Source organism: Neovison vison, chromosome 14 (genome assembly GCF_020171115.1).
Source record: "Neovison vison isolate M4711 chromosome 14, ASM_NN_V1, whole genome shotgun sequence".
Classification (NCBI taxonomy): Eukaryota; Metazoa; Chordata; class Mammalia; order Carnivora; family Mustelidae; genus Neogale; species Neogale vison.
In genome coordinates, this window is record NC_058104.1 from 28636075 (window position 1) to 29789507 (window position 1153433).

The 1153433-nt window shown below is 45.6% G+C and overlaps 5 protein-coding genes, 1 long non-coding RNA gene and 1 other non-coding gene across 12 annotated transcripts; 1 reads left to right on the forward strand and 6 right to left on the reverse strand.

Moving 5' to 3' along the window:
* The first annotated feature begins 5777 nt into the window (after window positions 1-5777).
* Window positions 5778-548136, forward strand: XYLT1 (xylosyltransferase 1). 2 transcript variants are annotated; one of them, XM_044233187.1, is made up of 12 exons: window positions 5778-5891; window positions 339562-339600; window positions 416447-416957; window positions 469629-469801; window positions 471200-471402; window positions 503786-503866; window positions 518387-518603; window positions 521521-521697; window positions 526252-526514; window positions 531466-531661; window positions 536647-536980; window positions 542201-548136. In XM_044233187.1, the coding sequence occupies exons 1-12, from the start codon at window positions 5871-5873 to the stop codon at window positions 542521-542523; spliced, it is 2538 nt and encodes an 845-aa protein (XP_044089122.1). In that variant the 5' UTR covers window positions 5778-5870; the 3' UTR covers window positions 542524-548136. The 2 variants fall into 2 exon arrangements, with proteins under 2 accessions (XP_044089122.1, XP_044089121.1); XM_044233186.1 differs by lacking the exon at window positions 5778-5891 and adding an exon at window positions 248375-248713.
* Window positions 134894-153897, reverse strand: LOC122895649. 3 transcript variants are annotated; one of them, XR_006382249.1, is made up of 4 exons: window positions 153734-153897; window positions 145714-145899; window positions 143626-143710; window positions 134894-135021 (listed from the first exon to the last, which is right to left on the reverse strand). It is a non-coding gene; the product is annotated as an uncharacterized LOC122895649 (long non-coding RNA). The 3 variants fall into 3 exon arrangements; XR_006382247.1 differs by lacking the exon at window positions 134894-135021 and having other exon boundaries at window positions 143091-143710; XR_006382248.1 differs by lacking the exon at window positions 134894-135021 and having other exon boundaries at window positions 143091-143710; window positions 145710-145899.
* LOC122895648 lies at window positions 531655-938928 on the reverse strand. Of its 2 annotated transcripts, XM_044233189.1 has the most exons (10): window positions 938839-938928; window positions 904600-904683; window positions 750491-750591; window positions 694388-694471; window positions 619076-619166; window positions 548883-548954; window positions 546072-546157; window positions 544290-544412; window positions 542755-542926; window positions 537500-538071 (listed from the first exon to the last, which is right to left on the reverse strand). In XM_044233189.1, exons 5-10 carry the CDS (start codon window positions 619118-619120, stop codon window positions 538015-538017), a joined length of 555 nt encoding a protein of 184 aa, XP_044089124.1. In that variant the 5' UTR covers window positions 619121-619166; window positions 694388-694471; window positions 750491-750591; window positions 904600-904683; window positions 938839-938928; the 3' UTR covers window positions 537500-538014. The 2 variants fall into 2 exon arrangements, with proteins under 2 accessions (XP_044089123.1, XP_044089124.1); XM_044233188.1 differs by lacking the exons at window positions 537500-538071; window positions 750491-750591; window positions 904600-904683; window positions 938839-938928 and adding exons at window positions 531655-533703; window positions 719635-719847.
* Window positions 913751-913896, reverse strand: LOC122896208. Its single transcript, XR_006382377.1, has one exon. It is a non-coding gene; the product is annotated as a U4 spliceosomal RNA (small nuclear RNA).
* A 17889-nt stretch (window positions 938929-956817) lies between the features above and the next one.
* Window positions 956818-964405, reverse strand: RPS15A (ribosomal protein S15a). The gene is made up of 5 exons (XM_044232953.1): window positions 964323-964405; window positions 963137-963274; window positions 962417-962496; window positions 958161-958246; window positions 956818-956951 (listed from the first exon to the last, which is right to left on the reverse strand). Exons 2-5 carry the CDS (start codon window positions 963267-963269, stop codon window positions 956858-956860), a joined length of 393 nt encoding a protein of 130 aa, XP_044088888.1. The 5' UTR covers window positions 963270-963274; window positions 964323-964405; the 3' UTR covers window positions 956818-956857.
* A 6912-nt stretch (window positions 964406-971317) lies between these two features.
* ARL6IP1 (ADP ribosylation factor like GTPase 6 interacting protein 1) lies at window positions 971318-979866 on the reverse strand. The gene is made up of 6 exons (XM_044232934.1): window positions 979699-979866; window positions 977205-977338; window positions 976607-976726; window positions 974100-974217; window positions 973455-973539; window positions 971318-973034 (listed from the first exon to the last, which is right to left on the reverse strand). Exons 1-6 carry the CDS (start codon window positions 979732-979734, stop codon window positions 972916-972918), a joined length of 612 nt encoding a protein of 203 aa, XP_044088869.1. The 5' UTR covers window positions 979735-979866; the 3' UTR covers window positions 971318-972915.
* A 2387-nt stretch (window positions 979867-982253) lies between these two features.
* Window positions 982254-1091024, reverse strand: SMG1 (SMG1 nonsense mediated mRNA decay associated PI3K related kinase). 2 transcript variants are annotated; one of them, XM_044234246.1, is made up of 64 exons: window positions 1090653-1090711; window positions 1062066-1062123; window positions 1058564-1058727; window positions 1057916-1058071; window positions 1055542-1055678; window positions 1054508-1054566; window positions 1053275-1053488; window positions 1050417-1050542; window positions 1049960-1050032; window positions 1048503-1048600; window positions 1045874-1046047; window positions 1043933-1044157; window positions 1042409-1042510; window positions 1040888-1041157; window positions 1039187-1039317; window positions 1038861-1039022; window positions 1038284-1038402; window positions 1037740-1037827; window positions 1037551-1037652; window positions 1036731-1036871; window positions 1035982-1036181; window positions 1035370-1035566; window positions 1035054-1035215; window positions 1034096-1034250; window positions 1030883-1031025; window positions 1030539-1030740; window positions 1027462-1027571; window positions 1026634-1026781; window positions 1026104-1026263; window positions 1024942-1025062; window positions 1021571-1021819; window positions 1020964-1021248; window positions 1019684-1019828; window positions 1019413-1019551; window positions 1017808-1018038; window positions 1017528-1017705; window positions 1016835-1016996; window positions 1016050-1016267; window positions 1015604-1015758; window positions 1013663-1013885; window positions 1011044-1011290; window positions 1010417-1010646; window positions 1008631-1008879; window positions 1008001-1008139; window positions 1007803-1007912; window positions 1007462-1007680; window positions 1006468-1006658; window positions 1005598-1005770; window positions 1005172-1005451; window positions 1004442-1004714; window positions 1003950-1004184; window positions 1003478-1003704; window positions 1000821-1000971; window positions 1000525-1000714; window positions 999883-1000352; window positions 997693-997830; window positions 994212-994364; window positions 992944-993123; window positions 991445-991672; window positions 990565-990776; window positions 990296-990402; window positions 989346-989525; window positions 989156-989262; window positions 982254-986722 (listed from the first exon to the last, which is right to left on the reverse strand). In XM_044234246.1, the coding sequence occupies exons 2-64, from the start codon at window positions 1062077-1062079 to the stop codon at window positions 986645-986647; spliced, it is 10905 nt and encodes a 3634-aa protein (XP_044090181.1). In that variant the 5' UTR covers window positions 1062080-1062123; window positions 1090653-1090711; the 3' UTR covers window positions 982254-986644. The 2 variants fall into 2 exon arrangements, with proteins under 2 accessions (XP_044090181.1, XP_044090180.1); XM_044234245.1 differs by lacking the exon at window positions 1062066-1062123 and having other exon boundaries at window positions 1090653-1091024.
* Between the last annotated feature and the right edge of the window lie 62409 nt (window positions 1091025-1153433).

A 1153433-nucleotide genomic window follows, 5' to 3' on the forward strand; every position in this document is an offset into this window, starting at 1 on the left:
CCTGTGTATCATTTTGTATCATGTAAAGGAGAGAAAGTATGACTTTGTACTAAATGATTAAAAGTATTCTTGAGTATTAAAGAGAAAGAAAAGTTAAAAATAAGGTATCTGATGTTGCTGTTAATATGATGCTGTATCTTTGTTTTCTTCTATGGATGCGGATGTCAGTGTGTGCTTTCGAAAATTAGGATTGGATGCTTAGATACTGACTTCCAGGATGTATTTTAAAATGATATAAATAGCATGTAGACTTTAAATCCAATTATGTGAACATAATTTTTAGAAGCTGCATAGTCTGACAACCCAAGTCTTGGGGGGAGAATGGGCATTTATCCAAATATGCCACAAATAAATACGGAATTTCTGCTTTGGTAAGCTGCAAAGGAGATGCTCTTAGGAAAGAGTAGATGGTAGGGGATTTGACCTGGAGATCAGGCATAGCTTCCACAAGAGGCTGAGGAATGTTTCAAATCTAAATGATAATTCCAAGCTATCACCAGGCAGGGATGGGACAGAGATGACCCAAGAAGGGATCCTGCACCAAATCCTGCCAAAGGGTCTTCCCAACAGAAGACCCTTTGGGGGATTTCTGTTTTCTACCTGATTTTCACTACTATTTGTAGGTCTTTACATTGCTTCTGGCCATCTTATTGAACTTTTTTGGACTTCTGATTATTTTCCAGTTGACTTTACTGTGCTAGAGCTATGGCCATATCGCTTATGACTAGTCCTGATAGCAGTGGTGATTTCAGCCTTTGCGGTGTGTCAGGCCCCATGCCAAGGGCTCTGTCTGTGTCTGCTTATGGAATCCTCACTGTCCTTTATGGGGCGGGTTCACTGCTCTTGGACACAGGAAACCAACGCTCGTACCAGCCAAGTATTTACCAAAATGGTGTTCAGTTGCTGGTAAACAATGCATCTGGGATCCAGACCCAAGTCTAACCCCAGTGTGTGCGTGTGTGTGTGTGTGTGTGCACGTGCATGTGTGCAATCTGGCATTAAGCCAACCTTTTAAAAAATTTTTAACATTTTCAAAATTTATATTTGATTCTGTACCCTTATACTAAAAGTCAAAGCATTCAGGAATCTCTATTTTATTAAATAGGGAATTATATTTTTATCATGGAAAGAATGCTTAACCTGAGAGCTACCTTCTTAACAAATTTCTAAGTATCCAATACCATGCTGTTATCTGTAGGTGCCCTGTGTTCCAGCCGATCTCCAGAACACATTCACCTCGCGAACCTGAAGCTCTAGGAGTTGAACAGCAGCTCGCTGTTCCCTCCTCCCCGCAGCCCCTGGCAGTCCACGTTCTGCTCTCCCTCTTTATGAGCGGGACTCTTTCAGATGCCTCATATGAGTGGAAGCATGCAGTGTTTGGCCTTCTGTGCCTGGCTTATTTCGCTTACCATGTCCTCAACGTTCATGCATGTTGTTGCATGTGGCAGGATTTCCTTTTTTCCTTTTTCTTTTTTTAAGGCTGAATAATATTCTGTTTTATATATATATATACATATATATATATATACCATTTTCTTCATCTATTTATTAGCTGTTGGACATTTAGGTTGTTTCCACATCTTGGCTCTTGTGAATCCTGCTGTAATGACATGAGAGTGCGTAGATCTCTTGGAGATCCTGATTTCGGTTCTTTTGAATAAACACTCAGAAGTTGGATTGCTGGATCATAGGTAGTTCTGCCTGTAATTTTTTTTAAAGATTTTTATTTATTTATTTGATAGAGAGAGATCACAAGTAGGCAGAGAGAGAGGGGGAAGCAGGCTCCCTGCTGAGCAGAGAGCCCGATGTGGGGCTTGATCCCAGGACCCTGAGATCATGACCTGAGCTGAAGGCAGAGGCTTAACCCACTGAGCCACCCAGGCGCCCCCTGCCTGTAATTTTTTTGAGAAACCTCTGTTTTCCACAGTACTTGCACCAATTTACATTCCCAGCAATGTGCACCAGCCTAGGGTTTCTTCGCATCCTGGCCAACACTTGTCTTTTGTCTCTTCGGTAATAGCCATCTAACAAGTGAGATGTGATGACTCATTGTCATTTTGATACATAACCTAATAGTTTGGGTTTTTCACTTGTCTTTTTAAATATCTAAAGCATTGAAAAGCAGAGACCTTTGTTTTTTGTTTTTGTTTTTTAAAACTTATTATTTGGGAGCACCTGGGTGACTCAGTCAGTTAAGGGGCTGCCTTCAGCTTGGGTAGTGGTCCTGGGGTCCTGGGATCAAGCCCCCTCCACCCCGAGTGGGGCTCCCTGCTCAGCGGGGAGCCCACTTCTCCCTGTCTGCTGCTCCCCTCGCTTGTGCCCTCTATCAAGTAAATAAATAAATAAAAATAAAATGTATTATTTATTTATTTTTTTTTAAATTTTTAATTTATTTAAGAGAGAAAGAACATAAGCAGAGGGAGACAGAGAAGCAGGGAGCCCACTGCAGGGGAAGTGATGCTCTGTCGTGGGACCCTAAGATCATGACCTGAGCCAAAGGCAGATGCTTAACTGACTGAGCCACCCAGGCACCCCGGGACCTTTGTTTTGCCCAGGACTTCAGTGGGAGTGTTTCTGGGTCTCGTCGGTGGGTAAAGCATCAGCTGATGAGACGTGAGAGCCGTTCTTTACAAGGTTAGCAAAGTAGTTCTCTATTCCAAGATGAGTCAGTCAGAGACGAATACACAATTTTGTCAAAAACCTTGAGGTGTTTGATTATGGTCTTTCCTCTTTGACCCACTGGGTGTGATGAATTACGTTAATAGAGTTTTGAATATTAAATAACTCCTAATAGTAAATCATCCTTGGTTTCCTGGAGTAAAACCTACTGGGTCATGGTAAATTATCCTTCCCAAGCTCAGCTGAGTTGCCCTTGCTGGTATTTTATTTAGCGTGTTTATATCTATATCAATAAGTAAGATCGGACTGGAGCATCCTCTTTCTTCGGCTGCAGTTATTAGGTCTGAGCAGACTCATGCCAGCCCTTATACCAGCCCCACTAAAGAAATTAGGACACATTTTCTCTTCTTATTTCTTCCTAACCTCACATGGGACTTACTTATTATTAAAATGTTGAAATACTTAACACTTAGAATAACTTGGGCCAAAGTATCTTCCACAGAGGTGATTTTGATATGACTTACTCCAATTTCTACCAAAGTTATACTTGCATTTCTGAGTTATTTTTTTATTGTTTATATTTTCCCGGAAGACCTGTCAATATCATTAAAAATTTCAAATTTTTTTGGTATACAATTATGTGTTTATTTTCCATTGCATTATCTTCTAATTTATTGATTTGGAGTTTTTTAATTCTATTAATTCTCCCTTGTGTTGTGAGGCCAACTAAAGCACGGGTCAGGAGTGAGTCCTGGGGAGGGCGGCAGGATTTTTATCCCACCTCTGCTGCCTGCTCTTCGGTTCATCAGTTCTCCTCAATTTCTTCATTTGTAAAATGAAGATAATAACAGTACCCTCCTTGTATCTTTGTTAATGAAACCACTGTCAGGCACAAAACTAACAGTATTTGCTATTATTCTGTTTTCTCATCTTTTTAAAAATATTTCTGTTGACAAAATAGCATTCAGGTTTATGTATTCACTATACAGGTTATTTGTTTTCTTAAATTATTGAGTTTTTAAAAATCTCCCCTTCATGTCTTTCTTAGACTTTTCTCAGTTTTCACTTGCTGCCTTTGAAAAAAAACTTAATGTGCTTTCCTTCGTTCATTTCTTTTCATCATTTCTTGCTTAATAAAATTTCAGGATAAACTCTTAGACCATCACATTTTTGTATTCTGTTTTCTCAGATAAGTTATTTCTAAATAATCTATAACCAGTGTTTTAATTTTCTCTTTAACCAACATGTTATTTAGGAAGGAGATTTTTAATTTGTAAAGGCTTGGGCCTTTCTAGTTTTTGTTCCTTTATTTAGATTTTTAAAGAGTGTTTTCCATTATATATGCCCAGAAAACTGTGATTTCTTTCTATATTTTGTATACTCTGCTGTGTTTTCTATATATGCTCAGAGAACGTGACCTAAATTACTTTTTGTTTTGAGAACGTGTGACTAAATATTATATAAATTTAGGAAATTGTATTAATTGATCTCTTGAAAGAAGTTTCATCATCATCTTGGCATAATATTTAAAAGTCTGTTCAATCAATATCATATTATTGAGATCCCTTACATCCTTATTTATTTTGGTCCACTTAATCTGTCGAGAACTGTGAGTGTTAAAATCTCCCGGCACCAAAGTGTTTATATCATCTGCCCCTTGCATTGCTAGTAATTTAGCTCTAGGTATTTAACGATTTCAGTAAGTAAACATTTATGACTCTTGGTCTGCCTTGTGCATTGTGTATTTATCAGAGTAAAATAATCTGTTCTATTTTAAGATATTTTACTTGAATCCTATAGTGCCTGACATTCGTTTTGCAGCCCCTGGCTTAACTTTTGTTTGCAGTAGACAGGCACCTCTTTGCTTATTCTTTTGCATTTAACCCAAATAAGTGATTTTATTTTAGGTCTGGCCAATGTAAACAGAATAAGGCTGGATTCAAAGTTTTGACCCAATCTCAGAGTCTCTGACTTTTCTTTAGGGAGCTTAAAAAATTTGCATTTGTTGTCATAACATGTTTGCTTGGGTTTATTTCTCTGATTTGTTTTCTAGTTTCCTCAGTCTTATTAACTGCTCCCCCATCCTCCCCCCACCTTTTTTTTTAAACTGTAAGTGGCATAATAATGAAATAGTTAAAAATGAGTCTGGATCAACCACCAGCTCTCTAATTAGCTGTGGGCATTGTGTCCGGTAACTGAGAGTACAATTTGAGGTTTACAGATTATCTGGAGTGCATCCAGACAAGTGTGGTCCCAGTAAAAGTTGCAGTGTTTTGCTACATGAGGAACAGATGAGGAAATGAGATTGGGGGAAAAGTTGAAGTGGGGATTGCTCTAGAGAGAGAAGACAGAGAAAGCCAGGAGACAGAGACAGAGATTAGAGTGATTTTATAGAACTTCTGGATCAGAATTCTAAACAATATGTAGGTCTCGGGAAGTCAGAGCTATGGAAGAAATTCCAAGATTGGACTTTGTTCCCCCATGAAGTCACGAATTCACAGTCATTAGAGATGTACGAGAAAAAAAACAAAAAACAACTGGACAACATCAGAATGCACTTTAGCTGATGCATATTTTGAGCAGAGGCTGCAACTCGTTCAGATTGTTCAAAACCCTGAAGATCTTTAATTACTTGGAAAATAGTGACAAGATTCTAGTCTCTTTTAACTTTGTAGTCTTTTGAACTTCTTAGATGAGAGTTCTGATTTTGATTCTATAGAATAGCTTTCAAAACAAAGTCCCATGCCCAAAGCCACCCATGTGGATGTGTGGTTTGTATGAAGATTTATCTCTGTACGTATCTACGCAGACAGGGTTCTTAACCCTGGCAAAATATTAGAATTGGCTGGGGTGCTTAAAGAACACCAATGTCTAGTTCTTATTCAGGGTGTTTTGATTTAACCTTTCTGGGTTAGAGCCCAGAGAGTGTTTTGTTTTTTGACACTCTCCTCAGGTGATTCTAATCTGCAACCAAGTTAAGAAACATCGGGCATTGAGAAGGTTACCATGGAGTTCCCATTGGGCAAACATGGCAGTCATTTTTACATTTCAGGCCACAGCCCCCTGTTTTGGTTGGGAATTTCTCACCTCTGTCTTTCTATCCATGCAGCTTTGGGGGTATTGACCCGTGGATCTGGGTCGAACAGGACTCTCAGACTTCAGCCTCACGTTCCCTAGGACTTTGCAGGAGGCTTCCTTGTTTCAGCTGGATTTGAACTTGGAGAAGCTGGGAGCTCCCCTGCATCCTAAGAATGAAGCTTGCGCAGAAAAAGGTAGGGTTGAAAGATGGACAGAAACTGAGCCTTGAGTTCTGTCACACTGTGGTCATTTCACAGATTAGGAAACTGAGGCTAGGTGAGACTTGGTTACTTGTCCCAAATGTCAAGGAGACAGGGTTTAACTCCATGAAGGTCAGATTTCAAAAGGGAAGCAATTTCTGCTATAAGACCCCACCACAACAAGCAAACGTGGCATCTCCTCTAAGTGTGAGAAAGGACAAATGTGGAAACTAGCAGGTCTGAGTTTGAGTCCATCAAGGAGATATTTTGCTCTTTTGACAATGCCTGTGTTTGATGGGATAAACACTCATACTTTTATGTCTCGGGATGATTTAAAGGTTTGTCTGCTTGGTTTTTGCTCACTATCCACAGACAGAGTAATAACTCTTTCAAAAATGCTGATGAGTATCTCTACAATTGTCCTTTCTTGGAGTTTTTCTTTGGGTATATTCTTGCTGGTTCCCCAGATACAAGTGCATAGCAGAGAGTGGGGAAGTTATAGAATGCTCTGGAAAGATAGGGAAGAGAGGACAAGGAAACTCCATGGTGTTTTAGGATGGTGTGTTTTATATTTTTTAGAAGAGCTTCCCTGAGCCATCCTAGCAAAGTCTAAGAAACCCTGGCAGATCTATTTGAGTTGGGGGATCTAGGACATAGGAACAAGGTGTACTAAACCCTTACTGTGTAAGTGACAGGAATGGGATTTGATTTTCAAACACAGGTGCTTTGTTACACTCCACACCTGCAAAGCACTTCTAACTCCATACTGTTCCGCTTTGCTGATAACCAGAGTCATTATGAATTTTAAGATGATGAGAGTTATCTTGAAGGTTATCAAGATTTTCTCTTCGTTGGGTGATGTTTATCAGGCTAACCTTGGAACTGCTCAGAAATGGCAGAGCTGTTTTCTAAGGTGGGAAGCTGTGAGTGTGGCCTGAATATTTCTTAAAAAAGAAGGAGGGGTGTTTGGGTGGCTCAGTTGGTTAAGCAGCCGACTCTTGGTTTCAGCTCAGGTCATGATCTCAGGGGTAGTGGGATCGAGCCCTGAGGTCAGGCTGTGTGCTCAGGATGGAATCTGCTTGTCCCTCTCCCTCTGCTCTCCCCATGCTTCCTCTCTAAATAAGTAAATAAATAAAATCATTTTTTTTTTTAAAAAGGGAGGAAGCAAAACAAAAAAATCAGATTCCAAGGACTTCCCCTTCATTCGGACTCAGAGTATTTAATTCCAACAAAGAATCAGTTGGGAAGGGACATACTCATATTCTGTCCCAGCAAGCGTTTTGGTGGACTGACCTGGTATCCTACAGTGATAGCACCCAACTGTGACGATCCTAAGCATGGCCTTCTTCAGAGCATTTGTGATTAAAAGCCTAAGAAGCAATTGGAAGCAATAACATGGCATACTTTACAAACCAACTTAATTAAACTTGACTAGCCATGGGAAACTCCACTCACCTAGCTGGTCAGTGGGATATCATGGTTAACCAAGGGAGAGGCCAAATTAGGCCCAGACCCGGAGGCTGTCTCAATTCCCAGCAGTGAGACTGCTCACCTTTTCTCATCTAATTGCAGCCATCAGTTTAATCCTTAAAGAATTATGTCCAATTGGTTTCCGTCTGTCTGCATTTGTAAATGTCATTCTGCCCAGCGTGTGTTGTAAAGATTAGCTGTGCTTCATCGTTTTGTTAGCATGAATCAATAATGTGGGTTTCTTGGCTCGCTGAATTTTTAAAGTCATCTGTGAATCAATGTAAGCTATTTGTGCAGCACCCCTTCTAACATGCTAATTTGATATCATTGGATAAAATGCCTCGTTTGGGGAGACAGTTATTGAAAATTTTAAGATTAACTTTAAGGTTAGCTTAACTTAGAGAAAACGTGCTATGTTATGTCCTTTTGCTGATACACATTCATGGATTCCGTTCTGGGACAAGGGGTAAAGTGAAATGATCAAAATTTTGCCCAGAAACATGATCCAAGAAAATGCAAACCAGAGACCCCTCCCAGAAGCTTTGTGATGGGTCCTTAAAAAAATCCACCAGAGGTTCAGAAATGCCTCACTCTTGGAAGTGTAGCAGTAGTGCTGGAAATTACATCCTATGAAGAAAACAAGGGGGGTACAATGCATTTCCTGGAAATTGTACCATAAAAGAGGTCCATCTTTCTTCAAAGTAGGTGGCAGGCAAGCAGTACTTATGTGGTAATCCCATAAGGCTGTTTAATATTTTTTTCCTTTGCAGAAAATTCACAGTTAGTTACATGATGCTTTGATAAAGCCAAACCTATAGAAATGGGTGTTGATACAATGCTGTTATTAATCACTAAAAGATGCCCTATAAAAATATTTGACTTTATTAGTTATAAAAGACAACAGTTTAATTTATCAAATTAGCAAATACTGAAAACCTATTTAAGCTGCTGAGGATGAGGTAATTTACTGCTGGGAGGTGTGTAAATTATTGCAATCTTTCCGAAAAGCTATTTCAAAAAAGTATCTAAAGGTTTAACATCATCTTACACTTTAAACCTAATAAATCCAGTTTTAGTGAATATTCAAATTTATAGGCGAACATCTATGCATAAATATGTGTATCACTGTGTTAATCCAAATAAAAACGGTGGCAGCAACCCAAACATCTAACAAAATGAGTGATTGAAATAATTATAATCTCTCCCTTTGAAAAACTATACCAAATTCATAAAAAGGAGCTCTGCAAAGAATTTGTAATTTCCTAGAGAAATCTTTAAGTATAATATTAGAGGACAAAACCAAGATGTAAAGTCATACATGTGACACCATCTCAGTATGTCAAAAGTACATAGCATTTTGGAAAAGGTGCTTATAAGTTAACGCACTGGGATGTTAAGAGTCATTCATTCTATAAATAGGTGTTTGTCAGGGACTTACTTTTTCAGAAGCTGTTCTAGAACTGGAGATTATAGTGGTACTAGGTAAGTTTCTGCCCTCGTGAAGCTTGCATTTTAGTAGGAGACATAGCAGGAAAAAAAAAATCAAGACACTGTCTGGAAACAGTGAAGAGTTACAAGAGGTAAACTATGGCAGTGCGCTGGAATGGTGTCAGCAATGAGGGACAGGATGGAGGGCTTCAGACCAAACATCATGGAAGCCTCTCGGAGGTGGTAGTTAAGCTGATCTGAAGACAGGGACGGACCAGTGTGATGATCAGGTCAACGAGTGTGCCAGCCAGAGGAAAGAGCAAGTGCAAAGGCAAGGACAGTTGGGGTGTTCTAGAAATACAAAGAAAAACTGCTGGAGATACTGTGTGAAGAGGCACAGTCCAAAGTAAGCAGATCTTGGAGGCTAGAGTAAGGCATTTAAATCTCATTTACATGTAATGGGAAGCCTGGGAGGCCTCTGAGCTAGGGAGTGACCTAATATAATCAACATTTTAAAAACACCCAGATGCCTTTGGAAATATAATGTAGGGGTCAAGAGAGAAAACGGAAGAAGCAGGTAAGTGGCTTTTTCATGTTCCCTTTGATTCAGCAAACCTACTTCTGGTAGTTTATCATCTGGATATAATTGTATATACAAAAATACTACATTAAAAGATTACTGCAGGATTGTTTGTGATAGCAAACCCAGCCGTCAAAGGATAGGTTGATGGAATACGTTCTTTTACAGCCATATAATGGAATACTAAGCAACTATGTAAAGAACAAAGAAGCTCTCTCCAAGTATTCATATGAAAATATTTCTAAAGGTATGGTAAAGTGAGAGGAGAACATGCGCTAACATATAAACGCTAAAATGTGGTTACCTGTGAAAAATAGGGATAGGAATGGGCCAACGAAGACTAAGGGTATATTTTGATATATACCCTTATTTTGATACTCATATTTTGATATAATTTGATGTTCAAACATGTGTCTCATCTATTCAGACAACATTAAGATAGAATGTGGGGATTTCAGCAATCCAGGGGAGGGATAAGGGAGATGCTAAAATAGTGACATTGTAGCCAGGGAGAGGTTGGTAGAATTGGGATATGTTTGGTAGACTCTGTCTATGGAATTTGCCTGGGGGTTTGGTTGTGAGCTGTGAGGGGAAATCAAAGATGGTCCCTAAGATTTTGTTTTGAGAAATGGGGTGGTTGTGATAATTCCTGAATTGAGGAGAACTGGAATAAAAGGTAGTTTTGGAAGGAAAATCAGAAATTCTGATTTTTGAACTTAGGTTTGAGATGATAGAGACGTCCAGGTAGAAATCGGGGAGGCAATTGAATGTTAAGAATCTAGAGGTCAAGCTAGACATTGGATCTGGAGATATAAACTTAGGAGACATCAATATATAGATGGTTTTTAAAGCCACAGAGTTAGATGAGATTGCTTCCTGGCTGAGGAGTGTACCTGGAGAGTGTACTTGCCAGGGCTGAGCCCTGTGACACTTACTATTTCAAGTCAAGTGGAAGAGAAAGATCCAGTAAAGGAGACTGAGAATCCGAGCTCTGGAGTTAGGAGGCAAATTGGTATTTTTGTAGTGACACCACAGTCAAGAGGAAACATTAAGTATTCCAAAGTGATAGTACTTATCTATGTCACATGTTGCTGGGGCAATAAAGCAAGGATTTAGAGAAGTGACCATAAGATCTGTCAGTGTGATGGCCATTCCTGATTTAGGGTAGGGCCGTGATGCGAATGAGTGTTCTGGAAAAGATGTAAGATGGGAGGCAAAGAAGTGGTAAGGGTGACTGAAACCACTCTTTTAAAGAGTGTCCTTAGCTTGTTTGTTTGAAAAGGAACAAAGGGCTGAGGAAATGTCCAGAGAAATGTGATGGTCAAGGGCTTTGGCTTCTTTTTCTGTTAGATGAGGAATATTAGGATATACTGGTATGAGACTGGGAATGGTGCAGTAGAAAAGAAGCTGATCGTGTAGCAAAGGGGATGATAACTCAAGGACTCCAGACACCGAAAAAACATCTCCAGATTGGAGGAGACAGGATCTAGAGCCAAGTGGTTGGGTTGACCTGTGAAGGAACCCAGCTCTTCTCCATTGCCAGTGTGGTTCCCACTGGAGGTTAGGCTAATGGATTGTTATTGCCTCTGTTCTCCTCATCTGAAAAATGGGGAATCTCTGGTACATACCTCATGAGATAAGATAAATAACAATGCCTGCTAAGTGGCATACTTTTGGTAAATAGTAGTCTTTTTTGTTATTTTATTCTGTATGTTTTTCAAATATTCCATATTAAGCACCTACTACAGTAATGTAGAAATGTATTTTAGTGTTCTGTCTTCTATTTCTTGGTCAGTATGAATAATAGAAATGTAAAAGTGACCCAGACACTCTTAGCACGGGGAGACTTTTTCAGCACCAAGGACAGCAAACTAAATAATAATCAGTTCATAAGATTTCAGCATAGGATTGCTTAGGGGCCAGTGACTATTACAAATACATAAAGAGTGGGGGAGGAATAGGAAGGAAGCTTGCCTTAGATGGAGCCCTGCGGGAAATTCCACTTCCCACTTGCAGAGAACAAGGCAGGGCTTTTTCTTTGTGGTGTTTCTGCCATTTGCACATAGTGCTGGCATTGTATGAAGCTCTGCTCCCTATCTCCCGGGAACCCAGTGTGTTTGTGCCTGTTTGGAGAAAAGTGAAGGAGAGCAGGGAAATCAGAATCCGTGTTTCAGAGGCAAGCTTACAGGACACCTGCAATGCTGGGAGAATGGCAGATTACACTGGGATGCAACGTGGGCCTGAGTTCCGAATATGTTGACTTTATCTTTTAATAATGCATTTCATTAGGAACAGGGGCTATTGATATACTTGGCAAATAAAATGCTTTCTTCACAGGCTGCCTCACTCTTCAGTAGTTGCTAAAGCAGAGGGAAAAGAAGCAATGCATGCTGTTTCTCTTATTAAAACTTGCCCATCCATGGCTCTAGGGAAGGGAAGGGAACCAAAATTCACCAGACTCCTGTTTTGAACCAGACTTTTCACATAGCTGAGATCATTTAATCCTCTCAAATATCATTAAGGTAGGCATCAACCCTATTAGTACAAGGGAGAGCTCTCTGAGAAGTTTCGTAACTTACTGGAGGTCACATAGCTCATGAGTAGCTGGTTGACGTCAGGGCTTTCTTTCTGTTTTTACTACCTGTTCCTCTGAACCAGGGTTTCTCAAACTCAATGCTACGGACATTTTGTATGGGGTAATGTGTGTGTGTGTGTGTGTGTGTGTGTGTGTGTGTTGGAGAGGAGACTGCCCACTGTTCTGTGCATTGTAGGATACTTAGCATTATCCCAGGTGCAATAGCCTTCCCCACCACCTCCCCACCCCCTGCTTTTGATAACCAGAAACATCTCCAGAAATTACCAAATGTCTCCTGGGAAGCCACCTTTCCCCAGACTGAGAAGCACTGGTCTACATGATGCTGTCCAGACATTGTTTCTACAGCTCAAAGCCCAGCTGCAGCTTTCTAGATTGTGGGCATAGATCATATTTGTATGTGCTGTGTTCATTTTCTAATACACCCACTCCTTCGGCTGCGCACCGGTATTTTCTGAGTGTCTACTCTAAGCCAGGCACGTTGCTAGGTACTGAGGTAAGAAGATGAATGGATCAAACTTTCCTTCCCTCAGGGCATGCATTCTGATGAACCGTAGCCACTCTGGGAATGCAGTGCCAGCTGCTGTTCAGAGAAGAGACAGTGTAGGGATCAAGTCTTGAAGTAAGAAGAATCTACTAGGTATTCACAGTCCATGGGCTGACTTAAAAGATAACCGTATCTTCTGGGGTTTTGCTTTTGGATTATTCTGAGTTTCTAGTGAATGAAACCTTAGTGACCCAGCTGACAGGATTTGTTTTTAAATATTTTATTTTGATATAACATACATAGAGCAAAGGACACATTTCATATGTGCAAAGCTTGGTGAAATCTTACATACATTCCTACTTGTGTACCCGCCACCATTCAGGGTCAAGATACAGAATATTTCTGTCATTTCAGAAGTTACTTTCTTGCCTCTTAGTCAGTAGAAGCCCCTGCAACAATAAACACTCTACAGTTTCCATCACCATAGATAAGTTTTGCCTGTTCTTGAACTTCATGTAAGTAGAATCATTGCAAGATGTTTTCTTTGGTGTCTGTCTTACTTACCTCATCAACACATGGTGAGATTTAACCATACTGTGGCATTGGGTGGGGTTTCATTCTTTTTTATCACCATATAAAATTCCACAAAGTAAATATTGTTATGGTTTTTTTTTAATCCATTTTCCTACTGATGAACATTTAGGTTGGTGTTCAGTTTTGCCCACTATTAGTAAAGCTGTCACAAACATTGCTGGGTCATAGGGTAGGTTAACGTTTAACCTTAGGAGATACTGCCTGGCTCCCCAGGGAAGAGGTTCCCCAGTCTGCACCCCCACCTAGCAGCTCTTCGGAGCTCTGGTTGCTCTCAGGTCTCTTCAGGCATCAAAGATAGTGTGATATGTAACTAAGGCAGGTGCTTTAACCCTAAGGTTGTGGGCAGCAGGGGATGAGTTGGAGAAAAGGACAACACCACTTTTCTCCCACAGGCTTAACCTCTGTCACAGTCCCCACACTTGGCCCCCTAAGGCTCTGGAAGAGAGACTCAGTGGGTCAGGCCTAGTAGTGGAGAGCTGGCTGAAATGGTTTCTCCAGCCCTGAGCAGCTGGTGAGGAATAGCTGGCCTTATGGAGTTGAAGAGAGAAATCAGAGTGAGAACATCCACCAGTCTGAGTTCTTTCCTGCCTGTGAGAGACCCACATCAGAGGCTGTTATCTCGTGCAGCAGAGACACAAAGAAAGCTCTTCAAGGCACCATGGTGTCAGACAGAGAGCTCTGGGATCCTGTCTCTGCTCTGTTATGGGACCAAGGATACCCAGCCTAAATTCTCTGAGGTCATTTCCAAACTTACAGTACTGCCTTGCCCACCGCCCCCCCCCCCCGCCCCAAGAGGGTTTCTGAGTGACCAAATGATAATTTATACATGAAGAATAATGTATGCCTGAAGAAGTGACTGGTTTTCCAGGGTTGTACTGTGGCCACCCTGCTGTCGGTCCCAGGGATTGGGAGCCAGGGGAAGGCTGCGTGCAGTGGTGGAGAGCATGTGGGGCTAATAGTAGCCTCCTCAGTCACTCAGCACTGGAGGGTCTGGATGACTCACTTCACTTCTCTGGTTCCGGGTGTTCCTGTCTGTGAAATCATGCCTTGGACCTGGTCAGGTCTGGTGGCATTCCACTGGAGCCACTGGGAGAGCGGGAATGTAAATGACCTCAAATCAGTCCTCATTGTTTGCTCGGACCCCGTTCGAGAGAACTATGTTGGCTAATTTTTACTGAGTTCCCGGAACTGTCCTAAGCACTGTATATGCTTCATATTGTATATTTCTCACAACCAACCGCATGAGAAAGACGTCATTGTTTTTCTCATTTTACCGATGAGAAGACTGAGGCACAGAGAAGTTAAATAAAACTTACATGAAGTCCCGTAGTTAGCTAAATAGAGGCAGCGCTTTAGCCGAGGCAGACTGATTCCTGAGCCAAGTCACTAAGGCTCTGACAGGAGACTTGAATGGGTGGCCCCATCATATGGGAACGAAGGAGTCTGGGGAAACAACTAGAAACCTGGTATAGCCCCTTGCCACTTACTAGCCGTGTGCTCTCAAGCCAGTGCTTTCACCTGCTGGGTCTCAGTTTCTTCAGCTTTAAAATGGGTTAAGTATTTTCTGTCTCAAAGGGATAATATATAGGAACAACATGGTGCCCAAGACAACAGTCAATGACTGTTAGTTTCCCTTTCTCTAACACTATGTAAGTCAGGGTGGAAATGAACCATGGCAATTGGAAATGACCTTACCTCCCATCTCTTGCCACAAGAGAATGTTCTTGGGATAAGGCCAAGCTAAGAGCTGAAGTGCAATGTAATAGGACTGAACAGGGAAAAAGGCATGAGTTAAACTAGACTTTTATCTTTTATTAAATTCCCTCCACCCTTTCCACCCTATCATAAAAAAAAAACTGCTTATTTTAGGAAATTGGAAAATATAGAAAAAAATGAAGAAAAGAAGTGTCCATAGTGTTGACACCTGGATACAACCCCTGTTGATATTTTATTGTCTCTCCTTCAAATATGCTCTAAAAAAAAATAGATGAAATCATATTGGGTGTAAAGTTTTGTAATTTGCCTCTCTGACTAAATAATATAACACGAGCATTTTCCTATGATAATGGCAGTCTCTCTGTAATCATCGTTAAATTAAGCTGCGTGATGTTTCATTCTATCATGATTTAGTTACTCCCATACTGTTTCTGAATTTTCCATTATTAGAGAAATACCAAGATGACCGTGATTTCATATATAAAACTTATCCAAGTTTGTAGTCATTTCTTTTAAGGCATAGACATTTTTGGAAGCCCGGGATAAAAATAAAATAACATTTTTTTTAAAAAAGCTCATGATATACATTGCTGAAAGGCTTTCTAGAAATGTTTAACTGAGTTCATGGTTAATGATTTAACCAAGAGAATGATAGTTTTCACTTTACCACTCTAACAATAAGAATTCAGAGATTTTGAATCCTTATTAGTTTGATTGTTAAAATCTTATCCCTTTATTTTAAATTTACAATTCTTTGGGGTGCCTGGATGGCTCAGTCAGTTAAGTGTCCAATAACTGATTTCAGCTCTGATCGTGATCTCAGGGTCCTGGGATGGACCCGCACACTGGGCTCCATGTTCGGTGGGGAGTCTGCTTCAGGATTCTAGCTCTGCCTTACCCTCTGTCCCGGCCCCTGCTCATGCTCTTGCTCTCTAAAATAAATAAATAAATCTTTAAAAAACTAAAATAATTGTACAATTCTTTGACTTAAAATGTTCTTGAATATTCTTATCTTTACATTTTTGATTTTTTGGTTTTTAACCATGTTTTGAATTTTTTATATCTGAGTTTTTAAAATTTTTCATTTTTATTGTGACATAAATCAAAATGATGTGTATGTTTGGTTTAAATCTTCATCATGATAATCCAGTAAAACACTAATTTCTCCACCATTCAGTTTATGAAGTAGAACATTTCTATACCTTAGAGATCTCCTGGTTATTCCTCCTATGAATGTTTCCCTCCTTCTTTCTGAAGTAACCATAATTCTAACATGGGTAGTCCTTATTTCTTTCATTTTCCTTATAGTTTTACCACCAATTATGCCTCTCTAAAAACAAAGCTTGTTTTATATGGTTTTGAACTTTATGTAAATAGAATAATAATGTAGCTATCCTTCTGTGGCTTATTTAACCCCAAAGTGAGATTCATCCATGTTCATGTGTATACTAAAATTCATTTCTTTTCACACTGAATAGTTGTGCATTGTACACATGTAGGTTTCATATTTCTCTAAAGGAACCTGAGTCCTGGTATGTACAGCTTCACCTTTACTTGGTAGTATGTTAGGTTTTAAGTTCATTTTAACATATGTACACTACCCAGATGATTTGGTTCCTAATCATTTGCAGCCTCTCTTTGACAATTAGAAATTATTTTTATTCCAGTATATGAATTTTTTCTTTTGTGACTCTTTCATTGTTTCAATATCTAGAAAGTTCTCTGGCACCCTTAAATGGAATTTCTTTTCATTATGTTCTTCTGTTTTGTCGTTCTTTTCCTTCTCTGTCTTTTGATTATTTAAGTATGCATTTAACCCTTTATACCATCTGAAATTTATTTTGCTTTATAGCAAGAAGTAAACGTGTTTGTTTTTATTAAGTTCCTAACCAGTTGCTTTAAAAAAAATGTTTTGTTTATTTACTGGTCAGGGGGAGAGAGAGAGACAGAGAAAGAGAGAGTACAAGCAGGGGGAGCAGCAGGCAGAGGGAGAAGCAGACTCCCCACAAGGAGCCTGATGTGGGATTCGATCCCAGGACCCTGGGATCATGACCTGAGCTGAAGGCAGATGTTTAACCAACTGAGCCACCCAAGCATTCCTAACCAATTGCTTTTTAAACCATCCTCAGATAACCTCTCTGTGCCAGGTATTTTCTGTTGACTCTCAGCCCACTCCACCCTTGTATGTGCTCTGTTCCACACCGGCATAGCCAGGAGTGGGAAAACTACACTTCCCAGAGTTCTTTGCCAGCTGGTGTTTGTTTCTGCCATTGGGAGGTGATCACATGGATTAACAAATTAAAAAAATGTAAAAGCTATCTTTCTGCATGTGGCAACAGGAACAGCAGAAATGCTGACCCCCAGGCTTTTGATAATACTACCTTTTATGATTTATTTCTCTAGCCCTAGAAGTGGTAGTAGTGTTCTTCCCTAGGCAACACAAGACGTACTGCTCTTGTTCTTCTGGGTTTTCCATGTACCTGTAGTCAGTTTCCTGTAGTAATTCCTTTCTGTTTGATATACCTGAAGTACTTTCAGTTTTCTTTTGTGTATGCTGATAATCTTCCTCTTCCTACTGATTTGCAATGCCAGGTTTATTGTGTATGCACCCGTGTGTTATGGGGGGGCATATGCAGAAGGAAGGAGGGGGAGAGAGGAAACAAGAGAGAATGTGTGTATTTATTTTAGAACTATCTGTTTTGATTCATTGATCTTAGCAATTCGTGCATGTGCATATTTATCATTATAATTATTACAGCTTTAGGATACACTTCAATATCTGACCCCGCAAGTCTTCCCTCATTCTTTTTCCCTGTGGTCTTCACTAGTCTCATCTACTTACCAAACTGGGCTTTTAAGAAAAAAAAAATTTAAAGGACAATCCATTGTGTTCTGCGTACTATAATCTTTCCCCCTGCATCTTGGTGAAGCCGAGAGGATTGCTTAAGAAAAGCTAACATTGCTTCACTGTGGAGAGTCACAGAAACCGTCACACATACAACTGCACACACACACGGTGCCTCTGCTTCCCATCAGCACAGAGGGTGGTTGTGTCCGCGTGCACAGGTGATCAGTTACTGTCCATGCCGAGTGGTTCTTCCCTGCCACATTGAGGTCACCCCACTTGGAGAGGAGGCTGCCGAACTGTCATCTCTAACAATGAAAGGGGATCTTATTTTCTCTGAGTCAGCCTGGCTAACAATACCCAAGGTCAGAAGAGATATTTCCTGAAAGACCTTGCAATTTCTCAATAATCCTATTTGGGCTCATTGGATAAAATGGCTGTGGGAAAATGATGTGATCATTATTTTAAACACCAGGGCAATCATAGCAGAAGACGCCTCTGAAACATACTATCTCCGCTTTGGTAACTACTGAAAGGGAGAAAATTGGACAAGGTGCCTCATGGTTCTCTCTTCCTCTTTCTCTCTTTTGGTAGAGGAGACTCTCATGAGATTCTGAAAACACCCCCGGGATCTCCCCACCACACTCCCCTCATGCTCTTCTGTTAAGCCTGATTTGGTTGAAGACAAAGGCTGTCCCCATTTTAGAAGCCCCAGCCCTGGGGAAGCCTCTGGCACTCTCCCCACACAGTTGGCTTTGTGTCAAAGACCGCTTTGGAACATGAAAGCACTCTCCAAGCCCCTCAGGGGTCAGTGCCCCGGAGAGTGGGGCACAGTGAGTTTGAGGAGCAGTGAAACTATTTTAGAGGGAGCACGGGGACAGTGCCAAGGCTTGCCTGGCAGGGGAAGCCGGTGAAGGGCAATGTGACTTTGCACAGACTTGGAGCAGAGTAGAAATTCACCCCACCTCCCCTCAGCCCCTTGCATACCAACCCCATGAACTTTAGAGTTCAACTTCCTGGGTTTAAATTCTGGCTGCTACGCCTCCAAATAGCCAGGTACTTTCTGTGCCTCAGTTTCCTTTCCAATACAATGCTAAAAGCAATGATGAGAGTGTCAAAGGCTAGGTAGGGTTGGATGAAATCATCTATCTTGGGGTTAGAATAGTGCCTGCATGTAGTCCCCTCTTCCCCTCTCCATTTCCCAGCTGCTTCCCTTCCAGCCTTAACTCATAGGTGGTTGATTGTCTAGGCTTGGGAGCTAGTCCGCCCGGTTCATATTCTCATTCTGCTAATTACTAGTTGTGTGACTCTCAGTGAGTTGTTTAACCTCTCTGAGCCTTACTTTGCTCCTCTGTAATATAGTTTAATACTAGTACCTCCTCATGGAGTCACTCTGAGCATTGAATTAATTAATCCAAATCTAAGTAAACACTTAGACCAGAGGGTCTCAGATGGGGGCAAGTTTGCCTCCCAGGGGACGTTTGGTGATGTCTGCAGACATTCTGGTTGTCACAACTGGGGTACGTGCTATTGGATTATGGGTAGAAGCCAGGGATGCTGGTTCCCCAGTGCACAGGATAGCCAGCCCCTACACACAACGGAGAATTATCCTGCTCCATATGTCAAGAGTGCCAAAGTTGGGAAATCCTAATAGACTGATTCATGGCTGACAGTGAGCACTCAGTAAATGTTGGCTGTTACCATTTGAGCAACAGCTTTGTGCACTTGCACTTGGCCAGGAACTGCATTATATTCTGGAAATATAAAGATGAATTACCTGCTGGCCCTGCCCCCAAGTGGCTCAGTCTGGAGGGAAAGACAGTATGAAGCTTTGGGACTGGAGGGTGAGGCAGGGAGCTTGGTCTCAGAGCAGCTGGGCAAAGGACCCCCCACCTTGTTTCATGGCTCCTCCGCTTGTATAAACAGCCACACTTCGGGTGGGACACCAGGTAAATACATAACTGGGATATGGTTTGGTGGCTACTTGGCAGGACTGTATGGACCCACATGGCAAGGCCCCTATTCGAGGAGGTGGAGACAGGTCTCTAAAAGGAAATGATGGTTGTTGCTACCTCATGAAGGAAAAGTAGGACTTAGGAAGGCAAAGGTGGGGAAAGGAAGGGCAGAGGAGAACTCACATACAAAAGGACAGAGCTATCATGTATTCGGTAAATGTCTACTGAGCATTTCCGTGGGCCAGGCACAGTTCCTGGCCCTGGGAATGCAGCAATGAACCTTAGACAATAATCAGTGCATCGGTGGAGCTTACAGTATAGTGCTGGGGGCAGGATCCAGGTAGCAAACACATAGGTAATGCGTCAGGTGCTGACCAGCACTATAAGCAGCACAAAGAGAGAGTGTTTGCAGTATTAAATCCGAAATTAAGGAAGTCCTCAGTGAAGATATTCCTTGACCTTTGACCTGAAGAAAAAGGAGGAGGGAGCCTCTGGATACCTGTGTCACTAGCAAAGCAGTGGCTCCTGCAAAGGTCCTGAGGCAGGAGTTTTTCTGGCATGTTTTAGGATCAAGAGAAAGATCACTGGGGGTAAGGGGAAGAATTGGATTAAAGTGGGAGCAGCAGTTAGGCCAAGAAAGGCCTTGGACTCGATAGTAAGAATGATGGACTTTCTAGTGAAGGTGAGAGGTTATTCTCTCCGCCGTCAGGGAAATACCCAGATACCTTCCATAAGACACTGACCCTGCCTGAAGCACATGATACTTGCTCAGAATTTTCTGGGTTGCTGTGTCTCTCGAGTCTTGCTCTGATGACCCTAGACAAGTACTGGTACTGTTTGCCTTCAAGATACATTCCGTACATGAAGGCTCTTTTTGCATCCCCTCCTGGTCAAGTTTCATGGTGGCAACCAAGTCTTCGTTTGAGTCCCAGCTCTGTGGCTCCAGGCTCTTCGCTCGGACTCTGTGAGTCTCAGATTATTTTATGAAAGGAATGAGGAGATTGCTCTTCTGTTCTGGCCCCAGAACTGTACGAATGTCTCGGAGTTCTTCATGGAAGGCTGTAGAACAATCACGACCACTGGCAGGGCAGGAGCTGTACCCGACATTGGGCTGAACATTCTACATACGCTTGGTCCCACAAGTGCTCAGCACACCCCTGGGATGCTTGCAGTTACCTCCGCTTTAGCCAGAAGAAAACAGAGGCCCAGAGGGGCTGAATGGTGTGTCTCAATGGCACAGCCTGTGCCAGCGTGTGCCAGCCAGGCCCAGCTCTGCCTGTCTGCCAAGCTCCTCCAGCAGCGAGACTATCAGGATGGCGGAGTGAGGCCGCCACAGCGCGTAGCTCATTGGGGCAGGGGAGCCCCAGCACGCTGCTTTCCCCGGGTCCGCTCTCGCTCCCTGCTCCGTTGATGTACCTGAGGGGCTCTGTAGGCCTGTCTGGGATCACTGGGGTCTTCTCAGCACAGTCACAGCCTGAGCGCCAAGTTGCTGAGTCAGGGCTGAAGTTTCATCAAGAGCTTGCCCAGGAGGCCCTTTGGAGCCGTGGGTCAGAGGCCTCCTTGGGAGGCTGCAGGGGGCAGGCCAGACCCCTGTGGAGGGTTGGGGAGAGCCAGACCTCAGCGCCAGATGCCAGGAGACGCGCAGCCCAAGACAGAAGACGGTGGCTGTCACGTCATGGGCCTCACCCACACCCAGTTGCCTGGCAACCTCCTGTGCCTGGCTGCCAGCTCTGGTGATGCAATGGCAGCAGCGACATCAGAGTAAGCTGATTAAAACTTTTATTTCCTTATTTATTTGCATTTCCCTTTTCTTGTTGTGGTTGTTCCCATAATGCCATTGGGTCCCTAGTGCCCTTCAGCATGGCCCAAGGAGCCCGCTGGAGGAGAGTGCAAACCGGTGGATGACAAGAACCCATGTCCCCTGACGCAGTGGGAAAACCCATGCCTCACATGCCAGCTATGGCGCGGCGGCTAGTTTTGTCCAAATGTGGGTCTCTCTACCTGTCTTAGACACTTAGCTCCCCTCTGAAATTTAAAATGCGCCTGGATTGCCAGCTGAAGCTGGTTTCCATCACTGTGTGTTGGCACTTTCCCCAGTGCCGGCCCCAGTGCCTAGGAACATGCCTGCCATGTAGTAGGTGCTCAGTAAATGACTGAGGGACTGAATGAGTGATAGGTGTATGAAGCAGATCCCAGGGAAAATCCTGAAGCTAACTGACAGCCCCACAGGTGAGTCTAACCTCCCTGAATTATCAGATGGTCATGAAAACCTTAGTTTCACCCACTGGATTTTTTTTTTCCTGTTTTCGTTTTGTCCGTCACATCTCCTAAGCTTTCTGGATGGATTTTAAGTAGCCGTCAAGAGTCCAACTTTAGACATGGAGGATGAGCAGGAGTCAGGAAAAAATATGCTTTTTGACTCCCCACTTCTCCAAGTTCTGCATGCTGACCATTCCCAGACATGCTCTTGTCCTGACTCTCTGGCTGTTTTCTTCTCTGCCTGCCCCTTGTCACACCACTCAGACAACAGAGCTCTTCCCAAGGACCCCAAAAGGGCATAATTACATCATAGGTCATTTATTTTATTTCCAGAGTGTCACCTCTGTGGGGAACGCAGGTGGAGGAGATGTCAAGTCTTGGGTCTTGCTTGTAGGTATATTTATTTTTGCATAAAACAAAGTCGAACGGACATTGGTATAGGTTTAAAACAAAAAATCATTGTCTACTCCAGGCTCATTCGCTAACCCCCTGTGTGACCTTTGGAGGTTCTGAACGTCTGGATCCTTCAGGTGCCTCTTGTAGGATACTGAGAGGAACAGGTGCTCCCTTCCAGCTTTAGATATTTATGGCTTTAGAACTGTGTTTCTCAACCTCTGTCAAAATTTTATTGCTTCCATGCCCCCAAGCCTTTTTAGACACTTGTTTCCTAATTATTTCTCCATGAAATTTTAACACTGGAGATAAAATGTTTATCTGTTTATGTGCTGTATGTGTAGCTGTGCTATACATAAAAAGCGTAAGATTGTCTCGCCTTCCCTCCGAGAGCCCATTTGTACGTCATTGGGGAGGGTATAGTCTCCTTTGAGAAAGCATGTTGTCGAGTAAAGGTCCCTGTCCTTTCCTTTGACTTCTGGATCTCAGTAAAATAAAAAGCCAGACTGTCTTTAAAAGACAACACTCACTTCAGGTCATGATCCCCGGGTTCTGGGATCAAGTTCTACATCAGGCTCTTTGCTCAGTGGGGAGCCTGTTTATCCCTCTGCCTGCTGCTCCCCTTGCATGTGCACTCTCAATCTCTCTCTCTCTGACAAATAAATAAGATCTTAAAAAAAAAAATAAAGAACTGAGTAGAAAAAAAAACAAAAGACAACACTCACTGGTAAAAAAGACTAAACACTAACTTCTTTTTGGAATGAGGTCATGATCACCTTTCTATGGCACCACATCTACGACTCAGCATCTTAACTGACCAGCTCCTAACCTCCTTTATTCTTAGGCCCTCGTCCTCTCCCCAGTCGTGCCCATGCCCTGAGCCTGTGGCATTGCTAGAGACCGTGTCGTGCACCATGCCCTGAGCCTGTGGCATTGCTAGAGACCGGGGGGGGGGGGCGTGACGGTTAATTTTACATGTCAACTGGACTGAATCCTGGCACACCCACATTCTGCTGGGTATCTCTGGATGGTGTTTCTGGATGAGATTAATGTTTGAATTGGTAGACAGCCCTCCCCAGTGTGGGTGAACCTCTTCCCATCTGTTGGACACCTACCTGCACAGAATAAAGGTTTGCTCTCTCTGCTGGGACACTGGACTTCTCTTGCCCTCAGACTGGAACTGTGTTACCAGCTTGTCCAGCCCCCAGCTGCAGGTAAAAGATTGTGGGACTTCTCAGTCTCCATAATCACATGAGCCAATTTCTTATAATAGATCTCTTATATTGGTTCTGTTTTTCTGGAGAACCCTGACTAATCCAAAGAGCTCAGGGAGAGATGAAGACGGAGAGAGCTAGGTCGTACTGGCTTTGTAGGTCACTATCGCAGCAGATTTACATTTTGTCCTTTGCGCATTATCTCCAGTCCCTCTTACTTTTTCTGTACGTAGATCCCCCAGCTTCTGTGTGCTTTGCTGCTAGTGGCTGGCATTCATGGCTTTCTTCAGAGGATCACCTTGGGCTGCTGGAGCCACCTCCGTACTGAGAACTGGGTGGTCTGTGGCAGTGACTGGCTGGTAAGGAGAACAGCCCCTTAGCCTCTTCGCCTTGAGACACAGCAGGCTGAGATGCCATTATGCTCCACCACTCCTGCAGGGCCAGGCTGGGCATAGGGCATAACCTTCCTTATCTCCTTGTCCTTCTCCAGCCTCTTCTCCAGTCTTTTGGAAGCACTTAATCAGTCACATACACTAGAATCCTGGACTCCAGATCTGCTTCTAGAAGGAGCTGGTCAAAAAAGGTCATAGTAGGGTGCCTGGATGGCTCAGTTGGTTAAGCAACTGCCTTCGGCTCAGGTCATGACCAGGTCATGGGATCACCAGAGTCCTGGGATCAAGTCCCGCATTGGGCTCCCAGCTCTGCGGGGAGTCTGCTTCTCCCCCGACCTCTCCCTCTCATGCTTTCCCTCATGCTGTCTCTCAAATAAATAAATAAAATCTTTATAAAAATTTCATAGTAAGGATCAGGACTTCCTCCTAAGAAGAATGGGAAATCTTTCCAAGAGTGAAATGATCAGATTTTAAAACTCTACCTCCTAATTCTAGTCATGACCTAACTGCTTCAGTGTTCCTGGCTGAACTAGGCTTCTGTCTCCCCCTCTCTGGAGCAAGTGGGCAGACCGCTTGAATTTTCCATTCCCCAGAAGTCAATTGAGTTTTTGCCTACTTGGATTTGTATATATTTCTGAATGTATTCTGAATTTGTATGTATTCTGATGGTCTACTCCCAGACCTATATTTAATCCTCTCCATCCATTTAACAAGTACTTACTGACTGTGTATATATATATATAGTACCCTGTGTATATGGCACTACCTCTCTATACATCCAGTCTTTTGATTTCTTAGACCCCTAACTACTTACCGTCAACCAATCCTCCTAATATCTGGGCCACACATAGTTCTTTTCATCTCGTGTGTGACTGTGGTTTTAAGAAAGTTCTAAGCATACTGATAATATGTAAAAGAGAATTTTGACAATAATGAACCTCCCCAGTGTGTCAAGTAGAATGCACACTGTGACTTCCACACATTGTGACTAGTTGTCCTATAGGACAGTGCCAGTGTCATATAATCACCATCGGAAGGAACTTTTCTCTGGACGTCTCTAAAGGCCAGTCCAAGAATAAGCTATGCAGATAGACCATCAGGATGCTCAATTTAGGTTTGTTTTCTTTTACTGTCAAATAAACACCTCTCTCAGAATTGTTCTGATAACTCCATTGTGGGTTTTTGTTGTTTGTTGTCCTTGTCAGTCTTCGAGGGCTTTCTGTGAAATACAATAGTTTACAGCTGTCCCAAGATTTAAAACTCTTCGGCTATGGTGCCTGCATAAATTATAAGTATGTTTTTAGTATTTCATTTTCCTTAAGGTAAATTTACTTAGCACTTGTCTCCATCCTCACCTCCGTGTCCTGAAACGATAGAACTGTGACCCCAATAAATATTTCCTCCTCAAATAGGAGGCCTTTCCTCTTCAACCCTGATTTATCCTGCCGTCTCCCCGCCCCTTGCATAATGACTTGGGGATGTGCCGATTCCATGTAATTATTGTTTCTGTGCTGTAGTGCTGGTAGCTCAGCTTAGGGAAGAGCACAGCATTAGAATGACAAGCCATTCTGACAGGAGTTGACAAATATCTATCAAGGCCACGGGGAGAGTGAAATCGTTTTGACAACTCTATTATTTTTCTTTATCTCTACGTCTTTGGAGGGTAATCTTTCCTTCAGGGAGATCAAACTCTCCCTCCTTCCTTTGCTCCACATGAGAGAATGAGAACCTGGATGGTTTATACGACTCTTTCCAGATATAACTTCTGACAAGTCTGTGAGATACACCCTCTAAGAGAGAAAGATCCGGAGTCACAGCTTTTTTAATTATAAAAAATTGCGTGTACCTACACACAAGATGGCCCCGGTTAGATGGTGACTGCATTTTTCTCCACGAGAAGATTCTTAACTTTCCAGAATTTTCAGCCAAATTACGTGCATAATTTACAGCTGTGGGATATAGATAATGTCTCATGTCCAACTTAAGAATAATGAGTTTATTATTTTGTTGCACACATGCTTTAAATTACACATAGAATTATAATTTGGAAACGAGGCTTCTTTTTTTACTCACATCTCAGGAAACCATTTCCCCCCAATGTGCACATGCCTTTCCCATGTGATTTTCTCTGGTGCGCCTGGAGCCCACTTCTGAGTCATTTCACGGTTTTTCCAAGCATGCCACTCTCACTTCCCTCCAAAGTATTTGAGAGACAGAAGCTTTTGAGTTCGCATATGACACTGTTACTAAAAATTGTATTCTGAGCCACCAGGCCTAATTTACACAGATTTAGGACACCTCTACTTTTATTGTGAAACATAAATACAGAGATATGCATAAAACATGTGAATGGTCCCATGGATAATTACACAGGGAACACTTTTGTCATAGCCATCCAGACGGAGAAATGGCATGTTTCCAGGTGCGCAGAAGATCAAAACTCATTTCTTCTCACCAAAGGTAACACTATCCTAACTTTTGGGATGAGAAAGGCATGAGCAATTTTGGGTTTTTAGTAAATATTTGTCTGCCCATGTCTGTTGACTGCACAGTCCAAGTTCTTAGTCTCTTTTGTTTTAAAGGGGCTTTGCAGGTTTTATCTGTAATGGTAACCAGAGCTTTGCACTAGTGAGGCCATGCTCCCAGGGATAATTACTAAATGGCTGTGAAATTTATCTGCTTTCTTATATACTGATGCTGTCATGGGATGTCTCTAAACACCTAAAGCTAGCATTGATTGAGGTCATGTAAAGAGAGCATGTTTTCTTCCCACAGTCCCTTGTTCTTTAAAGTAATTGACACACATGTCCCATAACTTGAGAAACTTGAAGGGGACGTGTGCGTAAGTTAGCATAAGTTGACTCACACTTTGCTGAAGTTTACTTTTGAGCCAGTGTCTTCCCTTTTCTGCAGGCCTCTATGTAACATCTCTTTTTTATTCAAGTTTTCTAAAATAATAGGAGATTGCAGATACGAAAAATAAAAAAGAATTAAACATGTACCCACATCCTCACCAATACCCAGATGTCACATGTGATGTAATCAATTATAAAAACCAGTAAGAAAAACAACTTTCATATGGTACTTATCCTTGTGATAGTGTGTGTTATTACATCACATGGGTTATTCTGCAACTTAATCCAACCACTGTTTTTGAGATATATCCATATTGTTACATATGGATGTAGTTCCTTCATTTTATTTATTTATTTATTTTTATTAACATATAATGTATTATTTGTTTCAGGGGTGCAGGTCTGTGATTCATCAGCCTTTTTTTTAATTTTTATTTTTTATAAACATATATTTTTATCCCCAGGGTACAGGTCTGTGCATTGCCAGGTTTACACACTTCACAGCACTCACTCACCATAGCACATACCCTCCCCAATGTCCATAACCCCACCCCCCCTTCTTCCCCCTTCTCCCCCCTCCCTCCAGCAACCCTCAGTTTGTTTTGTGATATTAAGAGTCACTTATGGCTTGTCTCCCTCCCAATCCCATCTTGTTTCATTCATTCTTCTCCTACCCCTTTAAGCCCCCATGTTGCATCTCAACTTCCTCATATCAGGGAGATCATATGATAATTGTCTTTCTCTGATTGACTTATTTCGCTAAGCTTGATACCCTCTAGTTCCGTCCACATCGTCGCAAATGGCAAGATTTAATTTCTTTTGATGGCTGCATAGTATTCCATCGTGTATATATACCACATCTTCTTTATGTGATTCATCAATCTTATACAATTCTTAGTGCTCACCACAATGCAGACCCTCCCCAGTGTCCATCACCCAGCCAGCCATCCCTCCCATCCCCCTCCACTCCAGCAACTTTCAGTTTATTTCCCGAGGTTAAGAGTCTCTTATGGTTTCTCTCCCTCTCTGGTTTCATCTTGTTTCATTTTCCCCTCCCTTCCCCTATGATCCTCTGTCTTGTTTCTGAAATTCCTCATATCAGTGAGCTCATATGATAATTGTCCTTCTCAGACTGACTTATTTTGCTTAGCGTGATACCCTCTAGTTCCATCCATGTCATTGCAAATGTTAAGATTTTGGGGGGGGTTATGGTGGCTGCATAGAATTCCATTATATATATACCACATCTTCTTTATCCATTCATCTGTTGATGGATGTCTTGGCTCTTTCCATAGCTTAGCTATTGTGAACATTGCTGCCATAGACATTGGGTGCACTTGCCCCTCTGGATCACTACATTTGTATCTTTAGGGTAAATACTTAGTAATGTAATTGCTGGGTCATAGGGTAACTCTATTTTCAACTTTCTGAGGAACCTCTGTGCTGTTTTCCAGAGTGGCTGCACCGGCTTGCATTCCCACCAACAGTGTAGGAGAGTTCCCCTGTCTCCACATCCTCACCAACATCTGTCGTTTCCTCACTGCTAAGTTTTAGCCATTCTGACTGGTGTGAGGTTGTGTCTCACTGTGATTTTGATTTGTATTTCTCTGATGCCAAGTGATGTGGAGCACTTTTTCATGTGTCTGTTGACCATCTGGATGTCTTCTTTGGAGAAATGTCTGTTCATGTCTTCCGTCCATTTCTTGATTGGATTATTTGTTCTTTGGTTATTGAATTAGTTCTTTCATTTTAAATGCTGTCGAGTAATCCATTGTGGAAATATAATTTACCCATCTGTTTTCCCTTTTGGTGGACGTGTAGGTTAATTTTGTTACAACATTGTATGGATAGAATTTTCAAGCATACGGACAAGTTAAAGAAGGAAGAACCATAGACCCAGATTCTATAACTAATGTTTTGTTACATTTGCTTCATCATTCCTTCCTTCCATCTGCCTGTCTGTCCATCCATCCATCTATCCAACCAATTTTTGTGATGCTTTTAAAACAAAGAGTAGTATTTTACTGTCTAAAATAATGATAGGAATACAACAAAATCGTGGCTCCAAGGGGTTAAGGTTGGGTGGACTAGCACAGGGAGTGTGACTGTAAAGGATGTCACTGGGGAAATCGTTGTGCTGATGAAATGGTTCTCTCCTCTCTGGTGGTGGTTTTGCATATGTACACGTGTAACAAAATGAGATCCAGCTCTGCACAGGCACATGTATCAATATCAACTTCCTGGTTTTGATGTGTTAAAGTTAGGTAAGATGTAACCATGGGAGGAACTGGGTAGTTTGTACGTTGCATCTCTTCATCCTGTCTTTACAATGTTGTGTGCCTCTATAATTATTTGAAGATAAAAAGGGTGTCATAGAAGGAATTAAAGAGTGAATTTGAACCCCCAGGACACTATTGAATCAGAAATGTGATCATGACATGAACAAGTGTAAGAGAAGGGGTCAGCAAGCCAACTGTGGCAAAGCAGAGAACTGGAAAGAAGGTGGCTTCTTGAGGTGCTCACTGAGTCCCCAAATGGAGCAACTCTCCTGGACTTCTTATGGAAGACAACACATTTTTCCCTGTTTAAACCCACTTTACTGGCAACAGTAGACAGTAGCTCTTACTAATGCAAGCATTAAAGAAACCAACTTTACCAGCTTCTTAGGATAGAACTTTTTAAGGTAAAAAATGTTGCATTGAGCAACACTATACATGCATTAGTGCATAGTTGTGAGTTTTCTGAGAGCTATGTCTAGGAAGCAAACTGCTGCGTCACAGAGTATGACCATCCTCACCTTTACTACAGATTTTATTAAAACTAGGAGGCCACCTAATGTAAGCTGCAACAAAATTGCTATAATTTAGACTCTTAAGATGCCCAAAATTGTAAAATGAGTCTGGATTTCAGAAATGTTAAAATGTAGGGGTCGGGTGGGGGCCAGAGGTTGAGAAGAATCTTAGCATTAATGCAATGCAGATACCTCCAAATTCCGTTGCAAAGTGATTGTACAAACTTTCACTCCTACCCTCAATAAAAACATTCAAATTCTCCACATCTCTACCAAACCTTGATCATTTGATGATATGTTTTTTTTTTAATTGCAGTTCCCGAAGCACCTTCTCAGAATGTTTATCAGAGATTGATGTTCCCTTTAGAGTAAATTACTGTAGCCTTTTTTTTTTTTTTTAACTCAGTTTTGTCTTACTGACTCCAGGAGCTCTTTATATATTCTAGTTTTGTTCATTACAAATATTGTCTCATATTCTGGATTGATTTTATAGCTCCTCTTTCTCTTTTTCTTTTTACATTTTTCTAATTCTCTGTCTCGGCACCAAATCCACTCTCTTTTACCTAGTTTGATAACTAGTATTTATGTCCTTCTTACTCAAAACTCTCTTGCCTTTCTTTGTCAGTCTTAGGGTTTGCTAGTCAAATTTTATGGCAGAAAAATCTTTGAAATTTCAATTGATTGCATAGATTAATCCAGAACATTTTCATCCTTATCATAGTGTATTTTCCCACCTGTGAACCTGGTATATCTCTCCCAATGCTCTTCTTTCATAACTTTCCATAAAGTATTATATTTTTTCCCCATAAAGGATTTGGGGATCTTTCATTAGATTTATTTCATAGAATCATATATTTTGTTTGTGACTATGAATAAGACATTAAAAATTACATTTCCTAACTTAATATTGGTGGTGGCCAAATAAACTAGTTTATTTGAGTTTGTATCTCTCTCTCTCTCTCTACATATATAAATAAAATATATATATGTGTGTGTGTGTGTGTGTGTGTGTGTATGTATGTGTGTGTGAGTATATATATATATATATATATATATATATATATATTTAAATCTAATAGTTTGCCTAGACAGTCTCTTGTTTTTCTTGCATAGATAATCTTATCAAATGCAAATGTTTCTTCAAATGTTAAAGATTTTTCCTACTATTCCTAGTTTGCTAACATTTCCTTTTTAAACACATGAGTGAATGAGAAATTTTGCTGAATGTTTCTTCTGCCTCCGTGGAGATAGTCATCATTTTTCTCTTTTAGTAGTAATTTATATTAGGACATTTTCTCATGTTACACCATCCTTACATTCCTGGAACAAACTCTACTTAATTATGGCTCTCTGTTCATTTCTTATGCTAGTAGGTGTTCTTTACCAATATTTTAAGGTTTTTTATATCTAAATCCATCATGAGATTGATTTATAATTTTCCTTGCCTGGTTTTCATATCAAGGGTCATCTTTGTCTTATAAAATTAACTGTCATCTCTGCTCTTTTTTTTGTTGTTCTTTTAAAAATGCTCTGTCAGATGGGGCACCTGGGTAGCATAGTTGGTTGAGCATCTGACTCTTCACTTTGACTCAGGTCATGATCTCGGGGTCGCGAGATCAAGCCCCATGTGGGGCTTCACGCTCAGCACAGAGTCTGCTTGAGATTCTTTCTCCCTCTCCCTCTGCCCTTCCCTACCTTGCTTAAATAAATAAATAAATCTTTTTAAAAAATGCTCTTTAAGAAAAGGATTATAATCAGTCGGGTCATTGTTTTGTTCCCTTCTCATTCTTTTTTTTTTTTTCTGTTTCATTAAGTTCTGCACATGTTAAAAACCATTTCTTTCTACTTTCTTTGAATTTAATGTTTGTTTTCTGATATCTCAAACTACGTTTTTAGTTCATGATCTGATTTTCTTCTTTTGTAATGTATGTATTTAAGGCTATTCATTTTCCTTATGGTACTCCATAAATAGAATCCTGTAAGTGTTGGTACTCATTCACTTACTCATATAACATGCCCTTCCTGTGACTCAATCTTCTATTCTGTGTGTGTACTGTGGTAGTGTTGTGAACATAGCTCTTTGACCTCTTGTAGGTTGCAGTCCTAGGAGGAAAAATAAAATATACACATAAATAAGTCATGTGAGGTGGTCTTTGAATTATTTAGAAGCATATTTTTAAATCCCCAAATATATGGTGAGTTTTTCATGTGGCTCTCAAATTGCTTGGAGGTTTTACTTCTATTTTCCTATGTCTTCTTGGAGGGTGGTGTCAATTCTATTGATGCTTATTTTATAACCAATATATGGTCAATTTTTGTAACTATTTCCTGTGGGCTGGAAGGAAGTCTGTTCTCTAAATTTCACATGTTGGATTGTTGACATTTTGCCATATTCAACTAATTTCTGCTTCTTCTATAACAGATATGAACTTAACTTATGCCCTGACTCTAGGATACTTACAAAGCCTTCACTGCTTTATTCCATTCCCAAGACAGACTAAATGATGTATTGAACCAAGCCGGGAGCGCTTAATGTAGAATACCTGTAGTGCCATGTCTACTCCTTCATTCGTGGACGTTCTTAACCAATCATGGAACTTAATGAAACAGTCCAGACAATCATTAAATAATCAGATTTGGCACATATAATTAAACTTTTTGATAAAAGTGACAGTTTTGGGGGAAGACCTCTTGATCCTTTATCCTGGAAATTTTGGCTTTTTCTCGAAACTTCTTTGTCATTACATCTGGTAGATGTATCAGAAAACCATGGATTCTCTTATGCCAGAATTAGCATTCTAAAAAGTGAATGGCTGCTCTCCCCTCTTTCTATATCAGGCCCATGGGAGACATTACTGATCCATCCTGCCATATTTTCTCATCCAGTCCGAACTCAGCCTCAGAATCTTTCTCACCACAGTCTGCCACACAGTACCACCAATTGATCTGACATGACATGTGATGTGAAACCTTTAATCATCCTTGAATTACTGGGCTCTGTTTTGCATAAATGCTCCCCTTTCATCTGTGTAACTTTCATCCTTGAAATCAATAGCGACCAATTTCCTCCCAAGTAAAAATGGGGATATATTCTTACAGGTATATGAAAAATTTACTCCTCTGCTCCTTAAGTAATATTCTAGAAAAGGATATTAAGTAGCTGTGCTGGAAAGAAACTCTTAGTCATGTACTAGAAGCAACCCAAGATAGCAAAATCTAATTTCCAAGGATGAGGATCAAAAAAGAACAAAATGCAATTCAGCACAGAAAAATATGCATGCTGTCACTTCTCGGTGGCAAGAGTGATAATCTGAAACAGATATTAAAAGGGCATAAGACATCTGGACATCAGAATTGCTGAAACCGAGTGAGGAACATGCCGACTCGCTGGGGCTGAGTAAAAAATCCGTCTCCAGAGCGAAAAGATGAAGGACAAAGATGGGTGTGAAGAAGCATCACATCACAGTTCAAGAACAGGGATCCCTTGGTGAGGCTGGCTGAGCACCAGCTAAGTTAGCCTTTCCATTTTAGGCAATTTCTATATCAGCATATCCTGGATTGGCTTCCAGAACCTCAATAGGTAATGAAGAACAGGGGGACAGATGAAAGGAACATCAGATGAATTTGGGAAGAGGAAACAGAAGTATGCCATATTCATTATGTCCTTGACTAAGTACTTAAGAAGGACCAAAAGACATGATGCACTTGTAGTCCATCAAGCAAGAGTGACGATTAATCATTCAGCGGAAGGGGTCTCACTTGAAAAATAGGAACTGAATTAGAGGAAAACAGTTGATGACCCTGCTAATCTAGAGTATCAAGGGAAGCAGGAAGCAATAAACACAACTTCTTTTCTTAGGACCTTCAAAGTACATCCAGAACAGCTCACTAGTCCAGCCTCAGAATTAGACTGAAGCGTGGGCCCCCTTCTTCTGTCTCTAGTTTCTCCATATTTCATGATATATTTTTGGAAAAAAAATACTTCTAATGATGCCAACTTGCCTCCTTTCAGCACATTAAAAAAGGGAGCGATTGGCTGAGGCTGTCATGATGATGGGAATAATTTTGTCGCTGTGCAATTTGGCTCTTGCTCCAAAGTGAAGCGCACATTTTCCTCCAGTATATTTTAAGCCAGAGACTTCTAAGTAAATGGGAGGTGGCTGATTTTATTTCTGTATGCAGCCAGCCTTCACTGGCACGAGCTCTGATTTGGCCCAATCAATTTTGTATTCATGCTGAGAAGCAAGTTGATCAAGTTCAAGGAACATCTGTATGCATTTATCTGGCTTGGGTGCAAACACGGGAGCTGCTCCCCTGAAAGGTTCCCAGCCTTCCAGTGGTGGGTGCAAGCCTCCTGGACAATGACCTTTACAACCTGGCAGTCTCACTCCATACTTAAACACCCTCATGACTCTTTAACACACCACCTTCTTTGTAATTTATAGAGTTGTTTTTAGGAGTCTAGCTCTGGCAAGTTTGAGAGTTTATTAAGTAAATCTTCATTAGCTGGTTAAATGATCTCCAAAAAGTTATCCAACTGAGTGTGCCGGTGTCGGGTCATCAACCCATATATTAACGTGACATTTCCATAGCCACATCTGTCTTGGTCTTCCCCATCTTTTTATTTCCCCTCTCCTAGCTGTCATAAATTTTGTGTGCCTGCAGCTCTATGGCTCGAAGAGGGTTGTAAACATCTTCTTGTTCAATTACATCAGGATTTTTTTCTCTTTATGTCAGCAATTAAATTTATGAGCAAAAAAAAAAAAAAAAAGTTCACTCTCTAAACCTAAAGAGGCACAGTCAAGTTCAGAGTAAATAAAAACAGAATGCAATCAACTTTCGGTTGTAAAGTATAAACAAGGCAGCGGCATCCAAAAGACCTGGCTTCAAATCCTACCACCACCAACTGGCTGATGGGTTTGCGGGGGAGGGGCGTTCTCCTTACTCCTCGTACTATAGTTACCTACTTTCCAACATGGCGGGCATGATTGCAATTTCATAGAACTTTTGGGAGAATTAACTAAGATGGAGTATGTGAAGTTGGCTCTACAGAAGTGGTCAGTCCCCTTTGTCCTTTGTTTCTCCATTTGTATAGGGGACAAGCCAAGCTGATTGGGTACAGGACCTATGGTGTATAGATCTTTGTTTTTCCGACCTGGAGTATAGCAGGTGCTTAGCAAATATTTAATGGAAAGGATGAGTGATTAAAACAATTAATGAGAGGTATTGGGTTTATTCTTACTCTTGGTTTGGGCAGTTTAGGTCTTCAGATGATGGTGATCTCAGTGGACTGAGGCCTTACTACTTCAAGGGTGATCCTTGGCACAGGAACAAGGGCACTACCCATGGCCCTCCATGGTCCTACTAAGTCAGAATAGGCCTTTAAAATTTTTTAAAACTAATTCATATTTGTTTTTATTGTGTTTTTTGTTTTTAAAAATGCAGATAATAATTGACATGTAATATTACTTTCAAGTGTACAACATAATGGTTTAAGAATTATATATATAGTCCCAATGATCACCATGATAAGTCTAGTTAACATCTACTGCCACACAGAGTTACAGTTCCTTTTTTTTTTTTCTTGTGATTCCTTTTAACAAGATCTCAGGTGACTTGTGTGCACATTAAAATTTGAGCAGCACTGGGTTAGAGCCTTTAATTATGAAGTCAAGAGTATGAGTTGGTTTCCCACATCAGCTCTGCTGACAACAGACCAATTTAACCTTGCATTTGGTCTTGAAGGGATCCTGGTGTGGGAACACAGATGAATCCCGCCAACGAATACTTCCCACTGTGGAACGGAGGAAACAGCCGTGTTCATGATAGGTCACTAGCATTCTAGTTCCCCTTCTTCTGTTGTACGGTCATCTCCTCTTAAGTGGTATACTTGCACCCAAAGCTAATACAAACAAGCCATTGACAGAGCTGGAGACCCCTTCATGCATGGTTCTCTCAGCCACCCATCCGCAGCTGAGGCTTGGCAGATCCAGCCACTAATTGCCAAAGGTCACAGGGTTAGAAACAGATCTGAGACTTGAGCTCTGAGCTGTCTGATTCCAGGGGCCTTTCTCTGAACAGACATGCTTTCCTCCCTCCCAGCCAGTCCTCCACACTGATGCCAGGCATTTCTTGAAGTGCAGGTGGGGAGGGACAAGGTGTGCCAACAGCCTGATGCTTTTATTCTGGGCGCATGAGACTGCAGCAATGTGGCCACTCATGCCCAGCAATGCCTGTGGGAATACAAGAGCCTCCTTCGTGGACCCTCCTCTGCCTGCCTGCCTTGCTTCATCTGCTCATGCCCGCCCTTGCAACTCTGTGCCTCAGCACTTTGCCGGTCTTCCCTGGCTGCCTGGTGCCTCCGGGCACTTGCTCAAGTGCTTTCTCCACCTCAGAGGCCCTTCCGTCCAGCTGCCCGTGCTAACACATGCATCAAGGCATTTAAAAGTCTCTCTCCTGGGACTGTTCTTCACGTCCCCAGGTAGACCTGAATTCTTTCTCCTTGGATCTCTTGATCAAAATAGCTTTCATGTGGTTTAAAAAAAAAAAGTGATTTATTTCTTTTGCTCTGGATTTGTGAACTTGAGCTCCAAGCCCACACAAAAGGTTGTGTAGCACAGATCATGGTCCTGGAGCCAGACCTGCGTGACTTTGGGCAAGGTAATCAGACTTCTTTGTGCTTCTGGTACCCCTTCCAAAGTGAAGATGACAAGAGTCTGTATGTCTTGGGTTTTGTGAGCACTATACGAATTGATAACTGCTTAGAATGGTACCTGGCACATAGTAGGTTTCATGTAAATGTTACAGAAAATTTTGTTTCTGTCTTCACATCCCAGTCACCTACGCTTGCCCATTTGGAAAGGGATTTTCGAATGAATGAGTGAATGCCTCGGGGGCTGCCTCTATGGGCTCTCTCTGTGGCCAGGAAACTCCTACATTAAGTTTGAAAGCTTTAAGAATGGAAAAAGCGTTTGCCGAAAAAAAAAAAGTCTGTCTCCTCGGTATTTCTAATCTCTTCCCACGCATCTTTTCGGGATATAAGAAACTACCTTTCCGTCCTGTCATCCTCTCTCCATGGTTGTTGAAGAATGATGGTATCGGTGCGTTCCTGCCGTCATCCCTCACATTCTCCTAAGTCTGTATAAAAACACGGAATTTGCAGAGATGCTCCCTCACTCGGTCACAGGCAGCCTGAGCGGATGCCCCCCCGTTTGGGCGGAGGGGGGCGCGGAGGGGCCGACTGTGAGGACTCCCGACGCGGTGGGCGGGCTCGCAGGTATCTGCTCAGACAAGCTGCTGCCCTTTACTTCGGTCCCTGCTTCCTCTCTTCCCATTTGGAAGGGAAGAACAGCCTGTCAAAGGGGACCCGAGAGCCTGCTGGCTGCGAGCACTTGAAAGGGCAGGGTTTTTGTTTTTCTTTGCTTTCTTGTGGTTCTCTGAAGAAACACAGAACTATCTTAGTGTTTGGAAAGAGGCGAGAGAGCATGGAGGTTTAATAATTTGGAGGCAGGGGCACCTGGGTGGCTCAGTTGGTTAAGCCACTGCCTTCGGCTCAGGTCGTGATCCCAGGATCTTGGGATCGAGTCCTGCATTGAGCTCCCAGCTCCGTGGGGAGTCTCCTTTTCCCTCTGACTTTCTCTCCTCTCATGCTTTCTCTCTCTCTCTCTCAAATAAATAAATAAATGAAATCTTAAGAAGAGTAGTTTGGAGGCAGACACACCTTGGTTTGAACCCCAGATCTGCCACTTATTAGCTATGCAGTGTTGGCTAAGTGTCAGAACCTTTGCAAGATTCAAGTTTGTTTGTTTTTGTTTTTGTTTTTTTTCCCTAAACTGTAAAATGGTTCCAATTTTTAAACAAACTTCATAAGTTAATTCATCATGCAGAGTACTTAGCACTGTGCCTTACCCATCGTCAGAACTCAGTCCCATTAATTTGCAAGCAAGTATATTATGTACACACACACACACATTTATATACATCTATATACACACACACATAATATAATCCTGTGTACCCTTTGATGACACTTTTTCAATCCCATTTCTCTTTAATCTTTTGCATAGTAAGTGCATAATATATGTTGGAACAAAGAATAGAATGAATGAACTCACGAAAGAAATCATTTCATGTTGCACATAAAACCTGTGTATCAACCAGGATGAGCGAAGTTCCTCTGCAGGAGCGAACAAGCCCCACAGCTCCATAACTTGAGCGGAATCCATCGTGGGTCAGCTGGGACTTCTCCCACCTCCGGGACCTACACAGACGGAGCAGCCACTAGAGTGTGGCCAGCACCATGGTAGGGGAAAGACATGCGTGGGAAATCACATTCTCGGTCTTAAGGTTTCCACTTCCTGTTCCTGCTCACATTTCATTTGGCAAAACGAGTCACATGCCCATACCTGACCTTGAGAGGGTGAGGAAGTGCAAGTCTCTCCATGCCCCAGGGAAGAGCTGGCGGCTTTGGTGGAAAGCACTGCCGGTCAAACCTGTTCTAGTCTCATCCCCAAGAGACTGTGGACCCATTTCTTGTGGTCATGACCAGAGGCTATGCAGATAACTAACTGTATATTACCACCCCATTTATAAGTGCAGGCCTTGTAATATTGCGAAGAGAGTGTGTAAACCATCATGCCCATTATGTGCTCTTCCTAGGGCTGTAGCAGGATAAGTAACGGCGTGGACAGGAAGGATCCTGGCTGCCTCTGCCCGTGCAACAGGGCGCCTATTTACAGCTCAGATCAGACACGAGAATAACTACCTTTTCTCGCCAGACACAGTAACTGAGTTCCCTAGAAGACTATTCATTCTGCAGGAAGGAATCTAATACTAAAGAGAACAGAAGTACAGCAACAGGGCACTTGGGTGAGGGGGATGGGAGTGGGGGGAGAGAGAGAGAGAGACAGAGAGGGCAGGGCGTGGAGGGAGGGAGAGAATGAGCTGTAATACTGCCGCAGAATGGGAGGAAATAGCATCTCCCGTAGAAACAAAGTACTACGAGTAAATTCAGAAGAAGGCTGAGGGCTTTAGAATAAAGGTAAGATGTGACAATTCCAGTATAGCGTAAGACACCGTGGGACTCCGATCACTCATACCAGACCAGGGGAACTCTCTTAGGCACACCGGTGCAGAATTCTTGCCACTTGCTTAGCAGAGAAGGACTGGAGGCTGAGATCATGTTGGAGTGTCTGCTTAATCCATGTCTCCTTTGCAATGTCCACTATTAGACCTTAACTAATGGTTAGCACAGTTTGTCCTGTATGACCTACCCTTATGGTTACAGCCAAATGGACCAGGGTAAGTCCATTTAATCCAAGATGAGTCAGTTCAGTCTTTTTTTTTTTTTTTTTTTTTGAGTCAGTTCAGTCTTAATCTCAGTCAACGAGATTTGTTTTTCAAGATTCTAAAGTAAAAGACAGTGAATATATATAGGTCACTTAGTGTGTAATTTATGTAGTGTTCATTCAGTCATTCAACTCTCTTCTATCAAATGCCCATTTGGGGATACAGGGCCCCCAGAGCCTCACTTCACAGTGTCCCCTCCCATCCCACCTGGCTCTCCTTAGTTCTGTACCCCTCGTTATTTGTTGAGATTGATAGAAGTGTATTTCAACCGACTGGAAGGTTCTCATTCAGTAGTCATGCTCTGCTATTCCTAATTATTCTGCTGTTTTAATAAAGTTAAAATTGGAACATTAAAAAAAATTCTCCAGGTAGGCACCATTCCATAAAGACATCAGATTTGAGACGCTGTCTTCTGATGATTTCAGTGGAGGATATCAGAAGAGGGAAAATCAGGACATCCTGCTCAATCCCTAACTTCTTTACAGAACTCTGCCTTCATTGTTTACGCCCAGAAGTTCTGTATTCGGCGCACATGAAGGAGCTTCTGGGTTTCCATCCCCAGCCCCCGTCCTCCCCTTCCCCCCACCCCTACCCCCCGCCGTCTATCATGAAGCACGGGCAAACACAACTGCTGGCAGATGCTGTGGCCATGTGAGAAACACACAGAGACAAACGCTAAAATTGGGTGTGCAGAAGGCACTAGAGTGAGCCCCTTACGGTGATTGCCAGAAGCTTACACCCCAGATTTTCTGGGGGAGTTCCAACTTAAAATAGCCTGTCTTGCTATCCCCACAGACACTTATTTTTGGCAGATTGTGCGTCCCAATTTTTGGTTTAGGAAACACTGTCACTTTACATATACTCTACACTCAGACGTACTCCGGAAAGGGTCCTAATCCAGCTGGATTAAGGCACCGCTCCCGTTTTAATGATCTCCAAGTTCCTAGAAATAGTCCCTCTGTAGTGACTATTCTACACAACGGTTTTCTAATGATCCTGAAATCGCCACCTGATTAAAACCTTGTTTCCAACCCATGCTGTCAGTTAATCTTACTCACAGCATCTGGAATCACTAGGCAATGCTACATGACATGTCTTTAGGTCTCCTCAGTGCATATAATAGATGACCATTAAAAGATTGATGAGTCAGGGGCACCTGGGTGGCTCAGTCTGTTGAGCGTCTGACTCTTGGTTTGCGGCTCAGGCCGTGATCTCGCAGTCATGGGATAGAGTCCCGCCCGTGTCGGGTTCTGCAGTCAGTGTAGAGTCTGCTTCAGATTCTTTCTCCCTTACCCTCTGCCCCTCCCCTGATCTCACATACTCTCTCTCTCTAAAATAAATAATTAAAATAGAAAAAAAAAAAGATTGATGAGTCAGATGTCAAAGCATTAAACTGAATCTTCGAGTTGATGAGACAGCCCCCACGTACAGACCCTGCTCTCTCCTTCACTTTTCTCAGTTCGAGTGTGGTCATCCTTAGCTCTGGGAGTGTGGTCGACCTTGACTCCTGCTCCCTTTTCTCCTGCATTCTTGACAAAGTTTGTTTGAGATCTCTGTAAGCTTCCTGGTCAATAAACCCTGTTTTGGTAGTCATGGCTCTTTGGGGTTCTGGAAACAATAAAAAGAAGTCAAAAGCTCTTGCAGCAGGAAAGGGAGATTTTTTTCCCCATGGACAGAGAACACATCAGGCAGACAGTCTGGGACCTCTGTTGCTCTGTGTACGATGGGCATTTCTGACCAACACGTTTAGAGATCGTAAGAAGCCCCAGCATAGTGTATACGCATAGTCTTTTCCCAGCAGCGGCCCTTCTCAACATTTCAGCTCCTCTCTACCCACATTATCATCACAGGAAAGAGAGTGGGGAGGCTACTATTAAGGTGGGTAAGTAGAGTCAGGGATGTTCACCTTAAAAGCTCTGTCCTCACTGTCCCATGGAGGTCTTGTATACTTTCGGGTTGGTTCATCAGCCCCCAAAAGACCCAAATGTTAGAGGACGTCATAACGTGTACATCCAGACGATATTAAAAGTATTTCAGTTTTTCATTTAAAATCATTCCAAACAATGGGAGTCCCCAGATGACTTGATTACAGTGTTGCCCAAACCTTGGTCACTCCCATGCCCTCATCATTCAATTTTGATACATCTGCATTCCACAGAAATTAGGACTTAGTCATTAAAATCAAAACAAAACAAAAAGGACTAATTCGCCTTTTTGAATACATTTATTTTGAAAGGAAGTGTTGAGGGACTTCTGGGTGGTGCAGTCATTTAAGCATCCGGCTCTTGGCTTTGGCCCCGCTTGTGGCCCCAGAGTCCTCCTGAGATGGAGCCCCGTCATCGGGCTCTGAGCCCAGCCACGGAGCCTACTTGAGATTCTCTCTCCCTCTTCCTCTGGCCCTCACCCCTCAAATAAATAAATCTCTAAAAAAGATAAATAAAAGGAAATGTCAGATCGCATCCATGTTTTACTTCAATAAAAATTTGCTTACTTTTAAGGAAACTTTATTTTAAGACTCCAAATGTCAAAACAGTATCCGCTGTCATTAATAGAAGGAAAGAGCAAAAATAAATAAAATGATATTCTTATGCTTATCCTAATTGAATAGAATAGTTCTTTAAAAAAATAAAGTTTTCTCTTCTGCCTGTGGATGTCCCAGGGTGATTTTCACCCTGTCCCTCCATCTGCATAAACTACGAGGCATTATATATTTAGCAAACATCTGTGTGGCATTCACTCTGTGCCAAGGCCTGCCTGAACAGCTTTACAAATGTGAGTGTCGTTAATCCTTTTAATAATCTCACAAAGTGGGATGTATAGTTATTATCCCCATTCTACGGATAAGAAAACCGAGACTCAGAACAGTAGGGTGACTTGCCAGAGGGCACACAGCCAGTAGGTGGCAGAGCTAGGATTGAAGCTGGGCTGTTTGGTGGCAGAATCCAGGCTTCTCACACCTGAAGCCCAGATCTTGCTCCAAAAATACCACTTCCCACTGAGAGGAGCCGCGTTCCTTGGAGAAATGGCCAGTTCCTAGTCTAGGGCAGGTGAGCCTGGGTCCTCTCATTGTTCCAGGAGCAAGGAAGTGTCAGAAATGATGCAGATGTGTCAAGGGAGCCCCTGATCCACCTTGACAGGACTTGCAATGTCCCAATTTTGAACAATTTTAGCATGAGAAACAACAGAAGTTGATTGTTATACATTGAATGACTGAAATTTCCTGAGTCCACAGGGACTCTTAAGACAGAGGGAGAGAGGGAAAGAAGGAGGAAGGGATGGAGAGAGAGAAAAAGAAAGAGCTTCTTTAAGAAGAATACCGGCAGATACAGATGGAGTAACAGAATTTCAGGAAAAAATATCATTTTTAAATTTGCCACGTAAGAATCATTTCAGGTGAGAATTAGCAAAGGATGCTCTTGCCTCCAGAAGAAAGGTTACTGGAGACAGAAATTTTGTCCAGTGCCCACAAGTCACCTGCGGCTCTCTTTCTAAAGTAAAGGGGGTAAGGTGTGCCTTCACAATGGGTGTCGTGGTGACCGCCACCTTGTCACACCTCGTGACGTGGTGTGCTCTGAAGCACAGAGCATCGTCGATCAAGGATCCTTGCCAAAAAGGTAAAACTGGAATCTAATTTGAATTAACTAGAATCTAATTTAACCTGAATCTAATTTGAATCCACTAGAATCTAATTTAACCTGAATCTAATGTAGACTCAAATTCCAGTTTACAGAAAGAACAGGGGACAGGGCCACAAATCAAACAACAACATGGGAAAGCCATCAGACAAATCCAGAAGGTAGGATGCTCTCTGAGACAACTCATCCGGAAGCTAAAAACAAAAACAAACAAATAAACAAACAAACAAAAACCACCACCATCATAAAAATCGGCATGTGTTCAGGGAGGGTAGCAGTGCTGATCTTGGTTGAAGGATGTAACAGACAAGCAACAGATACCGTGCATGGACCTTGAGTAGATCGTGGTTTAAATCAGCTTTAAAATGCATTTTGGGGACAGCTGAGGGGATTTGAACTGGGATAGGAGATGTTCTGGAATCTTTGTTCATTTTCTTAGGTGTGAGAACGATGTTGTGATTGTGTAGGGGACTGCCCTGCTCTTAGGGGACTGGACTGGCTGGTGAAGAGTCATGATGTGTGTAACTGAAATGGTTCAGGAAAAGAAGACACACCCCCACATGCAAACAGATAATAGACAGATACGGCGGTAGGTAGCTGGGTAGCTGATAGACCAGTCATCAGGAAATACCAGCTATTGAATCTGGGTGATCTTAGGGCATGACTCTTAGAACTTTACTGAATATTTCAAAGTTTTCCTAATAACAAGTGGGGGGAAATGAAGCCGATCTGAGCTCCCGGTGGCCTCGCCCTGAAGTCAGCCAGAAGGCTGCTCTAGGCTCCTGTCCCCTCTAGTCACCACGGGTCCCACCTCGTGGCCGTCAGGCTGCGAGTCAGGAACCCATTGGAGCACACGGCATTCCCCCAGATGAGGAGCTGTGCTCCCGCCGTGGCGGGTGGTACAATCCCTTCCAGGAGCGATGACAAGTCCCAGCTCTGTCTGCTTCAGTGGGGGGCCCAGAACGTTCCCCATTTCGTAGAAGCGCTCTGGCTTGCTGTGTGGCCCCGAGCACCCCAATTTTGGCTCCACATGTAGAGAGTGGCTGCGGTCACCCTTGCTTCCACCCCACCCCATATCTCCCATCTATGCAGCAGGTTAGAAAGGGGTTCTGAATTGCCTGGATCCTGTGGCATCCTTTTCTGAATTGTCCTCCTTTTTTTCTGAAGCACAGGGACCTGCCGTGACATTCATTTGCAGGTAATATGCTGTATACCTGCCTGATTTCAGAACCGACACAGTACCTACCCTTCGGCAGGTGAGAGGCTCACATGCCGCAGGGCTCCTGGCATTGGAAGTTATGGCCTTGTGTCTGCAGCCTGGATGGCTCTCATGAATCTTTCTAGAAGAACAATTTCTCTGAGATTAGTCTGTGTGCCACCAAGCGTATGCTGTCCCCCTCAGCCGCGCCTCAGGAGCTGGCTGAGCCTGGTCCGCAAGCCTCCAAGGTCTGGAATTTGGAAACGCGCTGCTGGCTCTGTGGAGCTTGATGGTCACAGGCCAGGAGAGACTGAGTTGAACCTGTCACCGGGAGCAACCAGGGAATGACACAGACATTTCATCTGAAGACAGGTGCTTTCGCATTTCCTCTGGCTCCCTCCAGGGCTCCGAGCTTCCTCCTGGGTTGCTCTGGGCATGCCCAACCTTGCCTTCTGTTCAGCATCCTGGAAGTCCTGTGTGAGATCTAACTGCAGTCTGCCATGCTGTAGCTTAAATCTGTTCCTCTGTTTTTTTGTTTTTTTTCTCTGACTCTGGGTTTTGGAAGAATTAAATATTATTCCCTTAAATCTTCCTTTAGGGTGACTAACTCATCCTGATTTGCCTGGGACTTTTCTGGACTGATCACTTAAAGTCACATATACAAGAAACTCCTCAGTCTAGGGAAAGCAGGACATTTGGTCACTCTTCCCTCCCTCCATCTCTCCCTCCCCCCACCCCGTACCCCTGGTTTTCCACCTGTTCTCATTCTTCCCTGTACCGACACCCCGCAGGAGGTGACTGTTAGGGCCAGCAACAGTAGCAAGTATGCATTTATTGAGACAGGTAGGCTACCCTACCCCAGTCAATCCTCAACAACCCTGGCAGGGCGTTTCTGTCCCCTCCACTTACAGATGAGAAAACCCAGACAGGGGCACCTGGGTGATTCAGTGGGTTAGGCCGCTGCCTTCGGCTCAGGTCATGATCTCAGGGTCCTGGGATCGAGTCCCGCATCGGGCTCCCTGCTCAGCAGGAAGCCTGCTTCCCTCTCTCTCTCTCTGCTTGCCTCTCAGTCTACTGTGATCTCTCTCTGTCAAATAAATAAATAAAATCTTAAAAAAAAGAAAGAAAGAAAGAAAGAAAACCCAGACAGACTCAGGCTGTAGAACTTGCCTGAAGTCACACGGCTGGAGAGTGGGGGAGCTGGGCTTCTGATCCGCAGGAGAGGTCTTGACCCCGATTCCCTGTTACCCACCCGACTTCAGACACAAGGCCCCATGGCCTGTGGTTTCCAAGCGGGGACACAGTTGGCAGGACCCAAGGGCCGGACATCAGGGACCTGCAGTGAGAGGTGAACAGGAGCCTGCCCCATGCACTGGACAGAAACTAAAGTCCTGAGGAAAACCCTCTGATTCTGTCCAGAGCCCTTGGGTCCTGGCACCGCTGACCTTTCCCTCCTCTCCTCTCCCTACTCTTCCGTGTGACGCCTCCACCACCCTGAGGCACACTCCGTCCTGCGCCGCCCTCTCCTTTGCTCCCGGCTGAACAGCCTGGCGTTCAACAGGCTGCCTGCCCAGCCCTGCCACGGCCTCCCTCACAGAGCACACGCCCGCGCTGGCTCCGAGCACTAGGCTGAACCGTCCCAGTGACACCTAGACCCTCAGCTCAGTCTCCTACTCTCTCTCTGCCTCAGCTTCCTCCTCTGTAAAATGGGGATGATGCTGAGGATAAGAGTGGCCTAGGTCTGTGATGCTCCAGGGAGAAATAAACAAAAATAAGGTAATAATAATAATAGACGTTGATCTGGCACTCTCTCCGGACCCGGCACTCACTCTCCTGTGCACATTGGGTTTTTGAGTCATTTAGTTCTTGCCAGAGCTCTTAGGAGTAACTCCTATTTCTCCTACTCTGCAGAAGGAATAAAGGACTAGCCCCAGATCTCCTCGCTACTGAGGGGTGGCTCATGGATCCCAAGCCACAAGCTCTGGCTTAAGAGTCAGGGTTCTTCATTGCCACTTTCGATACATACCAGTGCTTTGTAGAGAACACAGGTGGTATGGTGAAGAGAGTTGGTTGGAATGTGGGTTATCACGGAAGACCTCCTAGAGGTGGTGTCCCTGACCTAAGACTTGAGTCATAGTGATCTGGCAGGCAGGGGAGGACCTAGCTGGGCAGATCTCAAGCCCTGATTTAGAATCACCTAAGGGTAGCTTGAAGCAGTACAACGCGCGTGAGCTCTATTCTGAACAATTCAGTCAGAACTACTGTGGGTAAGCCTCGGCCTCCGCCTTTTTTAAAGCATCCCAGGAGAGCCCATGCAGTCAAGACTGAGAACTGCTGATCTGGGCAGGGGACACCATTGCAGGGAGCAAAAACACACCTTTCCCCGGGACACATGCGGCCCCTGGCCTCCTTCTCCTCATGGCCCTGTCCTGATACATGAAGGCAGGGCGGGCGAGAGACATTAAACCCCCAGCGAGGGCAAGGTTGAGAGCAGCTTTTGCTTCCTGAGTTGACGGGAGGCCTGGAGGGGGCTGAATCAATGCGACTGCCCGTCAGGCCCCCGATGACAAATGACATTCTGAACCGGTATCTCCCCAGATACTTCTAAGCTGACCCTTGGAGATAGCTAATAAAAGACCAACCTGTCTTCCAAGATTAACGACTTGGGAGAAAGACACAGGGAGGGGGAGCGGGTGAGCAGGGGCTCTGGAAACCTTTGCTGGCCCCAGAGCTCTCCTTGTGTATGGTGAGGAGCCAAAACAAAGAAGCCGAGGGACAGGCAACAGGGCTGGCTCCATGTGTGTTTGCAACCCGCCCTTCTGCCGGAAACCCATCTTGGCTCCCTTCCCTGCTCCGGATGCCCCTACCCCATGCCCACCGGACTGCCCCCTGGGGTTCCAGCGCCCTCTTTCCGCCTGTGTCCACTCTCCCCTGAGCCGTGGTCTCTGGGCGTCCCCTCAGCCTCTCCGCCCAGATCCTTCTCAGCTCTCCTCTCTGGTTCTATCCCCTAGTCGAGGTTCTCTGGTTTGCTTCTTCTCTCTCAGCCTGACTTTCCCGCCTGTCTTCAGTGAGTGTGTGAATGTTGCTGTGCTCTGCTCTGTCTCTCCATCTCACTCTGCCTCTGTCTTTCCCTAAGCCTTTTCCTTTCGTCTCTGCCTCTGTGCTGTTCTCTGCTCTGGGCCATCTGTCTGTCTTTATGTTTTCCTTGGTTTCTCTGCTAGCTTGATGTCCCGCCTGTCTGTTTCTGTCTCACCCTTGTCTCTCTGTGCCCCTCCCATCTCCCCCCATGTTTGTGTTCACCCCTCCCTGTCCATCTCTGTCTCTGCAGCTTCTCATCCTTGCCCTTCCTGGGGCACTCAGTCTCTAGGAGAAGGACCTCTTCCCACCACGGGCATAATCAGTGGTGGGTGAGCTGGAGAGAGGTAGCCCTCCCCACTCCCACTCTCCCACCGGTGCCCAGGACCCCCTTGCTGCCCAGTGCATGGGGCAGACTCCTCCTCACCTCCCCACTGCCTGCTGCAGTGCCTTCCCACAGGACAACACCCATCAGACCCCTCAGTGCTCAGCCTCGCTTTGCCCAACGAATGTCCGCGAGAGCCTGTGGATGCAACTGAGGAATCCCAAGCCCATTGTGGGCCACGCTTATTACTTATCAATTATAGCTACAGTGTATTAAATGCGTACGGCCTATTGTGCAGTCTGTCTGTGTAACTCATTTCTACAACAATCCTGCAGCGTGAATATCATCCCCATTTTTCATGTACGGAGACTGGGGGGTCAGAGAGGTTAAGACACCTGTGCAAGGTCCCACAGCTAGTGAAAGCCAGAGGTGGAAATAAAGCCAATTCTGGGTGGGCCCGGCTCTTCCCACTGAATCTTGGAGCACTGTGCTGTCCCGTGAGGTAACCCCTAACCACGGGTGCCTGTTTAAATTAATTAAAACGAGGTCAGATTTTAAATCGAGTTTCTCCACAGCATTTGCCGCATTTCCGGTGCCCCGTGGCCCGCTGTGGCTAGTGGCTGCTGTATTGGACAACACAGATATGGCATGTTTTCATCCACACAGAGAGTTCCACCGGCTCGGGCCATCTTAGATAAACACAGAGGAGTTCTCTGCCTTGTTTTTATGGGAGATCAAAAGAAAACCGGATACTGAAGTGACGCCGGGCCTCTCCACGGGTCCCAGGGCTGGCCACATGAGGGGCTGTGTGGAAGAACGTGGACTGCAACAGTAATCCTCTCTCCAGACACCTGCGGGCAGCATCACCCATGCCTCGCAAACCTGCCTTTCCAGCCCTCTTTATGCCGGGATCACCACTGAGGAGCTTTCATTGCAGGGGGAGGGGTGGACGTGTATATTCTCCTAGAAGGCGGTAAAAGCACAATCTTATGCCAGAAATTGAATTTTCTTGTTTCAGCTGGTGTCCAGGGCTTCGAACCCTTCCGAAACACGAGCAGCTTATCTTGTTCTACTCGATCAAAAACATTTCATAATGCCGACTCCTTCTGCAAGGTCACCTTGAAATCTCTTCCCTGCTCAAAGCGTCCTGAATCTTCCTTTCCCTAATAGAAACGTTCTTGAAATCTGAGTAAAATAGACTTGCCCAGCCCTGTTCCCTCTCCAAGAAAATTGGATCCTGCCTTTCTATCACCAGTCGCTAAAAAGAGGGAAATATTTACAGTTTCTTTCAGCTCACCCATCTGGACGGTTCGGATACCCCGGCATCCTCGGGCCCCACCGGCTTACCCCGGAAGCCTTGGCATCCTGCAGATCTCTCCCCAAGCAGCCCTGACCCGCTCTCTCAGGTTGCTCAGGAATGCGCTCCTTCCTACCGCTTTCCTGTACCACTCCGCCACTCTGCTGGGCATGGTCACTCCTGCCATAGACTTCTCCCCTGCTGATTCTGCCCCCAGGTTGGGCACCAGAGGGTCCTCTAGCTCTCATGGCTGTTTTCCTGCCCTCAGGGAAGCTTCCCTCCAGCCCTCCCCGCCAGTTCCCCAGATATGCCCACACATGTCTGTGAAGTCCAGGGGGGCAGCTTAGCTCAGGCACAGCCACAGACCCTCTTCATGTTTCAGACGTGAGGGAAAGGAGGCCCGGGGCGGCGAGGCTGGCCCTCTTTCTGCTCAGCTAGTTCGGGTATTCCGCAGAAAGATACAACCCACAGCTGCTGGGCTTGGCACCAGAGTCCCCTCTCCCCCAGACGTCAGGTTATCTCGGCATCGTGACTGAAAGCATCCTGAGTCTTGGGAGTGAAGCGTGGAAACAGACACTGCTGCCTCCGGAGACGCCCCCCGGCTCTCCCGTCTTCCCGCTGTCCCATTTGGTGGGACTCCTCCCCGCCTCAGACCTTTCCACGTATGCACTTCACCCTGACCATCCGCGATTCCCGCGCACTTCACCTTCCTGCCCGGATTCTCCGGCTGCCGTAAGACTCCTCTCTCTGAGATCTTGAAACCCATCTGCTGTCCGGACCCTCACCGCCTCTTGCTTGACCGTGCCCAGGTACCTCCCGGCACGCAGACTCGGCATCGTGCTTTGGACCCACGATCAGCATTTGCCTGCAGCTCAGAAAGGACCCTCTGCTCCTGACCTGGGCCCAACAGCGTAGAAAGACCAGACCCACCTTCTCCTCACTTCCACCCGTTGGGGAGGATAGCACAGGGAAGGACAAAGGACCCCATTTCCCAAGTTTACTCTGACAGTACATTGCTCACAATCCCAAGAAATTTTTCTTTTCTCTCTCTCTCTCTCTCTTTCTTTCTTTCTTTCTTTTTTTTTATAGTAACCTCTAAATCCCTTTCCAGGCTGGAGGGACTCATGACTTTTTATTTAATATCTACTCTCCCACTCTTTCGGCTCATTGGCTCCAGATGTATTATCTCGCATTTGTCTGCATTACGCTGCCTCTCCCTCCGGCTGCCCGAGTCACCTGCAGTTACCCAGGCCAGCCCCAGCCCAGTCTATCGCTGAGAGTGTGTGCACATGCGTGTGCGTGCCTTGTGCTTGCTTGCCCTCTTCCCGGCAGAGCACGTCCTCTGACCACGGGTGAGGGGTATTGCCCCGAGTCCAGCTCAGTTTGGGGACGTAGAGGGACGGGCCTCGTGTCACAATAACTACACTTCTGCCTCAGTTTTCTGATGTGTAAAATGGGAAGAGTTGCTCCCTCAGGGTTACCGTAAGGACCAAATAAGATGAGTCTGAGGATAGTGTTGGCACGTAACCAGCACTGTAGGAAATCTTGCTCTTGCTACCATTGGGTCAAGAAGTCATGGTGGATGAAGCCCCAAGATTCACAGAATGATAAAGTGATGGCCACCGTGACTAAGAACACTCTTGGCTCTAAGTACTACATGCTGAGTGCTTCATTTTTCAACAAGCAGTTCCCTATTTCCTGCCCTGATTATAAGAACAATGCTTATTGTAGGGAAAGACACATAGAGTTGATGACTAGATAAAACGGAAAAGGACAAGTGCCTAACAGAGTGTGTCTGATTCACAGTGAGAACGTCATGAACAGCCATAAAATGACGGCAAGGCTGCAGGAATGATTGAGTGAAAGTCTATCTATGCCGCCCAGAACAACCGCTCTTAAGATTTTAATGTGTGCGTTTCCAGAAGCTTTTTACTTCACACGTGGTTATAAACTTTTTAAAAATCCTTTTAGGAAAGTGTCATTGTATCGTATGTAACGATTTGTGAATCACGTTTCATTCCCACTTACCAATTAATCATGGTCATATTTCCAGGCTGGGAACCGTAATAGGAAGAATGTACAGTGGTTTCTCCCCCGTTGGCCACAGCCGAGTAGACCAATGGCAAAGAGGGGTTCTTAAACTTACAGGGTTATCAACTGTCTCGTTAAAATGAACATGAAATGGAAGTGTTGGAAACCCCTAATAAGCACATACTGGTAACTGTTGTGTGTTATTGGAATTACAGGACTGATAACACACGCAAAATGTGTATAAAGACCTTTGCGTAACTGCGTGCAGTCCCACTAAATGGAGGTTCTATATTGGGATTAATTCCTATTTGGTGGATACTTAGGTGATGTCAAATGTGCGATCTATTTGAATTACAGTCATTGATGGAAAAGCATGAAAGAATTTTATTTTTCCAATAGTTCCTACTAACTCCACTTTTTCAAATTTTTCCTTTTCTGCAACCCAGCAGGCTTCCTCGAGATCCCTGACCTAGACCAGACAGACACATTGTGTTATTAAGTCTCGTCGTGGTCAGGTGTCGTTATCTTCTCCCACCCCTTCCATCTTGAGCTGGGATTGGAGAGAACAAGGTGGTTCTTGTCCCCTCCACCTGCTGGTCAGTCTGCGTCATGACTGTACCCCAGTGCCTTCGGTTCAGCTCACGAAGTGCTGGAGTCATGGACAGCAAGCAGGGAGACAGAGTCACCCCTTTTATAAATGCCTCCTGTGACCTCTTCTTCCTTGTGTCTCCCTCCTTTGGCTGCAGGGAGAGGAATCTTCGGGGACATGTGGAGGAGAAGGGAGATTCTCTTCCCCAGTACTGCCCCTCTCCCAAAGGTGACCTCATCTCCCTCCCTGTCCTTTTATATTTTTGTCGGGGCATGTGTAGAAGGGATCAGAGCCCTTGTGTGGAAGCAGTGCTTCTAACCTACAGTACGCTGAAGCCCGCTCACCTTAGCTTGGGAGCACCTGTTAGTATGCCTTCCAAGCTCTGTGTAAGGGAGGGCACGTTGGTTAGCAGGGCATCGACCCTGGTGGAAATATTTACATTGAGGAAGCTGGTGTCATCAGACCACCTTCACCCTGACCCGAGGGCCAGCTGCTAGACACTCACCAGCACACCACTACTTCTGACCTGTCCAGCAGTTGGGGGTCACCATACTTAAAACATGGGATGCTTACTACCTTCATCATGTTCTCAGCCTTTAGAGGCCAATTATAGGAACTCGGGAAAGATCACACCATCATAACAAGCATTTCATATAATAAATGATACTTCGATGAGCAGGGGTTTTTTGTTGTTCTTTTGTTTTGGGGTTGTTTTTTTTTTTTTTTTCCTGTTTAACCTGCCCATTTGAGTGATTATTTCCTTTGGCTAAGTTCCTGGAAGTGGAAATGCTGAATCCAAAGGTATGTCTAGTTTAAAGTTTCAGCTGCATACAGTTAGGTTGCCCTTCAGAAAATATGTACCAGTGTACATGCCTGTCACCACAATGCCTGGCACACCGTACCCCTTGCCATAACCAAACACAATTTTAAAATATATTTTTTTATCTTTTAGGCAAAGATGCATTTTGTTTTCATTTGTATTTCTATGATTACTCCCATGTCTGAATAGTTTTATAAAGCATTTATTTATTAACAGCATTTCCTGAATATCCTCTTCTTTCACAAATTTCTAACCAGGCAGGCGAGGACGGGGAACGGGAGAATAGCTCTGTGTCGTACTCCCTCCCCACCACGGCTATTCCCACACCTGCCCTGAGCTCTGCCTGAGCAGAGCACCACGATCCGTGAGTCTTAGCGAGACCTTTTCAGAGGCCATGCTTTAATTAAAACCTTTCTTACATGATACATGATCTATAAAAGCAATTGGGTTAGAATATTGATTTTGCGATGTGGTTACAGAGCGCCCATAGGAAGTCTTACTCCACCATCGGTGGCTTTCCGGTCATGGAATCTGTGAGCTGCTTCGTAAGGATTCTGTACTCGCCGAGACTCCTGTGCCTGGACACACACAAGCGTGCACGCGCACACACACACATACTCGCACGCACACTCACACATACAGCCTTTTCTCCCCTTCACACTCAGTGTTGCTGCCGTGTTCAATTTCCTCCAGCTCCTCAGACAGCTGCCCTCGCTCTTTCCTTGAGAATCCTGCACACACTGTCTCTTCTGCCCGGACCATCTCCTTCTACTCGTCGTCTGGCTAAGTCTCGTGCATCCTTCATGTCTCGGTCTGAGGGTCATTTCCGTCGGACACCCGCCTCGGCTCCCTGGGCTCCCTTTAGGGTCCCTTGTTATGCATGTATTGCTCCCGTTCGGACACGTATCCCCCCCACGTTGAGCCCTTTACCGTGCTTTCATCGGAAGGCTGGCTGGCTGGCTGCCGTGCTCCCTCCTTCCCAGAGCCTAGCAAGAGCACGTGGTCGGTGTGCAAAAGATACTTATTCGCTGAATGAGTAGCTTGGGGAACTGGATTCTCTGATTGACAAAGTGCATGGAGCTAATTAGCGATAAAAGCGGGGCTTGAATATCCAGACTTTGACTCCAGAGCCCACATTCTTTAACCGCTATCCCTGGACTCGTCCCTCACAGACACTTGGGTTTGTTTTTTTTTTTTAAAGATTTTTATTTATTTATTTGACAGACAGAGATTATAAGTAGGCAGAGAGGAAGGCAGAGAGAGAGGAAGGGAAGCAGGCCCCCTGCTGAGCAGAGAGCCCGATGTGGGACTCGATCTCAGGACCCTGAGATCATGACCTGAGCCGAAGGCAGCGGCTTAACCCACTGAGCCACCCAGGCGCCCCCAACACTTGGTTTTTTAAATGCATCCTTTTGACTGTTTATAAATACATGGGAGCTGCACAGATCTATTATGTGCACACACGTGCAGACACACACACACACACACACACACACACACACACACACCAACCAAAGGAAAGGATACTCGTATGACTTTCCAGTTGGGAGTTTCTTCACCCCTCAATCCATTATCTCCCCCACAACCCCAGCTCCCTGAAGAAAGGGATTCTTCATCCTGTTTTCCGTGGTAATAATCTCTTTGCATAACACAGTACCTGGCCTGTAGCAGGCACTCAGATGTATGTGTTAAATGAAGAGATGATGCTGTTCCGCAAACAGTCACTGAACATCTGCACCGCATGGGGCTAGGTGCTAATAGGATTGCAGAGATGAAGAAAAACAGCCCTTGACCTCAAGTATCTTGCTGTCTGATTGGGGAAACTGGCAAATAAATCTTTGCCCTTTTGGATATGCAGACGTCTGGTCTTTTCGTGACCCTGCCTCCTGCCTGTGCACAGACAAAACAAGGGCACACACACACACCCACTCTGCGCATCCTCCCCACACACACCTGCACACCCAGGCCCCCCATCCAAGCTCGAAATAAACAGTTTGAAGCCTTTGCAGTCCAACCCAGTTTGTTTGCTCTGAGTTCAAAGGAGTTTATTAATTTCAGCCCCTTCATGTGGAACTTGCAAGGCCTCCCGTAGGAGATATCCATAGCAACTGTGGTAACCATCTGAAAGGGAAGATGTTAACCTTTTGGAGCCTGCTGCCCACTTCGGATGCCCCCCTTAGCATATTTACAGTGTGTCTCAGAATCTTGGAATTAATGAGGCTCACTGACCCCGAGAAGCAGCCACACTGGGGAGTGGTGGTGTGGGGCTGGGGGCTCCCTCCTTCATGAGCCCAGGACCTGGGCCCCATGCAGGCTACTGCCCCATGACGTAAGCCGGTGCCAGCTGGTGTCAGAAGCCAGGGGTAGAGAGAAGGGCTAGGATGATGTGGGAATTAGCTTCAGCTTTGCCCCCAAGCTGCAGGCTGAACTTTCTGAAATTGCTAAAAGGTCTCACTTTGGGTCCTGCTGCTTCTAATTTGACCTTTTCAGCAAGAGTGAAAAATGCTCAGTGCCTCATCTTTGGATCCAGAATGGATTGTTTCTTCAAGCAGGTCAGCCATTTCCACTCCCTTTCTGGCCTTCGGCACACCACCGCAATTTTCTGATCTCATCCCGGGGCAAGGGATTGATTTGAGAATGCCCATCTTTCCCGTTTGGGAGAGAGGGTATGTTCAAGCGAACAGCCCAGGTTGGGGTGAAAGTGCCTCATTTCCCGCTCTTGGGGAATGCTTGGTAGAGAGGAGAGAGGTTTGTGCGAACCCACGCAGACCTGGATTCAATCCCCAAGTCCATTTACATTTTTGCTATGTATCTCTAAATGAGTTCCTTCCTTTAACCCTCAGTTTCTTCTTCGGAAAAATGAACGTAATGACACATCCCTTATACTTCTGTTGAGAAAATCAGAAGAAATCATGTGTGTACATGGTTTAGCAGTTGTGGTATATAGTAGTTGACGTCCTTCCCTGTCCTGCTCTGTCTGCTACCCTCCACTCTTGTCAAGTACAGAGGCAGATCTATATACAAATATAAATGAACCCAGCCCTTGAGGGGCTGTTCATCTAGCGGACCAGACAGATGAGCAAATAGTCATGAAACAGCAGAGTGAATAGTTAATTTGACATGAGGAAGTCAGGGAAGTCTTCCCAGAAGAGGTGATATTGACCCAGGTCTGAGGGACCAAGCAGACTAGGAGGGGAATCCATTTCCTGTAGAGTAGAAATTCTCAATTGGGGGCTTTGGCAATGTCTGGAGACAGTTTTGGTTGTTACAACTGGTGACAGGTGCTGCTAACCTCTAACTAGCCAGAGATGCTGCTAACAACAGATAATCATTCATCCCCACATATTGGTAGTATCAAGGTTGAGAAACCATGGTGTAGAGTATCGTAATATTCATCATAAGAATTATAATCACTACTGATTACAGAGAACCTACTCTGTGCCAGACATGGCACTAAGGCCATTATTGCATTTACTTCTTATAACCAGCGTATGGGATCACTCTCAGTGACTCCATGTCAAAGCTAAGGAATCTGAGACTCAGGGAGCTTAAGAAACTTGCCAGAGGCCTTCCAGAATCAGAAGTCAGGTTTAAAATTCAGGTCTGCCTAACTCCAAACCTCCACTTTTCTTTTTTTTTTTTTTTTAAACCTCTACCATGCTATCTCAGTTGTCTGTTGTGGAAAGATATGGGCCTTGCCTTGACTGCCCATTGGACATGTGATATATCAAGTAGATTAAACCAGCTAAAGGTCCAGGAAAGAGGGGCCATTTGTGGCCTTTGAAGGTACCACTCGGGCCCTTCCTTTAGGCAAGGAGATAACTCTGGGTCAACCCAATGCCATGGCATTTCCATGAGCGGGGAATAAATAGAATAGGGGCAGCTAGTCTTCCGGCCCTGTCCCTCAGGTCTCCGTGCAGCTCCTGCTAGTGCTGCTGCCGCCACCACTAGGAAATCTACTACTGCTTCAGCCAACAATGCATGAGCACTCATTCAGCTATGTTTTTTAATCACTTGATGCCGTTCAGTTTTCCAGCAACTCAGTGGAATAGGTATGATTGCATGATACCAGCATCTAGTGGGTACAGGTACAAAGAAGCTGCTAACCATTCAACAATACAAGACAACTGCCCACAACACGGAATTTCCGACCCCAAATGGCAGTTCTTGAGAACCATGGTTGAGAACCTTGGACTGTACCTCAACAGCCCCTACTCGGCTCAAAGTGTATTATCTCTTCGGCATGTAGCCGAAGCGATATGTAGCGGGATCGTCACTTTCCAGTTCATGTTGAGCAAATGTTTTTTGAAAGTTTCCTCAGGACAGAAAATTCTTTGCATCATTCCTGGAAGCATAGAAGAGCAGCATGAAAGTTAAAAATTCCTTTTTTGATTAATTTTTGACAATAGGATGACTTTTGTGGCAAAACTATGAGAAAGGCCAGGAACATGAACATTGCAAATCCACCTGTTTATGGCCATGTGAAGGCATTTTGGTTTTTTTTTTAAGATGGTAATTGGGAAGGCTAGCAGTGAGCCCTAGTGAAATATTCATGACCCCCATCTAATTTCTAATTCAATTAAAAGGTGCTAATGTAGTTAACTGTGACAACAATTATTTTTGTTAATGAATATATTTAAATGCTTATCAGTAAAGGTGATAAGGAGTGCCCACAAGACCCAGCTGCAAACTTGAATTTCAAATTGGTTTCAAAGTTTAAAGGTTGTTTTCAGAAAGCTGTGAACCAAATTCTGAATTTACAAAATGGATAATTTCAGAATTAGCTATTCAGTTCTACAGGCAGTCTTCCGTTTTCTTGAGAATTCAAGACAGGATTCCTTTAAAGTGCAAGTTCTTCAATTGCATTTGAAATAGGATTTGATTTATAAAAATTCAAATTATAGTGACTTTGCAAGAACCCAAGGACAAGAAATGGGCCGAATTTCAGTGTTTGTTGCCGAGCAGAAGACAGAGTCTCTCTGCCTGGGATATCACAAGATTGCTCTAGGAATGAGAGGTTGTGTTCTGGGGGTCCCTTTCAAGAGGAATTGCATGGCATCTTGTCCTAAAAATTTAGCTCATCCTGTGGGCTAGAGGCTTGAACAACAGGCAGATGTACCGGAGCTGGTATACCAGATGTCTAGACATAGTCTCATCCTTACACTGGCATTTAAACCATGTACTTGATATTGCCTAGTTTTAAACACAGTCATCAAAATGTGAAATTGCCTATTTTAAATTTTACAGTGTTTACGTGACTTTTAAAAGATGGGTTTCTAGCTTCTGAATGAAAAATGTCTCTTTTCATGTTCTTGATTCTTACTTTCACTGTTCTGTTAGCAACAATAGTAACGATGATGGGTGTGATGCCTTCTTTGTGACCAACAAATCTGCTTTTGATGCTTAATTCCACCACTCACTAGCTGTGTGACTTGGGTCAAAACATTAAACCTGTCTGAACCAGTATTTTCATCAATGAAGGGAAGGTTATAGTACCTTGCATACCTTGAGAGGTTTGTTGGAACGTTTAGAGAGTTGACCCAAGAAGATAAGCACCTAACAACTTAAGTGCCTAGCAGTATCTTGACATGTAAATGTTCACTAAATGATGGTGGTGGTGCTTAGTGATTAGTACGCATAGTGGTTGTTGTGGTTATTGTTAATCCCAACATAATTTAATCTCAAAATCTCTCGGATTTTGATTCCAAAGAGCATGATTTGTTCACATAGAGTATCCCTTCCACTTACAATACATATTATCTCCCCTCAACTAGAGTGAAATCTCTGCACACCTTACAAATCCTAGTACTTCTCATTAGCTTGTGGATCCTTAATAGACATAATTTGAGAATGACCAGTTCTCACCATTGCTTTGAACAAAACTTACTCATTTCCTGGATTTTTACAGTGGTTTATTCTCTTCAAGATAATGCATAAAATAGGACAAAAGATTGTAAGGGTGCATCAAGCATTAGTGCCTTTTATGCTCTTTGGAGAAAGATCCAGGGTCTCTGCGTGAAGACCTCACCCTAACTCTAGACACCTCTTGAGTAATGTCTGAAGTAATTGTTTATAAATCTAACCCTTCTGCCGAATCTAGTCAGGCGCTAGAAATGCTAAGTTCTTGCAAAAGCAAGAGTGGGAGAAAACAGCTAATACATGAGTATTTGACCAGTGATGTTGACTTTGTAAAATGAATCAGCAGAGAACGTCTGGCTCATGCTCCTGGAAATCCCAGGAGTGGCCTAGTCTGGAGCTTTCCTTGGAGCTCTCAGGGAAGGGAGAGTATGTAACATTTAACTGTTTCTGAGAAGGTCTCCAGATAGGAATACTGGCAGTGTGGTTTACAATGCCAAAAGAAGGCTCAAAGACTTGAAGAAGAAATCTGCGGAAGTGACCCACTGAGGGAGAGAATATGGTACCCAGTGACCCACTGAGGGAGAGGAAGAAAGCCATCCAAATCTCAACAGCCCGTGAACCCTGAAAACATTGTGTGAAGTAAGAGAAACCACTCCCAAGGGACCACATATGATATGATTTTGTTCATATGCAAACTCTGAGCAATTTGTTCCGACAAATAGTAGGTTAGTGGTTGGTTCGGGTTGGGCAAGGACAGGGGCACAGGGAGGGTGATAACTGGAGAGTTACAGGGCTTTTTTTGGAGGTGATGAAATGCTCTAAAATTGACCGTGGTGACTGCACGTGACTGTGAAAATACTAAAAACCACTGAGCTGTATACTTCAAATGTGTACATTGTATGGCATGTAAATTATATTTTTGTTTTGAAAAATCTCTACAACCAACATGGACAGTGACCATGACCCTTACTCTCAGTGCCCATCCATTGCTTTTTCAAAGTCTTTGTGGTCTTGCCTTCCTTATCCCACCAATCTTACCAAATTGGTATTATCCACATGGTCCCAAAGTGCCCATAATGATAAATAGCTTGAAAGCTAAAGAGTTTTTTTCAGAGCATGCTGGTTTTTCTGATCACCCTAGTTTAATTTGTTTTTGTATATTTCAGATATGCATTTGAACGTTTAAGGAAATTTATATACCATCACCACCCTAAAACCATCTGTTCCTCATACTTTTAAAACTACTCTGGGAATCATTGGAAATTGGGAGAGGAAATCACTTCAACATTATGTTGAACTTCCCACTCTGTATCCTCAAGGGAGGCACGGAATAACACAGAGACCTTTGGAGCTCATTTCCTGACAAAATTTAGAAGTTACCACCTGTGAGATCTAGGGAAAATTACTTAACCTCTCTGAGTCTGCTATCTCATCTATAGAAAGAAGATAATTATAATACCTCTTGGGTTTGTTGTGTAAGTGAAATAAGATGATGTCTATAAATCACTTTTCCTGACGTGTAGTAGGCACTGTGTGGATCAAAGCTATTTATTATAATTGCTATGGTTACTTTACAGTTGGTTAGAGGGTATATATTTCTGAAGTTTAATCTTTATGACTTCCTTAGGACCTCTACCCTAGGGAATATCCCGGGAATACACACCTTCTGGTAGACTCTTCGTTTCTTGAAAGTGACTACCATTTTGCCTTGACTGAGAATGCACATAAACAAAGGTCTCTGGTAGCCACATGCGGGTGTACTGAAGTGCTGAATTTTCATACTGGCTGTGTCTGCTTAGACTTTGCAGACCTGTTGACCACATGGTAGCCAGAGGTGGTTGTTTCTTCCAAGTGAAAGTCAAAGTTCACTTACTATCTAGATTCTGATCCCTCTGGGATGACTGAGTACACATTTCTGAATGACAACAGCCCACTGGAACTGAAAAGCAACTGCTGCCTTTACGAAGGATGTGCCCCTTCCAGTCCCCCCAGTTGCTACCCTCCTTCTTGACTTCTTTATGTTACCTGTCTGGTATCTGGAGGCACTTGAGTTTATGATCCCCAAACTAAGCCTCTGTTATCCATAGGAATGAACTGCTCATAGTAGTAGAGATATTGATAGGCTTTCTTGGTGTCCCTAGAAAAATCACAGTCGATGAAGCCAAGTGTAGGGATTAAAGTATTTTGTCTAGGAGTACACAGGAATAAGAACCCAGCGAGGATTGGAAACTGGTTCAGAACCCCATTCTAGGGTATATGAGGCTAGGAGGCTAGGAGATGAAGCTCCTTGGATAGAGAAATGTCCTACACACCATCATCCTTTAATGGGCCATGGTTAAATCAAACCCTTAATGTGCCATCATTAAACCCACTAGGGGACGGTGTCAGGGAATCTGCATTTGCTCTTCTCCCTTCTTAGCTGTGTCAAAGGCGGAAGGACCCTACAGCTGCCGCCATTGCTACAGGTCTCATGGCACAGCTCTGAGGCCCTCTCCTTCCCTCTAGTCCAGAAGTAGATCAGCTCACATTTTAAATTCTCTAATAGAAGCACAAATGAGGTTTATGAACCATTAAACTTAGGTCAGTTTTCCAAAGTCTCAAAAAGCATTTTAAAACAATTAATTACTTTGCTTCACTGGAAACAGATTGCAGATCAGTGCAATTAGGCAGATGCTGGAGGTGAAACATTTCAGTAAGATGGACAACGAGCTCCCAGCCCAGAAGCTTATGCGGGGAGGGAGAAGCTGATTCCTCACATGTACCCCCCACTCCAACCTGGCAATATCAGGATCATTTCAAAGCAAGATCTGATTGCATTTTCCGAGCCCCTTTCTTCATACAGTTCTGAAGTATAACCTTGATTTTTCACTGTGCTTAGGGAAAAGGGCAGTTCTGAGTAAATGAGTTTGTAGGTTAAGAGGAAGATGCTCTTAAATTCCTTCAGTTCTGTTGAAAATTTCTTTTAGAAATATGAGTCCACCATTATTTTGCATTTGGAGAGGCTGAGGGAAAAGCTGGTAAGCACAAGGCGCCTGTGCTGAGTCTGGGCTACAGGTGGGCTGAGACACCAACTTTCTCTTAAAATAAATTTCTCAGGACTCTTGGAGTAGAAGGCAATGGCCAGATGCCAGTACATGGGGTGAGTGACTTCCTTTGTTGTCCCAGCTCTGCTGCCACCAATGCTGGAGAGGCTTGGACAAGTCAGTTTCCTCACATGAGCCTCACTCTGTTCGTCAATAAAATGAGTGGATTGAACTGGATCTCAGATTTCCTTTCTAGCCCTGACTTTTCTAGGATTACTTGTAAAACTTATTCTGTAAACACAAGTGGCATAAGAAATCAGGATATTACTCTCAGGTCAAGATGGCTGATTGAGCACATTTTGACAGAAGAAATATAAGACCAAGAAGAAACCAGTGGCGGTGCTAGAAAATGGGGGAATGTTGCAATCAGCAGGGCAAGAATGTTGAGAAATGTGTGGAAGAGATAAAATATATGGCATCAGATTAATAGTGATTCCTTAACAGCCTCAAGGAAACTATAACTGCAAGCAGATCAAAGAGGAGACAACTGTAAAACTGCGTTCTCCCAATAGAACTCTGGAGAAAAATCAAAACCAGAGACAGCAGTCTGGGAGAAGCAGTGGTATCTGGGTAACAGAGACAACAGAACAATTACAGAGATTCCTCCCTCAAGAGGGGTCAGCTGCAGCATTTACTCCCAGGCTTTCTGTGAAGGCCATTATTTATATAAAGTGGAGACTGGAGTTTAGGTGGCTAGAGAGAAATGGGTCACTGCCCTGAGTAACCTTTGCCAAACACAGCTGAGTTGGAGCACCCACAAGCAGAAGTCAGGCTTCCCACCCTTACATCATGAAGGGAAGCCCTCATGGCTGTCCCTCCTCTCCACACAGAGCAGCCATTTCCACCATCTGGGGGACAGTGACTGTCTCACATTGAGACGGAATCCATTTTAGCTGCCAAAATGAATCTGTCCAGACCAGCACTGCACAGAAGAGTCTGTGGTGATAGAAATGTTATAAAAATCTCTGCTGCCCAGTAGCATTCACCTCTAGCTACGTGGTTCTCTTGAGCACTTGAAATGTCACTAGTGCTACTGAGGAATTGAATTTTAATTTCATTTAGTTTTAATTAATTTGAATTGAAACATAAATAGACACCTGTGAGTAGAGGCTATCACTTACGGCTCCTTCAATCACTGCCCTATTGGACAGCACGTTCCCCTACATCCCTGTTTGTAAACAACCACATCACCAAATGTTTGAAGGAACAATATAACATAAAACTGAGCATATGGAGATAAATCCTGGCCAAAGTTAATATGGGAAACAGAAGAAGACTTCAAAAGATGTGAATTAGTACCCTTAGATCTGCAAGCACACATCCTCCATATGCAAACCTGGGGTGCGTTATTCATAAGATTGGTTTAATAATATAAAATAAATCTTAGAAATGAAAATTATTGGTAACATTAAGACCTAAAGAGAAGTTCTGAATGGCAGAATTGAAAATTAAATAAAGGACTGACTTAGCGATCAGAACTATCTAACCAAAGCGGTCTGCCAGCCCACAGAGCAATGACATAAAAATAACAACAGAAAAGTTGACTTATGAACGAGGGGGCCAAGAGACCCAATGTTTATCAAAGAGATTCTAGAAAGAGAGAACAGATATAATGGAGCCAAGGAGCAAGCTAAAGAAAAAAATACAGGGGAAAACATCCAAATAATTGCTGATAGTACAGGTGTAAAATTTTCAATGCAGTTGTTAAAGAGGAGTTAATAAAATAGAAGAGGCATGGCATGAAACCAAATATTTAAAATCCATGCATATCTATAACAAAATATTAATCCTCAACCAAAATTCTACATAATAAGACGTGGAGGGTAGAGAATGGAGAGTAGAAGAAATGAAGGTATGTCATAAGGATTGTCTTTTCAGAGAGGAGGCTGTAGTCTACAGATTGCTTCCTGATATTGCTAAGAAAATAGGATTTCAAACAGAGTTGTGTTTGTAAAAATACCTAAAAATAAAAATAAAAATATAAATATAAAAAAAGGAAAGCAGATTTCTATTTCACTGGAGAAATAAAAGCAAGAAAGAATATTTGCCCAATTAGCTAGAAGCTAGAAAAGGGAGCACTCAACAAAAAACGAAAAGTAAGCAACATAAATTAAGATGACAGAAATAAAGCCAAACATATGGTGATTAAATATAAATATAAATATATTTAATATATAAATATAAATAATTTAATTTCTCCTATTAAATTTCTCCTATTAAAAGACAAACACTGTTAACATTGTTTAAAGGAAACATGTTCCTTAGGAAACCTTCGATAAAATCATTAAAAAAGGTTAAAAATAAAGAGTTATAGAATGCTATAAATACTGAATTAGGTTAGCAGCTATCTTTTCTAAGGAAAGATTTTCTTTGTTTAATGGTTATATGTGTCACTATTTTTTATTCTTGGCCTATCAAAATAATCTCATTCTATGAAATGTCAACCTTAGATCAGTTGCTAAATTGTTTTGAAAATTTCACTGTCTTTACTAAAGACTTTACTGAAAGACTTTTTGCTGCATATGATGTATGTAGTCCATCTGTTTGTCCTGAAAATCTAAATTCAGGGCTTTCTAACTATCTCCTACAAAAATCTGTGTTTACAATAATTCAGTAAACTATTCTAGAGTGACAAAGCTAAAATTTCTTTGTTATCTGATGACCTCATTTCATAGATGAAGACACCCAGATTCAGAAGGATAAAGAGGCTTGCCCCAGGTCACACTACTAGCTTGTAGCAGAGTTGAGGCTGGAGCTAAGTGCAGAACTCTTCTTTTTGTCTCAAGTGATGGAAAACCCGAGTTAATCTCGCCTTAATGCCTGTAAATGAAAAGCTGAGGATCAGAACTAGGTTCAGGTGAGACTTGCTCCAGGTCTTAAAATTATGCCATCGGGGCACCCAACTCTTGATTTCAGCTCAGTTCATGATCTCAGGGTTGTGAGATCAAGCCCCACGTGAGGCTCTGCACTGAGCAAAGATCCTGCTTGAGATTCTTTCTCTCTCATTCCCTCTATCCCTCCCCCATCCCCCCTCTCTCCCTCTCTAAAAATAAATAAATAAATAAAATTATGCCATCAGAATGATAACTCTGTCTGTAAAATGCTTTCTTCTGTATTAGATTCATTCTCAGGTTCCATGTGGTGGCACATGGCTACCAGCATTACCAAGTTTAATTCCAAATTCAAGTCCAGCTTTGAAGAGCCTGGACCTCTGATCTTTTTTTTCTTTTTTTTTTTTTTAAGATTTTATTTTTGTTTGACAGAGATCATAAGTAGGCAGAGAGGCAGGCAGGGTGGGGTGGTGGGGGAGCAGGCTCTCCGCCGAGCAGAGAGCCCAATGCAGGGCTCAATTCCGGGACCCTGAGATCATGACCCAAGCCGAAGGCAGAGGCTTCAACACTCAGAGCCACCCAGGCACCCCTGGACCTCTAATCTTACCCGTCAAAAGTATCTCAATGTCTCTTTGGCTCATGTTGAATCATGTGACTGTCCTTGAACCAGTCACTGGAACCACAGTGCTTGCTCCACCAGCTCCTGCCTGAGCCCCATGTCCATCCCCAGGGCAGGAAGTGGGTCCAACTCCACCCAAAGCACATGGTCTGGGAATCAGGAATGTTCCCTAGAGGATAATTTGGGTACTCAGAATAGGAAAAGTTAAATGTAGGGTGAAGGGCAGGCAAGTTAAGTCTCCTTCCTTCTGATGTAGTAAGTTCACTGCATAATCACTGAAATGTATTCATTCTTCCACTCAAGGAAGTAACTGCTGCTAAACCTAATCATCCTGTTTCAGGGGCAGAAATGAGCAGGCAGGTGAACTTGGCCTCTTTTTTCATTAAAAAAAAAAAAGGCTTTTTTTTGGGGGGGGGGAATGCTGCCTAAAGGGCAATAGTGAAGGATGACAATAGCAAAGCCATTGTTCATTGTTCTGTCATCATCTATTGCAATTTCCAAATCAGCAAAACCAGCAGCTGTCTGGAGTGACAAATCCCTTGATAAATGGAAGCCTTCCCGGTTGCCAAGCACTAACCCTGCTCCAATCAATGATTGTGAAAAATCAATGGAGAATATGGAACCTGAGGTAATAATACTCTCAACTCTATATACTTCTAAAATTGGCTAGAGTATCGAGTTCAGACCGCCGGCAGCCCTATGGATGTTGTTTATGGAATACTTTCAGTCTTGGTGTCCTTCGGGAAGAGACACAGGAAGGGTGGTGACAGGTATTCCAGCCTCTCTTGGACTTGGGATTGTGTTGGAAGACGTCTGTAGTTTGTGACTCCTTAAAACTGGTGGTCTTGTGGAAAAGAACACTTTCCCTCATCACATTCCCTAGAGGATGTGTTCCTCCCTGACTACAACCCTGTGTTTTGTATGAACTTGTAAAGGATAACATCTTGCCTATAGGACATATGGCCCAGGACTGGATAATCACTGTTTCTGCTCTTCCTGGTCATAGTGATCGGTCCCAAGAGGGACCATTCAGAAACCTACCCTTGGACCTTTTCTATGGAAGGCTGGTGGGAAAAATTATCGTATTTCATGGGATTCAAGGCTGTAAATATCTGATCCTGTAGCTGTTGATGAGTACAGTAAGTGGGGTTTAGAAAAGTCATGTGTGAGGAGGGGCACGGGGTATTGGAAGGAAGAATGTCCTCCAGTACTTCTATGAGGCATTTGTGTACACATTTTTAGTTTTTGTCCATAAGGCTTATCAATGGGATCTTCTCTCTGATTCTGACAATAGGTTTATGCTAAGTCCTTGTGGAGTGGAATAGCCAAACCAGATTTTTTCCTTCTTTAGCTAAAGAAGCTGACAGCTGCTCTTTGTTCTGGTGGGGATAGATGGTCAATTCAGAGCAGATGTTTATGCTCTCTCTTTAATATGCAGATATATTCCAAACAAACTCAGATTTGAGCATTATTACGAGGCCATTGGTTTGACTTAGACAGGCTACCTATATATTCCTCTTTGTGTAAAACAAAGGCCACTTTGCATATGGAGACCAGGGGTTTTCTGAGAGAGAGAGGACACTAACATTTCCACAATACTTGCCCATGATTATTTTACTTAGGAAGTTCTCCTAGAGAGGCCTGGAGTAGATCCAGACAAGATTCAGTGGAAGAGAAGAACAATGGGGCTATTAATTAAAGTAACCATAAGCAGAGATTGATGCTAGACCAATGATCTCCTTCAGGCACTGACCAGGAAACACTAGCAGAAGGTGGTTCTGGGGACTCAAGATGATTATATCTTAGAAAAGTTTCTCCTCTAGCATTTTTGGGGTTAACTCATATCAGGAATCAGTTTTGTGTGAGCTGGTGCAAAAGGCCAAAGCATCTAGGGTTCCAATGTATGAGAAGGTTTTAGTGATGTAGTTAGGGCCACGTCCCCACAGACTGCTCTTCATCCACACTACAGGTAGTAAGCAGCTATTTACTCTGAACTAAGCCACTGTTGGGCTTAGTTTACTACTACCAATGACGTTTACTACTTTTAAATTTCTGGTGCTGTTAGTCCACGAAGCTACCCAGGTGGAACTAGTTCCAGCCGGAGGAAGCATATGCCTCCACCAACAAGTAGGGCCTTGAGCCATGATTATCACTTCTTCCTCTTCTGGTTGTTAGGATAAGGGAGGTGGGGGAAGTTGTGTGTGTACATATGTTTGTGTTTTCCTCATTCCACCGCATGCTAAGTGTTCAAGTTGTATTCTGTTATGTAAACCTGGAGGGCTTGGCCAACTTCTGCAATCCATTGAGTATGTCCCATATGGGTCATTAGCTTTCTATTGGAATACAGACAGTAGTGTAATTTGGCACTCGGGGTACTCACTGCTACTGAGTTGTTGGTGGTTTTCAGTTTTTAGAAAATAAATTAAAATAAATATAACTGACATAATATAATATCTCATTGATTCATATTTATACTTCTAGTATTAAGTCAAGACTTCTACTTGACCTCTTTTTACTATATCAATATGTCCTCTCTTCCATTCCTGGCTTTCAAGGGCACAGGGGGTGAAAGAATTAGAATATGTTGTTATTCCTCACTTTATCTAAATTTTAATCTCACAACAGTCTTAGAATAATAACACTAACACCACCTCCATTGTAGCTATTAAACACATCAATATAGTTTTGGTGTATGTTCTTTTCCTGTCCCTCCTTTTTTTTAAAGTTTATTGAAATGAAGCCTCCATGCAGCAAAGATTACCTGTTTTAGGTACACAGATGTATACATTTTGATGTATGAAAGGAAAAAAACCTTTAAAAAGACCCCCCATTCTTAATAAAATTTTGCAGGATATACGTTTCTGAAGCATGTAGCCACTTCCTAATATGCTCCTCCTATGTGTCCTCATCTTGTCTTATTTCTGTCTGTCTCAATAGCTATGTGTTTAATGCTCATTAGTTGTCATTACATCACTGACCTTTAGTTATTTTGGTTGTCGAAAACTCATTCCATAGTAAATTACTCAGGGGGGGCTTGTGGGAATAATATTTCTAGAGTTCTTATGTTTTGATGTTTATCTATGCCCTTTGTACTTAAAAAAAATCAATTGTGCTGCCTATAAAAACCTGTCTTTCTTGAATATCTTAAATATGTGACTCAATTTTCTTCTGACATAAAGGCTGGCTTTCAATGGCTAATAATAATCTAATTTTCTTTCCCTTAAAAGTTGCATGCTCTTTTGTGCTAGTTGCCCAAAGGATTATTTAATGTCTCAGATCATCCTAGAATGTGTCTTTTTTTTTTTTAAAGATTTTATTTATTTATTTGACAGAGACAGATCACAAGCAGGCAGAGAGGCAGGCAGAGAGAGAGGGGAGGAAGCAGGCTCCCTGCTGAGCAGAGAGCCCGACGCGGGACTCGATCCCAGGACCCTGAGATCATGACCTGAGCCGAAGGCAGCGGCTTAACCCACCGAGCCACCCAGGCGTCCCTAGAATGTGTCTTAATATTGATCATTTTGGGGTCAATATTCTCATATACGCATTGTACTCTTTGGAAATCTAGTTTCCAATTGCATTTTTTATTTAAGGAATGTTTTCTTGAAATATAGTTTTTAGTATTTCTTCCTTTCTTCCCCTTTGGTTTTTATCTTCAGAAATTCCTGTTATTTATGTGTTCAATCTCCTTGGCCTATTTTCTTTCCTTTCTTTTTCTTGGCTTATTTTTCCATACTTGCCACTCTCTCAATTCTCTCTCTCTACATTCCTTACCTTGAACCTTATTTTTATTTTTATCTTTTATTTTTTTCAAAGATTTTATTTATTTGATAAAGATCACAAGTAGACAGACAGGCAGGCAGTGGGGGGTGGGAAGCAGGCTCCCCACTGAGCAGAGAGCCGGATGTGGGACTCGATCCCAGAACCCTGAGATCATGACCTGAGCCGAAGGCAGAGGCTTAACCCACTGAGTCACCCAGGTGCCCCTATTTTTATTTTTTAATTATAAAACAAATATAACATAAAATTTAACATTGAAGTCATTTTTGGGTGTACAGTTACATCATGAAGTCCAGTCGCATTATTGTGTAAGTATCCGCCATCACTGTCCATCTCCAGAACATTTGTCATCTTGCAGAGCTGAAACTCTGCATTCATTAAAGAAGAATTTCCATTCCCTACTCTTCTCCCAAGCTCCTGGCAACTACCATTCTACTTTCTTTTATCTGTGAACTGCACTACTCTAAGTACCCCATGTGTGTATTATTGTGCAATATCTCTCCTTTTGTCACTGGCTTATTTCACAGAACGTAATGTCTTCAAGCTTCATTCGTGTTGTAGCGTGTGCCAGAATTTCTTTCCCTTTTAAGGATGACTAATATTTTGTTGTGTGAATATGCCACATTTTTTTTGTATCCCCTTTTTTTTTTAAAGATTTTATTTATTTACTTGACAGACAGAGATCACAAGTAGGCAGAGAGGCAGGCAGAGGGTTGGGGGGGAAACAGGCTCCCCGTTGAGCAGAGAGCCTGATGAGGGGCTTGACCCCAGGACTCTGGGATCATGACCTGAGCCGAAGGCAGAGGCTTTAACCCACTGAGCCACCCAGGTGCCCCTTTTTGTATCCTTTTATCCATTGTTGGACTTCTGGGTGGATTCTACCTTTTGGCTCTGTGAATAATGCTACTATTAACATGGGTGTACAAATACCTATTTGTGTTCTCTGTTTTGTACTGATTTTTGAATTTTCCCAACTGCTCACTACATGTTTCTTTTGTTCTTTCTACTTGCCTATTCTGGGTTCTCTTTTCCTCGAGTCCCTCAGATTCTGCCTCTCTTACTTCTTCGTTCTCACCCAAAGACAAGAGTACCATGCAGGTCTTATGCCTGATTAGTGACCTGTTCCCACTCTCTTGTGTTGGGGACGTGGTTGGTGGGGGTGTCTTGTTCCCTAGATTTGTTGTAAAGTGTTGTCCTTGTGTTTCCAGTCTTTCTAATCAACTTCATTTTCATGTCAGGATCAAAAGAGATTGCAAAACTCAGGGTCCTGTGTTACTATCTTCTGAGAATCTACCATAATTGTTTTTCTTTCCCTTACTTTCTGCTCATTATCATATTTCCAGTGTCCTCAGACATTTATTACAGTGTGCTATTCATTTTTCTTGGAAGTTTATTTGTGGCAATCCCTTGAAGACTTGGAAAAAGCGTGTTCTTTGAAAAAGCATTTTCAGGGGGCACCTGAGTGGCTAAGTGGGTTAATCCTCTGCCTTCAGCTCAGGTCACGATCTCAGGGTCCTGGGATAGAGCCCCGCATCGGGCTCTCTGCTCAGCAGGGAGCCTACCTCCCCCTCTCTCTCTGCCTGCCTCTCTGCCTACTTGTGCTCTCCCTCTCTCTGTCAAATAAGTAAAAAAAATAAAATCTTTAAAAAGAAAAAAAGAAAGAAAAAGAAAAAGCATTTTCAGTTGTTTTAGCAGGACGCCTGGGGACATAACCTACGAATGTATTAAACCAACTCATGGCTTGGAGGTTTTGGAACCCTGTGGGTGGTCCAATTTGGGCTGTAATTCCCGTGATTATTATGGCTTTTTAGAGAAGGTATTTTTCTCCCTGCTGTGCTCAGTACTGAAGAATCTTTCTTGCAGACTCCAGGAGTTGGGGGCCATGTAGGTGCAGTGGTTTTACCTCCTCTGGTTCATCCTTACACAGGTGTTGTAGCTCCTTGGATCCCATATTTGGGAGGGTCTTGCATTTAACTTCCCAGGTGGGGAGGGCCTTGGGCTGTGTGTCCCATGAGATTATGAGAACTGAAGCCTAAGATCATGAGGTTTGGGAAAGGCTTTCAGCACAAAAATAGTTCACTACTGTGTACACCCTTCTAGATCTCTCTCTTCCCTTAGTTTTTAGCCTAATAACTCTTCACCAATAGCATTTTTAGTTGTTTTCAGTGGGAAGGGTGGCCTTCCATTTGATTAGAAATGGAAGCCTCATGTCATTTTTTTAACATGTAAGATTTTATAAAAACATTACCATTGTATGTAGTCATAAGAATCGTTCTTTCTTTCAGCTAGATATTAGGAACCTTGCTAGGTGAGTCTGGGGCATCCAGACCAAGTATTGGAACCCAAGAGTATCAAAGAAGGTTTAAGGAAGCCAGATACAACCCGAGAACCCAGATCAGATCAACACATAGGACAAGTCATGTTGGAACAGCCTTACCTTTTCTCCTACACTGTAGGCATTGGCTACAGAAGACTCACTTCAATTTTGAGATGGCCTAAATGTATTTTTCTTGGTTGATACTGATGGACAAGACATGGGTCCTGGAATCTGACTGCCTAGGTTTGAGTCCTGGATCCACTATTTAGAGTATTATGACCTTGACCATGTAATGTAATCTCTCAAATCCAGTTCCCTCATTTTCAGAGGGGATGAAAACAGTTCATGCCTTATTGTGATGTTCTGAGGGTTGCAGGTGATAAAGTATTTAAAACAGATCCTGGCACATTTGCATGCCCACTGTGAGAATTAACTGTAATCTCAATATCCCCAACATGAAAAGTCTTGTGGCATTTTTTTTCTCCATTTGTTTTCTTCTTGTTGAGCCATCCTCCATCTAGCCCCTCATACTCTCATCCCGAAGGAGACCTCTTTTGTTTACCACAGTTAGTCTTTGATGTAATTAAAATGCCGAGCCAAAGTTTCAGGTATTGAGATGAGAAAACAATTTGAAAACACAAGGACAGAGTTTTCTTAGTGGATGGGAAGGCATGTGATGTGGCAAAAGAAGCCACACTCCAGAGATGAAGTCTTGCTGCATCTTTAAAGATGGCGGTGCTCAAGGGAGAAGAGGACAGTATGGCTGAAGTAAGGGGCAGAGAGGCAAAGCAGATGTGGAAAAGTCCTGTGCATTCGAGAGACTGAGTCACTAATTGATTAACAGTGGTGTCTTTGCGTAATGAAGTCTCATATTTACTGCACTATTGATTGCAAGAATTCTGCAAACATTAAGTTTGAGTGGGCCATAGGGAACTGACCCCTGAGTTTATATCTGGGTTTTCATAGTTCCTGGAGTTTGCTTTTGGCTGCTCTCTATTCTTTTTTACTTCACATGTTTCTTACCATCAAGAGACCCAGTGTGCTTTTGACAGCTTTGCTGTGATGGTTCTGGACAACCACATAAGATTTCTGAATGCCTTTTCCTACAGCCCATTCCAAGCTCATCTCCTGTGAGCTTTCTGAATTTTTTCTCCCTTGCTAATTTGACAAACATATCATTCTACAATGTCATGTGTGATGGATTAATTTATTCTCCATTCTTTTTTTTTAAGATTTTATTTATTTATTTGAAAGAGAGAGAGTGAGAAACAGAGATCATAAGCAGGGGGAAGAGGTAGAGGGAGAAGCAGTCTTCACACAAGCAGGGAGCCCGAAGCGGGACTCAATACTGGGCCCTGGGATCATGACCTGAGCTGAAGGCAGACACTTAACCAACTGAGCCTCCCAAGTGCTCTTATTCTCCATTCTAAGAACACTCTAACGAGGATTTTCTGGAAAGCTGGTCACTTCAATCCCAAGGAAGTTTATTGATTCTGTCCTATATGCCAACAGCAGCCCATGTTGGGGAGAAAGCTGAGAATCAGGATCACCCATTCATTGCCAGTGGTAATATAAAATGGTATAGCTATCCTGGAAAATACAGTTTGCTATAAAACTACATGTGCAACTACCCTATGACCCAACAGTTGCACTTCTGGGCACTGATTCTAGAGAAATGAAAACTTAATTTTACACAAAAACCTGTACACAAATGCTTATAGCACTTTTATTCATAGTGCCCCCAACTGGGAACAACTCAGATGTCTGTCAGTGGGAAAATGTTTCAACAGGCTGTGGTATATCCATATGGTGGAGTACTACTCAGCAGTAAAAAGGAACACATGCAGCATCAGCTGCAGCAACCTAGATGAATTTCCCAAGAGTTATCCTGAATGGAAAAAAAAAAAAAAAAGAAAAAGGAAAAGAATCATCCTCAGAAGGTTACCTCCTGTGTGATTCCATTTATATAACATTCTCGAAGTGACACTCTTACAGGAGTGGGGAACATATCGATGGTGGCCAGGGGTAAGGAGAGCTAAAGGCACAAGGGACAGAAAAGCACAATATGAGGTATCATTTCAGTGATGGGAATATTCTGTATCTTGGCCTTTTTTCTGTTTGGAAAACACACACACACACACACACAAACACTGAGGAACATTAGTTTCCCAGTTGCAGTATTATGCTTTGGTTTTGTAATACTAATTACCATTGGGGGGAACTGGGTAAAGAGCATGTGTGGTTTCTCTATCCCTTTCTTACAACAGCACATGAATCTACAATTATCTAAAAATGCAAGTTCAAAAAAATGCTGACAGACATCAAGTATTCCAAACAGTGATTGACACAAGGCCAGAGCTGTTTAAGCCTTTGCTGTTATCGGTAATGGTGGTCTATTAATGTGTCGGTTCTGCTGGGTTCTAATCCCATAGATGATAGGATGTGGGATGAAGATGAGGAAGTGGTTAGGCGGGCCAGCCACTGTAGGGGCATGTAGAGGAGACCTCTCAAATATCCTTGGACTTCCTTGTCTTGCAGTTAGGAGAGCTTATCCCTTCCACTTGGCACCTTCTTGGCCTCCAGAGGACTTCGCATACCGCTGCCTCCCAGAAGGCCATGAATCTCTTAAGGCTCCCAGGATCTGCTGTTTGAGTCTACAAGGCTCACCCAGCTTTTGGGAAAGAAATCTTTTCTGCAGTTCTTTCCAGATCTCTTTAAGTAGAGTCCAGAGCTCCATTTGCTTCCACCCACACCTGGAATGTCGTGGATAGGGTAGGTCTTGAAGAGAAGGGGAAGGAGGTCTCATTCAGGTTGCCATGCTGAGGACTGTCTTGCCCTTGGAGCTTTACAGGGCCATCATGACCCCTGCTCCCAGCATCCAGCCTGACCCTCTCCCTGGAGAGCTCTCGTGCCTCAGAAATTATTGTGTTTGGCCTACTGGTTCTTGATGAGAGGTGATACCATCTCGATGAGAGGTGGTACATTTGGACATAGTGCTAGGTTTTGGGTTGCCCAAAAGAAAAGCCACCCTGTCTGCCCACAGCAAGCCTGGTATATGGAGGATAGCATCTCCTTCCTCCCTTTCTGTGGCTTGACTGCATAGCGTGTTTCTCTTTAATGTCCATATTAGCTGTGCCACGTTGTGGTATAATTAAAAAACTATAAAGTCTCAGCACCCATGAATGAAATGCACTGTTGACATTAAGTGATCTAATCCAGGTGATCCAGCATGTATTTAATGCTAAGCATCATGGCGGCCAGGCTGAGGGACAAATAGGAACACACTGCACACGTTGCATGATCGTCACATAAAGGAAAGCAATTCTTTTCTTCAAATCGCTCAACCATGTACTCCTAGAGTTAAAAGAACACCAGTTGGGAAGATACTGTAACTCAGCAAAGTCTTCATTCTTACTGGAGGAAGATGTTGCCCTTCCTGGTCCTCACTTGGGTCTGATCACACATTCTTTATACTCATACCAGGGTCAGGAGAAACAGGGGATTCAGCTGCTATTGCTGTAAATTCCTATGCTTATACCTTCCTTAAAAACCAACCTGGAATACAGACTCTGGCTCAGTGTAGCCTGGGCCATCTCCAGAGTTGGCACGATTTTCTTCTGATAGCTAAAGTTGCCACGCACATAGGTCTGTGAGTTTTCTTTATGTTCATCCCCAGGAACTTGGTCTGGAGAGTTTAAACAGATGTGAACTCACCACCATGAGACACTGAAAGGTAGTTTGTCTCTGGAGCTGGAGAGATCTGGGTTCCTTTCTGAGCTCCGTCACTTATCACCTCTCTGAGCTTCCAGGACGTTCACTCTAATATGTGGACATAAATACTTAGGTGGCCAAGTTTGTTTGAAGTTTGAGATCATGTTTATTTAATTTCTATATCTTTGACACGCAGTAGCCACAAGCTCCAATTATTCATCATAATTCAGAGAGAGAGATGACAGGAGCCAAAACTCTGTGATCATTGCTAACTTGTATAACCTTGATGTCCACTGGGATTACTTTGTCCTTTAAAATTCAAATGAAATTGGCTTTACCTCCACCCCACATATGGTGGGAAAGCCAGTGTCCCTTCCCAGCTCTCTAGGACTCTCTGAGTTGTGATACAGATCAGCTCTTAGTCTTCTCTGCTCACTGTCTTTGTGTTTCTCCTTTTGTGGGATTAGGTCAGTTTCAGGGTGACCTCAGTGTCTTGCAAACACTGTCCACAAAGGTTGCAACCCCAGTTTTTTCACTTCTTCCAGGTCCCCTGAGGCAAGGTTATATTTCTCAGATTGTTGGGAAAGCTTTAAGGCAACAGAGGTTTATGTGGCAATCCCTCCAAACCCAAGTTGGAGTATTAGACATCCTTGCTCCTAAAAAATGCCTTTCAACCTCCTGCCACTGGGAACTTATTACTTGTTACAATTCTCTATCTTCCCATCCTCTTACTTAATCCCCTTCTCCCCACTTTATCTCAACATAAGTGTCCTCCTCCTGCCGGCCACCCTCCGAATTTCTGCTAACTAAACAGAGAGCGCTTTTGTCAAGGGAGCCATCTCCTTCCCCATGGATAGTCTTTCTACATGAAAGTAGTCCATCAAGGCATTTTCCTAATCTAACATGGTGAATACCCTAAGAGGGTCTCCAAAGCCAACCGTTGAAATAACATTTTTTATTCTACTACATGAAAAAACTCAGAAGTACAAATGGTCTTAGAACTCTGGGTCAGGGGGCGCCTGGGTGGCTCAGTGGGTTGGGCCACTGCCTTCGGCTCAGGTCATGATCCCAGGGTCCTGGGATCAAGTCCCGCATCGGGCTCTCCACTGAGCGAAGAGCCTGCTTTCCTCTCTCTCTCTCTCTCTGCCTGCCTCTCTGCCTACTTGTGATCTCTCTCTGTCAAATAAATAAATAAAATCTTTAAAAAAAAAAAAGAACTCTGGGTCAGGAATGCCATATAAGGTTTGGCAGGTTGTGCACTGCACAAGATGTCTGGCCAAGAAGGTTAAATAGGGATCAAAATGTAGCCCGTTCCCTCCTCAGGCCGTGTGCCCTTTGATGTTGGGTGCATTCAGAGGAGTACTTTTTCCTAGGTCAGTCACTAACATGGGAATAGATCATTCTGATTTTCTACTGGGGACAGAGAATAGTGGTGGTGGTGATTTCTTCTAATTTATCTTTCCATAAGGGGTACCATTTTTCTCATTCTCATAGAGGTGTATGTATTAGCAGTGGCCTTGTTTGAAGTCAGGACGTTTACAATCATTGGGTAAATCAGAGTCCTGAATTGAAGTAACAGTGTCAGTAACTGAGTGGTAACAGCAGTGGGGCTGTGTCGTTTTGAGGGAAAGACATCTGCGGTTCTCCCCAAGCTGTCACTGGGAGGTATCATTTGCATATTAAACAAATATTTAAAATTAGCCATGCAGCAAACAATCAGAAGCTGCACCACAGACATCATCCCTTCAAAGCAACAGCAGGAATTAAAGTGTACCTCCAGGTGTGCACATCTGGATGGGGGTTGGTATGACTTGAGCTGGGATCAGTTCCTATGACAGGTGAACTTTTCAGGTAAAGAAAATAGAAAAATAAAAATAATAGAATGGTTCCTATAAAAATAACAAAGGTTAATTTTAAAATAAAATACCAACTCCTTTATACTGCTATCCCAGGGGGAGGGGAGCTATTTTGAGGGTTTAATGCGGTAATGTATTTAGAAGTACGTGGCTGCAGGAAGTTCTCGTAATGTTAGCTACAATTGCCATTATTCCTGGGGTGACAGCCAAATATTTATAAACTGATCAGAATGGACAACACCTATAGGTAAACAGCACAGACATTATCTGACCTGGTTTTCTGCATTTGATCAAAATGTAGTATGCAAGTAATAGACCAGTGTTTCACTAGGCTAAGAACTGTGCATGTTTTATTCTGTTTAATCCTGTGAGACCCTCTTGTAGTAGGGAATAGCATTATCCCCATGTTACAGATAAGGAAACTGAGGCATGGGGAAATTGAGTGAGCTTGCCAAAGTCATAACTGCAGCCAGTGGGACTGAAGCCAGAGCTCACAATCTTGGCTCCCACATGATACTGTTTTCCTTCCATCGTGCTTAAGTCACCATGTAAAGATATACCCGTCTTCTTTGATTCAGCCCTTTTGGTGATCTAGGCATTGCACCCAGATAAGTAAATTTTTTAAACCACTTTATGCTTTCCTCTATTTTGCAGTTTTTCCACAGTTGCCCTGCTATTTTTATAATTGGGGAAAAGAGTGATAAATTAAACAAAATTTTAGTTAAATTTAAAGGAGAAAATAAACTGATGCTTCCCACCCAACCGACGGGACTATGGATTTATGTCATTAACTAAAATGCTCTCCTGGGCACATGTCCTGCATATCCATCAGCTTACTCCATGGCATGTTGGTGGGGGGCTTCTATCCCAGTATGATTGAAATTAAATATGCTAGAGGGAAGGGGATGCTGGGAATGTCTTTCTGGGCCGACTGGGTGCTCCAGCTCTCAGGCCTCCGGAGTCTGTGTCCCTTACACTGATCATGTTCAGGATCCCTCCTGTGTGGGCAGAAGAGACAGCGACCCACTCTTGTGATGGGAAACTGCTCTCTGTTCTTTTTCAAACTAGAGCAATGTTGGTTTGTTTACTTTCTTGAGTTTAAGAATGACGTGTGTGGAGGGGGGTACTTGTCGAAAATGTAGGTTCCCCCCCCAAAAAAAATAGGGAGGGAGGAAGGAAGGAAGAAGGAAGGGAACGAAAGAATGGAAGGAAGGGAGGTGTAGATTCCCATACTTTTAAGAAACACCAGCTTATAAGAGTGAGGGTGGTCCCAGGAGTCTTCATGCCTACAAAGCCCCCAGAAGATTTAGCTGTGCGTTCTCCTTCCACTCTGCTTTGGATGGGGTGTGGGTGTGGAGAGGGAGAAACACTTGGTACTTTCTCTCAGCTGGGTCTGGGCTGAGCATTTTGGAAATAATTTTTCATTTACTCCTCACAAGAACCGCCATTGGCACCATTTCATAGATGAGTAAACTGAGACTCAGAGAGTTTAAGCCAGTGGTGGAGCCAGGGTTCTGACCCAGAGCTGCCAGACCCTCTTGTCCAGCATGTTAGTAGTCACTTCTAGATCCAGGTCTACCAGCTGGTCCCATCATGGTCATGAAGGGCTCTTGTTGGAACACATTCCCAGGGGCGCCTGGGTGGCTCCGTCGGTTGAGCGTCCATCTCTTGGTTTCAGTTCAGGTCATGATCTCAGGGTCCTGGGATCAAGCCCTAGGTTGGGCTCCACGCTCAGTGGTAGACTGCTTGAAATTCTCTGCCCATCTGTCTACCACTACCCCCGCACATGCACACATGTGCTCTTCCTCAAATAAATAAATATTTGTTTAAAAACCACATACATATTCCCAGACTTATCCTATAATCACAGCATCAGAATCTGAATGTAGGACCCGGAATCTGAATTAGTAACAAGTACCCCAGGTGGTTTCTGATATGAAGACAAGCTTATACCCTACACTTCTGTCCAAGCAGGACTCTTATTCAGCTGGTGTACAGCGGCCATGGTTACCTACGTTGGTTCAGCACTGGAGCACCTCCATTCTGATTGGTGAATACTTGCTGCCCGCCATCACTGGTGCCTCCGGCACTTCCGGTACCATCCCAGCTGCTCACTACCTAGGACGTCTCACAGTCCAGGAGCAGAGGGCTACTGGCCAGCTTCCTTAGGGTCATCAGGGGTCTGCTGCAGGACTGAAACCATTGTATATTCTGATTTTCAGGTGTTCATGCATAGCCATTATCGGATTTTGAATGCCATCATGAATATGAGTACATTCCCTTGTTTAGATCATCGACCCTGGAAGCCAGGAAAGATGACTGGCTAACATCCATTCCAAATGGGGCCCTAGACATAGTTAATTGCTCATTAAATTTAGTTTTTTTAAATATCATAACTGTATGACTTCTGTTCTTGTATGTGTTGTAAGAGGGAGCCAGTATGGAAGGGGAGATAGGTGCAGGGGTCCCGGAGCTGGTTTCTGGAGGCTGTGCATCACAGTGGGCCTGGGGAGCCTGGAACAGAGCAAGAGCCCCAGACTTCAAGGAACTTGGGAATAGGAGAAAGCAGTGATATCGCTGAAATGGAATATGGGGTGTTTGGCAGACAACAGGTCCTCAAAGAGACATTTGTTCAATGTTAGGTGAGTGAACATAACAAGAGAATTGCAATTGGGCTCATTTTTCACATAATCTAAAGAGAAGAAAGGACCCACGGGTAGAAGTATGTCAGTTTCAATTCCACTGTAGCCGAGGCATGTGAAAAAGACATTAACTTCTCGGGAAGGAACCCATTAAGCCAAATAAACGTCACCGTAGCCAAACATTATTGGCTCCCTGACTTCCACAGATAACTTTAGAGATGGTTATTTCTTTAGTTGAGAAATCACGGCCAGGTATTTTCAATGGAAATGAGTTTTGCAACCTCTAACATGTTTGAGAAAAAGAAATATTTTGAAACACCGTTCCAGTAATAGATAATGCAGAATAATCTCCCAGGTAAATCACCAATGTGGAACAATTTACTTCATAGGAAAGCTGGTTCTCCATGCCACCCCCCGCAACTGTCCTTCCTGGAATGTCTGTTCCCTTCCCCCATGCTACTGTCAGTGCTTTAGAAAGGCAGTAAGAAATTTAGGATAATATACAGTAAATGTGTCTGTAGCAGAAAGCAGCATGTCTGCACTGCAGACACACCCACCAGCTTCCTTGGCACCTGGTCAGGTTCACTGCCCAGGGTGTTACAGGGAAATCTAAGGCTGTCGAACTAATTAACCCCTGATTATGGCAAAACAAGGTTTATAATAGAGAAGAGTGTGCCAAAGCTGCATTTGGGAGACTTAGAGGAAAAATAAAAAGTCAAACTGTAACCAAGCCAGTTCCGTGCATGAGGAATAAATCAGAGCAGAATGGAAACAGACGGCCAGACTATTCCCTGCCCCCTCAGCTATGGGATTTTTAAGTTGAAGTTAGCTTTGAAAATAAATTGTCCAATCGAGCCACTCAGTGCAGATTTCTAACCATCCAGGAGCTTTCTGGTAGGAAAACGAATGCAGTGTCGATTCTTTGCCATGGAGATGATTCCCAAGGCAGCCTCTAGTCCCTACAGAAGAGCAGTGCCAGTGGAGAAGGGTCACTGACATCTCTGCCTCCTGGGTTTCCACTCCCCTCCCCAGTGGAAAACTAATGGGCACAAGCTTTTCTGGCCAGGAAAGCATTCCCTTCCTCACTGCAGAAATGAGCCTGTGCTTTCATGTTCTTTCCACAGCAGTGGGGTGTTGGTGAGGAATGAAGTCATAGGGTGCACCAATGTCTTAGAAATAACGTGAAGAGGCTTTTCAACAAGGAGGCATCCCTAAATGTCCAGAGAAACTGTCAGGGAGCTATTAGCTAAAGATAAAATATGTATACAGTCTTGTCTCAGATCCTCACAAATGCCATGGTTTTCTGTCATAGAATCAATAAAGATTTGGGATTTTGCAGATCTGATCACTCAGCTGGGTGATGCTGGGAATATCTGTTATTTTTTCTGTACCTCGACTATCTCATCTGTGAAATGGGGATGACTATTTCTGACCAAGGATGCTCTAGAGAGCTCACATCAGAAGGAGGTCAAAATGTCCTCAGCTTTGCTTTTCACCTTGTCATCTGCCCCTAGGATAACTTTGAGACTGTGCAGAGCCCGCAAAGTTTAAGTACAAGGCAGTTTGTATGCTTCCAGGCTGTATAAGAAAAGAGCAATCCAAGATACTTCTCTCTCCCACTGGTATTTGATCCAACAAACTGTCCCTCCCCATTCTTCCCCAATTATAAAACAAAAGACTCCATGTATATCAACACATGCACATAAATTCTGAGAAAAAAAGAAAGACAAACTCGTAACACTCAGCAATTGAACATAGTCAGCTGAGATGTTCTGACATTTTTGTCATCATCGTGGTCATCATCCTAAATTTCTTATCATTAACATTGCTTGAAAAGATATTCCTTCGCCTTGCTTGTGGCTGAAGACTGGGGCAGAATTTTCAGAACAAAGAAAAATGATACTCTGATCTTCAGTTACATTTTTCAAAAACTGAGCACAGAACAAACATGTACATATTTTATATTTTCACAATAAATTTTGTAAGAGGAATCACCAGACCAACACAGCACAGTGCTGATAAAAATAGTGATTTTCACACCTGGCTACACATTTGAAACACCTGGGTGACTTAGAAAACAAACAAACAATGTCCAGGCACTCTCCCTACCCAGAGATCCTGATTTAATTGGTCTGGGAAGGGACCAGGCATCTCTGATATCACAGCTCCCAAGTTGATTTTACTATGCAGTTAACATTGAGAACTACTGGCCTAAAATTGTTTCTTTTTGCCTTATTGAAGGTTCTAGTACAAAATAAAGATCAGATGTTATGTTTATTTAGCTGTACATGTCTAACCCTTCCTGACTCCTGTAGCCAATAAAAGCTAACTAGGGTGCTTTAACCCACAAGGAATATTGGGTGTGGTTTCAGATCCAAAGAGCCCAATTAAAGTAGTAAAGGTCATTTAGCTCAGGAAGGCTAATTAGTTATGCATATTAACTGGGCCATGGCTGTATTCTCTGGTGTAAAGAGAAGACAGGAGATGCCTGTTCAAGAAGGAAGAGGTGTAGTTGGCAAGGAAATGTAATCACTCTAAATCATTGTTTGTTTCCTGGTTTAAAAAAAAAAAAAGGACCTAACAAAGCCACCCAACTGGTTAGAAATCTGAATGCAAACTTAGCCACCAACTGGGCTGGCTATGCTTAGCCCCTGGTAAGGGTATCCAAGAATCATCAGAAATGCAAGACAGCTAAGGATCTGTCTGGAACCACTAACACTGCACCTAGTTTATAACTGGCTTGAGTAAAGTTTTGATAGACAAGTCTTGAGTGAGTCTTCCCACTGAGCCATGGCCTATGTGCCTGTGTTCATCAAGGCCTGGGGAAAAGCACCCCATCTCCATTCACCTCCACTAGTCTCTTATATACCTGGTAGCCTCCATGGGCTCTCCCCCATTTTCCTTCTTTAATGTCAAGGACACTATCTAATATTTTGCTTCACTCTTCAAGGTAGATCCTTATGTCCTAAAAAGCAAACAAAATTTATCTTTGGGGCTTGTAGTAGATGTAATCATTGGTCTTAATTATGCCCTCCCCTGGAATAGTATTAGGCACATGATGGGCAGTGTTTCCCTGCCCTCTGCTTTGGGGCCATGTGGGGTGCCTTGGCCAATGGGTGATATGAATGGAAACTTGAAATGTGCTTGTATGAGTAGATTTACTGTCTTGTGCTTTTGTCATAAGATGTTTATCATGATATAAACTTGCCCTGGCTTGCCTGCTGGTCCAAAGAGTATAAGAGACATGTGGTTAATAACCTGAACTCAGCTTGCAGCTTGGAGCAAAGCATAACTGAGATCAGCTGAACCCCAGCTGGCCCACGAATCTGCAGACAAGAAATAAATGCTTATTGTTGTATGAAACTGAGTTTTGGCATTGTTTGTGATGTAACGTTATTGTGGGAATAACTACATAGTAGTGGACCCCTCTCTCTAAGCATAGCCTTCAACCTTGGAACTTTTCTTACTGGGACACATGAAATCATCCTTTGACGCCCTCTCATTGTGCATGTTCTCCATTCTGAATCAGTGTGTTTAACCTGCCCATTCTACTTGCTGCCCGTTCCACATCTTTCTGACTTCTGATCCTTGACTGTGGATGACCTGTCTTGCTCCATTGCAGTTACAGTCTTGGCTGCCTTTCTGATTTTGCCTCCTTCCCTCTTCAAGCATGATGTGCATTGAGTCTTTTTGCTTGCATTGGGTAGGCATCTTCTGAGGATGCTGGGAATCTCCAGCCATTCTCGAAGCCTTAGCAGTGGATCCCTACTTGAACTCACCTATTCTTCTGAGTTAGATCTACATTCATCTCCATTTCCCCTCCATTTTCTGCCAAGCACAGAGTGGGGAAGCAATCTAACTTAGTGGTTAGAGCACAGACTCAAGAACAAATGTGTGTGACCTTCCATAAGCATTTCCATTTCTTTACCTATAAATGCAGGAGGCCACTGCCTACTACCTCCTGGGATGGCAGCGATGATGGAGCCATGGAAAGCACTTAGCACAGAGCCTGGCACATAGCAAGTACTACTTAAGTTTTTGCTATTACTATTACTGTTACCCTTTACCTCCTTCAGACTGCAGCGTTCTACTTCATACTCTCTCAGTGTCCTACTTTGTGATTGGCATGAAACATGTGAATAGTCAGCCAAGAGTTGACTATCTGAGATGCAAGGGGCAGCTTAATGCTTTGGTGCCAGGCTTCTAGAACTGAAGTTATGCAGTACCGCAGTATCCTATACCGAAGTATAGAATTCTGCTAGCAAGTACTCAGAAGCCATAGAATAAATACACTGCAGATTTCTAGAATGTTCTATTTGCTTGACAGTATCGGCACTACTTTTATGTGGCAAAATTATTATTATTATTATTATTATTATTATTATTAGGTATCTTGTTAGCTTCAAGAGAATTTCTCTTAGGGAAATAAATACACATGTTTACCCAAGGGCTTTATTAGCCTTGGGGTAGAAAGTGTGGCCCTTGAGGTAAGGAGCTAAAACAAATATAAAAGTTAAAATATATTTGGTGTAAAGTGATAGAAAAATCAGCTCAAATTGGCCTTAAGTCAAAAGGGGTTTCTTAGTTCTTGTACCTAGAAAGCAGGAAGATCTGGTTTTAGAAAGGGCTTCATCTAGTAGCGCAAATGATTTTATCAAGGACCCAGGTATTGCCTGTCCTCTTTGCTTTCTCTTTTGTGTGGCCTCATCCTCAGGTTGGTAGTTTCTCATTCCCCATCTCTGACCTCTGTCCTTCTGATAATGTAAGGGCAAAAGTCGTTTCCATCTTGCAATAAATACATTGTCCTAAGGAAAGGAGCTTATCTCATCTGTTATCACCTCCTTAAGTCCTGGGATTCCCTCTCTCTCATTGGCCCAAACTGGTCAGTGTGTTCGATTCTGAACCAATCCCTGTGGCCAGGAAGCTGGGACACGCTGATTGGCTTTAGCCCAACATAGCCAGTTTCTTTCTTCCTTCCTTCCTTCCTTTCTTTGTTTGTTTCTTTCTTCCTTTTTTAAAGATTTTACTTATTTATTTGACAGAGAGAGAGAGATCACAAGGAGGCAGAGAGGAAGTCGGGGGTTAGGGGAAAGCAGGCTCCCCCACTGAGTAGAGAGCCTGATGCGGGGCTTGATCCCAGGACCATGAGATCATGACCTGAGCCACAGGCAGAGGCTTTAACCACCTAAGCCACCCAGGTGCCCCACCATTTCTGTAGCTGGATAGTTAATTCTACCCAAGCAGTAGAACTGAGAAGGGACCAGAGGTGCATTCCTCCAGGATGCTGTTCATGGGAGAAAGGGACAAGGATGTTTGGGTGGTAACCCACAAATGTTCAGTACTCCAGCAGATGATTAAATAGCTTTGCAGAAGATTTTAAAAAGCAATTCATTTTGGGGCACCTAGCTGGGCTAAGCCTCAGACTCTTGATTTGGGCTGGGGTCAAGATCTCAGGGTTGTGAGATGGAGGCCTGCCTGGGGCTCCGCCCTGGGCATGGCATCTGCTTGAGTTCTCTCTCTCCTTCTCCCTTTGCCCCTTCCCTGCTCACTCTCCCCCCAACTCAACTCTCTTTCCTTGGGGGGGGGGGGAAGGAAGGGAAAGGGAACAGGAGGCAATTCATTTTGTGCCTGACAGAGAAGTAGGGAGAAAAATAATTACTCATTTTGAGGGGAGAAAGTATTTATATATATGGATGTTTACTGTTTGATGTGTTCAATCAATGTAAGGATATAAACCCCTTGTTAGTGGTAGGCTGCTAAATGTTTAACAGCTAGGTATCTGGGGAGCCATACGTGAGTTTATTATAAACTTTACTGATATAAAGAATGTGTAGCACACAATTTACAATAATAACAAAATACACACTATTCTTTACCATCTAGCCAATTGAGTCTTACAGAATGCTTCCTTGAATTTTGCAGAACTTCTGTATCTATAGCTGATCTCTGGTTGCAATTCAACCTTGATTTGACAAAATCAGTCTATAAATAAATACTTGATTACAAGTGTAGTTCTGACATGAATGTTGGCTGATATTTTCACTTACGTTGTTGAATAAGATGGAAGTGAAATGAGGAAGGCAGGCAAGTCAGAGCTTCATTTGTCAGTGAGGTAATGTTGGCTGATATTTTCACTTACGTTGTTGAATAAGATGGAAGTGAAATGAGGAAGGCAGGCAAGTCAGAGCTTCATTTGTCAGTGAGGTGAGTGACTGTTCTGCTGAACTGGGTAGTAATTTTTGAATACCGAAAAAAAAAATCTTCAGCTTTTCATGCTAGTCACAGATATGACATGCTGGCATTTAATTGGCACTATTAACATGTTTCCCATTATTTTTAAACTCTAGACGACCACCAAAACAGTAAATCAAGCCTTGATTTGTAGCATTTGCCACTTTATGTGGCATAAATACTCCAACCATGGCCAATTTCGTTTTACTGATGTGAAATCACTGAACACAGACTGGGGCAGAGATGGAAAACCAGCCCACTTTATGGTATTTCTACCACCCAAATATAGTAGGCAAATAACTTCCAACAGCACAGATCATAAAATGTAGTGAAAGAGCAAGTAATGTTTTTAGTATTTGTTACCTTTATTAATCATATAGTTTATTTAATGGTGTTTACATAATTTAATATTTAATAATGGCTGAGTTTCGCAACTGGATTGCAAAATTGCTGCAAGTTTCATAGCTGGTTCTTATAGATCTGTGTGGGTCAACACCAGCACATCACTGCCCTTCTTCCAGCATTGCTCCCTCCTCCCCAAATGATCACAGTTACAATGAACCTATGAGAATGGACTCTACTGGGAATCAAGAATGGGTCACTTGACTTGCATCACCTACTAGAGACGAGATCTATGGAGTGTTAGTCCAGAAACAGCTGTGGTGGAAGAAGCAATTTAGGGCCCAGATGAACCTGAGCATGTAAGCACCCACACCCTACCCCACCAGAATTTTCAGAAATCTTGGGAAGTTTATATAAGTCCCCTGGCTAGAGCAAGGGCTGTTCCAGGAAATAGAGTTATATAAATGATTATTATTAAAGTGGAATCCACAATTCTATCATTTTTAGGATGAATGAGAAGATTCCAAATAAATTCCCCAGTGGGAACCACCTAGTCTAGCAGTTCCAGTAGGTTTCATTCTTCTCTGTTATTTGGATACCTAGTGCATTTCTCTTCCCTGAAAACTTGTATTTTTCATGCAGTCTTGACATTTTAATCGGACTCCCCTGCCTGGCTTGTCGTCAGAATCTCCCAGGAGGCACTTGAAAAATAGAACTCCACGATCCCCCCCGCCACGTGTTCAGATTCAGAAGACCGAGGCTTGGGATTCAGAACCTGACTCAGCCACGTGCGGTAGAATAGAAAACCTTCGGGACAGGCCCGGGGTCTAAGTGACACACAGTTCTCCCTCTCATTGTGTGACTTGGCAGGTGACATCTCCTGGGACAGTGTATCTCTCGGGCTCTGACATTCCGGCCGGTGATGGGTGCCATTGCAGGGCAAGGAGCCCTCTCCTGCTCTTCCTCATAGGAAGATCCTTGCCACATTCCCATCAGCCCAGCCCTGTCTGCATGGCCCATTTCCATTTGACAGAGTGAAAGAATCAGCTTCCCCTTTTGCAGTGAAATTTCCTGACTGCAATACACTTACAAAGTTTCTCTCTAACAAGGGTAACTTTTGCTCCCGTCTAATTGGCCTAGACCAGAGGGTTTCTGGAAGTCTGACTTCCTTCCAGATGGAAAAAACTTGGTGTGAACTTTCAAATCAGTTTTTCTAAAAATTATTATTAATCTGCCTTGTGGGATACACCATGCTCTGACTGAATGTGGGAAGAGTAAGGGAGCCCCCAAGTATCTAATTTAACACCTGAAAATTCCCAAGGATGATTATACGATGGGAAGGAGACATATTGAGGATTGTAAGAAAAGGTTTAATAAAAAAATGTAAATGGAAAGGCCATAAAATTCAAATGAGGCTCATTCCCTGGGTTATAACAAGCTCTGTGCTCAGACCTTGTTAATAGCTTTAAAAAAAATAATTTTATTGTAGCTTCTATTTTTTCTGTCAGTGTAATTAGAGCTTAATTAATTCCCCCCTAAAGGGGAAAAGAGGACAAAATAGTATTTGATCTGAGACATGTATAGCGGGCAAAGCAATTAAGATCAGCAAGTTACTTTCTGTTACCTTTCTTTTCCTAGTTGGGTCTTCTGGGAGGCAGATGGCTTTGGACAGAGGCTCCCAGTGTCTCCCTTTAGACCAGAGAATCAGCAATGCCAGGACATGCAAAAGGGCCAAAGGATTTTATTTAGACAGAGATCATTCAATTAAAAACACACACACACACATACACACACAAATATAAAAGCTTGCTGCATCAAATCTCTGGTAATAAGCGTTCGTTAAATGATTATTTTTTTAAAGACTTTATTCATTTTTTTAAGAGTTTATTTATTTATTTGACAGACAGAGATCACAAGTAGGCAGAGAGGCAGGCAGAGAGACAGGGGGAAGCAAGCTCCCCGCTGAGCAGAGAACTTGATACAGGGCTTGATCCCAGGACCCTGGCATCATGACCTGAGCTGAAGGCAGAGGCTTTAACCCAATGGCGCCCCTATTAAATTATTAGTATAAGTACAATATAGTTCAAAGTATCAAAAGCATAGCTCATGGAGGGTACCAGAAGGAATATAGCTGCAGTTAGAACTTGGCCATGGGAACCTGTCCCAGCTCCTGCACTAGAGCTGTGTGACTTTGCAGACCACTCTGAGTATCTTAGCATCTGTCCGTTGAGAAGAGCGATAGTACTAAACTGATAGACTAGCAGTGAGGAGTAAATGCAGTCATGTAACAAAAAACACCAGCTGTAGGAAGTTGCTACCTGACAGTATGATTTCGTGTGTGTGTCTTGGTTTCACGATATGGTTTAGTGGAATTCGTCTTGAGCGGTTCCCAGTATTAGAATTAATTACCTTGAGCTTGCGCGGCAATGACTTATTATACCAGGCCTGTTAATGCTACCTCTGGTGGCCTCATGGGCTCCGGAGCAGCCGTGGGCAGGAGGGGATTGTTCTAGCTAATTAGGGGAGAGGCGGTATGCTCAAGAACCTCGGTCATTCTGCACTCTGGGGTTCTGGGAGCTGCAGTTTAGAAGCCTGACACTTTTGGGACCTGCTGAGTGGCAGAAAGTGTTGCAAGGTTGGGGTGGGGTCCTCAAAGGATGGCAGCTTGCCTCCAGCTGCGTGCCAGGGTCCCCCTGGTGATGGTGAGAAGTAGGCGGAGGGAGGAGCCCGTGCTCCGGTTCCCCACCATGGGCCGAGCCGAAAACCTAGAGCTGGGGCCCTGGTCTGGTTTTTGCGTCGTGGCTTTTGCAAGCTTCTTTCCTCCACCTGCAGTGTTCACCTCCCCTGCTTCGCTGAATTATCCCCTCGTTTTTTCTGGCATATTTCTGCTGGGTGACCAACTCGGATGCCACCTCCTCGCCCCACCCAGCTAATTAAATCCAGACAGTTACAAGCTCTCAACTCACCTGTAGCACTTTCACTAGGTAAGATTCTTCAATTAAGTCTGTAAACTCCATGAGAGGAGGGATTGTTGTGGTGGCGTTTGTTTTTGTTCACCTTCCTCCCCTCCACTCCCAGCTCAATTTAAGATTTTTGTTTTAGTCAGCTTCTGACTTCGGTGGCTGCCCACAGACCTTGGCTTATGGCCACATCACCCCAAAACGCACTTCTTTCATTACATCTCTTTCCTTGACTCTGCACTCCTTCCTCCCTCTTACAAGGGACCTTGGGTCAACCAGGGTAATCCAAAACCACCTTCATCGCCTTAATTATATCTACAGTACCCTTTTGCCAGGTAAAGGTTACATATTCACGGGTTAAGGAGCTTAGGACGTGGACATCTTGGGGGTCTTCACTGTACTTACCACACTCCCTAAAGTGGTCTACAGATTTAATTCAGTCCTTATCACTATCATAGCTGGACTTTCCTTTTTTTTTTTTTCCCACAAAGTAACAAGTTGATCTGAAAACCCATATAACCTAGAATAGCCAAAGCAATCTTATAAAGAACAAAGTAGGACTTAAAGATCTCTCTGTCAAAACTTTCTCCAAAGCTACAGTAATTAAGACAATGTGATCCTGGTATAAGGCTAGACATATAGATCAATGAAACAGGATTGAGAGTCCAGAAATATGCCCTTACATTTGTGGTCCCTTGATTTTTGACAAAGGTGCTAAATTGAATGGACGGAAGAATAGTCTTTCTAACAAATGATGTTAAGCAGCCATATATTCACTAGAGTAAAACTAGATCCCTACTTCACATCAAAAATTAACTCACAATGTCTTATCAAACTAAATGTTAAGAGATAAAAGTATAAAACTCCCAGAAAAAAAAAAGGAACATATCCTTGTAACCCTGTGTTAGGCAAAGCCTACTTTGCTATGATATCAAAACAGAAGTGACAAAGGAAAAAAGAGAAAAAAGCTGACCTTCATCAAAATTCAGAAAATTTGTGCCTTGTAAGACATGAAAAAAAGTTAAAAGGCAACCTACACCATAACAAATAATATTTGCAAATCATGTATCAGATGAGGACCTGGATTCTGGAATATGTAAAGAATGCTTCCAACTCAACAATAAAAAAAAACTCAGTTTAAAAATCAGAAAAAGATGTCAGAGACATTTGTCCAAAGAAGATAAACAAATGGCCAATAGGCCCTGAGTGGATGCTCATCATTAGTCACTAGGAAGAGGCATTGCACACCTACTAAAATGTTTATAATTAAAAAATACAATAACAAGTGTTAGCAAGGAATTAGAGGAATTAGAGCAACTATAATGTATTATTGGCAGGGCTGTAAAATGAGGCAGGCACTTTGGAAACCAGATTGGTAATTTCTCAAAATGTTAAGCATAGTTACCATATGACAGTAAGTGTTCTCCTAGGTCTATATCCAAGAGATTTGAAAACACACATCCATATAAAACGTGTTCATAGGCGTGCTCGGGTGACAATCCCGGGGTCCTGGGATTGGGCCACTCATCATCCTGGGCCTCCCTGCTCAGCAGGGGTCTGCTTTTCCCTCTCCCTTTGCCCCTCCCCTGTTCGTGCTTTCTTGCACGCTCCCCCCAAATAAGTAAATGAAATGTTTTTAAAAATGTGTTCATAAATGTTGATAGCAGATCTACTCACATTAACCCCCAAATTGCAACAATCCAAGTGTGCATCAGCTCATGAAAGGAGAAAGTAAAACATGTATCTATAACTATAATGCCATACAGTTAGAGAAAGAAATAAAGTCAGGACACCGGCTGTACCACGGGTGGACCTTGAAAACATGAGGCTGAGTGGAAGAACCCATCACAACAGCTCCCGTATTTTTTGGTTCCATTTATATGAAATATCCAGAACAAACAAATCCATAGAGATAGAAAGTAGAACTGTGGTCGCCAGGCACCGGGAAGGGTAAGGGGTGTGTGGTGACTGCATAATGGGTCGGGACGTTGTTTCTGGGTTGATGAAAATGTTCTGGAGTTAGGTAGTAGTGATGGTTGGACAACCCTGAGTTTACAAAAATTCAGCAATTCATACACTTTAAAAGGCTGAATTTCATGGTATGTGAATTATATCTCAATAAGGCTGCTATTTAAAAATAAACCATAAAACGTACTCAAACAACAAAAGGAAGAAATGGAAAGGGAAAAATGGATCTAATTAAAAAAAAAAAAAAGTTGATCGACAGGAATCTATGTTAATAATCATATTCAATTTAAAGGGTCTAAACATTTTTATGAAAAGACAAGAAGGTCAGTTTGGATTAAAAAAAAATAATACTAATAAGACCTAACTAGATGCTGGAAATACAAGAAATGCTCTGTAAGTACAAATACTTAAATAGCTTAAATGTTAAAAGATAGGGGGTACCTGCGTGGTTCGGTGGGTTAAAGCCTCTGCCTTCGGCTCAGGTCATGATCTCAGGGTCCTGGGATCAAGCCCCGCATTGGGCTCCCTGCTCAGCAGGGAGCCTGCTTTCCACCCACCCCTCCGCCCCAACCCTCCCGCCTGCCTCTCTGCCTACTTGTGATCTCTGTCAAAAAAATAAATAAAATCTTAAAAAAAAAAAAAAAAAAGTTAGAGACTTCTCTAAAAAAAAAACCAAAAAACATGGAAAGCCAGGAAAAGATATCCTATACTAACACTAGTTTTATCAAAAGTTGGAGCAGTTACATTAGTATCAGATAAAATAGATTTCAGAGCAAAAATAAAAGCTACATTACAATAATAAAGGGGACAATTACTCCAGAGGATGTCTGGGCACCCTGTAACTCTGTAACAGACCTTGGAAGGACATGAAGCAAAAACTCAGAGAAATGCAAAAGAGAAATAAAGAATTCTACAGGGGCACCTGGGTGGCTCAGTGGGTTAAGCCGCTGCCTTCGGCTCAGGTCATGATCTCAGGGTCCTGGAATCGAGTCCCGCATCAGGCTCTCTGCTCAGCTGGGAGCCTGCTTCCCTCTCTCTCTCTCTCTGCCTGCCTCTCTGTCTACTTGTGATCTCTGTCTGTCAAATAAACAAATAAAAATCTTAAAAAAAAAAAAAGAATTCTACAATTATAATTAGAAATTTCCAGCTCCTCGGTGGCAAGTCTGTGAAGTGCCTAAATCCTGATTTCAGCTCAGGTCATGATCTCAGGGTCCTGAGGTGGAGCCCTTCAGAGGGCTCGGTGCTCAGCCTGGAATCTGCTTTAGATTCTCTCTTTCCCTCTGCCCTTCCCCCTGCTCATGCTCTCTCTCTAAAATAAATAAATAAAATCTTTAAAAAAGGGGGGGGGTGCCTGGGTGGCTCAGTGGGTTAAAGCTTATGCCTTCAGCTCAGGTCATGATCTCAGGGTCCTGGAATCGAGCCCCGCATCCGGCTCTCTGCTCAGCAGGAAGCCTGCTTCCTCCTCTTTCTCTGCCTGCCTCTCTGTCTACTTGTGATCTCTGTCTGTCAAATAAATAAATCTTAAAAATCTTTAAAAAAAATAAAATTAAAATAATAAAAATAATTTTTAAAAAAGAAATTTCCAGCTCCTCCTTCAGTAACTGATAGACTGAGGAAGTGGAAAATCAGTGAGGCTACGGAAAGGCTTGAACGCCCAGAGCCAACTACATTGAATTCACACCCACAGAACACTCCACCCAACAACAGCAGAATTACAAGCTCTTTCTGGCTTGCTCTGAATGTCCACACAGAGCACTGAGCATATAGACCCCATTCTGGACCAAAACACAAGTTCCAGCAGAGTTAAAGGATTCAAGTCATCCAAAGTATGTTTTCTGACTGTAACGGAATTCAATTAGAAATGAATCACACATCTCTGGAAAACTCCAAATATTGTGGAAACTTAATAGCATGTTTCTAAGTAAACCACGGGTCCAAGAAGAAATCAGAAGAGGAATTGCAAAGTATTTTGAATGGAGGGAAAATGAAAGCACTCCATATGGCAAGATGTAGAATGTTACGAAAACAGGGATTAGGCATAAGTTTGTAGTATTAAGTGCCTACCTTGGAAACAGGCAAGGTCGGGAGTTAAGGACCTTAGTTTCCACCCTGAAATAGAACACGAGGAGCAAGTTAGACTCCGAGTCAGCAGAAGAAATGCTGTAAGAAACATCAGAGCAGAGACAAATGATACCAAAAACAGAGAAAAGAGAGAAAACCAGTAAAACAAAAAGCCCACTGAGAGCGTCATCAATACCATTGATAAACATCTCACCAGCCTGATTGAGATAAAGAAAAGAAACACAAATAACCAATATCAGGAGTGAAAAAGGTGATCTCATTACAGATTCTATAGATATTTAAAGGAGAATAGGGAAACCAGCGTGAACAGCTCTTTGTAAACTCAGCAGCCCCGTTCCCTCCATGAAAGACACACACTACCACAGCACCTTCACGATAGAACAGATAGCTCAAACAGGGCCATATCAACTAAAATGACATTGTACCTTAAGAATTTCCCGCAAAGAAAACTCCCCATTCAGATGGCTTCCCTGGTAAACTCTCCCACACATTTTAGCAAGAAATAACCCCAATTCTGCACAGACCCTTCCAAAACATTGAAGAGGTAGGAACACTGCCACATTCATTGCAAGGGTCTGAGACCATTCTTATACCTATGCTCATCAAAGAGATTGCAAGAAAAAGAGAACCAGAGTGAGTTCTGGTCACTCCCGTGGCAGTCTGGATGTGAAAATACCGAGGATCCATCTGGATAAAAATTCTACGGGGCAGAGGTTAAGAGAGAGTTTAGTCAGCCAAATTCAGGTTCACAGTGCTGTCTGTGACACAATCAATTGTGTGATCTTGGACAGGTCACTTTACCCCCTCTGACCCTCAGTTTCTTTATCTATAGAATCAAGGTAATCACAGTACGTGTGGCTGAGAATAGAGTAAAGATTAAATGAGGTAATACATTGGCAGTGCCCTCAAACAGTGCCCGGGACATAATAGGCAGTTCAATAACTATTAACTAACAAGATAATATTGCTGTTAAGGTAAAGAAGGCTTAGGCCTTTTGTGGTGTGAATAAATGTTTGCAGGCAGTAGTTGTTTTTTGATCAATGAAGCCATCTCAAAAATTATTGTTTTTCTTTGTGTTTAAAGGAAGAATTAAAATCCTCCATAACTACATAACTTATATTACAACATAACTTATCTGTTAAACGGGAAGCAGTCGCCTCTTTTTTTTCCTGTCTTAGGAAGCAGGAAGATTTTTCTCCTTCAGTATGATGCAAAAATCCCTTTTGGCCTTCTTTTCCTGCTGGCAGAGGACCTGACTTCCCTGTACAGCAGGCACTCAGTTCAAGCTGAGCTAGAATCCAAAGGAGTCTTCTCACCGGAATCGGCTGGTTTCCCCAAACCCCTGTGGTTTACAGCCTTGCTTGAAGGGGCAGGGGGAACCTGTCTGGAAGGGAGCCTTACTGGTCTCTGCTCACAGCCTTGCCCTCCCTATGGCCTGGGGACTAAAAACCAATGGATAGTCCGAAGTGCTTATCCTTGTTTATCTAGGCCTCCTATCCAGTTGCCAAGACACCCAAATGCAAAGGATTCAGAGTTAAAATGCAGACTTTCCCCCCTTTCTTGGTAGGCTAACAGAGATTTACACAAGGAACTGGTTCCGTGAACTTTCTGTATGGTTTGTGCCATCTCCCTCCCATCACCAGCAAATCCTCATCACCTCGTGGAACTGTGTTAGAGAAATCGGCTTAAGTAAGAGCCTCCCACCCCAAATCACAACCCTGGAAAGGACACATCTCCTGTCTATGAACACAAGGCAAAGCATTCAGCCCAGGTGGGGAGTCCACACTCCCAGATGCTTTAAGGACAGGACTCAGAAGTCAATGAAAGGCTATGTCCCCACCCTCCTCCTGTCTCCAGCAGAGGTGTCCTGCTTATTATTTTTACTGCAGGGGTCGGCAACTAAGGCAGGAGGGAGACTTGCTGTGTCTGAGGCGGACAACACCAAGGGAAGTAGCCTGGTTCTCGTTTTTGAAGCTCTGGAAGCACAAAGAGCCTACTGGCTGATTTATGTGCCTGAATAATTGCCCCATATTCTGAAAAAAAGGATTACTCACTCCCTGTCCTGTAGAGAGGACCAACTAAATCTGGAGAGAGAGGCAGACAGAGAGAGGGAGCACATGTGCGCAATCACTTGCATGTTTTCCCATCTTCTTTGGGGCTGAGACAGGGTTTCTTAACTGCATCGCTATTGACATTTGAGCCAGAGAAGTCTTTGTGGGGAAGGGGGGTGTCCTGGAGGGGGTGTCCGGTGCACTGGAGGCTGTTTAGCTCTGTCCTGGGCTTCTACCCGCTAGACTCCAACAGCAGCCCCCTTCCCCAAATGCCTCCAAACATTGCTAAATGTCCCCTGAATGGGGGTCAGGGTACAAATGTCCCCAGGGCTGCAAACTCGCCTGGGGGCTGAAAACTACTGGCTTAAACAGAAACACGGGAGTGAAGATACTTCTCATTAGAGCTACTCTAGCTTTTTCTTAAGAAAAATAGAAGGAAACAAATTTCGTGACTCCACACAGCACATCAGAGGGCTGTGAGAGAGGACAGTGCAATCCTCTTTTTAGGATGGCCGAACTCTGTCCCAGTAGTAAATGCAGCAGCAATTATTTCACTAGAAAAATACCGAGACTTGGCTTTGCAGGGCTCTCTCCTAAGGGCTGTGGTGGAGGACACAGAATGACGGAACCATATTTATGAACATCCAGCCCCCAGTGTAGGATGCCTCGCAGACCCAGCAGAGGTGCCCATAGGAGCACATCAGCTTCTAAGTCGTTCTCTCCCCTCCAGTAATCGTGGCCCCGGAGGGTCAAACGACAATTCCTCATCCCTTAACAAACTAGGGTGGGGCCCTCTGGAGAAACAAACTCTGAGAAAGGAGACAGGGTCCCCTCCTCTCCACAGCAGTCACCAGGAATGTATGGTACAGCCAGTACATGTGAGGGTGACAGATCCACGCCAGGCAAAAGGGAAGGGCAGAGCTATGGTTGACTAAGGAATGGCCTCCCAAAGACGTCCACGTCCACATCCTCGGACCTGCGAATGTGTTCCCTTCCAAGGCACATGGGAGTTTGCCAATGTGGTCAAGGATCCTGAGGCGGAGATCATCCAGGATGACCCTGGGGGGGCTGATGGAATGACAGGGTCTTTGTAAGAGTGAAGCAGGAGGCCCTATAATGGTGGCAGCACAGAGATTTGATGGCAGGGAGAGATTTGAAGAGGCTACTCTGTTGGCTTCCAACGTGGAGGAAGGTGGTCATGAATGAAAAGATGTAGATGATCTCTTGGAAGCTGGGAAGGTCAAGGAAAGAGAGTCTCAATCCAGAAGGAACACAGCCTTTCAGACCCGTTTTGCTCTTCCAACTTCAGATGGGGAAGATAATACATGGTCACAGTTTTGGTTTTTTTTTTTCAATTAATTAACATTTATTACAATCAGAAAACAATCTAATTCAATTAAAATGTTTCCACAAAAGTTATTTAATGACTTTCCAAAAAGAAAGTATATCCGACTAGAGCATTTAGGATGCCAAGGCATGGCGTGTGCTGGGGGAGCAGAAATAGTACCCCGGATGTGGGCAGTGGACTCTTGAGGAAGCCCAGGGCCTATCCTGAGCCCCTTGTCTGGGGAGGGGGAGCACACTTCTGGGCACAGTGACTCCATAATGAGCCAGCAGGCACAGAACCGAGGGACTGCCTACAGCTGCCTTCAGCCTCATCCCCCTGCCTCCTGCAGTCCCTCTGCCCTCTCGGTGACTTGGCCCTGAGCATTAAAGGATCAAGACTGGGAGGAAGTATGGGGCAGGCTTGGAGTCAGGGGCCTGGGACCACGTCTGCCTCTGACATGGTCACAGTTTTAAGCCACTGAATTTGGGACAGTTGGACGTAGCAATCCTATAGAACTCTCCAGGGAATCACAGAGAGCTCAGGGTTAGAGACCAAGCTTCCAGACCAGCTTACCCACCAAGGAGCTGGGGTCCCTATCATCTGAGTCTCATTTGACTTCTCTATAAAATAATCGCTGGGTCTCCCCCGCTCGGACTCTACATTCTGCCATTTCACTGCTCTGAAAGCATTTCACTGACCCTGGGGTGCGCAAGAAAGCAGGGGCTGTGGTGTCAACCTCAGCCCTTGAGGTATGTTTTAAAAAAAGAGAAATCAGATCTTTGTCCCTAGGTTCTAGCCTAGAGCTTTCAAAACCTTTGGAATTTCCTGAGTGAAGGGGTGTCTTTGTTATTCATAGGAAGAGGCCCTTTTGGCCGCACCAGAGTTTATGCTAATGAGGTGACACTTAGGTAGTTTCCAAACATGTGGTAAAAGGCAAAAGGTAAAAGGTCTAAACCTTTTGGTCTTTGGCTAGCCCAGACCCCCTGGAGGAGGGAGAATGGCTGGAGACTGAGTTCATCCCAGTGGCCTGTGACTGAATCCCTCATGTCTGCATAAATGAAGCCTTAGCAGAAACTCTGGACAAGGAGACTGGGAGCTCTCCTGCTGGTGAACATACTGATAGGCAGGGTGGTGCAGACTTTACAGGGACAGAAGCTCCCACACGTGGGACCCTTCCAGATCTCATCACACCTTACAAATCTCTGTATCCGGCTCTTCATTTGTGGCCTTTAGAATAGAATGATCATCACAGGTACAGCACTTCCCGAGTTCTGCGAGTCCCTCTAACTAACCGTCAGACCTGAAGGAGGATCATGGGAACCCCCTGAATGTGTACCTGAGGTGGCCCAGAAGCAGTGTGGGGTGGCCCCTGCTATTTATGGCTGGCATCTGAAGTGAAGGGGGCTTGTGGGACTGAGCACCCTAACGTGTGGAGTTTGACGCGAATTCCAGGTACTTAGTATCGGAATGGAATTGGACTCTTGGACCCCCAGTTGAAGTCAAAGGATCAGTGTTGGAGGGTAGCTTTTGACTGACCGTATGGCCTTAGGGTCTAGTGTTCCTCTGATGAGGGAGTAGACAAGTGGACTTCATGACTTTGGGCAGCGAAAGTCTTTGCTTCCTTAATGATTTCTTTCCCCTAACCCAAAAGTATGTCCAATATTACATATATATATATGTATATGTGTGTGTAAATTTCAGACCATGAATCACTTCCAGATTCTTCTTCCTCTTCCTCCTTCCCCTGAATACCTCTGTGAAAACCTGGAGTCCCACTGAGTAATCAGAAAGCCACTGGCCTAAGTGATCTGAGATCCCCTATTCTCCCAGGCCACGCAGTTCTGCACTCTCAAAGTCTAATAAACAGAGATCTGATTTCCCCGAGGCCCTGGATGCTTCTTCAGAGGCCCCTTCCTCTCTCAAGCAGCTCCCAAGGGGAACTGATGATAGAGCAAGCAGCCTCTTGATTGACTTGGAAGTGAGCCTTACTCCTCCTAAAGTTCTCCCCCCGACCTCGCCCCGGGAACCAAGGTCAAACCTGTGTGGCCCCAGAGCCCAGCTCTTTATTATCAGAAATAAAATAAATTCTGTTCTTCCCTCCTCCCCCACGTAGGGCTGCAGCACGCTCTGGCCCTATCTCTGGTTAATATCAGGTTTATAAGAACAGTTTCTCACTTTTATTCATTTGAGAATTGAATTAGCTTTCACATTTGCCTCTACAGCTTCAAAGAACGTCTCCCAGCCATCATTTACCACACTATTAAATCGAGGAGCATCTTGTCGGTACATCTGATAATTTGATTCTGAGTGATGTTTGTGTTGTTGCTAAGCATTTGAGCCAGCAACAATAACGTTACAAATATATGGCTGGGCCTTTGAACTACCAACTCAAAAGAGATTTCAACAACTGGATGTAGCCCTGGTAATGAAGAGACTAGATTACTTTAAAAGTTATTATGTTTCAATAGGGGGAACTGGATTCAATTTAAAGATACTCCCAGCTCTGGCCAAAGGAACATCTTTAGTTTCGCATGTAAAACTGGGTTAAAAAAAAAAGTCTGATGGTGTAGCTGCAGGAAAATTTTCAAGTCCCAGCATATTAAATAGGATTGTCACTGTGAAGTTCCTTACTTAGTTCAGCCTTGCTGATAAGACTTGCCATGAGTTACAGGATAGAGGATAAGAACACTTGGATTCAGATCCAGAAGGTAGAGGTACAGCTCCCGGCTCTGCTTCCGGCATGAGGCACACACAGGATTATCTGTTCCTCAGTTTCCTCTCCTGTAAAGTCAGGAAAAAAAATAATAATGATTTTAGGGTTGTAGGAGGGATGACTGGAGATCAGAAATTCTCAACCTTGGCACTGTTGACCTTTGGGTCTAGATCATTCTTTGTTGTGGGGGCCTGTCCTGTGTATTGGGGACTGTGTAGTTAAGCACCTGGCCTCTGCCCACCAGGATCCAGAAGCAGGCTTCTTCTACAGTGACAGTCAAAATCATGTCTGGACATTGCCAGATGTCCCAGGGAGCAAAGTCACCCAATTGAGAACCATTGGTTTAGATAATGTTTTCAGAGCTTATAGATGGTGCCTGACACACAGTAAGGGCTCGGCCATTGGTAACTGTTACTAAGATTTGTTTTTAAAAAGTATCTGAGCAGGGCGCCTGGGTGGCTCAGTGGCTTAAGCCTCTGCCTTCGGCTCAGGTCATGATCTCAGGGTCCTGGGATCCAGCCCCACATCCATCGGGCTCTCTGCTCAGCAGTGAGCCTGCTTCCCCGCCCCCCCGCCTGCCTGCCTCTCTGCCTACTTATGATCTGTCTGTCAAATAAATAAATAAAATCTTTAAAAAAAAAATAGTATCTGAGCAGCCTGAATCAGGCTAATTAATCCTGAGCGGAGTGTCCTGTCCTTGGGTCTCTGCTATACTTGCTAGTCCAGGATGTCTGCCTGGCTCAGGAGAAGGACGAAGGAGATGTGAATTCCCTGGCTTCTGTGGGACCTGACAGCCTGAGCTCTCTATCTGCAGGCTCACAATGCAGAAGTCAACGTAGTCACCATTTTGCTCAGAGCAGGCTGTGATTTCTGGGGACAAGCGAGGTTGACTAACACAATGTGCCTTTCATCATCCGTCCATCCGTTTATCCATTTATGTAACTGACTGTTATGGGGTGTCTGTTATATGCCAGGTTCTGTGCTGAGGCTTTGGAATATAATGACTAAGGGCAGGTCTCTGTCTTCTAGAAGTTACAGGGTAGCAGGAAACACAGAGCAGTAAAAGATGATTATAACACAGAACTATGATGGGGAAAAAAGTGAAAATAATTTGGCTCCCTAGCACAGCCCAGAATGTTAGGGGAAGATTCCTTCATGATAGGAAAGTTTTTAACATTTAGGACCTGGTTTTTCTCTCCCCAAACTGGTTGTAAAGATTTATCTCATATATATTTTTTAAATATTTTATTTATTTATTTGACAGAGAGAGCGAGATCACTAGTAGGCAGAGAGGCAGGCAGAGAGAGAGGGGGAAGCAGGCTCCCTGCTGAGCAGAGAGCCCGATACAGGGCTCGATCCCAGGACCCTGAGATCATGACCGGAGCCAAAGATAGAGGCTTAGCCCACTGCGCCACCCAGACGCCCCAGGATTTATCTCATATTTAAACTGTTCACTTTTCAGATAAGAGAACTCAAGAACAAAGGGGAGGGGGGTAACTCTTATTCAAGCAAACACAGTGAATTTGTACCCGAGCTGAGTTCAGGTTTCTTCACACTATAGGTCTCCTTGTAGGAGGCAAGTCGATAAATAGAGTGAACATGGCTGGCAAAATGTTTTATTCCCTAGAGGAAAATCCAGTGATTTCTCAGTGTCTAGTAAGGCATCCTAGTGTGTGTGTGTGTGTGTGTGTGTGCATGTGCGTGCGCGCACACGTGTGGCTATTGAAACACTGGGAACATCTGTGTGGTATCTGTCCATTGCTGGATGTTTCCAAGAGTATAGATTTCTCACAGGAGGAATTGTTGGCGTGATGTGGGCTACAAGCTCCCGCACGCTGCTGAATAGGGCTGATCGCCTCTCTAGCAGAGGCATTGAAGAGTATGAATGAAAGTCTCTTGTGTTTTACAAATGTCTCAGCAGCACGAGGGGGCTACTTTTCTCCTCGCGAAATCCAGAAAATGGCCATGATCAGATAGATAGTGCTCTAATAAATGTTTAATGTTTATACAAATGAATGCATAAATGGTGATGAAAAATAAGTGATTGAACGTTGAGGCAAGAGTGCCCTCCCTGTGCTTAGCCCCAGGAGAAAAGTGTAGAGTTCACTCATGGTTTTGTCTGTCCGGCCTTGCTCTTTTTCTGGAATCTGCTCCTCCACCTACAAATTCTGTTTGGTTTCCTTCTGAGGGACCCCGTTCTCAAACCACCCGGCATCTCCTGTCACTGTTAATCGGTCCCCATGGAGGCATGTGATCCAGGATGGGCCAGTCACGGTACAGTACTCTGTACCAGAAGCAGCTGATTGGCCCAAGAATGGGCACCTGACCCAGGCTGAGACATTGAGTTCATTCAGGGGGATGTTGGGACTAGCACTGAAGAAATGAGCTCAGTTTTCCCTGGAGGACCAACATCATAAGCAGAAAACCCAAGAGTTACCAGAGGCCATGATTTTTTTGCTAGGTAGCCAAAACCCATTTGTAGTGAGAGAGAAGAAGAAGGGAATAAGTAGACAAAGGCTATAGGAGATGGCAAAAGAATCACAAGATGCAGACCCACCTGAATTCCTGTCTTTTCCTCGGCTTGAGTATTCCTTTCCTTCATGAGGTTCCTCCACGTCCTTCTAATTCCATTTATTGTTAAGCCATTTGAGTTGTGTGTCTGCCTCTTGCCACCCGACGAGTGCTGGCTAAACACACGGGCCAGGCATCAAGATAAGTTCATTTCCTTTGCGTGATTTGTCACTTCTGTGGATGATATCAGGCAGGCACACACCACAATACCGTAAATCATCAACACAGGGCCTTTGGGTTGTAATAAAGCAACATTCTCCTTCAGGTGCATCCAATCTGCCTTCATAAGAGTAATAGATCAGAAGTTGTTTCATAACAAAGATGCCGATATTATAGAAGCTCAAGATAGAGAATTTACTGGGGAGAGAATAGTGGACTATTGACTTGCTACAAATGTTCTGGCTCTGTTATTATTCAAATGTTTCTGTTGCCTGGAGTCCTGATTTTTTTTCTCTACCCTATGAACATTTATCCATAGTTCCTAAGCAAGTGGGAAAATCTTTCAAGTATGCCTTCCCTGCCTGTACTATTTTTTTTAATTGCAGCATAGTTAACATACAGAGTTATGTTAGTTTCAAGGGTACAATATAGTGATACAGAAGCTCCATACCTTACTCAGTGCTTATCGAGGTAAGTGGGTTCTTAATCCCTTCACCTATTTTACTCATCCTGCTGCCACCTCCCCTCCATAACCATCTGTTTCTCCTCTGTTTTTAGATTCTCTCTCTCTCTCTTTTTTCTCTTTGTTCATTGGTTTTGTCTCTTCAGTTCCATTTGCAAATGGAAACTGTTCATTCTTTTTTATGGCTGAGTAGTATTCCATCATATACATATGCCATATCTTCTATATCTATTCATCTATCCATGGACACTTGGGCTGCTTCCATCTCTTGGCTATTGTAGATAATGCTGCTGTAAACATAAGGGTGCATGTATGCATTTGAGTTAGTGTTTTCATATCCTTTGGGTAAATACCCAATACAGCAATTCTTGGATCATAGGGTAGCTCTGTTTTTATTATTTTATTTTTTTAATGATTTTATTTATTTACTTGACAGAGAGAGATTGCAAGTAGGCAGAGAGGCAGGCAGAGAGAGAGAGGAGGATGCAGGCTCCCCACAGAGCAGAAAGCCTGATGTAGGACTGGATACCTGAACCCAAGGCAGAGGCTTTAACGCACTGAGCCACCCAGGCGCCCCAGGTATCTCTATTTTTAATTTTTTAAGGAACTTCCCCACGGTCACCCAGAATGGCTGTACCAGTTTGCATTCCTACCAGCAGTGCCTGGGAGTTCCTTTTCCTCCACATCTTCTCCAAGACCTGGTGTTTTTAAAATTTTTGGTTTGAGCCCTTCTGACAGATATGAGGTGGTATCTCCTTGTAGTTTTGATTTGCATTTTTCTGATGGCAAAGGGTGATGAGCATCTTTTCATGTGTCTTTTGGCCATCTGGATGTCTTCTTCAGAGAAATGTCTGTTCATGTCATTTGCCCACTTTTTAATTGGGTTATTTGGAAGTTTTCCTTCCATTTCTATTTTTTGGAACAGTTTCAGGAGAATAGGAATTAGTTCTTCTTTAAATGTTTGGTAGAATTCCCCCGGGAAGCCGTCTGGCCCTGGGCTTTTGTTTGTTTGGAGATTTTTATGACTGTTTCAATCTCCTTACTGGTTATGGGTCTGTTCAGGCTTTCTATTTCTTCCTGGTTCAATTTTGGTAGTTTATATGTTTCTAGGAATGCATCCATTTCTTCCAGATTGTCAAATTTGTTGTCGTAGAGTTGCTCATAGTATGCTCTTAAAATAGTTTGTATTTCTTTGGTGTTAGTTGTGATCTCTCCTCTTTCATTCATGATTTAATTTATTTGGGTCCTTTCTCTTTTCTTTTTGATAAGTCTGGCCAGGGGTTTATCAATTTTATTAATTCTTTCAAAGAACCAGCTCCTAGTTTTGTTGATTTGTTCTATTGTTTTTTTGGTTTCTATTTCATGGATTTCTGCTCTGATCTTTATGATTTCTCTTCTCCTGCTGGGCCTAGGGTTTCTTTCTTGTTCTTTCTCCAGCTCCTTTAGGTGTAGGGTTAGGTTGTGTACCTGAGATCTTTCTTGTTTCTTGAGAAAAGCTTGTACCGCTATATATTTTCCTCTCAGGACTGCCTTTGTTGTGTCCCACAGATTTTGAACCATTGTATTTTCATTATCATTTGTTTCCATGATTTTTTTCAATTCTTCTTTAATTTCCCGGTTGACCCATTCATTCTTTAGAAGGATGCTGTTTAGTCTCCATGTATTTGGGTTCTTTCCAAACTTCCTCTTGTGGTTGAGTTCTAGCTTCAGAGCATTGTGGTCTGAAAATATGCAGGGAATTTTATCACCACTGCTATTCAACATAGTACTAGAAGTCCTAGCCTCAGCAATCAGACAACAAAAGGAAATTAAAGGCATCCAAATCGGCAAAGAAGAAGTCAAATTATCACTCTTCGCAGATGATATGATACTCTATGTGGAAAACCCAAAGACTCCACTCCAAAACTGCTAGAACTTGTACAGGAATTCAGTAAAGTGTCAGGATATAAGATCAATGCACAGAATCAGTTGCATTTCTTTACACCAACAACAAGACAGAAGAAAGAGAAATTAAGGAGTCAATCCCATTTACAATTGCACCCAAAACCACAAGATACCTAGGAATAAACCTAACCAAAGAGGCTAAGAATCTATACTCAGAAAACTATAAAGTACTCATGAAAGAAATTGAGGAAGACACAAAAAAATGGAAAAATGTTCCATGCTCCTGGATTGGAAGAATAAATATTGTGAAAATGTCTATGCTACCTAATTGGGTTATTTGATTTTTTGGGGTGTGGGATTTTAGAAGTTATCTATATCCTTTGGCTACTAACCCTTTTACCATATATATAATTTGTAAATATCTCCTTCCATTCAGTAGGTTGTCTTTTAGTTTTGTTGATTATTTCCTTCACTGTGTAGAAGTTGTTTTTGTTTTTGTTTTTGTTTTTAGATTTATTTATTTATTTGACAGAGAGACAGTGAGAGAGAGCATGAGAGAGGAGAAAGGTCAGAGGGAGGAGCAGACTCCCCATGGAGCTGGGAGCCCGATGCAGGACTCAATCCCGGGACTCTGGGATCGTGACCTGAGCCAAAGGCAGTTGCTTAACCAACGGAGCCACCCGGGCACCCCAGAAGCTTTTTAATTTTGATTTAGTCCCAGTAGCTTATTTTCACTTTTGTTTCCCTTGCCTCAGGAGACATATCTAGAAAGATGTTGCTATGATCAGTGTTGGAGAAATTACTGTCTGTGCCTTCTTCTAAGAGTGTTATGATTTCAGTTTCACATTTACGTCCTTAATCCATTTTGAGTTTATTTTTGTGTATGGTGTAATAAAGTGGTCCAGTTTCATTCTTTTTCATGTGGCTCTCCAGTTTTCCCAACAGCAGGTGTTGAAGATGCTGTCTTATCCCCACTGGATATTTTTTCCTGCTTTGTCCAAGATTAACTGACCGTATAACTGTAGATTTCTTTCTCTTTTTTTTTTTTTAAGATTTTATTCATTTATATGACAGAGAGCTAGAGAGCACAAGTGGGCAGAGCAGTGGGCAGAGGGAGAGGGAGAAGCAGACTCCCTGCTGAGCAGGGAGCCAGATGCGGGGCTCAATCCCAGGATGCTGGGATTATGACCTGTGCCAAAGACAGATGCCCAAGCGTCTGAGCCACACAGGTGCTCCTGTAGATTTATTTCTAAGCTTTCTGTTCTATTCTGTTTGGTCTATGTGTCTATTTTTTGTGCTGGTACCCTAGTGTTTTGATTGCTATAGCTTTGTAATATAATTTGAAGTCTGGAATTGTGATACCTCCAGTTTTGTTTCTTTTTCAAGACTGCTTTGGCTATTCAGGGTCTTTTGTGGTTCTATACATATTTTAGGATTATTTGTTCTTGTTCTGTGAAAAATGCTATTGGTATTTTTATAGGGATTACATTAAGTCTGCAGATTGCTTTGGCGAGTATAGCTGTTCTGATCCGTGAGCATGGAATGTCTCTCCATTTCTTTGTGTTGTCTTCAATTATATTCATTAGTGTTTAGAGTTTTCAGAGTATAGGAGTTCACCTCTTTGGCTAATTTTACTCCTATGTGTGTTATTATTTTTGGCGTAATTGTAAATGGGATTGTTTTCTTAATTTCTCTGTCTGCTACTTCATTATTAGTATATAGAAATGCAGTGGATTTCTATGTATCGATTTTGTGTCCTGTGACTTTACTGAATTCATTGATCAGTTCTAGTAGTTTTTGGTAGGGTCTTTAGGGTTTTCTATGTATAATGTCATGTCATCTGCAAATAGTGAAAGTTTTGCTTCTTCCTTAGTGATTTGGATGCTTTTAATTTCTCTTTGTTGTCTGGCTGCTGTGGCTAGCACTTCCAGTGCTATGCTGAATAAACGTGGTGAGAGTGGACATCCTTGCTTTGTTCCTGACCCGGGGGAAAAAGCTCTCGGTTTTTCCCTATAATGTGTGAAGTTAGCTGTGGGGTTTTCATATAAGGCCTTTATTATGCTGAGGTTTGTTCCCTCTACACCCATTTTGTTGAGGATTTTTTTTATCATGAATGGATGTTGTACTTTGTCAAATACCTTTTCTGTATTTATTGAAGTGATCATATGATTTTTACCCTTTCTCTTACTGATGTGTATTGTGTGTATCAATGTGATGTATCACACTGATGCCTGGACTATTTTGAATTAATGCTACACAGCGGAAATGGCTGTTCACAGTATAATAGTTCATGGCAATAAATAGCTTAAGTTGGTGATTAATCTGCATAGTCTGGGTGACTCCATTCAGAGAGGAAAGAAAATCAGCCTTTATCTACTGCAAACCACTTTTCCAAATGATATCTGTCATCTGATTCTCAGAACCACACAGGGAAGTATCGACCTTACTAATTTGTAGATGAGGAAAATGAAGCTCAGGTTGGTTAAGGAGATTGCACAGCTGGTCCGCTGTAGGACAGGATTTGGAAATTGGGCTGGTCTGCTCCATAGGCCATGTTCTTTCTTTATTGAAATTCTTCAGGGATACAGAGAAACTGTGTTCTGCACTGCCCAGAGCTAAAAAGGAGTCTTGGATTCATTCAAACCCCGCTCTTCTTACTGAAATTTGAACACTTACAGGCAAAGAGGGGTCCAGGCACAGTCTGCAGGATCTATAAGAATGGAAGGCTCTTCTTCCCCTTCCCAACATGGGGACTCTGAGCCAGGAACCCAGAGCTTTTATAAAATAATGGAAGAAAATGTTCAGATACCTCGTGTCCCATAATTCTGGTCACTGGCTTCTTCTCCCCATTCCTGCTAATTTGGCCATTCTTCTCCCCACTCAAATGGGTTCAAAGCCTTGGAAGCATTTTTGCTGACTTTATTTTTCTTTACCCACATTTCTACTTTGCACCCTATAGCAAAAACAAGATCTAAAAACCCCACAAATCTACATGGTGTTGCTACTTTGCTTAGAACCCTCTCACCATGGCTTATCCTGACTCTTAGAATAAAGTCTAAGGTCCTGAGTGGGGTTTACAAGACCTCCATGATTGTCCAGGACTTTTCCTGCCTCAGCTATCCACCTTTCTTCTTTGCTCTTGCCGCTCTGCAACCCAGTTATATTTTTCTAGTTCCCCTCCCTCTCCCTCTCCCACCCCATCCCTTTCACCCTGGAAGTCCTGACAGAAAGGTCTTTCCCTCTGAGAGGTGTTATCGCATCCTCTAGACCAGGTTAGGCACCTGCTCTATGCTCCAGTGGCACCCTGGGCTTCGTGTTTTGTGACATCGTGTTAGTCACTGGTCTTCCCATCTGTCTTCCTGACTAAACTGCAAAGTGATAGGTACGCAGCTCTTAGATTCCCAAAAGCAGCCCTGTACTTATCACCTATAATCACCTGCGCGCTCTTCCCGTAGAGAGTCTTTGGTATTTGCTGTCTCCTGTTTCTCATTATCCCACATTGTGTTCATAGAATTCATTTAGCTCCTGGGTCTCTTCTTTCCAGTTCCTTCTGTGCTGGATGACCCATGTAACTTCTTAAAACAGTGAACTTGAACACCCTTGTTCTGCAGTGTTCATTGGCTTCCTTTTGCTACCCCAAGTCCAACAAAATAATAATCACAGCTCTTCACATATGGTCCCAACTCCAGTTTCCAGCCTTCATAGCCAGTTTTCTATTATAAGGGCCTGTCCATTAGGAGACTTAGATTTTCTTTCTTCCTTTCTTTCTTCTTTCCTTCCTTTGCTTCTCCTCCTTGTACTTCCTCCCTGTTGTCCTCCCTTCCGTCGCCCTCCCTGCCTTCTGTTACCCTCTCACTATCTCCCTTCCTCCTTTACATTCATCCAGCAAAGATTTCAGCAATGGACTCCTACTTCTGTGATGATTAACCCTAGCTGCCCAAGAGATTTAACCTTTTGTGGATGCCTGGACCTCCACCCATCCCTTCAGACTCCTGTTTACTTAGTATGGGGTCCGATCATGCATCATAATTTTTTAAAGCTCCCTGAGTGATTCAGAAGTTTATTTGAAATTGAGAACCACATAATCTACCCTTACTAGACACTGGGTTGTTTTTTTTTTTTCCTCACAGAGTCCACAGTACAGTAGACTGTAGAGCAGAGGTTTTTAATGGGGGAAATTTTGGTCTCCGTCCACCCACACAGGAGACCTTTGGGCAGTCTTAAGATGTTTGTGGTTGTCACAACTCAGGGAGGCAGTGTTCTTGGCCTCCAGTGGGTGGAGGTCAAGGATGCTGCTAAATGTCCTTTAGTGCTTAGGACAGTCCTGTCCCCCACACAAAGCATTATCTTGGCCAAAGTGTCAGTAGCACCAAGGCTGAGAAAACTTCCTTGAAGGAAGACTCACTGATGAAATAATCATACAAGTAAAGTTTTATTTACTAACTGGAATAAGGCAAATAAAGCCAAATATGTGGGGGCAGCGGGTAAGCATCACAGGGAGATCTGAACTAGCTTGGTGAAAGGGTTCTTCCTTCAGTAAAGATCTGAAGGAAAGGTATAAATTAATCAACACGTGAAGGGGTTGGGTTGGCAGGGGACATTTCAGGTGGCCTCCCCAGCATATCTGAGGCTTTGGAAAATTCATATAACTTAGAGAACATCCAATGGGCTGCTTGTGCCAAGAGAGGAAAGTGGATACGAATTTTAATCTAGATCATCAGAGCAATGGGAGACCTGGAAAGGCAAGGGAGGGTGTCATTATCACCAGGTCTGCGTTTGGAAAAAGTCATTCTAGGTGGCAAGTGAAAAATGTTTGGAATGGAGCAAAAGTGGTTGTCCCAGGAGTCTGGGCAAAGCATGACACTGCGGCGGTGGTGGGAAAGATAGATGCAGGAGATATTTTGAGATATGGTTGTTCATCTCTATTTATTCTTATGCTTTCCAGCCTCTAGGTCTTTGATGACACCATTTTCTTTAACTGGAAATACTCTCCCTATCTATTTCAATCCCTAACCATTCTTTCCCTATGTCCCAAGCCAAATGAAAACCAGGGGAAACTTCCTGCTTACGTTAGCCACTATTCCTGCCTTTGAAACCCCAAGGTTCCTATACCTTTGGACCAAGATTTATTTGTGAAGTACACTTTATATACATTGGGTTTATCTTTCTTGCAAAAAGACAAGGTCTTTGATAGCTGAAATCCGTTTTACTTGTCTATATTTCCCACACATTTTTCTAGATATTTAGTCAAGGACTATTTGGTGACAAGAAACAGAATCCTCTCAGACTAACTTAAAACAAGAGTTTCTTGGAAGGGATGCTGGGATAAAGCAGATGTTCCCTCTTATTGCCTGCCCAGCACCCACATACTGGGAACAAAACAGTGTTCCTTTGGGTAGTGTCCCTGTGCTTTCTGTCCCTTCGTCCTCATGGTTTGGGTGGGGCTGATACCTCTTCACCGTGACTTCTAAGGGAGAACTGACTAGTCAGCGTGTGACCTAAACCATCCCTTGAGCATCAGTGCCCCAAATTTTCTAAGCCTACTTGGGGCTCTGGGTCACTGTTTCCACTGTGGTTGAGAGGTCCAAACTTCTGAGAGCGTTTGGTGCGGCCAGCTGGGAAGGGAGCTGACCCAGAGGAAAGCAGACACAGGAGATGAAGAAGGGGAGTCCTGCTGACATGGGGTGTCTGTAGTCATCTGTCCCCAGACTTGACAGCTCTGTCAGTCAGTACGCCCCCTTGGTGCTGTAAGCTTGAGCTGTGTCTCTGGCACTGGCCTCTAAAGGGCCCTGACTAAGACAGTGGGACATCGTGTAGAATCCAAGGACAGGGATCCCAGCCATGTCTCCCAGGGGACCTGGAACTGGGAATCTAAGAAAGCCAGTGCATATCTCTACCTTAGGGCTGTGGCTAGATGCGGGTCACGGGTGTGTCTCTTCTTGGTGTCTTTCTGAGGGTGCATCCCCCCTGCCTTCTTTCTCTCTCTGCATATCGGCTATGCCTTTCCAGGCCAGGCAGGCCTCAGAAGAATTGTGTGGCTCATCAGCCCCAGGCCCATCAGCAACTGCGTAGAGGGCCTGAGCCACATTCTCAGTCACTAAGGTCAGTCTAGACTTAGATTTCACATCCGTCTTGGGCCCAACCTGTGGTCAGGGTCACAACCACAGGCTCATGCTCATTATCTACTCAGCGGGCTCTGTGGAGGCCACACCGGAGGAGTGGGGGTGCGGGGTACAGCCCATAAAGTGATGAACATGCCGGCCTGTGAACATGAGAAGTGCAGATGGAGGTCGTACAGAGGTGCACCAGCAAAAGCACCGAGCCCACTGCTTGGGATGTGAAGTGACCCTTCCAGCGAAGGGAAGGGCTGTGTTATGGTGTTTCCATGATGAGTCCGGGATGAATTCCAGTTATAGCTTCCTTTGGCATTACCGAAGACCCAGCGTTCCTTCCCCGTCTGTGTATGGACACGCGTACCACAAACAGGAACAACCAAGCAGGATTCCCAAACTCGGTGCCGTGACCAGCCTTCCACCTGCATCGCTGGTTTCCGGTGGAGACGTGCAGCCCCCATTCAGCAGGGGTGCTGAGACCTTGTCCTATGTCCGCTTTGAACATTTCCCAGTCGAATAGTCTCACCTGTTACCTTGAAAAGGGAAAAAGATATTATGGGGCTGTCACAGAGCCCCTTATAATAGCAGATTGTCCAAGAATCCCTCATTATAGTCCTCGAGAGCCCAAAGACTCCAGAGTGGGTGTAGAGTCAGGTCTCCGTAAATGTAAGCATCTTCTTTCTGTAGCTTGTAGTCCTGATACTCCCCAGTCCCACGCTGATTGGCAGATCGCTGTGCACGTTGTTGGGATGGGAGCAGGGAAGAGCTGATGCTAGTGTTGTGCCCTCTCCCTGCGTCGAGCTTGGGAATTTTGCCCGCCCTCCCTCCCACCTTCCTCCACAGTCTCTCTGGAGGTCCAGCACGTAGGGGCCGAATTCTTTCTCTCCCAACCTGCTTCAGAGACTGCCAAAGCATCTGGACAGATGCCGAACCGGCGATGAATTGCCGGTCTCTGAAGTCGATACCTGTTCAGACGCTACCCTGAAAGTGAATGATTACTGGCGGCGATGGCTTGCCGAAATGGGCTGATGAATTGGGACCCATACAGTCACAATAAAGATTGTGATGCTGTTAGGAGACCAGATTAGATTTTTCGGGACTGCAATAGGCTGCAATCATCTTGTTATGTCAGCTTGTTTATTGTTTTGGGTCCTGACTTATTTTCTCAGTGCGGGGTGCATACAAAGTAACTGCGGTGAGCACTGAAATTATTTGGGTAGCGGGCTTTCATCCCACGAGTGTCCCCCACTAATTAGTAGAATAGGTCATCCTAAGGGGAGAGTTTACCTGTATTGTTCAGGAGTGCCTTATCCCGGTAGAAATTTCACACCCGCGTAAATTGCTAATGAAAATGTCATTCTCCTGCAGAGTTTACCTGACATACTATTTATCTTGCCACTGCCATTAGAGATAGAATTACTGTCAGATCTACTACAAAAAACAGAATTGATTTTTAATTAGGGTTTCTAGAACTAAAGGTTAAGGATGGTTTAAAGAAGTGAAACTGTGGTTTTCTCCGCCAGTATCCCAGAGATTGCTTCCTTAGTGTGGTCAGAGGCCAGAACGTCAGTCTACACGGACATTGCTTCATGGTTAACCCTTCACACTTCCCGTTTGGAACAGGAATGTGCACAAATTCCTGTCTGCCCCCCCCATCCCTTTTGCCAGCCAGGGGTGTCAGAGTGTCAAAGTAGAACAGATTGCTTTGGTTTGTGTAACAAGGGTTGCTAAAATTGCAATCTTCCCTTCGCAGGCGATTCGGGGAATACTCCGATAACCTCATGCAGGCATTTCATATACAGGCAATTATAGGAAGATAGATTAGAGTGTCCACAAGAATCATAACTTCCCTTCGCCTGATTTATAAGCCTTATCCTTATTTTTTATAATACCATTTATAACATCAACACCATCTAGACAGCTGTCTACAGGAGCTGGTTTCTCCAAACCATATGCTGGTGCCCGGCTGGCACGGGAGACAAGATACTGGAGGCAGGGTCCCTGGGAGAGCTGATCTAAAGGAGCGGTTATATGAGCCTGATCAGGTTCTGGAGTCAGGCCTGGCTGTGTGTCCCAGCTCTGCTGCTCACGTGCTGTGTGCCAGTGGGCAAGTGTCTTAACCTCTGGAGTTTTATTTTCCTCTACTGTAAATACAGGGTAACAGTAGTCCCTACACTGTAGGATTGTGGTCTGCAGTTAACGAGCTGAATCTTATAAATTGATTAATATTGGGGCACCTGGGTGGCTTAGGTGATTAAGCATCTCTTGATTTCAGCTCGGATCATGATCTCAGGGTCCTAGGATCGGCCCCATGTTGGGCTCCATGCTCAGCAGGGAGTCTGCTTCTCTCCCTCTCCTTCTGCTCCCTCCCCATTTGCACACACACGTGCTGTCTCTGTAAAAAATAATTCTTTCAAAAATAAATCAATAAATAGATTAGTATTGTGCCTGATACGTAGTTAGCATTCAATAAATATTAGCTATCATTAGAGATGGAAATAAGACCTAAAACTTTATGGGGGCTATGTAGGAAATCGTTCATTCTGTCAAATGTCTGTTCATTTGTATGATGTCAGTAGATACCCATCCCTCACACTACCTTCAGATATAGTACCAATTATTTTTGCCGTGGTAGGAAAAACTATTTCCACGGCCCTTTCTTCTCTCTTTCTCTCTGTGTTCTCCAGCTCTTTCCCTTTGGCCAGGCTGAGTTCCCACTTGGCCATTACCAGCCTGTCCTTTCTCACCCTGGCGCTCATCACATGAAACCTGGGTCCCTGGTGACCTCTCCCCATGCTTCCTTGTTCTACGAAGACGAGCATGAGAAACTGAATAAGACAAAGAACTCCACTGCCCTTAGCATTATGAGTTGGAAAGCACTGATGCCCTGGGGCAGCAGAAATGCTTTAAGAACCTCCACACTGCCCTTTGGCTTCCTTCCCGTAGGAAGCCATGACTTGCCCCGCCTGAGAAGTTCTTTATGCTTTAAACAAAAGAGATTATTGGAAAGGAAGGACACGAGTGTCTCAAAGTGGTATTTTGGTATGAACGGATGTCTTAAAATAGCATCCTTATGCTTCCCATTGGGGCAGGAAGGACCCGAGGAAAGAGAACATTAAGTCTGGAAAAGCCAAAATGATTGCCGGGCATTATCGTCCCCTGATGGGTAAGAGGGCTCTCTTCGAGAAGTGGATGTGCACTCTGGATGATGGGCTGCTGGGAGAGGAGGGGACCCCGTGATTAAGTGACGGCGGGACCTGCCCCCTCAGAGGACAGTGCCAGTCAGACCCAGCAGGCAGGAGCTTGTTTAGACAGTAGGAAGAGAAGAAGGGGGATGGGTTTGTGTCATTCCTCTCCTACCTCACCTGAGAGCCTAAAGACAGTAACAGGGAGGCCAGCAGTGACCAGAAGATGGCTTCCCTCTGGCACACAGGCCTCTGCCTCTGCATGCCCTCTCCCTGTTTTTAGGTGCATGCATTGAGTCCCCCCATGTCCCAGCTAAAGAGCCTGTGACTCACATGTCTTAATGGCCAATCTAGACGTGACACAGATTCCTGAGGGGATGCAGAAGAGGGGTGTGACATGGGACATCCGATTGTTGGCAACTTCAAAATCCATGGCAGACACATCTGTTCACCAGGTCCCATCTCTGAGGAATTCTTTCTCTCTTGTTATATACATCATGGAGTGGCAAACTTTTTCTTAAATGGCCATATATAGTAAATATTTTAGGCTTTGCAAGCCAAGAGACAAAATCAAAGGTATTACATAGGCACTTATGTAACCACTTAAAATGTAACCATTAAAAACTATAAAAATCATTCATAGCTCAAGGGCCATAAAAAAATAGAGCTGGATTTGGCCTGTAGAGTATAGTTTGCTGACCTCTGTCCCACATAATTCTCAGATTTCTGGCTCACCATTTTGCACTGACCTATCTGAGGTACTTCAGATTCTCAGCTCTGCCCCAGCTTGTATCCTTAAGCCAAACCCACTACCCCAAAACAGTCACCATGCAGGTAATGGACTCTGAACAGTTTACAAGAGCAAACTTGTTTGAAAACAGTCAGGGTGGTAGATTCTCCCTCCATCATATCAAAAAAGATTGGGGATATTGGTGGAAAGGGACCAACATCTCGGAGTTTCTGGCCATGAGTCAGTGGAATTAGGTCGTTTCAAAGTGAAGGTAATGCTTCTTGGTCTGCAGTAAGGGGAACTGGTCCAGTGATTTGTGGAGGAGAATGAGACCCGCTATTGCTATATCCATGCTTATGTCCAGCTCAAATACAAAGTACATATATCCATGGGGTAAGATAAGGCTCCTTAATGCTGGACTTGTTTTTCTTCAGAGGCCTTCCAAGACAAGTCACCCAGCTGCCAAACTGCAGAGCAGTCTGGACTTCTGCAGACATACAGGTCAGGAACAGCTCAATCATGGATTCATTAATTTGTTCAGCAAACATTTATTAGCCACCTACTATCTTCAGGGATTTAAAAAATAAAAAGGAGCAGCCAGTGAATTCTTATGGAGCTCAAGTCCAGGTGGGGTAAGAGTTGCTGAAATGGACAAATAAGCACCCATTTAGATCAGAATAATCTCATGGACACAGAAAGATCCGCCCAGACTCACATGTGAGAGGTGAGAGTATATGGGAGAATACCTCCCCAGACTGGGAAAGGAAAGGCTTCCAGAAAAGGAATGGCTAGTCCAGGTAGTCCAGAAGGCAGAGATGAGGAAAGGTATCCAGGACAAGGGCAAGCCTATAAAAGCACAAGGGAACGCAGTATATATAAGAAGTCAAAATGTCTGAGGGAGAAGGAGTGTTTGGAGTATGTATGTGTGCGTTGGGATGGGGACAGTACTGGAACAGAGTGGCAAAAGATTAGGCTGGAGAAAAAATAAAAAAGGAAGAGAGAAGACCTAAAGGGCCCTCTCTGCCTTACTTAGCGTTTGTCCCTGATGCTTAAAGCAATGAGAAACCACTGGGAGACTTGAACAGATGAGTGCCATATTTGTGTTATTAAAAATAAAAAATGCACAAGTGTGGCTGCCTCGTGGTGACCCAAGACTCATCAGAATGAAGGTCAAATTTCTGAGTGTGCATTTCAAGGTCTTTTGCACCTTGACCTTTGGCTGCCTTTCCAGTCTCCCTTCTTTGTATTCTTTGCCTCCCCTCTGCCAAGCATCTCCAGTGCCAGGCATTCTAGACCATTCACTCCTTCCCTCAACATGTCATTTACTTTGTAGTAGTTATTTATTGCTGTGTGATAAATACTTCCGAACTTAACAGCTTCAAAAACAAACATTTATTGATTGATTTCCAAGTGTCAGGAATCCAGGAGTGCCTTAGCTGGCTCAGGGTCTTTCATGAAATTGTAGTTAAGATTTCAGCTAGGGGTGGGGGTTGGGGGTTGCACCTAGGTGGCTCAGCTGGTTAAACATCTGCCTTTGGCTCTGGTCATGATCCCAGGGTCCTAAGATTGAGCCCCAAGTTGGGCTCCCAGCTCAGTGGGGAGCCTGCTTTTCCCTCTCCCTCTGCCACTCCCCCTGCTTGTGCACATGCTCTTTCCAGCTCTCTCTCTCTCTTTCTGTCAAATAAATAAATAAATAAAATCTTTAAAAGAAAAAAAAAAAGAAAGAAAGATGTCTTCTGGGGCTTCAGTCATCTGAAGGCTTGACTGGGGCTGGAGGAGCCGATTCCAAGATGGCGCACTCCATAGCAGTTGACTAAGATGCTTCAGCATCTTCCTCACAGGAAGCCCCAGTCCTCACTGTGTGCACCTCTCCATAGGGTGCTTTTGTGTTCTTGTGATTTCCCTGAAAGCAAGAAATTCAAGAGAGAAAACAAAGAGGAGCCAAAATGCCTTCTTAGACCAATCTCATACATCCCAATTACATCTGCCATATTCCGTTTACTAGAAGCAAGTCACTGAGTTCTCCTCACACTCAAGAAAATAGGAATTAAGCTCCAGCTTCTTAAAGGAAGAGAATCAAAGATTCAAGTCCACACATAATTTAATGCCAATGCCCTTTTCTTTAAGCCAGTTGATCTCAACTTGGGGATAATTCTGCCCCTTTCCCCCCAGGGGACATTTGTCAATGCCTGGAGACATTTTTGGTGGTTACAAGTGGAAAGGAATGTGCTCCATCTGATGATGAGAAGCCATGGATGGTGGTAAACATCCTGCAATGCTCAGGGCAGTGCCCTTACAACAAAGAATTATTCAGCCTGGATTCTCAATAGTGCTGAGGCTGAGGAATTCTGGCCTAAGCTATTCGTTAGCTGTGTGACTTTGGGCAAATTAAGTATTCTGTGTACGCTTTAGTTTCTTCAGCTCTAAGATAGCAACACAATATATAATCCATCTAAAAAAAAACGAGATTAAGCATATAAAATACTTATATAGTGAGGCCAGGTATGCCTTCTCTGTGCCAGGCCCTGGGTCAAGATACATGGAACTTGTAGGTGAACCAGCCAGGCATGGGGCTGACTTTGTAGCCTTACGTATTTGGAGCTTTAATCATAACATCATTCTTAGTTTTTGTATAGTTTATCATGTGCAAGTCACTGTTCTATTTATCTGTGAAAATCTTGCAGAGAGGAGCAGCTCTCTTTCCTTGTCCAGCCCACCTCAATGCCTAGCAACATGTTTTGCACTGACAAGATACTCCATCAGTGCTCGTGGAATTGAATTCCACCCGCTCACTTCTTGAAACGACTACTTTTTATATGATTTTAAGGTGTCGGGGATTGTAAAATGTATAGTCTTTTTAATAACAGCTTTCCATTTTGTTATAAGGGCTTGGGGAAAAAACACTGTATTAACTGTATTCTTCAATTGTGAGATCCATCCCAATTTGAGAAATGTTAAAATTTGAGAAACAAAACAAATGTGCATCGCAAAATTGAGGAAATATGGTAACAACATTTGTTTGTATCCTAGCGTCCTAATTTTGAGTGGAAGAAGCCCGTGTGTCCGGTCTGCTGTTATTTTTCCTGCGGACATGGTTTTCAGGCCGGCGTATTAGTTTTCTCTTGCTGCTGTAACAGATTACCTCCAGTCATGTGACTTAGCCCATATTTATTATTGTACAGTTCTGGAGGTCAGAAGTCTGAGGGAAATCTCACCAGGCTAAAAAATCAAGGTGTCCATAGGGCTGCTTTCCTGCTGAAGGCTTTGGAAAGGAGTCTGTCTCCTGGCCCTCTCCAGCTTCTAGAGGTTCCTCTCATTCCATGACCGTGGCTCATGGTCCCCATTCTCCATTCAAAGTCAGCAATGGAATATTACGTTCCTCTGTCTGTCTTCTATAATTACATCCCTCTGCCTCCCTCTTTAACTTTTAAGGACCCATGTGATTACAGTGGGCCCATCTGGAGTATCTGAGATAATCCCTCTGCCTTAATGTCCACTGACTAGCAACTTGATTCCATCTGTAACCCTGGTTCCCCTTTATCATGTCACCTAATAGATTCACAAGTCCCAGGGATTAAAACATGGACATCTTTGGGGGGGATGGTTATTTTGCCTACCACGGTCTGTGACACCAGAGGAACCACAAAAATCCCTCTAGACATGTAGAGGTATTCCAGATCACATTTCATAACACAGGGAAGGTTGAATATGACTCACACTATCAAGTTGGCTGGATGGATTCCAGCCACTGCTTCCCAGTGGCAGGATCCAGAGAAAAATTGGATTTCTGTGCTCCTTGCCACTGGGTGAGTGAGATTCAATCCCTTTCTACATTAGCAAACGGAACCTATAAACCTCAATTTGGCTACTCCACTGTTCCAACATAACATTGCTCAGTGTCGTGAAACGTGACTCTTCAAAAATCTATTATGTGACAAGCCGGGTGGTTTATGACACAAATATTGTATTTTGCACACTTCATTTGCAGTTAAATTATTGAACATCTGACAACACAGGCCATGCTCTGTTTCTTAGTGCAAATCCATTAGAAGGCATTTTGTTGTTGTTGTTGCTGCTGTTAAATTAGGGTTCTAACATTTCTAGACGTGAAGAGTGAATTTATTTTACAATGATTAAAAATCATTTTGTAATTAGATTTGAATGAATAGGGAGTTATTGGAAAAGCTAAGCCCAGTGTTCAGCTTCTGAAGGAACAGTTCCAGTGCTCACGTGTCTGTGGTATTTACCATTGTGTCACTTGGCCATTTTGTAAAAGAGGAAATCAAGGCCAAAGGGAAAACAACCAATGAGAGTTGAGACTAGGGAGGTAAATCTCCAGGAGGATTTTAATTTGGAGTCACTTCTTGAAATAGGTCAGACTTTGGATTTTTAAAGCCTGAACTGCCCTGTTCTCCCAGTGATGAGACCATATGTTCTGCTACCATTGGGGTCATAACATCAAAATCTATTAGTGCTGGGCGATTATAGCAAAGGAGATAAATGATGGCGGTGCATTATGTACATTCGGGAGTGGTGGAGACTGTGGAAAATTGGAAAGCACACACCCTCTGTAAATGCATAGCTGCTACTCGGCTCCCATTGATTGTTTTAGGAGAGTATGGGAGACCAGTCTTCCCGAATTGTACAACTTCTCACAAGAAACAGCATCTTTTTTTTCCCCCAAGTTTTTTTTTTTTTTAAAGATTTTATTTATTTATTTGAGAGAGAGAGACAGTGAGAGAGAGCATGAGCAAGGAGAAGGTCAGAGAGCAAAGCAGACTCCCCATGGAGCTGGGAGCCTGATGTGGGACTCCATCCCGGGACTCCAGGATCACGCCCTGAGCCAAAGGCAGTCGTCCAACCAACTGAGCCACCCAGGCGTCCCTTCCCCCAAGTTTTTATTTAAATTCCAGCTAGTTAACATGCAGCACGATATTAGTTTTAAGTGCACAATATAGTGATTCAGCCCTTCCATACATCGCCCAGTGTTCATTATAGCAAGTATACTCTTTAATCGCCATCACCTATTTAACCCATCCCCCCTGCCCACTTATTCTCTGGTAACCATCAGTTTGTTCTCTATAGTTAAGAGTCTTTCTTGGAATGCCTGGGCGGCTCAGTCGGTTAAACGTCTGCCTTTGGCGCCGGTCATGATTCCAGGATCCTGGGATTGAGCCCTGCATCAGGATCCCTGCTCAGTGGGGGGTCTGCTTCTTCCTCTGCTGCTCCTCCTGCTTGAGCGCTCGCTCTCTCTCTCTCTCTCTCTCTGTTAAATAAATAAATAAATAAATAGTCTGTTTCTTAGTGTGTCTCTTTTTTGTCCCCTATGTTCATTTGCTTTGTTTCTTAAATTCCACATGTGGATGAAATCATGTGATATTTGTCTTTCTCTGACTGACTTCTTTCACTGAGTATAATACTCTCTAACTCCATCCACATGGCTGCGAATGCTGTACACTATGTCCTCGTTACCCATTCATCAGTCAGGGGACACTTGGGCTCTTCCCATAATTTGGCTATTGTTGATAACGGTGCTGTAAACCTCCCAGGGCATGTGTCCCTTCAAATCAGTATTTTTGTAAGCTTTGGGTAAATACTTAATGGTGTGATTGTTACATCATAGGGAAGTTGTCTTTTTAACTTTCGGAGGAAACTCCTTATTGTTCTCCAGGGTGGCTGCACCAGCTTGCATTCCCACCAGTAGTGCACAAGGGCTCCCCTTTCTCTGCATCCTTGCCAACACCTGTGGGGGCTTGTGCTGGTGATTGCGTGTCCCTGATGATGAGTGATACTGAATGCCTTTTCGTGTGTCTGTTGGCCATCTGTACATCTTCTTTGGAAAAATGTCTATTCGTGTCTTCTGCCCATTTTTTTAAAAAAGATTTTATTTATTTATTTGACAGGCAGAGATCACAAGTAGGCAGAGAAGCAGGCAGAGAGAGAGGGAAGCAGGCTCCCCATGGAGCAGAGAGCCCTATGTGGGGCTCGATCCCAGGACCCTGAGACCATGACCCGAGGGGAAGGCAGAAGCTTAACCCACTGAGCCACCCAGGCGCCCCTCTTCTGCCCATTTTTAACTAAATTATTTGCTTTTGGGGTGTTGAATTTTATAATTCTATATTATAATTATAATTATAATTATAATTTATAATTCTTTATACATTTTGCATACTAACCTTTTGTCAGGTGTGTCATTTACAAGTATCTTCTCCCATTCTGAAAGTTGCCTTTTAATTTTGTTGATTATTTTCTTTGCTGTGCACAAGCTTTTTATTTAGGGGCACCTCGGTGGCTCAGTCAGTTAAGCCTCTTGTTTTCGGCTCAGGTTGTGATCTCAGGGTCCTGGGATGGAGTCTTACTTTGGGCTTCCTGTTCAGCAGGGAGTCTGCTTCTCCCACTCCCTCTGCCTGTCTCCCCAGCTTGTACGTGTGCTCTTTCTATGAAATAAATAAGTAGAATCTTTTTTTTAAGGTTTTTATTTCGATGAAGTCCCAACAGTTAATTTTTGCTTTTGAAGAAACCAGAACTCTTGATTTTTATGTAACATCTTTAGATTTCAAAATACAGAATTTTAAGACAAAATAAGTTTTTAACTGTTCAAGTCAAACAATACACATGTATAGATCAAATATAGTTCAGAGGACATTTGATTTAAATTTCTAGGTTCCAACATACCAGATAAACTATATGCATATTGTGGCCAATGCTGCAAACTTCGAAGTAAGCGCTGTAATGCAATGAGGTATAGTTCACAGAAAAGACTCTTAAACAGCCTTCTAACAGAAATGTTTTTTTGAACCTTAGTTTGCCTTCTATTAACTGTTAATGACTGTGGGCTAGTTGCTTAACATCTATCTCCATTTTTGTTTCTTCTTCAAATAAAATGTAAGTAATATCTATCACATAAGGTTATCATGAAGGAACGCCTGTGTCATGCATCCGACTCTTGATTTCAGCTCAGGTTATGGTCTCAGGGTGTGAGATCGAGCCCTACATCAGTGTGGAACCTGAGTGAGATTCTCTCTGTCTCCCTTTCCCTCTCTCCCTCCCACTTCTATGTGCTCTCTAGGAAGGACAGGAGGGAAGGAGGAAGGAAGAGAGCTATTATGAAGATTTAGAATTAATTCCTATTTAATTCCAGTAGGTACTGAATGTAAGAAGAGCTTGTATTGTTTCACTGTTGTTGTTACTAATAAGAAAACTAGAACAACTCATGTTTGGAGTTGTGGCGACCTTCCTCAAAGTCGCATAGTCAGTGTGACTCTACGTTGCCTCTTAAGTGTTGCTTCTGGTGAAGGTGTCAGTGACTGTCTCATAACTGGTTTAAAAGTAGGAAAAATAGGGGTACCTAGCTGGCTCAGTCAGAAGACCATGAGACTCTTAATCATGGGGGTGTGGGTTTGAGCCCCAAGTTGGGTATAGAGATTACTTAAATAAATAAAATGTTTTTAAAAATGAACTTATGAGATGCTGGCGAGGATCCAGAGAAAGGGGCACCTTCCTACACTGTTGGTGGGAATGCAAGCTGGTGCAACCACTCTGGAAAACAGCATGGAGGTTCCTCAAAATGTTGAAAATAGAACTGCCCTATGACCCAGCAATTGCACTACTGGGTGTTTACCCTAAAGATACAAACGTAGTGATCTGAAGGGGCACGTGCACCTGAATGTTTATAGCAGCAATGTCCACAATAGCCAAACTATAGAAAGAACCTAGATGTCCATCAACAGATGAATGGATAAAGAAGATGTGATAGATATATATCTATCTATATATATATCTATATCTATATATCTATATATATCTATATATATCTTCACATCTATACACACACACACACACACATATACACATACAATGGAATACTATGCAGCCATCAAAAGAAACGAAATCCTGCCATTTCCGACAATGTAGATGGAACTAGAGGGTATCATGCTTAGCGAAATAAGTCAGTCGGAGAAGGACAACTATCATATGATCTCCCTGATATGAGGAAGTGGAGATGCAACATGGGGGGGGGGTTGGGGGGTAGGAAAAGAATAAATGAAACAAGATGGGATTGGGAGGGAGACAAACCATAAGAGACTCTTAATCTCACAACACAAACTGAGGGTGGCTGGGGCGAAGCGGGGGAGAGAGAGGGTGGTGGGGTTATGGACATTGGGGAAGTTATGTGCTATGGTGAGTGCTGTGAAGTGTGTAAACCTGGCAATTCACAGACCTGCACCCCTGGGGCTAATAATACATTATATGTTTATAAAAAAAATTTTTTTAATTATTTAAAAATTGAACTTATGGAAGAAAAAGTAGGAAAAATAGAAGCCCATGAGTTGGGTGCTTAGATGCCTGAAGCCTGTTTCATTAACACCTGACAGATAAACCACATGAATACAAATAAAGGCCTTGTTCCCTCATTACTTGAGTTTGAGATAAGATTAGAAATGAAATTGTGTCACTTGTAACCCTTCAGTGGCTCCCTGTGATCCTGGGGTAATTAGTGATTATTTAGTATGGCTTTGGAGACCCTCCATGCTCTGGTCTGTCCCTACCGGAAACCCCCTATCTTACACTCTTTGTTCTAGGCCTGCTGCACTCTATGTCCAGGATGCAGCATATCTCCTTTTGTCTCTGGGAGTTATACTTTTATATTCCCTCTGCCTGAAACACTATTAGGAGCTTAGAACTGAGTTAATCACATTCCCTAGCTCATGTCATATCATCATACTTGGTCAATGGATGGCCCTTGTCTTATCTTATTATTCATTTATTTCTTTCTTTATAGACCTGCTTCCCAATATCATGTCCTTCTCTCACGTGTTTGGTATATGTTTGCAAATACTGTAAAATATACAGAGTTATTTTGATGGGGGGGGTTAATTAACATAAATAGCATTGTGTTATAAATCTCATCCTGAGGCTTTCTTCACTCAACCCTGTTTTAAGATCTATCTATATTTCTCTCTGTATGTTTAGCTTGTGGCTTTCTCATGCTGTACGATGGTCTGCAATGTACATAACACATTTCATTCAGTCCCCTAGTGATGGACACCTGCATTGCCATCTTGATATTACAAATAAACCGAGTGATACGGGCTCATCCCTTTATGAATCTACGGGGGCACACCCCTGGGATATATACATAGGTGATAATAGGCTAGCTTTTCCAAATGGTTTTGCCACTTCACACTTCCACCATGAAGAAAGGTGAGTTCCTGGCTCTGCGCTTCCTGGCATTTGCCACCTGTCTAACGTTTTGCTGTTCTGATGGGTAGGTAACATCTCATTGTTTTAATTTGCCTCTGCCTCTAGTTGCTGAAGAGTGTGAGGGTCTCTTCCTATATCCTAGAGCAGCCAGATTTCTCCATAGCTGAATCATCTGTTCATCGGGGTTTGGGGTTGTTGTTGTTGTTGTTTTTTTAACCTTTGGGTTTTCTGTCTTTTCTGCATAACTTACAGGAGCTCTTTATGTCCTCTAAATATTTAACCTGTTCTTCGTTCTTGATGTTGCAAATGCTTCTCAGGGTCTGTGTCATGTCCACCTCCCTCTTCCTGGGCTAGCTGAGTCCAACTCATTCTTCAGGATCACCCTAGACATCCCTTCCTCCATGAGGCATTGCATGAGCTTCCTGAATATTCTGGAGCTTCCTCTGTTATCTGTCTTGTGTTCACTCCTGCAGCCCGCTCTGCTTCCCCTGTCATACTGCTCATCGATCTATCATGATCACCTATTGGAGTCCCAGCTTCCCCAAGGTGAGTTTGAGCTCCCTGAGGCTATGGATCACTTCTTGTTCATTGTGACATCTTCAGCTCCCATTTTAGGGCTTAGAATGAAGGTCCAGGACAAACATTATTGACTCAATGAGAAGTAAACTCATCTATTAAATAGTTCCTACACATCTGATTCGATATTTGAGCAATCTAGGCATTAGACCATCCCAGTGACCCTGCAGTGGAGGATTTGTTATCCCCATTTTACAGATGAGGACACAGAGGTGATGTGCAGTATATGTTATAGGGGAGATGGGTAACTACAAGCATTTGCTGTCCTCAGCACTTGCTGTATATATACAACCCTATAGCTCAAGCTGCCAAATTAGGGTTTTAGAAAATCTTGCCAGAAGCATGATCATTTATCTGCCCTCAGAAATTTCTGTTTTGTTGTTGCTGCACCTGGCTGCAGGACTCTGGTGTGGTCTTCCCTCTCTCCAGCATCATTTCTTCTGCTCTCACCACCTCCCCTCCCTCTGTAAGTCCCAGGAACACCTGATCCCCTTCTAGTTCCTCAGATGCTGTTCCTTCTCTTCAGAGCAGCACTTCTCAGCCCTCCATGCAAATATAAATCAACTGGGGATCTTGTTAAAAAGTTCGGATTTGTGTTTGCTACATCCCAGGCGGAGCTCGAGACTTTGCGTTTCCAGCAAGCTCCCAGGCGATGCTGATGCTGTTGGTCTGAAGACCACACTTGGAGCAGCTAGAATTTAGAATACTCCTTATTCAACCTAATCCTTCCTCCCAACTGTTCATGCTTCGGAGCTCAGCTTAAATTTCACTGCCTTGGGGAATCCATCCCTAATCAGACTAGACTAAGAAATATATCCTCACTGCACTCTGCCGTTGTTTATTGAAGCTCCGACCCCCATCGTATTAATGAGCCACAAGCAGAGTCATGTGATGGCTGTGTCCCTGGCTCAAAGACAAACTCTAGGAAAGAGGGAGCATCCCTCGGGCTCCCCATCATTGTCCTTGTATCTGAGTATGACTTGCCTGTAATAGGATCTCAATAAGTCTGTGTGGATTGAAAGGGCTGAATGGAGATGGATGTTCTAACATTTGATTCGGAGACCCCATGACGATTGGTTTTTAACCTCTTTCAGGCTACAGATCCCTTCAAGAATGTGAGGAAATCTATCCCCAGAAAAAAATCTCTCCCAGAAAATTGGAGCATATTCAGAACATCTTGCCTCAGCCTTGCATTCCATTTCAGCAGGTGAAGAATTGCTTCCCTGTGTAAATGTAATCATCACACATATCTTCTGATGAGTACCAGGTGGCCCCTAGTTCTTCCCTCCATTTTACTTCATTCAGTCTAACATTGGAGGAGCACTGTAGGGACTCCTACCATCAACACAGCCTCTTCACCCCCAAACTCCCTGCACAGGCAGTGGTGAAAAGTTGCAGGGGAGAGGTGGCCTGAGCAAGGCAGAGGTGTGTGTGCTCCTGGAGAAAGGACCCAAGTCTTACCAGATCAACAAGTGAATTATCCCTGACTTAAGTGAGACCCGACATGTTAGAAATCATCTAACCTGGAAATGGCCTTGTTTTTCATCTGGGCTCTGGCCACTGAACCTGATTTTAAAACATCTCAGAGATCTACCTCTCTGATCATTTCCATGCCTCTTTGTCTCCTGGAGATAGAAATGCTTTGCTTGGTGGACCAGCGTGCACTTCAGGGACATCCAGCTCACCAAAGTCTGAAACCGGTGGGTTAAGAGTTAACTTCCCTGCAGCTCAGCTTCCACATCTGTGAAATGGGTCCCATCAAAATATCCTCTGAAGTCTTGGGGCCTATTTTCAATGCTGAAACAATATCTGCCATTATATTGCTCTTGCTTTTAAACAGAAGCTTCCTCACTGTGTCCCACTGTCCCCCACTCCCATAATGGAACCAGCTTAGAGGGGCTTGCTTTGTCCTTTTAGTCTAATTATCTAATCTTTTGGCTCCGTTCTCTCCTCCCAGGCTTCTGGGGATGTAGTACATTATAATCTGTTATCGGCACTGCTATTTATTTGCAGGCAGGGACATTTTATTCTTTTCCAACTTGTACAAACCTGGGCTTGGCTTCCATCCACAGCCAGACCTAGAAATTATAATGCATTACCAGGTAGGTATTCATTTCCTGGTATTATTCTAAAAGACTTCTGGGGCTCAAGAGAGTTTGAGCAGTGAATTTGAGGAAGACACCCTGTAGGTTGCAGTAAAAGCCTGCGTAGGTACTATTTAAGGTGGGGGTGTTTTTGTAAGTCTTTAATAATCTTTCTGAGGTTCAGTTATTTACGATGCTAGCTTCAGGTAGAGAGTAATTTGAATATCACTGTTGTTGAGAGGCGGGTGGAGAAGGTGGCAGTTTGCAAATCACACAAGTCGGTCTTGGCTTTGGTGAATACCACCAAAATGCAGAAATGTAGGTTTGCCCTCTATTCCATGTTATAGTTTCATGGTTTTTTAACATAAAATTACAGAGATAATACATTGCTATCTGTAGGGATGATACTGGGAATACACAGCTGTGATAGACAAGGGATCTAAGCCTGAGGCTGAAGCAAATCTGAAGACCCCCTGGAACCAGAGCACTAACCCTGTACCTGCTGGATGAGGGGGGAGAGCTGGCAGGAGGGGAGATCCTAGGAAAGGGCACAGGAGAGTCAGAATAGTAGTGGACATCCTTTCCCAACTGGTATAGAAATACTTCCGTATTTTAACAACTGCTGTAGCCCAAAGGTTGCCTAAGTGCTGAATATCAGCCATATTGGTTGTAACATTTCCGTGGTAAGAACATAATGATGAAATGATCAATCTCGGGACGCCTGGGTGGCTCAGTTGGTTAAAGGTCTGACTTTTGATTTTGGCTTAGGTCTTGATCTCAGGGTGGTGAGATCAAGCCCAGTGTTGGGCTCCAAGCTCAGTGTGGACTCCGCTTGAGATTCTTTCTCTCTCTCTCTCCCTCCCCCCACTGCCCCTCCCCCTGCTCACACTCTCTTTCTGTCTAAATAAATAAATAAAATCTTTTTAAAAAAGAAAGAAATGACCAGTCTACCCCCTTCAAATCCCACCTTTCCTTCCTCTGTTATATGCCCACCTTCCCTGCACTTTATTTTCTCATTCAAACACTACGGACAAGTATATCCATGGGTGATTTTTTGTTTTTTTTTAATTGCTTCACCTAAAGTGGAATCATACATTAAAAATAATAATAGCTAACAGTTAATTTTTAATTTTTTTTTATTTGACAGAGATCACAAGTAGGCAGAGAGGCAAGCAGAGAGAGAGAGGAGGAAGCAGGCTCCCCGCTGAGCAGAGAGCCCGATGTGGGACTCAATCCCAGGACCCTGAGATCGTGACCTGAGCCGAAGGCAGCGGCTTAACCCACTGAGCCACCCAGGCGCCCCGGTAACAGTTAGTTTTTAAAGTTCACTAGTTACCAGGCATGGTTCTAAGCAGTTTACATGATCAACTCTTCTAATGTCCCTACTAGTTTTCTCAGCCATCAGATGAGGAAACAGGCAAAGCAAAGTTACTTAACTTGCAAGCTTGTAAATGCTGAATCAAATCCAAGTGGCCTGGCTCCAACCTCCACCTTCAGTATCACCAACTAAGCTAAATAAATCTGTTACCTGAACTTTCTGTCAGAGATCTGACTCATTACTTTAAATGACTACATCATATTATCTTGTACAGTTTACCAGGTTTTATTAACCCTTTTTTCTTCTGTAGACATCCAGAATATTCTTCATTCCCTGTCTCCCTCCCTCTTTCTGTCTCTCATTTTTCTTTTCTTTTCCATGTAGGAGGACATTGCAAACAATGCTATAATGTGCATTTGTGTCCTTGTACAAATAAGCCTCTGTACAGCTTTTATTTATGGAATATGCAACCCCCCAAAAGGGGATTGCTGGCCCTAATGGTGAGGATATTTTTTATTTTAATAAATACTGCTAGGATTACATTGTTAAAAACCATATATGCTATTCCAGCCGGCTGTATATGTAATTGCCATTTTCCCACACCCTTACCAGCACCAGTTTATCTGTATTTTTAATCTGGTGCCATAGATGGAAGAGGAAGTGTACCACATGGTTGTCTTAATTGACACTTTCCTTATCTTTAGTGGGGTCAAGCAGTGTTCATATGTTGAATGGCCTCCTGCTCACAAATTACCTGTTCCTATGCATGTGTTTTGCCCAATTCCAAACTTGGTTATCTTCCTTCTGATCTAAGAGCCCTTCAGCTATTCAGAATATTAACCCCTTTGTCAGTCATGTGTATTGCAGAAGTTTCATCCCAGTTTTCATCGTCTCTGTTTTCATGTTGTGTTTGGTTGAAGAGGTTTAAAAAATATTTTTTTAAAGCAGCTTGTCATTTATTGTACAGCTTCTGGACTTCCTGTCTAGCTTCAGGTCTCTCCCACTCCGAGTTTATACATATAGTCTCTTTCCTTCTTATTTCTTTTATACATTTATATATTAAGTCTATTCAGAATTGATTTCTATATCTGATCTAATGTGTGAATCTGTATTTTCCTCCAGATGGAGAGCCAAATATACAGTTCTGTTGATTAAATTAACCACAACCTTCCCTGTGGATCAAGATGGCACAGTCGGGACTGAGTATAGAATCACAGGGCTGAGTGGAACCTCAGAAAGGCAGAGTCCAACCATGACACCTGATCTCTCACTCCTCCGATTGGCCACATGCGTGGCCACATGGCCAAGACTTGGGCCGGGGTCTCCTTGGAAAAATGCCTTTCCCAACTGTCTGCTTCTCTTAAGAAAGTAGGCAGTGTCTAGGGAACTAATAGAAAGGAGGCCACTGCGTCTAGACAGAAGGATACTCCATCTCCTGTCCCCCCAAATGCACAGGATTTGGTCTGGTTCTAGAAGGCTCCAGCCCAGTCGCTGCTGGGGAGAACACCTATGAAATCAAATCAGATTCTGGAGTACACAGCGACCTGGTAGGAAGGGCACTAGCACCCCAAAAGAGTTCATATTCTGCAGTCACTGCTGCTTGAAATGTGCAATGACAGCTCAAAACTTGTGCAGATGAGCTGGCAGTGTCTTTCTGCTTTACCTGGGAACCAATATAAGCAAAAATGTGGGGCAGGTTTCAGCATGCAGATTATCTGTACAAAAGTCTAGCCAAAGGCTAAAGGCATTTGGCATTTGTCAACACAACTAGAAAGCTGGGAAACAGGTTTGGCTGCTTTTTCTTTTCTTTTTCCTTTTTCTTCACTGCCCAGTTTCTCTTCCCTTGCCTTCTTCCTTCTCTCCCTCCCTTCCTGTCTCTCATCTTTTTTCAGAAGATGCGATCCAGGCAAAATCCCTAGAGAGCTCATCTCCAAGGCAGAACCTCAACAGCCCGCTCTGTGTTTGATCAACACTTGAAGTGCCTGCAAATACTCTTTGCTTCTCATTTAAATTTGTATCGATCTCCCAAATGGCAAACAGGCAACCAAAATAAATTATCTAAATAGAGTTAATCAGGAAGGAGCCAGGGCATGAGAGGAATCTGGTGCTGGTGCCACAGATTTTGCTGATGTGGAAAAGCTGCTGGAATGAAATATGTATGCTTTGGACAGGAGAAAATAAACAAAAGCCAGTCCCTGAGAAGTCAGAATTACTGAGAAATGAACCAGGGTCGTCTTGTGCACAATGGTTCTGTGGACGGCAGGACCTGGAGGTGGGAATACACAGATCATTGAAGACTGTCTCCTTCTGAGAACAGGCTGCAGAAATCCTTTATAGGTAAGGAGAGATCTGCTTGTAATAGGCATATGGGTTTTTTTCACATCAAACAATTTCAAGCTAAACAATTCTTGGCACTAGGAAAAAAAGAACAGTGGGGAGCCCAGGTGATGTTTATCTTTTCAGTTTGTGCCTTAGAGCAGATATCTGTAGCTTTTGTCCAATTTTTTTTTTTTTTCTGATTTTGACTTAAGGAATCCTCTCAAGAGAGGTGGACATGCAGTGCAGGATTAGCCAATCAGCTTTCATTCCCCTCCTCAAAGGAGGTGGTTCAGAGGTGGATCTGATATCATCAACATCACTGTTTTGTTTTGACAGCACTGTTTGGGTTTGTTGGTTTACTTAAGTGGTGTAGTTGCCACCCTTAAAACAGTTGGTTTGCTTTATGTAAAATCATGGATTTCTGGCTTCTCTTTAACGAATCTGTTAACTCCGGACTCATAGCCCCACCTGGCAGTAGTCTCCTGGGGTTGCACAGTGGCTCTCCTCTTCAGAAGAGCAGGGGCTTCCAGTTTGCCAAATTCCATACCCAGGCCATCTCCACTTGAGTTTCTGACATGGTCAAAGACAGCAGTTATACCTAATTTCATGTCACATCAAATGTCAAGAATGATGGAGACCTCTGGGGTCCTAAGAAAGGAAGTAAGTTGTCCGAGAGCACACAGCAAGTTGATATCATAAATGGGAAAAGAACCCAGGATATTCTTAGATTAACTTTGCAGAACAGACAATACTCCTTACATTTCCTGCCAGGGAAGAGAGAGATCCCCAGGGATACTTTAGTGATGCAGTCCACTAAAGGTGCTAATGGTGGGAATTTCGGATCCAGTGGGGTGGTAGATATTTTTAGGCAATGGGACTGAGTGTCCTTTCTCAAAATGCTTTTCACATGAGTGCCAACTCCTCTTATGACCAAGGTTGAAGGCTGGATAAATACAGCTTCTCTTCCTGACCATTAAGAAAGCTATGACAGCATCACTTGTTCTTTCTGAATGGGGTGTGATTTATAAGCTTACAGCTGGAAAAAAAGTTCTGTCTGTTTATTTGTCCATTCAACCATTTGTGTGTGTGTTTATCTATCCCATACTCACTGAGCATTCACTAAATGCCATGCTGTGTGCTAACCTACAGAGGCACAGAGATTGGTCCCTGAAGCTGTCAGCTGAGGTACAGGCTGTGATGTGCACGCAAAGGAGGATTGAGTTTGTTGAGGAGGTGCCATGTTGCTAACCTTTCCAAGACAAAGAAGAGTCCATTTTGGGTAGGAGTTAAGAATTAGTAGCGGTGAACTGCCCTTAAGAGCCCAGGTCCCAACACTTTAAAAATTAAATTGAAAAAGAATATGTTTACCACTTTTAAAAACTGGAAGATTTTCAGATAAAAAAATGCAGATTTACAACTTCTCTTTAAAAGTAGTGGATCTGGGGGCGCCTGGGTAGCTCAGTGGGTTAAAGCCGCTGTCTTCGGCTCAGGTCATGATCTCAGAGTCCTGGGATCGAGCCCCGCATCGGGCTTTCTGCTCAGCAGGGAGCCTGCTTCCCTCTCTCTCTGCCTCTCTGCCTACTTGTGATCTCTCTCTGTCAAGTAAATAAATAAAATCTTAAAAAAAAAAATTTAAAAAAAAAGAAAAGTAGTGGATCTGAAAATACTGGGCTCATGTCCCCTCATGGCAACAGTTAGGTATTGCTGCGTTCTGGCTGCTCTTTTTGGAGAGGGCATGCATTCCACTTTGTCCCAAGCCCCACCACTCCCTATTACATTATTCATGGCCCCCAGCATAAAGTTCCATAACCTGGTTGACCTCTCTAGGGATTTGAATTGGTGTTCTCTGATCTAACATCTCAAAGAATGTACAGTGGTCACAGGGAAGGAGGGGAGAAAAATGTGTAGGCAGAGGCACAGAGGTGGAAAACATGTAATATATTCTGGGAATGGCACGTAGCTTCATGTGGAAGGTAGATAATTAAATGGGACAGAGGGTAGGCAGAAATGAAGCTGAGGAAGTAGCCAAGGGACAAATTGCCCATGAAAGGCCCTGTGGGTCATGCAAAAGACTTTACTGAATCCTATAGTCAATAGGAAACCCTTGGATTCTTGGCAGGGGAGTGTTGTGATGACATTTGTGCTTTCAGAAGATTACTGTGCAACCATGGAGTGAATGTAACTGGCAAAGGTAATGAAAGAGGCTGGGGCAACATTTGGGCAGCAATTGTACTGATCCAGGATAGAGATGAGGGTTTCAGTAATCTTCAATTTATGGCCAGCATAGACACTTGGCAAATGATTGTTAATGATTGAGTGATGAATGAGAAAATTTCAAGGGTCTCTTGTTCCTTCTATCAACCAAGAGTCACCATGATGGCTCTCTAGGCTTCCTGCAGCCAGAGTTAGGCACATGTTCACAAACAGGGCACAACTGAGTACTTCCCTGTCTGTAAAATGCTTTTTTGGCAAAGTACATAGGAATTTAGACTTTCTTAGAAGTAATTACACTATAATACCCCAGGTGCCCCCAGAGTGTACTCAGAGAATTAATGGGCCTATCAGTCTCATTTACCTCTTGGGGTCCCAGGGTCTCCTTCCACAAATGAGCATTCTCAGTGCACTGAATGAGACCCTGGAGGACCAGAAAAGTGATTGCTTCTCTCCAAGGTGAGCCAGAGGTGAATAGCATCCCCTGGAGGATGCCTCTGGCCCATTGACTGGGGAACACTGCAGTGACTGAGGCAGAAGGTGCTCCGAATGCAAAGAACATTATTCCAGGCAAACGAGGGAGCCCAGCAATTATTTCCATTCAAAAGTTGGTAATGAATAGGCATGTTATTTATTCATTCATTAAATGTAGGCAAACAAGCAACCAAAGAGGAAGCCGTCTGGCCATTCTTTTAATGAATCTGCCCCATTTCTGAGTGAAATGTAGGCCACGCAGATGAAATGCTGAGCTCTGGAAATATATTACCCACTCAGGAAGCCATCCTTCCAGCCTTAATTAAAGAAAATCAACAGCTCCCGTTTGCAGGGGATGATGATGGAAATCAAACCAAGGAACTGAAATATAGACTTGCCAGCTTGCAAGCTGGGCCGGGCTTGGCTGGGCTTGTAGAAGCCTGGGAACCTCATGAGTTCATTGGAAACATTGTGTCTTGGGTGGCACCAGAAGACTGTGATATCAACAGCAGCCAAGATAAGGCAGGGAGTTAATATTGTTATAGGACACCAAATCTTTTGTGATGAAGCTTTGGTGACTCATTCATTTATTCATTCATTCCCTCAATTTTTTTATTTATCCATCTGCTCATTCATTCATCTACTCAGCACTTATTGAGTACCTACTGTATATTAGGTATTGCACCATGGATATAAAATGCTAAGCAAAAATAAGCAATTTTTCATTCTGTCACTCTTGAATTTTAGTAGCAATGTTTACTAAATGAATAATCACATAAATATGTAATGGTAAATTGCAAAAGAACTCAGAGGGAAAGCTGTAAGGTACTTTGCAAACATGTACCCAGATGCTCTAACTTGTGTGGGGGAATCAAAGGTCGATATCCCTGGGGCATTGACACTTGGGCTGGAATCCCAAAGAGGTCATTGTGTAGCTGGTTGAGGACAAGGAGGAGAAGGTAGAACAATCCAAGTAGGGAAAACAGTATGTGCCCATGAGCCATTATCCAGAAATAGAAGGGAGCACCATTACCAGAGAAAATGTCCCTTAGGTATGGTTTTGACTCACCTTTGTGAGTCCAAGTAATAGGACTCTCTTTAGACAAATTAAGAAATGTTTGTGGGCTATGATAAGGCTTAGTTTGAGTGTGTTGGTTTAGATGTCAAGGAGACTAATGGGAACCCTGATCTCACCCTACTAACTTCTTAAAAGTAGGACTGAGCTTGCCTTGATAGAGGGAACATGACCTCTGGACCTCCTGTCATGTGGGTTGCCTCCACCTTGGCTGAACCCAGTGTTCTAAAGATCTCTCAAGTCTCAGGAAAAGCTCCCATGCTCCTCCTTCCTATGAGTCCACCAACCACCTCCTCCCCATGAGTCCACAACCACCAACCAGTGTGTGGACTCTGGAGAATCGTCATGTGATTACTGCACCTGCTGCTTGTAAGCTCTGTAACCTTGGGCAAGTCACCTCATCTCATTTTGCCTCAGTTTCCTTATCTAAAAATTGTGTGTGATAGTAGTGTCTACCTTAGAGTTGAGGCTATTGTGAGGAGGGAATATATGGAAGGCACAGAACAGACATAAATACTGACATTACTATTACTTAGGTAACTCCCCTCATTTCCATTTCAGACCAAAGGGCAAGAAAGAGGCTTATGTTTAACATCAAAGTAGGTGAATGAACGTGTGTGTGTGTTCCATGTTGTTAGGCACAACTGAGAGGTAAACACTCCTGAGTAGGGTGTAAAAGGTGTGTGACTTGGGTGATTGTCCTTGGCTGTGTCTAATGCAGGGATCCTTGGGGAACTGCAAAGTCAGGGTGGTTGGAGTCCATGAGACTTAGGGCATTTTAGTACGATTCTGCTGATGGCATCTGAGTTAGCAGCTTATGACTGTCAGAAGTAAGAACATGTACTCCTGAAAGATGGTGATGTTCCCCAACTCCATGTCTTCAGCAGCCCCATCCACTTAGCTAGCCATGGTATGCTGAGTTTTGCATTGAGTATAGACTATTCCCCACCTCCATTTTGTACCCAAACTGTTCTTTCTGCTCTGAAAGCCCATTTCTCATGCTTCCTTTCTCATTCACAGCCATCAGGCAAACCATTCATCTTCCAAGACTTGGATTATGCATCTGCTCCCACAGAGTGTCTCTTGGGCTCATCTTCCATACCCTATCCTCATAAAGTCAAACATTTTCTTCTTTATTCCATACTGAGATGTATATATAACTGTCTTGGTATCTGTAATGCTGCATTGCCTTATTAAATTTATAAGTCTGTCTCCCAACTTAGACTCTAGGAACATCCTTACAAAACAGAGAGCCCTGTTATATCCCTTATATGCCCAGGATCCAGCACAATGCTTGGTATGCAGTTGGTACTTAATAAATTTTGGTTGAATTCATGGACAAATGAAAGGACATGTGAAAGTCTATTTTATCCCTTGAGTAGGAATCAATTAAACCACTAGAAATGATGGCTTGGGGGGTGGGTGCTTTCATTTGTGGAATGCTACTCGACAGTTAAAATGAATGGCTCTGATACATGCAACAACTTGAATGGATTGTAAGAAAATTATGCTGAGTCAAAAAAAAAGTGTTACATACTATATGTTTCCATGTATAGAACATTCTTGAAATGGCAAAACTGTAGAGGTGGAGTCCAGATTAGTGGGCAGAGATGAGAGTGTGGGAAAGGGAGGAAGGGAGCAGTGGATATAAAGGGTAGCAGGAGGGGTTCTTATGATAAGACTGTCTAGATCCTGACGGGTGGTGGTCACTAGATCTACTCATGTCGAAAATTACATGAAACTAGATAATACACACACACACAAATGAGTGCATATAAAGCTAGTGAAATATGACAAAGGGTGGTGGGTTGTATCAGTGTCAATTTCCTGGTCATGTTATTGTCCTATAGTTATGCAAGATACTACAATTGGAGAAAACTGAGTGAAGGGCATGAGGGATCTCTTTTGTGTCTTTCTTACACCCGCATGCAAAGCTTTCATTATTTCAAAATAAAAAGGAACATGCATGCACACACTTACAAACACAGTGAGATCCCACTATATAACCACCAGAATGACTAAAATGAAAAAGACTGACAACATCAAGCGCTGGGAAGGGTGTGGAGCAACTGGAACGCACATACGCTGTTGCTGGGAGTGTTGGTTGGTGCAAGCACTTTGAAAAAATAGTTTGGCAATTTCTACCAAGGTTGGAAACATACATACCTTATGACCCAGCATTTCTGTTCTGTCAACAGAAAAACACACATATGAGATGATTTGAAGGAGTACAGCTCATGATAACTCTAAACTGGAAGCTGTCAATTGCACAACAGTACGATAGTTGAGTCCGTTGTGATCGATAACCATTGTCTTAGTCAGTTTGGGCAGCTATAAGAAAATACCATCAATTGGGTGACTTACACAAAAACCATTTATTTCTCACAATTCTGGAGGCTGGGAAGTCCAAGATCAAGATGTCAGTAGGTTTGGTGTCTGGTGAAGGCCCTCTGTCTGGTTTGAAGATGGCTGTTTTCTTACATCTTCACATGGCCTTCCCTTGTTCATGCATGAGGAGAGAGAGAAAGAGAGAGATCTTGTCCCTTCCTTTTCCTCTAAGACATTAATCCCATCATGAAGATCCCACCCTCATTACCTAATCTAACCCTAATTACTTCCCCCAAACCCTACCTCCAGGTACCATCACCCTGAGGATTAGAGCTTCAATTCAGGAAGGTGAGGGGGAGCCCACAAACACTAAATCCACAGCACCTGTGACAGAATACCATACAGCAATTCGAATGAACAGCTTGCAACTACATGTCTCAACTTAAATGAGTTTCAGAACCCTAACGTTGAACAAAAGAAGGCAGTCACAGAAAAGACATGCTGTGTGATCCCATTTATATGAAGTTCAAAGAAGGCAAAAAAATTAGTCAATATGCTGGCTATATTTGGGGGGTAACAGTTGGAGAGGGACGTGAGAGAGAATACTGCAGTTATAGTATTGCTGTTTCTCACTCTGGGTTCTAGCAATGCTGGTGAATTTGAGTTTGTAAAAATTCATCTGATGGTACCCTTAGGATGTGTGTTCATTTAAGTGTATACGTTATTATGCTTGAAGAAAAAAATGTTAAAGGACAAAAACATTTGTTCATTTTGTTCCATAGTCAACATTTATTAGGTGCCCCCTCTGTTCTAGATAACCCTAAGTTCTTAGGACATTCTGATAGATACAGAAGCCACTGTTCTGGGAAACTCAGAGCCTATGAAGAAGCCACTTATTTTCCATTTCTTTATTTTCCTCTTGTAAAGAGTTTTAAGTACCAGATAAGACCAGGAGAAACTTTTCTGTTGGTAGTGGTTGTGATTTTAATTAGTTATCGAAGTAAAAGAACTTGCATAAGAGAGACTTTTCCTTGTCTTTAACAGCAGAGCAATAGAGAGTTGTGGTTTTTTGTTTTTTACTTTTTGGTTTGTTTTTTGTTTTGTTTGTATAAAGTACTTATTGAACTCTAAATCTTGAGTCCCATCATCCCTCAGATAATTCCATTTAAGACTTCCTCAAACTAATTTTCAATCAAAAGAAGAAAAAATAGTGAAAAGTAATTGCTGCAAAAGAAAAAAAAACCCTTATTAGGAATTCTGTTACTACCTTCAGGAACTCAAAAATAAAAATGTTCAAGTGAAGGAATCTTTGCTTTGCTTCACATGGAAATATCTCAGCTGAGAGAAAATTCTACATCTGTGTTTGCAGCCCTCAGGTCTGGGTGAGCAGACCCCCCCGACACAGGACAGATTATACCCTGCCATTTAAATGAAGGACAGTTCGTGGCTTTGGCCCTGATTTGGTGAAAACAGTGTTTCTTGTCATTCTATCCATAATAATCCTATAATTTGCAAAACACAGGAGGCATTAAAGCGTAGATAATATCACCTTGCCATGCCAAAGATGGAAAAGAGAATTAATGAGATCAATAAAGCTACTCTCACCAGAAAAATAGAAACACAGATGGGAAATGGTAGAAGCGTTGGCAAGCCTTAGAGAGAGCCAGGGACCTGCTTATGGCACTGTTTTAGAGCCAGGACTCTTCCTTATATTATGTGAGTGGACTGGCCCCACTGCCACACCTCCAGCAGAGCCCCACCTTGGCAGTGCTCAGATCTCTGGCCAGGATGAGGGATCAATCACGCAGGTCAGCAGGTACCAATGGAATACCACCATATGCTTGGCACCAGGCAAGCATCATGGTGATGCTAAGACATTATGAAATATTGTCCATTTATCAAGGAGTTTATGTTCCACTTTGAAAGAAAGATGCCTTCACCTTTTTTATACTAACATTTAAATAAACATGTATGGGGAGAGACATCTGATCAGTAATGGTAATTAAAAATATGTTCAAATTTGGGGCACCTGGGTGGCTCAGTGGGTTAAAGTCTCTGCCTTTGGCTCAGATCACGATCTCAGGATCCTGGGATCGAGCCCTGCCTGAGGCTCTGCTCAGCAGGGAGCCTGTTTCCCCTTCTCTCTCTGCCTACCTCTCTGCCTACTCGTGTTCTCTGTCTGTTAAATAAATAAATAAAATCTTTTAAAAAATGTGTTCAAATTTATCCATGGCTCTCAAAGAATTGAAGCCACTGGGTTGGGGGAGATGAGAACTGCAACCATGGAAAAAGGAAATAAGCATGTGTCCTAACGCATGCATCAGGTCCTCAAAGCAATCCTTAGAAAGACATACAGTTGCAGCCAATGCACAGATGGGAAAAGTGAGGCCCTGGGGATAATACATTTTCCCCAGTTCCTACAGCAAGTGGTGAAGCCAAATCAGATTGTAATTAATCCAGAGTCTGTGCTTTCTCACTGTGGAATATTACCTGCACAGGGAGTGCCACTGCCAAAGAGGGACAAGCTCATTTAAGAGGCACCTGGATGGACATTTTAATGTGTGTAGTTGCGCATTTATGTTGATATTTATAAGAAAAATGCATAAAACTACTATTAAAAAAGCCCTGATTCCAGGCATTATTGCTCCTGATGAGGTTAAAATGTTTAAATTAAAAATAATGCAATTTTTTAGAGACACATCATGTGGGTGATGAGTATTTAGGAAAATAGCATGAGCAGAAGCATGATAAATGTCTAGAACAAAAGCATGAATCTTTCCTTCAAGAAAGCAATGGTCCCTGTCATGGGGAGACCTGAGGGTGTTTTATAGGGACCTAGTCAGGGATTGAGGAATTTGGAGATTACTAGGACTCATAATTGCCATGTGAGGCAAAGAGGAGGGGTTCTGGCGAGTGGAGAGGAAAGTCAGTGTGATGGGCACGGTGTGGAGTTAGAGTGGGAACACCAGCATAAGAGGAGATGGCACGCCCAGAGGGTCTGGATCAGTATGGAAAATACCAATATCAGTTAGCATCAGTACCAAGAACAGAAGCTCAGGCTTTTCATTACCAAGCTGAGGAGACAAGGAAATACAAATAATTTTTGAGAACTTAAAGCAGGGGGCATTAGAGTGTCATTGGATCAGGAACCACATCACCTGGGACAGCCTGGTGAGTACTCACCTTGTTGAGTGGGGCAGCTGATCCAAAGGGCAAAGGTCAGGGAAGTGAGGCTAGGAAGGAAGGAAGGCGGGAAGGAAGGAAGGAATGGAAAGGAAAGGAAGGGAGGGGAGAGCAAGGAGTAGGAGGAGAATTAATCCGCAGTGGACCTGCTCTGCATGGTCCATACTCACTCTGAGTATTTTTACTCCCTTCTCTGTCCCCATCACTACCTCTGAGATTTGCTTCTGTTGGCACTTCCACCTTCTCTTCTTACTAATTTCTTTTTTGATATTTTAATTTATTGCATTTCATTGGGACCTCTTTCCCTTTAAGGCATTGTAATTAATGGACCAGTCTAATTTCCTTTGAGACAACATTCTTAATTGCCGTAATTCTCACTTATGTCTTTTAGGCATCCCTGTTGGCGCTGATTCATTTTCATTTGCATTCTCAAACTCTTCAATTAGAAATGCACCGTGATCCGGCAGACAGTTTTCCTCCCCTCCGCCACAATGCCGCGTTGTGGTGTGCGCGCACTTCAGGGCCCTGTCTGCCTTTGAATGTCTCATTTATAAATGGAAAATCCTCTCAGCCTTGATGCACTTCAGAATTTTTATGAACTTCTACGAGAGGCTTGAATTGCTATTATTTTTTTCATTTTTGTTGTCTGTATTGTTTCTTTTTGTTTTTTTTAAGTCTGTATTGTTTTTTAGTAACTTCTTTGTGAGGTGACTTAAAGTTGCTCTTGTTTTCCTTTGTTTTTGTTTTTGTTTTTTAACCAGTGCTTATGTATATGGCCTGGGTACCCAACACAGTTTAGGCGCCGTTGGGTGACAAAGAGTTAGTGGTGAGATCCCTTTCTTCTTCCAGAAAAATCGACCCTGGGGTCATACTGTGAACTCATACCCGCTTCCCTCAGCCCATGTCCCCGGAGCCACTGATCCATCCATTCTCTAAGTCTGATGTTTTTAGATTATTACATAAATGGTACCTTTGTATTTTTGACTCCAGTGTTTGGTTATACCTCTTTTCCCATTTATATCTACCTATTTTCAAAGTATCCTTCAGTCCATTTCTATATTATGACATAATATTAACATATAAAGTAATATATTATATTAATATTATTACATCATACTATATTTTCCTTTATTTTGCGCTGTGCCACATATCATGATACCCTTGTCTCTTTTAAGGAATGTACAAAATAGTTAGGGGGAGCAGGATGGAAAAAAATAAAAGATTAAGAGGCAGAGAGACAGCTGTCAAGGTTTCACGGAGGCTCGGCGTCATGGCAGTCCCCCTTCCTCCCTGGCAGTCATACGCAACGAGGAAGAAAAGAGATCCGAACCTAAAGAAAGTACAACTCAGCTGTCTCAACTCTAAACTGTGACCTTGGGCCATTTGTTTCACCTCTCCAAGCCTCAGTTGCCTTGTCTGGAAAGTGGGTAATTATTACCATGCCTCCCTCCTAGGCTGGGTCACAAGGATTGACAGAGTCAGCCTATGCCAGGTGCCCAGAAGCATGCCCGGCTGTCCTTACCATCCTCATCCTCACCCTTGTCTCCTCCTCCACAGAGGTTTGCCCCTCGGAATCCCCATCTGAAACTAGCCCTTCAAAGGTGCCAGCCTGTGGGGAGGGGGTGATCAAGCACAGAAGGGGCACACAGCCTGGTGGGGGTTGGGGGGGGTCCCCCAGTCTGGTCTTCTCCAGCAGCCATCCTGGCTTACCTGCTTCCACAACATCTGATACTCCTCCTCCCGACTTCCTCTTCCCTTCCCGCCCATGCTTGCCTCCAGGGAGTGTCCCATGGAGCTGCTCCTGCTCAGCCCTCCTTCTTTCTTGGCCATACCGGGGGACTTTGGCGTCCCGGCCACTTCCATGCTGGTGAAGTCCAGCGCTCCTTCGTGATAACCTAAGGTAGTTGGCTCTCTTTCGGTTGTGGCCCATCCTATTGTGATTCTGTGATCCAAGCTACTGGACAAGTCTTTTATGCTTTCTACTATATTTTGTAAACACTTATTAAATGGATAGTTATTATCTCCCTACTACTATTGTAATTTTTTCAACTTTTTAATTTGAAATAATTTCTGAACTCACAAAAAGTTGCACAAGGATAAAGGTCCTGCAGACCGTCCCCGCCAGCTCTCTTCAATGGTAACATTTACGAAACCATAGTGCACCACCACAATGAGGAAACTAAGTCTGGTACGATACTATTAATGAAACTACAGACCTTATTTGGATCATGTCCATTTTTACATGCATTCAAGTGTATATGTGTGTGTGTAGATCTGTGGAATTCCATCAAATGAACAGATTCATGGAACTATCCCAATCAGGGTAGAGAACTGCTCCATGCCCACAAAGAAATCCCTTCATGCTACCCCTTCATCGTCCCACGCTCCCAACCATGTTCCCCTGCAGCCACTGATTTTCCCCATCACTATAACTTTGACATTTTACGAATGTTATAGAAATGGCACTCTTGTATTTTTAATTCCAGATTTTGATTATGCCTCCTTTCCCTGTTATGGCTAATATTTCCAAAGTGTCTAGAAACCTACTCTTACATTTTATTTTACTCCCTATCACCTGCCATGCATGATGCCCTTCTCCCATTTAAGGAATGTTTAAAATAGGGGAAACAAGACCCCAAAAATGGACTACAAAGTGAAGAGACAGGGGCACCTGGGTGGCTCAGTGAGTTAAATCGTCTGCCTTCAGCTCAGGTCATGGTCTTGGGGTCCTGGGGTTGAGCCCCACATCAGGCTCTCCGCTCAGTGGGGAGCCTGCTTCCTCCTATCTCAGACCTGCCTCTCTGACTACTTGTACTCTCTATCAAATAAATAAATAAAATCTAAAAAAAAAAAAAAAGCTAAGAGACAGCCATTAAGATTTCTAAACAACAACAACAACAAAATAATGATGATAGTAATAATAGCAGCATTAGTAGCCTTCGTGTATTGGGCCCTTTCCTATGTGCTAGGCAGTGTTGTAAGCATGTAATGAATGTTCTCTCATTTAATTATTACAACACATTCTAAGAGGGAGGCACTATTCCTATCTGACTGGAGCTGTTATTTCATGGCTAAGGGACACCAAGAGACACAGGGAGATATGTAAATTGCCCAACGTCAGTGGAGCCCGGCTGGCAACTCAGAATTTGTGCAGTCTCTCAAGTGCCATCACAAAGAATTCACCTGATTTCCTTTCTCGTGTAGCCGGGACTCACCCACACAGCTTCGGGAAACTGGGAAAATTCACAAACACCTTGAGAGTCATAGATTTGCAGAGCTCTGGAAGCACGGCGAGACCATGATTCAATTTCCTAATTTTACACTGAGAATATTGAGGTCCAGCAGCATTTTGGACTTGGACGGGTTCACTCAGCGAACTAGAGGCCCAGGATTAGAACCTAGGGTATTGGTGCCTTTGATTTTTTTTTTTTAAGAAGTATTCCTTTTCCCAGCTTTACTGACGTATGATCGACAAATACAAATTGTATATATCAAAGTTGTCCCATGCGATGATTTGATACACATTGTGAAACAATCGCTGCAGTCATGCTAATTACCATATCTTGCATCGCCTCCCATGGTTTTATTTGGGTTTGGGGTTCTCTGTGTGTATATGTGAGAACGGTTAAGATATACTCCGTTAGCAACGTCAGGTATACAATACGGAATTGTTCACTGTAGTCCCCGTGCTGTGCATTAGATCTCAAGGACTTACTCATCCGTTGTATCTCCCAACTTTGGGGATTTGAAGACCGTCTTCGAGGTTTGGGGGGCTTGGGTAAAAAGCAAGTTATGGGGCCAGTTACCTTCTTCTACTTTGGTCTTTGTATGAAAGTTTCCGTTACTCTTATTTTCCTTTCTCCAGTGTAACGTGTGTGTGTGTGTGTGTGTGTGTGTGTGTCTGTGTGTCTATGTGTGTGAGTGTGAGATCAGGATAACCCTGTCATTTCACGATTAGTCCCTAATCGAAGTCAGTTCACTTGTTCAGTTCATTCCTGTTGCTTATTTTATTAGGCTTCTTCAGAGAAAAAAACTAACAGAAAATATATATTATATGTATACATATTTTATATATATATATATAAACACACACACATATATATGTATTATATATAAAATATATATTTTCTAACAGAATATATATATTCTGTTATATATATATGAATTTATTTTAAGGAATTAGATCATGCAGTTATGGAGGCTGAGAAGTCCTAATACCTGCAGTTAGTAGACTGGTGATACACACACACACACACACACACACACTTCCGTTGTGTGATAACCACTGAGATTTGGGTGTTGATCTGTCAACACAGCTTGTATTACCTTGACTATTACATGGCATGAGGCCTCATTCATTTTGATCCAGTTCAGCTCAACAACTAACTTGTGAGCCTCTCTGTGCCAGGCACTGGAATGGGACAGCGGAGTTACGACACACCAAGCATGATATTTCCTGCCCTCGATGTAGGGTGTGAGACCCTGCTCTGGCCTCTCACAGTGCCCCTTGCTTTTGTGTGTCGTGACACTTACCAGGGTTTGTTATCATTGTGTAATTAATATCTGTCTACCCTGTGAAAAGTAGGTAACATGTCTTAATCGTATTTCCAGCATCACGGCTGAGACACAGGGAGTTTGGTCAATGTTTCACGAGTAGATGCATCACCTGCTGTCTTCCTGATTTGCCCCCTTAGCCCTGATCATTGGGGAAGGCCCTCCTCCCTGTGCTTTTTACCCTTTGTGGCTTACTGGCTCTTTTCAGTACAACACAGAGTTCTCCCCATAAGCAAGTCAGATTCATTGAATCCAAAGGGAAATTTTATGTCTCACTCAGTGGCCTTCCCACCCCCCCTAATGAGAAAATAAAATATTTGACAATTTTCTCCATTGTCCTCCTACTTTGTGTTGAATTGGACTGCATTTTGCGGTGTTTCTCCTACTCAGAAATGATGAATACCCTTTAAACCGACACACTGTTATTTGCAAATGAACTTAAAGAGGAACAAAATTGCACAAGGCCAAAGTGGGCTCCAGCAGCAGCTTGGAAAAAAACCACATTTTTCAAGGTACCAAGCAAAAGGAATTTATCCAATTTAATTTTCAGGTAGGTCTATAAAATTAATAAGTATTCTGACTGAAAAACATAATTAAACCAACCGTGAATATAAATGAGGACGGGAAGTATCGTGCTATGACTGGAATATCGTTTTGCAACCGAATGGCCCATACCAAGAAAACAAATTATTAACGCAGCCTTCTTTCTCAAGAATATTCGGGGAAACAAGAAAGCTCTCGCTGTTCTGCATAATCATCTTCTTGGGAATGTATGAGCAAAGAACAGCGGGCTCAGCTGGAACCAGCAGTGGTTTCCACAGCGCCGAAGCCACGAGGGAGCCACCTGCCATTTTTCACATCCAGGAGGAGACTGTATGAGTCAGACCAAAGCCCACCTCCCACCCTATGGCAGACGCTGTTAGCAGCAGGTCTCGATTATGTGTGAGGGAGGCAACGTGGAAGCTCCGGAGCAGGAATCATGACTGGTTGAAGCCATTCAGGCCTGTTCTTTGCAGAATATCTGGCTTCCCAGCTCACCTTGCCGCTAAGAGGGCCACATGGCCTGTCCTGGCCAATGAGACACCAGTGGCTATCTGCTTAGAAGCTCCAGAATACATCTCCTCTGTAATCAAAGAAGAAAAAAGCAAAATGATCTTCACTCAGTGGCCTGGCTCTCCCATCTTCATTCTCCCCTACCTGTCCTTGAATGCCGCCATGATGCCTGGAGCTGTGGCAGCCACCTGGCAACCATGAGACAACACACGAGTATCAAAAGGCAATATGTTAGGCTAGAGTCCATCCTGGAATGGATGTGACTCTTCAGTGACATAAGTGAATTGCTGAGCCAACCTTGGTGTCTGCCCCCATCTTCTTGTTAGTGAGATAAGAGTTGTCTGTATTATTTGGGCTACCATTGATTAGAATTCTATTACTTACATTTGGCCAGACGTCATCCTACCTAATAACCTCCTGCAAATTCGCCCCTCTTTAATGTCTCTGGAAACCATCTCCTCCTTATCAACCTCTCTGCCGCTGCCCAGTTCAGACCTGCTCATCTTTCATCTGAACTTTTGTGACAGCTTTTCATCAGTCCCCCTGCCTCCAGGTTCACCCAGTCCATCTCCCACATAGCTGCCCGGGTGGTAATAATGCTCCCCTGGGAGCATTCTTTAGGATCTGTTAGGGTGACGATCAGTCACCACCTCTTTTGAGAATCCATCCCAGTTTTCCAGCAAATCTCATTGTTGCCTTCTCCTTTCTCGTATATAGAACTATTTCCATGTGTATTTCAGAATTCCTTCTTCCCTCCTTCCTTTTGACCTTCCCTCCTTCCTTCCTCATCCTGTGTACCAGAAAGCATTGGGTCTTAGCTCTTCCAGTTATAGCTGTGTATATTTCAATACAGGTCTTGTTTGTCAAGCTATCTTGTGGTCAGACCTGACATCAGAACTTTTGTGTCCTCAGCACGTAGCAGAGGATCTGGCACCTCCCAAGAACTCCACAAATATTCATGGAATAAGTTCAGCCCCTTAGCCACAGGAGATAAAGTGGTGAAAAAGACAGGATGGTCTCTCTACCCTCATGGTCTCCAGACTCAAGGGGGAGACACTCTCCCATCTTCACTCTCCCCTACCTGTCCTTGAATGCCTCCATGATGCCTGGAGCTGTGGCAGCCACCTGGCTCTTTGAGTTATGAGTTATGAAACTCATAAACCAGAAGAAAAAAATTAAGCCTGTCTCCCTTTCTTTCCACACATCTGTCCCAAAAGAAAAGTGTTTGTGGCATTTCCCAATAATTAAGTCAGACAGTTGAGAGGAAATGCAAGAGGTTATTTAATTCTCCTGGATGCTGCTGATCAGCTTCTTTTTTTTTTTTTTTAAGATTTTATTTATTTGACAGAGATCACAAGTAGGTGGAGAGGCAGGCGGAGGGGGGGGGAAGCAGGCTCTCTGCTGAGCAGAGAGCCCAATGCGGGACTCGATCCCAGGCCCCTGAGATTATGACCTGAGCTGAAGACAGAGGCTTTAACCCACTGAGCCACCCAGGTGCCCTGCTGATCAGCTTCTTCTCCAGCCCCCACAAGAGTGGGTCTGCGCAGGAGACCTTCAGCCTCTAGCTGGAGCCTGGCCCCTGTGCTGTGGTGGTTTCGTCCATCCCTGACTCCACCAGAGCTTCCCATTTTCAGGGCTTACTGTATGCCAGACATGTCCTCCGTGGTTTACTCATATCAACACAGCAACTTTGAGGACTGCTGCTGATACCGTCCCCACTGAGATGGAAGGGAAGGGAATAACGTGATAAATATTAGATCATAATGCCACCAATTCAGCATCCACTATCTGCCGGGTACCGTGCTCAGCCCTCAGAATGCAAACGTTCTGTCCTTGTGGAAATTCACAGACCAGCAGAACAGGTCGATAAACACATAACTATCTGGAACTGCTGTGTTCCCAGTATGAATAAAATTGTATGCAAATATTGAGTTAATAAACAATTTTTTTTCCCTAGGCAGTAGGAGAGAGGATTAAATCTAATGCCTAGGAAAGAGCTATGTAAACCCAGAAGCACACACAAACAAAATGAGAAATAGTATTCTTAGCAATTAGAAAGCGCTCCTTACCAACCTGCGCAGATGGGAAAGGGCATGCCTCAGATGTGAAGGGAAGAGGGCCAGCTTAGGTCCACTTTATTGCCAGCTTCCTTGGCTGGTTCACTGGAGGGTTTTGAGGTGGCTCAGAGCAATTCGTGCTCTGAGGATGACGCGAAGTGGTGGCTTGATGCGAAGAATAACAGTGGCTTCCAAGACCTTCCTAATGGAGGCAGATGATTTTATTAGAAGCTATTTCATTCATTCATTTATTCATTCATTCATTCAACAAATACTCAAACAGTATACTCAACAAATACTCAAATACTCAGAGCTCTAGTTCAAGTGCTGATCTGTCTCCAATCTAGGCAGCACCTGTGCTCTCCTCACACGTATATTCCAGTAAGGGAGATGGACCATGACCAAATAAAACAATTTGCTGATGTTTTATAATTAGTTAGTGTGTTTTTGGTGCTGAGTGCTTATGGAAGAAAATAAAGCAGGATAAGGAGGGGAAAAGCTGTCTTGGGGTGAATAGTGGAATTATTACTTTATATTGTGTATCCATTTACGAGGGCTGTGATAACAAAATCCTACAGGCTGGGTGGCTCAAACAGTAGAATTGTGTTTTCTCACAGCTCAGGAGGCTCCAGGTCCAAGGTCAGTACGCTGGCAGGCTTGGTCTCTCCCTAGGCCCCTCTCCTTGGCTTGCAGATGGTGGCCCTCTGGCTGCCTCTTCACAGAAACACCTTCTGTGCTTATGTCCTCTGGTGTCTCTTTTTGTGTCCTCCTCTCCTCTTCTTATAAGGACACTAGGCACATTGGCTTAGGGCCCACCTAACAGCCTCATTTTAACTTTATTCCCTCTTTAAAGACTCCCTCTCCTAACACAGCCACCTTCTCAGGTACTGGGGATACTCTGACATATGGATTTTCACAGGGCACACAATTCAGTGCCTAACAGGTGGTTAGCAGAGACTTCACAGAATATGAAGGAAGTGAGGAATCACGTGGACATCAGGAAAAGCGTTCTGGCCAAATAACAGCAGAGGCAAAGGCCCTGGGGTAGGCTGTTGACCTGGTAAATTTGAAGAATGGGGGGTGGGCCAGAAGCTACTCAAGCTGATTGAGTGATGATGTCAGAGAGGGGATGGAGGTGTAGGACTTTTGTAGTCCTTGGTCGAAATGGGAATTTTATTCTTGGTGAAAGGGAAAGACTTTTGGAGGGTTTTAAACAGAGGAGTAAAACAGATTGCATCATTCCTGGTTTTAAAAGATTACCCTGGAGCAACCTTCAGGGAAGGGAAGGGAAGGGAGGAGAAAGCAGACAGGCTGAGAAGCTCCTGCAGTAATCTGGTGAGAGATGAGGGTGGCCTGAGCTCAGGCGTTAGCCCTGGAGAGGGCAAGAAGCAAGGTGGAGGAGGGGTAGGTTTTAAAAGCAGAGCCAACAGGACTTGCTGGTTGGTTGGTTGTGGAAAGAGAGAGAGGAGACAGGGAGACCCCCAGCTCTTTGGCCCAGATCACCGGAAATACAGAGCCCCATTACCAAGATCAGATGGGTGTGAATGGGAAGACAAAGAGCCCATTTTGACACATTTGGTTTGAGATGCCAGTGAGACACCCCCCCCGCAGAGCTGTCGAGAAAGGCATCACTGTAGAGAGACCCAGATGTGCAGGTGGAACACAGAGAATCGTCAACACATGAGGAAATCTGTTTAAACCCACAGGACTAGAAGAGATGGCAGAGGGAATGAGTATAGGCGAAGAAAAGTTCTAAGGAATTGTCTCCTGAATCGCTGCAGCGTTGAAAGCAGAGGTGTCTAGCTTGGCCTGCTGATTCAGTTCCCGGAGGCCAGGAACTCAGAAGAGAAACAATAAAATGTGACTTCAGGTCCACTAACTCCTAACTGAAATTTGATATGGCCCTCAATCATGAATGAGGGAATAAACCACAGCCACTATCAGCGTAGCCGTGACCGCGTCACCATGAGAAATCACAGCTAGTTATCCTTACAAGGGTTGTAGATATTTCAACATATCATTTACACTTATCACTACTGCAAAATTAGGACGTCTTCAGACCCACCACTGGATTTTTTTTTTTTAGTGAATGTGTTAATAATTAAGACCGTATATTACCATGTCACACATTCATTTTGTTAAATATTTTGATAACTATTTTTTCAAGGTAATTAGTTTCTTTGAAATGCAATATATTCTATGGATTTTTTTTAAATCATTATTTTGAGAAGGTTTCTACAAGTTTCATCTGCCTGCCTGAAGTTCCAAGACCCCTCCAAAAAAAAAAAAAGTTTCAGACCTTTGGTTTTAAAGGTTGAAGGATCAACAAAGGAAGTAGAGATGAGCCAGGCTGTCAGGCTGCTTTACAAACCTGACTCTTTCTCCCTATCTCCAGCCTCTCTTCTTGACGGCCATGTCATTTTGCCTGGCCCTCTGCTCAGTGCAACTTGGATTCTATATGAGCAAGGACCTCTTCCCCAGTGACCCTGTCTTCCAGGCAAGGAACAAGTATTTAAAGAGCTGTTATACTACAAGACATTATTGCATCCTACAAAGGACACTCAATGTCTCTCTGCAGGTTCCCAAGACTATCCCTGCATAGCGTTCAAGTGCAGGGCTTTAGTGCTGGGCAGCAGAGAATTGACAATTGTCATTGTATTGTTTTGCACTTGCTTTCTTGGAGAAGTATTCCGCTCAGAGAGCTCTCTTTAGAGAGCATGTTCTGCGTGCACTGATTCCATCACAGGGGAATGCATCCCTCAAAGAACGCATCATGCCTGGAAAGGCCACTCACAGAGGACAAGTTCCTCTCTCCTAGTAGTGTCCTCTGTTTGCCCCCTCGCTCACTCAAGTCCCTTCCCAGCCCAGGCTGGAGTCAGGCGTAGGGGGAGGGGACTTCCAGTGAGAGCTATTTTGATTGTTCTTTTGCAGATTTTCTATCCAAAAACTCGTGGGTGCCATTTTTCCCAACGCACTTCTGAAAATAGAAGCACCAGAATGTTCCGATCTGCTTTTGGGGCCCTACAGCTTGAGGCCTTCTATCTCACGGATGCTGTTTTTGGATGGAGCAAATGGCTGAATAGATTTTCTTGGCTCACTCCCACGGTCTTGAGGCAGCATTCAGTGGGGTAGAGCATTTCAGAACATTAGCCGTAACCCATGAGGAAACGAGAAGTCAGAAAGCATCATCCTGCTTGTGTTGCTAGGGCAAATCTTCATACCTTATTTCCATAGTTTGCAAAAGAAATATAGAGAACAGTTTACTGCTAAACATGTATTGTTGAAATTAGACATTCTGGACCAGCTCTGTTTTTTTCTCCCATAGTAAAATGGGGGAAGTGATCTCCTCAATGAAAGAACGCATAGACATACCCTCTAATAAGTTATGGAAACTTGATTTCAATCACCTTGGCACGGAAGAGGGCTTTCTAACCATTTGTCCACTCAACAAGCATTTTTAAGGGCCAAGCGCTGTTCTAGGCACAGAGATACAGGTGTTTGTCTTCTCAATGACTTCCCACACAGTTAAATAAACGGGCGTCGGAGCATTTGGAGAAATGTTTGCCAGCCTAAGGCATCAAGAATTCTAAAGGCTGCTTATAGGTTGGTGATGGAGAGTGGGGGCTTGGCCATCAGGCTGGACTTGCCAGGGTTCAAAATGCCAGCTATTGGTCACGTCACTTTGGTCAAGTCACTCAATTCTCTGGGCTTCGGTCACCCATAGGGTTGTTGTAAGAGGCAGGGGAGATCGACACTAGAAAATCCCTTTTCGTCTGTCTCATCCAGTAAGAGACAGTGTTGTATCATCTCTGTATCCTCTTGCTTGGTCCGTCATGCATCTTGGCATGCAGTGTGGTGTGTCAAGAGCTGGGTGTGGGGTGCCCTAGCATCCGGGTAGAGGCCAGAGATCCTGCTAAACATCCTACTGTGCCTGCAACAGCCCCCCGCCCCCCGCCACAAAGAACCACGTGGCCGGAAATGTCCATCATGTTGAATTCTGGCGAACCCTGCTGGAGAACCGGGGCATTATGCTCCTTCTGTATACTCCCCTTCATTCGTGCATGCTTTACACAAGCATTTATTGAGGCCACACTATGTGTCACACACTCTGCCAGGTCTGCTTGGTTACCAAAAGTGTCATAATCCCCGTTCGCATAGAGATTGCATTTTAGGAGACGAGAGAAGGTAATTGCACAAGTAATCACTTAGCAATGACAGTTCAGTCACCAAAGGCTACATGGTGAGGTGAGAGCACAGGGGCAGAAGCTGTCCTGGTTATGGGAGCTTGGGGACACGCTCCGTGGAAATGGCATTTGGGTTGACGCTTGAAGGATCTGGCGAGATTTAACCCATGACCTTGGTGTTCCAGTCATTGTGCTTTGTGCCACCGGGCTCAACTGTTCCCTGGCACCACCATACATGAACGTATAGTGAGATCGGAACAACATGGCAGTGAACATGGATTCCCGAGCCAAACTCCCTGGGTCGTCACCACCTTGGGTGACTTCTCTGTCTCAGTTTCTTCGTCTGTAAAATAGGAATAAAAATAGTGCCTACCTCATAGGTTCTCAGTGAAGATTAAATGAGTCAAATAATGTAATCAAATAATGGGGAACGTCTATACTGTAGATTTACCTAAGTATTAGTGAATATGCAAGTTAATATTGCTATCTGGAATGAAGGAGCAGGTCTTCTCCACTAGAAACTGCCCCTCTCATCTGGGAAATAGTGAGAAAACACTTGGCAAAATGGACTCATCTGTGCAATCCTGTCTTCTCACATTTCCTATGCAGTCCCATCATTTTTGGACTGAACTGGGCCATCTTTCTTGAAAATGACAGCATTTGAGGGACACCTGCGTGGCTTAGTCAGTTAAGCGGTGACTGTTGATTTACTCAGGTCATGATCGCAGGGTCCTGGGACTGAGCCCTGCATCAGGCTCCCTGCTCAACGGAGAGTCAGCTTGTCTCCCTTCCTTCTGCACCTCCCCCTGCTCTCTCGCTCTCTCTCTCTCTCATAAATAAATAAATCTTTTTTAAAAAGAAAGAAAGAAAGAAAATGACAGCATTTGAGAGTGGGAGTCGGACCCATTTTTCTTAGACAAGTGAACAGTCGGGGTGAGGACAGCCGCAGGCATAACATCAAGCAGAGACAAAGATACAAAAGCCAATTGTTCTCATGTGGTGGTATTTTCAGACTTACCTTCATAGTCTGGATTCTTTAAATCCTCTGTAAACTCATCCAAATCCTCCCTTCTGTGGAGCTCCCACTCCATTAAAAAAGGAGTGAAAATGTTATTTTTATAGTTGGCATGGAAATACTCCTTAGAGGATTCTGTCTTTTTTAGAAGAACATCTTGGTAAGAAGCTTTAAGTATGGAAGGACAGTAAAACAAAGAGATGGGTGACCAGGGCCGGACCCCAGAAAGTTTGGTTGGGAGAACTAAGAGAGAGGAGCAGGGAGAAGTTACAGAAAAATATTCAGCCAAAGGGCCAGGAATGCCATTAAAACAAAATAAAACAACCCAGCAATAGGATAGCTAAAGGATTTTTTAGATCACATGTGCCTCAAAATCAATTTCCAAGTTACTTGCTGGATAGAAGTCATCCATCACCTCAAACTTCCATTTGAAACTGTTACACACCCAAATAAATGTCTTTTGTGAATTTTGGGTTCAGAAAATCAAGGCAAGGTTTCTGGCGTCCACATTGCGTTGGCATCCCCAGAGTGAGATTAACAGGAAATTAGAACCAGAGGTCGTGGTAAGACTGTTAGACCCTGGAATCCACAGAAATCTTGGAGCAGAGATAAATTTTCCAGCCGAGTGTGGAATGGAGGGCTTGAGTCAAGTGTAAGCGAACAAGGCAGGGTGTTCTCAGCTGACTTGTGAGTCACGTGACCCTTTCCTTTCTAACATTTCATGCAATGATCTGTGGATCACTGGAGGAAGTAGGTTTATAGACCATTCTTATGATTGTTTGGGAAAGATTAGACATAAAAGACAGTGAAAGTAGACATTAGGCTCTCAAAACAAAACAAACAAAAGCATAAAAATCTCAACCTAAAAAATTATAAAACAGCCTAGCTAAACCTTCCAAAAAAAAAATAAAAAAAGACTTCTTGCTGATGAAACAAAGAAATCAATAGAAAGGTACAAAAGTAATGGCTGTACTCATTTAAGATTCACCTTCCCTTCTAGATTAAAAAGGTGTCTTTAAACTTTGACTTGCTCACCCCGCCAGGCTGAACTTTGGTTTTGAGTGCACGAAAGTGAGTTTTAAAGAACATCCCTTGGAGATGTCTCTTGCTTGACTGATCACCCCGTGATCAACTTTGTGCTTTACAGCCTTCAACATGATTCAGTTCAATCAGCAAATTCTAGAATCAGCAAAATTTCGTAGGAGTAGCACGGATGGTCATTTCTGGCAGAACCGGCTTTTGATTTCTAGTTCTATGTGATGATGAGCAAGCCACCTTAGCCTCTTGGAGCCTCAATATTTCTATCTGTCAAGTGGGCATAATATAACTTACCTTATAGGGTTAGGGGACCATAAAATGAGACCCAGAAAAGAGACACACGTGTGTCTACAGTTGATTCCCATCACGAGCCAAAGTTAAATACCATAAAGTTGCAAGAATACCAATTTAGCGACTAGTGAACTGTGGCTCCTAGAGGAAGCACAGGTTAAGTTCCTATGAGCCCCTGGTCACACCATTTCCATCCAACAGTCAAAGCTTGTCTTATGCGCATTTCTATTTAAAGACACTTTCTTTACTAGTATTGTCGAATTATTGATGTTGAACTCGCTCGGGGAGCAGTACTGGAGCTCCGGCCTGAGAGCCAGTATCCAACACATCTGTGATCTCCAGGAGACACACCACCACCTTCTTGCTCTTTGAAACTCCAACCAGCCCTTCAACGCTATGCTCAGGGACCATTTTAAATGACGAGATGACCAGTGCAAAGTACAAAAATGCAGAAACCTGTAGCACTCAGCAGATTGGGAAAAGGACCCTTGTTAGGGTGAGGATTTCCACAGCGGGAGTCACTAGACCTCTGCTGGGAACACGCACATTGGGCAACTCAGATTGCTTGGAGGCTGTGGCTGACTGCCAGAGTGCTACAGGGACGGAACTGGGGATTACAAGTACATTTTAGGGAGAAGGTGGATTCACAAATACAGAATCTGCAAATCATGAGAATCGATTGAAAAGCTATGAACATATCTCCCATGCCCCGGTCCTTGTAGCGCATAAACAGAGCTCAAAGCCCCTCACTCAGCCCTTATTTGTCTCTTTTGTCCCTGTCTTCATTTCTGGCCCCTGATGAGTTTCCTCTCTTGACTTTTAAGTTTGGGTGTGTATTTTTAGGTTTTTACTGTGTGTTACCTTAGCCTGACTATATGTTTGTAGCAGGAGAGGATGCCATCTGCCTCCACTTAAATTGCTGGAAATCGTGTATGGCTCATTTTCTCCCTCTCTTCCTGTAACTTTTGCCCCCATGGCCATACTGTTCAAACCCCATTGCAATCCCATCCTGTGTTTCTACTGCACATTGACCCTAAGCCTCTTGGGTCTGCCATTTATGGCCATTGCAGCCTGTGTGAGGACAATACTTGTTCCAGGTTTCTCACGACAGGGGCCATGGCTCTAATTTAGATCTTCAGTGTCAGGTCATCAGGTTCTAGAAGGATCATACTCTCTCAGAACTAACCTTCCCCCCCGCCATGATCGTCCCCCATCTCTAGTCCTACTTCTCCCTCCCACTGGGTTGAGTGCTCTGCTGGTGTCCCCCATGGTTTGTGCTGCCAGCTGACCACAGTCAGAGCCATATGGGTCAGCAGAGACATAACCTTGAACCTGAAAGATGAAGGGATCATCAGCACCTCAATCCCTTTCCCCCCTCAAGGGGTCTCAGCCTCCTATGCAACTGTGCCTTCCCCTCCAACCATCAATAACCCTCTAAATGAATTTCCTGTCAATGCCATAACAAATGACCTCACACTTAGTGGCTTCAAACGTACTTATTTCCTTACCCGTCTGGAGGTCAGAAGTCCGAAATGAGTCTTCCAGAGTTCAAGTCCAGGTGTCGGCAGTTCGTTCCTCCTGGAGCCTTGAAGAGAGAATTGTTTCCTTGCCTTCTGTACCTCCTAGAAGCTGTCCTTATCCCTTGGCTCATAGCCCTGCATCATGTGGTCTCTTCCTTTCTCTGCTTTCATCATCATCTTGCCTTGTGCCTCCTTTGACCTCCTTGCCTCCCTTTCGTAAGTACCCCTGTGATGACATTCAGGGGCCACCCAGATAATCCAGGATAATCTCCTCATCTCAAAAGCCTCAACATAATCACAGCTGCAAAGACCCTGCTGCTCTATTTGGGAGCCTCCTGGATCCAGGGATTAGGACTTGGATATCTCACAGGGGGTGTGGAGGGGCATAAATAGGCCCACCACACCCTCTACCTCTTTATAAAGGAGAATGGTAGTGTTGAGGCCATCAGACTAAAGAAGAAACATGTTTACATGCTGTTGTATACACCCTGCCTTCAGAGCGAGTGCTGTGTTCTTGGATCAGACCAAGCACAAGGAAATGGTTCTTGGTGATTCAGAGATCTCTCCACCATTGGACATAGAAGAGGCTGACAGTGTTTAAGTGGCTGTTCCTCACCCTGTACTAGTAATCATTATGATAATGTGTCTTACCTTACCCTGAGTCCTGCTGATAAGAGGGTTCAGAATTCTGACAATGAATGGAACATAACAGTAAATGCAGCATATGCATGACAAGTCTATATAGGCTTTATGTCTTTGGATTATTCTTAGAAGCCTGTTAGCAGACACCATGATTATTCCTGTTTTCTGGATGAGGCACAGCTAAGGAACTGGCTCCAGTGTCCCCAGGTGGTAAGACTCAAATCCAAGATTGGGAGCCAAACATTCAGACTTCCAAGCCCGTCATGCTTCTAACGACTGCAGATCATTCTTTTGGCAGGTTGTGCCTCTAACTTGCTGTGTGACCTTGAGGAAGCCATCTTCCCACTCTGGACATGGGTTATTAAAGTGGAAACAAAGATCCAGATCTGAATTTCTCAACCCTGAGACTTCTGACTTGGGGACCAGATCATTCTTTGTGGTGGAGGGTTGTCCTGTGAAGTGTAGGACCTCTGCCCCCCAGATGCTTCCCCAACCCCTGTCTAGATTGTGATAGTGACAGATGTGTCCAGACATTGCCAAACATCCCTTGTCAGGAGCAGAGTCTCCCCTGGTTGCGAACCACGGGGATGTAACCTAACCCATCAGGACTTACCAACCTGAGAAGGTTCCAGTATCTTTCCCACTAGCTTCAAGTTAGAAAATTGCTTTACATTCAGGACACTCTCTAGGCAGGCAAGAGTTCAGATGCAATGTGCAAGCTAACCAGTCTTATAAATTAGCACAAACATATGTCAGCGGTAATTAATTAAATACCTCTGTCGCATCACTAATGGCACCGGCGGAGGACAGTATTACCATTCAGAGAGCACTGCCATCCGTTTCTCAGTTTCACGTCGCGTTAGGTAGAAGAGTAAACAGTTTGTTTAGGGGTTTAAACAAAAGCTGTTGCTTTTGTCACTTTAAAGGAAAGGAAGAAGTTCCCCCAAAATAACCGTAGAGACTTCTCACCCTCTCCTCCGCATGATCTTCCCAGGGAGCCTGTTTCCAGGCAGTGGACGGAGGGGCGGTCCCCCATGTTGGCGTCTCTCACACCCTCTCCTTGGGAGAGTTGGTTTGCCCCGAGTTCAGGTTTCCCTGTCACATTATCCCATAGGAGCTCTCCAGTCCCGTTGTTGTCCTATTATTTGACATTGTCCTCCACTTAAATCAGTGTTGCTTTTGTTTGTTTCATTTTGGGTGGAGAGAGTGTTTTTTGTTTTTTGTTTTGTTTCGTTGGTGCTGACAGAAGTCGCAAAAAGCACAGACAACTATCTGATCCTATATTCCAACTCTTCCTACCACTTGTGTGCTTCTGGGAAAGCAGCTTAATGTCTCAACCTCCACTCCATCGTCTGGGAAATGAGGATAGGAACACTTATCTCATGGATGGCCATACAGATTAAATTGGGCCATATCTGTTCAGCACCTGGACTGTGCCAGGCAGGTCTGGGTCACTCCCTTCTGCCCAGGTGGTTAGCTTCCAAGCAAGTGAGTGGCTCTGGACTTTTCCTTCAGCCTTGTTGTCACTATTGAAGAGCAGTGTTAATTTACACAAGATGGTCTGAAGCCACACAAAGAGAAGGAAGAATACAATAATCCCCTCCTGAGTAATGAGCATCTGACCACCTACAGTTGCTTTGGGAAGGAAGCACAGCTCCAAAAAGCTGAGTCCTTGCTGGCTTTGAGCAGAAAGATGTGTCCTTCTGGCTTGAGCGCAGAGTAGGAAGCTTTACCACACATACACTCCACACGCATGTGTAGTCAGACTGAAAAATCAGATCCACTGGGCCACGACACTCCTGAATTGGTGGAAAGAACAGAAGCAGTATTCCAAAGGATTAAATTTGAGGAACTTAAGCTTAAGGAACAAGTCTCTGGCCTCTGTTTGCTTAACAATCAGCTCTTTGACAGATGACCCCATCCTCGTTCCCCACATTCTCAACCCCTGTGTCAGTTAGCTTTCACTGTGTTCTGCTGTGTAACAAGCAACCCCCCAAATCAGTGGCTTACAACACATAGGTTTGTTTCACCATCTCCTTATATGATGGTAAGCATAGGTCAACTGCAGCTCTGTTCTACCTGTCTTCTCATTCCCAGATCCAGGTTGAAGGAGCAGGACTGTCAAAGCTCTATGACAGTCATGGGTCAAAGGGAAAGAGGAAGAGAGTTAGCCAATAGAAATGCATCGTCATTTTTTTTTTAAGATTTTATTTATTTATTTGACAGACAGAGATAACAAGCAGACAGAAAGGCAGGCAGAGAGAGAGGGAAGCAGGCTCCCCACTGAGCAGAGAGACTGACGTGGGGCTCAATCCCAGGATCCTGGGATCATGACATGAGCTGAAGGCAGAGGCTTTAACCCACTGAGCCACCCAGGCGCCCCAGAAATGCCTCATCTTAAACATCTGCTAACACATGTGCCACTGGCCAAAGCAAGTTACATGACTTAACCTAATATCAGTGGGTCAGAAAAGTCTAACCCTCTTACAGGAAGAACTGCTGAATATTTGGAAATACACCTCCAAATTGGAGGGAGTGATAAATTATGCTCTGAGCATTTCCAGGTCTTCTCTGATTTTAAACTAATTTTCAATTTTTAGAAGACAGAGTCAAAGGCTTTTTTAAAAAAATTTAATGTATTTTATAAATTCCAGTATAATTAACATACTGTGTTATGTTAGTTTCACATGCACTACGTATGTATTCAACAACTCCATACATTACTCAGTGCTCATCATGATAAGTGCACCCTTAATTCTCCTCACCTGTTTTACCCCTCCCCCCAGCCCCTACCTTCTGGTAACCCCCAGTTTGTTCTCTGGAGTTTGTTTCTTGGTTTGCCTCTTTTTTTCTTTGTTCATTTCTTTTTTCTTAAATTCCACGTATGAGTGAAATCATATGGTACTTGTCTTTCTGTGACTGACTTATTTTACTCAGCATTATCCCTTCTAGTTTCATCCATGTTGTTGCAAATGACTAGATCTCATTCTTCTTTATGGCTGAGTAGTGATCCATTGTATATATATACCACATCTTCATCCATTCGTCTGTGGATGGGCACGGGCTGCTTCTGTAACTCGGCTATTGTAAATCATGCCACAATAAACATAGGAATGCATACATCTTTTTCGAATCAGTGTTTTCATATTCTTTGGGTAATACCCAGTCATGGAAATACTGGATCAGGTAGTAATCCTATTTTTAAGTTTTTGAGGAACCTCCATACTATTTTCCATGGTGGCTGCATGAGTTTACATTCCCACCAACAGTGCATGAGGGTCCCTTTTTCTCCACATCCTCTCTAATGCTTGTTGATTCTTGCATTTTTTATTTTAGTCATTTTGACAGGTGTGAGCTGGTATCTCATTGTGGTTTTGATTTGCATTTCCCTGATGATGAGTGATGTTGAGCATCTTTTTATCTGTCTGTTGGCCATCTATGTGTGTTCTTTGGAGAAATGACCTTTCATGTCTTCTGCCCATTTCTCAATTACATTTTTTTTGTATTGAGTTGCATAAATTCTTTATATATTTTGGATATTAGCCCTTTATCATATATATCATTTGCAAATATATTTTCCTAGTCAGTAGTTTGTCTGTTGATTGTTTCCTTTGCTGTACAGAAGCTTTTTATTTTGCATGGTCCCAGTAGTTTAATTTTGCTTTTGTTTCTCTTGCCAAAGGAGACATATCTAAAAAAAATCTTTTTACCTGCACTTAATGTCAGAGAGATTACTGCCTATGTTTTTTTCTAAGACTTTTTGGTTTCAGGTCTCATGTTTAAGTCCTCAATCCATTTTGAGCTTATTTTTGCATATGGTATAAGAAAGTGGTCCAGTTTCATCCCTTTACATGTAGCTGTGCAATTTTCCCAATGCCATTTGTTGAAGAGACTTTTTCCCATTGCATATTCTTGCCTCTTTCATCATAGATTAATTGATCATATAATTATGGATTCATTTCTGGGTTTTCTATTCTGTTCCACTGACCTGTGTGTTCATTTTTGTGCTAGTACCATACTATTTTGACACATACAGCTTTGTAATAGACTTGAAGTCTGGAATTTTCATGCCTCCAGATTTTTTTTTCAAGATTGCTTTGGCTGTTTTGGGGTCTTTGTGTGTAGTTCCACATACATTTTAGGAGTATTTGTTCTAGTTCCATAAAAAGTGCTGTGGTGAGGTGCCCAGATGGCTTAATTTGTTAAGCATCAGGCTCTTGGTTTCAGCTCAGTTCACGATCTCAGGGTTGGACAGAGTGTGCTAGTACCTCCCTCTCTTCCTCCTCCTCCCCCAGCATTCTCTTTCTCTCTTTCTCTAAAATTAAAAAAACAAAAAACAAAACAGTGTTGTGGTATGTTGATAGAGATTGCATTGAATCTGTAGATTGCCCTGGATAGTATGGACATTTTCACATTTTAAGTTTCTCTTAAATGTCCTTAGGCTCTGTGGACCCCAGCTAGGTTTGTCTAACAGATTTCCAACAGATACTCGTAAATCCCTAAATACATTGCATTAGAGCCCAAATCCATTTGTAAGAATAACAATCCATGGTAAAACATCCCCATTAGGCATTTTCTTGGCTTTTAGGTCCTTTCAGCTGAGAATTGTCACAATTCCTTTCTAAAACTGCTATGGCTATGATAGATCTCCCATTGACAAAAGATGGAAGGACATATACAGAATACAGGATATGCATGCACATTGGGAGGGATGGACTTCTAGGGAGCACAGAAATGCTGTCACCACATGAAAAGTGTGGTGGGTAGCCAAAACTACAAGTGTGTAAGGATCGTCATTCCTTTGAGTGATTTCTGAGGTTTCTTCCATATCTAAGATGTTAGAGGTCTACCTTCAGAAATCACTCCTCCATCCAGACTTCAAACTAATCACAGAATCATGTTCTCAGTACAATCCTTCCCTCACACCATTTACCCTCTCCACCACCTCTTGGAAGGAGGCTGTGACCTGAGCTGAAACCAAGGGTTGGACACTTAACCTACTGAGCCACCCAGGTGCCCCATAACCCTTGTCTTTGCATTCACCAGCACCCACTCCAAATGCCATCACCCGTCTTCCTTGTCTTCTGGTCTCCCACTTTTTCGCAATGAGTGTACCTTAGAAAACTCTACTGTCCTTGGGTGTCTACGTAAGTATTTCGTAATATTCTTGCATCAGCAGTACAAATGCTTACACTGAGCGTGTATGTCCATCAAAGGAGAAAAGCTCCCCCGTCTTCTTTGTTGTCACCAATAGCTATCATGCTGGCTGTTTATTGAGTCCCCTGTGACATGCTAGGCTCCGTGCATAATTTGTATGTCTACTCCTGAGTACAGGGGACCAAACACGATTACCCCAGTTGAAGAGATGAGCAAGTGGAGGCTCAGAAATGTGAAGCAACTTGCCCACGTTCACAGGCACAAATAACTGGCAGAGCAGGAATTCAAGCTCCATTTCGCCTGACCTCAAATCCCCATCTTCCTGCTATGTTCTGCTCCCTTCTACCTTAATACTTCATGGACTAAGCATGATGAAGGGCAGGCCACCCTGGGCCTGAACACCACGCAGTAAGTGGAACTCACACCCACCTTGTTCTTTCTGCACACTTCGCTTCACTCCACAGACTGAAGCCTAGAACGGGAGACACTTACTCCTCTCCAGACGATAAATCATTGGCTTTTTATCTGTCACCGGCTCGATTTCCCAAAGATTTGTTTTCGTCAGTTTAATGAATTATTGGATCACCTGGAAATTGCTCAGAATTAACCTGTGGCTGACATTAATGGATCTGCAACACGAGTGTCGAGCTCCTTCTAACCAGTCCAATCCATCCTTCCGCGAGGGGGCCAGCCACCGGCACCAGGAGATCCGTTTGTTTGAGGCTGCGTCTGCCTGTTTCTGCGGGGCTGGCTGCTGCAGGGTGGCCTCTGAGGAGGTGGCACCAGAGGATCCTGTCAGGAGCCTGGGGACGGCCTGCTGCTTCCACCCCGCCTGGGCAGGCTGGGAGTGGGAATCCGTTCTTTGCGAAGCCTTTGGCAAGGTTTGGGCTCCTGTGTGAGAATCCACTCTACATGAGGCCTCTTAGCCCTAGTTCCAAGTATTTCCCCTAGTTTCAAGTCTATCCCTAGTTCCAAGTTTATCCCTAACCCATGAGGTTCTCTCCACTTCCCTGGTTACCAGCCTTGTCAAACTGTCGCTGCTTGATGCCTGAGTGCCTATGAAGCACATTGCCCATTCCAACCTTTGTCTTCCCATCACCTGCTCTCCAAAGAGGGGCTGGAGTCATCATTTTGCATCAACTAATCAAATCCACCTTGCCTCAGGTTCTCAGGGGCCTCCCACTGTGTTTGGAGTAAGACCCCACGGGAGCCTCCACGACCTGGCCCTGCCTCCCTCCCAGCAGACCAAGTACCTCACTCTGAGCTCTCCCTTGGCCCTAGTCACTTCGGCCTTTGTTCCCCCGACACTACACTCATATTTTGGTCTGTTTTGCTCACAGATGTGTTCCCAGTACCCATGACAGAGCTCGACACACAGCAAGTACCAATTCTGTTGACTTAATTCACGAATCGGTTATTTTCAGGGTCCTAAGATCATGTTAGCGAATGGGGAGACGGAGGGCTGCCAGTGACCCCTGAGTATAACAACCAAGTTCCACTCATAGGAAGTCTCAGCTCCTACCACCTCCCTTCACGCTCTGGGCTTTGAGTTCCACTCTGGATGTCAGTTGCATCTCTGGGCCAGAAATGGGCATACATATTTCCCACAGAGGGTCAGAGAGTGAATATTTGCAGACCATTCAGTCTGTCTCAGTGACTTAGTTCCGCCGTCCTAGTGCAGAAACAGGCACAGACAATATGTAGATGAACAGCCTGCTATGTGCCAGTGCAGCCCACCTTCCTGCGGCACGCTGAATCTGGTCCACTGGCGTGGTTTGGTGCAGCCTACTTAGACTATCTGTTCCTGAGGGGACCTAATCCATGACTGGCCACACTGCTCACTAGGAGTCTGTTGGAGAAGGTCCAATATGATGGAGGCAAAAATTCACCCACAGATGTGGAAATCAAAAAGCGCTCTTCGTAGCCTTCCATTACTGGGACCAGCCTTTCACATCAAGAATATTGGAGTCAAGCCTGCCTTCCCAAGCGGCTCCCCCCACGGACAAGTTGTGCAGCTTTGGACAAGTTACCAAATTGTTTTCAGTCTTTCTCCTGCAAAATGGGATGAACTAATCTTTTAAAGTTCTTTTATTTTTTATTTTTTTAAAGATTTATTTATTTGACAGACAGAGATCACAATTAGGCAGAGAGGCCGGCAGAGAGAGAGAGAGGCGGAAGCAGGCTCCCCGCTGAGCAGAGAGCCCCATGCAGGGCTCCATCCCAGGGTCCTGGGATCATGATCTGAGCCCAAGGCAGAGACTTTAACCCACTGAGCCACCCAGGTGCCCCTTAAAGTTCTTTTAAAGAGCTAAGGAGATAATAAGTGATTTCAGATGAAGCAAGAAACATCGGAGACACACAAACACACAACACGCACACACACACACTCACACATGCAAACACATGCGTGCACATGCATTGCAAAAATGGTTTTGATTGTCACTGTTCAGTTAACAACCTGGCTTTTGTCCTCCTGAGTGATGTTTACAATCTAGAGGCACAGCCGAATTGCCCAGGACAATGGAAGACATTTCTTTTGTGATGCTTTAGGGGAAAAGGAGACCGAAAGATGAGGTAACTGGCAAGGAGAGATTTGGGTGGGGGAAAAAAATAGGTGTTTGAAGGAGATTTTCATCCTGTATGTGGTAGCTGATTATTAAAATCACTTTCCCTTCACCACCCATGGGACTCTGCTTAAACATCCTTTTCTTATTACTGCACTGGGGGTGGGGGTTAGGGGGGTGGACCGGTTCATTTTCAGGAGGGGCTACTCTGCAGAAAAGCTGAACCCTCCTTCTCTTAGGTATGAGCTGAGAACAATGATTCCCTTGCCTGGCACATCCCAGGTGCAGTAAATGGTAGTTAGTTCCATTCTTCTACCTTAATCATTTCATCTTTACAAAAAAAAATCTTGCAATTCAGACTCGGTGCGTATAATCAGTAAGTCTCAAGTACGGGGTGTTTGTTGAAGGAAGAGAGTAAATTCAAAGGAGGCTTTCCTGGTAGAGATCCCTCAAGGATATGTAAGAATGGCTTGCAATTAGCATACTCATTCTTAATATATAAACGGACGCTTCTAAAGCACTGAAGTGTACTCCAAAGCAATGTGATTATCGGTAGTCAAAGTGTATTTTTGTTTTAGACCTTTCCCCTGCACCATTTACATGGCCTATGCGGAAGCTTTCCCAAGAGCAGGAGAGAACAGAGAACAGCCCTTGCCTGAATTATCACAAATTACAAATTAGTAATAGTCCTGGCCCTCCCTGGAAAAGAGAGCTCAGCTTTGAGTCCTGGGAGAGAGAACTCAACCGGGTTCCACTTGTCATTTTTCCACATGTGAGTTGTATGATCTTGAATAAGTCACTTACTGTCTTGTTTCAGGATCCTAATAAATTGAAAAAGATCTGTGCCGTGGATTGGAAAATTTAATATTGTTAACTTGTCAATATACCTAAAGTGATCTATAGATTTTTCCCGGCATTTTCCCACATCTGAGCTATGATTCCGTTCCTGGGTGAAGATGCTGTAAAAAAGTTACTGTTCTTAGTTTTTGTCCTCCCCTAATTCTGGAGATAACGCAAACACACACACACACACACACACACCTTCTTTCTTTTTTTTTCTAGTGCTTTGGTATCATATATAAAAATCTGTTGCTAAATCCAAGATCATGAAGATTTACCCCTGTGATTTCTTCCAAGAGTTTTATAGTTTTAGCTCGTATATGTAAGTCACTGATCTATTTGAGTTAATTTTTTGTCTAACGTGTGAGGTTAGTGCGTCCAACTTCCATTGAGCTTTCATCCAACTTCAAAGAATTGGGTGATTCTTTGCATGTGGAAATCCACTCGTCCCAGCACCAGCTGTCAAGGAGACTGTTCTTTCCCCACTAAATGGACATGCACCCTTGTCAAAAGTCAGTTGGCCATCGATGTATAGGTTTATTTCTGGCCTCTCGATTCTATTCCATTGGTGTACACATCTAGCCTTATACCAGCACCACACTATTTTAATTACTGTTGCTTTGCAGTAAGTTTTGAAACGGCGAAATATGAGTACTCCAACATTGCTTTTTTTCAAGATTGTTTTGGTTACTCAGGGCCCCCTTGCAATTCCATATGAGTCTGAATAATAGCTTGTTCATTTTGGGGGGGGAAAAAGGGCCATTAAGATTCAGTAGGCAACTTAATGTACAGATCACTTCCTGTGTACTGACATCTTACCAGTAGTAAGTCTTCCAGTCCATGAACACAGGATGTTTTGCCATTTGTTTGATCTTTTAAAATTTCTTTCAGTAATATCTTTTAGTTTTCAGCGTGCAGTCCTTTTTACCTCCTTTGTTAAATTTCTTTCTAGGTTAGATGCTATTATAAATGGGATCACTTTCTTAATTTTCCTTCGCAGTTGTTCATTGCAGGGGTACAGATACAACTCGTGTTCATCTTGTCCCCTGAAACTTTGCTTAGTTCATTTATAAGTGCAAGTAACTTTCTTGTAGATTCTTGGTGATTTTTCTGTATATAAGATCATGTTATCTGTGAACAGAGATAAACTTCTTTCTTTTCCAGTTGGGATGCCCTTCTTTTTCTTGTCTGATTGCTTTGGCTTGAACTTCAGTACAATGTTAAATACCAGTGGGGAAAGCAAGCATGCTTGTCTTGTTCCTAGTCTTAGAGGGAAAAGTTCTAGTCTTTCACTATTGAGTATGATCTTACCTGTGACTTTTTCATAAGTGTTCTTTCTCTTACTGTGTTGAGGAGGTTCCCTTTTGTTCCTTGTTATCTGAGATTTATTATCATTAAATGGTGTTGAATTTTTGTCAAATGCTTTACTTTATCACTTGAGGTAATTATATATTTTTCTTTGTTCTATTAATTCCATTGATTAATTTTCTTATGTTGAATCACCCTTACATTCTTGGGATAAATACCACTTGGCCATGGCATAAAAACCTTGTCAATATGTGGTCAGGTTCTATCTATTTGCTAGCATTTGTTGATTTAAAACAATATATATTTTTAAAGATTTTATTTATGTATGTATTTATTTATATATGTATTTATTTATGTATGACACAGAGAGAGAACACACAAGTGGGGGGAGCAGGCAGAGGGGAAAGGATAAGCAGGCTCCCCACTGAGCAGGGAGCCCGATGTGGGGCTCGATCCCAGGACCCTGGGATTATGACTTATCCAAAGGCAGACACTTAACTGACTGAGCCACCCAGCCACCCCTAAAATAATAGTATTAGTAAAAAGCAAATCCTTGAAAATTCTTTTGCAACCATATTGTGATGAACAATATTTCTCTCTCTCTCCTGCTTGTAACTAACTAGTCTTTCTAGTAATAGCACTAGATTTGTGCTTTGATGATATGTTTGCTGTATAGAGGGTAGCTTACTAAGAGAGCTGATCTATTACATCCTTAAATGTGTGTGTGCATGCATGTGTGTGTGTGTGTGTGTGTGTGTACTCAAGGCAGCAGAGCACAGCGGTCGTCTCTGGGCCTAGGCGACAGAAAGATCTGCACGGAACTGCCAGTTCTGTCACATACCATCCTCAGGAACCTGGACGTGTTTTCGCTTCACAGAGCTTTGGCTTCATCACAGGAATATATTTCATCTCTAGCTCTCAGAGCTGTTAAAAAAGAAAAAGGGCAGATGAGGCACTGAATGCAAAACACAGCACAGCACCTAGCATAAAACAGAAAGTCTAAATAAAAAGAGAAACTCACTTATCAGAATTATTTAGATTTAACAAATTGTAAGTCTGGTTTGTGTATTTTTTTTCCCCAGGAAGTTAGTTTTGTTCAGAAAAACTGTTCGGTTAACATGACCCTCTGGTGGCAGCTGTGATTACATCTCCCCAGCCCGATGTACAGTAGAAAGAGTTTTGTAAGGCATCCAGATGTGTCCCCAGTGAAGACTGAGCCAGATGCTGGGTGCAGAGCCCTGGCCCCAGTGATTTTCCTTGTTCAGCCTCACCCAGCCTGGCCCTTCCAGGGTGATCTCCCTCCAGGGCCAAGGGAAGGGTGCAATTCCCCATTCGGCCACCAGGTGGCGGATGACCTTTCCCAGGAAGGAAGCTTAGCAGAGTGGATACCCTGAGCCTGAGGCTATTAGAATTTTTAAAAGCGGGGCGAAGAGGGGGCGGGGCGGGGGGGGGAGGGGGCAAGTATTGGAGCCACAGCCTAAAGCCCTGGCGTAATGACAGCTCAGTAGAAGAGGAATTTCTAATGCTGGGGCTTCCTTTGTTTCTCTGCTTTTTCTCAAGAAATGGTGCTCTTTGTTGCCAGTGGACTCACCTTCCACTCTCCGGTCTGTTGGGATTAAAGTTACATCCAGTTCCAGGAATGGTGCAGCGACCATAAAACTGAATGAAGTAAGCTCAGAGAGTTGCCATGACAGTGGCAGCACTGACGAGAGCTAGTGACGGTAGCTCCCCCAAAGAGTGCTTGTGAGACATAAACGGGAGAACACAGGTCAAGTGTTTGGGGCAGAGTCGGCCCTCAGATAAAAAGGCTTAGGATCAGAAAAAAAAAAAAAAAGCAACAAAAAAAAACCAATGGTTCTGAAAAAGAAAGTTTATTAAAAATACTTTTTAAAAACATTTTTAGTATCAGAATATTAAGGGGGAAAAGTTTACAAAATACTGGTGTAAAAGACGATACTTTTTTTTTTTTTTTTTGAAGTAGCCTCCATGCCCAATGGAGAACTTGAACTCACAGCCCTGAGACTAAGACCTGAGGTCAAGAGTCCAGTGCTCTACCTACTGAGCCACCAGGTGCCCCAGGATATGTGGAGGGATGGGGGAGATGTTTTTATCCTTCCTCTTCCCCTCTGGTGCTTCTCCAAAGAACTTTAAATATGCATTTCATCCCTGGGCATTAGAAGGAGCATTTTCTGGGGAGTGGAGAAGCCTTCAAAGCCCAAAGGAATTTCCTAATGGGATTTCAAATACCCCCATCAGCTATGCCAGATTCTGATGCTTACTCCCAACCCAGGGCTCCCAGAAGAGGCGTTAACTTTAATGTGCCATGAACCCCTTCTGCCATCTGAGGACACCTATGAACTCTTCTTTACAATGATGTTTTGAAATGTACAAAATACACTACATTACATTACAAAAGAAGCCTGTAATTTGATATAAGCTATGATTTCTATAAGTGAAAAGCCACAGACAATACTAATACTGGAGTCATTTTTGTTTCTAGTCATAATTGACTGAAAGGCTCAATTTTAAGCGGAAATTTGTGAAAACTGATAAGCAGACTTTTCCCACCCAATTTACAGACTTCTGAACTCTAGCCACAGATATTTTGGGTCAATGGGCCTCAGGCGAAGAACCTTGCTGGGACAAATTCCTGTTATTCCTACCCCCTCAGGCATGCTGAGTAGTGGGAATTCTGTTATTTCAGGAACAATAGACGTTCCATTGTGCCCCTTGAAATCTAAGTGAATTGATTCAGAACACATAGCTTCTCACCTTTTTTTAATTATGACACTGAGAAAAACTACAAGTGCACCTTATGTTGGGGAAAAAAATCCATGTAATTGGTATTGAATGGAATCAACAGCTAATTTTTTTTTAACACAGCAATTCTACATAGAGCAAATTGGTTTGGATGATCAATGGAAAAGAATACTGTTTTACGGCTTAATGAGAACAATTCTTCCTTTCCTTAAAAAGTTCTCACTCCATGGCTAGATTGACGTGCCTCTAATCAATTGCTTTTCATTTAAAAAACAAGAAACTTTGCTGAAAACTTTTAGTTCTGTGGGTGTTTGTGTGTACACGTGTGTGTGTGATGTACACATGCACGTGCCTTATATCTCAGAGTTGTGAAATTGAGATTAACAACTCTGTACCCAGTAGAGAAAGTCTTTTGAGGTTGTTTCCAGCAAGAAACAGCTAAAGAAGTAGGGGATCAAAGAGGCCAGAGAGGGCAAGAGGGCAAAGGGATTCCTCACTCCTGCCTTGCTCCCCTGAAACAAGTGTTTCCTTATTTATCTTCCTTCATCAGATCAGTTGTGGTGACCTTGAACTATCAGGGATACCACCCTTAGATCATTTATCTCCGATTCAAGGACAAAAAAAAAAAATTAAAAGAGTTGTGGTATGTTCCTATTTTGCTTTTCCCTGCCTGTGATTACCTATTCCTTCTCAAAGCAGAACCCTGAATACAGTTATTTCCCATTGTATCCATAGCACATCCCCAGTGCAAATACTTTTTCTTACAATAATCCCTGTAAAGTAAGTTACTTAATGGTTTAGCTAAGTCAGGGCTCTCAGAACCACCTGATACAAGGTTGGGCTATGGCTATTTCAGTACAAAACCAAGGCAAAGTTTGAGTTGGTTTAAGACAGTCAATCCTAGGGGGAGAAGAGACAAATGAACTACCCTTTGGAGTAAAGAACCCATGCCTTTTCTCATGAAATATCATTCTGTCTGTGTCTTTCAATGTTATCTTCCAGAACAGTCTAAACAGAGCATTGAGAACTTAGTTGAACTTAGACCAGAAATTCAGCATGTTTATGGATGCTTGCCTAATATGTGTCTACACTTGTGTGTCTACATGTTTGTCTCTTATATGTGTTTGAGTCCACGTGTCTGTGTGTGTTTGTGTGTGTGTCAGTGTGTTTTTCGGATGGATATGCCAACACGCACTGTGGGTTGAATGACATGGTACATGTTGCATTTGGCTGGGCTCTGGGATTATGTTTTGTCTGTTGCTTAACAAATGCCACCAAAGAAAAGCTCGTCATTCTTAGTATCTTCAAGAACCCCCAGACACTGAGAAACTCCCCGAGAGGGAAGGCATAATCTCTGAATCCATAAAATTTCTTGGCACTCCATTTAGATGAGCAAAGGTGGGGAAGTTGAGCTAAAATTAAGAGTCTGTCAACAAAAATGTTCTTTTAATATTCTACCAAGCAAAACTATACAACGGAGTTGAATGCAAACTTGGGATGGATTTTTAACATAAACTTAAAATATTTGGTTGAGTGAATGAATATAGTATGGAAAAGTATTGGAGACATAGATGTTAAGGCTGATTGGTGCCAGGCTGGGGAGGGCCTTCAATGCCAGCTCAAGGCGCGTCACCCTGGGGGTGCCATCAGTGGCTTTGGCCAAGGTGTGATCCATGTTGGGCAGGTAGTACTATGCCCAGGGTCCTAGCATTGGCCATAGTCCCTGGGTCTTCCTCATGGACCAGTGTTGGCATATTCTAACAGGTATATATAGTCAGGTTCCTTGTGGAAATGAAACCAAGTCAATTTGAGCCCAGCTTTCCCCGGACTGTCTAACTCCTAGTGCTGCTATGTGCTCATCTTTTTGAATCGCCTAAATGCCCATTCTTATTTACTCTCTTTATTAGTTCATTTAACAAATCTGTATTAAGGGCCTACCACATTACAGGCTTTGTCCTTGGTACTGGGGACTGAGCAGTGAACAGAACCAACCAACAGCCCTTCCTCATGGAGCTTTCAGTCTAGCTGGGGGGAGACAGACAAAGCATACACTAAGCCAGTAAATTATGTACTGTATTAGATAGGTATAAATGCTTAGAAGAAAAACCACGGTGAAGTAGACAGAGGAGTTAGGAAGCCATGGGCCATTTAGAACTTTTAGTAAAGCTGTGGGGGAAGGTGGCACTTAGGGTGAGACTTGAGGACATGAGGAGCAAGCATGTGTCTTGAGAAGGAGAGAAAACAGCATGTTCAAAGGCCCGGAGGTAGCAGCTTATCTGCCACAGTCCAGGGATTCTGAAGAGGCCAGTGTGGCTGGAGTGGAATGAACATAGGGGAGATGAGGTCAGAAAGCGGATGGAGCTCATACTCAAGACATTGATTCTATCTGAATTCTGGAAAGAGTGAGCTGTGGGAGGTCAGGAACAAAGCTAGCATTCTTCCAAACAGCATCTGGACCTGCATCAACCAAATGAAGCCACAGTTGCTGGTATGTTTCAGGAAGAAGCCGGAGCCAGCCGTGACTTGTAATAACACTGGCGAGCTGTGGCAGTGAGCTGGGGTCCCTGTTTCATTTCCAGATGCCCTGGTTGCGATCTCTGTTCTCCCTGGAGGCTCTGAGGCTCGTGTTCCAGTATCTGAAAACCCTTCTCCAGAGAACGGACCAGTCCTCCACCATCTATTGAATCCACCAGGCACTGAGAACCCAGAGGGGGTGACCAGAAATATCCAAATCTCTGTTTTGAGGGAAACTATGAGATCCAGGCTCCCTTTTATCCTACCCTTGTTCTGTCTGCTTTTCAAACACATCTGATTTCAAAGGAAATTGAAGCCACGTGTAAGCGATGAATCACAGACACGGAAACCATCGGGTGGATTTTGCACAATCCATTTAATATTTCAACCCTTCAGAGTCCAATCTTTCTTCCCCTTTCCATTCCTTACTTTTTGTTTTTCCTTCTTCTTCCCCGTCTTCTAAATATCCCCCTTACCTGCAGAGAGAGAAAGGGGCTTGTGTTGTTTTGTTAATTTTTTTTTTTTTTTGGCGGGCACTTTTCCTACAAAGACTGGGGCCCTTCCTCCCTCTTCTCACTGACACCCCCTGGTGGGTCCTGCAGACTCAGCCCTCTGTGTGGCTTCTTACCCCATTGGTCCCCGCTGTTGCCAGGAGGCGGACGTTTCCCTCCGTCTCTCACCCCTCCAGGCTGGCCTCTGCAGGCATGCCCGACAGCAAGCGAAGAGAGTCCTTGTATATCCCTCAAGAAGGAGTTGTAATTTGGCCAAGGGTCTTTTTATCACTGCTCTGCAAATTGCCTCGAAAGGAATGCCACTTAAAGAGAGGTAGCCTGTTAATAAGGCGGCGCGGAACAGGCTAATTCCAGTCACGACTTGCCTGCCATGCTCAACTGCTATTTGAAGAGAAACGCTCTTTGCTTGGGAAGTATATTTGGCACCGTGTGTAACAAACATCAAGAAACCCTGATTCAATCCAGTTTGGCATTACTTGAAAGGAATCCGGCTTGAAAAGATCCCGGAGTAGCTCTGGGTTTGGCCTAACCCCAACCCGAGGCGTGAGAAGGGACAGGCAGCAAAGAGTTGCCCCCACCAAAAATATCGCCCTGAACCATCCCGGTCCCATAGTGATTGTCTCCAATCCTCGGTCTCACGGTGCAAAACATGTTCACGGCACGTTTGCGTGTCCAGTGGAACACTGGCACATCTTTCACATCTTTGTCAGTGAGACATTAAAGCCTCCGTGTACAGCCTTCCGCGGGGTCCCACACGTCAAGGGCATATATTCCGCCTGTAGGGAAGCAGGCATCTGGGGCAGTGAGCGGCGCCCGGGGCTCTGTTCAGCCCATTGGTGCTGTTGCTTCTTGCAGCCACGTGATGTCGGTGTTGAAGACTGATTCCGCACAGTTCCCAAATGCTCCACCTGGTGACCTAAATCCCAATGGGAGCCAGCCATGGAAGTTCCTCGAGGGCCCACAACCCCACAGTCCTCTTCTTTAGGGGTTAGCACAGCCAAGAGCGTTTCGTGCTCACTTGCATAGCTTTTAACACTCTTGCGATCAGCCACTACTCAGCATGGTGTTAAGGTGTCTGGGTGTGTGCGAGCTTCCTCAGCTAACGCCGTACCCAGCATAGACCCTATTGTTGAACTGAGCACTGTAATTAGCCCAGATCTAGAACGCAGCTAGGACCTCCCTCTGTCTTCTCTCTTTTTCTTTTTTTTTTTTTTAGATTTTGTTTATTTATTTGAGAGAGAAAGGGAGGGAGGGTATGAAAGGGGAGAGGGGCAGAGGGAAAAGCAGACACCCCACTTAGCAGGGAGCCCCATGCGGAACTCGATCCCAGAACCTGGGGATCATGACCTGAGCCACAGGCAGTCGCCCAATCAACTGAGCCACTCAGGCGCCCCACCCCTTCTTTTAAATAGTTTTACTTCAAGGGTCTTGCTGCCCTTCTGTGTTCCTTGGCTGTGGCCGGGGCCTCTTGGTCAGCCTCCTAAACTTGGTGAATAACAACCCCATCGACACACACATGCCTAAGTCACAGAAGTACCCCGGGGCCCAACTGAAAATCTCCATGTCCCAGCTTCCCTCGCAGGTACAAGCAGTCAGTGGGGAGGCGCCACTGGGTAGAACTTCTGGGAAATGACTCTCCATCTTTTCCCCTTGTTTCTATCTGGAGGCCAGACTTACAGAGAAAACCCCAAGAAGCTCTCTTGGACCATGAAGTGACCCAGGAGATAAGGATGTTGGAGAGAGAAAAAAAATAGGAAGAATTTGGGTCCCTAATGACAAAGGAGCTGCCTTTGATTGCACTGCCTTTGATTCATCTTTTCGCTGGACTGGCCAAACTTTAATATGCTTGCTCATTATCTGTTAAAATGCAGATTCTGATTTAGTGGGTCTGGGGTGGCCTGAGAGTCTGCAGTTCTCACGTGACCCCTGGTTAAGGGTACCAGGTAAAATACAGAGCACCCAGGTAAGTTTGAACTTGAGAGAAACCACAAATGAATTTTTAGTGTAAGTATGTCCTGAATGGAATTGCATGGAATTGACTTAAGTTAAAAAATTAGTCTAAGTATGATCCAGATCTTCTATACTGAACCAACAGTAAGTTTCCTTTTAGGAGCAGCAAAGATGTGTATTGGCTCTAAGGGTCTTAGAGTTCATGGGGCTGCTGGCTTTCCAGCATCTTTGCGTTTTTCAGTATTGATAGAAAGAAAAGAAACTCAGTCAATCCAAGTTGGGTTTTAAAACAAAAGTCAATGGATAATGTCCATGGGAAGCCCTTGGACTCCAAGAGAGATGTCCAGCAGGTCACCAGGAACAATGACTCAGCGGTTGAGGACAGATGGGTCTCTCTGCCTCTCTCCGTGGGCTTGAGTTTTGTCCTATCTTGGCTCCTGTCTCCTTACTATGAACCAGCATCTCCTTTCTTTTTTTTAATCTGGTGTCTGATACACTTTCAGCTTGCCCATGCTTTTTATCATGACACCAGCCATGATCTTGACTCCCCTGAAGTAGAAGGGCAGTGTGGCATCAAGACTCAAAGCATGGACTCCAGATTCCACGCTGGCACTGCCATTGTTGGTCCAATGGCGGGGGATTCATTGTTCTCTCTGTGCACCAACTTCCTTGTCTATAAAGAAGGGAGACCGTGGTACCCATCTTGTAGGACTGCTGTGGACTTGAAATAGGGTGAACTAGGCAAAGTTCTTCGAACAGGGGCTGACACAAAGTAAGCACTAAATAAATACATGCCAAGTGTTAGCACAGCACAACTTCTGACTTAAATTCCCAGGCTCCCAGGCAACTTAGTTTAGAATCGCCAGAAGAGGAGGGTCTGACCGGCTCAGCTCTGAGGGCTGCTGGTACAGGGGCTGTGAGGATGTCAGTGGTGTCTTTGGGAAAAGAAGATGGGGCATTGGTACTGTGGGAACCCAAGGGGGAAGCACCAGCCTTGCCGTATTCGGAAACAGCATCCTGGAGAAGTGACACTGGTCATCCCACAGAGCACAGAGGCTTCCGGGTGGAAAAGGACAAGAACACCCCAGGCAGGGAGAAGACTTTAAAGCATAAGGAACAGAGAGCTGTGACAGAGCTTGATGCCCTCTCCGGGCTTCATTAGCGGCACCAAAGATATGGGATGAGATGGGGACCAGCAAGCCATGGAGACAGGAGGTCAACAGGCAAGACAAAGAAGTCCTACTGGCAAACTCAGGTGTTTGAACTTCATTCTGTGATATCAGACTAAAGCCAAGAACCTCTCAAGGTCCTTTATGCCCGATCAGCAGTCTGGGAGTTCACTTTGAGAATTTTTCTTAGAAACCTTCTGGTGGGATAACTCAGGACAAGTTGATGTCGCCTCTCTGAGCCTCAGGCTTCTTGTCTGTAGTAGGGGACTAATAATAGTGCCTGCCCCATGGAGTCGTGAGGACTAAGTGAATTATTATATGGCGAGAACTTAGAACAGTGCTTGGCAAATGGTAATTGCCCAGTAAACACGGATTTCTGTTATCCGTATTTCAATGATAGTTTTAAAATTAATGTGGGCATTTTTAGGTCTCTTGGGTGGCCCACTTATAACTGGGCACTGTGATGGAATTACCGTGCGCATGCGTGCGTTAATATTTATGAACTCGCCAGCGCTGATTAGCATGACTTTCACTGTCACGGGTTAATGGGAAAGGAGCAGAGGTGGAACTCATCCTTGTTGCCAGTGAGGTTCGCCTAGTGTCAGAACCTGGTATTCGAACAAAGGTATCCCAACGTGTTCAAACCGAGGGAGGGGCATGGAGCACTGAGCCATCCCGGGGCCAGTGCACAAAGGGGAACCTCCGTGAGAAAGAGCCAACCTACATCATAGCAGGCAACATGGCACCGTCACCGCTCTGCCCCGGGGCCCCTGAGTTTTGGCCAAGCAACCTTATCCCATTAAAGTAATGTTAATTTGAATTTTACTGGTTCTATAGGCTTCCTTACTTTTCTTTTTTAATTGATAAATTTGGCTTCATGATTGGATAAGAGCTGTGAACATATGAAGTTGATGCCGAGTTTTATGTTGGGACATACTTAAGGAACAGGATAGCAAAGATCATGTGAGTCAATATGGGCCACTTGCCTTTTTTTTTTTTTTCAAGATTTTATTTATTTATTTGACAGGCAGAGATCACAAGTAGGCAGAGAGGCAGGCAGAGAGAGAGGAGGAAGCAGGCTCCCCACTGAGCAGAGAGCCCGAGGCAGGGCTCGATCCCAGGACCCTGGGATCATGACCTGAGCCGAAGGCAGAGGCTTTAACCCACTGAGCCACCCAGGCGCCCCTCCACTTGCCATTTTTGTGTTATTATTATCACTTCCATTTGAGAATACTGTGGACAACCAGGAGGGCGTCAGAGGGCTCTGTGTTGGGGAGTGGCGTGATTCTGTGTTTCAGAAAGCTCAGGCATAGGTGCGAGGGTGGGCGGAAGGAAGGGTCAGGGCAAGTTCTGTGGCCCCGGCAGCACGTGTTGCTCTGAGAAACTAACAGCCTTATGGTGACCACCACACATTGTCTGTATGGGATTTATGCCTTTGGGGTTAGGGTTATAGTGGTGGTTTGCCTGGGAGCAGGGCTGGCTTCAGGACTGTGAAGTGCCTACAGTCACCCAAGGGTCCCACGATCAGGACACCACATGTGGCTTAAAGCTCTGCTGTCGCTGTCTTGAAAATGCTTCATAAATCTTTGAGCAATTCCCGTGCTTTCATTTTGCACTGGGTCTTGCAAATTACATGGTTGGTCCTTCTTGGACTGAGGGGTTTTTCAGGACACTAGATGTTCAGTGTTGAAACTGGGACAGGCCCAGGTGAACTGGGGTGGTTGGTCACCTGAACTGGCACGTAAGGCCAGGAAGAAAGCAGGTTCACTTGAAGGGGCATCTGGTGGCTTTATTCCCAAAGCCCAGGCCACTGCAATGAAGGCACCAGGAAGAAGGTTTGCTGAGACCCCAGGTTTGGATAACGAGCACGGCCAGGTTCAGGGTGTCAGCTCAGAGACCCGGGCCAGGCTGTTGCCAGAGGGGCCGCTCGCTGGTGGGTGGCTGGGGGAGGCCAGGGAAGCAGCTGGACCTCATCTGGCTGGAGGAGTGAATGGAATGAGGGAGGAGATGGCGTGGCTCTTTGAAAATTGTGGTGACACAGCAAAGGAAACAGTATGTGGACACATCTCCTGCCAGGCTTGCTTCTTCCAAAGCATGAGACATGCACAGAAATCTCCCACCCACCGTGAGAAGTAAAAGTTGCTGCTTCCTCTGTAATGAGAAACCCCAGCAAGAGAAGAGCCAGGCACCTTCACGGTCAGCTCTCAAACTCAGACCGGCTCTGCAGCCTGCTGCCGCCTAATCCCAGGTAACGGGTAAGGCAAGGAGGAGGAGGAAAAAAATAAATAATCCTTTGGCTTGCCGGGTCCCCTGCTTTGGCCAAAGCAAGACTCGAGGAACCCAGAGAACAGACAGGCCAGGATCATGGGAAGCAGCAAAGGTATAAGAAGCCTCAAGACAAGCATCTCTCTCATTGTGGCCCAAATTCTTTGCCCTTCCCCAGAAGATACTCCTACCCATTCCCTGTGAACTAGAATGAGTCAGTCGTCCTCTGAGATTAGGCCAAGCTGGTCTACAACAAGGATAGGTCACACAATCTACTGGGGTGCTGGCAGAAAACATTAGAATTTCTGTGCCTTTTACATTTTTATCTCATGCTTTTCAGTGGCCCTTTTTGCATGTGCATTGTCATTAGGAGAACATACAGTTCAACATAGAATTGATATATATTTATTTGCATAATGGGGTGCCCATTTGCCCCATTTGCTTTTTTTTTTTTTTTTCTTTTGAAGGAGGTGTCCATGATCATAAGTATTTGGAGACTCTTGGCTCAGGTGTTTTAAGCCTTTGGAGGCAAAAAGAGTCTGTAAATTTCTATTGAGGCTCTTCCCACCACTGAAGAGATCATGTGCCCCAACCATGCAGAGCATCAAATACAGGTGATGAAGAGTCACAGGCATTCAGTGTCCCTGTGGTGTGTCCGGTAGGATGCAGGAGACGGTGGGACGCTTAGAAGGGGCTTAATGCATGTTTTGGAATAAAAGGTGGAGGGTGTGATTTAACCAATGGTTAAGGAGTTATCGGGTAGCCAGAGAATGGAAAGGCATTGTAGGCAATAGAAAGAGTTTGAGCAAAAATATGGAAAGAGTGGTATCCCATTTGTGGTTGTGAGAACTCAGGTGGTAAGAGCGGAGAGAATGTTTGGGACAGCAGGTGACTTGGCCCCCAGTGGGAAGAAGACAAAGAAGGAAAGGTACCTTGTCCTAGAATAGTGCTGGAATGTAGCAAGTGCTCCGTGCATATATTGGGAATGAATGAGGCAAAGGATGCATTAAAGACAATCTTGAGCGCCAGGATAAGGATATGAGATTTAACAGTAAGCCACGAGAAGGTACGATAACAACACTGGTCAACATTTATTATCTTCAGTGGTTTTGAGAATGGCTTGAAGTGCTCAGATCTTCACTTTGGGAAAACGGGCATATATCGTGCGTGCATTGGATAGTGAGGCAGTAAGGTCCAACATGGCATCTGCTTCAGTGGAGCTTTTTTTTTTTTTTTTTTTTTTTCAATTTATTTATTTTCAGAAAAACAGTATTCATTATTTTTTTCACCACACCCAGTGCTCCATGCAAGCTGTGCCCTCTATAATACCCACCACCTGGTACCCCAACCTCCCACCCCCCCGCCACTTCAAACCCCTCAGATTGTTTTTCAGAGTCCATAGTCTCTCATGGTTCATCTCCCCTTCCAATTTACCCAAAAGCACATACCCTCCCCAATGTCCATAACCCTACCCCCCTTCTCCCAACCCCCCTCCCCTCAGCAACCCACAGTTTGTTTTGTGAGATTAAGAGTCACTTATGGTTTGTCTCCCTCCCTATCCCATCTTCAGTGGAGCTTTAATTCTGTTGGTGGAGACAGACATTGAAGGAACATAAATGCACAGAAAAATAAGTAAGTACAGAGCTAGGAAGCAAAAAGCCAGGGTAGCATGAGATTAAATAATGATGATTTGGAATCAGCCAGGCAAAGGGAGAGGAAAAGAGCATTTCTAGAAGAGGGATAAGCCCATGCAAGCACCCTGAATTAAAGAAGGGGTTGGCACACTGGAGAAAGTAAACAAAACGGAACAAAACAACAACAAGACTACTGTGACTGGCGCTCAGGAATCCTGTGGAGAGAGTGGCCCAAGGTGAGCCTGGAAAGAGGCAGGAGCTAGGCCAGGCCAGGAGGGACAGCTCAAGGATATTGATTCTTATCCAAAGAGCAAGAAGGAGCCATTGTAGGGTCTGCATAAAGGAGTGGAGAACTTCTATTTAGTTGTTGTTTTTTTTTTTTAAGATTTTATTTATTTATTTGACAGAGAGAGAGAAAACACAAGCAGGAGAAGTGGCAGGCAGAGGGAACAGGAGAAGCAGGTTCACCGCTGAGCAAGGAGACTGATGTGGGGCTCGATCCCTGGACCCTGAGATCATGACCCGAGCCAAAGGCAGCTGCTTAACCTGAGTGAGCCACCCAGGCACCCCTTCTATTTAAGTATTTTAACAGATGACTTCCAAGTGCACAAGTCTAAATGATTTGTACCTGGATAATAAGCCTACATTTTCCTCCCACCCTCTGCCAGACAGTCATGATGTAGAAGTACATGAGGTGTTTGCTAGTAATAATGCTCTGGGGTGAAAGTATGTTAATGATATCGATCAGTTCTTTGATTATTTGCTGCACTAAAGAAGCAAGCAGTCCAGAGGTAGGTGATTCCAGAGCTCACCCAGCTGCTCAGCTCCATAGCTTCTCTAGGATTCTCTTAGCCTTTTCCTCATGGTCACAGTTTGGCTGCCACAACTCCAAACATCACATCATCCCTGTCAGTACATAAAGCAGAAAGAAAGAAGAAGGCCTTTTCCTATATGTTCCCTCTTTTTAGCTCAGGGAGGGTATATCTCCTGCGAACCTCTAGCAGATTTTCTCTTTATGGAGATTAGCTCACAGGCTGTGCCATAGTGAACCTGGGAAAGTGAGGTATCATCATTTTCTGCTCCTATCTAGAAGGTGATCTCCTCCAGCACAGAAGGGCCTCTGGACCGGCCAACAAGAGTACCTGCTGTGACCGCTTCTTGATGGGGGGGGGTTACTTTTCACTGTCTGTTCTGAGACATTCTGATTCAGTCTATGAAAAGAAGTTCCTCTTTCTTTCACTGAAACAGAAACCAGATCTTGTGGAATATAGGGCAATCTGGACAGCTTGGAAGAAGGTGCTAAAGGCAATGGTCAGTGGTAATCAAGGAAGGAAGGCGGTAAACAAAAGGATTACTCAGCCCAGCATTGGGCCTCTTCCACAGATTGCACAATGGGGGTAATTACCTGCTTGTGGCACAGCTCGCTGTGAGGGAAGGAGCACTGGCTGAGGAGTCAGGAGACAGCTACCCTTGTGCATTCCATCCTCAACCAGCTGGATGACCTTAGGCAAGGCACCACTTGTTTATAAATGAAGGATTTCCCCCCCAGACATATAACATATAAAATAATATAACAAACATCTCCCCAGCCTAGAGCAAACATCACAGGAACCACGGAGACCCTGGGGTTACTCTCCTGCAGTATCATCCCCCTGCCTTTGGCTACAGTTTTTTTAATTTGATGCTGATGATCCCTTGAATTTGAGCATTTCTGCTATATATTTGTGTCCTTAAACAATCCATGGTCATGTTCAGTATATGTCTGAAACTTGGTATAAAATGGTGCTTTACTAACGTATTCTTTGACAGTTTATTTTATCATCCACACATTGTTGTTTCTTCCCTCCATATTATAGGTGATATGTACACCCCTAGTTCATTCGGTGTAAGTGCCTATACTAGTTCCGGTGTAAGTGCCTATACTAGTTTCAGTATTTAAATGTTCCCATTTATTTATCCTTTCTGCCACTGAGAGATTGTTACCATTTGTGTTTGCTGTTCTGACCTGATATTTTGTATACCTTTCCCTGGGCACATGTATGCAGTTTCTCTAAGGTGGGGAACAGAGCGAGCATCCCTTCCTGAGCAAAGCACACAATTTAGAGTCACACCCCGCAGGACTGGGTTCCAGTTCGGCTACATACCAGCTGCATGGCCCTGGGCAATGAGTCCTCTAACCTCCCTCCCCCAGCTCTGCATCTGGTTTAAGGATGTTAATTACATTATATTGAATTGTGTCCATCAAATAAGTGCCTAGCAGAGCCCAGGACAGTAGGTTTGCAGTTGGTGGTTCCCCCTGCCTTTCCCTCTGTTCTTCTTTTGTTTCATTATATATAAAATGGTGATTATATCTCTTAGCTTGCTAACTGCCCAGGATGGAAGGGAATACCTAAGAGGTAGTACTTTGGGAAATTTCTGTCCTTTTTCTTTTTTTTTTTTTTTTAAGATTTTATTTATTTATTTGTGAGAGAGAGCACAAGAGGGGGGGAGGGTCAGAGGGAGAAGCAGACTCCCCGCTGAGCAGGGACCCCCCCCATGTGGAACTTGCTCCCAGGACCCCAGGATCATGACCTGAGTCAAAGGCAGATTCTTAACTGACCGAGCCACCCAGGTGCCCAACTTCTGTCCTTTAAGACAAAAACATTCTAAGATCAGCCAAATCATGCAATTCAGTATAATATGTAAAAGTGCTTCAAAAGTGAAAAACGGGCGCCTGGTGGGTTAAAGCCTCTGCCTTCAGCTCAGGTCATGATCCCAGGGTCCTGGGATCAAGCTCCGCATCGGGCTCTCTGCTCAGCGGGGAGCCTGCTTCCTTCTCTCTCTCTGCCTGCCTCTCTGCCTACTTGTGATGTCTATCAAATAAATAATTAAAATCTTTTTTTAAAAAAAAGGTGAAAAACAGTCCTCATTCATCCATTCATTCATTGGACATTTTTTTTCCAGACTTTTTTTTTTTGAGGTCTCTTGCATAACAGGCATCATCAGGTCATCAAAGATCAGACAGACACAGGCATGTCCGTCTCCACGCAAACTCTCTCTCTCTCTCTATCATTTATATATCTATCACATATATATCACAGAGAAACGTGGTGAACAGTTAACACACAAGTAAGTGCAAAATGTGGTGAGAGGAAGGAAAATAAGAACAAGATGAACACATCATAATCTTAGCACTTCCTGGGTGCCCTGCACTGAAACTGACTTAATTCTCACAATGACCTTATGAAGTCGATACTATTATTGCATGGGTCAGAAACCTGGCGGGAAGCTGATGGCACACGCCAAGGGGAAATTGAGTCCAGTGCGGTGGAGGGTTTATTTACAAGGTGTGGGCTGGGCTACCAGCGGGGGATGGGAAGTACCTGAGGTCAGCCACATCAGGGGACTGTGACCATTAATGGTGCTGAAGGAGCACAATGTAGGGAGTGGGGAGCAGTTCCTAGAAGTTAGGACCCTGAGGTCCTAATCAGGAGATTGAGTAAGGGGGGGTGGAGCCACCGCCCACCAGACAGTGAGCTGGGTGAATAAATAGCCTGATCTCTCATTGACTGAATCCAGCCGGAGGATGTAAGAAAACCTTTGATCAGCCCCATAGAGACTAGAGGAACGTGGAAAAGGAGAGCAAATAGAGAATGTCCACTACCATCGTTTTCCTTATTTGCAAGTGGGGAAGAAAAGGCACAGAGAGTGGGAAGAACCGTTTCCAGATAAAGGACAATCAAATGCAACCTTTTGGTATTGTGTGATCCAGGAAGGCTTCTCTAAGGAGGTGACCCATATGGTGAATCAGAAGCAGCGGAGGAGAGAATGTTCCCGAGAGGATTTGCACGAGTCAAGATCCTAAGTCAGGAAAGTTCCAGGTGTGTCGGAGGATCAGAAGGAAGATCAGATTAGAGCGGCGGCAGTGTTTGAGCAAGGGGGAGAGATGTTCCAAAGAAAGCGTTTATTCTTGGTACAAGCGTCTGCTCCCAAGGAGCTTGGCTAGAAGGTTCCTCAGGGCTTGGCTCTCTCATCGGGATTCACAGAGGGCCTGCTGTGGACACCAGGCTGGCTTCTCCTCATTGGGTCACCCCAGTGGAGTGTGGTGACCTAAGAGTGCCCGCTTCTCAGCTGGAGATTCTTGGCAGGATGCCCAGGCCGGATGGACTGGCTGAGCTTGGCTCCAGGCCGGGAGGACCCTGCAACGCGGCAGTCCATCCGCTGAGTGATGAGCACTGCCTAATGGCGCAGAATGTGTTTAAAATGCAATCCAGGTGCTGGGCCCTATTGTACATGCAGTACCATGAGAGAGGCTCCATCCTTGGCCGAACAGACTCCCATCTCCACAAGGGCACCACTTACAGTGACATTGCACTGAAATTGACTTTGGAGGGAGGTGGCCTCCATGAGTGAGAAAGGAGCAGATGGAAGGGAGGCAGAGGGCACCTCTGCTCTGGGCACCAGGCAATTGCCGTAGGTCTTGGTCACTGCCGTCCTACACCCCTGTTCCCGCAAAGGGCAAGGCGTGTTTTTGGTGGATAACAAAATCTCCTGCCTGTATTTGCAGGCTGGAATCCAAGTGTGGGCATTATATAATTTATGTATTTATTTTAGTAACTTACCCAGGTCTGCACAGGTGTATCTACCCATCCATCTACCCATCTATCCTGCTAGCTCTCATCTCTCTCTCTCTTTCTCTCTCTCTCTACCATTTATATATCTATCACAAACAGTTAAATAGGGCAAACATTTACTTCATTCAGGGAATGCTTAGAAGCACATTAACTTGTTCATCCTCACAAAAACCCTGTGATGTAGGTACTCTAATAATGCCCATTTTAAGATGGTGATGTTGAGGCCCAGAGGGTTTCTGTCACTTGCCCAATGTTATTGCACAGTGAGTAAGTGCGAGAGTGGAGATTTGAACCCAGGATGACTGGCTCCAGAGGAAGGCTAAGAATAGTAGCGACCACCTTCATATCTTCCACCTCAGACCCAAAATCATAGCCACTATACAATCTCTGCTGTTTCTCACTCTCTCCCTGCACACACACATACACATGCACACACATGCACACACATGCACACACACACGTTTTCCTAAACCATTTGAAAGTAAATTGCATATTTCATGATTCTTTACCCCATCAATTCTCCTAGAATTCTGTTTATTTTTCCCCAGCTTTATTGATTTGTAACTGGCGTATAACACTAAGTTTAAGGTGTCCAATGCGATGACTTGATACATGCATATATTGTGAAATATCACAGTAAGCGTGTCCATCACCCAACATCATTAGTTGTGTGTGTGGACGAGAAGAACTTTTAAGATTTACTCTCTTAGCAACTTTAAAGTATGTAATACAATATTACTAACTATAGTCACCTTGCTCTACCTGACATCCCCAGGACTCATTTATTTATAACTGGAATATTGTATCTTTTAACCGCCCCACCTCACCTGCTTTCCCCACCCACCACCTCTGGCCACCACCAATCTCTTCTGTTTCCAGGAGTTTTGTTATTCCAAATTCCACCTGTAGACTTGATCATAGAGTATTTGTCTTTCTCTGCCTGATTCATTCCACTTAGCCCACTTCCCTGAAGAGTCATCCCTATCTTTGTTACAAGTAACAGAATTTCCTTCAGTTTTATGGCCACTATCCCACTGGGTGTACGCGCCCCAGCTTCTCTACCCAGTCATCCATTCATGGACACTCGGGTTGTTTGCAGGTCTTGACTCTTGTGAAGAATGCCCCAGGGAGCATGGGGGTGCAGATACCTCTTTGAGTAGTGATTTCCTTTCCCGTGGTTATTTCCCCAGAAGTGCAGTTGCTGGATCCCACAGTGACTCCATTCTTGTTTTTGTGAGGCCCCTCCATACCGTCTCCCATGCTGGCCGCACCAGCTTGCGCTCCCACCAGCAGCGCACAAGGGTTCCTCTTTCTCTGTCTTCTTGCCGACGCTTGTTATCTCTTGTCTTTTTTATTTTTTAAGATTTTTTTTATTTATTTGATAGAGATCACAAGTAGGCAGAGAGGCAGGCAGAAAGGGAGGAGGAAGCAGGCTCCCCACTGAGCAGAGAGCCCAAGTGCGGGGCTGTATCCCAGGACTCTGGGATCATGACCTGAGCTGAAGGCAGAGACTTTAACCCACTGAGCCACCCAGGTGCCCCGTCTCTTGTCTTTTTTGATAACTGGCATCCTAACCTGTCTAAAGTGATTACTCGTTGTGGTTTTGATTTGCATTTCCCTGATGATGAGCGAAGTTGCGCTGCTTTTCTGGTATCTGTTGGCCATTTGAATACCTTCTTTGGAAAATTGTCTGTTCAGGTCTTTTGCCTATTTTTAATTTGAGTTATTTGGGCTTTTTTTCTTTTCTTTTCCTTTTTTTTTTTTTACACTGTTGAGCTGTATGAGTTTGTGTTCTCAAACCTTGCTAACTACAGATAGCACAGTGTCTTGTGATTTCTTTTTTATTATTATTATTAACATATAATGTATTATTAGCCCCAGGGGTACAGGTCTGTGAATCGTCAGGCTTACACACTTCACAGCACTCACCATAGCATATACCCTCCCCAATGTCCATAACCCAACCACCCTTTCCCTACCCCCCTACCCCCACCTCAGTTTGTTTCATGAGATTAAGAGTCTCTTATGATTTGTCTCCCTCCTGATCCCATCTTGTTTCATTTTTTCCTTCCCTACCTCCCACCCCTCCCCCAACTCTGCCTCTCAAATTCCTCTCATCAGGGAGATCATATGATAATTGTCTTTCTCTGATTGACTTATTTCGCTCAACCTAATACCCTCTAGTTCCATCCACATCGTCGCAAATGGCTCTTATGATTTCTTTTTAGCTGATGGCCAGTTAAGCCCTTGGGGAAAGATGGACCCTGAGGTGGTGGGGGCCCAGCAGAGCTGACTGAGGAGGTCTGGACAAGAGAGTCCCTTGTAAGAGACAAGAAGGAAGCAAAGTCCAATTTTACTGAAGGTGAACCATCTCTAGCTGAGTGATTCTCTACTTCTTACCCGGATTATCGAAACCTGCAATGTATGAAGATAAATTTCCATCCTCCTTCACTTCCCCCACCTGAAAAATTTAGCTCACTCTGCCAGCTCTGCATCACGAGGCCCAGAAACATCAGTCAGTCCTCTCCTTCAGACAGTTCATCTAGAAATTTCTCTGTTGCTGCACAAGGCCACTCAGAGCTGACTCTGTTTCCTTCTCTCAGCATCTTTCCCATTTCATCAGCCATGAGCGGACAATTTTTCAAGTCCCATTCGCTCTTTTGTTTGTTTCTTTTTTCCTGCCTGGAGCCCATCTCCTTGCTCCTGATGGGTGGTCGGAAAGCCAGTCTTCCTGACAGCTGGAGAGACCTAAATAGATCACGGCCCATAATGGGACCCTACGATAAATAGCGGTGTTGCTCTGAGCGATGGTCCCTCTCAGAATGAGTTATAAAGCCGGCTCACATGTTAGTATGACACATTTGTACACTGTAACTTCTCTTCCATGTGTTGTGTTCCGTGGGGACTGTCCTGAGCCCAAGACTGGCATTTTGCAAAGTCCAACAAGAGTTATTCGTGCAGAGTTTTAACAAAAGCTGCTTTTCGAAGTCTGCATGGGGCAGGGGTCTTGGAAGGGGATAACAGTTGTGAGAGCAAGAGTAGCTCCTGTTTATGGAGCTTACTGTAATGCCAGACACTCATAGTTTCCATGTGTGTCTCAGTTAACCTTTGTAGCGGGTCTCTGAGATCTAGGTACTGCAATTATTTCTAGTTTCACAACTGAGAAAATGGAGCTCAGACAGGGGAAGTCCTTTGCCCTAGCCCCAGAGTTTCTGACCCAGTCTGTCTGCGGTGGGACCTGAGAATTTGCATTTCTAACAGGTTTCCAGGTGATGCCGCTTTGCAGGCCAGGGGCCACACTTTGAGAACCACTGAGTTTCTGAGCAGCTGCCCTCGCACCCTGTTTCAGTCGTTCCCCTAGGTGGGCCTTCGCCACAGTTCAGCCGGTAAGTTTCATTACCCGTGTGGACGATCTAGGGCCAGAAGAGGGAAGTGGCGTGCTCAGGAACACACAGGTGCGCCTGGCTTCACAGCCTTTCCTCCATGCACTGACCTGCAGGGACCTTTTTTTTTTTTTTTTTTTTTGAAAAAAAAAAAAAAAGATTTTATTTATTTTTCTGACAGACAGAGATCCCAAGTAGGCAGAGAGGTAGGGAGAGAGGGGAAAACAGGCTTCCCACTGAGCAGAGAACCCAATGCAGGGCTTGATCCCAGGACTCTGGGATCATGACCTGAGCTGAAGACAAAGGCTTTAACCCACTGAGCCACTGAGGTACCCGTGCAGTGACCTTCTGAAGCAGCTTGCCCAACAGAGATTTTAAAAGCAGCATGTCAAGGGACATGAGGATCCGGGGAAGGTCCCTCTCGGCCATCCTGAGATCACTGCAATAAACACAAGTAACACCTCACAGAGTCCCTTACGGTGCCTCTTCCTCTGCCCTGGATATTTTTCCAAACAGCTTGGGAGGACGTTCTCGGACACAGACTTCTGTCTCTCTCTCTCTCTGTGGTCCATGACTCCATGTGCCCCACGCCCAGGAAGGATCAACTCTGTCCCTCCTCGGCACGGCGAATGGCCCTCTGGTGGACCAAAAGAGTTAATGCAGCTTCCACAAAGTTTAGGCGGGAAGCACAGAGCCCTAGAACCCGTGTGTGTGTGGAGAGTCTCACTCCTGGCTGTGCCCTGCGATCCGGGAGGGAGGCGAAAAGGGCTGGCGGTGAGCCCCAGCATCAGAGCTGCTCACGCAGTTGGCGGCGGGGGTGGGGGGGTGGGGGGGGAGTGGGGGTGGGGCGGCACGTAGCATCCCAGACACCCTATAGTGAAAGGGCATTCCAGGTGAATTCTGAGATCAGCCAGGGGAAAGAGCTGCTGGGGCATGAATCAGAAGCCCCCACGGAGAGCTGGTTAAAACACACACTTCAAAGCTTTGTCCCCCAATTCCATTTCAGCGGGTCTGGGGAGGAGCAACAGAATTTGCATTTCTAACAAGATGCTGTGTGAGTTTGATCCCGCCTTCCAGAACCGGACTTGGAGCAAGCACACTCATCCATGCCCCGTGCAGGCAGAGAACCACTCTGAACCACAGAGGAGGGAGTGCTTCACAGCACAAAGCCAGTCACTTGCACACCCTGGCTGAGAGCTCAGGTCAGCTGCCTTTAGCCTGAGCCCTGCTTTGCTGCTGGGCTCGGCCTCTCCCTTCAGCAGGCATTTGTTAAGGACCGAATAAGGACTTGGTGCTCCTCCAGGTGCAGGGGAGTAGAAAGACAGCCAGAGTTCCTGTCTTCCCACACAGGAGTGGAGGGAGGACCTCCAGAGTGGAGGGTCCTGTTGGGTCCAGGGAAAGACACCTAATCCGTGGAGGTGGGATCTGGGAGGATTCCAGGAAGAGGTCATGTCTACAGTGAAAACCAGGAATTGAGTCAAACAAGAGGATACGTTTTTGGGAACATAAAGAATGTTTACTTCAGACAGAGGAAACAGGCTGTGCGAAGGGGGAAAAGAAAGCACTGCAGAGGGTCCTCATCACAAGTAAGCTCTTCTGAGCAACAGCATCTGCCAACCCCTCTCCTGACCCCTGTGCAACATTCACGCATTTCAGACTCTCGGCTGCCTTATGAGGCACGTGCTTCTACTATCCTCATGTTACAGGTGTTGCGTGTGGGGCCCCGCGAGGTCGAATGACTCGCCCAAGGTCACACAGCTCAACTATGCTGGAGCCAGACTTAGAACCTGGCGTACTGGCTTCCAGAGTCCAGAACTTTGACGCCTCTTCGTGCAAATAATAATCCACTGTGTTGGAACATAAAGGAAACGGGGCAGGGCCGTGAGTGTTGCACAGGAGTGGGAGGAAGAGGGGACCAGAAGGCGGGGAACAGTTGTGCAAGTCACCCAACTGCTTTAGACCAATCCCAGCGGCAGTGGGAAGTCCCTGAAGGATTGAGCTGGGAAAGCGACACATTTACATGTTCAGGGGAGGAGTAAAGGTCAGGGAAGAGCCCAGATAAAGGTGAGTCAAGGGAGAGAGAGAAGCCTTTTAAATTCATGATCCTAAAGGGAATCCTGGTTACTTTTGTAGTTCAGGGAAAGGGTGCATTTCTGGGCTTCCTACGAAACCCCACTGTCCAGTGTCTCTCCCCGTCAATGCCTCTCCCATGAGCCTGTGATAAAATTAGAACAAAGTGGGGAAAAAATGGGCTTCCATGCTCCATTTCAGAGGAGTCGTCTCCATGGCTAGCCCCCGAGTATCGTTTAGCTAGCTCGCTAACTAGAAGCTTTAAAATAACAGAATTGTTTAGTAGCCGAAAAATACAGTTATTAGCTATGATTATAGGGGAATCCGGTGAGCCGTGAATGTGCTCTGCCCGTCTTCTCCTAACTGGCAATTTTGGGCTGCCTCCTCTCCCCACATTTCAGAACGGATGGGGGGGACCCAAACCTTGCTTGCAAGCAGCTCTACATTGTTTATTTGTTATTTTTAAACAAATCAAATGGAAATTGATCTGCCTTCTTGGGAACACGGTAGCTGCCAAATGGCCTGGCTCTCCTACAGGTTTTCGTGGCAAACACCATCCGTTAGCCGTGATCGCTTCAATTGTGAATAATCAGGGAACTAATTACAGCCCTTGTGGCATCGCCCTCACCAGCAGGTAACATAATTCACTACTAAGTGGGGTGAAAATGAGCCTCCCGTGCTTTGGAGGAAATAGTTGTTCCAACCCTTGTCTCCTCCAGGTGTGCCTCTAGGAAGCTGGGGTCCATCAGCTTGAAGGAGAACCTCTCCCACCTGTCCACCTGTCCATCCCTCCCTTCTCAGCAAGCATCGATTGAGGATCTGAGTTTCAGACCCTACCCAATGGAGCTCATATCCTGCAGGGCAAGCTAGATGATAATTAAGTGACTAAAGGAGATCAATTTCCATGGTTATAAGGGCTGCAGAGAAATGCAAACATCATGTTACCCTGGAAGGAACACTTCTCTGAAGAGACAGCCTCCATAGCTTCTCAGCCTTTTGGCTAAGATCAAGTGTGAAGAGAGCCTCCAGAGAGGGCTGACTGAGGAGGGTGTGGCCCTGCAAAGATCTAGGGGCAGAAGTTTCCAGCAAATGCGGAGGCCTGACGAAGGAGCGAGCTGGAGGTTCGCAAGGGCAGAAGGTAGAATTGCCGGATGGACTGATGGAGGTCGTTTCTGCTTTGCAGCCATCGCCCTGAGCTTTGATGTATTCTGAGGGCAGCGGGACACCCCAGAGGGCTTCAAGGAAAGTGGAAGGCAGGAGCCATGTGAGACCAGTGGAGAGAAGAGACCAAAAGTGCAGGCAGAGAGACCAGTGAGCACACCTGACTCCTGGCAGCTCTGACCAAGGTACTTAAAGCAGGGCTGGGGAAGAGGGAAGGGTCCCAGGTGTCTGTAATGGAGGGGGAGCCCCTGGCCACTGCATGCTTCAGTGACTCATCCCAGGTGTCTGGATGTGTCACTGCATTTCCTCCGAATACCAGTGGACAGAGCTGCTCTCCTCAAAGCCTATATTTCTTAAGCACCTGCTGTGTGCATGGGTTGGAGTTCTCTTTAAATATTCTGTCTAGGGGCGCCCGGGTGGCTCAGTCAGTTAAATGCCCAACTCTTAGTTTTGGCTCAGGTCATGATCTCAGGGTCATGAAGTCAAGCCCTGCATCGAGCTCCATGCGCAGCGTGGAGTCAGCCTGACATTCTCTGTCTGTCTGTCTGTCTGTCTCTTTCTCTCTCTCAAATAAATAAATCTTCTACAAAATAAATTTTAAAGTGCTCTACTGTGATACCAATACTCAAAAGCAATAGATTTGTCCCATTAGAAAAGCACGGTGATTTCCAGAAAGCCTGCTGTTACAAATATGGAATAATATCTATTGTCCTTGGTGTGGGTTTACTTCTGGGTCGTGAGGAATTCTCGTGAAGAGTTAGATGGACTAACTTCCAGAAAAATGCGTATGCTTGAAAGATCATTCAGACACATACCCCCCCGCCAAAGCCTATCCATGAACACTTTGGGGACCTTTGGAACCCCAGCAGATTCCCTCCTGTCAAGCGACAGGACACTCGCCCACTCTATCCAGAAAATCTTTAAATAATACCACCATTTTCAGCTTAAGTGCCACCCAGGACACCCTCCACCAAAAGTCTTTGTGTGCTATAAGCAATGGAACAGGGCAGTGCTCTCAGAGGTGTGTGTTTTCTCATCCAGAGAAATGGAGAAACTGCCACTGTTGAACTAAATGAGACCATGGGGATAAACGAGTCCCCGGCCAGCAAGGACCTCAGAAGCCTGTCTTAGCCCTGCATAGGGTGGGTTAGAGGTCACAGCTGTGACCCTGGGGAGTATGGCAGCCTGGCTTCAAGAGCCAGCTGCTGGGGTTACAAGTTGTATGAGCTTGGGCAAGGCAGCATGCTTTCTAAGATATCGTTTGTTCTAGAAGGGGGAAGGGTATGGCAGTTTTCTCCTATGTCTGGGGGGCAGATTAAGTGAGATTGTGTCTCTAGTGCTAAGCTCCCCACAGCGGTGGTGGTTATAGGCTAAGTGGGTTGGGCAAGTCAAGACACTGGGGAGCCTTGTAACCACGGTCCTGCCCTTTTAGGCTGGGTTGTCTGGACAATGAAATGGGAGGACATGAATGAAAAACCTCTCGACCACCCTAAAGGCGATATGAAAGTACTGTGACTCCAAGTGTTTGTCGAGACCTGCTTCCAGAGTGCCCCAGCTCGGAAAAGGGAGGTTCTAGGATTTAAAACAAACCAACCAGTAAGTAAACAAACTTTCTTTCTAGTCTGTTGCAACATCCTTTGAGATAATTGGTGACATCCTAAGAAACTGGGGCTGGAAAATTTTCGCCTACGCTCATAAAGCAGGTTGAATAAAACGTTTGTTGGATTCAGCTGAGCAGCTGATGAATCACGGCTTAGATCTGGGCGCGAGCCAGAATGTGGTCACATCTGGATTAACTGGAAATGCCACGGAGGGAAATTCTGATCAATTGACTGTTCTGGTTGTTTGAAGTCTCTCTCTCTTTTTGTTCTTGCCCTTGTATGTAAGAGGTTTTGTTTGTTTGTTTGTTTGTTTGTTTCAGAACTTAAGTCTGCTGTTCTTTGTCAGTAGGAGGGAGGGGGGAGGGGAAATTTTGACCAGTTCCAATCTCCATTGTTGTCACGGTGATGGCCTCTGTCTCCACACAAGGCTGGATGAGGAGAGGGCACACAGTTTGCATATTCAGTGTGAAGACAGAGTGTGAAGACAGACCGATCCCTGAATATGTGTAGGTCCAAAATATAGAATGTTTTGTAGCCATTGAAAACTCATATTTTAAAACAGTGCTTAATGGCCAGGGACGCTATTATGGACTATAGCCCCTGCCCCGCTCCTGCCCTCCCAAAAGAGAATCAAAAGACATGTTGAAATCATAAGTCTCAATATCTTAGAATATGTCCTTCTTTGGAAAAAGGGTCATTGCAGACGTAATTAGTTAAGAGGAGGCCCTCCTGGGATCAGGGGCCCCTAATCCAATCTGACTGACGTCCTTATAAGAAGAAGGCCAGGTGATGACAGAGACACTCAGGGGGGATGTCCTGTGTGGTAAAGTCAGAGATCCGAGCAGCGCAGGGGAGAGGAACGCCCCGGATTGCCAGCCACCACCAGAAGCTGGAAGAGGCAGGGAAGGACTCCCCCACAGATTGCCGAAGGATCGTGGCCCTACAGACCCCTTGACTTTGGACCTGCAGCCTCCAGACTGAGACAGTATATTTCTGTTGTTTTAAGCCACCCAAAGTTTTTGCAACAGCCAGAGGAGATGAACGCAGAAGCTGCTAGATTGATAAGTGGAGAGGCATCTAATAAATCAGGATGCGGAGTATGAACTCACTTGCACGGAAGTCATGATTAGGTCATCGTAAAGGACAGGGAGCATAGGCAATAACTTACGACCAGAGTCCACACCAGGTGCTGGGATGGCCGGTGTACACAGAACAAATAGATTATTAGTATAATAGGGAGAAAGACTATTTTATATGAGAGAAATAATTGCCCCTGGAAATAGGCTCCCCACACATATGCCTTATGCTGACAAACAGCATAGAAGATTGGCCTCCTCAGGTCTCAGCCCTCAGACATCCCCTTTCTCACCCGCATGGGCTCAGACGATGGCTCTGGGCTGAGAGAGGAGTTGAAGAGAGAGGAATTATACTCAGTCCCTTTTATAAAATCAGTAGCTCTCCAGTACCATCAGAATGTCCATATAATGTCTGTCATAACCCTGACCCTGGCAATATTTCCACTGTCCTTTCACACCCATACTGGTCAGCTTGTACCCTACACACACACACACACACACACACACGTGAGTGCACACGTACACATCACTTACACATATCTAGGTGGTAATATTCTGCCTCATTCCTGAAGGAATCTCATATGGCTTCCCACATAAAACCAGGTTGTGCTGTGCCTCAGTGCCTTTGCTCATGCTGTTTTCTTGCCAAGAATGCCCTCCCCATGTGAGTCCCAGACATCTTTAGATCCTCAGCTTAAATGCCAGTTCCTCCAAGAATTCTTCCTTGATGGCTCTGCCTCATTAAGCTCATTAAGTGGGATGGGCAGAGGGAAGCTAGCAATTGTGACTGGGTGTCCTATCCTCAGTCACAGTTGCTAGCTTCCTTCTGTCCACCCCACTGTGCCTGGGCCTAGTACTTTTGCCTCCTATAGCCCATCATCCACAAACCAATCACCGTAATTTAAATCGTATTAGGTCACCCCTGGCTTGGAACCCTTACATGGGTTCCAGTTACTCTAAAATAAAATTCAAATTCCTTGTCATGGCCAATAAAGCCCTGCAGGACTGCTTCGACGACCCCAGCCTCAGCTTATATAGTATATGTACTATAACACGTGCTAAACAATGAAATGGATGGGTGGGTATGAGAGTGAGTAAATGATGGGTAGGTGGATGGATGGACGGATGGACGGATAGACAGACAGATGGGTGGATGATGGATGAAAGGATGGGAAAATGGGTGATGGTTGGATGGAGGGATGGATGGATGGTTGGTTGTCCTCTCTTCCTTTGACGTGAATATAAACTTGCAGGGAGTGCAGCTTGAGTTTTTATTTTTCTCTTCAACTAAACTCCTGAAAACATTCCATAGCAAGAGAAAAGTGTATTTGATTTTTGGTTTTGCCAGTTATTGTCATTCGCAAATGTTTGGTTGCTCTGGGACTCAGATTCCTTGTCTGTGAAAACAGGACGTTAAACCGGAAGATTCAACAAAGTTCACTGGAGGTTCTTCTCAGGCCAGGGGCCTTCAGGCACACCTCTTCTCTCTGTTGTCTACACCAGGGGAAATTCTAGAGAAGCATTAAGCCTGTTTTCAGTTGACTAATGACGTCAGGGTCTCACTTTTCCTCCCAGCTGCCCATCAAGGTGTAAATTCAGGTGAAATTTACCTAACATAAAGTTGACCTTCTTGAGTGTAACGTTCAGTGGCATTTAGCACATTCACAGCATTGTGCGACCTTCACCTTCACCTCCATCTCGTTCCAAAGCACTTTTATCATCCCCGGAGAAAACCACTTTCCCATTAAGCAGCCACTCCCATTTCTCTAACTGGTTAACCACTAATCTGCTTTCTGTTGCTATGGATTTACCTATTCTGGGTATTTCTTGTATTTCATACACTGTGTGACCGCCATGTTTTCAAAGTTTACCCACGATGTAGCTTGTATCAGAACCGTATTCTTTTTATGGCCAAATAATATTCCATTGTGTCTTTATACCTCATTTTGATGAACATTTGAGTCTTTTTCCACCTCTTGAGCTATAGTGGGTGGTGCCACCATGGCTATTTGTTTGAGTATCTGTGTTCAAGCCTTTGGAGAAGATCCCTTCTGGGTCATAGGGTAATTCTGCGTTTAACCTGCCGAAGAACACAACCATTTTCCACAGAGGCTGAACCATTTTATGATTTAGCTGCATTTTTAATGTTGCCTGTTCTAGAAACCAAGCTTTGTTCACAATGGTAGGCTTAGCATCGAATACCACCTGGCTGGTACGTGAGCCCGTTCTTGTTCGATTCTAATGTGAATGAACATGGCAAACTGAGACTCAGGCTTCTACATCTGAGGGAAAATGGTATCTTAGTTGAAAGCTACTGTCCCAGGGGCACCTGGGTTGGCTCAGTGGGTTAAAGCCTCTGCCTTCGGCTCAGGTCATGATTCCAGGGTCTTGGGATCGAGCCCCGCATTGGGCTCTCTGCTCAGTGGGAGGCTGCTTCCCCCTCTTTCTCTCTGCCTGCCTTTCTGCCTACTTGTGATCTCTGTCTGTCAAATAAATAAATAAAATCTTAAAGAAAAAAAAAGAAGAAAGCTACTGTCCCAGCCTTTCCCTCTATCAGTGTCCTTCCAGTCTAACTCCAGGTTAGACAGAATTCTCTCTCAGGACCCTCTGGAAATAGCTTATTTCACTGAAGGAAATCGGGTTTAGAGGGAGATGTTTTGGGAAAACTGTGAGTCTCAGAGGACTCAGGAGAGAAGCTTGGCAGGAAAATCAGAGCATGCCACTGAGGCACGGCCACCATGACCCAGCCCTAGGAGCCCCCACCCAATTCCACCTTCACTGGCCGCCTACCCGGGCAGAGAGAAAGGCTGACCTCAGCCCCAGGGTGAAAGCCACGGCAGTCAGGGATGTCGCCAAGATCATATTCACCCTTGGGATCTTAATCTCCTGTTGGAGGAGAACAGACTCCACGACTCCAGCCCCCGAATTAGAGCCCAAGCTACTAAGTGCTTCGTGACTCTGCCGAGGGAACAGATCACTCAGTCCAATTCTGTTACAACACGTAGTAAATTATATCTGTTGGTAATGGGTCCAGGATGGCAACCTAAGCAAAAACAAAGAGACAGACATTTCACAAGTGGCTGTTTGTTCTGCCTGGCTTTCTCTCTGTGCCTCCTCCCTCCGCTGCCTGCACACGTGTGTGTCCGTGTGGCATGCGTAGACACACATACACCCCCATCCTGGAGCCCCGTGATGCTTTCTTCTTCGGGGAGGCTGGGGAAAATATGGGTATCCAAAAGTCGGACAGCTCTTCCACTAATCAGCTGTGTGACCCCCAGCAGCTTACATTCCCTCTCTGAACCTTTATTTCTTTACTTACAAGCTGGGAATCTCATTAATATTTATGCCAGTCACCATGACTGGCAAGACACATGTTGAAAGCACCCTACAGTTTGTAGAGTGAGTAAGCCTCTCTCCTCCTCCCGGCCGGCCTAGATGTCAGTGGGAGGACAGGCCCAGAGTCTCTGTGTGCTTGAACATTTTCAGAGATCCAGGGCAGCCATGTCCTGGAAAAGTCATATTGAAAATAGGGCCAATTTGGAGGTGTTTGGTGATAATTAAAAATCACAAAGGACAACATGTAACCCGGTAGTCTTTGAAATACCCATTAGCACAAACTGTTAAGGAAAAAGCAGAGAGCCACCACGTAATTCAGCACTCGGTTTCAGACTGACACGCTTTAATCTAGCTTTTAAATTTTTAATTATGTTAATCTAATTTTAGACATTAATGAGATTGTGGCGCACAGTATTTATTTCCATTTCAGGTTGTTTGCTTTTCTTCTCCATCACCCACTCTCTCCCCGGGGCAGGGCGCTAGAGCCGTAGAGCTCCCCGGGAACACTGGGGCCTGCTTCCCAAAGTGCCTCAGACTGGCCACTCGTCTCCCTGCTGAGCGTGTCCACACCCCCTGGTTGCTGGCTACAAATGCAGAATCTCAGGCCCCAGCCCAGACCGGCTGCATCAGAATCTGCACTTTGCAAAGATTCCCCCCCCTCCCCGCCCGGTGATTCTTGAGTGCATTAAAGCAGGAGAAGTACTGCGTGTGAGGGTCCTCCAGACACCGGTGCTGTTTCCATGAGCATGGATGGTCCCTGGACCCAGACTGTGCGGGGGGCTGCAAAGCCGGGGGAAACCCATCTCTTCATTCTGCCAGAGTGTCTGTAGTTAATCTCGTTCTTGTTTCCGTGTGACTTGGGGACGTGAGGGAACACGTTCTCCCAAAAAATCCAAACCCTTCAGTGGAACATCAGTCCTTTGATAACACAGGATCAGTTCTGTCCCCATTAGCAGCAGCAGCTGAAGGGGTCCTGGTAAGAATAAGCCCAGCTCCCCTTTTATTCTCCACTGACCATGTAGCTGGCCCTGTTCTCAGTGCCTTCCAGGTAACAGCTCACATGATCTTACAGCATCCATGGGAAGTCGGTGGCACTATTATCCCATTCCACAGGTGAAGAAACTGAGACTCAAGGTATAAGTGACCTTTCCAAGGTCACAGCTAGTGATCCCAAGAACCTGACCGCAGAGCCTGAACTCTTAGGAGTTATGTGCCTTTGTGATCTTCAACCCAAGTGAGACCCTGATTCTGTTATCCAGCAGATATGTACTGAGCACCTGTGAGGTGCCAGGCCTGTGTGAAGCAGTGGGGATAGGACTGCAAATGGAGACAGAGATGTCCCCCCGGGGGAGCTTACAGTCTTGGGGAAGATGTGGACATTAAGCGGATCATCACATGCACCCGTATGCACACATGAGTATCCTTCCAAAAGGGGAGAGTTAGGGAGAAGAGATACGCGGTGCTCTAAGAGTAAGTGGCAGGGGCGTCTGCTTGTGTGGGTGTCAGGGTAGGCCTTTCCCACAGGATCTCTGAGCTCAAGCCTCATGGAGATAGTAACTGAAAAGGGAGCATAAACGGTCCAGAAACAAAAGCCCACATGTGCAGATCTCCTGTGGAAGAGGTCCCTAGAATGTGTGGAGCATCTGAAAGGAGGTCCAAGGGTAAGGATGCAGGAAACAAAGGGGATGGAGTTATCCAATGACGGGGGGTGAGGGTGGGGAGGCCCAACTAGGAGAGCCAGGGAGTCCCTGGAGGCTTGCCTGTCCGTGTCTCCTTATCCCCACATGGCCCCTCTCAGTGCCCCAGGATGGGCCCCTCTCCCATCTCACCATACCCTTGCCCCTTTGCCCCATGCTCTAAGCTTTCCTGTTCCCTTCTCTTCTTTGAGGACCTGACCCTGCTTTGTGGCCACACAGATTTGCAGCTATGGTCACAAGGACAGAGGTGGTGCATATGACAGGAGCCCAGTTCAACAGGGCTTAAACCTGAGTCATCTAGCTTCAGGCACACCTGGATTCAGGTGCTCTATGATGACCTTGGGAATTCCCTCTCTCCATCTTGGGGTAACTTCATTTCCAGTGGGCTTGTTGGCCTGCTCCAGCTCTGGACCAGTGTATCCCACTGGGTTATTGCCAGCCAAGAAGACCTCTTTTCTGATGATTCTGTGACCTTTCCAAGGAGAAGTCCCAGTGGCCTAACTTGGGTGATGTGCCTGTCCCTGAACCAGTCACTCTAGCCCGGATGAGCTGATACTTTGGTTCACCAACTGAAGGGACCACCCCCAGAGCCCAGGGCTTCTTAAGGCTCCAAAGAAAGAATCCGAATAGTGTACATTTTGGGCATGATGAGCGTGGGGGGACAGGCCTAGAGGGAAGTGAGCCATGCCCTTAGGTGTCCCCTTCAGCACTACATTTACAGCCATCCTCTACTCTGTTCCTAATAGTAGGGGTGACTGAATCACTCTTACAGGAATGTACTCCAATCATAAAATGCCATTGGTTATTTTTAAATTGCTGTATTAAGGTAACACGTGCTGGAAATGTCAGCATGGGAAGGCCAGCATCTTAATACCAACAGGACGGTATTGAGTGCTCTAGTGGGCATAAGTCTTGGCTAAAGCACCTGGAAAACTCAAAGTAACGGTTCCTTGTCTCATTTCCCCAGAGTCATTGTGTTGTGTTCCCTCGCCCTGCACCTTGTTGTTTACGATAATTAATAAGGACATATTTGTTACCTACCAAGGATCGGATTTTGTATCTTGGAGTGGAGGAGTGAAGAAAGAGACAAACAGAAACAGGCAATGACAGAGACAGATATGCATGGAGAGAGCAAGAAACCAAAAATAAAATGAATAGTAGGCTTTCAAAAGAGTTTAGGGGGGCGCCCCAAGAACAATTGGAAAATTCATCAAGCTTCCCCTTGTAAGTGGCTATGGCTTTTGGGCCAAAGGACAGGAAGCACTTTGGCCTGGAACCTTTTGAGGAACTGTGGACATCTCCTGTGTCTGGGAAGGGAAAGAAGAAGGAGCAGAGATGGGGACAGGTGCTCTTCTGGAAGCTTTTCCCTCCCCTCCCCCTGCCCCAGACACCTGCCTGCAGGAGGAAATGCCGTGGCCTGGTCACACGGCATGTGCAAGCAATACATCCACCCCCGTGCTGTTGTTGATAAGACATTTACAAATTTAGTGAGAGAAAAATGTGGTCATTTATACTGCCATGTTGTAAAGTCTGACATTAGTGGAGCTATTGGAGCCCATGAATCACAGAAGGAGGTAAAAACTCAAATGGATATAAATGTCCGTTAATAGGGAGAAAGTTAAATAAATGGCACTTCACATCATAGACTAATATGAAGCCATTATACAAGTGAGATAGACCTCTACAGAGTGCCACGGAAAGAGCTCCAAGAAATGCTAAGAAAAAATTGAAAAAGCAAACTGCAAACAATTCATATAGTATGTTTGCACTCACTGATGCCACAGAAACTGTGCATATAAACGCACAACGTATCCATGCCAAGCAATACCGGTTATTATCTCCTAAGACTAACTGAGCATAGTAGCATGGGATCTCTGTAGTTTCTTTATACACTTATATATTTTCTACTGTTGGACTCTTTCTCGATGAAAAATAATATATATATAAATGACATTATACCTCCCATGTGAGAAATAACAGTGGAAGTTGGTGACTTGGGAAAAGAAAACAAATTACTTAATTTACTCACCTTCGGACTCATTATTCCTATCCCCGCCACCAGCTCAAAAAACCACCGCTGATACTTCATCGGTCTGGCCATCGGTCTGTCTGTGGTTCTCCTGCCAGGCTGGAATACGCTTCCTTCCGTCACTCTCCACCCTTCTGGACAATCCACAAGGGTGTTTTCGTGCACATGCACTGTGTTCAAAAACATGTCGAATCCAGAGGTGGTATTATTACTACAATCACATAATACAGTGTGTCAGTCAGGATACGGAGCAGTAACACATGACCCTTAAATTGAATCGCAGTGTTTTGCTTCAAGTTGTCACCCATTCTGGGGTCCAGGGTTAGTCCCTAGAGCAGCTCCTATGTGGGATGTTGCTGATCTCATGTCAAAGGCGAAATGAGATCAGGGAGAGCCACACAATGGCTCCCAGGCTTTCCTCATAGAAGAGAAGAGTCCCAATCACTTCTGCTCAAATTTTACCAACTTTTAAAACAAGCCCAGTGTGGGGTGCCTGGGTGGTTTGGTGCCTTAAGCTCGGGTCATGATCTCGGGGTCCTGGGATCGAGCCCCGCATCAGGTTCTCAGCTTAGCGGGGAGCCTGCTTCCCCCTCTCTCTCTGCCTCACTGCCTCTCTTCCTACTCCTCATCTCTGTCAAACAAATAAATAAATAAAATCTTAAAAACAAAACAAAACAAAAAAAAAACAAGCCCAATGTCCAAGCTCAATGCCGAAATATCAGGGAGGTATGATCCTCCCGGGTTAGGGGGTTGGATGGAGAGGGAGAAGCAGGTGTTTGAACAATAACACATTTCCTCCTGTGTGATTTTCAAAAACTGGAACCACAACAAATATTTCTGGAGTATCTGGTTCATCCTAGGTACTACTATGCCAAAGGAGGAATATGAAGACAAATAATAATAATAATAACGATGATGATGAAATAGACCCTCCTACACCAGATAGTGTATGAAACACATGAAAAGCAACCATCTGTTTCATCCATATGTCACTGTTACTAGAGATGAGCAGCCTGGAGCCCAGAAATGTCAAGTCACTTGGCCAAGTTCCCCCTAGGAGCTTACAGTCTTCAGGTATCCCAAGAGGTGTGTAGTCTTTAACTATGAAGATTGCTCGTGATGCTATGATTTTCAGGAGTTTATTTATTAACTTAGCAATCGCCCACCACAGGCAAGAACTGAGTGGGTTTTCTGGATGCTTTGGAAAAGGAGACCAAAGGCAGTGCTTAAGAATATCGCTAGGACTTTAATTCCTCCTATCTCCCTCTTAGCTCTATGACCTAGGGGACTTACTCCACCTCTCCGCCTCCAAACGGTCACCTAAACTGAAGGTGATCATGGAGCCTCCCTTTGGGTTGTCTAATCAACAGGATCTGTTGGGTGCCTCCTCCGTGCCAGACCCCGTTCCAGAAATCAGCCATGAGTGAATCATCCCTAGACTTTATTTTCTGGTGGGGGAAGAAAGAAAGGAAACCAACAAATCAATATATAACTTAATGTTAATATAATAAGTGCTACGAAAAAAAAACCTAATAAGGCAGAGAAAGGAGATTGAGTGATGGGGGTGCTATTTTAACTGCAGTGGTCAGCAAAGACCTTACTGATGAAGTGATATTTGAGCCGAGGCCTAAATAAAGTGAGGGACAAACAGGGCACACACGAAGTTCGAAGAACGTGTGCTTCCAACAGAAGAGGCGGCAGATGCAAAGGCCAGGAGGCCGGGCTGTGTTGCATGCATGTGGGGAGCAGGGGAGGCCCACGCAGCATGACTGAAGCAGGTGAGCAAGGAGGACGATGGCAGAAGGGAGGCAGAGAGACCTGTGGACCCAATAAGGACCTCGCAGGCCAGGAAAGGGCTTTCAGTTCTGCTCAGCTGTGAGGGTTAATGGCAAGAACCCACAATGCTGTGCACCATGTCAGGTGCCTAGCAAGAGAAGAATGGATGCCAGCAACTCCTCATTCATTCAGTGACCGAAGATTCATGGAGGGCCTGTTACGTGCTGGATATTGTCCTGCATCCTCGGGACTCGCCAGTACACATCACACGCAAGTCCACTTGGAACACGAGAGCCAGACGATGAAATAAATGAATATAATAAGTAAATAAGTAAGTGATAGAGCACGTTAGAATGTGGTCAGTGGTGCGGATAAGCAACAGGGAGGTGGGGCAGGAGTGGGGTTCTGGGGTGTCAGGCTGCGGTGTAGTAAGTACTATTAATGGGTGAATAGGTCTCATTGGGAACACAGACTTGAAATGGGGGATGGGATTTGGGGAAGCGGACTTCTAGGGGAAGAGCACAGCAAGCAGGGGGAGCAGCGGGAGCAAAGGCGTGGAGAAGAGGCCGTGACTGGCAGGTCTGATGAACAACACGGACTTCAGGGAGCGGGAGCTGGGCGAGCGAGAGGAGAGGAGCAGGGGATGAGGTCACAGGGTGATGGGGACCAGATCACGCAGGGCCTTTGGCTTGGGCTGTGAGTGCCAAAGCACTCACAGGTGTACCAGAGGGTTCTGAGCCCAGAAGAGGCAGGACCCGACAGGGGTTCTAACAGGGTGGCTCCAAGCGATGGGTTGAAAAGAGGCGGGATAGGTGGTGTTTGGAAGCAGGGAGGCCAGTTAGGAAGCTGCTGCAGTCATCCAGGCTGGGGATGTGGCTGGGCGAGTGGCTGGGGCCCAGCTGGCAGCGGCAGAGATACTGAGAAGATAGAGGATTCTGGAGATATTTTAAAGTAGAACCCCTTCGCCAGACCCCTGTCCATCTCTTCCACTCCCAGCCTCTTTGTTATCCCTGGCTGAAATCATCAGAGAGAAGAGGGAGTCCATCAGTGTCCCGTGCCTAAGCTCCGTCATCTCATGTGCCTCCACTCACTGCTTGCTTGGCCAGGCCTCCGTGATGAATGCCAGCTGCTCCTACCTCTGATGGTGTGGAGGCAGTTCCAATAAGCTCAGATGGGCAATCTGAGGCTGGGCATCAGGGAGCAAGGATAAAGGCGCCAGCAGTAGAAAGGGAGAGGCTTTCACGTGAGAAGAATCTCTTCTCCCAGCCTTCTTCTGGTCCTTCCCCAACCCACACCTTCTTAACGTCTTGGAAGACGGTTCTTGCCTGGTGACCTCTTACCATGCAGACATGCATCTTGGGTCTCTCTTTTTAGGAGGAATTAATGGATTCTAATTTTCATATGTTCATTCATTTATTTATTTTGCAAATAATTTCTTAGGGCCGGGCATTCTGATGAGTGGTAAAAATACACAGGAGGCACAATCCGTGAAGCCCCTGACCGCACAGAGCATATAATTGAGTAGGAAAATAATTAAATGAGTCATCCAACCCATAAGCCGAGGCACGTGGTGGTCAAGAGAAGTAGGGGCTGGGGGACAGACTTTGGAGCCAGCTTCCTCCTGGATTATCTCTGGCAAGTTAACCGTTTTCTCATTTTTGAAATGAGGATAATAAGACAGCCTATGCAATGGATTTCTGGATGAATTAAAGGAAATCACGCTCTTATGGAAATATCCAGCCCATTGGAAACATCATGTGGGTGTCAGCTATTACTATAAACATATAACTCAGATTATGATAATTCTATGAAGGAAACATATACAGTATGTATAAGAAGAAGAAGAGAAGGTTGAATATGTAAGTGAATTTAAGGGGCACACTGAAGGAGGACAAGGAGCTCGTTCGTGAGTGTTCAAGGACGGAATGTTCAAGGTGGAGGGAAGGGTACGGGTGAAGACTCTGGTGCCGGGAAGGAGGCTGGCCTTTTGGAGGGTTGCAGAGAGGGTGGGGCAAGGTACAGTGATCAGCAAAGACACTTGGTCCTTTTCTGAATAGACACCAGGAAGCAGAAGACAGGGAACTGACCTGAACTCCCCAATAGCAAGTTTAATGCCCCAGACGATTCTGACATGGATCCTTGTCAGGTGGTCCTTCCAGAGCCTGTTACTGCCAATCCCTGCATCTGTGTGGCCTCTTCTCCTGCTTTGTCTGGGGGCAGATATTTTCTAGGACCTGGACCCATTGCACGCCCCTGTGATCTGAAACCTCCCCCACCCCACAGGGGTCAGCTCCTGCAGCCATGTTTGTGATATGTGACTTTGACCCCACCTTGGACACAGATGACTAGACTAAAGGCCACAAAATGGGCCAGCTGGATCCTCCCCTGGGAATTTACACTTGACTAAGTTGTTTTGACCAGTACTTGAACGGAAAGAACATGAAGAGGAACGGGCGGCCACGCTGAGGTCAGAGAGGCAACAAATCTGCTGTGCAGAGGAGGAAAGTAAACAGATGAGCCAAGAGCCCCAGAGAGGAGGGAGAACACTGTTCCAGAATGAGGAGAGAGAACAGTTTCCTTAGACCCTGATAGGTCAGGTGCTGGTTCTAGACCCTTCAAGCCCAGCCATGTTCTAGTCTTGAATTCTTCCCATCAAGCACGGGCAGATTTGAGTCAGTTTCCTCGGTTTGCATGCCACATCCCTTGAGAAATTCCTTTCTCTCCTTGATCATTCCTTCCGTGAGATGCCCGAGACAGGTGCCAGATCATTGTTGGACTGGCTTGATCTGGTTAGTGGGCAAGGTGGGATCTCATGGTCGCTCTGCAGAGTCTTCCATATCCCTGAGCCTTTTATTTATTTTTTTTTTAAGATTTTATTTATTTATTTGACAGACAGAGATCACAAGCAGGCAGAGAGAGGGAAGAAGCAGGCTCCTGGCCGAGCAGAGAGCCCGATTTGGGGTCCCATCCCAGGACCCTGAGATCATGACCTGAGACTAAGGCAGAGGCTTGAACCCACTGAGCCACCCAGGCGCCCCACACATCCCTGAGCCTTTTAAAGTAGAAAATTCTCCGCAGCTAACAAGTGTGTATTGCAAGAACAAAAAGCCCCCACCTTAACAGCTCAACCCTTTTTGCATAGGTTTATACAAATAGCAATGTTTTTAGATGGTTTATGGTAGAACTTCTGTGCATATGAACATCTAGTTGACTGAAACATTTGAAGAGCCATAGATCATGTAGACGTTATAGGAACAGATCCACAGAGGGCACATAGGGATTTCCTTTGTAAGGATTTTCTCTTCTGGATTAATTTGTTGTCTTATTAATAATAATAGTTAATATTTATCAACTATTGACTATGTTCCAGATCACTGCTTATGAATTTAATTCTCATAGCAATCCTATGAAATAGGTGCCATCACCCCAATTTAGAGATGAAAAGACTGAGGCACAGAAGGTTAAGGAATTTGTCCAAGAGCATCTAGTCAATGACAGACCTGGAGTTAAAACTCAGCTACTGAGTCCCAGAGGCCCAGGCTTGCAACAGTTGCCCTTCATTTGCTCTCAGGCAGTTTCATAATCCACAGAGCTGGCTCTTTGGCTGATCTTTATAGTATTATCATGTTTCCAACACTGACTGTTTTCATCCTCTGAGATGCTCAAAGGGCTCCTTCCCCAGCCCCTCTGCTACTCTCTCCCTCCCCGTCCATCTCAAATATTTGGTAGATGTGACAGATCAGCCAAAAGGCATTATTTGCTTGTGGGACAGTAGAACCACCAGGGAAATAATTCACCCAACGTAATAAAAATAGTAGTTACCATTTATTTAGTACTTAATGTATGCCAGGCTATCCCCTTTGTGGTCACTATTTCATTTAATCCTTAAATCTCCCTCTGAGGAAGTTATAAGTATTCCCCCTTTTTTTCAGATAGTAAAGCTCAGACTTAAAAAGATAATGTGACTTAGCCAGGGTCAGTGAGCCAGCATATGACAGAGCCAGCATTTAAGCCTGTGTTACATGACACACATATACACACACATACAAAGCCTGGACTCTTAACCACCAAGATCCGTGGTCCCGGAATTGGAAGGAAAGGCAAGGTAGAACCCAGCATGGGTCTTGCAACTCAAATCAGTCCCCCTTGTACGGCAAGGACTCATGCATGAATGCTAAAAAGCACTGTCTACCGAAGAAGAGGGAGTCAAAACCAAGATGCTCGTTTGAGGAAGCTTCTGGGGACACTGAGTACACAGTGGTTATTGGTGGGCTCAGCAGTTTTTGTTTCAGTGGGGACTCTGGAAGTGGCATGGTGGTTCCAATGCCATCTCGTCACTGTTGGCCCTAACAGCGTCCTCACCTCCTCACCCACAGGGCACTGTGCAAAGCAGAAAGAGAAGGGCAGGTTTCCCTTCCCAGCCAAGCCAACGGGATGCAGATCAGGAGAGAGATTCCTCCGCAAGCTCCCAGAAATGGTGACCCTGCTGGGTCATGGGTGAACTTAGGTGTAAATTGGGATGATTGCAAATGTGGGTAGGATGGAGCCAGAGAAATATTGTTCTACGATGTGTCCAGGGTGGTTCACCAAGCTTTGTCACCTTACGACCCGTTAAACACAGATTACACACCAGTCAAAAGGACGGCGCTTTACACATCAGAATTTCACCGACCACGTATCAGGGGCCTCACCCTGTGGGGTACGGCGCACACAACAGGAGAAGAGGTAGTACAACTCCAGATCACTGATTGCAAGATGATGCTTTGGGATGAAAGGGACAACAGCGGAGGCAAAGGAACGAGGGATGTTTTCACTGGCCCACAGGTGCCAACACTCAGTGAGCAAAGAACTTTGCTGAATCCACGTATACACAGAAAAACAGAGGCAGAACACAAACAACCAAAGTAGGTTTCATATCCTTCAGGGATGAGAAAACGGGAGTCGCAGAGAGTTGAGTAAGTTCCCGAAGGTCACACGGCTAGGAAGCAATGGTACCGGTTTCCAGTTCCACCCGGATCCTTCTGGCTCCTGAGCCCAAGTCTGTCAATGCCATTGCTATGTTGCTGCTTTCTTCCTCAGAGCGGGCTCAGAGGATTAATGGGAAGTCTCCCTTGGAGGGACTCCACTCTCCCCCAACCAGCTGACAAACATCGGGGCTTGCTGAGAAGTCAGAGCAAAAGTTCAGAGAGATGAGACACCACTGTCTCTCCAGAAGCATTCCACAGCTTTCTGTGGATGAGTGTTCTCTGGTTTTTATTTTTTAACAAAACCATAAATAGTTGATGTGGTAAGGCTGACCAGCTCGCCGGCCTCTCTGTGGTGGGGTCTGCCTCACAGCCTCGTAGGACCAGGAGACATCTTTCAGCTGAAAAGAAAATGTCTTGACCACAGAGCTGCTGACACAGCATTTCGCTCCCTTACACAGACGGAGGAGTCAAGGTGAGCGGACAGGAAGGCCAGAGTCTCAAGCTGGGGATCCTAAGCACGGCTGTATTCCACAGGCTTTGTCCCATCTCAGGACATAGAACGGAAATACTGTGATGTCGACATCAGGCTCTGGTTTGCAAACCAGTTCAGACTGGCATAAACAGAAAGGAACTGTATTAAGAAATATTAGTTGGGGTACCTGGGTGGCTCAGTGGATTGAAGCCTCTGCCTTCGGCTCAGGTCGTGATCCCAGGGTCCTGGGATCGAACCCTGCATCGGGCTCTCCCCTCAGTGGGAAGCCTGCTTCCCTTCCTCTCTCTGCCTGCTTCTCGGCCTACTTGTGATCTCTGTCTGTCAAATAAATAAATAAAATCTTAAAAAGAAAAAAAGAAAAAAGTATTAGTTAGCTCAGGGGATCTCCCGCAGGCGGTGTAGAGCATCAAATGGTGTGGCCCGCCCAAAAAATTGTGTCCGTGTTGTCATCCCCCAAACCCCTGAATGAGACCTTATTTGGAGAAAGGGTCTTCCCAGATGTAATTCAGGATCTTGAGATAAGGAGATCCTTCTGGATTATCCAGGTGGGTCCTAAATCCAATGATAAGTGTCCATATAAGAATGAAGCTGGAGGAGAGCTGACACACTGAGACACTCGCGACACTGGCTCCTGATGGCTTTCCGAAGCCCGGGCCCCTGCTGACCAGAGGCTGGACCGCGGCGGCCACCATCGTGGGCGGTGCCAGCTGGGGGTGGGGGGGTGGGGAACGCTTGCAAGTAGCAATCCGATTGGTGGAAACTAGGTCACGTGCTCTCACTGCCGCTACAGGGAGGCCGGGAGAGGTGGCGTCCACTTCCTGTAGTAGAAGGTGGTGCAGGGCAAGGTGCTCTGCAGGTGCAGGGAAACGTGTCCTCCGTAGGTGGCTCACGGAGCAGACTCGCGTCCAGTTCCCTGATTCCTCCTGCTCAGCGGACAGAGCCGGGGGGGACCCCAGCTCCTGCAAGTAAACAGTCCTAGAACCATCGTGCTGGGTGAGTGGTGCTTGAGCGTCTTACTCCTGGGCGTAATCGGCGGGAGGTCTTGCTCGCCCAGTTTCCAGATTGCAGCAGCTGGGGTTTGGGCGTGTTTTTTATTTTGTTTCTCAGAATTAACTTTTCCTCTCTTGTTGATGCTTGCTTTCTCTGCTGGAGGCTGTTAAAGCAGTTAGGTCACGTTGCAAGAACTGGCCCCACCAGTCCCTCCTGTGTCGCCCTCACCCCCTTTGCTCCAGCCGCACCGATCTCCACTGCTCCTGGAACATTCCAGATTCCCTCTGCTCATTCATTCTCTCCCGCATGGAATTCACTTCCCTTGGACCTGATAAGGTTCACCATCTTACTTGATTCTGCTTCATCTCTTTGCCCAAGTACCATCTCTTTCCAGAAACCTTTCCTGCCCACCCCTTTGAAAAGAGCAGCCCCTTCCCGTCACTCTCCATCCCTTCACCTGGCCTCGTTATTGAAACTTCTTACCACTAGCCAGTACCAGATGCACACTGATTTGCTTAATTTTTCTTTACTGTGCCTCCCCCCACCCCACCTATAAGAAGAGTTCCATAAGGAGAGGCACCTTATGCTTCGTTTAGTGCTGTGTCCTCGTGGCTAGAATTCCTGGCATGTCGGACGTACTCAGTGATATTAGTGGAATGCAGAAATCGTACTGTCATGAACAGTTTAAATATTTGTTCTTTCCCACTAGGATTTAGCCATTTCTAGGAAATGGTTCTATGGTATTATTCGACATCTCCCCTAGAGCCTAGCACAGTGCTGAGCACATAGAGGGCCCCAGGGAATATCTGTGAGAAGGACATACCAAGCACATTCACACATGTAAATCCCAAACACTTGGATATAAAATGCAAGATTTTCAAGGGGGAGTTTTCTCTGAATGGTGTTTCCTAGCTTTAAGTGCCACCCAGCATAATCAGATCTTTCTCTAGCTATATTTGCACACACAGCAGCCCATGTAGTTTTTATGCTCATAGAATCTTATTCTAGTAAGTAGCTAATAAACATCCATCTAACTTGTATGCTTTTAGCAGAAGAGCTCTCTTTTCCCCTAAACAAGAACTGTGGCTGAATGCCAGTCTAGAAAACAGGTGGACAGAGAATGCCTCTGGCCGGCGGCAGTGGGGATGGGGGTGGCTGGGTCCTGCCCACGTGGCCCCTCCCCTTCTTGTAGCATCTCTTCTGTAAGCTCTGGGTCTCTCTGGCAGCTTTGGGAATACCTGTGTTGTTCAGAGCAGAAGTGCCCATGTCTCTTCTTTCCTTCTTCTGCCGTCAATGGAAGCTCTTCCGGTCATTTGTCCGGGACTTGGGTAATCACAGGAGAGCTAACAATCCAGGGCAGAGGAGTGTGAGTAAGACAAATCAAGACAACCCAGATGGAGATCGCCATCCTCACTGTCTCCTTCTGTGGATTTCTTTTGGCTCCGTCTGAGGCTATAATGAGAATTCATTAAACCCACACATACCTATGCACCCCGTGTGCTCTCCACCATTTTACACCAGTAAATACATTCCCAGGTTTACCCTGGGAGATTGGGACAATTACTCCCACCCCCATTTTACAAATGAAGAACAAAGGCTTGGGGAGGTGATCTTATTTATCCAAGGGCACAGGAGACAGAGCCTTAGAAAGTGGGTGTGACTTTCAAACTCGACCTACAGAGGAAGGAGGAAGAGGTGATTTCTTTCACAACTCGTTGGTGGTTTTTCACTGCTTTTGGGAGTGCTAGACCGATAGCCACAGGCTCTAGGCCTCATTGGGTTCCCAGGTGGACTCTGGCAGGTCCCTGGGACGTGGGGGCCCGGCCTCCCGACTTCCCAAGATTGCAGCTCGGCTGATGGCTGATCATGTGAACTGCACTCTGCCCATTGTGGGGGCCTCGGAAGCCTCTCTGCCCGCACGGTGGCCCTTCCCTCCCCTCTCAGTGACGGACAGTGCTGCGGCTCAGCCCGGCAGTGGGCCCTGATCCCCATTTCCAGGCTGTGGCTCTGTGCCAAGCACCGTACTGGGTGCTGGGGACACTCGGCAAGCATACGGCCATGGCCAACCAGGCCAACAGAGGGAGGACTACTTTTCAGCCCCCAGAAACCCCCTGGGCTAGATGCCTTGTGTAGTAGGAGGTGCGGCGCAGACCGGGCCCCTGTGGAGCTGCTCATCAAAATACAGAAAAGTACATGAGTTACAGAATATAGCCTTAGTCTAGTGAAGTTAAGCTCTGGGACATCCCAGGACGGTGGGGATTCACACCAGGTTTGTGGACTATCGTGTTGGAAGCCTTAGTTACACCATATTAAGCCTATAATTAGACTCGGATTAGATGTGATTTCAGACATTTGGCATTTGTCAAAATGCAGTTTTTCCTTTTTTGGGGGGGTGCTGTTGATTGAAGTTTTCCCTGTTTTTTGGGTGCAATGAAGTATAGTAGATGAAATGGGGAAAGGGAAGATTATCATCATTAACAAGATTAATTTTTAAATGTTTGTTGGTTTTTTTAAAGATTTATTTATTTGTTGGTTGGTTTTTTAAAAGATTTATTTATTTGAGGGAGAGAGAGAATGCACATGCACGAGTGGGAGGGGCAGGGAGAGGGAGAGAGAATCCCAGTCAGACTCTGCGCTAAGCACAGAGCCCGGCGCAGGGCTTCATCACAACCTGCGCCCAAACCACGGAGTTGTATACTCGACTGATGACTGACGGCGCCACCCAGGCACCCCTAAATGTTTTTATCATGTTTGGAATTGTTAAATTGGCTTTGCTGAACCAGAATTTCACCCTTAAGACACTATTTGAATGTTGGTTTCAAGAAAGGCTCTTGAAATTGTTTTAAAAAAACAATGTGTAAGTGTAACAGAGGAGGCATAAGAATATATATTAAAGAAAAAAGGAACCGGGTCAGAGAGAGTGAGGAAAATCATTCCAAAAATAATATTTAATTTGATATCATAGATATCATAGATAGATGAGCAAAAGTAAATAATGTGGGTTTTGTGTGTGTGTGTGTTGTGTGTGTGGATGCATGTGTGTATAGACACATGGGTGTATGCATGTGTGCGTTATGTGTGTGTGGATCTGTGTGGGCATGTATGTGTGTGGAGATATATGGGTGTGTGGGGCGTGTGGATGTGTGTGAATGTGTGTAGAAGTGTGGACATGTGTGTGGATGTGTGGGTTTGGGTGAATGGATGTGTGTGTGTGCGTGTGTGTGTGTATAAGAGAAGCAGTAAAGGCAGAGCCTGGAGCCCACGCTGAGGGTAGAACGTGGGGGAAGAGGAAGGCGGATGCCCCAGGTCCTGAGCCAAGTCCAGTGGGACGGGTGACAGGAGCGCAGGAGCCAGCCGTGGAGCGGGGTGGGACGCCGATGAAAGCAGGCAGCCCTCAGTTCGTCTTAGAATGGACTGTGCCAAAGAAAGGCAAATCCAAAGCCAAAGAAAAACTGGGAGGAGTGATATGTATCTTTCCTGAAGAACATGCAGCCGTGCTGGAGTCAGGAGCCACCAGCCAAACTTGCCGAGATCCTCGTCCGCCTTTCTCATTTTCCAGAATCCCGGAAGTCGCTGTGCGGAAAACAAAGCCTGGATTCTAAAGGGCGGGTGAGGGAGGAAGGGTGTCCAGATGATCCCCCTCTCGCCTTTGTTTCAGTGTCCCCGGAGTATCTGAAAATAGACTGGACACTTGTTGCTCTTTAAGAATCAATCTTGACAACCCTCCCGAGCTCTGCAGATGAGCCACCATGCCCTCCCCCTCCTGTTGTCTGCAGGGGCACCCGTGACAGATCATTTTTTTAAAAAAGATTTTATTTATTTGACAGAGAGAGAGATCACAAGCTAGCAGAGAGGCAGGCAGAGAAAGAGAGGGAAGCAGGCTCCCTTCTGAGCAGAGAGCCTGACGCAGGGCTTGATCCCAGGACCCTGAGATCATGACCTGAGCTGAAGGCAGAGGCTTAACCCACTGAGCTACCAAGGCACCCCTGACAGATCAATTTTAATTGTCCTTTTCGGACTTAGTGGAAGAGGGGATAACGTGAACAGTGTTGCTTTCCTAAATTCCGGCCTTCTCTTCCTTGCTGCATAAGACGAGGAAAATATTCGCACAGGGCCCTGGGGGCCACGGGAGACATCTTGGACTTTTCCCTAAAAATAACAGGACATTGTCTGACGGTTTTAAACAGAGGAGCATGATTAGGTTTTTGAGCCAACATCAGAGGATTTCACCTTTCTTGACTCGCCGTGAAGTTCTCCCAAGGGGGGACGCCATCCTGTGCCCGGCCCTTTGCTCCCTGGCGCCGTCTGTCAAGCTCAGCACTGTCCGCGCTGTGGACCAGATCATCCCATCTTGTGGGCACTGGTGCTGGTGTTGTAGTGTCCGTCTGATGCCAGTCACCCCGCCCCCCACTCTGGGTGTGAACCAAAAACGTTTTCGTATCGCCAGGTGTTGTCTGAGAGGAGAGGGCAAAACTGCTGCCCCAGAGAAGCGCTCTGCTCTTTGGTTTCGTGCTCACCTTTCCTTGTCACCATTTCATGGGACTCTCATCTAAGTCACATCCATCCAAGACACACGGAAGCCTCCCTTTCCGTGGGTATTGATATTAGAGCCTTCCACTTAAGGTCCTGTGGATTTCCTTCTTTCGCTGATAAGATGCAAAGCTCTTGCTGACTGCTCAACCGCATTCTGAGAATCTTCTCTGACCCCATCCCATTTGCCTGATTGGCCTCTCCTTAACTCACATGAGCTCACCTTTCTCTTTGTGGGCGTAATTCATTATGTAGTGGTCATATAAAGGCTTGGACAAGGGGGGCATTGGGTCACCGTGACGTGATAAACACTTTTCTGTGTTGGGAGCTCTTAAGGCCTTTTATGATTTACTGGGGATGACTCGAGACCCTTCAATAGTTTGAGGTTTTTTTAAAAAATGACCTTGAACATAAATGATCTCTGGATAACAGGTAAGAGAATTCATATTTCTACAGCTGAAAGCCATCCTGAGTGCTTTTGGAAAGGGGGTCTATTATATTAGCTGGGGAAAAGGAGGTTCAGGCGTTCCCCTGATGGCCTGTCTTATTCATCCATTCATAATGCTCTAAAAAGCACGAAGCTTAGGATTGCATATCTCAGATCCCCATACTTGCTAATTTCTCCCTATCAGAAGAGCAGGTGGCCCGGCTACCACAAAGTACCTAGGAGGGAGCTTGTCGGAATTTGCTTCATTGGAACAGAAATGACAGAATGTCAATTTCCCTCCTAACTGCATGTCATCGTCAGGAATCAAATAAGTAATTACAGAAGGCTAAATTGAATTCATTTCAAACTCAGATGGGCAGCCTGCACTTAGGATGCTCTATCGAGGGGAGACCCCCCCCTTTCTAACTCTACAAAAGCAAGCCCAAGCTGCCTCCTTCCCCCTCAGGGTCAGCCTGGCTGACATTGACACTGGAGGCTTCCCACCTGCCCTTCCTTGTCAGCTCCTGACTTGCATCCCCCGGCTACACCAGACCCAGAGATGTACAGGGTGGCAGCGGCAGGGCTCCGATGCTGGAATTCAAGGCCTCAAGTCAAGGCGATGTAAGACCAGCCCCTTTCAAGCAGCCCCTTCCAGGGACTCTCTAGGGCACCTTCTCCATTGGTCCTGCCAGGGAACTCGGTGGTTCTTTTTTTTTTTCTTTTGAATGTTCCTTACTGGATGGCACATGTTTAAATACGATAATCCATTTTAGCTCATTTAATTCTAAAAATAACTCTGAAAGAGCTATTATGATCATTGTCTCCAGTTTTGTAAAACCTTGCTCAACAGAGAAGGTGCTCACCATACAGTCATGTTCTGCCTTACGTTTCCCTGTCTTTCTTGATATTACTTCTGGGCCATGAGACTCATTCTGGCCAACAGAGCAGGAACGAGGTATCACCTCCGGACCGGGCTTGTTCCGAGGCATCTTCCTTCCCTCTCTTCTTCTCTTGCGGCAAACATAGAGGTCCCATGGGCCAGATGGCGTAGTACCAAGATGGTGGAGGGTAGTGGTAATTACGCTCTTGCTTTCATATTTGGAAGGGTGTTTTTATAAGCCTGATACCTTTTCCAACATTCTTTCTAAGTCCATTTCCAACTTCTGGTTGCAGACTTCCAGTTAACAAAGAACTCACTACCTCATGAGCAGTTTATATGTGGTTAAGTTCTCTCTGCCCTGCCCCTCGTTCTGTCCTGGGGAGCCACACAGGTCAGTTATCCTCATCCAGAAACAGAACCCTTTCTCTGTGTTGGGGCACAGGTATTCTTTCCTCCGAGTGTTCCTTTTCCTAAGCCTCATCTTTCAGACGGTCCCTTTCTCTTGCTTGTTGAGCATTGACTCACCTCTTATACTACAAACGGAAAAGCAGCTGCCCACAGAGGGCAGCCAGTGCCTCAGAACGCAAATCGCTCATGAATGACAGACACTGGTTCTGAGTTCCGTGAAGGAAAGGATTTGTGTCTGTTTGCTTTATTCATGGTTGTATTCTAGAACAGTACCTGGTACATAGTAGGCACTCAGTTAATATTTGCTGAGCCGATGAATGAACCAAGGAGTCCTAGATCCCAGTAATTTTCTTTTCTCTTTCTTTTAAACAGTGTAGAGAAATAAACAGTCAATCGTAAATTCCATACTAAACTCGGGTCTTGGAATCCTTGGGTACAAAACACTATGATAATGTAGCTACAATTTCAATAAAACATGTATCAGATAGGCTTGGGATTATGAGCACCTGAATTTGGCAAAAAAAAAAATATATATATGTATATTTGCAAGATATTGCAAATATGCATGTATATGTAAAATATAAATACACACACACGTACATATATATAATTACAAAAAAATCTTAAATATGGTGGTGAAAGCATGTTTGAGCACCCCACCTCCCATCTCCATGGCTTTAAACTTTGTTTCCATACTAAGGAAACATGGAATTACTCCCGATGCCTCTCTTCTAATTCCCTCCACCAATATGGCTATCCCTAAAGCTTTATTAAGACACACATATTCTGAGGCATGTTTCAATAGTTTGGGTAGTAGCTTCAGGGGTGTGAGCTGTGCACAGTAACAGAAGGCACCTAGCTTTTGACCTTAAAATTGTTACTTACCTCCGGGACCTTGTTTGCTGTGACGTGGCATTTTAATGAGGGTAAATGTTTCTTTTGAAAAGATGGATATGATTCGGCGATAAAAATGAACACTGGCTAATAAAACCACAGCTAAGTGTACCCTTGTATGATGCTGTTGTGTTTAGGTGATAATTCAAATATGTCTGCCTTGTGGGGGGCTCTCCTACTTCTCAGCAGATGAGGCAACATCTGTCATCAGAAAAACACAGTTGAGGAGAGGGTTGTGATCCTGGCTGTGTATCAACCAGTGTGATAAGCCTTTTTATTGTAGATTACCTGAGAATATGAGGACATACGCTTATTCATTTATTGAAAAAACGGTCTTGAATCTTCTGATGTGCCATGCACTGAACGTTTAATTGCTTTCTACAGTAAAGGGAAGAACCATCACTAGCTGGCTAGTTTTTGGGGTGACTGGGTAGGTGAGTGGATGGATAGACAGATGGGTGGATGGATGACTGAATGGATCGGTGAGTGGGTGAATGAACAGCCAGATAGATCAGAAGGATGCCAGAGAGTCTTTCTTTGCATTTCTGGGGTCACACCCAGCCCACCCACCACTTCATCCAGAAAACAGCAGTCCAGTTTTCCTTAGATAATCACTCTCCTTGCTCTCTGTCCATATGGCTTAGTGAATCTAGCCCGATCTCTGACCAGAGGACCATTCTGGCCAAGGAGACCACTGAGATGAGGCTGAACCCACTGGCTCTAATTCTAGAACTGGGGCAGGCCTGACCTAGAGAGAGTCAAGTCTTCACTATTGGACTTGAATTTGGGATGGTATAAGCCCGACTCTGCTTAGTGGGTTGTGGGTACACACAGAGAGAGTGTGCTTAGGAGTGAAGCTGCCAGAAAAGGAAGCAGAGGTTGAGAGAAAGGAAATGTCAAGTACCACGTCAATGACTTAAACATCTGACTTCTACTGCGCCTGATCCGGACACCTGGGCTTTTGAATTCATATGAGATTTTACATCTCCCCTTCTTTTTTTTCATATTTTTTTTCTTTTGGTCTCCTGCAATCAAAAGAGTTCTAAATAACACAGACACATAACCGAGGAGAGGGACCCAGTTATTACACAATGTGCTGGAGAAGATGAAACGTGGAATCAGCCACAGCACCCCGCTCACTGCCTCCTGGAGAAGTGAGCATGGTCTCTGGGCCACATGTGACCTGCCTAAACTCTGAGGTGCACGCCATGATCCAATTTTACATTGAATCCTCTAAAAGCCAACTGCATGGGCCGACTTCTCAAGTATGCCCAAATATTAGCCTTTTTGTGGCCAAAAAGCCATGTCAAATCATTCATTGACAGCCTTCTGTTTATAATCAAGTAAGTAAGCTCAGTTTTGGGAATGTCCCTCTTCCCACCAAGAAACTGAATACAAGTTTCAGTTTGAATTCACTTTGAATGAACCAAAAAGATTGTGCCTGGAATACATGCTTATTTTGCCCAAAGCAGTCCTTTGTGCAAAGGTTTGCTCAGCACTGTTCTTGGCCGAGGATATTCTCCAAGGGTCTTCTCAGCTTTTAAACCCTTTGATTGCATGAAAAGACCTGAGAGAAACTTCTCTTTGCATCATCACGTAATATCCTCGAAGCTCAACACAGCGCTTGGCGCAGAGGACATTCTCAGTTAGTATTTGGCAAATAATTAATGAAAAATCTTTGACCCCTTCCATAATCCCCATCTGCTCACTTAGGGGGACCCCAGCAGAGAAGAATCTTAAGAGCCAGTTAGATCCCAAAGTCATCATATGAAGAAACAATCACAGAAAGCATAATTTCACTTAAAAGTCCCCTTAATTATCTGTACCATGAGGAAGTGGATAGTTTCTCAGTGTGTCCAACACTGTCCATTTTGTCTCTATCTTGAAAAGACCACTATGCCTTGGGCTGAGCCACTGATGACGAGGTTGAGTTGTGTTGTAAAAATCATAGTGAAGAAAACCAGCAGTTTGGCAGCCAGCGTGGGGAGATGCTCGTACTACTGGAGCCAAAAGGACAAAAGGAGGGATCCTAGAGTCCAATTTTCCATCTCCAGCTTTCTCAGGCTCTAAGTAGGATGGAGGTTGAAATAAGCTGTATGTTTCCAAAGATTGTCCCTCTTCTGGCTTGGTCTCCTCCTCTTTCTTCATCCCTCTGTCCCTTTCCACCCCAGCCCCTACCTCGTTCTCCCCACCTCATAGAATATAATTTGAATAAGTACAATGTACTTCTTGGCGTAACTAGGAAGTATTCTTAAACACTCACAGACTAATGGCCATCCCTGGTAAGGGCACCAAAAAGGAGATTTTCCTCGATCTCCCAATGTCCGTATTAACACAGAACATTGTAGGGTTGATAGAAAGTATTCTTTGCAAGCTTTTTCCTCCCATATTTAGTTGATCTTGTGGCAGCAGAAAGATCGGAGGGAAATGCTACAAGCAAGCTCCACATTAGATGCAGAAACCACTATGATTCATTCTTTTTCCATCCAAATAAAATCCATGTCTTTACAGTAAGTGTGATGAATGGAAATGGCATCCTCAGACACTTATATATATCTCGTGGGCTTCCCCCCCTCCCCTTTTCCCTCTCTTCCTCTCTTTTTTTCATGTTTCAGTGCAACAAAGTTTCACTAGGAAGGATTTTATAGAAAATCCATGTCTGGGGATTTATTCAGGTCTTTGTCATAAATTATGGCAACATAGAGCCAGTCTCTTGCTATACAATTCCAAATATTTCAACAAGGTGATTACAGTAAAGTCCACAGCTCTCTCCAGCTGGGGAAGGGCTGGGGAGCCCAGCTGCTCTCCCAGATATGAGGGAGACAAGCACACCACAAAGGCTTCCTTTGATGAGAAGGCAGAGCTGGGTTTTGGAAGGGAAGGCAGTCTTTTTCCCCCAAAGGATACTATGTTGAAACAGAATTATCTTTTTGAAATCCAGATCTGCATCGATGGGCCTTGGAAATGACAGCACACAAGACAAAAGAGTTTCCCGGGATGAAACCTGACCTCACCCCTTGATTCATCTTTGCAGTTAATATAACGACCTTTAAAATCGAATTGCCAAGAATTAGACAAAGTAAAAAAAAAAAAAAATCAAGGAAGAAAGCCCAGCAGAGATCATAAGGGGCGGTTTAAACGGCTGTTAATTGGGAACCCTGTCATCTCGGACCTAAAACATAAACCAAGGAAGTAGATGAGCCACTTTTCTCCACCGTTTCTACATAACAATCAAATGTGAGAATCAAGAATCACTTTGACGAACTGTTTCAGTCTGGGCCAAATCTCTGTGGCCGTCCAGTCCTTGATTCAGTCTCCATGGAGGCCACCAGCCATGGTCAGCAGTGCAGCTGGCCAGCTCCGATCTGCAGAGTGGTGCCCTCCAGCCTCTAGACGATGCTGTTGGTGAAATTCAGCCTTGAGTAGAAAGTTGTGGGTCCTTCCAGTTCAAAGAGCCGAAGTTTTATCTGGATTGCCTTGGTCCTCCCGTCTCATCCCGACTGTCCCCTCCTCCAGAGGTCCTCCTTGGCCACTTTGTCAAAAGAATCTCTCTACACCCCAGTCACCAGTACCACCCCCCATCTTATTTTCATCATGGGTTTTAAAGACCTGTATGCCCTCCTTCGCACCCTCATGCATTTGTATGTCGTCACTCTCCCTCCCTAGATCCTAAGCTCTCAGAACCCGTGTCTGTCACAGGGACCATGGTGGCCACAGTACCTAAGACAGTGGCTGGATCCAGGCAGTTGTGGAGAAAAAAATGTCGATAAGGGAATTGCTATCCTTTCTAATAAAAGCTTTTCCTTGTGTCTTATTTTGTGTAAGCCAAACAAATGAAAATTTGGTATTATAATCTTTTTTTTTTAAAGATTTTATTTATTTATCGGAGAGAGAGAGAGAGAGGGAGAGAGAGCGAGCACAGGCAGACAGAATGGCAGGCAGAGGCAGAGTTTTTTTTTTTGTTTGTTTGACAGAGATCACAAGTAGGCAGAGAGGCAGACAGGGGAAGGGAGCGAAGCAGGCTCCCCACTGAGCAGAGAGCCCAATGTGGGGCTCGATCCCAGGACCCTTGGCTGAAGGCAGAGGTTTAACCCACTGAGCCACCCAGGCGTCCCTGGTATTCTATTCTTAAGTAATCTACAAGATTCTCCCACTTGAAATTCCATCAGCGAATCCCACAGCCAGCTCCGCTCTCTTTCCTTCAGGGCTGCTGCGGGTACAGGTGGAAATAGCCGAGGCACCCCCGGCAGGTCAGGGCTTCTGGAAGCGGATGTTGACTTGGAGTCTAGGGTCTGGGGTGTTAGGAATCTACACCTGGAAGAGGGAGGGGCAAGAAGTGGGTGAGAGTTACAGTAAGAAGTGGAATCACCAGGCAGGCAGGTCTTTACTCAGGAGCGAGTGCCAGGTCACACCAGGGTGACAGGTGGGTCCTTAGTTCATACCCCTGTGTCATTAAGTCACAAGTTGTGTGGGCTGACTTACAGCTGGAGATGACCTTGAAGGAGCTGACAGCTAGAGGTGATTTTCCAGCCACACTCCCTAGAGCCAGGCAGTGAGTCCCCCCCCTCAAAGGGACATGGGGACAGGCCATCTCCCTGCATTCCGAGGTTGCAGATTTCAAGCTGAAACCGGTGCACTTTCAGAAGTCTGGCCACTGGTGTCCACTGAGTTCCTGCCGTCTTCGAAGATGAGCCACAAATAGTCCAATTCCTAAATTAGAAGTCACGTCCTGTAAGTGCTTGCTGACTTGGCAGCAGCAACACTGACATAATTTCACAAATAATGATGTTATCCGAGGCAAAAGTTGCATTAGATCAATTACCACTCTATTTCGGTGCCATCTGAGTAGCTCTCAGTGTTTATTTCAGTTCTCCTATTTTTAAACCAAAGCTCTCCGGCTTCTGAACCACAACCATGAGTAGACCTTCCTTATCCAGTCCTTGATAGCATCTGGCTCACATTTTGAACTAAAGACGGTGATTTGAATACCCTGCCCCCAGTCTCTCATCTCAGTTCCCTTTCTTTGCTTCCTTTAATTGGCGGGAGTAGGGGGCGGTTGTTCAGCTACAAAGAAAGTCCAAAACTTAAGGCTCAAAACAGAAAAGAGAGAATATTGTTATTTGGGGGAGATTGAAAGGGGGATTCACTTCAAGTGTGGCAGGAGAAGGTTTGGGCTGGATTGGAGGATATTTTCCTATTGGGGAAGAATGTTGAACCCTAGTGGGGCTGGACTATCCAGAAAAGTCCATAACCTAGAATGCACAGCCATGTGGCTGGTGTTTCGGGTCGACCTGTGTGGCCCCAAAATTCCTATGTTGAAGTCCTGGTGTCAGTATCTCCGAATGTGACCTTATTCAGAAATAGAGTCATTACAGAGGTTGAAATGTGGTCGTTAGGGCAGCCGCTCATCCTTTAGTGTCTTATAAAAAGGGGAAATTTGGACAGACAGGCAGAGGGAAGAGAGTGCGGAGAGACACAGGGAGGAGAGGCCGTCCCACGAAGGAGAAACCGCAGTCCGCCTCCTGCGTGTCTCCTTTGCTCTCACATGACTGCCACACAGATGTGTGGGGCCTTCCCACACCACCAAGCAATTCTGCAACACCAGCAGGGGGTCCTACAACCCAATTCTGACATTCTCTGCCTAGAGATAGTGTCACACCCCCCACGTTGAGGGCTTGGTCCCACAAGACTGCCTCCTCTCCCCACTTGAGATCCAATCACAAGTAGGAAGTCCCCAGATTACCTACAACTTCTGTCCCACGTGGCCACAAATCAGAGGTTCCCGTGACCTCCCCCCACGTGGGTCCCCTTATTTCCCAGAACAACTCACAGAACGTGGGGCAACACTTCCTTACCTCCAGCAGTTTATTGAAGGGCATGACAAAGGATACGGATGGGCAGTCAGATGGAGAGATACATTGGGAAGGTCTGGGAGGGAGGAGAGGAGCTCCTGTCCCCCTGGAATGGGGGTGTGTCACCCTCTCGGTGCATGGATATGCTCCCCAACCTGGAAGCTCCTAAAACCCATACTCCTGGGAGTCTATGGGAGCTTCCTCAAGTAGGCATGATCTGTTACTAACTCTGTTTCCACCCCTCTCCCCTCTCTGGAGAATCAGGTGGGTAGGGTGGGGGGGGTCACTGAAAATTCCAAGCTTCTCATCATGACTTGGTCTTCCTGGAGACCAGCCCCACCCAGGAGCCCACGAGAGTCACCTCAGTAGAACAAAAGACGCTCCTAGCACTCTTACCACTTGGGGAATTACAAGGATTTGAGGAGCTCTGTGCAAGGAACCAAGGACAGAGACCAATATATACTTGGAGGAACCTGGAAGATCGCAGTCCTGCTGTTTTGCAGCAGACAGGGGAGGAGATGAGAAAAGCCCTTCCCTGTGCCTTTCCTCTCCACTCCCGCGTTGTCTGCCCCTTTTCATTCCCTGCCCACCGGTCTCTCTCAGAATCTGTTAGGCAGTAGATGTGTTGGCTCTGCGATTCAGTGCCCTCGGGTATGAAATGAGCATAATAAAACTGTTGATGTGGAAGGCTGATCGGAGGAATCTGAAGGATCATATGTGCACGTGAGGTGCGGGCACGTAGTAAGTGCTCAGCAAACAGACACCACGACCGCCATTACTGTGTTTGCAAAACCTTTACATTATGCTTAATCATTATCATCCATCGCTGTAATTAGCGAGTAGAAATTGTAATTAACAGGTGAATCATTACTATTTTTGGCAAACCAACATTTTCTTTTAATCTGCCTGTCACTCCTGGGATGTGTCAAGGGTCATGCAAGCCTAAGGTCAAAGCCTAGCTCTGCAATTTATAATGGTGGGCCCTGGTAAGTGCTTAAGGGGTATGTAGGGATGGATGTGAAAGGGGGTCCCAAAACACACTGAAAGATTGAAGGAGGTGGGGTGGGGCAGGGGAAACAGCCATCCTGATGAAGGAGGAGTGGGGTGAGAAAACAAGGCAGGAGACCTTGTAACTGGGTGGGTCTTTTTTTTTTTTTAAGATTTATTTATTTGAGAGAGAGAGAAGGGCATGACCCATGAGATCTTGACCTGAGCCCAAACCAAGAGTCAGACACTCAACTGACTGACCCCCAGGCGCCCCTATGACTGGTTGGTTTTAGAACATCTGGAGAACTTGAGGAAGAGGCAAGAGGAATGATGAGTTTGTTTCCCACGCCCCTGGCCAACCCCCTCCAGTTGGTTAGTATGGAAACTGGAGCCCCTTCATGCTTAGCCCCCAAATCCTATGTCTTGATTATCTCTTTGGAGATAAAGATTGCCAACATCTTCCCGTTCTCCAGGGTCCAGAGAGCATTCCAACTATTGTGATAATAAAAATTTGGGATAGTTTTTGGTTGTTTCTTTTTCTTACCTATGTTGTTGTTTGGAGTCCTACTCTGTGCCAGGACCTTTGTGACGACCCATGTTGGACCTACTTTTTACTCCTTTCATAATTCTATAATGGAGACTGTCCTGTTACCCATCTTGGAAAGATAAGAAAACCCCAGCTTTGGAAGGCAAAATAACTTGCTCGAGGTTCTATAGCTAGTAGCGTCTGTATTAGTTTTCTAGGGCTTCCATACCAAGTACCACAGGCTGGGTGGCTTAAAAAGCAGAGATTTATTTTCTCATCGTTCTGGAAGCTGCACATTCAAGGTGAAAGTGTCAACAGGAATTGTCCCTTCTCACGTTTCTCATCTTGTCTCATAGATGTACGTCTTTTCCCTGGGTCTTTACATGATTTTACCTTCATAATGTCTGAATCCACGTTTCCTCTTAGGAGGGAACCAGTCAGAGTGGGTGAACGCCATGACCCCATTATAAATTAATCATCTCTTTGAAGACCCTAATCCAAATACAGTTACCTTCTGAGATACTGGGGGTTACAATTTGTACACACGACTTTTTGAGGGACACAACTGAGTCCGTAACAATCCCCCCATCTTTGTGCATGTGTCCTCAGGTGGAAAACCCATAACACTGTTAAAACATCACAGTTTCTGGTATTCCACCGGTGGCAGTGAATTATACATAGAGAAGCAATCATTATCAGTTACTCTGACTACACCAGGGAAATAGTCTTAATCATCTTCTCTACCCATTCATCGAGCTATAGACACTTGGGCTGCTTCCATATCCTGCCATTATAAATAATGCTGCTATATACATACGGGTGCATGTATCCCTTTGAATTAGTGTTCTTGTATAATTTGGGTAATACCCAGTAGTGCAATGGCGGGATCATATGGTGGTTCTTTTTTCAACTGTTTGAGGAAGCTCCACCATATTGTCCTCCAGAGTGGCTATATCAGCTCGCATTCCCACCAACAGTGTGGGCGTGTTTTCCTTTCTCCACATCCTCGCCAACACCTGTTGTTTATTGTGTTTTTTATTTTAGCCATTCTGACAGGTGTGAGGTGGTGTCTCATTATAGTTTTGATTTGTATTTTGGTGAGGATGAGTGATAAGGAGCTCTTTTCAGGTGTCTGTTGGCCTTCTGGATGTCTTCTTTCGAGAAATGTTTGTCTTCTCCCATTTTTAAATTGCATTATTTGTTTTTTGGGTGTTGAGTTTTATAGGTTCTTTATATATTTTGGATACTAAACCTTTATCAGTTATGTCATTTGCAAATATCTGCTCCTATTCATTAGGTTGCCTTTCAGTTTTGTTGATTGTCTCCTTCACTGTGCAGAAACTTTATTTTTTAATTTTTAAAATTTATTTATTTATTAGAGAGAGTGCACATACACAGTGGGGAGGGGCAGAGGGAGAGGGAGAGAGAATCCCAAGCAGACTCTACCCACTGAGCATGGAGCCAGACACGGGGCTGATACCACCACCCAGAGATCACAACCTGAGCCAAACCAAGAGTCTGGCGTCCAACCAACTGTACCACCCAGGCACCCCAGACGCTTTTTATTTTGATGATGTACCAATAGTTTATTTTTGCTTTTATTTCCCTTGCCCCAGGAAACATCTAGAAAGAAACTGCTACAGCTGATGTCAAAGAAGTAACCGCGTGTGTTCTCTTCCAGGATTATTATGGTTTCAGGTCTCACATTTAAGTCTTTCATCCATTTTGAGCTTATTTTTGTGTATGGTGTCAGAAATGGGTCCAGTTCCGTTCTTTTGTATGTTGCTGCCCAGTTTTCCCAAAATAATTAGTTGAAGATACGGTCTTTTCTTCATTGGGTATTCTTTCCTGCCTTGTTGAAAATTGATTATATAATCGTGGGTTTATTTCTGGATTTCCTGTTCTGTTCCATTGACCTGTGTGTCTCTTTTTGTGCCAGTACCATACTGCCTGGATGATTACAGCTTTGTAATCTAACTTGAAGTCCAGAATCCAGAAATGATGCCTCTAGCTTTGCTTTTCTTTCTCAAGGTTGCTTTGGCTGCTTGGGGTCTTCTTTGGCTCCATACAAATTTTAGGTTGGTTTGTTCTAGTTCTGTAGAAAATACTGTTGATATTTTAGTAGAGATTGTGTTAAATGTGTTAATTGCTTTGGGCAGTATAGACATTTTAACAATTTCTTCCAGTCCATGAGCATGGAAATTTGTCCCATTTCTTTGTGTCCTCATCATTTTCTTTCTTTTTATTTTTTCCTCTTCAGTTTCTTTCATCAGTGTTTTAGAGTTTTCAGAGTATAGGTCTTTTGCCTCTTTGGTTAGTTTTATTCCTAGATATCTTGTTATATTTGGTGCATTTGCAAATGGAATTGTTTTCTTAATTTCTTTTTCTACTACTTTATTATTGGTGTGTAGAAATGCAACATATTTTTGTTCATTGATTTTGTATCCTCTCACTTTGCTAAGTTTGTTTATAAGTTCTAGTAGTTTTTCAGTGGAGTCTTTAGGATTTTCTTTTTTCTTTTTTTTTAAGATTTTATTTATTTATTTGATGGAGATCACAAGTAGGCAGAGAAGCAGGCAGAGAGAGAGGAGGAAGCAGGCTCCTTGCCAAGCAGAGAGTTCGATGTGGGGCTCGATCCCAGGACCCTGGGATCATGACCCAAGTGGAAGGCAGAGGCTTTAACCCACTGAGCCACCCAGGCACCCCTAGGATTTTTCTATATGTAGTATCATGTCATCTGCAAAGAGTGAAAGTTTTTTGTTTTCCTTAGTGATTTGGATGCCTCTTACTTCTTTTTGTTGTCTGATTGCTGTGACTAGGACTTCCAGTGCTATCCTGAATGAGAGCAGACATCCTTGTCTTGTTCCTGACTTTAAGGGAAAAGAGCTCTGTTTTTCCCCATTAAAGATGATATTAGCTGTGAGTTTTTCATATATGGCCTTTATTATATTGAGGTATGTTCCCTCTAATCCACTTTGTTCAGGGTTTTTATCATGAATGGATATTGTACTTTGTCAAATGGTTTTTCTGTATCTATTGAAATGATCATATGATTCTTATCCTTTATCTTGTTGATGTGATGTACCACATTATGTATATATCAATATATGATTGATTTCATATATTGAACCACCACTGTATTCCAGGAATAAATCCCACTTGATTGTGGTGAATGATTTTTTAATGTATTGTTGGATTTAGTTTGCCAGCATTTTGTTGAGAATGTTTGCATCTGTGTTCATCAGGGATATTGGCCTCTACCTCACCTTTTTAGTGGTGTCTTTATCTGATTTTGGTACCAGAGCCATGCTGGCCTCATAGAATGAATTTGGAAGTTTTCCTTCCTTTTCTATTTTTTGGAATAGTTTAGGAAGAAGAGGTTTAATTCTTCTTTAAATGTTTGGTAGAAATTTCCTGTGAAACCCATCTGGTCCTGGACTTTTGTTTGTTGGGAGGTTTTTTGATTTCTGATTCAGTTTCTTTGCTAGTTACCAGTCTGTTCAAATTTTCTATTTCTTCCTGCTTCAGTTTTTGTAGTTTATAATTTTCTAGGAATTTATCCATTTCTTCAAGGTTGTCCAATTTGTTGGCATATTGTTTTTCATAATATTATCTTATGATTGCTTATATTGCTATGCTATTGTTGTAATTTCTTCTCTCTCATTGGTGATTTTGTTTATATGAGTCCTTTCTTTTTTTTTTCTTGATGAGTCTCAGTAGGAGTTTATTGATTTTTAAAAATATTCTATTTATTTATTTGACAGAGATCACAAGTAGGCAGAGAGGCAGACAGAGAGAGAGAGAGGGAGAAGGAGGCTCCCTGCTGAGCAGAGAGCCCGATGCAGGGCTAGGACCTAGGGTCCCAGGACCCTAGGATCATGACCTGAGCCGAAGGCAGAGGCTTTAACCCACTGAGCCACCCAGGAGCCCCAGGTTTACTGATTTTAAGTTTTTTTGTTTTGTTTTGTTTTTGTTTTTTTTAAAAGAACCACCTTATGGTTTTACTGATCTGTGCTTTGTTTTTCTAGTTTCCGTATCAATTGTTTCTGCTCTGATCTTTATTATTTCCTTCCTTCCGCTGGTCTTAGGTTTTGCTTGTTCTTTTTCTAGCTCCTTTTGGTACAAGATTAGGTTTGAGGTTTTTTGTTTCTTGAGGTCAGCCTGTATTACTATAAACTTTCCTTTTAGAGCTGCTTTTGCTGTATCCCAGAGGTTTGGGACAGTTGTGTTTTCATTTTCATTTGTCTCCATGTACTTTTTTATTTCTTCTTCTATTTCCTGGTTAATCCATTCATTGTTTAATAGCATGTTATGTAACCTTCATATATTTGTGGTCTTTCCTGATTTTTTCTTGTTGACTTTGAGTTCCATAATGTTGTGGTCAGAAAATAGGCATAGTGATTTTAACCTTCTTGAATTTGTTAAGGTTTGTTTTATGGGCTAATATGGGATCTATTCTGGAGAATATTCTGTGTGCACTTGAAAAGAATGTGTATTTTGCTGCTTTAAGATGGAATGTTCTGAATGTATCTGTTAAATCCATCTGTTCTGATGTGTCATTCAAAGCCATTGTTTCCTTGTTGAAGCTCTATTTAGAATGACCTGTCCATTGCTGTAAGTGGGGTGTTAAAGTCCCCTACTATTGGAACACCTGGGTGGCTCTGTCAGTTAAGCGTCTGCCCTTAGCTCAGGTCCCAATCCCAAGGTCCTGCTTCTCCCTCTCCTTCTGCCTGCCACACCACCTGCTTGATCTCTCTCTCTGTCAGATAAATAAATAAATAAAATCTTTAAAAAATAATAAAAAAATAAAGTTGCCTACTATTATTTTGTTGCTATCAATTAGTTCCTTTAGGTTTGTTATTAACTGTCTTATGTATTTGGATGCTGCTATGTTGGGGGCATAAATATGTACAATCATTGTATCTTCCTGTTGTCTTGTCCCCTTTATTATGACATAGTGTCCTTCTTTGTCTATCATTACAGTCCTTGTTTTAAAGTTTACTATGTCTGACATAGATATTGCTCCTCTGGCTTTCTTTTGACAGCTGTTTGCACAATAGATGCCTCTCTATCCTCTCACTTTCAATCTGCAGACATCTTTAGGTCTAAAACGGGTCGCTTGTAGGCAGCACATAGGTGGGTCTTGGTTTTTTCCTTCGCTAAGAGTGGGTCCATTTAAAGAAACAAAAGTAGTGAGCAGATCAAACTAAGAGTGGTTTGCAGAGATGACAGTCTGTAGGAGTTCCTACAGTGACTAAAGCTAGGGAGACCTTCGTCCCTAAGCAGCCACAGGCACTGCTGAAATACAGAGAAGGAATCCGTAAATCCAAACCAGGAAGAAGAACTTCCAGAAGGAATGTCCCAGCTGGGCGTGGTGGGAGCAACCCAGGAGGGTCTGGGAGTGAGACTCTGGATTCTTGAGCTGGCACCACCAAGCTGACCGGCCATCTCCCTTTTGAGAAACAGGTTCCCCCTCGGCCTTTCTGCCCTTTTTAGCATTTGGCTTCAGGAACTCAGTTTTTCTTCTCTCAAGGGCTTGTCAGTTTCAACAGACCCTTTCTTTTTCTTAAACCATCGCGCCAAACAGCTCTGCGATGTGGCCTCTGGTGGTTCATTGCTGCTCACCTTTCCACAGATTCTCCCAGAAGCCCATTGGGAAGGAGCTTGATGAGACAGGTGGGTTCCAACGCCAGCTTCTTGGCTCAGCAGCCAGCAGTCTCCAAAAAGGTTTCACGACCTCCTTGGATCTCCGTCTTCTCATCTGCAAAATGGGACTAACCATAGCCAGCTGTCCCAGTCACGCGGGAAACCACCTCTACAATGAGCTCCTGGCACCAGGTAGGTACTCAATAAACAGTAGCTATTATTAGCTTCCCCCAAGGCAGAGAAATGTAAATGTGTACTTGCCAAGTGTTCTGGGATTCTGGGAGTGTAGCCAAAATCACCCCACCTCAGAGGAAAATTTTTTCCAGCCTTAAGTTTGGGATTCTACTCTATAATATATCCACATTTGTTTTAATATAAAAATAATGCTTTAAATTTTGATCAAGGACAATCAGTGCTCCAGGGAAGTATCCTATTCCCTTCCCTATTCCCTATTCCTATTCCCTTCCCGTCATAAGCCCATCAGTCCCCTGGATATAAACAATCTGAGCTTTGAGAGACGTGTAGGGATTCCCTTTCATGTAATGGTTCTCAACAAAGAGTGATTTTTGCCCACAGGGTACATTTAGGAGTCTGGAGACATTTTTGGTCACAACTTGGGGTTGGGGTGTGAGTGCTACTGGCATCAAGGTGGTGGAGATCGGGGTCTTCTGCACATCCTGAAGGGCACAGAATGGCCCCCCACAACAAAGAAGGGTATAGTCCCAAGTGTCAAGAGCGCAGACGTCCATGCCCCAGAGGTTTCAGAAGGATTGGTTGTTGAAGCAAGACTGGCTGGTTTGCGCCCATTCTCTCCCTGCTCCTACCAATCTGTCCTTCATCCTGTCTCTGTCTTTGAGTATTGTGGCCCTAAGTGTGGAATAGTGGGATGTTGCAATTACTGGCCAACTATTTTAAGAATCTCTGTTTTAAAATGGGTGTTGGGGTGCATTGTAGAAACAGGAAACGTTGATACTGGCCTGTTTTCCACACCTGTTTAGACCAGAGCAGGGAGGAAGCATCCAAATGCTGTCCTGGGCCCACACCAGCCCAGTAGTGCTTTGGAGGGACAGATGGCTCCCTCGAGAGATGACCATAGTGAGCTGAGCCAGACCTCAGCGAAGCCAGGCAGAGGATAGCTCTGGTCTTCCCACCTCTTCTGCCTGCACTCATCCCCCTGTTCTGGGCTCTTCTAACTCCTAGGAGGGTTCATGTTGTCAAGCATCTAGCTAAGATAGTGCCTTCTGTGTTGTCCGGCAAAACAGAACCGATGGGAAGTACATATCTATCTGGAAGGAGATTTATTACAAGGAATTGGCTCCCGTGATTATGGAGACTGGTAAATCCAAATCTGCAGTGTGGGCTAGCTTGCTAGAGACCCGGGAGAGTTCCAGTGCAGTTCTAATCTAAAGACAGTTGCTAGAGAATTCCCTCTTGCTCTGGGAGGCCCAGCTTTTTGTTCTGTTCATGCCATCAACTGATTAGATGAGGCCCACCCACATTTAAGAGGGCAGTCTGTTTACTTCAAGTCCACCAATTCAAATGTTCATCTCATACAAAGCATAAAATGAGGTTGACACATAAAATCAACCATCACACCTTCTGACTAGGGTGATGGGATAAATCACGGGACTCTAACCTTGTCCTGACATAGGATTATCATGTGTGCTCATCCCAAGCCAGTGTTACCCAAATGTTGCTACTGTTGCTGATGGTCTTACTGGTGGTGGTGAAGGGGATGCTAGAAGGGAGAATAGGAGCTCACTTCTTTGGGTCAGCCTAAGGTTTGTTCTCCTGAGCAACATGCTATGTTCTAGAGCACGCATTGGCAAATTTCAGCCTGCTGCCTATTTTTGTGAATAAGGTTTATTGGAGCATAGCTGTTCACTTACAAATTGTCCATATCTGCTTTCATGCTATAATGGCAGCACTGGGTATTGGTACAGGGATGGTATGGCCCATAAATTCTTACTAGCTCACCCTTTACAGAGAAAGTTTCCCAAACCCTTTTTAAAAGCATGGATTCTGGGGGTGCCCAGGTGGCTCAGTTGGTTAAGTGTCTGCCTTCAGCTCAGGTCATGATCTTGGGGTCCTAGGATCAGGCCCCAAGTTGGGCTTCCTGCTCATTGGAGAGTCTGCTTGTCCCGCTCCCTCTGCCCTTTCCCCCATTTGTGCTCTCTCTCTCTCTCTTGCACTTTCTCTTTCAAATAGACAAAATCCTTAAGGAAGAAAAAATAAAACCATGGACTTTGTAACCAGACTGTCTGGTTTCCATTCCCCACTCCTCTACCTACTGGCTGTATGATTTGAGCAAGTTACTTAACCTCTCTGTGCCTCAGCTGCCTCCTTTGTATATTGGGAATGCATCTTCATAAAGGTATACCTTGAAAAGCGCTAGTAACAGGGCCTGTGTCATTAAGTACTCCGTAGTAGTTGGCTGTCAGTGTTATCCTTAGCAGGTGTTTGCTTTCCTGAAGGGATGTCACTTTCAATGGGACCAATTTGGCTCTAGAAGCTATTGGGGATATATATATATATTTTAAAGTGGTGGTCCGCAAGAAGAAGGGGATATTAGGAGAGGATGAGTGGAAGTTTGGCATGCAAAAGGCAGTGTCAGCCTCTCTTCTGTCTTCTGAGACAACTGCAGTGAAATCTGTCGCTCACCAGTGCTTTTAAGGGTGTATGGGTTGGAAGTATGTGTTACTGTGCTGTTTCCGGGGTGGGCACTAGGTGAGAGCAAGAACGGTGGCACAGTTTTGTGTGAGGCACCCCTCCCAGGGACACCTGCATAATTCCCGAGGATCCAAGGAGATACATTTCTAGCAGGGGACTGTGAGACACCACTACAGGCAATACAGAGGAACCGTGGGGAGTCCTGATCCTCACAAGCGCTCACACGGCAAACACCTCTTTTTCCTATTACACCTGGCCTTTGACATAAGAAAGTCACCATCCGTGTGGCCACTGCAGGCCAGAATTACAAGTGGCTGACCATGGGTGAAATGGTGTTGGCAGATACATTTTCTTTAGCCTAAGGAGTGTTTTTTAAAACTGAGCCAGGTTTTAAAAATCTAGGGATTTTGTGTGCACAAGCACACAAAGTGTCAATGTTTCCCTCTCTTGAAACATTAGGAAATGCAACAAGAACCCCCCTTCCCACATGACAGCAGTTGGCTAAAATTGGGCATCCTGTGCACTCCAGGTCACCTGCATTCCCCACTACTCTTTTTTATCCTACACCCTCTCCCTCCCATAACCCATTCCTGGTACCCTCTGGGCCCGCATAAGCATGAATTTGCAAGTTCTATGCTACATGTTTGCTAGAAGTGCCAGTAGAGAGGGAGAAGGTATTTGTTTAAGAGCACAATCTGAAGCTGATGAATTCTTCCTAAATAAAAATCTTCATGACTAAAATAAAGTTCGTGTAGATTCTGGAGTCATAGGAAAGTAAGGCTAAAACAGTCCTTCACTTTACACTTGGGAAAACCAAGATTTAAAGAAATTATTTATCTATTTAGAGGATGAAAGTCAAGTCCTTTAACTCCTGGAGAGAGAGAGAGAGAGAGAGAGTGTGTGTGTGTGTGTGTGTGTGTGTGTTGTGAAAGGGGCTGGAATTATTAAAAAGGAGGTGTTTATTGTTTCCTTCATCTGATGCTTCCCTCTCCTCCTAGAGTAGGGAAATAATCATATCTGATTGGCGAGATTTGGAAGATGGGATCTGATGGTGATTTAGCTCAGTTCTTTGGGCGTGCTTTTGGGGCACTGGCTTTTCCCGCAGCCAAGAGTGTGTTACATGGAGTCAGCGTGCTTGGGTCAGGACTTGGGGATGGCTTTGTGGAGACAGAGAGTGGGTGACCACCTCTCTCTGTGTCCACTCCTGGGGCAAAGCACAGTTCTCTTGCAGCTGGTGGGGTAAGTGTTCTGCTCCCCTGCTGCTCCTCTTTAGCGGATCCTAGGATCCAGACTCGGGCAAACATCAGGGAACCACACTCTGGTCATAGGCCCAAGCCATACCCTCCAGCCCACTATTACCTATAATAAAAGTGTGTTACCTAGCAATTTGTTTCTGAGCCTACTTCTCAACTGGTCATAATGTAAAGGTTAAAAAAGGGGGTATCTCTAAGTAGCACGTGATAGGGACAGTAGCCAGACTTCTGCTCTGTGGGTTCATCCAGAGGCAAGGAACAGGAGCAGCTCAGAGAAGATGACCTTCAGCAGCAAGGTCAGAGTCTGTTTTGGGCAAGTTGGTGTAGACCACATCCCACATCTTAATTCATTGGTGTTTATCAGTGGTTATTACCACAGACAGTTAGTCTTGGGCCAATTATGCCCCTGTGCATGGGGAATTGTAAGCAGTTTACCCAACAGACAGAGGGTATGGCACTCTGTAGGACACATACGATGGTTGACCAGTTGACTGATTGTTCTGCTCTTGTTGGCCTCCATCAAGTTTTTTTTCCACTTTATTTCCACAAAGAGAGGGAGGAAACTGTGAATGGATTGGCAGGCCAGATGAGAGACCAAGATCCCCTGTAATCAATCACTTCCAAAGATTGACCTGTTCCGTTCCCAAGATCATTGGGAATTACTGGATCTGTTTAACATCAGGTTTTAGAGACAGCCACATTCATTCCAGTGCTCAAGCTATCGGGTTCATGGGCTTCAAGATTTCTTGCTGCCTGCCAGTCCTTTGTGTTGAAGACAATATCTTTAAAATGCATCACCTCAAAAATTCACATGAATGAATGTATCTGGGGAAGATGGGACTCTAGTCCAAGCATGAGTTATCTCTTAACTGCCAATGGTAATGCAACCATTGGCTTCATCTAGAATGTTGCCACCGTCTGCATGGAAAATTTTTTTTGCTTACCTTGCTTTTACTCCCTTTCTGCAACCTTAGCCGTTTGGAGAGGTACTCTCTCACTTACACGGACAACCACATATTGTAGCATTCATTTATGTAAAATGTCTGGGAAAGGTAAATCCACAGAGACAAAAGTGGATTCGTGGTTGCCAGGAACTAGAGATGGGAACAGGGATTCACTGTAAATGGGCATGTGGGATCTTACTGGGGTGATGAAAATATTCTAAAAATAGACTGTGGTGATGGTCACACAACTTGGTGAATTTGCTAGAAGTTGTGCAACTATATAGTCAAAATGGCTGAATGTTATTGTCTATAATATATATATCTCAATAAATTGGCTTATTATAAAAAAGGAAGAAAGCAAGTAGACACTGTGACAGTTGTTGATGTCCTGTGCACATCCCCAAGTCCTCTAGTTTCCATGCGGGCTCACTGGCTCCCACCTCCGGTCCTAGAGCTCCTGGCATCAGGGCTTTCTCTGGCCATCAGAGCCCACTCTGCCCACATGTATGGCAGACTGGAAATACGAGGGAATTCATGGCCTTTGTGAGCAGCCCTTGACCACTAACTGCTAGGTGCTGGGTGCACAAATACCCCAGCTGTCTTGCTTTGGGGGCACATTTTACATTTTACATGGGGTTTCCTGGAATTCTCAAAGCAGGATTGAACTCTAACTAGAAAGTTCTAGCCCTCGAAACTCTAGTTCTAGAAACTTCTCATATTGGTAACTTGCTTGAGGGGATACATTTTATAGGTTTCTCTTCCTTCCCTTCCCTGCCTCAACGTCCTACCTCTTCCTTCTGGAGTCTTCTGGGGTCCCCAACCAAATATAGTACTTGTACCTACATCTTTGCCTCAGAGTCTACTTTTAGGGTAGCCCCACTAGAGAGGATATATTAGAAATTAATAAGAACTAATAGCTGAATAAACAATTTAAATTGAAGTTAAGACTTTGGGGTCTGATTGCCTGGGTTAGGGTCTGATCCCCACCTTACTACTGACATGACTCTGCCCAAGTTCCATTACTCATCTTTCAAGTCAGGCTAACCATAGTGTCAGTGTTTTAGGGAGTGTGAGGATCTGATGCAGGAGTGCAGCTGGAGCTCTTTGCAGAGGAATTGGCACATAGTAACTGTGTAATAAGATGTAATTATATGTGATTTTATGGGGTGATGACTGGTCCATCAAACAGTCATGAACATTTGAACCTGAAAAGATAGGGTTGGTTGGATTTCCTGGGGCTTATTCACAGAGTATGCCTTGGTAGCCAAAAGCATAAAGCTTTGGCCTTATTGCTTGGGTGACAATAGTATCAGCCTCTCCAAATGCCACCAGCCTTTCTGGGGTTGGGCAGAAAGTGGAACAGACAACAGCTTGTCTTGTCTTGATGAACATACTGGATCGAATACTTCGCCAAACAGACCCATTTAACTAAAGTAATCATGAAGAATTAGTGGAATTAGTTTTATGATCTTCTGAAAAGAAGTGAACACTGTCGTATTTTATTGGGTTCCATGTTAAGCCTGGATCACTTGTTGGATAGAAGAGTAGTCCTGCTGTGACTCGTGGTAGACTTTGAAAAGTTATTTTCCTGGATGTAGCGTAGGTCCTCATCCATAAGAAGGAAATAGAAATGCTTGCCTCAGAGAGGTATCCTGAAGATTATGCACCTTATTTCATGGGAAGAGAACTATGCAAGGTCTAGCTGATAGCAGATGGTCAATATTCACTCTTTTTTTTTTTTAACTCCTCTGTTATTGCTCCTCCAGTGATGCTAACTTGGATAGAAATTTGGTTCTTTCAACCTGTCAGAAATAGAGCGTGTGTCAGAGCTTAAGTGACCATCATTAAAGAGGCAGAAGTAATCCAGCTGACCTGGCAAATGCATGGCACATGCACCACTATTCCCCCTACTGCAATAACAGCAGACATTACTAATCGATCATTGCTCTTTTCATTTGAGTTTGGATACTATCCCAGAATCTCTTCCAGCAGAGCCCTCTATGCCACCGCTACCAACTGATCAAATTTGGCGTACAAGACGAAAGTTATTTGCCAGCTTCTGGTGTAAGCTTGAAAATAATAGACTTTAGCATGAATTCTGGTGCTCACTAAATACTGAATAAGTGGACACTATGAATAAATGCAGTGAGACTATTCAATACTGGCATCACCTCTGTCTTTACTAGCAATCTTGCTCAGAGATCAAACCCGAATTCTTCAGAGTTCCTCCACCCATAATGTGGCTCTTTCCTTAGTGATGGAAAGTCTTGGAGAATACCTGAAATGCCCGTAATTACTGTTCCAGAGGAACATCCTCAGAAGACCTATATATTGCTATGATCTTCTCTTGGGAGATTATATCTCCTTCTGTTACAGCATTTCTGTCCAGCACTGGCCGCACAGAAACTTCCCAGCAGTCTAAGTTCTCTGAAGAGCTCTTCTGGCGACGAAGGAGAAATCCTTAATTGGTAGAACATAGCCAACTATTTTCTGACCAGGAGGCACATCTCAAAACTGTATGTCAGGAGGGCTGCAACTGGCCTGTAATGCTCAGGCTGATGGCGATCTCCTTAGGAAATTGGTTTTAGCCGTAGGAATGACTGCTCTTTTAAAGCAAAAAGAGCAGCATGTGACATCCAGTCTGCAATTCCAAACAGCCCATGCTATTAGTCACCGCAAGATGGATTCATGGTCCAATTTTTGCTTTTTTCAATTTTAAATGTAAATATATTAATTCTATTTATGCAATTATGAAAATGAAACACATTGATCGTAAATGCAGAAAGTCTGAAAGAAGGAAACAAAATTGCCCATGGGTGCCTGGATGGCTTTGTCGGTTAAGCTGCCGACTCTCAGTTTCAGCTCAGGTCATGATCTCAGGGTTGTGAGATCGAATCCCAAGTGGGACTCCTTGCTGAGCACTGAGTTGGCTTGAGATTCTCTCTATGACCCTACCCCCACTCAAGCACATGCTCTTTCTCTTTCTCTCTCTTCCTCTCTAAGTGAATAAATAAGATCTTTTTAAAAATCATAGATTCACCATTCAAAGATAGTCAATATTAAAATCTGGGAGATTTCCGGGGTGCCTGGGTGCCTCTGTTGGGCATCTGCCTTCAGCTCAGGTCATGATTCCAGGGTCTGGGGATTGAGCCCTTCCTTGGGCTCCCTGCTTACCACCGAGTCTGCTTCTCCCTCTGCCCTTCCCCCTACTCATGCTCTCTCTTTTTCTTTCTTTCTTTCTCAAATAATAAAATCTTAAAAAGAAATCCAGGGTATTTTCATCTTGTCATCTTCAACACATATTTTACCATAATTATTCTTCTACATTACACACAAATATTTTATGTCTTGAAGGTTTTTTTTTTAATTTAACTTTACAACATAGCATTTCCCCATGTTTTTACAAACTCTCCATATACTTTTTTTGAAGATTTTATTTATTTTAGAAAGAGAAGGTGTGTGCAGGGGGAGGGGCAGAGAGAGGCTCAAGCAGACTCCGTGCTGAGTGTGGAGCCTGACACGGGGCTTGATCTCACAACTCTGAGATCACTTCCTGAGCCAAAATCATAGTGAGTTCCCTAACCACCTGAGCCACCCAGGCGCCCCTTTCCATGGATGTTTTCCTTGTTGCATAAACATTCCAATAAACGAGTATGCTATAATTTACTTAACCATTAGCTGATACTGTTCAGAGTTCAGTTGTTTCCAATGTTTTGCTGTTGTAGAGAGGCTATGATGACTACAGCTGCATATAAAGTTTTTTTCTGCATATATGTGTTTCCTTGGGACATTTGATTAGTTTCCAAATCTCTCTTGAGTGTGCAGAGGTATAAAATACATGACACGCTGAAGTATACCCATCTGAGGTGTCGAGCCCATCTAATTTTTACACGTGTATCCATAGTGTACAACTATCCAGATAAGGTATAGAACATTCCCAGCATCCCCGAAGGCACCCACAGGTCCCTTCTCTGGCATGATTTTTAAACAAAAACGTGCACTCTGCAGCCTAGAAAGAAACATATGTCCTTCTTTGCCCTAAAATATTAGTAGTTTCTTTACTGACCCAGAATGCTATTGCTGTGTTCGATTACAGCTGTATATTATTTTATTACCACTATGGAAGGAAGGACCCTCCCAAAGCAAACTGCTCAGAGGTGTTTCCACTATCTCTGAAGATTTCTTTCTTTCTTCTTCTTCTTTTTTTTTTTTTTAAATAATCTCTACACCCATAGTGGGGCTTGAAAACACAACCTCAAGGTCAAGAGCTGCACACTCTACCAACTGAGCCAGCCAGATGCCCCTAGACATCTTTGAGTGGAAGTCGGAGGAGTCCTATTCAAACTCTACAGATAGCCTTTAGTCCTCTTCCATGTGTCCTTGGCACACTGATTAGAAAACTTAAAGATACTGTATGTTTTATCTTTAATTCGATAAAAAAAAAACTTTGGGAAAAGCCAGCAATTTTCTTTGTAGCAATTGTGGAACTTTACATAATTAGTTTGTTAATATCCACTTGCTGTGGATCATAGCCTGAGTGTTGAAATTAAAAAATGTATAAATGCATATTAGTAAAAAACCATAATGAATAAAAATAAATATATGGATTAGACTATTCTCAGAGTCTTTCTGTGCTCTAATCCTGTGTGCCATGACCACCACCATCCTTGTCCTCCCCATCATATTTATTGAGGGCCTACTGTGTGCCAGGGATCACCTAAACTTTTTATATATGGCACTTGATTTAATTCTTGTAATTGACCCCCTTCCCATTTTACAGATAAGGAAACAGGCTGTATGCCATAGAGGGAAAAGTTTTGAGACTGGGATGTGAACTCAAGGTGGCCTGTCTCCAGAGCCTCTGCGAGGGGAATGCACACTCAAAATTATAGGTGATGGCAGTTTACTGATCTCTCCTTCAGATTTCTGACAGTGACCTATTTGACTTGGTGTATGCCAATTCTAGAAAGAAAAAAATACATCTGTACTTTATATCCTTGGTGAGGTAGGATATTGTATGACTTGCACAGTTAAGAAACAAATGTGGGTTCAGTGGCATGAATATTTTTAATGGGTTTTATTGAGATATAACTTACATATTATAAAAGTTCACCTTTTTTGATGTGTTTAGAGTTATGCAACCATTACCATAATCTAACTGAGAACATTTCCACCAGTCACAAAAGAAATTACATACTCATTATCCTTCACTCCCCATATCCCCCTTCTCTCAGCCTCCAGGAACCACTAAGCTGCTTTTTGTCACAATAGACTTGCTTCTTCTGGACATTCCACATAAGTGAAATTATACAGTATGTGGTCTTTTGAGTCTGGCTTCTTTCTAGAGCATGTTGTTGGGACCTATTCATGTGATAGTGGACGTCAGTACTTCCTTCCTCTGTGTTGCTAAACAGGTGTTCATTGTACCATTAATGTTTTCACCACGCTAGACATACTTGTCTCTCATTCCTTCCCAGTTTATAAGATTCAGATTTGTTCAAAACTGACTTCCTCTTTCTCAAGCCAAGCCCTGCTAACCTTTTCCTCCCGTTCTCGTTCTTTCTTGGAGTCACTTTCTCCTTCCTTTCTCTGTCTCCTCTGACATTTTCAGTGTTTTGTTTTATTTATATTCAGGACTCTAACCCTTCTGGAGTTTCCTTGTACATGATAGAAGATAAGAGCTCAACATTATTTTCTTCCAGTGGAAATTTAGTTAAGCCAACAACATATTTTATTTATTTGTTTAAATTATTTTTTAAAATTTTTAAAAATATTTTTATTTATTTATTAGAGAGAGAGAGATCACAAGTAGGCAGGCAGGCAGAGAGAGGGGGAAGCAGGCTCCCTGCTGAGCAGAGAGCCCAATATGGGCTTGATCTCAGGATCCTGGGATCATGACCTGAGCTGAAGGCAGAGGCTTAACCCACTGAGCCACCCAGGTGCCCCGGCAATATATTTTAAATACACCGTCTTACCCTGCTGGATTCAAATATCACCTTTGTTATATACTTAGATCCCTGTAAGAGATCTGAGTGACCTTTTTTTTTTTTCCCTATTTCGAAACTAGCAATACCATATTTGACTTTGTGGTATATTCTCATATAAGTTAAGGCAAACATATCTCTGTCATCTCTTTATTTATTAGCTGTTTCAGGGCATTTCCTTTTCCATTTGTTTAATCCACCCTCCTTTCCCTCCTCTTAGCAGTGAAAACAGACTGCTGATACTCTAATCGATGCTGGGATTTTTTTTTTTTTAAGATTTTATTTGTTTATTTGACAGACAGAGATCACAAGTAGGCAGAGAGGCAGGCAGAGAGAGAGAGAGGGAAGCAGGCTCCTTGCTGAGCAGAGAGTCCGATGCAGTACTCGATCCCCGGACCCCGAGACCTTGACCTGAGCCAAAGGCAGCGGCTTAACCCACTGAGCCACCCAGGCGCCCCGATGCTGGGATTTTTAGTTACTTTTATTCATTTGGAGAAGGCTTGCATTTTATGTCAGTCTTCCCACTCAAGAACCTAGTGTTTATTGTCATCTTTATAGATCTTGTTTTATGAAATTGAGATTTTGAAGATCATTTTAAAAATAGTTTTCTCTGTGTAATTTCTGAATCTTTTCTTCTGAAGTTATTTCATCATTGGTGCTGTTGTGACTGGGATATTTTTTCAGAGTCCTGAGTGCTAAGGGTTATACTAAGGATGGGATATTTTTTCCCTCCAACTTCTCCCCATATCTATTTTATAGTCATTATTATTCATATGTAGAAAAGCTGTTAATATTGTATAATTTTATTGTTTCTAGTCACCTTACAAATGCTCTTCTTGATTCTACAAAGGTTCTTGTTTTGTTCTTTTATTTATTTATTTATTTTTACTAGAGTCCATTAGTTTCCCTTAGTACGCAGATCAAGCCATTAGGGAAAGGAGAGTGGAAGCTCTTCTCTTCCAGATAAGAACTGGTTATTTTATTTTCTCATCTTAATGAATTTTCAGAACTCCTGAAATTATTTAAACATTTTAAACTTTTATCATTGTAAAGCAAATTTTTCTGTATAGTAGCCCTCATTATATTTAGGGGGCTTCTTTCTATTAATGTTTTGGTTGATGACTTGTCAGAAATGACTGCCAAACAGAATCAAAAGGCATCTCAGCTTCTCCTCTAGTATAGTGATGTAATAAATGCATTATGTGGATACTGTCCCTGGTTCACACCAGCCTCGAAGTCCTGGAATAAACTCTTCTTGGTCATAGCACTTTTGATACTAGTAATTTGTTCAAAAGAGTTGTCTTTCTTCATAAGTAAAAGAAACTTAGAGTTTTCTGGTACTGTCTTCATCAGAACTGGTTTTTAAAAGAATTGAAAGACTTCTCATTACTTCCTCTGGAAGACGTCACCTCCCCTGACTCATACATCAGAACCCTCCAGAGGTCCATACCTGACACAACCCAGACCAACTGAACAGGAGTATTTAGGGGTGAGGTTTGGACATCATTAGTTAAACAAAACAAAAACTCATCTGCTAATTCTGTCATTCAGTCAAGTCTGAAAACCGGTGTGTGTGATTTGGAACTCTTTAAGTAACAGAGGAGCGGAGCATCTGGGTGGCTCACTCAGTTCTCTTGATTTCGGCTCAGGTCATGATCTCAGGGTCAAGCCCTGCACTGGGCTCTGCACTGGACATGCAGCCTGCTTAAGATTTGCTCTCTCCCTCTCCCCCTCTGCTTTCTCTTTCTCTCTCTCAAAAAAAAAGGTGGGGGGGAAGCAATCATTTTTTTTTTTACGTAAGGTAAATATAGAACTGAGCACTGAACCTCTCTGACCTGGGGATCTTTTTTAATGTTCAGTCTTTCATTTCTGCGGTAACTGGTGTCTTCAAGTGTGTTAACTTTCCTTGTGTCATTTTAAATATGTTTTCAATACATTGGCCATTTCATTTCGGCTATCAAACTTGTTGCCGTAGAATTGCATATGGTGTTCTCTTCTGCCTTTTCTTCTCTTCTGTAACTTTGGTTAAGCCTTCTTTTTGATAGAGCCGTCTTCTCTAATTTCTTTAATCAGACTTGGTGGAGGATTCTATCAACATAGGGAGTCAGTGTTTGTATATATTACAAAATGATCACAGTGATTAGTCTAGTTAACACCCGTCCCCATTCATAGTGACAAAAAGTGGTCTTCTTATGATAAGAGCTTTTAAGATCTTTTTTTTTTGTAAGCAACTTTCACATATGCAGTACAGTATTATTAACCATAGCCACTGTGCTGTACATCACCTCTCTAGGACTCACTTATTTTATCACCAAAAGTTTGTTCCTTTTGACTCCCTTCTGCCAGTTGGCTATTTTCAAAAATAAGCTTATGAGTTTTTTTCCCTTCTGCTGCTTATGCTTTCTATTCCATTACTTTCAGATTCCATCGTTATTAATTTTTCCATTCAGAATTTGAGTTTATCTTGTTCATATTTTAACCTCCTGGGGTTTGTAACAATTTCCTGTGTTGTTTTGTTAGTCATTCTTTATAATGAAAGCACTGAAGTATATTAATTTTCCTCTGACTACAGCTTTTGTCATATTCTGTAGATTCTATTACAAAGTGTTCTTTTATTTATTGCTTTTAAAACAGATTGGATTTTGTTGTTTGGAATTACGTTTCTCAATTTTTAAGTTATAAAAAAGGTATTTCTAACATTATTAAATTATTATCAGAATTTGGCTCGAGCAAAATCTCTTTTATTTTATTTGTTGAGGCTTTCTTTATGTCCATTGCATATGATAGATTTCATGGATATTAGAAAATATTTTCTGTTAAGGTAAGCTTGTTTCTGTATACATCTATTAAATTGAGTTTGTAGGTTGAACAATGCAATTTCTCTATGCCTTCAGTTATTTTTATTTCTGTTTATCTGCTGACATAGAAAACAAGTATATTGATTTCTTCAAATATATATGTATTTATTTTATCAAGTTCCCATTGTTTTTCTAATAGTTTTTAGTTTTTGTACTCTTTGCTTCGCACCTCTCCAAGTGTTTTTTTTACCATTAAATCATTTATTTCAGCTTTATGACAGTCCTAGGAGGAGGGTAAGATCCTCCCAGAAGTTGGAGGGATGGGAAACAACTTGTCAGGTCTGCAGAGTTAGTACCAACTAGACACAGGATTCCAGCCAGAGTGTTCTGTATTCAGAGGCTTGTCCTCAACCATCACCCTGCATGTGACATCTTCGGCCTTCCCCTCCTGCAAATGGCTCCCTCATTAACATGACTCATGTGGGTTCTCCATCCTTCTGGGATTCCCTTTCTGTAGCTACAGTCAGTGGCTCCCAGGGAAGCACCAGACTCAAGCCCTGATCACCCTTTGCTGAGAGGTTTCTGGATTGTGACTGAGAACGTGAGTCATTCGTTGATCCCACACGATTTAATTGAACACCTACTAGGTGCCAGGTACTTAGTGCTGAGGGTAGAGCAGCAAATGAAACAGACAAAACCTACTCTCGTGGAGCTTGTGATCTAGCGGCATGAGACAGACATAAAACAACAACTGTGATCAATGATACATATACGAAAGGTAACCAGACAATCAGGAAGGCTGTTAAGGGCCACGCATTTTTGTTGGGATGGTTATGCTGGATGGGAGTAGCTCAGGAGCTAAGAGGTATGAGGCTCTTAAGAGCAGCTTCAGAGCATGTGAATTCTGGTGGGCAACAGGGGGCACAAGCCTGATGTAAGAGCAGGTGGGAGAGCCTTGCTGGGAAGGGAACAAAAACATGGAGTGGATGCTAGAGAAGGAAGTGAGGCCAAGGGAGGACTGTTAGTGTTTGTTTTCAGTCAGAGAAATAACAGTAAGTTTAGATCGTGGAGAGAACAATGATGCCAGAGGAGAGAGAGAGGACGAGTTGGTGTGGTCTCGTGGGCATGCGGAGGACGGGGCCTCAGGCAGGAGCCTAGGTGGTTTGTCTGCCTAAAGTTACTGAGCATCCCAGAGCAGGGGAGTGGGGAAATGAAGTCGAGGGAGCTTTGGGCAACTCTCGTGTGCCTGCGTCCTCCTTCCTGAGCCACCTAAGACTCAAGGTCATCCGGCAAGTGAGCAAGGAGAGGGGTGCGAGACACACAGCCTAAGGAGCCAGAGGGCCTCTGGAACAGCAGAAGGCCCACTTGTCAAGCAGCACTGAAGGTCCGCTTGAGGCCCGTGGTTGTAGAGGGAGGTTCTTTCCCTTTGTGGTGGCTGCAGGATGTGATACTCAGGAGCTGTGGCAGCCATGTTTCTGATACAGGGAGGGCATTGGTCCACCATGAGAGAGAATTACTCAAGCATTTGGAGAGAAGCAGAGGCAAGAGATGGAGGACTTGACTGGCATGTTGGGGGTCTCTGGTTCCAGCTCTTCCTAAGGCCTATCTCTATTTTTGACCTTCCCTCAGAGAAATTGTTCAATTTCACCACACACCTTAGCAGACCAGATGGAGAAGTAGAAACCCAGATAGAGTGGCTTCAATCAGTGGGAGGTTCATTCTCAGCTTCGAAAAGAAGTCCAAGGGTAGGCCATAGATGGCTGCTCAGAAAGCATCAGGGACCTACGCTGCTTCTTTTTGGCTCATCATCTCTAGCATTGGCTTCTATCCTCATGGACACAAGATGACTGCTGGAGTTCCAGCTATCCTTCCTACTTCCAGGCAGAAGGGGCACTCATCCCAACTGATTTAGCACCTCCTCCCCAAGGATTTCTTGGAAGCTTCACAATGATGTCTACTGTTCTTTCTTCAATCACCCTCAACTACAAGGAAAGCTGGGAGCCATTGCTTTGTTTGGGCACGTCATCACCCTAAATAAATCAAGATTCTTTATCAAGCAAGAAGGGAACACCGGATGTTTGGTAGGCAACTAGCAGACTCCAGCATACTCGATATGCTTCCAATAAACTGCTTTTCCGCTTAAGTCTTTTTGGAATGGGTTCCTGAAATTTACAACCAAAAGATGCTCAAAAGCTTCTGAAGAATCACAGTAGCTAAAAAATACAGGTTGAGATGGGGTGGAGAACAGAGTCTGTGAGCCAGACAGGAGAAGATGAGTTTGGGGGGACGAGGCTGAATCTACCAAGGCAAAGATAGAGGGGCGAGGTGGGAACCTCTGTAACATGGAGAACCTTTGAGAGGGCTGCGGGGCGAGTTAATAAAATAAAGGGCTATTTGGACAAAAAATATTTGAATGCAGCAGTTGCTCCCAATCTTTTTTTTTTTTTTTTTTTGGTAAGTTGATATCTTTTTAACTTTTCTTTTTATGGACTTTTCTTCTGATCCATTCCCAACTGCCCATCATACTGGCCAACAGCTGAGTTTTTATTAACCAGGGTCTGAGTAAATCCAAAATTATAGAACAACTACTGCCAATTAAAAGCAGCCTTTTTCATTTATCCATCTCGATGGCATGTATGTATGCATTTGAAAAAAATAGATCTGCCATTATTTATTCACTGGAAAGATGATGCTTGGTGCTTGGAAGGAATCAGATGCCTCTGAAAGTCATATTTTGTGGGACAGTGTATGAGACTCTCCAGTGGCATTTCCTCCTTGAGGTCCTCCCGCCCAGCCTGTTTTAACTTGCCCTGTTGTAGTGTCTAGCAGGTGGCTCCTTTTTACTTCCTTCTGAGCACTCCTCTCTCTCTCTGGTGTTACTTGTGTACATACGTACTTACTGGTCTCAGCCCTCATGCCCCCGCACTAGAACGGAAGCTCCATGAGGTCAAGGACCAGCTGTGTCTTATTCATGGTTACCTCCTCAGCAGGAGCACAGTCGTGAACATCGAGGAGGTTCTTAGTAAATATTTGGGGGCCATTATTTGTCAAAGTCTTGAACACAGGGCTTGGCATTGAGTAAATGCCTGTCATTGTTGTCCTCATTGCGGCCTGGGGTCCCAGGGACCATACTGGGCACCACGGACACACACAATAAGTATTTATTTTAAAGATAAAAAATGCCTGCCAAGATTATCTGCTAACTGGACCCGGAGTGGGTCCCTTCTTCAGGCATCACAGCGTCCGAGGGTAGTATAAAGGTGGTAAGGCCTCAGGGGTCCGACGCTGGTACCGGGCAAGGTCACATGATCCGTAGCCAGCATGGTGGTTCCTGATTCCCACCTGTCCTTTCTCTTCATCCTGTGTGTCCCCCTCTACTCTGTCCGCCTCCCAGCCCCACCCTCCCCACAGGCTGCCCTTGCAAATGACTGGGGGTCCCTTCCATGCAGGGCAGTTGCCAGCTCCCCTTAGGACTCCTGCTTTTCCTTGCTGTCTCCAGATCTTTTCTACAGGAAAGTATGCTGGCAGAGGAAAGTAATTTGCTACCTAGAGCTCCCTCTGCTGATCCACGGGGTGGACGAGTCCCTGGAACGGCAGCCTGTGTCAGAACATAGCTGGGTGTCTGGCAGGACAGGGCACCTACCTATGTCTGTGCTTGGATCGGAGGCTGTTTCCTTCTCTTGGGTGGAGTGGGGGGAGGTGGGGTAGAGGTGATGCGTGTCTGTGGCCTCATGCGCTTGGCGGGGGGAGCGCGGGGCTGGGTGTGTGTTTTCCAGCATCCTGGCTCCTCTGACCTCCACCTGCCCAGGAATCATGGTGCTTGCCTGAGAGAACCAGAGGTTCCTAGCAATTGACAGCGTTCTGTGTGTGACCCTCCCACTGACACTGCGAATCAGGGCGCCCATGTTTCTGCCTTCTGTTTGATGCTGAAGTGAAACCTAGGGGGAGGTTTTACATTTTTTAAGAGCAAAGTCAGGGTCAAAACAGAGCCTGCGTAAAAACAGGCTCTAAGAAACCAAAAAGAAACAGACACATTACGATGAAGGCAGGTTGAGATTAAAAAAACAACAACAACAATCCACATATTTGACTACATGTGACTCTTTGGCTGAAGTTTATTTAAATTCAGAAGAAGGCATGTCAGGCTTTACCTCTCTGGAACCTTCTGTCAGGAGTGCTTGAGAGAAGGGGAGAGTCTTTCTCTACAGACCGGCCTGCCGCCACAGCCAGGCCAACCTTCCGTCAGTACTGACACTGGCCGGCGCCAACAGTTAGTATGAAATATATGTCACTTTGTTTCATACCGTACCCTGATCCCATGCCCCACTGCAGCCTTAGGATATAAACATTCTTTCTCTTCACCTTTTACAGATTGGAGAACTGAGGTTCAGTAATGTTAAGCAACTTGCTGAAAATCACACAACTAAAAAGTTGCCAAGATGATGATGCGTTCTGCCAACTTGTAAGCTCCGATACACGAGCAGGTGTTCATTCTATGCCTGAGGTTTACTCCATGTCCTGCACCATGCAGAGTGCCAGAGACAGAAAAGATCCTTGCTCTTGGGCATACTGGGAGTGTTTTATCAAATTGGAGGGCTAGATGTAATGCTGCTTCCTCCAGGCAGCCTTCCCTGACTACCTCTTTTTCCCCCTCTGATACCTTGGGGCATGCATCATTGACACTGCCCTACTGTTATTGACGAAATGAACAATACCTTTTGTGGCGTATTTACTGCGTTCCAGTCTCTATAGAAAAACCCTTTACATGGTTTATCTCATTTAATCCTGGGAAATCTGGGAGGAAGGTCCTCTTATCATCCCCCCATTTTATAGATGAGGAAACCGAGGCATAAGGAACTTAACTGACACGGAAAGCCTCAGATAAAAAGCAGCAGAGCCGGACATCTGTCTGATAGCTCCTTCGGGGTGAAGACTGTTCTTCCCTGATTTCACCCCCCCCCCCAGCTCCGAGCTTCGCCCTGGGCACACCCAAGAGCTCAGAACTCCTTGCTGACTGATCTTCTCTCCCCTCATTTGAAAGTGATGATCAAACAAGATTTGGGGGTGGGGATGTGGAGGGAATCCCACACATCAGTTGGAACTTCCTTAGAGCTTTGGCTTTCAGTTAATGTGAGAGTAGGAGCCGTATTTAAAAAGAAAAAATCCTTAGGGAATCTTCTTCATATCTATTTTTCTCTTGCCCAGCATGGTTCCTGGCGCATAATAGGGTCCAATACATCTGTGTTGAATGACTGAATGAGCTTTAAAAATTCTAAAAGGACTTGCCGCTGTTGCTACAGCCGCTGCCGCTCGCGTACCCGCCCTGTCTTCTGCATCAGGCTCTGTGCGGATGCTTCCTCAGGGCAGGAGGAATAATCTTGGCGACCCCAGGAGCTTGCCTTCCTGCCCTTCTATCTCAGGTGATTTTTCATCCTGAAAACCTCACATAAGCTGTTTATGGCATCCATAACCTGCCCAGAGCTTTTAAACCTCTTTCTCGCATGGCTTTTTATGAGTTGAGATAAACAAACAACTCTCTCTCTCTCTCTCTCCAGGGACTTGGGGGCCTGGATCCTTAACCTTACTCTTTCAGCCAGTGGCCCCCCAAGGGAGCTGAACCAGAGCATGGGCCCCAGAGGACCATGGTTAAACGTGTCATGTGCAGGAAGCAGATAACATCATTGTTGCTTAGAGGAAAAAAAAAATTGCAGCAGAGGCCTTGAAGCAAAAAAATGGGCTGGAGGGCGTGGATGCCAAGAGTCCCCAGGGCAGCCTCTGCTGGGATTGGGAGGCTCTGTTTAGACCCCAAGGAAGGGTTCTGGGGACACGACATGATGAGCTTGGGGACCATCTCATCCAGTCCATCATTTGGCCTTAAAAGAAACCAGAGTCCTTGGAGGGGAGCGCCTTGCCCAAGGTCATGTAGCATCAAAGTGGCCCCATGGACTAGGTACTGGTGCTTGCCTCCCCTGTACATGTTCTTTTCTTCCTATAAGACCCTGATCCCTATAGAACATCCAGGTGGTTACAGGAACACTGGCTGCTCCCCAGAGCCAACGGTGATATATGGAACCTTGGCTAGGCTCGCAGAGAGTAGAGATGGAAAGAAAAGGAATTCAAAGTAATAGTCCTGAGTTGCTGGATCAAACCTCACCTGATGTCTTTACTCTGAAATATTCAGTTATATGAACCGGTAAACTATTTTTAAGACAGTTGGAATAGAGGTTTAGTTCCTTACAACCAATATATTCCCGACTGATAAACAGATGACAGAAAGCCAAAGAAGCCTCTGTTCTTCTGTTTCACTCATGGTTGGGTGGGCTGAGCCCAAACGGACTGCCCCTATGCCCGTTCAGATGTCTGACCAGACTGGAGATACCCTGAATGCTGAGTCTAGTCCGCAGTGTAGAATCCCCACTAGCTGGCAGTTTACACCCTCAGTTCAGGGAAATGGGTTGGCTTGTGATGTGAATCCAGAAAGCATTTTCTAGGTGGTCTCTACCACCTAGCACTCTGTGCATATCTCTGAAGTGACATTGACCTCATGCTCTTCAGTGCCCAACATCTGCATCTGGATCTCCCTTTTGACCCCAAGCTTGTTGAAGGGGCGACTGGGCCTTACTCACCTTTGGGTCCCTGCACGTGGCCCCAGTGTGACACAAGTTTGATGTGTGTGGATTCTTGATGAGTGGGTGAAACCATCTCTTTCCCCTCTCTGCCTCCTTCTCTGCTAGATCCTGTTTATTCCTCCACTTTCTTCTCTTTCAAAATGAGGATGAGGTTTAAAGGCACAGCAGACAAGATGCAAGCTCCCCCCAGTCCCTGATTTACAAGCTGCGGGTTTGATCTGCTACTGTAATCTGCTGTGCTAAGTCCTGTCTGGGACGCCACCTCCTCCCCCCTGCCGTCCACTCTCGGTGTGTTGGGGTGGTTGAGTGAGAGGATGAGGGAGAGAGACTGGAAAGACGGAGTCAGAGTAGGCTGGGGATGAAACTTGAGTCCATTGGGATGGTCACTCTGAACTCTCGTTGACAGAAAGGAAGCTCAAGCCCAGGGAGGAGTCCTCCTGGCTCAAGGTCACTGGGACAGTCCAGCCCAGATGGGAGAGAACTCCACTTTTCAAGGCAAGACCCATTCCCTCAGGAGCTGAACCCTGTACGGAAGGGAAGGCAGGCTTTAGGTTGGATTGGAGGAAAGGCCTAGAGGACGACTCAGGGACCAGACTTTGGACCTTGAAGCCACTAAGGTTGAGAAACTCCACGGAGCCACCCCTTACCAACCAAAGCACTTGCTTGCCAACTGGGTTTGGAGTCTCTTGGCTTGTTCGTCCTTAGGGACCAGAGAAGTGACTCAGGGAAGCACTTAGGACATAGTTGGCTCTAGAGGGTGGGGGGGTGACTCAGGAGTCACTCATAGAGACTCATTCATAGCCTCCTCCCTGCCTCTTCAAGCCAGGGATCCAGGGACCCGCTGCGTAAGACCCTGCGGTGGTTCCGACACTCCTGATAACGTTTCTTACGTCTCCACCTGCCCGGCAGTCTTTGTGCCCGTGGAATACACCTGGGCTGCAAACTCCAGGGCGGGGACCCCGCTCCGCTCAGCTCCTCGTGTTGGCTTCCCACACGGAAGGCAGGATCTCAAGACCCTCAGATCCTCCTGACCTCCCCTTGATTCTGAGCGCGCCCACCCTCACCCAGAGCTCCCCTGCTTTTCTGCCCTCGCCCCTTTTCTCCGCCGTGGAAACCGGTCCCCCTCTCCCCCACCCCACTCCTACTCTTGCCTTGGGGGGGGTGCGTCCTCTCCGCTCGCCCCCACCCCCTTCCTTTCCCTCCTCCTCTTTCCTCCCTCGCTCCGCCCCCAGGCCCCGCCCCTCGCCACCCCGGCCCGCGTTCCGCACCCCCCACCCTACCTCCCCGCAAGCCCCCGGCCAGCCACCACCCCCTCCCCCGGCGGAGGGCTGTAGGGAGGAGAGCCCCGCGGGCCAGGCCCCCGCCCGCCCTGCGCGCCCCCTCCCCGAGCGCGCGCGCCCCGCGGCCCCCTCCGCGGCCTCCTGCTCCCCGCCTCCCCGCCTTCCCCTCCTCCTGGTGACGTCCGGGTCCCTGCCCGTCTGAAAACTCCGCGCCGCGGCGGTGGAGGAGGCGGCGGCGGCGGCGGCGGCGGAGGAGGAGGAGGAGCAGCGGCGAGCCGAGGCGGCGGCGGCGGCGGCGGCGGCCCGAGCGCGAGCCCGAGCGGCAGCCGGCGGCCGCGGGAGCCGCGGGGGAGCGCGGGGGCGGCCCGGAGCGCCCGGGGTCCCCGCGCCCCGCTCGCCCGCCGCGCTCCGAAGATGGTGGCGGCGCCGTGCGCCCGGAGGCTGGCCCGGCGCTCGCACTCGGCGCTGCTCGCGGCGCTCACGGTGCTGCTGCTGCAGACGCTGGTTGTGTGGAATTTCAGCAGCCTCGACTCCGGGGCCGGGGAGCGCCGCGGGGGCGCAGCGGCCGGCGGCGTGGAGCAACCGCCCCCGGCCCCGCGCCGGGAGCGCCGGGACCTGCCAGCCGGGCCGGCTGCAGCCCGAGGCGGCGGCGGCGGAGGACGGGGGGCCCCGGCGCGGGCGCGGGGAGGCGGCCCCGGAGAACCCCGGGCGCAGCAGCCGGCCAGCCGGGGGGCACTGCCCGCGCGGGCGCTGGTAAGATGCCCTTTCGGCTCGCGTCCCAGAGGGAGGGAGGGAGGGTGAGAAGGTGGCAGCCCCGACCCCAAGCTGCCTCCCCCCTCAGCCCTTGAACCCCGGGCATCAGACTGGGACTCCCCAAGCCTGCCGGCTCCCCATCTCTTTCCCTGGAAGCCGGGGCGGGGTCCCTGCCGAGGCTCGGGGGCCGTTTGGGCTGCCCCATCCCGAGTCTTTGGACTGCCCCTTGGGGTCTGGGGAAGTTATCTCCAGAGGAGGCGCTTTGGGGGTTACCGGAGCCTGGCTGGGTTCCTGTTCCCCGTCACTCTTGCTGGGCGCCCCGACTTGCACTAGGCATGTGGGTGTTGGTGCCTCGCTCACTGTCTGAGTGCGTGGATCGTGCCCGGGATCCTCAGCCGCTGTTCATGGGTGGTGCTCACAGCATCTTTCCGGTTTTTGCTGAGCTGGGTGCAGACAACTCAGTGCCCTGCTTGCTTTCTTTTCCTGGTCTGAGACAGGGTCTAAGATCGGTGTCCCAAATCCCCAGCCGGCTGCCTGAATCAGGATTCAGGCTTGGGCGCCTGGTCTTACTTTAGATCTCCTGTCTGCCATGTCTGGCTGTCTGCGACTCCTGTCTCTACCTTCTTCGTCTCTAACCTTGTCCTCTCCTCGTGCCCTCCCTGACTTTCCTCACCAAGCTGTCCAGTGTCAGGGCATGGCCCCTTCTCCTAGATGGCTGTCTCTGGCTCTCTGTCTTGTGCATAGCCCATTAATGTCACCAGCTGTGTGTCTGACCACATCATCACGACTTCGGCTCTTTCTGGGTTTTCTTTGCTTTCCTGGGGTGCGAACAGTCTGAGCTCTGAAACTGGTTTTTCCATAGATCTTCCGGAGCCCCCTGGGTGTCCTCCTATTATGTCCCCAGCTTCTCTAGTGATGTCTTTTACACCTTCTCTGGGTTGCCTTGCTGAGCTCACTGAGCTAGGACACACAGGACAGGAGGTCAGAGTCCCCAACTCTGGGACAGGCTCTCTGCGCCCTGTGGGTGTGCGTGTCTGTCTTCAGGAATAACAATGTGCAGTGTGTCTGTCTTTATCTTCCTTATGCCATTTGCCTACAGGGGTCCTCCTAGCCCCTGGGGGACGTCAGATGTCAGGGGTTAGTTTCAGAATCCTTTGGCACTGAATGCATGTCTGTGTCGTTTGTTGCTCTGGGAGCCCTCACTGAAGATTACCGTCAGACACAGCATGCTGCTTTCTGTTCTGTTAAACTTCTTTGGAATCAGTGGTGACCCTCTTTGCCAGAGTGCTGCTCTTTGTGCCCCAGGAGGTGACGTGATGGCATTTCATGTTGCTGGTTGTCTGCGTGGGTAGCAGGTGGATATCTTTCCCTTGTTTGTGGGGAGGGGAGTGGAGGGAGATTCCTGATAGAGAACCAGAACATTCCCAATGTCCTGTGGCCTTGTAGTTTCAGAGAAGGGTACTCCGAGACACTGCCTTTGAACTCCTGGGCTGAACTGTAATGTGTTTGGGCAGAAATGCGATTTGAGGTTGGTTCTGCATTTGGAGGTGCAGTGCTGGGTGGGGGGGCGGTCAGGACTTACACTGCTGGCCCAGAGTGGGAAAATGTGGGCTGAAGACGGCGGCAAGGGGCTTCCTATATCCTTTGCATCTGGTATTCAGACAGGCACCGGGAGGTGTATTTGGGTGCAAAGACACCTGTTGAAATAAATGGCAAGAGGGAAGGAGGCCTGGATTTCTTCCTGGGTCCTTGACGTTTTGAGTTCTCCATCCGTACCGTCTGTGTGCGCTCACTTCAGTATCCTATTCTCGTGCCTCCCAGCCCAGCCGCAGAGAGGTTTGCAGTTGGGAAGGTAGGTGGGAGCATGTTGTTTCCTTTTTTTTTATTCCTGTTGGCATACCCGTTCCAGCAGCAGAGTGGCACTGCTTTTGAAACTCCGCTTTCATCTGTGGGTTTAATTACTGTCCCCCGTCCTGGGTCTCCCCAGGTTTCAATTTCTTCGCCTTCGCTTACAGGCATCGATTTTTTAAAATTTCATTTATTTATTTTTTTGACTTTCCTCCCTTCTTTGAGGGGGTCTGCCGTGCTGTTGTGAACTGTTCTGTCCCTTGGATTTGTATTTTATTTTATCTGCTTGTCTGTCTCCTCTTTTCCCTGCCCCATTTCTACCCCCATGCCCTGCTAGATCCTAAAATCACAGCGCAGACATGCTGGAGGGATCCGGGGGTCTGTCCTCCTCTAGCCGTGCCCACCCAGCCCCTGCCCTTCCACGGAGCTCAAGGAGACCAGAAGGGGGCAGGCTGTTCCCAAAGTCCAACAACACGCCTGAGTTTGGGTTGCCGGGCTTGGAGAGGACCAGACCTTTTCGAAAGCCACTCAGGCCCTTGCAACACGTGGTCTGTCGGCAGCCCCTACCGGAGCTGCTAGCAGGATGCCTTGGAGGATAGATTCAGGAGTGGGACGTTAAATTAAAAAAAACAAAAACAAAAACAAAAACCCTGTGATTTTCCAGATGGCTCTCTCAAAGAGCCCGGGAGACACATGCTTGGGACATGATGCTTCATCTCTGTGCTCTCTTGAGGCTGGGGTGGGGTGGGGTGGGGCAGGTGCAATTCTTGCAGGCAAAGGGAGTCTGTGGCCCATTGGTGCTGCTGGGAGTGCTGGTGGGTGTGTCCCAAAGAGTGTCCGGCAGGCACTGTGTCCAGAGCGTTTTCTAAGCAAGACCTTGCTGCTTCCTTGTGCTCACCCTCCCAGAGTCTCTTCACTTTTTTTGTCTGGGGAGCGGCGCCCCAGTAGAGGGACCTGATTGTATTTTTGGTGCATTTTAAAGAGCCAAGAAGAAACATGCAGTTTTTGCATGAGGATAGTGACGAGATGGGCATATCTGTCAAAGATTTGCAAGCTCCTGTTTCCCTCTCTGCCTCTTCCAAAGCTCTTAAATATTAGAATTATCAGGTGGCTTAGAGCAGAGTTGTAGCTGAGACACCGAGTCCTTCACTGGGTCTCCTGTAAGCTGTGGCTTTGACTGTCATCTCAGAATTCAAGAAACAGATGGGCTCACTTCTAAAGGGAGGAAACACACTGGGGAGAGTGTCAAAAAGATCACATTCTAGGTTCTGGAGGGATTGGGGACAAATGAAAGAGCTGTGTGTGTTCACATAACGGACGTTTATTTTCTTTCCCTTCGCCTCCTGTGATCCTCTCGGAGTCCCGTTTTTTCCTTGCACCCTTAGATAATTTGCTATCCAGTAAGTTTCATTCAAGGAGGGAAATTCTTCATTGCCCTTCCATGCGCGTGCATCCTTAACGTCGAGTGGGGTTTCTGTATCGTCTGACCGCGTGGAACTGTTGATTTTTTTTGCAGAAGTTCCTCATACTTCACATTACTCAGATAACTCAGGACTTTTTCAGACGTTGGCAGTGACTTTGAAAAATTAGTTCACTGTATCCAGATCACCTCTGGTTCTAATGGCCCGAAAGGTGTGACTTCTCAGAGAGGCCAGAAAGAACAGAGGGTATTTTACTGATGGTTGGATTTTCTTTTTTTCACACTCTCAATGGGGTTTTATTTTGCTTGAGCAATACATTACACTTTGTATACAGAAATATGCATCATTGAACAATATTTATCTTACTGCAAATGTTGCCATCTGCTTAATCATATACTGGAAAATGCTAAATAGAACAGATAAGTAAAAGTAGAAATTATTAGACACATAGGTGTATATATGTAATTGTATATGTGTACTTTGCCTTCCTTCCATCTCGCCACACTCTAGATATTCTCTCTCGTTTATCAATTCTTTTTCTTTTTAATCTTCTCCAAGTTTATGTGACAAAATACTTGGTGTTTTGCAAATAAGAAGCCAAGGCGTTAGTCCCTGTTTGCTGGGGATTGTCCAACTTTGATCTATGGTCTTAATAGGAAGGGAAATTTGGTGTTTGGAATTGAGGCATCTGACATTGCACGTGTGTGTATGTGTATTTCCCCAGAAAACAAAATATCCTTAAGAATATCTCTGCGGGGATGCCTGGGTGGCTCAATCAGTTAAGCGTCTGCCTTCAGCTCAGGTCATGGTCCCAGCGTCCTGGGATCGAGCCCTTCATCAGGCTCCTTGCTCAGCGGGGAGTTTGCTTCTCCTTCTCCCTCTGCCTGCCATTCTGCCTACTTTTTTTTCTCTCTCTCTGTCAAATAAATACAACCTTAAAGAAAAAAAAAGAAGAATATCTCTGTAGCCAGGAGCTGCCCTCTCACGCAGACTGTGTATGATCCGTGGGGCCATAAATTTGTATGCAGAAAGACAAAAATCCATGGTGCCACCATCATCAGACTGCACAGTGTGCCTGGTGTAATGGCTGACCTTCTCTCTGTCTCTTGGTGAACACTGCCCTGAGTCTTATCCCTTAGGAGAATGCTCCCCATTTTCTTTGCATTTCTCCCATTTCTGTGAACCCTGGCCCCCATCTATCAGTACCAAGAAGAAAAGATCTCGGGCAAAACTAAAAGTCAAACATAAACTCAACCCCAGCAAAACCCGAGTTTGAAGGAAAAGGCATGGGAGGAGGAGGAAAAAGTCCTGGGAAATGGGTGCTAGGCCCCAGTTCCCAGGAAAAAGAAGCCGGGCTCTGCTCTTGGCCACCTCCATGACCTTGGGCAAATCCTTCTGCTCTGCTCCTCTGACTATCTGAGCTACCGCCAAGGGTCATGTGAGGATGAGATGTATTAATACATGTGAACTGCTTGGGGCCTGGCACACGAACACGCCGCAGTGTGAGCTGTTGTTCTTGCAAAGAAAATCTTAGTATGTTTGAAAGTAAGCAATTTTTTGCAATTATTCATTTTCCCATGGAAAGTTGGCTTTGAGTGAAAGCCAAGGCAGAAGAGTGAATCCAACACCCGGGAGTGAGCTCGCCTTGGAGCAGGGTGGAGTGTGGTCGAGGGAGGAGCCCTGGTACTTACTGAGTGCCAGCTGTATGCCAAGCCTCCTTTAGATGTTTTGCACACATTATCTTATTAAGATGCTCCCGCACACACACGCAAAAGAAAACAAAACCAAACCAAACGAAAAACCCGGGACAGAAGGAGATTGCTCTCCAACTTACACAGAAGTTAAACTAAGGACGCCTGGCTAGAAATTGTGGTTCTTTTGAGTGCTGGTTGCGCGGCAGGAAAAATGAGGACTTGGCGGCTCTTACCTTCACCGTCTCCGTGAATCTCCCCGACTGTATGGGCTTGGACTGTGGCTGTCCCCCCTCTCACAGCTGCGGAAACAGGCTCAGAGAGGCAAAGCACAGAGTCCGGGGCAGAGGGGAGAGTAGCAGAGCGGGGCACCAAACCGAGGTCCACCTTAGTCCAGTGGACCTATGGGTTTCTGAGTGCCGTGTCTGCGCCGTTCTTTGAAAAACCCCAGATGCAGCCATGTGATTCCTGGAAGTCTTCATCCCACTTCTCTCAGTTCTGACTGCAGATTTCCAAAAATGTGCTCACCCTAGGAAAAGGAGCAGATAGGCCATTTTTGTGGTATCAGACCCCTAAATAATGACACAGCCAGGGAGTAACAGTAACAGTAATGAGTCTCCATGTGGCAGCTCTAACATGCTGGGCACCATTTAAAGCCCCCCTTATGCAGGAGCCCCTTTGTTCCTTCAGTGAATGTGTATTCTCGTCATCCCGGTTCTTACTATAACCAAGCCCCGTCCCGGGTGTTTTACAAGCGAGAACTCATTTAAACCTCACGCGATGGAGGAAACTGAGGCAGAGGGAGGAGCTTAAGCGACTTTCCCAGGGTTCACCTTATAAATGGCGGAGCCAGGATTTGAACCCAGACAATCCAGGCTCTTACCCGCTCTGCTCTTTCGAGGGTCCCTAACCTCAGAACTGCAGAACTCATTTAAGGAGGCGCCTAGGTAGTTGATTCGGTCAGGAAGCCCAGTCCCGAGCACAGGATGTTATGGTCCTGAGCGGAAGGTATCACCTGATGGCGAAATGTGCAGCACACGTATGAGGGTTGAACTTGACCTGCTGTGCTGACGGGAGGAAGGAGTTCTGAATTCAGCTCTCTCCAGCCAGGAGAGGAAGGAAGGAGAGTGCTCTGCAAGGCTCCTGGGCCAGTGGAAACAACCTTTCATTCATCCTCAGTGGGCTTCCTGCTTCTCCGCCAGCTCAGTTAGCTGCTCTGTGGTTCCCTCTGGAGGAGCCCCTGAGGAGCCCGCCAAGAGCCCGGGGAAGGCAGGGATGTATCTAAGAACACACAGGCTGATTGTCTCGTGGGCACTTCCTTCCGCCTGCAACAGAAACTACCCGTTTGCCCGCAGATACTCATCAGGTTGTGTCCCTGTGGTTAGGGTTGCTCCCTCCCCCACCAAAGCAGCATGTTGAAGAGAGGGCGGCAGGGAGGGGGGGACGGTGTCACCTTAACCAGCTCCACACTGTCCTGAGCAGGGAACCTGGCCTTGTCAGTGTCAGGGCCTAGGAGCACAGACCCCCAGCCAGGTGGGGAGCAGGAGGGCATTGCTTGAGTCTCTTCTGAAGAGGATCTGCCCCTCCAGGGCCCTCTGCGGACAGGGAAATGAGTTTGTTCCATCTCTGGCCTGGTTTGTCCCAGCCCAGATGACACTGGCTTATCTGAGTATCTAATCCAGGCTCATGTGCCTGTGGGTGCTAATGACTAGCATTTCTCCTCCCAGCGAATCCTTTCCTGTAATCCTTGGCCCTGAGCAACATTGATTAAGCCCAAAGGAGTCAAGCTCATGGGGCCGAGAGATGGCTACGGCTGTCCCGTACTCACGGGGTGCAGACATTGTAACCATGATGGTAACCGAGGGGAGGGCAAGCAGGATTTCTCTGTATTGGAAGTTTGCCTTCTACCGGATGCCGCGGGAGGGCATGATTTTAGGAAATCTTACAACTGTACGTTAAAGGTGATCTCTGTTTTACTGATGACAAATAATAAAAACTAAGGCAAGAAGTTGCATAAGTGTTGAGCAGCTGAAAGTGGTCAGTTAGGGGATTGAAGGCTGGTGGTGACTCCCCAGACCATGTTCCTAGTCTCTGTCCAATTCAGTAAGTCCCTTGTCCCGCTCTCCCTCCCCCGCATCTGTTCATTCATAAGTGCACATGCGCGTACGTCCATCCGTCTGTCCGTGCATCCATCTACCCATCCATGCGTGCGTCCGTCCGTATGTCCATCCATCCATCTACCCATCCTCCGCTGCAGCAGTGAGGGCGTGCCGGCACCGCTGCTGCCTTCAGGAACAGGACAGATGCGCTCCCTGCCCTCAGGAGAACCAGCCCCGCAGGTGCAGGGTGGGGCTGTGCCGATTTTACAAAGAGGTTCCTTTCACATCCTAGCCCAATTCACTGCCGGTCTCGCTTCACCAGAGTGGCCTCTTGGACACAAGAGGAAGGTGTCCTCTGGACAGATTGGGGGCCAGGAATATATGATTCAGGGGCCTGGAAGTCCTCCGGTCTCCCCTCCCCCCCCCAGACTGCTAGACATGAGGTCTAGACTGCTCCACTCAAGGAGCTCAAGCTCTTCTTACAGCGTAACAGGGAGCCTGGAGATGAGCAGTGAGCTGCCTGAGGATCGCAAGGGGAGCAGAGCCCGGAGGCCGGTCATGTGTTGGGTCGGGGCAGGGTGGGGCAGGCTGGGGTGGAGGTGGGGCGGGGCCAGGGCTGTGACTTCTGGAGTTCACCGCCCAGCTCCACCCTTCATACCTGTGTGACTGGACTCCGATGTGTTACTTCTCTGAGGGACTCAGTATCCTCATCTGATCGCGGGTGCCAGAAAGGCACCAAGCTGGAAGGGCCTGGCAATGAGGCCCAGCTCTGGCCCACGATGGGGGCTCCTGTTTTCCTTCCTGATGCAGCCTCATTATGACAGATGTTTGCAAGAGAGGCCCTCAGGTTCATGGCCGGTGGGTGGGTTTGGTTTGGCCCACACAATAGGTGCAAACAAAAAGGCACTGAACCTTCAGGATTAAGATATGCGGTGCCACGATGGGGATTATGGGCATGCCTCTAAAAAGTCACAAGATCTGACAGCACTGGGCCCCCCATTCTTGCTTTTCAACTGGCCCAGCGGGGGAGGGGCTGTCCCCGAGACCTTCCAGATTCCTGAGCACACCCCCCCTACAAAACACACTCTTGGATCTTTTCTTTCTCCCGTGATACCTAACCGGCCCCTTTGGACTGCTGAATTTGCAGCCTCTGTTTGGACGATCTCTGTGTTCACTGTGATGAGCTAAAAATAAGTGTCTGTGGTCACCTTTCAATTATCCCCGTGTGGTTTATTCACAGCACTTATTTACCTCGACTGCTTCTGCTTCCCCTGGGCACGATGGAGGTTTCCTTCCCTCCCTCGCTGCTGCTGTGTACCCATAAGGTGCAGATTCTCACAAGGAGCAGGCCCTTGTGAGGGCAGTGTCCTCAACAAAACAGACCCATGTGTTCTACGGTTTGGTTAATGGTTTCCCCTTTGGTGGGAACGCAGCGAACATGCTGTTTTGAATTGTCTGCCTCCCACTTCATGGGCTCCCTCCAACCTCCGACCCCAGTAACACAGGTCGGGATGGAGAGAGTTGCCAGAGAGCCGGTCGCGGCAGGTGGAAGGGTGGAACATTGTGGAACACCATGGCTTGGCTTCCAGCACCGTTGGGGACACACACACCATCACTTTCATCTTTTTGTGCCCAGTGGGTGAATATTTTCAAAAACTGTAATACTGTATAGTTCTTTTAAGTATATTAGGGAAAATCTACAAATATGACTGTTCGGTCGGAATGAAAACTTGGGACTCTTATCGCTTAGCCTGTGCATAAAGTGGTATTTAAGGGAGACAAGTTGGTAAAACATAATGAGCATGCCTGAGTAACGGTACCAAGCCCTAATTCTAATCCGAATCCTGGCCCCGGTTTAGATGGCAAATGCCTCCCAGGGGGGGTGCTGGAATGACCAAAGTTTGGGAAACGTTGGGTTCCCCAGTTTGAACATACTCTGCTCCTTTGATCAACAGTGGTGCTATTTTGTTCGATGTTTGAGTGGAGAGGATTTCAGTGAGACGTTAGGAATAACCGTGCTCTGGGTCTGAGTGGGAGTCACGGTTACCCGCCCTCTCTGACCCTCTCAGCTGCTCTCTGCATCACTCCTACAGTGATGGGGCTTCTCCGGCCCGTCTTCTGGGTTTGGGTCTGGACCCTTCATGTGCATCTCTTAGATTCATGCTGAGCGTTTGCTTCACGTTGGCTGTGTCTGCGAGTCCCCCCTGTGTTGCCCCTGGAATTAACCGTGATGAATGAGTACCCGGATGGGCCTGTAATGACTCTGTTAACTTAACCCCGAATCAAGACTCTCATGCTCAGAACCGGGGTAACAAACCGCACTGCAACCTGAACAGCAATTCAAAAGGGCAGTGGAGACAGCTAATCATTTTATAACGAGCAAGGAGACAAGCAATAAAAACAGAGCCCAAGGACAGCATGATAATTTCGCAGAGTCTTAGCACTCAACCGGGCTCACGTTAATAAAATAAACAAATGTTTTTGGTAGTGGAGAGCTAATGTATACATTATTTAAGGATAGTATTAAAATCAGATTAGACGGATCAAGGAATCCAGGGGTTACCTCATTAAGCATCCTCTCTTTGGGGATGTGGGAAAGTTGTTCTCTTTCTGTTTTTCTTCTTTCCTTGTGAAATGGGGCTTTATTAATTAGAAATGTAATGGGAAATCTTTTTTTTTTCCCAGACTAGTGGCTGTTTTCTGTTTATTTTTTAATGTAGGACCATGCTTTGCAGATGTTCTCTTTGAAATAAAAGCCTATTCATTGTCTCTCTTTCTTTCTTTTATCCCCAGCTCAGAAGGGGCAGCTGTTATAAAAGACACAAACAGAGAACCCCATTTGCTTGTCATCAGGCGGTTACAAAGATTCCATTCCTGATGTAAAATACTCTCATTACCTGTTTTTTCCCTTCACCCTATTCAGGAATGGTTTCAGAATTGTTACATCTGATTCCCTCTTGTTTAGGAGACAAGGTGATGACAGTGACCAGGGGAGAGGTGGTGACGCAGAGGTGGGGTTCACAGAAAGCGGCCGGGTTCACAAGTGGGCACGGCCCAGATCAACTCTTCTTTGGTCCATAGTTTCGCTGCTACTTTGGCTTTCTTTTAGGGTGAAAAAAGTCATGTCGAGCCAACAAACTCTCCATCAGAGAGAGAGCAGGCGGTTCGAACCCCCAACCAAAGTGGACATGAGAAAGTACCGCAGGGGCAAAACCTGGCTCCCCGTGGGCCGGGTCTGGGCTGCAGCTGGAGGAATGGCAGCTCCGAGTTTGCATCCTCCTCCTCCTTTTGTTAAAAAACTTTAAATCACTGGCCAACATCCTCACATCTGTGATTTCAAATAAAAAGCTAATTTGGAGTTCGTATTTAAAAATTTGAAATTCTGGGGTTGCCTGGGTGGCTCAGTCAGTTTTAGTATCTGACTTACGATTTCAGCTTAGGTCGTATCAGGGTCGTGAGCTCAAGCCCCAGGTCGGACTCTGTGCTAAGTGTGGAGCTTGCTTGAGATTCTCTCTTTTTCCTTCTCCCTCTGCCCCTTCGAAAGAAAAGAATATGAAACTCTGGTCTTCGTTACCAAAGAAGCACATATTTGGGGGAGGGAAGTAGGGGATGTCCTTCTGCCTAGGGCCCCACTTCCCGGTTCACCCTGGAGCCCGTCCCCCTGGCTTGGTTATTTGTGTGTGAGGATCCGAGTATTCAGCTCTCAAAGGAGGAGGAGGAGGATGGTGAGAGTCCGTGCTATTATGTGTTAAATGCTCGCTGGGCGCCAGGCACTGTGCTCAGCAGCCCCTCCTGGGTTCCCCGGAGGAATCACGGACAGCAGCTTCCGGACTTGATCCCGCTTCACAGACGGGGGACCCTGATCACAGAGCAGCAGAACTGCAGCCTGGGCGTCCGCTACCGTGCGTGCGTGCGTGCGTGCATGCGCATGTGCACGCGTGCGTGCGTGCGTGCGCATGTGCACACGTGCGTGCGTGTGTGCGTCACGGAATGTTTCCCCAGAGCCCTTGCGGCTGGGAATTCTTGCGAATGGCTCTGCGGGAGAGTTGGCACTGCTTGTCCGCCCATTGCATGGATGGAAGCATCAAGACCCAGCAGTGGCTGGAGGCTCACTCCTTGTCAGCCCCGCCAGGGTAAGTGCGAAGCGTGACTGTTTGGCGGAGGTCGGGCCCTGCTGAGCTGGGCATCCGGCCGCGGTGGTAGTCCCGTTCACCGAAGTTCCCGCCGTCCTGGCCGGAGGAGCCGGACAGGGGTGGCGCCCTCCACCCTCCACCGCTAGTCTTGGAGTGGTGAGGGAGCATCTACAGGGTAATATTTTGATATGTTGCTGATTTGTATTAAAATAATAATTACAGCGATAATTGCAAGCGCGGGTTTCAGTGAGACTCAGCTGCCGACTGTAAGAAGAAATAATTAACGGCCTGTTCCCTCAGAATCAAACGGAAGCCAGACCTGGCCTTCCTCCTTTCTGTGGGTCCAGCAGGGGCTTCGCTGCAGGTTGGAGGCCCCTTGGGTTGCCAGATGCTGTTTCTGTTAACGGGATCGATGGCCTATTTCCCTGTGAGGAGGAGCAGGGAGTCAGGTGAATGGTGTGTTTCCCCACAAATGCCCCGGGGAACAGAGGTCGGTGCCATCCCTTGAACCGTGGAATGACCTCCCTCTAGAAGCGAATGTGGTAACACCTAGAAGGGTGGAGACTCAGCTCTGCCCCTAATTAAATACTCTGGTGTCGGCTGATGTCTCGCCATAGTGAGGGACTCTTGGCCAATTTAACAGGACGGCCGTGGTTCTCTTTACATTTCTGTTTCTGAAGCGCATCGAGTGGGCCTGCCTTGACTTTAACAACTCTGGCAGTTTATCTTGGGATAGAACATGAGTACCCTAAAGTTCCCAAACCATAAAATTCAGAGCTCCACTAGTAGCCATGCTCTGTGACCAAGACCCAGGTTCAGAGCGCAGAGCCTGAGAGCTCGCAGCTGGTCCACGCCCTGCCAAGGTCCTTCCCCTCCCCACTTCCAGTTCCCACATCTCCAGAGGCAGCCCTGATGGTGACTTCTGACCCTGTCGGTTACTTTTGCTTCTTTTGAGAAACAGAATCACACAATCTGGGCAACTTGATCCCGGGATTGTTTTGCTTAGCATTATGTGAGATGAGATTATGTCAGATTATATCAGATGTTGGCCAACTGTAGCCCTCGGGCCAGGTCCGGGTTGCCAGTTTCCACGTGGCCTGTGGGTAAAAATGGATTTCACATTTTTAAGTGGTTGGGGGGTTGGAATCAAAATACGAATAACACTTCATGGCATGGGAAAACTATATGAAATCGAAATTTCAGGGACCATAAATAAAACTTTATAGGAGCATAGCCGTGTCCAGTTCAGTTGCATACTGGCCGTGACTTGCTTTTTGCCCTGTAATGGTCGAGTTGAGTAGTCTGGACAATGACCATGTGGCCCACAAAGCCCAAGATCTTTACTCTCTGGCCCTTTACAGAACATTTTGCTGACCCTGTGTCCATATCATGTCACATGTTTGTAATTGTTCATTCACGTGTGCGTGTCATAGTGCATTCTGGAATATAGCACAATTTACATTTGTGTTGTGTTTATGGGGCCTTTGGGAGATTCCCAGTTTGGGGCAGGGCGATGCCGTGAGCATTTTTGTGCAGGTCCTTTGCTAAACAAATAGTTTTGGTAAACTTTTCTGTTAGGTCTATACCTAGGAGAAACTGGTTTAAGTACTTTTTTGGAGGGGGGGCAGTTTTGTTTTGAACAGTTTGATTTTGACAAAGGTATTTTCATTTGGAAGTCTTACTTTTCCTGCCTGGTGGTACTTGCATGTGCTGAAACTCTGGACCCAGGCTTATTGTCCAAAGAAGTAATTAGTTTTGCAAAACAGAGGGTCAGTAGAACCACAGTTCATTGAGGGTGTGCTGTTCTTCCAGCTCGGAACCTTCAAGGATGTTGGGAACTTGCCTGACATTCACTGCTTTGGCTTGCTTTTGGGAATGGTGCCATCATTTCATTTCTTATGCTGAAGCCATATTGTCCAAATGACTCTTATCTTCATGCAGCAAAACAGGTTTGGCAGAATTAGGCGAGTTTTTGTCCATGTCACTCTCTCTGCTTTGATTGACTTCTGTTTATCTCTTCGCTGCTCTGGTTTCTTTGCTGGGAAGCAGACGACTGCAGCTTTACGGCCCCAATCAGATCTCAAGCCTCCAGGAGCATGTGTCATTTCTCATTGAAACACTGTGCTGAGGTGTCCCTTTGGGGACGGCTGATGTTGCACGTAGGCCACGGCCTTGGAGCTGAGACTCCCCCTGAGAAGCTGCCTTCCTGTGCCCATCTCTCCCGCCCTCCCTCCCCTCCACGTCCCCCCCCCCCCGCGCCCCAGTACCGTTGAGCAGCATGCATCCTTCCTCCATTAGCTCCTGCGTGCTCGGCCCTCCACTAGGCACTGCCACACTTCTGTAGGCAAAAGCTTCTCCCAGGGTTGGGAGGAGAGTGACGGGATTCCCTGGGATCTACCCATCTTGCAGGTTTGCTTGGCACTGTCTGAAAAATGACTCAATAGTCTTGTTGGGGCTTGTCGGAAGAGCCCAATTAGCTTCCTTCTCTAGCCGGCCCACTCTCCCCCAGGAATAAAGTCCCACTTGTCTTGTGAGCCCGCTTACTGCTTGTGCCCTGTGCAATGAACCCACTTCAGAAGGTCACCAGAGGAGACTGTCAGCTGCTGGTTTAATACTCCTTTGAGGAGAAAGCTGGACTCCGTGGCAAAGGGGTGAGCGGCATTGAAACCTGGTCTCAGCTGTAATTTAATCTTACATCTGGCTCCATCTCTGGGAGGCTCCGATTTAGTCTTTAAAATGGGGCAGCAGAGCCTCAGTCCCATTGTGGGTATGATTCCTGGCTGTGGAACTCCTACATTGGAGCAACTTAATCCTAAATTCTGGCAGTTCTGGGTCTCCCACCAAGTTCATGGTTTGCTTATCTTCTTCTTCAGAGATGTGTGTGTGTGTGTGTGTGTGTGTGTCCATGTTTATTCTAGGGTATGGCCTTTTCTTTTTAAAAACTGTTGCCTAGATGTGCTAAGGTACCCTAATTAAGCTTCATAATTAACTTGCCTCGAAAGTAATACAATAGATTTCAAAAGTAGAAATATTTCAGGCCTCATTCATAGAATAATAAGATTTATGTAAAATTAGCCTCTCAAAGGCAGAATCACTTAGACATTAAAACAAACAAACCCCTTCTAAATAGCTCATAAATCAGAGAAGAAGCCACACCTAGAATTTCTGATTTTAGGGTTGTCAATGAAAATGAGAATACTTCATATCGAAACCAATGAGATGAGGGTAACATTGGGCCCAGAGGAAAATTTATAGCCCTGAGATCATGACCAGAGCCGAAATACAGAGTCAGGCGCAGAACTGACTGAGCCACCCGGGCGCCCCAAAACACTTAAGCTTTTGACGTTACTCATAAAAAATTAAAATGATTAACACGAGAGTCCAGGTTTTATTTTTTAACTCACTGAGAAGAAACTGAAAGAAAGTAGGAAAGGGCCGTAGATGAAAATAAAAACAGAAGTTGATGAAACATGACGTAACGTAAGCGTGGAGGCGTTGCACCACAAGGTCCTCTAACGACGCGCCAGCACAAGGTGTTAGGTCTGGTTCCTCCTGCGGTTGGAGTCAGTGAACGGGCGGCAGGTTCCTCAGTCCCCGTGGCTGCTCAGTGCTTCTGCGGAGGCTGGTTGAGCGAACGCAGCTGTGGGGAGGCATCCCTGCAGTTTCATGGTATCTTGGCAGGTGGATGGGGTAGTCTCTCTTGAGTCAAAGGAAACCTTGCGTCCTTTTTTCCGCGGACCTTCCTTGTGAATAATAAGGCTATCGGGTCATCTTGTTCTGCAGAATCCTCTGACTCTTCTGCTGGTTCCCAGCGAGCTCTGCCCCCAGATGTGATACCTGCCCGGGGTCTTGTAAAGCCAGTCTTCTTGTCCTGGAATTACCTGCTGGGGGTGGGAGGGGACTGGAGAGTGGTCCCTGGGCAGATGCGCAAAAGCACGGATCTCACTAAGCATGGAGCTGGCTGCTCTCTGGCAGGAAGCGGACGCCAGCCTGGTTAGCTGGGGGTTGACTTCAGTGCCCTCCCAGCAACGGCCATGGGCCATCCCCCAATGGGGATGTGTGCTAGAACCAACATGAGCACGTAGCTGTACAGATTTCCCCGGGGCCTTCAGCCCTACTTACCTATTCATTCAACACGTGTTTCCGAGGGCCTGTCGTGTGGCAGGCACTGTGCTAGGAACATTAAGTAAAAATGGGGTCCCTGCCCACCTTTAGCTCGTGTCTTGGTTGGGGGGACCATGAGTGATGGAGAAGGGGTCATCATGGCAGTCTTTGCCAAGGAAGTGGCATTTAAGATGAGACAACTAGAAGATGGTCAGGCATGGATGGGGGGCAGGGAGAGGGGCACAGAGTGTGACCTCTTCGATCAAGAGCAGCAGCTTCAGCCGGGGAAGAGCCCGGAGCAGCGTCCTCAGTAGCTTCTGGTCACCGTCATGCACTTTCTCACCAAGGTTCCCTGCGGCTCTGTTTGTGGATGCTTTGTCCCCGTTTCCCTAAAACCTAATCACGTGGACTGGCTTCGACATGCTGTGATTTGGAGGCGGAACGCAACAAAGGTGACCGTCGATAGTATGAAACCATTCTGTCTCCGGTGGTCTTTCCAGAGAACCTCCGCTGCAGCGGGCCCTCCACCTCCCAGAGAAAACACACTTAACCATTGCGGGCGGGGGTGCTTTTCCAAGGGCCCCCTGCCCCTCCAGCATGAGGTGCCCTTTCCCTCCCTTTGCCTCTGGATCGGTACGCGTCTCTCCTGGGTCCCATTCTTTGATAGCAGCATCCTTCACCGGCCCCAGCTGGGTGGCCTCGGCACACGGAGATGACTGAGGGAAGGGACTGCTGGCCCCAGGCCCTGGTGGAAGCGGTGTCTACACTGGCTGCGCCATGCTGGGGTCACTTACACGCTTTCCAAAGCAGATCTAGACTTCCAGGAGCCAGGACCGCTGGGCACCAGTCCCTGTTTGTATCTCGCTTTGTGTGGCCTTGGGTGGCCTGTCAGGGCCTCTCTCCCCCCATCTTTAAAACGGACTAAGGGATTTTTAAGGGGCCTCTTATGATCCTCAGTTTTAGGTCTTTTTTGGTCGTTGGTGACCAGGTTACACACACCTTTCCTTCTCCCAGCTGTGACCCACACCACACAGAGGTGGCTTCTGGGAGCCTTCCACACCTTCTCCATGTGCAGGCAGCTGTTCTGGTGTGGTTGTGTGCAGTAAAGGTCCTTATTCCCCCCCGGAGCTCACCCCCTTCTGCTTGATGATAAACTCCAGCCTCTCAGGACCTTATTGACGTTCCCCACCAAACGTCATGGGGGTTGTCTGGCCTGCTGACTCCCAGTGCTGGAACAGCGAGTAGCACATAGTAGTTGCTCAGTTGATGTTTTCATTTCCTTTGGAAATCACATGAGAGACCAGATGATGAGTTGCTCTAAAAGCCAGAGCTAGGGAGCCCTGCTTTAAAATGAGATTTTAAGAGCCAGAGGCCAAGGTTTTCTCTAAAACTGGCTGCATGGTTTCTTCTCAGCTCCCCCACCACACTGACAGCACCTCAGGGTTCGCTGTGTGCTGTTGGTACCTGATCCGGCGGCGTATGGATGAGGACACTGATGATGCGTGGTAATAAGAATAATAATGACAGCAGCGACCACTTACTAATCACTCACCATGTGCCAAGCATTTTCCTTTTAATGCTTCCCTATGCTGTGAGCATTAAGAGGAAGTGGGGCACAGAGAGGGGAAGTAACTCTCCCAGGGTTGCACAGCTGGTAAGGGGCGGGTCTGCGTTCTCCCCAGGCAGGCCATTGCAGAGCACAGGCTCCCAACGGCCCCTTGTTACCTAATACCTAATATGCAGCTGTCCTTAAAGTGATGGCTGGAACAAGGCGGTGGGGGGGGGGGGTCCTCTCTCCCAGCTTCTTCCTGGGGGAGGCCTCAGCAGTCCCAGGAGAGCGTGGATCTGTTCTCCAGGCTCAGATGAGCCCTTCCCCCGTGTGTGAGCAGGGGACACGGCGTATTATCTCTGTGCTGCTTCCCTCCACTTCCCCTCTTGGCTGTGTTTGTCTCAGTTGCAGGGTGTGGGTATGATGGACTACGTAAGTGGGGGGATTCCTTTTTTTTTTTTTAAAGAAATTATTTATTTTAGAGAGAGAGGGAGTGAGCAAGGAGGGGGAGGGGAATGGAAGGGGGGAAAACCTCGAGCAGACTTGGTGCTGAGCGTGGAGCCTGACCCAGGGCTCGATCCCACAACGCTGAGGTCACGACCTGAGCGGAAATGAAGAGTCAGAAGTTCCACTGACTGAGCCTCCCAGGTGTCCCAGTAGGTGGATTCTGAGGCTGGGCCTCCTGAGTTCAGATCTGGGCTCAGCTCTGTCACTTACAAGCTTTGTGAGTTTAGGCAAGTTAGACGAAGTTGCTGTACCTCAGTTTCTTCATGTGTGAAACAAGAGGGTAATGGTGTCTATCTCGGGGTTGTTGGGAAAAATAAGTGAGTGGATACAGGTAGTTCATTTAGCCCAGGCCTTGGGCACATACTAAGCATCGTAAAGTGCTTCCTGGTATTATTACTATTAATCTTTGTAGGGAAAGGAGGAGGAGGAGGAGCTGTAAGGTGGGGCTGTCTGGTTCTCTCTTCCCCCCCTCCCCTCCCTCCCTCTTGGGTAGGGGACAGGATCCTGCTCCTAGTCAGCTGTGAACAGCAATGTGGCCTTGAGTCAGGCACGTGACCTCACGCCCTGCTTTCTCACCTAAAACTAAGGTAGAGATTGTAATAATGATCATAATTGACCTCACTTTTAGCTGCATACTTTTCCTGTTAAGTAAATAGCATTTCTAAAATTCACCCAGGATGAGTTTTACCAATTGGTGTGTACATTTCCTTCATGTTGGCTCACACACCCCATTGGCCCCAGACTTAGGAACTCTGTGATGCCTCTAGCAAGACACGGGATCTTAGAAGTAAGGAGAAAAGCGGCGATGATGTCCGTGATGGAGCCAGCTGGGCACTGAGTGTTTTCACAGGCGCGGTTTTACGTAATCCTGACCACAGCTCTGGGGGAGGGGCAAGTCCTGCTACTCTCCCATTTGCCAGACATGGCAGCCGAGGCTGAGAGAGCAAAGGTGGCTTGCAAGAAATCACGCCTGTTTAACCAGCAGAGCTCGTGCACGGCGCCTCGTGGGTCCAACATTGGAACCTGAGAGGCTTCCTGGGGGGGTGTCAGGTAGCATCTTTTTTCTCCCAGAGATGTGAGAACATATTCCTAAAGACAGCCTCAAGTGTTTTGGAGGGAAAAAAAATGGTGGTCTTAATGGCTCATAAATCCCTGCCAAGTAGCAAACACTCTTGACCATGAACTTGGCAGGGTGACAGCCGTGTCTGGGAGACCCTCACAAGTCCGGCTTTCTAGAGAACACAATGTTTTCAGAGCCCGAAGCATTTTATAAAATAATGTGGGATTCATCCCAGAGCCTGGCAGAGGGTCTGGAATTCTTGAGCCCTGTTTTCCAGTTGGATTAAACTAAGATCAGACATTCTGCCCCAAGAGCCCAAAGTGAGTCACACGGCCCGTGGCCATCGGGACCCTCTCGGGCTCTGAACACCTGGTGGCCTTCCCCTCACCATCTCTCTGCCCAGGGTCAACGTGGCTAGTGGGTAGCAGGCTCTGGGGGTCTTTGGGGAAGGGAGGAAACGAACAGTGGGCTGCCTGACAGCATAGAGCAGGGCTGTTGGGCAGAGTCCAGAAATTATCTTGCTAACAGTGACAGTCTATGAGTTTGTGGGAAGCGAGGTTGTGAATAATTGATTGCTGCTAACTGAGTTGTGGAAACCATTTTCAGAGATTACAATCTACAGGCTTGCCCAAGTAGGGGGTAGGCAAGCGTGAGGACTCCCTTGTCCTTTGAGGCCAGGGGACATTCTGAGGCTCCTTCTTGTCTGCCTTGTGACGTTGGTCGTGGCCCCTGGGCTTGGGGGAGGCCTGGGCTGCCCTGCGCCCTGTGGAGGGGCCTCCTTAGGGGTCACTGGGGCGGCTGGCCTCGGTTCTCATTGGGCTGTTCCCCACTGACAAGTGGTTGAGCCTCCTTTTGAGGCGTCTCAAATTCAGAGCAGCTCCCTGGGTCTTTAGAAGGGTTACGTGGGAATGCAGACTTCGGGGCCCTTCTCACCCCTGACCAGCTGTAGAACCAGGAGCAGGTGTGGAAGGAGCACTGTGTTTTCTGAAGTTAACATTTTGGGGCCTAGGTAGCTCACCTCATTTCTAGCAGAGGCAGTATTGCCTAGTCATTAGAAACCGAGTCCTTGAATCCTGGGATCCCTTAACTGTTTTTATGAGCTCGAACCAGTCAAATTATCTCTTTCTGCCTCAACGTTCTGTCTGTAAAATGGGGATGACAGTGGTCCCTACTTCAAAGGGTTAATATAACCCGTATATAACAATTAAATAAATTTGTTTTTAGGGTTGCCTGGATGGTTCAGCATCTGATTCTCAGTTTTAGCTCAGGTCTTGATCTTGGGGTCATGGGATCAAGCCCCTGCATCAGACTCTGCACTGGGCGTGGAGCCTGCTTGAGATTCTCACTCTCCCTCTGCCTCCCCCCAACTAGTGTGCGCGCTCTCTCTCTCTCTCTCTCTCTAAAAAAAACAAAACAAAAGACCCACGCATTTTTAAACATAAAAAATAAAATGCCCAGATTAAAAAAAAAAAAGCTGCTGCTTCGATCTCCTTCGGTCCCCTTACCAGCCCTGTGGGGGGGGCGGGACGAGAACGGAGGCCCAGATGAGCTGAGACAGACAGAAACGAGATTCCGGGTAGTTGCAGGAGCCACACCGCTGGTTTCAAGAGGGGTCTGCCCACTGTAGTGGGAAGGCCTGGGTCCGTCTCCTGATGCCATCACAGAGCAGCCGTGAAACTCTGCTCAGTGCCCTTGGCCGCTTTGGAGCCCCGGTTCGTCATGTGCCAGATGCAATGATAACATCACTCACGCTCAGCAGTGTGAACGGTGGTGAGCATCCCTTCGTCCATTCAGGACATATTTACTGAGTGCTTCACACCTGCCAGGTACCAAGAGCTAGAAATCTATCTGTGAACAAAACAGTGGCCCCTGCCTTTTGGCATTAACATTCTAGAAGGGGAAGGCCGATAAATACAGGAACAAATGTTCTAGAGCGGGGACCAGCAAACGTTTTCTGGAAAGAGCCAGACAGTGAAGGTACTGGGCTCCTTGGATCATACTGTCCCTGTCGCAACGACTCGCCTCTGTCCCTCGAGTATGAAAGCGGCTGGGCACAGTCTGTAAACAGATGGCCATACCTGTGTTCCAGTAGAACTTTTTACAGAAGCAGGCCGGGGGCCAGAGGTAGTTCATGAGTCCTGGTGTGCTGACCCCTGAGCTAGACAAGAGGAGTAGAACGAGGTCAGTGGTCTAAGAAAGCAAACTCGGCCTGCCAGTGGGTGACTTGGAAATGCAGCTCTAAGGGGTGCCACATGTGGAGAGCCGTGTGTGCGTGAGGACGTGGAGCTGTGCTCTAGCCAGGAGCCGTCTTAGGAGCAGCGGGTTCTGGTGTGGGCGTGAGGCGCCGTAGGAGGACGAGGAGTGGAGGGGAGCTTGGTGCTGTGGCTCAGGGCCCATCCGTGTCCATGCTGCTTTCACCTGGGCACCTTCCTGGACGCCGCGGGGAGACCCCCCTGCCCCAGGCATGAGGCCTGTGACCAGTTTTTGTCTGCATCATGACGCAGACACCCTGGGAGTGGTCCCTACTCACCATTCAGGAGGCCATGGTGGCTACGAACGTGCTGGCCCATGGAACCTTACAAGCCACTGTGGCCTCTGTCTGGAGCAGGGAGAGGTTTTTCTTGGGCCTTCAGGGACCAAAAGTGAGGACTGCTTTCTGTGTTTAAACGTGCAGGGCAGTGCTGACCTTACACCAGAGCTTTTTCTACCTTTGGTTCTCCCTTTTCCCTGTTCCTTGCCCCAGCCTGCCTGTGGCCCCCACTGTGTCCCTGACCCCAGGTTTCTAAACAAACATGGACTCCTTCCCCATATTTCATCCCTGAGGGAATTGGGCCCCTAGCTCAGAGTCTGTTTCCCACAGACCCAGCTGAAGGTTTCTGGTACCTTCTCTTTCTTCTTAGAGCTGTGAGAGGGACTTCTTACCTCTGCTTTGTAGCCAAATCTTGTGGGGAGACTTGAACAGATGGGGAGTTTGTGCTTTTCAGCCTTCTTATTGGGAAGGTGATGGATGAATCTGATGAAAGAAGGGGAAAAGGTACTAGGAACCAGAAGACCAGAGTGGGAAAGGAAGGAAGGCCTTGATCCTTCTTGTGGGTTTTCAGCTTGGTCTGGTGGACAGTATCTGCTTTTAGGCTGCTACACCATGCCTTTATGTGTTAGAGGAAGGTGCCCATCATTCCAGGTGGAGGCATGGGTTGGCCAGAAAACAGTGTTACTGCATAAGAGAGGCGTTCCTTCCTCCGAAGAGAACAGTCCTGGACTATGGAGCATGGCTAGATTTCTCCTTCACTGGCAACTATGTGCAGTGCCCAACCTGCACAACTCTACATGGTAGTCTCCTGTAGGATGTCACCTGTATTTAATAACAGATGGTCACTTTCTTCTCTCACTTCCAAGCCTAACGAGCTTTTCCAGGCTTCTCATATCTGTGGGTACTCACCTACCTAAATTTTCAGTTAGAGGAGTTGGATCAGACTCTCAGACATCCTTCCAGAGGCTGACAGTGTACAAGACATCACCATGAGGTGTGATGCCTCCCAGAGACCCGTCTTCCCACTAGTGTCCAAGCTTCCTAAGTGTCCCCCCTCTTTATCCTGTTAAGAATAAACACCGTTTTCTGTGCTCCCTTCAGCTGCCGAATTGCACCCTAGAGAATGAGTGTTTGTGTTTCCTCCGAAAAGGTTCCAAAGGGAGATGAATAAACAAACTATAAACAGCTGTTGCTCCTCTGGTGACAGGATTCAGACAATAGACCCTTGGAGGCTATTAATCAGCGCCTTTTCGGCAGCAACTTTGCCTCCCGGGGCCACGGAGGAGCCTCCATGCTGGGTGCGACTTCCCGAACAAGCCAGGGGAACCTCCCCGCAGAGTCCTGGGCTGGGCTGGTGGCAGCCTCCACCTCAGCACAGCCCCACACGGCCCTGGTGCACTTTCCAAGCATGTCCACGCAGCTGCTGGGTAGGCTCCCAGCTTTCCTTGCTGGCACCCTCTTGAGAGAGATCCTTGGGTAGGAGCATGGCCTCCAGCTGACTCCCTTTTGTGTGGTCACCTCTTTCCTTGAAAGTGGACAACGTGCGTTCAGGCACCCTTCGTCCAACAACTATTTATTGGGCACCTACTGTGGGCCAGGCACTATGCTAGGTGCTTGGGCCAAGTCAGTGACCAGTATTTCATTCAAAAGGTATTTCTGAAGACCTAGTCCATGCAGGTCATGCAGGTAGAGTTCTAGATTCCTGGGATACCTCTGTGAAAATTTGGAAACAGGTACCCTTCCTTCATCTAGTTATTCCTTCTACTCTTAGTTTTAGAAATATTTCCTGAGCATCTGCCATGTGCCAGATACTGTCCTAGGAATTTGATGTGAAAAGATGAACAAGATGGGCAAGGGGTCCGCATTGTGTTACAGAGGAGGCGAGGCCATCAGTCATAAATGTATAAATAGGATGGGTTCGAGAAGCAGTGGGCACGCTCATGGCAGCAGAAGGGACGTGGGTGCTAGAGGGTGACAGCTGTGGGGTGGGGCCGGCTTGGCTGGGATGATGAGGGAGTCCTCTCGGAGGAGGTGGCACGCCCCACACCTGAACTTGAGGAGGAACCAACTGGGAGACCCTATGGGGAAACCACTTTCTGGGCAGAGAGCACAGCAGGTGCGGAGACTGGGCCAAGTTTGGGATTTCAAGAAGGGACCAAAGGCCTGTGTGCTGGGGTACACAGAGGGAGGGGAGCGTGATCGAGATGTGGGGGAAGGGAAGGGGTGGAGGGCTCAATGGCGTGGAGCTTGGAAACTCGTGCCTGGAATTCACTTTTCATCCAAAATGTATGGGAAAGCCTTGTGGAGTTTAAGGTAGGGAAATGATTGGCATCGAGCTTTTAGAACAATCCCCCATTCTAGACATGATGACAAACACAGTGTGGTTTTCTGGATTGGATCCTAGAACAGCAGAGGTCGTTAGTGGAAAAACTGGTGAAATTCAAAGAAAGCCTTTAGTTTAGTGTTACTGCGAACCGTTTCGCGCTAGTGACGACCTCCTCCTGTGGCCAGATGAGCTACAGGGAGGCAGGGCGTGGATGGTGGAGGAAGCTGGGCCAAGGGCACAGGGCAACTGCCTGGGCCATCTTTGCAACTTTCCTGCAAGTCTGAAATTATTTCAGAACAAAAAGTGTCATTTTCAGTATCCATCTGGGGACTAGGTGTTAAGGGGAGCCCTGAGAGAAGGTGAGACGGAGTCAGGAAGACCAGTTTGGGTCTTTTCTTCTGAGGTCATCCAGCTGAGGGACAGTGGCAGGAAAAAGGCTTTGGAGACGCGGGCCAGGGAGAGGGGGGGTCCTCCTTAGGTAAGGGATGGGTCTGCAGCCTCAGCTCTTGAAGATCTTTCTGCCACTGATTGAAGTCAATCCAATCAGCTCCAATTCAGCTGCTATTTTGTGAGCATCTTCTGGGTGCTAAGTGCCGTCCTGAGGATCAAAGGTATCCTTACCTCTGTTCCCAGCCAAGATGGCCTCTTACTTACACCACTCTTGTGGAAATTACCCCCATCACCTCTGGTAATGACTTGGAGTGAGTGTGTGCACGTGCGTGTGTGTGTGTGTGCGCACGCGCATATCTTGTCCTCCATTTAGGGTGAGCCCTGTGGGATCATGGGGTTAGTTTTGCTTATTACTATATTTTGAATGCCTGTCTTACAGTAGGTGCTCAATAAATATAATATGATTTGTATGTATATTATATAAATGTAATACCATGTATGAATATAGGAAATACATAAAAACTATAAAGCCACAACAATAGTAGGGCTAAATAAGCATTTAAGGAGCGTTTGCCAAGAGCATTTTAAGCCCTTAGTTTGACTTTTAGTCCTTGCAACCCTGTGAGGTAACTACTCTGTTCACCCCCTTTTTATGAGGGGGATTAAGATCTTTGCTCAAGGTCACAAAGCAGAGTCAGGATTCACATCCAGGCAGCCTTGGCTTTGGTGGCCCCAGTCTCTAAATACTGAGCTACTGCCCTCTGTGGAACGGACGCAGAATGAATGGAAAACTTCTAGTATCTTTGCAGATTAAAGCAACACATGTTCATTGAGGAAAAATTTAGAAAACAAAGACAAATGTATGAAGAAGAAAATGCGAATCTCCCATAACACTACTCTTAATTTACTTTTGCAAGAGGGTTAACCCATGAAATCAGTGGGAATGAGGTGGTCTCTTTTTCTTCTCTCGTTGGAGAGACTAAAGATGCAGACAGCTAGAATTGGAATACGTGGGGGACTTGGGAAGAGAGCTGCAAGGGATTATGGGAGGATGCTTCCACTTTTTACCAGCATTCCCTGGGGGAAGCAGGAAGAGAGCTGCAAAGGCTTTTGGGAGGATGCTTCCACTTCTTCCCAGCATCCCCTGGGATGGCTTCTGCACCTTCTATCAAGGCAGGAGAACCCACCGAGTTCACTGAAAATCCAGAGCTGTGACACCTTCAGGATCTAAAAAAGGACCCTTCAGGCCACCTGTCACAGCCAGTGAACCTCCATGTAGTTGAGCCTCCTCAGCTCACACAGCAGTTTGCAAAAGAGAAGGGCCCTGTGTGGTTCTTTGATGCTGATCTGCCAGCAGTTGTCAGCTCAGTATCATCAGCTTGGAAACAGCCTTTTGTGGGGGAGGAGAGTGCATATTAGGTTTCTCCAGAGAAATGGAACCAATAGGATATATAGATACAGATTAACTGTAAGGCGTTTGCTCATGCTGTTATGGAGGCTGAGAAGTCCCCAGATGTGCAGTCAGCAAGCCAGAGACCCAGGAGAGCTGACAGTGTATTTCCAGTCCCAAGTTTGAAAGACTGAGAACCGGGAGATCCGAAGGCTTAACTTCTAATTCAGAGGTCAGTAGTCTCAACAATCAGGAGGAGCTCTTGTTTCAGTTTGAATATGAAGGCAGGAAAAGGCCGCTGTCTCAGTGTGAAGATTGTCAAGTAGGAGGAATTCCCCCTTCCTTGCTGGAGGGTCAGCCTATTTGGTTTAGTCAGACTTCAACTTATTAGACGAAGCCCACCACATTAGGGAGGGCAATGTGCTTTACTTCGTCTACCAATTCAGATGTGAATCTCGTACAGAAACATTCTCAAAGACACACTCAGAAAAATATTTGCCCAAATGTCTGGGCTCCCCATGGCCCAGTTAAATGGATGTACGAAGTTAACCATCACAGGAGCAAGGGGAGGGCAACTATTTTGATACTGAAGCTCTGGCAGCTCATTTTTGAGTCATGTGTGGAGGGTTATTTCAGAGAGCTGGATCTTTATCCTTTTTTTGATCTGACTCTATCTTTATCCTCAGCCATTATCTGCCACTTACTCTTGCTGTGGATTTCCTTAGGGAAGACTTAATCTTATTCATTATCTATTCTTGCCGTTGCTACTTAGAGTACTTGATATTACAAAAAAAAAAAAGGCCTTAGGATTTAAATGGAGGCAAGTGTTTAAGAACTTAAAGCAAGTGTCAAAAATCCAGTGCCCTTAAAGCCAGGCAGGTGGGTAAGTATGTTCTGTAGGACAGGTGTGGGGTGATAGGGAGCAGTGAGGACTGTGGTGAGGAAGAACGAAGGCTCTCCCCTAAGTGGACGGTGGCTCCTTGGCTTTAGTCGCCTGTTGCCTCTGAGAAAATCAGGCCCAGGATTATGTGCTTTTTCAGGTTTTACAAGAATCCAGAAACTTAAATTTTTCACAGTCATCTGGAATATATTTTGGCAACTAATTCAAATTTACTATTTTTTTTTTTTTGTAATACCCTGTGTGAACCAAACAAAACATTACCATGAGTGGGGTTTGACCTTTATGTAACTCGTAGTGAGTTAAATAATGACAGACTAACCTAAGATATTTAACAAAATATCTAACATTTATTTAATGCATACTGTGTGCCTGACCCTGTTCTGGATCTCTAACTCCATTAGCTCATTCAGCCATCAGAACAGAGGCATGTGTGGTGTTACCCCATTTTCCAGATGAGGGCAAAGTGCTCACAGCCACACCATTTGTAAGTGTGGGAACTTGGCTTTTCTCCTCTGCTTTAAATTCCTATGTGACGCGGACTTCTTTGACCCTAGAATGTGGGGCCCACGCCCATTAGGGATGTCCAGTCTGGGTCATCACAAATCACAGAGAGAGTCAAGGAGGAGGTTACACAAGGAAGCGTGTATTTTCTTGGCCAACTATGGGCAGTAGACCGTGCCAAGGACTTCCGAACATAAATGCCTGGCACCTTACATTGATATGATTAGGTGGATCTTATCATCCAGATCCTGCAGTTGAGGAGATTTCCCTGCGGTTACATAGCTAGCAAGGGGCCTGGGGTGGGGTGGGGACTGGCACGCAGGTCCAGTGTCTCTGTGGCCTGTCACGTAGCTAATCTTCCACATTAACTAAAATAAAAGAATAGGTACAAATAACAGATAGAATACAGCTGGGCTGACTACAACTAGATAGGGGTGTGGGTCCTCACTGAGACGCCATTCTGATAGTAACAGTTCATTGCTTACTTGTTGTGTGAGGGAGCACGTGTCCGCAAGGTGACAAAATGGCGGTTGTGTTTCCATGTTGAAAATTGTTCTCAGGGAAGCTTTTGTTCTTTGTCCCTTTATATTAACTGGGTTAGCAGCAATGTCTGTTCATTTCTGTCTTTACAGAATAAGCACAGATTCATCTAATGCCTTCAGATTGTTGACCTAACTTTAGCTCTGGGATCTCCAAATGTCTTCTCACCTATGTTGGTCTTTTTTTTTTTTTTTTAAGGTTTTATTTATTTATTAGAGAGAGAAAGAGCATGAGCATAGGGGAGGGCAGTGGCAGAGGGAGAAGCAGACTCCCCACTGAGCAGGGAGCCCAGCGTGGGGCTCGATCCCATGACCCTGGGATCATGACCTGAGCTGAAGGCAGATACTTAAGGATAGAGCCACCCAGGCGCCCCTCACTTACCTTGGTCTTACTGAACTAAAAGAAGCTTACTATCTATACTTTCGGGCCCATTTTCCTTACAACATGGGATGTGTATTTTTAATAGTATTCAAGTCGATTGAGTGTGGGGCTGTATTAATTCCCTATTGCTGCGTAACAAATGATGCCAGACCTTGATGGCATAAAATAACAGACATGTATCTCATAGTTTCCGTGGGTTAATTCTCTAGGAAGAGCTTAGCTGAGTGTTCCAGCTCGGTGTCCCTCTTGAACTTTATTATCTACATTTTTCTCCATGAGTATGTGTTCCTTTTATCAGAAAAGATAAAAGTTATTAATCCCTTCTGCATTTGATCTAAGGCCGGAGCGGTAGTCTCATCTGAGGGTTCTACAGAGGCGAGAGCCGCTTCCAAGCCCCCTCGCGTGGTTGGTAGCAGGCCTCGGTTTCTCACAGGCTGTTGCTCTGGGGGACTCAGTTCCTTGTCGGCCATTAGCTGGAGGCCTCTTATAGTTCCCTACCACAGGGCCTCTCACAGTGGGGCAGGCAGATTGCCCTAGAGCTAACAATCAAGGAAGTGAGCCCTTGGGGGAAGGGAGCACCTAACATGGGAGTTGGACGTGAAATACCGCCATTCCTGCCACATTCTGCCCATTAGACGTGACTCACTAAATCCAGCCCACCCTGAAGGGGGAAGGATTTGCCCCAGAGGATGCATGGTCCCATCCAAAATGGCTGGCTGCACCAAGCAAAACTAGTACTTCCCCTCCCTGCTGCAAGCACTCTGAAGCGGGATTTGGCGCCGGGAAATGATGCCAGAGTCCGGGAGAGTGAGTTTCACTGTATTTTAGAAACTGGCCAGATTTATGTTCGTGTACCCTCTGAAAGGTCCCCCCACCCCCAAGGACAATTTTCTATAAGTGGTACTTGTAGAGTGAAGGGGGGAATCTGATTGCTTTTTCCTTCTCCTCTTTTTATCTAAATCACTGCTCCATGAAAAGTGGGTTGTCAGCCTCGTTGGACCTGGAGATTTTGATATAATTCAAGGCACCTGGGTGGCTCAGTCGGTTAAGCTCAGGTCATGAGCTCAGGGTCCTGGGATGGAGCCCACATCGAGCTCTCTGCTGGGCAGGGGAGTCTGCTTCTCCCTGTCCATCTGCTCCTCCCCCCTGCTTATACTCTCTCTCTCAAATCAATAAATAAAATCTTAAGAAAAAAGATGTAATTCCTAGTGTTTTCATGTGGACACGAGTGTTTCCATGTGGACAACTAAGCAGTTGTGGGTGACATCGTGTCTGTTGGTTCCATGTGGGACCATTTCCTGGAGTGTCCCCAGTAAACATTTGGTACAGATAAAGATCACTTGTCCCCAAATGTCTTTTTGATTCCAGCTGAGCCAAATGTGATTGGAGGCACAGGATGCTGAGTTTGAAGAGTGCGTTCATGTGGCCACATGTGGGAGTTCCCACCCAGGGGATGCCATTAAAGTGGGAAGGAGGCAGCTTGTACCCGACATGGGCCCAGATGGTCCCAGACTTCTTGCCTTACTATCTGAGATGTCAGGATTTTGGCAAGCATTTCTTTCTTTCTTTCTTGTTTGTTTTTTTTTCTTCCTGCCCATCATCTTCAGTGTTCTTTACAGTAGTGTGTTGCAAATAAGATCAGAGGGATCAGAGGACTAAGAGTACTCAGTCTTGTGCCATGTTCTGAGCCTGGCTGCACTCAGTTTTCCCCTCTGTAAGATAGGACCCACGGCATTGGCCTATCCCCAGAGGGTCTTGTGAGGATACAGCGAGATAATTCAGGTAGGTCATTTAGCACCGCTGCCACCCAGGAGGAGGTACACAGGAGGTGTGTCATTATTCCTTCTGTGTTATAATTGGCTATCTCATTTGGACTGTCTTCCAAACTTTTCTGTGGGGAGCGCACATGTTAGAAAGTGAATGGAATATGTCTTCATTTCCCTGCGTGACCCAAGCAGTTATATATCATGAACCTAGAAATTTTACGAAGAGCAACATGCCGGCGGACGGTGAAACTGGGTGTCTGAGCTGTTACATAATTCTTCAGCGCATCTCATTTAAGTCATCGTGTAGGGAGGCTATGTCTTTGCACTGTGGTCATTTGAATAGATTGCTTTCTGGTTCCCTATCTCGAACTCCCAAGAAACTCCTCGGGGTAAACTTCTGCTTTCCATTTTTATAGAATGACCTTGTTTCCAGCCTGGAGCTTGAAAAGCTGAGTGTGATGGCGGTAGCTTTAAATAAGATGATCAAATTCAATTTAGCAGACACTGACTGATCCCCTACTGTGTGCAGACCACCCACGTTTAGAAGCTGGTGGTGTCAACGTCAGAGCGACAGCAAACTTGCCTGAAAGGGATCTGGGTTGCTAGTGCAGACTCTGGAGCCAAACAGCCTTGGTTTAGTCCCTCCACCTCTTCCCATCTGTGTGAGCTTGGGCAAGTTGCTTCCCCTCTCTGAGCCTGTTTCTTCACTTGGCAGTGGGGACATTAATACATGCCCGCCTTTAGCTGGAGGTAAACAAAGTCGTGTAGATTTCGTGCCTTGTGTGGTACATGAAGATCATGGAGTCGTGCATGACCTCTGTCCCCAGCTGTTCCCAGGCTAGTGGGACAGGAAGGAAATAAAGTCAGTAAGAGAGTCTTTAGAAGACTAAGCCCTGGAGAGAGGGGGCACTGGGTTTTTAGTGTTCCAGATTCTCTTTGGGCCCCCGTGGGTCCTGTTCATGGGGGCCACACTTTCTCAACTGTGTTCCTGAGTGTTGGACACCCCTGCTGTCCTCCAGCCCTGCCTTGGCTCTCGGTGCCCATCCCCAGACTCTAACCTGCTGGGGGCAAGGCCCGCTCGGTTCCCCTCCCCATGGGATGCCAGCCCTGAGAGGGGGGCCTGGCACAGGGCAGAAACTCCATGAATCTGGGCTGACTGAATCAATGAAGTCACCCAGGACTTTTTTTCTCACAAAGAAGAGTTTACCTCCACAAGCTCTGAGGCCAAAATACAGAGGGAACCAAACTCACAGCCACCTTCAGACCGAGCGGGAGCTGGGGATATCCCCTAAGGCCTCTCGTGGTGAGTACTTCTTCATGGACAGCAGCAGCTGCTACCATTCTAAAAACTTGCTTGTGGTCCCTTGGTGGCCCACAGTGACTCAACCTGGCATTGCCAACTTCCGGGAGGACCCTGCCCCAGAAGGCTAGCTTCTCGTGGGTTGCCGAGGTTTACTCCCTGCCAGCCACCCTCCTTGTGATTCTGCTCTTGAGCCAGATTATGTGACATGTTGGTGACCGCAGAACTCTGCGTACGCCTCCAGGACAGGGCCCTAGAGGACAGTGTCCATAGCCCCCCGTTGGTGCCATCTTCTGCAGCCCCTGCCTCGCCTCACCTGTGTCATGTAGCCAAGCCGGCCCCCAGGGCTGCTGACACAGAAGGATCTGAGAGGCGGCACCTTGCTGCCTCCCATGTCAGCTGCCCAGCCTGCCCCACAGGAGAGAGCAGGGGATGAATAACCAGGATGTGCGCCATGAATGGAGGGGCCAGGCAGCCCCGGGGCCCCCATGTGAGGCGAGGCACCGTCCCCCCCATCCTTTCTGTCACACTCCTGACCACACCCATGTTGGAGTTGCTCATTCTGTTGTGTTCGGTGGGGAAGCTGATGGTAAAGGCAGCAGCTGGCTTACCCAGGATTCCTAAAGCGGATCTTTTGTTTCCTCATTTTGTCCTCCAGTTGGCTATTCTTTGTCACTTTTTTCTGCCTCCAGGAAGTACAAGTAATACACTTTCCTTGTTGGAAACTGAAGAGATGACAGAAAAGCAGGGTGCCTGGGTGACGCAGTCAGTTGAGCGACTGGCCCTTGGTTTTACCTCGGATCGCGATCTCAGGGTCCTGGGATTGAGCCCCGCCCTGCTGAGCCCCGAGTCTGCTTGGGACTCTGTCTCCCTCTTCCTCTGCACCCCCCCCCTCCATGTGCACACACTGTCTCTCTCTCTCCTTTCTAAATAACGACATCTTTAAAAAGAAATACAGAGAAGCATTTTATTGTAAACAAAGCTTCCCTGGCTATTGCTAGAAAAAAGAGGAATGGGGAGTGAGGTGGTCCCTGGAAGGGAGTCTCTTAATCCACTGGAGGGTGATGATACCCTGTCACCGATTTCTCTGAAGCTGGGACATGCTACGTTCCGGGCTGTGCCCGAAGGTCTTTTCCTAAAACGTCACTTGACATTGATAATGATGGAGGCAATCTGCAAAGGTTGGTTCCACAGGGACAGGAGAGAGTTTCTAAGCCAGAGCAGGTCATTCTGGGGCTGTCCACTTAAATAAAGCCCTGGCTTAGAAAACCCCAAACACGCTAAAGTGGATACTGTAATGGGATTTATGCAATACTCTGTTAAGGGCAAACCCAGCCCCATAAATACATGTCCAAAATTCAATCTCCAAATGAAATGTTAAAGGCACCAAATGGATTTCTCGAAAGGATCAGAGCTAAGATGTAGTTTGCCTACACTTGATAAGCTTATCCAGCCTTGCCACTAGGAAAGGAGAGGGGAAGAAGAAAGAAAGAAAGAAAAAAAACAGAGCTAAGGATTTTACTGTATTCTCCGGCATCTTAGATATTTTCTTTTTCAATGAAAAGGGAGAAAGAGATTATCAGTCCTCTGGCTGTGAAGTAGTGTTCCTGATCCAAATACCTTCTGGGCTACAATGGGAATAGTATTAAATCACTAGCCGGAGCCCAAATTCCATTCTCTCAGCCCAGGAGTCTCGTCGACAAGATTTCTCCCATATCTGGTTGGCTCAGCTACCTGAGTCTGGCACCCAAATGACCGAGGTCATGGCCGGACTCAGGTGTGGGCCAGCTGGAGGCCAGCTTCCCAGCCCTGGGTTCTGGCTTTGACTTTGAGCCAGCTGCTGCCATCAGGTATGTTTCTGGGTGATGAAGGGATTTAGAGAAGCAAGCTGCAGCAGGGACCAGATCATTCTAGACAGTCCCTCCTGACCCTGCCTTCTTACTCTTAACGATTTTCATATCTAACATCTCCTGCAAGTGACTTGGATAGTCCTGTTTCTCTAAAGGAGATGTTGTGATAGTTCAAAATTTCATAAATTTTTTTTAAAGATTATTTATTTACTTACTTTAGAGACTAGGGGGAGCATGAGCAGGGGAAGGGCAGAGAGAGCATCCTAAGCAGACTCCATGCTGAGTGTGGAGCCTGACTCGAGTCTCAATCACATGACCCCAAGTTCATGACCTGAGCCAAAGTCAAGAGTCAGCTGCTCTCACCACCTGAGCCGTCCAGGTGCCCCTTGTGCAACTTTTTTTTTTTTTTTTTTTTTTTTTGGTATAATTTGGAGGAAAGCCAAAGCTTCATTGCCCGTTAGAGTTTCCGTTTCCTTCCAAGCATCTGAGAGTTGGTTCTGACTTTGGAATGTGACCCCAAAGAGTCACTTTCAGGATGACATCGTGTTTGAAAAAAATACCTGTTGTCTCAGCTGAAGGTTTGAGTTGGCGGGCGTGGGCGTATTTGTTGGAGGATAGTGGATTTGGCTCTCAGTCTGGCAGATTCTCCTTGCCTTTTCTCCAGTACAGCCAGCTGATGGATTAGGCCGTTGCCATCATTGTCCCCAGTCCTGACATCCCTGGGGCCGAGGCCTCTGCAGGTCTGGTTGGCTGGGTTGGGTTGGAATTCACAGCTGTGGGCCTTGGAGGCATCTTCCCAGGCATTGCCCTGCCATGCCCAGATGATGCTGTGACCACAGATGAAGCCCGCCCTAGCTGACGAATCGAGAACCTGGTTGCCGCGTGTATACTTTCATCCTCTGAGGAGTCAGCTGACGTGTTGTCTACAGGGTACTTGCCTGGGCCGGAGACCTTGCTGGAGCCTCATCAAGAGTAAACAACAGGTCTTTGGGTCCGTTGCAGTTATGGCTTGCCTGTGTATTTTGAGATCAAGGGAGGTGAAACATGAAACAGGAGAGGACATAATAGAAACCTTTAATTTTTTAAAAAAACTTTATTGAGGTGGGACATACATGCCATAAAACTCATAGGTGTTTAAGGATGCCGTCCAGTGATTATTAGTAAATTCTCCAAGCTGAGCACCAACCATCGCTATAACCCGGTTTGAAAACATTTGTATCACCCTGGTTAAGAGTCTTTCTGCTCACCTTGCACTCCCAGGCAACTAACTGCTAATCTGCCTTTTGTCCCTATAGGTTTCCCCATTCTGGACATTTCTAGAATGTTGTATCTGGCTTCTTTCACTTAGCATACTGTTTTGGAGGTCTGTCCATGCTGGGGGACACGCTGAATAGTATCCCACTGTATGGATATACCACAGTGGATTTGTTCACTTGTTGCTGGACCCTGGAGCTCTTTCCCCTTTCGACTGTCGTGAATAGGGCTGCTCTCAGCATTCACGTACAAGTCTGCGTGTAGACATGTGTTTCCATTTTTCTTGGGTGGATTCCCAGGAGTGGAATTTCTGGGTCATATGGTGAATTTATATTTAACATTTAAGGAGCTGCCAAATTGTCCTCCAAAGCGGCTGCGTTGTTCCTCACTCCCACCGGCAGTGAGTGAGTGGAGCCATTCAGATTTGGTCTTGCTTGGAAGTGGGTGGCCACCATGTTTATTAGAAACCGCTGTGTGTGAAATCCAAAAATGACTACCTGCCTGTGGGAAACAGGCCCTCACCAGGGCCTTGACCGCGTTCCAGAAAAGCCTCAACCCCCCCATTTGCACATAAGCTTCCCCAGCATAGGTCAGAGCTCCCAGGCCAGAAGCCCTGGTGCCTCTTCGTCCCTCCCTCCCCGCCTCCAGCCTTGCTTGCCACGGTCCCCTGCAGTGGTCTCATTCCAAAGAGGATTCGCTTTTATTAAAAAAAAAAAATGTTCTGTGTCGCACTGTTGCTAATTTAGCAACTTTATTGGACAATGTGATTTACCATCCGTGGCCTGCCTTCGAATGGATTCATTTACCTGCATTGATTGGTCTATGTCACTGTTAACTGCTGCCAGAAAATGCACAGCAGTGCTTAAAAACTGTGTAGCATTTTGCTTTCTGATAATGATGGCTAACTCCATCCTCGATCGCCAATGACATGGTACTCTCCTTTGGAAGATGGACTTAAATCGCAAAACTCTGTTCCTTGGTGATGAGAAAATAAATTACTTTTCTATACCCTGTTCTGCTAAGCACTCCTTAAAAGTCTGGGCACTTTGGCAGGTGTCTTTTCTTTTCTTTTTTGAATATTCTTTCCTTGCTAGTTGAAGTGTGGTCCTTGGGTCAACAGCCTCAGTATCACCTGGGAACATGTTAGAAATGCAGAATTTTGGGGCACCTGGGCATCTCAGTTGGCTAAGTGTCTGCTTTTGGCACACTGAAGTTGGAGAACCCCTGCCCTCAGTCTGAAGTCAGCCAAAATAAGGCTGTTGGACCAGATCGGGCCAGCTCTCTGTTTGTTTGTTTGTTTTTAAAAGTTCTATTAGAACACAGACACATCCATCCATGTACCTATTGTCCATGGCATCTTTGCACTCACACTGTGGGGTTCAGGAGCCTGATAGCGACCTTCTGGCCTGCAGAGCTGAAAATGTTTACTTCCTGAGGTTTTGCATAAAAAGTTTCGCTGACCCCTGCTCTGGGGAAGGTTTTATTTTTCCTTTATTTTTATTGTATTTGCTGCTTACATTTGTTAATGACGAACAATATTATTTACTTATTGTTTTCATTTGTTAAAAAAAACTTGGGCCGCCTGGGTGGCTCAGATGGTTGAGTGTCTGCCTTCAGCTCTGGTCATGATCTCCAAGTCCTGGAATTAAGCCCCATATCGAGCTCCCACCTCAGCAGGGAGTCGGCTTCTCTCTTTCCCTCTGCCTCTCCCCCTGCTTGTGCTCTCTCTTGTCTCTCTGTCTCTCACAAACGAATTCCAAAAAAGAAAGAAAGAAGGAAAGAAAACCTAAAAAACAAACAACTTGTTAGCTTTTTTAAATTTCCCTTTTTCCATTTTCCACTTACTATACACTTTGGGCCATCCTACATTTTCTTTTTACTGAGATGTAATTGACGCAATAACATTATATTCGTTTCTGGCATACGGCATATTTGCTGTATGCAAATATACAAACACATATTTGTGTTTGTATAGACCGCAAAGCGATCACAGTAAATCTTACTAACATCTGTTATTACACATTGTTACAAAAGAAAATTTTTTTTTTCCTGAGGACTTTTAAGATCTACTCTTTTAGCAACTTTTAAATACATGATATGGTATTATATAGTTTTCTTTTGCTTTTTTAAAAAGCAAGTTATGAGTGCCATTCAGCCCCTGAATTTCTTTGCATCTTGCCCTCTTAGAATGACATGACAGAAACGAAATGAAGCTTAGGCTTTGGTTTCTCGGCCACACACTGGAAGGTTCTGAGTCCCTCTGATTTCTCAGCTCCCATCCAGCTGGCGTGAAGAGTGATGTGGGTGAGCTCTGTTTCATGGCAGTTTCTTCTTCGTTACCAGGGGGACTCATAGTTTGTGAAACTGGAAAGCCATATTTGTGATTCCTTTGTAAAGTCTTTGTGTAGACACTCAAAGACTTAACAACAACAACAAAAAATCCCTGTGTCAAATCACCGGGTCTGGTCCAGTGGGGAAAACATAGTCACAGGAGGCAGCCCAGAAAGGGACACAGGCGGGACTGGCTTTGTGAGCATGTGGCCTGGGTCGCATGTTCACGAGGGTGCCAGGTTTGTGTTAATGCTCTGCTCTCACCATCCATCTTGAAATTCTTAACGGCTTTTAAACAAAGCATCTCCTCTACCCCACTTTAGTTTTGCCCTGGGCCAGCCAACTTGTGCGGCCAGCCCGGGAAGCCGGTGACAGGATCAGAAGACCCAAGTGAAGAAGTTTCCTTGGCAAGGTGAGAGCAATGTGCCCGGTATCCCGTCTGCCCGCGGCCGAGCTCACCCGACCCAGTGACTGCACTGCCCACAGGCCCGTTTCCTCTCCCCTTGCTTTATGCCCAGGGAGGAAAGCCGCTTCTAATGATTTATTTCCTCAGTTCAGCATTAGAGACGGAAGTCTGCTCGTGCAGAGGGGGTTCAAAGCGAAGTTCAGATTAGCTCTGGGTAAAGACGGTGTTTGATCCCTCACAACTTGAATGTAATTGCTTTCGGAGGATGTTATGTTGTACTTTTCCCTGCAGAGTCGGCAAGAGATGCCGCTTTTCTAAGAGGGTGTTCCTTAAAGAAATTGGGCTCCCGTCCTGCAGGAGGTTGAGGTCCCTGGGGACTTCTGAGCAGTTGGGGTTTTGAGGCCAGAGGTCACCGGTGGAAGCCTCCGATGGGGCCACTTCCTCCTGATCCCTGTGGGGAGGAATTTCATCCAGTGACCCTGCAGGCAGCTGATTGAGTCTGAAATAGCAGCCTCCCAACCCAGCAGGGACCAGAACAAGGAACATTGCTGTAATTTCTTTCCTCCTCCCCTCTGAACGATTGTTAATCAGGAGGCTTTTGGAAACAAAAAAGTAGAAGGAAAGCAGGAGAAAGGAGACCTACTTTGGCAAAGCCAGTGGAAAGCTACCGCTCCGCCTACAGGTCCCTGAAGCCGCAGGGTGGTCAGTGGGGGGGCTGTGGATGGCTCAGGAGCTCAGACACATGAGTGACCACGCCCCCTCACCCACCAAGAGAGGCTTTCAGCACCTTTCCAGAAACCAAAAGTCTTTTGATGATCCTGGTTCTACCTGTAAATAATTCTGCATCTGTTGTTATGGCTGTGGACATTTATTGAGCATCTACTAAAGTATCGGGTCTGAGGCCATGTCGTGCGTCCCTCCTAATACCCAACCACGTGGCCCAGCTCTGCTTTACATGTAGGTCTGAGGCCTGCCAGGCTTGACTTGGCCAAGAGCACACAGCTGGTAAGGGGCGGGTGACATTTCAGGACTCTGGAGCGTGGACCACGTCCCCTAAGCCGCCCTGTGACTTCACTGTCCCCTTTGCGGCCACTGCAGCCCCCTCCCCAACATCATGAGGAGAGGGGGCTGGGGCATTAACAAAACCCCAGCAGATTTGAACCTCAGCAGTTGTTTCCCAAAGTGTAATTGAGATTTAGGTGGTAGACAGGTGAATATTTTTTAGAAGTGTATTTACTATATTTAAAGGAAATATATGTAACTGGTGTATTAAACCTGTGATTTTTAGAACAAGCTAGCAGTTCCTTTCAAAACATGAACATAGGAAAAGAAACCATGAGTCTTTTAAATAAATATAGTCGTGTGGGTGAGAGGCTTGTATGGCCTGCCGGTTCGGCTTTCTGGAACCATCCGGCCTGAACAGTGGGAACCAGGCTGAATATGCAGTATTAGGGTGGGGAGCAGTACCTGACAACGGGACTTGTTCTTGGTGGGAAAGAAATTGTGAGCAAAGTTGTCAGCATTTTCAGCGTTGTCATCCACATCGACAGCACTGTCACCTCCTCCTGTCCCGTGGAGATGGTCTCATCCCATGGGGCCAAAACTCCAGCAGCTTCACTGACTTTCAGAATAACTCCTATATATTATTAGCAAGAGGCCCTTCCTTCAGCCTGTGGGGTTCCATATCCCCTCTGTCTACCGGTCTGTCTACCGTGGTCTGTAACTGATTGGCCACACTAGCCTTGTCTCTGTCTCTAGACTGGACCAAGCCCAGTCTTGTCTCAGGGCCTTTGCACTTGCTGTTTTTGTTGTTGTTGTTGATGTTGTTGTTCTTCTTCTTATTTTTAGATTTATTTACTTATTTTAGAGAGAGCAAATGTGTGTGTGATGGGGAGGGCAGAGGAAGGGGCAGGGAGAGAATCCCAAGTAGACTCCTCATTCCCCATGTGGGGCTCAGTCCCATGACCCTGAGATCACGACCTAAGCTGAAACTAAGAGTCAGAAGCTCAACTGACTGAGTCACCCAGGCACCCCTGCACATGCAGTTCTTTCTGCCTGGACCTCCTCCCTCCAGGTACCTGCTTGGCCAGTGTCTTCTTCTGGTTCTGGTCTTCACTCCAGCATCTGCCTTGATAGAGGGGTCTTTCCTAAGACCAGGTATTAAGTATCTTAGACCTGAGGACCCTATGGTCTCCAAGGCAGTGCTCGGCTCTGCCAGTGTTGGGCAAAGCCTTCACAGACAACATGGAAATAAATGGGTATGTGACACTTCATTTTTTTTCAGTGACACTTTATTTTACAAACAAAGATGGTCACATGGGTGTCACCCACCAGCTGAGTCTGCCGAGCCCTGCTCTTTCCTGTTACCCTTTTTAAAAATTGTCATAACATGGCTCACGATCTGAAATGATTTCGTGTATTGGTATGTAACTTTGTCTCTTTGTGTCTAGAACGCAAACCTGGTGAAGGCAGGCATGTTCCCCTTCCTTCCTGTTTAGTCCGCATCCGGAGCCCCTCGTATACAGCGTGTGCTCTGTAGTCTGTGTGAAATGCAGGGATTCCTGCATTTCTTTATTTTCACTTCCTCTGCTCCTTGCCTCGTATGGAACATAGGAAACGGAGCTCGTGGTCAGAGACAGGTAACAGTCGTGGAAGCAGGTTGTGGTTGGACATGACCAGTCAAACAAGGTAGAGAAGTCGCACAGCCTAGCAGGGCAAGAACTCGTAGGAAGTCAGAGGGGGCATTTCAGAGGGTGTGGTATCTGAGCTGAGATGGAAGGATGCATCAAGCTCTGTGCTTAAGGCAGAGCCGGGAAGAGCGTTCACACACAGGGAAGGGCCTAGCAAGGGCGTGGCAGCAGGCACCCGTCTAGTTTTGAGTCTGGGGAAGGAAAAACCATCGGGGCTAGAGAATAAAACCAGTCCCAGGTGTCACTGCTGCTCAGACAAACAGCAGCAGGTGTCAGTTGGGAGTCCGGTTGGATGAGTTCATGGGAACAGTGGACAAAGGGCTTTTTCTGGAATACGGACCTGGGCCCTGCATACTTAAACGTGGGCTCTGGTTTCTGTGAGCTCAAAGGTTGTGGCATGAAATTTAAAAGTTCATGGTCCACAGATGGCCTCAGTCTTCTTAAGTTGGCCTATATTTGGAGGCAAACTCTCCGACGTCCTTTGTAATTGGTAGGTCTTGGCTCTCAAAATCTGTAGCCCGTGCTAATGAGCAGTCTTCCCCGGCTCTCACCCTGCTCTCCCGTAGGCATCTAAAACTCATCAGTTGTCAGCAGGGAGTAAAACAATGGAGAAAGGGTAGCATATGGCATGGAAGAGTTGGGAATTGCAAGCCCTGAATAAAATTTTATCGAGGTGGGCCAGCCCTGCTCTTGATGAGGCCCTTAAAGGGAATCTGTGATCTGCAAACCTGAAGACTGTTCTTCCTTGTCACCCTGGTGAGGGGAAAAAGCCCTGACACTTCGAGGACTCTGCCTCCAACTTCTAAGCCTTGGCCAAGCCCTAATGAGGTTGGAACCAAGTTCAAGGGTAGAGGTGGATGATGTCACGAGCCTCGGGGCTTCTGGGACAGGAGGGCCCCAGGAGAGGGAAACAGATATTCATCCAGCACCTACCAGGCGCTGGGGTGCTGAGGGGTGCACACGCCTCGTGGCTTCTACAGCACCCACCAAACATTCTTTCCAGCAATAGTTACTTAATATTTTTCTTTAAATGCACTCAATGTTTACTTGGGCTCAGCTTTCAGCTCTGCTACCCTTAAAAATCATGGTGTTAATGAAGCCTATTTTCTTAAGTACATCAGGGTCAATCTAACTTTTTTTTTTTTTTTTTAATTCTATTCATTCACCTGACAGAGATCACAAGTAGGCAGAGAGGCAGGCAGAGAGAGGAGGAGGAGGCAGGCTCCCTGCTCAGCAGAGAGCTCGATGAGGGGCTCGATCCCGGGACCTTGGGATCATGACCTGAGCCGAAGGCAGAGGCTTTAACCCACTGAGCCACCCAGCCACCCCTCAGTCTGTAATTATTAAAGTTTTTTCCAAAAGGTTTATTCATGAACTGGCCAGAATAACTCACGTGCCATCGTTTCTAGTGCCCTTGCCCTTATCTTCAGTTCTCGTGAGTTTGCTAGGAGGTACTATTATTATCTTCATTTTGTAGGCAAGGAAACAGAGACCCAGAGAAATTTAGCAACTTACCCAAAGTCACACAGCTAAGAACCAGCAGAGGCTGCATTTGAACACAGATCTTTCTGGCTCTGAAGTCCAAGGGATATGCTCCAGCTTCTTGGGGGAAGGAATGGGACAAGGATGTCTAAACATCCCCTGGGTTGGATGGACAGATTGAAAGCTTCTTGGGACAGGTACACATAGTAAAACTGAGGCCAGTTAGGCTTCCTCCCTGGTCTCAGGAGGTGTAAATATGACTTCCGCCACCAATAGCTAGGGTCCCATGGAATTGGGCATCAGACTTGCCAGACTGTGAGGATTGTTCTTAAGGCCCCCCTCCCTGGCGAGAGAGAGCCCTTAGTCATCCCATAAAATAACAGTAATCAATACTGACTCCCATACGAAAACCCGGGCGAGTGAGGTAGATGGCAGGGAGGACCGCCCACACACTGTCCCCACCGCCCAGCACTGAGGGCAGCAGGAGGCCCCTCCTTTGTAGGGGAAGTTCATTAGTATTCAGTCCTCATGGAAGGGCCTCGGAGGAAAAGAATCATCTTAATGGGTTCTGAATGAGCCCAACTGCTGGCTATGGGGGAACGGCCATGGGGAGCAGAATCTTGTGCCCTTGAGATATTTATTGCCCGGACAGCACAGGGCTGAGCTCCGTCGTGAGTTGGGGAATTTCATGGTGCATTAGTGAACAACAGGCCCCTCCCTAGAGTGGTCAGCCCCGTCAGGCAGGGGGCATGGACCGCAGTTGGGGGTGACAGCTTGGGGACAGGAGGAGGAGGGACCAGGTAGAGTTGGCAAACCCAGCGAGATCCCCAGCAGGGGAGAGAAGCATGGTTAGCTCTGGCGTTCACATTTTCCCTTAAAGCCCTAGCTCTTAATCTTAGATCTTAACCCCCAAATCAGGATAACCAAGCTTGGGGTCATTGCTAGTCTCTCTGTGGCCTAGTGGGATGATATAGGCCCCCTCTTAAGAGGAAGACTAGAGAGAGCATCCTGCTGGGGTCAGCGTGCCATCCTGCCCTGGGCAGTACTGGGAGGGCCACTGGCCATAACCCCCACATTGCCGTCCGCAGATGATACGGCCATTACCAGGGCCTCGAATGAGAGCTACCTTATGTTTTAATTAACAAAACAAAACATGTACTATTTTCTATTATTGTAAAGCAAACTATCTGAGAACCTGGTTGCTTGAAACAACCATTTTGTTTTCCACCTGATTTTTGTCCGGGTCAGGGATTTAGGGAGAGCTCGGCAGGGCAGTTTGCTTCTGCTCCGTGTGGCAGCAGCCGGGGCTGGGCAACCCACTTCTAGAATGATTTCTTCATCCATATGTTTGCCGTCTTGCTCCTTCTTGAGCTCCTTCTCTCCCCACTTGGCATCTTGTCTTCCAGAGCCTTCTACCGTGACATGATTCTCTCCCAGCAGGATGGTCTCAGGGTAATGACACTGCTTAAGCGGCCGCTGTCTCTGGGAGGCAGGACGTGGAGGCTTCTGGAAAGTTGGGGGCTCCAGCTAGAACAGACACAACATCACTCCAGCTCAAAACAGTCACAGCCCCCCCCCCCCAATTCTAGGGACTGGAGACCCTAGAAAAGAGAGACTCTACCCTTTGTTGGGATGGGGAGATGGGACATGTGTGGCAAAGAATATATGGGGTACATTTTATAGTTGCAGTCTTCTTGGGAAAATACAGCCTGCTGCTCCTGAATTAGCAAAGATTTTTCTGGAGCTTCACGATGAATTTTCTTTCTTGAGCTCCCCTTTGCCTCCCTTGTAAAGAACAGCAAGAAGCAAGGCACAAGTGTATTTTATTTTTTTAAAGATCAAAATATATGTCCACTTCTTAATTTTCTTTCTTTCTTTCATTTTTTTCCCTAAGATTTTATTTATTTGAGGGAGAGAGAGAGTGTACCCAAGCAGGGGGAGCAGCAGAGGGAGAGGAAGAAGTAGACTCTCCGCTGAGCAGGGAGCCCGATGCATGGATCCCAGGATCCTGGGATCATGATGGGAGCTGAAGGCAGATGCTTAACCAACTGAGCCACCCAGGCACCCCTCCGATTCTTAAATCTTCCGCCAGCTCTTCATGGGATCCTAATATTTGATCTGAAAGGTTACTCTGATAAGGTAAACCAGCTTGCAAAGTGGAGGTAGCCCCAGGGTGAGCACAGCTGTTGGGGAAGAGACATTGTATGCGTATCCATGGTGGTTTCAAGTTCGCTGTAGCAAAAGCAGCTGGCTTGTGTTTGGTGAGGTCCCAAAGACAAGGCCATCTGGCCTGGACCAGCCCACCCCCCACCCTGGTGTTTAAATATGAAGAGGGTTTTACTGAGTCAATCAAGAAAGATTCAGTTACTGAAATGGAGGCAAATTCAGGCAGTAAATTGATGTTTTTGATTGAAATTTGCTTCCAGGCCAAGCCCTTGGGTCATTATTGGACATTCGCCTCCCTTGAAAAATATGGTGTCACAAATAACATGCACACCCATTCAATTGAACATTTGGACCCCAGCTAAAAAAAAAAAAAAAATTCTGAATAATTAGGCAAGCTAACATTTTTTTATTTTGGATGGTGCTAAACTTTGCAAAGAATAATAGAAATAGATGTTGCATATTAATTCTGACTGGAAAGGAGTTACCCCACTCTTCTGAGGTGTCCCCAGGCAGGGACACTGGAGCTAGAAGGTATGGTCTGCAGCCTTGTCACTGCCCCTTATGAGCTATGATCACAGGCAGGTCTCTGTTACTTATGGTGAACCTCATTTTCTTCACCTATAAAATGAAGATGGTTGTACCTATTTAATCCCGGACTGGTCTAAGAGCAAAATGACACAGTACTGTTTTGTCTTTTTTTTTTTTTTTTTGAATCAGGCTTTGTAGGGCGCCTGGGTGGCTCAGTCTTTCAGCGTCTGCCTTTGGCTCAGGTCATGATCCCAGGGTTCCAGGATTGAGCCCCTGCATCGGGCTCCGTGCTCAGGTGCAAGCCTGCTTCTCCCTCTCCCACGCCCTTGTGTTCCCTCTCTCCCTTTGTCTCTCTCTGTCAAATAGATAAATAAAATCTTTAAAACAAATCGCTTTGTGAGTTCAGAAATTCTTTATATATTGAGCCATGAATGTTAATAACTAACAAGGCCAATTTCTCTTGTCTGAGAATTAACATTAGCCATTTAAAAGTTAAATGTGTAGAATCTGTAATTATTTTAAAACACAAAGTTTAAAAAAATTAACTGTGTAACTCTGAAATCTAGAATCTGGGTACAAGCCATAATTTGTGCACTGTGCCTTAGGTATACATAAGCTTAATTTTGGCTGACCTACATAGTACTTTCTGAAATTAAAGGCTTGATCTTACAAAGACAAACAAGGAGACCATTAGACAATGTTTTGCTGCTTTGAATAAACTTCAACCAGTAATTGAGCTCTAGTGTTGAATGGGCTAATAATAGCAACACGTGGATTACTTTCATTCTGATAGACATAGATCCGGTTATTTCTCAACAAGTAGCTCACTGAGGGCCTAGGAGGGGAAGCTCTCTTTGCCTTGGGCTGCCTCGATGGTCTGCAAACACCATTCTCAAGGAATGCTGCTCCCGTCAGCTGGCGATAGGCATCCCAGACCCAAATCAAAGGGAGCTGGCTTATCCTACGGATTTACAGAAGACAAAAAGGAGGTCAATGGATCGGATTTTTTCCTATATTAATTTTTTTTTTCTTTAACTGTCTCTTCTTCTTACATCTTTGGCACCTGAATCTGCTAGACCTTACTGAAATACAGTGAAAGATGATGTCTGCCGTGCAATGTTAAGTACTAAAGGTTATTTCCATTGGAAACATTGCCTGTTTCTTTGGGTCTACAAACAACATGATCACTCCCACATTTAAGGATGACTGTATTATGCTCTGTTACCAGGGATGGGCAGATCTGGCCCACTGTTTGTGTTTATAAATAAAGTTTTATTGGAACACAGCCATACCCATTCATTTACATATTGTCTATGGCAGCTTTCACTCTCTGGCAGAGTTGAGTAGTTGTAACAGAGACCTTATGGCGTGCAAAGCCGAAAATACTTTTTACGTGACCCTTCAGAGAAAAAGTTGTTGGCCTCTGTGCAATAATACCATGGTAAGGGTATGACGACACAAGAGCAAGCTGGCTTTTTAACTTTGAACTTCCTCTGAGGTAGCAAGTTGCTGAGACTACCATCTTGTGGCAAGACTCCATTTGAGCATTCCACTTGCCTTCCCAAATCTGTGGCGAATACAATAGGCTGGAAGAAAATTACTTTTTTAAAACTGTTTTCCTTTTTAAGGGAATATTAGGTTATGGTTAAAAAGAAAAGGGAAGGGGGATTTGAGTTTACATGATCTGGTTCAAATCCCACCTCTACTATTAATTAATTTACACATTCAATTCTTTATTTAATTAACAGGTAGTTTATTACATACCTAGCTGTGGCCGCTGTCTCCAGTACGTACACCTAACCTGGGTCCTACGGGTCTTGGTTTTCTATCACTGCGGAACTAACTAACTGCTCACAAACTTTGAGGCTTAAATAGTTATTGTGACTTAAAGCTCTGTGGGTTGACTGGGCTTAGCTGGATGGTTCTCCCTTGGATTTTTGCGTGTGTTACGGTCAGATATGGGCCGGGGCCTCTGAAGGTGTGGCTGGGAGGGCTGCTGAGCGTGTCTCATTCATACGGCTGGCAGCTGGTGCTGGCTGCTGGCTGGGAGCTCATCTGGAGCTGTCGACTGGAGCGCATGCGGCTTGGGCTTCTTGCAGAATGATGGCGGGGTTCCAAAATGAGGCTTCCCAAGAGCAAATGTTCCACGAGTCCTAGCAGGAGCTTCCTATCACCTGGGCTCCGAGCTCCCAGAACATTATTTCTGCCACATTTTCTTGGTCAGAACAAGTCATGGCGGACAGCCCTGTTTCAAGGGGAGTAAGATCCCACCTCTCCCTAAGGGGAACGTCGAAGAATTTGTGGGCCTCTTGCATCTGACAGATGTGCATACAGTAGGGAGCCAGCAACAATGGCTCTTCTGTTAAACTGCATCTTTTACAAGTTCTGATACGGAAAAAGAAGCTGTGATGATCTGAACTTTTAATTGGGTGGTCTGGTCTGGAGAAGGGCCAGGCAGGGTTTCTTGGCAGATGGACAAGGTGAGATGGGAGGGCTGATTGGATTGAGCCAGGTGGAGAAGGGAGGAGAGAGTCACCCAGGCATACGAAACAACTGGTGCAAATGTCCTGGGGCAGGACCACAAGAAGGCTGCTGTAGCTAGCGGAGAGAGAGGGAGGGGAATGTGGTTAAGGCTTAAGGAGTTAAGGAGTTAAGGCTTACTTGCTGGATGCTGAAGGCCACAATTCCTAATCTCTCCAAACTTCAATTTCCTCACTGACAAAATAGGGTAATATTTACCATGGGAGGCTGTTGTGAGGATAAATCAAGAATAAGTCAGTGATATTTTCTTCTCCCTTGGAAATGGCTATTAACAAATGCAAGATGTTTTGCTCTTCCCTTCCGCTCATGATCTCTATCCTCCAGGGTCAAATCCGAGCCTGAAGCTCACGCCTTTAGAGTTGGAAGCTCTCCGTGACATCCTACCTAAACGGTTTAGTCCCGTAGCTTGTGAAGGGTCCATGTGAACGGAAGTCATTGCCTGGTCATTATGTGATGTTTAAAGTGACCCCAGTAACACACAGGGATACGGCACAAAGGGTAAATTTCTCTGCTGGCCACGTGTTGATCTGCCTGGCTTCTACCCCAGCCCCAGCTTGCCTGCTGTATGTCACGCACGTCTCCATCCTCCTGTCCTTCTCTTAAGGGGCCTTCTGCAATCCGCGTGGCTGTGTGTGGTTGTGTGCCATGCAGGGCCATTGCACGTGGAGGCTGCAGCCGAGGGCTCTGGAAGTCCATCCTGCTCTCCTGCAGAACTCAGACCACGAAATCTGGCTGTGGAAGGATCTGGAGGTGAGGGCTGTTGGCATGCCCCCAGGGGCTGCCGCTCCTCCGGGGCCACTCTCAAAGGCAGCGTCGGCTGATGTGTGTCAGGCCTCTGGCTGCGGGAGCTGCCGGGGATGGGGTTGGGACCCCTGCACTCTAGGGAGTTTCCCCATCTTTCTCAAACACTCCCAGGCACCTTCTCTGCTTTAGTGTTTCGGGTCCCCGTATGAGGCCCCAGGGAAATGGTGGCAGAGGGACCCAGGGCCATTCTAGGGATCTGGGAGTTGTGCTGAGTGAGGGAACTTATTTTTCCCCCAATAATTCTCCAAATGTGTGGGGAGCATCCCTTCTACTAACTGGGTCAGGGAAGGGCCAGTTGTGTATTCCACAGGCACAAGCTTCTGTTTTGCTCTGAATACCATGGTGATTAAGAATTGCCAGCTCAGGTCTTGCTGTCAGGGTCATGAGATCAAGCCACGCGTCCTGGTCTGTGCTGAGCTTGGAGTCTGCTTGGGATTCTGTCTCTACCCCTCCTTCTGCTCTAACCCCCGATTGTGCTTTCTCTGCAAAGGAAAAAAAAAAAAAATCCCCTTCTCTACCCTGGTGGCCCCCAGTAGGGGTGGGAGTGGACCCTGGGCAGTGTCCAAGGACGTTTTTGGCTGTCACGACTAGAGCAGGAGGGCTGCTGCTGGCAGCTGGTGGGTAGAGCCCAGGGATGCTGCTAACCATTCTCTAGTGCACAGGACAGCCCCACGTAAAAGAATGTTCTGGTCCAGAATGTCAGGATTGACAAGGTTGAAAAGCCCCACCCTGCTCCCACCATCTGCTTCCTCCCATGACGGTGTCCCCAGCACACTGACTTTCTGGTAGTTCCCCACATGTGCCAAGTTCTGGATGATTTGAGGGCCCTCGCACCTGCTGCTCCCTCTGCCTGGAATGTTCTTCCTCAAGGAGGCCCCCCAATCTCCAGGTTTCATGTGGGCCTCCCTAGACCCTCTTATCTCTACGTGCAGCCCTCCATTTATCCTGCGATCACCCCTTCATGCCCCTCTTCCCCACTGGCCCGTAAGGTCCATAAAGATTTGGACCATCACTGTGTTGCTGTGTCCTCAGCTCCCAGCCCAGGCCCTGGCGTGTAGTCCAGTCTATGTTTGTTAAAGTCAGGGGACAAGAAATGGGGGAGGTTGACAGTGGGCTCGTCCTCTTTGCTGAGCCTCAGTTTTGTCGTCTGTAAAGTGGGGACGAGGATCATCTGTACCTGCCTGGGAGTTTGGATTCTGGTATTTATACCAAGCACTGTGGGTGCTGCCAGGTGTGTATTGTGAGTGCAGGATAGAAGGCGTAAGCACTGGGATGAGTTTTCGTCTGTGGGGCCTGGTCCGGGTTCCGTGGAAAGCCTAGCTTGACGGGGCAGTGAAGACCGGTAGCACTGACCGTGCCCGGGCACTCATGCTGTTAATGTGATTTCCGTCCTGTCCTCCACCCTCTGTTTCTGGAGCTCCGTTCTACAGCTGAAGGAAGGGCGGTTCAGGATGGGAACAGCTGAGCAGGGCCACGCGAGCATGTGGCCGGTGTGGCGCTCAGGCATGAGCAGGTGGTCTAGCCCCCGTCTTCACCAGGACCCTGAGCTCCCCTTCTGTGACTTGTTTTCCACCTCACTCTGCAGGAGTGTTCGTTTTTCTCCTTTCAGATTGCCTGTGTCAAGGCTTCCTGTGGTTTGCAGTTGGTCGTGCTGGTGAGTCAGGTGGCGTGAGGGAGTGGGGCCGAGCGAGGCAGGACACTCATAAGGAGACCCGCCCACACATCTGCCCCTGTCCTGTGCCCGGGTCTCACCTTGTAAAGGTGACCGAGGGATGACACGGAGAGGCCAGTGCCCTTTAAAGACAAGTTTCATCTTCCGCATGGTTCCCCTAGAAACGAGAAGCAGGGCTTCCCACGGGAGAAAACCGCACGTTCAGGTCAGGAAGCAGAAGGCAGGAGGGCGGGGAATATCTTGGCTGGAGCCTTATTGGGGTTTCCATAGGAAAGGCAAGGCAGGGCAGAGAGAATGGCTTGGGGCTGGCTGGTCTGAATAATGTCGGGGGGCTTTGGCTCTCGGGGTGATCCCTGACCTTCTGGGTGTGTGCCCTGACGTGACTTAGAGCAGGGAGATACTGGCTTACGTGTGAGCTAGATAAGTGGGAGCTGAGGGAGTGAGGTAGAGTCTAGGCATCCGTCGGTTCATTTGTGTATGAAAGGCGTGCCCGTGGCCGACCCTTTGCTGTATGTAAGAAATGGCTAGGCCTGGGAGCCCCCACCCCAGCCCAGGCCTGGATCCTCAAGAATACAGAAAATAAGAAAAGATATATGTTGATAACATTGACCCCGTGATGGCTGGATACCAGGTGAATAAAGACAGAGCCTAAGAGAACACAGTGAGAGCAGCCACCTTGTTTGCTCACATGTGGGCACTCAGCATGATGCTGGGCAGTCCTGGAGGGCGCGGAACCAGCCCAGGGCCCCCAAATTATGGACGTATACATACATATCTTGTATTCTGTATTTTGTCGTCAGAAATGCCACCTGCTTTCTGACTAGAGTGTCGGGCACAGAGAGCCCGTCCGTGGCCGTGTTTCTCTGTGGGCTGTGAGCGGTGAATGCTGTGTGTCGGGCTCCGGGCTAGGCACTGGAGGCATAATGGTGAGCACATAGGTCCGTCCTCTGGCCTCCTGAAGTTTGTAGTTCAGCGGAGGAGATGGAGGTTAATTGTGGAGTGTGCAGGGGGTGGCCTGGACAGGTGTCAGGCACCACAGAAGCCTCCTTGGAGAAGTGGCACCGTAGCTGAGTTGGGGAGGGTATTTTGAGGATCTTTGGGGTGGGCTAGAAGAAGGAAGAAACAACCGCAGGAGGCATTTTTCTCCCATCATGGAAGGACCTGTGAACATCTCCGTGACAAGAGCCAGAACCAACCCCTCCTTTAGGGGTTCACTTCTGGTCTCCTATGAGGTTGGGTTGCTCAGTGAGTGGGTGTCCTTTGCCTCATGGTGTATCTAAGCTTGAGCAATACTGAGTTTTGGGGGGAAGAGCGAGGAGTGTCACTATACCTGTTCACCCCCCGGGGCACACTCAGCCCCTGTCAGTCACTGGAGCCAGCCCCTGAACAGATACAAATACAGTGAATGTGCGCTGGTTTGCAAATCAGGTGTAGGATTGGACAAGTTATATATCCCTTCCTCCTTCTTTCCCAGCAGTAGGACCATCAGGAAAATAACATCGCAGCTGGAGATGTCCCTGTGGAGGTGTCTCTTGGCTGGGAAAGTAAATGTCGTTGGATCCCCTTGGAGCTCCATCAGTTGGGCCACCTTCCAAGATGGCGGATGGTGATCAACCGGGAGAGCCCCAATATGAGAGGAATTCCCATCAGAGTTGGAAGGAACGTTATTTAAATTATCCAGAGCCTCTCTACCTTCTCCCTTCTCTGCTCTGCTCAAGAAATGCTCACCTCGAAGAAAGTCTCCTTCCCCCACTCCAATCCTTGGTATTTAGAAGATTGGAATTTGGTTGTCATGGTATTTAATCTGTTTACATGGATTTTAGTCTGGCCTTTATACCTTGGGCAACATGGTTGAATCCAGGCAAGGTTAAGCCTGGCGTTCTAGAATCTTTGTGGGGGGGCGCAGTGTGGAGTGTGTGCGCGTCTGTGTGCATGGGCCACCTCACATGGATAGGAGTGTTACGCCGCGCACACACCCACACCTCCGTACCTCTCGGGGTGCTAGTCACGTATTTTTTCATGTGAATGAGTCCCTTGGATTTGGGCTGAACTGTAGCCTGGAGAGCCTAAACTCTACCTCATCAGGATATAGACCTTCAACTGCAGATCTGTGGATAACTTGGGGACGGGGGACAGATTCAGGGGCTCAGAGAAGCCATCTTGCACTCACACGCGCCCTTGAAGCCAAGTTGGTGAGATTAAGAGGCCCTGGGCACCTGCCCATTGAAAACAGGATCTCTTGCGGTGAGGGAAGGTCTGGTTTCCCCTGCTTTGTCTCCCAGGAAGTCCGAGTGGCCTTTCTAGACAGAATGGGCCAGTAGAAAGAAAACATCCTTTCCACCTTCCGCTGCCTTGTCCCCTCCTGTTTTGATGGGGGGTGGACTTCATGATTTAACAGCGGGTCTACGTGTGCCCATCACGGTCAGGAAGATGGGCCTCCTGCGCATCGGGGCAGAGGCCGTCAGCACTAGGCTTTTATTCCTGGATGGTGTCTGGAGCCCCGACTATGTTTGGAAGCCAGGCAGGCATTTGGTCGTGCTCACGGGGCAGCGGAAACGGATGTGTCACGGTTGTACTCTTTAACCCAGAGCCGTCAGAGATCAGAGATCTCAAAAGAGTCACCCTCTTGAGCAGTGGCACACACCCTCCACCCCCACAAACTCGGATCCAGCCCAAGGAGTGTCTTTGGCTGCCCTTAGGAGTGATTTTTCTCAATTCAGTGTCACAAGGCCTTGTGGCCCAAAGACTTCTTCAAAAACTAATAAACTTCCTTCCATCGCGCAAAATGACAGGGATGCCTTCCAAGCAATTTCGGTGGCAGGACGTTTTTAGCAGTCCAAGGTGAAGCCGCCAGTTCCTCGGAGAGTGAGACAATATAATTCAATTTGGATATAATATCATTAATTAATTGGGGAGCAAATTGCATTAAAGAGATAGCTCTTGGCTTTCCACGGCACCGTATCAGGAAACTAGCCCCACGCAGGGGATTCTGATGCTGTTATTCCAGTTTTTATTATCAATGTCAACAACAGCAGCGACGGCTACTATTTTTACACACGTTCATGTTTCGGGCGCTGTACTGAACGCTGGGCCTACGGGAGCCGGTGTAAACCTCATAGCCAGGCTGTGCCTTATGTGCTGTTGTGATTTATTCCTACCGTGTAGCTTAGCTAACTGCTGCCAAGTCCTCCAGGCCATGAGGGCTGGGTTGCAGGCCCTACAGGTCACCTGGTCCCATTCGGAGTTCCTTCTGAGTGTGCTGCCTGCAGCTACCACCCTCCCTTACCATGCCCTTCAGATATCAGTGCTGCAGAAACACCGAGTTCGTTCAGTGGTACCCTTTCTCAGCGTGTGACCGTCCCGTCCTGTCTCCTTGCACGAAGAGCTAGGAAGGTTAACTGTGGTTCGAAGTCAAGACCACATACATCGTTGCTAATTTGCCTGTGCATGAGGGGGTTCGAGGGACTGTCAAGATCTGGGGGGTTGGGGGTACCCAAGCTGCGAGACCTTTTGAATTCTTTATTCGAACGTGTATGTTTTATTTTTTTTTAAAGGTTTTATTTATTTATTTGAGAGAGAGAGAGGATAAGAGGGGAGAGGGTCAGAGGGAGCCCAATGCGGGACTCGATCCCAGGGCTCCAGGATCATGACCTGAGCCAAAGGCAGTTGCTTAACAAGTGAGCCACCCAGGCGCCCCTAATGGGTTTGTTTTAATGTTTCCTTTGTCTTCAAGCTGCAGGCCTCTCTCAGATCCCTTTCTTATTTTCTGCTTTCCAGTAAACTTCAAAATAGAATTAAATTGCAAGTTGGAAATGGACCTGTTACTCTTTCTAGCTTCGCAGGGGGAGGCTGGGGCACACTTGGGCAGCTTCCTGCTCTTCTGTTCACTTTTAGAAGATGATTCGAAAGAACATCTTTGTAATTTTCATCTTTTTTTCCCCCTTGACTAAGGCTTTCTCTGGTTTTGATATGTGTCATTATGGGCAGATCCTTTGGCCCAGTTTCTAGAACTCAGTTTGGGTCCTCGGTGCTGTCTAAATCTGGCCTCTGAACTCAGAACAAGCCTCAAAATGTCACATGGGGGCCTCCCAATGTCCCTCCCCCCACAAAATCTAAACTGCTTATCCTTCTAGAAGCTAAAAACATAGCAACCAAGGATGCCATGGTCCCTTCCAGCGTGGTGTGAATAAACTGGAGGAATGTTTCCAGAGTGAGGCTGGAAGTCAGATACGTGGTGAGGACATTTTTCGCTCAACAATTGTGAGCCTCCAGTATGAAACTCAGGACTGAGTGTGAACCCCAAGGAAGTTGAACTTGCTTCTAGAAGAGCAGTGCTGGAGGCTTTGACTCCCAAGACTTCACAGGGCTGTGTAATAAGTTCATACATACTGTTGAGCACTTACAAGTGCTCGTTGCTGGGCCCAGTAGGGGCTTTAAAAACATGCTCCCATTCTTTCCCTACAAAGAAATTGGCATGGTTTCCATCGTACAAGGCAGGGATGGAGGCTCCAAGAGGCCGAGTAGCTTGCTCTGGTTAGCGCAGCCTGCAGGAGCAGAGCCTGGATTCGAACGCAGACCTCTCTGAGTCCCAAGGCCATGCAGCCCGCCAGGCCCTGTACGGGGCCTGTTTGAGCTGGAGCCCTGCAGGCGGGTGGTGAGCAGTCAAAGGAATGAATGAATAAGGCCGAGGGGCTCCAGTCAAAAGAGTGACTTCTGAAAGACTCCGGGACTCTCGCAGGAAGAGACACTCTGTGCTCTATTGTTCGTTTTCCTGTTGCTTCCCCACATGTGGCCCAGGGCCTAGCATGTTATAAGCGCACCAGATAATGTTTTCATGAACACTGAAAGCCTACAGAGAAGAAAAGACCACTTGTTTTGTTTTCTTTTGAATTGACCATTTAGCTGTTCAGCATCTTCCCCTTTGTCCTAAAGGGTCTTGTGGTCCCTTTTGACCACCAGCTTCCAAGTGCTGTCAGATAAAGTTGGAGTGAATGTAGCTTCTCGTCTTCCCCAGGGCCTCCTTCACCCCACATGTCTCCCCATATGCTTTCCAGATGAGCAAATGACTCATCAGCTCCCCGCAGCGTCCTCAAACCTGCTTTTTGTCTTCTCCGCTCTCTTTCCTAGTCTCCTGGGCAGAACTCTTGGCTACAAGTGATGGAAACCAACTCCATCTAGTTCAGCCTCCCAGGGGGGAGTCTGGTGGCTCCCAGAAGCCTAGGAGAGACCTCACTGATGCACCGAGAGGAAATGCGATGTGCTCCAGGTCACACAGCTATTAATTGGGGGAGAGCATGACAGTGAGGCTGGAGCCTGTGTGTGGTATTCACCATCGTGTGTGCCCGAGAAACAGTCACACCGGCACATGGTAGGTGACTAGTAAATCTTTGTCGAGTGAACGAATATGGGAATCGATGAGACCGTTGTCTCCGTTCCCCTTCGCCGCAGTTGGGAGATAGCCGAGACAGGAAGGAGGTATGGAAGGGCGGGTTCCCTGCCTCTTCTGCCAGCTCACCCTCACTGAACCGCAGAGGCCGCCGCAGGTAATGAAGAGCCAGCCTGCCTGCCTTCATCTCAGCTCGAGTATCTCCGTGCGCACCAAGGCCCCGCTGCACACAGATGTTCCCCCAGCTCTAGCACTGGGCCGTCTTGGCTGACCACAGCAAGCCGTGGCCCCAGAGGAAGATGCCAGAAGCAGGGCTTCCTGCCAAGGCTTCTTCACTGCTATCCCCGTGAAGTCCGACTCCCCAGGGCTCCCAGCAGGGGAGAACAAGGGCCGGCTGTCGTGGAGCCCCCGGCTTCGGGTGGGGCGTGTGGTGAATGGAAAGTCAGCCGCTCAGGCCTCGTGGCTTGGCCTCCGTGAGCAGGGGTGTTTCATAAAAGTCACTTTTCAAGGCCCTCTCCCTCCACCGGGCCTTGGCAGCCACACCAGCCCTCAAGAACTGAGTGGGCCTTGTGTCTGTTGGGAAGAGAGATGTAAAAATGAGTTCTGGAACGGACTCAGAGCTGCGACTCCAGGAGAAACAGGGCACCGCGTTGTGCCGCTGCCTGGGTAGAGCCAACAAGCAGCTCATTCATTCCCAGGCCGGAGGCGCCTCCCCTGGTGGCAGTAGCCCCGCGATCTGCACGGCCGCAGTGTGGGTCGTCGTCGGCAGTGTCTGCTGTGGGGAGAGGCGGCTTGGGGGTGTGGGGCAGTTGGTTTAACCAAGCGAACTCTAACTGTGGGTTTTTCTCAGCCAAGTTACCCCTCCAGAAAGCTTTGTGCTTGTACTCGCTCTGTATTCTGAGCGCCTGGCGCCCCCTGGAAGTGTGCGGAGGGGGCCCTCGTATGGAGACGGGGCTGCGTGGGTCGTACATATGTGTGCCATGTTTGTCCACATGTGTAGGCCCACGTATTGTGTGCGTGGACACAACTCTGAATGTGGCTTGTCTGTACTTTGCTGTGTACGTGAGTGTGTTCCTGAGAGAGCTGGGCTGCCTGGATTAAAATCAGGACCCTGTGACCTTGGCAGAGCCTTGACCCTGACAGAGCAAGTCAACCTCAGTTTTCTCGCCTGTATAATGGGGCTGATAATCGTCACCACTTCCCAGGCTAATTAGGAAGGGCACATGAGGCGACTTCTGGCCCCAATAAGTGGTTGATAGATGCCAGCTCTGCTGCCATTATTGTTTCGACTGTGCACACATGCATGCGTGTGTGTGTGTGTGTGTGTGTGCGCGTGCGCACGTGTGCATGCGCGCATGAGCTTCTCTGAGTCTTAACTCCCTATTGTCAGCTTTGACAGTAGTTGTGTCCACTGCTTCTTTTGCTTTGTGAGCGAGAGACCCAGTGCTTTGAGGTCTGAGATGGAAAGTGATAGCACCAGAGACTCTTTTGATCTCGCTGGGGCTGCTCAGCCTGTTCTGTGCCACCGGGGCAGGGGAGGGTCATGTGTCCCTCCCTGTGCCCTGTATACCCCTCTGGTCTCTCACGTTTGCCCCCTCCACTTGAGCTCCTCTGCACACACACACAGTGCACACAGCACACACACACACACACACACGGTCTCTCTGACACCACTGCAGTTTCCCAAGAGGGCCTTAAAAAATTCTCTAGTCTGAACTGCAGACTGTCTTTGTCCTTAATCCACACAGTGGACGCTCCTCCCCCAGTCCCTGGCTCCTAACGGTGAGCCCAACATCTCAGGCTGGGCTTGAGCTCCGGGAGGCCAGGTCTCAATAGAGACCTTGTGCCTGACACACAGACGAGGCTGAGCAATTCCCGAGTGGGCATCTGGGAACGTGGTGATGGCAGAGGGGCGAGAGGAGGGGCTCTGGGGATGAGGCTGAGGTCCAGGTCCTCACTCCGCCACTGACTGTGTGACCTTGGGCATGTCCTTTGCTCTTTGAATGTCCGGCCTCTCATCTGGCAGATGGCCGCAGGTGCGTCCTAGGTTGGATATGTGGGTTCAAGGGGGTTATTCCCGTAAAACCTTCCTAACAACGGCCGGCATGCAGTGTTAGTTGTTGTTGGCTTGTTGGCCTGTTGTCAGTTACCGGTCTGTCTTGTTTATCATATTCATAAATGAGGCCCTTCCTCTTGGAGCTGTGCTGGTGGCCTTCTGCACCAGTCTTGCACACAGTAGGCCCTCATTACGTGTGTTGTGATGTATTTCATCACTCGTTCATCAAAAAATCAGGTATAGTAGAAAAGACAGCCAAATGTATAGAATAAGACAAGCCCGATCCCGGAAGAGCTTAGCGATGGAGCACCTCCCCTTCCACGGAGGTCTGTGCCATCCCAGGGAGGAGACAGCTGCTTCACAGGAAGTGGCATGCACAAGTTTGACTGCGATTTTTTTATGCACACAGTTTCCTTTGTATTTCCCTGTGTTCACCATCTTTTGAAAACTTCACCCATGACCCAGCTTTCCAGCCCAAGACGATTTTCACGCCTTCATCGTCCCTTCCCACTTCCTGCATCCATTGTTTCTCCCTGTCTTTTTCGTATCCACTTAATACCGTTTTGTAAACATCATTAAAGCATTTTTGAGGTCTCTGTAGTAATCATTTGAATTAGTGCATAATTTTCTGGTGAACTGATGTTTTTCAGTAAATGCTACAGTTCCCCTGGTGCCGAATGTTTAGGAACTTTTGTTGGTATCCTAAATAAATAATGTTGTAAATATCTTTGAACCTACAGCTTTTTTTCCCCCTGATTACTTCTGTACTAAATTTTCAAGCTTGACGAAACTGGCTGACAATATTCCACAAATGCCGGGTTCCCCTAAACGTTGTGGGGGTTCGTGGGATCGTAACAACCGTGGCCACTGACCCTTTGCTGAACAGTCCAGCCAGGCAGTCTCCCGAGTGCTTAGCGTGGGTTCTTACATTTTATTCCCTCTGCTTCTTGAGATGGAGATGCTGCTATTCGTGTTTTACAGACGCAGAAACTGAGGCAAAAGAGAAGTTAAATGTCCCGCCCAGGAGCATAGAGAAAGGTGTTAAAGGACGTCACCCATTCCCTGCCTTGTAGAACATTACACGTAATTTCATCACCAAGCTCAAAGTTGGCCTGGCCGGTTCTTGGGAAAAAATCATAACCATGCCCACCATGTAAGCTTAGAAATGCTAAATATGGACCCATAAGTATATCTCTGCATATAAATTTAGGCAGTAATTGGACTTTCGGGAAGTCCATTCTGACTTTTCATGAAGGCTGCACCCGCCCTGCACTACACCACTCTGGAGACCGCCAGGCTGAGTGGGGAGTGGCTTGAGCAGCCGATCAAAGCCCCCTCCCCCTTGCTTCCTTGTGCCTCTTCGTCTGTGATGTTCCCCCACTCCCAAGGGCTTGGTGTCCCCACAGTCTACCTTCCGGTGTTCCCAGCCATTCTCCCAAAGAGCTCGTCCATGCTGAGGTTGAGCTGAAACTGGAGTTCATTCTAGAGAGAGTTGTACTTGGGCCCCAGAATTGGCTCTGAAGAATATATTGTAGGAGAGAGAGGTTGACTAAGAGGGAGGACTGGATTATGGCCTCCCTCTGCTTCTTGCTGTATCCAGAATAAAATCCCAGCTCCTGACCTTGGACCTTCGGTCTCTCGCCACTGTTCAGCGTCACGGCCATCTACCCATTCCCCGCCGTCTCCCTCGAGCCCCACCGGCTTGCACTCTGTTATCCCTAGCTCTGTCCCTCTTGGCACTGGTGGCTCTGCACAAGCCCTGTTCCCCCTGCCAGGGTTAGTTGGCCTCTTCCGAGTCTCAGATCAAGTGCCACGGGCTGTCCTTTGTCTCTTAACTCCACACCTTATTTCTTTGGCTTGTAGCTCTTAGTACAAGCTGGCTGCATAGATAGGATGCTTGCTTGCTTGACTGCGTGTCTCCCCTACTAGACTGCAACTGGAGGGGGGCAGAAGGCAGTCTGTCTGTGTCATTCACCGAGGCATCTAGCCCCTAACGCAGCACCGGCATGGCCCGTGCCCGGTGTCACTCCCGCCCTTCTCCTTCCCACCGATGTGGCCGTAGACAGGGAAGGCTCTGGGAGCCAGGGTGTTTGCAGAGGCCATCTCCTTGTTGCAGAATGCCGGTGAATCCCAGCGAGGACCAGTTAACGCTGTGGCAGCCCCTGGGAAAACTTACCAGCTGGGTCCTTGGTGCTTATATTTAAATTGTACATTGGCTCTGTTTTCTCCTTCTCAGGGACGTATTTGCTTTATCTCTGACAGTGTGTATCTTACTGGGGCTGAGCAAGAGGATGTTGTTGACCTGAGATGTGAGCACATAGTTTCCAAAGAGACTCTGTCAATGGCTTAAAATTAATAAAGGTTTGATGTGGGGTGGGGGAGAGAGCGTAGAAAGGGGGGGTGGGCAGGCAAACTTCTGCCATTTTGCTATGGGGACAATCCAGAGTTTCTTTTGGAGGTAGGTTAAGGGGATGAAAATCTGAATTGGCATATCTATAAACAAGCTATTACTTCGGCTGGGAGATAATTTGTGCAGAAAATGCCATTATTTTCCCCATCGAGGTTCCTGGGAGCGTGTGGCGGGGGCAAGATGCCGGTTGCCGCTCTTGCATATAGATGCCGAGAAGTCACCGAGTGGGAGAATGAACTTCAGGTTAAAGCCTGTTTGTCCTCAAATAAATTGAGTTTTCGGTTTTGCACGGTGTAATGGAAAGGGAGAAGGGCTTCCCCTCCTGCTTCCAGTGCTGGGTGCCTACAGCTGCTCGTGGCCTCCCTCAAATCCCGGAAGCAGCAGCAGTACCTCCGGGGACTCTCGTTCTGCTTAGAAAGTCCCGGGGGACCCAGGTCGCTAGTCCTTATAGGGAGGAGACTCAACAGGAGACTCCCGGCTGCTGGCTCCGTGCTTTCCCGACGCCTGGGAGAGACTGTCTGCTATGGCCGAATTGTGTCCCCACGACTGCCTGCCCAAGTCCAAATCCTCGTACCCTGGAATGTGACCTTATTTAGAAAGAGGGACATTGCCGGTGTCATTAGCACAGGTGAGGTCACGCGGGGGTAGGGCAGGATCCTAATCCAGAATGACCGGGCTCCTTATAAAAAGGGGAAATGTGGACACAGGCACCCATGTCGGGCGCGTGCCATGGGAGGATGAAGGCAAATATTGGAATGAGGCGTTTTACAAACCAAGGAATGCGGGAGACTGCCAGGAAACCACCAGACACCGGGAGAGTGGCGTGCAACAGATGTTCCCCGCCACCCTCAAAAGGGATCAACCCCAGCCGACACCTGGATCGCAGACTCGTAGCTCCCAGAGACTACCAGTGTCCAGGGTGTAAGCCACACTGTGTGTGGAGCTGTGTTGTATGAGGAATGAATCATCCAAGAGCCTCAGTTGACCCCCCCATCCACCACCTACCCTGAATAAAGACCCACTTCATATCCCCTCAAATCTCTCTCTCCACCCCTGTGCCCTGAGGGGGCCCTTCGGTCAACCTGTGATTGCCCTTGGTCCTTGCCAGAAACAGTCTGCCTTGTGTTGTCCTTGTACGGGGACCAGCCTCCGCATGCGACTGCGGACCTCAGAAAGGGAACTCGGGCTCCCTCTGTGACCTTCCTCCAGTAGATACTCAGTCACTTCTTTTTTGGTTTGTCAGTTTGACCTCTGAGACCTGTCCACTTTTGTCCGCATTTTTGCAGAGTTTTTACCTCTAGTCTCATGAGTCCTTTGGTGAACGTCTGCTCTTAAACCTTTATGCATCCTGTGTGAATCCGAGAGCTCCTGTATTCTGTAATAAAGCCTCGTGTATGGGAAAGAGCCCAGCAAACTATAAAGCACTGTAGAAAAGTCATAGTGATGGCTGATTCTTGAATGCCTGAAGACTGCAGGGATCTAGAGACAGAGGCCCTGGTTCCCGGCATTCCATTATCATTTCCCAGCTGGGCATCCTTAAGGAAGTCACTTAACCTCTCTGAACTTCGGTTTTGGTGGCCGTGATTCTGTAAGGTGGCAGTGATTGGCTCATCTGCCTTGTGGGTGGGTAGGGCCCCAGAGGATCTGTGAGAGAGGACATCGCCAGCAAGAGAGCAGAGGCCACGGGATCCATATAAAACAGGAGAAGGATTGGGACGCCTGGGTGGCTCAGTTGGTTGGACGACTGCCTTCGGCTCAGGGCGTGATCCTGGAGTCCCGGGATCGAGTCCCACATCAGGCTCCCAGCTCCATGGGGAGTCTGCTTCGCTCTCTGACCTTCTCCTCGCTCATGCTCTCTCTCACTGTCTCTCTCTCTCAAATAAATAAATAAAAAAATCTTTTAAAAAAAAAGAATACTGTTTAAAAAAAAAAAAAACAGGAGAAGGATGTACGTATGAGGTAGAGAATAGGCACCCCATCCACAGAGGGTTCAGGATGGGGGGTTAACAGGGTCCTAGATATTCAGAATCTTTTTTTTTTTTTTTTAAAGATTTTTATTTTATTTATTTGTCAGAGAGAGAGGGAGAGAGAGTGAGCACAGGCAGACAGAGAGGCAGGCAGAGGCAGAGGGAGAAGCAGGCTCCCTGCCGAGCAAGGAGCCCGATGTGGGACTTGATCCCAGGACACTGGGATCATGACCTGAGCCGAAGGCAGCTGCTTAACCAACTGAGCCACCCAGGCGTCCCGATATTCAGAATCTTTATTGGAAGTCAGAAAGGCAGAGTCTCCGGTGTTTTTAAGCACTTCAAGGGCCATACAAAACAGGTTTATGGACTGTTTCTGGCCCCCTGAGCCACCATTTGGTGGTTTCTGCTATGGAATTTGAAACAGGTAGGGGGTGGTGGCTTCCTTTCTGTTACCCAAACCTGCTGGTCTGAGGATATTCTTCCCGAACTCTGAAAAGCAAGAATCAATACTGGCCAAGGAAAAGTTAGGTTCTTACCTTCTCTGGGAAGCCTTCCCTGACCTCCTTCCCACCCATTTGGATTAGATCAGAGGTTGGCAAACCACCAGATAGTAGATGTTTTAGACGGTGAGGGCTATTCAGTCTCCTTGGCAGCTACTCACATGTGTTTCTGCCATGCCAGAGCAGCTGGAGATAATATGTAAGTGATGGGTGTGGCTGAGTCCCAATAAAACTTTATTTACAAAAACAGGCCAACAGTCAATGTTTGACTATTATAGTTTACTGACCCCCTGAGTTAGATGCCTCTTATATACCATCCTAACATCCAGAACTTAGTCCCTTACAAGTAGTCTACTAATACAACTAAGAATAAAAACATTAATTGAACACCTACTGTGTGCCGGGAGCTATTTCCAAGCCCTCCATTTGTAGTTACTCAGTTCTCACAGTGAGTTTTTCTGGGAGGTTCTGCTCCAGTTCCCATTTCACAGGTAAGGGGATTGGGATTGGGTCTCAGAGAGGTTGAGCAACTGAGCTTTCAGACTGCCGGTAAAGAAAACTCTGCTTCTGCAGCTCACCCAGTGGACTTGGTGTGTCTTTGTCCACTACCCTCCCCCTCCTGCCCCACCCCCTGGCACAGGGATCAGCTCAAAGGAGGTGCTCAGGAATCACTGAGTGAGTGATGTGCAGTTTCAGGCTTTGCAGACCTGTCCAGGAGCAGGATAAAAATACCGATTTGCAGCTGTTTCCAAGTAGACTGTGACAGTTCGTCTGCCACGGGGACATGCCACCAGACTGTTCCTGTTTCTCTTGCACCAGCAATCTGGCAGCCAACCCCCAGGGGGTGGACGCTCTGGTTTGGGCTTCCCTGGTGCCAATATGAACATCTGGCCCTCTTAGTGGCCCTAAAATCTGACAGACCTGTGCCAGCACGGGTCTCAGTGCCCCAGTGCCGTGTGAGCTGTCACAGCCTTCTGCTGCTGAGGGACTCGAGCTGAGTCTCCCATCCAAGCAGCACACAGATGAGAGTGACATGGAGGCCACATTGGGTCTGGGTCTCTCCCACAAGGGTCTCTGAAGGATTCCATGTCAATATGGGAAATCCATTCCTATATGAAGAGCCCCTCAGAGATTTCACTCTATTTAAAGGAGTCTCCGATGGGAGTGCTCTGTCCTATGAATGATCTGGAAGCTTGGAAACTTAGCATCCATTTCCGTGGGGTGACTGTGTCCTTCTGTACTTCTTGACATGTCATAATGAGCAATAATTATGATGGGGATTATACTGGCACCTTGCTGTGTGCCTGGTGTTTTGGGTACATGGTCTCATTTAACCCTTCTGACTCCTCTGTGGGTTAGGTGCTGACCTTTTGCCTGTGTGTAAACTGAGGCACAGAGAAGTTGAAGAGTGTGCTGAAAGGCACACAGCTAGCACATGGCACTGCTCGGACTTGAACTCAGACAGCCCAGCTCTAGGGCTGGGGCTTCTGACCACCCTGCATGCTGGTCCCTTTGTGCCTGGCCTTGTACGCCTCTCCTCATACGGTGTCTTCTGTCTGTGCTCAGACATGGAGGCTCTGGACACACACTCTGGCCAAGGTCATGCCAGAGGTTGGTGAGGATGGAGTTATTGCCTCTTTCTTCCAGAGCGGTTCTCTTGGACACTTTGCCTCCCCACTGAAATGATTTTCTCCCTGGCCTGCTGGGTACCCTGGGCCACGCTGGTGCCCCCAGCATTGTGGCCGCCAGCCACCATGACTGTAAGAGCCCCTGAAATATGCCCAGTGGGATGAGAATCAGAATTTGTAATTTTATTTAATTTTAATTCATTTTAATTTAAAACCGGATATAGTTACTGGAAAGCTTTTAAGTTTTGGAACAAGTTGGGCCTGAGAATTTATTTTTTTCATTTGGTATTTTTATGATCTCTAAATACAGAACATGTATTTCTGGTGAAGACTCAGAGTCTAAATTGAGATGGGCTGTACTGTAAAAAGACACACCACACCCTCCAAATTCACCTGTTCCCTTAACGTCTCAGCCGTGCCTTCTTCCTGTGGTCATTCATTCATTCAACACATGTTTCTTGAGCACCAGCTATGGGCAGATACTGGTGTGCATGCTGAGTACAAGACACGGTGATCAAAGAGACGAAAAGGATATATTGTACATGAAATTAAAGCAGGAAGACTTGGCAGAGAGGAGGGTGGTCACCAGAACGGCTTCTGAGGAGGGGACATTCGACCTGTGACTGGGGTGACCAGAGACGCCATGTGAAAACCTGGAGAAAAAGCATTCCAGGCAGGGAAAAGGCTTTGAGGCATCAGAGAGGATGGAATGATCTAGAGAAGGCCATCAGTCCTAGAGGAAGAGACCAAGTGGGCAGTAAGATGAGCTCCAGAAACAAGCAGAAATAAGATCCTGGAGGGCTTTTTCCATCCAGAGTGAGAAGTTTAGATGTTATACCCAGTGACATGAGAGTGTTTGCAAATTGCTATTTCATGTGTTATTTAGGTGATGATTTCTTCATTTATTATTATTATTATTTTGAACTCATGACCCTGAGACGGAGACCTGAGCTGAGATCAAGAGCCAGACGCTTAACCCATGGAGTCACCCAGGGGCCCCTGGGTTATGATTTTTTAAAGGTCGCCCCGGCTGCTGGGCGGACACAGGAGGGAGCACGGGGAGCACGGAGACGTGGACTAGCATGGCGCGTATCCGGGTCGGAAATGGCTGGTGCTGGATGTGTATCGGTGGCAGGTTCTGTTGGACTTGGCAGTGCATTGAGGGTGGGTCGGCTGTGGGCTGTGAGGAGAGGAGTCCAGAGCGACTCCTGAGTTTCTGGCTTAAGCTGTAGGATGGGTGGTTCTCCCGTTGACTTAGGTACCATCACATTGCTTCCAGGCCAGCGGTATTGTTTTAATTTCCTTCCTCCTGTGTCTGCGAGCGCCTTTTGGCAGCTGACAAGTGTATATATAGCCACGGCCTCATTGGAGACGTCTGTTTTGAGTGGGGAAAGCGGAACTTGTTCTTTCATTCTGGTTCAGGGCCCTATTTTCCTTGTAAATCACCACCCCCCTCCCCCCGCCCCAGTCTGCTCCTGCTGATGGAAGTGACGTTTGGATTAAGAATAGATCTCTTAAACCTAGCGCTGAGTTCCCTGGCGTTTTTCCCTCTGCAGGGAGATGCTAAAGATGCTGGAGAAGTGGGGGGTGAAGTGATTATTTAATTGTGTGCAAATGAGAAGTGGCGAAGACGGCAGACAAAGGGCACGGCCGGAATTCTGTAAGAGCGACACCTGACACGCTGCCTTTTCCTGACTTTAGGCTCCAAGTGAATTTCTACTTGACTAAAAATACCTCAAGAGCTAGGTGGCAGCTTAAAAAGCTGCCGGTAAATTTAAAACAGGCTTGCATGCCACTGATTATAGCGAGGATAAGAAGTTAGCAGAGAATTTTCTGCCACACATTTTACTCCTGGTTGTCCATCCTGTCCCTCTTTGCTTTGATTCTTGGGGGGAGTTGGGATGGTGGAGCATATATCTAGCTTCCCTTTTTTTCTTTTAACTTGCCAATCAGAGGCCAGGGGCCAGGTTGAATGTACTTGAGGTTTAAGATCTGTAAGGTTTGAGGGAAGATGATGTGACAATGTCCTGGGGCTGCATAGAGAGCCAAGTTCATTGTGAATCAGTAACATCATGGGTCTAACTGGCTAAGTAACAATGCACTCCCAGGGCACACATTTACCTGCAACACAGTTCCAGAATGTTCTCCACCTTCCCACTCTAACGGACAGTCATCTAGATTATCCGGAAGTAAATAGTCATTAATGAAAACTTAAAACAGCTAGTATTGAGTTTGCTTTGGGCACTTCACATTATCACATTGAGTCCATACAACAACCTTCCTGAATATTGACAGTGTTGAATTTTACCTCAGCCTTGTGCTGTTAGAAAAGAGCCAAGAAATCCCCCACCCTTTTGTGTTCTGGAAAAACACTTACTACAAAGGACCACCCTTCTCCATGTGACTCAGTTATGATGCACGGATCTCCCCTTGTTTGCCTGCGATGAGGCCAGACACACACCCTCCAGATGACCATTCTTTGCCTCAGAGATGACTCACTGGGATGCTTGTTCCCACTGATCAGTTAGAACAAAAGGCTTGTTAACCAAACCTCGGGGTTACTTCTCTTCCTTCTGTGCTTCAACCCACCCTCCACCTGAGCCAGCAGACAGCCCTTCCCGAGGACAGACTTTCTTCAGGGTGAAACATCCTCTCACCTGTTGGGTCCCCTGACCTTCCTGTCCCACGTCCCCACAGTTCTTGCTGTCTTGTTTACTGCTCCCTGGAAGACAAAGCTCCCAACATTTGAAATGCTTGCATATTCCGAGCCCTGTCCCACTGGTGCAGTCGTCCTGTTCTGCCTTTTGCAAGGATCCTTACAGATCGTCTCCTTACTGAGTCCACTTTTGTTTTCTCTTTGCCCACGCCTGTTTACGATGATCTCTGTTGGGGAAGTCGGGGTCCGTGGATGTGGTCACAGGCAGCATGGGGAGCTCTGCTGTCTCTCAACCCAGATTCTTGGCCAGGGGAGTTAGCTACTTACCATGGCTCTATTTGTGAATTTGGGACTTTGACCTCCATCTGGTCCTCACTGTGCTTATTCTCTAGTTGAAGAAACTCCTGCGAGATCCCGATTTCATGTGCATCTGTGTACCTGTGCTAATAGAACCCTCCAGAGAAGGGAAAGAGTGGGCTCACGCCACAAAAAAACGAGCAGGTGGGGTGTTGCGCTCCCAGCTTGGATGTCAGGGCAGGTCCTCCGCAGGGGGAATGGGTCCCGTGGGATGATAATGTGGTGGCAGGGCTCTCCCTGGGTCTGTGGGCTGTGCCGTGTGGGGACGAGCAAGAGGGATGAGGGGAAGAGCGGCAGGGCGCTCGTGGTCTTGCCCACCAGTCTCCAAACTGCACCTTCTCCTTGGGGCAGTGCGGTGCCAGTGCAGGAGAATGTCATGATGAAAATGATAATAATAATGATCATGCTGATAATAGCCTGCTCCTCCGTGTTTTTATAGCTCCGCTCCCAAGGTGCCCTTCTCCAGAAAGCTGGGAGTGCTTCACAGATGTTACCTAATTAATCACCAGCGCTTCCCTGCCGAGGGAGGTGGGGGTAGCTAATATCCCCATTTTTCAAAGGAGGAAAATGAGGCAGCGAGAAGCCTTCAGGTAGCCTGGAGAGGGCCTGCGACAGCCTTCCTCTCTCTGTTCACCTGTCAGAACCATGGCCCTCCTTTGGGGAGCAGAGTCCCCACGATAGACTGGTTTGTGCTTGGAGATGTTCTGATGGGAGTATCCTTAGCATTAAGGATGTAGGAGAGGAATCTGGGCATCGGCATGTAGGCTAACAATTGGGGGTTGGTTCAGGTCACACCTGGCTGTAGGGACACCCCGAATCCTTGGTAACCTCTTTTTCTGCCCTCACAGAAGTCTCAGGGCATTTGGCATCCTTCTCTGTATCCATTGAACTCTCCAGCTGATCTTTTGTGTCCTCCTTGAAGCAAGAATTCTACCTTTTATGATCTAATCTCGGTGCCAGTTCCCCTATTTGGGCCTGAATTCTTAGCCATCCATTCACTCTGGGGGAGCCCTGTCCCCCTCCCAGCCTCTGACGATTAGATGAAACTGGCCCAGATGGAGGTGCATCTGCTTTAAAGCACTCAACACACACCCAGAATGTTGGGCAGGAATCAGTTTCTTTGAAAAGGGGTCATTTCTCTTGTTGATTCCCATTACAATTTTAAGGAGAATGCACTCACTTTTTAATTTCTGGCTGGGCCTAATCACACTTTGTCCACAAGTTCCTGGCCCCTCCTCCATCAAGCATTTAGTAATCCATAAACAAGGCTTAAGCTGCTATTTAAAGCAACTCTGTTGTTAATCCTTTTGTCAGAGCAAATCCCTCTGGAATGTGAACAACCTCACCCTGTCCCCCGCCCCCCCAGCTCCTCCCTTGCGCTCCCATTGTGTAGACTCGGCTTTTCCAGTTGGATTTCTTGTAGGGTAGGCTCGGCCGGGGATCGGATCCCCGGTCTGAGAGAGCTGCAGGGAGGATGGAATCTTAAGAGAGACTGGTCCGAAGTCCTCATCTAAAAAAGAAGCGAGAATGGGAATGGGGGGGCGGGGGAGGGGCAGGTTGGGGCTTTATACATTTAGGTAGCGGCAAAGCAGAGGCAAAGCCCATGTCTCCAGAAGTTTTTTTAGCTGTTACGTCAATGACCTTTTAAAAAATGGTCATATATGTATTTTAATATGGCAAGTGATACACTGTTTTCCCACAAATATACTAGCGTGAGGTGAGTAGTAATCATCTTGAGCTTGCTTTGTACCCGCCACAATTCTAAGAAGCACTTGCTATGAATCCGCTTTCCATGTTTCAGCTCATTTACCCCTAAAAAATCCCTTCTCCTAGGGAAAGATGTGGAAAGTTAGCTCCCTTCTGAGCAGGGCGGGTAGTGAATGCAGGGGTCACGGCCACATGGGATCAGAGAGCACACACACATGCTCAGAAGTGGACAGTTGCTTCTCAGTTCTGGCCGATGGAAGTGGGGACCCCATGTGGCCAGATTTGCTTTTTCAAGGAAGTCTGGACATCCAGAATTTGAACGACACACAGTCTTCCTGAACCTTAGATACTTGGCAACTAGTTGAAAATGTTGACAATGTGTTGTAGGCTAAACCCCCAAACATATCCAAGAGCCATGCTCAGCTCCTGGGTGACGGGTCATGGGCCTCTTGTCTGTGGACCCCTGACAACCAGACCTGGCCAGCTGAGAGACCAAATAGGAGTAGAGTCTTCCAGAACTTGGTGGGAAGTAAAGGGGAGGGCATTGGCCAATCACCTGTCTGTTTGAGGTTGGTCCTATAATACCAGCTCCTTCACTCTGATCTACTTTTGCTCTATGATGTTGGGTGCAGGGCCGGCCAGTTCTTGAACTCCTCCCTGCACGAGCCTAAGTTATTTGTTCCATGGCTTACTCAAGATTGCAGGTGTTTACTAAGGGCCCTGTCTGAGCCAGCGCCCCATACCAAGTGCCTTCCATACATTCTTAGCTCAAGTGACCCTCATGATAACCCCTGCAGGTAGTCCTAATGCTGTCCCACCTTAGAAATGGGAACCACGGAGCTCTGGGAGGTTAAGACCCTTTGCTTAGGGTCACACAACTAGAACATAGCTGAGTTGGGAAAGTCATCCTGGCCTGTCTCCAGGGCCTGAGACGTTGAAAGATACTCCTGACTTCCTTTTTGACATAAGGCAGTTTTAAATTCACTTCTTAAAACTTAAACGTTCCTTTTGTTTAAGCTGTTCATCTTATTCTTGCCAACAGAGTCAACATTGACTGTGCAGGGATCATACAGGAGGCGCCATCTTTGCTCTGGGAGCACTGGGAGGGCTGAGACTTGGGTCCTGCCCATCACCAGTTGTGAGAAAGATCAGTGCCAAGAAGGAAGTAGTCACAAGGTACTTGTAGTTGGTGATGGTGGCGGTGGCAGGGAGCTAGTCAGCTTGTCTTAGAGAGAGCAGGAAAGGTCTTGAAGGAAAAACCTGAGTCAAGTCGGGAAGGGTGAAGAAGAATTCTCCAGGTGGGCCAGGAAGAGAAGGTATTCCTGCCCAAAGGAATGGCCTGAGCAGAAACAAGGAGCAGCATCTCCTCTGTGTTTGCCTGGAGGGACTGTCATACAGAAGGGTTGTCCCTCCTCCTGGGATCTGCCTGGGTCTTTCTCAGAATCCCTGCCCTGTCTCCTTCCACCAGAACAAAAGTCTCTGCCCCCAGATGGTTGGAAGGGAGCAGACACATCTGAGAGCGGGCAGTGAGATGCTTTTGTCTTGGGACCCAGGATTGTGTAGTGGTTTGGAACTTGTCATCTGGGATCACACCCCCCGATAGGTTCAAATCCTGGCACTGCCAGTGGCTGTGACCTTTAGGAGGTCCCTTTACCTCTCTGAGCCTCAGTTTCCTGAGCTGGGACATAGTCATGAGAGTAACTCCCTTGGGGGTCTCTAGGAGGTAAAGCACCTTGCATGGGTCTTACTCCCCAGTCAGTGTGCGGAGTGGGGACTGTTCTCACTGGGACCTGTGGGTGTCTGTGTCCACACAGCTCTCAGCACGCTGGCCAGATCCCGGTGCCTTCAGAGGCCGTTGCACTGGTTGGGCACTGGAGTGTGGGGCTGCTCAGGCATTTCCCACAGGCCGTGCTGGCTGTGCTCTCTGCTGGCTCGCCACAGGTCCTGGGATGCCAGCATTCCTCCTGGGCCTAACCCTCCCGGCCACGCTCTGCTGACACCATGAGACCATGAGGGCCCTTGGGTGTGCGCTGCCCAGCACTAGCTCTGCTAGACCTGTCTGGCTGTTTCCACCTAAGTGGATGAATATCAAATAGAGTTAGAAACTCAGCCCCACAGGTGCACCAGCCACATCTCACCAGTCAGCAGCCACGTGGCTAGCGGGCAGTGCAGATCCAGAACATTCCTACCATCATAGAAAATTTTGGGGGCAGTCCTGCCGGAGACAGTCTCCAGTCTCAGACCCTCCTGATGTGCACCTTTGCAGGGGCGGTGGGCATGCCTGCGAGGGGGTGAGGGTGCCTGCACAGCCCAGAGGTGCCAGGGTGCCAGGAGCAAGCACGCTCGCTTGCCCCTTCCCGGGGACCCTGCGGCTGAAAGTGGCTCCTTAGAGAGGGTCTGGCACATGTGCTCAGGTGCTCAGCAACAATTGAGGAAGGGGGCTTGGCACAGTGGGTAAGAGCATGAATTCTTTTTATTTTTATTTTTAATTTTTTTTAAAAGATTTTATTTATTTATTTGACAGAGATAACAAATAGGCAGAGAGGCAGGCAGAGAGAGAGAGAGAGGAGGAAGCAGGCTCCCTGCTGAGCAGAGAGCCCGATGTGGGACTCGATCCCAGGACCCTGAGATCATGACCCAAGCCGAAGGCAGTGGCTTAACCCACTGAGCCACCCAGGCGCCCTTCTTCTTATTTTTTTAAAGATCTTACTTATTTGAGAGAGAGAGAGTGAGAGAGAGAGAGAGAGAGAGAGAGAGTGTGTGTGTGTGTGTGTGTATGTGTGTATGTGCAGGGGGAGCAGCAGAGGGAGAAGCCGACTCCCCACCGAGCAGGGAGCCCGATGCAGGGCTCGATCTCAGGACCACGAGATCTTGATCTGAGCCGAAGGCAGACGCTTCACTGTCTGAGCCACCCAGGCGCCCCGAGAGCATGAATTCTGAAATGACCTGGTCCAAATTCTGGGCAGATGGCCCCACTGTGCCTCCATTTCCTCATCTATTCAATGGGAAAAATAACCAGTAACCGCCTTCCTTATAGGCTGACTGTGGGGATGTATGAGAGAAGGTTTGCAGAGAACCTAGCATAGTGCCTGGAAAGTTGCAGGAGCTCAGTAAACGGTAGCTATCCTTGTTATTAGTTGGAGAAATAGATTAATTCCTGGATGTCTTTGGTCTTCCTTCTGTAGTGTTTTGCCTGGATTTACAACATAATTCCATAGACAGAGCTAAAAGGTTAGAAATTTTCTAATCCAACCCTTTTATTTTATTTTAATTTTCATTTATTTTTAGTATTGCCCTTTATTCTCTCTTTCTTAAAGCTGAATGACATTAAATAGTTTTTCTAAACTTGTTTGGTCCAGCCTTACTGGGGAATAGTTGATGAATTGCAGATCCTTAAAATATACAACCTGATGATGTCATCAGCAGGCTTTTGATGGCCCCGCGCACTGCGCCCTCCCTGGGATGACCTCACATTTTCTTGCCCTAAGAGTTTGCGTAGAAGCTGCCCTGACAGACTGTGCTAACCCTCGGGGGTTTCCCGTCTCTCAGCCACCTGTCTGATTTAAAGCTGCCTGTCAGGTGTTGCAGATTGAGGTAGAAATGAGCAGTTTGGGCTGAGTTTGGGAGAAGCTGCTGCCAGATGGGACCTCTTGAGTATTTTCTTCTATATATAGGCTTTATAGGGATTCAACTGAAGTTAGCAGTGTTTATTTTAGGCAGTAATGCCGTGGAGCCAGGGCTGGTGGCTTGGGCTGTTCGCCCAGGGGAGCATTCGACAGTTGGGTTAGACGGACGTCTGCCAGGAAGACCCTCTGGCCCCTGACCATTCTGGGATCAGAAGGTACACTTTGGGCTGCACTAGACTTTGTTTCCGGTGACAATCCTGAGAGGGGGTTGGGAATTGTACCCATTGAACAGATGAAGCAGTTGAGACTCGGTAACTTTGCCTTACGCCTGTGCTTGCAAATTGGTTGTGATCAAACTGAGAGAGAGCAGAGGTTTTTCCGATTGCTTGTTTTGTATCCTTCGTAAAAATTAAGCTCCGTGGAGTGTTTGGCACATGGGAAAAATACTAACAAGAAAGTAGAGGGTAGAGGTGGGCTTGGGTCTGAGATTAGTAGGACATCGGATGAAAGAGCTCGGGCTTGCAGATCAGTTCAGATCCCGGCTCTGTCTCTCACAAGCTCTGTGACACTGGAGCAGTGACGGGCCTGTCGCTTGGCCTCTCTTATTTCCAAGAGAGACCATTATGTTTCCATAATTGTGAAATTATAGAGGTGATTATATTAAATCACCTCTATTATATTAAATAAATGATTATTTTTTTTGTTTAAAAAATGTCTTGGAAAAGTGAGCGGTATGGGAACTACAGTGTCTCTCTCTCTCTGTCTCTGTCTCCCTCTCCTTTAAACACACAGAGCCTCTCCAGCCCTGTGCCTAGTAAATGCTTGTTGATGGCGTTCCTGAGCATCTATAGAGTGTCAGCTGTATGCCCCCACAGGGTTCAAAACCCCTAACATCTGCAGATGCATGTCTGACCAGCTCTAGTCCAACCACGTAGAAGGAAGCCTAGGAGAAAGAGAGCGATGCGAATCTCTCTGTCTGAGCCTCAGTGTTCTGCGTCTGTAATGAGCATAGCTGGATGTGGTCATCTCCGGGTTCTTCCAGCTCTGTGATTCCAGGACTCAGCCCAGGTCAAGAATTCCTTTGGCTTGTGTGACCCCCATTCCTTTGGCTTGTGTGACCCCCCAGCAGGCCGATTCAGATCTGCTGGTCCAGCTTCTACTTCGAGGGGACATGGTCCCAGGGCAAACTGCTGGACTCAAATGCTCAAATCTCATGGGCATCACTTGGTTAAGCTAGAAATAGGAAATAAGTCCTGTGTGGGTCTTAGGGCCTCCCTGAGCATTCTGGTTATCTTGGGAACAGGAAAGGATAGAGTCGTTGCAAAGGAGCACAGCTTCATTCCCACAAAGGCCTTCCTCATTGGGATGTGTGTCAGGGAGAGGTCTTGAGAGGCTTGGAGGAGGGACAGTGGGCCAACCAAGTGGTTTTCAAAGTCCTCTAGAGCAGGCTGGCTGGCTTTGCACACAGGATTCAACCTGGGGCGGGGGTGGGGTAGGGTGGTGACTGGGTGGCTCAGTCGTTAAGCATCTGCCTTCAGCCCAGGTCATGATCACAGGGTCCTAGCATGGAGCCCACCCCTCACCAGGCTCCCTGGTTAGTGGGGAGTCTGCTTCTCCTGCGCCCTCTGCCCCTCCCCCCAGCTCATGTGTGCTCTCTCTCAAATAAAAAAATAAAATCTTTAAAAATAGGATTAAACCTTGGTCCCCACTCCTTAACAAGTGTCTTTTACCTCCCTGAGCCTGTGTTTTCCTTATAACAATACCTGTGGTTGTTGTGGGTAGAGTGACCTAGTTGTCCTAGTTTGGGACATTCACATTTTAGTAATGAACTCCCATGTCCTCAGTGTCAGGGAAGCTGAATGGCGGTCACATTAGTTACGAGATTGAACTAAACCAGAGCACACAGCACATAGTAGGGTCAGTAAATGGGAGCCGACAGGAAGTGGTCTTTATGCTTTACGCGTGTGTGTTGCAGAGCGATGTTTTTGCTATTTATCTCTTTCAACCTACAAATGCCCGTGGCATTTACATAAGCCATAGAACTCAGTGTTGTAAATTGATATTTGTCTAACTGAGATTGATCTTTTTTTGGGGGGTGGGGGTCTTTCTTTTTTTAGACAGAAGATATTTTATGAGACTTTAATATGCTGCAACATATCACTTGAGTTTTTTTCTGTGCCTGTAATGGTAATAAGGATTGAATCATTTGTAAAAGCGTGGTAGGTAGTAGCAACCTATGGCTGAGACAGTGTGGGATATGTTCTCATCCCTAAAAATGGGAAGTAGAAACCACTTGAAACTCATCTTGAAAATTTTCAGTGTGTTGGTCCACTGAGTTGGTTTTCAGAGGTACCTTTGGATCCGATGGTGTAAAGTCATGTAAATATGATCTAGGTTTTAGGACCGAAAGCTGGTTTCTGGAGGAGATGCAGGTCACTCTGTACGGGAAACTCATCTGTGCTTCCCTGCTGCTCTTGGGATAAAAGACAAACTCCTTGGACCCCCAGGGATTCTGTGGCTCAGCCCTTGCACCAGATTGTCCTGTGTCACCTGTGCTCCTCCTCAGCATTCTAGGCTCAGGTTTCTTCTCTTTGTTCCTTAAAAATGATGTGTCCCTTTCTATCTCCAAGCCTTCGTTAATAACGCTATTCCTCCTGCCTAAAATGCTTGTTCACTTTCCCATCTCGGGTGAGTTGATCCTTGCTCTTTCTTTGAAGCCTACTTTAATTTTCCATTCTTGAAAGAACTTTCCTAATTTCCCTGCCATGGTTGAAGTTCCTGTTTGGTGTCCTCCCTACATCCTCCTTTTGGGCAGCATGTGTCACAAATGTAACTAAATCACTGATTTTGTTATCAGTTCAGTGTGTGATGACTGAATTGATCCATCCATATTCTGTCCAGCCTGTCATACCTTACGTGTTTGCTGAAAAGGCAACAGTTATGGAATTTTACATGCTTTATGAGAAGCTCTATTTCAGAGTATTCAAGAGCAGGCAATCTGGAGCCAGATCTCCTGAATTTGGTAAAATTCTGGCTCCAACACTTTGCAATGATGTGACTTTGGACATCTTGGATAACCTCTCTGAGTGCCATAAGATAGAGGCTAATCATAGTCCATGCCTTCAAAGGTTGTTCCAAGGATTGAGTTAACCATGTCAGTGGCTTAGAATAGTGCCTGCAGGTACCGTAGTTGGTGTGGGTGGTTGTTAACATTCATTTTGTTAGTGCAGTAATCACCTTGACAAGAGAGACCCAGCTAGCTTAAGGAAACATGGAAGGAAAGATTGTTAATTATTAGTGCCACATTGCAACTTTGTTTTGTTAGCAAGTTGAGCAGTCATCCAGGAGTTGTTTAAAGCCTCAGTCTCCTCATCTGTGAAATGGGGGCAGAGTTACCTCCTCCACATTCCTATGCCTCAGTATCCATTCACAGGATTGAACAGATGGGGCTGTAGATGGGCCAAGGCCAGGTAGAAGCACACAGCAGGTGCTCAGGGACCCTTACCAGTCCAGGCAGGGTGAGGAGCTGATGAGCAGCTTCACAGATGTTGGAACCGGGGATGCCTGGGCCGTGCCTGCGGTCTGAGGAGTTCGGCTGCAAATCCTTGTTCCCACAATAGCTCTTCAGGGACAGGTCTGCTTCCCTGTGATGTAAAATGAAACAAAAAATAACCCTGAATGGTCCGAAGTGCTGGTTTTATATGGCAGCTAATGAGATCGCAGGACGAGTAATTGGAGAATGCATTGCAAACAGACACAATAAATACAGCTATGATTATATATTAGCAGTCCTCAAATGGCTCATAATGCGGTGTGATTGCATGAGGTCAAGAACATGTTGGGAAACAGATGTTGTTTAGGTATGTTATGGCCACCAGTGATGAGTCCTTATAGCCCACACTTTTTAAAAGAAATACTTATTGGATGGTTATTGTGAACCCGGCGTTATTCTAAGTGCTTTACAAATGTGAATTCAGTAAGTCCTCTTAGCAGGCCTGAGGGGTAGGTGTTATTAGTATTTCACATGGGGAAATTGAGGCACCAAGATGTTAAGTCACTTGCTCAGGATCAAGCATGGTAATCCACCAAGCCCACGTTTGTGCTCAGGTAAACTGACCCAGTGTCCGAGTTCTCCACCTGCTGCTGGGCAGAAGTCACCCGGGAGAATACCAGAACTGGAAATAGGCACTTCCCCTTGAATGGGCCAAGCCAGCTGTCCTTGGTCCTGATATCTGCGGGTCCCTCCATGGATGCAACTTGTCTGCTGGATTCCACAATCCAGTGGGAGTGCTTTAGCCCTCTGATTAATGGAAGCCACACAGCCTCTCCTCTCTCTCTTTGACACTGTGCCTGCCCCCTTCAAACACTCTCCCCGTACCAATTTTCTTTTACTGAGTTGAAATGTGTAAGTAGTTTACCATACCTGCTGAAAAACAGGGTCTTAATTAGCCTTAATTTTTGAAGTCTGCAGCTGTAAACTGTGTTGAAAAGATTGAAAAGATTAGTGCACTAGTAATAAGATAATTGTCCCTGAGAAATGCTGTTAGCATGTAAATACAGTTAGCATGTGAAATCAGAGCAACTGTAACATTTCCCCCCTTTTGGTGTTTAAAGATGTTCCTGCATGAGTAATTACAGCTAAATGCGAAGTGCAGAAATAAAATACTGCCGGCTTTCCCTTTTCTTCTTTCTTGTTTATGTCACAGAAATAAAAGTCTGCTCAGTGGGATCTCTCCCAGAGTGGGCTTCCCCTTTCCACCATGGACATTTGAAATTAGTACCAGGAGTGCAGTGACTCAGAGGGGATTTCCCCAAAAGGAGGGATGTCGAGCAACAGGTTCCACTGCAGCATTTTGGAGGACCTTGTGCAGGAGAGACCACCCCTTCATTCACGGGAATGCCCACAGACGTGTGTGTGCCTATTGGCACAAACACACGACTCTATGTGAGCTAGAGAATGAATAATGGTCCAGGTTCCATACAGCAGAAGCAAATGGAAGAAACCTCTGTCTACCCTTGGACCTAGAAAAGCTGTAATAACCCGGCACTATCACCACGGAGGGGTGTGCCTTATTTCTCTTGAGTCTTGGTGGCTTTGGAGAAATGGGGAGCCTGCTTTCATTTCTTGATGTCGGTATGTGTAATATCTTTGTGGGAGACAGTAGCTCACCAGATACGCTCTCCATCCCCTCCAGAGGAACCTCTCTTCTGCTCTCCCTCCTGTGAGCTGATCCATCCGTGGAGCTCCTCTGCTTCTGCTCGGCCTTTCCGCCCCCAGGGGTCATCTTTGCAGCAGGAACTTGACGTGCAGTTAGGAAAACCCACAACTCCTGAGTTGGCTGGGTTCTGAGCGTTCATCTTCTACATCCCAAGTAACTCCACTTTCAGCTGATTTGGGTTCAGTAAGAATGTAGGAATGTACCGAGGGCTGTCCATGTAGTACGCGCAGGACTTGATTAAATATAAAAACAAAAGAAAATCATACTTGGTCTTGAGAAAGCAGGACCAGTTGTCAAAATAGTATATTGCAGGGAGCGAAGAGGACAGAGCCCCCCCCCAACACCTACTTGTGGGAGTGGGCTCCGCTCCTGACCCAGTGTTCTTGGATGTGTGCTCAACTGTGCTTCTTAAGTCCTATTGTCCTGGGAGTTCGTAACCAACTTTGCTTTACAACCAGCCTACGATCCAGATCCTATATTTCTCTCTAATACCAGGGCCTTCACTGAGAGCGTTGGGGCTTCACAAATCAGAGATGGCAGAGTCCAGGGTCCATGACGGCCTCCAGCCCACCTTAGGAAGGGAAGGATGCCTGGGGGCCAGGCAGACTGCAGGAACATGTCCCTTCCACGGGAGACAGCTGCTCCCCAGATCCAGACCACTGGTGTCTTGTGAAGATGATGGGTTCATGTGGCCAGGTCTCCCGATTTTCCAAGAAATGCCAGGACTTTGCAGTTTTACATGAAACCTCCCGAGTATTAGGTGCTCACATCAGACTGAACGTTTTCCTACTGAAGGCATTGTGCGGGCTAAACAAACACATCGGAGCGGAATACTTCGCCCAGGTGCCGGGTTGGCTCTTTGCTACTGCAAAATAAATCCTTGAAGGGGAGACTCTCAATGCACCTACAAAAGAGAGGCCACTGTAGGGTCATCTGCAAGGTGTCCTACCGTATCTTTAATTTGGTCACCTTGGGACCGCAGACTTGAACTTGCTCTTGTTTCTCTAGTCCCTTCTCGTCCTGCCCTGCCCCCTCTGCAAAGATGTCTCGATGAAGTTCGTGGGAAGGGAGCACTTACTACCCTGAATAGATCCTACAGTTATGCCAAACATGTCATGTGTGTGAGCAATCCCCCCTGCCCAGCATCCTGGTGCAGAAAAGCATAAAAATAAAAGGAGATCTTTGTAGACTTCAGGTCAGCCCAGCAGCACTGGGCACCGTGGTCGTCTCCGGGGTACTGAGTAGTAGCTTGCTTGGGGGGTCTCAGGCTCTTGCCTGACCTTGGCACGGGGTCTGGCAAACTTGGCTTTCTGGGTGTAGAATGGGTCGTTTCAGAAACAAAGCCATTGAGACCGAGTTGAGGAGAGTCCTGTATTCACTGATGAAAGGAGCTCATTGTATGAAATCCGTGTGCCCTGCTGGACCCCCTTCCTCTGGCCTCCTCCTCCTCCTCCCTGTCCCCCAGCTGGGGCTTTGTCTGGAGCCTGCAGGATGCTGTATCCCAGCCTGTGCTTTCTTCCCATTTTCCTGTCTCAGCAGCTCTGAGGTTGCCCTGTACAGAAGGAGAGCCAGGCTCAGAGCCCCCATGCACGTTCTCGGCTCCTGGGGCCAACTCTGTTGTCGTGGGTGATGAGTGCGCTTCCTTCCGGGACAGCAAGGAACAAACAGCCAGTTCACAGGCAGCTGTATGAGTTGGCCATGCAGGAAGCCAGAAAACAGTGGCTCTAACAACCTCTTCCTGTTCTGTGCCCTACACCAAAGCCTCCCTCCCCACAGCCACATCCCCTGCCTGGTCCCACCACCCCAGGGCAAGTCCAGAGTGCTGAAATCCAGGTAGAAGCTTATAAATGAGTAAACCACCATGTTAAACTTACTTATGGATTACTAGAGCTTTTCTCTTTCATCTTTCGAGTTCTGTCATCTAGAACTTTCCTTTTTGGGACTGGAAGTGAGGGTGGGGTCATGTTGACTAAGCCATTCATGGGGTAAAATGGTACCTTCCTTTGGGGGGATCAGTAAACTGCAGTGGTTAAGAAATTGGGGGGGGGCAGGTCACAAGCTCTGGCCAGCCCCAGTGGGTAGGGTGAGGGTCATGGCCAAGGGGAGGTTGTGTACCCACCTTAAGGAAGAACCGGCTATTTGGCTCTGGCTGCAGCCATGCCAACCGGCATGCTCACCTAGCCAGATCTTCTGACACTTTAGGAAGAGCCAGAAATCTGGGTATTATGAAATCACCCAATTTTTGAAGGTAGGCAACTAGTGGGAAAAATAATGTTCAAGTGCTGTGCACCATGTAAGGGAAACCATACCACTCTGGAGTATTTTGGTTACTTTTTTTTAACTTCCATGAGGATAGGAAGAACGTTCAGCAGGCCTGTTTCTTCAGTTTCTGGGAAAGTCTTATTACCTTCCTGGGCCTCTGTTTTCTCCTCAGTAAATTAGCAATGGTGGGTGTCCATAGTCCGGAAACAGGCAAATACATTGTCATCAAGGGCATCTCCCAAAGATAAGAGCATAATATAAAATCATCTGTGTTTCCAGACTCCATGGCCATCCTGTAGTCGCCACCCTATGAGGATGGGGTGAGGATTTATTGAAATAATGAATTGCTAAGTGCGGTGCTTCATAAGGATTTTCATGATAGGTATCTTAATGCCCATCGTCATCATTGCCATCATTGTCATCCACACCATCGTGATCATTGGGAAGCCAAGGAGAAGGCCAAGAGGCAGGAAGGAGGCACTGAGTCTCTCTCCCCTAAAACCTCCTAACTTTGACCTTGACTTTCACTGTAGGAGCCCTCTGCCCCTCTGTTCTCTGCACGTTCGCCTGTCAACCGTCTCTGCCAGTCTCGGAAGGAGGCTCCCCTATTCTGCAACACAGCCTGGAGCTGAGGCCATTGGCTTCTGCAACCATGACAAAACTCTCCCCTTCCCCACCCTGTGCCAAGCATCCTGGGATTGGTTTCCCCTCATGGCTTGAATCAGCAGGTCTGTGTGTGGCCTCTTGGAAGAGCACCAGACCTGAAGCACTGCTGAATCAGTTTTCCCAGAGCTGGGATATGCTGTCCTTTGAACAAAAGATGTCCTGGTTAGAGGCTCTTGTAAGGAGGGAGGGGAAGAAGAGACCATGAAGAAAAGGCAGGATGGAAATGCTTAGAAGTTTATTTTGGCAGAAAGGGATAAACCCAGGATTTGGTACCAAGAACTTTGGATTCTGGAACAGGTTTTGATAAAAACTGCACGTGGCCCTTAGGAAATTCACTCCCATCATCGATATCCTACTCCTCACCAGAAAAGGAAGGGTTTGATTGAGGTCAGGGACAGAAATACGTTTCATCCCTTAGGAGTGGGAATCCATTGGTAATGTCTGCTTGTAGGGCTGTATTAAGACTTTGAGGCCCAAGTACTTGCTTGGTGATCTCCACCTTGGGTACTATGTAGGAAGGTGCTGCTCACCTATCCTGTACCTCTAAGTCTCTTCTTGAGAGATCCTGGGTCTCAAATCTAAACGGTTTCCTCATGGGACAGAAAACCCACCCAGTAGCCCCAGAAACTGTAGAATAAAACCTAGTGTCTTTGGAACCCTGGACAGTGTCTGTAAGACACTTGATAGCATTGGTTCCAGTGGGCCGCCTCCCATCTTGGTGACCACAGCAAGTGGGTGCAAAATTGGTAGGTGCCACGGCCTGTGCCTGGGGAAGAGCTAATTATTGGGCTGAGCTGGAGTTGCGGCTTGTGTTCCCAGCTTCGAGGAAGGCTTATGTCCACACAAAGCCCAGGTGGCCAGCTTCAGAAGGATGTGGAATCCTGGGAGGGATCTACCAGCACCTCTTGCTCAGCGGTGTTGGGTGGAGGCTGTTTTTCTCAGATTTATCTTGGCATGTGGCGTGTCTTGTTTCTGGTCTGAAATGCCTTTGAGCTCTGAAAAAAAGCAGAACACAGCAGAGTGATAGTCACTGCTGTCCAAGAGGAACTGACATTTTTGGCTTGCCTACTGTACACCAGGACTGAGCAGGCTGTGCTCTACCGTCCAAGTTGGTCTTCACATTGTCCATCTGAGTTGGTTATTCTTAGGATTATTGTGATAAGGAATTAGTCTGAAGACCCTCAGCAAGGAGATGGGAAGATCTAGTATGAGGACCATGTGATCAGTTCTCTGCTCCATAAGACTTCCTAGGGTGAGCTACTCCTAGAACCGTGAGCTTCTCCTAGAACTGTGAGCTGCTCCTAAAACCATGAACTCTGGTTTAGTGATTCCAGTTCACAATGTGTTTGTCCTCCTGGAAAGCAGTGTAACTTCATGGTCCAAAAGGGTAGCTATGGGAGTGGGGCTGCCTGGTCTAAATCCTGGCTCTGCTACTGACTGACACATGATTTTGAGCAAGTTACTTTGTTCTCTGAGCCTGTTGTACCATCTATAAAATGGAGCCGTTCACACCTACATTGTTACGAGGTTTGAATGAGCTTGTTCTTACAACCCACTTAGGACACTGTTTTGCATTCATTATGAGAGCCGATGTTAGCTACTCTTCTGATTATTGGTTTTTTTTAAAAAATTTTTTATTAACATATATATGTTTTAATGTATTATTAGCCCCAGGGGTACAGGTCTGTGAATCATCAGGCTTATACACTTCACAGCACTCACAATAGCACATACCCTCCCCAGTGTCCATCATCCAGCCACCTCATCCCTTACCCCTTCACCCCCCAGCAATCTTCAGTTTGTTTTGTGAGATTAATGGTCTTTTATGGTTTGTCTCTCTCCCAATCGCATCTTGTTTCATTTTTTCCTTCCCTACCCTCTAAACCCCCCACGCTGCCTCTCAAATTCCTCATATCAGGGAGATCATATGATAGTTATCTTTCTCTGGTTGACTTATTTCGCTCAGCATAATACCCTCTAGTTCCATCCACGTGGTCACAAATGGCAAGATTTCATTTTTTTGATGGCTGCATAGTATTCCATTGTATATATACCCCACATCTTCTTTTTGCATTCATCTGTTGATGGACATCTACATTGTTTCCATAGTTCGGCTATTGTGGACATTGCTGTTACAAACATTCGGGTGCACATGCCCCTTCGGATCGCTACATTTGTATCTTCAGGGTAAATATCCAGTAGTGCGATTGCTGGGTCATAGGGTAGTTCTGTTTTCAACTTTTTGAGGAACCTCCATGCTCTTTTCCAGAGTGACTGCACAGGCTTGTATTCCCACCTACAGTGTAGGAGGGTTCCCCTTTCTCCACATCCTCATCAACATCTGTCATGTCCTGACTTATTAATTTTAGCCATTCTGACTGGTGTGAGGTGATATCTCACTGTGGTTTTGATTTGTATTTCCCTGATGCTGAGTGATGTGGAGCACTTTTCATGTGTCTGTCGGCCATTTGGATGTCTTCTTTGCTGAAGTGTCTGTTCATGACTTCTGCCCATTTCTTGATTGGATTATTTGTTCTTTGGGTGTTGAGTTTGATAAGTTCTTCATAGATTTTGGATACTGTCCCTTTATCTAATATGTCGTTTGCAAATGTCTTCTCCCATTCTGTCAGTTGTCTTTTGGTTTTGTTGACTGTTTCCTTTGCTGTGCAAAAGTTTTTAATCTTGATGAAGTCCCCATAGTTCATCTTTGCCCTTGCTTCCCTTGCCTTTGGTGAAGTTTCTGGGAAGAAGCTGCTGTGGCTGAGGTCAAAGAGGTTGTGGCCTGTGTTCTCCTCAAGGACTTTAATGGATTCTTGTCTCACATACAGATCTTCATCCATTTGGAGTCTATTTTTGTGTATGGTATAAGAAAATGGTCCATTTTCATTTTTCTGCATGTGGCTGTCCAATTTTACCAGCACCATTTGTTGAAGAGACTGTCTTTTTTCCATTGGACATTCTTTTCTGCTTTGTCAAAGATTAGTTGACCATAGAGTTGAGGGTCTATCTGCCTCTCTATTCTGTTTCATTGATCTGTGTCTGTTTTGGTGCCAGTACCATGCTGTCTTGATGATTACAGCTTTGTAGTAGAGCTTGAAGTCTGGAATTGTGATACCACCAACTTTGGCTTTCTTTTTCAACATTCCTCTGGCTATTCGAGGTCTTTTCTGGTTCCATATAAACTTCAGAATTATTTGTTCCATTTCTTTAAAAAACATTGACCATATTTTGATAGGGATTGCATTAAATGTATAGATTGCTTTAGGTATAATCGACATTTTCACAATATTTGTTCTTCCAATTAATGAGCATGGAACATTTTTCCATTTCTTTGTATTCTCCTCAGTTTCTTTCATGAGTACTTCATGGTTTTCTGAGTACAGATTCTTTGCCTCTTTGGTTAGGTTTATTCCTAGGTATCTTATGGTTTTGGGTGCAATTGTAAATGGGATTGAATCCTTAATTTCTCTTTATTCTGTCTTGTTGTTGGTATATAGAAATGCAACTGATTTCTGTGCATTGATTTTATATCCTGACACTTTACTGAATTCCTATACAAGTTCTAGCAGATTTGGAGTAGAGTCTTTTGGATTTTCCACATAAAGTATCATATCATCTGCAAAGAATGATAGTTTGACTTCTTCTTTGTCAATTTGGATGCCTCTTCTGATTATTGTTGATACTGATCAGCCATGTGATCCTGGGCAAATGGCATTAATCAATGGAGGTGACAGGCTCAGTTGCTTACAGGGACCAGGCAGCAGCCGCTCCGCCAGGAACCTTGCTCTCTCGGAGAAATGCATGTCTCATGTTGCTAAATCTCTCATTTTTAAAAAGAGAAGTGAGAAATCTGGGGTTGTATGTGAAGTACCCTGTTAGGAACTTGGTAACAATTTCAAATCTTCCATCAATGTTACTGGCCCCAAAATACCACCCACCATGAATCCTCCAGAGGCCCCCTACCAGCCACCCCATCTAAACCCTTTAGACCACAAGCTTCTCATCTTTCAGGTAGGTCTATTCAAAACCCAGTAGTTCCAAGAATCGTAATCCTGTGTGCTTTGCAAAGAATCACAGAACCTCTTGAGGCTCACTCAGAACAGAGTGTTATGTACAGTGGCTGAGATTTTTGGTAACCCTTTGTTCTCAGAGATGCACATGGCAGCCTAGAGAAGCAATAAAATCGTTCCCATGTTTCCACGCCCCTGTGGCTTCTTATATCTTCCAAGGCTGTAGGTAATGAACTGACTTCTAAAAGCCCAAACTTTTTCTTGAGGTTCTGTTGCTCAGTTCTGGGAAGTAGGCTAAAAAAGACGTGGCGAGAATGCAGAGTAGTAAAGAGGCCTGCAGATGCTGAAGACTTTGAAAACCAGAGACAGATAATAGAGCGAGGAAACCCCTCCCAACCCCCATTCTGGTTTTAAGGGCCTGACTCTATCTGCTGCCGTATCGATAAAGCGGTGAGCGTGCCCTTGACCTGTCAGTGGGGTTTCTGTTTTCCTCCCAGTCTTACCGATAGATGAGTTGGCATTTTCCAACAAGGTGAGCACTGTGTGATTCTGGCTGACATTCGCATTCCAAATACAGCCTTTCTCAGAGAACAAGGGGACTTCTGTGCTGTCGGCATCCCTCCCTCGTCGACCAATGCCACCCGCCATGCACGTGCCCAGCGGTCATCCCAGGAGCCACCGACAGAGGAGTTAAGCTCATTGTGAAATCCCAGAGGGACAACTCGAGAAAAAGCCCCATTGTTGCAGGCACCTTGATTGCTGTATCTAGACCCTGAGAAGGAGTCGAAAGGAGCCACACATGCCTGGGGAGGGGACTTTGGAAAGAAGAGGGAGCTTGATAGAATTTCTGGGGCAGGAGGGAGACCATCACCATATGCATGGAAGGAAGGGAAGGAGCAGAACATACCTTGTATCCCACTGTGGACTGAATGGTGTGTCCTGCCCCCACCCCACACACCACCAAGTTCACATGTTAAAATCGTGACCCCCAAGGTGATGGTATTAGGAGATGGGTGATGAGCTCTTGACGGCAGAGCTCTCAAGAATGTGACAAGCACCGGGCGCCTGGGTGGCTCAGTGGGTTGGGCCGCTGCCTTCGGCTCAGGTCATGATCTCAGGGTCCTGGGATCGAGTCCCACATCGGGCTCTCTGCTCAGCAGGGAGCCTGCTTCCTCCTCTCTCTCTCTGCCTGCCTCTCTGCCTACTTGTAATCTCTCTCTGTCAAATAAATAAATGAAATCTTTAAAAAAAAAAAAAAAAAAGAATGTGACAAGCACCATTTTAGAAGGGACACTGGAGAGCTCCCTCGCTCATTCTTCTAGGTGAAGGCACAGCAAGGAGAAAGCGGACTGTGAACCAGACACTGAACTTGCCAGCACCTTGGTGTTGGACCTCCTGGACCTTCAGGACTACAAGAGATAAACTTCTTTTGGGTTTAAGCCACCCAGCTGTTCCAGCAGCCCAGACAGTGACACACCATGATAGACATTTCTTGGGGGACGCAGAGTGTGAGCACCAGAGGGGAGAGAGAGGTCCTGTTCCCAGTTTCTCACGGGCTGTGTGTCACCTTGGATGCTTTCCGTCTTGTATTACCCATGCCCAGTACGGGGCTTCTCAAGCTTCAGTATACAGAAGACTCCCCCAAGGCTATTTAATAAGAATGCAGATTCTTTGGCTCCTTGCCCAGAGATTGTGATTTCACTAAGTTCAGGCTTTTGGAAACACCAGGATATTGGTTCGGGTGCCAGTTTCTGGCAACTTCCAAACCTAAGCACCAGTCTTGGCTCCGTCCCTTCTTAGACCTATATTTTTGAGCAGATTCTCCCCCCTGAGTTTGAGTTCATCTGATCTATAAAATGGGGAGCATGATACCTTCCAGAGTTGCAAGAATTTCACATACTTGGTGCTAAATACGCCCAGACAACGAAATAGCTGTATTTCCCCATTTCACTGCTGTCGTATGGGATCGGTGCAGCTGGCATTGACAATAACTGGCCGTTTGGAAAAATTGCGGTTTAGTCGGTTGGGTGCAGAAAGGTATCTTAGCTTTCAAAAGCCTGGAAGAAGAAAACAAAGGGGAGGTGATTTTTGAGTGTGTAATCATACACCAGACGTTTAAAATACCTGGCTTTATCTACCATCAGGGGTGACCCATGATGTCAGTGGTATCCCATTTTCTTTTTTTTTTTTTTTTTAAGATTTTATTTATTTATTCATTTGACAGAGAAAGAGCACAAGCAGGGGGAGTGGCAGGCAGAGGGAGAAGCAGGCTCCCTGGTGAGCAAGGAGCCTGATGTGGGGCTTGATCCCAGGACCCTGAGATCATGATCTGAGCCAAAGGCAGACTCTTAACTCACTGAGCCACCCAGGTGCCCCAGTGATATCCCATTTTCAAAATGTATCTGGGTCTGTGTAACATAGTCCAGATTTCCACCTCTTATTTAGTATCATTATTTATTAGTGCTTTTTTAAACTTGGATAAAAGAGCCCTAGATAGTAAATTCTATGCCTTCTTGTAGTAGCTCTGTTGGAGAATATGGTCCTACCTGTTTACATTGTGTGGATGAGACAAGTAGAGCCCACAGGAGCTAAGAAGTTTGCCCGAGGTCACAGGTCTACCAAGGGTTGTCAATCTGCTAAACTGCCAAACCCCAGCACCTCCGAATATCACTGCGTTTGGGGACAGGGCCTTTACAGAAGGTATGAAGTTCCTATGAGGCCTGGAGGCTTGGTCCTGATCCAGTCTGACTGGTATCCTCATAAGAAAGATTTAGACATCAAGGAGACACCAGAGACACTCAGACGTGGAGAAAGACCATGTGAAGACACAGTGAGAAAGAACGTGGGCTTTTACAAGCCACAGAGAAAGGCCCCAGCACACAATGCTGACACCTTGATCGTGGACTTCTGGCCTCCAGAACTATGGAATAGTACATTTCTGTCCTGTTGGCAACCCATTCTGGGGTATTTTTTGTTATGGCAGCCCAAGTAATACAGAAGTCACGCATGATTTCAACCCAGGATCTGACCCCAAACCTACACTATTTCCCTCTGCATAATCTTTCTAGGCCTCCTACTGGTCCATTAATATGAGTGACAGAATCTATGAGTGACAAAGACAGGGTCTCTGGCTTGGCATTCAAACTCAGCTTCCCCTTGGTGGTCTTCCCTTGGTGATCTACAGCAGGCAGAATGCTGTTGGTGACATCTTGTATCTTTCTATCTCAGAACTCATAAAGAGTTCCTTGCATTTCCCGAGGCACCTGGTGTTTGATGGTGACTGAGAGTAAGGCACAGTCCCCTGATGGGGGAAACTTCTACTTCTGTAGAGCCCATTAGAGGGCTTTCCAGGAGTGGGGGCCATGCCAGCCTTCTGAAGGGTCCTCCTGCGTACATCTATGTGATGGTTGGACCGTCGGGCCTATTGTCCGTCTGCTGACTTGATGGGACCAATGGGGAAGTCTGGCTCTGAAGACTTGAGTCACAGGATTGTCCCCTCCCCTTCAAAGCCATTGCTTACCACCCAACAGCAAACGCTATCGTACAAGATCTTAAAAGCGCAGAAAGAGAACACCCCTTTCAGTGGTTGAGGCAAGGTTCAGGGCTCAGCACCAACCAAGGGAGTAAAAAATATTCAATGCATGCTTGGAATGATAATGGAATTCCTCTTCTCTCTCTTCTCTTTACGAAAGCTTCATTGCCTGTTAAAATGAGGCTTTTGGCCTCGATGGGCTCAAAATTATTTGAGTCTGACTTCCTGATCTCACAAGCAAGACTCATGAGGTGCCAGCAAGTTTCATTTCTCCAGGATCTGTACTGAGACTCCCGCCTATTTAAACAGTTAAGCTTTGGGAATAGGAGTGTACACGGAGCCGCTCTATAAACTCCTTTCTGGCTCCCTCCTGGTGCCCACCAGGCAAAAATGCTAGCAACTGAGTCGGAACTCCGTGAATGGGTGTGGATGGATTTGGTACCATGCTGCAGCGAGGTGGCAGTGTTTTGTTTTCAGTCCCGGCACTTGTGGTAATTTCTATCAACCAAGTCTGCTACCTTTTTTTAGGAAGGATTCTTGTAGTTAAGGTGCTGCTGCTAATTTGCCATGAATGTCCTTCCTTCTAGTAGACACTCCAGATTGCAGGATTACTCTGTCTGGGCTAGACTTGTGCTCTCCAGTAGAGCTACTGTAAAATCGCGGAGCACAGGGATGTCAAGTGCAGGGCCCTGGGGTCCAATGCAGGCTTTAGCACCTTGGATAGGTTACTCAATCTCTCTGGTCCTCAGTTTTCCCATTTCTATAATGAGAATAATGGTAGTATCTACCTCACAGGGTTGTTACAAGGAGTCAAAGGAATGACACATGTGTGAGGTTAAGCCAGTGTCTGGAACATGATAAGAACTTAAGGTTATTAGCCATCCCTTAATCAGCATAGTACGTTACTAGTTATTACGAGTGTTCATGACTGTTGCAAACCTTGGTCAAGTAATAATGCCTGTGGGATAAAGTTGGGAATGGACCGGAAGAATGGAAACTGTCTTTGTCCTAGGGTGAGAGGACTCTGACAAATCATTTCCATTACCGTTGTTGTAATGGCATTTAAAGAAATTTAGAAGGACCGGTACATATGGTGAAGACGAGTATAAGCTAACTCATTTATAGTATAAGATCATAGTGGTCGAGCTTTTCCCCTTGCTTGGCATAATGTCCAGCTCACATGGAGTGTGGTGCTTAGTAGGTTCTAAATCCTAGTTACACACTATAGTTATTCCAGGTTCTTGGGGTTGATGGGCAGGCTGAGGGAGAGTATCTATGCTTTTGTTCCCAAGGCTGGAGGGCTGTAGGTTATGTGGGGTTCTCTCAGGGTCAGTCTTTAGAGTGTATCTGTTACTGCCACAGTACTGGCTGTGTAACAAATCACCTTGAAACTCATTCTGTACGTGCCTGAAGGTGGCTGGTCAAGGCTGGGCTGCGCTGCGCTTCAAGTTGCATGTTGGGTATAGTTCTGTTCCATGTGTGTCCCTTCCTCCTTGGACCAGTGGGCTACCTCGAGCATGTTGTTCTTGTGATGATGACAAAAACGCAAGAGATCCCGCTCAATCCCGCAAGAGTATTTCAAGCTTAGGCTTCTGTCCTTTTTGCTCACCACCCCTTTGGACATAGCAGATCACAGGGGCAAGCCCAAGGTCAAGGGTTGGGGAAGAACCCTCTGCAAAGAAATGCAGAGTCCTCAGACCAGAGGGTGTGGCTATAGGGAGTGGTAAAGAATGCAAGCTACTACATCAGTCGGCCTCGGCCTCGTTCCCTATTTGACTTCCCCATCTGAGTCATTGCAGTAGATGATATGAAAGAGCTTTCCTTGCTTAAAGCAGTTCTGTAGCTCCCAGTACCTGCATTTAGATTCCACAAGCACTCTGTAGCCTCTGAGCATGTTGCAAATTCCCCTTTGGTCTCCAGGAGCCTTTCCCCGACAGACAGGAATTTACTCTACTGTAAACCAAAGAGTCCCAGTTTAGACAGACACGATGGATTAGGTAGACAGCATCATTGACCCGGTTCCACTTCGTTAGCCTTTCCAATTAAGGAGGATGTTGCTGAAAGGGAGACCTCACTGATATATAGTCATACCCAGAATCTTCTGGATGGAGTCTCTGTAGGGAAAGTCTTCTATCCTGAATGTGTACAGAGGGAGAGGGGCAACACTCTGTTGGCAAGTGAGCCCTGAGTGGTAAGGAAGGACCAGGTCACTTGGAATACTTGGTCTTTTTCCTGGCTAGGTCAATACCATGCAAAATACATAGGATTGGACCCCTGACCATGGACCAGTAGGGCTTCTGATCCTGGAATACCAAATAAAGGGTTGGTGCTTTGTCAACACAGTTGACAGTTTTCTGTGGTTTCCCAAGGACCATCTTTCCCATGAAGTTGTTCTTAGGGGTTCAGGATGGCAGTCTCCCCTCTCTACCCCTTCAGGATTCTGAGCAGTGAAGCATAAACCCTAAGCCATAGCCAAACAGGCTGTGAAGTACAGCTTGGTCAGTCGGGGCGGGCACCCAGCTTCCCAGTGCAGTGCTCCACTAGGACCCCGCTTGAGAATGAGGCCAATGTTTGAGTCTGAGAGGAAGCTTCTTATCTTGTGGTGGAATCTGGATGAATCTGAATGGCCAGAGAGACAGATGCACAGATTGACAGGAGCTGAAGACCTCGCAGACCAGAGAGGACGGCCTTGCCTCCCAAAGACAAACATGGGTCCCGTCCAGTACGCTTGCTTGTCACAGAGATTATGGAAGAACAGGGTTAAGTCTCCCTCCCTGCATGGGAGGATGAAGAGGCTGGCGAGAGTGCACTCCATGAAGAATGGCTTAAACAATGAGCCAGCTCATTTGAATGGCACAGTGAAGGTTCTCACCCATAGAGCTCCCATTTCTTCACCCTTATGAAGGAGCTACTACGTTTGAAGAGAGAAGCCTAAAATATTTTCAGGACTTCTCCAAGTTCCTCTCTGGGCCAAGGCCGCAATGTCCAGAGAGTGGGAGGAGGGCTCCACTCCATATCTTCCTGGGTCTGAGGAATATTCTGTAGAATTACATGTTCTGGAGCTGTACCATTAGAGAACTGTTCCATTGGAGAACTACTAGGAGCTAGATTCAGAACCGGCATCGGGGGAGAGGAACCCCTCATCTTGAGCTCAGAATGACTTTGGTGTCATTATAAAGATACTACAGAGGAGTCATCAAGAAAGTGAGTTATCTGTTCACCTAGGATAGGGGTTTAAAATGTTCTAATTTTTCTACACTTCCTTTTTTTTTTTAAATTTAGTAAGAACACAATATGAGATCTACTCTCTTAAGAAAAGTTTATGTGTACAATGCAATGTTGTTAACCACAGCTACAATGTCGCAGAGCTGAACTGTAGAGTTGGTTCATTCTGCATAACTGAAACTTTGCATCTGTTGGGTAGCACATCCCCATTTCCTCTCCCCAAACCTCCGACGGTCACCCTTCTACTCTCTGCTTCCATGAATTTAATGATTCTGGATTCTTCATAGAAGTGGAATCCTGACATTAGCCCTCCCATGTTTGTTGAAGCCATACAAGAACCAAGGTCAGAAAGCAACCCTACATGTCCACGGATGGATGACTGGATCGAGAAGACATGGCAGATGCACAAAATGGAATGTTATTCGGCCTTAAAAAAGAAGAGAATCCTGCCATCTGTGACAACGTGGATGAACCTTGAGGATATTATGCTGAGTGAAAGAAGTCAGGCCACAGAAGGACAAACGCAGCGCGATTCCTACACTTTCTTCTCATTCACGCCATAGGCCAGGGGTTGCTCGTTGCATGGCTTCCTAGAACCCTGTGTTGGAAAGTTGGCTTGCATAAAGCAAAGTTTCCAACCTGAGCTTGCCCTCAGGGCCCAGAAATCATGCCCATTCTCTGTAAGGGGCAGCTTGAGGTTACTTTCCCAGAACCATGAATCCAAGGGGGTTCAGTTCAGAGTGGACATGGTGCTGAGAAAAATAGCCTTAATGTCCTGCGTTTCCTGTTTTCCTTGGAAACCCCTTGCCAAAAACCACTACCTCCTCCCCATCCATCCCTCCCTCCTCTACCCACCCTGCCCCCCACCTAGAGAGTTCATGTTTAATGACCCGCGACATTACCACCAAGCATTTCCAGTCAATTGTCTTTTGTGGGGAGCGGATGAATAGGACTTTTCTCTGGCCTTCTCAATCCTGAAAAGTCTCTTCCCCAGCCCACTGGAATGTGCTAGAAAACAGGAATTAAGCTCTTCTTTTTCTGTCTCTCTTTTCCTTCCCTCATTTTTTCCAAGACCAGACACAAATTGGTGGCCTTGCCCCTAATCGGGACTCTCTAGTCTTTCAGGTTTATTTCTAATCCTCTTACGGATCCATCCGCTCCTTCGTGTAGAGGATATGAACACACTTGGAGATAATGGATGAGCATGCCTTCTTTCCTGTTTCCTTACATCTGGTCATTTTGCATGATCTCCATGCAGGTGTCCCCTTAGCCTCTTAATGAAAACCTTGAGCCTCCTTAAGCATCGGGGTGTGGGAGAAAGTTGGGGGGAGACTGGGGATGGGCCAAGCTCATGAGTCATGGAATGGGGGAGATAGTAAAACATGGAAGAGATCTCGCTTTGTTGGAAAATGATGCTGGCTGGGTTGGTAGGTTCAGTTTTGCCCATCACTTACGTGTGTTTTCTCCTCTCTTCCCACAGGACCCTCATCCAAGTCCACCGATCACCCTGGAGACCCAGGTCAGTACCTTCCCATGGCCTTTGTCACTTACCTCTGTACCAGCTCTCCAGGAGACTTGGGGCACCCTCTTGGCTCTTGACTCAGAGAGACTGGACAGGCACATCAGGCCATCCCCCTGCCTGTTGGGATGTGTGCCCACATACACAGTAGCCGATTTTGTGTGGGCACGCACGCATACGTGTACCCGGGTGTCTGTGTACCCATCTTCTGGCCCTGAAAGGCGACCTAGCCTCTCAGCCACCCTCTTCCCATCTGGAATATTACTGCGAAGGTGGTGCCTGCTTTGCAGGGTTGTGGTGAGAACAGCAGAAACTGGTGTCTGTAAAGTCATCAGTACGGACTCAGGGCTGGTGAGGTAGCTTTTGAACCCAACTGTTGCCTGTCTGACTGAGCTTGAAGGGGAGGCATCTTTGGATCCATTATTCCCTGGGCTCTAAGGGTTGGTCCCACAGTAAAGAGAGAAGACATGATGGAGCCTGTCCAGAGCCCCACAGCTAGCAGCGTTTGAGTGTCTGGGACAGGCAAGCCTGTGTGAACATTTCAAGGCTGAAGGGCAGCTCTGCAGCGGTTTCTGGAATTCTCTAGCAGGGACCACTTGCTGTCTCAGTCTTCAGCCTCCTCCACGGGTCCTTGTCCTCTCACCAGTGTCTCTGCCTCAGTCTCCCCAAGGGGAATGAGCAAACCCACCCTGCTTCTCCTTCCTTGCTCAGAAAGACCCCAACTGGTGGGAAAAGGGGAGTCTTCCACTTTCTCATTCTCTTCTGCAGGCACATTTCATTATGTTAGCTCCAGGGATGACCAGCCAAGAGAGCGGGCAGGAAAGAGCAGTGGGCATGGCTGTGAGGGGGACGCAGGCCCAGATGCGTCCCCCTCTCTGGCCATCCTCTGGTCTGGTCCTATCCCAACCTCTGCCGCCATGTTTCCATAAGGCCATGTTTGCCTTATGGAAATTACACTTGTTCCAAGTCACCTAAAAATAGATTTTCCTTAAATCAATTTACTTAACTGTCATAAGTGGGCTCATCCTCAGCTCGTGGCTCCCAAGCAAGGCTATCTTGGATCTCTGGAGTACGTTTGGTGATGCCTGAAGACAATTTTGGTTCTCTCACCATGAGGTGGGGAACTTACTCCTGGCATCTGGTGGGCGGACCGCAGGGATGGGCCTAACTGTTGCATAGTGCACAGGCCAGCCCCCTGCCCCCTAACAGAGCGTGACCTGGCCTAATATGTCACCAGTGTCAAGATGAGAAACACTATTCCAAGAAATGATACTGGTGAAATTGCAAGCGTGAAATCACATACTAGTTCGATTTTTTTTGTGTGTGTGTGCAACTTTAAAATAAATGTGAAACTAGCAACATGGAAAAGTTTCTTTTGAGTGCCCCCTAAAGTCATCTGCATGCACTCCCAGGGGTGCATCTGCCGCAATTTGGAAAACCCGGCCCGCCCCAGTCTCTTTTGTGGATTGCCAGAGAACTTCCCAGGTGTGCTTTCAAAGGATGGCCCTTCTCCTTATCACAATCAGTCCTTCCCCTGAAGAAAACCTGGCAGATGTAGGAGAGCTCATGGGCACATGGTCTGTGTCCACAATTCTGGAAGCCAGATCTTCTCTCCCAGCGCGGAGCGGTGCACCCCAGATAGTTCTGTTCTTGGCCCTTTGTATCCTTCGCTATGAAAAACATCCAGTCAGCCCTTCAAAACTTCCCCAGGAAAGAACAGTCACATGCCAATGGCTTTGGCCAGCACACTGTGAGGGAGACAGCTCACCCCCACACAAGGACCTCTCTTAGAGTCACACCCCATAGCCCAGGGGGCCCGACCCTTGGTTCATGGCCATGCATGGCACAAGGTGGGCCTCCTGTGTTGGTGCTGGGCTACTGGGGAGATGACTCACATTGTCTCTGCACCTCTCCATCAGCCTCATCTGGCCCTTGGTCTTCGGAGAGCCGTGGGCTGTTGTTGTCTTTGCCGAGTTCTAACTTCCTGTGTGAAAGAGACTTTGGAACCCAACCAAAGTACTAATGTTTTTCTGTAACTGTTGGCACAAGCCCGTGGCCAGATCTCACTCTGTGCGGGGGGCCGTCCATCCTGGGACGCATGATGGGACCCTATTCAGCTGCCTGCAGGCGGGTCAGACAAGAGGGGAATGGATGAGCTGCTGGCAGAAAGTGGTGTCCCACATACCACCCATATGGCAGGAGCAGGACCGCAGCTGTGGCCGAGCTTGGCAAACCCAGCCGTGCCGAGGTAGGTGACAGATGTGTGTGGCCTGGGTCCTCTCCCACTTCTCCCCACTTCACCCCACCTCCCCCGCCAACCCCCTTTGCTCCTAAGAAAGGCGTTAACCGCTCCAGTCCTGGAGCACAAGTGCCACGGGGGGGCTGCCTTTCGTAGCTTACCGTGTGCAGTGTCCGTACATCACGCATCTGTGGCTCAGCCCCCACACGAGTCTCAGGCCACCCTAGGCCCCTTCCCTCTGCACCTGTGTGGGGTCATCGCCCGGCCCTCGGCGGATCTTTGCTTAGGCAGCTGCGAGGAGGTAGGGAAGGTAGACGGCCAGGCTGCTAAGGCCTCCTCTGGAGCTCTTGGGCTGCGACTTCACTGACCTCTGCATCTGTTGGCATCAGCAGGACCCGCTCTGCTTAATGGCCAGATGAATAGAATGAGGCAGCCTGGGAAGGTTTAAATCCCTGGTGTCAGATTTCCCTCAGCAGGCTGCCCCTGGGGTGTACCAAGGCAGCCCTGACTTGCAGTGGTGAATGCTTCCCCGTCTCCAGATGGTGGTTACCCAGGAATCGGGGGCTGTAGAAATGAAAAACCAAGTGTGAAAGGAGTTTGAATGCAGTTAGCGGCATTCCCATGATCCCCCCTTTGTGGCCCCCACCACTGATGTTTCCTGTTTGTCGAGAACTAGCTGATCCCGATGCCTCATTCCATAGGTGTTCTCACGATACCCATTTTCCAGATAAGGAACTTAAGGGTCAGAGAGGTTAAGTAACTTGCCCAGGGTCATCCTGGAAGCTCAGAGCATTGGGGAGTATCAAACTCAGGGTCAGAAGACGCCAGAATCGATCTATCTTCTCAACTTCTTATTCTTTCCTGGGGGGAAAAAAAGAGTTGCCTGGACTAGTAGATTTGAAATAGCTCAGGCAAAGCTGGAAGGAGGGGCTGGGTGCATGCAGCCCAAGGTCTAGATAGACAGATGGATGCTTCGCACAAACGTCCCCAGAGGTGCTTAGATAAATAGGTGGGGAGACAGACGGATGATAGGTGAGCACATACGTAGATAAATAGATACAATGTTTCGCACAGTGAGTAATTCCTTGACAGATAGGTTGCCACAAGGCTTATGGATAAAATGGTTTAAGCAGCCGAGCCTGTAGAAAATTTATTTTAAAACAAAGATGAAACCGCTCCCTGCGCATCAATAGTGTTTTGATAAATTTAAATGCTCATTATTTGATTCTCTCCTTCCCATTGATCCCCAAGATGGTTTATCATTTCTGAATCCACTCCAATTTGGCAAGACCTCTTGTCATTTAATTTTAGCCTCTCTGCCGTATCCCTCCACTGCGCCCCCCCCCCCCACCCCGGACCAGCTTCACTGTCAATTAGTTAATAGCCTCTACTCAAATATGGATACCCTGGGAGTTGTAATGAAGGAACTCTTAGTTAGAGCAAAGATTTGTCAATCTGGGTATTTGTGAACTTGGCTGTGCTTAGAGGGGAGCTGTGCCTTTGTTTACATGGAGATTATCCAGGACCTGAAGGTCAAGGGCATCAGGAGGAAAAGCCCTGATTCCTCCGTGTTCACCGACCACCCGGGTGCTTGAATATGTTGGACCAGCTAACCATGAGTATAAAGGAGGGAGTTAACTATAGTCACTTTCTATAAAGATGATGGTGGGACCATGAGGAGGTGAGTGACGCTCAGGAAGAAAATGAGAAGTAGGTGGAAGGAAATTAATACTTTAGAAATTATGCCTAAGCAGATTCTTTCATCCATTTGCTTACTCCAGTAGTTCTGGGGCCAGGAGGAGGCCAAGCCTTGTGCTATAGATGCTAAAGACACAGCAGTGGACAGGACACAGGGTCCCTTGCCCACGGAGCACCCATTCTGGTTGCAGGAGTCCGTGAATTTCTGAATAATTTCAGGTAGTAATAAGTGACCAGAAATAGGACAGAGAGGTTCGTCAGCAGGGGCAGCTGGGCACTGCGGAGAAGCTTGTTCAGGGAGGGCTCTCTCTGGAGGTGAGATTCAAGCTCAGGAGCCGAGAGCCTGCACTTGAGAAAGCGTTACCAGGACAGACACCGCAGTGCTGGCGTTCAGAACATTTTGCATATTCTGTCTGGATTCCTATAAAGATAATGCCAGTTTTCCTTAGTATCAGACCACCCGCTCCTTCGAGCTCCTTCAGTGCCTTCACATCATGAGAATGTCACAATGGATAGGAATTCCCTTATCAGCCAGGGCAAAGGGAGAAGGCTGGCAGGAGTTGGGAAGGCGGTGGGGGGAGGGGAAGGGTGCTCACATCCCGAGCCTGTGTGTCAGACAGGTCCCTCGCGTCTTGCCAGAGTCAGAGGAACTTTGGAGCTTCTGCTGTGGTGCTGATAATGGGGATTTAGGTGAGAAATCTGGCTAATAGTTATCATTGTCTAGTTAGCTGGCTCCCATTCTGTGGAGCTGAAACCTCAGACGAAACTAGTGGCTCACACCTGCGGGTGTATTCACCAGCCCTAACCAGGGGACATTTGGCAATGTCTTGCAACATTTTTGTTACAACTTGGGGCGGGGCAGTGCCGCGGGCTCTAGTGAGTAGAGGCCAGGGCTGCCGCTAAGCCCCTTCCAAATGCCCCAGAAAGAATTATCTGCCGCCAAATGTCCGTAGTCCTGAGAGTGAGATACCGTGTTTGCCTGCGGACAGCTCATTGTACAAAGATGACCCCAGTCGTGGAATTGTGACGGAGAAAAGTGTATTGTCTTGCTTATGATCAAACGTCCCCCTCTCTGGTTAATATCAGACTTGGCCCGCCTCCGGTCTCCAGCCACGCACATTCATCCCCCAGAGTCCCTGGGTCTGTGTTGACAGTGACCGAGTACGCCACCGAGAAATGGCTCACAGTGCGTGTGAGCATGTGCACAGCGTAGGTAAAAGGGAAAACACCTCTCAGAGATGGTTTCCTGAGAGATTTATGGCTCAACGGTGCAGAGAATGTGCAGTGTTGAGAAAAAGGTGAAAAGGCAGCACTTGGCTCCAGTTCAGCGAGGGACTGGCCAAGGCTCCTGGACCAATGCAGCAGGCTTTGCAAATAACTCGATTTTGAGGCCTGCTTCCTTTTTCTTAGGCAGACCACAGCCTCCTCTGTGCAAACTTCTCTCTCCCGAAGCTCTTTCTCCGACTCCTGGGATGAAAGCAATTGCCGTCGACTCGCCTCTCTTCTAGCTCTGGGCTTCGATTAACCTTTTCCTCCGTGGAGAGCGGTTTTTGGAGTAATCAGGGAGCTTTTGAATGGCTCTTACCTGAGTCTCCAGCCCATTAATTCTTATGGTGCCCAGCATCTGTTGAGAGGACGACGAGACCAAATAGCTTCTCAGCCCATCTGCTTTCCTCCCACTAGTCTCCTTGGGGAGGGGAGAGCAGAACCTCTCTGGGGCGGACAAGGCTGGTTTTGAGACAGGCCAAGTGCCTCTACTAGATCTTTCCCTCTGGCTCTGGCTTGCTGGATTTCTCATCAGCCCTGGTGGGGGTTGGAGCAGGGAGGTGACCAGCTGGACCGCTGCCTGGGCAAAGGCAGAGAGGCTGGACCCAGGCAATGGAAACATTCTCAGGGAGGATTTGCGGTCTTCTGGCCCTGGGTGCCTTTCTACTCTGTGTGACTCAGGGTAAACGATGTGATGCAGCATTCCACAAATAGCCAGCAAGTTCCCCAAAGCCCAGCCACATGTACCGTTGCGAAAAATAGATCGTGTTGAGATCACTGTCCCTCTCATCTTGGTGGGAGCTGGCTTTGCCCAAGATGTTGAAGGTTTGAATTTGGCCCTAGACTTGAGAACACTTAAAATCATGATTCTTGTCAACAATGACTAACATGCACTGAAAGTGTGTTTACTATGAGCAGGGAACTGTACGTTGTACACGTATGTGTAAATCTAGCATTTTTAGGTAACATTCACTTGGAGTATGTGCCGGGCACTCTTCTAAGTAAGCTTTTGGCATGGGTTTGCTCATACAGACTGCGCGAGTGTCCCCTATGGGAAGTGTTAATGTCACTGCCATTTTCCGGACACACTGCAGCACAAAGATGTGGTTAAGATACTTGTCCAGTAGCTAACAGGTGGAACAGCTGGGATTTGAACCAGGCCGTCCAGCCTGCCTCTGTCAGGTCCTGCAACCCCATGAGGCAGGGGCTGATCTTAGCCCATTTTTCAGATGAACCAGCTGGAAGGCCCAGAGACACCAAGTCTCCTTTTAGAAGTAACACAGCAAGTGGTAAGCCCTGAATTAGAAATACCATCTCTTTCATTGCTTTGTTGCTGAGATACAGAGATTAGATCTAAAGAGAAGAGCTAGGTGTGTAGGATTGTAGACCTACAATTACCTAATATACATGTAATGTACAGTGTATACATTATAATGGATATATATCAGATGTAATATATATATCAGAAAAGTGGAATTCTGTAATCTATAGAACTGTAATCTCTATCCAATTTATGTCATTTCTTTTTTTTAAAGACATTTATTTATTTATTTGTCAGAGAGAGAGAGAGAGAGAGTGTACAAATGAGGAGCGGCAGGCAGAGGGAGAAGCAGGCTCCCCACTGAGCAGGGAGTCCATGTGGGACTCAGTCCTAGGACCCTGAGTTCATGACCTGAGCTGAAGGCAGATGCTTAACCCACTGAGCCAGTTACCAGTAGGTACACCTCAAGACTGAGAGGGAGATCACTCACTTGGCAACCCCAGACAGATGGGTCTGGAAATACGTCCCCACGGAGCCAAGTGCTGGTGACGAACTGGAGCTCGGAGCTGTGGCCGGCTTCTCCCTGTAGAGGGAAAGCAGAGTGGCCACACGTGCAGGAACGGACACTCCTGTGTCCCTTCTGGCAGATGCGGCTTCTTATGGAGACCCCCCGCACCCCGACTGCAAGCACCTCACGGAGGCAGAAGCCCACCGGGCAGCCCGCTGAGCAACAAGGCAGTGTCACCAGATTTGCATGGAATTAAAAGCCGAAGGCTCAGGGAGGAGGCAGCGCAGACGTTTGGTATAAATATCAAACAGACCAGCGTTTTTGAAGTTTAGTCTGTCTTCTCCGTGGGGTTTTTGGGCAGCGCAGTGCGAACCAGAGAGCTTAAAAAGAGAAGGTTCCGGTGCTAGAATGTTCAGGCTGGGTTTTGAGGTTCTAGTTATAGAGATAATTCAGTCAGGAAAATCGCTTTTCACATGAAACGACAGCATGACAAAGGTCCAGGTGTACGAGGGACATAAAAATCAACGTTCAGGGCCCAGACTTGCAGAACTGAACGGAAGAGGGCCTCGATGCTGCTTGCTATGGGCCTGTTTCTTCCATACACAGGACTTGGCTAAGAGCTTCTTACACCTGATCCCATCTAATCCTGACAGCAGTGCTTGGGGGAGGGACGCTCGTTCCCCTTCCTTGCAGGTAAAGACCCAGAGGCCCTGAGAGGGTAAATGCTTGGTCCAAGACCATCACGCTCCCGAGGGGTCTAAATGAAGTGTGTTGGGGTTCTTCTGTCCCCCGGCCCCAGGAGATCCACTCTCTACCCTTCTCCTCCTGTCTTTGGGCCTTAACCTTGATGGATTTTATAGATATGGACTTGCCCTTGCCTCAGCTAAGGGGAGGCACTGACAGGAGTCGGGAGGCTGGGAAGACAGTGGGACAGGGGGCATTTTCTGTGCCTTGGCTGTGTCTGCCTGGAGAGCCCAGCCCCTGGAACGGGCTGTCCTACATAGCTCCGTTCTTCTGGATCCGATAACACCGCTCCCCAGGGTGTTGACAGCTCCCCACTGTGGTTAGCCCTGTTCTGTTGTCCTTAGCGTCTCTTTGTAATGTCTACCCCGTTATTCCCTAGGTGAGTAGCATCTCTTTCCTTCTGGAAGCTCCCCCTTGCCGTGAAGCCTGCCTCCAGCCCCTTGCTCACACAGCACTGCCAGGGTGGGCCACCGTTCTTTTCATGTCCTGTTTTGCTACAATAGGAGCTGGGGTCTGTCTTCAAACCAAAGGAAGGCCCCAGAACGGATGCAAGGGCATGGTGAAGCTAGTGCAGCAGAATGCCCCAGTTGTGGGCGTAGGAGTGTTTCTCTGGGCAGGGGATCGTAGCTGTCATTCTGTTGGTGATGACTCCCCACCCCCCACTAAACTGAGACACAAACATTGTCAACACCACTGTGCTAATTACAGCATCGGAGGACCCACATACGGGAGAAGAGAGACTCCAGACAGGACATTTCATAAAGAGTCTCAGCCTTCACTCACACGCTTTCTGTCTGTCTTGGCTCCGAGGTGGGGAAGGGCTCCATTGCCTGGAGAGGGACTCAGTGAGGTCTAGGGTAACGCCAGAGGGGGAAGGGCAGGCCATCCGCTCCTTCCGTTCCTTCAGCTCCTTCCGGCAGCCCCAGAACAGACAGAAGACAGGTTCTTTTGCCAGCAAGTAAGGGCGTTGGCAAACTCTCCTTTGTTCTCTGTCACACCTCCAGGAAATTGAACCATTCTAGCATCTGAAGTGCCACCACCTGTCCTTGGGCCTCTGAGAGCCCAGTGTGTCCTTTAGCAGCGGGAGGGAACAGCGAGCTGCCACCCCCCCACACTCCCTGCCATGCCCCCACTGCCTTCAGTTGCCTTCTTCAACAGCAACGTCTTCCTAATAACGATAAGTCCTTCTCTCATTTTCTTCTGGGAACTGGAGCTCTGATTTTTTTTTCCACTGCAAGGAAGAGGAAAGGAAGAAGCATGGAAAACTAGAGTTTGCTCGGGGCGCATGCCAGATGGGTGGGGCCGAGGACAGTGGGCCGGTTTCACTGTCCCGAGAAGGACCAGCCCAGCCAGCTCAGCTCTAGAGGAGAGAAACTCCAGCTGTAAAAGGGACCTAAAGCAACCCCTTTGCCAGATGCTGACTGCCCCAGTTATAATTTGACTCTTGTTATGGGGGACAGGAAGTGACTTTTTCATTACATGGCCTTAGACCCAAAGTCCTACCCAAGCCTCCTCAGGAATCTCTCCCACCGGCACATGGTTTTCATTTTGGGATTATTTTTTGAAGTGCAGGGAGAAAGATAAGGGGGTCTGGGGGACATTTGAAAAAATGGAAGGTCTCTGGGTCTCTAGAAGCCCTCAAGGAGCATCTGCCTCCTTCCGAGGCTCGAGAGCCCCACATAGCGACCTGCCAGGCGGCCAGGGTCTCCTCAGTCCTGCTCGTTGGTCTCCAGCCTGTTGTTATGTTTGGGTCTCTTCCCCCCAGAGCCACCCCCCTCCTTCCTGACCCACCAGGGTTGCTCCTCCAAAACGCTCCTGACATTTTGGACTGGATTGTTCTTCATGGTGGGGGGCTGGCCTGCGCCCTGTCAGATACTCAGAAGCCTCTCTGGTCTCTACCCATTACCCCTCCCCAGTGGTAAGAACCAAAAACATCTCCGGACATGGCCACCAGGGTCTGCTGGGGGCAAAGTCCAGCCCAGCTGAGACCCACCACTCTCACCAAGTGTGGTACGGGGATCGTGTGAACGTCCGCTCGCTGTCGGAAAGGTCGGGTATCTGGGTGATGTGGGGTCCACTGGTTGGGCACCTCACTGTCCGTGTCCTTGGATTTTAAGTTTTTGCCCTCAGGTAACCTCCTCTGGGCTGGGTTATAAGCAGAAGAGCCCCTGCCCCGCCTCACAGTGCGGATGAGGTAAGATAACAGAGGAGAGCTCAAATGTTTTTCTTTCACTGAAAAGCAGCGGACTCTGAAGCACAAGGTGCGGGGTTGGAGGATGGTTCTCGTTGCATTCTTGGGGGAGACCCCAAGCCCCAGCTCTCACTCACGGCAGTGGGCAGGCTGAATCCTAAGCACAGCCCCAGAAGCCCATCCCCTCAAAGACCACAGGCGTGGGGTTGGCAGATGGGCCGTGGTTTGGCTCTCTCAGGAGGGTGTGGGCTCGCCTGACACCCGGAAATAGTCTGTGGCTTTGGGGCCGACGCCGTCCTGTGCTGTAACCCGGCTGTAGTCAGTCCTGGTCACTGGGCCCTCACTGTGCTGCCTTCAGACAAGCGGCTCCTTACTCTCTCCAGTCCATGAAAGAGTTCTCTGTGCAAAGCGCCCGCCTCCAACAACCACACCGCTGTGTGCCGTCCTGGCTGAGAGGTGTTCCCGCGTTACTCTGTCCTTGGGTGATCCTCCGCCCCCGTTCTCGGAGGACGGCTGTGGCTGGAAACATACTCAGTTTTAATTTCTACTTATTAATCAATTTGAGGGGTGGGGTCTTTTGGGGGGATATAGTTTTCATAGTTATCAATAGTACATTATAGTACTATTTTGTTATGTTACTGATTAATTCATTCACCGAATATTTATTGAATACTTTCTATGTGCCAGACACTGATGTAGGGGCCCGAGATACAGCAGTGAACAAAGTAGACGTCCCTGACCTCATGAGCTCACACTGTAGATAGACTGTAAATGAGGGATGTGTTTTCATATGTTCATATCAGATGGGGACAAGTACTAAGGCAGGAGAGGGCTGGGCCAGACCAAGTCAGTCAAGGAGGGGTGGACCTTTGACTTTGGTGGGACCAAGGAGGGCATGGAGTCAAGGGAACGTTCAGGAAGGGACTTAAAGGACATGAGTGGGTGAGCCCTGCAGACAGCTGGCGGAACAGAGAGCAACCAGTGCAAAGGCCCAGACGCAGGATGTGCTTGGCATTGGTCGTTCATTAGGAGCTGGTGCGGGTAAAGCCGGAGTGAGCAAGGAGTAAAGGGGTGAAGGTGAACCCAGATCACTGGGATCTTACTGAACTTAGAAAGGCAAGTCTTCAGACAGTTTTGAGCAGAGGAGTGATGTGGCCTGACTTTGGACAATGGAATCGGTTTCTGCTGTGCTGAAAGGGCTGTGGAGTTGGTCCAAGGCAAGAACAGGGAGCTGGCCAGAGCCAGCTCCAGGGCAGAGCAATGGTGGTTTGGACTGGAGTTTTAACCGTGGACACTCAGAGAAGTGGTTTGATTCTGGATCCTTCTGAGGGCAGAGCCACGGAACTTACTGTGGCTTAGAAGGCTGTGGAGCCATACAAGCATGCGATCAGAATTTTTTTTTTTTTTTTAAATCATACAATACAGAGAGTATCAAGGGAGAAGTCAAATCTCCCATAGGCTTCTCCCCGGTCTTCAGAGGTAGGAGCCATTAACCTTTTCCTCCTTTGTCTTTCCAGATTTTGCTTTGCATATGAACACATGTGGGGTATGTGCATTGGCAAGGATTTTATTTGTTTGCTTGGACTGGAACCTAATGACACCTATTTTATAACAACTCACGGTTTCTCTCTCCGTATCTTAGACTCATTTCCTATCTACACATACTGCTCGTCCTTACTAGTTGGAACTGCTTTCTGTTTTGTCCAACGCTCGGCGTGGTATCTCGTGTGTAGAACTGTCAGTAAATACTACTTGAGTGAATTCTTTCATCATTTATGTCACTGACTTAGTGTTGATGGGCACGTAGGTTGTTTCTCCTTTTTTTTTTTTTTTAAAAGATTTTATTTATTTATTTGACAGATAGAGATCACAAGTAGGCAGAGAGGCAGGTAGAGAGAGTGAAAGGGAAGCAGGCTCCCCGCTGAGCAGAGAGCCCGATGCGGGACTCGATCCCAGGACCCCGAGATCATGACCCCGAGATCTCCCCGAGATCAATCCACTGAGCCACCCAGGTGCCCTGTGTTAATGCTGCCAGTCTCGTCCACAGATCTGCTCCGCACAGAGTGTGCACGTGTGTAGGGTGAAGGACTGAATATCGGATGGTGACTCAAAGGGTGTGTGCGTTTTACATTTTGACAGGCCTAGCGGAATTGACCTATACAGAGGTTTCTTCAGATCACCTCTCAAAGCGACTTCCTGTTTCCATTCTCAAAAGCAGTGGTAATTATCAGTCTTCATCATCTCTGTCAAGCCGATGGGGTAAAAACATTGTACTGCTGTTTTGATTTGCATTTCAGATAGAAGTGGGTCGGAGTACTTTTCTTTTCTTTTTTTTTTAATTTTATTTGACAGAGATCACAAGTAGGCAGAGAGGCAGGCAGAGAGAGAGGGAGGAGGAAGCAGGCTCCCTGCCGAGCAGAGAGCCTAATGTGGGGCTCGATCCCAGGACCCTGAGATCATGACCTGAGCCGAAGGCAGAGGCTTTAACCCACTGAGCCACCCAGGCGCCCCTTTTCTTTTCTTTTTTTTTTTTTTTTTAAAGCGGTATCTGTTGCTTTTTTCCTGAGCTGCATTTTCCTGGGTGCCGGCGGGTGCCTCCTGGAAGACATGATAAGTAACACTGGCCTAGCCAGCCACTGTGCTAAGTACTCAGCACGTGTTGAGCCGCTCACTTAACGTTCCCAGGAACCCTGCATAAGATGTCCGGTTCATATCCTCACTCTCTGACCATGAAACTGAGGCTCGGAGAGGAGCCGATTCGGTGTCAACCAAGGTCACATATCATGTGGACAGGAAGTGGGGAGCTGGTATTTGGACCTATGCAGAACTCTTAACCACCACGCCTTGCAGATCGGTGGATTTGGTAATGGCCATGACCCTCTTGAAGGGCTCAACCACGCTGATATTTTGAAAACAAAAGCAAAGCATTCTTGGGCTTTGGGAAACAGATGGATTGGACGCTGTGAGACTGTGGTGCCTGGACTTGAGTCCACGGTCTGTGCCATGAGCACTAGAGACAGGGGTCTGTACTAGGTGCCTCCAAGCCAGCCGAGCTCCAGGCACATTCAGCGACATAGCCAAGGCCATACAAGAAGGCGTTGTCACCTTTGTCATACTGAATCACACTGCCTCCTGACCAGGTCCGCAGCTGCATTGCAGAACTGGGCCTGGGTGCCGGTGGGGGAACTGTCAGTAGTTAGAACTGTGCACTGGACCAGACAGATGGACAGAGGGATAAAAGACAGCAGATAAATGGAAGGAAGGAAGGAAGATAGAGGAATAGATGGATAAACATCCCATGTCCGTTCGAATTAAAAAAAAAACCCGTACTTTATACTGACCCCTTCTCCAGGTACTAGGGATTGGATAATGAAGGACCCAGGGCCCTGTGCTCAGGGAACTCACATCTAGAGCACGGCATTTGAATCTTTTCTGTGTCGTGGGCCCCTTCGGTGTCTGAAGAAACCTGTTGCCCCCTTCTCTGAATAATACCTTATTTTTTAAAGTTTTTTTTCCCACCTCCCACCCGCTTTTTTAAAATAACATTTTAAATGCAAAAAAAAAAAAAAAAAGATGCATGGGATTACAAAGGAAAGCAGTTACATCGAAGTACAGCTATCAAAATATATATAAACATAACAAATGTGTGGAGTTAATAATGCATTTGCATCTTTATTAACACATTAAGTAACTAGATTTGGCTGCAGGTCTAATGACTACCGTAATTTTGAAGTAGTGACAAGTATAAATAATATTTTGAGCATCTGCTACCAGAGCGGTGTGATAGGAAAATATCTGTAATTTCCATGGGTGTCAGTCTCGGGTCTCGCAAATCCCCCTACAGTCTGGTGCCTACATCGTAACTGAAGGACATGCCAAATTTCAGTTAGAGTTAGTGCAAGTGATGATGAGAATCAATATGTATAGGGTTAAGACCCTCAGAATTCTCTCCACAGACCGCCCCCCCAAGCCCGGGGACACCCCTGTCCCCAGTGGAGAGACAGATAATGGCAAGGTGATGTGTACTCCCTAGATGAAATAGTGAAAAGGGCCCCCCACATTATACCAGTGATATGTCTCCCTGTCTTTCTCTGTCGACCCCCCACCCCATCATTTGAAGATGAAGGGACTTCCGCTCTTTCTCTCTCGTGGGGCATTCTCGGGTCTGTGATAATGTAGGAGTAAACAGTACAACCCAAAATGATCCTGGAAGGCTTCTTGGACTTCGACCCACTTCTGTCTGCTGTTGCCCAAGCTGTTGCCCACACCACATCCTAAAGGGTGAATGAGAGTTGACCAGGAGAGGCAGGGACGAAGGGATGCACAGAACATTCCCAGAGAAAACAGATGAGGTAGAACGGGTCCCATCAAGAAATCACAAGCATGTGGTATTAATGGAGCACAGCGGGAGGAGCCTCGAACGGCAGCGGACTACTGAGCTAGGCACAGGCCCAGGTAATAGAAGCCATCAGGGAGCTCGAGATTTACCTGGGAGGCAGTGGGGCCCGCCCTGAAGGCTTGCGAGCAGCGGAGCAGCCGCGTACAAAGTCCGAGGTCCGCTTGGCAGCATTAGTCTGCCGCGTTGTGGGGGAAAGGATTGGAAAGGTGAGCCTGGAGGCAGTGGGACATTCAGCCCAGAACTCTAACGAGTCTGAACTGAAGCAGGGACGGGGGGACAGGAGAGGAGAGGACATATTCAAAGGGTCTTTAGCACACAGAACGGACGGGATAGGATTTGGGCAAGTGGGGGCAGGCTACAGAAAAAGCCGGGCTAGGAATGCATGAGTGAAGGACGCGTTGGGTAGAAAGATGGAATGCTCCCTGGGCACGGGAGGCCGGGCGACATCTTGTGAGGTTGTCAGAGGAGCAGGTGGAGTGGAGAGGCCCTCGGGAGCCCCTTGCCCCGTTTTCCCTGCTGGTGTAGGGAGGAGGGGCTTCTTTGGACAGAGACTGTGGAATCTGGCACCCGGGAGCTTGGGTAGAATTGCAAGTTCGGTCTCCCAGGAAGGGATGGAAGCAAAAGGTAGGAGGAATTAAACCCCTTTTTAAAAGAAAAACCTGCACTTTGTGGGGATTTATAAGCCTTTCTGGGTCTGAATAATAAATTTTTTTACTTCTACAGCTGGCGTTACATACGATCTTATAAAATGCCATGATAGCGTCTAATGAATATTGTATTGCAGGATATATGACTTTCTTTTCCAAGGGCTGTTTAAGGCACAGTCTGGCTTGTGTAGGCAAGGAAGCCACATTGCAGTCCATTGAAAGGGGGGGTAGGGGAGGGAGGGAATGCGAGCACAGGTGATCCTCTTCTCTGGGGCTGCTCTTCATTGTCAAGGGTTTTGGAGAGGGGGAGGGCAAGGAGGCTGCCGCCAGGTGGGAGAGGGGGCTGACCTCACACACCTGCAAAAGCCTCCATGTTCGGGGAATGTCAGCTCAGCTGGGTCAGAGATTCCACGGACCCTCCCCTCCCCGAGGAATTCAGCCTGGCTAGACTTGCCTGACCAATTTAGCAGTTGACCTTTTAAGAGGTATGTGTGTCTCTGGGGCTGGGGTTGCCCTGGGAGAGTTCATACACTGTCCAGAGAGGGATGGGCTTCCCCTGCTGTCAGCATCCTCTCTTTTTGGCCTCTGACTGCCCACCTCTTCTCCCCTCCCATCCCCATCACCCTGACCTTGGACATCTGCATTTAGAATTCATCATCATCCAGGAAATAGAGGATTTTTTTTTTCCTCCACCGGAAAAGTGCAATCAGAAACAAGAGGGAGAGGCACTGGGGGCTCGGGTTGTTTTCGGGTTAAGGGGGACTTAGGAGAACACTATTGTTTGAGCCCTTGCCTTTTAAAAATACTTCCAAAGGGGTCATTCCGAATTCCCAACGTGCTCAGTCCACTGCATGTACCTGAAAGTGTTTGTGGTGATTGTCTGTTTCCTCCCTGCCTTCCCTGCTCTGCCCTTTCTCCGAGGGGTGCATCCCATCTGGGGTGACTTCCCCGCCCCAGCCCTGCACAAGTCTTCGCAGCCCGCCAGGCAAAGCTCAGGTGTGTCACATACGAGCCACGGGCACACGAGATCATTTCAAGCAGTGCACGAACAGACTTTGAAGAAATTAACAGCTATGTTTGTTTTCCTAGTTACCTTATATCTATGGCAGATTATATTGTCGGTTTTTTTTTCTTCCAATTTACGGGTAATGTTTCCTTTTTAAATTAGTTCATTAAAGAAAAATACAGATGAGCTGATTTTAAGAGCGTTGGTAAATAAGGAAAACTACAGATGCTCCATGGATAGGGTAAAATTGGAAACATTAGCTAGGTGAATGATTAATTTTTGGGAAGGGTGACTGTTCCTGGCTCACCGGCTTGCTTCTGGAATTCCCACTGGAGCAGGTGGGTTAATGCCTTCATTTCTCTGACCTCCGTTCTGTCATCCTGGTACCTGTCTCCAAGGTCGGTCAGTCCTCCTTCCGGGCAGCAGCAACCATGTTCTACCAGATCCCTTGGTAGTTTGGTTTTTTTTCCCATGTGGGATTTATCGTGCGTGATTTACTACTGCTCCTGCTTGACCCCAAGTGTCTTTGGGTCAGGCCTTTGTGGGCACCATCAAACTCCACCCATTCCTACGTGGTGAGCAGAAAAGAGGCTTTTTTGAAGAAGTACTAACTTTATTTTCTTGCGAGTGAAAAGGTGGAGCGAAAACTTGGGGTATCGCAAGAGATGGGTATGGCTGAGAGAAGCAGGGAGTGGGGTCGGGCCTGCTTTTCTGTGAGGTGTGGGGCCCTGGGGGTGGAGAAGGACCTTGGCAGCCCCACTTCGGATCCTAATAAAGCCTTTGAGCCCGAGATCAGCTTGTGAATTGCCTTGAGCCTATTAGGGGAATATAACTTGGTAAGCAAGCCGTTGTCGACTGGTGAGCGGTTTGTTGGAAATGCCCAGAATCAGCACTCTGAATAGTCACGTCAGACTTCATTCCAAGTCTGTGCTGTCCAGCGTGGAGGCCACCAGCCGGGCGGGCCCCCTGAGCTCTGGAAATGCCACAAGCCCACTGAGCCATGCTCTCTAGGTGTGGGAAATATTGAGGGCAACCCAGATGATGTAAAATAATGCATTGATACTTCTTCATGTTGATTACGTGATGAAATGATAATATTCTGAATTTATTGTGTTAACTAGAATTATTCAAACCTATCTCTCCCATTTGTTGGCACTTTTTTTTTTTTTTTAAACATCGCCTTCAGAACATTTCCAGTCACACATGCAGTTCTCACGATGATAAAGGAAAGTGGGCTGGATCAAAGCTGAACCTGAGAAAAGCTAAGAAAACAGTTTTTCTTTTTAAATTGCGAGTTCCTCCAGCCCTGAGCTCGGAGTCCCCTGGGAGGAAGGAAAAGCCTGAACTGACGGTTCTGGTTAGTTGGGTCCAGCTAATCGAGGTTTTGCCTCTCCCCAGGTATGTGAGCACGGTCTGCTCCCGGGGCGGCTTGCTCCGCCTTCCTCCAGGACGTCCGCCTGGGCTCCACACAGAGGAGAGGTGGAGGCTGCAGACCAGACAGGCGGGAAGGTGACAGTGGGGGTCCTTCTTCCAAGGTGGCCATCAGTGCCGTCTGGGGATGATCTGAGGTTCTGTTCGTGAATCACAGGGTCCACAGTTTCCACCCTTCTGGGCACTGAGCAGCCTTTACCCCACGGGGAGGCCCTTGACAAGGCGAGTTCTCAAGGGGGCTTTGCAGCAGTCCGTTCTGTGGCTGTCCTCACGGCCTGCCTTTCTCGGGAGGCAATGGGGTGTGTGAGGGAGCGATTCCTGGCCTTCACGGGGATGGCCAAACATGCAATCCGGGACAGAGGACATGGACAGCAGCTTATTAGTCATGTATACTCAGCCTGAGGGAGGGCGATGCCACATGCCAGGTGGGGGTCCCAGGCTGGTGCGGAGGGGAGGGGAGTTGCACTTGGAGTGAATATCCAGTACCCGTGGGAAGCAGACTTGGTAGTATCGAGAGGATGAGGTGACCGCTGTGTCCACAGGAGGTTGTGACTGTATTGTTTGAATAATCCCGAGGGCGCACAGAGGACGGAAGGCTCGGGGATAAGCAGGAACTGTGCCTGGTCTCTGACGGGGAGGGTTATTTGGCCAGAGGCCCTTATCCGAGGGAGCACAGTGGGCACGGGAACTGATACGTAGGCTGAGACCCTCCTGGTTTTGCCCAGATGGTGAGGCAGCAGGTAATACTGATTCTAGCCCTGACACCACGGTACGGTGGGACGAGCAGGTGGTGGGGTCGTCCTATCTGCCTTTGAATCTTTGCCGGGCTGCTCGTTAGCAGCTCACCTCCTGAATCCTCAATGTGCCCATCAGTAAAATGGGGATGTGTCCATCTCCCATGTGTGTCTGTGTCCGTCTGTCTGCACATCTGATGCACTGCTATTTCTCTTTTCCAGAAGGATGATTTAATCCCTTCCCCCTTCCCCCCACAACCCTCCTGCCTTCAGACAACAACACATCTACCATCAAACCCAGAGCGGCTTTTAATGAAAAACAGATGTGTCAGTTGAGCCAGCTAAGTTTCCTCAAGCCAAAGGCTACATCTGGCCCTCCATGTACTATTTCCACTGACTGACTGAGTACTTGGTTTTGTATCGCCAGAGGCAGACATTGGCTCATTCTGTTTGGGGGCCAAGGAGCCAGGCTGTTAGTTTATGTAATGCTAAGTGGACACGGCCTCCGCCCTGGTTCACACAGGGGCGTCCGTGTTCCAAGGGCTTTACCTTGGCAGAGTGAAGGCCGCTGCCCGGGGCCAAGGCATGCTGCAGAGCAGGGCAGCCCTTGGAGGCCCTTGGGTGCTGTAGCTTGGGGGCCCCTGTGTCCTCCTCCAGAAGCCACCCGTTGCCTTCTTGGCTCAGAGATGGCCTGGCCTGAGAGGGGAGCCCAGGGCCCCAGGTCTCTGTGGGATCTGGGGACGGGGCGGGAGGGGACTGGCTGGGACCTGGTTGAGCAGGACAGCAGGACATTTGTTCGCTCTTTCTTCCTATATAGACGCTATCTTTGTTCAAAGACGGAACTTCATCCTGGCAGCTCAGGGACAGTTCCGCAGCCTCCTGCGTGCTCATCCGCCATCTGATAGATGCGTTCGCTGCTCCTCCTGGCGGGGAGGTTCTCCATGGAAACCCCAGCCTTGGTTTCCTCATGGGATCTGGAGTCGCCGCTGTGCGGAACATTTCAGGGGACTGAACGGCAGTGGTGCTTAGAGCAGTGTGGGTGGTGATATTCCAGAACCCGGCAAATAGCCAGCAGGATTTCATAATCCCAAGTTTGGATCACCCTGTTCCTCAGCTCCTTCCAGGGGATGAATGGATGGGGTTGGAGACGCTCAGGAACCTTGGGTAGCCCAGCTGTCTATCAGCTTGTTTGCAGTGATCTCTTTTTATATGTGGGAGTGTTTTTTTGGTGTGTTCGTGGATGAACAAACAGTTCTCTAATGAGCATGTGCTCTGTTTAGTTCCTGCCCTCATGGAGCTCCCAAGCCATGTGTGTGTACATACGAATATCTGCATATATGTGTAGTTTTGTGTAGAGCTGTCATTAACAGAGCAATGAGCATATATTGAGTGTTCTGTATGTTGGCCCCTGGGGCCAATACTATTTAAGGCCCATGACCACACTGGCTCATTCAGTAGATACTGCTGGAACGTCAGTTATGTACGAGGCACTGTGCTAAGTGTTCAACATTTTAAGGTAGAACCTTCTAGAGCTTATCCTACCATTAACTCTGTTTTGCAAATGAAGCAACCTAAGCGGGGTGGTCCATTGCCTTCCCTGGGGCCATACATCGTGTCAGTGGCCAACCTGGGACGTGAGCTGAGTAGATTTCTCAGCGGGCAGATTCACGTGTGTCTGTGTTTGTTCAAGTCACAGACCCAGAGCCAGGGCTGGCTGGTTAGAGAGTGTACATCCCCCTCTGGCTCCAATATCTGCTTTCACGAGTTTGTTTCCTTATCAGTAGAGCAGCTGATGATGTCTGTCTCCCCAGCTTGTGGAATATGAGCAGGGGCTGGGTGTGGGGCAATGAGAGAATTGTCGAGAACGGCCATTGTTAACTGAAAGGAACCATATGGGTGCAGAACCAAGAACAGACCCATACAGATGAAAAGAACAATTATTTGAGGGGCAGGGAGGATGTTCTCCTCTGTTTTCTATTTGATACTCATAATAACCCCACAAAGTGTGGGTATTATTATCCCCCATAATCTAAAAGCGGGAAACTGAGTCGCAGATTTGCAGGTGGGTAGAAGAGTTACAGGTTGAGTCCAGGTGTGGGCCCGTCAGAGTCCATGTTCTTCGTTCTAGACCAGGAGGTGGTGAACCATGTCTCATGGGCCAAATTCAGCCCGCGGTCTGTCACTGTAGGTGGGGCTTTATCAGCAGCACAGCCACAGCCATTCATCACAGGTGTCTGTGGCCGCTTTGAGCTACAAGGTCAGAACAGAGACTAAATGGCCTGCAAAACAAAGTTTTTATTAGCTGACCTTTCACTGAAGAAGTTTGCCATTCCCTGTTCTAGACTCTAAAGGCCTACGATAAGAACAATTTTTTTAAATGGGTGCAAAGAAGTGGGACTGTAAGCGAGCACACACATCCTGTGTATGCATATGGACAGCAGATCCTCGGCTATCTGGGGCCTTGGGGAGATAAAGACAGTCCTGATTTTCTTAAGAGTTAAGTCTTACCAGTGAGGATCTTCCTAAATTTTCTCTTCTGTTTCGCTACCTTCTGAAACAGACATGCCAGACATGTATTAAGCTTTCCCTGAAGAAATCTTGCCCGCATTTCAAGCTCGAGGTTTTGGTTTCTGCTAAAAGTGCTTATCACCCCTGAGGGCATTAAGGATGCTCCAGCTTTTGACTCAGTGGGCCTGGAGTCCTTTTTATCTTTCTGTCTGCCTTTTGATCATTTTCTTGGTCCTTGTGTCTCTTGCGCACTGTTAGTTCTCACTGCTTTCGGTGTGGCTGCTGGTGACCATCAGCTGGCTTTGCTTCTTACCTCGACGAATCATCAGACTCGTTGCAGTCGTGCACAGAGTGAGCAGGTTGTGCTCGAGAGTGTGGTCACCTGGGAGTCTCTCCCTTCCGCAGATGTCCTGGAAAGCTGAGCTCTGTGCAAGCAAGGTTTGGGGGTGTGGTTCCCCCCTGCTGCCCACAGGCAGGAAGGTGGACCAGGCTGCCTTCTCCATGATGGTCCTATTTTCCCAGGGCTCCGATGGATAGTGACTGCGGGAAGGGTGAGTTCTGGCCGCAGACGGCGAGCATCGCTGGCTCCTCGAACTTTGCGAAATCCCAGATCTTATCCTTGGGTTCGAGCTTCAATAGCCAGAGCTGATTGTGAGTTACTTTAATCTTGATCGCAGATGTTAGTGGAGGAAAGGTTCACCGAGCTTGGCTCACTGCAGTGGAATTTAAGACTTGGGAAATGCAGACTTGCCTGTGAAATCCAGGCACAACTTTATATTCGGAGACATGTTTTTTTAAAATAGAAACTGATTGTAATCAAGTATGAAAAGGCAATTGTCGTTGGTTTTTAATCACTCGGGCACCAGTATTTTTGTTGACAGGTGTGTTACCTGCCTGGTAAGAATACTTACTGAAATCTACATGCTCGGTCTGCCAGACAATTTAAATCCTATATTGTTTTGGGTGGTGGTGGTTTGCTGTTTTACCTTCTGTTCTCTGAGGGGCCAGCTCCATGGGCGTATGCCCAGGCAGTCACACGCAAGGCTCCTTGCTCAGTAGGGCCCTGCCCTTGGTTGAATGCTCTGTTGTCACTCTTTTGAAATTCTTAATGCTTTCTTCATAAGATGCTCTGCGTTTTCATTTTGCACTGGGCCCCACAACTTACGTAGATGATCTTGGCCCTCATGGGATGGGATCACGGGATGTCAAAGTTGGGAGGAGCTTACAGACCAACCTTTCTAAATTCTTCATTTTAAAGTTGGAGAGACTGAGGCCACAGCAAAGATGGAAGTGACTGTTCCAGGGTCACAGGAGAGTGAATGGCTGATTGAGATAAGTGGGTGACGCCAATCTTCAGATCCCTCATGATCACAGGCTCTCTTTCTTACACAGAGACAGTGCTTCCTGTTCAGTTCATTCTTGCAAATGATGAGTGAATTTAATCATAATCTAAGCAGTTAATACGTAAGAATTTGGATATGCCATTCATCCCCATTTCCCCAGCATGCATGCACACAGAGTAAAGAACCAGTTTTGTCTGTAATATTTTTAAAAACATGGCTATTTAGTATAATGGAATTCTCGGTAGTGGTATAGAAATTGGGATAAAATGCTCAAAAATGCTAGTAATTTTATTGAGTTAAAAATTTGAAAGACACTTTTTTCCCCTGCTTACAAAAGTAGTATGTTCTCATGGTTGGAAGTTTGGAAAGTGACCCAGAAGGAAAAAAAAAAAAAAACACGTTACACTTTTTTGTTTATTTTTTCCAGTCTTTTCCATGCATATGCATTTTGTATATAATTGATCTCAATCTATTCGTGTGAGCCTCTTTATTCCATTTAACTTACATTAGATTAAACCATATGAAATAGCTGTTTTTTTATAGGTGAAAAGGGTTGAATATTGGCAACTTGATATTGTACAACCAAATTGGAAAAGCATTTCCTTAAACTGTAGAGTACTCTTCGTAAACATCATATTTATTGGCTGTATAAAATTCTTCTAACATGAGGTTATGCATAGTTACATAACTTTTTTTTTTTAAGATTTTATTTATTTATTTGACAGAGAGAGAGCACAAGTAGGCAGAGAGGCAGGCAGAGAGAGAGAGGGAAGCAGGCTCCCTGCTGAGCAGAGAGCCCGATGTGGGGCTCGATCCCAGGACCCTGAGATCATGACCTGAGCCAAAGGCAGTGGCTTAACCCACTGAGTCACCCAGACACCCCGCATAGTTACGTAACTTTTATTGGACCATTTGGTGATTATATTTTATATAACATTAATACACTTACTACACATATATATGTAGATATGAATAAGTCATGTTATGATAAAGCATCTTATTTGCCTTCTTAGATGGAAAGTTCTTTTAAAAATTATTGTTACTTATGTTTAAAATTTTGATTTTTTTTTTTTTAAGCTTGAAAAGAGGAAAAATGAGAAAAGTAAAATCATCACCCTGCAATAGCATCTTTGGTGCATTTCTTTCTGGTCTTTACTTTCTACAGTTCCGTACATTTGAAAACATATATTTTTGGGAGGGGGTCCCCAAACAACGTGTGGTGGACATTACATGGAATCTTGTAGGCCTCGTGAAGTGCATTCACAGTGACTCGGGGATCATCTAGAAAGGAGCCCCTCAAAGTGCGGGCCGTGGGTCAGGCGTGGTCCCAAAGCGGTGGTCACTGTCTGCTCTGAGACTGGTCTGGAAGTTGACGGCATCGTTTTAGAAATGTGGGTAATAATTGGACATTGACCCAACAATGTCAGCCTTTTTTTTTTCCTTTGATACTTCGTTTTTTGTTCTGCTTGATTAAACTGCAATGGGGGAATCTCCATGGCTGCATCAGGAAGCGTTGCCATAGAGGCCGCCGGCATTTGGGGCTAAGTTCCCAGCGGGCCAGATGCTCGCGCTCAGATCTTAGGCACGCGTGTGGTGCGGGGCTTTTAGAAAACCTGCGACCGCTCTTGAGCAGCATCTCAGTTTTCCTGTCCCTGTTTGCTGCTTCCACTGAGCATGTCTCTTGTTTTCACTTTCTCTCTTCGGTGCTCTTTCTCCCCCTCCCTTGACCTGTCTTCTGTCTCCCTTCTCCCCACTCCCATCCCTCGGCCGCGGTAGCGGACCATGTCACCGTGCTTGCTAGAATGACGTGGGAAGTGTGTCACCAGGATCTCTGTCTCTGTCTAAAGCGAATACGATTTTGTATCCAACTGTCACGATCCGTCGTCCCGTAGCTTGAGAACGAGGCTTTTTCTTACTTGGTAGGTGTTGGTTGCGTTTTAAGCTGGAAGATGGCTGGCTCCCAGGGACTCTCCGACGTTGTAACACGAAGCATTTCAGAATGTTAGCTCTACTTGGTACCTTCTCTGTCCATCTGCCCATGCCACCTAGCCCTGATGGGGAGTCAGAGGTCTCTCTAGGTCAGCATGGGCACTTCGGGGACACGGGCTGCACCCAGTCTCTTCTTGCAGCGCGATTTCTACGCCCAGTGGCAACAGCCGCACGTCGGTGATGTGTTCTTGCTGGTGAGTGGGAGCGAGTGGCTTCAAGCTCCGCCAGCGGTTCCTGCGGCTCCATCAGCCCCACGTCCCCTGGGCTACACGCACGAGTCCAGCGCTGGGAAGGAGTGGGAAGGAGGTGACGAAAAAACCGGTTTTAGTTAAATAATTTGCTGTTTACGGCTTCTCTGTTTATGAATCAGTTAAAAGCCCTTTTAAGTGAAATTGGATAGACTACAAAGTGTTGGCTTCATGTGTTTTATTTGCAGTTTAATCAGCGTGATCCAGCTGCTGGAGTGGGGAGAGTGGAGCGGGATTTTAATTATCCCTGCTTTGCCCGAGTTAGGAATTCCCAATGGTGCCGTCTGTGCGAAGATGCCAAAAACCGCATTGTTCTTTAATTAGCTGTTGTAATTGTTTTAGTCTAATCTCCGTGATTAGCAGCAGCATTAAATACAGCAGGAAGAAAAGGCCTGTCCTCTACGCGCTGCCCCAGTAAACAGAGCCTTTCTCCCTTCTGGAGAGGGATATCATAGAAAATCAATTAGAACTCAACCAGTGTTGATTGGAAAATGATAAAGAGCAGCCACCATGAAGAAGAGATGGCTCTCGGAGCCAGTTTATGGCCTCTGCTACCAGCTCTCCTGAAGAGCTCTGCAGCCCTGACCCATCACGGAAGCATTTGGACAGCCCCTCTCCCACGCCGAGACGGCTCCGACCCTCTCCAGGGATGGGGAAGTGGACTGGGTTGGCCATCAGCTGCTGTTCGGGCCTCAGGTCCTCTGCTACATGCATTTAGCCCCAGGCTTTGATGGAGTACCCCTTTTGTGCCGGGCTTCATGCCAGGAGCCTGGGGACGCAGTGCTACCCAAGTAGGCACGGTCCCTGTCCTCACCAAGCCTGCAGTCTAGAGGAGGAAACTTTTGTCGATCAAACACTTGCACAAGTAAAGAGTTCACTGGAAACTGTGAAATGCTATGAAGTTAGGGGTGGAGCTGAGAGAAAGGAACCCATCTGGTCAGAGGGGCAAAGATGATGGTCCAGAAAAGTGACTTACACAACCTGAGACCCAGTGGATGAGGAAGACTGAGCTTGACAAAGAGGGCAAAGGCAGCATGTTTAAGGAGGTGGGAACAGCTTGTGCAAAGGTCCTGAGGCAGAGAGGAGTTGGATCCTTCCTTCTGTCATTCTCTTAGAAGCAGCAGAGTGTGGGGGCACCTGGGTGGCTCAGTTGGTTAAGGTCTGCTTTCAGATCAGGTCATGATCCAGGGTCCTGCTTTTCCTTCTCCCCCTGCTCGTGCTTTCTTTCTCTCTCTGTCAAATAAAATCTTAAGAAGAAGAAGAGTGTAGGAATGAACCAGATTCTGTGTACAGCTCCCCAGGTTCAAATCCCATCTTGGCTACTTACCACCTGTGTGATAGTCTCCAAGTGGCTTCATACCAGTCTGCCTCAGGGTTCCCAGGCTGTGACATGAGGATGATGACAATAGTAGTATCTAGATCACAGAATTATTGTGGAGATGAATTAAGCTAAAGGTTAAGCATTCAGACAGGGAAGTGTCTGACATGTGATGAGGCTCAGCAAGCGTGATCTGGGGCAGCCTTGACTTTGGAGTCAAACAAAATGGGCTCAGATTTAAGATTTGCTATGTGTACGCTTGGTGACCTTGGCCTAGTTACCTCACCCTGCCATCTCCGCTCTCTTACGCGTGAGGTGGGGCCAGTATTCTCTAACTCGGAGTTGCCTTGTGTTTACGTAAGGCCTGTCAGTGCTGTTGGAGCCTTTGGTAGGGGATCAGAATAGTAACGAGTGTTGTTATTCACCAAACATCTGCTTGGTACAAGGCTGGAGGTTGATACTCACTAATGACAAGTTCCCTTCGCTTTCTCTTCTTTCTTCCCATTGTCAGCTGTCCCCTGTTGTCCTTCACACGCCCACAGAAAGGATAACACTAGAGCAAAGTTTCCTAGCCTCGGCACTGATGACCTTCTGGGCCAGCTCATTCTTTCCCACAGGGCCTGCCCTATGCGTGGAAGGATGATGAGCAGCGTCCCTGGTCTGTACTCACCGGATACCAGTAGAGCCTTTTTCCCCAAGTCATGATACCCAGATTATCTCTAGATATTGCCACATATGCCCTGGTGGATTGGGGGCAGCTGGACAAAATTGCCCTCAGTTCCTAACCAGTGGTGGTCACTGGTTTTAGTGGGTAGTTTGGGAATGATCCAGCCCAGCGAATTAGAATAAAAATGATAAAGTCTGTTAAAGAGGAGGGTATATAGAAGATAGTTTTGAGGGTTTTTTGAGCCCAAGTTTACAGAAGTTCTCAGTTTCTGTTCCATGTTGGAATCACCAAGGGAGGTTGAAAACGGATGCCTGAGCCCTTGCCAGAGAGGCTGATGGGATCGGTCTGGGAGTCACCCAATAGCAGTGTTATGGGAAAGCTCCCTCAGTGGTGCTCACGGGCCACCAAGGTAGAGAACCGCTGTCTAGGTGAGGAGTCAATGTACCTGTGTGACAGGTAAGGTCCTGAGGTAGACCTTAAGTACATGCCTGCAACAGTGCCAGGGGAGGGGGGGAGTTATTACCACTACTGAACGTCCTTGACTCCCATACAAGGCACAAGCCTGCTTGCTTTCTACATGTTGACCCATTTAATGTGGACAGCAGTTCTTTAAGATAGGTCCTGGTATCCTGAAAACCATTCTAATCACCAGGAAACAGGCATAGAATGGTTAAGAAGCTTTACCCAGATCACACAGCTAACCAGGAACTAGGAATGGAGCTCAGGTCACCCACACCCTATTTCCTTAAGGGACAGAGAGGGGAAAGGACCAGACATGGGCACTGGGAACAGTGGTTGAGGTTCTCAGGAGTGGGCCGGATGGAAGCCCCGATGTTTGCAGACCGGCATGAAGGCCATGCCTTCATCCACTCACTTACCAGACCTTTCCTGAGTGCCTGCTGGGTTCTGGAAATAACAGCCTGACCGAGGCAGAAGTGGTCTCTTAGGAGGCTTACAGTCTTACCGAGAAGAAACAGGCAGGATAAGAGTAAGCATCACTTAATACAGAACTACACCTGTTGATGGGTGGAGATAAGAAAATGACTAAGGAGCTGCTGTCAAATGTAACGGAGTGGGCTGCTTTCTGTAGGGCTGCGGGGGAAGGCTGAGAGGTACAGAAGGAGCCTGCCAATGAAGGAAGGAAGGCTGTTCCAGGCAGAGGGAATAGCACATGCCAGCTCCCTGAGGCACAGATGGTTTAGAGCAATTGAGGACTTGAGGAAGTCCAGTACAAGAGGGATTAGAATGTGGAGTTAGGGGTGGGAAGGGACAAGATGACACAAGCCACTGTCCCATCTAATGGTGGAGGAGACAGGCCCGGAAATGGGGGTGGAGGTCCTTCATATTCCCCAAGGTCGCCCAGCTGGACTGCAGATCCACGCGGTGTGGCCTTGACATGAAGATGTTCCAGAATGATCCCCGTTTCATCCTCTGCCCTTTGGGACAGCCGGCATGTTCCATTGTGGGGTGTGGGAAACAACATATGGGACCCTTCCTGTTGTGCTTCGCAGATCTCAGAGGAAGAGAAAACTCAGGCAAGTGCTCCATTGCACCTTGAACATAGTAGGCATTTAAGTAAGCCTTTGGCCACTACTTTTTAGCTGCCCTTAAGTGCCAGTTGCTGTAATAGGTATTTTTCATGTATTTCTTGATGTGGTATTGAAAGTAGGCCTTTTGCAATAGACGGATGGTCATTATTCCCATTTTACTGATGTGAAGACCAAGGCCTGGAAAGTGAGGATAGCTCTTTGAGGCTCAGCCGGCAAGGGAGTAAGCAGAGCCCCAGGAGGGACCTCTGGCAGCTGACAGCACAGCTCACGCTTTGTCCCCCACTCTGTGATAGTGGTTCATCTCTATGTTGTCCCAAGTGCCTGGAGGTTCCTTCTCTGCATTTGTACAATCAGTCGGTGAACTCCTGGAGCCGGGTTCTGAACTGCAACAGTGCTTTGGATCCACGTAACTGACGCCCACATTGCATGATGATGTGCTTTGCTGAGGCTCCGACTTGATCCTAGCTCTCAGGAAACAAGTCTGTAGCAAGTTGGAGAACCAGGCCAGGATGCCTTACCCTGTGCCTAATGAAGGAGCCAAGGTGATTGTTAGGAAGTGGTTTATAAAACAAGATAAAATCTCAGGCTTGTGGTGAAGGGTACCCCTCCCTCCAGAAGCCACGTGCTGGCATTATCTTTGCAAGTCCAGCTGACTCAGTGTCCTGTGGAGTCACTGAGTCACCGAGTGGTTAGGAACCTAGGCTTTGGAGTGACATGAATCGAAACCAGGTTCCAGCTTCCTGCCCCCTTTTGATTCCTTCCCAAGTCTTGATTCAGCCTCAAATATGTGTGGGCCTGTCTCCAAGTATTGGGTATGTTGGGAATCCAAGGTCTCTGATGTCATGGAGCTTAGCAGAAAGAAACAGACTATAAACACCTAAGCAGACACATAAGTAAGACTTCAAGAAAGTGGAAAGGTGCTGTGGAGAGGATGAAACCGGGAGATAAGATAGATAGCAGCTTGGAGGGCGTGGGTGATACTTGAGCCCCCGCTCTGAGTGATAGGAATAAACCAGATAGATAATCAAGGATGTGGGGAAAAGCACTCAGGCAGAGGAGTAGCATGTGCAAATGTCCTGAGGCAGGAGTGAGCTTGGTCTGGTGGCAGAAACATAGAGATGATTAGGGGTAGAAAGAGCTTACAGAAGTGGGCAATCTCCAGATCACACAGGGCCTCCTAAGGCCATAAGAAGGAACTTGGATTTTATTCTTATTTTAGGAGAACACAGGAGGTTAATGAAGTACTGCCTGTGAATGTCTGTACCATGCCCAGCACATGTGCTGGGTCCCTAATTATTTGCTGTTGATGTCGTTAGTGATTTATGGTTACTTTTTATTTGGGTGTTCATTCCCCAGGCCTCTGCTGTATCCATCATGAATCTCAAAGGTTGCCTTTCCCCTCTAGTCGTAAATGGCCCAAGGAGAAGTTACAGCTCCAAGAACCATGAAGAGATGGCATGAGGCAAACACCTAGAAATCGAATCATATCACAATTCGTTGCTGCCAACAATGAGAGCCCCATTAAGTCAGCCTGAAGTTTAAAAGTCATTTATTTCAGATACCACTTTCTGCAGAAAATGAGCTTTACCCCAAATCCTTCCGCTTTCCAAGCCAGCCACGTGGGGGATAAAATAAATGGCTCGGGAGAAGGGACCCTGACTCAGAAATCTGCATGCAGTGGAGAGACAGGGTATCTGCACCCCCACCCCCGCTCCAGCTGTCATTCCATCTCAGTAAATACCTAATGTCAATAATCTACAGTCCCCCAGGCCCAGATGACATGTGTAAATATATCTTCTCCATGTGGTACCCAAAGACTGAGTCAATAAGCTTAATTTCCTGTGGATTCCACTGTTTGGTTGGCACAGCCTAGAAAATTGATCAGATAAAGGCTGTGTACTTGGGGGAGGATAGTTTGTGTTGCAAGCATGGAACATGGTGGCCGTCAGGCCAACCAGCCTGCCTGCTAAGGAGGTGGGATCTTGCCTCCTCCCTCTTTGCTGTCGTTGCTGGGGCCTGACTCCGACGGCCACTTCCTGACCATCTTCTGATCCTCTTCACAGTCTTGTTGGCTCTGTGGCAAGGCACAAATATCTTGATTGAATCTAATGGGAAAAGTCTTGCAGAGTAAGGTCAGAGGAAGATCTCTGATGTGACTCCCGAGCAACTGGGTCAGGGGCTCTGGCCTTGGAGTTGGACCTGGGATCTGCCAACAGCTTGCCTGACCTCCTTGAGCTTTCATCTCATTTTTTTAAAAAGAGATTTATTTATTTGTCAGAGAGAGAGCATGCACAAACAGGCAGAGAGAGAAGCAGGCTCCCCACTGAGCAAGGAGTCTGTTGTGGGACTTAGTCCCAGGACCCTGGGATCCTGACCTCAGCCGAAGGCAGATGCTCAACCACCCAGGCGCCCCTGAGCTTCCATTTCATAACCTAGCCTTTCTGTGTCAACCTCAGAGGGTCTGCTTACTCACCAGAATTTCTCAAGCGCATGTTAAGTGTCAGGAGGAGATGAAATGGAAGGCCCATCCAGGTCTTCGTGGAATACTGGACGTCCTGGTAGAGAGATGGGCCCAAATCGGCCAACCAAGAAGTCAGCCAGACCACAGTAATGGTCGGCTGTGATGGGGTGTGATGGATGGATAGAAGCAGGAGAGTCTGGAATTGAGGGAGGTCCTGCATGTGATGGGCTGGGGAGAGGGCTCTCCAGGGGCTGTCATTTAAGGTAACATCAAAGGACAAGGGCGAGGGAAGAACAGGCTCTGTAGATACCTCATGTGGCAAGAAATGGGTAGAGGTCACAGGGGCTGGAAGGAGGGGCAGTGGGGAAGGTCCAGAGCTGGCACAGCCTTATAGATGCTGGGAAGCAGGCTGGGTTTGAATTTCATGGCTCGTACCCTAAGTTTTGGGTGGCATTCTGTGCCAGCCTCCAGATCTGCCTCACTGGCTCTCCCTTTGCCCCCAGCAGGCTATTTTCAGCGTAGATGTCAGAAGTATTCTTTTAAATCATGAGTCAGAAGAGGTCACGCCTCTGCTTACAGCCAGCCAGTCACTTCTCATGCCACTTGGAATATAAACCAAAGGCCCAGTCTTGGCCTGGCCTGGCCCCTCATTACCTTCTGCCTGCCTATCACTCAACGTGCCAGGCACATTGTACCAGGACCTAGCTTTTCTTTTTTCTGTGGCAAAGCTTCCAGGTGTCAGATTATGAGCTATATAATATAACGCATCCCTTTTTGCTTTGGCCACCAGGAAGCTCAGAGCCTTATCAGATGTCAGTTGGAATCAATCTGTTAACTGTGGTTTGCAGAATTTCCCCTCCTTCACCATGGTTATTGATTTTCTATATCTAGTTACAGTGGTTTTCTGGCTTCTGTGTCTTTCATTGCAGGGTTTCCTTTTACTGAATGGGAGGGTATAAATTGTGATTTGGTTTCGCATGTTGCCCTCGGTTACTTGTGGGTCCATTTCCTCTCCTGGTATGGGTTCTTTTGGAAAGCAAACATATGGATGTCATTCAAGGAGCAGCAGCTAGAGGGAATGAGTGTGTGTTGGGGGTTGGAACTTCTGGCAATCTGAGGGGACCTGGCAACACATATTCTGGTGTCTAGAATCTAGTGCTTTCTGGGGGGCTCTAAAATGACCTTGACTCAGCCACATGCTACTAGAGTAGGCTGACTGTGCATTTTTCCTCCTCCTCTGTGACACCCAAGGGAGCTAGGTGAGGAATTGGCCTGGGAGGCCTCTAGCCGGAGAGTGGGGAGCTGTCTAGACACCCCAGGATCACAGTTCATTACCTGTGGGCCTGTCATTTGATCACTTTCCCCTGAGAGTCTCCTGACGAAAATCTCAAAGAAGTCCCAGAGCCCCTGAATTGATCTTGGATGAGGGTTGACTTCAGAAGTCAACCTAGCAACTAGGGAGTTGGCCAATTTGGTTTGACCTGCAAAATGTTTTAAAACAGTTGGGTTTCATTGTTTTCCCAGCTGTCCCAGAGTGGATTGGCTTAAAATTAATGACCATGACCCATTGGTGCAGCCTGTCCAGGGCTACATTTTTCGCATCTCTGGGCAAAATACAAGTAAAAGATCTTCTTAAACTCTGCCCCCTTGACCCTACTCCCTCCCATACAGAACTCTGTAGGTTCATAGTTTGAGGTGGGTCCTTCTAGCCAAACCCACTCTTTACAGTCAAGGAACTGAGGTTTGGAGAGGGCCAGAGGTGAGATCACTTACCAGGCAAGGACTGTTACTCCGCATCTAGGCAAAATTGTTCCCAGTGCATAGTGTGTTTTTTCTTTTTTAACCTTTTTTTCCTATGGCTTGATCCCCCTCACCCCCATGAAAGGAAACCTTTTTCCCTAACTACACAAACAGCATTAAAGCAACATTAACACAGTGCCACATTGAAGAAGGAAAGAATTCATCCACAGCCCCACCGATCTGGCCACAGACCCAGCAGTGTGCGTGGATCTGAACAGTCCCTGTCTGCCTGCATAGATCATCTTTACATGTTTGTAAGCACAGAGAACATTCCCTTCCAAGAAGCCCAACAAGCCGTAAAAGTCCACAGCAAAAGGCAGCCTTGTCTGGTAGTTGCTGGCCACAGAGGCAGCAACGGGGGACCCTATCTGTGAGGGAGGCCTTGTGTGGTGGTGTAAGGCCTCGCTGTGTGTCCCTTGTCCCCACTCCCCTCAATGCAGCCCAGCCCAGCAGCCAGGAGCTGAGAGCTTGGCCGAGAGGAAGGTTGAGCGGCCCAGCCTCCTCCCTGCCTTCACAAACAGGCCTCTGTGGGGTTGCCAGGCATCAGGGCAGGAGCCAGGATGTAGAACAGCAGATTTCTGTCTGGTCCTGATGTTGGCAGACAGCCCAGGCCAGCCCTGTGAACATCACCCGACCAGGTACCTGGGGACAGACCCAGCAGACAGGGATGCCTTTGAGCTGGGAGCGGGGCTGCCCTGGGGCTGTCAGTGCGGGGCATCCATGGCCACTCTCCCCTCCCCAAGCTGCTCTGCTCAGCCCCTGCCAGAGGGGCTTTTTCCCAGGGTCCTTTGGGTTGGGCCTCGTTTTGGAGGTGTGGGTCCCCCCTGGGAATCTCCCTGATCCACGAGATCCACAAATACCCGGGTTTGCCAGAGACGCAATAACGAGGAGTGGCTTTGAGCTAGACTTCCAGAATTCTGTCCCCTCCCCCGCCACCCCTTGTGTAAGTTACTCTCCATGTGCTTCAGTTTCCTCGTCTGCAAAATAGGATGACAGGAGGGTGGCTGTCAGAAGTGAGCAGTAACACACACACTCACACACACAAATGCATGCATGGGAAATGTGAAAACCAGATAGTCTGGCTCCAGTTAATAGTCTCCTACGTATGTTAACTGTGTGGCTTTAATATTGCGTCATGGTTACGTAAGATGCTGTCGTCGGAAGCCAGGGTCACTGAACTCTCTGTACCATCTTGACAACTTCCTGTGAGTCTAACAGTATTTCTTTTAAACAGTTGGAAAAGAAAGAGAAGTACGTGGATGTATGTAAGGCCCAGGAGGAGGCTCGAGGCAGGTTGAGCACTGCGGGAGTGAGAGCCATGACCGGTGGGGCGGAGCGGGGCGGGGGGGTCTGTGACCTCCAGGCTCCCTACCTCCCACCCCTTCCCCTGTCTTCATTCTGCCTGGTTTGCTCCCGCGGTGCCCGGTCTGGAGCGCCCCTCTACCCTGCTGTCTGGCGAGATCTTACTCATCTCTCCAGCTCACACCTCACTTCTTAAAATGTTTTTAAAGATTTATTTAATTATTTGAGAGCAAGAGAGAGAGAGAGAGGAAGAGGAGAGGGAGACAAGCAGACTTCCGCTGAGCATGGAACCCATCGTGGGGCTTAATCCCAGGACCCTGACGTCATGCCCTGAGCCGAAACCAAGAACTGGTGCTTACCCACCTCAGCCCCCCAGGTGGCTCAGGGCACCCAGGTGCACCCCTCGCTTCTTTTAGACTCCGAGCTCTGTCTGGACCCCCATAAAAGTTGCAAAGGAGTGGTTATCAAAGCTGGATCTGGGACCGACGACCTCACCTTGCTCCTGAGGGAAGTGCCGCGCCGGCTCTCCTGGCACCCCGCGAACCCTGGGTCAGAAACTGGGGCTGGGGTAGGTGGCGTCTGGAGGTGTGCGGTTCGGCAAACCCTCCGGGTGGTTTTGTTGAGTGCTCTCTAGCCCAGCACGCCGCCCACTTAGACGCATGGCCCGGCATCCCACTCACATCTCACATGCGGATTCTGACTCAGCCCATTGGGAATGGGGGCCTGGGATTCTGCATTTCCCAGCCAGCCCCCCAGATGGTGCTGATGCTGTTGGGCTCTCCTTGAGACTGCAGTCCACATCTTCTTTCCACTGCTCTGGGCAGTAGGAGCTTGGCACTTTGTTGGTGAAACAGTGGGTGGATTTGCCGTGACTGATTATCCGGGAAGGGAGGGCAAGGCGGACCCGTCTTCCCCTAGCTGGAGCTGGAATGGGGAAGCTTACGAAGGCAAAGAAAGAGGCCATCCACCCGTTTCTCCTGGGCAGAGCAGACCCCATACTCTGCCCAGCCCCCTTTTTTATTCCCATGGTGTCTGGAAGTGGAGCCATGGGGCATGACCCCTGAAAGGGACGGTCTGTCTAAACTTGGAACAAGCGTCTCTCTTCCTTCCTCCCACCCTCATTTATTCCGCAAACGTTTACTGAACTGGGTAGGAGCAACAGCACATCAGTGGACGATAGATGCCCCGCCCTCAGGCACTGTCGTCATCTGGTGGGGACAGATGCCAGTCACTGAGGCAGACTGAGTCCAGTGGGATGAATGTCCCAGTGTTCTGAGACTGTTGAGTAGTGGACTTGGCCCAGGAAGGCCAGCAGAATTTCCCTAGACAAGCAGCATGTACACTGACATGAAGAAGTGTAGCCCACAGAAAGATTACTTTGGGAGGAGGAAGCAGCATGTGCAAAGGTCCTGGTCTGAATGGGAACCTGGTAATGACTGGAGAGAATGTTAAGCAGCCAGACTGAGAGTGCAGAGGGGGCAAGTGAAGTGGAGAGAGGGCAAGGGTGGGCAGCAGCCGGGCCTTACAGGCTGCAGTAAGAATTCCATCTTTGTACTAAGAAGAATGAAAAGGTAAGGCTTTGAAGCAAAGGAGTAGCATCTGATTGGCCTTCTCAAAGGATCCCTCTGGCCTCTGGGTGTCAAAGGGATGCAAGATGGGCAAGGTAAGCACAGGGTCTCTGCCTGGTGTCTGCCCAGAAATAGCCTCTCTCCGCTTGTGCATCGCGAGTGAGAGCCAGTGGAGGCAGCCAAGGCAAGCGTCCGAAAGGTCAGCCTTGGTCCCTCGCTTCTCTTCCACTGCCTCCTTCCAATGCATTTGCTGGCTGAGAGCCCACTGTGTGTCAGACATATCTAGACCCATGGTCCTGAACCAGAAACAGGTGTGCCCCACTCAGGGAACACTTGGCAACGGCCAGAGACAGTTTTGGTTGTCACAACTGCGGTACGGAGGGAGGGGTGCTTCAGGCTCAGTGGGTAGGAGCGGGGGCTGCTGCTTACATTCTACAGGGCAGGGAACAGGTCCCACAGTGGAGAATCCTTGGGTCCCTGTGTCTGTGATGCTGACGTTGAGAAACCCTGTTGTAGACCCTTCTGCTTCTCTGAGCTCCCTTTTCTCCATGGAACAGATACCTTTTGGGGACTCTTCATGCTAAGCTCCATTCTGGACATTGCTTTTCCACGAACCTCCATTGGTTGATCCTTTGCCTTCACCTGCCCGGGTTTGCTCTGTATCCTCTGTGATGCCAGACACCGTGCTAACCCTCTTCACATTTTCCCTATCCTCACGACAGAAGAGATAGACGTTATTGTCACTGCAGAAGGTAATGCCTCCCATTTCTGGAGCGTCTGCTGTGTGCCAGGTACTGGGAAGGTTACTGATTTCTACTCCTCAAGACTGCTCTGGCTTACATCAGGTTCTGTAATCCCATTGATCCCAGTGTTGACGCTGATGCTTGAGTAAGAGAAGCGCCTGGTTCACGTGCACATGCCTAGGAAGTCGAAGAGGGAGGGAGGGATTGGGATGAGATCCCCGGTGGGTGAGTGGGAGTGTGGGCCAGCGTCTCAGGACGGAAGCCACCTGTGAGGGTGCCAGAAGAGCATTCTCTGTGCTTTGTCGACTTTGACACACTTCACTGACATTCTGATCTGGAACATTCCTGTGGTGTGTGGGGAGGGACTGTCCCAGGCACAGTAGCATGTCTCTGGCTTCTGCATACTAGCTGCCAGTAGCAGCCCCTCCCCCAGTGACAGCCAAAAATGTCTCTAGAAATTCCAAATGTCTCCTGGAGGGAGGGGCAAAGTGTCCCCTCCCCTCCAAAAAATTGAGAACTGCTGCCCTAAGATAACTCACCCTAGTTTTATGAAAGAGTAAAGCATGCAGCCCAGAGGGAGAAGTCGGTTGCCCCAATGTCAGCATCTAAAACTAGGCTCCGGCCTCTGGTCTCCCAGCCAGCAAAGCACTCAGGACATTGGCCACCATATGGGGAGGTTTGGGCCATGGGATGTGTCCAGACCCATGGACCACTCTCTTCAAGCTGCCATGCTCCTCTGCCCTGTTATGGAGCCTCCAAGCCATCCTGCTCAGCTGGCCCATTGGGGATGCTCAGGAAATGCCAACCTGTTGGCTGATGGACTACATGACACCACCTGTTCCTTGGGGGTCATCAGGAGGGGAAACTGATGGGTGCTTTTGAGCAGGAAGCCTTTCTTCTGATCCCTCTTAAACCCCTTTCTCTTAGAGACTTTCAGGCATCACTCCTCTTGTGGACCAGAGCAGAGCAAGGCTGAACACAGTTAACCCTTCACTGCTCACTCAGCAGAGGCCCTGCTGACCCCTACTGGTCTCCCTCTCCAGGAGCAATTGGCCAATTGAATTCCATTTGTAGACTCTGCCTCCTGGGGCGCAGGGAGGCCCCTGGGCATGGAAGCTGTCCAAGCCCCGATCAATTCCTTCTTTTATTCAGGGCAGAGTTACAAATGGGCCAGAGTCATTGGAAAGATTTTCCACCTCACTGTGCAGAGAGGCCCTTATGAAAGATGTATTGATGGCTCCCCTTGTACCAGGATGTTACTGGCCTTGGAGAGGCAGGAAATAAGTATCTGCCGGCTCTCTTTCTGCCACAAAGACCGTCTTTCAGGTCACATTTCCTCTGTGCCCGAGCACATTTGAGTTAAATCATCTCGCTGCAAAATATAAATAAAATAAAGATGACTCCACAGTGAAAAAGAGAAACACCCCGATGGTGTAGTTTTGACTTCAAGAAAATAGGGCATTAAAACTACAGTCTCCCATAACTAACGGATTCCCAGGCCCTGAGTACTGGCTGGCTTATTTCAAGCACGGTAAGTGAATAACCACCAAGAAGAGCAAACCCTCAGGTTCAAGGCTCAGCTCTGACTCACTGCAGCCCAGTGACCTTGGCTCAGTCCTGTTGCTTCTTTGGACCACAGACCCTTCCGCTGCGTAATGAGGGGAGAGGGCCAGAATGCATGGGTCTAATACTGTTTTAGCTTCACAAATGTAAGAACATTCCAAAGACCTGGAAACTCAAACTTGACATAGAGATACATTTTAGAGGTTAAGAACCAATGTTCTGTCCTACCACAGGACCCTTATCTTCACTAATGGGTTTGGAGATGGTGTGATGGGCTAAATGCTTGCATCTCCACAAGTTCATATGTTGAAGCCCACACCTTCAGTGTGGTGGTACTAGGAGATAGGGCTTGGGCGGGGAAATTAGGGTTAATGAGGGTGTGGCCCCTGATGGACCCTCATAAGAAAAGAAAGAAAGACCAGATCCGCTTTTCTCTCTCCACCATGCGAGCACAGGGCAGGAAGGCAACCAGCCGCAAGCCAGGTAGGGAGTTCTCACCAGAACCGGACCTAGCTGGCCCCCTGTTCTGGGACTGCCAGCCTCCAGAGCTGTGAGCAACCCATGTCGGCTCTGTAAGCCCCCAGTCTCAGGTATATTTGCTCTAGTGGCCCTAACTAAGACAGTTGGGAACTTTCAAAGATGTATACCAAAAGGATTTTTTAAACTTGCTATTCGTATCCAGTTTTTCAGAAGCTGTCTACCATAGAAAGGGAAACATACATGTACAGAAAAATTGCCTCTTACCTGGCGTTTAGGTTTGAAAGTCAGCTGTGTAAGCTGCAAAAATCCTGTGCAGTCTGAATGTTGGTTCTCTCTTGTATATTCTCTCTAGTGCTCTCCTTTTCCCCCTCCCTTAAACACCGGTGCTGTATTTGAATACACAAATGATGTATGTCCACCTGTCTCCGTCGGCACTGGCTGCTGGACAGATTACTGTAGACCGGGTGGCCTATGGACACAGACAGTGGCTGCTCCGAGTTCTGTAGTCTGGTGCCCGCGTGGTCCTCTTTCCTCCCCGTTGCTGATGGCCAGCCTGTTGTGGTGTCCTCACATGCCAGAAGGAGAAGGCACAGACACTGGCTAATTACATTCATGACAGATCCACCCTTGTGACCCGGTCAGCCTCCCCAAACCCCACCTCCTAACATCATCACATCGGGGGTTTGGATTTTAACATGAATTCTGGGGAGGCACAAACATTTGGTCCCTAATACCCCTGCCTCTAATCCCATAATAGAAGCACGCGCTTGCTAAGTTGCCCTGGAAACGATCCCACTTGCGAAGGGAGAGTAGAGAGCTTCCAGCTGTCCCTTAGTTACTCCCAGACTCTCCGGGTCGACTTTATAGTCGCCCCATGTCTGGCGTGGTCGCCTCAGGGCGTAGGAGGAGTGGGACATAACGCAGTTCTCAGCCTGAGAGGAGAGAGTGCCCCATCCCCCACAGCTAGCCTCGGCCAGAGGCCAGAGGAGTGATGGAGAAGTCACGGCCCAGTTAGAAGAAATGAGGGAGCACCCCGTGCCCCGGGGAGGAGGGGGTCAGCACACTGGATTGACTGATTCTCACAGCTGTGGGCTTGAGACCTGGCACTTGGCATCTGGAAATAAAAGTTCTCTGGAGTGTGGGGCCTGTAGGGTCTTAGAGTTATGAGTACGTGATAAGCGTGGTTTCTGTTTTGAGCACTGTGTTGAGCACTGTTAAGAAAGAAGGTATCCTGTACTGCGAGTGAATGTTCTAGGCAACTGTAGCTGACCCTAGGAGTGCCTTCCACTACAGCTGAGTTAACTTGTTTTCATGAGGACGTGTTCTACCGTCCGTGCCTTGTGGAACAGGATCTGAAGGAGAAAAGGCTCTCCGTAGCACCGTCCCCGGTATCCGTGATTGCTGTGTTGTGCTGTGATTTCGTGAGACCCGAAGGAGGTGGGAAGGTAGGCCCTCCTGTCTCCTATCCTGTACGGTTCCTCTCCTGTCTTTCACTCCTACACACACACATTCTAATCTGCTGTCTGCTGGAATCCAGAAGGGCACGGCTTTGGAAATCAGAGTGGGTAGTTCAATCAGTAACTGTAAGTTCACTCTCGGGTTGCAGGCATGAACTTGAACCCAAGTCTGGGAATGACTCGCCTCCTGTCCCAGATATTCAAGCCTCAGGGCATCCTGCCATGGGAACTGGAATGAGTTCTGAGTCAGCACCTCCCTAGCCTACCCCCCTCCTCGTACAAGAAGGATCCCAGGGTCACAGCAGGTTGTTAGTAGCCGCAGTAGGCACTCGGAAGCTATGGTGAGTGTAGCTGGCAACGCACATGTGGGCTTCTAGTCGGGTCCTCTTTGTCACCCAGGAGCTGGTGTCCTTTTTTTTTCTTTTTAATATGGCTTTGTTCTTGGGGAGTTTGCAGGAACCCTGGCAGAGAAATGTCACAGGCACAACCTCATTATCGCATTCGCTTGTCTATGCAAAGTTTTGGGATATATACACAAATAGATTTATTTTTCTTGGATGCTGTACGAACATTCTGCAAAAACAGATACCTTCTCATTTAGCCTTACTTGCCAAGTGCAAAAGCAGGAACCAGGACCGCCTAAACTGGTCCTACAACTTTATTACAATCCATTTGGTTCCCACGATTTTTCGGAGAAAAAAAAAAATCTTACTTGTGGATTTACTAGGTTGTTGACAGGTGACGCTTTTGTACATAGGCTTACAGCAGGTTTATGGCCAAGAAAACGCGTCAGCTCTTTCAAAGGAGTTGAGCTTGAGCCGTAAGCTGAAATAAAGTCACAGTTCCCACTCTCCCCTTCCTTGTCCGAATCCTTGCGCCATGATTTCACCCCCCGCCTGCACTGTGCAAATATGGTGTTTCTGTAATCCGAGGATCACATGGCATTAGGAACAGCTTTGGCGCTGGGAGGGGAAAAAAGACTTGCTGCCAAAGATAGGCATCTTTGCCCCTGACGAGGCCTTCCCCCTGACCAGTGGCCCGTGCTTCCAGATTCTAGGACCTTACTGCCTCACCTGTCTCAATTCCTTGCTCAGAGCTCAGCCTTTCGGGAGGCCTTCCTGGCTACCACTCTCGAGATTGCAAACTACCACTGTTCTCTGTCTGAGCTGATGTTTGTCCTCATAGCTGTTACTACCCACTGACAGTTTATTTATAGTGACTGGGTGACTCCTTTGTTCCAGTGTAGACTCCAAGCGAGCATGACTTGTCTTATTAACTCGCCCCCCACCCTGCCCCGCGCACACACGTATTGCTCACCTATTTTCATAGATCCAGAGTGCCTGCCACATAGTTGGCTGAGAACAGATAGGAATTCACAAATCAGGTGTTCACAGGGGCTGGAAGATAAGTCAGTTTCAGAAATGCAGAAAGAGTGAACAACCACACTCATCTGAGCGTCAAAGAGAACGAAGTAGGGCTACCTGGGTGGCTCAGTGGGTTAAGCCGCTGCCTTCAGCTCAGGTCATGATCTCAGGGTCCTGGGATCGAGTCCCGCATCGGGCTCTCTGCTAGGCAGGGAACCTGCTTCCTCCTCCTTCTCTCTCTCCCTCTCTCTCTCCCTGCTTGACTCTCTGCCTACTTGTGATCTCTGTCTATCAAATAAATAAAATCTTAAAAAAAAAAAAAAGAGAGAGAGAGCGAGAACGAAGTAAAATGGCCCATAAACTGCTGGGATTACTTCAATCAACTAATTCTACCTCCTCCTGAAATCAGAATGGGAAGCTGGAAGTGGTTTGAAGATATGCTGGGGTGATTGCTCTCCCTACTCCCTACTTCCTCTCCCTCCTCATGTTACCGGTTATCAGGAGTGCAAAGAAGTGTTGAAGTGTCTGTGTCTAGGCTTATTTCTAGGAACCTCCCACGTGTTCTGTCATTGGACCCTTCCAGTGGTGTGCTTAGTGTGTCCGTGTAATGGATGAAAAACCGGGGTCTCCGGAGGGTGTCGGAAGTCTTCCTGTCGATGTGAACATTGCAGTTCACTAACAACGTGGAGTTGACAGGCTTCCTGTAAAGGGTCCGATTGTAATTTTGGAGGCATTGTGGACCCTGCGGCCTCTGTCACAACCACTGAGGTCTGCTCTGTTTAGTTCTGCCCCTGTGCACGGAGCTCTGTGCTCTGCACATCGTAGGTCCTGAATGAATGAAGGAAGGAACCAGGGACTCTGTTGCTTTGCCTGCTGAGATCACGACTAAAGCCTCTGCCTTCCCTTTTTCCTCTTCATACCTCCGTTGCCTTATGAGACCTCTCCCTCCTTCCTCTCTCTGCCTCCTCCATCCCCAGCCAGCGGGCCAGCCCTTGCCTTCCCAGCTTCCCTCAAAAGCCCCTCGGGGAGTGGGTGATCTTACTCAGTGAGTTTTGCCAGTGGTGGCTTTTTCTGGAACCTCTTGGAGTTCTATGTGTTTTTATTGGTGCATCTCTTGCCTCCGCTCCCTACTCTAGGAAGGTTGTGTGGCAGCCCACAGAACAAGATGGCATAAATTAAAATGAGGCCACAGGAGGGAAACACGATGGTGGGGCCTTAACTTGGAGTCAGGACTGGTAATAAAACACAGACCACAAAGATCTTGCTCAGGAGAGAGTGCGGAGTTGGGGAGGGAAGTGGGGGCGGAGTCTGGACCCTGGGCTCAGCAGAAGCTCTCAGGTGAGGAGCCTGGCTAGGTTTTAGACCTTTGGCCTAGTTCCATCATTTCTGTGGACCTCAGGCTCCTCATCTGAGACATGGGAGTTGTTATCCCATGCGGGGGGGCTGGACCGGGATAAAGGAACAGCGCTGTGGCATTTAAGCCTGACAGCAGTGTCCCAGGTAGATGTCACCCCCATTTGCCTCCTGCAGCTTGACCAGCATGTTCATCAGCCGCCTCTTTCATTACCACCCTCCTGAGAGAAAAAATGTAAACTCTCCCGCGTGAGAGAAATTAAATATTAAGGGATACAGTGAATCAGGTGGGGTCGCGCTCTGGAGGACCCCAGACATTGTAGTGTCTGAGATTCTTTTCAGCCTCTTCCTCTGAACTAATTTTTGCCCCCCTTGGGGAACACGTCAGCCCGTTGAGAATGCTGGCTTAGGTATATTAACTCTGCTTAAGTGTCCACTGGATGGATAAAGAAACTGAGGTCCATAGAGGCAAAGTGACTTGCCAGAAGTCATGTGGCTAGTGAGGAGTTGCCATCCAGTCTTAGAGGGTCTGGCTCTGGCCTGTGCTTTGAGCTGCTCCTCAGGCTTGCTGTTGTCACTTATCCACGTACCCTGTTGATTATTCCGCCCACCGTGTATAAAGTTGCCTTATTCTTTTTAATTGCTGCATCGTTTTCCATTTGTGTTGATGAGCGGTGCTTAACCAGGCCACCGGGGAAGAAGGCTGGGGTGGATTCCCATCTTCCGCATTTAAAAACCCTGCTGTAACCATCCTCCCTACCCACGGTAGGTGTACTTAAGTGCAAGCAGCCTTGAAGGTTAAATTCCTAGAAATGGAATCACTGTGCACTTGCTAAAAGGTAACATTTTGTTGGGAGTGTGGAAACACCTCCACAGAGCTGAAGCTTCCCCAGATGTCCAAGGTCAATTGCACCACTTTCTTAGCAGCTAAGCTGCTGTTTTGATCCCCAGATTCCACCTGACCTGGTGATTGACTGAGACGTGGGCTCCCCACCCTGCCGCCTTTTATGCACTTGGTTACCCAGTTCTTCTGTCATCTCGTATTTCTGTTCGTGGCTTTGCATAGTTTGTTTTTGAACCTCAGTTCTCATCTCATTAGAAAGCCTGGGCAGCATACTGCCCGGCTGTGCACTTGGACATGGGGCTGGGTTAATAAAGCAGAGGCGTGGCTTCTCCCGGGGCTTGGCACCTAGCAGCTTGGGAGGATGGGGAGGACAATCCTTCCCACGGGGCTGGTCTTTCAAACCTGCCTCGAAGAGCAGGATCTCGTTCTGCAAACTTGCCATGGCCTTCATTTACGAAGGGTACGCTGTCCTTTAGCAGTCAAGGAAATCCAGATGAGCGGTTGTGGTTTGGTTTCTGCGGGGGATGGGGGGCAAATTAAAATCGCTTGTTTTGGCAAAATTGGGTATAATCCCTATAGCTGTGTTGAGGCGAAATCAGCTCCCACGTACTGTACCGTGACCTGTGCTAGAAAACCGTGAAGTGCAAAGGGGGCTGGACACTCATGGAGGGTGCCTGTGGGGTCCCTCTGTGGCAGCATTGCCTGTTATTAAAGCCTGGGGCACTACTCAGATTCTCTGAGTAATTAGACCCAGTGGTATCAAGCGATGGTTTGTTTCCTGAGTTCGGTGAGGAAGGGCAGGTTAAGGGGATGGAGAGGGCTCCAAGGTGGTCTGTGCAAACAGATTCCACCAGCCTACTTTGTCTGGTTATGAAGTCTGGCTCTGGCTTACCACTGCCCCTACTCCCATCCTGCAAGCTGTTTCTTCCAACTCAAGTTTGCTTAGTAAACGTGGCAGCCATGGTGATAATTGCACGTGGCTGGATTCCATCATGGTGGAATGGGGTTACCCTTGCTTTCTGCTTGGAGAGTAGAGGTGCACAGAAATGGTTCTGATGCATTCAGCCATCCGTTTGACTATTTACCCAATTTCTGGTACATAGGAGCTAGGGCTTATGGGTACATAAGGGATGTAACAATGTAGCTTACATTCTAGTTGGAGGATACAGACAATAAGTAAATACATAGTATGCTAGGTACAAGTGACAGGGAAAGAAGAGGGATAGGGAATGCCTGTTGTGGGGGTAGTAGGTGGTTCTTGAAGTGTCTTCAGAGCAGTTGCCTGAGGAGTGAACCATGAAGGTATTTAGGGGGTGATTTTTTTTTCAGGCATAGAGAATAGTAAGTGCAAAGGTCCTGAGGTAGGTCATAGCACTTCCCTTGGGAAGCACTGGTTTAAGATCAGTGTAGAGCAACACTTGAGGTCAGAACTGAGGGATATCCCTTTGAGCCCATTCCCTGTCAGAAAAAGATGAAGTCCAGAGATGGAGGGAGCTAACAGTCCCAGGGTCCTATGGCTGCTGGTAGAACAATTGTTCTGGATTCCTGGCTCCCATTGTCCTATTTAACAAAGGCTTAGAGGGGCCTCACTGTGACTGGGAACCTATACCTCGACCTGGTTCAAGTACCACCTCCCCTAGCCATATGCTAAATAGCTTAAATTACCTCCCTAAACCTTCCCCTCATCTGTGAAAAGGGAACAATGAGAGCACTTGCCTTCAGGCTCTCAGTGAGGAGGAAAGGAGATGCTTGTGGGCTTGGTGTGTGGTGTGTCATAGCTGTGCAGGAAATGTTGGCTCCGGGTCCCAGGCTTTTCGGAGCTGAATGTGAATCCCCTGCTGATTTGTCATCTGCAAATGTGACACCTCTCCTTCCCCCACGTGGCTATCACCTGACCTGCATTTTGCATTGGTTTGGACTTCTCTTTGGGGGCTTTTTTTTTCCCATTGGAGACCTTTGGCAAGTGGGGCATCCAGGGATGTGCTTGGGTGTCCTCGTCTGTAAAAGGGAGTGGTGGTAGCCATCACGGCTGGCTTTCCCGCGTGTTAGGAGGACCCAGCACAGTAGTCAGTACGCATGAGAAGTTGAAGGTGCTCACGGTGCCTGGATGGCTGGGTGGGTTAAAGCCTCTACCTTCAGCTCAGGTCATGATCTCAGGGTCCTGGGATCGAGCCCCGCATTGGGCTCTCTGCTTGGCGGGGAGCCTGCTTCCTCCTCTCTCTCTCTGCCTGCCTCTCTGCCTACTTGTGATCTCTGTCTGTCAAAGAAATAGATGGAATCTTTAAAAAAAAAATGTTGAAGGTGCTCTATTTGTGATGTACTGAAGAGAACATGGAGAAAGGAGGGTCCTATTCCCTGGCCCAAGCACGGGGCTTAGTGCTTCTAAATCTCAGCATTCTCACGTTAAAATGGCATACCCAGTGCCGCCTTGGGTTCTAAGAATCCAGTAAACAAGTCTAACCATTTAGCAGAGTGTACGGTGCACAAGAATCCCTGTCTATGACTTCTACTGTCTTCATGCCTTCCCTCCTCTGCCAGAATGATCTCCCAGGGCACTTCCTGATTATTTGCATTTGATTCCATTCTATAGGGGAAGAAATTGGGACTCAAAGGGCTGAGACCATTTAACACGGCCAGAAAGGGATGGTGCCAGGGTTTGAACCTGCTGGTTTGCCTCCAGCCAGGAGAACCTTCCTCTGTCCTTCCCAATCTCGAATCTCACTCTGGATTCTTAATGCTTTGATAGGACTGATCCATGAGCTGGCAGAGGAAGGCCAGCTCCTCAGTGACTTGTCCTTGTGTGTCTTTGATGGGAGCCGAAGGGTCCAGCCTCGCCCTGGAGAAATCCACCCGGATTCGGCCCCAGCTGACCTCGTCCCTGGTGATCCCTGCTGGCGCTCAAGTCAGATCCACTTCTCAGTTTATTTTTGGAGCCTGGTAGACATCTTGCATGGCTAAATCCTTGTCCCATGGGGCGCTGGCTAATTAGCCTTTGATTATTCACAAACTCAGAGGCAGGAATGGGGGATGAAGTCCTCCTTGATTTAATCACCTACATGAAATACAGGCGAGGCCGTAGGTTTCTAGGAGTAGCTTGGCCAAGACCTGGTGATGAGAAGCAAAGGCAGTCCAGCAGCCACCAGCCCAGCCACCACCCTGTCCCCTGTCTTCACTTGGGGAGAAATGAATGTTGAACTGCTCTCCACTGGGGCCCCAGAGGTTACAGCCCAGTTCCCCATAAACCTGGTTTTTACTGTTGATTGGGGGGGAGGGTTCCCCTCAGGCAGGTTCTGGCCACCTCCTACCATAGCCAGCTTTCCAGGAAGTTCCTTCTGTTGTCACCAGGCCAGAAGACAGTTGGCATCCTTTTAGATTGCACATAAAGTAGGACATTTCAAAACCAGGAGTTCCACTGTGTGCCTTTGGCAGGAAGAAAGGCCTCTTTTCTCCTGTTCTCTATTCTTTTCTCCCTTTTTCCTAACTCTATTAATAGGAAAAAGGGCTCTGAGGAAGATGAAACACTCCTGACTTACCATTTGTGTTCTGGTTCATTCATTCAGCAAATAATCTCAGCTCACTTGGGGCAAAAGCCAAAAAGTCCATACAGTGGCCTAGACTTGTACTAGGTGACATTGTGGGCCGGGTGATTCTTTGTGGGGCTGTCCAGTGCATCAGAGGATGTTGAGCAGTGTGCCTGGCCTCTCCCCATAAATGCCAGCACCCACCCCACCCCCACCATGGTGACAACCAAAAACGTCTCCAGACATGTAAGATTGCCACGAGAGAGAGAACTATTCCCATTGAAAACCACAGTTCTAGAAGGCTTTATATGATCTAGCCCCCATTCCTTCTCTGACTTAACCTCCTGCTTTTCATCTTTGACTTCTTCCATTCCCGCCTCCCTGCTCATCCCCAGGAAGGTGGGCCGCTCTGGGCACGCTCTCACCTCAGGGCCTTTGCACTGCGGGTCCCGCTCCCTGAAATGTTCTTTGTCCCAGATATCCACACTGCGGCTCACTCCTCCCTATCAGGTGTCTGCTCACAATCCCACCCTCTCAATTCACAGCTGACCTTGACTGTCCTTCGAAAGAAGGCACCCGTCCCTCCCAACATCCTAGCCCCCCTTTCTCCTGCTCTCCTCTACCCTATTGTGCACATTCTTTGTGCACATTATTTTTTGTTTGTCTCCCTATATGAGGACAAGAGTTTTCTCTGCATTGTTCACAGATGCCCCCCCCACCCCACCCCAAACCCTTGGATAACACTTCTTTGGGGACATATTTACCCAGTGCCTGCTGTATGCATGTGTCAGGCATTGTCTGGTTACTGGAATATAATGGTGAACATGCCAGATGAGGTTTCTGCCCTGAAGGAGCTCAGAACTGTCGTACTTCAGACCTGACCTGGCTAGACTGGAGGTTGTTTTGTCCCTGGTGCCAAGGGGAAGGAAGCTTGTAAAGGAGACAGGGCACTGCCGCAGGGACGCAGGGACGCAGGGCGGCAGGACGCAGGGCTGGATTTGGGGAGAAGCGCATTTCTTTCCTTCAGGTTAGCCCTGCTCTGTGTCCCCATGTGGCCATGCCCTGTACCCCTCAGGCCCCACTTGGCCCCCGGAAGCCTCAGCCGCCCAGCCTCCCGCTGGCCCTATTGGTACTCAGGCCGCCCCTCGCTCTGAATAAACATATCCCTGCCATCCTCCCTCCAGCGCCAGCGTTTGCCTGCGGCAGGAGAGTGTGCGGACGGCGATGAAAATCGTGTGCAGTTACCCGCACTCTGCTTTCTTTGTACTTTCGAGCAGTAAAACGTCTTTGGATGCATCAGGCCGGCTAGCAAGCCCCTCATTTGTCCCTTGCACGGAGCAGCCTTGAGACAGGCCCCGAGAGACCCTGTCCTCAGACCGGCATCTTCAGCTGCCAGTGACACCCTCCAAGTGGGGCCCAGCAACTAGGTTTTCCAGAAACCTGTCCTTCCTCCCCAATGCTCCCTGCCCCCCCAATCTTTGTTGGTAACGCGTAAAGCCTAGGGCAGAAGCAGATTTCTCAGGCTGAGCTGAGCAGGATGAGCCCCTGCAGGGAGAGCCTGCAGTGATTCCTAGTGGTTGCTCTGCCTTCGGCCTTGAGGCTACAGTTGGGGATTCCTAATCATTGTCGCTTGAACGCTTCATCTCTGTTAATCTCCGCCACTAGGTAGGAGCTCCCTTGGCCCCATTTTGTGGATGAGGATATTGAGGTGCAGAGAGTTAGAGGAAGTAGCTCCAAATCCCGCAGTAGTGGGATCGAAACCCGTTGCTCTCCAAGGCTAGGCTGGGAGCATGGCCCCTGGCGCCCTCTCCCCTCGTGGCCACCTGGATGCACTTCCCCTTGTCCCCAGGGCTGTGCGCCTGCAGCCCCTTTGGGATGGCCTTTCTGAACAGCAAACAGTGATCATGTACGTTGACTCTTAAGAGAGAGATCCCCACACACACACTTGTAATCTTTAAGTAAGAGCCCTCAGGCCTCTGGTTTGGGAGTAAATACATAGCTTTTTGCCTCTGAAGTGTCACATTATTTAATTGGTACAACCATGCTAGGGGAACTACAGTGGCTTTGCTAAGTGGTGGCTGCTTTAGGGAAATGCTTGTAGGTCGGTGAAAGGAAAGACTCAGTACCACTTGTTGGGCATTAAACAGGGTTCTGGTATCATCAACGGTTATTAAATGCAGGGATGGCAGGGTACCTTGTGCTGCTAATTGCCCACCCCTCTGCCCTCCTGTCTTCCTAGGATCTCTGCACATCAGCTCGTGTAGTAGGTAGGCAGTCAGCTTCCAATGGCCCAGCACACAGCTCTGGGAAAAGGCTTCTGCCAAGCCCAGGGCTCTTGAGGAGGGCAGGAGTGAGGGGCTGAAGGACGTTTCTACTCTCTTTGCTGCAGATCTGAATTTTGGCCCCACGATGCTCCCATGTCTTTGGGAACTCAACCCCGTGTAGAGCTCCATTGCACGGAGCCCACAGTATGGCAAGTACCAGAGTCTGGTTCCTGCCCCACCCCTCCGTCACGTGGCCTACTCTGTGCTTGGGGCTGAGATCAACTGTGGGAGCATCCCAGCCTTACCCAGTGGGACTAGGTAGGGCAGAGAGAGAAGCGGAGAAGCATCTCCTTATTCTGACCTGCCTCACTTTGTACAGGAAAGGGTTTCAGAAAAATGATGGCCCCATGGAGATGACATCAACCCAGAGGTGCGTTTTGTCATTTGCATGGGAATCTGACTTTTCTCTGCTTGCTTCCCCATTGCTATTCTGGTGGCACAGCCTCTTACCAAAGTGGTTTTAAACTTCTTCATCGGCAGTCTGTTCAGGTGACGCTGAGTAAGTAAACACTTGATAGGATCAGGGTGGCAGACCAGCCAGCTCCTCTGATTCCAGAAGCCTTTCTGCAGAACCTTGTTGCCGGTCATTTCAGATCGATACAGAGACAGAACAAATATCTGGGACATGGACCACAGCTAATGGTACCAAAAAAGGAGGAATGACCAAGAGTCTTTTTGGCAAAGTGAGGAATCCCATGTGTGACACAAGAGTCGAGTAACTCATTATGTTTCCCTCTTTGCATTGCCTGCCAGGAAGCTCAGAGATCGGTTCTACATCTCACAAGTGCCCAGGACGTATGGTAATTTTCTGGATGTTCACCATGTTCCTGATAGCAAATTGAATTTCATATAGGATCTTTTGTCTTGATGCCCTTCCTTACTGCCCTCTATCTCCTGTGTTTTGTCTCTTTCAGTCATTGGACTGTGGGTGTTGCTTAAGGTTTTTTGTAACGTGGAAGACAGAGGTGAATAACTATGGAGCTACAAAACACAATTTCCAGCTATATCGGTGTTTGTATATGTCTTTTACTCAAGCATCTTCCAGCATAGCACCCCTTTTCAGTGTACCCCAAAAATATGAGGCATATTTTCAGTTTTAAAGCTTTAGGAAAACACAGCTTGATGGGCTCACAGGGTTCCTGCCCTTGGAGTGGGTCAAGACTGTGCAAAATCAAGTTGGGCACGTTCCAGCCCAGCCAAACCCACATCCCTTTGTTGGCCATGGCTTGGAAGGGCAGTACCTGTGATCCCTTCTTGGCTGGGCCACTAGTAGGCTGGTGGGCAGGCTGTTTCCTTTCCCTAGGCCTCAGTTACCACATCTGTATAATGGGAAATGATCATCTCTTGCCTGCCAACCTCAGAGGCCCTGTGGCTTCTCCGATGCTGCTCATCAAATTCAAGTCCTATTTTAAAAACAAGTCATTTTTCAGATGACCTGAGGGCGATGGGAGCTTGGTGGCGGAGCTAAGGGTGTTGACCAGTACCAGGACATTGTTAGCACCTATCCCTGGTCACACCACAAATAGGATCATTCACTATATCAGTGATTTTTGTCTTGATTAAGAGAAGCCTCTGAAGTCAGATGAGGGGGTTGTGAATTTCGGCTCCGTTATTCACTGGTTGTGGACATTTGACCTTGGTCTTAGTTTCTTTGTATAATGGAGATAATTATGTTAAACCTGATTAATATCGCCTCTGGCATGGAGCAGGTGCAGTTCATCCAGGGACGTTGACAGGTGCATGCTTTGTGGCAAGCTTTGGGGGCTCTTCATTTGGTGGATGGGACTTTTGGGGCACCCCAAGTACAGTAGGCATTTCTGGACATGAATCACTGGTGCCTCCATGCAGTCGAGGGACCCTGCTCTATGAGGCATCTCTTTCCACTTTGTTCTTGGCCTTCGTGGTCATGGCGATCCCCAGAAGCCCCGCGCTCAGTGCCAGATGCTGGGACTGGGGCCCGGCCCTTCTTGGAAATGAAATTGAACCATAATGAGAAACAAGATGGACCTTCCTCTGCCTTCCTAGTGTTGGAACTTTAAAACTTAAAATCAGTCCAGATAGACATTTTTATTTTCACTTAGGAGGTTGTTAACCATTATGGAAAGTTTGACACTAGCCCTGACTTACCTTGGATGAAATTTTCAAGACGTGGCTCTCAGCTCCTAAATTGGATGAGTTCCTTTTGCTAAACTCCCAAGTCTTTTTTTTTTTTTCTTTTTTTTCCTTCAGTTGGGGGAAAAAATAACAGAGCTCAGAGTCCACTTTAATTGCCAACAAGGTTCTATATCCTAAGTAGGGCAACAGAGAAGTGGAAAGGGCCAGAAAGAGGTGGAGAAATCGAAATCTATTGTAATACTATTTTGGGGATGAGGTAGATGAGTTTCCTTAACACTGAAAACCTTGGGGATTTCATTTTCCCCAAGCCCAATTTTTATTCTCTGCAAGAAGTCATCATCATGTGCCTTTCCTGCTTCTTAGAGAGAGGTTGTCCCAGAGATGGGGTGTGTGGGGGGTGATGAAACAGCTCTCCGAGTTGCTTCTGCATCACTCTGGATCTTTGGGGGGCGGGGGGCGATGTTACACAGCGAGTCAAATATCTGTAGCTACAGAACCTGAAACTTCAAAAAAAATGTTCTGAACAGGAGTAATTTGCATTCCCAACTGTCACAGTGATGATGTTGGGTCTTGGATTTAGAATACAATCATAACTTTTTAAAGTTCCCATACCTAGGGAACCCAGAGAGCGATCAACCTAACATTGGGAAAACATATCAGTCAAACTGATTTTTGGAAATGACAGAGATTTGCAAAATTAGGGAGTCAAGTCACACACACGCTGGGGAAACAAAGACGGTGGGTTTAGAGTTAGTTGTCACATGTCGTGGAATAGAGTATGAAAATGGCAGAAGATAATTGAGGGGTGTTACATCAAAATCCTAGAGAAAGGGAAGAGTAAGACAACAGGGAAAGGAAGGGCTGGCATAAAGGGTGACGGAGTAGGGACGTGGTCTTGAGCAGGAGATGGCAGTTTGTAGCACACAGGCCAAACCTGGCCCTCTACTTGTTTTTGTAAATAAAGTTTTGTTGGAACACAGCCACGCCCACTTGTTAACATGCAGTTTATGACTGCTCTCACTCTGCACTGGAAGAATTGAACAGTTATGACAAAGACTACATGACCTGCAAAGCCTAAAATATTTATTAGTTGGCCCTTTGTAGAAATAGGTTTTGTTGTTATTCCCTGCTGTGGATTATCATGTATAATCCCTAATAGGGGCGCAGGATCCCTACCTCATCACTTGTCAACTAAGTGACCTTAGATAGTAACTTCATGTTTCTGAGGCTGTTTGTCTGTAAAATCCTCATTGGATCACTAGGGCAATTACACAAAGTAACCCAAAACTTAGCCATATAAAGCAGTAAGCGGTTTTGTTTATTATTGCTTGTAGGCCTTTGGGTCAGTTAGAGGTTCTGTGGTCTCAGCGGTGGCTCCTCTGATCTTGGCTGGCTCTTCTGTGTGGGGCTCCGTTTGCTGTAGCCTGCCGTAGGATCGGCTCACCTGGGATGTGTGGACTCCTCTTGTGTGTTCTCTCATCCCCCAGTAGATGAGCCTGGGCTTGTCCACATGGTGGTAACGTGGTTCTGAGAAAAAGAGAACGCACACGTGCAAGGCTTCTTGAAGCCAAACTTAAACTGAAGCAAGATCATTTCCATCACGTCTCTCGACCAAAGCAAGTTCTTTTTTTTTTTTTTTTTAAAGATTTTGTTTATTTATTTGACAGACAGAGATCGCAGAGAGAGAGGAGGAAGCAGGCTCCCTGCAGAGCAGAGAGCTGGATGTGGGACTCAATCCCAGGACCTTGAGATCATGACCTGAGCCGAAGGCAGAGGCTTTAACCCACTGAGCCACCCAGGCGCCCCCCAAAGCAAGTTCTTAAGTCCTGCCATATTCCAAGTGTGGGGAAACAGACCTCACCTCTCTGGGAGGAGATGCAAAGTCACACTGCCAAGGTCATGGGTACCACAGACCATTGCTTGGTATATCCGGTATATTCAGTCTACTGTACTCAGAATAAACCAGGCTCCAGTAGGAAAGAATCACCCATAATACTGACACACAGGCGGCGCATAAATCCACACCGGTACACGAGCGAGGCTTCTTTTTTCTCTGAGGCTTTTGCTGGCGATTGGTTTATCTTGTGGCCTCCCTGCTCGGGCAGGGCACCATTCTTACGCCAGGGAAGGACAGCTAACCGTTACAGGTCCCCTGTGGAAAGAAGTGTGCTTAATATAGTACATGGCACATATTAAGCTCACCGTTGGTCTTTGTAACTAAGCGGTTGATAAAAGTAAGCTCTTTTTTTATTATTTCCACTCGCAGGCAGAAGGACCTGTCTCTGCATTCCAGACAGACTTGGGGATTGTATCCCTATTTTTTTCGTGAGAGATTGTGTTTCTTTCTTTCCATCTCTCTGTTTCTCCTGTTCCACTCCCTCCCTCCATTCATCTTTCTCTCTGCCCCTTACCCTTCCCTACTTCCTTGTTTGACTTCTCTCTTGGGAACATTTAGCACAGATTCCAGGGTCCGGCACTGTGGGCCTCTAATGCAAAGTGTCATCTGCCTGAAGTCTAGGGCCCTGGGACCGTCCCCAGCAGCAGGCTCTTGGCTGTAGAAGCCTCGAGCAGAATCCTCAGAATGGCTAAATTGCAATCTGACAATGTAGATCAGGAAGGGTCACTGTGCAGAGTGCCTGCCTGACTGAGGTGGGGAGACAGAGCCCCCGCAAGGACTGGACGGTTGTTGTATGGTGGAGAGTTGCCTTCTGTGAGCCCAGACTCTTTCTGAGCTTGTGATGAAGTGGTCACAGTCCCTGGGGATGGAACAGGTCTTTTCTGGAAGCATCTGTTCACAGCCAGCACACTTTACTGGGCTTTTGCCCGCTCAGAAATACTGGATGAGGCATTTTCTGAGCCACCTTGCATGGGGTTAAATCTAGCGTGGGGTTTAAAAGGAGTGAAATGATGGCCTAAGGTATGTGATGGAATATCTGTAGTAATCTAAAACCAGATCTAAGTCAGACCTGGATTGGGATTTCAGTTCTTCCATTTATTAGCTGGGTGTACATTGCTTCTGTGTACAGTTGTCCAGGATGTACACTGCACAAAGGCGTAAGTAGGAGTGAAAATTCAGCTAGCGCTCTAATCATCAAGACAGGCACCTAAACTCTGGATGGCAATTGCCTGGAGTAAGAGACAATTCTTTTTGTAATTCTCACAAAGTGAGCAGTGGCCTGATCTGGGCGACACTGAGAAGGTTTAGCCTCTCTGAACCTCAGTTATCTCACTTACAAAACCAGAGATAAAGAGAGTACCAGAATCGTAAGTTTGTTTATAGCACAAAGTATTTGTAGAATGCTTAGAATAGTGTATATAGTATAAAGGTCCAATAAACAATGATCGCACAATGGCCTGGGCTCATATTCCACCATGCCAATTCCTGGCTGTAAAACCTTGGGCAACTTAAACCTTCTTTGCCTCAGTTTATTCATTTTTTTAAAAAAATTGAGACGGTGGGGCACCTGGGTGGCTCAGTGGGTTAAACCTCTGCCTTCAGCTCAGGTCATGATCTCAGGGTCCTGGGATCGAGCCCCGAATTGGGCTCTCTGCTCAGTGGGGAGTCTGCTTCCCCTCCCCCCACATGCCTCTCTGCCTACTTGTGATCTCTCTCTGTCAAAATCTTAAAAAAAAATTGGGACAACAGTGTTGATCATACCTTCCCATGGAATCATTGTGAGGATCAAATGAGTTAATGCATGTAAGGTGCTGATTGAGTTAGCACATAAGTATTAGCCTTTATCTAAGCCAGTTTTTTTAAGGGGGGGAAGGGCAAAGAGAGGAGAGAGAATCTCAAGCAGGCTCCACACCCAGCATAGAGCTGGATGTGAGACTCAGTCTCAGGACCCTGAAATCATGACCTGAGCTGAAACCAGGAGTCAAACACCTCACCCACCGAGTCTCCCAGGCACCCCTATCTAAGCCAGCTATAGGGCTGGGTTGGCCAAGGATCCACATAGGTGACAAGTCCATCTGGGTGGGAGAATCTGCCATGAAAAAGCCGGTGGATGCCCGAGGGTGGATGGTTGGGGAGGGCAAGGAAGGGCAGTTGTCCCCAAGCTGATGGGCATTTGCACTGCTTGACCAAGATCCCGAAGAGATTCTCTGACTTGATTCATTTTCTCTAACTCCGTATCTGCCATCCTACTTTCTGATGATCTAGCCAGTACCTACCTACCTTCCCACCCACTACCGGCCGCCATCAACCCACTCACCGTCCACCCGTTCAAGGAAGTGTGATGGTGAGGGCATTTGATTTATGGGCTGAAACCATTCTGGCTCCAGTCCCCAGTCCCCCCAGTTGCTAGCTGTGTGACCTTGGGCAAGTTTCTTAGCCATTTTAAACCTCAGGTTCTTCATCTGTAAAATGGGACTAATAAGAGATCTAGGTCATAGGGTGATGATGAGGGTTAGGAGAGATGATGCCAGTTAAGTGTTTCGCACACATGGGGGCATACGTGCTCAGCTCCAGAGATTAGCTGCTGCTGCTGCTGCTGGTGATGGCATAATCCGTCTGTGTGTACACACACACGTGTGCATACACACACACACGTACACACATGCCAGGTTTGGGGCTAGACCCTTGGGGCTTGCAAACCTGAATAAATTCTTCTCCAAAGGGCATGTTTGGGTGGAGGCGATACCCACGCTACCAAGTAAGCCTAGTAGCAGTGTGGAAAGTTCTGTCGTGAACATAGGAGCAGAGCTCTGTAGGAAGAGGGGAGGAGGAACAGAGCGGTGAAACAGGAGGAGGAAAGCAGGAGCCCCGTGAACGCTGCTTGCAGGCGAGCGGCAGCGCAGCCGAGGCAGCGGCAGCAGGTGAACTTGCAGGCGTCCCCATGGAATTTGCAGCCAGGCCTCTGTGCTTCTTCTCGGTTCCAGGCAGGGGCGCACCGCTGCCCATTCAGCAGGTGGGCACCTCCTACTCTGAGCCTGTCGGATGACAGGGTCAGAAAGTACCAGAGCCCCAGATCTGGTGGGAAATGCCAGAGTCATTAATCCTGCCACTGAGTCACCAGAAGATTGCCGCCAGGGACCTCCTGACAGCAGATGAGAAGCAGCTCCCCACCCCCGCCCCTGCCCAGTGTGGGTACCTAGGGCTTCTGGGGCGCTTCCAATTAATAAGCTCTAGCCCGGTACTTGAGACTCATTAGAATTGTGATTTAGGCCCATTTACTGGTGTGAGATCACAATGGGGTGCTGGGTGATTATGGTCACCCAAGCTTGCAGCCAAAGACCATTAAATACGTGCCTATCACTTCCTGTCTCACTTGTGCCTGTCCCCAGCCCATCCTGGGCGTCGCTTCAGCGAGAAGGCGAGAGGCTGGAGCCATGCCAGGGTGGTGGGTTCTGATCATCGTGGCGTGGTGAGGGTTGTCTCCACCCTGTGCCCTGACCCTCCTCTCTCTGCCAGGTCGAGTCACAGCAAGCGTTGAGCACTAGGGCCCCTCCTGTCCCAGCCCCAGGGACCTTTCTGAAACATCACGCTGATCATGACACACTCCTTGCTCAGAAAACCTGCAATGGCTTCCCAGGGCACTTAGAATGAGTGTACCTTTCCTCACCAGGGACAGCAAGGCCGTCCCCATCAGACCCCTGTCTCCCTGTGTGGTCACACCTCAGACCCTATGACACCGCCCACATAGCCCCAGCTCACTTCGGCCTCGTGGCTATTACCGTTCCTCCTGCCTGGTGCTGCTTGCCCCACATCTTGTGTCAGTGCCTTCTTGTCGCTGGGCCACAGCCTGAATGTCACTGCCTAGAGCCGTCTTCCCTGACCCCCATCCGAAAGGCCATCCTCCAACTCTCTCCTGCTTCACGCTTCTCTAAAGGTCTCAGCCCCACATCATGGCGTATTTACAGCTGTGGGGGCTCTGTTTCCACTTTGCCTGGAGAATGCAAGTTCCATGGAGCTCCTTAGTTCGCCGCCTTGCACCTAGAATAATGGGTGTCGTGTAGAAGGTGCTTGAGTATTGGTGAGATGAATGAAGAAGAAAGAGTAGTAACAGACAGAACCGTAATAATGACAACTAGTAATTGTCACCTTTCTCTGAGTGTGGGCTGTGCGCCTGTCACTATGCCAGGAACTTTAGCTACATTTTCTTTTTTGATCTTCACCAAAAGCCTGTTGAGGCAGGTGCTAGTTCTTCCTATCTTATGGAGATAGAAACTGAGGCTTACGGATGCTAGAAGTAACTTGTCCAAGGTCACCCGGCTAGTAAGGTGTAATGCTGTGCTCAGTTCAGGTCTCCTACCTCCTCTGGTGGAACAGTGAAGACCAGGGGTCATTCCCTCTGTGCTCCTGGAGGTGGTGGGGTGGGGGCTGGTTCTTGCTGTCGACAGAATTGCAGCGATATCCTACAGGAAAGTGGGAAGTTGGTGAGACCCTGTCTGAGACTCATAGTTCGTTGTTCTCAAATGGAAATATTGACAGAAAAATTAGTGTCCACCAATAGCAGTTTGAGACCACGTATCCACGGGTGCTGGTATTGGGGCTGGGTGTCTGATGCAAAACACAGGAAGGATCCAGAAACAAGCCAGATAATGACTCCAGAATTTTCTGGCTACGTTTCATCACGAACATGGGCTGTGATTGCTTTGCACAAGTAGCAAAGCATTTTGAGCCATTTGTATATTTTCAAACTGGAGCTGGTTCTTTTTTTTTTCCAAAGGCAAAATTTGAAATTCCACTTAATACTTACTGCTGAATAGCAAGGACACCGATAAGGGCTTTCAAAGGCTCTCGAATGTCAAGAGAGAATCTGGCTGGCACGATAAACCAGGAGAGTGTGTGTGTGTGTGTGTGTGTGCGCGCGCGTGTGCATATGGCCTGGACCACGCTGTACTTGGCATCTTTCTTGACACTCTGCACACTTCTTCTCTGATGCGATGGGACGGCCCAGCCAGTTTCCCTCTGTGTCTTTCTGAGTCACTGTGACCGCCACCGGCCTTTGGAGTTTAAGCTCCTGACAGATATTAAAGAACGATTCACTTATTACAGCTAAACAGAAAAGCATATGGAAAAGGCAAACTGTATTAACATCTGCCGCCTGGGCTCCATCTGCTCCCGTTGGCTTGGCTTTGCCTCCAGACGTTGCCAGCCTGTCAGTTTTCCAGGGCCAGTTCCCTCCTTCCTTCCAAGAGAGGACACTTTGTGCCCGTTCATTCTGATCCACTCAGGCAGGACCGGGCACTTGGGGAGTGTTGGAGAAATGGAGAGAAATGCACGAAACGCGGGGAGTTTGGAGGTGGTGGGCTCTGGAGTTCAAGCTCTGACTCCGCTGCTTCCTGGCTGTGTGGCCTAGGGCAGGTGGCTTAGCCTTTCTGTGCCTCAGTTTCCTTGTCTTGGGAAATGTTGAGATAACAATGGCAGTAACTAACTCTCAGGGTCCGTGGGAGAGTGAAATGTTCAAATGCAGGTAAAATGTGGAAATCCCTGGCAACAGTGGCCGCAGCGAATGTGCAGTAGATACTGATTCTTGCTTTCCTAAATAACATTCCCCACCGCCCCCACCTGGCCTGTGTTACTCATTTGTATTCTCCAGCCTTGCACCTTGAAGTTAAAATGACTCATTGGGCACCATGTACAGCAAGGTTTTCCAGCCTTCTGGAAGTCCCCACACTTACATCCTTGAAGACGCAGCCCCTTCTCCCCCATGCCAGCGACTATACCAAGATGGAAGCTCTCATGGTGTATCATCCCTTGATGGGACAGGGGGACCGGGCCCTTCCCGGAACCGGGCCAGCTGGCCTTGTCCGCCTTTTGCCTGCAGCCTCCTCCTCCCACCTGAGCTGATTTTTGCCTCCAGCTAGCAAGACAAACCAAATGTTGTTATTTTAGTATCTGGTAGCCTGTCGGAAATAATTTCTAAAAATGTTTTCCCCCCTTTCTCCCCGCCTGGCTCCCCGAAGCAGCCACATCTGTGAAGCAATTAGGACAGCCAGCTGGCAGGCCCTGGCCATTGGGGAACGGGTAGCCATGCGCTGGGGTCAGGTGCTGCTTACTGGCTGGGATGTAGAGGGATGGCAAGGGTCTTAGGTAAGTCGGTGTACCTCCTGTGCCTCAGTTTCCCTATCTTTGCAATGGGAATGCTGACAGTGTTCGCCCCCAACGGCTGCCGTGAGGTTTACCAGATTTAGTCCCTGTAAGGTGCCTTGAACAGTTCTGGCGTACAAAGCAGGGAAGTGGAAGGCGAAGTCACATGAGAGCTCGGGGCGTGAAAGCAGCCCTATTGGGAAGGACGGATAAGCATAGCCGGTCCTGGGTCTCCTGACCACCCCTCAGACTAGGAGGATGGGTAGGGGCCTCACTGCCTTTTCTTGCTCTGTAATCCCAGGCATGGCCTGGGATTTCTGGGATCCTAGAGCATCCAGTGATAAGGAACCAGAGGGATGGGCTAGATCTGTGTTTTTCCAGGAGGGCTATGTGGCCTACTGTGGCACCCAAGATGATTTAGGGGCACTCCACAGACATTAAATAACCTTGAACTCCCCAGGGAGAATGTGAGTGCCTCGTCATGCCCCTCAGTCTCTGATTACACCAAGGAGAATGTCTCAGCTTGGTGCTCCTGCATATTTAACTCCTAACCACCCCTCTTCCTTTGTAACACCAGGAGCTGCCCTGGGCTCCTAGCCTTAGGCAGGCAGCTTGATCTAGCTGGGCTGCAATAACATCACGTTTTTTTCTTTGTGTCCAGATTTTAGATCCCACGGCAGTCAACCTTTTCTCACATTATAAGTGTATACATTTAAGTGGTAACCAATTAAAATTAAGTAAATGGCAAAATGGCAGAAGCATTAGAAAGTATTACCCTACCCCAGCATACCCAGTGTGAGGATGATGAACAGGGTCCAGAGGGTTAGTGGCAGAGTCAATACGAGGGGTAGGACCGAAGGCTGTGGCTCCCATGCCTGCCTCCCGTTCCGTTCCTTCCGCCACTGTTCCACTGAGCGCTACGGGCTGGTGATGGGCGGTGCTTCCTTTCCTCTGGTGTCTGGGCCTGGCCGACCTGGTTCGGGTCACATTTCTGGCTACACATTGGAATCACTGGGGCAACTTCGAAAAATCCCAGTTCCCAGGCCCCAGCCCAGAGGACCTCCATGGCTGCAACCAGGCATCAGTATTTTTAAAACCTCCAAGTGATTCAAACAGGCAAGCAGAGTTGAGAACCTGTAGGTCAAAAGCTGCTGCCCATTCTCGGTGCATCAGGTCATCTGAGGAAAGAAGAATCAAGAAAAGCAGAAATAAAGGGGAGAGGAGGAGGGGCGGAAAGGCTAATAAAATACTGTGCCAGACCAGCAAATCTCAAAGGGGATGTTTAGAGCGTGGTGCCATTTTGTCAACCTTATAAACACACAAAGCAATACTATATATTGTCTATGGACACATACATATTTACTAGAGATATAAATGCATGGCTGTGAAGGATAGAAGTGACCTCTGGGTTGTTGAGAAACGGGAGTTGAGCGGTAGGAAGTACGTCAACCATATCTATAAAGTTTTATTTCTTTGAAGAATTGAATCAAGCATGGCAAAATTGTTACCTGGGGGTGTTCTATTATTATTCATTTTCAACATGTTTTGAAATATGTCATAAGTCAGAGGGATCTTAGTTTTTCTATTTGTTTGATAAGCATTGATATTAGGAAGATATTTAGATCCATTTTAGAAAACAATAAAAAAAAAACACCCTAAATTTTACTGCCTGAATTCTTCAGAACAACTTTATAAATGTCGCAGGCCACGGGCAGCTTTTTGATCTCAGAATGATGTGGGACAATGCGATGAGAGGGAGACAAGAGACAGATGGACAGAGGGACAGCAAGAGGACAGAAACCCAGGGGGTGGAGACAAGCTGACCCCTGGGGTCTGAATGAAGCCAAGGTACCCAACAATACACGAGGTTCTGCCCAGCAAAGGTGGGGTGTGATATTCCAAGACTTGCAGGGCCCAATTAGTAACTGTCTAGTAGCCACAGGCACATAGAAATTTGGCCTCAAGTGATGATTAACATATGAAAGGGGAAGTTGAGGAGGCCCAGCCTGACCCTCTTGATCTTCTTAGTCTGTCCTACCAGAACAATCAGTAGCCTGAAGATGGATGGAACTGGACACGCTCATGAAACTGACCCCCTCAGTCTGTTCTCCACAGAGAGTGAGCGAGCCCAAGGTGGATCTAAAATTTCAGGCTTCGATGCCCCTAGAGAAACTGCTAGCCCCCTTTTCTTAGGTCTTGTACTCCTAACCAGAGGCAGCTCAGTGCCAGTCTGTGGCTTGAGGGGGCTGTTATGGGTGGGGAGCAGGTATGAGCTTGAGTTCAGAGTCAGGCACCGTGGTTTAAATCCCCAGTCTCTGTGGTCTTGAGCAAGTGTCTTGACCTCTCTGAGCTTCAGTTTACTCATCTGTCAGAAGGGGTATCCTGTTACTAAGAGGAATACTGTGAACAACTCTGATTTGTGTTCTAGATGCTGCACTAAGTGCTTGGCCAGCCTGGACTGATCTGTTCCTCATACCAGTCCTAAGACTGGCTTATAGATTCTAGCCAGGAGGCCTGCCTGAGGTCACAGAGCATTTAAAAGGCACCAGGACCCAAGTGGTCCACTTCGGTGCTCATGCCCCTGCCCACTGGCCCACAGTGCTTCCTGGTAGGGCAGTTAGGCAGGTCAAGTGTAGGAGAATGCATAGAAAATGCTGGTGCTGGTCCAGCAGCCATGGTGACGGGTGCATCGGGGAGCAGAGGACTGTATAAAACCCTGAACACCTGCTGTCAGCTAGGATTCTCCTGGTCTTGACTTTAGACGTGGGGATGCAACAGGTGAATTTCTGTCCTCTTCCCGAGGCCCAGCCAGGAGGGGAACGTTCAGGTCCATCCTTCCCGCTATCCTGAGTTCGAACACCGCCAAAGTCCCCTTGAGAGTTGAGGCTGGCAAGTTCAGAGCACAAACTTTGGAATCAGACCTGGGCTTAGTCTGAACCGTGTCCTGTCCCACCCATGTGATGCTGGGGGAGTCCCATCACCACCTCTGCCCAGCCTCAGTTTCCTCTTGCATCAAGTGTGGATGATAATATCCCCCACATCAAAGATAAAGGTGAAGGTTCACCAAGAGGAGTAAACAGTAGGCACTCTCCCATGTAGCAGACGTTCAGGATTACAGGCGGTGGGCTGGATCATAAAGCTGGCAAAGTACGCGGGCCTGCATCATCGGGGGGCCTGCCGGGACTCGGATGTCTGCGTTCTGTGGTCTGCGTGGGAGTCCCTGTCTTGCCGACTCACCTCTTAAGTGAGAAATCCTGATGGGATACTGCCTTATGGGAAAAGCTGACCCGCCCTGGGGCAGTGAGGCAGCCAGGAGACCTGATGAGCCCCGGGAGGGCCCCAGAAGCTGAGGATCTCAGAGACATGTCCTGTCCAGAGAGAAAGTTGCCTTCCTTCACAGCCTCGTTAAGGTGAGCCCCGCACACACCCAGAGTTCACAGAAAGAGCCACCTAGTGGCCTGAACAACTGTGGCCCCCCCCCGGGTCTCCCAGGACCACCTGCGGCTGGGTTTGTTTCTTGAGCTGTTTGAGGGTAAAAAGGAACGAGTTCAAGGCAGGGCTGGTCATGCCGGGAGAGGTGCTCCCGCTCAGCCCTTCAGATAAGGAACTTGTCCAGGAGCGAGTCTTCCGCCTGCCTGGGTGGCAGGTGTCACTTCCCAGAACGGGAGGGGCACGAGGAGGCGGAAACAACCCTTTGACCCGTCACCCAGACCCCCGACCCCTCTCGCTCTCTCAGCTCTGGGGCCACACAGCCTGGCTCCTCTACTGGCTGAGATAACCTCTCGGAGCCTCTGGCCTCTCATCTTGTAAATGGGTGCATAAAAACATACAAGCGACGTTCGCCTGGCATCCCCAGCGCCACCGACACTGTCTGTTCTTACCTTTTCGTTGAGCTGGTGAACTGGCTGTCTGCTCACTTTACTAAAAGGGGAATTTCCTGAAGGTAGGCATCTGGCTTAGTCCTTGACCTAGGCCTGCTGCCCAGGGCAGGGCTAGCACCCCCTTGGTACTCAGTTGGTGGGCGTGAATTTGCTCGTGAAATGTCCCCGCAGGTCGAATTCTGGATGGAGTAACAGCTGCCTTGAGTTGACTCTCGGCCTCTGTGCGCTGGAGTGTGCTTCTGCCCTCAGGAGGTCAGCGCGTCTTCTCGTAAGCCCTATGGGGTGTAGATACAATTATATGCATGTCACCTACGAAGGAGCCAAGACTCAGAGAGGTTAACTAACTTTCCCAAGGTCACACAGGTAGTGAGTGGCAGAGCTAGGTTTCCGGTCTGTGAGAGCTTCTCCAGAGTGTGTCCTTGGCCACACACTCCGTTTGTCTGAGTGGCCGTGACTGCCCATTGCCGCCTCCTCACTAGGCAGTTTGGGAAATGCACGTCAGACCCACCACCCCTGAAGAACGTGTCCAGAATGTTCCTTTTGGAATGTTTAGGCAGTACACCCTAAAGTCGGTTGCAATGAGGTTTTCATCTTCCCCCGAAGCTTGATGTCAGGGTCTCGTGAACCGTGTGGCTGAAGAGGGTGCATCCCTTCCCACCAGCCGTGGCGACCCTGAGCCCAGAAGGTAGCAGTCATTCCTCAACAGGATGGACGTCCTGTCCCTTCTTCCCCGTGGCCCTCCAGGAGAGACACCATTGGCCGTGTCATGCCGAGCTCACGAGGAAGCAGGAAGTACGAGTGGGGGCGCCGGCCGTTGGCAGGGCGGGGGACGGCAGAGCCGCAGCCTTCTTTGGGAACGTGGCCAATGAAAACTTGCGCAGGAGCCCCTGTCCCTGGTAGAGGGGGCCCAGGCAAACACATGCTCGTAAAGGAGATTTAGGGGGTGGCAGCAGCATATTCATTTGTACCTCTGCATAGTAAAAATAATTTATTGGCAGCTGCCTGGGGAGCTCAGTTCTGAAATCACGTGGATGGCAGTATTAGGCACCTTTCTCTTTTTCTCTCTCTCCCCACTCCAAGTGGTTCAGGCTTTCAGATGCTGTAAATTAATTGGGTTTGTGTATGTGTGGCTGTTTATATATTTATTTATTTACAGGCGTCTCTCTTTATTTCTATCGCTGGCTCCGTGAGCATTTACGTTTCTTCAGAGACTCCGCAGTAATGAGCTTACAAGTGTGTCATTCATTACGCACTCGTGACGGGGTGCGGGGCTGGGGACAGGGACCCAGCAGATGGAAAGGATGGGTCTGAAAGCTGGATGTCTTTGATCAACAGGAGGCCCATTTGTCTCCTTAAGGGCCCTTTCCTGGAGGACCTCAGTCGGACAGTGTTAAGAGGGTGATGGCCAGAACCCGGAGGCCGGAGAAGTAAAGAAGGGCTGTGGGAGAAGAAAGCCACGATGAAGAGCGGGGCAGGGTTTGGGGTCCAGAGCTGGGGTTCATCTCAAGTAACCGAGACTGAGACCGTGAGGCGGGGACGGACTCTCATCCATGGACCTGAGTTGTTCAAGCCAACCTCTCCCTGCTGACGCTCTCCTGCTTGAGGACTTTCGGCGCTCTTAGGGATCAAGCGCTTTCTTCCAGGGTCTCTGGTGGTGGTGGTGTCACCCCCTAGGGGTCGTCTTGGAAATCGTGGGGCATTCAGAAGGGCTGGTCCTTAATGCCCCTTGCAAGCTGAGGGGTGGGCTTTAATAACCATGTGTGATGTGGGACCTGTTACTTAATGACATCTACGAAATAGTTCTCTGGGACTTTTTCTCCCTAGCTCTACTGAAGTATAATTGGGAAATAAAATTATACTTAACATTGTTAAGGTATTTATCATGATGTTTTGCCAGCAGTCTACTTTGTGAAAGGATGCCCCCACCCCCTGCCCCGTCGAGTTAATTAATACATCGTTTTAAGATTTTATTTATTTATTTGAAAAAGAGAGAGAGATCACAAATAGGCAGAGCAGCAGGCAGAGAGAGGGGGGAAGCAGGCAGAGAGCCTGATGTGGGACTCGATCCCAGGACCCTGAGATCATTACCTGAGCCAAAGGCAGAGGCTTAACTCACTGAGCCACCCAGGAGCCCCCGTTCTGGGATCTTTAAAGACAATCTGTGTTGAGTGTTGAGCACTGTCTTCAGGATAAATGTTAGTGACGATGGTTGTTATTACCAAGATTGTGGTTTCTTGGTATCTCCCGCCCTTGGTTTCTTTGTCTGCCTCATGGATGAGCTCTTTTCTTCTCTAGATTGGGCTGGGAAATTGCTTTCTCTGGGGAAGCCTCCGCTCCTCTCTTTGGAGCCACGTCCTTGATGAGTCCCAAACCATACCACACATCACTTCTCATCATGCACATCATGCACTGAAGTAATGGGTATGCGTGCCCACTTGCGTCTCCCGTGCCTGAACTCCCCCAGCAGCCGGAAGAATGTCTTAATTTACCACCTTGGCCTTGGCCTCTGCCATGCTTGGCAGGAAGAAGGCACCCAATTAAAGTCTGCGGAATGACTAAACTAGCGATTCTCAACACCATCAAACCCAGACCCCTTCCTGCAACACATCTTTTAAAATATTCCTTTTATCTATCCTGAAATGGAATCCATTGCTTGTAACCTACTTATACTCACAGCTCTAAACCAATCAATATATTGTCCTCATAATAACGGAAAGAACATATAAAAGTAACTTATGATAAAGATCACATATATTTCCTTCTGTAAATGATCAGACACACAAAAGCACTAGGCTGGGACCTCTCAGACTTTGAAGCACAAGGGGAATCACCCTGAGGAACTTGTCAAAATGCGCGTTCTCATCCTGTTTGCCCTGGCAGGAGCCTGATTTCTGCATTTCTAACCTGCTGTCAGGGCATGCTGATGTTGCCAGCTGATGGTTTTTTGTTTTGGGTTTGTTTTTTTTTTTTTTGCCAGAGAGAAACAGACCGCACAAGCAGGGGGAGCAGCAGGCAGAGGGAGAAGCAGGCTCCCCGCTGAGCAAGGAGCCCGATGTGGCGCTCAATCCCAGAACCCTGGGATCACGGCCTGAGCCAAAGGCAGATACTTAACCAATGGAGCCATCGAGGTACCCCCGATGGGTCCCCATTGGAGGGGCTAAAAGTCACACACAGAGGTCAGGGGCCTTGTGTTGAATCCTCGAGAATTCATTAATTACAGATGTAGGTGGAGAGCAGGTGTGTGGGTTGGTGATGCCTCTCCACAGCTTGTGTGGATGTGATGATGGGATCCCCTGAAACTGTGGTCTGAATGACATAAAAATTTCCACTTGAATTAAACCGTATTTACTTTCCTCAAATATTCAGTTCCGTTAAAATCACTCCAACGGACTCCGTGTCTTAGGTCCATGTGAGTTAGGTTCTTGGTGCCCATAATTAAAAATGAGCTGCTCACCCACCTGACATCTTAGAGACCTGTCCTGAGGATATAGGACGTTTTTAAATGCTCCGCAGTGTGTGTTCCCCACGCGCTGTTCGGGCTCTGGGGTCCTCCCACCCCCGAACTGCCACGAGCATCCTGCAGTCCTTGGGGCAGCCAGCATCGCGACCACACATTTTCAGGACACCCATGAGGGCAGTCCTGCTTCCATGGAAAACCTGGGGTAAAAGGATTGCTCAGGGGTTCTGAGGTCTTGGAGGCCGGGCTCAGTACCTAGTTATCTGATGATCCTGAGCCCTGGGTTCCGAGCAGTGGCGCCTTACCGGCTCCAGGTCTGCACATGAGTAAGGGGATATGCTCCGGGCTTGGGGGGACCCGTTATGCTCTGTGGAATGGTTGCCCCTTCTTGGTACCAGTGGCCACTACTCCGCCTCAAACAGTCTCACACATGGAAATCCAAGTCCAGCTCTGCCCGCTCCCCTGATGTTTCCCAGAAAGGGTTGAAGTCCAGATTTGTAGATGAAATATCCAGAATTTGAAATGTTGACTGGGATTTAAAACCCAACAGATGAAAAGTCTCTACAGAGCAAACCAAGCATCTCTGCATATGATGGAAACTTGGGGCCCAGGGGTGACCTCTGCCTTAAATGAAGGGATGTGCCAGCCGCTCAGGGATGGTCCATGCTCTGATTGACTACGCCTCTCCTTGCCCAGCAGGGGACCCTAACCCTCCTCCTACTTCCCCCAAGCAGGGCTACTTTCTCCTGACTACCTCTTCCCCCCTTCCTCCTCCCCCTCACAAGCACCATTGCTTGGTTAATCAGGCCCTTCTCTGGCTGTCCATCTTCCTCCTGGCTGAGTTTTGCTGTTCTGACTGCTTTGTCTGGTCACGCAGTGCTGCTGTTCCGTGATGGGGGCAGAGCTCAAGCATGTGAGGCCTGCTAGCGTCGCCCTTTGGAGCTCGTGCCCCCCAGAGCCAGACTTTTCCATAGAGGGTGATTTTGTGTGCGCCCCCCGCCCTGCCCCTGCACCCCGGGGACACTTGGCAATGTCTAGAGACATGTTTTGGTTTTCATGAGGAGTCTTTGTGGCCTTGCATGGGTAGAAGTCATAGATGCTGCCAAATAGCCCGCCATGCAGAGGACACCCCCACAACAGATGTCAGCCTACCCAAGTGTCAGCTGTGTCACCGTGGGGGCCTGTTGTGGAGGTATCCAGAAGGCTTTGTCATTGAAGCAGGATTGGGTTGCTCATCCCCCCGCCCCATCTTCTTTCCTCCTTTGTGTCTCCATCTTTGGGTCCTGGGGGCCTCTGTGTGAAGGGTTGGACTGTTGCAGGAGCAGGCAGGCTGTGTGCAAACGGTATTTCAGAAGGGGCCGACCTCAGGCCTTTTTTTAAAACCAGATAGAAGGCCTCCCCCCCAAAGACCCTTTCTACATGCTGGCCGTTCTGTTTCACCACCAGCGGAGGTGGTCGTCCTTCCTTGAAAGCTCTTCTTCCCTCTCTCTCTGTCCTTGCATCTGACCCACCAGCCTCATTGTCCCTGGAATCCAACCCCATCTCCCACACTCCAGATGACCTTGAGCAAGCCTGGCCTGGCCTCAGTTTGCTCATTTGAAGCAGTCGCCATTTTTTTTTTTTTTTGCAAAGGCCAGATTTCAGCTTGGCAGGCCAGTGCCGTGTTAGAGACTCTACTCCCCAGCGGGTGTGGCCATGTTCCAATAGAGCTTCATTGGGTTGCTGTTGGCAGACCCTAACCTGCGTGTTGAGGCTGTTGGGAGGGCTGGATAAGCCATCGCCAGGGAAGTGCATGGTGGGGTGCCTGGCACATGACCCCATGGCGGCAGGGTCAGCTTACCTTGTTCCCTCCTCTAGCTCCCACTTGCACTTGGACTTGCTTGCCTCCCTTTTCCTCTGGTCCTGTTCCACCATCATTGCTTCCTCCTTCGGCTCTCTGCGCACATCTGTCTCTTACACTGTCCAGCAAGGAAACAGCAGAAGACACAGGTATAGATCTCCCCCTGCCACCACCCACCTGCCCGCAGTCCTGGGGCACTGGGCACGTGTTCCCATCTGAGTGTCCCCATCACATCCACCTGCTGGGGCTGGAAGGAGCTCGTGGGCCAAGCCTGTGTTGGCCTCTGAGTGTGCTTCTGCTGGCCGCCCGAGCTTGGGCCCCGAGGTGAAGGTACTGTGTGTGGAGGGGAGGTCCACAGCATGTGGCTTAGGCTGTGTCAGAACCAGACAAAGCCGCGAGGACCGATTTTAATTGGTCGCATACTGTTGTAGTAGGGGAAGGAGGTAAGTGTGAACCGGATTCCACTTCCAGTGATAGATGACTGCATTTTCAGAGGATGATAAGGGAATAGGGAGGGGTCCATGGGGGCTCCGTGGAGCAAGGGGAGGGAAAAATGGCAGAGAGCAGGAAGAGGGGATTAGTCTGGATGGATTTGGGGTTGCTGACGGGCATGCGTCCGAGTTAGGTTGTAACCTCCCATGGAGGCCAGGACGCAGGAGCACTGTCCTCGAGGGGTGGCTGGAACAAACTAAATTCTTCGTGTAGCACTGAATTTTCTCAGGTAGGCACTATAAGAGGGGGCTGGTATCAGCTTCAGAGTGCGGCCTCAAGCTATCACAGACTGCGTAAGTGTTTGTTCCAGTCTTCATAGGCCAAGCTTGAGGCCTCGTTGAGAAGGGGCTCCCAGGAGCCTGGCTAGAATTTGGTCAAGGGGAAACTTTGTCAGCAGGTCCCTCTCCCTCCCCGAGGACAGTCCCAGGCCCTCAGGGATCTGGGCTCCTGCTGCTGCTTCTTTCCCTATAAAAGTAGTTAACAGCACCCTATTTCCACTTGACCTAGATTTCTATCTTGTGTGTATTTATCGTGTATGTAAGTAAAGTATAAATCCAAAGGCTTGGCCTGTAGCAAAGCACTGGAAGTGAAAAAGGCCTAAACTTTTTATTTTAGAAATGAGAAGGCATTGATGATTACAAGTATGCATTATGCCAAAGTTCTTAAACTTGTTTGTCTCAGGACCCCCAAATACTTTCAAACATTGTGGACTCCCAAGAAGCTTGTGTGTGTGTGTGTGTGTGTGCGTGTGTATAATTTACTATATATTGACATTTAAGTCACCTTTATGTGCATTAATTAAAATAACCATGATCTACGTGGTTACATTTCTACACAAGTCAACAGACCTATGAAAAATATGTATGTTTTCCACAACCAAAACAAACCTTGTGAAAAGAGTCATTGTTTTACATTTTGCAAATCATTGTGATATTCGGCTTAATAGAAGACAGCTGGATTCTCACATTTGCTCCTGCTTTCAATCTGCTGGGATTTCACACCTCATGTGGCCTCTGGAAAATTCCACTGTGAGCTTGTGAGGGAAGGAGAGAAAAAAGGAACAGGACGTCTTTGTCTTTTGATGGAAATCCTGACCCAAAGATCCCCTCCATGAGGTCTCAGGATCCGGCGGGAAGCCCCAAACCACATTTCTAGAACCACCACACTAGACCACCAGTGCAAGCCACAACTCTGTTTTAATAAATTATAGGTAACATTGACTAAGTTCTCGGCATTTTGCTAAATGCGTTACATATATTAACCCTTTTAACTCTCAGAGAAGCCCCCAAGAGGGAGCACTAGTTATTATGTCCATTTTACAGAGAGGGAAACTGAGGGTCACACAATTAGGGGTTGTGCCCAGGGCCACCCACTGAGCAAGTGGCAGAGGCCAGATCTGAGTACGCTGTGTCTTGCTTGGCCTCGCCTCCCTGCCTTTACAAAGGCCTCCTCATCATGTGACAGTGAGGGGCCCACTAAAAATGTCATCGTGCTCCAAGTTACTGAGTGCTGAATATATACCAAGCACCGTGCTAAGTGTTCTCTCGTTAAATAGAATTAAATGTAAGTGTGCTCTGTTCTTGAGTCTCCACCTCGCCATTGCCAACTTAGTCCTCTTACCCCCTATTTAGTAAATGAGAAAGTTGAGGCTCTGAGAGTTTCTCTTTTCCTCTCTCCTGGGGTCCCAGGGCAGAGGCTGGACTCCCAAGTCAGCGCTATCAATCCAGTGCTCTCCTTCCTGACCCCCTCCTTCCTGACCCCCTGCTGTGTTTCCTGTTACCATAACTCAGTTGGCTAAATTGCACCAAGCTTATTATTAAGAGTTCTATTCAAGAAGGGCCTGCCCATGCCCTGCATGGCCCACGGGCTTCAAGTGCTGGCCAGCCCAGCCACGTTTGATGCATGCCAATGAGCCGGGCCAGGGGCCTGGCTTAGGTCTATTTGCATTGGCAGCCTGGGTAATTGCATATTCTAATTGGGTGCAGCCATGCACACTGCCCCTCCATTCCTCCTCTACCCTGGCATTGAGGTCCTTTTGGAAGCAGGTGCGGGCTTCTCCCCCAGTGTCCCTCCCAATGGCCTTGGTCACCCTGGTGACTGGACTGAAGCCTCAGACACTGAGTTCAACAGCAACCACCGCTCATCTGGCTGAGCGTCTCTGTGGCACAAAAGGAAGCCATAAACTGGTCGTGATGAGCCAGCGGGTGGGGACAGCTTGCCTGGCCAGGGTTTCCCTTTGGCATCATCCTTCTTCCTCAGAGCTGCTGAGAGGCCGTGTGGTGTGGGTGGACGTGGCTGCTGGACCCAGACTTCCTGGTTCAAATTTTGCCTCCTCCCCTTCTTAGATCTGGATTCAGATCCTCACATCCCTGAACCTTAGTGCTCCCCTCCAAAACCTGGGGAGAAAAATGGAGCATCTCCTGCATAGGGTCGTCATGAGGATTCCACAGATCAGTATGTGCAGTGGGCTTGGGACGGAACATGGGACATTTAAGCACCGAGCGTGGGTTTTCTAATAGATGCATGTTTCTTCAGCATCCCCCGCCCTGCCATGTGTCCAGAATGTTCTGTGCTTCATCAGTACTTCCTGGGAAGTAGATGCCAGCCTCAAAACACCCAATTAGATGAGGAAGCTAAGGCTCAGAGAGATGAAATGATGTGTCCCGTGTTCAAGAGCTGCTAGAGATAACGAGGAAAAGATGGGTCAGGGAGTAGACGTGACACCCCTGGAAGGGGCCATGTACTCCTCCATCCCCGGTCTCTCAGGGTCCATCAGATTATTTCCCAATGAGCTGGAAGGGCAGAACTTTGTTAGTCAATCATATTGATTAATGCCTAATTCACAGAATGTTTAGTAACACGCATACAGGACCTGTCATTTTACAGACGAGAAAATTGGACAATCTCCAAAACAAGACAGGCACCCGGGTCTTCTCCTTCCCCGTCCAGTCTTCTTTTTACACACACACACACACACACACACACACACACAAATAAGAACAAAGGTTTATCAGTGAGTAGATAGCTTACAAAACACAGCCACCCACCTCCCAACTCTCCAGAACAGGACAAGGAACCCGGGTTCAGTCACGTACCCGGTCACATACCCCGCCTCTCAGAGCCATATTGTGTTTAGCATATTTCTACCTGATTGAAATTGGCTCTAAACGTGCCCAAGGTTGAATGGGAATGGAGGACATTATTGCATTTAATTATTTCTCTAGAATAAAAATGGATCCTAGCAGCAGCTTAGAGGTAAGACAGCAGCAGAGCAATTAGAGTTCAGGAGCTCTCAAGCAAACATTTGAATGTACAATCATTGTAATAAGTACATTAAAATAAAATAAGTCAAAGGGTTGCATTTACATAAATAACTCAAGGTGAGAGTGTCGGATTGGTTAAAAATAAAGGGGACACAGCTAGTCGATTGTAATGAGGAAATAATAACCAGCCTGTCCTTCAGGCAGAGGCCATCAGGGGTGGGATGGTTGAGGCCCAGTGTTAATTGGTAGCAAACCTAATCTGGGTTCTGTGGTTATTATTCTTCCTGCTTTGGGTGGCAGGCACGTTCCGGAAATCTGACATGCACTGACCTCACTAAAATACCGATGAGGTATTTTAGTATCATCATCGTTCCCATTTTCCAGATGGGGTCACTGAGGCATAGGGGGTTTGAAGCACTTCATTTCTAACAGCATGACCTTGGTCATTTAACTTCCCCGTGCCTTCGTTTCCTCCCCTTAATTAGGACTACTACTTGCTGCTTCCCTGCGTGTTTGAGAGGATGAAGGGTACAAGGCATGGAGTAGCAGGTGTGCGAGTGCTGGGGACATGATGGTTATCTTAGATGTATTTGCCTAGAAACCTCCCCACGCTGCTTGTCATAGGAAAGACAGCCTGGATTTGCATTTCTGGCTCTTAATTCTCCAGAGAAAGAAGAGCAGAGACCTATCTACCTTTGGTGTGCAGGTGAAGAATTTCCAGGAAGGTGAAGGATATCTTAGGTCCATCAAGGGATGGATGGCTAAAGAAAATGTGGCAAACAGCAGAATATTATTCAGCCTTGAAAAAGGAAGGAAATCGTGCCATGTGCAAGAGCATGGATGGACCTAGAAGACAGTACGCAAGATGAAATGAGCTAGTCACAGACAAATACCACGTGAACCCACTTACATGAGACAGCTAAAATATTCACACTCAGATAATCTGTAAAACCGTGGTTGTTGGGGGTTGGGGGAAGGGGGAAGTAGGGAATTGCTAATCAAGGGGCATCAAGTCTCAGTGGTACGAGATGAACACGTTGTAGAGATGTTCCGTACGATGTCACACCTGTAGGTAGTAGTATGGAATCATGCACCCAAAAATTTATTGAGAGGGTAGGTCTCATGTTAAATGTCCTTACACAATAAAATAAAATTTAAAAAAGAACAGGGGCCCCTGGGCAGCTCAGTGGGTTAAGCATCAGCCTTTGGCTTAGGTCATGATCTCAAGGTCCTGGGCTTAAGCCCCAAGTCGGACTCCCTGCTCAGTGGAGAGTTGACTTCTCCCTCTCTCTCTGTTCCTCTCCCCTACTCGTGCGTGCTTTCTTAAATCAGTTTAAAAGGAAAGAACAGAATGGGGGCATTGTGAAGGAGAATGCATCAACTCTCTAGGAATCAGAATTGCCTCAGTGAGCCAGGAGGTTCTGGGCCTCTGAAAGATGTCTGGTCCTTGCTGACTGTGCCCCTCACTGACTTTTCTGGAAGCTGTCTAATATCTGTGAACTCTTCATTCCTGAAGACAAATTTTTCCTTTCCCTCTTACACTCAAATCATCTGATTTTCCTTGGCAGCTGTGGAGCGTCTGGGGCCAGGCGGAAGGCCACAGGGCAACACCGAGCTAATCATCCCCATTGTGGAAGCCTCTCTGAGTAGACGACATGTATTAATCAAAAGTTATATTAGAATCGATGGTGGCGCCTGGTCCTGATATCACAAATTAACCAGAGGAATGGGCCACTCTCCGATGGTCAGATTAGCTTCATTGATTGTAGTGTTTCCTGTGTCTGGTTTTGCTTGGACAAGTTCTGCCAGAAAGTGGCAGAGAACGTGAGCTTTTGAAATCGGTGGATTGTGGAGATTTTCTGCACAGGGCCAGATTTGCAGTCCTCTGTTAACAAGGGAAGAGAGCAACCCAAGAATAATACTTGGGCTCTGTCTCATGAGACAGGATGAAGATGACTGTGAGGACAGACTCTTAGTCTCTGCCTTTGTGGGATGGAATTTAAATTCATGTTTTTGGACATCGGTACTCATCCAGCTGATTCTTGGTCAGAAGCCAAGAAACAAAGCAAAACCAAAAAACACCACCCCAAAAATTGGCTCCTGTGTCTGAGGACAGCAAGGAGGAAGAAAGCCAGTCAGGTGGGCTCCTGTTTCACTCAGAGTGAGTCAGACAGTGCTGCAGTAACAGAGATCCCCGTGTGTCAGTGACGGGAAGTGTAAGAGGTTTATTTCTGCCCCTCAAGAATTGATCTCCGCTCTACGCTAGCCTCGCTCAGGGAGACAGGACCTTGAACATCGGGAGTGTGGTTGGAGGCTGTGGAGGAAAGGGGAATATGGCAAATTGTGCCTTGCTTTTGATCACTGCTCTTGGCCACAGCAAGTCGCTTGGCTGTGCCTAATTTGTGGGGCATAGGAAATACAGCCCTATCCTGTTTCTAGCAAAAAAGAACAGAAATATTTGTCAAGAGTTTTGTGGAAAACCGGCTCCCCCCTATCCATTTCCATCTCAACCTAGGCTCCCGTGAGCAAAGAGGGTGACACCCCTCGGACTCCCCCACCTCCAGTAGAGAAGGGGGAGCTAAATGCTCTTCGATTTACCTTTTAGCCAAATAAGAGGCAGTAACAAGTTGAAGAATCAGACAAGTACAAGTTCACTACCTCCCCCAGATGACTTTGGGCAAGTTACCAAACATCCTCGAGCTTTCCCCGCCTCTTTTGTGGCTGGAACAGTAGTAGTCCCTGCAGTACAAGTCATTTCTGAAGCTTCGGTGAGATAGCACTTGCCAGGGCTTAGTTTGGTCCCTGGTACCTGGTGTGCGCTCAAGAATGTTAGAGCGACAAGCCTTGGCTTCTCTTTCTGTTGAAGGGCAGGGAGAATATCTCCTTACGGGGAGATGGTCTGTACCCAGCAAATGATACCTTGGAGTCACTTCGTATATGGTGCCTGGCTGGGGGCCAGTGCTCAGAAAAGGCATCTGAGAAGCTGTTTGGATTCTCAAAGGGCCTCTGGACAGAAAGAAGGGGAAAAGTCAACATCAGGGGGGTTCAGTTGGGTGACAGGAGCAGGAACCGTGCCTCACCGGGGTGATTTCTTGCAAGGTGCGTGGGCAGGTAAGAAAGCCTGGAACCAGATGTCAGAACTGGCAGTTTCCCCTTCACAGACCAGAATATAATGTCAGCCCTGTGTGTCACCAGCCACCGTGCTCTGACCCAATACAGACTCAGCTCTCCCTTCTTAGTATCTCTTTTCTCATCTCTACCCCATTACCTCCTACCTCCTGCTGCCTTGAGCTCTCAGTGCCCTGTGGCCCTACTTACTGTCCCTATTTCTGTGTGACTTCTTGCCACCCGATGGGCCACTGGCCAGGCTTGAGATGGCTCTTAGGAGATGACATGGCTCTTCTAGATCCTTGTAGCTGGGCGGGAGTTGTTGGGAACAGAGCCGGATCTTGTGGTACAAAGCCAGGCGGCGGTGCTCACGGGGACAGAGTGATGGGGGTGGTCAGAGGGCTTCTGTAGCTCCTTGGAAGTGGCGAGTAGAACTAGCTGCCCAGGCCACGGGTGCACGGACACATCCCAGCTTCAGCACCAGCCAGCTGGGCAAGTTGCAAATAGTCCCTCACGTGCAAAACAAGAACGAGAGCCATGTTCAACTTACAGAGTGCCCATGAGGATTTAAGAGTCCATTTTCAGTTCTTAAGGCCTGCACTCTGTAGGGGAACTGGGTGCTTGATGTTTGGGAGATGGAGCAAGGGCAAGAAAGGGGCGGCCAGGTACAGCTTGTTTTCCAAACCGTTACTGGGCCAGATGAGGGCCCTGGGGGCAGGGACAACTGAACCAAACCCAGGGGATAGCAACTTGCTAAATTCCTAATGCTGGAGAGCTGGTGTCTGCATACTTTTTCTGAAAGGGGTAGATAGAAATATTTAGGCAGGCCAGATGGGTAATATTGCCATGCTCGTTCCTGCTATCATAATAGGAAAGCAGCCAGACAGTACATAACCGAACAGGTATGGCAGTTTTTCAATAAAACTTTATTGACAAAAGCAGATGATGCACAGGATTTTGCCCCCGGGGGCCACAGTTGGCTGAGCTGCTAGAGTACGGGCCCTGGGGCATGCCAGCTGCCCTGTGAGCCACTGCCGGGCACCAGCCCTGTCTCCGTGGTTCTGTCCCACCGTCCTCTTCCCTGGGAACTGTTAACAGACACATATAAGAGAACCAAAGGGGAGGTCTTCCCTCAAATTGCTACCCATGGCCATTGTGTTTCTATAGCAACAGGGTAGATTTGTGGAGCCAATTAGCATTCTCTGTAACTTTAGCGGTCCCCTTTGGGGCTAGCTTTGGAGCAGTGGATACACTTTCAGGTTAAGGTGTTTTTAATGGGCTCAAAGCAGCAGCAACATATTTTGGAAATGATATGGGGTATTAGTCGAATGGTACGTTTGCTCTCAGCTCAAAACTGCCAGGCCCTTCCTATGCCTGGGGAAGCTGAGTTGGGGCCCCCTGCCTTCTGGGAAAGATCCATACCATGCATTGTCTCCAGAATGACTCTTGACCTTTCTCTTGCCCTCCAGGGTGACTTAATCAGTTCTGTCCCAGGTACAAACTTCAGGAGTCAGAGGCCAAACACAAGAGTGTCACAAGCTTGCATCCTTCCTGGGATTCATTGTAAAGAACTTAACGCAAAGGGTCCGTTCCCCTCCAAAACAGCTAAGAGGTCTCTTCCTCAGAATTAAGTCTTGCTCAGTCTGATTTCTCTTACGGACATAGAACTGCGAGCATGTCCTAAAGGCAGTAGAATATGATATCCCACCGATATTTTCTTCCCTTATAATTTTATTATGGCATTTCTAGCCCTTAAATGAACCATCACGGAACTCTCTGCTAGAATTTAAACAGGAAACTGCAGCAAAATGTCCATAATCCAAAGGCAGAGACACTCAAAAGAAACTTACTTGAAGGTGTAGTTAGTAACAAAGCATTGAGAATCATAGAGCACTTGAGAGTTTTCAAAGCCTTAGTAGTTTCTGGTTGGAACTGCTTTTAATTTCCAGATGGGGAAATTGAGGTTCAGACAGAAAACTCTACTTTGAAGTTAAGCTTGTAGCAAAGGTATGGCATGAAACCGGGACACAGACCTCCAAAACTCTGTGCTCCGCTCTGCAAGGGCCAAGCTACTTAGCATGACCACCTAGTGATGTTGCTCTTCTGTGTTCCTTCCCATCTTCTCCAGGATGGCTACTTTTCTCACCGTCCAAAAGAGAAAGTGCGGACAGACAGCAACAACGAGAACTCAGTCCCCAAAGACTTTGAGAATGTGGACAACAGCAACTTCGCACCCAGAACTCAGAAGCAAAAGCACCAGCCTGAGTTGGCAAAGAAGGCCCCGAGTAGACAGAAGGAGCTTTTGAAAAGGAAGCTGGAGCAGGAGGAGAAGGGGAAGGGACATTCGTTCCCAGGCAAAGGCACCAACGAGGTGCTGCCTCCTGGGGAGAAAGCCACGGTGAACAGTAGCCGTGCGAAGGATGCCCCAGGACAGCCCCACACCAGGAAAAGCGGGGGCAGCTCCCCTGAGCTGAAGCAAGACCAGCCGCCCAAGTGCGACATCTCGGGCAAAGAGGCCATCTCCGCACTGTCCCGCTCCAAGTCCAAACACTGCCGCCAGGAGATCGGGGAGACCTACTGTCGCCACAAGCTAGGGCTGCTGATGCCCAAGAAGGTGACACGATTCTGCCCCCTGGAAGGTGAGTTCCAGCCCCAGTTCCAATTCTTCCTCCTGCCCAGTCCCATCCGGCTCCCCATTTTCCAAACCCCCGATCAGCACACGAGATTTCTTTCCTTCTGGTACTGTTTGAATTCTGAAGTTGTGTGTGAGAAAACCTTTGCAAAATCACCTGACCTTTTGTTCCAGCTTGAACCAGTTGCCTCGATGGCAGCTGCTAAAATAACAGGAAATCAGGGCTGGTGAGGAATCTGAGGTGATTGTATCAATTCGCATTGGTTCTCTATCTCAGCGGAGTATCAGGATTAAAATTGACACAAATTTGTTGTAATTGAACATGATTTGAAAAGTTTCAGATTGGTTGCGTTGACTTAGGAGGCTCTAAAAAACCACCTTCCTGTTTTTCCTCCAGTGAAAATTCCTTCCTCCCTTCCATTCTTCCTCTCTCCTCCCCACCGTCTGTCTGTCCCCACGTCCTGTCCTGTGCTGGGCCCTCTTCTGTGGGCTGACGGCCAGTGGCGAATGACATTCCCTGCTCTGCGGTGCAGAGAGAGGTCTGAGCTCTAATAGTGGCGTTTGTAAGCTCAGCGGAGGGGCCCTCCGAAGGTGGAGGGGACACTTGCACAGGTGAGGTGTTACTCGTGTATATCTGTGCTGACGGGCCCTTGGCTGGGTCGTGCACCGGCCTTGCTGGTGGGCCTTATGAGGCGGTTACGCGCCAGGCTTTGCACAAGGCACCGTGCCTTCGATCAGCTCAGCCCATCCGCCGCCCTGTGAGGTTGGCTCTGTCTCGTGAGCTTCAGTTTTTTGTTTTTTTGGTTTTGGGTTTTTTTTTTTTCCAGATTTTTAGGATTTGAGTAAGGTAGGGAGCGGCCGTGTAAGTGCTATGGAAGGACACCCAGGAAAGCCCTCACTTGTTTCCCGTCACGAAGGGTACAGACACCTTCAGCTTTTCACTCGCTGTCAGTCCATACTTCTTGAGTTTGTGGCAGTAAATATGTATCAGGACTATACCGTCTTTCAAAAGGAAAGACGTAAAAAGAAAGGGTTTGTTTCTCCCTCGTATTTCAACCCGAGTCCAAGCTGTCCACGCAGTTCACATTTCTATTCTTGATGGGACTTGGCTGATGGAGTAGAGGGATAAATGAATAGAGGAAGAAGTTTCCAGAACCTGGCTTGGCAGAGGAGTATTGGGGGCCTGAGTTGAATGCCCTTCCGTGAAAGTAATATTGGGCACTCATTATATACCAGGGGTCACAGTTCTCCTCCTGCAAAGGTCAGAGAACAAATAAATGAGGCTTTGTGAGCCGTACAGTGTCTACACCGGCCACCCACACCGCCGTTAGAGCAAGAAGGAGTCGTGGACAACACGTACACCATGCACTCGGTTATCTTCCACTAGTTCTCATTTGACTAAAGCAGGCGGTGGATGGGATTTGGCCGGTGGGCCCTACCCCCGCTGGATACCGAACCCATGTAACAGTCAATATAACACAGTTTTCACCTTAGAGCGCATCAAAGCCTCACACCAACCCTAGGAGGTAGGTCTGTTAGCAACCCATTGCATTGATGAGGCCATGGAGGCTGAGAGGTTTAGTACTTGGTCAGAGGGCCATGGCTAGTGGACAGCAGAGCTGATCTATCCCAGGACCTGCCTCCCTACCCATGGCCTTCCCCTCCTCAGGTGACAGAAGGTGTCCCTTGAGTTCCAATCATCAGACCTCAGGGAGGTCCTGCAGCCCCGTACACTGTATTTTTCTGTCCTCTGTATCCTTGCAAGGAGAAGGGAGGAAGGTGATGAAAAATCAAGAGGGCTGGCATCACCCATAGAGGCCAGGGACCCCCATGCTCCGCCTGGTCGTGCTGAAACAACCCCCCCCAACCCCCACCCCGGCGTGGTCATGCAGCGTGAGTTTGCTCGGGCTTTCCCCGTGGACTCACCCACATCCGCCAAGATGGCACACCCTCCCGGGACCTCTGAGCTGGTTAATAAGATTGGCATTTAAGAGCCATTGCACACCCAGCCCGGCACTGCCTTAATTTGCTGCACGACAGCCTCCCCTTTTGCAATAAATTTACTGTGAATAGACTAATTGCAAAATAACCCTAATTGGGTAGTTATCAATGAACAACTTCCCGTGGAACAAAACGGCTTACAATTAATAGCATTTAAGCCATAAACTATTCTTCTGCAGAAAGCTAAGATGTAATTACACCCCATACGGAGATTGTATTCCCTTTCTGGAAACCATGACACCCGGATTTCCCTCCACTTAGGAGGGATTTGAGCTTCAGCCCTGTGGTCCTTTTATTTCCTGCTAAATGAGGAGATGGAGGTGGGAGGGAAGGAGATGTAATATGTGTGTAAATACACGCATTTGCACGCGCTGGCTTTGTCACCATGTCAAACGCCACATCACCCAGACTGCAGCCAGCAGGATGCCGGAAGTTGGATAGAACGGTGGGCAGCCGGAACCTTCCAGAGGGAAGGAACTAGCGTTTGAACGGTGACTTTTGTGAAGGGCTCCTGCTCCCTGCACTCACACCCATCCTTCCCCTCCTCTCACCTTAGTACAGCTCAAGGAAGAAGAAGAGTCTAGAACCCCAGGAACTGGGTTGCTCCCTATAGAGATGTCCACTGCCTTTGTGATTTGCCTACTTCACTCCGCTCCTGGAGAAAACAGCGGGAAGGGTGACCCATTTTTGCAAGGAAAGGAGGGATCTGTGTACCCCCCCCCATGGATAGCCACCAAGAGTGAGGTACATTGAGGGCTCTACCCCCATCCGCTATCAACCCTGGCCTCAGGGTTATTTCTAATCCCACACAGGGCCCTGAGTTCACTGCAGCCACCAGAACATCCCCTGACCTCCCCTCTTCCTCAACCAGGCAGCCCCATCCCCACCACACCCCCCACAATTGCCTGGGCTTCCTGTCCCTTCCTCGGGCTCCTCAGTCACACCTCCTCTGTCACTCCGGCTGGACTGCCTACTGTTTCACGGAGACACAGCCATGTCAGACGGAATGCCAAGGGTGGCTTGGGCTGGAAAAAAGAGGTTTTCTCCAGCCACTGGGTTTTGAATCCTCGTTGTGACTTTACTAGTCGTGTCACTCTAACCTCCCATTGCCTCAACTTCCTCATCTGTGAAATGGACACAGATTCTCCTACCTTTCCTCCTAGGATTGCTGGCCATAGTGGGGACATGAGTATCAAATGCTCGGTGTGGAGGGGAGGTAGAGGGAAGGGGATGTTGGGCTGTTGGCATCAGTGGTGTAATCAGCCAAGGAGACATTGAGAAGAGGAGAGAATGGAAGGCCTCCTTGATGGTGATTTTCTGTTGCCTGGCCACATCTCTCTTGCTCCGTCCCTCAGACATGGCCCCCGAGTGGCTCAGGCATTGGCTCCTGCTCTTTCCAACCTCCCCCCACCGCTGTTACCTGCACCCCCCCCATTGTACCCCACCTTGTCTGGCCGCCTCCTCGGGGAAGTCTTCTTGGACTGTGTCTCCCCTAGAAGCCCTGGCCACAGGGATCGTGCTAACCCTGGCCAAGGGCAGAGGTAGCTTTCCTGGTGGATGCCTTCCTTGATAAAGACCGTTCTGCCTGTAACCGGCATTCTGGTGCCAGCTGCTGGTCATACAGCTCTTAATGCCTCGTTACAATGGGAACAGTTACATATCTGGAAGCTTCGTCACCTTCCTCCATCTTGAGTGAAAATGTCCCAAGAAAGGCCCCCCTCGTGCACCCCCAACCCCCCCATCCCTCCTACAGTTCACCCTCTGCTGTGTCGGGGGGGCCAGTGGACTCATGCTGCCTGCGGCCTGCGTGTCTGCAAGCCTTCATTTTTAGGTGGAGAACGAGCGGGGAGCCAGTGTGAGAAGTTCCAGAGAAAGCAGTCGGCTTGGAGGAGGGATGGCTGCCACCTGACCAGGAACTCAGGCCTGAGCAGCCGGGTGACACACAGTGGTTCTCCCGGGCGACAGGCAGGGGGTGGTTCCTTTGAGTCAGCTGACCAGCTGCAGGGCTACAAGCCTTTGCACGTGACCGGGGAAGCCGGCTCAAGTCTTAGGGCTGGAGATGGACTGAAGGGGGTTTTCCAATAGAAGGGCAGCTGTTCTAGGATGTGACGACAATGTTTACCCATGAGCCTTTGCAGGAGGCCAGAGGCTCTGAATACTTGGGCTTCAGGACGGAGGTCTCTGGCTGCCCGCTCTAGAGAGAGAGGCAGATGGCACTTCCAGCTGTGGGAGGGCTGTCTCCCGTCCATCTCCGCACACCGGGGGCCATGCAGTGACTCCCCAGCGTGAGGAGCTGGCTTCCAGGAAGCATGGCTGGCAGCCCGGCATGGAGGGACTGTTCAGGCGTGGTTGTCAGCTAGGCCAGTCTCTGTGCCCTGGGGTGTGTGCCTCAGTTTCCCCACCTCCCCACCCAGGAGTCAGAGACCCTGATTCCTCCCAGGCTTTCTCCTGATGAGAAAATGAGGGAGAAGCTTTGAAAAGCTAAAAAGCACTGCACTAAGGGGGAAGCCGTGTGGCAAAGTCTAGTGGATCCAGGCACAGCTTGGCTAAGTGGCCAGGGCTGACTCACTTTCCAGAAGGCCAGGTTTGCAGAGGAGCTGGTCAGACCCTTCCTGCTGAGGAAGGCATGAAGGCCAGTAGAAAGGAGGGCTTTCAGCAGTAGTTTGCTGGGATTGGGCAAACCTCGTCCCAAAGGTGTTTCTTGGTTTTCTCAGGGTGCTAAAACGGGTGGCTGTAGACCCACTCATTGGCCACCCAGTAGGCAGTGTCCAAAGCCGCGGCTCCGCACGTGTTTTCCTTAAACGGCCAGAGAATAAATAGGAGACTTTGCAGGGCTGATGGTCTCTGTCACAACTCGACACTGTCTGGAAGCATCAATATAGGAATACATGACCAGTATGGCGGTGTTCCCTACGACCTGGTTTACGGTCACCAAAATGTGGACTTCACGTAATTCTCACATGTCCTAAAATGGTACTCTTTTGATTTTCTTCCAATCATTTAAAAATGTGAAAACTCTTCTTAGCTTGAAGGCCACACCAAAACAGGCAGCCACGGGCTGGAGGCAGCTGATCTTTTTCTAGGACGATATAGCAATGCGCAAACACGGAGAATGTCTTGTTCCCATGGAGTCTCTACCCCGTGCAGCTCGAGACATTGGGTCCTTTGACATAAGATGATTCTAGGAGGCGTGATTCTAGGATAGCTCTACCCTCATGGAGCTTCTGCCCCAGTAGGAGAGGCCGGAGCTAACGAGAGAGCCAGTAGGTCTAGGGCCCCCAGTGGTGTGATAAGAGCTCTGAAGACAGGCAGAGCAAGAAGATAGGGGAGTGGCCAGTTCAGGTAGGTGACCACAGAGGCTTTCTGAGAAGCTAGGGAGGGCAGCACCATGGGGAAGAAGAGCAGTCCTAGCAAAGGGCCTGGCATGTTCCAGAAGCAGCCAGGCCAGTGTGGCTAGAAAGGAGGGTGCGATGAGAACGGAGGGAGAAGGGGTCAGACCCAGGGGTATTCTCGTGCTGTTTTAAGTGACATGGAAGCCACTGGAGGTACTGTACGGTTCTTTTCTTTTCTCTTTTTTTGAAGAATTTATTTGAGAGAGTGCACATAAGCAGGGGAAGGAGCAGAGGGAGAGGGAGAAGCAGACTCCCCACTGAGCAGGAAGCCCGCCGCGGGGATCGATCCCGGGACCCTGGGATGCGTAACCAACTGAGCGGGCCGGGTGCCCGAGACTGAACAGTTCCAACATGATCTGATCCCCCCCCCTTTTTTTTTTTAACTTTGTGCTACTTTAAGAGACTTTTTATCTTACTTTGTTGAGATAAGAACACTTCACATGAGATCTAGCCTCTTAACAAATTAAGGATACAACGCAGTTGTGCTATGTATAAACACAATATTGTACGGCATATTTCTAGAATTTATTAATCTCATCAGCTGACACTCGACACTTGTCAAACCTCATTTCCCGTCCTCCCAAGCATAGGCAACCACCGTTCTACCTGTTTCTGTGAGTTTGATTATTGTAGATGCCTCATATATGGGAAATTATTCTGTGCGTCTTCTGTGAGTGGCTTAGTTCACTGAGCATAGTGTCCTCTGGCTTCACCCGCGCTGCTGCACGTGGCAGGATTTCCTTCCTTTTAAAGACTGACTAGGATTCCCTTGTGAGTACATACCACCATCGTTAGCCCCTTCATCCGTATGTGGACATTTTGGCCATCTTGGCTGTTGTGAATAAAGCTCAGTGAACGTGGGAGTGCTCGTATCTCTTCGAGACCCTCATTCAGCTCCTGGGATAAATGCTCACTGAGATCTCACCCCACACACTTTTGGAGGGCCATTACCCAAAACAAAAGACAACAGGTGTCAGCAAGGATGTGGAGAAAATGGGACATTTGTGCCCTGTTGGTGGGAATGCAAAATGGTACAGGTACTGTGGAAAACCATATGGAGGTTTTTAAGCTCACTTCTGATCTGATTCAGCTTTAAGGAAGGAGTTGAAAGCGGATGGCTGTGGAGGAGTTCTTACCGCGGTCCCAGAGGGAGGATTAGCTGGCAGTCAGAAGCTGTTGGGATTGGCCTTCGGGCCAGATGGTGGTGACCATCACTTTGTGCCCAGTGACCACTCAAGTCTGATCATCCGCAGACATTTCTGAAGCTCCCAGTGTGTGCCAGGTGGCTGTAGTCCGCAGTCGCTCGAGGCTCTCCCCTTGAGAGGGGAGTCCCAACAGGCCACTTCCACGTGGCCTTGTCCTTCTCAAGCACTACGGCGTTCATGCCCCCTCCCAGCCTTGGAATCATAAAGCAAGCCGGCTGCCACCCACAAGGCTTTTTAGAAAGCTAAATATGTAGTTATGGGAAATATCATAAATGCCCCCTTCACCGCCCTCCCACCTCCTTCTCCACCCCCTCCTCTTCCCCCAGGAACATTCTGCCAGCTGTACAGTCCTGCCAGTCACTTTAAACTTGTCATTAGGGTGTGTTTGTTCCCTAACTGCCGGGCCTGGAAGCAAAGCTGAAAGGTTTGAGGTGCGGAAAGAGGCTGCAAACACAGCCCCTGAAAGAGCGTGTTGGAGACGAGGGGACCGTGGTTAGAGGAGTATTTTTCCCCCTTCTCATGCGCTCACAGTGACATCTACAGCCTAGGGGATGGGAAGTGTGTCTATAACCCGCATTCGCGGACCACTACTTCAGGCGGCTCCACAGAGAGCCTGGCTAATTGGCTTCCCTTTTGTGGGAGGCTGGAGGGAGGCTGGGGAAAGCAGCAACTGTCCTGAGATTGTGGGCGGCAGCGCAGAGCCTGGACGCTGGACCAGTGAGGGTGTTCCTAGATGCCCGCCTGCCCCTTAGCACAGCCCCTCCCTCCCACACACAGACAGCGGAGACGAGCCGGCCGGGCTCCGGCACCGGGACTGTTGCAGGCAATGTGGGATTGCTAAGAATTCGGGTTCCGCTTTCGATAAGCTGGGGCAGAGTCATGGAGTCTCCTAGCGCCGGACACCATGCTACTCGAACAGGAAGTATCTTTTACTCGCGGGGGGGAATGAACCTGGGGTACTACATCCTCCTGCTTTCTTGCACCTCAGGGAGAACTTAGGAGGACCCCTTGGATGCCCTTGGAAACGTGTCCTGAACGTGAATATCTTCTTTCCCCTTAGCATCCTTGACTACATTGCATTCGCTTCACTTACTCAACAAATCTGTGTCGAGAGGCTGCCCCTCACTGAGCGTGGTGCCAGACGGTGGGACGTAGTGAGCAAGAGACAAGGTCCTACCTTATGGAGCTTACAGTCCTGAGTGGAGGGTCAGGCAAAGAACAGAAAGACACAGGATAGTGGCAGACTGCTGTATGCATGCAGAGGGGACCAAGCAGGGGAGCCGGAGGGGCTGTTTCTGAATGACCTGTAGAAAGCAATGGACGAAAGGTAGTCGGAGATGGCTGCAATCTCATTATGGAAGAACAAGAGAAGAGGGTGAGCTACCCTCAAATGGGATGGTTTCTAGTTTCTGGATATACTGAGTTCATTCATTCAACAGTTATTCATCAAGCATCCAGTGTCTGTGCTGGGCAGTAGATTTGGGGAATGCCTTTGGAAGGCAAAAGAGATGGAATCCCTGTCCTCATAGAGCCTGTAGTCTGTTAAGTTGGGAGGGTAGATCCAGGAATCCCGTGATCACAAAAATAAACACAGAATTGCTCCAGAGACCACCACTTCTGCAGACACACCTGCCGGCCTGTTAGTGGTGCTGAGAGAGGAAGAGTGGGAGGAGTTAACTAGAGGAAAGGCTGGAGGGAGAACATTCCAGGCCTAGGGTGCATTGTGTGCAAAGGCCCTGAGGCAGGGAGAGGTGTAGGGAGGATGAAGCACTGACAATACTGCCAGAGAAGCTCTTAGGACAAGCAGCCAGATTTTAATTCCCAAAACGTCTGGGTGAGATGATTCCTGTCTTTATACCTTGCGTGAGAAGAATGGAACAGAGGCGTACCTTTCAGGACCATGTTGAGGTCTCCAGAGAGCCAGGGGAAGATCAGCCCCAAAGACAGGCAAGGTTTGGGAAAGCGAGGAGTGAGGGAAGGTCCTGTATCTTCCCTCCAGAGAACTGTGTTCATTCTGCCCTTGGCGACTGACACAAGTTCTCAGCCCTGGACTCCGGTGGCACACACTTGGGGACCTCACCTCCTGTGGCACACTTGTTTGTCCTGACATCCAAACCATGGGGGCACGGGGGGAACCTTCCATCCCCCCAGCAGTGATAGGCTCGAGCAGGCCCTGTGCCCTGGGCTGTTTCACCATCACCAACTCAGGCAGGATTAGGGAAAAGATCTGAACCAGACTGGCCTTGACAGGTTTGAAAGGTAACTCCTTTTACCAGTGCATCAGCTATAAAATCCTCTGACAAGGCACTTGCCCTCTATCAGCCTCACTTCTTACCTGGACAGTGGGTTGTTAGATTGCCACTCCTTCAACCTCAGATTTCTGAGTAAAATACGGACTTTCAGATGAGTGATTCCCTCGGTTCAGCCAGGAGTTCTTACCAAGCACCTGTTACAAATCAGCAGCAGGTTATTCAGTTTCTGGAAGCTTCCAGGGTGGGTGGGCAGGGTGGACTGGCTTCCACAGCACGTCATTTTATGACGCTTTTCTCAGCTTCCTTGAGTATCTTGTCCAGAAACTGCTCTAGGATGAGGTAGAGAATAGTGATTCCTCTGAATCTGGCCTTGGGGAGCCTGTTCCTTTGGGTGTAGCTGGCTACGCGTCAGCCACTTGGTGCCGGGAAGCATAGACCTAGTGCAGAAAGAGAGAGCCCATGGCTTTTTGAGGGGCCCAGGGATGAAACTTGTATCCAGGCTAGTGCCCCCTTTTTACACAGACAACAAAAACCAGCTTGCTTTTTCTGCTGCCTCAAAGTATCTGGCAGTTAAGGGTAAGGGGTTTCTTTAAATATCACTTTCTTCTGGAAATCCTCTGCGGTTCCCTCCCCAATTCTCCATGAGGTGCCCAGACTCTGTGCTCCCCCAGTCACCTTACGCACTCCCTGTTGGAGCATGGGTCATGTTGCACTGGAATCCTGTCGCTGCCACTTAGCCACGAAGCCAAGTCTCGTCCGTGTGTGTCCCCTGCTGGCTCTCAAGCCCTTGCACAGAGCCTGGGACGTGAGCACTCGCGTGTCTTGGTCACGTCCTGAGCACCAGGCACACAGCTAAGCCGTGTCCCTGCATGATATCGAATCTCCCGCACAGCCCTGGGGAAAAGCGTGTTCCTTCTGCCCACTTCACACATGGGAAGATGGAGGCCTGGAGAGGTCCGTTGGCTTGCGCAGGGTCTCACTTAGAAGCAGCAGACCCTGAGCTCAAATCCAATTCTGCCTGACTTCAAAACCCATGTTTCCGCCTCTCTGCTCTGTGGCGCGTTTAGTACCTGTGCCATCGGAACGTGTAGTATGACTGATCCTGTTTCTCCAGAGATAAAGGGAAAGGCAGCGGAAATGTTAACACCTTTCTCTCCCTGTTCATTACTCTCCTTCCCTGCAGCCAAAAAGAACAGGGCACTGAGGTCTCTGTACAAGAATCTGTTCTTAAATAATAATGCTTAACCTTTACCTAGGGATTGCTAAATGCCAGGGACTATCCTAGGCATTTTAGCCGCATTAAATCATTTGTTCTCCTAATAGCTCTGTCGTCCAGGAAATTGACGCACAGAAAGGGAGGAAACCTGCCCCAAATCTCCCATTTCCTCAGTGGCAGGGCCAGCCTCTGAGCTCAGAGAGTTTTACTGCGTTCCAGAGGCAAAGGCTTAACCACTGTGCTGCTTCGCTGTCTGTAGCAGCCGCTGCCCTGTGGCTAAAGGAAGGCCTGAGTGGTTCAGCTCACCCCCCAAGCTCCATCTGTCTGTTGCAAAGTGGTCCACCCAGTCGGCCAGCACTCCCTGCTTCGGGTGGGGTGGATCCCATCCGAGACCCTCAGGACTTGCCCATGCAGCCTTCCTGGGTGAAAAATAGTTAGCACTGATCGTTTGCTCTTTCTCTGCCGCTTCCTGGTTGCCCATGGTATATTTGTGTTAGTGTAAAAATGACAAAGCAATAATTTTTCATTGTATCCTTCAGTCACCCATGAGAGATTGGATTTAGGTCACAATTTATTACCCCGTGGAATTGAATCCAATTTTTAACACCATGTCAGCCATTCTGGTATTAGAGCCTTTTAATGGCTGTGAAATTTATACAATGATAAAGTAATTTAAAACATATGTAGGAAGAGCATCAGGCAAATTGATGTGTATAGAACCCTGTGTAAAAAATGAATAGGAGATAAACACGGAAATATGGTGATTGATTAGGGAGCGGCACTCGCTTTGATAAACTCTTAATGCCGGAATTAGTAAACTAATTTATTCTTGGAAATTTTGAGGAGGGTTTATGTTGCCCTAAATCAGAATCAAGGATAAGCCACAAAGCGCAAATTGGTAGCTCACCTCTGAGCATGGCGTGGTTAGAGCGAGAAACCTGTCCTGTGTAACTGGGAGGCTGCCGGCAGCCTGTCCTTCGCAGTGTTTCCAGCAGCCGGCGGAGGGAGGGATGGTCAGAAGACATGGCAGTGGGAGGGAAAGCAGAATTTTCGTTTGTTTGTTTGTTTGATTGTTAAAGCTCGCTCAAATAATGCAGAAAGCGTGCTCGTTATAATTTCTTTAATTATTCAGGTGGGACGATACGCATTCTCATTATTTCAAAAACCAGAAAACATTGCAGAGAAAGGGAAAATTGAACTTGACCAGGCCCTCTCTGAGGAGTAACCGCAGGCACGTTTTTGTTTTCGTTGAGATCTTTAAAGGTTAATTTATTTATTTTATTTGAAAGAGAGAGAGAGAGAGAGAGAGAGAAAGGGAGAGCCAGCACGAGTGGGGTGTTGGGGCCGAGGGAGAGGGAGAAGCAGACCCCCCGCTGAGCAGGGAGCCCTATGGGGTCTCAATCCCAGACCCTGAGATCATGACCTTGAAAGGCAAAAGAGCGGTTAATTAGTTAACAACTGGGGGAAGGGTCTTTCAACCTGACCCAAAGGCAGACGCTAACTGAGTGACCCAGGCACCCCTTGTTGAAATCTGTAAATTCAACAGATACAGAACTAGAGTTGGTTTTGTGCTGTGGGGGGAGGGCAGAAATGATAAGAAACTAATGCGTCAAGCTAGAACCTGTAAAAATAAAGGATCTGGTTTGGTCTGGAAAGACTCAAAAATTGTATGAAACTGATGTGTAGTTCTGGAACTTTCTTTTTTTAAGATTTATTATTGGGCGGGGCGCGCCTGGGTGTCTCAGTGGGTTAAAGCTTCTGCCTTCTGCTCAGGTCATGAACCCAGGGTCCTGGGATTAAGCTCCGCATCAGGCTGTCTGCTCAGTGGGGAGCCTGCTTCCTCCTCTCTCTCTGCCTGCCTCTCCGCCTACTTGTGATCTCTGTCTGTCAAATAAATAAATAAAATCTTTTTTAAAAAAGATTATTAATTGGGAAGGGAAAGATTGCAGGTGGGAGACGGCAGGGCGGGGAGGTAGGGAGAGAGACCTTGAAACTCGGGCAGACTTCACGCTGAGCATGGAGCCGGACCTGGGGCTCGATCTCATGACCCTGAGATCAGACCTGAGGCGACAGCAAGAGTTAGATGCTTTAACCGACTGTGCCCCCTAGATGCCCTTGGAACCTGTTTTCTAATTCGGACAGGTATCTACATGAGACCTGTATCCCTGTCTGGAGACAGAGACCTATGTAATTCCTTTTTTCCACAGTATATTTATTTTCCCATTCCCTTTAATTGCCAATATGATTCTTTGTAATAGCTGGCTGTTCCTCTGGAGGATAACTGTGCCATGGTTTGGCCATTCTCCTAAGTGGACATTTACATTGACCACATTTTTACTATATTGTAGGGCTGTTTTCTCCGTTCTCCCCCAAAATGGTGCATAATTAGTATCATTCTGGATGCACTGGAGAAAAGCACATTTGCTGCTTAAGATGGATGCCTCAAGGACATTGGAGCTTAATTTTAATTCTCATGGGGCCCCAAGTTGAGACTGGCTGCTGGGAGCATCCTGAGAAATGCAGCTGGTAGGTTGAAAGGCTGGTCTGCTTTAAATTTTGATAGATACATCAAACTATCCTGCAAAAATGCTGTACCAGTTACAGTGGTGTGTTCTATCCTGTCTTCATCACGAACAAAATGTTAGAAGCTTCCAGAACATCTTCATTCTCCTATAGGGAATTGCTTCCTTCCCAGGCGCCCTTGTCACATTTCAGAGTAGTAACAAGTCTAGTTCTTAAGCTTCTGAGACCCCTAGCAGGACTTTTCCATCCCCAAGGATAGTGGTTCACTCACTTGAGCTCCTTAAAACAGAGACTCCCAGGCCCACCCCCAGAGAACTCCCGGAACTTGCCTAACAGCTGCTGCTGCTCTAGAAACACACCTCGAGAAGCATCGACCTGGAGAACACCCCCTGCCCTCCAGTTCTGCCCTTTCTTCCTGGGCGTTGGTTCCCAATGGGGATGATTATGGTCCGGGAGACATTTGGCCACGGCTGTAGACATGGGTTGTCATAAATAGCACAGGGAGGCTGCTGGCGTCTAGCAGGTAGAGACCAGGGGTGCTGCCAAGCATCCCACGGAACAGGCCCCACAGTAATTTTCCAGTCCCAAATGGCGAGAGTGTTTCAGTTGAGACAGCCTGCTGTCATCTGAGACGGGGTCATCTGCCTCTGTGTGTCCCTTTATCTCCTCCATGTGGCCAGTTCGTATTTAGCATGGGCGTGCCGCGTCCCCAGTCTCGCTTTTGGGCATGGAACAGGTCCGCCACACCCCTGTGTCTTTCTCAGCCCTGCTGATCCCTGTCCCCGAAAGTCCTTCTTCCCGGCCTGAAGAGCTAATAACCATTAGGCACCACCTGTTGGTCTCCACCTGCTGCCGGGCCAGATGTGCCACATGTGGAGCTGTGCTCCGTAGTGAGAGCTTTAGTCCGTCCAGTTGGGATTGAATTCTGGCTGGCCACTCGCTAGCTGGGTGACCTTGAGCGGGTCACTCCACCTCTCTGTGTAGCATTCTTAATCTGTATAGTGGGGACGATGATTGCCATCCCAGTTTGCCCAGGACTGTCCCGATTTCTGAGACTTGTCCCCCGTATCATTAGGAACAGCGCTCTTCCTCATCTCAGGAGTTTCCCAGTGTGGGTGATGAATGACACGGTCGCCTTCACGACAGTATAGTTCCGACATTCTACGGTTCTTGTGAGCACAGAAGATCATGTGAGGTATTAACACAGAAGCTGGTTCTGGAAAGTTCTCAGGAAGAGTTAGCTTTTCTATTCTGGATAAATACCTCCCCCCCTCCCAAAAAAAATAGAAAGCAGACTCCAAGGAGGTATTTGTACCTCCATGTTCTCAGCAGTGTTATTCACGAGAGCCAAGAAGTGAAAGCATCACAGGTGTCCATCAACGGGAGATTAGATAAGCAAATATGGTCTATCCCTGCAATGTAATATTTATTCTTAAAAAGGAAGGGAATTCTGGCACACATTATAACATGGGTGAACCTGGAGGCCGTTATGCCAAGTGACATAGGCCAATGACAGAAAGACAAATACTGTATGATTCCACTTACATGAGACACCTAGGTGGTCAGATGCATAGACTAGAATGGTGGCCCGCAGGGGCCGGGGTGAGGGAGGATGGGAAGCTTCTGTGTAATGGGTAGAGTTTGAGTTTTATAAGATTAAAGGAGTATTAGACATGGGTTGCACAACAGCATGAATGCGTTTAACACTACTGAACCATACACTTAAAAACAGTTAAGATGGTAAATTTTGTGTTAAACCTATTTTACCATAATTAAAAAAAAAAAAAAAAAACCACAACAGCTCTTCTGCAAACAGCCATTCCATCATGAGCCTCATGCTAACCCACCAAAGTGGGCTTTCTCGCCCCATTTTATAGACAAGGATCCCAAGTCTGAGTGAGGCTAGATGATTCCTTCAAGGTCTGCACACAGCCAAATTGCAGAGTGCAGGACATTAGATTGTCTGCACAAGTCAGGGTCCCACTGAAAGGGGGCTTGAGGCCTCGAAAAGGTAGTTCCCTTCATTGTAGGGTAGTTGGGAGCCATTGATGGCCACTGAATCGGAATGGTGGCATGATCTGATTTAGACTTTGTAATAATGGGATTTAGCAGACTTACCATAAAAGACCAGACAGTGGCTGCCTGGATGGCTCAGTGGGTTAAGCCTCTGCCTTTGGCTCAGGTTGTGATCTCAGGGTCCTGGGATGGAGCCCTGCATCGGGCTCTCTGCTCAGCAGGGAGCCTGCTTTCCACCCCTCCTCTGCCTGCCTCTTTGCCTACTTGTGATCTCTCTCTCTGTCAAATAAATAAATAAAACCTTTAAAAAAAAAAAAAGGCCAGATAGTAAGTATCTTGGGCTTTGTAGGACATATTATTAGGTTCTCTGTCTTAACCTACTCACCTCAGTGTGCAAACAATATGTAGATACATGTGAATGACTGTGCTCTCATACAACGTTACTTACAAACGGGCTGGATTTGATGCAAGGAGCAAAGTTTGCTGATTCCTGTTTCAGAGGGAGCTCTCTGGCTGCTGTGGTCGACTGGGGAAAAGAACCACAGAAGGCAAGATATATACCTGCCTCGTTACCCACCACACCCCCATGTCATAATCTGGAAGTTGGTTAAGAGCCTCTCAGAGAAGCAGCCCGTCCCCACAGGTGGCCCATTGGTCCCAAGCCACACACAGCCTCTGCTCCCCCTACTCAGAGTGAAAACTCCCAGGCAGGGGCCCCCTGACAAGGTGACCTGGAGGCACCAGGAGGCCACAGCAGCCAGGCCAGGCTTGAAGGAGCCATGATCCATGCTCCTGGTGCTGGCCTGACAGTGATGATTGTTTCCAGACTTCGGTCGTCTCACAGCCAGGGACCCAGAGAATCTGGAGGCAATCTTGCCACTGCTTTCTCAGCCTAGACCTCAAAGGGCAATTAACCTGGTTATCCAGGCCTCCCTCCCTCCTCTTGTTTATTGCTGTGAACACAGGAAATGCACTATTAAGGTGCACAGAATGCTATCAAGGAATTTGACTATAATTTAAAAGGCTCTATGGGGAGGACCCCAGTGGCTGATTAATAATGCATTTGTAGAGCAGTAAAGACTGCAACAGATCAGTGGAGCTCAGCCTCCTGACTTTATTTATGCAGCTGGAATCCTATGAGGTTCCTTTCTGGGTGGGGGTTAAGGGGAGCGTTTGCATCGGGGCTCTCTGACTCACTTGATCCCTGTGAAGTTGAGCATTGCAGAAATCCTACTGCCTAGATGAAGGTCAAGGACTCGGGGTTCTAATCCTTGGGGTATTGGAGTCCTATCTTGGTGCTGCCAGATGCTAGCTATAGAACCTTGGGTGTGCTGTTGACACCTCCTTGTGCCTCATTCATCCCATCTATAGAATGGGATTAGTGATAGTCTCTGTCTCCTAAGTCTTGAGATGCCGCCTGGAAAGCTCATACTGTTGGTACCTGGTGTGTTCAGAGTACGCGGTCATTCGTTCTTAAATATCACTCAGATTGGTATTCCCTTAAGAGCTCGTGTGGCAGACTGGCTCAGGCTTGGTATTTTTCCCATTTCCCCAGCTCCCCCAGCAGTGAGAATATCCCAGGTTCCTTTTTGTCTGTCTCCATGACCTCCCTGGCCAGGTTCCTCACATCTCTCATGGGGATGGAGGCTGTGTTCTTAGCTCATTTCTCATGTTGTCTCTGCCGCACCCTGCCTCGCCTGCCAGGTAACTCTCTGCATCCAGAACATTCCTCATCATCTAGACTTTGAACCATTTGCTGAAAACCCACCAGGGTCTACCCACTGTACCTAGAGTGACTCGACTCCCTCACAGCGGTCTTCAGGGCCCCATGGGACCCACCTCACCTCTCTCAACAGCCTTGTCTGTCATTGTCACCTCCCTTCCCCCCACAGCTCATTGCACCAGGGACCCCCAGCCTCAGGCACACCTAGAGAAAGCAGGCTAGCGCCTAAGGCTGCCCCATATCTGGTCTCTCTGTCCACACCCTTGTTCTCATGACTCTCCCGGCAAGCTCACATCCTTCTTTGGACCTTAAATCCGGTGGTGTCTTCTAAAGGGAAACTTCTCCTCTCTGGCCATTATTCCAGTTTGTAACTCTGGGTGGTGAGTTATTTAGCAGCTCTTTTCCTAAATAGACCAAAATATCCTGGAAAGGGGGTTCTGTTTTTATTTTTCAGTACTTAGCCCACCTAGCACAAAGTGGATGCCCAGATTGGATGGATGGACGGATGGACGCTTGGGTGGGAGGGCGGACGGAAGAAAAGGGGCGGATGTATGAATGAGCGGCTGAAGAGATGAACGGTTTAGATGGACAGACGGATGGACAGACATAGAGATGGTTGGATTAGAGAAGTTGAAGTCTGCAGGCAAAATCCAGTACACATGATTTTGTGATAATCCAGGTAAGAATTTAGGAAAGAGAAGGATTCCGAGATTTCGGAATAATTCCAACAGGCACATCTGGCAGAATTTGGCAGTCGACTGACCATAGAGATGCAGGCTGAGGGGGACCAGAGAAAACGCCTGGATTGTTTGTTAGACTGAATGGTGTTGGTATAAGCAACGGGAGTGGAGAATTTACTGCATCTGGAAAGTGGAGCCGGTGCCCCCCACCCCCCATCTCAGTGTAGTGAAGGTTAATAGGACAAGGCAAACTCCTCGGCTATTTTGCGAACGCTGATGAAAGTGAAACTGTCTTGTTTTTTGACTGAATGAGAGTCCAGTTCTGGTAGAGCTTTTAAAACAGAAAAAAATGGGGCACCTGGGTGGCCTCTGCCTTCAGCTCAGGTCATGAGCTCAGGGTCCTGGGATTGAGCCCCACCTGGTGCTCGCCGCTCAGTGGGGAGCCTGCTTCTCCCTCTCCCACTGTCTGCTGCTCCCCCTGCTTGTGTGCTCACTCACTGTCTCTCTGTCAAATAAATAAATAAAACCTTTAATAAGTAAATACATACATAGGAGCAGAAAAACTGGCCGTGCGGACACCCTGAACTGGTGAAGCCCTCGCAGACTAAGAGAAGGGAGGAAGGGGTGGCAGAAGGTTACTCAGCAGCGGGGCACAGTAGGCCATGAAGGCAAGGAGAGGGGTAGAAGTCTGCTCATGCACGGCGTTGTAGGCCGTGAAAAGGAATTTAGAATTCTTTTTTCATGGACTCCAGTGGTCTCACAGGACGCATGCCCAATTTCTCCAAGACAGTCTCCTAGTTTCTCTGAGACAGGAGTGGGTTCGGATGGGCTGGCAGCCTGCTCTCCAGCAGCCACGGCCACGCCCATTCATGTCTGTATCGTCCAGGCCTCTTTCCAAGCTCAAGGACAGAGCGCGGTAGTTGCACCCGAGTGGGCTGCAGGGCCCCCAAAGCCAAAACTATACAGTCTGTCCCTTTACAGGAAAACAGCTGACCAAGCCCCGTTCTAGGACAGAATCTGCTCCTGCTCCCTCTGTCCGGCGTCTGTTCCAGGACTGCAGAAATCCCCCACCGCCTTCAGAATGGATTAAAAGGGAGTAAGTTACAGATGTAACAAGGGATGACTGAAACTTGTTTCTGCGGGGTTTCGGTCGACTTTCAGAGATGGGCTGGCTGGCTGGAAAGGTCAGAGGAAAAAAGCTCTGATTTTACCTCATTAGAAAAACCCTCCAGCCTCGTTCCTAGATGCACCTCCACTCGCTGGAAGGAGGCTGCGCGAAGGTGGGATGCCTGACATACAGCAGATGCTCAACAAATGTTTATTGATGAATCAGCAGTGACCTTCAGAGGGGTTTAGAGCTGGCCTCCCACCTGGAGTGTGTTAATACTGACCTGGAAATAAGGACAAAGACTCCCTAGCTCATCCGTGCCTTTCACTTGCACCACCAGCTGTAACTTGCTTGGAACGGGCTACACACACGGTGTCACCCAAGTGACCCCAGAGGAGCCCCTGAATTTTGCCAACACACGGCACACAGCATCTGACACTGCTGCGGTCTCACAGGAAGTAGCAATGGGCCCACATGAACATCGGATCATCATTTTTAAATGCTGGAAAGAAATGCTGATGATTACTGTCTCCGGCTTCTAATTACACCTCTGCGTCTCTCAGGAAGGAAGAGACCTTTTGCCATAGGCACACTTCACAACTAATCTGAAACCCAGCGCAGGCTCTGTTTAATTACATGTGCACTTCCTGAAGCCACGAGAAAGGTCCTGGAAAACTAATTCACCGCCTGTCAGGACAAAGGGCACTGGTCTTGAACCTCAGATTCCACCCATATCTTCAGCCAAGACACATCCCCATGCACGAGCATGGGGAGGGGAAGCGGGAACTGCTACAAGACGCACTGACTGGTGTGGCAGGAACATTCTATTTGGGGGAGAAAAATGAACATTTTCTCTAATGCATCTGAGCTTCTTTCTGGACTGAGGACAGGGGGAGAAACAACAGAAAAACACAGATCTGAGTCTGGAGCTCCTCCAAGTAATAATAATAGTGATAATAATAGCAGGTGATTGTCGATTGAGTACCATTATTTCTACCAGTGGACAATTACGTTTGAAAAGCAGCAAGTTTCTCCCCAAACAACATTACACATGTGTGGATCTTTAATGTTTTAAATCCTGGAGTGGCATTCACCAGAAGATGGTTTTCGTTTCTCTTTGTGCATTGAACAGTAAGTTAAATCCTGCCAAATCCCTGACAGCATCTCTTCCCAGAGTTTCAGAATCCTCAACCCAGGGAGCCTGCCACAGAACATGAAGGTAGAGTTTGGGGTGATGCATCTTTAAGCCAAGGAACACCAAGCAGAGGGGCATGGAATAGATTCCTCCTCACAGCCCTCCTAGGGGATCGACCTTAGTGACATTCTGATCTTGGTTTTCAGCCTCCAGCACTGTGAGACAATATATTTCTATTGTATAAGGCACTCGATTGTTAGAGTGGGCACCAGGGAGCTAATACAACAGACATTACCACTCGGATGTCCCACTAGCTTCTTGGATCCACAGGGACTTTTCAGCCCTCCACCCTCAACCAAATCCAGCCTGCCTTTTTCTCTCCTCTCTTTCAGCTGGTAACACCAGTCTGTCCCTCTAATGAACAGCCCTGGCATCTTCTTGGCCTCTGGGTAGGCATTGAGGCTGGTAAGTGAGAGAGGCATTTAGGCTCTACATACCCTGACTTCTACTCTTACCCTCAGGACTAGCTGGCAAACTGGCAGGCTTGGGCTCAGATGTTTAAATTTTGTGACCAAGTTGCTAAGAATTAAAGATTGGAGATCCTCATTTCACTTTACACATTTCCAACTTACCTTAAAATTAAAAATCTGGCAACCCTAAGCCTACAGTGCCTCACGTAGCAATGTTTGTCCATTGCTGAGAGAAGTGACCTCCTTCTGATGGGGCATGGATTCTTGCCTTCCTTCATGGCCCCTCCCACTCAGTCAGGTCTCACCCCAGGCCCTCCTTGTTCATTAGGTTACCCCCCCACACCCCAGTCCCTGTGGGTTCCGTGTTTCCAGTCTAATTATGGCAGTTGAAAGCTGACAGGGAACCAATTCCATTTCAGTGGGGACAAGCTTCCAGAATTCCCAAGAGGAGGAGAAATGAAATCCCATCAACCAATGTGCCCCCCAGTCTTCTCTTAGAATGTCACCCACCTCTTAATGACTTTGTTACCCCCATTCCTCCCCATCATACAGCCTCTGATAAAATAATTGAGGATGATGTTTAAGGTTAAAAATACAGGTCATTCTCAATTATGAGGCTGTCCCACATCAGGCTCCCAGCTCAACGGGGAGCCTGTATGTCCTTCTCCCTGCCCTTTCCCCCCTACTTCTGTTTGCTCTCTCTCTCTCTCTCAAATAAATAAAAATTTTTCAAAAAATAAACAGGGATTGTAGCACAGGTTTGACAAAAATTTACTTGGAGGACACTCAAGGTACAAGGTGCAAATTTACCAACACATGGGATGTTCTAGAAACACATGGAGGCACTAGGCAGACCTGTTTTCAGCCCTGAAGCCTTACCATCAAGAGAGAATCCAGGAACTGTGAAGAAAACATTTGTCGTAACTCCCTACCCAGTATCCTGAATGCGGAATTCCTACCATGACTGAGCCCATCGTTGCAAGCTGGAAGATAACTGAGGCACTAGGATGGGGTCCTCAGAGTTGAGAGCCCGTTGCTGGAACTTTCTAGCTACGTGACCTTGCGCAGGTCAGTGAACTCTGCGTGCCCCACTTGTAAACGAGACCGCAGGACCTCCCTTTACAGGATCGGTGGGAGGACTGGGGAAAAAGTCTACAGTGCGCTCTGAACTGTGCTTAGCGCACAGTAGGTCCTCAAAAAAAGAAAAAAAAATCCAAGCACGATGATGATGGGAAGTTGCCTCTGCAGACTTCAGGCCCCTTTCAGCACACTGAGTCTTACGTATGACTTGAACAGCTTTGTCTGGTTTGTCAGGGATCACGGAGTTTTGCTTTCTGAAATCCAGAACTGCATTTAATTAGGCGTCAGGAATCTCCATTCCCAGATTGAATTGGAATGAGCTATTTTCCACACTAAAACAAGGCGAGAAAAAAAAAAAAAACGAGCAAGATAACTCTACTTTTTTATTTTTTCCTAAGGAGTCTCCCCATTTTCCATAATGAAAGATCATTAAAATAACCGGAAGACAAATGGCACCAAATTAATAAAAATGTAGATCAAATGATCCTCTGTTACCTATTTTTGCTCAATTGCAGTTGAGGAACACATTGATTAAACTGCCAGCAAGCCATTACGGTCGTATTCATTACTATAGCATAATCTATTTTATTATGATAGGATAATAACTAACACAGTCTTGCAGACAGACGTTTCTCTGTGGGCTAAGTAATCATTTACTGTGAATCTTCACCAAAGAACCCTGGGTTCATTTTGCTTGCGGTAGAATTGAGCCTTGGAGTTGGGGAGGCGCTGGTGGGGGCGGGGGAAGTGGTTTGTTTTCTTTGCATTTATCACATGACTTCGCGTGCTCGATTCCCAAGTGGGGGGCCCTTTGAGTAATGCTCTGAAATCCAAAATGATGCAAGAGAGATTTTCAGAAATGTCAAAAAAGGTTGTCAGTGAGCTGTTTTATTAATTTTGCTTTGTTTTTATCTACTCCATTCCAATAGCTGATTTGATTGATTTCTCAGGTGCTTACTTATTCATTAAACTGATTTATTATGCATTAGGCAAACAGGTGATAGGGTATGGCGGGGTGCCAGGCTCTGGCCGTGCAGAGAAGAGTATCACGAGTTGCTCCCGGTTGCTCCCAGCCTAGCAGAAGAGGCCAGGGCATGACCAAGCAGTTACGATGTGCGTGGATAGAGGTGTGTGCACAGATTGATAAAAGCCCGGCTGGAGGGATGATTTTGCCGGTGGATGCAACTGGTCTCAGGAGTGCAGCGTCTGGAATGTTCCAGGTAGCGGTGATGACGCTGGGTGCTGGAGACTAGCTGCTCGCATTTGAATCCAGACTTTGTCCCTCGTGAGCTCAGAGATCTTGAGCAGGTCCCTTTGTTCCTTCAGTCCCAAGGCCCTCCTCTCCAGGACAGGGGTGAGAACAGGCTCACCTCCACGGTGGAGGCAGGCTCCATGATGGGGATTGCCACAATGCATTTCTTGTGTATGAATCCTACGGCAGATAGAAGCTACTGTCCTCAATGTCCTCGCTTTTCCCACAGTGAAACTATAATTTAGGAGAGGAAGTACCTTGCCCGGGGTCACCCAGCCAGCCAGAGGCAGAACCGTGTCTGCCACGTCTGCACCCACATTTGCTGTCCTCCCCAGTACACGCTCTTAACCAGTCTGAGGATGGCATCTTCATACCCCGGTGTTCAATGCAAAGATCCCCCAAATACCTTGAGGGGCCATCAGGACGCAAATGCCGGAGCAGGCGGGTGGGGACCGTGGCAGCCCGAATAGGTAACACAGACCCCGTCTGAAGCCTCAAACTGTGCCACTGCATGGATTACATGCACAGGCTTGATCTCGTGTTTAAAAGAAAGTAAGAAATCTGATTTTTTGCGTGAAATCCCTTGCTTGAACTGACAGCTATTTTGGTTAGAGCAAACGAGCAAAACAGAAAGGCAGGCCCGCAAAAGCTGTCTGTAGGTGAGGCGGACCCCAGAGCCGCCAGCCTGCGGGCACTACTTTGAAGCCCGCGTCTCTGCGGGCCACTTGGTAGGCGAAACGCCCCGTGCATCACGCCTGCCTACATAGATTTCTGCTCGAGGGACCCTCGCTGGTGTCTGCAGTGAGAAGTCTCCAGCGCAGCCTAGCGTCCAAGAACCAGGCTGCTATGCCAGGCTCCCTCTTTGCTGCACTCAGCTGCGGCATCCGTGGCTCACCGTCTTCCAGCAGGATGGTCCAGGCCTGTCCTGTAAGGAAGCTTGTGTCTGGACACTGGGGACAAGCTTGCCTTGAGGGTTCCGTGAAGCAGGTAGGGATCCCATGCACTGCTTCTGTTCTCATTGGTTATACACAAGTTCAAAAGTTCTGGCATCTTGGTAATATACCCCATTCGAAGTGAGCACATGTATATAAAATGGCCAGTGTGCATGTGCCAGGGGAGGGGAGGCGTGTCCCTGCAGAGCAGGGGAGACAAGGATGGGTATGGATGGTGAGACAGGTACAGTGGTCCTGATTGTGGATGGCAGAGGGTAGTACTGTGGAGGCATTAATGAAACGCCACAGAACCCAAATGAGGAAGGCTTTTGCCCGAAGGACACAATCAGTGAAAGTGTCATAGTCCTTGAACTAAATTGCTAGGTGTGGATATAATTTCCCTAGGTAACAAGGAGGGAGGAAGGGCATTCCAGATAGAGCGCATGCCACCACCACCAGCACCACCACCGTCCCCAGTAACCTCACCATCACCACTGGATGACTCTCCTCCCCTCCATCACCATCACCGTCATGATCGCCATGACCTCTGTCCTTACCTGCACTCCCTCTATCACCATCTCCATCCTTGTCATGGCCACCATCACCATTACCATCACCACTGAATCGGTAGCCAGCACTGCTGTGAAGTTCTTTATCTAACCTGAGCCTCACAACTCTTTGACATGGATACTAAGTGTCATCTCATTTGAAGGTGAGGAAATCAAGGGTTAGAGAAATGAAGGGATCTATCAAGGTCACGCCGTTCATTCTTCTGGCCCAGGATGCAAAGCCAGGTGCCTGAACCCAGAGGCTGCACTCAAGTTACCCCCCACTGCCTCCATACATCAGTACCTGAAGGGGACAGAGGCCTCAGGACCTGTGCACTGCATAGGGCACTGCTGGCGCATAGTGAATGATCAGAAAATGTTAGATGGTCTAGATTCTTCCAGAAGAATGTTAGTGGCTATTGCCTGATCAAAGGGTTTCTGTACTCAAATATGTGTAGGAAATGCTGGATTAAACGAAGTGAAGCAAATTTTTATTTAGCTGCAGAACTTGTCAGCGCCTTGTAAGGGTAAACACACATAGGGAATCTCTAAGAAGCAGTGCAGGAAGCTTTTCCTTGTGAGCATATGAAGACCCCAGTCCCTTGAGAAACACGGGTCATAAGTAGTCAAGAGCACCAAACTGGGGTTGAGTTCTGACAGGGTTTCCTAACAGTGGCATTATTGACATTTTGGGCTGAATCATGTTTTATTGTCCAGTGCTACCCTGTGTACTTCGAATGTACCTTGCTCCCAACCCAGTGGATGCCACTGGTACCCCTGCCCTGGTTGTGGCAGTCAGAAATGTCTCCAGACATTGATAAATGGCCCCCAGTGGACAGAATCATTACACTTGAGGGCCACTGGGTTAGCTAGTTGGAGCTAAAATAGGGAAGAGGCTGGAAATACTTACACTTAAGAGTCAGAGGGCCGAAGGCCATTATGGAGCTGAGGTCACTTTGGGTGACCTAGGAAAAGGGGTACCAGGACTGCCAAAGGAGCACAGGGTCTCCGGAAGAGGATGTGTCCCCAGAGGTGCCAAAGCTTTAGAGAAGACAGACAGCTGGAGAAAACTCGCCCCTGGTTGTTCCATTGGCTTCCCTTGGAGTAACAGACAGCAGCCACACCCCAGGGGCCAAGAGACAGAACGCCCACTGTTCATGAAGGACTAGAGCAGCTTATAGCAGGAACTGGGAAATTGAAAAAATCTGACCTGGTCGAGAGAAGGAAGGAGGAGGACATGGTGGAGAGGAGGAAGCGATTCAAGGGGGAAGTGAATTGCTCAAGACCCAGAAGAGGGTGGGTAGAGGAGGGATTGAGAACAGGATCCTAGGACCAGCTGAAGGACAGCAGGCACTTTTCCTCTCATAGACGTGTTTGGTTTGGCTCAGGGTCTGAGTGTCCTGGGGCTGCCGTAACAAATGGCCACAAACTGGGCGGCTTTAAACAACACAAATTTATTCTCTCGTTCTGAGAGTGAACATTCTGGAGGTCAGAGTCTGAAATCAGCTTGTTGGTAGGGCTGGTTCCTTCTGGGGTAGTAAAAGAGAATCCATGGTTCTCTCCCAGCTTCGGGTAGTTCCCAGAAATCCTTGGCATTCCTTGGCTGATAGATACACCACTCCAATCTCAGCCTTCCTGGTCACATGACATTCTCAAGGGCATTCTTTTGAGGACACCCAGCGTTGGACTTAGAACCCACTCTCATCCAGTAGGAGCTCACCGTAGATTTAACTAATTTCATCTGCAAAGACCCTATTTCTGAATAAAGACACATTTTGAGATTCCAGGGAGACAGGAATTGTGGGGAGACCGTATTTGACCCAGTATAATCACATACAGATCTTTTAAAACATAAATTAGTAACTGTTTTAACTTTGGGTATTTCTAGAACCTTCTGGAAACCCAGAAGATTTAGCAACACTGAACTGCATCCCCACTGGCTGGTCTGCTGGGGTTTCCCTGGCCTGGCTAGAGTTCAGACCCTTAGCCACATTATTTTTGTGGCAATTCTGGAATCCCACCTCATTTGGGCACAATGCCGGAGGTGAAGGTCACCCCCTTTAGAAACCAACCAGATCTGGCTTTGCATCTTAGCTCCAGCCCTAACTGGTTGCTTGGCCTTAGAATGAGGGCACCGTCCACTCAACCCAAGGATTTGGGGCGAGTGACAGATAAGGGTATGTGAAGTGTCTCAGACTGTGCCGGGTATGAATTAGGCACCCGGTCGCCATTCCTGTTTTCCATTGAGTTGCTGTGGCCACAGAGAGGGCACCCGGTTTTCACAGTTCAGAGGAGCAGAGTGGATGGAGAAGAGGGAGGAGCAAGTCTCTCCCAATCAGAAGCCTCCACGGGGAGGACGGGCCGGGTTCAAAGTCACCCATTGGCTGCTTGAAGCAGGAACTCTTCTAAGCAGCAGTGCCCTGTCCCCTCATGCCCCACCTCCTTCGGGCTTTCTCTGCTCATTTTGTATGCTCCAGCAGATGTTTAGGTGACACCTTATTTAACAAGGTTTGCCTGCAACCCTGGCAAGTCACAATGAAGTCAGGAATTAAGATATAGCTTCCTGCATCGCATAATTGGATTACAAGGATCACAGGAATGCCATGTTGCCTACGAAATGTGCAGGGGATTATTCAGTAATGACTTTCTTCTGTCATCCTTCACTAATCCTGCCAATCGGGAATAGTTTTAGATTAGAAGAGAACTCCACTGGTGGGGAGAGGTCTTTCTCATTTCCAGCTGGGCCTCCCTGGGGCTTGGGGGGACAGGGTAGCTGCCAGATGACTGGTCAGAGATGACAGCTGCCAGGTGTAAATCAGTGACTCTGGTCCTTATTACCCATCTGAATTCCTGACCCACGTACCCAGCAATCAAGGGACGTTTCTGCCCTAGGGTCCACAGGCATCTTAAGGTCCCACTAAGAGCCCACCATCTTTCTGTTCCCAGATTCTCAACTTTCTTCCATAGCGAATATCACCCCGAAACTCCAGGTTGCCCAAGCTAGCAACCCAGGGGTCTCTGTGTTGTTTCTACTCCGTTCAGATCCTTCGGGCGATGCGGTTTTAACTTCTGAGCACCTCTGGTGTCCATCACCTCCTCCCCAGCCATCCTGTTCACCCCATTGAGCCTTTATCATTTCTCTTATGGTATTAAGTCATTTCTCAACTCCTCCTTTTGCCTCTACTTCTGCCTCTTAGTCTCTCTTTAAAAAATATATAGTTTCTGGAGTGAGTTTTTTTTTTAATCATCCTTCTGCTCGTATCACTCCCCTGCTGAAAATCCTTCCATCACAAGACCACTGAATACATTGCACACTCGGGTCTCTTCTTCCTTCCTGGGCTCAAGCAGACATTGCTAATTAATCACTGTGCCGTTTCCTACTGAGCAGAATTTGGGCTGAGTTTTGCTGTGAGTTCGTTGGCATTGATACCCCAGAGCCCTTCATCATCTGCCTTCTGCCTACCTGTCTTGTCTCTCGCCGCTCCCCGTCCTCCTCCAGCTTTCTGGTGGAATTCACACCCCAGCAGTCCTGAGGTCTGGGTAGTCATGAGCGACTCACACCACCGTCCCTTTGCACACACACCGCCCTCTGCCTGGGATGCCTGTCTTCACCTATGTATGCCTGGAAACTTCCTTCCCTCAAGTGTCCTCTCTCCGATTCTCCAAGATTCGATATTGTCTCTAGCTCCCCATTGCCCTGTGCCTCCATTCAAGCAAGCATCCCATTGCTCTGGAGTTGTTGGTTTGCTTATCTGACTGCCCACTGGTTTTTCTAGATCCCACCATAGTGACAGGGATGGTGGCTTATGCCGCTTTGCATCCTCAATGTATCACGGCTTTACATCAAGTAGAGGATTGAGTAGACAGCATGTGACTTTGACTGGACACTTAGTGCCAGGCACGGGGCTGAGCCCTCCACAGGCATCTTCACGCTCTTTTACACCGTCCTGACAAGGTAGGCAAGGGTTTTTCCATTTTCCATTCAAGAAAGCTTGAGGCTCCAATGGATGAAGTCATTTATTTGCTGAAGGCCTCCCAATGGAGGACCCAGGTCTATAAGAACTCGTGTTCTCCCGGAGCCATGTCTGGAGACATTTTGGGTTGTCACAGCTGAGCAGGGCACGTTCCTGGCCTAGGAGCAGAGATGGAATGGAAGCCGCATATCCTGTTGGACATCCTGCCTGGCCAGGACAGCCCCATCCCCCGACTCCCAACAGAGATTATCCAGCCCACGTGTCAATAGTGGCCAGGGTCAGAAATGCTGCTCCCCTCCCCCCAGGCTTTTGCCCATAATCATGGCTTTGAACGCCTCCCTACGGGGTGTGTAACTTACAATTGGCAGTATTTTCGTTGATTTTGATTGCTCACAAGCTGCAGAAGGACCGCCAGAAGGTTCTGCCCTTCCTGGGCTTCCATCAAAGCTGGATGAAAGGGGGAGACACACAGCCGGGTGTACTTGCTCCTAAATCTTGGGACTCCATCAGTTACAATGTCCGACCAAGACAGCCCCCAAAGAGGATAGTCTCGGTACAAGCTATCTCCCCTGTCTGTCCATCCCTGAGCTGTCACCTGCAAATCCATTGTCTTGTGCAGATTTCCAGCAGCAGAAAGAAATACACGCAAATTTGGTGGGGGGAGAGGGTGGGGTGAAGATACTCACAGGAGCAAGGTAAATAAGTAATTTAGAGAAATCCAAAGAACCCGTGACCCGAATCTGCTTAAGCCACATAAAATCAACAGAGGGTTAACAGCACCCTATCCATTTTCATCAAGAAATTTGAACTTTGGTCCTAGTATGCAACTTAGCTGCATTTCTACATTATTTATTATTCATGGGGCATGGTAACTTACCACAGTCTCTGAGTAATCTTTTTAAGCCTGCCAAAAGAACCGGTGTTAATTGCTTACACTGGAACATATTTGCTGTTGGAAATGTCACACCATAATTATATCCCATTTCACTGTCTGACAAGTAATATACTAAAAGAAAATTGGGTTTCTTTCTTTCTTTCTTTTTTTTTTTCTTCTCCTCCTTCTTGTGATGTGTAAAACCATTCCCCCAACCCTTCAGGCAACAAGCAGGTGGCAAGTTTCTGGACTTGTCAGAAAGTTAGTCAGAGAACTTTCTGGGCTGGCTGGTGATAATACAAATGAGTAGAGCCAGCTTTGTGGACAGACAGGCAGCCTGGGCAGGCACACACAGCCCACGCCCAGAAAGGCCTGCTGTGCATTTAACGGGCTGCTTTCACTCTCTTGAAAGTCTTCATAATTTTTGAACCAGGGGCCCCACACTTTCGTTTGTACCGGGTCATGCAAATTGTGGAGACAGTCCTGCAAAAAAGGGGAAGGGACAGGGGAATGACATAGCCCATGGCAGTATGGTTAGAGGACAGGCAAGCATTGATAAAAGGCATGATAATTTTAGGGACACGGACCAGGGGGAAATTAGAAAAATATCCACACATGTGTGTTTGTGTTACAAGAATTGGTGTGGGGCACCTGGGTGGCTCAGTTGGTTAAGCATCTGCCTTTGGCTCAGGTCATAATCTCAGTGTCCTGGGATCAAGGCCCATGTCTGGCTCCCTGCTCAGCCGGAGTCTGCTTCCTCCTCTCCCTCTGCCTCTCCCCACCCCTGCTTGCTCTCTCTCTCTCTTTCTCAAATAAGTAAGTAAAATCTTAAAACAAACAAACAAAAAAACATGACTTATGAGGTCAGGAGGTGCTGACTATCTAATCAGATGGCTTTTTCTGGAAGGCTAGAGACTATACTTGGTAGGCTGAGCCTGCTCTTGCTGTGCACGTCAGGCTTTGCTGGAATGCAGCCAGGTACGCTGGGTCCGGTGTTGCCTGTGGCTGCTCTCCCAGACAGCGGCAGGGCGGAGGAGGATTGGCAGCAGAGAAGAGTATGACCACAGCGCACATTGTTCCCTCTCTGGCCCCTTACAGTAAAGGTTGGCGACCCTGCGGGGTGTGTCTATAAGAGAGGTCAAGAAGCACCAAACCAGCCGGGCTGTAACAGTCCAGAAGAGGGAAGAATGGCTTTGGATGGGTGGTTGGCCGGCTGAGCCGCACCCATTGTAGAGATGTGGAGGCTGAGGACATTTCAGGAGGTTCAGCTGCCTGCTCGCCGCACAGAGCACGTAAGTCGCACGGCGAACCCACAGACAGAGGCCTGGCTAGCTTGAAAGTACATTCTTGTTGGTTTGGGGTTTGTTTGTTTTTTTTTCTTTTGAACCGATACAGACAGGCACCTGTCACTTCCCCATTTCCCCAACATCCTTTTCCTCTCTTCAAAAAATAAATATGTACATGCTCCCTTTTGTCAGTCTTATTCCAGGAACTGACACTGTGGTTTTTCCAGTGAAGTAGAATTTTTAAAATGAAGTCAGCTTGTGTCAAAAAAAAGGGGGACAGATAACATGCGTTTATTCCCTGAATACCAAGTCACTTTACATTATATGCCGTGCTCTGGGCTAGGTACTGGGATATGATATTGAATAAATTGCCCACGTATGATAAATAAATGAGGTAATTAGTAAGATCAGGTACCTCTTTCCTAAATGGTAGCAGCTTACTTGCATCAGGTAACAAGCAATCATTCACAGAGTAATCCACAGGGTACTGTGCTGAGGCACAAGTGGGTCTTGCCCTTGAGGGGAGATGAGGCTTGCCCATGCACGGTCCGCATAGAAGACAGAGCTGGGCAGAGAGCTTGCTGGGTCACGGGTTTGCTCGTTCAAGAAGTACATACAAAGTTGAGGCCAATAGCTAGACAGTTGCACTCTGGCTCTCCACATGGCCTGCTTCCCCTCACGCTGCGTGGCTGTGACCCGGGCTGAGTGTGGAAGAGCTTGCAGTTACTAGTTGGTTACGCTCGGCCACGCCCTCTTACTGGAACATTCGGGCTTAGCATCCCACCTATTTTATTTCCATTTGTCAGCTGAGGAAATGAGGCTCAGAGAGGTTCTTGTAACTTCTCCAGATCACAGAGCTAGCAGGTCGTGGCCCCGTTCCTTTCCACCTTCACAGCCCAGATGTATAATGACTGTGTTAGGGTGACATTAGCTTCCTCCCCAAACAAACGCAGTCAAGTAGCATGCTCCAAACAGGAGGCAGGCTTCCTTCCCTGTCCTACACCAAATAGATGCTTCCTGTCGGCTCCCCCTCCTAGTAGTGACTGGGGACCAGGCCCCTTCCATCTTGTGACTCCATCCTCTCTGGCACAGAGCACCCAAGGTGGCCGTGCTCTTCCGCACCCAGTGAGGAAGAGAAAGCTTGGAGGTGTGTGAGCAGGAAATATCCATGGGTCCACCCTGGAGCTTGTGCTCCTGACATGCTTCTGTTTGATTAGCTCAAGCACAGCCATTTGGCAAGATGTCCCTGCAGAGGATGCTGGGAAGCAGGTGCCAGGGGGTATCAGAGGAAAAACCGGAAGTGGGTTTGGTGAAGAGCCTCCACCCCTCTTCCTCGCTCTACTGCTCTGGTCTGGATTCCCTTACCTTCCACTTACTTCTAGGCAAGCCCGAGTCCCTTGGCCCCTGGGGAGTGCACGTGACCGCGTGGCTCTTTTCCTATAAAAGGGTCACCTTCCCTGATGCTGGCAATACTTCTCCAAGAAGCATTCCTCTGTTAATGTGGCTGCGTCTCTGACAGGGATATGGGGCACGGGGGAAGGCAAGGTTAGTAATTTAGTTGTCATTGGCTGACAGGTTAGTCTTAGAATACGTTCCCTGCAATTCAAGGCTTGCAAGAGAGTCAGGGAGAGGCACTTAACAAATGTCAGCTTTTTTTTTTTCTTCCTGGCACAGCTGCCTCCTGCTGACCCTGACACATTGGGGGAGTGTCTCCGCATGATTCCAAGGCTTCTTCCCACTCACCCCTGGCGTTCTTGTCTCTCCTTCCCGGGAAAGTTTCCCTGGGTGTGGCCCAAAGTCATGGCCATCATGATCTGCATTTTTTAATTGGACCTTTTTGAGAATCACCAGCTTCAAGCAGGTCCTCAGCCTCAGCACTTGACATCTTGAATCAGATAAATCCCCTGTGTTGGGGGGCTGTCACTAGGCTGTCAACAAGACTCCTGGCCTCTACCCGCTAGATGAGCCGCACCCTGTCCCCCAGTAGTGATAACCAAGAATGTCTTTAGACATTGCTAAATGTTCCTTGCCCCGGGGTGGGAAGCTTTGGCTTAGAGTGTTACTCACTATGTTCCTGTGTCATAATCTGCTTCCCAGGGACCCATGTTCCCTCTCTGTTACCCACTCCTACGCTTCGGGGTGAGGTCCTATGGCTGGGTCTCCCTATTAGTTGGAAGTGATCATTCCATTTCTGGTGGAGACAGTGAAGAGTGGATATGAATTCTTCACACTGATCCCTTCCTCCTCTGTGTGCTGTTAAGAGGACTCTGAGTGAGATGGTGGCATTGATGTGGGAACAGCTTGGGTCCCCAAGTCCCCTCTTGGGGGACAGCCATTCAGGAAACCTGCCAGAGCAGCACAGGAGGGAGAAATGATCGTTTGTTGCATCTGGTCTGAGGCATCTATGTTACTGCTGCAGAGCCTTGCATAGTCCTGACTCACAGAGGCTCCAGTGCTCAGAGACTCCCATGTAAGACTGAGACATAGTCATCTAGGCTTCCCTCCCTTATCTGCCATAAGATACAGGTTCGTAATACCTTTAAGGCACAACAGGGTAGTAGCTCTGAAATCAGATTAGTCTTAGTTCAAATCCCAGCTCTGTCCCTCTCAGTCTTTTCCTCCTCTGTGTGATGAGGGTAGCGATGGTACCCGGCTCACAGTGAGGGTGGAATGAAAAGCTCTACAAACAATCACAGTTGACACAGTGCCTGGCATGTTGTAAATGCTCCACAAAATGTTAGCCTTTATTAGTGTTCTGTTTGTGGCAGGCTAAACAGACACATTGTTTCTCGGGTCAGCATCTTGAGCAGAGTCCTGTTTCTTCCCAGTTGATCAGTTTCCCATAGCTTTATTGCCCAGAGGGTGAGTTTCTGTTAGTACTGAAAAGGAATGACAGCAAATGGACAAGGACAGGGACCTCCAAACCCATTTATCAGAGGAATAGCGTAGAGTGGAGGTGACTGTCGCTGACACCATCACAGAGTCATGGTTGAGTCTCACACGAGGCTGTATTGGGAGACAGGACAGAGTAATGTTCATTATTACTCACATACTCCACATTTAATTCCTGGTTGCCTACTGTGTGCCAGGGAACAGGGATAAAAGGGAAAGCAGTCATTGCCTATTTTCAGAAAATGCCTTAAAACCTGAGTCATCTGTTGCTTTTAAGAAATAAAAGGAAGTAAACAAGCACAGGTACATTTCCTGCCCACGGGGAGATTTCAGTCCTAGTTGGAAAGATAAGCAGACGATTATGTCTGCCCAGAAAACAGGAAGGCATCGAAAACCAGCAGGGACACTGGCCCAAGTCCCCTAAACTTGACCAGGCCACCTCCATCCCCTGCTGCCCCTGCCCCTCCCAAGCGCAGAGCCTGGAGAACGCTTTGGTGACCTGGCCCAGGTGACAGCTTGCTCAACGTCGAGTTGTGCTTGTATTTTTTTTTTTTTAAATGGCAGTTTCAACAAATTCTACCCACTGATGCATTATTTAACCAAATGTCATTTCTCTGCCTTTCTCATTTAAGTATCATCTGTTAGGTTTACACATTGGTACACCCATGAAATTAACATTACACGTGTTTCCTTTTGGAGCTGACTGAATTTAATTTAATTTAAATTGTTGTCACTGTCAGTGGCCTTCGAGAGCCGAGGTACTACCCATCCTGTCTCCTCCAAGGCTTATCTTAACCCCGTCGTGTCACAGAAGCGACACCTGCCTTTTCCCCTGGAGCTCTCGGGTCCAGTGTCTGGTGCATGGTTAGTATGAGCTTTGTCTACCGGTTCATTTATAAGGGTCCTTACTGAAGAAAGGGTATTCCCTGAAGCCCCCTAACTTGGATGAAGCTTCCAGGCCATGATCGAGAAATCGGGGTCTTCATGGTCTTGCAGACTAATCAGGGAGCAGTGGAAGGTTCACGGGGAAGAGAGCCCTAATCCTGATTCATACAGATTCAAAGCTGGATGGTAAAAGGCAAGACACAGCATTCATTCATTCCATGAACACTTAGAGACTCCGGGGGAGAGGTGTGTGTCCATCTGGTCCAGCCCGACACCCCAGTGTGCATCGCCCAGCGGCAGATATTTGATAATTCTCAAATAAGTGGTGTGGCTGTCCAGTTAAGTGCTGTTGGCCCCGGGGTGTAGTGCCATCACAGACATTCACAGTCATTCTTTGAACAAGTGAATGAATTCATGCTGTCACATGCCCCGGAGGCTTGAATTTTTTTTTTTCTGCAGTGATTGTGGGGTGTGGCTAGTGCAGAGTCCTAATCAAGGCACTGTTAGTGGTAGGTGATGGCTCCTAGTCACTCGCAGGAAGGATCCTGACTGACAGAGCGGGCATCCTCGGTGGCGTAGGAGCAAATGGGAATGAGCTGGGGTGGGGGGCTGGTGCACACTTGGCCTGGACTTGGATGGTGAGGTGGGGCAGAGTCATTGTCTCATAACAACTTTCGTATGTTGGAGAGGCTCGTGCGGCCTTCAAAGGCAGCGTGAGGAGCTAGAATAAAACCTCCTGGTGGGCGTGTTTTGGAAAAAAGTAGCTCGTGACCAGCACAGCCCCTGAGTGTGGCTGGGTGCTCTGTAAAGTAGAGAGGTTCCTGTCTTTGGCGGTGTTCAAGAAAGAACTGATTGGCCCTCAATTATGTATTCCATTTCAAAAATACAGAAAAGATAAGTTTAAAAAAAAAAACAAAACCAGAGCTCCTTTTCCCTTTTTTTCGTTCTTCAGTGTCAGGTGTTTACCTCTGGAGACCTTGACCCATGGCCTCCCATGTCATTCCCATGGCCGGGAATGACACCCTCTTTACCAGGCCCTGTCTTCCTCCTGTTTCACATTTCCGCCTCACTGTTGCCTCTTCAGAGAAATGTAAAAGACCTAGTCTGCATTAGATCCGCTGGCCCCATCTTCTTCCTCCCAAGCTTTAAACCTACCCTTCATTACATTAAACACCTTTTGTGAAAGGTGTTTGTCCTCCCCCACCCCACTACCGGGTAAGTTCCTTGAAGGCGAACTCATTATCTGTTTTGTTCTTCCATGCATCCCTGGTGCCCGGCAGGGGAACTCATCATAGTAGTTGCTCAGAGAATATTTGTGAAAGAAGAGAAGGAAAAAAGGAGTATCTGTGTTCTTTGCACACGGAACAGATGTCATTCTATTCTAAAAATAGAATGCGGGGGTGGGGGGTGCGCCTGGGAGGCTCAGTGGGTTAAGCCTCTGCCTTCAGCTTGGATCATGATCCCATCATGATCCCAGGATCCTGGGATCGGGCTCGCCACTCAGCGGGGAGCCTGCTTCCCCATCTCTCTCTCTCTGCCTGCCTCTCTGCCTACTTGTGATCGCTCTCTGTCAAATAAATAAATAAAATCTTAAAAAAAAAAAAAACAGAATGCAGGGGCATCTGGGCATCTGGGTAGCTCGGTCAGTTAAGCGTTTGCCTTCGGCATAGGTCATGATCTGAGTACTAGGACTGATCCCTGCTTTGTGCTTCTTGCTCAGCAGGGAGCCTGCTTCTCCCTCTGCCTGCTGCTCTCCCCATTTGTGTGCTAGCTCGCTCGCTCTCTCATAAGATCTTTAAAAAAGTAAAAAATAATGAATAAAATAGAACGCGTATGACAAAGCAGAATGTAAGTGATTATATGTAGTGTGTGTGCATAAAAATAGTTGGAAGATTTTCACCAAGATGTTAACAGTGGTGATATCTGGATTCTCTACTGTATGAGGGGTCCCCCCCCATTTCTTCATATTGCTCTGCATGCTGGAATTTTCTACAATGAGTATGTATTATCTGCATAAAGAAATCAAAAGAAATCATAAAGAAATACCCAGAGCAGACAAAGGCATGAAGCCAGACAGGGTTAAAAATGAGCTCCTTGGGACGCCTGGGTGGCGCAGTTGGTTGGACGACTGCCTTCGGCTCAGGGCGTGATCCTGGAGTCCCGGGATCGAGTCCCACATCGGGCTCCCAGCTCCATGGGGAGTCTGCTTCGCTCTCTGACCTTCTCCTCGCTCATGCTCTCTCTCACTGTCTCTCTCTCTCAAATAAATAAATAAAATCTTTAAAAAAAAAAAAAAAAAATGAGCTCCTTAGGGGCACCTGGGTGGCCCAGTAGATTAAGCGGCTGCCTTCAGCTCCGGTCATGATCCCAGGGTCCTGGAATCAAGCCCCACGTCAGGCTCCCTGCTTGCTGGGGAATCGGCTTCCTCTCCCTCTGCCTCTCCCCCTTCTCGTGCTCTCTGTCTTTCAAATAAATAACATCTGTTTAAATATATATATATATACTCCTTCCTTGAACCCTAACAGCTGTGACTCCTGAGTGCCTGATTCCCCCGGTGTGGACACAGCAGCCCCACACCCAGGTCTCACTCACCCTTGCAGGGAAAGGGGTTTGTTGAGAAGCCTGCTGTGAGCCCTCTGGTATGTGTGTTTCCATAGCCAGGTCTTCCTTCAGCAGGAACATATTCAGTGGGTCTTGCTGGCTAGACATTTGCCTAGCCCTAGAGAGGCAGAAGTGAGGCCGCAGTTCCTGCCCTCTAGGAGCAAAGCCTAACGTTGGCTTGACCATTGCTGCCTTTTCTGTTGAAATGAACCAGAGAGCCCATTAGCGGTGGGGTTGGTTGGCCATGAGGACAGCTGTGCTTGTAGACCGGTCCTCTCTCTCACGGGGCGGGGTGGCAGAGTATTCTGCAATCAGGTGCCCTAGATCCAGATCCCAGCCCATTACCTCCAAGCTGTCCAGCCCCCAGGCAATTTACCCACTTCCTCTGTGCCTCAGTTTCCCTGTCTATAAAATGGGCGTAGGAGAGGCACTTACAGAGGAAGTTCGCTGCGAGGACTAAACGAAGGGCTACATGGACAAACTTGGCCAAGTGGCCAGTGTGGAGGAAACCTCGCTCGAACTCGAGCCTGTGTAATTACTCCTGTCTACGCTCTATGACGTGACAGTATTAACGTGACAAATTGGCAACAATTTGGGGGAAATGTCCCTTTTTAAAGAGAAGGCACCTGCAGAACATATTTATGGTTTATGATCAGGAAGCAGCAGTAATGGCCCGTAATGTGATTACCGGGAGGATTTTTATTAGGAAAATTCCAACCAATTCGGCATTAATTAATGTACTGTTATTTCAGAGTGTTACTCCTCTAGTCCTTGGTGAGTTGGAGAAAATAAACCTGTTGTCAAAGCCCTTACCCTGAGACGTAAATAAGAGTTGTTCCCTCTTCCAGTGGCTCCATTTGTAATAAAAATAGATGAGTCGCTGCGTTTTTCCACTGCGGAGTATTTATTGAGCCTGCAAGTTCCTTCAGGAGAGGAGAAAGAAGGACAGAGATGCAAATGTCAAGCGACAGGCAGGCTCTTAGGAGAACTTGCCAACGGCCACCCTGGGGTCCAAAAGGCGGGGAGTGTGGGTGAAGGAGCATTCTCGACACCCTGAACCTCAGAGTGTAGCAGCGCGGGGTGCTCCTGGCCCCCACCTGCCCTCCACTCTGCACCGTGCAGCCAAGCCCCTCGACCATCCCAGTTGCGCAGTGCACAGTCTAGCCTGCCGTCCACTCCCTAACCATCCCTCACAAGCCCGCTGGGATGGCTCGTTGCCTTGTCCCACTGCAGTCCTTCTCATGGTGCGCAGGACTCCATGCGATGCCCCTGCTGTCTGTCCTTCCTAATCTCAGCTCAGCCTCTGTGGGGGTAGCCACGCTGCCCGCCTCCCTCTCCTGCCACTGACCACGCTGTCTCTCCCCACGGGCCTTTTCATATGCTGTTCCTCTGCACGGGACACCTGCCCCTCCCTGTCTGCCCAGTCAACTCTTTACTCAACCTGGAGATCTTCTATCTTAGCCCAAGAAATGGTCCCTTGACCTCCTTAAGTAGAGTATTAATCAGCTCTGGAGGCCTTTAAACTTGTTCTCTTACAATTCTGGAGTCTGGAAGTCCAAGACGAGGGTGCCGGTTGGCTGGATGCTGGTGAGACCCCCCTTCCCGACCACCACTTCCTCACGGTGCAGAGGGAACCCAGGCTGTCTGTCCCATGGGACTGGGGCCGTGCCCCATGACCCATGTAACCTCTTTCCCCCCACCCTTGAAAGCCCCTTTCCAGGATGGTCACATGATAGGGCTTCAGTGTAAGACTTCAGATTGGGGGCACAGTCTGGGTCGTAGCAAGCTGGTGTGTTAGGAAAAGGGGAGGACACCCCAGCAGAATTAGAAACAGAAGCAGGGCTTTGATGGCATTAAACTCGGCTGCGGCTCCATGGAAAGGGTAGCTGGGCAAGGGCAGTGGGAAAAGGAGAGAGGAGAACTAGAATTTATTCACTCGCGTGTCATTATCAAGGTGATAGTAATACGGCCGCCATTCAGTTTTCTTCCTCTCCCAGACGTGGTCTGGGGAGCACTGATGTGTTAGTTGTCTGTCTTCTCTTCAGGGACGTCTGCCCCTCATGAGCCGTGGCGCTCAGTGGCACATGCGTTCCTCTGTTGCCCACTCCCAGGACGGTGCCTGCCTGGCATGTCGCAGGTCCTGAGTATCAAACCACCCCATGGAGAACGCTGCATTGTTTTATGCTTGTGAAGTCAGTGCGTCAGGAATTTGAGAAGAGCACTAGAAGGCTGGGGGCAGGAGCCCCCGGGGGGCGCAGTGGGTTAAGCGTCTGACTCGTGGTTTAAGCTCAGATCATGGTCTCAGGGTTGTGTGATCGAGGCCCACATCGGTCTCTGTGCTGGGCACAGAGTCTGCTTTGGGTTCTCTTTTCCTCTCCCTGGGCCTTCCCCCTTCTAAATGAAATAAATCCTTTAAAAAAGAAGAAGACAGGTGTCAGGAGGGACGAAGTTGCCCCGGGTTCAGCATTGCTGCTTGGTGTCGGGCACTTTCCTGAGTGATTCTGTAGATTCTTCCCTTCCGGGGGGAGTCGTATTTGCCCTCATTTTACTGATGAGCAGCCAGCATGTTGGAGAGGTGATAAAACTCGCTGGGCTTCGCAGTCACACTGAGTGAAGAGCTATGGTTTGAACCCAGATCTCGAATTTCAGAGCCAAACTTCTTTCCAGTTGCCATGCTGCCTTTGCAGAGTGTATGCCCATATCACCAAGAAGGAAGGAGGCCATCTCCTCTGAGAATCTCCTGCCTCCCAATGAGACAAGGGGTTCTCAAGCCACCATCGTACTGGTCCCCTAGGAGACACAGGGAAAGGCCAAGGGGAAGGGGCGGTTGGGGACACTATGTTAAATGTCATGTAATCTGTGGGACAGCCTGACGCAACAGAGAATGGTCTTTGCTCAAATCCCAGTAGTCCTTGTTGAAGAACACTATGCTTAAGAAGGGGGAAAATAAGTGAAATATTCATCCGTATTGAAACCATCTAGAAGGTTGCTCAGGTACAGTAAGATCGAGCCCTGCATTGGGCTCCCTGCTTGGCGGGAAGCCTGCTTCTCCTTCTCCCATTCCCCCTGCTTGTGTTCCTTCTCACTGTGCCTCTCTGTAAAATAAATAAATAAAATCTTTAAAAAAAAAAAAAAAAGAATTTGGCGGTGCGGAGCACACACAGACTTACCATAGTGGAGGTTAAAAGTCCACTAAAAGTTCATTTTAGAGGCTGACAAAGGGAGATTTGAATCTCGGTTTCACCGTGTATCATTGGCTAACCTGGTCAAGTAACCGCTCAGAGCCTTGGCTTCCTTATCTGTAAAATAGGCATCATCAGGGTCTCTCTCCCAAAGACCTGCTACAAGTAGTAGCTGTTACCATCACAGCTCTTTCCACCTGATGCATGGGGAAAAGAAACAGCAGTAGGATGGACAAGAGCTTGCGGGACAAAGCATAGCGTTTTCACAGACAATGTGTAACAGGTGAAGTGACTGGGACCCCATGAATTACAGTGAAATGTACCATACGCCATCAATATCTGTCCCACCGGTTTCCATTTATTGAGCAGTACATCATTAGAATATCCCAGGGCTCTCAACAATAAAATCAATAAGACGGTTCAGCCATGGGCTGTGGTTTAATAACTCCAGACTTGAATGGAGGGGAAAAAAAAAAATCAGTGAGCAGGAACATTTCCTGAGTGCTTGGTCGGGGGTGGAGGGAGACATTTTCTCAGAGTAGGAGCAAAATAACGGTGAGTTGGCCTTCGGTCTCTAGCGGAACAGGAGGCCATGGGGATCTAAGGTGGCATCCGGAGATGGGGCTGGATAGAACGACACCTGGAGAGATATGGTTTTGTAAGGGTGGTTGAAAAGAAGGTATCCACAACGGGGTTCTCAACCCTGACTGCACATCAGATCCCCTGAGGAGCTTTAAAAAAAAATTGCCAATACTGGCACCCACCAAAGTCAGGGAAGTAGAATTTCTTGGGGGAGGAGCCAAAGCATGTGTTGGGTTGGGTTGGGCTTTTTTAAGATGCTTCGGTGATTCTAATGCATGGCCAGGGTCAAGAATCACTAGCCTAGACTGGTGATCTTCACACGTTAGCTGGCATCAGAATCATCCGGATGGTTCAGTGATAGGCGGGTAGCTGGTCCCCACCCCCAGAGTTGCAGTCAGAAGGGGGACTGACATTTTCATTCCCACCAAGTTCTCAGGTATTGTTAATGCTGCTGATCGGAGACCAGATCTTGAGAACTTGTGTTCTAGAGCGGTGCTGCTCAGTGGAGGGTGATTTTGTCGCCTTCTCCCAGGGGATGTTTGTCAAGGAACGGACATAATTTGGGGAGGGTGCTGCTGGCATCTAGTTGGTAGACCCCGGGGATAAGACCGGATATCCTACAGTGCACAGGGGGGCCCTCAACCTCCCACCACAGGTGATTGGGCCCCAAATATCACTTATGCCAAGGTTGAGAAACCCCTTTAGGTCCAGCGGGAGCCCCAGTAGAGTTAGGAAAGCTGGGATTCGTGCCATGCAACGTCTGGATATGGAACACGGTATTTTTTTTAAGATATTTTTTATTTATTTGACAGAGAGAGAGAGAGTGAGAGAGATCACAAGTAGGCAGAGAGAGAGGGGGAAAGAGGCTCCTGCTGAGCAGAGAGCCCGATGCGGGGCTCAATCCCAGGACCCTGAAATCATGACCTGAGCCGAAGGCAGAGGCTTTAACCCACTGAGCCACCCAGGTGCCCCAGAACACGGTATTTGAAATCAGATCCACTTGAACCCTAATCTCCTTTCCACCTCCTGGCTCTGTGACCTCGGGCAACTTCCTTAACCTCTCTGATCCCAGGACAATTTTCCGTGAATGGGGATGATTTCCATGAGCAGCATTTCTGTGAGAGGTAAAAGCCTATGAAAGAACCTCATGAATGTTAAGTGCTCAACAAATTGGGGTGAAAATCGGAAGGATAGTGTTTCTCGGTGGGTTCCGGCTCTCTCTCCTCAGCAGGAAGGTGGTCCCTTCGAGAGCCTACCCTAGAAACCTACTGATGAAACCTCCTGGTTTCCTAAAGCCAGGAAAGCCAACCTTGGAGAAAGGACCTGTGAGTCCTTCATGACATCTGGGGCAGCTCAGGCATCAGTCTGTACCTGGCCTTCCCCTTCCCTCGTTTGTTTAACAAACTCGGCACGTCACAGGCAGGAAGTGAGCTTGTGCAGTCCAATTAACATTCCTCAAGCTTCCTTCACACCTCTCCCATCTCCATGATTTTGCCATATCCACATCCCCGCTGCCCTGTTATTCTCATATCGTTTTCAGTGCAAGAGACTCACTTTCATTTTTACTTAAGTCAGTTTTATTTTCAGAACCATTTTGCATCCCTGCCATCAGTGGAAATCTCGCTCTCATTTGCCATAAAGAGGCCCCAGCCACACAGATGGGTCCTGTGGTGTTCGGCACTAGCTGGTTGCCCCTGTCGCCTGCCGAAGACCCCAGTCCTGTGGGCCTGTCCCTCCTTGTTGGCACAGGAAGTTTAGGACGGGGCAGGACATGATGCCCAGACATGGCTGCGCTGACCTAAGGCTTCCTGGGTGGGATCATCGGAGGGCTAAGTGAGAACTGGAAAGGGAATCATGGTCCCCCCTGATACTTAGGGCCATTCGACATCCTGTCCCTTGGGGAACTCTGACGTCATGTTTAGGGACCCCCAACTCTAAAAGTTTTCCAGATTTGGTCCCGGACACTACTTCTCAGACCTGTAAATTGTTACAAGTTTCAGTGCACGGCGGGGGCGGGGGGGGGCTCCAGACTCCGCCCGCATTGGTTCACCGCCTGGCTCTTGGCGCTGTCAGGCTCCGTGATCTTGCTTTGCCTGTGTTACAGCTTTTAGACCTTACAGCATCCCTCAGAGGAGATGCCTCTTCTGCAGATGGGGAAACTGAGGCACAGAGTGGCTAGTTGGCCTGTGAGGAAATGGTGGATTCAGGATACAGCCCCAGGCCGAGTCCCTACATGGGATGGCTGAGTGAGGAAAGCAAGATGGGTCCCTCAACAATAGAGGGAGGGAGGGAGGGGCAGAGGAAAGGAAGAGTGTTAACATATGATCCAGCAATTCCACCTCTGGGGATGAACCCCAAAAACGTGGAAGACAGGTCTCAAAGACATGTGGACGCCTGTGTCCTTAGCAGCGTTATTCCCAGGAGCTGAATGGTGGGAGCCGCTGGCTGTCCACCAGTGGACGAGTGGAGAAAGGAAAATGTGGTCTGTCCTTAGATCAGACCCTTCCTCAGCTCCAGAATGAAACGAAATCCTGCCACATGCTCTGACACATTTGAACTCGAGAAATGTGATGGTAAGTGAAGAAGCCAGTCAGAAAAGAACAACCCTCCGATTCCACATGTGTGAAATCTCCACAGTGGTCCCATTCATAGAGGCCGAGGGACCAGTGGTTGTCTGGGAGCTGGGGGGAAGAGGGAATGGGAGTTGTGGTTTAACGAGAAGGATTCCAGTTGTGCAAGGTGGAAAGTTCTGATGGTGGGTCACACAGCAGTGCGGACCTGCTCACCACTACTGAACTGTGCACTTACCGGTGGTTAAGATGCTAAATGTTAGGTGCATTTTGGCACAATTTTATACCATTTTATTCAAAAAGCTGGTCCACTGGATGAGTGGAAACAGTCCAGTTCAGTGGCTCAGACCCACGTCTTCCTGTAGGCCTCTTGGTCCCCAAACCTGGGCGGAGCTGTCGGATTTAATCCATCCGTCAGAACTCATTCCTTCCCCAAGGCCTTCCCACTGAGCGTGCTCTGGGCCAGGCCAGGCCGGAGGGGTGGTGAAGATGTCCAAGAAAACACGAGACCTGCCTTTGTCCGGGGGTGCTGACAGCTGCCCAACACCCAGGTGACATGTTGTCTGTAGACACTGCGAGAGAGGAGGGAATCCTGCCCCGCGGGCCTTCAGGGATGGACCTCGAGGGTGTAATTTGCGGAGAGTAGACCTTCCATGTTCACACGCACACACACACACACACAGAGAAGATGAATATAACACGTGTGAGGAGATGGTGTGTTAATTAACTAGAAGGATGGGGGATCCTGTCACGGTGCATATCAAGACTCTACGATGTACACTTCAAGTATCTCAAAATTTTATATGTCAGTTGTATCTTAAGCTGAAGAGAAACAAGGGGCGGGAGGGAGAGAGGGAGAGTAGGAAATCGGGGAAGCCAAGCTGGCTCTCAGAGGACGGCTTTCCCTGCGTAGTGCTAACGCTCTGAAGGTTAGAATCCCAGACTGGAGACTTCGTCTCCCTCACCTGTAGCATAACACACAGGTTTGGAGCCCGGCGGACCTGAGGGTTGGTCTTTTTTCTGGCACTCTGTGGAGAAGGTGACTTCTCCACACTCCCTCAGTATCCCCTTGGCCTCAGCAGAGGACTGGATTACATTCTTGGTACCTGCTTCCTTAGACCTTGGGAAAATGAAATGATGAGGCCATGAATGGATAGTGCTGAGGACATAGTAAATGTTCAGTTTACCTAGACACCATCGTCGTTCTGTAAGGGTCAGAGGGAGCAAGGAAGGGAAATGGCTTGCCCAGGGGCCCATGACTAGTGTGCAGCGGGAGCAGGATTTGAACCCAGACTTGTCTTTTGGGCACTGGCCACCATACTGTGCCACCTTTCTGAGCCCACTGAAAACAGGACTTCTTTCTGGGCACTGGGCATCTCTTACGTTCTTTTCCTTTTTTTTTTTCATTTTTAAGATTGTATTTATTTGAGAGAGAGGGAAAAAGAGAGCAAGCAGGGGCAGAGGGAGAGGGACTAGCAGACTCCTCATCGACTGAGGAGCCTGACGCAGGGCTCCATCCCAGGTTGTAGGATCGTGACCTGAGCCAAAGGCAGACGCGTAACCGACTGAGCCACCCAGGCGGCCCCCTCCCAAGTTCTCATCATGAAACCTCTGCATAGAAATTTCCCAGTGGGAAAAGGCACTTCCGCCCAAATGTGACAAGGAGCCTAGAACACGGCAAGGTTCCTCCTCCCGGTGCCACGAGCGTCACTTCCGTGCAACGTGCCCGCCTCCGGGTGAAGCCACGTGCCGTCCGCAGTCCACAGTCGCGAGTCACCGCACAGCCCAGTGGGGTGGGGAACGGATTGCTCACTCCTCTTTAGGGCTTTTGGGTACTTTTTTTTTATCCTATTGTGGTAAGAACACTTAACACGAGATCTCCCCTCTCAACACATCTTCAAGCGCACAATCCTGTGACTAAGGGTTCAGTGTTGTATGGCGGGTCTCTGGAGCTGACTCGTCCTGCTTGCCTGGAACTTGAGGCCCGTTAGTAACCCCCCCACCCGCAGCCTCAGGCCGCCCCCGTCCTACTCGCTGATACTACGCAGGTGCTACTGTAGGTGCCTCTCCAGGGGGCCTCGTGCAGTGTTTCCCTTTCCACGAGGGGTGTCTTTCACCTAGCGTCATGTCCTCGGCATCCATCCTGCTGGGAATGCAAGGCGGTGTGGTCCCTCTGGAAAACAGATTGGAGTAAAAGTAGAACAAGTATAATCCACCCCGCTTGAGAGAGGAAGAACCGTTGGTCAGAGAGGAACCATGTCCTCCCAAAGTCCCCCCCGACCTCCGGGAAGAAGCAGAGCAGAATGACAGGCTGACCATAGCCCGTGGCTTCCTGGGCAGTAGGAAGTTGGTCACGCCCCAGCTGGGAGCCTCCCGACCTAAGCCCCATGTGCACACAGCCCTGCCTCCGCTTCTGTCCCTTCCCAGCGCAACCAACCCTCTGACTGGGAAGCAAGTCAGAAAGCTGCTCCCCTCACAGCCGGCAGGAGAGGCTCTTTCAGAGTATAAATAGCATTGACGGCTTGGTTGGTGGAATAACTGTTCTGGCCAAGTGACTTCTTACAATTTGTTTTTTGTTTGTTGGTTTGGGTTTTGGCTTTCTTTTTTTTTTTTGGCAGTGCCATAGATTTTTTGTGCTTATGTTTACTGTTTTTTAAATTGAGATGCAGTTGACATACAACATACTAATTTCAGGTGTGTAATGTAAGGATTTGACAGATGTAGACACTGCAAAAGGACAATTGCCATAAATAGTTACCACCCATCACGGTTCTTACTAACTGTCCAAGGCGCCAGCTATGGAGCAGAGCTCTCTGTTTCTGGATGTTTCTTTGTAAGCAGTGTGTGCACAGCCTTGGGACCCTGAGAAGTCTTGTGGTTGAGCCTGGACCTGAGCCCATTAGCTAAACAGAGCTTAGTGCTGATCCCTGTGAAGGAACAGCCTCATCGAAATGGTGACACCAACACCGACCGTTATCAAGAGTTCACTGCGTGCCAGACCCCGTGTTTGGTGCTGGGCACGGAAGTCCCCGTGACACAGAGGCTGTGATTATAACATACCCACTTTACAGACGGGAAGACTGGGGCTCAGGGCACTTGCATGGCTTGTCCGAGGTCTGTCTGACCAGAGGGCCCTGCAACGTGTTTTCCCCTCCCAGATGGTCTTCCTGCAAGGTCACTAACAACGTCACAGCATCTGTACAACACAGTGACCCTTGCAAGGTAGCTGCTTCTCCAGCCTCTCTCTGGAGCCCAAGGTTACAGAATCCTTATCTGACCCAAGACCATAATGAGAAACACAGAGTTTGGGCAACAGGCCGGACATGGCCCAGGTAGGAACTGGCGGAGCGCTCCACGATTCTCTCTGCTTGGCCTTCGCACCTGCATCGCAGAAGTCTGCTTGACATTCTCCCCCACAGACTGGCTTTTTAACACTGGTCTGAAGTCCGCTTCTCTCGCTATCCCTCATCACTCTGATTCTCCCACTTACTTTCTGTTTTGTGCCACGGGCATCCAATGGGATGGTGAATTCATAGGGTTTTTTTAGGAGCTGGGCAGTGTGTGGGTCTCTGTGAAGACCCACGTCGCTCTGACCACATGTCACCGTGAGCTGCGTTGCAGCTGAAAGTCGACAGGCATGCTGCTTCTAGGGGCAGGTTTTGCTCTTTTTTGTAATGGCGACAGTTTACTGAGCATCATGGCAGTGAGGGGGCTCAGTGTCACAGACGTGCTGCCTCCCATGTGGGATTTCTCTGGGCTTCAGCTTCGTTAGTCATATAACAGGAGGACAGGAACGCTTCTCTCAGGGTTTTAGTTAGAAGTAAAAATGTGTGTGTGTGTGTGTATACATATATATATAAAATCATAGAAAATGCGTAATGTGTAAGAGCACTCGATAAACAGTTGATATTAGAATTATCAGTAAACATCACCTTTGTTCTGTTTCATTGTAAAATGAAAACCAAATGCAGATCATGCAGAAAGAAAGGAAAACTCTCCTGTCGCCGTATGAACCTCTGTTAATATGTGGAAGCATGTCTTATAAATTGTTAGGGATTACATATCAGAAGTTGTCTTTTGCTGGGTATATTATAGGCAATGTTCTGTATCTTATTAATATGTATTAATAAGACCTTTTAGGGCAATTCCTGTTTTGGACCATTATAAACACTGTTGAGGTCGAGGCCTCAGGACCTTTGCACTTGCTATGCCAGCTGCCCAGAATCCTCCTCATCCCTGATAATGACATGGCTCACTCCCTCATTTTATTCAAAGCTTGTTTGCATATGCCCACATCAGTGTTCCCTGACCACCATAGTTAAATAAACCTCTTCCATTAATATGCCTTTGTTCCCTTTTTCATGGCCTGTGTCATGATTAGCAACTGTATTTTCTGTTTGCTTACTTATTTTATTGGCTCTCTACCACTAAACTAAGCAGCATGCAGGGAAGGACTCTGTTGAATCCACTAATATGGCAAGAACTGTGCCTGGCACCTTCAAGACACCAAATGGGGTGCCTGGGTGGCTCAGTGGATTAAGCTTCTGCCTTCGGCTCAGGTCATGATCTCAGGGTCCTGGGATCGAGCCCCGCATTGGGCTCTGTGCTCAGCGGGGAGCCTGCTTCCCCCCTCTCTCTGCCTGCCTCTCTCCCTACTTGTGATCTCTCTCTCTTGCTGTCAAATAAATAAATAAAATCTCTCTAAAAAAAAAAAAAGACACCAAATAAATGAATAAATGAACGAAAGTACATTTTGTACATAGAGACTGACATGCTTTCCTCTCCTTCCCTTAGGATAGATTCTTGGGGGTGGAGTTACTGGGTCAAGGGCCATGCATATTTAAAATCATAATTCTTGCTGTCACATCACTGCTGGTAAAGTTGTGGCCGTTTCCAGCCTTGCCAGCAGCGTAGGAGAGAACATTTGCCCAGTTCCTGCTTGTGCTGGCCATCTCACCGCAGTCCACTGAAGACCCACTCCTGGTAGAGGAGGCTTTTCTAGACCACAGCCTCAGCAGTGGGGCTGGGGTGTGGAGGGGGCCGCCGCATGGGGCGTCTCCATCCTGTCTGTGGCGTGGCTTCTTGTCATCTCCAGCTCCCCACCCCCGTGTCAGAGCAGCTTGCTGGAATGGTCATTACAGGAGCCAGGGGTGTGCAACAAAAATAGGAAAGTGGTTGTTGGCAGCAGGCAAAGGGCATCGTGTGAACCTCAGCCCTTTTGAATAGCACCCCTGCCCTGTGCCGCCATGTGGGGACAAAACTCTCTCATTCCCTCTCTTGTTGTTCAGCAAAATTCATTGAGGTCCTACTGTGTGCCAGAATGTACGAATGCATGTTACAGTTGTTTCTGGAGCCAGCCTAAGGGTGTCCTGCCAGCTCCATCCCTGGGCTCATGATGGCACAGAACCTAGGTGAGGGGGCAGCAGGTTTGTGAAGGACCAAGGGCCATAGAAAAGGCCTGGAGGCATTTTTGCCTTTTGAGCTTCTGGGGGTTTCGTTTGCCTTTGTTTTTAAGTGTGGCTGCTGTGGTGTGGGGTTAAATGGATCCGACTTTTCCATGGTGGCTCCCTGCTTTCCTCATTTTCTCCCTGCCTCTCTACAAGCATCTGATCACTTGCATTTGTCTCTATTTGTACCTGTGTGTGTGTCTCTGTCTTTCTCAGTGTTTCTGGGTAGGTCTCTCTATATGGTTCTCCCTGCCCAGGTGGGAGTAAGGGGGAGGTCCTGCTGCCTGTGGGGCTCCCTCTGTTTTTCTCAAGGTGTGAGCGTGGCCTGTCTGCAACCCCGTTCCCTCTCTGTGTCTGTCTCTGTCTCTATTTCTGTCTGTCCCTTTCTGCCCCTCTCCCTCATTCCCCCCTCCGTGTGACTGTCCTTTCTTCAGGTATTTTGGTTCTTTCCCACCCACCCTTATCCTCAAAATAGCTGTACTCCAGAAGAGCTCTGGGTTTTTGTTCTCTCTTCTCTTTGCTACTCCCCAGACCAGCTGTCTGACCCAGGGACGGCTTTCAGTCTGGAGACTCAGTTGCTGGAATGATGGCGCCTGATTTCCTGGTGCTCAGTTCCTTTCTTCAGAAGGAAAGCATCCACGTCTGTGTCTGTCTGTGAATCTGCTCTTCATTCTGAAACCCTAAAGAAAGTTACAAAAGGGGGCACCTGGGTGGCTCAGTTGGTTAAGCATCTGCCTTTAGCTCAGGCCGTGATCTCAGGGTCCCTGCTCAGCAGGGAGCCTGCTTCTCGCTTTGCCTTTCCTCGCCCCGCTGCTCATGCTCTCCCTGTCAAATAAATTTAAAAAAAAAATTTTTTTTAAGAAAGTTACAAAAGGTTCTTTCCACCTTGGCACACAGCACCCTACAGTCTTCACGCCAGCCTTCCCCATCTCCCTGCTCTCTGATTCCCAGGAGGGCAGATGGAGGTAGCTGGACTGGATTTGGGCTTCCACTCCTTGCTTCTCTCCTCATTCCCTGTGTGACCCTGGGGAGACATGGGGACCTCTCTGAGCCTTGGAGCCTTACAGTGCATCCCAAAGCTAAATTCCAGCTCCGCACCTGGGGCGCAGCACAATGCTGGTGCGCAAGGCCCTCAAATGACGTCAGCTCCTCTGGACCAGGGCAGCCAGAAGGCATTCCTCGTCCAGTCGTTCATTCAGCAACCTGGCAACAGACATCCACGGCTGACCCCAAAGGCCCCATCAGCCTTAGTCACTAAGAACTCCAGGTCATTGTTACCCTGAGACCTTGGGCAGGGATGAGCAGTGTTACCTGAGGGCCAGCAGGAGCCTCTCCAGAGTGAAATTCCTCTAAGATACTGTGTCGTGGGCCACATTTAGTTTAGGCCTTTGAAAAATCACCCAGTGACGTCCAGATGCAAAAAAGTGGCACTAAGTTCCCGTTATTTTTAAACAATCCTGTTTTGTCTGATAAAGAGTTTCCAAAGGAGGCAAGGAGAGGCCGCTGCCAGCATAGTAAAGATCTGTGTGCTGCCTTTGAGCTACAGTCATGGGAAGGAGAGAAATAAGCTTTTCTTATACCTATTTTTTATTTTAGATTCTCACATTCCGTAGTCTGTTCACGATCCACTTGAGAAAACAGGCCCCCATCCGCATGTCTTTGTACTTCAGCCTTTGTCCAGGGCTGGCATGTGGGAGGTTTTAAGGATGCAGGATGGGGCGAGTGGGTCAGTAGGCGGTTGGCTGGGTGGATGGATGGATGGATGGATGGACGGATGGAAGGATGGATAGATAAAGTTGCAGGAGTGTTTAAAGGGACATGATTACCCCAGGCGAAAGCCCAGTGTATTTGTGATTGGTTTGGAGAGAAGAGGAGAGGGCAGTGAGGATAGCCCTATCTGGTTGCTGCCCAGGCTGTCCTCAGCCAGAGCCAAGATGATAATTACCCCAGGTTTGCAGCTACTGATTGAACAGCCAAGGAGCCTAAAGATGCTGGCATCCGTCTGGAGCACTTGATGAGAGGCGCTCAGGAGCTTTGGGCCAAACTTGCTGAGATCGCCTCTGTCCCTGCAGGCAGATTGCTCGCTTCTTTCTCGCCCTCCAAGGGCAACCTGAACACGCTTTGGTCCTAAAACAATTGATCATTGTCTTCTGTTTTTCCTTAGTTGGCTGAGAGCTCCTCAAAGGAAAGGACTTTATTTTCCCCCCCAATTTTCTTTTTCTAGTACCTAGCATGGTACTTGGCGCGTAGTATAGGCTAAGTTAATATTGCATGGATCGATGAGTTGATAGATGGTCGGAAGAGTGGGGGCATGGATGATTTGCTTTGAGGATGATGGGTAAGCAGATGGATGGATGGTTTTAAAGATGATGAGTGGATGGGTGGAATGGATGAATGGATGGTTGGTTTTCTGGATGATAAGCCATTGAATGCTGTGCTGGATGGGTAGCTGAAGGGTTTGCTGGTTGGGTGGTTGGATTTGGATGGATGGCTGGTTGGATTCCAATGGATAGGTGGTTGGATTTGGATGGACGGATGGATGAAAAGAGTGATCTTCTTGGCCACCTAGAGTCAGCCTCCCACATGGTAGAGGAACCCTCTGTGCAGTACCTGTGATAGCCTTCGAATGCATTGCCTACCTCCCTGCAATGGCGAATTCACAGGATATTTCATTAACAAGCAGAATTATTATCAACTTTTCCAAAGTCTAGGCATGGTAATGTAGTGTATGTTAGCGTTTCAGGGCATCGGCTCTGGAAACAGACCTGGGTTTGAATCCCAGCTGAACCAGTTACAGCAGTGTGACCTTGAACAAACAAATCCCTTGGCCTCTCCAGGCTATGTTTTCCTCATTAGCAAAATGGAACTAATAGCACTCTCCCACAGGACTAGTGAGAGGATTGAGTGAAATGATGGATGGCAAGCGCTGGTCAGTGCTCAGTAGAATGCATTGTGATTGTTATGGTACCAAACCAGAATGTACTCTTCCTATAACTTCTTTCTTCCTCAAGAACCAGAGGTGTGCCAGATACTGTTACAGCCTTGTGTGTCTGATGACAAAGAAGGCTGAGACAGCCTCTCTTCTCATGGAGCAGATATTCCAGTGGGGTGTTCAAACAGTTAACAAGTGAGCAGGTACACAGTTTCAGATGGTGTTAATGCTATGCAGAAAGTCGAGCTAAGGTGAGGTAGAAGAGAGTGATGTGGCTGATGGGGGCAGGTGGTCTTTTGTTGAGCTGTGAACTGATGACGGGCAGATGCAGCCATGCAAAGATCTAGGGAGCTAGAAGAGCCAGGGAAAAGGTCCTGAGGCAGAAACAGACTTGCTCAAGGGAAAGAAAGCAGGCCAGGTCCAGGGTGGAGAGTAGGGCGATCGGGGTACAGAGGCCTTCCCAAGCCAGAGCACGCAGGCCACAGAGGCTGTGCCTTGTGATTTGGACATTAGCCATGTTAGTTTCATCCTGTCTTCTGGAACAGCCTAGAAGGAGCCTTGTTCATTTGGCAGCCGTTCAGCTTTCCAGTGACACTGACAGGCTCCTGATCTCCTGACCTCGAGACTAAACACTCCCAGTTCTCTGTTTTCCAAGTTGACACCCAGGACACCTGCAGCTGTGACCCTGACAACATTCTGGGTCTCATAAACCTAGAACCCAGAAGAAACCAGGTTTGACCCAAAGGAAATCGGGCTGAAGAGAGGCAGGAGAGCTCTAATCAAAATTGTAATGAACGAAGCCATTGATAAGCTCTGTACCCCCTTGAAACCCTGCCCTGGGAGTGTTGGCAAGGAGGAGAAAAGGAGTCTTTAAGGCTACTTTTAGAATAAAAGGCATCTGGAACCAGGGGGATGCAGGTGGGTCTGATACAGGATCTGGGTGTTCAAAGAAAACTGCGCCATGATGGTGACTGATGTCCAGCTAGGCTGATGGAGTAAGTTACACAGTGCTGTTAGGGTCCCGTCGCTGCATTGCTTCCTCTGTGTTCTCTTTACTCTCAGGTGACCTTTCTCCATATGCAGTTAAAACGTCTCTTAGAATCTTCCAGTTTTGTGTATACCAGAAAGGGAACCTCTCTAATCTAGTTGTTCCAACAAAAGCCTAGAATTCTGTGTTCTGGGCTAATTAGCTTGGGTAGGTCACTCATCCACCTCTGAACCATACAGGCTATTGCTAGGGAGATGCTATGTTCAGATTGGCCAGTCCTTGAGCTCTGGGACCTTCCCTGTCACTGATAATGGAGGGAGAGCCTCCCCATCCATAGACTCTGAAAACAGAGGAGGGAATGATGCCCTCCTAAATACTGCATGATAATGATTTCATTGTGCCAGATGAGTAAGCTCTAGAGATCTTCTGAACAACCTCGTGCTTCTAATCAACAGTACTGTACTGTGAACTTAAAAATAAGAGGGCAGGTGTCATCTTATCTCTTCTTTCCACAATGTTTACCAAAAAGGATGCTGTTCAGAGGAGAAGGGAAAGTAGATTCTGGGCAGGCAAAACTAGTTCCTGTGTCTTCTGTTTCCTAGCTCAGAATTAACTGCTCCTTCCCCTTCAGAGATACCTCTCATTTCCTCCTGCCTTGTTCAATGGTTTAATACAAGTCTCTATGTCTCCATCAGCTTTTAGAGCTCCTTGGAGGTGGGAACCTCAGAGCACCTCAGAACCCCCATGCGTGCACCAGGACAGCGTAAGGGTCCAGGACAAGCTTGCGGGCTGCCTGAGGTTTCGGGGCCCCATATGACCATGACCGTGCCCTTCAGATAGTCCCCAAGATGAAGCATCAGAGAAGCTCCCCCCCCCCCGCAAAGAACCTGGGATGCTCACCCCGCCCCGTGGTCTCTCGGGTCTTCCCCCAGGCAAAGCCAACAAGAACGTGCAGTGGGACGAGGACTCGGTGGAATATATGCTCGCCAACCCCGTCCGAATCGCCTTCGTGCTGGTGGTCCACGGCCGCGCCTCTCGGCAGCTGCAGCGCATGTTCAAGGCCATTTACCACAAAGACCACTTCTACTACATCCACGTGGACAAGGTGAGGACCCCCGCCCGCCCCTGCCCCACGCCCCTGGTTGTCACTTGCTGGCTTTCTCCGCCAGTCTGTGGGCTCCAATCCAAGCCGGCCCCCTTTCAGGCAAGACTTGTAGGTTGATCAGCGGCTTCTCCTCGGAGCCCCTCCAGGAGTGTGTGTGTGTGTGTACTTGCATGCATGTAAGCACATGTGTGCGTGTGGATTTGTGTGTTAGTTTCAAAGTTCCCAGCTGTGACTTTAGACTTTCTTCATAAAACTTTTCTTCACTGCCCCACTGGCCCGTGCACTTCCGGCCACTTTGGGAGGCTGGCCCTCCCAGAGGTGGGCACATGTTTCCCATGAAGGGCCAGGTGGTAAATATATTAGGGTCTGCGGGCATATGCTCCTGCCACAGGGACTCGGCTCTTCATTGGAGTGGGAAAGCAGCCTTGATAAATGCACGTGTCTGTGTGGCTGTGTTCCAACAAAACTTGATTTACAAAACCCCGCAGCAGGCTTTCCGACCCCTGCGCTGCCTTGGCGGGGAGGTTTTTGTTGGTTTGCTGACCCCTTCGTCAAGAAGGCATAACGGAATGGTTGATCACAGCAGGCCTGTGAGAGAGGGGCCGATGGAAGAATCCCACCCCTCGAAATACTCACCAGGTTTAGACACAGTCACACTTCCTAGCTGCTCATCCTCAGACCACATGTATCAGTCTTTAAAAATGCAGAGTCCTGGGGCGCCTGGGTGGCTCAGTGAGTTAAGCCGCTGCCTTCGGCTCGGGCCATGATCTCAGGGTCCTGGGATCAAGCCCCGCATCGGGCTCTCCGCTTAGCGGGGAGCCTGCTTCCTCCTCTCTCTCTGCCTGCCTCTCTGCCTGCTTGTCACCTCTCTCTGTCAAATAAATAAATAAATAAAATCTTTTAAAAAAAAAAATGCAGAGTCCTGGGGCACCTGGGTGGCTCAGCGGGTTAAGCCGCTGCCTTCAGCTCAGGTCATGATCCCGTGGTCCTGGGATCGAGCCGCGCATAGGGCTCTCTGCTCGGCAGGGAGCCTGCTTCCCTCTCCCCTCTCTTTCTGCCTGCCTCTCTGCCTACTTGTGGTCTCTGTCTGTCAAAAAAATAAATAAAATCTTTTAGAAAATGGAGAGTTCTGGGCACCAGCCCACGCCTTATGAGCCCTTAGCTCAGAGGTGGGGCCTGGGAGTCAGCATTTCAAGTAACTGAAGGAAATTTTAAAAAAATAATAAGGTTTTGAAGGCCACCATAGAAAGGATACTCCCAGGTGGAACCAGTTCCTTGGCCAAGTCCGCGCTGTTCAGAAGCCGTCACCTAAACGGGAAGGGAGACAGAGGGGGTGAGGGGCACGTCCGCCCGTGTTCTGGGCCACTGAATGTCCCTTCTTCTCTCCCTGGGGGAAAGCGCTCGAATTACTTGCATCGGCAAGTGCTGCAGTTCGCCGGACAGTACGGCAACGTTCGTGTCACGCCCTGGAGGATGGCCACCATCTGGGGGGGCGCCAGCCTCCTGTCCACGTACCTGCAGAGCATGCGGGACCTCCTGGAGATGACCGACTGGCCCTGGGACTTCTTCATCAACCTCAGCGCCGCCGACTACCCCATCAGGTAAGGTGGCCTCGCTCTCGCTGGAGGCCGGGCGCAGGGGCTTTGTGCCCCAGTGACGCGCCGCAGAGGCCTGGCCTGTGAGCTCCTTCTGCCGGGGATCCGAGTCGGACCCAGCTGCGTTCACGGGTACATGCAGGAGCCAGAAAGACCCCTACTCAGCTAGAGTTTCCATTCAAGTTGGCATGGGGGGAAAACAAACAAAATTAGTAAAATGGCACATGAGAAAAATAAAGCAGAACAAACCGGCTGGGAGAGTTAACAACTTTAGCAGGAGCGGCTGGGTAAGTCCTTCCCGAGAAGAACAGGAGGAGGAGGAGCAAGTGTCTGGGACCCGGAGGGTGGCCCTAGGCTGAGGGAACAGCGGCTGTGGGGTCCTGAGATGGGGCTGTGCTTGCTGTGCTGGGGGAGCAAGGGGCCTCAGGGTGGCTGGAACAAAGCAGGTGACGGATGGAGTAGTAGGAGGTCGGAGGGAATTCTGGGGCAGGATCAGGTTGCTTCTAGAATATGGGTGCCGCGGGCGTGTTTGATTCGGGGCGGGACCGGGTCTGACTCCGGTGTCCGAAAGGGGAGCTGCAGGTCTATTGTGACAGCGCGGCAGTCACGGACACGCATGTTTGGGCTGTTTGAGGCTCACTCTGCGTATGTGCGTGTTTGGTGGCTATCAGCTTGTCCCAACTGAAAGGCTTGCCCACGTTTTAAGATTGGGAGGTTTCACGTGAAACTATAAAATGGGGAACTGCTCTCCAACACCAGCCCCGGACGCTCCTGTGGGCCCTTGGCCACAACCGTGTGGCAATTCCCCAGCAGCCGGCAGCCCCAAAGCCTCAAGAAACTCCGATGCCACCAGGAAGGTCCGTCCCTTTGCACAAACACTGAACTGGTCTTGAGAATCAGCCATAAGCAGAGGAAACCCCTCTAAAGATGTCATGAGGTTAAAAAAAAAAAAAAAGGCAAGAAAATGAGCTTTATTTCCTGCCAGAAGGCCACTCTTTGCTTGACTGTGTCTTCCATCCTGATTTGTGGGTGGGGCTAAAAAGGAGAAGCGGGTGGGGAGCAAAGGGCGGGGCCTTCCTTCCTCTGATGGCACGAGGGCAGGGGCTGGGGACAGCATTCCTGCAAGAGCCAGATGAAGGCATCTTTAAAAAATAATTTTTTTTTTTTTTTTTAAATCAGGGCAATTTCCAAGCAGGCACTGGAATGCCAACCACAGTCTAATGAACCCCCATGTGCACATCACCTAGTTTCAGCTCGAATCAGGTCGTAGCCAAGTGCCGATAGAGCTATACCCTCCCCCGCTTCCCCATCGAAGTGCTTCCCAGATACCATGTCATATCTGTAAGAGTTTTAGTATGCATCCCTTTTAAGCTAACATCCATGTGACTGTCACACTTAAAATACTGACCGTCGTTCTTTGTGCCATCGGTTACTGAGACCACGCATCCCCAGGAGTTGGGGGTTGAACCAGATAAAATCCAGGCAGAGAGGGATATTCACTGTTCAAAGCTAGAAACAGTCTCTGTCTCCTTTACAGTGCAGTCCTGGTGCCCTCCTTGGCTTGGTGGCGTCTCATTGTCTGCTGGGAAGCCGTGGGCCCTGGAGAGGACCTGGGGATGTCACAGTCGGGTCAGTTTCAGCAGGGTCCACCTGGCAACCTGAGAAAGATGATGGTTGTTAGAAAGATCCCTGTTTTTCTTTTGTTCAGAGGAGAGCAAGGGTAAGCAGATGATGAAACAGGGCTGGCAGATCTTAACTTACTTCCTTATTCACTTGTTCGGGTGCCCATTCCATAAACATGTGGTCAGGGACTCCTGTGCTAGGTGCTATCTGGGCATTTAGTGAGCAAATGCGCCCCAAGCCTTACCTGATGGTGCATGTCCCCTAGTTGGGAGAACAGAATTAAAGGTGCCACGTGAAGAGTGAAAGAGCTAGAAAATGGGGGGGGGGGCAGGGCCAGGCAGTCAGAAAGGCCTCTGAATGTGCCAAGTTTGGACTTGAGAACTGAAGGCTAAGAAGCGATTGTCAGGCAGATGAGAAAGAGCTCCTTCTCGACTAGAATTTCCCCCACCTGAACGCTCCTGACATTAGTAGCCTGGATGAGTCTTTGTTGTGGGGACTATCCCGGGCATGGCAGGACGTGTAGAAGCAGCCCCTGGCCTCGGTCCACTAGATCTGCTCATGCTGAAGCCCAACTTGGGACAACCACAGATAGCCCCAGACATTGCCCAGTGTCCCCAAGGGGCAGAATTACTTCTGGTTGAGAACCTTTCCTGAGGGAGAGAACAGTCTGGACAAGACATGGGTCAGAGATGACCTTGCTGCATTTGAGATTTTTTTAAATGGAGGGAGTGTAGTAAAAGAATGAGGAGAGGCGAGTGGAGAGAAGCAAGTGAAGATGTTCCCCTTCTGTCTTCCAAGAAAGGACTGAGTTCAAAACCATCCCCAAATGTTGAGCATAACAGCTACTAAGGCAGCCACTTCGTTCAACCCTCAAAGCAAACGTGTTTTATAGAAGGGCAACCTGGGACCCAAGGTCATGTAAGAAATACATGGCAGAGTGGACATGAGAACCAGTTCTCTGCTCTTCTAAGGCTTGAAGTTGGCCCTTGGGGAAGTTCGCCAGAGCTAGAGTGGCAAGATGGCCCCAGGGTATGTAGAGAGCACCGCGGGAGCCAGTCCCGCCCCTCACATGGGACCACTTGGCAGCAGGGAAGGTCCCTGGAGGTAGGAAAGTCACCTGTGGTCCCGAGTCTGCTCATTCATCCTGTAGACCCCTGGTGGAGACCCCAGAGGTCACCTCATCCTAGGTCAAGGGGTGGTACTCGGCCAGAGACCTCTGGAGGTCAGGTGGGCATTCCTGTGCCCACGAGGCTGCCCGCGAGGGGCCCTGTGTTGACTTGCCATAACCATGGCCTCAACCAGCTCAGCCGGGCCAGGGTATTGGGATCTCTAGCATTACAGCCTCCAGGAGAGTAGGTGATGAAAGGCCCAGCAGATGGCTTAGGGTTCGAGTCTGCGTTCTGCCACCTCAGTAGCCATATGACCATCTGCAAGGAAATTCAGTCTTTGTGAAACCAGGATCCGATCACAGACCCTAGCAGAGGATCGGGCACTTACCAAGTACTCGGTAAATGTCAGCTGTTCATTCCTGAGCGGCATCCAAGGCTGAAACTCCTGTATGTCCGAGGGGCCTGGGAATCCTTTGCTAGACCACGTGCCAAACTGATTTTGGGTTTCAGAGAAGAGAGTTCTGGAATTTTTTGCTTTCTTAGCTTCAGTGCTCCAGGTCCCTCTGTGCCTTGGTCCGTCTGTCCTTCCCTCCCTCCGCCCCCGCTGCTGTCATTTCTGTGCTCCCCCCGTTCTTCTGCCCGCTTCACTCTGCCAGCCTCATGGCCAGAGGCACTTCACGCCTCGAGCCCTGCTGGTTCCTCCTGCTTTTGTTTCTGTGAAGTCGCCCCACGCAAAAGCATATGAATTTTGCAGATGAATGATTTTATCCTGGGCAACTCTGATAGGCTTTCACTTCCCATCTGCCGCTCCATCTGTAGCTTCCAGAACCACTACTCCCATCCTGAGAAGGATGAGCAAACTTAGGAGCCTCCTCAAAGGGGCAGGAGTGCCCATCAGAAGTTTCTAAGAGGCTCTGAAAACAGAGGGGCTTTCCAAAGGCAGAGCCCACCCAACATGGCTGCTCTGGGCTATTGGAGATTCGACCCTACCTCTCTGTGTCCCCCTGCCCAGCTCGAACTGGGGAGACAGACTCTTCCCCTCTCCAGCCATAAGGACTCACTGATCTCGACTGGCCCCCAGCCTTGTAGGCCCTGGACACCGAGAGCCTGGTCGCAGATTCTGAGCCATCACCCTGGCTGTGGGGACAAGGTGCATGGCATTCTGCACCCCAGTTTGTATACCTAAGAAGGGGACCTAGTTAGTACCTATTTCACAGGAACGTTACGAAGCGTCAATGAAATATTGAATATCCAGGGCTTCAGCACCGTGCCTGACACATAGAAAGTGCTGGATAAATACAGGCTGTTGATATTCTAGCGGTGGAATCCTGTGGGCCTCAACCAAGCTGCTGACGTCTCTCCCTTTCCTCACAAAGAGACTAGCAAAATATTACCTGAACTCCCATCTCTCTCAAAAGCGGGAAAAGCAAAGTGGGATGATGAAAACTGAATATCTCAAGAAAAACAGGGTAGAACCAACCTGTTTGTGAATGAGAAGCATGGTCCTGTGTTTGGAATATGCAGGCTAAGTGTGTGTAAAGAATCCTTCCTTCTCTGCTGTGACATGATGCCTGGACTCACATGGGCTCCGGCTGGAGTTGGTTATGCCTCCAGGGCATGGACAAAATGAGATGTTTGCAAACACTGAGATCGTGCCTGGTCTCGAGGCATCAAAGGGCGTGGTGGGTCTGTTGAGTGTATCCTGCTTACTAAGGCAGGAAGCTACACTGGGTGACTTTTCGTTAGTTGGGCTGCAAGGGACCAGACTGAAGCATTTCACACTGTTACTTGGTTTGGGCTCGTAGTATAACAGACGCCACACCGGCCATCCTTCACTAGGCCCTCTGTCCTGGGTCGCATCAGATGCACACGGGAGGAGACCTGAGCGTATCTATGGCCCCTCACGGTCCTCACATTCTCTCTGGTGTGCACTCATATGCACGTGCGTATATGTGGCAGGGGAAAGAGTGTTGACATTTTTCAAGCTAAATCTGGGATCTACTATCTTGCCTCTTGGGGATCCACTGCCCTTAGGTGTAACCCAATGGAGCCCACTCTGGGGACATTTCAGTGACCCTTGTCCGTAGACCCAAACTTCTGTCCTAAGCCACTAGCAGAGCCCCAGGCCAGGAGCATAAGAACCTCTCTGGGGTGCCTCAGCAGGAAACGTCAGCTCATAAAGACAGGAAGCAGGTGTCCGGGCTTCTCAACTGTCCTAAATACAATGTTTCCATAACAGTGATGGAGCAAAACTTCCATCCAGGTCCAGCAGACATTCCCTGCACACTTACTGTGTGTCCGGTCCTCTGCTGGGGCCTTTTACATGTATTGTGTCTTAATCCTCATCCCTCAAAACATACCTTCCACCGTGTAAGAAAATATGAGGAGGTTAATATTAAAACAGAACCTCTGGTCAGTGTTGTGGAAGTCAGACCCTTGGTTATGTTTAGCACACATCCTGGTCAGCCTAGGATATGAAGTTAAATTAATCAGTACCGATGCCCAGGCCTCTGTGTATAGTTGCTTCCTTTTCAGTCCTTGAGTCTGCCCAGTGATTCTTTTTTTTTTTCTCCCCGATTTTATTTATTTATTTGAAAGAAAGAGTGTGTAAGTGAGAGAGAGCGAGAACATGAGCAGAGGGGGGTGCTGGAGGGAGAAGTAGGCTCCCCACTAGACACCCAACTGACCGAGCCACCCAGGCGCCCCCTGCCCAGAGACTTTTGAGTGGGTCAAAGAATTCCTGTTGGTAACAGCGATTCACAACCACAGCAAATGCAAAAACAGCGCTTAGTACATCCCAGGCATAATTCTAAGAGCCTAACGTAGTCCTGACAGCAAATCTATGAAGTGTACATTTTTAGTATCCCCATTTTTCAGATGAAAACACTGAGGCACAAGGATGTTAAGATATTTGACTACAAGGATACAGCCAGTAAGTGGCAAAACCAGGAGTTGTTTTTTATTTTTTTTAATTGAGGCAAAATCGACCTAATATAGAATGAACCACTTTAAAGTGTTCAATCCCGTGGCATTTAGGGCATTGACGATCCAGTTCTAGAACATTTGTATCATCCCAGGAGGAGGCTCCGTACTTTGTAAGCAGTCCATCCCTCCCCATCCACCACGTCTCCCAGCCAGACCCTGTCAACCAGGAATTTGCTTCTGTGGATTTGCCTTTCCCAGATCTGTACAAATGGAGTCATACAGTAGGGGACATTTTGTGACGGGCTTCCTTCACTTAACGTGTTCTGTCGGTCGTTGCTGTTTATGGCTGGTGAGCTGTCCGTTGTGTGGACACCGCACCATCTCTCTGTTCATCAGCTGATGGAACTGGGATTCTTGGGAGCTCCCCGCAAGCCGTGTCTGTCAGCTTGGATCGTGCTCTGTGCTGAGAACGGAGGACCTCATCTGGTTCAAGAAGCTGGGGCTCCGTCCTTGAGAGTCTGCACAGCCCCTGGTAGTCAGGGACTCTTGCTGACTGAGCCCTGGGGATGCTGGGGTCAGGCAGGGATGCTGATGGGTCGTAGCCCTGTCCACAGAGCTCGGTGACCTGTCCCACTCAGCCCAGCCCCCATTGGCCTAGTTCCCAGTGTTTCCAGTTGGTTGAGACAGATTTAGGGGCTGAAGACGGAAAGATGAAGGCCTAGGGTCTGAACACGAAGCTTACTTGTTCCTTCCTTCACCATCCAGCTCCCTTCTGAAGGCAGCTGAAAGCAGTCCTGTACTCCCACAGATAAGTTCAGGAGATGGGGCTCTCTCTGACTTTCCCTGTTGCTCAACAGATATGTATTGAGCATCTACTGTGTGCCACTGTGCTAGGCAGCAGATACTCAACCATGAGAAGAAGCAGAGGTAGATCCTGCCCTCATCTGAGTGGTCAAGATCGAACCAGACCCCCGGGTTCAAATCCCAGCTCTTCTGTTGTCTGGCTGTGAATTTGGGCTTGAGAAAATCACTTAATGTCTTTGTACCTCAATCATGTCATCTGTAAAATGGGGATAATATTGGCATCACCCCGTATGGTTGCTAAGAGGGTTCAGTGAGTTCCTGTACATAAAGTGCTTAGCACACAGCGCTATGTAGCAGCCATTGTTACTAACAGAAGGGAAATGGACATTAAGCAGAATGATGAAACGGGTGAACACATCATTACAAAGAAAGGCAGGAAGGAAGGAGGGATCTAGAAGCACCCAAAAGGTAAAGCTCACCCGGGCTAGGGGCCTGGGACAGCCTCCTGAAGAGGCAGCATGTGAACTGAGGTGTGTATCATGGGTGTTAGTACCTCAGTGGAATCATGAAGGGTCCCAGGAGAACATTCTGGGAGAGGGGATGGCCCGAGCAAAGGCCCAGTGGTAGGAGGGACCGTGGCATGTTCAAAGCTAAAGTAGCTGAAACAAAGGAGCAAGGGATGACCTGAGGTAGGTCAAGGACATTCCCTGCAGGGACTTTGGATCACCTGATGGGTGGTCGAACCCTTAGCCATGAGCCGTGTGGTTTTAATGAGGAGAAATCATATTTGCAATATGGAGGGATCACTTAGGCCTTTGTGGGGGTCAGTTGGGAGGGAGACACAGGTGGGAGTGGGGAGGCAAGCAGGGCAGGAGGTGGTTGCTTCTGCTGACCCCAGAACCATGCCTAGAAAGTTCTGGGTGGTCTCCACTCCTCCCCAGAGGAAGGAGTCTGGGAAGTCATCATGAACTTCCTGAATGCAGGCTGCCATATGGCCTTCCGTCACACAGAGCCTGGCAGCCACCTTCTGTTTTGGGACTAGGGCCCCACCCTGCATGAAATACCCCTACGGGGGAGACTCCCTGGGCAGAAGCTAGCATAGAGAAGCCAGAATGGCCTAAAGGGGAAGGACCTATGGCTGTGATATCTCTTTGTTCTTTTAGTTTTAGGCTTATAGTAAAATACACATCACGTAAAATTTACCCTCTTAACCTTTTTTGCACCGAGCACATTCACTGGCACTGCTGTGCAGCTAATCTGCAGGACGCTTTTCATCTTCCAAACTGGGACTCTGTGCCCGTTAAATGACAAATCCACATTCTCCCCTCTCTGGCCCTCTGCAGCCGGCACCCTGTTTCTGTGAATTTGACCTCATATAAACGGGATCATACAGTCCTTGGCTTTCTGTGATTGGCTTATTTCACGGAGCATGATGTTCTCAGGGCTCACTCGTGTTGTAGCAGGTTTCTGAATTCCCTCCCTTTTTATGGCCGAGTAATATTCCGCTGCATGATTATTTGTTCCATATTTTGCTTATATGTTCCTCTGTCAACAATGGATGCTTGGATTATTTCCACCTCTTTTCCGCCGTCAGTAATGCTGCTGTGAACATGGGTGTAAAAATACCTCTTCACCTCCCTGCTTTCAGTTTTTTGGGGGATACACCCCAAAGTAGGATTACTAGATCATGGGATAGTTCTGTTTTATTTTTGTTTTTTGAAGACTTTCCATACCGTTTTCCGCATCAACTTTCCAACCATTTTCTGCACAAAGGTTCCCACCAGTAATGCAAAAGGGTTCCAATCTCTCTACATTCTCGCCAACATGTCATTTTCCTGGTGTTTTGATAGTAGCCATACTAATAGGTGTGAGGTGCTTCTTGTTCTTTTTAAGGAGCATAAACTCCTGAAGCAGAGGACCCTGTGACCCTTGGAAACGTTGAGGAGCTGGCACAGCTCTCGGTAGAAGCGGGAGGCTGGCTACAGGGAATCGTCTCCCCATAGATGATGGCTTTCCATGATTCTTCTAGAACTTCAACCCGACCCATATCAGGCCCCTGCATCATTTCCCACCCTGCTCAGTAGCTGCGCCTGCCGCCTGTTCACCAGAAGCTGGAAGCCCGTGTGCTCTGCCCCACCTCTCCATCCAGGTCTGCCTAGTTCTACCCCTGCCACCTTTCTCGTGAACATTCCCGCCTGTGACCTCCTCCGTCTCAGCCCAAGTCACACCCTCACTGCTCCTGGGTCATCAGAGTCCCCCAGGAGGATGGAGGCAGAGCAGACCCTGAAAACGGCCATCTGGCAAAGCAGCAGGTACCATGGCCTTCTGGAAGACTCAAACAAAGGTGCAGCTCACGTATCCCATCCTTGTGGGGCCCAGGCTGAGCACCAGGCACTGCTAGGTGTTAGGAAATGGAGCAGTGGAAGGTCCTCGCTCATTCCCTGAGAGAGTTTACACTCTATGGGAGACGTGGAGAGCCTCTAAATTCAATAATGGAAAGGCGTCATGATGGAGAGTAAGAAGGGGTCAGAAAAGATAAAATACCTCTAAAGAGTGTGTTTAAGCCATGTCCTGAGGGGACCCACCCATGTCCTTAAGGGAGCCCACTATGAAAAAACAGGAGTGGAGGTTATCAGGCAAAGCGAACAGCATATGCAAGATTCCTGGGGGCAGGGCAGAGCCAGCGTGGTCCGGGAGAGAGAAGGGCAGTCAGAAAGAGCAGAGCCATAGAAGTGGGGAGGGAAGGAAGCGGAGTCTGGAGACACCCATGGGGAGAGTTGCCAGGCTCTGGTTCCATCTTCCTTCCCCTGCCTACCTGCCTCTTCTCTCCTTCCTGGCAGCTCTGTCCTAGCTCCCTGGGGCTGCTGAGAGAAATTCCCCGATAGGGTGGCTTGCAACCACCTCCATGACCTTAGAGTTCTGGAGGCGGGAAGTCTGAAAGGGGCCGTTGGCTGAGCCGTGCTCCCTCTGCAGCTCCTGAGGACAATCCTCCCTTGTGTCTTCTCGCTTCCGGTGGTTGCGGCCGCCAGTAGCGCTCCTTGCCTTGACGCAACACGCGATTCTCCGTCCTCGTTGGGTCATCCATCCTCTCTCTCTCTCTCCACATGCCTTGTCCTGGGCACATCAGTCTCTGGGTTTAGGGCCAGCCTGAATCCAGTATGACCTCCTCTTAACTAATTTGCCCCTACAAAGCCCCTCTTTCCAAATAAGGTCACCTTCTGATGACCTTATTTTGGATGGGAATTCTGGGGAGGAGGATGCCCTTCAGCCCAGGACAGCCTCCCATGGCCCCTTGCTGGGCTGCGCATAGGATGCAGCTGTCCTGTGGGAGGGGGTGGGGCTGTCCTCCGTCTCCAGCAGTGTCTGGAGCCCGCTCTGAAGGCTGTTCTTGCGCAGACTGTCCTCTTGCCATCGATGTGCGGATGGAATTGGTATTCCCCATCCCTTCACTCAGCAGTCACTTCCTGAGCGCCTGCTGTGCACTGGGCCCTGTGGGTACAGCAGGCAGCAAGACAGGGTCCCACAGCCAGGATGGTTCTCAACAGGATTGTGAGGGGTCCACGTGGTTCTTGGACGTTTTCCTCAAAATACCTTTAAAAACTCGGGTTCTTTAGGGGCACTTGGGTGATTCAGTCAGTTAAGTGTCTGACTCTTGATCTCAGCTCAGGTCTTGATCTCAGGGTCATGAGTTCAAGCCCGGTGTTGGGCTCCATGTTGGGCGTGGACCCTAGTAAAGAAAGAGAGAGAAAGAGGGAGGGAGGGAAAAAGAAAGAAATATATCAGATATATACATATATATATATATATATATATATATATATATATATATAAATAAAAGTATGTGTGGGTATGTGTGTGTATATGTATATATATAATATTCTTTAAAATATGACCCCACCCAGACCAGATGAATATAAATTCCTTACGGGAAGCAAGAATCTGTGTAGTTTTTCAAGCTCGCCTGGTGGTTGGAGTACACAGCAAGAGCTGCAAACCCCTGATCTAGGAGAGACACAGACATAGTCGCTTAATTACAGTGATAAAAAGGGAGGTAAATGCTCTGTTGGAAAAGAAGTTAGCCTCAGTACTTGGTGGGAAGTCCTACTGAGGGGGCCCAGCACCCAGGGCACTGGGTGTGTCCGTCCCTCTTGGTGGCCACTTTCTCGGCATCCAGACACTTCTCTTCTTTGCATGTTCAGAGATGCACATCCTCGAAGACCCCCAAACCCTGTCCAAGGAAAGCTCTGCCCAGATGCTGCGTGAGTCAGAAAGGGCATAGCTTCTCAGGCTGTTATTCACAAGGAAACTGGAAAAACAGGCCAGTAATTATGCTGTTAACTGTTTTGTTTGCATCTAGTAGCAAAATAATCATTTCCTCAGCCCTGTTATTTTTCAGCCTGACGGAACACACTCCTGCCTTTGCAGAAATGCCATTGGCTTCACTCTTGCCAGCTGTTCTGGGTCTCCTGGCTGTATCTGAGGTCGGACAGCCTGTCGGGCTCTCTTGGGGGCCAAGACTGACCCAGGGCATCCGCCGGACAAACGGAGAGCAGCCCAAGTGCTTGGAGCTCTCAGGGGACTTGGTGGAAAAGTGCTGTGGCTCTTCAGGAAGCCAAGAGTGGTCATATCGGTTTAGAACACTGTCTTTGCTGCCGCAGATAAGGGAGGACGTTCTTGGAAGGATAGGAGAGTGGCAGGGAAAAGGCAAGACGGATGTGACTGTTTCACCCAAGGGATGCCGCGTTGGGTTTAAATGCATTTCAGCCACATTGTCTGTTTGCTTGCTTTTTTGTTTGTTTGGTTTTTTTTGTTTCCCATTCTTTCATTACTTGGGGGGGGGGGAGTCCTGGGGGAAAGAGTTGATTTTATCTTGAATCCTGCGTTCTTTGGCCCGCAAACAGTAGAGGACCTTGGTGATTCACTCATTCATTCAGCACATGCTAAGATCCTTCTAGATGGCAGGCAACGGCAGGTAGCACCCTGCAGTGGATCTTTGTGTGGTGATGGCAATGTTCTGTTACTGTGCCCTGTGCTGCAGCAGCCACTAGCCATGTGTGGCTAGTGCGGGCTTGAAATAAAAGTTTAAAAAAAAAAAAAAAAAAAAGCTTGAGTTGTGCCCTGTGGGGCTGAGGAATCAAATTTTAAATGTGGTTTGGTTTTAATTTAAATGTAAATGTGAGATGCCTGGGTGGCTCAGTGGGTTAAGCCTGCCTTGAGCTCAAGGTCATGATCTCAGGGTCCTGGGAAGGAGCCCTGCATCGGGCTCTCTGCTCAGCGGGGAGCCTGCTTCCCCCTCTTTCTCTGCCTGCCTCTCTGCCTACTTGTGATCTCTCTCTCTCTCTCTCTCTGTCAGATAAATAAATAAAACCTTTTAAAAAATAAAAATGTAAACAGCATATCAAGCACCTCAGTCCTAGATGCTCACGGTGCAGTAGGGGAGCCAGGCAAGCGAGAACTGCCTCCACAGGCTTACGGCTGTGTCACGGCAGAAGTACTTAACACTAGAGAGAGCCGCTGTGTCCTTAACAAAATGAGAGCGGATGCCACCAGTTCAGAAACAGTGTGGCCTCCGTCCTCTGCCAGTCTGAGGGTCTCGCCAGGTTCCAGTCTGACTGTGCATTGAATTTTGCCACATATTTTCTTCCTAACGTTTCACTCCCGAGAACTCAGAGTTCTCCTTGCCTCTGGCAGCAGCTCTGTGTGTCTCTGGGGATGGGACTTGTCCCACCCTGGGCGCCCTCCCATTCCGTGCATTGAGCCTTTTCGCTTGTTGGGAAAGCAAGGCCTTCATTTATGTGGCTTGCCCACCAGTGGCCAAGAGCAGGGGTGGTGTGCCTTCTAGGATGCTCCAGGTGCATCCGGGGAATTTGGCCACGAGCCCAGGGTGGTCCAGATCTGTCTCAAGGGCAACCTGGAGGGACAGCATGTGTTCAGAGATCAAGTGGAGTAAGGGAGGGGTGTTTCCACTCCCTTTGTATTGATGATCGCCGAGGTTTGGATGAGGCAGGTCTGAGGGACCTTGGGGAGGTCATTGGGGAAGTAGATGGAAACCTGGAGTCAGGGCCCAGCATGGAGAGCGGTCAGGAGTGGACACTCCGAGTGGACGTCTGCGGGGAGCCCTTCAGGACCTGCCACACGCCGGTGGCTACTCGTGTCAGCTAGCGTTTCGCGACCACACGCAATCCAGGGCTCCCTGGCCAGTGCATTCTCTGAAGTGTCACCAATCCCAGAAGGCAGATGCTGTGGCTGCCTCCCACCTTATAGATGCAGAAACTGAGGCCAAGGGAGGTTGAGGAATGTGTCCCATGTCTCATAGCCGGTAGGGATCCGAGCCAGGGTTTGAGCCCATGCCGCTTTGGTCACTGGAGGGGGAAAAAGACCTGAGTTCTCCCCCAGCAGGTCCTAGTGCACCCACTGGGCAGTGCTGGAATGAAGCTCTCCTCCCCGCTCCCCTGTCTAAACCCATGTTCTCTCCATCCGGATGAGAGTCCAGGAGGCAGAAATGTCCAGGACCCAAGAGAGCAGCAGTGCACATCAGAGCCTGACTCCAGGGCCATCCGCATGCAACAGCTGCTGAGAACCCCGTCACTGTCTGCTTTGGTCCCCACTGTATGGGGTGGGGGAGCAGCAGGTGCAGAGAAGGCCACACGGTTCAGTGGCTTCGAGGGACTGGCCCAAGATAATACAGCTTGGCCGCAGCCAAGCCAGGACTAGAACGCAGGCTCAGTGAGTCCCAAGTGCCGCGTGCTTTCTGCTCCACGAGACTGGCCAGTGCGATGCATGAGCACTTGACCCCAGGGGAAAAGGCCAATCAGTCAAGAGCAGGGGCCCCACCACGTGACCACCGTGGCTAGAGTAGTCCAGGTGCCAGTGGGCGCTCTCCCTCTCTGGCTAAGAGAAGATCAGGGCTCTACCAGTCCTGCTGGCTCCAGGCGTGGACCAAGGAACCAGCTGTCCTGCCCTTGCTTCCAATTCTTATTATAGTCCTCTTCCCTCCTGATCTCAGTCTTTAGACTCTTACCCAGACTGCTAGACTGTGGTGCCTGATGGAATTCTCACTCATTTCAATGTCAGCCTCAAGCAGGCATAATTCAGAACAAACGGCTGCTGTCCCTCCAAATCCGCACACTTGTTCCATAGCAAGACCTAACCAACGCGGGCATTTCCTGCGCCGCTGCCTGCTCCCCCAAGGGCACGTGAGAGGCCCCGTGGTGTCAGCCTGACCTGTATTTGAATCCCATCTCTGCCCCCTACTAGCTGGAGACAGGTGACTCCAGCCTTCCCGAGTCTCAGTATTCTCCCCTGTAAGAGGGAGACGTCAATGTCCCGTGTCTGGGAGCCACGTGAGGAACAGTAGCCGAGAGGGAAGGCAAGCCCTACCCTTCGTCCAGCTCTGCAAGCTAAGCTGTCTGAGAAGCAGCCAGGCCAGAGCACAGTGGCTCAGGCCGGGCGCCTCTGTGGGACCTCATGTTCGTCCCTCCTGCCCTCTGAAGGCCAGGACCAGGATGCTCAGCCCTCCGGAGGGGCACAGAGGAGAGAGAGGGATGGCCCAGTGGGCCAGGGAGACCTTAGCTTACTACGTCTACTCAGTTGTGTGAATGGAAGAGGCATAACAGCAAACTGTGACTGTTCGTGATCTTGACCCCAAGGAGTCAGGTGCTGCTGAGGTTTGAGGCCAGAAACAGAAACAGTTGTGGAATGCAGTTGGGGGCAAACACCAGATGCACACCCAGGCCCTGATAACCATGCCTGGCCATCTCTCTGGCACGGACAAATTGTACCAGCAGCTGATTCTCCCTTGGGGTGAACCTAGGAAGGGGATGGGCAGATGAGGGCCTATAGTGGGAAGCCAACCAGAACCACCCCCCCCCACAGCAATTTCCTCGGAGGGTCGTTGTAAACATGAGAGACTCTGCAACACGGGACCTGATCTACAGCTGGGCATTCGTTCTAGGAGCTCAGGAAGTCATTCTCTTACTGTTATTGTTACAAAAGCTAGACATCCTGGGCACTTCTTCATTCTAGACCTAAAAAAAAAAGGTGGTCTGGCCTTTTTCGTGGTCACTTTCTTTATTCTGTCCACTATTTTCTATCCCTGTGCCCTTGTCCTGCTGTTGAGATGCAGGCCCAGAGAGGATGCGCACACACGCCTTTGAGAAATGCGGTCGTGATGGGAGTCTCAAAGGCTGTCCCCTTGAGCTGAGCCATGTTTTGGTGCCTCTGCTCTTGAGCATCCTTGGCCCCCATCTCCATTCTCTTCTGCTAGGCTGGTTGAAAAGACCCTTAGTGTTTCTCAGCCTCCTTGACCTCAGTGGACGAAGACACCCCTGTTCTTCTCCAGTCTGCTTACTCTCGAATCACTGCAGCTGCAGAATCTCCCTCGGGTTTAAATATGCTCCTCCGTAGTCCCACCCCCAAACCTCCTCGCCACCTTCACCACCCCAGCCCCATCCCTAGGCTCAAGGAGTCTGCCTCTGGCCAACCTTATGGCCACTGCGAGGCCCCCAGGCAGGGTCAGAAAGTGACTGGGGCATCTGGTTGGGTGTGCAGCCGGGGTGGGGGGTCACCTTGAGCAGAAGCCAGGGCCGAGAACGCAGTCCCTGGGCTTGTCCCCAACCCTTTGCTTCTTTCCGTCTGAAGTGAGACAGCCCCGTGTGCTCCAGATGGAACACGGGGAGCCCCGGTTCTTAAACTTGGTCAATTGCCTGGAACACTATCTCATCAGAAAGTGGGGGATGAGGAAAGAGGGGGGTTCAGTCGGTGGTGCCAGCCAGTTTTCCCAGGGTGAGACCCCAAAGTGGAATCCAACAGGAGTGTTGTGTTCCCTTGTGGAGGAGGGACAGAAATGGTGCCCCCAAGAGCTGCCGCCTGTCTCCCGTGTCCTTTGCTCCTCCATAGAAGGATTCTCCCCAGTGCAATTTAATTGTGTTCATCAGTCAACATTACTTGGCCAAGCCAGCCAGGGGCACAAACACTGCCACCCCTTTCTCAATGTAATTGTGCTCTTTGGGATGCCGGAATGTTGTTTAAGGCCAAGCAGTTTTTGATTACAGAGTCAATCTTTGTTTAAAAGTTGGCCGCCCTGGGGAAGTTTCTAACAAGTTACTTTAAACAATGCATTCTCTGGACACCTACAGCTAAATCGTCCCATTAATCCAAATCGCTTTGCTGGGCTGTGGTGAGGCTACATCCGAGCCGGGCCTCATTCGCTGGGTACCGCGGCTGCAGGTGGGAGAGACGAGAGGCCCGTCAGGTCCTGGACTGACTCTAGGACACGCCCCTCTGCCAAGCGTGCCTGCCCCTGTGCAGCCAGCGCCACGTGTGTGCAGGGTATGGGCTGAGGGCTTCCCAATCTCATTGAAAGTCTTGGCCGCCAGGTGAGGTGGGACCTTCAGCATCCCCGTTAGAGAGAGAGGAGGGACAGAGTTCATGGGTCATGGGACTGAGCCCCACGTCAGGCTCCCCCCTCAGCACGGAGTCTCTGCCTGAAGATTCTTTCTCTCTGCCCCTCCCCCATCCTTGGTGCGCACACTTGAGTGTTCTCTCTCTCTCGAAAATAAATCTTTAAAAATATGTATATGTACGTATAGTAGATCTAGGGGCATGGTGTGGCTCAGTCAGTTGAGCATCTGACTCTTGATCTCAGCTCAGGTCTTGATCTCACAGTTGGCGGTTCAAGCCCCGTGTTGAGCTCTGTGCTGGGCATGGAGCCTACTTAATTTAAAAAAGAAAAGAGAGAATATATATACACAGAGTTGATCTAAATAAGAAAATATTAAAGCACATATACACGGGACATGTGGCTCTTCAGTCATTCCACAAATATTTACTGAGTGCCTGGTGTATGTCGGGCAGTTTTCTGGGTGCTGGGATACAGCAGTAAATAAAGTACATGCCTTTGAGGCATCCCCATGCTGGTGACGGGGAGAGACAGTAGATAAGCACATGGCTAACAAATCAGGTGGAAATGCATCCCAGGGAAAACACAGTGTGCAAAGAGGGGGGTGGGCTGGGAAGGCACTTCCTAAGGAGGGCATCTCGAGCCGTTGCGAGGAAGGTGTATAAATGACCACAGAGAGGGAAACATAATGCCAATAAACATTTTTACGAAGAGCCATATAGTAAATATTTCAGTTTTGCAGGCTGAACGATCTCTGTCCCGATGGCACAGTTCTCCTGCCAGAGCGGCGAGTCAGCCATAGACCACACACAGACACATAGGCATGACTCTGTTCCCACGAAACTTCACCGACAAAAGCTGGTGGCAGACTGTAGTACGAAGACCCATGCTCTAGGCCATTCTGCTTCATCTCCCACAATTCAGATAGTGACCTTGGCCCAGACACGCGTTGCGACCTTTGTAAACTCACTGTCCCATCCCCCACTCACCCACTGCCCATCTTCCCACACGTGGCTTTTCTGCATGATCTCCAATGACTCTGCCAACTCGGGCACCGGCTTGCGGTCCACTCCATGCTTCAGACCTCGTGACCCCAGGCAGAAGGAGAGTGGTAGAGATTGCTGAGGGCTTCTGGGAACTTCCTCCAGACCCTGGCCTCAACTCCCACCCAACCCTGGGTAGCTGAACTTGACATCAAACAGCAGTCCCCTTTTCCCTTATTTTTCCTCCTGCATGGCTTAACCAGCCTTAAACTTGAGCTGGGAGGCAAGGTGTGAAACAGAGCTCACTTCTCAGCATCGTCTGACCGGGCCGGCCGGGAGGGGACAGGCAGTTTGTTCACGTGGGTTCTCTGTGACTATAGACTCTTGCAGCCCCCCACGTAGGGTTTGTCAGCCAGAGAAGACAGTACCGTCTTACCATCCAGCCTTCTCGGTATGAACCTGTCAGAAATACCTGTGCCTGTTAGCACTGTAATTTACCCTGCACCACTGTCCTCACTCAGAATCAGAAAGGTTAATGACACTGAATCCCAAGACTCACTGATTTCAGTGTTTAGCCCATTTCCTGCTTCCCCAGAAAGCACAAGACTGGTTGATCTTTCCTTGGCTGACCTGGTAAGTTCCTGATGAACACCTGAATGCCAGCTAATTCTCCAAGATTTCCTGGAGGGACTAGGCACATATCCTTGGGGTGCCTTCCGTAAATCTGCCTGATCTTGTGGGTCCGGTTCCGTACCTCAAGGTGTTTGGACTCCCTTTCTATAATGTGTCTGAGTTTGCCGTCGGCTGCACTGCTGATTGGGGAAGAGAGAAATGTGTAACCAAGATGATGACCACAAAATGCCTTCTCATAAAATATCAGCTTTAGGACCTCACGATTGATTGACTCATTACACATCTGTGGAAACATACAGTGTGCCAGATGTCTGCAAGGACCTGGGCTTACAGCTACCAGTAGGGTAGTTAACCTCTCTGCCATCACAGATTTGACCATTAAATTATCACTTCTTTAAGATGGTGTTAGGAAGGAAGTTTACATGGATATATACAGCAAATCCCCATGTGTATAACCATTTCCCTTCTAGGGAGTCAGAGAAAGTGTCCCTGGAGAAATGTCTCAGAGCTGAGAGTGGAAAGGAGACAAGGAATTAACTGGATGAACAACTGGGTACAAGTTTTTCAGGAGGAGGGGGTGTATGTGCAAAGGCCCTGAGGCATGAGGGAACATGGACTGTGAATCAAGTGAAGAGAGGCTTATGTGGACAAGATGTAGAAAGTGGATAAACACACAGAACAAGGCTGGAGAGTCCGGCAGGCCCAGATGCCTTGGGACCTCAAGAGCTCAAGTTCTGCTTAAAAGCAACAGATCATCTTGGGAAAATTCTATGTTGGAAATTGCCCTGACGAATTTGCATTAGCTCCTAGACAGTTTCTCAGCAGTGGGGGAAGAAAGGGAAGAAAAAAGAAACTGAAGAACTCTACCAGGCTGCTGGGGTGGGCGGCAGAATATGAGAGCTAATATTTTCTGGGAGCAGATATGTGCGTTATAGCTCAGGTAATTACTTTTCCAGCAGGCTAGTCCCCCCTGTGGTTTCCTTGCTATTCTCTCTCGGGCCTCTCGGCAGCACAGTGTTCTCAATCTCCATGCCCCTGGGGTTTCTGGGGAGATGCTGTAAGCTGGAGCTGGACCCACAAACGCCCTTTCCATTCTCTGGTAGGGGTTTGGGGGCTCAGGCCATCGGCCAGGGTAGCAGAGGGATCAGAAGTGTGCACTTGGGGACTCACCAGAGTCTGAATCCAGCCATCGCATGTAGTGGCCCCGAAACCCTAGGCAGGTGGCTTGTCCTTTGTGCACCTCTCGCTTCTCATCTGGAACACAGACAGCATCACGCTTACCTGCCTCAGCCTTTGCGGGGGGGATTTAGCTGTATAATTTGATGGGCCGCGCTGGACACAGAACGAGTGCTCAATAAATCAGGACAGTAGGCTGACTGACCATGGCCAGTTGACCAGGTTGCCAGTTGCGCAAGTGTAGAAGCCTCTTTCTCTGAGGCTTATCTCTAGTGCCTGGCATAGCGCCTGGCACATAGCAAGAGCTCAGCAAGCCCTTTGTGCCAGGAGGACTGAAGGAGCAAACGAGTGGTCAGTGGCCATCCCCTGCAATGCACCCGGCCGCCGTGCCCACAGTCATTTATTCCTGTGTGGCGGAAGGCTCGCGGATGGCGTGTCCCTCGTCCTCCACTTCTGTAAGTATTCAGAGCGTTTTTGAGCTTGTTCCTCGATTGAAGACTAGTGGCAAGGTTTTGTCTTTACTTATTTCTCTCAGCTAGAGGCATTTTCAGATTTCCCCACCATGGAAATGGAAAACATTCCAAAGCATCGGAGAGTCAATTTCAAAAGAACAATGAGCCGTGGTCGGTTCTCACAAATCTTCAAGTTGGCTCCGCCGCTTCTCCACTTAACTGGGGGTGCCAGCTCGGACGGGGGTGGGGGCCCATGTGGGAGTCCAGCAGGCCAAGGGGTGTTGACACATCACACTTGTGCAGCAGCCTGCTGGCTTCCCTATAGCCTGGAGAGGGTCCGAATCCCAAGCGATCCTCCGCCTTTTTTTTTTTTTTAAGATTTTATTTATTTCTTAGAAAAAGTGAGCACGAGCAGGGGGAGGGGCAGAGGGATAGGAAGAAGCAGGCTCCCTGCTAAGTAAAAAGCCCGATGTGGGACTCAATCCCAGGACCCGGGTACAATACTTCAGCAGTTAACTGAGCCACCCAGCACAACCCCCCACTGCCCTGGCCAAGTGATCTCTTGATGTCCAATGGCCGGTAACTAAGCTGTCCCCATGTTCCATGAATAGGGATGAGGGGTAGACTGTCTGCCTTCCCTCGGTTTCCTTGGCTAAGCCTCTGGGCCGCAGCCCTGGGGCTCTGAGGCCCATGCATGTCCCTGCCTTTGTCTCAGCTGGCACAGGTCATGTATCTTTTTGGTCCTTCCCCATCTGCAGAATGTGTGAGAACAGAAGTCCCTACTACTTGAGGTTGTTGGGAAGGCAGAATTCGAGGGGATATGAGGGGATTCGTATCCAGTTCCTGGAGCACGTGACACCTGTCCTCAGTAGTTAGCAGCAGCAGCACTGTTCTGGATAATTTAGCCAAGCTTGGGGAGACTCAGTCGGTCCATTGTAAAATGGAGCTAATGCTCCCCTTTCTAGAGAAGTTGGGAGGGTAAATGTATAGTGTGTACGAAATGTTTACGATATATCAAGCACAGTTGATATTGTAACCATGTTATGGGATCCCTTTTTCCATGTGCGATATTGGGGTTCAGCTGATAGAAGTCACCATGAGTGACATTTCATGCATTCACAGTGTTATCCAGCCAACCATTACTCCAGTCACAGACATTTTAATATCCCCAAAGGAAACAGTCTGGCCCATAAGCAGTTTCTCCTAATTTCCGTACCCCACCCCCCGTCCCTAGGTCCTGGCAGTCACCCAGTGTCCACGGGTCGACCTATCCCAGATTATGTCATATGAATGGAGTCATGTAACATGTGGTCTTTTGTGCCTGGCTTGTCTCATTTTGCACGACGTTCGCAAGGCCCGTCCGCGCGGTGACAGGTGTACATATCGCGCTCTGTTGTGTGGCAGGATAATATCCCACTGTATGGATGTACCACGTTTGGTTTATCCGCTCATCGCTCAGTGGGCATTTGGATTATATCCTCCTTTTGCCTATTGTGAATAGTGCTGCTATGAATATTTATTCAGAAGTTTTTGTTTGAACACCTGTTTTCAATTTTTCTGGGTATTATGGTGACTTTTTAATATACGCGGTTCCAGTTCAACTGTCTAACAGAGAAAAGGAAGAAAGAATAAAAAGATAAAGTAGGAAAAAGGGCTTCCAGCTTTTGAGGGTTTCCTTGTTTTTGGCCGACCTCAGCCCTTGGAGGGCCAGCAAGGGAACCAACCGTAGAGAGAGGTTGGGCTTGGCTTTGTTCTCAAGTTCTTGGGCCATGTCAGCATCCCAAGGGCTTGGCTCCCCCAACCCCCCGGAAAACACCTGTTGAGTCTGTGCCACGGTGTGGCGTGCCTGGGGACCAGCCATCTTTGTCCTTCCTTCGGAGGGAATCAGTAACAGGAGCTCTGGGATAGTCAAGCACTTCCTGTGTGTTAGGCCCTGGCACAGCCTTCGCACACATGATCTCATGGATTCTCTGCCCCACTCAGACAAGGCCCTGAGGCTCAGGCACACAGGTCACCTGATGCAGAGCAGTGTCCCTGCATCTGGCTGTCACTCATCTGGGTGTGAGGCATGGGTACCTGCCCGTGCGTCTGCCTTAGCAGGAAAGGGATTCCGTGTGCATTTATAAATTCCATTTCGGGAACCTGGCACAGCCTTTGGGCTTCCATTCAACATCCGTCCCTCTAGGTATTAAGCAACTATTAGGTGCCAGATACTGTGCTAGCCAAGCCTTTCTGAGCTGGGGTTCCTTATCAGAACCTCAGAACACAGAAAATAATCAGAATGACTATTTCCTTGGTTCCTGCAAGGATGCTACCAAACTAGCATCATTTGTAATGCATAGGAGAGAAGCTAATCCAAGACATAGAGTGGATTCCTCAAGTCACCAGGGAGCAGTTCTCACAGAGATTTGCTTCTCAGTCATCACTGTTCTCCAGGACCCAGAACAGTACCTGACATGTAGGAGGTCCAACATTAATATTTGCTGACTGACTGAATGAGGTTATAGTGATGGGAACAAAGCAGATCTGCTCCTATCTGGAAAGCGTCCTGTTTTAGAATTTGTAACATAATCCTCTTTTACAGTCGCAACCACGTAAATACTGAAGGACCAGCGCTGCAAAGTATTTTATCAGTGATCAATGAACTCGTAGCCACACCTATGTGAGCATGTGTTCAGAATAGTCCCAGAGGCCATTAAATTCTTTTTTCTTAAGAAACACTCCATCAGTGACTATAGGAAGACAAGGGGAGAAGGAGCGAGGTATTACCTCTGAGCAGTTACTTGAGGAATGCCTGTAACCGAATGACCTTTACCCAAAGAGCCAGCAGCCTGAGCCCATGTACAGTCAGATAAAACCAAATTATCCCCGTTGAAACAGGTCCATGCAACTCAAAGTGATACCAGTGGTTTAAAAAGCTGAATTCATGTCTAGCTTCAGAACTCAACACAATTTGGGGCACTTAAGAAATGCTCAAAAATGTAAAGAAGGAAAACGGAGGAAGAGAGGGAGGGAGAAAAGAAGGGAGGGAGGGAGGGAAGGAGAAAGGAAACGTAATGCACAGCCCCAGCAGTAACACGGCAGATAGCTACCCTGACTCCAGTGGGGCCCCTGTGCTCAGTGCTCAGCCTATATGCACCATTCTGTCTATCTTCAGGACAGATGTACAGAACGGGTCCTGTCAGGATCGTGCCCTTTCCTTAGAAGTGAAGAACGATGCTCCACGAGAGGGTTCCTGCCCAAGGTCAGACAGCCTGATGAGAGCAGCGCTCAGCTAGTCCTTCTGTAGAGCGTTGGTCCTATGCTATCCTCTGCCCTCCCATCCCAGCAAAATAGGAATCTGAATTGGTCATCTCCTTTCATCACGTTTGAACTTCGATTGTTAAGCTACTAAATTTTTTACGCCCGGTTGAAACTTCACCCGATGTGGAAAGTAGGGGACACTGCGTCCGCTCTGGGGAAGTCCTACGTGAGCCACCCAGTGGAACCTGGTGCTGCCCCAGACACAGTTGGAGAACCAGTGATCTATACAATAAATTCTCTTCTAGAACATGTCACAAGTTTTCCGGTTCTGAGGATTACTACCTCAGAGCCTGTGTCCTCTGTTTGAACAGCCTGATGTTTTGTATAATTTCTCATCAATCCTCTGGAATAAGCAAACAGGCTTAGAATCTTTAGGGAAAATATGTACTAAATGCAGCATGTCTCCATTTTCTAGTCTCTTGAGCCAAGAATCTGTGCCCCCTTGAGGTTTGCAGAGGAAGCTATGGTGTGGCTCCGCGTTTGTTTTTCCACGGAGGAGTGTGTGACTTCCCTTCTGTGTTACAGTGCATTTTGACCTTGTTCCAGCACAGACAGGCTAGTGAACCTGGCAGGCTGCCAAGGCGATCAGCGACAGTCAGCTGTCCTTCGAGCTCGGTGCTGTCCTCAGGCCGTCAGAACCAACCTGACCCTGAAGTTCTAGGGAACAGAGATCTTTATAACATCCTACCCCCTGCAGAATATAGAACTTAGTCCTGGAGAAGTAAAAATGATTAGACCAGCACTAGGAACAAAAGCTAACATTGTAGCATTCTGTGGGCCAGCTCCCTGTGTTCTGTTGCTTTCCTCTGCCCACCATTCCTCCCACTCCTAGTACCAGCATCCCTATCAGCCTGGAGTTTTCAGTTGCAGGCAATGCTGAATGTCCTCTCACTTCACTTAATCCTCACAGCAACCCGATGAAGTAGGCATTATTGTCCTCAGCTTTAAAGATGAGGAAAATGAGCTTCCGTTGGCAGAAATCACCTGTCGGAGGCCACACAGCTAGTAAATGGTAGAACCAGGACTTGAACCTACAACTCTCTGGTCTCAGGTCTCATTATTCTAACCACTCCACATAACCCTGTGTTTATTGTTGGTGCATTAGGGACCCCCATCTGGTGAGACTGGAATAGATACATTGTTACTGGAGGCCAGAGCCTTCCTTTGCACAAACCCAGGGGAATGTGGAATGGTGAATGTAAAAATCTCTTCTCAGCCTTACACACAGAGGGAAAGTGGAGCCGAGAGTACTGCTAGGCACGTAGACGTGTAGGATGAAAAGATGGAGCTGTGGCAGGTGGTAGGCGTGCCTTTCCTCTGGCATTTCTAAGCAGAGGGTATGGGAACTTCCTGCTGAGTGCTTCTCGCAACACTCAGGCAATGCAGATACCATTTTTATCCCTATTTTGCAGATTAGAAAACAAAGGCTCAGCCTCCTCTGGGAAATTGCTCAACATCAAATAGAAACAAAGTGGAAAAGAGCAGGGGGAAATCTCTGAATGCAGCGCTCATTGTAGCAAAGATGTGGCTTTCTTGCTTAAATCCCCTCTACTTTTAAGCTTCAGTCTTTCTCTATCATCCAAAGCAGGCCTCCTCTTGTTCTGCTCCCCAACCCCCGGCCCAAACCAAATCCAATAGCTGGCTGTAATCAGTCATTGTAAGGGGATGCGGAATTTGGTTAACCAACTGTTCTGCTCATTTGAGATGTCTCGTGGCATCTGAGGACAACCAGATTTCAGAAAATTAAAATACAATCAGATAGACTCCACACGCGTGCGCTCACACACACAAGGCTGAATGGCAATGTAGCTCTCCATTCACGGAGGCAGCAGTTGTCGCAGGATCAGGCGTGGCCTCGGTGCTGATTCTTGTCAGTTACCTTTCCATTACAGCCGTCTGGAGGAAGGGCTGACACGTTAAGAGTTCCCACTGATGGAACGTCAGATAAACTGCCTCTTAGAATGGCTTATGTATGTTTAAAATGAAAAATGTGTGTCTTACAAGTGCTCCATGAAAGCGGTGAGGCTTTGAGAAGTGGTTTGCCAGTTCCCGCAAATGCCATGAGCGTGTTTTAATTCTGCATCGTTTCCACCAGTAACAAAAGGATAAATCCAATCAAAAGTGATTGAGTTTTATTAGCCAGGTTGTTCCCCAGTTTGCCTGCCTGCTTGCCTTTGTGGAGGGGAAGAGCTGCTCCCCAGTGTCTCCGGGAGGCTCTGTGCTCTATCTCACCTGGCACGTCACCCCATATCACAAAAATCTCCCTATCTGTCACCTTCCCCGCTGTCTTGTGTGCTTCTAGAGGACAGGGACCATAACCGCCTTGTCCACTGCTGATCCAGGTGTCTGGCACTTGACTTAGAGAGGTAAGAAGCCATGTTCTCAGGAAAGCAGGTTTTATTAGAGTTTTCCAAGTCACAGTTATGAGGAAGCACAGGACGTTTAGAAAACTTCACATAACCCCAAAGACTGAGTGAGCAGGCCAGCTCGAGAACTACTTTGTACACATTGTCTTGCAGGTGATGGGGAGCTACTAAAGGCTATTATTAAATAGAGAAGAGATATGATCAGACTTAACATTCTGGAAAAGTCCTATGACTGCTTTCTAGAAGGTAGCTTAGAATGCAGTCCAAAAACTGGAGCGACATTTTGTCCAGTTCACTTCTCCCTAGGTGCCCAGCTGTGGCTGTAATTTTGTCCATCGGGTCCAGGAAGAACTACAGTATGTAGCTTTTTCCATACATTTTCTCCTGTATCTTAACAAAACTGGGTCTCGCTGCAAGCTTTGGCTGTATTCAAATCAGGACTCTCCTTCTCTTGTCTCCAAAGCTTTTTTTTTTTACTCTTGATCCTTCTTTAGAGAATTCTGAAGTTGATCTTTCTTCTTCCTATTCTGGAATTCTGGTGTTTCTGAGAGATGTACTAGCAGACAAGAAGACTCCCATAAGGTCCAAGCATAACCTTCTTGGAAGGTGGCCAACAGAGCGATGGCAGGGTCCCCTCTCCGCCTCCCCCCACATACCCAAAAAGAAATAAGCCATATTGAAAAGTCCGAATCCATTTGTGAGCTGGAATGGGGTAAGGGGAAATCCAGTGGGTAGGGCTCAGATTTTAGACAAGCAGAGCAGAAAGGCCCCAGACCCAGGACAGGAGGCTTTGTCTACGTGCAGTTCAGGTTCATGGACAGTTCCCTGGAGAGGAAGTAGGAGGCCTCAGAAAGTGGCTGTCATTTCCGTTTCCAGTGCTTGTTTTGTGGCTCTCGTTCTAGGGAAATGGAGTGGACTCGTACAGCTGATCAGGCCCGAGAAGAACAGGTTTGCAGAGCCCTAGCTCTGGACCTGGGCTGCCTGGGTCTGCGTCAGCACTCCCATTTCCCCCGCAAGACATTGGCCACGTCCTTGAATCTCTTTGTGTCTTACTTTATTCATGTATCAGCTAGTTCCTGCTTGATGGGGTAATTGTCTGATGAAATGGGGAGGGGCACTTAGCCCTTTGTAGGCAGCACAGGCAAGACTCCTCTGTTGTTAGTTTTCTCCTGCTTCATGGGCTTCACGGCCTCACATAGCCCCCGTCCAAAGATACAGGCAAGAGCTTTTCTGGTGGAGGAAAGGAGGTGGGCAAAGGCATGGAGAGACAAGGGAATTGAAGGAGCCCCTCCTGGAAGGCAGACACTGCGCTGGGCGCTGCACCCACGCACCCTACATGCCCGTGCTGTGCTCGGGTATTTGTCAGGAATGCCAGTCAGTATTTGCCAAACATCTACCGTGTATCAGGTCCTGGAGGAACGAACAGAATTAGACCCCATGCCTGCTCATCTCACAACTATTGCCAGACTCTGAAAAGCATTGTCCAAGGTGCCCATGTTGACAATCCCTGTGCTGTTAACGGACAGATGGGCACCAGCTGCAACAGCCGCCCCAGGCACTGGATAGTTTTGGGCAATCCCCCCACAACACACACACCGCTTGCTGCTTGACAGAGGCTCATTTGCGTCCCACCGGTTGTTGCTACCACAGGGAGGCCGGAAGGACCCTGCCAGGCTTGCCCATCCTGCCCGAGAAGCGCACCAGCCTTCCCAGGACAGTAACCCCATCCATCATTTTGCAGTCTGCTTCTCCCTCCCCACACTGCTGGGAGCCCCACCCTGGGCTCTGGGGGTAGCCTCAGTCTGTGCAGTGTGTCTTTCTAAGAGCAAAGAGAGACCAAAAAGTACATTTTGCATAAACACTTCCACATCTGGGAATTTAATCCTACGAAAATCTATCCTACCCAACTACAGAAGGATAAATGGGGAAGGCTGCTGGCCTCGTAGGCACAGTATCTGTAAGGGGCGGGGGAGCAGATACCCTAGATGTCCATCACCAGGGGCTTGGCTCTGTCCATTCCGCGGGATTCCGTGTCACCATTAGAAGGATGAAGTCTCCTTGTACGTGCTGATTAGACAGCTGAGTGGGCTCGATCACAAGCCCTGGACATGTACGTTCCCATTTACGTAATAAAAACGAACGTGGATTAGAGCATCTGCTTCATAGGATTATCACAAGGACTGAGTGGGCTAACAGGTGCAGAGTGCTGAGGACAGGGCCCCTGTCATCGGCCCGCAGTACCAGATGCTATTGTCCTGTTGTTCTTGCTCTTACCTGTTTTGCTTCAGAAGAAGCTGGGGACCGTGAACTTCAGAAGCACAGGAAAGGGTTACATTGCCCCCAGCCCCACCATCATCGCTTTCTGTACGCTTGCGCTCCTCATGAAAGGACAGAGTATGGGGCACCTGGGCGGCTCTCTTGATTAAGTGTCTGCCTTTGTCTCCGGTCATGATCCTGGGGGCCTGAGATCAAGCCCTGCATCAGGCTCCTTGCTCGGCAGGGGTCTGCTGCTCTCTGTCCCACTCCCCTTTTTTGTGCTCTTTCCATCAAATGAAAAAAAATTGTTTTTAATCTTTTTTTAAAAAAAAAGGTGGGGGGACCAAATATGTCATCCTCCTGTGATCCCACAGCTCTCAACAGACCCAGATGCCCCCTTCTCATTTTCGTTTGCCCGAGACCATCTGATTTTAAAACTGAAACATCTGTGTCCTGGACACCCAGCCAGGACGGTCGGCCACTCTCCGTATCCCCCCGGTGGCCCAGGTGCTTTAGAAGGTGCAAAGACATGCAGGCTGCTCACGTGTCACAGGAAAAAGACCTATGAATGGTGTATCAGAACGACTCAGCCTCAAAAAGGGAAATTCTGATGCTTGGTATGACGTGGATTGTCCTACCATTGACAGACACCCTAGGGCCCCACTTGCACGAGGTTCCTGGAGTTGGACTCCTCTGTGAACTTGTTCACAGAGACTGGACATAGAATGCTGGTTCCCAGGGGCTGGGGCTGGGAAGCACGGGGACATGGGGAGCTCCTGTTTCCAGATGTCAGACATTCAGTTTCACGGGATGAAAAGCGCTCCGCAGATAGATGGTTGTGATGCGCGCAGCACGGTACGAGTGTCCTTCAGACGCCTGAGCTGCGCGCTCAAAAATGGTTAAGATGGCAAATTTGATGTTCTGTGTATTTTACCACAATTTAAGATTGGAGAAAGGTACATCAGGTACTACAAATATTGTTGCACAGGGCAGAGCTAAAGTACTGTTTAAATTGAACGTACCTGTGAAACAACTGTGCAGATGAGACGCTAGGGGGAAGAAGCCGGGGAAGTCAGTATGCCCTGTGCTCAGACGGACGGTGCCTTCACCCTCCCACCCCTCCCGGTCCAGCGCCGTAGTCCTCCGTCACACACGTGTTTACCCCTCCCGTGGCCCACCCAGTGCATCCACAAGGGCTTGATCCAGGGCCCTGTGGGTTCTGCACAGACCCAGAGCCATTAAGCCCTTACTCCTGACATTCCCAAATATTCTTGTGCTTCACTTTTGCCTTAGCAGTGGTCGTGAGCACCTCTGCCAGATTCTTCCTGGTATCCGACAGGGGTTCAGGACTCTAGCCTGGCAGGCAGGAAGGACATAGAGCAGTTCAGCTTGTTCTGTGCATACTTTCTCCAGGTGGAGGCTGGGCTCGCCCCATCCCCTCCTCGGGCTGCCCCCACGTGCCCCGCAGACCGGCACGGCTGCGACTGGGCTCCTGGGCACTAGAAGGACCTGAGAGCTGAACCATGCCACCCTCGTCCTGTGTGTCCTCATGCCCAGGGCCATGACACATCTTAGACACACACGATGTTGAGGTGGTCCTCTGCGAGCCACCCTAATGCTGACACCAGCTGGGAGACCATGGACGAGTCCCTTCTCTGGGGCATTTCCCCAGCCACACTCGGCAGGGACATCCCCTGGGTCTTACACCCAGAAAGCTTTCCAAGTTCAAATCTGGTTGGGTCATTATACTCCTGTCTCCTGCTTGAAATGTCTTCAGCTTCTGATATTCAGGATGGTAATAATACCACGAACTAGCAGCTAACATTTATCAAGGGCTTACTGTATGCCCGGTGCTACTGCCCAGGTCTTTGGTGCGTTACTTTATTGCATAATCCCAGCACCTGAGGCTTACCAAGATGAAAATAACTGGCTGCAAGTCTGGGCTTTCAGGAACAGGCCTTGGGGAGAAGATGAAGAAGGAAGGAGGAAGAGAATTAACCACCATATTCACGCCTCACTAAAAGCAGCGCTTCTTAAACTTTTAAGGGCACACGCACCCCAGGGAATCTCGTTAGAAAGCCGATTTTGACTCTAGAGGTCTTGGGCGGAGCCAGAGGTGCTGCGTTTCTAATAGCAGTGGGCTGTTGCTGCTCGTCCCAAGATCAGGCTCTGGGGAGGCCTCAGAGCACCTCTCCACAGGGGATGGAGCTCCTTCATTCATTCGTTCCCTCACGCATTCATTCACTCCCTCACTCCGTTCCGGAAGCAGTCTAGTAGCGAAGGGCGTGATGGGCTTTGACATTTGGAACCAGCTTGTGATGCTGGTTCTGCACTTGGCTAAGCAGTGGCTTCTCTGAGCCTCAGTCGCCCATCTGCAAAATGGGAATGAAACTCACATCTCAGAGAGTCTCGGTGAATATTGAATTGCAATAAAATGTGGTAAAAGTCGGCCCCAGGGTCTCGGGCACGGTGGGCATTTCATAAATGGTCATGGTTCGAGAGCTGTTTTTACCGGTTCTTTTGTTGTTTGATTCCAACAGAGATTTTGACAGGGTTCCAATAAGTTTATTTATATGACAGCAACGTTTTTATTGAAATAAATCTCTTCCTTATCAAAATACATCATTTATTTTAACATTTACTTATTTACTTACTTCCGCAATGACATCCCAGTGGCTCTGAAGGCTGCCAGTGATGGGCCCAGAGTCACCATCCTGAATCTGAGGAATGGGTGTGGACGGGGAAACGTGTCTTCTAGTGATTTCCACAAAAGGTGGAGATGACGAGCCATGGGAGTCACTCGGCAAATGACACCACCAGAAAGGAGGAGTGAGAAACGGATTGGGGGGGGGCTGGTATTGGGTAAAATGTCAGCAGATCACAAACTGTTAATTATCCAAGGAGAACTAAGTATTATGTAGGCTATTACAGACAGGCCTCCGAAAGCAACAATAAGAAAACGTGGGCCCCGGCCGAATTGCACGGGCTGGGGAGACGGGTTTTAGCATGCCAATCAGGCGTTCTACTCTGAGGGAGAGGGAGAGGGAGGGGGCTGGGGGCCCCCAGGCAGGGGGACGAGAGGGAGACTCGGGGATCCCCTCGCCCCGCCGGTCCATCCAAACCAGGCACACAGTGCCTTGCTTTGAAGGGCAGCCTTCTCCCCAGGTCCAGGCCTGGGATCTGCAGCCCCCTCCCTGGGCGCCCCCCGCCCAAGATGTCATCTTTTGAGGCGATTTCATGTGGAAGCATCGCTAAGTAAATTCGCTAAATGCCTATTCATCCCTGTCAGATGGGGGCTCGGTGAAGCAGTAAATGTGAAAATGGCCCCAGCTCGGGGCCCTGGAAGGAGCTTTCTGGGGTTGCCAAGTGGAGCTGCAGCCGCTGACCCTGGGAGGCCTGAGGCTCTGCGCCCAGGGCCCGGGAGCCACCGCCTGGCCCCTCCAGTCCTCCCCCTGAGGCCGCTGAGAGGCCCTATTTATTATTCCTGCTGCCAGGGACCCATTCAGAGGTTAACTTGTCCCCGTATTCATCAGGACGACAATAATGAACTGTCGCGGAGTGGCGAGGGGTTTGGTAAATAGGAACCGCTAAGACCTGGCAAGGGAGCGGGCCTCTTTACGGTTTGGAAAAAGACATCGTTTTCTTTCTTTCTTTCTTTCTTTTTTGTATGGACTGAGCTCATTCCCACCTCTCCCAGCAACTTAAAGAGGGGCTCTGCCCACAGCTGCCCATAACTTGGTAGGAGGCTAGTGGGCTTTCCCTGGCAGCATGCGGGCACGGTTGTCCACACAGGAGACCCATCATTTTGCAGACACGTGGGGTTAGCCTTTTGTCTAACCCCTGGGATCCACCCCCTCTGCGCCCCCGTGGGGCTTGGCTTGCTGCGTGTGTACCAGGTACACACTGGGGTGTACCGGGGTTTCCCAGACGCTGCTGGAACGGCTGGCTGTGAGTCGGGGTTCATCTCACTGGCAGAATGGGACATAGGCAGTGCTCGTTATCACCGCAGCGTCTCTTAACCGCTCGGTGCCTCCTCTGCTGGAATTGGGAGTTGGTCAGCATGAGTCATCCAATCAGAGAACAGAAGCTGGTGGTGGCACCAGGAATTGCAGGGAAATGAAGGCGGTGTGCCCGGTGGGGGCCCGCTCAGACCCGATGGTGGGAGGCGGAAGGAGCTGAGCCCTTGGGTTTATTGCACACCTACGATATGCCCTTTCAGTGTGCCCAGTTAGCCATACGCTGTATGTGCAGAGAGCCAGCTATCTGCTGGGTGGTCAGGGGAGTTCAGAGAAGGAGGTTATATTACTCACCCCTGGACACACAGCTGGGTCAGGAGTGAGCTGGGATCTGTCTTCAGACCTTTCTGCTTCAAGAGCCCAGGCATTGCTCTGGAGGCACCCACCTGCCTCCCAGAAGTCTGGTGGCCCTCTGTTCTGTTCCCAGGGACGTTCTTCCTTTCCATCACCTCCACACTGTCTCCCACTTTGAAACAATGGTTAACCCTTTCTTTCTTAAATAAAAATCCCAGAGCAGAGAGCCCCGTTGGTAAAGGAGCTGTCACTTCAGCACTGTTTACCTGTTTGGGTTTATTCAGCAGAAGAGACGACTGCATTTCTGGCAGATGGAGACCCATGTGACTGCCTTTTAAAATACTGTCACAGCTGTATGCACAAGCTGATTAGCTGTGACTACACTGCCTGTGCCGAGATTGATGGCGATAAATTTGGGATAACAATGCTGGGAACAACGTCATCTGTTTGGATCACACTTAGTATTTTCCAAAGCTCTCTCATTCGGTAGCCCAGTGGGTATCAAGGACTTGGTATTATTCATCCAACAACCCTACTGTAGCTCCTACTGTGTGCCGGGGAGGAGCAAATCCCACTAGGTTCTGCCATCATGGAGCTAACATCATAATATAAGCCAATTTAACACTTAGTAATAGACACAGAAGGTTGTGATAAAGGTGAAGGTGGAGAAGGTAAATGTTACTTTAGGTTGGGTTGGGTGGCCAGAAAAAGCCTCTCTGAAGAGGTGACATTTGGAAGGAGACCCGGATGACAACAGCAAGCCAGACCTGGAAAGAGAAAAGACTGAATTTCCCAGGCACAGCAGGTGCAAAGGCCGTGAGGTTGTTAAGTAGCTGGCATTGTACCACACACTGATGACTTCACGTTTGCCAAGCCCAGTGCTGGGCACTAGAGATTCTAAAACAGTTGGGGCACCATGCTTACCCTCAGAGAGTTCGCAGGATATGGAACATGTAGGATACAAATACAGTAATAGTCCTTTTAAATGTAGTGCGGTAAGTCCACGGTCTCTGGAGGACTCTGACCTTCCTCTTGGTTTGTTTCCACAGGACAAATGACCAGCTGGTGGCATTTCTCTCCCGGTACCGAGATATGAATTTCCTGAAGTCACACGGCCGGGACAACGCAAGGTAGTACATCTTACTCCCCAACACACCCTTGTGTAAAATGGAAATGAAAATCTGAGTGATCGTTTGGGGCTTCCTTCCTGGTTTGGTACAGCCGGAGGAAAGTAGATAGTGGGAGAAAGGCGTGGCTCAGGTGGCCCCCTGCCCCTTTCGCATAGGATGTGAGATGGTCTCCCACATTAGCCAAGGACAGGGATAATAGTAATTGAATCTCCTCGCATGAAAGGCCTTTACACCTTTTTCTGGAGTACTTTCCTGAGTCCGTTATCTCATTACGGCCATCCTTTGAGGTAAATAGGGCAGCCGTTGTTACTCTCTACTATGTGGGTGGGAAGACTAAGGCCCAGAGTTTAAGTGATGGCCTCAGTTCATTGGGTCAAAGATTCGTGGCCATCACTGGTCATCTAGTCATTCAGCAAATACCTGCCCCGTGCCACCATGTGCCAGGCAGCCTTCTAGAGGTGAACAAGACAAAAAACCTCCTTCTCGTAGAATTCACTTCATAGGGAGAAGGAGTCTCTCGCCAGCATGGAGGTGAGCTCAACTATCCTGACTTCCTCTCTCTGTCTGTGCCAGTGGCTCACCCTTGCCGCCTAGGACATGGGCAGAGGTTCGAGGCACCAGAAGCCCCGTCTGAATCCACTGCCCCTCACTCACCATGAGTGAAGCTGAATAGCTTTGAGCCACGTCTGTGTCTCTGGCTGGAGGTCAGCTAGAAGGGAGTCAGTCTCGAGCGCCCCCTGTAGGGCAGATCACAGGCTCAGTCTCCCCATCCCCAGGTTCATTAACAAAGCCCAGCCCAGGATCACTCTGGGAGTGAGGTTGGGAGGGAGGTTTCTTGCTAGTGTTGAACTCAGACCATAACCTGCCAGCAGCGTATGGGAGAATTTGAGCGCGTTCCTGTGTTTTGTTTGGGCCTCATGTTGGTTTTGTTTTGTTTTGCTTTGATTCCAGTGCTTCATTTAAAAGTGAATAGCCCCATGTAAAAATAGCCAAGATCTCCATGCAATCCAGATTTCAGTTCCTCTTAAAAGATCCTGGTGTCTGCTCACTCTGGGCCTGAGTTTTCCCACTGGGAGGCTCTCACCGGGTCATAGACAAAGCCTTTGTCCTCCAGGTCACTGCGGTCCTCACCTGTCCCCCTTCCCTACCTGGCCCCATCTGGCCTTCCGGTTTGCGATCTGTGCTTTGGGTCTTCTCTGCCAGGCCTGATGGAGGCATACTTTGGCTGGCTTGGGAACGCTGTTCACCCAGTTACCCACAGCAGGCAGCAGGGGAGGGACAAGAAGGAAGCAGTGAGCTCCGTCTCCTGCGCTCTCCAGATGTAACCCTGAATCCTTCATTTTGTCATTTCTGAAATTCGTTGATTTCATCCAGCTGTTAGATTGTTCCTATCCTACTGACAGCCTGAATTTTTTTTACATTTCGAAGGAACCCGACTTGAGGATGCTCTCTAAATCGCTCAGATGAGTATGTTCCACCAAGAAGGGTAGCGAGGCCAGGGGTAGACTCAGAATTGTAGCCACTGGGCATTGTGTTCCTAATAAGTGCCCTGCTACACTGACCCTTTCTAGGGATCCAGTTTCATTCTTATATCCATTCCGTGCAAAGTAAGAATTATTATCCCCATCTGTCAGGAGAAGAGAAGGGGTCTTTGGGAGTCTAAATGATCTTGCCAAAGTTACACAACTGGTAAACGCCAGAATTTGAACCCAGTTCTCTGGCCCCAGAGCCCAGGTGAAGCAAGTTGGAGCTGAAAAAGATTCTACGCAGGTGTTAGTTATCAAAACTGGCCCAGATGTCGGTGTCTAGGCCCATTCTCTAGGTGGAGCATGAAGACTGTTCTTCCCGCCACGTAACCTTGTAATACGCGTTTGGTGCAAGTCGCATTGTGAGAGAGGAGCCTGTTGTAATTTGATGGCCTTGGGTCTGAATTATGTCTGCCCTAGTGTTATTATGCATCCTCGTCTGTATTCATTCTCTCTCCACTCTTTCTAAGCCCTGTGCTTGGGACTGGGGCTAGCACAGAGGATAAAACTCATGAGCTTTGAGGTTGTACATCCTGGACTGGAGTCCTGCTCTGCCCTGTCCTAGCTGTGTTGAATTAGGCAGGTGACTTAACCTCTCTGAGCCTGATCCCTTACCCGTATAATGGAAATATTACTAGACCTACGCCTACGGGGTTGAGAGGATTCGGTGGATGCTGCATCTAAAGCATCCAGCACCTAATAAATGCCACGTGATGATGGTGATGTCAGGCCATGATGAACAGAGGATGAAAATATTGCTGGTGGAAGAGATAAGCAGTTGGTGCCGGGGCCAGAGCCGAGCCTCTGGATGTGGGAGTACGTCCGGTCTAGTTGACATGCATGGGTGGTTGACAGGTACCCCACTGGCGCAGGACAAGGTGAAGGTTCAGGCTAGGATGTGGATCACACCTCCTCCTGAAACCCTAAAACCCAAGGCTCTCTGAACAGAAATGCTCACAAGTTCTGCTGCCCGTGAATGAGCCCTTGGCTGGTTTTCTCTCACTGAGATGAATGAGGGGCAGTAATTGAGTATTAATTTTGTAGTAAAATGAGCCATCATCTGCCCCCCTCTCCTCTCCATCAGCTGGGGCCTCACCTGCTGCGTGAGCCAGCCTAGCCACAGCGCATGCTCTGTCGTCCCCTCCCCAGGACACAGAGCTGGCCATGGCTTAGCTCCAGTCCCTGAGCGGGTGGTGTGTCACAAAGGACTCTGGGTGGCAGATAACCAAAACCCAGCTGAAACTAGGCTAAGCGAGTAAAGGACGTTAATGGAAGAAGGATGTTGGTGTCTGACTTCAGGTAGGGCTGAATCAAGCAGTTCAGATGACCCTCCCTCAAGTCCAGACTCTGTTAGTTCTTTCCCTTTCCTCTCCTTTTGTGGGTTGTTTTTGGCTGTTTAATTATTTACTATTATTCCTGGAGAGGGTTAAAGAAAAAATAGACACATCTAATAGCCAAATAGTTCAATAGCAGGAATCTTCTTGTCTTTTTTAATTGGGATGTAATTGACCTAACATTGGATTAGCTCCAGGTGGAAGACATAACAATTCGTTATTTGTATATGTTGCAAAATAATCACTGTAAGTCTAGTTAACTGCCCATCACTGCACATGGTTCCAGTTTTTCCTTGGGACGAGAACGTCTCAGATCTATTCTCTTAGCTGCTTTCAAATATGTGATACAGTATTACTAACTGTATGTCATGTCCCCGGGACTTACTTATTTTACAACTGGACAGTTGTACTTTGTGACAACCTCCTTCTTTTAGTTCTCGTTTCCTTTGTGTTAGTTTGATTTTTCTGGCTCCAGATGGTGACCCTTTGCAACTTACTAGCCTCGTTTTACAGATGAGGAAACAGAGAGGCTAAGTAACTTGCTTAAGCCCACTCAGGGCAGGTCTGGGACTCAAGGCTGGGGTGGGGAGGGTGTCCCCAGAGCCCCAGGTCATGACCTCTATATGATGCAGCCTCTGTGCTCTGGGCCTGCCTTCCTCCCGTACGCTGGGTGGCCTCGAGACAGCCACTCTGCTCCTCTGGGCTTCCATTTCCTCCCTTTGAAAACCAAAGGGGATGAACAAGATAGTCTCCAGAGGCCCTTCCCATTCTGATGCTCTCCACTCCCAGACCAGCCCTTGTAAAAGACAATGTGACAAAGGCAAAGAGTTTGAAAGACCAAACGATGTAGAGAGGCCAAAGCAAGCAGTGAGACACAAAATAGGCCACGGGGTGCCTCGGTTTTTAATTCCACGTGTTTCCTAATAGCAGTGCTGACCTTCTGTCCCCATCTCCAGCCTTTGGCAGCCAATTTGGATTCCCAGCTCCAGCTGCGAAGAGATGGCATAAAGGCAAACTAATATTTTAATAGCTGCCAAATTGGTCCTGACTGTTCCTGTAATTAAATGAAGGGGAGTGTTGTGTTCACTGTTTCTCCTTGCTTTCCACCAAAAAATAAAGTAACCAGATACAGGGAAAGACAGGCAGCTCGGTTCATGTTTTCCCAGCGAGCCCCTACAGGGCGAGCAGAAGCAGGTGCTCTAAAGTCCGTCGTGAACCTCAGTGGGCAGGTCCTAGCAGGTGCCCCCCCAGAACTCCTGGATTCTGCTCAAGGGGCACGTGAGATGTTCCCCAAATGTCTGCAGCCTGGGGCTGGGGCAGCCCCTGACAGGGGACAGAAAGGGAAAATCCTTTCCATCAGCCAGAATAGGATTTCCTCCTGGGTCCATCTGAGCTCCCCGCCTGATCTGAGGTCCCCAGGACCCCCCTGCTGAGCCCAGGGACACCGTTCAGTGCGGGGCTAACTAAGTACTTGCCTGCTGGAGACTCGGCACCTGTGTGGAGATGCCACCTCTGTCACTGTGTTGGACACAAATGGCTTTGCCTCTCCGTACCTCTGTTTGCTCATCTTTGTATCATCTGATCAGGGAGGTCGGGATGGTGGAGGACTGAGGAGCCTCACTGACCCCGGGAAGGCCCCGAGCCAGGCACTGTCCACTGTGGTGTCTCATTCCAGCCTCACTCGGAAGGGGCTCTCCGTCTCAGAGATGAGTACAACTGAAGCTTGGAGGGTTGTTTTCGAGGGCTCAAGGTTCCACGGCTGGTGGGCAGCAGGGCTGGGATCGGAACCTGCCACCCTGGCTTGCAAGACCTGGGTTGTTTCTATCATGCCGTGATTCATGAGCGCCTCGGAGAGGACCTGCAGTTTTAGGCCCTTGGTGGGGGCACAGACGAAAGAGCACAGCTCTGACTTGAAGCATAAGTGCTGTTTCAGTGATCGGGAGGGAAGAGCAGGTCCTTGCCCTGCTTCGCCGGATCGGTGCGTCCCAGCACGTGTTCACGGTCCACCAGTGGTACGCGAGATGGTTTCAGGTAGTTCTTCATGGGCTTCCGGGGAAAGTTAGGCATTGATCATAAGTATATCAACAAACGTTTATATAATTGATTGCGTGATTTTATAGCCATCGTGCTTAGAGTAAGACTGAGCTTAAAAAGAAATAGTTGAAGCTATTTAAAGCTGATTTAGATTAAATTATTGGGGCCTCTGGGTGGCTCAGTGGGTTAAAGCCTCTGCCCTCAGCTCAGGTCATGATCCCAGGGTCCTGGGATCGAGCCCCGCATCGGGCTCCGCTCAGCAGGGAGCCTGCTTCCCCCTCTCTCTGTCTGCCTCTCTGCCTACTTGTGATCTCTGTCTGTCAAATAAATAAAATCTTAAAAAAATATATTAAAGGAGCTTTCCTGTAGGTGTTACATAAAGCACCTGGCACATGTAAGAATCCAGGCTTGGACTCCCGGCACGTGACCTTGACTGGGTCACATCAATCACCTGTATGCCCGTTTCCTCATCTGTAAAATGGGAATGACGCTACTCAGACGAGCCTCACCAGAATCACTGTAAGAATTAAATGGCTTGGCTGTAGGGATAAACTCTTGGAACAGTTTCGCGTATTAACTTGATGAGGACCGTGGTCACAGTAATGATGGAGACAAGTCTTGAAAATGGAATACAAATGATTAACATTTCGAAGCACTTTCTAGGATCCTTACAGAAACAATTAGCATTTGAAATGTATGACTGTACTGACCCCTAGGTCAGAAACGACATCAGCCAGTTTCTCGCTGTTCTCAGGTCTGTGCCCCACCTGCTCTAAGCAGCACCCCCACCATGGGCATCAGAATGGCAGCTAAGCAGCCTCAGCATCTCCTTCTTTCTGACATTAAACTAATCTTGAGACCCAAACGTCCCTCGATGTATAAACAGGCAACTGTTTAGCCAAAAGTTGGCAGATCCATGGAGAGCCTGGCCAGGAACCTCCTGCAAGCAAATCTGCTCTCAGGAGGCCCTTTGGTGCCAACTTGCTTATCAAGAGATGGGCTCTCTCCCCAGCTGTCTTGTAACCCTATGATTGATGGGAGGAGATAATTAATATCTCATTTCCCATGGGGAAAGCAGATTGCTTTTCCCTTTCACTTTTCTTCAACCCAACCAGTGAGTTTATCACTGTTTGCATGTTCACTTTATTTAATCCAATTAAAGAAGCTGTGTCAAAATAAAGCTTAGCATCACACCAGCACCCGCACAAGAGCCCAGGACGCATCTCCTTTTGTGGCCTCCACATGGGTTTTGAGGTCAGCTTGGGAACTTTCCTTTTTCCAAAACAATACACATCCGAAGTAGACAAAAGACTAGCAGAAAAGTGTGTTGATGGTGTCATCTCGGAGAGGTAGAGTTTGATTTTTTTATGTTTTTCTTTGCTTTTTCTGTTCCAAGTGTTCTATGAAGGAAACATGCATTACATTTATAAACTGAACCAGAGGCAGTAAATATTGTTTGTGTGAAAGACTGTGGCACACAAGCTAGCCCTCGGTGGACGCTTAGATTTGTGGGAGTACAAGCTGATTGGGGACCCCTGCCACCATGAAGACCATGGGCCACCACGTCTGGTCAGGGTCCCAGGATTTAGGCCCCTGACTCTACATCTCTTCTCAGGGTTCTTTTTCCCCCAACCCTTGGCGGTCAAACCTGAGCCCGCTTTTTTCACATAAGGCAAAAGTGAGAGTCACACGGGAAGGGTGTGTTTCCTGGGGACCAGGGACCGTCCTAAATGCCTTACAGAGATGACTTCTCTCAGGTCTCAAAACCAGCCCATGTTGTAAATGTGGTCCGATCAGACCCATTTTCCAGATGGGGACAGTGAGGCAAGGTAGGTTAAACAGCACCCGGCTCACAAATGGGGAAGCAGACCAGAACCCAAGAAGTCTGGCTCTGGCGTCTCCACTCCTGGTCACTCTGCCCCACTCATTCCCTCAGCATGTCCACTGCGGAGCTTCCGACCATGTCCAGGTAGACGATGTGTTCCCTCTAGCAATGAGGTCAGAGTCCGCCCGTGGCTGGCCCTGCTGGAGTGCGTGGGCAGAGCTGACTGTGTCCCTGCAGCTCTCACTCCAGCCTTCCTGGCATCTTTCCATTCACTGGGCTCTTGCACACGCTCTCTCTGTCCCTTAGAAAGCTCTTCCCCACAGCTCCTCAGATGACCAGTTCTTCTCATCCTTCATATGGAGCTTAAATGCCACCTCCTCAGTGACGCCTTCCCCAGCAGTCTTCAGTTGTGATGTCCCTGACTCTCTGTTCTGTCCCTGCCCTCTGAGTTTTCATGTAGAGCACTGATTGCAAACACCTAATTTGATGTTAGTGTGTTTTGTGGTTCTTGGTGTCTACTTCCCTCGTCAGTAGTGCAGGATAACAGCTGGGGGGCAGAGTGTGGGGTCCGGAGCCTGTTGGCTTAGCCAAGAATCACACACCCTTACCCAGCCTAACCAGCTGCATGGCTTTGGGGAAATTACTTAGTGTCTCTGTTCCTTATTTTGTAAAATGAACCCTCATAGGGTTGTGGTAAAGACTAAGCGGGAGAATATGTATTCAGTGTGAAGAACACAGTTTAGAAAGTAGCAAGCACTCAGTAAACAGTAGGTGTTATTCTGTCTGTATTTTCTCTCTCTCCCTGGAAGAGGGATGATGTTCATCTTACTCACCACCATATTCTCCACACACAGACTGAGCGTGTCCAAGATGCTGTCTAGAGCTCCTGAATGAGTGAATGGCCTGAGCCCCCTTGTTGTTCCAGATGTGACAGTTGACTCCAACCCAGGTCAGGAAGGGGCAACAACCCACCCTGGACCTGAGAAAAAATGGCCAGCAGGGCTCCTGGGGAGCTGCCAGACTGGGTCCCAGTGAGCCAGATCCTTGTTGCTTCATGGCAGGGGAAGATGATGTATTAATGCTGCTTGGACAGAATGAGAAAGGTGGGCATGACACTTGTCACCTCTACCACCACAACCATGGACACTGGTTACTAAAATAATCTGAGGATGGGGTGCCCCACCCCAAGTAAAAAGAAATGAATCTTCAAAATCTTGGGAGATGAAATTCATTGTGAGGCTTTGGGCTTCTGTCCTTGGTGCTGAGGAATCGTGGCTTTTCAGGACCCAGACGTGTCTTCTTAGCTCTTGGAGGCTCCCTCTACTCGTGCCTGCCTACCAAATCGCAGGAGAGAGGAGAGATGGAAATTTTAAATCTGTAGCTTGATGAAGGAAAAATATTAAGCATCTCGGTGAACATTTATGGAGCACTGTGGGTTTTCATGCTTTGTTCCATGACTTTATTTTTTAACTAAGATGCTTAGGTTGTATTTATGCTAAAGGAGTAATCTGGATTCGGTGACAGATCACTGGACAGGAAAGAGAAGAAGGGAGATTTTATTCCTAGACTGTGTGACTTTGGATGACTTTGAATCATACATCCATCCACTCAGTGCGTTGGATTTTTTTTTTTCCAGTCTATAGAGTTAATTATATTAGCTCATTGCTAAGATTCCTTCTTACTCAAACTCGCTGTAAAATCTGAGGGGCAGAGTTCTTGCTTTTCGAACTCATTATAGGACAAGACCGTTCTGGAATAATTCTACACTCAATGCATATGCCAAGATTGTAGCCAGGGAATTAAGTGAGTTGAGACTTCTTCATTGTCTGCCTTTTCTGAGATCAGTTTCAAAGACTATAGCAGCTTTCTTAACTGACCTCTTCACACATGGCTGAGAATCAGGACCCTTGTCCCCTTCCATCTGATTTTCTTTGATGCTTAGCTGAATAGAGCTTGGTCCCTGTGACATCTCAATAGAATCATATTTGGTTATGACTTCGTTCCATGTTGTGACAATAGAGGAAGTCTCCGGAAAGCCTATCCCTGAAAGCCTAGGAGGTGAAAAGAAAGTCAGGGGATTCTGTGTTTTCCTTAGGTAGTCTGTTCTGAAGACTGGAGTTTTTGTGAGGTCTGACAGAAATCCTCCTCCAAGACCAACAATCTTCCTCTCGGATTTTGGATTCCTGCACAGCGTCTTTTTGAGGTAGAAGTTCTCACATCCTCTGCTTGAATGCTTTTGTAGGGACCCTGACAAACTGAGACAGAGGAAGAATGCAAGTTAAGAGGCTTGCATTGGATTCATCGGACATACCTGGATTTGAATCCTGGACCACTAGTTTGTAACTTTGGAGAATGAACCTTCTTGTGGTTCAGCTCCTCTGTCTGTCGAGAGTGTATTAGAAGAATCGGATACCTGGTTAACTAAGGGCTGCTACTTCCTGATTGAACAACTGACATGGCTGTTACTCTTCCCTTTATTCATTGGCTCAGTAAACACATTATAGAGCACCAGCTGAATGCTAGGTACTAGTCTAGGCACCAAGGAATAGCCATGAACAAAAATAGGCAAAGACAAACAAGCAAACAAAAGTACCCTCTGCCCCCTTGGGCTTAGATCCAGTAAGGAGACTGTAAACTAAATAAGTATCTTGTATATGATAATACAAAGTTTTAAATGCTATGAAGAAAACCAAAGCATGAAAGGGTGCTCAGGGGCATGAGGGACTGGGTGGGGGGTGCTGTCGCTCCGTAAGAAGGAACTGATGACGTGTCAGTCCCTGGCTAGGATGAACAGTGCTTCCTAAACAGTTAGCAGAGACCCTCGTATACCTCACGTGTCACACGTTCATGGATGATTCAAGAGGTGGTTGGCACAGCTGTCATGGAGCCCATCCTCTAGAAGAGCAGACTGGCATTCGGAAGGCCAGGCAACCCCACGTCTCATCTGTGAAAGCAGAGGCAGCCTCAGTTCCCACATCCTCTCTGTGTCTCTTCAGTTGACCTTGTCGCCTACCCACGTGACCATGTCACCTGGAGCTAAAACTAGAGAGGGAAGTGGTATCAGACACCCCCTGTGTATTGGGCCCAGTGCTCAAGTAAATCTGCACCGCACCCCTTAGGTGAGCGAACCACACAGTTTTGACCGCTAAGCCAGCATTTATGAAAAGACACACCCAAGCGTGCCCACTTACCTTGATGTCCAGCCACATGCACAGGGCAGGAAACAAAAATGCAGATCCCTGCCCAAGCAGCGGATTCCTTTCCCCTGCTGGATGCCCAGACTCTTGGCCTCGGCCAGTCCTCCTAGTCCAGACCCCCTCTCAACCCTGGAACCTAGACCGGAGGGATTGTTTGTCTCTATTTACTCATAGTTAACCAAAGCATGTATTTGCAGCTTATCCATTTTCAAATGCAGTAAATACAGCAACCAATCTCCCACCCCATGAATATTTCATTTTGGAGATTACTGCATAAATATTGTATTTGGATATTATGGGGTGGGACATCACATTAAAATTGCAAGACGGTGCTGTTCTCCCACATAATGGAACTCGAAATTAAAAGGCTGGTCTGTGGACAGAAAAGTTTTGCGTGTCCTCACACCTGTATTTCTTTTCTTCCTCTCTCTGGGTTAGTAGTCTTGGTTACCATGTAAGTTCTGATGGAAGTTATCTAAATCTTGAAGTCTTAAGCATGGTTAAATGTCTGCGATTGGACATTATTCTATAATTAGCATCAGCTGGAGCTGAGGTGGGACTTTTCTTTTACTAAACTCAGGGGCTTCCTTTAATGGATTCGTTTTAGAGCCGAGTTTTGTATCAGTGGAATGGGACAGTAACCTCCAACAGGTTACTCCCAGAGAGAACATGACTTTGCGAACAGCTTGGATTTTACGCTTGGAAACACGTGTTGGGGAAAGAACAAGACCACCATCTTTGGATACCTGGGTCTTTTGGTGGCTTGTGTCCTCAGAGCAGTCATCGGTCTTCCCTGGGTCCCAAGTTTCTGGCTGGAATTCCTGCCCCACACACCCTCTTCCTAGGTAGAACAGAGTGACTTAGTGTCGCAACTGGAAAATGCCCAAGAGTGACCCAACCCGTGGTTGTTACGTGTGGTGGCCCATGGGCTGGATTCAGGCTAGGGCTCTGTTTTATTTAGCCAGAAATAGCTTTTTTTTTTTTTTTTTAAGAATTTGAGTGCTTTATTATTATTATTATTTTTAAATGCTTTCTCTCCTTTGTTGGCTCTGCCTCCCCTGTGGCCCTACACTCAGTCTGCCTCAGATGCTTCCATGATCGCTCTGACCCATGCAGATATTTTAGGCTGCAGTCGAGACCTACTTTATCATTTTACCAAGGGGGAAGCCAAGACTCAAGGACATCGCTTCCCAGAGTCGCTCTGCTGGTTACTGGTAGAGCCATACCCCAGCATAGGTGAAAAGCACTTCTCAGCAGAACTCAGTGTGTTTGCCATCATCAATGCTATTACGACACTGTCGTCATTTCTGTTAAGAATTCAGTGTTTTACATCATCATGCTCAGTGAGTGGCCAGTGTCTGGGGCAGGTCCCCAACTTGTGCAGAAGAAAGTACTGGGGCTGTGGATTTATTAGTGAGGGTTCACAGGGCTCCCTCCAGGGACTGTCATTGGATTTGGGGAGGCCCCGCTGGGGGGATTCTCTGTAGAGTTCAGCATGTCCAGCACAGCGCAACTGTCTCAGCTCTTGGACCCTGCTGCGTGGCATCACGATAGATCTTTCTGAGGGGCGCCTGGGTGGCTCAGTTGGTTAAGTGTTAGCTCTTGATTTAGGCTCTGGCCGTGATCTCAGCGTCATGGGATCAGGCCCTGCGCTGGGCTCCTTGCTCAGCATGGAGTCTGCTTGGAATTGGCTCTCTCCCTCTCCCTTGGTCCTCCCCCTGCTTGCTAGCTCGCTCTCTCTCTCTCTCTCTTTCTCTCTCAAAGAAATAAGATGGGGATTTAAAAAAAAAAATAGACCTTTTTTGAGTTACTGCCTTGCACTGTCCTAGGAACTGTGAGGAAAGCAGAAAGAGGACTCCAAGGTCAGTTCTAATGAGGGCAGAGTCTACCTGGGGGGAGACTGGTAACTCCCATCTGAAGACAGCGATGAGGTCTGCCATGGAGGTGCAAAGGCCTGTAGACCTGTGACAAGGGATGCAGACTGGCTTAGTGGAAGAGAGTGTGCCACAGTCTGGCTGCCTGTTCTCTCTGGGGCCTGACAACATTCATATCTATCCTGGTAGTGATAAAGTTTGAATTGTTCAGGAATGTATTAGGACTTTTTCAACTTCAAGTGACAGAATCCCATCTCCCTGTGCCCTAAGCACATTACTGATGAGTCTGGTAGTGAGTCACACATAGTGGGATCCCGGGTCTCAAGTCGCTAAGACTTAATCCTTTTCTCTCTCTCTCTCCCCGCTCCTCTCCTCCTACTCCCCCCCTCCATTTCACTCTCCCTCTCCCTCTCTCTGCTTCCCTCTCCCTGTTTCTGTATTACTTCCACTGACAAACAGCTTTATACTCATGGTGACAGGATGGCTGCCAGCAGCACTAGGCTGACATTCTCCCAGCAAAAATGCCATCCTCCTTCCTGGTAGATCCAGCAAAAATCCAGGGGCCTGATGTCAGACTTACCTTGAGTTCCTCAGCCATCCCTGAACCAGTTACGGCAGCTGGGCAGATGGAGGGCCCTCACTGACCAGCCTGGTTATGTCACCACCCCTGGTGCTGGGCATAGGGCACCAACCCAAGCCAGCCGAGAGTCGGAGATAGGTGACTGTCTGAGGAACGACCAAGATGTGCCTCCCAGAAAACTGAGTAGTGAATGCTGGATAGACAGAAACTTGGGATGTAGCCTTGAAAGCATTACGTTGGGAGAGGAAGGCAAACACAAACAGGCCACATATCGTCTGCCTCCCTCTCTGTGACGTGTCCAGCATAAGTAAACCCATGAATGCAGAAAGCAGATCGGTGGTTTCCAGAGGCCAGAAGGCAGAGGGATGGGGACAGTGACTGCTTATGACTATAGGGTTTCCTTGCGTGGTGGATGGGGGCGGGTGTGCTGAAATATTTTGAAACTACATACCCCAGCATAATGAACATACAGATGCCATGGAATTGTACACATTTAAATGGTTGATCTTCTGTTGTATGAGCTGGAGAAGCAGCGAGCTCCCTGGGTCAGGAGAACTCTCGGGAGCAGGCCCCCAGAATGGTGACTAGCCCCTGAGGAGCAGGAACATCCTTCCTTCTGGTCCGTCCTGCCCCACACCAGGCCAGCACAGTGCCTGGCACACAGTAGGTGTACAGTTCCTAGTAACAGCAGAGGAACTGAGGGTTCACGCCAGAAGGCTTCGTTCTAGTTCTTCTCATGTTCCCAACACCTCTGGATTTACCAGCCCTTTGATCTTTGGTTTCTGCATCTACAAAATAGGAAGTACCAGTTCTGCTCTGCCTGCATTGCAAATCCCAAATACACACGCACGCGCACACGCACACACACACACACAGTCTAGAGTAGGAGTTACTACTCTGGGGTTCATGGAGAGAACTCGAGAGTTCATAACTTCAGCTGGGAAGAAAATTATCTTGGTTTTCACTAAACTCTAATTAAAATCCAGCTAAATAGAGGTAACACACCACAACAGCATTAGTAGTAGCCATTAGGAGTCACAGATTCTCATACCACATTAGGTTTGTGTATATACCTCTAAGTGTCACTTACACTCAACCCTTCTGCAAAATTACGGTAGTTATTAGATCCACCATGAGACTGTGTTCTCTCATGTGTTCAAAAAAGAAACACACGGGGCGCCTGGGTGGCTCAGTGGGTTAAACCTCTGCCTTAGGCTCAGGTCATGATCCCAGGGTCCTGGGATCAAGACCCGCATCGGGCTTTCTGTTCAGTGGGGAGCCTGCTTCCCCCCCCCTCTCTCTGCCTGCCTCTCTGCCTACTTGTGATCTCTGTCAAATAAATAAATGAATCTTTAAAAAAAAAGAAAAAGAAAGAAAGAAAGAAACATGTGGTTATCATAAATGCAGTGTTTTTTGGTTTTGTTTGTTTGGGTTTTGTTTTTTAAGATTTTTAGTTATCTATTTGACAGAGAGAGAGAGATCACAAGTAGGCAGAGAGAGAGGGGGAAGCAGGCTCCCTGCTGAGCAGAGAGCCTGATGCGGGGCTCCATCCCAGGACCCTGAGATCATGACCTGAGGTGAAGGCAGAGGCTTTAACCCACTGAGCCACCCCGGTGCCCCCAATGCAGTGTTTTTAAAAAATCTTTTGTGATCCTGTATTTAATGTGTGAATCCAAAGCGCACAAATTAGTGGATCGTAACTTTGGTGTTTGTCAAGGAGACTTGTAATCCTGCCTCTTTTGAGGTGTACTTTAAGAGCATGATTCCGAGCTGAGCAGCCAGAGGCTGTGATCACCGAACCGCGCAGGCGTTCGTGGCACAAAAAGGTGATTTCCAAAAGTTCTGCGAAGGCGGAAGCAGATAGTCAACGCACTGTTCTTGTGCCGCGCAAATTCCCTGAACGTTCTAAGCCTTGGGGTCCTCAGCTGTAAAGTGGGCATAATGGCAGTGCCCGCCCCGTAGGGATGTAGTGACCTGTCTCACTTCAGAAGAGCAGGGGAGAAGCTATACGGAGCCTCTCCCTGGCTCGATTCCTGGCATACAGTACAAATTGGACACAAATGCCCAATACATGCTTTTAATTGCCGATTGTGCTATTTCATTTGGATTCTGTGCACCTTTGGGCTGAAGGGTGACTCTGTCTTTCCCAGGTTCATCCGAAAGCAGGGTCTGGACCGGCTCTTCCTGGAGTGTGACGCCCACATGTGGCGCCTGGGGGACCGGCGAATCCCGGAGGGCATTGCTGTGGATGGAGGCTCCGATTGGTTCCTGCTGAACCGGAAGTTTGTGGAGTACGTGACCTTCTCCACAGATGATCTGGTGACCAAGATGAAGCAGTTTTACTCCTACACCCTGCTTCCTGCTGAGGTGGGTTGTGTAGGGGAAAAGTCCCCGAGCAGGGTGGGGGCTGGCTCTAGCCTTTGGAGCAACATGGAAGCTGAATTTTGGCAGAAGGTTTGGCAAAGCCATGCTGGGTCCCGTACGTAGTCCTCCAAACAGCCAGATGAAGGTGGAGAACTAGTCCTTGCTGTCACAGCAGGCCCCCGGTCCCCCTCTGATCTGCAGGGTGGGTGTGTGGAATACACAGACACACGACACTGCTACCAGCAGTTCCATGGCATCTTTGTGCAAAGTAGAAAGGGCAGTCCTTCCTTAAGACACTTGGGTCCCATTTGTCATAAAAATCATCATGATATACTGATTTTGTTAGAACAGGACATTTCACTGCCACTTTCCACAAAACTTTTGTTTAAAAAAAAAAGAAAGAAAGAAACCTCTCATACCTACCATGTTGATGGTACCCCACTAGGGTTGTGCAGTATGTGGCCTGCACAACTGTATGTGCTGGCTTTTTCAGGACGTACCCACATGACCTTTTGACAGATCCTCCACTGTCATCAATCCTGTAATACCGACTTTTTCAACATGAAGAATACCTTTTCTAATTTTGAGTATTTGTCATTCCCTGACAGACGTAATGTTGGCCTCTTCATTCACAAATGGAATTTCCAGTGATTCTAAAGACAGAAAGCCAGGGCTTCTGCTGGACCTGCACTAGCCCCCATACTGACAGCCATTGGGACGCAGCATTTCCTGATGACTTTTAGAAGCATTTGAAAAGCTCCAGGGAGCCTGTCACCACTTTTCAGACTCAGTGTAGGGAAGGTGTCTTAGTTCAAACTGCTGTAATGAAGTACCACAGAGTAGGTGGCTTATACACAATAAGAATTTACTTCTCACAGTTCTGAAGGCTGCAAGTCTGAGGTCAGGGTGTGAGAATGGTCGGTTTCTAGAGAGGGCCCTGTTCCGGGCTGCAGACTGCTACCGGCTGTTCATATGCCCCAAGGGACGAGGGAGCTCTCTGGGGCCCCTTTTATCTGGGCATGAATCTCATTCATGAGGTTTCCACCCTTCTGGTCTAATCACCTCCCAGAGGCCCTCACCTCCTAACACTACCACATCGTGGGGCTGGGATTTCAACCTATGGGTGTCGGACGAGCCAGAAACATACAGTCCATTGCAGAAGCCCAGTTGCATAGGGTTGCAGACCGTTCTGAAACAGTCTCCAGCTCCATCGAGAAGTGGTGGGGACCCAGTTCTGAAATGTTGCCTCTGACAGGCCAGCAGCTGCCTTCTCAGACCTGCTCTGACCTCCAATTCGCTTCCATCCCAATTTCTGACTTCAGCAAACTCCAGAGCTGGTTGCACGTCTCTTGAGCCCATGACAACTCCCATGAATGGTCCACTACCATTTCCTCCGGGCGGTGCCCCAGGTTCAGGCTGCGTTTCTAGGCCAGACAAGACAACATTTGATGGTTCCCACATCCCTCACCAACATCTGGGGCAGTGCCAAGCTGGTAGGGCTGACCGCCCACTTCACTCCAGAGGGACGAAGAGCTTGTCGTCACTAGGCCCAGGTTTACTATTCCGCACACACATTCGGTAATCAGCTTTTAATCCTGTTTCCACGAAAATCACCTTTTCTCTCAATGCCGATAACCTCCTCATCCATTATCTTGCAGGGAATTTCTGTATCATTATGAAAGGACACAGGGCAATCGGTAATTGGGAACTTTTCCCCACCGCTTGATGGATAATATGTGCCTCTGTGGGCTTATACACTATTCAGGCTTAAAATTCAGGTTCATAGGCATATGTCATTTAGCAGCACAGGAAGGGAAGCTGGAGGGGGTGTGTGGAACCTCGATTTGCCCATCCACCCATTGAGAAGAGACTGTGTGGGACTCTGGTTGTTTTAATCAAGATGCCCATCCTGATGCTGGCTCTCTCCGTTACAGCCCCACCCCAGCATATGGGCACTACATACCTCAGCATCCCTGCTGTGCCCTCCCTTCTCCCAGACCACCACCAGGAAACCACTTTAGAATAAATAAATCTAAAGGCTGAGCCATAAATTTGTTACAGGCAGACTCGTATCCCCCAACAGTTTCCCTGAGGGAGCAGAGATCAGGGCAGAATGTATCTGCCTCATATCTGAGGTTGTTATAAAATAGTGTTGAACTAGAAGTCTGTCTTTCTGTCTGTCTGTCTCTCTCTGTCTCTCTCTCAGAGGCTATAACCATGTTTCTCATCTCTGGTCTCTTTCTCCACTCTCAGCGTTGCTTCTTTCTCACATTTTTAGGAGACATAGACCAAGAGTTTTAGGGTTAGCAGAGACCCGTGGAGCCTGGTTCAGCACCATGGACAGCAAGCAGCCCTGGCCTGCCCCTCCCTGTGCTGGAAAGCAGGAGGGGTGCCTGGGACACCTTTCAGCCCTGGGACTGACACACGCGTGAATCTGGCTTCCCTTACCCAGGGGTGAAACTCCAGAGCATCAGTCTTTGTTCTCAAGATATCTCAGACTGGAGTCCCTTTGGTGTCAGACCTGGCCGTTTGCAAAGCACGAGCCCTTTTGGCCCAGGATTTTCTAGAAAACCGTCACATGTTTCCTGTGGTTCCCATGTGTGGACGTGACCGGAGGGACTTTCCCTCTCTGCCAGGCGGATAGAAAATGTCCTGAATGATAAGAAACATCTTGAAATCAGATTGTAAACTGCTGGGGAAAGAGAGTTGAGAGAAATACCTGGAGCGTTGGTCTCCCAAGCAGAATTCAGCTGCTCTGGACCAAACACCCCATGTGCCCTGAGTCGGACCAGGTGGTGGCTGACCCCCTTTGCAGAGATGACTGAGGAGCCTCCCGAGAGAGTCCCTGTGCAGTCCCGTGGTGCTGGGGAGGGAGGCCGGAGGAGGCCTCAGGCCGGTCCCTTCCCTCTCTCCCCTGCAGTCCTTCTTCCACACGGTGCTGGAGAACAGCCCCCACTGCGACACCATGGTGGACAACAACCTGCGCATCACCAACTGGAACCGGAAGCTGGGCTGCAAGTGCCAGTACAAGCACATCGTGGACTGGTGCGGCTGCTCGCCCAACGACTTCAAGCCGCAGGACTTCCACCGCTTCCAGGTGAGCCCTCAGCCCCGCCCCCTTGGCCAGCGTCCGCGGTCATCCGAGGCCCGGCTGCTGTGGCATCTTGTGTTGTGTCTGGCCCTGGTTGCTGGCGGTAACGGTGATGGCCAGAGCAGGGCTCGCCGTTCGTCGGCCCCGCCGTTCGGCGGCCCCGCCCCTCATGCTGGAGCAGCTCTAAGCGTTTGGCCTGTACTGATGCGTGAACCCCCGCCCCCACCATCAAGCTTAGATGGGTACATAGAGATAGCGTTATTGTTCATCTGTTTTAGAGATGGAGAAACTGAGGGACAGAAGGGTCAAAAAACTTGTTTGAGGTCATACAGGCAATGTATGTTTCCATGTCCATTTCTCTGTGCTGCTTTTCAGCCAGTCCCCCGAAATACAAAGTTCAGTGTGCCCGGGGCAGAGCTTCTCCTCCTCCGCACTTAACATGGCGCCTGGGTCAGTCTCTGCCGCAGGGGGCACCGTCCTCTGCCTCGCTGCGTGGTCAGCGTCCCTAGGTTCTGGCCACTCGATCTGGTAGCACACTCCGGTTGTGATGACCAGAAGGGGCTTCAGACATTGCCACATGTCCCCTGGGGGCAAACTCACCCCCCAGTTAAGAACTGCTGGTCTCTGGTAAAGTCTGGGAATTTTTATTTTTATTTTAAACATGTTAGACTCTAGAAAATTCTGATGAGCAGCCATATTTGGAAACCACCTTGCTCTGTGGACCTAAAGGAGGAAGAGGAGATAGAAGCGTTAGTACTAGCTCAGTGTCTCTGCATGGCCTGGCTATTTATGGTTTTGGGGAGAGCAGAGGGCAAGGGGTGGTCAGTGTTTCACCTTCCATGATTCTCAAGGATGTCTTGGTCCCCAGACTTGTTTGGGATGGCAGCCTCTCTCCATCCCGTGGGAGTGCCCCTCCTGCACCCTGGAGGCAGCACCCTGAGGCTCTCCATCCTCTTCCCCTCCACCATGCCCTCACCCCTGCTGTGGAGAGCACAGAAGCCCCAGAATGGTTAGACACATCGCTCTGTGGTCACAGGACCCATCATGTGGAGAGGGCATGCTTCTTCCCCAAGCACTAGCCCAGAGGGTGGCAGGGAGCCACAGGGCAGGTCAAGAAGCCAGGCTGAGGTGCCCCCGCTGACTCAGTCTGGCAAGTAACAGACCCTCCAGGGGAGGGCACGGGCTGCCCAAATGGGGCTTCTTGTCTCTGAGCCTGGCTTCTCTCCTGGGCATGTGCTCCACAGACATCTGCCTCAGCCTCACCAAGGAGCTTGTTAGAAGTACGGAATCTCTGCCCCCACCAAGTGCCGGTCAGAATCTGCATATAAATAAGATTCTCCAAGTGACTGGGAAGCTCCTTATATTAGAGAAGCACGGGGTAGGAGTCTCTTCTGTCCCCAGGCTGTGTGCCAGGCCCTCTGTGGGCGTTGGCTTCCCTGGGGTAGGCAACATCCCCATTGTGAAGGTGGGAAAACTGAGGCACAGAGGGGCAGACTTTCTTGTCCTTCAACACACAGTAGAGTGGTAGGGCTGGGGTCGCTCCCAGGTGCTTCCAGCTGCAGCCCTGGGCTTTTCCCCCAGATCCTGCGGCCACCCTGGTTCTGTGCCTACACAGGTGCAGAGCGCACAGCAGGTGTCCTCTCGTTACTCAGTTGCCCTCCAGGTGCCCATCTGACGTCTCGCACGCCGGTCAGCGGTTGCTGCCATAAGTATTTCTTTAGGCCTATTTTTGATGGCAGATTAAGAGCTACCCATGGACCTCCTCAAACCCATGTTAATTTAGGTATGAACTTGGGTGACATTTCATGCCTTTGTCTACGTGGAAAGGATCCGCTGAGCAGAAAGAGGGTGGCAGGGGAAGTATTTGACCTATTCAAAAGGCAAAAAGGCAGGAAAAAAAAAAAAGATTCCTGGTTTTGTAGAGAACCAGTTGTTGCCCTCGAGGCAAAGAACCTTCATCATTTAGAGCAAGCAGGCGGGTGGTTCTGGAGAGCATTGCCTCTGGGCTGGGCAGCCTTTGCGTTTAGCCCCAAGCCTCCCGGGGACATCGTGGTCTCTGGTACAAAGACGGGCCAACACAGAGACCTCGCACGTGCTTCCAGCTCTTTCTTTCCTGGTAAACAAAGATCCAGAATATCCCTCCACATCTAGATGCAAGAAACTGCTGCCTGTAAGGAACTCAGAGTTCTTGTTCGAAGAAGAGTGGTAAATATAGAAATGTGCCCTTTTAGGAGATCCAGCTGTGAATAATGACAAGCAGAGAACAGAGGCTGCCTGGCCCCTGAGTCCACTTCTCTGCCCCCAGAACATGAAGCCCCTTGTCGCAGGCTTCAGGTGGTAGTGATGGTAGATCCTAATAGCAGATGACCCTGTGTGCCAGACTCTATGCTACATACCTCTGTGATGATTCCCATTTCAGTGATGAAGAAGCTGAGGCCGTGGGTGATTTCCCCAAAGACCTCTGCACCTAGAAAGTAGCAGAGGAAGGATGTGAACCCAAGTGGTCTCTTTCAGCGCTGCTGTAAGGGAACTGAATTCTGACCCTCCACCACGGAGAGGGCCAGAATATTATTAAATATTATCCACAGGCCACCATAGGGTTCATAAAGCAGGAAGGCGAGGAGATGTGCAGCGTAATACCAAGGATGTTTGTTTACTCAGCAGCTCAGTCCTGGGATAAGGCAGTAGAAAGAGATGGGGCTTGAGTCACCAGATCTGGTTCGAATCCTGCGGATGTGGGAGTTTGTATCCATCACTTCCCCTTTCTGAGCTCAGTTTCCTTATACATCAAACGGGGTCATGATGCCTGCTTCACAGAGCTGACGGAAGAATGCGGGGCAGCGACATGACGCAGGGTGACCGGCTCTGCAGGGAGTGCTCAGTGGTCTTTATGGCCATTAGTCTGTTAGTGACCCACTGCAGTGAAAACAGTGCCAGACCCCACTTAAGGTCAGTAATAACACTAGACCCTAAATTCCTCAAGGGAGGGGCTGTGCTTTCATTGTTTCCAAAGCCCTGGAACGGGGTCTGCGAGCTACAGCCCCTGGGCCAAATCCTGCTTTTGTAAGTGAAGGGTTTTGGGAAGCAGCAACACCCATTCATATGCCTCTGCTGCATTTACTCTGCCTGCTTTCACGGGACAGCAGCCGACCCAGTAGCTGCAAAGCTGGAAATAATTATTATGTGACCCTTGGTGGGTCCCCACCCAGGCCTGAGTATAAGAGCTGGCAGATAACACGCGCCCAGTGTTTTATTTCTTTATCCTCAACCCCAGTCTTAATCCTGGCTTGGCTATTACCCTGCTGTGTGACCTTAGATAAGTCCCTTGCCCTCTTTGGGCCTCTGTTTCCTTGAAAACTTGGTTTACCGAAGTGGTCCTCATGATCACCTGGGAAACTGTTTTTGGTTACAGATTCTTAAACCTCATCTCCAGAGATGTTGACCCCATAGGTCTTGGGGAAGGACTCCAAAATCCAAATTTTTTTTTTTTTTTCTTCTGAGGGGGAGGTGGGGGAGGACCAGAGGGAGACGGAGAGAGAGACTTGTAAGCAGGTTCTGTGTGCAGTGCAGAGCCCAATACGGGGCTCGATCTCATGACTCTGAGACCATGACCCAAGCCAAAATCAAGAGTCTGGCGCTTAACCCACTAAGCCACCCAGGTGCCTCCAGAATATGGATTTTTTTTTTAAAGCTGTTCAGTTGGTGGTGGTGTGCAGCCCCGGTTCCGGTGTCACTTACATTTCTTCAAACCTCAGCAAACGAATCCCCCCAAAACCTGTTAAGGATGTAGATTCCTAAGTGCCCCTTGCAGACACTCCGACCAGTACATCTGGGACGTCCCTTATGAGTCTCTAAATCTGCAGCAGTGCCCATGAGGCAACAGGGAGTGGTGGGGACTGAGGCGAGCGGACATGTCCGTGCCCGTCTACGGGGCGGCTACCCCTCAGCTTCAGCCCGTCGTTCTGTTTCTGTGAACTCTGGTACCTTTTTTTTTTTAAGATTTTATTTGTTTATTTGACGGACAGAGATCACAAGTAGACAGAGAGAGGGAAGCAGGCTCCCTGCTGAGCAGAGAGCCCGACGCGGGACTCGATCCCAGGACCCTGGGATCATGACCTGAGCCGAAGGCAGCGGCTTAACCCACTGAGCCACCCAGGCGCCCAACTCTGGTACCTTTTAACTGTTGCCAGCTAATTCAATTTTAAAACACTCTGCTGGACAACTGAAATATATCTGTGGGCTGTACTGGCCCTGGACCTCCAGCTAAATGATTTCTGAGATCTATCTCTGCTCTAAACATCCAGGAGGTCATTTATTTAATGGGCATTTAAATGACGCTGACTGTGTGCCCACCACTGCTTTAAGTGCTCTACAAACATTAATTCACTCAGTCCCATCAAACCTCTCCTTCTCTCCATGCTACGACGAGGACACTGAGGACAGAGAATTAGTAAGTGTCAGAACTAGGATTTGGGTCCAAACAGGCTGGCAGCAGAGAGCCCTGCTCCTAAAACCCCCGCTTGCTGATGGTGCTCTTTTTATCCCCGCCCCGGAGCACAGCAGACGGCCAGGCCGACCTTCTTTGCCCGAAAATTTGAAGCCGTGGTGAATCAGGAAATCATCGGGCAGCTGGACTATTACCTGTACGGGAACTACCCCGCGGGCACCCCAGGCCTCCGCTCCTACTGGGAGAACGTGTACGACGAGCCGGACGGCGCCCACAGCCTGAGCGACGTGGCGCTTACCTTGTATCACGCCTTCGCCCGCCTGGGCCTCCGACGGGCCGAGTCGTCGCTGCACGTGGAGGGGGAGAACAGCTGCCGGTGAGCCCGTGGGGGTGGCGAGGGGGCAGGGGAAGGGCAGGATGGGCAGGCGCCGGGGTGCAGGAGGGGCGCACAGCACGGCAAGGGGGGGCGCCGGGGCGGGGGAGGGGGTGGTGGCGCGCGTCTCCCTGTCTTCCGTGACCTAAAAAGCATCCGAAGCGTCCCAGTGGTCCAAGCTCCAGTCCGTCCACCCTAAGCCACGGTCCCACGACTACCCGCGCAGAACACCAGGGTCTCCCGTTTACCTGATTGTGTCCTGGCGGTGCACGCGTTCTTCATGCTAAGTGTGTGTATCTGAGAAGGAAGCTTTCTGTCCCCATTAATTAGTCGTGTTTGCCTTAGGTGGATGGGAACCATGAAAATACAGACCTTTGGTTTGTTTAATTTTTCTTACAGAGAATGTCAAATATATACGAAATAGTAGTAGTAGTACCCTCGGCACCCAGTTCTAGCGATTTCCAGCTTCAGGCCCACTTAGCCCCCCTCCCAGATCGGTTTGGAGGAAGCAAAGCCCAGACGGCCTCTCATCGGAGCCACGAGTATTTTAATACATATCTCTGAAAAATAAAGGCTCCTTTCTAAAACACAGCCATACTGTGGTTGGCAAACCTAAAAATATAACCAGAAACATTGTTAAAATGCACACCTATTATTTAAGACGTTCCGGGATCCCTTAGAATCATCTCACCCCCGACAGGCGGGTCCCAGCTGACACTTTGAGAGTGTCCTAGAATGCACAGAAAGGAGAGGGGGACGTAGGACAGCAGTCCACCGTCACCCTCCACCCTGCCTTCCCTAAGCCAGCGAGCCCTTGTCATTTCGTGTCCCTTTACTTCCCTACAGCAGTATGCACTGCGGATATTTACATAATGCAGTAAGAATTTGAGTCCTTTTTTTTTTATTCGTTATAGCATTAGCCCCCTTTCCCCACTCCGCTCTGCAGCTGCCCTAATGATAATGAACCTCTTCAATGCCTGCAAGGATTCCGCTGCGTAGAAATTCCAGAGTTTGCCTAATCCAGTCCTTCCCTGTTGCATTGTCAGTAATGGACCATTGTAAACAATGCTCCGATGACTATCTTTGTGCAGAAGCCTCTTTCTTTTCCTTTCCTTCTCCTGATTATTTCCTTAGGATAGATTCCCAGAAGCACCTCTAATCACTTTCCTCCTCTTGTTTTCCGTTCTCTTTCAACAGCAGAGAAAACCTGTTTTGTTTTGTTTTGTTTTGTTTTTGTTTTTTGAGCCACACTCGGTCTACACTGAGGCCTCCCCTGGTGTCCCTCCTTGCCCTCCTCTTCCCTCTTCTGGGGAGTGGACAGAGAAGAAAGAGGAACCATTTTGTTCCCTAAAAGTCTGAAAACACTGCAAAGTGTCTGCCCGGTGTCCAGTGCGTAGTCAGCCAGGCTGTGGGGCTACAGCAAGCGGCTTCCATTCATGCCATCCTCCGGGCCTCGGACTTCTCCCTCCGCTCCCGGCAGGTTCTAGTCTGGTTTGAAGGGAGACCAGGGTGAGTTAAGAAGCCAGGGCTGTACTTTACTACCTGTTGACCCTGGACAAGTCATTAATCTCTCCGTGCCTCGTTCCCTCATCTGTAAGATGGGTGCAGTAATAATAAGCCTCAGAGCATACGGTGGTGTGGGTTTTAACAGAGACCATCTTCAAACACTGCCGTATGAGTTACGTGTTACTGTTAGTATCATCCCTGCGTTAATAGTGTTTCACATGCTAAGTGCTCAGTAAGTGCGCGTGTCCCTGTGGATGTCTCTGTTGTGTGACCGTGCAGGTGTCACAAGCAGTCATCAGGGAGCCGGGTTTGGGAACTGCACGCTCCCTGACCGGTGGTGTGAACTGATCCTCGACTGTCCCTGTTTCCCCTTGCTCTGCAGGGTCTCTGTGCAGCCCCCCCCCCTTCCCCACTCGTTAAAGGTCAGCTCCAGTGCCTGATCCTCCGGGAGGCTCCTGGGGGCTCCCCCTCCCAAGCTGAAAGGAGCTCAGACTTCTCCAGCGCTCCCATGCGGAGAGCTGCAGTGCCAGGGTCAAGGTCATCCACGAGTGTCTTTCCCTTCTGCTAGTCAGGGACAGAATCCTGGCCCGCAGAGCGACCAGGTGCATTGCTGTAGGTAACACGTGCCCCACGCTTGGGAGGTGAATGTTGTTCACGAACAGTTGTAGTCCCAGACTTTACAGAATTTATACAGTAAATGACCATATATATGAAATTCAAAAGACACCCCAATTTATTTAGGGTTGTTGAAAATTTCTTCTGGTATTTGTTTTGGGATTAAACAAGCCATCAAGTTGCCTGGGGCCTTTGGCTTCTACCTCATTTTTCATTATAATAGAACCATTGTGCCTTGCTGTGGGCAAAGCCAGTGTATTTATGGATATGTGCCTGCAAATAAATCAGGACAAAGGACCCTTATCCCAAAACGCAAAAGAGTGAATTCCTGCCCCTGGGATGTCTGGGGAGATAGCAAGGGAAAACTTTACTTTGGGAGGGAGTCTCAAGTCCTCGGGGCATTTCATACAAATTGTCTTTCCAGTCTATAGTATAACCTTTCATAAAAATAATGTTTATTGATTTTCTTCTCATTATAAAATAACACATGTTCAGTGCAGAAGTTTTTGAAATGGCAGACTGAGAGAACCAAAAAGAAAAGAAAAAACAAAAACCTTTGCTTTTGAGCCGCCATCCAGAGATACGGCTGCCCATGTTTTAATACAGGGGCTCGAAGTGCTCAGATGCCGTCGCGGGCCAGGCAGGCAGCAGGGCTCAGCCCCTGCAAGGTGGGCTGACTGGGCCAGTCTGGAGGCCCCATGGGCCCTGGTTCTGAGCTCCAGCACATTCTTGCTCTAAGGGAATTAGAGACTTGAAGATGCCAACGGGAGAATTTTTCAAGAGAAATTAGAAGTCCAGGTTTTGGGGTGAATCTGAGTTTTTCAGTGCCCACCTTATCTAGACACCTTTGGACCAAGTGGGTGCATCTGTGGCAGCCTCTAGGTTACACTGTATCGTGGCGAATTAATTAAAACACCTCTGGTCTTCGTTGTAATGGCTTAAGTGCTGTATCCGGTCAAGAGGAGGTATCAGAGGACTTTGCATTCAGTCCTGGGCGACCTGTGCCCTAGGTGCACTTTAGAAGGAAAAGGTCCAAGAGGAAATCCTTCTAGATTTTCACACAATCAGCATGTATTGATTGAGCATCTACCACGTGTCAGGCTCTATTAGGCACTGGGTGCTTAGCCGTAACCCAGACAGAGCAGGCCTCGGAGTTCAAGGCTTTCCTGTTCTAGTGTAAAGACAGGACCTAAGCACATGTAAGGAAAAACAAAAGATTGGTAAGAGTGAAGGCTTTGCCGAGGATGCAGGTAAAGCCACCCAATAGCAGTGAGTCAGTGATGTACGATTCAGTGGTCAAGGCAGAACTCTCTTGGGACAGTGACATTGATGCAGAATGGTAATACACAGCCAGGCACGCAACAGAAAAGGAGAAGAGCGTCCCCAGCAAGGAGAATATCCTGTACAAAGGCCCTGAGGTAGAAATGAGCGTGTAGCATGTTCAAGAATCCAAAAGAAAATCCATGTGGCTGGGAGGTAGGAGTTTGGGGCAAAGCGAACCAAAGCAAGTCTAGAGGAAGAGGCAGGACTTTGTGGACAGGTGGGACGTTTAGATTGTACCACAGCGTTAAGCAAACCGCTTGTGGTATCAAGCAGTGGGCAGTGGATGTGGCTACTAGGAACAGGGGACAGCAGACAACATAGGCGAGGACAAGGAAGGAAGGTCCTAGAAAGGTCCAGGTGAGGCACAATGGTGGCTTGGACCAGGATTGTGGCGGTGCCTCAGGAGAGAAAAGGATGGAGGCAGGCGGGGACAACAGATTTCTTGACAGAAAAAGTAAGGGAAAGCAAGCCGTCAGAGCCTCACTCCTGGACTTCCAGAGTGCTTGACTTTGGCTCATTTACTTGACCCCTCAGCAGCCCCCAACGCAACTGACCACCCCCTTCCGGAACCTCTTTCTTGTTTTGACTCCCATGACAAGCTCTCCTGCTTTGCATCCCCTGCCCCTTTAAGCCAGCGAGACTTGGGGTGTCAAAGGCATATGTCCTAATGAGCTACTTGTGTGTGCGTGTGCGCGTGTTTGTCCAGATGGGCAGTAATTTTTGAGGATCAGACCCAATGTGTTGTTGAGGACACTGGGAGCATGAGTCAGTACATTTCTGATAAAGGTGGACAGCAGACATGAGAACCTGTCGGAGGGGAGAGAAGAGGCGTCCTCAGTAGTTTTCTTCAAAGATGTTGGATTGTTTAGAAAAGCCAAAAAAAAAAAAAAATGTTAAGCATCCAGTGATGAACTTGCTCTGTGAAACACGGCATGGCACACACTGGGGTGGGTTGTGCACACAGTCACCAAAATTGTGTTTTCAGAGACTTTTGAAAGGCATGCGATAATGCTCGGGAAATACTGTGAAGCAAAAAGCAGGATATAACCAGTATGTATATTATGATCCCAAGCATGTAAGATTTATGCAAATATATGCATAGAAAATCAGGCTGAATTTGCATAGGAAATCAGGCTGAGAGGAGATCCATCACTGTGGCATCACTGGCCACCGTTGTCCCTTCCTAGTACCTGGCACCAGAGGATCGATAAATATCTGTGAGCTGTCATCCCCTAGGGGAAGAAGCATCAGAAGTAATAATTTTCACTTTCTTTATTGTGCTCTTGTACAGTTAGCAGGTTTACATTGATAATCACCAGGAAGTCGTTGGTGGTGGGATCTGAGATACCCAGGGAGCAGCTTTCGGGGATGGTGCAAAGGCCGGGGGTCAGCGCTGAGAAAACGGGGCGGGGCCTGCGCGGGGCTGGGGGCAGCAGGCAGTGCGCGTGGGGCTGTGAGCCTGCGCGCTGCAGGCCCCGCGCCCGGGCTCACGGGAGACTGTGTGTTGCAGGTACTACCCAATGGGCCACCCAGCGTCCGTCCACCTCTACTTCCTTGCGGACCGCTTCCAGGGCTTTCTGATCAAGCATCACGCTACCAATCTGGCTGTGAGCAAACTGGAGACCCTGGAGACGTGGGTGATGCCGAAGAAGGTCTTCAAGATCGCAAGCCCGCCCAGCGACTTTGGGAGACTCCAGTTTTCCGAGGTAGGACGGCCGACACCGGCGCACTTCCATGGTCGTTTCCAGCGGCCCTGCTGGGTTCCGTTGGGTTCCAGTCTGACGCTTGGCAACGGAGAGGGAGGGGAAGGGGACCAGAAGATAGCACGCCCTGCGCCTAGGGAGGCTCCTCCAGCCACGGGCACAGGCACCGGCATCTTAAATGGGGCCAGGGGAGAGAGACACAGGGGTACCAGTGTCTGCGGACCCAGTCGACCTGGAGCCGGGGTCTGTTTTTTACAGTAGAATCTCTACTCATCATTTTTATCCTGGCCAGTGACCCCCTCCTCAGCCTGTGTTAGTCATAGGTGAGAACAGACCAGTTTCCTAACGAAGCGATGGCATTAGTCCCCTTGTACAGATTGTTCGAGAACTGAGGCCTCTGGAGGGCCAGGGACTTTCTGAGATGGTAGCTAGGAAGAGGAAGAGCTCAAATGGAGCCCGGTCTCTCTGGCCACAAACCACATGCTTCCTCGTGCCTCTGTCTCCCCAGGTGCTAGCACCGGGCTTTATTCAGATCAGTCACTAAATGAATGAGAGGACGGATGGCCGGCCGGGTGGCCAGTGGATAGACAGACAGACCAGTGCACGGATCCCTGGGAGGGAAGCGTAGTTTTTTTTTTAGCCCAGCACCACCCCTGTCACATCAGCCCCCTGCAGACCTGGTCTGGAGGTCTCTTGGCAGGTGGTATTCTGGCTGCCTACAACACCTTCCTTCCTGTGTCCACATGGGCAGCTTTTTTTGGTCATTCGGATCTAAATCCAAGTGGCGCCTCCAAGAAGCCCTCCCTGCCCACCCACGTATGCCGCAAGAGCTTCAGTCTCCACTTGGCACCGGTTTTGTCATTTTCGTAGCATTTACCGTGCAAAATCATCTTGTTGACTTCTCTTCCCACTTGTGAGCTGTCCTCCAAAAAGCGGAGACCGTGTCCCTCTTGGTCACCGCTGCGTTCCCTGCATATGTCATCTGGAGGTGCCAGATAGGATTTCCGAATGGCACGCACGCTGGGGGGGCGGGGGATGATGTGCAGGAGGGGAAGCCGGTCCAGCTTGGGGAAGGGTGGCTCCTCCCGAACTCCAGCACCCGACTCCTGCCTTCCCCATCTCAGCCAGCAGCTGGAGGGCGACTGGTCCCCGGAGCGTCGTACTCCCTGTTGATTGTGTGGTACTCCCTGTTGAGTGTGGCTGCTGGGTTAGGGACGTGCAGTCGGCGTCGTTTTAGAACACGGAGTATCTTGAACGGCTGGGAGTGGGTTTGGAGGGGGGACCTGTTCGACCCGCTTGTGCAGTCCGTGCTAGTCCCTTCCCGGCTGCCCATGGCCCCAGCTGGCCCAGCTCTGCCCTCCGGAGTGGGGTTTCTTGTGAAGCTACCGTTTTCAATTTTCAGTGAAGGATCAAGTGGGTTGGCGGGATCCAAGGCACCATGGGAGCTGCCTCCATGAATGTCGGGGGGCAGGCAGACAGCAGCCCAGCTGGATTCTGCGCTGGGGCCCCAGGCGGCCAGTTGAAGATGTTAACGTCCCATTAACGAGATGGATGCCGGGTGGCTGGGTGCTCCCTGTTGATAAGCCAGCTGTTGGGTCACGGGGCACTTCCGGCAGTGACAGATGAGGGTGGCCAGTCTGTGGCTAGTGATCTGTGAGGGCTCCTGCCATAGGGGTGGCAACTTTGATGTGAGAACCGTCCAGATCTCTGGCAGAGTACCAGCATGCATGTAGCCCTGAATTTTGTACCTCGCACTTTTTTCTGAAGTCCTAGTAGTTTTTAAGGCAAACACTGTCCCATCAGACAAGAGGGAAGGGAAGAACCGCAGGGGATCCCCTCGTGGTGGCCTGGCCCAGGGGCCTGGCCACAAGCAGGTGGCCAGTGTCGCTGAGTGGTCAGATGGATTTCTCCCTCCCATGGGAGTCCCATGCTACTGGCTTGCAGGAAAGATGTTCATGATGTACTGGGAGCAGGAGAGGTCGTGGTGAGCTACACAGTCCAGGCTCTCGTTGCCATGGAATTGTAGTTCCGGCGGGGCAGTCAGCCTGTGAATGAGCAAATACAGGAACAAAAGCATTTCAGCTAATGGCAAGTATTATAAAGAACATCAAACTTCATTCCTGTCTTTGCCAAGGATTGAAGAGGCCAATGGGGACTACTTTCAATGGGTTGATTCATTGGGAAGCTGTAAAAGAGCCGGTGACGGGGAGAGCTGGGGCAGTCTGAGAGAAGAGAGCAACAAGAGCATGTGCAAAGGCCCTGAGGCTCTGGGAAGCATCTGGGCACATGCAAGGAGCAGCAAGGCCTGTGTGGCGGGAGCATACTGAGAGGGAAGACAGTGGAAAAGAGGTCTGAGGGAATGTGCAGATTGTGAGCGAGCTTGAAGGCCCAGGAGAAAAGCTCAGGTGGTATTTTCAGTGCAGTGAGAGACTGTTAGTGGGTTTGAAGCTGGGGAGCAACGTGGTGACCTTGAACATGGTCATGATGTGATTAGTGATCATTGTGTAGTAAGTGGTTGTGGACTTGCAGTGAGTCTGTGAGAAGATCTCAAAGCCCCAGAGGGGGTGACAGCATCTGCCCCCCGCCAGGCAGCCCCAGCCCTGCTCGCGCCTGGGCTGGCAGCGAGCCTTCCGCTCACTCTCCTAGGATTGGAAATGAGATCCAGTTTCTCTGCTCCCAGCTGCTCTACCCAGCTTCCACCTGGGCTGTCTCGCTTTTAGAGCTCAGACCTCAGAGAATTGCCAAGGATACTGTTGCCAAGTGTCCTCCCCTAACTGGTGACAAAGCCCTTCTTTAAGAAGGAGCCCTCGTTTTGTGACCATTCCTCCACTTGTTAGTATCTGTGGGAAGTCAGTGTGTGCAGGGGAGGTCCACAGGGGATGGACCTCGGGCACAGGGATGTCCGTGTGCTCAGCCCCTGATCGTTCGTGACGCGTCTAGAGGGTGGGTGGACAGACGGACGGATGGAAGGAGCGACTGAGCACCTGCCACGTGCTCAGCGTGCTTTAGGCGTTAGAGATACTAGAGATCCAGGGCTCAGCCAGCCAGATGCAGTCCCTCTCCTCTTGGAGTGGACCGTCCTGAGCTAAGGAAAGGGACAGCATAAATTCAGAGTTGTAATACCGCGCACAGAGAAGCCCGCCGTGGGCGAATCCTCGGAGAAGCACCTCGGTGGTGCCTGTAACCAGGGAAGGCTCCGGAGCGGAGGCAACACCTTGGCTGAGCTCTGCCCGAGGAGCAGGAGCTGGCCAGGAGGAGGGAGGGGAAAGGAAGACTGTCCCAGCCCGAAGGCCAGGAACTAACGGAGGGTCAGAGACAAGAGTGTGCGGTCCTCACGGACGCGCCGCAGCAGGGGTGAGTGGAGAGAGGGAGGAGGGGTTGAGACGAAGCGGGACCAAAAGGGACCGGACCTCACAGGATGAGGTGACAGAGACCAGGCTTGAGAATCCTGAGGTGCTGAAGAGGGTTGCATGTAGGGAAGGGACAGGACTGGGTTGTCTCAGCAACCTCGGAGACTCGGAGGCCGTGGCTGGAATCCTGCTCACGCCCGCGTGCGTTTCTTCACTCAGTCCTGTCTGGTCCCTTCTGCCGCGAGGCCGCCGGCCCCAGGGGGCCCCTGCAGAAACGTTTCTGTACCCCTGCCTCAGCCCCCTCCCTGGGACGGCTGCTGCGTCCCCATTTGAAAGCGGTTGTCTAAAGACGGACCACGGAGCGCACTGGGGGGCCCCGGGCGACAGCGGGCGCCGGGCACGTGGGCATCGGATGAACGAGAGGCTGACGCGCGAGCGCAGGTGAGGACACAGCCTCTGGGCCCTTCACCGGCCACGCAGGGGACCTATGTGCTCTGAGCCTCGGTGTTCTCATCTGTGACGTGAGGACCAGGACGAGGTCCCCCTTCGCGGAGCTGAGCGAGTCATGCGGGCCGGTGCCTCGAAGCGCCCGGCGCTGTGCCAGCCCCACGGTAAGCGCGGGCTGAACACGAGCCCCAGAGAAAGAACGGACGCGGGAGTTCACAGCAAGAACGGAGCGCCAGCCACCGCTGCTGGCTCGTACGGAGGCCCCCGCACCCCGACCTGCACACATGCACCCAAGGGGCTGGTCGTGGAGAGACCACGGGAACAGGCGAGCCTTCGAGTGTGTTTGTCATCTGCCGCCCGTGTGCCCACGTGTGCTGGGTCTTCAGAAACACTGAAGCCTCCTGGGTGACCAGACCCCTCGTGTAAACTGATGGAAAGGGGTGGCAGAGCTCAGTGTCGGGCCCCAAGTGGTCCGATCGGTCCTGCCGAGTCTTTCACTTGCTGATTCCATGGATACGGAGCCCTGCTATGTGCCAGGCATGGTGCTCAGCACCCGCAGAGCTCAGTGACGCCAGCCGTGGGGGCACTGAGCGGTGAGGGGACGATTCACAAGGTCTTCCTGGCTCCTGGCCGGACGTACGCTGCAGACAAGCCACGAGCAGACTCCCAGCAAGTCGGAGACATGCATGCCGGCCGGCCGGCAGGGAGGATGCCTCGTAGGGCCCACACCCTGAGGTCTGGCTCTGAGGGCTGTAGGGAGGGCACAACCAGGTCTTCCTAGGAAAGCCACGTGGACTCCTGCCCATGATAGGAGGGGCTGAGAGAGCCTCTCGTAGTTCAGAACCTGACATGAAATGCCGGTGCCCGAAGGCTGAGCACTAGCTGTACCTGCTGGCCTACCAGCCAGCACTCGTTCATTCATTCAGTGCGTGGTGGGTTTTCTTTCTGAAGCACTAACCGTGTGTCAGGCCCAGGAGCCCTAAGGGTTAATGAATGGACCACAGGCCTTGTAATCCCCCAGACCAGGCCCTAATCCCAGATCTTCTGCTTACTAGTGCGTGCACAGTCTTGAGCAGGTAACTACTGGGAGCCTCAGTTTCTTCGTCTGTAAAATGGGTGTATGCAGTGTTACAAGCAGGATTTTAGGTCTCTCAGGGACCAGTGAATTGAGGTCTCGCTCTCTTGTTTCAGGTCGGCACTGACTGGGATGCCAAGGAGCGGCTCTTCCGCAACTTTGGGGGTCTCCTGGGGCCCATGGACGAGCCCGTAGGCATGCAGAAATGGGGGAAGGGCCCCAACGTCACAGTGACTGTCATCTGGGTGGACCCCGTCAACATCATCGCAGCCACCTATGACATCCTGATTGAATCCACTGCCGAGTTCACCCACTACAAGCCCCCTTTGAACTTGCCCCTGAGGCCTGGGGTCTGGACAGTGAAAATTCTTCACCACTGGGTGCCAGTCGCAGAGACCAAATTCCTCGTTGCTCCGCTGACCTTCTCCAACAGGCAGCCTATCAGACCAGGTGAGTACTCCCGGCGTCTCTGCGGGGGAGACAGTCCATCCTGGGGGTCCCTGGGGTCCTCCTCCTCGGGGCTGTGCTGCTCACACGTGGGGCACGGAGGCTGCCTCGGAGAACAGTGCTCTCCGCTCTGGACCTCCCCCTGCCTGTTTGCGTAGAGGACCTTCTCGTTTTCCACTTGTATGCTGAGGTGATGTCATCTCTTAGATACCTGATTATTACCTGCTCTCCCACTGGACTTCCAGAAAGCCCTGATCGTATTTAAGACAAGATGGGAAACATACCCAGGCAGATACTGAGTGAAACTCAGTATCTTACTTTTTAAAAAAATAGTAATTAAAGTAGGAGCCACACACGTTCATTGACAGACCGTTCATGGTTTCCTTGGGACCAGAATGGCAGCGCTAAGGAATTATGACACAGATTGCATGGCCCACAAATCCTAAAAATATTTATTATCTGGCCCTTTGTAAAAAAAAAAAAAAAAAAAGGATTGCCAACTCCTGCTACAAAGGAGAGAGAGAAAAAAGAACATAAATGGCCCACACACACATAAAAAGCTGTTCATCCTCATGAATAATAAGAGAAATGCAAATGGAAAGCAAAACGAGGTCCCACTTCACACTACAGCTGAGAAATGTTCCAAGGTTGGACAGTATTGTACGGCAGAGGGCCGGAGAACAGCCGTCCAGCTCCTGCTGGGGGGGATGCAGAGTGATAAAGCGCATTTGGAAAATGGCTTAGCGTGGCCCCCGTGCCACACAGGAGTCCCAGGGCTCCGTGGATGCCCCACGGACTCGTAGACCCGTGCAGACCTAGAGCGGAATCGTTCCTAATGGCACCAAACCGGGAGCGGCCCCGATGCCCTCGTTCAGACGGCTGAACGCTGGTGAGGTCTGTCCAGACACGGAGCTTGGCATGGCCGGGAACACCAGCGCCGCTCGGCTCCGCGGGCTGATTTGGGTGAGTCTCTGCAGCGTGACATTGAGGGGAGCAGGTCACCGAAGAAGTCGAAACGAGGGTGCGCGTATTTAAATTCAGAAGCAGGCCAAGCCCGCAGTTCCTGACTTCAGGATTCTCGTGTCCGTAGAAACCTGTGGGGAACAGAGTCGTTCGTGGGAAATCAGGGTGGGGGTTCCCGCTGGGCAGGGAGGGCCGGGAGAGAGGCAGGTCGGCGCCCGCTGCCTTTTTCTCTTCTCACCGGAAGAGTTTACTTCATTTTTCTGGGTCCTCCTCTGATCACTGGGAATGTCTTCCTCCCCACTCAGTCCTACCTCCCAGGGGAACCGCCGTCAAAACTTTGGTGTTCGTTCTTCTAGCAGTTTCTGGAGGCTTCCAAAGCATAAACATAACCCACAACGGCTGATTTTTGAAAATGGAGTGATACGTTCTGTCTTAAAACTTGCTCTTTGGACTGGTCCGAGTCCGTGTGTCTGAAGCTTACCTGCTTCTTCCTATTCCGTTGGGTTAAGGACCCAGAATTCATCTGTTGCCCCCATGGGCACACACAGCTTCTCCTGTTGGTGGTGGTGGTCCGGACAGCAGTGCAAAGATTTTTGAATCTCAGATTGTCTGTGCCCATACAGATTCAGCCCTAAACAGTTTCCTAGAAACAGGATTTCTGGGTCTCTTGGTATTTGGAACTGTTTGTCTACATGTAACAGAAACCCAGAAGCCAAAAACACCTTACGGCCTCCGTTAGGTAAAGAGAGTTCGGGTCTGGGTGCCGTTTGACTAGTGACACGAGGAGAGAGGGACAGAGACGTGGTGAGGGGCTGCCTGGAATTCGAACGGGGGAGGGGGGCGGGTGTGATGTGAACTCTGTTGGCCTCTGCTAAGTTTCTGGGCTGAGCAAGCAGAAGAATACCTCAGGTTTTCTCAGGTGGAAGTCTGCTCCCCCTTCTCCCCTGGGAAACAGCCAAAAGACAGCCTCTCCTGTACCAGCTGGGCCAGCCCCCAAGTGTTCTCCAACGAGGTTCCCGGCCTTAGCATCCCTGAGAGTTTCCCAAACCAGACGCAGAGGAGGGAGAGAGAAATAACCTCCTCTTCGCTCCAGATACCTGTCAGCGGAACAAAGGAGCGGTCCTCCACTCCAGGGGGGAGAAAACCCTGGGGCCATTCACCGGGTCCTGATTTTTCCAGTTTTTTTTTTTTTTTTTCTCTCTCTCCTTGGAGTTTCTGAAGATGGCACGGCTCTTCCTACCCCTGCCCAGGATGAGCCGGGGTCATCCTACCCCGCTGGGAGCGGCCCCCTCCGCTGTCAGTGACTGCGGCCGTTAACGATGTTCCAGTGACAGGAACATGAAGGTGGGAGCGATGCAATTTGTAAAATGATTCATCAAGAGTAATTTGCTATCGATGCGTCCCTGGTAATCTCAAGAAATCTGATGAGGTGGAATTGAGGAAAATTTAATTATAGAGGCGAGCATCACGGGCTGGTGCTGTAATAGCATTTCCCACATTAACCTCATTTTTCATAAGGGTTTTCTGCATCAGCCACAATATTTGGTTCCCAGCGTTAAGATGCTTGTTAGCTGCGCTTTTCTCTTCGCGTGGCCAGCCTTCTGCGGGTGCGGGCAGCGCCCCACGGCCAGCTCTGCCGATGTGGAGGGACTGAGAGGCTCCCTGATGGACAAGGCAGAACCTGCTCGAGAAAGAGGTTCCGTCCTCAGACAGGCGGGCTGGGAGCTGCCCACGCCCCTGCCAGCATCAGGGAGAGGCGGGCCGGGGCCGGTTCAGAAGGCCGCAGTTCACTCCTCCAGCGGCCGTGAGAAGGGCAGGGCTGTGGGCCTCCTCCTCCTCCTCGAACCCCGCTCAGGACAGCTCATACTCGAAAACTGTGTGTGGATTATCGTCCTGGTTGCCCCCAAGGGGGACAGCCACCGTCCGGGGAACGGGAAGTGTTTCTGAGTGCCACATTGTCCACGAGCCCTCGCTCTCTCACCCGAGCCAGAGCTGACCGGTTAAAACCCGGGCTCACCCCGGTCGGTGGCCGGTAGGTTTTCACAGTCTCTTCCTGCGTTTGGCAGTGAAAGAGGCAACAGCAGGGAACTTCTCCGCAACAGCGAGCTCTTTTCCATCAGCCCAGATGTGCGCTCTTCCTGCTTCCCCCGCCAGCCCTAGGAAGTAGACTGGACTCGCCGGTCCCGGTCTGGCGGGATCGCCACCCGTTTCCCCATCTGCAAACTGGGGATAACGCCAGCCCTGCGGCTCTGTGCGTGTACAGGGTTGAGTACTGAGAACACCGGCCGTAACAATTCTGGCTGAACTTCTCCAAGCATCGGTCTGGGCCGGGCGCCATCTGCGTGTGCGTACAGGACAGGCCACGCGCGGTCGCGTGTGGTTTCGGGCACACGACGCCGTGACTCAGCAACTCCTCGCGCGCGTGCTCCGAACGCCCGTCCCCTCTCGCGCCCCTGCTGCCGCCCACCTCCCCTCTGGCAACCACCAGTTCGCTGCATCTCAGAGTCTGTTTCTTTAAGGCCACGTGAGTGAGATCCTGTGGTATTTGTCTCTGACTTATTTCCATTAGCATTAGCTCCTCTGTCTCTGGCCACGCTGATCTTAGGTGCAAGGTCCCATTCTGGTTTGTGCGGAGTACTGGTCCCCTGTGCCTGTCCCACTGTCTACACCACCTCTTCTTTACCCGCTCAGCTGTGAGGGACCCTTGGGCCGCCTCCGTAGTTGGCTGTTGTCAACAACATCGCAGTCAACCTCGGGGTGCGCACGTGTTCACGGGTTAGCACGTCCACAGTCTCGGGGGAACACCCAGTAGCGGTGGCTGGAGCCCAGGGGCGCTCGTTCTGAACCATCCGAGGCCCCTGCACACCCTCTTCCACGGCAAGCTCGTGTCCCCACCAGCCGTGTGCGAGGTCCCCCTTGCTCCGCGTCCTCGCCAACACCGGTTGCTTCTTATCTTTGGAATTCTCGCCCTTCTGACACGTGGGAGGTGGGACCCTGCCGTTCTGGTCTGTGCGTCCCTGACGCTGAGGGACGGTGAGCGTCTTTCCGTGTGTCTGCTGGCCACCTGGATGGCTTCTGCCCACTTCTAGCTGGATTATTGGGGTTTTGTGTTGAGTGGTGGAGGTCAGCTTAGATACTAACGCCAGGCGCCACTGTAAGCCCTTACTAGAAATCAGCACAGGGACCATCGCCGAGCTCTGAGGTACTCTGAGGTACACTCCTCTGACGGTCCAGGAAAGCAGGCACCCGGCGTTGTCATCTGAAGCCACACACCAGGGACGTGAGCCCTGGGGACCCCGACCCAGGAGCCCTGGCAGCCGCCCACGGGCTCACACGGGAGGTGCTGCTCGGCAGAGCTGGGCTGGTAAGAGCCGGTGGAGGCGCGTCCACAGACCCAGACTCCAGCCTTGGCTCCGACTCTCATGAGGTGATTTGCAGAAAGCCCTTTAATGAGGCTTTGCTTCTGCCCAGAATTCTGTTTGCCATCATCTGCTTGCGGCTTCCCTGGTCTCATGAACCAGCGCTCTGCTCAGGAGGCACCTCCGCGAGGTCTCCCTTACCCCCTCATCCAAAATAAACATCCTCGGTCCCCTCTGGCTCCAGGGGGGCAGCAAGCTTTTACTATAAAGGGCCACACAGTAAAGCTTCCCTGCTTTGCGGGCCACACACGGTCCTGTCTCAAGGGCTTCACAGCGCATTGGCGGCAGAACTGGCTGCGGACAGCAGGTCCGCCAAGAGGCACGGCTTGTGTCCTAGCGCAACTTGATTCACCGCCCCCGGCCGGCAGCCCTTGCTCTGAGTCTGCCCCGTGCAGTCCACCCGGGTTCCTGAGCACCGGCTGCAACGACCTGCTCTAGGGCTCGTCCTCCGTCTCCCCGCGCAGGGCTGTAATCTTCCATCCGCTCACTCCGGGGGGTGGAGTGGGGCCGGGCCTGGCCTTGTAGCTTCGTCCAGTGAATGCCTCGAAGAGGGAGTTTTAGCAAGTATGTGTTGAACGAATGCCTTGGACCAAGTCGGTGCTGAAAATGTCGTGCGTGAATGAATGGACGGACGGTCTGGACTGCTCTGGGGACAGATGAGTGGACCATGCCCTGCACCGGGGTGGGGGGTGGGGGCTTGTGGCTGTGGGAGGAGTGTCCCTGCAGGCCGGGTCCTCGTCTGTGTGGCGGGGCTGCGGCCACTGTGCAGGATAGTGTCCCCCGCGGACGGTGCCTCCCCGGGGACTCTCCTGACCCGCTCCTCCTTCTCTGTGGCTTTCAGAGGAGGCGTTGAAGCTGCACAACGGCCCCCCGCGCAGCGCCTACATGGAGCAGAGCTTCCAGAGCCTGAACCCCGTCCTCAGCCTGCCCATCAGCCCGGCCCAGGTGGAGCAGGCCCGGAGGAACGCGGCCTCCACGGGCGCGGGACTGGAACGCTGGCTGGACTCGCTGGTGGGGGGCATGTGGACCGCCATGGACGTCTGCGCCGCGGGCCCCACAGCCTGCCCCGTCCTGCAGCCCTGCAGCCAGACCGCCTGGAGCTCCTCCAGCCCCGACCCCAAGTCCGAGCTGGGGGCTGTCAAACCTGATGGCCGGCTCAGGTAGCACCAGGCGCGTGCGGGCCCCAGTGGATGTCAGAGGGAAAGCAGCCCAAGGGCTGGCGGCGCCCGGCCCCTGCTGCCCCTGCTGCCGGGATGCCTTTTGTGTGAGGGGCTCTCCCGGCTACAGAACGATGGACAGGAAGGTGCAGAGGTCAAGGCAGCTCCTGCCAACGACCTGCCCGTCCCCCCCCAAGGCTCTGGGGGGAAGGAGTGCGCAGCCCCGGGGCCGTCTTACCTCTTCTGGTTGGCCCTCGAAGCCTCCAGGTTCCTTGTCCTCCACCGCGGTGATGCAATCCCCCCAGTCAAGTGATTCTCCAACTTTTCTTTTGAGCAGAATTCTGTTTACGAAGCGCAGTTGGAGGTAGAAGTTCAAGGTGTGGCTGACATCCGGGCTGCTCGGGTTGAAGCTGGGGAGGGTGAAGTTCTTTGTCAAAGCTTAGCCCACCAGGCGGTCCCTTTGCCCAGGGCGCCTCCCGAGTCTCCTCCCGAACCCAAGGGCTCCACAGAACCCCCTGGAAGAGCACTGCCCAGACCCTGGGCATGACCTCCAGCCCTGCCCTAGGGCTCCTCTTCCCACCCCTGGAGGGGAAGGGCACGGGGTGAGCCATCCACCAGCCCTTGTCCGACAAGTCGGCCTCCTTACTAGCTAGATAAGCAGGAGAGCTTTTTGATGGGACATGGCCAAGGTTCCCCGCAGTCTGCGTTCCAGGCCAGCCTCGCTCCCAGACTGCCCCACAAGGCTACAGAAAGGCAATGAGGCTCAGGTATCTGAGCATCCGTGCAGGGGCTGGGAGACCAAGACCCTGACCTCGTGGGTCTTGGACAAGGAGAACTCTGGGGCCCGTGGCCATGAAACTCAGATGGTTGGGACCCAACTCCTGAGCCGAATAGCCTAGCAATACCCGTTCCAGCCTGAGGCCTTCCGCATGGAGGGGAAGCCCACCCAACCTTGGGAATGCCCCACCCCCACCCCCATTCCAGGGCGGGGGTTGGGGAGGGACCAGGCTTCTCGCCTCCAGGACAGGCATTTCAGATCTGGTGTTCAAATTCACGCCCTTCCTTCTCGGAGGTGCCAGTGGGCCCCTCTGCTGTGCAGCGGGAAAGCTGGAAGCTTGCGCATCCGATCGGCTCAAACCTCAACAACAGCGTTCTTCCAAGTACTTGAGTTGCCAGATCCCTGCACCATGACCTTGCTGTGTGCCTCAGAGGGCCAGCCCCGCTCCGCTGGAGAACCCAACCTGAGGCCCCTTCCTTCTCCGATTCCAGCCCCCACTCCCCCCAGGAGAGGCTTTCCTTGGCCAAGACCGACCCCAGCTGCCAACTGTTCTGCCCCGGGGAGCCCGTCCTCGTGTTTCCGGGCAGCGCGGGTATGAAGGTACCACAGCACCCCCACCCCCGACCCCCACCCTGCGCTCACCCCAGAGCCCCTGCCCTGCCTGCCCACATGTCCTGTGGGCCATGGAGGGGCTGGAGGAGGGACACTTTCGGTATTTATTATTTATGTTTTAGTCAATGACTAATGAGTAGGTGCTGCTTTTGCAGCTGATCAGTTACGTCTCTTACTAACTGAAGCTGCCTTCATTCACGAAAGGCCCCACCTTCCTCGCCCTCCCTGCCTCCCTCTCCTTCCCCAGTGTCTGTCTCTCCTGTCTGCTCTGCATTCTTCATGCCCTCAGAGGAAAGCAGGGGTGTCGGACATCACGAGGAGAATGCTTGCACCAGCATCTGCTGGCCGAAAGCGGGGTCCCGCTGGGGACCCCGGAGCCTTACCTTTTGCTCAGGCAGGGTGGGAGCCTTGGCAGGTCCTTCGGTCCTGGGAGGGTTGGAATTCCTGAGCCATTCCCGCTGCCCACTGCAGAGCCTGCCTCGGAACCTGGGAGGCAGAGAGCACCACTGCAGCAGGAGGGGGCGTGGTCAGATGGAGCCCAGAGCTACCCATGTCACAGGGGTGCCGGGGACCTCAGGGGCGCTTGCCGAGAAAGGGCGGATCATCGCTCAATGAACGTGCGAACTCTAGGTGCCCAGAGGCCTGGGCCGCCACCTCCTGCCCCAGCCCACCCAGGGAGCCTTCCTCATCACCCTCCTCGCCAGGAGTCCCGTGGTTTCCACGGTGTCCTGTGCAGGGCTCAGGCCTGGGTCCGGTGTGCCTGCAGACCCCTCCCTGGGGCCCACCTGCACCCACCGGCATGGCCCACCCTCTCCCCCCCAGAACCAGCAGAGAAGGTCTACTCCTGGCAGCATCCCCACCGGCCCCCCTCGGCTCACGGCAAGGAGGTCAGCCAGTCCTACCCAGTGTTTTTTTAAAGACTTCTGTCTTCAGACCAGGGAATAATTTTACTATTAAAAAAAAAAAAAAAATTCCAAACAAAGGCCAGGAGGATTGGCAAGAAGGTGAGGTTTTCCCCGGGGCACATTAACAGCTGCGCCGCATCTGCCTGAGAGGGAGGGCGTCCTGAAAGGCCGCTGGGTCAGGCAGCCGGGAGCTTGGGCGGCTGGACCCAAGCACAGGAGACAAACCCTAGTGACAGCCTGATGTCTGGCCCTGGCTCACCGACCGGGTGCCTGGGGGCAGCCTGGGTAGAAGGAAACATTCAGGAGGCTGTGGCACCACTGTGATGTCCCAGCCGGCCCGTCCAGGGACGCTCGGGGGGCAGCCTGTCTGCCTGAGTCCCATGGCCCAGGTCAGCACAAGCAGTCTCCCTCGAGGACACGAGCAGCGCCCAGACCCCATGTTTAAGGAGGAGGCCCTTTCCTCGCTTTGGAAAAAGACCTTTCTGGTCAGATCACGAGCCCTCCCAGCTTCGTTTCCCCCTTGCTAGTTTAACTTCTCAGAGGCCACTGCACTCAGGACGATCAAGACCCCACACGCCCCCATAAAGCAGCTGCATGTCCTGAGCACGTCCTCGGTTGGGCGGACAGGCTTCCTCCTGGCTCCGGTGTACAGGGACAAGGAGGACACGGGCTGGAACCTCCATCTCTTTGCCAGGGAGGTGCCCAGTAGAGAGAAGGAGCTGCGGGAGGGAGGGCTTTCCTCAAGACGGTCCACACCGCCGAGCCCACCGGGGACTCCGGGCACAAGCACTCAAGGGGGGCGGGCACACTAGGCACAGCTGTTGGCCGGGCCCTGCCAGGTCAAAGCCCCCCTCTAGGGTGGGAGTAGCCAACACTAATGTGCTTGGCGTGACACAGGAGGGAGTGGTGGGGTGCGCGGCCTCCGAAGACGGCGTCTCGGCTGCCCGTGAGCCTGCAGAATCTTCCTATTTGGTAAAGGAAGCCAGAGATGCAGATTTCCGTAGGAAATCTGACTATTAAGTGGCAGCAGTGGTGGTGGTTTGGTTTGGTTTGGTTTGATGGGGGTTTTTTTGGTTCTGAGTGTGGCCAAGAGCAATTCCACAGTTCATCCATCCTGTGTACGGCCAGCCGCCCCTGCTCGCAGGAGATGGTTTACCAAGAGGTCAGGCGCTGATGGAGGAAATGAGCCACCACTAGGAAGGGGCAAAAACTCCAGCTCTTTTCACGGATCATGCGGAAGCGAGAACAGGAACCTCCTACCTGTCATTCCACCCGGGAGACAAGGTCCCACGGAGAGGTGTCCCGGGAGAACTGGCTTGGAAATTGGTCCTGGTCCCAAGATGGTGCTTAAAAAAAAGAAGAAAAAGAATTTGGAGACGCATCCTAAGGAAGCCCACACCTTCCAGAATTCCCGTGGGCCGGGGGAGGTGAGGAGGCCGGGGAGGGGGAGGTGAGGAGGCCGGGGAGGGGGGGGTGTATCCACAGCCCCGCCTCCCTCCAAGTCCCAGGTCTGAGCCGCCATCCTGGCACCCGTTTGGGACGCCGTGTCCGAGCTGTGCTGGCCCCGGACGCCCTCCTCCGCTCGGGCACCTTACTCTGCCCGTGGGTCTCACACAGGCGCTACCTCATCGTGTCTGCTGAGAAGTTTACCTGGGGTGGGGGGATAATTACGTGTCCCAAACGTGCTGGCTTGAACACACAATCTATGCAAATTTCTCTCCCTCTGTTTCCCTCTCTGTGTCGGTTTCTCTCTCTCTCTCTCTGAAGTTTGTTTGGTTCTTTTTCTGTTTCGGGTTACCTGGCAAACCAGATACTGTCCAGACCCCGCTTAGGACCAGGGAGGGCTTTCATGCGCCGCCTGTGTCTGCCCCTCACACGGTCTTTGGTTCTGTCCTCCCCAAGCCCCACGCAGGGAAGAAGCCGCCCTCTGTGCCCCACCCCTCCCTCCGGCCAGGAACATTCCCCCTGCCTCTGCCCGCAGACCCCAGGAGAGCAGGTTCTGCCTCCCCGCGCCCCACCTCTGCAACATCCCTCATTCCACTCCCACCCGCTTCGCCTCCCCTGCTCCCCCCGACCCCCAAAAGCCTTATTAGGTTTCTCCTTTTTGAAATGTGGCCTTAACATTATTTTTGGAAAGTGTCTGCCCTCTCCCTCCGACTTCCACCGACATCCTGGAAGAGAGAGCATCCTGGCGCTCTCACGGCAACCTCCACCGCCAGGGGCTGCCCCTCTGTAGGCTGCAGACGCTACAGAAATGGCTTCTACGTGTCGTCTTTTAAAAAAAACATACCCTCCTGTCGTTCCTCTGGGTAAGACGAAGGCTGGGGTGTTCCCGCCGGGCCAGCGGGTACAGCACACTGTCGCGCACACTGCCCAGGCCCCGGGTGGCTTCCGTCCCCGCGCGGGGTGAGCACCTGCGCTTCTGTCCTCTTGCCTCCCCTCCCAGGCTTGGGGACTTGAGGGACTTCGTCCAGGGGTAAATCAGGAGAGTTTCTCTACTTCCCTCTCCGTCCTTCCTGCCTGGAAAGGGAGAGCGTTCCATATTCCCAGCGGATGGGTCCTGTTCTCAGAGGGATCACACTCCCGAGGTCCGTCGCTCCAGGTCCCGCCGGAGGCCAAAGACAACTCCCCAGGGTTTCCGCAGGAAATTCACTGGAATTGAGCGCAACTGTCCTTAGAGTCCTTTCTCTGTCGTCTTTTTCGTTTTTAATATTATGTTGTCAGTAGTGTTCGTTTTGGGTATTTTTAGAGGCCTCACAATAAGTTATTACTGTCCCATTTTTTTTCAAAGACATGTGGTGATATAGTTTTTAAAAATAACTATTTTGTTATAGATCATGATATGCATAAAACTGTACAGAACTATTTTGTAATGTATTGATTTAAAAAAATCTGTAAATAAAGTTTAAAAAAAGAGAATTCCAATGGCACACACTGGAAGATGTAGATATTTTGCTATTTATTTAAAGGAGTATTTTAAAAGAGATTGAACTATCTGAAATTGACTAGTCATCAAAATTTCAGTCCTACGAACGCTTTCCCTCGAGGCAGACTGTGTCTCTCGAAAGCGATTGCACTAGCCGCCCATTTTTGCACCTTTTCTGTATCTTCATTTAGCAGAAAAACAACAAAATTGTGCCTTAGCTGTATTTTTTTTGTCTAGGGGAGTTTGTCTGACAAAGCAAAATTTTTTGCAGAAAACAGTGGATGTATTAAATCCTGTATCATACCAAAAACACTGCAGGTGTATAGCGATGCTTTCTGTCATACTGTGTTTTCAGATGCAGAATTTTAAAATTAAAAAAAAAATACTGTCTTTATGGAATAGTGGCTGTATGGCTTCTCTTCAACAGTATCCTGCATCTTTACGAAATCCGGTGCTCTCCTCCTGCCTCCGTTGGCTGTTTACCGAATCCGTCACCCGAACGAGGGACGGAATGCCTGGACCCCAGGACCGAGCTGGGGCTCCCGGGAAAAGCTGGAGGGTCTGGACTCACTCCCTGATCCAGCCCGCAGTCCTCGCTCAGGGACATTACTGCGGGACCCTCCTGTACACGGTTCCCCTGGTTGAGGTGAAAGTGCATGGGTTCCGAGTCTTGGGTAATTCCAGGCCAGCCAGGAAGGGCTGCCATTTAAAGCAGCGAGCGGTTCTCCTGCCCAGCGGGCTGGTCGTGTAGCCAACGTGTTTCCTCCTCACCTCACAGCTAGACCACGTTTCCCAGATGTCCTCGCGCCTCGCTGTGGCCTTGTGGCCAACCTCTGGCCCGTGAGATGCCGGGGGGAGGGACACAGGGCACTTGAAGACCCGGCCCCCAAAATGTCCAGCGCCAAGTTTTTGAATCATCGTGATTTGGAGCATTGGCGAGTCGCTCTGCTCTACTCTTCTGGGAAACCTCACAGAGCTGGCAGTTCAAAGGTGGGCGGGGCCTCAGCAGGGAAAGAGCCAGGCCCCCGGATTGTCACACCACGCAAGACCCCCCCCCCCACCAGCCATTCCCGACTGGCGACCGCGACATGAAACGTGTGTTGTGCGACACCACTGTGAAGGTGTGTTCTAGCGCGCGGCCTTACCTTAGCTCCTCGTTCATCCGGAAATGGCCACTCACATGGTCTCTGGAAAATCCAAGTCTTAGCCCCTTCATCCTACAAGTAAAAGATAGAGACTCTCCAGTGGGTGAAGTGATTGGCTTGAAGGGACCAAGATACATCGTGGTCAGAACCAGAGCCAAGGTTCCCCAGGCCCCAGTGAGACCTTCTCAAGTCTTCAGGAGGAAAGCTGCTCCCTCCTTGGGTTGGCCTCACCGCCAGGCTTACATGTGGCTCCCGAAGGCCACGGACAGGGAGGGAGAGTGCCCCTGAGACCCAGATGGGGCCGCACAACCGGAACAAAATAGGCTAGAGTCGGTGACTCGAGGATGGCGATGGGGGTTGGGGGTGCCGTGGTGGCCTGCCCTGAACTCCACACTCAGTCATGCCCCAGTCAGGACTTCCCTGGAAGATGCCAGAGTAGGGGGACCGGAGGCTCACTCTGTGACCCAAACACTGACAGAGCACACTTTGCGCAGCTGAACGGAGAGAAGAGGCCACATCAAAGGGGGAAGGAGGGCCACAGACGCGGTTGGGAGCCAGACTGCCCCAGGGCACTGTCTGCAGGCCGGAGGGAGGCCGCAGGCACAGAGAGGAGCAGACCCACCCCAAGCACCGGAGACCGAGGGAACCCCCTGCTGGAAGACGGTCCCCCTCACATCTGGCTTTGAAAACCAGAGACTTAACTTCTCGAGTTCTTAACGGTCAGTGGGACAGAACATCTGCAGCCTTGGGACTCAGCAGGTTTGGCTCCGGGAGAGCTGGGAAGGCAGCAGGACCTGGCGTCCTGCCCTTAAGTAAGGAGGCAGCTCAGCCGCAGCCCAGGGAGACAGAGCGCAGAAGCAGCAGTTTGAGAAATGCCCGGGGTGGACACAAGGGAGAGTTTCTATTCATCTTAGCACCTGTCCCAGGGGACAGATCGCTGGGAGACGCCTCTAGGAACAAAGGGCCTCCCTGCAGTGTAAGCACACCGTCACCTGGGCAACAGCGCAGCGCTGACCTCTGCTCCCTGCACCCTGCCCCAGCCCCCAGCCTCAGCCCCCCCTCCCTGCTGAGGACTGGCTGCTCACCAACACCCCCTGCACACGGCAGAGCCACACCCACCCCCAGTCGGCACTCGGCTGGAGCCCGTCCACACGGGCTAGCAGCCGCATCCGGGGCCACCACCACTCCGAATCCCCACAGCGAGGGAAAGCTAACTCCACAGACCCCTCCAACAGACCGCAGGGGTGGGCAGAGGGAAGGAAGCTTATCTGACGGCGGACCCACCCACCCACCGGTGAAAGCTGCTCAGCGGACGATCAGGAAGGAGACCTGTGGTCGGCGGCTACTGCAGCTCTAGCAAACCCTGTTCTGACCCCTCAAGCCCGAGGCTGGCACACCACGGCCACTGGGACCAAATCCTCCCCGCGACCGGCAGCCACTGCAGGTGCGACTGGACAGAAGGCAGACGTAGCTGGGCCACAACAGCGGGGCACTTACAACACACAGAGACACCCTGAAAGGAGCAGGCTCTGGCCAATAGGGGACACGGCCCTGCAGGGCGCTAGAGGACCTCTTCTTCCTAAGGCTGCCTTTTTTTTTTTTTTAAAGACTTTTTTTTGAGCGCGTGACCCTGAGGGAGGGCCAGAGGGAGAGAGAGAAGCAGCCTACCCACTGAGCAGGGAACCCGACGTGGGGCTCAATCCCAGGACCCCAGGATCATGACCTGATCCAAAGGCAGATGCTTACCAACTGAGCCACCCAGGCGCCACAAGGCCCCTGCTTTCAAGAGCAAGAAACTAAGCTCACTTTGCTAACACAGAGAAAAAGACACAGCAAGTTAGGCACAATGAGAAAGAGGAGTAGGTCCCAAACGAAAGAACAAGACAAAATCATCGCAAAAAGAGTGGAGGACATCCATGAGCTCCTGAACAAAGAGATAAAAAAGAACCCAGCAAAGAGGAAAAGCACAGTTAGTGAAATTAAAAATACACTTGATGGGAGACTTCCCGGAAGATGCCAGAGTAAGAAGACTCTAAACTCCTCTCATCCCGAGGATACAACCAGGTAACTTGTATAGAGCCAACGCCCATGAAAGGACTCCAGAGACTCGCCAAACTCCACCACCAATTGTAGAGAAAAGTTCACATCCAAGAGGGTAGGAAAGTCGAGGGCTCAGTGGGAACCAGCAGAGGTGGGGAGCCATGGGCACAGAGGGCAGAGAGGACAATCTAGCACCCCACGGAGCCTGCAAGGAGAAGAGAAATCCCCACAGCATTTGGCTTTGAAAATCGGAGGAGCCAAGTTTTCTCAACGCTTGTTTACAACCAGGGGAACATAAAGCCTCAAACCTTAAAAGTCAGCTTAAAAATCAGCTCTGAGAGAGCCCAGAGGGCAATCAGGAGCTGAGTCCCCTCCCCGAAGGAACCACCTGCTGACTCTGCAGGGAGTGCAAAGCCACAGTTGTGCAAGGCACCTGGGGCTGACTTGAGGCAGTGCTGGTTAGTCATCTCAGAGTTCCCTGAGGGACTTCTCCAGGAACAAAGGAGCTGGCAGGTGCCACTTCCCTCCCCCTACTCAGCCACCTTGGGGAGCCGGCATACCTGTCTCCAGGGGGGTTGCACTCCCTCTCTCCAGCCCCGCCCTGCAGAGGAGGACAAGCCCCACCTTGACAGAAGTGCACGCCGCCCACTGGTTTCAAGAGCAAGAGACGAAACTGACATTCCCAACCCACAGAATCAGACACAGAGAGTTAGGTAAAATGAGGAGAAAGAGGAATCGATCACAGATGAAAGGACAGGACCAAACCACAGCAAGAGACCTAAGCGAAGTGGGTAGAAGTAACATGCCTGATGGGGAATTTAATGTAATGATCATAAAAATACTCACTGGACTTGAGAGAAGAGTGAAGGACATCGGTGAGACCCTTACAGAGATGGGAAACATAAAAAGGAACCAGTCAGAGGTGAAGAACTCAAGAAATGAAATTTAAGGTACACCTGATGGAGAAATAGGCTGGAATATGCAAAGGAACGAATTAATGAACTAGAAGACAGAGTAATAGAAAGTAATCAAGGTGAACAAATGAGAGAAAAAAAGAATTATGCAAAGTAAAAAGAGACTGACGAAATTCATTGACTCCATCAAACATAAAACATTCACAGTATAGGGATCCCAGAAGGAGAAGAGAGCGGTAAGGGGGCAGAACATTTACTTGAAGAAATAATAGCTGAGAACTTCCCAGATCTGGGGAAGGAAACAGATCCAGGTCCAGGAGACACAGAGAGCATTCCCTACCCCCACCCCGCAAAAATAAAAAAATAAAAATTAAAAAAAGAGGTGGTCCACATGGTTATTAAAATGGCAAAACAAAACAGGGATAAAGGAACATTCTGAAAGGAACAAGAGAAAAAAAAGTCATATGCAAAGGAAACTCCATAAGGCTATCACTGGATTTTTCAGGATAAACCTTTCAGGCCAAAAGAGAGTGACATGATCTATAAAAGTGCTAAAAGGGGAGAATTTACAGTCAAGAATACTCTATCCAGCAAGGCTATCATTCAAAATAGGAGAGATAAAAAGAGTTTCTCAGACAAGCAAAAACTGAAGGAGTTCATGACCACTAAAACAGCCCTGAAAGAAATGTTTAAGAAGACTTATTTGTGTATCAGAGGGGAGAGGGAGACCAGAATCTCAAGCAGACTCCTCCGCTGAGCACAGACCTTGATGTGGGGCTCGATCTCATGAGCCAGGGTTCATGACTTGGGCCGATACCAAGAGTAGCACGCTTCGCCAAGTGAGCCACCCAGGCGCCCCAGCCCCTGCAAAAAGTCTTAAAGGAGACCCTCTGAGTAGAAAGACCAGAAATCAAAGTATGCTTGGTTCACACAAAAGCAGAAAGAAAAAGCATTTCTATAGAAATATCAGTCCAGGGATTCACAAAATAAAATAAAATATGACACAAAATAAAATATGACACCACATACTTTAAACATGGTCGGGGTGGGGGATAAAGAATGGGTTCGAACTTAAGTGACCATCCACTCAATATAGACTGTCCTAATGCAGAAGATGTTATATACAAACCTAATGGTAAACACAAATCAAAAACCAATAATATATATAAATAACAAACAGAAAGGAATCCACGGATATCACTAACGAAAACCACAGACATGAGAAGGTACACAAGAAAGGATTAGATAAAAATGACAACCATAAAGCAAGTAAGAAAATGACAGTAAATACATATCAATAATTACTTTTAAGTAAACGGACTGGACCCTCCAATAAAAAGACACAGTGACAGAGTAGATTAAAAAAACAAGACCCATCAGTATGCTGCCTACAAGAGATTCACTTCAGACCTGAGGACACCTGCAGACTGACAAGGGATATAGAAACGTTATCATGCAAATGGATGTCAGAAGAAACCTAGGGTACCAAAATTTATATGGGACAAAACAGACTTTTAAACAAAGACAGGAAGAAGAGACAAAGGATGGGGCACTTGATTTGCTCAGTCAGTTAAATGTCTGCCTTTGGTTCAGGTCATGATCCCAGAGTCCTGGGATCGAGTCCCAGGTCAGATTCCTTGCTCAGTGGGGATCTTGCATCTCCCACTATCTGCTGTTCCCCCTGCTTGTGCTCTCTCCCTGACAAATAAATAAATAAATAAATAAATAAAATCTTAATTAGGGAGAGAGAGAGAGGACTATATAATCCTGAAAGGGACAATTCAACAAAAAGATACAACAATTGTAAATATTTATGCCCCCCAACATAGGATCAACCAAATACATAAAACAGTTACTAACCAACATAAAGGAACTATATGATAATAATACTGTAACAGTAGGGGACTTTAACACCCACTTAAATTGATGGACAGACCACCCAAACAAAAAAAACCCCAAAAAATCAGTAAGGAAACAGTGCTTCGAATGACAAATTAAACCAGATGGATTTCAGAGATATAGTCAAAACATTCTGTTATAAAATAGTAGAAAATTCTTTTCAAGGGCACATAGAACATTCTCCAGAACAGGTCACAAATTAGGCCACTAAACAAAACTCCCCAAATTCAAAAAGATCAAAGTCACACCATGCCTATTTTCTGACCACAATGCTATGAAACTAGAAGTCAGCCACATACACACACACACACACACACACACACACACACCTAGAAAGACCACAAACACATGGAGATTAAATAATGTGCTAAACAATGAATGGGTGAAAATAAAAGAAGAAAACCAAAAATACATGGAAACCAATGAAAATGAACACACAATGGTCCAAGACCTTTGGGATGCAGCAAAAGCATTTTTTTTAAAGATTTTATTTATTTGAGATAGAAAACACGAGCAGGGGGAGAGGCAGAGGAAGCAGCAGATTCCCTGCTGAGCTGGGAACCCAACATGGGGCTCGATCCCAGAATCCTGAGATCATGACCTGAGCCAAAGGCAGACGCTCAACCGTCTGAGCCACCCAGGTGCCTCTAGCAAAAGCAGTTCTAAGAGGGAAGTGTACAGCAATCCAGAACAATCCCAAGAAGAAAAATCTCACATAAACAACCTAACCTTACCCCTAGAGGAGCTAGAAAGAGAACAACAAACAAAACCTCACCAGCAAGAGAAAGGAAATGATAAAGATGAGAGCAGAAATAATACAAAAATTTAAAAAACAAACAAACAATAGAACAGGTCAATGAAACCAGGAACTGCTTCTTTGAAAAGATCAATTTAGCTGATAAAGCTCCAGCCGGACTCATCAAAAAACAAAAGAGACAAAGAAAGGACTCAAAATCACAAATGAGAGAAAAAAAATAACAACAAAAATACAATTTTCAGAGAATGTTATGAAAACCTGTACGGCAACAGAGTGGAAAACCTAGAAGAAAGAGAAAATCCTAGAAACAAGTAAACTACTAAAACTGAAACAGGAAGAAACAGAAAATGCGAACAGACCGATTACCAGCAAGGAGACGGAAGCAGTGATCCCGAAATGCCCAGCGAGCAAACGTCCAGCACCAGATGGCTTCACAGGAGATTTCTACCAGACACTTAAAGAAGAACTAATACCTGTTGTTCTCAAGCAATTCCAAAAAAATAGAACACGAAGGAAAATGAACCCCAATCCTCTCTATGAGGGCAGCATTAACCTGATACCAAGAGCCGACAAACACACCACTAAAAATGAGAAGCAGAGACAATTTCTCTGAAGAACATAGATGCAAAAACTGCCAACAAAATCCTAGCAAAGTGAATCCAACAACACATTAAAAAAAAAAAAAATCAGAGGTGCCTGGGTGGCTTAGTAGGTTAAGCCTCTGCCTTTGGCTCGGGTCATGATCTCAGGGTCCTGGGATGGAGCCCCGCATCGGGCTCTCTGCTCAGCAGGGAGCCTGCTTCCCCCTCTCTCTCTGCCTACTTGCCTACAGATCTCTGTCTGTCAAATAAATAAAATCTTAAAAAAAAAAAATCGTCCACCACGATATCATGGGATTTATTTCCTAAGCTGCAAGGGTGGTTCCACACTCAAAAATCTATCAGAGTGATAGAAAGGAGAAGAGCCGGATGAGCTTCGTAATCGACACAGAAGAAGCCGCAGCTAACATAGCCTTCCCCCTCAGGTCAGGAACAAGCCAAGGATGTCCACTCTCGCCACTTTTCTTCAGCATAGCGCTGGAAGTCCTTGCCTCAGCAATCAGATGACAAAAAGAAAACGCAGGACTAATTGGAAGGGAAGAAGGAAAACTGTCACCATATGCAGATGACAGGATAGTATCTATACAGAAAACCCTAAAGACTCCACCAAAAACCTGGTACACCCTGATAGATGAATTTGAGAAGGTCATATGATATGAAATCAATGTGCAGAAGTCTGTTGCATTTCTTTACACTAACGAAGAAGGAGCAGGAAGAGAAGGAAAACAATCCCATTTGCAAAATTGCACAAAAATAGTAAAATACCTAAGAATAAACCCAAAGAAGTGAAAGCTCAGTACTGTGAGAACTATAAAACACGTGAAAGAAATTAAAGACAACACAAAGAAATGGAAAGACACTGCATACCTATGGGTTAGAAGAACAAATATTGGGTTTGATTTTGTTTTTTGTTTTTTGTTTTTTTTCAAAAGTTTTTTTTTTTTTTTAATTTATTTCACAGAGAGAGTGAGCGTGCGCACAAGTAGGCAAAGCAGCAGGCAGAGGGAGAAGGGGAAGCAGGCTCCTACTGAGCAGGGAGCCTGATGCAGGGCTTGATCCCAGAACCCTGAGATGATGACCTGAGCCAAAGGCAGCCGCTCAACTGACTGAACCACCAGGTTCCCCTTGTTTTTAAGATTTTATTTACTTATGACAGAGAGGGATAGCGAGAGGGAACACAAGCACGGGGGAACCGGAGAGGAAGAAGCAGGCTCCCCACTAAGCAGGGAGCCCAATGCAGGGCTCCATCCCAGGACACTAGGATCATGACCCAGGCAGAAGGCAGACACTTAACAACTGAGACACCCAGGTGCCCTGGAAAAACAAATATTGTTAAAATGTCTACACTACCCAAAGCAATCTACTCATTTAATGCAATCCCTACCAAATACCCACAGCATTTTTTTTAATAGATCTAGAGTAATCTTAAAATGTGTATGGAGCCACAAAAGACCACAGATAGCAAAAGCAATCTTGAAAAACAAAACTGGAGGCATCATAATCCCCCATTTCAAGATAAATTACAAAGCTGTAATAATCAAAACAGTATGGTATTGGCACAAAAGCAGACACACAGGTCAATGGAACAGAGTAGAAAGCCCAGAAATAAATCCACCATGTTATGGTCACTTAGTCTTTGACAACAAAGGCAAGAATATGCATTGGGGAAAAGGTCTCTTCTACAAACACTGTTGGGGAACCTGGACAGCCACATGCAAATTGGACCCCTTTGTTATGCCGGACACAAACTCGAAATGGAGTAAGAACCTAAACATGAGACCTGAAACCATAAAAATCCAAGAAAGGGGCACAGGCAGTCATATCTCTGACATCAGCTCTAACAACATTTTTCTAGAGGTCTCCTAAGGCAAGGGAAATGAACTATTGGGGCTACATCAAAATGAAAAGCTTCTGCACAGCAAAGGAAACAGTCAACAAAATGAAGAGACAACCTATGGGAGAAGATACTTGGAAATGACATTATCTGATAAAGGGTTAGTATCCAATATATATGAAGAACATCTACAACTCAACACACACACACACCCCAAATAATACAAATAAAAGTAAGAGAGACATGAAAAGACATTTCTCTGAAGAAGACCTACAGACGGCCAACAGAGACATAAAAAGTTGTTCATCGTCACTCATCATCAGGGAAATCAAATCAAAACCACCATGAGGCATCACCTCACATCTGGGAGAATGGCTAAAATCAAAAATTTTAAGAAGCACCAAGTGTTGGTGAGGATGTGAAGAAAAAGGAATTGTTGATGAGAATGCAAATTGGTGCAGCCACTCTGGAAAACAGGTTCGTCGAAAGATTAGAAATAGAACTATCCTATGATCCAGTAATCACACTACTGGTTATTTACCCAAAAAATTACAGAAACACTAATTCCAAAGGATATATACACATATATATTACAGCATTCTTTACGATAGCCATGGTCTGAAGGAGCCCATGTGTCCATCCAGAGATGAATGGATAAAGAAGATGCGGTACCTATACACAATGGAGTATTAGTCCTATTAGTCACGTTTGCAACATGGCTGGATCTAGGGAGGATAACGCTAAGTGAAACAAGCCAGTCAGAGTAAGACAAATATCACGCGATTTCACGCATTTGTGGAATTTCAGGAAAAAGGAAAAAAAGAGACAAATGAAAAAACCAGATTCTTAACTACGGAGAACACGCTGATGGTTACGGGAGTGGGGTGGGGAAAGGGGGAACGGGATTAAGAGCACACCTATCTTGATGACCACCAAGTCATACATAGAATTGTTGAATCATTGTACACCTGAAAAGAATGTAACTATGTCAGGGATACTGGAATTAAAATAAATAAAACTAGAAATCAGCTAGAGAAGTTAAGTGATTTGGGAAACATGGATGGATTCCAGATTTATTGGCTAAAAACCTTTTTCCACCTGAGCTTGTCCAAAGAAAAGTTCTCAGAGAAGAGGGTTTGATGGCAAGGGAAGGATGAACTTCTCAACTCTCCAAAGGAGGAAAGAGGCTACCTGTCTTTTCACTGTGGTGTTCCAAGCACCTAGCATGGTAAGCCCAGAGCACAGATACTCTGAGCACCTAATAAGTGAACAAGAGAATGAGGCCCTATTTCTTAATTAACATATGGGCATGAGGAGGTCATCTAGCCAAGATGCTGTCTTTACATTCGCTATTTAATAAAATATTGCAAGACGTGGGTTACTGTAAAGTCAACAGTGATTTCTTTTCCCCCCTTCAACAATGACACTTCTGGCCCTTTTCACGAAAAGACTGGTTGGAATTTTTTTCTTGCTGATTTGTCCTGTCACATGTCACCTTTTGTTCAGAGAATTGCAGTGGTTGGTTCAAGTTCATCGGACTAATGGTTTTCAGGGTTTTTTTTTTCTTTCATTTATAGAGAAACCATTTAAAAAGAAACCAAAACATTGCACATTAACTCCAAGATATAAAAGAAAATTAAAAATGGTGGGCTGGGGGGTTGGGGGGGAAGGTTGGGAAGGCTGCTGTAGCAGAAATGGGAATGAAGCTCTGTTTCAGCAGTGCCCCTGACCCTACCCTGACCCAACCAGGTCAGTACCTGACCCCAGCCCCCAGCCAACCCCTGCGGTGGCTCCAGGGCTGGTCTTCCTTTGAAGGCCAAGCAAAGCCCCTGGTGAAAGCAGCTAAGACTTTAGGAGGGTTAGCATGAGGCCTTGCTATCCACAGGGCCTGAAGTTGAGTCCTAGGCCAGCTCTCTGAAAGTGAGAGCCCAAGCAAGAATGATTCACACCTCCCCTGGTCTTGAAAGTCCCAGCGGAGGGGCGCCTGGGTGGCTCAGTAGGTTAAGCCTCTGCCTTCAGCTCAGGTCATGATCTCAGGGTCCTGGGATCGAGCCCTGAGTCAGGCTCTGGGCTCAGTGGGGAGCCTGCTTCCCCCTCTCGCTCTGCTTGTGATCCCTCTCTGGGGAGGAAGGGAGGGAGGGAGGGGAGAGAAAAGAAAAGAAAAAGGAAAGAAAGTCCCAGTGGAGAACACAAGGAGGTATCTCTGGCTAGAGTCAAGGGTTGGAGACTCCTGACCCTGTGCATTGCTATTCAGCTGGCGGGCTCCACCGTTCTGCCTGGGAGCTGCATACTGGCCGAGCTCCGATGCCCAGTGCTGGCCTGGGGACCAAGAGACCCAGGCGCTCTCTGGCCTCGGATCTACCACCAGTTTGCAGTGTGATCACTGGAGCTCTTCCGCGCGCTCGTGGGAGCTCCTCTCTGCACCCGCTGGATGGGGAAGGGGCCAGCTGCTTCTGCTATTCTCAGAAACAGATTTTTAATGTTCCTGTCTGCATTAGTCGGGGTTCTATCCCGTGCAAGTCACAGTTAGCCAACTAAAAGATGTTTATTCAGAACAATCTATTGGTTCGTGCAATTGCAGAAGACACAAAGCACAAAAACAAGCCCCAAGGACCAGAACGAGGGTGCTCTAGGAGACCGCAGAACTGGGGTCTCGGTACTCATGGTTCCCTTTGTCTCCAGTTCTGCTGCCCCAGTGGGATTCCACGCTCCCCCCCACCCCCGGATGGCGGGCGGGTGCCTTGTGAGAGACACAGGCGGCCCCCAGGAGTCCCTGCTGCATGTCCTTCAAACTGTGTCACACAGAAACGTCCCCGTCCTCGGTCCTCGCTGCCCAACAAGAAGGAGCTCACAGGCCAGCTGGGGTCCTGCGCCCAGCCCCAGACTCATCCCCAGGGCCAGGCACACACGCTGCTGTCATTGGCTGAGTCTGGGCCATAGCCCCACCTCCGGGGCCAGGGGATTGGGTAAGAAACTGATTGACAGCCCCAGACGGATCAGAGGATCCCCGTGGACGAGGCGCGTTTCCCCCCGAGGGTGCGGCGCTGCACCCTACACGACAGCTGCCCGTCCACTTGCCACCACCCACCCCAGGCTCGGGGGGCGCCCGGCCTGCCAGGCCGATTCAGTTCTGCTCCTCAGATGCCGCGAGCCCCTCCACCCAGCTCCTAGGTAATTCCTTCAGCAGCAGGATTCCGGGCCTGTCTGGAGCAAATCGCTTTAAATGACGATCCTGCGGCTGGTGCAGAACAGTTCAGCCTCACGTCCTCAGCCGCTGAGAACTTATGGGACCTCAGGATGGATTTCTCCTCCTGTCCGTGTCGCAGGGCGCACGGCTCAGGAAAAAGGCCCCCGGGGACGGCCCTTAGCTAATTCCAGTGCATGAGGCGAGCCTGCAAAAACACCGTCCACGTTCCCAGGATAGCCTCTTCCTGGGGTCCTCCCAGTCTCCCCTCCGAGCTTCCCCCTGCTCTGTCCCCTCAGCACTCTCCCGGATCCCCCCCACCCCACCCCCACGCTCATCTGTGAGGAGGGGGCCGCGCCTTGCTGAGCTGGTGGGTTTGCTTCTAGAAAGGGAGCTGAGGGGGAGAGCGCTGGTGAGCCCCCCCCCCCCCGGCCCCGGGAGAAAGCCAGGAGAGAAGCCAGGCTGGGGCGCATCCCTGCAGACTGGGCGAGACTCCGGGAGAGGGGGGATACTTTTTCAAAGCACCAATCAAGGCTGAACCCTTTACTAGGAATTTTCCAGGGCCTCTGACCGGAAGAAGGACCCCTCCTCCAACTTCGGGGTCAGATCATCCTGGGTCAAACACTGGTTTCATGATGGATCAGCTGGGTCAGGTATGGGGTCAAATTCCCTAGCCTCTCAGGGCCTCAGTCTACCCATCTCTCCATTGGGGATGATGGTTCCTTGCAAAGCTGCTGGGAGAATCTTAGGACAGCGCACCTATGAAACACACAGCGTCCGTCTGCACAGAGGAGGAGCTCGGCAAATGTCAGCTCCCCTGCCTTCACAGCCCAGAGGTAAAAGCTCCTCAGAGGCGGGGCAAGGTCTCTATTTTCAGCACACACCAAAGGGCCTGACCCAGAAGGCAGTGTTGCCAGCGTTTAATGAATGAGTCTCTAATCCCGTATTTTCTCTAGGGACCTGCACCAACTCTGCTTGCCACAATCTGCGTGCCACAATCATTCTGTTTGAGACTCGAGGACTTCCTTAGGTCTCTATTCATGATAAGGTGCTACATAACACCTTGGCTTCTGATATTTAAGGGAGATTTTCTCCAGCACTCTGAACTAAGGGACACCCAGCACTGCCCCCCATCTCTCTAGAAATTCTTGGGGGCACTCAAATTCAGCTACAGCCCTGGGCTCCACGTCCACTGAACTGGTTCCTCTTACAGGTCACCCTTCTATTCTACAGGGTTCCCCCCACCCAGGTGTCTTTCTGCGCCGTACCACACCCCCATCCCACAATAAGCACCGACCGCACCACTCCCCCAAATGCTACTGCCAAGAGACGTGGACAGAAGAGGTGCCAGCGCTGTCAGGGAAGGGATCACAGGACGGCATTTCAAACCACCTGGAATGTCGTATTAGACACCCCTGTTCCCGGGAGACCCAGAAATCTGTCCTCCACCACTGGACCAGCCGTGCGTTCTCCATTCCCAGTCTTCTCGCTCCTTCTGCCCATTCTCCTCCGCCCGAAAGAGCAGCCATCCCGCAGCCTCTCCACAGATCAGTCCCCCAGCGCCCCCACATTCCATACCTAATGAGTACTATAGAGGGAGGTTCTTTCCTAAACTCTAACCTTCTCTCTTAAGAGGCGCTCTGGAGCCAGGCATGAAAGCAATATCCACGAAATACTTCCACCCCTGATAAGTCTGACTGGCCAGCCCCCCTCCCCAGCTAACAAGGGGGGGGCGCTGCGCACCTTGGTTTCCTTCCTTAGAGAACGCTTGTTATTTCTGTGTCCGGCCTTCGGGGTCTCCCCTCACCACCAAAGGAATTACTCCAACATCTCCAACCTCCGCCATGAGCATCTGCTGGTTTAACTGGGGATGGACGGTGGGCAGGAAGCTTTCAGGTGTCTCAATACAAAGTCGGATCAACTCCAGAACTGGGAATCATTCCAAACAAAGAACACTCACACCCTAGGGTTGGGGTCAATGAAGTCCAGTCTTCCTGCCAACTTTTGTTTTCCCACCTGGTGTGGTCACGGTCGGCACCAGCAGATGTGGACACTGTCTTTGTCATCAGAGCGTCTCCGGTCTGTTCATCCGAGACGGGCACTGGTCTAAACTTAGCTTCCAAGACCGGAAACAGCCCATGAAAGAGCATAAAGGACAGAGAAGCCACGCTAACCCTACCCCCCTTCAAGTCGGACCTTTATCCAGAAATCTAATTGTTACCTCTCTCAGTGCATCGGTGAGGGTTCACCAGAGAAAGAGGAACTGAGGAGATCTATATATATCTCCTCTGTTCACATATATATATACACACACATATATGATTATGAACTATAAAACTAATAGAAATAATAGGATTTGTTACTCTTATTATTAATTAGATTTATTCTTATAAAGAACTGGTTAACCTGATTATGGAGCCCAAGTCCCAAAACCCAAAGTCACACCAGCTGGAGACCCAGGAGGCTTGACCATGTAAGTTCTAGTCTAAGTGCAAAGACCTGAGAACAAGAGGTGTGGTTCCAGTCCAAAAAGAGAGTTGATGTCCGGCTGACATCTGAAGAAAGGCCCATGTCCCAGCTCAAGAGAATGAGGCAGGCAGTACACTCCCTTGCTACGTGGGGGAGGGTCAATGTCATCCCGTGGATGAGGTCTACCTACAACAGAGGAGTTGATCTGCTTTACTCAGTCTACGGATTCAAATATTCGTCTTACTCCAGAACCCCCTCACGGACCTAACCAGAGTAATCTTTCCAAATATCAGCGTCCAGTCAAGCTGGGAGTAAAATTAACCATCATGCAGTTTCTTTTCCTTTGTAAGGAGCATAACACCAGCCACACAGAGGCAATCCTGATGCAACGCGGAAAGGACTACTAGGGGCGTACATTCTGACGCTCTGATTTACCGGTAACGTGACTTTGAACCAGCCACGCCACCTTGTAATACCGTGTTCCCCTTTGTTAAACACGCACACATGAACAAGAAGAGGGGAATTCCACTGGCCTTACTATTAGTGAGGGGTTCACCTGTGATCAAGCCAGAGGCTTCTCCACTACAGCCACACAGCGGAGTTCCTTGGACGGGTTTTTTTTTTAATACGGTCGGATCCACACCACACTCCAGCCCAGTGAAGTCAGAAGTCGGGAAGCAGAGACCCCCGCCTCATTTTTTTAAAGATCCCAGGTGACTGCGATGCGCAGTCAAGACTGGATCACTGGATTCAGCAGACGTGAAACTCCTCCCCCAAGGGTCGGGGTGTCCGTGATTGCCCCCTGCGCCCATCAGCCCCTCACGAGGGAAGCAGCAAGCTGGCTTGAGACCCCAGATGTCCCTCATACACATCAATGCCCCCACACTGCTAAAATCAGAGCCACGAGTATAAAAGACCCAAGATATTACCAGAAAGAGTTTCAAAGTTCCAAATCGACTCATTTTTCCTTAAAAGGCGACCCTTAGAATTGTGTATGCTTCCAAGACCTGGAAAGAAGAGTATAAACACGTCATCTGGTCTATCAGCCTGCTTCCAGCCGAAGCTGGATTTCCTGGGTGCTCTGGGGTGGGGATGGGACTCCGTCACCAGCCACCAGCCACTGAACCCTGCCTTTCTTCCAGATCCTCCCAGGGAGCCTGGCCGGCTTCCCTCTGGCCCGGGCTCATGCTACACAGCCCCTCTGCCCAAACATGAGGGACCCCCCCCCCAGCTCTATCCCAGAGACAAAGCCAATGGAGAACTTACGTAAGCTTCAAATGCTTTCTGCATCGCACAGACGCCTTCATGACTTTTACTGGCATCTGCTCCACCACGCTGGGTCAAGGAAGAGAAAGCGAGGCCAGCACACGGTAGAGAAGCCCACGACCAGGCAAACACGGCCCCGTGGCCGGTCTCAGGCTGTCCCATTGGGCGCCCGGTCTTCCGCACTAGGGCAGGAAGCTCGCTGGGGACTGGGGTCACGTGTTCTAGACCCGCCCTCCATCTTCATCCTCACCTGGGGGCTCGTTAGAACACAGCACCTCGGCCTCCAGCCCAGACTTAATCAGAATCTTCGTTTTAACCAAACCCCCAGGTGGCCTGCAGGCCTGCGATTTGAGAGAGTTACTGGTCTGTAACTTTTGTGTGTCCAGGACGGATCACTGGTTCATTCCAACAAAGGAATGGTTAGCAGGCACGGGGCAAGAACCGACAGAAGCGTCTAGGAAAATGGTTGCAAAGGGAAAGCAGTCCCGACCCTCAAGGAACTCACGGAGGTGGGGGTGGGGGGCGGGTAAGTAGACAGAGGGTGACAACAGTCTGCTAGGGGCTCCATCAGGTAAGTGCAGGAAGCTGCAAGTGTGGACACTGCAAATCCTACAAAGCAGCCCAGACGGACCGAGGCCCTCTGCCAACCACCATGGGGCTGAGCTATTTAGGAAGGGCTCACCTCACCCCGGTCAAGCTCTCAGAGGACGGAAGCCCCAGGGGACATCATGACTACTCAGGAGACACCCTGATCCAGAACCACCAATTCCTGAATTCCTGACCCTGAGAAACCATGAGACAGTAAGTAGGCACTGCGAGAGAATGCTAAATTTGGGGTGGGGGGGAGGAAATGTCAAGCAGCAATGGAGAAATAATACAGGCGCCCCAACGACATTCTGAGGACACAGGGAAGGCCCTTAAAATAATCCCTCAGTAGGGACGCCTGGGTGGCTCAGCTGGTTAAGCAGCTGCCTTCCGCTCAGGTCATGATTCCAGCGTCCTGGGATCGAGTCCCACATCGGGCTCCTTGCTCGCAGGGTTCTCCCTCTGCCTCTAGTCTGCCACTCTGTCTGCCTGTGCTTGCACTCTGTATCTCTCTCTCTCTCTAACAAATAAATAAAATCTTTAAAAAAAAAAAAATAATAATAATAATAATCCCTCAGTAATCTACAAGCTGCGGCCCGAAGGATGAGTGGGAGTGGGAGCAGAAGAGTGTTCCAGAGGGGCAGTGGCGCGTGCAGAGGCCTGCTCGGGAGCGCGTGGCAACTGTGCAGGGACCGCAGGTGATTCCGAGGGCCAAGGGGGAGAGGGGAGGGACAGATGACGCAGGGGCACGTGAGGCGCGGCCTCGTGCGCCACGGCCAGGAGCCTCAGCTACCGAGAGGACCCCGCGGGACAGTCATCAACCCAAGAAGGCCCGGGTCTGATTCCGGCTTTATCATTTCTCCTGACGTCTCGGGAAGAACAGGCTGGAAGGGAAGCAAGGTGGGAGGCGGGGGAAGCAGAGAGCGGGCTGCTGCCGCAGAGTGACGGCCGCGTGGACGGAGGGGAGGCTCCACCGACAGGACACGCTGATCACTACCTGGACACACACCTGCACGTGGGATCGGAGCGCTCCTGGGTGCACGCATGCGCACGCGCACGCACAGGCTGGCTGGGAGGCCCCGCCTCGGGGAGGGTTTAGCCGAGGAAGGTCAGGTCACAAAAGAGCGATTTCGGACCAGGGCACCGGCCGGCACCTCCTCCCACCCCGAGAACCCAAGCTTACAGAGCAATGGAAATTTGGATCCTAGAGGGAGCTCTGGGGCTTCCTTTGGGAGGAATGGGTCCTTCCTAGCCCCTCACTCTCAGAAGAGGGCTCTTTGTCCAGAACAGTCACCTCTCTAGAGACGGGCAGCAGGTCACTGGCGCCTAGGGCTGCAGGTGGGGGTAGGACATAGGACAGTGATGGCGGAAGCTTATAGTTTCTTTTTGGGGTGATGGAATGTTCTAGAATTGTCTGTGGTGGTGACTGCACACGAGTGTGAATATACTAACAACCACTGAACTGTACCCTCTCGATGGCTGATTTCTATAATGTGTGAATTATATCTCAATAAATCTGGTGTGTTTTTTTTTTTAAAAGACGACGTCTTCCATTGGGATCCAGCCCTACATCGGGCACCGCGCTCAGCACGGAGTCTGCTTGTCCCTCTCCCTCTGCTCCTCTCCCCACTCGCTCGCAACTGCTCTCTCGAATAAATAAATAAAATCTTTAAAAAGATGACCTCTTCTCATACTTCACAGAGAATACAGAAGCACTGGACAGAATTGCTGCTTGACGTTCTGTCGTGTTCTCATCTGGTGATCATTCCCCTAGCCCCGACAGAAGATAAGCTTCACAAGGACAGAAATTTTGTTTCATTCATCACTGGTTCTCCAGAGCCCAGAACAGCCGCACACATAGCAGGTGTGAATTTAAAAAGATTCAATGAATAAATGAATGGACAATGGACACCCTGATCAAATCCACAAGCTCACCAGCACCTGAAGCAAACCCTCTCCCTGTTCTAATGTAAGAAGTGTCCCTCCACTTTTCACAGGTCTGTGGGGCGGGGGGAGTGGGGAGGTGGAGGATACCATCTTCCCTAAGAGTAACCTACCATATACCCCTGCAGAATCCTGATTCCCAACAGCCATGGGTCCAACCATCACACCCGTGAGCTCTGCTTCCGTTTGACACCAACCCTTGTAGACTGGTTGAGTCAGCACCAATGAACACTTACTAATCCAATTTTCATGAAATTGGACAAGCAAACACAGAAGTTCACAGAGCAGAGCAAATTACCGGAAACCGGAGCGAAATACCTCTTCTGGCTTCTGAGTCTGCTAAGATGGTCCTTCCGGTGGGAACTGGAAAGCAGGTAACCGTTCAGGGTCACCTTGCATGCACACTGCCGCCTGGCCATCATCAGAGGCTTGAGAAATGGGAGGTCACATGACATGACGGCGCCCTTTCACGCTTATGAGGCGCGGGAGCTCAGTGAATGAATCAGGGCACCCCCTTCAGGCCAAGGAATCCCTGATGCCTCTCTGCCCCCACACATCCTCCCATTCAACCTTGAGATCTGGGCACAAATGGAATGTTCCATCCGATAGGCCAGGACATGAAGGCAAAGACATGGGCCGCCTCTCTCATGGGCCCAGAGGTAGTGAGGAATCCTTGCGGTGCACTGCATCTGTGAATTTGGGAAGTCAGACCCACATCTGAGTCCTAACTCTGCCAGTTACTCTCTGACCTTAGACTGGTTAGCTGTCTCCAAGCCTCAGTGCACCCATTCTAGAAAGCAAGCAGCACTACAAATTAACTTCATGTTAAATGAGATAACACCCACAAAGCATTCATCACAGGGCCTGGCAAAAGTATGCTTGCAAAAAATGTTAGCCGATGAAGGACCCATTCGGGCCCTTTCTAGCACGTTGTGTAAAAACCTCCAACACACCGTGTTTTATGGATAAATAACCATCCCAAGCCTTCCTTTCCTTCCCCTAGTGACTCCTGAGGGAACCTCAGCTCAGATAGTAAGATCTCAGTTGAATCCATAATGCACACATCCCTTCATTCTTGCAGCTTTGTTGAGCACCTGAGCAAGATGCTTATGGGACCAGAAGGAAAGGTCCTTTGCCTGTCTTCAAGGGCTTTGCAACAGAGGATAATATCGGACAAAAGTACACACAAAGACATCAGAGAATGTCAGGTAACACCATTTCCTGATGCTCTAACCTGCCCTCATGCCTCGTGCTTTGCAAATTCCCTAGTTTGCCTCACCTCGACCTGTACCCCCAGAGCTCCAGAAAAGCACGTGTTGGCCCAGTCCTCCAAATATGGGCCTTTGTGATCGAAGGGGGTGCTGAGTCTTCCTAGTCCTTCCTAATACTTACTTAGCACCTCTCAGTGCTGTGAGGAAGGCACAATTCACAACAGCGGGCTGAACACAGTCATAAAACAGACACGGCCACATTCCTTGCAGAGCTTCGAGTCTGCCATGGAGGACAGCTGCTAATATAATAAGCGTGTAAATAAATGAAAATCGGCCACTAGGAAACCATGAGCAAGAGTCTATAATGCAATAAGCATATATAATAAGAGGACCAGAGCTCGGCGTGAGATGATTACGCTGAGGCTCAGACGTGATGTAGGGACATGAAGGGAGGAAGGGGAGAGCCTCTACGGGGACGCAAAGCCCATGATGGGGAGAGTCCTGCGTGCACGGGAGGCAGCTGGACCCCAGAGATGGGGGTCACGGGAGAGGAGGTCGGAGTGGTGGGCAGAAGCCCAACTGTGATGGACTCGGGGAGCCCTTTTGGGATTCTCATCCTCAGCACTACGGGACACCACAGAAGATCTCGAAGGACTGGGGGCCTGTAAGGGGAGATGTGACAAATCGTATCTGGTGTGAATTTGCTAGAAGGGCTGGTGAGGCAGGCGTGGAGTGAGCACAGGGGGAGTGGCTGCTGTTGCTGTTGGGGAGGAGGGCGGGTCACGCACGACCTGCAGGCCCGTTTGCATTCTGGTCCAAGTTCACTGGGAAGACTTTGGTCCCTGCTCTGCAGAGGACACACTGAAGGCGGCAAGAGTAGCGGGGAGGTGAACAGTTCCTACTGTGACAGTCCAGATGGGATCAGATGAGAGCCTGAACAGGATAGGGGGGTAGGGACAAGAGACGATGCAGGGGAATGGAGAGAAATTGTAAGATTCAAGAGCTACTTAAGACACCACAGGATTCCCCAGACAAACTTCCTGTGACTCACATGTCCCTGGGAGTGAACACATCCGGGGCACGGAGGAAAGAGGCAAAGTGAGTCACCTCGTTAGTGTGCAGGAGCGGACTGTGGAAGGTGCTTGGGGACCAAAATGGCAGCTCTCATCTCAACTGGATACCCTACCAGGCATGTTCCTTTTAATCAAGCCGGAGTACACCTTGGCCCATCTCCAAAGAGTTCCTTAGAGAGAAGACCTTGTTCTGCTCTTATCCCCACTGAGAAATCCGGGGTGGAATGTTCTAGGTGTGGGTCCGTCAATAAAATCAGGACAGGTTCCAAAGGCACTAAGCCTGAGTCTGTGTTTCAGGTTAGCAAAGGCTTCTCTGTTAGAACTGCTTCTTCCGCAAGGCTCAGAGATTTGTTTTGTTTTGTTTTAAAGATTTTATTTATTTATTTGACAGACAGAGATCACAAGTAGGCAGAGAGAGAGAGAGGGGAAGCAGGCTCTCCATTGAGCAGAGAGCCCGACTCGGGGCTCGATCCCAGAACCCTGGGATCAGGCCCTGAGCTGAAGGCAGAGGCTTTACCCCACTGAGCCACCAAGGCGCCCCTCAGAGATGTTTTTTTAAATAAGCCGCACTTCTCAGAAGTGGTGGAAAGAGCTCCTGTGGGGTAAGATTCTACTTCTAATTTCCAGAACTGCCCAAGTCCCTCCACGCTTTCCAGCACAAGAAAACAGATCTCCAGGAAACGAAATGTCTGGAAATGCTGCTGTTGCTGCAGAAATTTAAAGCCCTGGGTTCACGTCCTTTCCGGTCAAATGTGGTGGGTGAATTTCCCTTCCTGAGGACAATGTTCCTATAAACTAGGGATTCTCACTTGGGGGCAATTCTGCCCTCCCGTCCCCACCACACACACACACACACACACACACACACACACACACATCAGGGGACATTTGGCAATGTCTAGAGACATGTGGCTGTCACATGGGGGCGCTACAGAAATCTAGGGAATGGAAGCCAGGAGTGTGGGTCACTGGCCTACAGCTCAGACGGCAGCCCATCCCCCACCACGTACACACAGCCAAGGATTATGCGGCCCCAAATGGCGGGAGTCCCCAAGCTAAGAAACTTTTATAAACCTCGTCTATATCTGCTTTTTATTATAGCTCTTGTTACACTGAATAGCGGGATCACATTATTGTTGTCCTCCTGCAGAAAATGTCAGATGGCTAGATGGATGGATAGGTGATTAAGAATTAGTCACTGAATGAATAAATGAACGGAGCGATGAGTCACCGGACTTAACAAGTTAATGAATAAATAGCTAACGTACATTTACAGTCTCGTACGCTACACACACACACACACACACACACACACTTGCTAATAGAATGTAATCTCCATGAAGGCAAGGATTTTGTCTGTTTTATTTACTTCGGTGCCTTCAGCACCAAACAAAGTGCCTGACCCACAGGGGACCCTGACCTTGGACAGCTATCAGCCAGATTTCTGTCGTACCGTAATGCTCTCCGCAAACCAGTGAGGAAGGGGGTGTCTGTGCTTGCGTGGCAGATGAAGAAACTAAAGCCCAGAAATCTAAACAGGTGACAGAGCCCAGATTCCCACGGACCTAAACTCAGGACCATCAAGCAGGTTTACCTCGTTTTAGAATGACCGAAGGCCAGTCAGCGCCTTGGAAGACTTGCCCAGGTTTCCGGTGAAGTTCTAGAACCAGAACACAGCCAGCAGGTCTCCTACCTGTCACCACCCTTCCCCAGTTCCTTTTCCTTCCCAGGTGCAACAAAAGCAAAACACGGAATCCTGGCCTTTGGCAAAGAAGGAAAGACCCTGTAGACCCCAAGTTCTTTCTCTTAGAGGCCGGCTGGACTGGAGAGGAATGTGCTGGAGGAATGGCAGGCCTGAGCCTCTTTGTTTCAGCGAACAAACTTCAATTGGTTGCTAAGAGACTGTACAAAGGGAGGCCCATTAGAAGCCTTCGGAACCCACACGCAGTTACATAATACCAGGCACTTCCTTTATAGAAATGCAAATAGTGTGACTCCAATTCCTGTGTGCAATCTGGGCCGCCTGTGATAAGGGGATTTCTTGTTTGGGCCCCCAAGAAATCCCCTCTCATGGGGGATGGGCTGTCGAGGAACCAAAGGGTCAAGGGAGGGTTCTTCCTTCCAGTGCCACTTCCAAAGGACTTAAATATTAATTAACATGCAATCCAATCCCCACTCCACAATAACCGGATTTCACACAATCGGTATCCACACTAATTAATTCAACGATCCCCGTGTGTTATTTCCAGCATTGCTTTTCTGGCATTTCCAATCAATAAGCAGGGAGAGCATTTATTTTATGGTTCCAAATGTTGCGAAACCATGGCGCTTTCTAATCAGGGTGAGTAAGTACCTCTCAAACAGTACTCCCAGAACCATTTCCTGATCTGTGCTTACCAAACCTAATTCAGAAATGTGGGGCCACTAAGAATTACTAAGCAACCTCTGGGTAGCCCTGTAAATCCCCAGCCAGCTTTGCTCCAACCTCCTGATCTGGACAAGAACACAATTTCTCATCAGCACGGAAAGGTGGGTTTTCTGATTCACTGTTCGAAAAGACAAGAGGCGGGTAGCCAACACAACTAACCCATAATCCCCGCTATCCAACCCATGACTAATCCCATAACGAACCCAACTACCTAATTCATGGCACCGTCATGCCTTCCATTCAATAGATTTTATTCCCCACATATTTACAGAGCACCTACTATGTGCTAAGTTGTGTCGTTAAAAACAAGGCAACAGGCTCAAAAATGTACTCATTCCTGTTTAAGTCCACGTCACCAAACCGAGGCTTACTTACAGCTTTAGCTCTCCCCGAAATGGAATACTAAACCAGTCAATCAGGAATCCTCTGACCAGCACCAGTCAGACCATCTGCCTGACACACCCCTGTCATCGTCCCCTAAAGGAAAGTGACCTTCCAACCTGCTTTTTGGCCTAGTATAACTTCCTGTTCCCCACTCCCTCCCTTATGCCTGTGAAAATGAATAAAGGGAGAAACACCGAAATGTAGTCAGGAGGTTCGGCAGGAGGTGCTCTCATGCCCTACCCTCCCCCTCAAGTGCAGGTCAAACGGCAAGAGATCACCTTGCAGGTGGATACTACTTTACTACCCAAGCTGGAGGAAGAAAGGTTTCCTCCTGCCCTGGCAACAGCCCGGCCAATGAAAAACTGTCACAGCTCAGCCAATGAGAAGCCACTATACTTCAAGCTCCCAGTTGACTCCAATAGACTGTGGCAGCTCAGCCAATGAGAAGCTGTTGGGTCCATAATCAAAGGAGCGAGACTGATACAAAGCGAAGGTCAAGCAAAGCTTTATTTCCTGCCAAGCATCGAGAATCAACTGACCGGCCAGGGCTGTCTCTTACAAAGAGGCAACCTCTCTCTGCCTTACAGACTAGCTTTTAAGGGCAAAGGCCGTGTGGTTGGGCCTGGCCACGCACAGGTGGTCAATGAGATTGTAACACATAGAGAAAGCTACACAGTCATGCTAGGTCACACATAAGTGACCAATTGAATCAACTGAATTACAATTTACCCTACAGGAGATATTTGAACTAGCCTATCACCTTGGTCAGAGCCTATCACCTAGATAGGCCGAGCCTATCACCTAGATAGGCCGAGCCTATCACCTCGGGCGCCCAAAAGGTGACCAAGGGCAGGGCCCATACTCCTTGGTAGCTCGGGAGACAGTATGCGCCCCCACTGTTTGGATACCTCCACCTGGCCTGACCCACCCTTGTATTTGGGCTTTGTTACCTGGGACTGGTTTCCGGGACTTGTTTTTAAGTCAGTCCCCTGGGGGGTAGGGGGGCAGGGACAGTTTAAGTTTTACTGTATATACAACAAAATCACTGTTTAACCAGATGGAATCGCTCTGGCTAAATACGCCCTTACAAAGCCACTATAATTCAAGCTCCCAGTTGACTCCAGTGGGCTTCTTGTTCAGACCAGCCCTCACAACTTCCTCCTTTCTTGTAGGAAAGAGCATTCCTTTCCTTCGTTCTCAGGGCTTGCCTACGTTTTTGCCAGAGCTACCACGTCCTGGATTGCAACCCTCTGCTATTCCCTAATAAACCCATTTTCACTGGTAAAAATAATTGGCAGTTTTCGTTCTCCGGGTTAGACCACCTCTACGAGTCCTTTTGTACAGCTCCTTCGGGCTCCTTTCTAGCTGCTTGATTGGATGCCACCCAATTCATGAGTCATTTAATAAAGCCAGTAAGATCTTTATCATTTGCTCAGGTGGATTTTGTTTTTTAACAGTATTGAAGGGGATGAGGCTGTAACAGTGAACCAGAAAGACTGCATCCCCACGCTCTTGGAATTTACACTGTAGCAGGGCAGAGCGCTAATGAGCATGTTAACAAATAACATCAGTTTAAGACAAGAGCTATGAAGAGAATCCGGCAGAGTGATGCGACAGAGGGGGTGTGAGGAATGGGAAGGCTCGTCGGATCTTAACTCACCCAGGACTCTGCTGCCTGAAGTCTGCGGTCCTGGCTTCCTCATTACACATCTCCCTTTCAGTCCTGCAAGTGTTCTGGACTAGATAATAAACTGTGTGGTCAAGGTGACCGTACAGTGATGGGCTACACTAGACAAGGTAGTCAAGGAAGGTCTCTCTGAGGAGGTGACAGTTCTGTTAAATCCTAAATAACGAGAGGTCGTCATGCCAGGAAGGGCATCCCAGGCTGAAGGAACCACAAGCACAAAGTCTGGAGGCACGAATGAGCTTGTCGTAACGGAAGAGAAAGGAGGTCAGTGCAGCAGGATCATGACGAGCAGAAGGGAAAGCATAAAGCGAGACTGTAGCGATGGACAGGGGGCCAGATCACAGGGAACCAGGAACACCTTAAATTTAATTTAAGACTTTAAATTTAATTCGAAGTGGCATGGAGAGCCACTGGAAGTGTTAAGCAAAGGAGGGACATGAATCTAAATTTTTAAAGATGACTGCGGCATCTGTGTAGAGAATGGATTTTGAAAGGTATGAGTCAAGGAGAAGGATCTGTTAGGGCAGCATTGCCACAGCCAAGTGATAGTCAAGCACAGACTCAGGCGTGTTTTTGAGGTAAAGCTCATTGGACTTCGCAAAGGGCCGCATATACAGGGCACGAGAAAAAAAGAATCCCATGTTGACTGGACTGACTTGCAGACTGGGATACCCAAGAGTGGCGTGGAGAGGAGCCGCCCGGCACCGACCGAACACGAGGCTAGCAGTGGCCATTTGCTGCGAGACCACTGTGAGCCAGGCACGGCGCTAAGCACTGCACACCGGAACCCCACTGGATCCTCACCGCGAGCCTGTACAGGTAGACTCGGAAGGGGGAACAGAATTTGCCAGCCTGGGACACCTGGGTGGCTCAGTTGGTTGGACGACTGCCTTCAGCTCAGGTCATGATCCTGGAGTCCCGGGATCGAGTCCCGCATCGGGCTCCCAGCTCCACGGGGAGTCTGCTTCTCTCTCTGACCTTCTCCTCGCTCATGCTCGCTCTCACTGTCTCTCTCTCAAATAAATAAATAAATATTTTTTAAAAAAAGAATTTGCCATCCTAAAATATCCCTGTTTGGCACAAGGATTATTTTAGGCTCATTATTTTGAAGAAACAGCAGGGTCTACTGGGCAGATGATGTGACTAGTACTAATCAGGAAATTTCTAATTGACTCTCGTTAAGACTCCATTTCTGGGAGATCTGAAACTACAATTACGCCTCAGTAAGCATTAGTCTCTCCTTTCGGGGCCTGTTGTCTGGTTTTTAATAATAATACAGGAAAAATGCTTGAAATAAAGGATTCAGCCTCCAGGACTGTGATAGATTCACAAGGCCGAATAGAGAGCTTTTGAGCAGGAACTTGAAATTTTCAACATAAGTTGCACTTTTTCCTTTTGAAATCCCAAGCCCCAGGGCACCTGGGTGGCTCAGTGGGTTAAAGCCTCTGCCTTCAGCTCAGGTCATGATCTCAGGGTCCGGGATCGAGCCCTGCATTGGGCTCTCTGCTCAGCGGGGAGCCTGCTTCCCCCCCCCCCTCTCTCTCTGCCTCTCTGCCTACTTGTGATGTCTGTCAAATAAATAAATAAAATCTTTAAAAAGAAAGAAAGAAAAGAAATCCCAAGCCCCACTCAAATTCCCCCAGCTCTGAAGCAGACAGAACACTGATGTCAGAAAAGGCTTCCACAGACCCATTGCATGGACTGAAGCTTGCTTGCTGCTGGGGAGTTCCGGTGCGTTCTGGAACGTCTGCTTGGCCCAGAGGGGGCTGCCTGCTGCAAACCGGACTGTCAGCCTCACCTTAGGAATGGCTGACTTTAATCCAAACTGGTCCTGACCAGTCTAGCCTTTGGTGACAGCATCGTTTCTCCCAGGGGCCGTGTTCTTCTCTGCCATCTGGCAGGGAATTATTTTATTAGCTGAAATACAATGGCCATTGGGCTCAGGGAGGAGAGGAGACGATCCACCACGGGCTCAGGGAACAACAGGAAGCTGAACGCTAGGTCTGAGACAAATCCTATTAGCAGTGACATGGATCTGTGGAGAGATTCTGTACCACGACTCGAAGGACAGACAGCAATGTGACAGGAGAGCCGGGCCGAACCTGTCAGCGTAGATGATACAAAATTGGTTCACTTTCAGTTTTCTAGACGTGGGATCACGGCTACCATACTCACTCGCTTTTGGCCTCAGTGAGAGAGTGAGGCTAGCCCAGAGGTTGTCAAAGGCCTCCCAAAGCGCGGTGTTTGCTTTTTATTTTTTAATTGAAATCCAGCCGTGCTCTCGGCACGGGAGACTCTGCCTCCCGGGGGCATTCTGGAAATGTGTGGGATCGCGTTTGTTGTCCCAGTGGCGGGGGTAAGGCACTGTGACTACGTACAGGGGTGGGTCCACGCCATAGAAGGGACAACCTCAGGTCACAAAGAACTGCCCCACATACCGGCGGGCGCTCCACAGTCTCTCTGGACACTCGAGTGGATGAAAAACTCATGTAGACACTCCATTTTCCCCCTAAACACAAGGTTATTTTTCACAGTCTAAATTTACATGGAGGCCTCCAGGTCTGGGAATGAATGAGAGATCTCACGTCGTTTTACTGAGAACTTGACCCCCAGCCGTTCACCATTCCAGGAAAAGCCCACCGCTGGCGGCAATGCCTCTGGAAGTGTTAGAGGCCTCAGCAAAACACAGCCGGGTCAGTTGGCTTTGGCAGGGGACCCCTTCATGGAGATTCTAGACATCGGTGCGAGTATCTGCCTACTTTCTCACGGCTTCTATACGCACAGTCAAGCAGCTACCTATTGAATTACATATTATTTTATGTAAATTCCTTGCCTTCCCTTCTCCCTTATAATATAGTTAAGGCATTATATTAAATTTTTATGAATTATGTGTGCAAGTGAGCTGTATCATCTATGATTTTTATTTCTAGGTCGTAAAGGCGATGTCACAAAATAGTAGTTATAAAAAGAGGACACTGGGTTGGACAGGGTTGAGAACCATGGAAGTACCGTGAAACATTACGTTTTAAAGATACGGAGAGGGGAAAAAAATCACTCTAGAAAGCCCTGTTCAGTTTTCCAACATCCCTTCCCAGTCCTCTTCCCCACGTACACCCACTTTTTTTTTTTTTTTTTTAGATTTATTTTAGAGAGAGAGAAAAAGAGGAGCAGGAGGGGCAGATGAAGGACGAGAATCTGAAGCAGACTCCTCGTGGAGTGCGGAGCCTGATGCGGGGATCGATCTCACGACCCTGAGCTCATCCCCTGAGCTGAAACCAAGAGTCCAAAGTTTCACCCGCTGTGCCACGCCGGCGCCCCATCCCCACTTTTGAGGAGCTGCAATCACAGTTCAGAGAGCTACGGAGAGTCGCAATTACAGATCACAAGGCTATTTCCATGGAGTTACAGTTGCCATTAAGGAAACCCCTTTTATGGATGTGGACACTGAGGCTCAGAGACGCTATGCACGAGCAGCTGGGACAAGTTTTCAGTCTAATTTTGATTCCAGAATGGGCTGCTCCCAAACCAAATTCTGTTTTCGTAATAATTGTGAGTTTTTACTGACACGAATGATCCTTGGATAAGCATGTGGAGGAGGAGGGGATGAAGGAGGAGATGGAGAAGTAACATGGGTACTGAGTGGAGGGAAAGGTAATAAGTGGCGGGGGGCAGGGAGGACAGAGCGAAAGAGAAGGGAGTCGATGAGTCAGGTAGATGCCATAAGTCGAACGGGATCTGAATCTACAAGCCAAGATAAAATAAGGAAACGTGGAAAACCCAACAAGAGCAGTAGACGACCCGATGATCCCCACAGCCCCACACGCAGCTGCCGCCCCCGGTCCTGGCTGAGCCTCACCAGCCGGTGCTCCCTGAGGCTGCTCTATGGTCCACTTGGAACCTCAGAGCTTGAGGATAAAGGCAGGACCCAGGTGGCCAAGGCCCCCTGGTTCGTAGTGGTGAGGGGGAAGCTGGTATCATCTGCCCATGGACAAGAGAGGGGAACTTGTTCATGAGGTCAAAGCCTAGATCTGAGAATTGAGGTTGTTACAGGGACTCTTGATCTAAGTCATCTTCTTAAGTGTGGGGAGGGCACCAGAGCCAGGCCGGATTTTCCCACTTGGGGGGGGGGTACCCTCGTCCTTAAACACTCTGTCGACCTGAGATATTTCCAAGGTCCCAGGGAACGGTGGCTTCGGACTCAGCAGCGACCCGAGACGCAGCCTTCCCCCACATGTCCACAGCCAGGGAGGACCACTGGTGCCAAGGGGCAGTCTGGGGCGCAGAACCACACGGTCATGGCAACCAGGGCATCAACTTCCTCAGGGACCTGGACTCCCACGCCAGCCCAAAGCTCCCACCGCCCCCAGGCCCGAAGGACGGGCCCCACGCAAGCTGGACGCCTTGAGGCCGAGGTGCTTGCTCCAGCTGTGAGGCAGGTGCCTCACGTGTGCCAGCTGGGCCACGAGGGTCTCCCCTCCCCGGATGGGACCGGCTTCAGGGTTAACTCCCCCGCCTCCATCCTGCACCGAGGTGGTACTCCGCAGAGGTCACCACCATGAGGACCTTGTCTACACTGCTGAGTCATGAGACTTGTCTCCCAGGGAGCCCAGCTTGGGTGCTGGGCCCTGGGGATGGCGTCCATCTCCCTCAGCCCATGACTGGAAAGCCCTTCTCCTTCTCCCCGTTCAGAGCCTCTCCCATCTGTGTTCTTGTCCTTTGCCCCGTCTACACTCTGCCCGGGCCTCCTTCGCACCGGCAGCTGCTGTTTGTCGGGGGTGATCAGGCTGGGGCCTTGGCACAGTCTTCTTGGATCAAGGCACTGTCTGGGGGTGCCCTCACCCCTCTCCCCTTCTTCCCTTGCCCCCCAGTCTCGGGACAACGAAGACATGCTTCCGTTCTCTCGTGCCCCGTCTTCACGTTCCTGCACTCACTTCTTCAGCCAAGTGTCCAGAAGGGTAGCCCTCCTCCTCCTCTTCTTCCTCTTCTTCTTCCTGCTGGAGGAACCTAACCCTGATCCCAGCTGACTGGGACTCAGCTGACCAGTCTTGCTTCCACTGGAGCTGACACCCTCTAGGTGGAGAGCAGGTGTCTCTTCTCCCCGCTCGGAGGCCGTATTCACTCTCCCTCTGTGCAGAAACTTCCCCTGGAGCCTTACACTTCTGCGCTCTATTCCCTCCGCTGCTCCTGCTGCCCCCTCCTCTTGCTTCCTTTGAACTGCTCAAGGCAGTCCCTCTCTCTCCTGGAATGTTCTCTTGCTATCTCCCTCCTGTTTTGTCTTTCTCCTTGCCAGCAAACTTTATCCTGCTCTCGGTGTCATTTTTATGTCTGTCTTCTCTTTCTTCTGTCATTCCCCATTCCGAATGGCCACAATCCCTGCGTTTCTCCTCCCCACTTTGACGGGATACCCTTTATCTTTTGGACACATTTGCGTGGGTGGTTCGGCACCCGAAGTCTCACCATCCTCCCCTTGGCCTGCCGCGGAGTCCTCTCTTCTTGTCCTGAGCTCCTCGTGGCCATCAAGGCCGCCCCTGCCATCAAGGCAACTCTGCTGGGCAGTCATAGTCATCAGAACCCGTTAGCGTCTTATCTCCACCTTCACCTCCCGGTCCTCCCATCCTTCCTTTACTGGAAGAACTGCATCTCGTTTCCACTTTGCAAGAGTCCTGCACATCATCCATTTGAGATAACACACCCTGTGCGGCCACCGCTGATCCCAGAACCTCAGACCAGAACCCAAGCACCTCCGGCCTCCGTGCGGATCAATTTTTTTTTTTTTTTTACCAGCCGAAACTATCCATTTAAGCTATCCTCTGCCATAAGCAAAGGGAAGGAAAAATCCGTTTTCTGGCAGAAAGGGGAAGAGATGGAGAGGAGATGCAGAAAGGGAGGAGATGGTGGAAGGAATTGGTGGGGGCAGAGGAGACGCGGGTTAAGAAATGGGAGTGGGGAGACCAAGGGGGAGCGGAATCTAGAAGCAGAATCTAGCTCCCAGATGCTATTTCTGTGTCCAGAGGCAAGTCACTTTGCTCTGAGTATACATCTCCATTTGCACGGCTCCCTGACCTACGGCACCACTAGGAGTAAAGCCAACGAGCCCCACAGATAGGACAGACCTCGGGTAAAGCTTGAAGATGGGTCCAGAAGTGTAAAGGGGCACGTTCTCACTTCCTGATGGAGACCTCCCAGCTGGGTCCTCCAGGGGCTTGGAGCCCACGTGCACATGCTTGTGTGTCCTGTGGGCACCTTCCTCCAAATCCCCACCCACCCGGAGGTCATTTTGGAGGAAGCAACCGAAATCCACCCATCCCCAAGCAACTCGTATGCTGTGGTTCCACCCCAGCTCTCTGTCACTCCTGAACCATGAGCCAGCCCTGGCCAGACCCGAGGGTTGTCCAAAGCATCTGTCATCGAAGCCCACTGCATTTTATTAGCAATTTCCTCCTTTGTTAGCAATTTTACATTGCATATTAGCATTTGTTTTCATATCATATTAGTATGCATCACAAAAGGCTAATCCCATTAGCACTTTTCACATTGTATTAGAGAAAACAAATAATCGCTAGTTGCCAGGGTGCCTCTGCAGCAAGGATGGTCTTTTCATCGGCTGCTCTTCTGTTCACTGTGGGTCTGGCGCACCTCTCTCTGCAGAGTTACCTACAGACAGGGGGGAACTCACAGACTCAGGCTCCACGAACCCGTCTGAGCAATTCCAGAGCTGGCATGTGTCTCCCAAGCCTGTCCGTCCACGCATTCCCTCGTCCCATCATTCAGCTAGTACTTAGTGAGCACACCCGTACCAGGAAGCATGCTAACAGCTAGAATACGGTGGGGAATAAGGCTCTATGGAAAAGAAGGTAAATAAATGTTCTCCCCAGGTTAGGGGGTATATACACAAATTATAAGGGACTGTTCAAGCAGAATTTTTTAGAGCATTTGATGGTCAACAAAATGGATAAGCCAGTGTCAATGCCTTCACCTCGATCGGTTCATTAAAGCGGGTCATTTAAGATTTCTCACAGCCAACGGTCTGTTAGCTTAGTTCTTGCACCCGGTGGACCTTAAAAGAAAGAATCCTGCATTTTCAGTATATATCAATATATATATAGGTCAAGATCTGCCTTATTTCAGATTTGTGAACAAGGAAGGTATCTTTAGAATTGTGGGGTTGACAAATGTAGATATGTATAGCATGCACACAAAATTTAAAGAATTTTTTTTACATCTTAAAAAAAAAAAAAGTCTACTTCCTTTTATTTTCAGACTATTCTCAAGGTAAAATTGACCACTCCTCACTTACTAGGTTCAGATACTGAAATTATCACAATTTCTGGGAAATGCCTCATTTACCAGAATGGCTTCTCAACACCAGGAACGGCTTTTAGAAACCAGGCTCTCAGTCCTGGGTACGTCATCTACGGGTCCCCACGACTCTGTAGATGAAATACAAAGATCTGGGGGCGGAGGGGAGGAGGCTTTGTAATACTGTGAAGCTTTTTATAAATGTGCAGGACCGTGATTACAAATCACATGGGCTTCTCATGTCAGGGGAAAACACGATGAAGACCAAGGAAACCTTCATTGTTTAGTGCAAAGAAAATGGTTGCTGTTTGGTGAAGCTTATCACCAAAAATAATAATAACAATAATAATAATTTAAAAAATCTTTAGATGCATAAAGTAAAATACATAGTAATTCAAAAGAAACAGTATATTGAACTGTAATCACTTTTAAAATACTTTAAAACTGTAATAAACCAAGGCAGAAGATTCTTTAAAAAAAATTTTTTTATGGAAAATTTCATCCCATTGAATGCTTAGTGGCTCCAGTAATGACTAGCGCTCTTAAAGGGCTTGCAAAGAAATCACTTACTAATTAAACCTAGTTCAAGGGAGAGAGAGGTCTCGCCCACGGAAGGAATGAGGTTGGTGATGACAATGACGATGACAGTGATGGCAGCAGGGATGCTTACTGTGTAGAATGACCTTCCGGACCCCCATTCTTCACCCCTCCCTGTACCTACACCCTTGCTAGAAAACTTTCTAATCCCTTCCACGAAAGGGAGGGTGTGTTTTTTTTCCACTCCTTGCCTTTGGGTTCAATCCTGTGACTTGCTTTGGCCAAGGGGATACCAGCGGATGTGACACAGGAGGGATGTGAAATGTGCTTGTGTACACCCTCTACGACTCTGCCGTCGTCAGGAGATGGGCAGCAGCTTCCCCTTCAGCTTGGGCCCCAGAATAAGCACCTGGGGATCAGAGCCCCCCCCCCATCCTGAAGGGAGACAGATGCTTATTACCGTACGCCATCGAGACTCTGTGAATGCTTGTTATGCAGCAGCAGCTGACTGATACATCCCTGTGACAGCAATGGTGATAGTAGCAAATTTATTTACCTCTATTTGTGGAGAGTTCATTTTAATACTACGGAGGAGACAGAAAGTACAGGGGCCCTGAATTGTGAGGTCTGAATTGGTTCAAATCCAGGCTCTGCATTCCACCTCTCTTACTCTCTACGTCCACATGCATAAAATAATATTGAACTTACAGGGTAGTCACAGAGAATAAATGAGGTGATGCCAAGTAGGCGCCTGGAACAGAGTCAGCGCTCACCAAAACAAGAAGGGGGGGAGGAGGAGGGAGCGAGAGAGAGAGAGAGAGAGAGAGAGAGAGAGGAGAGAAGGGAGGGAGAGAAGGACAGAGGGAGGGAGGAAGGGAAGTTCATGAAAGCAGCAAGTTCACCTAAAACGGGAGGGGGGGGTTCACAGCTCCCACTTCGCCTGCCTGAGTTCTCACCCCCACACTCCGAGCAGAAGGCTGTGCCAGCCTCCCCGGGCCCTCCCAAGGCGCACAGCATCTCCAGGAGTACCATGCCAGGTGCTCCGTGCTTTCACAAGACTTGTCTTCCTTTTAAACCTGTTGCCACAGGAATGGAGCTCCCGTCCTGGCAGAAGACTGGCAGAAAGAATGGGGTGTTGGGGGGGGGGACGCAGGGAGGGGGAATCCAGCCTCCTGTAGTCTCACTGGGAAATTATCCCGAGCCTTTGATATATTAAAATTGAAGAGCTGTAAATGCTGGTTGTCATGGCGACATTCCGCAGGCCGCCCTGCGATTGGCGGTGTAAGTTCACTTTCCTTTGGGTGTTGCAGCCTAATTAACTGTTATTTTTGTCAGTGTGGAGGAAGAGCCCACACTTGAGGTTTTTGGCAGTGATCGCAGCCCCTGCGGACCGAGTTAATTTTCACAGACTACAAAGAGAGGAATGGCTGGGCCCCCGCCGTATTTAGAGTCCCAGGAAAGTTGCCAATGTTTAAGTAAGAGTCGGAGAAAATACGAGCGCGCCCCTCCCCCCACACGCCCAGCCCTCCCCTCCCCCAAGCTCCTCAACTTTTCTCTCTTCGGCAATTCCAACTTCTGGAGCAGCTCACACAACTTAGGCGGCTTGGAGAAGGGACACGAGGCAACGGGGAACCCACATCAAGAACCCGCCTCTGCTGCGGACCCCGGGGGGACGCGCGGGCACTGGTGTGCGGGTCCCCGCCGGAACGCTCAGGGCTGCACCGCCGCCGCCACGGGCACCGGGACGGGAGCGCGCGGCTGGCGGGGACGCGCGGAGGCCGCCCGCCCGGCTCCTCCGGCCCCACACACCCGCCCGCTCAGCACCAGTCCCCAAAGGGCCTCGGGAGAATTCCACGTGGGCACAAGCCTGCGAACCAGAAAGCTATTGTGCTGCGACGCCAACCAATCTGTTTTCAGCTTTGATTTTCAGCGGAGCTGGTTAACCTGTGTCATAAAATGAGTTGCTCAACTCATTCTTTTGTTTTGTTTTGCTGTTTTTTGTTTTGTTTTGTTTTTTTGTTTTTTGTTTTTTTTTAAAACGTCCTGCCTTGCATTTTTGGAAACTGAAGAATCCAAGTCTCTGGGTGTGGGGTCCATGATGTATGTTCTGACAAGCTCTCGAAGAGATTCTGGTGCCTAAGAACTCTTGAGGAGCACCATTCTAGAAAGCTTGTCCTTCATACGGCACAGAAATCGGTCTACTTGAAGAAGATGAGATATTTCTACTTCTCCCACTGAAATGCCCCAGAACAAAGCAAATCCCTCCTTTCCCCAGGGGCCCTCGAGGAATCTGAAGGGTCTCCTCATCCCCCAAGGTCTTTGCTCCTCAAAAAAGAGACGATTCCTACAAAGGTTCATCTGTCACTTGAGCTCATCAATGCTTCTCTCACTGGTAGACTGAACTCGAAACCAGTAGGTGTTTCTGCAGGACTAAGAGCAATGTACTCTCATGTAGGAAGCAAGAGTGGTTAAGGACCATGACCTTGGAATCAGACAGGTGGATTTATACCCTGGCCTTGTCCCAGGATTTATACCCTGGTCAAGTCCCAAGGCATGACCTTGGCCAACTTACTTAATCTCTCCAGCCTGGGAAGTAAGCAAGATAATTAGAGCATCCGCCTCGTGGGGCCATTAGGAGAGTTAAATGAGTTAATACACAAACACCTAACTCTTGATAAATGTCAAAAGCGTAATCTTATTATTAACCAGTGGCCCATCACAAACATGTTGCCTCTTCAGTTGAAGCTGTGTCACAGCCAAAAAGAGAGCAGAAAGTGCTCATCCGTCTTCGTACACAAGCCTTTATGGTCATACTATCATGAAGGGCATCACCAGATCTCCGTGTGCCCCCAAAAGCCCTTAGAATTCTTTCCATGGTTTAAGATTTTAAAGTCACAATTTTATTCTGTTGCTTTTCCTTCGTTGTCTTTCAGCACTTTCGGGTCAATGCGACAGTCTGACAATGGTTGGGTCCGTACTATGTGCCCGGCACTGCATTCATCACCGAGGGGACAGAGATAAGCAAAAGGACTTTATTCTTGAGAATATCGTGGTGTAGAGCCGTGTTTGGCAGAACCCTTTTTGTCCCCCAAACAAGGTCTTACGTAGAAATGTACTGAAAAGAAAAGACAGGAAATGGGAATGAAGCCAAGAGGGGTCTGGACTTTCCCCACTGAGCTTTCTCCAAATTCCACTTTGTAATTGCTTCTGGAAGAGCCGGAGGGATGCTCCCAGAGCTTTGGGTATCTGCAGGACAAAACCCAAAGATCACTGCCCTGTGCAGGAATGGAAGGGGAACTCAGACACGGCTGGGTTTTTAAGCATTCCTTCCTGCATGTTCTCTCCCTCTTGAGGAGCTGAAGAGAAGTCTTCTTGTTCCTCTGGAATTCTGGGTTTCCATTTGTGAACAAACCACTCTGAAAGGATCCTTCCATCTTTCCCTCCTACATTCCGTTCCCTCCTGTGTCCTTCCTGAAATTTCTCTCTCACTCTCTCGCCTATGACCTCTAGAACCCAGGGGATTTGAGAGGCAGAGAGACCTCTCAAGTGTCAAGAGACTTGACACCTATTGGTTTTGTCTGGTCAATGTATCTTTCCCCTTCGTTGGGCCACAACACTCCAGTTGTGCTGAGAACAAACATCACCTTTCTCTTGCTCTCAGATCACATCTTTCAGGGGGCGAGGACCTCATCCATACCTCCAACAGTAAGCACATGGCTTGGCTTGGTCCATCAGAGTCTCACATTCCCTGACCTCAGTGACTGGTTTAATTTGGGGCAGGAGACACAATCAGAGCTAAGACTATTGAGGAAACAGCAAAAGCTTTTCTGCTGAGCTTGAGCGGTGAGATTTTAAAGCCTGGTCCTCCCGAGCATGGCGGAGAGGGAATATGGGGCCCCGATGGGCACCTGTCTTTGGCCCTGTCAGCAACTCATCACACAGAGTGGAAAGCAGGTGGAGGAGGCCAGGGGACCTGACTGACCAGCTCTAAGGGAGGTCCTGCACCAGCGTTGCATTTGGTCAAGCTTTGTTCAATCATCCCTCAAAGGACACCCCTCTCTAGAGCTTAAAAGTAAAGAGGGTGGTCCCTGAAGTTGAGCAGACCTTCCTCTGCCCATCACAGGCTGTTCACGTGACCTTAACTGTGTGACTTAGCCTCCGAGAGCCCCAGTTTCCTCCTCAGTAAATTGGGGATACTAGCATTTTTGTCATCGATCATTGTGAGAATTTAATGAGGTCATAAAGGTCATGTGCTTGATCACAGTTCCTTGTATCTAGTAAACATCACAAAATGTCACTATCAGCTCAAAAAAGCAAAACCAAGAGCAGATATCCAGGTTTCCAGAAGACCAGGAGTTTTCCATGGGCCTCGGAGGACCGCTCTGGTACGGGAAGGGATGGGAAGGCGGTTTATTCTCGCCGTTGGAAAGAAGAGGGATGGGGAGCGGGCAGCGATGGCAGCGATACAGAACGTTAAGAAATGGCTGAAGACTTAGTCTTCAAAGAGCTGCCACTCGTGGGCAGTAGCCATTTCATGCTTGACTGTCAGCTTTGACAAGCTGGAAGTGGCCAGTCTTTGCCGACGGGCAGATAGTGTAGCTATCACATGATCATGCTATAAATTAACATTTCAACATGAAACTGGTACTGGAATGCTGCTCAAATCAATTCCTCCATTCCCTCCTCAGTCTCGCCTCATGGTTCCTGCCCTCTGATTCCTAGAGCAACCGATGAACCCAAGTGGCCTTCACTGCATTTCTGTTGTCAGCAGGGATGGGGGGAGGGGGAAGGGGACTCGGCTCATCCCCAAGAAATCACTTGAAACAAGGACGCCGCTCGTGCCAGTGGTGGGTTCTTTGTTGTTGTCACTGTTGTTCCATTCTTGGCCATTATTACTGGCTTCTATTGTAGACTCAAGCAGTGTCTGAAATCACACCCCCTTTCATTTCTCCTCTGCTTTGAAGGGAACAGCTCTGCAGAGCCCACCAGTGGGGAGATGCTCATCCTCTATCGTTTTACGCTACATTACAACAGAAGTTGCGTGACTCCAAAGGATGCTTTTGACTTTAAAGTTCTTGTGATCTATTTGTGCAATACACATGTTAAATTAGAAATTCATTTGTCACTCCCAGATAATAATGCTCAGAATGGCGCTTCCTGCATGAGTCTATATCTTCGGCCTGGAGTTGTTCTGCTGATGAATATGCATGAGCCCCAACAGGGAGAAGAGAGATTTGCACAACCTGTTTCCCCAAGAGCCTCGGATGGTTCAGCTCAGTGTTCTGAGTCTGAGCTGCCAAAGCCAAGCACAGGGTCCACCTTGCCATCCACAGCTGGTGCGGTCTCTCAGAACAGCGGGCCCCCCCCCCCTGCTGAGGGTGAGTGCCCCACGGCAGCGGGGAGCCCCCGCCGGCCGGGAAATGCTGCTGCTTGTTCATTCATGAGCTGTCAACAGAGCAGAGGGTTGCAAGGCAGCGAAAATGCAAGTGGCCTCCCAGTGGCCTCCGGAAATCCCAGCTGGAGAACTGAGAAGCCATGAGAGGGGCTGCCTAACTCTGCCTCCAGGAACCGAGGATTAGAAACGGGAGTCCACTAACGAGCGACAAATTTCAGAGCAAGACCAGTGCTGCAGGCCGGGGTGAGTAAAGGCGGCTCTTCCCAAGGGAGCCATCGGATGTCCAACAAAGGAAGAAGGAACAGGCATGGTGGCAAAGCCAGGACTCTTGAGGCGCCACAGCAGCGTGGTCACGGCTGCCGGAAGTCATGGGTTGTGGGTCCCTTTCTCAGGATCTAGGTTTTGGACTCTGACACGGAACTCATTCCCTGCCTCTTCCCTCAGAAGGGCTCATTCCGATGGATGGGTTTCACAACCGATCCAAGTTTCTAGAAACGGAAGCCATCTTGCATCTTCTGCAGTGATGGAAAGAGGTCGCGCTGACGGATCTGCGGCGCTGACTTAAGCCCTGTACCAGATGTGACCACCACCAGTCCTGACGCGCACAAGTGTCCTCTCTCCTCAGCAGGGCCACCTGCCGCCTTGGGAACCAGAGCTTCTGCCAGGGCAGAAGCGCAAAGAGGAGGGAGCAACTTCCAAAATGGGCTCCCAGGACCGTTCATGAGACAACAGTCTCCCTTTCTCTGTATAGAGACAGATCAATAGACCAACTGATCAATCAATCGACAGAGATGTATTAGTGACCTCCAAAGACACAGAACCTAAATAGACATCCTAAATAGAAGATATATCTGTATCTACAGATACAGCTCCTAGTGGTTTTGTTTCTCCAATGAAATCTATTTTGCTTTCTATCTACCTACCTATCTACTGCAAGAGAGAAAGGCTGATTGATTACAGGAATTGGCTCATGTGATTACAGAGGCCTAGAAGTCCTACGATCCACCGTCTGCAAGCTGGAGGCCCAGGAAAGCTGACCCTACAATTTAGCCTGAGTCTCAACGGCCAAGAACCAGAAGCACCGATGTGTGAATGCAGAAGACGACGAATGTCCCAGCTCGAGCAGAGACAACAGATTCCCCCCACCCAACCCTGACTTTCTTCTGTTCATGCCCTCAACAAATTGGATGCTCCCTAACCACGGGGTGAAGTGGTCCACGGTGCACTGCGTACTGATTCAAATGCTAATCTCTTCCAGAAACACAGACACAGACACACCCAGACACAATGTTTTACCAGCTGTCCCACTTCCCTTAGCTCAGTCCTGTTGACACGCCAGATTAACCATCACAGTGGTCACTGCATGGACACGGGCACAAAACACCCAAAGTCAAGAGGAGACCCAGAACCCCACAATAAAGGCCAGAAAGGGCAGGGGATAGGACATGGACAGAAACAACTTCTTGGAATTGTAACATCTGAACTTCTTTATGAGCCCATATACTACCTTCAAGAGGTGGAGGAGAGGGTCCCGGAGAGAAGACATAGACTATACCGAGAAGGCTTTGACTGTTGACTGACTCTTTGCCAAGACTGAGTTAACTTGAATCAATGGTCCAAACCCAGTTATCTTCTGCATTCCTGTCCTAGATGTCAGCCTGCGCCCATCCCAGGGGTGGGGGCTATGGGTTATGGAAAGCAGAGGAAGTTACACAGAGCCCTTGCACACCCAAGGACTAGTGAGGAAATCCCACGTCTCCTGCACGTGGGGGCTGGCCGGGGGCTTCAGAGGATCCCAGAGCAGCACAGTCCTACCAAGCAAGGCTGGAGGGGGTGTGGCCTGTCCACACAATAACCATGATTTTTCTAGCAATGTGCAGGGCCAGACTGAGGAAGGGAAGAGTGCTGGTGTGTGGCATGCAAGTGTCTATACTTACTGGCCTGGAATGTTCTATTTTGTGTTTTCATTTTTCCATAGGAAGCCCCCAAATGGTGCCCAGTATAATGGAAGGACAAGAGCAGAGGTCCTTAGGCTCTAAGACAGGAAGAAGCCCATTAGGGCAGAAGGCTCTGTTGGCTCTACAGGAGCCCAGGGAGGAGCAACTCCACCTGCCAAGTGGACACGAGACCGCTTCGCGGTAGGACGGGTGTCCTAAATGACCCATGTGCTGCGTGCTTCCTGGCTCCTCCAAGTGTGGCCCCTGGACCCCAGCACTGGCAGGGGCCAGCACCTGGGAGCTCGTCAGAAATGCAGAGTCTCAGGTCCTACCACAGATCCCCTGAATCAGATTCTGCTTTTTAACAAGATGCCCCAGGTGAGTTATATGCAAAAGTGGAAGTGCGGGAGAAATTACCAGCCTGGCCCTCTACAATGAGATAAAGAGCCTGGACACTCTCGGACCCCTGTGATCCCTCCGTGGTCCCACAGGCACCGGCTGAAAGCTCACCAGCCCAGCCTTCTCGGGGCTCCCGGAGCCCGAGCTGTGTTATGACCTTTCCAGGACATAATCGAACTAAGAGTCCCCGGAGGCATCAATGTACAAACTGTGAAAATCAGATTTTCCTTTAAATCAAGCCTTACAAAGTGTTTAAAATAGACTTAGAAATGCCACGGGATCCCACCTGCTAAGAGAGACGGAACAACACGGAGCCACCGAAGAACCTGTCACGGGGAGAAAGATGTCCAAACCGCACCTGCGAAACCAAGAGACAGACAGAGAACGAGAGAACGAGGCATGGGGGGGGGGAGAGGAGGCAGCGACGGGGGGCGGGGGGGCAGCGACGGGGAGGGAGGGGGAAGGAGGATGAGAGATGGAGACAGAGACAGACAGAGGTGTCAGAACAGAAATAAGAGAGGAGAGGCAGAAGGGAACCCGCAAGAGACCTTGTTTCACGGGCCCTGCTTACTGGCGCTGCCCGGAGCCAAGCCCCAGGAGAAGCTTCCCTGGTCCAGAACCCAAGGCTCTTTGCTGGGCCCTTAATTCACTCTCTAAGACGTCCTCCCCTCATTTCCAGCTGTGGCCACCATCCCCACCCAGCGGGTGCCCTTCTCAAACACACCTTGCTCACACACACACACATACACGCCACGCCTTCCCTGCCCTGGGCCACAGCCTGGCCCGCCCTTCCTGCTTATCCTGGGCGACTCCCCCTTTCCGGTCCCAATCCCAGCACCCATCCCCACCGGCTTCCCACAGATTAAACTGCTCCAGGCATTAAAGCATTTCCCGATGGTTTCCTCCTGGGGCCTGCTGACCTCCCCAGCATACATTATTCCCTGTGGGTCTCCTCTATGAGACCATGAGCCCCGTCAGGAGAAGGGGTAATGCCTCATTCAGTTCTATGGGCTTTGTCACGGGGCTGGCCCTCTGTAAGTGTCGGAAGATCATTTTCTTCTTTCTGAGAGATACTGAACACAAATAGCATCAGAGCCTCAAAGGCAGTGCACTGTTCCTTCGGGCAAATGAGTAGAAGGCCACAATCTAGAGCCCACAAAACCAGTATGGGATTAAAGACATCCACATTCTCCACAGCCATGCCAGCGACAGACATCACTAATCAATCAGAGCATCCTCCCCCTGCTCTCCTGCCCCCCTCCCTGAGCTTGACCATGACCTCAGAACCTCTCCCTACACCACGGTAACCCAGACACACATGGCCAATTGAGTAGATGTAGCTTACTGATTTTAGAAGAACTAACAAGATTGATTCTGTTGGGTAAAAACATTTTTACACGCTGTAAGCATTCATGAACAAATGCACAGGGGATGCCTGGGTGGCTCATTGGGTTAAAACCTCTGCCTTCGGCTCAGGTCATGATCCCAGGGTCCTGGGATCAAGCCCTGCATCAAGTTCTCTGCTCAGCGGGGAGCTTGCTTCCCCCAATCTCTCTGCCTGCCTCTCTGCCTACCTATGATCTCTCTGCCTACCTATGATCTCTCTCTCTCTGCCAAATAAATAAAAATTTAAAAATCTTAAACAAAACAAAACAAAAGCATGAGTACATGTTTATATTACTAATAACGTTTATTGAGGGTTCTGTGACGTGCTCGCTAGACACTAACTCAACGGACCCTCAAACAACCTCATGAGTTTGCTGCTACCACTACCCCCAATTTACAGATGAGAAGACTGAGTTTCAGAGAGTTTCAGTTTCTCTGAAACTGACCTAGTGGTTGCCCTAGGTCAGTAAAGAGAACGAAAATTTAAGGCCTCCTTTGTCTCACCTCAATCAATGATCAATGTTCCTTAATAATTACGCTATAGTGGACAGAAGTCTTCATTGGGAAAAACAAGTCATGTCATCAACTTCCTTTTAAGAAAAAAAAAAAAGATTTATTTGCTTATTGTGGACAGAGAGCAGAAGTGGGAGGTGGGAGGAGGGACAGAGGGAGAGAGAGGGTCTCCGGCCGACTCCCCACAGAGCACGGAACCTGATGCGGGGCTCGAACTCTGGACCCTGAGATCATGATCTGAGCCGGAATGGAGATTTGGATGCTTAACCACCTCGGCCGTCCAGGGTCCCTCATGTCCTCGGCTTGTGAAAGACCCGTCAGAGAGCCAGACGCAGGCATCCCTTCTGCGCGTCTCCCTCCTCGAAACCAGAGATGAGATTTTGCTGGCTTGATAAATCCGTCGTCTGAACAGTTATCTCTTCCGGAGCCTTGCCTCGTGCCCAGTGCTGTGCTGGGTGTACATGCATCTCCTCCCCTTATCCTTGGCATCAGCCTCTGGGAAAGGCTAACTCTCAGATGCCCAAACAGAGAGGATTCCAAACCTGCTCCAGTCGGCACGGCCGGGAAGAGGTAGGATTTGAACTCGGGCCATTCGACGCCGCACTCTGTACCCCTCATCCCCGCCCCCCCCCCGTTTGGTCCCGGCACGGCTCTGACCCTCACACAGCCACACACACGCAGGGAAAAGACATAACATAGTCCACGGGAGCACACAAACTCGAGTTTATTTTTACTTCCTGGTAAAACTGTTCCCCTGCACTGACTGCCTTAGCAAAATGCTGGGTTCTTTGAATCCCATCTCTCTGCTTTAGTTAAGCTAATTGCCATTCTTTGCCTATAATTTTCAAATTCCCATTTTCCACTTCAGATCCACCACGTAAGTCCACGCTGACAAGGAGAAGAGCTCACAGTCGCTGCTGGAAGGGGGCCTCTTCCGTCTGGCATGCTCTCTCCACCTGCCTGATGGCGGGAGCCATCCCAGCCTGGTAATTTAAGCTCTGTGGTTCCTTGCCATTCAGCTTCATAAAACAACAGCCTTCTCCCCCAACGGGAATACCCAGAGGGCTTCGGCGGGCCAGGGGAAGAAGCTGGAGGCCGCAGAGTTAGATCAGGGGTGGAAATCTGGAGTGGGGAAGGGCAACCCAGCGTTTGCAAGAGAAGACAAGGCTGGGACTCCTGGAGCGCCGTTCGGCCACAAATGCATCATTTATAAGGTTCCCTTATAAGGTTCCCTTCCCTAGGCTGCTGGAAGAGCAGCCAATTGCCTCTTAGGTGTTGCTGATCTCGTGCCAAGAGGCACTAGAACAGACCAGCTAGGTCCAAACCCAGCTTGGTTCCTTCTTCGCTGTGTGTCGTTGGGAAGGCTAGCCAGCCTCTCTGGGCTTCACAGTTCTCAGCGGCGAAACGGGGATAAAGAACTTACAGCCGCGAGAAGGACTTACACCAGTTTCCGCCATGTTGAAAACTCTGTGTGTCCATTGCCAATACGACACATACGGATACACCGGGTCAACGGAACCTATCAGGGGTGTAGACACTGAAGGGTGGGTGAGGCATGGCAGGCTCCAAGGAAGGAAGCAGGGACTCCCGTCTGTCATGCGGCTTCGGAAGCCATCCGTCCTCCTCCTGCTCTTTCCTTACACCCACAGCTTGCGCTGAATGACGGAGACAAGTAATAAGAGTGTGTCCAGTCATGTCTTAATATTAATGTCCGTTTTATAGCCCATGATGTTCCAGATGTGAGGATGGACAAGAGCGCGGCCGCCTCCCCCCACACACACACCCCGACAAACGGGCAGGGAGCACATTATCGCCTCCGCTCACTGAAGAGGCGTGAGGAAGTCCAGGGCAATGCCAGGGGCACAGGCCAGGATTCGAACCCGCTTCTGCCTGGTTCCACCCCCACTCTGCAGGCACTCGCTCTCCTAGTTTGGGATTTCCCGAAAGCAGAGACACGGGCACGGAAGCAGGGAATATGCTTGTGAAGTGACTTAGGAGCCCCGGAATAAGAGACGGGGGAGAGAGAGACGGAGACGGAGAGATGGGGAAGGGAAGGCCGGCCACAGTGTGCCACGGACCTGTCACCCCAGCGGGCAAGCAGGTGCAATTCTGCAAAGCCCTTCTGTGGACCCACGTAGCCTGTGCCTCAGAGTCATCCCAGGAAGGACGGGACCTGGGGCGTTTCTCCACCGATGCCCACTGGCTGTGGGCAGCGCCCAGACTCCCCGTCCGCGCACCGCCAGGTCATTTCCAGGCAGGTGCTGAGCCACCTGACCGCAGGAAGCCCAGAGCTGGGGGCACAGAGACACCTGGAGTCACCATGTGACATGACACACATGGGGCGTGCACACAGCCATCCACCTCTGAAGCAGGCGAGCCACGTGGTGTGGCCCTGGGCACAAAAGCGTCTGTGACCAGCCCCTTCGCACAGTGGATTCTTGGATACATGGTCTCTAGGGCAGTCCGAGCTCCCTGAGGGGAAGTGCCGCCATAGAGAGAAGGTCGGCATGCCCTCAAAACCTGTATGGTGACGCCTAACCCCCAGCGTGGTGGGGTCAGGTGAGGCCTTGGGGAGGAAGTCAGGTCATGTGAGAAGACTCCTCATGAATGGGGTTAGTGCCCTGATAAAAGGGACCCTACAGGGGCGCCTGGGTGGCTCAGTGGGTTAAAGCCTCTGCCTTCAGCTAAGGTCATGATCCCAGGGTCCTAGGATCGAGCCCCGCGTCGGGCTCTCTGCTCAGCGGGAAGCCTGCTTCTCTCTCTCTCTCTGCCTGCCTCTCTACCTACTTGTGATCTCTGTCTAATAAATAAAATTTAAAAATCTTAAAAAAAAAAAAAAGAGAGACCCTACAGAGCCCCCTCACTCCCCTGTCATAGGAGCGTTGTGTGAGGAGGGGGCGTCTCAGACCCAGCAAGGGAGCCCTCACCAGACACCCCATCCGTCCGCCAGCACCTTGGTCTAGAATGTACTTGTCACTTCCAGGCGCTAGAACTGTGAGGCATGGGTGTCTGTTGTTTATCAAGCCCTCAGTCTGTAGCGTTCTGCTGCAACAGCCTGTATGGACAAAGACGGCGACATACGACATACGTTTGTTTGTTTTTTCTTTTTCCTTCTCACAACACCCAGGATGAAAACAGGCAAGGCAGTATCACCTAAGCTTTTCAGCTGAGAAAGAAAGGAGTCTAGATAACACAGTATCCTCTTGTGTTAAACAGCCTGGCTTCTAATTCAGGTTTGCCACCTACTAGAACTGTAACATGGGGCAAGATATCTTAATAGTTCGCATTTCCTATTTCCTCAACTCTCTGTTCTTTTAACAGTAAATAACTACGGAGCCCGATGTGTGCCCAGCTGCATTCCAGGTACCAGGGATACAACAGTGAACAAAACAGACCCCCCTGCTAAATATCTCCACTCTCCATGACCTCACTTTCTACTGGGTGAAGACAGATAATGCACAGGAAAAATAGGAAAAATGTTAGACAGAGAAGAGACTGTAAATTAAAGCCTAGAGGGAGTTAGGGAATATGTAGGGCAGGGGGGAGTGGGGCAGGGGGCAATCTGTGTTAGAATGATAAAGAAAACCCTCTCTAAAAGGAGGCATCTGCATAAAGACTGGCCAGGGATGCAGAAGGAAGCCCGTAGCTATCTGACAGGAGGGTTTTCCGGATGGTGAAAACAGCAAGTGCAAAGGGCCTGGGGCAGGAATCTGCCTGGTATGTTCCAGGAATATCAGGAAGGTTGTGTGGCTGAACTGGACTGGGTGTGGGGTATAAACAGGGAATGAAATCTGACAAGAAAGGTGGAGAGTGGCAGATTGGAGGTTCTGGATTTCACCATGAGTGGGATGTGAAGCTGTAAGATGATTCTGAGCACAGAAGTGACATGAGACGTCTTTTATTTTTATAACATCATTCTGGCTGTCAAGAATAGACTTGGGGGGGGGCAAGGGCAGAAACAGGGAGAGCAGTCAGGAGGCCACAGTAATATGGCCGATATGTGATGGGGGCTGGGGCTAGCGTGGGATCCATGGGGGCAGCAGGAAACGGTGGATTTTATAACGTGCACAATGCTTTCCAGACCCAAGACATGTTATCTTGTCCAATTTTCATGGACACTAGGCTGAGGCAGGGATTACCATCTCCCATTTTTACAAAGAACAAGAACTAAGTGCCTGTCCAAGGTCACACAGCTAATCCATGGTCAGCCCAAATTGATGACACAGCTATCCTAAATCGGTCACTTTAGGCTGTTTCCCCTAATCCGATGACCCTTCTGCTGCATTTCAGGTGACAGGTTCTATCGCTGGTGAAGACTACACTTCCTGAGAACGGTGTTTCCCACATGTTCTCTACCACAAGCCCCCCCACTCCGCCCCGTTTCCAAAGCCAGTCAGGACTTGAGAATGAAAATGTTCCTGGCAGACTGGAGACCAAAAGAGAAAGGCAGAGAGAGGGAGAAGCAGAGAGAGGGAGAAGCTGCTGAAAATTCCAGTGCTTTGCAGGCAGGGATCAATTCCCTAGGGTATATTTGTCCCCTTTGAGTGGAAACTTAATTAAAAGCGTGATTCGATTCGAACAGGGGCATGGGCGATGTGACACTTTAAAAATACTGTGGTGTTGGGCTTGGCGATGATCCTGAGAAAATGCCCGAGAATGGAGACATCTGCATGCAGGATGATATAGGCAGGGAGACCAGCAAGAAGGAATTATACCAGCAAACACGTTACAATGTAACATGGTTGCAAAACCTTCTTATCCCGCCCTGACCAGGAGCTCCAGGCTCACCTGAGGAGCTGTGGAGACCTACATCTCCGGTTCAACAGAGAATCAGCATTTCAAACCTCTAAGGCCAGAGAGCCCCCCCATTTCCCACCCCCTCACCCCCGTTCCTTCTGATGTCCTTCCAGCTCAGCGAACACCACTGCCACCCACTCAGTGCCACAGGCGATAGAGACCCAGCAGTTGACCTTGATCTCAGTCTCTCCCTCCCCCTAAGATTCAGGGTTTCTTAAGAGCTGCCAGTTCTGTCTACAGAATGTTTCTGCAGGAATGCCTTTTGCCTCACCCCTCACTGAGGAAAGCCTAGGTGTCCCCCAATGCATCTGACAGCCAGTGTGAGCTGTTTAAAATGTGCCGTGTACACCTGAACAGGCGTTCCCCTTGTCTCGATGTGCTGAATGGCTTCCCGGTCTTCTTTAAATGAAAGATCATTTAAAGTCTATCAGACTCCACCGCTCACTTCTCTCGTCTCTGCTTCTGTGGGGATTATCTCCCCTCCTGAGAGCCTTCCCGTGCCTCTTGGTCTCTCTTCTTACCCTTGAATGCACAAAGCCCCTTTCCGCTCTCTGGGCTTCGCAGATGCTGTTCCCTCTGTCTACAATGCTTTCAGGTCAGGCAGCCTTAGGATGAGCTTCTTTGCATCCCACGCTTTCAGCTGTAATACACAGTCTTCCTTGGAAAGGCCTTCTCTTGTGACCAAATCTCAGAATTTCCCAGCCTCAGCCCTACTGACATTCGGGGCCAGATCATTCTGTGCGGTGGACCACTGTCCTGGGAGCTGTAGGATATATACCAGCATCCCTGACCTCTACCCACTCTACCCTTAGCCCATCTCTTGAAGTTGTGACCACCAAAAATGTCTCAGGACACCACTAAATGTCCCCCAGGGAGGGGATGGAGCCAGTAACCTACAGTTAAGGACTTTTTTCCATTTAAAATTTCTCCTAACAATAACTGATGCTTTATCTTTTAGCTGTTTCGGCTTTTCTTATTTTTTTTTTTTAACATTTTGTATTCTCTGCAGTTAATTTTTTTTGTTATTGTGTGTTGTCATTTGCCCTTAAGAATGTGATCTCTGTAAAGTGCAAGAATTTTAACTGTCCTACTTATAGTACAAATCCCCTGAACCTAGGAGAGTTTTTAAGGATTTCTTTTTAATTTATTTATTTGACAGAGAGAGAGATCACAAGTAGGCAGAGAGGCAAGGGGGGGGGGGCAGCAGGCTCCCTGCTGAGCAGAGAGCATGATGCGGGGCTCAATCCCAGGACCCTGAGATCATAACCCGAGTAGAAGGCAGAGGCTTAATCCACTGAGCCACTCAAGCGCCTCCTAGGAGAGTTTCAAAAATACTCACTGAATGAATGATTACGAGCTGATATTCATTAAAATGCTTCCATGAGCCGAGCCTTGTGCTAAGCAGTGTTCCTGTGTTAGCTCATTAAATCCAGCTGATGAGATAGATAATACTATTATCCCCATTTTGCAGGATGGAAAAGTGAGATTCAGCAAGATCAAGTCATGAAGCAAGTAAGGGACAGAACCAGGATACAATCCCTGACTACACTTAAGTGCTGAACTCCACACAGTGCCTCCATTTCCACGGATGAAAATACCAACAAGAGAATCTTCCAAATGAGAAGCTCTGAGTTGTTCTGGGCTCTTCTTCCTTCTTTTCTTTCTGGATCCTCCCAGTCCTTCAGTCCTCTGAATCAGACTTCATAGATGCTTCTAAGTTCAACCCCTCCTCTCTACCTTGTTTCCACTGGACTCATCAAGGGCCTTCTCAACTCACACCTGGTTCTAGAAACAGTTTCCTTAGTCTGGTCTCCCCACTGTCAGCCTTTGCCCACTCCTGCTTCTATATGGCACTGCATTTATGTCTTTCATCAGCTTGGGTTACTCCCTGGTTTTGAAAATGTCTGTTGGCTTCCTAGTACCTACAAGATAAAGTCCAAACTATCCACTGTGCCCTTGGGAAGGTGATTTGATCTCTCTGAACTTCAGTTCCCCCATCTGTAGAAATGGGAATCTGAAAATAACTTTTTCAGATATGTTTTTAGGATTCAGTGGGATAAGGTATGTTGTAAGTTTTAATAGATGCTCAATAGTGTTGATTTCCTAGTGAATCCCTTAATTATCCTTCAAATTGCAGTTCAAATGCCTCTGACACTGTCAAGTCTCCCTCCACCCCCAGTTTTCTCTGACAGAGCTGATGGCTCATGGTCTGGGGTCTGGGGTTTCAGACCTCCACTCCGGCATTTAACGTGTCTTTCAACACTGTGATGTTATTACTTGTCCAGGTATTCTCCTCCATCAGACTAAGGGTGAGGATATATGCAGTTCTGGACCCCTGTACTAAGGATGGGTGAGCACAGAGTATATGTTCCATAAATGACTATTTTGGAAGTAGGGAGATTGCAACACAATTCTAGAATCACAAAATACTGGTAGCCAAGGCTGACCCTGCCCCAAATTTGCTGCACAACTGATATTTCCTTTCTGGGCCTTGGTTTTCTTTTTCTCTTAAGAAAGAGAGGTAGTCACAGTGCTATAAAACCTGAAGTCAACCACAAGGAAAAAATCTGGGAAGACCACAAATATGTGGAGCTTAAATAACATACGACCAAGCAATAAATGAGTCAACCAGGGGATCAAAGGAGAAATTAAAAAAAAAATACATGGAAGCAAATGAAAATGAAAACACAATTGTTCAAAACCTTTGGGATGCAGCAAAAGCAGTTCTAAGAGGGAAGTTCATAGCAATACAGGCCAACCTCAAGAGCAAAAATCTCAAATACACAATCTCACCTTACTCCTAAAAGCTAGAAAAAGAACAACAAACAAAACCTAAAACCAGCAGAAGGAAGGAAATAATAGAGATTAGAGCACATGTAAGTGAGACAGAAACCAGAAAAACAATAAAACAGATCAATGAAACTAGGAACTGGTTCTTTGAAAAAAAATTTTTTTTTGATAACTCTTTAACCAGACTTATCAAGAAAAAAGAGAAAGGACTCAAACAAAATCACAACTGAAAGAGGAGAAGTAAAAACCAACATCACAGAAATATAAACAGTAATAAGAATATTATGAAAAACTATATGCCAACACAATGAACAACCTAGGATAAATTCCTAGAAACATATAAACTACCAAAACTGAAACAGGAAGAAATAGAAAATTTGAACAGACTGATAACCAGCAAAGAAATTGAATTGGTAATAAAATGTCTCCCAAAAAAGAAAAGTCCAGGACCAGATGGCTTCACAGGAAAATTTTCCCAAACATTTAAAGAAGAGTTAATACCTATTCTTCTCAAAGTATTTCAAAAAATAGAAGAGGAAGAAAAACTTCTAATTCACTATATGACTCCAACTTTAACCTGATACCAAAAGCAGATAAAGACACCACTAAAAAAAGGGAACTAGAGGCCAATATCCCTGATGAACATAGATGCAAAAATCCTCAACAAAATACTAGCAAATTGAATCCAACAATATGTTTTAAAAAATCATTCATCACGATCAAGTGGGCTTTCTTCCTGGTTTACAAGGGTGGTTCCATATTTGCACATCCATCAGTGTGATATACCACATCAATAAGAGAAAGGATAAGAACCATACGATCATTTCAATTGACACAGAAAAAGCACATGACAAAGTACAACATCCATTCATGATAAAAACCCTCGCATTGGTGGTTCAGTGGTAGAATTCTCGCCTGCCATGATAAAAACCCTCAAAAGCTAAGAGCTTTCTCCCTAAGGTCAGGAAGAAGACAAGGATGGCCACGCTCATCACTTTTATTCAACATAGCATTGGAAGTCCTAGCCACAGCAATCAGATAACAAAAAGAAATAAAAGGTATCCAAATCGATTATGAAGAAGTAAAGCTTTCACTATTTGTAGATGACATGATACTATATATAGAAAACCTAAAAGACTCCACAAGATAACTACCAGAACTGAAAAACAAATTCAGTAAAGTCACAGGATACAAAATCAATGGACAGAAATCTGTTGCATTTCTGTATGCCGATACTGACTGAAATAGCAGAAAAAGAAATTAGGAAAACAATCCCATTTATAATTGCACCAAATATTAAGATACCTAGAAATAAACCTAACCAAAGAGGTAAAAGATCAGTACTCTGAAAACTATTAAAAACTGATGAAAGAAATTGAAGATAACACAGAGATATGGAAAGACATTCCATGCTCATGGGTGGGAAGAACAAATAGATTGTCTACACCACCCAAAGCAATCTATAGATTTAATGCAATTCCTATAAATATAACAACAGCATTTTTCACAGAACTAGAACAAACAATCCTAAAATTTGTTTGGAACCACAGAGATCCCAAACAGCCAAAGCAATCTTGAAAAAGAAAATTAAGCCTGGAGGCATCACAATTCCAGACTTCAAGCTGTATTACAAAGCTGTCATCATCAAAACAGTATGATACTGGCACAAAATTAGACACATAGATCAATGCAACAGAAGAGAACCAGGAAGTGAACCCAAAACTAAAAGGTCAATTAATCTCTGACAAAGAATGAAAGAATATCCAATGAGAAAGAGATAGTCTCTCCAACAAATGGTGTTGGGAAAATGGGACAGCTACATGCAAAACAATAAAACTGGACCATTTTCTTACACCATACATAAAAATAAGCTCAAAATGGATGGAGGACCTAAAAGTGAGACAGGAACCATAAAAATCCTAGAAGGGAACACAGGTAGTAACCTCTTTGACATTGTCATAACAACTTTTTTTCTACATAGGTCTCCTATATAGGGAATCAAAAGCAAAAATAAACTATTGGGACAGCAAATAAGAAGCTTCTGCACAGTGAAGAAACAATCAACAAAACTAAAAGGCAGCCTACGGAATGAGAGAAGATACTTACCAGTGACATATCTGATAAAGGGTAAGTATCCAAAATGTATAAAGAACTTATAAAACTCAACACCCAAAACCAAATAATCCAGCTAAAAAACGGGCAGTAGACATGAATAGATATTTCTCCAAAGAAGACATCGAGATGGCCAACAGACACATGGAAAGACGCTCAACATCACTCATCATCAGGGACACGGAAATCAAAACTACAATGAGGTATCACCTCACGCCTGTCAGGATGGACAAAGTCAACACCACGAGAAAGAAGGAGTTCTGGTGAGGATGCGGAGAAAGGGGAGCTGTTGGTGGGAATGCAAACTGGTGCAGCCATTGTGGAAAACAGTATGGAGGTTCCTCAAAAAGTTAAATATAGATTTACTGTACTATCCAGCAATCACACTACTGGGTATTTATCCAAACAATACAAGAACACTCATTCAAAGGGACACATGCATTCCTATATTTATAGCAGCATTATTTACAATATCCAAGATGATAGCAGCCCAAGTGTCCATGGCTACATGAATGGATCAAGAACAAGGGTTACAGATGTGCGATGGAATATTACTCAGCCATCAAAAAGAATGAAATCTTTCCATTTGCAACCACACGGATGGAGCTCAAGAGGATTATGCTAAGTGAAATAAGTCCGTTAGAGAAAAACATATACCATATGATCTCACTCATACGTGGAATTTAAGAAACAAAGCAAATGAGTAAAGGGGGCAAAAAGAGAGAGACACAAGCCAAAGAACAGTCTTAACACAGAGAACACCCTGATGGTCACCAGAGGGGAGGGAGGTGGGGGATGGGTGAAATAGATGATGGGGATTAAGGAAGACACTTGTCCTGACGAGCACTGGGTGTTGTATGGAAGTGTTGAATCACTATACTGTACACCTGAAACTAATATAACACTGAATGTAAACCAGCTGGAATTAAAATTAAAACTAAAAACATAAATTACAGAGAAAAAAATGAAATAGAGATAGTTATATCTTCCTCAGTGGATGGGATCAGATAATTAATGTAAAGTATCTAGCACAGGCCTGGTACATGATTAGCACTCAATCAATGGCATGCCATTATTATTACCCAAATGTGTTAAAATGTCCTCCAGTAAATGAGGGTCTATTTTGGGGATTAGGGGAGCTCAAATATTGACACCTGGAGCAGTCTGGAAATAGAATAAAGCACGGGATAAGATGAGCCTAACTAAGGCCCAAAACAATAGTTGTTGCATACTGGTAGGGAAGAGGTATCAGGAAAGACTTCCTGGAAGAGGTGGCATGATAGTCTCTAAGGATGGCTACTACCAATTCCTTCCCCGCCCATTGTATGTATGTGCGGCTCCATCCTTCAAGAGATGAAATCCACTTCTTCTCCCAGTGAAATCTGGCTGGCCTGGCGACTTACCAACAGAACGAAAGCAGTAATGGGTCACTTTTGGAACCTCAGGAGGCCTGGCAGCTTCTACTGTTGGTCTTAGAAGCACCGTGACATAAAGACACTCAGACGAAACTGCTGCATGAGGAGAGGTCAGGTAAAGGAGCCACCAAGGCCCCAGAAATGTGAGGGAAACTTCCTGAACCTTCCATTCCAGCCCAAGCAGCCAAGAAAGCAGCTGGGGGAGAGACATCAGCCAATGCCACATGGAATCAAAGAATCACCATGCTGAACCCCACCCCAATTCTGAACCCAAAAAGGCATGAAAAATAATAAATTATTGGCTTGAGCCATTAAGTTTGGAGATTATTTGTTTAAAAGCAATAGATGAAAAAAAAAAAAAAAACCAGATGGGAATCTGAATACGGGCGAGCCTGGTGAGAAAGCCTTCTAAATAGGGAAATGCAGTGTAAAAACTGAATCAACGTTGCCCAAGGCATTATCTCCCAAACTCTCAACCCATTTCCGCTCACCTGCTACACTCCAGCCACACTGAACTTCTCTGGGGTTCTTCCAACTACCGGCCTCGACACCTGCTCCCTGAGCCTCTCCAGATCACCTGCGAGGTCGCAAATGTTGCATCCTTGGGGAAGCCTCCCTTCGCCACGTCCGTAATTCCAGCACATGTCACAGTGTTGTTCCCGTTAATCTAATGACCTTATTTCTCCATTGTGATAAGTAATTAATTAATGGAAGGAAGGGAAAGCACTTACTGTAGAATGCAAACTAATTACCGAAGAAGGAATAACGGAACTAGGAAATTACCGTTTGCGACCATCAGAGTAATGACTGATCGAGGCACGAATCATCAACAGAGGCTCACAGGAGTGGGTGAGAGTTTGACAAGGTACAGATTTGCACAGCCCCTGAGTGCACGCCCTAAATTAATTATGAAGACACGAAAGTAATTTTACAATGGAGAAAGCTGGCATGGATCACTTAAATCGAGTGATCGAACACCAAGAGTGACTGAACAAACCTACATATACACTTACTGATCAGTCACTGAGATGGACACAACAGGACTCGAGTCACGATCTGGCAAACATGTAAAACCTCAGTCTAATCGCGAGGCATCCGATGAACCTAAATTTATGGACCTTCTTACACTTTCCTAAACATGTCAATATCCTAAAAGACAAAGACCGAGGAAGCAGTCCAGGTTCAAGGAGACTAGCGATACATGAAAACCAAAGAATGCATGATCCTGGGTTGAATCCCAAGCCTGAAAAAATATGCTCCAGAGGGTGTTGTTAGAACATCTGTAAAAATTTTTAATACATTATCTATAGATTATATTGATGAATGCTGTAATGAATGTTATATTGATGAATGATGAATTTCTTCTAATTTGGATCACGGTGCCGTGGTCACGGAAGAGATGGTTCTTGGCAGACAGAGTCTGAAGCGTAGCGTGGTAAATGGGGTGTGATCATGAAACTGATCTCACATTGTTAAAAAAATAATAAAGCAAATGCGGGAAATTATTTACAGCTGGTGAGACAAATACTGGAGGATCTCACTTCTATGTGGAATCTAGGACAAAGATAGAAACAAACCGAACTCAGAAAAAGAGATCAGACTGCAGGTTACCAAAGGCAGGGGCAGGGGGTGTTGAGGGAAGGGGGTCAAAAGGCACAAACTCGGGGTGCCTGGGTGGCTCAGTGGGTCAAAGCTTCTGCCTTCGGCTCAGGTCATGATCCCAGGGTCCTGGGATTGAGCCCCACATCAGGCTCTCTGCTCAGCAGGGAGCCTGCTTCCTCCTCTCTATCTCTGCCTGCCTCTCTGCCTACTCATGATCTCTGTCTGTCAAGTAAATAAATAAAATCTTTAAAAAAAATTATAAAAAAAAAAGGCACAAACTTCCAATTTATAATACATACTCGGGCTGTGTGATGGCCAACACGGTGACTACAGCCAATACCATTGCAGGATTTATAGGAACACCATTAAGAGTAAATTCTAAGAGTTCTCATTCACAAAGAGAATTTTTTTCCTTTTTTCCTTTGTTTTCTTTTTGTTGTATCTGTGTACAAAGACGGATGCCAGCTGGCCCTACTGTGCGACAATCTACGTAAATCAAACCCTCATGCTGTATGCTTTAAAGTTTTACGGGGTTGTATGTCAATTACTTCTCAATGTAACTGGGGAGGGGAGAAAACCAGTTGGCGAAGAGAGTATACAAAATTCGTACAGGTCTTGCAACGTGTCTAGAGATCTGAAAAGTATTACAGAATGAAAAGCAGGAAAAATGAAATGAAGTATCAGATATCCGGGGGATTAAATACAATGTGATAGGACCATCCCTCCACCAGACTGGCTGAAATGAAAAAGATGGACGATTACCAAACACGGGCAAGGATGCGGTGCCGCTGAAACTTAACTACACTGTTGGAGGGAGTGTGAACTGTTCAGAAAACTGCTTGGCAGTGTCTGCTGAAATCGAACAGATCCAAACCCTATGATACAGCAGATTCACGCTAAATTATAGACCTCATATATACACAAATTATATTTAAAAATATGCACTAGAATGTAGCGTAGCACTAGCCCAAAATTGGATGTGGCATATTCTCAAAATGGAGCAGTACTGGGCAATGTAAAATGGCTCGTTTCTACCCACTAAGACAGAGAATGAATCTCACACAAATAGGAAACTAGATAAACTGGAAAAAAAATAGTGCATCTTATAGGAGGACTCCATTCATATAAAGTTCAAAAAACAGGAAAAACGAACCTACGGTTGTTAGAAGCCAAGACGGTCGGAAAAGCGTTGAGGGGCAAGAAGTAAACATGAAAATTCTTCTGGAATTCTGCGAATGCTTAGTCGGTCTGGGGGCTGCCTATGTGGACCCATCGTCTTTTGAAAACTCGTTAAGCTTTACCTTCACGATTCAGGTATTTTCTGAACATATGTCACTTTTCAATAAGATGTTTATATTAACAACAACAAAAAAGCTCCAGGATGGTGACAATATCCCATGAGTTGGTTCCAGGCACCATTGCTGTCAGTACTTTCCATGGGCTAAATGAGATTGGCAAAGTGTGAAATAAGCCACTGCCACACACCCTTCATTTTTCCAAGTGGAGTCACTGAGGCCCAGAGCAGTTGAGCAACTTTCTGAGGCTCACACAGCAAGTGGCTGACCAGAACTCAAACACAAGTGGTCCGGGGGGCCTACAGAGTCTGCATCCCTAGGTGCGGTGTGCTGCTGTGTCTTAATGAAGAGCACTCTGGTGTAGAAAGGATCTTCATTTCTTCATCAAAAGGCCTCCCGTGTAAGCCCAGGATGTCAGGAATTAAGCAAATGAGCTTAAAGAATCAGGGACTCTAGTAATAAAGAGGGAGGGAGAAAATACAGTGCCAGACTGAACCGTGATAATGAGGCTGATCTTAATGCCACTTCCCAGTCCTTATTTGCAAAATTAAGATCTAAGGGGTAGGGGAGAGAGAACCACCCCAACTATAAAAGGCAGAGTGGATACCCATGAGATAAGATAGTCGAAGAAGTGCTAATGATCCAATTAAAAAATGGAATGCAGCTCTGTGATCCTCGTTCCAATTATCATAGATTCTGAGCCCTGTAATATACTCACCGCAGCAAGAGAAAGTGCGGGGAGAAAACTAATGGTTTGGTTTTGTCTTCTTCTACCTGTGGCAATAATTTTTTTTGAATTATTAATCTGTGATTTCTTCGCTGTGTGTCTACTCGTTCCAACGCAAAGAGGTTTCAGGGATTTCTGCCGAGCAGGATGGCGCAGGCTTTTCAGTCCGTGAATCTTTTCATATTCTGTTCAAGTTTAAAACGGGCCTATACTCACCAGAGTCAGGGGAGGGAGAAACTGGCAGAGAGACTGAGGGGTTCCCTCCAGAGACGGGAAGGAGGGGTGAAGACGGAGAATGAGCGTCTCTTGAAGAGTGGGAACCTTGGCTCTCTGTAGGACCAGCACCCAGGCAACGTGGAACTCAGAGGAACAAATCAGAAGGAACGGCTCTGGAAACTGGGCCCCGGGCTCCGAGGGCCTCTGCCCTACCAAAGGTCTTGGGCCACAAAGCTCAAAACAGAAGCCAAGATCCACAGACCATGTGCGTCTCAGTAGTGGGTCCCCTATAAGTGCTCAACTCGACAAATATTAAATATATTCAAGGCGCAAGGAAGCTCGAAACTGACTGGAAAGGGGTGTGTGTGTGTGTGTGTGTGTGCATTATGTGCACACGTGTGTGTGAATGCATGTGTGTATGTGTGTACACACGTGTGTGTGTGTTTCCCAACCCAGCACTGAGGGCTTGGGGGAAAGCTCAGCCAAAATAAGGAAAATAAGGGATGAGATTTCCTTCACACCCGAGCCTGAGGATTTAGACGCGCATCTCCCACACACGAAATGGGTGGAAACTACCCCAGACGGACTCCAAAGTGCATTTTGCATTGAGAAAAATCACTTGCCTAGAAAGAACATTATCTCCTCTACTTTTCCTGGCGCCGCTTAATGATTCCCGAAGCCCCACTCCGCTGTGACGAGCAAGCCTGGCGTGGACTACACATTCCCTTTTCTTGACCCTGGGGTCCGACTGTTCATGAATTCCTGATGTCAGTACTTCTGTCAGGCAGGGCTGTTTGAAGATGACTTCGGGTTTTTACGAAATCGAATTAGATATTCCAACCAAGAGCGTCTCCTCCTGTGAGTGAAGATTCGACTGAGACTGGGACGGTGACTGCTATCATCAGGACTCGTTACGAGCCGGGTGTACCAGCCGGGATGTTTAAATTTATCGAGAAGCCAGTGGTTACTGCTACCAGGAGCAGCACGGAACCATTCAGATACAGAACTGGGTAAAATCGGAGAATCATCATGGAAGCTGGAGCCATCCGCCCAGATGTGTGGAAGGCTTGCGGCGATGATAATTACACATCATTAGTGCATCTGCCAAATGAGATCCCTTCTTCCAGCGGGAGAGGAAAATCCACCCAGCGGAGGTGAACACTCGGCATCATGGCAGCAATCTGTCGCCGTCTGGGCTCTGGGAAAGGCATATCCTCCCCCAAGAACGGTGTCTGGGGGTACAAGGGTATGAAACCTTCAGTGAAGGTAACACAGAAAAGGACTGTCAACAGATAGGACAGGGCGGCTTAAGCATGGTATCAAAACTGGGGAGCAGAAGAGGTCTGGATTAAAAATGAGGGGGGCTCAGCAGGTAGACAGGAACACCGTTTGCAGATCCCCGCTCACCTGCAGTCAAGGAAGGGAAGGGACCGGGCTGCAGGGCAGAGCTTCTCTGACACCTTCTGGCTGGCTATGTTTGTGCAAATGATCTAATAAGCAGCCCCACGCAATAGAGAGACAACATTTGGGGTTGAAATGGGGACATCAACCATGGAGAGATTCAATTCGTTGAAGAGACAGAGCCAGCTGGTGATAAGTTACGGGCGCTGAGGGCCGCAGGACGATGTCGATCACGGGGTGCTTGTGTTCGGGGGCTCTGGGCACGATCTGAATGCAGATATTTCGTTTATTGCTGTGTGACCTTCAGCAGTGGCTTCACCTCCCTGAACCTCTAGAGCTTCACCTGTAACATGTAACCGGTCTCAAACCACGATTTGAGGGTTCTGGGACGTTCATGTCACAGCACGTGGCACTTGCGTCCGACAACAGCACATGCTCATGAATGTTACCTACGGTTCTCACTGACGAGTGTGCAGGGCTGGGTGACAGGCTGAGAAATAGATACTTGGTTTCTGCCTCCAGCCCCTGACACAGAGTTCCTAAATCCCTTAGAATGTCCTGGGTCAAAGGAGCGTCTTTTGTTCTAATGAGATAGCTCCCAGTGGGTTCCTGGTTGGGGGCTGGTCATCTGAAGGACCAAGCTTGGACCATTCAGCCCCATCCCCCATCCATCCAGGAGGATGGAGTAAATGATCGATCATACCTGTGGGATAAAACCTCCCTAAAAATGCCTAAACGAGGGGGTGTGGGGAGTCTGCAGGTTGGCAAACACACCCCTGTGCTTGGGCGGGCATGTGCATCTCTCCCTGGGGGACAGAAGCTTCTACGCCCAGGACTTCTTCAGACCTCAGCCTTCGTCTGACTGTCCATCTGTATCCTTTAGAATATCCTTTAGAGTAAACCAGTATGCATGCACGAAGTGTTCCCCTAAGCTCTGTGAGCCATTGTATGCAGGAGGGGGTTACAGAAACCTTTGAACTCTAGCCAACCGGTCAGAAGTACAGATGACATCCTGGGGCTAGGAACGGGCATCTGAGTTGGGAGGAGGGTGGGCAGTCTGTGGGACTGAGCTCTTAACCATGACCTTGGAATCTGCTCTGGCTCTGGGTGGTTCCTGTCAGAAATGAGTTGCGGAAGGGCACCTGGCATGCAACTCTGGATCTCAGGGTTGTGAGTTCAAGCCCCATGACGGGTACAGAGCTTACTCTGAAAAATAAATATATAACCTTTTTTTTTTTTTTTTTTTAAAGTAAAGAAAGAACTGAATGGTAGGATACTCAGTAGGTGTCTGGAGAGTTAGAGAATTTGGTGTGAGGAAAATACCCACACACCTGGAGTCAGGACTGCTGTGTGAGTAGAGAAACAGTTTTCCTTGAGGGTACGTTCTAGCCAGTCTGGGGCTCTGTGAAGGTGAAAAACAAAAGGAAGAGTCTCGATACAGAAAAGCAAATATAAGTGCACCCTGAGTTTCCCTAAGGCTCATCAGCCTGAGGGACAAATGATGTCATGACCAACAATAATTTGTATTTCTCTGGCTCTGGACTTCCAATGTCAAATCCGAGACCTCTGGACACATCTTAACATTTCACATGGTCCCCTGTGATAACAGCTCTTTTGCCTTCTCCCTACAGCCCTCCATGAGGAAAGGTCAGAAACAAGTCCACGGGGCCAGTAAGGGACAGACATTACAAAAGCAATAAGGTTTACTGAACACTTAGTCTGTGCGGAGCAGTATGCTGAGCTCCTTGGTACGCTGAACCACATGGAACCCTCTCAACAACCACAGAAGTTTGGTAGGAATTGTCCTCCCTTTTTAGGTGAGCCCCAGAATTTCAGTCAGTGGTCCAAAATCGTTGAGATAAGAAGTGGGGCCAAGAATGTCCGCCCCCGGAAGCCGGCAGCATTTATGACGATGTTGTCCTCCTCGGGGGACTTTTACGTGTTAACCACCATCTTGACTGCCCCTTACCACTGTCTCCCCACCGTGGGAATCAACTCACTCAAACACATGCCTGACGGGGACGGCCCATAAGACATGCTCAGATGCTTTGAATCTAATTGTGAGCCAAAGTTAGGCTCAACATCAGCCACCATATCCCCTTGACATATATCAAGTCATTCATAAACAATGGAGAAATGGCAAATGAGCTGAGAGCCCACTGGCTTGCCCCAAATCCAAAAGATGCCATTTAAAAAAAAAAAAATTTAATAGACCTAGAGCCGTCTACTGGGTAGAGAGGTCATTAATATAAAATAAATAATGGTAGTGAGGTGGGTGAAAACAAGCTCATAAATCCTCACTTGCTTATTAAAGGAGGTATCTTTTGCACTCACATTCATAATGTATATGACTGTATATATAGGAATTATAAATACACGTTTTCCTTAAATACCAAACACTGGCTGCTACTCCTCCCTGATGCAGAGAAAAAAAAATGAAGTCATAAAGGAATGAATTAAGATTCTGTTTACTTTCCTATTATCAAAGAGAATACTTCATAGCTGGGGGGGAACTTAACGATTACCTATTCCAACTTCCTCCTAACATACATGAGAAAACTTCCAGTTCTGGCCACACCAGGATTTCAAGTGATTTAAAATTCAAACACACTAGTGGCACACAAACACATTTTAATTTACTTTGTAGCACTGACAGCTCTAATCAAGGTCTGAGTCTTCTGTTCAAAGCCAACAAGTGATTAGCCTTAATGATGAGTGGACATAGAATCCTAATTCATATTGATTCCAGCTTCAGGCCTCTGCTGCTATTTCAGCCCTGAACTTGCACAATTATTATCCAAATTACAAAGCACTATTGATTGTTTTCCATCTTTATCTGAAACACCAATTGGCCTATCTTCTGAGGACAGGGCTTTTTTTTGGAAGGTCATTTAAAACCATTAGGAATTATACATGCTGACTGTAGGTGAACCAAATAAATATGGTCTAGGATGATGAAAGAAACCACAGATGAGTTTATCCCAAACCAGAAGAGCCACTGCTTTGTGTCCCAGGAGGCCATAAGATTAGAACAGCTCCTTGTCCAACATGGTGCCCAAGCCATAGGGCAGCAGAGGTTGAGGGGAATGTCTGGATGGACAGGAACAAGGACAAGCTTGTAGATCCTGATTGTGGCAGTATTCTATGCAGAAAGCAGTTGGGAGTTCTCAATCTCCTGTGAAGGGCACAGAAGTGGCTGTGAGAATCAGGAGACCAAAAATGTTCTCATGGTGGGGGGTTGAGGATGTGATACATGGATGGGATAAAACAGAGGTGACTACAGAACCACAGCCAGCATCAGCAGAAGCAAAGGGGATGCCTGACTATACCAAGTAGACACAAGAGATAACGATACTTCTCCCCACAGGCTGGCATGTCCTAATACTAAGGCTTCACTTCACACCAGGAATGTTGGGTATGCCCAGTGAAAAGGCCAGAAAGGAATGCAAAAGCAAGAGAAGCTTGAGTCAGCTGACTAATATCCAGAAGAGACTGACTCTTAAGTGGGAAGTGACTTCATTTCCTCTAATGTAATTCTCCAGCACGTGATGGAAGTGGATGCTTAAGAGAGAAATTAAATTAGGTTACGGGAAAATATAGCTCCATTTTCACCCATGTGAGTTTTCTGATTGTGAAAATGCCTGCTGCATAAAATAAGTTCTTAGTACCATCTCTGGCTTGATAACATTTGGCTGCTGTAGCTACTGTTACTATAACTGTTACTGTTTTTGTCCTTATTATTATATGGTAACCTCCTGGAAGCAGGCACAGTATCTTTTGCTTCTAGATCTCCAATGTTTCTCACAGAATACTCTCCTAAGTTTGCATGGGTTGAATGAGTGGAACCAGCGCTATCATTTGGAACCAAGGTGTCCAGGCAGAGGATCCACTGGCCCAGGCTGATGAGGGACTGATGACAGCACTCCAAGAACAGGTGCTAGACACATACCATGAATAAGAAGTGAATTTCTGTTGTGCTAAGCCATGGAGATTTCGGAGCTGCTTGTTATCACAGCAAAACCCAGCCCATCCTGACTGATACCACCTAAACTGTGAAATGTATTCAAGAAGTACCTAGTCTGTGAAATTCCCTTTTAATTATATCTTTTATGAATTCAATCTTCGCTGTCTATTATTTTATAGTCAATGAAGCTAAAGCTCAATGATATTCAGGGATCCGTCTCAGGCCACACAGTCAGTAAAAAAAAATAGGACCATCTGAGTCCAAAATCCTAGCCTCCTGGACTGCCTCCAAATTGAGCCCTTCTGGTACCTACTTCTCAGCTACACAGTTTACTCTGAATTTCACAAGAGATAGCTACTGGATTTCTAGTCTTTTCCAAGCCGTTCTGAAGTAAGAAAGGTTTGGGATGGAGTATTGGGAAGGAGAGATGACAGCTGAAGACATCCAGAGCAGAAATGAAAAATCCTTCCTTAAAAATGTGGGGTACCTCCTGGAGCAGTGAACAGTGTTCTGCATCCCTGTAGGCTGAGAGAGAATTTTAAAAAGAATGACAGAAGTATTGGCAAAAATGTGGAGCAACTGGAACTCCCACACATTGCTGGTGGGAGCACAAAACACTTCAGCCGCTCTGGGAAATAATTTGGCAGTTTCTAATAAAATTAAATGTACTCCTACTCCCATGAGCCTGCAGTTCCAGTCCAAGGATGACACTTAAGAGAAGCAAGTGCATTAGGTCCACAAAAAGATTTGTACAAGAGGGTTCACTCACAGAAGCTTAAGCTTAACTCGCTATAGTCCTAAACCAGAAACGATACGAGGAAAACAGACAATTGAGGTATTCACAGTATACTATAGAATACTATACACAGTAGTATACTATACACATACACTTATATAGTATATATATATATATATATATATATATATACTATACACAGTACTATTCACAGAGTGTAATACTAATTTTCAGTAAAATAGAACAAAATATGGGAAAACATCACATGGGTGATTTTCGAAAATATGCTGAGCAAAAGAAGCCAGGCATCAAAGACGATCTATCGTACGGTTCAATGTACGTGAACAGCAAACACGGACAAAGCTCACCGGCAGTGACTGGGGTCAGATGGGGGCTACCTCCAAGGGTAGGGGGACTAACCGGAAAAGGTCACAACGGATTTTTCTGCGATGAAGAAAATGTCCACGGCTACATGTGGACGGTGGTGACGTAAGTCAAGCCCACCAAAGCTAGATACTGGATTTGTGCGCGTTACTGTATGCCTTGAAACATAAAAAAATAATAAAAATTAAGAGAGGATAATTTTAAAAAACGGTGTCTGCATCTTAAGGAGCTGAGCAGGGAGTTTGGGCTCCAGAGCTTTGGGTGCCCGAACTCAGCAGCAGAGGGGATGGCTCTGGAGTTCGAACAGAGAGGACATGATCCACTCCGGGATGACAGGTCCACATGACGAGCAAGGAGGATTCTGCTAGAGAGTGAAGCCTTAAGGATGCAAGGAAGATTCCGGAGTACTGAGGTGCATATCCGCACTGAGTCTACGGTTGCTGCAGGTGACGCTCTGAGGGGCATCTCTGAAAGATCCAGAACAAATGGCCCAGGGCCAGTGTCCACAGCGTTGTGGCACAGCTGAAAAAGCACCATTAACAATGAGTCCTCAGGCAACTCAGAACCAAGCCTTTACTTTTCTAAGTACCTCACAGGGCCCAGGACATTTGCATAACTCCAAGATCAGGCAAGGGACCCCGAAGAATGACCGATGGGGAATTTCTCATCAAATCTGGTGGGCTGAGGTGGAAAGTCCATTCAGTTTTAGTAACTCCATCCTAAGTGTTCTGGAAACACTGAAGTCAGTTTTTTTTCAGTCAGCCAGCCTGAAGTTCCCTGTGAATGTCATCTGTCGGAAAGGGGAGGGCGTATTTAACTTCCTGCCAGAACGGAGAAAGCGAATTTAACGTCCTCGTACCTGGAACACTTGGCCTCCCAACCGGTCTCAGCCCCTTGCTGGTCTAGAACCCCAGGCAAGTCGCTTCTCCTGAGACTCAGTATTCTCATCTGCAAAATGGGGACAGTAGCTCCTCCGTCCTCACGGAGTTGTTGTGAGGGTTTAAAACGAGAAAGTGTGTAATATGGAAAGCCACGTAACGGCCAACTGCTTGGTTGACTCAACTCACTTTCCAGCTGTTTGCTAAGAGGCTGTGTACACAGAGGCTGCATTAAGTGAGACGACAGGTTCATTTTTAGAAATAAACTCTCTGGGGCCCCCAGCTGGGAACCTGAATTCACTCATTGACACCGTGGCTATTCCGACGAAGTGAGGCGGAAACAGAGGCGCCATGACCCAGCAAATTCTAGAGCTGGGAAGGAAAGCATCAAGGCACATGAGAGAAAAGAAAGCAACAGGCTTGGAGCCACTTTCTGAAGGGGGTGGTGGGAAAGGCTCACTTGGCCACGTTGCCTGCAGCGAAGCTTTCTCGCATCTTCTTCCCCAGAGCGTAAACACACACACACACACACACACACACACACACACACACACACACTGGATTTCTGGGCTTGGAGAAAGGGCGAGACATCTTAAAATCTAGCTATGAATCCTGTTTCCCACTGACTCCCCGATTCCTCCTTTCTCACTGACCCAGACCAGCCCTCTCCGCAAGCATCATCCTCTTCGGAAACTCGCTGTGTGTCTGATTTCTCCAAAAAACAGCAGGCAATCTACAGGGCAGTGAGCATACGGGTACGGGAGAGAACCCCAAAAGGACAGGAGCGAGTCCAGGTCTAGTCCTGGCCGGTCCCTAACTTGCTAACGTGACAGAGGTGAAGTTTCTCTAGCTACATAATCAGGGCTTGAAGAAATCAATCATTCCAGCTCAGATAACTGGTGATTTTCAATTTTTAAATACTTGTTAATGAAGGTGTGGGGAATCAGCAAATGAAAGCAAGACTTAGAAAACGGAAGGAGAGAGGATTTTCTTAATTCGCCATTCCACAAATGTTTGTCGGACTTCCCACCGAGATCACAGCTGACGAAGCAAGACATGTCACTTTTGCTCAAAGAAGTTACCGTCTACTGAGGAATGACAGAAGGCACATGGGTCTCAGCTCAGCCTGACCGACCAGCCAGCCCCACCGAAAACACAGCTTGAAAGCACCTGGGGAAAGCATTTCCGAGGACCGGGGTATGGGGAATCTTTTCCAGGGACAAAATGCTTCACCTGAGACATGTTTTAATTTTCTCCTCATTGTAAATCTATAGATAAGTAAAAAAAGAAAATGAAAATCATCTATAAACCCGCAACTCTGAAACAATTCAATCACACACACACAAACACAAGGGACGTGTATCCGTCCCATTTCTGTCTGTATGGGCAGCCCCTCTTTGAAAAGCTGGGTCGTGCAACCCATACTATTTTTTAATCTGTCTACTTTTCACTTAGCGTACTGTGAACATCTTCCTCAGAAATTAAATCATTTGGATCATATTTGGACTGTTCTGTTCAATGAAGGTGCCGTTATTTGTCTCACAAAGACTGTAAATGTGGACAGTTGGGTTGTTTACAATTTTCCTTGTTACTATCAGCAACTGCGTGCTAAGTGTTTATAGCTAATTTTTTTTTTTTTTTTTGCACATACCCTCCTTTATTTTCTCAGAATGAATTCTGCATGGTGAAATCACAGAGTCAAAATTACAGATCTTTTTAAGGCTTTGACACAGGGGGCCCAATTTTCTCCCAAAGGTTTTGCTCCTTTTCAATTCCGTCAGTGCCTCAGGAACCAAACAATTTCTCCCAAGGTCTCCCATCAGTATTGTTACATACTTACTGTTACATGTGTAAGCTAAGTTTATACTGGCCTTTCAGATTGGCCTGTTTGTTATTATTGTCAGTGATATTTCAGTGTAACGAGTTTCCCTTTTGCCTCTTTTCCTTCTATATTAATTTGAACTATCTCTCTCTCTCTCTTTTTTTAAGATTTTATTTATTTATTTGACAAAGGGAGATCACAACTAGGCAGAGAGGCAGACGGTGGGGGGGGGGTGCGGGGAGGAAGCAGGCTCTCCACTGAGCAGAGAGCCCCGATGCAGGGCTCTATCCCAGGACCCTGGGATCATGACCTGAACCAAAGGCAGAGGCTTTAACCCACTGAGCCACCCAGGCACCCCAAACTATCTCTTTATATATGAAGAACATTGTCATTCTCGTCCGTCCTGCAGGTTACAAGTATTTTTTACTCACACGGCGGCTTGAAAACTTTGTCTCACAGAAAAATGAGTCTGGTGACTTAAAGTTTCTGCTTTTGTTCTGCCTAAGAAAGCCCTTCCTTACCATGAGATTTTAAAAAGACTCTCCTGTTACTTAACCTAGTACCTTCTAGGTTGGTTTTTAAAAATATTTAAATCTTTATTCAAATGAGCTGCCTCTAGGACACAATAGAGATGAAAAAGGGCAGGTTTCAATTTTTAGTTTCAGATACTTCTGCAATACTGGTCTTTCGGTTTTGTACCATGAGCAAGCACCTCTTTGTCATTCGAATAATTATGAAAAACGTATCACCACTTGGGCTTTTAGTCTGAAATCTGATAGGAAGGAATCTAACTTCTGTTGGTTCTCTAAATGGTTCCTCAGATGTCCCTACACCTGTTATTTGATGCAGAGCTGAGATCCGAGAGACGTGGAGGAGGGAACTGGGTGAGAAAGGCGAGAAGGACATGCCATGGAGGAGAACGTGTGTTCGGACAGGTGAAAAAGTAGACAGTGAGTTCAGGGAATTTCAGGTCAATCCATGTGACTCAGGTAAAAGATGCAGATAGAGTCTTCTCAAATTTGGGGGGGGGCTGGAAGAATATATATATATATGTTTTTAATTCAGAATTCAAGAATTTACATTATCATGACTTGTGACACTGGTCCCCACCTCCTAGAACTCTAACTCTTTAAGCATTTGCTATATTTGCTTGATCTTCTGATAGAAGAAATAAAACATTACAGAGGAAGTTCAGGTTCCCATTGATGATCATTTCCCGTTCTATTCTCTCTTCCTGTGTTCATGTACATGGTACATTCCCACTTATGTTTCAGTAAGTCACACCTATGGCTGTGTGCGTGTTAATTAATTAAGATTACATTTGGCCACAAGTAAAAAGAAATCCTGAAGTAAAGGGAAGAGGGTTCTTTAAAGATAAATATTTGTTTTTCTCTCATATATAACTCTTGATAGAGAGTCCAGACCTGATGTGGCTTCTTCATGATTCAAGAGCCCAGCTTCCTTCTATCATATAGCTCCTCCATACATGGATTCCATTCTCGAATTTATTTCTTAGTCCAAGATGGCTGTTCTAGCTCCTGCCATCACATCCACATTCCAGCCAATAGAAAGGATAGGAGGGATAGAGAAGAAATATAAAAAGGAAGAGAAGAAGGTGTTGGGGGCTGAACTGTGTCTACTAAAAAGACATGTTGAAGTCCTAACCCCCAGTATCTATCAATGTGACCTTAGTTGGGAAAGGGGTTTTTGCAAACGTAATCGAGATGAATTACTGTGGGTCCCAGTCCAACACAACCAGTGTCCTCATAAAAAAGAGGACAGACAGATTTAGACCCTCAGGAAGAATGTCACGTGAAGACAGAGGCCGATATTAGAATGCTGTATCTCTAACCCAAGGAAGACCAAAGATTGCCAGCAACACCAGAAGCTAGGTCTTCCCTGGGACCACCAAGAGAGCATGGCCATGCTGGTAAGATTTCTGGTCTCCAGAGCAATAAGAAAATAGATTTCTGTTGTTTAAAGCCACTCGACTCGGTTTATGCTACTTTGTTACGGCAGCCCTGGGAAACCTGATACATAAAGCCAAGGGGAAGTCAGCGGGGAGTAGAAGAGCTGAAAGTTAATCAGCTACCCTTACAGAAGATTCCGAGAAGCTACCACATCCCCGCGCTCACATGCCACAGAAAGTGGTCAGACACGGTCCCAGTTCTAAATCACTATGTTTAAAAGCGATATATTAGTCTACCTTGCGAATTTACCACCACTTATATTCTGAATAGGATAACGCGGTTTCCACTTTTTCTTCTCTTATAAACATTGCCGCAGTAAATGCTGTACTATCTCCATGAGCATCTATGGGAGAATTTCCCTAAAGCATATACTTACAGGTAGAAGATCTAAGTGACAGCATCTCTACATTTGCAATTTTTAAAGATATTTTCTAAATTGTTTTTTCCAAGCTGTTGTGCCAGTATTTACCCTCTCCTGCAATACAACTCATTTCACTACCAACATTTGATTTTACTAGTCTTTTCGTTTTTTCTAAAATTATATGTGAAATAATTAAAATGTACCTATTTTAAATAAGTCTCGACAAATGTATACCTGCATGTAAATACTGCCACAATCAAGACACAGAAAATTTCGGTCACATGAAGTAATCCCTTCATGCCCTGTAAACAGTCTGAAGCCAAGAGATTTGAAACATATAGATGAAATGCAAATATTTCTTTAAAAACAGCAAAACTGACATAAAAAACAGCAGAAAATCTGAATATTCCTTTAGCTACTAAAGAAATCGTATCTGCAGTTACAACCCATCCCTCCGCACACCCATGCACACACACACACTCACTCTCCCTGCCCAAATGAATTTACTAGTGAATTCTTTTGAGTTAAGGAGGGGGGGGGGAACCCACCAATCTAACAAAACTCTGAAATTCAAAACAATCTCATTCAAAATCCCAGCAGGTTTTTTTTTTGGTTGTTGTGTAAAGTGACTAAAATGCATATGGAAATGCAAAGGGTCAACCAAGTAAAGATAATCTTGAACAAGAACAAAGTCGGAGGAAAGCTGTTGGGGGGCGTTAGTAATGCTCTGTGCCTGGATCAGGCAGTGCTCTCAAGGGATCCTCACGTGATTAAAAATTCAATGAGCTGTTGGCTTGAGGTTTATACACGTTGCTCTGTGCGTGTTATATGTTAATAAAAATGCTTACGAAACAAAACAGCCTCCACAACAAAACCTTTACTTGCCAGGAGCAACGGTTTCCCGGGACACCCCCCCCCCCCCCCGCTATCTGTACCTGGCACTTTGGGGTGCATTTCAGTGGTTAAAAACATTAGCACAGGAATCAGCCAGACTCCCCTTCACATTTGGCTCGGCTGCTTGGACGGATAAAATGACTTTGGAAAATGGATTGGCGGTATCTAGCAGTGAATGTGGGCACAGCCCAGGACCCTTCAACCAAGCTGCTAAGCATCCACTCAATGATGAGTGAGTAAATGTCTATCTTAATAAATGAGATATACAGTCAACAGTTTGAAACAACTCAAGTCCTAAGGACCCATCATCTTCAGGCAAGTTGCTTTATCTCCTCACGTTTCCATTTCCGTGTCTGTAAAACGGAGACCCTATCCCCTACAGCTAGCTGGACGGATCGTGTCCAGGCAAGGAAAGCGGTCAAGACCAGCATCTAACGTTCAGTACAAGCTCGATACATGATTGCTGATATTTTCATTGGACTTTTAAATACAGATGCCATCATCTGCCCTAATAAAGTACAAGGGCCCTCCTCCACGGCTCCTACAAGCCCCGGACTTCTTCCAACCGCCATGTCCTCCTTATGTTTACTGAATGAGACAGCTAGGGTGGGAAAGGTTATTCTATTTGAAAAACCTCAACCTAGGTGTGCATCAAAGTTCCTGGTGACCTAAATGGGGAAGGAGGGGTACTGTGGGGGTCCCTCTCCCCTCCCTTGTCTGAGACCACGGCACCCCTATTTGCTCAGCAAAGGCTTCAGGTTGCACCCCGTGCTCCCTCCTCCCCCAGACTCGCCAGCCATCAGTAGCTGCCTCTGCTGAGTTCACTCCATCTGGAATCCTCTGGGGAAACAGACCCGGATTGTGTACACCGCAGAATTAGCCTTTATATTTCATTGTGTGTCTGTGGAGGCGGCGGTGAACCAGATGTGGTTTTCGGCAGACATGACTTCAAAAGCCGTAAACACACTTATCAGTAAACTGCAGAACATGAGGCAGCCGGCAACAGTCAAGGTCACTGACAGGTGACATGGCAAATAAAGGGAGATTAAAAGCCATGCCTTGTCTGACATGGGCCCATTTGATACTTACCAACGGCAGGACACGGAACAGTGCTCGCTCTTGATGGGAAGTCATTGAACGTACTGTAATTTCTTGGAAAGTGAGTCCCTGTCATTTTTCTCTAGGGGGAAAAAAAAGGAAAAGAAGTAAAACAAAACACAGGTAAGCTCTCTGCTGCTGGTCTAGATGTTTTCATTTATGTATTACTAACCTTTATTAAGAGTTTGTCATTGGCCAGATTTTTCGCTAAGGGTTCCTACCCTTTTGGTCCCCAATCTGACCATCTTTACCTTCATTTTTTTTTTAAGATTTTATTTATTTGACAGAGTTCGCAAGTAGGCAGAGAGGCAGGCAGAGAAGAGAGGAAGGGAAGCAGGCTCCCTGCTGAGCAGAGAGCCCGACATGACATGGGGCTTGATCCCAGGACCCTGGGACCATGACCTGAGCCGAAGGCAGAGGCTTTAGCCCACTGAGCCGCCCAGGCGCCCCTCTTCATCCTCATTTTAATAATCATTCTCTCTTCCCAGGAGGGGAAACTGAGACCCGGGAGATTTACGGTAACCTTCCCAAGACAGTCCGTGACCAGCCAGGACTGGAACCCAGAGATTAGGACACTGAGGCACGAGGACAGAGATTTACTCTAGGTGAAGGTGAGAGTGTATTAGGAGGACATCCAGATGGCTTGGCTTTCTGGCAACAGGAACAATTGGCACGCACGCTGAGTCCTACCTATTTTTTTGGACACCATCCTTCTCTGCAGTCAAGAAACGTGCACTCTAAAGAATTGCTAGAAATGGTCATTTGCATGCCGGAGCGGCAGAACCAACGTCCCCCGATGCTGCATCTTTGTGGCATAAGGAGGATTTCCATAAATCAAGCTTTCTTCTATCGCTAATAACACTTACATATGCCAGGGAAACGCACTATTTGAAAAAGCCTATTCACAAGGCAACTTTTGCTTTTCACCCACCAGTCTATTTATTATTAAGTGCAGATTTAAAAAAAAAAAAAGTTTGAAATCAGGTTTAAACTACAGGGCACATCCACTAAGAATAAAGCAAATTAAAATGCTATGATTCTTCAAATATTTGGTGTCTTAAATAAGTTTGTCACAGACAGACGTAAGCTACAGTCACCACTTCCTTCGAGTTTTTAAATGTTATTTGGTCTAAGCTGCCATCCTAAGTCCTAAGAGCCTAACATCCTCCCAAGATTTTTGTGGAATCATCATGGTTTATGTTCCTCTTGAGTACGTCTGCCTGTACGTCTCTGCCCCCCCCCTTACTCTCCCTGTCACACACATTTTATCATTCGAGGCTGTTCTCTTCTCTCTGCACTATATGGACCCAGGGAATGACAGTTTCCTTTTCTGCTATTCCTTAATATGTCTGTCATTGTCAACACTTTGAGCTGACCAAGAGGAGTCCTACTACAGCAGTACCAATACCTTAGAATTGGCCAATAGATATCTCAAGTCTACTTGACCCCTAACACGACTTCTACCTCCCACTTCCAGAACTGACAGAATAAGCTCTGTTCCAGCCACTGTGGCCCCTCACAGCTCCTCAGTCCTGCTGAATTCACTCCTACCCCAGGGCCTTTGCACTTGCCAGATGATTGTCCCTCAAATAGCCTCAAGATTTCCCTGTCACTTCCATCATGTCTGTGTACAGTGTTACTGTATCAGAGACACCTTCCTGATCATTCCTCATAAACACACCTTGATCTTCCTTTCCTCCTCTGTCTCTGGAACTCTCATCGACACCCACCATATTGCATATTTTTTTGCTCACTTTTAAAAATCTGTCTCTGTTGCCAGAATTCATGTCCCGTAAGGGTGGTGATTTTGCCTACTGATTTCTCTCCTGCATCCCCAGGATCTAGAACGGAGGAGTACATAGTGGGGGATCAATGCAGTGTGTTGATGGAGTAAAAGAATCCGTAAACACACTTTCTATTTAATTAAAGTGTTCTTTCCAGGAGCCATGTCAACACGATCACCTCGAAGTATAATTAAGTAATTAGGGTGATATTTTGCCAGTACAGAGAAAGCACCACAAGGACAATGTTATAGTGGAAGAGAACTCGTGATCTGGGCTAGAATCCAAAGGCTCCTACCAAAAAAAACAAAAACAAAAACAAAAAAACAAAAACTAAATTATCTCATTGATAATTTTAGATTGGTTAGAGGTTGAACCTCTAGGAAAACCCAAATGGAAACCAGGAGTCAGCCACTTAACTGATGGAGACACCCAGGTGCCCCTCACTTTGCTTTTTCATGCAGCTCTTAGAACATTTCAGACGACATTGTGCAGGGGCGCCTGAGTGGCATCATCGGTCCAATCTCTGACTCTTGGTTTCGGTTCAGGTGGTGACCTCACGGTCTGGAGATGGAGCCCACCACGGCGTCTGCCCAAGGTTCTCTCTCCCTGTCTCGCCACCCTCTAGCTCATCTCTCTGAAATAAATAAATAAAATCTTTAAAAATAAATAAATACATTACATATGTGGCTCATATTCTATTACAGTCCAACAGCACCGTCCGGATTGTCACTCTCCTCTTACGCACATATACGTGTATGTATCTATTGTTTATTAAAATAGAGGAACATCGCACAGACTGTCTCACACACCTACTGTTTTCACCTAAAAGCTTTACCAGGAACATTCCTGTATGTCAGGACATGAGATTCTCATCGTTGTTTTTCAGGGCTCCGGGGTATACCACTAAGTGCCTCGGAGTTTATTGAACCTGTAATAGAATTTTTCTAGGCTACGTGGTCTTTTCCTTTTCTTCTCTTCCCTCTTTCTCTTCTCTTGGTCTCTGTGTTATTGGTATAGAGTGTCCTGTGACAAGTTGGGTTACAAGAAACCGTGTGTACATGTCCTGTTGCTTCCCTAGGATAAATTCCTAAAATATATTTAGGATTCGTGGGAACCAAGTAAGTGACAAGAGCCGTGGACCGGCCACTTTATGAACTGGGGATACTATGAGGTAAAGCAGTAGGGTGATTTCTAAAGCCTTTGACCAATGGCTTCCAGGTTCAGGTGCACGTGGCCCCAGGACATAAGAGACAGTGTAACGGGGGGTTGGAAATATAGGGCCCTGGAGACAGACAAGCCAGGTTCTGATCCCAATTCTCTGTCACTTCTAACCCTGTGACTTTCAGCCAGTTCTGTAACCTTCCTGAGCCTTGTCCCCATACCTAAGAAACAGGAGTATTAATTTTAACTCCCATATAAAATCTCTGAGGACTGAATGAGATGCCGGTGTAATTATTCAGTACGGTGCCTGGCCCTTGGCAAATCTTTTGGTAATCATTAACATCTTTGAGATTTTGTTTGGCGCTGCCAATCAACATGTATACACACACACACACACACACACACACAAAGGCACACAGATTTCTGCATTTTTATCATACTCTCCCCCTCTCTCAACTACTTTTTTCAAATAGGGGTCTATTTGCTAAAATAAATTGAAATGGGTAAAGAGTATGAGGCACAATTTATACTAGATATATCTGCAATTACTAACTCTGAATTAAACATATCCCTTCATGAATAATGAAGCAGAAATAGGCCAAAGGAAAAATGAGATAAGATCTTAAATCCATGTATTTTTAATTGCTTCATTATCTAAAATTTGCTATGAATAGCAGTGGATACAGTTTGCTGTTTAAAGCACAAAAAGAAATAAGAATTTTCAGCCAAATCACAAAAGGCTATCAAAAATTAATTTTGTGTGCTGTGATCATTGAAAAATGTAAGTGATTTTGAGGCAGAGTGACATTAAAAAATACCATTTATATGCTAATAATAAATGTATTTTCTTCATTTTGATGCAAAATAAATTTTTATTTTCATTTTAATGAACTGTAATGAATTATAAGCTTTCTCTTTTTATCTTTGGGTAAAAGTTTGGGACAGATAGCAGAAGGTTGGCACATGACAAGAAAAAGGTCTGAGAGGGAATGGAAAAGGGACAGGTCCTATCAGCTGGTACTGACCTCCTAAACTGCAAGGGAACCCTGGGAGTTGAGGTGGTTTGCTTTAGGTGTCTAGAAATTTCCAAATGTCAGATTTACCTCAGAGGCAGCAAACTAACCATCAGTGCCGTATTAGGAAAGGGGATCTACGAACTCTATTGAATTAATCAGCTTTCATTTCGCACATGGAGTGATAGCCACACTCTGGAATTCGAAAGTAGAGCCCAGAGACGGGACTGTTGGCATAAGCGTCTCTCTCTGAAGGACATTTTTCAACAATCATACTCGTTCTTTGCCGAACCCTTACTCTTGTCTCGTGCTTGGCTAAGTATTCGATCCATTCTTCTATCTAATCTTCGTGAGGGCTCTAAGCAGGTAGTCTTATTATAATCCTCAGCCTACAGATGAGACACTTAGAACCCAAAGGAAGTAACCAACATCACAGATTGTGAGTTGTGGAGTTTAGATTCGAACTCGTATCGATCTAGGAGTTAAGTGCCATACGTTTACTTCGGTATAATGTTGGCTCCCTTTTAAAAAGAGGAAATCAGATGGTCATGTTTAAGCCGAGTAAATGAATTGCGAATGGTAAAATCTCAGGCATCTGTGAGAAAAAAGATGCTTGTCACAGAGGCAAAGGAGAAGAATGACACCGGGGTGTCCTGGGACGTCCCTGTCCATTCTGCCTCCAGCAAGAAGGAACCTGCTGGGGACCTCACCTATGTCCTGGCTACGGTTAAAGCCCCATTAGTTACTTAACCGTATCGGAAAGGACGGCGTGTGAGAGACTTCCACACGTGCATGTCGGGGAAACGGTGGAAAATACCCAGAACCCTGCTTGGCAGAGAGGCTATTCATGCTTCCTCGAGGGTCTGCCATTATTCTCAGATATCTGACTTCTTTGAAGTGAGAAGCCAAGTTTCCAAATTCATTTCTGTGTTCGCCTCATCCCTTACTCTGAGAACGCGGACTGCCTTTGCTGACTTGGTTGTTGATGTTAATTCCCTTTAACCAGGGTCTCTTTAAATGGGACCTTGTGAGTTATGGAGCAGTAATTCACCCCTTCAGATCTAGTGGACCCAAGGCCACAGGCCAGCTCTTATTAAATGGAAAGGTCTGAATTATTATCCTATAACTCACCTCTTGGAAGTGTCTTAATTCAATTACACGATGTCCCTGAATGACTATGAGAAGAAATAGGAAAAAAGCGTTCTGGATCCTTTTTGTTATAATCCAAAGCAATGTGCAGTGCCAGAGAGTTCTTCCTCTCAAGTTGTTAGGAAATTAAACGGAAAGATGAAAGAAGAGAGCCTCTTATCGCTGGCAATGCTAGTAGATAATCAGTCGTGCCTTCACCGATGGAAACGTGGCAGGGGTCACAGCAACCAAGTGTCTTCTCTGTGACCGAATAAACCCCTTTGATTCACATCTGTCCCCCTTTCCCATTTTTGCATTCTTCTCCTCGTAAGTTCAAGACTGGTGCTCTCTTCTGCTCTAACTCTGTTATGCCCCTTAGGACAACATACGACGGCATATGATACATATAGATGGTTAAGGCTTGGTGACCTGACTAGCTTCATCAGAAGCAAAGATAATCCAATCTTCGCAATAACCAAAGAATCTGAGATTCCCTTGGGTCTTACTTAGGGTCTGAGACAAGGATGCATACAAGCCTAGTTGACGTGAGAGGGAAAAGTAGTGAGATTGGGGAGGGAAAGATGTCAATTCTCAGGGCATCAAGTAAGATACTCCTATGTGCAACGGGGGCTCCGTCCTGCTGGGGAGCCCGAGGGAATGGCACGGAACACAGTGGTTGGGAATGGTGGTATTTATACCAACTTCCCTTGGGCACAGGTTAAGAGCTGCTCAGGAGAATGATAAATTGGCCAACTTTGTCCCTACTGTCCTTTCTAAAGCTCAGAAACACTCATCCTCAGGCCAATAAAGGGCACATGTAAAAGCTTGCACGTTCCCACACTCAAATCCTGTCTCATGATCATGAGCAGTTATTATTAGTCCTGGGATCATGAGTCGCTACTATGGTGAGACCCTGGTCCCCCGTCTGCAAAACGGAGACAGTATTTCCCAGGGGACGGTGGGAAATAAATGAGCTCAGGTCCTTACCTTAGTAGGATACCTAGCACGCGAATGGCCACTATGATCCAAGGAGGTAGATGAGACTTTGCTTTGTGGGTAGCCAGGAAATCCGTTTCTCCTGAAATGGGCAGGTCTTTAAATCACTACCCCTCCCTTCTCAACCTGGTCCATTTCTAACTTTCTGGACCAATTTACTCTCATAGGCAGAAAACAGATGGTTCCCAAGAATCTAAGTAGAGATCGTCCTCCGATGACGTATAAATCACATGTAGCTACATGAATAAATACACGTAATTACATGAATAAATGTATTTAAAATTTCAGGTTTCTAGAGCGCCTGAGTGGCTCAGTCAGTTAAGCATCTAACCTCAGGCTCAGGTCACGATCCTGGAGTCCTGGGATCCAGCCCCAAGTTGGGCTCCCTGCTCAGCGGGGAACCTGCTCCTTCCTCTCCTTCTGCCTGCCACTCCCCCTGCTCAGGCACTCTTTCTGTCTCAAATACATAAATCTTAAAAAAATAAAATAAAATCTCAGATTTCTATCGAAATGTCTAAGGTCCTGCCAGGCTGGGTCCAACTGCCATTTTTGCAGCACTGGGGTGATGATGCCTCCAGCCTGAGTGAATCCCCCCCCAGGGTCCCCCAGTTCCCACGATTCCCTGTTTGAATGGTGTGCTTTATGCCTTCCAATGACCTGCCTGGCCTCTGCAGGCATTTTGGGGTTTGTAACTTCTGTTCTAGTTCTTCCAACCAAAAGCCGTTGCTTTAGACATACTCCTGCGTAACAACAAAGGTCTATCCAAAATGATTTATCTTTCACCTCATTTTAATAGAGAAAAGACTACTGATATGGGAGTCATACAATCAGCTATGAGTGCGAGGTGCGGCAGGGTGGATGTTACCACTGCTTGGGTAACAGAACAACAGAGTTGTTCTGATGGAACAACTCTGGCTTAGAATAGGATGCTTCATCAGCAAGAATGAGAGACCCAGGCTGGGCAGCCATCGGACTAAAGGAGCGAACAGACACAAAGCCACCAAGCTCCAGTGTGCAGCCCACAGCGATGAGATAAGCCGGATGCCCGCGCTTTAGTCTAACAGGCTTGTAATCGGCTGATCTCCATCTGCCTCTTGTGCACAGGACATCTTGTGTACCTGGGGTGGTCACAGACAAGGAAATGAGGAGCCGTGGGTGGTGATTGCTTAATAAGGAGGCGTGTTGGGCATGGGGCGGAAAACCGCTTCTGCGGAAGCATAAAGGAAACGGGTCGGCATTTTGCGAGGTCTGGAGGGAAGAGCGCCATCCCTGGCTTCTTGGCCCATCTGCTCACTAAGAAATTTGCTGACCTCATCAACAGATTCCCATTCCGTGGGCACGTTCTGTTCAGCACAGGATTTCCCAGCCTCGGCATTACTGACGTTTGGGGCTGGGTCATGCTTTGTCATCGGGGGCTGCCCTGCACTTTGCAGAATGTTAGCAGCATCTTTGGCCTCAGGCTCCACCTGTGCTACCTTCCAGGAGGAGCCCCTCCCCAGATGTGCAACCACAAATACCTCCAGACATTGTTAATGTTGCCTGGGAAGCAAAATCACTCCTATTAGTGAGCCACTGGTTTTAGCCTGCGCTGCATTTAACTGTTTTTTTCAAATCAGTGGACTCTCTTTTAAAATTAAGGAGAATAACTTTAAATCTTCGTTTCTTGCCTCTCTATGAAAAGGTCAAATGAGTTAGCAATACTGGGTCTAGCCCCTTCCTTCTACATCTTAGCCTCTGTTACCCATCCCCCTCCCATATTTCTGCTCCCCACCAATTCCTCCTCTTGACCCACTCTCCTCCAGCCATACAAGTTCCTGTCCAGATGTCTTCCCACCTCAGGGCCTTTGCACCTGCTGATCCTGCCACCTAGCAAGTTTTTCCCCAGATATGAGCATAGAGTGCTCCTCCCTTCCTTCACCCAAGCATTACCTTCTTGGTAGGAATCTTCTCTGGCCACTACCTACCATTTCAATGCCCACCCCCGCATATTTCCTATCCCTATCCCCAATTTTATATTTTCTCATAGCATTTATCTAAGTGGTCATATAAACAACTGTCTTTCCTTAAGATCTTGATAGTTTGTTCATCATGGATATTTTTGCATTCATTTTACTTTTTTAATATTGCATTAAAATACCATTTATCTTGATCACTGAGTGTTTTTTGTTTTTTGTTTTTTTTTTGCCACCCTGCCCTAAATTGTGCAAAGTGCATGCCTCATTTGCCCAACCCCAGTCCTGGCACTATTACACACGCTGACTTATTTATCTTGCTTATTGTGTGTCTACCTCTGGCATGTCATAATCTCCATGAAGACAAGGCTTTTTTTTATCTACTTTGTGCCCTGCATTCAATGTGTGCAAGGTACACAGTATGTGTGTAACCCATAATTAACAACTGAACGAATGGATTCCTGGCAGGCAATACTTAACTATAGCTGAGATTCTGTATTCCAGTTTTATTCCAAATTCATTCATTCACTCATTTTGCAAACACATAGAGAACACCTACTAAATGCCAGGCATTGTGTTAGGTCCCAGAAAGGAAGAGGTGAGTGAGTTCCACCTGTCCTAAAGCTTAGGGATAGATGGGAGCCAATTACAATATAGAGAAGTAAGCCTTGTGATAGAAACAGGAAAGTTATAACTTTAACTTATTGCGGGAGGGGGTGCTCACCAGCCATCACATAACAGTGGGAGGAGAGAGCACAGAAGGTTTCCAACAGCAGTGCACATCCTCTAACCTCATGGAACCAAAACCCTTCCCAAAGATCAGGAGACACAGTCCACACTCACCATCATTTATTCCACAAATATGTACTGAGTATCTATCGGCTGCAAAAGCACTCTTGTAAGCCCTAAGAATACCACAGCAAGTAAGTCAAAGGCAAGCATAAAATAACAAGTTACAAAATATCTAATTGCTATTCTAAGTGGTCTGAAGAAGGTACAAGGAGTATCAAAAGAGCTAGAAAGGTGTACCCAATTTAGACTAGACTCAGGAGAACTTCCCTCAGAAGACAATATTTAAGCCTTATAAAAAGGAGTTGGCTAAACAAAAAATGCAAAGGATTGAGGGCATTCCAAGCAGAGCACACAGTAAGTGCAAAGGCCCTGAGGTGGAAGGAGCTACAAGGAGCCCAATGGCACTAAACTGCAGAGTGCAAGGTCAGAGTGAGATGTGGTAGAGATGGACAGGTAGGCAAAGGGCAAGCCACAGGACACTGTAAGCAATCCACTCATCTCTGTCTTATCAACAGGTCGCATTGGTGATATTAGGGGAGACCTTCAGACTGGAGCTAAGGAGGGAATGTCCACAGTGAAATGACACACAGGTCTAACAAGTATGACCAAGAGTGAAGTCCAGAGAACACCTAGAAAGAGAACACTACTTGGAAATGGCATCTGGTTTTTCTTGGCCACTTTCACGCAACCTAAATCATTGCAAAAGAGCAGACCAAGCCAGTGGGGGAGAAAGAAAACAAAAACCAGGCAGGAGGGCTTGGCCAAGGGAAGGAAGTCCAAGAACGATGGCATCACACACACTGTCATGCTTCTCTCCAGCAGAATCCAGGCTCTGAATTCTTCCAAGATGTTTTTGAGTCGCTTTCTTAACATATACTGGAAATAGTACAGGTTTCGTTTTGTCTTTAATCAAGTGAAATTGCACCATAATTTTGTTTAGTCATTAAAATGTTCTATAGCAAATCTTGTCAACAAGAGCCACTTAAAGGATTTTAATCAGTCTTAGTCGATCTCAAACCAGGGAGCAGTACAGGATTTGGAACAAGACAAGGGGGACGCAAAATGCCCAAGACAGGCCGCCCACATGCTCTACAGCCACTGCTGAGATCTGTTTCTGTTCCACTTGGTTTTTCGGCTGTTCAGACTTGCCAGTTTTCACGTCCATCACCGTGTCCAGCTCCACTTATATATGACAGAGACACTCCAGAGGACCCCGAAGGCATACGTGCAGGTATACAGGTGGGGAAGGAGGGCAGAATCTGTGAATGGGTGGTATCACCCTTCAGGGACGCAGGCCCTCTCTTTGGATTTCATTTTTTTAAAAAAAATCATCCCTTGTGTGTCTTTGTCTCCTAGAAGATGCTATAATCCATGGAAATCCTATTATAAGGATTTTCAAGGACCCTTGAGCAGAAGGGAAAGCCCAGAATGTGCTGCTGGGAGTGGACCATTGAGGTATTACCCAGAAGAAATGGCCAGCCCAGTGCACTCTCCTGCATCTTACCATTTCAGACATCTAATCACATCTGCATCCGTGAGGATCCTTTTGCCAGCAGTAACAGAAATCCCAACTCAGGCTGTTTTAAATGGTATTTTGAAAGAATCAGCAGGCCCCAGATGGAGTCACTGCACTAAGCCCCAGAGCAGCAGACTGAGACTTCACTGTGACCTAACTGTAGTTTCAGGAATATAAACTTTGGCCAAACTGGAATGATCTGGTCAGCACCAGGAAGGTAATCTGCCTGATAGACCCCTGCCTTCCCCCAAAGGAATGTGACCTTGCTGGAACAACCCACTCTTTGCTAGAAACTTCCTTTCTCTTCCCCCCTTTGCCTATGAAAGCCTTCCATTTTTTCTTTTTTCTTTCTTTTTTTTTTTTTTAAAGATTTTATTTATTTATTTGACAGACAGAGATCACAGGTAGGCAGAGAAGCAGGCAGAGAGAGAGGGGGAAGCAGGCTCCCTGCTGAGCAGAGAGCCCAATGTGGGGCTCGATCCCAGGACCCTGAGATCATGACCTGAGCCGAAGGCAGAGGCTTAACCCACTGAGCCACCCAGGCGCCCCCCCCCTTTTTTCTTCTTTTAAGATTTATTTTTATTTATTTGACAGAGAGAGAGAGAGCGTGCACAAGCAGGGGGAGAGGCAGGCAGAGGAAGAAGAAGGCTCCCCAGCTGAACAGGAAGCCTGAGGCAGGGCTCCATCCCAGGACCCTGGGATCATGACCTGAGCTGAGGGCAGATGCCTAACGACTGAGCCACCCAAGAGCCCGAAAGCCTTCCATTTTGCACAGCTCCTCAAAGCTCCTTTCTATCTGCTACAGGGATGCTGCCTGATTCAGGAATTGTTGAATAAAGTTAACCAGAACTTCAAATCGACTGAGTTGAATTTGGGGGTATTTTTTAAAAAAGATTTTATTTATTTATTTGATAGACATAGATCACAAGTAGGCAGAGAGGCGGGCAGAGAGAGAGGGGAAAGGAACCAGGCTCCCTGCTGAGCAGAGAGCCTGATGTGGGGCTCGATCCCAGGACCCTGGGATCATGACCTGAGCTGAAGGCAGAGGCTTTAACCCACTGAGCCACCCAGGGGCCCCCGGGGGTATTTTTTTTTTTTAAACAATGATAAGAAAGCCGTTTATCAAATTGTCACTAAGATGCCTCCCCAGAATCTTCAGCTGAATGGACCTAAAAAAAAAAAGTCTCATGAGTAAGTCTGCATTGTATGGATTCTGGGACCAGACAGCCCTGGTTTGAAATCCTGGCTCTGTCAATTACTAGTTGGGAAAGTCCTCAGGAAAGCCACTTAAGGGGGACCCTGGGTGGCTCAGTTAAGCATCTGTCTTCAGGTCAGGTCATGATCTCAGGGTCCTGGGGTCGAGTCCCACGATGGACTCCCTGCTCCGTAGAGAGCATGCTTCTCCCTCTGCCTCTGCCCCCTGCTCCTGCTATCTCTCTCAAATAAATAAAATCTTTTTAAAAGTTTTTTTAAAAATAATAATAATTTAAAAAGGAAAGCCACTTAACCCTCTGTCCTCAGGCCCCCATCTGTAAAACAGGAATCATGATGGTCCCTCCATCACCGGGTCTGTAGGCAGGTCACACAAGTAGATGATTACAACCTTTTTACAAGCCGCGCTGGGTAGGTAGTGAGCTCCACACGTGTCTTAGTCTCATTTATCCCCTGAAAGTCACGCCTAAACGTGATCCTCCTGGGATTCTCATCTCAGAAAATGGCATCACCCTCCACCCAGACGCCAACACCAGACTGAGCTACCTCCCACAGTGTTCTCTGTGGTTCTTTCTTCTAATACTTGTGACAAATCCAATTTGAGATGGTTACTTGGTTATTATTAGTTTCATGTCTGTTTCTCTCTCCCACTCGACTCTAAGATTTAAGGCAGTTGAGATTCTGTGTCGTGTTTATCGAGAACCGGCACAAGGTCCTGAATGAACAAGGGACTAAAACAGCTGGAGGTCTTGTGAAGTGTTAACGATTAGAAACTTTTAAGAAGTTATGAAAACTGACATGGATGACGATACGGGGGTATGATACTGTGAGTTATAAGAAATAGATTTTAGTCTTTGTCCCCGTTTCTGGCATATAGTTCCTAAAACCCTTATAATGTCTAAAGCGTTAAGAGTGATCAAGGTGGGGCGCCTGGGTGGCTCAGTCTGTTAAGTGTCTGCCTTTGGCTCAGGTCATGATCCCAGGGTCCTGGGATCGAGCCCTACATCAGGCTCCCTGCTCAGTGGAGAGCCTGCTAATCTCTCTCTCTCTGGGGCTCTGCCTACTTGTGCTCTCTCTCTCACTCTCTAATAAATAAATAAAATATCAAAAAAAAATTTTTAAAAAGTGATCAAGGAGAGGGGCGCCTGGTTGGCTCAGTCGGTTAAGCATCTGCCTCCAGCTCAGGTCATGATCCCAGGGTCCTGGTATCGAGCCCCACATCAGCTCCTTGCTCACCGGGGAGCCTGCTTTTCCCTCCTTGTGTTCCCTCTCTCTCTGTCAAATAAATAAATAAAATCTTTTTTAAAAAAGTGATCAAGGTGTACTTTGTTAAGTTAATGAGATGGCTTTTGGGGTACCTAAGGATGGGGGCTGATTGGTAGTAGAACCACCATGTGATTAGAGGTCTAAAATGTCAGTTTTCCCCCATCCCCAATGCCAAGGAAGGAAGAGGGGCTAGAAAGGAGTTCAATCACCAAAGGCCAATGAGTTAATCAATCATGCCTGTGTAAGGAAGCCTCTGTGAAAACCCAAAAGGATAGGGTTTGGAATGCTGCTGGGCTGGTAAGCACACACACACACGTGGGGAAAACAAGGTGCCCAGAGGGGACATGGAAGCTCCTCACCCTTTTCTCGACACATTGCCCTATGCATCTCCTCCATCTGGCTGTTCCTGAGTTCTATGCTTTTATGATAAACTGATCATCTAGTAAGCAACATGTTTCTCTGAGTTCTGTGAGCTGCTCTAGTGAATTTAACAAACCCAAGGAGGGGGTGATTGGAACCTCTGACCTAGAGCTACAGGAGGCAATTAAAATGTGAAGGTAAGAAGAGGGAACGTTTTTTGTTTTTGTTTAACTATAAGGAATCAGAAAAAAAGAAGAAATAGCAGATGAGCTGAACCTTTGCTAACAACCTGGGTTTGCAAGTGGTATCTGAAGTGGGCAGAGGGGGACAGTCTTGTAGGACTGCGCCTTTCACCTGTGGGATCTGGTGTAGACAGCGTTAGACTTGGGCTGAATTGTAGAAGTTGAAGAAGTCTTTGTTGCTGTGGATCTCTCTCTCTCTCTCTCTCTCTCTCACACACACACACACACACACACACACACACCAGAACTGGTGACCAGAACTCTTTCAGGGTTTAAAAAAAAATCATTCATTATGTTGCTTGAGGACACTGTCAAGGAAGGTATTAGAGGTTGTGCGGATATAGCTAAGATTGCCCTTGTCTGGTCTGCCTGGCTACTTCTTCTTTAGGACGGGGGGGAAACTATGCCCAAAAATGTGAGTTGGAGCCACTTGACAGGTGTTGCTGAAAGACACTGGAGGAGAGGGGAGAGGGCATAGATTCCAAAAGAAGAAGGCGGCCCAGAAGGTGTTGCTTCAGTATCATGAGTCCTCACTGTTCTTAAGTGAAGGCCATATTTCCAGCCCCTTCCCGGGTGTCCAACCACATGGCCTTCAGACTCTCAAACCAAACAAGCCAAAACTTGAGTCCATCAACTTCTCCCTGATATCTCCTCTTCCTGGGTCTGGGACATTAGCATTCACCTCATTAAACAAGTCATCCTGGATTCTACCCTTCCTACTTCAGCCTCCTCCTGTCCATCAGTACTAGATTGGAAATGAGATCAAGAGATGTTCCTACACAATCTAGATGGGAGGCATGGAGGGTTTGCTACAGAGCTTGGCCCACGACAGGGCCCCATATGTGAGTTCCCTTCTCTGCCAGACAGAACACCCTGTGCTCGTGGGCAGGGATCCAGCTGGCAAAGACAGTCTACATTATCCCGAATTTGGGCACCGCAGCAAGGATGTCCTGGCCCAATTAAATTCCTTTTCATTTGTTTATGGAAATTAAAAGATATTCCAGGTCTAGACTGTGTTTCCTCTCTCCCCTTCAAAGCAAGCCAAGAAAAAAGGCATCATCTCTGAGTTTTCTGTTTATTACATTTTTCTCAGCATCACAGAGAGATGTGAAAAACATAATCCACGCCATCTTCCCCAGCACACACGCGGTAAGGACAATGGACGCATTTTAGGGACCAAACTCTCAACCCTCAGGGATCTGTGGATGTTTAGAGAGCCCCTTGTGTTGTGTCCAGCCCATGATCACAGGATAAATACCAACTCTTTACCGTGACCACAAATTCAACTCCCTACCGTGACCACAAATTCAATTCAATTTCCTTCCTCTCTCTCTGGCCATAACATGCCCTGCTCTGGACACACTTCCCCCAACATACTGTATTAACTGCCCCTCTACTTTTGCACAAGCTTTCCTCTACCTGGAACCTTCACCTGGTTAGGGCCACTCTCCCTACACACCACAGCATCCCGATCCTTCACTGGCCTTTCCAGTGAGATCAGCTCCCCTAGCACATGCTGTCAAAGGCTTGGATATGTCCAGAGCTGGCTTGGATTCAACTCTGTGATTCTTTCACTTAGGTCTGCTTCGCCCACTAGAGTGTATGTTTCTCCAGGCGGAAATCTTGTCAGTGTATTCCCAGAACCTGAAGCAGCATCTGAACACAAGGGGCATCCCCACAGTTTTTGTTTGCTGAATTAATTATTTACTATCCAGCAGTTTGCTAAGCACTGGACACATGTACGTGATTCAGATGCACATAGTGTAGTCTCGAGAAACTCACAAACCAGTCAAGGAGATGATAGGAACACAGAAAACTACAGAATTGCCATTAAAATGTGTAGGTAAGAAGAGGGGACTTTCTAATTTATTTATTTATTTATTTAACTAGAGGGAATCAGAGAAAAAGAAGAAATGGCAGATGAGCTGAACCTTGAAGGCTCAGTGGGATTTGGACCCCCCTGGAAGAGGGAATGATAACATGATAACCCGCAGGAGGAGGAGACTATCAGAGGAGTGAAAACACAGGAATAAGGACATAGCACTCAACACCAAAGTTAGATTTTAATGCAATGTGGACAGTATTTTGGCCAGCTCAGCACAGGGCTTCACCACCGAGAATGTTCCCACGGGGACTGGAAATGGAAGGCTGGCAGATGAGCACAAAGCACCATTTTATCCATGGTCAGGACTGGTGACCTCAGCGCAGAGCTCTGATAAAGCTGAAGGCTGGAGCTCGCTGCATGGGTTTGGAGTCCCCACTTCCCCACCTCCCCCACCTGCAAGAAAGAGCCTGGTCTAACCTAATTCCATGCTGAGCTTTTAAAGACAGTGCCCTGCCTCTTGGTAAACAGGATCTTCGGCTCTGGTGGATCCAATTATCATTCCATTCCCTCAAAGAGGACTGAAACTGGGGGCAGGCAGAAGAGATAATGCAGAGGGAGAGTCTGCGAGGCAAGGAAAGGGGAAGAAGAAGGTACCTTGCCCTCTGTGGGGGGAAATAATGGGAGACAGAGTTGTTCTTTCTGTTTCTTCCACCAGATGCAACTTTCCCTCTTGACATAATTAGCTCTTAGTCAAGCCTCAAAAGCAAGCAAAAATTTCACTGTCACCTCTGAAGGTCTCTTCCTGCCTCTTTTATTTTCATTTATTTATCGGTTGGGACTTTTTTTTTTTCTTTCATGGCAAGACTGTTTAGCACAAAGTTCTACTCTCTTGCAAATTTTTGTCCTCATGGCAAATTTTTTGGTGTGCAATATAGGCCCTATGCTGTACAGTAGACCTCCAGAGCTATAACACCTCAATAAATTAGCTTAAAAAACAAACAAACAAACAAAGCAAGCATACGACAGGAGTCATTTGAAATAACTCAGTGGACCTCCAGGAGGGCCTAAGGACTGCCTCTTCCTAGGGCTGAGACCTGAGGCCTCCACGTTGGGACAAAGGGCTATTGCCCTTGACTTCTTTGCTGAAGGGGCATGGGAAACCTCTCTGTCAAACAGAAGAAAGGCAGCTCCCACAGTGAGGCATGGGGCTGGCTTCTTTAAAACTGTCTGCAGCAGGGGGGCACCTGGGTGGCTCAGTGGGTTAAAGCCTCTGCCTTCGGCTCAGATCATGATCTCAGGGTCCTGGAATCAAGCCCCGCATCGGGCTCTCTGCTCCGCAAGCAAGGAACCTGCTTCTCCATCTCTCTCTGCCTGCCTCTCTGCCTACTGATCTCTCTCTATCAAATAAATAAATAAAATCTTAAAAAAAAAAAAAAAACTGTCTGCAGTAGGAACATTTCTGTGGTCAGGGGACCCTCTTGCCTGTTGCTGCCCCTAGACCAGATTCAGCCCAGTGGCCTCTCGGCACTGTGAACCACTATCCAAGTTGGGGTTGAGCACAGGATTCAGCCCATAGTCGGCCGGTTTTCTTATTCATACCCCACACCTCCCCACCCACCCTTCTCCTTGGGTTAAGTTTTGTTTCCTTATATCCCATCTTTCACCCCTAACTGGGTTTTAAGCAGTTCTGAGGCTAGGATTTGGGTCTTACCTATCTAAAAATTCTCTCCCCTACAGACGCAAAACTATTCACAACAAATTATGATTATTCTTTTGCACAATATAAGGCAGTCCCAATTCTGCTACTTAAAGCTGAGTGACCGCCGGGGGCAAGTCACTCAGCCTGTGCGCATTCACGGTCTGCCCTCTGGAGGCAGACGAAGTGGTACCGTCTCCGAGGACTCCAGTGACAATGAGCAGACGTTAGGTGTGGGAAGAGTTCACGGTGACAGCACAGTAAGGATCAGCGATTATTATTAGCAGGCACTCAATTGGGACGGTTATCAAATGGAATATTTAACAGCCTTCCCCACTGTGGGCTCCACTTGGCGGTAAATGTATTGTGTTTACATGTGGAGCCCAGGATGGGGAAGGAGGAAGGGGAAGGCAGACGGAAGCCCCTGCCTCAACTGAGTTTGGGGTTTGGAAGAAGAACAGTGAGCAGAGAGAGAAATGGAGACGTGTCAGTCTTCCTGGAAATCTAGGGCATTAGCTCATTTTCCTTTTAAAATAAAATAGGTCAGCTAAGCGAAACTGTGTGTTCCATCAAAGATATCCTCGGTGCGTTTCTGAGTGTGAGTGTGAGAGAGGAAGAAGAGAGAGGGAGAGAGACCCCGCTGGGAAGCGTTGAAGAGAAGGATTTCCTTGGAAGCGCGTCCCTACGACACCTCCTACTGTTCCTACCTTCTCGGGTGGGAACTACAGTCATCAGACAGATGAATCTCCTGCTACTCTGTGTGTGTGTGTGTGTGTGTGTGTGCGTGCGTGCATGTGTGTGTGTTTAAGTAGGGGATTCTGGTTAATAAAAGAGTCCAAGAGACATGGCTTCCAACCCAGTTCTGCCTCTCGCTCTGGGTGATCTTGGACAATTTGCCTTAATCGCTTTGAGCCTCAAGACGTCCATACGTAACATGGAATCCATATGCCTGTAACATGGGGTCCATATGCCTTCCGTTGGCAGGCTTCAGGGAGTATAAAGTTATGTTGTATCTCTAAAGCCCAATATGCTAAAATCAGAAGGCAGCTGCTAGGGGCAGCAGAAGCAGCAGCAGTCATAGTAACAATGTAGCCGGAGCAGTAGGAATAATTCTAATCGCCATTAACAGTAGCAGTATGGGTAGGAGGACTAATGGCAACATTCTCTTCTCTCTTCTTTTAGCTTTGTTCTCTCACTAGTAAGTTTCTACCATTTTAGGAATCCTGGACAACTTTCTCAATAACTCGGCAGGTAACAGGGAGTCCACAGAACGACAATGTGTGTTCCCACAGTCCCTCACTACAACTAGGTACCACGTTAAGGAAACAAAGGAACGCTGCTTCGTTGCACCTTGGCACCTGGGTTTATCTTCAAAAGAAGCTGGGGCTGGTTACTGAAAAAAAAAAAAATTCTTCTCCATGGGCTGGTAACTTATTTGCAAGTCTGCCTTGAGCACTGTAGCCTCTCATCACCTTCTAAAGGGTAGCAGTGACCTTGGCAAAAAATAGATGTGTTGGAGCAGATCAAACCCTAGAAAGACACGAGTGCTGAGTTCTTGAGCTTGAAATCCTCCCTGCCAGACAGCTCCTAACTCTAGTCAAGCATATCCACTCTTGAAAGACGGTAAAACACTTTGAAAAACTGCCCACCCTTCACCTGTGATCTCAATCATTTTCTTTTCCCATTGATTCCTTGTTCAAATTTCCAGGGAAACTAATTTGAAAGAAGGTCAGTGTTTTAAAGGGGGGATGGAGGGCTTGTTATTTCCGGCATGTCTGGTTTAGGCTGTTTGAAGACAATACAGAACATCAGGACGTTTTAAGTTGTTTCCTTTCCACCAAAATCACTTTCAGTATGAAAACCACATGTGACTTCAGACCCACACGGATTTTTAAGTCTGTCTCTCCCAAATGTCTCCAGGAGAATAAGGCCAGCGGGACAGATCCCAGGGGCATCACTGTTTAAGTGGAGATCACAACAGTGATTTCTGGGTGTGTATGACCCTTGCCACCAGCAATCCTGACTTGATGCCCTACAGACACTGGTGGAAAAGCATGAGCAGATATGGAGGCTGCAGGAACCCCTACGTCCAAAGCCACTGCTGTTTTCCAACAACTGGAATTCAAGGAGAGGTTGCTGAAGAGAGTGTGGTATGAATAATGCTTTTGTAATACTTTAATCGAATCAACTTCTGAGGCTCTGCTTGGGTCCCAGGAGCTCTATGTCTCTGTGTCCATCAGAAGTAGCTTCACAGAAGGCCTCCAACATCCCTTTGGAAGTGGTCTGCATAGGATAAACCCAAATCCAGCAAGGAGCATACATCTGAGTCCAGAACCCGTCCTTGGATCAGCGCTCACAGCAGCTGCACTGTTTACTGGAACCTTCTGCTTTTCTGACACCCTGAACTCTGAACCCAGGCTGCAAGAACACTGTGGCATGCCTGAGCTGACTCTCTGAGCTACATTGTCTTGACTTCATAAGCCACCCTTGCTTGGCTATTTCATCCTTAACAATCAATTGGAATTTGACTTCTGTGACTCTCTGACTTTCTATGTTTCCTCTTCTGCATTTTCTTGCAGCTATTCTACTGACCCAGGCTCTTTCTGTTCATCTCTGTCCCACTGCGTCCCAATGGCACAGGACCCAAAAGCTCAGTGCTTCTGAACAGCAGTAGTGATTGCTAGGAAAGTTCTCAAAATGTCTAAGGGAAATTTCTATACCCAGCTAAACCATCGATCAAATGGGGAGTCTGTGAGAAAAGACATTTTTAGACACGGAAAGACCCAAAATATTTACCTCTCATGCATTCCTTCTCGTGAAGCCACTGGATGGATATATTCCACCAAAAGGAAGGAGTAAACAAAGAAGGAAGCAGACTCTAAGGAAATCAACATGGCAGACCGGTGAAAGTAAGTCCCAGAACAACATCAAGCTACAGACTTCAAGAGCAAACCATCCAGCAAACGATGGGTGGGAAGAGAAGGTGGGGAAGTTGATTAAAGAGAGCCAAATAACCAGAAGCCATTATAACCAGCCAATTATAACCAGAAGCCAACAGGGAATTTATGAAACCCCTGATTCTAGTAATAGAGGTATAAACATAGTATACAGGCATATGGGAGAATACACCAAAGAAATAGCTGAAAAAGAATCAACGTTATTGTGGTGAGCTAGACTTGATCCATTTCACTATAGACTTTGCTAGATTTTTTTAAATTATGTACATATATTACTTTAATATAATGAAAAAGATAAAATGTAATTTTTTGTTGTCAGAACCAGAAAATACAGAAAAAAAATAAAGAAGGGAATGCAAAGTACTCACAATCTCACAATCCTGAGATAACCACTATTCACCTTTTTCTGAATTTCCTTATAATCTCATTATGTGCAATTTAAGGAATTGATGGTTATACACTATTCTGGTTCTCTTACTTTACATTATTTCCTCTAATATTATACCAGGGGAATGTTCTCAAGTCATTAAAATTGTTTAAAACATTATTTTAACATCTGCATTATAGTCCATTAGGTAGATTTATAATAATTTAGCCAATCAGTCCTTTATTATTGGACATTTAGGTTCTGTCCAATTTTTCACTTTAATTTTTCTGAACTGCCACAATGAACATTTCTGTGCATAAACCTCGCTCCTTGTTTCTGATTATTTCCATAGAAGTGAAATTACTGGATCAACAATGAGAAAAACAAATATTTAATGAGCAAAAGCATTGGAATTGTTATATGAACTTTAAAAAACCCTGCATAATTGTTATAGATTTTTTAAACACTACATTTAAAACATTTTCCTTGAGATGTTCATGCCCTGGGGCAAGTCACATCTGCCAACTTTTAGGCAAAATGGCTAGACTGTGGTTGGAAAGGAATGCTTATTTAGACAATGACTTCCGCATGGAGAGCTTATTGAGAATGGCGAGCATCATTAAATGATTTGCCCTGCAGCTTCCCCAGCTTCTTCTCCCATAGATCACACCCAGAGAAGATCACTGACTTGTCCAAATTCAGAGGCAGAGCCTGGACGTCTTCCTGCATCCTGGTCTCATGCGCACCAAAGCATCATTTGATTTGAACAATGAGTCAACACTTAACTCTTTCCCTGTCTTGACTGGTCAGGGACATTTAAAGATGAACTGGGGCGCCTGGGTGGCTCAGTGGGTTAAGCCGCTGCCTTCGGCTCAGGTCATGATCTCAGGGTCTTGGGATCGAGTCCCACATCGGGCTCTCTGCTCGGCGGGGAGCCTGCTTCCCCCTCTCTCTCTCTGCCTGCCTCTCTGCCTACTTGTGATCTCTCTCTGTCAAATAAATAAATAAAATCTTTAAAAAAAAAAAAAAAAGATGAACTGATAAAAAAAGACCTTTCCCAGTCAGCCAGTGAGTTGTTGGAGACCTTGAATAATAAGTAGGACCCACTGAAAGGGAAGAAACGAGTCACAGAAGGCACCAGAAAGTACGCTTTCATGAAAGGTGACGAAAAGAAAGAACTTAACCCTCATTTTAGATTGTAGAAAATCAACTCAACTTATTTGAGGTTTAAATATAAGAGAGAGGAAACTAGGGGCACGTGGGTGACTCAGTCAGTTAAGCATCTGACTCTTGGTTTCAGCTCAAGTTATGATCTCATGGGTCATGAGATGGTGCCCTGCGTGGGACTCTGTGCTCAGCAGGGAATCTGCTTAAGATTCTTTCTTTCTGGGGTGCCTGGGTGGCTCAGTCAGCTAAGCATCATGATCCCAGAGTCGTGGGATCGAGCCCTGCACCGGGCTCCCTGCTCAGCAGGAGCCTGCTTCTCCCTAGCGCTCTTTCCCCAAGTAAATAAATAAAATCTTAAAAAAAAAAAAAAAAAAAAAGATTCTTTCCTTCGATCCACCCCCTACTGAAGTGCATGCCCACCCTTTCTCTCTCAAATAAGTAAGTCCTTTAAAAGAGAGAAAACTGTATACTTCTTAGATGCTTTTGTTTATAGAATGACCTCAGGTTCTTTATTGGTTTTACTTATGCAAATATTATATGGTAGCTGATTATTTTATTCTCTCAGTCTCCCTTCTTTCCTGCCATGGGTCACTGTCAATGGAGTACACTCTCCGGCCCCACTGATGCTGGGCCCAAGAATGTGACTGGCTTTGGTGAATGTAATGTGGGCAAATGGGACCTTATACGAGTTTAGAGCCTAAGACTTAAGAGGCATCCCTGACTGTGCTTCTGATCACCCTTCCCACATCCATCCATGAAAGGGGGTTTCAGATTGGTGCACACAGAGGAAACCCAAGCTCAGAACATGAAACACTGCTACTGCAGCCAACCCACAGACCAGCAAGCAAAACAATAAACAAGTAAATGTACGTAATAAAAGAATATGTAATTAATTAAGTAATACTGTTGCAAAGCAATGAGATTCTGAGGTGGTCACGCAGCACGGACACAACTGATGAATACATACAGCTTGCATTCTGGGATCTTCCCACATCCTGTGTGTTGATGCCATTCTCGGAAAGAGCTCATGAATGCAACGCTACACACACACACACACACACACACACAAATGATTTTCTAGGGGTGCCTGAGTGGCTCAGTTTGAAGAGCATGCAACTTGGAATCTCAGGGTTGTGAGTTCAAGTCCCATATGGGGTGTGGAGATTTAAGAAAAAAACAAAAAAAAAAAGACTGATGTCCACAGAGGTACTATGACCTATACAAGGTCACACACTGACTAAGAGGTAGGACTAGGGCTTGAACCCAAATCAGAGTAATTAAGAGAACACTAAGGAATGTTCCTTAATTAAGGAATGAAGACATTCCCTAATAAAGAAATTAAGGAAATTCTCTTAGTCCCTATAGGACTATGACAAACAATGATACAAATGGTCCAGTGAAATCAAGTGGCTAAGATGTTGACAATGAATACCTTTCAGGGGATTACCGCCAGTGGAAACAGAAAACAAGGACAACCGCGTGACACACAGAGGGAAGTGGATTTTCACTGGTAGCTACTTCTTACATTCCTCTGTATTCAGGGAGCCATCGGACAAGTCAATGTTATTTGAAAAGCAAACCTTGCATTTCCCAGGGAAATTCTTCCCTCGTGACATCCTGACATCCCACGTACAGGTCTGTGGCCACATAAAATGTCGCAGTAAACAACTCAATATATATTTCAAACGTTAATTGCCTTCCCAGACCTTGGAATTTCTCACTGAGCTCACTCACAAGTTTTATTGAGGGCATAAAATTTATTGTGTTGACATACCCTTTAAAGTGCTGAATTCATCAAGGCCAAACCAAGCCGGGATGACATTATGGAGAGTGAGTCAAATTTTTTTATTAAAAGTTTTGTTCCATGCTTCTCTTTAACATCACAACCTAAATTAAGCCACTGGGAAAAAAAAAATGCCAACACTTTTTAAAAAGAAACATAGTCATCCTTTTCCAGGCACATTCACACAGAAGTGGAATGAAGCCACATTATCTATTCCAAAGAGGTCGGGCCTCAGCGAGTAGACTAGTGATGAGAGACCGGGTTTGAATGTCTGGGAGTGGTGACCAGAGTCAGAGGGGCCCCTTGGGAGTCTCCGATGAAATGATGAGCTTGGAGACTTTGCTCTGGGACTTTCTGATTTGTTTCAAGAGAAGTTTTTTATTACATGATTCCCTAAACTGATTCATTGTTCAAAATTCGGCCTCTGCCAGGCTTTGCTTGCCCCTGGCACGCAGACATGCCTGGTGGAGAGAGCGCATCTTTAAATACCAAATGACCCCAGAAGATAGAGAAAAATCGTAGCCTTCTGTGAAGGGCTTCGCAGAGTGAGAAGGGGGATGAAGAGAGCATGAGGATGCTTCTAGAATACGTATACGCGGTCCGACAAAATTACATGGTAAAGTGTTGACAGCACATACCATCCAAGGGGTAATAAACACCAGTGAGGAGGGCCTGAGTGGCTCAGTCATTAGGCATCCGCCTTCGGCTCATGTCATGACCCCGGGGTCCCAGAATTGAGCCCCACATCGCCCCGCATCGGGCTCCCTGCTCAGTGGAGAGCCTGTTACTCCCTCTCCCTCCCCTGCTGCTCCCCCTTTTTGTGTGCTTGCTGTCTCTCTGTCAAATAAATACATAAAATCTTTCAAAGAAAAAAAATACCACACGAGTGAAAAAAAAAACAGAGTAACAAAGAGACACCCAGCTCCCAGGGTCAGCAGTCAGAAGTCACACATGGTTCCCTATCTCATGTACTTAAACACAGATGTTTCTTTCTTTTTTTTTTTTTTAAAGATTTTATTTACTTATTTGACAGAGATCACAAACAGGCAGAGAGGCAGGCAGAGAGAGAGAGAGGAGGAAGCAGGCTCCCCACCGAGCAGAGAGCCCCATGCGGGGCTCGATCCCAGGACCCTGAGATCATGACCCACAGTGAAGACAGAGGCTTAACCCACTGAGCCACCCAGGCACCCCAACACAGATGTTTCTTAAGAACCCTGAAGCTAGATGGCCTGGGTTCAAATCCTGCCTCCTCTACTTCCTTGTCCTATCACTTTAGGCAATGTGTCCCTTTTCTGCCCAGTGCTGCATCTACAAAATGAGGACATGACACTTTTCTCATAGGGTTGTAACGAAGGTAAAGACCGTTAGCGAACAGACAACACGTGCTACGTTAAGCTCCTAGTAAGTGCTTGTTGTATGCATGTTAATTGCAGTGAGGAGGAGGATACCCTAGGTACTGGGAGTCAGTCAGGCAAGAAACAAAACATGCAAATGTCCCTGTAGAGCTTTCATGCTAGTAATACAAAAAATCCCCTAACTAGACAATTACAATCCAGTGTGAAACCCTGGGGAAACCTGTTTAGTCTAGGAAGAACACTGGCCTAAATCCAATGGTATCTGCCCATGCATCAGGAAAGAAAAGCAAACTCGTACTGAACCATAGAGGACTGTGCCGGTTTGATTCTATTAGTCATCTGCTTCTGCCTAAGAAATCACCCAGAACACAGTGCCTCAAAACAACACATACTTATTGCCTCAGAGATTCTGCTGCTCAGGTACCTGGGTGTACCTTGCCTGGTGCCTTTGGTTCCGGGTGACTCGTACACACACATGCATTCAAGCTTCCAAGTTTAAGACTCAGCTTGGAGGAGTCACTGACCAAGGTGGCTCAAGGGGACTCGGACAGGCCACGGCCCTAAGTCCTCACCATGCGAGTCTCTAGGAGACCTGCCTCATGAGATGGAAACTGGCTTCACGTGGAGTGAGTGATCCAGGATAAAGAGAGAGAGAGAGAGAGTAGCCAAGGTAGAAGCCAAAGGCATTTTATAACCTAAATGAGAAGTGACATTGTACCACTTCTGCCATATCCTATTTTTCGGAAGTAAGTTGATAAGTCCAGCCAACATGCAAAGGCAAGAAAGGAGTCAATCAATCTATTAGCCAAGATCTACTCAAATTCCCTCCTCTCAAAGAAGCTTCCTTTGCCGCCTAATCAGTGCCCTCTCCCGCTGCTCGTTCTTCTGGCTTCTGAACTCAATTCCAACTTGCGTGCAGCGGGAGATGGGCGTTCCCACCACACCATCAAACCATCAAACTTGGCACCAGCTTGGTGTTCCAGAATTCAACTGAATTCTAACACTACTTCCCTGGAGATAGTGTCAGATTCCACAGGTTAAGGGCTCGGTCCCACAAGACTCCCCCACCCCACATTTCAGAGGCCAATCACACACCCAGATTGTTACCTGTTCCTCTGCTCTACCGGCTACCAATTAGAGGTTCCCATGGCCCCTTCCTTGGGTTCGATTAATTTGCTAGATGGGCTCACAGAACTCAGGAAACCCGATCACGCCCTAGATGGTTGCTTTATTACAAAAAATATTAAAAGATACAAATCAAGAGCTAGATGAAGAGATACAAAGGGAGAGGTATGGCAAGAGCATCCGTACCTTCTCAGAGTGCACCACACTCCCCAGATCTCTACATGCTGACCAACCTGGAAGCTCACTGAACCTCACCCATCCTTTTGGGGTTTTATGGAAGCTTCATTACACCTGCACACTGATTAAATCATTGATTAAATCAATCAGTCGCTAGTGACTGATTCAGCCTCTAGCCATTCTTCCATCCCCAGGGGCCAGGGGAGTGTGACTGAAAGTTCCAACCCTCCAACTCATCAAGGCTGGTTCCACTGGCAACCAGCCCCCATCTTTCTGTGCCTCACTAACATAACAAAAGACCCCCTTTGCTGCTCTCATCCCTGGGGAAATTCCTAGGGTTTTAGGAACTCTGTGCCAAACACAGGACAAGACCAAATAGCTATTTCTCATTATAAATCACAATATCACACTCATTATCCCATTATCTTGTTTGATTTTCATCATCCCATAACGTGTCCTTGTTTATTATCTTTTCCTAGCCACTATATTGCAACCTCTGTGAAGAAAGGGACCTTATCTATCTCGAACCTTCAATAAACAGTAAATATTTATCCAAGGGCTGCCAAGATCTTTGTATATGTGAGAGGCACATCTGACCTCAAAGTTCCTGAATGGTGGTTAGAGAGACGAGGGTAGCATTTAAGAAACAGAAGAGCTGTTTGTGGGATTTTGTCTTACACGGTGATCTGACTGAGAAGATGAAGGAGCCATTGGAGGTGGGAGGAGTCCGCGAACTCTTGGTGGAGAAGGAAAAACCGAGCCTGGCTTGAACAGTGGTCTGGATGCAGTAAGGCAGAGAGATCTTTAGGACAGGACTCCAAGGAATGAAAGGAGGAGGTGCATAGATTATGTAAAGCAGAGTCAGATTCAAGAGCTTGGAAGGAAGGCTAAGCAGGGGACCGCTAAGCAGGGGACCTACAGAGAGCTAGAAACCAATCCCAACTCATCACCAGTGGCTATGCACTGATCAGATCAACGAACAAAGTCATTATTACATTGCCACACTTTTCCTGGGTGTCTCCAGAAATGTCTCCAATAAGAAACGCATCATCTGTGTCCCTGGAGAATCACTCCCAGCCAACCTGTTCCCCTAGCGGGAGTTAACATCCTTGAAGATAACCTAATTCCCTTTACTCAGATTTTGTGTTCACCTGGAAACCCAGAACAAAGGAGTTCTCCTGACAAGCCACGTCCAGGACATGTGGCTGCCTCGTAGCCATGGTGTGAGGTCAGTCAGGCACAGCCACAGCCCAACCTCGTGATCTAGAAAGCGAGGGGAAATGATGCCCCAAGTGAAAATTGAGGTGTCTTTGCCTAAAGAAGTTGAAGGATTCTAGGAGGGCAAAAAACAAAACAAAACAAAACACCCAGATGTTTATATACTACATACATACACACACATACTACCCTGGGCTACCATAAACTGACCACCCTGGGTTTCTGAGTAGGGTTCTTAGTATCACATCCCCCTAAAAGGGATTTCCTCACGATCAAATGAAGATTGTACGAAAGAACCGAGCTTGTTTAAGCTAAAAGCCAGTAGCAAATCTCTAAGACCTATGAGCACCCAGGTCCACATTCCGCATAAAGAAAGATAAAGGTATGTTATTTCCTGTACATCTCTAAAAAGTAGCCTTGGGGGCGCCTGGGTGGCTCAGTTGGTTGAGCAACTGCCTTCAGCTCAGGTCATGATCCCGGACTTCCAGGATCGAGTCCTGGGCTCCCAGCTCCTTGGGGAGTCTGCTTCTCCCTCTGACCTTCTCTCTCATGCTCTCTCTCACTCATTCTCTCTCAGATAAATAAATAAAAATCTTAAAAAAAAAAAAAAAGTAGCCTTGGGAGTATGGTGGGCACTCGATACATGTTTGTTATAAATGGCAAAAATCAAAGAGGGAGATGCAACTCTTACAGATTTTAAGAGAGTTAACTTTTTTAAAAAATTATTTTTGTTGACCTATAATGTATTACTTGCCCCAGGGGTACAGGTCTGTGACTCGTCAGGCTTACACATTTCACAGCACTCACCATAGCCCACGAGACTTAATGTTTTGTGTTCACATGTATATGCTCTCTTTTCTCTTGGGTAAAAATCTGGAACTAGAATGACAGGACCGTCTATAGGGGTAGGAATTTGTTTGCTATTGCTGCTCTAAGAAATGACCACAAATGTAGAGGCTTTAAAACAACCGAAAGTTAGGGGCGCCTGGGTGGTTCAGTGGGTTAAAGCCTCTGCCTTCGGCTCAGGTCATGATCCCAGGGTCCTGGGATTGAGCCCTGCATCGGGCTCTCTGCTCCGTGGAGAGCCTGCTTCCTCTTCTCTCTCTGCCTGCCTCTCTGCCTACTTGTGATCTCTGTCTGTCAAATAAATAATAAAATGTTTAAAAAAAAAACCTGAAAGTTATTATCTTACAAGATGCCAGAAGCCCACAATGCGGTTTACGGGGCTCAAATGACAATGCTGGCAAGCCTGCCTTCCTTCTGGAGGTCCTGGGAAGAATCATTCTCTTGTCCAGCTTTAGAAGTCAACCTCATCCCTTGGCAAGTGGCCCTTCCTCCTCTTTGAAACCATCATGGTGGCATCTTTAAATATCTCTCTCTGGCCCTCCTGTCTCCCTCTTAGAAAGGAGAGGGCCTTTCTAAGAGGGGCCCTTACCCTGGGCCACCGAGACAATCCAGGATCATGTCCCCATCTCAAGATTCTTAATCTTATCTCCAAGGTTAGCACATGGATGTCTCAGGGTCGGGGGCAGCACGCTGCCTGCTAGAGTTTACATTTATGTGTTTAAGAAACTGCCAACTGCATTCCAGAAGGGCTATACCATTGTACATTCCCACAATAGTTTGTTCTCATCCTCGCCAACACTTGGAACAGTCAGTCTTTTTAATTTGAGCATTTCTAATAAGTATACAGTAGCATTCTCATTTCTTTTTTTTTTTTTAAGATTTTATTTATTTGACAGAGAGAGAGAGAAAGAGAGAGAGATCACAAGTAGGCAGAGAGAGAGGGGGAAGAGGTTCCCGGCTGAGCAGAGAGCCCGATGCAGGGCTCAATCCCAGGACCCTGAGATCATGACCTGAGCCGAAGGCAGAGGCTTATACCACTGAGCCACCCAGGCGCCCCCTCATTTCTGATTTTAACTTGTATTTTCTCTAAGTAAAGAAGAGAGGAATCTAAAACCAGAATTCCTGCATGGGAATCCCCAGTCTACAGACTGTGTAACCCTGGGCAGCCCTTAATTTCCCTGTTCAATTTCCTCCCCTGTAAATGGGGACAAGAACATTATTTTAATATAATAATTTCATAATACCCATGCTGTGGGTATTAAAAGAGCTCATTCATGTTAGTACTCAGAAGAGTGTCTGCATGTAGTCGTGCTTAATCAATGCTAGCAAATAGTAGTAATGCTACTACTGGTAACTGTTCTTTCCATACATACTCTTAGAATGGAGTTTCTCAACCACTGATACCTGGGGCAGTTGTGGAAGCTGTCCTATGCCTTGTGCGATGGTTGGCAGCAACCCTGTTCTCTCCATGTGAGATGTTAACAGCCCATACCCTTTCCTCTGGAAGTCATTACAACCAAAAATGTCTCAACACTTGCAAATCTCCCTGGGAGAACAGAACTGCCCCTGGTTTAAAACCACACTGTCTTAGCAACTCTACATTGCAAACTTGGAAGGGGTCGTAGATATTAAGTATTCTGATGACTTCCAAATTCTTTTGACCATGTTCCTTGACCCATTACACCTGTAAATGCACGTATGTTTACATTTATCGTAACTGCTGATAAAGGGAATTCTATAAACTAGAATCCACAAGATAGAGGCTGCCCCAGGGGCCCCGCCCACACCACAAATCTAAATCTGAGCTCACACTCACTGTCTAGTAAACCTAACATATACCACTCACGGTCCTCCATGCCACCTTTAGCTAGCTCACCTTTATCCTAGAGATGACCTGCTAGGCTTACAAGGAAATCCCTGGTCTCCTAGCCAATCATTCCCTGTTCCTGCTGCTTCTAATGTTCTAAAACTTGCTCTTGCCTGGGAACAGGGCTCCCCGGCTTGTGAGGCAATGTTCTCCCCCAATCCATGCACTGTTTTCCCTCCACAATATACACATGCATTGAAAGTCTCACAAAACGATGCTTACCTTTCCTGTGTACATGTAATACCCTCTGATGTTTTGAACTCTATTTCCGTAAAAAAAAGTACTGGTCAGGACCTTTTAAATTGATTTCATGACCCACTTATAGGTCACAACCTACAGGCTGAAAAAATACTGATCTAGTCAACTTCATTTTACCAAGAGCCAAAGAAACGTCCAGACATTTCAGTCCATATCACTCAGCTTAGCAATGAGGGTTTTCAGGCTGATCCTTACCAGCTCTCCAGCTTCCAAAATGTGCCACAATTCCATGCACTTCAGGGGAAATCAGGATACCAACATCTTCCTAACTTTCGATATATATGTACATGTACAACATATATCAGTCTACACACATTTACATGTGCAAAGGGGCATGGGGCATGGGGCATGGTCACAAGAATTTGGAGGGCACCAGAACAGGTAATATCTATGACACCTCTCAACGGTGCAATTTGGTGGTACTAAGACAGTAAATAGAATTTGGGGTTTTTTGGTTTTTGGTTTTGGGCTTCTTTTTGGTTTTCCAGTCATACATTCATTCATTTGAGAGAGAAAGGGATATTATGAATCTCCGTGCTGAACGTGGAGCCTGACCGGGGCTCAATCTCACCATTCTGAGATCATGAGTAGCGCAGATATCAAGAATCAGAGGCCTAACCCGCTGAGCCACCAGGTACTCCAAGACGGTGGTTTTTAATCAGATGGATATAAGTTGAATTCCAAGGGATTAAAACACACTCAAACTGATTCTACGTAAAAAAGTACAATTCTCGGGCGCCTGGGTGGCTCAGTGGATTAAGGCGCAGCCTTCAGCTCAGTCATGATCTCAGGGTCCTGGGATCGAGGCCCGCATCCGGCTCTCTGCTCAGCAGGGAGCCTGCTTCCCTCTCTCTCTCTGCCTGCCTCTCTGCCTACTTGTGATCTCTATCTGTCAAATAAATAAAAAAAAAGTACAATTCTCTCTCTCTCTCTCTCTCTCTCTCTCTCCATATATGCAGCAACCAGCAGGAGGAGAGGGGCTGGTCTATTTCCTAGGGGCAAATACTAGCCTCACCCCTGGAGGCCTGCCTTTGCTGGCTCTCAGAAATTGAACACCCAGGCACGACACAAAAAGAGGACAGCCAAATCCTGCCCTGAGCCAGGGTAGGAGTCGTGTGACGGAGTGCTTTGGGTGTAATCACCCAAGCTATTTTTTATAATCTCCTACTAATGAAATGGGAGGGAAGAGGCAAAAAAGACCTTCTCTAGGAAGAAAAATATATCCTAGTCTGGTACACCCAGGGTAGGGCTCGAACTCACAGCCCACAGATCAAGAGTCGCATCCTCTAAAGACTGAGCCAGCCCCGGGGCGCCCCCACTGGAATACTTACTAGTCTAAATGTAGAGGGCTGAAACAGAATCCTTTCACAAAGCACTTTCTGCTTACTGTTTTTTCCTCCAAAAAAGTTACTCACCCGAAGTTAATGATGAACATTAACTGACATTTACTGAGCGCTTGCTACGGGCAAGGCCCTGCGGCAGGTCCCTGACATGATCTATTCATTGCCTTAAGCACTTCAGGAGACAGGTGGCATTCTCACCATTCCCACTCTGTGGATGGAGACGGCGGGAGCTCAAAGCCCTTAAATGACTTTCCTTAAATAACAGGGCTCTGCGACAGTTAGGGTCCCTGGAAATAAGCCCCAAGAGAAAAATACTGTGCACCTGGAGCGTTTTCTGTTGGCTGTGAGCGTACAACGGCATCTCCTGCAGAGTGGAAGCCGTACGCAGGTAGGACTCAGCCCTGTGCACAAGCTGGACTTAAACCGGAGGACCTGGGCTCCGAAAAGCACCAATGAGCTGCCTGAGTTGCCTGCCAATATCGACCAATCAGGACGAGGTCCTTCCAACCAATCAGCATGAGGCTCTACCAACCAATCAGGAAGGAGGATTTTTTTTTCCCCTTTTCCCTCATTAGCATATGGACAGGGAATGGGATCCTGAGCAGGAAATTTCTCCATATAAGCCGGGGACTCTGCCTTGTCCCCTGATGTGTCTTCTCTCAGCTCTGGCTGTAGTGCTCCAGTATGGCCTTGCCTGTGCCTCTGATTTTGGGGTCTGGCCTCATTTCTGTCGTTTTGGGGCCCAAGAACCCAACTCTGATAATAGCTCCAGAGTAGCCATGCTGGAAGATTAACCCAATAGGCATGCCCGGATGCAACTATAAAAACACAGGATGCATCCTTCTGAGAATTTATACATTATTTAGTGTTTTCTCCATTATTATTCTTTTACATTCCTCCTTGTGCATATGTTTTTGCTCACAAATTCCTGTCTATTATGGGTGAAAATGTCTCTGATTTCTATATCACTGAGCATTATTTTTATTTTTGTGTTCCTTTTTGTTATATGAACTATTATAAATTAGTTCTCTAGATGGGAAATGATCCAAATTCAGAATTTTTTTTTAAATACTCAAATTTTTATCACATCTTAAAAGTCTCATTTGATTAAGTTCTAGTTTATTTGGTAGAATCCTCACAACTAAATCGTATGTTATAGACACAGAAAATTATGCTATCTTGCATTTTCAAAGACATGTTCTTCTGTTGTAAAGTTCTATTAAAATGTCCAATAAATAAATGCTATGGTTGTTAAAAAAAAAACAAAAAATAAAAAACCACAGGATGCCTCTTGCAAGCCTCCTAACCATAGTTGAAAGTTACTGTTATTTACAAGAAATTCACATTTAAGTGAGTGCCCTGTTGTTGTTGTTGTTGTTGTTTTTCTGGGAAGCCCAAATTCAAGCGGCTTGAACCCAGAGCTCTTACTAAGTCTTATTCTAAGCCACTCTGCCAGGGATTCTCAAAGTGTCCCAGCACCAGCGTTGTCACCATCACATGGGAAAAGGCGAACACTGCCAGCTCTCGGGCTCCAACCCAGAACTACTGAGTCAGACACTCTGTGGGTGGGGACCTAAAATCTGGGTTTTTACAGCGAATCCAGTGCCTGGGAAAGACTCATGTTTGAGCACCCCTGCAAAATGCTTTACCACCCACCACGATCTTCTAAGGCAGACAGAGGCACAGTCAAGCTTAAAATCAAGTCCCCTAACTTGAACCTGCGGATTTCCCACAACTCCCTATCTCTCTCTCCGTTTTCCCTTTTCTTCTTTATCCTGTCAGGCCCTATGTACACCAACGCCCCCCCCCCCATTCTCAGTACAAACTCGAACAAGATACTTCGCTAATGGCACACTGCGGTCTGGTGCTTTCTCAGAGACGTTCACTCATTCATTCATTCATTCATTCAGGCGGCCAGTCATTCAACAAACTTTATTGGGTGCCCATTTTAAAGATTTGATTTTATTTTTTTTATTTATTTGTCAGAGAGAGAGAGGGAGAGAGAGCGAGCACAGGCATACAGAATGGCAGGCAGAGGCAGAGGGAGAAGCAGGCTCCCTGCCAAGCAAGGAGCCGGATGTGGGACTCGATCCCAGGACGCTGGGATCACGACCCGAGCCAAAGGCAGCTGCCTAACCAACTGAGCCACCCAGGCGTCCCGGTGCCCATTTTAAATTCAAAGTCCTCCAGGTCTGAAAATGCTGCTGTCCTTCCCAAAAGAAAACCACAAAGACGGCACCCTATTGTCCTGGGGCATGTCTGACAACTTGGTGTTCCTCAGCCCTGAGGCTGAGTGGATTTCTCTGTGCGTGGTTGGGGGAGGTCATTCAAGGTTCACTGCCAGAAGCTCACTAGCTTCTCTATCACTGAAAGCAACCATCTTTACTTCCTGCCTACCAAAACAGGGCTGAGAATTAAGGTGGTCAAGAGATAGAATTGAAGGGGCGCCTGCGTGGCTCAGTCAGTTAAGAGCCTGACTCTTGGTTTCAGCTCAGGTCATGATCTCAGGGTCGCGAGATTAAGCCCCACATCAGCTCCGTGTTCAGGGCAGAGTCTGCTTGTCCCTTCCTATGCTCCTCCCCCTGTGCATTCCCTCTCTCTCTCTCTCTCTCTCTCTAATAAATACAACCTAAAAAAAAGAGAGAGATAATTGAAGATGACATTTTTACAGCTGCAAGATACAGACGCACACACGCACGCACACGCAATGTCTTTCAGACTTAGAAGTTGCTAAGGGCCAAGAAAAAAAGATTCATCGTAGGAAATGATGTCAAAAACCTTTTTAGAGAGAAAACGCTTCTGTCAGGCCTCAGGGCTGTCAGCTGAGCTGGCAAAGGAGGGGAGGGGGCAGTTACAGGCAGCACTGCTTGGGAACAGGCTGGAGAGACAGGCATGAGGAGAGAGTGTACCACGAACATGAAAAGCTGATCATCTCACTCTTCTAACTTGACAAGGTGTCTCGGTTGCTAGAGTAATGTAAAAAATTACCACAAACCTGAACTTGGTGGCTTAAAATAACAGAAATTTATTCTGCCACAGTTTTCCAAGCCAGAATTCTAAATCAAAGTGTCAGCAGGCCTGAGCAACCTCTCAAGGCTGTAGGGGAGAATCCTTCCTTCCTTTCTTTTTTTTTTTTTTTCTTAAGGGAGAATCCTTTCTTGAGTCTCCAAGGTTCTGGTGGATCCCATGTCCCTTGACCTCTGGCTACGTAACTTCATCCTCTGTCTTCATCTGCCCATGACTCTCATTTCTGTGTCTTCGATCTCTTACGAGGAATCGAATTTTGGGTCCACCCAGATGATCAGGTGTGATCTCATCTCAAGAACCTCCAGCCTGTTACGTCCTTCCCATCTGCCTTCTCGCTCGGATTTCTACTTGCCTCGCAGACCTCAGCTGCAGCCAGATGCCTCGCACCAGTTCTGACCCCAACCTCATATGACTCCTTCCCAAAACCTGTTGCAGTCAGGATGAAATCACTGTGGGGCTGTGAGTTGTCTGCCCCCATCTAGAACATAAGGACCATCAGGACAGAGAGCTTGCCCTTTTGGTTCCTGTTGCATTTCCTGCCTCTAGGCCTAAGAGTAGGTGATCAGTAAGTATTTGTTGAAAGAACAAGTGAAAGAATCCTAACACAGTCCCCCCCAGTGGATGTGTGACCTCAGGCAAGTTTCTTGATTTCTCTCCTGAAACCTCCGTTGCCTTATGTACGTGATGGGTAAGTACCTGCCTCTGAGGTCTGCTGTCTAATAGGATGAGGTATGTGAGCTAAAGAGAAGCAAGCACTGGGCCTCAGCACACAGTCAATACTGCGTAAAGGTTGGTCTCTGCCAGTGTTGGTGATGTTTGTCAGCCCAGGGCAAAAAGCGGCATTAGTACCTAGACCATTATCTGGGACAGACAAGGTGCTTGGTAAATCCACATTAAATACAGTGCACTTTGGGGCGCCTGGGTGGCTCAGTCGGTTAAACATCTGCCTTCAGCTCAGGTCATGATCCCAGGGTCCTGGGATCGAGCCCCACATCGGGCTCCCTGCTCAGTGGAGAGCCTGCTTCTCCCTCTCCCTCTGCCTGTTGCTCTGCTTACTTGTGTTCTCTTGCTTTCTGTCAAATAACTAAATAAAATCTTAAATGTGTGTGTGTATAGTACATGTGACATATTTGACATGCACTGTCCCACTTAATCCTCAGACTAAGTGTTATATCCTCAATAGCCTTGTCTTCATCCCCACTTTAGAGAAAAACAAGCAGAGGCTTACGGAGATTGAAACTCATCCAGATCACCCAGGAAGTTGCTAAGTGGCTGTTTTTTAAACTTCAGTTGGCTTATCTGAAAAATAAAATAAAAAACAAACAAAGCAAAGCCCCTGGCCTCCTTGGTCCCAGACATACCCCCCCACTGAGTAACCGCTACAGAGAACAGTGGGTGAAAATCTTCCAAGCCCATTTGCCTTGAGCCCATGCATTTGGGAGAGCGGTTTACATGTTAAGTGCTCATTTTCACCGCAGGACAATATTGCCAGGCTTGGTGGGGCCTCCTCCCAATGCTTTAAGGCCAAATCAAGGCCAGGGGGTCTGGGAGTAAAGGAAGCCTGGTGGGTTCCAACTTTCCTCTGAGGGGCGGCTGTCTCCTGATGGAGACAAACGCAATCAGTTCCCTGGCCTATTTTCCTTGAGCAGCTTAACTGGCTCTTGGTGCTTTAATTTCCTACCACCTTGTTCCTAAGTGCTTGACTTCCCTTTCACAGATGTTAGGTCTGTTCTCTGCATCTGTCAGCAGGCATGATACTCTCAATCCCCGGGGGTCCCTCTCCTTCATTTGTTTCATTTCTTCCTCTTTTCTCCTTTATGTGCCCAAACGGAGCAGACCCAAAGCATCAGTGTTTCCCATCCAGAAAGCATTTAAATCCCTTTAGCCCATATATTTTAATGAACACCCCTCTGAGCCTGCAATTGGTGGCCACCATCGTCCTGGGTCCCGGAGTCCCCCTGTCTGTTTCCATCTGTGACTGACGTCTACACACCAGTATGAGAATTAGGAGCCAGCAGTCAAGCAGAAAATGATCGAACAAACCCCAACTCCAGGTAGAATCGAGGTTTTTCAATAATGGATGTCAGAGTCATTTAATCACTAGACTCAACCTAGCTGAACATCGTTTGTTTGTTTTTCTGTTTGTGGGTTTTTTCCCCCTCATACATAAGCAAACAGCAATCTGGGAAGATAGGAGTGTGGTGCGAACAAATTAATCTTCGGATAGAAATTTAAACTGCAGAAGTCAACCGAATCCTCTCCAGTTCTTTTGAACTGTGTGTTTGTTTCTATTGCTTTCAACCTGTTTCTTTCAACCTGTGTCATGTTGAGTTCTATACCAGGAATCTGACTTAAGCCGATGATGAAAGGAAAATGGGTAAGGAAAAGAAGGAAGGCTCCCATTTACCCTATTTGGCAATTTCTAAAATTATCACCCTTATTCTACTGTCCTAGAAAAGGCTTTTCTCACATTATAATATGCCTCTTGGCCTCTGTCCATTTTTTTTTTTTAACCATGTATATTTGCAACAGACAAAAAGGTAAGGTTTCCCCTTAGGTCGGAGAAAGCTATCATTTAGGGAATGCAATGGTTGAAGTTTGAATATTATAAAATGCTCAACCCAGCATGCACTGGGGCAGGTATTCTCCGTAGACAATGACGGGTTTTTGCTCCTAATTTTGCAAATACATCAGCCCTTCTCCCAAGAGATTATGAACAGAAAGAAGCTAAAATGGCTTGCCCAAAGAGTCTGGGAAAACCAACAGAGAAGTATTCCCAGGGTTACATTATAAAAAGGAGGAGCACAATGTAACAGCAGAACGGGCCCGTGATGAGAATTTAAGACTCGTGTTTCTTAAAATACAAGAGAAAAAGCTCAAGGGTAGGGATCTAGCACATCGCAACAAATCTGGATGTGAGATTCGGTTAAGGACAGACCTGGGTTGAGGCCAGACTGTCTTTTACTGACTTTCTTAGGGCAAATGACTTAAGGTCCCCTGGCCTTTGTTTTCCCATCTTGGAAATAGGGATAAAAACTATATGTGGGGCGCCTGGGTAGCTCAGTGGGTTAAGCCACTGCCTTCGGCTCAGGTCATGATCTGAGGGTCCTGGGATCGAGTCCCGCATCGGGCTCTCTGCTCAGCAGGGAGCCTGCTTCCCTCTCTCTCTCTCTCTGCCTGCCTCTCTGCCTACTTGTGATTTCTCTCTGTCAAATAAATAAATAAAATCTTAAAAAAAACAACAACTATATGTAACCTCCAGGCCCATGATGAAGATTCAAGGACATAATGTCAAAAGTGGTCTGGTTTACATCGCTATTGAAACTTCCAGAAGTCGTCACTGCTGTTGTTTGCATCATATTTTTTTGCTATTAATAATATATGTCGGTCCACGGAACGAGAATTTTTTCTCCAGTTTTTTTTTTTTGAGATGGACTTGACACAAACAGTGCAAGTTGAAGGTATAGAGCAAGATTCAATACACATACGTATTGTGAAATTTGCCACAGGACGTTTAATTAATGATGCGGGAAACAGAGGCAAGAGAAAAAAAAAATAAATTAAACTACTTACAGCCCACTGTCAAGTCCTTGAAACAGACAGAGTGACCTTTCCTCTCGCAATCAGCCAGCTGCCTCCCTGTTCATGCTTTGCTAAGGGCAAGAGGCAGTCTTAGCCCAATCCCCACCGCTCTCCATCCCCTGTAAGTCCACTTCAATGTATAAAAATCCTTGGAAGGGGGCGCCTGGGTGGCTCAGTGGGTTAAGCCGCTGCCTTCGGCTCAGGTCATGATCCCAGGGTCCTGGAATGGAGCCCTGCATCGGGCTCTCTGCTCAGCAGGGAGCCTGCTTCCTCCTCTCTCTCTGCCTGCCTCTCTGCCTACTTGTGGTCTCTCTCTGTCAAATAAATAAATAAAATCTTAAAAAAAAAAATTCCTTGGAAGACTTCCTTTACCTCTACTCCCCAAGATATATACTGGCAGTGATCCCCAAGCACATGACCCACCAATACACATCTGAAGGGTCTCATGACTCACGATTTATTAGACAGTCTTAAATGACCTTTTCCTAACAACAGCTAGCCCCCTCAAGGTCCTGGAAACCTTGCTTCCAAAATACCTTAGGGCTTGTGCTGTCCCTAACCTCCTTCCTGCTTGAAAAGTGTGGAATCAGCCACTCTCCATGACCCTGGGGCAGCTCTTTCTGCCCACTGGTCCTGTCCCCCTGCTTTAATAAAAGCACCTTTTTGCACTAAAGACACCTGAAGAATTCTTTCTTGGCTGTCAGCTCCGAACCCCAGTACTTCAAACCACATCATTCACACACCCTTCACCTCACATAATTTGTCTCGCCATAGTGAGAACATGTAAGAGTTACTTTCATCGAAGCTTTCAGACAGACACCAGAGGACTGTGAACTAGAATTGCCAGACTCTACATTGGCTCCCCCGAACACATTTATCTTCTAACCGGAAGCTGGTACACTTCGAACCACATCTTACCATCCCCTCCACGTTCTCAGCCCCGGGCAACCACTAATCCACTCTATTTCTGCCAGTTGAGCTTTCTTTTACAGATTCCACCCGTAAATGGGATCCTCCAGTATTTGTCTTTTTCTGTCTGACTTATATCACTTAGCATCATGCCCTCAAGGTCCATCCATATTGTCCCAAATGGCAGGATTTCCTTCTATTTTCCCAACTGGGTGATATTCCATAGTGTGTGTGTGTGTGTAATATCATATATATATATATATATCATATATATATATATATCCATTTCCATATATATATATATATATATATATATGGAAATAATCCAAGTGTCCATTGACACATAGTGGATAAGGAGTTGTGGGGGGTGTGTGTGTGTGTGTATATATATATATACACACATACATATGTACATATATACATATACATATACACATATATATATGTGTATAATTATAGGACATAAGGACATATATATACACACACAACATAAGGAGTTGTGGGTTGTGTGTCTATATATACATATGTGTATATATATGCATATATATACATGTGTGTATATATATCCTTATCCACTATGTGTCAATGGACACTTGGATTATTTCCATGTCTTGGTTACTATGGATAATGCTTCAATGAACATGGAAGTAGGAAAATCTCCTCAAGATAGTGATTTCATTTCCTTCAGATAAATGCCAGGAATTGGGAGTGGTGAAGCCTCCGGTCCTACTAATTTTGATTGTTTGAGGAACCTCCGCCCTCTTTTCCATGAGGCTGCACCAGTTTGCATGCCCACTCCCAGTGCGTGAGGCTTCCCTTTTCTCCACACCTTTGCCAACACCAGCCATGGCCATCTGAACCGGTGGGAGGTGATACCTCCTTGTGGTTTTGAGGTGCATTTCCCCTGATGATAAGTGATGTGGGGCACCTTTTCAGGTCTTTGTTGGCCATTTGTATGCCTTCTTTGGGAAAATGTCAATTCAGGTCTTTTGCCCATTTTTAAGTCAGATTATTGTCTTTCTACTATCAAGCTGTGTGAATTCCATACACATTTTGAATATCAACCCCTTATCAGATACGTGATTTGCATATACATTCCCCCTGGAATGAAAATATTAAGGTCTCAAAGCTTTATAAGAATATTGCCAGAACAGCCAGTGTGGCCTGGTGATGGGAAAGAGCCTTTTGTCACAGAATGTTACACACAAGCCTATGAAACAGATGTGAGACTGCAGAGGACTTTGAAAGATACTCGTTTTCTATGTGTAATTATTCAAACTGTTCTTACCCAAATAATGCCTTTTCTTTGACCACAAAAATGTAGACTCTGCTCAGTGGGGTGTGCCACCAGATTCCCTAGGATTCCCTTTACCATTTCTGCATGTTTCTTCCTCGATTTTGTAAACTTCTGCTCCCAGTGGCCTGCACCTGTGGCTCTCGCTCATGAGCCTGCCCTCGGACGACTGGGGCTGCTTTATCCCGAGTGCCTGGGAGTTTAGGTCCCACCCCATGTTTGTCTTCAGCCTGAGTCTGTCCAGTGGGGGACTTTGAAGAGCCCAGCCTCCTTGCCTTAAGTTAGAACACCCCCGAGGTGTACTTTTCACCCCATCAGTTCTTGGGGGAAGGAGGCTGGGGTTACCCCCTGTGGGAGTTGGCCTGAAATTACATCCTTGCTTTGCTTCTTCCCCCTTTCAGTCCTGCGTCCCCCATCCCTTCCCAGTTTCTCCTGGAAGTACTTCCCTCATAAATCTATTGCACACAAATCCTTGCCTCAGGATCTGCTTGGGGAGTGCCAAAGTTAATGTAACCACTGTTAATAAGGGTGTCTATTCTTCCAGCCTGTGTGTGTATTTTATGACCTCCAAATCTAACAACTATGAAATGGCATAGTATATATAATTTTTTTTATTTAAATAGCAACCATTACCATCTTTTCACATCCACAAATATGCTTTGACAACATGTTTCTAACAGCCACCTGGCATCCTATTGTATGGCTATACCATAATTTAATCAGTACCACTCAGATTTTCTGTTGTTTATCACTATAGTAACGATGCTGGGTTGAACATCTTTGCAGACAAATTTTTGGGTAAGTCCATTTATTACTATTCTGCTTGAAACACTGTGAGCCAGATGGTAGTGTATCCCCAAGGGTTATGATGGTCCCACAGTGGTCCCCCAAAAAAGATTAGACCAATTCACACCTCTGCAAGCACTGTCCTTGGTTTCCAGCCCTGCCTCCTTCCACCTTCTAGAAGACTCCATTAAGGAGAGGTAGGCACAAGTCTCTGAGGAAGTCTGCAGCTTGGATCATGCTAACAGAAATTCTGGTCTTCAGACTGGCTGACTGCCTTCTCTCCTGCACTAAATGATGCAAAATGAATGCACCTCTTCATTTTCATCTCACGTGAATCAAAATTACTTTTCCTGGAGGACTCACACCTTCCAATTTCAAAACCAATCTACAAAACTACAGTAGTCAAAATAGTGTTATGTGTATAAAGATAGACATGGGGTGCAATGGACAGAACACAGCCTGGAAATACGCCTTCACATAGATAGTTAAATGATTTTTGACAAAGGCACCAAGTCCATTCAATGGGGGAAAGATTGTCCTTCAACAAATAATGCTGTGAAAACTGGATAGTTGCATGCAAAAGAATAAAGTTGAAACCTTACTGTATGCCATATACAAAACTTAACTGAAAATGGATCAAAGAACTAAACTGTAAGAGCTAAAAAATATAAAGCTCTTCATAGAAAATATACCACTCTCTCTTCCTGACTCTCTGCCTACTTGTGATCTCTGTCTGTCAAATAAATAAATAAAGTCTTTTTTAAAAAATAGAAAATATAGGGGAAAGTCTTATGGCATTGGATTTGATAATGATTTATTGGATATGACACTAAAAGTACAGTCAACAACAACAACAAAATACATAAATTGGACTTCATTAAATTAAAAGCTTTTGTGTATTCGAGAACACTATCAAGGGAGTGAAAAGACAACCCACGGAATGAGAGAAAATATTTGCAAATCATATATCTGATAAGGGGTTAAAATACAGAATATGCTTCCCCCCAAAAAATCTCTTACAACTTAACAACAAAAAAGAAGCAACCCAATTAAAAAATGGACAAAGGACTTGAGTAGACATTTCTCCAATGAAGATAAACAAAGGACCAGCAAGCACATGAGAAAATGCTCAACACCATTAGTCACTGGGGAAATGCAAATCAAAATGCAATAAGAAACCACTTCACACATATTTGAATGAGCATCACCCTAAACCAGAAAACAACTACTGTTGGAGAGGATGTGAAGAAATTGGGACCCTGGTGTACTGCTGGGGGAAATGTAAAATGGTGCCACCATTCTGGAAAACAGTTCGGTTCCCCAAAAAGTTATAGCGTAAAATCATCATATGAGCTAGTAAATTCTACATGTAGGTATATATCCAAAAGAATTTAAAGCAGGGACCCAAACAAATACTTGTACACCCCTGTTCATAGCAGCATTATTCACAGTACCCAAAAGGTGGAAACCATCCAAATACTCATCAAGAAATTAATAGATACCCAAAATATAACCTACACATAAATGCAATATTTTCAGCATAAAAAGGAATGGAATTCTGACACCTGCTATAACAAGGACCTTGAAGACTATAGGTTAAGTGAAATAAGCCAGACACAAAAGGACATATGTCATATGACGCCACTGATGTGGCATCATAGAACGGGCAAATTGACAGAGACAGGAAGTGAAACAGAGTAGTTACCAGGACATGAGCAAAAGAGAGAATGGAGTCTCAGTGTTTAACAGATAAAGAGCTTCTTTTCAAATGATGAAAAGTTTCCAGACATGGATAACAGCTATGGTTGCCCAACATTATGACTGTATGTGAGGGCACTGGATTCTGCAGTTAAGAATGGTTAACATGGTAAATTTGATGCACTCTCTCACCACACTTTAAAACTTGCAAAAGAAATGACTTTCCTACTCAGTGGGAAAGAAAAAAATAAACTTGGTCTCCTGGATCCAACATGACATTCAGAGTTGACAATGGTCAAGAAGGCCTTCTTTAAGGGGCAATATAACATAACGGTTTAAGAGGGTTGGAATTTACGTTCTGAGAGCCCAAGTCCGAATTCCAGATCTGCCCCTAACAGGCAGTATGACTCGGAGCATCTCACTGACCTCAAAGCAACTCACCTGAAGTGAGTAAACCAGCAAGAATAATAAATTCGACTTCCTGATGCTTTCAGTATATGAGAAAGGCTTTGAAATGCTTAGCCCAGCAACTGGCACACAGAGTCAAAATGCAAAAAGAAAATATAACTGTGGTTTATGGCTATTAATGAGTGTTATCGTCATTATCATCTTAAAGTACTTAGGACTCTTTGATTTTCTTGATTACTTATTTTGATGGCTTTTCATATCATTAAGAAACATGCTGGAGGAAATTAATCATGGGCATTTTCAACTCTGAAATGGAAAAACCTGATCCTTGTCCCCTTAAAACAATACTTTCTAATTATGCAAATTACGGTGTTCCTGGCACTTTCTGATCTCTCTTTGGTGAACTTGGGTGCCATCAATTTGGACCTCTTTGTGCTCATTGTCAATTAGATACATTTACAGAGGACAGTCTTTTAAAGGACAGAGAGCTCAGCAAAAGCTAATCCCTGGCTTGGAAAAAATAAAATAAATAAAATAAAAAAATAAAAAATAAAATAATCTATCTCAAACAGCAGAGAAAACTGAAGCACTCTGGCCTGAATGTTCTGTCCTCCAGGCTCAAAGTGGCTGTAAAGCCCGTGCTGCATGGGCATCTGGGGGGCTCAGTTGGTTAAGCTTCTGCCTTCAGCTCAGGTCATAATTCTAGGGTCCTGGAACGGAGTCCTGCATCAGGCTCCCTGTTCCGTGGGGGAGCCTGTTTCTCTGCCTCTGCCCCCCCACCCACTCATGGGCCCATGCACGCGCTCTCTCACTTACTCTCTCCCTTGCTTGTAAATAAATAAATAATCTTTAACACACACACACACACAACCCATGCTGCATAAGTGGGCTCCTTCTTCCTCGGATCCATCCTGCTAGCTGCATAAGCGGCTGACTGGATGCAAATGTCAGCCTCTGGCTTAGTGATGATATATTTCTGGTGTACTGACTCCCAGCCTGGCCCTCCCTCCAGCGAACGGTGCAGCAGGTGCATTTTGAAGGACTCTGAAGGCAGGCTCAGCATTTTCCTTACAATGAATTAGCTTCTTAGTCATGGCTGGGAGGGTTGACTTACACATGGCTTCTGGGAACCAAAAACCCTCCTTCTGATTTAACCCTGCCATTCACTCCTCGAGTGACCTTGGGCAGGTCATCTGACCACAAATCTATAGATTCCTCAGGAGTCAATGTTCTCTTCTGCTGGGTGAGGTAGAGTTCAGATCGACTTGGGCATTTAGAAAAGCATGAAGTATACACTTACAGATATAAGTAATGTGATCTTTCTCTCTTGAGGAAAGACTGTTGAGGCAGAGAGACATCCATGAGAATATCTGAGTTTTAAGATTCCTCAGAGATTCAAACAGTTCATTTTATAGTGAGGGAAATGGAAGCTCAGACAGGTTAAGTGAGTTTTCTAAGTAAGGGACAAAGCTAGGCTCAGACACCATCTTCCATGACTTCAAGTCAGGGTTCCATTACCTTTCTGACCTTTCTGGCTCCCACTGATAGGGAAACACTGTACTCTAAGAGTACGAGGGAAGGGAATTCCAGTCCCTGTCTCAAAGCTCTTCCGGGTTCTCCTTTCCTACCCCATTTCCCACGCACGCCAGAAGTACCAAGTGTGTGGAAATCAAAGGGTATAAATCCCCCTCCTTGCTTGTGCTTGGGGCTTAGACCTTTGGAGAACAATCTCGTCTGAGCCCACCAGTGTTAAATAAACCTCCCATTCTCCAAAGTCTCCGAGTGCCACTGGGTTCTGCTGCCAGGATCCAGTCCAGGTTCTGCAATACACTATACCTACTCTTGCTCACTTTGTTCCAGGCATGTCGTCCTCCTTGTTGATTACATGTTACACTAGTATTTTTAGGGAAATGCACTGGCCTTTCTACCTGCTATTAAAAACATGAGCACCTGGAGAGAAAAAAAGAGCCCTCAGATATTAAAAATGTAATAGTAGTTGGAGCACCTGGGTGGCTCAGTGGGTTAGAACCTCTGCCTTCAGCTCAGGTCATGATCTCAGGGTCATGGGATCGAGCCCTGCATCGGGCTCTCTGCTCAGCAGGGAGCCTGCTTCCCCCTCTCTCTCTGCCTACTTGTGATCTCCGTCTGCCAAATAAATAAATAAAATCTTTTAAAAAAATGTAATAGCACAAAGAAATACTTTGGTGAAAGGGTTGGAAGATTAGATGAACAAAAATTTCTAGAACAGGATAAAAATACAAAGGAAACACAAAATAGGAGAGGAGTTGTTTTTTTTTTTTAAACAGAGAACCTACATCTGGATAACAAGAGTTTTATAAAGAAAACAAACAAACAAACACAAAATGGAGGGGAAGAAATTATCCATTAAATAATTCAAAAAACATGTGTTTCCCGCTTCAGAAGACCAGCACACGGTCACGGAATTTTACAAGGTTCCCAAGAGAAAAAGAGGGTCCCATGCAGAGTCAAAACAGAGTGATTTCAGACTTCTCAACAGCAATCTAAAAGGCTAGAGGACGGCAGAGTACTATCTTTAAAATTTTGAGGAAAGAGATTCTAACCTGGAATAGCCGACATTTACGTACAACATTTCCAAAAATAATAACCCCTCCCTCAGAAACCTGGTGAACGGAGCGCTCAACTAAATTGAGGGAATAAGTCAAGAACGTTGAACACATGGGGGACGCCTGGGTGGCTCAGTGGGTTAAAGCCTGTTCCTTCGGCTCAGGTCATGATCCCAGAATCCTGGACTCAAGCCCCGCATTGGGCTCTCTGCTCAGCAGGGAGCCTGCTTCCTCCTCTCTCTCTGCCTGCTTCTCTGTCTACTTGTGATCTCCATCTGACAAATAAATAAATTTTTAAAATCTTAAAAAAAAAAAAAAAAAAAAGAACGTTGAACACATAGGCTCTTGTGGAGGCCAAGAAAAACAAGGCTGTACCCACCTTGAGTCTAGCCCTGACATAAGTGCATCCATCTTGATGTTCCAGATTATCACAAAATATTTCTTGGGTTCTGACCTACTCAGGTTAGCACTTTAAACAGTCCCTCTCTCCTTTAATGACTGACTTAAACCCCTGGACTCAGCTGTCTCTGTCTTTCATAACTCCCCTATACATTCCCCAACTGATGAATGTTGACCCAAGTAGGTAGGGACAACTCTATGCCCCTACTCAGCAGGAAGAAGTTACAGAAGATAAGACTTCCACCTTCAACAACCGTAAAGATTTAAGGGTCATAATTGTTCAGGGGGAAATGTGGAAGCCGACAAAATCAAGGCCATCCCACCTCAGGTTTAGCATTAGCATAAGTACAGCCATCTCAGACCCCTGTGCCCAAGGGCTGAACTTTCTTACTTTAATTCCAGGAAGACCCCCACCCTACTTTAGTCCCAAGAAGCCCTACCCTGCTTTAGTTCCAGAGACCCCCCACCCTAATTTAGTATCAGGAAGTCCTACCCTACTTTTGTTCCAGAAACCCCCACCCTGCTTTAGTAACAGGAACCCATAAATACCCCTGCCTTAGTTAAGCTCGGGATCCAAGTATCTACTCTGCTGCATCGGGTATACTTGGGCCCAAGCTTAAGCGTGTCACCTCAGGGTCCAAGTCCCTACTCTGCTGTGTCAAGTATATTTGGGCTCGAGCTTAAGCTTGTCGAATAAAACCTCGTGTGATTGCATTGGTGCTTGGCTCCTTGGTGGTCTCTCGGATGTGAAAACTCAGGCACAACACTATGAGAAATAGGGTACACACTACAAAAGACAAAGGGGGTTGCCCAGGAGGGTGGAGAAGGAAGATCCACAATGAGAGCGAGCTTTCCTGTGTAGGAAAGTAAAATCTGCCACCCCAAAATACGTCTCTTTGGGATGTGGATTATTTTAGGCTGATTTTTTTTTTTTTTTTTTTTTTAAGAGAAGGCTCAGGAAGAAACTTAGATCTTCTCCCTCAATGCCTAGAAGAATTTAGACAGAGAACCAGCACCAGGAAGGGAGTGCTCACCATAGGTAACCATAGTATAATATGAACTAGGCAGGGAGGAAGCTAGCAAAATGTGATAGCTAAAATTCCTTTCTGTGTCTCCTTTCTACTGTCTGGCCCAGCAAACATTTGCTTACCAAACATTTACTTTTTTTCATCTTCCTGTGAATTGTCTTCCTTACCTTTGAAGTCCCAGACCCCTACCCTCTTCTCCTCAGCTCTGGATTGCATATAAACCCCAACAGCCTGTGGGCCTCCTAGTCTAATGGAAATGCCAGATGCATGCAATTAGATTTGATTTTCTCCTGTTAATCTGTCTCTTGTCAATTGAATTCTTAGACCAGCCAAAAGAATCTCGAAGGGTAAAGGAAAAATTTTTCTCCCCAGCACTAGCCTCAGGAACAGAGGGGTAGGTCTGAAGTCCCCAGAAGCTTCAAACTCCAAGAAGGCAAAACGGATAGCTCACCCGACAAGAACGAATGTCATTATTAGTGAAAAATTAGGGGTGGAATTAGTGACAAGAACATAGAAAATTGAGCAAATTTTTATTTACTTTTTTATTTTCTTTATTTATTGGACAGAGAGACACAGCGAGAGAGGGAACATAAGCAAGGGAAGTGGGAGAGGGAGAAGCAGGCTTCCTGCTGAGCAAGAAGCCCAATGCAGGTTTCAATCCCAGGATCCTGGGATCATGACGGGAGCAGAAGGTAGACGCTTAATGGCTGAGCCACCCAGGCACCCCTTGAGCAAATTTTTAAAAGTCAAATATTAACTTCACAGAAACTGGTTGGGCAGTAAAAGGAAAAGAAATTATATATATATATATATATATATATAAAATATTATATTATATTATACTATATTATATTATTCAACCATGGAAGCTACTTGGCGTGATCATGACATAGAAAAAAAAAAAATGAATACTGAACTATCCAAACTCACTGAGAACATTCAGCGACAGGAAGTATGTATGATGTGTGTGGTGGTGATGTGGGACACAGAGGCAGAAGAATGATTATTAAATTTCCTTACCTGCTGACAAGCCCTTAAAATAGGCAGAGGGACCCCCACCTTAAGGCTTTGCTAAGGGCAAAGGAAAATCCTAGCCTGACTAACCCCCAACCGGGATCCTGTAAGTCTACTTTAACAATTCCTTTAGGAAACTTTATCTCTAAACCTCCAAGATAGTGTGGACAATCATTCCCAAGCATATGGCCCACTGATAGACATCTAAAGGGTCTCTGGAGAAGGTTTTATTACTGGTAATGAATAACCTTTTCCCCAGACAATAGCTAGGCCCTCAAGGTCCTAGATACCTTGCTTCCAAAATTCCTTTGAGACTTACATCATCCCTAATCCCCTCCCCAATTTACAAGTATATAATAGACCACTCCTCACATCCCCAGGGCGGCAGCTCTTCCTGCCCAGGGGTCCTGTCCCTGTGCTTTAATAAACCACCATTTTGCACCAAAGATGTCTCAAGAATTCTTTCTTGGTCACCGGCTTCCGACCTCACCCCACCAAACCTCACCTAGGTTCTAGAACTTCATCAGTGGTAGCAGAAGCAGGGAGGGGATGACCAGAAGCTAAATTCTCATTTTCCTTGAGGGGAAGATAATAGCTGATGCCTAATTATGATGATTCAGTAAGCATGTTATTAAAAGCGTGTTATTTACATATTTGGGGGTACCCAAAGAATCCTTAAAAAATGTCAACAGTGGTTGCCTCTGGAGGGCAGGAAATGGAAAGAAATGAAGAGACACAAGTTTCTGCTCTGTTTTTATAACAAGCTTTGTTTGTAGAACCCTTGACTCTTTAAACTACATGTGTGTCTAACCTTGATTGTATATGTATTCATGGGTACATATGTTAATACATACATATACAAATAATATGCATATATATATATACGTGTGTGTGTGTGTGTGTGTGTGTGTAATCATCAAGAGGTATTCATAGTACAAGAAATTTTAAAATTTCCCTGAGCCACACATGATTTGGTGACCATGGTAGAAACTGAATTTGTTTGATAATGAGAAGTTATTTTTAGCAAAGCTTGATAGTAGAAGGCATAACTCTGGAAGTTATAAGCTAAGTGGGAGCTCTTTCAGGTCGGGATCTCTTGCCAACAAAGCCTTGGTACGCCAACCCTACCAGGCATGTGCAAGAGGTCTATGGGAAGGCTTTGGGGCGGATGTAATTTGGTCCCCTTCTTCTAAGCATTCCTGGTTGTTGAGCATGAATTCTAGACTGGGAAGTGCAAGGCACAAGATAATTTAAAATTGAGTGTTGATAGGTGTCTTTTATTTTTGCTTTGCTCACTGAGATGTTAATTACAGAGAGTTGTGAAACTTGTTAGCCAAAGCACATGGGGAGGGGGGGAAGGCTAGAAAAAAAAGACCGTTACAAAGTTACAATGGAAGTCTTGTTAGGAAGCAGTAACACACAATTTATTTTCCTATTTCCTATCCCTGTTTTTTAATTTAGGAATACTTCTTTTAAGAAATCCTAATATGCTTCCTTTCTTTTGTTTTTGATTTTTTTTTCCTTACTGAAACTAACATTTACTTACATTATTTCCTATAGCTCTAAATTCTATTTTCTGCATGCATTAAACCATCCCCCCCCCCCAGGAAAGCACCGTTGCCAGGGAGACCTGTCTTTAAATTGAGCAGCAAACAACTTACGGAGGGTGGACCTTAAAAACACAAACTTACAGAGTGATTCTAAAGTCTCAGTTTAAGAGAAAAATTTCCAAGGAGTCTCACTTAGAGAACACTTGTTCTACAACACCGGGATGAAAGTTAGGGGAGCAAGTTTCTTTAAAATTGTGGGGTTTTGCTAGAGCTTTCCTCTGTGCTGGCCACCACCTCGTAAGAACGGTTGAGTCCTATAAGAGCATTCAAAAACTTCATTCTCGCTTCATATTCAGCACCACAGCAATAAAATTAATGGGTTGAACATTTTCTCCCTAATAAGTGCTGCAGTTGGAAATGTCTCAGCCATTTATCTTTTCAGTGGGGGTTAAAAAACAAAACACACACACACACACACACACACACGCCAAAAAAACACAACCAAAACCCTCTTCTAGCATTGCATTTCTCACATTCTGGTTAGCATTATCATTTAAATTGCATCTCACATGTTACTAGATTAAGGAAGAGGGGCTGTTTGAATAGGTTACGCTTTGCTTTTTCATTCACAAGACTGTTCAGAATCTCAAATCAATTTCAACTGACTTTTTAAAATGTGTTGGGGGGAAAAATACATTGTAATCGATAGCAGTTGCAGTGGAAATACCAGGAAGGGAAGGGAAAAAAAAAAAAGACATTCACTTTGCTGCAGCCGGAAACGATTCAATTTGTGGAATATGCATGTCCCTTGTTTTTCTTTATTTTCCTTCCACTGGAAGGAATTTTAACCATCTGACTGTTTATTAGCATTTCCAAAGTGGGCAAGGGGGAAAAGCTTATCTCAGAGGCTTGTTATCTTAGAATAAAAGGTCTGTTAGACTAGCCTCTGCATTCAGCTTCTTCCCTCAGACCCTGTCCTCCACCACCATGAATCCCAGACCAGCAGCCTGAGTGATTTTGAGGAAGTCACTCTGTGTCTATGTCTGTTTCCTCAGCTCTAAAAATGCCTATTATATTGATACCTCAGCAGATGCTAAGAGCAGTATTTTTCCAAACTTTTGGGATCATGATCCATAAGAAAAAATATGGTTTACATCAAAGCCCAGAACAGGCATGCACACAAAAATACACGCACACACACACACATTTCACACACATACGCTTAGACGGGTCCCTGCGTACGCACATGTCTCAAACTAAAGTTTCATATTAAAATAGGAGTTATCCATATTCGATGTGATGCGTTCACGTAGTTTTTATTCTGTTTTGGCTTATTCTGTGTTCTTAAAAAAATATTTTTGCAACACACTAAATTGATTCTCTGGGTTCATGAATCACAGCCTGAAGTTGGAGAAACACAGATTTAGAGCAGGTCTTGTCCAACGCTGGCCCGTGGCCAAAATTGGGCCCAATGCCCATTTTTGTAAATAAAGGTTTTAGTGAAATACAGCCATACTTACTCATTTATGTATTGTGGATAATAACGTGAAACCTCACTAAAATGGGAGTTGGGAGGCCAGAAGGGGAAGCTTTACCATTCAATGTCAGTTACAGTAAAAACTGTCAATTACAGACCCTGACAGAAAAACCAGCAGAAAAGAATCATCAATTACAGACCCCCACAGGGAGAGGTGTACATTGCATCTCCTGCAAGAAATCAACCATCCCAGCAACTCAGCCAGGGAGAAACCGTGTCACCCTGTCCTCTGGCTTCTCACCAACCGACATTCATTCAGAACAACCCCACCCAACGTCCTCCTCCTTCACCATAAAATAACGTTCCTCGCCTTTGTTGGACTTGCCGATGGTTCAGCCGTACCTTGCATGTCCCGAATCTCAATTCTGTGCGATTCCTGAATAAACCCATTTTTGCTGGTAAAATAACTGACTGTTCTATGTGTGAGCTTACCAGTATATTTTAGGACTGCTTTTTTGGTTCAATGGTAAAGTGGAGCAGTTGTGGCAGAGACCAGGTCTACACAGCTGAAATACTAACTATCTGGCCCTTTAAGAGATAGCTTGCCAACCCCTGGTTCAGAGGATTAAGCATAATCCCTTCAATGTACAAGGCTGAATAAAATGCCTGGCATATCCAGGGATCTAATAAATATCTTCTATTATTATTGTAGGTGATGTTTTTGCTCCTACTACTATTGCAAGTAAAGCTAACTAGCCATGGAAGGAGTTATCTCATAAAATAAATGTGATAAACAAGTTTAGCTTTTTTAAAAAAGGGGAGGAGGGGTTAAGTAAACAAGGAACAAGACTCTGCAGTCTAAGCACCCACTTCTACCCTGGGAGTCATTCAATCTCTTTCCTGGACCTTCAGGCACAAGTGTCCATGTGCAGTCACTTCCCCAAAATGGCATTAGCAGCCTCCTTCCTGGCACACAAACCAGCAGACCGAAAGAGGTTCCACCACTTTTAAGCTTTTAAACCCTCAGATCCCTCCACTGAAGGTGCCCTGCTTTCTTCTCATCGTCATTAGAGAATAAATCTCTGATAAGCAAAGTAAATTAGATGCAGTGACATTCTGCTAATTGAGTCGTCTCCTCTGCTTGGCTGGGCTGGGCTGTTAATTACCAGCTAATCTTAGCAACATGGCGGCTGACTGGCTCATGGAGAGAAGGGTAAGGGCCCCAGGGTGCCCCAAGGTCTTTCGTTGGGCAAGGTGGATAGCAAACCTGCCAGTCCCACCTGAAACCATCTGAACCCTGAGGCCATATGGTTTAGAACCGGGACAAGACTATCATTCCAGAATCAGGTAGGAGAAGCACTGAGAAAATGGCAAGCCTCCAAGTAAATGTTACTTAGAGAGAAAGGGCCAAGATTGCAGATCACGCGCTATTAAAGCTGCATTCTCCCCTCTCTCCATCTCCATCAGATTTTATTTCAGTGAAGCACAAGGGACTAAAGAGAGATAAAAGACGTTAAAATATAAATTAAGTCCTATTTATTTCAATACCCTGAGCTACACGTGCCAGGTTCTGGCTGAATGTGTTGCCCGGAAAGGCTGAATGGGTTGGCTTTCAGCTGGATGAATGTCTATGATTTGCTGACATCTGGCAGAAGGGATCTTGGAGCCAATCAAATCAAAATCCCCCCCCCTGGAAACCACTAGGTTTTGTTTAATCATCTCCACCTCCCATTTCTTGTCAGAATTACCCAGATAGGGGCGTCTGGCTGGCTCCATCAGTGAAGCCTGGACTTTTCCAGCTCGTGATCTCAGGGTTGTAGGATCGAGCCTCCTGTAGGGCAGGCTCTGAACTCTGCAGGGAGTCTGCTTGAGATTCTCTCTCCCCCCCAACCCTCCCCCTGCTCGCACATGTGCACTCTCTTTCTCTCGAAAATAAATGAATAAAGGGCTTCTAGGTGGCTCAATGGGTTAAAGCCTCTGCCTTTGGCTCAGGTCATGATCTCAGGGTCCTGGGATCGAGCCCCACATCAGGCTCTCTGCTCAGCAGGGAGCCTGCTTATTCCTCTCTCTCTGCCTGCCTCTCTCCCTACTTGTGATCTCTTCTCTGTCAAATAAATAAATAAGTAAATAAAATCTTAAAAAAAAAAAAAAAGGCGGGGATTGCCTGGGTGGCTCAGTCGTTAAGCATCTGCCTTCGGCTCAGGTCGTGATCCCAGGGTTCCTGGGTTCGAGCCCTGCATTGGGCTCCCTGCTCTGCGGGAAGCCTGCTTCTCCCTCTCCCACTCCCTGTGCTTATGTTCTCTCTCTCACGGTCTCTCTCTGTCAAATAAATAAAACCTTTAAAAAAAAGAAAGGGAATTTATCCTGATAACCTTTTGTTAGTCTTTCGGAGACTAAAGGAGCATGTGCAAATAAGCAGATGGGGCAACCTTCTCAAAGGTCCCTAGATCCAGATTTTACGACAGGACCCAGTTATGAGAGTTTCCGTAGAGTAACATGAGCCCATCAGACTGGCAAAATTAAGATGATTGGTAGGGCCAGTCCTGGCAAGGGTATAGGGAAACCAGCAGTCTCAATGTGTTGGTGGGAATGAAAATTGGTACATTCTTCTGGAGGATTGTGGAGGGTGAGACCAAGGGTTTGTGACTCGGCAGTAGATACTGAGATATTAAAGGTACATACCTTTTGACTTATATACTAGTAATAATAGAAAATTCCTTTTTTTAAAAATTTGTATTAGCATAAGAGAGAGAGGGAGGGGCAGTGGGAGAAGGAGAGAGAATTTTTTTTTAAGTTTTTTTAAAAAAATATTTTATTTATTTATTTATCTATTTGACAGACAGAGATCACAAGTAGGCAGAGAGGCAGGCAGAGAGAGAGGAGGAAGCAGGCTCCCCACTGAGCGGAGAGCCCCAGTGCAGGGCTTGATCTCAGAACCCTGGGATCATCACCTGAGCCGAAGGCAGAGGCTTTAACCCACTGAGCCACCCAGGCGCCCCGGAGAGAGAGAATCTTAAGGGGACTCCATGTCTAGCACGGAGCACAATGACCCAACCCTGAGATCAAGACCTGATCAGAAGTCAAGAGCCAGACACTGAACCTACGGACCCAACCCAGGAGTCCCAGTAACAGAAAATTCCTAAACGATAATTAGGACAAGGCAAAGCCCTACTGTAAATACTTTATACATATCTGCTCCCTCATGGGAGCCTGTGCTCTTAGGACTACACTGTCCTGCTTCTCAAATTTTCTCTGAAAAACATACAGTTTGGCTCAGTATACTTACTACGTGTAGGCACAGGGCTAAGGGGTGGGTTTTCTCACCAAGGCTTGCAACTCAGTAAGGACTCTCACTATCCCCCTTTAGCAGAGGCGGAGGCGCAGAGAGGGCAACAGAGGAATCAGCTGCATTAGAACTCAGACCTCCAGGGCGGGATGGCAGGGAGCCAGCTCTCAGACCCCATCCAGCTCCGCCGCTCACTGAAGTGCCAACAGGACGAGCACGCAAAGCTGTTCCTTGCTGAATGGCTTAGGAAGCTATCTAACTGGGAGCCACCTAAAACAGGAAATTATTATGGCCTTGTTGCGAAAGCTTTGCAGCTCTGATAAAGAACAGCCCAGCACTTTATGTTCCGACATAAAGATGTAGTGTGAGGAGAAAAAGGTATATGTTTTATGGATAGTGTGATCCCATTTACTTCAAAAAAAAAAAAAAGGGAGGGCGCCTGAGTGGTTCAGTAGGTAAAGCCTCTGCCTTCAGCTCAGGTCATGATCTCAGAGTCCTGGGATCCAGCCCCACATGGGGCTCTCTGCTCCGCGGGGAGCCTGCTTCCCCACCCCCAACACTGCCGCCACCTGCCTCTCTGCCTACTTGTGATCTCTCTCTGTCAAATAAATAAATAAAATATTTTAATAAATAAATAAATACACAAAAGACTGTTTTTTAGAGCGGATTTAAGATTCCCAGCAAAACTCAGCAGAAGCTATAGCGATTTCCCATACACCCCTCCCCCCACGCACAGCCTTCCCCGTTAGCAACATCCCCCATCGGAATAGCACTTCTGTTCCACCTGATGAACCCATCATTACCACCCTACTCCATCGCTGGCTTTGGGACTTACTCTCTGCGTCATGCAGCCGATGAGTCTGGACCACTGTAGGACACGTATCCACCATTATGGTGTCATAAAGAGTAGCATCACTGCCCTAGGAACCCTCTGTGCTCGGCCGATTCTGTCCTCCCGTCCCCTCCCACCCATCTTTCCACTGCCTCGATTTTTGCCCTTTTCGGAATTCGGGATGCAACCTTTTCAGAGTGGCTTCTTTGACTTGGTACTATGCATCAGATGTCCTCCATGCCTTTTCCTGGCTTGATAGCATGTTTCTTTTTCGCACCGGATAATATCGCGTTGTCTAGACGTACCACCATTCAGGTTTCCATTCATCTACCCAAGGACGTCTTGGCTCCTTTCAGATTTTGGCAATCGGCAATAAAGCTGCTACAAATGCCGACAGGCAGGTCCTTGTGGGGCCCATTTGCTTTTTAAAATAGTTTGTCTTGTGCACCTGGGTGTGTGTTTACATCTCAAAGTATCACACCAGCTATTAACTGTGGTTCCTTCCAGAGACAGAATTGGACTCTAGTGCAGAGGGAACATGAAGAACCCGCTTTACGTTTTCACTTTTTAGAGCTGTGCGTCATTTTAATGTTTTTGCGTTAGACAGGTATTCCTGCAACTACCTGAATAACCAAATTAAAAACTGAAACCGTTAAAACCAAGATAAAATGAAAATAAAGAGTAATATTTCATGCAAAGCCGCAAGAGGTAAGCCTTCTATTTTCATGTTCTATGGCAAATGCTCCATAAATATTTGACGGACTGCTCTGGGTTAAGGATGTCCAATGGAGTATTATTTGTGGGTTACTCCTTGGAATCCTTATTTCTTGCGACGCTGTATTTGTGAACTCGGCTATGCGCTGAAATGCATGTGTGACCCCCAAATCAAGACCTGTGGGGTTTTCACCATCCTTTATGAATATGCATAGGAGGGCACAGCCTCACAAAGCTGAGAGCAATCTGGCCAGGCTCACCCCTGCCGGGAAACAGAGCCAGGTCTGGCAGGCCCTAAAGCCCACGTCTGGGCCACTGTGCGGTACTGCCTTCATGAAAGGGACACAGATCGGCGGGTATATGCGACAGGTAACATCTTCTAAAGGAAAGGCTGCCTGGCCCGTGCCTTCAGTGTTTGACACAGAGTCTGAATGAAAGCAGGAAGAGGAAAAAAAAAAAAAAAAGGCCAGGATTCGATGAAGATACATTGTCACACCACGAAAGGCTGGGCAGGTTAGCAGAAGTCTGAGAGGGAGCTCTCTGCTTGAGTGAAGCCCTGTCTATTTGGGCTGGAGCAGGAGAGGGCACTGTCCAGGCCACCCTGGGCCCTTCACCATGTCCTCTTCCCAGGCGGATAACCCGCTTGTGACCACCAGCACCCAGACTCTAGCCAAGGGCTCTCGAGTCGTGCTCAGCCTGGGCATGTGCCCCCGGAGCAGCCCTCAGCCAATGGATTGCAAAAATTGGAACATAAACACCCCTCTGAGCTGTGGAAGGAACCTGTGAGGCATGTCTTCAAGCAGCTCCAGGAGTTCCCACCGGGACCAAGCCCTAAGTTGCCCATAGGAGGAACCGGTTCAGTAACACAGATAGGGTTCTCTAGCTTTCTCGCTCTACCTCCCTCTCCCTTCCTGGTGCTTCCTGGGATCTCGTCCCAAATAAACTGCTTGCACCCGAATCCTTGTCTTGGGTTCTGTTCTGGGGAAGCAAGATCAAAACTATCCGATATCACTCGTGTGTGGCAATATAGTGTATTGATGTCTTAATCACAATTTTGTTCTCATTCTAGGAACAAGTTGGCCTTGTTAAGTTAAACACAGAAAACAGTTTTTATCTTGCCCTCTATTCTTCTTAAAGCCTCTTGTCCTTTTCAGTTAGCATGTCACCATACACAACAAGGTGCAGTGGTGGTGGCAGGGGAGAAAACAGGAAGGGCCTAGCTCCAACCTGCATCTGCTTCTCACCAGACTTCTGGTTCTTTAGCTACTGTTCATTGAGTCTTTTGTTACTTGCAGGGGAAGTGTACCCCCTGCTGATCTACACTCCAAGATGCTTTGTAAGAGCAAGAGACAATGCCTTAGTGGTCTGTCTGAGCAAATGCGTAACCCCGTCAAGTCAGGAGGAAACGAGACAAACCCAAAATGAGGATTATTCTACGAAATTACCAGCTGTGATCTGCAAAAATGTCAAGGTCAAGAAACGCAAAGAAAGAATCAGGAATTGTTCCAGATTAATGGAGATTAAAGAGACAAGATACAGAAATTGAATCTGTGGTCCTCGATTGGATGCTGGGTTAGAGAGAGGAGGGTGAAAAAAAAAAAAAAAGGCTTGATATTTAAATACAACAGTAGAGTAGGTAACAGGAGTGTATCAGTGTACCTGACCTTGATAACTGAACTTTGGTAAAAAGAATGACCTTGTTCTTAGGAAATTCACACTGAAGTGCTGAGGGGGTAAAAAGGCACTCTCAAATGCTTCGGAAATGCGTGTGCACACACCCACACCACCACACACACAAATAAATATATATATACACACACTTTGAGAGAGGATGATAAATGAAACAAAATGTAAAAATAATAGATGAATCTGGATAAAGGTTATCATCAAAATTCTTATTCTTCTTTTTTTTTTCTTAATATTTATTTGTTTCAGAGGCGGAGAGAGGGAGAGCAAGCCAGCAGGGGGGAAGGGCAGCAGGAGAGGGAAAGAGTCCCAGACAGACTCCTGGCTAATCCCAGAGCCTGATACAGGGCTCCATCTCATGAGCCCGAGATCACGACCTGAGCTGAAACCAAGAGTTGGTCGTTTAACCAATTCTGCCCACCCAGGCTCCCCTAAATTCTTCGTTATTCTTGCCACTGTTCTTTAAATTCAAAATTATGGCAAAATAAAAAGTTATCCAAGCGTGCTTGGGTGGCTAAGTTGGTTAAGCGTCTGCCTTTGGCTCAGGTCATGATCTTGGGGTCCTGGGATCGAGCCCCATGTTGGGCTCCCTGCTCAGTGGGGAGCCTGCTTCTCCCTCTGCCCCTCCTTCACCCCACTCTTGCACTTTTTCTCTCTATGAAATAAATAAATAAAATCTTTAAAAAAAATTATCCAGAAAATTAGGCCCAGGGGTGCCTGGGTGGCTCAGTGGGGTAAAGCCTCTGCCTTCAGCTCAGGTTATGATCCCAGAGTCCTGCGATCAAGCCCCACATTAGGCTCTCTGCTCAGCGGGGAGCCTACTTCCTCCTCTCTCTCTCTCTGCCTGCCTCTCTCCCTACTTATGATCTCTATCTGTCAAATAAATAAATAAAATCTCTTAAAATAAGGCCCAATATGCATCTGTGCTGTTGGGGGGAAACCTTAGCTTACTCTGCTTGTTTTCTCTCTCTCTGGGACTACCAGCAACTAAGAAAAAAGATCAGAAAAAAAGAAAGAAAAGAAAAGAAAAACTGGATTGAGGATATGGAGAAAATACAAATTAAATTTATTAAGGTGAAAAAAATGCCAACTTTTTTCTTTAACTGGTAATTCCCTCCCCTCAAAGGATGTGATTCTGAAGGATCACCCCAGATAGGTCAAGAATGATCATGTTTAAGACTTTTCTCCAAAGAAGACATCCAGATGGCCAACAGACACATGAAAAGGTGTTCAAGATGACTCAGCATCAAGGAAATGCAAATCAAAACCACAATGAGATACCACCTCGCACCTGTCAGAAGGGCTAAAATCAACAACGCAAGAAACAATAGGTGTTGGCGAGGTTGCAGAGAAAGGGGAGACCTTATGTACTGTTGGTGGGACTGCAGACTGATGCAGCCAGCCTGGAGAACAATATGGAGATTGCTAAAAAAAAAAAAAAATAAATTTAAAACAGAATTACTTAGGAGCCAGTAATTCCCCTACTGGCTATATACCAAAAGAACACAAAAACACGAGTTCATCTGGGGCACCTGGGTGGCTCAGTGGGTTAAAGCCTCTGCCTTCAGCTCAGGTCATGATCCCAGGGTCCTGGGATCGAGCCCCGCATCCGGCTCTCTGCTCAGCAGGGAGCCTGCTTCCCCCTCCCTCTCTGCCTGTCTCTCTACCTGCTTGTGATCTCTGTCTGTCAAATAAATAAATAAAATCTTAAAAACAAAAAACCCCGAATGCAAAAAGATAGATGCACCCTTATATTTATTGCAGCATTATTTACAAGATCCAAGCTATGGAAGCAACCCAAGAGTCCATCCATGGATGAATGGATAAGGATGTGGTAGATGAATGCAATGGAATATTACTCAGCCATAAAAGAGTGACATCTTGCCATTTTCAACAACATGGGTGGATCGAGAGGGTATAATGCTAAGTAACATAAGCCAGTCAGAGAAAGACAAATACCATATGATTTCACTGACAGGTAGAATGTAGGAAAGAAAACAGACGAACAGAAAACCAAAACAGACTCTTAGGGAAAACAGGTGGTTACCAGAGGGGGAGGTTAGTGGGGGGACAAGTAAAATAGGTGGATGCCTCAGTTGAATCATTATATTATACCCCTGAAACCAGGATGACACTGTACTTATACTGGAATTAACACACACACACACACAGATGTATACTGGAATTGAAAAAATTAAAAGAATCTTGAAGAATGATCATGTTTAAAAAATAATTATTAGTATACAGAATATTTCCTGTGTATTGAGCCTTGACTGCTCTACGGGCATCAACTCATCTTATTTCATTTTAACCCAGTTAATTATTTAGTATATAATTCTTAATCATCAGAACTATATTTCTAATGCAATTAACATAATCATTTATTATACATTGATAAACATGAATCTATTAATAATATTGAATCACTTATTATATATTAATAAAAGCTAATATCTTATTCCTCAGAATATGTAATCATTTAATTTACAAAAGTGAAGCCTTGGGTTTTTGTTGTTTTTGTTTTAATTTTGTTAAAGCCCAGACCTAATGACACTGACACCAACTGAGCCCAGAGCATGTGCCGGGAATGGTTCTAAGCATTTGACGTGCACTATCTCAAGAGTAAATTAATTCTAACAGCAACCCAGGAAACCAGTACCCTAATTATCCCCCATTTCACACTTGTGAAGGCTGAGAAACTTGTTCACAGAGATGCTGCCCTATGGATGGAACTGGATTCAAACCCACACGCGTGTGACTTTAGGGGCAACAAAGAGTAGATTTTGAAAATACAGACCTGTGTGGTGCAGACAAGAGACACGTCAACTGAAGTTCAGTCCCATCAGGTGGGGGGTCGACCACAGGACCCAGCCCAGAGGTATGAAAACAAGTGAGAAGAGGTAAAATTAGGTCCCCACCCCACATCCCGTTTTTTGTTTTGTTTTCTCAAACACTTTCTGGAAGCTTCCCTAGTCCAGAACTGCAAATTACAGACTCACATGCTTGATGTCAGCTCTTCCAAAGGGCACTTTATTTGAATTCTGTTGTACTGGGCTCCTTAGTCTCACGATGTGCGGATCTGAAATCAGCTTCAAAAACACTTTAATCTCTACGATTTGGAGGAACTTCCCCAGGCTTACACAGATCCACGTCAGTCGTCCCTTCCGTGGAAAGCACGCTTATGTTGGTTGAGTCTCAGCAAATCCCACAGGTTCCTGAGGCCTTTCAGATAAAATGGGACTCCAGATTAAAGCCTAGTTTGTGAACAGTGTCTTTCACAAAAGGACCTTGAGTACGCTGCGGTGATGCAGAGGGAGAGCGGTTAATGCATTGAGAATGGATCTTTTATTTCAAGGTAGCGTTTTGCCTTATTTCCACCCAGCTGGAATTTGCTTTCATTATTTATCCTTCGGCTCTGCTCTTGCAAAGAACTGTGTGTGTGTGTGTGTGTGTGTGTGTTTAATCTAATCCTATGTCATATTCCTCCTCCTCCTCCCTCTCTGCTACTCTCCCTGGCTACCCCCGCCCCTGACTCCACAGCCAATTCAAAACCAAAAGAGAACTGTTGAGCCCCAGTGAGATTCCCAGCCCCTAAAACGTCCCATCCTCTCCAATGTCAAGGCTAAAACAAACTGCGTAATGATACGAACTAACAGTAAGAAAGGGACAGAATACCCAAGAGGTCAAAGGGATTTTCTGTCCTTGTGAGTTTCCAGCTTTCCTGTGTCCTTTGGGGGTGGGCCTTACCTAGCTTGGCCAACATTCTCACAGAAGCCGTCCAAAGAATGGGCCAGGACTTGGGTGTGGCCAAGGCGTACCTGGGGCACAGTATTTAAGGAGCCCCATACCCTTGGGGCTGTGCAAATATCCCAGGCACCTCACTGGAGGCCCAGTCTTGCCCAAGAGTCCCCACCTGCCTGCCAAGCACCCACAACACTTCTCTATTCATTACCCTCCTCAATAGCCAGAGTGATCATTTTGGAAGATAAATCTGTCAATGCCACTCCCTGATGAAACCCTCCGATGGCTCCCCAGTGCCCCTGGGATAAAAGCTAAAATCCCCAAAGGACATCTCTGATAAGGGGTTAGTATCCAAGATCCACAAAGAACTTACCAAACTTGACACCCAAAAAACAAGTAACCAAGCTAAGAAATGGGTGGAAGACATGAAGGGACACTTTTCCAAAAAAAAGACATCCATCTGGCTAGTACACACATGAAAAGATGCTCAACATCACTCATCATCAGGGAAATACAATCAAAACCACAATGAGATACCATCTCACACCTGGCAGAATGTTAAAATTAACAACACAGGTGACAAGAGATGCTGGCCAGGTTGCAGAGAAAGGGGAAACTTCTTGCACTGTCAGTGAGAATGCAGACTGGTACAGCCATTCTGGATGAAAGTATGGGATCCTCAAAAAGCTAAAATAGAATTACCCTGAGATCCAGCAATTGTACTACTAGGGATTCAAAGGGTTACATACACCCCAATGTTTATAATGGCATTATCAACAATAGCCAAACTATGGAGAGAGCCCAAGTGTCCATCAGCTGATGAATGGATAAAGATGTGGTACGTATATACAATGGAATATTACTCGGTCATCAAAAAGAATGAAATATTTGCCATTTGCAATGACATGGATGGAGCTAGAATGTATTAAAATAAGTGAAGTCAGTCAGCAAAAGACAAATAGCACATGATCTCACTCATGTGGAATTTAAGAAAGAAACCAGATGAACATATGGGAAGGGGGAACAGGACAAAAGGAGAGAGTGAGACAAGCCATAAGAGATTCTCTCTCTTTTTTTTTTTTAAGATGTTTTTATCTATTCGAGAGAGACCAGGAGAAAGGGTAGAGAGAGAGAATATCCAAGCAGATTCCCCGCTGAGCACAGAGCCGGATGTGGGGTTTGATCTCATATCCAAGCAGATTCCCCGCTGAGCACAGAGCCGGATGTGGGGTTTGATCTCACAACCCATGAGATCATGACCTGAGCTGAAACCAAGAGTCGGACGCCTAACTGACTGAGCCACCCAGGTGCCCCCATAAGGTGCTCTAAATGACAGAGGACAAACTGAGGGGCGATGGAGGGTGGTGGGTAAGGGATGGGCCACATGGGTGATGGGGATTAAGGAGGGCACTGGTGAGAAGGATTGGGTGTTGTATATAAGCGATGAATCACTGAATTCTACTCCAGAAATCAAGATTGCACTGTAAATTAACTACCTAAAATTTAAATTAAATAATAATAGTAATAAAGAAGTAAAACAGGGGAAGAAAAAAGTGTCAACCTCACTGGCAGGGTTTTACAGAGTCCTACAGATGTGAGTCCTGCCCAACCCTGCCCACCACCCACCGTGTGACCAGCTCCCAGAACCTGACGCCATGTCCCCTCTGAGCTTCCCACCTGCTGTCTCCTATCACCTGAACTGCCTTTTCTGCCTATTTTTCCAAGCTAACATTTTCCAGGTGTCACTGGAAAAAATATCGGAGTGGCAGATTAGGGCAGGGCATAAATTATAGTCATGACCTGGCTTTGTCCAACCGGCTCTGCTGGATATCTTAGCAACATGAACTTGGCCAAGTTATCTAACATGCCTGGGTTTGAAGTCCCCCGTCTGTACGTTGGTGGTGAAAGGTTTACTTCTGGACTCGACAATGGATGGGAGGATTTTGTTTTATTTTATTTTAAAGGATTTTTTATGTTTTTATTAGAGAGATGGAGACCACAAGTAGACAGAGCAGCAGGCAGAGGGAGAGGGAGAAGCAGGCTCTCTGCTGAGCAGGAAACCTGATGTGGGGCTCGATCCCAGGACCCTGGGATCATGACCTGAGCCAAAAGTAGCTGCTTAACCGACTGAGCCACCCGGGCGCCCCGACAGGAGGATTTTAAAAGGTGATCCATGTAACACTTGGAGATGAGTGCTTAGTATGTGGCTAGCGCAGGAGGTGTCAGATGTCATGAGGCGACCTTCACCAGAGGAACCCAAGTCTGGGAGGGGAGCCCCCTCCCAAGCACTTCTATAGCACATGCTCTTAATTCTGTCTCCTGTTACCAATACCATGCACCTACCTCCTGTCTCTCCCTCTGGTCTGCAAGCCTAAAGGCAGACCCCGGTCAGTCTCTTCCCTGCTCTCCTGCTACCATCCTGCCTAAGACATAGTAAATGACACACTAATGTGGGTTAAACACACGAGCCAATGGTACAAATGACACGGCTGCCGTGACAATACCCTTCCCAGCTCCAGGATGAGCCACAGTAGATTTAGAAGGACCAACAACTGTTTGCCAACAGAATTCACTGCTGAGGGGTGCCTGGGTGGCTCAGTCGTTAGGTGCCTGCCTTTGGCTCAGTCATGATCCCAGCGTCCTGGGATCCAGCCCCACATCAGGCTCCCTGCTCAGCGGGAAGGCTGCTTTCCCTCTCCTACTCCCCCTGCTTGTATTCCCTCTCTCACTGTGTCTCTCTCTCTGTAAAATAAATAAATAAAATCTTAAAAAAAAAAATTCACTGCTGAATTTGAAAGCCTCAATTGTACCCAACCAGGCACGAACAGGCTGTGTGGTGGGCACTGTGTGGTGCCATAGGAAATACACAGCTCACGTGAGCACAGGGTCCCGCAAACAGAAAACAGGCAGAACGTTCTGTTAGTATCTCGGCCACCCTCGGTCCCTCACTGGGCTCCTTACACATAGCAGATCCTTCCCCCTGATCTTGGCTATGAGCTCGCTCCTTCCTTCCTTCCTTCCTCTCTCCTTCCTTTCTCTCTCTCTTTCTTTCTTTTTATTGCTTCAACTTAAAGATGGAAAAATACACATTTGAGACTGAGAACTCCTGGGTAGCATGAAACAGAGCTAAGTTTCTGTAACCAGAAGAGCATTGAGACTCTTTTATTTCACTCTAATTGCCAACACGGAACAGCAAGCAGTCCCCACCTGGCCTGGGGTTTTGCAATTTTCCTTTTGCCATTTTTGGACAGGTTCTGGGAATGCCTTAGAGTGACCTGCGGTTTTGTGATAATCCCATGGGAATGGTTTTGTCTTTTGTGGTGGATTTTGCGGAAGTTAAAGTCTGTTGGTTTTTTGGGTTTTTTTGTTTTCTGAGAAGGTTCTTTCTTCTTTCTGGTTATGTAGTATTGCTTACAGAAGGCACCAAAATAAGAGCACAAAAGGAATAATGAATAGGTCTTGCCTTGCATTTGTCTCTCATTAATTGTTGGTGGGTGCCCGAAACATCAGCTTAAAAGGGATTCTGATGCAGCTTTAGGCTTTAGTGGGAAAGAGTGCATTGACTGATTAGTAATGTCTGCCCTGGGTAGGGAACTGAAGGTGGGGCAGGCCAGCAGTGAACACCCTTAGATAAAAAGCACTTTTTCCAGATCAAAAGTTCTATCTCTTCTCCATATTCCCCATGCTACTTATTTCTCCCCACCTTACCTTACTGTCTGGCCCCACTGCAGTATGGCAGTTCAAACATCAAGTGACTATTAGTTCAGATTCATTTCTTTCCACTTAGAAAGAAGAATATTTTAAGGATGATTCACAGAAGAAGAAACCCCCTCAGTAACACTGAAGGAAAGGCCATTCTTTGCTGGTGAGATCGATGGCTCCTCTCCTACTCAGATCATCCCATTTCAAAGTCAAGGTACTCAAGCGATCGGATTCATAATTAGAAGGAAATTAAAAGTCATCATAATAACTCAATTTGCAGAACAGGCTCTACATGTCAGGCATTGTGCTATCTCAATAATTCTTTAACACTGATGAAAGATATATTCTGATGCTGAAATCTTGATAAATTTTGAATCTGGTGATGGGTGTATGGGAACTATATTGTATCACGTTGTATACATTTGAAATTTTTCATGAAAGTTTTTTTAAAAAATATTTTATTTATTTATTTGAGAGAGAGAGAGTACAAGAGGAGAGAGGTCAGTGGGAGAAACAGACTCCCTGGCGAGCAGAGAGCCCAATGAGGGACTCAATCCCAGGACTCCGGGATCATGACCTGAGCCAAAGGCAATTGCCCAACCAGCTGAGCCACCCAGGTGCCCCATGATAGAAAGTTTTAAAAGCACAATGCCAGATATTTCGATCTCATTGGTCTGTGAGAATCTGGGCATCAGGTAGCCTTAAAAACCTCCCACAGGGGTACTGGGGGGCTCGGTCGGTTAAGCATCTAACTCTTGATTTCAGCTCAGGTCGTGATCTCAGGCTGTGAGATGGAGCCCCACATCGGGCTCTGTGCCGGGTGTGGAGCCTGCTTAAGATTTCTCTCTCTCTAAAAACAAAACAGAGAAAAAAACTCCCACAAATGAATTTCTTTTTTTTTTTTCTTTAGTGTACAATCAGGCCGGAAAAACAACTGGGCAAAGTGCTCTTCAGCAGGCTTCATTTTATTTGCTCCTCACAATCAGCCTAAGACAGGTGCACGTCACCCATCCCCACCTTACCGAAGACCCTGAAGCGGAAGGAGAAGCCCACAGTGGCATAACCGCCACATGGCTAAGCCACAGCTGAACCCAGACTGACCTAAACTTGAAGCCTGGGTCCTTAACTGCCTGTTCTAGGTTAGGTCTAACTCTTCCCAGCTTTACTGGAGTATAACTGACAAAAACTGTACACATTTAAGGTGTTCAATGTGATGTTGTGATACACACACACACCCACACTGGTATTAATCTCCACAACCAAACTAATGAACACAACTACCAACTCACACAGCTACCCCCTGCCTTTTTTTTTTAACAGGAAGATCATTTCCAGCCTACAATACGGTATTATTAATGACCGTCCCCATGCTGTATGTTAGATCTCCAGGGCTTCCTCACCCCCCCATAACTGAAGCTTTATTCCATTTGACCAACATCTCTCCATTTCCCCCACCTCCCAGCTCCTGGGCAAACGCTGTTCTTCCTTCTCTGCTTTCATCCATTTGAATTTTTAGATCCCACGTGAAAGTGAGATCATACCATGTCGATCTTTGTGTGTCTGGCTTACTTCCCTTAGCATAAGGTCCACCAGGTTCAGCCACGTTGCTGGATTTCCTTCTTTTTCCAGGCAGAATAATATTCTGTTGCATGTTTGATGCTGAATTTTCCTTAATCATGGCTCTGCCTGCCAACATCTGCATTGTTTCCAGATCTTGGCTACTGTGAATGATGCTGCAGTGGACACGGGTGTCCAGATATCTCTTGACGATCCTGATTTCATTTCTGTAGATCTATACCCAGAAGTGGATTTGCTGGATCATAGGGCAGTTCTATTTTTAGTCTTTGGAGGAAATGTTCTACTATGTTTCATAAGGGCTGTACCATTTTTTGTGGTAGACTATACCCAGCACAAATGTTACTGTTTCAACCATTTCCATGTGTACGGTTTCCGTGGCACTAAATACATCCTCAATGTGCAACCATCACCACCAACCATCTCCAGGACTTTTCACGATCCCCACATTAAAACTGCATTCCTTGAATAATAATCCCCCAGTTAAGCCTCCCCCAACCCAGTCCTAGGCAACTACCATTCTACTTTCTGTCTCTATGAATCTGACTATTCTAGAAATCTCATATAAGTGGAATCATAGAGTATTTATCCTTTTGTGCCTTATTTTGCTTGACACAGATCTATCGTCTTCAGGGTTCATCTGCGTGATAGCATGTGTCAGAAGTTCAGTCCTTTTTAAGGCTGAATGATAAGTGTAACTTTTAATTTTTTTTTTTTTAATTTATTTGACAGAGACAGAGATCACAAGTAGGCAGAGAGGCAGGCAGAGAGAGAGGAAGGAAAGCAGGCTCCTCTGCTGAGCAGGGAGCCCGATGCAGGGCTCGACCCCAGGACCCTGGGATCATGAGCCGAGCCGAAAGCAGACGCTTTAACCCACTGAGCCACCCAGGCGCCCCGATAAGTGTAACTTTTAAATAAAAGTTTCCTGACACTGGGATTGTGGTGATCGATGAAATATAATTTCTGCTCTCAGCCAGCAATCTCACAGCCTGGCAGTATGACAGACAACAGTGCATTAAGGGTCCCATAAAATGCACACACATGTGGAAGCTTCTAGTAAAAGAGGTCACAGAGTTGCATCATATTATCCACGGTGATCCAGGTGAGCCCTGGAGTAAAAATTCCAACTCTACCGCCTTTTAGCTATGAACTACTGAACAAGTTATTTTTCCTCTTTGGGGCTCAGTTTTTCCATCTGTAAAATGTGAGTAATCATAGTATCTACCTGTGAGTTGGAATCAAGCTTAAATGAGTCAGTCCATGTACAGCACTTAGAACAGTGCCTGGCACATTGTAAGTGGTCAAAAATGATATCAATCTATCAGTCAGTAATACAAAGTAATCTGTAGAGAATACTTTAATTAGATTTTGAAGGACGAGGACATTTCCTTAAGGTTAGGTGGCCAGATCTAATATAGGACATCTAGTTCAATTTGAATTTCAAATAAACAACTAATCCTTTATTAGTGTAAGTCCCAAATATTGGATACTCCTAATCAAATACTGACAAAAGACACATTTCTGGGATATCATGTATTTGAACACTTTGGTGTTGAATACTTACAACACTTCAGTGAAACTGATGAGTATTAATGAGATTGGGTGGTTGCTTCTGAGTTGGCCAAAGCAGAGAAAGCAAAGAAGAGTTCAGAGTCAGCTCAAACTCTGCATAACTGAGCCTCACCTCTAATGTCTCTCTTAGGGCCGAGATTGCTGAAATCATCTTGAGAGTCAATGAATTACAATGCAAATGGAATTCATAACCTCACAGGCTGTCTGCTGTTAAAGTGAGGGCACTGATGAGGAAGGAGCAGATTCCAGAAAATGGGGAAGGGGGCACATGAGCAGATCCCAGTGAAGCTGGTGACAGGGGGGTCTAAATTTACCAGAGTCTTCTTTGCCAGAGAAGCAGCCCATTCTCCCCTTCCCATTCACCTCCACTAGTCTGACAAGGTCAACCCTGTTTTGCTTGAGGAACCTATGACAGTCTCCCCTGAGGGGGGTGCCTTGCGATATACTACTGTTGGTTCTCCTCAAGACCTGGCCCCACCATCCCCGTTGGCTTCTAGACCTCTAACCAGACTCAGGTCACAGCAGGTCCCCAATGGGGAGGTATAAACTGTGACCCACAGGGAGGGGCCCTACCCTCCAAAAGACCTACATGACTTTTCTAACTTATAGACAGAAATCTGGGGAATACGGGTGGGAACAAATACTAAGGGTGTGGGGATAATACCGGAAGGAATATAAAGTTGGATCAGGCCAGATGTATGGATATGAGCCAACCGAGAAGCGATTCCGGATTTAATGTTGTAGTGTAGGGGCGGGGGTTAGAACGAGCACTAATGGTTTGCATGGTTGGCTGGCAGAAACGTGGAGCGCAAGATGCCCGAAGTCGAAATGCCAAAACTGCTTTGATCTACTGTAGAGAAAGGAAGAGGAAGGTCTCCAAAGGCTTAGGGGTTAGGGAGATCGGGCTGTTGGAGTGGATTTATCATGTAAGACTTGTTCATCTGCCTCAGGAGTGTCCCCACAACTGTGAGAAATAAATTTGTGAGGGGAGACCCAGCATCCTTGAAGAGATTTGTGGACACTCTTCTCTGTATGTCAGAAATTACAGGAAATTACAGGGAAGACATCGCTGCTACTAAATTGGGATTTCTAAATGCAGTGGGGATAATTGGATCCTGGAGTGTCAGGGGCCAAGTTGCTGCTCTTAATCACCAAAGGCAAGGTGGGCATGGCTACAGTAATGGACGGCGGAATCAAAACAGTAATCAGAACAGTCTGACCCACTGAGACTTACAGGGTTGGCTAGCTGATCCCAGCGTGGCGGGAAAATAAATACATGCACAGTCTACTAAATTCTTACTTTATCTGTATAAACTGAAGAGTTTTAGGTCAAGTGGACAGAAGTCTAACCTGAACGACCAAGGCAGAGTGTCACGGCCCCTCCATCAATTCCCAGACACGAGCGAGTTTACAGACCCAGGAACCTCGGAATGCAGGGGAGGCTGGGTGGCCTTGAGGAAGGACCACACTACCTTGCCAAAAATTTGTACCGTTACCCTCGCTCTCAGTCTCCTCCAAAAAGACCTGTGGCCTTTGGCCAGGCTGACTGTGCAATGGAGAAAAGGAAACTATGAGATTTGGGGGACAACTGGACACTGGCTCTGAGTGACCCTAATTCCAGGGGACACAAGATCTCATGAAATCCACCAGCCAGAGGAGGGGCTTACGGAGGTCAGGCAATGAGTCAGAAGCTCACGTCCACTGCACAGTGAATCCAACAGGTCCCCGAGCCCACCCCAAGGTCCTTTCCCCAGTTCTAGGATGCACAACTAGAAGAGACATAATCAGGAATAGGCAGAATCCCTAAAACACTTACTTCGATCTGAAACTCAGACTGAACTGGGCATCCTGTATTTCTATTTAGTGAATCTGGAAATCCTACCGGAAGGAGATTTCCAGGTGGGGATAAAAACCCAGGGCACAAACGCTTCAAGGGCAGGAGAGTGAAGCTTTGTTAGGAAGATTGTGACCCAGAGCTGGACCCCAGATGGCAAAAACCCAGGGCCAAAGGACATGAAATGCAGTAGAGGGAGGGGCTCGGGAAAGCTCTGGAAATAATGCCTTTTTTTAAAAAAAGAACCATCTCATCCCTAGCCAAAACAACCTCCCCAAATCAAGTCAAACCAAACCAAAAGTTCCCTTATTAGGCCCAGTGATGATAAAAACAAGAGTCTGTGATTATTTCAACCGTACAGCGACAGACTAGAACATTCACGTCAAAGGAGTTTAATTCTTTGAGCTGACACAATCACCAACAGCCTCTTTTGTGAATTTTCGGCTGGGATGAGGTGCCTGAGGGCGGGAAGAGTTTAAAGGGCTTAAAGCAGCTTGAATTGGTTGATTTAAGGGAGGGCTAACCGCATCTTTGTTCAGTGCTGGGTATGAAACACCTGCGTGTATATACACCCTCTCTCACAACAATTCCGATCGGAGGGATTTATCCTAAAGCCAAAACCAGCTAACCACATGAACAAGCATACGCTGTCTCACAATGTCACTGCAGTGATGATTATGAGTAAAAATCCAGAAATCCCCGATACGCTCATTAAATGGGAATTGAATAGTGTTGAAATACAATGACATGTTTGGTCGCCATTAAAAAGGATGGCATTTTTTTTTAAACATAGAAAAAATTGTTCAATTGTTCCCCATCTATAGCTAAATGAGTAAATTTATAAAATTGGATCAAGTATGATCTTTACATCTAAAAAGAACAAGTACACCTTCGAGCAGAGGGAAGAGGACCGGGAAGAAATTCACAGACATGGTTTCTGTGGTAGTTTCATGGGGTGGGGGTTGATCCTTGAATCGTTGAGTAGAGCTTTGGTCTTGTTTTGGCTCTGCTTCTCTCCTTTCTCAAGTTCTTCTACAGTAAATACGGCTTTTCTAAATAACCAAACTGCCTTAAAGGGAATGATAGGAAGCTGCCAGAGCTCCGTGGGAAGTGTGAAGATATGGACCCTTCTCTTTCACAGCTGTCCATGCCGGGAGCCCTCTGGGATGCTTGAGGGGAGGTATTATAAAGGCTGCCAAGAGAGTCCCCAGCAAGCCGTTCTTAGTTTTTTGTGGTTTTTTTTTAAATATATACTTTTTAAAAAATATATTTTATTTATTTATTTGACAGACAGAGATCACAAGTAGGCAGAGAGGCAGGCAGAGAGAGAGGAGGAAGCAGGATCCCTGCTGAGCAGAGAGCCCCATGCAGGGCTCCATCCCAGGACCCTGGGATCATGACCTGAGTCGAAGGCAGAGGCTTTAACCCACTGAGCCACCCAGGCACCCCAAGCTGTTCTTAGTTCTTACAATGAGGGCAAACTTCCCCGCCTTGCCATATCCCCGATGTCTGTCTGTCTGTCTTTCTTTCTTTCTTTCTTTGTTTATTTATTTGACAGACAGAGATCACAAGTAGGCAGAGAGGCAGGCAGAGAGAGAGAGGAGGAAGCAGGCTTCCTGCTGAGCAGAGAGCTTGACGTGGGGCTCCATCCCAGGACCCTGGGATCATGACCTGAGCCAAAGGCAGAGGCTTTAACCCACTGAGCCACCCAGGTGCCCCTCCCTGACATCTTAATCCCACGACCAGAATACACCTGGTGGCATTTGTTAAGGAAGCATCGTTTGAAACTTCCCCCAAGCAATTCTAAAGCAGGGCTGGTGTCGAGAAGCCCCGCCTTTGTCCCTATAATCTGAGTGGCATCTGCAGGTCTAAAAGAGGGCAAAACCACTTGGGCACAGGGGTCCCCGGTGGCCTGTGCTCTGTCCCCTAGACAGACCTGACCAGCGAGCCCTCTGCCTCGAATTAACCCTGACAATCAAAAACGTTGCTCTTGGTGCCGAGGCTATGGACCAGACTGGGAGGCTGAGTCAGCTATGAAATTCCCACTGGACTCATTCCGGAATTGACCAATGTATATTTTCCCTCCTAAAAGCGCAGAGCAGTACCCTGTATGTCTCTCTACTGCCGTCACTCAGAAGCATAACAGGGAGGCTGACAAGCATCCCTCCTGCTCTCCCAGAGCACTCACCGGGTTCTGTCAGGTTAATTCCGGCTTTCTCCTGTTGTTCCGCTTCAAGACCTCATCATCTCCTGCCTGGACGCGGACGACAGCCTCCTAACCAGCCTCGCTCTGATCCCTGTCCCTCCTTCCCTGTCCCGGACCACCTACGATAGGCGCCCTTCTAGAAGCCCTTTTCCCTGGCCACGCCATTCCCTTGCATCAAAACCTTCAATAGCTCCTACCTGTCTGACTTATAACACTGTCAACACAATAATCATTATGAAATTAATTTTAATTGTTACATACTTCGTGCGTTCTTACTATGTGTCAGATTCTAGGCTGGGCTTGTGACATGCACAATCTCATTTTTTCAATACATTTCATATGAAAATTTCTAAACACACATCAGAGGAGAAAGAATTACAAGGGCGCCCACTCTCTTCTCCATAATTCGAAAATTCAAAGAGCTCTGAAGCCTGGACATTTATCACGCATGTGGTGCTAAACTCATTTGGTAGCGAAATCTGACCTGAGTCAGCATGAAATGTTGTCTCTATGTAGCCCACTCAGTGCAAATCTTCAAACGTATTATTGCAGACATCCTCGTAGGTTTTATTATGGGGTGCTGCCCAGGCTCTCGTTCCAGGGGTAATGCAACACACAGTGCCTGAACCTGAGTGCCTTCCTAAAATCGGGAAACATCGGAATTGAAAAACACAGGGTTTTTCGAATCCTGTGCCTGTACCATGAGAACCTGAGTACCTGCGACATACGTCAGAAATGCTTCACACTTGGACATCGTTGCTTTACCGTCAATCTAGAGATATGGTATAGGTACAGAGGCACAGAGATGTATCGATGACACGTGTACAGACGGAGATGACGGAGACAGATCCCGCGCTGGTTCTCCCCCCAGCCCCCGCGCCCAAGAGAGATCCAAGTCAAATCCCCGGAACCTGTGAATGTGACCTCATTTTGAAGTCTTTGCAGATTTAACTTGGGATCATAAGGTAAGTGCAATTCAGGCCCTAACTCCAATGAGAAGTGGCCTCCTAAGAGACAGGCAGACAGAAGAGAAGCAGTGTAAAATGGAGGCAGGGATGGGCTTGATGGGAGCACAAGCAGAAGGAAGCCAGAAACATCGGACGCAGAAAAAGCGAGGAAGGACTCTCTTCTAGAGGCTCCAAATGGAGCAGGGACACTGCCAGTGTCTTGATTTTGGACTTACGGCCTCCAGGACGGTGAGACAAGAGATTTCAAGATGTTTTGGGCCACCCAAGTTTGTGGTCATTAGTTGTGGTGGCCCCAAGGAAAGGAATACAGATTTCAAGACAGGTAAAGATACCGACGCACACGTGGGCACCGACTGAACCCTTTTAAAGAACTTGCAGCTCCTCGTGACCTTTTACATGCATCTCGGGGAACCCCCTGTCCCGCCTGGTGAGATACATACACCTATTTTTTTAACCAACTTATGCAGCCATTACCGTAAATCAGTTTTAAAGCATTTCATCCCCTCGACAGGATTCCTCACGCACGTTTCCTGTTACTTCCAGTCCCCGTCCCCAGGCTACCATGAATCTATTTTCTGTCTTCACAGCTTTGCCTTTTCTGGATATTTCATATAAACAGACCATGCGATGTGTGGTCTCCTGGGTCCAGCCTCTTTTCCTGAGCATCACATGAGGCTCCTCCATGTCATAGCACGCGTCTGTAGAATGTTCCTTTTTATTGCTCACTAGCATTCTACTACATTCTACATTTTGAATCTCCAGTTACCAACTGACGGATTTGGAGGTTCCCATTTTTGTCCAGCCCATCAAATGTTAACCTTCACAGCTACTGTCATGACATGATAGGCAAAAGGGGTGTGTTTTTTTTCCTGCCCAAAGTAACAAGGTAACAAATGGTCTGAGACCCACTGCGGTTCCCATTGCTGAGGCCAAGCAACGGAGACACATAAAAAGTATTCCCAGTTCCATCTCTTGCTACTCCCGCAGTCCAAGTCAAAGCATGAGTCACTGTGCCCGACCTACCACAGGATGTACAAAGAGACCATTCCAGAAGGAGAATTTAGGGGAGCCACGAAACCCAGCAGGAAGAAGGGGCTGAGGGCAGGTGACAGCCCCCTTGCCTTTGAAAGACAGAAGCTATCTCAGGGATTCTCTGCAGGGGAGCATTTAGGAAACAAGGAACCTGGGTTTCCCAGCCATGCTCAAGCCAACATCAAGAGCTTCCGTGACTGTGGGAGCTGCACCTGTCCTACATTCTGATGCTCCGTCCTGCCTGCCCCAGCTCGATGGAGTCAGCCAGGGTCAGTGAATCAGGTGACTGGGCTGGTACGGCTGCCTCCTCAGCAGGGACGTCTGGGTTTGTCTGAGCAAAGTGACATAGGCAAATAGCGTTACTAGGTCAGCCTCAGTGAAGTAGGAGCTGGCTGGGGAACTAACAAGCTCATAAATTGGAGAGGAATCAGACGATCAGATGGTAAAGGCAGGACACGACACAGCCATCCAGGGGAGTCTGTGCTATAACTCAGGGAAAGCATAGTGTTTTCCCCACAAAGGGGTCATCTAAAGAGCAAATCAAACCAGAATGCTCATGCAGAGGGGGGATTTATGGCTCTATTAGCAAAGTACACTACGAGGCTGATGCAGGGGCCTGGGACAAGAGGCTGGGTCATCGGTCTCTCAGCCTACAAAGAAGGGGTCCCCTTGGTAAGGAGACCCTTCCGACACTTGCAGGGAGCAGGGGACCTTGGAACAATCTCCCAAGATATGGTCTGTGAGGTCCGTCAGAGAGCCCGTTGGGAGGAGCAAGGAGAAGGCAGGGCGAGCCAACTTTCCCCATCAACCCCCAGTTGAACCAAAGGAACGAGCTGGTTTAGATCAGGAAGCCTGAACAATTTCGTTTGGTGAAAAGTGTTTTGCTGTTTTAAAAAAATATGTATTTTTTGAAACCCCTGGGGCACATCTTTCAGCTAAGCCCCTGCAGTTGGCAAACAGCATCCATTCATTGATGATAAATGAGCACTTACTGTGTAGCAAGCACTGGGCCAGGTTCTGGGCATGACGCGTGTGCCGACAGGTGTGATCTCTGACCCCTCGGAGTTTACAGTCACCTGGGGGCATAGAGACATAGGAAAGAATAAATCCACAAATACATAAATAATTCTAAGTTGTGGTCAGTTCGATACAGAAGAGGGGAGTAGGAGACAGAGCACGTGCGAGAGGGAACAGGGTGGCCAGAGAAGGCTTCTCGGAAGAAATGACATTAAAATTGAAAGCAGAAGTGAGTGGGAATGGTTGGAGAATGAAGACGGATCTGTGAGGAGGCCCACATGTTTCCTAAAACTTGACTTTTCTCTGAATAACTCCTCCACATGTAGAGAGAGTAAGGTGGCCCCTAAAAAATAAAAGTCCCACGTTACTTGATTTTTTTCCCCCAATTTTTCTACTGAGGGGCTCATTTCCCATAATGCGCAGGGCTGGCACCCTGAACGACATCAAATGCAGCGGAGGACTCGGTGACAATGACCCTGAGCATGGCACTCGCACATAGTGACTTCCAGGAACGGGAGGTCACTCATTCATCCACCCATTTGTTCAACAACATTTGCTGTTTATTTATGATGGGCCAGGAGGTAGGATGGAGTAATGAGAGAGATTTTGAATTCAGATCCTGTACAGCTTAAAACAAAGTAAGGGTAGACAAGTAGACAGTACAAGAAGGACAAAGGGGACCCTGCTGAGGGGACTACAAGTCACAGATAACACGTAGAGGGTGCTTGAAATCATGGACAGTGGCGCCAGGCTACCTGGGTCTGAAGCCCAGCTCTACCACTTACTAGCTGTTTTACCTTAGGTGAGTGGGTGGACCTCTCTGGGCATCCCTTTCCTTCCTTTTAAAATAGTCCCTCATAAGATTGTTGTATTAATATTTTCAAAGTCAAACACAGTAAGGGTTACAGAACTGATTGAAAAGTGGATTTTAGCAATGTGGAAATAAATGGATTTTACTTTTTACAGGTAGGAACCACAAAGAACTATATATATAAATAACCATGTATTAATCAAAGCTGAGAAAAGTGAAAATTTTATCAGATCTGTATAAGCGTGTGTGTATATATGTGTAAAGTAACCCAACTTCTGAGTTCTCTTACCTAGGACACCTCCCCTGCCGATTATCATGATTTTGGTATGTATGAATCCTTCTAGGCAATGTTTTTATGATTTATTACCTATATGTACCTATAAGCTAGATTTAGTACATATAAAAACAGGATCATATCATGAACATCATTTTGGAATTTGCTTTCTCCCAATGTTACATTTCAGTACCCATGCATGTGGATAACTTATGTAGTTTGTACATTTTAACAACTGTCTAGTAGTCTGTTGTATATTATTCATTCCCCTCCTAATGGACATTCAAGCTGTTCCCAGTTTTTCCTGATCACAAATGTTACCGCAATAACCCCCTTTGAGCTTGTTCAAAGAGTTTCTGAATCTACACCTAGAATGTATAAAGTGTCATTGCCAGGTCAAGGAGTCCATTGCAAATCAAGAATACCCATCCAAAACAGAAAGTATGAGGCCAAGATGAGTTCACTCATAAGTTCCCCAACCACTTGAAAAAGAAATTATACCAACTCTCTACAATCTCTTTCAGAAAATGGAATCAGGGAAAATAGAACCTGACTCATTCCACGTGGCAGACATTACCCTAACACCAAAACCAGATAAAGACATTATAAGAAAAGAAAACCACAGACCAATGTCTCTCACAAACATATACCAATATCTCTTACGCAGAACTCTTTAACAAGATATTAGCAAATTGAATTAAAAATGCATTAAAAATTATACATCATGATCAAGTGGGACTTATCCCAGGTATGCAAGACTGGCTCAAGAGTCAAAAATTAATTACATAATGTAACAAAATGAATGTAATCCATTACATCAACAGGCTAAAAAAGAAAAACCACTGGGTGCCCAGGTGGTTCAGTTAGTTAAGTATCCAATTCTTGATTTCGGTTCAGGTCATGATCTTAGGATTGTAAGACTGAGCCCCACATTGGGCTCTGCACTAAGCATGGAGACTTCCTCTGCCTCTCCACCCTACCCTTGCTCATGTTCTGTCGCTAAAAGAGAAAACAAAACAAAAGAAAAGAAAAGAAAAATCCTGGGATCATATTGATGCAGAAAAAGCATCTGGCAGAACCCAACATCCATTCATGATAAAAACTCAATAAACCAGTTTTAGAGAGGATTTTTTTCAATTTAATAAAAGAAAAGAAAAAAACAACTACAAAAACCCCTACTGCTAACATTAAACCTAATGGTGAGAAAATTGAAACTTTCCCAATAAGATCAGGAATGAGGCAAGTATGTCCCCTCCTACCACTGCTTTTCAACATTGTACTAGAAGTTCTAGATAATTTTTTTTAAAGATTTTACTTACTTATTTGAGAGAGAAAGAGACAGAGAGCATGCACATGAGTCAGGGGGAGGGGCAGAAGGAGAGTGAGACTCTGCTCAGGGGGGAGCCTGAGGCAGGGCTTCATTCCAAAACCCTGAGATCACAACCTGTGCCAAAGGCAGATGCTTAATCAACTGAGCAGGGATTTCTAGATAATGTAATAAGACAAGAAAAGGAAATAACAGATCAGAAGAAAGAAATAAAACTATTTTTGTCCACACATGACAGGATCATCTATGTAGGAAATCTGAAAGAATCTACAAAACAATAAAAATTCCTGAAGCTATCAAGTGATTATTGCAATGTTTCAGGATACAAGGTTAACACACAAAAATTAATCCCTTTCCTATATCTGAGCAAGAAACAAACGGAATTTGAAATTTAAAGCACAACACCATTTACAAGAAGCACTCCCCAAAATGAAATATTTTGGTAAAAATCAAACAGAATACACACATAATCTATGAGGAAAGCTACAAAACTCTGATGAAAGAAATCAACAAAGAACTAAATAATTGGAGAGATTCCCTGTTTATGGGTAAAGAGACCCAATTTTGTCAACATGTCAGTTCTTCCCAATTTGATCTACAGATTCAAGTGCAATACCAAAGTCCCAGCAAGTTATTTTTTGGATAGTGACAAACTATTTTTAAAGTTTTGTTTGTTTTTTAGGATTTTTATTTATTTATTTGACAGACAGAGATCACAAGTAGGCAGAGAGGCAGGCAGAGAGAGAGAGGAGGAAGCAGGTTCCCTGCTTGAGCAGAGAACCTGATGCAGGGCTCCATCCCAGGACCCTGAGATCATGACCTGAGCCGAAGGCAGAGGCTTTAACCCATTGAGCCACCCAGGCGCCCCTATTTTTAAAGTATATATGAAGAGATGAAAGACCCAGAATAGCCCATACAATATTGAAGGAAAACAAAGGGATGCCTAGGTAGCTCAGTAGATTAAGCCTCTGTCTTGGGCTCAGGTTATGATCCCAGAGTCTTGGGATTGAGCCCCGCATTGAGCCACGCATCCGGCTCTCTGCTCAACAGGGAGCCTGCATCCCCCTCTCTCTCTGCCTGCTTCTGCCTACTTGTGATCTCTGTCAAATAAGTAAATAAAATCTTTAAAAAAAAAAAAAGAAGGAAAACAAAGTTGAACTGACAACAACCGATTTCAAGACAAAGCCACAGCAATCAAGACAAATTACCACCTAAGGGGTGGATATTTCTCTTTCCCCATGGAAGTCTACAGTCAAGTGGAGTTGGGTATTTCCTTTCCTGGGGTTAGTAATGTTCTGATATAACCCCACAGGATTAGGTTCTGGCTAACTAGTTTTTCTTGGGGGCAAGGATAGAGTGCTCTGGCATATCTTGAAATAGTTCCTCCCCACTGCCTGCCCCCCCCACCCGCCCCCGGCTCCCTGGTTAAAAGTATGGGGGATTTTTCTCCAATACTTACTGTGAGAAACTGTCAAGCTCCTAGAGGTAAATATTACAATTTTGTTGGGGAAGGAGCTTTCTACAAAGTTGGAGGGCAGGGGACACAAACATTCAGTCTATAGCAAGGTGTGTGATGTTGTCTCATTGTTATTTAAATTTGCATTTTCCTAATGACAGATGATGTTGAACATCTTCTCATAAGGTTATTTTAAATCTATATTCTGAGGTGTCTTTTCAGGTCTTTTGCCCATTTTTAAGTTGGGTTGTTTTCTTATCGTTGAGTTTTAAGACTTCCTTGTATATTTTGGAGGCTAGATCTTTATGAAATACACATTTTGCGATTATTTTCTCCCAGTCTGTGGCTTGTTGGATATTCTTTCTAGTTGGAAGCTAAGTTTACAAAAAGTGGGTCAATTTAAAGAAAAAAATTACAAAAATATAGGAAATCCCTACAAGGAACTAAGTACAGATGGTAGTTGAATATAGCAGAAATCTTGATGGCAATAAACAAATGGACAAAAATTCAGGAAATGCTCATTTAGGCTAAAGTGTTTCCATCTCTCTCTCTCTCACACACCCACACGCACACAAACACATGCACACACACTCCTCTTACACACGCAGAAGGAGTTAAATTCCACCTCATGGGAATGTTCATGTCTTGGGCAGTATTTCAGACCCTGGTTTACGTAGCCTGGGTAGATTATTACTCTAGCAGCTTGCACATTTGGGAAGTTAATTATTCCAAGTCTGTAAGAAACAGTTTTTATGAAGGAGTACACGCAACGCACAAACACACATGCACACACGCTCTCACATACACACACACATGTACACCCACCCCATAACGTAAGTTTCAAACCCGGCTGAAGGCAGAAAAAAAGGAAACCGGTATCTTCATTCAAAAAAATGTAATGCTTTAGTTTAACTGAGTTCTTGCTCATGCAAAACGTGTCTTCCGCGGGTCTCTATACTCTAGGGCTTTCACACCATCTTCCTTCTTGCAAGTTCACAGAAGCAAGAAAGGCACATCCCCCTGCCCCCAACATCTTCACAGAAATCCTCGGCATTTCTGAACCAACAGTGGAACAAATAGCATGCGCTAAAGCTGGGGGCGGAAGGGAAATGGAAACGGGTGTGTTCAATGATCTGAGAGAAGGTAGGTGGCCCGACTGTCACTGGGGTTAGTGGAGAGTGAGAGGATGCCAAGGAGGGAGCAGGAGCTACTTGTGTGGGGCCTTGGATGCCATTTTAAGGATTTGGGAAGCAAAGAGAAGGTCATCAAAGGAGTAGTGCCAGGGGGTGACATGATGATATTTGACTTGAGATTTAAAAAAAAAAAAAAAAAGTAGTTGCTCTTTACCATATAAGGACGGTGGTTTCAGTGCTAGAAAAATTGGGTCACCTGAGCTGCTGTTTGTTGGAGAATCGGGAGTGAGGGCGATCCACAGTAGGCCAGCAAGGAAAAAGTTAAGACCCTAGGAACAGAGTATGGGCCAGTTAAAGGTTTTTTTTCTTGCCTGTACTTTCTTCTTTCTACTTCTCTTTCCTGTCCGTGAGGTGTCTGTGTAGATTATTGTACCATCTCGGCCACTTTCTAGCATCTTTCATGGAAGCGTGGCCTTGCCAACTCCTTGGTATTAGACTTCCAGCCTCCAGAACCCAGAGAAGGTAAGTTTCAAGCTGCCCGATTTCTGGTACTTCATTACGGCAGCCCTAGCAAACCAACACAGTGGGCACCGAACAGCTCTACTCTTCCTAGTGTTTGGGACTTGGTCATCAACAAATCATGGATATTTTTCTATTACCTCCCAAGTGTTACAGTTACTTCAAAATATCACTTAGGCTCATCAGTACTTGAAATCCCAGTTGTTATTAAACCTACGGCTAAATTGTGTGGCTTAACACACTAACAAAGGAGCACATATGTTATTATATCACAATTTATAAAATTCTTTGGGAAGTGCAATTCAAAATAATTGGTTTTCTTCGTAACTGTATATATTTTATAGTATGTATTTTAATACATAATTCTGAGAAGGGTTTGTAAGATCGCTAAAGGGGTCCCTAGCATGAAACAAGTTAAGAATCCCTTCTTTAAGCAGAAGAGAAATGGCATAAAGATGTATCTCCACACCTCAGACCCTGAGCCCACCCTGGAGTTCTAGGAGGGGGCAGGCAGGGAGGTATGGGTTCAGGGAATTGCTTTCCAGTTAGAATATTATGTGACTACAAGCGCTATGCAAATATGTCTTGATACTCGACAAACTAGGTGCAAAGACTCCTCCAACCATATCCCCACACACTGAAATGTAAGCACCCAAAAAGGAGGCTTTGTTTATTTCGGTTCCTGGTTCCCAGATGTATTAGTCTGGGTTCTCCAGAGAAACAGAACCAGTGCAAGTCCCAAGATCCCCAGTCGGCAAGCTGGACACCCCAGAGAGCCTGTAGAGTAAGTTCCAGCCTGAGTCTGAGACCAAAGGCGTTAAGATTAATGTCTTAGCTTGAAAGAAGTCAGTCAGCAGGAGCTCCCCCTGGCTTACGGTAAGGTCAAGCCTTTTCGCTCTATTTAGGTTTTCATCTGATTGGACGAGACCCACCCACCTGGGGGAGAGCATTTGCTTTACTCTCTCCATGGATTCAAACGCTTTTTCTCATCCAGAAACACCCTTGCCCACAGACCCAGAATGATGTTTCCCCATATATCTGGGCAGCCCGTGACCCAGTCAAGTTGATGCATAACATTAAGCCTGGCATCACCGTAAAGTCTACGCTGTACTTAGCCACCACTGATGCTCACTTAAGTATTTGTGGAATAAATAAATGAACAAACAAAGAAAAGACATGCGCAAATATCCAAATGGGGCCAGCAGGCAAGCGGACCTAAACTGTCCCCCGTGGGTGCCACACCTGGTTTCCCAAGGACTAGGGGGAGAAGGAGCAAGATTTCTGCTGGCTTCTGTGCACACCATTCACTAGCGGCAGACACCCTGGAAGCCACAGGACAACCCATAGCTGCGTGTCGGCTAAAGTGTGGCAGAGGAACAGAGCTGGCAAGGCACCCTTGACACAAAGAGAGCGGCCAGCATACCAGTGAGCAAACACAAGATCCTCAAAGGAGATCCTGGCATTTGATGTGGATTCCGTAGGCTTCTGGGATGCCGAGGACCACACAACAAGGCTCTGACTCACACCAGGAGACTTCAACTAACTCCCCCTGCTCTGCACCCCCCACCCCCTGCAGAGACATTGCCTTCCAAAGTCTCCAGGTCTCAGAGGGACCCTGAGTCCCGTGTCCCTTTGAAGATGAATCCTGTCCCACAGCTGCCCACCCAAAATGCTGCTCCAGACACATCAGAGGGGTCGGCTGTGAATGACCCAGACTCCAAACCCCAAGAGGCAGAGGATGAAACCTCGTTCAAAGGATTCAGAGGGAGTAAAAAGGATGTAAGGTCTGCAGATCACTGTTTCCAGCTGCAGAGAAAGCAGAAGGAGCCCTGCTGAAAATTCCCAGGAAGTGTCACTGAAGCCAAGGGCTGCCAGATAACCAGTGTGCAGCTCAGCATGGGACACCAGATCCAAATGTGACCTCATCAGTGATGAATGAGTGGCTTCCCTCTTTGGGGTTGGCGGGGGCAGGGGGGGGGATCCATTTTCCATGTGACTGCTTTCTTGAAGGTGCCACTTTGCCCAGACACGACGACCACCACCACACACACACACACACACACACCCCTTACTCTTTCAAAACTATTAGCAATAAACTCCTCTCTGGAGATGAATGTCGCAGCTGGAGTACAGCAAGTCCTGTCCAAGAACAGAGCAGAGAAGGGCCCAGCCTGACCCTGCCACTCCCTGGACTATGTCTTCCCACGCTCAGCCAAGGCGTAAGGAAAAAGATGGGGACGTGGATGAGCCCCTGTCTGAGCGCATCTGAGCCGAGACAAAGAACATGAAAATGCAGCTGGTGCCCCAAATCTGTTTTCATCAAGGTCTCTCAGGCTGGGGATAAAATTCAGCATGATTTTTTTTTTTTCTTTCAGTCTTTGGGTTTCCTGGCAGTGTGTTGAACTCACTTATAAAATTAGCCATCAGGGCACTGTGATGGGTTGGATTGTGGCCCCACTCCCAAATTCATATACTGGAGTCCTAACCCCCCAGCACCTCAGAATGTAATCTCTTTGGACATGGGGCCTTTAAAGAGGTGAGTAAGATAAAATGAGGTCATCCCACACAAGATCATCCCATACGACCGACATCCTTGCAACAAGAGGAGAGACTGAGACGCAGACACACATACACACACAGGCAGGACCATGTGAAGATACGGGGTGAAGGCGGCCATCCGTAAGCCAAGGAGAGAGGCCTTGATCTTGGCACTTTGATCTTGGACTTCTATCCTCCAGAATTGTGGGAAAATGAATTCCCACTGTTGAGGCTACTCAGTCTGTGGCACTTTGCTACAGAAGGCCTAGCACACTCGTCCAGCCCCCACAACAAAGAGCAGGAGCACCCTCAGTGGAACTACCCGTTCCAAGGAAGCCCAGGCCAAGTGGATGCCTACTCTTCCCCGGGAGTCTCCAGCCACTTCCATGATTTCTAAACTTCAGGGTCAAGCTGACGTAAAGCTCCCTACCCCTAGCTTCAGCGTCGAAACTCAATGGGAATTGAATGAAGACGTGTCTGTTCTTAAGATCCTCGTGCCCACCCTGAATGCCCTCCCCATATGCAGCTCCCAGAGAGGTCTCCCTTGCTGGGGATCAAAGGACTGGGTGAGATGAAGAGACAAGGGGGAAGCCGTCCTTCCTACTTATCCACACTGGGCTGTAAAGGCTTCAGCCATACACATTTCCATTCTCTTGGAAATCCTGGGAGACACTGAGGGCCAGTTGTGTTGTTCCCACTCTACAGATGGGAGAGCCAAGGTACAGACAGTGGGATAGCTTGAGACATTGTTCTATGGCCCCTGAGGGGGGCACACTTGGGTGCCTGCATAAACCTCTGGTGTAAAAGGGTTTCGTGTGTGAGTGTGTGTGTGTGCCATGTACGTATGTTGGAACAATCACCTCACTGGTGTCCCCATTTCCAGGCTTGGCCTGCTCCAATCCCCCTTCCACATCGCATCCAGAGAAGGTTTCCATAGACTAGGTCTGATGTTATCGTTCCCGTATTAAAACCTTCCAGGGACTCCCCACCGCTCTCAGGATAAGTCTGAAAGACTGAGCATAACTGAGAAGGCCCTGAGCTACCTACCTGGCCCTGCCCCCACTCAGGCCCCATATCCCTCCAGCAATGCAGAGCTTCTCTCTCCCCTGGTCTCCTAGAAACATTCTTCTCCTTTCTCCTCAGTTCACCTGGCCAACTCCTTCCCATTCGTCAGTCAGCTTAGGTAAAGCCTCCTCCAGGAAGCCCTCCCCAGCACCATCAACTGGCTTCAGTGTCCTTCTGTGGACTGCCTCCCCCCTTGGGTCCCGTTTCCCGGTTCCTTACATTGTATTTTTTTAAAGATTTTATTTATTTATTTGAGAGAGCGCGCGTGCACACGTGAGCATGAGTGGGGAGGCAGACAGAGAGGGAGAAGTGGGAACCCAGTGTGTGTTGGGGGGGCTCAATCCTGGGACCCTGAGAGCATGACCTGAGCCAAAGGCAGACGCTTAACCGACTGAGTCACCCAGGCGCCCCCCCCTGCACTGTATTATTGGTCTCCCCACTGAGTATCAGCTTGGTAAGGATAACGTGTCTTATTCTCCAGTATATCCCCAGGGCTGAGTACAGTGCACGGCATATAGGAGATGCTCCTTTAAACGTGCATTTGGAACGGAAGTAAAGTAATGGACCTCTCAGGCAGGAGAACAAGGCACGTCCTGGTCCTTACTTTGGGCACTTTCACATGTATGACCCAGGAAGAGAAATGCTTTTTTTTTTTTTTTTTTAAAAATACATCTTGACTTTAAGTCAAGAGTTTGACCTTAAATCAACTGTCAGGCAGGGGAATTAGAAGGAATTATTTCCCCTTCCTTGCTTACCACTCATATTCCATTGTCCCAAACTCACACACGCTGGCCACACGTTGGTGCCAGAAAGACTGGGAAATGCAGCCCTTATTCTGGGCGACTATATGCTCTACGAAAAATCATTTTACTCTGGAAGAGAGGGAGGGTGGAGGTGGGGGACACCTCATCGTCCTTCGATCAGCATCCACAAGTCTCCATGGCAACCCCTCCTGGGGGCGGGGGGCAGCCTGCACTCTGTGTCAGGGTTCACAGAAGTGCCCGGCATGCGTGACAGCAGCAAGAAACCACCACGCTTCATTCCAGAGTCTTCCAGGACCCACTGGGGCATGACCCGAGCTGTCAGATGGGAACCTTGGGAAACTGTACATCTTTCTTCAAAGCCCACCACCCCTTTGCCTCCTCTCTCCCCGTCTCTGCCTCTTACACCACAGTACTTGCAACTTGAGAGGCAGCTGGTCTACCAGAAAGAACACTAACTTTGGCCAGGAAGTTGCAGGTCTGAATCTTGGAAAAACCACTTCCAAGCTGTAAGGCCTCGAGGTCTCTAACTGGTCTGGACCTCGTTTTCTCCTCTGTAAAATGGGGATTAGACGATCTCACGGGATTGTGTTAAGAACTAACGGGCTCACGGGGAGAGCTCCGTGAACGGTAGGTTGGATTATCACGAGGATTCCTTTGGTCCCTGAGGTCACCGCAAGCTGCCTTCTGCATAATCACCCAATAAGCAGAGTTTATTAAAAGAGTCTCTATTGCCAGGACTAAGCCACATGGTTTTCAGAGAATCAATATGTTAAGCCACCCAGCATAAGTAGACAGGCTATAAATAAAAGGAGATTCCAAGGCTGTCCCGGGGGCAGGAGACCTCTCTAGGCCCTGGTTTATCCTTTTTCGGCTTGCTGCTAATATTGCTGATACTGTCTTTCGTCGAGTGCCTCCTGTGTGCCAGACCCCATTCTCTCTGGTCCTCAACGCAGACCCCCGAGGCACCTGCTCTCAGCCTTCTCGCAAATGAGGAGATAGCCCAGAGAGGGAAAGTACTTTGCCCTAAAGCTCCCAGGGCCGGCCTGGTATTCAAATCCAACTTTAAAACAGTATTTTGTATTTATTCACCTGCTCCTTCTTATATGTGAATAATTTCCCCCAAACCATCAGAGCGCAGACCACCCGTTAGCATGCCGCTCTCTCCTCTGGAAGCCGATAATGGAGAAGCAAGTGAGAGCCACCGCCAGCCTCGCCCCTCCCTCCCCCAGAGAGAACCGCTCGCAGCACCCTGGTCTTCACGCCCACGCGATTTCAGTCTTTCAGCGGTCGTGCCCACCCTCTTTCCAACGAGTCATCTCAAACAGGAGGAGCCCAAACCTGCCAGGTTGAGACCTGCCGGGGAAGACGGCGTCCACGCCACCCACACCGGCTTTAGTGGGTCCGTGTTTCTTTCCATCATGGGCTTGCTTGCCAGTTTATTCACTCAACAAACATCCACTGAGCACCTCCTCCTCGCCAAGAACTACTTAGGTACCTGGAATACGCAAATCAGTAAGAGTCGGGCTCTCTTTCGGAGATTTCTCCAGCCTGGAGAGGAATCCCGTTCCCCTGTTCCAACAGGAACAGGAAAGAGGAGTACCAGGTATTGGGATGAAGGTCAAAAAGGAGGAGAAGACCCAGAGAAAGAGACACTTGGGGTCAGAATCAGAGGATGAGCTGACTACAGACGCCAAGCAGAGGTCAGTGGGAAGGAAGCTAGGGGCCTCCTGCGTGGTCAGAACGCCATGGCAGGGGGCGGGACAGTCCCTCCAGCTTTGAGTAATGTTCCTTTCTGACCACACCCCTCATTCCAGGCTGCTCCAAAGCCCCTTCTTATAGAAGGCCGATGGATGTTCCACTCGTAAGAATGTTAATAACGGAAACAAATATGACACTGTCTGCTAACTCTACTGACATTAAAATGAAAACTTAAAAATCAATAAAGAAGAAGCCCACATTGAACAATCCATCCCTAGGAACGGTGTTTGGCAGTAAGAAGAGAAGGCCTGATGTGTACTACAATGTGGGTGAATCTTTGAAAACATTATGGTGGATGTAAGAAGCCATACAGAAAAGACCAGATACTGTTCAGTTCCGTGTGTACGAAATGTCCAGAATGCAACAGAATTCAACATCTGTTGAAACAGAAAGTAGGGGGCACCAGGGTGGCTCAGTCGGTTGAGCAACCGACTCTTGATTTGAGCTCAGGTCTTGATCTCAGGGTGGTGAGATTGGGCCCCGCCTCCAGGTTCTGCAATGGGCGTGGAACCAGCTTAGGATTCTCTCTCCCTCTCCCTCTGCCGCCACCTGTTCTCTCTCTCTAAAAAAGAGAAAAGAAGGGGCGCCTGGGTGGCTCAGTGCATTAAAGCCTCTGCCTTCCGCTCAGGTCATGGTCCCAGGGTCATGGGATCGAGCCCTGCATTGGGCTCTCTGCTCAGTGGGAGCCTGCTTCCTCCCCGTCTCTCTGCCTGCCTCTCTGCCTACTTGTGATCTCTCTCTCTCTCTCTCTCTCTGTCAAATAAATAAATAACTAAATCTTTAAAAAAAGAGAGAGAGAGAAAAGAAAAAGAAAGAAATAAAAGAAAGTAGATTCATGGTTGCCTAGGGGTTGGGGGTGCTGGGAGGAAATGAGGACTGACTACAGGGGTATGAGAGATTTGGGGAGACGGGCATAAAGGAAATGTTTTAGTTTTGATCGTGGTAATGGTTGCACAACTCTAAATATACCAAAAACACTGAATTTTACAATTAAAAAAAATTTGTTATATGTTATTTATTTATTTGAGATGGGGGAGAGGGAGGATACGAGCAGGGGGAGAGGCAGATTCCCCACTGAGCAGGGAGCTCAATGCGGGGCTCGATCCCAGGACCCCAGGATCATGACCGAGCTGAAGGCAGACGCTTAACCACTGGAGCCACCCAGGTGCCTCCCGAATTGTACACTTTAAATGAATGAATTGCATGGTACGTGAATTATATCTCAATAAAGCTCTTTTTTTTAAAAAAAAATATTTTGATTTATTTATTTGACAGAGAGAGAGATCACAAGTAGGCAGAGAGGCAGGCAGAGGGGAAGGGAGAAGCAGGCTCCCCACTGTGCAGAGAGCCCGATGCGGGACTCAATCCCAGGACCCCGAGATCATGACCTGAGCTGAAGGCAGAAGCTTAACCCACTAAGCCACCCAGGCACTCCTCAATAAAGCTCTTAAAACAAAACAAAACAAAACAAAAACCAAATACCTTAAGAGGGAAGAAGAAAACAAAACAAAACAAAAAAACCCTCCATTATTCAAAAACAATATACTTGTGGGAAATTGCCAGAAATAGCAAGCATCCAGGATCAGTTTTGTCGTGACTACGACTTTCTCATGACCTCACTTTGGACATGGGCAGGGGGGAATTTACGTTTGAACTTGGGTTACCTTGAGAGTCCACCGGTCAGTCCACAACCCAGGTCTAGTTTCTCCCTCCTGGGTCTAATCCAGAGGTAACCTGGAGGACCGGGTCCTCAGCCTGCCTCCATCAGTATCACCTGGAGGAAGGCAAACCTGCAGACTCCTAGACATCATCCAACCAGTGAATCCAAATCCCGGGACACGAGTCCCAGGGATCTGGATATGCGCCAAAGTTTGAGGACTGCGCTCGGGACAATGGTTCTTGGCTTGTAACTTTTCTCCATCGCATGATGTGGGGCCCCGACTGATTTCTGAGTCTGAGCTGATCCTAAATAGACCCAGACCGCTGAGACCACAGAAGCATATCAAGAAACCCTGATGTGGGAGAACCTTTGTAAAGAGCTATAAAAATAAAGGCAAGCTGTGTGTGTGACCGTGGCGGGTGAGGCGAGAGAGGTGGACCATCTGAATGTGCCAACGGGAGCCTTCAGAGAGCACCCGAAGGACAGAAAGAAGTGGATGGGCAGCTTGGGTTTCAGATTTGCAACTGGCCAGATTTAGGATGCCAGTCCCAAATCGGATCAGTCAGACGACCTCAAATTTAGCCCCTCTCATCTCAGTGGTGGGCTGGATCACCTAAGAATATGTCATTCTGTCTCCTTCCCGCTGTCTGGATTTTTTCTACCTATACTACCTTCTTCTGACCTCCGCATGACTTTGACCTCATCCCCTCCCCTCTCTGAGATTCAATCCCTTTGTGTATAAAATGATGGGCTTGATCCTGATTGTCTAGAGATTTCCTCCCCACTCTGACATTCTGTCCTGACATTCAAATGACCTTTGGGAAACATGGGGAAGGCTCTGTTATGGTTATGACCCCCAGAATTAAAAACAAGAAAGGATTATGACCTGCATTTTTCAAGATGGATTTTATCGAGCTATATTTTACCTATGAGAAAATGCATCCACTTTAAGACTACGTGCTGGTGAGTTTTGACACATGCCATTTTTGTCTCTACCACAATAATCATGATAAGAGCATTTCTGTGTCCCCTGAAAGTTTCCTGTGCTCCTTCCCAATCTCTCCTCAGTGTTTTCTATCACTATAGACAGTGTTTGTCTTTTCTAGAATTTCATATGCTGAAATAATCCAACACAAACCTCTTAATGTGTAATACCTGGCAATCCATCCCTGTGGTGTGTGGAAAAGGTCTCCCCCTTTGTGGCCAGCTCTGTTTTCATGGGCCTGGCCTGAAGAACAGAGGGCAAGCATCACTTCCTAGGAAGCCCTCCGCCTCCCCTGACCTGGCCAAACCTGTCATCTGGTCCCACATACTATGTACCCTGGCCCCGCAGGCCCGGCCATAAACCTTTTGGTTTCTCCATAGTAGCTCAAGGGTCCCCCTGAGAAATCAGAGGGTTGTGGATATTCCCTCTACCCAGGAACCATTTATAATATCCCGACGCCAAGCCATCATGTGATAGTCAGCTTATCATTATGTTCTAGTGGTTTCCCACAGAGGGACTCTTGTGGTTGTATCCACGGTTTGGCTTTTGGGATTAGGGTAGTAGAAGCTGAGCTTCGTCAGCTAATGGGAGGCCCCTTCTCATACCCATTCTCCAGCCGGAATGTTCCATGCAGATGGTCCCTAGTAAATAAGAAACCTTCTATCTCCGCTTTCCCTGTATCTTATCAATAAGGAAACACTAAGGTTTATGGGGAAGCAATACAGCAAGACTCTACGATTGGAGACTGAGCTTAGCGACCTTAGAGTCCCCCAGAAGGTCCGTTCAAGACGTTAGCTTGAATATTCAGAAGGGACCCGGCTCTAGTCACCCCAGCTGACATTTTCATGTATCTGTGTGGCCGTTTGCTGACTCCTCCTCTGCGCCAACCCCCATGACCCTGTAAGCTCCGGAGGTCAGAGCCCCGTCTGTTCTGGCCACGTCCCCCGCCCCCTCCACGCCCAGCACACCATCCACTGCACAGAAGATAGCCAACAGGTGTGTGGTGACCAAACCACAGAAGGGGGAGAAAGAAGTGAAAAATAGCAGATGGAAGGGAGGAAGAGAGGAAAGGAACAAGGGAAAGAGGGAAGGAAGAGCAGATTACACAGTGGGGTACCCCCTCCACCACTACACTTGCAACAGGCTGAAATCTGATGAAATAGGACATTGATCCTGCCTTTACTTACACTGTTGTGGGTCAAATCGTACCCTCCAAAAAGATATGCTCACATCCTAAACACTGGTACCTGTTAATATGACCATTTTTGGAAATAGGGCTTTTGCAGATGTAAGCAGGTTAAGGAGAGGTCCTCCTGGAGTTGGGGGGGGGGACACTCTAAATCCAATGACCCCTGATGAGAGGAGGGGAAGAGGGGCACCTGGGTGGCTCAGTCAGTTAAGCATCTTGATTTTGGCTCAGGTTGTGATCTCAGGGTCGTGGGATTCAGCCCCACGTTGGGCTCTGGGCGTGGCAGGGAATCTGCTTGAGGATTCTTTCTCTCCCTCTCCCCTGCCCCCCCCAACCCAACAAACAAATAAATCTTGGAAGAAGAAGATGAAGAAAAAGAAGAAGGAGAAGAAGGGGGGGAAGAGGGGGAGGAGGGGGAGAAAAGGGAGGGGAAGAAGAAGAAGAGACAGAGGCACACACTGGGAGATGGACCACACGAAGGCAGAGGCAGAGAGGGGAGGGATGTGCCTCTGAGGACTGTTAGCAACACCCAAAGCTAGGAAGAGGAAGGACGGTCCTCTAGAGCTCTCAGAGACAGCATGGTTTTGGGCATCTGATCCCCAGAATTGTGAAAGAATAAATCTCTGTTGTTTTAAGCCATCCAGGTTTCCGGTCATTTGTTAGAGCTCCAGGGAGCGAACACACGTGGCCATCATCTGGGGTCACAGTGGCCTGTCTACTGGGCTATTTCCGCTGCAAAAGGCGGGGGCTCCAAGTTGCACGTCTCCGTAACCCCGGTACTCGGACTGTGTGCTCCATGGCCGGAACCTGATGCTTAACTTAGTCTCTGTTCACTGAGTGGCCAGGAGGACAGGGGTGCTGGGGGGGCTTTGGGGGGCCCTCTGAGCCTCTCCGACACCAGCAGCTCGGTGGCACGATCCCTGCCCACCACCACCACATGGGATTCCTCCATCCGCAGAAAATGAACCAAAGGAAGGACTCCCGGGGGAGATGTATCCCAGGGAGGGCAATGGGTTCGAAAAACAAACTCACTTCCCTTCTGCTGCTCCCCTTGTCCCCCACCTGCCCAGAACCCCTTAACTACAGAATGCCTCGCCACCAACCCACTCCTCCATCCAGTGAAATCCTTCATGTCAGCAAGGAGCAGAATAGCTCATCAAGGACCAGGTTTGCAGGTGACAGAGCCGTACGGAGAACTGCGGCTCATTTTTAGAAAATAAACTCCAATTAGCAATCTCAGTTGCTTGTTTCATTTCCTGGCTGTTCGTTTTTCATGTGCGCTGTTGCTGCTGCTGCCACCACTGCCACCGTATCTGTGGGGACTTCAAACCTGGAGACCCCGGGGACAGGGGTGGGTTCTTTGTTCTTCAACTACAGAGCCCGGCATTCTGGAGGGGTGAGGTCTGAGCGTGGAGCACACACAACTGACACACGGATGGCCTCGCATGCCATCCGAGCACTGGACCCTCCCCTGCGCACACTGGCGATACGGGGGATATTGGTTCCATTTCACAGGTGAAAAACTGAGGTTTGGAGACGTTAAGTATGTTCCATCTCAGAGAATGTCACCCTGTACTCCCCACCCGCCACCTCCGCTGTTCAAGCCAGAAAACCAGGAATTGTTCTGAACTGTCACACGATCAATTATTAATTCTGTTCCTCTGCCCCACAAATGAGGTCTCAAAGCCACATGCTTCTCTCCACCCCTGCCGCCTTTGCTCTGGTCTAGCAAATGATGGCTGACTGCTTGGGGTGCACCCAGCCACACTCAGAGCACGGCTCTGGAGAAACAGAACTGGTCAAGTCTGGCCCTCCGAGAGCCTTCATTCTAGCAATCTCTGGCCCAGATTATTGCTACGTCCTCCAATTCATTCCGACCTTCCTCTCCCACACAAACCGTTCTCCGTAGTGCAGCTGACTTGTGAAATCAATATTGGATCACGTCATTCTCTTTGTACAATTGCCCGCACGGTTTCTGGTGCTCTGAGGATTAGAACTATCCTCCCTAAAGTGGTTAACAAATCCCTTTCGTGACCTGACCCTCAAGATCTCCCCAGACCCACCTCTCACTGTTTCCCTCTCCCCTGCACACTCCATATCCACCTTCCCCATACGAACTGTCCTCAGTTTAATTTAGAGCCTGAGGCACCCCATTCTCTCGAGCCCCTGGCTTCCACACATGGAAGATTTTCCCCCTGGCATATGGGTTCCCTCCTCTTGGCTTCCATTGGAAGCTTCCTGGCCCAGATGACATAAGGGTCTTCTGCTCTGTGACCTCCTAGCACTGGGTCTCCCCATATCCTGGCACACATCACCCTCTGTGAATGCTGTTTTTGTCACTGGATTGTATCCTTTGGAGACAGAGAGGGGCGTCTGCCCTTCTTGGTACTGTATCCACAGCACTAAAGGTTCAACCTAGGACTTGAGCACGATCAACTTTATCCCTGGTTATCAAGGCAATGGCAGAACCAGAGAATACCCATGTGCGTGTGGATTTTAGACATTGCCTTGCCTTCCAGCCCTATCAGAATGATGAAATTTAGGCTCAGGGTGGGAAGGGATGCCCTCCTCAACTTACCTATTCCAACGGGCCAACGGGAGCCTTAGAATCCCAGGGTTCTTGACACCAGATCCCATGCCTAGATCATGAGTGTGACTAAACTTGGGGGACGTCTACGTGCTTAGTCATGGTTCAAAAGTCAAAGAAACCCCAAATTTGCTCCTATGCATCAGAGCTGTGGCAAAGGAGCAGAAATCCCTATTTTTGGATGCAAAATTCCTTTTCTAGGAAAGGAGGAGGACAGACGGAAGGAAGAATGAATGCTGACACAGCCTGGGTGAGCTCCACAGCCATGGTGGGACATTCTGGGAAAACCCACTGACTTTTTTAGTCTTCTTGCAGCAGGGAAGAGGAGGAAGAGAAAGGAAATCCGACCTACTTGTGGGGCTACTTACAACCACCTCCAGTGGGAAGAAATGAGGGCAAAGGGGCTTGTGGGGAGACCGAGTCAGCCCACCCACTTACTGTGCGCCCGTCATGCTAAGCCCATCCCATGCCTCAGCCCATCAAATCCTCATAACAACCCAATACATTCTCAGAACAATCCAGAGTTGTACAACTAGCAGGCGTTGAGCTGGGACTGGAGTCTGACTCCAAGCCTGGGGCTTATAAACAGTAATACTGTGTTGACTCTGGGCAATCAGAGTTGTTGGCCAACATCTGGCCAACCACTCAGCAAATACTGCCTGGTTCAGAACCATGTCATCTTCCCTACCTAAGGGAAGTCCCAGACAAAATAAGAATGATCCCCAAGACCCCTCAGATGACCCCACAAACTGGAAACGCACAGAGATCAAGAGTATTGACAAAAGTACTAATTTTACACCTTCTAGAAAGTTCTCATCCATTGAGAACAATGAAAGGAACCACTAACTATCTACCAATGGGCCAAGCACTATGCTTTAAAGATAGTTAACCTCAAATTGTGTGTGGTTGACCCTGGGAGATCACGGATTATCTCCATTTTCACTTCCTCTAACAAAAGCACCATTGGAGACATAAGGTAATATATCTGAAGTCAGACAGACGAACTGAGTTAGGGTTCAAGCCTAGGTCTGCCTGTCCCCAATGCCCCTCTCCTTAACCACGATGGGATGCCAGGATGACACAGCAACTACCACCATCTGCCAAATGGTAGTACCTGGGGAGAGAGCAGTGTCCTGACTCCCCAGTCTTGACTTTTCTGTCAGAAAGCACCTGCCTCCCATGGTCATTTGAAGGTAACATCAGGCAACTTCAGAACACAAGCAGACAGATTCGTACCATGCAAATGTGGGCTCTTTTTGCTCTGCTTTGAATTATTATTCATTGTCCTTGCAGAGACATGAAGGAGGGAGAGGCAATTTGCTGCTAAGCCCCCAGTTGGAAAAAGACATAACTTGGAACGAAGTGGGGGTGGGGAGTTCAATCCCCTTCCTCAGACTAAGACTTCTACTTTAATTTGCATATATTCAGATTCCTGAAAAGCCACCCTGGAGCTACTAATAGCATTTGCGGACTCTTGCCCTGGAGTGAACTTGCCCCCTGCTCAAGAAGTTTTCCTGAGTCCATCAGCGCCCAGCTTCCTAGCTCCTCCTCATCCCCAGAATCCTGCAAAACTGTAGAGACAGGGGGCGCCTGGGTGTCTCAGGAGGTTAAGCGTCTGCTTTCAGCTCAGGTCATGATCTCAGGGTCCTGGGATCGAGCGCCGCATCGGTGCTCGGCAGGGAGTCTGTTTTTCCCCTCTCCCTCCTGCTCGTGTGTGCTCTTTCCTATGTGTTTTCTTACTCTCTCAAATAAATAAAATCTTTAAAAAAATAAAAGAGCGGATGCATTTAAAGCCTTTACACAGAGGCTGGTACAATGCCTACATTCTCTAAGTGGGAGTCTGGGGCGTGTACAACCCATGTTCTGATGGCTGGGTGGTTAAGGATCTGGGCTCTGAAGGTGGTCAGGCTTGGGTTCAAGTCCTAGCAATTGATTTTTCTAGCCGTGTGACACTAGGCAGATTTTTGACCTCTCTGAGTTTACTTCCTCTTCTGTAAAATCTGGGTGGGCTGGAGAGAGGAGAAGATGGCACCCAGCTCAAAAGTTTATTGTGGGAACAAAATGAGCAAAGAGGCCAGGCCCATGGTGAGCGTTACTCAGCTCTGGCTCCCTGACAAAATACCACTGACTGGGTGGCAGACCAAGAGACATTAATTTCCTCACAGTTCTGGAGGCTAGAAGCCCATCAAGGTGTTGGTGAACTTGGTTTGTGGCGAGATCTCTCTTCCTGGCCTGCGGTCCGCCACCTTCTCAGCACGTTTGCGTGGCCTTCCCTCAGACGGAGAGAATTCAGTGTCTCTTCCTCTTCTCGCAAGACATCAGTCCTAATGAATTAGGGTCCTACTCTTATGACCTCATTTAACCTTGATCCCCTCTGTAAAGGCCCTATCTCCTAATATAGTCTCACTGGGAGTTAGGGCTTCTACATGTGAATGTTAGCGGGACACAGCTCAGTCCGTAACAGCATTCAAACAAAGTTAGCTATTTCGAGCAGTCCGCCAACTGTGGGAGGAAGCTGGAACTAAAATACAGAAATGGAGGGGCGCCTGGGTGGCTCAGTGGGTTAAAGCCTCTGCCTTCGGCTCAGGTCATGATCCCAGGGTCCTGGGATCGAGCCCCGCATCGGGCTCTCTGCACTCGCTTCCCTCTCTCTCTCCGTCTACTGGTGATCTCTGTCTGTCAAATAAATAAATAAAATCTTTAAAAAATAAAATAAAATACAGAAATGGAAAGCTGATAACCTGTTTCTCCCTCTGCCGTTTGCCCTCTGCAATCCAAACCACCACTTCCATTTCCCCTCCAACCACAGAGGAGCATCTCTGTCACCAAGGCATGGATGCCTTCTAGTACCTCGGATTTTCTGTGATGCTGTCACCGCTCATGGCAATCTGTGTTCTCCTTCTGCAACCCTTTTCTAAACTTCTTTGTACTTTCCTTGCCAAGATGAGATGACACCCCTCGTTCACGGAATCACCTGAGGATCGATTTCTCTACTCCAAGCAGCCGGTGGCTTTGCTAGGAACCCAGATATGTTTCCAGGGATGGGCGGGGCAATTGGGGATTCCTATCTAATACTAGAGAATTTGTGGACCCTACAGATCCAGGGACTCCGTAAGAATCCTCAAGAGGAAAACAAACAGATTATGTTAGGTTTCTATTTGCAGTTTTACTAATAGAGTAATAACTAACATTCACTGAGCACTTACTATAGTATCTAGCAAGCTGTGTCTGGGAGCTTTCCAGGCATCATTTCATTCTACCCTCAGAATGACTTCCTAGTCGTGGCTCTCAGGGAGGAGAGACAAGAGACCCTGTATACGTCCTAGGAGACATTTAGCAACAACCAGAGACATTTTTGGTTGGCAAAACCGGGGTTGGGGGAGGGCGGGGAGACGGTGTTATTGATAACTAGTGGGTAGAGGCAAGAGACGGGACAGCCCCCCCCCCCAGGGGAAAGATTTCTCTGGCCCAAAATGTCAACAGTGCCAAGGCTGAGAAAGTCTGCTTTGTAAGATAGCTACTACTGTTCCTGTTTTATAGGCACGAACATGAGACAGCAGAGGACACAGCAATCAGCTCTAAGTCACAGGGCAGGCTGGCTATGAACACAGGTCCGATGGACTTCAGAGCCCCTCTGTCCACCCCAGACCTATAGATCATCATGATCACGCATCAGACATAATGTTCAGGCGCCGTAAGACCATTGGTGTTTCGGAGACCCCGGAACCACATCAATGTCCACACTGCATCACAGTGTGACACGGGCTGGTTGAAGCAACTGTTACCGTACGCTGAAACCTAGGAATTGGCTCGCGCAAGATTCCAAGTCATCCTTGAGCCAACAGAACGGACACCTTCCACAAGGGAATGAAAGAAACACTGATTCATGAATTTGCCAACCGGTTTACCCCCCAGGTGCAGCTATCATCGGTATTTCCAGCAACAGATTACATTGAGTCTTGGGAAATGGGAGAAAAAAAAAAAAAAAAGAAAGAAAAAGAAAAAGAAAATCATCTTCAGGTGCCAGGCTGGGGAAAGCATGAGTCTTGGAAGGAAAATGATGCCCCCCCTTCCACCCACTTCTCCATATTCATCCTCACACTTCGGATCAAAAAGTAATTGCCAATTGTTGTCATGTTAAGAGAGAGGTAACTGTGTAGGTCAAGCTTTCTGATTTCTTATTCAGGGAAATGTTCCATTCCCCAAACTCTCATCGCGGAGCCCAAACTCAAGAAAGGCGTGCTGTCAAAGGGGGCTCGGAACACACAAATGATTTTCTTTCAAGACTCCTTTGTCCATCAGAAAGCAAGCAACTCGATCAGACTAATTATTTCCCAACAAAGACATAAGGTTTCCTTTTAGCGTCTGCCTGCTTCTTGCTATCAAAGGAGCATTTTTTAAAAAGAATGTATCCTGGACAAGGGAGATCAAAAGACAGGCGCAGGTCTGGGGTGAAGAGTATTTTTTCACATTATTTCCCGTAGAATTTGCTTAAATCTCTCGTACGTTCCTACGTGTCGTTATTTGAAAGCATCACCTTGAGTTCTGGCTGGCGAGGGGATGGGGAGGCCCTCTGGCGAGCGGGGCTGGGTAACAGAATGAAAAGGCAAAGACAGGCCCGGGGTGACCGAGGAACAAAAGGAGTAAGAAAGAGGCAACTCTTTTATCTCAATAATGTCATCGATACCCACACGTCTGTATTAGCAACAAGGAGGGACCACACGTGTGAACTGGAAAGGGATTGTTCCAAAGGAAAATCAATGTTTGGATTAAAATGGGTTTATGAAGTTATGTCAAGCGAGCTTCTTTTATCTCTTGCCTCAGGATTCCCTTAAGAGGCCCCGGTGCACACACCCTTTTTCCCTGGCATGCTTGAGCACTGAAGATGAGCTGTGGGGAAGGCAGACATACTCTTTCCGACAGGGTGAGGCAAAGAGGAAAATGGGCATCGGCTGAGCCCAATACGTGGTTCCAGGCATCCTTCTGAGCCCTTTGCACGTTTTCGTTTGTGCTGTTCTCCCAGTAACTTTAGAAGGGGGAGCGTTGCTACTCTCTGCATTTTAGAGCTGGAGAAACTGAGGCACAGTCTACAGGTGCAAGTATCAGGCTCCCCCCAGATGGGGGCGCCTGGGTGACTCAGCCAGCTGAGTGTCTGTCTTGGGCTCAGGTGATGATCCAGGGGACCTGGAACTAAGTCCTACATCTGCCGCCCTGCACAGCAGGGAGTCTGCTTCTGCCTCTTGCTCCCTCTTTCTCTCTCTCCCTCCAATACATAAAAAAAAAAAATCTTTAAAAAAAATTAAAAAATAAAAACTGGGGAACGTCTGAAAGTGCAAGTCCCCTGGGTTCAGATTCTGCTTCTGCATTTGTAAGGGGGGTGTGGTCTTGGCCAAGTAAAGGCCAAGTTATGCTTCTGAATCAGTTTCCTCGTTAGGAAACGAGAGATGACAATGGTCGTGGCGATGGGGATGCCGCCTAGGGAAATGTCACGGGATTTGGGGGGGGCGGGGAATGAAATGCCATAATCCGAGTTTAGCACCCTGCCTTGCACAGAGCAGCCGTACGTAAATGTGTGCACACTCTTTACGATCCCTGCTTTGGAGCTGATGCTCAATTCACTGCTTTCTTTCTCAAGGAGATGGAGACTCAGACACCACGGAAAGATCTTTATGTTTCAGCAGATCAAGCTAATGCCAGCTCAGCTCCCATATGACCCTGGACAGCTCAGACTCTGAATCTCAGCTCCTGGTGAGTGAGGGAGAGCCTCACCCAGTAGTGGCCACGTGTTAGGTAATTTGTAACCATGATCTGATGAGTAAGAGGCATTTAAAAAAAAAAAAAAAAAATCTCAGAACTCTGCAAGACTCTCCTTCCCTTTTTCTATCAGTCCGACATCAGACTCCCAGCCCTGAGCCAATCCTGAACAAGGTCTGCTAGGGGGCCAGGAGTTTGTTTTGGTTCCCTGTGTCCATCCTTGGCCACAAGCCTCCAGATGCCCATTGACCCACCAGGACAGACCTACTGAGCCCTACTGAGTAGGCTCCTGCCTCATCAGCCTCCACTTCCCCACTGGATCAGGGTCTGTCTCTATGAACTTGAGTCTGACCAAAAGCTGAGTTTTACCAGCCCTAGAACTTTGGGAGGCTAGACACTGTCTTCTCTTCCCTGTCCCTCAGCCATCAGCCAAAGTCCTATATGAAGTCCAGAACCCAAGGTCATTAACGATTAGTCAGACAGGAGGGTTTTTTTTTTGTTTGTTTTTGTTTTTTAAGACTTTCTTTATTTATTTTACAGACAGAGATCACAAGTAGGCAGAGAGGCAGGCAGAGAGAGAGGAGGAAGCAGACTCCCTGCCAAGCAGACAGCCTGATGTGGCACTTGATCCCAGGACCCTGAGATCATGACCCGAGCCGAAGGCAGAAGCTTTAACCCACTGAGCCACCCAGGCGCCCCCCCCCCAACTTTTTAAAGATTTTATTTATTTATTTGACAGAGATCACAAGTAGGCAGAGAGGCAGGCAGAGAGAGAGGAAGGGAACAGATAAGAGTTTAAATCCTGGCTCTGAATGACCAAGTCACATCACCATTATATGCCTCAGTTTCCTCATGCGTAAAATGGAGAGAATTAGCCAAATAACTTACAGGGTTGTTGAGAGGATTAAATACGACATGGCATGTGAAGCGTGCAGGACAGCCCCTGTTCATAACCTCCTGTGGACACTTTTCAGAACTCCATTCTCACAGCCGCACTCAGGTCAGGCCCCCAGAATGTCACCTGCAGCATCTCCCTTTCTCGGCAGGTGAGTTCCCCGGCCCTAGTCCTTCACACTCGCGGCCGCCTTTCTTTCTGTCAGTCAGCCCCAGAGCCCCGCGCCTACTGAGGTTCCACATTTGACAACTCGCTGCCCCCCCAGCCTCTTGGAATACGTCTAGGCTAACCGTACGATTTGGAGACTGCTTGGAACTTTCTAGATACCGAACCATTGCCTGTTATGGGGAAGACAAACAGGCGAGAAACACTCTGACAAGGTTCCGCTCTCGTCAGTGGAGTAACCAGGCTTCTCACCGTTCTCTAGCAAGACTGCAATCCTCAGAACAAGGGACAGACACCCAACCGAATCTAGCTTAAGCCAAAAAAGGACGTTAAGCGGCTTACACGAAAGGTCCGGAGGGCAGTATGGCTTGAAGCAAGACTTGAGGCGATGGCACCAAGAATCCGCCTCTGACTCTCAACTCCGCTTTCTCTCACGTTGTACTCCATCGTTCGGCAGGCTCTCCCTTTTCCTTCGTAAAGACGGCAGCTCCGGGAAATACTCTTCCTAGGTTGGCACCCCAGCGGACAGAGAACCCGGGTTTCCCAACGGTTCCATCCCAGATCCCACAATGGCGTCCCACTGGCTCTGACTGGGTCACATGGTCATGCCTTACCCAATCACTGTGGTCAGGCTGATTGTCTGTATTCATCGGTCCTATCTCCACCACCTGGCCACACCTGCAGCTGGGGGCGGGGGAGACAGCTCCATTCAAAACACCTGGGCTGAGTGCAGAAAGGGTGATTGATTCCCCAAGGGATAAGCAGGGCGTCTGATTAGAAGGCAGGAGAACGTATGCTAAGGAAGCTGAACAGAACCAAAGATGCCTATCACTGGCCGAGACTTAGGACAACTTCACTAGGACCCCGCAAGGCCAGACCGTAGATCGGCTCAGCTCTACTCCAGGAATGCTCCAGCGATCAATCAGAGACGAAGCCTGTGGCTTCAGACTTCACTTAAGTACTATTCTCTTCGCCGGCAGACTTCTCTTCTTCCTTCAGCTGCCAGTTTTCCACCTCCCAACGAACACCTTGCTGGTGCTAATCCCCCAGCCTGCTGTTGACACCTCATGCCTTAATTCCCACAGATGGGTGTCTGTGTTTAAGAGCACGCATTATTGTCATCGAAATAACAGGATGCTAAAACCTTTATAAATTGATATGCCAGACAAGAGGCAAAAAAAGGAATGCTAAGTTTCCTTGCATAATACTCTGTGGGATGTGTTTTTCCCCGAAGAATATTTTAGCATTAATTAAGATAAACAATGATATATGCTGAAAGACAATTGAATCTGTTCTCAGTTAAAAATGGCCTCGTTGTGTAAAAATAGTACCCAAATTATAGCATATAAAGATGCAGAGGGAAAAAATACTGTAAACCTGTAACATGATTAAAATAGAAATGCAAACCGGTAATGATGAGGCCTTGAACAAATCTGGGGGAAGGAGGGAAAGATAGGGAAGAAGCAAGACGAGTCATCATGCTTAATTTATTCATCTCCCTCTGGGATCCTCTTCACTGTGCTTCTCTTTAATAATAACTACCATTTATCATGGCATGGTTAACATTTGTTTGCAGTGAACGTGGGGTTGCTATCACCGTTTTATAAGTGAGGCATCTCAGCTTTCGAGTGTTTAAGTCAAGGTCACACAGGTGGGAAGTGGTGGGACCAGGCTTAGAAGCCAGGTTAGCGTAACTCACCAGCCAAGCCCTTCCCACTTCTCCAGAGAGCCCTGCTGTTCCCAGGGGTGGCTCCTCTCTGACAGTCCCGCCGGCCCCATGTTACCCAGTCAGTTCCTCTCCGCAGGAGAGAATGAGAATGATTGTTCACACATACCTCATCTACAATGTGCCAGGCACTGTTCCAAGGTTTGCGTATGTATCAGCATACTTAATCCTCACCGCACTGGGAGATTGTTATCATTACCGACCACATTTGCAGGTGGGGAAAGTTAAACAGTGTGTCCAAGGTCAGACAGTGGTGGGAGCTGGAATCCAAGGCAAGCGATCTGGCTTCAGAGTCTGCGCTCTGAACGACTGTGCTCTACCATTCTCTTTCCTTGGAGGAGCAACCTGTGACCTCTGATGTCACTGCTCTAGCACCATTTTCCCCGAGTTCTTGCAGGGACGACCACCTACCGTGTCTGTCTGGGTATAGCCTTGTATTTCAGGAGGGGGTATTTTTATGTCTTTGTCTAATCCGTCAGACACAAGTCTGAAAATTCCTCGAGAGCCAAGAGTTTTGGGATTCCTCCTCTCTCCCATGTGACATGCCTGGTTAATGCCTTGCACATGACAGGGGTTCAGCAGTGTTTCATGAGGAGGGTGATGGAGGTCAATTAATTCTGCTTCCTTCTGTGGCTGCCATCTGTGTGCTGGAATCCTAAGGGTCATTATCCTGGAGTGGGTCCTCATTACAAGAAGGTACTGGGTGAAGCCACCTTCACCCAGAGGAATAATTCAAAGCTATGGCATGGTTTCTTCTGAGGTCCAAATTTATTTCATTCACCCATTTCCCATCCAAAGTGACTGAGCAGCTGCCCCATGCCAGAAGCTCCCCTGGGCCTGTGGGGTATACCATGGTGCATGCAACGCCATCTCTATTCATCCAGATGGACAGAGGGATGACAAGAGCACCACTGGCTGGTAACTTTTGCAGCCGCCAAGCCCTGCAGACTCAAAGCAGTCACAACATTGAAGGCTCAGCTCAAGTCTCTGTCTTTGTGCATGGTCAGAAGGCAAATTCTTGACCCATGTGATGCATGAGGTCCACAGTCTTTGCGGCCAAATCTTGGTTGTAAGGTGGCAGGTTAAAAGCCTCTCTTCTCTTCTCCATCATTTTTGGACTTCTGGACCTCCTGGATCAGATCTGCTCTTGCTTTTCTCTCTCATAAGAAGAGAGTGTGAGCTCCTCCTTGGCTTCTCCAAGCCAGGTCCTTTTTTGCCTCCACAATGACAACCGTGTTACTGGATTTTGAGAATTATAGTACTTCCCTTTAAATCATCTATCAGATGCCTACTGCATGTCACTAAATATACGCTTGTGTTATCTTTCAGATGGGTGCTATTATTGCCTGCTTAAAAGTGAGGAAACCCATGAGCCTTGTGAAAACAATTTGAACCAAAAATACTACTGTTATTTATCCTAAATTTTCTTATGCGTCCATTCTGTTTGAGTTGATGGTAATATCTACACATCTCCCCACTATATTCCTCTCTCTCTCTCTCAATCCCCCTGCCTCCCTCCATCCCTCTTGTGTGTGTGTGTGTGTATATATATATATATATATATATATATTAATATATACATAATTTCATATAAATGGAATTATCATAAATGTTCTCTTATTGTGCAGTCTTACTTTACATGTATAAATCTGTATATGTGCATGCCTTTCTCTATTCTATGTATAATATGTATTGCTTCTTGTAATCAGAGACACAATGTATACCTTCATGTTTGTAGAACAGTAAGCAATACAGAAATGTGTAAGTAAGACAGGAAAGTTCTCACGAAATCCTATCTACTCCTCCAGGCAACCATCACCAGTTTGATTAAAGTTCCTGGGTTCAGGGTAGATTTACCACCAACACGAGAACAAATTAGCCAAACAGAGAGATGAAGGTTTTCAGGTTGCACAGAATGTTTTTTTTTTTTTCAACTTTCTTGTCTTTTCATCTTTTCTCTCTCCCTAAGTCAACAAAGTTAAGAGCAAGGTGTATCTTTCTCTTCTTTTGCCATGTTCATATAAATATATGGAAACATGATTATGTGTGTTAAAAATGGGATGTGGTCATTAAGTGTTTGATGAAAACAGGTCATGTGACGTACATCTGTATCTAGCTTGTGGCATGAACCAAAAAGCACATGAACCCGCTTCAAATGAACAGACATAGATTTAATGCACTTACTTTAATGGCTGCATAATGGTCCATGGCATGGGGTATTATGGGTACTCTCTTCTCCCCAGCTTTTGCCCCACTAGAAAGCCCTAGACACCAAACTTCTGATCTCTCCTTTCCCCCAGCTAGTCTGGAGGTGGGAAGGAGTAGGTAACTGTTTCTTTTCTGTTCCTCTTTAGCCTTGTCTTTGACACTCCAAAGCCAGGAAAAGACTCCCTTTGTCCTTCTATCACACAATTCCAAAACTTTTATGGGACTTTGCAGTTTGCAGAAAGGCCTTCCCACATTGTATTCAAATGCACACTCACTGAGAAGCTCTCTAAGGGTAACTCTGAATCCACTCTAACTCATTTTAAAAAGTAAGAACCCCTTACAAATTCTAGCTAATTTTAGGAGCTTGCCGCCATATGCCACTTGCTAGAACTAACACCAGAACTCAACTCCCTGCTACTGAAGAACCCAGTCAAAGAAAAATCAGAGCTTCACAGTCATTAAAATGGTAAAAACCAATTTCATTCAGAACTACTGCAGTGGGAGAAAAAGAGGCCTCCATGTAAGTCTGGGCTCATCTCGGGATCCAGCATTAACAAGTGGGGATTTACGGCCAAGGAGCAGGTAGGGAAGTGAGTGGGTAGAAAGTTACAAGGAGGAAACATCAGAGGTAAAGGGGATTTCTGGTTAAACCAATTTAGCAGGGCTCTTGCTAACACTGGGCAATGCGGATGAACACGGAAGCTCAAAGGTCAGAGCTCAGATGAGAAAAGGGCTCAGAGGAGCCTGACCGAAGTGTGGCCAAGTGTGGCCAAGTGTGAACCTTCAGGCCACATTCTGGGAAGTGAGCTAGTGTGAATACCATTGCATCCATACATGCACTCTTCTTGCAACACCCTCGATTTTCATTTGGGATCAATCCTCTCCCTACTTTGAGCCTGAGTGTTTCAAGTGGGCTTTAACTTACGTAGAGGGCAGGAATGGGAGAACACCTGACCTCATCCCAAATCAAGAATGTCATCTGACTTTTCCAAAGCCAGTGATAGACAAGGAGACTTTTGCTGAATGCTGGGATAGAGACAGGCTCTCTGTTGCACTAAACTTGAAGCTTTGAGGATATAAGCTGAGCATTTCTGGCAGCCATTTTGCCACCAGGAGGAGGGAGCCTGCTGAATGTGGGGTCAACATAGGAAAGCAGAACTGACAGATGACAGCAAGAACCTGAGTCCTGATGAAACCATCGGTATCCCTAGATCCAGGAGTATCTAAGACTAAACATAAACAATATCCTTTGCTGCTTGAGCCTGTTTGAGCTGGGCTTTCTATTTCTTGCTACTAATGAGTTCTGATACCCATGAATTAGGAGTGCAAAGAAGATGTTAAACAGAAATCAAAAGGGGCAGTCTGAACATGCCATGGCAACATAGATCCCATGATAACAAGTGGGGCTTTACCAGGACATTGTAGTTCCAGGGGAAGGGTTTGGGGTCTGAGAATCAGAAGAATGTAGATGTCAGAGCAGAGACCCCCAACAACCAGTCCATTGTTTTTTTTCCCCCACCCCCCACTATAAAAGCCATCTTTGAAGGTCCAAGGCTGGAAAGCATTCCTCCTGGATAAGTTTCCAAAGCAGTAACACTGTATCTGTCTCCATCCTCACTATTACTAAGGCTCCTCTTCCGGTCAATAATCTTTCCTCAACCTCATCAATCTCTATTGATCTGGATCTCCTGTCGAGTCCTGGGAGAGGGGCTCACAGAACCCAGCACCACCTACATGCCTGCCAAGCCAGGAAAGAATGAATTCAGGGATGCACTCAGCTCTGTGGTTCTCCTTGCTGTCATCCTGTGCAGTAGAGTTCCGTGGTGGCTGAATCCCAGCTGCCCTCCACAGTGGCATCTGAGCTGCTCATTAGCTGACAGGAGGGATGTAACTATCTGATGTCTGAGCTCAGCTGCAAACTGCCAAGTGGTCATTGTGGCTGGTGTGTTATAATGGCAAGGATGACGAGGGGCGAAACCTTAATCACTCTCAGAAATGACAGCCAAAACCGAGCTCTAGTTTCTCTTTGTGGAACAAGTCAGCTGGGGACGTCCATGACTCAGGAACGCATGCCCCTGATGGGATGCAGGTCTGAAGAACTGTAGTCACTGTGGGGCCTGGCTTGGCATTTCTGAAAGTCAGCAAAAGCCATGTTGGCTTCAGGCTGTAAACTTCTCTGTGTCTTCGTCCTCCAATTCTCTAGAGGGGCCACAATCTCCCAGGTAAAGGAGTAATTACCATTTCTCTGCTGATCAGGACAAGAAGGGCAAGACTGGGTGGTGACTGGACCTAGACCTAGAGCTAGAGCTAGACCAGAGCTAGACCTAGAACTAGACTTGGACCTGGACCTAGAACTAGACCTGGACCTGGACCTACACCTAGAACTGGAACTAGATCTAGACCTAGAACTAGACCAGGACCTGGACCTACACCTAGAACTGGAACTAGATCTAGACCTAGAACTAGACCTGGACCTGGACCTAGACCAGCGCTAAGCCTAGAACTAGATCTAGACCTAGACCTGGACATACACCTGGACCTGGAGCTAGACCTAGAACTAGAATTATTCTGTCTGTCCATTGGACAAGACTGGACAAAGGGCCATGGGAAAACTGGAACCAACATTATCTTTAGAACCAGCTTGGTGATGTCATCATACTTCATGCAATGACTCTGGCTTCAGCCTCATGGCACTACTGCATTTTTATAAGGAAACCCTCTAGAATGCTCTTCCTGTAGAGCAGTTACAAAGTGGTTCCAGCCAGGGCTTAACCATTAGGAAGAGCGTTCTGCTATGATACAGCCTTTCCTGTGCAACTGAAGGCATGATTCAAAAAAATATGCTGTGTCGCCCCCATAACTTTCTGGCTGGTCCTTAAACCTTATCAATCGCTCTTATTCTAACCGAGCTCATATTAATTACCCGCCCAAACTACGTCTTAATGTTTAATATATGTTAGTGCATCTTAGAAATTGTAATGCATCATACAAATATCAAGTTGAAATACCCACCTAACCCCCTCTCAGTCTAGTTGAATGTGTCATTGCAAGAATGGCCTCAAATCTTCTTTGTATCTCTAACCAGATGGAAGCTGGGGTCTTTGTGATGCCTTCAAAGCCTCGCCCCACTGGATACACAATGGTGAGATCACACTTCAAAGTGTAGAACCACAAAATCCACGTTTGTCAGAATGTAACAACTAAAAACAACAATGAAACCCAGCATAATGAGGTTTCGAAACAGACACAAAGCAGTTTCTCCACCCAGCTCTCACCAGAGGAGTACCCTGATGGGTAGAATGAAAGATCCACATAGGATCAGAAGAGAGACAGACCCAACTTATTTATAGGATGGAAAGTTATTATAAGGGCAGCGGGAGGTGGGATAGGAAGCTGTACTAGAGAGGCATTCTGAATGAGTCCTCCCAAGAAAGCGATGCGAACAGTTTGCCCCGTGAGTGAGTTTACCCTGCGGGGCTCAGTGGAACGGCTAGTCCCCTATCTCACAAGGAGATGAGGCCAGACACTGCCTGTGAAATCCTTGCCCATGCCCTCTCCTCCAAGTGGTTCTTATTACTCCTTCTTCTTTCTCTCCCCCAACCCCGCCATGTTAGCAGCAACTACATTGTAGGATACTTACTTATTTAAGGAAGGGGTTGCAGAAAAACACAGAGAAAGCTTTCAACTTCAAACATCCCATGTTGTAAGTTTGTAAAATCTGGGCTCTTAAGCTACAAAAGTCCACCTCTAAAGGGAACCAGGGCTTAAGAAAGTTCCTATCGGGCAGAGAGAAGTTCCCACCTCGCCAGCAGAACAGATTTCTTGAGTCTGGGGAGAGAGGAGAGCACCAGGCAGTGAAAGGAGTTGAATGACTCTGGAATGAAGGGACCACAGACACCAGCAGAGAGCCCCCAGACACCAGGACCCCTCGAATGCCTCCTAGAACAGGGGCTCTCGTTAACAGTCCCAGAAACTGCCTGGGAGCCCAGCTGAGATCACGGGCACTAAGCGTCTGCCATCCTTATTAACGAGTTCAGTTATCAAACTAAGATGTGAGCCACTTTCCAATAAGGACACAGCTCTTCAGTGTTAGTGGGCATCAGAAGGCTTATAGAAACACAGACTATGGGGCGCTTCGGATTCAGTTGTTCTGAGGTGTGGCCCAAGAATGTGCATCTCTAACATGTTCCCCCAGGGGTTTCGCTGCTGCTGTTCCTTCAGGGAACTCCACTTTGAGAACCACTCCTTAAAAAGAACGTTGAAAAACCAAACCCAAACCAAAACAAAAACAAAAAACCCCACCTGTGAGGCTACCCTGTTGAATGGGCGTCTGCCCATACTCACAGCAGCAAACATTTCTATCTCCAACTTCCATGGAAGAAAATTGGAGTTCAGAAGAGACCAAGTGACTTGACCAGGGTCACACAGCACAAAACGAAAAATCCAAGTCCCCTGGGCGTCCCTCCAGTTGTCCCCCTTGTCCCACAGTGTGGCTGCGGCCGCACCTCAGATCTCTGCTGAGGACAGCGGGGGTGCTGTGCGTGCCCAGGTGCCAGCAGAAGCCCCACTCCAGCCGGCTGTAACCCCAGGGGCTGGCAGTGGCCACCAGACCGGAGCACAAGGGAATTACTGATGCTGAGCAGAGGCTCCGCTCCACAAGAGTACAAACTGCTCTTCCTGGGGACTGTGGACCCCTGCTGCTCCCGTTATTTGAGTTATGTGTTATAGCTCTCGAGGGACAGATTTATCTTGGTTTTACTCACTCTGGAGCACCAGTTTTGCCCACTTAGTGCTTTTAGCTTTATATATCATTATCACACGCTCTGTTCTCCTATCACAGACAGTTTAGCCCTTTTGGCTTTAATTTCTCTCCTGGTGTTCTTGCCAGGGGACAAAAGGCAAAGAAAACAGCCTTCTGCAAGAGAGAGAAGGTGGGGGGCTGGATCTCCAGCCTCGGCAGCGAGAGCGCTGATGAGGGCAAACTCCCAGGGTGTGGGAGGCAAACCCCCTTCTTCATCTTCTTTTTCTCACACAAGGCAGTGTGGGGAGGAGAAAGGAGCAAAGGCGCCACAGTTCTGATCACGGCTATCAGCTGCCCGACTGACAACAATATTAGTAGCGCTGAGAGCTAATGCTCATGGAACATTCTGCCAAGCATCTCCGTATTACATTCACGTCGACTTCCTATTCTGGCAAGGAGATGCTCACAGTGGAGGACCTCGAGATGCAAGAACCATGACGTGACTTGCCAGCTACCATTTTGCAGAACTGAGAGGACCGGATGCCAAGACTGCTCCTTGGTGCACCAGGCCCTGGTGCTTTCCCCCAAACACACCCTCCTCTTTGGTGAAAATGCTGAATTATCTCCAGCCCTACTGCCTCCTTTGCTGGGAACTTGGACCAGGATCTATCATCCCCATGGTCTCCTGGTCACATTTACCTTCTGCCCTTTGGCAGTCTAGAAGCCCAGTCCCTCACATCTGCTCACAGAGAGTTCTACTCAAAGTTTGGAGTGGCCTCAGCAGTCCCCAGCAGTCCCCAGTGGTCCCCAGTGGTCCCCAGGCCCAAGAGGGTTCATAGAGATGTTTCTGGAGCCACCAAGAAGCCAAGGGGAAGCCAAGTATGGGCAGGGCCCCTGTCTGCTCCCCTGCTCTTCCTATCCACCCCAATAGACACACAAGCTTCCGTGAGAGAGGCTCCACATTCTGTCTGTTGGACGTGCTGAGCCTCCATGTAGGGGTTCAAGAAGGTTAAAGTTGGAAACCACTGATTTTGTTCAGTTGTCTTAATTTTCAGATGAGAGGTAGGGAACTCATTCGTCTCTAGAGCTGGGACATTTTGGGGATCTCGGGGTGACTTACAGACAGCAGAAACGTAATATCTGGCCAAGAGAATCTTGGGCAGTCCTCTTGCTAATGTGGCATCTGCTATGGTCAGGGTCAGAACGTGCTTCAAAGTGAGACTATCTCCCTCCTCACTCCCTATCCATTCCCAACACATCACCCCAAATTCTGACACCCAGATGACAAGGCCAGAGGGACCTAGAAGTCAACATGGGGGTCAACAGCACTAAGTTTGATTTTTCTAAACTTCTGACTCATCTTTTTTTGTTTTCCAGCTAGGCACAAACTGTATCCCCATGAAACAGCCGTGGTGAGATATGCCGAGTGTCTAGACCACATACATACCAAACATCCTAAACTCACTGCCTTCACCTACCCTGATCTGGAACACTGGGGACAGAAGGGAGGGTGGGGAGGGCAGGGCCAAGGCAGAGGGCATCTTTGGCTCCTATCTGATGCCCCCTACCCACTCCATGTGGAGTTGGGAGAGTTGCCAATCAAATGACACCAGCTCTATCAGCATAGCAGGTGACACAAGAAAGTCAATTAGGGAGGTGAACCATGAGAGACTATGGACTCTGAAAAACAGTCTGAGGGGTTTGAAGTGGCGGGGGGGGGGGGTGGGAGGTTGGGGTACCAGGTGGTGGGTATTATAGAGGGCACAGCTTGCATGGAGCACTGGGTGTGGTGAAAAAATAATGAATACTGTTTTTCTGAAAATAAATAAATTGGGAAAAAAAAAAAGTTAAGATGAGTAACGTAACTTGAAAATGAAAAAAAAAAAAAAAGAAAGTCAATTAGCTCCTCCCCTCCTGGCATTCAAAGCTTGAGCACTAGTACAGAGGGACGGAAGGTAGTTGGGACACTGAGGTCTCCCTTGACAGCATTCTAGAAGGAGAATCGCAAATCCCTGCTGCCAAGATCCCTGGAGGGGTCCTGAATCCTGGTGTCCCTGAGGACTATTCATTCATCAGCTTCCCCGTTGTCCTTCCCTTAAATGCCCTTTGGCTGTTGTCTATGTCAGAGTTGGTTTCTCTGGCTTACCGCGATGCCAGTGATAGAACGGACCTTAAGCAAATCTGTCTCCAAATAGAGCTTGCTCACCTCCATGAACTGGGTATCAAAGATGAAGTTATGCCCGCCCTGAGCCATGGAAAACTATGACTGAAGAAAATGTCAGCTAGCAGGAAAGGAAGCACATTTTGAGAAACCACGTGCCCCTCAGGGTTCACCATTAACTGAATTGGAATTTCAAGCCCAAGTGGGCCAGCTATCCATTGCTACATGCAAACCACCCTGAAATTCAGTGGGTTAACACAGCAAGAACCTAGGGGCGCCTGGGGGGCACACTCGGTTAAGCATCTGACTCTTGATTTTGGCTCAGGGTGGCGAGATCGAGCCCAGCGTCGGGCTCTGTGCTCAGCACGGGGTCTGGTTAAGACTCTCTCTCCCTCTGCCCTTCCCCCACTCAGTCTAAAATTAAAAAATAAATTAAAAACAAAACAGTAGGAATCCACTGTTGTCTTTGAGACTATGGGTCTGCTAGGTGGTCCTTATGTCAGCTGGGGTCCATGGTCTGTGGTCAGTGGAAGGTCAGGCAGATGGTTTTGCTGTTAGCTGGGTTCTCTCTCACATTCTGGGGGATTGCTGGCCATAAGGTAAGGCAGCTTGGCCATTTTCCACCCAGTCTCTCGTCCTCCAGCAGATCAGCCCAGGCCTATTCACATGGCTCCAAAGGAAAGAGCAGAACTATGCAAATCCTCTGAGGCCAAGGCTGGGAGCTACCAATTCTGCCGCCTTTTAATCGACAAAGTGAGTCCCAAGGCTAGCCCTGATGCAGGGGGTGCAGACACAGATTCCCGCCATGGTAGCCTGAGCTGGAGAGTCACATTGCAATGGGCAGGCAGTGGGGGTTGTGGGGGGGGGGGAGAATTGGGGCCATTTTGCCAGCTGCCTACTACACCCTGTAAAATTAGTATGATAGCCTAACGGAAGAGTGGCCTGGACAGGTTCAGTTGCTCGTTCAAAGTCACAGAGGGTTTTAACAACAGGTCTCATCCTTGGTGCTAATGACATATTAGACAGGATCCTTCTCTGTTGCGAGGCACTGTCCTCTGTGTCCTAAGGATGTTCAGCAGCACGTCTGGCCCCTACTTATGAGATACTAGGGACCAGCAAAAATGTCTCCAGACAGGGTCGAGAGTCTCCTGGGCAGAAATCCCCATTCTCCCGGTTGAGAAGCACTGCCCTAAAGCTGAGACTTGACTTGAACGCTACCTCGACCCAGTCCTAGACTCTCCAAAGGAAGTAATTCTCAAAAGCCTTCAAAGCCGGAAGGGGCCACAATCATCACTGCAGTTTGGGACGACGAAAGCGGTGCCCTTCTCTTTCCCCTTGCTATGTCTTTGTTGTCTCCTGGTCCTCCGTGGACCTGGATGCCCGGTGCCTCGAGAGGCTTCAAATGGGGAACCACCCCCAGGCCACCCTCCCCACTGGTGCCACCGCTCACACCGCCGATTGGTCCCGGTTTCCTAACAGGAAACATTCACCCTACAAGACGCGAGCACGCCTGTTTTCAATCTCAGTTAACTTTTACAGCAGTTTTTCCCATTTGCCGGCCACTTGGGCTGAATGCAAAAGCGTGGGCCGTTTCCTTCACTGGGTATTTTTCATCCTGTGTCAATTAGCACGATGAAGGGAGTCTAATCATGATGTATGGGGCCGTGCCAGAGTGGCTGGCGCTGGCAGCTCTGCAGGAGGGAGGACGGTGGAGTGGAGTCCCCGACGTGTCCGGCCCTGGGGCACCGCTGGACCTGAGTCTCCGGGGTGCCTGACAGCACCCAAGGGGACTCATTGCTAGTGCGGTTTGACCCAAGGACAAAAGAAAAAACGGGGGAGACTTTTGTATCCAAACATGTCAGGGCCAAAGGGGTCCTCAAGATCATTCTGTCCAACCTCCTCCTCATACACATAAGTCAACCTGACCCCAGAGAGGTCAAGGACAGCCAAACAGTTAATACCAAATCCAAGCCCCAAAGTTAGACGTCCTGATACCCAGTCCAATATTCTTTTTATACTTTTTTTTTTTGTTTTGCTTGGAAACACATACTTTTTTTTTTTCTTCCCCTTTCTAACCTCTACTTGCCAAGCCACCTTATTCTTAATTAAAATTTAAAACTCGACAGTTACTCCATGTCTCCTAAGCATAAAGATCTGGGTTAGGGGACTCGGTCTCTTCCTGCAGGGATCTCACCATCTCACTAGAGACAAGGAGATTGGGGGAGGAGAAGAAAACAGGCACAAACAAAATCAGTCCTCAAGTCGGAACTTCTTTGGTCCAAGAAGGTGGCTGAGGTGGGGGAGGGGCACAGAGGAGGGACAGTTGCTCTGTGTCAGAATGAGGGCATGGATTTCTCCCTCTGTGGTTGTCGCTGAAGACAAAAATCAACCCATCTTCAAACCCGGGCCCCAGTGATGGGAAGGACTGGTGCCCAGAACCTGGGACATTGACCGTTTATCTCCACAGCCTGTACCAGTGATGGAGAAATCTGATAAATTCTGAACCAGTGCCATCTGGTGGTCATATTAGAGAAAAGAGAGAGAGAATATCTCAAAATTTCCCCAGAGCTTCTAAGGATGATTGCTGTTTAAAAAGTGGGTTGCCTGCATAAAACGACCCCATCTATATAAAACTGAAAAGCCAGATTGGGTTTTGGATAAATGTATAAATGACACGTCCAGAAGAGGGTTCACCAAAACGTTAAAAGTAGCATCTCTGAGTGATTTGTTTTGACTGATAATGTATTTTGTTCTATGCACTCCTTTTTACCATTGTTTTTTTTTTAAATAATGAATATAGTGTTTTTTTTAACCACTGAAAATGATAAAAATTCTACTCAATTCAGAGGGGAAAAAAAATAAGTGGAGAGACCGAGGGTAACTCGACCCAGAATAAAGCACTGAGTTACTCCCGTGGGCTGACTAACCTTTAGCAGGAATAAAAGCAGGTCAAAATGAAACTAAAGGGTAGTTTTGAAGAGGAAATTCAGGGAGGAGATGCCGCACGAGGGCAAGGATGATAGCTGGACTAGTAAATAAACACTTTATACTTATGTAACTCCAAGCAATTTACAGAGTACTTTTAATGATCCTCTCACTCTCGAAATGCTCACTCAGCTTCGTGGCTTGGAGGGGGGGCTCCCCAAAGCTCTGTTCTTATCTCTGCTTGAGTCCTGCCAGACCTATATTATGACTTATCTACTGTGATCACAATAAAGAACACTGAAACTGATTGGACATCGTGAGGATGTCAGGCGCCGGGCCAAGATCTCCATATGCATCATCACATTGGATCCTCACGAAAACCCCATGGGATAGACAGTAGGACACTCCTCACTGGATATGGACATCTCCCCACTGACTCATGAGATGCCGGACATGAAATGCCACGTTGAATTCGGCTTCATAGCTCTAGTATCTATACGGTGGGTCCTGGGCGGGTGAATGGATAAATAGAAGGATGGCATGTAGGGAAAAACACAAAATTAAGAAGAAAAAATTGCCCTGAAGTGAACCTTTACTGAGCACCTACCATGTCTCTGAAGGGCTTGTAAGTGCTGAGAGTATAACAATGTGTGAGACCAAATCCCATGTCGCTCCGTGAGTTGGAATAGAGACCCTAGAAGAGAGCCATTTTTGTGGGGGGAGGATCAGAATTCTATTATTATTATTATTCAGTTGGGATCTCAATAGGAAACATGCAGGGTAGCATAATCCGAAGAGTTTGCTATGAATTTCAGAAACGTGGAGTGATTCTCAAATCAGCGTGCATCAGAATCACCTAGAGGGCTGTTTAAGTTGGGCATGGCCCCCTAATTTGCCTTTCTGGCAAGTTCCCAGGTGATGCTGACACAGGGTACAGAAAAAGCACCCTGAGGGTGAGAACAAAAATCTGGCCAGCAGCCATGGAGAGGCTGATACTGCCCCAAGCCATTGGGGGTAAACAGATAGAAAGTTCAGAGAGTTGCCGGAACTTGGAAAGGGGGAGAGAAGGCTACCTTGAAAGGGGCAGGCTTTTGGTGGAGACTGAGGCTACCTTTCAGGACAGGGATTGGGGAATAAACACTACAGCCCTTCCCCTCTTCCTCCCTCCTGCCTCCTTCCTTCTCCCTCTACCCAACTGGTCCGACCCAGCAGAGGTGATGAGGTTCAAAGGGCTCAGTCTCCCAGAGACAGCACAAGATGGGACAGGGTGAGAGTGGGTCTAAGGGGACTATACGATGAGTGTAAGTATCAGGGGCATGTCCAAGAGGGGATGTGGAGCAAGAAACTGAGTGCAGGCTGGAAGACAGGAAATCCCAAAGACCAAGAAGCAGCCTATCATGTCTGTAGCACTGGGGCCCAACAGAGATGCCCAGAGGTTCCGTGGTGGATCCAAGGATGGGGAGACCCCAAGTCATGCTCACAGGACTCGGGAGTTCTGGTCAAAGAGGCACCTGGGGAGTCAGGACAAGCAGAGAGGAGAATCGAGATGAGGACAGGGACGGGAGAGAACACTCCAGGTGGGTATGAGTGGGTAGTGAGAAAGCTAACTTGATACAGCCCCTGAAGCACAGATGTCAAGAGGAAGCTAGAAACCACTGTGTCAAAATAAATGGGGCTCAACATTCAGCACCAACTGCCAAGGAAGTTCCATCCACACAGTGAAGCAGTGAGACCCACCTACTTGAGAGACGACCCCCTCTGGAGCCAAGGCACTCTCTCCTCATGCCTTTGATTTCACAACACCCGCTGCCCCAACTCCACCTCTGTCCCACAAAGCTTCATCAAGAATTTGCTCTTTGGGATGCCTGGATGGCACAGTTGGGTAAGTGCCCTACTCTTGGTTTTGGTGTTGTGACACTGAGCCCCAAGTGGAGCTCTGTGTTCAGCGGGGAGTCTGCTTGAGGTTCTCTCTCCCTCTCCTCTGCCATGCCTCTACCTCTAAACTAAATAAATAAATCTTAAAAAAAAAAAAAAGAAAGAAAGAAAAAGAATTTCCTGTTTGCCAACTGTGATTGTGAATTGTTGTGTGGCATGTTTTCAAATCTGGGCGACTTTGGAGAAGGTGACGAGAACGCCCGAGAAACTGGGGATCATCGGGAAGACCCCCTTACCTTCAATAGAAATTTGTCATAAACTTCCTGGTGCCTCACATTTCACCATTAAAGATTCATTCCTTTGGCTTAAGGCTTTAATCCTCTATTAAATGTAAATCTCACCAGCCAGCCGATAGTGTTTGGGGAATGAGGTCATACATTAAGCCTTATCTATCACTGACACCTCAATGAGAGTGAGTTGACAGTCTTTTCAAGAGCCAGGTTTAATAGGGGAGAAGGGAGATAAATGTGCAGGTATGGAGGAACCTAGTAGCAAAGGGAGAGACACTCAAGGAGATAGGATCAGAAACTAACATTTATTGAGGCATTATGCTAATAAGAAAAAGAAAAATAGCTACCTTTTACTGACTGCTTAAATGTGTCAGGTTCCATGCTGGGCTTTTTACATGTGGGGGGATAATTTACTGTGGTATCTGTCTGTGTTTTGTTCTCCTTGCTAAAGAATGCTCAAAAGATCAAGAGGGATTTTCCTTGCCTCATCTTATAAAACAAGTAACCAAGCCTTGGTGTTCTGGGAGTGTGCTCCCTCATGTCCCATCAGCTCAGGTGCCTTTATGTAATAAAACACCCAAATAGAAGTGGCTCAAACAATGGACACAACAATATAACAAGTCTGGATGCAGGAGGCTCTGGGGTGAGCCACAGATCATAAGGGACCTGGGTCTCCCTTTCTTCAGCTCTGTCATGCTCAGTGGTTGCCTCGATCCTTGACCTTGTCCCTTAAGGGTGACTACATGGCAGCTGCCGTGTCAAGCATCATGACACTGGGCTAAAGAAGATGGGTTTCCCCTTCTGTGTCTTTCCTATAGTTGAAGACTCAGTTGCATCCCAACTCACTGCTCTGATCACCATGCTCTTGGTCCCAGATGGCGCCATCTATATTCCGGGCAGCAGAATGGAAAAGAGGAATAAGAAGGGACAAACAGCAGGCACAAACTGTCTCTTAAAGGTTCCCAGAAACTTCCATCCACTCTTTCCACTTGATCCCTTTGGCCAGAACTCAGCTACCTGACTACCCCCAGCTGTAAGTCAGGCTGATAAATATTAGACCTACTTTGGGCATCTGCTCATTTACAGCTAAAAATGCCATTGGCATGGGGAAAAAAAGAGAAACTTGATAGTGCAGACAACGAGAATCTCAGCCAAAGAATCTAAGACATAAATTAGGAGACATCCAAAAGGCAACTCTTGCCCTAGTTTTGTTTAGGAGAGATGGAACCTCATTGACAAGGAGGGAAAAGAGTCTGGTAAGGGTCGGGGAATCATGGTGAGGAGGTGCAGTAGGCATTGGCCTCTCCATAACATGAGGGGCAGAGAGGTTGTAGGCTTTCACAAGTGACAGAATTAGTATTGTGTCTGAACACTGAGCACTGTGGGATTCCAGGGAGGTTGGACAAGATGCCAAGACATTGATAGCACTGGCAAAAAATCTCTGTGGTCAAACCTCTGGCTAGAAGAAAATGCAGTAGATGAGAAGGATCCCTGGGTCCTTGGAGAAAACAAAGACTAGAAGACAAAGTGGGATAAGTTCTGTGGCAACATGGAGCAGAAGCATTGGGAACTCTGGTGGCCCCCAAGGAGAGAAGCCCCTCTTAATTTTTAAGTCACAACGTAAGTTCCCTAGATTTTGTATATCTTTGGGGATGGGCAGGCAATGGCCCCGAACATGCCTGTGATTGATGGTCTCAACACTCTAACTAGTGGAAACCTAGACCCAGATTTAATTTGATTTAAAATAAAACATATCATCATCTATTGTGTTCGAATACTGTAGAGCAAACTCATAGCTGCTCATTCACATTGTTGTCATGGTCCCAACAATTGTTATTAGGTTGGTGTTGTGTTGCCTGCATTACCGCTGAGGAAACTGAGATTCTGAGAAGTTGTGTCATTTATTTAAAAAAATAAAAAAAAAAAAAGGAAAGAAAATAAATGGTTTTGCAGAGCCATGATTCACTCCAAATCTCAGACTCAAAGCCAGCACCAATGACCTGGTCCATATTGAAGGCAAAGGAAGGATAAAGTTGTAAAAGGAAAAAGTTACCAACTCCACCATATTGCCCACAGCCAGCCAGGATCCTGTCTAGAGATGGTCGGGCAGAAACGTAGAGACTGTCTTGGACAAGAGCTGCAGTGGCAGCTGACAGAAATAAAACTGGCATGAGGAAAATAACGGTGACAATGAGCAATTTGTTGGTTTATAAATCTAGGAAGTCCACAGCGCATCTGGCTTCCTTCTGGCTACAACCATGCTGTCTCTTCTCAAATTTCCAGTGTCCTTTCCAGGAATGGGTTCTAACCATAGGTGTCCCACTTCCGTGTGGTGACAAAATGGTAGCCTGCAAGTCCAGGCTTGTCTAGTACTAAATCATTAGCCCCAAGACAAAAGGAGAACATCTCTTCTCCAGTGGGTTCCATCGTAAGTGCCAAGATTGTTCTCTTTGGCCTAGATGAAGCCACGTGCTCTCAATCAATCATGGAAGGTGGAAAGATGGAAGACAAGGATCTGAGTCATGAAACCACCTCTGGGATGAAAAGTAGGAGAAGGTGACTCTCCAGGGGGAAGTCAGGATGATTTTACTGCAGAAGAGGGAATGAACTTGGGTGGACGGCAGAAACAGATATTTGCTGCAGAGAACAAAGCAAGCCACAGCGTATAGACATACGTGGGCAAGTGCATACGCGCGCGCGCGCACGCGCGCACACACACACACACACACACACACACACTTATGAACCACAAAGATCAGCAAATCAGGCTCCAACCAGCTCTGGACCTAGTGAGGTCAAGGAATATGAATGCCATAAGCCACTTTATAGAACAAACCCTCTACAATCCCTCTTACCGCCCTTCCTCAGCAGAGAAAGCTACCCTGCAGGCAGCAGGAATATAAATCTCTTGAACACCTTGCTCATTTCCCCCCTTAACATTTGGCAAAAGACAGACTCTCGAGGAAATAGAGCATGGGACAACCATTCTCTTTCCCACCCAAGAGCTATCAAACTGGTGGGTCTGGCCATATTCCAAAGGTGCAGTCGTGGAAGGGATAACGGGAATGTGCCTGGATGGGGATGCATTCACGCCTGATTGTGTGGCATAAAAGGTAGCCTTGTTCTGAGCCATCTGCCACCTTGGAAACGACAGTAACAAGACTTAAGCTGCCAGACTGCTTATATAACCCGTACAGTCACACAGCAGAAACAGAGATGCTATGGAAATCAGTCAAACGGCATCACAGAAGGCATATGACATATCTATGTCATTTTCCCAAATAAACGGATTCTACACAGTCGCATCAAAGTGTAGACACTCCGTCTCCTCAGTCTCTGAACTCAGTGCCTAAATGCCATGCTGCTTTACGATGAGTCAAGGGATGCCTCCCATTTTTTGAACCTCCCCCACACCTTTCTCTCTCTCTCTCTCTCTCCCTCTCCGCAGAAACTCTCTGAATGTTCAGTCTATGCTTCTCCCTGGATCCTTGGTGCCTCTGACACCCAAAATGCAAGAGCCAGATTTTGACCAAGCCAGAATTTTTCAGACTCCGGGTCCTCAGAAGAGGTGAACAACATTGCCCGAACTGTCGAAAGTGAATAATGTCATTCGTTCGCCTAAAGCAATAGGCGCACGTGTTTAGAATCCTCAGATGAGGATTTCCACACCAACTCTGCTCTTGCCTTTATCTTCTCTTTCCTACTTTCCATTGTTCCTTGCATCACCTTCCACATCCCCTCATCTCTATTATGACATGGTCAGTATTTGTGCGAACCAACTTAAGCTCTTTCTAGAATCAGGGGGCATCTTACTAGAATCCCACTCAGCTCAGAAAGGAGCTCCCATCGTGGAAGTTACATGGGCAACAGCCTATGACAAGACACACATGTCACTCCTTCTGTCTCGTGCTCTTTTGTGTCATCCAGTGGACTTGGCTGGACCGTCCACGTTGTGCCCACTCTCCGGTGCATGTCCTCATCTGCCACTTTTGCATGTCCTTTGCTGAGCATGAAGAGTTAAATTAGGTTAGGTCAAAATATAGGGATGATTTGACTTCACTGTAAAGGGGCTGAGCTACTTGGACATCGTATCTGTTGCTGGGCTTGTTGACCTTCACTCCCCTTTAAGCTCCAGACCTGATGTGTTCAGGCTTTATGTGCAGGGACTGTGGAAAGCTTCATCTTTCTCACACATTTGCTGGATAAGGAAAGGGGTGCCAATACCGCCAATGAGCTGATAATTGTGCATAAATCTAGAGACACCCCAAGACAATATATGGCACAGCAGAATGCCATTTGTGTATGTCTACCAATGGGGAAAACACAAGTTAACCTACATGATAAGTCACAAGTCTTATAATTTTATTTTTTATTTTATTTATTTATTTGACAGAGAGAGAGAGAGAGAGATCACAAGTAGGCAGAGAGGCAGGCAGAGAGGTGGTGGGGTGGGTGGGGGTAGGTGGGAAGCAGGCTCCATGCCGAGCAGAGAACCCGATGCGGGACTCGATCCCAGCACCCTGGGATCATGACCTGAGCCAAAGGCAGAGGCTTAACCCACTGAGCCACCCAGGCACCCGGTAAGTCACAAGTCTTAAAGAGAACAGACAAGCCTCATCATGGCTCTGTCTATCTCTTCAACCACTACCCACACATACTTTCTGCTCTGGAAACACCAAATCACTTTTTATTACACACATACATGCATCTTTTTATTCTCTTCTCCATTTATTTAATAACAGTCATACTTCCCTGTATAGTTACAAAAATCGACCCAATATACCCAACAATACTAGTATCATTGCCAAGGTTCACCTCCTCCAGGAATCTTTCTTGGGTTAGATTGGAAAGCTTCCTTCTATCATGGAACCTACCACATTGTAGGTTGAGTTTCTTGAGCTCAAAGGCTCCCTCTTACTCATTCACGTTTGCATCCCTAACACAGAACCTGGTGCATGACCAATGCTGGAATCTGGCAAATTGCCCAAACTTCCTCCCTCTGGGATTTTACCCAGTTGGTACCAGACGCTAAGGCCACATGACAACCTAAATAGAGTATCATCTTTATCTCTGGCTGGGCCAAGACCATTAACCTCACCACATAAGGTTTTCTGACTAACTATTGGCAAGCACGGCTTATCTCGGCTTGGAGCCAAACCTACCTTCCATCCTGTCTCCGTATCTGACCCTTAAAATGCAAAGATGAAGGAAATGCTGAGAAAAAGAGGTTTGTCACCACCATCATCAGGAGAAAGATCTGATGTTGATAAATGATAAAGCTGGATAATGTTTGACTTTTTCTAGAAAAACCACAAGTTTGGGTTGTGTTTTTTTGTTTTTTTTTTTTGTTTTTTTTTTTAGTGACAAACCCCAGAATGATAACAAAATGTACTGCAAAGAGACAAGCTTCAGCAAAAAGAAAGTGCCCCCATTTCCTGAGACTCGTGGACAAGATTGCATGAGAAGTTAGAAGGTTTGCTGGTTCATATTATCTATACCCAGTGTTTTTCTAGAAAAATGTGAACCCAGACTGTGGCTGGTGGAGGTCACTCTGGCAGCTGTTCCACTCCACCCCACCCAAAGACAAAGCTAAAAAACCATTAAGGGTTGTAGGGCTGGGGAGGGATGTCACCATCTGCCTAAGGGCTTATGAGTGGCTTTGGACCCTGGTATAAAGAGGAGGTCAAAGCAATGCCATTTAGTGGGTCCATCAGACAATTTTAAAAAGATCTATTAAATACATTTTCAGTGCATCTCCTTCAAAAGTCTATAAGGAGACATTTCTGAGAAAGAGAAATATGAAGGACTTACATTTAAGAAAAGATGCTAGCTTTCTCACCAAAGAGAAACACCACTTAAAATCACAGTCTGATGCCATTTTCACCTTATCAGAGTGGCAAGAATTATAATGTTTGATCACATGCTATGTGAGGGGGAAAGCTCTTTCATGTATTTCGATGGAAGAATTAATTGGTATAATCTCCATGACGAATTGGTCAATATCTATCAAAATTACAAATCCCCATAACCTTGGACCCAGCAAATTTGCTTCTAGAAATTTTCTCTATAGGTATACCTGCAAATGAGAAGATAATATATATCCATGGGTATTCATTACAGCATCATTAATAAAGATAAAGTAATGACAGGAACCTACATTTACATTAAAGGGAGTGTACATAAATAATTTATGATGTACCCATACCATGGACTATTATATAGCAGGAGAAAAGAATTAAACTTAATTTTATGTACTGATGTGGAAGTTTCTCAGTATATATTACAGAGCTGGGGAGAAAGGAAATTGTAGAAGAAAATCTACAGTAAGCTACCACTTATATAAAAATGTATGCGTGTATTTATGTAAATGCAGAGGAAAAGCTCTGGTTACCAGGAATGAGACAGTATTTCTTGAAGGCAACTTATTCATGTGAATATTATTATTACGCGGGTGCTTCCTCTGAGTGTCGATGTTAGAAAATTGCCCTTGGCAAATATTCCTATAATTGCAGAGATTTTTGGAGCTGGAAGAGTCCTTAGGAATTATCAAGCACCCCCCCCCCAGGCTCTACAGATGTGTCCAATGAAGCCAGGTGGTTCACTGCCAAACCTTACATAAGAACCTGGGTCCTTCCCAACATGAAAAGGGCACACACTGGAAAGGCTTCAGTCTTCATGAAAACTTTGTCTTTGTTATAATTGCTGCATATTCTTGAAAGCCCTCCCACCTGCTCCAGCCCCACTGCAGCCCCAGGGAAACAGTTCCCGGGGCTGAACAGAAGGGAAAGAAGGAAGCTTATTTCACAAAGGTGAAGGCTGCTTGAGAAATCAAGTGTGGTCTTTCTAAAAGCGGAGGGTGATGCACCATCAGTTTAATTCCTATTCATTTGTGGTGCTTATTAGAGTGTCTGAAAATATAAGCTGAGTAATTGGAGCATTAGAATTGATTAATTGAAGTAGGCTTTTGGTGTAAATACACCTGGAGAAATTTTTCAAGGTGGGATTCTCTGCTAAGGATTCGGAGAAATTCAGACCTCTGAACATTGGGATGAAGATGGAAGGGTGGTTTTAAAACATGGCCACAAAATTTTTTACACTCCCGCCATTAAGAGGTGGCGTGTGTGTGTGTGTGTGTGTGTGTGTGTGTGTGTGTGTCTGCGTGCCCTCACCTTGAACCCGAGTGGGCTCATAACTGCCTCAACTTATCAAGTATGGCAGAAAGGACGCTGCATGACTTCTAAAGGTAGGCAGTCAAGAGCCATGAAGCGTCTACTCCCTCTTGAAGCCATGAGACACCATGAGAGAAGACCAATCATCCTGGGTCGTCATGTTGAAAGAAAGCCCAAGCTACTGGGAGACCACATGTAGGCATTTCAGTCAACGGTCCCAGCTAAGCCCAAGCGGCAGACCTCTGAGTGAAGAAGCCTCCAGATGATTCTAGGTACCACCCATTGGACTCATTGCCAGCTCTTCAAACCTTCCCAGCTGGAGCACCCAATAGGTATTTCCTATCCAAAATCCTGACCCATGGAATCTGTGGGTATAATAAAACAGTTATTGTTTTAAGGCACTAAGTTTGGGGTGGTTTGTGATGATATAGCAAGAGGCAACTAGATTATATGAATCCTGTAACAATGAAATTTTCCAATCCCTGTGGCCCTAAGAAAAAACACTGCTCCAGAAATCAATTTTGATCCCATGCTTATTTGATTTTTTACCTTCTCGACTGATCTACCCCTACTTTGCTTGTACCTTTACTTTAGAAACAGTAAGTAATTGTTCCTATGGCCCTGTTTCCATCTCCAGACTAGGAGATCCTCAGCTAAAGAGATCTCTCCCTCTTCATCCTTAGAGCCCCATGAACCCAGTACAAGACCTGGAGCCCGTGAACATGTTTATGGATCTCGAGACGTTTCTTGGGTGGATGACTGCCTCCCAAAACCCTCCTCTAGGGCCCAGAAGACAGGGCATACCAATCATCAGAGCTGAAAATAATGGCAAAGATTAATTAGCCATCCCTTTTACTTGACTAGGCCCTGAGAGGAAAAGTGACAAACCCAATGAGACATAGCTAGTTAATGAACTAGACCCACAGTGTTCTTTACCACGTCATCACTGAGGTGCAGTGAGTCCAAGTGGGAGGCAAGGAAGCAGGGTGGTTATGGGCTACAGAAACAGACAGCCCTGGGCCAAGCTCCTGGCTGGCCATCCACACTGGTGGGTAGTGGTGGCTGTTCCAGAAGGAATGACAAGGATCTGACATTTCATATCCTACCAGCCCCATCCTCCATGAAGAGTGAATAGGTTCTTCTGGGTTTCTAAGGTCTGATCCCTTCCTGTTAAGATCTAAATCCATGATAGAGGGGGAAAGCAGTATAATAAGCTTTTTTTTTTGCATTGAATAGCCTTAAACAATGTCAGGGTTTGGAGATACAGAGGAAGAACTATAGAGAAAGGAAAAGAAGGAAATCTGGATCCAGGGGATTGGCCCTAGAGAGAAAATGGATAGGCAGTGGTTCTCATCTGGGTGACTTTTCCCCCAGGGGACATTTGGCCATTATCTCAAGACGCTTTTGGTGGTCAGAACTGGGGCTTACTACCAGCAGCTAGTAGGTAGAAGCCAGGGATGCTGTAAGACATGCTACAACACACAGTACAGCCCCCCAACAAAGAACTATCCAGTCCAAAATGTCAGTAATGCCAAGGTTAAGAAACTCTGGGCTAGGGGAAGGACTGCTGGGTGGGGCACCCTCTGAGTTCCCAGGAGCAGAGGCCCAGCTAAAGGACCCATCCCAATGCAAAGCCCAGGCTCAGAGGAAAGCCTGTCCAGTCTTGTGATGGGTCTTCAGTATGCCTGTGCTTCAAGATGGTCCCTGCTAACTGGCTGGTCCCCAGATGAGGATGGTCCCCAGCAATGCGTCCTTAGCAATGTCCCTGGGGCACAAGCAAGCTGCAGGAGACAGCAATAGGGACAGGAGTGGGGAGGGACCAGGATGTGTCAGTGCATTCCAAACTGGGAATGTGGACCTCTATATTATGACAGAAAACAAAGGTATTTGAGCAGAATTCTCTGGTCCAGGTTTGTGGCAAGAGAGGTGGTAGAAAATAGCACTAAAAGGACTAAGCCAGTGTCTTAAACAGCATTAAACCAAAAGCGACCCACTAATGATCGTGATTATTTGGCTGCCTATGAGACAGTTTACAAATGATTTGTGAATTTAAATTTTAATTAAGGCAGAAGCCCTTGGGGGCCTCTGGAGTTCAAGCATGAAAAAGAAAAAAATCTACTGCTGGAAAGAGTGGATTCAGAGGGCCTCACAGCCCAGAAGAAATGCCCGTCCTATGCATCTGGTGGTCTAGCAGCCTGCAAGGGAGCCCAAGTTTGAGGTCACTAATCAACACTGGGATCAGGGGTCAGGACTGGACAACTCAGTGGAACTATGCTCTTCAGCATTCTAGAAAGTTCTTTAGAGTAAATCATAAAAATAAGAAAATCCAACTTTTCCATCTCTTTCTTGAGTTCTAATCTTAAAAATGTGCTGTACTTCCCACTTCACTGACACAGGACCCAGCACCGGATTTCCTGGGATCTAGATTCCTCTCCATCACTGATACCCCAACTGGCCTTGAACTTCCATTAATCGTGTTGAGTCTTGGTTTCTCCATATGGGACTAATATTGTCACGGCTAGCTACCCCACAGTGCCTCTATCCTAAGGGAGATAAAGCACTTCAGAGTGGGTACTCTCTGGTAGGTCTACCCAGCTCACCTGATTCTCCCTGAGGTCTGACAAAAGCACCCATTTGCTTCCCAAGGTTGCTATAGCAACAAAGACACAGCCAACCTGAGACAAAGGACAGCCCTGGCCAAAAGAATGCAGACAACACTCTCTCTCACACTTGACCTTATTGGATCCTAGAGACATGGCTTCAAATCCCAAGTCCCCCTAAGAGAGTTCTTTTTCCCCGTTCTGGTAAAAGATGCATAACATTAAATTCGCCATTTTAGCCATTTGTAAGGGTACAGTTCGGGAGTGTTAAGTATATTCACTTTGCTGCAATGGATCTCTAAAACGTTTGCATCTTGCAAAACTGAAACTCTATATTCACTAAACACTAACTGCCTTTCTATTTCCTATTTCTATGATCTCGACTACTATAGCTGCTCCATATGAGTGGAATGATGCTGTATGTGTCCTTTTGAGACTGGCTTATTTCACTTAGCATAACGTCCTCCAGTTTCATCCATGTTGTAGCGCGTGATTCTTTTTCACAGCAGAATAGTATTCCATTCTGTGTATTTACCACGTTTTCTTTATCCATTCATTTACTGATGGACATTTGAGTTGGTTCCATTCCTTCACTATTGTCACTAGTGCGGCAATGAGCATAGATGTGCAAACATGTCTTCAAGATCGTCCACTTTTCTTTTTCTTTCTTTTTTTTTTTTTTTTGCATTTTGGTGCTTTATTTATCCTAAGTTTGTTTTTAATGCTGTATTATTTTTTCCAGCTTTATGGTCTGATTGACAAATAAAAACTATGTATGTTTCAGGTGTACAGTGTGATGATTTAATATATGCATACTTTGTGAAATTACAATCACTATCATATTAACCATCCATCCCCTTGCATGGTTCTGTTTCTGTGTATAGCAAGAACATTTACGATCTACTCTCTTAACAAATTAAAAATATACCATACAGTATTAATCATTATAATCACCATGCTAAATTAGATTCAAAACCTTCTTCTTATGACTCAAAGTTTATACCCTTTGAGCAATATCTCCCCCATTTCCCCAGCCCCCGGTCCCTGGAGACTGCCAGTCCACTCACTGGCTTTATGAGTTCAACTTTCGTAGATTCCAAGAAAATATATATAATGTAAATATATATAATGGATTAAAAAAGATCTTCCCATTTGCAACAACAGGGATGAACCTCATGGATATTATGTTAAGTGAAATAAGCCAGACACAGAAAAGCAAATACTGTATGATCTCACTTACATGTGGGATCTAAAAAAGTCAAGATCCTGCTTTGAATTCTTTTGGGTATATACCCAGAAGCGGGATCGGTTGATCATGTGGTAGTTCTATTTTTAATTTTCTAAGGATACTCCATACTGCTTCCTATAAAGGCTGCACTATTTTACATTCCCACCAACAGCGCACAAGGCTTCCAGTTTCTCTGTATCTTCAACACTTGTAATTTTCTGTTCTTTTGAGAGTGGCAATCCTAATGTATGTGAGGTCACTACAGACAGTTTTGAGAAATTCAGTACCCTCTCTGGGTCAGGACAAAGGGAAACCAGCTGAACTGGTTTAGACGATCTTTCAGATGGTTCTAAAAAAATCTCAGCAAATCAGTCTCAGCATAGGGTCCAAATGAGATCACGGACATGAAAAAATCATCTTTGTCAACTGAGAAGGGCCATATGGCTGTGAAGCAGCAGATCGTGTAACGGCAAAGGGGTCTGACTTGATGGTCAGGGTACCTTAGATTCACCACTCAGATTTGCTGACCACATGCTGTGTGTGACATTTTTAGTTTCTTCACCTGTAAGAAGTAGGTGATAATTCTTGTCCCCCCCCTTAAGAGGGTTGATGAGAAGACCAGAATAAATCATAGGAGATAACAAACTTGAAACAACCACAAGGGTGCTGTTCCTTGCTAAGAGTGAGGGCTGATACTATTTGTTCCATTAATAAGTGAGATACATTGAATGCCACGCTCTAAATGGGTTGATTGTATAGTCTGTGAATTATACCTTACTAAGTTGTTTAAAAACACACATACACAACCAAGTGAGGAACCTAGAAGCTCTTCGATAAGGTTCATCTACTTACAGTCTAAGGGAGACCCAGAATCCCAGAAAGGACATGGGCTTGGAGATCAGACAAACCTGGGCGCATCTGAATCTCAACTCAGCCCAGGTAACTGTGAGATTTTAACTCTGTATGAGTTTTGTTTGGTTTACTCAGATGGAACATAGGATTTTTTAACTTTCTTTTCAGGATTGTTGTATAACATATAATGAATCTGCTTGCCACGTAGTAAGTGTCTAAAAATAACTGTTATTTCTGTGTTGTTATCCTTTCCTGAGAAACATGGCCTTCCTCAAGTTAATGGTGTCACCCAAAGACGGCCTGAAGTAGGAGGAAGAGGAAGACGTGGGAGACAAGTGGGAGGAAGACCGGGTTTGTGTTCGCAAATACTCTTTTTCCAGAAACAAGCCATTTATCAAAGTACAGGAGTCTCGTTTACTGTCAAAACACAAGGGCTAATTACATTTGAAGAACAATGGACTACAAGAGCAAAAAAGACAGGGCCTGTTCAATTAATGGGGAAAGAAGGGGGGGTCTCGAGCATACAATATTTTGGACATCAGATTGGAATGGTTTAATTAGCCACTGCTACAGACTTTGGATCCTCTGTTGTTCCAGAAGCCATTAGTCATCTGTAGCTTTTAAGCATATCATTTAGATTCTCCCATTCAACAAATACTTTTCAAGTACCCGCTATGCGTCAAGAGCACTGGAGAGACACCACAGTCTAGTGGGAGACAGACAGCTTGGCCCACTAATGGGTGTCTCAAACTTCTTAGGCCTCTAACAGAGTTCTCGTTTTATCCAACACCATGCTCCTCTCCCGTGTTCCCCATTTCAGTAAAAGGCCTCTCCCTCTGTCCAGTGGTTCATGACAAACACTATGGGGTCATCCCTGAGTCCTATCCTTCTATTAGACACTAGTCCTGTTGATTCTGTCACCAAAATCGCTCTTGACTCTACCCACGCCTTTGTAGACACATGGCCGCTACGCCCAAGGCAAGGCACCAGCTCAATAAGAATGTCTCTTAAGAGAAAAAAAAAAATTGTTTTGTCTGCCTGTCTATGTCCGCTTCCCACTGCATCCACACAACATCCAGGGTGATATTTTTAAATGGTGAATCACATCATGCCATTCCTCTGTTTAAAACCCTTCCTAGTCTTCCTGTTGCTTTTGGACCAGAAGCCAGAATCTCTGATATGGCCAACAAGTTCCCACGTGCTCTGCCCCATCCCCTTTCCCGATTGCTGGCAGTGCTCCAGGCCCATCAAGCTCTCTCTTGCCTGCGGGCCTTTGTCCTTGTACCTGCTTTCTGCACCTGCTCTTCCTCCATCCATTCCCAAGCCTTGTTCCTTCTCATCTTTCAAGCCTCAGTTGAAGTATTCCTTCCTCAAAGAGGTTTCTCCTGACTTCACTAAGTGACTTCTCCCAGTCTCTCTCTAGCTCATCATCGTATTTATTTGCTGCTCAGCACCCACTCCACTGGTAACCATCTGGTGCATTTGTTGGTTCTCTGGACATCGTATTCCCACTAGTCAGTGGGTGTCCCGATGGTGGGGGCTTTGCCTACTCATGCACAGTTTTGCTCGCAGTGGTTCGTGCCATGCCTGGCACATAGTAAACCCTTCTCAACTATTAATTGGCTGGATAAATGAAGGTGGTCATGCACAGGGCAGTATAAGGAGAGGGCATAAATCCTTCTCCAAGGAGAGTGGAGCTTTCACTGAAAATCTGCTATGAACTAGGCTCAAAACATTGACTAGGGATTTCTAGATTAACAAAGGCAGAAATGTAGGAGCATGATGAAGGGTGAAGGATTGAGAGACTGGAGGGTGAAATATATCACAGCCACAAAGAACATGAGCAAAGGCACAGAGTCATTTCAAGAGACTGAAACTTTGAGCTAATTCTAAGCACAACCACCACCTCACTCACAGGGATATAGAGGAAAGACAGCCAGGGTAACCCCAGATGAAAAGCAAAACAACATGAGAGTCAACTCTGCAATAGCTGGGGGCGGGGGATCCGTACTTAAAACATGACAGAGTCCTGGGGCTGCTCCATGGGGTTTACATAGCAGGAGGTGATGAGTCATATTTATTGGTCCCATGGTCTTGGGAAACAAGGAGTCCATTGTGTTGCTGAGCCTTACAGAAATACAGGGTCTCACTTCATTCGTCTCCAAACAGAGCATCTGTGATCCAGGCTGAGTCTCTCCCTGGGACCTGCCATTCATACTTCCTTAGCTCTTGCCTACGTAGCAAATCCCCATGGAAGGAAGAGCGTGTCCCAAGTCCTTCCTCCCTGTGAATCTGGTTAATCAGCAAACTGGCTGGTCAGTCTTAGATAAATGAATGTTGGACACAGGGCTGGGGAGTAGCAAGGATGGAATCTCTACAGGTGATGTGAAGAATATAACATTTTGTTCTTCTATCTGTGGGAGGACTTCAGGCAAGGTATGATGTGAGTAGTTGCTTTGGCCACAGTGCAGAGCTCAGATTGGAAAAACAAACAAACAAACAAACAAACGACAAAAATCCAGAAGCAGGAGACCTGTGAAATGGGTGTGGGAAGCAAGACTGGACTTCTGAGGCACATTTGGGAAGTAGAAATGAAAAGCATTTGGGTGATCATTAGATGTGACATATAGACACGAGGAAGGAATCTGGGGTAACACTCAGTGAGCTTATGTCACTGGGTGACTCTAGCTATTAATCAAAATAGGTAACATGATAGCAAGAATAAGCAGATTCAGGAAACTTCAGAGACTTTCTCAGTTTTCACATTTCTTCTTAGACTTCCAGCACTGTTAAGGATTTCGACAGCTTCTGATAGTGGAATGCATTATTTCTCCACGGTGACTTGAATCCTACTTTGTCTCGCCATGCTTCCCACTAGGCAGAGTACCACCCAACCTCACTGTCACTAGGCTTGTAGCCTGTTTTTTGACCAACAGAATGTGAGCAGTTGGGACACACACCAGATCCTAATGGGAGCTATAAACATGTTCCTGTAGTTTGGTTCCTTTTAAGCCTCACCCACCACGAAAGGCCCATGCCCCAGAGGGTGGCTGCTCCTTGGCTGCTCCAGAGTGAGGCCAGGTCAAGGCCAGCCCAGGAGAGCCATGCGTGACCTGCAACTCTGCTGTAATATAAGCTGGAAACTCACACCTCTGGGACGTGGGGTTGTTTGTTGCAACAGGAAAATCCAACCATGACATTTAAAAAACCTCCATGACCTCCAACCAATGATTTACCTTTTTGGCTCCTAATTCCCTCATTGGTGAAGTTGTGCTAGATGATCCCAAACTCCTTCCTAGTTGAAAATTGTTTTGTTTTGTTTTTAAGACTGTGTCACTGCTCTAAATGATAGCATTGTATGGGAGTTCAAGCGTCTCTCTCCCCTTTCCAGCTATATAGGTTAATTAGGCAATGCCAACTTACCGAACTCCAGACTGGCAGTTAATGATGCCAGACTAGCAGAAGATCAGAGTGCAGAGGCCTGGGATGGTTTAAGCTGTTGCAGCAAAACTATTCTGAAGACCCTGAGATTAAAAAAAAAAAAAAAAAAATCTATAGAGCACAAACCTGCCGCATTCAGCTCCTTTGGTTATTTATACGAGCATTTCCCGATTCAAATTGCATACTCAAATCAAATTTCCCTGGTTTATGCCTTCTTCAGCAATTACTTAAAGGCAGTTTACCTCTCTCTGGAGGAACATAGCAGAAAGGCCTATAGACAAAATCTCGTTGACTCAGGGAGAGATAAACGAAGTCCAGCCCTGCAGAAGTCACTATGCCCATGGAAGGGAACACTGTTGGGCCTCCTGGCTATTTTTCAGCTTCACTGATGGAAAAGAATTTTCTAAGGAGGAGAGGAGGACCGTGGAAATTGAAGGAGAAGTGTTAACATTGGGGATGGGGGTGGGGTGGAAGAAGAGACCAGTTTCCCTTCACGGAGTCCTGTTGGTGAGGGTAAGCAGGCTGACAGCCTAAGGCTGCTCCTACCCCAAAGGGATTGAGAGAATTCAAATGCGGAGAGGAACATTGCTACAGCAGAAAGGTACTGGGTCCTTGAAAAGAAGAGCCCTATTGCAAAACTACGCAATGTGCAAAATTTATCTTCATCGGACTGTCAACTTTTCCTTAATTCACTTCTCATCATTTGGAACGACTCCCTCATCCTCCCCCCAAAAGAGGCATCTTTCGGTCATTCATATATTCCGGGGAGGGCTCTCATTGGTTGGGACTGGACCACCTGCTAACTCTCTAACCAATAACTATGGCCTAGACAATGCAGTGTTCTGATTGGTCATGGGTTCATCCATTTATTTCCCTGGTCATGAATTCTACCTTACATTTCCTTCTTCACCCAGTTGTTCAAATAGCTGTATCTTACCTTGATGTGCCTCCCTGATATCTACTGCCTTTTCTTTCAGTGACAGCACTGTGGATTTATTTAGGGGAACAGCTTCCCATTGCTCCCATTACATATCGTAGAGGTGAAGTTGCCCTCTTACTCTAGTTCCGCCATGCTACAGCTAGTCACATGACACACACCTGACCAATCGGAACACTGCATTGTCTGGCACACAGCAATTGGTTTGAAGATGGGCACGTGACCCAAGCACAACCAGTGAGAGTGCTCCCTGGAACTTCCGTGGGAATTATCAAGAAAAAAAGATGGGAAATTCCAATAATTTACTGAGAATACGTGAATCTAGGCGGGAAACATAAACATCAGTGAAATATTTGTAGGTCCCCAAAATGGAGTGGACTGAAGAGTCGGAGTTGTGATGTTAGTCTGGAATTACTAGCCTGGGAAACCTTGGGCAATGAACGTGTCTCCCCATCTGAACAACGAAGATGATAATGACCATTGTAGTGCCTTAGAGTCTGTGAAGACGCTGCACCCCCTGCCCCATCTAAGGGGCTTGAAAGGAAGAACCTGGGGATGGTGGAGTTGTGGCTGGACCTCCAAGTCACTGTCCAAGAAGTCAAGTCAAGAAAAGAGTCACCAGATGGGGCGCCTGGGTGGCTCAGTGGGTTAAAGCCTCTGCCTTCCACTCAGGTTATGATCTCAGGGTCCTGGGTTCAAGTCCTGCATCAGGCTCTTGGCTCAGCAGGGAGCCTGCTTCCCCCCTAGCTCTGCATGCCTCTCTGCCTACTTGTGATCTTCCTGTGTCAAATTAATAAATAAAATCTTTAAAAAAAGAAAGAAAGAAAGAAAGAAAAGAGTCACCAGAACCACCTCTGACTGTGTTGTTGTGAAAGAGACCTACATCCTTGGTGTGTTAAAGTCAGAAGTGTGGGTCTGATTCTACTACAGCATGGTGGAGCCTAGCCTGACTAACATAATGAGCACAGATCCCTGGAAAGCCCGGGATATGAAGCCAAGATGTGACTTCGAGTGGTGTGTTCTGAGGCATGCAGACAGTGATGGCCAAAGCAGATGCTGATTCCATTGCCCAGCATCAATTTTTGGGACATTTCAGTGGTTTGTGGGGATGAGAATGTTTGAAATTGGGATTGTTCCTGTAGTCCACCATAAGCATGATATAAACTCAGTGTGTCACCAGGAAAAGCTAAGAGCCAAGAATCCAACCTCAGAAAGGGGCAAATCTGGACAAACCACCCAAGTTAAATGGCATACCAAAAAGGAGGTAGGCAGAGGTAAGTCACATTAAAAATCCATAAGAACCTAGAAAGAAAAGATAAATGAAGTAACTGGGCTGGTAATATCCACTGTAATGGAGAAAATATAGGCATAGTGATTGAAATCATGAGCTTTGGAATTAGTTTAATGCAACAAGTATTAAATGCAAAGATTTAATGCAATGGGGTTTGAATTCCATTTCTGTTCCTTGACTACTTGAGCAAGTCGCTTTATCTCTTAGCCTGAATTTTCTCATCTGAAATATGAGGATTAAGAGAGTCCCCACCTAATGGTGTGCTATAAGGATGAAATTTAACGATCCATGTAAAGTGCTTAGTACACAGTAAGAACTCAATAAATTATCATAATGATATTATTGGCATTGTAAAATAAGGAGTGGACAAAGAATGATCTCTGGAGGAGACAAAGGAATTAAAGGAGAAGGATGATGGTATGGTAGTTGGGGTGGGAGCCAAGGACCACTAGCAATGAACAAAGAAGCAGAAAGGAAACAGCAGGTAGAAGATGACACACAGGACGAGAGGTGAGGAGTGCTGATCACAGAAGCGAGACTCTGTCTGAAACCCACAGAGGAGAAGAGGAAGGGGGAATGAGAACCTAGAGAGACTGTACCAGAAAAAAAAAAAAAAACCACACATACAAAGAAAATGAAAGCGGGCTTTATACCAGTAGTGTGTGAACCCTAGAAAAATAAGGAGCAATCCAAGAGGAGGGAAAGAATAGAGCCAGCGATGAGAGGGAGAAGTAAAACACAGGCTGTCAAGGGAGGAGGGCTAAGAGTTCAGAGGAAGCCTTGAAAGATTAAACAGAAACACAGAAAGGTAGGAGAGGCACAGCTTAAACTAGAAATGGATAATAGAAATAGCCTTCCAGCACAGAATGGGGAAGAAATGATAACAAATTCCAAAAAAGTTCTGGGAGCCAAAACTGGTTTCGTTAATTTTGGCACAAACTCATTTGGCAGCAGAACTGGACTTGAGCTGACATCAGATTATTTATATCGTTTATTTATCCCACATCCCACTCAGCATGAACATTCATAGATTTCACCATAGTAATAAGCTAATTATGAAGTGCCTACCACAGACCCTGCTGATGTGGGGGGGGGCGGGGGTGTATGGTATGTGTACTGCATTATTTTGCAATTTCCATAACATTCTGAGTCCAAAACACATATGGCCCAAGGGTTTCAGATCAGGGTTTACGGGCTTGTATTGAAAGACAAAGGAGTGGATGTAAAGAAAGAAACTTGTATCTAAAAATAAAAGCTGATGAAAATGACCATTTCTTGAGTGTTTAAAACATACCAAAGGCTGGATACACAGTATGTTATTTAATCTCCAACAATGTATCAGGTCCCATGTTATCTTTCATTTGTAGACACAGTAAGGGAGGCTCAGAGAAGTGACTGGCTGTGTATTTACACATAACTGGCAAAAATAAGAAATTAGGATTTGAACTCTGCTGTGTGACGTCAGCATTTGTACACTTAAGCACTAAGCTACACTGCTCCCCTCATTCACTATAAGGAAAGAATGGAATTAAGTGTTTCTTGGGCCATCGCTGTAAAAGAGTCATTCCTGGACGTGATCTTGCATAATTTTCATAACTCAATAAACTCACATCATTATTTCCCATCAAAGGAGCTAAGCAACTTGTCCAAAGTCACAGTTAACCGATCAGATACCAGATCTATTATCCTCTCCATTCATTGTGAAAATATAAAAGCAAGCTTGTGAGCATCTTGTTCAAAAGAATAAACAGAAGAAAGCTGGGACCTCGTACCTTTAGAATAAAGATTCTCCAGGACGACAGATCTGGTGCCAGTGGATGGCTGTGGAGAAGGGAGAACTTTGTTGCCCCAGAACCTCCATCAGTAGCTTCCCACCCCATCCCTTGATGTGGACAACTGGCGTTTCCTCACACTAGAAGTAAAAATGTACTTCTAGTCCAAACTTTCTTCCAGCTCAACTCTTAAATCCATCCTTTACAGAAATCCTGAAATCAGGCCACCTGGGCGTCTCAGTCAGTTAAGCGTCTGACTCTTGATTTTGGCTCAGGTTATGATTTCAAGGTTTTAAGACTGAGCCATTTCAGGCTCTGTGCTGAGCATGGAGCATGCTTAAGATTCTCTCTCTCACTCTCTCTCTCCACCCCTTCCCCCACTTACACTCACTCCCTTTTTCCCTCTCTCTCCAAAAGAAAGAAAGAAAGGAAGGGAGGAAGGAAGGAAGAAAAAAAGAAATCCTGAAATTAGATTACTGAAATACAAATGCTAAAAAAGTATGTGATAACAGTGGGACGAAAGATTCCCAGGAGGGTAAAATAGCTAATCAAAACAAATAAGGGGATAAAACAGATGAGGGCAAAACAATGAGAATTTATCAAAGGAATGGGTATACAAATTCTGTGAAAATTCTATCAATTGTGATAACAGCAGAGAGTCTGCGAACGCTCTTCATGGTTTCACAAAACTCTGTAAGGCTTAAATTCACAATAGGTGATACTGAATCCAAAGATCTGGGTCTCTGGGTGCCCTCCAGCACCCAGAGTTTGATTTTGAACAGTTGCTCTAACCTCTCCGAATCTGACCAAATACTCTCCATTTCCTGCAACCAAGCAACTCTTACTATACCACATGCATTTTTGTGTGTGTGTCTCTGTGTGTGTACACACAACATACAAAAGGAAACATTATCAACTTTTATACTTTGTTAATGTTTCCAATCGGGCAAAATGTGGAACATTTTGAACATGATTTTGAGCATGTTTATCTGTCTGAACACTCCAAAACAGTACATTTGCTTCATGTTCTAAATATAGCAGCAACCACTTCCTTCTGGACATGTTTGCCAAGGCAAAATATTTTGTCTGTAAAGATATGCCAGTTCCAATGTTCTGAATGTTTCTTTTGGTTTCAAACGTTTGGCAACTGTGTCTTTAGGGAGCCTGATGGGGGTATCAGTCAGGATAAGCTAGTTGAGGCTGTGATAACAAAGATGGCCAACTCTCAGTCACTTAAAACAACAAAAGTTCATTTCTTGCTCAAAGTCCATCCCATAGTTTGCTGGGGGAGACTCTGCTAACCTTCATTAACTCGAGGCAGGCTGATGGAGTAGCCACCATCTTAAATATTGATGACTGCTCTGCCAAGCAAAGCGAAGACCTTTGGAGGGTCTCAGACTAAACACTTTCACCAGAAGTGCCACACATCACTTCCACTCATCACTCATGGGTCGGAATGACTTAGCAGTTCTTTCCCAACCACCAGACGCCAGGAAGACTATTCCAACCATGTCCCCATCAGTGAGGAGAACCAGAGATCTGTGCTGACCAGCAGTAATGACTGCCACTTTTTGAACAAAAGTATCCTGATACCACAGCAAGCAAGCCTAGCGCCAGGCAGGTGATCAATGCAAAGGCACAGTCTGAAAACACAAACAAAGCCAAACCAATCCCAAGCTGCAGTGTTCCCAAAGCAGTTTTTCTAACATCACTGTATGTTGAGATATAATTTGTAACTTCCTTTATAGCTAGAAGCAGGATAGTGTGCCGGAAACGACTGTGGTATATTGTTCTTCACTTTTTTTTCCTAACAAGGAAAAACCCCACCTAACTCATTTTTCCAAAAACAGCTTTTAGGAAAGGATTGAAATAGATAGAACTTTCAAAAATTTGCATCTTGATAACACATGTTTTTTTAAGCTTGCATTTAGAAAAAAAGAAAGCATGGTCTAAGAAAGGAACTTACATCCAATACCTGAAGAATTATGGGAGGGAGTGAGGCAGGAAAAGAGGGAAGAGTCAGGGAAAGGGAGAGCTGAAAGGGGTCCAAAAGCCAGCTTTACCAGGAACTGAATTCTATCAAGCTACAACAGGGAGGGATGCACTAGGGAATAGATTTATTTTATATGGCATTCATAAGCCCAAACTCAGAAGTGAGAAAAAAATCACTTTCTATGTTTTGTAGTTATAAATTGACACTAGTCGATTTCCCTCTGACTCCGAGGCCCCATCCACGTGAACTGGCAGAAGTTTAGCCTCTGTTATGCAAAGCTGATACAGAGAATCTAATTTCATGTTGCAGCAAGCATTAAAGAGCATCTCCCCAAACATGAGCCCATCTGCTTCAGCCTCTGATACCTTTCCTAGAAATGATGCCTTCAGTTCTAGGGGTTTTGTGGTCTTAGGGACCAAGGATCCTTAGCAGGCTAAAGGCACCCAGTCTCCCTGAGGTCTTGTCATCTCCCAAAAGCACTCCGAGAGGGCAGGGTCCAGTGCCCACAGCTCACTGAACCTAGAGTTCTCTCTCCCTCCCAGTCTCTGGGGGTCTCTCCTTCCCACCCCATTGCTTCTCCATGTTCCCCTCTCCCTCTGGGACACCTAGCAGCAAAGGGCTCAGGTCCTACGAAAAATAGGAAACCCCATTTCCTTGGGACTGCTTCTGTTTATGACTGACAAAATCCTGAATAATGAGATGGCAGTGCAAGCCACAAGTATATTAGGGGAAAAAAACACTTAGGAGGAGGAAAGAAAAAGAAAAAGACCCTGACATGAGTGTGAAAGTCAGTGTGACTCGAATGGAGTGAAGGAAGGAGGTAACAATGAAAGATAAGACCAAATTAGTGACTTATGCAAAATAATAATAATAATAATTCTCAATAATAATTACCACCACTTATGCAGCACTAGCTACTCATGTAGATGGGGACAGTTCCTACTCTTCAGAGCAACTCTATAGGGTGGCACTATTATCTCCATTTCACAGATAAGGAAATTGAGATTCAGAATGGAATGATTCATTGCCCGAGTAACTGGCAAAACCAAGACTCCAACTCAGGCAGATGCCTCCAGAATCTTAAAACCCAACTGCCCGTCAAAGCAAAAGAGTCATAAAAAGGAAGAAGAATTGAGAGAATAAAAAGACAAGCCACAAGTTGAGGAAAAATTGGCCAAAGGCATATCTAATAAAATACAATTATCTAAAACATACAAAGAACTCCCAAAACTGAACTAGAAGCAAATAGTGATTTCAAAATGGGCTAGGGGCACCTGGGTGGCTCAGTGGGTTAAAGCCTTTGTCTTCCGCTCAGGTCATGATCCCAGGGTCCTGGGATCAAGCCCCACATCTGGCTCTCTGCTCAGCAGGGAGCCTGCTTCCCTTCCTCTTTCTCTGCCTATTTGTGATCTCTGTCTGTCAAATAAATAAATAAATAATCTTTTTAAAAAAAAAAAATGGGCTAAAGACCTGAACAGACACTTCACCAAGGAAAACAGACAGATGGCAAATAAGCACATTAAAAACATGTTCCACATCATACTGTAAATGAAAACAATAATGAGATATCACTTCACACCTATTAATACGGCCAAAATCCAAAACAATGACAACACCAAATGTTGGCGAGGATGCGGAGCAACAGGAACTCTCATTCATTGCTGGCAAGAACGCAAAATTGTACAGTCATTTTGGAAGACGGCTTGGCATTTTCTTACAAAACTAAGCACACTCTTACCATACAATCCAGCAATCCTTAGTATTTACTCAAAGGAGTTGAAAACTTACGTCTACACAAAAATCTGCACACAGATATTTACAGCAGTGTTATTCGTAATTGCCCAAACTTGGAAATAACCAAGATGACCTTTAATAGGTGAATGGATAAATAACCTGTAGTACATCCAGACAATAGACCATTACCCAGTGCTAAAAAGAAATGAGCGATCAAGCCATGAAAACACATGGAGGACTCTTAAATGCTCTTTTGCTAAATGAAAAAAGCCAGTCTGAAAAGGCAACCTTCTATAAGATTCCAACTATATGACATTCTGTAAAAGGCAAAACAACAAAGACAGCAAAAGATAGTAAAAGTGGCTGCCAGAAGTTGGGGTGGAGGAAAGGATGAATGCGTAAAGCACAGAAACTGTTCTGTGAGATACTATAATGGCAACACATGTCATTGCACATTTGTCCAAACACATAGAATGTAGAGCAACAAAAGTGAATTCTGATGTAAACTATGGATTTGGAGTGATGATATGGTGTCAATGTAGGGCCATCAGTTGTAATAAATGTCGCACTCTGGTGCAGAATTTTGACAGTAGAGGAGTCTGTGGGGGATGAGGGGGAAGGGAGGGGAGGGAATATATGGGGAATCTCTGTATCTTCTGCTCATTATTGCTGTGAGGCTAAAACTGCTCTAAAAAAATCTGTTTAAAATATTCATGAAAGGCTAGGGGCTGGAGGTGGGGTGGGGAACGTAGGTCCCCAGGATCAGGAGAAGAAAAGTAAAATATAGGGAAGGGGGAACCTAAGTCCCCAAAGTCAGGAGAAAAAAAGTAAAATACAGAGAGATGGACACAGTTCATTTTTATTTTTTATTTTTTAAATTTTATTATGTTATGTCAGTTACCACACAGTGCATCATTAGTTTTTGATGTAGTGTTCCATGATTCATTGTTTATGTGTCACACCCCCTAAAACACTTCTATATAAAGGGTCCATGAATTTGATTTAGTTATCAAATACTCATTGTGTAGCCACACCATATACTGTGATAGACAATGGTCATAAATCAGTATAGAAGAGACAAGGTTCCTACTTACTTGAACTTACATCCGACTCCCTCCGAGCATATGTCCTATTCAAATCGCTCAGAAAGAGAATCTAATTGGGCTAATTAATCATGATCCTGTATAGAGACAGGATTCTCACACTAAGCAACCTTGTTGGCTGCACTTAGCTCAAGTGCCAATCTCTACCCAGTCACCTGGTCACCAAATATGGCGGAGCCTCCAAAAGGAGGCTCCAAAGGAGGCTACGGATGTAGAGACACTTCGGGTCTTAGAGACCCCACTGCAGGTAAACCACCGTCTTAAAACTCAGTCTCTGTGACTCTACCTAGATACCGATCTGACAGGAGCTCAAGGAGAAGAATTAAATTTGACGGGGAAAGACCCAGACAAAGAAACACATAGTTAAACAAAATTGGAAAAACCAACCCCGCAATTAGATTCGAGTCCTTTTACATCCAAGACAAGGCTCTGTTGGTGCCAGTTAGGGGAGACGCATTCCGGCTCAATCTCCAGCTTTCAGTACCATCTGCTCCCTTTGTGTGAAAAATTGTGATTTTGTGAAAGTAAAAAATATAAACAGATTTCTAAAAGCTTCCATTAATAAAGGGAAGTAAAACGCGAAAGAAAAATCCATCCGATTCCCTGGTTCTGATTTATTCCGTGTCAGTGAAAAACAGTGCTCTTTGATGCCTGGGGAGGGCGATGCTTTGAAATTTCTGCCCTGCCCCCATGCTCTCAGAAAGACCATTTTGCTGGACAGGAGGATTGATTGGGTAATGTTTCTCGCTTAAAAAATCATCATCATCATCACCATCACCATCATCGTCAAATCAACATCGCCAGCAAAATGGGGTTTGGTTTTGACCAGTGAAGACCCAAAACAATTCATGTAGCTAACAGTTCCCTGGCAGAACTGTAGTTCTTCCTTTCCATCTGCTGCTGCTTGATTATTTTATTATTGTCTGTGATGTCATCATTTTTGCTGCGGTTCGTTTGGCACGAACTAACTCTATTCCCTCCACCATGTGTGGCTTCTACCACATCACTGGAAAAACAGCTTGGAGAGCTTGATGGATGGATGTTCCTGAGTATAAATCTCTAAATCTGATTTTTAGCAGCTGTTCCGTGGTGCCCCCTTTTCCCCTTTCGGACAGGAATGCAGGGCCTTCTAAGCCTTGAGCAAAGAAGAGAAAAGTCTAGAGGCCCAGTGCTCCTTTTAGTAAAGTTCTCATGAGCTTTGAGACATGAGAAGTGATACCGATCTCTGTCTCGATGGCTTGAGCCTTGATGGGTAAAGGGAAACTGGTACTTGTCTTAGAGGCTCTGGGTACAAGGATGACTGCTCTTGGGGGCCTGGTGGCCAAGTTCAATGCAAGGCTGGGCAAAGGGATGTTCTCTCTATGGCAGCAGAGGGACCCAACAGAGGTCACTGTAAGGACTGTGGCACATTTATGAAAGAGCCCCAGGGGCCCGCTGCACCCGGGAGCACTGTGGGGACCTAGACTTGTCAGGGAAGCCCCAGCAACAGTTCGGCACAGAGCTGGGGCCCTCACATGGCTCACAGGGTACCTTTCCAGAAAAGACTTGGACAATGGAATCTGAGTGCAACTGCTTCTCATACACATGAGACATCCCTGGGGGACTCCTATGGGGGCCCTGCCGGAGGAAACCCTGCATGCCTGTATCACCTGGGTATTTATCTTTCAGTGACCTCATTTGTGCCAATGAGCTGGTGAGGCCTGGGACATTTGGCTTCCTTAAGGTGACTGGGCTTACTCACCGTGAACAGTCAATGTCAGTGAGAAAGAGGGTGAGGAAATGATGTAGAGAAGAGAAAACGAGAAAACACGCCCCCCCCCATGTCACTTGCTGCCCAGCCAGAGCCAGCCCTCCCGAGGCGCTCCGGGTTATCCTAACCCTATATTTAAATTTTAATTCTGACAAAAACTGTCTCCTGTCTAGGAAGGATGTGTGAAAAACCAACCATAAACATTTGCCGACTCGGTGCTGAAAAGTTATCTGCTCCAAGAATAGATTCTGGCTCGATCTTGGGAAAAGAAGGTGGGAAAATTTTACTCCAAGACCTCACACCAGGCTGACTGGCAAAGCTGATGAAATTCTGAATCACCCGGTCCGCTTTTAGCATCTGCCAGCTTTCCCCGGCCAGGGTCCTTGGACTCCTGGGTTTACCAGAGCCGAGCCTGTGGCTCGGGCCACAAAGGGTCGAGCCACCGCCGGACCCCTCCAAATGCAGACACACTTGGAGGTGAAAGCTGTCCCTTTGGGACTGGGCACCGCCTCACTGTTGAGAACCCAGGTGCAATGCACGAAGGTTCAACATTAATGAACGTTGAGTCTGCAGGATGAGAAAATCAGCCAGATGCCAACTAGTAGGTGGGAAGCATAAGTTCTCACCACCCGAGAAGCATTAAATTAAGGTTGAGAGGCTGAACTTGGAAAGCCAGCCAAAGCACCATCCCAGGAGGCTGAATTGGGAAATCAATTAGGGGGAAGGAGAGGGCGGGAGGGCTGCCATGGCTGCACTGTAGCGGCGAGAGAGGGCGGTTTGAGTGATGGGGCTATATTGGGTATCCGGTAGCATATGTGTGTCTCCATGTCTGTTTTAACTTCGGGGAGAGAAATTGCTAGAGAGGAAAGAGAGACCTAGACCAAGCAGAAGGAACACAACTGTCCACGAGAAAACTTCAGAGGAATTCGGGAATTGTAAATGGTGGTCTGGCTGGCAAGAAAGGGACCGCTGTGGCTCTGTTCGGACGGACCTGCACTCTTAGGACACTTCCCCAGGGTCCCCTCGCCAGACTTTGGGGTCAGATGACATCCGGGGCATTGCTGGGAGAGCAGAGAGGAAGTGATCATCCTGTTTGGGGATCAGATTCAGAGTGTCTTCCAGTCTCGGCTTGTAACAGCTGAGTCAGCGAGTCCTAAATAGTAGGAATGAGCTGGAACACAGGAATTCTCCCGGAGGCTAAGAAATCGGAGAGGCTTTATGCTGAAAAGCCAGGATGCTTCAAGACCTTAAGGGCCCCTTCTGAGTCATCTCAGCCACACCTGACTGGACCAGGAATTAGCACGTAGGACCAACAGAGCCCTTTATAAGATGCAACAGGGGAGTCGAGGGGCAGCTGGGGTGGCCCCTGGGGCTGTGTTCTCTGGAGATTGCCTCATCAGTAGAGGCTGCAGATCCCCCCTTCGGGACTGAGGCCCTCCTTCCCCACCGCTGCTGGGAGGTCCAGTAGCTAACTCACTCTGGGAATAGTCAGTGGAAGGTCATGCCCTGCCACCCCAAGGGCACCCCACAGTTAATGATGGGTCAGTATAAAGGCTTAACTAGTGGGGCCTCTGGATGGTTCATTTGGTTCAAGTGTCTGCTCTTGATTTCCACTTAAGTCATGATCTTAGGGTCGTGACATTGAGTTGGGCGTCACACTCAGCCCAAAGTGTGCTTGTCCCTCTCCCTCTGTTCCTCCCTACCCCCCCAAATAAATAAATAAAATCTTTAAAAAAAATACCTAACTTGCCTGTCCAAAGGGAACGACTCTGCACAGCTCCAGAGTGTGTCATGGGGTCACTGGGGCCTTCGTTGAGACCGCGGTACTTCTCAACTTCTCCCCTGCCCAGTTCGTTCCTCTTCACCCCTCCCTGGTGCTAAGTCTAGAAGCTCTCCCCACGAAATGCCTGGAGGCAAGTCTTCATCTGAGAGCCTGTCTCCAGGGGACCGAAGCTAAGATGCCACCCTGGTCTTCTGTCTTAGGAAGACCGACTTGAAATTAAGAGTAGAGATGGATGTAGAGGGATGAGAGATGGATGACAGACGGGTAGCTGGCTGTACAGACAGACGGACAGGAGAGAGGACATGAGGTAGAAGCAGAGAGGCACACGGAGAAGGAAGGAAGCACAAGGCCACAAGGCAGCAGAAGACACAAAGCAACAGAAGCCAAGAACCTGCAGAAGCCACAAGCTGGAGGATAAGGAAGGTGAGTAGAGAGATTAGGGGAAACTCCATGATAAAAACAGCCCAACTCCCCAGGGTGCATTATCCACTCCCAAGAGGAGGGTGATTATTAGAGCTTTTTTTTTTTCCCTTAAAAATTTTTGTTTGGGACACCTGGGTCAAGGGCCTGCTTTTGGCTCAGGTCATGATCCTGGGATCCTGGGATCGAGCCCCTAATCGGGCTCCCTGCTTGGCGGGAAGCCTGCTTCTCCCTCTCCCACTTCCCCTGCTTGTGTTCCCTCTTTCGCTGTGTCTCTCTGTCTCCATCCACTAAATAAATAAATAAAGTCGTTAAAAATAAATACATAAATAAAAATTTTAGTTTAACTGGAGTAAGATACATATCATATAAAATTTACTCTCTTCTATGGTGAGTGCTGTGAAGTGTGTAAGCCTGAGAATTCACAGACCTATATCTCTGGGGCTAATAATACATGATATGTTAATAAAAAATTAAAAATTTAAAAAAATTTACCATCTTGCCTATTATTTTTATTTATTTATTTGACAGAGATGACAAGTAGGCAGAGAGGCAGAAGCAGGCTGGAACCTCATGCAAGGCTCGATCGCAGGACCCCGGGATCATGACCTGAGCCGAAGGCAGAGGCTCTAACCCACTGAGCCACCGAGGCACCCCTCTTAAAAAGTTAGCTCTACACCCAGTGTGGGGCTTGAACTCATGACCCTGAGGTCCAGAGGTGCACGCCCTGCCGACTAAGCCGACTAAGCCAGTGAGGCACGCCCCCTCCATTGTGCCCATTTTTCAGTTACGCACAGGTTTGTGGTGCTTTTAGTTCCCTGAGTTTGTGAAGCAGAACCTCTGGAAGGAGTCACTGTTTCTGAAAGGCCCCGACCTCATGCAGAAGGCGTAAGAGCAGAGGCCCTGAAGACAAACAGAATGAAATGCAAATGTTCAATCTGCAACTTATGATCAGCGGGACTTTGGGCAATCAGACCTGATGAGCCTCAGTGTCTTTGTCTGTACAGTGGAGGCAGGGGGGTGGGGCAGGACATCACAGTGACTGCAGGCCCCGGTCGGACAGGCAGATCGGGCTCTGGCACGAACAGGTTACCTTCCCCTCCCTGAGCCTCAGTTCACCCCACCCCACCCCACCTATAAAAGGGGGACACTACAGTGGTTTCCTCATAACCTCGCACAATGATCGGATGGCATAATCCTTGTCATGTTCCCCACACTACAATTCTTAATAATCAGAAGCTGCTTTAGGACCGGGCTCTTTCACTCTGGTTAAAATAGCCAGAGTTGAATTAGGAAATTCGTGTGGGTTTTTCAACGTGTTTCTCCAGTGGGAAGGAATAAAGCCAAGACTTAAATCTCTAGGTAGCAGGAAGGAATCTCAGATAACACACCGCCCTCCACATGTTGAAAAGCCGCTGCGGCACAGATCAAGGTCTGTTCTCCCACAGTCCTCCTGTTCAGTGGCCGTGGCTGGAGGCCAAGTCCAGGATTTATATGGAAGCCTCCTCCTGAGCCTCCTGGCAGGCGCTCCTCCCAGCCCTGGATTTTGGAGCAATAAATAAGGCTCAGAGGCAATGTCCTGGTAGGGGCGGCCGTCTGGCTGAGTGGTGGTGGGGGGTGGGGGACAGGATGCGACAGAGGCCCCAGTCTGCGTCTCTGCTCCTGACGTAACAAACAGAGCCACACAGGAAGAGACCCTCGCGTGTCTCGGTCCTTCACCCTCCCACGCACGCTGCCCAACCTGCCTTTCTCATCTTTCTTTCAGCCTCCGTCTCTCCCTCTCCCCACCTGTCGCTCCCCGTCTCTGTCCACCTGTCCCCTGGTCCCTCCCTTCCCCCCCATCCCTCCTATGTACCTCTGTGTATCTTTTACTTCTACCTCGGTTTCCTCCTTATTTTTTGGTCTTTCTCTCTGTTCGCCTGTTTCTGTCTCTCTCAGATCAGGGAAGGGGACAGGTATGCGCCGGGGTCTGGCAAATCCCCACACCTCAGGGTCCTACACCACACCCAGGGCTGACTCAACCACCCGGTTTCTGGGCCGGAGAAGTGCTGAGTCAGGCAAAGGCAACTTGGAGATCTGGCCTTCGGAGTGGCTCAAACCCCACGCCCGTCTTGCCCAGAACGGGCCACCTTCCCTTTGCCTTCGCTGTCAGGGTGGTGGTGCAGGAATCTGATAGGATGCCGAGACCTCTGTTGCTCAAATGCCTTGGGTCTGCCCACCCTGCCTGGTTTGCAAAGATGGACACAGAGCCCCGCCCTCTTGGGATCTTGCTGGGGCTTCACAGCTGGCTTTGGCCCATGACCTGGGCAGCCATTTCTCCTGTCACTGGAAGCAGAGCAAGAGAGAGCATGATTGACACACAGACCCAGGGGCCAGGGGTCTAGGATTCTCTCACCAGTCTGCCGCGTGACCTGGTGCAGGCCGCTGACTTCTCTCAAACCCTGACCTATTAAGTGAGGCTCTGTAGCAAATGTTTCAAACACGGCTCCGGGAAAATCAGGTCCAGTTGAGGCCCAGTTCCACCCACAGCCGACAATTTCTAGGATGCCTCTGTAGAGCCATGTGTGCTGTTAAACTATTGAGATGGGTACTCGACAGCCTGCAGTTACTCTCCTGAGCTCCCAAGACCACCCCTCCCCGTCATTCTGGCTCTTCCTCCTTCTAATCCCTCGGAATTAGAAACTAAACCATTCATATGTGGCACAGCGGGGGCCTCCCCAAATTTTCATTCTGATCCCATGCAGCCTGTGCTTCCAGGTTGTTAAAAAATAATAATAATAATAACAGGGGTGTCTGGGTTGCTCCATCGGTGGACCATCCCACTCTTGATTTCAGCTCAGGCTATGATCGCAGAGTCCTGGGATCAAGCCCCATGTGGGGCCCTGCAGTCAGTGAGAAGTCTGCTTAAGGATTTTTCCTTCATCTCCCTTTGTGTCTCCCCCAGCTCCCTCCCTCTCTCTCTCTCTCTCAAATAAATAAATCTTTAAAATAGTAATAATAATCTGCTGGTTAAGCCAGAGAGTCTAGGTACGATAGTTTGCTGTAGCAGCCAGAGCTGCCTAAGACAGAGGGTGTCTAACTCCGAACCAAAGGGCTTTGAATCGAAAGGACGCATATCACATCTATGTTCACGCACTTGACTGCTTCAAGGCTCTCTTGCCCTGTTGTGGGGAGTCCGGAGCCGCCATGAACTTGACTCTCGCTGACAATGTCGCAGGAGCAAGAATTAAACTTTTGTTGTTCTGAATAACTGAAATCGATGGTTGTTTGTTCCAGGAGCATGGCTCAGGCAGAAAAATCAGCATTTAATGGTGACAACAACATATAAATAATTCATTTCTTGCATGATAGGCAGTTTGGTTGTTCAGGGGTTTTCCTTTTTGTTTTTGTTGTGGCGGTAGTGTTTGGTGTTCTTCTTTGGGTGAGGTTACCTTTATTCAGTTTTTCAGTTCTTACTGTGTAACAGACCCTGTGGTTTCGATACGTGATCTCAGTGAATCCTCAGTGGGAAATCCGTCCATCCGTCTGTCCATCCATCCATCCATCCTTCCTTCCTTCCTTCCTCCCTTCTGTAAGCATGCATTGAGTACAAACCAGGAGCCAGGTGCAGAGAACACAGTAGTGAAGGAAAGAAACATAGTTGGTTCTTACCTTACGGAGCTTAACTGAGTGCAGGGTAGGGCGATGCGGCAGATAAAATCACATAATCTTATAATTTTTTTTAAGTGCCCACAAAAACTGCAATTGGGCCCATGAGAAAAGGAACAGCATTCTCTGACTGTGTATCACAAGGGGCTCTAACCCAGACTCAGGGTGGGAGCGTTGTGCTGGAGAAAGCTTCCCCAAGACTTCTTCTGAAGTCTGAAGAATGATGTAAGAAAGGCAGAGGCTAATAGTGTTACTGCTCCATTTTACTGTTGAGAAAACGCATTTGCCTACAGCGACAGTTTGTAAATGAAAGAACGAATACTAAACCAGGCTCTAACTCCAAAGCCAATTCCCTTAACCACTGCACTCTAGATGCATCTTTGCATCTAGGATAAGAGGAGTAGTTCAGTATTTAAGAGAATTATTCAGATTTTCAATGACCGCCCTTGTCAGAGGATACTTTAGTCTCAGTATTTTCAGTAAAACTGGAATTTTGTTGGGCTCTCAGTGTTTCCCAAATCACCTGACTACATGAGTCTGTAGACATACTTTAAATGTTGGAGTAAATATATTTGGGGTGGACTCAAATACACCATTTACCAAGTCACTTAGAAAAGAAATAAAGGGTAAGGAATTCAAGGTAGCATCAGCTAAACCAGCAATAAAAACAGCAATTAGAATCAATTTTTGAGCCACAATCAACCCCCCCCCACACACACACAAAACAGTGCTTCAAAACAGATAATTCCCAGCTCTTTGCAATTTATATTGTCTGTTCTCCAAAGGAGTTCTACAGCACAGCCTATCAGTGTGGATAATTATAACGTGCTTATAAAGCATTTTGTCCGTTAAAACACAAATGTTGTTGGAAGAACAGGGCAGTTGCTAGCAAAAATAAGAAGGCGGAAGTTGTAGGGTAGAAGAAAAGAAAGAAAACAGGACCACTCACTCCCAACACACATCTCACCCCAGCCCCAGCCTTTCTTGATTCTGACTGAGCTAATATGCATGCTCATTTAAAAAAGAAGAGAAGGGGGACGCCTGGGTGGCTCAGTGGGTTAAAGCCACTGCCTTCGGCTCAGGTCATGGTCCCAGGGTCCTGGGATGGAGACCCAAGTAGGGCTCTCTGCTCAGCGGGGAGCCTGCTTCCTCCTCTCTCTCTGCCTGCCTCTCTGCCTACTTGTGATCTCTGCCTGTCAAATAAATAAATAAAATCTTTAAAAAATAAAAATAAAAAAGAAGGGGAGGAAGAAGGAGAAGGAGAGGGAGTGGGAGGACGTGGGAGAAGAGGGAGGAGGGGGAAGAAAGGAGGAGGAGGAGGAGGAGGAGAAGGGCACCTGGCTGGCTCAGTCAGTGGAGCAGGCAACCCTTGATCTTGGGGTTGTGAGTTTGAGCCTCATGTTGGGTGGGGAGATCACTTAAAAATTAAATCTTAAGAGCGCCTGGGTGGCTCAGTGGGTTAAGCCGCTGCCTTCGGCTCAGGTCATGATCTCAGGGTCCTGGGATCGAGTCCCGCATCGGGCTCTCTGCTCAGCAGGGAGCCTGCTTCCTCCTCTCTCTCTCTGCCTGCCTCTCTGCCTACTTGTGATCTCTCTCTGTCAAATAAATAAATAAAATCTTTAAAAAAAAAATTAAATCTTAAGAAGAAGGAAAAAGAAAATGCCCTACAAAATCAAAAACCTTAGGGCACAGCTGTTTACCAGCTGGGGGGGGATATTTGGACACAAGCAACAGAAACTGACATAAGCAGAAAAGGAATTTTCCAGAAGGACTATTCCTAGGAGAAGAAATCATTCATCACTCTCTCCTAAGTGCCCTCCCCCATGCATGGAATCTTGTGACTGTATCCTTCTGTTCAGAATTCCATATCCTAGGTCACATGCCTGCTCCTCGTCTGTTCCAGAATGTTGAGTGGGAGGATCTGGGTTCCCAAAGGAATAGGGACCCTTTCAACTTGTCAAGGAGGAGGGCAGGGCTTGTGGGTTACTGCCCCAAAATGACGCATCAACTTGGAGACAAGATAGCTCCTCACAAGGCAGATGGAGTTTTGTTAAGAAAGGGGAACAGAAACTAGGAGGGAGGGAGGGAAGGAAGGAAAGAAGGAAGGAAATGCCTATTTCCAGTGGCTACTGCTTTTACAGGTGAGGGCTTAAGGCAGTTCAGCAACCTACCAGCAGACCCAGGATTCAACCCAATGTCCACCTGGTTCCAAACACAGGACACGTCCCACTACTCCCCACTGGCATTCACACAATGTGTTCCCCAGTGGCTACTGACCTCAATATCTCTCTCTCCGAAAATCAAGTACAAATACAGGACAACTGTTTTATCGACTAAGAAGCCAATGTAAAGATGACATGATGAGGATATGGGGAGTAGCCTTCCCAGGGCTGTGTCTAGATAATCCTAAAACCTAAAACCTGGAGAGATAGAGCTAAGCCCATTGGTCAAGGAAACTCCCACCCCAGTCATCCCAGGGTAAATGAACCATTCTTGCCTCGTGGAAACCACCAGCCAACGTCATGAATCCCAACATATCCTCTCTCCGCTGTGCAGCATGACCTCTGAGACACCCAGAGCACAGAAGTATCTCACAGGGGCAAGAGGAAGCAGGCACTTCATACTCCAAAGTGGGGAGGGGGGATGGACCCTGCCTTTCAGGAGGGCAATCGGCAGCCCTCTATCAAGAATGTAAGATGTTCAATCTCTTTCACCCCACCATTCCAATTCCAGAGATCTACTCTGAGAAAACAATCAATTACATCAATGCTCAGAACAGCGTTGTTTATGAAACTAAAAATTAAAAATGCTCTAAGTACTTACAATAGTTAGTGCTCTAGCTAACTCTTACAGATGCTTTATTCTGGATATTGCGCTGGTTCCCATTTTTTGGGGACTAGGCGAATGAAAGTCACAGACCCCCAAGCACAGGGAACGTAAGTGACCAAGAGCCCAAGCACTGTCAGTGGCAAGCTATCACTGTGTTTGTGTGCAGGCCACCCGTCCCAAGGGCTGCTTTCAAATCAACGTCTGGGAGCAACAGGCTACCAGGACAGACCCATCCTGGGACACATGAGACTTGTCTGGGAGCCAACAGTGGCTCAAGAACTCCCTGGTGGGGGCGCCTGGGTGGCTCAGTGGGTTAAAGCCTCTGTCTTTGGCTCAGGTCATGATCCCAGGGTCCTGGCAACGAGCCCCGCATTGGGCTCTCTGCTTGGCGGGGAGCCTGCTTCCTCCTCTCTCTCTCTCTGCCTGCTTCTCTGCCTACTTGTGATCTCTGTCTGTCAAATAAATAAATAAAACTTTAAAAAAAAAAGAACTCCCTGGTGGCATTGAGAACCTTCCTTAAATGACATGACAGTCTAGGACACTTCCACCCAACCTTCTGTCCCACTCTCCTTCTCTTGGGGTCACACTTGCACTGTGGCCTGAAGACTCTGGCACCACCGGCTCCTTCAACTTTTCCTTCCACGTGCAAGTCTGCCGATAAAATCTTTGATCCTGTCTTGGTGCCTGCTCCTCACTGGACTGGAAGGAACACAAGAGAGGCCAGAGGTAGCGTGAGCAGACAGACAGGGAGCTGGGGATCCCACGGGCCAGCAACGCTTACGAAGTCAGCAGAGTTGGCTGGTTACTACTGAGTTGTACTGACATCCTGTGGGAGAATCCTGAGAGTCTGAAGGCTGCCAGCGAAGAGTTAATGGCAAAGTGTGAGACCCAGAGGGCTTCTGCTCTGTGTAAGACAAAGGGAACTCATTTTCTATAAGGAAGGAGCAGATGCCGCTGAGGGGCATTTCATGACCTGTTACAGAGTTGCAGAGCCCCAGAGATGTTGGGATCCTCAGCCAAGCTAGGTCTGTTATGTGCAGGTTAGAGGCCTGGCGGGGAAAAGCTGGGAGCCTGAAACATGGGATAGAGACATCTGGGTGGATGCCCATGAGGTTACAGGGGAGATGGATTCTACAAGCACCCTTGGGCTCTCTGGGTTTGCAGAAGTGGCCCACCCTCCCCTAGTAAGAGCCCCACTGTGCTGGGAGATGCTGCCGAAGCTTCTCCCCGGCAAGGCAACAGTACTCCTGCTCAGGTGCTGCTCCAAGCTCATGTCTTGGATGCCAGGCCATTAATAACCAGGACTAACTCCCAGGACAAGCAGGCTGGGGATGTGCTGGGCTTGATAAAAAAGGAAAGAGACTGTATATGTAAAGAATTGTAAGAATTAGCCAGACCACACAGCCATGTTGCTGGCCCTAGGCTGCCCCCAGCCAGGGCCTGAGTTGGTCAGGGTTGCTGAAACAGGCCTGTTTCCTCGGAGACCTTGGATTCCTCTGATCAGTAAGGACATAGAGATGAGTAGTGATAGATACAGAGATAGAGAAACAGACATAAGGTAAGTTCAGTTTCCTATAAAATACAATCCACATCTATAATGCACACAGGAAAATTAGTTCCTATCCACCGATTTTCAAGTATGCATTTTCAAGTATGTTTGTTTCTTCTTCCTTTTTTTTTTTTTTAAAGTAGGCTCCATGTCCAGCATTGAAGCCCAACCTAGGACTTGAACTCATGACCCTGAAATCAAGACTTGAGCTGAGATCAAGAGTTGGACACTTACCTGACTGAGCCCCCCAGGATCCCCAGGAATGTTTGTTCTTTGCTCATGATAGCTAAAAGCTGGAAACAATTCAAAGGTTCATCGGTGCATAACTAAGTTATGGTAGAGGATATAGTAGAATAGGAGCACCTGAGTGGCTCAGTCATTGGGTGTCTGCCTTCAGCTCAGGTCATGATCCCAGGGTCCTGGGATCGAGCCCCATGGGGCTCCCTGCTCTACTAGAAGCCTGCTTCTCCCTCTCCCTCCCCCCTGCTTGTGTTCCTGCTCTTGCTATCTCTCTCTCTGTCAAATAAATATATAAAGTCTTAAAAAAAAAAGGGATATAGTAGAATATAACACAGCAATAACAAAGAAGATAGCTAGCTATACACAGCAACAAAATAGATGGCTCTCACAAATACAATATTGAATAGAAGAAGCCAGACCCCTAGAGATATCCCATTTATAGTAAGTTCAAAATCACAGCATCTATTATGAGATGAATAGAATAATGGTGCCCTGGGACTTGGGGGTTGGTGGGGAGGTGAGCATTACCCAGAAAAGGGCACAGGCAGGCAGAAGGTTTCCGGGAATTTGGTTGATCTTGATCTCGGTGGTGTCTACATGGGTAGATACATAAAAATTCACTATAGACTGGATGCTTACTGCTTACTAGTTATATACTTTATCATAGAGTTGTTATGCTTCAATAAAAAGTTTAAAATGCAAAAAAAAAAAAAAAAAAGAAGGAAAGAAAGAAAAAGGAGAGAAAGCAAACACACCACCATGTTCACACACTGGCTCTTTGGTGACGGGAATTAGGGAAAACTTAAAATCCCTTCATTATAGGTTTCTGCATTTTTAAAATTTGCCCCCCAAAAGTGTGTTTGTCAGAAAGCAAAAATGATAAAGCTATTCTCTTTTTTAAAAAAAAAATTTGTTGAGGGGGTACCTGGGTGGCTCACTGGATTAAAGCCTCTGCCTCCAGCCCAGTTCATGATCTCAGGGTCCTGGGATCGAGCCCCACATGGGGCTCTCTGCTTCCCCCTCTCTCTGTCTGCCTCTCTGCCTACTTGTGACTTCTCTCTTTGTTGAATAAATAAATAAAATCTTTTTTAAAAAAGATTTATTGATTTATTTTAGAGAGAGAGCAAGCAGTGGGTTGGCTGGGGCGGGGCTGTGGGGGGAGCGGAGGGAGAGAGAGAATCTTGAACATAGTGAACCTGGAGCCTATGGCAGGGCTCGATCTCACGACCCTGAGATCATGACCTGGGCTGAAATCAGGAGTCGGATGCTTAACCTACCTGCCTCCCCCCAGGCACCTCTAAAAGCTATTCCTAAAAAGGCAAACAGATCACGTGTTCAGGGACTCACTTGGCAGTGTGAGCCACCATGCACTTAGCATGCAAAACTGGTTTCCTGAGCTGTCTGAGCCACAGAAACGTTATTCTTTGTCCTGGTTTTTCCCAATTCATCACAATCCTAAAGCAATAACAGCATTGACAGTACAGTTGAGTAACTCTCCCGATGGTAATGTTCTCTAGAAATTAAAACTTGAGTCTGTAATTTGGAAGCCCAAAGCTATGGTGCTTTACGTACTTAGGCCCACTGTATACTGTTCCTTGGAAAGTATCAACAACACCTCAAATCAAAGCACAATTATGGACCTGTAAATGCAAAGCCATTATTATGTCTCTGGGCAAATACCTCAATTCCACTTGCATTTTAATAGTTGTTTTCTGATACCGAAGTTGGTAATGCTTTCATTGCCCCTTAATGACTATTCTTAGCAAACAAATTTTGTGCCTTACAATTAGTGATTTTCTTCCTAATTATGGCTTTTTTCCATTTTCACATGAGATGACAAAAAATTCATGTTTTGCCCAAGAACTAGCTTATTAGTTAATGAAAATTTGTCTAATAGCAGCCTTTTAGATACCCTGTCAAAATCAAAAGCGGCATTCAAAGGAGAGAGAGGTTGCTTTCATATTAACGTTCAAAATTAATTTCTGGGTAGGGGCTGAGAGTGAGATGTAGGAGGCATAATTTCTTCCAAAAAGGTTAAAAGAGATATTCTTTCTGGAGTCTATAGAATTTAAAATTATTAACTATGTCTCCCTCTCTCTCTCTGTTTCTCCCTCCCCCCCAAATCCTTCCCTCTTTCTCTCTCTCTCCCTGCCCGCCCCCCTGCACAATCCCTCCCACTCTCTTGGTCATTCCGTCCCCTTCATTTGTACCATTTCCTTTGCCTGTGATATATACCGAACCCCTGGATGGGCAAGAATTAATCTCTGGAGTTAGGGTCTGATCATTTCAACAATGCTACTTAATCAATTAATTCTCCATCTAGGGTTACATTATCCAATGTCATTTCCCCCCACCCACCTCCCCCAACCCTTGATGCCATCCATACGCAACAATGCTTTGGCGAGCAAGGTCACACCGACCTAGGACAAATCTCCTACCTGTTCTTTGGTTTTTTGAACCATAAATATGGCATGCTGGGAATGGAAACAGAATCTAATATTGTCCCCCAAACAAGCATCCCTATTCTCCCCGGCAGACGCAGTCTGGTTCACTTGGCTGGGTTTGTTAATAATATAGAGGGGAAGCGAACTTTATCAAAAAGGAGTGACTCATTTTTCTCATCCAGTAAAATCCATAAAAGATTTAGGCACGACCCAAACAATTTACATCTTAAATATTCATGCCCTCATCCCAGCCCTGAAGTGACATTTAAATTGTGTCTGGGGAATTTGTTGTGAGCTGACTGCCATGGCCCTCTTCGGAGGGCTTCGGAGACCAGGAGACACAGAGAGAGAGAGAGAAAGGGATATTGAGACCTGTTTTTCATTTCAGAGATTTACCAGGGAGCAAATAAAATTCGCTCCTGCTCTCAGACGCCCCTCCTGGGAAAGGAAACATTGTCCGAATCAAGTAAATAAGGACCTCGGTGCCAGCAAAGGCTGTGGTGGATGAAATTAATGTTCAAATGATCCTGAAGTTTCTTGCATAGGTTCTTTTAAAGCAGGGATTTTCAACCTCAGAACTACTGACATTCGGGGCTGGATAATTTTACTGTGGGGGCTGTTTGGGCTCTTGAGGCTGCTTGGCGGCGTCCCTGGCATCTAACCCCTCAATATCAGGAGCATCCCCCAAGAGGTGACAAGCCAAAATGTCTGCAGACATTGCCCAACGTTCTGGCTGGGGGGTGGAAAGGGAGGAAGGAGGAAGGAAGAGAGAAATCTCCCTTGGTTGAGAACCACTGTCTTAAAGACAAAGAAGTCTTCTGTCTGTGCTGTATCCTAAACTCAATGAGTTAACTTGTTTCTTTCCAATTCGTTTTCCTTCCAGCATTTCAAAAAATTAAGATATAACTGACATATAATATTCTATAGGTTTAAGGTGTACACGTTCATCTGATACATTGAGATTATGTAACAGCATCTCGCAGTTATTTCTTTTTCATGGTGAGCGCAATTAAGAGCTAGTCTCTTAGCAACTTTGAAGTCTGTAATACAGTATCGCTGACTCTAATCGCTAGGCGATGCATTCGATTTCTGGGACCTATGTATCCACTCACTAGTAGCAAGTTTATACCTTTAAATATCTCCCCAATTGCCATACTCTCTAGCCCCTACTCTCTGTTCTTCTGAGTTGGGCCTTTCTGGATTCCACACACACATTAAGATCATACGGTACTTGTCTTTGTCTGTCTGACTTACCTCACTTAGCATAATGCCCTCAAGGGCCATCATGTTGTCCCAAATGTCAAGACCTCCTTCTTTCTCATGACTGAATAATATTCCATTGTATCTATGTGCATTCGAGGCTTTCTACTGCCGTGTAACAGGCATGAAGAAAAGTGCATGAATCTTGAGTCCTGCTCAATGAACTGTCATAAAGGGAACGTACTTGTGCTGCCAGAACCCTCTCAATACCTAGGTTTCAGCGGACAGAAGGAGGGATAAAGAAAATGTAGTATTATATATACCATGGAATATTAGTCAGCCTTCAAAAATAAAGAAATCCTGCCATTTGCAACAACATGGAAGTAGCTGGACAAATACCAAAGACACATACTGCAGATTTTCAGCTCTCTACGGAAGTTAAAAAAAAAAAAGTCAGACTCATAGCAACAGAGAGTAGAAAAGTGGTTGCCAGGAGCTGGGAAATGGGAGAAATAGGAAAAAGGGTAGAAAATTGCAGCTGTAAGAGGAATAAGGTCTGAGGATCTAATGTAAAACATGGTGGCTATAGTTGTGAACAAGGCAGCCTATAACCGTATTTGCCGAGAGAGTAGAACTTGAATGCTCTCCACAGCACCAAAAGCTAGCTCTGTGAGATGATGTCTGTGTTCCCCAACGCGATGGAGCCTCCCTCCACGGTATACAGATATCAAATCATCCCCATGGACACTTGAAATATTTAGGGGTGCCTGGGTGGCTCAGTGGGTTAAAGCCTCTGCCTTCGGCTCAGGTCATGATCCCAGGGTGCTGGGATCGAGCCCCACATCAGGCTCTCTGCTCAGCAGGGAGCCTGCTTCCTCCTCTCTCTCTGCCTGCCTCTCTGCCTGCTTGTGATCTCTGTCTGTCAAATAAATAAATAAAATCTTAAAGAAAAGGAAATATTTTACAGTTTTATTTGTCAATTACACTTCTATGAAAAAAAATTTAGAAATCAAAGTGTAACCTCCTCCACTCCCTCTCGCTTTCCTTATCTCCCTCCCTTGCTTAATTATCTCCCTTGAACTTATCACCTTCCAAATTGCTTTCCTTTTTTACTTTGCTTAATGTCTAAATCTCCCCGCTAGAATACAAACGAGTGAAGCAGCCAGCACTGGGACCCCAAGCCCAGCGCTCTTTCCAAAGTACCAGCTTGAATGCCGATTCCTGATTCCCGCTTCTGCCCCGGGGGGAAGAGACTCTGCCCGTTTGGTTTACTGCTCTCTCTCCGCACCCAGAATATAGCCTGGAATAGATAGAGTAGGTGCTCAATAAACCCATGCGAGTATGCCTGTCCCTGCTTGCCCCCGCCGCCTCCCACAGCAGAAATTCTGCAAAGAAAAACAAAATTTTCTCTTCCAGGTTCGGGGTCCTCCAAGCAGCCCAAGGAAAGAGCCCTTTTGTCCCAGCAGGCCCAACAAGTACTGAGAAGACCATCTTCCCCAGCACATTGAGGCAAGCTTTCAACTGAACACACACAAGCCAGGAGTGACATCTAACAAGGCAGCTGAGGCCAAGTGGCCTTCACCAAGTGAGACAAAAATCAGTAGGAAAGTCAGTGGGGCTCAACCTCAATGACACAATTGGTTACCACAAAGTGTGAGTCTGTTTCTCCAAAACGAAGAGAGTCTGGAAAAACGAGCAGACCCGCGGACTAAGGAGTACTATCCCAACAGGGGCAAGTCCCATTCAGCAACGAGCTCTTGCCGCTTTTGAACCACCTGTTGAACCGGACAAAAGACCAAAGCCTATAGACCACACGGGGCGTACCTTGCACTTGGGCTTTCTAAGTTGAAAGTCGTGGGCTGTACTTTTTTCCAGCCAACCACAAAAGTGTCTTTCATGAACAGCATGGTGCCTACCTCAGCACACGGCTATCGAAGGCTTTAGACATCAATGTCCCCGAGGTTCATGGAGGGTGAGTTTAGTCTAACACAAAAGGACATCTTTACCCTGATGAGAAAAGAGACTCTGGTATCCCCTGACCTACTCTAATTGGAGTCCCTACGGACCCCCCTTTACTCTCTGCCCTATGGAATCAGGACACGGCATGTAAAACGGTGTGCAAGAACCAGAGTGGGAGTCCCAGCCCTGGCCTTTTTACTTCATCATCAGATCTTTGCAAGTCAACTAACCTCTCAGGACCTCAGTTTCACTGAGCACTTATTACTGTGGGAAGACGAGAGATGTGGTTACCAGCTGAAGGCAGAGGTAGAATTCAAACCCAGCTCCTGATGCCCTGAAGCTTGTGATCTTAACCCCTACGTTCCATCGCTTCCTGTGCTCATCTCAACAAGCCAGTTCTCCCTTCCCCTCTGAAATAGGAGTTTCCCTTCTCCCAGATGACAGATTTTTTTTTTTCTCCCCAGTTATATGGACAGTTTTGACAAAACAACACATTTTCTTCTTTGGTATCATCTGAAATAATCACAGTCACTACTGTGTATTGTGCTTCTGATAAAAAAATAAAAAAGGCGAGTGTAAACATTACATCTTTCCAAGACTCAATTTACACAAATTACATATTAGATGAAGCCGGCGCAAGAAGGCATTGTGTCTGGCGGAGACGAAGACCATGTAAGCGTCACAAAACAGCCCAAGCACAGCTTGGAAAGCTTTAGAAATGGGCTGTAGCAGCAAGAGGGTGGGGAGTGAGATCGGGGAACATTCTCTCCCTTCTACAATGTCATTCTTTGCTGGCTTAATTAGAATCAGATAGTGTGCAATATAATCATCACCTGATAACATAATTCCGTCAAACATGGAAGAGTAATATTCAAGTGACTGAAGCATGAACATAATTCACCTCAAGCAAGGGAGAGAAATTGGATTAGCAAAATGCCGCCAGATTCACTAATTAATTTGCTATATTATGCATGACCGGAAACAGCATAGAACGGGGGGGGGGAGCCTGATTTTTCTGAGTTTGGGAGGTAGCGATGGACGTGTTTCCCCATAATTTATTTCTGCAATGGGTTCAGTATTTGATCAAGGATTGGCGAAAAGGGGATTCCACAGGGTGGAATGAGAACAAAGCAATAAGCTGGTGGAAACGGTTTTCTTATCCACTTAGCAGATGTCAGAATCACTCTGCTTTTCCACTGGCCGTCTTCATTTAAAGTGCTCCCTTCTCCACCAGAGCACTCATCTGTACCCTGTTTCTCTACAAACCCAACAAATGGGTAAATTAGCTGGTGCGTCCCTTGGCCAATTCTGTATCCGCGCAATTCAATATTAGTACGAGTTGATAGTCTTCAACCCTACTGTGTTTGTCTCTTATAAATGACTGGAGTTCTGCCAAAGGCGTACAAATAATATCAAATTCTTATTGTGTTACCTTGAAGGGACAGACTCTCACAAAACTGAAAATCTCATTATGTTCTTCAGTTTGTATGTGGATAAGGATTTGGACTGAGATCCAATAGGCAATGTCTTCACATTATTTCTTTATAACCTTTTCACGTGGTGATTAAGATTTTTGCACTCTGGATTCAGACAACCCTGGGCTCAGATCTTCCCTCTACCACTGCATAATCTTGGTCAGGTCACCTATAGGTCTCTCTGAGCTTCAGTTTTCTCATCTGTACACCAGTGGTGTGATAATTGTATTCACCACATGAATGAGATAATACTCATCAGGGGTCTTGTTGAATAACCAGTCACTGTCTCATTCTGCCAAATTGCTGTTCCTGTTGCTTGAGACCCGGATGAAAGTGTGATGGGCTAGGCATGGCTGTAAACTCCACTGGCCCTATTACTCTCTGGAAACAGAATGAGCCCTTCCCCCGTTCGCTCACTACAGCTCAGCAGAGACCCCTTTAAGAATTTAAAGATTTCCACCTAATGAAAAGAAAGCGAAACACCAAGAATAACTCTCAACTAGTCAGAGGCTGTACTGTAATCCAACCACATCGGTAATGACATTAAATGTAAACAGTTTAAATAAACACTTGAAGAGACAGAGATTTGCAGATTGGATTTTAAAAAGGAAGGCCCAAATATATGCTGCCTGCAAGGAACATATAAAGGCATGGACAGGTTAAAGTTCAAAGAATGAAAAAATATATACTAGGCCAGCACTATGCAAAACTACATATTGATTATGTTTGTGTACTTAACAGAAGAGCTTCAAAACACACGAGGCAAAAACTAATGGAACTGAAAGGAGAATTAGACAAATCCACAAGTCCTTTTGGAAACCACAATTTCTCAGTAATTGATAGAACACATAGATAATCAGTAAGAATATACAAAACTATCAAGTTAATCTAGTTGACACAGAACGTTCCACTCCACAAGAACAGAATCCACATTCTTTTCATGTTCACATGGGCCATTCAGCATGATATTCTGGACTATAAAACAAACTTATTGTTTTCAACAAACAAATTGAACAAACAATTCAACAAACAAATTGAAATGATACAAATATGTTGTGAGCATGACAGTATTAAACTAGAAATCAATAACATAAAGACATCAGAAATTTTTCTAAATACTTAGAAATCAAACAACACTGTTTTAATTAACCTATAAAAAAGGAAGGTATACGTAAAAATTAGGAATTACTTTGAATTTAATAAAAATAAAAGCTGACTGGGGCACCTAGGTGCTCAGTGGGTTAAGCCTCTGCCTTTGGCTCAGGTCATGATCTCAGGGTCCCGGGATCGAGTCCTGCATTGGGCTCTCTGCTCAGCAGGGAGCCTGCTTCGCCCTCTCTCTCTGCCTGCCTCTCTGCCTAGTTGTGATCTCTCTCTCTCTCTCCATCAAATAAATTCTTTAAAATCTTTTAAAAAATTAAAAATAAAATAAAAGCTGACATATCAAAATTTGTGGGGGATAGATAAAATAGTGTTTAGAGGGAAACCTACGTCATCAATGCTTATGTCAGAACATACGAAGAGTCCTGAATCATGGTCTAAGTTTGTACCTTAAGAAACTAGAAAAAAAGAAAAAAAATTAGATCTAAGGGAGTCAGAAGGAAAGAATTACTAAAGATAAATGCAGATCAATAAAATTAAAAACAGAAGTGCAAGAGGGAAAAAAAAATCAATAAAACCCAAACTTGATTCTTTAAAAAGATCAATAAATCTAATAAACCCTTAGCCAGACTGATCAAGGTTTAAAAATGAGAGAAAGAAGACATAACTTATTGATATCAGGACTTAAAGAGATGACAGCAGTACAGATACCGTAGATGTTAAGGTGATAATAAGTGAATATTATAAACAGCTTAATGCCAAAATATTCAACCACTTAGATGAATCGGACAAATTCCTTGAACAACACAAGCTCCAAAGCTCACACAGAAAGAAACAGAAGATCAATGTACAAAAATCAATCGTGTTCTATATCCCAGCCATGAAAAATCTGAAAGTGAAATGAAGACAATTCTATTCACAATAGCATCAGAAAGAATAACAGACCTAAGAATAAATTTAAGAAAAGGAGTAGAGTACTTGTACACTGAGAACTACAATACATTGCTGACAAAATTTAAAAGTATCTAAATTAATGGATAGAAATCCCATGTTCCTGGATTAGAACACCCAATATTATGACGGTAATTTTCTCCAATTTGGTCTATAGATTCATCACCATCCCTATCAAATCCCAGGAGACTTACTTTTTTTTTTTTCCCCAGAAAACTGATACTAGAATGTATATGAAAAGGCAAAAAAAAAAAAAAAACCAGCAAAAACAACTTTAGAAAAAAAGAACAAAGATGGAAGACATGAACCTCCCAATTTCAACACTTAGGAGCATTTATGATAGCACCAAAAGACATGAAACACTTGGGGGAAAAATGTGCAAGACATGTATGCTGAAAATTATAAATACTGATGAAAGAAATCAACCTGAGTAAATGGAAACATATACCCTATTCATGGACTGAAAGACTCAGTGTTGTGAAGTTGCTAATTTACTGGGATTCCAATCAAAACCTAGTAGGTTTTTTTCTTTTTCTTTTTTTTTTATTCAACAACATGGTTCTAAAATGTACATAGAAGGGGGCACCTGGGTCGCTCAGTGGGTTAAGCATCATACTTGATTTCAGCTCAGGTCATGATCTCAGAACTAAGAGATCAAGCTTGCACTAGGCTCTGCGCTGGGCATGGAGCCTGCTTGAGATTCTCCCTCTGCTTGAGATTCTCCCCCTGCTTGAAATTCTCCCTCTGCTTGAGATTCTCCCTCTGCTCCTCCCTACTACCCCCTCTATCTCCCTTTCAAATAAATAAATATACAAACAAACAAATAAAATGTATATAGAAAGACATAAGAACTAAAATGGCAAAAGCAATTTTTTTTAAGGTTTTATTTATTTGACAGAGAGAGACACAGCTAGAGAGGAAACATAAGGAGGGGGAGTGGGAGAGGGAGAAGCAGGCTTCCCAAAGAGCAGAGAGCCCGATGCGGGACTCCGTCCCAGGACCCTGGGATCATGACCTCAGCTGAAGGCAGACCCTTAACTGACTGAGCCACCCAGGAGCCCCACAAAAGCAATTTTTAAAAAGATAAAGTTGAAAAACTCAAACTACCTGATTTCAAGACTTACTAGTAAAGCCACAGTAATTAAGACTGTGTGGTATTGGTGAAGAGATAGAGAGATAAACAGAATGGAATAGGGAATCCAGAAATAGACCCACACAAATAAGGACAACTCCTTTTTCACAAAGGTGCAAAAGCAATTCAGTGGTACTGGCACCACATGTAAAATAATGAATCTTATTCCATACATTACATCATCTGCAATAATTAGCTCAAAAGGAATAAGAGACCCAAATATAAGACCTAAAACTATTAAACTCCTAGAAGCAAAATCTCTGTAATGTTGGGTTAAACGAAGATATTTTGTATATAATACACCAAAGCATAATCCATGAGTGAAAAACATTGACAAACCTGACTTGACCAAAATGTAAGAAATTATTTCAATAGACAGTGCTAAGACAATGAAAAGACAAGCCACAGAATGGAAGAAAAATATATGCAAAATACCTATCTGGTATCTGGACATATAACCAGAATATACGGGCAACACTTAAGCAACTCAGAAAAAAAAGGCATAAGATTTGAACAGGCACTTTAAAAAAAAAAAAAAAAAGGTGAATGGCAAATTTGCACCCAAAAAAGAAGCCCAGGACCACTGTTAACTAATACCACAATAAGACACCATTACTCACCTATTAGAAAGGCACTTTTTTGTTGTTGTTGTTTTTTAACTGATGATACTTTGGGGCACATGCATGTCTGAGTCAGTTAAGCATCTGCCTTGGGCTCAGGTCATGATCCTGGGGTCCTGGGATGCAGCCCTGTGCTGGGCTCCCTGCTCAGCGGGGGGTCTGCTTCTTCCTCTCCCTCTGCCCCTCCCCCTGCTTGTGCGGTCACTCACACTTGCTTGCTCTCTCTCTCTCAAACGAAAAAAAATATCTTAAAAAAAAAAAATGTCAGCAACCGGAACACTCAGACATTTCAAGTGGGAATACAAAATGGTACGGTCACTTTGGAAAGCATTTTGGAAGTTTCTTATAAATTTCAGTAGATGCCTATCATATGATTCAGTGACCCTGCTCCTAGACATTTACCAAATAAAGTACAAATGGCATGTTTACACAAAACGCTATCTGCAAATATTCTGGCAACTTTGTCGCGGTCAACCAAATTTAGGAAACAACCTAATTATGCTTTGGCTGATGAATGGGTGGGCAGACAGCCCTGCGCCTGTATTATGGCCTAAATCTCAGCAATGAAATGAAAGAACTATTTATACATGCAACAACTTCCCAGATCTCAAATGCTAAGTGAGAGAATGTCATGTGCTGTATGATTCCAACACTGTACAGAAAAAACAGATCAGTGGTTGCCAGAAGCAGGGGCTAGAGGAGGGACTGACTACATATATACTACAAATACACAGGAGATGATTTGGGGGAATGTTTGAAATGTTCTGTATGTATCTTGATGGCCAACACTTTCTGATTTCAAAACGTAATACCAGGGGCGTCTGGGTGGCTCTATCAGTTAAGTGTCTAACTTTGGCTCAGGCCCTGATCTCAGTGTCCTGGGATCGAGCCCCGCCTCAGGGGCTCTGCTCAGCAGGAAGCCTGCTTCTCCCTCTGCCCCTCTCCCCCTTGCTCTCGTGCTTGCTCACTCTCAAATAAATAAATACAATCTTAAAAAAAGGGGGGGGGGCGCCTGGGTGGCTCAGTGGGTTAAGCTGCTGCCTTCGGCTCAGGTCATGATCTCAAGGTCCTGGGATCAAGTCCCGCATCCGGCTCTCTGCTCAACAGGGAGCCTGCTTCCTCCTCTCTCTCTGCCTGCCTCTCTGCCTACTTGTAATCTCTCTCTGTCAAATAAATAAAATCTTTAAAAAAAAAAAGGGAAAAAATACCATTTGCAGTAGCCCAAAAGACATAAAATACATTATCGTTAAAGAGGTTGAATTTTACTGTGTATGAATTTTATCTCAATCAAAAGGCTGAATTTTACCATACGTAAACTATATCTCCGTATTCTTTTAAGCACCATTATACAAAGAAGCATCTAGAACCAAGTCTGGCCCATAATAGATACTTGTTAGCTATTTGCTGAATGGATACATGCAGTCATTACTGTAAGAACTGACTTCTCAACATCGTAGGGGCTACTGTTGTAGTCTGTTCCGGACTCCACACCCTCTTCTTCTCCCAATACCGATCCTCTAGCCAGCCCCCAGCGCAGAGACAGTCTTTCCTCGGGACTTTTCCCAACCGAAAGAAGCTAGGGATGAAGGTACTTTGCTCCTTTCTGGTCCTAGAATATGCGTCAGTCCTTGTGGGGCCTGAGACTATCATGAGGAGAAGCAGAAAAGAGAGAGAAAGAGAGAGAGAGAACAGGAAGAACCACACCGTTGAGTCCTTGGACCCGAGGCCACATCCAGCTCAAGGCTTTCCTAGGTTAGAAGTCGTGAGTCAGCAAATATACCCGCCCTTTTTTTTTTTTTTTTTGATTTTTATTTATTTGCCAGAGAGAGAGAGAGAGTACACACAAGCAGAGGCAGAGAGAGAAACAGGCTCCCTACCGAGCAAGGAGCCGGATGCGGGACTCGATCCCAGGAGCCTCGGATCATGACCCGAGCCAAAGGCAGCGACTTAACCAACTGAGCTACCCAGGCATCCCATCCCCACCTTTTTAAATAAAAGTGGCTTCTAGCATCTGTCACCAAAGATTTTGAAGACCAATAATAACATTAACAGCGACTCTAAGAGCCAACCTAATGACCTGCGCTCTGCCGGGCATAGTCAGGCCTAACCACAGCCCTGGGAGTCAGGTGCCCCTTTCACCCATATGTGATGACCGGCACCCCCGCAGAGGGTGCGCAATGTGTGAAAGTCTCACGATCGGTGGGTACAGCTGGTGGAATTAGCATCCAGGCAGCACTGATCCCACGGACCACCTACACTTGAAGCCATGCAAGGGGCAAACCACGGTGGCACCTTACAACCACAGGGGGTCGGGGGGGGGACACATTTAAAAAGCAATCCCATCAGGCCACACCCCGTGACCAAGCAAATCTGAAATCTCCGGGTTAGGATACAGAGCGGTGGTGTTTTTGTTTTTTTTTTTCTAAAGCTCCCCGGTGATTCCCAGGGTGTGGATCTGGTCCAGAGCCCCCTCCTCAAGGGTCAGGATTTGTCTTGACCAGAGAGACAACACTGCATCCTCCTCCCTGCTCCGTAAGAGAGAGTACAGAAATGTGCTTCTTGCTCCACAGAATTCAGCTGGGATCCAGGATTAAATTGGGATTTCCAGAATTAAATTGGGGATCTCGGTTAAAAACATTTTGAAGGCAGAAAAACATGGCTTCTTTTTTTTTTTTTTTTTTACTTTTTTAATTAACATATAATGTATTATTAGCCCCAGAGGTTTTAAAATTTTTTTTAAATGAGGTTCCTCTGCAGGGATTTTTAGGGAGGGGAAATATATATAAATATAATGTAATTGTATATTTATATATATATAAAATAAAATATATATTTTTTATTTATTTTATATATATGTGTGTGTATGCGTGTGTGTGTGTGTGTATATATATATATATATATATATAATTGATTTTTATAGTATTATTTATTTGGGCCACAAAGAAAGGTAGTCAGAACAGTAACCCTAAATCGTATTAACCCCCCAGTGATGCCTGGCTTTTGCCATACAGCCAGTTATCAAAACAGAATAAATGCAGGAAGAATATTATCTGAGCCTCAGTGGTACCGTAACCATTCCATGTTTGGGTTTTAACATCTGAATCCTGGCTCTTATATGATAGCTATAATAATAATAACATATGTCCCCCAGGCAGTGGGGCTTTCTGCCATATTTTCATTCCATTTTCAGGACTGTCTAAAAGGACACAGACTTTTTCTTTGGGGGAGACTCACAGGAGCTACAATTTGGGGTCCGTCACTGCGTGGGTCCATCAGTCTGTCAGTGGGTTGTAAGGAACCAATTCATTACCTCATTATTCTTCTCTTTTCCTACAAGGAGAGTGGCTCGTGAGCTTTTCAATGTGGCCTTTTAGACAGAAATAAAGCTGTCCCTTTCCCAGCAAGGAGCTTTATTATATTCTCTTGATGAGACGGAGGTACGTTGGATTCTAGCCCATGGGACAGAAAGGATGACAGGGTCGAAAACATTAGCTTGCACCTGCTGGAAGTGTTTGGACCCATCTGCCAAGTAGACATGACCTCATACGACCCTTTCTGCTTTATGTCTCCAGACTAATTCCCTAGCCCTACTGAGGAGGCAGCCCCTGCTCTCAGGCCACTTTCCATAAAGGTCCTTTTGCCAGATGTTAGATTTGTGTGCATTGGTGGGTGGGGAGTGTAGCCCTAGACCTAGTGGTTGTAGGGGTTAAAAAGAGGAGGTTTGGATCCAGGCAGTCTTGGGGGCTGTTTAGTCAACTCCAGCTGCCCCAAGAAAACACCTCTACCTGCATGGCTTAAGCAGCAGAAATTCCTTTTCTTCCTCACAGTTCTGGAGGCAAGAAGTCCAAGATCAAGGTACAGTAGAATTCAGCTCCTGATGAGAAGTCTCCCTGGCGGGGCACCTGGGTGGCTCAGTGGGTTAAAGCCTCTGCTTTCGGCTCGGGTCATGATCTCAGGGTCCTGGGATCGAGCCCCGCATCAGGTTCTCTGCTCAGCAGGGAGCCTGCTTCCCTTCCTCTCTCTCTGCCTGCCTCTCTGCCTACTTGTGATCTCTGTCTGTCAAATAAATAAATAAAATCTTTAAAAAAAAGGTCTCCCTGGCTTGTAGACAGCCGCCTTCTCTCTGGCTTCTACCACTTCTTACAAAGGCACAAATCCCATCACAGGCACAATTCTCTCATGATCTCATCCCAACCCGATCACCTCCCAAAGGCCCCACTTCCAAATATCATCCCACGGGGTTCGGACTTCAATATATGTATGAACTTAGGTATGTGTGTTGGTGTGTGGGGGGACCCAGACATTCAGTCCATTCACTCTCTAAGCCTAGATTCACCAGGATTCTTTCCATGGCAAGAGTGACAGAAAATCCAGATCAAAACTGGATTGAGCGCAGAAATGGCTTTGTTGATTCACCCAAAAAGCCCAGGAATATTCTAGCGGGAAGCATGTCTGGATTCAGAGGCTCAAAGGATAACAAGAAGCATTCTCTCATCTTCCAGTTCTCTTTCCTTGGTACTGGCTTTATTCTGTTAGGCTAGGATGTCCTATCTCCTGGAGGCTGGCATTCTATAGCCTGAGCCCCCGAGCCACGAAGAGAAGCCAGCATGTTCCCTACATCTCCAGTGGAAGTTGCCCATCAGGCCCCTCTCTGAACCCGTAAAAGGGTAGGAGGGTAGACTACTCAGACTGGCCAGTTCTCGGCCACAAAAAGTCAATTCTCCTCAAGCCACGTGTTCATGACAAGGGGGGAAACACTGAATAAGACAAGACAGCGGGTGCCCACTCCGGCACCCCAGGTTCTTAGTTCATAAACCGGGAAAATGATACCAAACCTTCAAGACGTCTGTGAGAGCAGAACTAAATAATACGTGTTAAGGAAATAATGCAGGCACCACCAGCACCAGCTGGGACCAAATAAATTATTTATTGTGCAGGCACATGCACATACATGCCTGTATTCCAGTGTTCTAATTCCCTAAGGATGGCGCGCCCTTGACATTTGTGCCTTCCCCCATTATAGCAAACCTACCTCTCCATAACCCCCTACATCTCTATAACCCACAGGAGGAAGCGTTCCTCAGGCACAATGGCCCTCCCGAGGCAAAATGTGAATTACGGAGACCTCAGCAAGGATGAATAACTCTTCCAAAGGCATATCTCCAGAGTCTCCCCAGAGGGAGAGACCAATGCCCCCTAAATGCTTTGCATGATGAAGCCACCAGGTTCTTCAATGGAATTTCCCACTGAAATGCAAGGAGAGGAAGGAAAGACTTGGTCTTCAATGCCCGCTGATAGGTCAGTTATCACTCAGCACAGCAGCGCGGGTTATTGAAAATAGGACTTAATAGCCATGCTGGAGGGAGAAGGGAGAGAAGGCGTATACGGTGATGGCGGAGAGAACAGAGAGGGGGTCTAATACCTGCTTTTAATTTTCCCGGGGGCAACTTTCACACACTTCTGTCTCAAATTGGGGCTCACGAGACACTAGAAGAATAACACAGCTGCAGTGTAGAGAGAATTTTCTGTGGGCTAGACCCTAGGTGGGGCACTCAGAAGCATGATTTTATTTAATCCCACCTCCCACAGTGTCCTACCTGTGTGGCCTTGGGCTTGCTTTCTCTCTTTCTCTCTCTCTTTCTTTCTTTTCCTTCCTTCCTTCCTTCCTTCCTTCCTTCCTTCCTTCCTTTTTAGCTAAAACACCCAACAATAAGGGGCAAACATATTTACTATACATCTGGGCAGCATGTCTTTACATGTATTGACTAATTTAAACTTTATAATATCCCTATAAGTACTGCTATTCTTTCTATTTTATTCTATGCTAAGGTTCAGAGAGCTTAAGTCATTTGCCCAAGGCCGCATGGCTAGGAACTGACAGAGCCCAGAGGTGAATGCAGATGAAGTCCAAGCTCTGGGTCTCCACATTGCCTCCTAACACTGGGCTCATCAAACAGCAAACGTTCAAGAACATAAGCCGTTATCGCTGTTTCTCTATGCTGATAGGGAGGTGTTAATCATGGAGGAATATTTTTCACCAACATTGTCATGGTTAGAAGTTTTGACAAAGGTATTTTCAAAGGTATTTGATTTTGGAAAATAAAAATAATAAAACAGGGCACCTGGGTGGCTCAGTCGGTTAAGGGTCTGCCTTCGGCTAAGGTCATGATCTCAGGGTCCTGGGGTCAAAGCCCCGCATCAAAGCCTGGACATCTCCCTCTCTCTGTTCCTCTCCCCTGCTCCTGCTTTCTCTATCTCTCTCTCTCTCAAATTAAAAAAAAAAAAAATCTTTCAAAAAATAATAATAAATGATCATATGCTACCTACATCTGGATCATTTAGAGGTATATAGAGCAGGCAGGAGAAACCCACCCTACCTAACACACCCAAGAAAGAACTAATTATTTATTGAAAGGATGCTTGGAAGGTCACAGAAATGAAGGGGAGAGATACATATCACTATATAATGTACAGAGAAAGAAATAATATATAGGTGTAGAAGGATATGTTTATCAAAATGGGATAACACCTTTCATATCGTGTATGTGTATCAATGTATTTACTATATTCACCATGATATGTGCTTTAAAGATCTTATAAATTTATTTGTCAAAGACTGAAGCAGAAACTCATCAATAGTCTCAAAAGCAAAAGACTTTGCTTTGATCACCTCTGCGGCCTCCCACCCGCCACCCACCGTGTGTGCATCTTGGCTCAAGACTCAGATTGCAGAGAGAGAGCTCAGCTTGCCCGGTGTGGTCACTGACTCAGCCCTGTAGGCAGGGGTGGGTTTGTGAGCCATGCAACACAGGCAAGGGGTAGTTCCCCAAAGGAAGTGACACAGAACAAAGATTTAAAAAAAAAAAAAAAGACAAATACAGCCACTTTTGGAACACCAGGACTCCTAAGAATGACAGGACCTCAAGGGAGGGGAGGTCCTCATCTGTCGTTGGAAGAGCTCCTAGACCCTCAGAAAGGGCTCAAGTCACAGCCCTGTTGCACTCCGTCAAGAGTCTGAAGTGTCTCCATCCTGCCTTGAGATTCAAGGCCAGATCTGGGGAAGGACCTTCTGCAGCACCCAGAAGAAAATGCTTACTGGATTTATGGGGCACGTTATTGACAAACCCAATGACCGGGTGTCATAATTCAGCATGCTGATGGACAGGCAAATGGCATTAAGGCTTTGTCATAACTAGATAGACCCTGAGCCTGATTTATGTGTTGAGTGCAAATTGCTCCCAGGGGTACCCAATATGACAGCCTTAAACTGCCTCTTCCGTCTTTGCTTCTTGACTCCTTCCTCCGGATCTGAAAGGATCCAGTAGGCGGCGTGACCTTTGCAAGGTCATCATTGCTTATTACATCTGTGCCTGGAGCTGCGCCCAGAGATACAGCAAATAAACTACACCCATAACGACTGCCTTTGGAACGGGACACAGCCACTGCCGGACATGGTTAGCAATACTCTAGAAGGAGGTAGCACTTCCCCTGCCTTTCCATGAGAGCTGCTTCCAAGATGCAAGGAGGGTGTAGCATTTATTTGTGTTTCACCTTCCAACACGTGGTGATGACCATTAAGAAACAGACTGTCTGCTAGAGAGTTATGGTAAGAAAAATACAGAAGAGGCAGCTGCCACCGTCAAGTTTCTCACAGCCTAGTCGAGACGGAGCATAATAGGAAATACACTGAAAGAGAATTGAAAAGACCCTGGTTCTTATCCCACACAGACCACTTACCTAGCTACTCAGACTCAAGCATATCACTTAGACTCGTTAACCCCCTCTCTTCTGGTCTAAAAGATGCCACTAATAGGAAGTCTGTACTTGTACCAAAAGGCCATTCAGAAGCTCAAACAATCTAGAGCACACGGAGTTGTGTGATTCACTACACTCTCTGAATTCAGAATGAGTCTCACGCTCATGGTCATTGTCACACATTTCTTGAGCACCAGTTATCTGCAGACTGGTGCCGAAGACTTGAGACTCGAGTCCACTGTAAGGCTTTAGGCTTCAGAGAAGTCTATTACTATTTTGGTGAGTTAGCTAGAGCTGTATACCAAAACAACATGGTAGACTGGCTGGCCTTCTCACAGCTCTGGAAGCTGCAAGTCCAAGCTCAAGGCACTGGCCGGGTTGGTTTCTGGTGGACCCTCTCTCCTTGGCTTGCAGATGGCACCTTCTTGCAGAAGACCATGTCCTCGCACGGTCTCTCCTCTGTGCACACAGACCCTTGGTGTCTCTGTCTCTTATACAAGGACACCAGTGTACTTGGATTAGGGCCCTGCCCTTATGATCTTATTCAATTTCTATCTCTTCCAAGGCCTTATCTCCAACTATAGTCACCTTAGGGCTAGGGTTTCAACCTATAAGTTTTGAGGGGGACACTATTCAATTCATAACACTATTCAAGCTGACTAAATCAGGTCTTATGACATAAAAGGAAGTTGAGGGGGAAGAAGGCTTCATTCAGGTTTTGGTAATGCAGCAGCTCAAAATTGACATCAGGAACTCAGAATTTTCCACCATATATATATATATATGCACATATATATATACATGAACGTATATATATATATCCATATATATGGATATATATACATACACACATATACTACATCTTCTTTATCCATTCATCTGCCAATGAACATCTGGGCTCTTTCCATAGTCTGCCTATTGTGAACATCACTGCTATAAACATTAGGGTACCGGTACCTCTTCAGATCATAACGGTGATGGGCTTTAAGGACGGCATGTGATGTAAGAAGCCCAGCATGTTACATGCAACTGAATTATTGAACTCTATATCTGAAACTAATGATAGACTATGGGTTAGACTAATTAAGTTTGAATAAAATAAGTTTAAAAAAAGGAATTCAGAATTTCTTCACACCCCATGCCCCTGCCCCACTCCGCAGAGCGGGTTTCTTCCCCAGCCTGGCTCCCCTCACAAGATACCTGCAGAAACCAGGGAAGGGAGCTTCTCTAATTCCAGCATAGTGAAGGAGAAACACTATCCAGTGTTCTTTTCCCAGAAGCCCTCAGCAAGGTCCTCCTAGCATCTCACTGGCCCAGACTGGCATGGGCCTGCCCATCCCTGAACCAGTCACAGAGGAGGGAAATGGGCTTCGCATGACTGGCTTGGACAGACCCTCTGAAGCCAGAGAGATGTGTGGAGTCAACTGTGCTTCCGTTCCTCAAGTTTAAATTCTTGAGACTCTCTGTATTCTAAAGATGTAAGGCTAAGGGGGGGTGTGTGCCCACTCTCTGTATCCATCTGGTCAGAAGAGATGAAGTCTGGAACTGGATTTCAAAGGAAGAGACTGTTTCGTGGGGGAAAGGGGCAGCTATGCGATGAGCTTTTCACCTCCTCACTAGGGAGAGAGAGGAACTCCTTCCAGAGTACCTGTGTGCCAGCCACTGTGTGGGCTACCAGTCTGTGATCTAACTGCACGCTGATACCATACCTAGAATACTGGTAGGATGAATATTATTTCCCTAAAAAAGAAAGAGAGGCCCGGAAATTCTAGAAGTATGTTCAAGGTCACACAGCTAATGATGGAATCAGAACCAGCACCCAGCTGTGTCTGGCTCCAGATCCGTATTATTTGCAGAGCATCAAGATGATTCTTAAAGATAGCTGAAGACTCTCTCTCCATGATTTCCCCATTTTGTAATAGCTGCAACAATAAAAAGTACCATTTACTGAGTGCTCACTATGTGCCAGGGATTGTACAGAATGTTTAAAACATTGGGGCAACAACAACAACAAAACAATATAGGTAGCAACTAAATATACCCTCCCCCCACCCCGCCCCACAAAAATGAATGCACTGGAGCCTCGTGGAGAAAAGCTCTTATTAAGGCCATTTTAAAACACCTGAAGAGGGGTGCCTGGATGGCTCAGTGGGTTAAGCCTCTGCCTTTGGCTCAGGTCATGATCTCAGGGTCCTGGGATTGAGCCCTGTTTCAGGCTCTCGGCTCAGTGGGGAGCCTCCTTCCCCCTTCTCCCTGCCTACTTGTGACCCCTGTCTGTCAGATAAATAAATAAAATCTTAAAAAAAAAAAAATAAAACACCTGAATAGATTAAGACGAACATCAGGTTCTCAAACAGGATAACTTAACATTATAAGGATATTAATTTTCCCCCAACATTAATCCATGGACTTAATGCAGTTCTAATCAAGGTTCCAAAAAATTTTTTTGAGGAACTCGAAAAATTGATTCTAAAATGTATACATAAATTTAAAAGGCATGAATACATAAGGTAATTTTGAGGAAAAAAAATGGGACTAGAGGAAAGGACTCACTTTACTGAATATTAAAACATATTGCTAAGTGGTAGTAATTCCTTTTTAAGTGTGGTGTTGTCATAGGAACAGATAAATAAATCACTGAAGGAACATAGGGATTCCAGAAATACTCCTACATGTATAGGTGTTATACCCCAACTTGGCAAGATTGAAATATTTGGTAGATTTTATTGGGAAGATTGGTCCCCTGTATGGGAAAAATAAAATTGGATTCCTTCCTTCACACTGAATGCAAAAGACAAATTATAAAAGTAATCAAAGAAGATGGACGAAATATCTTCATGACTTTAGAATTGTGCAGATTTGAAAGCAAGCTCTAAAAAGAGCCACCATAAGGGGGAGATATGAAGTGTTTAACCACATTAATACTATGATTTCTGCTCAGAAGAGGGCAAAATCTACGCACTTGTAGGCCAACAAGAAGATGTGTGCAATGTCTAAAACTGGGCTCATGTAGAAATCTAGAGAGATCTGTACAACACAGCAAGAAAAAAATCAGGAAACCCAACAGAAAAATGCGTGAAGTCTATGAAAAGAAAATTAATAGAAGAGGAAACACTAATGGCTAACAAGTATATGAAGAGATACTCAACTTCATTAGTAATCAGAGAGAAGCAAATTAAACCAACAATGATATACCACTTTATCCCCATCATATTGGCAAAAATTACAAAGTCAGAGAACGTCAAGTGCTATGGAGAAGTGCAAACTAAGCAGCCATCCAAAGAGAAATCTCTCAGTGCTCAGGACAATTAACTGCATATCCACCCCAACAGTCTCCACGCCTGGACACGTGCCCCAGAGAAACTCTCCCACAAAACCCTAAAGACTCAAGCATGAGGAAGTTCACCGTAGTTTTCTTTGTGACAGCACAGACTCTGATGTCCCTGTTCCTTCATCGCTAGGGAAATGGATAAGCCAGTTGTAGTCTATGCATATGTTGTCTCCCAGGCTACCATCAGAATGTAATTAATTAGATTTACATACAACAACATGAGGAGGTGTCAAAAAGAGAATGTTGAGTGGAAAAAAGTGAGGGTTGGGGCCCCGAACCATTTATGTAATCAGAGCCAATTCTATGTTTTATCAATTATGTACTTACATCTAAATTAACACGTGAAGGAAGAACTGGGGAAATCTCTATTCCTATACTAGAAGGAACACCTGTGGTGTGGGAGGAGTTAAAGGAAGAACCGGCAAAGAGGAGATCATGTAATAGAAGGAAAAAATCATAGAGAACTTGCTCTGACCAGTGAATTTCAATGAATCTACTCTGTGACCCTCGGAGAACCAACCCTGCTCACCAAAATGGTGGGGACACTGCTCTCCAGGCACTGTCCCATTTTATCCTCCCCCGAAAAATGTTAAGAGGCAAGTATCATTGTTTGTCCTATTTTTGGTTTTGAAAACAGAGAGGGTAGACAACTTTCTCAAGGCCATGGAGTAAGTAAGTGGTAGGTCAGGGATCTGAAATAGTCTGTGTGCTTCCAGACCCTTGTGCTTAGCATCACACCGTACCACCTGTGTTTAAAGCAGAACTCTACTGAAGTTCAACATGGTGGGGCATCCGACTTGTCTTAGTTTCTGAGATGTCCACTGATATGGGCTTATTTTTAGCGGACTAGCAACACCTGACCCAGCAAAACAACAGCTTCAGCTCCACAATTTCACAGCTTCTAATGCAAAACCAACCCAAAACAAAAACTGTTTCTTGCCGCCCATCTTTCTGCATGACACAGCAACTTGTACCGTAGACCATCTTTTCCCAAATAAGTTGCATAAGATTTTCAGTGCCAACTGTACAGTTATATAAGAGTCAGAATCCATATAAACTCAATACAACATTTTGCTTCACTTTAACGAAAACTCCCAACAGCAAATTTGCCTTCTGAAATGATATTATAGCAAAAAAACACAGTCTTGGGACTTCTTGAGAACCAAGTATTGGTATCCTTAGGCAATGACTGGCGTGTTGTCTGTGCTTGTTAAATGTTAAGTGAATGGGTAAAATGGATGGCTAGGTGGGTGGAGGACGGGTGGATGGACAGATGGATGTATGGATGCATGAGTGGATAGATGAATGGATGGTGGGTGGATGGATGGATGGATGGATAGAAGGATGGATGGATGGATGGGTAAGTGGACAGATAGAGGGATAGGTGGGTGGATGAATAGATGGATGGATGAGTGGATAGAAAGATGAACAGGTGGCTGGGTGGGTGGATGGATGAGTGGATAGAAGGATGGACGGATGGGTGGACGGATGAATGGAAGGATGAGTGGATAGGTGGATGGATGGATGGATGGATAAATGGTCAGATGGAGGGATGGGTGGATGGATGATAGATGGATGGATGGATGAGTGGACAGATGGATGGATAGATGGATGGATGGATCGGTGGATGGAAAGTGGATAAATGAATGGATGGTTGGTGAATAGGCAGATGGATAGGTGGATGGATGGATAAATGAATGGATGGATGAGTTGAAGATGGATGGATGGATAAGTGGACAGATGGAGGGATAGGTGGGTGGATAGACGGATGGACAAATGGATGGAGGAGTGGATAGAAGGATGGATTGGTGGATGGATGGATGGATAAATGGAAGGATGAGTGGAAAGATGGATGGAAGGGTAACTGGACAGATGGAGGGATATGTGCATGGATGGATGGATGGATGGATGGATGGATGGATGGAAGGATGAGTGGATAGGTGGATGGATTGGTAACTGGACAGATGGAGGGATATGTGGGTAGATGGATGGGAGGTGGGTAAATGAGTAGATAAATTATATGTATTCTTGGCTCCATGGCTGGGATGTTTAACTAACAACACAACCTAGATGCTTTCATGAGTACATCAGGGTGAATACAGCATTTCACCCTCTCCCCCAAAATGTCCTTGAAAATTTCACCAGTATTTTAAGCTGCTATTTTCTCTTAACTTTCATGAAACTCGTTAATCGGCCAATGACTACTCCAAAAGCACAAGCAGCCTGCAGGATGACAGCAATGTGACTTAGTTCAAAAGCCATCCCAGGGACCCTGAAGACTTTGGAAATTGCTTCTCGTTCTTTCTTCCCTTGCATTTTTTGCCTCATCTCGGTGCTGGGAGGAAAGAGAAGAAAACTCATCATTAGCTGAACAGAAAGTCAGCGCTTTCAAACAGAGAGAGCTACATCAGACCGTGGGCGCAGCTCTCATGTTCCTAGATGCCCCAAGAAATGTGTTTCCTTGAGGTGCCCTTTCCAGCTGTCTGTTCCACCTACCAGAGTCCCAGCTTCTGCTGCTAAATACCGAACTCAATGCCCCTCTCGACACCTCAAGCTGGTCTGCCTTCTCTCCCAATGCTCCTTACACTGGGCAAAGTCACCAGAATCCCATATCCACTGTACCCAGGATACAAGACTGAAACTCAAGAGACCAGAGGCTAAAAAGCGAAAAATTAGAATACAGATTCCTAAAACAATCATTTCGGTTTCCATAAAAGATTTCCCCGCTGGAGTCATTTTCATGTGAGCTTTGTCCAGCGCCATTAAGCAGTGTTCTGCCTGCTCACGAGTTATAAGGAAAGACTCAGTAACACAGATGCAGCTTTCTTTTCATAAAATGTCTGTGCTGCTTTCTGCATGGTAACCAAGCCTAATAGAGCCCTCATTAACCTATCTATGTTGGAATGCATGAACATCAGGAGACCCCTCTCTTTAGCTTCTATAATACTTTTCTCAATTCTCAGTTGAAGGAAGAAATCTCAGGATTATAGGATTATACTTTATGAATGCTAGTTCCTGGCCTTGGGTCAGTTCCTTAACCCTCCTAAGCCCAAATTTGCTCATGTGTAAAACAGAAAGAAAAACACTTGCCCTCCAGAGTTGTTGTAAAGATCTCTCATCTAGTATGTAATTTTTGAGAACCTATTCCTCTCTGCAAGGCTCTGGAGGGAGAGAGAATTGGGGACCAAAGATAACACACGAGTGCTTTGAGGTCAGAAGTTCATAGGTGAGCAAGAGGCATAGGTCAGTCAGCGCTGGCCTAAGAAATAAGAAAATCAGACTCTGAGTCATTTAGGCCTGAGTGGAAATCTTGCTTCCACCACTTCCTCATTGCATGACCTGGGGAAATAACTTAACCTTTCTCAGCCTCAGTTTAACTTTGGAGATAATAATACCTCTCTCCAGGTTCTGTAAAGATTAAATTAGATATGACCTGATAAGACACTCAGCACAAGTGTCGAAACCATAAAACGTATTAAATAGACAATGATATTATGTGTTACGGGAAACACAAGATGGTATGAGCACACATGAATGCGCCTAGCACAGTGTCTGATATGCAGAAGGCATCCTGTAAATGTTAGTCCACACCCCTGTCTACATCAACTCTTTTCCCACAAATTAAGTCATTGCTTAATTTGAGGAAGGCAAGGAAAGAGCTAGAAATGGACCCAAGATCTTAGAGATGCAAGGCCGGGAGAAGATAACGGTGGCTCGCTGCCTGGAAATCTCATTCTAAACTCTCTAGGGCACAGATGAGTACAACTACATTCACAAGGAACTACTAAGCTTCCAGGGGAAGGCAGGAGGAAGACTGGGGATAGCATAGGTAATCCCCATATCTACAGAGTATGAATATGGGACGACCATGAGTAATTCTATTTCTTTTAAGATTATTTTTCCTTCTTCTTATTTTAAATAATTAACATATAATGTGTTATTTGTTTCAGGGTTTTTTTTTAAGATTTTATTAATTTTTTGAGAGAGAGAGAGAGAGAGAAAGAGTGTGTGTGTGGTAGAGAGAGCATGAGCAGGGTGGAGGGGAAGAGGGAGAGGGAGAAGCAGACTCCCTGATGAGCAGGGTGCCCAACCCAGGGCAGATCCCAGGACCCTAAGATCATGACCTGAGCCGAACAGAGATACTTAAGGAACTGAGCCACTCAGGTGTTCCAACCATGAGTAATTCTAAAGGGAGAATTCTTGAGAATATGGTAGATCTGCTGGGCCAAGATGGTCTGATGAGCTGAGGGCCGGAAGAGGTGCTCCAGTCTAAAGAGAGTCCATTGTACTATGCTGACCACTGAGAACATGAGAGAAAAGATAGCAGATCTATTATTATAGAAATCAATTATACTGGTGTTGGACATATTCTCCTACACATGAGACTTTCCTGAAAATTATAAAACACAAGTGGTTAGGACTCTTTTGGAAGCAAGCGGCACAAACCCAACACAAATGGACTTAAGCAAAAAATTAGAATTGATTCGCTTGCCTAACTGATGGGTAAGACTTCAGGCATGATTAGATTCAAGAATTCAAGTGGTCTCATCGGGAATCTGTCTTTCTCCATTTCTCAGCTATTTTTTTTCTGTTTTGTCTTCCTTCAAGAGTATTCTTCTCATGGAGAGGAAAGACTACCAAAATCAGGTTTATATCTTATTCTTTAAAGAATGCCAATCAAGAAAGTTCTTATTTCTACTAGTTGTAGTAAAAGTCCCAGGACTTTTCCTGGCTCTAATTGGTTTGCCTCGAGCAAGGATATTTTGGTTGGCCAGGCCTAGGTCAGAGGCTCACACCTAGAACTAGGAAGAGAGTTAGCCCATGTAAGCCACCTGCCCTCAAGGAAAATAGAGATGCTATTACTCTAAGTGGGGCCATGAATCTGTACAGGGTCGACAGACCCCACCTGTCGACCACACTCTCCTGTTGCTCCTTTTTCTGGGCATCCACAGAACATATGAGGACATATTCAGAAGTTAACTAATCTCAAAAGATATCAGCAGGGATAAATAGAGAAACAGACTCAGAAATGTCATCATGGCAGTTAATTGTGGGAAATTTATCACCCTGATTGATCGCGCAGCATTTAACTTCAAGTATACCAAGACTCCAAGTGGTTTTCTTTTGACAAATGGGAGGCAAGGTTTACCAACACTAGCAGATATGACTGCAACTTACAAAATGAAAAAAGTAAACAAGAAACACAATTTGATATGATTTAATAAAAGATTTGTTTCCACCACTTCTCCTGAGGACCTCGGCACATTTTCTTTTTAGAGACAGTTATTATCTCTACCTTTATTGAACAAATGCACCGGGACACAGCTGCCAAGGATCTGTAAAGAAAATCACTCTTTTATTAATAAGACTGTTATTAACAGGGGAGGGAAAAAATCCATGTTTGGGGGTTTGCACTGAAGTTACAAGCCATTTCAAAGAAATATGGCCAAATACTACCAACATTATTTCAGGCAATTTCATGATCAAATGTCCTATTAGGTTGTTTAAAATTTTTATAGAGATTGTAAATCAGAACTATTTTCTATTTGCCCTAAATATTTAGGTGCTACAGGGAAAGCAGATCAAATTAAAGGGTACTGGGCACATTTTTTACGGGGATCTCCCAGGGACATAAATCATTCCACTTGCAGCATGGAGTTCTTCAGTAAACATGTTGGTGGAAACAACATTTGATGCTCCTCTGCTTCTCTCATTAAAAGGGGTGATCTGGGTAACAAGAGCAGTGCCTGCGTCTTCCCATCTTCAAAACTTGCCAAGATTCAAAGGATACCACTCTAAGTTTCCCCAGATCCCTGCAGGAACACGTTCTGAGCTAGTTTATTCCATTGGTTCAGCCCCAAACAATGCCATGGGACAAGAATCAGAAGACCAGAAGAACAGAGAAGGAGCTGTAGACATGCTTCAAGGAATCATACTTTCTTTTTTGAAACATAAGAGTCAATATCTATCAAACGTGAAGATGCATCTCCCTTGATCTGGCAATTTCTGTTTAGAGATTTAACCTACCGATACACTCATACGTGCGCATAAAGATAGATGTTCCAGGATACTTAATGCAGCCTTGGTTATAGCAGCGGAAGATTGGACACAATCCAAATGTCTTTCAATAAGGCTCTGTTTAGATAAATTGCAGCACGGCCTCACAGTGGAAAACAACACACCCATTAAACACCACGAAATGGGACTAGCTGAACTGAAATGGCCCTACCTCTAAGATACATGGAGAAATAGGCAAAGAGTGGGGAGATGCAGAGGAACGAGTATAGGAGGACGCCATTTGGTATTTTCTTAATGCCAGAAAATATTTGGTTCTGTGGGTTACCTCTACTGGAATTAAAGAATTAATTTAAAAATTTTGGTTGTGCACACACAGGATACCTCTAAAAAGAAACCCAGGATTTCCCTCTTTGGAAAGTCCAGCCTTATGTTCATTCACTATTACATCTGTCTGTACTACTTTTTGAAGTTTTTACCATAAAACTTTCATATGTAGTTTTTTAAGTTAAAAAAAAATTTTCTTTTTTTTGAGAGAGAGAACAAGAGAGAGAGCATGCTGAGGGCTAGGGGAAGAGAGAGAAAATCTCAAGCAGATTCCACACTGAGCCTGGAGCCCAGCATGGGCCTCGATCTCACGACCCTGAGATCACGACCTGAGCCAAAATCAAGAGTCAGATGCTGAAGTGCCTGAGTCACCCAGGTGCCCCTTAAGGAAGACTTTGAACAAAAAGAAATATGGTGCATTGCCAGAAATCTCACAAGACATAGAAAAGATTTCTCGAAAAAAATAGGAAAACTATTCAGACATCTATGAGGGTTCTGAAGAAATGGAAAAGTACCTCATTTCCTTGGATGGTACGAAGGATTGAATGAGTGTGTTCCCCAAACCTTCATGACCACCACTACGGCATTAAACATCCTTGTGCCTTCAAAATTTTCTCACTGCGGGGGAGTGTTCTTCCTGACCCATGGATGTCAGTCTTGGCCATGTGACTTGCTAGGGTCAGCAGTGTGAGCAGAGGCTCTCCATGTACCTCTATGATTCTGTTTGATCTCTTACACTCCTACCATGCACCCTGAGAAGATCAAACCCTGAGAGCCAGTGGTCCCAGGGTGAGGAGATATATACACATACATACAGCAGACCTGGGCCAACCCATGGCCTGGAATCAAGCAAGCTAAGCCAACAGAGTCCAGGAGAATCACAGCCTACACGCAGAACTGTGTGACAAAAATCATTTTTGCTATAAGCAAGGACTGGGGACATGTATCTTCCACAGCTTTACCACACCCATATCAGACTGATATGGATGGGAAGACTACATTACTTCCTTTCGCTGTCCCCCACCTCCACTTGGAAATCGTTCCCGGTTAACTCTACCCCTACCCTAGACCGTGATCTTTTCAATGATCGGAACTGTGTGTTATTTCTCCCTGTGTCCTTCGACTCCTGCACAGTGCCTGGCACAGAATTTTAAAGATCAAAACAATCTTTCTCTGACCACCCTATCTAAAGTACTTGCCTCTATCCCACAGTCTCCACAGTATCACACAGACCATTAATCACAATCTGTAATTATCCTATTATTTTGTTATCTTATCTCCCTTACTGGGACATAAATTCCCCAATGGAAATGAATCAAGGAATGCAGAAAAAAGGCTTCCTTACTCTGATTTTTATAAGCTTTCAGGCATCTGTTTTATCATGTTCTCCAAATTTCTTAGCCTGTCCCTCAAGACCTTGTAAAAGCTGGCCCCAAACGGTTCCCAGTTCTATCACCTATTGCTCCCCTTAGGTAATACGATGCCATTCCTCACTGTCTCCCACCCACCACCCACACTTTGTCTTTTTCTGCAACATTATCCACAACAGTCCCTTGACAATTTCCCCCTAACAAGAACACTTCTTCTCTACCTCTCTGCTTATCTAAATCCTGGCCATTTGTATTTTTGTGGATTAGGTTCAGCTATGATTAACTGTAAAACTTGAAACACTGGGGACTAAACAATCTAAAAATATATTTGTTTCTTTTGCTTAATAAATTTAGAAGTAGTCAGAATAAGACTGGAAAGGTAATTATGGTTTCAGAGGAACAAGACCCTTCTAGTTTATTGTTCTGCCATAGGTTCCTTCCTAAACTCACTTCCTGACCCAGAATGGCTGCTGGAGCACCAGCTATTACACTCATTAGGAAGGAAGAAAGATGGAAGAAGAGTATTGCCTCCTCCCTGTAAAGAAATCTACCCCCACCTCCACCCCCAAGATTCATACACACCACTTCTGCTTACATGTCATCCAACATAGCTACACAGATACACCTAGCTGCTGGGAAATTGTATTAGTTTTGATATATCACAAACCACTGCTACATAACATAGCATCTTAAAACAACAAGCATTTATCCAGCACATGATTCCCTGGGTTGGCAATGTGGGCTGGGTTCAGCTAAGCAGTTTCTGTAGCTTTGGGGAGTCTACTCATGTACCTGTAGTTAACTGTCTCGTTGGCCGGGTGTTGGCTGTTCTAGAATGACTTCAGCTAAGAAAGTTTGTCTCTGCTTCAAAAGGGCTCCTATCCTAAAGAAAGCTGACTGTGGCTGGGTCACAGATGACAGTTGGGCAGGATTCCTGAAGGTTAGATGGAGGTATGCAAGGCCTCTGGAGGCCTAGGCTCAGAATTGGTACAGTGTCACTTCCATTGTATTGTACTGACCAAAGCAAATCACAAGTATAGCCTGGCTTCCTGGGTGGGGAAACAGATTCCACAATTAAATAGGAGGGGATACAAAGTTGCACTGTGAAAGGATGTGCATACAGGAAAAGGAATAATTGTAGTAATTGTTGCAAGCAACATTCCTAAGAATTGTAATCTTCACTCGCAGGTGTTGGGGTGAGGGATGACCCAGCTAAAAATTAGGGATTCTATTGTTATGGAAGTTCTGGAAGTAGAGGGGAAATGGGGGACAACCTGCATTGTCTATGACACCCACTTTCAAAGGCCTGTTCCAAATGTAATTCCTCCTCCTGGAAGCCTTCCTTGAACCCCTGAGCTAGAATTGTGGCCACCAAAGACTTTCACCTGTACATTTTATGGCCCCTTCATAACCCCATGGAGGAATGTTGGCCCATCAATATCTGTGCGGGGGGATAGCTGGTGAGCCCTTAGCCATCTTATGAAGCCACCGTGAGCTTGGACACCATCTTGGCTGAGATACTAACATTTCTGCTGAAACAAGTACCTTTAGTATTTGAAAACAATAAATCTTTTGTTTAAATGGCAGGTGCATAAAATTGTTACTCTGGTTTTTAGTGCACCCACAAGAGGAACAAAGAATCCACGTGACCCAAGAATAACAGCTCAAATACTAGAATCTAGAAGGAATCCCTTACCACCGGGAGCATAAACAGATACATACACTCCTCATCAGAGAGGGTACTAGAACTAGTCCATGGATATGTTGGCATTTTTTTTCTCCCTTTGTAATATTTTTTTCCCTCCCTCAATGACTAGAATATAAATCAGTAGCCTAGAGTCCTTCTGGTTAACAAGGTTCTCATTTGGGAGGTTGCAGCCTAGGAGACTATTAAAAAGAGAAAGAAAAGCTTCTTCTATAAACATTTCCTGCCAGATGCTGAGGGCTGGAGAGGAGGGAGGGCACCAAGGTGACAGCACAGAACAGGACTATTAAGGGAAGAAAATCTGAAAAGCAGAGTAAAAATTCTTGGTCCAAGCTTCTGGCAGATGATCCATGAATAGAAGTCTGCCGCACAAAAAGAAAACCCCTGGGCGGGACAGACAAGAGGAAGAGAGCCTTTCACTGATCCCGATGGGCCATGGCTATCCAACACACAGCAGAAATCCCTGCAGGTGCCTGCAGAATGCTTTAGAGTAAAGATCGGGGCTTTAAAAGCTGAAGGAGGGCTGGCCTCCTACCTTAGCACCCTCCACCATCTCCTGCAAGAATGCTAATAAAAGCCTGTGCTTGCTGGGAGACCGTTGTGTGCCAAACCACTGTAAGCATCTTCCATGCATTGATGCTCTCCACTGACCCTCGCCACAATGCCATCAGACAGGCTGGAGCTATCATTACCAGCAGGCCTGGGGATGCTCGTAATTTGCCCAAGGTCATCTGGCTCATAAGCAGAAGAGCTACAGTTCGATACCAATTTCTCTAGCGGCATAGGCCATACTCTTGGGTCTCTGCCCCATCCTGTCCTTTTATACCACGATGGGAGTAGACCAGGAAGCGTGTGAGATGCTGCCAAAGAATTCTCTGTCTCCAAGATGACCCAGAAGAAGAGACTGCTGGTGGAGACACTCTTTTCCATCGGAGAGCTCTTGAGCTTTGGGGGAAAACATCTGAAAATCTACAAATAGAATTTAGCAGCGGCAACAACAATGATAATAAATGCAGTAATTACGTGGTGCCAGCCACCGTGCTAGTATATGGATTATCTGGCTGAATCCTCAGCTGTAAAGATTGTTGCTCCCATTTTAAAGATGAGAAAATGGAGGCACAGAGAAGTCCACGGCCAAGATCTCACAGCCAAAGAGCAGCAGAGCTAGAATTCAAAGGCAACTCTGAAGCCAAAGAAGCAGCTCCTTTCCAGCCCCCAGGTACCGCCCCCCTCCACTGCCGCCACGTTCCAAAATGTGTTTGGAACAGGGTTTAATTCCCCATATGGGGAAAGGGAGCTAGAAAGAAAATCTTCTTTTTTTTTTTTTAAGATTTTATTTATTTATTTGACAGAGAGAGAGCGTGCACACGAGAGAGAAAGGGAACATAAGCACAAGGAATGGGAGAGGGAGAAACAGGCTTCCTGCAGAGCAGGGAGCCTTATGCGGGGGCTCGATTCCAGGACGCTGGGATCATGATCTAAGCAGAAGGCAGATGCCTAAGGACTGAGCCACCCAGGCACGCCTAGAAAGAAAACCTTTTTGTTTCCATCTGAGTAAAAAAGAACAATGCTGAGATGAAGGAGTAAGGCAGGCAGACGCGTCTCTGGAAGGAGACTATGAGAGCATCCTAAGATTAGCTCAACGTGGGCGGTCTGCCCCGATATCTTCGGTCAGGAAGCCAGCCTGGGCATGGCTGACCGGACAGGGGTGGAGGCAGGCGGTGGGACAGGCTTGGCAGGGGAGAAGCCAGGGAAGGGGAGGCGAGAGTGGACTGAGGAGAAGGGTGGAGATAGGATCACTTGTGGTGGGCGGGGGGAGGCAGGTCTCCACAGCCGCAGGATGGGTTAGGGTCACTACCTGGGACACGATTCAAACCCCGGCTCCCTTCCGCACTCGCTCTAGTCACCTTCTAGCTCTTTCCCCTCTAAGGTCGGTTTGCTCTCTTGGTCAGACAAGAGGGACAATTATCATAGGGCTGTTGTGAGGTTTCAGCAAGAAAATGAAAGGAGTGCCTGATTCTAGACTCAGAACCTGGTGATCATTACCATAGTGCACCCCCAGGGCCCTGCTAAACCTGGGGTGGAGACCAGGAAGGGTGAAGTCAATGGCCGTGACAGGAATAATGACAAGGATAACGTAATCTTGTTAGTGTTAATTGTATCTGCTGCATAACAGAGGAACCCCACGCTTAGCAGCTTAAATAACACATGTTCATTAACTCAGATTATGGCCTCAGGTTTAGTTTATGCCTCTGGTTCAAGATTTCTCGGGAGACTGCAATTCTCAGATGGGGGCGCCTGGAGGGCTCAGTCGGTTAAGCATCTGCTTTCCGTTCAGGTCATGATTCTGGGGTCCTGGGATTGAGCCCCATGTCGGGCTCCCTGCTTGGTGGGGAGCCTGCTTCTCCCTCTGCCTCTGCCTCTCACTGCTTGTGCTCTCTCTCTCTCCCTCTCCTCTCACTCCGGTTTTCCCTCCCTCTCTCTCTCTCCCTCAAATTAAAACCAACCAACCAACCCAGCAGATACTGCAGTCCTGGTCCTGTATGAGGGCTCAGGACTGATTCAGGATACGGTAGCTGGCTTCCCACATGACAGGCAATCCTAGAAAGAACACCCAAGACAGAAGTAATAGTTATTTTTATAACCTAGTCCCAGAAGTGATAGCCCATTACTTCTGTCGTGCTCAATTCGTTAGAAGTCAGTTAAGTCCAGCCCACCCCAAAAAGGAGGATATTACACAAAGGTGTAAATACCAGGGGGTGAGGATAACTGGGGGTCAATGTAGGTGGGATACCTATGGATATGATCAGTAGGGCCATGGAAACCTCCAGTCACCCCGTCACCTAATCTCCCAACATCAGACCTGTTTTTCTCACTAAAAATCATGGTGTAAATTGAGTTCTCCATCGTTCCCAAGAATATCCAATTAAGGTAGAAAAGTGATTTTCGATCTTTTTGGTAACATAAACATTTCCCCCAAATAAAATCATCTTTAGTATGTGGATGGATAAACATACCACTTTGTATTATATTATATTATATTATATTATATTATATAGTATATGATAACATACTATTTATATAAACTGGGATACTACACAGCCCAGATTTTAAAACAGAAAAGAAGTACTGATACACACAACCCACATGAATGGCTAAAGCATTATTCTGAGAAGAATCCTGAAACAGGAACATATACTGTACTATTGCATTTACAGAAAACTCTAGGGAAGAAAAATATAATATATTGTAATAGAAGTAGATCAATGTCTTCCTGGGACAAGAGGTAGGGGTTAATAATTAACTGGGAAGAGGGGGGGTAACAGAATTTGGGGGATGATAGAAATGTCCTAGATCCTGATTATTGATTCTCATTGAACCATACATTTAAAATGGGTGTATTTTAATGATCATCAATTATATCTCAGGAGAACTGCTCTGGTCACAATAAGGATGTTTGTCTCTTCTCTTACAACAAATGAGAGGGCTGGGGACAGAACAGTTGTAATAATGTATGTCAAGCCACAGAATATAATTAATCCAGAACTGGGCATTTGTTGTTGTTGTTGTTGCTGTTGTTTTAAAGATTTTATTTATTTGACACAGAGAAAGAGAGATCACAAGTAGGCAGAGAGGCAGGTGGCAGAGAGGCAGGTGGCGGGTCGTGGGGAGGAGCAGGCTCCCTGCTGAGCAGAGAGCCTGATGCAGGGCTCGATCCCAGGACCCTGAGATCATGACCTGAGCCAAAGGCCCAACCGACTGAGCCACACAGGTGCCCAATACTGGGCATTTGAACTCCAAATAAAGGATGGGGAAAGATTTGGAGTAGTCGTTCTATGGGGTACTGTGCAAAACACCTGTACACACACACACACACACACACCCCTTTTACCTGCAGTAAAAATCTACCTTAGTCCTCAATTTCTGGAGTAATCTATGATCTGCAAAGGAAAGCCTGGTTTTATAAAGAAATGCTTCTCTTCTTTCCTTTTCTTTTTTTCTTTCTTCCTTTTTCTATTTCTTTCTCTTCCCTCCTTCCAGTCTGTCTCCCCTTACTAATCCTACCCCACTTCTTCTCTTCTTTCCTCTTACATCAAATCAGACCCTGGTTACTGTTCTGCAGTCTTCCTCCCAATTTGTATCTCTTCGACAGCATTCTAAATACATCCACCTTATTCTTTTTTAATGGCTACATTGTGTTCCATTGTATGGATGTCTTATAAGTATTTAGGCAGTACTCTATTGGTAGAAATTTAAAATTTCCAATTTGTTTTCTCTTTTGGGGGTGTGTGTGTGTGTGTTTCTTTCAAACCATTCTATTGTTAGGATTATTTGGGACAAGAAGAAATGTCTCCCACTGGCAAAGAAATGACATTTCCCATTAGGAAAGGTGTCTGTCCCCATTCATGTAATATCCATGATATTACTCATCCTGGGCATTGTAGCCACCATTAAAGCTGCTTTTCCCCCCCAAAAAAAAAAAAAAAAGCTGCTTTTCCTAGGATTTGTGGAGATAGAAGCAATCTCTCTGGCCCTCCTCAGATCAACGGCTAACACCCACATAGAAGCCCAAGAAGTGAGAACCCAGCCATTTCTTGAACATCCTCTGAAAGTTGTGAAAAGATATATTGCACTTGAGCTGTTATTAACACCTGATGGTAACTCATTAAAACCAGACTAATTATCAACAAGCAGAAGGTTCCTTTTGCACTGTAAATGTACCAGCTCCGTGCAGGCGTGATGGCTAAATTAACCCCAGAAAGTCAGCCAATGGCCTCGTCCTAATGCCCTGCTCATTCTTTGGACTAATTCTTTCTTCCTCAGCTACTTAAGATAAATAAATAACTGGGCCATACATATTCTTCTACTTGATTATAAGCTATTCAGTCAACTATGGAGCACCTGGGTGGCTTAGTCGGTTAAGCGTCAGCTCTTGATTTCAGCTTAGATCATGATCTCAGGGTCATAAGTTCAAGCCCCATGTTGGGCTCTACGCCCAGCAAGGAGTCCACTTGAGGTTCTCTCCCTGCCTCTCCCTCTGACCCTCCCCACCCCCATTCACATACACTCTCTCTCTCTTTAAAAAAAAAAAAAAGAGCTTTTCTGCAGAATATGATGGTAATAATAATGGCCATCGGGTAGTCAACCATTTACTCTATACTGTGCATTTTACATGGATGATCCCATTGAATTGTACTAATATAATATGAAAATAGGCATAAGGAATGCAGATTAGTTGTCCAATGTCATGCAGCTAGCATGGGTGTGTAAGGGTCTGTCTGCTTCAAAGCCCCAGGTTTGAAATGAGATGAAATTGACCCCCAGGAGGACAAAATGCTAATAAAGACTTCAATGATGAGATGCCCTAAGATTATCTGTATATGTCCCCATGGTCAAGCTCACTGCTTAGCACATAGCTGGTGCTCATCAAATTTTGTCACATGAATGAAGAAAATTGGGACACCTCGTGAATTGCTTGTGAGTTACAGAAAATGACCACGAGACAAAACACTGTAATTGGGTTGAAATAGATGACTTGTTCTCTACTCCACGGGTAGTCAAATGAGTCAGCATGAGGAAATGCATGTAGGCATACGCTGACCTGCTTTTCTTCCCAGGCCAATCCTTTCAGAGAAAGCTGACGGACATTCCAATGCATAGGAAGGACCTAAGATACACCATGTTCTTTTCCCAACATCACAGAGGGATGCCACAACAAAATATCCTTGCATCAGAAAGAATAATAACAACCAAAAAAGTAACTATACAAAGTGAAATTTTAAAAAAAATAATAATTCAGGAAATTTTGAAACCTAAATCATAGTTTGATTAATTCTGCAGCTACATAAACATCACAGACTTTTCAACAACTTAGAAACAAGAAGTGTTCTCTCAATAACGTTTAAGTTAAATCAATCATGGCATAATGAAGAAATGGAATATTCTGAGGCTATTAAAAAGTATAATCAACATATATTTAAGCCTGTTAAAAGATGTTATGATAATTATATTAATAAAGTTGATAATAAAACAGAAGATGTAGTATAATCCCATTTTTTTCATTAAGTATCAAATAATAAGAGAAAGAGCCTGAAAAGACACCAAAGAGAGAAAAATGTGAACAGGTTTTTATACATGATGTGCTTATGAGTGATCTTTGAAGTTTTACTTCACATACCTGTGCTTTTAAATTTTTTGACATAATATGTAAGTATTAATTGTTGATTTAAAACCAAATTATATAGAAATACCCCAAGTGTCCATTGACTAATGAATAGATAAAGAAGATGTGATACACACACACACACACACACACACGAACATTACTCAGTTATAAAAAAAAAAAAAGAATGAGATTTTGCCATTTGCAACGACATGGATAGAACTATAGAGTATTTTGCTAAGTGAAATAAGACAGAGAAAGACAAATAACCATATGATTTCACTTACATGTGGAACTTAAGAACAAAACAAACAAGCAAAGGGAGGAAGAAAAGAGAGTGGGAAGCAAACCAAGAAACAGACTGTAGAGAACAAACTGATGGTCAGCAGAGGGGAGGGGAGTGGGGGGATGGGTGAAACAGATGTTGGGGATTAAGAGAACACTTATTGGGATGAGTACAAGGTGTTATACACAAGTGTTAAATCACCATATTGTTTTGTAAATATTCTTTTTTTAAAAAGATTTTATTGATTTATTTGAAAGAGAGATAGTGAGAGAGAGCAAGAGAGGGGAGGTCAGAGGGAGAAGCAGACTCCCCAGGGAGTGGGAAGCCCGATGCGGGACTCGATCCCAAAACTCCAGGATCATGACCTGAGCCGAAGGCAGTCGCTCAACCAACTGAGCCACCCAGGTGCCCTGTATTGTAAATATTCTGAAACGGATATTACGCTGTATGTTCACTCACTAGAATTTAAATGAAAACTAAAATTAATTAATTAATTAATTAAACCTGTTGTGGTGGTGTTTATTTAAATAGAGGACTAGAGAGAAGAATCCAGTCATAGCCCAAAGCAGGCCCAGGAAAGGACATCCGGCATGGAATGTTCAAGCAGGGTGTGGCAATTCCCAAAGGATCTAAGAGAGCTTCATCAAGGATCAGAAATGGTTGAAAATGGTGGACGAGTTTTTAAAACTCCCAAGAAACAATCTGGGGGTTTCACAGGGGATGGGGTTGGGGGGAAGGGGTAACAGGGTGCTGGGTGTTGGAGGCACGTGCGTTGCTGTGCTGAGCACTGGGTGTTCTACTTAACTAACGAGTCCCTGAACGCTGTTATCAAGGACCAATTATGTACTATACAGTGGCTACCTGAACATTAAAAAAAAGAAAAAACCCTCCATTCCAGTGTGACTCACTGTAATTCCTCCCAAACTCTACTATAACTCATTTTAAATACGTCCACGGAACACATGTCACTTCTAGATACCGACAAACATCTAGACACCCGCCACACATTAAAAAAAAACAGTCAGTGTTGGTCCGTATTTTCCAGGTCAGATGCCATCTCAGCAGGCTTGCAAAGAACTTTCCTTAGTGTACCAGCTCTTGGCTAGCTCTCTAATTGGACAATTTGATCTCCCACAAAGACTCTATTCCTTGGTTATGGAAGAGAAACAGGTTCCCAGAGTCAGGAGAGGTGGCCCAGCTCTGCTATCAGGACTGTATGACCTTGGGCAAGTCCTTCCCTGTGGTCTCAGAGGGTTGATCTATTGGACCCACACATTAAGATTCTCTCCTCCAGGACTTTGCAAATTGGAAATCAAGACTGGGAAGTGAGACACATTAATGGCAGAACTCGAGAGGTAGACGGTAAGTTCCAGCTGCCGCGGAGTTCCCCAGAGCTACACCGGTATTCTCCTTCCTAAGCAAACTTCCCTCATTCCACGATATCCCCCACTCTCCTGACAATCGATGATTGATTTTCCTTATATAAATCAGCATCCCTTTCGGTTGCTTAGAACAAGCCCCGACTTTGTTACTGTGGCTCAGATGGAAGGAAGTCCTTCCTGCCCAGCATGAAGGGAATTGGTCGGTCAGGCAAAGGAGTCTGATCCACAGGGAAAGGCTGCCACAGAGAGCAGCTGTCATCCTTGTGCTAAGAGGCAGGGACCCAGCAGGGCAAGCTGTCACATTTAATAAGGATTCTCAGTCAGCCCAGCCATGCTGAGTATCCAGGCAGGAATGCCCCGGAGCGAGAGAACAGAAAGGAGTGACAATGGACATTATGAGTAGTCTACAGCTTCTGGCTTCCCATACCTGTCTGGCTAAGTGTTCACCTGCAGCCACTCCTGGCTGACTGGTACCAGCCATACCCAGGGCGTCACTTCGGTGAATTTTTGCAGCTGCTGTTGGAATCTCCCTAACACGGTGGTTCTCATCTGGAAACGATTGTGCTCCCCGTGGGACACAGAGCAGTAATGTCTGTGGACATTTTTTATTATCACAGTTTGGGGGTGGATATTACTGGAAGCTGGTGGGTGGATACCAGAAGTATTTGTTTCCTGTTGCTGCTATAACAAATAACCACAAACTTGGTGGCTTAGACTAACCTCAATGTATTATCTTATAGTTCCAGAGGTCAGAAAACTAACATGAAATGCAAGGCTGCTTTCCTTCTGGAGGTTCCAGGGAAGAACTGGTTTCCATGCATTTTCCAGCTTCTAGAGGCTACAAACATTCCTTGTCTCATGGCCCCTTCCTCCATCATCAGGAGCCACAGCACCCTCTCTTCCCTCTCTGTTTCTGTCATCATATCACCTTCTGTCTTAGCAGGACCCTTGTGATAATATCCAGACCTAGATCATCCAGAATGATCTCCCACCTCTCAAGATTCTTCATTTAGAGGCATGTGGGTGGTTGAGTCAGTTAAGCACCTGCCTTCAGCTCAGGTCATGATCCCAGGGTCCTGTGATCAAGCCCCACATCAGGCTCTCTGCTCAGCAGGTGTCTGCTTCTTCCTCTCCCTGGGCTTCTCAACCCCCTGCTCATGCTCTTGCTTGCTGTCTCTCTCAAATGAATAAATTTTTTTTAAAAAAATCCTTCATTTAAATCACATCTGCAAGGGTTTGGGGGTTTTTTGTTTTGTCGTGTTTTGATATTTTGCCATGTAAGGTATTCACAGATGATAGGAATCAGGATATGGACATCTTTGTGGGGCTAGCATTATTCTAGCTCCCACACCAAGGATGCTGCTAGACATTGTACAGACCCACAGCAAAGAATCATCTGGTTTAAACGTCCACTGGGCAGAAGTTATAAAACCTACATGCTCTGATACCAGTACCAGGACTGGGCCTTCCACGTGCCTTTGCCTAAAACCACTTCTTAATGTGAATGACAGTTGCAGACCCACTATTCCTTGATCCCATCAATCTAAGACACCCCCTAAATTTTAAAATAGTTGTGAAGGTTGTTCAACCCAAGGAAGTCACAGAAATTCTGTTTCCCTAAAAAGATTATTTTTTAAAAGATTTATTTATATGTACATGGGGGAGGAGGGGCAGAGGGAGAGGGAGAGAGAACCCTAAGCAGTCTCCCCACTGAGCACGGAGCCTGATGCAAGGGTCAATCTCAGGACCCTGAGATCATGGCCTGAGCCGAAATCAAGAATCCAACATCCAATCAAGTAAGCCACCCAGGGATCCCCCCTAAAAAGTTTAAAAGCAACAGAAAAAGGACAGTCCTTTCTTAGTCTTAACAGTAATCCTGTGACTTAGAGATTTGGGGGCTTTAAATGTTTGGAGGTTACTCAGGGCAAAAAAAACCATGAACTCTCCATACTTTGGGACTGAAAATAAGAAGCAACACAGAAACTAGCTATTACCAACCCAATCCCTCCTCTCCTGGTAATTTCTTTTTTCTACTGGCTAGAAGCAGACATCTTCGGGAAGAGGGAAATGAACTGACGTTTATTCTACATGCACCAGAAGCCAACTGGGTCGTGCGCTATATGTCTTATAACCTCGCTGGGCTGCCGTCATTGTTCGCATTTTAACGTGAACGGACTGAGCCAAATTAAAATTTTGACTGGGGTTACAAAGCCATTAAGTGATGGATTGAAACTCAGATCTGCATTGCTTCAAAGCCTGGAGAAGTTTTGGAACGTGATGTTTGATATTCCCTCCACATTCCACATCAAAATCATTTTGTACAACCCTAGGAAAGTGAACAAGAACACCCAAAAAAGTAACACAACTTCTCTAATGAAATAAAACAGGGGTCGGCAAACTTCATCTGGAAAGGGTCCTTTAGTAAAGGTTTCAGGTTTTGTGGGCCATGTGGTCTCTGCTGTGACTGCTCAGCTCTGCTGTTCTAGGGCAAAAGCAGCCACAGATGATAAATAAGTGACTAGGTATGACCTTGTTCCAGGAGGACATTCTTTACAGAAACAGGCAATGACCAGATTTGGCCCTGGAGCCATAGGAGCCTTGGTAGTAGCCCCAGCCTCCAAGACCCTTGCATTACTGGTGAGAGTACAAATCAGTACAGTCTTTCTGGAAAGTCATGGATATGACCCAGCCACTCTACGTCCACGACAAGAATGCAAAGTGGGAGCTGTCGCTGTTTATAATGGTGAAATAGGGAAAATAGTATCACTGTCCATCAATAGAGTGGGCCAGGGCGCCTGGGTGGCTCAGTGGGTTAAAACCTCTGCCTTCGGCTCAGGTCATGATCTCAGGGTCCTGGGATTGAGGCCCCTGTCAGGGGTCTCTGCTCAGCAGGGAGACTGCTTCCCCGCCCCCCCTCTGCCTGCCTCTCTGCCTACTTGCGATCTCTGTCAGATGAATTTAAAAAAAAAAAAAAAAAGAGTGGGCCAACAAGCTCTGTTGCGTGCAAATAGCCATGGCCATTAAATGTTACAGTGTAGGGGCACCTGGGCAGCTCAGTGGGTTAAGCATCTGACTTTAGCTCGGGTCATAATCTCAGAGTCCTGACATGGAGCCCTGTGCTGGGCTCCCAGCTCAGCAAGGGGTCTGCCTCTCCCTCTGCCCCTTGCCCTGCTTGTGCTCACTTTCTCTCTCAAATAAATAAAGATCTTCTAAAAAATTAAAAGAAAAATGTTACAGGGGTGCCTGGGTGGCTCAGTCAGTTGAGCATCTGCCTTCAGCTCAGGCCATGATCCCAGGATCCTAAGACCGAGCCCCGCATCAGGTTCCCTGCTCAGCAGGGAGCCTGCTTCTCCCTCTCCCTCTGCCTGCCACTCCCCTGACCTTGTTCTCTCTCTGTCAAATAAATAAAATCTTTTTTAAAAATAAAATAAATAAATGTTACAATGTTGATGTACAGTTAGTGACAGAGAAAGAAATCCAAGCTATCTTTGAAAATTGGGTCATAACATATTACATATATGACAGTCTTATTTTTATTGAAAAATACGTGTACATAGATGTGATGGTTAATGGTATGTGTCAGCCTGACTGAGCTAAGGGATGCCCAGAGAGCTGGTAAAATGTCATTTCTTAGGTGTATCTACAAAAGTGCTTCCAGAAGAGATTAGTATTGGAATCAGTGGGCTGAATTGAAGATGCCCTCCCTGATACAGGGGGGCATTGCCCCATCTTCTGAAGACCTGAATAGAACAACAACAAAAAAATGGCAAAAAGGTGAATTTTCTCTCTCTGCTTGAGCTGGGACACCTAGCTTCTCCTGGCTTCGAACATCAGTGCTTTTCATTCTTGGGCATTCGGAGCCAGAATGCAGACCATCCCAGAACTTAGATCACTGGCTGCCTGATTTTCATGCCTTCCACTTCAAACTGAATCCCACCACTGGCTCACTGGGTTCTCCAGCTTACAGACAGCAGAACCGAGGACTTCTGAACCTCCATAACTGCGGGCTCCTCTTATATAATTATATATTACATAATTACATAATATATAATTGGTTCTGTTTCTCTGGACAACTCTGGCTATTACAGTAGACTTAAACAAATCTTTAATGATAAATACTGAACGTTTATAGTGGTTATTTCTGGGTGGTAGGACGTTAGCTCTTTTTATTGGCCTCTCTATCAATCCTTGTTGCTCCAGAGTTTCCCAGTTCCACACTGGCACGTAATAGGATATCAGGAAATATTTGCTGAGGAGGTGAAAGAATGTTACCAGTGTGTAGAAGGTACAGCATCGGGGGAAATACTTCCCTTATATCCCAGTGAAACAGGTGGTAAATATGGGAAAACCTAATGAAGACGCCCTCTGGGATCAACTTTCATGAAGATATATTTTTTATAAAGATTTTATTTATTTATTTGAGAGAGAGAGAGAGAGAATGAGAGGAGAGATGTCAGCAGGAGAAGCAGACTCCCTGCTGAGCAGGGAGCCCAATATGGGACTTGATCCGGGACTCCAGGATCATGACCTGAGCCAAAGGCAGATGCTCAACCAAACTGAACCACCCAGGCGACCCTCATGAAGATATTTTTTAAAGAATGGAGTCATTTTACGATCCTGGAATAAGAAAGATTATCCTTTTGTATGTATGTCACAAATGCAGAAGCCATTAAAAAAAAATACGTACATTTGATTACATAAAACTTAAAAAAAAAAAGTCTGCAGACTCAGAACCACCACAAGCAAAGTCGAAATACAAATGACAAATCTGGAAATAATGTCTGTGAAGCTTAGCAGAGAAAAGGGCTAATTTCTCTATTTCATAAAATCAATAAGGAAAAAAAGAACAGACCCATGGAAAAATGGGCAAAAAATAAGGACAGTCTGTAAGAAAATAAATACATGGGCTTCTCAAACCAGTAGAAAAATGCTCCATCTTATTCATAATAAGAGAAATGCAAATTAAAACTACACTGAGATATCAATTTTCACCTATCAGATGGGCAAAATTAAAAAGAACCTGATAATCCACAGCTGTCTGTGCAACTGTAGGGAAATAGACAGTCTCAGACGTTGCTGGAGATAGGCTGTAAATTGGTACAGCCTCCATGGAAACATTTTAACAATACCTATAAAAAAGGATAGCATTTGGCCCAACTCTTCCACTTCTAGGAGTTTATCCCACAGATTTATTTGCACATGAGCCTAGCACTCCGGTATCAGATCCTCAACCACAGATTGTTTATAATAATAAAAAGGTGGAAACGGCCCAAATATCCATCAGCAGGAGGCTAAATAAACCACAGCCTACTACATAGTATCCTTTGCAGGCTCAGAGAAAAAAATACAAAAGTTCTCTGTGTACAGCTATGGAAGGATCTCTCAGATCCATATTATAGAGAAAGGGGGAGAAAAGGAAATTTTAAAAGTACGCATTTTTTGTTTTTTTTTTAAAGGAGGGACAGTACATGCACCTTTTGCTTATGTATATGTATTTTTCAGAATGGTTCATTTGTTGCCTGGAGGGCAGGGAACGGTAAATGGGAAAGCAAGAGGTCTTTCACTGTTTATCCTTTTGTAATTTTTGAAGTTCAAACCATGTGAAAGTTTTATCTGTTCAAAAAATTAATAAAGGCTCCTTCAGAGCTTTCTATACAGTGTTTCCACAGTCAGAGGTGCTCTGTCCTTAACTTACACACACACACACACACACACACACACACTCCTACAATTGTCCTCCTGGAAATATTTTATTTTGTTTTATGAACACTATTCAGATGTCACTTCCTCCAGGAAGTCTTCCCTGACCAGCCCCATGTCCTCCACCCAAGGTGCACCGTGTCTGTTATATGCATTCATAGTATGCTGTGGCATTTGTCCCAAGTTGTGTCCTTTAGTAATTATTTAATACCTGTCTCCCTCAGTGGAGGTGCCCCAAGGAAGAGTTCACCCCAGCACTGAGATGAACACCTGTCACATAACACATGCTTGAGAAGGGCTTTCTTCCTTTGGAAGGAAGGAGCTAGGAGCTGAACGTTTGTGTCCCCTCCAAATTCCTATGTTGAAATCCTAACCCCTATGAGATAGTATTAGGAAGTAGGATCTTTGGAGTGATTAGGTCATAATCACTCCATAATCATACGGGATTAGAGCCCATATAAGAAAGACCCCAGAGGGCTAGCTAGCTCTCTTTGCACCATGCAAGTACACAAGATAAAAACAGCAGTCTGCAACCTGAAAGAGGGCCCTCACAGGAACCTTGACCATGCTGGCACCCTGACCTGGGATGTCCAGCTTCCAAAACTGCAAGAAATAAAGATCTATTGTCTAAACCACCCAGTCCATCACATTTTTTTAAATAACAGCCTGAGCTAAGACAGGAGAGATAGTAACAATAGGAATGGTTCCTGTGCACTGACTCTGAGCCAGACAGCGGTCTAAGTGTTTCACTCACATTAGTATGTGCAATCCCCCAACCAATGGGTACTGTTATTAGCAGCATTTTACAGATGAGGAAGCAGAGGCTGGGGGAGACGAAGCCCCCACGGTCAGCAGCCAGAGCCAGGACTCAAACACAGGCAGTCTAGTTTCAGAGCCCAAGCTCCCAGCCTCTAGGAGGAAGGAAGGATGGAGAAGAGGGAGAGAAAGCAGAAGGGAAAAGGTTTCCCCACCGCCACAGGAGGAAGCATCTTACTGCCCCCTGAATTGTGAGGCCTCGCCAGGCCAGCAGACCGCCAGGCCAGCAGACCGCCAGGCCAGCAGACCGCCTGGTTTTGGGAAGTTACAAGAACATTCAGGAGGATTCTAACACATCTACGGAATGCTGGCAAGCTGACAATATTGGACCTCAACAGAAAGACAAAGAGACAGCAGGCTTGAAGTATGACAGCTGTCTTGTCATAGAGGTAACATACATTGTCGATAAATACACTATCTGGGGTGGGTTAATAGGCTTCATTGAATTAATGATGACAGAATAATTATAGCAACAAGCAACAGCAGCAGGGAGGCTGGGGATTCTAATAGAGGATAATTCCAACGCCAGGCAAGATCGCAAGTTTTGACTTTAGCTATGGAAACTTCCCCAAGATTGGGGCTTTATTACTTTTTATTATCTTAGGTTGGCAGCAATCCGCCATGGCTTGTCTGAGGTCTCTGCAGGTAAACAGGAAGTTATTGGCAGGATGGGAAATCTTAATAAGAGAAGTGGAAGAAAAGCAGAGGAATTGCAATTTCTGCCATTTCTTCTCAAGTAGGATTTGGCCCTAATCCTTTAGATTCAGACTGCATCCTGGAGAGCCTAAGAAAATGGGGATTATATTTGGATAATCACACCAGCAATAAAATTATCTGTCATTTATTGAATGACCCAGCCAGCCTCTGTCCTAAGCACTCGTTATGCCTCAGCTTTTGAATTCCACAGATCATCTTGTGGAGCAGGAACAAACACTTTCCCCTATTTTATGAGGAAGACAACTGAGGCTCAGTGAAGGAAAGTGACTTGTCCAAGACCATACAGCTAGGAAATTGCATAAAGAGGTTCTAAGCTAGGATTAAGAAAACAAAGCTTTGGAATCGCACCCAGAAAAGTCACTTCTGAGGGAGGAAGTAGATTAAAGAACAGGTCATAGGGATGGACCGAAGTATAATTTGTTGGTGAGCATAAATTCCAGTCAATTCAATAAGGATCTACTGAACACTTGTCATGGGCCCAACCCAGGGGAAGGTCCCTGTTGTAGACTGTTTTTTTCCAAAGATGGCCATGACAACAGCTCCCATGCCACATGTTCTTATAACGTGACTGATATTCCCCATGTTGAATGATGGAGTCTATGATCACACTCCCTTGGACCTTAGCAAATGCCTCAATCAACAGATCACAGCAGAAGAGATGTTATTTGAATCGCAGGGTTAGAGCATACAAAGTATATGTACTTCTTCCTTGGTCTCTTGGGATGCTGACTCTTGGACCCCAGCTGCCATGGTGTGAGGAAGTCCAACTAGCCCATGTGGAGAGACAGTGTAGAGAGGTCACATGTAGATGTTTCAGAGAACTGGCTATCTGAGGTCCCAGCTCATAGTCAGCATGAAATATAGACATGTGACAAAAGATGCCCCCAGATGACTCCAAACCCTAGCTACCAAGCTGGTCTCCAGTCATCATGAAGAAGAAGTGAGCCATCCTCTCTGCACCTAGTTTGAATTCTTGACCCGTAAGACCCATGAGAAGAGTAAAATTGTTATTTATGCCACTAAATAATGGCAGAGTAATTTTTTTAAAGTGTATGAGGAGGTGCCTGGGTAGCTCAGTTGGTTAAACCTTCAGCTCAGGTTGTGATCCCAGGGTCCTGGGATTGATCCCCACATTGGGCTCCCTGCTAAACAAAGAGTCCGCTTCTCCCTCTCCTTTGACCTCCCCCTGCTTGTGCTCTCTCTCTCAAATAAATAAATATTTTAAAAGTAAATAAAATGTGTGAAACAAAATGTGCCCTTCTGTCCCATTTGAAAAACAAGACTCCTATGACAGAATTTTAATCGTAAGACAACCTGCTTCACAATAGCCAGAAGGTGGAAATAATCCAAATATCCACCAACTGATGAACAGAAAACCAAGATGTGGTGAAGCCATACAGTAGAATATTATTCAGTCATAAAAAGGAAAGAAGAACTGATCCATGCTACAACATAGATGAACCTGAAAAATATAATGTTAAATGAAAGAAGCTGGTCACAAAGGGCCACACATTGTATGATTTCAATCATATGAAACACCCAGAGTGGGAAAATCCATAAAGACAGGAAGTAGATGTCAATGGAGGGAGGGGCAGGGGCGAATGAGAAGTGACTGCTTAATGGGCAGAGGGCGTCTTTTGGGGTGATGAAATACACTGGAATTAGACAGTGGCGAGAGTTGAAAAATTATGTGAATATCTTCTTAAAAAGGAATGTGCCATATTAGGGGTTCTGTGAGAGTAGAAATTCAGAAGCATTGGCATCAACTAGATCTGGGTGTTCTGCCAAGGGTTACCAGTTGTGCAGATTTGGGAAAGTTCCTTGATCCTTCTGGGGCTCAGATTACACATCTGTAAAATGGCAATAAGAAGAGTTATTTTGCAGGGTTGCTCTCAGGATTAATGACTGCCCTTGTCGGAGATTGGTACCGAAATGCACTCAGGCAGCATAAACCAAAGGATTTTATCAAAGGAATTGGGGACACTTCATAAAAACCCAAGAAGGACTTGGCTTCCTAAAAAAACTTGAACCAGGCATTAAAAAACCATAAAAAAATCAAGACTGAGGGCTGCCTGGGTGGCTCAGTCGGTTAAGGATCTGACTCTTGATTTCAGTTCCGGTCTTAATCTCAGGGTCTTGAGTTCAAGCCCTGCACTGGGCTCCATGCTGGGCATGCAACCTACTTTAAAAATAAAAAAATTAAGACTGAAGGCAGCTACCTGGTTCAGTTGGTATAGCACATGATTCTTAATCTGGGGGTGTGAGTTTGAGCCCCATGTTGGGTGTAGAGATTACTTAAAAATAAAATCTTTAGGGGCACCTGAGTGGCTCAGTGGGTTAAAGCCTCTGCCTTCAGCTCAGGTCATGATCTCAGGGTCCTGGGATCAAGCCCTGCATCAGGCTCTCTGCTCAGCAGGGAGCCTGCTTCCCCCTGCCCGCCACCTCTACCTGTCTCTCTGCCTTCTTGTGATCTCTCTCTCTGTCAAATAAATAAAATCTTTAAAAAAAATAAAATAAAAGATTTTTTTTAAAAGTTGAAGCATCTGGGTGGCTCATTGGTTAAGCATCTGACTCTTGACTTCGGCTGAGGTCACGATCTCAGGGTCATGCAATCAAGACCCACCTGAGGTTCTGTGCCGGCCATGGAACCTGGTTAGGATTCTCTCTCTCCCTAGAGGGAGGCCTCTGTCTCTCTCCACCACACCACTCATGCAGACGTACACACTCTCTCACTTTCAAAAAAAAAAAAAAAATCAAGACTGAGATTCTTTCTGGCAAAAGTGTAATGAATGGGGGGGTGGGGGAGGATTCATAGGAAATCAAGATTTTGCATCATATTTTAGAGGTGATCCATTAGAGTCACTTAGTTATTTGCAAAATAACATTTCTGTAAAAGAGAATTAATTTGAGGGGCTCCTTGGTGGCTCAGTGGGTTAAAGCCTCTGCCTTCAGCTCAGGTCGTGATCCCAGGGTCCTGGGATCGAGCCCCACATCAGGCTCTCTGCTCAGCAGGGAGCCCGCCTCCCTTCCTCTCTCTCTACTTGTAATCTCTGTCAAATAAATAAATAAAATCTTTTATAGAATTTTTATTTTAAAGATTTTATCCATTCACCTGACAGACAGAGATCACAAGAAGGCAGAGAGGCAGGCAGAGATAGAGGAGGAAGCAGGCTCCCTGCGGAGCAGAGAGCCCAACATGGGGCTCGATCCCAGGACTCCGGGACCATGACCCGAGCCAAAGGCAGAGGCCTTAACCCACTGAGCCACCCAGGCACCCCAATAAAATCTTTTAAAAAAGAGAGAGAGAGAATTAATTTGAATACTAAATAGAGAAGACTCAGTATCCTAGCTGGTGGTGTTGAAAGGTAGTTTAATGATCACAAGCTTACAGCACAAAAATCAATCCCTCGTGTGACAAATGTAGTTTATGACCTTAGAAGGACAAATAGTCTTTTCTAAGACAAATATTTGAACAAACGTAGCTTCCTAGAGCACATTTTTCTTAAAAAAAAATCTCAGGGTTATAGTAAGTTCATCATTCTGGGACTCTTAAAACAAACTTTTAAATTGTATAGGGAAGTTACTTCCTATTTTATAAAGAAAACTGGAAAGAAAGTGAGTTCTATGCTGATAAGTAACAAAATTACATACAAGCTCTACTAAATTCTTCACAGTACCTGTCTTAATATTCAGTAGTCTTCTTTATTAACCTGAAGGGGTGATTCTCAGCCCTGGGTGCACATGAGAATCAATGGCCACCTTTTAAGAAAATACCAGTGCCCAGGCTCCACCCAAAAAGTCTGATCAGATCAGGCATGGAATAAGGACTCTGGAGAACAGTTTGGAGATAGGTCAAAATATGAAAAATGGAACTACCCTATAACCCAGCAATTGCATTTCTACATATTTATCCAAAGGATACAAATAAAGTGATTCAAAAGGGCATCTGCACCCCGATGTTTATAGCAGCAATGTCCACAATAGCCAAACTATAGAAAGAGCTCCATCAGCAGATGAAGAGATAAAGAAGATGTGGTACATACACGCAATGGAATATCCCTCAGCTACCAAAAAGAATGAAATCGTGCCATTTGCAACAACATGGATGGAACTGGAGGTTATTATGCTAAGGAAATCAGTCAGTCAGTGAAAAATAAATACCATATGGTTTCGCTCACATGGAATTTAAGAAACGCAACAGATGAACATAGGGGAAGGGAAGGAAAAATAAAGTAAGATGAAAATTGAGAGGGAGGCAAACCATAAGAGATGATAGACTCCAGGAAAAAAACAGCATTGTGGAGGGGAGGTGGAGAGGGGGTGGGATAACCGGGTGATTGGCATTGAGGAGGGCATGTGATGTAATGAGCAGAGGTTATATGCAATGGATGAATCACTGAATTATACTTCTGAAACTAATTAAAAATTAATGTTTTAACATTTTAATTAATTAATTAAAAAGAAGAGTAGACCAGAGATCTAGAACTGTGCTGCCCAGTAAACAGCCAAAGGTCATATGTAGTTCTTAAACTTAAATGACATAAAACTCAAAATTCCCAGTTGCGCCAGCCACATTCCAAGGGCTCCGTGCTCACATGTGGCCACATGGTTACCAACTGAACAGTGAATGTAAAAAACACTCCCGTCATCACAGAATGCATGGTGTCATTGGGGAAAACAAAACAACCCATTCCCACTCAAATCCCAAATTTATAAATAATTGTTTTTTAAAATTTATCATTTTTTAAGCTTACCTAGGTAGTTTTACTCATATTTACATTTTCAGCTTGTACCACTGGTTTGAGTAAAAATCCTATCCAGGTCTTGTTCATGTGTGAAGTCACTTCTTTTGTTTTGACCTCATTCTAACTTAAACAAATATCAGCTCATTCTCAGTTTCTAGCTAAATAAGAGTTACTGGGCTTTGCCAGGCAGCATATGACATTGGGAATATAGCAGAACTGCACTGCTTTTGGAAATTAGATACACATTTTCACCAAAAGTAAGCCTTCCTCCTTATCCTCCTTTCAAAGCACGGAAATTAAGGCTCATAGGGAGGAATTCCATCAGTATATAACAGAGATCAGACAACAGAAACCATTTAAGAAACTGATAAGTCAGGGTACCTGGGTGGCTCAGTCAGTTGAGCACTGGACTCTTAATTTTGGCTCAGGTGATGATCTCAGGGTCATGAGATTGAGCCCTGCCTCGGGTCCCACAATGCACATGGAGCCTGCTTAAGATCGTCTCTCTCCCTCTGTCCCTCCCCCAATTTACGTACACGCAAGCTGTCTCTCTCTCTCTAAAATGAATGGATAAATCTTTAGAAGCAGGAGGAGGAGGAGAAGAGGAAGCAGAAGAAGGAGAAGAAAAAACTGATATTCACACAGAGATGTCGGGCTCATGAAAGAGCCCCATTTCACCCAAGAGTACTCCATTTTGACAACCCTCAAACCCTTTTCAGAAGATGGTATGAGTATGAGAAGCTACCTTTTATTGAGCACTTCCTATATCGGATCTATTGTGTTAAGTGCTTTATGGTTATGATCTCAATCTTCACAGCAATTGTGGGCAAGAAATATTGTTGTCTCCAGTTTAGAGATGAGGATGCTGATCTCAAAAAGATGAATAGCTTGTCCAAATTCACCCAGTAAATGGCAGAGCCAAGAATCCCGCCAAGTGCCTCTGATTCCAGAACCAGCATGAAAAAAAAAATCACTAAAACAAACAAATATTCTCCTGGAGTAACGATCAATAAAACCATAGATCATACAATCAGGGACTCCGATGTGTCTACAGGTATATAGTGCCTTGTGCTGAAGTTCTGTCAAAGTTTCGTGAGCAAATAAATGATCAGCTGTTGGCACTACTTTCCCTTCACTAAAACCCAAGCAGTAGGAAAGACCCAGGATAAAACACCAGTAGGGGGTATCTGGGTTGGTGGCTGTTGAGTGCCTGAGTCATGGTTTTGGCTCAGGTCACGATTTCAAGGTCATGAGATCAAGTCCCACTCTGGCTTTGAGCTCAGTGGAGAGACTCTTGGGGTTCTCTCTCTCTCTCCCTGTCCCTCTGCCCCTCACTCTGCTCTCTCTCTCACTCAAATAAATAAATAAAATCTTAAAACACACACACACACACACACACACACACACACAAAACCCAAACCAAACCAAAACGAAAAAACATCTTCCAGCAGGTAACCATGATTTTCTTTTTTTTCGGTGGCTTCCTTTTTTCCATCCTGAGGGGAATCATCTGCAAGTGTTTGGTTTAAAGTTTCAAAAACAACATCCATGACTTTGAACAATGAGTTAAAGGAGTTGTCTACAGAAGAAATGAACAAAGGAACAAATTACAGAAAAACATTTAAACAAAAATTCCTTCCAGCAATTTTCTAGAGAAAAGTCAGTGCTATGACTTAATCTGTCCACCCAAAGGCTACTCCTTTAACACTTTACCTCTCTATATAGGTTTTACGTAGTTTTTTCTTAGGCTTTTAATTTTAATTCCAGTATAGTTAACATATAGTGCTATGTTAGTTTCAGGTGTACAATACAGTGATTCCACAGTTCAATACGTGACTCAGTGCTCATCACCGTAGTGTAATCTTTAATCCCCAATACCTAGTTCACCCATACCCCCCAGGCACTTCCCCTCTGGTAACTATCAGTTTATTCTCTATAGTTAAGAGTCTGTTTCTTGGTTTGCCTCTTTCTTTCTCCTATGACTGTTTGTTTCTTAAATTCCAAATGAGTGAAATCATATATTTATCTTTCACTTATTTCACTTAGTACTATACTCTTTAGATCCATCTGTGTTGTTGCAAATGGCAAGGTTTCATTTTTTTTGATGGCTGAATTATATATATATATATATATATATATATATATAAATATATATATAAAATATATTCCCCTTCTTTATCCATTCATCTATCGATGGACACTTAGGCTGCTTCCATGTCTTGGCTATTGTAAATAATGCTGCTATAAACATAGGGGGTACATGTATTCCTCTGCATTAATGTTTCTATATTCTTTGGGTGAATAGCCAGTAGTGCAATTACTGGATTGTAGGGTCGTTCTATCTTTAATCTTTTGAGAAACATTCATACTGTTTTCCACAGTGGCTGCACCAGCTTGCATTCCCACCAACAGTATACAAGGGTTCCTTGTTCTCTACATCCTCGCCAACACTTGTTTCTTGCATTTTTTATTTTAGCTTTTCTGACAGGTGTGAGGTGATAGTTCATTGTTAGTTTTGATTTCATTTCCCTGGTGATGAGTGATGTTGAACATCTTTTCATGTCTGTTGGCCGTCTGGATGTCTTCTTTGGGGAAATGTCTGTTCCTGTCCTCTGGCCATTTTTTAAGTTGGATTATTTGTTGTTTGAAATGTTGAGTTGTATAAGTTCTTTATATATATTAGATACTAACCCTTTGTTAGATATGTCATTTGCAACTATCTTCTCCCATTCAGTAGGTTGCCCTTTAATTTGGTTTATTGTTTCCTTTGTTGTGCAGAAGCTTTTTATTTTGATGTGGTCCCAATAGTTTGTTTTTCTTTTTGTTTCCCTGCCTCAGGAGACATATCTATAAAGGTAGCGCGATGGCCAAGGTCAGAGAAATTACTGCCTATGCTCTCTTCCAGGATTTTATGGTTTCAGTTCTCCCTTCTAGGTCTCTAATCCATTTTGATTTTATTGTCATGTATGGTGTAAGAAAGGGGTCCAGTTTTCCCAACACCATTTATTGAAGAGACTGTCTTTTTCCCATTGTATATTCTTGCCTCCTTTGTCACAGATTAATGGACCATATAATCGTAGGTTTATTTTTGGGTTTTCTGTTCTAGTCTATTGATCTATGTGTGCATTTTTGTGTCAGCACCGTACTGTTTTGATTATTACAGCTCTGTAAATATAGCCGGAAGTCTGGAATTGTGACACCTCCAGCTTTGTTTTATGTAGGTGGTTTTGTTTTTGTTTTTGTTTTTTTTAGATTATATTTACTTGACAGAAAGAGAGAGTGTGTGTGCACAAGCAGAGGGGAGGGGCAGAGGGAGAGAGAGAAGCAGACTCTCCTCTGAGTGTGGGGCTTGATCCCAGGACCCTGGCATCCTGACCTGAGCCAAAGGCAGATGCTTAACCTACTGAGCCACCCAGGCACCCCTTAGATAGTTTTTCAAATTGCTCTCATATTCAGTGTTTCTTGATATTTCAATGTCTCTATTTCCTTCACTATAAGAAGAAGCAATGAAGTGCTTATCTCAGTATCTGGTACAAAGTAAGGACCAGAAATGTGGGACTTTAGTGATAGTGCTGCTGTTAATCATACTATCAATGATTCATTCAACAACACCAAGTAGAGTACAGCAAAAAGAAATCCAATATTCCATCCACAAATGGTTCTAAAAACCCAGTGAAGGATCTAGAACTTCTATATATAGGTGCAGCAACCTAGCTCAAAGTAGAAGGCAGAACTCTTGTCTAGAAGCAGTTACAAGGAAGGGAAGCTGAAGGACTCTAGAGGGAACTAACACCATCCGTGAGTTGCTGTTACTTAGTCCTTTAGGGCAAGGCAAGTGCTGCTCCCACCGTTTGACAGATGAGAAACTTGGAACTGGCAGAACTTAAGAGACCTCTCAAAATTAAAGACTCAGGCATGGAAAATCAGACTCCCTAGAAGGTACTGAGCTGCAGTAGGTCAGAAGCTTTAACCATCATAGACTCAGTGCCTGGCACACAGTGAGGGCTTACCCTACATCAGGTCTCCATGAAGCAAAGCAAACACAGGGATTCTTATACCCTGATTTTATGGAGGGGTGTTCTCAGGAGAAAGGAGTTAGGGGAGGGAGATCAGAGAGCAGAAGAGGATGAGTGGATACAGATTCATCAGAAGCCTAGCTTCATTCTGATCCCACAGGGAGATCTGGCACATGAATGACAGCATGCAGTTCTTCAAGTTGCATCATGGGGCCACCATTTTGGATGCCCTCTCTACAGGCAATGGGCTGCCCTTAGACGGGGTGCAAGCATAACCCCCAAGCATCTCTGAATGTCATTAGAGCACAATTCCCTGGAGGAGGAGCAACCAAATGTCCAGAACAGTGCTCAAGGAATACTTGTTGGATTAATGACTCATAAGTAGAATACAGGTCTACCCTCTCCATACATGTTTTCTATACACAAGGTAGGACTTTTATCCTACAAAAATTTCATCATTTTGTCTCTAATTCAGGAGCCTTCCCCAGCACAACTCAACAATATTGAGCGCAGCTCAGCTGGCAAGGGTCACATCTAACTGGGTCTAATCACCACTTTGGAGGAGGAAAGACATAACTGTTGAGGTTTTAAGCCACAAAATAATACCTTCACCCGTAAGCCAAGGCCACTCCAAATTAATGGTTGCACTGGGTTTCATCTGACAGCTAGATAAAGCCAATTTATGTCAAGGGACCAGAGACATACATAAAAAGTCCACTGGATTTTTATCTCCCAGAGAAGGTTTTTGCTTATGTTCTTGCACCAGCCCTGGGCTGAGAACTCAAACTGGGGACCAATATACCTTTCCAAGTGGACGCAAAAGCAAGAATGTGTGGTATAATCATTACTGGCAAAAGGAACCAAGCCAGGTCTTTGTACATTTCCTCTTAATTACACCCATTCTCCACTCTACTTGCAAATGCCCAATCTTCCTAGCTGGAACTACTAACCAGCCCCCTTCTGCCACCAGGCTGTTCCTCTTCTTTATCTCACAAACAAAAGTACCTACAAGCAGGAAGGCAGACTCGCAAAGGGAGGGTCATGATGCAGTCTTTTCCAAAAAAAAAAAAAGAGATCTGACTGATTCTCCACACTGTGGCCAGACCAAGCTTCTACAAAACTACTGATATCACTCTCCTGCTTAAAACCTTTTGATCTTGGGGCAAAACGAACAACTGCTATTGGGCCCCTTAGGCCAATGTAATGTGGGCCTTAGCTGCTTTCGCTCACTCACTACCCTCTAGCTCCAGACATTCTTTTGGTTCCACGAACATGCTGCTCTCCATCTTGCCACGGGACCTTTGTATATGCTGATCCCTCAGCTGAAATGGTCTTACCTCCAGATATTCTTCCCCATCAGACCTTAAATGTTATTTCCCCGGCTCCCATGTTTAACCCAGATTTGTCCTGGGTTGTCACTATACTTTTTCTTCACAGCACATCACAATTTGTTACTGTAGGATTTTATATGTTCTGCAAAGCTGATGCACCAGAACAAAGTTCTTATTTTGATGACTATCAAGTGCCTATTTTTCAATTGGCTCAGAAGGGGAAAAGGGACCATTCTCTCATTTTAGGAAACCTTATTTACCTGACAGGTCACGTGGCTGGCTAGTCAGTTGACCGGTTTTTTTAAGGCAATGTTGACAGTTTATCCAACCCATTTGCAAACGCTCTGTGTAGCCTCATCTTAGCTCTGTGGATTACTATCTTCCAGATTTATTGCCCACCAGGGAAGACTAGAACAGAGCCTTGGAAACTTCATACAGATCTGCAGATTTGCTGGCATTATCACCAATCTCTTGCTTGAACTCCTGAAATCTCTTGCTTGAACTCCTGAAATCATCAAAGTTCCCATCCTCACTCCCTCCTGACATCACAAAACATATCTTTAAAATCCTATAAAATAAAATAATTGGTCAACATAAGAATGACATAGCTAGCCTTTGTTCAGCAGTTACTGTTATGCGGCAAGCCCCATGCTGAGCCCATTACCTGTCTCAATCCTCTCGCCCCCTTGCAACAACTCTAGGGGGCAGGCCGGGCAGATGCTGCTGTTCTTAGGGCAAATGGCATCTTGCCCAGCGTCGCACAGCTGGTGAGTGGGAGCGCCAGGTTTTCAGCCCAGCTAGGTCCGCCTCAAAAGTCCATGACACCATCCCATCATTATCTCCCTAATGTGTCTAGTTCAGGAGTAGGACAGAATCTTTGATCCAGTCAGCCACAGGAATGTTCTAGAAGGCCCACCGCAACAGTTTTCCCAGGATGTGTATCTGGCCTCACATGCCAAAACACGCTAAGAGGAAGCAACAACCTAGTAGAAACTGAAGGGGGGAGCAATGCAAAGTCTAATAGTAACCCCACATCCTTGCTAAAAATCACCAGAGAAACACAAACCCATAAAAAACAAAGGAGCTCCCTCTGGAACCAATGCTCATTGGCTTTTTGACTGTCCAGTGTTCATTCCAACATCCCCTTTTTACAGCGGATCCCATTTACAGTTTTGAGGCTTTTAACGTGTTTTTTTGTTTTGTTTTGTTTTAGTTAGCATACAGTAAAATTTACTCTTGGTCGTGTATAGATCACTGGGTGTCCAGCACCACAATGAAGCCACAGAACACTTCTGTCACCCTAAAATATTCCCTCGTGCTGCCCTTTGGAGTTCCCATTTCCTTTTCTCCCCAATGAAAGACATTGGTCGTGACTGCACTCAGCAAAAGGAGAGCAAAGGGAAGGACCTGTGCTCTGTCCTGGAATCTGAATATCAAGCAGAGAGGTAAAAAGGATGAAAAGAGTTGGATTCTCTCCTCCCAGTATCAGGATGAGGTGGATGATAAGCCCCTACTACCCTTGACCCTCCTAGGGACGTCCTGTTTCCACCTTTCCTGTTGTGGTATTATAAAAAATATCCAGTGATTTTTGTCCTGCTTCCTGGCACAGAGCTCCTAAAACCTTTGGAATTCCCTGGGTGGTGGAAGTGCCTTTTGTTATTCATAAGGAGCCCCCATAACCATATCTGAATTTCTGCTAATGAGGTGACTCATGGTGGGGCCCCTAGACAGCTTCATGGTGAGCGCTGGTCCCCAGAAAGAGGCTGGTCCCCAAAGAGACCAAGCACCTGGTTAGAGCCACCCCTGAGTGCCCATGTAGTGGAAACTTGACAGGCAAAAACAAACAAACAAACAAAAACAAAAAAAACCCACCCTAAACAATAGGGTTTGGGGGACTTCCCAGTTGGTGAACACATCCCCATGACAGAAGGGTGGTGGCAGGTTACAATTTCACAGGAACGGAGGCCCCTGCCCTCAGGATCCCCAGACCTTGTCCTGCATCCCTCTTCATCGGACTGTTCATCTGTATCCTTTATGTTAAATTGTAAGAGTCAGGAGAGAGCTTCACTGAGTTCTTTGAGTCCTTCTAGAAAATGACTGGACCTAAAGGTGGTGGGGGAGGGGGAAGGGCACAGGGACTTCTGAATTTATAGTTGACCAGGCCAAAGTGCGGGTGGCCAGGGGACTTGGCTTGTGGTTGAAGTGGGGGAATTAACCTGTGGGGTCACTGCTAACTACTCGTACCTCATTTGAGAATGGAACTGCATCACGGGACGCCAGGGAATCAAAGGGTTGGGATGACACATTGAGTTAGTGTCCTAAAGTCACAGCACACGTGCCTCATCCGGAAAAGGGATGTTTTCCTGCTGCTGAGGGAAGCGCAGAAGCCCCGAGAATGGGCCTTGGAAACCCTGTGGATCCAGAGTAACCATTTCAGTCCCGGGCTCGTCTCTGGTTATGTAACTGCAGGAAACGCGTACCACCTCTACTGGGGCTCAGTTTCCTCCCTGATAAACTGGGAATGCTAATAATAATAACAATACAAATTCCATGCAGTTGTTGGAGACTTGAAAGAGTTAGAATCCCTCCAGGGCTTAGGATAATGCCAGGTGCATAGAGAATCCTCAATAAAAGTACGTGGTCGTCATTATTACTCCTCTTGTTGTCTCCAATTCATTCCCTCTTTACGCTTACCCGCGTGGGTTTCTTCTGCCTGGAGCTCAAACACCCTGTTTATACCCCCGCCTGGAACAGAGGGAGTGGGGTTAGCTAAGCAAGAATGATGTCCTGGTGGGAGGTAGATTTCTCCAGACAGAGGAGGTTCCCACAGATGTTAGAAGGAGTGAGAAAGAAGACGAGAGGGAGATCCAGACACGTTCCCACGGCTCCCACAAGGATAGGAGGACACTCCGTCCTCTCCTGGACCAGAAGGCACGCGGGTCTGGTATGTACCTGGGCTCCCAAGGAAATGCTGAGTCTAGGGCAGGGCTACCAGTCTGGCTGCCCATTTAGCATCATCTGGGCGGCTGTGGGGCATCCTAGTGCCTGCATCCAGCCTTGACTTCAGATCATGACTTCAGTTTGGGAGGATGTCCACGGCGGAAGGATTTTTAAAAGCTCTCAGGGAATTCAAGGTGCTGCCAAGGTAGAGAGCCTCCATGCAGGAGAAGGGAGCCAAGGGGTCACCCCTCTGGTATTCACCTTGTTCAGAGAAGGGCTCTTGGACTTTATTGTGCACATGAATCATCTTGTCAAAATGCAGATTCTGGCTCAGTAGGTCCTGGGCAGGGCCCGAGACTCTGCGTTTCTCACACGCTCCCAGATGATGCTGATGCCCCGAGCCCAAGCACCATACACTGGGTAGTAAGAATCTACCCAAAGGCTGCGGGCACTGCACGCCATTGCACAAACACCTCCTACGGGGGCCCTCTGGCCCCTCGCAGGAGCCAGCTCCAATGCAGGACACCTGCTGCTGCGGAGTAATCTGCTGAGAACACCTGGGCCTTTCCACAATCGCAAGTCACCCCCCTTCTCACCACTGCAGGGTGGAAGGCACTCCCAGGGGCACAGGAGGAGACAAACTGTGGCCCCAAATGGAGCCAGAGACCCCCTAGCCCAATTGCTCCCACTCACCCCTTTTCTGTCCAGAGCCTGACCCTGTGCATACAGCCTGTCTCAAAATAAACTCACAGAGCCTTCCCCGCCTTCCTCTGCACCTGAAGCAATTATTACTTGTCATACACAAGAACTGCCAGCTGGGAGTAGCATCAGCTCCCTGTTCTTAAAACGCCTTATAATCACCTCCCTCAGAGAGGAATTCTCCAGTCCCAAGATGGTTCTGCCCAGCCAATCACAGTGTGATCCTGGGCCCATGTTTTGATAAGATAATCTGTCACTGTCACTGTCAGAGATGCAGGGCTCTTCCTGCAGGAAGGGGAAGTGGGGGGAGGGGAGAGAACCTCACCCCTCTCCGAAGTAGAGCTAACTGCCCACTGCCCTAGGAGCCTGTCCCCGGAGAGGCTATGACAGATGTCAAGCGACAGAATGAAACCCTCTGCTTCTCAAACACCTATAGGCCCCGCCCCACTGTGGCCTCACACCCATTTCTGGTTTGTCTCTCAAGTGCCATTTGGGGAGGACGCGGAAGCAAAGGTCTTCTAGTGCTGAGTTATAGCTGAAACACAGAGGGTAAAGTTGGTGGGGGGAGCATCTGGAGGAACAATGAGGTCACCTGTGGTGGTCTTGAAGACGGCCCCCAATTATCCCCATGTCCTGAGAGTCACAGCCCTGTGTAGTCTCTCCCTCCCCTGGTACCAGAGTTGGTCCGTGGGATAAATGTAATTCAGGTGCACACGCCCTCTTCTCAGTCACTCCCTCAGTGCAATCGCCCACTTGCCATGTTCTGAGGACATTCGAGCAGCCGATGGAGAGGCCCGCCTGAAGAGGAGGGAGGCCAGCCCATGGCCCGGCAAATGAGGTTCAACGCAGGTTCTGCCCTCATGGAACCTTGACTGGGCCGCAGCCCAGGACAACAGCATGACTGCCACCTTATGAGCTGGAGACACCCAGCTAACCTGCTCCTGGATTCCTGACAAACAGCGTTTGTGAGATCACTGATGGCCGTTAAAGTTGGGTTGATTTGTTACACAGCAATAGATAACTAATACACCATTCATATCAAACCAAACCATGAATACAGCGTGGGTCCTTCTACGGCAGGAGGCAGTGCCAATCACTGCAAGAGACACGGAGGCAGTCATGGTCATCAGAATCATACTGATGGCAGCCAACAGTGATATAAGCCTTATTTGGAGCCAGGCGCTGGTCTAAGCACTTTGCGTGCATTAACTCATTTAACCCTTCAGCCACCTGTCATTGTTACTGTGATCCCTGTCCATGAGCTCTGGCCATCAGGAACATGTCTGCAAAGTTGGGTTTAGTGACGTGTTGCAACAAGAAAGACCACACGGCACAGGGAATGGTGGTGTATCTCAGAGAGTGGTGGGGGAGCCTGGTGTAGGATCCGGGTTGGCTCTGGACTTCATGCTGTCAGAAAGCAGCAGTAAGGGGTGCCTGGGTGGCTCAGTGGGTTAAAGCCTCTGCCTTCGGCTCAGGTCATGATCCCAGGATCCTGGGTTCATGATCCCCACATCAGGGTTCTCTCCTCAGCAGGGAACCTGCTTCCTCCTCTCTCTCTGCCTGCCTCTCTGCCTACTTGTGATCTCTGTCTGTCAAATAAATAAATAAAATCTTTTTAAAAAAAAAAAAAGAAGCATATATTACCATGACACAAATTTGGTGGTTTTTTAAATTTTTGATCATCATATTTTAGGATAAATACAAAGGAATTCCTTTGTAATTCTACACACCTTACTTTCTGCATTTACTTTCTGTTGTTCTGACAAGGAGTCCATAGACTTCACCAGATGCCAAAGGTGTCTGTGACACACACACACAAACACACACACACACACACACACACACAGAGTTAGGACCTGCTGTTTCCCCAATGTAGTTGCCACATGACTGGGTCCAAAGAGAAACAACATAAAAGAAACACTTTTGCCACATTTTGAAGGGCAAACGCCCACTCACCATCCCAGAGGGCAGTGAATTCACCAATTAATGGTTGTATACAGGAACCCCCAATAACCATCAGCTTCAATGTCCCTAAAAATACAGGCTGGTTGGCAAGGTTAAGGACTCAGAAAATTTGGTGTTGAGCAAAAAAAATTAAAGTGATCTTACATCAACTGGGTTCAAAACATGGACTCTGGAGCTGGACTCCCCATGTTTGTATCCCAGCTCCAACAGTTGGGATTGTGTGAGCTTGGGTAAGCTATTTCAGCTGGATGGCTTTCACTTTCCTATATGTAGAAGAGGAACCACAGGGCCTGATTCTGGTTGGCAGAAAAACGGCTCTTTGAGGATGTCCAGGTTCTAAGTCCTGGACCCTGTGAATATTTTAGGTTCTATGGCACAGAGCAACTAAGGTCACAGATGGAGTTAAGGTCAGTTGGCCTTAAAATAGAGAGATTATTCTAATTAACTGGGTGGACCCAATATAACCACAATATATCGTAAAGTGTGGGAGCAGGAGGAACAAGACAGTCAGAGATCTGAAGACATAACAGTACTAGATATGAAGACAGAAGAAGAGGAAGAATGCCATTGGTCTCCCAAATCTGGAAAAGTCAAGATTCTCCTTTAGAGGTTCCAAAAGAAGTGCAGCCTTGCCAACACCTTGATGTTAGACAGGTAAGACCCACCTTGGACTTCTGGTCTACAGAACTGTAAAATAATAAATGTGTGTTGTTTTAAGCCATGAAGCTTGTGGCAAATTGTTACAGTGGCAGTAGAAAACTAATACACTATTCCAAAGGGGTTTGTGAGGATTAACAAATGAGTTAGTTTATATAAAGCCCTTAGAACAGTGCCTAAAACACGCTTAGTGTTATAAATTATGAGTGTTATAGAAATGACAACAAGTGAAAGAAATGAACCACTTGTGAAACAAACCAGGTCTGTTCAGGTCAACCCCCTGCTCTGTTCTGTGATCCCCTAATGAACTCATGGACCCAGGCATGAACCACCCAGCAGCTAACAGCACAAAACAAGAGATAACCAGACTTTAGGTGACTCCTGATGGACAAACACATGGCCACCTATGAAATAGTCATAGGTGTCTTGTCAAAAAAACAAAACAAAAAACCACAATATTGGGCTTAAACCTAATGAAACTTACAGATCCAACTACCAGTGTACGGGAAACATGGAAGATAGAGGAACATGCCAAACAGCACCACAGAGATGTAATCAGCAATATCTAGATCATAGGAAACTCTGCAGCAGTGCTTCCTACACTGTTATGTGCACATAAAACACCTGGGGATCTTGTTAAAATGCAGATTCTAGGGGTGCCTGTGTCGCTAAGTTAAGTCTCTGCCTTCAGCTCAGGTCATGATCTTGGGGTCCTGGGATGGAGCCCTGCATCAGGCTCTCTGCTCAGCAGGAAGTCTGTTTCTCCCTCTCCCTCTGCCTCTTGCCCCCTCACTGTGCAATCTTTATGAGGCTTCTGATCCATGGGCTATATTTCCAGTTTCAAGGCTCTGAGGGATAAATGACCCATTTTTCTAGTAATAAAAGAACTGAAGGGGAAACCTACAGATTAAAAGATATGCCAACAATTACACAGTTTCACATTTGGGTAAACTGGTAGAGGACAGGGTTATTAATAAAGAGAGGGAATTCAGCAGAGATAAGAATTTGATGGAAACTATTTTAGTTTCGAATTCATGCACTTAAAATGTTTGTGGGGGCTCGGGTCATGATCTCAGTGTTGTGATAAATCCCCAGGTTCCATGCTCAGCAGAGAGTCTGCTTGGAATTCTTCTATCCTCTGCCCATCTCCCTCTGCCCGTCTCCTCTCTCTCTCTCTCTCTCATTCTCTCTCTCTCTGTGTCAATCTTTAAAAATAAAATCTTTAAAAATAAATTGTCTGTGTTATGGGGGGGGACAAAATTCTAGGGGCACCTGAGCAGCTCAGTTGTTTAAGACTCTGCCTTCAGGTCAGGTCATGGTCTCAGGGTCCTTGGATCGAGCCCCACACTGGGCTCTCTGCTCAGTAGGGAGCCTGCTTCTCCCACTCCCTCTGTGCTCTCTCCCTCTGTGTTCTCTCTCTCACTCTCTCTCAAATAAATGAACAAAATCTTTAAAAAAATAAAAAAGAAAAGAAAAATGAAATTCTAGGGCTGCTTTTATGTTCCTTAATTTGAAAGATGATTCAAATTTATGATTTTACAAATCTGCACCATCTGTAAGTTAGGGATCATTTTGCCATGATATATTTCCATTAAATGTGACCTACCTTAAAAAAAAAAAAAGATACACTAACCAAACATAATGTGTAGGACTTCAGTTGGATTCTGAAAAAAAATGTTAGTAGGAAATCTGCACAATGACTGGATATTTGATGCTCTAAGGAATTATTATTAATATTATAAGTGTACTGATTATATTGTGATTATTTTTAAGAATCTATCTTTTGGAGATGCATATTGTAATATTCATAGATGCAAATTTAGTGATTAGAATGGGCTTTAAAATAATGTGAAAAGGCCATCTTTATGTTCACCGCACCATTATTTTTAAAAGCCAAGATATCGAAGCAGCCTGTCTCCATCAAGAGAAGAATGGACAAAGACACTGTGGAATTTACTCGGCCACGAGAGAGAATGGAATCTTGCCATTTGTGACAACACGGGTGGTCTTAGAGGGCATTATGCTGAGTGAAATAAGTCAAACAGAGAAAGACAAACACCACACAATTTCACTTACATGTGGAATCTGAAAAACAAAATGAACAAATAAACAAAATAATATGGACGGGGGTATACAGGACCATGAACAAAACAAGACTGACCATTGGGGTTCATTATACTATTCTCTCTACTTTCACATATGGTTGGAATGTCCCCTAATAAAATTAGGTTTAAGTATACCTTTTTTTATTTTCTTTAAAGATTTTATTTATTTATTTGAGAGGGAGAGTGAGAGAGCATGAGAGGGGAGAAGAGCAGAGGGAGAAGCAGACTCCCCATGGAGCTGGGAGCCTGATGCGGGACTTGATCCCGGGACTCCGGGATCGTGACCTGCGCCAAAGGCAGTCGTCCAACCAAGTGAGCCACCCAGGCACCCCAAGTATACCTTTTTAAAATCTTCTCTTTTAGCTTCTCCTTCTCTGGGACCATACTCTTCTAATGTTCTAGAAAAGACTATCAGGGCAGGCTCTCCCACAACTCATAAATCATAAAGAACCAGTCACTTTCAGGAGTTCACAGACTTGAAATTCCATGGCTTTTTGCCATGCTTGCGTTCTCCCCTGTTCCGTTTTTGCAAATCTCAACAAAATACTAGTGTAACCAGCTAATTATCACCGTACTTAAGGCCAAGCATGTACCTCCAGGCCCAGTTTTCTGTCCGTGGAGATGTTCCCTCCACCTGAACTGCTCTTCTGTGGATCCCACCAGCACTCTGTTCACCTGTTCCTTCTGTATGGGGCTTCAACTCCCCACCCAGTGTAAGCAGACATCCCAGTGTCTCTCCACCACCCTGCATGGTGGCAGCCCTCAGCGCTCTGACTATCCAAGGTCATCAGTTCCTCCACTCATTTACTTCGTGTCGTCCTTCGTCATGCACCGCCTCACCTCATCCTCTGTTCTGAAATATATTCTCCATGTGGACAAGAGCCTTTTCTCCCTCTCCATTACCAGGCACAGGTGGGAGGAAGGAAGGGAGGAAGGAAGGGAGTGTGGGAGGGAGGGGAGGGGAGGCTCTAAGTATACTAAATAGCTCCATGGAGCCTATAACTCAGCAGATCAAATGCATTCTTGATAACAGCCTTATATACCTTCATACAACTCTATCCCATGTTTGTAGTAAGTAGTGAGTAAATGTTTTCTCAAGCCAATGGAGCTGCACTGCCTTCCTTTCAAAGAGAAATTTAGGTCTCTATCAATGTTCATTGGATACCCAAGCTCTTGGCTCACGACATTTGGTTCACAGAGAGGTCTCTGTGCAAATCAGTGATGATAAGACATGTGGTCTTCAACCTCCCAACACCCTGGAAGCTTTCAATACCTAACTAACCAGCCCCATGCCAGGGGGTTAATCAGAGGACTGAGCTTTCCATCGAAAGTCTGGAGTAGCACCAGCCTATTGGAAAAGAGAGGTATTCAGAAAGAGACTTCACTCTGAATTTCAGCTTCATCAGCTGTGGTCTGGGAAGGGATACAGGGTCCTAGAGACCAGTGAACCTGGGTGAGAATCTCAGCCTCTCACTTACTAGCTTTAAGGTCTTGGCTGAGTTACATAGCCTCTCTGACATTCAGTATCATCTCTAAAATGGGTAATAATAATTATCTCTACCTCACAGGTTTGTTGCAAGGATTAAATGAGATGATAAGAATAAAATGTTTAATCCAGTGCCCAACATGGAACACCTAATAGATTTTCTGTTATTGCTGCTGCTGCAGTAGCCCCTGTCTTCTGACCTCAGGAGAGCCACTGAATTCCTCCAACCCTCAGCAGTTTTTTCTCTAAGAAGGCATAACAATGACCTACATCCACAGAAAGTTTGGTGCCTTCCTCCCTTATTTCCTTCAATTTCCTGCTCAAATATCCCCTTTTCAAAGAAGCTTTCCCTGGCCAGTCCCTTTCATATAGAAAATAGCCCACACTCTCTCTCCATCCCCATCACACTTCATTTTTCATCCTAAGAGCGATTCACCCAATTCATTGCCATTTTTTTAGTGCCCGTCTTCTCTGTCAGAGATCAGTGCCAAGAGAGTTACAGACTTTGTCTGTTGTGTTCACTGCCTTTCCTCTGGGCTCAAAACAGTGCCTGGCCTATGAAAGCATTCAATAAAGTTCTTGGAAAATGATGGATGGATGGCTAGACAGATAGATGGAAGGAAAAAAGGGAGAGAGAGAGAGAGAGAAAGAAAGAAAGAAAGAAAGAAAAGAGTGAAAGAATGAATTAAATTCACTAACTACCAACAATAACTAACCAGCCCCAAGTTGCTGCTCAGTGGATATTAGTTTCCTTCTTGCCTCCCAAGGCCAGAAGAATGAAGATCTCTGGACATCCTCTCGGGATGGGGGCACAGTTGCTGGGCAGAGCAGGTGAGAGAGGAATACCCACAGACCTACCTCCTTCCCCCTTCACCAGCCATCATTCAAACAACCAGAACAAAGACAGGCTGCAGGTGCCAACCAGTCTGGCGCATCCCTCAACCCCAGTGAGTCCTTCCTGCAAGGAGTTCCTGCAGCTCGCTGCTTGCGGAAAAGAATTCAGGCAGAATTTGGACAGCTGCTGCATTGTCCGTAACCCCTATCAACCGTGTCTGGCCAACCTAATGTGGGGCCACTGAGGGTGAGGGCTGGGCTGTCTTGGGGGGGTCTCAGAAGCAGAAACTCAATGGGTTTGATGTATGGCACCATTTATGGCACTTGAAACAGAACATCCGTTACCAGGTTGGCCGCTGTCAGATCTGCCTTAATGTAACAACACGGGCAGTGGCTGAGTCTCCAAAGCCACGTTACAAAGGCAGTGGTCAAACGGCAGAACCGTCTTTCCAATAGCAACGAGTTAGGCTGATCTTGTCACTCCTCTGCTGAAAACTCTCCACCGGGTTTCCATCCCACTAGGAATAAAGTCTCAGCTCCTCTCCCAGAACCACACCAGGTCCAGAGCAGTCTGGCCCTGCCCACCTGTCTCCCCAACATCACCATGGGCCTCCTGCTCCCTCAGGCCCCACACATCCTGCTGTGTTCCTGTAACAGGACAAATGGGTTGTCCTGCAGGGTTTTGTCCATTTGCCTCTCCTGCCTGTGCTTACTTCCTACTCTCTCCACCCTTCCCTGCACCATGAGTTCCCTGCGTGAAAGAAGTCTGCCTGTACAGCTCACCGTGTATCCCTAGAAGAGTCCCTGACACATAGTAAGTTCTCAATAAGTCTTTGTTAAGGGAATGAATGTGTTGGGAGTGGCATTCAAGGCCAGGAGTCAGGATCTGTAACGATCCAGATGGTAAACAGTTGAGGCTTTGAGCCGTGTGGTCTTGGTCACGGCTATTTAATTCTGCCACTGCAGCACAGAAGAGCTGACAATATGCAATTCAACGGGCATGGCATTATCCCAATAAAACTTCATTTATAAAATCGGGTGGTGGGCTGCATTCAGCCCATGGGCTGTACTTTGCAAACCCTTCTTCTAGATCAAGATTTTGCAAGCGTTCAAAATCACACAGCTATACACGGATCACACAGCTACTTAACTTGTTTTTTTTTTTTTTTCACCATATGCTACCCCATCTACTGTGTCTTTTTTTTTTAAAGATTTTATTTATTTATTTGACAGAGAGAGATCACAAGTAGGCAGAGAGGCAGGCAGAGAGAGAGAGAGAGGGAAGCAGGCTCCCCACTGAGCAGAGAGCCCGATGTGGGACTCGAAATCAGGACCCCGAGACCATGACCCAAGCCAAAGGCAGCTGCTTAACCCACTGAGCCACCCAGGCACCCTACCCTGTCTTCTTTAAGCACTAAATAAAACTGCATCAGATATTCTGACAAACAAGACTTCACCCAAGCAGATGAATCTTAAGTGCCAACAGGCACCAAACACTGGGCTAAGGGCTGAGAATATAACACAGCACAAAACATACCCCAGGCATGTTGTGTGGAGTCAAGGGGCCAGACATGTGAAATAATGACAGTTCAACAGGAACCATTATGATGGGGGCACAGTGGGCATCAAGAGGGGTGGAGCCTTCCATAAGGGGTACAGCACCCCTTATATTAGAGGAGGCTATGATTCCAGGATAATGGAAATTAAGAAGGATGGTTGGCCTGGAGAATCTTTTTTTTTTTTTTTAACAATTCTCAGCACTCACCATAGCCCATACCCTCCCCAATGTCCATCACCCAGCCACCCACATCCCCCCACCCAGCCTCCTCCACTCCAGCAACCCTCAGTTTATTCCCTGAAATTAAGAGCTTCTTACGGTTTGTCTCCCTCTCTGGTTTTGTCTTGTTTCATTTTTCTCCCTTCTCCTATGATTCTCAAGTTCCACGTAACAGTGAGATCATATGATAATTATCTTTCTCTGATTGACTTATTTCACTTAGCATAATACCCTCTAGTTCCATCCATGTCATTGCAAATGGTAAGATTTTGGTTTTTGAAGGCTGCATAATATTCCAGTGTGTGTGTGTGTGTGTGTGTGTGTGTGTACATATCACATCTTCTCATATGCATTCATCTGCTAATGGACATCTAGGTTCTTTCCATAGTTTGGCTATTGTGGACATTGTTGCTATAAACATTCAGGTGCATGTGCCCCTTTGGATCACTACATTTGTATCTTTAGGGTAAATACCCAACAGTGCAATTGCTGGGTCGTAGGGTAGCTCTATTTTCAACTTTTTGAGGAACCTCCATGCTGTTTTCTAGAGTGGCTGCACCAGCCTGCATTCCCACCAACAGTGTAGGAGGGTTCCCCTTTCTACACATCCTTGCCAACATCTGTCATTTCCTGACTTGTTAATTTTAGCCTTTTTGACTGGTGTGAGGTGGTATCTCATTGTGGTTTTAATTTGTATTTCCCTGATGCCAAGTGATGTTGAGCACTTTTTCATGTGTCTCTTTGGCCTGGAGAATCTTAAGCTATGTTATGAAATTCGTGGAAATCCATGAGGTTTAGGCAATGTCCCATCAAGGTCTATCTGTGAGTGTGTGGTCTTACTCTACCTTAAAATTAACATCAGGCACCTCTCTTCACCTGTGATGACAGCAAAGCTTCTAGGAGAACCTGGTGCCTAAATCAAGTCTTGAATTGAAAAGGAAAGAGTGTTCCGTTCACAGCACGTGCTAAGGCCAGAGAGGAGATGGCTTACTCCTTCTGCAAAACCAAAAAAGACGCCTAATGGTTGGACTAGGGAGGGGGATGGAGTGAGGAGGGGTAAGGCTGGGCAGCAGACAGGAGTCACAACATTAGAGTGTGAGAAGAAATTTGAATTTTATCCCAAAGGCAGGAGGAAGCCTACCAAGGTTTTTCAGCAAAGTTGGAAAACCAGACTTGCTTTTTTGGAAACGGGCAGCTCAGTGTGCCCAGATGATGGACTGGGAGACAGACATTGGAAACCAGGAGAGGCTTTGTAAAAAATCTTGGTTTACAGTGCACAAATAGAGCTTCAAGACAATCCCTAATGGAAAAGGCAAATTAGCCTGTTTGAGGATTTCCACTTGGGACAGACTTCCCTTTCAAATAGCAATAAGAATCTTTTTAATTTTCCCCCAAAGTCCAATAAGAACCATTATAAGGGTCTAGCCACCAGCTTAGAATGAGTTGAGCAAAGCAAAAATGATGGAGAAAAAGAAAACATAAAATGAGACTCTATTTTCCACTTTGAACTGAGGCCAACAGATGGACAAGAGCTTGCAGTTTTCCATGAGTAATGACTAAAGTAGGAAAAAACACTAATTATTATTATTATTCTTAGGTTGATAATTACATTCAATTGGACTACTTAAACAGAGAATGCCTTAGGGAGCAAAGAAAGTCGAAGGAATTCCATTATCAAAATTTCATTTGCAGCTCACGGTCCCCTCAGCATCACTAATTAATATTCTCTCCCTAAACAAACCAGGATTGAGGAGGTTGGTGAACTACAGAAATATTGCCTATCACGGGAAATGATGGAGAATACACCAAATAAAAAAGACTGGGGTCAGACTTGTGATTTCTTAAGAAGATTTTATTTATTTATCTGACAGACAGAGATCACAAGCAGGCAGAGAGGCAGGCAGAGAGAGAGGAGGAAAGAGGCTCCCTGCTGAGCAGAGAGCCTGATGCGGGGCTCAATCCCAGGACCCTGGGATCATGACCCGAGCCGAAGGCAGAGGCTTTAACTCACTGAGCCACCCAGGCGCCCCAGAGACTTGTGATTTTTATCATAATAAAATGGTCCCTGAAGAGCCACTTGGCAAAATACACCTGTACCATAATGCCTGGCAAGATTAATGGCTTCAAGACAAATGTAAGATTAAAACAAATTTCAGGTGCGGTCACAGAATTTAGACACTGGGAAGGAAGATGCTCATTTTGCTCTAGCCATCAATTCATGGCATGTTTCTGGTTTGGGGCTGTATTTTTTTTTTTTTAATGTGCCAGCATTCAGTGCAATTATCAGGTTTCCTCTGTGCCTCGTTCACAATCCATTTCAGATCTACACCTTGAGGCCTCCCGATTCCTGGCACTGCTGAGGCAGCGGCTCCTAAGAACACAGGTTTTGCACTGTGAGAGATATGGATTCAAACCCTGATTCTGGCATTACCTACATGTCGCCTAGAGCAAGTTTCTTAATCTTTCTGTGCCTCAGTTTCCTTTTCTGTAAAACGCATGCACCTGGCATGTGTTTCAATAAGTGTGAGTTGTTCTGGAATGATTATTATGCTGGATCCCTTCCCCTGCTCACAGGAGACAGACAAAACAACCCATTCTGAGTCAGATTCTGCATCAAGGGCCACTTGCTTTAAATATATATGCCTGGCTTGAATGTGAATGGACACGTGATCCTGGTAACTAGCCACTCCAAATTCTCACCCAGGTTCTAGAACCATCTTACCTTCAATTGTTGAAGTGGTAAGTGGATCTTCTTTTGTGTGTCAATCACAAGCTCCCTCTGACAGGGGGAGATTAAATCCCTGAAAGGGAAGAGAGATGGGAATAGGGCCCCAAACCATTAGCCTTTAGAGCAGGGGTCAAAGAGGGTAAGTTGCAGCCTTGGCTAAGTGTGATCTGAGGAGACATATAAAAAATCCAGGTAGCAAGGACACCTGGGTGGCTCAGTGGGTTAAAGCCTCTGCCTTCAGCTCAGGTCATGATCTCAGAGTCCTAGGATCGAGCCCCACATCGGGCTCTCTGCTCAGCAGGGAGTCTGCTTCCTCCTCTCTCTCTCTCTGCCTGTCTCTCTGCCTACTTGTGATGTCTGTCAAATAAATAAATAAAATCTTTTTTAAAAAATCCAGTTTTCAGAGGTCTCTTTTGAACTCAGTAAATGTTGTCAATTATCACTAATAATAGCCATAATAATAACTATCCCCCAACAAGTGCTTACTATGTGATAGATATTTGGCTTACTGCCCTACATACGTTATCTCTGTTTCTAGAATTGCTGTTCTTCTACTCTTTGATCTGCCGATGGATTTGCAGGTGTTTGCAATCTTTAGATAAGCTCTCTAGCTGATCTCCTGCTAGCTGAGGTAGTCTCAGCCTGCTACTTCTCCACCATCTTGACTCCTCCTCCCTACATACATTATCTCATTTACTCCATAGGATGGGCTGATCAGGTCTAAATCTCTGTTAGTCTCCATTTTACCTTGAGTAAACTAGAAGCCCTGAAATGGTGATTCTCCCAGATGACCCAGCTAGGAATTGGAACTTCTGGGGTCTGGTCCTAAAAATGCAATTATTTAACCACTATACTATATTGTCTTCCAAACAAATACAGACCCTTAGCAAATGTCACAACCATATCACCTGCTTTAGTTTCTTGTGGTTGCCATAACACAAGACCACAAACTGGCTGACACGGGCAACAGAAACACGTTGTCTCACAATTCCAAAGGTGGGAAGCCTGAGATCCAGATATCAGAAGGGCTGGATCCTTCTGAGGCTGGAATCTGTTCCATGCCTCTCTCCTCACTTCTGATGGCCTGCTGGCAATCTTTGGCATTCCTTAATAGTGGATCTCTGCCTTCATCTTCCCATAGCATTCTCCCTGCATGCATGCCTGTCCCCAAATTCCCCCTTTTTATAAGGACACTGGTTATTTGGATTATTCCACTCTACTCCAATATGACCTCATCTTAACAGATTACAGGTACAAAGACCCTATCTCCAAATAATATCACGTTCTGAAGGGCTGGGGGATAGAATTTCAACATATGAATGAGGGGGTCACAATTCAATGCATAACATCACCCACACCCATCCGTCTCAACTGGCTATTCCCTCATCTTCTGAGCCAAGGTATGGGGGAGGGAAACAGTGTTTCTACACACTCTCAAACATACTGCAAGATGTAACTCTTCATTCCAAACCCCACAGAGCCATTTATCCCACGTTAGAAAGGAGAACTGAAAAGGGATACAGTGCAAAAGATGTCAAAGCAAAGATAAATGTTTCCTCGGGGGCAGCAACTCTCAGAGATTTGAGTAGTAAGTTTTTGAAAAATGGACACATGAGAAACAAAGGTTGAGTTTTGTGAAATCATTGATAACCCCCAAGACAACACCCAGCCTTCCTCCATGATTATTAATGGGGGGATTTGAAATGGAACTTCTTTCGTGTGGCTTTCAAAGCCCTCAGTGGCCCAGAAGTAGTGAATCATTTCTAAGGTAAAGCACTTCCTTTGAACTCAGGGGGAAACAAAAGTTGGCAGATAAAAAATGATAATGCTGGGAGCAGATTTATGAGCAACTTGAAAACTGAACATGGCTTTTTTATATTCCTGAAGACGGACCAGTCCTGTGGCCCATGTGGGAATAAGCATCTAAGACTGAACACCAAAAATAAAATCTCTCAACATGTCCCAAACTCATACAGGAAATCTCACATAAGCCCCTCCCCAATAAATAACAGACGTGATGTAAAATGCAGAGTCCCTTGTCTTGCAATGGACATAAGAGGATAAACAGTTCATTCTTTCAACCATCATCTACAGAGCGACCGCCATATGTTGGGTGCTGTCCCAGGTCCTAAAAAGAAATATCTTAACCCGTTATGTGGATCCTAAACTCTGAGTAATTAAATAATAGATCTAAAAGCAACTTCAGGAATCATTTATGAAGACAAAGGATGGTAAAGGAGATTGAGGAAGGCATGTGTCTTGTATTTCTGTTGTGTGTCATTTGATGAACTCACAGGAAACTTTCAAGATGGTGTCTTTCCTGTGAGGCAGTATTATGAACTTATCGCATCACTTTGTAGGAATCCAGAGTGATTAAGCTCCTCTTCTTCTGGTGGAGCATAATTTGTATAATTATCACAAGGAAAAACTATTCGGCTTTTGAACTCCTCCTATCTAACCGAGGCCAAAGTTATTCGAGGAAAAAGATACGTTCTCTGTCTTGGGGACACAGAGAGTCCTGAGGATGTATGAAATGCATATATATAAGGTTATTTCCATAACAAAATACTACAATATGAAAATATTTTATTAGGGCAGAGTATGAAATTGGCAACCCCTAAAGGTCAGCCGCTGCTTGTAAAATTCTTATTTGGCTATGTTTCCTCCCTCCACACCTCATCTGACTTCCCATCTTGAAAATTTTCAAGTCTAAAGAGAAGTATAATTATTAGTATAATAGTATAATTATTCTTCAGGTATATGTGACACATACACACACTATTCTTTTCTGAACTATGTGGAAATAAAATGCAGACAACAGAACACTTCACTCCGGAATATTTCAGTGTGAATCTCTTTACAATAAGTACATTTTCCAACATATCCACAATGCCATTATCACACTCAAGGAAATAAAAAATAATACTATAATATCATGATATTATATTCAAATTCATATTCAAATATCTTTAACTGACAAAAACAATGTCTGTTGGTCAGCTCATTTTTTTGGTGTTTTTGTTTTTGTTTTTATTTGGAGATTTCACTTAAGAATCCAAACTTTCAGTTCTCCTTGAAAAAGCTGAAGATCTAACAACACTAAGCCTGGGTTCTCACATGGAAAAAAGTAAGCTGGAACTGAGTCCCCTTTAGAAGGACCTATGTCCTTCATTGTGCCACCATCTCTACTACTCATAATTCTCATCAAGCAAAGCCAGCTGTTGCAGAAATTCCTCTGGACCCCTTATAAAGGGCTACCCCTGAAATCACAGTGGAGCAAGATACTACCTCTATCTGGAGGTGCTGCTATGCTAAATTCCAACCATTCCAGCCCCCTCTCCTTCAGCTCTGTCCTCCAGCACAAACCCCAAAGACCAAAACTTAGTAGACATCTAGAGTTGATGAAGCATCTCAAACACAATATGTCCAAAACTGAGTTTCTTCCCCGCCCCCTGAAACCCCATCCTATCCATACCCTGTGTCCCATACTAGATGACAACAATTCCTTCCTTTCAGTTGCTGATGCCAAACGCTTTGGTTGTCCATGACTCCTGTCATTCCCACACATAATCCTCATCCGATTCATAAAGAAATCTCATTGGTTCTATCTTCAAACTATATCCAAAATTTGACCACTTCTCTCCACCTCCACCGTTTTCACTCTGGTATGATCCACCACCAACTCTCGCCCAGACAATTCCAATGTCTCCTCTTGAAACATCAGTACTATGGTCAAGACCTTCCCGTGGCTCTCATCTCACTCAGTTCAAAATCAACGTCCTTGGGACGCCTGGGTGGCTCAGTTGGTTAAGCAGCTGCCTTCGGCTCAGGTCATGATCCCAGAGTCCTGGGATCGAGTCCCACATCGGGCTCCTTGCTCAGCAGGGAGCCTGCTTCTCCCTCTGCCTCTGCCTGCCTCTCTGTCTGCCTGTGCTCTCTCTCTCCCTCTGTCTCTGACAAATAAATAAATAAAATCTTAAAAAAAAAAAAAATCAACGTCCTTAAAATGGCCTGTGAGGTTCAATGTGATCTTGCCACCCATTACCTTTCCGATTTCTTCTCTTACCCCTCTCCTCAGCCCCTGCTTACTCTGTTCCAGCCACAATGGACTTCTTCTTGTTCTGCAAACAAGCCAGGGACTCCAGGGCCTTTTTGTTAGCTGCTTCCTCTGCCTGTGCTACTCTTCCCTCAGATACCCACTTGGCTCATTCTTTTGCCTCCCTCAAGTCTTTGTTCTAATCCCCCCTTCTCAGTGAAGACTGTCATGTGCATCTATTTAAAATTTTAACCCACTGTCCACTGCTGCACCATACTCCCAGTACCCCCTACCCTGCCCTGCTTTTGCTTTCATTATCTTTGCCTAAAAGAGATCACTTTCTATATCGTACACATTTATTTTTTTCTGTTTATGCTTTAATGTCTACCACCCCCAGCAAGAATGTAAGGGCCAGTTCTATTCACTAATGTATCTAAGCATGGGGCACCTGGGTGGCTCAGTGGGTTAAAGCCTCTGCCTTCAGCTCAGGTCATGATCCCAGGGTCCTGGGATCGAGCCCCACATCGGCTCTCTGCTCAGCAGGGAGGCTGCTTCCCCCTCCCTCTCCGCCTGCCTCTCTGCCTATTTGTGATCTCTGTCTGCCAAATAAATAAATGAAATCTTTAAATTTATATATATATATATATATATATATATATATATCCATATCTGAGCATGTAGAAGAGCATTTGAAATGGGAATGTAAAATGGTGCAGCCCTGTGGAAAGCTCTGTGGCCGTTTCTCAACAAACTAAACATAAAATTGCCCAATGACCTAGCAGTTCCACTACCCAAAGAACTGAAAATGGACAGCTGAACAAATAGTACAGGAAGGTTCATAGCAGCACCATTCAAAAGAGCACAAAAGGTAGAAACAACTCAAATGGCCATCAACGGACGGATGAGTAAACAAACCGTGATATATACATAAAATGGAGTATTATTTGGCCATGAAAAAAGAATGAAGCATTGACACATGTTACACTGTAGATAACTTCAAAACATTTATGCAAAAATGGAAGAAGCCAGACACAAAAGATCTCATGTTGTATGATTTCATTTATATGAAATATCCAGAATAGATATACCCTTAGAGACAGAAAGCAAATTGGTAGTGACCAGAGGCTGGAGATAGTCGCTGCTTAGTGGATGTGGATTTTTATTTGGGGATAATGAAATGTCTTGGAAATAGTTGGAGGTGATGGTTACACAACATTGTGGACATACTAAATGCCACTGATCTGTTCATTTTAGGTTGATTCACTTTGTGTTAAATTCATTTCACTTAACCTCTATTTTTAAAAAAAGAGCACCTCAAAAAAAGGAACTTGATAAATATTGGATGAATCAATGAATGAACAAATGAACAACAAACACATAAATATGTTTGGCCCTGAAAAGAGATCACACTAAAAATTACTCTGTGAAAAAGCATTTCCTGAAAATCTGAAGATTTCCTGAAAATCTTCACCAGCCACATTTGAATAAGCCTGTTTGGCGTGGCAGGGGTTGGTGGTGGGGGGCAGGTAGGTAAGCACTGGAGCAGTACTGGCGTGGGGGGCGGCGGTCTATGTCCATTTTTGGTGGCCTCAGCTGAGTTTTATTACTGTGCTCCTGAAGATAAGGAGATAAAGCCTGGGGTCCTATCAGGAGGGGAAAAAAATCTTCCTGTGTTGGAATTTTCAGAACCTACTGTCTTCCTACATAGCAAGAGACATTTCTGACTGCCAGGAGGGAGTAAAGCCAGTGGGAGTTAGTCCCATCTGCCTGCAGAGGGGCAGCAACATTATCTGTCTAAATACTTCTTCGTCAGAAAGTCTTACAGCTGGAGGCCTTTCCTCGCTCTCACTGTGACCTCAGCCTTAGGGCCACATTAAAGAGCATTACCATGCTGCAGAGAGAGGGGAAGGGAGGGAGGAGATGGGCTGCCAGACTGGAACTAAATTAAAAATAAAGCTCCCCTTATTAAATTCATAATTATTGTGAAGCTGTGAAATCTTATTTTAAACCTCCGGCTCCTTTCTTTTGTCCAGGGTACAGGCTGCCTGCTTCCGAATCCTTATTTTGCTTTATGGACAATTTCTTTTTAGCATTCTGAGCATTTAACCTTGAAAAATAGTGTTGTTTTGCTGCTGTATTTTCTGATTGTTAGTCTCCAGGCATCTCTGTGGCATCTTTATAAATCTGCAGGAGCTGGTAAATATTTCTTGCCGACCAGCAGCTGAAATCTGAAAATACCAGCTCACTTTTTAGCTGTCAGGCAATTAATGTAATTCAAAGAAAATGAAAGGTATGGGCAACTGGGACTACTTTTAATAACAGGAGGGTTCCTGGCTCAGCTTAGAAAGGCAGGAGAGAAGAATCAATAAAAGGCGAACAGAAAGGGTAGAAGAGGGCATGGAGTTCTCCAGAAACATTTTGTCAGCATGCTGGCAATACCGCTAATCTGTGCCAAGAGAAGCTGATAAATGCAGCCATTGATGGTCAACTTAGAGATGGGCCAACCTTCAAGGCCTAGACCAAGGCATCCAGTAGCCTAGAAGATGGCTCTGTATAAATGAAAAAAGGTACCCCTTCTGAGCAGGTGAATCAGGAGAAAACGACCCCTGTGGATGGATGCAGCCCCATACGAGGGAACATGGCTTGACAATCAAAGAAGAACTGGATTTCAGCCCTCTTCCTCCAAATTCATCCCTATGGCCAGGGGCATTTGTGCAGTGCACAAACTGCACAGCTGCATGTAGCAGCCCTATCCAGAGCATGTCCCAGTTCCCCATCCTTCATAATATTGTTTTCCCATTCTTCCTTGCTAAGTCAAGAACCAACTTGTTAACTTTAGATCCCAGAAGTGAGAGAAGTGTATTTGGCTATAAAACTTAATATGAATAATTAGACTACAGAGAAGGGAAGTGGGGAGCACAGTCATGTGATGCTGTTCCATTTCTTAAAGGAGGGAAAGTCTTTCCTTTTAGTGAGGAAAATAAGGATAAATTAGTCATTAAAGAGAGGCATTTTCCAGTTCAGAGAAGGGATACTCTATCAATGCCTACCACCTTTTATATACTTTAGACAGGGTAGTCAAGGTTGGACAACTCTTGCATAGGGCATCAATCACATGCTGCTCTATATAAATGTTGCCTTCCTGGACTACAATGTGGATACCGCTCCCTGGAGTTGTACAATATGGCAACCTTCCATCTCATGTGCCATGATCTGGGAGGCTCAGAGAGCACACTGTGGTACATACCCTCAACCTACCTCCTAAGAGAAAAACAAGCTTTCAAAACCTAGGCCATCAAGGGACACTTGGGTGGTCCAGTCGGTTAAGTATCCACCTTCAACTCAGGTCATGACCCCAGGGTCCTGGGATTGAGTCCACATTGCACTCCCTGCTGAGCAGGGAGCTTTTTTCTTCCTCTGTCTGCTGCTCCCCCTGCTTGTGTGCTCACTCTATCTCTGACAAATAAATAAATAAAATCTTATAAAAAAAAAAACACCTAGTCCATCAAGATAAATAGAAAATCACCAAATGTGTTTTTATATACTGGCAAACATCTGGACAATAAAAAAGTCTATTTACAACAATATTTTAAAACATCAAATACCTAGGAATAAGTCTAGGAAAAGAGACATAAGACTGATACATGAAAGGCTCTAAAATATCACTGATAAGAGTTTTTTTAACTGATAAGAATTTTAAAACATCTAAATACATGGAAGGATAAACCATGGTCATGGATTGGAGGACTCCATGCTGTAGCCAATGTCAGCTCTCTACAAACTAAGTTCTTGAACAAAACTCCCATTGACAAGGGGCGTTAGAGAGTAGTAGGGAATTTGGGAAAATTGGAAGGGGAGGTGAACCATGAGAGACTATGGACTCTGAAAAACAGTCTGAGGGGTTTGAAGTGGCGGGGGGGTGGGAGGTTGGGGTACCAGGTGGTGGGTATTATAGAGGGCACAGCTTGCATGGAGCACTGGGTGTGGTGAAAAAATAATGAATACTGTTTTTCTGAAAATAAATAAATTGGGAGAAAAAAAATTATCAAAAAAAAAACCTCCCATTGAATTCCCAGTTGCTGTTTTTATGGAAATTGAGAAGCCAATATGTAAATGCAAAGGGTCAAGACTAGCCAAGATGATCTTACAGAACAATCAAATAGAAGCACATGTTATATTAGGAATTAAGACTTATTATAATGGTAGAAATTAAGACAACAATGCTGGCACAAAAATAGATAAACCAAAGCAGGAATCTAGAAATAGACCCATGCAGCTACAAACACTGGATTTATGCTATGAAAGAACATGAGGAAATCAGTCTTTTCAAGAACAGTCCTGGGTCAACTGGATATCCACATGGGAAAAATAAAATAAAACTTGACCCCTGCCTCACACCATACATAAAAATAAATCCCAATTGGTTTACAGCTCTGAGTGTAAAAGATAGAATAATAAGCTTTTACAAGGTAACAGGAGTGTATCTTCATTATTTTCAGGTAGGAAATGATTTCTTGGACAGACCACAGAAAGCACTAACCTAAAGGAAAAGGAAAAGATTGATAAATTGGATTTATTAAAATTAAGAACGTGCACATAAAAGGATACCATTAGAAAAAAAAAAGATATCATTAGGAGAGGGAAAAGTAAGCCTCACAGTGGCAGAAGACAGTTACAACACATATTACTAAAAAGGGACTCATATCCAGAGTATAAAAGAATTTCTAAAAGTCATTATCAATAACAATAATAACTCTACAGAAAAAATGGACAAAGTCTTGAGCAGTCACTTCACCAAGAAAAAATATTTAAATGGTCAATAAACAGTTGAAAAGATGTTCAACATCATTAGTCATTAGGTAAATGCAAAATAAGATCATTATGAGACACTACTACATATCCACTAGAATGGCTAACACTAGAAGACAAACAATATCAAGTGTGGTTGAAAATTTAGAGCAACTGGAACTCCCATACACTGCTAGTGGGAGTTTACATTCATATAAGCACTTTAGAAAACTGTTTAATACAATCTACTAAATCTGAACAATGTTTATTTTATGACCCAGCAATTTTACTCCTAGGTATGACATATGAACCAAAAACCAAGCTCAAAAATGTTCAAAGCAAAAATAAAAATAAAATTCATAGCAACATGGTTTTTTTTTTTAAGATTTTTTTATTTTATTTATTTGAGAGAGAGAGACAGTGAGAGAGAGCATGAGCGAGGAGAAGGTCAGAGGGAGAAGCAGACTCCCCATGGAGCTGGGAGCCTGATGTGGGACTCGATCCCGGGACTCCAGGATCACGCCCTGAGCCGGAGGCAGTCGTTTAACCAACTGCGCCACCCAGGCGCCCCAGCAACATGGTTCTTAATGGAAAAAAAAAACCATAAATAACAACAAATGTCCCAACAATTAAAAAAAAAGGATAAATAAAAATGGTGGTATGCTCATATGAGGGAATCCGAGGTTCAGCAATAAAAATCAACTAACTATAGCTACATGTAATCATATGGATGAATCTCACATTGTTTGATTCCATTATGTATCTTTTTTTTAAGTGGCAAAAATTCACCTTTGGTGTTAGAACACAGTATGGAAATTACTTTTGGAGAGAAGCAAATCCAATGTTTTTGGGGTGCTGGTTGTTCAAAGGTGTTCACATTGTGAAAATACATTGAGCTAAATACTATGGCTTGGGGCGCCTGGGTGGCTCAGTGGGTTAAAGCCTCTGCCTTCAGCCTAGGTCATGATCCCAAGGTCCTGGGATCAAGCCCTGCATCAGGCTCTCTGCTCAGCGGGGAGCCTGCTTCCTCCTCTCTCTCTGCTTGCCTCTCTGCCTACTTGTGATCTCTGTCAAGTAAATAAATAAAATCTTAAATACTATGGCTTGTGTACTTTTCTTTCAATATGTTAAATTTCACTGGAGTGTTTTAAAAACATATTTTGCACTTGCTTATGGAGACTAATGCGTTTTTTTTTTAAGTTTTCATTTAAATTCAAGTTAACATACAGTGTAATATTAGTTTCAGGAGTACAATATAGTGATTAAGCCCTTCCATACATCACCCAGGGCTCATCACATCAAGTGAACTCCTTCCTCCCCTTCATCTACTTCACCATCCCCCCACCCACCTCCCCTCTAGTAACCATCAGTTTGTTCTCTATAATTAAGAGTCTATTTCGGGATGCCTGGGTGGCTTAGTGGGTTAAAACCTCTGCCTTCAGCTCAGGTCATGATCTCAGGATCCTGGGATCAAGGCCCGTGTTGGGCTCTCTGCTCAGCGGGGAGCCTGCTTCGCCCCACCCCCACCCCTGCCTGCCCCTCTGCCTACTTGTGATCTCTCTATGTGTGTGTCAAATAGATAAATAAAGTGTTTTTTAAAAATTAAGAGTCTACTTCTTCATTTGCCAAGGATTTTGTAGTGTAACAGGAACACAAACATGGTAGAAAATAAACTGTAATAGATTGTAAGAGTTTAACAGCTGAAAAGCATCCAAAATATAGAGGAGGGAATAATTAAATCTATCTGGGTGCTCTGGGTGGACTTCGAAGGCAGGGTCTCCGAAAAAGGTTTTAAAAATGAATAAGGAAGGGGGACAAGATGGCGGGGTACTAGGAAGAGGCGTCTTTTCAGCTGGTACCCCAAAGTGAGCTGATTACCTACCAAAGAACTCTGATCACCCATGAAATCAGCCTGAGATCAGAATTATACACGTCTGGATCTCTACAGGGGCAGAAGACGCCAGTGAGCAGGTAAAGCGGAATGGGAACAGCGGACTGATATCGGAAGATAAACAAAAGGGGGAGGGAGCCACCAGAGGCGACCGGTGCAAAAGTAATACCCCGATACGAGCGAGAGTGCCCTGCGTCTGGGGACCAGCATTAACTCGGAGACTGGTTGAAAGCACTCCAAAAGAGCAAAGGATCGCGGGGGCAAACTGTGGGAATCGGGGCGGCTAGGGACAGGGGCTTGAGTCCCCGGTCCCAGACGGCCTCCCCGGCACGGAGGCAGAGAGAGTGCGGCGGAGAAACCGGCTCCTGGTCCCTAAGCCGCCAGCGTGCCCCAGAGCGCGGGGTTCCGGCTCCTGTGAGGGGATGGGAGCCGGTCTGCAGAACGCGCGCTAGCCCTACCACAAAGCTTGAGATGCGCGTGCACTTCGCTCCAGCTCTCCTGGGTTTCTAAGGCCCTGGGGCGCTTCTTGACCCGGGCCATTGTTTCAAAGTCTAAGCCTCGCGCCCGCGAAACTCTTCCCCGGACAGAGGCGCGCAAAAGCCCAGCCTGCGGCTTACGGACCAGCGCCCCGTTCTCAGTGCCCCAGACGCGCGCCCGACCCACAGCCGCCTCTGAAAAGAGGTGCGCGCAAGCCGGGCACTCCCAGCCCCGGCCAGCGGCAAAATCTCAGTGTGCGATCGCTGCTTGGAACCTCTCTGGCGGTCAGGAGCTCCCAGACAGCCGCCACTGCCTTGGCTTTGGGGACGAGCAAAAGATCCTGCGCCCCCAGGGTCTTTAACTTGGAACCTGCACTGCCAGCATCCAAGGGGGAATTTATTCAGCTTCTGCACCCAGACTGAGGCTTCTGAGACGGAGATCAGGAAGTGTTCCAGGGTGCACCTTGACTGCACCAGAGTTGATACATCCAGCTACATCTGTTCAGTCTTCTCCCACCAAAATGACTAGGAGGAGGAATGCCCAACAGAAGAAAAATACAGAGGATGGACCTTCCGCAACAGAGCTAACGGCTATCAACATAGACAATATGTCGGAAAGAGAATTCAGGCTAACAATTATCCAGGCAATAGCTAGGTTGGAGAAAGCCATGGATGACCAAACAGAATTGATTAGAGCCGAACTGAAAGCGACCAGACAGGATGTTCACAATGTTAGGGCGGAGCTTAAAGCTACCAGGGAGGAGGTCCACAATGCTCTCAATGAGTTCCAATCCAATCTAAACTCTCTCAAAGCTAGGGTAACTGAGACAGAAGATAGAATTAGTGATCTGGAAGACAAACAGATAGAGAGAAAGGATCAGGAGGAAGCCTGGAACAAACAGCTTAGATCCCACGAAAGCAGAATTAGGGAAATAAGTGATGCCATGAAGCGTTCCAACGTCAGAATTATTGGAATTCCTGAAGGGGAGGAGAAAGAAAGAAGTCTAGAAGATGTCGTGGAACAAGTCCTTCATGAAAACTTTCCGAATCTCGCGAATGAAACCAGCGTTCATGTACTAGAGGCTGAACGGTCTCCACCCAAGATTATACACTCCAAAAAAACATCACGACACCTGATAGTCAAATTGAGAAATTATAATTGTAGGTATAATCTCTTGAAAGCTGCCAGGGCAAAGAGGCTCCTTACTTACAGAGGGAAGCCCATCAGAATAACGTCAGACCTGTCCACAGAGACCTGGCAAGCCAGAAGAGGCTGGCAAGATATATTCAGGGCACTAAATGAGAAGAACATGCAGCCAAGAATACTTTATCCAGCAAGACTGACATTCAAAATGGATGGAGAGATAAAGAGTTTCCAAGACCGGCAAGACTTAAAAGACTATGCAACCACCAAGCCGATACTGCAGGAAATATTAAGGGGGGTTCTATAAAAGAGGAAAAATCCCAAGAATAGCATTGAACAGAAATATAGAGACAGTCTACAGAAAGAAAGACTTCAAAGGTAACTCGATGTCAATAAAAACGTATCTATCAATAATCACTCTCAATGTGAATGGCCTCAATGCACCCATAAAACGGCACAGGGTTGCAGATTGGATAAAACGACAGGACCCATCCATATGCTGTCTACAAGAGACCCATTTTGAACCTAAAGATACACGCAGACTGAAAGTGAAGGGGTGGAGAAGCATCTTTCATGCCAATGGGACTCAAAAGAAGGCTGGGGTAGCGATTCTCATATCAGATAAATTAGACTTCAAACTAAAGACTGTAGTCAGAGATACAGAAGGACACTACATAATCCTTAAAGGGACTATCCACCAAGATGATCTAACAATTGTAAATATCTATGCTCCCAATATGGGAGCAGCCAATTACTTAAGAAAACTGTTAATCAAGATAAAGAGTCATATTGATATGAATACACTAATCGTAGGTGATCTTAACACGCCTCTTTCAGAATTAGACAGATCATCGAAGCAGAAAATCAATAAAGAAACAAGAGCATTGAACGACACATTGGACCAGATGGACCTCATAGATATATACAGAACATTCCACCCTAAAACAGCAGAATACTCATTCTTCTCAAGTGCACACGGAACCTTCTCCAGAATAGACCACATACTGGGTCACAAATCAGGACTCAGCCGATACCAAAAGACTGAGATTATTCCCTGCATATTCTCAGCTCACAATGCTTTGAAACTGGAGCTCAATCACAAGGAAAAGTTCCGAAGGAACTCAAACACCTGGAAGCTAAAGACCACCTTGCTTAAGAATGCTTGGATCAACCAGGAGATCAAAGAAGAACTGAAACAATTCATGGAAACCAATGAGAATGAAGACACTTCGGTCCAAAACCTATGGGATACAGCAAAGGCGGTCCTAAGGGGAAAATATATAGCCATCCAAGCCTTGCTCAAAAAAATTGAAAAATCCAGAACACACCAGCTGTCTCTACACCTTAAAGAACTGGAGGATCAACAACAAATCAAACCAACTCCACACATAAGAAGGGAAATCATCAAGATTAGAGCTGAGATCAATGAGGGAGAAACCAGAGATACAGTAGAACGTATCAATGAAACTAGAAGCTGGTTTTTTGAAAGAATCAATAAGATCGATAAGCCACTGGCTACACTAATCCAAAAGAAAAGAGAGAAATCCCAAATTCATAAAATTATGAATGAAAGGGGAGAGATCACAACTAACACCAAGGAAGTAGAAACAATCATCAGAAGTTACTACGAACAGTTATATGCCAATAAGCTTAGCAACCTTGATGAAATGGATGCATTCCTGGAAAAATATAAACTACCAAAATTGAACCAGGAAGAAATCGACAACCTGAATAGACCGATATCTAATAACGAGATTGAAGCAGTGATCAAAAATCTCCCAAAAAACAAGAGCCCAGGACCTGACGGATTCCCTGGGGAATTCTACCAAACCTTCCAAGAAGAAATAACACCTATTCTCCTGAAGCTGTTTCAAAAAATTGAAGCAGAAGGAAAACTTCCAGACTCTTTCTATGAAGCCAGCATTACCCTGATCCCCAAACCAGGCAAGGACCATACCAAAAAGGAGAATTTCAGACCAATATCACTGATGAATATGGATGCTAAGATTCTCAACAAGATCCTAGCCAACAGGATCCAACAACACATTAAAAAGATTATCCACCATGATCAGGTGGGATTCATCCCTGGGCTACAAGGATGGTTCAACATTCGTAAATCAATCAATGTGATACAACAAATTAATAGGAGAAGAGAGAAGAACCACATGGTCCTCTCAATTGATGCAGAAAAAGCATTTGACAAAATCCAACATCCGTTCCTGATTAAAACGCTTCAAAGTATAGGGATAGAGGGAACATTCCTGAACCTCATCAAATCTATCTATGAAAGACCCACAGCAAATATCATCCTCAATGGGAAAAAGCTTGCAGCCTTCCCGTTGAGATCAGGAACAAGACAAGGATGCCCACTTTCACCACTCTTGTTCAACATAGTATTAGAAGTCCTAGCAACAGCAATCAGACAACAGAGAGAAATAAAAGGTATCCAAATTGGTAATGAAGAAGTCAAACTCTCTCTCTTCGCAGATGACATGATTCTTTATATGGAAAACCCAAAAGACTCCACCCCCAAACTACTAGAACTCATACAGCAATTCAGCAGCGTGGCAGGATACAAAGTCAATGTGCAGAAATCAGTGGCTTTCTTATACACTAACAAGGAAAATACAGAAAGGGAAATTAGAGAATCGATTCCATTTACTATAGCACCAAGAACCATAAGATACCTGGGAATAAACCTAACTAAAGAGGTAAAGGATCTATACTTGAGGAACTATAGAACACTCATGAAAGAAATTGAAGAAGACACAAAAAGATGGAAGACCATTCCATGCTCTTGGATCGGAAGAATAAACATCGTTAAAATGTCTATACTGCCTAGAGCAATCTATACTTTTAATGCCATTCCGATCAAAATTCCACCGGCATTCTTCAAAGAGCTGGAGCAAATAATCCAAAAATTTGTATGGAATCAGAAGAGACCCCGAATCGCTAAGGAAACGTTGAAAAACAAAAATAAAGCTGGCGGCATCACCTTACCTGATTTCAAGCTTTATTACAAAGCTGTGATCACCAAGACAGCATGGTACTGGCATAAAAACAGACACATAGACCAGTGGAACAGAGTAGAGAGCCCTGATATGGACCCTCAACTCTATGGTCAATTAATCTTCGACAAAACAGGAAAAAATATACAGTGGAAAAAAGACAGTCTCTTCAATAAATGGTGCTGGGAAAACTGGACAGCTATATGTAGAAGAATGAAACTCGACCATTCTCTTACACCGTACACAAAGATCAACTCAAAATGGATAAAAGACCTCAACGTGAGACAGGAATCTATCAGAATCTTAGAGGAGAACATAGGCAGTAATCTCTTCGATATCAGCCACAGCAACTTCTTTCAAGATACGTCTCCAAAGGCAAAGGAAACAAAAGCGAAAATAGACTTCTGGGACTTCATCAAAATCAAAAGCTTCTGCACAGCAAAGGAAACAGTCAAAAAAACAAAGAGGCAACCCACGGAATGGGAGAAGATATTTGCAAATGACAGTACAGACAAAAGGTTGATATCCAGGATCTATAATGAACTCCTCAAACTCAACCCACACGAAGCAGACAAACACATCAAAAAATGGGCAGAAGATATGAACAGACACTTCTCCAATCAAGAAATACAAATGGCTATCAGACACATGAAAAAATGCTCATCATCATTAGCCCTCAGGGAGATTCAAATTAAAACCACATTGAGATATCACCTTACACCAGTTAGAATGGCCAAAATTAACAAAACAGGAAACAACATGTGTTGGAGAGGATGTGGAGAAAGGGGAACCCTCTTACACTGTTGGTGGGAATGCAAGTTGGTGCAGCCTCTTTGGAGAACAGTGTGGAGATTCCTCAAGAAATTAAAAATAGAGCTTCCCTACGACCCTGCAATTGCACTCCTGGGTATTTACCCCAAAGATACAGATGTCGTGAAAAGAAGGGCCATCTGTACCCCAATGTTTATAGCAGCAATGGCCACAGTCGCCAAACTATGGAAAGAACCAAGATGCCCTTCAATGGATGAATGGATAAGGAAGATGTGGTCCATATACACTATGGAGTATTATGCCTCCATCAGAAAGGACGAATATCCAACTTTTGTAGCAACATGGACGGGACTGGAAGAGATTATGCTGAGTGAAATCAGTCAAGCAGAGAGAGTCAATTATCATATGGTTTCACTCATTTGTGGAGCATAACCAATAGCATTGAGGACAAGGGGCGTTAGAGAGTAGTAGGGAATTTGGGTAAATTGGAAGGGGAGGTGAACCATGAGAGACTATGGACTCTGAAAAACAGTCTGAGGGGTTTGAAGTGGCGGGGGGGTGGGAGGTTGGGGTACCAGGTGGTGGGTATTATAGAGGGCACAGCTTGCATGGAGCACTGGGTGTGGTGAAAAAATAATGAATACTGTTTTTCTGAAAATAAATAAATTGGGAAAAAAAAAAAAAATGAATAAGGAAGGGGCAGCTGGGTGGCCCAGTCAGTTAAGCACACAACTCTTGATTTGGACTCAGGTCATGGTCCTGAGATTGTACCCTGAGGCAGGCTCTGTGCTGAGCCTGTAGCCTGGCTGAATCTCTCTCTCTCTCCCTCTAACCCTCTCACTTCTCATGCTTTTTCTTTCTCTCAAAAAAAAATTTTTTTAAAGGATAGTCTTCTCAAAAATGGTGCTGAAATTGGTTTGCCATTTGCAAATAGGCATATAAATTTTGACATATATCTTATACAAAAACTAAATAAAATGGATCACAGACCTAGAAGTAAGATGCAGAACAATAAAACCCATAGAAGAAAACACAGAATAAAATTTTGTGATCACGAGATAAGCAAAGATGTCTTAGACATGACACCAAAAGCGTGATCCATAAAATAGAGTTTTGATAAACTGGACTTCATTAACATTTTAAACTTTGAAAGCCACAGTTACGATAATGAAAATTCAAACCACAGAATGGGATAAAGTGTTTGCAAAACACATTTCTGGTAAAGGGTTCACATCCAGAATACATAAAGAATTCTGAAAATTTAATAATAATAAGGCAATGGTAAAATTTTTATATGATGTTGTGTTATTTGAATGTCTTAGGAGTTCTACATTCTTTTACATATTTTAGATTTTTTTTTTTAATGGGTCCCCAAGGCACCTGGGTGGCTCAGTGGGTTAAAGCCTCTGCCTTAGGCTCAGGTCATGATCCCAGGATCCTGGGATTGAGCCCTGCATCAGGCTCTCTGCTCAGCAGGGAGCCTGCTTCCCTTCCTCCCTCTCTGCCTACTTGTAATCTCTGTCAAATAAACAAATAAAATCTTAAAAAAAAAAAAGGGCCCCATTATATAATTACTTTTGTGGTTTCTATTCACTCAAATTTGACCTGTAAGAATTCTACCCAAGAATGGTGTCTAGCCTCAAAATAGGGAAGAATACAATTTTTTAAATAGGCAAAAGATATGCACAGACATTTCACCAAAGAGGTTATGCAGATGGTAAAAAATAAAACAAACAAACAAAAACAAAAACAAACACCACATGCAATAATGGTTAGCATCAATTATTAGGAAAATGCAAATTAAACATATATGGAGATACCACTGCATGCCTGTTGGAATGGCTAAGATTTTTTAAAAAACATTTTATCTATTTATTTGACAGAGATCACAAGTAGTCAGAAAGGCAGGTGGGGCAGGGGGAAGGCTCCCTGCCGAGCAGAGAGCCTGATGTGTGGCTTGATTCCAGGACCCTGAGATCATGACCCGAGCAGAAGGCAGAGGCTTTAACCCACTGAGCCACCCAGGTGCCCCATGGCTAAGATTTTTTAATGATGATAGCAAGTATTGGCAAGTGGGACTCTCTTTCATGCTGTTGGGAATGCAAAATGGTACAGGTATACTTGGAAAATAATTTGACAGGTTCTTATGAAGTTAAACCAGATGTACTATATGACCCAGCGATTCTACTGCTAGGTATATACCAGAAAAAATTAAAACTTATATTCATTAAAAAAAAAGCTATGCACAATTGTTTTAGTCATAGTTGCCAAAAAATGGTAACAGGCCGAATTTCCTTCAATCGATTAATGGATAAGTAAGTTATTATACACCTATACAATGGACTACCACTCCATCATAAAACAGGAATGGTCTACTGATACACAGGTCCATCACAAAGGCATGACGCCTGAGAGAAAGGAGGTCATATTCAAAAAGTGACATACTGTATGCTTCCATTTTAAAAACATTCCGAGAGGGGCGCCTGGGTGGCTCAGTGGGTTAAAACCTCTGGCTTCAGCTCAGGTCATGATCTCAGGGTCGTGGGATCGAGCCCTGCATCGGGCTCTCCGCTCCACGGGGAGTCTCCTTCCTCCTCTCTCTCTGCCTGCCTCTGCCTACTTGTGATCTCTCTCTCTCTGTGTCCAATAAATAAATAAATAAAATCTTTAAAAAAAAAATTCTGAGAAAGGTAGAAGTGTAAGTCCTGCAAAGAGTTTAGTGCTTGCCAGAGGCCGACTGTAGCAGGAGGAGCTGACTACAAAGGAAGAAGAAGGCATTTGATGGGGGCAGGGGGTGATGGAAATGTTCTATATCCTGACTGCGTTGGTGGCTACATGACTGGACACATCTGTCAAAACTCCCTGAGTTGTATTCTAAAAAGGGTAGATTTTGTCATCCATCATAATACTTCAATAACTAATAAAAGAAATAAACACATCAAATGTTGTAAGCCCTAAACGGAGATTTATTCTTGGATGTTCCAATTATGTAAGCCAGTAAGTTTTCTCTTATCTTAAGCCATCTGGGTTAGATTTTCTGTTGCTTGTCACCAAAAGAATCCTAAATGTTGGGAACCCTGGGTGGCTCAGTTGGTTAAGCAGCTGCCTTCGGCTCAGATCATGATCCCAGCGTCCTGGGATCGAGTCCCACATCGGGCTCCTTGCTCAGCAGGGAGCCTGCTTCTCCCTCTGCCTCTGCCTGTCACTCTGACTGCCTGTGTTCGCTCCCTCTCTCTCTCTCTCTGACAAAAAAAAAAAAAAAAAAATCTAAAAAAAAAAAAAATCCTAAATGTTACATGGGCACTGTTTTATCTAGCACTTAGATTTAATGAAGCTGAATGGTCTCCACACCACTCAAATTCCCCAGAAACCAGACAGAGTTTCAAGTTCCAGATGGAAAATGCTCAGGATGTGTACACAATGCCCCCATCTCTGCCCATGATGGTGATCAATCATCACTCATCCTTTAAATACAGCTTCAGAGGGGTGCCTGGGTGGCCCAGTCAGTTAAGCAGCTGGCTCTTGATCTTGGCTCTGATCATGATCTCAGGGTGGTGAGATGGAGCCCTGTGCCAGGCTCTGCATTTAGCATGGAGTCTGCTTGGGATTCTCTTTCCCCCTTGCACCTCACCTCACTTGTACGGGTGCTCTCTCTCACATAGATATATAGATAAACGATAGATATAGATAGATAGAAAGATAGATAAAATCTTTTTTTTAATTTTTTTTTTTAACAGACAGAGATCACAAGTAGGCGGAGAGGCAGGCAGAGAGAGAGGGGGAAGCAGGCTCCCTGCTCAGCAGAGAGCCCGATGCGGGGCTCGATCCCAGGACCCTGGGACCATGACCTGAGCCGAAAGCAGAGGCTTAACCCACTGAGCCACCCAGGCGCCCCTAGATAAAATCTTAAATACAGCTCTGGAAACCTTCCCAACATGGAAGGTTTTTGCTCTCATTATAGGCTGACGTTAACTGTTACTCCCTCCCTCTAGCGGGTCGATTCTAAAATGTTCCCCAGTCATCTCTACCTCTTGGTTTTCATGTCCTTATGTAATCTCCTCTCTTGATGGGAGCAAGACCTGAGACTTACTTCTAACAAACGCAATACAGCAACAGGGATGGGATGTCACTTCCAACATTAGTTACCTGAGGCCATGACTTCCATCTTACTGGCTGACTCTATTGCCTTCTTGGTTTGGGGGCTTTGAAGAAGTATGCTGCCATATTGGAAATGCCCACATGGCAAGGACTTGAGGGTGGCCTCTAACCAACAGCCAGAAAGAACTGAAGCCGTCACTCCAATGATCTGCAAGGAACTGAATTCTGTCAACAACCACAAGAGCTGGGCAATGGATCCTTCCCACTTAAGCCCCAAGAGGAAACCCCAGCCTGGCTGACACTTCAATGGTGGCATGTGAGGAGAAGCAGGGGAAGCAGCTAAGCTGCATCTGGGTTCCTGATCATAGAAACTGTGCGATGATAAGTGTGTGTTGTTCTAAGAAGCTAAATTTGGGTGTAATTACCATGCAGCAAGAGATAATTAATATACTTCTCCACTATGAACAATTTCAAAAGATGCACGAAGCTATGCACCTAACAGAAAGAATGTTCCATGGTATTTCCTTAACTGTACACTTACCTGATAACGATTAAACCTCGTTCTGGGAAACTGCCTGTGGCCTCTAAGGGTTTGCCCTAATTAACTGTGGACCGATTTCCTCAAACTAAAGCAAGTCATCTCTCAACACATTCTCTCCACTTTCTGCTTATTTTTTTGATATCCTAATAAAGCAAGCTAATCTCTGGGAGCTAAATGGATAATTCTCATGCTATAGATTAAAATTACCTGAGTCACATAGATAAAATTTGCCCTTTTAGTTGGAGTTTCTGGCAAGTTCTACCAGGAATGCCATGGTAACTGACACAGTTTTACTAAATCTCTCCCTTAATCTCATTCGTTAATGTAGAAAAACTGCCATCTCTCTTTTTGCTCTTTAAAAAAAGAAAATTTAGGGGCACCTAGGTGGCTCAGTCATTTAAGAATCCGACTCTTGATTTCAGCTGAGGTCATGATCTAAAGGTTATGAGACTGAGTCCCCCAGTGGACTCTGCACTGAGCATGGCATCTCCTCAAGATTCTTTTTCTCCCTCTGCCCTTACCCTCCCCACCCCCTGCTTGTGTTCTCTCTCTAAAATACATATATAAAATGTTTTGTAAAAAAGAAAGAAAGAAAAAAGAAAATTTAGAATTAAAAAGAAAAAGGGTAGCTGGGTCGGAAAAGTAAAACTGGGTTTTGCATAATTACTCTTATTACTTCACACATGCTTCCCACTTCTTCCTGCTTAGCATTTCACTATCAGCTTCTGTTTCAGGTAAAAAGCATTTATTGGGTGCCTGGGTGCTCAGTGGGTTAAGCCTCCGCCTTTGGCTCAGGTCATGATCTCAGGGTCCTGGGACTGAGTCCCACATTGGGCTCTTTGCTTGGCAGGGAGCCTGCTTCCCCCTCCTCCTCTCTCTCTGCCTACTTGCGATCTCTCTCTCCATTACATAAATAAATAAAATCTCTAAAAAAATAAAAATAAAAAAGCATTTGTTGCCTTGGTATTCACCTCTTACACTCCAGCTGGGGATGTCATAGAGCAAGCATCTGCAAACCATGGCCCATGAATCAAATCTGGCCTATCACTTTTTTATAAAGTTTTATTGAAAGACAGTCACACCCTTCATTTGCATACCATCAAAACAGCTGCTTTTGCACTACAATAGCAAAGGTGAATTGTTTTGACAGAGACATATGTCTCAAAAAGTGTAAAATATTTACCATCTGACTCTTCACCAAAAAAATGGTTTTTTGTAACTGTCATAGAATAGAGAATGGCTATATTTCTCCACTTGGCTGTGGGACACCCCAAGGAACATGAACAGGCAGCAGGAGACGTGCGTTCTGGTTCTAGCCTCCTATCTGTATTACCACGCATTTGTCAGTTCCTTTCTCCAAGTACTCAGTTTATCCATCATAATTTCAGTAAATGGATTGGATTCTATTTCTTCTTCCAGTTTTAGGTGACATACCAACTCAAACAACTTTGGGTATAACATTCACATGACCAGTCCTACTATTTTAATGTAAAATCCACTTTTTTCCTTCCCTTTGTTTATTGTATTAGACAGCAAATTAAGACTTGAGTCTAAGCCTGCCTTATCTCTGAGGAAAATAACTAATTTCCATTTGGTTATGGCTTTAGGCCATTAACATTTAGTACAAAAGAGCCAAAAGAAAGGAGGTTCGTGTAGAGTAATTTTATTTGTTTTAAAAATTTTATTTATTGGGGCGCCTGGGTGGCTCAGTGGGTTAAATCCTCTGCCTTCGGCTCAGGTCATGATCCCAGGGTCCTGGGATTGAGCCCCACATAGGGATCTCTGCTCAGCAGGGAGCCTGCTTTCTCCTCTCTGCCTGCCTCTCTACCTACTTGTGATTTCTGTCTGTCAAATAAATAAATAAAATCTTTTTAAAAAATTATTTACTTATTTGAGAGAAAGAGAGAGCATGAGCAGGGGGAGGGGCAAAGGGAGAAGCAGATTCTGCTGAGCAGGGAGCCCGACAGGGGTATTGATCCCAGGACCCCAGGACCATGACCTGAGTCAAAGGTAGACACTTAACTGACTGAGCCACACAGGCGCCCCTGTGTAGCAGGGGCCATTTTTGTCATCATGAGCACCATCATCATATACCTTCTTGCACCTACAATGTGCTAGGTACTGTCCTAAGTGCTTTGAATGCTTTAATTCCTTTAAATTTTTTTAAAAATCCTAGGAAATAGGTACTGTTATTAACCACATTTTACAGGTAGGAAAACTGAGGTACAGATACTAACGTCTTGCCCAAAGTCATAAAGCCCATAAGTAGCAAGCAGAGCTGGGATGCAAGCCCCAAGCAGCCAGGCTCCAGAGTCCTTGCTATGAACTGTCATGTAATAAAACAAAGAACATTCCTGTCCTCAATAGAGTGGGCTTGAGTAGAAGCAAGGAGAAGAGAAGAGATTGTCTCACCCCCATTGGGATACTAGAAGATAATCCCTAGGGCTATGGGGAGGAGAGATGATGAGAAAGAAATCAGAGAGTGAGGAAGTATGGTCAGGCCCCAAGCCGCCTCCTGTTGATTCATGTTTCCTGGGTGTGGTCTCCCATCCTGTAAGAGTCAGTTTCCAAGTACCCCCAAGCCTTTGTACAGTCTGCCCCCTCCTCTTCCTTCTCTGCCCTTCTTCACCTGGCCAAATCCTCACAGCCATGATGTTGCTGGTCAATGCCTCTTCCTCGGGGTCTCTTGACCCTCACCTTGACACTAATTTGCAGCCTCTTGCAAGCCCTGTGTTCTTTGGCAAGTTTTATTTCCTCTCTGGCTTGGGCTTTTCAACAATAAAATGGAAATAACAATGGGCACATGGAGGGCCAGTTAGAGGACAAAAAGCGATGAGCTCAGTGCCTCCTTCTTTAATTGCTCCCAAACCATGTTGAGATCTCCCCCATACACCAGAAGGTATGTCTAATTAATTCCTGTGGTCACAAGCCCCATCATAAGACCTGACACTTAATAACAGGTTTGATGAGCCTGGAAGGAAGAAAGGGAAGGAGGGACACAATCCTTGACTCAAAAATTTCCCAGAGTTAAGGGAGAGATAGACGTGGACACAAAGAACTCAAGCCCAGTATGAAAAATGTTATAAAAGAAACATTAAATGAAGTCCCATTGAATCAAAGAAGAGCGAGCCACGGATGGCGTATGGTGATACTGGGAAATAACTTCACGAGGAAGGCAATGGCTGGTAGAAGAATGAGAGCTTGCCGAGCACAGCAAATAGATCAGGGCATGCCAGGCAAGGAGAGCAGCATCGCTGATGTGCAGCTTGATGACTGAGCACACTTGATGATTCCAAAGCACAAGGATTAAGATCTTCCAATGAATGATGGTTTGGAACCAAAAATAAAAAAGTAGAAGCAGTGGAAGTGTTTAAGGAACATAGGTCCTTAACAGGAAAATGAGATCAAGGGATAAAGAGAATGTATGGAAAAGCGAGAGGGTTTTACCTTTAGTCAATAACACAAAAAAGCTGAGAACACTGAAGAGATTATCAGCGATTTTTATAAGTCTTAAATTAGCAGCAATCAGTACTATACAACTCATTTTCCATTTGCTGCCTCCAGACCGCAGGATATTTTTCAGGATCTCCTTCCCCTGCAACTGCAATCAGATGCTTACGAATTCGTTTTGCTTTGTTGCAAATAACATGTATGCCGAGAGGCACATTTCCTCTGTAACTGTACATCCATCCAAATGGGTCTTTGCTGATTTTATGACTTGAATTTGTTAATGCAGACGGCCTCCCCACCCGGGGGCGGGGCCCTCTTGCATCCCAGAGACCCAGAGCGTATAAAGCCCTATTCATTTATGTCCTTAAGAGCTGCTGACATTTATCAAGTGCTTAAAATATGCCAGGCAAGGTGTTCCATGCCTAAGAACTGTTACATCATGTAGTCCTCACAGCCTCCCTGTGAACGTAGAAGCAGTCTGAGAATCCCTCTCCTGTGGCATTTATCCTCAAATGACAGATGAAGAGAAGATCAGAAATGTGCACGCACCCAAGGTTGACTAGCCAGCAAGTAGTATAGCCAGGATTTGATCTCGGGGTTGTCTGACTCCAGAGGAAGAGCCTTCAACCCCTGCTTGGCCCCAGGGAGTGGCTCCATCTCCAAACCCTTCCCAGTACTCGGGATTCTAGAACCTTGCCAAAACCCAAAGAAGGAACTCCTGTTTGTTTACCAAGATTCCTTTTCCTCCAAGAAAGTATTCAGTGCGTTTCTAGTTTTATGACATAGATACCAATCCAGTGTGGCCACGAAGAGGCAGAGAAGGGACAATCCCTAAGTGGCCTTATTTCTTTGGCCCACGTAACAACAGATAGCATTTTCAAGCCCTTATGGTGTTTGAAATCTGCTTGGTGCTTAGTGTATGCATTCATTACTCATGGAATGCTCCCAGCTACCATAGGCTGTGGGTACTCTTACAGTCCCATTTTACAGATGAAGAAGCTAAAGCACAAGAGCTTACATAACTTGGCCACAGTCCTGCGACAAGGAGTGAAGGGTTGCAGAATGGTAGGGAAAGCAGAGGTAAAATGGTGCTAGTCTCTCCTACAAAGTTGATGCTGGTTGGGACAGTCTCCCCTCAAGCGCTTCTTCAAAACACAAATGAGCACTGGAGAGGCGGACAATCTCTTTCACTGCTCATGTAGGAGTACCCATGGCTACCACCCTCATGGAGAGACAACGGGGCAAGATCTATGCAGAATCACAAATGCGTTTAAAGTTCGACCCAGCAATTCCACTTCTGGAAATTTATCCTAAATAAGGGCAAATTCATGCATGTACAAGATTGTCCATTGCAGTGTGTTTAGCCTAAGTAATAGTTGGAGACAACCTCCAACTCCATCTCCCATGCCTGTCTAGAACAGACTCGTTTTATCAAGTATGGGCACCCTCTAATAAGTTACTCTGTGGCTGGAAATAAAAATAGGGAAGCGCTCCATGTGCTGATATGGAAGGATCTCCAGGATACATAAGTAAATGAGGAATAAAAACAAAAGACTCAAGAAGCAAAACAGTGTGGAATAACAGTCAAAATTAGAATTTGCTGATATATGCAGAGGGGCTCTGGATGGACACAAAAATATGAAAGAAGTGATTTCTCATTGGTGGGAGGGCAGTGTAGGAAGAAGAATTTTCATGGGGTTGGGTTTTTTTTGTTGTTGTTGTTTTGAGTTCGTTTTTTGTTTTATTTGGTTTTGTTTTGTTTTTTACTTTTTAGTTTTTTAACCATACCCATGTATAATCTATAGTCCAAAAAATAAGTAAAAGAAATGTAATCACCAAAAGATATTGTCCTGAGTTTGGCAAATAAAGTATTTAGAGCCAATATTAAAGGAAGATTTGGAGTTTGCAAGAGTCCTGAGCCTTCCAAATACTTTTCTTGCTGGCGTCTTGATGAGATATTTCAAGATCAGGCTGGAATTTACATCTCTGTCTCCCAGTTGTAACACCCATTCCTAAATGGAAAATTTGGAGACCGATCATCTGAAAAAATTTTAGCAAAGGGAATATGGCTATATTCTTATTTTGTACACCAGATGCTTTTAACTAGATTTCTACCCCCCTTCCAAATGCTGGTGTTACTGATAATGTAAAGGATTATATTCATTGCAGCTACATGTTAATAATTGATGATCTGTTTGCTTAATGTTCAGTTATTACTTGATGTAAGAAGTCTCTAGTGCAAAATATTCTCAGCTAATAGCGCAAATAAAATTGATCAAGTGAGGTTGGGTGGTTGTTGGCTTTTTTTTTAATCCAAATACCACAGCATATGCCTAGTTCTTATCTGTAGATAAGAATATCTGGAAAGATGTATCTACGACAGTGCTTTTGGTCCACGAAATCAAAAACCACCGTATTAGGAAAGTAATATTTGCATCCTTAAGTAAAACGAGAAGGCCCACCACTCTGTGACCCATAAGCGTCTTAGCTCTTAGGATTATTCACAGAACAGTCACGTTAGAAGTGAGAAAATACCTCCCACACAAGGAATATGCAGAGAAGTTCTCATGAGCACCAAGAGAAGATGGTTTCTGCACTCCAAGATGCCATCCTGCTGGTTAGGCCTGGATGCCCTTCCCCAAACTCGTCTTCACCCACACACATCTGTAGGACCACCCTCAGCCCCGAGCAACTGGGGGCCCTGTCCTGGGTCCCTCTGTCCCTTGGGCTCTGCACCAGCGGTGTCAAAGCCTGACCCATCACCCAAAATGCCCACTCTCATGAGTAACACCCTTCAGGTGCCAGAGAGACACTTCTCCCAGACCTTGACCTCTATCCCCAAAACAGAAGGCAACTGTTTCCAAAGGGCTTGAAGGCTTGTGTGTAGTACCAAGGCCAGAGACAGAGAAGGCCACAGCTGTGGAGGGCAGGAGCGCTTGGTAAGAGGAAGGACAAGTTAACAAACATGTCAGGCTCCCTCTCCGATGGAGGGAATGCAACGGATTCTTGGACAGCATACTACCATCTCCCCATAGTGCCGACTGCCTCTTTTTGCTTCTCTTTGTGTCCCAATTTGTGGCTCTGCACATTTGCAGGAATCAGAATGGCATTTTCCATAGCTGCATATAGTAGCTAAAGAAAATGCAGTTTGAAACAATCCATATTACTCTTAATTTTGTGTATGCGGAAGTCTGGGCATAACATAGGACCCATAATACTGATTCTTGACATTGACAACTGAATGGGCATAGAAAATTAGAATCAGGAATAGTTTTTAAATAAAAATACATGGGGTTGGAGTGGCTGGGTGGCTCAGTGGGTTAAAGCCTCTGCTTTCGGCTCAGATCATGATCCCAGGGTCCTGGAATCAAGTCCCACATCGGACTCTCTGCTTAGCAGGGAGCCTGCTTCCCCCTTTCTCTCTACCTGCCTCTCTGCCTACTTGCGATCTCTCTCTCCCTCTCTGTCAAATAAATAAATAAAATCTTAAAAAAAATAAAAAAGTACATGGGGTGGCTGGGTGGTTCAGTCAGTTAAGTGGCTGCCTTCAGCTTGGGTCATGATCTCAGGGTCCTGGCATTGAGCCCCACATCGGGCTCCCTGCTCAGTGGGGAGTTGCTTCTCCCTCTACCCCTGCTCATGCACTCTCTCTCTCTCTTAAATAAGTATTTAAAAAGAAAAATAAATAAAAGTAAAATTAAATAAAAAATTTAAAATGTAGCCAATCTAAAATTTCAAAAATTCTATTTCAACTTAATCTAAATTTTTTAAATACTTGCATATTTAAAGTGTTTGCATTTACTCATAATTTGTAGTTTACCCTTTATTTTTAATAAATAATTCTGAACACCTTAGGAAGAAGTAATTTCTCTTGAAAACATACGAAAAATAACTGTAGTTTTTCAATTTCCACCTTTACTATAATATACTTTCTTGGTGAAATTAAACCTAAGTGTTGAATATCTTGAGTCTGATTATATTTTCTTTTAATCACTAAATCATCACTGTCAACAGATATAAATCAGTGACTATCTTGATTATAAAAACAAGTGATTTTGCTAAAATTAAGGCAAGAAAAAGAAAATTTATGGAATACATATTTTAGGAATTGTATGTATCTCTTAATACTCTAAACATTGCCAGTCAGCCCATCAACAGAATATCTAGAAAGTACCCAGTGATTTGATGGGGTATATTTTTATATTTTTCCCATTTTTGACAGTTCAATATTTTGCCCATTTTTACTCTTATAAAAATCTTAGCTTTATTTGAATTTTTAAATTTTGTCATGATGAACATTTATTTACCAAGCTAGGAGAATAGAACATATAATGCTTTAGGTTTAAATATGTAGGCACACAGTTTGTATAGCCTCTATTTATACTCTTAACCTAGACCCTGCAAACAGTCAGGGAGAGCCTATGTATTTGGATCTGCAGCTGGAAGAGATAGAGCAGCCGTTGGTCCCCTGAACACATTTGCTAAAAGTGCTCCCTATAGGTAATAGGTTAATGGAATGGCCATTAAGACTGATAAAAAGGGGCACCTGGTGGCTCAGTAGGTGAAATGTCCGACTCTTGATTTTGGCTCAAATCATGATCTCAGGGTCTGGGATCAAGCCCTGCTTCGAGTTAGCACAGAGTCTGCTTGTCCTTCTCCCTCTGCTCCTCCCCTCCTCTCTCTCTCCCTCAAATAAATAAATAAAATCTTTAAAAAAAAAAAAAAGACTATGCTAAGAAGCTATCATGGTGGGGCGCCTGGGTGGCTCAGTAGGTTAAAGCCTCTGCCTTCGGCTTGGGTTATGATCCCAGAGTCCTGGAATCGAGCCCCGCATCGGGCTCTCTGCTTAGCAGGAAGCCTGCTTCCTCCTCTCTCTATCTCTCTCTCTCCTTGCCTCTCTGCCTACTTGTGATCTCTGTCTGCCAAATAAATATATAAAATCTTTAAAAAAAGAAAAAGAAGAAGAAGAAGCTATCATGGGAAGCAGTGGGAAGACAGGAACCAGCCTGCTTATTTTGTTTGACATCTGTTTATTGATGATTTACTACATGCCACACACTGATTTAGATTCTGGGGACACAACATTGAAGTAAATGCAACTTTGGCCCTCTTGGAAGGTATCTGAGTTGGGAAGGCAATAAAAACAAGATAAATAAGGAAAGTACCTATTATGTTGGATAATGCGAAGGGTTTAGGAGAAAAACAAAGCAGAGAAAGGGCAGAGGAAGAGTTGGTGAGGTGAAAGTTCAGGTAAGATGTGCAGAGATTTCCACATGCGTAAGACGACTTTGGAAAGGAGTAGAAGGAAATGAAGAAGGGAGCCATGAGGATATCTGGGGAAGAATGAGATGCTAAGGCAGAAGGAAGAGCAAATGCAAAGGCCCTGGGGTGCGAGCGTACTTGATATACTTGATATGTTTGAGAAACAGCAAGGAGTCCAGTGTGGCTGAAGCAGTGTGCATGAGGGGAGAACAGGAGGCCATGAGACCAAAGAGGTAAACTGGCGGGACAGAGGATGTATTCCATGGGGTCCAAAGGTCATAGAAAGGACTTTGGATTTACTCTGAGTGAAGGGGAAGCCACTGAAGGGTTTGAGCACAGCAATGGCATGACCTGCTTTAAAACTGCAAGCACACTGCTCTCTAGCTGACGTGTGTGAAGAAGAGACTGTAGTGACATCAGGACGGAGGCAGACAGACCACGGAGGAGACCTCTGCAACCACCCAGACAAAGCTCATGATTAGCAAAGCCAGGCTGGCAGCAGTGGGGGAAGTAGGAAGCAGTCAGATCCCGCATCTCTTCTGAGGATAGATTCTACGAGATGTTGGATTAGGAGAAGCACCAAGAATGGATTTGGGGCCGAACAACTAAACAATGGACTGGCTGCTCACTGAGATAGTCACAACAGAATCACATATCCTTTCCAACAAAAGGTGCAGTAAGTGGAATTCTACAGGCAGATGAATAAATTTTGACCCTGAATGCAAACTATCTGTAAAAATTAACTCGAAAGGGGGTGTCTGGGTGGCATATTCCGTTAAGCATCCAACTCTTGGTTTCAGCTCAGGTCATGATCTCAGGGTCGTGGGATCGAGCCCCACATGTGCCTCCACACTCAGAACAGAGTCTGCTTTGGACCCTCTCTTCCTCTGTCTCTCCCCTCCCTTCTCTCTCTAAAATAAATACATCAACTTAAAAAAATTAACTCAAAAGGGCCTTAGACATAAATGAGCTAAACTATTAAAACTCAGAATAAAGTGTAAGAGTAGATCTTTGTTTGGCAACGTCTTACTAGATATGATCCCAAAGCACAAGTGACAAAAGAAAAAAACAAACGTGGACTTCGTCAAAATTGAAAACGTCTGTGCTGCAAATGATACCATCAAGAAAGTAAAGACCACCCGCAGAATGGGAAAAAATATTCGCAAACCTCTTATATCTTATAAGAGATGCAAATCCAGAACATATAAAGAATTCTTACAACTCAATAATAAAAAGACAACCTAATTACAAAACGAGCTAAGAATATAAATAGACATTTCTCCACAGAAGACACAAAATGGCCAATAAACACGTGAAAAGATGTCCAACATCACCAGTCATTAGGGAAATGCAAGTCGAAACCACAATGAGATACCACTTCACACCCACTAGGATGACCATACTAAAAAAGAGAGAGATAATATTATTTTTTTAGATTTTATTTATTTATTTGACAGAGAGAGATCACAAGTAGACAGAGAGGCAGGCAGAGAGAGAGAGAGAGGGAAGCAGGCTCCCTGCTGAGCAGAGAGCCTGATGCGGGGCTCGATCCCAGGACCCTGAGATCATGACCTGAGCCGAAGGCGGAGACTTAACCCACTGAGCCACCAGGTGCCCCAACAGAGAGAGATAATATTAAATGTTGGTGAGAATACAGAGAAACACAGTGCTGGTGGGAATGCAAAATGGCACAGCAACCTTGAAAAACAGTCTGGTGGTTCCTCAAAAAGTTAAACAGAGAGATACTACGGGACACAGCAATTCCTCCCCTAGGCACATACCCCAAAGAAATGAAAACCTATGTCCACACAAATGCTTACAGTTACGTGAATGTTCACAGCAGCCACAAAGTGAAAATAATTCAAATGTCCATCACCACGGGCACCTGAGTGGCTCAGTCTGTTGAGTGGCTGACTCTTGGTTTCAGCTCAGGTCATGACCTCAGGGTCCTGGGATCGAGCTCCATGTTGGGTTCCACACTGAGCAGGGAATCTGCTTGCCTCCCTTTCTCTCTGCCCTTCCCCCTGCTCGTGCACACTCTCTGTCTAATATAAAGAAATAAATCTTCAAATTAAAAAAAAATGCCCATCAATAGGTGAATGGATGAATAAATTGTGGTATGTCCATACAGTGGAATATCATTTGGTAATAAAAAGGAATGAGGCATTAACACGTGCTCCAAGATGGCTGAATCTTAAAACAATTACGCTAAGTGAAAGAAACCAGTCACCAAACAAGATACACCGTATCTTGTACAAGTCCCATTACATGCAATCGGATCTACAGAGACAACACCTACAGAGACAGAAATCTGATTAGGGGTTGCCTAGGGCTGGGAGATGGGTGAGAAATGGGGAAGAACTGCTAATGGGTATGGGGCTTCTTTCGGAGGATGAAACCGTCTAAAACTGATTGCAGTGATGGTGGCACAGCTCTGTGAATATTCTAAAAACATGGATTATACACATACGGTGTGGGAATTATATCACAACCCTGGAAAACAACACGAAAAGAGAACCGTGAGGTTGAGAACCAAGGGCAATCCAATGGCTTTGTCTTCCTCATAGCCTGCCTAGTGCCCTCTAGCTTTGTCCTTGGCCTGCCCCTCGGCTGGCTCCCCGCCTTCACGTCTGCACCCCGCCACCCTGGAAAGAGTGGTAAAACCTCCCTCTGACCCTCACCCTGATTTAGAGGAGCATTACCCTGAACTCTGTGCGTGGGCATTAAACCTAGCCCCCCACACCACCTCCTGCGGATTGGGAGAAGCCGGCGAGAATGAAATATTGTGCTCTAAGCTAATGTGTAATCCTCACAGACACCATCTTATTACAGCTGGAGGAGCTGCGCCTTTAGGACGAGCCCACCTTATCAATTTATGGCCCTGGCTGGACTTCCCTGCTATTATTAGTTCTCATGTTTGTTTCGCTCCCGGTCTCCATGCCAGCACTGCCTGCCTCCCCCTCCCCGCCTGCAAAGCAGCTCCCCTCTAATTTCCTAAAGTCTCCCTGCATGGATGCGCAAGGTGGGGCTCCCTCTCCCCGCCAGCTCCGGGACTGTGTCTTAACGCGGCCACGTGCCTGGATCTGCTGGAAGTGGAGGCTTAGACCCGTAAGCTCCTCACATACGGATGAATAATCACAGATAAAAACTACTTTCAAATATGATTAGGCTCTAACGGAGACAGAGAGAGGCAAGAGGGAGCACGGCTCTCAAAGAGCAAGGAGCTAGGCGTCCACCGCCTAGAACAGGCGATTAAGGCCTCTGCCAGAACCCCTGGGACTTTCCAAGGGAAAATATTACAGTGATTCCAGCCTCCTTGGCCACTCCTCAAGCCGCTGTTTCCCCCTCCCTATGCTTCACACTTCTTCTTTCTGCAGGTTGTTGTTTCCCTCTGGGAACAAGGCAGCTCTCCCCCTTGTGATATCTCGGTTCTTTAATCCAGGCTGCCTGTCACTGACATGCATGTGCAAATGCAGTAGGGTTTTTATCTGTTATGCTTCCTTCTAGCTGATCCTATTGTGTGTTTCCTTACTGATGTAACCGTGTGCTGCCTGTGTCCCCACCATACACATGCCCAACAGTAACAGCTAAAGCTCAAGTAAGAGTTACATAGCAGTCACTTTTAGCATCTCATATAAATTAGCTTATTGAACCTTCTGGAGAATCATATGCATTAGGAGCAGTTATTATCCCTTTTTACAGATGGGGAAAGTAAGCCCCCAGCCTCTAACCTGGTCAACCGCCTGGCTCACAAAGCTGAAAATATCACCATCTTGTCCTTTCCAGAATAGGTTTGCCAGCCCTTAGTCTAGAAACTTCCCAGTATCAAATGGGACCAGGATCTTTCCAGAAGTCATTCACATAGGGTCCCTCTGGGGCCATGCAACTACTGGTGGCCAATTCATGCATTCAACAAATACTTATTGAGCATCAGGCTCCATGCTAGGTGTTTTGGGTTTACAAGGATAAACAAAATAAGGAAGGTCCCCTTTGGAGCTTCTGGGGCGAAGACAGAAATTAGTACAATAATCACAATAAAATGGAAAATTCCAAGTGTGGTGAGAACAACAATGGGGATTTACTTCTATGGGGCTTTGAGAACATTGAACAGTAGGATTTTACCCAGAATGGAGTGGGATGTGCAGTCCAAGGAGATGTCCTTTGGGAATGGACCCTGGTTCACCCCAGAAGGCTGAGAAGGGATAACTGGGTGAGGAGGAGAGTAGTGTGTTCCAGGCACGGCTTTGACAGAAGGGAGCATGCTGCACTCCAGGCTTTGAAATGGCCCATGTGGCTGAGCTGCAATGGGAAAGGGGACACTGCGCAAGGTGATTCCAGGAGCCAGTCAAGGCCAGAGCACATGAGACCTTTCAGGCCACCTTAGAACAGGTGTCTAATGTCTAATGAGAGAAGGTGACACTTAACTATGGGTCAGAATGATGACAAAGAGCCAAGAATAGGAAGGCTATCATGTAGATAAATGGGGCAGCCCACACATTATGTACTGATTCTAGAGTGGGAAATGGACCTTTACATTGGGGAGAACCAGTGTGAGCTCTTTAACCCAGGGCTCAAGCTTGCCATCACCAAGAGGAGGACAAAGATGTTTATGCGCCTCCTGCCATGATGCTGTGTGAAATACTTGGCATCACCTTGAAGGATTCTTGCCAAAATGCATCACCTCAATCTAATCAAGGCTCTGAAGTGAACTTTCAGTCTCCAGGGAGACACAGGGGACAGAGGAACAAGCCAAACAACACCAAGAGAAATCCTGATATGGGACATTCTACAAGACACCTGGCCAAGATTTTTCAAAAAGTCAATGCTTTATACTTCAATTTTAAAAGAATTTTAATCAGGAACAGATGCTATATCTTGTCAAATGCTTTTTCTGCATCAATTGAGAGGACCATGTGGTTCTTCTCTCTTATTGATTTGTTCTGTCACATTGATTGATTTGCAAATGTTGAGCCACCCTTGCAACACAGGGATAAATCCCACCTGGTCACGGTAGATCATCTTTTTAATGCACTGTTGGATCCTCTTAGCTAGGATCTTGTTGAGAATCTTAGCATCCATATTCATCAGGGATATTGGTCTGAAATTCTCCTTTTTGGTGGGGTCTTTGCCTGGTTTGGGGATTTTAAGCTGATGTCATTGTAAAGAGGGAATTCTATGAGACCTTCTATATAAAGACATCCACAGATCAGAAAAAACACTTTGACAGACAACATTCCTCCATTTTCTGTCAGAAAATGTAATCCCTGCATCTACAGATGACTAATCCATGCTCTTTGCTCCTCAGCAGCCACGGTTTCAGTGGAAACTAGAACAATGATGCTGACTTAGGGGTCAGACTCTGCCCCAAAAACGGAGAGACTGGGAATGAGGACAGGGTTAGTAGATTCCACTTTCCCTCCGCCCTCAGCATGGGGATGGCGACAGAGGTTGCAACCAACTCAGTCCTTTTTTTTTTTTTTAAGATTTTATTTATTTATTTGACAGAGAGAGATCACAAGTAGGCAGAGAGGCAGGCAGAGAGAGAGAGGAGGAAGCAGGCTCCCTGCCGAGCAGAGAGCCCGATGCAGGACTCGATCCCAGGACCCTGAGATCATGACCCCAGAGGAAGGCAGCGGCCCAACCCACTGATCCACCCAGGCTCCCCCCAACTCAGTCCTTTTAAATTGAGTTTCCTCTTCTGTATTCTTTACTAATGCAAACTTTTGAAGAGGATATTGCTTTGGGGAAGTTTATAACAGCTGTAAAGATCTCTATTAGCCATCCTTTATCAGTGAGATAAAGACCAGCTGTTTCACTAATTGCCCTTAACTGCTTGGGCTTGATTATTAATGAATGCCCTTGCCTTGAGTTCAAACAGCTTAATTAGCTAAAGTTAAGTGTTTCCAATAAATTTACTAACCTATGATAAGCTTTTCTTTAATAGGAAACGTGCAGTTCTTAATTAAATAGAATAATTTACAACTCCGTGTCTATTATAAGTAATGGTTGCCCAGTTACCATGTTACCTAATTAGGTGATATTGAAATTCTTCCAAAGGGGAACTGAGGGCACAGTTGAACATGCCCTTGAACAAACCAATTAGTTAGCAGCCCATCAGCAACATGCAACGTGGAGTTCTGGACAGATCATGACATTGGCATCTGGACTGGAATCTCTTCTCTGCCACTCACAAGACTCCTACTCCCTTACCTAAAAATGGGGACCTAACTGTAGTCTCTGGGGTTATATTGGATAGCATTTGCAATTATTTAAATAAAGAAGAAAAAGACAAGTGAATGTTCTTTTTCAAGTCCTGTGAGATGACATCTTCAGAGGCAAAAGAATTCCCGTGATTTCTGAGATAACGTGCAAAAAAAAAAAAACCAACAAAAACAAAAAACCCTCCAGTGTAATGATGAAGAAAGCATCTGCCAAACTCAGATTGGGAGGGGCGCCTGGGTGGCTCAGTGGGTTAAGCCGCTGCCTTCAGCTCAGGTCGTGATCTCAGGGTCCTGGGATCGAGTCCCACATGGGGCTCTCTGCTCAGCAGGGAGCCTGCTTCCTCCTCTCTCTCTCTGTCTGCCTCTCTGCCTACTTGTGATCTCTGTCTGTCAAATAAATAAATAAAATCTTTAAAAAAAAAAAAAAACTCAGATTGGGGAAGTTTCTACAGGATACCTGGCCTGTAGACCCAAGATCATCAAGGCCATAAAAATAAAGAGTGAAAACCTGTCCCAGACCATTGGTGACAAGATTCATAACAGCTAAATGCAACATGGTCCCTTGGATCAGATTCTGGACAGAAAGAGAGAGTTAATGGAAAAATTGGTGACATCCAAGTCAAGTCTGGAGTTCAGTTAGCAGCAATGTGCCGGCATCTCTTTCTGGTTTTAACAAATACAGTCTGGTGATGTCAGATATTAATAACAGAGGACTTGGAGGTAGGGTAGGGGGATAAACAGTATATGGGAACCCACCGTACTATATTTATAAATTTCTATCAACTGAAAATTATTCCAAAATAAAAATGTGCCAAATACTGCTTTCCTTTTAGATGAATGGATAAATATAATGTAGTATACTCATACAAAGGAATATTATTCAGCCATAAAAAGGAATGAGTGCTGATACATACTATGATGTGGAAGAACCGTGAAAAAGAAGAAAAAGAAGCTCATGCTAAGAAAAAGAAGCCAGACACAAAAGGACATATTGCACAAATGAACTTATGGAATTTTGAACCTTCTCGAGAATCCTATGAATTAGGAGAATTCTATGAAATATCCAGAAAAAACAAAGCCATAGATACACTGAGAAGGTAGGTCAGTGGTTGCCAGGGGCAGGGAGAGAGGAAAATGGGGAAGGACTGCTTAAGGGGCACTGGATTTCTTTTGGGGGTGAGGAGAACATTCTGGAACAAGACAGAGGTGATTGTTTTATGACACTGTGAATGTACTAAATGTCATCCAACTGTACACTTTAAAATGGTTAAAGTGGTAAATTTTATGTTACATGCATTCTAACATAAAGATAGGTTAAAAATAGGCCAGTCGTGATTATTAACATGATTGGCACAATTTTTAAAAAATATTTTATTTATTTGACAGAGAGAGAAAGAGACAGTGAGAGAGGGAACACAAGCAGGGGGAGTGGGAGTGGGAGAAGCAGGCTTCCCACTGAGCAGGGAGCCCAACTTGGGGCTCAATATCAGAACCCTGGGATCATGACCTGAGCCAAAGACAGACAGAATGACTGAGTCACCCCATGATTGGCACAGTTTTAAAGACCTTTCCTTGAGCTTTTCATCATGAAGCCTCACTTTTGTCAGAGGAAAGCCTTGAGCACATCTCCAAAGGTAGCAACAGGTGACTGTCCTCTGTCTGGTGGGAAGGAAGTGAGACCAACAGACAGTGGCTCTGGGTCAGGCCAGTGGTGTCTGAGCCACTTCATGGAACGTTCGGCTCCTTTGTAGAGAGCAAGGACTGTGCACTGTCTGCAGGTCATTGGCTGAAAAGTTGAATTTGCCTAATGACTATGCTATACTAAAGGTTCTTTGACCCCAACGTTTCTTATGGTTTTGAAATTCATGCCTGCATGTCTTTCACATTTCTGTAAAAATTAAGGAAAATCTTGCTCATGAGAGTACCAAATAAGATCAAGCAAAAGGGTGACTGGAGGTTGCCAAAGGCTTACAATCTCCGCCCAAATGCAACATAAAGATTCCCAGAGCATTCCACCCCACCCCCCCCATCCCACCTGACAATAGGGGGTTTGGTCATGTTCCAAGGGCTCCACTACAGATCTCTGGTGAAAGCCACTGAGATTTGTATCAGAATGGGCAATGCCATCTCTAGGGCTCCCCTTCAAGCAGAAGACTGGAAGCAGGGAATAAAGAGAGAATAAAACCCCATCTTATGTCTGTATAGGGTCCCCCAAAATTCATCTCCACCCAGAGCCTGATACCGTGACCCTGTTTGGAACTAGGGTCTTTGCAGATGTGATTAGTTAGATTAAGATGACGTCATTATGGAGGAGGGTAGCCCCTAAATCCAGTGGCTGGTGTCCTTTTATAAGAAAGAGATTTGGACACAGAGACATAGTGGGGGAAGGCCAGGTGACGATGGAGGTAGAGATCAGAGTGACGCAGCCAAGTCAAGGGTTGTCAGCGATCACCAGGAGCTAAGAAGAGAAAGGATCCTCCCCTAAAACCTTCAGAGGGAGCGTGGCCCCGGTAACACCTTGATTTTAGACTTCTGGCATCCAGAACTAGGAGAGAGTAAGCGGTCTCTTGTTGGAGGCCAGCAGTCCGTCGTAGTTTGTGACCGCAGCCCCAGCAAACAAATCAGAGTGTCTATCAGCCTGGGGACCGCCATTTCATTGGGATGGAAAGAATCCAAGGGTGGTGTGGCCCTGAGACAATGTAGATCTCCAGTGTGTTGCAGACCCAACAGCATTGTTTTAAAGATGGCGTGGGTGAAATGCAAAATGGGGGGGAAAGATTTAGCAATCACACTGCTGACTTAATCAGGGTTGATGGCTGTCAATGCACGGATATACACAGTAAAGGTATCCAGGCGGCGTGATCTCAACAGCTCACCCGGAAGGACCCTAGCCATTAATTAGGTTGTTTATCATTACCCTTGTCTGCTAGATGAAACCAGACTAGGCCGAGAACCAGAAAACTATTTGCTCAAAATCACACCACCGTCGTAAGTATCATCTGTACTTTATAACAAATCCCACCGTCACGCATTTAGGCAGAGCCCTGAACATTTTCCAAGAAAAAACTTTTGCATCATCCCAGGAAATGCTCACGCAAACCCTGGAACAAAAACAAGATGGGACTTTTTAATCCCTGCTTCTCTGATAAAGCAACTGGAGGCCAGAGAAGTTTTGTTGTTGTTGTTTTTTCTTTCTTTTCTTCCTTCCTCCTTTCCTTCCTCCTTTCCTCCTTTCTTCCTTTCTTTCCTTTTGCTCCCCTCCCCAGTCTGCTCTCCCTCTCTCCAGTAATCCCTTTTGACAACCTAGCACATCCTTCCAAATCTGTCTCTACTTTCACAGAGTCGCATGCAAATACGAGTATTTACACAGTCTATACAATCCACAGGCATTCGTCATTTTATACACACTTTCCTGGTTCCTGGTTTCTCATTCTACAATATGCCGTGGAAATCCCTCCAAGGCATCTGGTATTCCTCTAATTCATCGCTTCTTAATGGCTGCACAAAATTCTATGGTGTGGATGTCCTGTAATTTATTCAGTCATTAACGAGCATTCGCATGTGTCCCCTCTTTTCCAACTGCAGACAATGCTGTAATAAATATCCTCTCTACGAATGTCCGTATGCACCAGGGCTTTTTATTTCTACGAGATGAAGTCCCAGGAGAGAGACTGCCGGATCAAAGAGTCTATGTATTTCTTTTTAACTGTTTTTAATAGAACAAAGCAAGAGAATAAGATTGTGGTTATATGGGGAGGAGTTTGCAGGGAGGGAGGGGTTTCGGTGGTGTTGGTGATGATCTGATTCTCAGGCTCACAAAGGCTTGTTTTGCCTTTTTTTCATACTTTGCATGTGTGTTATCACCTCTACTATGTTAGGTATATCAAACGTTATATAATGTGTTTAAATAATCTGCATATTTTAATTTGAACAAATGTGGCCAAAACTGCTGAAAGAATTCTTTTTTTTTTTAACAGTTTTTTTTTAAGATTTTATTTATTTATTTGACAGAGATCACAAGTAGGCAGAGAGGCAGGCAGAGAGCGGGGGGCGGGGGAGTAGGAAGCAGGCTCCCTGCTTAGGAGAGAGCCCAATGCGGGGCTCGATCCCAGGACCCTGAGATCGTGACCTGAGCCAAAGGCAGAGGCTTAACCCACTGAGCCACCCAGGCGCCCCAGCTAGGAATTCTTGTCTTCATCAAGGATGTAAGACAGCAACCCTTTCCTTGCTTCCCCATCAGTAGTAGATCTGAGTGTTCTTTTCCATTTTCTTCCCCAGCCTGAGAGAGTCATCTCATTTTGGCTTTGATTTACGTTTCTTTGACACCACTGAGTTGGAGCACCTTCTCTAATGTGAGTGAGTCCTCCCTTTGAATGGATAGAAATGGCATTTTAAATGCTCTAAAAACCCTTTCTCATTAACTAAAAAGGGGAAGGCTGATGCCCAGCCCTCTTAATCTCCCCTCTCTAAAAGATAAAGCTCAGAATTTTCAAATACCAGGAACAAAAAATTGATCCACATAAACTGGTTCTCTCTCATCAAAATTCCAGATGCCATGAGGACATGAGCAACCTCCAGGGAAATCCCTACTTCTGGCAGGAACTGATGAAACTAACAGATCATGGCCAAGACAAGGTGCAAAGGAATGAATGATTGCATCCCCCCCACCACATTCATATGTTGAAGTCATAATCTCCAAGGGTGATGATATTTGGAAGTGGGACTGGAAATGAAAGCGGAGCCCTCATAAAGAGGATTAGTGCCCTTGTAAAAAAAAGAGTCCCCAGAAAGTTCCCTTCCCCCTTCCACCACGGGGGAGGCCACAGCAAAAGGACAACCACCTACGAACCAGGAAGAAGGCTCACCAGACCCCAAAAATACCAGCGCTTTGATCCTGGACTGCCCAGCCTCCAGAACTGCGGGAAATAAATTTCTGCTGTCTATAAGCCACCCAGTTTATGGCATTCTCTCATCGCAGCCTGAAGAGACTAAGATACAAGGTGAGCATGTCCTTTCCTGAATGAGAGCCTGCCCTGGCCTCCCTGTGGGGCAGCTGGAACCTCTCCCCCACCCAGCTGGCTGGTCCCTCCTTGCACCCTTCTCTCCTTGACTGTCCTGACTGACAGGGGGCAGTGGTCTTACAAGATCTTGACTCATCGGCATACCATGCCTTCCCGTTCTCACTTTACAGCAATCACGGACATCTCCCCAGGAAAACAGCTAGAGAGCTCATCTGCTTTTAACGGCTATCCAGCACTCCGTAGTACAGCTAGACGAAACTCTATCCAGTCATTTGCTGTTGGTGGACACACAGGTTATTTCCAGTTTGTGCTATTTTTCCTTGTTACAAACAACACTGTCATAAATTTTCTCGTATGTATAGCTTCTGTAATTCTAGGTCAGATTTTATAGACCTGTATCTTTTGACTTTCTCACCATACCCTCTTCAGTGCCAGAGGTTACTGATGATGGTTGTTGCTGTCTGTATGACAAAATCCAAGGGGTTAAGAATGAGAAGGGAATTGCACTGTAATGTTAGATTTTTTTTTTTTTAGCTACCTTCCACATAGAGATCACTTGTAATTTTATAGCTAGAATTTAATTTTTATAGTTTCCCATTCTTTTTAATCAACCAATTTATTTGTTTTGTTTTTTCCTTCCTCCTGGAATTTCACTATGATTACACATTATGATAGATAACATAGATTAAAAAGTGCATTGATTTTTTTTAAATTTCCAATTCCCTCTGAACAGCTGATTCCTTGTTATTTGTCGGGGAGAAGTTGAATCTGATATGGACTCTGCCTGCAATCGACTTCTAGTCTTATAGGAGCATCATAACGTACACAAATAAGTACAATTAATAACAGGTAAATAGCACAGCGAGAGTATAAACACAGCATTCACAGGACTCAGAGACAGGAAGAGAGCTTGGTTTAGACAGTAAGACAGAAAGGCAATGGGAAGCACCCAGTCCAGTTTTGACATATGGAAATGAGCGGAAGGCGAAGAACAGCAAAAGGGAGAAACAATGTATCTTTCCTTTTCAAACCCCTGCCCAGGAATAAAAACAAGTGACCTTGAATTGCAGATCTGCATGGACTGTGGGTGACTGCTGGCGAAATGCACGCGTGGTAGCCCATACCCAATGAACGCTTTACACATGTCTTTATTACAGAAGATATCAGTCAATTCGTGACAGAAAGTGAAGACATTTCATGTTTTTTTGATGTAGCTGTATGACAGCATTCCATGGAAATAAGTTTAGCAACTATATTGAAAAAAGGAAAGAAAGGAATGAAAATGTATTCCAATAAACTTTCATTCATTCAAAAGGAACAGATTTTAGGCATAGGAGATAATATGATGAGAAAGAGAGCTAAACTGCACCCCCCCAACCCCCCACCACCACCCTGTGTGAGGCTTATAAGCCTAATGGGGAACATGGACAAGTAGAACAATGAAAATAAAGTTTGTCCTCCAGCCGCCAGCCTTGGTTTCTTAATACCATTCCCCTATAAAAGGAACCCGTGCTCCTCAGAAAAATGGATGATTCTAGATCTAGGGCAGAGACAGTAGGAGATGTGCCTGGATCATTTTATAGGGACAAAAAGGAAGGAAGTGCTCAGGAAAAGAAGAGGGGCAGTTCAAGGGGAGCCGATCAGCGCCCCCCGGTGGCCAAAGTTGGAACAATGTAAGCAACAAAATAAATAATGTATTTATTTATGTATTTGGGCTTATAACCCAAAGTAGAAATAGATAGGAGTCCATGCTTGTGTAAATAAACGGTTGAATAAATAAACACATAGAGTGAATAGGGACACATCTGTACAGAGAATTCGAACTTCCCTCCCTTGGGTGTGCTGGACGTAGTAACCGGCTTCTAACAATCAGGGAGAACAGCTTGAGTATGAACAGGAAAGCTAGTCACCGCGCAGCCGGGCGCACACGATCGGTACTCCAACATCAGGATCAGCTTTGCTAGCGATCATTCACGTTGGTGGCACATACTTCCATGCTATTCCTCCCCAGAATCCATCCCCCCGGCCTACAATGTGTGAAAAAGTTTCAGACAAACCCAAAATGAGAGACATTCGACGGAACACCTGATCTGTCCTCCTCAAAACTGTCAAGTTCTTTAAAAACCAGGTAACAAATGAGAGACTGTCACAGAGCAGAGGAAACCAGGGACACATGAGGACTAAATGCAGTGCGATGGAAATAATCTAAGTGTCCATCAGTGGACAAATGGATATAGAAAATGTGATACATACATACTGTGGCATATTAGTCAGCCACCAAAAAAGGAGGAAATCCCGCCATTTGTGACAACGCGGAAGGACCTGGAGGGTGTTATGCTTAGTGAAATAAGTCTGACTAAGACAAATACTGTACGATCTCACACGTAGAATCTGAAAACACTGAACTCATAAAGCTAGAGAGTGGAATGCGCTTGCCAGGGGCTGAGGGAGGGGAGGGAGGGGGACATGTTGGTTAAAGGACATGAACTTTCAGTTACAAGAGGAATGAGTTCTGGGGATCTAAGTTACTACAGTTGCCAATACTGTGCTGAATAATTGGAAGCTGCAACTGGGAATTGGGCTTTAATGTTCTTGCCATAACAACACAATGGTAATTACATTAGGTGAGGGAGCTGTGGGGCAAACATTTCCCAAAATACATGCATTTCAAATCATCCCCTTGTACACCTTACACTTTTATGATATTATATATCAATTATATCTCAAAAAATCTGAAAAAAGTAAAATAAAATAAGTGCAACGTGGCATTGTACATGGGATCCTGGAATAGAAAATGGACATTAGTGGGAAAACTAGGGAAATCCAGATTAAAGTCTGAAGTTTCCTTTAAAAGCATAAAGTTGGATAAATGCTATTTGAAAAGGTTCAAGATGCAATGAGAGGACATGCCAGAAGTAACTAGTCAAAACGCAAAGACTTCAAAGCAGAATAAAAACCTAGACAGGACTTTTTCAATGAAAAACCCCATGGTGTCTTCCTCCAGAACCAAGGGACAATTATCAAGCTTAACTGACGTCTTTTCTCATTGCTATCGTTATGATTATTATTTTCTCTCTACTGTGTTTTTTATTTTTATTTATTTTTTTAAGATTTTGTTTATTTGACAGACAGAGATCACAAGTAGGCAGAGAGGCAGGCAGAGAGAGAGAGGAGGAAGCAGGCTCCCTGCAGAGCAGAGAGCCCAATGTGGGGCTCGATCCCAAGACCCTGAGATCATGACCTGAGCTGAAGGCAGAGGCTTTAACCCACTGAGCCACCCAGGTGCCCCTCTACTGTGTTTTTTAATCAAAAAATAACATTTATCTTCTATGCTCGTTATGACCAGCCAAACAATCCAGAAAAGCTCTAAGTAAAATATAATCCCTTCTCCCACCTCCAGTCTCCAGCCAGTCTCTTCCTGATGAAGCAGTTTGTGTTCTTTTCCACAATCTCTCTGTTTACATTATAAATACAAAACACATATGTGGCCTTTTTCCCTTTTTTTTCTCCCTTTTTTAACTACAAAAATGTTATCTTTGCTCATTGCTCTGCAACTTTCTTTTTTCTACAAAAATATATTTTAATTCTGTATCATAAATATCTTCTTAGGATAATGTACATAAATCTGACTTGTTCTCTTCTTAACTCAATTTAACTGAGATACAATTTATATGGAATAAAATGCACCCATAGTAAGCATATGGTTTGGTGAGTACGATTATTACATATGCAACAATGTATATACCTGGGTAACCATCCCCACATCACTTATAATTTTAAAAGTCAAGGTCTCCAAGAATCTTGGCAAATACCATGAAATCACTTGGCTCCATCCTTGGAGTGGAAGGCAAGAAGAGATAGAAATGTCCAGATAGCTCTGGGGAATTGCCAGGGCAGGACGACTTGCTCCTCGCCACTCGGGTGTAGTATTTCGAGAACATTCTCATCCCCTAGAATAGTTCTCCATGTCTGGCATGGTGCTGGAGTTGCACAAGTTTGGAAAGGTCTAAGGGAGGCACCTACGTGGTGCCTAGGTTTGGAAAGGTCTAAGGGAGCATCTATGCTGGGGCAAGCGGTGGCGTTCCTGATCTGACACGGAGGCACCAGAGCAGGGGATAAATGGCCAAGAGGCATGCTGAGTTAAGCAGCGGCCAGAGACTTCTCTTGGTGGCTTCTTCCACCACTCCTCATGAGCAAGCCTGCCAGATCCCCAGGGCTAAGACCAAACCAACCACACTTCTTAGGACCAATCAAGACCCCAAGAAAAAAGTGGGAACCACTGGCCTCTCCTTAAGCTCTCTCTGGAACAACACCATCTTTGGAAGCAGGTAAAAAAAGAAAAAGAAAAGGTCCCTAAGGGAAATGGATTTTTAAACCAACTGAAATCTTACCTGGAAGAGATTGTTTTACATAGGGGGGAAAAATCACTACTTGAAACTGGAAGGGACAAACACTTCTAATCAGTCAATTTAAGTATCTTCCCTTTACTCAGCAGAATGGGAATTCCTGAGAAAATGTGATTTGGTTAAACCATCCCTGTGCAAAAGAAATGATGTAAGCCAAAAGTGTAATCTTAAATTGTCTAGTAGCCACATTTAAGAGAGCAAAAACCATAGACTCAGCAATTCCGCTCCTCCATGTATACCCAAGAGAAATCAAAACATGGTCCACACAAAAACCTGTACACAAATGTTCCTATCAGCATTATTCACTAGAACCCAAAAGTAAAAAGCAAACCAAATGTCTAACAACAAACTGTAGTATATAAGAGAATATAATTACAATAAAAAGGAATGGATTAAGTCAACATGTAGCCAATATTTTATAATTATTATTGAGATCTCTCACATTCGTGTTTTTTTTTCCTTAATCCAGTGTGTACTTCACACTGGCAACACATCTCTATTCAGATGTCAAATTTTCATTGGAAATACTAGATACATATTTAGGTTTCATAAAATTTGCAATTAGAAAAGTAAAGGTATATACCCAAATTGTTAGAAAAACAATTTTTAAAAGTTTTCCAATAGCTGAATGTAAGTAGTGCCAAAGAGTAAAGGAGATATACCTATACCTATGTCTGTAGGTATGGATAGATATAGATACATAAACAGAGATATAAATACAGATGGTAGATATAGGTAAAATAGTTATATATACAGATACAGGTACATAACCTGAGTGTGGTATGTTAAAATCTCAACCCCTACTACATATACTAAGTACAAAACGAACTCCTTTCATGGCCTCAAAGCCCTATGCAAGTTGCCCCCACCACCCTCTCTTACCTCACATTGTATCACTTTCCTCCTCTCCCAGGACGCGCCAGCCACACTGCTCTTTTTACTGCTCAAGCACTCACTCCTGCCCATTCACACTTGCTATTCCCTCTGCCTGGTACACTTTCCACCAAGAACTTCTCAGGCCTGGGTCCTTGTCATTATTCAGGTCTCTTTTCAAATGTCACCTCCTCAGAGAGGCATCCCTGACCACCTTATTCAAATAAAACCCCCATCCAACCACTCTCTAGCTCATCATCCATTATCTTCCTCTTATTTTCTTTGTAGCATGTGTCACAAGATTATCTTCCTTATTTTTTCTTACTTATTCTCTTTCCTTGCTACATGCACACACACACACACACACACACGGACAAAGTCTGCATTATTCACTGCCCTATCCCCACTATCTAGAAGCATGACTGGCATATGGCAGATGCTCAAAAAATATCCATTCAGTAAATGAATGAACCATTATTCATCATCCATTCCCTTGTTAACAGACATTCAGATGGTCTCCATTTCAGGTTGGCCCTGTTGCTTTTACCTCCAAGAGCTATCAGAAGCACTCTTATATACAACATATCCTTAGCTACTAACACATATCCTTAACTACTGATGCCTTCCTCCTCTAGTATGGATTCCTCAAGTGTAACTTCTATATCAAAGCATGTGCCCTTTTTAAAATTCCAACAGAAAATGTCTTTCCTAAGAATGTTGTAATGATTTACTGTCATACCAGCAGTGTATACAACGTTATTTCCTTTCCTACTCTAGATAACATCAACTGTTTCAATATTTTTTTTCCAATCTGAGGAATATATGATTATATTTCATTTCAAATTCAAATTTAAAATCTTCAAACACTAGGGAAGTTGCACAGTTTCAGATTTCTGCTGGTCATTTGCATGTCCTGCATTGTAAATCGCCTAATGATCTCCTATTTCCTACTGGGTTGTTTTTGTTTTAAATCAACTTGTAGGGGCCCTGGGTGGCTCTGTCGGTAAGCGACAACTCCTGATTTCTGCTCAGGTCATGATCTTGGGGTTGTGAGATGAAGCCCCTGGAGGGCTCTGGGTTCAGCATAGAGTCTGTTTGCCCCTCCCTCTGCTCTACCCCCTACCACTACCCCTACGGGCACACTCTCACTCTCTAGCAAATCAATCAATCAATCGATCAATCCTTTGGGAAAAAAATAAGAATAAATCAATGTGTAGTGAGTATTGGGGACAGTAAGTCTGCCATGAGTTCTCATTATTTAGAGCTCAACCCACCTTACACCTCGGCAATTTTAATTGACATATGGTCAAATCTGTGAGTTTTTTCTTTTGAGGTTTCGGGGTCCCCATCTAACTGACATAAGCTGACTTGCGATTCTGGACTAATCTTCACGACTCAGGAGCTCACTTGGCAAGTCCCAAAGACCATACCCTTAGGACGCGAGCTCCTACATTCACTGCCAGCTGCTTCAGGACCCACCTTCCCAAGAAGTCCACTTCTCTCTCCAAGTCGGACTTGGAGACACATCCTTTGAGCACAGTTTTGGTCAATGGCTGGGGACATCAACACCTTTTACCATGAAAATCTGAAAAAGTGACTGTCACCAGTGCTGCGGTTTGTCAAGGAAGAGGAAAACCCAGAAAGGCTGAGAGTGAACCCAACTCCCTTGCCCAGACTGGGAGCCCTACAGACGTACTGTTACCCAATTTTTCATTTTGGAAGACTTCACATTTGTGGAGAAGTTGTAAGAACGGTGCAACAAAAAAACAAACATCCTACATTTAGATGTGACAAGTTGTTAACATTTTGCCATATAGGGCTGAGCCATCTGAGCGTAAATTGCAGATACTTCAATCCTATAGAGCTTGTCATGTATTCCTTAAGAACAAGGACGTTGAGTGATAAAATTATAGTTTACCACATTCTGGAGATTTACAATCAATCTAATACTATCATCTAATAATTAGCCCATATTCAAATTTTCCCAGTTGTCCCTATAATGTCCTTTAGAGATGGATTTTGGGGAGGGGGGTGAGAGTCCAGGACCCAGTCACAATTCACATATTGCAGGTAATTGTGAACAGCTCTCAAATATGTTTGCTTGGAGCACCTGGGTGGCTCAGTCGGTTAAGCATCTGCCCCTCAGCTCAGGTCATGATTCCAGGGTCCTGGGATCGAGTCCCACATCAGGCTCTTTGCCCAGTAGGGAGCCCGCTTCTCCCTCTGCTTATGTTCTCTCTCTCTTTCTCCCCCCTCTCTTTCTAACAAATAAATAAGTAAATAAATTTTTTAAATGTTTGCTTGCTTGTTTTTAGGACATCGATGCTTTCAGAAAAGCCCAGGCCAGCTGTTTTGCGTAATGCCCCTCAACTTGGATATATCAACTTGATCCTCATGGTTATGTTTTTGGCAAGAATGCTGCATAAGTGTTTCTGTGACATGCTCAGCACTCAAAGCAGGAACCATGTGATGATAAGTCTGATTACTCAGCTAAGGTGATGCCTTCACATTGTTGCATTCCCAAGATGCCTTTACTGTGAATGGATCAAGGATTCTGGGTCGAGATACCTTCAGTTGGTACCACACTCTTGCCCAGAATAGTTCACCTAATGGTCTCAGCCTACATGGCTGATTCCTGCAGGAATTGGGTATTTCCATGGTGGTTGCTAAATGTGAGTTCTACATTTATTAGTTGATATTCTCTAGCACTGGCCCTTCTCTCTTGCCTTTTTCTTTCTTAATATCAACACAGACACATGGATTCTTCTTTAATCTCATGACTACACCCCATAAGTACCATTATTGGTTTTGATGCTCAGATTATCCCAGATTTGGCCAGTAGGAACCAGTTTTGGGTTGGCTTCTGCACCTTTTTGCCATGCTGCCATTTTTTTTTTAGCACTCCGTATTTTCTGATGAAAAAAAAATGTATTTCAAGTATACCTTGTACCTTTCTTGCCCCAGCCATGCTATCAGCCATTTCTCCAAGGAGCTCTGGTAACTTTTAGTGGATAATGCTATTTAGGAACCAAGATCTGAACACAAGGAGTGCTCATTGCTACTGGGATGTCATGCTTCCATAGGACAAATGCAGTGCATGGGAATGCCCAGAGTCCTCCAGGCAGCTGTGACATCAACAGAGGCTGAATCCAAAATTGGAGCCAAGTAACACCTTCTATTTTTTTTAATTTTTTTTTTTAACTAGGGATGTAACGTACAACATGATGGCTACAGTTAACAATGTTTTATGGTATATATATATATATATATATATATATATATATATTTTTAAGATTTATTTATTTATTTATTTGACAGACAGAGATCACAAGTAGGCAGAGAAGCAGGCGGGGGGGTGGGGAGCAGGATCCCTGCTGAGCAGAGAGCTCCATGCGGGGCTCAATCCCAGGACCCTGGGATCATGACCTGAGCCAAAGGCAGAGGCTTTAACCCACTGAGCCACCCACGCGCCCCCAAGTATCACCATCTAAGTACAGGAAGTATTTGTTGTTTTCAGCTGACCAGCATCCAGTCCACATTCATCTGTTAACAGCATCTTTCTTTCCTTTTGGGGAATCACCTCTCCCCTCTGTGAACAGTCATGGTGGGACTATATATAAATCAAGGTATCCCGCACCCCTCCTCATATCCAAGAGATAGGTACAAAATTCCTAAAGCAGACAGGTGCCACTGGGCCCAGGAAGGATGCTGAAGAAAAATCCCGACACAGTTATGAGTGTAAGAGGGTTCGACCACACATCCAGAGTGGACAAAGCCAAAAGACCTTCAAGTTGAAATTAAACGCCCCTCTCCAAGGTCGGCTGGTTTCTCATTTAGTGAGAGCCTTTATCCCACACAGCTGAAAGCTTCCCTGTCTTTGCAGACAAATTCTGACACAATAAAGCCCATTTCAAACTTCTTTCCCTCATATTGGTTCTTTCGTTCATCCTTTCCACTTCATAGAATTCAGTTGTTTTGACAAATGTCTCGATGGCTAGTGATACATTTTCATCTCCTTCCAAATCCTCACAAGAGACACCCTGCTTGTAAATCAGCACGGCTTTTTTTCTGAGGAAAAGCTTCTAAAACTTTGTTCATCTTGTGTCGGTCCCCACAGGGTTTCTTTATTTGCCTGCGTGCTTGTTTGGTGGGGAGCAAAAGAAAAGCTTGAAACCTTGATACTCACACTTTCAAAAATTATGAAGTCTATTTACCTTCCATTTTCCTTTATTTGAATCCTGTTTCCCCGCTCTCTGCCTTGTTACTCTTCTATTCTCCAAGACATAGGTGTTATACAAAATGGTGAAAAGAAGAAAGTGGGGGGTGGGGAGGGAGGAAAGAGAGGAAAGTGAGGAAAACATCAAAGGAAGGAAGATCCTTGCACTACCCCAGGGCTTTGTAATGTAAAAACACAATAAAATAGTTTCTATCTTTCAGTGCTTGGGTTTTGTGAGTCACCCTGTGCTTCGACACTGGACTTGTTCACGTCCAAAGGACTTGGCCATCATGCGAGACCATTGCTCTGGGGAACAGGGGGAAACACGGTTGCCAGCGTGTTAAGCTGATGGGTGCCACTTGTCTCCTCTAAATGAGTAATGGGAGATTTGGATTTCAATACGAGACATGAGAATAAACGTGGTTATTTCAGGGCTACTGGTGATACTGGAGAGCCTGAGACTTTTCTCCCTGCCTTGCCCTTCTAAATCTGAACTTACAGGACAAGAGGGGTGGGGGTTCTCTGCCAGGGAGCTAGTTCGGCTGTACGTGGAAATAAATGAAACAGTGCAGGGGGGCGGGCAGAGGTTCTGATGAAGGCATCACCACTTTTTCTGAAGTTTGAAGCGACAGACAGGCTTTTAACAGGGGGAAGGGGAGACTACTCAATGTCCTACTCACTTAAACCACTTCGATCTCACTGAACATTTATTGGGGGTCCGCACTATGCGGGAAGGCAAAAAAAAGCAGGCACTCGAGTTTTCGCTGCTAAAGGGTGAAGGGAAATGGCCGTCTCTGCTCTGACCAGTGTGACAGTTCCCTTTGTGTTGGGCAAAGCTTACAGCCAACGGTGTGCTACAAACCCTTCCCAGTAGACTCCCAAGTTTTGGTCCTTCTGCAAAGATCATTGTTTTTCTTCCTACAGCTAGGGTACTTGCAGTCATTTCTATATGATTTCTGTTGAGCTGACTAGGTTTTTCAAGGCTGTAGAGGGTGGACTTGAGCTTGAAGCAAGCAAATACAAGTGCAGCATAAAATCAAGGGAGAAGCGAAGGAAGATACTTCTCAGATTCTTGCTACTCCGAGTGCAGTCTTCACGCCACCAGCAAGGGTGTGTGACCTGGGAGTCTGTGAGAAATGCAGAATTTCCAGCCCCATCTCAGGCCTACCGAATCAGAATCTGCATTTTAACAATATCCCTGGTGACTTGAACACATGAAAAAGTTTGAGGAGCAGCAGCTTAGAACACGGAAGACCTTCCTCATCTGAACGTATGAGGCTTCGGTCATGGCATTCCCAAGCCAGCTGACATCCAAGCGTCAACCAGATGCCTCGTTGATAAAAATTGAAGACTGGCAGAGAAAACGTTACCTGTTTTAATTAATTTAATTTAATTGAGTGCTTGCCACAATTTCTGGTGGTGAGAACGACATTTTGCCCCACACTTACATGACATCATCCATTCAGATGGTCACCACAACCCTGTGAGGTAAGCAGTACAGGTTCGAGCAACACCCTCATTTTACAGGTGGAGAAACTGAGGTTCTCAGAAGTAGGGCGATTTTCCCTAGGGCACGTGACTCTGGTGAGGCCAGCTGGTACTTGAAGGCAGAGCACCTGGCTCCAGGAAGAAGCCCTTCCTTCCAGCTGCTTCTGAGCCCATGTGATAAGGACTGGGCTGGTTGTGTGGCTAAAATGAAATCAGTGTGATATATGCTTGAAAGGAAACCGAATTTATCCAGCGGAGAGTTGGGAAAATGAGATGAGCTACACAATGCTGGCAGCTTCAGATACCAGATCCCAGGTGTCTGGCTCCACGAAGAATTTGCGTTCACGTTCATATCCTTCTTAGGGACACAAGGATGAGCGGAGGTCAACAGTCCAGCCCACTGAGACCTAGAAACCATCCAGGACACCATGCATCCCTCAAATCTAGGACAGGTGCCTTCTTTTGACAATAATGGCCCATTTTCCCCACAGCAGGGTGACCAAACTCTTTCCTTCATCTCCAAGTGAGGCTGAAAAAAAAAAAAACCCCAGATGTAGGGCTTCTTGCTGGTATGAACTAACTTGAACAGAAAGCCCATTGTTCAGCATTGTTTCTTCAGCCACCTGCCTCACCTGATTGTAGTCACTTAGAGAGAAGTTCCCTGCAGAGAAACTGAAGGGCTTTGCTTAAAGTCATCAACAGAGACCTTGGGGTCTGTCGCAGATCCCAGGAGACATTTTAGCAATGATGCCTGGGGACTGTTTCTCCAGTCCTAATCACTCCCCCTGATGTCGTCTATAAAACTGGATTTTTGACAGGCTTTGGTAAAAGGGACCACGTGGATTCTGAGAAAGAGGTAAACTGAGGCAGGCCAGGTAGCTAAGTGTAGGAAGATCACCATTTTGGGAGCCGTGTCACTTAGCTCTTAGCTGGCCTACCTCCTGGGGTCACTAACTTTGTATGGGGGGCCAAGGTAGGAGAGAAAGAATCAGAGTTCCAGGAATGGTGTCCAATTAACCTAACTCAGTGTACCACTGGCTCAGTTCAGCCAATCTTCAGGACAAACAAGAAATCAAAAGTCCCAAGAGAAGTCATATCATCAATTAGTTCGCATTCAATCACTGATTCTCTATGTTTAATGCATCATGATACAAAAAAATAAGGAGAAAAAGAATTCACAAATATAATTTGGAAGGTGAGCCTGGGTGGCTCTTGCTCTCAGCTCAGGCCTTGATCTCAGGGCTGTGAGTTCAAGCCCCACATTGGGTACCAGGCTGGGCATGAAGCCTACTTACAAAAAAATTATCGATAGATAGTTAGATAGATAATTATATAGATAGAGATAGAGATGATACAGATATAGATACATATAATCTGGAAGCCCTCCTGAACCTCTAGAATTAAGGTTGGCCGATGTTTTTCTCATACACAGAAGTGGACGATTTCTCATCCTTCCCCTCTTCCCATCCACCCCGAGATCAGTGGTTTCTTATGCTCGTGCTTCAGAAAGCAGTAGTATCAGCAAAGCAGAAAACACTCAAGGTGTTCCAAACAAAGGAATCAATTAAAAAGGTTTGAGAGTAGACGGAAGAACAATTAGGGGGCTCTGATCCAGGGTGCCTGGGTGGTCCAGTTGATTAAGATACTGCCTTCGGCTCAGGTCATGATCCTGGAGTCCTGGGAGCCAGTCCTGCATCCAGCTCCCAGATCCCAGCTCCCAGCTCACATGGGGAGTCTGCTTCTCCCTCTGACCTTCTCCCCTCTCATGTTCTCTCTCTCTCTCAAATAAATAAATAAAATCTTCAAGGAGGGGGCTCTGACCCAGATGGCTAATAGACACATGAAAAGATGCTCAATGTCACTCATCATCAAGGAAATACCAACCAAAACCATGACAAGATAACACCTCACACCAGTCAGAACGGTTAAAGCTAACAACAAAAGAAACAACAGATGCTGACGAGGATGTGGAGAAAGGGGAGCCCTCTTGCACTGTTGGTGGGAATGCAAACTGGTGCAGCCACTCTGGAAAAAAGTGTGGAGTTTTCTCAAAAAGTTAAAAAAAAAAAAAAAAAAGAACTATGCTACAATTCAGCAATTGTGCTACTAGGTACCCAAAGAGTACAAAAATACAGATTCAAAGGGAGTACCTGTACTCTGATGTTTATAGCAGCATCATCAACAATAGCCAAACTACAGAGAGAGCCCAAATGTCCATCAACATTTGGATAAAGAAGATGTGGTATATATACGTACAAGGAATATTAACCAGCCACCAAAAAAAATGAAATCTTGCCATTTGCAACAACATGCATGGAGCTAGAGTGTATTCTGATAAGTAAAATAAGTGAAATTTAAGAAAGAAAACAGAAGAACATATGGGAAGGGGATAAAGAAAAAAAGGAGAGAGGGAAACAAGCCGTAAGAGTCTATTAATGATAGAGAACAAACTGAAGGTTGGTGGAGGGAGGTGCATGGGGGATGGGCTAGATACTGGTGGGGATTAAGGAGGGCACTTGTTGGGATGCAAGTGGCTCAGTTGGTTAAGCAGCTGCCTTCAACTCAGGTCATGATCCCAGCGTCCTGGGATCGAGTCCCACATTGGGCTCCTTGCTTGGTGGGGAGCCTGCTTCTGTCTCTGCCTGCCACTCTGTCTGCCTGTGCTCTCTCTCTCTCTCTCTGTGACAAATAAATAAATAAATTTTTTTTAAAAAAAGGAGGGCACTTGTTGTGATGAGCACTGGGTGTTGTATGTAAGTGATGAATCACTGAATTCTACTCTAGAAACCAATATTGCACTGTATGTTAACTACCTAAAAATATAACATAACATAATATAATATAATATAATATAATATAATAAAAGGGGGGTCTGAAAATCAGAAAGCAGAAGGGTGATAACCAGAGATCAGAAGATGTTAACGCTTCTAGGTTGGATCCATGAGCCTGTACCCAGTGTACTATTGGAGATACTGCTACAGTCTTCTGAGGTTTCAAAGTGGGGCCACCTCCTCTGGGGCTAGTATTGCTCAAAAGGTGCTGCCTGAGCCTTGGATGGTGGAGTCTGGAATCACCCAGCCTCTGCTGTCTCAACTACAGAAATTCCCCTCCTTCCTTACCTTCTAATTTCCAGGAAGTACCCTGCAACAGGAAGCCAGCACGGGAGGAACATGGAAATACAGTGTGCAAATTCCAGAAGTACAGATTATGTACAGATTATGGAAGGGTAAGTATTTACAACCAGCACAGCAACCAAGCTGTCCAGAGTTGACAGCGCCACCCAATGGCCAACACTGATATCAACATGACCGACTCGCTTGTTTTCTTAAGTAAAAGGAGAGACTGGGGATCTGCACTTAGGTTTAAAGTGTGAGTTAGATCAGAGCTGCTCCACATATATTTGTTCCCAGCTGCCGGCTCAAGGAGCAGCAGGGTATACCTGCTAAGGAGGGTAAGCTTTTCTGTGGTGGGTCTTAAGAGTGCAAGAAGGTAAGCAAAAACACACAAGTCCATTCGAGCCAACTGGTTGCATCCTCCCTGCTACTGCTCCCTTGACCACCAGCAAGACACATTCCACCATCTCACTGGGTAGTCAGACGGTGCTATAGGAGGAAGATAACATGAGTGCAGCCAGAGTTCAAAGGCAGATAAGTGCACCCAAGGGAGAGACCCTTGGTTTCATGATTTGCATGAAACAGACCACATGCACAGAAGGCTGTGGTCCAGCATTTACTTGCAGCAAGAAAAGAGACAGAGTACCCAAGAGCCAGTCCCGTGCAATGTGTCAGTCCCCCACGGCCAGCCGATCCATCCAACACAGAACTTACCCCAACAGCCAACACAGAACTTACCCCTTTCATGCTGCCGAAGGGACCCAACCCTTCCCACTGGGGGATGAAATGCAGAAAGCTGGGGGTGTGCATGACAGCCATTGGTTCGTGTGCTTAAGGAGGACAAAGCAGTATGTGTCAAGCTGGGAACAGAGAAAGATATCCCCTCGGAAGGCCATAAGCCCAGTACAGATAATGAGAGCACTGAATCTCCCAGTAAGGAAATATTCCAAGCTCAAACCCATTCTTCTAAGGCCAAGATGGGGTCAAATGACTACACGTGGGAGACTGCCTTTCCCAACGGCCCAAGTTGTTGGACAGGGAAATCCACTCACTCATCTAGTGCAATCTGAGGTCATATGGCAGAAGAACTGTGATTAATAATCCAATCTATCCCAGAAGGCAGAAAAAAATCTTATCTTTGACCTCTCTATTCCTGCCTTGTAGGACCAGGACCAGGACAGAGCAGACATCATGCAAGAATTGTCAACATTAATAAATTATTAATGGCACTGAGTAATGTGAGACATTTCTATAACATAGCGACCAAGAATATGAATGTTAGGGTCACAGGACCTGAGTTTGACGTAAAATGCAACAGCGACTTTAAAAACAGTTTGGTAGGGGAACCTGGGTGGCTCAGTGGGTTAAAGCCTCTGCTTTCAGCTCAGGTCATGATCCCGGGGTCCTGGGACCGAGCCCTGCATTGGGCTCTCTGCTCGGCAGGGAGCCTGCTTCCCTTCCTCTCTCTCTGCCTACCTCTCTGCCTACTTGTGATCTCTGTCAAATAAATAAATAAAATCTTTTTAAAAAACCAGTTTGGTAGTTTTTTTTGTAAAGTTAAACACAAACTTGCCATTAAACCCAGCAATGCTACTCCTAGGAAGCCACCTGAAAGTTGAATGCGTACATCCATACAAAGCCATGCACGTGAATGGTTACAGCGGAATTATTCATAACAGCTAGGAAATGGGAATAACCCAAGTGTCTATCACTTGGTCAATGGATACACGAAATACAGCACATCCTTCAGTAGAATACTATTCAATATGAAAATGAATGAACGACTGTTACTTGCAACAACACAGATGAACTCTGGATACATAAAAGGAGCCAATGCAAAGACCACATATTATCAGATTCCATTTATATAAAATGTCCAGAGAAAAGCAAACTCACAGAGACATACAGAAGATTAGTGGGTTGCCCAGAGCTATAGATGGGAAGGCAGATTGAATTCAAATGAACATAAGGGATCTTTTGGAGGGAAAATGGAAATTTCTAAAATTGGATCAAAGCGACAGTTGCACACATTTTAAGGTTTACTAAATAATGAGTGGACGGTACATTAAAATGGATGCATTTTGATAAGACCACAGTATGATCTGGGTTCAAATGCTGGCCCTACCACTTAGTGTCCATGTGACCTAGAGGAAGCTGTATAGTCATAACAGCTCTGGGAGCCTCACTTTCTGTAAAATGGGGACTCAGGAGTGTTGAGAGATGAGGAGGAAACTTAATTCTCTAGCACCTTTTGCTTTTAAGGAACTCACTTCCCCTTGAGTCCATCCCAAGTTCAAGGTCCAATCTCTGTTTCTACTTAAGTTGCTGGTTCTCAGATACCCCGGGGAAAAGATCGATCTCTGCCTTGTCCCAAATCCCTGGTACAAGAATTATTCAGAATATTCCTGGGCCAGAAATAAAAGCATGTCGACTTCACCACTTCACAGTTCCAGAAACTGAACCTGTTCCAGAATGTTATACTGACATCAAAGAACGCCTGACCAAATACAGGCATTTCCTCCTCTCTTTTTAGAGGACAACTCCTGGGCAACTTTTTTTTTTTTTTTTAATGGAAAAAAGAAAGCATCTGGGCTTAGAGGGTCTGGGCTGTCAGGAGCTGACAGATACTCTAAGCAACTTACAGGAAACAGCCCAGCCTCTGCAATGAACCTTTGGGGAAGGAACAGCCACTGAGAATGTGATTCACTTTGATGACAGCTTCCTGATGAGGGCTCGAACCGGCTGGAGGGTTAGTCAATTTATGACTGCACAAAAGACTCCATAGAAGTTATAAATAAAAGGGCATGTGGCTCTGAGTGTACCACATGAAGTCAGGAGGTCCCAGACAACAGAACACAAGGCCAGTAACTCTGATACGGCTCAAAGTTTATCACAGACGCAGTGAAAGATACAGCCCCCCGATGCCCGGGATACTTGTCGCCCAATGGAAACAGATTGTGCCTGAGGACTAGCAGGGCCATTTCTCAGATTCCTCAGGCCACGGATCTGTGGGCAGTGGAGGTGAGGAGAGGCTGCCTTCCCTAATAAATCCCGGGGCTGCCATGTTGACCCGGGATAAGGACTCTTCTGGTAATGAGCAACGGGGCGTCTCCCCTTCCAGACTGTCCAACTGCCCACCGTTCAATTCAGTCTTGGAACCAAGTGCCTTGTGTTCACACACAATATGAAAGAGCTTCAGAACAGGCCACCTGTTGTACTTGAAGTCACTCAATTAAGGACCCTTACTCGTATTATTGCCGACAGCGATAACACGGATTCTGAGCTGACTTCCCCTCCAGAAGTAATACCCGCTTCAAGTCATTGCTATGATGGTGAGGGTTACATAAGATAGCATTAAAAAGGAAGCAAGCAAGCAAGGAAGCAAGCAAGCTTGGCACATGCCTGGCACATGGTAATTCTCCATAAACTACATCTATGGGACTTCTCACCACTTAAACCCTTTATTATGAAAAGACTGAGACTCACACAGTGGTGTTATAGAGCCCTTCTCTCCTGGGGAGGATGTAGGATATACTAGATATCTACACTAGATAACACACATACACACTAGAAAGTATACATATAATATATCCAGATGCCATATATTATGTAGTATATATCACATATACTAAACAGAGTTCATAGTCTACATAATGCGCTACATAAAATGCAGAACAGTTGAGAGTTTCCTATACAGATGTGTATCTGCTATGAAGGTGTAGCTGCTCTATAGATTTCAATGAGAGAGAGACAGACAGTACACAGTGAGGGGACAGACACAATACGCTGCAAGGTGGTCAGGAAAGTCCTCCCTGATAAAGTGACATCTGAGTAAAGTCCTGAGCGAAGTGAAGGAGGGGGCCATGTGGATATCTGGGGAAAGGGCATTCCAGGTCATGAGAACAGCAGGTGCAAAAGCCCTGAGGCGCATCGAGTATGACATCCTTAGAGCGGAACAGTCACCAACATGTGGGAGTGGAGCAAGTCAAGTGGGTAGGGGAGTAATCTCAGACAAAGTCAGATGTCAGAAGCCAGTGCCAACAGGGCCCCCCAGGCCAAGGCAAAGAGTTTGGGTTTTATCCTAAATATGACGGGAAAGCCCATCCAGATTTTTCAGCTAAGAAGTGACATGATCGGGGCGCCTGGGTGGCTCAGTGGGTTAAGCCACTGCCTTTGGCTCAGGTCATGATCTCAGGGTCCTGGGATCGAGGCCCGCATCGGGCTCTCTGCTCAGCAGGGAGCCTGCTTCCTCCTCTCTCTCTGCCTGCTTGTGATCTCTCTCTGTCAAATAAATAAATAAAATCTTTAACAAAAATAAAAAATAAAAATAAAAAAGTGACATGAGGGGCGCCTGGGTGGCTCAGTGGGTTAAGCTGCTGCCTTCGGCTCAGGTCATGATCTCAGGGTTCTGGGATTGAGTCCCGCATCGGGCTCTCTGCTCAGCAGGGAGCCCTTCCCTCTCTCTCTCTCTGCCTGCCTCTCTGTCTACTTGTGATCTCTGTCTGTCAAATAAACAAATAAAATCTTTTAAAAAAAAAAAAGTGACATGATCAGATTTACTCCCTTAGAAGACCACGGAGGCTACTGCGGGAAGGGCGGCTTATGAAGAGGCAAGGCAGGGAGCCGGGAGAACAGCGAAGGGGCTCCTAGGGCTGTCTCCGCAGATGATGACGGGGCTGGACCTGGGCAACAGTGGGGCGGATGTGGGTCCCACCTTAGCGGTAGAACAGACAGAACCAACGGGGCTACCGGGGGACTGGATGGCAGAGTGCAGGAGTGGGAGGAAGGGGAAGAGGAGCAATGCGACCCGCGGCTCTTTGGCGAGTACCCTGGGAAGGGATGGGGCCTCAAGAGAAGACACAAGAGAAACGTCTGGGGTGGAGGGAGTTGGGGGCGAGGGGTGAAATTTAAAGTATTATGAGTCTAGGTCATGCTTCAAACCATGCCGATCATTGAAAAAATTTAAGTAAATAAAAATAAGATAGGGGCGCCTGGGTGGCTCAGTTGGTTAAGTGGCTGCCTTCTGCTCAGGTCATGATCTAAGGGTCCTGGGATCGAGCCCTGCATTGTGCTCTCTGCTCAGCAGGGAGCCCGCCTCCCCCTCTCTCTCTGCCTGCCTCTCTGCCTACTTGTGATCTCTCTCTCTCTAGTAAATAAATAAAATCTTTTAAAAATAATAAAAAATAAAAATAAAATAAACCATAGCACTCATTTACATCTTTGTGTGACTAATAGCATCTCCTATTAATTATGGCTTTTCCGTTCACAAGAAACTTTCATTTTCATCAGATTACACATGGTGTATTACAGAGTAAAAAGCATATATTGTGAATATGGTGTACTATATAAACATCACTTAACTACAGTATAGTCTACCATATGATATAAAGTACATATATTATATAGTATATAATACAATAGTGTGGCATCTATATTATATAGATCTATATAATATATAGTATATGACATATTATACTAACAAGACATTATGTTGAATATAGCATATAGTACCTTATTATAGCATTATATGGTGTATATATATCATATAATATGTACTACATGTAATATAGTATATAGAATTATAATTATAATATATAATAGAATTATAATGTAGTATGTATTATAGAATTATAATATAGACTTACATTACATGTAGTATATATTATAGAATATAAACAATATATAGTATATATGTGTGTGCTGTTCCTGTTACATGGTATACATGACAGAGTGTGTATCATATGTACTAGTGCTTATATCTATAGTGTATATTATATATAATATATAATGTATAATATGTAACATGCTACAGTATATTTTATATACATTTGATATATTTATATACATTCTATATACATTTTCTATTTTATATATGTAATTTGTGACATACTATATACCATGTAGTATATATTATATCTACTAAGCAGTGTATATATTCTATATAATGTGCTACATACAATACAGTGTAGTTGAGAGTTTCTTATATATTTATGTATTAGCACACATAAAATATATAAAATAGTATATATTACATAGTATATTATACACAATAGTACATTATATATAGGTTATTCTTTATTGTTTCCTTGGGCCTAAAAGCCCCCAACCTTCCCCCTCGTTTCTCCAACCAGCCAAACAGGAACAAAACAGTCTCAGAAAGGGAAATGATTTTCCCAATGTGTCAGAGGTGGCAGGACAAAGGCTGGAGCCAGGTCCATAGAATTCCACTTTCCCTATACTGCAGGGTAAGCTTCAGACCTTCCCATGAGAAAAGTTAGGACAGTAAGAAATTTTGGCTCTTATCCATAGACTGTGAACATGTTCCAGACACTACAATGAGTTTCTAAATTGTATCTCATTTAACCCTCCCCACTGAAACCATCTCAGGGTATGTATTTTGTCATGGTTATCTTTCCACGGATCAAAAAAAAATAGAAGGTGTGCTAGATCGGGACGTTGCCAAGTTCGCAAGGTTGAGGAGGAATGACCCCCAAGTGCTTCACTCACCGTAAGGGGGTAACTGGGTAGAAAAGTCCAAATGCCAGTTACATGGGTTCAGCAGTGGGAATCCAGGTGTAGCTTCTGCCAGGCCTGCGGAAAGAAATGTACAATGTTCATGTGCTATTTCCCTTCTGAACTCTCTCGTCCATAGTGAGAGAGACCTCCAAATCAGGCTTCGGTGCATCACTTATGTTGTACCCTTAACCCCTCTTCCTGGGTAGGGGAGGGAACGAAAATCACTAAAACTCAGCCTGACAAAGAAATGACTAACAGTCAGCAGAGACAGCTGAAGTCCCTGAAGGTGGAAATTACATAAACAGCAGCCTGGCTTCCTAAAATGTAGATTTCTCCTATCCTAGTTCTTCAAAAGCTCCAGATGCTTGAAGGAAAATACCTCTAAGTAGACATTTGTTACTTATTTTTCTCTCGTTGCCTGTGCAAACATCCTTCTAAGCTGCACATTTCTCTTATCTTTTTCCTCTATTCTCCATCACACCGGTTGCCTGAGAGCCCACATTCCTCCATTTTTCATCTCTCAAAATTGCACAAAGCTCCCCCAAACATTGGTCTGTCAAAACTCACGTGTAGTCTGAGATCCTGGCTGAAATGGGAGGAAGATGAGAGGGACAGGAGGCAGAGGGGAGCTAGAGCCTGAGTCTTGCCCACAGAGACCAAGAAAACAAGCATTTTCTCTGGGGAGTTAATAGGGTGTAGGCTGCATGAATTTTTAAAACAGTGCAGGTTGGGGTGCCTGGGTGGCTCAGTGGGTTAAAGCCTCTGCCTTTGGTTCAGGTCATGATCCCAGGGTCCTGGGATCAAGCCCCACGTCGGGCTCTCTGCTCCACATCTGCTTCCCTTCCTCTCTCTCTCTGCCTGCCTCTCTGCCTACTTGTGATCTCGGTCTGTCAAATAAATAAATAAAATTTTTTTTTTAAATAAAATAAAATAAAACAGTGCAGGTGGCTCAGTCGGTTGTCTGACTGTTGGTTTCAGCTCAGGTCATGACCTCAGGGGGATAGGGTTCCTGGCTCAGCAGAGTCTGCTTGAGATTCTCTCTCTCCTGCTCCCTCTGCCCCTCCCCCCCACTTCCTCTCTCTCTAAATAAGTAAATAAAATCTTTAAAAAACAGTACAGGGGCGCCTGGGTGGCTCAGTTAAGCCGCTGCCTTCGGCTCAGGTCATGATCTCAGGGTCCTGGGATCGAGTCCCGCATCGGGCTCTCTGCTCGGCAGGGAGCCTGCTTCCCTCTCTCTCTCTCTCTGCCTGCCACTCCGTCTGCTTGTGATTTCTCTCTGTCAAATAAATAAATAAATAAAATCTTTAAAAACAAACAAACAAACAAACAAAAAAAAACAGTACAATGTGCCCTTCTAGAAAAACACAGTCAATCTCTCAGAATTGGTTCCAACAGTTCTGCCCCACAGACATGAACAGAAAGCTACCAGTTCTTGGGGGTAAAGAAGGTCAGGAGCCCACGTTTACTGATCACTTCCTACGTGCCAGGCACACATTTCCCTAATCCCTACAGCAACCCTGAGTGAGAAATAGTATCACCTCTTTTCAGAGACGGGAATAATAAGAGATTGTAAGCACTATAATAAAGATTTCGTCTGTCTGGTTTGCCCACCTTGGCAGCAGAATGCCTTGCGCATAGCAGGTGCTCAGTAAATCTTTGGTGAAGGTATGAATGAAGGAATGAATGAATGAACCAGCACTCCCAGAAATACAATGTACAGAAGTAATAAAGAACACGACATTGGTGTTGGAGAAACCTAAGAGAGGATTAGATACGATGATGCTGATTAGGTGAGATTATAAAGCACTTATACCCACGCCCTTTGTAAAGGGCAGCTATCCTTACTGTGGTCTTGTGACAATCAAGTCTACACTTGAATCAAATGAATGTGTGATGAACCTGAAGAAGAAAGAAGGGGAGGAGGAGGAAAAGAAGAGAAGATCAGGATGGTCTCCAGAGTACTGGTAGAAAAAAAGATCCTGGCTTGAAATCTTATGGAAGATGGGAAAACACACCAGGAGTTGCCCTATACATTCTTACTAAATTACATCAGTCTCTGTAAGGGCTGCCACCTGTCTTGAACATTCTACGGACCCAGAATTCAGGCTTCTCCTTTCCCTATTCCTACCGAGTGGAGCTGAATGGGACTTTTATTCTTTCTGCGATCCACTTGGAGAATGACGTTTGAGGCTTTGCGTTTGGTCTCTTTAAGGACATTCCACATAGAACATACCCAGAACACCTGGATTGGATGTTTCTCCAATATACTGGTTCTCAAAGAGTGCATCCCAAACCAGCAGCATCAATGCCACCTAGGAACTCACCAGAAATGTGAATTCTTGGGGCACTCTGTACCTCCAGCACAGAAAGCTGGGCACCATCTGTGTTCCCACAAGCCCTCTGGGTGATTCTGACGCACATGCATAGGGTTTTGAGAACCCACGCTCAAATGAAAGGCAAGCAGGGTAGCCAGACTGTCCTCTCTGTTTCGTGCACGAGAGGTCTCCGATCTTCAAGTGAGAGGGGTAGAAGGAAGCAGGCTCCCTGGAGAATGGGGGTCCTCTCCAGCAAATGGGAGAAACCAAAAAAACTCAATCGCACAGGCTACCCCAAATACTGAGCATCTTGAGCCATGCCGAGTACCAGGAAAACCATGGTGAATGAGACATGATCCCAGCTCTCCAGGACTGAACAATGGGGACAGAGGACCTACAGTCTGCACACATCATACTGGCAAAGATGGAAAATCTAACAGAAGCAAGTGCTGGAGAAACAGAAAGTCTCATAGAAGGCTGGTAAGAATGCAGACTGTTCAACTGTTCTGCAGAGCAGTTTGGTGAAATCTGGTCAAGTTGAAGACATGCACATTCTATAGCCCAGCAGTTCCATTCCTGAGTGTATACTGTGGGCCTGGAGAAGCTCCGCCAGTTATCACAGGGAGAAATGCTCAGGACAGAGGGGCGCCTGGCTGGTTCAGGCAGTAGAGCAAGTGACTCTTGATCTCAGGGTCATGAGTTCAAGCCCCCATTGGATGTGGAGCCTACTTAAAATTTTAGAAGAAGAAGAAAAACAGAAACAACCTGAATGCCCACTTACAGGAGAACGGATAAATAAATCAGGATATGGTTATACAGTAGAATGCGATCATAACAAATTAACACAAATAGTAGCAGGGAAATAATAAGCAAAACACAATTTTGATAAATTGAAAAAACTGTAATAGTGAAAAAAGGCTAAATCATGAAATGATACGTACAGCAGGGCTCTACAGAAGTTTTATTTTTTATTTTTTTTTAAGATTTTATTTATTTATTTGACAGAGAGAGATCACAAGTAGGCAGAGAGGCAGGCAGAGAGAGAGAGGAGGAAGCAGGCTTCCCGCCGATCGGAGAGCCCAATGCGGGACTCGATCCCAGGACCCTGAGATCATGACCTGAGCCGAAGGCAGCGGCTTAACCCACTGAGCCACCCAGGCGCCAATTTTTTTTTTTAAAGATTTTATTTATTTATATGACAGACACAGCTCCCAAGTAGGCAGAGAGGCAGGCAGAGAGAGAAGGAGAAGCAGGCTCCCCGCCAAGCAGATAGCCCGATGCGGGGCTCGATCCCAGGACCCTGGGATCATGACCCGAGCCGAAGGCAGAGACTTTAACCCACTGAGCCACCCAGGTGCCCCTCTACAGAAGTTTTAAAATAAGCAACACAACATGGTATGTTGGTAACAGAATATGTATATACATACACACACGCGCACACACACACACACACACAAAGTACAGAAATCTGCATGGTGGGGTGCCTGGTTGGCTTGGTCAGTGGAACATGTGATTCTTGATCACAGGTCATGAATTTGAGCCCCACCTTGACTGAGTGCAGAGGTTACTAAAAATAATATAAACTTTAAAAAAATCTCTTTAAATGTGTATGGAATAAAAAACACAACTGTAGGATAGAGGTCATCGCTGGAAAGGAAGGGGCACAAAAGTGAGATGGGTCCAGCGGGCTGGGATTGCATTTGTTATGTTACATTTCTTACTGTTTTTTGGAGAGAGAGCACGCTTGTGAGGTTAGTGGGGCAGAGAGAGGGGAAGAGAGAGAACCCCAAGCAAGCTCCATGTCCAGTGCAGAGCCCCATATGGGGCTTGATCTTACTGCCCTGAGAGCATGACCTGAGCCAAAGTCAAGAGTCGATGCTTAACCCACTGAGCCACTCAGGCCCCCCTGTTGTTATGATTCTCAAACGGAATGACGTGTAAGTGGTTGCTCGCTGTTTCAGTCTATGGTTTCTCTGTGTGTACCTGAAATATTTCCTAGTGAAATAATTTTACATAAGCCACTGTAAGTCCTTAATGAATAATTATAAATGTGGAAAGCACCACAAAGAAGGACTATAGGCTGTCCTGAGAGGAGACATAATGAGTTCCTGTATTTCAAACTTGTCTGTAACTTGCTTTCTTTCTTTTTTTTTTAAGATTTTATTTATTTATTTGATAGAGAAAGAGATCACGAGTGGTCAGAGAGGCAGGCAGAGAGAGAGGAGGAAGCCGGCTCCCCGCTGTGCACAGAGTCCGATGCGGGGCTCGATCCCAGGACCCTGAGATCATGACCTGAGCCGAAGGCAGAGGCTTTAACCCACTGAGTCACCCAGGCGCCCCTTGTCTTCAAAGTCCTACTGTCAGCTGCCACCAGTCATAAATTATATTTCATTTTTGCTTGTCCATATTCTTTAATTTTCTGACCAGGAAATAAACCCTTTGCATTTTGATATTTTTTGCATTCTGATATTTTTGAAGGAGGCAGTCAAAATCAGTTTATAAAAGTTTGCATAGAATAGTCCAATGTTCTTTATGTCTAATATTACTTTTAAGGATAGACACATAAGAAAGTAAGTAGGGAACTCTGGAAGGATCTACATATAAAGAAGTTAGCAGTCCTAAGGTGCCTGGGTGGCTCAGTGGGTTAAGCCTCTGCCTTTGGCTCAGGTCATGATCCCAGGGTCCTGGGATCGAGCCCCGCATCAGGCTTCCTGCTCGGCGGGGAGTCTGCTTCTCTCTCTGCCTGCCATTCTATCTCTGAAAAATAAATAAATAAAATATTTAAAAAAAGAAAAAAAAGAAGAAGTTAGCAGTCCTTATTTCTGGTGGGAGTATTAGAAATTTGTACTTGCTGGGGCACCTGGGTGGCTCAGTGGGTTAAGCCTCTACCTTCGGCTCTGGTCATGATGTCAGAGTCCTGGGGTCCAGCCCTGAGTCGGGATCCCTGCTCAGTGGAGAGTTTGCTTCTCTCTCTCCCTCTTCCCCTCCCCCGACTCATGCACATTTTCTCTCTCTCTCAAATAAATAAAATCAGAAAAAGAAAGAAAGAAAGAAATGTGTACTTGCTTCTTACAGTGACTCCCATTGTTTTCATCAACTCATCCCCTTTTCCTCTACCTTCTGGAACAGAAACGCTCCTTTCTGTGGGAAACCTATTCCCTGTATTGCAAGGGAGACTTGCCGTGGTTCCACCTTCTCAGGGCACTGGCTTACTAACCTGTCCGACCAGACCATTGATTTGGAGCCCTGGGGATTGGCTCGAGGGTGCATGTGGTACACACCCAACTAATTGCATCCATCAGCGAGACTGTTCCTTTGTAACAGGGTGGTTCAAACACTAGAAGTTAGTCTGGGGTTTCTCGTATTTACTTTTAGACCTCTTCTGCATGGAGAAACGACCAGAGAGAGCAAGAGAGCATCCTTCCCGTGTTGTCTGAGCCCTGGAGAGAGAGCCCTGCCTGACTCATTCCTGGAACATCCCTGTCCTAGGGACCAATATGTTCTCTTGAATCACCTGCACCAGTTTGAGATTGATTTCTCACACTTACAGCTAAACAAGTTCTGTCTTTAACACTTCTATTTTGTTCCCCTCTATTTTCTACACTTTCCCACAACGAGCATGCGTCACATGCACAACACGTTTCAGATCTGAAAGAACCAAGAAAGGAACGGGCAGATCAGCGTTTATCTGTAGAGGGCTGCTGGCTGAGCCCGCCCCATCTGGGGAAGGCCGCGGTTTGCCTCTGGCTCCGTGATCCCACCGGTTCCTCTGAGGTCTCCAGGCCTGGCTCACTGCTTCTCAAGCCTTTGTCCCCCGAATCACTGACAAACCCACCGTTGCCAGCAACCCCCATTGGTCCCGGCTTTCCAGTGATAATTAGTATGGAGCTGGGTGTCTCCTTCCCTGTGGGAGAAAACTTCCTTCACGGCGTGAAGTAGAGCAGAGTGTGGGTGGCTTTACCGGGGAGGCAGAGAAGCTTATGTAAGTGACATTATTATATATGATTATATCACCAGAGTAGGAGAAACTCGTTCCTATTTGGGTGTTATCCCGACCCTTGGGTTTTAGGCTTATGTGAAATAAAATGATGAAGAAAACCCGTGTTCTCTTTCCCTCACCCAACCCCAGGATAATGTCAACATTTCTTCATCCTTACTTGCTCCGGGCACTGCTCTAAGCTTCCACATAACTAAGTCCACATAGAAACCCCGTGGGGGAGTATCATAATCATCCCCATTTTACAGGTAGACAGACTGAGCTACAGAAAGATGGTACAATGTGCCCAAGATCCCATAGCCAGAAACTGGGAGCGTCAAGACCCCAACGCAGACCATTCACATCCCACATCCATATTCTAAATCTCTCAGACAAGCCAACAACGACGCTCTGTAGAAAAGTGCAATCAACAGTCAGATCTCTCTATTTGGTCAAATACACTGTAAATTAGTCAGCAATGGCGGGGTGGGGTAAGGGACCAACTATTTTTGTTTTCTTTTAATTAAAGTGACCTCCTGGCTTTTGCAAACCCAGAATCTCAGAAATTGTTATAAACAACGCTGTGCATATAAGGTAAAGGTTCTAGACTGGAGGGCCAGAAACCAGATTCAGCCCACAGATGTGTCTGCTTTGGCTGGATCGGGTTATTTTTCATTTTTTTAAAGATTTTATTTATTTGTTTGACAGACAGAGATCACAAGTAAGCAGAGAGGCAGGCAGAGAGAGAGGAAAGGAAGCAGGCTCCCTGCTGAGCAGAGAGCCCAATGTGGGGCTCAATCCCAGGACCCTGAGATCATGACCTGAGCCGAAGGCAGAGGCTTTAACCCACTGAGCCACCCAGGCGCCCCTATTTTTCAAAATGTTTTAAGTGGGGCATGTGCTCCTTCATTATCACAGTCCCCACCACTCCCTAAGGTGTGAGACCTGGCCCTCTCACTCACAGGGAATCTGAATGGCAGCCTCTGATCTGGAGAATGCTGGGTAACAAAAGAAAAAGGGAACTTGTTGACGTCAAAAGAGAATTTGGGTAATAAGAGCTACAATGTGTCAAGTGCTCACTCTATGCCTTATCCCCTATGAAGTACCTGTTATGCCTTGTGTCATCTGATCATAGCCAGTCTTGTGAGAGTTTAGGGGTACAGGAACCATGACAGTGCACCTCTAGACCTGAAATCCATCAGGGACAGAGGGCAGCAGGGAAACTAAGGCAGGGGCAGTCCTAGAAAACACAAGACTCCTCTGACGTGGGAGCCCTCCACCTTTTTGAGGCTGCACTGCCCAGACGTGCTCTCCCCAACCTTCTCTCCTTCGCTCAGAGTCAGACTCGGGACTTCTTTGACAAAGTGTTTCACCTGATCGAGTCCTTGCACATTGCTTCCCAGAACAACGTCTGCCTCTTGGAGAACGCAGACCGACACAGGGGCTTTCCCAAGATCCCACAACTAGCAAGTCACAGAGCCAGGATTTGAACCCGGTCACCCCGATGCCACAGCCAGCATTCTGAGCCATGATATCACACCCTTCTTTGCCAAGGGCTCCAATTTTCTCAAACTCCTTGGTTCGGAGCAGCTAGAAATCTGGACCCAAAAGTGAGCCAGAGGCAAGAGGGAGAGTTTCAGGCTCCAGAACCAGGTATGATACTCATGCCTGGATTCCTTTTTTTTTTTAATTTATTTATTTGACAGACAGAGATCACAAGTAGGCAGAGAGGCAGGCAGAGAGAGAGGAGGAAGCAGGCTCCCCGCTGAGCAGAGAGCCCGATGCAGGGCAGAGTCCTGGGATCATGACCTGAGCCGAAGGCAGAGGCTTTAACCCACTGAGCCACCCTGGATTCCTAACAGCTGCCACATTGACCAGGAAAGAGTGCTGGCCACCCAGAGCCCCAGGAAGGAAGCACAGGTGAGGAAAAATGACATGTCTACGATGGTCTTTTCTCATAGTCCTGCAGGAGGGTCAGCCCCTTCCCCAGGGCTGGTGGGAAAGAAGGCCATGCGGTACAAGAGCGAGCACTGGACTGAGAGTCTGGGGGTGGGGCACCCAGCCTACCCACAGAGAGGCACCAGCAAGCCGGAGTTGTAATGCAGGGCTCCAGAGCCCATGAAGCATTTCTATGTCTACCATCACCACATTTGATCCGTAGATAGAATTGTTACATGTGTATGAACTTTTAACTTTGTGAAAGCATTTACATGTTTAATTGCACCCTTGTGAATCGAGGTGAAATTCACCTTATTAATCATCACTAAATAAATCCCTGCAGCCGCTCCACCCAGCAGAGCTTGATCTGACAGCCTGGTGGGAGTGTCCTTACAGCCTGAGCTATGGGGTCATCCTTAACAAGATTCTTTGACTGCTCTGGCCAGAGCATACCTGCCCAGCAGTCACACGTCCCCTCCTCCCTCCTCCATATCAGCAGCTTGGGAGAGCGACTGCCTCCAGCCTCGAGTGTCCCCCAAGGTCCTCCACACCCGCCTCGAGTCTATGTCCCAGCTCAGACCATTCTCAGACACACGCTCTCCATTTGGTAAGAATCCAACCACCTACATTCCCGTGATTTGGTGTCACTTTATTTTATGAATTCTTGTATGTTGCAGGAGAAAATATAATCTACCTTCTTGAACCAAAAGACAGTTAGGCCCAGGAAGTTTACAAAACTAGCCCAAAGAGAACTCCTAATCTTCTACCCAGTCTTTTTTCCATTCCCTCAGCTACCAAAACAAAGTCTGACACCAAATCCGATTTTACGATCTTTTTTTTTCATTTTTTTGTTTTATTATGATATGTTAGCCACTATACAGTACTTCCTTGGTTTTTGATGTAGTGTTTCATGATTCATTGTTTGCATAATACATACAGAATATTCCACCTTAAAACAACAGAATACTTATTCTTCTGAAAGGCACATGGAACTTCAATTAGCAATAATCGCGCCTCGGATAAACCTCATTGGCTACGATACTGCCACTGCGCAAAGCTGGAACTTCAAAATAGACCACAGACTGGGTCAAAATCCAGTCTCAACTGACACCAAAAGATTGAGATTATTCCCTACATGATATCAAACCACAATCCTTGAAACTGGCACCCAATCACAAGAAAAAATTTGGAAGGAATTCAAACACTTGGAAGTTAAACAGCATCCTGCTAAAGAATGATTGGGTCAAACAGTAAATTAAAGAACTTCAACAAGGGGCACCTGGGTGGCTCAGTGGGTTAAGCCTCTGCCCTCAGCTCAGGTCATGATCCCAGAGTCCTGGAATCGAGCCCCGAATTGGGCTCTCTGCTTAGCAGAAGCCTGCTTCCTCCTCCTCTCTCTCTCTCTCTCTCTCTCTCTCTCTGCCTGCCTCTCTGCCTAATTATGATCTCTGTCTGTCAAATAAATAAATAAAACCTTTAAAAAAAAAAGAGAGAGAACTTAATTCGTGGAAACCAATAAGAATGAAAATACATGGATCCAAAACCTATGGGATACTGCAAAGGCAGTCCTAAGGGGCTTGCGATCCAAGCCTCTCTCAAAAAATTGGAAAAATCCCAAATGCACAAAGCCAACCTTATACCTAAAGGGGCTGGAGAAAGAACAGCAAAGAAAACCTAACCAAGCAGGAGGGGAGAAATAATATAGATTAGAGCAGAGATTAATGAAATAGAAGCCAGAAAAATAGTAAAACAGATCAAAGAAACTAGGAGCTGGTTCTTCGCTTTTATACTCTTCTGTTTAAAATCCTCTGATGGGACATCTGGCTGGCTCAACTGGCTAATCATCTGCCTTTGGCTCAGGTCATGATCTCACTGGGATTAGAGCCTATACTGGGCTCCCTGCTCAGTGAGGAATCACTTGTCCCTCTCCCTCCGTCCCTCCCCAGCTCATAAACTCTCTATTGAATAAATAAATAAAATCTTAAAATAAAATAAAATCTTCTGATGATGTGCTATAATCTATGCCTGTTCCCAAAGTTTTTTTTCCTCGTTAGGACACACATGACAGGTGACATTCACATGAGCAGCACCCTCTTTGGTTGTACAATGGAGTAGGGGGAGTGTAATTCCCAGCATACCATTCCCATCTCTTACTTTCTCTCCCTCCAGAGAAGCACATATACCAGTACAAGACAGAAACTTTATCAGAGACATATGTACACATTCATTTTATATTTTTATTTAACAAATTGTTAGGAAAGTTTTTTCCAGGAGCCATAATCCCTCATAAAAATTCTTCTCCAGGGGATGTTGCAAACTGAGGTTGAGACTTGGACCAAGAAACTAGTAGGTGCTCAGTAAATATGGGTTGAATAAATAAAGGCATGAACAGCAGAAAAGGGAGGTGGTAGTGTATAGTGGACTACCAGACTATGGCTTAGAGATGGTGGGGAATTCCTGGGTTTAGGAAGGGCCCAATGACATCAAGGACTGAGCTTGTGGGGGAGAAAAAAAAAGGTGGGGGCTGAGCTTGTGGGACCAAAGGGAATAAAGGCTTCAGACAGCATTTCCCTGACTGCAGTCCCTCAAGAGCCACCAACTATAGTTATACCATGCCTGAGTTTGACCTACACTATCACTTAATTCATAGATTTATAAAAAAGCAACTCTCACTTCTAAAAAACCTAAGCACATGTGCTGAAAACGGAAGCTTTGCAACACTCCTGTAAAAGGAAAACCAGTATCATTTGTCATAAATTGTGGGCAACCGTGAAAAAATACAAATAAAGACCTCCTCCCAAATCAAATATCAGGTAGCGTTCTCTACTGAGAGCTCTGCTTTCTCGTTACTAAAATAAAAGGGAGGGGGCAGAACAGCGCGTGAGGGCCATACTGGTTGCAAACCGAGAAGTTCTCCTTGGAGGAATCAGGTTACAAGAGAACCAAAATGGGACTCACAGTTTCTCTTCAAAACACATCCCAGGAGCGTCTGGGTGGCTCAGGTGGTTAAGCGTCTGCCTTCAGCCATGTTGAGATCCCGGGTCCTGGGATTGAGCCCAGCATGGGGCTCCCTGCTAGGCGGGGAGTCTGCTTCTCCCTCTCCCTCTGCAGCTGCCCCTGCTCATGCTTACTCCCTCATGCTCTCTTGCTGTCAAATAAACAAAATCTTTAAAAAATAAAAATAAAAAACACATCCCAGACAAAGACTTGACTTCACATTGCCTCTCTCCTTGCGCTTTGCCCCTCCACGTGTTAGCTCCTCGGGAGCGAGGCAGGACCAGCAACCTCAGCGTCTTATTAGAAACACGGTCTGCAGGGGCAGGGCCAGCATTCAAGCCTAACAAGCCCTGCAGGTGATTCTGATTCCAGATCACTGCCCTGGATTACAACAACCTCCCTCGGGCCCACCCTGCTCCCCACCAACATTCCCTTCCCTACACAACCGCCAAAGGGATCTCTCTAAAATCCTAAGATATACCATCTCATTTCCCTGACCGGGGTTAAAATAAAATCCAAAGTTCCTTCCCTTTCCTACAAGGGTCAGAGGCTAGCCCACCTCCTTCTCTGCAGCCTATCTCCTACTGCTCTCTTCCCTGGCCCCATGCTTCAGACACCCTGACCTTCTTTAAGTCCTTCAAATGTCCCCAAGAATGCTCCAGGCATGGAGCCTACTTAAACATTAAATGAATGAATGAATGAATGAATGAACTGAAAATCCCATCTGCTGGGAAACTCCCTCCCACCCAGCAAACTGGGAGTTAGTTATTCACCCTACAAATCTCCATCACTCCCTGCCACATAACCCTGCTTTGTTCCTCATCATATAACATGTTCATGTCTTTGCTTTTTTATGTTCTTTCCCCTTCACTAGAATGAGTCCCATGAGGTCAGGGAGCTGGGATATTTTGTGCATGGCTGTATTCCTGGCACACAGGACATTTCCTGGCACACAGCTGGCATTTAATTAATATTACTTGACAAAAATATCAAAGGAATGACCCCCGTGGCCTATTTAATCTATTGTTTACAGTCTGGTTGTCTCTACTATTTGGCTGCCATGAACAAAGCTTTCTCTGGATTTAGAATTCTATTCTTGGGCTAGATTACCAGCTAGATGGTTTCCTTGGGCCGATGAGAGTGCCCATGTTTAAGGTCTTGAAAGCCAGTGTCAAAGTGTTTTCCAAAGGGTCTGACCACCCCCTCCCCCAGCCAGTGTTCCTGAGTCTACCTCAAGCCAAGCTGGCCAAAGCTGGCATTATCGCCTTTAAAATCCTCACAGGTAGAAATGTAGCTGTTTGTGGTTCTAATTTGCATTTCTTTGATTACTGGTTGGGCTGATCATTTCCCCATGTGCCCAGCTAATTGCTTTTCATCTTTTTCCAGTTGTCTCTTCACACCCCTTTGCTTGTTTTTCTACCCACTTTAAGGGCTTGTCTTATTGATTTGTTTGAGTTCTCTGAAAAATAAAGACATTAACCCGTTTCCCCTCATACATTAAAGGCTTAATTCTTTGCTTCTGCTGGTCCCTGCCCTCAGTTGTATTCCTCTATATTTCCTTATTCCCTTTGACATGTTTATACCCCGCTTTGCATTTCTCTTTTCTCTCGGTTTTAGATTTTTTGCACAGTTAATTATTGAATATATACTTAGAAGAAGCCTCTGAAGTCGTCCCATCTCATTCAAAATATAACATACATTTTTTTTTCAAAGACTTATTTATTTATCTGAGAGAGAGGGAGAGCATGTAAACAGCAGAGGCAGGCAGAGGAGGGAGAGAGAGAATCTCCAGCAGACTCCCTACTGAGTACAGAGCCCCTGGGGGCCTTGAATCCGAGGATCCTCAGATCATGACCTGAGCCAGAATCAGGATTTAGGTGTTTAACCAACTGAGCCACCAGGTGCCCCTATAAGGTACATTTTTTAAAGTCATCTAGTGATCTGGCTCTCCCCTCCTATGCCCACTTCATATTACCTCTCTGATCTCAGTTCCTACCATTCTGCTGGTCTCTTTGCTGCAGACATGCTGGCTTCTCTGCTCATCTTCAAACATACTAGCCATACTTCCACCTCAGGACCTTTGCACATGATTTTCCTGTCCAGAAGGCTCTTTCACCAAGTATCTGCATACTCCCTTACTCCCTCAGGTCTTTACTCATATGTCATCTCAGTGAATCCTTCCCTGGTCACCTTATCTCAAATTTTAGCCCCTGTGGTAGACAAAATAACATTCTCCTTCAAAGAGGTCTACATCCTGATCCTGGAACCTATAACTACGTTACCTTTCATAGCAAAAGGGAGTCTGCAAATGTTGCAGATGTGATTAAATAAGGATTTTGAGATGAGGAGATGGCCTGGATGAACCAAATCACATCACAAGGGTACTTTTAGAGGGAGGCAGAGCAGCCAGGGTCAAAGAAGAAGATATGACAAGGATGCAGAGGTCAAAGTGTTGCAGGGCCAGGAACCAAGGAGTATAATAGCCTTTACAAGCTGCGCAAGGCAAGGAAATGGATTCTCACCTGGATCCGCCAGAAGGAAGGCAGCCGAGAAGACCCACTTTAGACTTCAGACCCCCAAACTGTGTGATAATAAGTGTGGATTGTTTTAAGCCATTACATTTGTAGTCATTTGTTACAGTAGCCATAAGAAACTAATACAGTGCCCAACACCTCCCACCCACTTCCTGGTTTCCTTGTTTCTTCTTGGCATTCATCACTAAGTTCCTATAATTTTATATATTTCTCTTTTTTATTTTTGGCTTCCCCAGTAGACTATCAACTCCATGAGGACAGGGGGTGTTTTCTGTTTTTTGTTCACAGGGCCCAGCACACATTAGAAATTCAATAGCCTTTTTTGAATGGTGGGACAGAGGAAAGAGAATGAAGGAAGCTATCCTCCTGTCCAATAGAAACTCTTGATTAGTTGATGTTGCTGGGAAGTCATTTCATCCAAAAGGCCACTCTGGGTAGAACTAGGTCTTGAAGGTGATACCAGATATTGGAGGAAGAGGCGTCTGAAATTCTAGAGAACTCTCAAGGTCGCTCCAGCCTTTACTCTCCAAACAGGTACACCACTTCACACACCGCTGCACTCAAGGGACAGAAGATATCAGATAATGGTCAAAATCCTGAACCCCAGACACAGACTTCCTGGGTTTATACTCCAGCTCAGTGCTGGTCCAATAGAATAACATTGCAAACCACATTAAAACCACTTGTTTTAAATTTTGCAGTGGCCACTTTTATGAAGTTTTGTTAAAAGGTAAAATTAATTTTAATAATGTTTTATTTGGCTTACTATATCCAGGATATTATCATCTCAACATGTGATCAATATTAAGAAATCATTAAAAGAGGGGCACCTGGCTGGCTTGGTCAGAAGAGCCTGTGACTCCTGATCTCAGGGTTGTGAGTTCTAGCCCCATGTGGTGTAGAGATTACTTAAATAAACAAATAAATAAACTTTTCACAAAATTATTAATGAGCTGTTTTACATTCCTTTGTTATATATACTAGGTCTTCTAAAGCCCATGGGCATTTTATAACAGTTTCAATTTGGACATTAAACTTTCAACAGTTAAAGTGAAATGGAATCCAGCTAAAACAATCAAGTTGTTTTCACAGAAAGAATACTTTACACTGCTTCCATTTTTAAATTCAGTGTAAATTAAAGTTAAATCAAATTTAAAATTCACTCCTTTCTTCACACTAGGGCATACTTGCCACGCTCAGTGGCCACATGTAGCCAGTGGCCACTGTCTTGGAAAGCTTGGTCCCACAGGACAAACACCTGTGAGAGATGTGACCTTGTATACATTATTTAGACGCTCCCTGAACCTTCTTCCATCACCTACAGAACAAGTGATGATAAGAGTAGCTATTTTGGGGGGTTAAATGAAGTTGTGGGTGGAAAGTACTTAATACACAGTAAGCTTTATAAATTGTAGCTATTGTCACTCTGGAACAATTTCTTATCTTTCCAAGGGGGAGGCGCCCCTGGTCAGAAAGAAGGAGGCTGACCTACTGTGTGCCCGTCTTGAACTTCAGACGTTCATCTCAAATGTCACCATAGGCCTTTGCAGTAGGGGCGGCCATTGCCACCAGGTCCAGGCCCCTGAAGTGCCTCTTCCAGGCTGCTGGAAGAAGCCAGGGGACGGGAGAACAGCTGTCTAACAGAAACTCTTGGGGAAATGCTGCTCTGAATTTTGGTTACCTTCGAAGCCTGCTGCCTATCTGCTACAGCAGATAGCCTGGCCTTCCTTCTCCTTTTCCTCTGCCCTCCTGTCCTCCTTCATCCTATGGTCTCCCTCCCTTCCTGCCTCTCACCCTTGGCCAGAAGACACTGGGCTGCTTCTCCAGTCCCTTGTTCTCAGAGATTTTTCAACACTGTGTTCTTCCCCCTGGAGGGAATAGGCCAATGAAAGGTGGCTGCTTGAACCGTCTCTGAAAGGGGGAGGCCCATCCCATGGCCCCTCCTGATCTAAGATTTGGAGCCTCCTGAGAAATGAATATTTAGAGAAACCCCACAACGCAATTCCCAGAAAAATCCAACTGATTCCTTCAGCATCCAAGATGTTCTTGCAGAAGGTATGAACAAAGTTCCCACCTCATTCCAAGATCATGGGCAAAGAGAGCTTGGATGTTGGAGCCGGAAAGACTGGGGTCTCCCCCTCTTAACTTTGTGGCTGAGGAGAAGTTGCTTGATCTGCTGTAAGTCCAGGGACTTCATCTGCAAAATGAATATAATGAGTCCCTCCTAAGAAATCACTGTAGGGATTCCTGGAAGTATCACTTGCACCATGCTTGGCATACAGTAAGCGCTCCATTAGTGATGATTATTAGCAGTGAGTCGCCACCTCCCAGAGGGCAGGAACCATGGTTGTGAACATCCACAGTTCCATCCCCAGGACCAGAGCAGCATGGGAGTTGCTGCACAAGTGGTGTACAGACAGAAATTTTTTTTCATATAATGACACTGAGGCCCTCCAGACCAATGAAAACTTGCACGTTGCTTCCTAAGGGCCAGAGCCAGGATGAGGGTGAGGCCAATAAGGCACTTGCCATTGGGTGCAAAATTGAAGAGGGCACCAAAAAAACCCAGTCATCAAGATAAATAATATTTTGGTGCAATATTCCAAAAAAATCAAAATGAAAGCAAAAATATTTTTTTTTAAGTTGTCAGTAAAGACAGAGCCACTATTACCAACTTCTTTTGCCTCCAGCTCCACACAGCACTGCCAGGCATGGTCTAAGCAATTTTTAAATAGTAACCTATCCCATCCTGATGAGAAGCCTGAGAGGCAATATTATTGTTGCCCTCGATTTTCAGAGGAGGCAAAGGCAGCCTAGAGAAGTAAGCTAACCTGCCCCAGGTCCTTCAGCTCCAAAGTGGCAGTACTGGGATTTAAACCCACGAATTTGGGATTTGAGAGCCCCAGGTCCTCACCACTGTCCTGATCTGCCTGATGCAGTTCTGCCCATGGGCCATTAGATCATTAGATCACATGCTCTGGCCAAAGCTTCGGTGGTTGTACAGAACCCTCAGCCTATCATTCTAGCCACAGACATGCACTGCCTGTGAGCTGGGTTCTTTAGACACCAAAATAACTACAAAACAGTGCCTGGCCTTAACCAGGCGGGGGCCTTGCACGGTGAGGGCAGGGCTCCCGCCAACTGCTCTTAGAGGCCTGGACAAGCACTCCGTGAGGCTGGAGGAGGGCATGACTCACTCAGTTTTAGGCAGGAGGTCACTTGAAATGCAGAGGCATTTCCTGCCTCCCCGTCCTGTGACAATTGATGCACCTATGACAGATTAGTAAGAGGTTGTCGGCTGGAGAACACAGAGCAGCAGTGTCCCCATCTGACATACGCAACTCAGCTCAAAGCGATTTTTACCGATGGCATATACTTCCTTTTTAAAGATTTATTTATTGAGAGAGAGAGAGAGAGAACATGGGTGGAGTTGGGGGAGGCAGAGGGAGAGGGGAAGAGAGAGAGAATCCCAAGAAGACTCCCCACCGAGCATGAAGCCCAACATGGGGCTTTATCCCATCACCCTGAGATCATGACCTGAGGTGAAATCAAGAGTCAGATGCCTAACCGACTGAGCCACCCAGGCACCCCAAAGGCACATAACTTCAGTAGTAAAGGTCATTCAGTCCCAGATCTTCATGGGTTATGGAATGACCCTAAACTCTTCCCTCAAGCTCCATCATGAACAGCATGACAGGATGGTGAAAAGCAATGAGTCAGACACTCTGCACTTTCCCAGTTGGGTGACCTTGGCCCAACCACACAGTCTCCCTAAGCCATCAATAAAATAGGGTCAGTGATGCTGACCTCCCAGTAAATGTAATAAATAGGTAACATATATGGCACAGTGCCAGGCTTGGAGAAAGCGCTCAGTAAGTGGTAACTCCTGTCATGATTCTCAAACATGGGGTCCAATGTCCACTACCCAAGGTCCCTATGTTTGCAAAACTCTCCAGCATGAGAAACTGGAGAGTCGCCCATGAGAAACGGTCCGTGAAATGGCCTGTGTAGCACAGCAGAGACGTAAATTCATTGAAAAACTCAAGCACAAAGATCTCCTGATTTACATGAAAAGGTCAACACACTCATTAATTCTCAAGTGGGATGCGTCTTAGACTCACCTGGGCTCCACCCGTCCCACCCTCTGTGCCCCGGGATTCGGTTTTCACTGGAGGGTCTCAGCACTGTTATTTTGTAAAGCCTTCCCAGGTGACTCCATGGGTGGGCAGGGGCAGGGGTGACACCCACCAAGAGAATGGGAGGGTAGGAGATACTCTAGGGAAGGGGTTCCTGTCGGGGGGCGTAGCCAAAAATGAATGTTTACTTGCATCATTAATTCCTTCATAATTCCTTCGTGTTTTATGTGCCTCGGATCAGAATGTTATATTTCATTCTTAATTTTTTTTTAAACATATGCTGTGTAAACAAACATCTTCATATGCCAGACCCAGGGCTCTGAGCCATCAACCCGTGGCCAGTCCTACCCCATCCACACCCCAGGCTCTGCCTCCACCAGCGTTTTGCAACAAATGCCAGATCTACCCCCCCCCAAAAAAATAACCTCATTTCACCTTTAGGTATTTCTAAGTGTAATTCTAAAATATAAGAGCTGATTTTTAATACAACCACAGAACCATTATCGCAGCTGCCAAATTAATCATCCTTATTGTCCTCAAATATCTAACAAGTGTTCAAACTGCCTCATGAATGTCATACTTTTTTTTTTAACTTTCTTTTCAGGATTTAAATAAGGTCAACACGTTGGCAATGGACTGATTTGCCTTCAGGTCTCCTAATCTCGGTGCTCCTCACACTCGACTGTGCCCACGAATTTCCTAAGGCTCTCGTTAAAATGCGGGTTCTTATGGGAGGTTTGGGGCAGGGCCTGAGAGTCCCCACTTCTGACCTTGTCCCAGGAGCTGATGCCAACGCTGCTGGCCTGTGGACCACACCTTAAGTGGCGAGGTTCTGTTTCATAATCAAAGGAAATATCTTGTTTAAAGTATCACTGACATCTTTGGACAGACCCAGTCATTTGGGAGACGAATCCCAAAGGCCACTGCCTTCCCAGAAAGTGCAACTGACTGATCCCAGCTGTGGTGGGTGTCTAAAGGTCAAAGTCAGCACCTCTGCCTGCAGAATTGGCTCCTGTCGCCCTGGCCATCCAGATGTTCATCCTGGCAGAGTCTGCCCCTCCCCAAACCCGAGGCCACCTCGTCAAGACCCTTGGGGTCTCTGGAACTGCATTGACTTGTTCAGTTTCTGGCAGGCAGACAGAAACACAAGCTGCCGAAAGAAGGCAGTTACCTTTTCTTGCACTTAGAGCTTTAATTAAAAAGCCCCGTGCTGCTACATTCCAAGCACCCTCCACTGACCTGTGAGACCTATTGATTGCTTAGCTCTCCCCGCAAGACACAGCGGAGAGAAGACTTTATCTTCCTTTAATCAGACCTGCTTCCCTCAGATCCTGTTCTGACAGGGACGTGGCCGTCTCCCTGCCCACATCACCCCCACGCTCTGCTGGCTCCAAGTACAGTAGGCACGGCGAGCTGAGGGGTTGGCGCCCCTGGGGAACTGCCAGCCTCAGGGGTTGGGAGGGGTGGGAGGGGTCTGCAGATACAGCTTCGCTATGGCCAACATGCCTTGAGCCTACACTGTGTACCAGGAACTGTGCCAGGGGCTCCAAACACACTCCCCCCCCATGTATTAATATCACTTGTGTGTGTTAGGAGTCCCTGATTCCCCTATCTAATGTCGGAAGTTCGTTATCCTATCTCCTGCTCCGTCTGCTTCACAGCCCTCGTTATTACTTGAAACCACGTCTATATGCCTCCTGGTTCACAGTCTCTGTCCCTAGAATGTAAATCCCGTGAGGGCAGGGATTTTGCCTCTCTCATTCCATCCTGAGTTCCAGCCCCAAAAGACAGCCCATGCGCATAGTGGTTCTCCATGAACATTCAGCATGCCTATCCCTGGCACTGGTGTGTGCCACATTTCCTTCTTTTCTAATGCTTTTCTATTCTGTTGTATATATACCCCAGGTTTTCTTGATCTGCTCATCTGCCAACAGACACTTGCCGTATCTTAGGCTAGTATGGGTGGTGCTGCAGGGGTCTGGGGCATGCTGGTGTCTCCTCGAGGTCCTGATTTTGATTTGGATAAATATCCCAAATGAGATCACCGGATAGTTGTTCTTCATTGTTCAAGAATGCCAAACCGTCTCCCATAGCAGCTGCCCCTTTGTGCGCTCTCTCCGACAGTATGCAAGGGTTCTGATCTTTCCATATCCTTGCCAAGATCTGTCAACTTTGGGACACCTGGGTGACTCAGCGAGTTAAGCGTCTGCCTTCATTCCACTCAGGTCATGATCCCAGGGTCCTGGGATCAAGCCCCGCCTTGGGAATCCCTGCTCAGCGGGGTGCCTGCCTCTCCCTCCCCTCTGCCTGCCGCTCTGCCTATCTCTCTGTCAAACAAATAAATAAAATCTTAAAAAAAAAAAAATCTGTCATCTTCTTGTTTGTCAAGAGGGTAGATGTCATGTGAAATGTCCTTCGCACAGTAAAATAAAATCTTCAATAGATAAGTGTGTGCTGAATTCGGCCGATCGTGTGTACTCTTCCTGGCAGCTCTGTGAGTTCACTGGTCTCACGCCCATTTTATAGATGAGAAACCCGAGGCACAGGGAGGAAGAATGATTCACACGAATGTTTCACATAGGAAGCTGGAGCACAGGGGTTGGTGCCCTGGACCAGGGAGTCTACTGGACTCCAAGAGGGGCTCTTCACCTGGGGTTGGTGAACCGGGATTAAGAAAGGTATTGCCGCTTAATTTTCTTAACATCTAACTGAAAAGTTGCATTTCCTTCCGTTATGAAGGTTTGGCAGCAAACTGTAGCTCTGGCCCCAGCCCCTGTGACTCTGTCACCAACTGGAACCAAGTAGAGTTTCATGTCCCATTACATTTGTTGCGGATATCTTGGACTATCATTTACACTCATCACTGCCTTGCAGTTACCATCATAATAACGTAGCTGACCCACCACCAGGTCTTAGTATGTGGTCTGTTAATAAGGAAGCACGCCGATTGCTATGGCACAGTGTGGCTTTGTAATATTTTGGTAAGTGTATTTGACCATAATTGGTTGCCTAAAATAAGCAAGATGGAGAAAGCAAATACTGGATGGTCCACTTACATGTGGAACCTAAAAAAAAAAAAAAAAAAAGTCAAAATCATAGAAACAGAAACTAGGAAAGTGGTTGCCAAGGGCTGGAGGGTGGAGGGAAGGAGCAAGGGGGACAGACTTCCAGTCATGAGACAAGTGAGTTCTGAGGATCTGATGTATAACATGGTAACACATGGTATTTTATTGCTGACATTTGCTTAGAGAGTAGAATTTAAATGTTCTCACAAAATCAGGCGGGGGGATGGGGGGGTAGGCAGTGTAAGTATGTGAGGTGATGGGCGTCTTAACTAACTGGATGGTGGAAATCCTTTCCTAGTGTACACAAATATCAAATCATCACATTGTGTAAGTATCAATTCAGCCACAATAAACTTTGTCAGTTAATTTTCGTCAGTTAAACCTCAATAAACCTTAAAAATGTGTGTGTATTTACACACATACATCTGACTGCCTTTGTAATCCTCTGGATTCCATATTAAAAACATTACTCTGGGGGCGCCTGGGTGGACCAGTTGTCAAGTGTCTGCCTTCCGCTCTGGTCATGGTCCCAGGGTCCTCCGATCGAGACCCCACATGGCGCTCCCTGCTCGGCAGGAAGCCTGTTTCTCCCTCTCCCAATCCCCTGCTTGTGTTCCCTCTTTCACTGGCTCTCTGTCAAATAAATAAATAAAAATCTTTTTTTAAAAAAAACAAAAGACATGACTCTGAGAAGGGGCCCAGGTGCAGGGCAGATGGAGAAGGCAGTTCTGGAGCCCATGCTCTGCCCACCCGGCTGGATCCAGCTCTCCACCCAGACCACGAGGGAGCGTGACAGTAACCTTGCACAGGGCAGTGTCAAAGCTTTCCTTCCTTCAAGAGTGAGAAGCTGAGGCTTAGCAGGGGGACACGCTGGGTAACCACACGCTGGGGCGCAGAGTCCGGGTCTGAACTAGAATCCAGACTTGCGTCCCGAGCCCAGAGCAGCTGTCCCACACTGCCACCTAGGGACATTGCATGCTTGTTGCAGCCCAGAAGTTCATGGGCTGTCGCCAAGGGATGGGCCCCTCGGAGGACATTTGTACAGTGGTGGGGGGCTCTGGCTCCCCGTGCTGCAGCGACTTGCATTCATCCGTTCGTGCAGAAACAATCACTGTTGACTCACTCCCTGCCGGGGAGGACGCCAACCCCGCCGGCCTCCTGGAAAAGCCATGGGGCGGCGCCTAATAAAGATGGGCTTGCGCGTCCCCCCAACAGAATGATTCTACCATCTTCACCCCCACGGTACACCCCTGAGCAGTGGGTCGCAAACCCGGACACACGTTCAAACCACTTGGAAGCTTCTAGAACCACTGGTGTTGACCTCCTGATCAGTCAAGTGAAATCTGCCCAGGTTTCAGAAAATCTTAAAAATCTTAGGAAATTAATTAAGAATCTTTGAGAGTGAGGCACTGGTGTGATTATAAAGTTTCGGGGGGGCTTCTATCTGCGGCCACATTGAGAAATGCTGACCTCCAGAATCCCGCCATGCAGGTAGGCGTGAGGAGGCCATCCAGGAGGTTCACTGAGGTGCTGTTTGCAGAAGCAAGGAAGTAGATGAAACCCAAGTGTCCAGGAACACAGGAATGGCTTGGGAAAAAGGTAAGAAATTTTAAAAATGCTATATAGGAGCTCCAAGAAATTAACGAGATCTATATGGACTAGCAAGGGCTGGTCTTATAAACACACTGCCGAGTGTGTGCTGAGTGAAAAAAAAAAAAATCAAGTTGCAAAATACCCATTACAGCATGGTGTGTGGTTGGCTTTTTTAAAACAATAGTAAAGGCTCATACAGATGTAGGTATGAGTATTTTAAGGTCCTTAAGGATACAAACCACGTTGATAACAGTGAGGGGTGGGATGTAGGGATGGTGGCTGAGGGGACTTTAGTCTTGTATTCTTAGAGGAGGAGACTGTATATTTTATTTTTTTAATGATTTTATTTATTATTTATTTGTGAGAGAGAGAGAGCATGAGTGTGGGGGGAGGGGTAGAAGGAGAGGGAAAAGCAGACCCCCGACTGATCAGGGAGCCCAACTCAGGGCTGGATCCCAAGGCCCTGGGATCATGACCTGAGCGGAAGGCAGAAGCTTAACTGACTGAGCCACCCAGATGCCCCGAGAATGTATTATTTTAAACAAGCAATTAAAACTCGGTCTAGGGGGGCTCCTGGATGGTTCAGTGGGTTATGCCTCTGCCTTTGGCTCAGTTCATGATCTCAGGGTCCTGGAATCAAGCCCTGTATCAGGCTCTCTGCTCAATAGGGAGCCTGCTTCCCCCCGCCCCCCACCTGCTTCTCTGCCTACTTGTGATCTTTCTCTCTGTGTCAAATAAATAAATAAAATCTTTAAAAAAAAAAAAAAAAAAAAACCTCAGTCTAGGGTTGGGGGTACTAAGCAACCTAATGTAATCATCTGGAGGCATCGTCAGGCACATCTGCTGTTAGTGCAGGTTGTGGGTTAGGACCTCCACTGGTGTATTATCCAGAACACCTACAGGAACTTCTCCAGGAAGTCTTTCCATGTGGGTTAATTGGGCTTCCTCACACCCTAGGACTGGGCCCCAAGAAAAGACAGAAGTGCATAGCAATATTGTGCTCCGGGCTCAGGGGTCACAAAGTATCACTCCTGCTTACTCTCTGGGTAGAAGCATTTACCCAATGCAAGGTTTGCCCAAATGTAAGTTTGCCCAAATGCAAGGAGAGAGGACATGTGTCCCACCCCCCCAACCATGGGAAGAATGTCAAGGTCACCTTGTAAGAAGAGCATGGGGGACAAGAGACAGCGTTGTCGCCATCTTTGGAAAATACAGTCTGCCACACTAACCTCTTCTTAGGGCCAAAAGGAGAGTGGCGTCAGACAGGGTTTCCTGGAAATGAGACACCTGAGTGGAGATCTAAAGGACAAGGAGCCAGCCTGGCAAAGGACAAGAAAGGTCATTCCATGCAAAGGAAACAAGGCCAAAGTCCTAGAGTAAAACATGAGGTCATGAACTACATGGAAGTTGGGTCACTGAGTTGGGCAGGAGGAAGTGGCGAAAGACCAAGCTGAGAAATGGGGGGCGGGAGGGGGCGGGGGCAGACAGTGTGGGATGATGCTGAGGATTTTGGTCTTTTATCCTCAAGACATCGGGAGCCACTAGAGTTTGTAGAGCAGATGACTGTCACCTTCACAGTGTAACCTCTCAGGGTTGGGTGATGATGGAAAAGAATAAGGGAAGAAGAGAGAGGCCAGTGAGGCAGCCACCATGGTCACCAGGTGAGAGGAGATGGTGGCAGTGGAGGTGAAGAGAAGTGGACAGAGCTGAGAGATGCTGTGGAGGCAAAACTGATGGATTTGGTGACAGATTCCATGTGAGGAGTAAGGAGTCCAAGAGTAAGTCCCTCAACTAGGCAACTTCTAGCCCCCTGGGGTCCAGGCTTGGTGGCCCAACCCCAGGTCTGCATCTTTGCACATTTTCCCTGGTCCACCACTCTCTGGATCAATACAACTCTGGCCAAAGAAGAAGCCTTCTAGAACAAAAAGAAGGATCCTAAAGTTCAGCCTACCTCAGACCAAAAACCAAAACGAGCCTCTTGGCTCACCACATCCAAGTCCGCGGTGCCCCAAAACTCATTACCCTACCACAGCACCTGGTGACAATTAGTGGGATATTGTGTAGACAGCTCCTGATTGGATGTAATTTCCTTGACCTGGGGCATCGTGAATCCATTACTCTGAGGAACTCAACGTCAACATCTTGACACTCCTCCCTCTAAGACGGTGCCTCCTCCTTTCTACATATCTTTTTTTCTTCCCAAGGAAAAAACTGTGAGCTGTTTGTTCACAGGGACTAGAATATTCTCATTAGTGACTAAAGAAGCTGTTCTACTCATCCCATTAGCGGTGAGCTAGCGGTGATTTCCACAGGGATGGGATTATTAGGTGGAGACTGAGTCCCCACCTTCCCCACCTCCTTTCACCCCCCCCACCCCCACCAATCAGGTATTGGTCTCAGATACTGCCCAAGGAGTCGAGTGTCACACCCTAGGTCCTGGGGACCCTCAAAGCCAGACCCCCTCAGAATAGAACTCCCAAACACAGCCATATTAGATGCATTGCTTCAGCCCACAGCTCTGAAGCATGAATCCTCATCCATGACGCCGTAATTCAAGAACAGATACTGAGCGCCTACTCTGTGCCAGGCAGTGTTCTAGAATCCCATGGGCTCATGGAGCTTACATTCCTGTGGAGAGAGATACACGAGAAACAGAAATATATGGTATGACTATGGCAAGAAGTCCTGTGGGGAAACCTTTAGACAAGGAAGTGGGTAAGGATCCTCAGGAGTGGAGGAAGGAGAAGGGGCATTGCAAATTTAGACATGTCATCAGTGGCAATCTTGTTGAGAAGAGGGCCTCTGAGAAAGCCAGCAGGAGGCGAGGGAGGATGTTATAAGGATGTCTGGGAAGAGCATTCCAGGCAGAGGAGAGAGCGCACAGGCAAATGTCCTGAGGCAGAAAGAAGCCTGATGTGTTAGAGCCACACCAGAGGCCAGTGCAGCTGGTAAGAGGGAAGGAGGGAGGGGAGAATGATAGCTAGTGAGAGGGTCAGAGGAGCAATGCAGAGCCAGAGGGCATGGAGCCTTTTAGGCCAGTGAGAAGATATGGCTTTGACCCTGAAGAAGATGGGAAGTCTTGAGACGCTTAGAATATCTCTCTAGCGGTGACTGCTGCTGCTGTTGATAATGATGGTTGTGATGGGCTTTCTTGTTTTCATATTGGACTTTGGGTTTTCTTCTTTTTTTTTTTTTAAGATTTATTTATTTTAGAGAGAAAGAGTGTAAGGGGGGGGAGGCAAAGAGGGAGAAAACCTTCAAACAGACTCCCCACTGAGTGCACAGTCTGACATGGGCTTGCACTCACGGCCCATGAGATCATGACCTGAGCCGAAACCAAGAGTCAGACAGATAACTGACTGAGCCACCAAGATGCCACTTCTTTTCTTTTTTTATGTTTTGCCCAGCATCTAACTCTTCCTCTTGTGTCCTGGTGGCTCCTCTGGGAGGAACTTTGGGTTTAAATAGCTTTGGGCTCCGATCTTCTCCAAATGAATTTTCAGATGTTCTTCTGGAGATTGCCACATTTATTTGGTGACTGGTCCCATCCTGCAGATCACGCTTCGTGTGCAAATTTTGCATTCGTCTCTATTTTATAAAGAAAAAACTTTATCTCCTTCTGGTTTTTGGTTAAAATAGGAACTGCTGGTACTTTCCAACTCCAAAACAAAATCTGGAACTTCCTGTGGTCCTGACTGAATGCCACTTCCCTTCTCCCACCTACCTCCTGGGCCCCCTTATACAGGCCCACAGATGAGCAGCCCTGACCAGGGCCTTCTTTCTGTCAGCTCCTCTCTCCTTGAGTCTTGGACCTGCATCTCAATTTCAGGGTGTCTCCTGCCACTTCTTTACCCCAAAGTCCCATGGGATCCAGCACCAGCTTGCAGTCCTAGCCAACAAGCTCCTCCCCCTGTAGCACAAACCCACCTCACCACTTTCTCTTCTTCTAGAATAGTTAGGTGAGACTGGATGAATCCTATATGGAAAAGAACCCAGTGCCAAGTCAGCCATGCCCGGGGTTCACATCTCAGCTCTGACCCAGTAAGCTGTGTGGCCTCACGTAAGTCACTTCACCTCTCTGAGCCTGCCCTTTTAAACCACAGCTCTGCATTCACAGCTGGGTCTCAACACTCCAACAGGCCCCAAGTCAGACCACCTAATTCCTAGACTTCCTGATTTCACATGCCAGGCCAAGAGAGTCTTTACCTACCCCGCTCTGCCCTGTTCCTAACAGGCTCTAGCTCCCACAGGCAGGGTCCCTTAGCATAAGATATAAGTCAATTAACAGAGAAGAAAAAAAGCAAAGTGATACTGTCATTGAGATGCTTGGTCTTCAAGCAGCCCTGCCTCAGAGGTGTCTAAGCAGAGAAAGCGCATTTGCCTGAGATCTTAGACTTCTTTCGCAAGAAGTCAAACAAAGACACCTAATCCAGCCCAGATGGATGAGAAAGCCTTACACAGGAGGCTTGGAGCTGGCCAAGCAAGGAGAGGAAGAAACTTGCAGACAAGCCCTGTGCCAAGACCTGGGGGTCAGAGGGCACTAGCTTTCTAAGAGACGAATCTTTTCTCAAGGCTGCAGATATCAGCTAATCATGACGACAGACTCCTGACTCTGGACCCACCACATACCCTGTCCTCTCCCCTAATGCCACACCTAGGCCTGTGGAGCTTTGACTTGGTAAAACTCAAAGGGAACAAAGCCAACTCTGGATGTTCTTTCTCCCCCCATCTTCCCTCTTTCTCAGGTCAAACATCTGACTACAGAGCATGTGCATGGAACCACCCCATGTGAGTTTCCAGGGGTTTCGCTGCTATCTGGCTCCCCAGCCTCAAAGAATCCCCAGTCCTCCAGGGATAGGACTGGCATAACGGATGGAAAAGGACGCAGCGTGCCTGGGGCCAGTCAGCAAATGGGAGGTGAGAGATGGTGGGCAACGCTATGAGCAACAGAGAGTAGGAGGGCATCAGGCGTTTGACGTGTGATCTCTCCCAGAACACCTCCCACAAGCCTCCCTAGGGTCCGTTAGACTCACAATTCACTAGTGTGAATTGTGTTAATAAATATTTGGGGGTTGTTGCTGTTAAAAAAAATTTTTTTTTGAAGAATGTGATACGCTGCAAGTCAGAGGCAGCCCAGTAGCAAACAGAGCCCCAGGGGCACAAAAAGCCAGAGTTAGCAGAAATCCTAGAGAGGCCCCAGAGACCTTCTCAGGAATGGGAGAGGTGGGGGCATGAGAAGGGACCTTCAGGGAAATCTTTTTGAGATCCCAAGACAGGAAAAGGCCCCCAGATGACATCTAGTTTACATTAAAAAGTAAAAGGGCAGGATACAGTAACAATAGAAATAGGGTAATGATATTAGAAATGCTAGTAACAGGGACGACAGATAGCCCAAAGTCTTTACAATCATCTAGAAGGACAAAAGCAGCCTTGACACTCAGTAAAAGGTCCTGTCGATTATTCTGAAATGTATGTATGTGTGTGCATGGATATGATATACATCGGTGTGATTGTGCCTGTGCAGGTCTGTCAGTATGTACGAAACACACCAGCATGTGTATGTGTGTGTGCAGATACGTGTGTATAACATATATGATACATAACGGCATGTGTGTCTGCATGATTCACCAGTGTGTATATGTGTGCACGTGTGTGTGTTCATCAGCACGTATATTTATATAGTGTGTGGATTATACATATCAGCATGTATGTGTATACACCTATGTCTATCTGTATATGGATATCAGAACATCCATGTGTATATACGCATATATCACAGTGTACTTGTGTACATGTGTGTGCATACATATACATGTATCTCAGCATATGTAACAGACGTCACTGTGTGAGTATATATACGGATAGGTACACATGTACATATATCAGCACGTATGACATATACCAAAATGTGCGTGTATATAATGTATGTCGGTGTGCATCTATGCGGGTATGTATACACATACATGTACATCAGCATGGATGGTATGTATCAGTAGAATAATGTCTCCAGCTTCTTTCCTTAGAAATATTTCACCGAAACCTAAAATAGATACAAACTGTCAGACTCAAAGCACTGAGTTTCTCATAGGCCTGGGGGTTTCCTTCAAGTTCAAGGCCTAACTAGACTTTGCAGAAGTGGGGGACTAGCCGGTGCTTTCCCTGGGTACAAGGAGGACACTGAGCCCCCACCCGGATGACCGCAGTGTTCAGCAGTTTTCAGTTACTACGAAGGGAGAGGGGGCACTGAGGCACAGACCGGGAGCCAACACCTAAGCCTCACTGCGGACCTGTGAGGTACATGGTTTATTATCCCATTTTGCAGATGAGAAAACGAGCCCAGAAGTCAAAGAGGTGTACCCGCTGGGGGCTAGGGCAGGTATCTGCACAGGAGCGCCAGCTTCGTGAGGAAAAGGACTACGTGTGTCTGTCTTATTCACTGCACCATCTCTGGAGCCTAGCACAGGTTCTCAAAAATATTTGTTGGGGGCGCCTAGATGGCTCCGTGGGTTAAGCCTCTGCCTTCGGCTCAGGTCATGGTCTCAGGGTCCTGGGATCGAGCCCTGCATGGGGCTCTCTGCTTGGCGGGGAGCCTTGTTCCACCTGCCTCTCTGCCTGCTTGTTATCTCTCTATATCAAATAAATAAATAAAATCTTTTAAAAAATTATTTTAAAAACTATTTGTTGGGTGGACAGATGGCTGGACAGACTGGGTGCGCGGACTCCTGTGCTCCAGACCTTGACTCTCCTTTGTCTTAAGGCCAGTGGGGGTCCACTTTCCTTCCTCCTACTTATTGCATCCTCCTCTCCCCCGTGGCAAGCAAGCGCTCTCCCCCAGCACCACACATGCCCTCTCCTGTCCGCTCTTGAGCACCGGAGCGCCTATTCCATGACATTTGCGGTGACATGCTGCCACCTACAGGGAGTGCTGTGGTACTGCAGAGAGGAGGCCTGTTTGATTTAGAGCCTAAGGAGTCATCTCACATATGCTTTTATGAAGAGAAAATGAAGCCTGAAAAGGCGCTGGGCAAGGACTCGGTGAAGCCTACAGTAAACTGGAGGCTGGGCTATTTCAGGTACACTGGGCCGAGAGATGTTAGGTAGGGAGGGCAGGCAGGTCAGGTGGAACAGGAAAGCACAGCAGAGGGAACGACCAGGGGCAAGAAGCAGTATCTGTCTGGGAGTCACTTGATTCACTTCAAAACAACCCTGCAAGGTTTGCGTCCAGTTAGCATTATTACTTTAAAAAGAAAAGGGGAGGGGCGCCTGGGTGGCTCAGTGGGTTAAGCCTCTGCCTTCGGCTCAGGTCATGATCCCAGGGTCCTGGGATCGAGCCCCACATTGGGCTCTCTGCTCAGTGGGGAGCCTGCTTCCCTCTCTCTCTCTCTCTGTGCCTCTCTGTGTCTACCTCTCTGTGCCTGCCTCTCTGACTACTTGTGATCTCTGTCTGTCAAATAAATAAATAAAAATCTTTATTTTAAAAAAAGGGGATCTGTAAAGGCCCTTTGGAAAGTCCTAGGACATAAGAGCTAGATAAATGTGCCATGGAAAACAGGAAGATCCCAGCGCTCTCTCAAGATACCCTGAAGATGTCCCTACATAAGAAACATGTGCTGCAGTGGAGACGCTCCGGGGCAGCCTGGATTATGTGGCCAGTTGTGTCCCGCGTCTGGCAGGCCTAGAACAGCAGAGTGTCACATAAAAATCACTGCCCCGAGGAAGGATGCTGAACCCAAAGGCCACAGCTGTCCCCATTCCACAGACAAGAAACAGTCTCAGAGGAGCTTTGAGGTGGCTGGTGTTGTCACTCGGGTTCTTGCAGGTTGCAAGGAAGAGAAGCATTCTTTCATTAGGAGACTGGGACGACCGAAGTCTCAGCCCCCCAAACTCCTAGGGGGCAAAAGAGCTTTGGGCTACAGCAGCAGCTCTAGTCACTGGAGGGCAGCTCTCCAACTCTGCGGCAACACTCTTGGATGCCCCTCATCGGGGCGGTGAGGGGTGGGGAGGGGAGCATCCCAGGCCGCTACCCTAGGGCTCCACTACCCTGGTGACTCAGCATATCTGGGTCTTGGCCTGTTCCTCTGCTGTCCCCACTCTTGCTCTCCGTCTCCATTTCTGCTGACTCAGAATTCCTGCTAATTCATGGCTCCTCCTCACGCACAGCATGTGTTGACTTAGAGCTTTCCTTCTCCATGTGTCACTGCTTCTGCCCTCCATATTGACACTAATCTTCCCTCTGGTCTCATATTCAAGTTCAGAAACAGAACTGTTGGTGGGAATGCAAACTGGTGCAGCTACTCTGGAGAAGAGTATGGAGGCTCCTCAGAAAGTTAAAAATAGAGCTACCCTATGACCCAGCAATTGCCCTACTGGGGTATTGACCCAAAGGATATAAAAAGCAAGATTCAAAGGGGTACAAGCACTCTGATGTTTATATCAGCATTATCAATAGCCAAACTATGGACAGAGCCAAAATGCCCATCAACTGATGAATAAAGAGGATGAGATACTGGGCACCTGGGTGGCTCAGGTGGAGTGCAACTCTTGATTATGGCTCAGGTCATGATTTCACGGTCCTGGGATTGAGCCCCACATCAGGCTCTGTACTCAGCAAGGAATCTGCTTGAGGATTCTCTCTCCCTCTCCCTTTGCCTCTCCCCCTACTCTCTTTCTCTCTAAAATAAGTAATTTTTTTAAAAAAGATGTGATGTATATATACAACAGAATATTATTCAGCCATCAAAAAGAATGAAATCTTGCCATGTGCAGTACATGGATGGAGCTTGAGTGTATTCTGCAAGTGAAATAAGTCATCGTATGATCTCATTCATGTGTGGAATTTAACACAGAAAACAGATGAACATACAGGAAGGGAGAAAAGAAAAAAAGGAGAGAGGGAAACAAACTGTAAGTGACTCTTACCAGTAATTGATGGAGGGAGGTGGGCAGGGAGATGGGCTAAATGAGCGGTGGGGATTTAGGAGGGCACTCACTGTTGTATGTAAGAGATGAATCACTGAAGTCTACTCCAGAAACCAATATTGCTCTGTATGTTAACTAACAAGATTTAAAGTAAAAAAAAAAAAGAACAGAAAAGAATCAGCAAAAGAAAGGATCAGAACAATTCAGTTGGTCCCCAGTCTCCCTGTGGGTTGGATTTCTCACATGGGGCTGCCTCACAGTCCTCTGATCAGCCTAGATGTCGTCTGCCCTTAAGCTGGGTGTCCACTCCTGTCCAATCAGTTGCATGCTGGGTCCTAAGGTGCAACGTGGGGTAATTGCGAGTGAAGAACTCTCTGAAGGTGGGTGTGGCCAGTCTGCACATGTAACGGGCTTCTCCACAAGCTTATATGCGGCAGGGCCAGGGTTTGAGCCCAAGTTCTCTGGTCCCAAGTCGTTCCCACATGAGTACACAGGCAGTCCCGACTTGTGAGGTCAGGAAAAAAAAAACAACAACTGACACTGATTGAATCCTGTAAGCCAAGCACCATTCCATAACTTTATACTGATGATCTCCATTAACCGTGACCACAATCCCTCTTTAACTGTGCCCATTTCACAGAAAGGAAAACTCATTTAGAAAGATTAAATAACAGGCCAAAGTTGTACTCCCAGTAAGTGTCAAAAAGTGATTTGGACCCTGGCCTGTTTGTATTTGTAAAGGAGGAGCAGCAGGAAGACAGACAGACTTTGGCTGTCTGTCTAAGTACTACCAGGATCTGCACCTTCCAATATGGAAGCCACTGACGGAATGTGGCTACTGAGCCCTTGGGCTAGTTCAAAGTGCTGGGCCACACCTTTAAGACACAAGCCAGAGTTCAAAGATTAATTACGAAAAAAGAGAGAGAGAGAGAATGTAACATCTCTCACTGATAATGGTTTACATTGACTACATCTCTAAATACTATTTTGGACATTCCAAATAAAATATATTCGTAAAATTAACTTTACCTGTTTCTTTTTTTCCCTTTTTATTTTTTTTAAGTTTCTTATTTAAGTAATTTCTCAAAACCCCACAGGTTTTGATCAAGAGTCACACAGTCGGGCGCCTGGGTGGCTCAGTGGGTTAAGCCGCTGCCTTCGGCTCAGGTCATGATCTCGGGGTCCTGGGATCGAGCCCTGCATCGGGCTCTCTGACAGGCAGCCTGCTTCCTCCTCTCTCTCTCTGCCTGCCTCTCTGCCTATTTGTGATCTATCTCTGTCAAATAAATAAATAAATAATATTTAAAAAAAAAAAAAAAAGTCACACAGTCCTCCACCTGAGTCAGCCAGGTACCCTTCTTTTTTTCCTTCTTAAACTGTTTCTGTTAACTCGGGGTACCTGGCTGACTCAGAGGAGCAGTCAACTCTTGATTTCGGGGTCATGAGTTCGATCCCCACACCAGGTATAGAGCTTACTTAAATAACTGAGGGGTGCCAGGGTGGCTCAGTCAGTTAAGCTTCTGACTTTGATTCAGGTCATGATCCCAGGTTCCTGGGACTGAGTCCCTCATCGAGCTCCCTGCTCCAGCAGGGAGTCTGCACCTCCCTCTTCCTTTGCCCCTCCCCCTACTCCCACTCTTGCTCTCTCACATAAATAAATGGGTTTTTTTTAAAGATTTTATTTATTTATTTGACAGAGATCACAAGCAGACAGAGAGGGAGGCAGAGAGAGAGAGGGAAGCAGGCACCCCACTGTGCAGGGAGCCCGATGCGGGACTTGATCCCAGGACGCTGAGATCATGACCTGAGCCGAAGGCAGCGGTTCAACCCACTGAGCCACCCAGGCACCCTAAATAAATGTTTTTTTAAAAAACTTTTTAAAAGTGTGTAACTCACTCATTTTGTAGTGTATCCACAAAGGTGTACAACCATCACCACAATCAATTCTGGAACATTTTCATCACTTCAGAAAGAAACTAGGTACGTGTTTGCAGTCACTCCCATTTTCTTTTCCCCTCAGCCCTTTGTCCACAACCATTCTCCCTCCTGTCCCTGTGCATCTGCCTGTTGCGGACATTTCATAGAAGTGAAATCATACAATATAGGGTCTTCTGGGTCTGGCTCCCTTCACTCTGCATGCTTCCACAGTTCATCTGTGGTATAGCAGGTATCAGTACCTCATTTTTTTTTAATTGCCAAATAATATTCCCGTGTCTGGACATTTTGTTTATCCACTCATCAGCTGGTAAACATTGGAGTTCTTTCCATCTTTTGGCTATTCTGAGTAATGCTACTACAAACAGTCACACGCAAGATTTTGTAGAGACCTATGTTTTCATTTCTCTGGGTCTTGTTCCATTTCTAAATAGGGTGATCAAAGAATGTTCAGACTACACGTGTGGCTGACATTCTATTTCTCCAGAGTGGCACAGACCCTAATTTTTCACCCTCGTTCTGAGGAACGTTGAAATACACGGACACCGGAAATGCTCTATGAAGCTAACTCGGACCTCAGCCCCCTCCCCACCAAAGCTAGGTGGTTTCCAGCTTAGCAAGGGCATAGCCAAGTACTGAGGCAGTTTCTGTCCATCTGGGGCCTGCTGAACAGGCCTAATGCCAGGGACCCAACAATAACTCAGTAGTTCTGCAAGTCAGTTCAACACGAGCAACAGAGGCACTTTAGGGGTTAGTAATGGGCACCTTCAGTTACAAAGTGCTGGCCATCTAACAAATACAATAGATCCCAGGGTGACCTACCTTTGAAAATGGTCAGCTCTCTACTTCATGGTCACCAGCTTCCCCATGATGCACCAAGAGTGAGTAGCCTGACTTTCTGGGTGGCCTCGATGCCTTGGCACCCTGTTAAAAGTAACTATGGTTGCAGTAATTTGTTAACAGATACACAAATAGAAAGAGGTAAATTGTGACAGTCAAAAATAAAAGGGCAGTTTTTGTAAATGATCAAAACTTAAGCTGTTACTATATTAAAAGAGGCAGCTATAAGTAAAAAGACGGTTATAAGTGTACCATATAAACTTTACAGCAACCACAAAGAAAAAACCGTAGTCAATACAAAGAATGATGGATGATGGCTGTCCATCATCCATCTGTTGATGGACATGTAGGCTCCTTCCCTAGTTTGGCTATTGTGGACATTGTTGCTATGAACATTGGGGTGCATGTATCACTACATTTGTATCTTTGGGGTAAATACCCAGTAGTGCAATTGCTGGGTCAGAGCAACTTTTGAGGAACCGCCATACTATTTTCCAGAGTGGCTGCACCAGCTTGCATTTCCACTGAGAGAATGCACTTAAATACATAAAATAGACTACTTAAAATACACTTTTAAGTAAAAAGGTTATTGTATAATGATAAAGGGGTCAATTCATCAAGAAGATATAATGACTGTAATATATATACATTCATCACCACAGCACCTAAATATATTAAGCAAATAGTAACACATCTGAAGGCAGAAATAGACAGCAATGTAACAATAGTAGAGGGTGTCAATCTTCCATTTGAAGATCTGGATCATCCAGATAGAAAGTCAAAATGAAATACTGGACTTAAACTACACTTTAGACCAGATGGACCTAGAAGACATCTACAGAATACTCCATCCAACAGCAATGGAACACACACACTTCTCAAGTGCAGATGAAACATTCTCCTGGATAGATCAAACATTAGGCCACAGATCAAGTCTTTACAAAATTTAAGAAGACTGAAGTCAAATCAAGTATCTCTTCCAACCATAACAGTATGAAACTAGAAATCAGTAAAAGTGGGAAAGCTGGAAAATTAACAAATATGTGGAAATTAAATAATACTCCTAAACAACCAATGGGTCAAAGAAACTAAAAGGAAAATCAAGAAATATCTTGAAACAGGGACACTTGGCTGGCTGGATCATTCAGTACAGCATGCGACTCTTGATTTCGGAGTCATGAATTTGAGCCCACACTGGGTGTAGAGATTACTTAAACAAATAACTAAACGTATAAAAAAAAAAAAAGAACTATCTTGAAACAAAAATGGAAATGCCACATACCAATACAGGATTCAACAAAAGCAGTTCCAATTAAATGTCTACATTAATTAAAAAAAAAAGAACAACCTCAAATAACTTTACAACTCAAAGAACTAGAAAAAAGAAGACTAAGAAAAAGCAAGAGAGGAATCAAATAAATAAAATAATAAATGAAAGTGGGTAAACTAAAAGAAACAGATAAATTCCTAGAAACATAACCTATCACAACTGAACCATGAAGAAATAGAAAATCTCGACGATCTGTAAGTAGTAAGAAGACTGATCGGTAAGCAAAAGTCTCTCAAGAGGGGTGCCTGGGGGGCTCAGTCAGTTAAGCGTCTTCCTTCAGCTCAGGTCATGATCCCAGGGTCCTGGGACTGAGCCCCATATCAGACTCCCTGCTCAGTGGGGAGCCTGCTTCTCCCTCTCCCTCCCTCTCCCCCTCTGCCACAACCCCTGCTTGTGCTCTCTCACTTGCTCTGTCAAATAAATAAACAGAATCTTTTTAAAAAATTTATACACTAGGGGCTCCTGGGAGGCTCAGTGGGTTAAAGCCTCTGCCTTCGGCTCAGGTCATGATCCCAGAGTCCTGGGATCAAGCCCCACATCAGGCTCTCTGCTCAGCAGGGAGCCTCCTTCCCCCCACCCCCAGCCTCTCTCTCTCTGCCTGCCTCTGCCTACTTGTGATCTCTGTCAAATAAATAAATAAATAAATAAAATCTTTTAAGGAAAAAAAAAACTCTCAAGAGACTGGCTAGAGAAGAAAGGTATGTCAACATAATAACGGCCATATATGACAAGTTTATAGCTAATATCATACTCAATGGTGAAAAGCTAAAAACTTTTCCTCTAAGATTAGGAATAAGACAAGGATGCTCACTCTCACCACTCCTATTCAATGTAGTATGGAAGTGGCAGCCAAAGCAATCAGACAAGAAGAAATAAAAGGCACCCAGATGGGAAAGAAAATTAGGTTGTCTCTGCCTGCCAATAACATGATATTATATAGAGAAAGCCCTAAAGACCCCACCAAGAAAACTGTTAGAATAAATCAATCCAGTAAAATTGCAGGATACAAAGTCAATATACAAAAATCCATTGCATTCCATACACTTTTTAAAAAACTATCTGAAAGGAAAATTAAGAAAGCAATCCCAGGGACACCTGAGTGGCTCAGTCAGTTAAGCACCTCACTCATGATTACAACTCTGTTCATGATCTCAGGATCCTCGGATCAAGTCCTGCACGGAACCCTGCATCAAGCTCCTCACTCAGCAGGGAGTCTGCTTGAGGATTTCTCTCCGAGTCTCCCTCTGCTCTTCTCCCCACTTGCACATTCTCGCCCTCTCTAAAATAAATAAATATTTTTTAAAAAAATCAATCCCATTTACAATTGCATCAAAACAATAAAATACTTAGGAATAGGGCACCTGAGTGGCTCAGTGGGTTAAGCCACTGCCTTCGGCTCAGGTCATGATCTCGGGGTCCTGGGATCGAGTCCCACATCGGGCTCTCTGCTCAGCAGGGAGCCTTCTTCCTCCTCTCTCTCTGCTTGCCTCTCTGCCTACTTGTGATCTCTCTCTCTCTGTCAAATAAATAAATAAATAAAAATTAAAAAAAAAATACTTAGGAATATACTTATTTAACCAAGGAGGTAAAAGACCAGTACACTTTACAGTGTACTGGTACACTTTACAGGACATGGATGAAAGAAACTGAAGAAGACACAAATAAATGGAAAGGCATCCCATGCTCATGGATTGGAAGAACTGATATTATCAAAATGTCTATTCTACCCAAAGCAACCTACAGATTTGATGCAATCTGTATCAAAATTCCAAAAAAACTTTTAACAGAAATAGGAAAAAGAATCCTCAAATTTGTATGGAACCACAAAAGATCTTGAATAGCTAAAGCCATCTTGAGAAAGAGCAAAGCTGGAGGCAGCACACTTCCCAATTTTAAACTCGTATTATAAACCTATAGTAATCAAAATAGTATGGAACTGGCATTAAAACAAACACAAGACCAGTGGAACAGAATAAAGAGTCCACGTACACAGTCAACTTATCTTTGACAATGGTGCCAAGAACACACCACAATGGGGAAAGATTTTGGAAAGTAAGTTTTGGGAAAACTGGATAGCTATATGCAGAAGAACAAAATTGGGACTCTTAACCACTCACAGAAGTTAATGTGAAATGGATTAAAGACTTAAATGTAAGACCTAAAACTGTAAAACTCCTCCATGAAAACAAAGAATAAAGCTCCTTGATATTAGTCTTAGCAGTGATTTTTTTGGCTAGGACACCAAAGACACAGGCAACAAGAGCAAAAAGAAACAAATGGGACTACATCTAACTGAATAGCTACTGCACAGCAAAGGAAACAATCAACAAAATGAAAAGGCAATTTAAGAATGGGAGAAAAACCTGCCAACTATCTATCTGACCAGGGGTTATTATCTAATATACAGAGTTCATAAACTCAATAGCAAAAAAAAAAAAAATTTGATATAAAATGGACAAAGGATTGGTGCGCCTGGGTGGCTCAGTGGGTTAAAGCCTCTGCCTTCGGTTCAGGTCATGATCCCAGCATCCTGGGATGGAGCCTCACATCAGGCTCTCTGCCCTGCAGGGAGCCTGCTTCCTTTCCTCTCAATCTCTGCCTGCCTCTCTGCCTACCTGTAGTCTCTGTCTGTCAAATAAATAAATAAAATCTTTTTAAAAATAATAAATAAATAAATAAATAAAAATAAAATGGACTAAGGATCGATACAGACATTTTTCAAAGATGACATACCGATCTCCAATAGGTACATGAAAATGTGTTCGACATCACTCATCCTCAGGGAACTGCAAATCAAAACCACACTGAGATACTGCTTCACACTGGTCAGAATGGCTGTTACCAAAAAGAGAAGAGAGAACGAATGTGCTTGAGGATGTGGAGGAAAGGGAGCCCTTGTCCACTGTTAGAGAGAATGTAAACTGGTAGAGCCATTACAGAAAATGGTAGAAGGCCCCTCACAGAATTAAAAGTAGGACCACCATATGATCCAGCAATCCCGCTTCTGGGTATATAACCAAAGGAAAGGAAATCATTATCTAGAAAAGATATGTATACTCCCATGTTCGTTGCAGCATTACTCACAATGGCAAAAATACGGAAACAACCTAAGTGTCCATCAACGGATGAATGGACAAAAGAAATGTGGTGTATATGCAAATATAAAGGAGTATTAGTCAACCATTAGAAAGAAGAAAATCCTGCCATTTGCAACAATATGCATGAACCTGGAGAGCATTATGATAAATGAATAAGCCAAATACAAACTCTGTCTGGTATCACTTATATATGAAACCAAAAAACAAAAATAAAAAGTCAAACTCACAGAAAGAGAGTGTAGACCAGTGATTGTCAGGGCCCCAAGAGCATATATCAAATCATCATTTTGCATACATAATGGCCTAAGAGGAAGGAAAAGCAGGATAGCTGGCTGAGTTGCCCCCAAAAAGCCTACAGTCTGATGGGACAAATGGGACTGAATGGAAAGAAAATTAATTGAGCCTCACCTGTGGGCTTCCCAGACATGGCCCTTCAGCAAGTCTGGTTTAAACTGCATGTCAAGGGCAGTGGAGGGGTTTTTTGGTTTGTTTTTTGTTCTTCCTGATCAGCCTGGGCAGAGTATACCGGATCATACGCACTGCTCTGTTCTCTTTCTGTTTGGTGTCCACTGACCCCAGGCCCCATCTCTGCTGAAGACGTGGCTTGTGTGACCACCTCGAAAACTGATAAATGGAAGAAAGGGGAGGGGGTACAAACTCCCACCCCCCAGCTAGTGAACAGAACTCAAGAATTCACCCCTGACTTTGCAAGGTCGAAGTTTCCCAACAGCCATTTAGAAGCTCCTAATCCATGAATGAAAGCTTAACTTCCTGCACAGACTAGAACAGCAGAAACAGAAGACTTGAGAAGGATCAACTACTGAGAGAATCCAGACACCCTCCACCACGGGAAATCCCACTTGTAGAAATAAGAGGATTATTTGGCTGTGAAATTTGCTTAGTAATTGAACGCGAAACTTATTTTGATTCCCAGGGAAAAAGGCAGACATTAAGTAATGCAAATTCCCATTCAGCCAGGAGCCAAATAAGCAGAAAATGTGAATCACCAGATTCTCCCCACCCCCCCCCACCGGACCCACATTCTATTTCAGGGTAAAGAAACAAAGGAAATCGACATCTCTGACATCCAGATTTTGCTCTAACAAGCAGACTGCCAGAATGGATTGGGGAGGGGGCTGCCCACACTTCCCATCTCTATCGGAGAGGCCCTCAGAATCACGTGCGGAGGACAAGCCACCTCCTGCGTGTTGTCCTGTGAAACTCTCAAAACCTCTGAGGGCCAACAGGAGAGACTGGCTCTTGATCAGGCAAGTAAACATGTGGTCAGTGCCCAGTGGGGGCGAAACACAGGGACTGAGGGACAGGGAGTGGCGTCAACTTGCCCAAAGGGGGCTGGGGCAGGATGAGGGAAGACATGAACAAATTTTGATGTTTGTGTTCATTCTAAGAATCCACCAGTTCAACAGACAGCAGCAAAACGGGGTGTTCCTCGCTCCCCTTTCGAAGTGGGTTGACATGAGAGCTGGCAAAAGCCTCACCTGTACGTTTGGGATCAGACATTCATAATAACCGCTGTTAGGACTTTTCTAAACATTCGTCCTGTGCCAGACACTGGACTGAGGGCTTAATATGTTCACTCATTTAATTCTAGCGATAAGCCCATGAAGCCAGCGCGGTGGTTAAGATAGAGGCCAAGGTCTGAATCTGCCTCCTCTAAATACAACCAAGTATCTTGCCTTCTCTGTGCCTCGACTTCCTCACCTGGAAAATGTGCATAGTCACAGTACCTACATCATAACGCGGAGACCAAAGTTAGATGCGTTTCCACACGAGCAGTGTCTGGAACAGAATACGCAGAGTACGAGGGTGGCTGACATCATCCCCGTCCCTTGTCACAGACAAGACAGCAGAAGCTCCAAGGTAAGAAGGCTGCTGTCCTACTGCCGTCAAGCCCTGGCCTCCTCCATGCTCCCACTCCCACAGCAGCTAAGTTACCTTCTACAAGCCTGTCCTTCTGATGCCTCAGGAGATAGGGACATGCCATCTTCTCTCTGCTCTGGGAGCAAGCAATTGTGCTGGAAGCACAGCTGGGCACGGACCTCCTCTTCCCGGGCACCTCCCCACGTGCCCACACCACCGCCTCCTTGGCTGAAGCTGTGAGCTCCCGGGGGCTCTCGGCAGCTTTCCCACCCCATGCTGCACTCTGGGCTAAGAGGCTACAGACAGGCAACCCCACTCAAAGCAGCCCGCTGGCACTTTAACACTGAGAGAGAACACAGCAGACTCTCTGCCTCCGCGTCACCCCACGTGTATACACTTATTCTAAGCACGGTCCCATCCTCGCAGCCCCAAAAGATGCCTTTATCTTTAGTGCAGAAAGGAAACGAGAGAGAGTGAGCTGGTAATTCAGGACTATCTGGGTTCACTTTTCCTCGATGCCGTTCCTCCTTTTCCCCTCCACGCAGGAGGAAAAAAGAAATGCTGGCTGTTAAAAAGAACTTATACAACATAATAGTACTCATTTATTTAAAAAACAGTTTTTGAGGAACTTTGATGTACCAGTCACTGTCCCCAGTTCGGGACTCCAGCCTGGCTGACGGGAGCAGTGTCAGCCTGGTTTAGAAGAATCCTTCTAATACCTACAACAAGCATTTCTTGTTATCTGAGGATGTGCTGCCATGTAATTTGAATAACGTTAATAGTGACTCATCACCTCACTGGCCCACTACCCTACTGGCTCCCAGGGGGTCTACACTTTCTGAAAGTGTTCTTAAGTATTTCTGGGAGTCCCCCAGTGGTGCCTCACCTGATGCATGAGGAGGCAACCCCTCCATGAGGGGCTGCCTCCGACACCCTGGGACCTGCTGGTATCAGGTCCCACAGCAATCTGGGAGGGTAGGAGAGCATGGTTCTCTCTCCTCTTTTTTTTTTTTTTTTTTTTTTAAAGATTTTATTTATTTATTTGAGAGAGAGAGACAGTGAGAGAGAGCATGAGCGAGGAGAAGGTCAGAGAGCGAAGCAGACTCCCCATGGAGCTGGGAGCCCGATGTGGGACTCGATCCCGGGACTCCAGGATCACGCCCTGAGCCGAAGGCAGTCGTCCAACCAACTGCGCCACCCAGGCGTCCCGGTTCTCTCTCCTCTTATGTGTCTTACCCTCTATCGGAGGGCTCCCTAACGGGGCTTACAAATTTTAGAGAAACAAACTTTACATCCAACCCCTCTGTCCAGGAACAGATCTGGGAATGTCTCCAACAGGGGCTACACCGAAAGACAAGGCCAAATTCAGAAATCCTACTTTTCTTGGATTAACAGGGCTGTCTGGTTCTTAGGCCTCTTCATGGTCCCACCTCCCCGCCATCTGACAGACTTATCAAGACACATATAAATCCCAGAGGGGACCCCAAAGATACCTGTAGAAAACTTCACTTATGAGAACATCCCCAGACCTCACCCCTCTTTGTGGCAGGCGGGGGAGACATCCATATTTTCAGGCCGTGCAGCACTTTTTTTTTTTTTTTAATTTATTGAGGTAAAATTCACATAACATAAAATGAACCATTTTAAAGTGTACAATTCAGTGGCATTTAGCACATTCATAATGTTGTAAGATCATTTCTATGTTCCAAAACATATTCGAATCCCAAAGGGAAATCCATACCCTTTAAGCAGGCATCGTCCTCACTCCCTCCCCCCTCTTCCCAGGCCCCTATAACCACGAATCTGCCTTCTGTCTCTGTAGATGAACATATTCTGGATGGCTCGTGTAAGTGGAATAACACAGAGCGTGACCTTCTGAGTCCGGCTTCCTTCACTGGGCGTGTTTTTGAGGTTCAGCCACGTTAGAGCGTGCATCCGTGCTTCCTCCCTTCTTAGGACTGAAGTGATACTCCACTGTACGGACAGACCACATTCGGATTATTCATTTAAGTGGGTCCCATATTTTGGGTCTCCTGTGAATTGTGCTATGAACCTTGTATACAAGCATTTGTTTGAATACACGTTTTCAAGTCTTTTTAGGAATACAAAGGGTGTACCTCAGACTGTGTACCTCAGAGTAAACACAGTAATTCCATGTTTAACCACACTGTTTTCCGCGGTGGCTACACCATTTCACATTCCCAGCAGCAATGTCTGAGGGTTCCAATTCCCCACATTCTCACCAACACTGGTTTTCTATGATAGCCATCCCACTGTGCAGTGGTATCTTGTTGCGGTTTTGGCTGACATTTCCCTCACAATTAATGATGTTGAGCATCTTTTCGTGTGCTTATTGGCCATTTGTATTATGTCCCCTTTGGAGAAATGTCTATTCAAATCCTCTACCCATTTTTTAATTACCGTGTCTTTTTGTGGTTATGAAAGCCCATAATATATTCCAGATTCTAAACACTAATCAGATACATGACTTGCATTATCTTTCGCCATTCTGTAAGTTGTCCTTTACTTTCTTGATAGTGATAAAGATTTTCAACCGTGATATGTATCCATTGTATCTATTTTATTATTGTTGTTGCCTGTGCTTTTGGGGTCATCTCTAAGAATCCACTACCAAACTCAAGGTCATGAAATCTTACCGGATTTTCTTCTAGGAGTTTATTTAGTTTTAGCTCTTATGTTTAGGTCTTTGACTCATTCTCAATATTAATTTTTGTATGTGATGTGAGTTCAAGGTCCAACTTTCTTTTGCACATGAATAACCACTTATCTTGGCACAACTTGTTGGAGACTATTCTTTCTCCATTAAATAGTCTTATCACCCTTGTCAAAAATTAATTAACCATAGATGTATGGTATTTGCGTGTTTCTAGACTCTCATTCTATGGATCTACTCTGAGACTTCCATTTATGCATGTTACATCGTTGTTGGTGTAGCGCAGGTCTCAGGCTCTGACCATTCTTCATTCTTGTCTCCTTCTGCAATGTGGCCTGCATAATCTCAACGGACATGTCTTTAAGTTCAAGTGTTCCTTCTCTTGCTTGCACAAAATCTACTACTAAGCCCCTCTAGCGAATCATGTTTCATTTCAGTTATTATACTCTTCAGCTCCAAAATTTCTATTTGGTATCTTTTCTAAATTCCTGTCTCTTTACTGATACTCTCTACATACTGAGACATTGTTCTCCTGGTTTCCTTTAGCTCTTTGAGCATATTTAAAACCATGAGATTAAGGTCCTTGTTTAGACTTTAGCTAGATACCTGGGCTGCCTCATGGACAGTTTCTACATATATATATATTTTTTTTTCCCCTCGTTGTAAAGCCATAATTTCTTGTTTCTTCGAACAGCTTGTGATTTTTGTTGTTGTTGAATACTGGCTATTTTGAATACGTGGCACCTCTGGAAGTCAGATTTTCCTTCTTCTCCAGGTTTACCGCTGCCTATTACGGGTTCCTGGTGCTTGCCTGCATGCTTACAGACTTCTCAACTATTTGTGTGAGGTCTGTGCTCTTTGCCACTGAGGTCTATGTTCCTTCAGCTTATTGGATAGCTGGTATCTTGGCAGTTACCTTAAATATCTGGAGCCAAAAACAACAAAAAAACATTTTTTTTTTTTTTTAAGGAAAGAAAGAATACTCCCCTACATCTTTGCAAAATGGAACTGTGTCACAGCTAACTCGTTAGCATGACTGCTTATAATTCTGCCTTAGCTTCACTTCCTTCTCACACAGAGCCCGAAGGCCAGCAAGAGATGAAAGCTTAGGGTCTTCTCAGGCCTTTGCTGAGTTTATGTCTCACACTCTTGTTTGCATGTGGCTCTTCTCAATTCCCAGGCATACATGGAAGCTTTGAAAAGCTGTATTCCCAAACATAGCTGTCCCAACCTCTTCTTTCCCAGGCTTCTTGTCTATTACTTGTCCCAAGTGTTGTCCCAGGCTGCTGAAGCTAGTACCTGTGCCTTTAAATGTTTTCGGCAAATGCCCTCGCCAATGGGAATGCCCTGAGTGAAGAAAGAGGAAGCCTTTCCACCTATCCTTGAAGGAGGAACCGGACAGGCAGACACCCACAATCACATTCCTTGAAAGTTGAGTCCTATCTTGCTTCTTCCAGCACCAGCAAGCCGCACCAGACATTTGGGTGCCCACCCTCATGGCATTTAAAATGCCACAGCACTCTCTCACCATAAAGCTGCAGCGCTTCTCTTCACCACATTTCCCATTTTAAGTTTTCCGCTAGATTCCAGAGTTCTTCAAAAGCTGATTCTGACAATATTGGTCAGTTCATTAACTGGACTGGGAGAGGGAGAGATTTCTCTCTTCTACCATTCTTGGTGGCCCAGCACTTTTGGAGCACTCTGTGTGTGGAGAAAAGCCCTACACGGTGAGCCTAAAGATCCCCAGGGTGGAGGCCAGGAACTTGTTTTCCCCGGTCTCCCTCCAGCCAGTAGTGCACTTAGATCCTATCAAGACTGGCCCTGCCACCCAGATTACATCAAAAAATAAATGTATTAAGGAACACAGGGTGCTCTTGTCACTCGGGGTCATATGCTCGGCACAGGCTCAGCATGACCTATAATCCTAAACATCTCATTTCATAACTAACACTGTTCGGGCCCCAAGGAATGTTCTCACCTCTTGCCCTAAAATCTCTCAACAAAAGGCAATTGTATCTGAAGGTCACAAAGGGGGTTGCAGCCTCTGCCAATGTTGTAGACAAACACTGTTTCAGAGTATAAGAAGGAAGTGCTGAAAACACTTGAGAGAAATGACAAATTAACTTAAATAACTTCAAGGGGCATGCATGCAACAGATTATAGCATAACAGCAATGCTAAGCACCCATTTTTCAGCTTCTCCTCATGTATTATAAGCTTCTTGTAGCTGAGGAACATTCTACAATCTAAACAATTTATACCACTAATTTGTATGTAGGAGACCCAGACACAAGACGTGTGAAGTGACACCATTTCTCTACATTAACAACTAGACTGACCATGAATACTAGAAATGCAAAGTTATGTAATATAAATATTATACAAGATTATTAATGAAGTTTTCAAAATATTTAAATTTCCAGCTTTAAACAATTCTGATTTAAAACTTTGATACTGTACTTTGTGTTTTGTCCTATAATTTTAATACTTTTGAATATTTTAGAAAACTTTAGCTTTCTAAACATTAAAATTTTTACATTAACTCTCACTTATATTTTCTATAAAAATATATTCAAAATTCTTTATATTCTGAAGTTGTAAATTCTGAAAACTACATTTTCTTTTATGTCCTTTAGGTGGTTACTGCCAATAGAACATAAATGACACAAAACTTTTGTAACAACGTATGCAGTGATTTTATGAAAGTGAAGGCAAGAGAAATAAATTTTAAGGAATAAATATATAATAGTTTATAACTCATGAATGTCTTCATTTTATTTCTCTTGCAACTATTGCTGGCCCATCAACTTACTCGGATATATGCAACCATTAAGCTGTTTTCTTGATATTCTGCCAACTTAATCACATAAAAAGATTTTGTTTAGGGTTTTGTTGTTATGAAGCTGTCAAGGTAGGAGAATAGAACATATTTTACTAAAAAGCTTGTTAGCTTGAATTGTACCTTTTAAATATATAGATATACGGCACATGGGCCTATTTTTGAACTTGTGCCCTGGCACTGTCTGCCTGCAGTTGGGGTGTGAACTTCTGATCCAAAGAACACGGCTTCTCAACCTGGGGTGACTGCTCTGAGCAGGGGTATGTTACCATGCCTGGAGACAGTTCTGGTTGTCTCAAGGGCATCCCGTGTGGAGAGGCCACGAATGTTACTAAACATTCTACAAGGCACAATGATAGGTTCCCCTCCACTCCTACCCCAACGAAGAATTATCCAACCCAAAATGTCCATAGTATCAAGGTTATTCTAATAAGAGTGACAGAGAAACCTCAGGCTTCTGGAAATGATAGGGGCAAAGAACTCAGGAGCATGTGAGGCATATGGGATCACAGAGGAAGCGGTGGTTCTAGACAAAGCTGCAGCAGTTCTGCCAACAACGGGCCAGAGGTGGAAAAGAAATGCCATGCCTAACCGCAAAGCCTCCAACCAATTCTCTGGCCCTTCCAGAGGCCTTCCTTCAATAAACTAGCTTGAGGGGCTTCTTTCTGTTCCTTGCAACAGAGAACACTGACTGCTAAAGCAGGTAGGACCACTCTCCCAGCCCCCATTTGAGAGTTGGTAAGATTGGGCCCCATAACATCCCAGAGCACAGTAGTCAAAGATGGAACTGCAGCTCTATTCGTCTGTTTACAAATGAATGCCTAAAATTCAGCTCAAACCAGTAACTTTCAGCTCAACCAAGTACTTCTTTTTAAGTAAGAGGAGAATGTTATTTCTTGTTCACAAAATACAACATAGGAAGAGGTACAACACCATCTTAGGAAGAGCCCAGCCTCCAACACATGAAGACCTGTTCTAGCTTATCTGTGCTGCTCTAGACCAATCCTCTTTGTTATCGCCCAAGTAACTTTTTCCGCATGGCAGAAATTATGACAACCAGGAGCACTAAATACTTTTACCTTACAATTTCTACCATTCCAGAGAGAAAAACTTCAGATCTTCCAAGTTCAAAATGTCCTAAGGCATCTTCGACCTGGTCTGAAGTAGGTGTCCCATTCAGGGACTGAGTATCTGTCAAAGGACTGGGGGTTAGGGATATTTAAGACCCCTGTGGACACTTTGGGAAGGGGACAGAGGTGGTTAATGGGAATAAACCACATTCAGAACGAGTGCTACAGCCCCTCATATCCAGCCAAAGAATCCCTTTTATTATTCTGTATCCCATCCTATTCCTTTTTGTAATTCAGCAAACCCTTACCAAACCTAAATGTCAGAGGTGGCTTGTTATCAGGAGGTGAGTAACAAACCCAAGTCATTGGGTCATTTTTTGCTCTTCCTACCTCCTACTGCTGGATGGCTGGATCTCTGCATTGCCACTCTGAGGCCTGCAATAATGGAGCAGCTTCTCCTTGGTACAGAAGAAACAGACACAGAAGTCTCCCACTAGCCACTAAAGGTCCAGCCTAGAAGTAACAGACATCACTTTTGCTCACAACAAATGCATTGGCCAGAATGGGTCACGTGCAAGCTGCACATGCGCACATGTGCAGGGAAGAAACTGAGTGTTTTGCAAACAGCTCCAATTTACCACTCCAGCATTTTACAAGCACTGTATGTCATCTTTACAACCATCACAGGAAGTATTACTATTATCCCCATATTAAAGATGAAGAAACACACACACACACAGGAAGGCCAACCGGCCAACGTCACACAGCTAGCGACGAAGGCGAGCATTTGATTTCCAAGTCCATTCTCCTAAGCATCCGTTTTTTTTTTTACGGCCTCCCTTGGCTTGTGTTGTGTGGCGTTCAGCCATTTCGTTGCTCATTAGATAATGCAAACATAAGAAGGGGGGACCTGGATGCCAGGACAATGACCTTGTAAAGTGCGACATCCCACTCTATTCCTGATTCTTGGGTCCAGGAATTTTGTACACTCAGCATAGTACAGCACAGGCTCTAGAAAAGGCTCCACTTAAAAAAACATGCCCAAAAAAAGAGGGAAAAAAAAAAAGGCATAGTCTCCACAGCCGTGAGAGTCAGAGAGGACTTTAAAACACGCTTACATCCCCCTTGACAGACTACATGCTGGCCATAGAGATCGTCATGCACAGGTTCCCTCTGTGTAGAGGTCAGTCTATTATAGGTTAACAAGCTCCAGTGAGGGCAGAGACTAGATGCTTGTACCCCAAATGCCTACGTAAACATCTCATAAATACTATGTTAAAGACCACAAGGCATGACAGAACTTAAGGGCCAGGAAACAGCCTGACTTTGCCACTTTGTAGCATCTTGAACCAAAGGCTTCACAACTCTTGTGTTTCACATTTTTCACTTAACTAGAGCCGTTAATAGTAGCCATGATGTGGAATGTGGAATCATAAAGGTTAAATGAGACAGTTTATGTAAAGCTTAGTTCCACACCTGGCATATAGTAAACATTCAATAAGCACTAAAAACTCTTACTCTTAAGGCATTCATATTTTTAGGAGAAAAGATCAAGTTTAACAGCACATGTTCTTGTGGAGGAAGATTTATGGCGGAAGTGACTTTTTAAGCTGGCTTTTAGGAACATCTCCAGGGAACAGGCATTGGCCTGGGAACCTTAAGCAGACTGAGGTGTGGGACATAGGGGTTCAATTTAGAATTAGGATTCGTGGGTGTTTGGAAGAACAGCGGATTAGACTGAAAGCCAAGTGAGAATCAGATTTGGGGTCTCCCAAAGCTTGCTTTCTTTGGGGTCAGGAGTGGAAACCAAACTCCCTAGCCTTCAGTGAAAAGTTAATCTCTCAAATGTTGACCAGACCAAGAAAGACCCTCTCTCCCTTGCCCAGAGAACTCCGTGCTCTTCTACCTAGCATGTTAACTCACATTGCCCAGAGGTTAAGGCAAAACAGCCTTTAAATAAGAACATAGGATTTAATGACCATGAACACAGATGTCCTAGGAGGTCATCTTTGGTAGTGGTTCTTGTGACTTAATTTTTTAGTTTCTCATCAAAGGCTCTATGCTCTATGGAATCCCTACAGAAAAATGCATGGTTATCAATGTGCATGTTCTTTTCAGAAAGTTCATCTCTCTCTGACATAGGTCTATAGATTTTAGGTTAAGACCAGAGGGTCTGGATAGGTGCTGTGGCCCCTTTTAACAATGCCTCAAAGTGCATCTGGTAGGCCCAGATGATCAAGATGCTATCATTCCTCATCACCCTAACCCCCTAACCTCGCCCTGCCTGTGGCAGTGGCAGGCTGGGAGGCAATGCTGGGTTCATACCACACCAGAGGCAAGTCTTCCTGCCAGAAGGAACCTAAACTGTCTCCAGACCCTCAAACCTTGGAGTCTAGCCTGGGCTACCAGCACACAGGTTGTTTACTCTATCTATTTACTTGGTCTCAGAAGTATCAGCTCAAGCCATCTGCTTCCCCATAAACACAAGGGACATGTGCTGTTAAATCCATCAACTGGCCACCCAATTTTCCCAACCTCAGCACCTACTTTTTTCTACCCCTGACCACTTCAAAGGATACTGGATCCCCACTAAATGGTGGGGACCAGGGCACCTGGGTGGCTCAGTGGGTTAAAGCCTCTGCCTTCAGCTCAGTCATGATCCCAGGGTCCTGGGATTGAGCCCCGCATCAGGCTCTCTGCTCAGCAGGGAGCCTGTTTCCCTCTCTGCCTACTTGTGATCTCTGTCAAATAAAGAAAATCTTTAAAAAACAAATAAATGGTGGGGACCATTTTCTTGCCTATTTTAGTACCTAATTATCAGTGCCCAGGAAGATGAGGATTCAATCAAGATATACTTACTGAACCATCCACTCTGCCAAGCCAGTTATGGGAGATCCAACAGTAAACAAAACGTGACCTATCTTCCAAGAGCTTAGAGTCTTAATTAAGAGAGCTATCAATAATCAGCTTTGAAAAATTCTTCTGGATTCACTTCACCTGTCTTGATAATTTCAACTGCATATATGACTGTCAAGTACTAATTAACTGTACTTTACATAATCTCATCTTTCCCCTAACAACTATTATGTAGGTTTTCTATTATTCCCATTATGCAGATGAGGAAATCAAAGCTACTTAGCAGAAAAGCAAACTTAATTTCTGATCTGCTAAACCCCTAAAGCCCACGTTAATTATGCATGGTCGTCCAAATAATAGAGCGCCAAACCCAGACACACTTGTCTACTGGCTTTCTTCTAACATTTTACTAAGTGAGGCCTACTAATCAGGGCCATTTCTTACACCTCTAAGGCCAGTCTTGGCATTCCTAGCTAGTTTCCACATCTTAGAGTGACCCGTTTCAGAAAGTTACATTACTGAATGCCCGCCATGCCCCAACCCTAGGCTAATTCAAGTGTGCTCTCACTGAGCATCACCATGGAGTAATTCTCTTTTTACCTAACACAGGGAGTCCCACAGAAGTTGTCACGTGCCAAAAAGGACCTTACAATCAGGGTAGTGCTAATTTAACATCCCTACTCAGACTTAGATACTGGAGTGTTAAAAACTGTCTGACCTACCAGAAAGTCAAAAACAGTATTCTAGATGAGTAATCAAAACAATCAAATCAGGGGCGCCTGAGTGGCTCAGTGGGTTGAGGCCTCCGCCTTCAGCTCAGGTCACAGTCCCAGGGTCCTGGGATCGAGACCCACATCAGGCTCTCTGCTCAGCAGGGAGCCTGCTTCCTCCTCTCTCTCTGCCTGCCTCTCTGCCTACTTGTGATCTCTGTCTGTCAAATAAATAAAATCTTTAAAAAAAAAAAAAAATCAGTGAAAAGTGTCCTTTACTGAGAAGGGAAAAAAAAAAAAGTATCAAACCTATACATCCAACAGCTTTTAGAACCTCACATCCTATTTGACATTAGACTTCCTAGAATCAGGGCTACAATCTGGCAATTTTTTTTTTTTAACTTTGCCTCACTCGACTAAAAGACACTAAGAGTAGTTGCTGTCTTTTTTATAAGGCTGTGAGCTGCCCCATTCTCCCACTCCCCTGCCTGGCAAATTTAGCTGACCAGGTGCACAATGACGTATCTAGGCTCTCATCCAAGCTTCCCTTCTCCTTGGCCAGACTCAGACCTTCCAAGAATCAATTCTAACCTGTGCTGTCCAACATGAACACTAGCTACATGCAGCTATGAAAGTGGCTAGTCCCAATTAAAACGTGCTTTAAGTGTAAATAAATGTGTAGTATACATTATTTCAGAGACTTAATTCAAAGTAAAATTCCATTATCTTATTAGCGATTACATGTTGGAAGTCTATCATTTTGAACACTAGTGTTATTAAAAAAACCAATCCAATTGTTTAATAGTTTTATATAGCCACTCTAAGGTTAGAGCATACATGTGGCTCTTGTTCCATTACTGGACGGCAAGGCTTACAGAAGGGCAGTGGAGCCCACAGCAGCTCACTGAAGTTGCCCTCCCCTCTTCAGTGGTTGAGTTCGTTACAAGCATTCCTCAGGTGAAGTGGCCCAGCAAACTAATTCTTCTCAATTCCACGAATATATTGTGACGGGTTTACAGTCCAAACTAGTTCTTAAAAAGAGGTTTCATTTTTCTGACATCTTACACGTATTACTAAAATGTTCCTAATACGCCATCCAGATTTACTGAGATGCATCTTAGTGGTCTGCGGGCTCTAACGGTTTCCTGCCTGCTTCCTTAGGAGCACTTACACAGTTCTATAGCCAGGTCCTATTTTGGGGGCAGTTAACAACAGTGCATGAAAAGTGTACTGTCAGGCTAAAAAGAGGAAAGGCACCACTCCTTCCAGGGTTAATCTAAGACTCCAGAAGGGAAAGCATCACCACCTGGACCCCAAGCCAGATTCAGCCAGATACAATCTCCTCCGGCGAGCCATGGGCATGATGGTGTGAGTTAGCACAAGACTTCCTCCTCCTTCACTTCAGGGAAACAGCATTCCTCAATTAACACAAAGGCTGCATACTGCTCCAGACGCTCTTGCTAACTCTGCTGTAAAGTTCAAAACGACCGAGTGAAGCACCAGAGTCCATTGAGGCATTTTATTTGCACGTATGTATTACATCCCTAGAAAAAGAATCCCAGGATTTTCCCTCCTGTGTGTTTTCGTCTTGCTTCTTCATGGTCCATGATGCCAGCTGAAGTTGTCAGTACAATGAAACTATGGAGAGTTAAAAAAGAAAATGCTGGTGAGTTTTTCCTAAAAATAGTTCAACACAGAGCGGCTTTCTCGTACAGAAAAAGACCAACATTCCTAAGTGCTTAAGACGCTTTCCCACAATAGGACGCAGAGACTAATGTTGCCTACTCAGGCTGGCAGTGCCTGGAATGGCTCCTGGAACCCAAAGACCCAAATCTGAAGACCTCAGCTACACAACACACTCACAGCCCTACCCTGGGCTAACACTGAGAAACAACACTGTTAAGCTTAACAGAAAACAAAGACAACTCCTTTAACCTCAAAATGTCACTTTCTGTTTTCAGGTAAGGAGATGGAGTTTAAAGCAATAAAGTGTTGATATAAACTTGATTCAATTGTTTCTGCCACTTATATGATCACAGGCAAGCTACCTGTAAAGAGACAGTCAGATGGACAATGGAAATGCCATTTGGCCTGGCGACCTCACAGGGATCAAGGTAAGACACATAAGGTGGTATGCCAACTCTGAGGCATTAAAATTAGCATATCGTAAGTAAATCAAAAATGAGTCACTCATAACACAACGTAACTATGAAGTGGGAGTAAATTCAACCACATCACCAACCATATGACTGAGGCGGGGTGGGGGTTAACTTCTTAACCACAAACAGATAAACATTTACTGTGTTGTGTCAGATACTAAAGTTCTTTATCAGAATTAAACCACATAATAAGAGAATTATTACCATTTTTACAGATAAAAATGATATGTAAATATCAATATGTAAATGATATGAAGAAACCAAGGCCATGAGATACCCAAGGCCTCACAGGTTTAAGGTAGAAAACCAAGGATGTGAACTCCAGCTCTTACCAAGAATGAAGAAATGGAGTTTCTCCAGAGACCTAAGGTTCAGAAGTGATTCCAACCATACAACGGGATCACAATGAACATATAGTATCAACTATAAGCACTAAGCCAAAAGAGCAGACATTAGAGGACATACATCTGCTATCTCTCAGTTAGCCTGGACTCTCACAGGTCTCTCAGAACCTGAAGCCTAGGACATGAATACCTAAGAACTAATCCTTGAGTTAAGATGGTTGGAGATGGGAGACAATTACTACTGTAACAGTAAAAACCCAAAAAACAAAAACTCAGCTCAAGTCAAACTACACAGTCAGCAATCTTTAGCATTAATTTCTTTTAAATGAGGAAAACTGACTCACCCAAACTGGCGGGATGGGAGCAAGTTATTCTGCCATTTTTCTAGATCTTTCAGTTGTACATCAAATCTGGGGCTGATCACTCCACACTGCAAAAGCATAACAGAAAACACTGTTCACGTCTTAGCAGTAACAGAAAACCTTAGTACACAAACATCATTTACATCTGAATAGTATACAAACCAGCCAAATCAACATTTCATGGGTAACTATTCTATGCCACCTTGATATGTCATTTGAAAAATATACAGGGGGTGCCTGGGTGGCTCAGTGGGTTGGGCCTCTGCCTTCAGCTCAGGTCATGGTCTCACAGTCTTGGGATCGAACTCAGTGGGGAGCCTGCGTCCCCCCCACCCCACCTACCTCTCTGCCTACTTGTGATCTGTCAAATAAATAAATAAAATCTTAAAAAAAAAAAAGATACTGAAATAGGATTATGCCTGCCTAGGGAAAGTAAAGTATTTAGAAAGTCACACATGATGTGATGAGCACTGCGTGTTATACTGAACTACTGAATCACTGAACCAATGATGTACTCTATCTTGGCTACTTGAATTTAAATAATTTTTTTTAATATGCAAAAAAAAAAAAAAAAAAAAAGTCAACAGTAGGCAAGCCTGGGTTAGCTAAGTTGGCTAAGCGTCTGCCTTCGCCTCAGGTCCTGATCCCACGGTGATGGGATCAAGCCCCCTGTCAGCTGAGAGTCTGCTTCTCCCTCTCTGCCTGCTGATCCCCCTACTTGTGCTGTCAAATAAATAAAATCTTCAAATTTAAAAATATAAATAAATGAAAAGTCAACAGAGGAGGGAGAACAAAAGGCAATGCATGGAAAGGTCAGGTTCACAGTGTCTATCTCTATGGGCTAGGGAGCTGTCCCAAGACAAATGGCCAGATTTTAAAGAGGTTAAGATACCAAGCCTTGGGCGCCTGGGTGGCTCAGTGGGTTAAGCCGCTGCCTTCGGCTCAGGTCGTGATCTCAGGGTCCTGGGATCGAGTCCCGCATCGGGCTCTCTGCTCGGCAGGGAGCCTGCTTCCCTCTCTCTCTCTGCCTGCCTCTCCATCTACTTGTGATTTCTCTCTGTCAAATAAATAAATAAAATCTTAAAAAAAAAAAAAAAAAAGATACCAAGCCTTCGACAAAACTGTAGTCAAACTTTTTTTACACAGTAAGCCTGAGATGAATGTGGAGGGTCTCAAATCCTTCACTCAGAAGCCAAAAATGCAAAGTATTCAAAGTATTAGAATTTTTAAAAAACAAATTCTACAGACACTAAACTAAAATCTAAGAATTGGCTGGTATTCCTCATCAGCAAACTACCACGATACAGTTACAACCCCAGGCCAAGTTTTCCAAACTAATCTGGCAAAATGGGTAAAAGGCAGAAGGAACAGATTCTTAGTTATCCCACCTATTTGCTACCGGGACAAAGCAACAACTATCTTCCAATGTGAGAACTCTCCATAAGAGCCAAAGTACTCACTCTAATCGCTGAATTATACGAAAAGCCTAAAACACAATAAATGTTCTAACATCTACCAAAAGGCTATCTGCACTTACTCTAGTCTCATTCAAAGTCTCTGACTAGATCAACTGCGTTTACAAAGTCAAAGCCAAGGGAATCAAAAGACTCCCTCATCAGAGATAAACATGACCACTCTGCCACAGTCCTACTCTACAAATCACTAATATACTTCAAAAGTATCAATGCATAGGGGCGCCTGGGTGGCTCAGTGGGTTAAGCCGCTGCCTGTGGCTCAGGTTATGATCTCAGGGTCCTGGGATCGAGTCCCGCATTGGGCTCTCTGCTCAGCAGGGAGCCTGTTTCCCTCTCTCTCTCCGTGTCTCTCCGTCTACTTGTAATTTGTCAAATAAATAAAATCTTTTAAAAAAAAAAAAGTATCAATGCATAAAGGTTCCTGCTACTTATATAGCAGAAACGGATCATTTGAAAACACTCAGGATTAGTACTAGTGAAGTGTAAACTCCAGAGAAGAAAGCAGGTATGAGACACTTGTGTGCCCACATTCATACGAGTCCCAAAATGCCTAACAGGAGACTATGAGGTTAGAACTTATTCAAATCTTTAAAACAGTTAAGATGTCCACAGGCAGATCTGAACCCAAAGCAACTGAAAATGGCCCAAATCCCCTAAGTCAGGAGGCCCACTTGGACTCTCCTTTTCATAACATGATTTTAACAGCTATGGTGTCACTTAATTGTCAAGGGCAATCCCACAATACAGATGGAGGAATAGGGAAATGCAGTCCTTTCTCCAAGCAAGCTAAATGGTAGACTTTCTGAGGCCTCCACTCCACCACACCCGGGGTTTTATTTATTCCAGCAAAATCCCTCACTCAACTAATAGAATTAAACCTTTCCCAAACCAGAATTCTTATCTAACTTCTAACACTACCTTACTTCTCAGCACCACTAAATTTCCACAGTATGGGGCGTATCCATCTCTTGCATGAAGATAACTGAGGAAACTGTGTCCTACAAAGGAGGAAAACTCAACTTTAGAGAAACTGAAAACTGAAGTTTGTTCTGGCCAACCAAAATCAAACGGCTAGGGGTGCCTGGGTGGCTCAGTTCACAGAGCATCTGCCTTTGACTCAGGTCACCTCAGATGGGAGCCCATAGTTGGGCTCTCTGCTCAGCAGACTGCCTGCTTCTCCCTCTGCCCTCTGCCTCTACCCACCCCCCTCACGCTCTCTCCTCTCAAATAAAATCTGCGTTGGGGGGGGTGGAGAGACAGCTAAGGAGCAGGGTCTGGATTTCAACTGCCTATTAGCCAGAATATTTCAAATTACTTTACCACAGAACAAGGATGCCCATAAAGGATTTCCACTTGAGAAATACTCTGTTCAAACTTATTTCTCATGTTTTACATATAGCTGAATGGGTGTGCACATGACTTACCCAACTTAAGTTTTTTGGGTTGTGGGTGTTTTTTTTTTTAAACATCAAGTCAGTCTTCCACAGGACAGAGTTAAGATGTTCTATGAACTACATACTGTAACCAGCTCTCCCACTGGTTACCAACTAGTTGGGAGACCTTGAGGATAACTCCTATCTCAGCATCTCAACTCCTAAAATTAGGAAAAAGCACATCCTTTTCCGGGCGCCTGGGTGGCTCAGTGGGTTAAAGCCTCTGCCTTCGGCTCAGGTCATGATCCCAGGGTCCTGGGATCCAGCCCTGCACTGGGCTCTCTGCCCAGCAGGGAACCTGCTTCCTCTTCTCTCTCTGCCTGCCTCTCTGCCTACTTGTGATAGGCTCTCTGTCAAATAAATAAAATATTAAAAAAAAAAACCACATCCTTTTCTACTTCAAGAACACACTGTGAGGATCAGAGTGACTAGAACAAAACAAAACAGTCTCATAATTTACCTGAAAACTCTTCTAATCCCTCGGAAAAACTTCACACCCAGTAATTTTCATCTAACATTAGGTATCAATCCACACATCAACAAAGTTCACTATACAGGGAAGCAACTTTGTAAAACAAACTGGTGGACCAGACAATAACCTTACCAATCAATCTAGCCCCTGCCACTAACCACAACTCATTTCTGGGCCTGTTTTCCCCTCATCTGTGTTGGCCACAGGATGTCAGGCTCCATGTAAATCTGAAAGCTAGAAACCTGAACACAAAAAGCAGGGGAGCAATTCAGGGACCCTAACTTGTTAGAGACACCTATCCCCAAAATACATGCAGGAAGGTTAGCCACAAAGTCAACAGACCAAACAGATCCACCAGGTTATGCTGAGAAGTCAACTGAAAGGGAGTACGAAACTCCCATACAGACAGCAGTACAGCCCCAACGGCAAAAATGTAGGTATTATTATTGTTAGAGAACCACATTCAGTCACTAACACAACTAATAAAATCAACATAAAATCACCGAGAGGAGGAACGAAGTGATTTACAGCCCTGCCACATCACAAGTTCAAGCCAGTGGGCGAACATCCAGTATTCAAAGAAAATCCTTTCACCCCACCCTACAGCAACTCCCCTCAGAGGGTCCACACTTCACAAACATTACAATGTCAACTAACAATCTGGAGCAAATACAACCTGGAGAATAAATCAATTAAAATGGGATATAAAAACTAATGATTTTAATCAACTCCCTTTTTTTTCTTTTACCCTGATAGAGCAAGCACACCACTAATTTGGTTTTACAAGGGAATTTACAACATGTTTAGCACCATGAATAATTCATAAAATCTTCTATGTGGAAAATAAACAATTCTTACCTTGTTCAACCTGCCTGTGAGGTTCACAACAATCTTCCCCGCTCTGTGATCATCAATGATTTCAAATTCGCCAATGTAACCTACAGAACATAAATGGCTGTATTAAAGGGCAGATGGGAATTGCAGAGACCTAAGTATTTATGCTGTAGTATTCCCACTTTGCCTACTTGATGCTTTCACATCATCTCAGTGACTGTTTCTCTAATCGGTTTAGGCAAAGACAGTTGCTCCAAACCAAAATTTGTATAGCCTAGTATTTTAAACTTGAGGGCCCACACCCAAAAACCACCCCCTCTGCAATTCCAACAGGGGGACTGTTTTCCCCTTTCTCCTCGCAAAGGCTGCTTTGTGCCCAAGACATAGAGCAATTCTCCTTTCCATTCCAAAGCCCTTAGAAGGGCTCAGGACACGTTCAGTGGTATGCTGCAGCCACAGTATTACACAAAGTGGCCAGGTCAGCTCTCAAACTATTAGCAGAGCAACAGTCACAAACTTCCTCCTCCCTTCAACAGTCCTAACTAGTTCTAACTTCCTTGGTGCTTCCTGACTAGCTTCTGTCCAAGCTTTCCCGCCTACAGTCGAATTCACCTGCCTTAGTTCCCCAGTATGACCGCCATCACCCCCACCTCACCTCCCCAGTCCTCTCCTGCACACTTCCTTTCTACAAAAGGGATTCCTTTAATATCCTCCCATGAAAACACAAGACAGCCACACACTTACCGTGCTTCATCATCACAGTGAGAAACCGGACGATGACTTTGGAGCACGGCCTAATAAGAACCTGGCGTTTGCCTCTCTTTTCAGCATTGTTGATGCTCTTGAGAGCATCTGCCAGGACATTCATGCGCACCATTATGGCTGTTCAGGGAAGGAAAAAAAGAGTGTTTTACAGGCATTCTCAACTTCAAAAGGCACCCAAGCATTCCAGGGCGAACACCTCCCTTCCCTTCTGCCTCTATCATGAAGTTTTCCTACCTCTAAGCAGGCAGGTCCCCGAGCGCAATGGCAGCCACCAAACCGACAATATAAGCTACTACGGTCGGTCGGTTATTCACAACGGGGGCCTGAGAATCACTGGGCATTTTCCCAACTTCTCAAATCCGGCAGCACTTGTACTTTTCACGTTGTCCTCCAAGTTAACCAACGCAATGTCAGCCTTGTCTTAACATCCAAAGGACACCACTGTCACTAAAACAACTAATAAAACGCCCGTTCTTGAGCCAGCGACAATCGTGCCCCGACGGCAACGGTACCCCAGTGGCAAGGAGGAACTTTTTACGTGCACCGGACTCGACTCCACCCTAATGGGCACCAAATCCAAGACATTCCAGTAACGCTGGGAGAAAAAGGATGAAGACCAAAGCATGCTTCAAGCTCCAACTCTAAGGATCCAACCTGCTTCCTCAAGCCCAATCAAGCATCAAGGGAAACCCTGGAGCCCACAAGACGCAAGCTGCCATCCCAGGCAGAATGCAGTCTTCCCTGCTAAGTGGCCTCAGCATCCTAAGCAAGCTCACAGAACAGCAGCAGTAATGGGAAGCTGCACAGCCCATCGGGGCACCGAGTCCCGATGCTTCCCGCCGCCCGGAAGAAAGGTGCTGCCTCAACCACTGAGAAGAGGTCCTGCAGCCGCCCAGTTGGGGCTACCGCCTCTCCGAATGGTCGACAGCGTTCTGGTTCCCGCCAGTGCTGAGGCCTGCGCTTCACAGGCCGGCCTTCCCAAGTGCAGAGCGTGGGGCGGACGGGCATGACTCTCCCCTACGCCTGCCCAAACCCCCGCAAGAGCAGAATCCTCGGCCCAGAGGGACCCTGGCATCATCAGAGAGCTCCGAAATGGAGGCTCAGACCGCAGGATGGCCCAGATAGCCAACGGATGATGTTGGGTCCCTCAGAAAGAGACACTCACCGGCAAAGAAAGATGGCGGAAAGAGGACGGGAGGGGCGAGCGCACGGAGTTATGGGAAGCGGGTAGCCTATCGCGAGACTTTAAAAGAGGAGCCAAAAAAATACTTCGCCGGGTGGAAGGAGGCAGATGAAGGGGCGGAGGCTCTTAAGGGATGAGACGTGGAGAGTCGATAGAATCAACCGCTCCCGGAGAGACCAAGGGAATAGGAGAGGTTAACTTCCTTCTGGAACTAAATCTGTAAAAATGAAACTGAAAAGGGCCTAGATATTTGCTAACTTCGGTTGTAATAAGCGCTTACCATTTAGAATAAATTTTTATATTTGGGTTTTTATAGTTGCGGGTTTGAAAGGGCCCGCACTAATCGATAACTACCTCTGCAGGGGGCGTTTTAGAAACTGACACTTGCTTTTCTCCCCACACAATTCTGGTTTGTTTTTTCAAATCTGTGTATAGATTATTTCTTCAAAGAAGTATAAAATATATTTTTAATTCTGTACTTCTTTTATGACAATCCTTTTTTTTTTTTTTTTTTTTTTAAGATTATTTATTTGAGGGGCACCTGGGTGGCTCAGTGGGTTAAAGCCTCTGCCTTCGGCTCAGGTCATGATCCCGGGGTCCTGGAATCGAGCCCCCAATCGGGCTCTCTGCTCCGTGGGGAGCCCGCTTCCTCCTCTCTCTCCCTGCCTTCCTCTCTGCCTACTTCTGATCTCTGTCAAATTAATAAATTTTTTAAAAAATCTTTTAAAAAAGGATTATTTGAAAGAGAGCGGGGGCAGGAGCGCAGGTGAGGGCAGAGGGAGAAGCAGGTTCCCCACCAAGCAGGGAGCCCTGAGCTGAAGGCAGACACCCAACCGACTGAGGTACCCAGCTGCCCAGGATCTCCATAACTCTTATAAATCATTTACTGGGGTTCCAAAAGGATTCTTTCTCCTTCTGGGATACAGTTTGGAAGAAGCTGCAAATATTTCAAAATAAACACTCAGGATTCTGAACCAGTAGTTTTTAACTATAATAATGCACCCAGATAAGAACTAATTTTGGTTAAGTCTCTTATCTTCTCTGAACCTTCCCTACATGTAAATGGATGGAGAAGGGTTAATAATAATAATGATAATATATCTTAAGTTATTGGGGAGGGGCACCTGGGTGGCTCAGTTGGTTCAGCATGGGACTCTTGATCTTAGTTTAGGTCATGATATCAAAATGGTGAGTTCAAGGCCAGCATTGGGCTCCACAGTGGGCATGGAGCCTACTTTGAAAAAAAAGTGACTGCCAGGATCAGATAAGATAATGGGGCAAGGGCTTGCACAGTTTCTGACACACAGAAAATACTCAATGTATTTTGATCCTGGAAACAACAAGGAGTTGTAGCTATTAATTGAAGCCAGGTTCTGATACCCTGGACGGGAGTAAATTCTGGCTCAGCCCTCTGTGGAGCTGAGTGACCTGAGGCTAGTTCCCTAACATCCGAAATACTTGCAATAGTCTCCTTACCTTGCTGCTTTCACCCTTGACCTCCCTCTACCACCCCTGTTTTTCCCACATGGTAGCCAGAATGACTTTTTGAAAACCTAAGTCAGATCACACACTCTCCAAGGGCTCCCATTACCCTCATCCAAATCCAAATTCCATACGAAAGCTAAAGTCCTCCGCGATGTGCACACCTGCCTCTTAGCACCAGCACACCAGACCATTCCCCACCATTCTCCCCTAGCTCGCTTTTCTTTGAACACTCCAAGAATACTCCACCTCAGGGCCTTTGCACTTGCTTTTCCTTCTAACTTGAACATTTCTCCAGTTTGCCAGGAAACTGGCTTCCTGACTTCCCTCAGCTCTTTTACTCAGTTACACACTCGCTCATAGAGCCTTCTCCCCATTCTCCCTAACGCCATTGTCCTGCTTAAGTTTTCTCCATAGCACTTACCACCTGAAAAATTGGAAGTGTATTTACCTGTCTCCGTTAGGTTCCAAGCAAGGACAGATTTGGTCAGTATTGTTCATGGCTGTATTCACAGCTTCTAGAAAAATTATCTGGTATACAGTAGGCCCTTCATTTAGATTTAATGAATAAATGAATGAGCAAATCAGTCTCCCCATCTGTAAAATGGGAATGATGCTCACAATCACTTGAAGTTGCTGTGAGGATAGATGAAGTAATTCAGATAAGAGGTTAACACATTATAATAATGTCATATGGTGACAGTAACTACACTTACAGTGGTGAACACTGTGTAATGTACAGAATTGCTGATACGCTACATTGTACACCTCAAACTAATATAACATTGTACACCAACTGTACTTCAATAAGAAAAAAAATTAATAAGGAAATTAACACAAAACCTGGCAGAGTGAGGGCTCAGTCAACATTAGTTATTGGTGTAGTCTCTCACCCCACCACACCCCTACCACTTCTCAAATCCTAAATGAACTTTGAGGGGTGCCTCGCTGGCTCAACTGATAGAGCATGGGACTCTTGACCTGGGGGGTGGGAGTTCAAGCCCCAAGCTGAGTGTAGAGATTGCCTAAATGAACCTTAGGAAAGTAAAACTCTCTGTACATCTCCAGGGTATAGAACTCTCCGGTTATAATTTACATTACAGGGGCGCCTGTGTGGCTCAGATGGCTAAGTGTCTGCCTTCAGCTTGAGTCATGATCTCCAGGTCCTGGGATCAAGACCCATGTCAGGTTCCCAGCTCAGCAGGGCGTGTGCGTCTCCCTCTGCCTCTCCCGCTGTTTGTGCTCTCTCTGTCTCTGTCTCTGTGTCTTTCTCTCTCCCTCCCTCTGTCAAATGAATAAATAAAATCTTTTTTTAAATTTACATTACAAAAGGGCCATTGGCTTATTTATATATTGATTTTTAAAGATTTTATTTATTTGACAGAGAGACAGCGAGAGACACAAGCAGGGAGAGTCGGGGAGAAGCAGGCTTCCCACTGAGCAGGGAGGCCAACGCAAGGCTCCGTCCCAGGACTCTGGGATCATGATCTGAGCAAAAGGCAGACGCTTAACTGACTGAGCCACCTAGGCACCCCCCCTTTTCTCTTAAGAGACGAGGAAGGAGGAGGGGCAGAGGGAAAGAATCTTTTTTATTTTTTATTTAAATACAATTAATTAACATATAGTATATTATTAGTTTCAGAGGTAGAGTTCAGTGATTCATCAGTTGCATATGACACCCAGTGCTCATTATTCACATGCCCTCCTTAATGCCCATCAGGCAGTTACATCAAGAAGAGAGAATATAGGGGCGCCTGGGTGGCTCAGTGGGTTGAGCCGCTGCCTTCGGCTCGGGTCATGATCTCAGGGTCCTGGGATCGAGTCCCGCATCGGGCTCTCTGCTCGGTGGGGATCCTGCTTCCTCCTCTCTCTCTCTGCCTGCCTCTCTGCCTACTTGTGATCTTTCTCTGTCAAATAAATAAATAAATAAATAAATAATAAAAATTAAAAAAAAAAGAAGAGAGAATATATATTTTTTAAGATTTTATTTATTTATTTGACAGAGACACAGCAAGAGAGGGAACGCAAGCAGGGAGAGTGGGAGAGGGAGAAGCTGGCTTCCCACCGAGCAGAGAGCCCGATGCAGGGCTCGATCCCAGGATCCTGGGATCATGACCTGAGCTGAAGGCAGACGCTTAACAACTGAGCCACCCAGGCCCCCCTAGAAGAGAAAATCTTAAGCAGGCTCCATGCCCAGCCTGAAGCCTGACTTGGGGCTGGATTTCAAAACCATGAGATCATGACCTGAGCCAAAATCAAGAGTTGGACACTTAAGCAACTGAGCCACCCAGGAGCCCTGTTTCTTTTTTCCTATTTGCTTTTTTTTTTTTTTTTTTTTTTTTTTTAGATTTTATTTATTTGTCAGAGAGAGAGAAAGAGCACAAGCAGGAGGAGCAGCAGGCAGAGCGAGAAGCAGGCTTCCGGCTGAGCAAGGAATCTGATGTGGGGCTCAATCCCAGAACTCTGGGATCATGACCTGAGCAGAAGGCAGATGCTTCACTGAGCCATGCAGGCGCCCCTCCTATTTACTTTTTAAATGAAAATTATTGTGATTACCTGATCATCTGTATACTTGTCTTGTTTACTAAAAATATGGAGTTCATCTTAACTTAGGGCATTAGCAACAGTGGGGAGTTAACCCACTTTCCTTCAAGGGCCTTCCTGTACATAAATAGAAAAATAGCACCATCCCCTATCTCTTTATATACTTCATTTATTCAACATCTGAGTGTCTTCCATGTGCCCTGTGTTGTACTAGACCATGAGGGGACAAAGACATGTTTCTGACCTTAAGAGGTTCAGAACTCAACAGGGAAAACAGACCTCTAAGAAAGAATAAAATACCAGGCAAGTTTGCTATACGGGATGCCATTATGAAATGCTGTGGGGATGCAGCATTGGCCTGGGAAGCTGCTAAAGATTTCACAGAAGTGCCCTTTGATCTGTGTCCGGAATGGTACTAACACTACCAATTCATGCCTGCTATATGCTTCCATGAGATGTACTCACAGGATCCTCAAAACAAATGTATAATGCCCCTGTGAGATCTTTACTTTTGCCCTCATTTCGCAAATGAGAAAACTCAGTCTGAAACTTACTTAATATAATCTCAATTTAAAAAGTCAGGGGCAGGGTGCCTGGGTGGCTCAGTGGGTTAAAGCCTTTGCCTTTGGCTCAGGTCATGATCCCAGGGTCCTGGGATCGAGCCCCGAATCGGGGCTCTCTGCTCAGCAGGGAGCCTGCTTCCTCCTCTCTCTGCCTCTGCCTGCCTCTCTGCCTACTTGTGATCTCTCTGTCAAATAAATAAATAAAATCTTTAAAAAAAAAAAAAAAAAGTCAGGTGCAACTGGGTGGCCTCAGTCAGTTCAGCGTCTGCCTTTGGCTCAGTCCATGATCCCGGGGTCCTGGGATCAAGCCCTGCGTCGAGCTCTCTGCTTGGTAAGGAGCCTCCTTCTCCCTCTCCCTCTGCCTGCTGTTCTGCCTGCATGCGTTCTCACTCTCTGTCAAATGTATAAATAAAATCTTAAAAAAAAAAATCACCTAGGTGGCTCAGTCAGTCAGGCATCTGACTCTTGATTTCAGCTTGGACCACAGTCACAGTCAAAGTAAAGATCAAACCCCACATCAGGCTCTGTGCTCAGCAGGGAGTCTGCTGGAGAGTCTCCCCTCTTCTTTTGCCCCTTCCCCCACTCTCGCTTTTTGCTCACTCTCTCAAACGAATAATCCTTTAAAAAAAAAGAAAAAAGAAAAAAAAAGGGCAAAGCAAAAAAGTGGTTTCTTGTTTAAACTACTGGATAAATTACTTAATGGGGTTTGAATCTAGGACTGCCTGATCCCAAAATATTAAGAAAGGTGTGTGGGCAGTAGATATTCCCGGCTTCTAACAGCTCAAGAGCTAGGAGGGAATGGAATTATGTAAAGAGGAATCGAAATCTCAGCACAGCTGGGCAAGGAGAGCAAGGAGAAGGAATGGCAGTGGACCAGAGGGCAGTTGTAAATTGCCTCACAATTTTGTGATTTATGCTGCAGACAAACTGGAACTTTCTTGCTCAGAGATCTTCATACAGGACTAATCGTGATCTGAGTGGTTAAAATGTTAAATGTGGAAGATAAACTGCTGGTAAAAACCAATTGCTAAAAACTCAAAAAAATCCTCCCCCACCCCCCCGCCCCGACAGGGCAAATAGGATCCATGCCTAACCCAACCTTGAGGTCAAGTCATGTGCTCTACCAACTGAGCCAGCCAGGCAACCCCAATTCTCTTCATCCAACTAACCCCAGGTGGCCTCCACTCAGTATCCTGTGAACTCTTGGATGATGGGACCTCCACTGGTGGTGCCAAGGCAAATGTTAAATAGGGACTTTTTTTTTTTTTTTTTTTTAACTGTGGCCAGAGTTGGCACAGGAGTAGCCAAGCTGGTCTGGGAAGCCAGGCAAATGAGACTGGCCTGAGAATGAATCACAGCTGCATGGTAGGGGACCAGCACTTCAAATTTCAGGTGACCATGGGGAGAGCTACAGTGACTGGGTTAAAATGTCCCTTTTCTGGGTATCACCAAAACCCCAGGAGGCTATAAGGAAGCCAGATTTGGGGGGAAGAGGCAAGGGTCAGAGGGCTTATAACCTGAATCTGTTCCCAAGATCCATGAAGTGTAAACATCCATTTTTTTAAGTAAACTCTATGCCCAATGTGAGGGCTCCTATCTCGGGGTCCTGGGATCGAGTCCCACATCGGGCTCTCTGCTCGGCGGGGAGCCTGCTTCCTCCTCTCTCTCTGCCTGCCTCTCTGCCTACTTGTGATCTCTGTCAAATAAATAAATAAAAAATCTTTAAAAAAAAAAAAAAAGAATCGCATGCTCTATTGACTGCGTCAAGCAGGTGCCCCCTAATTTAAAATTTTTTATAATTAAAGTCCACAAAGTGCAGACAGAAGTCAACCACCAGTAAGCAAGCACTGAACTCTGAGCTGGGCTTCGATGGAGAGATAATCATTTTTTTTTAAGATTTTATTTATTTATTTGACAGACAGAGATCACAAGTAGGCAGAGAGGCAGGCAGAGAGGGGCAGGGGGAAGCAGGCTCCCTGCTGAGCAGAGAGCACTATGCGGTGCTCAATCCCAGGACCCTGGGATCTTGACCTGAGCTGGAGGCAGAGGCTTTACCCCACTGAGCCACCCAAGTGCCCCGGGAGAGATAATCATGCCAGGCAGTCTCTAGCCTCCATTGCTCCCTGCCTGTTCTTCCTGCGTGGCCCCCTCACACTCATCTTTGGCAATCACTTACTCATTGTATCTCCTTTTCCATCTAGCATGGTGCCTCAATGTTTGCTGGAGGAATTAATTTTTACCTTTTCTTTCATTTTGTTCTTAAAAGAGAACCGTGTTGGCATGCAATGATCACCCAAGGTAGATCATTAACCAGATACACAAATCCAATCATGTAAACAATGTAAACACCTTAATGGCTAAGGTATAAAAAAGTAAGACACACGAGGAGGGATTCCAGCTTTTTTTATTTTTCCCCTTTTACACAAAACAAAGTAGAAGAAATAATACAAGATTAAAACTGCAAAAAGTAGTTAATTGGTAGATCACATATACACAAAAAAATCCAGAGAGCAAGATAGGCTTATCTACAGTGAGGAAACACATGTAAAAATTAAGGTAGTTTGTAGTTTTCATATGAAACATTAAAAAAAAAAAAAATCAAACATATGCTACAATGGGTGCTACCGTTTACAGTCAGATTGAAGGGGAGGAAACACTTATTTAGAGACAGATACACCACAAGGTCCAGCATCAGTGCAATAAATTCACAAAACTATATTACAGCTAGTTAATCAGAGTTTAAGAACTGTTCCCAAATGTCACATTTTCGGCCCTCAGAGGTTCATTCCTACATATTTCAGGTATTCTAAATTTCTAGCTACCGAGAGGAAGAATGATTCTAAGACACGTTCCAAGCAGTTACAAACTCTCTGTAGACCAGAGACCACCTATCGTCGCCAAAGTCCGCTTTCCCCAGCAGCCCTTGCGTTCTTCAGAGAGAGAGATCAAGGAAGAAAGTCAGACACCAGTGCACCACCTCCTATGCCAAATCTCTGGGGACCAAAGCAGCCAGCAATTACCTTCAAATGAGAATCTTGAGGCTTATCTTTAAAGGCTTAGTCTGGTCTTGAAAAATTAGTAGGCTAAGATTATTTTCTACTAAATAAGTCTTGACTAAGTACAGGAAGACTTCTGTCCTTTATTGGCTGGTGTTGGAGTGAAGGTCACAGACCTGAGTCTTAACCTATAACATACTTTAGTTTCAGTCAGCTGAAACTCTGAAATTAAAAATATGCTAAAAATCCGAAACACAAGTTTCTGGAAGCCTGCTGTTAAAAAGCTTCTAAGGATCTACTAACTTAAGTCTAAGAGCAAGGAGAGCCGAGCTCGAAGCCTGTCCTGTTCCCCATTTGGGAGGAAAGATCAATGTTTCTTACAAATTACTAAGTTTTGCACAAGACAGAAACCAACAGATACTAGGGCATGGAATTGGTTTCATTTTATTCCAGAGGATTCTCCTTCTACAGTTTAGAAACAGCATGAGGAATGAATCTTAACTGGTCTCTTAATTCGAAGTGGTAAACTTGGTCTCTGTATTCATGAAGCCAGACAGTGGAAGCAGACTGTGGAAGCAGACAGTAGAACCAGCTTCCTGTAGCCACAGACCACTAGCTTGTATCTAGCTAAAGCAAAGATAAACTGGAACAATTATCCAAAGTCACAGTTAACTGCACTAAAAGGTGAAGTTCACCACTATATTATTTTAAAGGAAATTGCCTAAAATAAAAATTCAATTAACCTGGGTGAGAAAAATCAAAACAAGTACTCACGAATGAGTTGTCCATATACGGCCAACTGATGAGATAGCATTTGCTACACTTCACATGAAGACATAAAGCCTTACTTGGCAAGTCTGAATTTCTACGAACTAAGGGCAGAACGAGGGAGAGCAAAGTCTGTAACATTTTAGTATCCGGACAGCGTAATAGAAACTGTTCCCAAAGACAATGTATATGCCATTCATTACACTGAATAAAGCAGATGCATTATTCATTTTTCTTTTCTTTTTGTTTGAGAAGCTTATTTATCTCCCTTTTGGCCATTCCAATGTACTTCAAAATGATTCCATGCTGATTTAATCCAGGAAGCAACAGTAAGAAAGTCACTTAAAAATAAACAGAATGAGGGAGACAGCAATTAATTTCCTATAGATTATTAAATTTTATAGAGGGTATTTTCCCAGACTACTAGGCACTCTACTGGGAAGAACCAATATAAAATCCCTTACTTTCACTACATTTATCCCTGGAAACTTCTGCTATCACACCCACAACCTCAGATAACACACACTGCTTGCTTTTTACCTCTGGCATGTCACTTTCTACTTTGGTTATTATGTTCGGTCGTAACTTACTGTATGACCACAAACTCCCAGAAAACAAGGACATGGGTTTTAGTCATCTCTCTATTCTCCCAATTCCTCCATCTGTGCCTTACTCTTGATAAACACATATTTGTTGACTAAGTTCCAATCAGACTTCAGTGGCCAGAAGAATATGCCTATAGTTCTGCCTCGAAGACTTACCTATCAGATAGGTGAGCAGCAGGTTGTGGACTTGCTGTCCCACCCAAGCAACCGCAGCAAGAGAAACGATCATGGTCATGAAGTACTAATAATGAAAACAACAAAAATGTATCAAATCCTAGAAAAAGACTAGGAAGCTTAACTGTAAGATGTTCCAAAGGTTGGAAAATAATCCCGTATTATTACCATTTTTCTTTAGACTTGGTATTTATATATTATATAAAACCCACAGAAAACTCCCTTATAGAATTTACATACATCCCCCCCCTAGAATTACTATAGTTCTCTGTATAAATTATATGACTTTTACAATTAATACTTCACATTGTGACCTTATGTGAAGCTAAGAGGTAAGAGAACAAATTCTTTTTAAGTATTTGTCCTTTATTTCAATAAGTAAAAAGAAACAAAAATGTTGCTCTACTAGAGTACAAAATTAAATGCAAAACTTCCAATAATTCAGTCTAATTCATACAAACATTTACGAATGTTAAACCAATGGATAATGATATATATCAAACTACTGAATATAAATATCAAACTATTAAAACTATTAAAAAGCCCATCATTAGACTACAATGAAGTAAAAGTAGACCCAATATTAAAATTTTGCTTTACTGAAATCAGTCAAAACAAAAAAAGTACCATTTTAGGCTTTTCTTCCTTCAGTGTAAAGAGACGTTTCCACCAGCCCACAGTTCTACGTCGAGTCTTTACCAGATTGCTACAAATTTCATGGAATCTTTGCTGTTGCTCAGTGGTCCTACAAAAAAATTTTCCCCTTCACTATAAGCAAGTATTTATAGTCAACAGAAATAGATCATCCTCTCAAATTTAAAAAGCTATCTCCTAAAGTAAGTTTAAATAAAAAAAAAAATTTCACATTATCTTATAATCGTGAAAAAGTTTCCGTATCATTAAAACAGCTTGGCAAGCTCAGGAATAAGTTTTTACATAAAGATGTGTATGTACAAAACAATGGTAATCCATACTTCTAAAACCACATGTGGTTAGTTATAGTAACAAAGGACTCAAGGCTACTATGGGCCATGCAGAAATCGGTATTAATTTCTCTATGCCTGTATTATTTTTCAAATCCAAATGAATTCTGGGTTGTAGCCCATCAGGGTCTCACTATTTTGAAGAAAACATGAAGATTCTACCACATAGCTGCATCTGAGTAGTCTCCGCTAAGATAATAAGTCCTGTATTCCGAGCATGATACCCTCAGCTGGGCTTCATACACTTGATGCCAAGACAGCAACAAACAGCTCAAATCCAAATTCTTTGTAAATGTAGTCCCAGTGAGGGAAAATATAAACAAAACAGCAGTAAAAATATAAAAAGATCCTCCAGTAAAGCCCTTTTTTCATATTTTCTGGATTCTGATTTAAAAAAAGATAAATTCACCCTTATACTGTCTTTGCTATACAGATACATTGGCTGCTGTCATGAAGTACAACTTACACTGTGGAGGGCGGGGGGTTAGGTTCCCTTTGCTCTTCTAGCTCTCGTCCCTGTAAAACTGCAGTGACAGATACAACAGAAGGGTTCCTGATGAGCCCTGGAACTTCTTGTAAACAACCAGGCCTTATAAGCTGGCCATGGTCAAGGCTGATTGTGGCTATGCAACAGTGTTCTTCCTTCCTCATTAAGATAAAAAAATAAAACTGCTCTCTGAGCCACATACTGATTACCATGAAACCACCACTGTTTATTTCTGAAAACTTCTCTCTAGGAGTTATGAATTAGCAGATCAGAATGTCATCTGACTAATAAAGTCAAGGTCAGGGGTTGATTTCCTTTAAGTTGCTACATTACACGGTTACAAAATTGCCCGAAAAACAGCAGTACAACTCATTACTACATGTGAAAAACAAATCAAAGGGCATTTCCTAACTAATCCATTCTGCTAGAGGGAAAACATTTTTTAAAACACATGCTTAATCATCCCATAACTTAAGAACATTCGCCTAAAATATCCAAATTTGTTCTTAAAAATCTGTAAGGCATGTATTTAACAGAATTATTTTATAATTTGCTATTATCAGGGGAACAAACAAAAAAACCCTAAGGGTACATATAGACTACTCATCAAATTAAAATAAACAACCAAGGGAGAAAAGCAACTAGGCAAAAAAAAAAGAAAATCTACTCCAACATCTAGTTTTGTTCATTATTTTGATCAAAAGTGAGAAATGCAACATTCCAGAGGAAAGTTAAAATACTTTTATGAATCTGATCTGAAGCACTTGCTATGCATTTAGCTAGCTACTACAATGCATCGACATCAACCTTAAACACAAGATCCATCTTTTTTTTTTTAAGATTTTATTTATTTATTCATGAGAGAGAGAGAGAGAGGCAGAGGGAGAAGCAGGCTCCCCACTGAGCAGGGAGCCCAATATGGGACTCAATCCCAGGACCCCAGGATCATGACCTGAGCTGAAGGCAGATGCTTAACCCAACACAACACAAGATCCATCTTAAGAGTCAAAATATTTCACAGCACTCAGAACAGTCCCTAACACAAAAGTAGACCTTCAATAAATAGTTGCTAAATAAACGGACAAAAATTCACATTACTGCTTTCATATTCATTCAAAAACAGCCTGCAAAATATACTATCTTAAATATCAAAGAAAATAAATGTAAAATGTAAACATGCTGTTTCTCTGGAAAGCTATTTTAGGAGTTCTGCAATATTTGATGAAACATTACCTCAAAAAACCTCACTTCAATAAAAATGTCGAGAAAGGAGGAAAAGGCGAAATGAATGGTAGGGTGCATGGGTGGCTCAGTTACGGACGAATCTGCCTTAAAGCTCAGATCATGATCCCAGGATCCTACTCAGCAGGGAGTCTGCTTCTCCCTCTGCTCTCCCCCGACTCCACACTCTTGCTTGCACTCGCAAAAATAAATAAAATCTTCAGAATAAATAAATGCTGAACTATAAAAGAACTGTGAAGATTTAAGTACTGGAAATTCATGATTTATAACTGAATCAGCAAAGAAATTCTTCATATAAAAGCAACAATCTTAACCCTAGTTATCCAATTGTTAGACAATTCTCTGCTTAATTACAGTATACCAATCACAGCCACCAGGCTCAGTAACTTTACAGAAACGAGCCAAATTATTATATGACCTACCATTTATTGGAGCCAAAAATTCTAGGAGCTAGAATGGGAACAAGGTAGTCAGCCAAGCACAAAAACATAACAAAACAGGAAACACCGGACAGAACAGATGGATCTAGATAGTAGATAGTCCTGTTTAAGAAAAAAAAAAAAAAAAAATTAATGAAGTTGAGAAAAACACAGTCATTTTTATCCTAGCTGAAGATGTTTATTCACTTGGTCTTTTGAGTCTCAAAAATGTTATCTGCCCTTCTTATTCTCAGTTTCTCACAAGTGGTTTTCTGGGAGGCTTCAGAATGTGATGACATCATAGCTGCAATGGTTAATGTAAATATCAAGAGACAAAAGCTCTTTGGGGTCCTCAATACTTTTTAGGGGTGTAAAGGGTTCTAAGACCAAAAAGTATGAGCGCCACTGTTTTTTTCAACTGCTCCAGGTTTACCTAAGTACTACAGATTCTGAAAACTAGGAGAACTGCTCTAAGAAAAGGCATTCTTTACAGATTACACATTACAAAAGATTTAAGGCACTTTCAAAAGTGGAGGCTGTGTATTACCTGAGCCCTTATTAATAACAAGCACAATCCACAGTAATTTAATAGCTCACTTACAGAAACACCAAAGAAACCACACCCATGATGGCAGGTGGAAACCAGGCTCTTTCCCATCGGAGGACTTTATCAGCCATCAGCATCACTTCTCCCCATCCCTGCAGCTGCTCTTCCAGACTTGCAGTCTCTGCAGCCTATGTAAGACCAACATGTAAAGCGATCATTTTACTACTCCCAACATTTCTGTGCTTCCCAGAGTTAAATTTTTTTAAGACACCAAGAATGTAAAACAGCTCCCAACCCAGTCACTATCTTAGTTTCTAAATATTGTGCAATTTTGGTACCAAAGACAGAAATCAATTAAGGGAGAGTGCGGGGGACACCCTAGCATTTAACAGTCACCTTCCAAGTCCAACCACTGGGCTACTCTTCATACATAATGTAATGATCTTTATAGAGCCCCTCAAAGTGGGAATAATGAAATCTATTTAACAAAGAAAGTGACCTCAGAATGGGGTCATCATCATTACTAAGTAGCAGCACCCAAAATATAAAATTAGATCACTTTAAGTTTGCTCATTTTTCAGGTGGTTAGAATTGATCTGTTGTTCTGTCATTTCATTGATTTATACCCCTACTTCTACATCCATTAGAAAAGCCTCTCCCCGAACAGCATTCTATTTTTAAAACAGCTTTGTGTAATGGAATCATTTAGATGCTGGCATCGTTCGCACAATTAAGTAAAACTACTTTCTCCAAATTACATGAGGCATCTTAAACTCAACGTATCTCCTCAGGGGCGCCTGGGTGGCTCAGTGGGTTAAACCGCTGCCTTCGGATAAGGTCATGATCCCAGGGTCCTGGGATTGAGTCCCGCATCGGGCTCACTGCTGAGCGGAGAGCCTGCTTTCCTCTCTCTCTCTGCCTGCCTCTCTGCCTACTTGTGATCTCTGTCTGTCAAATAAATAAATAAATAAAACCTTAAAAAAAAAAAAAAAAACTCAACGTATCTCCTCAATACAATGAATGCTTCTTACACTTCTCAAGACATTGGTTAGACTTCAGATTTCTCTGCAAATCTGACAATCTGCTGAAAGGAGACTTCTAGAATGAGCCAATGTGGCAAAAAGCCACTGAACTGACTTTGGTACCGGGAAAAGAACTGAAAGAAACCCACCCGCCCTTATAAATGTTATCACCGGGAAATACACAAAAGACAGAGGACAGTGCAGCCTCCTCTCAATAAAGATGCTATCTATCTGTGCCGCACTGATCACTTGGGTGACTTCAACATTTCTGACTTTATATATCGTTCTGGATATAGTTAAACATGAGATTACTATGGGCCAGACACTCTACGTATTTTATATGCTTATTCTTTAATTAATCTTCCCAATAAGCTAAAAGGATTGTATTGTTAATGAAGTAACAGAGAGAGAGAGGTTAACAGATCTGAACCCAAGAAATCCAAAGCCAAAGGCCTTGTTCTCCTTAAAGTTACACTGCTCTCCTGGAAAGAGAAGTTGAACTCCAGGCCAGGATCTGTCATTTCAAAAAACTGTGTGAATTTGGGCAATTTCTTTGTGCTTCAGTCAATCCTCTTAACTGGAACCTGTCTGGGGCTAACCATGCTAACTACAGAGAAGAGAGAGAGAGAGAGTGTGTGTGTGTGTGTGTTTTAAAGGAACAGGTCACGCATTTTGAAAATCTCGCACAATCAAAACTGCCCTGCAAAGTCACTTAAGTCGCTAGCATCTGGACTCTTGGACTATCAAACGTCAAAGATTAAATTCTTTGATTCCTCTATTTACTGTGGCAACGGACAAAAGGATTTCTCTCGGTTTTGCCTGGATCGTGCAGTGAGGTTAAATCTGTCCGCCTGTCATACGTCACTGCAGTTCCTTCAAACCCCTGCTTATTCTAAAGTCATCCTGTGACACACACACACACACACACACACACACACTCCCTTACAAACGCCAGACAAACACAGGGTCCCCCCCACTGGCCCTCCTGCGGGACTCTAGTCCCAGTTCCTGCGGTGAGCTCAGAGCCTCCCTGCGGTGTAAGCCGTGCCATCTCTAACAAATTCTCGGCTGCAGCCCTTTGACCCTCCACGCTGCCCAAGTACTGGGAAAAAGAACGAAGGGACAGCCTGGCTGAAATTAAAGGGGGGAAACCGGATACGACCGGGGGCCTGGGGCTCGAAAGCGCTCGATAGGCCGGCCCCTCGCGGCCCTCTGCCCCAGGCTTCACCCCAGGCTTGTCGCAGGCCCCCTTCTCCACTTCCTCTTCAGCCACTATTCGCGGTGCCAGATCACGCGCCCTCCTCACCCCGTCTTGTACCTTCCCCAGGGGATGTTAGGGGTCAACACGTCTCGCGACCGCCGCGCCGCACCTACCCAAGAGGCCCAAGGGGCAGGCGTCGCCGCCTGCGACTGGGAACCCGGAGGGAGGGCCGGGCCCACCACGCGTGAAGGGAACGAGGCCGCAAGCGCCGCCAGGCCAAGCCCACCCAAGCCCGGAGGCCCTGCTTGGTTCCCTCACGACTCACCAGCAGATTGGTGCTGCGATTATCTCCCTCCGCCATCGTCCCTGAGGTGTTTCCTTAGTGGGCGCAAGCCGCCCACCAAAACAAACCACCCACCGTCACCCACACAGCCACCCAGGCGCGAGGGTACGCCCCGCAGGCCGCTAATATAGGCCAGCCGCCTTTCCCGACAGTCTCCGCGAAGCCCGCTCCTCATTGGGTGGATTGAACTCAAGTTTCGACCAACCGCTGCCCAGCGCATGGCTTGAAATCCAGGTCAAAGGCGACCGAGGCCGCGCAGGGCGAGGGGGCGGGGACAAGGGACGACCAACCAGAGCCCAAAAGCTGTGTGACGCCCCGCCCAGGTCCTTCGGAAGCGGTTCAACTGCCGCTGCGGTTCTTGTTTGTGCTTCAGCACGCCTTGGTCCTTCCGCGGTGTCATCAGGGGCGGCCGCCCTGGTAGCTCTCAGACCCTCTTCTGCTGGAGTTCAAAGCAGCTAAGGTGACTGGAAGAAACAGGACCCGCATTATCAGGCGGAGAGCAGAGATGGGCGCGTGACGGTGGCCTCGCTGTGATCAAAAGGCCCGGTGCCCGTCGCTCTCGCTGCGCCCCCCTGCGGCCGCCCTGGCCCGGCTCCTGGGCAGTTAAGCCCAAGTTTGAGACGCGGGACACTCGTGCCCACCCCATGAGGTTTTGAGGACGAGTTGAAAGAGCTGTTTCTGTAAATTGTCGGCAGTTTGCCCCAACTAGCCATTAAGAGTAAGGCCTTAGCTAGATTGGGGGCGGGAGGAAGGGAGAATCTGGGCATAGTTCTCCAACTTGGGGAAAGGTCGCTTATTTATGTGGGTCTTCAGGGAAATCTTTTCTGGGACGGGGCGTTCCTGTTACTGCTGAAACGACGAGCTCCTCCATAAAGGGTCTGGTTTTGACAGAAACACGGGAGGCCTTGCTAAGGGAAGATGTAAACCCACTCTTAAGCACTGGAATTCGTCAGCAATTTAGAACTAGAACTACTAGATAATATTAAGATGAATTACTTACACGCCTTTTCTCTGCAGAATTTCAAAATGCATTAAGTGCTTTCTCATTTAACACGAACAAAACCATGCCAAATGACCTCGTCAGAGATGTTTCAGGAAAACGTACCATGGCTTTTACCGCTCAGCCTTTTTTCTTTTTTATAATCACCTGCATTATGCCACAAATTTACATTTAAAAGGATTCCTTAAATAACTTCCCGGATTCTTAACAGTTCAGGGTAAGGCATAAAGAAATGTGAGAGGACACAGCTGCCCCTAAGAAAGCCACTGGGGAAAGGGTGTGAAATTTACCGTGGTCTTTGGGGGCCGGGCATCTGGATGGTGGTAGAAACACTCAAGAGGGGAAAGAAAGCCTTTGCGAAGGAAGAGGACTCTTCAATGATGTGCCACTTCGGGGGGAAAATAAGTTTCTGTAGGTAAAATGCAGCCAGTTGAAACACAGATCCCATTTGGGGAGATTTTAAAGCTATTAAGTTTGAGGAGCAGGCCCTCTTGTCCCTCTTTAAATTTTCTTTAAAAGAAAATTAAAAGTTCCCAGTCAGCAGCCACATAGTGTATATATTAAGCACTGGGTACCAAAATCTTGGTCTAGACCCAAGGAGTATCTCCTTCCAAAGAAGCTGAAGAATTTTTACACTTTAAAAATGACATCTCTACTGTGGGAAAACAGTCTCTGCTACAAAATGCTTCTGGTTCACCCAAGTTCCCTATATACTACTTAAGACCTCAACACCAGCGTGAAATTGAGGTAGGTGAAAAAACCTGAAACAACTCAAGCAGCACAGTCTCCCCACTTCCCAGTATTTTTGTTACTCAAGGAAGGTACTCCCAGATCTATTTGCAACTTCACAGTCCAGGAGCACCTGTACAAGGTCTTTCTGTCAACTTCCAATTGGTTTAATTATTTAAAAAACACCTACCCTTGGTGCTTTCTTTTGAGCTTTGTTTTTCAACTAAAAAAAACAGGATGTGATCTTTTGAAAGGTGCCCCATGATAACACAGTTAACACAAATCCTTTTATAATCTAGCAACAACGAAGTGCAATCTGATTTCCAGATATTTAAAACAAGCCATTTTAATTCTATTTTCCTTCAGAGCTTTCACACCCAAGAGGAATACACACGCCAGTAATGTCCTGTGGTTTGTTTTTAAATACTAATATTAAAGTTAACCTTAACAAATTACACACCATACTAGAACTTACCCACTAAAGTAAAATTTTCACTGCTGCTCAAAAATAGTACTTCGAAGATTTACAAAAAAGAAAAAATATTACTTTGAGGGGTGCCTGGCTGGCTCAAGTTGGCCAAGCATTTGACTCTTGATCTCAGGGTTGTGGTTTAAGTCCCATATTGGGTGTAAAGATAAAAATACTTAAAAAAGAAAAAAGAGTTGAGAACTAAGCTTTACAAAAATTTTTGGAAGTATTAATACTTAAAAAAAAAAAAAAAAAAAAAAAAAGAACTCTACCCATATTCCAAAAGCAAGTTTTCTGGAACCAATATTACTTCGACCAATAAATTCAGAGCTTAAATGCTACGTCTTTTAAGACTTTATTTTCTGAAAAATGTATTTCATACAATCTTTGCTGTGTTAATGCAAATATGCACAAAGTAGGCATGTATTTTTGTTTTCCAAAAGATGCAATATGAACATTTTCAGGAAGCTGGTGTGATTTATTCAACTTTTAAATACAATCACAAAATTATATCCATCGGGAGGCATTACAACCTTTTGTACAGAGATGCCACTTTATTTATACAATGTTACTAGGACAAGGAAGATTCAGTTCAACTAAATTTGCTCTTATAATGGTAAATTAACAAGTGAAGTATGATACTGCCACTGACATTACAGGTGGAAATATAAGAGAAATTTAAACCAGAAAATAAACTGACACAAGAACTTTAGATAGGAGCTGAAACTTGGACTGCCAGGAAAATAAAATCAGCCTGTTTTGAAGGAAAAACATTCTACAAGCCTGCATTTCAGAACATGCAATTCCTTGAGTTTCCCATCTTTAAAAAAAATCAAACTAATTGTATGACAGTTTTACATTAGCACAACAAACAGCTTTTCCCTAGTAAGCCCAAATTCCCATAGAAAACAAGGGACTTCAAGGGGTTCCCATTATACAACTAACCCCTGAACCTTTAAAGTTTCTTGGAGTCCACTGCCCTTTTGAAAAAAAAGGGATGGTGACACTGTTACCCAGGCCTAAAAAGCAGGAAAAGTGCAACAAATCCTTAAGAGGTTCATAATACAGTAGATTTCCCCTTCTGCAATGTTTGGAAAAATTTGTAACGCTAGTTTCCTCCACTGAAGGAATGTTCCTAATCCATATATTGAAAACAAAATCTACCTTAAGTGACCCTTACATTACTAGAAGTTTGCCTCCTTGATTTAAGGAGGCAGACTTATAGCTCTAAATTACATTTCGCAAGCCCAAGATAGAGAATGAAAGGTCACTGGTTTTCACATCTAATTTTGTCTAAAACAAATGTACGTGTGCTAAGAGTAAAGCAGTCACTGATTTTTGATGTGTATGAATAGGACTAACAGGCTAACTGTAGGTGCTTCCTTTAATATGAAAAGAATTAAGAGAAAAGAAGAACCAGCTCCTTTGATTTTTAGTACTGCCAAAACAGGTAAGCCCCCAGAGTAATTACAAATATGTGGAGGATAATAGGCCAGGAAGACTTTTCAATTTAAAGTACTGCCTATAATACCCCAGATTTAAAAGGACCTAAGATTGCACATCAACTCTAATATTTGGCTGTACTTGCATTGCCCTGCTCGGCATTTTTTAATGGCTCTTTCCTTAAATGTCACACATCAGAACAACCACAAACAAAAACAATGCAGATAATACCAAATATAGACAATATTAAGAAAACTACATACTAAGCTTAGGTAATAGTGGCAAGTGTTAAGGGCAGAAGTGATGGAAGTTTTTCTTTGTGACACAAACCCTCACCCTGAACCTGGGGTTTGGGCTCTAAAAAAACAATGTAGGGAAGTAGATCAAGAGCTTGATTATCAATTCACACACAGAAATCTCACATAGTTCAAAACTCACAAGTGCCAGACACAAAAGAATGTTCATAATCATCTAGCAAATTATGTTAACAACTCATGACCAGAAAGAATGAGATCCTGCAAGACACACCAAAGAAAAACTAAGAAATACACACAGCTCCATAAACCAACTAAGCCTCCACAGCTCTGTAGAGATACCAAATAAAATTGAAGCAATTTTAGAAAATCAAAGACAACAAAACACTTAAGATAAACTTCAATTTCCAAGGGTACTCTGAATTGAAGAGGTTGTAGGTTATTCTATACCCCCTGAATCTTAGAGAGAGAGAGAGAGAGAGAGAGATGAGAAGAGCAGATCCCTGGTTTTCCACAGGTGTTTTGTATCATCAAAAATGTATGACTAACGAAAGCACTCCAAACTGTATTTTACAAGATAATACCCCAAATATAGCCCTGTTTTCTCAATCTGCTCTATCACCAGGGTTGAATTTCACCAGTGATTACATCTGTGGAGTTTGCTTATAACTGTTCAAAAAGCCAAGGCTGCTCAGCAGAATGACTTCCCAGAGGAAGCCAGACTGCACGGACTGGGGTCTTACTGTCCAGAGTGCAGTAAAGAGCAAGCTTTCAAGTCCTCAGTTACATCTGCCCCACAACCAAACATGTACATGCCACACTGTTCTCTGAGGGACCATTTTGAAATAAAAGTGATGGATAATTTACCAGAGGCACAGGTTTTTGATATAAAGCTGTTTTGTTTTTGCTCGGATAAGGTGCCAGATACCTCTGAGGCCTGAAATTCACAGGCAATAAAATTCACCCTATTTCATTTATCTTCTTTACCAAAGAAAAAGCAATTTCTGAATACTACCTGTAGGGACAAACTAGTGTGAACTTGTTTTATCACTGTGATAAAAGTTTCTTCCTCTGACAATAATGTTGCTGAAAAAGACTTTACTTTTGAGAGAGCAGAGGTAATCAAGTGGTAAGTGCAGTAGCTCCCACACAGCCTCCAGGAAATAAAGCAGCGTGCATAACACGATATGGCATTATTATTCCAGATAGGTTGTTTTGATTGTGAAAATAAGGTTCAAATGAATGGAGAAAATAAAATTTGATGCACTAGGTTCCTTAACTTGCTATTAAACATCTGGGTATTTGAAAATACCACCTTTCTTGCACTACTTGCCTAAGTATTAGAAAAGCACAGAGATGCATTCTCTCATGGGTATGTTAAGATTATAGATTAATGTGGCAATCAGAATACAGAAAAGGCCAGAGCTATGTGGAATCTTTCCTTAATACCCTTCAAGTTTGTCTGTGAAGATTGGCAACCACAAATGATCACAGTCCTAACCTCTAAAATGCAGAAAAAAGGTACTCAATCAAGATTTTGTGTTCTACTCTGTGTTGACACGTGATTTTACAAATCCTATTCTAGTCTGGATTTTTATTTTGGATCAACAATTCAGCTTACAGTACTGAAGTGCAATACTAAATTTAAGGAAACCTTGATCATGAATTCACAGCAACTGTTAAAATTGTGCAAAAAGTAAAGTACTTCACAGACTAAAAACTGAACTCCAGAAAAGACGGTGGTGGTTCTCATTTTTGCTGATGTTTCATGTACATGTCCTAAAATGCCAGGTAAACCAAAGCACTTTTAATTTACAAAGTGTAAATTAAAAGTATTAAATGAGAAAACAATTAAAAAACATCTCACTCTACCTCCACCAGAACATCACTTTATTGTTAATCTCTCATCAACAATGTAAAACTCTAATAGTACTCTATCCTGGTTTTTAAAAAGGTAAGATTACATTGGATTAGCTACTTTCTATGAAAGAAACTACAGCAATCGCAGAAGAGGGAAAATTTGAATGACCTCCCAAAAATGCACACTATAAGCAAAGGGGAGACATTAAATCAAATGTCTGTTAGATTCATTACTTTTGAATGCACAGTGACAATTCTGGAAACTGTACATGATAGAATCACAGAAATGACTTAAATAACCAGAATTATATTTTGTATGTGATCATCACACCTTTAAACAATCCTTGAATTTTCCATGTTTTCAGTTGTTCTGGAGAAATTTGTTTGTCACTCCAAATATAAGTTGTTACGTTAACAACATCGAGATGGAGGCATATGAAATATAAGGATTGAAATAAAAGTAAATTAGAAAGATGGCTAATCTACTAGATCAGGTAAAAGGGGAATGGGTAGATGGTATGGGATGGGGGAGGAGGATGATGGGTAGTTTTTTTTTCCCTTCATTTCAGAAGTAAGTTCTTCCAATGTAGTGTGTCTGTTACATAGCTCTCCTTTTCCAGTCCATTTCTGAAATTCTTATCGCATAGCCTTTTTGTACCTACTGGTCAACCCAACCAGTACTGTTGCCAAGCAACAAGTGTTACACGAGAATCTGAATGCATCAAATCTTCCTTGGCTGTGATTTCTTCGCGGCCCCAGTTTTCTCTGTTTCTGAGCGGGGTTTGTTTTTTCCTGGATTGTACACACAGGGTCAGGTGGAATGGAGTTCCAAATCACTCTGTGCTCCGCAGCATCCCGATTTCTTTCTGCAGCTAACCTCCTGACACGTTTGCAGCTGTTCTGTGGCAGAAAGACAATCTCCATGTTCAGGCGGTGAGCTTTCTTTCTTTCACCCTTGACCCTGGGGTTGCAGGCCATGGTGTTGGGCGTATCCCTGAGTGCAGCTGTCCTGCAGGATTCACTTCCTAGCGCACCGAGATTTCCTAGGGTTCCTCAGAGTAAGCCCCCAGTTGCATCACCACCGACTGTGGTGTGGCTTTGGATGCCTGAGGCTGAGTTGATTCTGGTGGATGTCTGACCTCGCTTAACCAGACTCATCTACTGTCTCACCATTCATACCCAGGCTGTCCAACCTTCATACAGCTGAGCCAAGTTATCTAGATTAGTTGCTTCCTTAATGACATAGTCAACCTGTAAAAGTAGGCAGGAGAATATTTTAAACCACTCAGAACTTCAAAGAACATATATGAGTTCTAGGAGTTGTTTAAGATTAAGTTTCTAATCACCCAGATTAATTACCCAAAGGATGTGTAGTTGTTATGGTGGAAATGTTAAGTAACCTGAGCTTCCCTCCTAATTCCACACAATTATGTACAAGATGTGTGTCTTGGAAAAGTTACAACCCCTTTGAGCCTTATAAATCCTTAGATGAAGACAGAGCTCCCACTGACCCCACAGGTGCTCTTGGGGTTAAACACATGAAGTCACTAAGTAAATGCTTAAACAGTGTAAAAAGAAGTGCACGGCAGATTCTGAAACACAGGTGCTCAACAAATGTCTATTGATTCTGACTCCGCTAAATTTTCTTTTATAGTAAGAGATACAACCATCTCTACATCCAAAGAATCCAGAGGGCCCAAATGTATGCTAAATTCTCCATATACAGCTGCTGAATGATGACTTATACCAAAGTTGTGCACCAAGATCTTTATACTTACCCCACTCCTGCTCTCCTTCATATAAAATTTAATGACTGAAACAATAATAAGCACCATAGCCAAGCATCCATCAAACAGACAGCTTAAGACAGACAGTCATGGAGTGCCTGCCTGATGGCTCAGTTGATTAAGAACACCTGCCTTTGGCTCAGGTCATGATCCCATCATTCTGGGATGGAGCCCTGTGTCCTGCTCAGCGGGGAGTCTGCTTCTCCCTCTCCATGTACCCCTCCCCAGTTCATGTAAGCTCTCTCTTTCAAATAAATAAAATCTTAAAAAAAAGGGGGGGGGTGCCTGGGTGGCTCAGTGGGTTAGGGCCTCTGCCTTCGGCTCAGGTCATGGTCTCAGGGGCCTGGGATTGAGCCCCTCATCAGGCTCTCTACTCGGCAGGGAGCCTGCTTCGCCCTCTCTACCTGGCTCTCTGCCTACTTGTGATCTCTCTCTGCCAAATAAACGAATGCAGTCTTAAAAAAAAAAAAAAATAGATGGACCATCCTGAAAGTACACAAGTCATTAACCTAACTGAAAACAAAGATACCCCTGAGTCATTATTACCTGTGTGTTTTTTTTCCCCCAAACCTAACAATTTCTAAGGAAATTAATTTGTTTGACCAGGAAGAGTTTTAGGTCATACAGAGCAATGTAACAATCATTTAAAATATAAAAAGGATCTTTTCTTGCTGATGTTAAAACTGAATTGTAGATGTCAAAACATTAGAAATAAGATAGTCTCAAATTTTTACCCCACAGAAGAAAAGGTACATCAGTAAAGGAGAATTCAGGGGAATACTACCCTTGACCAAAGAACCTAACTTAATAACACAAAAGATGGCACACACAAAGACACATCACTGACGTAGTATTCCTGCCAAAGATGTTGATTCTGAATCTAATAATGAGGAAAATATCAAATACACAGTCAGCTACATTCTACACAATGACTGGTCTGAAAACATCAAAAAGGTCCATGTCATAAAAGGAAAAATAGAGAAAATGCTCAGGAACTGTTCAGACATTAAAGACAAGTAAAAGTAGAACAAGCATATATGAAATGCAAGATGAGCCTTGACTAGATCTTGTTGTGGAGGAGGGCGGTAGGGGATTAACAAGAGAAGGGCTAAGCAATATAGGCCAGTTTGGGATAACTGGAGAAATCTGAATATGGACTGCATGTGAGGTAACAGTGAATGTTAACATCAATGGTGAGTTTCCTGAGCTGATAATGATGTTTTGTTTAGGAGACATATATTGAAGTATTTAAGCATTAAGTATTGTGTCTGCAAATCTCAAATGGCTCTAAAAAACGGTGTATGCATACACAATACACAGAAAGATGAAGCAAAAGTAGGAAAACAACTGGTTTACTAAATCGAGGTAAAGAGTACATGAGCATTCCTACATTTCTGTAGGTTTAAAAATTTCCAAATAAACTGCCAGGGCAGGGGGTGGATTTTCATTCCCAAATTTATATGTACAATTTTAATGACACTAATGAAAAAATTTCAGAGTAATGACTTCAGAAAACTGACACCCCCGAACGCTTTATAGATACTATTCCTGCACCCAAAACCTCACCCTGGTTTAGCTGGAAACCTTCAGATAGTCCTCTTTAAAATGCAGATTAACTGCTCTCTGGTGGGGTAGAGAGAGTGGGTGAAGTCACACCTTAAATTTCTGTTAGAAGAGGGATGGGGAGAAAGGAAATGTGCTAAAAGGACAGAATCAGAATAAAACAGTGACTATGTGACAACTCCAGAGCCACCATTACTCAAAATCTTCTGAATTCTGAAAATAAACGTCAGTTCCTTATTTCTTGATGAACACCAAGGATACTGGTGAGAGTATCTTTAAGCCTGTACTGTTCAGCAGCATTAAAATGGATAGAGCAAGTTTAAAAAATGGTCACCTGTTCAGCAACTGACATCCTTCTATTAGGATCAACATCGCGGCCCTCTAGCTTGGCTTTCACCCTCTTCCACACACTCACTGCATAGGAGTTTCTCTCTTGTACAGCTACAAAGCAAAGGAAAGTTTATATGTAAGCCAAACCACCACTCTGTATAAATATTTCATGCATCCTTATTCTAACTTATTACCTTTCCCTGTTTTAGGGTCTCTGACGGCCTTTTTAGGACTACAAGCAACACTCTTGCCAGTTCCTGGGATGGCGCTTGGTGGAGTATCTGCTGATGTGGCAAGATTTTTCTGAATCAGCTTTCTAGCATTCTGTGACATGACATCGGGCTGAGTCTTCTGGCCAGTGTTGCTCCGGACTGCTACAGAGGAAGAGTGGGTAGCTCAATTCACACGTAAACAGAAGATGGAGACAAAGAGGAGAGGGCAGGGCAGTGCTCTCTCAAACATCAACTACAAATGTAGAGCCATGAAAATAAGTATGATTTTACAACCTTCAAGTCCTTATTCCTTGAAATAGACACTGCCCTAAAAGCACAACCTAAAGAATTACACATTCAAACACAAATTTGTACAATGATGCTCACTGCTTGTTGTGACATCAAAAAACTATAAATATATTAATTGTCCAAGAATGTGGGATTAATATGGTAGAGACAGAGAATGACATACTAAAACTGGGGCATTAAGTCATTTTTTTAAGACTGTTTGATGACAAGGAAACTCCCAATATTAAATGGGAAAAGGCAAGAAGAATTGCATTCACTGAATGATCCCAATTTGTGCATGTGTGTGTGCAAACATACACACGAGCCCAACAGATATGTAATGATTTTAACCTCCAACTGGAATGAAGCCACAAATTTTCCCATTTTTAAAAAATTTTACCCAAGCATTTATTTTATGTTCATAAATTATTTAAAGAGGATTTAAACACTAGATATTTCTACTTTTAAAATTAAACCAAAATGTGTTCCATTTGAGTTGTGACAGAGTTTAAGAAAACTCTTTAAAAAGGTGCTGACTACAAACATATTAGACACTTAAAGTATAATTAAACATCTTAGTGTCAATGTGTAGATTATTAACAGATCACGATTCGGGATTTTTTTTTGAAGTATAAAACTCTTACCTGCAGCAAAGGATGGCTGATAAGTAGCAGATGACGTTGGACTCGAACACTCATTTGTTGCATCGGTGACTAAGGGTGATGCAAAACCCACTAAATTATTATAGATACTGAAATACAAAATAAAATAGCTTATTTGTGAAATGTTTCACCAGGTAACTGCTTATAAATATGAACAAAACTAAAAAAAATTAGATGAATCAAACAAAACTTACTGTACCACGTTTTATGTTTTGACTACATTTCAAATTTAGGTTAGAAGGCATTCTTACCTCTGACTTTGAGTTTTCAGTTCTTTCAACGTGGGAGTTATTTCCTGGAGCATTTCAACGTGTTCTTGACTTCGAACCTGACCCATAGCCTGGACTAATGTAAAGAGCACCGTCTGAATGTTGTCTTGCCATGATTTATATTCACCTAAGAATTGCCTAACACTATTCTCATAGGGAACATCTTCACCATCTGCCAGAGCAGCTTCTTCATCCTAGAATCAATATTGCAGTGAGTAAGAGAAATGGTATTCGTTTCAACTATAACTCGTTGAGAGTAAAATTTTGAATAATATGTAATAAATGTTGTTCAAATATGTGCTTAATCTGTAAATTACATTTTACCTTTTTCTACAGGAATCTTATTTCCAGTAAAAAATAAAAACTCCAAGTAAAAACAACCCCCCGAGTTAAATGATCTACTATTATTTAGCCTTTTCTGGGGGCTCAGTCTCCTTACTATGCAGATTACGTAGGACACTAGAGGGAAGAGAGAATATCTCATTCATTTTGGAGGCAAACTCATATGAGCTTAGGAATAAGAGTTAGGAGGAGGAAAAGATGTGGGGGGAGATTGGAACACTCTGAGGCTACTACATTCAAGTTTCAGCTCTATTGTTAAGTTATAGGACTTTGGGTGAATCAATCTCTTTATCCCACAGTTTCTCTGGGTACAAAATCACAATACTACAACCGGACTTAAAAAGAAAAAAAAAAGTCCATAGAAACACAAATTAACTCAATTACAAACTGGAAGATGTGATCTGAGAGATGCTGTTTTTGTTTGTACCATTATTATCCCAAATACAACTATACATATTTTTATGTACTATAATTTTATGAAAGGAGGGAGTTAACTGTGTGTCAGTGGAATTAGTCTTACCTTAGCCATTGCTTTTAGGAGATGTTTGACATCTCCAAGTTGCCGGTTATGACCAGTGAGCACAGTCTTTATATTATCAACCAGATTCTGAATTGTTTCACAGACTGTTTCTATCTGCTGCTCCTTTTCTGTCTGAATTGCCCTCTGAGTGGACATATCCTGGGTCAATTGTTTGTGTGCTGACAAAAGCCATTCAGAGCTGCCAATAGGATGTTCAAGACTGGTGTCCTAAACAGAACAAGCATTGTTTGATTGAAGTATCAGATGGAATAACGTTTATCATCACCATCAAAAGGTATTAGTAACTCAAACTGACACAAAGAGCCTCATTTGCTAAATCATGAACTAATTATGTAAATAACACTACTTAATTTAATAATCTATGAGATACAGATTAAGATTTTTAACTTTTCTGCATTATCATACAGGAAATAAATGCTTAAAACTTAAGACATAAAAAATATACTTAGAATAACAAAGATGACCTGTATCTAGGACTCTAAACCCAGCGTAAATCACTCTTTAAAAAGATACCAGAGGAGGGCGCCTGGGTGGCTCAGTGGGTTAAAGCCTCTGCCTTTGGCTCAGCTCATGATCTCAGGTCTAGGATCAGGCTCTCTCTCAGCATGGAGCCTGCTTCCCACCCCCCACTTCTGCCTGCATCTCTGCCTCCTTGTGATCTCTCTGTTAAATAAATAAATAAAATCTTTTAAAAAAAGACACCAGAGGAGGGCCTGGGTGGCTTAGCTGTTAAGTGTCTGCCTTCAGCTTGGGTCATGATCCCAGGGTCCTGGGATCGAGCCCCGCTTCGGGCTCCTGCTCACCAGGAAGCCTGCTTCACCCTCTCCCACTCCCCCTGCTTCTGTTCTCCCGCTCTCATTCTGTCAAATAAATAGGTAAAATCTTAAAAAAACAAACAAAAACACCAGAGCTTCCTAATTAATACACAGCCTAAAACCTTCCCATAAAATATAAACACCAAATTTATCAACGTGCTATTTCTGGACTTAACTCCTCTGTCCAGCATTCAACTTCAACTAGCACTCTACATCCAGTGTGGGGCTCAAATTCACAACCCAAAGATCAAGAGTCACATGCTCCACCCAACAAGCCACCCCAGGTGCCCCTAGAGTTAATCATTAGATCCCTTATAACAGGGGCGCCTGGTGCCTCAGTTGATTAAGCGTCTGCCTTTGGCTTAGGTCATGATCCCAGAGTCCTGGGATCGAGCCCCATGTCAGGCTCCCTGCTTGATAGGGAGCTTCTCCCTTTCTTCCCTGGTTGTGCTCTCTGTCACTATCTCTGTCTCTCAAATAAATAATAAAATCTTTTAAAAAAATGAAATAAAATAAATCCCTTATAATAACAATATTTTATATACAGCACACACACTGCACAAGTGTAAACTGAGTGAATATATTTACTTTTAGGGCATAACCCTGGCCTTGTGATTTTCATCAACAAGTCTCTTTACTGCAACACCAAGATTCAAGACTCACCACTCTCTGTAACAGACGAAGCTCTAACTCAGAGACTGAACTGTTAAACTGTGATGCAAATGAACACATTTGCTGACATCGTTTGATTAGTTCAAATAATGCCGCATCCAGGTTTAAGGCTTCTGCAGTTCTAGTTCGTAAACTTTCAAAATGAATGATATTGCTGCAGAGGAAAGTGACCTATGGAAAAGCAAAGAGGAATGGGACCATCAACATAAGGGAGGAAAAGCAATGTTAATTTGACATGAAAAAATACTACCTATTCATTTCCAGAATTCAAGACCACAATGGTCCTAAAATATGTATAAATGACTCTTTTGGGAAATAGGTGTAATCCTGAAAAAGCCTATGAATAAATGCACCTTGTTTTGGTTGATGTCATTAGGTGTGAGATGGTTAAAAGCACTTAAGTACAATTATGTAAAAGTATCTTCTACATGTTTGCTTTCACACAGAAAATTTACTTCATAATAAAACCGTTACCATATTCAGCTGCAGTTCATTTGTGCTGTGTACAAATTTCAATTTGCAATGTTGCCCTTCTGCTTCTACTCTTGCCTAATTTTACAATAAAGATCAGAAAATACTAACTAGACATACATTTGACAATATAATGCACATCTTTCAAGGTATGACAATACTACTGTGATTATGTAAATAGTTCTCACTTTCATACACACTGAAATATTTATAGATAAAAAAATATTTGGGGTTTCATTAAAAATGGGACGGAGAGGAGGGATAGGAAGTATAGAGGAAATAAAGTGGGACTTAAGTTGATAATCACTAGATTTTAATTGGCTATGAAGATATGGAAATTACTGTATTAGTCTAATTTTATACCTCACTGAAAATTACCTTAAAAAAAAATTTTTTTTAAACTTCTGTCCCCTTCCCCCAATCATAAAGATGTAAATCCACAATCTCTGGCAGAAAACAAGGTCATAAACGCATTTTATTGCCACAGAATCACCACAGTTGCATAAAGAGAACCGCAGGCAAATATGGAATTAAACTCCGTATTTTCCAAAAGAGGCTAAATCCACTTTGTATTTTGCTAGGAGGAAGTAAAGGTCTAGGGAAATAATCGGCTGTGAGCTCAGCTGAAGGGATGCCCTTCCCACCAAGGCCTATCAGTCCCTCTTCCCAGTATTGTGAACTAGAGGGTAGACTCTCGAGGTACCCCTAGTTATTCCACATGTAACCTCCAATCGGTTACAGAATCCTGTAACTCTCATAACAAGGATGGCGCACATGGGCTGCAATACCTGGCTTGCTCTTTGGCTCTCTTTAAGGACAAGATTTCTTCTTTCGGCTATTGTTGCTTCAAAATCCTGCAGTACAGGTGCCAGTGCAGGGTTGGCACCACCTGCCCACTTGAGTCGCTGTTCAATACTTGCTTCAAGGGCTGCTAGTTTCTCCTATAAAAGCCAGCAGAATCTCAGTGAATATTTGACTCTCTCCAATTCCTGGTGAGCATTTTATACAAATACAAGAGAAATTCAAAAGAAGCAGGATGGTATATACATAATTTGTTTTTTTTAAGACTTTATTTATTGGGGCACCTGGGTGGCTCAGTGGCTTAAACCTCTGCCTTCGGCTCAGGTCATGATCTCAGGGTCCTGGAATCGAGCCCCGCATTGGGCTCTCTGCTCAGCGAGGAGCCTGCTTCCTCCTCTCTCTCTCTCTGCCTGCCTCTCTGCCTGCTTGTGATCTCTATCAAATAAATAAATAAAATCTTAAAAAAAAAAAAAAAAGACTTTAATTATTTATTTACGGTGGGGAGGGGGGATGGACACAAGCAGGAGGAGTAGGAGAGAGAGAAGCAGGCCTTCCAACTGAGCAGAGAGCCCAATGAGGGGCTCCATCCCAAGACCCCAGGATCATGACCTAAGCCGAAGGCAGATGCTTAAAAACTGAGCAATCCAGGCACCCCGGAACATACATAATTCAGAAATCATTTTTAACACACATCTACTGGAATTAAACTTTATTTCATTTAGAATATTTAAGGCTCAATATGTCTGGGAAGGTATGAACTGGCTTTCAAGATTTAAAATTTTTTTAAGGATCCACGTATTTACTTCTGAGAAAGAGTGAGAGAGTGGAGGGAGGGGCTGAGGCAAGAATCTTTCAAGCAGACTCCCCACTGAGCACAGACCCCGGATATAGGGCCCAACCCCATGACCCACGAGATCACAACCTGAGCCCAAGCCAAGAGCTGGACGCTCAACCAAATGAGCCATCCGAGTGCCCCAAGATTTTTTTAAAATAAAGCAGTCTTTAAAATGAAACGCCTGGGTGGCTCAGTCGTTAGGCAGCTGCCTTTGGCTCAGGTCATGATCCCAGGGTCCTGGGATCGAGCCCGACATCCGGCTTCCTGCTCAGCAGGAAGCTTGCTTCTCCCTCTCCCACTCCCCCAGCTTGTGTTCCCTCTCTCGCTATGCCTCTCCCTGTCAAATAAATAAATAAAATCTTAAAAAAAAAAAAAAAAAAGCCTGCTACAAATTCCTTAAAGCTCTTATGTGCTATCTATAAGAAAACCCATTTACCATTTGCAACAACATGGATGGAGATAGAATAATTCTAAGTGAAATAAGTCACTCAGAGAAAGACAAATTTATGATTTCACTCATATATGAAATTTGAGAAACAAAACAAATGATCCAAGGGGGAAAAAGAGAGCGAGAGACAAACCAAGAAACAGACTCTTAACTTTGAACTGCTGGTTACCAGAGGGGAGGTGGGTAGGCGAAGGGTGAAAGAGACACAGGGATTAATGAGCACACTTACTGCAAAGCGCACCGAGGCATACCCAGCACTACTGAATCACTATGCTGTAAACTGGAAACTAACATAACCCTGTATATTAACTCACCAGGATTAAATAAAAAACTTGGGGCACCTGGGTGGCTCAGTTGTTAAGCATCTGCCTTTGGCTCAGGTCAGGATCCCAAGGTCCGGGATCGAGCCCCAAGTCCAGCTCACTTCTTGCTCTCCCCCACCCCTTGTGTTTCCCTTCTAGCTGTCTGTCAAACAAAATAAAATCTTTAATAATTAAGTAAACAAATAATTCTTTTAAAGAAAATAAAAAACTTACTTTAAAAATCCATTTATGTTTTTAATTATGAAAGACGAAAATCATATTCTCCCAAATTCAAAAAGTTTGTAAGTAACAGTAAAAATCTATCCACATTACCATGATAAGGAAGGTTTTATATAACAAAGTTATTTCATTATTTATTCAACACTTCAGATGGGAGAATTCACATCCTCTATCTTTCCTGTGCTGCTTCTCTCCCTCCTTCTCTCACAGAAACATACCTCTAAAATCAGAAAGGACAGGTATTCATTCTCCAAAATTGAAAACTAGGTCTAATATACATAGGAAAAAAGTATTATACAATCTTCAAAGAAGCAAGCTCCAGAAAAGCTTCATTAAAAATGTTAAAAAACTGGGGGCGCCTGTGTGGCTCAGTGGGTTAAGCCGCTGCCTTCGGCTCAGGTCATGATCTCAGGGTCCTGGGATCGAGCCCCGCATCGGGCTCTCTGCTCAGCAGGGAGCCTGCTTCCTCCTCTCTCTCTGCCTGCCTCTCTGTCTGCTTGTCATCTCTCTGTCAAGTAAATAAATAATAAAAATATATATATAAATTTTTTAAAATTTTTTAAAAATGTTAAAAAACTGGGGTGCCTGGGTGGCTCAGTTGTTAAAACATTTGCCTTCAGCTCATGTCATGATCCCAGGGTCCTGAGATGGAGCCCCACATCAAGACTCGATTTTTTAGTTTTATGAGCTTTAAAAAACAAAACAAAACAAAACAAACTCTGCTTGATGAGCCTGCTGCTGCCCCTGCTATGCTCTCTCTCTGCCAAATAAACAAAATCCTTAAAAAAAAAAAAAAGATAAAAAAACTACAGAAACGATTTTATTTGATTTTATAAAAATTAATTTGTAAAAGGAACAGAAAAATGTCAGTTACTATTGAGTACATAAAATATAAGGAGACACAATATAGATATATGTAACCATTATCAAGACCTGTTTCTTATTTTAAAGAGGGAGGTGAGATGAACTATTAGGCAGAAATGGTACTCAATAATAGCAGTCAGGAAAACATTCTATTGCCTTTGACATCCTAAAATATCATTAACTACACATAAGAAATGCCTAAGCTGGGTGCCTTGGTGGCTCAGTCAGTTCAGCGTCCAATACTTGATTTCGGCTCAGGTCATGATCTCAAAGTTGTGAGACAGAGCCTGAGTCAGGATCCATGCTGAGAGTAAAGCCTGCATAAGATTTCTCTCCTACTCATGGGGACACACTTGCACACACTCATCAAAAAGGAAAAAAAAAAAAAAAGCCTAAGCTTTTAAGATAAGAATAATAAGCCAGATATAATTGCTATATGTCTTCAGAAAACAAATTAAATATTCAAGTTTTTCTAATTACCAAGGTTCCCAGAACATATAAAGGCAGAGCGATCATCAAATCCATTAAAAACCTGAAATATTTAGTATGTCTCTAATTCCATACTAAATATTTAGTATGTCTCTAATACACTGCTACCATAAGATTTGGTTACTTTGGAGAGTAAGAAAAAAAGATACAAATTACAAATAAAAGTGCAAAAAGAAAATGTCCCTGTGGCTTAGCATCCAAGGACAGACATGTAGACAGTGAACACCGCACCACAGCATAGGTTATTTCTGAAAGTGAATCTGCTGCAAATAAGGTCTGGCAAAACACACCTGAACTGTTGCAATTGAAGTTTCAATTTGGCTCAGAGTATGGAGTTTCTTTTTCATGCTGGTTAGGATGGCAGACCGAGGGGGAGGTGTGACTGACATGGCTTGTGGTCTATTGATAAGGAGGTCTTCATGCTGCCACTGTTCAAAGAAAAGTCAATGTAGTAGAATCAGCAGGGGTTAAAAACAACAACAACAACAACAAAAAAAAACCCTTAGATAAAGGGAGGGGAGGTGCAAATTAGGACTGGGGGAAAAGAAAAAAAAAGCCCAGCTGCTACAAAGTGAGGTAGACAAAGAACTGTAACTGGAGAAACATTTCAAAAGAATCACAACCAGGTGAAAAATTTCCTAATGTAGAGAATGGCTGATAAATGTCTTGAATCAGTGAAAAGCAACATCTAAGTAGTAATTCTGAAAATGTTTCCAAGTCTATGTCTCCAAGTCTATATAAAAGTCTAGTATACAACTCCCTCCCCCAAGAAATATCTCTAGCTAAGAGGCTGGAAAAGGCATGAGGGGACAGTGGGTGGTGAAAACTGTCCAGCATGTGGCTAAACAAGTGATTAAAAGAAATGATGGCAGCAGTCACAGAACAAAGAATTCCCCCAGAAAACCCTGAAGTTGCAGAAAGCAGGCAACTGCTCACAGAGGATCGAGCCATATTGTATCTTTTAAGGGAGGCCCCAGAAGGCCCAAGAGACCTTTGGTCTATAATTTAAAAGTAATACATTGTATTTAGGGCTTAAAATGATGAGGATTTGTTCAGACAAACAAAATTTTAAGGATTTTTAACAATATTTTCTATACATTTGTCAATTTTTTAAGGAAATAAACTCCAGAATGTATAAGTAAAATGTTCAACATTACATTTTTTAGAAGAAAAAATACAAAAAGATTCCAATGTACTAGAAAGACAATATATAATAAATACAATTTCAAAATGTGAATAAATTACTTTTCTTAATTTATGAGCTAAAAAAACCAGCTCATGATAAAACTGCGAAGAGAAGGAAATATGCTGATTCCATGCACCAAGCTGAAGCCACCAACTCCACCTTTAGGAAGCAGCTTCAACATAAATAATACAAAGTAACCACTGTTGTGCCAAAAGAGATCCTAGGAAAACACAGCCCCAAATATTACTCCATGAGTTACACAACCTGTCTGAAGCTACAAACAATATTGAAGCCTATAATGAAATAAAGAAGAGAAAGAATAAAAAGAGCTATAATTTATACTGTGCTTAGTGTCTTATATAAAATTATTTTTAACCCTCATTATCCTCTACCTTGGTAAGAGACATGGTCCCCACCTCAGGGAGGAGTAAACTCAAGTTCCTATAACTGAATCCAAATCCATCTCACCCTCAAAGCCCATGTTGTCATACTGCCCCCTATATAATCAAGGACAAAAACAGGCCTCTAAAAACAAATTCCAAATGATGACAGACTCATTGCACAAAGCTGTTATCACATCATTAGGGCACTGGAGAAACAGAAGTCATTTTAGAAACAATCTTAATTATGTGTTAAATAATATAGGAGGTATATTCACATAATGAATAAATTCAAACATGAGAAATTATATTTACAAGTAATACTTAACGATACAGATAATACCTACCATACAACACTGACAGAAACAAAGTTAGAGGTTGCAGAGTATAAACACAAAATAATCTCAAAAAATACACACACACATATATGTATTTTTTTAACATATATGTATTTTTTGAGAATATTTTATTCTCAAATTTATTTATTCTCAATTATATTTATCCTCAAATATTTCTCAAATATATATATATATTCTCAACTACATAGAACAGAAACAAGAAAAACTATAAGGAAATACCAAAATGCCAAAAAGCTGGCTTTGCTGTGAGCTGGCACAATTCAGGATGTTTAAGTACTTTTTCTTTATATTGTTTAATATTAATTCCCCCCCAGTTTTCAAATTCCTTTCGTGGAGAAAAAGATATTGGAGGGCGCCTGGTGGCTCAGTGGGTTAAGCCGCTGCCTTCGGCTCAGGTCATGATCTCAGGGTCCTGGGATCGAGTCCCGCATCGGGCTCTCTGCTCAGCAGGGAGCCTGCTTCCCTCTATCTCTCTCTGCCTGCCTCTGCCTACTTGTGATTTCTCTCTGTCAAATAAAATATTAAAAAAAAAAAAGATATTGGAAAAATACTTACTTGAAACATGGCAATATGCAGCTGAACACGCTGCAGGCTTGTCTTACAAGAAGAAATACTGGTTTCTAGCCTGCGCACCAAGTCATGCTTCTTCCAGGCAGTATCATAGGAACTTGCTAGCACAGTTGCCCTGTTCATGACCAACTGAGAAAACTTCCCAATCTGAATGTTGTGCTCCACCGCTTTCTTACAAAGATCATCAACAGAAACTTTGCTCTCAGCGCCAAAATCCTTTGCGTCCACTTGAGCAATAATGTCTACCCCCAGAGCACTGATAAAACTGCAGAGGGTGAGTCCCAGGGCTTGGTTCGGTAGTCCAATCAAGAGCTGCCTCACGAAGTCAGCTGTAAATGCCTTTATAGGTTTGGCCATCTGGTCTTCACTGAAACAAGAATTTCTAAAAAGGGTTTTCACATTGACTATCTGTACAGGTCCATTTACAGTATTCTGATCTTCAAGTGAACTCGATCCTAAAAAAGGAAAATTTTCTTGAAGTAGTTCATGCAAAGTAAAATAAGGTAATAATGATGCTTATTTAAAAACAAGACCTTATGAACACACAATTAACTTAAGCCCACTACATCCTGCCCCTTCCAAAGCTCTACCCAAGTAAATCCAGCATGTTTAAATGTGAAAGATTACCTGACAAAGTTTTAGAAAAGGTACCACAGAGCCTGAAGAACTCCTTAATTGTCTGTAGTCTTTTTAGAAAGAAAATCTCCTCTAGCACCTGCCGGTGATTATCGTCATCAAAAAAATTGACTTGGGTACTCCTGGCTTCCCTTATAATGTCAATCTTTCGCCAAGCTATGGGAATTTCCATCTTGTTTAACTATGTTTTAAAAAAAAAAAAAAAAAAAGTTCATTTCTCCCCGTTTCACACAGTGAATAACTACTTTACCACACATGCATTATTTAGTCATAAAATCAGTATTTACCTTTTCAACTAATAAGCCAAAAGCAGTTTCAACCTGGGCAAACATGCCATCAAATGCTACCAAAAGCATCTGGCCAGCTGACATTTTCGGTGTTTCATCAACTGAACCATTTCTTGGTTGGATTAATTCACCATATTGAGCATGAAGTATTCTAGAGAAAAAGAAAAACGAATTAAAATCCTAACTGAAGGGTAATAAATTTGGGGGAGAATACAAAAGGTCAACAAGAATCACAGCTAGCATGCAATTCAGAAAATAAATCATTTTTTTAAAGGTTTATTTTATTTATTTGAGAGAGAGAAAGAACACAAGAGTGGGATGAGGAACAGAGGGAGAGGGACAGAATTCTCAAGAGAACTCCCCGCTGAGTGCAGGGCCCCACATGGGGCTCGATCCCAGGACCCCTAGATCACTACCTGAGCTGATATCAATAACCAGACCCTTAACTGACTGATCCACCCAAGCACCCCTAGAAATCTTTTTGCATGCAGAAAATGGTGTTAGGATAAAATGACATGTAATACCATCACAATGTGAAGTTAATGATTCCAATTCAGTATTAGTAACTGTTCATGTGATTAAACTTGAATTATGACAATTTTTTTAAAAATTATTTAAGATATTACAGTCTCACTTTACATAAAATAATACAAACCCCCAATAAATGTCAAGAATCATACAATTCTAAAGCTGGAAGACTTAGCAAAAACTGTCAAGTATGTTCACACTGTCACATACATACATGACAAAGCCAACTACAGACCATAAGCTCAGATGCCTGCCATGTGTAGGATGCCTGGTTTTGAATAATGCACAGTTTGAGTGTAAGTCTTCAGAAGTTTAGCTTGTACATCATCATTAACTAAAAGCTTAGTCAGTGGCTTGTGTATCTGGACACTATTTTAAGTGCATCATCTAAAAAATCAAAAACAGCATTCCTACAACTAGTGTCAGTTCAGGTTCCTAATGTTAACTAGATTTTCAACTTTATCACACATACAGAAATAACTATAAAACTAATAAGAGAATTTAAAAAGACTAACCAGAGCAATTTCTAATGGAAAAAAGAGCTACAAGATGGTATACAACTTTTTCTTAAGATGATCAAGTTTCTCCAAAGCGAGGTACAAACAAAATGTAACAGAACCAAGCATGGAGTTTGTCACCCAAATCATCCATGAAAAGTAAGTAATCGTCCATTTGAGGGTAAGAGGAATCTGAATTAGATATTGAAGGGAGTAAATGAGGGCAGAAATTTAGTGAGAAAGAAAGGTGTATAGATTGAGTAACGTCTTAAATAATGCTAGCAATTTAAATGATAATGCTGTTGTGCAAATAATCTAAATCACCATCTAGCTAACATTCAGTTTATGCTATAATAATTATACTTTTTTTTTTAACTGCATGGAGAAACAACTACAAAGAAACATAAATAGGAAAATTTTAAATGCAGGTAACAGAAAACATTAAAGAATTATTGTTAACTTTTGGCGTGAACTAACAGCACCAGGACTAAGAAAACTAAGTTTATACTTTAGACATACCTACTTCCTGTAATATTTAAAAATGAAAAGATACCGGCTTCAAAATAACCAGGGTGGTACAATTTAAACAAGAAAAATAATTTAAACAATTCAAGCAGGTGCAGATAATTACCAAAGATGGGAAAATGAAGGTCCATTATACTATTCTACTTTCTTTTCTTTGAATTTTCTCACGGGAAGAAGCATGGTAGGTCAACCCATTTCTACTCTCCCAACTACACTTTCTGGAGTAAATCTGATACCAGAATGCCAAAAAAGGAAGTCTTAAGTCACCAGAGATAAATGGGCTTACAGCTTAGCCAGCGACATAGTGCATGGCTGGAGGAACACCCAACCTTTGCAGGTTCCAGAATCAAACTGTTTTTCTAGACTTCAGAGATGAAAAACACCATGTTCAGTATCTAGAACACACTTAGAAGCATTCACCTGAAGTACAGCGTACATTCCATGAACTAACTAAACTGGTTCAGATGCTTCCATGGAGTTCCAAGGGCTGGCTTAAAAACTACCACACTCCACTTTGTGTGTGTGCAGCAAACATACGGTGAAAGAGCAACACTAAAGTATGGTGTGCATGGAATAGAAGTGCATGGAGCTCCACACCCAGCGCATGCTGGGTGCATCTGCGGAAACCTCAGTAAGCTCTGCCGGCCACACTGACATCAACTTTGTGGTGGTGCCACAGTACTGTACGTATGCAAGATGCTAGCACCACAGGAGGACGGAGCCTGCAAAAGACATCCCTGCACACGTGTACTGTGCAGCTTCCTGCGAATCTCTAATTATTTCCAAATAAATACACCATGTTATCTGAGAGAGAGAGAGTGAGTGAGAGAACCAGTGGTGGGAAGGGACGCAGGGAGAGAGAGAAGCAGACTCCCTGTTGATCAGGGAGCTGGATGCGGGGCTCGATCCCAGGACCCAGAGATTACGACCTGAGCCGAAGGCAGAGTCACTCAGGTGCCCCCAAATAAATAAACTTCTAAAAAAGATCGGTGTAGAAGCATTTGTAAGGAATTCTATCTGCTGTAAAATTAAAACTAAGCTTGTAGCACGTAGCCCAGAACCTGTCATCTGGTTTCCCCGGCTCCATCACAGCTACCATTCACTTGCCTGGCGACATCGATGTAATGAGCGTGCGTTTCCTCCTCCAGTCCCATAGCCGCGTTTCTTAAATAGGCCTGAAGAGATTCCACTAGAGTCTGCAGGGGAACGCCGTCAGTTGTCTGCTCAATAAGACTGTCCAGCTCATGAAGCATACTTTCTAATGTGTATTCTCCTTTCATTAAACATCTCAGTGCTTCTGGAAATATGATTTGCCGGAAATTTGAATTTAATTCCTATAAATATGTGAGAAATATATTTTAATATTCTCCTAGAGGTTTAATGCCATGTACTAAGAACAAACCTACGCAATGGTAACTAACTTCTGGCTACAAACCTCACACTGATCTTTACGTGACTGGTGAAGCAAAATTAAAAGGAGAAAAATAAAAATTTTGCTTTTCTGAACCAGCAGTAAGAAGTACAATGTTCAGTATCTAAAACAAACTTACCAACTGTAAGCTCATTTAAAAGCACTCACCTGAAGTGAGGTATATACTCCATTAGCTAAGTGGACTGCCTCAGAAGCTTCCATGGGGTTCGGAATATCTAAGTCCTGTGGCACCAGGTGGCACTGCTTCAGTAACTGCACCAGGCAAGTGACGTTCCCACTCATACTGCAGAGCTCTTCCAAGAACCAGGCTCCATCCCTAGAGGTCAGATCCACCAGCTGCTCCCCAGCACTTGAAGCAGCACCTTCCATCATCAGGTTACGCCTAAATGCAACAAGGTTTGTACAGTGAAACCTCCTAAGCTACGCTCACACAGAAAAGCGGATACCTCAAACTCAGAAAGGAAATAAAGCGCCTGTAATGGTGGGCAAGACTAATAAAAGTAAGGGAATGTCTCAAGTCTGGTATTAACAAAAGTAAGAGAATGCTTAAGTCTGGTATTAAACAAGAGGCACAGGCTATCTCAGTCTGAGTGTTTTCAGGACAACAAAATGGTGTCAGTACAAAGTTGGCTAACTCACCTTGTAAGAGTACAAAGAGCAGAAATAATAACACTTGCTAGACTCAAAGATCCTTCTTCTCCATTCTCATGAAGGAAAACTTTAATGCAACGTTCAATTTCTTTCAACTGATCCTCACAGACAGGCACAGTGACAGCTTCCTGTTTCAAGCGTTCCACCTGTCTGATAAGCCTGCTGTTGATGTCGGCTGCGTACCGCTGCAGAGTCATTTCTGTGGCGGTGATGAATTGGCACACCGTCGGGGGAGGCTGGGGAGCATACTGCATTTCGTATCTACGCAGAAAGAGAGGTGCTTGTTTACAATGTAACCACTTCCTGCTTGTAAAGAAAGTTCCCGTTTTACACTGGAGAATATTACCTTTGATCCTCAAACCCTAAACAGTAGAAACCATGATTTCCATTCTTACAGATAAGAAAGTCTCAAGAGCTCAAGTAACTTTCCAAGACGACTTGTTAGTGAGGGACAGCACAACTGAGGTTAGCCCTCTTTACCCCGATCACCACTCTGACACTGGGATACACTGTATTAGGAAAACCACACCATCTTATAAGGGAAAACATGACCTCAAATCCTCTTAAAACCAAGAAAAAACCTGACCCCATTCAGCATCCATCCATCAACCACTTCTTTCAGAAAAATGAAATATTACACACACGATAATAATAATGTGAACACAACTTTGCATCAAATCCCGTAAGAAATCAAGAAAATTAAGTGTGATCAACGTACTTCCTGTAGAGTTCTTGACAGCGCTCTACTGTGGTGTTACAGATGAGTTCTTCCATCCAGGTCTTCCACTGCTCAATTCGATGTTTCTGAAATATGGCCTTTGGATACTGCAGAGCTACGGTTGCATAGTGATGCAGCTGTTCCAGACAGCCTCGGAGCACCGAGCGCCTCTGCTGGAGAAGAGCGCCCACTTCCCCCTCCAGCTGCTCACACTGGCTAATCAAGTGCGCCTGGCCAGCATTCTGTAGAAAGGCTGTCGCTGGCACATAGCTTGGAGGACCTTTTGGTAAAAGACGATTATTAATTACGGTGACGATTCCAAACCAGCAGTCATTGAAAGAAGCACAAACCAGAACCCCACACATAAACAGACAAATACAAAACTCACATGCTCAACATATGTATCTAAGATAAATCAACCCATACCAAGGTCCATTTGTGAGCTGATCTCCTGAAGCAAACTTGCAAGCTGTGTTGCTTCTAAATTATTGAACGCAGCCTGATAATGTGTTATCCACTGTTCAAATTCATTCAGCTTCACCTGGATTGCTTCCTGAACAGCCCTTTGCTGAGTCTGTAGTTGAGTGTGTTCAGAATACCTAATGAGAGGGAAAAATCTTTTTAATTGCTTCTACCTTCTATATATTTTCATAACCTTGATTTTGTTCATACTTTGGACTGCCTGGTAAGCTCCTTTTCAATCTTGAGGGCACTGCTCAAATGTCCCTTATTTCTCTGGTTTTCCCCATAATTCTCTCAGTTATACTCACATTTTAAATAAAACATTTTCAAAACCCACCACACCTGCCAGGTGTTAAGTTATCTTTAGTGTAAACGATAGATACTTCACAGATCTTTTAATTTCAGAGACTCATGCAGTGTGTGGCATTTGCATATTTACCCTTTACCAAGCACCTGCACTATACAAGGTTCATTCACTTAGATCATTCTTTAGTTTAATGCTTAATACAGCAAAGTAGGCAAAATAACTGCCACTTTACTAATGAATAAGAATCCAGACACAAACTGTAGAGAAACCCAAACCTCAGGTTTCCTGAAACCAAGTTCATACTCTAACCCACTATATCCACTTATCAAACATTTCAAATATAATGAAGCAGAAAATCTAAGTGAATTTCTATGTATTAATAATTTAGAACTGCAGTCCTTGGGAGAGGTTTTATTATTTATGTAAACTGCTGTAATAATGCTAATTCAAATTGACAATGTTTACACAAATACGAAAATTCTCCTTAATGGCATATATTTAGAAACAAGTGTTCAACACTTTTAAACCTGTGCTGGAGAGTGTGAGAAGGATGGTCCACTCCTTCAGCTCCTTCTAGAAACTCTATTTCTTCTAGTAGTTTGCCTTGTAATTTTTCCACGTCTGTCAATTGCTCTTGCAAGCTTAGGTATTCATCTAAGCTGCTGTCCAGCTTGGGAAGCACAACCAGCATCTCATCTCTATTCTTAAACCAGTTCACCTATGAAAAAATAATTATGATTAGGGAAATTCTTACAGGGTGAACTGTGAGACATGATGCCATTTGCCATAAGGATCACGTTAGATGGACATCTTACACATATTTTTCTTTTTTTTTTTTTTTTTTTAAGATTTATTTATTTGACAGAGATCACAAGTAGGCAGAGAGAGAGAGAAGGGGAAGCAGACTTGCTGCTGAGCAGAAAGCCCAATGCGGGGCTCAATCCCAGGACCCCGGGATCATGACCCAAGCCGAAGGCAGAGGCCTTAACCCACTGAGCCACCCAGGCACCCCTATATATATTTTTCTATTTAAATCTCTTACTTAAACACTGAGGGTGATGGCGCCACATATATTTTACAAATAACGATAACCACAGCAAGTTCACACAGCCACAAACTGAGACTCAAATCTCACAGCACCATGTGGTTACCACCATGCTACACAACATTAAGTGTTAGCATCACTGGCTAACATGATATTAAAATTAAGACTGAGGGGAGACTACCCAAGTAAAAACACCTATAATACTCATTGGTAAACACATTTCAATATATTAAAAAAGGTGTAATTTTTTTTTTTTAAAATCATTAACCCACCTCCAACGAGTAAGAGTGTGATTATCTGTCTTTGTATGGAAGCAATTCCTACTAACAAGACATCAAATTGTCCTATTTCACTGATCTTTCAGTATATTCGTGATAGTCTTCCAAAAATATTTTTTAAAAGATAGCTTTACCCAGCTTTTTGATGGACATGTTAACACTAGTAAAAAGATGGTGACCACTTATCATTGCCTTCACCTTAATTTCAGCTACTCTGGAAGAAAAGAGGCTGCGGGTGATCTCTCGCTCCATCTCTCTCTTGCTCTGCTTGCTCTCAGCCTGCTGGCCCCCTCCACCGTAGACAGCGCCGGCAAACCCTGCCTCGCCCCCAGCTGTCCAGTCCACCAGGGGGTCATACACGAAGGCCTCCAGCAATGTCAGCAGAGTCTCTCTGCCACGCCGCATGATGTGTAGAACCTGTTTTCAGAGGTGTTTTAATCAGGTTTTGCCACAAGTTTCCTTGCTCAAATGTCACTTTTCATTCCACGGGATTTGTTAATTTAACAGGTACATTAAGAAGTATAAGAGAAAGAGCATACCTGCTCACATGAAAGCCTAAAAACACCTTCTACTCCAGTTACACCCAGGGCAGTTTCAATATTCTGTGTCATTCGAAAAGGTACTTTCTCAGGAACTCTAAGGCTTTTACCTTGAAAAGAGAAACTGTTATATTTTTTTGTCCTTTCATCAAAAATATTTGACCCTCACATAAATGTAAAAGTCCAATTTAATTTTACCTTTTTCAAAGCAAACATTGTAATCTATGTGAACCACCTCTCCAGTCGTCATATCAATGAGAACATTATCCAGATGTCTATCTCCAAGGCCGATTATGTATCCGACCATAGACATGACTGCAGTAGATCTGGCATAAGACTAAACAAGAGGAGAGGGGGGTGAGGAGAGCAAGTTGTAACACCATCAGCAAATTTCCTTCCAACTTGGACTTGATGCTCTAAAATTTACAGAACTCCATAATCCCACTTGTTTCTAAATAGCACTCCACAAGGATGCTGCAAGTGGTCCCAGAGGCTTTGTACTGAGCAGCAACAACACTGTGGGACCTGTTGGTTCTACTTAGTATTTGAATACTGGATTTAATAAAAAACAAAACAACTATTTTCAGCCACCCTAGTTTTTCCTTTCTCAAGCTTTTACTCTTCATTTCATCCATAATCCCCTCTGTTCTGTCCTCACACAGTCATGGCCATGCCTTAGAAAATAAACATAATCTAAGACTTGAAGTAAGAACTACCAAGTCTGCAGTGAGACGAAGGGGAAGAGGAGGAAGGTGAACAACAGAGATTAGAAAAGAAGCAGACAAAAGGAACAGGAATACTCATCACAGCCCAGAACAAAACACATACCTGTGTGACTCTCCACCATTCATCAGGTGTGGTGCAAGATGACCAAAGTTCTTTAGCAAGGAGATTTGGGGGAGTGGCCTCCATTAACTCTTCTAATACCGCCTTCATTACATGAAGAGGCCAATCCCGTCGGGACACATCCAGACTAAGTCCAACTGCTTTTAAAGCGGGGCCAATTTTACTATAATAAAGTTCACTAGGACGAGGTACAATTCCAGGATTCTGAGGAGTCTGGTAAGAATCTTGGGCCTTAAAAAAAATTTTTAAAGAAAAACATCAACTTTATTTAAATATAAATATAAAAAGATGACTTTGACTATAAAGTAATATTTAAAAAACTGTGTGTGTGGTTTTCTTTTTTTAAGATTTTATTTATTTATTTTTGAGAGACAGAGTGAGAGAGCGAGCATGAGTTTGGGGGGGAAGGGGAGGCAGAGGGAGAGAGAAATAGACTCCCCACCGAGCAGGGAGTCCAATGTGGCATTGGATCCCAGGATCCTGGGACCATGACCTGAGCCGAAGGCAGACATTAAAGACTGAACAGCCGAGGCGCCCTTAAAAACTGGTTTTTGAATGACATTCTCCACCTTCCCAGCCAAACTGCACAGACCAAATAGATAATTCTTCTGGACTATGCATCTTTCTTACAACCTTTCTCTTAATTAAAAATTTAATTAATTTTATTGAAAAATAAAATTTTATTGAAAATGTGGTCTACTGTTCTATTTTCTTGAGCTTCAATTCAAACTCAACATTTACATTCTTCTTTATAACACATAATTCTACTGAAAATTTATCATTTATGCAGAAATTTCATTCTTCACTGGTATGACTCAATCATCAACATAAAATTAACAGTATTCAGAGAAAAATTTATATAGCTCCTCTCTAATTCCCATCTCTCATTTAATGCTCAGTAACTGCTCTGCAGTCTCCTGTGCTTATTTTTTAAATTTGACTCCTTTCAAACTCCTGTTCCTTCCCATACCTACCCTCATTAATTATTCTGGCTAGCTATGGACTTCTGAGGTTGAGACTGTATTAAAACTTATCTTTATTTCCATAGCACTTAGTACTATTCCTGGCATATATACTAAGCATCCAGACGCTTAGCTAGAATGAATTCTAAATTAAATCCCTAGTCTAAATCAAAATCATAAATTTCACAGGCACGAAATATGACATCACAGCAATTATGATATAAGGTTGTCTCTTTTTTACAAACTTAAAAGAAACTGGTTGTCAAAGCTCTCTTAGCTGTAAATTTAATTTAGAAGACCCTGGGGCATTGGGTGGCTCAATTAAGTGTCTGCCTTCTTCTTGGCTCATGATCCTGAGATCCTGTGGTGCTGTGGTTCTATGATGGAGCCCCACATGGCCTCCCTTCTGCCTCTCCTCCCTCTAAGTCTCCCCCCCATTCATTCTCTCCCATTTGTTCTCTCTCAAATAAATACAATCTTTAAAAAATAAAAAGACCCCTAGTAAGCCCAATAAAAAATCACTAAGATGCGAAGTATCAGCTTACTGATTCACAACCACAATACCACCCTACCTGCTCCCCTGTATTTGTCTAGAATAAGATTAACCAAATGTCACCATTTCCGCCTCTTAAAATGTTATTTAAACACTTTCCTAGGTATTTCAAAAGTCTGTTCTTAGAACATTTATAAATTTACCAAAATGCTCAAGTAAAGAAAACGTATGAGTATTTCATAGAACAAGAAAGAGATTAATATGTTTTTCTGGAAATTCAAATAAAAGTACATGTATATCTGAATTTATCAACCTTCTGTGCTTGTAGGGCAGCTTCCCGTTGTTGCCATCGTTTGTAAAGACCAAATAAGGGTGTGGCTCCATCCACCCACTGGATCAGTCCTGATCGTGTTCCTAGTGGCGTTACAGAATAGTGTCGGGCATGGAAACGGGGTGTTTCCTGGCGATTGATTGTAGCAAACATGGTATTCACAATAGACAGGAATTGCATTATTCTCTCATCCAGATGTAAATCTTCTAATCCTATGGAAACAAAATTTTAAGTAGTTAGAGTGGTGACCAAATGGTGTGGGGATGGGGTTACAAATATATCACCCTTGTTGTTTCCTCTCAGTAACAGCAGCAGTCAAGAACTGAGAGCCAAGGAAGCATAACGGGAGCATGAGAGAACATTCCATTCAGTCACAAGGTATTAGACGCCAGCATTATTAGCTGTACGTCAGTTCTGCTTACATAGGCTCTTAAGCAAAGAGAAGATAAGGAATAGAAAACCTTACTACATAGCCTCTAACCACTTCCATTCAAAAATCAGGAAAGATACAAGACAATCCAGGCTTCACCTGGAACCAACCTCTCATACACAAAACATTCATACACAAAATATTCATAATCAAATTAAGGCTCTTCTTTTAAATCCCACCTTTGAAAAGATAAGGATAGCTCTTGCCATCTGACCCTAGAAAGAGAAGTTTCTTTGGCTTGGTTTTGGTAGGTAAGATGGTGATGGTTCCGCCCACACTGTGGATTGTGACAGTGTCTCTGGCTGACACTTCTCCAGGAAGAGCAATTTCAGTGTTTGTCATGGCAGCCAGCCATGGGCTGATTTCTTCCAGACGCAAGATATAACTTGCACGTTTCTGTGCTCTCTGTTGCAAACTCAGCATTATCTATATTTATAAGATGGGGGAAAACAGGTTTACATTATCACCACAACACTTACTTTCTTCCACATTCAATTTGGCATAAAAATAAACTTGAAATACCAATACAGATACCGCATATTATAGTTCTACATTTAATTTCATGCTACATACGTGGGCCGTCCCGAGAGAGGAAATAACTGGTGTGCTAATATGATCTAGGTGATTCCTACTTTGTTCAGACTTAGCTCTTTTTCTCTGTCTAAACAACCGATGCAGTCCTAACAGATAGAAGGAAAGCACTGCTATGGTCACGAAATTCAGTGCTGGTAGCAAGCTAATAACCCACGTTAAGCTACGTTTTATCAACGCCAAAACAAATCAATTAAGTTCTTAAAATAGAGCAAAAGATAAAACTGACAGCTTCTGGGTGTCAAAGAGACACACCCTTAGTAGCCACTTGAAAAGCTGGTAACAATTTAGAGCTCTGACCATTTGAAGTATGCAGAATTAACACCAGAACCCCTTCTAATTACATAGGAGTAAATCACATGTATAGTTTGTATCCCCACTTGCAGCTAACTTAATAATGTGCACCAGAATTAACTCTGAGCTCCACTTTCATGTGAAAAATGTTGAAAATCAGTCCTCAGTGAGCTTTGCTCCATAAAAGGAAAAAGACAACTGGACACACTCCAAGTATTCACGGATAGGACATAGTGGACAAACTGTAGCATCTTGCCACGTTCAGCTGTATACAAAATATGGATGAATCATAAAAACCAAATGCTGACCCACCAATTATGTAATAAACACAGATATATATACACACACACACACACATATACACACATATATAAATACACATACAGACCTATGTGTATATATATGATCTCATTTATATGAAGTTTAAAAACACGCAGAAACTAAACAATACATCCCTTAAAAACGCATCAATAAATAACTTTTTTTTTTAAGTACTCCTCTTACCTCTTCTGGTTTTCTTAGTTTATTGAAAAGGAGACAAAGAAGCAAGAAACTGGGGGAGGGGGGTTGGGAGAAGGGGGGTAGGGTTATGGACATTGGGGAGGGTATGTGCTTTTGGGTAAATTGGAAGGGGAGGTGAACCATGAGAGACTATGGACTCTGAAAAACAATCTGAGGGGTTTGAAGTGGCGGGGGGGGGTGGGAGGTTGGGGTACCAGGTGGTGGGAATTACAGAGGGCACGGCTTACATGGAGCACTGGGTGTGGTGAAAAAATAATGAATACTGTTTTTCTGAAAATAAATAAATTGGAAAAAAAAAAAAAAGAAGCATCAAGAAACTGCTCTTGGAATACAAGCAAACAAGTTTTGGCTAGGACTCCTATAATAAACTTCATCCTTCACATTAGGGTTCTAGTCTTGTGCTTCTAGCTATTTACTATGATTTAGTATTCTAGTTTCCTCTAGATTGCATTTACTAAAGTCAGGTGTCCTCTTTGTTTCTACACCATACCTTTTAATAGTTTTCTCATTGCTAAGGTAAGGAAATGAGGAGCAATAAAGTTAAGGGATAGAGAAAGAAAGGATAAAATAAGAAAAAGCTAAAGGGAATAAATAGGCTCCCTAAATAATGGTGCTATTGCTATACCAGATAAAAACCAAAGTAAATACAGACTAAGGGGCCCAAAACATAAAAGGTCAGGATTCTCAGGTGCCTGGGTGGCTCAGTGGGCGAAGTGTCAGCCTTCGGCTCAGGTCAGAATCCTAGGATCCTAGGATCAAGGCCCATACATTGTGCTCTCTGCTCCATCAGGAGCCTGCTTCTCCTTCTCCCTCTGCCCCCTACTCCTACTTGCTCGCTCTTTCCAGTGCTGTCTCTCTCTCTCTCTCTCTAATAAATAAAATCTGAAGGAAAAAAAAGACAAGGATTCTCAAATATTCAAATACGCTAATCATCCCACTGACTGATCATGCCAATCAGCCTATGGAGAACTGATTTTTCAGTTGCTTATAAATATTGATGTTGTTATATGTGACTATTTGGTCTGTCAGAATCCCTAAGAAAGGCTACATAGGTACAAGATCAAATTTTATAATCTTTTATAAAGATAATAAAGCAAGTCATCAATATTTAGGTCAAGGCCAGACCCCTTCATTAACGACTTTCTTATAGTATATCCTTCCCTAGTGTGAACCCTCTATACATAAAAGTTTGCTCCCCTAGGCCCATTCGCTCCTAAATTCTCAAAATGAAGAAAATACCTCTCCCCACATTCCTCAGAAACTGGTCATAAGCTGCCTTCCATGGACCTACCAAATCTCTCACATTCCAAGTAAGGAGAGTCCCCATATTTGAATTTTGTATTTCATATGGAATTTCCTATTTTAGTGGCATTCTTGAGATTTTTCTGTACCTCTTTAAATGGAATCCAGCTACTTCCAGGCTTTGCAGGATTTGACGGTGTCTTCAGCTTTTCAAGAGCATTTTCAATTGCTTCCCCATAGTTATCCTGAAACCACTTTTCATGAGGAGTTTCTGCAGGGGCTGCAGTGATGCTCCTTACATGCTCCAGAGCAAACACAATGGGCTTCATCAAAGCTGTGTGCTTTTCCCGCATGATTGCAATTTTCTCTTCCCTGACCAGGAAGACATAAAGAGTTTTACAAACATGGAACAGTTTAAATGCATCTACTGTTAAATAAACAGTATAAAAGAATAAGCTAAAATAAATTAAATATTAGCACAATAACTTATAAACACAGCATTATAGGGACACTTGAGTGGCTCAGTGGGTTGAGCCTCTGCCTTTGGCTCAGGTCATGGTCTCGGGGTTCTGGGATAGAGCCCCACATCAGGTTCTCTGCTCAGTGGAGAGCCTGCTTCCTCCTCTCTCTCTCTGCCTGCCTCTCTGCCTACTTGTGATCTGTCTCTCTGTCAAATAAATAAAATCTTTAAAAAAATAATAATAAAATAAACACAGCACTGTAAAATGTCCAGCCCACAAAAAGGCAGCTTTTAAACACATGGCACTGGGAAAACTGGATATCCACTCACAAAGGAATAAAGTCAGACCCTTACCTTCTTTACACTATTATGAAAAAAAAAAATAACCCCAAATGGATCAAAGACCTTAAGACCTAAGACTCTCAGAAAAAATGTATGGGAAATGCTTCTGGACACAGGATTTGGCAATGACTTCTTGGGTATGGCACAAAGCATGGGCAATAAAAGAAAAAGTACAGAAAAATGGGGTTAATATATCAAACTCAACTTCCATGCAACAGAAGACACTAATGGGGCCTGGGTGGCTCAGTGGGTTAAGCCTCTGCCTTCAGCTAAGGTCATGATCCCAGGGTCCTAGGATCAAGCTCGATGTCCGGCTCTCTGCTCAGTGGGAGCCTGCTTCATCCTCTCTGCCTGCCTCTCTGCCTACTTGTGATCTCTCTGTCAAATAAGTAAATAAAATCTTAAAAAAAAAAAAAAAAAAAAAGACATTATTAATAGAGTTAAAAGAATGCACAAAATGGGAAAAAATATTTGCAAATCATTTATCTGAAAAAGGGGTTAATATCCAGAATACAGAGCAAACTCCTAAATCAACAACAACGAAACCTCCAAACAACCCAATTCAAATATGGGGAAAAGACTTGAATAGACATTTCATATAAGAAAATATTCCCATGATCAAAAGGCACAGAAAAAGAAGCTCAACATCATTAGTCATTAGAGAAATGCAAGTCAAAACCACAATGAGATACCAATTCGCATCCATTAGGATGGCTACTATATTAAAAAATAAATAAATAAATATTGGCAAGGATATGGAGAAACTGGAACACTCATGTACTTTTGGTGGGAACGTAAACTGGTGCAGGAAAACCATTTGGTTGTTCCTTCAAGTTACCAACAGAGTAATAATATGACCCAGGCAAATCTACTGGATCGTATACAAAATAATTGAAAACAGGGGGTCAAACAGACACTTGTACACTAATGTTCACAGAAACACCGTTCTCAATAGCCAAAAGGTAAGAGGAACCCAATGTCCATCGATAGACAACTGCTAAACAGAAGGTGGAATACGCATACAATGGAGTATCACTCAGTGCTAAAAGGAAGGAAACTGTCATATGTGTTACAACATGCACGAACCTTCAAAACATGCTAAGTGAAACAGGCCAGACACAAAGGGACAAATACCTTTGACTCCACTTACATAGGGTACTCAGAGTAGTCAAATTGCGACTGAACTTAAAATTGGTTAAAATAAGAAATTTTGTATTTTGAATATTTTACATTAAAAGGGGGTTTGGGGGCAGCTTCATCTTCACAATAGAAGTGTACGAAAACATACTTGCGTAAGGTATTGTTGTTCTGGACTCTCTTCACCTCATCTTCCAGCTGCTGGATCCGTCTCAGGACATACATGTGTTGTTGTAACAGAACTCCCAGCCAGAGCTCATCCCAGAGGACAGTGACCCTGCGCAGCTCTGCCACAAGCATCTGAACCTGCATAAACAGCACATCCAGATATGCTCATCTATAAGTTCATATCCAGCAGTCTTGCCAACACTAGAAATTACATGTTCCGTGTGTGCAACTTTTGTTCATTATACGATCAGAGAACCTTGACTAGTGATTCTATAAATACACATTTATAAAACCAATCCTGCATTATAAAGCCAATTTCAATTATTCTAAAAGCCTTTTTGTTCTTCAGGTATCATTTCCATGTTTTGTTTAGGTTGTTTTTCAGGGGAGGGAGAAATTGTTTAAAAGCTTATAAACTGTGCTTTATACCTGTAACACCATAGTGGGGTTTGCAGAGGACAGCTTATCCACAATTTTGCTGTAGCAATCCTGCATCATGGCTTGGTCTTCATTCAATCCACTTTTAGGTTCATCCTTATTGCTATCCTGAGAAGCAGGAGGGCTCCCTCCCTCACATTCAGAAACCAGCAACTCTTCTCCTTGAATATTGCCAAGCAAAGTTGGAATTGCAGAGGAAAACTTATTTCCTATAAGAAAATGGAAGAATTAGGTAGGCTTTGGATGTTTCCCCTATGTGCGTATGTTGAGTTAAGGAAAACATTGTTCATCTATTCAACTCTAGAGCACTCACTTAACTAATTTGCTTTTCATGCACTGAATTAACCAAAGATCATGGACATTTCCCTTGCCACAGGTAAGCTTTTATATTTATATTATAAGCAAACGGGCAATAATGAAAAATAAATAAATAAATATCAATTCTCAACAAATTAAGAAAGCGTCTTCTTGCGGTCAGAACCTAACGCTTGGTTTCGTCCTTATCTACCATTTACTCAGCTCATCGGTGAACCTGAGCGCACTGGCACAGTTTCTCTAAGCCTAAATGGGTTACTGTGAGAATTTAGTGCATGTGTAAAGCACATGCCCTAGTCCTGGACACAGCAGTAACTACCTCAATAAATGACAATTATTATTACTGAAAAAAACCAAAAACTCCATCAACTCTGTAACAGAAAGCTGAAAAAAATTTACCTAACAGACATTATCTGCAGAATAGTTTATACTTAACATAGCAGTATTTTAATATTCCATACCTGAAGCCTGTGACTCAGTGCTAAGTGATATGGTACCCACTATTGCAGGGTACAATATGAGATGTGGGGAATCTTGAGCCACTCGGCAGAGAAGGTTACAAATACTCTGGCGCACATATACTTCGGGATGGTTTAAGCGTGAGAAAAGCTGTGGGATAATTCCTTCAGGATAAGAAAGAAGGATAAAGTTATTAAAAACTGTCAACACAGTAGATGCAAAAGCATAAAACCTGATGTGTGTCAGAATCAGTTCTAAGGGCCTCAAATTTCTCCCTGTGATAACAAAGAACCCTAACAATAGTTTTTGATTTGCAAGTCTGGTTAGGGTACAGAGCTATAATCAAAATGCAGAGCAATTCAACAATGTTCTGGCAAACTGTATTTTCTATGAATGCCTGTAAAGACAGAGATAATTTTTAACAAAGGGCATACTACAATTTTTGAAACTTATTTTCACCACTGTCTCCAAAATTCATTTTGTATCCATTAACGCTCCTGTCAACCTTCTAGTTCTCTGAAAGGTAGGAGAGGAGAGAATGTAATGTGCAGTTCCTGGTGTCCTATCAACTAATGTAGGTGCTCTATAACACATTAAAATAATAAACATAAAGAAACTGCGATTTTTTTTTTTAATTGTCTTATGTATCCTACCCAGAAATAATTGTTCCTGAAACCTTTTATTCAGACCATTACCTCTCCACGGAGCAGTAGGTGTTGTTTCCAAGCCATGTTCCAGATACTGCCTGAGCTCGCCGGCATGCTTCACGAGCAACCTGAGCAAGCGCAGTGTGGCCATCACAATCACATCATCAGTGCTCTGCTCTGCTCTGTGACTCAAATGTAGCCTGGGGTCATCTTCATCTAAAGGAATCTAAGGGGGAAAGGTGAAAGGCAGAAATAAGAATACTGTTTTTGTCTGCTAGGAAGGAAATGTCAAATACATCCTCTTAGACCCCAATGTCATGCTACCTACCTGACCAGCATTAAGTTTAAGGAAAGTAAAATAGGCGCTGCAAGACAGCTTGTATAGGCTGAAGATTCTATCTACGACCTTTCTCCATACTTTGATAACTCCTTCTGTTGCACTTTCATCAAGTTCTGAAAGCCACGGGCAGCTTGAAATTAACTGACGCCAGATAACATCAACCATGTCATCTTCCTCATTATCTTCACCTTCTGTTATCTGAAGCGTTATATCTTCATCCTGAAGAAAATTTGGGCATAAAATGCTACCTTTTTTAAAGCAAACAGAAAGGGGGGGAGGGGGTACATGACTTTCCTATCCTATGAAAGCATTTTTCTTGCTTATGAAAAATTAAATTATTTCATTTAGTTTCACACACCCTAAATTAATGTCATTATGCTCCTCTGTAAGATATATTTACTAAAGTAGCTAATGAAGGATTTCAGACTTTGCTTTCTGGTACTTTAAACGCTTCTAAGTTACAATACAGTATTTTGCCTGCAGAGCATTAAATGTAATCTGTTCAAAAGCTTGAGGCTTGAATGTATACCAAATTCACTCCCAACAGCCTTTACTCTCTTTACAGTAATGGGCACATACACAACGCCAGCTCTGGAGGACACTGATACATGCTGGTCTAGAGCAAGATGAGTCAGTACAGTTTAGCCTACGAAATAAAATCCAAACTTTTAAAGTCTATTTAAAATCTCAATAGCTCTCGGGGCGCCTGGGTGGCTCAGTGGGTTAAAGCCTCTGCCTTCGGCTCAGGTCATGATCCCAGAATCCTGGGATCGAGCCCCGCATCGGGCTCTCTCCTCAGCAGGGAGCCTGCTTCCTCCTCTCTCTCTCAGCCTGCCTCTCTGCCTCCTTGTGATTTCTGTCAAATAAACAAATAAATCTTAAAAAAAAAAAAAAAAAAATCTCAATAGCTCTAACATTCTAGAATTAACAGAACTCTGACCTGAGAGAGAATAAATCCTACAGCTCATTTAGTCTACCAGTTTTCAACTCTGGCTATGAATTAGAATCAGCTAGTAAGATTAAATACATACACCCAACTCAGAGTACTTGGGGTGGTATTCAGGCACTAATGTGCTTTAAAAGGTCCCAAGCTAGTGTTAAGAATCTAATTTCTGATCAAAACAATAATTAAAAGAGAAATTTAATTCACATAAAATACATTTCACCTATTTTAACAGGACCTTAAGGAAAAGCTTTCTCAAGGTATACATTCTCCTTAGAAAAGTATCATAACTCACTTTCATCTTAAAACTCAAAGTTTTGATTTGTAACAGTAGCTGCCTAACCTCCATTCAACATGTAATCAAGTATATGTGATCAGTCTCTTCAAAATCAGTAATTTTTTTTTAAAGAGTTGATTTATTTCCCGGAGAGAGAGAGAACAAGCAGGGGGAGTGGCAGGGACAGGGAGAAGCAGGCTCCCTGCTGAACAAGGGGCCTGATGTGCAACTCGATTCCAGGAACCAAGGATCATGACCTGAGCATAAGGCAGATGCCCAACTGACTGAGCCACCCAGGTGTCCCCAAAATCAATCAATTAAAAAAGTGATCTTGACACCATTTCTCCCAAACACTATATGATGTTTTCCTTGCCTGAATCCCCGCTGGACGACACACAGCCTGTCCAAGAATACCAAATATTCTCTCTTTTTCTTCTTCAGTTATAGTGTCTGGAAGCAGATTCTGAACTTCAGATTTTTCTCTAGGCAGCAGACGAACACCTTCTCCCTGACTATAAAAATAAACAAGTCACTGGTTCCAGCTACCAACACTTGTCATGTGAAGCTACCAAAACATGTCAGCAGACATTTCAAATCTCTATCTTGCAATGTATTAAATAAATTACACATTTCAACATACATACCTAGCATTATCAACCACCTTTCTGCCCCACCTATAAGCCCAACTAGCCAGTGCTGCCCAGGATTTGGCTACTTCAGGTGCCTGTACTGAAGACAGGTGATACAACTGTCCCAAAATGAAGTCAGGTTCTCCAACTCCAATATGCACTGCCATAATGGGGGGGGGAAAAATAGAAAAAAGGAAAGGACTCAGCAATGTTACATTCATAAATTTCAAATGGCATTCCTACCAACATTTTAGAATTTTATTGTCTGTAAGCTATCTCTAAGTCCCAGAATATTACAGTACAAAATTTGATCCAAGAACTCATCTTTATTATGCTTTCCTCAAAGGCTAATATATTGAAATCATCACTTAGCTTCGCAAGGCAGCTTAAATTATCACCATGTAAACCACATAAATATCTTTCATGACACTGAACCTTATATAAAACAGTTCAGGCATCACATGTGTTGTACAACATCTTAAATTCTAGTTATGACTGGCTCGTTCCTTGTGATTAGGTTAAGCCTGAACATTCTGGCAAAAATAATATATAGGTGAGCACTATACAATCTCACTCGGTCAGAAATTCATGAAGTAAATATCTTTATTCACAGTTTAGGAGTAAAGAAACCACCTGCTATAATGCCATTTGCCAATATAAGATTTATAATAATCACAGGACATACCCCTTATGAATATCAAGACTGTAAATTACATAGATTATAATTATTTTATAAGACCAACCTAAGTAATTAGAATCCTAGGCTTCATAAAAACCAAAATCAAAGTACATTCTCATCAGCAAAGAGGTTACCTATCTCCCACTCTGTAAAACCTGAACAGAACAGACACTCACACTGAATGACCCTATTTGTCAAGTACTTTTCTATTACTACCACCAGCGTCAGAATGTGAAACTTTCATCTTTGCTTGAGTTTCTGTGCTCTACCAGCCAAGGAGACCCCAGGCAACTACTGTGTACCTTTCTGGCTCTTTCCAGTGTGAGGAGGAACTCAGGTATCTGCAGTCAGACTTTCTTGCCAGCAAAAACATCTAAGTCCATAAAAGCACTGTGGCTTGGGAAAAGCCTGTGGAGCAGTTAGGTGACTTCCACAGTGGCATTAGACACTAAACAAATGTGTTTTAGTTACTTCCAGACAGTATAATACATTAAAATTTCCATGCAAACAATTTTTGTGGCAAATTATGGCCAGCATAACATTATAAACTTTAAAACAGTGGAGAAGTAACTTCTAAAGCTGGTATGTTAAAGCTAATAAAATAAAGAACTCCTACCTGTAGATTCGCTCTCAATCCGAGGATACTCTTCTTCCATGGTATTAACAGATGGCAGTTCTATTAAGGCAAGTATGTTTTTAGACAGAGTAGAAAGGCCTGTGAAGTTCTGCTGTTGCTGAGCTCTGTAAACCTGTTTCAGCTGTCCTGAAATTTCTTTCCATTCTGCCTGGATCCATTTAGCCAGTGTGAGGATTGACTTGGCAACTGCATATTCAGCTTTGGCAGACTTGCAGAAAGATATGGCACAAGAACTCAACATTTCCATTGCATGTGTTGACTGACCTACAGAAAACCAAAAACCAGCCCTTAGAAGCCTTATCTGCAAATTATTAACAGTATTTCAGGGTAAAGTAACATTGTAAATTCAGTGGTAATCAATGATCTCTAGGAACATTACTTTGATACACTATAACAAAATCACCTTTTTCTAAAGCACCAAATTACAAAGGTTATAAATTAATTACAAGTAATTTACTATTCAAGATCCAAATATTCTGCCACAGCTGAAAAATATAATCTTTTCTTTTATTGTCTTACATCATACATATTTCATACACAGGATCTTCATTTTAGTCATACATTAAGCACAGTTCATTTTACTAACCTGCTGTATATAGCAATTTGGTTTTTTCGATATCAAGTTCAGGCCCCCATTTTTCATCCACTTGACCTTGAGTTGATAGTTTTTTAAAATGCTGGACTAAATCCTGTGCAGTAGTAGTCTTTCCCGGCTGAACCTCACTACACTGTGCCAGCAGTCTTGTTGCAAGTGACACATTGCCTCGTTTTCTAGCAAATTTTGCTGCTGTTAGACCTAATTCCATGAGATGGCTTCTAATTGGAACAGTTTGTTCTGGAAGGGGGGAAAAAAGTTGCATTAGTCCTTGACTGCTCTAACCCAGACTGCATGGAAACATGGCCAAAAGTTCTTCCCCAGCCATTTTCCCTTCCCTACCAACTCCCTAAATAAAGATAACCCATTTCTCGTTATCTTTAAATCCCTAGCAGCTAGCACACAGCTTGGCATATAATAAACAGTACGTTTGTTGAAATAAATGTAAGCAAATGATGAAGCAGACAAAGTAAAAATCATTCACTGTAAGAAATTTGTTTTTCAGTTACTAGATCTTCTAACTAAAGAGAATAAGCCAAAGTGTGGTGAAAAAGCTAGACCATCTCCCTCTTGTTGTGGAAGTACCCTCTGCCCTCCTCTCATACCATTCTCTTGGGAGAATTTCTGAAGAATCCTTCGTCTCCTTCTCATCCACTACCCATCCACTAAATCTCGTAGTCCTCAGGGTCAATCCTAGGCTCTCTACTCTTCCCACTCGGCATATTCTCCCTGGACAGTATCATCTGTTCCTGTAGCTTCAATTACTATATGAATGCTGATGACTCCTGAATCTTTATCTCTAGCCAGACCTGACATCTGAGTCCCATCTGCCTACCAGTCACTTACACTCAGGTATTTCAATGACACTTTTTACCTGTGTCAAGTGGAATCCATTTTCTACCACCCTCCAAACCTTATACTTCCTTCTGTTATTCCTTTCTCAAGGAAAGGCACATGATCCACCTGGCTACCTAAGCAGGTGCCTGCCGGTTATCTTAAGACTCTAACGGCAGCCCTCATATCATATCTATTTTTTTCTATCCTTACTGCCACTACCTTGGGTACCTTTAGCAGGAATTTAAGCCTAGCTGGTCCCTCTGACCCCTAAGTGTTATCCTCTTCTAGTTCATTCTCCAACTTTCAACTAAAATCATCTTATACAAAGCTAAATCTTTAACACTTAACTTCCTTTTGATGGCTTTCCACTGCCCCTCTGACAAAACCCCAACTCCCGAATTTGCCTTGAAAGGCATTGATGCCTTCCATTTCATTCCAGGCTCAATCTCCTTCTACTTCCTTCTTCCCACTCTCCCTTAGGCAAAATCCTTCATAATTGCCTGCTGGCCTTTACATGTTGTTTTCCAACAAGTCTACTGCCTTCCATCTCATCCTTACCTCCCTCAGGAACCAGCTTAAATGTTACTTCCTCCTCAAATCCTGTTCTGACTGATTCCTAGGACTAAATTCATACCCTCATTGTACGTTCACCATGTACATGCACTTCCACTCAGCACACCATACTGCTGTCCCTTGTTTGATTCAGTTTTCCCTGCTAGATACTAGAATCACTGTGGTCCCTGGAATGCAGAAAACAGGCTTGTCTTGTTCACTGCTACATCACAACTTCAAGCACATACTTCATAAGCACTTGCTGAAGAAGGGGGAAAAAAGTGAGGAGTGGAATTGTGTCTCCAAATAAAACCACTGGGTTACTGACTTGGTATTCCCAATTTTAAAACTTGTTCAATAAGGGAAGGATGAGGAAAAAAGCTATCTCTAGTCCTGTTATACACCATCCTCTGTGCTGGGGCTTTTATATGCCTTGCCTCATTTCCTATAATCCTTAAAACAATCTCCTGAGCAAGGCAATATCCTCAACTGAAGAGGAAAGTGCCTCTGAAATTTAATGACTTGCCCTAAGGTCCTTCCATTTGCAAATGCTGGGCTAACAATCCAACCACGGGTATTTGGCAAGGAGGGTCCAGGTGAGTCACAGTTCCCAGTAATCACTGGGCAATCCCAAGTCTGTACGCCAACAAAACCTTACTTGACGTTTAATACACAAATATATTAAGCTTAGCTACTTTTCAACTAACATTCTATAGAATTCTGTCAATTTTTCCATTTTTAAGCAATAAAGTAAATTGCTAGCATCTCTTTAACATGACAGACATTTCTTTCTTAAAAATGAGACCTAAAGGGCGCCTGGGTGGCTCAGTGGGTTAAGCCGCTGCCTTCGGCTCAGGTCATGATCTCAGGGTCCTGGGATCGAGTCCCACATCTGGCTCTCTGCTCAGCAGGGGGCCTGCTTCCCTTCCTCTCTATCTGCCTGCTTCTCTGCCTACTGTGATCTCGGTCAAATAAATAAATAAAATCTTAAAAAAAAAAAAAGAGAGACCTACAAAATCAATCAATTAATCAATAAATCCTACTTACAAAAGAGAGAGACCTACTGATATTTATAGAAGTATTACTTCTCTAAGTATTCATTTGGAGTGTTTAAAAACTTAACATTCACAGTACATTGTATCTGACAAAGAATCTGTATCCAGAACAAACAAACAAGTCTATGACTTGATTAAAAATGGGCAAGATGGAAACACTTAACAAAGTAAGATATACAATGGTCACCATGCAAAAAATGCTTAATCTCATTAATCACCAGGGAAATGCAAATAAAAACACAATGAGGTACTACTACTACACTGGTGCCAGTGACTAAAATTAAAGACCAGCACTACCAAGGATGTAGATGCCAGAAGAAATGTCCAAACACTTTCTAAGAAAATGCCAAACTATTTTTAACATTAAACTATATAACCCAACAATTCTACTCAGAGGCATTTACTCAAGAGAAACAAAAATATAAGTCCACCCAGAGACCTGGTACATGAACTTCATAGCAGCTTTATACAGTAGTCCAAATTTAAAAATAAACAACTCCAATATCCACCAAAAGACCCAGAGATAAATTACGGTATATCCACAAAATGCACAGTACTCAACGATGACAGAAAGGATCATAGTACTGCTATACAAAACATAGGGGAACCTTAAAAATAAAATGCTAAACCAGAGAAGCCAGACACAAGAGAGTTCCATGATTCCATTTATATAAAACGTTAATAAAGACACATCTAATCTAAAGTGACAGAGAACAAATCAGCGGTTGTCCAGGAACAGGAGAGATGGCAGAGTTGACTGAGGCATTAGGAAACCTTTTGGGGTAAGACAAATGTTTTCTACCTTGGTCGTATTGGCGGTTATACTGATGAAGATGTGTCAAAACTGGAACTGTACATTTAAAATGTGTAAACTACATCTCAATCAAAGCTAGTTAAAAAAAAAAACAACCTAATTACCTTTTATCTTCTCCAACAACTGACTCTGGTACATGGTGTATCTTAATGCCTGCATCCACGGTCTCACATCATGCTGTTTACATGAACGCAGAGCTTCACTGAAGAGTGGAATAAGACAATCCTGCCAGAGAAAAACCAAAACTACTTAAGTTAAACAGCCTCTTTATATGTTTGTAGGTTGAGGTAACCTGGGTCCCCCATAAGCCAGCTGCTCCAGGCTTATCTATTAAACTCTCCACTATCTTCAATATCTCCTAATCACAAGAGGAAAGACACTCTAAGACACTCTAAGGGCAAAATCTTTGCTTTGGGGGGGAAAAAAAGTCCAATTTATCAGTATACTTATCAATAAAGCACTTTTTAAAAAATTAAACATAGCATATTTAATATAAAGCAGAAGTTGAATTACAGAGAAACATTAAACTATTGCTTTGTAAGCAGATTCTCAAAGACTACAAGTCCCTTGGGAAGGGCCCATTTTGGTTAAACTTTACCCTATCTGGGAAGAGGATGAAGTGTCTTCATTATTAAGTTCTTTTTTTTTAAAGTAAGCTCTTAGCCCAACATAGGGCTTAAACTCACAACTCTGAGATCACAAGCCGCATGCTCTACCAACTGAGCCAGCCAGGTACCCCTGAGAGTCTGTGCTTTAATCAAATCTAAAGTTTATAACATCTTTCAATGGAAAATATATTTACATACACCAACCCTTCTTTCAAAAAAAAAAAAAAAAAAAAAGAAAGAAAGAAAAGAAAAAATAACCAATTAGCCATCCTTGAAATTATGTGTCTTGGGTTCCTCCATCTGCCTCACACTGTCCTGAAATGAAAATGTGCCTGAAAATGACCTTTTAGATTTCTTGATTTACTAGCTTGTCCAACAAATGCTACAAATGCTACTTTAAAAATTAAAAAAAAATCTTGGGGCGCCTGGGTGGCTCAATCACTTGGGTGTGATTCTTGGTTTTATCTCATGGGTCACAGGACTGAGCCCTATGCCAGGATCCATGCTCAACAGGGAGTCTGCTTGAGATCATCTCTTCCCTCTGCCCCTTTTCTAAGCTCTCTCTTTCTCTCAAATAAATAAATCTTTAAAAAAAAAAATTCTACACGAATGCCTGTTAATGTTCAGAATACCCTGATAAGGATACACATATACACACCTCTGTGGAAAGTCTGTTCGAAACTGTGTTCTCCAAAGCAGAAGAGCAATACAGCTGTAAGGTACTTAGAACTGGCAGAGACTGTGAAACTGTTAAAGTAGAAAGTCTCAGTGGTCCAATAGCTATGCGGGACGTCTGCTTCAAGTACTTTACCACATTCCTGAAACAAAATATTCACTGTCAATCAATAAATGAGATTTTCCAACCTGCATAATCACTGAAAGGATAAGACCATTTGATAAGATGGTACTACAGTGGCATCCAAAGAGGAGGAAGGAAGAGGAAATGCCTTCCCTCTAATAAAATGACATAAGTCAAGACAGGCTTCTGGGGATTTCTACAGTTTATTTAGTTTCAACCTCTACGTATGTTGCCAAGTGGCATTCATGTATCGTATGACTTCTACAACTAAAACGAAGCTATCATGACTAACACTGAAGTGATCATGTAACTGACTCCACCCCCAAAGTATATACGTTTACCATATAGCAAGACATAGTGCACATTAACCCCCTTTGGATTGAACTTACTCAGTTATGGATTGCCACTTCTGATCTTGTTCTATATGGTTTAAAGCAGTTGCCAAACAAACAGAACTTCTCAACAACTGAACTTCAATAGATTTCTGAAGTTCCCTTGGATCTGGACTTAACATGTTAGGAAGCAGTTTTTTCATATCTACAGAAGTTAAATAAAATCCATTAAGTTAATATGCTTTTAATATGTGATAAAATATTTTAACAGTATTAAAAAGTTATCACCAATGAATACATTCTTTCATATTTAAATTCAGGCAGCTGAACATTACGATTAAGCATTTCTAATAGCTATATAAAAATTATAGTCCACATTCAAATTATATCTCAGACCTGCCTCAAAACAACTGAGTTCCATAGTTCAAAAATCAGTAAATCAACCATTACATTTAAAGGGACAAATCTAGCCCTACTTTGCAAACCTTACTGAATCTAGCAACTCAATGCTAACACACAAACTACTCACAATACTAACTTTAGGATAATATTTTACAGAATATTCCAGTTGTGGTATGAAAGTTAATGAACCACATTAAGAGGTCAAGAAAAATATTTAGCTTAAAGACTATTTAAACTTTTTCAAATGTGGCTAGATAAATCTCCAAGTCTTATAATAGCCTTTTTTTAGTTTAATTTTATTTAAACTGTTTTCATTTGCCAAATCAAATATAAGTAAAACAGACCTAAAGATGTTCCTTTACATAGAATTTGGCCCCAAAATAAATGTACAAAAACGTCCAGATTTTCCAGGAAATACTAAGTCAAATATCTTCAGCAACTTGTCTATAAAATACTTAATTCTAAGATTATTATTTCAAATACCTATTTTCTCTTTTGATCCTCCAGCAAGTAGATTGATATTTTCTCCTGGTAACAATTCTAATTGCTCAGTACATTCAACAAATTCTCCAGATTCAAAACTGCTTAGTGACCTGTAATTAAAATACCAGTTAGCTTGTATTACACCTATCCAGCCCATGGGACCATTCAAAAAATGTAGAACGAATTCTAGAAAAACACAGCACAGTTACATAGCATTCTCTTGATGAGGTTCCTTCTACCCAGGCCTTCATTTTTTATCTCTATTTTGAAGATGTGACTACTGACTTAATTAGCACTGGAACTGGAGCAGTGAACCAAAAGCCACAGCTATAGTCATACACATTCTAGCATAACCACCCCTCCATGTTTCCTTCCTCTTTTTGAGCCTGTTATCCTCAGGGGCTCATCCAACAAACTGACAGATCAGATCTCTGAATGGCAATGCCAACATCTGATTCTCCCCAAACTATCTCTAAATTTGCTACATGGCCCCATCCCCCACGTAAAACCAGGCCCCTGGAGGGTTCCTGTTCTATTATCTCATCCTTCCAACCTATCCTACCTTTCACTGCTGGCCTCCCTCCCTCTCTCCCTTCTCCAGTGTGTTTCATGGAAGCTGTTTCTCTTCTTTCAAAGAATTCTTCCTTTCCATCTCCTTATGTCATCTGAAGATGGTGGTGCCTCTGAAACTCCTTTAGTCCTGTGGCAACAATGCTAGGACAAGAGGCCTTCTAGCTCCCCGCCTCCTGCTGCCACTTTCAGAGCACTCACCTGTTCCCATTCTTACTAGAGGTGCTTTCCAACCAAGAAGATGACTCAACTTCTTCATCCCTCTCTCTCTTTCCCATTAATCACTCATCTATTCCTGTCCCTCTCACTGTATCCCTGTTTTACAATGCAGCCTGAATTCAGCACTAGCAATGTAACATCAAGGACTGTACCTACCTCCCCCTTATAAGCTCAAAGCCAGGACCAAGGCAACCAAGTGCTTCTCATGTGAGCCGCAAATGACGAACTGTCAAGGTTTGGTGACAACACCTTTATCATTCCTGCCACTACAGAGTCTGAGCCCTCTCCAGTGGTGGGTTCCATGCATCCCCGCTAGACTCTACAATGCCCCATTCTCTCTGCTGATGACTAACTCCTCAAAACACACACACACACACACACACACAGCCACACAGGCTTTCGTTTCCTCTACTCTTACCCTTAATTCACCGTCTACTTGTTCATATGCAACTACTTTCCTTGGGTTCAAAAAAAGGCAGGGCCCAGTTAATCCTTAAATCAATGTTCTTTATCCCGTTTCTTCAGCCTCTGCTCTCCAATCATTCCTTCCCCTAAGCTTAAAAGAACACTTAATCTCTCCAATACTTCAAGTAAATACACAAAATTCTCCTCTAGCCACAGCTTCCTCTCCTTGATTTCATGAAAAACTCACTACCCAAGTAACCTCTGGAGCTTTTGATTTCCAAGTTTCTTCACCACTCAACAGTATTCAGCCTGGCTGCTTCTCCTTCTCTTTCTCTGCAAAGCTCTTCCTGCATGCCATCTCTGGAACTCCTGACAAGGTGGACGACCCCAGTCCGGTTCTCCTACAACTCAGACTCTTCCTTTCTCAGTGTCTTTGTTTTTATCAATGGCTTCCTCTCCCCTCCTGTAAAAAAGGATTCTGACCTTGGCCCTCTTTACTTTACTTTTCACTCACCCATCCCCAGAGCTTTATCTGTTACTTGGTAGCTTACAAAAGGCTCTGGAACAGAGCCAGGGAAAAAAGGGTCTTTTACTGTCACCTACATGCTAATGATCCCCAAATCATTCTCTAGCTTAGATACCTCTCCTGTGCTCCAAATCCAATTCTTTACTGCTTATTGAACAGTCTCCTCTGCATGTTTCATAAGCACCTTAAACACACCTCATTGTTCTGTGTGCCCCTCCTTCAGTTACTAGTGTCTATTCTCCCTCTACCACTGTCCCATAGATAGTGGTATACATACTGCCCCCCTTGCCATCCACCTCCAATCTCTTGACATCACAGCAGAGTGAAGTCAGGTCAGAACATGCCTCTCCTGTTCAAATCTCACCTAAGATTTTCTGTCTTATTAAGAATCAAAGTCCTCAGAGTTCCCACCTACTCTCTACCCTTATTTCTTATTATTCACCTGCTTCAACAAGAATGGCCTCCAGGGCATTTCCAGAACACTAAAAACCCATCACTCTTCCATCAGATGTTTCCTCAAGTCTTTGCTCAAATTGTCGTGTTGCTGGCATTCCCAACCTTATCTGTCTGTCTCCTCTAGAAGGAGCTCCTCAAGGATTAGAATTCATGTTTCATGAAATGTTAAACCCCACTGACTGGCACACAGTACAAGCTCAGTGGAGAAATTACCCATTAACATGTATACGCTCTAGAAACTGAGCTTCTCAATGGGAAGGACACTAATGACCACTATACCCCAGCCACTTATGGGTATACAAATTCTGAATTAAGGAATTAATTCAATACATACTTTCTGTGTTTTTTAAAAATTTAATATTTATATACTTAAGTAATCTCTACCCTCAATGTGGCACTCGAACGCATGAACCCAAGATCAAGAGTCGCATGCTCTACTGACTGAGACAGCCAGGCGCCCCCGGTACATAACATTATGAATTAAGGGATTAATAAATGCACAGAGGAACAAGAAGAAAAAAAAAAAGACAAGGGAATTTACAAATGTTCATTAACTGCCCTCTTCAGATTATTTTCAATCAATCAAAACCTAATTTAGAAACAGTCATCAAGTGTGACCCTTTCTAAAGCTGTAACAAATTTCTCTTTATATTCATTTTGTAAGCTCTAAGAATCAATACCAAAAGACTATGAACAGTGACAAGACTGTCTTTCTACTGCATGAACACCTTCCTCACCTCTAATGTTAGTTTCTCACTGTAGTCATTTTCAAACAGCAATATTATCAGAATTTCAAATACCTTGTTGCAACAGTAGATGTTACCAATTTTAATATTTTTTCTGCCATAGAGGAAGACTTGAAAGCTAATGAAAATTTATTTAAATGAAAAAAAGTCCTTACTTTATATAGTTAAAATCAGCTTTCAGGCTGAGAGAAGTACTGCTGGGACTCTTCTTCAAGCCGTGGATAGCATTCTGCCACTCCTGTACGGCAGCCCAATCAGCAATGGAAATGTAGCACTCGCACGCTTTATTTCCCAAATAATTTATCACCTCAGGGGAAGAGTCAGTTGGCTTAGACAGCACAGTTTTTCTGGAGTCACCTAAGTGAACATATTTTATAAAAGAGAGAGATCCAGAGCAATTATAAATATTTTAAAGAGCAAAGAAATCTAAAAGTACACTGTAACATCGTCAGTACAAAGTATCTGACTACAATTTTTAATTTAAATTCCAGATGCTCACCGTTCAAAGAATGTTTGGGGCTGGCACTGTTACGCCCAGTGTTGGCCAATGTGAGAACAGATTTGTCGAAGCTGGAGATGCAGCAATCAACACCCGTCATGGCGCACAAGTGCTCCTGATACTCCACAGAGGCCTTTTCAAACCTTTAGTGCAAATTCAAACAGTCTTTATTTTTAATTATCCACAGACATCACTTCCAAAGAAACAAAAAAAATAATCATTCAACAAATTGAGCGGAGAAATAAACTGAGTGGAGACAAGGAGTTAATTATTTTGTGTGGGGTTAGGGTACATAAAATTAGATTTTTTTCCCCCCTCACACAAATGAAAAATAAATTTTTAAAAAAGGTAGGGGGGCCTGGGTAACAGAGTTGGTTGGGCGTCTGACTCCTGGGTTCGGCTCAGGTCAGGATTTGGAAGTCCCGACATTGAGCCCAGGCGATGCACTCGTGCAGAGTCTCTTGAGACTTTCACTTTCTCCCTCTGTCCCTCCCTAGTATATGCATCTCTCTCTCTCAAATAAATAAATAAAATCTCTTAAAAAGGCAGTGTAAAATATCAGAAGGGGTGCGTGGGTGGCTCAGTTGGTTAAGCATCTGTGTTTGGTTTGGGTCACCATCTCAGGGTCCTGGGATCAAGCCCTGCGTTGGGCTCCCTGCTCGGCAGGGAGTCTGCTTCTCTCTCTCTCCCTCTGCCCCTTCCTACTGCCTGATCTCTCTCTCTCCCTTTCTTTTTTTTTTTTTTTTTTTAATTTATTTATTTGAGAGAGAGAGACAGTGAGAGAGAGCATGAGCGAGGAGAAGGTCAGAGAGCGAAGCAGACTCCCCATGGAGCTGGGAGCCTGATGTGGGACTCGATCCCGGGACTCCAGGATCACGCCCTGAGCCGAAGGCAGTCGTCCAACCAACTGAGCCACCCAGGCGTCCCATCTCTCCCTCTCTTTCAAATCAATAGAATCTTTAAGAAACCACATACACAAAGGTATCCTTCACTTTAAAAAAAAGAGTAGCAGAAAATATTGTTAAGTATCTGATCTCAACGTACACAAAGGCTATGTAGAACATATTTTTAAAAAGAATTCATAAAGTAACAGATACTAATGATATAACTTGAAATTTCTAAGTACCAAAAACACCATAAATATTAAAAACAAATTACAAATTAAGAAACTGCACAGCAAAGGTGTGCCTGGGTGGCTCAGTAGTTAAGCGTCAGCCTTCAGCTCAGGTCATGATCCCAGGGTCCTGGGATGGAGCCCCGCATCAGGCCCCCTGCTTGGCGGAAGTCGGCTTCCCCCTCTCCCACTCCCTCTGCTTGTGTTCCCTCTCTCACTGTGTCTCTCTCTGTCAAATAAGTAAATAAAATCTTAAGAAAGAAAGAAAGAAAGAAACCACATCATCAACAATCTTGCTGTATAATGAAATCTCATAGATTGATACAGGAAAAAATGAGAGGCCATTAAGACATCATCTATGTTTTTAAGAATCACAAATGTTCAACAGAACATATGGGTAAAGTCAGTGTTAATCATTAATAAACAAATGTAAATTAAAACTATCTTCACTGACGATGGTGGCAGAGGTGTTATTTTTTAGTGACCCTCAGTATTCACAAAGGTGAAGGGAAGGGTTTATTATTCTATTGTTACAGATTAAACCAGAAATAGTTTTCCGTACAGTACTTAGCAAAAGAACATACCATAAGCCTTATTGTCTATAGCCTTTCTTCTAGTAAATCAACTTGTAGAAGAATTCAGAGAAAATAAAAACAACTATAAACTACAGTTTAAAGAATTAAGTGCCACAGTGCATTAAGATTAGTAAAAAAGAGGGGCGCTTGGGTAGCTAAATTGGTTAAGCAACTGCCTTTGGCTCAGATCATGATCCTAGAGTCCCAGGATAGAGTCCCGCATCAGGCTCCCTGCTCGGCGGGGAGTCTGCTTCTTCCACTAACCCCCTCTTCCCTCTCATGCCCTTTCTCTCACTCAAGTAAATAAATAAAATCTTAAAAAAAAAAAAAGATTAGTAAAAAACATCAAAAATAACCTTACTGTCCAAAAATAAGGAATACTAAAAAGTATGGTGCACTCACAAAAAATACAACTATGTCATTAAAAATAACACTGTAGATTATTTAACATGGCAAAATATTTTTCAAAATATTGCTGAGTGGCAAAAGGAAAATGAGGTAACCAGCAAAAACACAGCTATTTCTGGAAAAAGTGGAGAAAAGACTGAATATGAAAGAAGTAAGAACGAAAAAGACATGTGCACCAAAACTAACAGTTATCACTGGCAGATGGAATTATGAGTTCTTTATTTGCTACATTTTCCAGATTTGGTAAAACTAACATAAATATATACAGATTATGACTCATGTTCCTTTATCTAGTGAAATCAAGTAAGTTTAAATGTTGAATGCACAGGGCTAATGAGCAAGTACTCTGGTTTGTACCAAACTCTGACATGAAAGGTTATCAATTAAGAATCAAGTTCAAAAATATTTATGGAACAAGTATGGGGTGCCTGCATGACTCAGTTGGTTAAGCGTCTGACTCTTGATTTAGGCTCAAATCATGATCTTAGAGTCGTGCGATCAAGCCCCACATCAGGCTCTGTGCTGGGCATGGAGCTTGCTTGGGATTCTTTCTATCCCTCTGTCCCTCTTCCCTGCTCCCTCTCAAGAGAGGAAAAAAAAAGGGGAAAGAAAAAGGAAGGAAGGCAGGCAGGTTGGTTCAGAAGACAAGTAATTGGCAGATCATATTTTGAGGAAGATTTCTTACTAATCCATAAATAAGAAAGGCATCTAAGTTTTGCTGCTACTTAAAGAACAGACTAAAGACAGCTCCTTAGTCAAGTGAATTGCACCAAGTTCCAACTGCTAAAACTGAACAAAGTTTTTTTTTGTTTTTGTTTTTTTTTAAGATTTTATTTATTTTTTTGACAGACAGAGATCACAAGTAGGCAGAGAGGCAGGCAGAGAGAGAGGGGGAAGCAGGCTCCTTGCGGAGCAGAGAGCCCGATGTGGGGCTCGATCACAGGACCCTGGGAATCATGACCTGAGCCAAAGGCAGAAGCTTTAATCCACTGAGCCACCCAGGCACCCCAAAACTGAACAAAGTTATTTTAACATTTAGCTACAAAGTTAGCCAGGAATATGGAGGATTTAAAATGTAAAGATTTCCTATCACCTATTTCCTTCCTACCAGCTTACCTCCCTTCAGCCTGTTGGGCCACTGAATTAATCCAGAGAAGATTCTTTCCAACAATGGAAGATGACCAGACAGCAATTCCCTGTATAGCTTCAGGACAATGAAGCTCACACAGTGCTTCTACCACCATCATGATGGTTACTTCCAACTCATTCCCCTTAAAGTTCATTCAGAAAAATAAATCACAGACTTCAGTACCATTAAAATTCAAGTATCTACTAAATTTACAACTACTGATCATAATCTAAGCCCATTTAAAGGCAAATGTATTTAACAATTATTTTTACAACAATGGCAATATATTCCTAAAATATAATTCTTAAAAATTTACATATAATGTTTCTACAAAAGGTAATTAGCACAACCTTAACATATGGGTGTCCATCTTTACAAACTAAAAAATTAACAGACATTTAAACTGCAGTATCTGTAGGAGTAACATATGAATTCAATATAGAGCAAAAATCAACTATAAATAACCATGAATTTAAAAATGATAATTTTGTCTGAATACTACTTATTGATATTGTGTCTAATTAATAAACATTAGCTATTCTTGGATTCCACTTACTGAACCCATTTATAAACCAGTACTTTCCCTTTATAACATCATATATACCTATGCATATACTATAAATTATATGTACTTTCCTACACGTTATATAATTCTTTAAAATCATGATGAGAATTATTTCTTCCACAAATTTCTAAGAATTACCTTTAAAGTTCCAAACCCTTAAACATAAGTAATATGTATTTTGACAGGTTCTAAGTACAAAATATGAGTAGGTGACTTTGGAAGTTACTGCTTTTACAAACAATTGAATCAAAACCATTGAAACAGAAGTTTGAATGAACAGAAATTTTAACTTATTTCATCCATAGATTAAATCACAGTAAAGGAATTAAACTCAAAATTTCTAATTAAGACATTTAAAATTAACTTCAAATACAATTTACCTGAGAGAGATTTGTCTTCATTTCTGTAAGCAAGTCAAAGCCATGTCTCACTGTCACAGCGGGCTGGCCTGCCAACAACCCAACCCTCATAATGGAGAGTCGGATCCGCGTCAGCCAGTCTTGGCAAGTTTGGCGATTGGTATAAAAGAAAGTCCTAATGACCTTTAGAATAAAGAAAAAGAAGAGCTCAGGATTGGTTAAGATTCTAGTATAGATGTATCAAATACACAAGAGTATTGTGATTTCACCTCTACAAGCATTGCCAGGCTTGCCCATGAAATCGCTACAAACCAACCCTTAGCCCACTGAAACCAACCTTGGGAGGTGATGTTAATGCATTAGCACAACCCTCATATGCATTATACATTAACTTCTCCAGATTTTCCAGATACTGCAGAAGAAGAACAAGTCTAAGCTGGTTGCTACTGTGGCCTTCATCATTGTCTGCAGTTGTCCACTGACTAACATCTTGATCAGGGTTTAACGTGTGAGCTGCAAGACTTCTAATGATACCTTTAAAGCAGAGACAACATTCCAAATTTAAGAAATCTTTAAAGATTCTAGAAGTTGGAGATAATTGCACAAAATCACATATATCAAGTATCTCCCTGTACAGCCATCATTTAAAAACAAAACTCCCAACATGAAAGATTTCTTATTTTTAGGGGAAAAAAAATGTTTTCTTTATACAAATCCCCTAGATTTTGAACAAAAGTAGACAACCATGTTGTTGTCAACACAATTATTCTATGAAAGTTTATTCTCACCAACAGTACCTGAAAGACTGAAAGAGTATTAAAGAAAAACAAAGCATACACTCTCAAATTTTTGTTTTAACAAAGATTAAGAAATCCATTGCTTCTTAATATAAAAAGGGTTTCAAAGTATTTATATCACAAAGTTTGAAAAAGCACAAAGAGCTGATTACCTTCAATGGTCTGGAAGGTATCCTGAGCTCTGCCCAATGGGGTTCTCAATTTAGAAAGGACAGTGAACTGTGCTGCTTCCCAAATAGCCCACTGCCAAAGGACAGCATCTGTCTTTAGAAGATTTCGGGGAATTGTTGATTGGTCACGCTTATCCAGTCTCTGGCAGCTATAGAACAATCTTTCTAACCAATTGTCCTTCCTGGGAAAAGCAGTTTCATATTTAACAGACAATGACAACTTCATTTAAAAATTTTTTAAAAATTGCCAGGGGAATGGGAGTAGGACTACAATTTTCCTACCTCAAAAAGGCAAAACCTTTAATAGTGAGAAGCATTATATCCCTTTCATTGTGAGGTCTTTTATAGTTAAAACAGGATAGGGTACAGTGTGGATGGGTTATTACGGTAAATGGCTTATGACACTGGCTATCGGGGTAAAACATTCACTGCAACTAAGCATCTGCAGAATGTCTATGTCCTTAGGCCTCTCCCCAAAACATTCATGACTAGGCAGAGCAGTTAACTGTCAAACACATTTCATCACTCAATCTCAAAGCCCATTTTTGTTTCTTCAGATACTATCATCAAAGCAATTCTTACTGCTGAAAACAAAAATGATCCATTGGAGAAGATATCACTTCCTACTCTGCCACTCCGGACATATCTTCTCTGCAAAATGGGCATGGAGTCAAGATATTCAAGAATATTTAAGTAACTTTCGCACATGAAGGAGTCCAAGAAAATCTTACCCCGTTCTGTGAGAATTCCCATACAAAATAAAACTAATAACATCAGAGAAATCTTGTGGGTGGAATGTGTTACTTGGTGCTTTGCTCATGTGACTTCTTAATGCTAAAGAAATTTCTTGAATTTCTGTGTGATTGTTATTGCTGTAGAAAGAAAATAAAGTCACAGTTGTACAAAATGTTTCAGTTAAAAGGTTACTTTGTATTGTAAATGAGCTATTTTCTTGTTAACTAAATGTAGAAATAAAAAATTAAAACTGAGCCTTCAAAACAGAAATGTTGTTACAACTTGAAAATTAACTTAATCAGGGGCGCCTGAGTGGCTCAGTGGGTTAAGCCTCTGCCTTCGGCTCAGGTCATGATCTCAGGGTCCTGGGATCGAGCCCCACATTGGCCTCTCTGCTCAGCAGGGAGCCTGCTTCCCCCTCTCTCTCTGTCTGCCTCTCTGCCTACTGTGATCTCTCTTGCTGTCAAATAAATAAATAAAATCTTTAAAAACAAAAAAAATAAAGAAAAGAAAATTAACTTAATCAAAACAATAAAGATTACACTTGAGTTTTTCAAATAACTGAACTACTACGAAACATATTTTGGCACTGTGGTATATAAATTATTCAGTACTTATTATCATGAGCTTCTAAGTTTATAAAAAATATAAAATCTTGTTACTTTCTTCTAGACCTGCACAACTTGACCCTCTGGCATCCCTTCAGTCACTGAGAGGTGCTGTACAAGATTCACTAATACGCAATTTGTCTCTTCCTAAAGGACTACCAGGCACTCACAACCATGGGATGTTTTTGTTCTAATGCAACCGTTATACCTCAAAACAACATCTAGAGGAATTGACTTCAACAGCTTTCCAAATGCTTGTCGAATACGAGTTCCACTATGGACAAGTTGAACACGGCAAACATCAACACACCTACAAAAAAATGAAACAGATAATATGAGTGTGCAACAGCCTCAAGTTATTAGGACTAGGGTCAAAGATAGGACCTTTTGTGCATACCTCTGTAAAAGATCGTCTGGCAAAGAAGAAGACAAAGCATGAAGACTGCTGCATGCTTGCAGACAGATATTCACATCTTCAACGAGAGCTATTAGAAATTAAAAGACACTTTGAGTTTGCCAAAACAAATTACATGCCAGCATGTCCTAACTTCCCGATCCCATTCACTCATTCAATAAACAGTAAATGCCTACCATGGATGGACTAGGCCCTGCTCCTGCCTAGAACCCTTGCTGGTAGTAACATTTAGGAAAATGACACATTCAACAAAAGCCACTTAAAGTCATGAGTTTTACCCCAACCATTCTCTGAAGGGAATTTTAAAAGTATACAGAATGCATAAGCATTCACATAAGCTTAAACGATCACTTAAAAACAACTTACATATTAAGAATAAGAAAAAATTAAGACAGATTAGGCATCTGCCATTGAGATGGGAATTACACATTTCATGTTATGAAAATGTTTAAGTGACTATCTTTCATTACCAAAGATCCCTTTTAAGTGCAGAATAACAAAATTTTTAAAAATCACAGAGTCTTACTGTTGGCTAAAAGGCCTTTGCAAAATTTATGGAAAGATGGAAGAGAGAATAAAGGCGCATATGTTTCAGACTTCTTCATTAACACAGCCACTTCCAAAGCCCAGGTCATTAACAGTTTCCTGAAACACAAAATAACCAGTTGATTTCTTAAGAAGGAAAGAAAGAAAGAAAAAGGTCTATTCTTCTTACATTACTTTGGTTTTGGTTTCTTTAAATATGTCAAAGCAACAGGAAACAAAAACGCAAACTATAGAAATTCCTTTGTCAAAAAGTTGCATGCCTTTTAAGAAAATGTCCCCAAACTAGCATAAGTTGTAGCAAAGATTATAAAGACCTCTACAGATAACATTCTTCAACTAAACACTGCAGGTTTCATTTAATGAATTAAATGAGGTTTCATTTAATTCTTTTGGGAAAGAACCAGAAATCCTAAACTAAGTAATAAAGCTGTATTTTGAAGAGTTTATGAAGCTGCTCCACCCTACCACCCCGATAATCTGGGTTTCCTACCCTCAAATTACATAACTAAATTAATAAAAGTTCAGAAGAACACTTAAAATTAGGAAATATTAGTTACCTTGTATCCTGGTTAAGATTATCTTTCTTAAGCAATATTCCCAGAAGATTCAGTATAATTGAGAAATGCTTTTTTGTGGCTGTAGTTACAGTACTAATCACAGCTCCATCAAACAAAGATGGGGATGAAGAACTAAGACTACTAGATATAAAGTGATCATGCCTGGAAGACAAAGGAAAAAATCCCCTTTTCATCTCTAATTGAAAAAAAGAAAGCAATTCCAAAGTCAACACTTATTTTTAAAAATCTACTCTTATGAGAGCCCACCAAAGTTCAAAAGAAAAAACAAACCCTTGTTTGTAAGAGGTGTCTGTACAGTATAGTACCTGGTACAATGAGAATACAGCGTGTAGAGCACGGCGTACTGAATGGCAGGGAAGTGAACAGCCAAGTCACCATGCACAATCATCAGATTCTTACTCAGCAGGGCAAAGACGGTTGGAGACAGCGCCCACATCTGATGATGTACAAAAGAAAACAAATATTTGGCTCCTCCAAGACACATATAAGCTTATTCCTCAAAATATATGTACACATTTTTGAAAGTTAAAATGACAGGGGCAACCAGGTGGCACAGATCACGACCTCAGCCGAAATCAAGAGCTGGACATGTCACCAACTGAGTCACCCAGGTGCTCCTGAACTGTACACTTTAAGTGGGAATTATATGATATTTGAATTACATATCAATAAAGATACTTTTTGAAAAAGAGGAAAAAACAGGACTGCCTGGGTGGCTCAGTTAGTTAAGCGTCTGCCTTCAGCTCAGGTCATGATCTCAGGGCCCTGGGATTGAGCATGCCAGGTTTTTTGATCAGTAGGGAGCTTCACCCTTTACCTCTGCCCCTCCCCCTGCCTGTGCTCTCCTGCACTCCCTCTCCCACATAAGGAAAGTAATTTTTTAAAAGAGACAGAAAAAGGTACTGAGCTATATTTGGCCCACAGGCTGTAGTCTATGGATTCCTGATCTAAACAAAGTCCTCTGTACCTCACAACGTAGCAAACAGCATCTCCTCAATTTTCCGTATACTAAACAGTAAAGTGCCCTGTCCAATGAGGAAAACAGCACATCTTACCACTTTCTTAAGCCATCCTTCCCTTTTCCTTCTGCTGCTAATGTACTCCATTCCATCTGCCTGCCCCTTCCTGACCCACTCTGTTTCCAGACTACAAGACAAAAAAACCTCCTCAAATCTATACACAATGTGAATTCCTCAAAAACGAAATTTTAGGGTCTGAGTAGTTTACTGTACACCATCAGCCACGACTAGCAGTAGGGGAAAGAACTGCTACTCATGGAGTGATACAAGGCAATCTAATCAGGAGAGCACGCAAATCTAAACATCAAAATTTGACTTTTCCCTCCCTTCTCTTTTAGAAAACCTAATCCTTTAATTATACGCTATTTTTTTTATTAGAAGTAATGTCTTTCAATCACGAAAGGTCTAACACAAGGGAAAAAATAAACAAATTAAAGCAATAATTATCAGTCAAAAGGAAGGTCACATCAAACTTCTTAAAGGGAAGAAATCTTCATTCTTTTCCCAAAAGAAAGAATATATGAATATTCCTAGAGAAAAGTAGGGGAACTCAAAAAGGAAGACCATATGTAAGCACTAACATTAGTGAAGAGGAGAAAAGCGGGGAAGAAGAACCTGCATATTAGAAGAACTAATTAGAAGAACATATTAGAAGAACAAATCTGAACTGTGCAAAACACTGACACATTTTTTTATAAGCATGCTAGAATACATATAAATTCATAAAAGACAGTTTTTTAAGAATAAGACAAATATAAGAAAATCTGGTAAGTGTTGTCAAGGAAAGGAAGGGATAAGGGAAATATAACAGCAAGAAAACATTCCTGTCAATTTTAATGATCCAGGCATGTCCTACATACATCCGGCAGTGTGGTCTATAGTGACTCTGGAGATACTGACATGATAATGGCAGTAAATAACAGGTAAACATGCAATGAAGAGAGGCTTAAGTAAGAATAAAACAAAGCACTGCAAGTAAAGACTCACCCCAATTAGTGAGTTTTTGGCATTTCCAATTGTAGTCAGGGCACTGAGATCAAATATAACTACAAATTTTGCATTGTCTACATTGAATACGTGATTTTTAAAAGACTCATGTTTTATTTCAGAGCAGGCATCAGGAAGTTGTAGACTATGTAGCAGGTTGTTTAGGGCACAAGTCATTTCCCCCAAAATTAATTTATAGGCAGTCTCCAAAACAGGAATATTCTTCAGGCTGAGCACTGCTTGATAAACAGCATGGGCTACAGCAACAACCTTTAAAGAGAGAATTCAAGAAAGTGATAATTATATGGAAAATAGTATTACTAACTGCATAATGTGATAGTACAAATCAATTTTAAGAAAAATAAATTCATGGGGCGCCTGGGTGGCTGAGTGGGTTAAAGCCTCTGTCTTCAGCTCGGGTCATGATCCCAGGGTCCTGGGATCAAGCCCCACATCGGGCTCCCTGCTTGGCAAGGAGCCTGCTTCCTCCTCTCTCGGTCTGCCTCTCTGCCTACTTGTGATCTTTGTCTGTCAAATAAATAAATAATCTTTAAAAATTGGGGAAAAAGAAAAATAAATTCACTGTCCACAACACCAAAGACCTAAATTTTTTAAAAAAATCAACCTTAGGAAACCTACATGTGTAAATAAATTTATAAAAATCTTCAAAACTTTATTACAGAGTCCTCTAAATTAGAAGTTCTTAAAAGGTCATTTTTTTTTAAAGATTTTTTAAAATTTATTTTGACAGAGAGAGAGATCGCAAGTAGGCAGAGAGAGGGGGGAAGCAGACTCCCTGCTGAGCAGAGAGTCCCAATGTGGGGCTTGATCCCAGGACCCCGAGATCATGACCTAAGCCGAAGGCAGAGGCTTAACCCACTGAGCCACCCGGCTGCCCCAGGCCATTTTTAAAAAATGACTGGTATCAAAACACACATAAAAAAAGCAATTTATGGAACACCTAAGGGGCACAGTTGTCAAGCGTCTGCCTTCGGCTCAGGTCATGATCCTACAGTCCCAGGATCGAGTCCCAGGATTGAGCCCCACATCGGGCTCCATGCTCAGCAGGGAGCCTGCTTCTCCCTCTCCCTCTCCCCTTGCTCTCTCCCTTCCCTCTCTCACTCTGTGTGTCAAATAAATCAATAAAATCTTGAAGAAAAGAAAAGAAAGAATATTATAATTCGTTTTCTTCTGTCCACTTGGAAAGTCTATAGTGGTTCTGACTGGAAGTCAGATGAGAAGCTAATAATGAAATTTGTGATATACTATACTTCTGAATTTCTAACTTTTAAAATATAACTTATTTTATGAAATATTAATAAAACAAATTACAGAAATTAAGAAGAGTATATGGCACACTGGTATGACAATCAACAAATACTAATAAATCATTTAATCACTGTATTTTAAAACATTTATTTATCATTTCATTCCCACTTTATTTATGTAGCCTAGGAAGCAACTTGAGTAAACTCTTCAATGACTGAAGTTACCAAAAGTCCTTCTCAATGCAACACTTACCTCCTTTTCTTTATGATAACGCAAAAACAGTAGTTTAGATGATGGTATGAACAGTTTTTCTACAAATGATGATGGTAGTTTTGTATTTATCTGTTCAACGATCTAAAAAGAATAAAATAAAAAGAAGTGAGCTACCAAGACACAACAGGACACGGGAGAACTTTAAGTGAAGAAGCCCATCTGACGTGGCTACATACTAGGATTCCACCAATATGACCTTCTGGAAATGGCAAACTATGGAGACAGTAAAAATATCTATAGTTACCAAAGATTAAGGAGGAATGAACAGGTGGACCACAAGGGATTTTTAGGGCAGCAAAACTACTCTGTTTGATACCTCAATAATGAATATGCGGCACTATTCATTTGTCAAAACCCACAAAACGTACAATCCAGAGAATGAACCCTAGGTGAACTATGGACCTCAGTTAATAACATGTCAATATGGCTCATCAACTGTAATAAATGTACCACACTGAAGCAAGATGTTAATGAGGGAAACTGGGACACATGGGTGGCTCAGTCAGTTAAACGTCTGCCTTCAGTTCAGCTCATGATCCCAGGGTCCTGGGATCGAGTCCCCACATCGGGGTCCCTGCTCAGTGGGGAGCCTGCTTCTGCTTCTCCCTCTGCCTGCTGCTCCCCTCCTTGTGCTCATGCTCTCTCTCTCTCTCTGACAAATAAATAAATAAAATATTTTAAAAAAATAATAATGAGGGACACTATTGTGGGACAGGGTATGGGAACTCCGTACTTAAAGCTCAGTATTTGTGTAAACCTAAAAGCTGCTCTGAAAAATATCTATTAATTTAAAAAGTAATAGATCTAAACTGCATCTTAAGGCCTTAACATGATGACATTAAATGTCTAGATCCCTAAATAGGATACACGTATCATACTTAAACATGTGCATTTTTTTTTAATATTGTCAAAGAAAGGTATAACTTCAGCAGAAATGTTCAGCAGAACAGCACGTAGAATTTGCTTTAAAACAATCCAGTTAGGGATAGAGGCAGAGCAAGGAAGAGCTAGCGCGTCAGAGAGGTCTAGATGAAACCAGATGGACCATATGTTTCTAATTAGAGAAACAGTATTAAGTATACAGAGATTTATTATACTACTCTTATATACTTCAAAATGTTCATAATAAATGGTGGAAAGGAAGAATACTTATGGTTAAGAATAAAAACTATAAAACAAGTTTCATATGGAAAATAAAACACAACAAGGTCTTTCAAAATAGTTACTAAGTATCCATATAATATTTACCAGGAATACTAAGTAGTCTTATATGAAAGACAATGTTTCATTAAAAAAAGAAAAAAAAGGAATAAAGCTACACTGAGATCAAACACTAAAAATAAACAGATAACAGGGCAAAGGCAAACTAGATTATATAAATAAGACTAATACACTCTTTAAAAAAAAAATAACAACCAAGGCCTTCATTTCTTCCACACTAATTTAAATTTAAGGGCTTGAAAAAACAACATATTAATAAGCCACAAGAAAGAATTCACATACCAATGTGAGTAAATTCAAGACTGAGATGATATAATCTGTACCGCAAGTCTGGCAGTTCTCCAGCTGATCTAATCCATATGTAATGACCATGTCACAATGTATAGTCATGCTAGGATCCAAGCTGCCGAGCAAAACACCAACACACTCATTAGCAGCTGTCAACACAGCCTCAGAAAAAAACACTTGGTTTGCAGCCGTCACACATCTCATTACTCTGTATAGAACCTGCAAATGGGGAGAACAAGCAGCTTTTTAAAAAAATTCACAAGCTTCCACAGAGCAAGAAAATAGTTTTTATTTAATGCAGTTTCAACTAAAAATTAACTGCCTGCCTTGTCAGTAGTCTCTTAATATTCTATCTCTCAGTGGCTGAATAATAAGGGTATCTTTAGTAAAATATGCACAAATGATCTTGCTTAAAAAATTCTAGAGTACTCTTGTGACAGAAAATGGAATATGCCATCCTCTATATCCCTTAAACCCAATTCCTATCACCCTCCCTCCCCCACTTTGACAAAGTAACCAAATGGCTAACGCTCAGAATTTTTATATTCATGAAATACACAAGTACCTGGAACAGTAACATTAAACACAGGAATAACCTACCATGAGAATAATCTTCCTGCACTTGGGCTTATGATAATCAATCTATTTAAACTAAAGTATCCAAGTCACCTTAGCTTATGAAAGTTCATGTACTGATGGTCTCTTTGGAAAAGTTAAGTCTCATTCATAACATGTACCTATTAGAGGATTACGAAAATCATGTAATATCCAACCAAAACCCCTACCAAACTATAGTAGTCAATATTAATGCACTAAATTTCTAGTCAAAATTAGTTAAGAAAAAACAAAGGGATATAGTATATTTTTCTGTAATATTCAATAACCACTATATGTAGACATTAAATTTATAGGTTAAAAAGGCCTAAAAGACCTTCATACAAGAATACATTAAATATATAACTATCCTGGGAAATGGTTATTTTCTTTCCTTTTGTTTTACATCTGCGTTTGCTGCCTTTATTTCAACACTGACACAGTCACCAAACCACCAACTTTTAGAAAGGAATAAATAAAATGAAGATATTATATCATCTCCTTCAGGTTTAAAATATCAAACTGCTGGTTTTAATTATCCTCAAGATCTGACATTTCTGTTCAAATACACAATTAACCTACCAAAAATTACATATAAAATTAATATCCTATTTTATTTTGCAACATTTTCAACAGAAATAAGTAAAAGCTACACTCGTATCATAATAGTAAAATTTTAATCTTTTAATATTTTATGTCTGTATCACGCACGTCTCTCCCTTCTTATTCAAGCACCATCCAGTGACAGGTTCATTTCTCATGTCTATTACACGGAACCACTCACTGTTTTAACAGAGTACAGCTAATGTTTGCAGCTGCTGAAGTGTGGTAATCATGCTGCCTCTTGTGACTGATCTCAGACTACTATATATTTAAGTTCTTGTATCTTTATAATCTTGGATGTCACACTATCAAGTTGTTTCATCCTGTCATGCTCAGAAAAAATTACTCTTCCAGGCTTTCTCTACAGTGTGTTATTCTCAGTATGCTGAAAAACTAACCTCAGTAATTAAAAACAAGTACTATAAGATCTTTAAAGAAAGATTTTAAAAGAATATAAATAAAGAATAATGAATCTATAAAGGATCTCATGAGAAAAAATTTATGCATATTTTAAAATGGAGTGTAGCCTTTTTCTCACATAGGGGAGGGGACAGAAAAGGGCCAGGATGTAATAGGATTTCCTACTTTTCTGGCAATTTAAGAAAGTAACCACATATGTACATACGTACTGAACAAACGAGGGTTAGTCACACAGTTCACTCGGTAAAGAAAAGAAGCATTTACAATAGACAACAACTTTATTTTTGAATGGTACTTTAAACTCCTTAAGACACTTACATCTGTTACATATGCCTCAGTAATTGGAGGACCCCGAATTGGGCTGAAGCGCTCCCCAATGCTCCTCACTACAGTACTGAACACCCGGAGAAGCGCGGCCAGCTTTGGTAGCGACACTGATGGAGGAGGAACATCTTCATCCACTGACTCCCCAGAGGCCACATGGCTGAGGTCCTAGATGTGCAATCACAGCACTCTTATTTAAGGAGGACAATGTTCAAAACAAACAAACAAAAAAACTCCCAATTTTTAAGCGAATTAACTTTATCTTTACAAATAAAGGCATTTTAGCCTATAAGAAAAAGAAACATGAAGGGTGCCTGGGTGGCTCAACTTTTTGTTTAAGCGTCCAACTCTCAGTTTTGGCTCAAGTCATATGAGGTTGTGAGACTGAGTCCTGCATTGAGCTCTGTGCTGGGCATGGAGCCTACCTAAGATTCTTTCTCTCCCTCTACCTCTGCCCCCATCACCACAAAATAAAAGAAAAAAAAATAATGTTAAAGAAAGAAACGTGAATCTAAATGTAAAAGTAAATTATACTTCACTAATTAACAAATCTGTATTTAAATAAACCAAAAGTAATCTCACTAGACCAAACGTAATCTCAGGGGATGCCTGGGTGGCTCAGTCGTTAAGCGTCTGCCTTTGGTTCAAGTCACTATCCAGGGTCCTGAGATTGGGTCCCACATCAGGCTCCTTGTTCAGCGGGAAACCTGCTCCTCCCTCCACCTGCCACTCCCCCTGCTTGTGCATCCTCTCTCTCTCTCTCTCTGACAGATAAATACATAAAATCTTTAAAGAAAATAACTTCTCATACCAACTCAGAAAGGTAATGGGGGGGTAATAAATTCTAGTACATATGCTCTGATACAGAGAGATATAAATGAAGCCAGAAACTTTTGCCATTCCTAAACTGGTTTCTGCTAAAATCTTATTCCAGGTATTTTCTGAGCCACTCAATTCAATAATCCTTCCACACCAACATTATGCACACAAAGGGCAAATGGGGGAGGCAAGATATACTCAAAACACTAGCAAAAAAATGGGATACTAGAACCAACATATACCTACATATAACTAAGCACCAAAATAATAGAGAATTAGTTATATGTAGGTATATATGTTGGTTCTAGTATCCCGTTTTTTGCTAGTGTTTTGAGTAGATCTTATTTCCTTAACTAGATTTGTAAACCAGATTTTCTAATTTTTTTAACACTTGCCTTCCCCAGAAAAGTACTGAAAATAAGGTGAATTGATATTGTATGAAAGCCTCTAAAGACTTTCCTCTTACATATATTGGGGATCTTAGATCATGCTTTGGAGGAAAAGACTTGGCTCTAGCAAATTTTTGTGGCTGTACAAGTACAGTACGGTGACTTCATGGGTGCTGCTGAAGTCTCTGGTATTGGGTCTTAGCTTTCTTATCCCATTGGTCATGACTTAATCGGCCATGTCCTGTGAGAACCTCTTTGTGGTTCTTCTCTATTCAGACCTACCATGATTCTTGAGTGGTGTTTGAGGCTCCTATAACAATTTAACTTCATCCATGCTATTTCGAGTCTTTCAGTGAAAAGTGGGAGGAAAATTTTGTCTTCCATGTGTTTCTTTGCCTCCACACCTAGAATATCTTTTTTCACAGCCCATCTTTATAGCTGATCTACCTTGCTGAAGCTGCCCACTCTGGTTTGTAAAGACTCTCCCCCTTGGGGAGCTTCAGCAAGGTAGATCAGCTATAAAGATGGGGTAGCATGGTCCAAGATCCCCAATATATTTAACAGAAGTTTTTAGAAGCTTTTATACAATATCAATTCACCTTACCTTTAATACTCTCCTGATCAAATACTCTTCTTTATCAAAAAAGAAAAATGGTCAAATACTCTTCTGGTCAATACTCTTCTTTATCAAAAAATAAAAATGAACTTCAGAAAATGTCTTCAGAAGACTACTGGTGGGTGCCTGGGTGGCTCAGTTGGTTGGGCGACTGCCTTCGTTGGGGTCGTGATCCTGGAGTCCCAGGATTGAGTCCCACATCTGGCTCCCAGCTCCACAGGGAGTCTGCTTTTCCCTCTCACCTTATCCCCTCTCATGCTCTCTCTCTCAAATGGATAAATAAAATCTTTAAAAAAAAAAAAAAAAAGAAAAGAAAAGAAAAAGAAAAAGACGACGACGACTACTGGCTACCAGGAATATTTCAAGCTTTGCAAAATGAGACCTACTACTTTTCTTTCAGTCTTTCTGGTAATTCAGCTGGCAGCTTAAAAACAGTATCTAAAAAAGCTTTTTTAATGTTGCAATGGTTTTGTAATTTCTATTTAATGTCAAGCAGTCTGAATTATTTTAAAATAAATCCAGCACTGATGGGGCGCCTGGGTGGCTCATTCGGTTAAGTGTCTGCCTTTAGCTCAGGTCTTGATCTCAGGGTCTTGGGATCTAGCCCTACAACTGGCTCCTACTCAGTGAGGAGGCTGTTTCTCCCTCTTCTTTTGTTCCTCCCCACCCTTGTGTGCACACTCTCTCAAATAAAATCTTTAAAAAAATAAAATAATAAAAAATTAATTTACCACTGTTTTAACATTGTTTTGTTCTCAACTATATTTTAGGAAAATAACTTAACTTTCTACATACTCACCTCAGCATATGCCTCCATGTCCTCTAGAAACTGACCAAGAAGAGTGGTAGAAAATGCCAGATCAGCTACCCAAAATGGCTCCAAACTCTGCAACCACCCTAGGAATCACAAAAAATTCAAGTAAAAAGAAACAAAAAAATCTAAATTACAAATTATCTAAAAGCCTTGTTTTCAAAGTCTTTGGTTTTCAAGTTGTGTACCGTTAAACAATGCCATATTTCATAAAATTAGTATTGTTAACTAGTAAACATGCTGATCATGATTAACCAATGTCTCTTTTAATACTGGAAAAATGAACAGTCTCCAGAAATTAAAATGTGATTCTTAGTCCTTATTTTTCATTAGATTTAATATCCATATTGTCGGGGCGCCTGGGTGGCTCAGTGGGTTAAGCCGCTGCCTTCGGCTCAGGTCATGATCTCGGGGTCCTGGGATCGAGTCCCGCATCGGGCTCTCTCCTCAGCAGGGAGCCTGCTTCCTCCTCTCTCTCTCTGCCTGCCTCTCTGCCTACTTGTGATCTCTCTCTATCAAATAAATAAATAAAAATCTTAAAAAAATATATATATATCCATATTGTCAATATACACAAGGCTTAGACTAAAATAACACAATCCGCCATTAGCCTGGCTTTCTACTCCAGAACCCCAACTACCCACCAAAGGCATCCACTAATCTCCCCAATGGAAATGGGTCAGAACCACTCTCAGTGGAATATCCTATTTTCAGAAGTCCATTGCACCAATTAAGCTAAGAGAAACTATAGCACCTGAAACAAGCTGAAAATGTCCAAATGAGTCAGGGTAGTCATTCACTTAAATAAAAACAAATATTTTTAAATTTATCAATTACGAAGTTTCCCAAATTCATCCATTTGTTTTTTTAATAACCAGAAAAACGAGTCACAAATATCCAGGATCTTTCAATCTATACTTGAGTATTGCCAATGTAGTGTCTCCTGCCACCAGAACACACTACAATGACTCATGGATAAGTCCTTTTAATTTCTCAAAGGTGCAACGTTATAGTCTGTACTTACTCTCTCCTACCTACTTCAAAGTACAAAGTCTTCCTCTGAAAGGATAAATTCTGCTAACAAGTAATGTTCATTTATAATAACCAAATTATTGTGGTGCCTGAGTGGCTCAGTCAACTAAGCGTCTAACATCAGCTCAGGTCAGGTATCAAGGTCCTGGGATCAAGTCCCACACTGGACTCCTTGCTAGGTAGGAAGCCTGCTTCTCCCTCTATCTCCTGCTCCCCCTGCTGTGCTTACTCTCTCTGACAAAATAAATAAAATCTTTAAAAATTTAAAGAAAAAATACATAATAACCAAATTATTTCTGTGAAGAAATTATTTTTCTTGCATTATGAAAGAAACGGTATTAACAGCTGTACTTTGAAGAACCAGAGTTCCTTCCCACCACATTTAAATGCCTGGTATATGCTGAATAACTTACCAGACACCTGCTGTGTGAGCGACGGTTTCTGAGTATGATCTATATGCCATCCAACTAATATATCAACTGTATCCTGGATGGAGACAAAGAGAATTGTTTTAAGGTCTAACTGCTACTTCTCCTGTGACCACTTCGGATTAAGAAATCCTAGAAAAAGCATCTGTGTAGTACCTATGTGACATTATACAAACTTAGAAAGGGAAAGGGCAGGGCAAGAGAATGGAACTTTAAGACCTCGAGAAAATGTTTTTTCTTTAAATATTTTAAGGTATTAATGTCAGAAAGTACAGATGGTATTTACAAAAACATATTAATGCACCATTCTTCTTGGACCCTCAAGCATCACTGATTATACTCCAAGAAGCAGAAACTGTTTTCTTTCTGATTTAAAAAGGTCCTTAGACACAAACCCAATCCTTCACCCCATCATCTGAACAGAGGGAGTCAGAGAACTCACCCTAAAATTAGTGCTGAAAATATGAGGATAACATCGAGCCACCAAAAGAATGCACTTAACACATTTGCAAAGTAATTCTGGTGTATCCACATTTTCAAGAATAGACTGTAGGCTGGTCATTACAAGCTGAAAAATAAAAAAAAGTTATAAACCATGAATATTCAACAAAACAGGAAGAAAACAAGCATGTTGGGTTCATATCAAAAAGTGACATATCTTCAGCTCAGGTAATGACCCCAAGTCCGTGTTGGGCTCCTGGCTCTGCGGGGAATCTGCTTTACCCTCTGCCCCTCACCCCTTTCATGCAGAGCATGTGCTCTCTCAAATAAGATCTTTTTTGGAAAAGTGACTTTATCTAAAATTGATTATGATACTAAAGAAAAGAAAAGTCTTACAGTTTCAGCTCAAAAATAAGTTGAAAACATTTCATTCCACCATAAATAGGCTGAAAATAAAGACTGTGTCCTCTTATTTAAAGTCCCTTAATATTATTCCTAAGTAATGTCTGTTGACATTATTCCTAAGTGCTCTCTTTAATACCACAGACTTGATTAAATTTCAAGAACAGAAATTAAGATGTGCTTGGAAAACTTTCCTTTAAGGTGTGACAATTACTTTCCAATTCAAAATTTATAGCAAATTTTATACAATTTATACTTTAGGATATTAGTATTTGTTTCAAATCTGAATGATTTAAAGAAGATAGGCATGGCCCGACTGCGTGAGTTAACAGACATGCAGGCTCATGTTACCACTATATATAGATCTATTTTTTAAACAAATACATGGCATGCCATTGATAGAATATTTTGCAGCTGTTAGAAACCATTTTTTCCTAAAAAGTAAAGCTCTTCTTTACAAAAGAATGAGGTTATAACTATAGAAAAAGTGCTAGAACTGGAAAAGCATCTAATATTTTGCATAGCCAATGTGATAAATCTATACAGGTACAGGATACGAACGGGAGCCAAAGTCACTGAGTGAAATAGAACTAAAAAATAGGGTATTCAGAAGGTCTCAAGGTATCATGCCCAGATCACTAACTACAAAAGGAGAAAAATAAGCCTCCACAATGGAAAGATTCTGGTGGTCATCACCTCAATCAGGTGATCAAACTCTTCATCCCTAACAGGAAGACAAACTGAAGTTATGTGCCTGCTAGTGTGATGCTACAAAATAAAGAACCCAGGAAGTATTTGTGACCAAAAGGTTTAAAATCAGGAAAGAGCAATCAGATAAACTCATAAAATAGAACACTGCACAAATAGGAGGGACAAAAAAGATGTGAATTGTTCTAATTAACGGTGATTAAAGAGGTAGAGCGCTAAACAACACACAAGTCTGATGGAACCCTGGGTCAGGTAAGACAAAAGCTGTACAAGATATCTTAAGGGCAGAAGTTTGAATATGGATTGTATTATGTAATAAAATTAATTTTCTTAGGTATGATAATAATTGTACTGTTATATAAGAGCCTTATTTTTAGGGGATGAGTGTTCAGGCACTATAGGGTGAACTGTCATGACGTGTAATTTATTTGCAAATGGTTCAACAAAAAAGTACACATGCCTATGTGTGCAGAAATAAAACAAGTGTAGAAAATGTTAATAAGTGATGGGGGTGCGTGGTGGCTCAGTCAGTTAAGCCTCTGCCTTCGGCTCCAGTCATGGTCCCAAGGGTCCTGGGGTTGAACCCTGCATCTGGCTCCCTGCTCAGTCGGAGTCTGTTTCTCCCTCTAACCCTCCTCCCTCTTATGCTCTCTCACTCATTACCTCTCTCAAATAAATACATTAAAAAAAAAAAAAAACTTAAAAAGAGGTTAATAAGTGATAAATCTAAATAAAAGATAATATGGGTATTTATTATACTGGTCTACCTATTTTCCTCTGGATTTGAAAATTTTCAAAATAAATATTTGAAGAAATGTTCAAAATATAAAAACTATGTGCAGAATAAGCCCAATATGGTGTTATGATATTTAGTTACAATTTTTCTGAATCTTTCCTAAAATTTCTCAAATAACCTCTATAATCAAAGAAAAATGGATTTTTAAAAACCTAACTGTAAAAAACACAACAAACTGACTATAACTATTATTTAAAGTGACTTAAGCAAAATAAAGCATATGATGAATTGTTAAGAGCACATATAAATGAAAGACATCTGGGGCGCCTGAGTGGCTCAGTCAGTTAGGCATCTGACTTTAGCTCAGGTCATGATCCCAGAGTCCTGGGAGAGAGCCCCGTATCGGGCTCCCTGCTCGGCAGGAAGCCTGCTTTCCCTCTCTTAGTCCCCGTGCTTGTGTTCCTTCTCTCGCTATGTCTCTTTCTGTAAAATAAACAAATAAAATCTTTTAAAAAAATTGAGAAGGATCTTTTAATATACTTACACACAAAACTGAAATAAAGCTAAGGAGGGCTGGTTTTCATTTATACAAAATTATTTTATATCACCTAGAATAAGAATTTTCGACATATTACTAAACCTTAAAAGGCCTAGAATGAGTGGTATTGTTCAGTTTTTGTCTCCCTCAGAAAAGTCAAGTCCCCTCATATCCAGCTGTCCTCACCAACTCCCCACTTCCAAATGTGCAAATGATTCTAGTACTAAGCAAATTCAAAGGACAGCTCCAAAAATCCAAAAGACAAGAAAAAATCTAACTTATTTTAAACCTACCTTTAATTTGTATCCTTTAACTCAAACTCAGAAAGAGAAATGTTAATTATATCATATTTACTATCAGTAGATAAGTCCTATACTAAGTTCTGTTTCTCCAAGTTCCTCTTCAAAAACATTGCTAGAAAATTGTTAGGGACAATTTTCTTTCCAAATGCATCAATTTTCCCCCTCATTCTCACCTGCATTACAGATGAAAAGGCTTTCTTCTCTCCTACAGTCTCCAATGCTTTGTAGGTGGCACATAAGTAGAGAAGTTTAACTTCATCTTTTGCAGATGAGCTAAATTTGCTAAAAATCCATTTGAAGATCTTCTCAGCCTCATAGCTCAAAGAAGCACAAAGAAGGCCAAGACAGCAAGCACCCTCCTGTCTCAACTCCTGAAGCAATTTGCTACTGTGTTTATTTCAAAGCAAACAAAACAAAACATACAAAAGATTTAAGCTTTCAAAGATGACAAGAATGACACATTTTACAAAAGAATGTCTTCAACGATTTTAAGTTTTCTATTCGAACTACATAAAAGATTGAAATTTTATCTTTAAATATGCTCTCTACTTTCTCTATCCCACAGTGCCCAAAAGTACTTCTGTTAGACATTAGATTTTCTTTTACGGAATCAATTATTCACAAACAGTAAAGAAAGGCCCAGAAATACTAAAAATCAGGCTTCACATTCCATCTCAAGCTTACAGTAAATAATCCACAGAAAAAGGCAGCAACAAGGATCAGATAAAACACACTACAAATACTACATACAATGTAATGTTCAGTAGGTAAGGACTATAAAACAAAAAATGGTACTAGTTAAAGCACAACAAACTTAACAGGATAACAGTACTGATTTAAGTATATTAATAACGAACTATATAAAATGAGACCATCAAAAAGCAGTAAGTTTCGTGACCTGCTGAGATGAGTTTTTGGTGCTTTCCAACACTGCAATTCTTTAGGAATCCCCATACGAAGAACAGACTGCACACCTTTGTGGAGAACCCCAGTAGCCTCGTAGAGCAGGTGGTGTGAATCCACTGTTGCCCAAAGAAGGAAGCTCCCTTTCACCTCTATTCTCTAAGCAGTTTCAAAGTTCTCTAGTTTACAAAAGTTAATTGCATTCATTCATGCCTGCATTAAGAGTTTATGGCATTCCACAGGTCAATGCTCAATTACTCAGTCATGTTGACAAATTAGAAAGAAAAAAAAAAAAAGGCATTTCCTTTCAAGTGGAATCCATCTGTATTCAACGGCAATTAACATATGAATACTTTAACATAGATAAAGATGGCACAGAACCCAGCAAAATATTAAGTAGATATTCATAATTAAAGCCACTAATGGGTTTATCTTCTTGTGCATTTTTAAATAATTTCTAAAAATATATTTTAAAGTCTTAAAATTGCCCATTGGTTACTTACCTTTCATTAAGCACATCATGTACAGCAGCCAAGATATTATCCAATTGTTTAACTAGTACCTTAAAAAAAAGTATAAAAAACTTCAAATTCCTATACTTGCAATAATACTCTACACTTTCTTACTCGTGTTCCCCTCCCAATTCTAATCAAACAGCACACCTTCCTTTTCTTATTATTCCCAGTCCACAATTATCGTGAATCAGTGTTACAAGTTTCCGTTCAGATTCTAAAAGTTTCTCCATCCTATGCACTGCCATGATCATCAGTGGAAAAAAAAAAAAAAAAAACTCAAAAAGCCAGTTTTATTTATTACTCTGAAATACACTACGTGGACTGAAAGATGAAGAGGTGAAGAGATACGTAACAAAACATGATAAAATGTTAACGACAGAATTTAGATGGCAGACATATATTCAATTATCAATTTAGATTCAAAATTTTTTCAAAAATTTCATTTGCTATATATTTGAACTTTTTCATAATAAAATAGGGGGGAGACAGAAAAGCTGCCTTGAACCAAGTATTATTTGAGTCATACAATTCTCATTAATTTTTTTCCTGCTCTATATCAAGTTCTTAATTTCACGTTAGAATTACTCAGAGTGGAGAGAAATTTGTAACTGCTCCTGAACTTTTTTCTTTAAAGGATTTTTCTATTTATTTAGCCCTGGCCACCAGACCATACCTACTCATGAACAAAATACACACACTGCAATCCCAATTTCACATATGAAAAACAAAGACACAGTCTGTCCCGGCATACAGAAAATAAAAACTGAGGACAACAGAATAAATATATTAAAGGTTAAAAGCACTTAATTGTAAAAGACACCAGTGTGGATCCACCAATGGCGGGTAAACTACACTCATGGTCATCAAGTTCTCAATCATTGTAACACAGGCCAAATTAACCTAGAATAAGGAATTCCTGTCATATTTCCTGAGAAGCAAAGCTTTCCCTGTCTCTCCAGATAGCATTATCTACTTTATTATGGAAAAAACATAAGTAATCAACATTTCCATACTGTACTTACCAGCTTGTTTTCTGGTTGCTGAATAAATTCTTTCAACTGCTTCACAGTAGCCAGTCTTCGGTCTCTGTCGTCTTCCCGGGTGATCCTCCGAAGAAGATTCGACAGTCGAGACTCATCAGAATAAGACATCGATCGCTCTTTGAAAATAAACATGTATAAACACAGAAGCTTTATAGCCCAAATATTTTTTTTAAAGAATTTATTTATTTATTTGACAGACAGAGATCACAAGCAGGCAGAGAGGCAGGCAGAGAGAGAGAGGAGGAAGCAGGCTCCCTGCTGAGCAGAGAACCCGATGCGGGACTCGATCCCAGGACCCCGGGATCATGACCCAAGCCGAAGGCAGTGGCCCAACCCACCGAGCCACCCAGGCGCCCCTATAGCCCAAATATTTAAAAGTACATCAAAAATCACAGACCACTGAACAGTAAAACTTCAAATGAATGCAGGTCCCATCACACTTTTTTGTCACTATAAACCAAATTCCAGCAGACTCCTGCTACACAGAAAGCAGACCCTGAAAAAGATAAACCTAAGCAAATGCTCATTCCAGGGGACCAGGTAAGAGTTAAGAAAGGCTTAGAAATTACTTTCTTCAGATTTGTTCCAAAATCTTTTCAACATTCAGGTAAAGACCAGAAGTACCGGTAAGAGAAGTCTACAGGTTAGGGATAAAGTCTCAACCAGGCAGAAAGAGGCTGTATGTTTCTATTTCTCACTTGGTATCCAATGGAGGGAAGTCTCTTGTTCACATTAGCATTACTTTCCCAAAACAAAGTTTCTGTGAACTGCAAATCAGTTCAATTCAATTCAAATCAGTTCAATTTATTGAACATTCAGTTCAAAAATGTCTAATTACCACCAGCCATGTGCAAGGCATGATGCCACTAGAAAAGTGGCAAACCAGACTGTTCTGCCCTTTATTTTTTAATGACAAGAACTAGCAACAATGCTGAAACAACTGCCAATAAAAATACATTTAAGTACTAAATTTTTCTTTTTATATTTTCAGCTGTGCTATGTAATGATTAACCAATGTACAGTAAAAACCAACCACATTAAAGAGTCTTGATAGTTTCATGTCTCCCTAAGCCATAGAAAAACTTAATAATAAAAGGAATTACAACATCTGAGAGAAGGAAAATGATTCTTTTTTTAATCCCTAGCCCACTGAATAATTCTGAAAACATGGATACTGAAAATGTCATTAGGTTACAAGCCAGGAAATCTATGCTATATTTACAATTCTTTTACTAGCAAACTACTTAATTCTGATCCTCAGAGGAGAAAGAACTGGACATTATCTTTGGACTCACTTTCTAGCTTCTATCGTACCAAAATCAAGGGCTTCAAATACTTAAGAAACAGCACAGCGGGGCACCTGGGTGGCTCAGTCGTTAAACATCTGCCTTCAGCTCAGGGCATGATCCCAGGGTCCTGAGATCAAACCCGTGTGTTGGGCTCCCAGCAACACAGGAGGCCTGCTTCTCCCTCTCTCACTTGCCCTGCTTATCTCCCCTCTCTTGCTGTGTCTCTCTCTATATATATATTAAATAAATAAATAAAACCTTAAAAAAAAACAAAAAACAGCCTTTAACTAGTGGATCCACCTCTGAGAATTTATCCAAAAAAAATTCATTTTTTAAAAGCCATATGCAAAAAAAAGCACCTATATGCACAAAAATATTCACCAAGATACACACAATGCACACATATACATACACACCCTCATGAAAGCAAATGGTCATAAAGCAAACATATCCAAAGAGTGACTACATCCAACAAAGTAAATAAATCAGAAATCCTGATTTCATGCTTAGCTTTACCAACAAAATAAATTTTTCTTTTAGAAAACTAATGATCACTACCTCTAATCCCCTGACATTCAAGGCACTTTACCTATACAGTTAGGCTGTGTGATAAGGCAGAAAGTGATTATCAGCCTCTTTAACTTTAGAAAAACATCTACATCATTTATACTGAAATCCCCAACAGACCCGGAGTCCAAGGACTTTGCTGCAGGAAGAGCCCACCACACACTAGACATTCATTACCCACTATGATCAGGAAAACTGTTTCTTTCAACTTATCTGGTCTTCAAATCTTACTTTAAGAGAATTCTCTAGAAAGTGTACTCTTAAAAAGTATTAAAACCTTTCCTGTGAGAATTTAGTCTAAGAAACAGTTTACAGGAGAAAGAATGTGAACAATGATCATCTGTACATGTTTTTCAACTCGAAGTAAACAAGCCAACTCATGTGTGCAAAAGCATTAGTAAGAAATACGGTGTCCAGGAAAAAGGGGATACAGGTGTTTGTAGAGCAATACAAATACAGAGGCATTTGTGACTGGCTCCCAGTTTGCCCAATCTTACCCTGTGATTTCCTCATGTCTTTGATGGCTAACGCACGACTGCCATGCTGAATACTGGTGAACTCAGGGCTGGTCACATTGTTAACCCTCAGCTCTTGCCCCAACGACTTCCGACCATAAGTATTTTCCCCAGATCCTCCATTGACACTGTAGCCACCTAAAAACAGCAACATTTACCTTACTTTAATAGGGCTCTTTGCGTTACTCAATCAATTTCTGACAGTTCAGGACCATACTACCCACATACAGCCTTTCTTCTATACTTCCATTGTGCTACCTGCTTTGAAATCATCTTGTTTTCATTTTGTTCATCCGCAGAAGATAAAAGAAATGTAATTGCACTTTAAAAACTTTTAGAAGTCTAGAGGAGTAGTCAGGAGACTACTTTGCCTTTGTGATATTTTGGGTAACAAGGAAACTGCCTATGTATATTATAATGTATGAAAATTTTAAAATTTTTTTAATGAAGGGAGTAAACTTAAGAAGTTTCAAAAACAGCACTGTACTTAAATATTTATATTTTAAGCATATTAAAAGAAAGAGAGAAATAGGGGAGAAAAAGAGAGGGAAAGAGGAAGCAAGGGAAAAGCTGGTATGTTAAAAAACCACCCAAAAAACAGGCCTCTAACAATAAAGGAAGCATATATACCCTTTTCGTCATTCTGTATGTCAGTGTGGACTCTGGTATCATCGTGCCTTTGCCGAGACACCACAGCTGAATTTGAAGGTTGCAGTCCATAAGAAGAAGACCCACCCCGATCTCTGGATGAAGAATATTTTAAAGTATCTGGGTCGGCTGATGCACTATCAGTTCTGCAAAGAAAGAAGAATATAAGATTAACTTTAAACAAATATTTTCATAGCCCAAATCATAAATCTTTTGTTCAAGCCTCTCCTACCACTCTAATTTTTAAATCATTACTATTAATAAATAAGCACTCCAATAGAAGTCTTTCAAGAGGGAAGGGATTGTCAGTGAATGCAGAAATGCCAGGTTTTTAGCCCTTTCTATTCTACAGACCCATTAAGATATATGGATAACTACCAGGATAAGAGTGACCAGCTCATCCTTCTGTGTTCAAGAGTTAATAATTTTAGCAATGGAAATTCTATGTCCATGAACCTCCCCCCGCCCCCGACTTTCAGTCCAAGGTAAACCAAGACATTTGATCACCCTGGTCCAGGATTCTCTTCACATGATTTGATAAAAGGAATCACTCTTCCTCAGCTCTCCTTCCAGGAGAGGTTGGTCAATGGAAAAATTACAGTATTCCCAGTCATAAAAATAAAAAGCACTGGCAACACCCAAGGGAGGGGCCATGTGGCAGATTCTCTCTCTCTCACCTGAATTCCTAATTTTGGGGGGATTATCTGGTGGGAAAGGAAATTATAGAATGATCTGAAAGCAAACTTGATAGGATATAAAAACACATTAGTTAGAAAGTAAGATTATTTTAATGTATTGGAGACTTCACTGAAGATTCCTTAACTACAGAGACTATCAAAATTATAAAAAGTGAGAAAAATAAAAATAAAGTATCAGGAATCCAATAAAGCTGATTTGAAGGTTGCAGTCCATCATCTATTTAAAAGTCAAGTACTGTGAAGAATAAGCCCTGATACTAAGCCATTAACAAACAAGTGGTACAGCCCCAGGGTAAAACTAGTCCTTATCCTTATCTAAGGATCAGTTCTATGCCTCATTAGGACAACCAGGAGCTAAGTTTCATAATTATTCATGAGACTTATTTTTCCCATCATCAAACATAAAGCATCAAGAAATAAGACAACACTATATGAAAAATAACATATGAAAAATACCAAGAGAAAAGCTTCTCTACTGTTGATACTACTACTGAGAGGAACAACTTTCTGGAAAAAATCACTTTTATGGTATGTACTAAAAAGAAGGTTCAAAAGGTTCTGAACCCACAATTATTTGGGAAACTTGAGGACACTGGCAAAAGCAGAAACAAGCCTATTCCTCAATCCTTGTGATTCCTTCCTCTTATAAAAAATGACTTCAGTGTTTGTTTATATATTTCAATTTATCATTTTTTCTTTGCCTCCACTCACAAAAATTCTGAACCATGAAACTTTGCATAAGCTCGGTCAGAGAACCTGGTCTATACTTACTGAACCCACTGTTAATACAGAAAGCAAACAAGAGATCCAGTTAAACTTGGATAAGTGGCACAAATCTAAATTATTCCTAAAGGCTCTCAACTGCAAACGTGGTAAAATTCCATGATCCTAGCATATGAAAATACCTAAGGCTTCATAATAGAGCCTCTTCTTCAAACATCTAGGCTTCACTTGTCAAGAAAGCTCAGTATTTCCAATAGGTGAAAAAATATAACTTTTGGAATTTCAAAAAAAAAAAAAGGTATGAGAACTTTTTTCTAAGCATACTGAATCTATAACCATTTAAGTACCATTAACACTAAATGGAGCATGACAGCTTTTTACAAAAATGAATGTAACAGCACCTCCCATGTTTCTAAAAATAGCACATTAAATGTGCACCTACAATAAACCATAACATACCATAAATTTCTGGACAGAAAATGAAAAATAAAGAAGGGCTTAAGAGCTTCTCTGACAGATTCTGAACTTGTCTATCTGTATGACACCTAACTGAACCTGGGTAAGTAAGCTGCTAGCAAATGAATGCATACAAGATAACGAAAATCTACCAGTATCTGAATGTCTGAATTTCCTGCTTAAATTATGTTTATTTATCACATATACTACTCTTACTACTAAGAGTTAAGTATAAAAATCATTTTTTTGGTGACATAGCTGTAAACATAAGGCAGCAGAGAATATGGGTTAAAAAAAGATTTGGCTCAAATCCTAGCTCCAACACAGAAAAGTTAAGTGGGATTTTGTACAAGGTAATCTCCAAGCCTCAGTTGTTTCTTGCGTAAAATGGGGAGAATACCTATCTCACCTGTAAAGTTGTTGTGAGGCTTAAATCAGATACTAAATTCTTAAGAAATACTTAGCTTACAGGGTATGCTCAAAGTTACGAAGACCCTGGGGCACACATGGGTGGTGCAGTCGATTAAGTGCCTGATTTGGTTTCAGCTCGGGTCACATTTTCAGAGTTCTGAGATCAAGTCCTACATCAGGCTCTACACTGAGCAGACAGTATTCTTAAGATTCCCTCTCCCTCTGCCCCTCCTCTCAAATAAACAAACAAATCTTAAAAAAAAAAAGTTATTAATACCATAATACTAAACTGAAGATTTCCAGTCTAACAGACAAATAATATATATGCAGCTCAAGAGCATAGGAATACAACCAAAACAAGTTTTCATACCCAATATGGTTTTAAGTTCTTCAGTGAAGAAATTAAGCAATCTCCTACCAACAAATCCATTTCTATCTACAATAGCATTTGATTTCAAACTAAACTGGAAAAAAAGAAAAAAAGAATGGGAACAACTTCCCAATTTATTAGAAATACAGGTTTTTAAATCCCATGACTTATGAACACCAAGTGTTTCCCCCCACTCAGAGTTTGGGTTTTCAGAAATGTAACAACAACAAAATCACTAGGGTTAAAACTAGTCTCAGAACTGTCTAAAACTCACCAGTTGCCACATTCTTTTAAAACAAACTAATCAAAACATTTCCAACCAGTATTCAAGTTATAGGTAGTCTGAACCCAAAAGCACAAAATGGTTCCGCATTTATATGAAATCTTGATTTTTTTTTAAATATCAAGACTGCTAAAGTCTCAAAAAAAGTCAGTACCAGGCTGTTAGCACCACCACCACCCAGTCCAAGAAATAGAAAACTGTTAATGAACGGAAATGAGCACTTAAAATGAAGCAATCAAAGGCACAAAAAACAGATTTGAATTCAAAGAGGCAGGTATAAATGTTAAGCCAGTTATAAGGGCTGAAAAAGCTATCATCTGCCAGAATTAGTGTCTGTTTAGTGATAAGAAAAAAATGTATCTGTTAAAACTAAGAATCATACTAGCAAGGATCAAAAATACCTCCACAGCCCCTTTAATATTCTAAAAATATTATGGAGAGAGAGAGAAAAAAAAGAAATGCATAAATTTCCCCCAAATGATTAAAGTGAAGTTAAAGCCTGATGTACATGCCACATGAGAGGTAAGTTTCTAAAGCTCATACCTCAAAAATCGCATACTGTATAATATGGAGCCTTTGTGATGTTTTGCATCAAGTCAATCTGTAAGACAGTAGTTACAATATTAGTGAAGACAGTGGGTTAAAACATTTGTTGTTCAAACATGAAGCAAATATCATTCATGGGTTAGGTGCTTTTAGTCGTACTATGGCCCTCTAGGGTTCGTATGTTGAAGCAAAAATTGAGATGGAAAGCCACTCTGTGCCTCTGAAGATAGAGAGGCTTAAGGTGGCAACCAAAAAACTTTTTAGTACATAAGAGAATTTAAATGTTAACTGTAACATACAAATCACATGCAAATATAGTCACCGCTCATTTAGTTACCTATTCTCATTGTACTGAAAATGTAATAAATCTGAGAGGCCATTTAATTTGAATGACCCAAATCCTCAGACCTCACATCGACAATCCACCATGTGCTAGGGGATACAGTATCTCCTGGCTACATGTGGTCTCATCCAGTTCATGTAAGCACTAAAAGGCAACCACCCCCCCCACAAAAAAAAGCACCACTCTGCAAGTATTAAGTTAGGGAATTCCCTATGAGGAAGCATTTCCATAAAGCACCCCAAAATGACTTGATGCAAACAGCACACTTAGTGGTGCCACTGGAATAAGCATCATATTGCTTCAAGTTGCTTTTAACTAGGCTTATTAAGGGATTTTTGCTCTGACAGTGAGATCTAATTGGTTATGAATATCAACCAGGAAATGAGATTTGCACTTAAGCCAATGAGGTGGGAATGCATTTATTCTCTAAAGCAATGGTGCGCAAAAATAAGTCTCTGTCATAAAGTAGCTGTAGAATATGCTGTGAGTTTTTCATTACTAACAGTTAATACCACTTGAAAAAGATTTATCTTGAAGAAATAAATTCAAGGTCATCCCTATGATGCCTGTTACTCACCTGGATTCATATACGCTTTCATGAGGAATAGAAGAAAAGGTGAAACTATGCTCTAAAATATGAATCTATGGCTAAAAAATTCATTCAGGAGGCTCATGGACTTCATTATTCAAAACTCTTCCCACAAGAGAAAATTAAGTTCAAATTTATTAAAACAGAACTGAACCACCATGCCAAAATTATGAGTTTACCTCAGTTTTGCAACACTGAAATATTAACTTAACATAATTTCTTGATGAAACTTCCTTAGCTACTTAAGTGTATATAATATCAAATCTTAATGATTCATGGGTTCTTTGTTACCAATTTTCAATCACTAATCAAACTCAACTAAACAGCAATGTAGACTCAAAATATTAAAATACATTTAATTATGTTTGTAAAACTGTAAATAATTTCATCAACACCAAAGGAGGTCTGTCTGGCCTTTACCCTTGGGTTCTGGAAGGTAATCTCTGAAGTCCTAGAACATGACACTAATAAAAGTGTCCTTATTCATCTGGGGGTTTTGGGCCACACCAGAACATGTAACAATGTGATTTATGAGGGTGACGGGGCTCTGAGTCCCAAGGGCCAATTCAACCTCCAAAAGGGCTGGAAACTAACTTCACGCATATAGGCTGTCAGTCATGTAGTCCCAATGAAAAACCCTAAACACCAATGCTGGGGCAAGCTTCCATGCTTGATAATACTCCATACGTACTGTGTAGCACACATCAACACCAGAAGAGTAATACTGTGTTCATAACTTCACAAGGAAAGGACAATTGGAAGCTCCACATTCGAAACTTTCCTGGACTCTTGCTATACATGGGCTTTTAAGAGTAGCTGATTTCAATCTGACTTTTAGCTGTAATAAGCTGTAACCATGAGTAGAACAGTTTTCAATGAGTTCAGCAAGTCATTCTGGTGACTTATCCAACCTAAAAGTATCCTTGGGGACCCCTAAACTTGGAACTAGTATCAGAAGGAAAGCTGGTATTATGGACTATGTTCCCACTAACTCTGCATCTATATTTAAAATCACTGAATATGCTTTAACCCAAAATTTTAAAGATTGTAAATTTTTTTAATAACATCTTAAGCAAACATAGTAAAGATTTGACTTCAGTATAATTTCCCTTCCAAGGAATCTCAAACACACCCTCTATTAATTGACCTCTAACCATATTAACCGGAAGGGACAAACAAAGCAACTCTAGGAGAATACTGTATTAGATTTTAAGCTTTGCTTCATGTGCACAATTGTCCTCAATGTAAAGGCTGGTCAATGTGCCACCCCCAGGTAGTCCTCAGACTACAACTGGGTCTTCAATACTTGCTTAGACCATGTATACTTGCTTAGACCATGCTTCCCTAGCCAGTGTTCTCTCCTTTCCAAAACAGTTTTCAAACTTTTTGCACCTTCCTCTTTCCCCAGCTCTTCCACATTCATGGTACATGACCTTCCACATTCCTGCTTCCTAAAAAATGCAAGCCGTTTTTCTATAGCACTCTCAATAATAAGGGGTAGCAGCTTTGAGCTCCCACCATATCTGATAAGCAAATGAGCCAAGCAGTTTACATATATTTAGTACTTCATCTTTAACATCATCCTCTTATGATCATTAAAGACCATAAATTACCATCTTACACATAAGTAAGATTCCATAACTGACCAAAAGCTGCACATCTAGTAAAATAACAGAGCAAGACAACTCAGATTCATTTGTTTAACTTTAAAGTTCTTGAGCACTCCACCAGAGCCTGCCAAGTTCCTTCCAGTAAACCCAGAAATTTACCCACACGTTCACACACAGGCCTTCTTCCCATCACCTTCACATCATGGAAAAAGTCAATGTTCTATCTAAAGCAACGCTCTGAATCCCTATGTTGCCCCTACTTTCTGAGGTATCCTGTGATCTCCCACTTTGCTACTGCTCATCACGTGGCCACACATGAGCACCCTTGAGTCTTTCAACAACAAAAAGTCAAAATCAGAATGCCTGAGTGCTCAGTGGGTTAAGCCGGCTCAGGTCATGATCTCAGGGTCCTGGGATCGAGCCCTGCATCAGGCTCTCTGCCCAGCAGGGAGCCTGCTTCCCTCTCTCTCTGCCTGCCTCTCTGCCTACTTTTGATTTCTCTGTCAAACAAATAAATAAAATCTTCAAAAAAAAAAAAAAGAAAAAGAAATGAAACTCTAGATCTTGGGGTCATGAGTTCAAGCCCCACAATTGGGACATGGAGATTACTTTTAAAAAGGTGGGGGGAGGCAAAATTTTAATACCCTTTTTCCTTCTAATTCTCATTGTCTAGACTCTTCACAGCCACAACTCTTGGGAAAAATTTACCTTATCTTTGCTCACTTTTGAATTCACTGTAACCTGGGTTCCACCATCAGCACTTCCAATGAATCTGTTCCTGCCACAGTAGGAGCTTCCATTTGTGGCCTACTTGTCTCTAAAATTCCATAACCCCTTTTTAGTTCATCTTGCTCAATGTCCCCCAATGACTTACTTTTGACAACTGTCTACTCACACTCTCTCAATACCACCTTGCTTTTGGTTGGTTGGTTTAAGTAACTTGAATTCCAGTGACTCTCTCTTTTTCCCAGTCAAGTACTTTCTTCCTTCTTCATTTCCTTCTTTCAGCTTACAGTTCATGGTCTATCAGTTTAGTAACACTCTTGCCAATCCCCTTAACCTCCCTTAATATTTTTCCTCACACCAATCTGTTAAAACTCCAACCCTGGATAAACCCTAGTATCAATTATCCATCATCCCTAAGTAAGCACCACATTCCCAGGTCCTCCAACAGTCATCTCCCATTCACTACATGCATTATCCAGACCTGCCCCATTTGGGGGTGGGGGTGGGGGTGATAATAAATCTTTATTTCTCAAACTCAAAGCTTTAATTTCATCAATTTCTAATACAGTTTGTATTGACAAGTGATTTCACCTTCATCACATGAGAAGGTCAGTGATGGTCACACCAAAGAGGAAACCACCATATCTTAGGCATCACTAAAAAGTTAGCATTTTGAAGGCAAATCCAGAGTAACAAAAAGCTTCCCATTCAGTCTAATGAGTACCTTACTCTTCATCTATATTAATTTGGAAATTACTAGATAAAGACTTAATTTTCCTAAAGCAGCTATTTTATTTCTCCTTGGGGTAGGGGATGGGGAGAAAGGGGAATGGAGACCAGATTGCTTGAGTTTTAAAACGACCACATATCCGTATTATTTAATGACTTACTCTCCTAACCCCACTACACACACACACACACACACACACACACACGCACACACACACACACGCACACACACACACGAATTCTCTCACATTCTCTCTACGTCACTAAGAAAAAAAAAAAAAAAGACACCATCACATATCTGGACCCAATTCTAGGCCTTGAATGGGATTCCATCTACTTCCACCTTCTCTTAACTTTACCAATACCTTTTTCTCCTTTCCCATTGAACTAATTCTTCTCTTTACACACGTAAAATTTTCTGTTATCTCCCATTTAAAAATAAAAAAACATATTTTTTAAAATATTAGAAAATAAACAGAAAAATTCCATCAATCCCACAAGACCCTCCACCAAACAATCTGCCATCACTCTGCAAACTTAAGAGTTGTCCCTACTCCCCACCCTGTTTTTTCACCTTTACTGGCTCCTCAATCCACTGATCCAACTTCTGCCCCACTACTTTCAGTAAAACCAACTATGAGCCCAGTTTGCTAAACTCATACCTCAGGCTTTATCTTACTCATCCTCTCAGCAGCTTTCACAGGGCTGCTAAGTAGGGTTAAGCAGGTTGTGGCCTGCACAAAGGTGCCTTGCAGAGGAATGAGGTGGCCTGAATGAAAACCTCTTTTTAAAATTCTTACAATAACCCTCTGTGCTGAGATCGTGAGAATTCAAAGTAATCAAAGATTGTTCCCTCCCTTTGGTTTATGGGAGGAAGTACTCTATATTTCTTCCTACCTGGTTCTACTTTCTCAGGAACTTCTGAGGGCTTCCTCAGCCTCCCCTACCAAACCCCAAAATCTTAAGATGTCTTGAAGCCTGACCCTAGGCTCTCTATTCTATTCTATCTCACTCAATCCATACCGATGGCAATATTTACCACCTGTATGACATCGAATCCTTGATCTAGGCCTCCATCATTGATGTCCACTCCGAGATCCAGATCTATGTACCCAACTGTTTAAAAAAACAACTCGGGGTGGGGGGGCGCCTGGGTGGCTGTTGGTTCAGCGACTGCCTTCAGCTTGGGTCATGATCCCAGGGTTCTGGGATCAAGCCCTGCATGGGGCTCCCTGCTCAGTGGGGAGCCTGCTTCTCCCTCTCCCTCTACTGCTCTGCCTGCTTGGGCTCTCTCACTCTGTCAAATAAATAAATAAAATCTTGGGGTGCCTGAGTGACTCAGTGGGTTAATCCTCTGCCTTCAGCTCGGGTCATGATCTCAGGGTCCCGGGATCAAACCCCGCATTGGGCTCTCTGCTCAGCAGAGAGCTGCTTCCCCCTCTCTCTCTGCCTGCCTCTCTGCCTACTTGTGATCTCTCTCTGTCAAATTAAAAAAAAAAGAAAGAGAGAAAGAAAGAAAGAAAATAAATATTTAAATAAATAAATAAATAAAATCTTTAAAAACAACAACAACAAAAAGAAAAAAAAAACATCTTGGGGCACCTGGGTGGCTCAGTTGGTTAAGCTGCCTTCAGCTGAGGTCATGACATGATCCCAGGGTCCTGCATTAGGCTCCATGCTCAGCAGGGAGCCTGCTTCTCCCTCTCCTCCTCCCCCAGCTTGTGTTCCCTCTCATGGTCTCTCTCTGTGAAATAAATAAATAAAATCCTTAAAATAAATAAATAAACAAATAAAAGTTCTAATGCCTCAAATGTAACTTGCTCCTTTCTACCTGGAATCCCCATTTTAATAAATGGTGCCATCATCTAACCACTACTTTCTAATAAATGGCACTATTTGATCAGACAGTATGTTTCCCACTTCCAATTCTCTTGTCTGTCCCATTTCTCCTCCACATTCCAAGATTAGCTTCATAAAACACAAATCTGATATCCTCTCACTACCCTTATCATAGGTATGTACCTCACTTCCCTTTTCAGCTACATCTCTACCAACCACCCCTTTTACACCCTATGCCCCATGCATCCTAATCTTTCACTGCCACATAAAGAAATCACCTTGCTCAGCCAGTCAGTCTGGAATGGCTTTGTCCTCTCTTTGCTGACCCTAGCTTATTTCTCTTTATCCTCCACGCTTCAGCTTTCCTTTGAAAAGTTTCTGATTACCCTGAGTAGGGGTAGTAGTAGTCCTGCTATAGATGTGCTACCAGAGAACCCTAAGAGTTCCTTTATCTCTTAGATGATATGAAAAGCTTATTTAAAGATTTTTTTTTTTTATTTGACAGTGAGAGAGGAAACACAAGCAGGGGGAGAGGGAGAGGGAGAAGCAGACTTCCTGCTGAGCAGAGCCTGACACAGGGGTCGATCCCAGGACCCTAGAATCATGACCAGAGCTGAAGGCAGAAGCTTAGTGACTGGACCACCCAGGGACCCCATTGAAAAGCTTATTTAAAGGTGTTCTGCCAGGGGATTGTAAATAGCAGAAGGGCAGGAGATTCTCAGTGTTGCGTATCACATACCCCCAAGTGCCTAAATGACAAATTACCGGCTGACTAAATGATCGCCCATTACCATAACTGAGGCCTTTCTCTCAACTGTGGAATACAGTTCCCTAACCTAAATGAACACTTACTTTTCTTCAACCCACACTTCCTCTCCAAAGCAGTCTATCAGAATCAGTATTTTCTTCATCATTGGCTACAAGAGCATCAACTAAGAGCTAATACTCCAAAAGGTGAACTAAAGATGGTCCAACCCTGTAGGAATTTATCATCTAGAAAGAAAAGAACTGTAAAGTCAGCTGAAGTTCCAATTAGGAGTATAAAATGCTCTGGAATTTAAAAAAAAAAAAAAATCCCATTATCCAGCTCCTTCCTCCAACTCTCAAAGTATGTACCACACTTTGCACTTAGTAGTTATATACTAGCTTCAATTTGCTCACTTGCTGGAGATGTTAGCTGAGGGTACTATCTTACACCATACACTTTCATAGGGAAAAGAGAAAAGCATAGTGGTTGCAGCATAGAGAAAGAGAAAAGCGTAGTGGTTGCAGCATAGAGAAAGAGAAAAGCGTAGTGGTTGCAGCATAGAGAAGGGAGGGGTACAGACAGACTAGATGATGATCTTGGTTCAACTAATTACAATTATTTAAATTAAATAAATTACAATTATTTAAGTAAAAATTAGTCTTCTACATTAAACTTCCCTACTAAAATGTGATCTGTGCAAATGATCTTTTTTTAAGATTTTATTTACTTTTTTGAGAGAGAAAGAATGAGAAAGAAAGGGAGAGCATGAAAGTGGGGGGAGGCAGAGGGAGAAACAGACTCCCTGCCGAGCAAGGAGCATGAAGCGGGACTCATGCCGGGACTTCAGTATCATGACCTGAACTGAAGGCAGTCGCTTAACCCACTGAGCCACCAAGGCACTCCTGTACATATGATCTTAAGAGTAACTTTTATGGGGGTGCCTGGGTGGCTCAGTGGGTTTAAGCCTCTATCTTCAGCTCAGGTCATGATCCCAGGATGCTGGGATCAAGTCCCACATCAAGCTCTCTGCTCAGCAGGGAGCCTGCTTCTCCCTCTCTCTCTGCCTACTGCTCTGCCTGCTTGTGATCTCTGTCAAATAAATAAATACAATCTTTTTTTAAAAAGAGAGTAACTTTCATGGGGGTGCCCGTGTGGCTCAGTTGGTTAAGCATCTGCCTTTGGCTCAAGTCATGATCTTGCGGTCCTGGGATGGCACCTGGCATTGGATCCCTACTCAGCAGGGAGTCTGCTCCTCCCTCTTTCTCTCCCCCTATCTGTGGGAACATGCACACACGTGGTCTTTTTGTATCTCTCTCAAATTAAATAAATAAAATCTTTAAAAAAAAAAAAAAAGAGTGACTTGTACAGACACAGAAAAGCCATCAAAATTAGAAAGGGCTGGTCTCAGCAATATATTTAAATGAATTCTGAATTTTTATTTTATAAAAGTAATTTTTATAAAAATAAGCACTTTATTTTTTTTTAAAGATTTTATTTATTTATTTGACAGAGAAATCACAAGTAGATGGAGAGGCAGGCAGAGAGAGAGAGAGGGAAGCAGGCTCCCTGCTGAGCAGAGAGTCCAATGCGGGACTCGATCCCAGGACCCTGAGATCATGACCTGAGCCGAAGGCAGCGGCTTAACCCACCGAGCCACCCAGGCGCCCCAAAATAAGCACTTTAAAAGCCTTATTTTTATCACATCAAATGGCACTCTCAACAGAGTGAAAAGACAACTCACAAAATCGGCAAATGTTTGCAAATCATATATCTTCCAAGAGTCTAATATCCAAAATATATAAAGAACTCTCATAACTCATAAAAAGACAATCCAATTTTTTGAATGGGTAAAGATTTGGACAGCTGTATTTCTCCAAAGATAGACAGCCAATAAGCACATGAAAAACTGCTCAACATCATTAGTGATTAGCAAAATGTAAATCAAAACCATACTGAGAAATCACACCCACTAGCACAGTCATGAATTTTAAAAAAAGAAAGAAAGAAAAAATTTACCAGTGCTGCAAATATACTGAGAAAATGTTATCTTCATATATAACTGATGGGACTGTAAAATGGTACAACCACTTCAGAAAAACGTGGCACTTCTTCAAGTTAAGCAAAAAATTACCATTTGACCCTGCAAATCCGCTCTTAGGTATATGCCCAAAAGAGCTGAAAACAGGTCTTCTCACAAAAATGTGTAGGTGCATGTTCACCACAACACTATTTACAATAAACTAAAGATAGAAACTCAAATGTCCATCAAAAATGTGGTATATCCATACAATGGATTCCATATGATTCCATAAAAAGTAATGAAGTACTGATACCTGCCACAAAGTTGTGATAGTTATGAACCTTGAAAACATTATGCCAAGTGAAAGAGGCCAGAAACAAGAGACTACACTGCATATGATTCCATTTACATAAAATATCCAGAATAGGTAAATCCATACAGAAAGTCGATTTATGATAGCCAGGGGCTGAGAGAAGGGGAGAATAGGAAGTGACGACCTAAAGGAACTGAGTTTCTGTCTGGGGTGATGAAAAGTTCTGGAACTAAGTTGCACAGTATCATGAATGTACAGCTGACCCCTGAACAACACGAATTTGAACTGGACCAGTCACTTACATGCAGATTTTTTTTTTTTTAACAATACATACAGCACAGTACTGTAAATGTACTTTCTCTTCCTCATGACTTTAACATTTTCTTTTCTCTATTTTAAGAATACAGTAAATAATACATACAACGTACAAGGTATTTGTTAAGTGACTCCTTGTATTATTGTAAGGCTTCCAATTAACAGCTGGCTATTAATGGTTAAGTTTCAGGGAAGTCAAAAGTTATACGAAATTTTCGAAAGGGGGCAGGGGGAGGTGTCAGCACCCCACCCCCACACTGTTTAAGGATCAACTGTACTTGGTACACTGAATTGTAAAAATGGTAACTTTTATGTGCATTTTACCACAAGTTTTTAAAAATTTAGTACATTCTTAAAGCACCTGGGTGACTCAGTTGGTGGAGCATGCAACTCTTGATTTTGGGGTCATGAGTTCAAACCACACAGTAGGTATAGAAATTTCTCAAGAATTATAAACCTAACCAAAGAGGCTAAGAATCTATACTCAGAAAACTATAAAGTACTCATGAAAGAAATTGAGGAAGACACAAAGAAATGGAAAAATGTTCCATGCTCCTGGATTGGAAGAATAAATATTGTGAAAATGTCTATGCTACCTAAAGTAATCTACACATTTAATGCAATTCCTATCAAAGTACCATCCATCTTTTTCAAAGAAATGGAACAAATAATTCTAAAATTTATATGGAACCAGAAAAGACCTCGAATAGCCAAAGGGATATTGAAAAAGAAAGCCAAAGTTGGTGGCTTCACAATTCCAGACTTCAAGCTCTATTACAAAGCTGTCATCATCAAGACAGCATGGTACTGGCACAAAAACAGACACATAGATCAATGGAACAGAATAGAGAGCCCAGAAATAGACCCTCAACTCTATGGTCAACTAATCTTCGACAAAGCAGGAAAGAACGTCCAATGGAAAAAAGACAGCCTCTTCAATAAATGGTGTTGGGAAAATTGGACAGCCACATGCAGAAAAATGAAATTGGACCATTCCTTACACCACACACAAAAACAGACTCAAAATGGATGAAGGACCTCAATGTGAGAAAGGAATCCATCAAAATCCTTGAGGAGAACACAGGCAGCAGCCTCTTCGACCTCAGCTGCAGCGACATCTTCCTAGGAACATCGCCAAAGGCAAGGGAAGCAAGGGCAAAAATGAACTATTGGGATTTCATCAAGATTCAAAGCTTTTGCACAGTAAAGGAAACAGTTAACAAAATCAAAAAAGACAACTGACAGAATGGGAGAAGATATTTGCAAATGACATATCAGATAAAGGACTAGTGTCCAAAATCTATAAAGAACTTAGCAAACTCAACACCCAAAGAACAAATAACACAATCAAGAAATGGGCGGAGGACATGAACAGACATTTCTGCAAAGAAGACATCCAGATGGCCAACAGACACATGAAAAAGTGCTCCATATCACTCGGCATCAGGGAAATACAAATCAAAACTACAATGAGGTAAACCACAATGAGGTATCACCTCACACCAGCCAGAATGGCTAAAATCAACAAGTCAGGAAATGACAGATGCTGGCGAGGATGCGGAGAAAGGGGAACCCTCCTACACTGTTGGTGGGAATGCAAGCTGGTGCAACCACTCTGGAAAACAGCATGGAGGTTCCTCAAAAAGTTGAAAATACAACTGCCCTATGACCCAGCAACTGCACTACTGGGTATTTACCCTAAAGATATAAACGTAGTGATCCAAAGGGGCACGTGCACCCGAATGTTTATAGCAGCAATGTCCACAATAGCCAAACTATGGAAAGAACCTAGATGTCCATCAGCAGATGAATGGATAAAGAAAATGTGGTATGGGGTGCCTCGGTGGCTCAGTGGGTTAAAGCCTCTGCCTTCGGCTCAGGTCATGATCCCAGGGTCCTGGGATCGAGCCCCACATCGGGCTCTCTGCTTGGCGGGGAGCCTGCTTCCTCCTCTCTCTCTCTCTCTCTCTCTCTCTGCCTGCCTCTCTGCCTGCTTGTGATCTCTGTCTAATAAATAAATAAAATCTTTAAAAAAAAAAAAGAAAGAAAGAAAATGTGGTATATATACACAATGGAATACTATGCAGCCATCAAAAGAAATGAAATCTTGCCATTTGCGACAACATGGATGGAACTAGAGCGTATCATGCTTAGCGAAATAAGTCAAGCAGAGAAAGACAACTATCGTATGATTTTCCTGATATGAGGAAGTGGTGATGCAACATGGGGCTTAAGTGGGTAGGAGAAGAATAAATGAAACAAGATGGGATTGGGAGGGAGACAAACCATAAGTGACTCTTAATCTCACAAAACAAACTGAGGGTTGCTGGGGGGAGGGGAGTTGGGCGAAGGGGGGTGGGGTTATGGACATTGGGGAGGGTATGTGCTTTGGTGAGTGCTGTGAAGTGTGTAAACCTGGCGATTCAAAGACCGGTACCCCCAGGGATAAAAATATAGGTTTATAAAGCCGCTGCCTTCGGCTCAGGTCATGATCTCGGGGTCGTGGGATCGAGTCCCGCATCGGGCTCTCTGCTCGGCGGGGAGCCTGCTTCCTCCTCTCTCTCTCTCTCTCTGCTTGCCTCTCTGCCTACTTGTGATCTCTCTCTGTCAAATAAATAAATAAAATCTTTAAAAAATAAAAAAAAATAAAAAATGAAAAAAAAAAAGAAAAAGAAATTTCTCAAGAATTAAAAAAAAAAATCTTTTTTCTTTTTTAGAGATTTTATTTATTTGAGAGACAGAGAGCACAAGCAGGGAAAAGTCAGGCAGAGGGAGAAGCAGGCTCCCCAGTGAGCAGGGAATGGATCCCAGGACCCTAGGATCATGACCTGAGTCAAAGGCAGACACTTAACTGACCAAGCGAACCAGGTGTTACCACCACCACCCCCCGCCAAAAAAAAAAAAAAAAAAAAGATCCTTTAAAAAATTTTATGGCGGGGACGCCTGGGTGGCTCAGTGGGTTAAAGCCTCTGCCTTCAGCTCAGGTCATGATCCCAGGGTCCTGTGATTGAGCCCCACATCGGGCTCTCTGCTCAACAGGGAGGCGGCTTCCCCCTCTCCCTCTGCCTGCCTCTCTGCCTACTTGTGTTCTCTCTCTCTCTGTCAAATAAATAAATAAAATCTTTTAAAAAATAATTAAAATTTAAAAATGAAAAACTTTTTAAAAATATTTTATTTATTTATTTAGAGAGTGAGTGCGCACAAGTCAGAGGGAGGGGCAGAGGGAGAAGCAGGCTCCCCGTGGAGCGGGGAGCCCCATGAGAGTCTGGATCCCAGGACCCTGGAATCATGACCTGAGCTGAAGGCAAACGCTTCTCCGACTGAGCCACCCAGGGACCCCAATAAATCTTGACTTTAAAGGAAACAGATCTTTACAGTAAAAGTAGAAAAGATAAGGGAAAGGCAGTTTATTTACTTTTAATATTGAGTATTTCAGGTCTTACATTGCCTATATTTAACCATTCTAAATGGTAAAGCAAAAGGTGCCACCAACTTTAAGTCACTGTGCTTTCCAATGAAACCAAAGACTGTTAGCATTTGAATTAATTAATCAGGCCTAAGAACTGTAACTTAAAGCTCAGAAAGGATTAACCTAGCCAAGGTACAGAAAGAAACAAAACAGCCCTTATATCAGTAAAAGAGAACTGTTACCAACATTAACAGTAAAAAATTCTAAATTCCTCGCAAAACAGCAATTTCACTCTATCCATGCCTGAGAAATACATAAGATAGTCCCTATAGCACTTTATTTTTTTTAAAAAGTGCACCAAAAAATGCACTATAAATTCTTAATATTTTATTGCCTACCCATTTTGATAGCTTTCAAAATTGTTCTTATTAATTCCTATTAACTGACCACCGAGACAGCACAAGAACATTGTTGTAGAAAAAGTCAAACCACTAAAGTGGGTAAAATCAGAAAATCACTGGCTGAGACAGAGACACGAGAAATCTACTGCTAATTTAAGTATACCAAGGTTCTGTACTTCAACTAGCATAAATTCCTACCTTACCAGGTATTAAGAATATTTGAAATTATAAAAACTGGTATGTTTTCAATCTCCAATACAAATGTGAATTCAGGATTCAGTATTTAACAGAAATAATGTTGTTTATGTTAAATAGTAGTTCACGTAAAGGCTCATGAATCTAAGGCACCATGTTAATTTGACTCACTTTCTCCTGGCCTTTATTTTTAACCTAAGCTAGCTAGCTGAGTGCCTTAAAAAGAAACCCTGCTTGAGCTCCCATTTGTATTGCTTATCTTCCTCTTTTGTCAGCAAGTCCTGGAAGTACTTTAGAAACATCCCATTCAGCCTGGAAAATTGCCAAGATTGAAAGGAAATCTCTTACTCCATGACCTCCCTAGCAGAGAAAGGACAAAAAGACAGAAATTCTCCAAAGAAACCTGTCCACCTCTTCACCCACACCCCCTGAGGTTCTCCAGTTAAATGCCAAACACAGTCCCCCTTAGGACAGAGAAGGTTAGAGACGAATGATCACTAACAGTTTACTACAGAAATCCCAAAAGGAAGAGTCTTGAAACCAAACTGGGACTCTGTAAGCAAGGAAAGGCAGAGTGTTTTAGCAGTATAAAAATGTGTGCAACCATCTTTTTAAAAATCCTGAAAATAGGCAAATACTGACTGTAGAGTTATTCAGATAAAGTTCCTCTAATAGACTCAAACATATCCCCAAGAGACTGACACGCTTGTGAGATTCTCCAAAAACTACATTAAATCTTCCCTTTAAAAATAATCCTAAAAGGCACTGTAGTTTCTTTCAAGTACAAAGGTACTATGTAACAGGTAAACATCATTACAATTTTTTGAGGTGACACTATCAAGAAAAATGGCATGGTTGCCAAGAATCACTTGTAATACGTTAAGAAAAAACAAATATTATGCAATTTAGACATACATACTTTTAAAGACAAGTATTATCAAGTTAGGCACAACCGCCACAAGGGTAGAATATACCCTACAAATCTTGGGCATAGTCAAGCGTTTAGGGTATCAAAAGAGCAATATTCTACCATGCAGCCCTTGACAAGCAATGTATCTTAAATACGATAACAATTATGGAAAAGACACTTACTGAATTTCATATTCCACACCAGTAAATTCCGGTTTTTTTAAGATTTTATTTATTCATTTGACCAAGAGAGCACACATGGGAAAGAGCAAGGGGAGCCACAGGCAGAGGGAGAGGGAGAAGCAGGGACCCCACTGAGCTAAGAGCCTGATGCAAGGCATGATCCTAGCACCCCGGGATCATGACCTGAAAAGAAGGCAGACACAACATACTGAGACACCCCGGCACCCCTCCACACTAATAATTCTTAAGATGAGGAAGAAACTAACAGAAATATCTTCAGGACATTCTCAAATTATACACATGACCTTTGCCCCAATTCTCTTTAAAAATAAATCTATCTTAAAGAAGAGTCTAAAACAAAACAAAACAAAACAAAACAAACAAACAAAAACTTTGTTTTATTTCTAACTTTACCAACATTGTACTGAGACAACTGGCGGACTTTTAAGTGGACTCTGATTCCTTTCAACACCCCCTGTAATACCTGTAAGACCCAGCTCCTTAGGTATCCTGGTGTGCAATGGTAAAGAAACATACTACCTATAATCAGAGGTAAATACATATGGTCAACTCTCCTCCTTAAGCACTGGGACCTTTGTTTTAGGGGTGATCTTGAAATAACAGCTTCCTACTATTTAAATATAAATAAACAGAAAGATCTTGTAAGTAAATCTCAAAAGATATGGCCTCCTAAATCAATTAGCTGGGAAGAGAACTTTTCAAATTAATCACACTATTCTTTTTTTTTTTTTTTAAAGATTTTATTTATTTATTTGACAGAGAGAGATTACAAGTAGGCAGAGAGGCAGGCAGAGAGAGAGAGGAGGAAGCAGGCTCCCTGCTGAGCAGAAAGCCCGATGCGGGACTCGATCCCAGGACCCTGAGGTCATGACCTGAGCGGAAGGCAGCGGCTTAACCCACTGAGCCACCCAGGCGCCCCACACTATTCTTTTAACTGTAGGATAATTCATTAAAGGAAGACAGATTTGGTTACCGAAACATACTAGCAAGCAGCAATCAAGTGCTGGGGAACAGTGTCCCCACTGTGCTCAGCAGTAACAAGAAATATACTGAGGTATTTAAAAGTATTTGGCCTTGGGGCACCTGGCTGGTTCAGTTGGTAGAGCCTGCAACTCTTGATCTCAGGGTTGTGGGTTCCAGCCCCACACTGGGTAGAGATTACTTTAAAAAAAAATTAAAGGGCGCCTAGGAGGCTCCGTTGGTTGGACAACGACTGCCTTTGGCTCAGGTCATGATCCTGGAGTCCCAGGATGGAGCCCCAGAATCAAGTCCCGCATCCAGCGCCCAGCTCAGTGGGGTGTCTGCTTCTCCCTCTGACTCTCCCCACTCTCCTGTACTCTCATTCTCTCTCAAATAAATAGATAAAATCTTCAAAAAAAAATTTAAGACAAAAATAAAAATAACTATTTAATTTTAAATTTAAGAAAGCTATGAAGCAGTACAAAATCATCACTTAAGCCACTTTAAACCCACAAGGTCTTTACAAACTGTATCTTTTTATTCTCAGATTTTATACTAAACACACCTGAATCAGATTGATTTAAGTGGTTTAAAAATAGAAATTTTCATAATTCTCTTTTACAAGAAAAGAGAAAAATCAATGTTTCTAGATATGAAGTTTCTTAGGAGACAGCATTTACCCATTTTGAGAAAAATTTTAGTGCCATAATTTAAACTAGTACCAAAATATCATGATAGCTTAATACTGTATACATTCTCATAATGGCATGAAATTTCACTAACTCCTATCTTTGTTCAGAAGATACATGTGGTTTTCTTTTTTAAGTACTTCAAACTATTACACTAGCAGAGTATATCCTTCTATGATCCCATGATCCATCCTCTCTACTCCCTTTTTTGTTTTTAAAGAATTCTGATTTTTTTTTTAAGATTTTATTTCTTTATTTGAGAGAGACAGAGCACGAAGGAGTGAAGGGGAGAAGGAGAAGCAGACTCCCCACTGAACAGGGATCCCAATGTGGGGCTCAATCCCAGAACTCAAGATCATGGCCTGAGGCGAAGGTAGGCGCTTAATTGACTAAACCACCCTGGCGCCTCCCCTCCACTCCCTTTAAAACATTAATACCAGACAATGGAGGGAGCAATGTAGCATTCAACTAGAATTCTTAAAGAATTAGTTCTTTAAATTCCAACTGTACAACAAAAGCCAACCAAGGTACAAACTACCTTTTAATCCACACCTTCTCTACTTAATTCCATTGGCACCTGCTCTCCAATATATACAAGTGGTCACAAAGATTAGATTTTTTTTCCTCACAAATTCAAGTGGGATCAAGTTCTGTAAGTGTGAATAGTAAGATAAAGAGAAAAAATATAGAATGATTAAGATTCACAACCAAATTCCTCATTAGCCAATTTGAAGCAGACTTACATAATGCAGGCACACTAAAAAATATAGAAAGAGAACCACTATTATACTGGAGAGCAATTAATTGCATATCCACACATTTTTTTAAATAAATAGCATTATTTATCACAATATTTCATATAAATATAAAAAATGACATGCCACGCCTAATAGAAATTTAACATTTGTATGTGCTCCCATTCGTGTATCCTGAGACATACTCTCTATGAAATTTTTACACACGTGCAGACACACATATACTAGAAGAAAAAAAATGAACCAATGAATCACTGAACTCTACCTTTTCAACTAATAATACACTATATATTAACTGAAAGTAAATAAAGTTAAAAAATTTTTTTTCTTTAAAGATTTTATTTACTTACCCGTCAGAGAGAGAGAGTACAAGCAAAGAGAACAGTAAGCAGTGGGAAAAGCAGGCTCCCAGACCAGCAGAGAGCCCGATACCAGACTCAATCTCAGAACCCTGGGATCATGACCAGAGCCAAAGGCAGACACTTAACTGAGCCCCCAGGCATCCCAATAAAATAAAATCTTAGTTAAAAAAAATGTGATTAGAGTGTGTGTGCATGTGTGTAATAAATTCTGAAAGAAGAGATAAAAGAGGGAGAATCTTTAAAAGTCGAATTTGATTTAGATATGGCAACATAAAAAGCATCTGTGTAGCATTTAAATAATTTTGAAAGTAATTTTCCAAACTTGAACCGTCATAACACTACATCTTAGGGAAGGCAAGAATTACCTCCTCAGAGGAACAGCTGGGTAGTGCCAACACAAAGGACTTTTGTCAAACCACTTTTAGTCCACTGTTATTTTTCATGACACCAGCCTCCCCTAAGATAAATATTTGTGAAGGATCAATACGAAAAATGCACATAATTCTTAAAAATAAATACACCTAAGAGAGGAACATACAACACACCAGCAATCCATTTTTAACTTCTCCAATGCAATTACACTAAGACAGCAAGTAGATTTTTAAATGAACTAAGTGTGGGGAGAACAGCACTACTGGTGTTAATTTTTATATCCTAATAACAGTAAAAACATAGGGAATATTAGCCTTTAGTAACTACACAAGATAGGCCACTTACATAAAGTCTTCTTTTACAAAACTTTTATAGTCAGTCATTTGGTTATTCCCCACACATACAACCTTTATTAACTTCAATTTTAATTTCAGTGTTTTTTTTAAGATTTTGAGAGAGAGACACAGGAAAAAACGTGTGCAAGGGGAGGGGCAAAAGGAGACAGAGAGAATCATAAGCCGGCTCTGCTAAGCAAAGAGCATGACTGGGGGCTTGATCTCACAACCCTGAAATCATGACCTGAGCCGAGTAAGAGATGGACGCTTAACCGACTGAGCCACCCAGGCACTCCTTCATTTCAGTATTTTCAAAAAAAATGAGTAAGATACCACACACTGAAATGCTATCAGGGGCACCTGAGTGGCTCAGTCATTAGGCATCTGCTTTCTGCTCAGGTCACAATCTCAGGGTCCTGAGGCTGAGCCTCGACATCGAGCTCCCTGCTCAGTAAGGAGTCTACTTCTCCCTCTCGCTCTGCTTGTGCTCCATCTCTTGCTGTCTGTCAAATAAATAAATAAATCTTAATAAATAAATAAATAAGCAAATAAACAAGTAAAATGGTATCAATATTTCAAATTATGACAGAATTAATCACTTAAAATGGTCAGAATTCTAACTCAAGTCCTTCAGAAACAATACAGTGTCAGGTGGATTCCTCTTTTTTTTTTTTTAATTTTTAAACTCTATTCTCCATTTTTAAATTTTTTTAAAGGTTTTATTTATTTATTTGACAGACAGAGATCACAAGTAGGCAGAGCAGCAGGCAGAGAGAGAGAGAGAGAGAGAGAAGAGGAAGCAGGCTTCCCAATGAGCAAGAGAGCCCAATGCGGGGCTCGATCCCAGGACCCTGAGACCATGACCTGAGCTGAAGGCAGAGGTTTGACCCACTGAGCCACCGAGGCAGTCCCCTCCTTTTTTAAAGTAAACTCTATTCTCAACATGTGGTTTAAATGCAACGCTGAGATGAAGAGTCACATGCTCGACAACTGAGCTAGCCAGGTGACCCAAGGTAGATTCCTTTAAACCCGACTGAAGAATAAACACTGACTCTCAAGTTTCAGTCCTGCTGTTGGGAGACCTGCTCCACTTCCATTTTTCTTCACATTTACCCAAGGAATATAAGGACAGGAAAGAAAAAACACTCTCTCTTGGAAAGAAAATCCATGATGTGTTTTCTTTTCAATTAACTATGTATTAAATTAACTGCACCACACGATGTGATACTGGTGACCATCTTCGGGACTTTTTTAAATCAGAATCTAACATAATCAGAGTCCCATTCTAGGGAGCACAAAAATTTGACCCTTTCCTTCAATTAACAGTTTTTGTCTGAATTCTGGCAAATCTCAGGAGGCCAACATAGAATCTGGCATTAGGGCAATATGTCCAGAGTTCGAATCAAAACAAAGAGTCTGGAAATAAAGTGTTGCAGTTCAGACAAAGAATTCCAGGATTCATATTAACAAGAATATAAAATAGGGAGAGCCTCAAGAAGCTGAACACCAAGAACTGCTGATCGGTTGCTTCAAAGTACTAAATATTCCAAGATGAAAGTTAAAATTTTAAACACACACACAAACACATCTGTCTTTTAAAATCAGACTTGGGGGGCACCTGGATTGGTCGGTCTTATTAAGCCTCTGCCTTCAGCTCAAGTCATGATCTCACGGTCCTGGATCAAGCCCTACATCAGGCTCTCTGCTCAGCACGGACCCTCCTTCCCCCTCTCTCTCTGGCTGCCCCTCTGCCTACTGTGATCTCTCTCTCTCTCTGTGTCAAATAAATAAATAAACAAACAAATAAATAAATCTTGGGTGGGGGGAAGAAAATAAATAAAATCAGGTGGGGAGGAGGAGGCGCATCACCTGGGTGGCTCATTTGTCTGGGGTATCTGCCTTTGGCTCAGGTTATGATCTCTGGGTCCTGGGATCCAGCCCAGCGTTGGGCTCCCTGCTCTGTGGGGAGGCTGCTTCTCCCTCTTTCTCTCCCCCGTTCATGCTCTCTCCTCAAATAAATACAAATAATCTTTTATAAATAAACAGGATCAGATTGGGGCACCTGGCTGGCTCAGTCAGTACAGCATGCAACTCTTGATCTCAGGGGCATGAATTCAAGTCCTATGTTGGGCATGGGGCCTACTTAATTTAAAAAAAATAGTAACAAAAATAAAACCAGAAGTTTAAAATGCTAAAGAGGAAATAGAAAATTTTTCAATGAAAAGTTTAAATAAAAGGTAAAAAATTAAATTCAAAGAGCTTTAGTAAAAAAGACAATTTTGCCAATGCTGTCATATATGGAGGAAAAATGTCAGTATTTAGTCCAAGACATACTTATTAGTGGAGGCTTCTTCCCATTCAACAGAAAAGTTATTAAGTATTTTGGATGACACCAAAAATAAAGATCTAATAAACACTAAGTTAAACATTTTCTAAAAACCTGCAAGCACACGAATATACAATTACCTTAGGCCATTGCAGAGCCGTTAATAATTTTTTTGTGAAATATAAGAGCACTGTTGAGGTCCTTTAAGATGCTAAAAACAGGAGCACCTGGGTGGCTGAGTCGTTAAGCGTTAAGTGTTTTGTCTCAGGTCATGATCCCAGGGTCCTGGAAGAAACCCTGAATCCTGCTCCCTGCTCAGCGGGAAGCCTGCTTCTCCCTCTTCCAATCCCCCTGCCTATATTATGTCTCTTGATGTCTCTGTCAAATAAATAAAATCTTTATAAAAATAAATAAATAAATAAATAAATAAACAAAGGACAGATGCTAAAAATGGGGAACCTGGGTGGCTCAGTTGGTTAAGCATCGGACTCTTGATTTCAGCTCAGGTCATAATCTCCGGGTCATGAGATCGAGCCCCACATTGGGCTGTGGGTTCAGTGCTGAGTCCACTTTAGAGTCCCTCTCTCTCTTTGCCCCCCTCCTGCCCGCACGTGCTTTTTAAACGAATAAATTTTTAAAAATATTTTCTTAAAAATGATGCTAAAAAGAAAGAAAAGGAAAAATTAATGCCTCTTCTTGTAAACAAAAAAATAACATAACTTTCAAAGTTCCATGCCAAAAAAAAACCCAAAACAAAACCAATTTATTCTGACACCAGAAACCTCTCTAAAAGTAAGAGTTTTCAAATAAATGCAAAAAGACTTTACAGGATGGGTGCCTGGGTGGCTCAGTAGGATAAAGCCTCTGCCTTCTGCTTGGGTCATTATCCCAGGGTCCTGGGATCAAGCCCTGCTTCCGGCTCTCTGCTCAGCAGGGAACCTGCTTCCTCCCCCTACCCCCATCTGCCTCTCTGCCTACTTGTGCTCTCTGTCAAATGAATAAATAAAATCTTAAGGGGAAAAAAAAAAAAAAAAAGAGACTTAGAGGCACCTGGGTGGCTCAGTCAGTTGAGCTTTTCGGTCAGGTCATGATCTCAGGGTCCTAAGATCCGGTCTGCATTGGGCTCCACACTCAGAGGAGAGTCTGGCATCAGGATTCTCTCTCCCTCTGCTCCTCCCCCTGCTCACTCTCTAATAAATCAATCTTAAAATAGATAAACAAACACAGGAAGCCTTTAAAAGATTTTTAAATAGGAGCACTTGGGTGGCTCAGTTAGGTTAAGCATCTGACTCGATTTCAGCTCAGGTCATGATCTCAGGGTTGTGAGACTGAGCCCCACATTGCGCTCTGCACTGGGTGTGGAGCCTACTTAAGATTCTCTCTCTCTCTTACTCTCCCTCTGCCCCCCCCTCTTTCTCTCTCAAAACTAAATAAATAAAAGTTTTTAAAATAATAAACATGAGATCCTAGATATACCATGTTAATATGAATACCAACATTAAGCTCCAAAAAAATAATCTCCACCAAGAATACAATCCCCCCCTTTTTTTTAAAAGATTTTATTTACTTATTTGACAGATAGAGATCACAAGTAGGGAGAGAGACAGGCAGAGAGAGGGGGACCCTGGGATCATGACCTGAGCAGAAGGCAGAGGCTTTAACCCACTGAGCCACCCAGGTGCCCCACAATTTCTTTCTGAAAAGGTATGAAGATTAATATGAAAGAAAAATTCACCATGTTGAGAAATCTGTTGATTCTGGAATTTTTTTTTAATTTTTTTTTTTTTTTTGGTAACTCTATTCCCAACATGGAAGTTCAATTCAGGATCCCGGGATCAAGAGTCGCATGCTCTCTACTGACTGAGCCAGCCAGGTTTTGGTTTCAGTCATTCCCCAATCAGCAGGCATACAACAAGGACTCAGGCATTCCAGTGGAATGTCAAAAGGCACAATCCAGTGCTTAACTTTTCAGTGATTAGACTGTTTAAATAAGGTACAAATAGGTCCAACAGATATGGTAAGGTGTCAATGGGTAAAAGAACTTTAAATATGTGAGCAAGGTATTTTTTCCAAGATGGATAAAATCTATGAATCTTAAATGAACATATTTTTTCTTCTGTAAAAGATCTGGCCACACCAGAACAATGTCTTTTTAAACCTGTTCAATCAGTTTATTTAAATTGCTGCCTCGGGCTAACCAGCCTGCTATACAAGGAACAGCTTCCCTCAAAATGCCTCCCACGGTAACAGTGTTATAAACTTGAGTTAACTCTAAAAACAGAAACAAACTTGCAGAATTCCATTTTCATGTATTTACTTCAGGAAGAACACTCAAATATCGAGTGCCTACTATTTTTTAAATAAGCTCTATGCTCAATTTGGGGCTTGAACTCATAACCCACATGCTCCATCAACTGAGCCAGCCAGGCATCCATAGTAACTGATACACTAGCAGGTATGAAGGGAAACGGAGGTAAAACCATTAAGATGCATGCACATGTGAAGGTCATGTATTACTGGAGAAGACACACGTGAAAATTTCACAGTGTTAAGTGCAATGAAAAAAACCCAGGGTGAAATGTTAGAGAAGGATGCTTCTTCTCAGGGAGGGGTGACATTTAGGCTAAGATGGCATGAGGGCATCCAGGTCACCGCACTCTGAGAAGCATAATCCAGATAGTAGCTACACAGGGAGAACAGTGGATGCAAAGGCCTTAAGGCAGAAATGAACTTTGGGAGTGCTTTAGGGCAAGTAAGACACAGAAGCAAAGAAAAGGACAGACTCAGCCTGCAGGGACATAAGAGCTCAATCACTAAAGTGATAAGCACAAGTTGGCTTTCACTGTAGAACTATTGCCAAGAGAAAAGGGATCACAGAAGGCAGAAGTAGCAGGGTAGGGATTTTAAGGGAAGTACAAGGTTTAGACCAGGGAGAGCACGGAAAACAACTAAGCAACAACAGTCGGTATCCAGAGGGTAAAGAAAGGTCCATGAATTTGTAGTGACAGGAATAAACTTAACCAAGAAGAGAAGATCTTGTGTATCGCAGTACCAAAATGCCTAAAGAAGTTAACAAGGGAACCTCCATCTGAAATTGTTTTCACAGGATCGTCATATATCCCAAGAAAATATGTTTACAGAAAAAGAAAAATATGTTGAAGATGACAAGATTATCAATCCACAGAAACAATAAGTTGGTAATAAATCCTAAGAATATCCTAAGATTTCCTTTCTAGAGTAAATTTTAAGGCAAGATCTACCTATACATAGTTGGGGAGGGCAGGGGTGGAAAGAAGTGTAATCCAACTGCAAATCAATGTGTATCTGTTATCTTTGAGTGGGGTCATGATTACACAGTTATATACACTTGTCAAAATTCACTTAAGATCTATACATATGTCAACGTCATCTAAAAAAAAAAACAGTGGAGTACAAAAAAAAATTTGAGAGGAAATATACACTCAATCAACTAATACAAATGGAGAAAAACTAACACTATATAAACAAAGGTCACAATAGGAATTTAATACATTACATTCCATATTTTTAAAAAATAAAAATGAAATAAATAAATATTAAAAATTTAAGAACTTGTGTATTTCATATGGAAATTAAACCACAAAATGCCTGCAATCTTTACCGCTAGGCCTCATACAAAAGGACTATGTTTTATTCTGTAGTCCCCAAAATAAAATGGGTTTTAAAAAAACTTTACCATAGCCAAAGAGAGGTAATCAAAATAGTAACAATATGAAGAGACATGAAACAAATGACTGCTTGTGTGAATCCATCCATAAAGGGAGGTCCCGAAATGAACTCCAGGGTTTACTTTAGGGGATTAGAATAAGAAAGAAAGGCAAGTAATTAAGTGCCTACTATATGCCAGGCAGTGAAGGCAGGAAATCTTAAATTTAGAAGTAGTGAGAATTCAAATAAACCAACAAACAAAAAGCAAAAACAGACCCATAAATACAGAGAACAAACTGATGGTTGCCAGAGGGGAGCAGGGTGGGGGAATGGGAAAAATGGATGAAGTGGAGTGAGAGATACAGGATTCCAGTTCTGGAATATGTCAGAGAAATAAAAGGTACAGCGTAAGGAATATAGGGGAGGGAAGAAAAAGAAAGGTTGTGAGAACTCAGTGTCCACAAAAGACCATGGACCACACTGTATTTTTTGTGTATGATCATTCCATTGAGAGTTCTAACTTTAACTGTATTGTGAGTAGATAAAAAGTATTACATTAGCAACCATCCTCAATCAATACCAGATAACTCATGAGGGGCTTCTGCTTAGGGAATTCACACATAATAAGCTCAATACTTTTGTCTGATTTAATGAATTATGAACAAAATATTCAGGTCTTTAAGCTATGACTCAAGGCCTACATTACAGCGCCACCTCAGCTCTGGACCTCTATGTTTTTCTCATCTGTATCACTCCTCAAAACTACCCCATCCTTCTGACCAAACTGAAAATATTTTGCCAAGGATAACTTGCACTTGCCACCTCCTTACTCACTTTGGGGGCGGTCTGAGACCCCCAAATTTACTGTCAAAATAGTATAGATCAATTTCATGGTCCTGCTGCTCCCTTCTCAACTGTACAGCTTTCCATCCTCTGACTCTCCAGGTTTTAAACTCTATTAATTGCATATAAAAATAATAAAATAAAAAATTGTATCACAATTAATATGCATGTAATACTTCACCTTTTCCAACTTTTTCAACCTATAATCTCCTTGGGGCACCTGGGTGGCTCAGTGGGTTAAAGCCTCTACCTTCAGCTCAGGTCATGATCTCAGGGTCCTGGGATCGAGCCCCTCTGCTCCGCAGGGAGCCTGCTTCCTCCCCTCTCTCTCTGCCTGCCTCTCTGCCTACTTGTGATCTCTATCTATCAAATAAACAAATAAAATCTTTTAAAAAAATAATAAAAAAAAAACCTATAACCTCCTTAAAGACAGTGACTCTATTAGTCCTAAAAATCCCTCAAGGATATTTCCTAAAGTCAAATATTTTCATTGCATTAGAATGTTACAAAATCTCCTGTTACTAAAATACCCTCTAATTAGAGTCCCAACTTAAAAGGAACCAAAACAAAAGGGGATAAAAGGTTCAATTTAAAGATATAACTGCCAAATGTTTCACGAAGCCTATGTTTTGTTTTATAATGGAAAAAACAAACTTTCCCCACGAATTAAATACCCATACACAGTTATCTGATAAACTGCCACAATGTACTTGAAAATTGGTGGTACAGAACTAGTAACCATTCAATTCTACTAAAGCTCTATTCATAGTTATAAAATATGCAACTCCACTTCATTTTTTCTTTTATGTATTTCACTGTATTACATACCTACAGACATCAAATAGTATACAGACTCACAAAAGGGCTGAACAGATGGCTCTGGTTTCAAAAATCCAGCTTCTCACAATGACAGACATACTAGTTTCTGACTTTTCTATCTTCACAACACTCTTCATGTTTTTTGGTCTGTGACAAGAGAATAAAGGTACTTGCACTGTTGAGAACTCTGTCTACATTCTACCAAAAATGGAAGCTGTTTTTAATATACAATTCCATCATCTTAAGTTTGGGCACTGTAAAACACCCAATATAAATCAGTTAAAATCCTAAGATTCCAAAGCATAGAAATAAAATCTTGTTTCCCATTGACCTGAATGCTTCCGAACTAATCTATATTTCACTCCAATATCAAATTAGTCATGTCATTTTGAAATATTAAAATGTATAATAATTATATATTTCATTTTAAAACAAGTCATTCTGATCTCTATCTTGATTGGTAGAACTAGATAATATTCCAAAACAAAGTCAAGAAAAGGACACACTTTGGCTAGTGGCAATGGTAAAACCACTCATTTGCCTAATCATTCTTAAATCTTAATTGAGAGTACTGTCAATGAAAAGGAAGACTACCAACCAGTGCCATATAAATGCTTTCTGCTAAAGGTAGGGTTCTAGCAAGGATGGGCTTGTCCTGTTGCCATCTGACACTAGTCGATTCAGCCACCTGGAACACTTCCTGTCAATGTGTGTGAAGTATCACGTGTGGCCATGACTGACTCAACAGTCGGTTTCCAAACTAACTGACAAACTAACACTAAAAGAAACCAACAAGAACTGCTTTTTTATACTCCAACTGTTCAAAAGTCTAAACCTAAGAAAATTTAAATAAATAAAATCAGAGAAGTAGTAGTACAGAAAGGCAAGTAATTTTTCTAAAAACCAAATTATTCACATGCACCGTAAGTAATCTTTTTTTCGGAAAATAAATAAATCTCCATTTAAACCAAGAGGAAGATGAGGCTTTGTTCTGTAAGTCAACTCATACGTTACGTGTTTCTGCCACAATTCTGAATGAAGAGCGGACAGAATAACAACCTCAAATTTAACTTACGAAAATTACGACTTGGCAAACAAGGAGATCACTGGCTGTTTAACAAAACAACTATGGCAATCCCACAAAAAATCAAGTTCTGCTATGGGATACCGTCCTTCTCCAACGAAACTTCTCCATTCCCTCTTCTACAAAAAAGTCAAGTTATTTCCAATATCCTAACCAACTGTTATGCTACTCCATGTAACGAACTACATCTCACCGTATCTGTCTACCTAGGCAGTGAGTTCTGAGACTTTGTTACAAAGAATAGCTTCAAAGAAAGCTTACATCCTCTCCTCAACAAACACAACACACAAAGCCAAGAAATAGAACACTTGAAAGAAGAAAACATGGATAATATTAACAATCCTTGTATATATATTCCATAAACATATAAGCCCTTCTGCTTCATTATCTGTCAAATGAAGTCAAGTGACCCCAGCAGGTGGCTGCAACTTTGCTACGCCATTTATTTAGAATTACAAGCTACAATTTACTGTTTTCCAAAAGCTCTACAATTACTTGTGAGGATCACTTTATTTAGTCTTCTAAATGGATATGAAATTATTTCATATTCACTAAGCACAATACTAAGAAATGATGGAAAATCCACCGTCAAAGAGCTGTTAAACTCAAGCTCATTTATCATCTAATTTTATTAGATGCAAGAAAAAAGGAAAACCTGTTTCACACATTTCAATGAAAGTATAAAACAACTAAGAATATCAATGACTGATAAAATTACTTAAACTAATCAACTGATTGTATTTAAAGTATTCACAAACCCTAAGCAGTAAAGGACAAGTAAAGCTATGCTTTTCAAACAACTCTTTTTTAACTACTTAACATCCCGATTCTAGAGTCAGGCATTAACTTTAAAAGTCTGCTAGTTATATAAAATGTTCTCAACATAGGATTTGGGAAGGCATAAACAGAGTAAGATGTGTTACCACCATCTACCCTAATGATTTTTCTACCAAGTCTTAAATTGTTACAATCTAACATCTTAACAAATTATTGCCAGCACTGCTGAAGTTACATGTAGCCATCAGGAAGCCAAAGACATCCCAAAAACCTGTCTTAACACTTATGGGGCCAGTTACAGGACAACCATAATTCAAGTGTGCTTCCAAGTATGAAAAACTCAACGAATCAACAAACTCTAAAATACTGTAGACATTTAGGAACTTTTTCCAGGCACTCAGTCCTAAATTAGGCACAAGTGCCCCATGGTTAACCAGAAAAAAAAACAAAAATTGTACATAAAAAAAGTTGATCCTCCAAATACATTCAATTCCAAAGAGGTCTGAGGCCAAATCCCCTTCATGCAAGTGTAAATTCTCTACTCCCTTAGTGCCTGCTCAAAAAACCAAGTATGAATTGCTCTCCACCAGGTTAACTGCCCCTGCACTTAGGGAAAACTTCACTTTCCAGGAGGACAGTGGTCGGCCTCATCAACACAGTCACAATCTCATTTCACGCCCCACAACCGCCCTTCCTAAAGTCAGAGTAAAGCCCTGGAGTGTTGGGGGTTTTGGTTTTTGAAATATTAACACGTGGGGTGGGGGGGCGGCGCTCATAGAAGGGATCATAGTTCAGGAGCTCTTTTACGTGGGGGCTGAGAGGGTGAGGGACCAAGAAGTGAATGGGTAACAGAGAAGGTCCTGGACTGCCAGGATCCCCCAATTCAAATTTCAACTTGGTGGGTGGTAACCAGAAAATCCCCCACCACCACCAGGCCCTTTTCTTCACCCTCCTTGACCCAACTCCTAGGCCAGTGCCTTCGCCGGGCGCCCCGGGTCTCAGCTCCAGCCCCGGGACTGAAATGCACCGAGGGGAGACATTTAGGCCTCGCCTCCCACGGCCTTCCTCCCCCAGCCGGGGCGGGAGGGAACCCAGGAAGCCGCGCTCGGTTCCCGGGGGGGTGGAGGGCCTAGGCCGCGCCTCCCGGCCGGATGGCCCTAGGCCTCCGCCGGCCCGAGGCGGGGCTCGGGGGTCGGGGCGGCGGACTGGGCGCCGGCTCACCCACCTGGGTTGCCAGTCATTCCAGCTCCGCGGGTACTTGGTGCCGCCGCCGCCGCCGCTGCTCAGCCGAGACCCCGGGGCTCTGCGGCTCATTACCTTCCCCGACACGACATGGCCAAGCGCCGCCGCCCAAAGAAGCGCGAGTTGCCGCCCGAACCGACCGCCGCGGACACTCCGCTCCCGCCCGGGGCTGAGGAGGAAGCCGAAGAGAAGGAGGAGGAGGAGGAGGCGGAGGGCGGGGGAGGCGGACGGCCGTTCCGGGTTCCGCCTGAGCCCGCAGCGCAGGACGAGGAGGCGGGAGTGGCGCCGCGAGGGGGAGGCGGAGGAAGGGGAGGCGACGTCTCTTCCAGGGCCGAGGGCGGCCCGCGACGCGGGGACCCAGGAGGAAGAGGACGGCGAGGAGGAGGCGGTGGCGAGGCTCCTCACGCTTACAGAGCCACGGCTTCCCCGCCTCCCGGCTCCGCCCGCCGCGCCGCCGCTACCGCACGGCATGCTGGGAGCGAGGGGCGGTGCCGGCGCCCGCCGGGCCAGGAGAGAGGGGCGGGGCCGACTATGGGGGCGGAGCCGGCTACGGGGGGCGGGGCCGGGCGAGCGCCGCAAGCCGATCGCCCTACTGCGCCCTGGGCTCGCCTCCGCTCCCCGGGGACCACGCCAAGGTCCCCGCCCCGCCGTGGGGGATCATGGGAGAGGGGATCTCCGCCACCACCTCCACAAGCACACCCTCCCAAACAATCTCCAGAAAGCACCAGACCCCGGAGGGTTGGGCAGTCAGGTGTAAACAGGCATCCAATCAAGGACTTGGGGGTGCCCTTTACGCGCGCGCACAGACACACGCGCGTGCACAGACACACGCGCGTGCACACGCGGGCGTCCCCTTAGGGCTCACGTGTGCCCATTTTCCCCACCCTATACGGGAAAAAGTAAAAATAAAAGAGAGAGGGTGGATATCCACCTACCCAGGCTCCACCTAAAATGCGCCCATGGAGTCCTTACACCTTGGCCATCTCTTCACACTGTAAAAAACTAAACTAAATAGAGGGGGGGAAAGGCTGTCCCCTGTGCCCCGCAATCACTGTCCCCAGTAATGTGAAATGTGCTAAGAAATCCTCCCGCCTTAACACTTGCCCACCTTCCCCACTGGAAAGAATCTGGCTGATAGGGGCAGGGTTGCACACCTGAGCACTTCTCCCCACCCCCAGCGTGCCCCGGAAAGATTTCACTAAAAGCATCTGATACATAACGTGGATCAGATGCATAAAGGACAGCTGAGCCAGATGCTTCTCAAACAGCGGAGCGACGTTTGGGGAGGACAGTCAAAAGAGTCTTCACACCAACCCAGAGGGTGTTAACCTATTTTACGTCTATTTATCACTTGTGTAATTAAAAACTGTTACCTAAACTATTTGAAGATCCTAAGAGTTTGATATTTCCACACACAAATCAACCTTCAACCTTGGGCTCCATGCTTATGCCCACGAATCCATCACTCAGGTATGATCCTGCCAGTTCGAAAAGATGGAAAAGTTAAGATTTTCAAAAGAACTTTTCTCCCCTTACTTCCCTTCCTTCCAGTCGGGGGAAAAAGAAACCTCTGAACGGCGGATGTTTGACTCAATACAGAAATCCCCACTAGGTCAGACCCAAGCATAGCCACCTACCTATGTTAAAATAACAATAGTAGTAGTAATAATAATACTACATTAAGGGGCACCTGTGTGGCTTAGTCAGTTAAGCGTCTACCTTCCGATAGGGTCATGACATCAGGTCCTGGGATTCAGCCCCATATCTGCTGCAGCTCCCTGCTCAGCAGGGCATCTGACTCTCCCTCTGCCTCTGCCCCCTCCCCCACTGCTGCTCTCGCACTCTCTCTCTCTCTCTCTCTCTTTTTTGTCTCTCAAATAAATAAATAAAATCTTTTTTAAAAAGTATGACTCTTGATTTTGGCTCAGATCATGATCTCAGGGTGGTTAAGATCAAGCCCAACATGGGGCTCCAGGCTCAGTGTGGAATCTCCTTGAGATTGTTTCTCTCCTTCTCCCTTTGCCCCTCCCCCCATTCTCAGGCATACAGGCTTTCTTGCACTCTCTCTCAAATAAATAAATAAACTCTTTTTTTAAAGATTTTATTTATTTATTCGACAGAGAGAGATCACAAGTAGGCAGAGAGACAGACAGACAGAAGGGGGTGGGCAAGTATACCCCACACTTGCCAGGCTCAGCAGGGAGCCTGATTGGGGGGAGGTCCTATTGCAGGACCCTAAGATCATGACCTGAGCCGAAGGCAGAGGCTTTAACCCACTGAGCCACCCAGGGGCCCCTAAATTTAAAAAAAAAAAAATGGGGCCCCTGGGTGGCTCAGTGGGTTAAAGCCTCTGCCTTCGGCTCAGGTCATGATCCCAGGGTCCTGGGATTGAGCCCCACGTCGGGCTCTCTGCTCAGCAGGGAGCCTGCTTCCTCCTCTCTCTGACTGCCTCTCTGCCTACTTGTGATCTCTGTCTGTCAAATAAATAAATAAAAGCTTTAAAAAAAAAAAAAAAAAGACCTACAGTAAGAGGGATACACCTCACATACACAATCCATCCCAAAATTTGCCCTAGGTACCCCCACACTTGCCTACTCTTCCTGTTGAGGAGAGGATATGAGGAAGAGTCCTACCAGTTTATAATAAAAGGCCCAAGGACAGGTGTCCCTTCTTCCCTGTTTATCATGTCCTCTTTCCTATTTTCCTATGAAGAGAAAATGTCTGTCTTGGATAGAATCCCAAGATTAGGATCCCCTCACCTGGTCCTCTCTGGGACACTATTATTCCTGCCACAAGATATTTGGGTTCTATTTGTTTTTAAGTAATGTTCAATTATATAAGCAATAATAAATACATTGTCCTCCCATAAATTCTGAATGTACAGCCTAATCCTGATTTATTCTTTCATTTAACATTCAGCCAAATTTATTGAGCATCCACTAACCAAGCATTGGGAAAGGACAATAACCAAGACTCCATCCACCTCTGTCCTCAAAGAACTCTGGGAGTAGGAGTCGAAAAGATATATCTATCATTAGAAATTACTAAAATATTTATTTTCGCTCAGTTTCCCTTCTCTCCACCACCATGCAAACCTGTCTTGCAATCTGACTAGAAAGGCCCCACTCCCAAAGCCTTCCCTTAATATTAAGTTCCGAGCTTCCCTGGGCCTGCTTTCCTCAGATCTTACACTTTTTATGTTCCAGGTGAGTTAATGCTCCTCCCCTCAGACCCAAGAGCCAAATGGCTGATGTGTCCAATTAATTATTTTGACTTCCTTACATATTTATTTTAACAATGGTGCAGGGACCAGAGTATGTCAGATTCCAAAATGATTTGTAGCAAAATAACCAGAACATTAGACCCTGAAGAAAAATGTCAGGGGGTCCTTTAACCTTTCCAAATTATAGAAAAACAGCAGAGTAATTCAAGGATGGGCTCTGGGTTCAAATTCCAACTCCTCCACTTAAAAGGTCCTGACTGTCACAGTGCTTCAGTGTCTCATCTGTAAATGGAGAGAATAGTACTGACCTCTTAAGAACATTAACAGAATTAACACAGATCTTGCCTGTAAAGTGCTTTGCACAGTGCCTGCCCCATAGAAGACAATCAATAAATGTTAGCTAGACATCACATCTCCGACTTCTTTGAAGCACATGGCTATCTGGATAATATTTGACCAATGAAGAAGAAGGAAAAAAAAGTAGCTGGCCGGGGTTGTGTCCAGTTGCTCCAACAATTGCTTCTTTTTTTTTTTTTTTTAAAGATTTTATTTATTTATTTGACAGAGAGAGATTACAAGCAGGCAGAGAGGCAGGCAGAGAGAGAGAGAGAGGAGGAAGCAGGCTCCCTGCAGAGCAGAGAGCCCGATGCGGGACTCGATCCCAGGACCCTGAGATCATGACCTGAGCCGAAGGCAGCGGCTTAACCCACTGAGCCACCCAGGCGCCCCCCAACAATTGCTTCTTATTTGCCATTTTCTTGTACTTCCCCAATAGAAATAATTAACCCTCAAAAGCACTCAGGATTGGCAAGGGCAAAGAGGCTCTATGAGGACACAGAAGGTAGATGAATGGCATTTGGCAGCGATTTAAGAGTGTGTATTTAAAGACTTAAATTTGTTAATACCTTTCCCCCAGGAATTCTGCTTCCAGGAAACTATCCTAAGGAAATTTGCTGCGGTGCAGCCAGAGTGATTTTCTTTAAATTTTTTTTAAAAAGATTTCACTTTTTTTAAAAACAGGTTTTATTCATTTATTTTTGTGGGAGAGAGAAAGAGAAGAACACAAGCAGGGGAAGGGCAGAGGGAGACGCTGGCTCCCCAGTGAGCAGGGAGCTCACATGGGACTCGATCCCAAGACCCTGGGATCATGACCTGAGCCAAAGGCAGACACTTAACAGACTGAGCCACCCAGGCCTCCTAAAGATTTCAGTTTTAAGTAATCTCTGCATGCAACATGGGGCTCGACCTTACAACTCCAAGATCAAGAGTTGCATGCTCTACCAACTGAGCCAGCCAGGCACTTCACTGATTTTCTTTTCAAATAAAAATCAGATCATGTCACCATCCTACTTAAAAGCCATTAATGGCTTCTCATTCTTCTTAAGATATAACTAAGAGCCTACAAGAGTCTATAAAAGCTAGTTTCTTCCAAATCGTAAACATCTTACCCAAACAGCTCATACCCAGAACAAGAGCCTAGTGGTGATTATCAATTTTGTCTTCATAGTAAAATCCCCACACCTAGGCTGCATCCTGGACCAATTAAAACTGAATCTCAGACATCAGTCTTTTTTTTTTTTTTTTAAAGTAATCCGTGTGCCCAAAGTGGAGCTCAAACTCAGGACCCTCAGATCGAGAGTCGCATGCTCTACAGACTGAGTCAGCCAAGTGCCCACAGGCAACAGTATATTTTTAAGGCTTCTGCAAGGGATTCTAAAGTGCAGACAAGGGATCCCTAGGTGGTTCAGTTGGTTAAGGGACTGCCTTCAGCTCAGGTCATGATCCTGGGGTCCTGGAATTGAGTCCAACATCGGGCTCCCTGCTCTGTGAGGAGTCTGCTTCTCCCTCTCCCTCTGCCTGCCATTCCCCCTGGTTGTGCTCACTCTCGCTCTCGCTCTCTCTTTCTGCCAAATAAATAAGTAAAATCTTTAAAAAATAAAAAAATAAAGTGCAACCAAGAAAGAGGAAAGACCACCTTAAAGCCCTTAAGCCCTGAAAAAGTTATGTGTCCCCCTACGCCCAACCTTCCTCCCAGTACATGTGAGTTCTAAAAACAATTCCAAACCACTGGGGAAAAAAAGAAGTGAAAGCCCAGTTTTTCCCATGGCAACTACTTGGATATTTAAAACAAAACAAAACAAAATTCAAATGTGATCAACTTTTTAAAAATGTTATCTTGTTTCTTTTGGTAGTGCTGCTGCCTGGTTCCCTTAGCACTTCTTCACTCCATCACAGGGACTGATTTTCGGTTCTGGGAGCACGCCAAGCCTCTCTAGACTCAGGGCTTTTGCACTGCTGTTCCCTCTGCCTGGAATGCCTTTCCTATATTTGTTGCCATCAGGGTTGGGATCTGGGTGAGGTGAGCCAAATGCCTAGGTGCCAGATTTAAGAAGGCACTCACTCTCAAGGTCATGCGAAGGCCAACACTGCACAGGCGCGAACAGACCTGCCCATGAGCGCCTCCCTAATATTTGGGGGTCTAGGCACCTCGTCTGTCCCCCCTTAGTCCTTGCACTGTTTCCCACGGCCCACCTCAATTCTTCCGAGAGGTCTTCCCTGACCTCCCTGCCCAATGCCCTTTTTAGGGACGCTCTGTCACGCACTCTATTTCTTTTCTTGGCAGCACCCATCACTATCTGCAAGTATTGGATTTCTTTACACATTTATTATCTGTCTCACTCTTAGAATAGGAGTTCTACCTGTGAAAACAAAGTCCACACCTGTCCATCTCTACCCCCTGGATCCTCAGCACGCAGCACAGCACCTGACCCAAGGTAAACACTCAAAAAATAGTCATTAATGGAAGAGTGAAATGGAAATTATCTAAAATAAGAACCAAGATTGATACAAAAATATTATTCTCATTTTTACTTATTTATACCCCCCCCAAAAGGAACATTATCTCAATGCTCAGCAATAGGAAACTGTTTAGGGGACAGTCTAGTCATAGCTGGAATTTTCTACAGTCACTAAAAATTTATGGGGGCGCCTCGTGGCTCAGTTGGTTAAGCATCTGCCTTTGGCTCAGTCATGATCCCAGGGTCCTGGATCGAGTCCCGAATTGGGCTCCTTGCTCAGAAAGGAGCCAGCTTCTCCCTCTGCCTCTGACACTCCCTGCGTGTTCCCCCCTCCAAAAAAACTGTATTTATGAAGAATTCTTTTTTTTTTTTTTTTTAATTTTTTTTTATTTTTAAAGATTTTATTTACTTATTTGAGAGAGAGAGTGTGAGAGAGAGCATGAGCAAGGAGAAGGTCAGAGAGCGAAGCAGACTCCCCATGGAGCTGGGAGCCCGATGTGGGACTCGATCCCGGGACTCCAGGATCACGCCCTGAGCCAAAGGCAGTCATCCAACCAACTGCACCACCCAGGCGTCCCTATGAAGAATTCTTAATGAAATCAGGAAAATATTAGGTTAGTGTGTTTAAAAAAATCACAAGATTGAAAAGTAAACACGTACTGTTTTTTCTCAATTCAGTTAAAGGAAGGAGGACCGATGTGCCTAAGTGGCTCTGCTGGTTAAGCCGCTGGCTCTTGATTTCAGCTCAGGTCATGATCTCAAGGTTGTGAGATTGAGCCCCCTTTTGGACTCCTCCCCACACTCTCTCTCTTTCTCTCAAATAAATAAATCTCTTTTAAAAAATGAATAAAATAATAAATAATAAAAAGGAGGTGAAAACAGGAAGGAGAAAAGAAGAAACTGTATTAAAAGTGCCTAACGATGTCCTGTGATCCATGGGTACATGGGTGATTTTTTTTTTTCTTGCTTATTGCTGGTTTCCTAATTAGAATACAGACATGGTAGTTGTAAAACAAAATTTGTTTGAAAACTAAAAGCAAACATTCATTAAATATGTGTTGAATGAATGGACAAAGAACAGCTACCCTCAGGGTGTGGCAGTGACCCACATACACCATTTAAATAAACTTTGGACACCATATAGGGTCTTAGCTCTAATAATAGAGACCAACTCCGGCTAATGTTCACTGAGCACCTACTAATGCCAGCCACTGAGCCAAATGCTCTGTGTGGGTTGCTTCATGGAATTCTCCAAAACCACGCTAGGATGTCAGCATCTCTGATGCCAACAGGAACTGAGCAGCCTGCCTAGAGTCACACAGCTGGTGATGGGCAAGGACTCTCACAGGCAGGGACAGAAGAGACATATGATCCTCACCTCACATTCATCAAAGGCCTCAGATTTAGACCGTGGACATTATTGCCTAATGAGTTTATACACAGAGTCCTAGAGACACACTGAGGTGAAGAAGTCTGGAATTTAAAACTGTGCACCTTTAAAATTAATAAATAAAATAAAATAGTGCACCCTTACCAGTCCACACCCCTGTAGGGGTTATGCATGAATACTCCCTAATAAATGATAATTATTACCTGGTGAATAAGTAATTATATTGCATTATTGGTTTTTTTCCCCTTTGTGTTAAAAGTGCTCAGTTGTAAAAAGAGAACTCTTAAAATACACCATAAATTTTGTGCCCTGTTAGCTATTTCTTATACATTCTTATATATATATATATATATATATATATATACACTTTATATTAGAACCTCAAAATCTCTGAGTTGACCTTTCTTCCGAAAGAACCCTGGCATCAGAATTTGAACATAGGCCACCCTCAGAGTGCTTAACCACCAGGATTTTTCTAGATAGATAGACACTTAAATTGATACCCTGAGTAAACCAAAGCTAACGCTCTCTCTTTTGTTCCCTTTAATCCTGAGATCCAGCACAAGAGCTAACCCCAATTCAGCACCAAGAATTGAGGAACCCCATTCTCAAACAGGAGACTCAAGTACAAGAGTGATTTTTTTTTTTTCAAACACAGTCTTAAAAAGCAAATTCACATCATAGAGACATTAAAGCAGATCTTTAAAAAAAGAAAAACAGCAGCGTCTTACACATGCTCCCAGCAAGGAAATCTTTGTCACAGGTCAAGCTCCCTCAGTAAGGGTTATTTTTGAGTTTTCGAGTTGGTGCTTGAAGGAATTTGGCCGTGAAACTCATGACACATTTGAAATCTCCACTCGGGCTCCCTCAGCTTGAGGCAAGGGCCAAGCTTCTATGAATCAGGGCACAAAACATGCTGCCCGATGGCTCATGCCTTCCCCAAACAATCAGATGGGAGGCGATGATGCCCGGCCAAAGCTATTTGTGACTTATGAAGTGGAGAAAACACAGGGTTAGATTCTCCCCTGCTTGGCCCTGGAGGCACTGCTACTAAAAGAACCAGCTCCTTTGCTTCCGGAGATTAAAGCAGTATATGTGGGACATATGGAAATAAAATGCAGATTTCATAAATAAAATCTCCAGCACGAAATCCTTGCTGTCTCTTGTTGATACAGGTATCATATAATATTTTATTTTTATTTTTTTTTAAGATTTTATTTATTTATTTGACAGACAGAGATTACAAGTAGGCAGAGAGGCATGCAGAGAGAGGAGGAAGCAGGCTCTCCGCTGAGCAGAGAGCCCGATGTGGGGCTCGATCCCAGGACCCTGGGATCATGACCTGAGCCCAAGGCAGAGGCTTTAACCCACTGAGCCACCCAGGCGCCCCTCATATAACATTTTAAAAAGATGTCCTGTGTGTATCTCTTTCCCTTACCTGGTCAATGTCTGTCTGAAGCAGTGGATTGCATGGGAGCAAAACTTTAGGCTTTGAATGCTGATCGGCAAGCTCTCTTGGGCCAGAGATACCAAATCTTCCTTTCTCTCTGACTTTCGGAAGGAGCTCCTAGCAGTCTAGCTTTAAGTTTCTTCCTCTTGTTTTAGCTTTTTTTTCTGACAGAGAGAGAGAGAGAGAGATCACAATTAGGCAGAGAGGCAGGTTCTCTGCTAAGCAGAGAACCTGAGGTGGGGTTCGATCCCAGTAACCTGAGATCATGACCCAAGCCGAAGGCAAAGGCTTAACCCACTGAGCTACCCAGGCGCCCTTCTTCCTCTTGTTTTAATCACTTGCTTCTAGAGTCTCTCCCTGAGTTCCTCACCAGCAATAGCCTTCTTAAACATCTTGCCTAAATTCAGGGCCCCCACGATTGAGTTGAAGAGAAAGGATGTTAATGTGTGATGGGACAGAAAGAGGACGCATAGAGATGGAAGTTAAAGTCAGGGTAAAGGAGAGCTGAGCAAGGAGCCTAATGTGGGGCTCGATCCCAGGAACCTCAGATCATGACCTGAGCTGAAGGCAGACGCCTAACAATGACCCATCCAGGTGCCTCCTTATTCTCATTTTATAGATGATGAAACAGAGATCCTAAAGGACATGGCTTGACTAAGGTGACATGGCTGATAAGTAGAGTTGAAAATTTTTTCAATGATTTTCTTTTTTAAAGTAATCTCTACTCCCAATGTGGGGCTCGAATGTACAAATCCAAGATCAAGAGTTGCGTGCTCTACCAACTGAGCCAACAGGCAGCTGACTCTATTTGGTCTACAGGTAGAGGTTTCTCTAACACCAGGCACCCCAGGTGTTGCTAGTTTAATTGATTTCAGTTAGAGAGTTAAATTGCCTACCAGGTAAGACAGGGATAAATATTTCCCTCCAGAACATCTTGCTGACATAGAATCTTTCGGCCTGTTTGGTGGACTGCTGGATGTGTCATAACTGAAACAATCCCTTTGTCCTGTGCCAAAGGAGCAAACTGAAGGCTTATTCTGGAAGGTCCTTTGTGCTAAAATGATTGAAGGTCACACTGCTTGGCATGATGTTTGGACTGTCCTCCAAGCATGCCACCTCTTAGGGGTCCCTCCCTGCTGGGCTCTGGAAGAAGCTTTTCAGAAAAAGCATGATTTCAGGTGGCTTGTGGATGAAGGGGAAGCAGATGGCCGAGCATTACATCACCTTGGGTAAAGGAAACAAATACGAAAGTAATAGGATGTAGAAAAATAATAGCCTAATCTCCAAATCATCAGTGAGTGTTTGGGAAATGTTTATTCTCGGTGAATCCCAGAGATAGTAGAGAGCTAAAAAAAATGACAAAGCCTGACCCTGTGCTCCCCCATTTAAAAGCAGAACCCACCTTTCTACCATTTTGTTAACATAGTAATGATCACTCACCTTAATTATATTTATTTCTGACCCCCTACTATTTCTCAACTTCTAGAAGGTAAATATTATCAAATCCTTTTTTTTTGCATAGGAAGAAACAGAGTTACCTGCCCCAGACCACACAGCTTGATAAGTGGCAGAAACTAGGCTACCTAATACCAAAGACGCCCCCTACCTGAAAACCCCCTCAGGGGCCTAAAAGGAGGACCATTTTTCTGACCATGTTATAATGAACCAAGATGATGCAGAGAATTCCAAACACCTAGTCATTCTCACCAGTGAGATATTTTGGAGAACCAGGCTAATCTTTTTTTTTCTCCCTATCTGTACCCCAGAAGGATAGTAGCAGTTATATGCTAAAATATTGGGACTACGAATGTCTTGGTTTCTCTGTTCTATTCTCTAAGTTTTGCCTAATTGAAAAAATGTTGCACTGTAAAAATTCTCCCTCAAATAAAACCCCCGGTTCTGGTAGATCTCTGTACCCCTAGAACACTGCCATTATGTCGAATTCCATATATCCTGCTCCCCAAACCTCCACAGATAGTGAAGTAATTGGACTACCATGCAGCCATGGTATTCTGCTAGAAAACATTCTACGTGTGTTTGAACACGTAGGTAGAAATCTGTGCAGATCCATGTGACCCAGCACTTAGAAAAGCTTTACCTTCTCCTTAATGTTCTGCCACTGCCATCTTGAAATACTTAAAGGATTTTGAAGAAGGGACCCTGCATTTTCATTTTTCATTAAGACCCACAGGTTATGTAACTGGTTCTGCCTGGTACAACAGGTATCGCCCAGGGTCAGTGAACTTTTCCTGTAAAAGGCCAGAGAGTAAATAGTTTAGGCCGTGCAGGCCGTGTGATCTCTGTTGAAATGACTCAACTCTGCCACAGTTGTAGGAAAGCAGCTCCAGCCGATGTCAACGAATGAGTGGGCAGTGCCTCCGTAAAAATCTAATTACAAAAACAGGCAGCTGGCTATATTTGGTCTACGGGCTATAGCTTGCCCAACCAGGGAAGAGCACTATCTTTCTTAAAGGCACATTATTGCAAAGTAGTAAGAACAAGAATCACAACACAATCCATTTTCCACACACAGAACATGGGAATGTGTGCCTGGGCTGCTAAGAAGCCAAACAGGGGTCAGTGTGTGAGCGGTTGTACCTGCCACTTTCCATTTGTCCTTGCAGATCTGCTCTCCAGCCTTCTCCGCCTTTGTCTGGGCCTCAGAGGCTGACTGTATGGACCGCATCAGCAGATTCCCTGTCCCTGTCTTCTGGTTGAGTTCTGCATTGCAATACGAGGCACCGCCAGATGGAAAAGTGGGAGCAGAGTGACATCTGGATGTTTGCTCCTTCAGCTTCATCTCTACCGATCACCTGGAGGTGGCTGCATCCCTCTACTGAAGGCCCCAGTTCATGCCCTTTGGCTGTCTTCATCCACCTACCTTTGCCAGTGCCTGGGGTGATAGAAGCAGTTATTAGCCCAGGGTTACCGTGCCTCCTTTGTTAGTTTATCAGAACTCTGCTGGTCTGTCAGGATGACTCAGTCCTTTAAGCATCTGCCTTTGCCTCAGGTCATGATCCCAGAGTCCTAGGATCAGTCCTGCATCAGGCTCGCTGCTCAGCAGGAAACCTGCTTCTCCCTCTGGCTGCTGTTCCTCTTGCTTGTGCGCGCTCTCTCTCTCTCTCTCTCTCCCTCTCTGATAAATAAATAAATAAATAAATAAGAACTCTGCCCACCCCTTTGTCCATAGTTCCTTCACTAAATTTTCTTATTTCCTTGGTCGGTTTTACCAGCCGTTTCCTGAAAGTCCCCGACTGAACACTGAGGCAATCCAACGATCGGCATCCCCACGAGCCACTACTACCCCTGGAGCTGAAAAGACAAAAGGGGGTGCTGCCAGAGCCCGTGGGGTCCTGGTCACGCCCGAGAGAAGACGTGGGCCAAGTCTTTCCACTGGGCACTGGAGCCACAGAGGTGATTCAGAGGCAGAGACAGAGAGGATAAACGCCCTGGCTTCCGCCTTCCTCTGCCCTCCAATCTCAAGCGATTGACTGTTACTGGTTCAACCCACCTGGGAGTCAGCTCATGCGAGAGGCTAGAAAATGCAGCCTTCGGGGATCAGCGTCTATTCTATGGAGCAGGGAAGGTAAGGCCTGGGGAATGACTCTGAGGCCCAGGTTCAGTGCAGGAAGGAGAGGCTGCACTCTTAAATAAGCAAACTTCTGAAAGGCTATTTGAAAGGACTCTTAATAACATGCATTCGAAAGATTTCACAGTGTTTTCCAGAAAACAAACACTTAGACTTCATGAAAGGGGTCAGTAGATTAAAATATTAAGGGTCCCTCTGTTTAACTTTTAGACTACATGGCAGAGTTCATTGACAGGGAAGACATAGATCTCTTTATCTAAAGGTCCCAATTTAATATGATACCAACAGTAGAGGCAATTAAAAGAAAAGTAGATTAAGTTGAACTACCGCCAAGTTAAGAACTTTGATACATCAACAGAGAAAGGGAAACCCACAGAATGGAAGAAAATATTTGCAAATCATATATCTGAAAAGGGGTCAATATCCAGGATATATGAAGAACTTCTACATCTCGGCAAAGACAAAAGAACAAACAACTCAATGGAAAAAATGGCCAAAGGACTCGAACAGAAGACATAGAAATGGGGGCGCCTGGGTGGCTCAGTGGGTTAAGCCTCTGCCTTCAGTTCAGGTCATGATCTCAGTCCTGGAATAGAGTCCCACACTGGGATCTCTGCTCAATGGGGAGCCTGCTTCCCCCTCTCTCTCTGCCTGGCTCTCTGCCTACTTGTGATTTCTCTCTGTCCAATAAATAAATAAAATCTTTTAAAAAAAAGAAGATATAGAAATGGCTAATAAGCACATGCAAAGATGTTCCTCATCACTAATCATTAGAGAAGTTCAAAAGAAAGCCACATGAGCACCTGGCTGGCTCAGTCAGTAGAGGATGACTCTTATCTCAGGGTCATGAATTCCAGCCCCATGCTGGGTGTGGAGCCTATTTAAAAAAAAAAAAAAAAACCCACATGGTAAGATAGCACTTTATACCCAGTAGGTGGCTATTATAAGTAAATAGCAAATAAGTGGAAAATAACAAGTGTTGGTGAGGATACAGAGAAATCAGAACCCTTGCACACGCCTGGTTAGTGTATAAAATGGTGCAGCCAGTATGGAAAACGGTAGGGAAGTTCCTTAACAAATTAAGAAATAGAAGTACCATACGATTCAGCAATTCTACTGGGTATATCCCCAAAGGAATGGAAAGCAGGGACTCACATGGATCATTTGTACACCTCTGTACAGAGCGTAATATTCACACCAGCCAAAAGGTGGAAGCAACCCAAGTACCCTTTGATGGACAAACCGATAAGCTAAATGCAGTATAAACATACAGTGGAGTATTAATCAGACTTAAAAGGGAAGGAAAGAAAAACGAGAACAAGGAAGGAAATTCTGACATATGCTACAATACAGATGAAACTTTTTTTTTTTTTAAAGATTTTTATTTATTTATTTGACAGACAGAGATCACAAGTAGCAGAGAGGCAGGCAGAGAGAGAGGAGGAAGCAGGCTCCCTGCAGAGCAGAGAGCCCGATGCGGGCCTCGATCCCAGGACCCTGGGATCATGACCTGAGCCGAAAGCAGAGGCTTTAACCCACTGAGCCACCCAGGCGCCTGGATGAAACTTTTTTTTAAGATTTTATTTTTCAGTCATCTCTACATCCAACATGGGGCTCAAACCTACAATCTCTGAGATCAAGAGTCTCTTGATCCACCAACTGAGCCAGCCAGGAGCCCGTGGGTGACATTTGGAGAGATCACTGAAGCTAAATCATTGAAGCTAAATAAGTCATACACAAGAGTATGGATACTGGGGATGCCTGGGTGGCTCAGTGGCCTCTGCCTTTGGCTCAGGTCATGATCCCAGGATACTGGGATTGAGCCCCACATCAGGCTCTCTGCTCAGCAGGAAACCTGCTTCCCCCTCTCTCTCTGCCTGCCTCTCTGCCTACTTGTGATCTCTGTCTGTCAAATAAATAAATAAAATACTAAAAAAAAAAAAAAAGTATGGATACTCTATCACTCCACTTATACAAGGTTACCTAGAGTAGTCAAATTCATAGTGATAGAAAGCAGAATGTTGGCTGTCAGGGGTGGATAGGAAGGGAGAGTCAGGGGGTTCTTATTTAACAGGTGGATTATTTGATGGGAGGATAGAAAGGTTCTGGAGGTGGATGGGGGTGATGGTAGCATGACAGTGTGAATGTACTTAATGCCACAGACTGCATACATCAGTGACAAAGTTTATGTTATGTATATTTTACCACAATTTTTAAAATGGTAAAAAGAGAGAAAAAGAACAAGTCATATGAACCCATATTGCTCTATTTAATAACTCTGCCTTCTTAATATTAACAGCAAATGAAAATAACAATCTAGGGGCGCCTGGGTGGCTCAGTGGGTTAAGCCGCTGCCTTCAGCTCAGGTCATGATCTCAGGGTCCTGGGATCGAGTCCCGCATCGGGCTTTCTGCTCAGCGGGGAGCCTGCTTCCTCCTCTCTCTCTCTGCCTGCCTCTCTGCCTACTTGTGATCTCTCTCTGTCAAATAAATAAATAAAATTAAAAAAAAAAAAGAAAAAAAACAAGTAAATATGGGGCGCCTGGGTGGCTCAGTGGATTAAAGCCTCTGCCTTCAGCTCAGGTCATGATCTCAGGGTCCTTGGATGAAGCCCCACATCAGACATTCACCTCTCTCTCTCTAAAATAAATAAATAAAATCTTTTAAAAATAATAATAATAAAACAAATTAAAAATCTTTTAAAAAATGTTTCTGAGGGGTGCCTGGGTGGCTCAATGGGTTAGGCTGCTGCCTTCAGCTCAGGTCATGATCTCAAGGTCCTGCGATCGAGCCCCGCATCGGGCTCTCTGCTCAGCGGGGAGCCTGCTTCCCCCTCTCTCTCTGCCTGCCTTTCATCTCTCTCTGTCAAATAAATAAATAAAATCTTTAAAAAAAAAATGTTTCTGATTTTGGATGAGGAAACACAACAAACAACATGTCTCCTATTAATCTAAACCCACAACAGACATCCAACAATCATAACTCTATGAGGGCACCTGGGTGGCTCAGTTGGTTAAGCCTTTGGCTTGGGGCATGATCCCAGGGCCTGGGGATCAGGCTCCACTTCAGGCTCCCTGCTCAGTGGGAAGTCTGTTTCTCCCTCTGCTCTTCCCCCCACCCACTCCCCACTCATGCTGTCTGTCTCTCTCTCAAATAAATAAGTTTAAAAATCTTAAAAAAAAAAAAAATCATAGCACTACACCCAGGACAGACATTAAGAAGCAATCACAGCCTAGGTTCCCTCCAAACCCAATGAAGGTCTTATTACCATTTTCAATTCAGAGCTCTAGGCAGCTACTATCCATCAATCAAAGTTGTCTGAGAGAGAAAACTGTTTGTTACCCTTGTAATAGAGTCACTTAGTGAATAGGATTGACTGAGTAGATTCAGCAAAGAGGCACAAGTTTAAATTTCTCTCTCTTTGCATCACAGGCTATATAACAACAAAATTAGGTGAATAAATGGATTTTATTAATAATGTATCTAAGTATGTTATTGTTGCCTGATAATCAGGTATATGGGAATTCTCGTGTTTTAGTTTAAGGCCAGGGATATTGTGAAGCATGTTGTATGTCTTCTTTGGGATTCTCCTTCATAGTTAACCATCATTCCCGCCCTAAGTAGGTAGAGAGCAAAGATTAACATCATTATATACCAAGGTAGGGCCTCCAAAAGTCTTTCAAGGAACTCCAACCAGTTCTGTAGGATGCTAATAAATATTCAATGAAAAGTAAATTCTCTAGTCAAGTAAGTGAAAACACTGGGTTTATAAAAATTAAAATGACTCAATGTTACCCTTCAAGAAGGAGATCTAGTATGCTTCCCTGTTTTTTGGACATAGAGTCCCATTTTCATATCTTACGGACCTATGTTCTGATAAGCTTATTTTAGGAAATACTGTTGGAGAGATTAATGCTGATGTTTAATTTTGAAAATGGGGGTGGTGGGGAGGGTGATGCTAGTAATCACCATAGTCTTTCCTTTATTTTAAAATTTATTTCTTCAGGGCACCTGGGTGGCTCAGCGGGTTAAAGCCTCTGCCTTCAGCTCAGGTCATGATCCCAGGGTCCTGGGATGGAGCCCCGCATCGAGCTCTCTGCTCAACAGGGAACCTGCTTCCCCCTCTCTCTCTCTACTTGCCTCTCTGCCTACTTGTGATCTCTGTCTGTCAAACAAATAAATAAAATCTTAAAAAAATTTTTTTAAATAAAATAAAATTTATTTCTTCAGGGCGCTTGGGTGGCATAGTTGGTTAAGCATCTGCCTTTGGCTCAGGTCATGATGATCCCAGGATCCTGGGATAGAGCCCTGCACCTGGCTCCATGGGAGCCTGCTTCTCCCTCTCTCCACTTGCCCCTCTACTCCACTTGTGCTTTTTTTCTCTCTCAAATAAATAAATAAGATCTTTAAAAAATTAATAAATTGGGGTGCCTGGGTGGCTCAGTGGGTTAAGCCGCTGCCTTTGGCTCAGGTCATGATCTCAGGGTCCTGGGATCGAGCCCCGCATCGGGCTCTCTGCTCAGCAGGGAGCCTGCTTCCCCCCTCTCTCTGCCTGCCTCTCTGCCTACTTGTGATCTCTCTCTCTGTCAAATAAATAAATAAAATCTTTAAAAAAAATAAAATTTATTTCTTCAAACCCAAGCATTTGCTGCCTTCAATTATCTGATGGTAACAGACAATAGATATCATAATAGTTACTTAGAATGGAAGACAACTAAATCATGGTCTGATCCAACCCCGGAGTCGACTGATGAGGAAACTGGAGATGAGGAATGAGGGTGATCAAGTGCTCTGCCCAAGGCCACTGGGGGCATCAGCTGCTAACAAATTGGAAAGCTTAAACAAAAAAAAAAAAAGTTACAATGTGAAGTGGTCCTGAACTCCCACAATCCCCTGACCTTTCGTCTATTCTCATCTACCATTCATTTCCCTGAAACAAATGACATTTGGCAGGAAGGTCATGAATGTAGATATACTTCTATCACCTGTTAGAATTCAAGAAGAGAACGTATGACAACAAAGAGTGGTAGACCCTCAGAGCTCTCTCAGCCTTCCTGAGAAAACCAGGCAAAGGGAAAATTCATGTTGGACTTCTTTCTGTTAATGATGGCGCTGTTCAAAGAGCTTCTCTGGGATGGTTTCTAGAGTTCTGGACAAAATTTTACCTGTTCGGAGTTTACAGTCTTCACAATGTGGGCCCTGTGACAAGTAAAGAACGCTGACAGTTGGGGGTGGCATCTCGATGGAGAGCTTTGCAGAATTTGACAACTCAGCCAACCTCTACTTGGGGCTTAATCCCGCACTCTCACTAATGACACCAAAGAGGCCTCATGGCATGTGTTTTCCACACTGCATGGCTTCTACTCTCCTGCAGCCCAAACAACTTTCTCCCTGAAAAATCTAAGTGGCATTGACCTTTGTTAGGTCATGGTTTATTGACCTCAGCACTCCTGGCAGTTGAGGCTGGATAATGATCTGTTGTGTGGGCTGTCCTGAGCCTCCCAGGGTGTGTAACAGCGTCCTTTGATTTGACTCACTGGATGTCAGCAGCAGTCCCCAAATTGTAATCCAAATAGTTCCAGATTTTGACAAATGTCTCTTGGGGGACAAAATCGCCTCTGCATGACAACCACTGTTTGAGACGAATCTAAGGAGAATGACTGCCACTTCAAGCTAGAGAATCAGTTCCTGTCCTGTGGTGAGCTTCGCAGATGAGGGACTCAGGAGACATATGTTTGTATCTCTCTGCCTGGGCACATAGCAGGTTTTTATTCACTGATTCATTCTGCAAATCTTTACTAAGCCCCTGTTATGGCTCTCTTCTGAGGTAAGGGGGATGGAGTGAGCCTCAAGGAGTTTGAAATCCAGAAGGGAGAAGACAGATAATAAAAACAAGTAGATGCATAAATAAATATAGAGGGTAATTTCAGCTACTGAGTGTTTTAGAGAAAAGAGTGCAGATAAATATGAAAGAAGGTCGCCTTAGCCAGAGATACTAATCTATCAAATTAGAATTAATTTGGTAACAGATCCCCAATAACAGGTGGTTAAACGAGATAAAAGTTTTCTTTCTTAAGTAGAAGTGCAGAAGCAAGTCATCCAGCTCTGTTATCACACTCCTGTTCCACCAAGTTCTCCGTGACCTGGGCTCCTTCTACCTGAGCTGAACACAGCCTCCATTTCCAAGGTTAGCCCATAAAAGCTGCACCAGCTTCAGCTGTCCTGTCGAATTCCAGACAGCAGGATGAACAAAAGGGAAAGAAAGGCAGAGAAGGATATGTGACAATGATTTTTTAAGGCTGGTTCTTAAAAAACCGCCATGCTGTATTTCTGCTTAAGTTGCTCTGGCTAGTACTTAGTCGTATGGTCATAACTCATTAAGGGAAGTGGGGCCATTATGGATCCAGCTAAAAGTAAGAGGTTCTATTTCCATGGACAAGGTTAGACAACTAGAAGTCTCTGCCACAGAGGGTCAAGGAAGGCCCTTATGAGCAAGAGACAATGAGGAGAAGAGAAAGGCCTTGAGAAGAACATTCTGGCAAGGGCCCTGAGTTGCTATGAGCCTGGCCCATTTGACATACAGAAGTAGGGCCAGTCTGGGGGCGGGGGGCGGGGGGGTTCGGGAGACGCAAAGGCAAGATTACCCAGAGCTTTGTGGAGCATTGTAACAGATCTGGGTTTTATTCCACCTGCAATGGAAAGTCTTTGGAGGATTGTGAGGAAGGGAGAAAGGTCGTGTATGCAGTCAGATGGCTCAGGCTGCCATTTATGGGTAGAAATGGGAGAGGTAGAGACGTTGGCTGTTGGAGTAAAGATAATAGTAGCTTGAAGTGACCTTCTGAGTACATGTCGTGGGAAGTGATCACACTTTGCATATAATGTTAAGGGACACTGGAGGCAAAACACACAGGCTTACGTGAGGGATAGGACATAGGATGTGATGTAAAAAAAAAATTAAGATATTTCCCAATGTTTGACCTGAGCACCCAGTGTACAATAATACCATTTACTGGTAGAGGAAAGGCTTGGGAGGAGGCAAATTTGGGTGAAAAGTTCTGTTTTGACCATGTTAAGTCGAAGATGTGTATGAGATGAGAGACGCAAGCAGGGAGCTGGATATATAAGAATGTGGCCTGAAGCTGCAAATTCAAGCGTCATCAGCCTAAAGATGGTGCTTGAAGGCTAAGTGTGAAATCAGTGTTAGAAACAAGTGTTTCCAGAAAAAGGAAAATTATACATTTCAAGTGCAATTAGAAAAATTAAAAAAAAAAACCATGAATCATTCATCTTGAAGGCCCTTACACATCCCTAGAAGCCCCCTGCAAAATCACCAAGTATGCAATTCTTCCTCCTGGTTTTCTAGTTAAACCTGCCTTAGAATCTCGAGCACCACTCACAACAAGAAAAAGCCTTGTATCATCATTGGTGAAAGTGAAGTTACCCCAAAGAGCTTCTCTGATACATTTGCTTCACACCAGTGCTGCTTTCTGGTTTTTAGAAAAATTACAATTGTTCAATATTTAGGCCACCCTACAGTTTAGATAGACTTTTCCAGATTTGCCTTGGGGAAGTAACTAGTTGATACTGTCTCCAAGGATACCCTTTGGGAAAGCAACCTGCTGCTTATAATTAAGAAATGTCACTGCATGATTTTAACCAGACCCAACCCCTAACTCCAAGGAGTTAATAAAGGAGTAACAGTATTAGTGCTAGTTAGTATCATTTACTAAGCATCTACCACATGCCAGGCACGTTACAGACAGAATTCCAACCTTCACACAGTCTTTTTTTTTTTTCCTAAGATTTTATTTATTCACTTGAGAGAGAGAGAGAGAGAGAGAGAGCACAAGCAAGGGGGAGAGGCAGAATGAGAGTGAGAAGCAGACTCCCTTTTGAGCTGGGAGCCGGATGTGGGGCTCGATCCCAGGACCTGGAGATCATGACCTGACCCAAAGGCAGATGCTTAACTCCTGAGCCACCAGGCTCCCCATCTTCACACAGTCTTGATGGAGAGATCTCATTCTCCCCATTTTACAGAAGAAAATACCAAGCCTCAGAAAGACCATGTGTCTGGCTAAAGAACCAAGTCTGCCTTTCCTTAGACTTTTTCTTTTCTTTTAAGATTTTATTTATTTTGACAGAGAGAGACACAGCAAGAGGAAACACAAGCAGGAGGAGTGGGAGAGGGAGAAGCAGGCTTCCTGCTGAGCAGGGAGCCCAATGGGGGACTCGATCCCAGGACTCAAGGATCATGACCTGAGCTGAAGGCAGAGGCTTAATGACTAAGCCACCCAGGCACCCCTCCTTCGACTTTTTCAACAAGCCTAATTATTCTGGAAGCCTTTTTCTATATTGGTGCATTTCATTTAGCTCTCCCATTTGCTCATCTAAAAGTAGAAACCCTATGTCATTCTTTTTTTCTCTTCTTTCTTTTTTTTTTCAATCGACTATGCTTTCTGGCTTATAATGGGTACTCAAATATTTACTGAAAGACTAAACTAGAGACATAGATATGACTACACACACACACACACACACACACACAAAACAGATTCATCAAAGGGGTAGCACGGAGTTCTAAGAGTCCTGGGATATCACTTAATCTAGAGGTCATTACCTGGCTAGCCCCAGGTGGTTGATGGCTTCAGCAGTGTTGTGAGTTGCTTTCAAATTCTGAAAGAAAAAAAACAACACCAATATCCAAAAACACAAAAGGGTGCCTGGGTGACTCAGTTGGTTGTGTCTGCCTTTTTCTCCGGTGATCCCAGTGTCCTGGAAGGAGCCCCTCATCGAGTCCCTGCTCAGCAGGGAGCCTCCTTCTCCCTCTCCCATTCCCCCTGCTTATGCACTCTCTCTGTCAAATAAATGAATAAAATCTTAAAAAAACATGCACAAAAAAACACCAAGTTATATTAGTTCTTAATATTCAAACATTGGGAAATTGCAAACAAAAATCCAGATTTTGGGGGCGCCTGGGTGGCTCTGTCACTAATAATCTGCCTTTGGCCCCTGTCATGATCCCAGGGTCCTCAGATTAAGCCTGTTTCTCCCTCTCCCACTCCCCCTGTTTGTGTTCCCTCTCTCGCTGTTTCTCTCTCAAATAAATAAATAAACAAAATCTTTTTTTTTTTTTTAAAGATTTTATTTATTTTTATTTATTTATCAGAGAGAGGCGGGGGGAGAGAGCGAGCACAGGCAGACAGAATGGCAGGCAGAGGCAGAGGGAGAAGCAGGCTCCCCGCCAAGCAAGGAGCCCGATGTGGGACTCGATCCCAGGACGCTGGGATCATGACCCGAGCCGAAGGCAGCTGCTTAACCAACTGAGCCACCCAAAAAAAAAAGGATTTTATTTATTTGACAGACAGAGATCACAAGCAGGCAGAGAGAGAGAGAGAGGAAAGGAAGCAGGCTCAATGTGGGGCTTGATCCCAGGACCCTGGGACCATGACCTGAGCCGAAGGCAGAGGCTTTAACCCAGTGAGCCACCCAGGTGTCCCAATAAATAAAATCTAAAAAAAAAAAAAAAATCCAGATTTTTTTTTTCCCTTCTCTTGAAATCTGACAACACTGGATCCACATTCCCATAGGTTAACAAGGAGAGAGGGCGGGATGCCTGGGTGGCTCAGTCGGTTAAGTGTCTGTCTTTGGCTTAAGTCATGATCTCAGGGTCCTGGGATCCAGTTCTGCCTCAGGCTCTTTGCTCGGAGGGGAGCCTGCTTCTCCCTCTGCCTGCTGCTCCCCCTGCTTGTGCGCTCTCTCTCTGATAAATAAATAAAATCTTTAAAAACAAACAAAGAAAAAAACAAGGAGAGAGGGGCTGAGTAGGGGGTGCTCTTAACCTCTTTAGATTCCTATCCAGGCTCCTGAAGGCATTTGAATTTGCAACCTCAACTGTCAAACTCCCATGTTATAGAAGCAAGAAGACTGAGGCCCGGTGTAGCCTAGGGACTTGCTGTAAGAGATCCAGGGACCTTCACTCCTAGTCTTTTCCCACACCCTGGTGCCAGGATATGCGGCATCGTAAAGATCCGTGTTTGTCATGACCGTGCATAAACACGCATGTACAGGGATGACTGTATAGCCACATCTCATCTTCGAGATGAGGAGAAAGACTAAAAATGTAGATTGGGTTTATTAAAAAAAAAAATCTTGTTAGGTAAAAAAAGAATCACAATAAAGTCTCTATTGCCCTGGGTCACAAAGTCAGCCTTTCTCTCTTTCCTTTTTTTTTTTTTTTCCATTTTTTTTAAGATTCCATCCATTTATTTGACAGAGAAAGAGAGAGAGAGAGATCACAAGTAGGCAGAGAGGCAGGCAGAGAGAGATGGGGGGAAGCAGGCTCCCCGCTGAGCAGAGAGCCCAATGAGGGGCTCCATCCCAGGACCCTCAGATCATGCCCTGAGCCGAAGGCAGAGGCTTTAACCCACTGAGCCACCCAGGTGCCCCAGCCTTTCTCTTTTTTATGTTTTAAGTAGCTCTATGCCCAACATGGGACTCGAACTCATGTCCCAGGGATCAAGAGTCACATTCTCTCCCAACTAAGCCAGCCAGGTGCCCCAAAGTTGGTCTATTCTAATCTGGAACTCTTCCCTTTCTTTCTTTCTTTCTTTTATTTTTAAATATTTTATTTTATTTATTTGACAGACAGAGATCACAAGTAGGTAGAGAGGCAGGTAGAGAGAGAGGAGGAAAGAGGTTCCCTGCTGAGCAGAGAGCCCCATGCAGGGCTCGATCCCAGGACCCTGGGATCATGACCTGAGTTGAAGGCAGAGGCTTTAACCCACTGAGCCACCCAGACGCCCCTGGAACTCTTCCCATTCTTTAAAGAAATAATAAATCCTGGTTAATATTTATTCCAGTTTGGAGCCAGCCTTGGTCTCACTTTCTAAATCACTCAGTAGTGACCTGGTGGGATGGTGAGAAATGAATGAAATCAGAAATTGGAGGGTGGGAGAGTAAGAACCGGCTGGTGTAGGAGGGGGCCTTCCCGGAGGTAGTTATTACATAATGTGGTACTTAATAATCTGGCCAACAGCATACGTCCAGAACATGGCCAAACGTTAATTAAAATGTTTCTTCCTCCCTTCCTCATTCTGTAGGGCCCCCTTGAGGTGCTCTTTGAATTTAATTCCTCTCCCCGTGCTGTTCTCCCTTCCCCCCAGCCACAGCATCCTCTGATGGGGTAGAGGGGGGATGGGAATGGCACAGACAACCGGAAAAATAAAAGCAACAACCTCTGGACCCAATTCAGTAAATCATTGATCTCTAAGTCAGAAATACTTCAGATGTGTTTTTGTACCCAAAGGTCAGTGCTTGTCACATTTTTTTTAAAAGATTTTATTTATTTATTTGAGGGTGAGAGCACAAGTGGGCCTGAGCAAGGGGGAGGAGCAGAGAGAGAGAGAGAGACAGAGACAGAGAGAGGGAAAAAGAAAAGCAGACTCCCCATTCAGCAGGAAGCCAGACCCCAGGGCCCCGGGATCACGGCGTGAGCCAAAGGCAGACACTTAACCGATTGAACCACCCAGGTGTCCCAGTGCTCATCACATTTTAATGTGCTTTCTAGTCACTGGGGATCCTGTGAAAGTACAGACTGCTCTAACAGGTCTGGGCAGGGGCCTGAGACTCTGCATTTCTAACCAGGTGATGCTGAAGTTGTAGGTCCAGAGACCACACTGCTGAGCCTCAAGGAACCTAGAGTAGACCACTGGTCCTCACACTTGCACATTTGAGTCACCAGGGGATCTAGAAGAGCTACTGATGTCTGGGTCTCTCCCACCAGATCCTGATTTAATTTGTGTGGGTGATGCCTGGGCGTTAGGAGTTTCCAAAGCTTCCCAGGAGCTTCTAGTACAATCCACGGATGGAGAAGCAATGCCCCGGACTAAAGCAGTGTGGTTTGCCAGCTTTAGCATATCTCAGGATCACCAGAAGGGTTTGTAAAGACACACACATTGCTGTCCCCACCCCCCCACCCCGCCCCCTACAGGAGTTTTAGTTGGTCTAGGTGAGGCCTGAGAATTTGCATTTCTAACCTAGTGCTGTGGACTCTGCTGGTCTGAAGAGCCACACTTGGAGAACCACTGTCCCTGGGCTGGGAAAGAGCACAGAGGTGTGTCCTGGGGAGTCACTGACCTGCACTTAAAGTCTGCAGAAATTACCAGAGCTTGGAAGCTGTGTTGGTTGTCCTGATCTTGCCACCAGAGAAGACTGTCCACCAATTACAGCCAGTGCATGAACCTGCTTTATGCACAAGACTGGTCAGTGTTCCAACCTGTCCACGTCACGTGGACAACTCCCTTTGATGGTTCAGGCCAGCCGTAGCCCCTCTAGAAAGCTGGTGGGCTCCTCATCCGTCCCCTGGGAGGTGGTGCTGACGGTGAGGGTGAATGCCGGGTCCTGGGCAAGCTGGAGATTCCCGCCAAGTCCGGATGGTGGTACAATACCCATACTTGCTTCTGTAAAGCCTGTGAGTTCATTAAGAGGCGCTTTCGCTGCCCTGCTTCACAGGCAGATGGGGAAGATCTCAGCTGTAACCACAGGGACATTGGGAAACGGTGGAAGGAATAAGAATTCTCTTATGGGAACCAGATGGAAGAATGCTCAACATCCAGGGCCGTTCCTGAAAATACTGAGCTCCTTAACTCCAAAGAGTTATTTTCCAAATTGATGTAGTGTTTCTGCCAGATTTTAAATCTTTTTCTTACATTATAAAAAGAAAGAAGCAGGACCCCTGGGCGGCTTAGTCGGTTAAGTGGCTGCTTTTGGCTCAGGTCATGATCCCATGGTCTTCGGATCGAATCCCATATCAGACTCCTTGCTCAGCGGAGAGCCTGCTTCTCCCTCTGCCTGCTGTTCCCCCCTGCTTGTGTTTGCCTGTTCTCTCTTTCTCTGACAAATGAGTAAAATCTTTAAAAAAAGGAAAGAAAGAGAGAGAGAGAGAAAGAAGGAAAGAAGAGTAAGGAAGGTAAGAAGGAAGGAAGGGAGGGAGGGGCACGCTACAGCTAAGGAAACATCAAGACAAAGCAAGGGTAAGTAAGAACCAGCAGCTCTTTTTAAATATTCACTTTAATCTTTCCCAAAGAAAATTCCTTTACTTACCTATTTATTTTCTTTCAGGGACTTTTTCATCATCAGAACTTTGAGTTAAGTAGCATTTTTTTCTTTAAAGATTTTATTTATTTATTTGACAGTCAGAGATCACAGTAGGCAGAGAGGCAGGCAGAGAGAGAGGAGGAAGCAGGCTCCCCACTGAGCAGAGAGCCCGACGCGGGACTCGATCCCAGGACCCTGGGATCATGACCTGAGCTGAAGGCAGAGGCTTTAATCCCCTGAGCCACCCAGGCGCCCCAGTAGCACTTTTTTTTTTTTTTTTAAAGATTTTATTTATTTATTTGACAGAGAGAGATCACAGTAGGCAGAGAGGCAGGCAGAGAGAGGGGAAGGGAAGCAGGCCCCTGCCGAGCAGAGAGCCCAATGTGGGACTCGATCCCAGGACCCTGAGATCATGACCTGAGCCAAAGGCAGCGGCTTAACCCACTGAGCCACCCAGGCGCCCCCAGTAGCACTTTTTTTTTTTTTTTCCCAGTAGCACTTTTTAAACTGAAATAATTTTGATATATACTGTGTAAATTTCAGGCATGTTGATTTGATACATTTATGTATTGTCATTCAATTGCCACTGTACTGATAATTAACCCCTCTATTATATCACACAATAATATCCTTCTAATGGCAGGAATAATGAAAATCTAGTTTCTTCGTTGGGGCACCTGGCTGGCTCAGTCAGTGAGCAAGTGACTCTTGAACTTGTTGTTCAAAGTTCGAGCCCCACACTGGGTGTGGAGGTCACTTAAAAATAAAATCTTAAAAAAAAAAGGGTCTGGTCTCTTTGCAAGTTTGATCATTGGGATACAATATTGTGGACTATTCACCATACAAATACTGCGCATTAGATCTCTAGGACTTATTTACTACCTGTTGCAAGCTTGTTTAATCCTCACAGAAAAATAACCTTGAAGATGTGGGAAACTTAACATTTATTAAGCACCTACCAGGTCTCAGGGATTCCACAAACTTCTTCGCAGTCATTAGTTCATGTATTGTGGTAGAAAACTCTGTGCTGGGATTATAACGGTCTGGAATTTTTTTGGAAAAATATTTTTTTTAAGCAACATAGTCTATTTGGATAAAGCATTCTTTTTTTTTTTTTTAAAGATTTTATTTTATTTATTTGAGAGAGAGAGACAGTGAGAGAGAGAATGAGTGAGGAGAAGGTCAGAGAGCGAAGCAGACTCCCCATGGAGCTGGGAGCCTGATGTGGGACTCGATCCCGGGACTCCAGGATCACGCCCTGAGCCGGAGGCAGTCGTCCAACCAACTGCGCCACCCAGGCGTCCCTGGATAAAGCATTCTTATGGAAAAAATAATATAGATGCTAAAGAAGTCTATAGGGCTGTGAATGTATGTGGCCTATTAAGCCATAGAAACTTTCTAGACGTCACATGCTGGCTATTAAAACTCCTGCTACGAACTAGTGATTTAATTACACCACAAAGTTTCAACTATTGCTTCTAAAGGTTTTATCAGACCAGTAGGGGATCCTGGCAGGGTTAGTGGGTAGTACGATTAATTTTGCTTGCTGACAGAGACTTTTAAGTATTTTTTTAAAAGATTTTATTTAGGGACGCCTCGGTGGCTCAGTTGGTTAAGCAGCTGCCTTCAGCTCAGGTCATGATCCCAGCGTCCCGGGATCGAGTCCCACATCGGGCTCCTTGCTCAGTGGGGAGCCCGCTTCTCCCTCTGACTCTGCCTGCCATTCTGTCTGCCTGTGCTCTCTCTCTCTCTGACAAATAAATAAATAAAATCTTTTAAAAAAAGGATTTTATTTATTTAGTTGATAGAGATACAGCGAGAGAGGGAACACAAGCAGGGGAAGTGGGAGAGGGAGAAGCAGGCTTCCTGCTGAGCAGGGAGAGCCCTATGAGGGGCTTGATCCCAGGACTCTGGGATCATGACCTGAGCCAAAGGCATACGCTTAATGACTGAGGCCACCCAGGTGCGCCGAATTTAATATTTTTGTTTTGGTTTGTTTTGACATACACCATAAATTATATAGTAAAATAAAGCCACATATTACACGAGGGACTATCTCCCCCCGCACCAAAATATGGTATCAAACAGTAGCCTTGAAAATGGCTATGTCTGGGAGTACTTCATTGACTGGCTCGGTGGGTGGAGCATGTGACCCTTGATCTCAGGGTGATGAGTTTGAGCCCCACACTGGGTACAGAGATTACTTTAAAAAAAAATAAAGAAGGACAATGACGATGTTTGTCCATTTAGTGGGTATGTTTTGAACCTACTCCATGCCAGGCATTGGGTTTATTATGGTGAACAAAGCAGACATAATCTCTGCCCTCAAAGATCTTCTGAGCTGGTAGAAGAAGAGATATCACAAGTAAATATACAAGCCCAAGCCGTGTACTGAGCCTCGTCTCTACAGAGGGTGTGAGCCCAAGCCGTGGAGGGGCAGAGGGAGAGGAGAAAATCCTCAAGCAGACCCCAACTCAGGGTTTCATCCCAGGATCTTTTTTTTTTTTTTTTAAGATTTTATTTATTTGTCAGAGAGAGAGGGAGAGAGAGCGAGCACAGGCAGACAGAGAGGCAGGCAGAGGCAGAGGGAGAAGCAGGCTCCCTGCCGAGCAAGGAGCCCGATGCGGGACTCAATCCCAGGACACCAGGATCATGACCTGAGCCGAAGGCAGCTGCCCAACCAACCGAGCCACCCAGGCGTCCCTCATCCCAGGATCTTGATGTCATGACCTGAGCCAAAGCCAGGACTAAGACACTCTACCAACTGAGTCACCCGGGAGTCCCTCTCTTTCTTGTATATATACCACCCCAAGTTGCACACATGAGAGAAGAAGAACAGGAAGATCCCTTCTACTGGAAGTCCAGGGACAGTGACTTTAGCTGGGCCACAGAGGATGAGAAAGAAAGAGCCAGGTGGGGAGTTGGGGGAAGGGGAGGAGGGGAGAACGTTGCAGCTTGATGTGAAAGGTCCTTGAGGTGGGAAAGAACTTGGAAACTTAAAGAAGAGTGTATAGGAGAGAGAGGGCCTTAGTCAGGATTCTCCAGGGAAAGAAAACCCACAGGTGGGGGGGGGCTGGCTCACGTGATTATGGAGGCTAACTCCCACAATCTGTTGGAAGCCCAGGAAAGCTGGGGGTGTGATTCCAGCCCAAACCGGAAGGTCTGAGAACCAACGGAACCAGCGGTGCAAGTTCCGAGTGTGAAAAGGCTCATGAACCAGGAGTGCTGGCCGCATAAGCACCCATCCAGAGGCAGGAGGAAACAGATGTGCAGGCAGGGGTGGAGAATTAATTCCCTCTTCCTCAGGCTTTTTTTTTTCTTTTAAGATTTTATTTATTTGACAGACAGAGATCACAAGTAGGCAGAGAGGCAGGTACAGAGAGACAGAGAGAGGAAGGGAAGCAGGCTCCCCACTGAGCAGAGAACCCGATGCGGGGCTCGATCCCAGGACCCTGGGATCATGACCAGAGCCAAAGGCAGAGGCTTTAACCCACTGAGCCACCCAGGCACCCCTTCCTCAGGCTTTTTGTTCTCTTCAGGTCTTCAAGAGATTGGCTGAGGCTTACCCACGTTGGGGAGGGCAATCTGCTTCATTCTGTCCACTGATTAAAATGCTAATCTCCTCCTAAAATCCCCCGCCCTGATTCACCCAGAGCCATGGTTAACTAGATGTGTGTCTGGAGGTGCCAGGGGTCACCTCAAGATACATTCACCATCACAGAAGGTGATGGCCAGAAGAGGCAAGAGAGGAACACAAGGATGTGTGGTTTGTACCGGGTCAACTTCATGAAGTTGGAAATATGTTTCCTAGGATCCTCTTCCCTGTTCAGTTTGGCCAGAAGAGGCAAGAGCAGGAGTAGCAGCAGTCATGTGTGGAAGTCACTGTGGTCAGACACAGCGATAGACAATTAGACAAGCCTTCCCTTGGCTGTTCTGTTATGGTGGCCAAGCATGCTGGGCTGTTCAGATGAACTAGGTAAGTGCTTCCTTTGATCATCAAGTGTCCCTCCTGGATTGTCCCTTTCCAAGCTCCTCCTCCAGCTCTGCAAGGTCTAAATCATTGAAGAAATCTCTTATCCCATAACCTACAGTGTTTCTGTGTTGAACCTTGACTGACACAACGGACCAGACATGGAAGCCAAGGTCGAGGCTCTCAAAGGTCCCTGAATGAGGCAGCTGGCCTCCAGCTGTGGGTGGGACTCTTTTGACTACAGCCAGGATTCAAGCACCCCAGGATTCTTTTTTAAGATTTTATGTATTTATTTATTTGACACAGAGAGAGAGAGAGGGAGAGAGAGCACAAGAAAGGGGAGCAGCAGGCAAAGGAAGAGGGAGAAGCAGTCTACCCAAGGAGCAGAGAGCCCAGTGTGGGGTTTGATCCCAGGACCTTGGGATCATGACCCTAGTTGAAGGCAGACGCTTAACTGACTGAGCCACCCAGGCGCTCCAAGAATCCCAGGATTCTAAGCAGACCAGGGCACTGTGCAGAAAAAGCTGCCGGCAGACTCCTTCCCAAATCTGCCCCTCCCCTCCAGTTCCCTCTGCATTCTGACTTCTTGGCAATTGTCATTAACAATTTTGCTCCTCATTCCAGACAAGAAGAGGTGTTTTTCTCTAAAAGGTAGAAGGATTAATGAGCAAGGGAAAGACTCCAGTCCTTTATGGCAGTGTTTATAGGGAACAACTTTGGGGCAGGCACAGGAACAGGTTAAATTAATTGACTTTTGGACTGACAGCCACTGGAAATCTGCCCTCCTCCACTGTGTATTGTAGCGGGCTCCAGGGGTTAGTACGTGTAATTGGCTAAAGGAGGGAATAGTGACTACACTTGAGAATCTACTGGGGTGCTTTAAAAATATACAGATGCCCCATGGCAGATCACGTAAATCTGATCTCTGGGGTAGGGTTTTTTTTTTTTTTTTTTTTAGTCCAAAGTGATTCTCTGAGGCTTTTTTTAGTTCAAAGTGATTCCCAAGAATAGCCAGGGTTGAGAACCCATACAACCATAAGGAAGAGGTTGCAAGCAAGGGGTCCTGTGGGCCATATCTGATCCAAAATGTGCTTGGAATATCATAGATACTACATTTTTAAATTTTTAAAAAGATTTTTAAATTTTATTCATTTGAAAGAGATCACAAGTAGGCAGAGAGAGAGGAGGAAGCAGGCTCTCGGCTGAGCAGAGAGCCCAATGAGGGGCTTGATTGCAGGACCCCGGGATCATGACCTGAGCTGAAGGCAGAGGCTTTAACCCACTGAGCCACCCAGGCACCCCTAGATATTACTTTTGATAGACAGTCTTTTCTTTCAGAAATTTAAGGAAATTTTTTTTAAAGATTTATTCATTTATTGGGGCACCTGGGTGGCTTCAGTATGGATCATGATCCCAGAGTCCTGGGATCGAGCCCTGTGTCAGGCTCCCTGCTCAGCAGGGGGATCCACTTATTGCTCTCCCTCTGTCCCTCTCCCTGCTTGGGTGCTATCTCTCTCTTTCAAGTAAGGAAATAAATTATTTTTTAAGAAGAGATTAATTCACTTGATTTGGAGGGGAGGGGCCGAGAGAGAAGAGAGAGAAAACCCCGAGCAGATTCTGTGTTGGGCACAGGGCCCACACAACACCCAATCCCAGAATCCTGAGACCATGACTCTAGCTGAAACCAAGAGTAAGCCACCCAACCGACTGAGCCACCCGGGTGCCCCCATTCGGAAATTTAAACTCACTGCTGATACTGCAACAGGGAGAGTGCAAATACAGATGTGAATTTCCAGCTTCTTTCCTTTGAGAACCTCCAAGGACTGGCAGTCTGCATTGCATTCACCCATGGCAATGAGAGTTACGAGCTGATGGAGAGTTTCCCTTAAGAAGCTCTAGGCTCAGGGGCGCCTGGGTGGCTCAGTGGGTTAAGCCGCTGCCTTTGGCTCAGGTCATGATCTCAGGGTCCTGGGATCGAGTCCCACATCGGGCTCTCTGCTCAGCAGGGAGCCTGCTTCCTCCTCTCTCTTTCTGCCTGCCTCTCTGCCTACTTGTGATCTCTCTCTGTCAAATAAATAAATAAATAAATAAATAAATTTTTAAAAATTAAAAAAAAAAAAAAAAAAGAAGCTCTGGGCTCTTCCGTTAGTCATAGTCCCCACTAACCGCGATGTACTGCCAGGCCTGTTTCACTCCCCTCGTCATCTTGCTACACATCTTGTACACACTGCACTTGGGGACCTCGCAGAGACCAGGAGCAGGGGTCAGCCGACTGTAGCTATTGGGCCAGATCTGGCTTGCTATCTATTTTTTGTAAGGCCTGCAGGCCAAGAACGGTTTTTACATTTGGAAATTGTTGGGGGGGAAAATGTGAAAGAATACTATTGAATGACACATAGAAAATGAATAAAATCCCAGTGCTCATATCACAGCTCAGAACATGATGCTTCTTTGTGGGTCCTCTGCGGATACTTTTGTGCTAACTTGCAGCTAAGTAGTTGCAACAGAGAACCCACAGTCCGTAAAGCCTTAGAATGTTTACTATCTATCCCTCTACAGAGTAAGTTTGCTTGTTTGTTTGTTTGTTTTAAAAATATTTTATTTATTTATTTGACAGAGAGAGAGCACGAGCAGAGGGAGAAGCAGGCAGAGGGAGAAGCAGGCTCCCTGCTGAGCAAGGGAGTCTGATACAGAGCTCAATCCCAGGACCCTGGGACCATGACCTGAGCCACCCAGGCATCCCCAGAATAAGTTTGTTTATTAAGAGAATAGGATTGGGGAACCTGGGTGGCTCAACTGGGGGATGACTCTTGATTTCGGCTCAAGTCGTGATCTCAGGGTCCTGGGATGGAGCCCTGCATTGGCTCCCTCCCTCTCCCTCTGCCTCTCTGTCTGCTCACATGTGCTCATGTTCACGCGCTCTCTCTCTCCCCCCACCTCACTCTCTTAAATAAATAAATAAATTTTAAAAAGAAGAGAAAGGGGTGCCTGGGTGGCTCAGTCAGTTAAGCATCTGCCTTAGGCTTGGGTCATGATCCTGGGGCCCTGGGACATGAGCCCCATGTCGGGCCTGGGGTGGGGGTGCTGCTCAGCAGGGAGTCTGCTTCTCCCTCTCCCTCTGCTCCTTCTCTCTCACTCACTCTCTCTCAATAAATAGAATCTCTTTCAGAAAGAGAGAGAGAGAGAATAGGATTGGAATTAAAGAAAGCTTGATCTAGTGTTAACATTCTAAGGGAATGTGGGGAAAGGACATCACCTCTCTGTAAAATGCAGAAAAGAAACCCTACCTGGCAAGGGATCGTGGTGATGTAGATTGTGTGACTGTGTACAGCCCACGGCCCAGTGCCTAGAAAGTGAGAATAAACTGCACCAAGTAGGAGAGTGAGACTGGGAATCACCTTGTGAAATTGATAGCGTTTTCCAGGGAATAAAAGAAAAAGAACCAGGGGCACCTGGGTGATTCAGTCACTTGGTTTCAGTTCAAGTCATGATCTCAGGGTCAGGAGACTACGCCTCCTGTTAGGCTCCATGCTCAGCATCAAGTCTGCTAAAGATGATCTCTCTTCCTCTTCCTCAGCCGCTCACCCCCCCACCCCCTGCCTGCACACACTCCTCTCTCCCTCTCTCTCCAAAAGAAAAAGAAGCAGAGTCATTTGACTAAAAAAAAAAACGTTCATTGCTATTGCCTTAAAGTGGTTATATTATTATGTCATTAAAGTCATTTTGCAATCATTCAAACTGAGTTATTGTTCTACATTACATATCTTTTAAATGTGAACACTGTGACATTTATCAAATACAAAATCACCTTTTTACTTGTCATTGTTAACTACTGGCTTTGTTATCATGTAAAAGCCTTAGAAAGGATAACCCATTTCACATAAATAATAATCGTGTTGAGAAAATGAACTGACCATACAGAGTGAAAGCTGTCTTTTTTATGATATCACTGTGTATTTTATATTTGAAATTCATTATTTATCCAGGAACTGGTATTTTCATTTAAAAAAAATGAATTTTCAGGGCGCCTGGATGGCTCAGTGGGTTAAAGCCTCTGCCTTCGGCTCGGGTCATGGGGATCCAGCCCCGCATCGGGCTCTCTGCTAGGCAGGGAGCCTGCTTCTTCCTCTCTCTCTGCCTGCCTCTCTGCCTACTTGTGATCTCTCTTGCTGTCAAATAAATAAATAAAATCTTAAAAAAAAAAAAAGAATTTTCTTTCTTTTTAAAGATTTTATTTATTTATTTGACAGACAGAGATCACAAGTGGGCAGAGAGAGAGGGGGAAGCAGGCTCCCTGCTGAGCTAAGAGCCCGATGCGGGGCTCAATCCCAGGACCCTGAGACCATGACCCGAGCTGAAGGCAGAGGCTTAACCCACTGAGTCACCCAGGCGCCCCTCTTTCTTTTTTTTAAAGATCTTATTTATTTGACAGAGAGAGAAAGAGAACAAGCCGGGAGACAGAACATGTGCGAGAAGCAGGCTCCCTGCTGAGCAGGGAGCCCCATGTGGGGCTCCATCCCAGGACTCTGGGAGCATGACCTGAGCCAAAGGCAGCCATTTAACTGACTGAGCCACTCAGGTTCCCCCACAAAATGAATTTTCTTCTGCTTGATCCAAGTTGACCAAATAAAATACTTGGCTGTAAGTATTTTTAATCTAATTAAATCTTTAGAATGGATCATGCATATAAAATACATGTAACATAGCATTTGGCATTTTAAAAAAGATTTTATTTATTTATTGAGAGAGAGACAGACAGAGAGTGCACACACACACAAGCTGGGGGAAGAGGCAGAGGGAGAGAGAGAAGCAGACCTCCCACTGAGCAGGGACTTGACACGGGGCTCGATCCCAGGACCCTGGAATCATGACCTGAGCTGAAGGCAGATAACTTAACTGATTGAGCCTCCAAGGTGCCCCTCGTATTTGCTGTTTTAATCATTTTAAAGGGTACAACTGTGTAGCATAAAGGACATTCACAATGTCGTATAGCTGTAAGGACTACAGCTCATCTGCCTTCTCTGTCTACAAATCTGCCTGTTCTGGACATTTCATTAAATGGAGTGTGCAGTTTTTGTGTCTGGCTTCTTTCATTAAGCATAATGTTTTCAAGTTTCATCCATGTTTTCTTGTTGATCAGCACCCCGTTCCTTGTTGGGGCCGAAGACTATTTCATCGTAAGGACATCCCACATTTTGTTCATTCATCTATTGACAGACACATCTGAGACATTCCCACTTTGGGGCTGTTGTAAATAGCTCTGTGATGATGAACATTTATGTACACGCTTTTGTTTGAAAACCTGTCAGAGTTCAGGTATCAAGATGCTTTGAGACACAGCTGAGTGTGTCTGAGAAAAAATGCGCCAGTTGAAAAGGACAGTAAAAAATGAGACCTGGATGAAAGGGTCTCGATAATGGATTTGTTTGCTTGCTTAACGACTGTCTCACCTCCTTGAACCCTCCTTGAGGGCCAGGAGTAGCTAGTAGATTCACTGCCTCACCTTGATAGACTCAACAGATGATCAGACAATGGTCAGACCTTACATAAAAATAGAACTCGCGGGGGCGGGGCGGGGGCAGGCAGGCCTGGGTGGCTCAGTGGGTTAAAGTCTCTGCCTTCGGCTCAGATCATGATCTCAGGATCCTGGAACAGAGCCGCACCAGGCTCTCTGCTCAGCGGGGAGCCTGCTTCCCCCCCCCCCCCCCGCCCCTCTGCCTGCCTAAAAAAAATAGAACTTGGACCCTCAGTCTGCAGCACAGGAAACCAACCTACTGTGTACAGTAACAAGCCTGGAAGCCACAACAGGCCCCGCAACAGCTGGCCACCAAAAGCCAAGATTTGATTAGAGAAAGCCAAAGGGAGAGAAAGCCTCACCAATCACATAGGCTGCCCTGCTCCTGGTTAGCCGGCTTCTGACTTCCTCATGCCAACAGCCTCCAGTGGGGGCACACCTGGATCCTTCGCTCTTTTATTTTTTTTTTTAATAAAGTTTTTATAACTTTTTTTTAAGTAGACTCCACACCCAACGTGGGCTTGAACTCACAACCCTGAGATCAAAAGTCACTTGCTCTACCGACTAAGCCAGCCAGCACCACCCTCACTCCCTGCCCAGCCTTTTTTTTCTCTCTTTTTTTTTTTTTTTTTTAAACAATAAAGCTTTTCCACTCCTCTGTCTGCTTTTGAGTCTCTGCCAAAACACAAATGATGGTGGCCGACTCCCTTGCTATAGCCAGCTCTGGGTAAATAGCAACTATTTGTTCTCCTTTGGAGAATCTTTATCTATTTCCACAACCTCCATCCCCTAGGCGGGGCTGGGCACACAGACCATTGATGGTGTGAACACACACTACTGAGACGGGGCCAATGTGGTCCTTCCACAGTCCCCTGCTGGGACACTCAGGCCCACTGCACACTCTCTGGTCTTAGCCCAGACACACTCTCTCTCTAGAACTCCACGCCTGCCCATACAGTGGCCCGCTCACCATCTCTATCCAAACATTCACAAGTTCCTTGTGATTCAACGTGTCCCAGACCTCAGGTTACCTCCCCTGTTCCTCTCGCAGCTCTTCACCTGGTTTCCACACCCAGGATCACCCCAGGGCCCTGCCTGGAACACAGGAGTCAGCCTACCTCCTCCTTCTTGTTCTCCCCAGCCTATAATTCTTCCGTGAGCCCTGTTGGTTCTACTCCAGAAAGCCCAGCGAATCCACCCCTTCCTCTGGCTCCATTCCTGGGTCATGCCTTCATTGCAGCAAGAGCTCAGAACTGGTCTAGCTGCCTTCAGCGTGGGCTCCTCCAAAACAGCTAGGGGACATTTTCCCAAACAACCCACTTCTGCCTAGGAGAGCTCTCTGCATAGAAGCCTCCTGGTCACTTCATGTTCTAAACTCTAGAAAGAGGCTTTCTGAAGCCCCCACACCTGGTCCCAGCTTTAAACCTGGTACAACCTACATGCTACAGTGTACACTGGAGAGTACTCCCTACCCTCCCGGGCGGTCCCCGCGGGTGCCTCTGCCTCTCACTCCCCTTGCCTTGGCAGGTGGCTCCTCTTTTTCGAGCTTCAGTGACTCACTCACTGCCTCAGAGATGAAGCCACCTTGCTGCTCCTACAATCATTCCGACACCAAATCTCCCTGGGTTCATGGCACGAGGATGAGATTTGCTGGTTAGTCCCCTGCCTTCCCCTGAATGTCTCAATTCCTTGAAGGCAGGAATTTTTGTTTTTTACCTTTGCGGTCTCAGCACCAAATCTGATGCCTGACACTTGACAGCTATCAAAATGTCAATATTTGTTGAGCAAATGTTTGCTACAGCGAAGAGTTGTATTGGGGCTGGATTACCCAACAGGGATTAGGACCAGTAGCCAAAGAGGGGAACCCCCGTCAAAGAATTTGATATTTGATAGTTGGATAAAAGCAATGAACTTGTCGTTCTGAGAAAAGAGAAGAAAGAACTTTGTGTACTTCTTTCCCTTCCTTTTGCTGCCTAGAGGTTTTTCCCCTCTATTACTATGTTCTCAATTTTATTTGTAATAACTTATGTATGAAACTGGCTTTTGAATACATTTTAGGAATATCAAGGATGAACAATTACAAGATTTTTTATTAGGGTTTTTTTTTTTTTTTGGACCCATGGAAGAGACTTCTTTACTATTTTTTCCCTTCCTTCCAAAAAACACATCACCCTTGGGACGCCTTGGTGGCTCAGTCGGTTAAGCATCTGCCTTCGGCTCAGGTCATGATCCTATCCTGGGTTGGAGCCCTGCATCAGGCTCTCTGCTCAACGGGGAAGCCTACTCCCTCTCGCTCTGCCTGCCGCTCCCCTGCTTGTGCTCTCTGTCAAATAAATAAATAAATAAAATCTTAAAAAAAAATCTTAGCCTCTATTAATGTGTTTTTAAATTTTTAAATTAATTATTTTTTGAGAGAGAGAGAGAGTGTGTGAAAGAGAGAGAGAATGCGCGCAGGCTCGGGGAGGAGCCGAGGGAGAAAGGAAAGCAGACTCCGCGCTGAGCAGGGAACCTGGAGGCTGATGTGGGGCTGGATCCTGGGACTCCAGGATAATACCTGAGCAAAAGGAGATATTTAACCAACTGAGCCACCCAGGGACCCCAATAAATAATTTTTTTAAAAAATCATGTGTTTCCCTCTTTGCCTAGCTTCCATGACGCTCAGAGTGCCATTTGTGGCCCAAAGTTTATAATTACATAGTACCCCTGGGCATGCATTGATGACTCCTACCTTCTCAGATTACTATGACACCTTATTTTTTCTTCTTGATTTCTTTACCTTTAGTTTTCAAGGTTAACTATATTACGGTTGTTATTTCAATGAACAGATGTCATTATTTATTAATTTATTTTTTGAAGTGTATTTGTTTAAGTAGTCTCTACACCCAGTGTGAGGCTTGAACCCACAACCTTGAGATCCAGAGTATCACGCTCTTCTGACTGAGCCAGCCAGGAGCCTCTGAACTTTATTTTTTAGAGCAGCTTTACACAAACAGCAGGTTTACAGCAAAATTGAGCAGAAAGGACAGACAGTTCCCATACACCCTCTCTTCCCTTTTAAATATCTTCTATTATTAACAGTTTGCACTGGTGTGGTACTTCTGTTACAACTGATGGGCCACTACTGGTAGCATACCGTTAACTAAAGCTCATAACTTACACCAGGGTTTACTCCTTGTGGTGTGCAGGTCCATGGGTTTTAACAAATGCAAAACATCACGTCTACACCCTTTCAGTATCGCACAGAATAGTTTCACTGCCCGAAAAAAATCCCCTGTGCCTCAGCGATTCCTCCCTCCTCCCACCACCTTGCTTTTGGTTTTGTTTCTATTTTGAACCGCCTAAGAAAAAGGATGAAGAGGAATCATCGTCATTTTACCCTATCACCATCTTATGAAAACTTTTAGACACTCTTGAAGTTCAGAAAGAGGAGACCATGACCGGCAGTGCGCCCTCTTCCTGGACTCAACAAGAGTTAACCTATTGTCATTTGTGCCCTGTGTTATTTATTTATATTGGTTTTTATTGGATTTTTTTTTTTTTTTTCAGAACCAATTGAAAGGAAGTTGCAGACATCATGGACATGGGATCCCTGAATCAGTGCGTGCGTTGTAGGAATAGAGACATTTTCCTACGAGATCTCCGGGCATCATCCTGCCTAAGGGATTTAACGATAATTCTGGACTGTGTCACCTATCCAGTCCATGCCCCAGTCTCCCCGGTCGTCTTCAGAACGACTCTGAGACTGCTTTGTTTTTTCAAACCAGGATGCCATTAAAATTCACACGTGCCAGCTACTGTTGTCTCTTTCTCTTTTTGTCCAGAACACTCCTCTCATCTCTATCTTTTCTTTTTTCACAGTGATGTGGGGAAAAAAATTGTATAAAACACACATAAGATTTGGCATCTTAGCCATTTGTTTTAAAGGTTTTATTCATTCATTTGAGGGAGAGAGAGACAGAGAGAGCACAAGCAGGGGGAGAGTGAGAAGCAGACTCTCTGGCAAACTGGGAGCCAGACATGGGGCTCGATCTCAGGACCGTGAGTTCAAGACCTGAGCTGAAGGCAGATGTCCAACAATCTGAGCCACCCAGGCACCCCCATTCACATTATTGTGAGGCCGTCATCACCATCCACCTCCAGAACGTTTCATCTGGCAGAACTGAAACTCGATACCTGTTACACGGTAACTTTCTGTTCTCCTCTTCCCAGCCCCTGGCAACCCCCAATCTACTTTCTCCATGACATGGACCTTTTTTTTTTGGATACAAACTGGACATATTTAATGTATATATCTTGATGAGTCTGAGGGTAAGTTTACACCTGTGACACTATCATCATAAACAGTACGGCAAACGTAACCATTGCCTCTGAAAGTTTTCTCCTTTTAGTTAGTGATAAGAATATTTTTTAATAAGATTTTATTTATTTATTTGACAGAGAGAGAGAGAAAGAGAGATCACAGGTAAGCAGAGAGGCAGGCGGGGGTGGGGGTAGCAGGCTCCCTGCTGAGCAGAGAGCCCAATATGGGGCTTGATCCCAGGATCCTGAGATCATGACCTGAGCGGAAGGCAGAGGCTTAACCACTGAGCCACCCAGTCCCCAAAAATATTTTTTTAAATATTTATTTATTTATTTATTTTAGAGAAAGAGAGAGAGAACATGAGCGGGAGGAGGAGAGGGAAAGAGAAGCTCAAGCAGACTCCCCACTGAGTGTAGCCCAATACGGGACTCATCTCATGACCAAGAGTTGGATGCTTAACCTACTACTCCACTCAGGTGCCCCTATTTAGTGGTAAGAGTATTTTCATATAAGATCTATCCTTTTAACAAATTTTTAAGAATATCATGCAGTATTGTTAGCTATACATAGTAGGCACTACATGACGCACCATAGATTTCTAGGACTTTTCTATCTTACGTCCCTGAAACTCTGTTCCCTTAGACCAACAACCTCCTGAATTCCCCTTCCTTCCAGCCCCTGAACCATAAAACTCTCTGCTTCTGAGTTTGAGTATTTTCGATTCCTAGTATGAATGGAAACATGTAGTATTTTTTCCTCTGTATCTGGCTTATTTCACTTAGTCCTCCGAGTTCATCTACATTATAGAACTGATACCTATTCTTCTTAAACCCTTCCAAAAAATAGAAGAGGGAACACTCCCAAACTCATCTTATGAGGCCAGCATCACTCTGATACCAAAGCTGGACAAAGACATTACAAGAAAACTACAGACCAATATCCCTGATGAATACAGATGTAAAAGCCTTCAGTTTGGTATTAGCAAACTGAATTCAACAACACTTTCTAAGAATCATATACCCTAACAAGACAGATTTATCCCTGGGACACAAGGATAGTTCAACATACCCAAATCAATCAATGAGATACACCAAATTAATAGAATGAAGGATAAAAATCACATGATTATCTCAATTGATGTAGGAAAAGCATTTGTCCAACATACCTTCTCATGATAGAACACATCTGAACAAATTAGGTACCCAAGGAACTTACCTCAACACAATAAAGACCATATATGAAAGCCCACAAGTAACATCATACTTAGTGGTAAAAAACAAAAAGCTTCTTTCTAAGACCAGGAATGAGCCAAGGATGACCACTCTCACTACTCCTATTCAATGCCGAACTGCATATCATAGCCAGAGCAATTAGACATGATAAAGAAATAAAAGGCATCCAAACAGAAAGTAAGTAAAATTATCTGTTTTCACATGACATGATATTAATAGGAAGAAAATCTTAAACACTCCACACATACACACACACACACACACACACACACAAAGATTAGAACTAACAAATTCAGTAAAGTTGTAGGATGGAAAACCAACAAAGATCAGTATTGTCTCTTTACACTAACAATTGATGAGCAACATTAACTTTTAAAAGAATCAGGTCAGTTGTCACGAAGTAAGTCCCACCTTCCTAATGTGTCTGATTGGCCTCCTCCTGGTGTTAACACTCTTCCCTGTCTTTCTGGCAAAGCAGGACTTAGTTCTAGAGGCTTGACTGGATTGAGGCTAACTGGTATTTTGTTTCTGTTTTAAAGATTTTATTTATTTATTTGAGAGAGCGTGAGAGAGCATGAGAGGTGAGGTCAGAGGGAGAAGCAGACTCCCCGCGGAGCTGGGAGCCTGATGAGGGACTCCATCCTAGGACTCTGGGATCATGACCTCAGTTGAAGGCAGTGGCTTAACCAACTGAGCCACCCAGGCGCTCCAGGCTAACTCTTTTGAGGCAAGAACACTTCATAGGTGATTTGCCCCTCAGAGGGCATTCTCCCAGGAAGACACAGAGCATTATACAGTACAGTATTTTCAGAGATTTAAGCCTCCTGAAGGACTTAACCAGCTTCGAGTTGAATGAAATCTCTGTCCTTCTAGTCCCACACCAAGAGTTTCCAAGTTGATAGCTCTACAGTTTCTGTAATTGTTTCTAGCAAACTTCATTCCAGATTTTCTCCCAGCCACTACATCCTGGCTTCAAAGCCGACATTAATCTTAGCAGCCAAGGATGAAAAGGAAAAACTCAATTCAATTAGCTGCAAAGACCCCTCTACCATCCCTTGCCTCTCCCTTCCATATTCAGAAGACTGCTTTAATCTCAAGATTGTTTTTATCCTTTACTTTTTTGATTGCTAAATGGACATGAACTTCTCTACTTTGATGTTAGCATCCTGGATGCATTTTCCTTCCAAAGGTGTTAAAGTAGACAATTTCAGACAAGTTCAAAGAGCTATTAAGACCTGGCCCCAGGTTTAATCACGATCTGTAGCTCATTAATCAGAAATACAGATGTCTAAATGAGCTTAAAATCTGTGCAGAAGGAAACACAAATCGAAAACACTCACATATCTCTGCACGAGTTTGTAAAGGCTGGAGTAAGGGGCTGGTAATAACGATTATAAAAATAACTATTTACTGGACACCTGCCACATAGCTGGCTGCATGAAGTTTTTTCCAACACCCGTTCTCTGGTTTCTCCAACACCAGCTGGCTGTCCAACAATTCAGTTCTAATGCTCTCTAAAGTTAGTGTCAGATCCCACAAGTTAGGAGTTGTGCCGCACAAGACTGCCCCCACTTTTTTTTTTCAAGACGTTATTTTTAAATAGTCTCTATACCTAACATGGGACTCGAACATAAAAGCCTGAGATCAAGAGTCACACACTCCACTGACTAAGCCAGCCAGGTGCCCCAGGACAGCCTCTACTTACTTACTTTCTTTCTCTTCCTTCCTTCCTCCCTTCCTTTCTTTTTCTTTCTTTCTTTTTTTTTTTAACCTTCCTTCCATCCTTTTGATTTGTTTAGGGGTGCCTGGGTGGCTCAGTCTGTGAAGCATCTGCCTTTGGCTCAGGTCATGATCCCAGGGTCTTGAGATTAAGTCACACTTTGGGCTCCTTGCTCACCGGGTCCCTGCTTCTCCCTATCCCTGCTGCTCCCCCTGCTTGTATTCTCTGTGTGTGTGTGTCAAATAAATAAATAAATCCTTAAAAAAAAAAAAAGGTTTATTTATTAATTTTAAAGCAAGAGAAAGAGTGAGGAGGGCATATGGAGCCTGACTCAGGGCTCCATCTCACACCAAGATCATGACCTGAGCCAAAAGCAAGAATCAGATGCTTAGCCCACCGCCTCACCCAAGTGTCCCACCCCCACTTTATATAAAATTTAAAAAAAAAAATTGTTTTAAAAGATTTTATTTATTTGAGAGAGACAGAGCAGAGGCAGGGAAAAGGGACAGAGGGAGAAGCAGAGTGGGTAGCCTGATGTGGAACTTGATCCCAGGACTCTGGGACCAGGACCAGAGCCAAAGGCAGACACTTAACTGACAGAGCCACCCGGGTGCCCCTTGCCCCTACTTTAGATGCCAGGCACAAGTCTTGGGCCACCCACAAACTTCTGACCCACAAATGTAGGGGTTCTAACAACTTTCTCCCCAAGTTTAATAATTTGCTATAACGTTTCACAGAATTCAGGAATATACTTCACTTATTTTTATCAATTTATGACAGAAGCTAAAGTCCGGAACAGACCAATGGGAGAGGTGCATAGGCAGGGTGTGGAAGGAGGGGCGCACAAAGCATCCATGCCCTCCTCAGGCAGGCCGCCCTCCCAGCACCTTGATATCGTCACCAACATGAAATTCACCAGTCTCACTATTGCTTGTTCAGAGGTTTGATATGGCTCCATCTCCAGGTCCCCACTCACTTCTCTCCCCTCCCTGGAGGTCAGCAGGTGGGGTTGAAGGTTCCTGCCCTCTAATCCCAAGCTTGGTCTTTGTGGCAGCTGGCTCCATCCTGAGGCTCTTGAAGGGCCGCTTCCGTAATCACCTATTAGCATAAATTCAGATTTGATGAAAGGGGCTTGTTAGGAATAACAAAGGATGCTCCTATCCTCCTGGAAACTCTGAGAGTATTTGGAGATCTGTACCAGGAGCCAGGGATAAAGATCAAACAGATTTCTTATTACATCACACTGGCACATATTTTCTGATTATCTACTGGACTCAGTGCTGAAGATGTAGTGGGGGATGGGTGAGAAAAGCGTGGTTCCTGCCTTCACGGAGCTTGGAGTTTAGTGGAGGAGACAGATAAGTAAATACGCAATTACAATTCAATGTAATCGGTATTGTTTAAGAAAAAAAAAAAAGGGACAAGGTGCCAAACAGAGTCACTTGTGTTAAATCCCATGTCTGTGAACCAAGATTTAATATCTAAGTTAATTGCAACTTCGGCTTCACCCAGGAACGCAACCTTCAACCAATCCCCATGAAATTACCCCGGCAGTGCTGGAGAGGTTATTTGCATGATAGAAGCCCCCTTCCCCCTAAAGGAGGTGACCTTGCCTACAACAATCCACTCTTTGTGAGAAGGCTTTCCTTTCCGGTCTTCTTCTGCCTCTGAAAGCCCTCCATTTTGTCCAGCTCATTGACGTTTCTTTCTCTTTGTTTGAGGGCATGCTGCCTGATGCATGAATCACTGAACGAAGCCAGTTGGCTCTCTTAGTTTACTCAGTTGACTTTTGTTTTTTTAAGAATATGAGAAAGAAGGGCACCTGGCAGGTCAGTCCATATAGCATGTAACTCTTGATCCTAGGGTCATGAAGTTCAAGTCCCACAATGGGCTTGAGTTTACTTTAAAAAAAGGAAAAATAGAGGAGGAAGAAGCTATAAAAAGAGTGGGGCACAAGGAGGCTGAGCAGCAGGGGTAAGGAAAAGGACAGAGTACTTTACACCAGCTCTGAAAACTGAATATTCACATGCAAAAGAATCACTTCGGGTCTTCATTTAACACCATATGCAAAATTAACATGAAGTGAATTAAAGATCTAAATGTAAGAGCTAACACTATAAAGCTCTTAGAAGAAAACATAGGGCCAAAGTTTCAAAGATTGGATCTGGCTGTGTTTTCTTGGATAAGATACCAAAGGCACAGGCAACAAAGAAAACATAAACCAATTGTTTTCATGGAAAAAGGTTTTGTCTATCAAAAGCCAACATCAACAAAGAGAAGGCAATTCACAGAGCAAGAGAAAATATTTGCAAACTGCTTATCTGACAAGGGATTAATATCCACAATATATAGAGAACTGCAACTCAACAGCAGCAAAACAAACAACTCAATCTAAAAATGGGCAAAGGATTGGACAGACATTTCTTCAAACAGCTAATAAGCACAAAAAAGATACTCAACATCACTCATCATTAGGGAAATGCAAATTAAAACCACAATGACATAGCACCTCCTACATATCAGAATAGAAATTATCAAAGAAAACAGAAAATGACAAGTGTTGGCGAAGATGTAGGGAAATTATTACACTGCATATTGATGTTGGGAACAGAAACTGGTTCTGTCACTATGGAAGGCAGTAGGGCGATTCCTCAAAAAAACAAATAAATAAATAAATAAACATAGCATTATCATATGACCCAGAAATTCCATTTCTGAAATTCTGAAGTTTTCAGTGCTCTCAAAGAATTGAAAACAGGGTCTCTAAGAGATATTTGTACACACATGTTCACAACAGTAGTACTCACAATAGCTAAAAATTGCATGCCACCCAAGTGCCCATCCACAGATGAATGATTCAACATGATGTGGTGTATCCACAGGGTGGAAGCTTATTCAGCCTTAATAAGGAAGAAAATTCTGACACATACTATAACATGGATGAGACTTGAATTTAGGATGCTAAATGAAACAAATTAGACACACACGCAGAACAACTACTATATGATGCCTCTAATATGACTACTTAGCATAGTCAAAATCACACCTAGAATAGTGGTTGCCAGGTGTTGTCGGGAGGAGGGAAATGGGGACTTATTGTTTAATGGATATACAGTTACAGTTTTCTAAGATGAAGACATCTAGAGATGGATGGTAGTGAGGGTTGCAGAACAATATGAATGTACTTAATACCACTAAAAAATGGTTCAAATGGTCAATCTATGTTAATATATATTTTACTACAATTAACAACAAAATAGGACAATAACATGTGTTGATGAGGATGTGGAGAAACTGAAATGCCTCAAACAGTGCTGGTGGGATTGCAAAATGGTGTCGCCAGTTTAGGAAGAGCCTGACAGTTCCTCTAAAGGGTGAACATAGAGTTACCATTTGACCCAGCAAACTCCTTCGTGTAACACCCAAGAGAAATGGAAGCATATGTCCACATAAAAACCTGTACTTATGTGTTCACTGCAGCATTATTGATAATAGACAAAATATGGAAACAACTCCAATGTTCATCAACAGATGAAAGGGTCAACGAAATGTGACAGATCCATACAATGAAATAATATTTATCCATAAAAAAAGAATGAAGTATTGATGCCTGCTACAGTATTGATGCTGTGATAGATTATGCTAAGTGACCGAAGCCAGACACAAAAGGCCATAGACTGCTTGATTCCACGTATGTGATGTGTCCATAACAGGCAAGTCTATAGAGACAGGAAGTAGACTAGTAGCTGCCCAGGGATGGGGGAGGGGGCAATGGGGAATGATTTGTAATGAGAATGATGTTTGTTTTGGGCTAATGAAAATATTCTGGGATTAGACAGTGGTGATGGATGGACGTCTTTGGGACTATACTAAAAAGCACAGAATGGTCCATTTTAAAAAAGATGAATTTATGGTATGTAAATTATGTCTCAGGTTTTTAATAAGTCTGGCCAGGGGGTTATCAATCTTATTAATTCTTCCAAAGAACCAGCTCCTAGTTTCGTTGATCTGTTCTACCATTCTTTTGGTTTCTATTTCGTTGATATCTGCTCTGATCTTTATTATTTCTCTTCTCCTGTTGGGTTAGGCTCTGTCGTTCTTTCTCCAGCTCCTTTAGGTGTAGGGTTAGGTTGTGTATATGAGATCTTTCTGGTTTTTTTGAGGAAAGGCTTGTATTGCTATATACTTTCCTCTTAGGTCACCTTTGTTGCATCCCAAAGATTCTGAACAGTTGTGTTTTCATTTCCATTTGTTGCCATGAATATTTTTAATTCTTCTTTAATTTCCTGGTGGACCCACTCATTCTTTAGTAGGATTCTCTAGCCTCCATGTATTTGAGTTCTTTCCAACTTTCCTCTTGTGATTGAGTTTGATTTTCAAAGCACTGTGGTCCAAAAATATGCAGAGAATGATCTCAATCTTTAGGTAGTGGTTGATACCTGATTTCTGACCCAGGATGTGGTCTATTCTGGAGAATGTTCCATGTGCGCTAGAGAAGAATGTGCATTCTGTTGCTTTGAGATGAAATGTTCTGATTGTATCTGATGTCCATCTGGTCCAGTGTGTCATTTAAAGGCCTGGTTTCCTCATTGATATTTTGCTTAGATGATCTGTCCACTTCATTGAGGGGGGTGTTAAAGTCCCCTACTATTATTGTATTATTGTCGATGTGTTTCTTTGATTTTGTTATTAATTAGCTTATATAATTGGCTGCTCTTATGTTAGGGGTTTCTCTCAATTTTTTAAACTGAAAAAAGAAAAAGACTCATCTGTAGACCTTGCTACAGTATAGATTCTGAGTCAGCAGGCCTGGGGCTGGGCCTGAGATTCTGCATTTCTAACAAGTCCCTGGGTCGTGCCCACGCTGCTGGTCTTGGAGCACACGAGTGGCAAGTCTAGGCGGTAGCCCATTCTTGATTTAGCAGTTCAGCTTGCACAACCAACAGCTCAATAGTTTTATCCCCCGAGCTCCTGAAAGGGCAGCTGCTCAAGAACAGAGCCATGAAGTCAAGTGTACTTCAGCTCCTCAATGGCTCAGTATAATACACACAGTCACTGTAACTGGACAGTGTCATGAGATCAATGTCTCCTGCTATGCAAACAATCTCTGTGGCTTGGCCTGAGCACTAACTAGCAGCAAGGGACCATTACACAGCCGTCACCTGGCATTATAGCCTCAGCACACACATAAAAGGGACAAACGAAATAAAATAAAATGAAGGGAAAGTTAACAGACTGATTTAAGTTACTGTTTCTTGTGATGGAGCACAAAGTCAATATTTTGATACTTTCCGTGAATCTTTTGGTTATAATTATGAATCAAAGACCATCAGTTCTTTGAATCTTACATCTGTAGTCCATGCTGCTGAGGACTGGTTTTCATTTCTTTCTGGAAGTCTGGAATAACCTCATAGTGGAAATACAGACCCAATGGGAATGACTGAATCCCAGGTGAAAATCCACTGAAGGAACTACAGACCAATACCAAAGACCAAATAACACCCAAAGAAATGTCCTCCTTCTCCAGAAATGACATTGTGTGGGAGAATAAAAAGAAAGTGATTGATATTTATTGAATATCTCATAGATACCAAGCACTGACTCTTCACACATTGTTTATATTTGTTAAGAATGCTTTTGAGTACAAGTAACAATATGTGACTATAATAGATACATTTATCAGCTGTTGCTGGATAACAAACAATCCCCAAATCTCAGTGGCATAGGAGAGCGACCTTTTTTTTTTCTTCTGGATCATACATCTGTGAATTGTTGTAGGTTGGCTTTAGGGCCAGGCCCTGAGTCTAAGTTCTGCTTCCCACATCTCTTCTGAAACCAGAAGGTTTCTCGAGGCATGTTCTTTTCACAGACATGGCGGGAGTCCAAGATGGCAAACGCAGCTGCACAAGCATATTTATTTTAAGGCCTTGTTTCCATTTCATCAGCCAATATCCCATTAGACAATGCAAATCACATGATGAAGACCAAAGTCGAGACATGGGAAAGGACACCCTCCATGAGGCTAGGATAGATGGATAATTCTATTACAGAGCAGAAATCATTGGGACAGATCTTCCAATATACTTCTGTAGCTGAGCTAAAGAGGCATTTCTGTTGTTTTCCAACAGAGAGTCTGAAAGCAGGCAGCCCATAGGAAGGGAAGTGTTCAATAATAATGCCATCTCAGGGGAAGGGGACCCCTCCTACAGTGTTGGTGGGAATGCAAGCTGGTGTACCTACTCTGGAAAACAGTAAGGAGGTTCCTCAAAAAGTGAAGTTAGAGCTACCCTATGATTGCACTAGTGGGTATTCACCCCAAAGATACAAATGTAGTGATCCAAAGCAGCACCTGCACCCCAATGTTTATAGCATCAATGTTCACAATAGCCAAACTATGGAAAGAGCCCAGAGGTCCATTGACAGAGGAAAGGATAAAAAAGATGTGGTAAATACACATATTCACAATGCAATATTATGCAGCCATCAAAAATTGAAATCTTGCCATTTGGAACAACATGGATGGAACCAAAGAGTATTAGGCTCAGTGAAATATGTCAATCAGAGAAAGACAATTATCATATGATCTCACTGATATAAGGAATTTGAGAAACAAGGCAGAGGATCATAGGGGAAGAGAGGAAAAAATAAACTGAGATGAAATCAGAGAGGGAGACAAATCATAAGAGACTCTTAATCACAGGAAACAAACTAAGGGTTGCTGGAGGGGAGGGGGTGGAGGAATGGGGTAATTGAGTGATGGACATTAAGGAGGGCACGTGATGCAATGAGTACTAGGTATTTTATAAGACTGATGAATCACATTGGGGTGCCTGGGTGGCTCAGTGGGTTAAAGCCGCTGCCTTAGGCTCAGGTCATGATCTCAGGGTCCTGGGATCAAGCCCCACATCGGGCTCTCTGCTCAGCGGGGAGCCTGCTTCCTCCTCTCTCTCTGCCTGCCTCTCTGCCTACTTGTGATCTCTCTCTCTGTCAAATAAATAAATAAAATCTTAAAAAAAAAAAAAAAGACTGATGAATCACAGACCTGTACCTCTGAAACCAATGATACATGAATTTAAAAAAAGATAATGCCATCCCAGGCCTTTTTTCTTTACTCTCTGCCATCTTCAGCATGCTGGATTCTGCCTTCATGCATAAATTTCCAAGACTGACACGGCTGCTACATTTGCATCCCTATATCTGTATTGCCAGCAGAAACAAACAGGAAGCAGAAAGGGACAGGGCCTGATTCCACAAGGCTAAAGCTTTCCTAGAAGCTTTCCTCAGCTTATTAGTGTTTGACAGAGACTGTGTCACTGGGGTACCATGGAAATGAGCATGCTGACAAGGACCAACTGCCTCGCAAACAAAATCACGACCCTTTTAGGAGGAAGGAGTAACCGATATAGGGTAGGCGACCATCCTGTTAAAAATCTCACAAAGATTCTCTGAGGGAAGCACTGTTCCCATTTCAAAGATGAGGAATTCTTGGCTCAGAAAAATTAACTCAACCAAGTTGCCTTAGCCAGGATATAAGGATGTAACAGGATTGAGATTTGAACATAAGACCATTTCCATCACGGGGGTCCCTGGCTGGTTCAGTCGACAGAGCGTGCAGCTCTTGATCTCAGGGTTGTGAGTTTGAGCCCCATGCTGGGTGCAGCGATTACTTAAGAAATAAAATCTTAAAAAAAAAAGGACCGTATCCATCATATTCATTTCACAACAAATCATCCATGCCCCAAACACCTGGGTTCTGGTCTTTCTCTCTGTCAATAAGGTAAATGCAATGTGTGACTTTGGACATGTCAGCCAATCTGAGTGGGTCTCAAAGTTTCCATCTTTCTGATGCCCAGGTGAGAGCAGAATAACTTTATGAGGTTTTTTTCAAGCATGAATGTTCTGTAACTTTCTCAGCTACTTCTGATGTCAATGATGAGGATACACACAGTTTTTTCCAGTCATTTATTACACATTATTTGAGGTCAAAGAAAGTCAATCCATCGCAGCTTGTTAATTTCAAATTTCAAGTTTGCTACTTTTCTTTCTTCCTTTTTTTTTTCTTTTTAAAGATTTATTTATTTATTTGAGAGAGGGAAAGCAGGGGGAGGGGCAGAGGGAGAGGAAGAGAGAGAATCCCAAGCAGTTTCCGTGCAGAGTGGGATCCCAACACAGGGCTTGATCCTAGGACCCCAAGACCATGACCTGAGCTGAAATCAAGAATGGAATGCTCGGGGCACTTGGGTGGCTCAGTGGGTTAAAGCCTCTGCCTTTCGGCTCAGGTCATAATCCCAGTGTCCTGGGATCGAGGCCCACATCAGGCTCTCTGCTCAGCAGGAAGCCTGCTTCCCCCTTTCTCTCTGCCTGCCTCTCTGCCTACTTGTGATCTCTGTCTGTCAAATAAATAAATAAAATCTTAAAAAAAAAAAAAAAAAGAATGGAATACTCCCCTGAGCCACCAGGCACCCCTCGAGTTTGTAAATTTTCAAGAGCATTTCTTCCTAGTCTATTCAATTACTTGGCAATCTATTGAAAACCAATACCATATGAAAATCTGTGTTTAGATCAATACAGCCATCATATTTTCTTTTTTTTTTTTTCTTTTTTTTTTTAAGATTTTATTTATTTATTTATTTGACAGAGAGAAATCACAAGTAGACGGAGAGGCAGGCAGAGAGAGAGAGAGAGGGAAGCAGGCTCCCTGCTGAGCAGAGAGCCCGATATGGGACTCGATCCCAGGACCCTGAGATCATGACCTGAGCCGAAGGCAGCGGCTTAACCCACTGAGCCACCCAGGCGCCCCAGCCGTCATATTTTCTACCAGAGCATATAAATGCAGTGAATTACTTCTCTTCTGACCTTAAAAATAACAAGAAAAAACTAAACTTCTTTTTAGCAAAACCAAAAAAAAAAAAAATTATGCACGGTTCTAATCTCTCAAAGACAATCCTTCTAGAATATTTCCTATACTTGTATATAAATAAATATATGTAATATGCATAACATTTATCTATATATTCAAATGGGATAACATTATTATGAACCTGCTTTATTTTCTATTTATATTTTATCTATGACAATAAATATACACTATATCATCACTTGGAATGCCTGCTAACATTCCCTTAACTTATACAAATATGTTACAGGGATATTTAGGTGGCTCAGTCAGTTAAGCATCTGTCTTCAGCTTAGGTCATGGTCTTGGGGTCCTGGGATCAAGCCGTGCATTGGACTTCCTGCTCAGCAGGGAGTCAGCTTCTCCCTCTGCCCACCTCCACTACTTGTTCTCTCTCTCTCTCTAATAATTAAATAAAATCTTTAAAAACAAAAACAAAAATAAAAAAACCCAAAAAACAAATATACTGTAATTTGTTTAACTGTAGGCACTGTTTTCAATGTTTTGATGTTAAAAAGATGTAATTTCTCATAATGGAATCTGTGTAATTGGAGTAATACAATGTGATTTTGAATAGTACATTAATACATTTTTAAACACTTAAGTAGTTATATATTTACCTGCATACATATTATGTATATATGCTTGTATATTATATATTATCAGAAACAACGTAACTGGTGTTTTTGATGGCCACATGATGTTTAATTTTAAAATAAAATTTATTTAACTAAATATCCTGAGTCAGTTAAAAAGACTAACAAAATAGTATGGTGGCATGTGGACAGACACAGAAGTTTAGAAAACACTCCCATAATCAATGTTATGATAAATATAATTGAACACATATTTTTGACTACACATAAAAAGATTTTAAGTAATCTCTACACCCAACATGGGGCTCGAACTCACAACCCCGAGATCAAGAGCCAAGTGCCCCATCTGCTAAGCCAGCCGGGTGCATCTTGGTATGAATTCTCACAATTGCTTAAGAGGTAGGCATATTTTCAAGGTTTTAAATATGTTCTGCTGAACTGCTCTGCATAAATACTGCCTCCACTTACCCTGCCATATTCTATCCCATTAGAATATAAGCTTCATGAAGGTACAGACTTTGCTGTGTTCATTTCTGTAGACACAATATTTACAGAAGCTCTTAGAAAATAGATTCTCAATTAAAAACAGGCTAGATGGATTTGCCAAGAACTTTGGAGGGTCTGAGGCCTTATTCTACTTGCCAGCTAGTAAGATGGCCTGCCAGGTGAACCAGTTAATTTCTGCTCAGGTCATGATCTCAAGGTCGTGAGACCAAGATCACTCCCTGCATCAGGGTCTGCAATCAGTGGGGATTCTTTCCCTATGCCCCACTGTCCATTTGTGTTCTCTCTCTCTCTCTCTCTCAAATAAGTGAATAAATGAATAAATCTCTCAAATAAAAGTAGGGGTACTTGGGTGGGTCAGTTGGTTAAATGTCTGACTCTTGGTTTCAACTCAGGTCATGATGTCAGGGTCATGACACACGAAGAGGGAGAGGGAGGGGGAAAGAATCTCAAACAGTCTCCATGCTGGGAACAGAGCCCAACAGAGTCTGCTTGAGATTCCTTCCCCCTCTCTCTCCCATTTTGTGGCTCATCCACCCACTCTCTAAAATAAATTTTAAAAATAAATAAAAAAAATTTAAAAAGAGTAAGATGACCTGCCACATCTTCGTGGATGCTAGCAGGTGGCAGAAGACTCCTAGGTCAGAGACAAAAGACTATTGCTCACTGCAGGAAGAGTGACTGATGGACCAGTATTTGTGCCAGTTTCCCAAGCCCCCTTCCCAAAGGGCAATGAAAAAGGGACAAGGGATGCCTGCATACACAATGGGATGCATTACAGAAAAAGAAGCTTACGCTTAGGCCCCAAATCTTTCATAAAAGGCTTTTGCGCAGAGGGAGATATTACTATTCCATATTAGACAGTAAACAAATTTGTCTTTTGTTCTGGAAGGAGATCCTTTCCCTATCTTCTGAGGCTGTTTTCTTTACAACCTTACAAATATAATCTGGAAAAGCTCTGTTCATAAAACAGACAGAAACACAGGACGCTCATACAGAGAATTGTCTCCTAACAATGCCTATCCATTACTTCTACACCGTCTTGGCTTTTGGCAAATTCTCCCATGAGGATACCATTCCATCGGCCATTTTGATGAATCTGACCCACAGATTCATCACCGAATGAATCAAAGCTAGAATCAAATCTATCTACTTTGCTTCAACAACGTTTGCTTAAGGTTTACCGTCCACAGGACTCCAAGCAATAGTACTGGCCTTGGCAATTCTCCCACCAACAGTCTTGGACTCAACCAGCTGAACAAATCCCATAAACCATCTGGATCCACCTTAGAAAGCCAGGTGGCTTTCTCCTTAAATTTTTGTACTGACCTTTCCTCTTGGCCCAAGGCACGGGTCCAGACATAGCAGAATGTACTAGCAATTGCGCAGATTCCCCTGTGGCCTGCAAAAAGGAAGCCTCGGGCCCTTACATCATCCATCACAACTCTGGCCAGTGAGTTGAGATGGACCTGAAAGTCTTCCAAGGATGAGGTGGTATCATCTGATCACCGGCTAAAGTCAGGGACAAGTTTCATACCACCTGTTCTAATTGGATGACTTCCATTGCAGGGATAGCTGCCCACAGGGTGTGAAAAGTAATGGGCCAGCTATGGCCCTGGGAATATCAGGTGCCTTGTTTTGGAGAGATCTCTGCTGATCTGTGGAGGCTACAGGACCTACTTATGACATTTCCTTAACACTTGAAGATCTCTTACGACCACTCCTACAGTGTTAAGTCATGGTGTTTGCGGAGAGAGACCAACTCACACCTGGCTTCCACACGCAAAGTCCACACAGCCCTCGTGGAAAGAGAGCGTTGCTTACAAATGTTGGGGCCTCCCGCAATTGTCCCACATGGAACTCATTCCAGTCAGAGGGTACAGGACAACACCATCTCAAATGTTTTCTCCTGGCCATTTACAGACCTAAAGGCTCTCACACAGTTGAATAGTTGAGGAACAACCTGGGAGCAGTTGGTCCAACCTGTCCTGTCTGTTCATGCCACCAGCTGGGGCATTTCTCTGCCCTTCTACCCCCGCCCCCCAACTGACAGAGCAATGACTGTGGGAATGGAAGTGGAAAGAGGCTGTGTAGGAGGTATGGGAGCTGGGGCCAAGGTTGGCTGTTGGCAGCAGACTTCTCAGTAAGGTGAAGGACAACAATGATCATCAAATCCAAAGCCTTCTTGTGGAAGGGGAGGCAGAGCAGGGGCAGCCTGTCCCACTGACAGATTTAAGGCATTTTCAACAGCTTAGGAATGAGGAAATTTCCTAGCTGAGGAAAGATCTAGAAGTAGCTCTGAAAGACAAAGGATTGATGGTGTCCTTTCCTTCTTCATACCTCTGGGAGTCTCAAGGTGTTCCTTCCTTAGCTGCCACAAAATCAGTGTGTCCCTTCTGTGACCTCACCTTCTCCAGTCATCTCCTGCTCACATAAGGACCTCTTTTCTGAAAGCCTGGCTCAAGGACAAGGGCACTTTCATAAAACTTATAGAGGACCACCATGGCCCCCACTTCAGGGTGCTGTTGTAGGGAGACCTAGTGAGCAGGGGACTCAGTGAAATGTTCATTATCCTTGTGATCTAGGACCATGGTGGCTGACGCAGAATAAAGTTGGATTCTCCTTGGCCCTCTTTAGCTATGTTTCTATCCCATGATGGTTAATTTCATGCGTCAAGCTGCCTGGGGCACAAGGTGCCCAGACACTTGGTCAAATACTATTCCATGTGTGTTTTGCGTGTGTTCAGATGATACGAACATCTGAAGCGTTAAAATGAATAAAGTTGATCGCCCTCCCCAGGGTGGGTGGGCCTCATCCAACCCACTAAAGATCCTCCTGGAATAAATGACTGAGCAAGTAAGAATTCCTTCTCTCTGCTTGACTGTCTTCAAGCTGGGACCCCAGCCTTATTATCCCTTTGGACTTGGACTTGGAATGGAACTTCTACCATCAGCTCTTCTGGGTCTCCAGCTTGCCTACCACAAATCTTGGACTTCTTAGCCTCCATGATTATACGTATATGATTTCTGTTTCCTACTGTTTCTGTTTCTCTGGAGAACCCAGACTGATACATTCAGGAAGGGATAGCCCATATTGTTAATGGCCCAGAAATGGTCAAGATGGATTTCTGAATTTTGAAAACAAGTTGCTCTGCTACCCCCTTCTTTCTGATCATTACTCAGGAAGTGGCCAGGAGGAGATGGTCACTTTCTGTGGACGGCTGGATTCAGACACCAGACTGACTGAGGTGGCTGGACCAGGAAGACGTGAGGAGGGAGAGTCAGAAATTTTTCTGAGTTGGTTGAGGACTCTATAATACCAGATGCTTATGTATGTTAGCGAGTGCTATGGGCTGAACCGCGTCCCCTCAAAATTTGTATGTTGAAGTCCTAACCCCTAGTGCTTTCAGCATGTGACAGGATTTGGAGATAGGGCCTCTATTTTTAATTTTTATTTATTTATTTATTTATTTTTAAAGATTTTATTTATTTATTTGACAGACAGAGATCACAAGTAGGCAGAGAGGCAGACAGAGAGAGAGGAGGAAGCAGGCTCTGTGCCGAGCAGAGAGCCCAATGTGGGGCTCGATCCCAGGACCCTGGGATCATGATGAGCTGAAGGCAGAGGCTTTAACTCACTGAGCCCCCCAGGCGCCCGGAGATGGGATCTTTAAAGAGGTAATCAAGTGAAATCATTAGGGTAGGCCCTAATTAAATTTATATATATGTTTATATATATTTATATTATTTGTATACAAATATAAACTATTCCTGATGTCCCCAGCACCCAAAATTTCCACAGAAGCAGCCACTGTTTACCATGTCACCCTGATCCGATCCCCCGGACTAAACCAGAAATGAACACCACTGATGGGTAGGGGGCAGCTTCACACGTCATCAGAATCACTCAAGACCGGGAGATTGCATTCAAGCGGATCCGGACCAGATGCTTCATCGGCTTCTATGCATCCATGGTGGCTCAAGATTCCTGGTCAGGACTGAAACCAATGGCCCCGAGTCCCATAAAGCAGCAGAAATCAGGAAGGTTAGAACCTCAGGTGAATCCGCTCCTCTTTTCCCTCTCTACATCCCGCAGATAAAAAGGCCTTACTACTTCTTGGAAATCCCAGCGCACTGTGAGCCCCAAAGGAACTTCACTCAACACCGTTGTCAAATTAGGACTGGTTTAAGCAGCACGGAAGACTTTGAACATGGACAGAGAAGATGGACACTTGCAGAAGGAACATAGTAACTCAGATGCCTCAGGCATCACTGTGGATTCAGGGTATCTCCTGTGACTAAATGAATAAAGATACATGACTTGGGGCGCCTGGGTGGCTCAGTGGGTTAAAGCTTCTGCCTTCAGCTCAGGTCATGATCTCAGGGTCCTGGGATCAAGCCCCGCATCGGGCTCCCCACTCAACAGGGAGCCTGCTTCCCCCTCTCTCTCTGTCTGCCTCTCTGATTACTTGTGATCTCTGTCAAATAAATAAATAAATAAATAAAATCTTTTTTTTTTTTTTTTTAGATTTTATTTATTTATTTGAGAGAGAGAGACAGTGAGAGAGAACATGAGTGAGGAGAAGGTCAGAGAGAGAAGCAGACTCCCTGAGGAGTTGGGAGCCCGATGCGGGACTCGATCCCGGGACTCCGGGATCATGACCTGAGCTGAAGGCAGTTGTCCAACCAACTGAGACACCCAGGTGTCCCAATAAATTAAAAAAAAAAAAAAAAAAATGACTTGCCAAGGCCACAGAGCCATTAGGCAGGTCTGGGACTCAACCCCAGGGTGCCCGCTGAGGCTGATGGGAACTTCTGCAGTACAGTTTTGTTATCTGGAATTTCTTCCTTCCCCTAGCATGTGTCTGCTAGGACACTGTCCACACGACAATAAAATGATCTCTTGTCTGTCTTTCCCACTGGACTTCAACTCATGTGCCACATTACCTACTTTACTTTCAGCGTGCTCCCAATAGGATGCAAACACTTATAAGGGCAGAGCTTTTTCCTTTCCCCTGGTGTGAAATTCACACAAGCGAACCACTATAAAGTATACAGACTGGTGGCATTAAGTGCGTGCACGTTTTCCGAGCATACCTCTCTCTAGATTGAAGACATTTTCTTTTTTTAAAAAGATTTTACTTATTTATTCATTTGACAGAGATCACAAGTAGGCAGAGAGGCAGGCGGGGGCAGGTGGGGGAAGCAGGCTCCCCGCTGAGCAGAGATTTTTCCCCCCCCTCCCAATGTGGGGCTTGATCTCAGGACCCTGGGATCATTACCAGAGCTGAAGGCAGAGGCTTTAACCCACTGAGCCACCCAGGTGCCCCTAGATCGAAGACATTTTCATCACCAGAAGGAGAACCCTGTGCCCGCAAAGCAATCCTTCCCCATGATCCCCTCTAGCCTGCACCTGGCAACCAGTAAGCCGCTTTCTGTCTCAATAGGTTTGCCTATTCCGGACATTTCATATTACGTGTCTCCCTTCTTAACATGTTTCTGTGATTTATCCACTATGGTTGGGTTTTTTGAAGATTTTATCTATTTATTTATTTGAGAGAGAGGGAGCACAAGCAGTGGGGAAGAGCAGAAGGAGAGGGAAAAGCAGACTCCCCAAAGAGCAGGGACCCCAAGTGTGGCTCCATCCTAGGACCTAAGCCAAACGCTGACACTGATCTGACTGAGCCACCCAGGTGCCTCTTGATTTATCCACTATGTTGTACATATTGGTACTTCATTTCTTTTTATGGCTGAATAATATTCCATTGTATGAATAAGTCATGTTTCATTTATCCAATCGTTTATGGACATCTGGGTGTTTCTACCTTTTGATGATTATGAAATAGGGTAGGGTTGTTTTGATCCACTTCTGTTTTCCAGGGCCTAGAATTGAGGAATGAAAGGTGGGCTAGATGTTATTAATGTCTACCCTCGCTGGTACATAATAGGCATTGAAGATCTGAGATCAAAAGAATGAACTACCAGAGAAAGAAATTATGGTAGAAGGCACTGTGAGGGAGGAACAGAGGGAGAGGCCCAACCAGAGAAAAGTTTTCTATTTTCTACCTTTTGAACTTGAAAAAAATGAATCATGATGGCCACAGAGAGATATTTATATGCCTCGTTCTGAGGAAGGAGATTATTTATTATCAGACAACAAAGGCAAAATGATGCATTAAGATGTTGGGAGATTCCGAGTAAATCAAAAATAGGCAGAGAAGGCAGAGCCTACCGAGGGGTCGAGCTCCAGGGAGAAAATCATTGAAATCCAATTGCTTCCCCACAAAGGACTTCATTAAATTGCTGAAATTACCAGGAGTCTATTCCAAGAAAAAAGAGAAAGGGCTAAGGGAGTAATTTCTCTTTAATTGTTGATGCCATTTGGAAGAAATTAAATTGCAATTACGTCCGTTTACTTATGAGGAGACCAAGTGTGAACACCCTGTGGGGACCCCTATCAGCCTTTTGAAAACAAGATGGCTTTTTGTTAGGGAATGGTTCCCTGGAGACCTCTGGGTCCCTTGGTGGGTTTGGCTTCTTTGGCGCGCCCTCTCGTGGCCATGTGTGGAAGGTTCAGCAATTGCCCTCCATTCCCCATCACAATCAAGAATGGTCAATTTTAGCGTAGAGGGGTGGATCTGCAAATTAATTGACACTTAAACTGGAAAGTCTTTCTCAGCATATGCCACTTGGGTGCAGGAAGGGCTATCTAGGCCAACTGACGTTAAACATTGTAGTTATTAATTATGATTACGGTTATAATTTCAAATACTTTTGAATATCTTAATATGAAGAGTCAGTTTCCCCCATGTACACATCCCAATCACTTGAGTATTTCATAAAATTCTGGAATTTTCCATTTTCCTATGCTTAACGTGGGGCTTGAACTAACGATCTGGAGATCAAGGGTTGCGTGCTCTCCCTACTGAGCCAGGAGGCCACCCCAGCTGCTTCTTTTTAATTACAATAGTGCAGCAGCAAATATCCTTTACCTTTGCCTATCTGTAGGCATCTACCTCGGTACACTGCTATGGAAATAATAAAGCTAAAGTGGCCATTAAGGATTGTGCTAGAATAAGATGTTCATTTCTCTGCAAAGAGCAGTCCATATGGGAGGTCTAGAGCTTGAATTGTGGGATGAGAGGTTTGGGGATCCAATGTCTTTCAATCTTCCTGTTTTGCATTCTCAACACAGCTGCCACCTTATGACCCAAATGGCTGCTCCAGCTCCTGCCATCACGTCTACATTCCAGCTAGAGAGAAGAAAGGTGATGGTGCAGGGCATGTTCCTCGTCTTTCAGGGCACAACCTGGAAACTGTGCACAATCATTTCTGATCACATATGAGAGGTCAGAACATAGTCACACGACCTCACTGGAAGCAAAGGAGCCTGAGAAATGTAGGTTTTATTTTAGATGGCCATGTGTTCAGCAAGGAAGAAGGCGAGATTAGTTATCAGGGACAACTAGCCCTCTCTGTTCTGGGGCCACAGGGGTCAGTGAGATGGGGCTCCAAAATCAAGTGCTCTCTTTGAAAGAGATCTAACAGGATTTGGTGATTGAATGAATGAGGGGAAGGAGAAAAGGGGAAGTATCTTAGATGGCAGTGAGGTTTCTTACTTAGTAACACTTTAAGAAAACACCTTTTGTACGGGTATTTTCCTTCAGCCACTAATACATGCCCCTGCTTCCCCCAGAAAATACAAAATCCCTGATGATTCTTCTCTTCCACCCAGCTCATTTGGGCTGCTCTCCACCCCCAAATGTACTGCCAGCTGCTGTTTACTTAGGACATGAAAACTAATTTTGGTGTTGGTTTTAGCACAACCTAATCTCGAAACAAATCGGCAGCGGCTGCCGTTGCAGAACAAGGGACTTCAGAGCCTAACAGAAGTGACTTCTGACTTCCAGGCTCTATGAAGACATGCCACAGCACAATGTGACTGCGGAGTTAAAAATAACTACTCTGAATTCTGAAAACACTGTGTTCATTATATTTGTCTTTTCCTCCCCCGGGGATGCTCTGCCTTCCGGTCTCTGCCCCAACACCATCTTCTCAGTGACAAGTGGTGATGTGATCCCCCTTTAAGGACCCCACTCCACCTTGCTCAGAGTCACCATTCCCTTTGCCCCTTTTGTCTTCCTCATAACACCTTCTTCCCCTCTGACAAATAAAAGGTTTATCAGGTGATTTTTTTAATCAGTCCTCACCCCTTTAGTAGATTATAAGCTCCTTCAGGGCAAGGACTTGCATATTGTGGTCACTGCTGCCCTCTGCTACTTGAAACAGTCGACTACCTTGCATCTATTTGCATAATGACCAGTGCTGATAAGGGTAGAAGATATGGGGAAGTGACCCTTCAGATAACCTGCTTGTGGCAATGTTGTTCAAGGACCAATTTTCTAGAAAGCCATTTAGCTTGACTCTTATTCTATATGTTTATCCCCCAAATATAGTCAGTGACCCAAATATTTAGAATATGGGCCTGCAAACCTTTTCTGTAAAGAGCCAGATCTTACAAAGTTGAGGCTTTGTAGGACATAGCGTCTCTGTCACAACTGCTCAAGGCTGTAGAGAGCAGTGTAGGCAATATGTAAATAAATGCACGTGGCTGTGTTCCAATAAAACTTTATTTACAAAAATAGATGATGAGTGGGGGGTAGCGCCTGGGTGGCTCCGTGGGTTAAGTGGCTGCCTTCAGCTCAGGTCCTGGGATCGAGCTCCATGTTGAGCTCCCTGCTCCGCAGAGTCTGCTTCTCCCTCTCCCCCTGCCCCTGCTTGTGCTCTCTCTCTCAAATAAATAATAAAATCTTAAAAAAAAATATGTGGTGGACCAGATTTGGCTCACAAAACTACAGTTTTGCTGATTTAGATTTAGAACAAAATATCATTTATGATGGCATATATCGAGAAGATCTGAAATATTCAACAACTGGGGATTCAAACTATACTACAGCCTTAAGATGAAAACGATGTAGTCATTAGAAACGGTGCTTCCAAAGAAATTGTAATGAATATGTTTAGAGCAGAGTCATGTAGACGAGATCAGTTTAGCCATCAAGTAAGAGGTGGACTCTGGAGCCAAATCTAAGCTTGATTCCAAACTTGGGCACTTTCCCAGCTGTTTGACTTCGGGCAAATTGCTTCATTTCTGGTAAATCTGTTTTATCATTTGAAAAGTGGAGACAAGAAATTACCTCTCTGGTAAGATTGTTGAGGCATGAGACGCCAAACAGCATATTCCCTGGCAAACAAAAAGTGCTTAACAGGGGCATCTGGGTGGCCCATCGGTTAGGTGGTCCACTGTTGGTTTCAGCTAAGGTCATGATCTCAGGGTTCTGGAATCAAGCCCCGTGCCAGGTTCCACACTCAGAGGGTAGTCTGATTGGGATTCTCTCTCTTCCTCTGCCCCTCCCCCTGCTCATGCTCTCTCTCTATCTCTCTCTCAAATAAAATCAATCTTTTTATTTTTATTTTTAAAAGATTTTATTTATTTATTTGACAGAGAGATCACAAGTAGGCAGAGAGGCAGGCAGAGAGAGAGAGAGGAGGAAGCAGGCTCCCCGCTGAGCAGAGAGCCCAATGCAGGGCTCAATCCCAGGACCCTGAGACCATGACCTGAGTCAAAGGCAGAGGCTTTAACCCACAAAAAAGCTCCCAATCTTTTTTTTTTTTTTTTAAACCCTTAACACATAATTGCTCTCAAATGGGTAAATTCAAATGGACTTGTTTTTATAGTTTCACACATGGCTGAAGGTGGGAGGAAACTTACAAGGTTAAGGTTCCTCTTAGGAGGCACTCAAATGTCGCCCAGCTTCAGGGTACAAAAGCCTATGGAAAGATGCTGATTGGCTCATTTGGGGTTACATGATCCCATCTTGGACCAATCTGTGTGTCAGAAAGTTGAAATTCAGCAAGCTCGCTCGGGCTGGCTCAGGTGCTTGTCCTTGCCACAGCCCCAGGACAGTACAACCAGACCTCAGAGCACATTACTGTATGCTCTACAGCCACTCAGTGGGTCTTTTCTTCTGTACGTACCCAGAGGTGGCAGACAGTGGTGAAAACAGCGGGTGGATCCTTGCCCGGGTGGGGTTTACAGCGCTGTTGCGGAACTTGCTAGTATGTGGTATACTGTACCCCAGAAAAACTTCCAAAACACATAATCCTGGAGCTCAGGTCCTGTCATGACCTTGTGTCCCAGGGGTGCATGGCTACTGTTTCTGTGCTTTTGAGCCCTTTATATATGTTGCAATGATTTAGAGTAGCAGGGGTTGGATAGCCTGCTGTTTTGGAAGATCTGATTTTTCACCCTTGCTTTTTCTCTCCCTCCTCTTCCCCACATAAAACTCTATTCTCACCTGTATCACCAAAACAAATAATATGTTAATTTTTAAAAAATTAATAAATAAAAAATTTTAGATTTTTTAAATTTTAATTTACTTGAGAGAGAGAGAGAACATGAGAGGGGAGAGGGTCACAGGGAGAAGC

Bases quoted from the DNA above. Each gene is read 5' to 3' on its own strand.
- ARL6IP1 (XM_044232934.1), bottom strand. From the start codon at position 979,734: ATGGCGGAGGGAGATAATCGCAGCACCAATCTGCTG. The intron at 977,339-979,698 runs GTGAGTCGTGAG...GGTCTTACATAG, and splicing joins ATCGCAGCACCAATCTGCTG to GCTGCAGAGACTGCAAGTCT. The intron at 976,727-977,204 runs GTAAGTGAGCTA...TTTCTTAAACAG, and splicing joins GTGGTTTCTTTGGTGTTTCT to GACTATCTACTATCTAGATC.
- RPS15A (XM_044232953.1), bottom strand. From the start codon at position 963,269: ATGGTGCGCATGAATGTCCTGGCAGATGCTCTCAAGAGCATCAACAAT. The intron at 958,247-962,416 runs GTAAGAATTGTT...ATGCTTTTGCAG, and splicing joins TCACAGGCAGGTTGAACAAG to TGTGGAGTGATCAGCCCCAG. The intron at 956,952-958,160 runs GTGAGTCAGTTT...AACTCTCCATAG, and splicing joins CTCCCATCCCGCCAGTTTGG to TTTCATTGTACTGACAACTT.
- SMG1 (XM_044234245.1), bottom strand. From the start codon at position 1,090,741: ATGAGCCGCAGAGCCCCGGGGTCTCGGCTGAGCAGCGGCGGCGGCGGC. The intron at 1,004,715-1,005,171 runs GTACGTTGATCA...CTTTCTGCGTAG, and splicing joins TGTCAAGAACTCTACAGGAA to ATACGAAATGCAGTATGCTC. The intron at 1,000,353-1,000,524 runs GTAATCTTTCAC...TTCCTTTTTTAG, and splicing joins CTTTTCTAAAACTTTGTCAG to GATCGAGTTCACTTGAAGAT.
- LOC122895648 (XM_044233188.1), bottom strand. From the start codon at position 619,120: ATGACTTCCCATCAAGAGCGAGCACTGTTCCGTGTCCTGCCGTTG. The intron at 548,955-619,075 runs GTAAGTATCAAA...TTTTACTTGTAG, and splicing joins TGTTCCGTGTCCTGCCGTTG to GATGAAGGGGCTAAGACTTG. The intron at 546,158-548,882 runs GTAAGGCCGCGC...CTTTTTTTTAAG, and splicing joins CGGATGAACGAGGAGCTAAG to CACCATCTTGGGACCAGGAC.
- XYLT1 (XM_044233186.1), top strand. From the start codon at position 248,375: ATGGTGGCGGCGCCGTGCGCCCGGAGGCTGGCCCGGCGCTCGCACTCG. The intron at 503,867-518,386 runs GTAGTACATCTT...TGTCTTTCCCAG, and splicing joins CACGGCCGGGACAACGCAAG to GTTCATCCGAAAGCAGGGTC. The intron at 536,981-542,200 runs GTGAGTACTCCC...TGTGGCTTTCAG, and splicing joins CAGGCAGCCTATCAGACCAG to AGGAGGCGTTGAAGCTGCAC.